A 1,153,433-nucleotide genomic window follows, 5' to 3' on the forward strand; every position below is an offset into this window, starting at 1 on the left:
ACCTCCAAGGCTGAGGACCAGTAGAAAAGTATGTCTTGCTTCAGAGCCCTGATGGCCCTGCCTTGTCATTCTTACACCAACCACTATGGCCAGAAAATTCCCCTGTCCGACCAAGGCTGAATGCTGCTCATGAGAATACTTTTGGAATAGATGAAATATCACTTAAACTGGGGGAGGAGAACTTTCCAAAAAGCAAAACAGAGGTGCCATTGTCATCTAAAAGAGGACTTAATGCTAAATAGTAAAACCCACAAATTACTACTGCAGGCCGTAAAGAGAATAATTTTCAAAAATGAATTAAATTAGAAAGGTGGGAACTAGATTGTAGAAGGATTTCGTCTTTGGCAAGGGAAGGAACAGGTGAACAAAATGAGGAAAAATTGGAGGCAGAAGACCCGTCTACAGCTGCCAGGCACCAGGAAGACCAGAAACTACCGGGATCAGTTTGAAACTTTCTTCACCATCTGCTCATGTCCACTGTAAATGTCAAAAAGGCTTTTTTCTAAGAATTCTAAATGTACTTGATCTGTCAATATTAATATTTTCTTTGTTTTAACAATTACATCTGTAGGAATGCAAATATACCTTTTTATACAAAAAATAATTTCATTGCAGCTAAAATAACAAAGCTTTTTTATTATACTCTGATAATTTAGATCTGGTACAATGCCATCACTACTTATAGATAGATAGATGATAGATAGATAGATAGATAGATAGATAGATAGATAGATAGATAGATAAACAAATAGATAGATCAGGATGAATGCATTTACCAGATCTGGCAGATGATGTATTCTTTACAGAAACCATTACTATGATTGTAATTTAGAATAACAGGTAGACTACTTTAGAGCTGTTAGGAACTGCTGGCTAATTCTATTTCATATTGATCACAAAACCTTACACCACCTCCTTTACTTACTTTACTCAGGTACAAGTTTCTGTGGCATTTCAGAAATACAAGCTAAAAATAGTGAGTCAAATAGTTTTTCTTAGTTTCAAAACTGTGTTATATGGTAGGCTAATAAGAATGGAAATTTCATTCATTTGGACGTTCATTCAACAAACATTTCCTGAATTTCTTCTAAACCATTCACTCTTGAATTGCTTTATATGAACTTGTTTGATCCTGTTAATAACTATACAGAAGGTAGTGACAACCTCCCAATTTCTCTCTTTCTCTCTACATATATATACACATATACATACACATATATATACACACACACATACATAAATTGTCATTGAGAAATTTTCAATGACTTGAAAAGTCAAAATGTAAAACATCATTCTTAAAAGATAATCACTTCACACCAATTACCAGGAAGAATTGTTCCAGTTGAGGGGAAGAAGAGGGCTCAAATCTATCCTGCTTCATTTGCAATGTGTTATAGCTCTATAATCTGAGGGACTTGGATTCAAATGCTATTTCTGTCACTCATTGCTTAGATTAAGTCCTTTAACTTCAAATCTCTTTTTAAAATGAAGAAAAGTAGCATCTACCTTAAGAAGCTGTTGTGGGCAAATGAGTTAATATTATAAGTTGCATTAGCACTGTAGGAAGTGCACTCTTAAGAGTGCTCAACAAATATGAGCTATTATTATTAATCATCCAAATGAAATTTGAATCCCCTCTGCCAGCACTCTGCCTAAAGCTAAACATATAAGGCAGAAGACAATTCATCAAGTCTCTAAGCAGCTCATTTTATCTTTGGACAGCTTTCTTGGATGGTTGTAAGTTATATCTTATGAGGATAAAAATCCTTCCTCTGTAAATTCTTCACATAGGTTTCAGTCTTACCACTTAGGGCCTCAATATACATTTCTCACTCCTCTTTCCTTTCCTCAAATCTATAAAGACAATTGCGGTTTCCCACTGAATTTGATTCGTTCTAAACTAAGCAACCCAAGATTGCCTAGAGTGTTATGTTGATTAGTCTTTTGTTATTGTTTATTTTGATTTGTTTTCTTTCCAAGTCAATATTAAAAGACAATACAATCCGCTAATACAGACAGGCACACGTACACCCCACCACACACACACACACACACACACACACACACACACACACACACACACACAAAGTAGAGCTCAGCATACAGGGTTCTCTTTCAGCCACAGGGAGCGTTTGGCTAAAATCTACTTGTTAGCTTTGGCTTTATCCTTAGCCTTTGGAAGGCACGGTAACCAAATGCCTGTTTCAATGGAATTCCCAGAATTGCTACATTTGTGCATAATCAACCATTATGAAATGTTTTAGGATAGCTTCACATCCAGTCAGCATGCCCAGCTGAGTGATAAAACAGGGCATATCACTCCGGTCTATGATTGTGTCTGAATAGCCACTTTCAAATATAGGTGAATTCTAGATGTAACTCAGTATGTCTTCTGTCTTTATAGATTAAAATCTTACCAATGATTTAAAGTATAAATGTGTATTTATTATTATACGAATAGAACTATGATTATGAAAGTTGTTAATTTCACATACCAAAACATTAGCAAAGGCCATTCAAACACTTAAATAAACAGGAAAACATATTGACAGCTAATATAAATGTTTATATTAAGTAAGAGACTATTTGCTATATCAATGCTTCTCAGACTCTGCTCACAAATTGACTGGGGATATTGTAAAAACTTAAGATCTAATTCAAGGGGATTGGCTCTAAGATTCTGTTATTTCTTGCAAGCTCCCCGGTGATGCCAGTCCTGAAAAATATTGACTCTTGCTTGTGACAATTAAAATTAATTGTGAAAATTAATACAAATATATAGCAAAAAAACAAAATGAGATATCATAGTTCTAAGCTTTAGAGATTTTTTTGATCATTACATACCACAAAATAACTTTTAATTACTGTTTTAAAATTTCATGTAGTAATTCTTCTAAGGTCTCATGGGATACTTTTCAGAAAACTCTCAGTCTATCAAGTTTTGTTTGTTTGTTTGTTTGTTTGTTTTTTAATTTAGATGGAGTCTTACTCTGTTGCCCAGGCTGGAGTGCAGTGGTGTGATCTCAGCTCACTGCAACCTCTGCCTCCCAAGTTTGAGCAATTCTCCTGCCTCAGCCTCCCAAGTAGTTGGGATTATAGGCACCCTCCATCACGCCTGGCTGATTTTTTTTTTTTCTGTATTTTTAGTCGAGACAGAATTTTACCACGTTGGCCAGGCTGGTCTTGAACTCCTGACCTTAAAATGTTCTTCGTACCTTGGCCTCCCAAAGTGCTGGGATTATAGGCATGAGTCACCACACCTGGCCATCTATTGATTTTTTTATAGAGCAATTAATATTTTTGTGTTATGATGTAAAACTTTTGGAGCCAGGAGTGGCGGCTCATGCCTATGTTTGTAATTCCAGCACTTTGGGAGGTCAAGGTGGGAGAATCACTTGAACCTAGGAGTTTGAGACCAGCCTGGACAACATAGCGAGACCCTATCCACACAAAAAAATTAAAATACTAGCTGGGCATTGTGGCATGTGCCTGAAATCCCAGCTATAATACTTGGGAGGCTGAGGTGGAAGGATCACTTGAGCCCAAGAGGTTGAGGTTGCAATGAACCATGACTGTACGGCTGCACTCCAGCCTGCGTGGCAAAGTAAGACTCTGTCTCAAAAAACAAAAGAAAACAAAAACAAAAAACTTTAAAAAAGTGACTGATAGATTACTATCAATAAATCTCAATGTAATTTTTAATAAAATTATAGACTTATTCTAGTGTCCTAGGAATTCAGTTATGATGGTGATATTAACTTCAATTTTAGTCTAGTAGGCAGAATAAGGGCTACCCAAAGATGTCCACATCCAATTGCCAGAAGCTGTTAATATCTTACATCAGGGGCAGGGATCAGGCTGCACAGCAGAAGGTGAGTGGTGGGCAAGAGAGTATTACCACTTGAGCTCCGCCTCCTGTCAGATCAGTGGCAGCATTAGGTTCTCATAGGAACATGAACCCTATTGTGAACTACACATGCGAAGAATCTAGTTACACATTCCTTCCGAAAATCTAATGCCTGATGATGATCTGAGGTGGAACACTTTCATCCCGAGACCATCCCCCTCCCCATCTGTGGAAAAATTGTCTTCCATGAAACCAGTCTCTGGTGCCAAAAAGTTTGGGTACCACCGTGTTATGTTAAATAGCAAGGGGGGATTAAGATTTCAGATGGAATTCGGTTTGCTAACCAGCAGACCATAAAATAATTAGATTTATTTTTGGGTGATCACAATGTAGTCAAAAGCATCCTTAAATGGGAAAGAGGGAGGCAAAAGTGTCGCAGTGATAGTACCTGAGCAAACTTCACTGGCAATTGAAGATGAAGTAAAGAGTTTGAGTGAAAGAATGCAGATAGCCTCTAGAAGTTGGAAAAGGCCAAAAAACAAAACAAAACCAAAAAACCAGGTTATCCCCCAGAGCCTTGGAAAGAGCTGCTGACACCTTAATTTTAGCCAGTTAGATCCATTTCAGACTCCTGAACTCCAGAGCTTTACAAAGAGAAATGTTTTGTGTAGTTTTAAGCCACTAAGTTCTGATTGTTGGTTACAGCAGCAATAGGAAACACATACACTTGTCTTTGGCTGAATAATTATTTTAACAATTGGCCAGGCAGTGCACATTCAAAATGTGCACCTCTGACCTAGATCCATATCTCTATTCTCAGCTATACATTATCCACTATGTACAATATACTATTTAATGCCAAACAGCCTGATAAATAATTAGTGGTACCCCTTCAATATACAGTCCAATGAAGTTTTCCTCATAATTAATCATATAATTTTATTGTCAATGTGCAAGATAGACAATGGCCAATGACTCAGTGTAAAATGGAAATAAGAATGTCCATGATTTTAGACACAAATGAGACTACTGTGTATAAAGTGAGAATAAGCATGGTATATATTCCTGTAGCCTTTTGCTATTTTTATACTTTCAAATGGATGTGTTATGAAGAATATGGAACATTGACATAAGTTTTAAGGTGAATAAGAAAATATTGGTAAATTGTGGGGTTCTCTCACATGCATCTTCCCTTCTCCAGGACCATACTCTACGACTACTGGATGGAAATGTTTGAGAAACTTAGTGCTTTTGTTGAAGGTTCAGCATTCACTCAACTTCTTCTTTTTTTTTTTTAATTTATTTATTATTATTATACTTTAAGTTCTAGGGTTCATGTGCATAACGTGCAGGTTTGTTACATATGTATACTTGTGCCATGTTGGTGTGCTGCACCCATCAACTCGTCATTTACATCAGGTATAACTCCCAATGCAATCCCTCCCCCCTCCCCCCTCCCCATGATAGGCCCCGGTGTGTGATGTTCCCCTTCCTGAGTCCAAGTGATCTCATTGTTCAGTTCCCGCCTATGAGTGAGAACATGCGGTGTTTGGTTTTCTGTTCTTGTGATAGTTTGCTAAGAATGATGGTTTCCAGCTACATCCATGTCCCTATACAACTTCTTTATGATTATTGACAAGCTCTTAAAATGTCAGTGTTTATTAAGTGATGTATAGACCTGCCATTAGAAAATAAATTTTAAAGAGTCTGTGATGCGTCCATTCTCTTAATCAGGTATCATGTAAATAGTTCTGGGATTTCTAGAGGCACTGGTCCACAAGAGAATCAGCATATTCATTCCCCAGGCAGGTTGGTCTCCTAGTATCTAAGCATACAAAAATCAACCACTTTAATTACTTTATTGCTGGAGTTCTCAGATGAAAGACATCTGTCACACATTACATTGGCATATGAGTCCACTGCTTAATTAGCAATGGGCTTAGCCTCTCTTTTTAAAAATCTCTGAGACAACCAGACATGGCCCAGTGAATTTGAGTCACCCTTGCCCAGACTTTCTGCATGAGACTACATCTCCTGATGAAACATTTGACACTGTTAGTTCCTCATATTGTCTTGGATTCACTGTTCAAGATCTGATACTTGCCCTGCTGACTTGTGTCCTGGCATCTTCTCCTCTGAGACTGAGAACATTAATTTGGCTTGAATCTCTGTCTCCACCTTGGCCCTGCTTTCTTCACTCCCTTCTGTAAGAGTTGAAGAAGGAAGAAAGAAACACAAAAAGCAACATAACAGTCAAAGACAGGTTTATTTTGGAGAATAAACCTGAGAGGGGCTTCTGGCCTAATTAGGTCAGGAGCTTCTCTCTTACAGACTAAGGGTATTTAAGGGTTCAGAGGCTGGTGAGGAGGGGATGCCTTACCCTTCTAGGGCTGGATGGTTCAGTTACAACCAGGTGTGCTATCTGTATAGAGAAGAGTTTTTATCAGCTTTCACCCCATTCCTAGACCGCATAGGCCAACTTTTAGTTTGTGTCTCTTTGTCTTGCTTATCTGGGAGGGAGAGATTTTGTGTCTGTTCCCATATATCTTCCTGCAGCTGCAGGCATACCTCCAGCTAGCTTCCCTATCTGAGTGCACCTAAAGAGAAAGGAATGTGCTTATTAGGGCCCACTGTTTTACTGGGCCCATTGTATAAGTGTGAAGTTTAGAGATTACCCAAAAGACGTTCCCTGCTTCTTCTGTGCCCAAGCTATCTTATCTGTGTTTTACTGTCTGCTCTTTCTGGCTGCTTGTTGTTAGAAGAAAAGTGATTTCCTTGAAATGCATGAGGAAAAGGGAGCTGGAACTTAAAATGGTGGTATTTGTCCAAGATGACAGTGCTCCTGCTCTGTCACCTTCCATTATTGATTCATTGTGTATTTACTGAGCCCATATCATGTACCAGGCACTGGTCCTACACTATGCAGAGTGAATGCAATGTACATCCTGTGCTTTTCCTATAATATCACTGTTATATGCCTGGTGTTGGTCTCCACTCAGTTCTGAAGCTAGTGCAGAATAGAATTTTATTACATATATTTAATGCGATCATTAACATTCTTTTAATGAGGCTCTCAGGTTTATTTCTAGAAGGTATGCTAATATTTATGAGTAAAACAGATTTCACCAGCCCTTCAATTGACACATTCCTTTATTGATTAAAAAAACACTTTGAAATAATCCTACTTTATATCTTATTGTGGTTATTTTCACGAGCCAAATAAAGGAACAAAAAGTCTGACACTAGACAGCAGACACTGCTACTGTACATACTGTCAGGAAAATAGGAAAACCTGAATGTGATTAAACCTAAAACAAGGAACAGAGTAATATCTTAACCTCTGATTCCAGGGAACACAGTGGACTCTTGTCAACTTCCACTAGGCTGAAAGTGTTTACCTAATAATAATTATGACTGAACAGATGACTCAATTATGCCATATGCCATTTTATTGGCCCCAAGAGTGTATTTGTGAACACAGAGAGATAAATGTAATTCATTACTATGTTAATCAAGACCAAAGGTCATGTGGCAGGCAGGTAGGAAAAAGATGCTTAATGAAACATTTGCTTTTCTGTATTAAACATCATAAGAGGAAAACCACTGTCTTAATACCCAAATGAGTCTACAGGGGCAACAGTGCTCATATATGATGTTTTTTAGAGAAAAAGCATTTGGTCATGCAGAAATAATGTAGAATCATTTCTAAGATGTTTTTCTGACAACTAATTTGTGGGGCTGTATTTCTATCTCCTTATTCTTTAGTTACCTGATTGTTACAGCTTAACTAATTTCCACCGATACTTAAGAAAAAAAGACAATATGCATAGTACAAAAGAGATTCATTTAAGGAGTCATTGAAGAAAATGTAAAATTAGCCAGGCATTTTACATTTTCTTTAATGATTTTTTAAATGAATCTCTTTTGTATTCTACATGTTGTTATTGTACTCTGGATACTGCAGGTGGCACGCACATGTAGTCACAGCTACTCAAGAGGCTGACGTGGGAGGATCACTTGAGTGGGGAGGTTGAGGCTGAAGTGAGCCATGATTGTGCCAGCCTGGGTGACAGAAAATCTATGTACTTTAAGGCATTCTCTTTCGTTTTAATATTTCAAAATACAAGTCAGAATCTATAGATAAAATTGAATTACAATTTTTTGATTGAATCAATGTTAGTATAGCTTTAATCCTTACATTTAGAAAAAAAGGTCACTTAATGTTTTTATTTTAATAGAACATAACAAAGGCTTAGATTTATCTGATTGCCAAACAAAAAGAATGCTGCTTTGTGCTGGGGAAACAGAACTCTGAGTTCTGATTCATACTGAAGAAGAACATTCTGTTAAATCCAGGTTCCACAAGAGCAGAAGCCTGATCTCTGCTTCATTTCCATTGTTTACATGTCTGTGTGAAAGATTTGGTAAGAGTGCTCAGTTAAGTGCTTCCACTAAATGTGTCCCACCTTTAGCAGCTCAAAATTTAAATTCACATGATATGTTTTTAGTGGAAATATAAACATCTAGTTCCTTCTTACCACTTTAGTCAAGAAGCTGTGATAGTTTTAAAGTAATTCTTTTTTGATGGTGAAATTTAAAGCCATTTCCTCTTTTACCCTGGACAGACATAGAGTGTGAACAGTAGTCTCTTTCTTAAACATGAATCATGTTTTGCTTAAACTTTTCATTGGTCTACTCTGCTTTCAGTTTCACATCCTCATATTTAGTCTCTTTCTAGTTTCTCTTTATTTTTCTAGAAACAAAAAGATGCATATTCACCAATTTTTCAGTATATGTAGGGCAAACAAAGAGAGAAATATTTATAATTACTTTCTGCTTTATTGTATTATATGTTATATGGATTAAAAATCTATGTAATATAGCTAAACAGTTTAACATGTTGATGGTAATGATTTTAAATTATGTTTACTTTTTAATATCTGTTTTTAATTTGCATCCTTATTGTGCTAATGTTATTGATATACACCTGTCTTTTTTTTTTTTTGAGACAGAGTCTCACTCTGTCACCCAGGCTGGAGTGCAGTGGCACAATCTCGGCTCACTGCAAACTCTAACTCCTGGGTTCTCACCATTCTCCTGCCTCAGCCTCACAAGTAGCTGGGACTATAGGTGCCCGCCACCACACCCAGCTAATTTTTTGTGTTTTTAGTAGAGACGGGTTTCACCGTGTTAGCCAGGATGGTCTCGATCTCCTGACCTGTGATCCACCTGCCTTGGCCTCCCAAAGTGCTGGGGTTACAGGCGTGAGCCACTGCGCCTGGCCTCTATCAGTGTTTTGATGCTTTGGAAACTCAGTCCGCGGTAGCTTATTATAATTAGAAAGTACTAGAAATTGAGGTAGGTCAAACGATTCAAGATGACATTGTCTCTTATTCACTCCTCTTTAGGTGTGGAGTGAATTCTAATCAATTAGTTAACCAATCAAATGATGACTTTTTTGTATATACATGATCTATCACCCATAATATTAGCTCTTGAAAGATTCCAAGAGGCTACCAATCTCCCTTACAGATATTATATAATTAATAAGGTAGTGATTTCTTATTAATCAGTTTGACATATGTATTTTAGGTGACAGTTGCTATTAGTATTGCTCATGGTAGATTATTGTTACTGATTACTTTGATAAAACACTGAACTTGTAATTTATCCATTTGTCTTATTTTTCTATTTGTCAGATTTCATTAGGAAACTTACTGAGTTACAAAATAAAGTCACATTTGGTGATATGTTTATTGTTTCATGCTGGGAGGGGTAACAATAATTCTTCTCTAATCTTGATATTTCTCTTCACGTGGAGGAAGATCAATCAGTGTCACATTTCTAGTCTCTCTGAAGGTAAGAGAGGAGGGGTTACTCTCTGATTGGTCCACTTGGAAGAATTATCTGGATATGCTTACTTTAGCTCATTCTTATTTTCTTTCTGGATTAAGATTGCCAGAGAGAGAAAGTGTTTGTGTATGCTCCATCACTTTGGAATTTAAAATTGATATTTAGAAAACAGAGGATAAATATGTTACTCCTGTTGGATGGATTCATTATACCCAGCAATAAGGGACCAAAATTTACTCTGATAACTGAAAGAGAGGTTAGGTTATCCATTACATGGATAAGATTTGTTTTCCAAATTAGCTGGGTGTGGTGGCAGGCACCTGTAGTCCCAGCTACTCGGGAGGCTGAGGCAGGAGAATCGTGTGAACCCAGGAGGCAGAGCTTGCAGTGAGCCGAGATCACACACACCACGGCACTCCAGCCTGGGCGACAGAGCGAGACTCCGTCTCAAAAAAAAAAAAAAAAAAAAAAAACCCACAAAGATTTGTTTTCCAGGAGAATATCAGTGATCATTTGTACACTGCCATGGTGGGGGTTATTCATAAACTCTACCAGAATTGTTTCTCCCCATGCAAATAGTTCTGCTTCAAGCTAAATGATGGCTCCTTCTAAATAAATGCCAGATGCACCTTACCATTTGTTCTGTGTGTGGAGGTGTCTAACTGGGTTATCTCAGATTCTGGCCCAGAAAAGCCTGTGCCAAAAACTTTCAGGGACTTGGAAACATATCAAGGCTTTTTCACACAAGTGTGTAGCACTGAAATTTCCACCCAGCCTGAAATTGCACCCAGGATGTGCACAATCCTCCATACATCTTTTTTCATTGTGCAATCTGTCCTTGTAAAGTGGCATTTGAACACTTTACAGAAAACAAGAAACTGCCTAATGTTGCCAAATAAGAATGGACCAATAGAGAAAAGTCTGTTCCTGGAATATACTTCTTGTAGTGGAAGACTGAGTGAGTTTGAAAGATAAACTGGTGTCTCTCTGTGTTTATGGAGGTAGAAATCCTTGCAACTTTTACCTTTCGTCATTGGTCTTCAGATGTCTCAGTCCTACTTTTTGCTTCATAGCTTGTACCATATTTTATTTTGGAGACCATCTCACGGCAGGAGGGAAATCCAAAAATCCTTCTATCTACAAAGTATATCCCTAAAATTTCATTATTCTCCATGGATTGGAGATAAGATAATGTTCATTGACAAAAGCAGCCAGTCCTCATGCTTTCTGTTAAACGGATCTGTTAGTGAAAAATCTGCTAGGTTCTGAATCATTGGTGATAATAATTATTATAGACTTTTAATTTCTTTTCAAGTTTAGTGTCACTGTTAATTTAGAAAAGACAATAATTTATGTACTTTTGTTTTATTATTTATTTGAGTGAAAACGTGTATCTTCTGTCACAGATTGTAGTATAATTGAATGTGGGTGTCTCAACATCAACACTAATTAATTAGAAATGTAAATTTAAAAAAGATTTGATCCTAATTAGAAAGTGATTTCCCCCTGCAGTCTGTCTGTATGTGTATGTCATATAAAGAAATAATATCTCATTAAATAAACTTGCACATATAAATGTGTATTGTGTACATATACACTGTATAGTTGCATAGGTTTATTTAATTAATATTCAAGCTTAGATCATTGGATTTGCTATTCTAAATATATTTCTATAAATATTTCTAAATCAATGTACATGGAAGGGATTGTTACTAAACTTGGGAAGAAAGGTCTGAAAGTTTAAGTCATAAGAATGATGAAAATTTGGATTTATGATTGAAATTAAGGTAGAATACATTTCTTTTCTTTCTTTACATTTTGCACTTTCTTTCTGTGTGTTCACTTCCTGTCTCTTTCTTCCTCCCATCATCATTCCATCAAGGCCTGACTTCACCTTTCTTTTGTGCCTTGAGAAGTTTTACCCATTATGCTGACCAAATGCACCCACCCAGACTAAAAGGCTCCAGTTTCCAATTCTTCCATCCCAGTGAATGACTTTATAACCCGGATGATGTTATGCATAGGTCAGAGGAGAAACACATCTCCTATTCGTCTTCTTGATCTTATTAGATCATACATTGCCAGGCCAGCTCCCAGGAAATGTGATTCCCCATAAACCACATCGAAATCCCTGACTTTGCAAATGTGAATGACCTGAATCAGAGCACAATCAGAATGTCAGACAATAGAAGTATTTTTAGTAATACTGAGTTCTAGTCAGATTGAAATATCATTTAGAGCCCCCTCTAGTGGCTTCAGTCGGTCCATTAAAAAACTGACCTGTTTCGCTTCCAGTGGCATGTTTACCCCAAAAGCATTTCAAAATATTGATTTTGATTGTTTAGTCCAAATAATCTTAGCCATGTCAATATTTTTAAATGGTTGTGATCATCTGGTGTCTATGTATTAATGATCCGTAGCAGAAGATTCAAACCCAAATAACTTATACGGACCAGACATGTAACTTAAATTATGAACCAGCTTAGATAAGAAACGAGTAGGTGGAGATGGGTAAACTAGAGAGGGGTGCCCCAATGAAGTCCATCAGCTGCCTCTTCCCTCTAGTGGTATAATATATGCATATAATACATTTTAACACTATGGATTCCAAACAGGCATTGCTAAGGCAGGCTTACGTCTGTATTGCATCAGTCTTGGATTTAAAGTTAGCTGTCGCAACAGGATGAAAACCTTGAGCAGCCCTGTTCTCAGTGCTGGAGTGTGGGATAAAGACAAGCCCAGTTTTAGCTGTGGCATTTGGAATGATTCTGTAGCAGAGTATTTAGTGGCAAACAAATTTGCAGAAATAATTCTGTCAAATTGAATAGGTGATCAGTCAATCAATCATGTGTTTTCTCGTATTTGTAACACTCATGTATCTTTGATGAACATTTTATTTGTGAATAATTTGATCTGTTTTTCAGAGTGATCCTACTTTGAAAAATGTATTATTCAACTCTGTTTGTAATAGTGAATATTTCAGGGCAGGGTAACCTGCCCACAATGTCTTTTAAAGTTACCAGCAAATGAAAAACAAACACAAAAATAAGTGTTGAGCTTATTTTATTGTCAATCAAGATTTTATTGTGTCATTTGGATAAATTGTGCTGTGTGGACAAAATGACTTTGGTCAAATCATTTGGAGTTCTTTTCTTCTACATCTCATCCTTTCCTTGATATGCTCCCAGAAAATCCCTATGCAGGTCTTTTTTAGGAGACTTAGTAAGCACTGGGATGATGAAGAGTGGCAGGCAATAGCAGCATAAGTACAGAGTTTATCTGGCTGTGGATTGTAAGCAGCGTGCACTTTGGGAATCCTGGAAAACTCTGCTTGTGTGGAGGGGCAGCTGCGGAGTCTATCCTGGTGACCCTCTGGAGATACAGAAGTGTGGGATCCTTAGAGCAGTTGTAGAGATTACAGCTAGAATGCAACAAAGAACAGGCCTGTCCGTGACTTTTTAAATGCTATCTCAGATGGGAGGGTTTGTGGAAGGAGGACCCAGCAAACTGGCTTGCAAGATGTGTTGCACTCAGAGATGCTCTGCCAAAAGCTCTTTAAGGAAAGGCTGTCTTCCCAGCTGCTGGGTGTGTGGTCAGCAGCCGGGGGACCCACAAACAGAGACTGATTGAGGGAGGGGTCTAAAAGCTAAATGCAGGATGATTCTGACAGCCACATTAGCTCCAGAATTCTCTGTGGTGTCAGTCAAGTCTGCCACCAAGATTGCATGGCAGCTGGACCTCTCCCTCTGCTCAGTTGCCTCTTCCTTATCCCTGGTGCAAATGTTGGACACAAGGGCACCTTGTGATAAACATCCAATGTGTCATCCTGCAACCCCATTTCATGAATTATCTTCATAACTTAATTTCATGAAACCTTGGGGAAAAACAGAGTGAGAAGGCCTGTGGGAGAAGGTGCAGAGAAGTAGGTAGACATCTCTGGATCACAGAGAAAATACCTGTGGGCCAGGAAGGGAGCATGAGCGATGGAGGAATTCCAGTGCTAGGCCAGTAGGGAGGGATGGTGACTTCAGGTAACTGGGCAGTGCATCAGCCTGCTCACCTCCCAGCCATTGCTGTGACAGGGGCCTGTGGATTCATGGTTACCAGAACTTTTGCATTAAGGAGAAACTAAACAATTGTTAACATGAAATTTCTGATGCTTATAAGTGTACAGGCTATGGGAAAGCAATCCATGTTAGTTTTCTGTTCTAGATTAAACTATATTTTTCCATCCCATACTTGGTTTGGTGGGGAGAGTAAGAACATGAGCAATAGGCACAGATGTGCCCTCATTTTGCAAAGGGAAGAGCTGATCATTAACTGAGCAGGTACCAGGAGTCAGGCAGTTTCATTTTTATCTGTAATGTGTGTTTGTTTTCCTCTTTGCCACTTGCTCTCTGAAACTATTTCATATTGGGATAATATTTTTGTAACAAACTCAGTCAACATAGGGTGAGCTAGTTAGAGACTTTTATTCAATTACTGGCAAAAGTTATGAGTATTTTCATCTCACCCTTTTGTATGGTACAAACTTAGGAATCTAATACTAGAAGGCAATACAAGATACCATTTTAAGTATCTAAAAGAGCTGATCTAAGGAAAATAGCAAATTTCCTTAGGTTCTCCATAAAACCCAAAGCAAATAGATGAGAAGTGGAGGATGTATCGACTTACCCTTTGGGCATGATTTTCTTTGCCACTGGGACTAAAGGAGCCCCCTTGACCTGAATTCTGGGACTGCTATCTAAAAGCAGATCTATACTTGTGCATGAACCTGACCCTCCTGCAGATATGCCCATTTGTATATTCTGTCAACCTCTGCGACCTTACATTTTTGCTAGAGTTACACCTCCTGGGATAGACTCACAAATACATTTATATTGTTGGGTGTTTCCTAGATCTATATACGTTCTAAAACCACTCTCTGTGTCATTGGGTGCATTGTTGAAAGACATGTCAGGTGTCCCATGACTTTTTTCAGTGGACAGAACTCTGAACTCTCTCTTCAACAACAGTCACTTACTAAAGTGTACTTACGCTTTGCTTCTACATCAATCACTTCTGCCCTTTGTGGGGTTTTTGGTGAGATGCTCTGTTCCCTAACATTCAGCAATTTCTTCTGCACAAAATCCACACTCTTAAGAAGCAATCAGCAGGCTTATTAAGGCTCACCTACAATTGAAGACACCATGTTGCTTGCTAATTTACATTGCAAATGTAGGCCTGGCAGCCTCAACCAGCCACTTGAATGGCTTGAGCACTTTGCAACTTCTGGAGAAGCCTGCTCTCTTTTTGTGCTATCATAACACACCGAACTAAGCAAATAACACATACACAACATTTTCTGAATATACCATTGCCCCAAAACACTTTTCCTCAAACACTTGAAGATTTATGCCCTCTTGACAAATACTGTTTTCTATTTCCTCATTCATATATGGAATGTAAGGGACTTTGTTTGAATTCTTTGCTTTTGTTCATTTTCTGTGGGTGTCATGAATGCCTATTACATTTTCCAGATTTTTTTCCTTCAGGGTTTAGAAAATGAGCATTTGGGGCTTACGTGGGGAATAAAGAGACTACTTAAGTGAAAACATTAATAGAAAAGTGGAAAAATATTTTAATTCTTTTCTTTCAAGCATTCTTTGTCATATTTAAGACCCCAGGTGTGAGCTTTGCTCTGCTCCCCATTGTGCAACTGATTAGGGTTTATGCAAAGTTAAGAGTGGAGACTGCAGGAGTTGTTCTTGGATTTTCCAGTTGAAAATGCCGTTTAGCACTATATATTTCTAATAAAACATGCAAAAGGAGAGAACCACTTGTTTCCAAAAAGTCAAGAGCCACTTGCATCCAAAAAGTCAAAACTTGAGGTATGAAAGGTGAGTCAAGATGGTATCTAAACAATTATGATCAGCCAGATATCTGGAATCTTTTATAATATTGAGAGAATTTGTATTTGGTATTGTTACTGGCTGCAAATCCATACAGGCCTGCGGCAACCTCAATTCTTGCCTCCTCAGCAGAAATAATTCAACTGAGTGGGGCATAAGGCAGAAGGAGAGACTGAGGCAAGTTTTAGAGCAAGAGTAAAAGTTTATTAACATGCTTTAGAGCAGGAACAAAAGGAAGGAAAGTACACTTGGAAGAGGGCCAAGTGAGTGACTTGAAAGACAAACGTGCGGTTTGACCTTTTGACTTGGGGTTTTAAACGTTGGCATACTTCCGGATCTTACGTTCCTTCTCCCCTTATTATTTCCTTGGTTGGGGGCTGTTCGCCTGCTCAGTGGCCTGTCAGTGCTTGGGAGGAGAACATGCGCAGTGTGTTTACTGGAGTTGTACGCATACTCACTTGAGGCATTCTTCCCTTACCAGCTGAATGTCCTTAGAGGTCGGATACCAATTAAACGCCACCATTTTGCCTCTTAGTGCACATGTGTGAGCCCTGAGATCTTATCCAGAAGCCACTGATCACCAGTTTCAGGTTTTTCCTATCTATTGGGAGACTGACTTTTCCCTGGCACCAGCTACAACCCATTATTATTTTAGAGAGACAGTTAAAAATTGCCTGACCGTCAACTGATGGTCACCTGACATTCCTGATTGGGGGTAGGGGAGGCTGTGCTGCGGTCGGTGCCTTTTCTGCCTTGTCGATGTCTGATTAGTTACCTGCTGTAGCAGTATAAACAAAACATTAATCACCCAATCTACTTGGCCTTGCCCTTTTTCCCACCTGAAATAGACTTCCATTTTTAAAAAATATCTCAGAATAGACTATCAAAGTCTCACTGCCTTTCAATCACATTTTTCTAGACCAATCAATCAGCAAAGCATTGATCAGATTACAATCCAAGTGAGAATTCCACGCTAGACCCTGGCTCTGGGATACAAAATAGGGTTAAAATAATGTCTTTCACATTTCCTTAGAGGAGAAGTTAAAGACAGAAAATAACACTATGCCACCACATTTGCAAAAATAACCGAAGTATATGGTATACATTCATTCACTTGTTGAATGCAATCATTCATTCAACAAATACTTATTGAGTTCCTACTGCATGCTGGCCACTACTCCAGGCGTCCTGGGATAGAGGGATAAAAAAAAAAGCAGACACAGTGAGTGCTCCAGGGAGTCATTCAAGCCTATGAAAGTTCAAAAAAGGATGAACTGGAGAAACATGAACCCTCTTGATAGAGTTTGCACATATATTGAGCACTAAGAGATGAATAACATAATCACTTTTAGGGAAATGTTTGGATTGAATTGTGTCCTGCATTAAGATGTTGAAGGCCCAGTTTCTCGGTTCCTATAAATGTAACCTTATTTGGAAATAAAGTCTTTGTAGATGTAGTCAAATTAAGATGAGATCATGCTGGATTAGGTGGGCCTACTCTGATATGACTGGCTTCCTTATAATAAAAGAAAAGGAGACAGACACGAAGAGGAAAAACAGCCATGTGTAGACGTAGGCAGAGATTGGAATGATGTGTTGATAAGCCCAGGAATGCCAAGAATTGGACTTCTAGCCTCCAGAACTTCAAAAGAATACATCTCTGTTATTTTAAGCCACCCAGCATGTGGTTCTTTTAATGACAGCCCTAGGAAACTAACACAGGAAGCCAAGACAGGTCAGTGAGAAAGGAAGGATAGACAAGAAACAGGACACAAACAATTGGGGAAAGAAATACAATCATTCAAACCAGTGTTTCAACTGAAGTGGGCAATATATCCTAGATAGAATTGACATTCAGATTAAGAGTGTGATTCAATGATAAATGAAGAAATCATTGAGAAGAAGAGGTATGATCAAAGGAGCACTTTAGAAAATTAACCTAACAGCAATACACAAAACCATTGATTTAAATAATCCAGCCATTCTAATAAACTATTGGACAAGAATCTAAGGAGACAGAGGAGGAATAAGTCACTGAGGACACGCAGAGGACAAAAAAGACAAAAAGAGGAGTTTCTTTCTAATTGTGATAATGATTCTGTGTAACCTGTAAAGGTAATAGTTTGGACTATATATTTGAATTACTGAATTCTAGCCTTGCCATTAAGAATTTCTCTGCCAACTGGCCAGGTAGTACCTCAAGACTCTCATTCCAATTGGAAAAAATAAGGAAAAAAATACTACCTAATAAGTGGCAACAGAAGCCAAAATTGACAAATGGGATGTAATAAAACTAAAGAGCTTCTGCACAGCAAAAGAAACTGTCATCAGAGTGAACAGGCAGCCTACAGAATGGGAGAAAATTTTTGCAATCTATCCATCTGATAAAGGGCTAATATCCAGAATCTACAAAAAACTTAAACAAATTTACAAGAAAAAAAAAAACCATCAAAAAGTGGGCAAAGGATATGGACAGACACTTCTCAAAATAAGACATTTATGCAGCCAACAAACATATGAAAAAATGCTTGTCATCACTGGTCATTAGAGAAATGCAAATCAAAACCACAGTGAGATACCATCTCATGCCAGTTAGAATGGTGATCATTAAAATGTCAGGAAACAACAGATGCTGGAGAGGATGTGGAGAAATAGGAATGCTTTTTCACTGTTGGTGGGAGTGTAAACTAGTTCATTGTGGAAGACAATGTGGTGATTCCTCAAGGCTCTAGAACCAGAAATACCATTTGACCCAGTAATGGGATTGTATATACCCAAAGGATTATAAATCATTCTACTATAAAGACACATGTACACTATGTTTATTGTGGCACTATTCACAATAGCAAAGATTTGGAATCAACCCAAGTATCCATCAGTGATAGACTAGATAAAGAAAATGTGGCACATGTACACCATGGAATACTATGCAGCCATAAAAAAGGATGAGTCTTTTGCAGGGACATGGATGAAGCTGGAAACCATCATTCTTAGCAAACTAACACAAGAACAGAAAACAAAACACTGCATGTTCTCACTCATAAGTGGGAGTTGAACAGTGAGAACACATGGACACAGGGAGGAGAACATCACACACTGTGACCTGTAGGGGGATTGGGGGCTAGGGGAGGGATAGCATTAGGAGAAATACCTAATGTAGGTGACGGGTTGATGGATGCAGCAAACCACCATGGCACATGTATACCTATGTAACACAACTGCATGTTCTGCACATGTAGCCCAGAAGTTAAAGTAGAATAATAAAAGAGTACTAGCTAATAGCTAACAGGCCTAACAACTAATAGCTAACAGGCCTATTCTGAATATTTCACAATGAAGTATATTTCATCTGTCTTCTCTATTAAGCAATATATAAATGTAAGTAATTGCATTGTGCATTTTCCACTTAGAACCCATCACACAGTTAAAAAATTGGTTTGTTTTCCTAACGTTATTTGTGACCTGATTTTTTTGTGCCTAAAGTGAAAGACTTGATAAACCTCTTCCCTTGAAATATTACTATAGAAAAATCTTGCCCTTCTTTATTTTCTTCACTTCTCTTCATTATTTTATTGTATACATATGCACTCACACCCATTTCCCCAGTTAGTAGAAATAAAAGCAAAATACCGTGAGGTTTCACTTTGACCTATTCATGAGCACAATTTGAAATCCCCAAACGTAGGGCATATATGGTATATGGGCATACATGGCAGTCTGGCATATATGGTACAAGTTCTTTTGAGTTTGTTAAGTCTTGCTAAAATTTGTGCCACACTTGAGGAAAAGGATACTCAACATTTCTGGTGGGTAAAAAGCAATTGGAATAAAAAAATCATGGGGGGAATGCCTGCTGAGAAATCCCCGTTTTCCACAGAATACAGGAAATTATACGTGCTGTCTTACTGTGTTGCAAAGTGTGACTAGCCAACTATTTACTTGGGACTTTGGTTAAAAAAAGCAAAGCAAAAACCTAGAACATATGATTGCACTGGCTTGTAAGAACTATTTTTTTAATGTAAGATTTTACATATACAGAATCTTACATGAAATTTATGTGTGTGTGTGTGTGTGTGTGTGTGTGTGTGTGTGTGTGTGTAGAGAGAGAGAGAGAGAGAGAGAGAGATGGGGTCTCTCTATGTTGCCTAGCTGGTCTCAAACTCCTGAGCTCAAGCAGTCCTCCTACCTCAGCCTCCTTCCCAGCTGGGAGACTGAGGCAGGGGACTGCTTGATTTCTTTTTAGATGGCAATGTAAAAAAGATGCTAAATCTTAGGCCGGGCGTGGTGGCTCATGCCTGTAATCTCAGCACTTTGGGAGGCCAAGGCGGGCGGATCACGAGGTCAGGAAATCAAGACCATCCTGGCTAACACGGTGAAACCCTGTCTCTACTAAAAAAAAAAAAAACAAAAAAACAAAAAAAGAAACAAACAAACAAAAAACAAAAACAAACAATTAGCCAGGCGCGGTGGTGGGCGCCTGTAGCCCCAGCTACTCAGGAGGCGAAGCAGGAGAATGGCGTGAACCCGGGAGGCGGAGCTTGCAGTGAGCTGAGATCCGGCCACTGCACTCCAGCCTGGGCGACAGAGGTAGACTCCGTCCCAAAAAAAAAAAAAAAGAGCTGAATCTTATTAATATGCTTTCTTATCTTTGAACTTCCCCACAAAATATGTTAAAGTAAACTTGAAGATCGACCTTCAGATCAATGTAGAGGGATTTAGACAAACCTCCATTGTTTGTGGAAATGAAACAGATGCTAGCCGCTTTGCAACAAATGTCTGCCAGATACCATGTCTGTATTACTGCATGTACTATAAACATGGTTGTCCTCAAATGAAGCAACTGTCAATTTAAAATCCAGTCCTGAACAGCTATTCATGTCCTCGTGTGTGTCTGTATCTATACACGTGAGTGAATGTGGTGATGCAGAATGGTTTGGATGAATTTTAATTATTTTACTGCCTAGAAAACCTGCTTCTTTGTGACTTTGATCCTCGAATATGACTATACTCATGAGTATTTTAAAAATCTGATGTTTAAAAGATAATATTTTCTCTCACATAGTTTTTATTCTCTGCATGCAAGCAAATATTGAGGCACAGGTATATTTAAACATAATTTTAAATGATTTGTCTTACTGTAATTTGGGGTGGATCACTAAATTAGACACATAGTAATACATTAACAGAAATATCTGGGCAGCTACCCTATCCAAACACCTGCATGGCTGTAGTTGATTTCAGCAAACATTTGTTGTGCATTTTATGAAGTCGCTGGTCTTAGATAAAGTGCTTTATGTCGGCATTATCTTATGTAATCTCCATGCATTCCCTGTGAAACATGTGTTGCCTCATTTACACAGGAGAAAACAAGTTGGGAGAGTGTAAGCTGCTTCCAAACGTGCACAGCAAATGGCAAAACCAGGACTGATACTAGCTCTGTTTGCCTTCAAAGCCACATTTAACTATCTCTCTGTGACAGCTAAAATGCTTCAAGGAACCCATTAGTATGCAGCAAACCTATCAGACATCACAAAGCTACTAATTTTAACATACAAAATTTAACCAAGAGGTAAAAATAATGATAATACGACTCTTTAATGAGTACTTATTATATTCCCTGCACTGGGTATGTATCACCTCATTTAATCTCCCTACCATCCTTTGAGGGAGATATGAATATTATACCCATTTTATCAATGGATTAAGCATTAAGATTTTAAGTGACTTGCTTAAAGCCACATGTCTAGCAAGAGGTAGAGCTGGGATCTGGACCCACCCAGCCTGTCCAAAGAACCTGGCTCCCATGACACTCCTGCTTCTCCCACGACTCATCCTGCTTCTCAAGAAGAAAAAACCATTTAAAATGCATCACCTTTGACGTCACACATGTCTACTCAATTGTTCAGGTTCTCATTTTGTGGCTTTTTACTTTTATTTGGAGCTAATTATCATGTTTGCCTATGCATGTTCAGTCAGCAGCAAGTAAGAAGTAGGCATTTAAAGGGGTGGACAAGGAAAAGACAGCACAAGAGGAATCTGCTCCCATAGCCCCACTGACCCCTGAAGAATGTGAGTGTGCTTGGCTGACTGTGAGGCATAGCATAAGTGCATTGCAGCCTGAGAGCATTTGGTGCAGAGGTAAGAGCCCTTCAAAATTAAACAGTCCCTAAATACATGGGTCTATTTTCAATCAGGGTACAATATTTATGCTCTTAATTATGACCCTGAGTAGTCAAAAAAGGGACCAATTTTCAAGATATGCTCAGGGAGGGCTGTGTAAAAGTCATAGGAAGTTTGTCATCCTCAGAAACATTTATGTCCAAAGAGTAAATTTGTTTTTTAAATTTAAATTTTGGTTCAAAACTGTTTCAGTATGAATTATCTAGAAAGAAATTGGATAGGATATCCCTTTTCTTGCTAGCAATAGATAAATACAGTGTTACTCCTTTGTTTTTCAAAACATCACCTGTTACAGAAGATTGTTATTTTCTGAATATATGTGCAAGTGTGAGACTTTATACAGCTGTAAAAGCATCGGTATTTCTTTGCACGACACTCCAGGTCTAGGAAGATCAGTATTTCTGTTGTCTAGAAGAAATCTTTGTTCTAATTTTAAAAATACTAAATGTATACATGCTTGTGATAGAAACTTTTGAAAGTACAGAAAACTATAGCAAAAGCATAAGAAAATAAAGTCGTAAGTGAAGCAAACAAAGGTATTTACCATTTCCATTTTGGAATATATCATCTGAAGAATGTCAACTTATCCAAACTGACAGTTTTTCAGGGTTTTATTTATTTATTTATTTTTTCCCGGCCAAGTTCTACACTTTTGCTAAACCATACCAAACCAAACCACTACAATACAATGCACTGATGTAGTTCATTCTTCAAAAGGCATCATTTTCTCTTTGTTCTACCCTCCCCGGTGGGAGGAGTTAAAGTTCTCTGTGTAATGTTAGTTACTGATAATGCTGATATTAAAGCCATAAACTAAGGAGAGTAAGAGAAATTAAGTTTGATTTGATGTATATATTATGAATATAAATTTTAAATAAGGTATGGAGAAAACAATTCTATTTGAGTCTGAAAGGCAAGAATGGTATTTTGACATTTTCCTGTATTTGTGTTATTCCCCAAAATCTAGATTGAAAAAGTATTTTGTTAGGCATTCAGTTGTGAGGCTTATTATTTGAATAAGTTACATATCTGAAAATAAATCTTTTTAGATATCAGATGTTTTGCAAGAGAGAGCCAGAGAGTAAATCAATATTTCGTTTATAATTCAAATCTCCTAGTCTAGTTTTGTGGGATGTATTTTCATAATACTGAACTGATTTCCCAATGAGAAACTGACAAATAAACTTGTTCCAGTGTCTCATAAAAGCTGTTTATTTAGAATATTCTCTGGCAATAGTGGTTCTGGAGAGCATGACACCTTGTGGAATATGGAACTCTTCATTTTACAATGAAAGTAACAGAAGACTGCAGAGCTTCCAGAACTGGAAAGATTAGGTGATTTTCCAATAAATAAGTGGGGTCAGAACCTATTTAATGGAATAATTTATAACTGGTGGTGCTGCAGAGCTCAACATCGATTCAGAGAAAACTATGAGGAGAGTCTAAATGAATCGACAAAAATCTATAAGGCAGATTAGTTTTAATGGACGTCTAAAAAAATTTTACATTGAAAATATGCCAGGTTTTTGTTCATTGTAGGAACATTCTATTTCTAGTGCCTTTACCCAGCAATGTGCTGGTAAATCTTTAACAGGCTTTTCAAAAAGAAAAATGTGTGCAAATATATATTTTATGACACACTTTTAAATTTAAACTGCATTATCATTTTCTCTATCACTTTCCTAAATCCAGACAATCAAAACAATAAATCAAACCCTTACTTACAGTATTTATGGATTTTCATTGTGTAAATACTACTGTTGTGATGAATTTCAAGCACACACCAGTGGTGTCCAAACACAGAATTGAAGAGATACATACATCATTATATAGCAATATGCCATACAGATATAATAGACCTAAGTAACTTTAAGACATAGATAATAGTAAAATGAATATAGTAATTATAAAATGGTGAATTTGAGTATGTTACCTTTGTTTTTAATATAATTTATTTAATTGTGAATTTCTATAATGGACTGTTTAAAAAATGGCCTTTTAACAACTGTCTCATAAACTTTCTGAAATTTTAACAATTGTTTTTTGCTGGCCTGTATTTACCTTTAAGCCACCACTGCCTATGCCTTTGAAGGAAAGGGAATATGAAAAAAAATTACACAATGCCATACATATCTGTAGTACACATCATATCCAGCACTTGTGAGGTATACATATTGTATGTGTGCTTTTGGAAGCATACCTCTGGAGCAGTGCTTCTCAAACTTTAATGTGCATGTAAATCACATGGGCATCTTGTTAAAAGGCAGATTCTGATTTAGCAGGTCTGAGAGTCTCTATTTCTAACAAGTTCACAGATCTTACTGATACTGCTGGTCTCTGGACCTAACTTTGAATAGCAAAGGCCCTGACTAATTTTCTTGGAAACTTACTTTATAAGAGTCAATATTCCTCTCTCTCACTGCATATGTGTGTGTGTGTGTGTGTGTGTTAGTGTAGATGCACACACACATACATACACACAGGTACACTTTTACACACAGAGATACACACGCACATATATACACACATACACATACACATGTATATCTATCTCTGTAGTATGAAACAGGCCCCTCCATGTACTCAAACTAAATGATATATAATTAAATGACATTCTGTAGAGAAAACAGGAGAAAAAATGGGAGTTGGAATTGCTGTGATGGCCAGGTGGAGGCAGAGGAGGAGGAGAAACTGCCCTTATCAATCCTTGTATTAAAAGAAATGTTCAAGGAGCCCCAAGTCAGTTCAAGATTGATGAAATGTTAGGTCATAAGGGAAGAAAGAAAACCCTGAGTTTCAGCCAGGAACAGTTGAAATTAATCCTGTAGGCATTTAAGGAACATAAGTTATTAATTTAAAAAAGTATGCTCTAGGAAGTTTAACTGGGTGCTATCCAAGTATGAGGCAGACTACGCTTGGTACAGAGATGCTGTTTGCCATAAGCTAGGGGTAAGTGGTAAGCACCTATGTCCAAGGGAAGGAATAACCTGGGAAGAATCTGGATCCTGGATGTGGAGGATGAAGAGTCGGGGATGCTGAGCCCCAGTAACTGGGAACATGATGGTGCAGCTGCATAAACAGGAATCCAGGAAGAAGAAGCCAATCTCTCTCTCTCTCTTCCTAAGTTAAAAATAAAAGACAGAAGATGTTAACTCTGTTTATGAATTCATTTTTCTGAAAGTTGAAGTGATTCAACGGAAGAACTCACAGCAGGTTTTGTAACATGATAATCAAGAAGTTTATGGTCATAAATCTTGTGAGTTTGTGAGTAATCTTGTATATGCTACCTTTTTGTCTTGGACCATAAGACAAGTTTGCTGGAACTAAATCCAACTTTAAGCCCGAAGGTGGGGATATCCCTTTCTAATCAGTCCATCACTCGTATTGCTTTTATTCTTGGCAATGTGACCTTAAATTTTTTCAAGGTTAATCTGTGTAAAAAACAAAATTGATGACAAATTTTCATGAAAATACAATGGTCCTGAAAGCTGGGTTCAGGAAGACGAGATTGGCGTAATTCAGGACCCTGTTGGAGAGTGGTGAAGAAAAGCAGGCATTACATCCTAATATAAAAAGTATTTTTCAAACAACATTATAGGGAATTTCAAAATATCTCTTGTATCACCCATTAGTATAGGAGCATGGTCTGAATATTGTGCAAGGATTGGAAGATGACTCTTCATGGACCAAACACAACAGTCAAAAGCTTTGACTTGTGAATTTAAGATGCTAGAGAATCCAATCATTGGAAAAAAAATAAGAGATTCAGCATTAGGGTGTTAATATGTTTTAAAATTGCACTAGCAGATGTGATTGAATATTGAGGGAGTGAAATATGTTCATATGTGACTTGGGAACAGTCAGTGAGTGGGAGCAAATGGAAAAAACAATAGGAAAAGATTGAAAAAGGAACAGGAGATATTTGAAGAAAGAGTAAGAATTCCAGCAACATAAGCTTCTCCCTACTCTTCAGCCAGAAGAAAAATCTGGTTATAAATCCACTGCCACCAAATCCATCCCTTTGAATTTGGTATAATTTGCATGAGAACTTCTTATTCTTGTAAAATCAGGTCAGTGACTCTTAATTTAAAATATAAGTTGTCCTAAATTAACACTGTACTTCAGTGGATTAGAGTATGACAACATGATCTACTTGATCTACTTATTAAATGAATCTGAGCAAGAATATTTAATGAAAGTCTAGATGATTTGAACCATCCTAAGTGACCCATTGAAATAGGTAAAAGGCACTGTTTCTACATGCAGACCAAAAGTCCTTTAATAAAAGAGTATGACATGCCAAAAGTTCAGCATTCCATGGTACCTGTAGTCCAGCCAAAACAATAACTTCTAATAGCATTTTTGAATCGGTTCCAATGAATTGTGAAAATGCTTAGAATTCCAAAGTACCATAGTTTTTTTTTTTTTAAATTCACTAGTTATTACCAAAGGTATTTGCATTTGCCGTCACCTTGTATATGTTGTGCTATGATTTGCTTTTCCTTAAGGACAAACTTCAGATGATTCAGAGGTTAAATTTAGCTAAATTATTAGGATATGAAAAGGATCTAAACTTTTTTCTATATGTAATTTGATCAGTTTTTTTTCCCAATGTGATTCCCTTTCCCCAGTCCTGTTTTCTTCAAAGCATCTTTCTTAATGCAAAATGTTATTGCACCTCCATATTCCTCTCTTCAATTTTCAAACAATCCCAAAGGTGAATATATATTAAGAAATTCTTCTACTTCTTTTACTTGTCTGCTGACGTCACTGGACTTTACCAGCTAAGTAACCTTGGTAAAAGTTAAATCAATCAAAATACGTATTACTTTCTAAGAAAATCCAAACTTCTGTAAATCTGTATATTCCTAACATAGACAATTGTTTCTGGCAGCTGAGACATTTTTAATTTTTAGAAAATAATTTTTAGAAGGTATTTCATGTTAAGACTAAAAATTCAATAGATACTATTGAATGTCTACTGCATGTGGGTATCATGACAGGTGTTATTGGGAAGAGTGGGTGTGGTAAAATTCTAGAAAGAAAAAAATGGTCTCTTCCATCTAAGGTTTATAGATGTATACTAGGGGAAGATAGATATGTAAAAGAAATTCTGATACAAACCAAAATGTACTGTTAAAAATTGGAAGCATAATGGAGATACGAAGGAGAGAAAGATGAAAACCAAGTGGGTGAGTTTAAGCCATATTTCTTAACTAAAAGGGCATTTGAGCTAGCCCTTGAAGGAATGTAGATAAGTGAACTTCATTCAAGATGGACTTGCCGAGGAAGGAAAATAGCATAAAGGAATATTGAGGCACAAAATGCAGGCTTCATAGAAAGGCGAGTATTTACATGATTGGGACATAGGATATATTGTGAAGCTATGCAAAAGTGGTTGAGGGTATAGCAAGAAGGACCTTAAAAGGGAAAATAAAATAAATGGTCAAATAGATTCCATTGAAGATATTTAAGCAGGAGAATTACATATAGGAGCTGTGTTTGAGAAGATGACTTACAGCTTGTATAGTATGATCTGAACAATGAGGAGACAATTTGGTTTTCTTTCTTACATAATTGGTTTTTACATTAAAACTAATTGTTTTTTAAAATAGTTGCTATACTTTAGTTCAATAACATGATCCATGTATCCAGATATTTTCAGGATTAACTATCTTAAATTGAGAGTAAACAGCCCTTCTGCTAATTTACAATGTCTTTGATGTAATGACTCCCTAATAATTCAACAAGAATCTCAAGAACAGAACTTTGTATTTTCCTTCCCATTTCTCCCTTAAGTTGACATCTCTTTGAAATTTCAGAATCATTCTTAATGTGTTCCATGAAATCAAAGGGAAAACTCAGAGAAATGTAGGATGATGACTGTTGATCTCTACTTGATAAAACATCTTCCTATCTGCTTTTGCATATAAAAATGTGAGGCCATTTTGTTGAGCTGCCCTCACCTTCTTTATTCATGTGTATGAGAAGAGTGATCTGAGAACAAAAGGGATTGGAAGTAGAATGGTGCCTGTTAGAGTAGTGTACAGTGTGGCTGTTTGCAGGTTCATTTGCAGTGTTTCCCTTAGTCTTAGCCTTTGTTGTCACTGTTGCATCAAAAATAAGATATTCAACACTTCTTTTCTGCTTCACTATGCCAACAATGTTTAAGGGAATATTAAAAGAAAAGTACTGCTACTAATGATGGGTCACTTCAATAGAAACAGAGTGTGGAGTTTCCTGAACGCTTCTGAAATGCACCTGTTTACCCCTTTCTCATTCTCTCCTTACTCAACTGCAGCAGAAAAATCAAACCTTCCAAAATGTTATTTGATGTTCTTGCTGCTCCACCACCACAGAGCCTATTTTCCTCACTGCCACCTCCTTCTTTCCCTTCTAGGATCATTAAGTTTCCTCTTCTAGGTCTCTTAGCTGGATTCCCTAGGCAGCTCTTTTCCCCAGCCAGCCCTACCCCAAACAAACTCCTTGGGTAAACAAATGTGCAATCTTAACTGCTAATGGGAAGAACAACAGAGTGGGAGAAATGGAGGAAATGGTATACGGAGAAAAGACAAAGCCCATGGATCCTTTATTTCAGGGATTTTGTGGACTGTTCAGGATTTCTTCAGACAGCTGGTAAATATTGTACTTCTTTACCAAGAAGAGATTGGTTTGTGTTTTCCTAACAAATATGTTGCTATAGTGCACCTGTTTGGATATTCTGTACTAGTAATTTATACGCAGGTGATGAGTAATGTGAAAATCTGTCATTTATTTTAAATTGTTTAAAAAATTCAGTTACATAACATCTATATATTATAACACTGGATCATATACTTAAACATGTTTTAAGAAGCTAGATCTTGAGTTAAGTGTTCCTTTCACAAAATAATAATAATAAATAAGAAAGCTAGGGGAAACATTTGAAGGTAATAGGTAGGTCCATGATATAGAGTGTGAGGATGGCTTTATTACCACTTATCTTTAAACTCATCAAACTATAATTATTAAGTATGCACAGCTTTTTATATAAATACATAAATAATGGTAAGAAAAAAATATGTTAATCCATCACTATCCAAAATTCCTGCCCTGGTTTGAGCAGAGACTTTGAAAATAAATAGTATTGGTTTCTTACTCAGTTCCACAGCTGTTTGTGGGACTGGTAAACATTGGGTAAAAGCACTGGTCAAAATACCTTCATTAAGAATTATTTGCAATTATCACAAGAGCTACTCTTAGAAAAAGTGAGAAGTGTGCACACACACCACACACACACAGACACACACACTATTTAAAATAATAGCATGAGTAATAACATACCTAAGAAGAAAATATATTCGAAATGAAACATACTGCTCAAAATATTTGTTCATTTTCAGTTTTACATGGGGAATTGAAAGTTTTGTTTATATTTGAGTCCCCAAAAAGGTTTATATGGAAATAATTTGATGATATAATTGCTAAATGAGAAAAAAAATGTTATAGCCCTTTCCATATTTCAGGCATGGAAAAATAACTCTCTTGAAAAGTGTCTTTTAAATTATTTCAATTACTATCTGGAGTCAAAGACTTTCTTTTTTGTTTGAGAAATAAGATACACTATAAATACATGGATAAAATTTAGTTTAAAATTTTAAATAACTATATAAATAACTAAATTTAAATAAAATTTCTTAAAGGACTCACACTTGCCAAGGTTGTAGTTTACAGGAAAAACTCGAGGATTTGAGGGTCTTGGGTATTTCCAGCTTAGTGAGATTGCTTTCCTCCACCACCATAGTAAATGAACACTATTTAGAGAAATCAGGTTTTTAACTTGGTGCTTTACGTGTGTAGGTATTCCATTTTGCTAGACGTGGCATTTGGTGTTCACATTTTCTAAGACGCCAATGGTAATTAAAGACCTGTGTCCACTTTGCTCTTTTGTCTTAGTTCTACAAGCAGGCCATAAACTGTACGACTCTAAGAAGAATGGTGTTCCAACATGTATTTTTTCAGTGTATACATCCCAAATGATTAACTGAGTTAGCTAGAAGGGCAGCCCTTCACTGGGGCTCGGCCACTTACATCTGGAGCTTCAGGCTAGTTGCTGAGTAATAGGCATTCTTACATTAATTTACCTATGAATGTTAAGACATAATTTATCATTTTATCAAATCTCATTTAATAATCTCTACAACAATGTGAATTAGGCAAGGAAGTATTTTCTCTCGATTACAGATGAGGGGCTGAGGATCAGAGATTAAATGACTTACCAAAGCTAGTTAGCTCAACTAGCCCATAGGCTAAGGAGCCACCAGGCTTAGAATCCAGATGTCCTGATGAGACATCCTTTACTCTTTCTACTCTGCTGTAAGCCTCCTGCTTAATGTTGACTGGCTTAGTGTCATATTTTCTCACTTGGACAATGAGAAACAGAGTTCTCTGTAAGGCTAACCTCTGCTCTAAAATTCTACTGTGAATCTTATTACTTGAACACATGCTTTGAAATCAAAGTTGATTGGCCTGGTCTGGTAGTTCTCAAAGCATGTCTTTGCATCAGTGTCATCTAAAATGTATCAGCATCATCTAGAAATGAAAACTTGGGCTTCACCGCAATGCTACTGAATCAGAAACCCTAAGGGTGAGGCCCATCAGTATGAGTTTTAAGAACCCCTGTGAGTAATTTTGAGGCTCTCTGAGCCTAGCCTATTAAGATTCTCATTCAAGTGCTTACAGCAGTTGGTCATTAATATGGTTTGGCTTTGTGTCCCCACCCACATCTCACTTTGAATTGTAATAATCCCCACATGTCGAGGGCAGGACTAGGTGGAGATAATTGAATCATGGGGGTGGTTTCCCTACACTGTTCTCTTGATAGTAAGTCTCTGATGGTTTTATAAATGGGAGTTCCCCTGCACAAGCTCTTTTGCCTGCCACCATGTAAGACACGACTTTGTTCCTCATTCACCTTCCACCATGATTGTAAGACCTCCCCATCCATGTGGAACTGTGAGTCAATTAAACCTCTTTCCTTTATAAATTACCCAGTCTTGGGTATGTCTTTATTAACAGCATGAGAATTGACTAATACAGTCATTGACTCTCAAACCATGTTAGCAGCTTCATTCCTAAGTTAGGTTTGTGCTCACCTTCTGCTAGCAGCATTTTCAGAAAGGTTACTTGAGAGGGAGGCAGAATTAGATGTCTCTAAGATGAATTTACTCCCTTTAGACTCTGGCTTTATGTTATCTTCCAGAGGACTGTTTAAAAGCTGGACAGTGTTGGGGAGGAGCCAGAGATTATTGGTGGGAGGGGTGTGTGTGAGTCCCTGTGGTATTCATTTGTCCAGGAAAACACATATAATGTATTTAAATTGAGTCCCCTCTTACTGAATCTCACAGCCCTGCACTCAGCACAATCACAGAAAGGGCAAGATGGGTATTTTTCAAATTGCTCAAATGACTTGGGCAAAAGAGGCGAGAAGTTATGCCATTACCTCAAAAAGCCTCAGAAGCCCTATGTCAAGGTTTGTCAGCAGGAGTGACATTCTGGACTGGATGAGTTTTTGCTGATGCAGCTGCCCTGTGTATGTTAGAATATTTGGCAGCATCCATGGTCTCTAGACATTAGATGCTAGTAGCCATGCCCCCTTCCCCCGGCGTGACAATCAGAACTATCTCTAGACATTGACAAATGTCTCCTTGTTGGGGGCGGGGGGGGGTGGTAACACTGCCCCCACCTCTCTCCTACCCCCATTTGGTGAGAACTAGCATCCTGCAGAATTCCCTTTATCACTTTCTCCTTATCATGAGGCCACCCACCCTTGAGCAAGGTGCATGGTGCCCTGGCAGGAATAGCCATTATCTGCCAAGCCTTCCTTCTCCTGGCTATTATTTTAGAACAAGTGTGATGAAAATGAGAAGACCCAGATTTTTTAGAAGCTTGGCTGCTCTGCTTGGAAAATAAATCAGCAGTGAGAGGTAGACTGTAAAACCAAGAGGGTATTCAGCACTCCTATGCTCCTGGCAACAGCGGCCTCTGAAAGAATAGCCAAGGGTGGGAGCTATGGGAGTGCATGAGCTGAAAAGAAAACTGCCAGCTATTAGTGATTCTGTAGGAGGTAAATGTTCTAAGCTTTGATGCTACTGAGAATTCTCTGAAGGCCTGTGCAAACAGCCCCGGTGTGAGGAGCAGGCAGGCGCAGGCAATGAGCCTTGCCTGCTGCTGAGCTGGGCTTATGGTATTAGGTACACTTGATCTCTGCTTCCAAATGCCACTGATTCTCTCCACGAAAAAAATTGCGTCTCATAAACAACCTCTGAAATAACCTCTGGGTTTGTTTCCGGGCATTGTTCATATAAATTCATTGTACTCACTCAAAGCAATTGTAGCTATTTTATAATGCAGAATGAGAAACCCATCAGGGCCTACTTTGTAGGTGAGTTGACTGGAGACCATGCTCTCTTTGAGGCTCTGATAGGATATTCTCCCTTCACAGTTCAACCTCCCTGGGCTCCCCTTTGGGAAAATTTGATACCAGCCATTAACTCCTCCTCCCTGCAGATCTGAGTTCCAGCTATTCCCTAGAATTCCCTACATTTGAACATTTTAAATGGGAAGGGTCTTTCAGTTAAGGGAACTTTAGCCAGTAGTGTGGCAGAACACGACTGGGATTGGAAAACATGACTAGCACTTTTGAAATTACAGGTAGACAAAAATCACATATTGCTCTCTGGTAATCAAGGCCAGCCAGGTGCTCCTATCTCCTCTAGTTTAGATTTTCTTGAACACCCTCTGGGGAATGAGTGGGCTTTCCCTGGCTGCACTACCCTCTCATTGGGAAGGAGAATATTGGCATAGTCTCTGCTTTGCATCAGGAGCCAGTAAATGCTGGCCTGTCCTTTGCCACAAGCTAGTATTTGGGCAGGAAGTAAATGGAGTGGACAGTGCACGTACATTAGATCTCTTAGGAACATTGGCCTTCAGGCCCACAATGGCCCTCACAGCTCCCCTGGACCTCTGCTGTAGCCTCAAGCCTCCTTTCTGATTTCTAATTGGTAACTTTCTTTTCTTTTTCTTTTTTCTTTTTTTTTTTTTTCTCATCAGAGTCATGCTCTGTCACCCAGGCTAGAGTGCAGTGGCGCAATCTTGGCTCACTGCAACTTTCACCTCCTGGGTTTAAGCGATTCTCCTGCCTCAGCCTCCTGAGTAGCTCAGATTACAGGTGCCCACCACCACACCTGGCTAATTTTTGCATTTTTAGTAGAGGCAGAGTTTCACCATGTTGGCCAAGCTGGTCTTGAACTCTTGACCTCAAGTGATCCACCTGCCTCAGCCTCCCAAAGTGCTGGGATTACAGGCATGAGCCACCATGCCCAGCCAACTTTCAACCTGATAGATTTTATTTAGGAATTTTGAATTAGATTTTACTTAGGAATTTTGAATTAGCTTTGCTAGACCAGCTTTATCCACAAAACATAGACATAGTATTTATTTATGGGGATGTCTGTTCATAGATATATAGATATATTTTAGCAGTCACTATTTTCTATCCCCCTTCTGATATCCTCCACCCACACCCACATACAGAGTATTAATTGTATAGGTGGCATTTCCAAGTTTTATTGGTTTTAACCAAATCCTCTATAGCTTTCTCTGTGTATGATGGCACATCTGTTCATGGCATTGAGTGAAGCTTAGCTGACATTACCAAAGTGCTTGGTATAAGAGGAAAGCAAAAGGTCCATCTGGGGCTAGAAAAGAAAATTTGGGCTCAGCATTCACAAAGTTCTCTTTGTTCTCCTAGGAAGTTTCTTCTGACCCATATCCACTGATCATCATACAGACTAAATCAAAATTTATGTATTTCCTTTGCATAATCCTGCTGCTGCTTAGAAAAAGAAATGACAGAAAAATCTTAATCATTCTCCCACAGAGCTTGAAGGCGAACAAACATGCTTGGCAGCTTATGCCTAATGAAGTCATAAGTGCCAGGAAAAGAATGATAATCCTTAACCTTTAAAAATAAAATAAAACAGATTTTGTTTATTTAACTTAAGAAAAAAGTTAGACTGCTCATTTTATAAGCCAATCACATAAACATAACAGAATCTTTATTTCATCTGTTTTATATGAGTTTTCTTTTCTTTTCTTTTTTTTTTTAAATACAGAGTGTTACTCTGTCGCCCAGGCTGGAGTGCAGTGGTGTGATCTTGGCTCACAGCAACCTCTGACTCCTGGGTTCAAGCAAGTCTCATGCCTCAGCCTCCCAAGTAGTTGAGATTACAGGCATGCACCACCACGCCCAGCTAATTTTTGTACTTTTAGTAGAGACAGCGTTTTGCCATGTTGGCCAGGCTGGTTTTGAACTCCCAGTCTCAAGTGATCCACCCACCTTGGCCTCCCAAAGTGCTAGGATTATAGGCATGAGCCACTGCACCCAGCCTTTGATAGGATTTTTATTTCCCAAACTTTCTGAGTAGGTGGGTTGCCCTTTGGCTTCTAAAAGACACTCTTTTGGGACAGACTTTAGACAGTTTCCATAGTCTACAGAACCAAGTCACAAAATGAATTCTTCTACAATGGTTGGTGAATTTGATTTTATCAGTAATATCGAAATAGGGACTTCCTTTAAAGAACAAACGTGCCTAAAACCACATAGTAAATAGGGAAGTATGCCACCCAGGTAAGGAAATGAATGCTTAACAGTACAGCTTTGCTAAGAATCCAGGCAGAAGAACTGTTCCAACTTCGTCTGCAAAATGATTTCATGACTGATGATGTCAATGCTCAACTGAAATAATAGGTTTTGCTCATCCAGCAGCACATTTTACTCCAAAGTCTGCATCATACTTATATTTTTATAAAAGGTTTTCTCATATATATGAGGCTCCCCTTTTTCTTTTTCTTTTTCTTTTTTTTTTTTTTTGGAGAGAGTCTTGTTCTGTCACCCAGGCTGGAATACAGTGATGCCATCTTGGCTCACTGCAATCTTTGCCTCCTGGGTTCAAGCAATTCTCCTGCCTCAGCCTCCCAAGTAGCTGAGATTACAGGTGCCCCCCACCACACCCGGCTACTTTTTTTTGTATTTTTAGTAGAGACAGGGTTTCACCATGTTGGCCAGGGTGGTCTTGAACTCCTGACCTCAGGTGATCTGCCTGCCTCGGCCTCCCAAATGGTTGGGATTACAGGCGTGAGCCACCGTGCCCAGTCTCCCCTTTTTCTACGATTCACCTGTAGCTGGTAATTAATCATAAAATAAGATAATAGATTCCTGTTTTCCTTTCTTACTAAAAGTCTAATAATTTATTTCCCCTTTGGGAGAGGAAACAAGTACCAGCTTTTGCCATATTCTGAAATACCCAACTTTCTCTAGTAATCAGGAGTCACATGGCTAGGATGTGGATGTGTAAACCAGCAGGGTATCCTAATCCTGAAAGTGGGGATTGAACTCACACAGTGCAAAGATTCTCAACCCTAACTGCCAAATATAAGGCCCTTGAGAATTGTCTAAACAAATATCAGCGCCCTGGAACCTTGACCCAGATCAAATAATAGATTTCTGTGGGGATGGATTCCAGCACCAGCATTTTTTAAAGTTCCCCTGGGTGGATCCAAAGTATAGCCAAGTTTGAGAACTGCTGAATTACAAGCTCATTTCCCAAAGGGTGTTCATAGCTCTGTGAGATTCCTGGAAAAACAGTTTGAGAAACAATGCAAACTGTGAAAGGTTCTTAGATGTTCCCCAATGCACTTTCTCATATTGTTCATCCAAGTGATCTGCAGTTAAGAAACCGCCTGAACTGTGTTTGACTTGACTATGAATCTCCTTTAATTCACATCTCGCCGATTAGAGGGGCTTCAATTTGTCAGAGCACTTCAGAAAATACTGAACTAAATACTCTAGGGAATTTGGGCAGCTTCTAGCTCTGAGACTCAATTTCCATCCCATTCTGTTCTCTTCTATACCATTCCACATGCAATGTTGTCCCAAAGGTATTCCTTTGATTACTTACAACATAAAGACTCTTGTTTGACTCCCTTAGCAGCAACATGAGACTCATAATCATTATCCTTTTAAGAAAAATGTCAAGGCATCTTCATGAAGGATGCCGTGGAGCATCAATATAAAATGCATTTTTGTAAGTAAAGAGAAAGACCAGCTTTGAGAAAGACTGGGGATTTTCCTTGTAGATGTAAATATATCTGCTTGACTCTCTTTATAAATTAAATTTTACAAGTAGCACCTTCTGTTCTACAGCAAGGTCTCCTGGGTAAGGAAAATGATATGCAGACTGAGGAAGAGATGTAGCTTGAGAGGATTAGGCAATCCAAATCCAGGATTACTAAGCCAGAAACTAGAAGGGAGCCACTGCAGGGCTAACTCAGAGAGGAACCTGACAGGGCATGGGGCCTGATGAGACATATTGCAATCAATGTAAATTAAAAATTAGATGTACCTTTGTCTTTTCTAAAATGCAGAGTTGCTAAACATTGTCTTAAACTTTGCTATTAGTTTCCACGACCTGAATACTGCTGAGTATTTGTGTGTAGAGTTGCACAAGTCGTGGCTGTTAAAAGATGTTGCTTCTCAGATTTGCCCACCTGCATGGAGCATTACACTCTTGACTGCTGTGATGGGATTTTTCATTTGTTCCATTATTTAACCAGTATTTCCTGAAGGTGTTCACATTCTAAGCACTGCCCTAGATGATGGAGACAGAGTGGGAACCAAGATGGACAAGCCTTAGGGTCTTCTGAATCCCATTCAGCCTGTCTAATATCCCTTCCTAATAATGCCTGAAGAGTTCTTGACACAGGACTTTAAAAAGGCAAAAAAGAAAAGAAAAAGTTTAAATTCCTGGCTACAGAAGGGGAATTTCCTATAGTTTATTACCTTAAGCTTAATTACATGAGCAATAAATGATACATTATATGAAAAACAGTGCAAGAACGAAATTTTGAACAACTCGCTCTTTAAAGTGTTAGTGAATTCCTTAGCCTGGTTGAGGTAGGAGGAAGTGTCCCATTGCTTGTCAAACCTATGTCTCCATCATTAGGCTTCTGGGTCCTACCACCTTTTATTATTCACAAATCGTGTTTTGTGTTGACTACTATCATCTCGCCCTACCTATCTTAAATTTTTATTTTATTATGGATTCTAAATCAGAGAATTTAAGTGTCTGTGAATTTGCAATTTCTCAGCAATTTCTTGAAATCTAAATTTAAATATAGAGTCTTCATCAAATATATCTCTATAGTTTTTACTACAATGGTTTGTCTTTGGAAAGAACTTGGTACTATTTCCCTTCCTCCAATACGTATGTTGCAAAACTGTATGCCACAGATGGCTTCTCTCTAGTGGGCTGGACTGGGGGTCTTTACTCTGCAGTTAGTGACATTTCAAGTCATGAGAGATGCTAACAGCCTTGACTTTTGGCAGGAGACATTTCCAGATTGGATATGATCTCAGAAAAGTTTGCCCTCTTTACAAGAGTCATTGATTGCATGATCCTTCATATAAAGCAATAAGATTCTCCAGACTGTAAAAGCTTGTGGTTTAACCATTTAGTGTAGTTTATTTTCATTATGCATTGGCTGGACAGTCTCCAGTAGTGAAAGACTTAAAAAACCTATACCCTTTCTGGCTAAGAAACCAGGAGATGATGAGCAGGTATAGAGGAGGTGGCAGCAGTGGTGGTATGATCCAAGGGGTGTGGGCTGAGTCAAGGGCCTGGGTAGAACAGATCAAAGGCAGAGACCTGAACTTGAGTGCTTAAGGCCAGAAGAAGATCCATGTGCCCTTTCACGTGTTGGCTGCCCTGTAGCCCGTGGGTCTGGTGTGTGATTGGAACAGCAAAGGCCCATGTGTCCTGATGACTGTTCCTTTGACTGTTGATGGTAGGAAGCATCTGTGTCAGAACCATCAGAGATAACACTGTTCTAACCAAGCCATCTTGTCAAGAAGTGTATTTACATCCTAAGACACTACACTTAGAATGTTTTTTTTTCTTTTAAAGAATTCCCTTGTGTCCTGTCCTAAAACTGCACAACTCTGGGGATAGGTGGGCCTGCTTCAAAACCAACGTTGGTTCCAAGCTATGAGAACTCAGACCAGTTAGTTAAGCTCCTTGCAATTCATCTTTTCATTTGCAAAACAGGGACATGGTAATAAACTTATCACATAGGTAAGAAATGTATTTGGTATAAATATAAAGGGCTCTGATAATTTAGGTGTTACTTCCATAATGTTTGTCTAACTCTATTCTTGCATTGATATAAAGAAATACCTGAGGTGGGGTAATTTATAAAGAAAAGAAGTTTAATTGGTTCACAGTTCTGCAGGTTGTACAAGCATGGCCCTGACATTTGCTTGGCTTCTGGGGAGGCCTCAGGAAGCGTTTACTCATGGCAGAAGGCAAAATTGGGGCAGAAGTATCGCATGGTGAGACAGGGAGCAAGAGAGGGAGAAGGGGAGGATGCCATATACTTTTAACAACCAGATCTCATGAGAAGTCATTTATTATGAGGACAAGACCAAGCCATTAGGGATCTGCCTCTATGATCCAAATACCTCCTATGAGGCCCCACATCCAAGACTGGAAATTACACCTCAACATGAGATTTAGAGGGGAGATTCAAACTATATCAGTATATCCTGCCAGAGTAAAGTGGGCTCTGCTGACGTAACATCTTTTATAGCAACATTTTTTTTTTGAGACAGGGTCTCACTGTGTCACCCAGGCTGGAGTGCAGTGGCACCATCTCAGCTCACTGCAGCCTTACCTTCCAGTTTCAAGGATCCTCCTGCCACAGCCCCAACAAATAGCTGGGACTATAGGTGTGTGCCACACCACCTGGCTAATTTTTGTATTTATTGTAAAGATGGGGGTCTTGCCGTGTTGCCCAAGCTGGTCTCAAACTCCTGAGCTTAAGAGATCTGCCTACCTCTGCCTCCCAAAGTGCTAGGATTATAAGTGTGAGCTACCACACCTGGTGTGTAGCAACTTTCGTGTTTTTTAAAAAGTCTGTTTTAAATGCATTCCCAAAGATTACGTTAGTGAATAGTGATGTTGCCATTCACTGCCTCAGCAAGAAGCATGGCTGATACAGGGTCATGAATGGGGGTTTGCTTAGTCATTTTTATCTAACATGTACAGGGTGACCAACATAAGGAAAAATGGGAGATTTTACAGAAATGTGTGGATTTCCATAGTTTCTCAAAACACTTGGTAGAGTTGTTTTTCTGACTGGAGATTTACAAGGAAATTCAGTGTCTGTACCACTACTGCCTTGGTCTAAGTCACCAGTGGCTCTCACCTGGATTCATGCATTTGTGCAACTGCTTCCTAATTGACTTCTCAGCCTGTGATCTCACTTCCCACTCCTGTTATTAACCTGAAATGTAGTTCATACCATGTCACTATTTTATTCAAAAAGGATGAAAAGTTTAACAATGACCTTTATAGGGAAAAAGAAAAAAGACTTTATTAGTGGCATTTGCTGATTTCCGTGGTGGAAATATTTCACAGTGGTTGATTTTAAGCTACCAATGTGAAGTCACGTCAGAGTTGGAAAGACGTGCACAAGCAGCTCTGCCAACCCATTGTAATCCAACCTCAGTACAGAACTAAAAATCTCCCCAATGACTTCTTGAATCACTCAAAGTAAGGTTCTTACAATGACCATGGGTCAAGTCAATGACCATGAGATTTCCAATTACCTCTTATCTCACCTCCAATGCTGCACTCTTCTCTCTTGTTTCATGCTCTTTACCACTTAGTTATTTTGTAAAATGGGAATGTGTCTGTAGCAACACGTCACATAAAATGTATGACAGCATTAAGAGCTCTTAAGAAGAAAAATATTTTATAAATCCAAGTTGGTGGGAACACTGGCAGTTCCCTAATGTGACACATAGATCACTGTCCTTCACTGAGCAAGACAAATTACTCAATGACTATGTCTCCCCACAAAACTGGATGTGGGGATTTACAAGATCAAGGCTTCTATCACCTGATTTACTGTGAATAGCCTTGATACCTCTGCAGGGAAATGGGAAGTATTACTTTGGTTGACTTCAAATATGACTTAATAAGGCAAGAATGAATCAGTTGCCATGTGTATTTAGTCACATCCAGTCTCATTCACTGTATAGGTCCAGTTACTAATGCTTTACCACAAGTTCTGCTGGATTCACCTTCTCATCCCCATTTGGCATTCATTTCTGCTCCAGAGCCTGTCTCCTGGCTGTTTAAAGAAGATATCAGATATCAAGATATACAATTTCATTCCTTCCAGAAAATTAGATCCTAGAGAGTGTGAGACAGGTTAGAAGGAATTATTTGATTATAGGCCTTCCATATGCTTTTGTCATCTCAAGGTATGGTTTGATATTTTTATAATCTTTCTAAGCTTGGTGATATTGTCTATGGAAAGGTTATTTACTCTTACTGTTAATGATGCTTTGGGGATTGCAGTGGAGAGGGAAAAAGAAAGAGGTGGAATAGGTTGGTGGTTGCTCGCAGTTTGTATACACAATACACCTGCATTTTCACCTCCATTCTTGTGGGAAGATTTGTTTGCTTGGATTTCACAAGAATGTTCAATGTAAGATATGAAAAACTATAGAGCTTATGTCTGTGTTTCTTATATGTAAAAACTAGTAATGAATGAACTTTATGCAAATTCTTTAAATTTGGCAAAAAGATATTCAAAACACTTTTATTTTCTTATCATGCTGAATTAAATAGTGCTCACATAATTTTATTGCATAGAGTTTACACGTGTGCTTATTTTAATAATTTACAAGAAAATATTAGTAGGTCAATTTTTCTATTAAATACTCTTGTAAATGCCCAGAACCATGTTGAGACCTATACAGGTTAAACCTGAGTATAAGAAACAGCACTGATTCCCTTTCCACCCCAAGACTTTTACTTTATTTAAAAACAAAAACTTGGCTGGGCGCGGTGGCTCAAGCCTGTAATCCCAGCACTTTGGGAGGCCGAGACGGGCGGATCACGAGGTCAGGAGATCGAGACCATCCTGGCTGACACGGTGAAACCCCGTCTCTACTAAAAAATACAAAAAAACTAGCCGGGCGAGGTGGCGGGCGCCTGTAGTCCCAGCTACTCGGGAGGCTGAGGCAGGAGAATGGCGTGAACCCGGGAGGCGGAGCTTGCAGTGAGCCAAGATCATGCCACTGCACTCTAGCCTGGGCGGCAGAGCGAGACTCTGTCCCAAAACAAAACAAAACAAAACAAAACAAAAAAAAACCAAAAACTTAACATTATGAAGTGAATTTTGCAGAAAATCTATTTGTACTTCTCAAGGGTTAGGAAAGAGAGAAGTTTAGAAAACAGCTGTCAATGAGAATAGATTGAACTCGACTGGAGGAAACTCGAATTGATTCTGGATCTTATGAGGCGAGATTTAAAGAAATGGAAAGAATATATTCTATCAGAAGAATTCATTATTCACTCATCCTCTCATCTAAAGGGGGTCCTCCCTATTTTTCCCTTTCTTATCACTCTATTTTCTTTGTAGCATCAATCTTAATCACCTGGTTCTACCCCTAATCTCTGTGTTTTGTGGGGAGAGATAATTTGTTTTTTGTTGAATGACTAGGGCCTGGCACACTGTCTAGCACAGACAGGCCTTCAGTAGTTATATTAATTAACTAATAAGTTAGATATTTGTGATTTTATGGGGCCATCAGCAAAGTAGATATTGGTGATTATCGTAGCAGAAAATAAGATTGAACATGTGTAGTGTTGCCACATTATGTAATATTTTAAAATCAAATGCTGTTGCAAGGATTTGTTCCCTTTAAGCGTATGTTCCCTTTAAGCATATCTTCCATAGACTGATGCTCCCTTTAAGCGTATCTTCCGTAGACTGACCTAGTACTGCTATGGAAGATAGATGAGAAGACTGCAGACCAAACCTGGTTTGTTGCTGAGGTCATCCTTGCAAATGATGACAGCCCCACCTGCTGTGAACCTGAATTAACTGATCTTGACCTCTGCATTTGACACACCTGTGCTCATCACAGTACCACTTCAAGCATAAGCATGTTGAAGGTATACACCAGGGAGTGATAGAGATGATTGATCACAAAAGTTAAGCTGCATTTAGGAAGACAAGATTTACAGCAATTGAGAAACACAGAAAAGATTGCAAGACCAAGGAACAGAAAGCTCCAAAAGGGGGTCAAAGGAGAGCTGAGGTTGAACACAAAGGAAGCAAACTGAAAAGACAAGTGTTAGTAGTCAAATATACAGATGCTTAAAACTGAGATTATGGAGGGGATGAGGTTATTGGTAATCAAAAGGTCCAGATTGTGGCCCTGAGTGTGGTGGCTATGACAGGAAAAAAAAAAGATAATATCTTTGGGGAGAAGATTTCAAGAAAGTGTGTGGCCAGGGAATGTGTATATATTTAACACTGTGTCTCATGCATTCCGAAATTAGCCTACAACTTACATTTTTTATCCTCCTTTTTTTAAACTAAATGGGTTGCAATGAAAATATCTTTTGGTGATTCCTACCCTGATCCAAATCCTGTATTTTCCAAGGTTTGCAAACTCTTTAAGAAAAAACTGAAACAGATGGCCACAAATGAGTTATAAATGGAAAAAACAAAAACAAAAACAATAAAGCCCCACAGAAAACCTTTGCCAAAGAATCATTAAGTTAATTGTCCTCCTTAAGTTGAATCAGGCTTCAGTAAATAAGAAATTATTTTCAATAAGGAAGCTGTGAAGTTAAATTTCCCTGGTCCCCTTCCATGTGTACAGGAGGGTTTTATTTTAATAGGGTAGATCTTAAATTTAAATGTACTCTCAGTTAAACTGTAAACCCTGAGGGGTGTATATCTTTATTGTACAGCACTGGCTCATTGTGCTGTTGTGTGCAACAAATAATAGATGATAAATACTATAATGAGACCAACTAAGATATTGCATCTATTGTAATGGAGACTTATTTTTTTATTTTTAGGTGCATAGTGAGCATTAAAACTGTTGCTAATATGTTGTGATAATAGCTTTTAATTTGTTATGAATAAAGATGTGTAGGAGAAGATGAGGTTTGATCGAAGGCAAAGTTTAACACTGGACCCTGACACCCCTTAGGACTACAGCATAAAGTGGATACTCCAAGTGCTTTCATTGACACAGAGCATTAGATTCAATTATTTTGTCTGAAGAAAACCAATCAGGGAAAGTGCATTGTTCCCAGAAAGCTATTCTAGGAAAACACGGAGCCAGGCTCCTGGCCTCTGCATGGGCAATTTTGCCATCTATATTTCAATCTATCATATTATTACATTTGGGTACATTAAGCAGATCTGCAACCTGTTGTGCATAGAGACAGCACACTGGCCACTCCATTTAGAGTAACTAATGCATCCATGCATGAGTATTTGGCTCTTAAGTATTGTCTCTAGTGAGTCACATTTACATGTCACTCTGATTACATGGATGAGAGCTGGAAACTGGGTTTTTAGAACTCTAAGGCATGACTTTTTTAATGCACTTCAAAAATGCCAGAGAGGATGCTTCTCAGCTTTATCAGTTTGCCAAGGTAGTGTGTTCAATAGAAATGTTTGTAAAATGCTTTTTGTTGTTAAAATAGGAAAAACACTTCATGAATAAAACCTGACCTTTACTTATGTTTGCATTTTAATCCCACAAATATCCTGAGGGATCATGGGGCAAGGTATTACTACCTCATTGGATAAATGAATGAATCTATTTGGAAATGAATTCTCTAGTGGTCACACAATGATTTAGGAGCAGTGTTAGAAATGAAATTTTCTGTCTGGAAACAATGTACGTGTACATGCATATGTGTGTGTGATCTATAGTGTCTTTTTCTATAGACACACAGATGATAGAATTTTTTCACTTCCTGGAAAATGTATGGCTTGACTATTCAATTAGAGATACTGAGCTCAGTTCCCTTTAGAGGTTGGAAATTTCTGGATGACATAACTTACTTATTATCTGTATTTCACTTTATCTCTTCACTTCTGTTCAAGCCAAGTCTCTATTTTAAAAAGCTTTTGGTCTTCTAGATTCATTCTATTGAAGCCAAACTTCTGTAACTCTTTAATATATGCTTGGAAATAATATAATTAACTATGTATTCCTTTTAATGTAGGTCTAAAATAATTTAAATCCATAAATATTTACATGCTAATTTTTACACTCAAGTATACTAGATGCCATGGGAGATAAAGAATCATGCACATTTTGATTTTTATCTTCAAAAATTGTATAATGTCAAGATTGTGTATAATAGCTGTAATATAAGGCAAATAGTGACAATAAAAAAGGAAGTTCGCTAAACAAGAGAGAGGGTATTGATGAAAGTTTAAGAAAGAAGTGACATTGGTTTAGGCCCTGAATAACTTGAGATTTCTTTTTTTTCAAATGGAGATGTAGTTTGAAGGGGAAAAGACCCCAGGGGAGTATAGGGAAGAAGAATTATGTGAGTGGATATGACAAGATAAGAAAGAAGGCTGAGCCAGATTAAGCAGAGCTTAAATTTCTTACAGAGGAACTGGACTCTTATTTTGGGTAATCCCGAAGACTTTAAAGAGGAGGATTGATGTGATCACGTTTCTTTTTTAGGACTTTTTTTTTGGTCAATGAATGCATTATTGCTGGGGAAAACTGAGACAAATAATCCAAGTAAGAATATAATTTAGTAGCTGGGACCAAAAGTTCATAAAAAGTCTTGTAGATGGTTTGGAAAATAAGGAATAGATGTGAAATCTAGGTAGAAGAGGAATAATTTGTTGACCGTTTGAGTGTGTGTATATACAGGAAGCATATAGGTGTCAAATTTCTTGGAAGCATTTGATCTCTGTGACTGAGAGAATGATGCTTTGAAGACAAAGTTTCAATAGAGGGAAAAGCGAGACAGCGATGACATTGGTTTGGAACATGCTAATCTTGAGTGTCAAAGGAACACCCATTTGGAAATGTGCAGTATTTTGTTGGGAGGCCAAATAGATGTCTCAGAATGCAGGTAACTATGGAATATTAGATTTGAAAATCACGTGGACAGGATAGCATTGAAGTCTTAAAAATTGGTATTTGTCAAAGACAAGCACAGAAAAATCAGAAAAGGGGAAACAGAACTTTTACCTACACTGAAGCAGAAGGGGCAAGAAGAGAAGTCAGTGGAAATACCAAGTAGGAAAAATTGGAAAGATACAAAAGCAGGACGGGCCAGTATTCAGGAAGCCAAGGAAATAGGACATTCCAGAAAGAAGCTGTAGTCTAGAAGACATAAAATGGCTCTAAAGGTATTGAGAAGAACCTAGAGAAAAATGAAGAAAACTTTCTAGTTTATGCCATTAGCAAGGAAAATGTAACTTTTTGTTGTTGTTGTTGAGACTGAGTCTTGCTCTGTCCCTCAGGCTGGAGTGCAGTGGTGCCATCCGCTCACTTGTAAGCTCCGCCTCCCATATTCGTGCCATTCTCCTGTCTCAGCCTCCCTAGTAACTGGGACTACAGGCACACGCCACTATGCCTGGCTGATTTTTTTTTGTATTTTTAGTAGAGACGGGGTTTCACAGTGTTAGCCAGGATGGTCTCGATCTCCTGACCTTGTGATCTGCCTGTCTCAGCCTCCCAAAGTGCTGGGATTACAGGCATGAGCCACCGCTTTAAGAAAACCATTTCGGTAGACTTTTTGGTGGTAGAAGCCAGAGTACAATAGGTACACAAAGAATGTGACTTAAGAACAGTGATAAGAAGGTGAGAACTCCTTTTGAGACTTTGCCATCTTATTCAAAGGTGCACCCCTGGCAGCTAACAATGTATTGGGCACAAAACAGATGATCAACAGATGTTTGTGAGTTAAAGATGAATGAATGATGTAATGAATAAGAGAGAAGAAAAAAAGTAGAAGGGAAAGAGAAAGGGAGGGAGAGAGAGAAATAGAGAAAGAATTAGCTAAGTATTGCTAAAGAAAGCAGTCTGAAATGTTTAGGATTGCTGATGAGAATAATCAATGAAGGATATACCATAGAGAATAAAGTGAAAGAATAATATATGTAGAAAAATCATTGAGAGATTGAGTCAGCATACCAGAGGAAAAAATATAGTTAATAATGTAGAGAAGTTGAAAGATGGAGAGGAGAAAGACCTAGGGACCTCTCATTGGAGAGCAACAATCGTTTTAGTGAAATAGACCTTGAGGTATTATTCTGAGGGACTAGGCTCAGATTTGTCAAAGCCAAGGTTTCCTAAAGCTTGCAGTCATTATGAGGTGTGTATTATGTAACTGCAGAATTATCTTAATTCTTAAGAAGGGTAAGTTTAAGTTGTGTTCATTATTTAGAAAGACATTGAATTATTTTTGGATTGATATGAAAGATGAAACAGTGGTTTATTTTTCTCCCTTGATAGTTCATTTTTCACAATGATTCTGTAAATACATGGCTAGGATTTCCAAATCTGTCTGAGGTGTGTTCTTCCCTTTCATCTCCATGACTCTGTTTTAAACTGCAAAATATTTGAGACCTCAGCAGAATATTTTGCAAGAAGCATTTCACTGTGCTCAAATATTTTCATTTTCCAGGTACTTTCTGTAAAGTCTTTTAGATCTCATTTTGTTCAAGAAATTTAGAGCATTATTTCATTAAATCTTAAGACACTAGTATCAGAAGAAGCACATATTACAAATGTTTGGGAAGGGCGAATGCTGTAGGTTTAAGACAGAGCTGACGTGAAAGCTTTTTAATCTCAGTCTTCTGATTTTGTTTGACAAATCATACCATCTCTACGCTAGAAGGTCAATGAATATATGGCAATATACCTGGGAGCTACAGGTTTCAAGAAAACTCATTTTTCTGGTGTGAAATTTCATGCCAGAAATAGTTTGGGGTCATACTAATCCCTTTCTTCCAATATTATGGAGAATAGAGATTTTGCAAAATGGGGTACCTATTTTGGTAGCTTTGCACCCTAAAACAGTAGTAAAAAAGGAAGCATTCAAGGGTGATGTGAATATCTAATACTGTATCACAGATGATGGTCTGGGCTGGGAAAGTAACTAGCTGCCTTGTTACTGATAGGAAACTTTTCAGAAAAGAAAACATACTGAAATTATACTAAAGAGTATGGTATCTGCCACTTATTTGAGTTGTTTGGCTCTTTCTCGAATCCAGGGCATGACTTTACAGTTCTCACTAATAGGAACATGCGTTCTCCCTCTAGGTCCAACTTCAAACTGGCTTAAGGTTTGAGAGTATACATAACTGATCTCATAAGCATACCATCTACTCTCTAGATCATAGGTGTGTGGACAATCAAGAGAGTAGCCTCTTGACTCTGGAATTCAAAATGCCATTGGTGTCAATTAAGATGTTTACAAAGTTGAAGGAGAATGGTATCTAATCCAGGGATTTGTTAAATAATGATTAATTTAGAGGCTTCTACTGTGTTATCTCAGGCAAGTAAATAATGTATAAAACAATATGAGACAGAGAGATATTGGTAGCCTCCACTTTGAGGTGAAGATAAAAAAAAAAACTAAATGAATTAATGTGCCTGGGGTCACAGAACTAGTTTGTAATAGAGCTAGAATTGTATGTTCAATTTTTCAAGTTGGCCATTGGGATATCTGAAAACAGCATTCCATCATATATATTTTTGTTTCAACAGTGAAAGGAATTATCAGCAAATCATACCTAAGCCTCATAGTATCATTGTAATTTTTCTTTCCAATGATAGTTTGAAAATACCTATCCCAAAATAATTCAAAAAGAAAAGTTTCTGAAACTACTTAGTGGTTTTTAATGGGTCACATCTTCCTCTCTTTCCCACTATTCCTACCCACTTTCCACTTGCTACAAACAATGCATAGTCTGTGGTCTCAAGGAGCTCACAGACCAGTGGAGGAGATCTACTCAGAGAACACACCTAAAGGGTGTGATAAAGGAAGTGCTATTACATGGAGGAGCATAGAGTCCTATGGCAATGTTAAGGCAGGAACATGTTCCATTAGAGAATTCTTGAGGTCAGAAAGGGAACATGTTGCAGATGAGAATTGGTATAGAATCCAGACCTTAAAAGACCATGAGTATAACTTAAAAGTTTGGATTTTTAGTCCAAAGAAATGGAAGAGCTATCAAAGGGTTTTAATTTAGAGAGTGACATGAGCAAATCTGCATTTAGAAGGATAAATCTGCCAGCGCTGTAGAGAAAGATCAGCTAAGAGGCAATTGCATTAATTTAGCCAAGAAGTGATGAGCACCTAAACCACAGCAGAGCAGTAGAGATGGTGAGAAGGGGATTAAGCTGATCTCTGCATTCAAATTACTGGTTCCAACAGGGACAAAAATTAATAGTGTATGAGTAGTCACAAACTTTTCCTTTCTCCATCATAAATTGAGAAAATGGCCACTGAAGAAGGAAATAGAGAAGAATGTCATTCAATAATGGTATCATCCATCCTGTCGCTTAAGAAGCCTGTGTGTTATTCTTGAACTATTCCCAAACATATACGTATACATTCATTTATTTAATTGATACTTATTGGTTGCTCCTTTGGGTCAAACACTGTTCCAGCCACTGGAAATACAAGACAGACAAGGTCCAATTAAGTTTTGTCCAAATATACCCATAATTTTTCAATTTCTCTAGATCCCCACTTCCTGCTCACAAATCCCCGTCTTCCCCACTTCTCTCTTCATCTGATGAAGTCTTACTCATGATCTGCATCAGCTGAAAAGCCACTTCCTCCCTTGGGGCTTCCCAGTCCTTCAGTGGTTGTTAGGGCCCCAGCACTTGTTCTTCCATTGTACCTGCCTTGTACTTCCTCTGAGAGAACATCTGATCACAAGGTGCTGAAATCATAGGGGTTCAAGAGCCTGTGATGTTCTGAGGACCCTGAGCACTCTGCTCTGTTCACTGCCTGACAAACTGTAGACAGCTGGATATCCTGTAAATAAATAGTGAGTAAATAAATGCCTCAAGACAGAGTTGTTTTGTCCTCCTTAAAAATTATACCTTTAGAAAGCTAAATCAGTTATTATACTTTAAACCAGCATTAAGTTAACGCCTTCTGCTCGGGAAGTTCAAGGCCATTATATGTTATTCTATAGTTCTAGTTTCTACTTCTAGGTTGAAAAAAATGAGCCACATATGGTTAGCTAAACTCATTTCTAAAAACTTGGCATGTTCTCAAACCATATTCAAAGCTTATGTCAGTTTTGAAGACACAAATAAAATATATTTTCCAGAACTTCTCCTCCTCTGGTTGAATTTTTGGAAAAGATCTCCCACGATGTGGACTTCTGTAAACTGTATTCTAAGTTCAGTCTGAATATCATAATTTATTTTCCATATACCCTCTCTTCTTTAGGCCATGACACTTCAAGGAGTAGAAGAATCTTATGTATAGAAATGAGGGATGTTTTAATTTTAGATTCCAAAGTACCGTAGATAATAACATATGTTAATCTTAAAAGCACTTGTCATGTTTTAAGTAAAAATAAGTCTCTTAAAGATGTTCCATAGAATTTGTTCTGGCTTTAATAAGCATTATATTTCTGTCCTGCCTCTTTATAAACTCAGAGCTGAAGAAAAGGAACTTTGATAGAGGTTAAAAAAAAATCTCTCTACTTCCCTCTGTAACCTCCTTACTTTATTATAATTAAGCATCACATTAACGGGCAGCAATATTAACCTCAAACTCTTGGCAGTAGCACTTTGTGATAAATAAGTTGTGTGCTTGTTTTTCAAGCGTAACTCCCTAGCCATGATTACCCTAAGCTCCAACATTCATAAAAATCTTAAAGTATCATGGCATTTGATAGAGATGACCATAAAATCCATTCAATAGATTTGCGCAACTCTATAATTATGTCCTGCTGATAATTATGGCTTTTTTTCCTTGACTTTTTCTCTTTATTTCCTATCTGGATTTGGAAGTATATTATGTGACAATACTGTCGAAGCCCTCTTACAAAAATAAACAAAGTGTATTTATATGATTAGCGTATGTTTTCCCTCATGGTGCTGCAGGGTGGAAACTTATTAAAAACACCTATTTGATGACTGGGAATGGAAAGATAAAAATTGATACAGAGTTAGATAAGTCAGGAAGGAAGGGGAGGTAAATTAATATTTGTCCAGGCTTCTGTCATAGTACACTCAGGCTGCTAGGGTAAATACCACAGACATTTATTTCACACAGTTCTGGAAGCTGGGAAGTCCAAGATTGAGCTGATGGCAGACTCAGTGTCTGGTGAGGTCCTGCTCCCTGGTTCGTTGACGGCTGTTTTCTCTGTGTCCTCACACCATAGAAGGGGTAAGAGAACTCTCTGGGGTCTCTTTAATGAGGACCCTAATTTCATTCAAGAGGGTTTTGTCCCCAAGACCTAATCACCTTCCAAAGTCTCCATCTGCAAATACCATCACACTGGGGATTAGGTTTCGACACATACATTTGGGATGGGGGAAGCAGGGAGCATAAATGTTCAGTCTATAGCACGTGTACTTATATCAGCTACCTTGATAGGTTATTTTAAAATGTTTTATCTCATTTTACTTTATAACAACCCTGGAAAGTGTTTCTTTATAAAGATAAGTATAATTGAAGTTCATAAACTATGTCTTCTACCTATAATTGGATAGCTAGTAAATAAGTTGGTTAGTTACATATCTCAAATTCTAAAATACTGAATTTTGGCGGAAGTGAAATCTCCTACCAAGGAGAAAGAACGTATTTGATGTTTAAAATATATCATTTTAGGCCAGGCATAGTGGCTCATGCCTGTAATCCCAGCACTTGGGAGGCCGAGGCAGGCAGATCAGGAGGTCAGGAGTTTGAGACCAGCCTGGCCAACGTGGTGAAACCCCATCTCTACTAAAAATACAAAAATTAGCTGGGTATGGTGGCGTGAGCCTGTAATCCCAGCTACTTGGGAGGCTGAGGCAGGAGAACTGCTTGAACCTGAGAGGTGGGAGTTGCAGTGAGCCGTGATGCGCCATTGCACTCCAGCCTGGGCGACACAGCAAGACTCCGTCTCGGGGAGAGGGGGGATATCATCATCATCATCTTAAAATATAATATCTGGAACTAATAGAAACTGAGTCCTTTCTCTTCAGGACAGTTTTTTATTTCTTGTGTTATTTTATTTTTCTGTAACAGTTCATCACAGCAGTTAATAAAAAGATGTGTAAAAATCCCATTTTTAACACTTGACCTTCCTATCCAAGAAGTATCAATAAACAGCCAGACACAGGAAATTAATGTCTGAAAAAAACTAGGAGAGTTAAAATATTAGGTGCATAAAAGTAGAAAATAGATATCATTGAGGATATGAAGTGGTGAAAATGAGTGTTTGAGCCTAAGGCAAAAAATCCACAAATTATGGTTTTGAATGAGCATATGTGGCTCAGAGAAAACATTAAGGGCAATGGTGAGTGAACAATTTGGAAGAAAATATGAACACAGTTTAATTTTACTGAAGCCAAGTTTTCATATCCAAGTATACTGCCTGATTTAAAAACTAGATATAGGGAAAACATGTAAAGCAGTTAATTATTTTTATTCATAGTGTTAAATAGGAAGGATTTCTTCAAATAATAAAGTGGGATGCATTTGTTTGCCATGTTGTATCATCCCCAGTCTATCCCTGACACCTGTTGCATTTTCTCATAAAAGTTAGCCAATAGCTTTTATTTAGTAACTACTGTCTGCAGATTATTACACTGGTTCATTTAGGACTTTTCCCAATACATCTGTCAGGAAACCCAAATATAAATGGCTTCAACAAGCTGGAATTTAGTAGTTGACATACCTCAACAGTTCTGGGATTATTCTAGCTGCAGACATAGTTATAGCCAGGTCTTCTTCAAGGCCTGAGACCTGGTCCCACTTATCTTCCTTCACAATGGGAAAAATGATGAAGCAGGTCCAGATTTCTGGCCAGTGCAGCTTCATGCGTGCCCTGGGTTCAATCTGATTGGACCACCTTGAGGCATTTGCCAGTTCCTAAAATAGTCACGGTGGCCAGGGTGATCCAACATTTGTGTGGCTGAGACTGAGCAATATGGTGGACCGAGAAGAAAAAAAAAAACTTCCCTACAGAAATTTCCATTGCAAAGATAAGGGAGAATGCATCCCTGGGAAGCAAAAGTGAAATATGTCCACAAATTTTTTTTTAACTAATCCTTCTATTAGGCTATCTTCAAAGGGGACTTACTTCCATTATTCACTTTTCCCTTCATAAAACAAATGTGTCTAGTGACTAGCGTGGTGAGCAAGGAGACAGAATGCCTGCTTTCATGAATCTGGGGGTAAGTGAATGTGACCAGCCATTTGTACTCAAGGCCAATGGGGCTGTGAAGAGTGTGTGAACATGATGAATTGTATGACAAGTTCCATCTGCCAAAAATCAAAGCAGATGAAACTAATTATGCCTCTCTCTTAAAAGTCTGACATTGAGTTGAGGTGTATTCCTTGTCAGACAGGAAGAGGTGTTACTCGTGGCTCTTTTGATGGCCAGTTTCCATGAACATAGCTCAACCTAGCTGGTCCTGATACCTAGAAAAGGCCGTTATACTGGAGCAGGGATCCTTCTGGTAGGATGGGCCAGGGGGACGTTCAGTGGGCAGAACTAGGTAAGCATTTGGCTTTGAGCATCTAAAGAAAAGGCAACAGGGAGGCAGCATCAAATATAAACTTTTTAAGTCATACTTTTAAGGAAGAAAGTATAAATATTAGTTTCTTTCTACTCCTTCATAGTGAAATGCCCACATGAAAGATTCCAAGAGTTCACAGGTAACAGTGGCCCACCTGCCCACAGGCAAATCTCATCCTCTTCTTTACAGCTGTAACTGCCACCATTTCCCTTTCAGATGTTCCCCCACTTAACTTATGGTTGAATGCGCCCTTTCCCTAATACTAGATAAATACATCTTTTTGAAAATGTAACAGAAAAAAATCCTAAATGGTTTGCAAAGTTTGCAAAGATAGAAATATACTGGAGTATGAATCAGTTTCAGAGATAGGTTTTTGAGCTCAGCTCCAAAGTATCACTACAGAAAAGAACTATTCAAGCAAGCAAACTCCTAGGCAACCCTTCAGTTTGTATCTCAAGTTTCTAGATGTGCATAAAAGAGGATCAATGTCTTTATCTACTTATCTATCAATCATTATCTAGCTCTCAATCTACATCATTGTCATCATCATTATCTATCTGGAGTGGGATTATGTTTTTCCCAGTGCTTGGCAAAGAAAATTCTATTACAAAATATTTACAAGTTTGCCTCAAAAATTGCATGCAGAAACAACACCCCTGTCACTTTTGAAGATGACGTCTCACCTCAGCAGCTCACCTTTCTCATGGATTTTGTTTATCTTCGGAAGGAAGCAGTTCTCATAAGGGAATACACAACATTAATGCAGATGGATTTCAAGAGACAACAAGACAAGGAACAAACCATGTTGATTAGCATTGTCAGAGAAATTTTGAAGTGCTTGTTTTGTACCTTTCTTTATCAGTCCTGATCAGCAGGTGCTTTGAAAAACTGATGCAAGTATTTAAGAAAGTTAATAACATGAGGGGTACAGTTGCCTAGATTATCTTGATACCTTGAGTTAAATGTAGGATTTTATTTTGACTTTCTTTGTGTGAAGTTTTCTGAGGTTACATGGTACCATATGGCATGCTTTACAGGCATGGCCTTATAATGCAAATGATTATCCTATAAGCAAAATTCAGTAAGAAAAGACTTAAATAAATGTAGGAATTTTAAGGCTAAAATTATTGACTGCATTTTATATATCACACTGCTAAGTGCTTCATATGCAGTATATCAGGTAAATTTGATACCAGTTTGATGGGGCCAATGCCACTATTAAACAGCTAAGGAAATGGCCCCAGGGGTTCAGTAGCTAATGTTATATGGCTGCTAAATAATGGCACTGGGATAGTCTATAACTCCATGATTCCAGTGCACAAATATCCAGGCCTCTCTACTAGCCAATAACTTGTTTGGTGGAGATATTTACAAATATTGCACCAATTACTTCTGGAAAAATAACCCTCCTTGATTTAGATATTTTACACTTTGTGTTTTGTAATGGAATAACTAACCAACACACAAGTAGATCTCACAACATTGCCTTCATTATATGAGAAAAAGCATACTTGTTTAAATTCAGGATTATGAAACTTGTTTTTATTTTTATAACATGAGATGTGTCAGGCTTAATCTATCTTGAGTGTTGGAGTCTTATTGCAACAAGACTCTTTCTTTAGCCCACATAACTTTCACTTCCAGCCAAATATTCCTATAGTGCATTTAGCTTCTAAATCCTCAAGCCTCATTTAAATGCTCAGTCTGAAGCAGGAGAATGACCTATTTTTACAGGCATTCCTTATTTCTGGGGTCTTCCATTTGTCGTGATGCCTTCTCTCTTTCCCTGCTTCTTTGGTTTCTGAATGCCAGAGGTTGTATAAGTGTTCCCAAGTATGTCAGTTCAGGTCTCCCAGGAAGCAGACACCATGACAGAGTTAGAAGTCTGGGGGGTTTGTTGGGAAGAATGCCTGTGAGAGATAAAGAAGGAGGAAGCAGGAAGAGGCAGGACAAGCCTCAGATCACAATACAGGTCTAGCACCTGTAAAAGGAGAGAGGGAGGAAAAGCAATTGAATAGGAAGATCATCAGACTGTGGTATAGTGATGGGAAGGAAGGTCTTGACCAGTGCAATAGGGAAAGCCAGCTATAAAGGTTGCCCAAATCTGGGAAGAAGTAACCAGGTGTAATACCTCATTGTGCTCATCCATTGTCTAGGAGCTGCCCATGGACAACATAGCCTCAACAAAAATGCTGCACCAGATTTGGAAGATGGCCGCTGGTGGCTGTCAGCTGACTGCTGTCCTCAAAGAAGGTCCTCTCTTGAGGGATTTCTGAGTCACACACCTCCACAGCTGCCACAGTTCACTCCCTAGACTCAGCTGATGTCCTTCTCCTGCAGGCTTGGGGAACAGTTCTCTCCTGGCTCCCTTCTGGCTCTTCCTGAGGGGAAACTTGGAAGGGTGCAGTTAGGGAGATAAACTATAGCCCTCATCACTGCAGTTTGTATGGGAGATACGACTGGTTCTCATCATCTCCCTCCTCCATCATTCATCCGAAATTCAGCGCACCTTCAGGAAGCACTTCCACTTGTCTCAATGGCTTACTTGGTGGAGAGACTAATCTCTCTTTCATGAGAAGTTGGAGCCCCTGGTAACCATAACCTTTCTGGGCCAGGATTGCTGCATGTGACCTTTCAAAGTCACATTTGGGCAAGACAGTACCAAGAGGCACCCAAGTGGATTACCTTGGTTTCACACATACTTCTGTCTGCCCCATTGCATAAAAGCAGCCTTACCTCCTGCTGACCAGGATCAAGGATCTCTTCCACAATGGCAACGACTCTTCTGTTTTGTTTGTTTGTTTTAGAGCTAGGCTTTTGCTCTGTTGCCCAGGCTGGAGTGGTGCAGTGGTATGATCATAACGCACTGCAGCCCTGAACTCCTGAGCTCAAGCAAACCTCCCACCTCAGTCTCCAGAGTGTCTGGGAAACAGGTACACACCACCATGATCAGCTTCTTCTTGCCTATTACCCACTACACAAGGGGTGTTCAAGTTGCCCAAGGGGCAGCTCTAAGTTGTTGTTCAATGGGACCCTTGCTGTATCTTCTAAAAAGAGTGTGCCCTCTTTGGGGACCTGGACCTTTTAACTCTGTGTAGAGTCCAGAGTTATAGGGATTGGAAACATAAAGCACTCAATGGATCATTGTTGTCTTGTCAGCTAACTTCATTCCTCATGGCAAGTGCTCTCTTAAGAGATCTCAGTTGCATACCATCACAGCTGCCAGGTATTTGATCTCCTACCTGTACAAGGAATATGCATCCCCATGTGTTGCCATATGACTTGCAGTACTTTCTTATTGGAGGAGAATATGTCCCCAGGCCACTGACCTCAAGCTTGACCATAAGACTGGTTTTAGTCAGTGGAGAGTGATGGGAAGATTATAAGCCACTTCTGAGCAGAAGCCAGGAGAGACATTGCATAAGTTAGTTGGTGTTTTTCCCTCTCTGCCGGGAGAGAAAGTCCCAATGGGGCTACATCCTGGGATGAAGAAGGTACGTGAAACAGAGCTGCAGTTGATGTGCATTCATACAAGCAAGAAACAAACCTATGTCATTAAAAAATATTAGGGACTGGGGATTGTTTGTTACTGCAGGATAACCTAGTAAGATTTGGCTAATAGGTTGTATGTTTTCCCATTCGTGATATTTTGCCTAGTATTTGCCTCTTCCTGATTGCTTCTAATTGATGAATCTACTCATTAATGGCCCTAACTATTGTTCTTAATATTTCTGGGGGGTTCTGGATTAGCTACATCTGAAACATCTGGATATAGTTTTAAAAACACAAACTTATCTTCTACACCTACAGAGATTCTGATTCAACAGGTATGATTCAATCATTGCCCTTCATATGGAGTCTGGGAATCTGTATATTTTAAAAAAAACTCCACAGGTTCCTAGCAAATTCAGAAACTACTTGTATGCTGCATTTCACAATCTTCAATTTGCTTTGGACTAATAATCTTTTCGGGTCTCTTGAACGTAGATGTGCCATCACCTTTACTGTTTGACCCTAGCCTTGACTTGAACAATGGTCTTTGCATCCAAATTAGTTTTTGTCCTATTTCTTCATCTTGCATTTACAGTCTGGTCAAACTAAACTTGCAGTGGCACCTGCTAGTGCATTGAATTTCTTTTGAAGGAAATGGTTGTGTGTGTGTGTGTGTGTGTGTGTGTGTGTAAAAGCCATATATGAACCAAAGCAAATAGAGTTAGATTAAGTTGTTGTGTGCTGTTAAAAAAGATAATTCTGAAATGAAAGAGCAGAGTAAATTATCAGTCTGGGAAAAGGTTCAGTCTCCATTTAGGTCAAAAGTAACTGAGAAATTGCTGATACAATTATTTTTAGTAACTCTCATAAATTCCCATGTGCATTAACACATGCATAAATTTCCCCAGGTGGCTGTGTTACCAGAAATGGGATGACTGGCTAAATAAATCCTTAAAGCACCTTTTGTGCAGTGATGCAACAGAAATGAACAAAAGACGTTAGGATGAAAAATAATTGAAAGCAAAGTTAGATTACATCAAGTATATAATCTATGAGAAAGATCAAAGCCACATCATCACAAACTGAAGATAGACCTTCTTATACCAAGACTGCACCTCACATCCACTACCCCATCCTTTCTCAAATTCTTCGTTTTTCACAAACCACTCTGTTTGGATAAGCTTCTAATGTATGTCTTAATTGCCATTCTTTAAAACACACAGAGTAAGAGAGAGAGAGAGAGAGAGAGAGAGAGAGAGAGAGAGAAAGCATAAAAACACTGCACTGACTTAGGATACTTTCGGCTATGATGTGAACACTGCCCCTTAGCTGTCACTTGGACTCCATTCATGCTTCTGGATACTGTTGATTTTTAGTGCACTGAAATTCCAACCACTTTTATTGCAAAGATAGTACTCCGTGCTTAGTGTCTGAATATCATTGAAAATAGAAAAAAATACATATAAAACATTTTGGGTTGAGAGGCAAGTTATCATTGGTATTAAAAGCCAGAATCAAGAATCTAATGTTCTCGTTAAATTCTTCCTGGCTATATCCCCAAAGGACATGTAATTGTCATAAGTCCCCAGTTGAAGAAGGGAAAGAAAATCTCATTTCTCATTATTGTTCCTAATAGAATGTTAAAATTACAACAAACATTGTAATGATATGAAAGATATAAAATTCCATCATATTATGAAGGCAGAGCCAGCCAAAATTAGTTTTAGTAAACGAAGATCTGAATAAACTTACATGTCTGGAAAGGTAGACTCAACAAGCTTCCAGACTTCATATACTCAGAGGTACTTCTTACCATTCAAACATATCTAAGAAAATCAGTCAAATATTTTGTAATGATGTTTTTAAAACGTTGTGTTTACTCTTGGTGAATAACTTCATAGATAAAAAGAAACTCTAGAAAAATCTTCCTTTTAAAAGTTTACATTCACATTTGTGTCCCTTCTCTTCATAAAGGAGGCATTATTAATTAATAGCATAGACAGAGACCCAAGAGTCATTTCCTAAATAATTGCTTGAATTTCAAAATTAGAGGGGATTTCTTATATTTTAATATTTTTGTCCAAACTTTCCTATGTAAAACTTAAGAACCTTACATTTGGAAACTTTGCATACCCTGAGTATTTATGAAGTGCTTAGAATAATCTCAGGATCAAATGATATTTAAACTACACCTCTTTACTCAATGTTGCTGTTTTATTCTGTGTCTGATTTCTTAGTAGAATTGTTTCTAATGTAACTGAAGATTCTGGAGGACTGAGAGTGGTTGACAATACCTTCACCAATTTAAGCAAATATTTTCTCGTCCCTCCCTCCTTTCTCCCTCCCTCTCTGCCTCTCTTCCTTTCTTCTTCCCTTCTTTTCCCTACCTACCTTCCTTCCTTCCTTCCCTCCTTCCCTCCTTCTTCCCTTTCCTTCCTTCCTTCCTTCCTTCTTCCCTTTCCCTCCTTCCTTTCTCTTTTCCTGCCCCCCCTTTTCTTTCCCTTCCTCTCCTTTGCTTTCCCTTCCTCTCCTTTGCTTTTTACTTTCTCTCCTCTCCTCTTTTCTTTCTTTTCTTTTCTCTTTTCTTTCCTTCCTTCCCTCTCTTTCCTTATCTTTCTTTCATTTTCTCCTCTTCCTTCCTTTCTTTCTTTTTTCTTTTTTTCTCTTTTTCTCTTTCTCTTTTTCCCTCTTTCTCTTTTCTTTTTTCTCCTTCCTTCCTTCACTTTTTCACTTTCTCTTTCTCTTCCTTCATTTTCTTTCTCTCTCTCTCTTTCTTTCTTTCCTTCTTTCTTTCTTTTTTTCTTTTTTCTTTTTTTTTTTTGAGTCACTAAAATTTTTTGTTTGTTTAAAATTTTTAAATAAGTAAATGATACACTTGATGTAACAGGACACTACATCAGCACAGAGAAGTGAATTTCACTATTATGTAGGAAGTAAACATTTTCAATAAAATATTTACCAGTGACAGAAATTAGTGTGTATAATTATATTTCCATACAGATAGTAATTGATTACAGTTATTTCACAAGTCACATTCTATCTTTTTTCTCCTTCCTTCACTTTCTCTCTCTCTCCTTCCTTCCTTCCTTCCTTCCTTCCTTCCTTCCTTCCTTCCTTCCTTCCTTCCTTCCTTCCTTCCTTCCTTCCTTCCTTCCTTTCTTTCTTTCTTTCTTTCTTTCTTTCTTTCTTTCTTTCTTTCTTTCTTTCTTTCTTTCTTTCGTGTTTGGTAACAGAACATTTATTAGTGTTGTTTGTTTCATTTTCTCCAATATGTTAAGCAGATAAAAGCAGGAATGGTTTTGATGAAGTGGACAAGAGTCCCAAGTGCTGACCACTAGGACTGAGTCACACGTCGAAAGGAATCTATGAGTCATTGTCATGGAATTTTTGTTTACGGTTTTAAGCCACTGAGAAGATTTACCTCAAAGTAAATATAAAGTGATTGAAGATAAGTGTTCTATGCCGTATTTTTTCTTTCCTTTGGGGAAAACAACATTTAACACAAAAGTTAGAATGCTTTCATGCTACTTGAGTTTGTTTTAAAAGGTAGCCTTTCACCAGACTAAAATGAAGATTTGAAAGTTTCCGCATTAGAAATATGCTCACACATGTGATCTTGTATATCCTGGCTCCTTTTATCTTCATGGTTTTTGGTTTGCTTTCTTTTACAGCATAGGTGGAGAAGTAGGGCGAGGCCACGAAGGGAGTTACGTGGGCAAACATTTCCGCATGGGATTCATGACAATGCCTGCTCCTCAGGACAGACTCCCCCATCCTTGCTCCAGCGGCTTTTCTGTGAGATCACAGTCCCTGCACTCAGTTGGGGGTACAGACGATGACAGCAGCTGTGGCTCACGGAGGCAACCACCACCCAAGCCCAAGCGGGACCCCAGCACCAAGCTGAGCACCTCATCAGAGACGGTCAGCAGCACTGCAGCCAGTAAGAGCGGGAAACCCCCTGAGAGGACTGAAGGTAAAACACGCCATGCCCACGTCACCTAGAAATGTTTTTCAGATAGTATGTTCCGTCAGCATGCCCAGGAGCAAGTGCCTTCTTCACTGGGCCACATAATGCTGCCTCTCACCCTGAAGTCCCAGAAAAGAATTGAAGGGAAGGTTATTTATTAGTGTGTTGTCAAATTTCCAGAAGAATGTATTTATGATGGTTCAGAAAGGGAAGGCAATATATGAGTTTTTTTCATCCTTTAAAGCTTCAAATTATTCAAAAATTATTCTGTCCAGAAATATATCTAAAAGTTATATTTTCTTATACTATTTATATAATTAAAGGTATTACTATTTGATTATTAAGGGAACATTTTAATTCAGGAAAATATCAAGAAAAAGCTTATAATCTTATCTTTGAGAAATATCATTTTAAACATTTTGGTGAATTTCTTTCCAATGAATATGAATTTATGTATTTATGTGTGTGTGTGCATATTATAATCTTAAACTCTACTTATTATCTCCAGTTTTTACTCTTACCTGCCTGTGTTTTTTCTCAGCTATGAAACATACAAATCAAATATATCCCAGCCTCCTTGCTGGTCTATGAATATAAATTAGGTCACATTAACACCAGGTCTCACCAGCTCTTTAGGTCTTACTGAATTTAGTAGAGTCTCAGCTTCCCTGAGTTACTCCCAAGAATTCCTTGGTGGGAAAGGAGCCTTACTCCAGTGACTTGTGTCAAGTGTGCCTTGACACAAGCTATCTTGGTCAGTTGGGGCTGCTATAACATAACACCATAGCCTGGGTGTGGCATATAAGCAACAGCAATTTATTTCTCACAGTTCTGGAGGCTGGAAGCCTGAGAGCTCTGTTGGGGCCCTCTTCCTGGTTGCAGACTGCCAGCTTCTCCTTGTATCCTCAAAGGGCAGAAAGGCCTCACTGGCCTCTTCATAGGAGGACACTAATCCCATTCATGAAAGCACTGCTCTCCTTCCCTTTCTATCTCCACATACAATCATTATGGGATTAAGGTTTCAACATTCTAATTTGGGGAGCACAAACATTCAGCTCGTTGCGTAGGCACATTCAGATCTTTACATAGCAAATGTGGAAAACACTTCAAGGTTCCCAATGCTGCCAGTGACGGTTTGAGAGAGGAGTTCCACCGGATCCCATAGCTTCTCTTCTGCCCCACTCTCCTTTCTCCACAGCAAGCTTCTCTGAGCCCCTAGGGTACCAAGTGTTATATTTGCCTCAGAGAGCCACATGGTCCTTTCTTCAGCTAGGCAGTGTTCATTGTCACATGGGCTCCCTAGTCCCTCATGAAAGCCCCTTGGCCTTCTGGCCTAATCTTTCCACAGATTCTCATAGGCAGTCCATGAGGTCAGATGCCTATGAGGTACGTGCTGTCTCTGCCATCATCCTTGTCTCTCCTTTCTCTCTCATTGGTGCCAGGTGCCTTTAGCCAAAAACAACCAATATCTTCAGTGCGTATTGAATAATACCAATAAATGCTTGGAGATGGAGTCAGTCCATAAATTCTACAAAAAAAATCTCCTGTGGCTTCAGTTTTTCCTACTATACATATAAAAAAATGCTTTGCATGTAAGTATATGTGGTTAAGACACATGTGAATAACATGTATGTGTTTGCATATTTGCAAAATTAATATCATAGTGCATAGAGTCTTGTGTTTTGTATTTTCACTTCTTTGATTGTAACCGACTTCCATGGTGTGCAACTTGTCAAGAAACAACTTTAACAGAGAGAAATGTACAGTCAAGTAATTTATTTAATCATTATCTTGTTGAAGAATACTCAGATTGATTCTGTTTTGCAGCTACAATGAATAGTGCTACAATGAACATTCGTGTGTGTGTGTGTGTGTGTGTGTGTGTGTGTGTGTGTGTAACTGTTATTCCTCTGCCCTCTTAGAGTATTAGACATTTGATTCTTTTTCTCTTGATTCAGAGTTATCAGTAAGTCCTTCAGCTTGTAACACATTGATGCTTTTAGACACAATGTATTAATAGGTGTTTCCTTAGCTCAGTAGTACACTAAAAGGCCCCAGATGCCTACCTTTTGTAAATTTTAAATGTTGTTCTTAGGTTTCCTTGATACATGGTGCTTTTCCTTTCTCTTTATTTTCTGTGATTCTCTGTGCAGAAGTCACCACTCTCCTACTTCTACTGCCAGAAAACTACATAATAAATTATGTTAGATTGTTTTCAAAAGAAAATTGCTGATGTAAGAAAGTGATCTCTGAAAGATGGGGGGCCTGAATGCAGTCAGGAATAACTCAAGTATAAAGGGAAATAAAAGATCCACCCAAAAACAGAAGAGAGATGAGAAGGACAAAGGTAGCCAGTAAGGGATGTGTTATCAGTGTCATGTTGGCAGGAACATTTCTGGAAAGAGTGTAAAATACACACCTCAGAAAAGCCCCCCTTTGGGGAGGGGGAGCTGGGCTACCTAGAATGAAAGTATGGAGAAAATCATGACTACTGTCCCACAGAAGAAAAATTTGAGCGGCAATTCACTTGTCTTAAAAATAGAAGGGATTCCCATTCATTCAGGATGTTTCATAGCTAGTTCCTGGGGCAGACAGTCTCATAATTCTCTCTCAGATGTCTTCACGATTCAAGGATAGTGGGCTCCCAATGCCTTCTTGTCAAGCAGAAGGCAGCAGCTCAACAAGCTTTATTTTTTCGGAAGACAAAATAGCAGATGTGGTTAAATTGCAGCAGCAAAGACTTGTTAGACTTGGAAAAAATACTGATAGGTAGTGAGCTCATTAAACACCAACTCCAAATCCAGCATTTCTCCTCAAAAAAGAGCTCTGAGGGTGTTCAGTGGGCTACGTAAGTTATCGGGACCCAGTGCAGAAAGACTTCCACAGACTTCCACAGAGAACTGATTCTTCATGGGAATTTTACTTTCTCTTCAGAACACTTAATAAAATGGCAATTGCAAAAGTAGATATATGCAAATCTCTTCTACCAATTTATGACCTCAATAATAGCACAGAGACAGGGCTCAATTCAGGGATGGGGAAAAAATCTTGAGTCCAAATGCATGTGTATATATGTGTATCCTCAGAGCCAAAATTATTAATATATAAATATGTAGATTGTTCTTTTATGAACTGTCAGTTCTGTATAATTGTGTTATAACTGGAGTTCATTATAGAGCATATGTTTTCTTTATAATTTTTCTAACTATCAACAGTATAACAAAGATAAAAAATGACTTTTATAAATCTTAGCCTGTCTTTTCTTTTTACATTAAATGCCAGCAAAATCAAAATATTGATTCAGTGCCATTAGAATGATTGCCATGGTAACCAGCTTCTATTTAAGTAAGGGATTATGACTTCCCTGTGGATAAAAGTAAAAAGAACTGGACTCTACAGAATGGCTTTTCAAAGCAGAAAAAAAACAAAACTGATGAGCACAAACAAACAAACAAAAATCAAATACCAAAAAAGTATAATTTAGTGTTTAAAAATTGTAACTCTGTTATATTAAAAATATATAGTTACTGTTCTATTTTCAGATTATCTACAACAGTAACACCTTTAAAAATTTATATACTGGTGAGCATAAACTGACAATCAGTATACTATAAATATTTTAATTACTCCTTTTTATTGCTTCAGTGTGGTTCCTGCTTGTTTTGAAGAAAGATTAGATGATATAAAGGGGGTTAAGCAGAAAGAGTGAGAGACCCTATGAGCTGTGTCTCACGTGTGATCCAACAAAAGGAGGGTGTGTGCACCCTCACATTGGTCATCCCCGTTCCTCAGGTAAACACATAGCCATTCCTTGATAATGTCATTGTTAGAAATGCTGTCTAGTTTGGGCAAAAGAGACGGTACTTAGGACCAACAGGCAAACGTTGACTTTAGGCAAGTGATCCAATGGGACTATTTCTTTACCTTTAAAGTGATTGTGAATAATGGAAGAATTGATCAGATCCTGCACCCCTCACAACCTAGTGAACTAATGCCAATGATTGTGCATGGTACAAAGAAGGTGCCGTACAAATGTAGCTGAATACTATTGAACCACCACTTCTAATAGGCCCGAATAACATGAAATTTTGGTCTGGTATAACACATATATTAAAAACAAAGAGGAAAAGAAAAGATATGCACATCCACTTCACATGTCAGAGCCTTAAAAATTTTACATGTGGCTGTTGTCAAAATATGAAAGATAAGCACTAGAGAGGATGTGGGGAAAAGACAGCCCTTATACACTATTGATAGACAAAGATAACCATTAAGGAATAGTGAATAGAGCAAACATTTAACATAGGACTGCCATATGATCCAGCAGTCCCACTACTGGGTGCATTTCCAAAAGACACCAGTATGGTGAAGATACATCTTTACTCTCATGTTTATTGCACAAATCTTCACAACAGCCAAGATATGGAATCAACCTCAGTGCCCATTAACAGATAGATAAAGAAAATGTCATTTATACACACACACACACACACACACACACACACACACACATACATGCAATAGAATACTATTCAGCCATAAAAAGGAATAAAATCCTGACATTTTTGGCAACATGGATGGGCCTGGAAGACATTATGTAAAATGAAATTAGCTAAGCATGGAAAGATAGATACCACTTGATCTTACATGTAAAGTGTAAAAAAGTTAATCCTGTAGAAGTAAAGAGTAGCCTGGTGATCACCAGGAGCTAGGGCAGGAGTGGGTGAAAATATTGGTCAAAAGATACAGAATTTCAGTTAGAAGGAATAAATTCAAAGCTTCTATTGTACATCATGGTGACTATCACGAAAAAAAGTATGTGAGCTTATATATATATATTAACTAGCTCAATTTAGCCGTTCTACAATGTATACATAATTCAAAATAACATTATACATGCAAATATATACAATTTTTGTCAATTAAAAATAATAGTCCAGGCATGGTGGCTTACATCTATAATCCCAGCACTTTGGGGGGCCTAGACAAGTGAATTATTTGACATCAGGAGTTCAAGACCAGCCTGGCCAACATGGTGAAACCCCATCTGTCTAAAAATACAAAAACTAGCCAGGCATGGGGGCAGGAGCCTGTAATCCCAGTTACTCAGAAAGCTGAGGCAGGAGAATTGCTTGAACCCAGGAGGTGGAGATTGCAGTGAGCTGAGATTGTGCTACTGCAGTCAAGTCTGGGCGACAGAGTGAGACTCTGTATCAAAAATAAATAAAATGAAAACAAACGGGAAAAGAAGCAAAAAAAATTGCACAATGGCCCAAATAAACAGAAAAATATTCCTCATGTGTAATAATCTTTTAACAATATTATGGCATTAAGAAACATTCCTCAGGCAAAATAACCTTTTAATAATATTGTGACATTAGTATTCCCAAGGCATAATCTTTTAATAATATGGTACTAACATAGTATTTAGTATAAATAATATTTTATTAACCTCTAATTATCTCTACATTTTCAAGTCTTTACAAGAACCAGCTAAGTATCCCTACCTTCCATTTGTTATGACCTCTTAAGTTATTTTCAAACTTCTTTATTATATAATTTCATGACTGTGTCTTTACAAAGCAATCAAATACTTTTGAATTGGGAGAGTTCTCCTGATTTCTGATTTTGTCTTAGAGAAGTTTAGTAGAGTCATGTCTTTGGAAGCAAAAATTGGGATACCTGCTATAATATTTGCAGTCATGGCTGTTGTTACAGTCTTGGAATGGTGGTTGAGCCAGAACCAAGTGAAGCTGAAGTTTGTTATAAGTCACTGCCTTAAAAATAGACACAAAATCTCTTTTTAAGAATTACCAGAAAAAGTAATTTAGAGCCTTTAATAATGTTGTTTCTCATGCCTCCATTTATTCAGAAAATACTTTGAGTGTGTACCCTGTTCTGCTGGAATCCAGCTCCAGCAACAAAGAGAACACAAATGTTCCTTTCTCTCATGTTGCTTATAAACAGTTTTGATTCTATTTCCCCAGCATAGTCTGTCTTACTCTATCCAGGTCATAGCCAGCAATGAGTTAAAGGAACAATTTCTAGAAACCAGAAAATCTGGCATGACAACCATGTGCCTTTCTTTCATATAATCAGGGGTTTATCTGGAGAAGAAATAGTTTAACACATTTTAATAGTGTGCTTTTTCCTACAAAGAATATCTGTTGATTATGGCTGTTTGGTGTTGACCAACTTAAAGAAGCCAGAATTTGAATTTCCTCAATGTAAAATTTTAGAAACAACCCGGAGACAGTTGAAGAAAAAGGAGTGGAAGCAAGTTGAGTGTGTGTATCTTGGAGAACTTACAGGTTTCCCAGATTAGAATCCTAGTTTGAGGACTTAAGTCAGCACCAGTCAGGGCCAGCCACATATTTGATTTTGCTTTCTCAGTTCCTAGTGCAGGCCACTTTTAAGTGGCCATAACATTTTTAAAAAGACTATTCCTGGAAGTCCTCACAAGAGCAGTCAGGTAAGAAATACATAAATAAATAAGGCATCCAAATTGGAAAAGAGGAAGTCAAATTATCCCTGTTTACTGATGATTTGATCTTGTATCTAGAAAAACCTTAAGCTACCACAAAAAAACCTCCCTATATTTGATAAATGAATTCAGTAAAGTTCCAGGATATGAAATTAACATTCAGAAATCAATAGAATTTTATATACCTATAATAATCTAGCTGAGGACCAATTCAAAAAGTTAATCCCATTTATAAAGCTATAAAAATAGGAATATATTTCACCAAGGTAGTGAAACATCTCTATAAGGGTGACTACAAAATACTGATGAAAAAAATCATAGATGTCACAAATGGAAAAACATCCATGCTTATGGACTGGAAGAATCAGAATAATTAAAATGGCCATATTATCCAAAGCAATCCAGAGATTTGACACAATCCCTATCCAATTATCAATGTCATTTTTCACATAATGAGTAAAACCAATCCTAAAATTCACATGAAACCAAAAAAAGAAAAAAAAAAAAGAAAAAGGAAAAAAGGCCTGAATAGCCAAAGCAGTCCTTAAAAGGAACAAAACAGGGGGGATCACATTATCTGACTTTACTACTATAAATTATACTACAACCAAAACAGCATGGTACTGGTATAAAAATAGACATATAGGTCAATGGAACGAAATAGAGAACCCAGAAATAAAGCCACCTACCTATAACCAACAGATCTTTGACAAAGTTAACAAAAATGTGCACCGAGGATAGAACACTCTATTTAATGCTACTGGGAAAATTGGACAGCCACATGCAAAAGAATAAAGCTTGTATTAGTCAGCATTCTCTAGCGGGACAGGACTGATAGGATAGATGTATATTTGATGGGGAGTTTTTAAGGAATATTGGCTCACACGATCACAAGGTGAAGTCCCACAATAGGCCATCCACAAGCTGAGGAGCAAGGAAGCCAGTTTGAGTTCCAAAACCTCAAAAGTAGGGAAGCCAAAAGTGCAGCCTTTAGTCTGTGGCTGAAGGCCCTGGCAAACCGCTGGTGTAAGTGAAAGAGTCTAAAAGTGGAAGAACTTAGGGTCTGATGTTCAAGAGCAGAAAGCATCTAACATGGGAGAAAGATGAAGGTTGGAAGATGCAGCAAGTCAAGTTCTTCCACATTCTTCTACCTGCTTTTATTCTAGCCACACTGGCAGCTGATTAGATGGTGCCTACCAAGATTGAGGGTGGGTCTGCCTTTCCCAGTCCACTGACTCAGATGTTAATCTCTTTTGGCAACAACCTCACAGACACACCCAGGAACAATGTTTTGCATCCTTCAGTCCAATCGAATTGACACTCAGTATTAACCACCACAAAGCTGGATCCATACCTCTCAGCCCAAGATGGATTAAAGATCTAAATAAAGACCTGAAGCTATACAAGTCCTAGGAGAAAATTTAGCAAAAATGCCTCTGGACATTGGCCTAGGCAAAGAATTTGACCATGTCCTCAAAAGCAAACCCAACGAAAACAAAAATAGACAAATGGGACTTAAACTCAAAAGCTTTTACACAGCAAAAGAAACAATTAACAGAGTAAACAGACAAAGTATAGAAAAAAATATTTGCAAGCTATGCATCTGAAAAAGGCCTAATATCCATAATCTGTAAGAAACTCAAACAACTCTAGGAAAAAACAAGTAACCGCACACAAGGTAGGCAAAGGACATATATAAAGACTTTTCAAGAGAAAACATACAAGCAGCCAATAAACATATGAAAAAATGCTCAACATTACCAATCATCACAGAAATCCAAACTAAAATCACAGTATGATATCATCTTATGCTAGTCAGAATGACTATTATTAAAAAGTTAAACAACAGATGTTGGCAAAGATGCAAAGAAAAGGGAACATTATACACTGTCAGTTGGAATATGTATTAGTACAACCTTTATGGAAAATAGTATAGGCATTTCTCAACGACGTAAAACTAGAACTACTGTTTGATGCTGCAATCTCACTACTGGGTATATACCGAAAAGGAAAGAAACCATTTCATCAAATGTTTTATTTTGTTTTAATCCATTAAATTTGTGGTAGTTCTTTACATGTTTGTATGTTTATTGCAGCACTATTCACAATAGCAAAGATATGGAATCAACCTAAGTGTCCATTGATGGAGGATTGAATAAAGAAAATGTGGCATACATATACAAATGGATCATAGAATACTACACAGTCATAAAAATGAATGAAATGTCTTTTCCAGCAACGTAGATGGAACTGGAAGTCATCCTAAGTGAAATAACTCAAACAGGAAGTCAAATACCTCATGTTCTCACTTATAATTGAGAGCTAAACAATGGCTGCACGCGGACAAACAGAGTAGAATAATAGACAACATTGGAGACTCCAAGAGGTAGAAGGATGGATGGGAGTGAGAGCTGAAAAATCATCTAGTAGATACAATGCACTATTTGAATGATGGGCACAATAAAAGCCCAGTACACAGATTTTGGTTTCATATCAGTGCTGCAGACATTAGCATTCTTTCTCTCCCTCAGCCTCAGTTTTCTCTAAGATGGAAATAACACTGACCATATGTGGTAGGCAGAATTCTAAGACTGTATTCAAGATTCCCCCACTCCCTGCTGTACTACTCCTGTATCATCCTTGGACGTGAGGTACCATTGCTGTCTTGAAGATAGAGGGGCCATGTGGTAAGGCACATGGGCAGCCTCCGAGAGTTGAGAGCGGCACCATGGCTGCGAGTCAGCAAGAAAGCTGGGACCTGGTTTTATAACTGCAAGGAACTGAATTCTGCCAACAATGAGTGAGCCTGAAAGTAGATTTTTTTCCTGGAACCTCCAAACGAAGATTCAGCCTGGCTGCTACCTTGATTTGAGCTTGTGGGACCCTGAGAAGAGAATGTAGCCTTTTGGGTTCTGGCTGTGCCCAGACATTGGATCTACAGAACTGTGAGCTAGTAAAGGTATTGATTTTTAAGCTGCTAAATTTGTGATCACTTGTTAAGCAGCAATCAAAAAATAATCCATCTTACAAAGTTGCTAGGCAGAGAAAAGCAAGTTAGCAAAGCACCTGGCTTAGTGTCTGACAAATAGCAGATGCTTGATAACTTTACTTCCCTTCCCCTGTCATTGCCAGGCTGTATTCTTAGGTAGGGGAGGGTGGTTAAGAGAACAGCAGTGACTTCCCAAATGTCCCTGGCCAGACTTTGAAAATAAATGAGATGATAGAGGCTCAGCAAATACTGTCATATGTAGCCCTTTGAATAGCTGCGTGGCTTTTTCTGAATTTATTTGGCTCTTCTGAAAGAGTCTTTCCTTTTTCAGCAACACTTTTTGTTCCTTCAAAAGGCTCAGCAATGGCTTTTCTGGTGGCTTTTTGACAGGCTTGTGTATGTGGCTGCAACTTGCCTGGTTAGTGCCTTTGTTCGCATAGCAAGTGGCACTTGTACTTATAGTGTGCCCCCAAGAAGTGCTCAAAACTCTGTTTAGCACTATACTAATGAAGCACAAAGAAGGTGGAAAGCAAACTCTCAAAATCTCCATTGTTTTGGCATTGGATAGTGTTCTAATGTATATTCTTGTTTTATGAGGAAAGGATGTAGGAGATTATCACTGAAGGCCTACATTCCTGGATTTCTCTTCCCAGGTTGGCAGAATCAGATGCTGCTAGGCTTCCTAGTGTAAGACCCATCTGTCAAACCAGGCACTGCTCAGATGGAGATGGAGTTCCACATCTACCATGTGTGATCTCTTTCTAAACGTACCCCGAGGCTCATGAATGAAACAGTTTGCAAGTCAAGTCATCATTCAATGTATCTTTCTCTCGGCTCTTGCCATGGTTGTTGTCCAGTCCAAAGAATACCCTGCCTCTTTAATAGTCTCACCCAACATCCTCCTCTTAAGTTCAGCATTGGCCTAGTTTGTTCAGTGTCTTAGATTCATAATATGACTCATTACCCATGTTGTTGGCACAGATGGAGCCTTCCATGAGAAACCGACAAGTCCAATGTACCTGTGTGTCTGTTGTAATCAGGCATTGATTTAGAGGTATGTTTTATTGCTGTGTAACGAACTACCACAAATTTAATGGATTAAAACAACATACGTCTATTAGCTCACAGTTTCCTCGGGTTAAGAGTCAACTCAGGATTTTCCAAGGCTTCAATCTAGGGTGTCAGCTGAAGCTGGAGTCTCATCTGTGGCTCAGGGTTCCTTCTCAAGTTTACATAGTTGTTGGCAAAACTTCTTTTTATTATTTATTTATTTATGCTGTGGTAGAACATGCAGTAGCTTGCTTCTTCAAGAACAGAAGAGTTTCTTGGATGTTGATTCTGTCCTTTCAGGGAAAGCCTGGACCCTCTTTTAAAGAGTTCACCTGATTAGCACAGGCCCACCCAGAGCAATCTACTTTATTATTATAATTCTGTGACAGGGTCTCTCTTCTCTGTTGCCCAGGTTGGGGCACAGTGGCATGATCATAGCTTATTGCAGCCTCAAACTCCTGGACTCAAGCAATCGTCCCGCCTCAGCCTCCCAAGTAGCTTGGACTACAGGTATATGCCACCATGCTCAGTTAATTTTTCTATTTTTTGTAGAAACAAGGTCTTGTTAAGTTGCCTGGGCTCGTCTCAAACTCCTGACCTCAAATGATCCTCCTGTCTCAGCCTTCCAAAATGTTGGGATTACAGGTGTGAGCCACTACACTGGGCCTAATCTCCTTCCTTATTAACTCAGAGTCAACCTAGTAAAAGCAATAATTATAACTGGAAAATCTCTTTACCTTCTTCCATAATCCCTAACTTTATCAAGGGAATGAAATACCATCATATTCACAGTCCTGCTTCTGCACTCATTGAGAGAGAATGATACAGGGTATAAACTTCAGAGGGCAGGAATCTGGTGTCCAACCTAGAATTCTGAGTTCTCAGGGTGATACTAAGGAGAACAGGCATATATTGCTTTCCTAGAAACCATCCAACTACCTGGTTGAATGTTTCAAAAGTCAACTCATGGAAAGTTAATGAAAACTGCAAAAGGTAAACTAAAATTCCATGGGATAATATAAATATCACATACAATCTAAATACTTGGCAAATAAATAGGGCAAAATATAATTCCCTTCCCTATTTTTCTCTTTGTCTTTCCTTTGCTCCACATAATGGAAATCATCCCTCCACAAAGTGCTTGGATTATTTTATTGGTTGGAAAAATCTCATTTCCTTTGGCTTCACATGTAAGAAAATACACTCTTTAGTCCAGCAGTCCTCAGGCCAAAGAACTTCTAGAACATAAAGTTCCAAGTAAAATACTGACACTAAAATGATATTAACATTAAAATTAGAGTGTGCATAAAAATCAGTCTGAATGATCCTCACTGCTGAGTTTCCTAATTAGGGAGCTCTATTGTTGACCCAGCATGGGAGCTGGTACCCTAAATCCCTAGATAGTTGTGGAACAGATAATGCACAGTGTTCTTGATACAGCAAACCCACTTCCCAGTGCTTTCACCTGTGATTCTCCAGAACCCCTGGATTGTAGGGATTGGTGATGTTAATTTATGCTGTGTACCTTTCTGATCTCTGCCCGTTCTGTAGCATTTTGGTGACAAATACGAGACTTGATGTTCCCAAGTTATAAATTCCTTAATTGCAACAACTGCATCAATTTCCAGTAATGGGTGAATGGACATCAAAAAGCATGTCTGCAGATGAAGTGGAGAAAGGGCAGAACACTAAATGTAACCCTCATTGCTACTTTCCTCTTAGTCTCTGTTTTTGTTTGGCCTCAAAACTATATGAAGATTGATCTCTTCTTTGCATTTATATGAAAGCATTAGAAAGTATTATACTAAATTATTGAATTAATAATTACTAGGATTTTGTAAACAAAATGGCAGAAAGGAGTTCATAACCTGCCTTTATTAAATGACTTCCACCTCTTTATCTCTTTTCTCTTCACCTTTCCTTCACGTTTCTAGACTTCAATATGTCCCCTAAAACCTAAAGAAAATGGATGCCACCATCCTTAGAAGGCACGTCAGAGCTGCCTATCTTTGGTTTGTTTGTTTGTTTTATGTTTTTTGGTTTGTTTGTTTTTGAGATGGAGTCTCTGTCACCCAGGCTGGAGTGCAGTGGTGTGATCTTGGTTCATCACTGCAGCCTCTGCCTCCCAGGCTGAAGCCGTTCTCTGCCTCAGCCTCCCGAGTAGCTGCCATTACAGGTGTGAACCACCACATCCGGCTAATTTTTGTATTTTTAGTAGAGACAGGGTTTTGCCATGTTGGACAGAGTAGTCTCAAACTCCTGGCCTCAAGTGATCCACCCACCTCAGCCTCCCAAAGTGCTGGGAAGACAGGCATGAACCACCATGCCTGGCCCGTGCCTATACTTATATCAACATGTTCCCTGAGAGATAACTCGGCTTCATTCTCATCCTTCCAACTCAGTGTTTTTATTTTATTTTTATTATTATTATTTTGAGACGAAGTCTCTCTCTGTCACCCAGGCTAGGGTACAGTGGCACTATCTCAGCACACTGCAACCTCTGCCTCCCACGTTCAAGCAATTCTCCTGCTTCGGCTTCCTGAGTAGCTAAGACTACAGGTGCCTGCCACCACACCTGGCTAATTCTTTGTATTTTTAGTAGAGATGTGGTTTTACCATGTTGGCCAGGACGGTCTCGAGCTCCTGACCTCGTGATCCACCCACTTTGGCCTCCCAAAGTGTTGGGGTTGCAGGCGTAAGCCACCACACCCGGCCTCAGTCAGTATTTTTTTAGAGAGTATATCTGACAAAAACATTTTTACCATTTGATAACATAAAACGTTTGGTACTGTACAAAACTATAAAATGATATTCTTTCAATTTTAAGAAAGTGACTTCTTCTTGTTTATGCTGCTACTCCCCATCTCATAGATTTAATAGTAATGGGAAGAAATCTTTCTAATGGGTGAATGTACCCCAGAGCAGTCTGACAATGAAATTAACTCATTTGAGATTACATCTTTGAGCAGGTTGCTCCTTCAGGCCACTGTCCTGCATCCCTCCCTTCCTGCTCAGCTGGTTGCCGAAAGACCTCCTGCACATGCTTGCTCTGCGGCCTCCACCCTCATCCAAAATCCACTGCTCTCTGATGCCCTAGCCATGGTGCTAAATTGAATCTTGGTTCTCTTCTCAATGGTGTCCTTTTATCCCCATCCTTTGGTATGTCTCTTCAGCATTTTAGACTATGAACCTCTATACTTCCTAAATCCCATGCTCCTTGACTTTTTATGCCTGACCCTCTACTAATTTTCTTCTTCTTACTACTCTATTCATCTCCTTGAGGGTGTCTGTTGTTTTGCCTGATTCTTAAATGATGTCTCTGAACTCTCACTGGCTCTCCTAGCTTCTCACTCTAATCTTTGTTGAATACGTAAGTCATGAATTCCACATTATCTTCAGATGTCGGAATCTTTACACCTACATCTATCTGTAGATATCACAAAGAGCCTTCAAACTTGTCATATCCACACTGACCCAGGCGTTTCCTCCATGTTTTTTTTATCTTGACGCCCAAGTTAGACATGCAAGAGCCTAATTGGATTGCGCTCCTTCACTTGCCCTGACCTCTCTTCAATGATCAAGTCCAGTCAATTCTGCTCCACTTATGTCAGTCTCTCCACCTGTTTGCACTTTTATGCTCTTATCTCATTTAGGCCATCATGTTTCCCACCTGGACAATTGCATGGGCACCTAATTGGTCATGTTTCCTGCAGCTTCACTTTCACAAATCCATCATTCCTACTACTTTGAGAGGATTTTCTCACATGTGTATCCAATTATAGCACCAGTCTGCTCATTTCATCTGATCGTGTCACTATTCTGCTTATCATTTATCTAATAAAACTGAACTCATTAGCATGACCTTTTTCATCTGCTCCTGCCTACAGAGCCACACCTGCTGCCGACCATGCCTCTTACAGTCAACTCAGACCACCTAGTTTACTCCAAACAAACCATGCTTGTTCCTGCCTCTGTGCCCTTGCTTGTAAACCTTTCTTTCTGGAGTTTCTTTTCCAAGTTATTCTCTGCAACAAATTTCCACTCATCCTTCAAGGAACAGGGTCAACTACCTTCTCTGTAATAACTCATGTAAGCATTTTTCTGTGATTGAACTGTACTTTGTGTACAATGCCATTATATCTGCTAATATATTTTATTGTAAATATCTGCCTATCTTTTTGGTATCCCAGTGAGACTATACCTTAGAGACATGAACCTTGTCCTTTTGTCGTTGTACCTTTGATGCCTTCTGCAGAGGTGGGCTTAATAAGTAATGATGAATGGGAACGTTGTGAATCATGTATGTTTTCAGAAATAAGTCTTTCAGGAGACTAATTGCTATGAAGAGTTAATGCACTTTCACGCACCTTTAATGTAGAAAGAAGTTTCAATATTGGAGAGCTTAGAGAAAAGCACGGTGATTCATGATCCTCAGAGAGCAGGTGTGTTTTCTCTCTATCCATCATTCAGGCCCTGCTTTGTTTATAATACAGCAACCACTCTGAATGATGTGAAAAATGAGATTGCTTTGCAGGCTCTTTAGGTTTGTAAGAACCTTGCCTTTCTTCAGTTGTTTTGTATTTATGAATCTTGGTCGGTACACAAACTAATTATGGGTGGTCACAAAGAATACTGTTGACAGACTGTAATGTGTTGTTGGCACCATGTACCTTTTAGTTTATCCAAATAATATAAATCAAAGAATGTTCAGCTTGTGCCATTTACATAAGGTTAAAAAATAATGTTCTCAATTGAGATGCAACAGAGAGCTGAGATTTCTTTTCCTTAAATGAGTTTTGGATGTTAATTTTAATCTTTCTTATGCCTGTATATTTCCGGTTTCACTTAGCCATTTCTATCATATTCTTAGAGGACAGGTATATATTTCCAGATTCATTCCTTTTTTTTTTTCCATTATGTAGGGATCCAGCTTTTGAGCAGCTCTTCACCCTACCTCAGAGGGTGTCAAAGCCATTTTTTAAGGCAGAGTGACTGCCTGTGTGCATAAATCTTTCTTTAATTGACCTCAATGAAGCATAGACTTATTGCAATAAAGAGTGCTTTGATTTTATGGCTCTATATCTGCACTAACAGTTTCTATTATATGAATTGCTATCTATCATTTTTCTTGTTAAGTGGGAGGGCAGTGATTTAAGACCTGCTTTTTACAATTTATTTTTAGCTATTAATATGTATTAAATTAAGTTGTCTACAGGGAGCAGAACACAGGAACACATTGCCCTTTGGAAATCTCTGCTTTCTGACAACTTTGTCTAACCAGAATGGCTGAAAACTAAGAATAAGCAAGAACTTAGAGAAGCCAAACTCCTTCTTTCACTAAAACTTGTGAATTTTAGTTTATTTCTTTCTTTAATTTTTAAACTTATTTTTACTTAGTATAAATTTGATTTGGAGTCTCTAACCCTATAGCATATTAGAAACAATGTACAAGCAGGGGAAAAGAACCTGAAAGGACAGCTACCTGCTACTAGCCAAAGTTTAAAGAATGTATACATAGTACCACCCACTTACAAGGCCTTGATTATGATCTGCCCTGTGTTGTTTCCAGTGTTTGCAGTGATGCCCTTGAAGATGTCATTAGTCAACAGATATTTGCTGAATGTCTTCTGTGCGTATGACACTATACTATGCTAGGCAACAGAGAAATAAGAAAGATAGATTCTCTCCCTTAAAAGTCATGACAACCCAGTGTAGCCCACTGACGTCAACAGTGAAGTGAAATCTGTGCTTCGGAAGGGAAGATACCAGGTATTTTGTGAGCATAGATCAAGGGCACCTACCAAAACTGGAAGGGCCAAAGATGGCTTCTCAGAGGAAGTGTCTTTAACTGTTGAAAATAAGGACATAATGTATTTTAGAAGTATTTCTTATAAAAAGGCTTAAAATGAAAAAGTATGTTGCTACTGAATAAAAATGCTCTTATGTCTCCAAAAATGTGGCTAACCAAACTGAGTAATGTCCTTGCAGTTCCAAATAACAAAAGTTATACTCTCCATATATAATCATTATTTAAGGAGTCCTGTTGTTTATTTTATCTTCTATAGTCTTCCATCTCTATGTGATATAAGAGCTGGGCTATCTTTATAAGAAAGCCAGCTGGGCGCTGTGGCTCATGCCTATAATCCAGCACTTTGGAAGGCTGAAGCGGGTGGATTGCTTGAGCTCAGGAGTTTGAAACTAGCCTGAGCAATATGGAAAAGACCCCATCTCTACTAAAACTACAAAACAAATAGCTGGGCATGGTGGTGTGCACCTGTGGTCCCAGCTACTTCTGAGGCTGAGGAGGAAGGATCACTGGAGCCCGAGGGGTGGAGGTTGCAGTGAGCCAAGAATGCACCACTACGCTCCAGCCTGGGTGACAGAGCAAGACTCTGTCTCAAAAAAAAAAAAAAAAAAAAAAAAAAAAAAAAAAAAAGGACATAGAGATGAAATTCAAATTAGAGATATTCACTTCCATATACTAAAAAGACTCTGCTCCCATAAGTTAAATAGTAGCCAGAGAAATGAAAGATAGACCTCACTTGTTTCAGTATTTGTAATTTTATTTTTTCCCTAACTATGTCTAGGTAACTTGGCTATGGTTATTTACATGCCATATTAACATTTGCTATCAATAAAGGAAGCCAGAGCTATACAGATCTGTTTCTTAACTGGCAAGTTATCTTATGTTTCTAACCAAAATTTACATTTCAGTACCTGTGAAAATCTTTGTTTTAGCAATATGTGCAAACTGGCGTGACAGGGAATACAGGTAAATTAAATGTAAAATTAATTGGTACATTAAAAAAACAATTGAATAGGGATTTCTTGATTTGGTTAAAATGGCTAAATGAATTTGGAGATGTTGAGAAAACATTCCTATATGATGGTAGAGGGAAAGATTGCATCTTAAGGCCTGCGCATGCAGCAATAAGCAGCTTCTATAATTTACAGCCTAGGACAAGTGGGAGGACTAGCATTTCCCTCATTCCCCAAAGAATGTGGGAATAATAACCGTAGCCACTGGAAACAAGTTGAATTCCCACAGTAGGGGCCAATGTAGGCATTCTTCAGAGACAGCTGCTTGCGATCCATATGATTGTTCTTTAACAAATATTTATTGAGCACGTACTATGGGCCAAGCATTATTCTACAAGTTGCAGATATATCCATGAGCAAAAGTGAAATAAATATTTACCTTCAAGGTGTTTATATTCTATAGAAGTAAGCAGTTGATAAATCATAAACATAATCCATAAACTGGCTGGAATGTCGGAAGATGATCAGTGCAACAGAAGAAAGAAAAATCCAGAGCAAGGTAAAGAGATGCAGAAGGAAATTTTAAGTAGAGAGGACAGAAAAGACATCATCTTGATATCTGAGCTAGAATATTGTATCAGTCTAGGCCCGACAGGAGAGAGAAACCATATAGTAATTGGAACAGGAAAAGTTCACTGTAAAGAATCAATAATGATAACAGAGGATTGGAGTAACCGAATCAGCTGGTAAAAAGTAAAGCAAGCTGCAAATAATACAAGAATAGAAGATATAAGGAGCAGTCACTAACTCCCAGGGCTGAGTCAGAGTAGCCTCTGGCCCAGGGCTAAGATCCAGATCTTGCTGGGAGTGCGCAGTTGTGCGTCATCGGTGCCAGAGACACTGCTGTGGAACTGTGCAAGGCAGGACTTGCTGGAAATCCAGCCTCTGCAACTTGTCAGAGAATTACCCTCTAGGGTGCTGGGGAAAACTGTTCCCAGGAGTTTCTCACCAGAGATACTCCACTGCACTACGTAGTGTCAGGACGTAGTGTCCTGAGATCAACAGGCGGCTGACAGCTTTTGGGTGTCTTAGAAGTTAAATGCCAGAGAAGCTGCATGTTCTGCAGGAGCTGAGCATGGAGAAGCCACCTGTACTGCAGAAGCTTGGCCAGTGAGATACAGGAACACAGGAAGCAAAACTCTTTTCTCCTTCAATGTTTCTCCAGTATTTTCTATGGAGAAAACTTAACATTGGGCCAACCAGCCCAGAAGAAAATGTTTAAAGAGCCTATTTCCTTTGTCACAAGCAGGAAAAGAAAGTGGGTTTGGAAGTAAGATGCAATCAATTGATGGTTCACAAAGATAGTTAGGAGATGTGGGATGACGTATGTGGATATCTTGAAATAGAGTGTTACAAGTGGTAAAAAACAGTGGCTACATATCCCAAAGGCAGAAGAGTGCATAGCAAGGAGGTCAGTGTTGAGGGAACATTTTGGATCAAAAGGAAAAAAACAGGAAATGAGATTGGAGAGGATAAAGAAGGAGAGACCCTGTAGCTTTCCTTATAGGCTATCCTGTGGCTTTGAGATTTATTCCAAATGAGCATTGTAGTGGTCTGAGTGGAAGAGTGGCATGAACTACTTGAAAACAACCACTGTGGTCCCTATTGAGTATAGCTGTACAGGGGTCAGATGGAATCAAGGAGGCCAGTCAGATGGCTACTGCAGGAATACAGGAGACACATGATGGTTGCTTAGGTGGAGGTAGGAGCAGTGGAACTGTTGGTAAATAGTGAAAAAAGTGCTACATTTCCTACTGAAGAAGCTACTCATAATCCTACCTCCATTCCTTCCTTATTGGAAAGACAGATGTAGATATATCTAGAATATGTATGTCTTATCCATAACATTTTTTTCTGTGACAAAAAGATCCTAGACTCTATATAAACACTCATTAAATGTTTGCTGTTGATTACATTTACATTTTTTTTTCTTGCAAATCAAAAGATTCAAAACTGCCAATGAGTTTCAGTAAGAGATCTATAGATGCTTAAATTATAAACATAGCAGCCAGGGCTATTTCATCAAATAAATAATCGCAAAAGGTTGTATTTAACCTTCATATTTCTCAAATATAAATCTAGTTCAGAACTTATCTGACATAAAGGCTACCCCTCAGTTGAGCCCCTAACCCCTCTCCAGCTGCTGCAGTCAGCAGGCCAAGCCTTCCTCCTCCTGTTCTCCCAAGGCTCTGCCACATGATAGGCAGCACAGTGATCTCAGCCTATGCCGTTCCCCCTTGCCCTGAAAATTCACCTGCTTCCTGCCCCTTGTCATTACTCATAGCATTACCTGCATGAAATGGTGGCCTATTTCCCCCTGGCCTTTGGAAAATTCTTCCCATCCTTCACACTAGGGATTGCCAGTGGCACATTATGGAAGGGAGCACACAGAAAAGAATGTGCTGATGGGGTCCTTTGAGCTCTATGTTCTTTTTGTTGTTGTTGTTGCTCTTGTTTTTTCTTTTTTCATTTTTTGAGTATATAGTAGGTGTAGATATTTATGGGGTACATGAGACATTTTTATATAGCCATGCAATGCGTAATTGCAGGGTAAATGGGGTCATCACCTTAAACATTTATTCTTTGTGTACTAAACAATCCAATTATGCTATTTTAATTATTTTTAAATGTACTATTAAATTATTATTGACTATACTCATCCCATTATGCAGTCATGTAGGAGATTTTATTCATTCTTTCTAACTGTATTTTTGTACCCAATAACCATGCCCACTTTCTGCAACCCCCTCCTACCATTCCCAGCTTCTGGTAATCTTCCTTCTACTCTCTATCTTCATTTAATGTTTAGCTCCCACAAATAAGTGAGATCATGTGGAGTTTGTCTTTCTGTGCCTGGCTCATCTCATTAACATAATGATTTCCAACTCCATCTATATTGTTACAAATGACAGTATCTGATTATTTTTTATGGCTGTGTAATAGTCCGTGTTCACACTGCTGATAAAGACATACCTGAGACTGGGCGATTTATAAAAGAAAGAAGTTTATTGGACTTACAGTTCCACATGGCTGGGGAGGCCTCACAACCATGGTGGAAGGTGAAAGGCATGTCTCACATGGTGGCAGCTAAGACAAGAGAGTTTGTGCAGGTATAATGCCCCCTTATAATAACCATCAGATCTCATGAGACTTACTTACTATAATGAGAATGGCATGTGAAAGACCTGACCCCATGATTCAATTACCTCCCACCTGATCCCTTCCACAACACCCAAGATGAGATTTGGGTGGGGACACAGCTAAACCATATCATGCCACCCCTGGCCCCTCCCAAATCTCATGTCCTCACATTTCAAAACCAATCATGTCTTCCCAACAGTCCCCCAGAGTCTTAACTCATTTCAATGTTAAATCAAAAGTCCACAGTCCAAATTCTCATCTGAGACAAGGCAAGTCCCTTCTGCCTTTGAGCCTGTAAAATCAAAAGCAAGTTAGTTACTTCCTAGATACAATGGGGATATAGGCATTGGATAAATACAGCCATTTCAAAAGGGAGACATTGACCAAAACCAAGTGAGTACAGGCCCCATGCAAGTCCAAAACCCAGCAGGACAATCAAATCTTAAAGCTCCAAAATGATCTCCTTTGACTTCATGCATCACATCCAGGTCACACTGATGCAAGAGGTGGGTTCCCATGGTCTGAGGCAGCTCTGCCCCTGTAGCTTTGCAGGGTACAGTCTCCCTCCTGGCTGCTTTCATAGGCCAGCGTTTAGTGTCTGCAGCTTTTCCAGGTGTATGGTGAAAGCTGTCAATGAATATACCATTCTGGAATCTGGAGGATGGTGGCTGTCTTCTCACAACTCCACTAGACAGTACCCTAGTAGGGACTCCGTGTGGGGGCTCCAACCCCACATTTCCCTCCCACACTGTCCTAGCAGAGGTTCTCCATGAGGGCCCCACCCCTGCAGCAAACTTCTGTCTGGATATCCAGGCATTTGTATACATCTTCTGAAAGCTAGGTGGGGGTTCCCAAACCCCAATTCTTGACTTCTGTGCACTGGCAGGCTCAATACCATGTGGAAGCTGCCATGGCTTGAGACATACACCCTCTAAAGCCACGGCCTGAGCTTTATGTTGGCCCTTTTTCAGCCAGGCTTGAGTTGCTGGGATGCAGGGCACAAAGTCCCTAGGCTGCACACAGCACAGGGACCCCACGCCTGGCCCATAAAACCACGTTTACCTCCTAGACCTCTAGACTTGTGATGGGAGAGGCTGCTGTGAAGACCTCTAACGTGCTCTGGAGACATTTTCCCTATTGTCTTGGGGATTAACATTGGCCTCCTTGTTACTTATACAAATTTCTTTAGCTGGCTTGAATTTCTCCTCAGAAAATGAGATTTTCTTTTCTTTCTTTATTTTTATTATTATACTTAAAGTTCTGGGATATATGTGCAGAATGTGCAGGCTTGTTACATAGGTATACACGTGCCAAGGTGATTTGCTGCACCCAACAACCTGTCATCTACATTAGGTATTTCTCCTAATGCTATCCCTCCCCTAGCTCCTCAGCCCCTGACAGGCCCCAGTGTGTGATGTTCCCCTCCCTGTGTCCGTGTGTTCTCATTGTTCAATTCCCACTTAGAGTGAGAACATGTGGTGTTTAGTTTTCTGTTCCCGTGTTAGTTTACTGAGAATGATGATTTCCAGCTTCATTCATGTCCCTGCAAAATATATAAATCCATCCTTTTTTTAACTGCATAATATGCCATGGTGTATACGTGCCATATTTTTCTTAATCCAGTGTATCATTGATGGGCATTTGGGCTGGTTCCAAGTCTTTGCTATTGTGAATAGTGCTGCAATAAACATACATGTGCATGTGTCTTTATAGTATAATGATTTATAATCCTTTGGGTATATACCCAGTAATGGCATTGCTGGGCCAAATGGGATTTCTTGTTCTAGATCCTTGAGGAATCGCCACAGTCTTCCACAATGGTTGAACTAATTTATACTCCCATCAACAGTGTAAAACCATTCCTATTTCTCCACATCCTCTCCAGCATCTATTGTTTCCTGACTTTTTAATGATCGCCATTCTAACTGGTGTGAGATGGTTTCTCATTATGGTTTTGATTTGCATTTCTCTAATGACCAGTGATGATGAGCTTATTTTCATGTTTCTTGGCCACATAAATGTCTTCTTTTGAGAAGTGTCTGTTCATATCCTTTGCCCACTTTTTGATGGGGTTGTTTGTTTTTTTCTGATAAATTTGTTGAAGTTCCTTGTAGATTTTGGATATTAGCCCTTTGTCAGATGGACAGATTGCAAAAATTTTCTGAAAATGGGATTTTCTTTTCTATCACATTGTCAGGCTGCAAATTTTCCAAACTTTTATGCTCTGCTTCCCTGGTAAAACAGAATGCTTTTAACAGCACCCAAGTCAACTCTTGAATGCTTTGCTGCTTAGAAATTTCTTCTGCCAGATACCCTTAATCATCTCTGTCCAGTTCAAAGTTCCACATATCTCTACGGCAGGGGTAAAATGCTGTCAGTCTCTTTGCTAAAACATAGCAAGAATCACCTTTGCTCCAGTTCCCAACAAGTTCCTCATCTCCATCTGAGACCACTTCAGCCTGGACCTTATTGTTCATATAATTATCAGCATTTTTGTCAAAGCCATTCAATAAATCTCTAGGAAGTCCAAAATTTCCCCAAATTTTCTTGTCTTCTTCTGAGCCCTCCAAACTGTTCCAACTTCTGCCTGTTACCGAGTTTCCAAAGTCACCTCCACATTTTCAGATATCTTTTCAGCAATGCCCCACTCTACTGGAACCAATTTACTGCATTAGTTCATTTTCAGGCTGCTGATGAATACATACCTGAGACTGGGCAATGTATAAAAGAAAGAGTTGTATTGAACTTACAGTTCCACGTGGCTGGGGAGGCCTCACAGTCATGGTGAAAGGTGAAAGGCACGTCTCACATGGTGGCAGACAAGAAAAGAGAGCTTGTACAGGAATAATCCCCCCTTATAATAATCATCCAATCTCATGAGACTTTATCACTGTCGTGAGAATAGCAGAGGAAGGACCTGACCCCATGATTCAATTACCTCCCACTTGGTCCCTCCCACAACACTTGGGAATTCAAGATGAGATTTGGGTAGGGAAACAGCCAAACCATATCAGGCTGAATAATTCGATTGTGTATATGTACCACATTTTCTTTATCCATTCATCTATTGACGGACACTTAGGTTGCTTCCAAATCTTGGCTGTTGTGAATAGTGCTGCAAGAAACATGGAGTGTAGATGTCTCTTCAACACACTGATTTCTATTCTTTTGGGTATATACTTAGTTGTGGGATTATTGGAACATATTGTAACTCTATTTTTAGTTTTCTGAGAAACCTCCAAATTGTTCTCCACAGCTGTTTTACTAATTAAAACTCCCACCAACAGTCTATGAGGGTTCCCTTTTTTTCCACATCCTCACCAGCCTTTGTTATTGCCTGTCTTTTTAATTGTGAAAAGCCATTTTAATTGCGATGAGATATTTATTGTAGTTTTGATTTGCATTTATTTGATGATCAATGATATTGGATACCTTTTCATATAACTGTGAGATTTGTATGTCTTCTTATGATAAATGTCTATTCAGATAGCTGCCCATTTTTAAGTCAGGTTATTATAATTTTTACTACAGAGTTGTTTGAGCTCCTTATCTATTCAGGTTATAAATCCCTTGTCAGGTGGATAGTTTGCAAATATTTTATTCTATTTTGTGGGTTGTCTCTTCACTTTGTTTATTGTTTCCTTTGTGGTTTAGAAACTTTTAAACTTGATATGATCCCACGTGTCCATTTTTGCTTTGGATGACTGTGCTTCTTGGGTGTTACTCAATAAATCTTTGCCCAGTCCAGTGTCCTGGAGAGTTTTCCCAATGTTTAATTTTAGCAGTTTCATGATTTGAGGTCTTAGATTTAAGTCATTGATCCATTTTGATTTGATTTTTGTATATGCCAAGAGATAGGGCTCTAATTTCATTCTTCTGCATATGAATATCCCATTTTCCCAGCACCATTTATCGAAGAGACTGTCTTTTCCCAAATGTATGTTCTTGGAACTTTTGTTGAAAAGGAGTTTACTTTAGATGTATGAATTTGTTTCTGGATTCTCTATTCTGTTCCATTGGTCTATGTGTCTGTTTTTATGCCAGTACTATGCTGTTTGTGTTACTATACTTCTGTAGTATCATTTGAAGTCAAGTAATGTGATTCCTCCAGTTTTGTTCTTTTTCTTGAGATAGCTTTAGCTATTCTAGGACTTTTGTGGTTCCATATAAATTTTAGAATTTTTTTCTATTCCTGTGAAGAATGTCATTGGTATTTTGATAAAGATTGCATTGAATCTGGATGTTGCATTGGGGAATATGGAAATCTTAACATTATTGATCCTTTCAATCCATGAACATGGAATATTCTTCAATTTTTGGTGTCTTCAATTACTTTCATCAGTATTTTATAGTTTTCATTATAGAAATCCTTAATTCTTTGGTTAATTCATAGGTATTTTATTTTATTTATAGCTATTGTAAATAGGATTACTTTCTTAATTATTTTTCAGATTGTTTGCTGTTGGCATATAGAAATGCTACTGATTTTTTTATGTTCATTTTGTATCCTGCAACTTTACTGAATTTATTAGCTCTAATAGTTTTTGATGGAGTTTTTAAGGTTTTCCAAATGCAGGGTTGTATCACCTGAAAACAAGGATAATTGAATTTCTTGCTTTCCAATTGGATGCCCTTTATTTAGTTCTCTTGTTTAATTGCTCTAGCTAGGACTTCCAGGACTATGTTGAATAACAGCAGTGACAGTCAGCCTCTTTGTCATGTTCCAGATCTTTAGAGGAAAGGCTTTTAATTTTTCCCCATTCACTGTGACACTAGCTTTGGGTCTGTTGTATATGGCTTGTCTTATGTTGAAGTATGTTCCTTGTATACTCAGTTTTTTGAGGGTTTCTTTTTCATCATGAAGGAACGTTGAATTTTATCAAATGGTTTTTCTGCATCAATTTAAGTGATCATATGATATTTATCCTTCACTTTTTTGATATGATATATCACATTAATTGATTCGCATATGTTGAACCATCTTTGTATCAGTGGGATAAATCCCACTTGGGCATGATGAATGATCTTTTTAATGTGTTGTTCAATTCGGTTTGCTAGTATTTTGTTGAGGATTTTTGCATCAATATTCATTAGAAATATTGGCCTATAGTTTTTTTTTTTCTTTTTTGATGCATCTTTGGTTTGATATCAGGATAAGACTGGCTTCATTGAATGATTTTGGGAGTATTACTTTCTCCTTTATTTTTCAGAATAGTTTGAGGGGAATTGGTATTAGTTCTTCTTTAAATGTTTGGTAGAATTCAGCAATTAAGCCATCGGGTCCCAGGCTTTTCTTTGTTGGAATAATTTTTATTATGGCTTTGATCTCATTACTTGCAATTGGTCTGTTCAGTTTTTGAATTTCTTCTTGGTTCGATCTTGGTAGGTTGTATGTGTCTAGGAATTTATCCACTTCTAGATTTTCCAATTTTTTGGTTTAATGTTGCTTATAGTAACCCCTAATAATCATTTGAATTTCTGCATTGTTGGTTGTAATATCTTCTTTATCATATCTGATTTTATTTATTTGGGTCATCTCTTTTTTTTTCTTAGTCTAGCTAAACAAAATTGACACACCTTTATCTTTTTAAAAAACCAACTTTCTGTTTCATTGATCTTTTCACATTGCTGTGTCTGAATTTCACTTATTCCTTCTCTGATCTTTATTATTTTTTCTTCTAGTAATTTTGGGTTTGGTTTACTCTTACTTTTTTAGTTCTTTAAGATGCATCTTTAGATAATTTATTTGAAGTTTTTCTTCTTCTTTGATGTAGGTGCTTATAGCTAAAAACTTCCGTCTTATTACTGTTTTCACTGTATCCCAAAAGTATTGCCATGTTCTTTCCATTTTCATTTGTTTTAAGAAATTTTTCAATTTTCTTCTTAATTTCTTCTCGGACCCACTGGTCATTTAGGAGCATATTGTTTAATTTCCATATGTTTGTGTAGTTTCCAAAATTCCTCATTTTATTGATTTCTTGTTTTACTCCATTGTGGAAATTGTGGTCAGAGAAAATGCTAGATATTATTTCATATTTTTGAATGCTTAAGACATGTTTTGTCTTAAGGATGTGGTTTATATTTGAGGATGATCCATGTGCTGAGGAGACAAATGTGTATTTTGCAGCTGTTGTATAAAATGTTATATAAATATCTATTAGGTCTATTTGTTCCATAGTTCAGATTAAGTCTGATGTTTGTTGACTTTCTGTCTGGGAGATCTGTCCAAGGCTGAATGTCATGTGTTGAATTCTCCAGCTATTATTGTATTAGGGCCTATCTCTCTCTCTTTAGCTCTAATAATATTTGCTTTAGATATCTGAATGCTCCAGTATCAGGTGCATATGTATTTATAATTGTTATATCCTTTTGTTAAATTGACCCTTTTATCGTTATATAGTGACATTCTTTGTCTCTTCTTATAATTTTTGTCTTGAAATCTATATTTACTGAGATGAGTACTGGAAATAAGTTCCTGATATAAGTATATGGCTATTTCTGTTCTTCTTTGGTTTCCATTGGCATGGAATATCTTTTTCCATACCTTTATTTTCAGTTTACATTTGTCTTTATAGGTGAAATATGTTTCTTATAGAAAACAGATGATTGGGTGGTGGTGTTTTTTGTCCATTCAGCCACTCTGTGTTTTGACTGGAGAGTTTAATCCATTTATATTCAATGTTATTGTTCATAAATAGGGACTTACTCCTGTCATTTTGTTTTTCATTTTCTGGTCTTCTTTCTTCCTGTCTTCCTTTTAGTAAAGGTAATTTTCTCTAGTGGTAGGACTAAATTTCTTGCTTTTTATTTTTTGTGTATTTGTTGTATGATGTTTAATTTGGGTTACCATGAGGCTTGTAAATACTGTGTTAGAACCCATTATTTTAAACTGATGACAAATCTAATTGCGTGAACAAACACTGAAAAAGAAAACTAATAAAAACTTTACACTTTAACTTCATCCTCCTACTTTTTAACATTTTGTTGTTTCTCTTTATGTCTTGTTGTACTGTCTATGTCTTGAAAACTTGTAGTTATTATTTTGATTGGTTCATTATTTAGCCTTTCCACTTAAGATATGAGTAGTTTATACATCACAATTACAGAGTTATAATTTTCTGTGTTTTTCTATGTGCTCACTATTACCAGTTTTTTACCTTCACATGATTTCTTTTTGCTTGTTAATATTCTTTTCTTTTTGATTGAAGTACTTCCTTTAGCATTTCTTTTAGGACAGGTCTGGTATTAGTGAAATCCCTCAGCTCTTGTTTATCAGGGAAGGTTTTTATTTCTTCTTCATGCTTGAAGGATATTTTTGCTAGACATACTATTCTAGGGTAAAAGTTGTTTTTTTTTTTTCCTTCAGCACTTTAAATATGTCATGCTACTCTTTTTTGGCCTATACGATTTCCACTGAAACATCTGCTGCCAGACTTATTGGAGCTTCATCGCATGTTATCTGTTTCTTTTCTCTTGCTGCTTTTAGAATCCTTTCTTTATCCTTGACCTTTGGAAGTTTGATTTTTAAATGCCATGAGGTAGTTTTCTTTGGGTTAAATCTGCTTGATGTTCTATAACCCTGTATTTGAATGTTGATATCTTTCTCTATGTTTAGGAAGTTCTCGGATATTATCCCTTTGAATAAACTTTTTACCCTTATCTTTTTCTCTACGTCCTCTTTAAGGCCAGTCACTCTTAGATTTGCCCTTTTGAGGCCATTTTATAGATTTTATAGGCATGCTTCATTGTTTTTCATTCTCTTTTATTTTGTCTCTTCTGACCATGGCTTTTCAGATAGGCTGTCTTTGAGCTCACTAATTCTTTCTTCTGCTTGATCAATTCTGCTATTAAGTGACTCTGATACATTCTTCAGTATGTCAATTGCATTTTCAACTCCAAAATAGCTATGTGATTTTTCTTAATTGTTTCAATCTCTTTGTTAAATTCATCTGATAAGAGTTCTGAATTTCTTCTCTGTGTTATCTTGAATTTCTTTGCGTTTCCTCAAAACGGTTATTTTGAATTCTCTTTCTGAAAAGTCAAATATCTGTGTTTCTCCAGGATTAGTCTCTGGTTCCTTATTTAGTTTGTTTGGTGAAGTTACATTTTATTCTGGATGGTCTTTTGCCTGTCAAAATTTGCTGGTGTCTGGGCATTGAAGAGTTAGGTATTTATTGTAATCTTTGCAGTTCGGGCTTGTTTGTACCTGTCCTTACTAGAAAGGCTTTCTAGGTATTTGAAGGGACTTGGACATTGTTATCTAAGCCCTACTTGCATTAGGGAGCACCCTAAGCCCAATGATGCTGTCATTCTTGCAGACTCATAGATGTACTGCCTTGGTGGTCTTGGATAAGATCTGGAAGAATTCTGTAGATTACCCTGCTCTTGTTCTCTTTCCTTACTTTCTCTCAAACAAATGAAGTCTATATCTCTGTTCTGAGCCATCTGGAGCAGGGTATGGGGTGACACAAGCACCCTTGTGGCCACCACCACTGCGGCTGCACTGGAGCAGACCTGAACCCAGCAGAGAACGGGGTCTCTCCCAGGGCCCATTGTAACCACTACCTGGCTATCACCTATGTTCACTCAAGGCTCTAAAGCTCTACAGTCAGCAGTTGCTGAAGCCAGCCAGGTTTGTGTCCTTGCCTTCAGGGTGATGAGTTCCCCCGGGCCCCAAGTGAATCAAGAGATGCCATACAGGGGCCAAAACCTGGAGTCAAAAATCTTAGAAATCTACCTGATGCTCTACTCTAGTGTTGCTAAGCTGGCACTCAAACCATGAGAGAATGTCCTTTCCATTCTTCCCTTTCTTTCCCGCAAGCAGAGGAGTCTCTCCCCATGGCTACCACAACCACAGATCCACACGGTGGGTACTGTCAGGCTACTGCCAGTGTTCACTTAAGGCCCCAGGTCTCTTCAGTCAGCTTGTGGTGAATGTTCCTAGGCCTTGGATTTACCCTTCAGGGCAGTGGGCTCCCTTCTGACTCTGGATAGGTCCAGAAAAGCCATCCAAGAACTAAGGCCCAGAATCAGGGACCCCAGTGGTTCACTTGGTGCTCTACCCAAGCTGGCACCTAAAGTGCAAGACTAAGTCCCCTTTACTTTTCTCTCTGGTTTTCTCAATCAGAAGGAGTCTCTCCCTGTAGGCACCACAGCTGTAAATGTGCTGGGTTCCACCTGAAGACGACGTATCTCGGAGTATCACCCCAGGCTCACGTGATCACCTGCACATTGCTGCTGGCTCTTCAGAGCCGGCAAACTCTTTAACCAGCGGGTGATAAATCCTTCCAGGACTGGGTCCTTCCCTTCAAAGCAATGGGTTCCCCTCAGGCCCAGAGTGTATCTAGAAAGGTCATATGGGAGCTGGGACCTGGAAGGGGGTCTCACGACTTTGCCTGGTGCCCTATCCTACGGCGGCTAAGCTGGTGTCCACAACGCTAGAAAAAGTCCTCTTTACTCTTCCTTCTCCTCCCCGCCCACAGAAGGAAGGAATCCCTTTTGTTGCTGTAAGCTGCGCTGCCAAGCAGATCATTAGGTTTCCTGATTCTGGGCCTTAATTCTTGAATGGCATTTCTGGACCTACCCTGGGCCAGAGGGGAGACCACTGCCCTGATGGGTCAGCCTCAGACCTAGCAATATACTCCACTATTTAATTACATGGTACAAGCACCCCTTTGGCCACCCTGGCTTGTGTGTTTCTCACTAGATCATGTGCCCCGCAAGTCCACTGGCTTTGAGCCCAGGGCAGCACTAAGACTTGCCTAGAAATTGCAGTCCTAGTGGACTATACTGCTATTCAAGTTTATTAAGGACTCCAGAGCACATTAGTCTGTAATGGTGAGGCTTGTGCGACCTCAAGTTCTGACTTCTGGGATGGATGATTCCCTATGGCTAGGGCTGGTCTAAATGCTTCCCTCTGGGCATCAGCCGAGTTTAACCTGGTTTTGCTTTCCTCCGTGATACGACAGCACTAAGTTCAATGCAGGGGCCCACAATCACTATACTCTCCTTCTCCCAAGTCCACAGATTCTTCATGCCATGTGGCCACCGCTGGGGGATAGGGAAGAAGTGCCATCATCGATTCAAAACTGTCTTTCCCACTCTCTTCAGTGCCTCTTTCAGTGATATGAAGTTAAAACTGGGTGCTATAATTGCTCACCTAATTTTTAGTTCTTATGAAGGTGCTATTTTGTGTGTAGACAGTTGTTACATTTGGTGTTCCTATGGGGTTGGGGTGGTGATGATTCTATTCAGCCATCTTGCTCCACCCTCAAGCTGTATATTCTTGAAGGTCTTCCTGTTCTTTATATTCCTACTATATTCCCTGAAGCTCGCTACATGAAATACGTATGCATTGCAGTTGACCCTTATTTATTTAAAAAGAAAGTTGCAAGAACTAATGTTAAGTCTACTAATTAGAGATCCATTACCTAATAATAGTTAATTCTTACAAACTAATTTTTACCATTATGTACCAACTTAAACATGTTACCAGTAATTACTTACCCCACTGGAGCATTTTTTGAACTGGGGAGATGTTACCTGCAGATAATTTTTATCTGGAGAAATATTTAACATTATTTGTGACATTTCCCACTCCTATAGGCACAATAAAAGCCACATTTTATTCATACTTTAAAAGTATGAAGCATAGTTATTTTCCCTTAAGATATGGTGACCAGAAAACATTTCTCATCAGTAAATGTCTACAGTCTTATACACATGGATGGTCCCCTTAGGATGTACAAAAGCAATACTCATTCGGTAGAAACTTCTTTAAGTACCCATATAATCGTTCTTTTTTTTTCACTTTCCTTATAGTATTAAATACATTACATGAGATATTACAAAAAGATATAGTACTCAATGGTGACAAATCATTGAGAGCTTAATTAGGTTGAGGACAGAGATGAATCTATTAGATTTGGCAATATTGAAGGCATTGGTGATCAGGGAAAAATAATCTCATAAGTGGTGGAGGCGGAAGCCAAATTGGGGTAGAGGTTGAAGAGAAAGTGACCTGAGAGGAAGTAGAGAGGAGGCAAACACAATTTTTTGAGACAGTTGCCTATAAAAAGAAGTAGGGAAATGGGGTGGCAGGTTGAAGGAGATGAGGGACCAGGGTGATGTATATATATAAACATTCTTGTGTGAATTATGGGAGGAATAAAACCATGTTAGAATGGTGATAAAAAAGATCCAGAGAAGAGGGAAACACTGATGAAGGTGAAAGAGGAGATAGCTAAAGGAGGAAAGCCCCTGACAAGCTGGCAAAGAAAAAGAAATAAAGCCCATTAGGGTCTTTGATGAGACTGGAGCTTCTTCCATTGCAGCTAAAGAAGGGAAAATGAAGAACTGGCTGTAAATTTTTGTTTGAGTTTCATTGGGTGATGAAAATAAGAGGACATTTTTCACTAGTGATATTCTAATTATCTATTGCTATGTAACAAACCACCCCATAACTTTATGGCTCAACAATGAATTATTATTTCTCGCTGCCTTGGGGTTTGTCTCAATTCACCTGGGAAGTTCTGCTCCATGTGGTGTAGCTGAGGTCTCTCATGCTACTGCATTCAACTGGTAGTTTGACTGGAAGAGGTCTTTCAACCTCTAGCATCTCACTTCATGTAGTTTCATGGAATTCTTTACAGCATGGCAACTGGCTTCCAAGAGCAAGCATTTCCAAGGGTCACACCTGATATGCAAGTATTTATCATGCCTCTGTTTGCTTCATATTTGCTAATTTCCCATTGGCCAAGCAAGTCATATGGCCAAAGCCAGAGTGGACATGGAAGAGACTATACTAGGATACCAGAAGATGAAATTCACTAGGGGTCACTAAAGTAGCTATCACAGGTTTCTTCTATTTTTCTAAAACAAACAATTATTATCTGTTAAATGTGAGTTGTGAAAGAAATACGAAAAGACCATCATGGGAATTGGAAAATCATAATAATATTTTGGGTCAGTGCTGTGTGCCTGCATGGGCTGTATTCATATCTATAATGGATAATAGCCTGAGTCCTCTATTAGTTTAATTTTGTGTAATATTATTCAGCTGCTCTCCATTGCACACAGGAAGCAGACAGATTGGCGAGGTCATTTATAAATGTATAGCTCTGGGAGAATGTGGATAGCAGAAAAGTGACGCTGTAATGTCTATCCTTTGTAGGCTCTTTTGTTCTTTTTTTAAGAGGAGATCAACCCATCGAAATAAATTTAGATGTTTATTATGTACAGACCAGTATATTAAGTCCTAGGAGGTTGATTAAAAAGGTGTTGGACACTGGTCTTGGCCTCAAACATTTCATTTGAAGCATTGAGGCATATACACAGTAGTTGAAACATCTTTCTTCCATTATATGGGCATTAATAGCTTTTTTTCTTTCTTTCTTTGAGATGGAATTTTGCTCTCGTTGCCCAGGCTGGGGTGCAGTGGTGCCATCTGGGCTCACTGCAACCTTTGCCTTCGGGGTTCAAGCAATTCTCCTGCCTCAGCCTCCCAAGTAGCTGGGATTACAGGTGAGCACAACCACACTCAGCTAATATTTGTATTTTTAGTAAATACAGGGTTTTACCATGTTGGCCAAGCTGGTCTCGAACTCCTGACCTCAAGTGTTCCACCTGCCTCGGCCTCCCAAAGTGCTGGAATTACAGGTGTGAGCCACCACACCTGGCACTTCTTTCTTTTTGATTCATTTTTCTTATTATTCTGCCTCATTTGTCCAATTTCATGGAGCATTGTCCAAAATTCCCTCAGATTTTCAAACTTTCCTATTTGCTTCCTCTATTAGACCATGCCCAGCCATAAATATAAAAACATATACATGATACTTGTACTTGAACACATAAAATTTCATATAAAGAATGAAGTCAACAGATATGGAAGGACTGAAAAAGCAAAAAGAGGACACAGAGGTAACTCAGGAATAGTAACTTCATGAAAAGCCTACCATCCTGTGATAGACTGAGTGTTTATGTACCACCAAATTCATACGATGAATTCCTCAGGCATAATGTGATCATATCCGGAGGTGGGGCCTTTGGGAGGTGATCAGGCCATGAGGATAGAGCTCTCTTAAATCGGATTGGTGCTTTTATAAGAAGGGAGAACTTTCTCTCTCTCTCTCTCTCTTTCTTGTGAGAAACAAGGTTTTTGTTTGTTTCTTTGTTTTTGTTTTCTGAGACGGAGTCTCGCTCTGTTGCCCAGGCTGGAGTACAGTGGCACGATCTCGGCTCACGGCAACCTCCGCTTCACGGGTTCAAGTGGTTCTTCCTCGGCCTCCCAAATAGCTGGGACTACAGGCACCCACCACCACACTCGGCTAATTTTCGTTTTTTCAGTAGAGACGGGATTTCACCATATTGGCCAGATTGATTTCCAACTCCTGACCTCGTGATCCGCCCGCCTTGGCCTCCCAAAATGCTAGGATTACAGGCATGAGCCACTGTGCCCGGCCAAGTTTTTGCTTTTATCGGCCACCAAGACTATGGTACTTTGTTATAGCAGCCAACACAGACCAGGACATATCCCTGGCAGCAAAGGAAAGAGATTATCAAACCCCAGAAGCTGGCAGGAAGGGCCCTAACAGCAAGGCATGTGGAGCTCTGAGTGGACGTCCCTGTCTGGCGGCGGCTGCTAATTCTGAAACATAAAGAAGCTGATTCTAGGACCGCTGGAAGAACCTGGAAATTGGAACCAAATGCTACCCCTAAGGTGAAAACAAGTAGTGAACCAGGAAGAAACAAGTTCCCCCTCTCTCTCTTCCGAGTATTCTACCTTCCTCTAGGGCCTCTTCCTCCTCTAACAGGGAGCACTCGGCACGGAATAAACATGGTTGCAGAGTCCCAACTCCAGAATCAGAGGGCTGAAAGTGGAAGGATGAGGTGGAAGCTGAGGAACAAAAGCTTAATAACCAGCACAGTTTTTTAATAAGCATCTTTGCCATTTCTCTCTTCAGTGGTACGAGGGAGAAAGAGAGGAAGAAAGGCTAGCACAGCCAAATGGAAGGTGACTTTATATGTCTTAATCATTCGCATTGAAAATATGTGATTACAATTGCTTCAAAGAAGGATTGGACAAGTGTTCTTTTTTTTTTTTTTCATGAATATAACCACTGTTTTAAAGGTGCTGATATCAAAAAGTATATGTGCTTTCCATTTCTGGCTTAGGATGACCTGGAGAAGTATATCAACTTTTACCAAGAATTCAAAAAGAGGCTGGACGCAGTGGCTCAAACCTGTAATCCCAGCATTTTGGGAGGCTGAGGCGGGCAGATCACATGAGATCAGGAGTTCGAGACCAGCCTGGCCAATATGGTGAAACCCTGTCTCCACTAAAAATACAAAAGTTAGCTTGGCGTGGTATTGCTACTCAGGATGCTGAGGCAGGAGAATCGTTTGAACTCGTGAAGCAGAGGTTGCAGTGAGCCGAGACTGCACCATTGCACTCCAGCCTGGACTCTGTCTCAAAAAAAAAAAAAAAAAATCAAAAAGAAAAGATGAAAAAAGCATTTCAAAAAAATAAAAAAGTTAAACATTTAATTAACCCATAATAGTTTGATCCCTTACATTTATTACTAATCCTTTTACATACCAGTATTTTCATTTTTCAGTGTTCAACAGCAGCTGAACAATACATATTCTGAAGTAATCCAAGCTGGGTTTTTTTTTGTTTGTTTTCTGTTTGTTTGTTTTTGTTTTTTTGCTTCTTTTCTCCTATGGCCTTAGTGTAAACAATTTGTATTACAGAAAAATTTCCCAATCTAAAACCATGTAACACTGTCATCAGAACGCATTTTATATATATATACACACACACACACACATATATATATACACACACACATACACACACACACACACACACACATATATATATATATATATATATATTTTTTTTTTTAGACAGAATCTCATTCTGTTACCTAGGCTAGAGTACAATGGCACAATCTCAGCCCAATGAAACCTCCACCTCCCGGGTTCAAGTGATTCTCCTGCCTCAGCCTCCTGAGTAGCTGGGATTACAGGGGGGCACCATCACGTGTGGCTAATTTTTTGTGTTTGTAGTGGAGACGGGATTTTGCCATGTTGGTCAGGCTGTTCTTGAACTCCTGACCTCACGATCTGCTCGCCTCAGCCTCCCAAAGTGCTGGGATTACAGGTGTGAGCCACTGTGCCCAGCCTACGTTTATCTTATACAGAGAATAAAACAGTGGTTACCAGAGTTGGGATTGTGGAGGTTGTGGGGGCAAAGGGAGAGATGATGTGGGTCAAAGGATATGATATAATGTATGACATGAAGACTACAGATGATAATAATGTATTATATTCAGAAATTTTGCTAAATAAGTAGCTTATAGCTGCTCTTGCCACAAAGTGTTGAAATGAGTAACAATGTGAGATGATAGATGTGTTAGTTTGTTCCACTATAATAACCATTTTACTATATATGTATATTTTAAATATACATGATAAAATTTATTTTATGAATAAAAAATAACAGCGAATGAAAAGATTATTGGAATTTTGAACAGCATTTGTGAAATAATTGTAGCTTTCTAAATGCAATATTATAGCAACATGCAGAAACTTCAAGCATTTTCCAGTTTTTCTTCACATTTTTCCATCTTTATTGTCTATACAAAATATGCTAATACTTTTGAATGATTTTTAAAAAATAGTTCTGAGACTGAAATCATCAAATTCAAGCTTTTTTTTCCAGAAGGATTTGTGTTTTGATCAACCATTTGGAAGGAGGTGTGAGCAGCCAAAATAAATATAGGCTATGGTGGGAGGAGAAAAACAAGCATTTTGTTTTTTATGTTTTAAAAATACATTCTGCGCACCTGAGTTGGATTTTTGTTTTATTTCATTTTTCTTCCCTTTTTCAAATTACATATAGGTAGGATCAAATTTGGGCTAATCAATAAAGAACCCTCTTTTCCTTCTCCTAAATTTTTTTTTTTTTTTTTTTTTTTTTTAGAGTTGCCATCACAACCAAAGATTCTATGTTGTTAAAATATCTTAGTGATAGTCTCAGGTTAATACATTAGAAGTTAATGACTGCTTATAGAAACAACAGAGCAGCAAATCCATGACATATTTGATTTTTAGGGAACACCAGCACCTCCAGGTGTGTGATCCATTCATCTAGTTATCACGGGTAAATGTGCAACTAACAGATCTGGTCCCTGTGCCACCCAATGCCTAAGTAGGCTTTCCTGAAGACACAGAAGGGCAATCACTGCCTCATCAACCTGTCTAAGCCCGATTAGTTCTCCTCCTCTTCCTCTGCCCAGTAAAAACAAGAGTCCAATTCACTTAGAGTTGAGATGAGGACAATAGGAGTCCTACTGTTTCCAGAATCACCTTGGGAGCTGGTGAGGAACATAGATGGAAGAAATTGGTTTGGGATGCTCCTCTCAACCTTCACTTCCATTCACTCTGGGCAGTGACCATCTAAATATTAGTTACGTTGTGCTCCCCTGAACCTCTACAGATCCTGACACTATACCCCAGCAGTTCTTACCCTGCTCTGTTGCTTCTATAAGCAGCCATTACCTTCTAATGTATCATATAATTGACTTATGCATTATGGTTGTTTATTGTCTAAGTCCTACTAGTATACATACTGTATGAAGGCAGGAGTCTTTTCACCAATGGAGCCTCATCAGCTACAACCTCTGACTCTCTGCTCCATTTGTTTACAGTAATGAATAGAAAATGTTCCCATATTGGAAAGCTTGCTTTTTTTCTCTAAAGTAAACATTCTCTTCTGAGAAGCATTCTCTTAAGTGGACATAAACATTTTCTGATTCTGAAATATTCCTGCACATATATGATATACATATATGATATACGATATAGCATACACAGCTATAATCATTTAATAGATATAATTTTATTACATGTTAAACATATTACATGGGCTATTACTAGCTGTTGCAAACTCAATTTTACTGGCATAACAAAATACAAATTTCATTATTGTTAACATAATAGTCCAAACGTGGGTGTTTTTGGTCTGGAGTGGCACCCCCCCGCCCCACCTCCTGCCAGGTGATAATTTAGGCATCTAGACTTCTTCAATGTTATGACTCTGCTATTCCTTGAGTTCCTCAGTCATTAGTGTCCACCTGGATGAAGCAAAAGAGATGACTTCTTAATTGTTTTGACCATCTTTGTTACTTCAAGTAACACACATCACTTCCAATATTATTCCATTGATCAGAACTGTCAAATGGCTCCCCCTGGGTGCAACAGTTTGTACAGTCTCTGGTTGGCAGCTACTTCTAGGAGCAGCTCTACACTATGGTAAGGGAAGCATGAATTTTAATGGATTGTTAACCATTCTCTGCTACATTTCGTGATCAAGCTTTCCTGTAGCATACATCCCCATTGACCAGCTATATCAGTGATACTAATGATTATAACAGTATACTGTTATAATTATGCATAACAGTCAGAAGAACATAATGGCTAATGCATGTCAATATCTTTGGCTGTGCTCAACTTCAGACCATTGGTCATGTTCAGGTTTACTTCAAATGTCTCTTTTTCTGAGGCCTAGACTAAGTAGCAACAGCACTTGGGCCATACTTTTCTCATGAGCATGATTGAAAGAGGCCAAAGCAAAACGCACATATCTAAATTATTTTCTTAGATATAGACAGATTAACTCTGCTCTAATTTCATTGGTCAAAACAAGTATTATATTATTATCCACATGGGAAATATCACCTGGGATTCTTGTTTTCTCCATCTGTCTACTTAATAGCCACCCATTAAAGATTTACAAAATCTTGCCATTTTTTAAAAGATTTGTTTACCTTCTGGACATCGAATATCTTTTTTTTGTTCTTTCTGTCCATCTATCCATCCATCCATGCATCCATCCTTTCAAAAATTATTTAATGCTTGCCTACTATGTGTCCAGCATTATTTTACTCCGTGAAGACATAGCATGAATAAGATCTGCAAAAAGTCTCCAATTTCATGAAGCTTGTATTTCATTTTTTATGTACATATGTTTGTATGTATGTTTTTCCAGGACTACCAGGCAAGAATGGAGCTTATGTTTTAGTGGAGAAAATAGATATGTGAGCCAAAGCATGAATGCAATTTCAGATATTGCTGTATTATGAATAAATGGAAATAGGGAAATACAACTATATAGAGGAAGCAGCAACATTCAATAGTTGGTCAGGGAGAACCTTTCTCAATAATTGAGCTAAGAATAAAACAGCCATATATTTATAATCAAATATGTCATTCTAATGAGGGTCACAATACCAAAAGAATCTGTTGAGCTTCTCCCTTTTATTTCATTTTTCTCCCTGGCATCCATTTATCATGTTTAAGTTGTCAGGTTAATAGAAAAAGAGCTAAGTAGGATAGACTAGGCTGATTGCCAGGGTCTACAATGTGCCCACTTATTTTAAAATTAGGTGGAATCACACTGTTTGGAGGGCCTTTATGTTTCTAACAAAGCTACAATTGAGCAAATAAAGTTGAATAATGTTGCCTAATGCTTTAGAGTACAGATTTAAAAGATCCAGGGAAAAATGAACAAGGATCCTCAGAAATATTTCTCCCTTTCCCTGGTTTTTCTGCTCTGCCTCTGTACTGTTTTGGGAATTCATTGGTTTGATCCTATGATGTGACCCTCCAGGGAGTGGTCTGGCTGCGGAGGAGGGCTGGATCTCTCAACTAACATTCAAGGTGTTTTGTATTATTAAGAACTAGCCATGGATGTAATAAAGTGAGTATTTGAGATTTCCAACCTTAGCTTCATATTAATTTCTCAGGGCTGCTATAAAAGTATGTGTATCACAAACTTAGTGACTGAAAATAATACTTGTATTGTTTTCTGTCTAATATGACTAATAATTCTGTCTAACTGAATATTCTGACTAATAATTCTATCTAACATGAGTCTCACTGAGCTAAAATCAAGGTGGCAGCATGTCTATATTCACTTTTGGAAGCTTTAGGGGAAATCCATTTTCCATTTTTCCAGCTTCTTTAGCTGCATACACTCCTTGTGGAAATCAGTAAATAATAGCGTTTCTTATTGGTTTATGACCCCGTCTTCCATCTTTAAAGCCCAGTAGTGACTGGTCACATTCTCATGTCACATCTCACTCACTCTGCTTCCATTGTCCTCTCTCTCCAATAACAGCCAGGGAACAGATTCCCTGTTTTAAAGATTCCTGTGATTAGATTGGACTCACGTGGACAATCCAGGCTAATCTCCCCATCTCGAAGTCCTTAATCATAATCACATCTGTTGGGTTCCTTTTGCTTTGTAATGTAGTCACAGGCTGCAGGTTTTAGGCCCTGGACATTTTGGGGGGTGCCATTGTTCTATCTTCCATAGCTTCTCTTTAAATTTATGGCTGTAGCTTCCTCTACCATGAGAGGCATCACCAGACAGAGTCATTCTTTAATGGGATTGACCTGATTTCTGGGAATGGGCAAGAAGAACACACATGTTTTCCTATCACTATGATACAACTTGGCTTTTGACCAAGAACTCCATACATCTGGGGGCTGAGTACCCTGTGACACGTTACCAGAAAGCTCCAGCTTCTTTACTTTTGGTAGCTGGAGTTTTAGTCACCCCTTGAGGATATTTTATGACAACCTGGAGAAATTGTTTTTGTTATATTAGGAGGTGGAGGCTGTCTTTTTTCTCTCTCTTCCTCTCTGTTTATCTTTTAGAATTATTCCCGTCTGTCCTTTTGATGGATTTGAAATTGTTTCTGGGAGGAAATGCTGGTGATAATTCTAATTTCAGCTGCTCTTGCTCTGGGGACTGATCTGAGTCTTGTCTTTGATATTGTGCTTCTCTAATCATAATCCTGACTTTCTGAAATATGAGTGTCAGTAGAGAAAAAGCTTGCCAATTCCATCGCTCATTTATCATGGAGAGGATGCTTTTAAGGAAGGTCTTAAATGAAGGCATTGTACAAATGCCAAAAGAAAAAAAAAAAGTGCTACGTCTGGGGATTAGGGGAAGCTTCCCATTGTCTGACCTCAATTAGAAAAAGCAGAAATATTTCTATGGATTGCTTCTGAGATGCCTGAAGTGGCTTACTGGATATTGGAGTTAACTCTCTCCTAAGCTGAAGATTTTTGCCTTTAGTGGTCCAGTAACCTCATTCCTTTACTTCTTTTCAGAAACTCCTCATGAATTTTTTGTAGGACCCGTGGTTCGATTTAAACCTGCTTTTACTGGAAGTGAGGATAAGTAATTGTATATCAAATAAATGGAAGGAATTTTAAAAGCTCTAAAAACACACAAAGAAAATATTAAAATATTAGATTGAAATGAAGTGGGGCTTCCAATTTTTTTCATTATACTCCCAAAAGGAGTTTTATAAGGTATATTTTTTCCTAGTCACCATACCATAAAATTTTAATGATACAGATATACAATATATCCGTTCATGTGCTGTATATATATCTATGCTTTATACATGAAAAGAAAGATATTTTGCCCCTTTCCCAAGAACCAAATTTCATCCTGTTGGAGAAGATATTGCCCACATTAGGAATGCATGATGTAAACTGAAGGGGCATATTTGACTTTATCTCCTCCCCAATTTCATATTATAGTTGCTTATTTTAAAAGTAAAGCCTCATTATCACAAGGAGATAATAATATATTACATATGCAAAAAAGAATATATAAAGAATATAAAGAATAGCCATTAGCCAGCTCTCTTTCCAAGTCATAGACAATTTTTTCAATCCATCAAGGTACTTTTCTATACACTTACATATATGTGTATAATAGACACTTGTTTTACAAAAATATAATTTTGTAAATGTTGACCATTTTTTCTATGCCAATAGGCATATTATCACAACATTATTTTTATTGCAGAATACTTTATTATATAGTTATAAGGGTCTTGTTAATTTAGATATACAATATTCTTTTCAGATATTTATGTTGTTTCTAACTTATTTTGAGAGAAACAACAGTATGATATAGAGTATACCATGGCTTTGGACATATATTTTCAAATATGACTGAATATTTTCTTGAGATCCATGCCTGCAAGTACAATCTTCCAGGCAAAGACATTGCATTTTTCAAGGAATTTGATATGTGATGTTAAATTGCCCACCTCAACAGCTTGGCTTCTTTTAAAGAACCATAATCATAGCAAAATTTGAATAGGCTTTGGTAAATTCAGTGGGATCTTTCCTATCAATACAATATTGCATTTATATCCAGATGATTGGGCATATTTTTAGAGGGTATAATTGATCGATTGGAACAGAAACTCTGGCGCAAGCAGGAGCTGGAAGGATGTTTGTGATGTGCTCAGAATTTTACATGTGTAACTTGGCTTAGCAAAACTATAGGGGCTTGGGGGAACAAAGGAGCAGGGAAAATGGTTTTAATCCAAGTTGGTTTTTGTTTGATGTATTCTAATTTTGATTATTTTAAAATTGTCCACGTATTTTATGCTAGCTTTTATAAATACATTTGCTGTAGAAGTCAGAGATGGAAGAGATGCAGGCCACAAAGGACCTTTCCAAAACTTTTTTTTTTTTTTGTGGTGGCTTCTCATGAATTCATCAATTCAACAAATATTTATTAAGCAATTAGTCTATGACAGGCATTGCTGCAGGCCTGGAGCATGCAGCCATGCCTAAAAACAAGTCTCTACTCTCATGAAGCTTATGTTCTCGTGGGGAGAGGCAGTGATATTCCAGTAAACACAAGTAAATACGATGGCAGTTAGTGGCAGGTGCTGTGAAGATAAATAAGTAATTGGGGGGCAGGAAAGACAGGGGGATGACCATTTTGAATATGGTGGTCATGGGAAACCTCAGTGATGAGGTAATATTTGACCTGAATTGAAAAGAAGTAATGAACATGTACATAGCTGGGGGAAGAACATTCCAGACAGAGGGAAGAGTTAGTACAAAGGTCTGAGATTAGAATACGCTTGGCAATTAGGAATAGGAAGGAGGCCAGAGGTGGCTGGAACAGAGTGAACCTGGAAGAAAGGCACAAAAGATGAAGTTGGAAAGACGGGCAAGGGTTAGTCAACTCATGGCATTATACAACCCACTAGGGATTCCACGTGCCTCATATTTTGAGGCCATTCATTCAACACATATTTTAAAGTTCCTGCTGTACTCCAGACCCCTGGACAGACAGTGGGTGTCTACGGGGAATAAAGACAGGCAGGGCTGGCATGGAGTAAGCATTCCAGAGGAGGAAACAGACAGGCATAGAGGCATTTATAGTTTATTGTGATCATGCTATCATAGGTGAAATAGATGCTTTAGCTGGAGCACAACAGTAACAACTCACCAGATAGTTGCAATGTAAAAATCAGTATGTTTTTAATAAAATGATTCTGTTTTCTTTTAGTAGCCGGCACATATCATTCTCTATTTCTGTATTACACGTATCATGTTATGTTGACAGTACATGTTAAATCATGTACTCATCTGGATGGCATCCTGGAGTTAGGGGCTACATTGTTTTTTTTTTTTTTTTTTCACGTTTGCTTCAATTCATGGCAATGAACTCATGGTGAAAAAGAAATCACCGAATTAAGATCTGGCTTCCTGTCTCTCAAAAAGTTTTGGACCTAACTGGAACTTAGTTAAATGATTAGAATGTTAAGAAAAGCTCACTAAAAATCTGGAAGACAGAATGGGGCAGGAGGGAGTGGGAGCTGCAATTTGGATCCACTGGTGCTTTTCCTCCTTGTTTTGTCAGTTTTGAGTCTCACTTGCTGGTAAATAGTTAGAAATTACATGTGTTTTGTTTCCCCTTTAAATGGTAAATTCACTGGGGGAAAGAACAGTTTCTGCTATTGCTTTGTGTGGGCGTATGACAAATGATACATAAATGAGGAAAAACAATTCTTCCCATTGGAATCTGTTCACAGAAATACATAGAAACATTCTAGAAATCCAGGGCATGTGGCTTCCTGATCGTTCTAAGGGCATTTATTGTATGTGTTCAATGTCTCTATTATCTCTATGCATTTAGGAATTTCTGTTATTGTTTTAAACGGCTTGCTGGGGTATGCCCTTGAAAGCTTTTATTCTGTGGTCTAAGTACTGTGTACTTAAGGGTGATTGCAGGAGAATTTTAGGACATGGGTTTGATTGCAAAGGATCCGTATCTCCAAGGTAACACCAAAATTCATATTGGCTGAGAACAATTTTTCTTCCCTGCTTGGGTTTTTGTGCTATTTGAAAAGAATTGTAAGGGCAAATTTGCTTGGAACATTCAGAGTCAAGGAAATGGAAGAGGCTGCACTATTCCCAATTACCTCGTATTCTTGTTCTGTATAGTTTGTACCTGCTGAGAAACCCAGGACACCACCCCAAACCTTGCTCCTGTTAAGATTAACTTCCTCTCATGTTAGAGCTTTCTCCTTGTGCGTTTCCAGCATCACACTACTTGATAATTGTTTTGTCGGTACCTAAACTGCCAGCTTAGTTCGGGTGTACTTTGACAACGTCTTTTCTCTTATTTTAATTGTGACAAGCCGTTGCAGATTATCACATTATCATTTGTCCTTCCTATTTGGATAAGATGTCTGATGATGAGACAAGGTCTCCCCACTTATCAGCTTCATGGCAAAATATTTCTGAAGTGAAATTAACAAAAGATGTTTAGAAGGAATGAACAGTGTAAAAGTTTGCATCATTTTATCTGTAACTTTGCAAAAGATTCTACTGTTATTCTTAAGCAGGCACTGTGCTTGGAGCTGGGGCTCCAGAAGTAAGATAGACAAACACAATCTCCCTATCTAAAGGAGAAGGACATTAAGCAAGCAGTAACACAAATAAACATGCACCTAGAAATGGTGGCAAGAAAAAGGGGAGGGTTCCAGAAAAGATTATTCTTAGATTGATTTTCCAGAGAGGAGGTCCTTGAGTGAACATTAAACTAAGACCTAGGGGTTAAATAGCAAGGGAGGCAGGGGAGTGAAGAGAAAGGTCTACCAGCTGTAGGAAGCATTTGACAAGAGAGCCCTGTGTTGAGAAATCACTTTTTTTCATCTGAATCACTGAAAGAGAGGCCTCTGGCTGCAGGGAGTTATCAAAGGGGGGGGGGGGTGAGCATTGTGAGATGTGGCTGGGAAAAGAGGTCATAGAAGGCTACGTGTATTATAATAACTATGGGAGAACATTCTAGGGGTAAAGGAATGGGTTCGTCACATGGTCAGAGCTAATTGATTACAGTATTTACAATTTTATATATGAAGGATCTTCATGAGTGATCACAAAGCAGAGCATTTCTTGACATATAGGAGGGAGAGAGAAGGAGAGAGAGAGAGACATACATGCATATATACATGCATACACGTGTATATATATGTGTGTGTATCCATACTCAAATTCAAATTCAAATTTGAGTTTGAAAATATACTTTTGAATTAGTTTTAGAGCGATTTCTTTAAATTCCTGTTATTATTACTCAAAATGTCTATGTATTGAAGTTTAATTTTTAGGTCGATATTCCATCCTGACCTCGAGTTAGATGTTTAAGATATGACTTGGGGGTGGGAAAAGCCACACAGGGAATAATCTGTGAACTGTAATCTGAGAATAATGCAGACTGGGTGAACTGTAATGTCTCTCTCCTTTCTTATAGTTTAGACTTAGAATCCATGTCATCTTGATGACATTTATTATAGAGAAAACAAACTTAGATCTAAAACTAAAACCAAAGAATAGCTCTGAAGTTTTCATAACTATTTAAATAATAGTAAATTCACAAATAGCCCATGACTCCAGCTAGGAAGACTAACGTGTCCTTGGGGATGTTGCTTCCGTGTCACCCACTGTAGTCCTGACTGTTGAGAGCCCTGTCTCTGAGATAACACTTTTCCCTGAAATTACTGTGGATTAAATAGAACCTCCAAATAATGTGGAAAAAAAAAAAAAAAGAGCAAAACTGATTTAAGACCTTGAGTTCAAAAGTCAAGGCTTAGATTTTTCCATTGTCCACTGCTATTTCTGCTTATGTTGTGTTTTTAGTAACCCCTAAGAGCTCAGAACTAAAAAATACCAGTGTCTGCTCCCTGTGGTCAGTGAGATTCTGATGTGGATCAAACTACTCTGTCCTAGATGAAACCGTTTTCCTCATCTGAATATTGAGAAAGGTAAACAGAACTTACATAAGAGACCAGCTAAAGAGTATTGGGTCATTGGAACTAAATTAAAATTGTGCACAAACAAAAAAATTTTTTCTCTTTTCCCATCTAACTCTTCAAGAATGAAGGTACACTGCATGGGGATGACAGAATACCTGCAATATCCGAAGGTGAACTGCATAAATACAAAAAAACAACATGCTCACTATCTGCATGTCCTCATAATGAACCATCTCAGTTTTTAGAAACATTCTCTATTTCTTTTAACAATCTAGTCACACTTTTCCTAAATTTGAGAAGCACAGAAAATAACTCACCAATGTAATTTTGTAAAATCTAAGGGATATATCTATGGCATGGTGGCTCACTCTTGTAATACCAGAACTTTGGGAGGCCAAGGCAGGTGGATTACTTGAGGTCAGGAGTTTGAGACCAGCCTGGGCAACATGGTGAAACTCTGTCTCTACTAAAAATACAAAAATTAGTTGGGCATGGTGGTGGATGCCTGTAGTCCCAGCTACTTGGGAGGCTGAGGCAGGAGAATTGCTTGTACCTGGGAGGCAGAGGTTGCAGTGAGACGAGATCACGCCACTACATTCCAAACTGAGTGACAGAGCAACACTCCGTCTCAAAAAAAAAAAAAAAAAAAGAGTTCAAATAAAAGTTGTGAATCTGTTGAATTTTCTATTGCCATGCATATGCTGTGATTTGCTTCACTTTGTGATTTCTTATTTGCACTTTCAATTAAAACTCACTTAAGGAAAATCTTTTTTTAAAAGAAAAAAACTGATAAGAAAACTAAGATTGTCAATACTAAAATGGTAATATCCCAAAAGTTCCAATAACTACATATTTTTAAAACAAAGGTTGCTTTTTTTGTTCAAAGTAAATCCATTTCTTTTACCTTCACATACACGGGCTATAAACCTAATGCAGAAGGAAACTGACATATTGATCTCATAGTTCAATGAACATAAAATCTGTATTTATTTGCAAAATCACTCATTTCATAATTTCCCAGAGCTGGTAGATTCTTTGGTATTGGCACCATTAATTTTTATAGCTCTGTGATAGATAAATGTGAAGTGTGTGTAAAAGCATATGCTCTCATATCTTCCAGTGTAATCAGAGATAATTCTCCATGTATAGCAATAATAATTGATAATATTTGATTCTACATTTTAAGCCCTTCCTATATCCTAGGCAGTATGCTAAATACTTGAGATAGAATGTCTTTTTAAATCCGCACATGCATATGTGAATAAGCATCATTATATCCATTTAACAGTTGAGCTCAACAAGGCTTAGTAAAGTTAGAGTTGACTTTCCCAAGGTTATACAACTACTAAATTGGGATTAGAATTTAGGCTAATTTGACTCATGGAAGAGTATTGGTAGTGTTTTAAAAAATGGTTAAAAAAAATGCCCTTAACAATATATTTGTAAAACAAATATACACCATCGTATATAGAGGCAAATTAGTCTTTTTGACAGTATGGTGACTAGAGTCAGCTCACCCATGTTTGCCCAGTTTCTGCCACTTGGGCAAGTATTTCAATTTCTCTGAAACTATATTTTAATTTCTGTAAAATGGAGTTTATAATAGTACCTACCTCATAGGGATGTTGTAAGGATTACATGAAATAATCCTCCCAAAGCACCTTGTCTGATACAAATAAAGCATCTGATAAAAGATGGCTATTATTATTATGCGTTATTATCATTATTACTATTATTACTGAAGCTACAGTTCCATTAAAGGAGATGTTAGCATACAGCAACACAACTTCAATGAAGTTGGATGAAATGTTTTATGGCTCTGTAATTCCATGCTGCTTCCTCTGTGATCTCAGGTACTTAAAAAGATCACAAACATTTCTATCTTTTTATCACAACCAGGACAGACTTCCAAAGGATAATCCTCAGCAGACTGTATCTATGAAACGGCAGGGATTCAGCTTCTACAGAGTTGACTGCCCCAGGGACAGGAGAAATGTTCCAATCATTAATCGGATTTTTCTCCCAACTTACTTTTCTTTAAGATAATATCCCCCCTGGGTTGAATCCAAATTAACTGTGCTTTTACTGGGTGCTTAGCATCATGCATTTTCCATGGACACTTTTATGCTGTCACATTTCTTTCACTTAAGACTTAGGAAATCAACTTACTTGGTAACTTCCTTTCACTATAGGTAGAAATGCTGCAAGTGATAGCTACAGTGAACTTGTAAAGAAAACTTGCTGATGGCTTCAAAATATTTGGGCAAAGAGAAAAGGAAAAAGAGTTATCAACCACTGGTTTAATAGCTCAGCAAACCCTAAGTTTTAAACGTGTGTATTGTTTTCCTTAGCTTGGACTTCCTAGCGTTTGATTACCAGTGGGTGGAGGTGATTGATATGCTGAGATAAAACCACTCAGAGATCTCTTGGTTTGAGGAACCTACAGTAATGTATGTGTGTGTGTACATGTGTGTTTGCATCTACAGTCATGCATTTCTTAATGATAAGGATGCTTTCTGAGAAAATGTGTCATTAGGCAATTTTGTTGTCATGGGAACATGACAGAGTGTACTTATGCAAACCCAGATGGCATATCTTAGTATACACCTGGGCCATAAGGTAGAGCCTATTGCTCCTATGCTACAAACCTGCACAGTATGTCATGATATTGAGTACTACAGGAAATGGTAACACAATGGTAAGTATCTGTGTATCTAAACATATATAAACGTAGAGAAGATATAGTAAAAATATAGTATTATAATCTTATGCGACCACAGATATGGGATCCATGGTTGACTGCAACCTCATTATGTGGCACGTAAACTTTCATTAAAAAAATGAAAGTGGAGGAAAGAGAAAAAGAACATTTGAAGGGATATATGAGGAAAAGATTTGAAAACTTTGAATCATTATACACTTATAGTTTATTATCCCGTGAACAGTTATTTATAGTAATTATTAATTGATTGCCTATTGGGAGCAAGTTGCTGTGTAAAGTTTGCTGGGACTTTTAAAAAGATTAATTATCCCTTCAGAAAGCTCATAGCCGTTGAGAGAGAAGCTGATAATCAAGTACAAGGTAAAAATGAGGAAGTTCACAAGAAAGAAAGAGATGAAGCCCAAAGTGAAAAAACAAACAAACAGAAAAGAAGAGGAGGAGGAGGAGGAGGAGCAGGAAAGAAAGGAGGAAAGGGAGGAGTTGGTAATGTTTGAGTTGGACCTGAAAAGATGGGAAGGGTCTTATTTAGGGTAAGATGGTACAGAAACAGGGGAAATGTCTCAGTAAAGTCTGAACATATACATATCTGATAAGTGTGGGGGAACAGTGGTAGTTTCTTTTGGCTAGAGTGAAGGGCATATGAAGAAGCCAAGGGGAAAAAGGATGGAAAATATTTTGGGTTATGATCGGAGGTCTGGCACGCTATTAGAGGAAGAAAAATCATACTGGCTGCGCCATTTTTTGCAGTATTTCTTTGCTACTTCAGAGCAATCCCACATGGCATCACTTTCACACATAGGAAGAATGAGAGTTATAAAGGAGTTTTAGGATATTTTTATTTCCTATATTACTAGTGATATTCTTTCAAATGGCCTTGCTATATTAAGCTTTATAACTACACAGGAGGTTTTTGCCAAAAAATGATTGTTTTAATCCCAAATTTATGGTCTGGGATTATGCTTACAAAGTCATTAGACCTTAAGTGTTTTATACATTGCAAAATCTAACATGCGATTGATTTCCCTCTGCCCTGACCCTTCATGCCTTCCCTTGACCTTTACTTTGAGTAAAAGGGAACCAAAAGAGGAAAATATCAATTTCTCAGTTAATTTTTCTAACCTTCCTTTTTGGCAAGTAAAATATTTAACCTGCCTCAATTTTTCCACATGGAAAATGTTGAGTATTCCTTCACTGACCACTCTTACCACTCTCCTTTTGTTTCTTTTGCCAGTATTACCACTCTTCATTAGTCTCATCATCCCACTTCTTAAAGACTATTTGAGGAAATGACAAATTATAGGGTTGCTCATGACTCTTTAGGGTTATTACAAAATACCCCAAATTCTGAATGCCAATTCTAAGAATGTCAAAGGTCTGTAAGTCACTCAGCAGTGAACAAATATTTACCTAGAACCTGTGATAGTCTAGTCACTTTACCCTAATCATTTAGCAAAGATCAAGATGGACAAGAAACCTTTATTGTCATGGAGATTATAGTCAAGTGGGAAAAAGGAAAATACCTACACAGGCACCAATAAGCTCACATAAACCAATAGAGAGGAAAACAAGAGGAAAATATCCAACAGGGACAAGTGCTGATTGGATGTGCATAGAAGACCTCTTTGGAGAGGTAACATTTATGCTGAGATCTGAGTGGCACAAAGAAGTCAGCATTGTATAGGAGATGTAGCGGCTGAGAAGGAAAGCTTTCCCCTTTATACTCTGGAGGTTTCCTGAAAATCAACTAAAAAAAGGAAGATAAGAGAAAAGGCACACAAAATTTATTTTAATGTGCACAGCACAAGGGAATCATGGAGGAATGATTACCTAATAACCCAATGGGGTACAGATGTTTATATAACTTTCTTCATGGGGGAAGGGGAAATGGAAGAAATGCGGCAATATGAGGGGTAGTAAATAATTTTTAGAGGGGAAATGGATGGACTTGGAGAACATAAAGTGGCCTAGGATGAAGTCTGCTGGGCCCACAGAGCAGACAATGGCTGGTAAATGATTATCTTTGAGATACTGAAAGGGACAGAAATAGAAGACAATGGTTTATGACACAAGTCTGTTCAGGTGTGTTGACAGACTTTGGTCTTTCTTTTTGCAGTATGATTTAAGTTTATTAAAACTCAGGGAAGGGACCAGAGAAAATTGTTTTCTTCTTTGGTAGGTCTGGGCTTTAGGCAGAAAGGAAACTTCAGATAACAACTCAATTCTGTGCTTTCAAAGAGAGAGGGGATTGAGAGAAGGGAGGAGTGACGGGGGAGGTCAGAGAGACCTTGAGGCTGCTTCTTTAGGCCAGCATGTCATAGTGCTGTATTTTGGGCTGTTGGCTTCAATGTTTCAACAGGGACACAAGCATTCCTGGGAGCAGAAATAAACTCATTGTTTTGGAGAAAGTAAAATGTTAATAGGTATATATTTTGAGGCCCTTCCAAGTGGCAGGAATTCTGATAATGGTTTTAAATGCACAGACTCATTTGATTTTCATAATCAGTCCTACAAATATCTCCTCCTTATAGATGAAGAAACAGGTTAAATAGTGGTTCAAGATCATGAGAGGATTGGAACTGAGATCTGATTCCAGAGCACGTTCTCCCTATGTGTTCTCATGTCTTACGCTCTGCTGTTCACATCCATTAGGTTATGGAACCTAATATTTTAGCATAACCTCCCACTGAGATCATTCATTCAGAATAGTTCCTCCCCCTGATAGATACATTGTCTCTAATTCTTTTCTCTATCTTACTAGACTTGTGTAAAGGATGGAATGGCAGGTGCAATCTGAGAGCCTGTAGTAGTAGAGCTGAGGAAATGTCTGCAGCACCACCGCTATTTCTGTTCTCTACAAGCAGGCTATGTCTAATGGGCATCCCATGTCTAGAACAGGAGAGTGATTTGGAAACAAGATACTGCCCTGGAATGCAAATATCAAACTAGAACTTGTGATATACACTGTGAATGGAGGGCTGTGTCTTCTTGGAAATGCTGGCTGCCTGCCTGGATAGATTTTCACAAAAGGGTGTTACTGTGCTGAGTTTGCCTTGGTATAGGTTTGGCCACAATGTACAAGCTCAGAAACTCCCTCTCATCAGATGTCTAGAGTAGCCAAACTCAAAAAGATGGGTACATAGAACTAGAATCCCACTTTGCTCGTTTTCTAGTAAGAAACTGTACTAGTCCATTCTCACACCACTATAAAGAAATACCTGAGACTGAGTAATTTATAAAGAAAAGAGTTTTAATTGACTCACAGTTCTGCATGGCTGGGAAGGCCTCAGGAAACTTACAATCATGGTGGAAGGCACCTCTTCACAGGGCAGCAGGAGAGAGAATGAGTGCCAACAGGGGAAATGCCAGATGCCTATGAAACCATCAGATCTCATGAGAACTCACTCACTATCATGAGAACAGCATGAGGAAAACTGCCCCGAATATTCAAGTACTTCTCACTGGGTCCATCCCATAACACGTGGGGATTATGGGAACTATAAGATGAGATTTGGGTGGGAACATAGCCAAACCATATCATTCTGCCTCTTGCCCCTCCCAAATCTCATGTCCTCAAATTTCAAAACATAATCATGCCTTCCCAACAGTCCCCCAAAGTCTTAACTCATTCCAGCATTAACCCAAGAGGCCAAGTTCAAAGTCTCATTTGAGACAAGGCAAGTCCCTTCCACCTATGAGCCTGTAAAATCAAAAGCAAGTTAGTTACCTCCAAGTTAGAACTTCCAAGGGGGTTACAGGCATTGGGTTGTAACACCTGTTCCAAACCAGATGAATTAGCCAAAACAAAGGGGCTACAGACCCCATGCAAGTCCAAAATCCAATAGGGTAGTCATTAAATCTTAAAGTTCCAAAATGATCTCCTTTGACCCCTTGTCTCACATCCAGGCCACGCTGATGCAAGAAGTGGGCTCCCATGGCCTTGGGCAGTTCAGTCCCTATGGCTGTGGATGGTACAGCCCCACTCTGGGTTGCTTTCACAGGCTGGTGTTGAGTGTCTGTGGGTTTTCCAGGCTCTTCCAGGCACACGGTGCAAGCTGTTGGTGGATCTACCATTCTGGGGTCTGGAGGATGGTGGCCCTCTTCTCACAGCTCCATTAGGAAGTGCCATGGTGGGGACTCTGTGTGGGGGCTCCCACCCCACATTTCCCTTCCACACTGCCATAGCAGAGGTTCTCCATGAGGGCTCTTCTTCTTCAGTAAACTTCTGCCTAGACCTATAAGCATTTCCATACATCCTTGGAAATCTAGGTGAAGATTCCCAAACCTCAAGTCTTGACTTCTGTGCCCTCACAGGCCCACCACTACATGGAAGCTGCCTGAGTTTAGGACTTGCATCCTTTGAAGCAGTGGCCAAGTTGTGCCTTGGCCTCTTTTAGCCATGGCTGGAGCTGAAGCAGCGAAGATGCAGGTCACCACGTCCTGAGGCTTCACACAGCAGGGGGGGCCCTGGCTTCAGCCCACAAAACCCTTTTTTCCTCCTTGGCCTCTGGGCCTGTGATGGGAGGGGATGCTGTGAAGGTCTCTGACATGCCCTGGAGACATTTTCCCCATTATCTTGGTGATTAACATTTAGCTCCTTGTCACTTACGCAAATTTCTGCAGCTGCAGTAGGCTTGAGTTTCTCCATAGAAAATGATTTTTCTTTTCTATTGCATTGTCAGGCTGCAGATTTTCCAAACTTTATGCTCTGCTTCCTCTTGAATGCTTTGCTGCTTAGAAATTTCTTCCACCACATACACTAAATCAGCTCTCTCAAGTTCAAAGTTCCACAGATCTCCAGGGCAGGGGCAAAATGCCATCAGTCTCTTTGCTGAAGCATAGCAAGAATCACCTTTACTCCAGTTTCCAAGAAGTTCCTCATTTCCAACTGAGACCACTTCAGCCTGGACCTCATTGTTCACATCACTATTAGCATTTGGGTCAAAACCATTGAACAAGTCTCTAGGAGGTTCCAAACTTTCCCACATTTTCTTTTCTTCTTCCAAGACCCCCAAACTGTTCCAACCTCTGCCTGTTACCCAGTTCCAAAGTTACTTCCACATTTTCAGCTCTCTTTACAGAAGTGCCCTGCTATCCATTAACAATTTACTGTATTAATCTGTTCTCACATCACTATAAAGAACTGCCCAAGACTGGGTAATTTATAAAGAAAAGAGGTTTAATTGACTCACAGTTCTGCATAGCTGGGAGGCCTCAGGAAACGTACAATCATGGCGGAAGGCACCTCTTCACAGGGGTGCAGGAGAGAGAATGAGTACCAGCGGGGGAAATGCCAGACGATTATAAAACCATCAGATGTCGTGAGAACTCATTATCATGAGAACTGCATGAAAGAAACCACTCCCATGATTCAGTTACTTCTCACCGGTTCCCTTGCATGACTTGTGGGGATTATGGGAATTACAATTTAAGATGAGATTTGGGTGGGGACACAGTCAATCATATTAGAAACATAGGCATAAAACTTTGGAAATCTAAATTATTAAAAGCTTTCTCATCGAATCTGAACTTAGAAAATGAATGACTCATAAGAATTATGTATATAGTGGCTTCAGACTTTACTAGCATACTGGGTCCATGTCCACAACAGAGATCTGACAGAGGACCGGATCCCCTAGGTACTGCTGTGAGGGGCCACCAGGCTTTGCTCTATGGTCTTAAGGTTTTCCATCCCTGTGGTTGGCGACCTCTACTCTGGTTGTTCTTCCTTTATATATAATAATACCTTCTCTTCTGATTTCAATCCAGATTTTTGACAAGAAAATATGTAATCTTTTTATATCTCTTCTCTGAATCATCCTGTGGTGATTTTATAATACTCAAAGGAAAGCTTACTTTCTTAATTTCTGTATTCTAAAAGGATGCTTTATGTATCCTCAGGGTAAAGTCTATACCCTAGTTCTATGAAAATGACAATATTTTTTCAACAAGATATTCACATGCACAGGAAATTAATTTTGGATTTTTTTTCAGTTATCTATTTCCGTATAATAAACCAAACCAAAATACCATGGCTTAGAACAACAACAATTTTCTTCTTCTTCTTCTTCTTCTTCTTTTTTTTTTTTTTTTTTTGAGACAAAATTCTGTTCTTGTCACCCAGGCTGGAGTGCAATGGCGTGATCTTGGCTCACTGTAACCTCTGCCTCCAGGGTTCAAACAATTCTCCTGCCTCAGCCTCCCGAGTAGCTGGGATTACAGATGCCTGCCACTACACCAGGCTAATTTTTGTATTTCTAATACAGAGTTTCACCATGTTGGTCAGGCTGGTCTCGAACTCCTGACCTCGTAATCCACCTGCCTCAGTCTCCCAAAGTGCTAGGATTACAGGTGTGAGCCACCACGCCTGGCCCCCAGATTTTATTATTTCTTATTGTTCTGTGAGTTGTTGGCTCATATGGGTGGTTCCTCTGCTCTATGTGACAATGGCTAGGGCCTCTTATTTTTCTGTACTCAGCTGGCAGTTGGGGTGGTTGGAACATTGAATAATGCTTCACTCATATATCTGAGCAATCTTTCTCCTCTGTGTGGCCTCTTCTATGACTAAGTTGAGCTTCTTCATAACGTGTTGGTCTCAGAGGTCTTTCACAGCAATTGGCTCTCAAGATAGAGGAAGTGAATCCCGCCAGTCCTCTTACATCTAAGACATAGAAAATCACTTTTGACACACTCTGTAGGTCAAGGCAAGAAACAAGGCCAGCTCTTATTTCAGGAGAGGGAGATAGATCCTATCTATTGATAGACAGAATGTGTAAAAGAAGGGAAGGTGTTGAGGGTGGCTCTCTTGAAAGACTGTCAAATGAAATTTGCCTTCCAGCCACAGTATTTCCAATAGGCAAAATATTCTCACCCTCTTCCCCAAAAGTTTCATGATATGGCAACATCAGATTGAAATCAAGGTTTCATCATCTAAATCATGCCCATGTGCAATGAAGCACCTTGGTGCAGTTTCTCAGGACAGCTCCTAGGTTGCAATGCCTCATATGCAAAGGCTTTCAATTAAAAGTACAATTTATCTGCAACCACACAAACCCAATATACACTGTCAGGTCAGGGGCAGGTAAAGTGTGATGTACAGTCTCATTCAAAAAGTGGGGGCTCGAGGGAGGGGAGGGACATAGGAGTCACTGGTTTGCAGCAATTCAGAAGTTCAATTAGACTCATGTGTCCAGTTCTTCCTACTCTGAGGGCAAAAAAAAAAAGAAAAAAAAATTGTTGGTAAGGACCCAGTTTTGCTCCCTGGTTTTGATTATCTGTGGTTCTTGATTTTGCTCTCTAAGTTCTTGAATCTACTCTCCAAATCATCTTTTCTTTTCTATAACAAATGACCTGTACCTGCAAGTGAGTAGTTTTCCTAGCTACTTCCAGCCTTTAAAAAATTTGGAGCCCAAAATGTTTTTTAATTTAAATTTTGAACTATCTCTGTCCTGTCTAACAGTGTTGCAAAGTATCCTGATAATTTTTGTGGGCTTTCTATGAATGAGATCATACTACATTTCTTTAGATGAAAGACAGAACCACAGATTGCCTTGAGATAGGCTCCTCTCTACTTAAGGCTATGGTCAGGGCATTGTGGCACAGTGCTTGTGACATTCTTAAGAGCCCCAGGTTCAGTACCTTAAACCTTTCAGAGATGTCAACAGGGGCTCTTATATTCAAGCCCTTAATTTGATTTTTACACCAAGTCCACGTTTTACTGGCAGAGCTCTGAATTTGACCTTTGCTCTGAGGCTTGTTTTTATTTTGAAACCCTTTGCTGCTCAGAAAAGTCTTCATGGCAAACACTGTGCTGGAACTATTTCCTTTCATTTCTGCTTGAAAACTAAGCAGCTCTTTCTTTAGTGCTCTGTCTCCTGCAGTCCTCTATTGTACATGGCTAAAACAACCAACTCACAGTTTCATCTTCTTCCAGAACTCACCTTCATTAGGTCCACAATTTCATTAGGTACATTTCGTATTTTCTGCATTACGACAGGCAACATCTTGCCAATTTTTCCCCAATATATAACACCACGCTCTCTTTTCCCAGCCTCCAATATCAATTTCCTTAACAGCTTTAGAGCTTCCAGCTGGTCTCCTCATTACCCTTCAGGCCTCTGCTGTTACTGAGTGCCAAAACCGGTGTACAGGTTTTAGATTTTTATTATAGTAGCACTGTACTTCTGATACCAGTTTTAGGTATGTATAACTGCATAATTTAGAGATATAAAAAGCATTGATTATATTTGCTCAAAATTCTGTGGGTTAAATATTCAACAGGACACAGTGGACATGGCTTACCACTGAGCCAAAATGTCTGCTATCTCATCTAGGGTAGCTCAGACAGATGTGGGGACCACTGGGACAGCTTCACTGAAGTTGTATGGCTAGGGTTTCATTTTCATTATTGATTCCATTTCTTGGTTCTTTTCCCCATGGATAGCTTGAGCTTCCTTACAGCATGGTGATCTTTTGAGTGGTCAGATTTATGACTTAGTGGCTTGCTTTCCTTGGGAGAAAGTGGAAGCTGCCAGAATCAAGGGAGGAAGAAATAGACTCCACCTCTTACTGAATGAGAACATATGTAGGTATAGGGAGAAAAAGAATTTATAGATCAGTTACTGGAGACTTTCAGCCACAGGTGTTCTGGTTTAGGGTTTTCCAAACATTCTTGATCATGACCTATAAGAAATATGTGTGGCTTAGGGAATTTCTATATACTTATATATTGTTTCAAGAAGCAACCTTTAGCTCTTTCCCATGAAAGGTAATCATATTTTCTAATCTATTCTAATTTATTGTTTTAAAATGCTGGTCACAAACTCTAATTTTATTTTACAACTAGTGAGTTGAAATGAATACTTTAAAGAACAGTAGTTCTGATTAAAGTCCCTTGTTGTGTATATAGCAAAAGTGAGTGTAAATAAAAATACACTTCAAATTAATTTGTCAGTGTTCTGCAACCTGACTGAGGCAGAGAAGGGATTAGAATCATGTCTTCTAGTTTAAGGCAAGACCCTTTCAGTCCCACTTGACTTTCTGACCACACTGTTGAGCCAGTTCCATGCCTTACTTCATTTGGTCCCACCAAAACGTTCATCTGAGTTCTCTGTTTTCACTGTCGCCAGATCCAGTACTGTAACACGGGTCCTACTACTTTAAACCTAATCCTTTTTGTGCATGATTACGCTTTCTTGTTCCTACTATAAACGGACTGAGTTTGCAACTTCCATTCCTTAACATCTTAATTAAAAAAAAAAAAAACAATAGTGGATAGTATTGTGGGGCTTGTGACTGTGAAAATAAAAATATCCTTCAAAGCCATGGAGTTGTGAGTTGTGAAAAGAGTTATTGTGAGCACAGTTCTGCTGAAAGTGGGAAATGTGTCTCTCACCTTCCAGAATCAGCCAGTTCCAGTATCACACAGTGTAGACGTTATTTTCCTTCAATGGATTCACATTTTCCTGTTTGAGTTACTTATTTAAATATAACTCTAAAACGCGACATGCAAAGTTATAGTGCTGCTATGGAAAGGACTGTTTAAAAGGATACTTTATGCCCTATACAAAATAATGAATTGCATAGCTTTTTCCTTTACGGGTTTCTTTGTTTCAAAGGGTGTGGAATTAAATTTAAGTTATGAGATTCTCTTAGATACTGTGGTTAATAAGGAATTCATATTTGTTCATTAGCAATATATGGAATTTGGGCTGGATATCTCGAAGAGCCCTTTGTATTCTGGGATTCTGTGGCCACAGTCTTTCTAGGAAGGGACAAGGCTAACCTCTGTTGTATCTCTTTTTTCTCACCTCTTGGGTCAAGAACACCTACAGATACTAAAGCATGGTTTTACATTACACTTTCTTTTTAATAAGGAAAAAAGTATTTCCTAAAGATAGGTTGACAAGGCACGTGGTGAATTTCCAAAATTAGCTGTGAAAGGAAGATCATCTGGGCATGACTGAAAGCCATGTATAACCTTTGTGCTCACATAGCTCATTTCAAAAATGTCACTTTCTGCTTATTAAATGCTACTGTCATTATACTATTTTAAGCATTAAAACTTGTGTTCTGAAGCTTAACAGGAATTATTGCTTCTATCTTTGGGCTTATTAGAAATAATTTAAAATATATTCAAGAGTGATGAAAATCACCTTTTTATTATGGTTGAATTTGGTTAAATGTTGAAATTTGCAGTGCCATTTTATTGTCTTTTATTAGCAATATTTTAGCATCTATGTATGTAGCACAAGACTATTTTTAAGTACCTTATAAAGCAGTGGCATTTTAAATAAAATGGTTTTAAAAAAAAATTTTAAGTTCCTAGAATGAGGTTAAGTTGGAACAAATTATGGGACAAGGTTGTCTGAAATTTCATACTTTTCTTACATAGATACACTTTTAAAACAGCACCCATGATAGTAACAGTTGAAACACCTTTTCATTGTTATATAAATTATTTACTCAATACTTGCACTAAGGTAGAACCAGATGATTCATGGAAAATGAAAAGAAAAATTAGTTTATTGGAAACAAATTTGTTTCCTCCTCTGATTTACCACAAAGAACCATGAGATGACAAGGATGGATATCAGGGAATGAAAAGCAGAATTTTTTTTTAAAAAGCCCCTGCCCCCGTATTGAAAGAATGAATCTGTTAATTCATCCTGATCATCTATAATTTACCGAAGAGTCTATCCTCAAAACACCTTCATGCCCTCATGTAATTTAATTTTTTTTTTTTTTTTTTTTTTTTTTTGAGACAGAGTCTCGCTCTGTCACCCAGGCTGGAGTGCAGTGGTGCCGTCTTGGGTCACTGCAACCTCTGCCTCCTGGGTTCAAGCGATTCTTCTGCTTCAGCCTCTTGAGATAGCTGGGATTATAGGTATGTACCACCACACCTGGCTAATTTTTGTACTTTTAGTAGAGATGGGGTTTTACCATGTTGGCGAGGCTGGTCTCGAACTCCTGACCTCAAGTAATCCACCTGCCTCCGCCTCCCAAGGTACTGGGATTACAGGCATGAGCCATTTTACCCCACACTCACACCTTCATTTTAAAGTTGGATCAATAATAAGAAAAAGGACTGGAGGGGAAATTCATTGAACTTTATGAATCTGCTTGCATTAGGATCTCTTCACCAGCAGGGAAGGGAAGAGAGAAGAAGCTTGCCTAGATAAAGAGGGATTTCCATGGCAAGGCAGGCTAGAGACTAACTTCAGCTTGTGGACTGAACAAGCAGAGCAGCATGGAAACAGGAGTAAAAGTATCAAAACAAACAACAAACAGCAAACATCCAGAGAATGGGTCAGATTTAAGTAGTAAGTGCCTTCCACAAATTAGAAACCAGAATCAGAGAGTCAGCTCAAAAGAGTGAGCATGACAAGGCATGTGGTAGAAGGGTGCTCTTGGCCCTTGTATGGGATGAGCATCTCTAGATGTAGCCAGAATGTGCTCTCTGTGACATAGTTGTAAAAGTTAAGGGAGGTAGGGGACAGGGAGCAGGAGAAACTTAAGGGGCTTAGAAAGAGTTGTTTAATCCTAAAATAACAAAGTTAAAGTTTTCCAATCCCAGAGGATGAAATTAAAATGTTCATTGTTCATCTGTAAAGGTCTTTTACATTAGGACTTAATAAATATAATGTTGTCTTAAGTAACTAAACTTGTTTTACTGTAACAAAATTAGAGAGTGGCTTAAATTCGAGAAATTTTCTCACAATTCTTGGGGCTAAAAGTTCCAAATCAAGATAGTAGCATGGTCAGTTTCTGGTGAGGGCTCTCTACTTGACTTGTAGACTGATTAGACTGATGCTTTGTCTCTGTTCTCATATGGCATACGTACACACGCATGCACACACAGAGAAAGAGAGAGAGAGAGGAGAGAGAGAGAGAGAGAACTCTGCTGTCTCCTCTTATAATCAGTCACATCATGAGGGTCCTATGCTCATGACCTCATCCAAGCCTAATTATCTCCCAAAGGATCTATCTCCAAATACCATCACTTTGGAAGTTAGGGCTTCAACAGATGACTTTTTTGTGGAAGAATGGGGACCCAATTCAGTCAATAGCAACTGTCAACTCTGATAATCTCACAGGCACCATAAGATGTTATATTTTGTTTCCCTTGTCGTACAACATCTATACTTGGTTTGTCATTGAAATTGTTCGTAAATGGATTGTCTAGATTCCTTCTCAATTAGCAGTTGTTCTACTTAATTTTAAGTATGCTGCATTCTGCAATAGAAACTTCTCTTTCTTAAATCATTTCATAGATATAGAGGGGTTTTATTTAATTTTTTTCTGTTTCTTTTGGCAAACAAAATGAAATGGCATTTGCTCACAATTGGAGTAAATCCAAACATAGCTCTCTTCCATTCCAAAGGCCACTTTCTCATCTGTGTGGGAAAGAGAGAAGTTTTCGCCAGTGTTGTTAATCAACTGTTGCTTCTCTGAATACCGTACCATGCCCAGATCTGCCACTGACAGCCTCACTACCTGGGAATCCCACACCATAGTCTCCCATAAATCCAGTGCTGCTATCTAGGCATAGGCTTAGCAGATGCTTAAGTTCTTACCTTGTTATTTCTCTCCGCAGTCTATTCTGGAGTATCAGACTTTAGTGAAGGGGCAAAGATAATGAAAGTAAATTATAATTTAAGAGGGTAAAAAATGAAAACATAATTCTAAATGTGATTATTTCCATATGATGAAATTACCCATCTCAGGGACACACACTAAATTCTAGCCTTAGATTAACCCTCCCTTCATAGAGCACCTAACTCTTCAGTCCTCTGCCCTCAAAGAATTCCCTCAGCCCCACTCCATTCAATCCCTAGAACTCAATATTTGTAGAAACAAAGAATTCCCTCAGCCCCACTCCATTCAATCCCTAGAACTCAATATTTGTAGAAAATAATTTCCCAGAACCTGTACTTGGTCTACAGTCATTTCTTGCTGTTGAAAATTGCAGGAAACAAGTTTCAGAAGAATAGTCTGGATGAGCTTTGGTTCTTCCAAGTCCTGACCAAAACTATGTAAACCTTGTTCGCTGATTTATAGTTTTACTTTATTGGGGCTCAGACTTTTGTATATAATCTGATGACTTATTAAAATCATATGAAAATTAATGTACTGAGATTTCAAAACCAGTAAAATACATGCTAAGTTAGGTGGTACAATTATTGGTTGCTTTGGGTCCCTCCTAAAAAGATTGACTGCGTAACTTTCACCCCATTTTGTCTCTAGGCTTTTCACTTTGGGCATTAAAAGACTTTACTGCTACAGCCCCCCTGGAAAATAACATCTAGTTCTACCCAGTATGGGTTAATGGAAATTCTAGACACATTACGAACCTTCCCCTCAAAAAGCTGTTTGGTTGTAGTGAGTAAAACCATCATCATAGGCACATTGGAACAAAATATTTGAAACAGGAGTGATCTAGAAAGGTGAAACACATAGTCGCTGCTAGAATATTTGATTGGTTCCCTGTTGCTGAAGGCTCAGTTGATGGGTGGAGCAGCCATCTAGCTTATCCTGAATCATTTTCAGCTCCTTTACCACGTTTTAGTAAAACTCTTGTTTATAAATTAGGCCAGTTAAAGTTAAAAAAAAAAAAAAAAAAAAAAAGGAAAATTCAGGTCCCCATTTGTGCCTTGACACCCTTCTCTCTAGCCTGTTAGCTCCTGATAGTCTTACAACTCTAAGCTGTACTGTCAACTTACACTATATGCTATCATCTTCTGTAAGCAACCACATTCTGCTACATTGCATAATAAAGATGATCTCTGTAATCATATATAAACACAATGAGATAATGAGATAATAACAAGACTCAAGTACCTTCCTTGCATGCTAAACAATTGATTTTAGTCACAGGCATTTGCCAGCCTCTTCCATGCTATTGTATGGTGTCAGAAGTTTATGTTTTGCCAATAAAGGGTCTTCCAGCAGGCTGTGCAATGCTTTGGTACACATATCTGTTATGAGTTTCCAGAAGTTATCCTTAAAACTTACACATCGTTCCCTGAGTTATTCTCTTTTAAAACTCTCGAGGGCATTCTGATGTGTCAGTGGAACATACCTAATAAATTCATTCCGAGACAGCACTTGGAATATCATAAGAGATCTTAAGAACAAAAACAGGAAAACACACCATAATCAACAATACCTGGAGATTTAAAGATTAACTTGTCTAGCCTCATAAGATTTTCACATCAATTTCCCCTGAAATATCAGACCCATCTGTATGGAAGCTATTTATTTGAACCAAGACAGATTTTAAGTCTAGCAGGCTGGGAAATTTTTATCCTAAATGCAAGCAAGATGTGTTCACCTGCAAAAACCACATCAGTAAAAGGGTGCAATCTGTATGGTATTTTTGACCAATAGTGCCAACAGAGACTCTAGTTTTTGGTTTTTTTTTTTTCCTCCTGCATTTCATTCTCAATTCATGCAGGTTAGTTTTCACAAAATTTATGATTGCTTTTATCCAATATGTTTCATCTGAAAGCTTCTATTTAGGCATTCTAAGGGAAAGGAGTGAACAGTCCTGGTTTTAATGCATTTATCAGTGTTAGATTATTAATATCAGTTTAAAGATGACTATTATTCCACCAAGTTTTCTAAATATGGAAAATGCTTGACTCTTTGGTTGATTTTTAGTCTGAACCTCAAACTAAGAATGAAGCTGTCTACCCCTCTGGTCTAAAGTTTATTGTAGTAAACCCACATGCAAATCATTTTTGAAAACTTTCCAATTATACTCATCTATTCCACTACGTTTTTTTTCTTCTTTTAGTGTCAGCTAAACCAAGACCCCACAGTGATGAATATTCCAAGAAGATTCCTCCTCCCAAACCGAAGCGGAATCCGAACACTCAGCTGAGCACATCTTTCGATGAAACGTACATCAAAAAGCACGGGCCCCGGAGGACATCGCTGCCGCGGGACTCCTCCCTGTCCCAGATGGGCAGCCCCGCAGGAGACCCCGAGGAAGAGGAGCCCGTGTACATCGAGATGGTGGGGAACATTCTCAGAGACTTCAGGAAGGAGGACGACGACCAGAGCGAGGCTGTCTACGAGGAAATGAAGTACCCCATCTTTGACGACTTGGGCCAAGACACCAAATGTGACTTTGACCATCACAGCTGTTCTTCGCAGTGTGCTACTCCCACGGTGCCTGACTTGGACTTTGCCAAGGCCTCAGTGCCATGCCCCCCCAAGGGGCTGCTTTGTGACATCCCCCCGCCCTTCCCCAACCTGCTTTCTCACAGACCCCCTCTGCTGGTATTCCCCCCCGCCCCCGTACATTGCTCCCCCAACTCCGACGAGTCCCCGCTCACCCCTCTGGAGGTCACGAAGCTTCCCGTGCTGGAAAACGTGTCTTACATGAAACAGCCGGCGGGGGCGTCACCCTCCGCGCTGCCGTCCCACGTCCCCAGCCATGCGAAACTGGAGAAAGAGCAGGCCGCGGCCCTGGGACCTGCCTCTGCCACCCCTGCGCTCTCCTCGTCGCCCCCACCCCCGTCCACGCTGTACCGAACCCAGTCTCCCCACGGCTACCCTAAAAGCCACTCCACCTCTCCCTCCCCCGTCAGCATGGGGAGGTCCCTGACTCCCCTGAGCCTCAAAAGGCCTCCCCCTTATGACGCTGTGCATTCGGGCAGCCTCTCAAGGAGCTCTCCTTCAGTGCCTCACTCGACCCCCAGACCCGTGTCGCAAGATGGGGCCAAGATGGTCAACGCCGCGGTGAACACCTACGGGGCTGCCCCGGGCGGCTCCCGGTCCCGGACACCCACGAGCCCACTGGAGGAACTTACCAGCCTGTTCTCCTCCGGCCGCAGCCTGCTACGCAAGTCGTCCAGTGGCCGGCGCTCCAAAGAGTCTGCAGAGAGTAAGTGTGCAGGGCCTGCCTGAGCCCCAGAGCCCAGTGTCAGGCTTACAACCAGGGTGAAGTCCATTGTGTGCGGGTAACTCACGGAGTACGGGGTCTTGAGGCCTTGGAGTTGAAATCTTAGCATGCAAAATGTGTTAGTTCACTTTTGCCGTGCTAAGTCAAATAGCGTATCCTGAAAGTATTAAAAATGGCAGTCTGCAAAATATACCACTTCCTATTTAAAAGAAGAGTGGTTTTGAAAAATAAGGTATAAAATCTAAATTCTTGCAATGGTCCTGGAAAGTTGAACAGTGAAAATAGGGACCACTATGGAATTTTAGGTATGTGCACACAACACACCGAGTACGTGGTCTTGAGGCCTTTGAGTTGCAATCTTAACATGCAAAATGTGTTAATTCACTTTTGCCACACTAAGCCAGATAGTGTATCTTGAATGTTAGCTGAAAGAATTAAAAGTGACAATCTGCACAATATAACATTTTTAAATAGGAAATGTTATATTCCTATTTAAAAGAAGAGTGTTTAAAAAAAAAAGTAAAAAATCTAAATTCTTACAATGGCCCTGGAAAGTCAAACAGTGAAAACAGAGACCATAATGGAAGTTTTAGGTAAATGCCTTGATTTGGGGGCAGGGGGTTGGGGGGCGGAATTAAACATTCAAACATGCAATTGATAAATGTTAAAACTTAAAAGAACTCTTAAGACCAGGCATGGTGACTCACGCCTATAATTCCAGCACTTTGGGAGGCCGAGGCAGGTGGATCACGAGGTCAGGAGATAGAGACCATCCTGGCTAACACTGTGAAACCCCATCTCTACTAAAAATACAAAAAAAAAAAAAAAAAAAAATAGCCGGGCGTGGTAGCGGGCACCTTTAGTCCCAACTACTCGGGAGGCTGAGGCAGGAGAATGGCGTGAACCCGGGAGGCAGAGCTTGCAGTGAGCCCAGATCATGCCACTGCCTTCCAGCCTGGGTGACAGAGCGGGACTCCATCTCAAAACAAACAAACAAAGAAACAAAGAAACAAAAAAACCTTCTTGAGCAAATTCCCATTAGAAAACCTCTGTTGGAAGGAAAGCAGTTTGATTAGAATTTAGGATATTCTTTGACATAAAAAATGATTCTCTTTGTATACTTCATGTTCTGATATTTTTACCATTACTATAAATGAGAATAGGCCCATTGTTTTCCTTTTAAAAGTCATGGCGATTTACATCTTATTTCTGTGGTACTCTTCCTAGATCCATCAATATATGACTTACAGAAAAGTCACTAAGGTGGTGAATATTATTTTTACTACTGAATTTCAAAGACCAGGAAATTTATCTATCTGAATAACCCTTTTATGAGTCCCAAATCAATTCACAAGTGTATAGTAAAGTCAAAACAGACCCAGATTAGTTTTTTTTCTAAGTCCATTTCATTAAATTACATTTATTTCTCTTACTTAAAAATTCCTTAGGCACCTAAGCTGATAATTAATCAGTTACATCTCAAATAATGCCGCCACATGATTTTTTTTTATTTATTTATCTATTCATACAGTCATACTGAGAACTTTCCTTAAAGGAAAAGAAACCCTCAATACTTTTGATAATGAAAATGACAATGGCATTTTTTAGATAATTAATATTTATTGGTAGTTACAAGTTACTAATTTTTTTTTTGCCTTTACCCAGAGACTTATGAAAATACAAGCTGCTTCAATAATTGCCCCCAAAACATTTTAATTGCCTAAGTGAAAGGCAGTCATTTCTAATATATTAGGCATGTCTGGAGTTATATGCATGCATATGTACATACAAACATAAAATTATTTTAACAGTTGAATTTAAAACTAGGAACAATCTATTTCTAGAGCAGTTGTCAACTAGGGCAATTTTGTACCCCAGGATATTTGGCAATGTCTAGAGATATTATTGGTTGTTACAACTGGGGGCATTACTGACATCTATTGGGTAAAAGCCAGAGATGCTTCTTAACAGCATATAAAGAACAAGACTGCCACCGGACCCCACACAGACACAAAGAATGATCTGGTCTACAATGTCAATACTACCAAGGTTGTAAAACCCTAGTCTGGATAATTTACTAATGTTTCTTCCAGATAATTCATTGAAGTTTCTTTCAGATAATTCATTGATTGATTTGGTTTTCACACAGTTCAAATAAGGTATTTAGAATAAGAGAAAATATTATTTTAAACATTTTACTTTAAAAACACATAATGGGTATTGTGAAATTAATAGACATTTCATCTTGGAATTGGTGAGGCAATTGGATTTTCTCCCTACCTATCAGCTTCTTTGGAGGATCCTTAACAGCTCCAGCTGGCAGCTATGCCAATTAACTAGAAAAAAAAGTATATGCAAAAGAAATGATTAACTAATGAAGCTATTTCAAGAAAAATCCATCTGTTAGAATCAGTCTGTGTACTATATGTCACAGACTTCCCCATCCAACTCCAAAAACAAGATTAGTGTACTTCTAAAACAAAGCTTGTACATGGAAGAGTGGTCAGGGCTCTTTATAGCCTTTAGGGAGCCAATGATTGAATTATTTTACATGTGCTATTAACCATGCATCAACTCTGCAGAGAAAGGGATACCCCTGAGTTACATTAACCTCAATATTTTACTTTACATAAATGGAAAGGAGGAAAAATGCAGGTAATACAAATGAATAATTAAAAAATCGGATGGACAAATCAAATTGCTACTTATTTTTGACTCTCAAGGAAAATAGAAAGACACCATTAGATGCTGTCAACGGGGCTCTCAGAATCTTCCCATAGTGCAAAGAATAGAACCAAAATTGTTAATTGGGAATTAACTAGTAACTTCTATTGCAGTACACTCATGGATACAATTCTCCCCTTTACTCTTCCCAGACGGGATTTGTGGACTTGTTGATACCTTAGGGACAGAATAAGTGATATGAAGTAGTGTAACATTTATGACCCTGAGTCTCATTATTCTTTTTAAGTTGCAGGAATTTTCTGCATTTCAGAAATAAAAGTAAAACTGATTATTTTCCAAGCCTCTGGTGGTTTAGTGAAGAAGTCAGTTTTGAGAATTTCCTAATATTTAATCTAAACAAATATAGTCTGTGCTTTAATGAAGGGAAAGCATGTCAAATAAAATGTATACCTTAAACTCATTTATAATAATCTATAAAAGGCACACTGAATGTATCAATTTCATGTTTTATTTATAATTGTTGATGGGGATTGGTCAATAGGGAAGAAATAAAATAAGACAAAGGAGGTAGATTATAAATAAATTTCATTTTGTTTCACAATTTTCTAAATATGGCCTTCACATTCATTATTATAGGAAGTGTTTTTTCCTGGTTGATGGGACATTATAATGTTTATCTGTGATTAAATTAGGACATCTGATAGTCACTGTAGCTCTAGTAACTTTTTTATATGGTCATTATTATTAATGTATTTTTTAAAATTTGTGTAGAGGTGAATGATGTAAGGCATGTAAGAAGTGATCAACTCATATGCTATTGCTATAAATTTTTGTGTCCACATGGTAAGCAGGTCAGGTACAAATATGTTTTATAATGAACTTTGGAGGCTTAAATGAAAATAATTTACTACCTATCATTTTCATCTTTCTTTTGCATGTTTTTTAATATATTCTTTGTGATTTTGATTTGATTTTTTAGAAGATGTAGGTCATGAATGGGCCATTTCGTTTTAATAAATCTGGTGCCATGAATCATAGAAATTAATAATCAAACCAAATTTTAAAAGTAGAAAACTTTCTTTATTCCCTCAAACAGAAATATTTCTGAAAAGAAATGTTTAACCTACATATCAGTCCATTTTCACCCAGCTACAAAGAAGTGCTCGATACAGGGTGATTTATAAAGACAAGAGGTTTAACTGACTCACAGTTCCACACGGCTGGGGAGGCCTCAGAAAACTTACAATCATGATGAAAGATGAAGGGGAAGCAAAGACTTCTTTCACATGGTGACAGGAAAGAGAGAGCTCGCAAGAGCAGGGAAGATTGCCTTATAAAACAATTAGAGCTTGTGAGAACTCACTATCACAAGAATAGCATGGGGAAAACCCCACCCCCGTGATTCAATCACTACCCACCTCGTCCCTCCCTTAACACATGGGAATTATGGGGATTGCAATTTGAGATGAGATTTGGTTGGGGACACAGAGACAAACCATATCAGCCTGTATTCAACAGAGATGGGGTAAATGTGCATTTCTATGAAAAAGTACAAGATCTAATGAAGAACATAATTAAAATGTATAATCTATTTGAGGAAAACAGTGAGTTAGAGAAGTTATAAACGGAGAAATGTAAATTAAAAATGTAGAGAAAAAGTAGAAGATGAAGCAGCAAAAGAAGAGACTAAGGCACTAAGATACAAAAGACATGAACGCCCAGGGGCAGAAGGGCATGTGAACAGATGTGGGCACCAAGAAGTGAGGCGCACAGAAAGGGATTAGTCTTTATTGGAGACGTTTAAGAAAGCTAACAGGCCTTGATCCTGCCAGAACTTTTGCAATCTTCCTCATGGTATCCTCTGAGGTGTTTTCAGGTCTTTGGGTGTAGCTCAACTCCTAAATACCTTTGAAGAATTCCAGAGTACAACAACTTCCAAATCTAGCCCCTAACTCTGGTCAGGTTGCTCCTTTCAGAAAGGGACATGCAGAACAGGGCAGAAGGCATGGGGTGTGGTGGAGCTCCAGAAGTAGGGATGAAAACAGAGGTCCAGGCCCACTCATCTCCTGTCATTATTATTAAAAGAGAAATGATGTCCTGGTATTACCAAAAAAAATAAAAATAAATAAAGAAAAAAAGCTATGTCATACTCAACCATAGTCTACGTTATTGGAGATTCATAAATTTTAACTATTAAATCTCATCTTTTAGCCTTTAAAAAGTATTTAATACTTTTTTTTTTTTTTGGATGGAGTCTCACTCTGTAGCCCAGGCTGGAGTGCAGGAGTGCAATCTCAGCTCACTGCAACCTCTGCCTCCTGGGTTCAAGCAATTCTCCTGCCTTAGCCTCCTGAGTAGCTGGGATTACAGACATGTACCACCACGCCTGGCTAATATTTTGTATTTTTAGTAGAGATAGGGTTTCACCATGTTGGCCAGGGTGGTCTTGAACTCCTGACCTCAGGTTATCTGTTGGCCTCGCCTCCCAAAGTGCTGGGATTACAGGCTTGAGTCACCACACCTAGCCTGTATTTAATTCTTTTAGATGTCATTTTATATTTTTAAAATTATAGATATACATGAATCTTGTAGGTCTGATGAAATAGAATTAGGAATCAGATATCATCTTTGCCTTTTCATTGACTTTCTTAAAAAAAAAATCCACGTAGAAACCACAGCTCCCAACAAACCTACAAACACACAAAACAAACCCACAAAAACCTAAAAACACTTAACCCTCACTTCACATGGTCATACAGGCCCGCATACCTCTCTCCTTTTTTGTGCTGTGTGAAGTCCAGTGATACCTAAAACATTAAACATTGATTACGAAGGAGCTGCTCCAACTAACTCTTACTAATTTAATTTTTCAAGAATTTGTAAATAAAAAGATGCCAAAGTTTATTTTTAAAATGTGTAAAATGAATTATTTTGGAAAGAGTATTTTAAAATATATTTTTAATGCTGTTCCATTTGTAAGAAAAAAGAAGGGTCTACTAATGTACGCTGGCTGTCTTGGTAACTCAGGGTCCTTGTTGTGATAGTCACTGTCTGCCTGCCACAGGCTAATGCAAAGTGTCGAGCAAGTTGACCCGAACAGGGGAGGTGTCACACAAAGGTGGTATCATTGTTTCTGGTCATCCATAATAGCAGTGATATAGTATTGATAGCTCATTATTCTGCTGAGATGTCTTTAGGGTCTATTTGAGATTGTTGACCTGAAGTGCCATCTACTATTATATCATTTAAATTCACTTAAATTATTTTGTCTGTTTCCGGTGGTTTTCCTACCTCCTGCCTTCTTTCAGATAGTTTTATTGATGCATCTAGCTTCTCCCACCATCTCTGCTTCTCCTCTTCTCTTTTCACTCTTTTCCTCATTGTAATATCAAATCAAAAATCAGTTGTGGACCAAGAAACCAGATACTCAAACTTGTCTGAGAAGCCTCTCAACTAATTAAAGTATGTGACCTGCAACATAGCCACTCTGTGACCTGTACTTCCAAAGGCCACTTTATCCACCAACTAGGTCTTGCCTAGAGTTCTGGATTCGTATCTGAGAGGTTAGGAATATCAACTTCCCCAAAAATAAGATATCCTGGAAAACATGGAATAAATGTTAGGTTTTTTGTTTGTTTGTTTGTTTGTTTTTTGTTTGTTTGTTTGTTTTGGAGAATCTACACATTGTGTTTAGCCTATTTAATATACATTTTGAGGCTGGATGTGGTGGCTCACTCCTGTAATCCCAACACTTCGGGAGGTCAAGGTGGGAGGATTGCTTGAGCTCAGGATGTCGCGAACAGCCTGGGCAACATACTGAGACCATATATCCACTAAAAGTAAAAAATATATATATATTAGCTGGGTGTGGTGTCACATGCCTGTGGTCCTAGGTCCTTGGGAGGCTGAAGCAGGAGGATCAGTTGAGTCTGGGAGTTCGAAGTTGCAGTGAACTATAATCACACCGTTGCACTCCAGACTGGGCAACAGAGCAAGACCCTGTCTTTAAAAAAAGGAAAATAAATTACATTTAGTTTTCCATAAAACTTAGCAGGTGAAATAGTTAAGGACTTTATATTCCCTCCATTTTTTGCTTATGAAAGCAGGTGCTGACAAAGAGTAGGACAAAAACAGGTACTGAAAAACCAACGGGAAGGTTGGAGGAGGGAGTCTATAGTCCTGCATGTCTCCTGTGCAATGGAGAATGAGAGAATCCTCAGCCTGTGACTGCCCACCTGCAGGCATGTTGACTTTGGGCAAGACTCCTGGATGTATGGTAACTTGGAGCAACCTGACCAGAGTTAGGGACTAGATTTGGAACCCCTTGTACTCTGAAATACAAAGGTATTTAGGAGCTGAGCTATACCCAAAGACCTGAAGACACCTCAGAGGATACCATGAGGAAGATTCCAAAAGTTCTGGCAGGATCAAGACCTGTTAATTTCCTTAAACATCTCAAATAAAGGTTAACCCCTTTTCAGGTCTCCTCTCCTGCTGTTTGTTGGTTGCTCCTCTGCTGAGAGTCCCACACAGTGACCTCCAGTGGCCTCAGACTGACTTGTGCCTTAGCAAGGGTCCTTCCAGCAGCTCAGAAGGGAAATCAAGCCAGGACCTGTATAATGATGATTCTCCCAGGATGTGACCTTGGGGATGTGTGCTCAGGCTCCAGAGAAGTTTCTCGTGTAGTTCAAAGCATGGTAGGCAAGAGTTAGAAAGCTTAGGTGAGTGGTCCAAATGCCTGCATCTTATTCACCTGGATGTTGTTAAAAATACAGATTACTGGGCTTTATTATAGACCTATTTAATGAGAAACTGTAGGGGTTAGGCCCGGGATGTTGACTGTTTAATGACAATCCCTGGTGATAGTTATGCCTTCAATTAAACAATAACCTGGAGACATATGGTTAAATGTTAGCATCACCATTTACTTGTATTCAAGAAACTATTGCTTTCATCTTACAAGGTTAAAAGATAATTTATGTAAGCAAAAGAATAGAGACAGGAGAAAGTAAAACAGGCAACTCAAAATGACTGACTGTTGTTTTCCTTTCCTTGACTAAGTTACTGATTAGTTGGCAGCTTGCAACGAGGACAGACCAGAGTAATGCAGATTCAAAAGAGATAACAATTTCACTACCTGTGGATTCTCCCAGAGACCTTGAGAGTTTTAAGAATGGAACACATGGTGGGCAATCTGTGAATCGCATCTATCCTTGTCTTAGCATCTCCGTCTTAGTCATGCTGAGTGTGTGCCACTTCCTTCATCAGAATTCCTCAATACTTGAGTTTGAGAACCACTGATAAAAGCTGCTTCAGACAGGAGCTGGTGCTGCTGGTCCAGAAGGCGAGAAAGAAACCTAAGACTGGCTGACAGCAGTCGTCACCTCAGAAGTCCATCCAGATGAGTCCAGGGTTTTGTAGGGGGAGGACTAGCCAGAGCATGGCGGGCCCTCTAGATGGGGCTGTGACTCAGAACAAAGGTGTGCTATCTCGGAGGACACTCTCTAGTCAGTGTGAGAGAGCAGAGAGAACAGTGTAACTCACAGGCAAAAGGAGAGAATGGAAGTCTTTCTTGTGGGGCACTGAAAGGACGGAATGAGAGCATTACTGGCAATCTGGGGCTCTAGTGTTCATGACTGGGCCAAGGAGCTGAGAAATCGGGGCTCACAATGCTAATGAGGAATAAGGTAGTAAGATTCTCACAAAGTGCATTGGGCTCAAACAGATTTGTCTCAGGAACAAGGGCAAGACCAACTAAGCCAAGAGTGGGAGCATCAAAGAAACTAATGGTAAGGATGTGGAAGAAGGTGGCAGTGGCCATCCCCTTCCTCGAGAACACCTCCATAATAATAGTGGCATATACTTAACCTTCATGCCATTTACTCTGTACCAGAACTTTCTAAAAGATTTACAAGTATTTGGTCCTCGTAGCAGTACTCTGAGGCATGTAATATTGACCTTGCCATTTTAAAGATGGAAGAAACTGAGGCACAACTCTTGCAGTCACATGGGGAGTAAATCTGGGATTTGAACCCCGATTATTTGGCTCTAGAGTTTCTTTGACTTAATGATACCTTATCTGTACTTGATCAATCTCTCCAAAGTTCACCAATTTTCATCAAAAGTCTAAGGGCTCATGATGTTATTCTCAGGGATATCTGCTTAATGAAAGAAAGCCTAATCTGTACACAAATGGCATGAACTACTTAATGATTGGCATCAATTTAGGAAGGTGGTGGGAAATCTTTTGGGCACCCTTCAAAACTCACTTTGGAATATCTCAGTTACTGCAAGGAGCTCTGTACCCCAGGTTTCTGAGCTGCCCCTAAAGACATGTGGTCTGCCCAGTGGGGCCTCAGAATCACCTAAATGACCTAAGCAAAAAGATGTGAGTGCTCACCTTAGTGCCTCTAAGCATAACTTAAGGATATATGTTCAGGTTTCTTTGATAAAAAGAGATGAGGGCTCACCTCAGTGCCTCTAAGCATAACTTAAGGGTGTATGTGGAGGTTTCTTTGGTCTGTCAGATACGGAGTACTGAGCTACTATCCAGGGATACAGGGCTTTTGTCCTCAGTGCTTGCATCTTGGCCATAACTATGCAGAAGTTTGATGGCCCATGGCTACTCCAAGGGGAAAATAGTTGATTAATCCAAAACTCCAGCCAATGCACCAAAGCAATGAGCACCCTAGCAGCACTAATCTGAAAACTGACTGGGGTAAAACAGACAAAGCAACTACAAGGGGCCCTATGCTTCTTAACACCACCTCTTTTCTCTTTACATTTGTGGTACTATGTACTTGACAGAATTAGACACTCATCTTTAAAATGTTTTAAAAATACAATTCTTCAAGAACAAGCTGACCTATTGTTTTTAAAGTGAAGGGATTTTTTTCAGGATGAGGTTAAATAGAATATAACTAAAATTCCTTGATTTTGAAAATTCGTGTGGCTCCTTGGTTGATTGGGACCATGACATTGTCTGTTTTTCTCATTTAGTTTATCCTAGAATTGCAATATAGAATCACTGAAGAAGATATAATTTCATAAATAATTGCTCACCTTTTTGGGGGTAGACCGCAGCTGTCCTTGATTGATGCAGGCAGACGTGTTTATCCCCCGTGTTTATATTCTCTGGCTGCTGAATCTTTAACTGCAATTTCATGTCACCAATTTAATCAGCAATTCTCTCCATTAAGAAGAACCCTACCTGCTTTAGATGTAAAAACGCAGAAACATTTTCAATTCAGAAATTGTTATACCGGTCTTTTTTAAACCAAGATTCCCTCAGTAGTATTTAATTTTATACACGTGAAAAATACTAGAACTGATTTTTCCCTCCTGTTACTTGAAATAAACATTTAATTTCTGTTTTGTTTTGTTTTTTGTTTGTTTGTTTTTTAGAGACTATCATGTATTCTTGACACTTTGAGAACAATAAGTCATTAAATATTCAGTATAAGTGAGTTCCTACTGGCTACATCATGTTACCCTAGGCGTGTCCTACATTCTAATTAAATATGATGTTGAAGTTTAGCATAAGGCTGGATGTCACAAGAGGTGGTTTCCATTAACAAGCTTTGAGACCTTAAACAAGTCAGTTTGCCTTTGTCTTAGTTTTCTCACTTTTCAAATGAAAATATTAGATGCTAAAACTGAGTCCCTTCTGGCCTGGCTTCTTGTATGGGGCTCCTGCAGATTACTGGTGATCTATAAATCTCCAAAGGGAGACCCACTTCCTCCTTCTGAGACTTTCCTTCTGACGTCGTTCTCGCTTGCTGAAAGGACTTCGCCAGAAACTTAATGAAGAACATGTCAGCCTAATCCTTGACTCCCAACTCAGTGAACGAATTTCTCCGTGGTGTTTTTCTTATGCTATTGTCTTTGAGTACTTTTTTTCAAATTTTTGTAATGATATGAGACTTATTCCAATACATTATAAAGATTATTTCTATCTGATTCTCTCTCTTGAGACAAAGGACCAGGGAAAACAAGCTACACACCCTTTCATCATTTTACTTTTTGTAATATTTGATCCAATATAATCTTTCCCCAAGTTGGTACATGATAAATTTTTATTGAACTCATTGAATTAATAGGCACAGTCACTGAAGAAGGCTATTGAACTTTAAGGAAAAAAGCCATATAGGAAATGTTTGACCATTAAGTGACAAAACAAAAATCAGCTTCTATGTTTGACTTAGAATATTCCACATTAAAATCAATATAGTCATTCAGCAAAAAAGCAGCTATGCTGAATGCTGAATTCATTGCTTCTGCTCTTAAGTGCATGTTTGAAAGAATGGCCATTCCATTCCAGGCAGATTTGTTGGAGGGAAAGATATAAAGAATATACCCATCAAGCATTTAAATTTGGACCATTTTGTAAGGTCAAATCATTGTCAGTTTCTGTGTGAATGAATGAGCTGCAAAAATTGATCTCTTTTCTACATTTGTAGAAAGAAAGATACCTTTTTTTAAAAAAAGAAAATAACATTTTAAAGAAGAAATTTCAATCTGCTTAACATTATGCATTATTTATCAAAAATTGTAAAGAGAATAAAAACACGTTCAATGATCAGGTGCGGTGGCTGTTGCCTGTAATCCCAGCACTTTGGGAGGCTGAGGCGGGCATATTACTTGAGGTCAGGAGTTTGAGGCCAGCCTGGCCAACATGGTGAAACCCCATCTCTACTAAAAATACAAAAATTAGTCAGGTGTGGTGGTGGGTGCCTGCAATCCTAACTACTCAGCCTGGCCAACATGGTGAAACCCCGTCTCTACTAAAAATACAAAAATTAGTTGGTTGTGGTGGTGGGTGCCTGCAATCCTAGGTACTCAGGAGGCTGAGGCAGGAGAATTGCTTGAACCCGAGAGGCAGAGGTTACAGTGAGCTGAGATCACGTCACTGCCCTCCAGCCTGGGTGACACAGTGAAACTCTGTCTAAAAAAAAATAATAAAATAAAAACATTCAAATAGGTTATTTAACATCTTCGTTGGAAAGACATTGCATAAATCTACAAAGCTATCATTATGTGACTGGCGGTCTTGAATATGTGTGTTTCCTGGTTAGAAAAAAAATGGGTTTTAGTTATATAATATTTGAAAAGTTTTTCTCAGTTTTTGATAAAATAAATTTTTTGGAATTCGGCAAATGGATGAAAATCCCAATTTAATTAAATGTCTGTAGTGGTGCATGGTATTTCTTGGTGGAAGCAAACTCATTATCGTTGTTGCTGGTGGGAGCTAGGTTAATTAAATGTTCCACTCCTAGCAGAATAACCAATCAACTGAAAAATCTGGGCTATTGCTGTTTCCAAATGGACAGAGTAAAAATATTAAGGAATCTAAGAGGGAAGTAAGGAGTGTTAGTTACATGGATCATGAAGCAGCGTGCACTGTCTAGTCAGCTACAACTGGCTTAGAAAGGAATCCGGAACAGCTGAACTGAAAGGAAAAAATTCCAATCCAGAAGTCTGTAATATTCTTCTGATAATTGACAATGGAGGGAAAAACTTTCCTATACATGTTCTACTGGTCAGCTTTCAGTTACATTCAATAAAATAGCATTTTCCTATGTTTTGCTTTTCTTTTTGTAGATGGAAATGATATAATTAAGGTAAGAAAGAATAAAGATGGAAAAACAGTAGCTAGAAGCAGTCATAAAGTAGAGATTGGTGTATTCATGTATTGTCCAACCCTAGATCCAACCATAGTGCTATGGGTGGATAATTCTAATGCATCTTTTTATTCCCATGTCACAACTAAGAAATCTAGATTCTCAAAAACTAGAAGGATGGAAAAGGATTTAGTTGTTAGTAGCCCCCAAAAGAATGATCAGAGCTGAAATAAAGTACTGCTCTATTTAAGTTACACATTCTGGACATCAAAATTGTATCTATATCTACAGACAACTTTCTTTTGACCATTAGTTATTAACCACTTACCAATAATTAATGACAAGAGATATGTGTCAAATTAATGAAAGATGTTTGTCAATGTTGAAATGGTCAAAGAGGAGTTTTAAACCTAAGAAATTAAAGCAGACTACCTCACAGTTGTTTTTCTTTGGGTAATTGATAATCTCACTTGTAGCCTGCAGAATTCATTTTGGCATCTGAACCAAGCTGTGTGTATGGCTCTTTAATATAAACCGTAATCAGATTGCCCACTGATGTTTCATAAAACAGAAGCTTGATTCCATGTCCAGCCATGGTTCTCCATTTAGCTTCCATGGCCAATCCACTTAAGTGAATGTGCTGTACTTGCCTCCATTTCTTCTCCCTCACTCCGGCCTTAATTTCCTACAACCTGGCTTCCTCTCCTACTCACCTCAGAGTTACATGAGGCTTCCTAATTGGGTTCTGGTTCTAACATTTTTCCTCTCCTGATTCTTTTAAACCTTCATGAAACATCTGATATTGTTGATTATTCTATGTAAATAATTCTATATATTTTTTAAAGAGATGGGCTCTGGCTATGTTGCCCAGGCTAGAGTGCAGTGGTGATTCACAGACATGTTCACAGTGCACTACAGCCTCCCACTTCTGGCCTCAAGCAATCCTCCTACATCAGCCTCCCAAGTAGCTGGGGCTACACTCTTGCCTAACATGTTAAGATTTTTCTGTTTATTTCCATGCAATATGTTATCCTCATTAGTAATCATTTTAAAACTGTGTCCCCTCTGCTTCCTTTTTTAGGGATATCTGCTCCTTCATTTTTATAAAAAGGTTCTTCTGACATATGACTGACAGTGTTGTATTTATGTGTTTAAATGTTTGTCTCACCCACTAAATTATTAGGATACATACTGAGTTTTTTATTGCAGTAGATAGCACATTTTCTGGCATAAAGTGTATGCTCAGTACGTGTTCAACCATTTGAGTGAATAAATATGCATCTGACCTTACTAATTAAATGGTAAGTTTTTGAGGGCAGGGATGGTTTATAGTTTTTGTAAATGTCCATTGTCCCTATGACTGAATTTTGCATAATCTGTTTATATTTGTGCATTTATTGATTTTTCTAAAGCTAACTTTTAAGAAATAGCACCATCCAATAGAATTACCGTGATTAACCAATATTGATTTTAATCTCAGCTTTGCAAAGAATGCCAAGATCAGCAGTAGTTAAGATATTTAGGAACCAAGTGTTTCAAGGAATATCAATGGAAAATCCAGGTTTAGATGATTCTTATATATAATACTGAAAAGAAAAGTCAGTCCCATTACTGATTGGGGAAAGCAAAGAACAAACAGCAAGATCAATGAATATCACGTTGTTGACAGCAAAATTATTAGCTAGATTGCATATGGTATTGAATACAGTCCATTTGCAGTTTAATTTTCAGAAGATGAAAAGTAAAGTAAGAATAAAAGTGTACCTTCATTTTCGTATCTTTGTTTAAAAAAATCCTTTGTTTAACCAGCTTAAAAAACAACCTCCTTATAGTGGAAGATAGAGTGGAAGGTTATTTGGTATTTGTATATGTGAAAAAAAAAAAAACAAAAAAAAACCAGACATAGGAATTTAATGTCCTGGGGTTAAAAAATAAATCTGCCATCTAACAGCTGTTCTTTAAAAAAAAAAAAAAAAAAAAATCCATAGGTTTTGGAAACAGGTGGTGTTGGTTATGTGAATAAGTCCTTTAGTGGCGATATTTGAGATTTTGGTGTGCCTATCACCCGAGCAGTATACATTGTACCCAATTTGTAGTCTTTTTATCGTTCACCCCCTCCCACCCTTTCTCCTGAGTCCCCAAAGTCCACTGTATCATTCTTATGCCTTTGTATTCTCATAGCTTAGCTCCCACTTATGAGTGAGGACAAACAATGTTTGTTTTTCCAATCCTGAGTTACTTCACTAATGATAATGGTCTCTGATTCCATCTAAGTCACTGAGAATGCCGTTATTTCATTCTTTTTTATGGCTAAATAGTATTCCAAGGTGTGCGTGTGTGTGTGTGTGTGTGTGCGCGCGCGCGTGCGCCACAACTTCCTTATCCACTTGTCGATTGATGGACATTTGGGCCAGTTCCATATTTTTGTAATTGTGAATTGTGCTGCTATAAACATGCGTGTGCAAGTATCCTTTTCATATAATCACTACTTTTCCTCTGCGTAGGTACCCAGTAGTGGGAATGCTGGATCAAATAACAGCTGTTCTTTTAGGAAAAGTCAAACTTTGCGAGCCTTAGTTTTTAAATATTTACCTCATAGGATTGTTGTGACAATTTAAAGGAAATTATGCACAGGAAAATACCTTGTAAACGTTCATTGCTATGCAACTATAAAGGGTGATTGTTTAACCTTTAGATACATGTAAAAAGAATAAATATTTTAGTAAAAGATAAAGTAAGGTTGAAATGAAATAAATTTTCAGAGGTTCCATGTTGTTGTTTGCATAACTTTCTCTTCAGTTAGGTTTGGGTAAAGAATTTGACATCTTAAGTGAATCATTCTACGACCTGAGGTTAGGAGCATAAAGAATTGGAGAGAATGCAAACCATTCTCTGTTCCCACAGGAGGCAGGATGTTTTAAGGCTGCTGAATGCTATCTAAGCCTTGAAGCTGGAGGGCCTTCACATCCAATGTAGCCCAGTACCCTTGCCCCATAAAGAATAACTCTGAGAACAAAGAGGTCATCTTTATTGTACAAAGGGCTGAACAGCATGACACCATGATTGTGAAAAATGATTTACCAGCAGAAGAAAAAGCTTCGATATCACCGGGTTGTCGATGTATTTTTCAAATGTAATTTTTAAAAATTTCCTGGTTACAAACAATTTATCTTTTAAAATAAAAATTTTGCTTCCAAAAAGCTATAGGTATTAACCAAATCATTAAGTGGAAACCAAGAATAGTTGAAGTACTTAATATCAAAAATAATTAGTATGTAGATGGAAGACTGTTGAAAAATATGATTTGTGAAGTGTTGTTTCTAAGTACATTCAAGTAGAAGAATCTCATTTTCCTTTAAAGTGATTACTTGAGATGAAAAAAATTAAGGTTAGCATTTGAAAAATGTAATGTCAGAAAAAACACTCAAATGTTATTTTAAAACATGTGTGTAACCACAAATGCATAGAAGGAATGCTAACCTCCTAAATACAGATGAGCTAGCATAGAGAAGGCAATGGATGAAAAGTGACTATCCATAATGTTTTTTATATATGAAAGGCTACAGACACAAATGGCTTCATTGTCATTTTCTCATTTTTCAAAATTAATGGCTTTCCTAGTAAAGACTTTATTCAGATGCTAATTAAGCAGAGGTTTGTTTTGCACATCAATTTTTAATATTCATTCCTCACACTTAAATGAAATCTGCAGCATGAGGCTTCTCCAGTTAAAAACAGCCCTGACCTACTTCCATGTGAAATCAATGGAGGGCTTTAAGAGACTCATGAGTAGCTGACATTTAAGGAAACCAGGAAGCTCATAATCTGCGTTGGTGTAAAATGTGTGTTTCCCTGGGCTTCAGCTTCCCTCCCCCACACCTCCTTCTCTCTCTCTCTTTCTCTCTTGGTCTCTTTCTCTTCCTATCTCTCTCATTCTTCTAAGAGAGAAGACCGTGGAAGCTATTGAGCAAGATAAGTGAAGGCATACCCAAGTTCCTGAGTTATATGTCCAGGGAAATTGTGAGATGCTGTGTCAGCTACACATGTAATGGTTTCCAATTAACAGGAACTGCTAGGTCTGGGACTGAGGAAGGAAAAGAAAGGCCTAAAAAGCACTCACTTCCATTCAAATATATTCCATGAAAAAAATATTAAATTCACCAGAATATGATCTTCAGATACCTATGTGCTGAGGCCTATGAAAGTAAGAACATATGGTATATGGCAAATCTTTTGAAGACTGGTGTGTTAGGAACCCATACGGAAGGTCATGAAATAGGAAGAAGAATCAAAACCAGCCTGACAGAAGAGTGGTAGTCATCAGGGCATGGTAGAGCACACTGGGCCTCCAACAGGCCAGGGTCCTATTAAGAGCAGGCAAGTTCCCTTCTAAAGTGCAGCCACAGACCTTGATGCTTGTGAAAGCCAATGCGAAACCTTGACCCTTGGCCCTGGAGACTTTTTTTTTCCTGTCAAATTCCAGCATACTAAGCTAGAGTAGGGCTAAGCCAGTAAAACTGATGGAAGAAGGTAGGGTAAATTTAGCCACATGGCCCATCCATGATAAGAAGAATTCAAAATCCAGGATACTATTTTGCAATTAGTGTTGAAGTTGAGAAGATCTGTACTTTTAAAAAGCATCGATGTTTAAGATCTGTGTTACTGCTTCATGATAATTTACACCAGCCCTGCAACTCAATAACTACATAAACTTTTAATTATAAAATATATATAAAATAACGTTTACAATTTCAACTATTTTTAAGTGTAGAGTTCAGTGGCAGTAAATGCAGTCATACTGTTGTGCAACTGTAACAGCTCAACGGGTTCACGGTGCCCACTGCCTAGACACAGCCTATTTATCAAGACAGGGGAATTGCAACAGAGAAAGAATAATTAATGCAGAGCCAGCTGTGTAGGAGAACAGAGTTTTATTAGTACTCAGATCAGTCTCTCCAAGCATTCAGGTATAGGGGTTTTTAAGGATAATTTGGTGGGTGGTGGGCAGCCAGTGAGTCAACAGTGCTGATTGGTTAGGTCGAAGATGAAATCATAGGGAGTTGAAATTGTCTTGTGCTGAGTGAGCTCCTGAGTGGAGGCCACAAGATCAAATGAGCCAGTTTACTGATCTGAGTGGTGCCAGCTGATCCATCAAGTGTGGGGTCTGCAAAATATCTCAAGAAATGATCTTAGGCTTTACAATAGTGATGTTATCCCCAAGAACAATTTGGGAAGGGTCAGAATCTTGTAGCCTCCAGCTACATGACTCCTATACCATAATTTCTAATCTTTTGGCTAATTTGTTAGTCCTACAAAGGCAGTCTAGTCCCCAGGCAAGAAGGGGGCTGTTTTGGAAAAGGGCTGTTATCATCTTTGTTTTAAACTGTAAACTAAGCTCCTGCTGAAATTAATTCATCTTACACTCAGGAATGAACAAGGACAGCTTGAAGGTTAGAAGCAACATGGAGTTGGTTAGTTCAGATCTCCTTCACTGTCTCAGTTAACAGTTTTGCAATGGCAGTTTCACAAGCATCAGTGTCACAATCATCACCACTATCCATCTCAAGAACTTTCATCCTTCCCAACTAAAACTCCATCTCATTAAACAATAATTCCCCATCCTCTCTTCCCACCATTCTACTTTGTCTTGAATATTTCAACTATTCTAGGTAGCTGATATAAGTGGAATTATACAATATTTATCCTTCAGTTACTGGCTTATTTCATTTAGCATATCCTCAAGTTTCATCCATGCATATTGCAGGATTTCATTTTTTTAAGGCAGAATAATATTCCATTTTAGGGAAATAACCACATTGCATTTATTCATGCATCCATTGAAGGATATTTGGGTTGTTTCCACCTCTTGGCTATTTTGAGTAATACAAAAGATGTGATGGACATGGGTGGTATATGATAATCTGTTTGAGATCTCACTTTCTATTCTTTAGAAATACCCAGACGTAGAATTGTTGAATCATGTAGGTAGTAATTCTCTGTTTTTTGTTTTTTTTTTTTGTTTTTGTTTTTTGGGTTTTTTTTTTTTTGAGAAGGAGTATTGCTGTCACAAGGCTGTAGTGCAGTGATGCAACCTTGGCTCACTGCAACCTCTACCTCCTGGATTCAAGCGATTATCCTGTCTCAGTCTCCTGAGTAGCTGGGACTACAGGCATGTGCCACCACGACCAGCTAATTTTTGTATTTTTAGTAGAGATGGGGTTTCACCATGCTGGCCAGAAAGGTCTGGATCTCTTGACCTTGGGTATCAATCTCTTGACCTCGTGATCCATCTGCCTTGGCCTCCCAAAGTGCTGGGATTACAGGCGTGGACCACTGTACCCAGACTCTGTTTAAGTTTTGGAGAAACCTACATACTGTTTTCCATAGCAGCTGTTTAATTTTTTATTCCCACCAGCAGTGCACAAAAGTTATAATTTTTCTACATCCTGGCCAACATTTGTTATTTTGTTTTGTTTTATTTTTTAAATACCAATCCTAATGTGTATGAAGTGGCATTTCTTTTGGTTTTGATTTTCACTTTCCTTATGATTAGTAATGTTGAGCATCTTTCACATGCTTATTGGCCATTTATATGCCTCCTTCAGATAAATATCTATCCAAATACTTTGCCCATTTATTTTTTGTTGTTTAGTTGTAGAAGTTCTTTATGTAATCTGTATATTAATCCCTTATCAGATATAATATGGTTTGGAAATATTTTCTCCCATTCCATAAGTTGCCTTTTCACTCTGCTGAGAGTGTCCTTTGATGCACGAAAGTTTTAAATTTCTCTACTTTGACTGTTGTTGCCTGTGCTTGTGTTGTTATATTCAAGAAGTTATTGTCATCCAAATGCAGCCTTGTTGTCTGAGTTATTACCAGGATTTCTTTGTCTCATGACCAAGAAAATTAAGAAGCACGGACACCAAGGTTAAGTTTGGAGCGAAAGTTTATTATGCAAAAGAGGAAAGCTCTCTGCAGTGAAGAGGGGGCCAAAAAGATGGTTGCCAGCTATGAGACTCAGTCTGTGGGTTTTGTGGACTGGAATGGGAGGAATGTGCTGACTGGTCTATGGGCCGTCTTGGAGAACCAATTGGAGGTAAAGGTGAAGGTTTCATCTGGGACGAATCAGGGGCTGAAGTGATGATTTACCTTATGTAAATGAAGACTTAGCCTATGACCAATTACAGAAAGGTAGGCATATGTAAAATAGGTGAAAAGTGAGAGACAAAGCCATGTCAAGGAGAAAGAAATAGGTCCAAAAACGGATGGAATTTGTTTATTTGGGTTCACAGAATGAGCATTTCCATTCATGGATGCAGACTTTTTCTTATCTGGGGCCTGCAGTTTTACTTTGAGGCTGTTCTTTGTCTGAAAGAGTTTTACCAAGGAGCCACCCTAACTGCCTGCTTGACCAGTTTCTTACTTTCTCCTCTCTCACAATGTCATGAATGTTTTCCCCTGCATTTTTGGGGGGAGTTTTATAGTTTTAGTTTTTACATTTAGGTCTTTGATACATTTTGGGTTAATTTTTATATGTGGTGTAAGGTAAGAGTTCTACTTCATTCTTTCACATATGGATATTCAGTTTTCCAAACCTAGTTTGTTGAAAAGACCATCCTTATCCCAGTGAATGATCTTAGCACTTGGTGAAAATCATTTGACCATATATATAGAAGTTTATTTATGGGCTATCTATTTTATTCCATTGGTCTATTTGTCTTATGCCAGTGCTACACTGTTTTGGTTACTGTTTTGTAGCAAGTTTTGAAATCAGGACATGTGAGACCTCTAACTTTGTTCTTCTTTTTCAAGATTGTTTGGCTATTTGAGGTCCCATGAGATTTCATATAAATTTTAGGATGGATGTTTTTATTTCTGCAAAAAAATAATGTTATTGGGATTTTTTTTTTAGGGATTGCATTGACTAGATATATTGCTTTGCATAGTATTGACATCGTAAAAATATTAAGTTGAGATGTCTTTTCATTTATTGAAATTTTTTTCAGCAATGTTTTAAAGTTTCTAGTGTATAAGTCTTTTACTTTCTTGGTTACATTTATGTGTAAGTATTTTATTCTTTTTAATGGTATTAATATATAAATTTTTTATCCATGTTTATGCATCCATTCAGTCTTTCATTCATTCAATAAATGTCTATGGAACACCTACTCTGTGCCAGGCATTTCATCTTTATTTTGAAATCTCAGAAAATAAAATCAAGAATTCAAATGAGGATCAGAGATACATTAATAACAGAGAGGGTATTTTCTAAGTGAAGATGTGACAGTCAAGTATATTTTTAACAAAGCTGTAGATAGTAAAGAAGACAGATTCAGAACTGAGCATTTTATTTTATTTTTATTTTTATTTTTATTTTGAGACAGAGTCTCGCTCTGTCAACCCACTGGAGTTCAGTAATGCGATATCAGCTCAGTGCAACCTCCTCCTTCAGGGTTCTAAGCGATTCCAGAACTGAGCATTTTAGAAAGGCGTTTTGTTTTCCTCCTTCTTTCCCTCCACATTGCTCCATTCTGGTTCTTCTGGCCCGTGTCTCAGTAACTTTTTAGGTTCTGAAGCTCACAGAGACCTGGGCATCCTGGCACCCATTCCAGTGAACTTTCTGGTGACACTCAGAAGGTAGTTTTGTCTGAGGCTTAATCATAACCTCATCTGAAGAATCTTGTATTGCAAATAGGCTCCCTCTTCATTCTTCTCCTATTCCTTCTCTTTTTCTTTCATGTGTCACTTTTTCTGATTAAGCAGATGAGCTTAATCCAAAACAATGGATATTGAGACCCTCTGAGACTATCATTTTTTACTCAGATTGATTTTGCCACAAAGAAGTCTGTTACCAGATAATTTGTGAAACAAGATGCAGCAGCAATAAAATATATCAGTAACATCAGAAATAAGGAATAACATCTAAGCCAAGTTCTATTTTTTTCATTTAATTCACAAAAAATAAAAAGTAAACACCATGATTCCCAAGGTATTTTGCGAGTAAACAGTTCATACATGCATTTTGGATGTGTGTGGATGTAAAAGAGTGTGAAAAAAAGAGGATGACCTGAGTGCATTCAAGGGAGCAGATGGCAGACATCTAACCTAAAAAAGCCAAAAACATAGGAAACATAATGAGGTGGAAATGGTATTGCCACATAAAATTCCCAAAAAAAGAAGTTTTGTACGTTTCATTTTTTGGCTTTAATGTGAGCGCCTGGAGAATAAGATCAGTGATTCCCTATTCTCCATCCTTAAATCATGCATTACACCTAGGGCTCAATAACTATTTGTTGGGCCTTAGAAATAATCGTATTTAACTCCGTGATATCACAGGCAAACTGAAATCCAAAGAGGTTAAATTACTTGGGCAAAACCATAATATTATGAAAAAGCACAATCTGAAACAGAGCTCCAGTTCTCATACGTGCCCTCTAAATGTTGCTAAGAGACCAATATTTAAATATATTTCTATTTGTTTTGCCTATGATTTTACTTGATCTTCTTAACTAACTCCACTTAAAATGTCGTTTTGGAGGAAAAATATCAAATCTGGTTAATTGGCTTTCCCTAAACAATATCTCTCCTCCACATTTATATGTCTATTTTCCCCCAGGAATGCTATGACAAATTTCATACTGGCCACTAATGATTCCCAAACACTATTACTCACTATAACCATATTTATTGAGAGAATCAGTAAATAAGTCAGCAAAATATACAGTACTGATACATTCAGTGCTATGGCCATCAGTTATAATACCCCTAAAAGGGTTACCATTACTGCCTTAATATTTAAATGAAATTTTAATAGCTGTGGCATATTTATCTCCCCCAAATATGTATTAGTAACTGTGATTCCAGCAATACCAAGTTTTGCATTTACTTTGATAGAAATTAAATATTCTCATTAGCCTTTGTAATGGAGGAATTATTCCTCTTAGCATTTAGTGTTTGCTTCAGAAACATTCATAAATGTATTTTCAGAATTACGTCTTTTAGGAAGAATGAAAATGGTATTTTTCTTCCCATGCATTAATATTTTTAGTGCCTGAATGTCTCTGATTCTTTTAAAGATAGAGGCATTTTTCCATCTGCCTGTTAGAATGATTTGAGTCTTAATTAAAGTTGATTGCACCTGTGCATATATTCAGCTACCCACACACTCCCACCTAAGAGTGGAAAAGCTTGTCTTTCCTTCAAAAATTAAAAGTGGGAACTCTTATCCTTTTTTTAAAAAAAATTATAGTCATAGAAGACACATAATACTGTGAAGTGTCAGGTACGGTGCCTTCTGGATGTCTTAGATCAGTGACTTTTTAACCTCCTAATGATTGTTTGTCCGTCGATGCAAAAGAGTTGATTATCTTTCTTAATCTGCTGGTTACCTTTTCATTTATAGAGCTGCCTATCTGAAGTAGCTAAGTAAAAAATCAGAATTTAATAACAAATTCTCAGCCACCTAATCACTGGTTGGTTGTGCTTGTTCTTGATTTGGTAGCCAAATGTTTCCTAATTTATGAAGTTGGAGAATAATCATAATGTAAATAAATAAATGATAGCACTCATCTTCAAACTTGGAGTAGTCAAACATTTTCCTTTTCTACCTGCAACATGTTTTCTCCCAAGGAATTCTAATACATATAAAATAGATTAGCTCCTAATTATTTATTTACTTCTACTCTTCTTTCTCTTGGGGCAAACAGGACAAATAAAATACTTTCATTTTAAAATAGGGAAAACAGTGGAATCACAGGATCTAGCCAGTCTACAGAATTAATAACCAAAATTATGTTAAGTGTTGCTAAAAACTTTCCATAATATAAAACAGTGCCTCTTAATCCCGGTTTTAACTGTGGCCCAAGCATGAATAATTTTTAAAGCTCCGATTTCTAATATGCAGTCAAGAACAGGAGCATCTATCTAATATACAATTCATTCTGGTACTTAGTAGAATCCTAGTAGAAGATTATTGAGTCTAAATGCCTCATTTACAGTTAAGCAAATAGAGGCTCAGAAGGGGAAAGTGATTTGCCCAAAGCCTCAGAGTTAATTAGGGCTAAGTCTGAACTGGTACCCAGGGGCTCATAACCCCAAAGACGATTCTGTACAATGTTGTGGCTGTGCAGTGCTATGACTGGGACTCCCCAGATCAAAGTGTCCAGAGGTGTGAACTTTCTGTAGTTGGTTTCCAAATTGCTGGTATAAATTTATGCACTACATTATTAGTACCAACTTTATTTTCTCCAGCAACATCTAGGCCATTTCTAATAAAACGTGGTAATAACCCATGCAACAAGAACTTCGATTTTGTTCCACAAATGCCTAATAGTAATTTCCTATGCATATTAACTTAGTGTTGAGGATACGTGAAAATGTTCTACATTACATCTTCCCAACCTATAAAATGTCTATTCACAGAGTATTGCTTTGACTTTTCAGTCATTCTCTTTCTATCCTGTTGTTCAAAGGGTTATTCTGACATCACCACTTAAAAAAATACATGAAAACAGAAATGGTAGAGGCATTGATAGAGTTTCACATTTTCTTTTCCTATAGAAGGAAAAGTTAATTTGAATTCCTTGCATCCAATAGATAATTGGTCTACTTTCTTGCCATGGCTTTAGTAATCAGAGATTCAGATTTCTCTTGTAAAGCCAAATTATCTTGAATATCTCATAAAAGGGCCACTCAAATTATAGGCATGGTTTCTTCATTCTGTATATACCATTGTTGCTTCTCCTAGAGCTTGGCATCATTTCTTCTGTATTTTGGCTGTCTGATTGTTCACACTGCTGGCAGCACCTAAGGATATTTTGTATGTGAAACCACCCTTCTTCTGTTCTATTGTAAGGTATCATTAATTAGAAAATCTCCTTGAAACAGGCCAGTTTTGTAGTTTTAAGAATATTGGACTTCAGTAGGGGGATACTTCTCATCAAACATCATTACTTGTCATGTATTATGGCTCACATGAATCCTCTTTCACTTTAAACTGAGAAAACAATGTATATAATTTTACATCTTAGCCCTTTCATTTATTTTTTCCCATAGATTTTAAAATCCAGAAGGCATTTCAGAGATTGTATGGCCTAAATCGCTTATTTGAGCAATGGATACACAGAGGCAGAGAAAGTAAGAAAATGTACGCAGTGACACACAGATGATGGCAAAACCATTACCAAGGTCAAGTTTTCCAGGAGTTAAATCCAGAGATCTTTGTACTATGCCAGTCTGTTCAACATTACTATGATGGGGCAGTAGAAAGGAGAACCAATCGAAAATGACATATGTTTGAGTCCTGTGGCCTCCTTTCTTCAAGAGTATTCTTTTTTAGGTTGTTAGCTTTATGTTAATTTGCTGCGTTGTGTCCTATTTAAGACTGACTCTAGCAGCAAGACTTCTATAACTTTGGCACATGATTTTGGAATTTATCAAAAGATAAAGACATCTTAAAACATCCTAAGTCAAAATTTGTATCTGACCCAGGTTATAAAGATTTTATAACCTTAAAATCCTCTTCAGTCAATACTGTAGAATTCTATCTTTCCCTCTAGAAGATTTTTATCAGTTGTTTCTCTATCAAAAGAACCATGAAGAACTGAATTTAGAGGGAATAAAATGAGCTGAAGTACTGTCAGGTCTTAAATGGAAAAGGACTAAAAGCATACCATTGCCATTACAGGGGCCTTAGAGAACTGTGGGCATACATATTTAATGTGGTAAATTATAGGGAGACATTTGCATTTTTATGCACTATTTTGAAGTAAAAAGGGTTGTGGAACAATAAGGACACTTTCTATAATTATGTTCCATTTTTAATATGCAGAGAATTGACTCAGGGTTCAGAGTAGTTATTTAATGAATTCTCAATATAACCTTGTCTGGTATTTCTCTCACTAAATCTTGACATCAGATTAAGACCAGACAATGAGGTTAGTTAACAAAAAATGATTATCTTTTCATTGAACAGTTGGTAGATTTTGGAATCCCAATAAAATGATCTTCATCTGGTAGATAGCCACAAATTCTGTGGCACTGGATGCAAACACTAGTTATTTATAAAAAGATACACTACTAAATGTTGTATATTTCTGCATTTTTAAAACTAGGTCTGTACAATACGTTGAAAAGGATATTTTAGAAGTTGATGGCATTCTAATGTTGAGGTGGTGACATCTGGATGTCTGTAGATTTCACATGCCCAGAGATAAGGTAGCGCTGATAATGAGCCTGTGACCTGGGATAATCATTCTCACATCTTCCTTCTGGTGCCTCTCACACACCTCTCTTGGGTGAATCTTCCTTTAAAACTGATGACATCATCATATCCTGCTCCTTGAAAATAAATACAAACTCTGTAGCCTGCCACTTAAAACATTCAATTTGTCACATCTTTTCTATGTAAATTCGGGTCTCATTCTTTCTAATATACAGCCTTCCTTTCAGAAACAGGCTGAACTTATTATGGTCCCTGAACCATTATTTCTCTCCATCTTTTAATTTTTTAAAAAAGTATTTGCTGTGCTATTTTGTCAGGCTGACATTTCTGGGCTTTAACTTGCTTATTTTTTAAGTGTCCATGTCTTTGTTCTCTACCACACAGTGACTTTCTGGAAAGGAGGATCTGTGATTTGGATCACTTTTGCCTTATTCTTAGTCCTGAACCACACCACCATCCATGTGAATAAATGTGACTAGGGAAGGGAGGAAGGTAGCATAGATGTGGCGCTATTCCCTAGTCCAAATGTCACCCTGGACTGTTCTCTCCCTCTATATTCCAGCGTTGTTCCTGTGCCCACTTCTCTTTGTGTCTTCACTTTTCATTCCTTCTGTCAGTGGACCATTGTAATCACGCTGTCCTGAAACCTCACCTTCTAAACTATGGCTGTTCCAATCCACCATACAGATCACTGCCTTTACTTCTTGTCATATTCTTGCTCAAAATTCTTTAATTGACTCACAATGCCTGTAAGATATGTCATCTCTCCTACTAGATTGGAAACCTACTAAAATCAGAGAACAGCTGCTACATCATTTTAAATCTTCTGGAAAATTATAGGCATTATAACACTTGCGATCTGAATGAACAAACCAAGGATAGAATGGATCGAAGAGAGTAAGCTACAGTCAACTCCAGTCCCGAGTGATGCCATTCATACTCTTCTTACATGAGCCTACCTAATTATGAGGCCGATTGTAAGAACATAAATAGAGGCCCTTACTTTTTGTCCTGCCTGTCTTGTTCACTGTCCCTGCTAACAGCTTTCCACTCGCCATTTGTTAAGCCTACATGTGCACATAGCACATTCAGCATCAGCTTTTGGTAGGACAAACCCAAGGAGAGAAGACAGCCCGGGACCTGGAAGCCAGCTTGGGACCAGCAATGCAGAGAGTTCTTGGGTCCAGGCTGCGTATCGAGAGGTCTGGAAAAGAGGATAGAGGCACTAGATGGGCACAGGTTCTTGGCTTTGTGGACTCCTTGTCCTATGTTGAGAGGTAACAGGATGAGAATCAGAGTGAGAACCTCCAAAGTGCAGTACTCAGGGCAGGGACACTGGTTGCCCAGAGCTAAAGGTGGTACTTTCTTTATTTAAATCTGCCCCAAATAAAAGATGTAAAACTCAATGATATTAAAGTGTTAATAGCATCATAATATTTAACATTTGGAAGAGGTCCTTAGAAGTGCTTTAATGTAGTATCATATCGACACTTTAAAAATGAAGAAATGGGAATCCAGAAAGCATGTGGTAAACTGTAGCCAATACTGTATTTAAATTCAGATAAATTGGGAATCACACCTCAGCTTTATTATTCACCAAGCAGGTGTTAATGGGTAAGTCATATAACCTCATTGTGTGTTGGTTTCTTCATCAGTAAAATGAAGATTGTGTAGTTGCCTCATAGTTCTTAGGAAACATTCATTGTCCTCCATTCATTTCTTCAAATTTCTTCCTACCCCAAATAAAATCTAGAAAGTGGTAGAATTAGATTAAGATTTCATGTACAGTTGGTGTATTGGTCTGCTTAGGCTGCTATGTCAAAATAAGGACTGGGTGGGGTAAACAGATACTTATTTTCTCAGAGTTCTGGAGTCCAAGATCAAGGTGTTGGCAGATTTGGTCTCTCTTGAGGCTTCTCTCCTTGGCTTGCAGACGGCCACCTTCTTTTTGGGTGCTCATGTGACCTTTATTCCCTGTGGATGCATACCTCGGGTCTCTCTTCTTGCAAGAACACCAGACCTATGGGATTTGAGCCCCACCTTTGTGCCCATATTCACCCTTCCTTACCTGGTTAAAGGGCCTATGTCCAAATACAGTCATATTGTGGGATTAGGACTTTAACATGTGAATTTTAAGGGGAGTCAAAATTCTGTCTTCATAACATTCCAGAGAGTTTAGAATAGTAGATAGAAGGAAATAGTAAATAATGTAAATAATTGAAAATTTCTGTTATACACCAGGGTTTAGTTTTTTCCCAAAACTATGGGATAGTATAGAATGGGATAGATATTCTGAATTTCGGCCCCATCTCTGCCAGCAACAGGCTGTCAGTAGGCCATCTATTCATAGTTTTCAAAGTGCATTCTGTGTAACAAGATATCTTTTGGAATTGTTCTTGGAATGGGCGGGGGTGGGGGGTGGGAATCACCCTAGAGAATAAAATTAAGGAATCTCAACATTATATAAGCCTTCTAAACATGCAATGCCTAATAATTCATTAAAGACTTGAAGAAATCTTATTAGCAAGCCTTTCTGTTTAACTCTGTTTAACCAAGCCTTTTCAAAAGTTATTTAGCTACAGAACCATTTTGTTAAGAACATCTATACTCCATTGACAGTTGTAGAGTATTTATGCCACGTAGAATTTGCCTTTAGCTTATATCAAAAGCTTAATTCATGGACTTCAAGGTTTCAGCAAGCTGGTTGAGTTTGGGATGCAGAAAGGAAGAGAATGGGGCAGGAAGAAAATTTTGAAAATGTGTGGTAGACAGAAATCATATATAGGCTACGGGATCTACATTACTGTGTTACGGAAAGTCTGGAATCAACCATCAAAACCACTAGTTTCCAGACATTTCCCTTCTCAGAGGAAATCTTTTAAGATTAGAGCCTCAATTCCTCCTCTGTACTGCAACCAGAGTGATCTTTTACAAATCTTAATCATGTGTGCATATGTTTTCCATGTATCCCTACATAAACATTAAACTGCTTTTCTTTGCTCTCAAACTGAGCAATGAAATTCTTTTCAGAAGGAGGCCCTGTATATCTGATCAGCTCTGTCTCTTCACCCTCAGTTAGTGCCTTTTATCCCTTTCTCTCTCTACTCCGGCTACGCAGATCTTCCCCTCTTCCAACTTGCCATGGGCATTGCACAAATATTTCCATCCGCCCGCAAAACTAATCTAATCCACCCTCACCCTCCCCTTTGCCATTTTTGAATCACTATTTAATCAAGATTTCTTGACTTCTCTACTTAAAAAAATCATCTATTATATCTTTTCATTATATCTATCATCTCTTGTAGCTCTTATCAGAGCTCTAATTCCATATGAGTTCATGTAATTATTTTCTCTCTACCTTACATTAGGAGTTCTATTCAGGCAGAGGTCATGGTGTTTTAGTTCACTGTTCTATTCTTCCAGGTCACAGTGCCTGGCATGCAAAATGTCTAGACAGATACAGTAAAGGTATATACCTTTTACCATTGGTTGAGCATAATAAGTGTGTATGTGTGTATATATATATATACACACACACACACACACACACACACACACACACACACACACACACACACTTTTCCTCACTTGTCTTTTGTGAAAAATCAATCCAAAAAAATTTCAGAGTAAATTGCTAAAGCCAGTTTTAGAAAAGTCACATTCTTTGTTTTCTGGCTTGTTTCAATGTTACCAATAAATATATCTTGCTAACTATGGTTTGGATAACCCAATACTGTTCAGGAGTACTGATCTAGTATGTGTCCTATCTGAAAACTACTACAGGCTTCTTTATGACTATCTATTGAAGTGTCTCAGGAGATGAGTTGTGTATAAGATGTACTGTCTAGATTTCCATTTCCCACATCTCATTATGCCACTCTTCCTGTTTATGTAATCTTCAAATTTTCTAAAAAGAAAATTCTGTTGTTTTTAATAACATAAGTAATCCTCCTTAAAATATCCCAAACAAAAGAAAGCAAAACAAAGGGAAGCCTCTCTGCAAAGGCTGCTCATTCATATAGACTTGCATTCATGTCTTGGTTCCTCCTGTCACCCACTTCTGACTGGCACTGGGGAGCTTACACAACCATTGAGACCCTTGGTGAGTTTTCCTTGGTGAGTGTTTTAGTTTGCTCAGGCTACCATAACAGAATACCATTAAGTGGGTGGTTTAAACAACAGACATTTATTTCTTGCAGTTCTAGAGGCTGGGAAGTTCAAAGTGCCAAGAGATTCAAGTACTGGTGAGGACTCTCTCCTAGGGTTGGAGATAGCCACGTTCTTGCTGTATCCTCACCTGGCAGACAGAGAAAGCTCTGTTGTCCCTTCCTCTTCTGATAAAGGTACTAATCTCATCATGGAGGCCCCACCGTCACAACTTCATCTAAACCTAATTACCTCCTAGAGGCCCCACCTTTGGATATCACACCCAACGTGTGTGATAACATCACATGTGGGTCTAGAACTTCAATATTTAAATTGGGGAGGGGGTGGGGCTCAGATATTCGGTCCATAACAGTGAGTTTTCCCAGTCAACAGGACCCCAAGTTTTGCTTCACAGTGAAGCCTGGAAGGCCTAGGAAAGTGTATTAGTCAGGATTCTCCAGAGGGACAGAACTAGTAGGATATTTGTACATATGAAAAGGAATTTATTTGGGAGAATTGACTCACACAATCAAGAGGTGAAGTCTCACGATAGGCTGACTGCAAGCTGAGGAGCAAGGAAGTCAGTTATGTCTCAGTCCAAGTCCAAAAGTTTCAAAAACAGGGAAGCCTACAGTGCAGGCTTTAGTCTGTGGCTGAAGGCCCAAGAGCCCCCAGAAAACCATTGTTGCAAGTCCAAGAGTCCAAAGGCCGAAGAACCTGGAGTCTGATATCCAAGGGCAGGAAGCACCCAAACCAGAGAAAGATGAAAGCCAGAAGACTCCTCAAGCAAGCTTATTCCACCTGCTTTATTCCACCCCTGCTGGCAGCTGATTAGACCACATTGAGGGTGGGTCTTTCTCTCCCAGTCCACTGACTCAAACGTCAATCTGCTCTGGCAACACCCTCACAATACTTTATGAGCTATCCAGATATCCTTCCATCCAATCAAATTGACACCTAAAATTAACCATCACAGTAAAAACTGGAAATAATATTTGTAAGAAGTCTAGTGAAGCATCTGACCCATAGTAGCCACTTAATATGTGGTAGCTCTAATAACAGTGTTGATGCTGCTGCTGTTATAAGACATCATGTAGAACTACATTCCTGACTTTCCAGTAGTAACTAGCAAACATTAACTTTTTTTTTAATAACAGGCAGGGGAAAACATTAAAAACACATCGTTAATGTTTTTAATAGCTCACTTTCTTCATTTATTATATAGACCATTGTGATTTGATTGGGGGAAGGTAGTAGGAAGGAAAATTAAATTAAACTACATATAGTTTAGTTTAATTGAAGACTATAAGAAGAAGAACGTAGACACTCTCTGTCTATGTCTACTCCATGTAAAGTGAAGGTGTATTTTAAAACAGGACTAATATTGTCGAAGCCTCATGAACTGTTTTGGTTTTTTCTAAAATTTGGATATCATAGAAGTATACAATTTTAGACTTAGGAAAATTCTTACAGTTTGTTTCAAATCTATGATTTTATCTAAGAAAACCAAGGCTTAGTAAGAGTTGTTTCCTCAGATTCCCAAAGATTTTATTGAACTGAGCTGAGAATGAACTACAGATCATCTCAACCCCAAGCCAGGATGTTTTATAGTTTTTGTGTTTTTGGGAAAATATTTTAATTCTTTCTTATTTATTCCTAAGTATATCTGATTTATATCTAAATTATGTATGTTAATAATGGTTAATATTTTATTTATGAATATTTTAAAATTATCTATTTTTTAAACTATTTCTTACAGATTTGGGGGTTTTGCTACTATTTTGAATGAAAAACTATTTGAAAAAAATTTGGTTGGCACTAGCCTCATTCAAATTAATATAAATAAAATATATGTAAGCTGTTCAAATGAATGATCATTCTAGAGATTCAACTACTTTTACACTTGGCACATATTTACTAAAGCCAGAGTATTTAAAATATCTATTCAATACTCAGTAAAGAGTATGAGTTTTATAGAGGCATTTTATTACAACTAGAGCTAACAAAAGCCTCACATACTGGATTTTTGAACTGTATTTGTCAACCTAATTTCTCCGTCTCTTAGTTTTTCTGTCAGTATACCAATAAAAATGTTCTCTTCATTAGAAACACAAGGATCTAATATTTAGGCGGCGTTTTACAGAAGAGAAAATGAGAAATAATATCTGTTAAAATCTGTACGAGGAGTTGGGCAGAAGCTGAGTGCTACATGAATTTATAATTAGAATTAAGAGTTACATCTAGAGAATAGTCCAACTGCTATTGCAAACAATTCCAAAACCTCAGCAGTGTACTGGAATATGACTTATTTCTGGGTTATGTCACAGGCTGTGATTTTTGTCACAGGCAAGGTGGCAACCAATTAGTGAATTCAGTGAAAGATGGGCTGCTCTTCCAGGTTATCGGGAAGTGTCCATCTAGTGGGTCTGATAACCTCTACAATGTCAAAAAGATTCCAGCCGGCAGAAGAAAGCAAAAGGATGAGGATTTTATAGGACATTTGATGCCCAGACCTGGAAGTAGCATATGTCATTTCCGCCTGCATTCTGATGGCTAGACCTCGGTTATACAGCTCTCCCTAGCTGCAAGAATGCTCATAAACATGGCTTAACTAGATGCCCAGAGAGAAGGACAAAGGGATTTGATCAGCATACGGCTAGTCTGTTGACTTCCGTAGTACACACATACATGAAAAGATAGAGTTCTCTGAGCAAACCGCCCCGCAATACTAGAATTTCTCGAAGAAAGTGTTACTGAAATACGCAAATATCTGATATCTACTATTAATGTGGGATGTTTTAGGCAGAAATAATTTGGTGGCAATAGCTCTACAATCCTCATGTATCCTGATTAAAAAAACGAATAATTCCATCATCTGGATGTTTGGTGGACAGCTCTTAAAGGCCAGGCATGGTCTTAAAAATTCTATTTATTATTCCACGCTATGAAAATTTGTTATTATTTGCAACTGTTTTATGGAGAACTGTTGTGTATAAGTCAGTGTGTGTGTTCCCCTGTGTTACAGTGAGAGGTGAACACTGCCTGGTATAGGTATTCCAGATACAAATCTAGAACTCTCACTTTCCCAGTCACCATGACCTGTATTCTAATTAAACGTCACAGTGTGTGTTAAAACTGTGGTTTCTGGAGCTGATTAGAGCCAGCCAGCCAGAGAAATTTACCTACAAGCCCAGGCAAGTGCTGGGGGCTTCTCGTTGCACTGCTATTTCTCCATCCTCTAAGTTGCTTTTTGTTTTGTTTTGTTTTGTTTTTGAGACGGAGTCTCGCTCTGTCGCCCAGGCTGGAGTGCAGTGGCACGATCTCGGCTCACTGCAAACTCCGCTTCCCGGGTTTACACCATTCTCCTGCCTCAGCCTCCCGAGTAGCTGGGACTACAGGCGCCCGCTGCTACGCCCCGCTAATTTTTGTATTTTTTTTTTTTTTTAGTAGAGACGGGGTTTCACCGCGTTACCCAGGATGGTCTCGATCTCCTGACCTCGTGATCCGCCCGCCTCGGCCTCCCAAAGTGCTGGGATTACAGACGTGAGCCACCGCGCCCGGCCCATCCTCTAAGTTTCTAAGGAAAAGAGGGCAAAGGCCCAGTGCCTCCACCATGAAAGAGCATGGCAGAGCAGGGGGAATGCTTTATATTTCATTATTCTTTCTCTCTTGTGTAAACTCTGTTGAATAATCTCTGATAAAGATAAAAACCTGTTACTTTATCAGGTCTTTGCTAATTGCTGTTTGTGCGATCTTGGACAAGTTGTGTGAAGGCTCTCTGCTGTTCTTACACCCATAAAGTGATTAGGATTTTTTGCATATTCCACTTGATTCAGTGTGCCCCATCTGTGTGTAAACCATCATTTTATCTTGTGTGCCTTCATAAACACAAACCTGGGCTTTCTTTCCAACTGTATTTAAAACCGTGGAATCTCCAAATGACTGAGCTGTTGTTCTTTCTCTATATATATTTGAAGAGAAGGCTTCCCTTGGATGTAAGAATTGACATAGCTGACCCCAAATAACAGAGTTTACACAAGAGAGAAAGAATAATGAAATATAAAAAAATGCCCCCGCTCCTCCATGCTCTTCTGTGGTAGAGGCCCAGGGCCTTTGCCCTCTTTTCCTTAGAGACTTGGAGAATGGAGTAATAGCACTTGCCTGGGCTTGTAGGTAAACCTCTCTGTCTGGCTGGCTCTAATCAGCTCCAGAAACCACAGTTTTAAAATACTCTGTGATATTCAATTAGAATATAGGTCAGGATGACTGGTAGAGTGAGAGTTCTAGATTTGTATAGGGAGTACCAACAACTAACAAATGGTGGTACTGGAAAGAAAGTCAACGTGAGCTTTGTGTAAGAGCTTTCTAGAAGTTAAAGATATTCAAAATTGAGCCAAGTTTTCCCATGGGGTCTTGGTCTTCCCTGGAGTTATCCTCTGAGAGGCAGGACAACCATCTCAGTAATTACAAACACACACCTTACCTTGAGTGAGCTGTTACAAGTGGTGATTTCCAAGGGCTGTTTCAGTTCTAAAATTTGATGACTGAATCTAATACCCATCTGATAATGCAACTTAGTTCAGTGCCTCCTTTAGTGCTTTAAGTGTGTTTTTTTCTGCTTAATTAATCTGCCTTGATCACTTCTTATTCTCATTGTTCAGCAGTTGGAGTAGCATGCAGTATCTTTGATCCTGTTGATTATGCCAATATGAAGCAACAACTTGGAAGCATTCTTTATGTCCACAGGAAGCTCAATTGCTCATCAGCAACAGACCTTTGGCCTCTTAAAGGCACAATCAGAGCCTATATTTTGAAACCAAGTGATCTCTATGTGAGATTGTGACATTTCAAAAATCTCATCAGTGGCTCATGCCTGTAGTCCCAGCACTTTGGGAGGCCAAGGCAGGTGGATCTCTTGAGGTCAGGAGTTCGAGACTAGCCTGGCCAACATGGTAAAACCCCATCTCTACTAAAAAAATGAAAAAATAAAAAAGTTGTTGTGGAGGTGGGCACCTATAATCCCAGCTACTAGGGAGGCTGAGGCAGGAGAATTGCTTGAACCTGAGAGATGGAGGTTGCAGTAAACCAAGATCGCACCATTGTACTCCAGCCTGGGTGATAAGAGTGAAACTCCATCAAAAAATTAATGATGATAATAATAATAATAAAAACAGCAGTCATGGACCACACGTATAAAAACTTTTTATGTAAATCATCTGAGTCATCTACATGTTCATAGAGGCAATTAAATGAATGACAGTTGAATCCCTTTAAATATTGCAAAAAAAAAAAAAAAGGAGAATAGAATCCTAAATTTTTCCAAGTAAATGATGTGACTGTTCATATTTCCAAATAAAACTCATTTTTCCAGGCAAATTGCTTGTTTTTTATGGCCTATTAATAACAAGTGGTAATTGTGGAAACATTTATGGCTTAAGAAAAGACAATTTTGACAACAGCAACTAACTCATGTTCTCCAGTTATTAAGGGCTATTGGTTTATGCTTGCTATGCATGGCTCATGTGCAGGGAGACATTGGAGAGGTGGGTATGAGCCAGGGATGGGATTAGAGCCAGAAGCAAACAGTAATAAGCTATTATCCTGGATGAAGCAGGCATGCAGTTATTCATCCCATCCCTTCAATTCTCACTAATGACTCTATTAGATACTGAGTACCAATGTGAAAGATATAGTCTTTAGTCTAAAGCTTGTGATACAGTGGGGGGCAACAAGATATATAAATCAACAACTAGGAGTGATAAGTGATGCCAGTGACATGTCACATCAGAGCACAAGACATGTGCCATGGAAGGCATAGGGTGGCCCAGCAATGACACAAAGTTTGAATGTAATACCGTGTTTCATTAGGTTGCAGAAACGTAGTTTGGTTCTGTACCTCATAGGTACCCCCAGCAGCTACCATATACACAGCTACTGTACCAAGGGCTTATGACTGCTGGAATTAAAACTAAGGCATCCACATGTCACCTTGATCCAAAGAAACTGCAGCCTTGGCTCCCCACAAATCTTTTATTATTTTTGTCACATTGTCCCTGGTCCCCATGCCACCTAGTAGTCCACCTGTCCAGGTACAGACCAACAGATCAGGGCTTACAATAAATAGGACAGGTGCAACATTACACTTTGTGTCATTGTAATTGCCAAGGTGAAAGTACTACAATATGGCAGGCTCCGAAGTCACTTTCTTTAGGGCAGCCCAAGCCTGATATTAACCCTTTACTCACAGCTTTAACTCAAACTAGGAAAAGGAATTAGGAGACGCCTTCCTTGAATGATAACACTCAAGTTAAGTATTCCCAGACAAGAAGACCTGGCTAATTAGCTCATCATTTTGCTTTGGAGGAGAGGTGTGTCAGGCTGAAGAAAGCAAATATCAAGAAAACAACTCATCATCTCAATTAAAATAGGTAATGGGAAAGAAATGTTGAGAGCTGCCAGAAACTAGTTTACAAAAAGGCCTGATGTCTTAACGCAAAGCATTGGATCTTGGTTCTAAGGGCCTTGGGGAATCAGGAAGTAATTTCACTGGAAAATAAACGGAAATGGATCGTGACAGGAGACAGGCAGGTAGGGGCTTTTGCCTTAATACAAAGAAGAAAAGTGGAGACAAGAATAGAGTCATGATGGTGGTTAGGGAAAAGTGTGGAAAAGTATTATATGCTTCTGTTTCCTGTCCAAATCCCAAGACTGCTAAGTTGTGGGTACTCTCCATGCTAGGGATGACATAGTATAGACGATTGCCAAGTATCTCTCTAGCGAATCTGTAAGAAGGGTAATCTACGTCGCTAAGAAAAACAGTAGGAGAAAAAATAATTATTAACATTGCTATGTAAGGAACTTTAAATGCATTATCTCGTTTAATCTTCACAGGAACACAGTAACAGCAATTATTATCTTTGTTTACAGATATGGAGATTGGGGTTCAGGAACCTTGACTAAGGTTAAGTAGCAAATACATGGCATGGGCAAAATGCAAAGTGGAAGTTTGTCTAGCTCTGAAGACCGTGACTTTTTAGCTAGAAGAGAAGCAAGTTTGGAGAGAGAACAGTGCTGCCAATTTTAACAAGTTGTGCCCCCACCCAGGCAGTCATGTGCAAAGGCTCATTAATGCTATATTGTTTTGTTCCTAGAGCCTAAAAGAGATCTTTAGGTGGTGAGGATATAAGAATGTTCAGTACTCATTTGTTACTGAGTGAATCAATGTTGATGAGGAGCGAATGAGAGATTCTGGTAAAACCCACTAATGTATGGGGTCAGACCTAATGGTAAAATCCATTAGACCCAGGAAACCAAGTCTTTCTAGGTGGCCCAGGATCCAGGGCACATATGGAGAGGGAGAGAGACAGGGAAGAAGCCAGAGAGACAGAATTAGACCCACAGACAGCATAGAGAGGCAGGAAATGGGAAACTTCAGGGTTAGCTGCATGAGGTGTGATGGATTAGAATCCTGGAGGGAATGTTTGCTCAAAGACAAATTGCTCCTGGTCTTACCTTTCTTCTGTATCCTTCTTCAGTTTAAACACTGTAACAAATTTAAGACAATGATATACAAAACATGCAGTCTGAAATACAAGTATAATAATACATCCATTTTTGTAATAAATTTAATTCAAATTCAGATTTCAATGTGAGAATTAGATTTTAGAGCAATAGTCAACATTCACTCATTCATTCACTACATAGAGGATAGGTGCGTTCTATGTGGTTGGCACTGTGAGCTACATGCTGGGGCTGTAACTGTGAACATTCAAAATAACTCAGATTCCACATAAAGCTTTACCACAGTATGTAAGATTGATTTTGTTCCAGAGAGTTTATGTTACTAAAATCAATTTTGTTTTCAACAGACTTTAAAAAGACATTGAGATATATGGATATGGATAAATATGTCCTTTTCCTCTGAATAGGTTTCCTTGAGTTTTCAATATATCTTATTTACAATATATCTTATTTACATATTACATATTACAAGAGTCTAATTGTCTACTTTCAATTTGTCTCTTTTCAACAGCTATTTTGAAGATTTTCATATTTATTTGAATTTGAAAACACCTTAGGAAGCAGTTTCTCGAATACACACACACACCTGCACACACACGCACATACACACGAAAAACAGATTTATTCCCAAATAAAATTCTCAATAATACATTTATGATTTTCTTACAGATTTTTTAGCTCTGCTTTCTATTTAGGAGGCAGACATTAAGGTATACAGACACAGGTCTGAGTAGTACCATTTCTTTAATCCTTTTGTTCAAGTTTCTCTAAATATACCTGCCAAAATTTACTGAAGACTAACCTCTGGGACTTGAAAACAAAGAAGAAGAGAAAACACACACACACGAAATTCCTTTCCAAAGCTGTAGGCTTTTATTTAATTGAGGCTGGAGACCTAAGTGACACTCCCTGGTTTGTTTAAAATCTGGAAGAGCAGGTGGGCTGAAGCAGATGGGTCGTTAGGCTTTGAGGCTGTGACGTTTGGAAGCTAGAGTTACACTTTCTTTGAAGCTGTGAATAAACAGCTTGGGAATAGTTTATAATGTTATTTTCTGCTACTGGTTTTGTTCCATTTGTCTCGGGACACTGAAAAATAAGTGTTGGTTAAATTATCTTACTTTAATTATTAGGCAGGGATGTATTGCCTTTAAAATATTTTGACTTCTCAAAAAGGCAAAAACTATATTATTCCACTTACAAGAGTTACCTAATATAGTGAAATTCTTAGAGACAGAAAGTAGAGGAGTGGTTGCCGGGGGCCAAAGGGAGGAGGAAATGAGGAGTTATAAGTAGGTATAGACCTTCAGTTTTGCCAGACAAAAAGAGCCCTGCAGATTGATTATACAACAAAATGAATGCACTTTACACTAGTGAACTATGCACTTAAAAATAGCTAAGATGGGAAATTTTATGTTATGTGTATTTATATTTTTATAAGAAATTATGGTTAAAATAGCACTTTTTATGTTATGGTATATTTTAATACAGTTTTTAAATTTATTTTAATTATACTTTATGGCATACATGTGCAGAACATGCAGATTTGTTATATAGGTAGATACATGCCATGGTGGTTTGCTGTGACTGACTTATTTTATTTAGGATAATGTCTTTCCAGTAGCAATAAACCCTTATGCTAGCATGTTCCAGATGTTCCTTTTTTTGTAAGGCTGAATAATACCCCACTGTATGCCTGTACCGCGTTGTGTTGACCCAGTCATCGATGGACGCTTTGGTTGCTTCTGTCTTGTGAATAATGCTACCATAAACTTGGATGTACGAATACCTATTTGAGCTCCTGATTTCAATTATTAGTATTATTGTTATCCGAGACATGGTCTCAGTCTGTTTCCCAGCCTCGATTGCAGTGGCACAATCTCGGTTCACTGCAGCCTTGACATCCCAAGGCACAAGCAATCCTCCTACTTCACCTTCCCAAGTAGCTGGGACTACAAACTTGCACCACCATGCCCAGCTAATTTTACCTTCTCTGTAGAGACAGTGTCTCACTATGTTGCCCAGACTGATTTGGAACTCCTGAGATCAAATGATCCTCCTGTTTTGGCCTTCCAAAGTGCTGGGATCACAGGTGTGAGACATTGAACCTGGCCCCTGCTTTCAATTATTTTTCCATGCTTTATTTTTTTCTGCAGAGTACTGATTACCATCCAAATGCCCTCCTCCTGCCCCCAACTAGAGATGCAAATTATTTCTATTTGGTAGAAAGATGAGTCTAAAGGTTGTAATGGTATTTCCTTAAGGACATTAACCAATTTTATTTCCCCTTCCTTCCTTCCTTCCTTCCTTCCTTCCTTCCTTCCTTCCTTCCTTCCTTCCTTCCTTCCTTCCTTCCTTCTTTCTTTTTGACAAAGTCTTGCTCTGTTGCCCAGGCTGGAGTGCAGTGGCTCAATCTTGGATCACTGCAACCTCCACCTCCGGGGTTCAAGTGATTCTTATACCCCAGCCTCCCAAGTAGCTGGGATTACAGACACCCGCCACTACACCCAACTAATTTTTGTGTTTTTAGTAGAGATGGGGTTTCCCCATGTTGGCCAGGCCAGACTGGTCTGGATCTTCTGACCTGAGGTGATCCACCTGCCTTTGCCTCCCAAAGCGCTGGGATTACAGGTTTCAGCCACCATGCCCAGCCACAACCAGTTTTATTTCTAACCTAGCAATTTTATTCTAACATTCTTTTAAAAATGTCTATAAATACTTAGGTCCTCCAAATGCTCTTTGGACCAGCTTTACTATCTTACTTGTTTCATCATTAATGATTAATAAATCTCTGAAACATGTTTATTCCAAAAAAATTTAGACTTCTTATACTTGATTTCATTATAACTAAAACAAGTTTATATACAGGCCCATTTAAAAACCTGAAATCTTTCTGAAACTGTTATGGAACTACCCTTCTGATTTAAGTTAATCTCCTATAATGTTTTTCATGACATGTATTTACACAACTGAATAGCATCTTAGAGCTGAAAGAGACTATAGCAATGTAGAAATAAATGAGGATCAAACAAAAGAGACAGGCAAAGGCTATTTATTCAGAGCTGGCATTTGGCAAAGACTCAGAGGCAGGCAGAGGAGTAGGAGGGCTTTATGGGGGAAAAATGTTCAAATAAATTTGGCCTAAAACTGCCTCCATATGTAATGAATTGCAACCTAACTTAGTATGTAAATAAACTACAACCTATCATAAGAGTATATTATTGTAACAAGTAGCTGAGTCTTGGCCAATCATAGCAGCCAAGTTTTCAGCCAATCACAGACTGCAAACTGTCAAAACATGTCCAAATAAGGTGAAGGATGGCTTGTAATGAATCAGGATATTTCTATATGTTATTTCTTTTTTCTTTTTATAAACACTGCCTGACTAGGTTGCTGGGCAGAGATCTCTGAGCCTTTACTTGTTCAGGGTGCTGCCCAATTAACAAATCCTTTCTTTTTCTCAAATAAACTCTGCTAAATTAAGTTTGTCTAAAGTTTTTCGTTTATCAGCAACAATGAAAAGTCTTCAAGTATACCTTGATTGGGGACTGTTAACTTGGGGAAGTGGCAGGTGAGCACACTAGAAATGGAGCATTCTCTGTGATTGGTTAAAGGTATATATTTACTTTTCCTCAGTTGTTCCTAAGTTGGAAACTGGGCCAAAAATTGGGAAGCTAAGTTTTTACTCTTGTCTTGACTATTTGAGGTCAATTTTTACATGCGTGGTTGTTTAGCTTTTAGGATTATTTCCTAGAGACGGGTCTACTCCCTACAAGTGTGACTGGTACCTCATAGGTTGACTTCCGAAGCTAGTTACTGTGGATAATAGGCTAGAGTTCTGTTTCTAAATGTTATCTGGCAATTTTCCATTTGTATAAGACCCTTAGTGATTATCTAATATAGAAAAATTAAATAAACTCATAAAGGCCAAATGACTATGTTTAACTGAATACTACTTTTTATGTGTCTGGCACTTTTTAGTTTTCAAAATACTTTAAACTGTAGAATATTATAAGATTTTTAAAATAAAATCAAGGAAGTTAGGTAGAGCTGGTATTTTCTTTGTTTTGTAGGTAAGAAAAATGAGGCTCCCCAAAAAGTGACATGGGTCACAGCCAGAGTTGCAAAGCTGAGGCCTGTGAGATTCCTGACTCGGACTGCTCAATGTATGACAGCCTGTTCTATCTGTGTCCCACAGATTCAGATAATGGTGAACCAAAGTGTGACATTTGTGTTATCACACTGCTCAAAGTCGATAAGGATTTTAACCCAAGTGTAAAAAATAATCAGATTTTTTAAATCATTTCTGTGATTTTCTAAAAATTTCCTTATTTGAATTAAACTGTTAACCTGGTGAATTTTACAACTTGTGGTTATTAGATAATCAAATTTTTGAAAATACTATTAGCTCCATTAACACACTTATTATAACTTGATTTTCCAGTTCCATCAGGAATGTTACATTTCCTACACAGATCAGAAAGATGTGTGAAGAGCTGAGAAATCTGCAATATAAATAAATTAAAAATTCATTGAGCAATATGATAGATGGTGGAGTAAACCACTTTTTAAAAAATGCAAAACAAACAAAACCTCAATACCTACCTTAAAATAACTCAAGGCCTTTTGGGAGGAGCAGATGTATACAACTATAAAGCAAGGTCAGTGCAGAGATGACCATGACCCTGCAAGAGTTGTGAATGGGTGGGAGGGCTTCAGAGGATACTTAAATTGAGTAACCAGGAGTAAGTAGAGTTAGTTAAGCAAAGAAAGACAAGACATAAGGGAATTCAAAGGAGGGGTGGTAATAGCTGTGGAAAACAGCGTTATGTTTACTGGGGTTGGAGTGGGGAGGAAGAACCTACAACCAATGTAATACAGGGAGGTTAACGGGGAACGACAAAGCTAGAGGGGAAGGAAAGAGCAAGAAGCTGGAGATTCTTGCCGATTATAGTAAAGAGCTTAGACATTCTATGGGCAACAGGAGGCTTCTGAAAGGATTTTATTCAGGGTTACATTATGATCAGATTTTCATTTCCAATAGATCATTTTGGCAGTATAAGGAACTTACGCTTTGAGGAGTCAAGGATAGAGTCAGAGACAAGTTGCAGTAAATCAAGTGAGAGGATTAGAGCTGAACCAAAGCAGTTGAGGTAGGCATGAAACAAAGTGGAAGAGAAGTGAGAGCAAGACATCCAGAAATAAAATCTGCAGACTCTTCTAATAGATTTGGGGATTAGCACTTAAAGCAAGGGAGAGACATGCTTCTAGCTTGGATAGTTGGTTGGACAGAAAGAACAAATAGTTTAATAAGAAATTATCAGTTCAGTATCTGAAATGTTCATATGGGGACTCCAGATGGATTCACGTAGCAGGCAGTTGGATAAATGAATCTAAAGATAAAAAGAATGGTCCAGGCATCTGATAAAATATTTAGAAATCACTAACAATTAGGTGATTGCTAGCTGAATCCTAGAGGACAAAAATCACAGAAAGAATATATGTAGCATAAGCAGCACAGTGGCTAAGCTGGCACCTAGGAAATGACCAATGTGCCAGTGATGCATGGAGGATGAGATGACATGAATGACGAAGGAAAGGTGTTAGATATAGAACACAACGCAGGAGGAAGGACCATCCACAAAGTCAAGAGCATTGAAGATATAAATTAGTGAGTAATCAAATAATTGTCAAATGGCTGAAAAAAAAAGGCTTATACATTTGCCAAATAAAAGGCACTGGGTGATGTTATCAGGAGCAGATTGGATAGAATGGTTTGGCTGAATTTTTCTAAAGATTAGAAAGTAAAGAGAGTGAGTGTGAAGTGCTCTTAAATAAGTATACTCAAAGATGAGCGCAAGGGAAGAGTTACTAAAGATTCGTCGAGGAACTCTTTTTCCAAAAAGAAAATTGTATTTCTCAGAGATACTACCCTACACAACTCAGAAAAAAGGCCCCTGGAGTCTACGTTTCTGTTACATTTAGATGTTGTAGTCTCCAAGTCTTAGTTTCCAACAACATATTGAGACGATTTTAGAAAATCACACTAATTTTTTTGAAAGTAATTTAGGAAGAACTTTCCTTTTGTTTAACAGAATATAATTCTGGTTACTACACAGAATCAACAGAGGAACTGAAAGTCCGAAGCCACAGCACGGAGCCATTACCAAAGTTGGACAACAAGGAAAGAGGCCACCATGGGGCGTCTTCCTCCAGAGAGCCTGTCAAAGCTCAGGAATGGGACGGAACACCAGGGCCACCTGTGGTCACCAGTAGACTGGGAAGATGCTCTGTGAGCCCCACCTTGTTGGCAGGAAACCACAGTTCAGGTAAGGCGGATTATGATCTCCCAGATGGTAATTCCTCCTGTCTCTAGAAACTATTTTCATACAGTATCACTTACAGAATTATCACCACAGATATCTCTGTCTCCACAGAGAGGCAACACAAGTAGCCATTCACATGGGTTACGTAAAGGAACATAACAATATATTGTACCACTCGAAGGTACAACTATTTACAGAGGTGAAGGATACCTGAATGGTGCTTCTTGGAGCTATGCAAGACAGCAGCCTTGAAAACTTAAAAAGTTTTGTACTAATTTTCTTCAAAAATATCTAGAGGCCTCATCTAAAGCAGTTTTAACTTGTGAAGTTTGAGTAATTTAGAATTTATGCTTCCTTTGCTTCAAAAGTACTTTAGGCAACTGATAAAAAATGAACAAAAGTAACACTGAGAACAGAAATGTAACAAAGATAATCTGAAAGCAGTAAAAAAAGTAGCTACTAGGAGGCATCTGAAATGGTGAGCTGAAGATGATAACTGAGCATCGGGAATGGCACTAAGTTCCCAAATCTAAGTGAAAGGAAATGTAAAAGTTTTCATCTAATGTACCTTTAAATGTCACAAGTTAAAATCAAAATCTGCAATGCAATTTTACATGGTTAATAGGTAGATATTATTAAACATCAACTTTTTAAAAAACAGAATATGTTTACTTTGAATTTATTGAACTATGTGTTGGACTCACAGAGAGCTGTCAATTGAAATAAACAACAAATAATCAAGGAACCTCCTGTAGTTTCATGTTTCTATTTCTTAAGAGTGTTAGAGCTCCAAAGAAAAGACCAATCCTTTAATATTCTTTTCAGTTCTGATACTCATCTTAGAAAGCAATTTACATGAATTTAGTTTGTGGTCTCTCAGACAGTCGTGTGCAAGTTAAAATTGGAATAGATTGAATGGTCTCTGCGGTTGCTGAGGGATATTCCTGGAACAATACCCAGGCAGGAGCAAAGTACTGGCTTCCCCAGACTTAACATGTAACTTGAAGCTTTGGTGGTAGAGCCATAGCACATGTATGGATAAACAACTCTAAAGCATGAGTTAAAATTTGGCCAAAGGAATACTGTATGAATTTAACAGAAATTTCAAAGTAGATTTTTGATAGTAAAGTATAAATTGCTATAGGTGTATGAAAAGAAGATATTTGTGCACTTTGTCACAAAAGAAACATAGAGAACAGATAGTTTTTGGTTTTTTTTTCTTTTGAGATGGAGTTTTGCTGTTGTTGGCCAGGCTGGAGTGCAATGGTGCGATCTCGGCTCACTGCAACCTCTGCCTCCTGGGTTCAAGTGATTCTCCTGCCTCAGCCTCCCTAATAGCTGGGATTACAGGTGCCCACCACCATACCCAGCTAATTTTTTGTATTTTTAGTAGAGACGGGGTTTCACTATGTTGGCCAGGCTGGTCTCGAACTCCTGACCTCAGGTGCTACACTCACCTCAGCCTCCCAAAGTGCTGGGATTACAGGCTTGAGCCACTGTGCCCGGCTCACAAATAGTGTTTTTATGGGAAAAAAAAGTCACTTCTCCAAAAAACTTTGACATCACTATTTAATTGAGTCTTATGATTAGTTTGGGACTTATTTGTAGTTTTAAAGAATTATCAAAATTTGTACCAGTTCTATAGAAAATATGTGAACAATATACACTTCTATTGTGGCTAGATATATATTTTATAAAAATCAGAAGCATTCTCTGGGTTTCTATTATGTTATAGCCACTGTTCTACGATCTGAGAGTACAATGACAAAAAATACATCCTTACATTTAAGTGCTCAAAGTCTAGAGCAAGACAGACAAATAAATAACTGCAGTATACTGTGTGTTTCAGTCAGGATTCTCTAGAGAGACAGAACCAATAGGATATATAGATAAAAATATATAAAGAGATTTATTATGAGGGATTAGTTCACATAATTATGGAGGCAGAAAAGTCTCATTATCTGCTTTCTGCAGGCTGTAGGCCCAGGAAAGAAAATGGCAGAGTTCTAGTCCAAGCTCAAAGGCCTGAGAACTAGGGGAGTCAATGGTATAAGTCCCAATCTGAGTCAAAAATCCCAAAAGCCAGAATGCAGATGTCCAAGTGCAAGAGAAGACAGATGTCCCAGCTCAAGAAGAGAGAGTAAATTCACCCTTTATTATCTGTTCCATTCTATTAAACTCCTCCACAAATTGGATAATGCCCACCCATCTAGGTAAGGGTGATTTTCTTTACTTAGCGTAGAGATTCAGATACTAATCTCTTCCAGAAATACCCTCACATATACACCCATAAATAATGTTTTACCAGCTATCTGGGCATTCCTTAACCCCGTCAAGTTGACACATAAAATCACATATGTTATATAAAAATATGAATACTATGGGAAACAGAAGATGTCTTAATCCATTTTGTGTTTCTGGGTACACGAGGCTGGGTAATTTATAAAGAGAATAAATATTATGAGGCTGGGTAATTTATTAAGAAATGAGGTGTATTTGGCTCATGGTTCTGCAGGCTGGGAAGTTCAAGAAGCATGGAGCTGGCTTCTGCTCACCATGAGGTTGGGGCTTCTGTACTGGGTCGAAATGTGATAGAAGTTCAAAGGGGAAGTAGATAGGTATGAAGAGGCAAAACTCAACGGGCATCTGGCTTTATAAGAACCCACGCTCTCAGGAGCCAGTCTAGTCTCACCAAAGTGAGAACCCACTCACTACCTCAAGAACAGCAGCAAGCCATTCATGAGGATTTACCCCCATGACCCAGACCCCTCCCACTTGGCCCCACCTCCCAACACTGCTGCAATGGGGATGAGATTTCAACATGAGTTTTGGTGGGAACAAGCTATTTCCAAATCACAGCTGAAGAGAAATCAGTTAGTTCTTCCTGGAATAATGTGATTTTAGCAGCAATAATTGGGGGTTTTGGTGGATAAAATAATATTTGCCTGAAGAAGTAATATGTGAGCTAGAACTTGAAACAAAGAGTTGCTCACCAGGAAGATGAAGAAAAAAGCCGGCCTTCTGGATGAAAACCTAAAGGTCTGTGGGATGGAACAAAGTATGTTTGGTATAAAGGATGAGGGAAGATTGAAGAAACTGAAAAGGTAGGTGGTGACAAGATAGCAAAAGTCCTGAAGGGCCTTGTTATTAATTAGAAAGCCTTTCAGCTATGAAGTATAAATTACCAGTGGCTTAAGCAATAATAGCCTTTGTTTGCACCCATAGCATCAAGCCTCGAGGTAGGCAGTTCCAGGTGTTTTGCAGCTGTTCAGGGATGTCAAGGACCCAGGAACTTTTTATCCTTCAAGTCTTCTGTTCTGCTACCCTTGGTGATAGTTTTTATGATGACAAAGCTGATGGACTACACAGTTCTGGGCATCATACCTCAGAAGACTCTCCATTTCATCTAATTGTTCAGAATTGGGAAACATCTTCTCTGGTCCAACCTCTGAGTGAAAGAGAATGGGATTTCCATGGGCCTGTAGAGAACCCTTTTTCCCCTAAATCAAGAGCCCTTTGCCTTCCATCTGGAAATGAAATCAAAAGCCTATTAGCAGGGATAAAGGGGGAATGATGTTGCATAAGCAGTAGACGGTGTCTGCCATGTTGTAATTAGGTTTTTAAGTTTATGTGGTGGATATTTTGTAGTTATTTACTATTTTTTAAAGATAGGAATAATGTAATTCAGTTTACATCATGGAACACCCAATGATGACTCTGTTACTTTAAACCTGGGTGATTGGGAAGTCATTTACTGAGATAGAGACAGTCAATGTGAGATGTGGAGCAAGGTTTATGAGGGAAAATCAGGACTTACATTTTGACCATGTTAAGTTAGAAATGCTCTGGAACATCAAATTGAGAAGCCAGTAGATTGTTCAGATTATAGATCTGTAGCTAAAGAGATTGAGTGGCTTCGAGACTGAGACAGATTGTTCAGATTATAGATCTGTAGCTAAAGAGATTGAGTGGCTTCAAGACTGAGACTAGACTCCTTTGGCATGTTAGAACAGTAAGACTGGATGAGGCTAAACTAGGAGAGCAGGAAATTCAGATGACACCCTGGGGAAATCCAGACATTTCAAAACATGGGCAAAAGAAGAACCTGTGAAAGAATTAGTTCATAATTAAACTTTTTTGAACACTTAGTTACGTATAAATTGATAAACATGTACCGTACAGTGTCTTTACACTTCGATATGAATATTCTAATAAATTCAGAATGTAAACAGAATTTATACCATACTTTCACTGTCTTCCACATCAAAACCCCAAAGCATCTCTTTTGGTTTACAGCACCTAAAATCTGCCCTTCTGAGTTTTTTAGCGCTGTTTGTAAATCTGGAAATTGTCTACTGACCAGAAGAAATGACATACATATTTTGAGTCCCTCAGATTCTTTATCTTAGAAGGAGGTAGACAAAGATGGAAGAAGAAATAAATTCTGTCAAGTTTTAAATAATGAGATGGTTGTATTCATATTAGAAGAAATGCAAAACAGAGCAGCAAGTGTAGAGTTACATATATAATATCAGTGCATGCCAGCTGCTTATGTGAAAGTGAAACTCAAATTAATGTTACCATTACTTGAACGTCTAGTCTACCCTTCTACTACTTTTCAGGAAAGAAAAGGAGAAAGGGAAAAATGTTGTGTTGTTAGCTTTTATTTTTCTGAAGAGAAAGAACCTAAATGGTACCAGTTCTGAACTAGAAAATGCCATAGTTTGACTGGCAAAATGTAGAGAGTATCTGAAGTTCACACTCACCTTTGGTGTTTTTTTGTTGTTGGGTTTCTGTGTGTGTGTGTGTGTGTGTGTGCGTGTGTGTGTGTGTGCGCGCGCGCGCACGCGCGCGCGCGCACTCGTGATGGAGTCTTACTCTGTCACCCAGGCTGGAGTGCAATTGCGTGATCTCAGCTCACTGAAACCTCTGCCCCCCAGGTTCAAGCGATTCTCCTCCTTCAGCCTCCTGAGTAGCTAGGATTACAGGCGCCTACTACCATGCCTGGCTAATTTGGGTATTTTTAGTAGAGACGGGTTTTCACCATGTTGATCAGGCTAGTTTCGAACTCCTGACCTCAGGTGATCCACCTGTCTAAGCAGCCTCCCGAAGTGCTGGGATTGCCCGGCCACCTTTGGTGTTTTAAACAAACCATGCGCTACTTGAATATTCATCAGTGAGATGGTCTTTGTCCAAAATAAGCAAGTAGCTACATCAAGAGGGAGTTTTAGACTTTCTGTTTTGGAACAGAAGACAATGAGTCAGTATTAACTCTTTTTCCTTCTTTTCTTTACACTTCCTCATCATCATTGCCTCCTCGTCCCTGGATACTCAACTTCATACCTCACACTAGAGAGGAAAGAAGATTCAACGTATAAACTCCTCTTTTCTCTGTCAACTTTCTGCTTCTGCATCTATCTCTCTCTGTCTCACCTCCACACTGATATACATACAAACTTCTACCAGTCACAGACTATTGCTTTACCAAAAGTAGTTTAGCCACTTGAAATGGTTGTTCTTAACAGCTCTTTTGAGGAATGAAGGAATTGCTGAAGTAAAGCAAATGTGTCAGGAGATCTCAATTCTAATTAACATTACCACTGGTTGCTGGGGTACTTTATTAAAGTCACTGTTGTTTAGTAAATCAGAGATTCCCCAGAGGGTGATTCTTGAAGGCAGTGAAGAACTGGGACCCAAATGCTCATGAACATAATAGGAAAGCGTGAGGAAATTATAAGAGTAAATATGGTATTGACAAAAACTCAGATTTCAACCGCTGAACCCATTAACAAATAGTTTCCATACAGCTAGTATCTGACTGTGTTATGGTTTCTGGGGGTACACACATTTACCCCCCATAGGCTACGTAAAATACAATCTCTGACACTCAAAGATTTTACTATGCTTCTTTATGACACAGAACTATTGAACAAAAATTAATTAGGTTATAATTAAATGTATTATTTTTATTATCTACTGCTTACTATACATTAAAAATCATTCAGAGAACGATTAATTAGTGTAGGCTTGAAAAATGATGGAGAGATTAATGGAAGACATGGAGTCTTAAGCCAGGATTATTCCAGATCTTCTTATAAATCATTATGATTATCAATTGAGTGGAAAGAGAATTTTCCACATGGGATGAAAAAGGTGAAGAGACACATCTGCCCTGGCTTGGCCCCGCCAGGCCACCCTGACAGAAGTGTTTTTGGAAGTAAACTCAGCCCTTGACTTATGAACAAAGTGGTGTCATACCCACACGTGCACATAGACATATATAGGCCCACAGGGTTTAGAGTGTAACATTTAAATCTAAACCAGAATGAAAACCCTATAAAGGGAAGGATCAACTATACTGTAAAATCCTTGGCTTCTGCGTGTTCAACTTTCTGTGCTTCTGCTGTTCTGAAAAGGTCCAAGATGCTGATTGAGATGCCTTCAGGACAGACAGGTATCATTAGCAAGTGAAGCGGGAAAGATGGCTTCCTTCATGTACTTTCCTTATACATGAAGCACATAGAAATGTACTTCACTCCCACAAAGGAAAATGTTTTTCCCACTTTTCTTGAAACTTGAAGCCTTTTTATTCTAAGTTCTATATGCCCACATTTGTTAGGAGCATTGCTAAGGAGAAATATTTCTCCATTACAAGGAGAATCTATGCAAGCTGATGCACCTCAGGACTCAATGATGGAAATGCACGTGACCTGGAAAGCACAGGGATACCCCAAGTGGACAAAAGCTACTCAGGGCCAGCTGATGCTGCCATGAGAAATGCTCACCCAAGGTTCCCAGATTTTATTGCTATTATGTGAAATCTCCCAATTTTTAAATGCAGTTCAATTTTTAGAAAACATTGAGTAGAATAATTCACTTCTTTTAGCTGGGTAAGACCCGAAGACCCCACACTTGCATTTTCTGGTTTGTAAAATCAAGTGGTGACCATTAAGTTGAAGCACGGATTTGACCCTGTGGCACAGAGAAGCTGCTTTCTGCTGGAAGCAGCGGGTCCCAGTAGATAACTTGCCCTCTTGGCTTTTATTTTCCAGAAGCTGCTGCTCCTGGACAGGGAAATGCTAGCAATAGGAACACTGATGAGAGAGAGATATGCAGTCTTTGATGGTGAGGGAAGGAAGGGGGAATTCCTTAGCACTAAAAGAGGAACAGAGGTTTAGAATTCCATGAAGGGTGAGGACCAGCAGCCTTCATAGCACCTTGCAAAATGGCATGACCTCTAACTGGTAGAGAAGTTGGGTGGGGTAGAGTTTGCATAGGCTGGGCTTTATGCACCATGGTTCTAACCTTGGTGGAATTGTGTACTTCAAGGAGCTCTTTGTGCTTGCACAGTAGACCCCCCTGTGACAACCAGTATGAGCTAAAGAGTAGGAGGACCATATTATGTACTATGCTCTGTAGAACAGTTCTGGGACTTCATGACCCATTGTAAGGAAGCATTTTCTGTCATCATTTATGATTCAGTCCTTCATATCCAAGAGAAGTCTTGTACACACAAGTTCAGAAAAGTGAAAAACAGCTGCAGATTTGATTTCATTTAAAGGAAACAAAAAAAAAATGCCATTTCTTGCACACCATGCTTGTAAATTCTATACTAATTATAAATGCATGCATAAGGTATAATGTAGTGGTTGAGCACCAAATGGTTAGGCAACCTGCAAATCTGGATTTAAATCCTGATTCTATTTTGTTGAAGACAGTGAGAGCTCTGGCTCCAACATGACACTTTACACACCCAGACCATGGTTCATAAGACATTTGCAGTCATAATTCATCTGCTGGTCACTATCTTAAAGATTGAAGAGATCACAAAGACCTTAAGGGGCTATTCAAAGGCTCAAAAGTGGAGACCCTGGAAGATGTGGCAAAATGGGGGCCATTTACAATAAACAACAGAGCTGGGATTCAGGAACGGAACTGCAGTTGAACTCAAGAGCACAGTCTTTGAATACTGAATTTCTTTCAGTTGATTTATAAGAAAGATGATTTTCTCTTGAAATTTCTAAAACATATTTCCTGTACTTTACTTGATAACACTGAAATGACTGGCTCACTTTGCTGATAAACTTCCTGACAGCAATAACTCAAAGCCATTTATGCTTCAGCCTTCATATCCAAGAAGACTCCCATGCACACAAGTTTAGAGAGGTGATAAACAGGCAAGCCATGCAGAACTGGGCAGCAGGACTGTGAGCTGAAGAACAGTACTCATGATGGTCCTTCCTGGTAGACCATAATAAATCGGCGTAGTTTTCTTTTTTTAGTGTGTAAGTAAATCATGCTTGGCAACAATATTAATGAATTAATATTTTGGTGTTAATTATTTGATGAAATAACAAAACACTGCTGTGACTCACTTTCTCTATCTTTACAGAAGAGATCAAGTAAATTTCACTGTGTAGGTTATGATGAGGATTAAATTAAAAAATGCTTGGAAATGCTTGGTACAAAGCCGGTTTATAATAGCTAGTAGACAAATGTTTATTCTGTTCCCATTCAATTTTACTGGAAAAATACCTGTCTTTTTCTAGGACCAAGACTAGATGTTTTCTTTTGAAAATCAGCACATTGCAAATGATAAGATATTTCTTTAGCAAAACATAAGTGGTTATGAGGCTGCTGTTAGTGCAACAATGTATGCTTCATTGACTTGTGCATTTTTCGACAAAGATTTCTGGCCAGTGTGATGACCCTTTTTGGATTTCCTTGAGTCTGCATGTATAGATGGAATTTGGAGGAAGAATGAGGTGCAGGCCTTAAGACTCAGTTGCTGCATTGTACACAGTTATCAAAGAAGTAATCCTAATCTCTCACAATGCTTCTGTTCTGCTTAGAAGCAATGAATAGGATTTAAAACCAGGTTGTCAAGGATGTGGGAATCACAAGAAATATTGATCTCTACAAATGTATACATCTTCTCTAATAAATATCCAACCTGAGATTCATTCATCTGTTCCTTTAGTCATTTATTCCCTTTGTGTTTATTTTCTAACTAAAATTTCTTCAACATCTACTTTGTGTTGTGCAGGGGATGGGGAGGACAGGGGTATATATAATATACCCTAGACTCATATTCTAGCAGGTAAATCAGAAAATAAAACAACTGATTATTCCAAAGAGTGTTATAAGTAAGCCAAGCACAACTGGCCAAAGGGAAGGCCATTCAAACAAGTTTCCTAGAGAATGTGATAGTAAATTAGATACTAGCATGATGAGTAGGAGCCAGGCAAATAAGAGAGGATAGAGTGTTTCCTGCAGCTCACTCAAGAGTGTGGATAAAAACTTTGCTTTTAGAACCTGGTTAATATTCAACTTTTTAATATATCTGCATAATTTCTAAGCTGTGCCTTCTTTTCTTTCTTTCATTTCTTCAAGTGGCCCAGCTCCTTCAGGACGCCAAGGTTGATCCTAATGGTCCTAATTATTCCCCTCTCCCTGTATTCATGCCCTTGGTAATGTGCTTTCATAGCTCTTTATCAAGAAGTAAAGTCAATTTCGCATCCCTTGAATCTGGACTGGCCTTGAGTCTTGCATTGACCAACAGAGTGACATGGAAGTGACCGTGTGTCAGTTCTGAGCGTTGGCCTCATGAGGTGTGAATGCTTTCATTGTTCTTTTCCAACCCTGCCACCACCATGTGAACAAGCCTGGGCTCGCCTGTTAGAAGATGAAATACAATAGAGGAGAACCCCCCAAAATGTGAGAAAACACAGCATGGAATAGCAGAACCATCTACTTGACCCACATTTGACTGGAGATGGCATGAGTGAGCCTGGCTGAGACCAGAAAAACCACCCAACAGACCCATAGACTCATGAGCAAAACTCAATAAGTGTCATTTTAAGACACTGAGTTTGGGTGTGGCGTGACACAGATACCATGATCTGTTTGTATTTTGCTATTTGTCTTCCAAGTGAAAATGCTTTATTGCTTTATTATTATTAGGTAATAGTACAGTAGTATAATGACAGGTAAGTAGAGTATGCTCATTGACCAAAAGTTAAAGTAAAAAATGAACCTCTACTTAACCGCCTTTTCCTTTACCGTCTCACTTTAGGAAGTATTTATTGTGTTAAACCATCATGTTTTCATAGTTTAGGGACTGAGTTTTTATTATGCAACAGGAACAGCAAACCGATCTGATGCAGTTTGGGTATTCATTGTAATTTAGGCTTCGCTGTAGGCTATTCTCTAACTTCCTGCTTGGCTCCGCTTCAGCCCTGGGCAGCTGTGAACTTCCAAAGCTACGACCCTCAAGGCTGCCTTTCTGTGCAGTCAGATCATGCACCAGAATACAATTCTCCACATCTGTTCTCCTTTCCAGTTCTAATTGGGTGCTTGGTGACTTCCCGGGGGAACATTAACCAGGTTCTGCTGCCTGGTTCTGTTCACTGCTTTCTCACTCTGCAGTTTCATTCTCCCTTTCTAAATTTGAGGAGCAAATGTGTAACAGAATTCTCATTTGGAGGGACCTGGGAGGGTACTGTAAGCTGTATCCCCAAGAGTCCCACTTTTATTTCTCTGTGAAAAACTGTGACTTCTGCTGGCTAGAATGCGTGTTTATCAGAGAAAGTTTTATTTGGATTTCTCCTGATACTGGTAGTATGGCTTTGAGAAACAACGAGAAAAGGAGAACTGCGAGGGAGTTAACCATTTAAAATGGTCAAAGCCTGTCTTTCTAGAGTTTGAATGTAAACAAACAGGGTACAAAATGCAAAAGGCTAATTACAAAACAATAGAAGATAATGACTGTCACATTCCAAGGCAAAAAGCTTGAGTGCACAAACAGAGCTTGCAAAGGAGATGATCAAAATGAATACTGTTGTCCTTAACTGAACTCTCATTTCTAGCCTAGTAAAGTAGTTAGAGGCTGAGAGAGACAGAGACTAAATATTAGAGAGAATTTCAGATAGACTCTGTGTGTGGTGGTGTGTGTGTGAGAGAGAGAGAGAGAGACAGAGACAGAGAGAGAGACACAGAGAGAGAGAGAGAGAGAGACAGAGAGAGAGAGAGAGAGAGAGAGAGAGAGAGACAGAGACAGAGACACAGAGAGAGAGAGAGAGAGAGAGAGAGACAGAGAGAGAGAGAGAGAGAGAGAGATGTGTCCATCCCAATAGAAGAGGGGTGAGAAGTGTCTCCCCCAGTGGAAAGTCAAATAAGATACTTAAATGGAACCACTCAGAAAACTTGATATTGTTTCTAACAGTTTGAGGGACAGGGTGGAAGGAAAAAGCACAAGACTGGGTGAACGGTCTATGACCGCAGAGAAAGTTACTTAGCGAGTAACTGTTTGGCCGCTGATGGTGGGTTAAAGATGTGTATAAAGTGTGTTTTCTATGGATCAGATTTGGTCCTGGAGAGGAACCTTGGAGGTGGCCTAGATCATGAGAGTGCCCGGGGCAGCCAGGACTCTCAGGACGTGTTTCAAGGTGCCCTACAGGATATCCAGTTACCCCTGAAAGACATAGAGTGAACAACCATGACGTCTCCAGGTGAGAGATGGCCAACCAATCCGAGGAGTCCTTCAGGAACCCTGGAAAGCACCCCGAGAAGACAGAGCTTCAGTGTCAAACACCTTCCCCAGCGAGATGGGGAGAGATGCTAGCCCGTGCCAGGCCCTTGAAGAGCCTTTCCTTCCCCCATCTCTCCTGGTCTCTCCCGTTTCTGCCCAGATGAGAGCAGGCATTGTGGGGACCAAGTTGGGAACAGAGATGGAAGAAGAGGAGAGGAGGCCGAGACAGAGGCCATCTCTTCTGTTTGCCAGGAGGTGTCCGGAAGTGGGCCAAGGGAGAAGTGTTTCCTTGAGATAATGTTCATAGTTTTGATTAATATAAGTAACTGGGCACTTAAACTATTACTTCAATAAGACTTTTTGTAACTTAAAGAAACTGAAAGATTTTTAATCATCAAAGTGAAAAATAAAAGTCCTGGGACTCAGTAGGGAGTTTCTCTAAAGCACAAGAAAGACCTTCGCTCCCCTAGAACAGGTTGGTACAGCTCTGGCTTCCGGGGAGAGAAAAATAAAACAGTTTTCTGATGCATGTAAGATCCTGTATGTTCAAACAAACAGTTAAATTGACAAGTTTAAAGAGAACAGACTCGGGTATAATTTTTTAAAATTGCTTTAATATTATAGCAGATTATATGTAACCTGAGTTGTGGAATTTAAGTTTATTACCTTTGTGGGTTATCTGTGACCTGTTTAAAAGAATGCCTTATTTTTATTATCCCAAAACTTTTAAAATGCCTTTATATGTACTTTCTCATTTGTCCTTCACAAAAACCTGTGCATAAGTGGGCTGGTATTATCTGACATTTTTTTCTTTTTCTTTTTTTTTTTTTTGGTGATAAAACTGAGGCTCAAGAGAAATCAAGTCAATTGCCCAGATTCACTGATAAGTAGTAGACTCAAATAAGGAAATGAACTTTGGGTTTCTGACTCCTACTACAGCTCTCTTCCCATGATTTAATTAGGCTGGGTTTCTCTATTTCCACCTCCGTGCTCCCAGGTTTATTCATTTATTCACATTCACTTATTCATTCTTTCATTTATTCATCTATTTTATTCAATATAAAATTACCAACCATTGGGTACATGCCAGTGAGAGAGACAGCCATTACAGTAATGACAAAAGTTTAAAACTGTAATTACAATCGGTGATGAAAGGAGAGTGACAGGGCGCTTCCTTTAGAGTGTGTTTCAAGGCATCCTAATAACCTGGGGCCTGAGCTCTCAAGGTGAATTAGGAGGAAGAGCAATCAAGGAAGAGGACGTAGGAGATGCCAGAACCCTGTGACGCCATGACCCACATAATTGAGGAGCTAAAAGGAGGAGAGAGAAGAAGCTGAGAACCTGACAAGGGTGAGGGTGAGCCAGTCACATCCATGACTTGGGTCTTACCTGAAAATGACAGGAAGCCATTTATGGATTTTTAACTCAGAGCTTATGTAATCACATATACAGAGACAGCTAATTTATGATCATCCTAAACCAAGGGAAACCGATTTATGAAGATCAACATGAACAGGCTGCCCCAAATAACCTACCTTATAAATCCGAAGGAGAACTGTTATCTCTGCTCTCGAATGAGATTTCACCTTTCCTACAGCTCATTGAGAGGTGTTTTTAACTGATTGTTGGTATCTATAAAAATTAATTATTGAGAACCTGAGCAGCCGTGTTACACATGTGTTTTTGTTGTTTTTTCAAACATCAGCAACATTGTGTATGCTTGTCTTTCTTTGGTCCAGTCGTTTACTCACTCTTGTGAGAACACTATGAGGTGACGAAAGGATGACCCCTGCCTTCAAGAAGCTTATTTGTGCCTATGATCTCAGTTGATTTTATACAGCAAGGGGTCCTTAGTGCCTCTGATTCCATAAAACAGGGAACTAGTCCAAGTCTTTGCTGTTTAGCATTTTGTAACATTTCATCAAACTCTTTGTGTTCTTGTTCTCATTTTTTTTTTCGAGGAAGGTAGTTAGCTAAAGTTACGGGACCAGCCTAGAGTCAAGGAATTTGCTGATATTAACTGATGTGTGTGTACATATATAAAGCCATGAGGCTACTTACGGGTTTTAAACATAAGTTTCATATGACTAGATTTGCACAGTCAGCTAATTACCTATTACCATATTTTATATATGCATTATATTCATACACACACATATTTCCCCTTTAACTTGGTTTCTGCTAAACACATGCATAGAATATGATACTGTATACTGTATAGATACCATAGATACCCTGAACACTGCTAGAAAAAAATACAACTTGATAGTAATTTCGTTCTCAATAGAGAAATTCTGAATTCCAACTATTCTCTGATTCTTTTGGGGAAAATAATTAGGTAGAAACCATTCAGATAATGCGGAAAGTGCCTTTCCTTGCCTTGCCTCTCAATACAAGATTAATTCTGCTTGAGAACCACGATGACAGTGTGCTGGCTCCAGTTTTGACTGTAGCATCAGTGACTGGTGTCTGTCACTGCAGGGCGGTGGCTCCACCCTGTGCCGTCTCCTGGTGGAGTCCGCCCTGACATTGCTCCTAGACTGCAGCTGTTGGCTTCCTTTGGAAAGGCCCTGTGGAGATGCTGCAGCAACAGTGTTCACAAAGAATGCCCTTTCTGTTGCTGTGAAAAGCCACAAAAGACATAAAATAGAAGACTCTGTCTGACTTATGCTAGGCATTTACAGAGACTAGTCTGGAAGTTTTGTAATCGGCCCAGAATAGGTAATAAATAATATGTTTATTGCCATCTACTGTCCAACATAGGAACTGCAATCCCTCAAACACACACACACACACACACACACACACACACACACACACACACACACACTTTTTTTTTTTTTCTTGGTTATGAAGCACTCAGTTGAAAACTGGTCAATGCAGCCTGGGCACGGTGGCTCATGTCTGTAATCCCAGCACTTTGGGAGGCCAAGGTGGGCGGATCACAAGGTCAGGAGTTCAAGACCAGCGTGGCCAACATGGTGAAACCCTGTCTCTATTAAAAATACAAAAACTAACTGGGCACATGCCTGTAATCCCAGCTACTTGGGAGGCTGAGACAGGAGAATTGCTTGAACCAGGACCCGGGAGGCAGAGGTTGCAGTGAGCCGAGATAGCGCCGCTGGACTCCTCCAGCCTGGGCTACAGAGCGAAACTCCATCTCAAAAAATAAAAAAGAGAAAACTGATCAATGTATTTTAGTTTTTTTTTCCTGGAAACATGGGGAAGGTGAAGAGATGGAGAAACATGGCTTTTTATCCATGTGAAACATACAAATCCTCTTTTAGAGTGGCCTCATTCTTTAAAATATTTTTTAGAATAATTCAGTCAATAAATGCTTAATGAGTCCTTATTAAGGATCAGTTATCATGTTACTCAGGGAAATAGTCTGAGGAAAGAGACATGGTTCCTGCTTTCAAAGAGCATGGAGTTTAGTAGAGGAGGAAAGGGAAGGAAGGACCAAGTGTACCAGGTGGAGTGAAGTAGCACGATTAAAATCTTACAGTAAGAGAAAGCAGGGAGCTTAGGATAACCTGATGCAGTGTGCTGGGGGCAAGACTACTGATGAGGCTGGTTGTATAAACTAAGCTGTGTGTACCAGTGTGAGGAAGTGGTGTGTAATTTATTATAAGCAGGGAAGCTAAAAGATCAGATTGACCCCCGAGTAATAAAAACCACTAACATTTCTTGCGATTTTAGTACATGCTTTTTGCCATGGAAAAACCTTAACATTTATTATCTAATTTAATTCTTACAGCAATCCTGTGAACTAGGTACCATTATTTCTCCCCTTTTATCTGTGAACAAACAAGTGTAGAAAGGTCAAGCAAATTTCTCCTGGTCGTTCAGCTAGGAGGTGATGAGAGTTTAGCAGACCTTGTGAAAAGATATACCTCTTTCTCAAAAGCTCCAGCAGAAGTATGAAAGCCACTCTCATTGACTGACTTGGGTCACATGTCCATCCCTGTACCAGTCAATGAGACCAAGGGGATAGAATGATTGATTGGACAGACTTGAGTCATGTGACCAATTCTAGAGCTAGAGTTGAAGTCAGCTCTTACTACAGAATCATAAGAACTAAGATAATTGGTGATCCTGTTCTCTGAAGAAAAATCAAATTACTATTGCAGAAAAAGAGGAAATGGATTTTAGACAGAGAAAAATGACAAATGACCATTATCCCTCATACATTTTTATTTTTAAATAAATTTTTATGGGTGTTTAAAAACTATTTACTACCAAAATTTTATCAACAGCATTAGAACATTTTAACAAATAGCAAACTTGAGTTATGCATAATTCTGTCAACATTGTTACTAGAAAACAAATACACAGACAAACAAAAACAAAAATGCTGACCAGAAAAGAGTAAAAGAAATAGCCCTTAATAAACTATCTCATGATTAATCAAGAGTAACTTTGAGGTCATTCAATTATTTTAACAAATTTCATTTACTAGATTCAAACAATCAATGAGTAGAACCTTGGAATTTGCTTCTTGTTATAGATGATAAAAAATCCCCTGAGAGTTTGTATAACTTCCCTCAGGTCTCATGGGCAGAAAACAGTGTTTCTTGGATTTTGCCATAGAGATTTTTCCAGGAAAGCATTTCCTAACTGGTGGTTCCCAAATCCCTTGAAATTTTCAAAGGATTTCCCATGTTCCTTGTGCTTAAACATGACATTTTCCTATGTTTTGTTGATTTAAAATACGCAACTGGCAAATTAATTGTATAAAAAGTTACCTTTTTAATAGAGCTCTTTGGGGACAGACTGTGTAAAGCAACGATTCTCAAACTCTGGCCTCAGGACACCTTTTGTTCTTAAAATTACTGAGGGCCCCAAAGACTTTCCTTTATAAGAAAAGAAGTATAATAATATCTATCATATTACAAATTAAAATTGGAAACTTAAAATATTATCTAATAATTAAAAATTTAAAAAGAAACCCATAGTATATTAACATAAATAACATTTTTTCTCAAAAAAAAAAAACCTGTATTTTCTAAAACTATAACAAATGGTGAACAGGTTGAATTCATTTTACATTTGCGAGAGTCTTTTTAATGTCTGATTCAAGAGAACGTAGATAGCATTTTTTATCTTTTTTGGATTCAATCTATTGTAATATTTTGCTTTGGTTAAATATATCATAAAAATCTGTCCTCATACAGATGTGTAGTTGAAAAGGGAGAAATACTTAAATAGCTTGTTTATATAATTGTGGATATTCTTTTTTAATACCATTCCAGAACTAAATGAATAGTAATTTCTTAAAGGTTAGTGGCAATGTTAGCTGTATATCAATAAACTCACCATGCTGTCTTACATTTAAATCTATTGCTCTATCTTGAACTGTAAAATGCAGTGTTTTACCCCTCATGATTTATAACATCGTGCATTTAGAAAATAGCAGTTCATTAAGTCATATGGATCTTCCATGTGTTGACACATTTTGTTATAAAAATCAATATATCACATGTGTTAATATCACTAGTGATCTCATAAAACCAGCCTTTAAGTATTAGGATAATCTCAAGCTCACAGTAATGGGTAAAAACTTTTTCAAATTTTTAATTTTTGCTTGAAAGCTCAAATTTATTATTGTCGACAGATGCTGTCAGTTGCCTTCTTTGAAGAAATAGACTCACTCCATTCATTTTCCAAAAAAAAAAATCTACCAAATATCCAAGTCTATTTGTTAGTAGGAAGCAAATACTTACTAGTATAGTTTAGTGCCGCTCCTTTGATGTGTGAAAGTGGCAGCCAACTTATCCATTGCTTTGAGATTTTCAGTGTATTTGTCAATACAGTAAAAAAGCAAATAACATCTTAATATTTTTATGAAACAGTTTTGACCTTATGCTCTGTCCCCCAAAGCATCTTAGAGACCCCCAGAACTTCTGCTATAAAGTGAACAAGCATAACCACTACTGGAGATCAGGTTGAAGTTCTCTGCCATGGAGGATTTGAGTGGGTACAGTCTTAGATTAGGCTTATTCATAGCCAGACATTGCTTAGTTTATATCTATAATTGTCAGTTGGCTCAAGGCAAAAGTATAAGGAACATGGCCATTGTAATAGAACATAGTAATGAGGACCATCAATGTTATAACTGGTCACACTTTCTCTCAAAATGTTTGCTCTTTAATAAAGTACAAAATTCAATGGTATAAAGAGGAAATACCATTAGTATTATATCCAGTTTTGATTTTCACCTATTAAGAGTAAAGACTTGCCACATCACAAGGTGGGTTATCTGCAAAATGTAACCTTGGCATTTCCTTTTTATGATTTTATTACTTAGAAGCAAAATATAATGTATTTTTAAATAGGTCAAGTGATTCTTGTCATGCATTCATTTATAACATCAGGTGACAAAATGATTTTGTTTGTTTGTATATTGTATTTTTGATGCCATAGAACAAAGTGAAATGTCTGTCTTCATGGGAATATGTATTTGATCCTTTACAACTATGATACGACTTTTTGAGTTTATATTGAAGCTGATGGATTTTCCTTACATAATGATTTTTAAAATAATTAAGGAGCATGATTGACCTGTTAAATGGAAATTATGTTGTTTTTTCATATATACTTTAATTCACTTTTAATGTGAAAAAAGTATTATTTGAAAATAAAAGCACATTTTCATATTCAGCTAAAGTGATGAATATCCCAAGGTGTTTTAGAAATTATATATTATTATGAAAGAGGCTGTCAAATAAAAAAATGTTAATGCTTCACTACACTATGTTGTCTTGGATGAAACCAGCTATGCATTGCAGTATCTTGAGCATCCCTATGTTTTGTGTACTATGATTTATATGCTCTGTACGTAAAAGATGGAAGACAAGGAATGTAATTGGTACATTGGATCATGAGCTGCCACCACATTGCCACCTTACTTTTCTCTGGGTTTCAGGTCTTCAGCAGAATTCTAGTGTTCCCAAAAAGAGATATCAATTATTCCAAAATCAATAGTTTTACTATTCAACCCTTCTGTCCTAAATAACACTAGGACCTCAGTCCATGGCTACAGGATCCCAGGCATCATTCACAGCTATGCAAATCTCAGCTGTCTTCCCAGAGGAAAACTCCTTGAAAAGCTGAGGGGTGGGGATGGGGGAGGAGAGAGAGAGAGAGAGAGAGAGAGAGAGAGAGAGCGAGCGAGAGAGAAGCTACTCCCAAGATAGATTCTTGCATCCTGTTTTCTTTCTTTTCTCCACGGTCACAAAATGATCATGGCAGTTATCAGATTAGTTTTATCTTTTCATCTCCATAGTCACTATGCCCAGGTCTACCACCTTTTCAGAGATCTATAAAATACTTAATATTTTTTAAAAATCATAGCACCAAAATTCCAAAACTGCCACATTCACATTGTTTAAATCAGTAAAAAAGTGTGACATAGTTCAACGTAATTGTTAAATTTAGTATTAAAGCAATTCCATTCAATTTTGAAATAATCTCTAGACTACATTGTCAAATCCTGTAAGGATTCCTGAGTGTGCACAATTACTGTTTAGAAGTCATAGCCAATCATAATTAATTGGATTATTCACAGTCTAACAATTTCAAAAAAAATAAAAATTCAAATTATATTCAGGAAAAAAATTACGTTTAGTGTAGGACACAAGGGCATCTTACTATGTTCACCTTGATGTGTGATGGGAGCCTCAAACGAAGTGTTCAGAATGCTGGAAAATTTTAATACAGTCCTGGCAAAACTGCCCCTTTGGATTCAGGTGTCAGTTTATCTCAAATAGCACATGTGTTTTTTTAAAACAAAACAAAACAAAACAAAACTCTTTTCCAGAAATTACAGTTTGCAATGGGCATATGTTGGCATATTAAATAAATAAATAAATTTTTAAAAGCCACTCTGTGACTTCTATGTAACCCAAATCATTGATTAGAAACTTTCAGCATTATTAGCTACTTGGGGGAATCATTATGTCTTTGCTAGTACAGCAAAAATGTTATGTATTGAAAAAAAATGGAAAAAACATGTGTCCTCAGAATTTGACTGATTTTATTTCTTTAATGCTAGATGAAATTGTTCTTTCGTGTATGAAAATACACCAATCTTATATGGTTATGCAAATACAGTGGTTGAGAATGGTCATTTATCTTTTTTTCTGGAAACAAATAGAACTCCAATACTCACAGTAATAGCAGCAGACGCTGTGGAGATGATCCTATAACAATACTAATGACATAATACTGAACAAAAATTCAATTTTCCTTAAGGGAAAGATGACAAATGATTATCTTAAAAAAAAAGAGCAATGAAAGTTTATATCTATTAAGAATAAAAAGAAAGGCCAGGCACGATTGCTCATGCCTGTAATCCCAACACTTTGGGAGGCCGAGGTGGGCAGATCACCTGAGGTCAGGGGTTTGAGACCAGCTTGGCTAACGTGATGAAACCTTGTCTCTACTAAAAATACAGAAGATTAGCTGGCCATGGTGGCAAGCACCTGTAGTCCCAGCTTCTCTGGAGGCTGAGGCAAGAGAATTGCTTGAACCCAGAAGGCGGAGGTTGCAGTGAGCTGCGATCACATCACTGCACTCCAGCCTGGGTGGGAAACAAAACAAAACAAAACAAAAACTGTGGTCCTCCCTTCCTCTCTCCTTCTCTCCTTCCTTCCGTCCTTTCCCTTCTTTTTTCTTCCGTCTTTTTTCTTCCTTTTCCTTCCTTTCTGTTTCCCTCCTCCAGCTCCTCTCTCTCTCTCTCTCTCTCTGAATCAACCTCTTTCTCATTTTTTTCTCATTCTCTTTACACTTGATCTTCACTAAAATGCACAAGTGAGTCAACTTTTACTTCTAGGATGATACTAGAAGAGTTCTCAAAGGAAAATTTTCCTTGGACATAGGAAGAACAAGTGCCTTCTAGTTAATAATTAATCTCTCAATTGTGTGAATTTTCCTTGGGGTAGGAAAGCTCTGTCTTAGATCTCTTTGCAGGCATGTGCCCATTGTTTGTAGACCCCAAAATTCTTGGCCATTATCTGTCAAAATTCCAGATCAAAACTTATTGTTTCCAGGGTCATGGCTCCTTAGCCTCACTGTTCAAGTCTCAAAGAGCATTGCATTTCCAAAGGTAGGTGAGCCAAACATTGCACTTTGATGTTACAGGCCTAAAGGGTCTCTGAGAGGCTTGATTATAATTCGAATCTTTTCTAGAATTTTCAAGATTGTTTCAGATAATTCTTTTGGTCAAAGATAGGTGAGCTGAACAATTGGACTTTGATGTCACAGGCCTAAAGGATCTCTGAAAGGCTTGGTTATAATTAGAATCTTTTCTAGAATTTTCATGATTGCTTCAGATAATTCTTTTGGCCAAAGAAACCTTGGTGGATGCAACCTCGTAAGGATTTGTTTCATCATCCCTGTCTCAGAAACACCATAGGAAATTCCAAATATATTTAGGTTAAGAATCATGTGAAACTGAAAGAAGGGCCAAAATAAGTGAGATAAACAAAAATCTCACCATTTAAAAAATGTTCCTGCTGGCTGGGCACAGTGGCTCATGCCTGTAATCCTAGCACTTTGGGATGCCAAGGCGGGTAGATGACCTGGGGTCGGGAGTTCCAGACCAGCCTGACCAACATGGAGAAAACCTCTCTCTACTAAAAATACAAAATTATCCAGGCGTGGTGACGCCTGCCTGTAATCCCAGCTACTCAGGAGGCTGAGACAGGAGAATCGCTTGAACCTGGGAGGCAGAGGTTGTGGTGGGCCAAGATTGTGCCTTTGCACTCCAGCCTGGGCAACAAGAGCAGAACTCCATCTCAAAAAACAAACAAACAAAAAACCAAACGTGCCATGAGATACCATTAAGCAGCAGTGTTATGGAGTGTGTGTGTGTGTGTATCTGCCTGTGTATGTGTGTGTACATTATGAATATATGGTAATGATCCTCATCTGTCGCTGCATGTGGAGTCATATTCTATGCTGGGATCGAACATTAGACCACTGGGTGACCTGACTCTAGAACTAGCCCACACAGGGTGCTTCGCTAGTAGTTTGATTTGCCATGTTCAGTGGGTGGTTAGTGGTTTATATTGCAGTGCCTAAGGAGACTTGATGAACCTAGACATGATCTGGACTGGCATGCTATGGGGGTAAAGCAAGATGTTTCCAGGTCAGGGTGAAATTGGGAGTTTGCTTGAATTTTGGTGAGGCATAGTCTGTGCATTGGAGATAATGTTGTCTACAATGGAAACAGGTTAAGTTGGTCTGACCAGAAACCCACAAAAGGGGAAATTAATCTTTAGGTACCTTAGGTGATATATAAGCCTTTTATCTGGTTAGATAATCTTTTTTCATCAGATGATAATATCTTCAACATAAACTGGAAAAAATCTCTATAGCAAATAATTCTTATTCTCATCCTTTTCTAGGAAAAAAAATACTGAATTTTCTCATTCCGTGTGACCACATGTGGTAAGCTAGTCATGGCATGTATGGAAATATTGGCTTATTATGGAAACATGTCAACCAGGGTTCTGATGGATGCTTTCCTTATTGTTTTATATAATGAAGGATGATTCCTTAAGGTATGCAAGGATTGAGGCATCCTGGGAAATGAGGTTAATTTTTAAGTTACCAGGATATTATATCTATGTCATCATATGATACACTTGTGTTTAAACAGCCTCAGAGAGAATCCAGTGGTATTTTCAAGAGTGGGTGGGCAGACATTAAACACCTGCACAAAATCAAGGGAGAATTTTCAAATGCCATACCTCCTCTGTAGGAGCCCAGAGGGTCACATCCCCTCTAACTGGAATCACTGCCTTAATAAGTAGGGGAGAGAGGCTTGAAACTAGGTCTTATAACATATTCTTTGTTACATCATGACCTCCTTGCTTTGAGGAGTTGCAGTCACCTTTACTAGGTTAATCTGAGTATCTTCAGTGAAAGAATAATACATAGTAATAGCATGTTTACTAGGTGGTTCCCACCAGCAAAAATGCCGAAAACCACAGCAAGCAGTGCAAATGCTATCTAAGTGATAAGGCAGTTCAGAAGAGAGAGAGAAGAAAACAAGACCACAGGATGCTTTATAATAAAAGTACACTTTGAAGCAGGTCTTAGAAAATGGTAAGATATGGTTTGATTGAAGTCCATGCTTGGCAACAACTTGAGGTGAAAGATGGAAGAATCAAAAGTGGATACCAAGAGGGTAGACCAAATTTTATATATATGTATATGTGTGTGTGTGTGTGTGTGTGTATGTGTGTATGTATATATATATAAGATTTATTTTTTTTGAGATGGAGTTTTGCTCTTGTTGCCCAGGACGGAATGCAATGGCATGGTTTTGGTTCAGTGCAACCTCCGCCTCCTGGGTTCAAGTGATTCTCCTGCCTCAACCTCCTGAGTAGCTGGGATTACCAGCATCCACCACCACACCCAGCTAATTTTTGTATTTTTAGTAGAGACAGAGTTTTACCATGTTGGCTAGCCTTGTCTCGAACTCCTGACCTCAGGTGATCTGCCCGCCTTGGCCTCCCAAAGTGCTGGGATTACAGGTATGAGTCACTGCACTGGGCACAAATCGTATATATTTTAGGAAGCAAGAAGCAGTGGAAAATAGAGTGGACCCAATCAGGTGGAGCCAGGTCACAGAGGACCTCTGGGAATTAGGCAATTGAACGTTTTTTAACAAGATGAGCGGCCTATGGTAATCTAGGAAACACAGTCTGCATCGTGTCCAAGTCAGATTTGAGCAGAGAGATTATGGGGAGGTTTCTGAGATGAGTTGAGGTAACTACAGGAGCCATGGCAAGGAGGAAAAAAAAGCAAATTCCAACAGGATTAAATTTACAGAGAGAGGAAAAGAAAGCTCTGAACTGAAAAAGGACAAGATCTGGACCCTAAGCCTTTAGGAAAATGGAGGTGATGTTTTTACTATACATAGGAAAAGTAGAAGGAAGATCCAAGATATTGAGAAGAAGCTGGAACTTGGTTTGCATCCTGAGACAATGAAGACAGCCTAGTGACCAGGAAGCACAGGGGCTCAAAATCAAACAGGAGCATGGGAAGGGGACAGAGCTATGGAAACCTACATGTGACTCCAAGGGAAAATACTATATTTGAAACCATGAGAATGTTGATATTCTTAAGAGAGAAGGTGCGGAGGAAAAAGGCCAAGCAAGGCACAAGTTGGTAAAGCTAAAAGGACATGACACTGGGTTGAGAGTGAGGTGAAGGAATGCATATCACAGATGGAAAGGGAGTCATTTTCCAGAAAGAGAATGTGGTCGACTTGATTAAAAGTAGAAGGAGGAATAGAGGTAAGGGTCACCATGCACATACATGTGCAAGTGCATGTGTACGTGTGTGTGTGTAGGGGATGAGAGCCAGCATTCACTAAAAGCACTTGTTATGTGTCTGGTGTTTTTCTATGAATTTTGCATGTAATTCTTTATCTGTTTACTTAGCACTAGTTCAACTCTTCTCCACTAACCTGGAAACCAGGACATTTCACTATTACTCTTTCCTTATAATATGCAAGCAATAAATTCTGAAATGCTTTTGACTCTGGATCAGTCAGAAAGTAAGTCTGTGGATCTAGTATCCTTCCCACTTCAGATTTTGCTGCCCATTCAGTCCTGTCGGCAGGTGTTAATTACTGCAGCTTCTTCAGGGTCTCTCCTTGCCCTGCTCCCCAGAACACAGTGGATACTCTGATAAATGATACCACGGCACTCTCTACTTCTTCCTTCTAACATATTTCCTAATTTTCAGCAAATGATTTTAGATTTAATGTCTCTCCCCTGAGAATACACAAACGTCATTAGAATATGGAGTCTCCAACTCCTGGGCTCAAGTGATCCACCCGCATCAGCCCCACAAAGTGTTGAGATTATAGACGTAAGCCATCGTGACCGGCCCATCATTTATTGTTTAATGCCTATGTTTACTGCATAGACTGTGCACTCCCTATTGCATATTGCAGATTGCACTATTGCCATAAGGTAATACTGGGATTTTGGTCACTACTCTCTGGCAAGTTCCTGGCACATAGTAGGCATAGAATATATAGATGACGAATGTTGAGTAAGTGACTAAATTCATTTTATTTGAGAAGAACTAAAACTTAAATAATGAAAACAATTGTCTAAGATCATACACCTAGCAGAGTCAGATTCAAAATTAGCTCTAAGTCCAAACCTTGTTTATTGTCTTTTATTGTTTTCCTCTAAATCAGAAGTACAGAGAAAATACTATTTGATTTGCCAAGAAAGAAAACTATTAGTTCCCTTAGGAGAATAATTTTAATAGGTGAAGCACTGTTGAATAGGTGGAAACAGGACTGAGAGAGGAAAGGTGCATATGGGTGAGAGTGTATGAGTCTGTGTGTAAGTAGGCGTAAGCTTACTCATTCTGTGTGTCTGCATGTTGTGTCTGAGAGGGGTTGGGAGTGGAGGAGTGGAAGGCAATTGATGGAAACTGAAGTTGGCAGTGAACCATTCATGCAATGCAGATATAGTCAATGCTTTTCTCTGAAGTGCGATTCATATAGAAATGGCATAAGGATAGTGCACCTCCCCAGCGTGAGCAACACATTTTCTTTTCTTCCAACAGAATTGAGCACATTCTGGTTCTCTGGCACCTGTGTCAGTTCTCAGTACCATAGTTATGTCATATCATTTAAAACGAGTTGTTCGATGAGTTTAATTTTTAGGTCAAGTTTATAAAGAAAGACTTTTTGAAAAGCACCTGTTTATTTATTAGGCAAAGACAGAACTTAGAGAACCTTAGGTTTCTAATTTGTAAGTTGAGGGTATTGAAGCTGGAATGCACTAAGCACTTAAAAACCAGCAGCTCACATTGAAGTTTGTGATAAAATACAAATGTCCATTTTTCTTTCTATGACTTCTTTTTCCTTTATCAAATATCTTCAAATATGACTTTAAATTCATCATCTCTACCTCCCATATATCCTGTAATTTCTGGATGAAGGGAACTCTTTCAGTCCTCAAATTGTAACCTCTAAAGCATCCTGTCAGTGGCCTAGGCAGCTAATTTGGGCTCCTCAAATTAGATAAGAGGTAGGAGAAAGCTTTTTAAGTTGGAAAAATAATATTATGAAAGATAGCAAAAGTCTTGGAAGACAGTTATAAAATTTAATGCAAATCAAGATAAGTTGAAGAAATGTTACATTGAAAACATGATGACAGCATTCATGGAAGGAAGGAAAGCAGAACATTTGGAGAAGGGAGATAAGACATTTTAGGACACAGAAATCCTAGGGACCAAAGCTAAAAGTGAACACTCAAAATAGTCATGATACTTGCTTGTTCCCCTAATGGGTTGTTGTTGCTCCAGGGATGACTCCACAGAAACCAACCCTAAGTGGGGTAAAATGTGCAAGGGCACAAGGCCTGTGCTTCTGAGATTTGTTCCCCAGAAGCTGATCTGGGAATAAAGCTCCTTTTAGAGTCAACTGTTATGAAAGGGTTTTATCTCCCGCTAATGATTAGCAAACATAGGAGCATTTTGTATATTCCAAGAATAACTAACAAAACAAACTGGAAGACTGAAAAGCCACTTCATTATTTCAGATGTCAGTCAGCTAATATCGTGTCTTTTCCCCCTTGTTTCCAGAGCCTAAAGTAAGCTGCAAATTAGGCCGGTCTGCGTCGACGTCAGGTGTGCCTCCTCCATCAGTCGCTCCTCTCAGGCAAACCAGTGACCTGCAACAGAGCCAGGTACCATCATCGTTAGCCAATCGTGATTGACTTCCTGTGATGCAACTTGCCAAATGCTTCCCACCTCTGTCTGTCCTGTTGCTGTAGACAACTTTCTCATTTGCTTTTGTTTTTCTATGTGTGTATGGGTTGGGGGACGCGGGGGATGAGCTCTGGCAGTCTGTTTTCATTTGAAAAAGAATGTCTTTCTTTCTTGTGATTGGTGGTGAGACTTTCTTTGCTGTTTGTTACCAAATCGTTTTTGTCTCTGGTTTCCATCATTCTGTAATATAAATGTTGTAAACTTGTACTATACGTATTGGCTTAGTGGTTATTTTAAAAATCCTTTCTCTCTTTCATGTTTTGTGTACTTTTATATTGTCTCTGAAAATTTATCAATATTTGATAAATTTATCTACTTTGTTTTATGTAGATTTCTTTTTAAATGTTTTGTCCACAACACTTGCACAGATGTTGTCAATGAATCTGTACATATTTCTTAGCTCTTATCCTATTATACTGTAATGTTTCTGGTGGTTTTATTTTTATTTAGCTTGGAGCATGACTGTAAGACACTGTTGAATATTGATGTCCTTATGAATATTCATACCCCGATGCATTTGGATTGAGTATGGCAGCTAGTCTTTCTTCTTTCTTAGTCTATAGAGACAAATTGACTGGCCAGATAATCTAGATATTTAACAAAAACTACAGATTATTAATAAGGCAACCTTTAAATAAATGACTTTTCTCTCTTATACCGACAATATCAGAAATGTTCTCAGAAAGGGAATGTAAGTGCTCATGCATGGTAAATGAGATCTCAATTATCACTTGGAGAAATGAGACAAGAAATAAAGGCATACACTGAAATATCATTTAATACCTTACAGTATAATATATTGCTGTGATGTTTGTTTGGGTACGTGGTTGTGGATGCGGAATTAGTATGGGGAAAAAATCACTACACATAAATGTCCTATCTTTAGCTCACCCAATAGGAATTCAATACATTGACTTAATTTGTGAGGTTTAATTGTTGTTACTGTTAAGTATCATGGGTGTTAAGTAGGGTGGTGTCATTCTGGAGTGGTTTCTCTCTGCTTCCTAGCTTTAATCTTTGCATTCATGAAACTCCTCTGAAATAGTAACTTATAAAACACTGATGATACCTCCAAGGGAACTGCCCATTACTGCTGAGCAAATTATATATTCATCTATTATTTTAAATGTCAGGCTATTTTAAAAACATAACTAAGTAGAATAATTGCATTTTTCTCTAATGAGAGACATTGTGCCTCTTTGTATTTTTGTCTGACTTAAATATGCAAAAGAGTTGATTTATAAATATATGAGGTATCTGCAAATACAAGAAATGAGATGCTTCTCTCAAGGGTATCTCAAGTACCATTTAGAATTTCTTGTGTCTTAATTTAAAATGTAAATGCCTTTATATAAATGTTAAATGCCTTTATAACTAAATGTACCAACTCAAACACTTTTTGGATATAAAAGAAGTAGAAACAGTAAGACACTGAATAAAATAAATAAGCTAAACTGCCAACTTAGCTGATTAAAGCTGTTCCAAAAATATTGTACTTACCAACATTTAAAGCTTAAAATCATTGGGTACTGAAAGAAGATAAGTTTAGCTAATTGGCAGAGGATTGCACTAATACAATCAGGTTTTCGAGTTTATGACCCTTGCTAGTATATTATCTTCAATATCTCAGAGAGGTTTTGTATTATTTGTTTTGTTTTGCTTTTCTCCTAATTGTCTTTATAGCTGTTTCACCCTAAGCCCCTTCAAACTCTCAGTGAAAGCAGGTTCCTGGGATAGACTTCCAGAATAGAAACAAGGTATACCCTTTGTGCCTCTGCATTATCAACTCTTTGCTCACCTGATGGGAAGTTCTTCATTTTTCAAAATGTAGCAAGGGAGAAAGTCCAAGATGCCTTTATATGCTGTTGTTTCCTTACCTGCTGATAGAGATTCTGACACACAGTCAAATCATACATGGGCTATCAGAACTATAAATTAGAAGGCTGGCTTCTGGGTTTCTCCTCTGTGGCTTATGGCCAGTTGTAGTATACATGCATTCCTATACTCTAGAGATGAAGTGGTAAGCAGAGCTCATGTGAACATTGCTCTGAGCTCCTCTGACTTAGCATTCAACTTAGGTCAACAAATACTTATTGGCCAGGCACGGTGGCTCATGCCTATAATCCCAGCACTTTGGGAGGCAGAGGTGGGCGGATCACAAGGTCAGGAGATCGAGACCATCCTGGCTAACATGGTGAAACCCCATCTCTACTAAAAATACAAAAAATTAGCTGGGCATGGTGGCGGGTGCCTGTAGTCCCAGCTACTCAGGAGGCTCAGGCAGGAGAATGTGGTGAACCTGGGAGGCAGAGCTTGCAGTTAGCTGAGATCATGCCACTGCACTCCAGCCTGGGCGACAGAGCAAGACTCCATCTCAAAAAAAAAAAAAAAAATTAAAAATTAAAAGTCCTTTTCTCACCTAATTCCCATGCCCTCAACCATAGTCTTGACTAAGATGTCTCTTTTAATTACAACCAGGATGGCACTGCCCTGTGCTCAGGCATGTAAGACAATGGTGAAAAAACATGTAAAACTGTTGAATCTAACAGTGACTACTCATACCTAAACAAGGATAGGGAACACCTAGCATTATCAAACAAACAATCCCTCTGGTCACTTTTTAAACAGTTTTTACAACACCAAGACTCCTGGTAGTTATTAAAACCCAGAATTCTTAATAGGAGATTAGTAGACTTCTTACTAGGAAAATCACTGGAATCCACATGATCTATGAAAACAAACAAAAGGCCAGGTGCGGTGGCTCACACCTGTAATCCCAACACTTTGGGCGGCCGAGGCAGGTGGATCACCTGACGTTAGGAGTTTGAGACCAGTCTGGCCAATATGGTGAAACCCCATCTCTACTAAAAATACAAAAAATTAGTTGGACGTGGTGGCGCACACCTGTAATCGCAGCTACTTGGGAGGCTGAGGCAGGAGGATGGCTTGAACCTGGGAGGCAGAGGTTGCAGTGAGCTGAGATTGTGCCACTGCATTCCAGCCTGGGCAACAGAGTGAGACTCCATCTCAAAAAAATAAAATAAAAAATAAATAAAACAAACAAAATCAGTCACTCACCTCTAAATAATTCTAGTGATGCTTGTCTATGGAGGAATCTGACCTTACGAAGGCTGTGACATTCCAGCCACATTATGGGGCATTACCCTCCATACAGAAAGATCTGTGTTACTTCTCAGATTGTTGTTCTCATCCCATCTCTATTCAGTTTTCTTGGTCCTCGTTTGTCACTCACCGTTTTCATGTCATGGTTGGAGCTGTCTAAGAATTGTTGCAAGTGGAGTTAGGTAGAAGGGCTTGACATTACTCCAGCAGAGATTCACAGAGGTGACCAAAGTGACTGGTCCCCATTCTCCATGGACCTGGGGCCAATAGTGACAGCCCACCACCAGAGTTTGTGTATAAACAAAGGGGAAGGTATGTTTGCTTGCCTTTGCAATTAGTTTTAGCTTCAGGTAACTACAGCGGACACAAGATCTGTAGAAATGTATCATTGTATCTGACTGGAACTTCAAAATATGTAAGAGAAAATGGGAAACTCTGGAAAAAAGTGTGAGTTCTAAAGCATTTAGAGTTTGCCCGGAAAGACATATTATTCTCTGACACTCAGAGAGATAAAAATAAGGTTTTATTCTTTCTTAATTTGCTCCTGAGTAAATAGACTAGACGTGGGGCAATGAGGCACATTTTCTTGGAACTTCCTTATAATGCAGGCATGTTTCTGCGTTTACCGTCATAGAAATCTTTGGAAATCAGACTGAATTTTTGTGCCTACCATTAGAAAGTTAATTTATTTTCTTAGTAAATAAAGTCAAACTGCACAGGAGTCATGTATTAAACTTGGAGCACGTTACTTTCTCTTTTGTATCCTCTGTAATAGAGTAGAAAGCCGTGTACTCAGAAGAAAGAGATGTGAATGCTCTTAGACACAGCAGATGATGATGATGTTCATGATTCCTCCATCTCTGGCTGATCTCAGCCTCCTTCTTCAGTGGCCCCATTGGAGACAGTGCCATCTATACTCTTGCTGCACAGGGGATGCTATAGCAGCTGATGTACAGGCCATATCAAACCATGCTTTCCTGCAAGAATGGAGCAGCTAAGATGTGTCTCCAAACAGAACTGCAGCACTCCTTGGAAAAATGTTCCCAAGACATGTTTGAATTCGTTTTTCTAGGAAGGAAGGACGTGGGAGCCACAGCCTCCACTAACACACACACACACACACACACACACATACATACATACACACAAACCCAATCACACTCACATTCACTCACACACACATATTTTTTTTACTAGCAGATTCTCATGTCAAGGAATTACAAAGCTAAGAGTGACCCAAGTGTCGAACTGAAACCTCAACTTCTTCAGAGGCTTGTCACTCTAAACTGAATTATCTCTGATCATCCTTGATTTGGAGGAGGGAGGTAAGAAAAGGTCACCTGTAATTTCCTCTGGACACGCATTCCAAAGTTTGACAGACCAAATCTCTTTAGAAACCTACACAGAGTGCTTAGAAACCACGTAGGGCTTTGCCTCTGAAGCCATGATCTCTGTGGGTCCTGTGTGTGATGATACCTGTGTCCTCACCACCCAGGACAAAACTTGCCCAACCCAGTCCCTTCTGTATACTTAATAGCTGTTATCCAGGCGAGTAAGCACCGTTCCTTTCAACTTGCCCCTTCAGGATTACTTAGCAAATGCTTACTCCTTTTCATAGCAGCCCCCTGGCCTCTCACCAAGCTCCTAACATTCCCTTTGCTTGACGACCTTGCTGGAGAATGAGAGCCTGCCAGGGCCGCCTCTGGAGCAGAGGCGGGTTCTCTCTTTCCATGGGCTCTACAGGTGTGTCATTACACCAGCATTGGCCGGCATTCCTGGATAATGGAACATGTCAGGGGGTCCATAGCTTGATGCATATCTAGAGTGTATTTCTGAACATGCTCAGATGCCAGAATTGTTTTCTACAGACTTGAAAAAAGAAGATAGACAACCCAAAGATAGGGATGTGGGGTTAGTACATGTGAAGACTAGGGTGAAGGACTTAGGTGAATTTCTTTGCTAGGACTGTGCTTAGTTCAGAGGTCTTCCGCCAATGCCCAGCACAAAGTGGGGCCCTCAGTCATCATTTGTTGACTTACTCAGCATCTCTCTCTATAAACATCTTCCTGTATATATGCTTCAAAATTTTTTTTCTCAGTCTGATTTCGTTCCTGTTCTTCAGTCCTTAATATTTCCAAAGCAGGGTCTGTGAGTTCTGAGCTTTCATTGAACTTTCCAGATAGGACATTTGCACATGAAACATGCCTAGGAGCCTGGAGAGTGTGAGAAAGGCTAACAATAAGGGGAGGCAGGAGAGTAAGGCCTAGAGTGTGAAATCAGAAATCTAATTCTTTTTTTTTTTTTTTTTTTTCGGAGATGGAGTTTCACTCTTGTTGCCTAGGCTGGCATGTAATGGTGCGATCTCAGCTCATTGCAACCTCTGCCTCCAGGTTCAAACGATTCTCCTGCTTCAGCCTCCTGAGTAGCTGAGATTACAGGTGTCTGCCACCACACCTGGCTAATTTTTTTTGTATTTTTAGTAGAGACGGGGTTTCACCATGTTGGCCAGGCTGGTCTCAAATTTCTGACCTCATGATCTACCTGCCTCAGCGTCCCAAAGTGCTGGGATTACAGGCGTGAGCCACTGCGCCCAGCCAGAAATCTAATTTCATCTCCTGGGTGCCCACCCCAACTCTAAATAATGTAATCTTAAAGGCTGCAAAGCTGCATCCTCATTTAATTTTTGCCTTCAATAGGATCAAGCAGAAAAACAAAAACAAGTCCTAAGGGCAATATGGGAAACCTCTTTCAATTTTGCTGTGAACCTAAAACTACTCAAAAAAAAAAAAAAAAAAAAAAAAAAAAAAAAGGAAAAGAAAAGTAAAAACAAAATCCAAAACACCGTAAAATGTAAGAGTAGAAAAACTTCAAAAATATTTTCTCTTTAGAATTCTCAGGCTACTATGAGCACGGAGATGACTTGTTTTGCCAAAGTCATGCATGCTTTAATTTAGCCCTTTGTCCTATAGACCAAGGACATTTTATCTGATCAGTTGGATACAATTTCAAGTCTTTCCTTCTTTGAGACTAACGTTCTACAGTGGACAGGAGTAAGCAGTGCTGGGAACGAGAGAGCCACAGAATATGTAATGGGAGAGCATGTGCCACCCTGACTCTGTGTGACCAAAGGCCCCTTCTCTATCATCTGTTGCTCAAGTGTTGGACAAATGTGTTTTCTTTCTGTTTGTTTGTTTTTTTTTCTGAGATTCTGTGATATTCCAGATTCTCCTATCAGACCTGAACTGGGAACATGTTTTCCATGCCATTTGTACATTTATACAGCTGATTTGATTCTATGCTCATGATTACATCACATGATGGAAATGGAAGAAAAGCAGAAACAACACACAGAACAGAACCAGCAAAATCTGAACTCATTAATACACAGCTTCTCACCACCACACGGCTTCTATCAGGCTGTGTGATACATCTTAAAATTGGCTCTTATTATTCGCTTCCTTCTGCATACATGTCAATCTTACGTATATTTCCAAACATGAAAAACCCTAAGGGGAGGACTTGGAACACCCTCACCAAGTTCACAGTACAACATCAGAATCATGTTTGAGAAGCGTTCCTCTGTACTAACTTTAAATTGTGAAATAAAGTGCTATGTTAACAAAGATTATGTTACAAAGAAATTATGCTTATTTGTTATAAAAATGATATTTACCAAAGAATTTGGATCTAGCCCTGTGAAATGTGGAATAAATTCATATTACAAATAAGAACGTCAGTGGCTAAGTTGATCTGTTACCAAGTATTATAGCATAGTTGCATTAAAACAATGCAAGTGCAAAAAATATATAAAAAGCATTATCGTATGTGTGCTTTCTACAGTCCTGTCAGATTGTTTTATAAAAATGTTAGGTTTAGTTCTTTGTGGCGCTCTCTATAAACTTTAATTAATGTCATATCTAAGGCAGAAAATAAAATTTGTTATTACTTTTAAATGGCAGCTGATTCAAGGAATATGTAAAATGAAATGTTGGAATTATTTCCTTTCTACCTTAATACAAAGAATTCAGAGGGTGGTAACTCTTTACAACTGAGCCGCAGTATGGGCTAAGTAACTTACATATTATTTAGCCATTACATGCTTATTCACTCTTACATACTTTATGCAGCAGAATATTTGGGGGTCACTTTTTAAAGTCCGGAAGTTCCATGATCAGTCTCTCAGTAACTCCATTATAGAGTGGAATAAAACAAAACAAGCTCATGCCTGCCACCAACAACCTTGTCATTTATTCTGTCAGAGCAAGGAGGATATAATAAGCAAGAAGATGTTCTCAAAAAAGTCTTGAGCCAATTGACAAATAAGGGGGGGGGATTGGGCCCAGTGGACTCTGAGGGTGCCTGTTATCTGACTCTGCTGTCCCTGGTACCTGTGCGTGTCCCTCTCTTCAGCATCCAAGGTCAGAGTTATCAACTAAACCACCAAAGCTACAGGTGTGAAGTAGCAGAAGTACGTACTCCAGCATCCTTTACCGTCTGGGAGGGACAAAATGTTATTCAAGGTTCTTAGGTGAAGTTTGCATAATGAACATTATGTGCCATTTACTGTCACCTCTGATGTGCTTACCATGTGCCAGGCAGGACTGGGCTCAGAGCACGCCTGCATTATTGGACGTGTGTTCCCTACAGTCCTCATTGATGGGTACTATTATTATCCCACATCACAATCAAAGATACCAAAGTGAGTGAGGTTACATACCTCATCCAAGGTTTTGTAGTTATTAAATGTCAAAGGCTATGCTATTAACCACTCAAAAACCTGAGATTTACCACTGAAAAACCTAAGACAGACAAGAACCTGAGACTTACAGGAAGTAAAGATTTATTAGAATGCTAGCTCTACCGGTTAGTGGCTGTGAGACCTGGAATATGTTGGTGAACCTTTCTGAGTCTGGGGTTGTTGTTGAGGATTAACGTGATAACATAGGTGTGTAAAGTCCTGGATAGACATTACCCATTGGAAAAATACTAATTCTTTCTCCTTTTCCTAACAGCTTTTCCTCTTTCCAAAAGATTCAACTTTTCTGCTTGCTGGAAAATTCTAAAGAGGAAAGTAGTTCAGGCGGTGGTATTCCAAAGGCAATAGTCACTGAAGGAATGCTTAGCCCACCCCACTATCACCCACCTGGTATAGAACTGCTAGTGCATGGTGATAAGAAAAAGCAGACAGATTTCTAGTTGGTTCTATCACTGGTTTTAAGTTCTCCATAGACCCTGCGTCTCATTATTGCCTGCACCTGAGGCAAATTGATTCCCCCCACGTTATTCTTGGTACCCCACTCGAGCCGATTATATTCATTACTCCTTCTTTCATAATTACAAAATTAGATACTCAGTTATTTACCATGTAATAGGGAGTTTAGGTCTGGCATTTCTTCTTACCTTGTAGGTCTCATATATGGGTTGGAGGCAAAGTAAGCAGAAATTGGCTACAGGTAGCATTTCAGAACTGTCAGCTCTCCTGCCCCCAATACTACTTACTCACCTCTTCAAATTAAGGTATGAGTAAATACAATGAAAACATTAAGTCTATAGAGGAAGTTATTATCTTCTAGGGTCTGGACAGCAGGTATTAGAGACACAGGACACATTTTTTTTTTTTTTTTTGCCAACCTCAGCATTTACTTAAATATTCCCCATACCAGTTTTAAATGCCTCTTTTTTTAATGCCTGCAAGCATTCACATTATAAAATATATCGATTTAACTATTAAAACGAATGTCTGGCTTCAGACGGGGCGGGCCAACCCAGCCTGTGGAAAAGTAGCATAACACTAGGTGGATACATGGCGCCACCTAGCGTGTGAAGTGCACTTTGCAATCTATACTTGGCTTTCAAAAATTGAACCAAACAAAACTGTTTTATGACAGAGAAGATGTATGTGTTGTTCGGGATAATAAGCAAAATGCCTCTAGAAATCTATGACAAAATCTTTTGATGATGTTTGTTTTGAATTTTTTTTCATTACTTTAATCTTGCAATTTTAGGTTCTCTAACTTTTAAGTAGTATGCCTTTAAAAATAATACTTTTTAAGGAGGGGAAAAAATGAATCACAGCTAGTGATTTCAGAGTGCTATGCATTATTTATGAATATGTGCAGCTGTTTTCACTAGGATTTATGACATCTTCTGTGCATTGTAGATCCCTTAATTCAACCTGAGTTTCCAGGAAAGGAGATCATTATCCCTCTTTTGTCAACTGAAAAGGAAAAGAACAGAAAAATCATGACTGGTTAAATGGAAGAATTCCTTCTTGATTCTTTTGTTTTCCATTAACATATTTGAAACAGCTAGCTTGAGAGTCTTTCCGGAAAGGAGTATTCTTTCTAACTTGTGGGTAAATTTACCTCCAACTTAAATTGCATGTGCATTAGGAATAAATGTTTACATGCTGTCAGTACTGGCTCAGAGCTGCTGTACGCTTCATTCAGAATAATAAATACATCCTTGCCATAAGTTTTTCACTCAAGAAGCACTAGAGATCTTTAGCACTAGCACCCAGCTCACCTGTTGGACAAATCTTTGTCCTTCATTCTGTGCTACAAATGAACATTATCCTTCATGTCAAAAACACTTCTCCAGATAAATCGGGTTCCTAAAATAGCTTTTGTTGAGGACATCTTTTGTGCTGGACACAGTGCTCAGAATGCTGTATTATCTAATGTTGTTCTTACAGCATACTTTTGACGTAGGTAATATTATACCCATTTCACGGATGAGAAAATTGAGGCTAGAGAGTTTCTGTTACCTATTGAACGTCTTATAACTACTGAGTGGCTTTATGGACTTAAGATGTAAAACCAGGTGGTTCTATATACCAAACCCCCGCTTTATGCATAGTTGCCTCATATATAGCTTCCTTTTTGAATTTGTTCTTTTTTTTTTTTTTTTTTTGAGACGGAGTCTAGCTCTGTCGCCCAGGCCAGAGTGCAGTGACGTGATCTTGGCTTACTGCAACCTCCACCTTTTGGGTTCAAATGATTCTTCTGCCTCAGCTTCCCAAGTAGCTTGGATTACAGACCTGCACCACCACACCCGGCTAATTTTTGTATTTTTAATAGAGACAGGTTTCACCATGTTGGCCAGGCTGGTCTCAAACTCCTGACCTCAAGTGATCGACCCACCTCGGCCTCCCAAAGTGTTAGGATTACAGGCGTGAGCCACTGTGCCTGTCCCTGAATTTGCTCTCTTTTGAAAACTTACCTCCCTTCACTTTCATTCATCATTGATTTAATCACTCTTCAATTTCCCAGGTCTTAACTTTTGACTTTTCGAGACTAAAATTTCACAGGAGAGGACAAGTTCAACTAGGACTTCAACTAAGCAGAGCGCCACCTAGGAGCAAAATCTCCAAGGTTGAGATGAGGTTGGGAATGTAACTCCTGGAAGAAAGCTAAGTTCCATTCACTGGTTATTATATTTTTGTGGACCATGGACTAGTGTGGTAAGACATCAGCCCTGCAGCTGCGCATGTGCACAAGTGTCTGTGAATATTAACACCTGAGCACATCAAACCCTTTCCACATTCTGAAAAGAAAACATATCCTCGCCCACACATGCACACATAGATATCAGCTTCCAGAGTACTGGTGTAGACTTAACCAACAACACAAAAGACCAAGATGTATTCACCAAAATGTATCTGGCTTCTGGATTTCCCCAGGATCCTATGGACAGACACTTTAAAGTGGGGGGAGGGAACCCCAACTGTACTGTCACTTCAAAGCATTTGTTTTCTAAAGTAAATGCTGCATTACAGCTAGTTAATAATCCCTAGTTGTCAGTTATTTTGACAGGGATGGTATTTGGAATGCTGCATTTAATGATTTCGTTCCCAGAAAATGAGAAAGTTATTTGAAGGACCAAAAGGTGTCAAGAGTAATCCTACCCAACCCAATCAACTTTGCATATGAAAGGGGAGGAGGCTTTTCGGGAGAAACCAACAGAACCAAAGTTGCTTATCATTCAAGGAACGATCTAGGAAGGAACACAATCTGTACTGTCACTTGTCTGATATAAACCTAAATAATGAAACGAGGGACCTACCCTTGGAGAAACCGAACACTCATATCCGACGATCACAGTCTCCAGGCCTCGTGGAATTTCCAAGGATTTTGATTTCTACATCCATATAAAATAAATAATGAATTACAAAAGCACACTTTAGACCAGAAGGGGTTAAATGTGTTCATTTTCAGTCATTCGTTTATCCAAAACATGGGCTATGTTTAACATTTGCTTTGAGCAAAAAAGTACAAAGCACTGTTTTTACTGTAAGCATGCATGGAGCGCTAGGGAGAAGCAGGATGTGCCCAGGACACCAGTACAGAAGGCGACGGGGGCCACTCCAGCATCTTTATGATTTGTGCTTTTTTTCTCTTGAATCCAAACAGTCTCGCAAGATGACTCTGCAGTTTGATCACAGGGTTAGTGTCTCTCACCCGTTTTCCCAGCTCCAGCTTCTAAACTCACCCTCTGTTCCCAGATCCATTCTTCACAGCAGCAAAAGAGTGATCAGAGTTGACTTTCTCCATGCACAATACTTAAGGGTGCCCACTGCTGGCAGCATGAATCATGAACAACTCTGCTTGGATTTCAAGGCCCCGTGTGACCTGGCTCTGCTCTTCCTGTTCAGCTTGCTTGTCCATGACCTGTCTCCATTCACCTGCTACACCTCAGGCTCATGGACATACCCGCCACAATTATTTCTGTCTCACTTTTTTTTTTTTTTTTTCTGAGACAGAGTCTTGCTGTGTTATCCCAGGCTGGAGTGCAATGGCATCACCTCAGTTCACTGCAACCTCCGCCTCCCGGGTTCAAGCGATTCTCCTGCCTCAGCCTCCCAAGTAGCTGGGATTACGGGCACACATGACCACGCCCGGCTAATTTTTGTATTTTTAGTAGAGACGGGGTTTCACCATGTTGACCAGGATGGTCTTGATCTCTTGACCTTGTGATCCACCTGCCTCGGCCTCCCGAAGTGTTGGGATTACAGGCGTGAGCCACCGCGCCCGGCCCTGTCTCACTTTTAAATATTCCTGGCATGCCTCCAAGAGTTGCCTGACTCTTCCTTCTTCTTGGAACACCCTCCCTAGTCCTTGACTCCTGGCAAACTATTGCTTATTTTTCAAGTCTGGGATCAGTGTGCTCTCCTATCCACAAGGCTTTTTTATCTTTCCCAAGCAGCATCTCCCTTCTCTGTCTCTTCCCAGTACTTACTGTCATATCCATGAAAGGCCTTATTTTTGTATCAGAGAGGAACATTGTCTGAGGAATATTACCCTTTGTTCTATTACACAGTAAAGCAGTGTGGGGAAAGTCAAGTTAAGTAAATTTCTCTACTATCTGCGTTTCAAATGTGCTGATGTGCAGTGGAAATTGCAAAGCAAGGGATCTAATATTGCTTATGTTTCTCAAATGTATCTGACCATGGAATGTGTTTTTCATTTTTCCAAGGAGCATGTATTGATTCCAAAAATTCAGCTTATAATTGCTTGCATTAGAATGGAGGCTTCTTGAGGCCTGAGAATGTCTATTTTTATCCTGGAAATTTCTTGCTGTCTCAATACATATTGAATGAATAAATAAATGCTAAGGGTGGAAATGGACTAGCATGTCATTGTATAACTGTTATAATAACTTGCAGACACACTGGGACTGTTGACTGTGGCTCTGCACAGTCATCACATAGGCCCACCTCAGCTAGTTACTTACCAGTTTTACCTACTTACTGAGGATGAGAGAGAAAAATTAGAGAATAGAACTGAAATGCAAGTACCACTGAGAGTGATAATGCAAAGTGATAACGCAATGACTGCACTTCACATTGGAAGAGAAATCTCTTCTAAACTCATTTCTAAAAATTTACTTGATGATTATTTTTATTTTATTTATGCATATTTTTGAGATAGAGTCTTGCTCCATAGCCTGGGCTACAGTGCAGTGGTGCGATCTCAACTCATAGGAAGGCAACCTCTGCCTCCCTGGTTCAAGAGATTCTCCTGCTTCAGCCTCCCAAGTAGCTGGGATTACAGGCACCTGCCACCATGCCTGGCTTTTTTTTTTTTTTTTTTTTTTTTTTTTTTTTGTAGAGATAGAGTTTCTCCATGTTGGCCAGGCTGATCTTGAACTCTGACCTCAAGTCATCTGCTTACTTTAGCCTCTCAAAGTGCTGGGATTACAAGTATGAACCACCATGCCAGGCCTCATTCCTAAAAATGGATTTTTTTTTTTTTTCTTTTAAGCAGACTTAGGCTGGGCGCAGTGGCTCATGCCTGTAATCCCAGTATTTTGGGAGGCTGAGATGGATGGATCACCTGAGGTCAGGAGTTCAATACCAGGTTGACCAACATGACAAAACCCCATCTCTCCTAAAAATACAAAAATTAGCTGGGCGTGGTGGCAGCCTGTAATCCCAGTCACCGGGGGCAGGGAATGGGGAGCTAAGGCAGGATAATTGCTTCAATCCGGGAGGCGGAGGTTGCAGTGAGCCGAGATTGTGCCATTGCACTCCAGCCTGGGAGACAGAATGAGACTCCATCTCAAAAACAAACAAACAAAAACAAACAAAGGTTTCTGAATATTAGGAGAAACTATATCATGGAAACCATTCTAGAAAGATAGAAAGACATTCCATACTTGAGTGATACAACAGTCTCTGAGAACAGAAGGGATTATGAAGCCTTCTCTCCACAAATAATATAGAATTTTATCTTTGCAAATAGCACAAATATTACATAATTTCTCCATAAATTTTACTTAACTTTATTTAGATATTCTCTTCACAAAATTTTGCATAAGTTTATTGAAGCTGAACTTTTCTCTTTTCTCTCTCTCTCTCTCTGTCTCTCTCTTTCTTTTTTTCTATAGTTCTGCCCTGGCTTTGCTGAACAGTTTCACTAAACACACGGAGACCTCCTCCTTGGGTGATTTAGCACTTGTTACATGCCTACAGAATCTTTAAAAATACTCTTGCAGCTAAATTCAAATACAAAGGCAAAAAAAAAAAAAAGTTTTTAAGTGTGAAAACCCCCAGTGACAAACAGCTGTTCGCTACTGCAGTCTATTGAACCGAAAGAAGGTCTCTCCCCTTCCTGTCCTGCTGGTCTTCTCAATATGAGTCACAAAACTGGAACGTTTTAACACAGCTGATTAAGTCTCATGAGCTACGTGAAGATTTGCCAAAGCTGCCAGGAGAGGGCAGCACACCATCTTTCCCTAGCTCCTTTTTTTTTTTTTTTTTTTTTTTTGGAGACGGACTCTCGCTCTATAGCCCAGGCTGGAGTGCAGTGGGGCGACCTCAGCTCACTGCAACCTCCCCTCTCGGTTCACGCCATGCTCCTGCCTCAGCCTCCCAAGTAACTGGGACTGGGATTACAGGCGCCCGCCACCACGCCCGGCTAATTTTTCCTATTTTTTAGTAGAGACGGGGTTTCACCATGTTAGCCACGGGCGTCTCGATCTCCTGACCTCGTGATCCGCTTGCCTTGGCCTCCCAAAGTGCTGGGATTACAGGCGTGAGCCACCGCGCCCAGCCCCTAGCTCCTTTTTAAGCAGGGAGGAGTCCTCTATGTATCGTCACAGCAGGAGTGGGATTTTTAAATACCCACCACCCGGCCGGACACCGTGGTTTATGCCTGTAATCACCGCACTTTGGTAGGCCGAGGCGGGAGGATCACCGGGTCAGGAGTTCGAGACCAGCCTGACCAACGTGGTGAAACATCGTCTCTACTAAAAATACAAAAATTAGCCTGGCGTGGTGGCGCATGCCTGTAATCCCAGCTACTCAGGAGGCTGAGGCAAGAGAATCGCCTGAATCTGGGAGGCAGAGGTTGCAGTGAGCTGAGATTGCGCCACCGCACTCCAGCCTGGGCAACAGGGCAAGACTCAGTCAAAAAAAAAAAGAAAAAAAGAAAAAAAGAAAAAAAAGCCCACCACCCAGATAGACAGGAGGTGAGGAAGTGAGGCCAAGGGAGTGGCCTAGAGTAGAGTACATCACAACCTTCTTTCCTTCTTATCGCGGTCCCTCCCTCTCAGCTACTCCCAGGGGCTTTGAGTGGGGTGGCTGGACCTGGGGAAAAATACCCTGGAGGATGCTGTTAGGTGCAAACTTTCTAATGGTGCTCTGGCAACCTTAGATGCCACAGCTCTGAAAACAATAATCTGGGGTCTCGGCAAAAGGGTAGTGTGAGTACAATTGACTTTTCGCTAATTTAGCTTTTTCTTCTCTCTCCAAAGCTTCCATGCGCTAAAGTCACCTACTTTTATGCCAAATTGTGTAGCCTACCTTCTCTTGTACCACCAAGCAAACACCAATAACTGACATATATCACTGTCATTGACATTTTGCAGTTGTCAGCATTAGTACTTGTTGACAAAACGAGTCAAACTCTGTAAAATATTTGAAGAGATTTATTATGAGCCAAATATGAATGAATGACCATGACCTGTGACACAACCCTCAGGGATCCTGGGAACATGTGCCCAGCGTGGTCGGGATGCAGCTTGCTTTTATACATTTTAGGGAGGCATGAGACATCAGTGAGATACATTTAAAAAATACATTGGTTTGGTTCAGAAACGAGAGACAACTCAAAGGCTGGGCGGTGTTGGGGGGCTGGTTCCAGGCTACAGGTAAATTTCAACATTTTTGGATTGATAATTGGTTGAGTTTGTTTAAACACTTGAGATCAATAGAAAGGAAATATTCAGGTTAAGATAAAAGATTGTGGAGACCAAGGTTCTTTCAAAGTCTTACAGTGACTGCCCTTAGAGACAATGGATGACAAATGTTTCCTTTTTGGACTTTTAAAGATTCTTACTTAATCTTTTCAGGATTGGGAGGGCCTGGAAGAAAAAGATCTAGCTACCTTAACAGAGATGCTTTACAAATACACATTCCCCACTCCCCCCACTCTCCCCACCCCCCACGACACACACAGGACAGCTTTGCAGGACCATTTCAAAACATGGCAAAGAAACATGTTTTGGGGTAAAATATTTTGACTTTCTTCTTTGTCAGGTAATGTTATGCCAGGGTCAGATTGGAAAGTAAGTCATGGTATATAGGGTTAAATATAAACCATTCTGATGAGAATTTATGGTTTGTAGGGCATGACTCTCCAGACCCATTAGATAGGAATTTGTGCAAGCTAAAAAAAAATCAGAGCTTAGGCCTCATACTTCAGAGTTCATAAATTGCCTTCATGTATTGAGCCAACAAATGCTTGTTGTGTACTGCTAAACACCAGATATTCTGCTAGATGCTTGAGTTTGAAGATGGTTGCTACAACAAACTCTTGTGTTCAAAGAAATTACAGCCTGATAAAGAAGCCAAATACGTGGGTGTGAATATATAAATAATATAATTTATATTTAATAAGAGTGAGTGGAAGACCTTTACAGTCAGATGTAAGACAATTTACAAAGGAGTGAGAAGTCTGAAGTCATACAATTTGATAGAGAAATGCAAGCAGTTTAGCATTATAGGATGAACAAATGTTGAGGTGGGAAAAATTGTAGAAAAACGATTAGGGGATGAAGAGCATGTGGTAAAGCTCTGGGAGAATTAGGAACCATAAGCATGATCATTCTTACTCCCAGCTTGAGGAAGCTGATTCACGCAGAAAGTCAAGTCAACAGAAATTTGCTAAGGAGCTCTCTCCTTCTAATTTAAATTCTGATTCCCTGAGATCATCTCACTTAAGCCTCAGATGACAGGGGGATTGTAGAAGAGAGCCCTTCCCTGAACAATTAGCATTACAAAAGAGGGCATTCTTCACTGAACGAATCTTCAATGGATAGAATACCTAAGAGCAATCATTTGTTTCATATTTTCCTTTTGAAAATACTTAATAGAGGTAACTTAATAGACATTCTTTACAGATGCACAGTTGAAAGACTAGTATAATGTGTGTTCTTTTAAACACACACGATATTTTTTTAAAAAATCATGTCACTACATCTCTGAATATTTGAACATGACTATCCTAAGACCAAGTGTATTCTTCTAAACAATCAAACTAAAAAAAGCAGTCAGGTAATTTATAATAATTCAGTGCTATCTACTATCATCTAATATAAAGGGAATCTTCAAATCTCTACAAGGGCCCCAATATTACACCCCTCCCCAATTTGGGATCCAGTCAAGGATATGACATTACATATCGTTTTCACAATTTCTTTCTTTCTTTCTCCAAACCTACTTGAATCACAAATACTTCCCAACCTCATTAGTCTTTCAAGATATCGACATTTTCAGAGTTCAGAACAATTTTGCTTTTTTTCCAAAATGTCCCTTACTGTAATTTGTCTGATTGTTCTTTTGTGATTACATTTGAGTTCACCATGCTTGGCAAGAAAATTACATGTGACAGCCTTCTCCGAAAGTCACACAGCAGATGACATCGGTTTCATCACTGGGGCTGATGTTTGAACACAACATCATTAAGATTCTCTCCTCTAGATTTGTCCACTCTAAATACTCTGTGTACCAGGAGGCTGAGGCCATGGGGGCTGCCTCAGAGGTTTCCATTAGAGGATCAGATCAGTGGATTGAGTATATTATGTTTCTTATATTTTCTCTTAGAAAAAGAAGAAATCTAAATATGTTTTATCAATGTCTAAATATATTTGACCTAATGTTTTCTCGTGTGACCATCGCAACAGTCCTGCAAATCATAATCATTACTCCATCTCTGATGAGAAAACTGAGAAACAAAAGGTCAAGTGAAATCTCAAGTTCACAGAGTGAGTAATGGCAGATCTGGGACTTGAACCCCTCTCTTGTCATTCTCAATGCACTGTTCTTTCCTGTGTGTGTCAGCTGCACTCTCATGGGTATTATAGAGCAAACATATAGTGAAAATTTCCTATGCAGTTCATCACCACTAGACGGAGGAAGAGGATCTCCAAAGTTAACACGTCTACATTCATTTGGGCTAGAAATTATTTGACAAGTCAAACTATTAATGCAAGGTAATTACATACACAGGAATGAATAAGAAAAAATATTGTGTCCTAATTGGTGTCCCCTGCAATTTTTTTTTTTTTTTTTTTTTTTTGCTGCTAATAGCTTAAAATTGATTGCATATGCATCAACTACAGACATAATAGAGGATGATTAAGGACAAGTATGAAAACCAAAAAAACTACATAATGAATGTCTGACTCATATTTTATTTACAGTGAGGTTTCAGGCAGGAACATGCAGTTGGTTGTTCTTTTACAATATATGTTATCTACTTGAGGCATAAAGCATGTGGTACATGAACTTACAGAGCAGATGTTAATTATTACTATTTTTCATGAGTCTATCTCTTCCTTTTTACAGAAGAGATCAAAAGTCATTATGGCACATGAATTTGGCTTTTATTACCATGTATTGTTTTAAAATTAAAGGCCTCAACGTAGGTTTCTGCACATCACATCTTTATCTACCACAAATAAGATACGATTGTTTAATTCATCCCTTAAGAGCTCATTCCTATGGACAAAAATGGGCAAAGCTAATCTCTATATATTTCAACTGATTATGTGTTATGAAAATAAACGCTATCTAGAGATAAAACTGGAAGCTTACATTTTCAACTACTTATTTTTCTTAATTACAATTTAAAAAACCATTTAGTGAGAAAAAAAAGAAAGAAAGAAACACAGTATTGTAATGTCAGCCCTATGAAAACAAGTGTCCAGAATGTACTGGGAAGAGCTCAGTTTGTTCTAGAATTTGAAAAGCACCGGGAACTGCCAAGTGAATAACAGAAAAATCAAAATTTTATTAATATTTAAAATGCTGAGATGGAGAAAATTCAAAGTAGCATTTAGTTCAGTAGTAGAAAATGTTTAATTATGTTAGACTTTAAAAAGAGAAAAATAACAACTTGTATTTCAGTTCTGTCCAGCAGTCAGATGATGTGCAAAGGACAAGAAGGTTAAATAAATAGATACGATTGTTCCAAAGCCTCAAGCTGTTTGAAAGCACTGTGAGCACACCTCCTCTAAGGAGAGTCGGGTTGGTATAAAGTACACCCAGGTCCATGCCTATGTCCTGAATGGTACTACCTAGGTTTTCCTCTAGGATTTTTATGGTATTAGGTCTAACATTTAAGTCTCTAATCCATCTTGAATTAATTTTCGTATAAGGAGTAAGGAAAGGATCCAGTTTCAGCTTTCTACTTATGGCTAGCCAATTTTCCCAGCACCATTTATTAAATAGGGAATCCTTTCCCCATTTCTTGTTTCTCTCAGGTTTGTCAAAGATCAGATGGCTGTAGATGTGTGGTATTATTTCTGAGGACTCTGTTCTGTTCCATTGGTCTATATCTCTGTTTTGGTACCAGTACCATGCTGTTTTGGTTACTGTAGCCTTGTAGTATAGTTTGAAGTCAGGTAGCGTGATGCCTCCAGCTTTGTTCTTTTGACTTAGGATTGTCTTGGAGATGCGGGCTCTTTTTTGGTTCCATATGAACTTTAAAGCAGTTTTTTCCAATTCTGTGAAGAAACTCATTGGTAGCTTGATGGGGATGGCATTGAATCTATAAATTACCTTGGGCAGTATGGCCATTTTCACGATATTGATTCTTCCTATCCATGAGCATGGTATGTTCTTCCATTTGTTTGTGTCCTCTTTTATTTCACTGAGCAGTGGTTTGTAGTTCTCCTTGAAGAGGTCCTTTACATCCCTTGTAAATTGGATTCCTAGGTATTTTATTCTCTTTGAAGCAATTGTGAATGGAAGTTCATTCCTGATTTGGCTCTCTGTTTGTCTGTTACTGGTGTATAAGAATGCTTGTGATTTTTGCACATTAATTTTGTATCCTGAGACTTTGCTGAAGTTGCTTATCAGCTTAAGGAGATTTTGGGCTGAGACAAGGGGGTTTTCTAAATATACAATCATGTCATCTGCAAACAGGGACAATTTGACTTCTTCTTTTCCTAACTGAATACCCTTGATTTCTTTCTCTTGCCTAATTGCCCTAGCCAGAACTTCCAACACTATGTTGAATAGGAGTGGTGAGAGAGGGCATCCCTGTCTTGTGCCAGTTTTCAAAGGGAATTTTTCCAGTTTTTGCCCCTTCAGTATGATATTGGCTGTGGGTTTGTCATAAATAGCTCTTATGATTTTGAGGTACGTTCCATCAATACCGAATTTATTGAGCGTTTTTAGCATGAAGGGCTGTTGAATTTTGTCAAAAGCCTTTTCTGCATCTATTGAGATAATCATGTGGTTCTTGTCTTTGGTTCTGTTTATATGCTGGATTATGTTTATTGATTTGCGAATGTTGAACCAGCCTTGCATCCCAGGGATGAAGCCCACTTGATCATGGTGGATAAGCTTTTTGATGTGTTGCTGAATCCGGTTTGCCAGTATTTTATTGAGGATTTTTGCATCGATGTTCATCAGTGTCCTTTGTAGGGACATGGATGCAGCTGGAAACCATCATTCTTAGCAAACTATCACAAGAACAGAAAACCAAACACCGCATGTTCTCACTCATAGGTGGGAACTGAACAATGAGATCACTTGGACTCAGGAAGGGGAACATCACACACCGGGGCCTATCATGGGGAGGGGGGAGGGGGGAGGGGGGAGGGATTGCATTGGGAGTTATACCTGATGTAAATGACGAGTTGATGGGTGCAGCACAGCAACATGGCACAAGTATACATATGTAACAAACCTGCACGTTATGCACAGGTACCCTACAACTTAAAGTGTAATAATAATAAATAATTAAAAAAAATAAATAAATAAAAATAAAGTACACCCAGGTTGCAGCGATTCACCTTACATGAGGGGAAGACGAAGAGCTCTTCAAATGAAAAATGTGCTTTGCACATTCTGGCCCATTAAAACACTTTCTGCTCCAAACAGAAGTGGTATTTGCAGGTCCTACTTTGGAAGGTTTTATAGATAGGTCATGATGACTTCCTCTGACCAAATCCATTTTGTACAGTCTTGCTATGGTTCTGTATCCTAGGCCTTCAAGTTTGGTGTACATAGATGCCAAGGAATAAAAAGGATAACAACCATCTGATTCTCATCTCAACCAAAGAGGCAGGTTTAACTAGAGGAAATGGGTGCATGCTCGTGTGTTAGGTTATTTTTATTAGACCTGAAAGCAGAACCCTGGATTATTTTATGGGGAGAAGTCATGGAATCTTTCCTTTGGAGACCTTTAAACAGTTCACTTCCATATTGGTGAGATAATACTAGTGTGGTTCTGCCTAAGACAAGGGAAAGGATTACTAAATGAGTCTTAGGCCATTTCAATGTAGTTCTGTAGGAAACTCTAAAAAAGACCCTTACAAATTAATGGTCTTGGTTATGATTTTTATACCCTTATGTCACCACAAAGGGGTGCTGTTGCATTAGTTTATGTCCTTCCTGGGAAACTGTCTTCAGTATTTTCCAAAAAAAAAAAAAAAAAAAAAAATCCTACGTAGGCTTTCAGCAATCATTTTGGCACCATCAAGCAGTAATTCACTGTTTATCATGTGTTTTGGAATTACAGGGATCTGTATTAAAATCAGTATTGCTAAGATTTATTTGAATTGTTTACAGGCATACCTTGGAGACAGCACAAGTTCAGTTCCAGACCATGGCAATATAGTGAATATTGCAATAAAGCAAGTCTCAATAATTTTTTGGTTTTCCAGTGCATAGAAAAATTATGTTTACATTATAATCCAGTCTATTACGTGTAAACATTATGTCTAAACAACGTATATACCTTAATTTTAAAAATATTTCATTGCTAAAAAATGCTAATGAGCATCGGAGCCTGCATGAAGCCCTAAGTGTTTGCAGTGGAAAGTCTTTCCTCAGTGTTGATGGCTGCTGACTGATCAGGGTGGTGGTTGTTGGAGGTTGGGGTGGCTGTGGCAATTTCTTAAAATAGGACAACAGTGAAGTTTGCAACATCAATTGAACTCTTCCTTTTACAAAAGATTCCTCTGTAGAATGCAATGCTGTTTTTGTTTTTTCTTTTTCCCTCCTTTACCTATGCTAAACCATGTGATGCTGTTTGAGAGCATTTTCTCTACAGTAGAATTAAAGTCATTTTTTCTCAAACCCTGACACTGCTTTATCAACTAAGCTTATGTGATATTCTAAATCCTTTCTCGTCATTTCAACAATGTTCATAGCACCTTTACCGGGGTGCATTTCATCTCAAGAAACCACTTTCTTTGTTCATCCATGAGGAGCAACTCATTATGTGTTCCAGTTTTATCATGAGATTGCTGCAGTTCAGTTACTTCTTCAAGCTGCATTTCTACTTCTAGTTCTCTTACCATAATTTATACTTTACCACATCTGCAGTCCACTGAAGTCTTCAATGCCTCAAAGTCATCCAGAAAGTCGATATCAACTTCTTCCAGACTCCCGTTCATGTTGATATTTTGAACTCTTCCCATGAATGACAAGGGTTCTTAATGGTATCTAGAATGGTGAATCCTTTCCAGAAGTTTTTGAGGTAATTTTTTTGCCAAACTTATCAGATGAATCACTATCTGTGGCAGCTGTAGCCTTATGAAAAGTATTTCTTAAAAAATAAGATTCAAATGTCAAAATTAGTTCTTGATTAATGGCTTCAGAATGAATGTTAACAGGCATAAAAACATTAATCTCCTTGTACATCTCCATGAGAGCTATTGAGTGACCAAGTGCGTTGTCCATGAACAGTAATATTTTGAAAGGAATTCTTTTTTTTTTTTTTCTGTGCAGTAGGTCTCAACATGGGCTTTAAATATTCAATAAATAATGCTGTAAACAGATGTGCTGTCATCCATACTTTGTTTTTTAATTTATAGAGCACAAGCTGAGTAGATTTAGCATGATTGTTGAGGGTCTTAATATTTTTGAGATGGTAAGTGAGCATTGGCTTCAGCTTAGTCACCAGCTGCATTAACTCCTAACAAGATAGTCAACGTGACCTTTGAAGCCAGGTATTGACTCGTCTGTAGCTAGGAAAGTTCTAGCTGGCATCTTCTTCCAACAGAAGCCTGTTTCTTCTACATCAGAAGTCTTTTTAGTATAGCCACCTTCATCAGTTATTTTAGTTAGATATTCTGGATAACTTACTGCTTCTCCTTGCACTTTTATGTTATGAAGATGGCTACTTTCTTTAAACCTAATCAACCAATCTCTCCTTGCTGCAAAGTTTTCTTCTGTAGGTCAATCACCTACTTTAGCCTTCATATACCTGAAGAATTAAAGCATTGCTCTGAATTAGTCTTTGGCTTAAGAGGATGTGTGACTGGTTTAATCTTCTACCCGCACCACTAAAACTTTCTCCATATCAGCAAGAAGGCTGTTTCACTTTTTAATCATTCAAATATTAAGTGCAGTAATACTTCTAATTTCCTTTAAGAACTTTTCCTTTGCATTCACAACTTGGGTAACTGTTGGCAACAAGAAATGTGGCATTTGGCCTATATTGGCTTTTGACATGACTTCCTCACTAAGCTTAATCATTTCTACCTTTTGATTCAAAGTGAGAAATGTGCAACTTTTCCTTTCACTTGAGCACTTAGGAGCCATTGTATTGCAGGGTTATTAATTGGCCTAATTTCAACATTGTCATGTCTCAGGGAGGAGGGAGGCCTGAGAAGAGGAAGAGAGATAGGGGATATTTGGTTGGTGGAGCAGTGAGAACACGTAAAGCATTAATTGATTAAGTTTGCCATTTTATATGGGCATGGTTCATGGTACCCCCAAGAAATTACAATAGTGATATCAAAGGTAGTCACAGATCACCATAAACAGATATGATGTATTAGTCTGTCCTCACACTGCTATTAAAGACATACCCGAGATTGGGAAGAAAAAGAGGTTTAATGTACTTACAGTTCCGCATGTCTGAGGAGGTCTCACAATCATGGTGGAAGGCAAGGAGGAACAAGTCATGTCTTACATGGACGGCGGCAGGCAAAGAGAGAGCTCTTGCAGGGAAACTCCCCCTTATGGAACCACTGGACCTGGTGAGACTTATTCACTATCATGAGAACAGCATGGGAAAGACCTGCCTCCGTGATTCGATTACCTTCCAGGGAGTCCCTCCCACAACACGTGGGAATTCAAGATGAGATTTGGGTGGGGACACAGCCAAACCATATCACATGATAATACTGATGAAGTTTGAAAAACTGTGAGAATTGTCAAAATGTGACACAGAGACAGTAAGTGATCACATAATGTTGGAAAAATGGTGACAACAGACTTGCTTGACAGAGGGTTGCCTCAAATCTTCAATTTATTAAAAAACATGCAATGTCTATGAAACACAATAAAGCAAAGCACAATAAAACAAGGTAAGCTTATGTAACCATTTCTTTAGAAAAATACACACAGTCTGTGGATTATTGCTGTGCATTCATTACAAACTACACTTTTTAAATGTTTCTTTAGGCAGTGATAGGTGATATGGTTCTTTTTTTTTTTTTTTTTGAGACGGAGTCTCGCTCTGTCGCCCAGGCTGGAGTGCAGTGGCCTGATCTCAGCTCACTGCAAGCTCCGCCTCCCGGGTTCACGCCATTCTCCTGCCTCAGCCTCCCGAGTAGCTGGGACCACAGGCGCCCGCCAGCTCGCCCGGCTAGTTTTTTGTATTTTTTAGTAGAGACGGGGTTTCACTGTGTTAGCCAGGATGGTCTCGATCTCCTGACCTTGTGATCCACCCGTCTCGGCCTCCCAAAGTGCTGGGATTATAGGCTTGAGCCAGGTGATATGGTTCTTACCTTGACCACTGTGAATCAAATTAATGTCTTATGCTATGGTCATATAATCCTTTGGGGTCTAGGATTCTGGTATTAATGAGCAATTGTTAGATCTGCAGGATAGTCAGAAAGCAGTCTTCTTTGAGAAATGATGCGTGGTAAAACAAGAACATTGAGCCTGTGACTCCAGCAGTAGTACCTCCTATCCACTCTTCCCTGGCAGGGAGTATGAAAAGAACAAAGCAGTCTGTAGTCCTGTGTGTACTCACTACCAACAGTCCTCTGTTTCCCTTTTATCTTGGGTACAATGACAAAGCAGGCTCTCTGTTCCTGACCCAGATGGACTTCAGAACTGTAGCTCACAAATTTGCCCTGTGATGAGCAGAGGACCCCATTCAGGGCTGAGGAAATCAGGGGAAGCCACAAAGCTTAGAGTCTTATATCTCCTGAGCTGAGTCCAAAAGAGTTTCAGTAAGTAGCTTTCTGTTCTGAGAACTGTGGGGTAGAGAGAGAGAGGAAAAAAAAAAGTAAAAAACTTTCATTTCTTCTGGCAAGACTTTGATGAGGAGACTGGGGATTTGAAGAGAATGTAACTTGTATAGAGTTGGGGCTTTGATTATATATTAGGTTGTGGTATTTGGAATTGGGGGTTAAAAATGTGTTCTGACATGCAGTACAAAGAAGGCCTATGTTTTCTAGTGTTTGCAAGTGAAATTAATTTCAGAATAGCTGAGGGTTTACTAGTTCCCCTCGGAAGAGTTTAACATCCCTTTACCTAGAAGCTTTGCTGTGGCTGTAGGAATGGTTACTGTGTTTGGAAAAATTGACAGGAAATCTTTGTTTATATTTGCCCATTGGGACTTTGACTTGTGAGTACGTGAGGGGCAAACGTGTTAAGGTGCTACAGTGATTAGCGAAGAAGCTAGAGACGTGCAAAATGAGTCAGCACAGGGTGCAAGAAAACTGCCCTCAATCCAGAATCACCGTGCTATGACCATGACCCCCGACGTGTCATTGCTCTGTGGATTTTTCTCCTTTCCTGGAGACCAGGAAGCCCCTCAATATTTGTCAAAAGTGGAACATGTGTTTTATCACATATCCTGAATCTCATCTGTTTGTAGATTCTCCTGGAAGCAGTATGCTGAGAGAACAGGAGGTTAAATTTGGTCACAATAGGAGGGTTGGGAAGATCTGTCGATATTTGCCAAAGGCATGAGGTCACCAATATTCAGGGAATTTGAAAAAGGGGTGTATTTTGAATGTTGTACTTCCAGTAACATACTGATTTTAGAGTAGGTCATGTATCAGCAAAGTGAGGGGCAAGCCCCCAGTCTTATGCGTTAACAGGAAAGAAAGAATGAAATTCTTAATAGCTATAGTAAAATGAAAGATTATTTATTACTACCTTCTCAAATCATTTAACTAGAAATTTTTTACAAGCCAGATGTGTCATATTAGTGATTTTTCATAATTTATTGTTTACTAGTGGTAAAAGAGTTTCCATTGCACTTTTTAAAAATTTCAACTTTTATTATAAAGTATACATGTCCAGGTTTATTACATGGGTAAATTGTTGATGCCGAGGCTTGAGGTCCCAACAATCTCATCACCCAGGCAGTAAGCGTAGTACCCAACAGGCAGTAAGCGTAGTACCCAACAGGCAGTAAGCGTAGTACCCAATAGGCAGTTCTTCAGCTCACATCCCCACCTCCCTCCCTTCCCTGTCTAGTGATCCCAGTGTCTATTGTTCCCATCTATACATTCATGTGTATTCAGTGTTTGGCTCCAACTTATAAGTGAGAACATGCAATATTTGACTTGCTGTTATTGCAATAGCTTGCCTAGGATAATGGCGTCTAGCTCCATCCATATTGCTGCAAAGGACATAATTTTGTTCTTTCTTATGGCTTCCTAGTATTCCATGGTGTATTTGTACTACATTAAAAAAAATCAAATCCACTGTTTATGGGCACTTAGGTTGATTCCATTTCCTTGATATTGTGAACAGTGCTACAATGATTTTTTTTTTTTTTTGCTGTTACAATGATTTTTTATTGTGCGTGTGTCTGATAGAATAAATTGTTTTACTGTGGGTATACACCCAGTAGTGGAATTATTAGCTCAGTTGGTATAAGTTCTTTGAGAAATCTCCAAACTGCTTTCCACAGTGGCTGAACTAGTTTTTATTCCCACCAACCATGTATTAGCATTCTCTTTTCTCTGCACCCTTGCCAACATCTGTAGTTTTGTGGTTTTTTAATAATCACCATTCCAACTGATGTGAGATGGTAACTCATCATGGTTTTGACTTGCATTTCTCTGATGATTAGTGATCTTAAACATTTTTGTATATGTTTGTTGGCCACTTGTGTGCCTTTTTTTGAGAAATGTCTATTCATGTCCTTTGCCTATTTTTCATTGGGATTTTTTGTTTTTGTTTTTGGCTTGTTGATTTAAGTTCCTTGTAGATATTAGACCTTTGTCAGAGGCACAGTTTATGAATAATTCCTCTCATTCTATATGCTGTATGTTTACTCTGTTGGTAATTTGCTTTGCTCTGCAGAAGCTCTTTGTTTAACTAGGCCCCACATCAATTTTTGATTTTGTTGTAATTGTTTTTGGGGACTTAGTCATAAATTCTCTGCCAAAACTTAGGTTGAGAAGGGTATTTCCTGTTTTTTTTTTTTTTTCCTAGGATTTTTATCTTCTGAGGTCAGACATTTAAATCTTTAATTCATCTTTAATTATTTTTCACATGTAGTGAGAGGTAGGGGTCTAGTTTCATTCTTCTGCATATGGCTAGCCAATTCTCCCAGCACCATTTATTGAACAGAGAATCCTTTCTCCATTGCCTATTTTTGTTAATTTTGTTGGGGATTATATGGTTGTAGACTGGGCAATTTACAAAAGAAAGAGGTTTAATGGGACTTACAGTTCCACATGCCTGGGGAGGCCTCACAATCATGGTGAAAGGCAAGGAGGAGCAAGTTCATCTTTTATGGATGGCAGCAGGCAAAGAGAGAGTTTGTGCAGAGCAACTTCTATTTTAAAAACCCTAAGGTCTTGTGAGACCCATTCACTATCATGAGAACAGCACAGGAAAGGCCTACACCTGTGATTCAATCATCTCCCACCAGATCCCTCTCACAACGTGTGGAAATTATGGGAGCTACAAGATAAGATTTGGTTGGGGACAGAGAGTCAAACTATATCAAGTACTATGCTGTTTTGATTACTGTAGCTTTATAGTATAGTTTGAAGTCAGGAAATGTAATACCTCTAGCATTATTCTTTTTGGTTAGAATTGCTTTGACTATTTGGGCTCTTTTTTGATTCCAAATGAATTTTAGAATAGATTTTTTTAATTCTGTGAAAAATGATATTGGTATTTTGATAGGGATAGTATTGAATGTGTAAGTTGCCTTAGGCAGTATAGCCATTTTAACTATACAGATTCTTCCAACCCATGAGCACGGAATAATTTTCTATTTATTTGTGTTATTCTGATTTTTTTTTAGCAGTGTTTTGTAGTTTTCCTTGTAGAGATCTTTCACCTTCTTGGTTAGATGGATTTCTATGTATTTCATTTTATTTGTGGCTATTATAAATGGGATTATGTTCTTGATTTGGTTCTAAGCTAGAATATTATTGGTGTATAAAAATGTTTCTCTTTTTTGCACATTGATTTTGTATCTTGAAACTTTCCTAAAATTATTTATCAGTTCCAGGAGCCTTTTGGTGGAGTCTTTAGGATTTCCTATGCATAGAATCATATCTTTGGCAAAGAGAGAATAGTTTCACTTCTTTTCCTGTTTGGATGTGTTTTATTCATTTCTCTTTTCTGATTTACTCTGGCTAGGACTTCCAGTACTGTGTTGAATAGAGTGGTGAGAGTGGGCATCCTGATCTGCTTCCAGTTCTCAAGGGGAGTGGTTCCAGCTTCTGCCCATTTGGCATGATGTTGACTGCAGGTTTGTCCTAGATGGTTCTTATTATTTTGAAGTATGTTCCTTCAATGCTTAATCTGCTGAGGATTTTTATCATGAAGGAATACTGGGTTTTATTGAAGTCTTTCTCTGCATCTATTGAGATGATCATATGGTTTTTGTTTTTGATTCTGTTTGTATGGTGAATCATATTTATTGGTTTGTGTATGTTGATCCAACATTGCATCCCAGAAATAAAACCTTCTTGATCATCTTAAAGTAACTTTTTGAGGTGCTACTGGATTTGGATTGTTAGTATTTTGTAGTGGTTCTTTGTGTCTATGCTCATCAGGGATATTGGCATGAAGTTTACTTTTTTCATTGTGACTCTGACAGATTTTGGTATCAGGATGAGGCTGGCTTTATAGAATGAGTTAGGGAGAAACTCCTCCTCCTTGAATTTTTGGAAAAGTTTCAGCAGGAATGATATCAGTTCTTCTTTGTGTATATGATAGAATCTGGCTATGAGTCCATCTGGTCTAGGTCTCTTTTTGGTTAGTTGTTTTTTTCAATTACTGATTCTATTTCCAAACTTTTTATTGGTCTATTCAGGTTTTCACTTTCTTCCTGATTGAATGTTTGGAGGTTGTGTTTTTCAGGAATTCATCTATTTTGTCTAGATTTTCTAATTTTTACATAGAGGTGCTCAGAATAGTCTCTGAGGATCTTTTGTATTTTGTGGGAGCAGTTGTAAAGTCATCTTTGTCATTTCTGATTGTGTTTATTTGAATCTTCTCTTTTTTCCCCCTTTGTTCATCTAGCTAATGATCTATCAATTTATTTACTCTTTTGAAGAACTAACTTGGTTTCATTGATCTTTTGTATGAACTTTTGGGTCTCAATTTCATTGAGTTCTTCTCAGATTTTATTTATTTATGTATTTAATTCTACTAGCTGTGTGGTTGGATTGATCTTTTTCTAGTTCCTCTCATTGCATCTCTTATGCTTCACAAAACTTAAGACCAATTAATAGTAGTATCTTTGAAGATAAAGTTCTTTCAGTCCTTTTTCTAAAATTTTATTGGAAGAAGGCAATATTTTCTTCAATATGCTGCATTTTATTAAAGAGTAAAAATAAAGAGAAAGACTTTTTGTTTCTTTCTTGGATGTTACATATACTTGAATTGCATGATAAGGTATGAGATACAAGGTTGAGGGGCCAAGAGGTATTTCAACTGAAATACTAATTTATGAAATGCATTGTCCATGAAGCAGTGAGATTGGATGTAAATGTGCAGATATATGGAATTTCTGGGTTTAATCCTGGCTCCATTATCCCCTTGCTGAGTTTCATGGACAAATTATTTAACCTTTCTGACTCAGGTGCCTTATCTGAAAAATGGAGGTAATTAAGATGAGCTGTAATTAGAGTCCTAAAGAGTAGAGGATAATGGTAATTTATGATAAAGTAGATTGATGACATCACTGGTTTTCTTATCATTGTTCAATCCTCAAAGGACAGTGAATACATTATTGTACTCTTATCCTAGCTAAGAAAAAGAGATTAAGTATATTGTATAAGAAACTTGGCAAGTGTTGTTCAGAGGAAAATGTAGCTTAACAAGTATGGACATAATAACAATTGCTTTTGGAATCATGTTCTCACTTTTGAGGAATGCTTTATAAAAGTAAGTACTTTATTTCAGAAAAAAAAGGTAGAAAAGAAAATATTAATAACACTGTATAATTTGAAGTCATGGTCCTAGAACAAAATTAAAACTAACCACTGAGATGTTTTGCATTAATTATATATGGTACAGAGAGCATCTTGGTATTTTCAACAATATTATCTAGAATGATCATTAACACATATGATAATTATATTTAATTGAAGTAATTCTATGTTTTCCAACAGAATTTCAAACAAAATTTAAATATTGCAAACACGTTGGTAATACATTCTCATTTACAGAGTGGAGTTTCTAATTGTTTTATTTTATTTTATTTTATTTTATTTTATTTTATTTTATTTTATTTTATTTTATTTTTTGAGGCAGAGTCTCGCTCTGTTTCCCAGGCTACAGGACAGTGGTATGATCTCAGCTCACTGCAACCTCCAACTCCCTGGTTCAAGCGATTCTCCTGCCTCAGTCTCCGGAGTAGCTGCGATTACAGGCGTGCACCACCATGCCCAGCTAATTTTTGTATTTTCAGTAGTGACGGGGTTTCACCATGTTGGCCAGGATGGTCTCGATCTCCTGACCTTGTGATCCGCCCGCCTCGGCCTCCCAGAGTGCTAGGATTACAGGTGTGAGCCACCGTGCCCGTCCTGATTTAATTTTTTAATCTATTTTATTTTTGACTTTTATCTTTATTCTAATTTGAAATAATGTATTTGCATGTAGAATAGATGAGATAATCTATGGGACAGATAGCACCGGGTTTAACATACTATGACTGTTCAGTTTCCCTCTTCACACTTTCCCTTGTTGCCTATTTCTCACACACAATCAATGAGAGCTTGGATTCATCAGTTTAGCTACTCACTTGCTCCAAGGCATCAAATCAAAATGTCAGCAGAAGTCATTAAATGTTTTTTTCTTTTTTCTTTTTTTTTTTTTTGAGACGGAGTCTCGCGCTGTCACCCAGGCTGAAGTGCAGTGGCCGGATCTCAGCTCACTGCAAGCTCCGCCTCCCGGGTTCGCGCCGTTCTCCTGCCTCAGCCTCCCGAGTAGCTGGGACTACAGGCGTCCGCCACCTCGGCCGGCTAGTTTTCTGTATTTTTTTTTTAGTAGAGACGGGGTTTCACCGTGTTAACCAGGATGGTCTCGCTCTCCTGACCTCGTGATCCGCCCGTCTCGGCCTCCCAAAGTGCTGGGATTACAGGCTTGAGCCACCGCGCCCGGCCTTTAAATGTTGTTTTTATGAAAATTGAAAAGAGAAGTCTCTCCCTTGTTAAGCAAGGGTATCTCGGGCAGAATGTAATGTGTTGCTTAAGTTTGGAAGTCTAGGAAAAGCTCTCAGTTTTCTTATAAGAGAATACCAATAAAGCCTAAGAGAATGTAGTTGATTCGTGTTACACCTAGAAAGGGGTTGCAATCTTATAGAGTAGATTCTGTCCAACTACGAATACCAAGTGGGGCACTGCTCCTTGCATTATCCTACAGGCAATCATTTGCATTTTTCTAGAGTTCTAGTGTTCAGTTTTCTCAAGAAATTATTTTTAAAAATAATTAAGGAATGTTATGATAAGTAAATCTTATAAAGATAGTCATTGCAGGCCGGGCGCGGTGGCTCACGCCTGTAATCCCTGTACTTTGGGAGGCCGAGATGGGCAGATCACGAGGTCAGGAGATCGAGACCATCCTGGCTAACACGGTGAAACCCCGTCTCTACTAAAAAATACAAAAAAAAAAAAAAAAAAAAAAAAAAAAATTAGCCGGGCGCGGTGGCGGGCGCCTGTAGTCCCAGCTACTCGGGAGGCTGAGGCAGGAGAATGGCGCGAACCCGGGAGGCGGAGCTTGCAGTGAGCCGAGATGGTGCCACTGCACTCCAGCCTGGGCGACAGAGTGAAGACTCCGCCTCAAAAAAAAAAAAAAAAAAAAAAAAAAGATAGTCATTGCAACTTACATTTATATAACTTTATTATAAGGATATATTTCATTGAACATATAAAATCAAATTTAATACAGACTAGTAGTTTTATTTTTTATAGCAGAAAGCTAAGGTAGTATATAACTTCCCCAATGTCCCCTCTAATACAATTCTATTCCCTGAAAACAAGAGATTGATTATTGGCTATCAAAAGATGAGGGTTTGTTTAGTAATTCTGAGCCTATGCATTCAGAAAAAAACCAAAGCGTATGTGAAGAGTTTCTCTCATGACTTATGTTGCAGTGCAGTGCCATAATTAGATATTTATCCATCCATAAAAGTCTTTTTAAAGGTATGATGCATATACTATTGGAAATTATTATTCTAAATCATTTCACCCCGGATCTGGCTATAGCTATATAAAAAAATTAAATAGACTACAAGTAGTCCAATAACAATATATTTCCTCACACTCTGTGTGTGTGCATTTTACACTTGTGATTGTGCGTTAGGTAAGTAACACACTTATTGCAACAAGTATAACCCAAAATTTTAGAGCTTTTTCCTTAAAATATGTTTCTTAGTCACATAAGGTGTAACAGTGTTCCTGGTTGATGGATGTTCCAGATTGTTGGACAGATCTGGGCTCCTCCCAACTTGTGGCTCTGCCATTCCTGAGAAACTCTGACTGTTCTACTGAATCTGCTGTTTCAGGCTCATAGATGAGAGGTGGGACAGAAAGAAGATCACATATGAAAAATGATTATCTGTCTCTCCCAAGAGAGACACAAAGTCAGAATTCAGTTATAAGGCCATATGCAACTGCAAGAGAGAAGGTCCTTAATAAATAATTATTGCAGACATAAATGCATAAATCCTGACAGCAGCAATGGGCCAAAAACAGATGGAGTGATCACTGATGTGTCTAATATCTTAGGGTTGTGGATGGGTTACTACATTCAGAGAGAAGCAGTGGAGCTTTACGGATTCGGGAATTAGATCCGGCTATTCCATTCACTGGCATTATATCTTTGGGCAAGTGATGTAACTCCACCAAGCCTCAGTTGTTCAATCTGTGGAAGAAAAAGAAAATGAGCACTTTTGGTCACGTGCTGTTTTCCAGGAATGGTGGTAGATACATGATATAAAATATCCATAATCTCACTGCATTTATGCACAACCCCAATTGCGTGAGACACCACAGCCAGCCAAATAGTCTGCGTTTTATACAAAACACAACTGTGAGTGTGATATGTTCCACAGTTTGGACCCACTGGTCCGTTCTAACCCGAGGCCAAGAGAAGTGACGTGACTTGCCCAGAGCTAGCAAAATAACCGGCTCCAGAACAGAATTATTGGGATTGCCAGTGTGTTTCTTCTTTTACAACGTACTTACGCTCATTTTGGGAAATGCATTCTAGTGGAGAAAAAACATATTTTACAGGTACTTCCGCAGTTCAATTCAAAGTTATAAAAACTCAAAATGTGTTTTAGCTGTTTAAGCAATTATTATTTAAGTCTGTTCTTGAGTATTAGTATATTTTGCTTGCCTATGAGCTTCCTTTTCTTTTGCTGAATAAACCACATTTACTGAGAAGTGGCTCTCCTCATTTATCTGTGGTCAAGCCCATATATACTATTAGAAACCAATATTTTATAATGAAATTAAACTTGAAATTGTATTAATGCTAATGTAAATGATTAAGAGAATATACTTAGCGAAAGATATCAATACTTTTGTTATAATTGAATTTTATCTTGTAATACTGCTTGTTCCTTCAGGGACTATCTCTTTAGAAGACCTTCTATTTATAGAATTCTTGCTCATTTAAAAACATATAAATTAGGAATCTGCTCAGAGGATTTTTTCTTTATTACAAACAATTAGCTTAATCAAGTAATAGCTGAAATTGTAGTTGTAGTCATTACTAGGTTTAATTATTGAGAAATAAGTTGTGTCTTCTTTATTGGAAAATAATATATCACATTTTTTTCTACAGTCATTTTTACTTTCTAAGGGCAAAGACTTTATAATCATAAAACAGTCAAAAGTCAAATCAAGAATCATACATTGCTTTTTAAAGCTTAGACCATGGTTCTGTATGTGTACACAAACATAATTTAAAAAATATATTTTAGCGTGAATCTTCTGAAAAGCCTCATTTTACAATGTAATATATAAGTATGTTGCATCACATGTCACTCATGCTTATTTTAGATATTCTTCACAACTTTATACAAATTTCAATGGAACAAAACTTTTAGCCAATTTCGGACACACAAGAATTAAGTCACAAATCAACTCTTTCTCATGCAATGTTATGATTTTTTCTGTCATTTTATTTTCCTGTACCTTTACCCATAATAATTTATTTATTACACCTGTATCTTTGCTCTGTATACATGCATAAAGAAGCAAATACCATGTCACTCACGCCTCGATGGGTGGCGTGCTGTTTAATGGGAAGGTTTTCATTGCATGTCTGGTCATAGTCTTTCACCAGAGAACATGTGCTAAATCATATACGCTTCCATTTTGCTCTTTGCATTTGCTTCTAAGAGATACAAAGTTAACATTCTATTCTGCTTTTGCATTAGTTGTCATCTTATAATATACAAATGTGATGTATTTTCTAGATTTTGAAATTTCATTCTCTAAAATTTCACTACAGCAAGAGTTTGTAAAATGATGGTTTCGTGCAACTAGCCACTTATTTCATGGAGGGATGAAAACCATTCCTGACCTTTTTCCCCGGTGAAGACTTTCTCCCTGGCTTTTTCTCCTAATACAATTCAGTGTATCAGTTAACACTTTTATGTAATCCGAGAGACACTAACATCTCACCATACTTGTGAATATACTTACAGAAGCATAAATATGTATGGAAGGATTATTGTACTATATTTGTCTGCTACCACAAAACTGAGGAAAACAGGGTTTACTGAAATGATCCACAGTGTGGCTGATGAAATAAAATTTTAAAAACTTACCTTCATTGGGTAATGTATTTTCAGTACACAAGTATATGGAGGTTCTACCAGTGAGTAAGCTATTTGGAGGTGAGATAAGATGGAGCAGACATAGTGATTACACAGTGCCTTGCCCACTGTGAGGAAACACTGTGGTTATTGTGCCCAGAATCTTGATAATAATGAAGATGAAGACAATGGTAGTGATGACAACAATGACAAATAAAAAGATCAAAGTTTCGTTTATCTATCAGTTTTTATTAATAGTTTATAAGACCTCTTATCTTTCAGCAGCAAACTTAACAGCTTTTATTTAATCAAGTGCACTTCCCATGTCATGGGCTATATGAAGGGAAATAATTGTGTTTGTGTGTATGTGTTTCTAATAAGAACCACTTTACTCACAATTAGCTGTGAGGCAATCTGCTATAATACTGAGTGAAATTTTTATTTAGCATATGATATATTTAGTCTTGAATTGCAATTCTAATTCTGCCTTCTATTAGGCATGTGATGTAATTTAATCTCTTCAAGCTTCATTTTATAATCTGAAATATAGCAATAGGTAGGGCATGCTTAAGAGTTATTAAGCTTTAAGAGAATTGAGATACGTTCAGGGTTCATAGAGTGCCTGGAACATGGTTATGTGCAATAAATCATGGTTGTTGGTATTACTACATTGTTGATATCGCTATGTTTATTTTATAGATTGTGACAATCTAAAGTCACGTGATAAAAGGTGCATATAACTTGCCAATTTATCTTAGAACTTTTATGATGTCACTGAAGAATGTTTTGGGGTAATTCCTTTAGATCAATAAAAAATCTCAATATATTGGCACCTTATTAACTTTAGACCACCACATTTTCTTGGATGACATTATTGACATATATATTCTTTAGGACACTTTTGCAATTTTATTTTATTTCTTAAGTAACATTTTAACTAAGAGACCTGTAAAATGATTCAATGATTTAATTATAAATGTATAATATATGCACATATGTGTAAATATGCATACAGATACATGCATACATTTATAAATATATGCAGAATGGATAGACTGTTCTTGAAATAATTTACTAAGACAAAAATCTGTCTGACTTCTTCTCTCAAAATCTCAATTGATTCTTTACTTGCGTGTTGTGCCCTAAGCATGTATGGACAGAGAATGGGAAGGGTCAGATCTTGAAAAAATGTTTCTGTGCCCTTTTGAATGAGTACAACCTCTTATCATTTTTAACTAGAATTTGGGTATCTCTCAAAATGTGATGCTCTGCCTATCATCCATCAGAATCACTAGGAAGCCTAATAAAACTATAGCTGCTTAAGACCCACCTTATCTAGAATTAGAGTCAGATTCTCTGACATTGGTGCCTAAGAATTTGCATTTTAATAAACTCCCAAGGGAGTTGCATACTTCCTTGGTTGAATGCATACTAAGGCTTAGGGAGCATTGATTTGTGTCTCTGCTTCAGCCAAAGGGCTGAGGATTGATGTCCAGAGTTTGAAAAAGAGGTGTTCTCAGCCATAGAACACCCAGGTGTGACTCACATGGCATTGAGGACTGAGTTTCAGGTTAGATGCCTCCTGGGGTTTATAAAGCCCAGGCAATATTTTTGTTAACTTTGTACAATTTGAGGTATTGTTGGATTCAGTTGAGCCAAAGTGGAATGAACTCATTCATGAAATCAAGGATTTCAAAAGCACCTTTCCTGAAAATACTCAGAAAATGTTACACTTAGTGTGATCCATTTGTTTACGCATTCATTTATTTTATGAACATTTATTGCAAAATTTTACTCTGTTAAAAGCTAAGAATATGAAGATTAATAACGGAGTCCCTGTCTTCAAAGAGTTCATTGCCTACTGGGATAGACAAGCTTATATTTTTAGGAGTGTCCACTTTCAGTAGATGCCAAATTAGAACATTTAATCTTCTTCTTCTCAAGAAACCTGAGGTTTTATTATTTTCATGTTACAGGTAAAAAAAATGAAAGGTTAAGTAACTTGTTTTGATCTCATATACAATTAAGTGATAAAAACCAGGTCATCTTATCCATTTTATTCATCTTATACTGTCTCTTCAGAAAATAGAAAATCAACTTTTTTTTTTTTTTTTTTTTTTTTTTTTTTTTTTTTTTTTGAGATGGAGCCTCTCTCTGTCACCCAGAGTGGAGTGCAGTGGTGCGATCTTGGCTCATTGCAACCTCTGCCTCTAGGGTTCAAGTGCTTCTCCTGCCTCAGCCTCCCTAGTAGCTGGGATTACAGGCATGCACCACCAAGCCTGGCTAATTTTTGTATTTTTAGTAGAGATGGGGTTTTGCCATGTTGGCCATGCTGGTCTCGAACTCCTGACCTCAAGTGATGCGCTCACCTCGGCCTCCCAAAATACTGGGATTACAGGCGTGAGCCACTGTGCCCAGCTTGAAAATAGAACATCAAACACACACATACATATTTAAAAAGGGATATGCATTGTATTAGGAGCTTGAAATAAGTTGTAATTGTCACTGTTCAGCATGGTAGTTGAAACCAACTTTCATCCCTGAAAGTAATTTGTGAAATGGGTCTTGCTTAAAGGATATCACTGTAAAATTGAAGCATTAGATGTTTTGAATGAGCAATAGATGTTAATTTGAAACTATTTTTCTTTATAATCACATAATTATAAGTCTTATTCATTTATAACTTTTAAATCTTCTTGATGAGTGACTTTTATGTAATTGGTAAGGAAAGCAAGCCCAGATACATAACAATAAATATATATAACTTCAAATATCAACATGTGATGTTTGTTATTATGTGCCTGGCAGTTGATCAGAGACTGTACATCAAGGGTGATTTTTAGATCTAGAAGAAGAGCAGGAGTTAATGTGTACCCATGACTTTGCATTCAAAAGCAACTCTGAAATCAAGACATGGTTCTCATTTTATCAATATATCTATATCTCAAAACTAAATTTAGATGTGGGAAATAAACACTGCAATTCCAGTACATGCTTCAGGTGTAGACTTGCCTAATAATTTTTTCATAAAACATACGTTCTGAGTCATCAGTGCTGATAAATGAGGGAAAATTATAAGGGGACAATTAAAGAAATACCTGATCAGTAGATTAGAGTTAAAGATGGAAAAAAATACAGGAGAAAGACTATGGAAAAACCTAAAGCTATGACAAAGTTGCATATTATTTCAAATAATATTAAAGTCTGAAAGTTAGGTACATTTTATATATAATCCCTAATTGTCATGTTATTCAAGAAAGCCGAATGAGTAACTTATACAACGTCATCCAGACAGCCTAAAATCAAATTCCGACCACGGTGGATTGAAAAGTCCCTACTATTTTGGTATTACTCACTTAGATTATCTGTTCAAATAGCTTCATTTGGCCTTCATAAAAAGGGGGAAAATTATTTAGTGCAGAATCATGTTCCTAGCATTGAATTTATACTTTTTAAAGTGGCATAAATGGTATCTATAATTAATTGTAAATCCATATGAATTATTTTACTGTTCCTTTTAAACATTTTGTGTAAAATATTCTGAGAAGTAGTGTTGCCTCTATATGTTTCCAAAATATCAATTATTTTATAACAGATACATGGGTCAAATATGCTCATTAAAAAATGCTTTTTTTCTGTGTGATGATCACTTGAAAGACTTGTGATTTGATAACTAAGAAAGCAATTTTATTACTGAATATGCTGACAAGTGCAGAAAATCATAATCCTTTCAGCTCTGTGTTATATCAATTTCAAAAGATTTATTGAGGGCTATGTTGTTGTCTAAATTATGTCAAGTTGACCCATACCTTCTGAAATATAGTTGAAATAAATTCACTAAAACTAGGGGGAAAGTTCTCAAATTAAACTTATATTTTTCAGGTTAAGTCACCACAGTAACACATCAGAGGCAACTAAACAACCTCTGCAGGGTTATTAAAAAGAGTTGACTTAGTATTAAATCTCTTATCTATACAATTTTATCAGTTTATCTCTTTAATTCTAACATACTGCTTTTCCTTCTAATGATGGAATTATAAAATATGTAATTGACATATATAGAATAGAGAATTTTTCTAAATTAATTTCTATAACTGATTTCAAATCTAGGTTTCATCATTTCTGGTTTATCTAATGGGCCCAACTCAATATGAAAAATATCATAAGCCCGTGTGAATCAATACTCTTGATTTTGTTTTATAGTTGTTTATATAGCACCAATACTAACATTATCTTTTTCTGCCTTCTATCAGACAATTCTAATAGAGACTTATTTTAAGGATCAAATGATCATTTACTTAGTTGAAAACACGTTTAGGAAAGAGTGTGATGTTAGGGTAACAGTAGTTTGTTCCAAAAACCATTAACCAAGGTTCAGGTAAGTGGAAATTTAACAAGTTTTTAGATGTTTAATTAAAATTATTTTCCCACTTTTTACAGGTCTAGCATAGTATTTATTTGACCTTTTCAGATAGTTTATGCATCATAGCAAAATGGTTAGTTATAATTTTATTATTTTTCATCTTACATAATAGTTCAGGAGTGAGTGCTTTTTTTTCCCCCTGTAAAGGGGCAGGTTGTAAATATTTTCAACTCTATGAGGCTGTGGTCTCTATCCCAGCTACTCAATTCTACCTTGTACATCAACAAATAGGTCAATCTGTGTGCCCCAAATCTTGATTTGTATACACCACCATTTGAATTACATGTAATGTTCATGTGTCATGAAATATACTTCATTTTAGTTTTTTAACTATTTAAAAATATGAAAACAAATTATTGCTCATGGACAGTACAAAAACAGGCAGTGGGCTGTATTTGGCCAGTGGGTTGTAGATTGCCGACCCCTATCCATTATCTTGAAGATACATGTAAAAAAGCCATAGTGTTTACATGCTTATTTTTTCCTGTATGTTTTTATAATTCAAAAATCAACCTCTTTGCCCACTACATGGGAAAGGAAGAACATTTTCAATGAAAGCAATAACAACCCTGGCCGACTTCATGGCTCCTAAAGACAGGGCGAGCACAGTTGCAGGCAAGTCGCGACCTCCCATAATTTCTGAAGATGTTGGCTCCCGTTCTTGAGTCACACTGGATTTCATGCCTTCTCTTCCTTGTTCCCTCACCAATGCTATCCATGGTCTCCCGGAGAAACTTCCCTTAAAGAGAAAATCCAGAGAACTTTGAGAACTCCAGCTTCCTTTTCAGTAAGGTTAAACTTACACTCCTTATGCAGGAAATGACAATTTCTCACAAAACAGGCAATGCAAGTTGGAGAGGTTGGCTCAGAAACAGCAACACAGGACTGACAATGTTGCCCCAGATCATCTGAAAATTAGTATTGATTGCTGTGCCTATTGTTCAAGAAATTAAATTTTACTCTCACAAGGCTCAAGACTCGCAGCTGAAATTAATTCCAAGGTTAACAAGGCATTTGCCTGGCATTGTGCTGTGTCTCCTAGGCCTTTGATAGATTATTGTTTTCCCATGCTAACTAATGAGGCACAAAAATCAAAATCAGTGGAGATATGCATGCTTGTATCGGTTTTATTTTGGTATCATTTTCAATATTGAAATGCTCCAAGTGCTTATTTCAGGGTATTTTTTTTTCTCTTGATGATTTATCTACTTTGGAAAATGGGATATTTTAAATACATATTATGGAGATTTATTATTGCACTGCATTGATATTACTTTGTTCTTTGGAGAAAATATACTCTTAATCTCAGGAAGTAATTAATTTTATTTCCTAGAGAAAGTAATTATTGAAGTGAACTAAAGGTTCTTTCTCATTTATGTTACTCCTCATGCATTGAAGGATCATTAGATGAGATGGTTATAATATATGGGGCTTTCTCCATTTATATGCTTTAGCTCTCTGCCTTCTACAACCACGTAAAGTGTGAAGTGTGTAACAATATGTTTTTTATATATATACACACAGTACAATATCCATAAGATGTATATGTGAAGCATATATAAATTTATATACTATGTATGTATGAATTATGTACCAATATCCATTCAATATACAGTATTTAGGAAATTCAGAGATATTCATGACTTTTCAATGTCACACAATGATCAGGATCCCAATCAAGTCATTTAGTTCTTTCCATGATACCATGTTGCTTCCTTTTAAAGAATGAAAGATACAGTTAAAATCAAGATTTGAAAAGAATATAGTCTCTTCACTTGATCTTTAAGCATACACACACACACACACACACACACACAAACATGTGTACACAAACATGTGTGTGTACATATATATTTTTAATTTTAAAATAGTGTTTTTAATTTACAGAAGAGTTCCAAAGAGTACACAGTGTGTCCCCACATATTCCACACCCATTTTTCCCCCATTGTTAATATCTTACATTATCATGGTTCATGTGTCATGACTAATGAACCAATATTGATAGCATCATTATCAGCTTAAATCCATACTGTATTCCAGTTCCCTTAGTTTTTAATCCAATGTTCTTTTCCTGCTCCAGAGTCCCTTCCAGGATAGCATGTAAATTAATTACACTTGGTCTTTGGGTCTCCTTACCCTTCTCTAGGCTGTGACAGTTTCTCAGACTTTCCCTATTTTGGATGACCTTGGCAGCTTTGGGGAGTACTGGTATGGTATTTTGTAGACTGTCTCTCAATTCGGGTTTCTCTGGTGTTTTCTCATGATTAGAGTGGAGTTACGGGTTTTGAGGAGGAAGATGGCGGGGGTAAAAGTGCCTCTGGTCTCATCACATTATACCAAGGATACATACTGCCAGTATAATTTACTACTGTTGATCACCTGTTGGGGGCGATGTTTGCCAGGTGTGTTGTCCGTTTGGGGTGCTAGAACAGAACACTATAAACTACAACAGTTAGTTATTTTTCACAGTTCTGGAAACTGAGAAGTCCAAGAGCGGGGTGACAGCATGGTTATGATCTGGTGAAGACACTCTTCCTGGTTGCAGACTGTTGACTTCTTGCTGTTTTGGCACCATGGCTGAAGGGGTGGAAGAGCTCTCTTGGGTTTATTGTATAAGAGTACTAGTCCCATGCACCTCCCAATCACCTTGAGGAGGTCCCACCTTTTAGTACCATCACCTTGGAGGTCAGGATCCCAACATAAGAATTTTAAGGGGGCACAAACGTTCAGACCATAACACTGGGTTCCTCCAATGTATAGTTACTTCCCTCCTCGCTTTCCATACTGTACTTTTTAGGAAGAAGTCACTGTGTGTAGCCTACATAAAAGGGGTAGAGATTGAAATTTTACCTCCTGGACAGGAAGCTTCACTTGATTTTATTTTCATGAACTTATTATCCAAGGATATTGCTTCTGTTGAATCATGCTGGTATAAAAATCTTGTCCTAGAGATAATGTGTTCATACTAATTGAACAATTGTCCTACTGTTATCTTTTGATGTGTACTTACCTACTAATGTATACATTTTTTCTTTTCTTCATGGGATAAACAGTATAATAAATGCCTTTGGATTAAAGATAAGAAATAAGGCCATTGAATTAAATAACTAAATTAGAAGAATTTGTTTACTGGGCTTGGTTTCAAATTTGTTGTAATAGTTAATTCCCAGAGTTCTTTCAGTTCCAGAGAGAGGTGGAATGGGATTTTACATGTCTTTTCTTTTTTCTTTTAAGAATATGAAGAATTTTGTGATAAAAGAAAATAGAAAAGCGATGCAATTTTTTATGAGTAGTGTTCTTAACACACTTCATATATTTGCTAAACATGCTATTTATTATATCCAAAACAATGAATGAAAGCATGACATCTTACTATCAGCAAAAAATAATATTTAGATATATTTTGGGGGTGATTCAATGATGCAGATGGCTACAGTAATAACATTGAAGTTCGATTTTGAGAATTAAAAAGACTATGCACCAAAACATGTGATATTTAAAAATAAATGTGGGAAGCAGATATATCTTCCTACAATTTAATTATATTCTATGTTTATTTATCACATCTTAACAGAAATATTTTTGGGGGAGTTTAAGTGGAAACAAATTGATAGCAGATATTAAATAAGAAGATATTTTCTAGAATCTATATGTTTGTTAAGATCTTTTTAAATATATGTTTATATTTTGAATTGACAATCTTCCAGCAACCTGAGTTTGAATTATCGTCTTATACCTAGCCATCTTTCATGTATTGGGCAATGCTTTCTTCATGGAATTTTATGTATTGGGCAACACTTTCTCATTCACTGCTCATGTCTCCAAAAGATGAGTTAAATATTATAGAGTAATTTTCTTTTCCTAGTATTTCAGACCATTCTATCCATCAAGTTGACATATAACTATTTAATGTAAAAGAAAAATCTAAATAATAAAACGCCAAGCTTTATAATTTTTATTCTTATTCCTCTATTCTTTAGAGTTTTAAGAAATGTATTCTTAATAAATTTACACACCTCTGTAGCATGCATTTCTGTGTGACACAGAATACATATTTTATGGATAATACAGTACGCTGTATATACATATATGAAATGTTATGCAATTATGAAATATATCGGTGACCCTGTTGTCAAAGGAATCCAGAAAAATTATTTTTCAGTTGCACGTACCAATTTATGCCATAAAAATATTAAAGGGAATTAAGTAACACATGACTTAATGTTTGTGTAGACAAGTAAATAAATAGATAAATTTAATAAAAAAAAAATAGAAGTGATGCTGTAAGAAATATTGGGCCTTAAAGAAGTTTGGAGGTTTTGCAATGATGTTGAAATGTATAGAACCCAGAATATTTTACTAAGAAGATTATCTGGATTTTATTTTATTTTTTTTGAGAGACAACAAAAACTGTTCTATGATGGCAGCTTCTATTTAACTGATAAAACTTTTATTGAAAGCCTAGGACTCTGTTCTACATGTTGGGACCACCGAGACGAGTGAGATTTGAAGCCTGTCCTCTGGGAATTCTGTGTTATAAATTTCATTATGACAGTTTGTAGTCACTCAATAAATTTTTCTTGCATTTTCACCAAAATAGAGTTACTGCATTTTTATTGCACAGATTATCATGTTATGAAATATTGTAAGTCTTTTGAAAAATTTCTGAGCCACTTTGACAATCTCCTGTTGGAACACAAACTTATTCATTAGATTAACTCAACAAACACCTAAAATTTTGTTTAAAAAGTGAATGCTTATGTCTATGGTCCTGAGCTAGGAACTAGAGGACACTAAAAGGCATAAAATACAGCCCATCTTTTCAGGGAACTTTCTATCAAATTAGGCACAAGCTAGATATTTATCTGAAAGTATCATCTTCTGGGCTCCAAGTCCAAGCTAGTAACTTTGATTTAATTATTTAATAAGCAGTTTTTATTCACTGATAAAGCCACAAATATAGTTGTATTTTTGAATAGCATCTGGAAACAGTAATACAAATAACAATAACTATAATTATAATTTATAAGTAAAATTCAGGTGATGGAGCATAATATAATAGAAAGAATATCAACTTTGGAGTCAGACAGACCTGAGTTTGATATAGGTCTGTATCATTTATTAGCTATGACCATGACCCAGTTTCTTAAACTTTCTGAGACTTAGTTTTGTAATTGTAGCACGTAGATAAATTCTTTCAGTGTGGCTTGGAGGATTTAACATAAAATAGAGCTCTTTGCACCTGCCTGGCAGAGTGTAGGTATGGAAAACTGCTAGGTATTCATCAGTGTTAGAATACTGAGACTTAGGCAATGCTTTACTGTTTTTTAAAATGAATTGACCTTCATTATCCTATTTAAACCTCACACCAAATTTATCAATTCACTCATTCGGATAAAGAAGCCAGGAAGCCCAGTGACCAATGGAAATTTGACACATGAGGATTTAAATCCATGTTTTCTAGGTCTAGGACCTGCCCTCTCCCTAAATGATTAAGAATTGTGAGAATTTGATTTAGCTTTGTTCACACCAAAATCTACCTGCCTGGTTTTAGACTAGATATGTAACTTCCTCATCTATGCATAGAGTGTTGTACTAATCCATGCTCCCAATTCTTTCAGTTCTATGTATACATACATTGAGAGGCAGCATAGTGTAGCTGTTAAAAATATGGGTATTGGGTATAAACTCTTGGGTTAAAATCTTGACTCTGCCATTTGTTGGCTCTGTAACTTTGGGAGAGTTACCAAATCACTTTAAGTCTCATTTTATTCATCACTATGGGTTAATAAATGGTAAAACTTCAGGGCATTTTGATAAGGAATAGATGAATTAAACTATACAAAGTAGTTAGCATGAAATCTGATATAGAGTAAGCATTATGTAAGTATTTGCTGTAATTATCACCCTAAAATTGTAACAGCAAGTTCAGTGACTTCAAGTGCACTATTTTAATGCTTCAAGTCATGGAGTAGATTTGCTTAAACAATTATGTGGAAGCTTCCACAACCTAGCTGAGCTCATGGGCCCAATTTTATTGCCGCCCTTGTGTGACAGACTCAACACGCTAGCTCTGTTCCAAAGAACAGTTACTGGTAGACATGGTGCCACATATAATTGGAAGCAGTGGTTACTTGTCCAGTAATATGTACATATGTGTGTGTATGTATCAATATATAGTCCACACCGAACTTTCTCCTGGTAACCAACTTGACCTCATGAATCTATTTTTCCAAGTTTTTGAAGTTGATTAGGATCCTTGTCATTGTGACTATAGGGACCAATGATTCTAATGTAGAGATTTGCTGAAGCATCAAAAACTATAGCAAAAACTTCTTTGCAGAAGAAATATTTAAGCATTTACATTCTAAGTGTATGGTGTGCACTTAAAATCATTTTGATGAGATGAATTATTAAAAATATTCTACTGGCCGGGCGCGGTGGCTCAAGCCTGTAATCCCAGCACTTTGGGAGGCCGAGACGGGTGGATCACGAGGTCAGGAGATCGAGACCGTCCTGGCGAACACCGTGAAACCCCGTCTCTACTAAAAAATACAAAAAACTAGCCGGGCGAGGTGGCGGGCGCCTGTAGTCCCAGCTACTCGGGAGGCTGAGGCAGGAGAATGGCGTAAACCTGGGAGGCGGAGCTTGCAGTGAGCTGAGATCCGGCCACTGCACTCCAGCCCGGGCTACAGAGCGAGACTCCGTCTCAAAAAAAAAAAAAATAATAATAATAAAATAAAAATAAAAATAAAAATATTCTACTACATTCTCTTTATAAATAAACCTAAGTGTTTAAAAATTATTTCAAGAATAAAACAATGTTCATTAAAATCTTTAAAACATATCACATTCATATTAGACCTCACTGAAATGTAATTCCAATTATTGAATTTAAAAATATGGGAACCAATGAGACAATGGAGCCAACATAAAGTTACAGGTAAATATTTGGAAAATTGCTTAAAAGTGTAAAAGATTTAACTTTCATATCATGAACTTTTAGAACATATTGAAAAATATTCATGCCCAAATTGTTGTTAAATATCACGATGTTTACTAATTTAAGTACAAAGTTTGTATATGGTTTCCATTCTTTCAGTTTTGTTTTGTAAGAGTTATCTCTTAATTTATCTTAAGAGTTTTTAGACTGGGCATAGTAGCTCACATCTGTAATCCCAGCACTTTGGGAGGCTGAGGCAGGAGGATTGCTTGACCCCATGAGTTTGAGACCACGCTGGGTAATATAGAGAGACCTCATCTCTATCAAAAAAAAAAAAAAAAAAAAATTAGCTGGGCATGTTGGTATGTGTCTGTAGTCCCAGCTACTGGGGTGACTGAGGTGGGAGGATCACTTGAGCCCAGGAGGTCGAGGCTGCTGTGAGCTGTGATTGCATCATCGTACTCTAGCCTGGGTGACAGAGTGAGACCTTGTCTAAAACAAAACAAAACAAACAAAAAAGAATTTTAGAAGAGATATAGAAACAGCTGACATTGTTCTATGAAACTACTAGCACAGTGCAAAAGAAATATGCTTTCATTCCATTTTTTTCTTCTGTATTCACTCTTTCTTTTTTGCTAGGTGGCATGCATGCAGTGGTTTCATGGAGACCATACAATGCTTGAGATGATTGAGAAAAAGCGTTGCTTGTGCAAGGAAATAAAGGCTAGACAGAAAACGGAAAAGGGCCTTTGCAAACAGGATAGCATGCCTATCTTGCCCAGCTGGAAGAAGAATGCAGGTGCCAAGAAGTACAGCCCTCCACCCTATTCTAAACAGCAAACGGTATTCTGGGATACTGCCATATGAGTGTGCGCAGGATGGTGTGAGCTCCACATTTCTTAATATGAAGAGGGAGGTCGACTCAGTCCTATGACAATGAACTGTTACATATCTTTTCTGTGGGAGTGGAATGCCATGGGAAGCTGTGCCTATTCGTGGCAAGTTCAAGATAAAATGCATATGCCCTTGCAATGAAGGCGCACTTATTTATCCCGGATTATTTTGAATCCAGAAGATATTAAAATGTAAATATTTTACTAGTTTATGGGTGACACCTGAAATAATACACATTATACGTATATAAATTACAGAAATATCAAGAGTTTACTATATGATATCATTTCGGTATTAACTGGTTTGTTATCTCTTTTATATGTAATCCCTTGATGCCTTTTATTATTAATTTTTGCATTTAAAATGTTTTTTTTTTCCCTTGCCCACATCTGGTTTCTGTACAAGAGCTCACAAGTATAAATCATGTTCAATCACATAATATATGATCTGGTGCTAGTAACATAGAAGTTGAATACCATATTTGTTAAGAGCATCTGTGCTTTTTAAGTTTCAAGGGTTTGACAGGAAATGAATGCAAATGTGATGCTTAATTTGGACGTCCAAGTTACATTGACAACAATATTTTTGCTACATTGGCTTTATAAGAATTTCTCTTTAGTATCCTCTGGCAATGGTTAGACTAACCATTAGTCTGACTTAGTAATAACTAAGCAATGGTTAGTCAGACTCCAGAGAAAGTTACTAGGATATATTGGACATCCCAGAGAAAACATTTCCTTCAGAAATGACTTGAGGGACATGTGTCCTTGCATCATTGATCTGATGGGAGGAGACCAGGGTTCACTGTGACAATGGAAGGAACAAGGAATTAATAGCTCAAGAGCATGACTGCTTTCAAGAAAGTGGGACCAGTGGCATTATAGCCACCTTAATCACTATATTTAAGTAACTTTTCATGTGCGTGCTTGTTTCCCCAAGAAAATGAGAAATGAACATTCAACTAGACCAGTTTACATATTTTAATGCACTAAATGCCAATCTTTCTAAAAGTTTAGATCCATTAATAAAATATGTATTTCTTGTTAATTTTTTCAAACTGGTTATCACCACATTTCTGGGTCATAATCTTCTGTATGTGATCATCACACCCATTCTCACTGATTATGACACCATGACCAAAGAATTATGGCCATTTTTTATGTTATTTTGTTTCAAGAAAGAAACAGGAAATGCAGGGGATGAGGGATGGGGTGGATTCAATTTTATGTGGTGGTGAAATTTAAGTTAAAAAAATCATATATATCTTTTAAGAAGAACTTGTTAGTTGAATATAAATATTGCCACGAATGAATAAAAAAGAAACTATCGCATATATTTTGTATATTTAAATTACTATTTATGCCTCCTAAAATTGATAGTATGTGGTTCTTTGTTAACAATCAATTTAGTATTATATTTCTGAGAGAAAAGGTGTGTTTTTGAAGTTATTGTTATAGCAGTTTTTCTTGTAAGGGTATTGACAGCAATAGTTCAGTGCTGCTCAATAAAACCAAATATAACAGGAGTTAGAGAATTTTTGTAATCTATATTGCTACAAACCTAGTGATGCTTTATCAGTAATAGTTTCCTTCAAAAGCCTTTTCAATGTTATAACATGATTTTCTAATATTTTATAATTAATGTGTATTTTGATGTCCAATTCGAATTCTGAAAGAATAAGGAAAAAGGTAAGTGGGAGCAGTGTACGGTTGGGGTGTCTGTGTGCGTGCGTGTGTGTGTGTGTGAGTGTGTGTGTACACGAAAGAATACTCAGTGGGAGAACTGTATACAGAAAATGCTTACTGAAGTTGCAGGTTCTGCTTGTGTAATTGAGGTGGTAGAAAACCGGGATCACAAATGCAGGAAATTACAAAGGGATCTTAAGTAGCTTAGATAAAACCCACCAGCATGTTTCACCAGCTATAGATTATGTTTCAAACCCAACAATCTATGGAGCACAAATCTAAGGGTGATGAAAATGTGTTCAGATAAAATCAGAATGGAAATAAAATGTGTTTATGACCCCAGTTGTTATCCTGATTTAAGTTATTATGACCACATATACTCAAGCCTATCAGTCAGATACAAGATACTAATTCTCAGCATTTCTGTGAAACGTACATATTCAGGCTCAGTATGGTGATGATTAACCCTCCCTTAACATTTATATTTAGGGAACATCTTTCTGTGGGGAGATGCAAATGTGTTTTTCAGATGCCTGTCTTTCCTCTATCACTCTGATTTAGGCAGAAGGTTTATTTAATGTTGGCCTTTTGTCAAAAAGGAAACAAAAGTACTGACATGATCTGTGTTGGATTAAACCATTCCCATTTGTTCTATCAAACTCACGCTAGGGCTAGGTTTCATGCACTCCTTTTTCAAATGCATTATTTTCTGAGGCGGTAACTTGTTTGAAAATTTGACTTTAGGCAACCATTTTCATTTATTTCCGCAAATCTCTACTTAAGTGGAAAGCGCCTGAAAGATCTGGAAAAGTGGCTTCACTGAGATTTAACTCAAGAACTGTTATTCTGTGCCTATACAATTGTCTGTTGTGGCAATGATCATTCCATAATCAATTTCCTTTTTGTGTAGTGTTTCTCTAAATGGAGAAAAGGAGGTCATTAGTATATAGAGAAAAATAAGCGGACTCTCTGGCAGTAATCAACCAGGATACTTCAACATATTAATTCGGTCAGAAGATAGCCTACAGATAGCCAGAACACTATGCTATGATGAAGCTCATATTTCTAGCAGTGCCAAAGAACAAATAATCTCATGGCATGGTTATCAGGTTGAAAGAGCTCATACTTACGAAAAATGGTCCTCTCACAGCAAATTTCATAGAAACAGAATTTTATTGGATGTCACAAGATGCTTTTACATGTGAAACACTCAGCAGAGAAGATATAAATTTCTTTAGAATTGATGAAAGGAAAATATAAAAATCTGCATTTTTTTCGATCGCAGATGCCAGCATCCTCTGAGGTATAAGAGTAATCTTTTACATAAACAGCGCCCGCATCTCTCCCATGTTTATGCTACTGAAGCAAGCTTGGCATCAAATGTGATGGATTTGTGTAAATGAAGGTTAATACCCACCCATGTAAAATAATTAGGAAAGTAAAACATCTGGAGATTAAAATTTGTAGTTTTAAAGTATTATATATTCAAGCACATGCCAATTGTCTGTAGACAACTAGATACAACTTTACTTTCCAAAGTAGTGACAAAATTGTCTTTGAATGCTTCTAGAGAATAAAAGAAGGTTTTTATTACTACATTTTGTTGCAGGTCTTGCCTATACATGGAATTTAGTTTGATTCTTTTGAGCAAATTTAGTGACTACGTCAATAAAACTAAACAAAGCTATTGGGTTATTGTTTTAACTAATTAAGATATCAACACAATGCACATACAAATGCAATTTTAATATCACTTCCATATTAAGACAAGTCAGTTTCCTAAAGTAGAAGAGCTTGTAAAATAACCACACTCACATGTGAAATTGAGAAACGATTCCTACGATGTAAGCAGTAAGTAATCAGAGATGAGAGGTAATTCACACTTGCAAATAAATAGAAGTAGAATAGATAGCAATTCATAATTCACTGTGTCCCAAACTTAAGTGGGAAAAAAGAAAAATGGTACCTATAGCATTTAACATTATGTTGCTACATCCTCCATGTATGCAAAATAGACAGCTAATTGTAGAATGTGGACAATTTGTTATTAATCCATTATTGAGCAACTTATGTATCAGGCATTAAAAAATTCTAAAGCACTGGGTGTTAAACATTGAAAAAGATGTCGTCCCACCCTTCAAGGAGCTTAATTATGCAATCATCAATATTTTCAAAATAAAGTCAATTGTTTTTAAGAAGATATACAATTGTGTTAACACACTTCTCTTTTTTTCAGATCAAGTGTATAGTCAAGGTAAAATTCTAAACATACTAAACTTAATGTCTAAGTATAGAATATGTTTGTGTGTAAGCCTCGATGTGTGCTTATATAATATGTACTGCTGTCTATGTAAATCATTAAAAGGATAACACACTTTGCCATGTTGGACTTGAACATTATGACTTGGGGTTTGGATGATTTAAAACTCTTTGATATTTGGGTCAATTACATTGCAGCAAAATGTGTGTAATATGGAAAAAATGTCTGATTACATTTCCCTTTAAATATTATGAAATTTCAAATTTAAGGGAAATTTTTTTAAAGAAATGCTGTTGGATTTATCTCAACCAAACATACGTGAAAATTCTTTTGAAGTGTTCAATTGTTCCCAAATATAACTGGGTTTGCCCACCCTAAAAGCGTCTACATTTACACATGTATACACCCACGTACAGTATACATACTGTATATAATATATATGAAAATGTTTAGTATGCACTTCTTTTGATTGGAACTCCTTAAGTTAACATTTATAGTGTAGCAACTTGTGTAAAGTGCACTGTGATTATAAAAAGCAAAGCACAGTAAAGTCACAGGTCTTGTTATCTTGCACTAAAAATGTGTTTACGTATTTAGCAGTTGTATGTTTACTTTCTTGCTCTTTCAGACAATTGAAACAAATAGCTATGAGAAGATGATATAAAATAATATGTTTTTTAGTGGATAATGGCACTACATTTTTAAAAGACAGGGTTTTTAAAGAAAACCATTTAACATCCATTCCAATATAACATGTTTACCATATCTAAAAATTTGAATGTCATATTGCATTTTTCATAATTCATTAGAAATGTCAGGTATGTGCCTGAAAAATTGTGCAAATAAGCATTAGATAACAGATTTCTCTACTCATGTGTTATTAGCCATTTCTATATACATAATAATATAAACACTGATGTTTTAATGTCTTTTAATTTTTGTACTTGATTTTTTTAGGTAACATGTAATTATAAATGTACTTTGATACTACTGAAGTAACCAGTTGTTGTTTGAAAATAAATTGTTTTCTTTAGTGCATTGACAATATTTTACAATACTTTTTGTGCTTATTTATTTGTGCTCCCGTGTAATTCTAATAAAAGCAATAGTTTGAATTAGTTGACTTTGTTGTTACTGGTATTTTTTAATCAAGAAACAAAATAATAACTTTTTCAAAGAAAAATACAACATTTTTCAACTTCTGCAGTTGACCATGAGATTGCATGTATTGTAGAAGACTAATACTGGTGAGTATTGAGGGTCTAGACTTTCTAATTTATTATGTGACCCCCAGTTGTCCTTAATCACTACTTGGCTTCTCCCTCAAGGTGACCCATTAGGTAAGAGGAACATTGATGCTTCTCTTTCTTCCATATGTACCTAATTCCAGTTAAATGACTCAGAGTGTATCGAAGGTGTGCTGGTGGCATGAAAGAGAAAATGCTGGCAGTCCTAGACCTGTGTATGTAGGCAAGATATTTATTGGAGGGGTACTACTTAGCACATTCATTTATTCAGTCATACTTTTAGAGTTAACCTGGCTTAAGTCAGGAGCAAGTCAGTATGTATAGTGTTGCTAGGATATCAATATCTAAAATATCATTGAGCATGGTATATATATGACAAGATTCTGGAGCTCAGTCAGTTTACAAAAAATGCTCATAAAATAATGCAGAGACTTCTAATAATTTCTAATGGCTACTTCATCAACCACTTACATACTCTTATATCCTATCTCAACATAATTAATTATAATTTCATAATTCCTCACCAATTATTTCCATGTTCATTTCATAAAAAGAAATAAATTTATTCTCATTGTTTGGTCCCACCCTTCCAGCTACTCAAATGCTCGGTGTGCTACTCTACGTTTTGGTTGAACAAGAACTAACCTATCACCACCCCACCACCATCAACAGTCCAACCTTCCATCCATCTCAGGCCATGAAAAAAAGCTCCCCAATATTTGAAATTATTGGTCCTTTCCATTCTCCCAACCCCCATTACAACTGGTTTTATTCCAGCTCTGTGATCTCAGATTCTAATTAAATTATGTTGACACAATGATGTGAATGACTGATAAAACAATGTTCATCCTATAGTGATTTGTATTTGAGAAGATTATTATTAACATGCCTGAGTGAGTATCTATTAGAATGTCAGGCAATGTGACAAACCAGGAGATCAGAAGAACATAACTTTAGAGAAAATTTTGCATAACATCACCTCACCTCATGCCTTGTAGAGTGGTGGTTTTCTCAAATCTTGCCGTGAAAAAAAAAAAAAAAAATCGCTTGGTCAGTTCTTAAAAACTCCCAATGTCCAGAAGGCTGCCTGGAGCAGTACACAGGTGCTGGTAGTTTAAAAAAAAATCTACTAGATGAGTCCAATATGGAATCAAATTTGAGTATTAAAGCAGTGCTTCTCAAACTTGAATGTACATTTTTACCACCTGAGGATCTTGTTGGCATACAGGTTCTGATTTAGAAAAGTTTGAGAGTAGGAATCTCTAGCAAGATCTCAGGAGATGCTGATGCTGCCTGTCCATAGATCACCCTTTGAGCAGCAACTCCTTGGCAACTCACTTCTCTGCCTATACCTAGGGAGCCTTTGGTAGCCATTGCCTAAAGCACTGCCACTCAAAGCCTACTTCAGAGACCAACAGCATAGCATTATCTTGGGACTTGTTAGAATGGAAAACCTTACCTTTATCCCCGATAGATCTTTAGGGCTGAGGCTCATGGATCCTGTTTCAGCAAGCCATATAGGTGATTCTTATGCCCAGCAAAGTTTGAGATGCATTGTCTTAGACCAATGTAGGCTTTCAATCATGGCAACACATTACATTCTTGGGAGATTTTTATTTAATGCCGATGCCTGGGCCCCTCTTTCAGAGGTTATGATTTTATTAGTCTGGGGTTAGGGCTAGACAACTTTTTCTTCTTTTTCTCCTCCACCTTTTTCTCTTTTCTTCTTTCTTTCCCAGAAACCCCTAGGGGATTAGAATATGAAGCTGGTACTGAGAAAGCTATATTAGAGAATCAACTCTGTCCCATACATTGGAAATTGCATCATTTCCCCCAGAAATAAACATTTCATCCACAGGGCCAAACACAAGAATGTACCACTTCATAACCCTCCTCATCAAAATGACTTTCAGGTACTTCAGGGTAAAGAGTGATGTGAAATAAAAGTCCCAGCTTTTGGTTAAATTAGCTCCTTGTGATTGGTGCCCATCGCTCATTTTAGGAGGCCAATATTTTTCATGAGAGCAGGCTTATATTTAAATTATTCTAAATGTTGCTTAGAAATTAGTGTCAAGTGCTCTGAATTGTTGATAACAGTATTAGGATTGTGTCATGTTTTTCCCCAGTTGGAATTAATGTACACTCCTCAAACACCCCCACTACCTTGATACACAGTATTGTGCTAGGGTCTTCATTACAATGCCATCTGTCTTATAATAGTTATTTCTTTGGGAATTTATCCTCTCTACTTACATGGTGAGTTCCAGAAAGAGAAGCTACATTTATTTGCTATAAATCTTGTATTCTACAAAGTGCCTGGCCAATTGCTCTGCACATAAAACTATTAGAAAATGTTCATTTATTTCATTTATGTATTTATTCAACAAATGCTAACTGAAGTCCACCTGCATACCAAGCACTGTTCTGGGCATAACAGGCCAAACTCAGTATACTTGTAAAGCTTTGATTCTAATTGATTTATATATTTTTTTTGAGATTGTATTTTCTGCTCTTCTCTCTCATTATATGAAACAAATATTGGGTGAGACCCTGGGACACTTTATATGCCAGAATTGTTAAACATACATGTCATACATGTGAGTATTATTTAGGGAGTTTTATATCTATATATTTATTTAAACCCTGTTTTTTATCCATATAAAGCAATAGTAATTAATGTGCAAATATAGCAAGGTGACACACATTAGAAATGTGTGAGAATTTTAACAAGAATGAAACACAGTCGGAGCATGAGATAAAACCAATCAGGAATAATTTTAGTTCACAAAATGCATACAATGATACCATAAGTATCACTATTTATGGGTTTATAATTCATTATAATAGTAAGACTAACAATAACAATAATAATGACCACTACAATTTATTTCTTACTTTATGCAAAACACTGAACTAAGTTTTTAAAACATCTTATTCAATTCTTATCTCAACCCAATGAATATGTTCATTTTCTGGGTAAAGATGCTGAGGTTTAGAAAACTTTCCCAAGGTAATGCACAATAGTAATTGATTGTGGAAATTCAAACCAGGCTTATCTGAATTGAAAACACAACCAATGCAACATAGACTCTTATTTAAATTAATTTTTATTAGTTTGCTATTCATCATATACAGATACTCAAAGACATTTTAATCACTATGCAGTTCCATGTAGCCTGAATGGAAGTGACCCATCGAACTTAGGTATATATACTCATCACTAAAAAAGCAGTATTTTTCTCTGCAATACAATGAACTTCATAGGTAGTACAGATCAGTGTAGGGGACGTTATGCTTGCTAAAATCTTTGTCATTAATAATTTCTTATCGATCTTCTAGCTGGTTTCAATGAGGAACAAATCAATTTGCTAGGGTCAAATAGTAAGTTGTCTTTTAAATTGATTCTGCTTGTTGATTTTACTTAGGGTAACTATTGTTGCCTTCTGGAGGTATTTTGTTTTAAAGAATTCATTAATCTAAAATTTTGTCTTTCTTTGTGAATATACCATATGATATCACATTTATTAAGGAAAGGGAAAAAAGAGAGAGAGAGAGACTTGGCAGTAAGTTAAAATGTCCCATCCCACTGGGCACTTGTGCCTCCATACTCTAACAATATTTTCTCACAAGGGTCCTTGAAAGGTGTTACTCATAACACTTCAAAAAAAATTCACACTTTTTAATTTTAATAGTTAAGAAATTTTTACTTGAATATAAAGCTAACGTATTAAACTACTTTATTTCATTCACTGAATAAATATCTCTTGAATGCTTGTTATAATACCAGCCATGGTGACCAGTGATCAGGCTATGGTCATGAATAAAAGATGGCAACCCCACTTATCTTTGAGCTTATATAATGGATATAATTATTTATATCAATGTTGAAGTTGGTAGCATCAACTTAACCCAACCTTCACCTTAAGAACTATAAGGTATGATGTTCAAGTGCTACTCAGATGTGGCAAAACTCATAAGTATTCAAACAGCTGCAAGGAGCCTGCTCTGAGACTAGAAGATTATACACTGCTAGCAGAGGCATTATTTTGCCCATCCTCCTCATTCCCTTGGGGTTTGACACCTGTTTGTCAGAGATTACACATATAGACTTACTGTTTCATTGGTAAACATATGCTTTTCCTTCACAATAAGAAGACTATGAAGAAAATGATACAGAGGCCTGAAATAACTTTGGAGATCATTAGATAGCCACGAGTTTAATTCTCTCAAAATGGTCTGTTTGCCTGAGGATCCTCTAGACTTTTTCTGAGACTAGAATTCACATGTTTGTTCCACATGTTTGTCCTACTCTAAACTTTTCTTGACTTCTCATAGCCTTCAAATGCCAATCACATTGTTCAGATTCCAAACCATCCCACTCTTGTTTACTGAAACCTATCAACCCAGTATCTTACATATAAGTCCCTAGAAACCCCTGCCTCCTCCCAGACTCCAGGATCATGCTTCAAAGATCTCAAATTCAAATTATTGTATGTAAGAGAGGCAAGTTTCTGTCATCAAATATTGCGACAGGCAATAAGCAAGGCATGGATTGAAAAACTGGAGGATGAGGAGAGGGTAGCCTGCAATACAAACTTCAACATGAGGGTATAAAGTTTGCCAGGGAAAGACACAAAGGTAGGGATGTTATGAAGCTAAAAAATAAGATTAAGATTATCTAGTTCTGGAAAACATAATTCATTTCAAATATTGTTTGGTGGAATCTTTTAAAGAAGTTTACATCATTTTTATTTGAATGTGTAGATTCTTTTCAAATAAATATATAGAATTTTAAAAATTATACCACTGAAGAACTTCATCAGAGTGGTTTGGAAAGGAAAGTAAGACAAGTCAATGCATAAAAATGAAGAAAAATTAGTACAAGAAATAGTAAGGCCAAGAATTCATTGGCCACTTTATTTTCTGATGACTTCTCATAGTTTTTTCTTTCTGCTTTATCAATGCATCATTCACTGAATCTAAGAAGGTGAGATGGGATATAAACAATGAATAGTCAACTATGCAAATACTTGAGGGAATATTTTAGATATTTGGGGAATTTAAATTTTCTGAGATAAAATGCACTTGATGTGTTGGGGAACCATACAGGTCACAAATATCATAAAGGTGAGGTCAGGGAGAGAGACAAGAGCCAGATTATGTAGGCATTGTGGAGTTTATATGCAGGCACTGTGGAAAACATTTTACTTATCTATAAAAACCAAAGTCATAGGTGAAGTTTAAGAGTTTATGGATCTACTAAAGAGGATATTCATTACCCCTTCCTTAACTGATTGACATATTTATTAATAAGTGTGGGCAGAAGACCAAGAATCACCAAACATTTGATGAAAACTAATGTTATGAATAAAAGGAAATTAAATAAAATAGGTAAGAACAGAAAAGATCTTTAATAAATTATAGTTATATTGATTGCCAGAGGTGGATTGAATGTGAAACTAATGAAGCTTAACTTTAGTGGTCACACACATGTTAAAGCTACTCTAAGATGAGGTGACAGACCCTACTAATGTGTTTGTGTGTGGCCATACAATTTGGTAAAATTTGTAAAAGTAGGCTATTTTGACTGTGGTCAGTTGAGAGTGATACCTTTTTCTACTCTAAATTACTTTCCATCCTGCTTCTCCTTGCTTTGGGGTTACTGGAATGGCTATGGGAATTTTGGGGATTTGTCTAAGAAGGACTTGGATGGGATATACTTTTACTTTAGCAGGGTATTTTCATATGGCTCACAGAATTCATAATTTTGTATTTTTTTTTTTTTGTTAAAAACATCCCTCTTCCATCTATATAAGCTTCAGTCCTCACAAAATTTGGGGTTGCTTCTCATTCTCATAGATATTCATAGATATCCAAAGGGATATCATTTCCATAAACTAAAACAAACTGCAAAAGGAAAAATAAATCAGAAAAAATAAAATTCATGAAATATGGGGTACTTCAACTGCCTGCCCTTCCCTCATCCCTTCAAACAAAAAAAAAAAACAAACAAGAGATAATGTGTAGTTAAAAGAGTAGAGCCATTTTACCAACCATTTCAGGGAAATATGATTTGGATATCTAGGAAACCCGTAGGCCCAAATGCTATATTAAGCATCTTATATACATTACCAAAGTAGTCTCATTTCCTGAATATGCTCATTTCCTTTACCATATGATTGCTGCAATATTTATGAGAATTGATGAAATTTATCTATTTGGAAAGTTAAGCACATATGTTCACATAGAAATGACTAGGTAAGAAAGAGAGTTATATATAGCTTAAAATGATCAATGTACACCTTCTCAGCTCCAAAAGTTACCCTTCATTGCCTGCTGTATAAAAATCTAGCTGGGCCCTTTACATAGTTTTTCTATATAGCTGGTACGATGTTAAGCTTTGTAAGCAGAGGGTGATGGAGAGACACTGCAGGAATAAGGTCCTCTCTTCCTGGTTCTTTTTACCACCTACTTCTTACTCTTATTGTGCAGCATCCAGCAAGATGTTTGTGAGTCATTTGTAGTGTGCACTTCCATCCTATTTCAATGGAACCCGAAAGGGATTTTTTTTTTTTTTTTTTTTTTTTTTTTTTGCTTTTTTAGGGACTATGAACCAGGTGTGTCCCAGGGAACCTAGAAAGCATCTCTGCCATCCAGTGGGTCACAACCACATTTGTCTCCTGAGGTTGGATCCCAGCCTTGAGGAAGGGACTCTCACCTTCCCTATATGTATTTCTCTTTTGAGCAATCTCCCCCTATCTTAGGGAAATGTTTAGGATTCTTTTTACTGCTTTTTAGATTTTCTTATTTAGAGTTAATAGTTCTTTACTTCAAACTTTTCCCATTCCAATTACTGTGTAGTTTTTGTCTCCTAGTTGAATTCTGATGATACACTTTTTATTTTTCTTTACTATTATCATTGTGTTTTTCATTTTTTATAAACAGTTTCATAAACTATTTCTACTATCACCATAATATAAATATGCATTTTATAAATCTTGTAGTTACTTTACTATTGACGACAGCAAAGCACTGAAACTTGTGATAAACTTTTTGAGCCAAAACAAATATTGGTTGATTTTGGTCCTACTTACTTCTTAGATGTCTTAATACATCCTGTATACACTTTACTGGGGTATTCTTAATCTTTTGCTTTTAAATAAAAGACATTTGAAATTCGGCAAGTTCTCCAATTTTATTCCCTTCACTTTCAAGATTTTTGTTAATACTAAATAAAATTAAATTTAATGCATTTGATACTTTATAAAACTGAACACAGGTAAAAGAGTTGGTCTTGAGGTGGACAAATGGCTTTATATCATCTGAAGTTGGAAAGAAAGAGCAAAGGATAAAGATACGAAGAATTTTGTTGAGAATGAGGCAGAATATTAGGTGAGTTTCTGTCCTATGTTCTTAATTATCCCCAAACAGAAAGATACAAGGTCTTCTGCTATCCAGAAAAGGTAGAAGACTTGATGAGAATGAGCACAACAAAGAGGGAGATGGCAATGGTTAAATAAAATATTTTCCCGTCTTCCTAAGAATGCTGTTTGTACAAGGATGCTGTTCCATAGTGTCCCTCAGCCCTCAGTGTGGGACTGGTTAGGGAGCACAGACTGCAGGACTGATCTGCTAGGTGGTTATTACATTGGCTGTGTAACAGTAGTTTAGACCTGAAAGAGATCAGAGACTAATCCTTTTTTAAAATCCATTTTTTCTCTTCTCTCTGTGTATACCACTGAATTGCATTTCCAGAATCACACTTGGATGTGGCCCTTGACCGAATTTAAAATGTTAATAGAAAAGATGAGCATCCATGCCAGCCCGGTCTATGGAAACCACTTAGACAGGCTCTGTAGTGACTTCGACCTCTCCAGGCTGACTAGGGTGGGCTCCCTCAGCTCCCACCCTAGGCAACTTAGGCAGCCACATACTGAAGATGGCATAGTGTCCTTCCACTAGTTTCTGCATCAGTATATAAAACTGAGTTACCTCTTCCCCATCTGTGCACATTTATTTCACTTGGAACTACCCTGGACTTTTACAGAAAGGGGAAATAATCTATTATATTGACTTGTTACCTGTGTGAATCTATTTGTTGTACCATTGTCTCAGTCAGTCCAGGCTGCTACAGGATAACATAGACTGGGTGGCTTAAATACCAGAAATCTATTCCTCACCATTCTAGAGGCTGGAAAGTCCAAGATCAAAGCTGCCTGCTGATTCAGCTCCTGGTGAGGGTCCTCTTTCTGTTTATACCCTCAGAAGGTGGAGAGGAAGAGAGAAGAAGCCAGCTCTCTAGTGTTTATTCTAATAAGGGCACTGGTCCTATCATGAGGGCCCCACCCTCATGATCTAGTTTTCTCCCAAATGCCCTATTATCAAATGCCATTGCATTGGGAACTAGGGTCTCAACACATACATTTTGGAGGGACACAAATATTCAGTTCATAGCTACCATTCAACCCCCGCCCTAACAAATATAACTGGCTTGGTCCATAGAAGGCAGTAATATGGTAAAAGAGCTAAATATGTATTGTTTCGATTTTTCTATAAGAAATAACATTATTTTCTGTCATTTTACATTATAAATGATTATAGCAGATAAAAATGTATGAATGAATAAATGATAAATTAGAGTAGAGCTTGTATTCTTCTGGAGAGTACAAAAGACTCCATGATGACACCAAGAACTATACAATTATTGTTCTTTCTTATAAAATAAAATAATGTAAATATTTTACTACTTATAATACTTAAATACAGAATGTGAAAGTTAGCTGTTCTGATACTGTCTGGGTTTAAGCATATCATTATTTTCTAAAATATCAAAGAGTATAATTGCATTAATACAATGCATAACACTTATTTTCCAGTGTAATATTTCTCTCTGTGCAAGGGGCATCCAATAACTTTTTGGCTTCTCTCTCATTTGCCTTCTCTATTCTTCCCTAGGGAAGAAGGAATCATATAATTTTTGGTTTGGGACAAAAACCTGGCTCAAATGTCTTCCGTGTCTCACGGAGGGCATGCATTTTGATCTGCTTGTATTTGAAAGTTGATGAACCTAGCAGCAGACAATTGGCCTTGGTAATATATTGTCATCTCATATCTCATGACTTTGAAAACAGACAAATTGTTAAGGATAAATTAAGGTTTAATACATATTCAATACAGCAATGTTTTTTTCTCTGTTTCAGAAACCTTATTCCTTCTAGGAAAAAAAAATGGTTGGAAATATGTTTGTGCATATTCTAGATCAGGCAACCAGAAATAGTATGTAATACATTGATATATAGTATTCACTTAGAAAAAATAAAACTGGGGGAGGAACCTCCCTGGGCCCAAGTGTCCACATGGCAGGGAAAGGCTGAGGCTGAGTGTCCCATCTGTACCCAAAGCAGATTCTCTCCCATTTGCTCTACTTTCCTCCCCCGCCCCACTGTCTTCCTAAGGTCCACTTCATTCAGTGATATTACCAGCTTGACATCTGTTTGAACTCTGTTTCTGGTACTATGCTGGTTTTCCCTCATGGTGGTGTGCATTCTGGGAGTTAATAAACAAACAGTGATTACAGACTCGCTTCATGGGACTTGGTTTTATGAGGATTAAGGATGAACGGTTTTATGAGGATAAGGATGAACTATTCTCAAGAACGATATCCACACATTAGCCACTGAGTGCCAATAATGTAAATATATCAGTGCTTTCCAAATTTCCACATATTCAGCTCCTCCAGAAGCAGACACTGAGACAGAATTTGGGATGCAAGGTCTTTGTCTGTGATCAGCAAATGTGAAGGGAAGGGTGAAGAAGAGGACTGGGCCAAGGATGAAGCTGAACAGTGATGGAGGCCCCACAAAGTCTTGGCCAACCTGGCAAGAGGCCCTGAAGGGAGCTCTGGAGCTCTGAAAGTTCCTATATTGGGTCCAAATGGTCTGTTTTTTATACCTCTCAGCTCCAGCAATAGCTGTGGAAACAGCCTTGAGGAGTGGATAGCTGGAGACAACATCTGCCCTCACTCTCTGTAGATGGGCTGAAGTCCTCTTGATGGGGACCTGAGTGGCACCACCTTGACTCTACCACACACATTAATCTAAAATTTCAATATCCGACAAGATTCTGTATCAAACTTGATGAGTTGACTCTAACATTCATCTAGATTTAAAAATGTGAGAGAATAGGCAATACAATTTTGAAAATGAACAAATGGAGAGAAATTGGCCTGATAGGTTTTTAAAACACTCTATGAGAGTCCAATAATTAAAATTGTGTCATATTGACACAAAAAATAGACTAGGGGAGGTAAAAATAACAGAATAGAGGTCAGAGAGAGCAAAGTATATTATATCTATATGTGTGTATGTGTGCATATATATAGGTATATATATGGAATAAATATAGAATTCATGTGGCATTCAAGTCAGCAGGAAAAAAAGATTATTCGACAAATAGTGGGCATAATTGCTTATTCATTGGAACGAAAAATTCATTTTGGTCTCTTTTTTATTAAAATAAATTCCAGTTACATTGAAGAATAAACATAAAATACCCCTCAAAACCATAATGGCATTTTATAAATAATTTAAGTTATAATAGAATATAATACATTTCATAATGCTTTGCAGAGTGGGGAAAGAGTTCTTACATGCAACAAATTTCAGATTCCATATCTATCAAGAAAGTGATAGATTTACTCTACGAAAGTAAAAACTATGTGCAATGAAATACACACAAATCAAATCAAAAGGCAAAAGTTAGTCCAGAAAAAAAAAATAGCAAAATTTACAACATACCCAAAGTAAAAATGTGTAACACATAAGAGCCCCTAAATAGCCATATGGAAAAGCAAAATAATAGAAACATGCAATTCAGAGTAGACACAAATAGCTAATACACAAAATGTAGTCAAATCAATTATCAGAAAATACAAACTAAACAACACTGGTAGATAGTTCTAGATTATCAGATCCTACGCAAATTAACATGATCGATAGGTCATATCTAATATTGGCTACACTATGAGTTAATGTGTATTCTCATGACCATTTCTTTCTTTCTTTTTTGTTTTTTAGAGACAAGGTATCACTCTGTGACCCAGGCTGGAGTGCAGTGACATGATCATGGTTCACTGAAGCCTCAGCCTCTTGGGTTCAAATGATCTTCCCATCTCAGCCTCCCAAGTAATTGGGACCACAGGTGTGGGCCACTATACCTGACTAAATTTTTTGTTTGAAATTTTGGGTAGAGACAGGGTCTCTCTATATCGCCTATGCATGGACCATTTCTAATAGAATAAATTGCTACAACCTTTTTATTTTTATTTTTATGTTTTTTTAAGACGGAGTCTCACTCTGTTGACTAGGCTGGAGTGCAGTGGCATGATCTCAGCTCATGGCAACCTCCACCTCCTGGAATCAAGCGATTCGATTCTCCTGTCTCAGCCTTCTGAGTAGCTGGGATTACAGGCACCTGCCATGACACCCGGCTGATTTTTGTATTTTTAGTAGAGATGGGATTTCACGATGTTGGTCAGGCTAATCTCCAACTCCTGACCTCAAGTGAGCCACTGGCCTCAGCCTCCCAAAGTGCTGGGATTGCAGGTGTGAACAACCACGTGAGGCCACTACAACCTTTTTAGAGGACGGTTCAGCAATATTTGTCAAAACTGCCTATACAAAAATCTGCCTGTGGGTATAAAATTGTACAGTATAAGTATAAATGTGTGTATTGCCATTATTTTGTATTCATGAACAATTGGAAGCAATAATAATTCTATTAGGAAAATGATTAAACTAGCCCACAATACCGATTGTATATCAGTACTGGGTATGAGTTGAGAAGTGTTTGAGTATGTCACAGTAATAGACAACTCCAAAATCTTAGTGGCTTAAAACAAAAGGTGATTTCTTGCTCACACAGGGTCCTCTCAGGTCAGCTGGGGCTCTGCCTTGTGTTCTTATCCAGGAGCCAGGCAGACAGTGCTGCCACCAATATGGAGTTTTATACCATATTCCTAGGAGAAGAGAGGGTGTGGTGCCTTGCAGACAGCTCTTAAAGCTTCCACTTAAAAATGATAACATGTCTCTCCCACTCACATATCATTCACAGGGAAATACCTAATCTCAAGGGCACTGCAAATTAAATCTACTGTGTGTTTCTGAGAAGTACAAGAAATTAAGGAACTACCACTCCGTGGAATAAAAATATATTGTACCTAAAAAGAATGAGGCAGACAAATATGTTCATGTCTTAATTTAAAAGTTCCAATGTAGTTCCACAGTGTATTTAAATTCCATTGCTATCTTGAAAAATATATATTTGTATATGTACATAGTCATTCATGTAAATGAACTGATGAAGTTTTGAAATTGTAAGACCAACCATTAACAAGAAGATTGTGGCACAACGTTGGTTGGGAGGAATGATGAGATACATTTTTACTTTATATACTGTAATATGCTTCTCAAAATATAATTGTAGGAATGCATCAATATTGCTTGCTTGATTTGAAAACTAATTTAAGAAAGTCACCAAAGTTTCTCGGACCTTCTTTTCCCATTTCTTTAGATGGAAAAAAATAATTGTCAAGAGGTGAACTGGAAAAATAAAGTTACTATCTGCATCTTGTAAGTCCCGCAACATATTTGTGTAGATTTACTATCTATATCTTGTATTTCCCAAAAAATATTTGTGTGAATTTACTCTCTATATTGTTTATGTTCCAAGTAATATTTGTGTGGATTGGTGAAGATGCATTCTATAATATTAGCTGTTCCCAAATAAAGGAGTCATTAACTTTTATCAGACCAAAATATATTTTACCAGGACATTTTAGCCCTTGGTCTCTTCCCTGTGGCTCCCCATTTCTTAAAATAAAAGAGTTATTTAGGAAAAAAAATCCTGATCCTTTTTCTCAGTAGTCATCACAGTCATCACTTTCTACTTACACACACACACACACACACACACACACACACACACACACACACACACAGAAACACCATGCCTACCACCCCCCAGCAAAACACACCCCTAACATACACACACAGGGTTGTGGATTGTCCTAAGCTAATTCATATATATGATATCATATATATATTAATATATGTGTATATCTAACATATCTAGATATCTGTATATCTATGTATGTATGTATATATCTATATATGTGTATATATTTGCATACAGATATCTATATAGATGTGTATATATGTGTATATCTATATAGATGTGTATATGCATATATATCAGACACACACACACATATATTTATATGATATGAATAGATTTATTATAAGAATTGGCTCAGGTCATTATGGAGGCAGACAAGTCCCAAGTTCCCAGATCTGCAGAGTGATTGGCAAGCCGGAGACCCAGGAGGACTGATGATGTCGTTTTAGTCCAAAGATTGGCAGGGTGAGACCCAGGAAGAGCTGATGTTTCCATTCAAGTCTGAAGGCAGGAAGAAAACAATGTCTCACCTTGAAGGCAGTCAGGCAGGAGGAGTTCCCTCTCATTCAGGGAAGGGTCAGCCTTTTGGCTGTATTCAGGCCTTCAACTGATTGAATGTGCCCCACCCACCTTAGAGAGGGCAACCTGCTTTACTCAGTCCATTGATTTAAATGTTAAATAAATAATTTTTAAAAACCCTCACAGAGACACCCAGGATAATGCTTGACCAAATATCTGGCTACCTCATGGCCTAGTCAAGTTGACATAAAATTAACCATCACAGAAGCCTGATAGTACAATGAACTTGCTTCTGCAACTGCTAGTTTAGTTAGATGTTAACTTTGTAAAAACTGGATTGTAGAAATGTGTAAGCCACCATGCTTATCCTCTCACCATTTTATCATATGTAAGCCTATCAGGATCTATATTTTAATGTCATGATAAATCTGTGCTCAGTTTTACATATCTTGCTCTCTGTGCAATAATTAACCTGATTCTTAAATAAATTGTAAAAAAGCTTCAAGAACATTTTATGAAATTCCCCTTGGTGGCATTAAGCACTAAAGAAGCTAACTGATTCCTTAAATTTTCAGTTTAGCCAGTGTATTCTTACTTACATGTTGCCCAATTAGCTAATCCATGTTTATCAAAATAGATTTGCCCTCTTACTTAGTAAACTTTATTTGAATTTTCTTTTTTTTTTTTTAAATTATGCTTTAAGTTCCGGGGTACACGTGCAGAATGTGCAGTTTTGTTACATAGGTATACACGTGCCATGTTGGTTTGCTGCACCCATCAACCAGTCACTTACATTTGGTATTTCTCCTAATGTTATCCCTCCCCTCTTCCCCCATCCCCCGAAAAGCCATGGTATGTGATGTTCCCCTCCCTATGTCCATGTGTTCTCATTGTTCAACTCTCATTTATTTGAATTTTCAGAGAATAAATTGCCTTCATGAATTTTTCTTCATAAGCTTTTATCTTGTAAGTCATATTAAGAAACCTTGTTCATTACCTAGTTAACTTTTCATCTTGGATTATAGATGAATAGGAAAACCTCTGGAAATATAATTCTAAGGAAATTGGCGGTGATATATTCCATGCAGAAAAAAAGTTTTGTTGAATGATCACTGCTCAGGAAGACTGTCTGAAATTCTTATCAATGCACTTAGTTAAAAATTATCAAGGCAATAATTGTATGGTACTTAATATTTTCAAGTAGAATTATATTTATTAAGCCTGATTTGTAGTCAATGGACCTCTGAAGCTTGAAGCAAAGTAATATCAGATTCATCAATCAAAGCATTAAAGGGTTAGAGGATTTTGCAAGATTATGTAGCCAGCACTCTTTCCATATTTAGACCTCAATGGTTTCAGGTTGTAAGAATCTATTCCATAATATTTTAAAAGCCCTCAGGATTCCCTAAGAATTTACCAAAAAAAGTATTGTATGGCAGCATGTAGCAATAATAAAATAGGTTTATCATATTTTGAAGCACAAAACTGGGACATTTTGATGATTTGTCTTTCTCCTCATTTCAAAAATTCATGAAATACCTGCTAATAACTACTGCCTTATTTCTAGAAGATCCTTAAAACTTTAATGAGAACCGTTAGAGCATCTACTTAAAATAACCACCGCTCTAACTTAACCCATTTAAATGGTCTTCCAATGAGAGAAGACAGCAAAAAGGAGAAAACCAGAAAAAAAAATCAGAAAAAAATGTCTGATATTTGCAGGCCACCCGAGGACTGAGCTTGAATTTGAACAGCCTTTAAAAGCTGCCAGTTCATCGGAGTTAGCAGCACATGGGAATTCAGCCTCCCAAGTGGCAGAAACTCTGCTTCCTCAGCCATCCTCTTAAAAGCCCACTTTCTCCAGCAGATCCCTGAAGGGCTGAGATGAAAGACATGGCATAAACAGGACTGGCCTTCAGATGCCCACAATATGTGGGCGACCTGAGGTGAGAATTAATAGGCACGGGTATCTTTAGCTGTTTTTGTCTCCAAACATCTTGAGATGAGGTCAAATTTACAAACAATTCTATTTTGAGGAACTAAACCAGAAAGATTTATCAGTTAGGGTCAGGTTCAATTTCGAAAATATTTTTGTTTGGCCAGTTTCGCTTTCCAGCTTTGCTTTAGGAAAGCATGGGTTTAATGTTTGATAAAACTCATTTATTAATTAAGGCTATTCTGTAGAACTATTTTCCAACTCAAGTTGGAATTAAGATTCAGGCACTTTTGGAGTGTGGTACGTTGATCCCCAGGAAGTTATTGGAAGAATCAATTTTCTGGAGAGGTTGGTCTAAAGGATCTTCTACACACGGGGAAGGGTAGTTAAAAAAAGAAAAGCAAAATTAGATAAAATACGCTAATTATTGAAGGGCAATTCTAAATGAGAGATTTGGAAGAATCATAGAGAATGAATCTTTCCAGCAGCTAAGAATGCTCTGAACTGGGGGAAAAGGGTGAGAGTTCAGAAAAAATAGCATACAATAAATCACTGATATTCGTCCTTGGTAAAAGGACTTGTGCCTCCCAGTTTCTTCCAGAGCTTACATTCTTGAGTGTGGTGGGGTTGGGGATGAGGGTGGGGGTGTTGGAATTTCTATGGAATTTGGGGAAGTCAAACACAGAAAGATTTTTATGGTATTTCTATCAAAAACCCTAGAGTCTAACAAGCTTTAAAGAGTCTGCTACATATGACCCAGGGCCAGAAGGGTCCCATGGAGGTGTAAAGTTAAGGAAAAATTTCAGTAGCATAACAGGAGATGAAAGAGCAAGGAAAGTGTGGGAATATCAGGAAAGTAGGGGTGAGGGTTATGACAACTTCATCATCAGAAGTGGGTAAGGGCCGACAGATCCCAAAAGAGTGCTATAGAACAATAAATACGTACATTACTAGTGTCTTAAATGGTCAGTATAAAAGCTAAGAGCAATGATCACAACTATCAGACTTTGGGACCAGGAATGGAGAATGTGGGAGGAAGTGCATGTAAGCTGACTAATCTTTCAGAGTGAGGGGAAAACAAGTGTCACCTTTATTAGAGTGTCAATGAGCATATCATTGACAATTACAGAGGGAACCATCATAAGATCTAAAAACAATCAAGATGAAAAGAGATTCACAGAGCGTGGATAAGGAAAGAAAGAAAGAGACCACTGTTATACTTTAGCCTACTTTTTTTTTCTGTACAATTTAATGTTACTATGAGCAAGAATTACTATAATAAAGATGCAATGACAGGAACGATAATACCATTCGGGTAGTGGTTAAATTCATGGATGTGAGTATTCCTGGCTTTTAAATCTAGCACTTATTCAGAGGCTTGAGAAACTTTCTTTAACCCGTCTCATCTTAGTTTCTTCGTGTGTAAAATCAGAGATAAATTGTAGCTTATTCCTAGGATCACTGCAAGGATTTAATCTGTGAGTCTGTTCTCCGAAAGTTAATCTGTGTACAGCATTTAGACATACAGTAAATGCTATGGAAATATTAGGCTTTACTGCCTAGCACTTCTGATCCTTAATAGATTTATATTTATCTACATAATGGTGATTCCTAAATCCACATAACTGGGGTTTGTGATGGTTAATTTTATGTATTAATTTGAGCGGACCACACGGTGCTCACATTAAACATTGTTTCTAGTGTGTCTGTGAGGGTGTTTCCAGATGAGATCAGCATTTGAATTACTGGTCTTATCAAAATAGAGTGTCCTCCCCAATGTGGGTGGGCATTGTCCAATTCATGGAGTGTCTGAATAGATTGGAATGTGGAAGGGGGACGCACCCCTTTTGTTCCTGACTCACTATTTGTGTTGGGACATCTCATCTCATAGCCTCCTCTCTTAGGGCTGGGGTTTACGTTACTGATTCCATGACTTTCAGGCCTTCAGACTGACTTACACCACCAGCTTTTCTGGTTCTCCAGCATGCAGATCTCAGATGGGGGACTTCTCAGCCTCCACAATAATGTAAGCCAATTTTTCATAATAAATATCCATATAGGTGTGTAATATATGTCTGTGTATATATATAGATATAAATGAATGAATATGTGTGTGTGTGTATATATATGTGTGTGTGTGTGTGTGTGTGTGTGTGTGTGTGTATGTATATATATCTCCTACATGTATCTCCTATTGGTTCTGGTTTTCTGAAAAACCTGGACTAATACAATTATAACAACTTCTTCCAAATGGGTTTCTTCCTCTTCATCCCACAGCCTGAGTGCCAGGTTGAGATCCCACTGTCTCTCACAGGGTTCACTGCAGTAATTCCCTTCCAGTCCTCTCTCCTCTCCTAACTCCTTCTCTAAACTTCCTCCAAAAGATCTTGCTAACTTGACCAGATTCCTCTTTCTCTATTAAAGTCTTTAATTATTTTCAATTGCCCAAGGAGAGTTTCCACTTCTTGGTAAAGCAGCAAATCTATTTTGTTCTCCCGCCTTCTGAACTTAACATCTTGTGAGCAAGCCATGCTAATTTTTTGTATTTATCCAAAAAATCTATTGAGATAACAATTTCTTTCTATAGCAATTGAGCTTCATCCAACATAGATACTAGGATTTCAGTACCTGCTTATTGAATGAATGAATCAATCAATGAGATAATAGAACTACAATAACGCTGTTGTTTGCTTGATTCTAGAAATAGATAGCATTTTTTCTCATCCTGAAAGTCTGAAAAATTACATTTATAGACTTCTGTGTGATATAAGTGCAATATGAGAAAATGAAAACCAATCTTTTTCCACACATTTGGGGCTCATAGTCTTACCCAGAATTTATCCTAAATACATATTTATTAAACAATACATGAATGGCTAAATGGATGAATGAATTAATGTGTGTTCACTCTGAGCTCAATAATGCCTATTAAACAAAGTTAATTGAATTTAACTGCCAGCTGTATTTGAATTTTCATTTTTTTAGAATTAAAAACTGCAATCCCTAGTATAGTTAAATGTCTTGGTGTTCCTGAAATAGGTGATATTTAAATGCAAAACGAGAGCCTAAAATAATGTATTCAATGTTTTATCTATTACAGCTCAGTGTATAGAATCTTTTACTCTGTTAAAAACATTAATCTCAAACATTAGTCTCCTTTCCAGCTTTCATATATTCTTACTATGCTAATGGTACAGCGAATCCCAGCTCACCAGGAGTTGTAAAGGGCCTTAGTCCCATCACCTGTGAGCGTGGATGCTGTGAAGGCAGATCTTTTCAAAGCATAGTCGACCAGGGCCCAGACAGTTTAAAGCAGGTGTGTGATTAATGTGGAGTGGTAAATAGTAATGACTGGAATCCAACAACAGCAGGAAGACAAGGAGAGAAGCGCAGTGGAAAGACCTGGTTGTATGTAAAAGGCTGATAAGAGAAAGCCTCAATACATTGTTTGGTCTGTAAAATACCAGGTTAACCTGGAGAATTGGGCCAAAGCTTAGTGAATATGAACCAGCTTCTGAGTTTCTTTTATTCCCCCTCACTTTTTCAATATCAAAACTATTACCAAAGACTGGAGGGGCACATCTCCTGCTTTCTGCTTGAGGATGGCGATATTGGGAGCCTCTGAATGGAGCTGGCATGATGAAAACCAGTTTGAACTTTAGAAAAGCAAATGAGTTTATCTCATTTCAATTACAGGGTTTTATGTCTCCTATTTAGTTATAAGAAGGCAGTATAAAAATTTAATTGCCTAGAGGCAGAAAACTGTGATAAACCTTATTCTTATTCCCTATTTTGCTTCTTGGATTTTGACAGCATGAGCTCTGGGTATAATTTCAAAGTGAACTAAATAACAACACCACTGAAAAGGGAGTGGTTAAGTCAGTCAGTAATACTCAATGGAAGTAATGAATAAATAAATCTGACCCTGAAATCAAAAAGGAACTTAAAATTTATTTCTTTTTTTCCGACAAGAATAATAGCTCTATTCCTGGATGAGACCATGGGTTAATGCATACTTTAAAGTGACCTAAGGGTTGATTTGGACCTTAACAATTGTGATACAGGAACTCTGAGATAAAACAAATTTCTTTGGGTCTCTCTGAGATTCTTTCATCCGGTCAAGATTTTGACTTAAGTTTTGGCAACCAGCTAGTCTGTACTTTACATTCATTGCAGTAATCACATTTTAAAAGTATGTATTTTTCTTTTGTAATTCTCTATTTACTTTCTCCTCTAGAAGTTGTTCTGCTTCATGAGGAAGGGGTTACATCAGTTCCGTCCACTCTAATCTATCAGCACGTAGCATGGTACCTGACATAACTTATGCTTAATTAATGGGTGCTGAGTAAAAGAGTAATGATGTGCATTTGAAGACTAACAGAAAAAGTTGGACAGAAAAAGTCATCAGAGGACAGCATGAGTATTAATAGTTGGCAACTGCAAAAAACAATTTGGTGAAACTCAAGTAAAGACTGGCTAAAATTTTCCCAAAATGAAATAAATTCATTTATTCATTTTGGGAAAATGTGAGCTGTTGAGTTCCCTTTTACTTAGGAGACATTTTATACTAGATCCTGGTAACAATCAAGGAGCAATGTATTGCTCAGGACATACAAATCCTTTGATGACATAACCTTCCACTGTCCGTGGGCTTCTCCTGACCTTTCAGGCTTTTCTTCCTTCCCAGTCCACTTGCATTTCCCACTCTGTCCTTCCTGATTGTCTCCATTGCTTTTGTCAGTATGCTGCCTCTCCCTGGAATGCTTATCTCCTCTTTGCAAGTAATCTCACCACCTTTCTCTACATTTTAGAGTTAAAACTTTTGAACATCCCTTCTGTGACTTGTGACCTCACTGTTTCTTTCTAACCTATTCTGTTTGGAAACTGTCTCACTGCATTTTATGTATGTATTTTCCTTTTTCCCAAAGACCATGAATCTATTGAAGTCAGAGATAATTTCTTATATCTTACTGAATCCCCACCACGTAAAACAGACCTCATGCTTCTCAGGGTATCAACAAATGATGGTAGAATGAATAAATAAGTGACTATTGGCCTGAGTTATAAAGATTGCCTTACTGTTTATGATGATTAATTTCATGTGTTGAGTGGGCCATGAGGTGCCCAGTTATTTGGTCAAACATTATTCTGAGTGTTCCTGTGAGGGTGTTTTGTGATGTTTAACATTTAAATCAATAGATTGAACAAAGCAGATTGTCCTTCCCAAACTGGGTGAGTCTTGTTCGATCAGTTGAAGGCCTGAAGGAAACAAAGAGGCTGACCCTTCCCTGAATACAAGGAAATTTCTCCTGCCTGACTGCCTTAGAGCTGGGAGATTGTTTTCTTCTTGTCTTTGAACTTGAATGGAAGCATCAGCTCTTCTTGCATCTTAAGCCTTCCAACCTTTGGACTGAAACTACATCATTAGCCCTCCTGGGTCTCCAGTTTGCCAAATACAGAGCTTGGGACTTCTCAGCCTCCATAATCATGTGAGCCAATTCTTTACAATAAGTCCTTCTTGGAGAATGCTGACTAATACACTTCTTGCAGGTCAAAGCAAAGTAACTTGGAACATTTATCTTTTTGACTTTCTAATGCCTCCTGATATTTTCTGTTTGGATATAGCGATCTAGTTGACCGAGATTTTAACATGTGTTTGTGACCCATGAGTATTTATTTTCTTTTCCTTCATTTTCCTTTATTTTCATACCTTACCTGTGCCACTTTCTAGCTCTTCCTTATAATGAGTTTGAAATATATATAAATTGAAAACATACAATTGTAGAGGAAGAACATGTTTTTATTACGAATTTTATAAACATTTTCAATGAAAAAAGTTTAATAATATTTTTGCATATTTATATGTAACCTATTGCCCTATCAATTATTTTTCAATGATTCTAACTTACTGCTTTTTATGAGCTTTGGAGATTTGAAAGATTAGTTCTGTACTTTCAGTGGTCAATTATTTTTAAAGGATTTCATAAAACTGTAAGTGCATTTTATCTACTTGAATACAGGTTTACAGCTGTATAAAAAAGTAAATGTTCATTGACAGTCAAAAAAGAAAGACAATATGTTTTATAGACATAATTAAAATATTAAGGCCCATATTTGGGGGAATAAAAGTATAATAAAACTCTAATTATTTAGAATTATGTTTTTTGTAGCACAGAAAGAATGCCTGAGATTATGGATGACATTAATGGTTATGATGATGATGACTGAAAATAAAAATAAAATACAGAGATAGGCTCTGGAAATTAAGTCACACTTAAAACTGCTAATAATACTCGATATGCTACTGATTAGAAAATTGTCAGAAGTAAAAGAATATTATTGTTTTGGAATTGTGTTTGGATCTTAACATTGTTAGTAAGAGAGAGATATTTCAAAAATATTAAGATCATGTCATTCTATGGCTTAGAAATCACCAGTGATTTCTTGCCTTTGCCACAAAATCCAATTTCCCATTTTAATCCATACATACCTATTTGCTCCAGTCCCTGCCTATGTATTCCTGGTTCATGAAGTTTCAGCCCTCATGACTACATTCTTGCCAAGTTTATTTCTTCTCCAGTGTGTTTGTATTTGCTGTTTCTCATTATTCAACTGCTTTTAAGCAAATCTTATTGGTTTTTATCTTTCAGATCTGAACTCAGAAGTCACCTTCCTGGCCTTCCCTGAGAATGTGATTTGATATGTGGTCCTTCCCTTCTGCTCCAAGCAACACTCTATACATCACTGTATTTATTTTCTTGAAGGCACTTCTCAGAAATATTTTCTTCATTTATTTCTCTGAACCACCATCTTAGAATTCAAAATTCCATGGGAGTAAGGGTCCTGTCTGTCTCATTTACTGCCACATTTCCAGCTCCTGGGAAACTGCCTGACAAGAAGCAAGAGGGGAGCTAGAATGATCAAATGGGCTGCATATAAATCATAACGTTATCAAGGCCTTCCAGAAAAATCCTTAGAGTTAGTATTTGAGAATTTTTGCAGAGTGAATAATCCACTTTGTTTTTCCTTTTTCCCAAATACCACCACCAAATTCCACTCAAGGCATTTTCCCTTTCCCCTCTCTTTCAGTGTTTTAAGTTAGGTATCTCTTTCTTATTTCATAAATTTGCAGATTATGTGAAGGTGAATTATATAGATATTTTATTCAGATCATGGACTCAAGATCTTATCCAGAAAAACCTTCAGCTTATAATAGGCAGTAGCCCATTTATAACAGGATTGAATTAAGTCACTTTAATATCATAGGTGATATTCATCTAAGGATGCTACAATAAACACAATCTAATGTATTCTTATCCATATTTTGTAATATATTTAAATAATTAAGTGGACATTTAATAATTGGGAATGGGCTCATGATAAAAAAAAATCCTTAAAAGTCAGGATTAAATTTAAGAAAATTCAAAGATATATTTCTTCTATAAGGAGACTGAGATAAAAATCACTATTAGTGGGAACTAGAAGTTTAATTTTTCACAGAAATTACTTGGTTGTGCTGAGATTTGTGGGTTGTCAAAACAAAGATACTGCCTGTAGACACTTGAGAATAAATGCTTCCTTGAAGTCATTGGATACGCATTTCATAATGTCATTTCAACTTGATTCTTAGAACATCGAAAGATGTAAATCATTCTTCAGAAACTAAATGAGGTAGCTGTGGCAAAAGTTCAGTTTTGGCTGTGCTTTTGGCAGATTGCTGGGGCAGGTCTCTACCTGGCCTCAGGAAGAAGATTGCTGTCACTCGAAGAGTACTTGAAGTAGCTCCTTGCCCAGATCGCCGTGATCTTCAATGAATTTGTATCATGACTAGATTTTAGGGGTGCTGGAAAAATGCCCTGTCATTATACTCTCTGAATCACCCTTAGTTTATAAGAAAAAGAAACTCTAATGTATTCTAAGGAAAAAAATTCAAATATGTATATAACTCCAGTATTTCTTTCTTCAATAAATTTATTGAATATCCACTAGGTGCTAAAGAAGCTACCTGAAAGATTAATAGGATACAATTATACAAACAACTAGCAACTTAGTGAATGGGATAAATAGATCTGCTTGCAATGATGATATATTGCAGCATGAATATTGTAGAGCACCAAACTCAACTTGAGAGAAAACGTGAGATAAATATTTCTGTAGAAGATCAGCTGAGTCTTAAAAAAATTAGGAGGGTTTAGAAGTTCAAGGCAGAGTGGAGAAACACAGAACATTTCATGCAAAGGGGCACACAAGCAAAAGCACGGATCATGGTGTAGTGTTTCAACTGTGAAGTTCAGGCATTGTTGACAGTTCATAAAGTGTTCAAGCAGTAGGTGGCAGAAAATGAGTATTTAGAGGCAGATGAAGACAGTGATATGAAAAGCTTTGCTGGGAAGCTTGACTTTTCAAAAATTCACCATGCCTTTTCTGTATGCTTGGCACTAAGAAGTTAGAAAGGTACATCTCATGTTCCCCTCCCCTCCCCAATGAAAAGGAGTGTATCCCTCACATGTTGAGCACCAAAGTCTTCAGAGAATGGGTCTTTACTTCAGGTGTGGACTGGACAGAGTTTGCTTTGGGGAGGGAGCTGGGAATACTTCGTAGATCATTTCTTGCTTTCTTCATTCACTGCTCAGGTCCCAAGGCAGACCCTAATTTTCCATTCCCTAATGCTACCCTCAAGATGGCCTCACTTTTCTATGGGTCCTTTCGTTACCGTCTCTATCCCTGATCTGACCTGGGATGTTCTCCATCCTGCAGCCCTGGATCTCTACAAAAAGAAGAAAAAAGATAAGGACATACCAATTTACTGTTTCCTTGGTTTCAAGCATCTTTTACCTCGCCAAGAGTGACTGGTTTGGAGAAAAAGAAAGAAAATTTTGCTTAAAGAATCTGTCTTCTGGCTGGCCGCGGTGGCTCACACTTGTAATCCCAGCACTTTGGGAGGCAGAGGCGGACGGATCACGACGTCAGGAGATCGAGACCATCCTGGTTAACACGGTGAAACCCCATCTCTACAAAAAATAGAAAACTCAGCTGGGCGTAGTGGTGCGCGCCTGTAGTTCCAGCTACTGGGGAGGCTGAGGCAGGAGAATGCCGTGAACCCAGGAGGCGGAGGTTGCAGTGAGCGGAGATCACGCCACTGCACTCCAGCCTGGGCGACAGAGTGAGACTCCGTCTCAAAAAAAAAAAAAAAAAAAAAAAAAAAAAAATCTGTCTCCTTCTCCTATGTTGCCCGCTGTTAGAAGCAATATAAAATAGTCCTTCCGTAATTTGGGAACTACTCTGGTTAAGCCATGAAAGAAGTACCTACTTTGCTCTCAAGAGGATTTTGCTGGACGTGAGCGAAAAAGCTTTTAAACCAGTATGAACCATTGAAGGGTTTAAACAGAAGAATCAAGAAGATTTGTTATCTGGATTGTTTTGACAGGTGTTTGGCAGCACGTGGATGATACATGGAGAAGGACAACCCTGAAGCCAAGGATAGCCAAACGCAGCAATTTTCATCATGGCAGGAAACTCTCCTTTGGGAGAGGGGTGAGCCATCAGAATATCGACGGGATGAGTGTGACTTTAAAAAACACAGTTACCTGACTTATTGTTTTCATTCAACAAACTATGTGAAAATTAACCTTGACAGGCTCTCACTTACTTTTGGTGATGCACTGTATTCGAAGAGAGAAGTAGGAGAGACATGAATAGAAAGATCCTCAGAAAGTTGACATGAGAGTCTGTAGGGCATTCAGATAGGAATATGAAAGAGGCATTTGGATGGGTAGTCCTGAAGCTTAGAAAAGGAAGCTGTGGTTTAGATTTAATTGGTCAATAGTTAATCTCATGAGATCGTGTATCCAGGATGGATGGGGGTACTGGGAGAAAAATGAGAAGGCAAGCTTGATTGGTGACATAAAGCTAAGGAAAAAAAAAAAAAAACACATCAGAGAAGGAAAAGAGGCATCAAGAAAAGTCTTCAGTACTCAACAAGGGTTCTAAAATTACTTGCAGCCCAAAGGAATTTTTGAGATCCATTCTAGACTCCATATCTAGGTACTGCATTAAGACTTGGATTCTCTACTTCAACAACAAGAATGGACTGAATTATTTCCATGGGCAGGGAGTATATACTGTACAGGATATTGATGGGTGTCTTTTTCCTGACTTAGTAATCTAGACAATGGCTTATGCTATGTCCATAATAGTGAAGGTTCAACTATCATATACCATATATAGTAAATATGTATATATAAGTTATATATATGTACATATGTATATATATAGGTACGAGTGTGTGTGTATAAATTTCTTGATTGACCTGTGAATTTGAGATAAATCCTACTTGTGATATTCTCCCAAATATAATTTGGATTCCTTTCCAGTACCTGTAAGGAAACATTTGAGATTTCAAAGTTTTAAACCATAGAATCCAAGTGTATTAAATGTGCTAATAAAAAGATAAAACAACCATATGACACAAGCATGACTATAAGAGTGATGTGCAAAGCTGCATGAACTAACTCACATCCCTTGGCATAATCCTTTCTCTCTTGACTAAAACACATCCCTTTAGGAATGCTTTCTATTATTTTGAGCAGGGAAATTTCTTTCCATCAGATCATACCTGATTTCAAATGAAATATATGAGATGCAATAAAACCCAAGCCAACACCACTAAACCCACCTAGAAGGAGTGTTACATCCTGGGTTTGTCATAGGTGTAGTTTAAAATGCCTGCAACGATTCAAATCCCTTAATTTTCATTTTAATTAGTCACCTATGGTGCTGGGACCTCCCAAAATATCCCAGTTATTAGATATTCCAATATGGTGCAAGAGAATGCCGGGGATATTCTAAGTGTAATATAAACTTGTTGATGTGATTCCCTAATTATGGAAGGGAGGAGTTTCATATTGCTCAATAAGACGGTGCTGCCAGTAAAATTTGCAGAGTGATTAATCAGGATTTTATTTCAAGTTCAGGCAACAAATTTCAACTTGAAAAAGTCTGCCTATTCTATTCTACTTCTCCCTGAATTCTGTTTCTAGGCCTGTCATCTGAGCATAGGACTGTAGAGAACCCAGTTGCAGCTACCCTATGGTTGTCAGGGAGCATCTATTTGCAGGGTCTCAACCTTTCCCCCAGCCTCTCTCTTCTGTGAGGTCCTGCCTCTTTTTAACAGGCATCTTGTTTTAGGCACCTCCCTGGTCTGCACCAGAGCTGCCGCTCCACGGGAGGAAGGGATGCTTTAGACCTTGATATGAAAAAGGAAAATGGGGCAAGACCTCACTGTAAACTTATAGCATGACTTTGATGCAAGGGGACTTAATGGTAATCAGATCTTTACATAGTGAAGATTAACCTCCTGTTTGAATAGTGCCTGTCTCCTGTTAGGTGTTTCCCTGTCTTGCTTTGCACTGCATCATAGAAGAAATGTTTGCTATTGCCTTAGCCTGGATGGGGTGAGGATCTGTGTTCAGTATAGAAAGGGATAAAACCTACTTGCTCTACTATGCAATCAGAACAATTACCACTTGTTCTTTGATCCCTGAGGTTTCCTTGGCTTGGTAGGGGATGGGGGTCTACACAAAAATTTACCTGAGATATTTTGAGAAAATACTGCTGGGCACAGTGGCTCACGCCTGTAATCCCAGCACTTTGGGAGGCAGAGGTGGGCAGATCACGAGGTCAGGAGATCAAGACCATTCTGTCAAACACGGTGAAACCTCGTCTCTACTAAAAAAAATACAAAAAGGATTAGCCAGGCGTGGTGGCAGGCACCTGTAGTCCCAGTTACTCGGGAGGTTGAGGCAGGAGAATGGCGTGAACCCGGGAGGCAGAGCTTGCAGTGAGCGGAGATCATGCCACTGCACTCCAGCCTGGGCGACAGAGCAAGACTCCATCTCAAAATAAATAAATAAATAAATAAATAAATAAATAAATTAATTAATTAAAATAAATAAATAAAAAAGAAAATACTATGCTTATTAGGTATGAAGATCAAGAGTATATTGATCGTCAAACAATTTAAACCCTTTCATTTAGCAAATATGGTTTTGTTTCTGCATGAGTGTGTTGATACAGATATTCCTCTATGCAAATGTATGCTAATATATATACATGCATATATATGCATGCTTTATATATAAGTGAATATGTGTATTATGTATGTACATGTGTACCTACCTATTTATCTATCTACCACGCAAAGATAGGTCCTGAAGTTTGGGACTAGATAGATGAATAGATAGGTACACATGTACATACATACATATATACATACATACCTATACTCATAGAGTAAAATTGGTCTGTGTAGCTATGTAATGGTAGCAAGGAAAGTCAGGAGTAACTCATAAACTGGTATGAGGAGAAGAGTGAGCCAGAGAAGGACTCTTTGGGGAGAGGAAGAAACCTAGACCAAGGTAGGAGATCAGAGATTGAGGAAAAAGATAGCTCATGAGAACTTCTCTGCAATGGAGTTGGTCAATATAGTTAATTCATTTTGATATCAAATATTGACAATTTGCTTCTTGTTTTGTGCTGAGGCACAGCAACAATTTTCACCACCTCCAACTTTTAGTGAGAAGTTTCACCTGCACTAGCTGTATGGAGAGGATGCTGGCTGGAGCACAACAGCAGGGAAGACTGAACCAGCAGTGGTGGAGTGGGCAGCAGGTACTCCCTGAGGGTGGAAGGTGGACTGGGTAGAGGCTGGGTACTGCTTCATATGTAGAGGGTCACCCACGTGGCAGATCCAGGCCAGTTAGCCCAGTGGTTCTCCACAGGGTATGATTTTGTCTCCCAGGGGACCTGTGGCAATGTCTTGAGACATTTTGGTTGTCTTAACGGCAAGAGGACAACCGGCATCTGGGGGAAGAGACCAGAGATGTTACTAAACACCCTACAGTGCACAAGTCAGCCTCCACAACAGAGTTATCCAACTCCAATGTCAATAGTTCTGAGGTTAAGAAACCCTAGGTTAGACATACGTGTTTTCAATTACAGCAGGATGCAATTTAAATTCCTGGCATTGAACACAGAACTTTAGAAAATGTCCCTTCTCCATGTTCTAAAAGATTCTACATCCTGTGGTTTCAGGAACTCCCCCTTTTGTTTTTTTTCCCGCTCAGCCCTCCCTTGCTAAACCTCACTGCCCCACTCCACACCTCAAACAGTGAAGGGGCTAGTTTATGTATAACGAAAGCTTTGAAGTGGAAAGAAGGTAATATTTCAGATTGCAAAAAAGGACTTGAGATTTATATTATTAATGAACAATAGTTGAATGGTTTGGCACTTTTGTCTCAGATATATTTTGTGGCTTTGATCTTTTTATATACTTCATGAGTTCTTGATCCAAGTTCTTGCCTTGCTTTCCTTACATGGGTCTTTATGAAGGATTAATTCCCAGGGGAAGTAGATCTCTGGAGGGCAGAATTCACAGGTCAGGGAATAGTGATCGTCATGAGCTAAACAGTAAATTTCCCTTCGTCTGCCTCCTTTGATGTACACAGCATTTTTTGTCACCCTAACTCCCTGTCAATATTGTTATTTTGTCATTTTATCCTTTGAAAGTTTTAAAGGTTAAAGTTTATGTTAAGGAATATGAAGTGCATGTTATGATTGTAAATTTAAGACTTTGGGAAAATTAGGTCATCCTGAGAGGTCTGCAAAAGAGCAAATAGTTCAGACGTTTGCATCTGCTCAGTTTGAAATACACACACACACAATCTGATACCTTCCCCTTGACATGTGATGTTCCAAATCAGCAGAAATTCTGCCAAGTAATTCATGGGACAGAGCAGAAGGAGAATATGAGTCATTAAAATATAGGCATAAACTTTAGTCAGACAAACTGATGGGATTGCTGCCAAAGAAAAAAATCTTGCAGTTGGGCCACCCTCGTAGATTTCTCCAACAAACCCAGACAGATAGTGCTGTGTTTAGTGACTAGATTCTAAGGCTCTGAATTACAGCACCTATCATTTCACTGTTTCAGAAGAGAACTATTTGAGTGAAAGTATTATTTCATTGCAAATAATAGAAGGATAAAGAAAGTGGCACTCACTTCTCTGAAAGTATTTACCTTGTGTACTGGAAATAAGAAAAGGATGCATTGAATCTACTTGGGAATCTGAATCAAGATTCTTAAATCAGGATTGTTAAGCCTTATCATCCATAAGAATCACCTAGACCACATATTAAAGGTTCATATTCCTACTATGGATTCTGACGCAACAGGCATTTTTTTCGCAGCCTCTAAAAGGGTTAATGGTATGTGGATTCCACTTTATACAAAGGCTGTCAAATAGGCCAAGGCTGTTGGACATTGGGAAAATAAGTGGGTGTATGATAAAGGCTCAATAAATATTTGTTGAATGAATTCTCTCTAGCTCTTAGATACATATTATTTTTATTTTTCTTTCATGTGAGGCTTATTTGGGTTTATATTGTTTCAGAGAAACTCAAATCTTCCCCATTTATTTATTGTCTCCTTTTGTTATATGAATTTTTGTTGCTGCTGGCAGAAAACTCAAGTTATATTAACTCTCCCCTTTCTAGTAATTTGGTGATTTGGGGCACTTCTTTTGATCTTCTTTGGCTTTAAAATTTTAACCTCCTTTGACCTTTAAAGTTTTAAAATTTCTAATCTGGGAAAGTTAATAATTACTTTTCAAAATATCATATAGCACTGAAAAGAAAAAAAAGTATGTGAAAAAATGCAGTATGAAGTTCTATACCAATGTGATTTGTTTTCTGTTTCTTAGAAATAAAGTGTAAACTGGAACTCAGAATTAAATAATAGAAGCAGTGGGGATGAAGTCCTTCTAATCCTTTATTCGAGGAAAATGTTTTCCTTAATGACTGGGAGACAGGTGGGTTTAAAGTGAATGCAAGTTAAATATCAGTCAATGAGTTGAAGTTGTTTCTTTCCCACATCTTTTTGCTTTGTTGTTTCAACAATCAGCATTATTGAGGCATTGGTTACTTCCATGTTTGCTCGACCCTAAAGTAGAGGTTGTGCAGCCTCTATCGAAGTCAGTTAACCTCTAACAAGAGAATGGACAGTTTGTTGGATGGAAAAGGCTTGTTAAGACAGTCAGACCACTTCTGAGACTCCCTATCCCAAAAAGCCCCTATTACAATGCATGCATGTACACTCACACACACAGGTACACACACACACACACTCCTCTTTAGTAACATTCCTTTAAATTCTTGCCTTATAAAAGATGAGTCAGATGTGCTACTCTGACCTCCCCTCTAACTATATATATGCTATCCATGCTGAAAGATAGTTCTTTAAGAGTGTTTCTGAGCAATTAAATCTTGGGAGTGGGGAAGGAAGTGAGGGAACGTAATTCCAAAGCTTTCTTTGTCTTTTCTTTCTGATAAAAGAGGTATAAACATTTCTGGGAAATGAATCATCCTGTCACTGCATGAGAAATGCAAGTGCTTCCTTATTTAAACCTAACATACTAAAATAAAATTAAAGAAGAGGAAGAAAGTATGGCTGTAGAGAAAATATGGTGGGAATGAATCATACTGGCACAAGCCAGCCATACATTGCACAAAACAAGGCAGATTCCAGGGCAGGTACTGCCTAACCTGAAGGGCATCATGACCCACCAGGAACTGGCTCAGCTCAGCCAGTGGTTATTTTCTGTATTAGTCAAGATTTCTTGCAGTCCCAAGCATCAGAAGCACTACTTGAATTAGCTGAGGAAAAGAGAGGATTGCACTGGAACTTTTCTCCCTGAATATAGGATTCATTCTTATGGATGACCCTTCTCCAAGAGGAAGGGAGCAGGAAAACCACCTCCTAAACCTTGAATCTTTCATCTTCAGTGCCCAAGAGGATACTAGCGTGGTAGAGTAGGTCATATTTGAGATACAGACAAGACCTGAAAGTCGCAAGGTCTTGGTGTGTGTGATGGTGAGCACGTTTGTGTGTGTGTGTGTGTGTGTGTGTGTGTGTGTGTGTGTGTCCAGGGCAGCGATCTGTGGTGGACACAATGATGTAACCCACTGCCCAGATCCCTCTTCAGGAATGAAAGACTCCTATTCAACTGCTGAGAGCGTTGCTGTCACCCTCTAAGTGACAGTAGAGATTTCTCCTACTGGAGAGATTCACCGCTTCCAAGGTCAAACTTGCTTCCTAGCAAACTAGGCATCTGGTGATTGACTGACAGGAACACAGAAAAGCCTGCCCTTCCCTCTCCAACATAGGGAAGCTCTGAAAGGTCCCTCTGATCCCTTCCTGTCCGCGGGTGTAGAATCTCAGATAACACCCTAACAAAGCTCTGGTCCAGTCACATCTATCTTTCCCTGGGAAAAGTCACCGAGTGACAACTGAGAAGGAAGACAGAATAGAATTCTGTAGGTCACCAATCTTTAAGATGCAGAAAGAGGAAAGATATCTGCTTATGAAAACAGAGAATTGAGAAGGAGAAGACTGGTTCAGAGAGAGCAGTATTATAAGACAGGGTGGCTTCTATCTGGTATGCTTTATTGATTTATTTAGGTGAGTACATTGGTTTAGAGTTAGAGGCGAGCATTTGGTGTAGGGTTTTTTGAGGAGCATAGCCAAAGTTTAATGGAATCAAGGGGGCTAATTACTGGAATAAGACAAAAGACTGACAAATGGTGTTGAGGATCCAGATGAGACCGAAAAACCTGATGTATCAGCACCAAACTGTGCAATAATATAATTTACTCCTGCATCACTCAGTTTTCAAGATGTAGGAGTGAAGAGGATAACCGAAGGAATGATACATATGTGTAGATTTATGTGAAGGGAGGTGGAGTAGTCACATAAATATCAGAGGCCAAGAGATTTAAAGCAGTAATAAAAATAGAAAATATATATCACATATTTGTGTGTATATATAGATTACTGTTGATTCTTCTACATCAGTGATATTCACATTATTCATATTTTATCACCAAGTAATAGTTACAAGGTACTTTGCCACATTTTCTTGACTGTTTTAAGAAGGTATTCATTTGCAATAACATTTACATGATTATTAATACAATTATGTTATAATACAGTTATGAAGTTATCATTTCATTTGCCTTGCTCTGTGTAAACTGTGATAAATTAAAACATACACAATATAGGTATACAACTATATAAGCAATTAAAATAGAAGGTACAGATTGAGTCTTCTTTATTGATTGGCAAGACAGAGATTTGCAGCCCATAAAACGTGAAAAATATGCTTTAAATTTACTTTCTGTTGACATGCTTTCACTCTCTTTTCTAATAAGGCAAGTCATCCTTGGGGTTGGAGGATAGAGAATGAGAAGGGTTAGAGAATAACTGGACTCCTATCTTTGGCTTTCCTGCAAGATTGGTGGGGAATAGTCTTCTTATCTTAAGCCTCTGGGCTTGATCTGCCTTGCAATTCTTGCAAGCAGAGCCCTGATGAAATGCAAGGGTAGCCATCTGCAATAAGACAAATAGATGATGAGAATAGAAGACAAGGGAAACTCACCAGGTTCAGATAAAGAGTATGGTTCCTGTCACCCCTACCACCTTGTGCGTATGTAACACTAACCACAGTCTTCCATCAACTTTCCTACTTGTTTACCAGTCTGTCTCTACCATTAGTGTACACACTCCTTAGGGCAAGATCTGTGTGTCATTTGTCTTCATGTCTCCGGAAACTGGTCTAGATCGTAGCTTTTGATGTGTTGTACAAGAAATATAGGCTGAAGGAAGGAACTCGATAGATAAATTTCACAATTATTTTATAGAAGTTGAACTAAAATGTCTTAAAACGTAATCATACTAGAGTAAAATTGCTTAGATTTAAGTTATCAACATTTGCAGTAATTCATTACAGAAAAACTTCACATCCCTGCAATCCAGGGTGAGGAATGAGTTGTAACCTTCCTGCCTGGCACGATGTTTGGTGTTTAGCTCAGCAGAAGGTTATTGCAGCTCCACTCCTTCTTGCATATGCTGGGAAAGCTCCATGCAGTTCATTAGGAAGCGTGGGGGTGGATCAACGCCAGTATTTAGATTCCCAAACTGTTCTCAATTAGGAAATGACTTCTGTGTTTCCCCCATTCAGGTGCTTTTGATTAGCAAGAAGCACAAATACACAGTCATACAGATATGTGCTCCCACAGTCAGAACCTACAAAAGCGAATCAAGTGCTTATCTGGCTTACATTTCTATACATACCTTGACACTCACAGATGCTTCTTGAACCTGGCTGGCCTATCCTTGTGCATGGCTGCCAGGCTCCACAAGGTTAACTAAGGAACGCCCAAGGTTGTTTTCATTTTTATACTGGGGTCATGGCCTATAAGATAGAGACATTCTGCTGAACAGCTGTGTGACCTCACTAAGCCTCGGCCTTGATGTCCCTGGAGTTGCTTTTAGATTGTAGGTAGGAATATTTTCCACCACTAACTAATGTTTATGGCCAATTCTAGGTCTTCAGAAGGGAAAGATATATATATATATATATTAGATAGATGCATACATATGTGTGTGTTTATATATATATGTGTGTGTATATGTGTGTGTAGGTGTATATATATATATAAAAATAGAAAATAGCATCCACAGTTGACCCCATGTTGCCCATTGCATTTGGATGCTGAGTTAAGATAAGAGCCTTTGAGAACAATGCAGTGGTGGAGAGGCTTCTCTTGTCCTTTTATCTTCAATATTTCCCCCCTCCGCAGCCAGACAGACTTTCCAAGGTCTGCTCAGCTGATCAGTTTACTCTGCTGCTAAAGGGCAAGGGCTTCCCATGACTTTTCACATGAAAATTGAAATTCCTGGCATGCTCCACAGGCCCCAGCCTCCCTCCATGACCCCACCTCACATCAGCCCCACAGAGTCTAGCCCTAGCCCTCAAACCTGCTATTCTTCGTACATGCTGTTCCCTTTATCTGCTTCCCTCGTCAAGATTTCCAGATGACATCATCTCCTCCTAGCACAGGCTTTAATCTCATCATATAATTCTCCCTTAGAGCATTTTACGCAGGTGTAATTTTTGTTAGAACGCTGATTGTTTAATACATATCAAGATACTGCCACAGACAAGACCCACGCCTGGTTCATTCTGCACTGCACTCCAGTGTCCAGCCCTGTGCCTGACACATTGCTAATGGGTGTGTTGAGTTCAGAAAATGGCCAAGAAAAGCTTCCTCATGCCCACCCTGTGTCTACATATGTGCTTTGGCTGTGCCTTTAACTGCTATCCATCCTTTCTACTAAGCCAAATAGTCTTTCTTTTATTTTGAGACAGAATCTTGCTCTGTTGCCCACGCTGGAGTGCAGTAGTGTGATCTCAACTTACTACAACCTCTGCCTCCCGGGCTCAAGCAATTCTCCCATCTCAGCCTCCCGAATAGCTAGGACAACAGGCATGCACCATCATGCCCGGCTAATTTTTGTGGTAGAGATGAGGTTTTGCCATGTTGCCCAGGCTGGCCTCGAACTCCTGGACTCAAGCGATCTGCCCGCCTTGGCCTTCCAAAGTGCTGAGACTACAGGTGTCAGCCACTGTGCCTGGCCCAAATAGTCTTTCTTGAAAGAAAATTTGATTATTATATTTTAAGAAAATTAGTCATGATGATTAGGTATTATTTAAGATCAGTTAAATAATATGCTATGCCTAAATAATGTACAAATTTACAACCTGGCCCAAAAATGAGTACCTAGTTTCTCCAACTACCAAAGCACATGGCATATTCTCTTGATTTGCACTTACTATTCATGCATAATAGGTGCTGAGTAAAATGTGCTACCTATATCAATATCAATATATGCCTTTTTCAGCTTCATTCAGCCACTATCCCAATAACTATTCCAATAATTATACCAATACACCCTAATCATTAATGTTCTTTAAAAAAATCCCACTTCAATTGTTTTACATTTCCCAGGCACTACAATCTCTATTACATCATTCACAGTCATCTGTAAAATAAACACCTTCTATCACTAGGCCCAGTAGATGCAAAACCCTAGAAAAGTTTAAACAAATATTTTGATTTTGTTTACATATGTGCCACCGGCTGCTTAAGAATATCTGCACTTGAGATAAACACAAATTACAGAAGAAACCCATATTATAAACACCTGGATTTAAACACTCAACAAAAAGCCAGAAAGTAAACACTGCAATATTAAATACAATCAACTGGGAGGAACCTACTCCCCAGTGGATCTGAGAAATTGTTTAATTTCACATAAAAGGGTCTCTGAATAAGTGGCAGGCAAAGGGAACAGAGCAGATGGAAAGGGTAGGCTCCCTGTTGTGCAAATAGCCATCTTTCATCAGAGTGGGTGCTGGTGGATTGTTGGAAAGGTTGGAATTCTCCAAATACACAGAACTTCTCCTCTGACTATGCCTTTCCCAGCTTATAAAGAGGACCATTTGACCACACATTCACTTTCCATTAGCAGGAAGCCCACTTACTAAGTAAAGTCAACAGCTTAATTCAGATAAACACTTACTGAGAGAGCAGTGAGCGCTGTGCTAAGTATCAGGAATACAGAGATTAGTAAAAGGAGTTACTTCCCACAGGGATCTACAATTTAGTGAGGGCTGAAATAACTGTGAAGGATTGTATACTATTCATAATACATGCTGGAATAGCAGTTAGTGCTAGGACGAGCAGTGGCTTAAAGTAGGAAATAATGAACTGTTGCAGGCTTGGAAAAGCCTTCTTAGAAGAAATGAGGGCCCATTTGAGTCTTGGAGAATGCCTAGGAGTTTCTCCAATATTTAGCAGAGGAACGATAAGTTGGCAAATATGAAGGGGGTTGCAAAATCACATTTCAGGCATAGAAAACATCATCGCAAAAACAAAGAGGGGTTCTCAGTATTTCCCTGGAGTCTGAGCTTGCATGCGGGGCCAACTACTATCTGCAGTTGCTGGACCCAACTACACAAGCACATGGTGCCGCCTGGGTTATCTCCTCTACTTACACATATGCTCCATTGTCCTATTGGATTTTACTTCCAAAACACAGAGTCAAATATAAAATTTTTAAGAATTCCAAAATGTTGAGAGTAAAATATTAAACCAAGTGAAGGGTTTTTCTCAGAGTCAGGCTACTGCACAGGTTTCGAGCCTATGAAATCAGCCCTGCACTTAGCTCAGCATAAATTAGCAGATGATCAACAAACTTTCAGATTTCCCCTCTACCGTCCCTAAATGTAGTGTTAATGAAGTTTGGGATGTGGAAACACATTTGGAAATTGGGGAGGGGAAAGTGGAAAGGAGTGGGATGAAGCTGGTATAAGAAACAGAGCCCAGATCAAGCCAAGTTTTATACTGCATGTTGAATTTGGTATATACCCTGTAAGTCAAGAGGCATCATGGAATTATTTAAGGCAGGGATGTCACAGATGAAATTTGTAGATTAGGAAATTGAATCCTGTGTTCATGTGGTGGATGGATTTGATGTCTGAAAAACAGGAGATTAACCAGGTTTGAGCACTAGAGGTGGGGGAATCTTTTATCTCCCCCTGTGGCTGTAGAGATGATTGCTACCAGTTGGTACCCACCATCTTTTCTAGTTTTGAATGGACATAACCTATTTCTCACACAAGAGTTAAAGTTCTGGGTATGGTAGTCGTGGTGGTGATGGTGCCTTTTAAATACAAGATGATTTGTATGGTATTTCCTGTTAAACCGAGGTTGCCTTAGCTATTTGAGTGATTACATCAAAATCTTGACTCACAAAAAGGTCTTAGTATGAATGAAACCAAAATTATGCGTTACCATAAGGTAAATGGATTTAGTCTGGTGGTGTTGTGTATTACACAGGGACTACCAGCCTTCACCAATGTTCTTGAATGAAGTTAAATCTTATACCTGAATGTGATCCTCACAGAGAAACAATATTTTTTTAAATTTTTTTATTATACTTTAAGTTCTAGGGTACATGTGCACAACGTGCAGGTTTGTTACATATGTATACATGTGCCAGGTTGGTGTGCTGCACCCATTAACTCGTCATTTACATTAGGTATATCTCCTAATGTTATCCCTCCCCCCCGCCTCCCCACAATAGGACCTGGTGTGTGATGTTCCCCTTCCTGTGTCCAGGTGATCTCATTGTTCAATTCTCACCTATGAGTGAGAACATGCGGTGTTTGGTTTTCTGTTCTTGTGATAGTTTGCTGAGAATGATGGTTTCCAGCTGCATCCATGTCCCTACAAAGGACACAAACTCATCCTTTTTTATGACTGCATAGTATTCCATGGTGTGTATGTGCCACATTTTCTTAATCCAGTCTGTCACTGATGGACATTTGGGTTGATTCCAAGTCTTTGTTATTGTGAATAGTGCCGCAATAAACATACTTGTGCATGTGTCTTTATAGCAGCATGACTTATAATCCTTTGGGTATATCCCCAGTAATGGGATGGCTGGGTCAAATGGTATTTCTAGTTCTAGATCCTTGAGGAATCACCACACTGTTTTCCACAATGGTTAAACTAGGTTACAGTCCCACCAACAGTGTAAAAGTGAGGAACAATATTTTTAAAACCACTGTATTTAGTCGTAAGTGCATTATAAATCAATCAGTGTATGTTCATTGATAAGGGAAATTTTATTATGATTCTATTTGTAGAGAAGAAGTGATGTTTATATTTTGAACACTTCAGGTAGCTGTCTTTTCTGCATAAGATTTGTGATACCACAGTCACGATGGATTGGGGTGTCTAAAATTAATACAGTGAAGTGATAGTTTTCAATCCCAGCATTACACACACCTGGGGAGTGTTTAAATTTTACTCTTGCCTGAGTTCCTCCACAACTGAGATAGAATCTCTGTGGGTAGGACTTGAGTATCTGAATTTTCCACAAGCTTTGTTGACTTATACATATTTTAACTACAGTAAAATATCATTTGAAGGTGATTTCTATCCCTATAGTTGTGCCTATTCCAGAATATCATGTAAGTGGAATCAGAGACCACGTAGTGTTTTTTGCCTGGTTTCCACTTAGCATATTTCTTTTGATATTCATCATATTGCATGTGTCAGAAGACCATTCCTTTAAACTGTATTGAGAATATTGAGCCGTATTGTATAGTATGATCATACTACAGTTTGTCTCTTCCTTCACTGGTCGATGCAACAATCTGAACTCTTTAAAAGCTTCCAATAGCATAGCAAGGGTTGAGAACCAGTACCATAAAGGAACTTACATATGAATATTACTTTATATTTTACCAAATACCTATAGAGGCCTCAGTCATGGTACTTGCACTGATTCATTTAATGGTCTATGTGGAAGAAGTTAGAATTATCACACACTAGTTTATAGACCACGCTATCTAAAACACATAATAACTTTGATCATATCTCCTTAACAATTATTTTTTATTTGACATTTTCTAAAAAATGCATGTACTTTTCCATGGCAGAGTGAATTCATACCACATATCCAACTGTCTCTGTGATCAATGGGGCCTGAAAATGCTGGCGGAAGATTTATTTTTTAAAAAACATATTTCCGATCATCTTCTCCTACCCATAAATGGAAAATTCTTGCCTATAAAAGACTAGTTTCAGGACCCACAATTATTATTATTATTATTTTTGAGATGGAAGCCTTGCTCTGTAGCCCAGGCTAGAGTGCAGTGGCGCGATCTCAGCTCACTGCAACCTCCGCCTCCTGGGTTCAAGCGATTCTCCTGTATTAGCCTCCTGAGTAGCTGGGATTACAGGTATGCGCCACCAAGCCTGGCTAATTTTTGTATTTTTAGTAGAGACGGGGTTTCACCATGTTGGTGAGGCTGGTCTCGAACTCCTGACCTTGTGATCTGCCTGCTTCAGCCTCCCAAAGTGCTGGGATTACAGGTGTGAAAGCCACTGCGCCCGGCCCACAATTACTAAACTATCTAACATATACATATTTCTGACCAAAAGCATTGGATAGCATTATGAAGATACTTCAGTATCCAAGTTTATAAATTATGGTTAAGAACAATGTATAAGGGCACAGCTACTTGTTTCATGAAAGCTTGGTTGTAAGGGTTTATCTGTGCCTTAGCCATCCTTTAAAGGCAAAACGCAGAAGTAATAGCATCAGAAATATCCTGGAAACTTCAATATAACAATGAACAAGCGTGCAATTGGCTCTCCATATCCATGAATTTCACATCCAAAAATTCAACAAAGCTTACATTGAAAATATTCAGAAAAATAAATAATCCAAAATAAAAAAAGATACAACTATCTACATATCATTTACATTATACTCAGTATTATAAGTTATCTAGGGATGATTTAAGGTATACAGGAAGATATATACATGAGGGTGGTCCTGGAACCAATGGCTCCTGGATAGTGAGTGATAACTATAGGTGTCAGTGCCTTTTGGTTAAATGTGAGTTTCTGGGACAGTTCGTGAATTTCTGTGATGTAATAGATTATGGTGATGTTGGATACATAAAGCAACTGTGAGTCACAAGGAGATGGCTGCAGACCTTGAAGACTCCACGGAGGCTTATACAAGAGACATGCAGCTTGAGAACAAAGGCTTATAGAAATTAAAACACATATTAAGGGAGTTTCTCTGAGTTAAATGAAGCTTCAATTCTATTGCGCATGAGGTTATGTGATGCTGAGACAAAATCAAGAACAATTTAAATTGTGAGTAACTTTTATTGCTGTTGCATGTTACCACATCTCTCCACCCTGAAAATGCTGCCATTGAGAACTGAGCTTTTTGGAGATGACAATATTCATGACTATTGCAGTCTTTTGGCTTCAGTAAATAAAGTTCCCTGGAATTTCAAGAGTTTCCCTTGTCTGTCCTAGAAAAAAAAAGCATTATTTTTCAGAATTGTTATGACTCGGCTTTGCTTTTTCTCTTAGAAAGTTAATGGGCAATGCTTATCAGGCTTGCATTGTTCAACAAGGTTAGGGAGATTTATTTCTCACTCTTCTGAAGGTCATTCCATTCATCACATTGCAAAAGTTCTTTCTTTTGGCAACCAAAGGATAATGGAGCATTGATTTCCCTGGGGATGTTTATTCTATTCCCCCAACATGTATGCACACACAGACATATTACTGAAGCAATCCCTAGTTTCTAAGGATGTGCCAAATCTGGCAGAGACAGCAATGAGGTAATTCTAAAGTGAATGATAGCTTTGTCCTCTGAAAAACAGACAAAAGGAAATAACTTAAAAAAGAATTAACACGGCAATAAAAGATAACCTTAATAAAATGATTTCTCAAAAAAAGACATACATGCGGCCAACAAGCATATGAAAAAAATGTTCAACCACTAATAATTCGAGAAATGCAAATCAAAACCACAATGAGATACCATCTCACACTAGTCAGAATGGCTATCATTAAAAGGTCAAAAAATAATAGATGCTGGCGAGGTTACAGAAAAAAAGGAATGTTTATATACTGCTGGTAGGAGTGTAAATTAGTTCAGCTATTGTGGAAAGCAGTTTGGAAATTCTCAGATAACTTAAAACAGAACTGTCATTCAACCTAGCAATCCCGTTACTGGATGTATACCCAAAGGGATATAAATCGTTCTACCATAAAGATGCATGCGTATGTTCATGACAGCGCGATTCACCATAGAAAAGACATGGAATCAACCTAAATGCTCATCAATGATAAACTGGATTTAAAAAATTGATACATATACACCATGGAATACTATGCATCCATAAAAAAGAATAAAATCATGTCCTTTGCAATAACATGAATGGAGCAGCAGGCTATTATTCTAAGTGAATTAATAAAGGAACAGAAAATCAAATATCACATGTTCTCACTTATAAGTGGGAGCTACACCCTGGGTACACATGAACACAAAGAAGGGAATGGTAGACACTGAGGCCTACTCTGAGGGTGGAGGATGGGAGGAGGGTGAGGATCAAAAAACTATACCTGTAGGGCACTATGCTTATTACCTGTGTGATGAAGTAATCTGTACACCAAACTCCCATGACATATAATTTACCCATGTAACAAACCTGCCTGTGTACTCCCCTGAGCCTAAAATAAAAAGTTGGAAATAAAAAAATAAAACTAAAAGAAATAGAATTGAGAGATTAAGGGCATGTTCTCATTTTCTTGTGAAGAACTTAACATTATTTTAAGAAAATACGTAATTAAATAGCTTAAGACTTGTAGACTGGGTTGAATGGTGTCACCCCAAAGTTCATGTCTTTCCTAAAATCTCAGAATCTGACCTTATTTGGAAATAGGGTCATTGCAGTTATAATGATAAGATGCAGTCACATTGGAATAGGGTGGGCCTTTAATCCAATATGACTGGTGTCCTTATAAGAAGAGATACAAGGGCATAGAGCCACTGACACAGAGAAAAGACAGCCCTGTGAACACTGGGGCAAAGATCAGAGTGATACATCCACAAGCCAAGGAACACTTGGGGCTACTAGAAACCGAAAGAAGCAAAAAAGGATCTTCCCCCGAAGGCTCAGGAGGTGGCACGGCCCTGCCCATGCCTTGATTTTGGACTTCTACTTCCAGAACAATAAGAGAGGACATTTCTGTTTTTTTACGCCACCAGTTTCTGACACTTTGATATGACAGCCCTAGGAAATTAATTCAGCCCACCTCTGGATTTTTGGCAAAGTGAGCATTAAGAACTGACCATTCTATAGACCGATGTTCTAGAAGGACTTGAGAAAACTTTTAGAATCAAACAAAGGGAACAGCACTTCATTTTTACCTGCATATTCATCATGACTTCTTCACAGTCTCATATATTGTGAGCTATCAATATGAGGATCCCTTGGGATGTGCAAACAGCAGATGCTCTGCCCAGACCCAGTGTGTTGGTTAGAATATCTCTGGTTAGAAACAAGGAATCTGCATTTTACTAGTTCTTAAGTCATTCTGATGAATGCTAGAGCTCTAGATTCATACAGAATAGCTTCTGTTACTATCTTTGAAGGATAATCAAACAAAAACCCATTCGTCTATTGAGGGCCAACAAAAGGCACAATGCTATCCTCAAGTGTGTAGACAGGGCCAAGTGAAATTTGAATATCAGACAAATTAGCAGCCACCTAGGACCACACAGTCTCTTATCAGGACATGGGATTTACAAACAGCACACCCAAGTGGCCCTTGATTTTATTCTTGCTCCCCAACCCACACAACAAGTAATCATAGCAAGTAATTGGCCCTCTTACCTTATGCCAGACCATTGCAGCTGGAACTTGGAAAGGATGGAGGAGAAATAGAGAAACTAGTGAATGTATACCTTGCTACCTATATGGTTTTCTTCTTTATCCTTTTGACAAAATGATAACTGTACAGTTTCAAAATAAATTTAAAAATATTACTAAGATCAAATTAAGGGAGATGGAAAAAACTTTCCACAAAAGAAAAGTTTTCTCAAGAGAAAAGTTATAACTTTTATATATATATATAACTTTTATATAAAATGTTTCTCAACATGCAGTCTCAAATTATTCATTGTAACACTTCTTCTTTACAAATATATGCATTTAAGATGACGAAATTTCTTTTTATTTACACCATTAGCTATATAACACAAGTTTTGATATATTGTGTTTGCATTAAAATTAAGTTCAAAATATTTGTAGTTTTTATTGAATATCCTTTTACTCATGGATTAATTAAAAGTAGATTAAGTTGCTTAATTTCCAATATTTGATTGGTTTTGCTATTTTTGTTTGTTTTATTTCTAACGTAACTTATATTGGGATCAGAGAAAATATTTTGCATGATTTCAATCCTTTCAATTGTATTGAGGCTTGCTTTATGGCACAGAATATGGTCTTTCTCTATATCTAATTATTCCTTGTTCTGGATAGATTGCTATGTTCATTTCTCCATTCATTTATTAAACTCTTTCTCAGGGGATTAAAGATGCAATAATAGGCATAAAGCAAATATTTTATAGTTCCACAGGCTGTGAAACATTAGCAGGAAAAGACCATATAAATATAGTCATATATGTATTTGTTATCTATATATGTTACATATATAAAAAACATATATATTTGTTATATATGTTTATATACATATTTGTTTATATATTTTATTTAAAAGATGTATATTTGTTATATATGTATGTATATACATGTAAGACTATATAGATACATGTATACATACATGTAAGATGATATAGATACTTATATATATGTTTAAGACTATATGCATAGACTATAAAGACTATATATAAGCTATAGATGTATAGACTATATATGGACTATAGATATAGACAATATATAGACAATAGATATATAGGCTATATAGACCATATAGACTATATAGACATAAGACTATATATATAAGACATAAGACATATATAAAAGTATATATGTAAGTCATATATATGTCATATATAGTCTTACATGTGTATATATACATGTGTGTATATTTAGGTAACAAATTTTAACAATCTAGTTTATTTCAGTTCTTCAATTTTTTATATATATATGTATATAGTCTTAAAACCCAAATTCTCTCCTTAAGGACATGAATGTACATTAGTTTCCCGTTTTATTTATTTTGCTATCTGTCATATAGACCATTTTATTCTTTTTCTATAGTAGAAAAAATTAGAACAGCTGTTATTTATCATCACAGTCTCACAAATGATGAAACAGAGATTCAGAGACTTCTCCAAGGAGTGTAAATCCTACCTTCCTATGTCACACAGCTGATGACAAAGTGAAATGAAACACCATAGGTAAGTTTGCTTTGTACAATTGCAGGCTCTACATGTGTGGATGTCGTGTGGTGCTCTCGCAAGTACTTCTTAAAAAGAAGTAGCTCAGGTGCTGTTTAAAACTATAATGCTCATTACCAGTTTTCAATCCTTTTGACATTAACTTTAATATGCAGATGCACTGATCCTTACTGATAACCCTTTTTCCAAACATGGGATTGCTTTTTGAGAATCTTAAAGCCTTATTGAAAATCAGCTATTTACATGGTATATTTTTCCAAAGGATTTGAAAAGTTCATGTTTGGGTTTTCAGCTTCCTTTTGCCATGAATTTTCCTCCATTCTTTGTAGAGGAAGAAACAAAGGACTCCAAAGCAGCCCATGAGGAAGTATAATAAGAAGGCCTAGAACTCGGATGCAAGGGGCCTCTTTGGGTGGAGACTTTACCGTGGTTGTATGCTTTAATCTTGACCTACACTTCCTCTTCTTTTTAAAAATAAACTCTAAGCATTGTTCCTTGGATATAATTGTAACTGATCTTTCCAGAAAAAGAAGAAATCTGTTTTTAAAGAACCTGGTAAATACTAGTGAAACCTGCATGATTGAGGGTTGGTCAAACTCTAAGTGGCTAGAACCGGAAATTCCACAAGACCATGACATTCCTTCATTGCAGCCAAGTGGCCCACACTGAGGGAAGATCCCTTTCTAGCCCTACACAGACTAAGACATTTCATAGAATTTAGATTATTTTTTGAAATGACTTTAAAGTCCTCTTATTTTAAGGAGTGGCATTTAAGTTTATGTCATTGTGAACATAGGACTTTTGTTGTTTTGTTATTCTAGTAATATGTACATTTGAGAATACCTGGAAAATTCAGAATCAGCCAATATTAATTTTATGGCATTTACCTAATCGAAATTGGAAAATGTTGGCATACCTTCTTTAAATGCAATACTTTGGTTCATATTCTCTAACATAATGGGTATGTTCTGTAGTTTAAAGAACCTTTGTTTACAAGAGGAACATAATGGCTCAGTGCCCTGTAATTGATTTTCAGGGCCCAATACTGAAACAGGTAGTACGGTATTCCATTACTGCAGCCAGTTTCACAAATCAATCTAAATAAATGTGTTTTCTTTGCAGACTTTAATCAATAAAAACAAATTTGCAAACCTCGTACATGGGGAGGAGAAAAGTGTCAACGATTGTGTGAGTTTGAGAAGGCTTTTGTTCTTCTGAAATATTTTTTAAAAGTTATTGGATCTTCAGTTTTTAAAGTAAATCTCTAAAACATTTCTTTACCGAGTAACATTATATGCTAGTTGCTTTAGGTCGTCAAAAAATGTGTAATTTATCCAACACGCATGTCATTATTGTAAAGCTACCAAAGTTTTACAATATGTAATGTTTAAACTGAAACCATCCAAAAGACATTCAAGTATTTAGGTTTAGCTGACTACAAAGTTATTGACGATTAGACTCAGAAGAACCTTTCATCCAGTTATCCTTGTCTATGTCTACTGCCATAGTCTAATGACTAGGCCTTTCCTTGTCTGTGTGCAGAGAGTTTCTAACATCAGCCTCAGGACATCTGTATGTGCCTGTCTGCCAGTTTTATTTAATCCACGAATATTTATTGAAACAATATTTTGGGCTACACAACTTGCTAAAAGCTGACAATGTAAAGATGAGTAAGACAGGCTTCTGCTATAGCATATGAGGAAGTGTACATGTAAACAAAAAGTTCCAATATTTTTTGTTATATATTATATGCTATATTATGCAGAGTTTTGGACAAAATGCTGAAAAGCATAAATGAATAGAATAATTTTAGAGGTATAAATAAAATGACTTCAGAGAAGAGGCATAATTTAAGCCAGGCATTGAAAAGAGAGCAGAAAAGCTGAAAAATAAGAGAATGACTAAATATTAAAAGCACATGGTAGCTCTTAATTCAGAACAAAAAAATCCAAATTAAACGTTAATGGGCACTAGGATTAACTGTGAGGTCCTTTCAAATGATATGTACTCCTCTTCTGACTCATCTCAAGTGTCTCTGCTGTTTACTGAATGAAAAAGTCCTTGCAAATGATATGAAAGTATTATGTCCTCAGACACATGGGTGACAGAAAATGGTTTAGTACCCTGGTTAATACAAAACTATTATTGATTCTCAAATGAAGTGCTTAAATTGTGTAGAGTCAGCTAGCTATGGAAGAAGATTCTATATGTAATAACTGATGTTAAGCAAGTATACTTGTTCCAAAAACGAAGACAGCTATATGAAGGTTTCTCTAGTAGTGTGTGGTGAAATTTTTCATGGTGGATATAAGGACAGTGGCTTATTCGGCTTTGCACCTATATCTCTGACACAGTATCTCATCAGAATCACCAGGCATATTAAAAAAAAAAAAAAAAAGTGCTGGGTGCGGTGGCTCAGGCCTGTAATCCCAGCACTTTGGGAGGCCGAGGCAGGTGGATCACGAGGTCAGGAGACAGAGACCATCCTGGCTAAACACAGTGAAACCTCATCTGCACTAAAAACACAAAAAATTAGCCGGGTGTGGCGGCGGGAGCCTGTGGTCCCAGCTACTTGGGAGGCTGAGGCAGGAGAAGGGCGTGAACCCTGGAGGCGAAGCTTGCAGTGAGCCGAGATCGCGCCACTGCACTCCAGCCTGGGCGACAGAGCAAGACTCTGTCTCCAAAAAAAAAAAAAAAAAAAAAAAAGAGAAGAGTCCTGTGGTACTTACAAGATTTACGGAATCATAACATCTGGGTATGAAAGCAGTTAATTTTAATTTTAGTCAGCTTCTCAGGTATTTCCTTGACTGCTAAAGTCTGAGATTGAATGAGCTAAGTTCTGAACATGCTAAGTTCAGTGTGCCTTCACTACTGAATTTGTCCTTCATTTGAAGCAGACTGTGATGAAGGTAAGTCAGATATAGGCATCCATCCTAGACTCAGTTCCACCACCAACTTCCCTGAAACTGCTTCTTCATCTTCAATTATTGTTCAACTAAAAGATTTGTATTTCACTCAGTTATTCATGCTTTAACCCGGATAAACATTTTTTAGTACCTATTGTGTAGTAAACACTGCTGCATGAGAACCATGAATAACATATGTTCAGGGAAAATCATGGTTTCAAATTGGGCTTAGTTGTCAGAGGGAGTGTAGTATAATGTGGGTGCTGTATATGGAACCAGCAGAGTCTCAGAAAGGCCATCCTTCTCAGTAAGGCCATTTTTCACCTCTGAGTAAGCTGAGAATTAAATTTTCCCGATGCTGAAAGCTCTGTTCAGGTAGATTTACAATAATTGCCCTTTGGTGCTTTGGGGGAACTCTCGCTCTCAAAGAATCTTAATGGAGACAAGAGGGTTTATTACTCAATTCTTGAGGCCACAGAAGTCAATTCCTTGAATTAACTTTTTGTGTAGTGCAGATAGTTAAAAAGTAAAATTCCCTTTTGGGGCTTAGAATGAGGAAACTTTAGACTGATTGTAAACCTTTAGGGGATCAAGAGGAGTCTACGTTATAATAGAAGCTCATGGAATTCTGAAGATAAAGGAGAAGATTATGCTGATTTAGGAAGTTTAAGAGACCCTTTAGGCATTTTCTTCATTCAGTAGATGGATGATTAGTTTTTTCCTTTCTTTGCTAACTGCTCACAGTGACATTTTGGATGATCATGGGATGTATATGTGGTAAAATAAAGGCAAGTACATTTTTAGCCTTGTAGAAAATAAAATAAAAATTAAAAAAATTATAGAAATTGTCATGCAGTAACCAAACTTGTGATATTCTGTTTGCTTTAGTTATGATTTGTTATGTATGAGATTTCTATAAGCCTTAACTCTAGTTAAGCATTGCAATTAATGTTATGAGAAGGTTAAAACCACCTTATTGAGAACAGAAGATTAAAACATGTTTTGCTCAAACAGGAAAGTTCATCGCTTCATTTGGGCACACAAAGGCCTTCTCTTTTGCTTGTAATTTCCGTCAATATTGGAACTTCCTTTCAACGGAGGTTTTTATTCAACCATAGATCATGAGGGTCTTTGATGGTTCTTGTTCAACTTCGTTTCTCCCAAGTTCCATGCCATTAATTTTTCTCCTTCTACCCCATGCTTTCTGCATGACTATGTTCATTGGTCTTACAGCCTCAACTCTCGCCTCTATGTTGATATGACATCCTGAGGCTACACATTCAGTCCTTTTAAGAGAATGTCTTCCTCTTGGTTTTTCCACCCTGGGGCTCCCTAACGCCCTGTAGAGGTCATCTCAAATCTCTCTTTGGGGAAGCCTTCTTCAATCCTCAGATTCCAGCTAATGAGTTATTTCTTTGTGCCTCCTCAGGCCTTTCCATGAAGCTCCTTCACACACAATTCAGGGCAAATCTCTCTCTCTTCCCCTAGATTAATGAGGACAGCAATCATCTGTTATCTATCTTCCCCTGCATAGTAGGGAGCAATGAATGATCATTCTTAAAGAATTGGCTGCAGAGTTCCAATTCGGATGAAATGGTGGGACAGGCAAAGGCAAAACTCTAATTCTACCCAAAACACATAAAAATGCTGGAGAAACTGATTAAAAATAGCTTTGGAGATTCTAAATAAGCACAAATGAAGAACAAAGCTTAATTTTATGAGTTGGGCTGAAATGGCTTATCAAGGGAGTAAGCCATGAGAAGCCCTTATTCTAGCACTTAAAATTTTAACCCCTAGGAAGGGAGAAGAGAAATAATATTGAGCTGGAGAAAAGGCAAGGAAACAGAACTGAGACCTCTTCCCAAAGTGGGGATCTTGGAAATATTGCCTTTACTGAGCAGGCAAGTCTGCACGATGAGTTGTCACAGAGACCAACTTTACATTAACTGCCCATGTAATCAACCAACAGGTTCTTCCTGACCACTGCACAGACCATGGCATTAAAATAAAGAAAGAATGTAATTGAGGCTAGGTCAGCTAGGCCATGAAAGAGATGGAGATTTTACTCAAATCAATCTTCCCTAAGGCTCGCAGGTTAGGGGTTTTCAAGGATAGTTTGGTAGGCAGGGGACTAGGAAATGGGAAATGTTGATTGGGGATGAAATCATAGGGGTGTGGTAAACAGTTCTTAAAATTGTTTTCAGAATTTCTGTTAGTAACTGATAGGTTAGAAAATAATTAATAAATATAAAGAAAATTTGAACAAAAAACATAATAAGCTTTGCCTAATAGAGACATACACACACACATAGGTGTGCATGTACCTATAGAATATATTTATGTATGTGTAGGTACATATATGATACACATATATTACATAGACAACATAAATATGATACATATGTATGTGTGTATACATAGTGAGCTGCACTAGAAAATTAGAAAATACATATTTTCAAAGACCATGGCACATTTATAAAAATCACCTTCTATACTTCAAATCTTGGAAGTCTTCAATATGATGACCATGATATCTGAAAAAAAATGGTAACATTAGACATAGGTAGGACTATAACTCCAAAATATATTTAAATTTTTTAAATCCACTTTTAAGCTATTTAAAATAATTTATTTTATTTTATTTATTTATTTTTTTTTTGAGACAGAGTCTCGCTCTGTCGCCCAGGCTGGGGTGCAGTGGCCGGATCTCAGCTCACTGCAAGCTCTGCCTCCCGGGTTTAGGCCATTCTCCTGCCTCAGCCTCCCGAGTAGCTGGGACTACAGGAGCCCGCCACCTCGCCCGGCTAGTTTTTTTTTTTGTATTTTTTAGTAGAGATGGGGTTTCACCGTGTTAGCCAGGATGGTCTCGATCTCCTGACCTCGTGATCCGCCCGTCTCGGCCTCCCAAAGTGCTGGGATTACAGGCTTGAGCCACCGCGCCCGGCCTAAAATAATTTAAGTGATAAAAAAATCATAACTATAAGTAGTTGGAACAGAGTGACATTAAACCATCTTTCCAGAATGTATGACACAGCCAAAAGCAGTACTTGCAGGAAAATATATCCCATTACATCCATATGCTTGAAGAAAAAAAAGAAAAATTGAAAATTAAGAAATTAGAAAAGATTGCTGAGTGCAGTGGCACATGCCTATAGTCCCAGCTGCTCAGGAGAATCACTTGCACCCAGGAGTTCAAGCCTGTAGTGCACTATGATCATGCCTGGGAATAGCCAGCCTGGCAACATAGCAAGATATTATCACTACAAAACAAACAAAAAGAGGTTAGAAAAGGAACACAAAGTGTGATGGTTAATACTGAGGGTCAACTTAATTGAAGCATCCAATTGTTCCTAGGTGTGTCTGTGAGAGTGTTGCCAAAGGAGATTAACATTTAAGCCAGTGGACTGGGAGAGGCCGACCCGCCCTCAGTCTAGGTGGGCACCATCTAATCAGCTGGCAGCATAAAAGCAGAAATAGAAAGAGCAGACTTGCTGAGTCTTCTGGCCTCCATCTTTCTCCCCTGCTGGATGTTTCTGCCCTCAAACATCAGACTCCAAGTTCTTCAGCTTTTGGACTCTTGGACCCACACCAGTGGTTCACCCGGGGCTCTCGAGCCTTTGGCCACAGACTACTGCACTGTCAGCTTCCCTACTTTTGAGGTTTTGGGACTCAAACTGGCTTCCTTGCTCTTCAGCTTGCAAACAGCCTATTGTGGGACTTCACCTTGTGATCGTGTGAATCAATACTTCTTAATAAACTCCGTTTCATATATACATTTATCCTATCAGTCCTGTCCCTCTAGAGAAGCCTAATACATAAAGCAAACCCAAAGAAAAGAATAAAAATTAGATCCCTAAGCAATGAAATAGAAAACAAATCCTAGAGGAGCTAAGATCGCTAATTTATGTTAACTTTAGACCATGAGAGGTCCAGATGCCTGGTGAAACATGACCTTCTGGTATGTCTGTGAGAGGATTTCTGGAGGAGACTGGCATTTGAATTGGTAGGATGGGCAAAGATTGCCCTCACCGCTGTGGGTGGGCACCATCCAATCCATTGGGGGTCTCAAGAGATCAAAAAGGTGAGGGAGGGCTAATTTTCTCTCTCCTCTCAGGCTAGAATTTCATCTTCTCTTGCCCTCAAACATGACAGCTCTTGGTTCTTGAGCCTTTGGACTCCACTGGAAGTTACATCATTGGCTCCCTTGGCTCTCAGGCCTTTGGACATAGACTGCATGACACTACCAGCGTCCCTGGTGCTCCAGCTTGCAGACACCAAATCATAAGACTTCCATCATCACACAAGCCAGTTCCCATTATGTATATTTCCTAGTGATTCTGTTTCTCTGGAGAACCCTGACTAATACAGGACCCAATAAAAGTTAGAGACTAATAAAATAATAATCTCCTGCCCAAATTGATTTATTACCAAAAAAAAAAAAAAAAAAGAAAAAAGAAGAACACAAAACCAGCTGTGGGAAAAAACATGTGTAGATACGGGACACTATAGACATACACAATACCTTTGAAACCTTAGATTACATGGAGAAAGTTCACACAGAAAAAGTTTGCTACAAGTGACCAAAACAAAACAAAAATCCAACAAACAAAAAACACCTTAACTTATTGACCCTATGTTTCCATTGATGTTTCCATTGAAAATAATATGTGATTCTCACCTCACTACCACACATAAATTTAAGGTACAAAAAGTGGCTAGGTGCAGTGACTCAAGCCTGTAACCCCAGTAGTTTGGGACACAGAGGTGGGCGGATCACCTGAGGTCGGGAGTTTGAGATCAGCCTGACCAACAGGGAGAAACCTCGCCTCTCCTAAAAGTACAAAATTAGCCAGGCATGGTGGCGCACGCCTGTAACCCCAGCTATTCAGGAGGCTGAGACAGGAGAATCACTTGAACCCGGGAGGCAGAGGTTGCGGTGGGCAGAGATTGTGCCATTGCACTCCAACCTGGGCAACAAGAGCGAAACTCTATCTCAAAAGTAATTGCAGTTTTTGCTGTTACTTTCGAAGTTTAAATCTTGTAGATCTGCACCAACTGATAGTTTCACGGTCTAAGTAGAAAAGCAAATTTTTAAAATTATAGAATAGCATATTTTTAAGAATACAGAAAAGGAAATCTTTCTTAAATAAGACAAAAAAATCATAAATAATACAGAAAATCATATCCGCTTATTTATATATGTTCTGATAGTACTGAAATAATACTTTACATATCCCGGGTGGGATGGGAGCATAGGCAGCATTAAGGGGTAATTGGAAAAGAGGATGCTTAAAAACATTGTCAAGCTTTGATTTCTGCTGATTATGGGCTCTAGGCTTGCTCCTCCTAAAGTAGATTCCAGAATAACACCATGCCCAAGGGCTATGGATTTAAGCCACCATCAGCCTCTTTTACTTTGGTGTGGAGGTAACTTTAGATTCTACAGGGCCCTTGGGAATGGGGGGTGGGTTAAGCATCTCTAGTTGTCCCTGACCTTATAGGTGGCAGGCACGGGACAGTTGAGAACAAGGAGGAAATGTCTTGCACAGTGTGCTTGGAGAGAATCAGGTATTTATTTATTTATTTATTTATTTATTTATTTATTTATTTATTTTGAGATGGAGTCTCTCTCTGTTGCCCAGGCTGGATCTCGGCTCACTGCAACCTCTGCCTCCCGGGTTCAAGCAATTCTCCTGCCTCAGTTTCTCGAGTAGCTAGGACTACAGTCGCATGCCACCACGCCTGGCTATTTTTTTTGTATTTTTAGTAGAGACGGGGTTTCACTGTGTTAGCCAGGATGGTCTTGATCGCCTGACCTAGTGATCGGCCTGCCTCAGCCTCCCAAAGTGCTGGGATTATAGGCATGAGCCATAGCACCCAGCCAGGGATCTTTTTAATTAAAAACAGCTATATAACAAATACTGCTTCAATACAGATCATTTCTTTGATGAGACTGCTGTCCATGAGCATCTTTTTTTACACAGAATGTGGGATAGCCGCCAATAAGAACCGTGACTCGCATTCAACCTGAAATCTGAGACATGGAGAAAACAAACCAGAGATGACGATCAAAATACTTGGTAGACACAAACAGGTGGAAAGCTCTGCAACTAAGGGGGCTGAGAAAACGTCACGATTGTGGGGTGTCGATCATTTGATAATGCTAGGTTTCAACAAAAATGTTCTTTTGTGGGATCTGTGTGTACTGATTTGGCCTCAGAAACTTTTAAAGTAGCAGCAATAAACCCAATAAGAAAGGTGACAGATAACCCCTGTGTGCCAGTGACACACTAGGCTCAGAGAGATTAGGAGCAAGATTTAACTGGGCCTTTTTGACTGCAAAGCTCATGTTCTTTATTTTCCGATATGACTTTAAAATAAGTGTTGTGATGTTTAATTTTCCGTGTCAGCTTGACTGGACTAAGGGATGCCCAGATAGCTGGTAAAACAGTTTCTACGTGTGACTGTGAGGGTATTTATGGAAGAAATGAGCCTGCCCTCACCGATGTGAGGCATCATCTAATTTATTGAGGACCTGAAAAAAATAAAAAGGCAGAAGGAGGGTAAATTCCTCTCTTCTTGAGATGGAGTGTCTATCTCCTCTTGGTCCTAGACATCAGAGGTCCTGGTTCTCAGACCGTCAAGCTCTGGGACTTACACTAGCACTCCCCTTCTTACTGGGTTCTCAGGACCTCCTCCTTGGTCTGGGAGTTACACTATTGGTTCCCCTTGTTCTTAGGCCTCTGAATTCAGACTGAATTTCACCAAGGGCATTCTCGTCTTTCAGCTTGCATAATGTGGAATTTCTCAGCTTCCATAATCGTGTGAGCCAATTCCTATGATAAATCTATAACTACATATCTATACCCATATTATTGATTCTGTATCTCTGAAGAACCTTGATTAATACAGGTGTTATCCTAATTTCTCAATTGAAGCAGCTAAGAGTCAGGGAGTTTAGGAGCTATTGATTGAATGTTCGTATGTCCCCAAATTTATGTTGAAATCTAGTTCCCCGTGTTATAGTATTTGGAAGTGGAATCTTTGGGAGGTGGTTAAGTCTGGAGGGGAAAGAGAACCCTAAGAACTCCCTCACTCTCCATGTGAAGACACAGCAAGAAGGAACATTTATGAATCAGGAAATGGGCTCTCGCCAGACACTGAATCTGCTGGTACCTTAATCTTGCACTTCTCAGCCTCTAGAACTGAGAGAAATAGATGTTTGTTGATAAAGCTACCCAGTCTATTGTATTTTTGTTATACAAGCCCAAAGGGGTTAACACATTAGGTAACATCTGAAAATCACAGAAACTTTAACCTCAGACTTTCTTTTTCATCCCAAATATTCTAAAGACTGTGATCTTTATATTCACTTTTACACTGGACTCTGTATCTGTGCACGTATGTGCTTGTGTGTATGTGTGTGTGTGTGACAGAGAGAGAGAGAGAGAGAGGGAGAGAGAGAGGGGGGGAGAGAGAGAGAGAGAGAGAAGAGAATAAAAAATAATATTTGCAACTTTGGTTTGGAATTTTTTTTTCAGTTGGAAGAGTTCCTAGAACATTACGTTTTTCCCATGCTTTACATTTTAACTGAAGTTAAAAGAAATAAAAGCTGTGCATATTTTACAATATTATATAAACAAATCACCTTTTCTTTAGCTGATTACCCATTAGGCCAAGGTAGACGCTGCTGACTAACCACCAGCCAATCTTTCCAACTCAATGACAAGAAAATATAAAGCAATCAGGTGATCTACATTGTGTCTAATTTTGGGAGCCTCTTAACCCAACGTTCAGATTATCAGCTGTGTGTAGTTTTCATTTTTCTGTAGAGTCAGTCAAGGCCTACCGTTTCTCAGAAATGCAAACACTCATATTTGTTCTTTGCAATTTTTATTTTCTTTAATTTGAAAAGTGCAACTGTGGTTCAGAATGATTTCTTTACGCAAGCTATTTTCTTTGGATTCCAATGAAGCAATGCAGAACACATTTGGACACTGGGCGGAATATGCATTTAGTAAACTACATCCTTGTAAATAATAAAGCCTCGTCAATGATCGATCAGCCATTTGGCTGTTTCCTGTTATGTAATCCTTGTCTGTGATGAGATCATAGATTCAGAATAACATTTGTTTCTCCAGGTTTGTGGTATAGCTGAAAATCACGTTCCCGTAACTTTGTATTTTGACTGGCTGGCTTCATGGTGAAGTCAAATTTAAAAAACTGTGGAAAACTGTGGGTGGTTTCTTTCTAACACATTCTTAGAATGGAGAAAGTATTCAGTTCGTCACATTACAGTGACATGCTTCTTTTCATGTGATGATTTCTTCCTTGTTATAAATAAGCTGTATTTGATTGCCTCTGCACATTTTTTATTAGTTAACATCTTGTTGTTTTGAAATTTTATGTGTATTTGTGAAGAAAGTAAGTTGAATTAACAGAGATTTTTTTTTAAATTGTAAATTTCTTAAATAATTTCAAGGCTATTAATTCTTATTAATTGTACATAATGAAAATGTTGCTGGCAATTTCTCACTCCTTGTCTCTTAATATTAGGTGTCAAAGGGCTAGTCCCGAATATTCAAAGGTCCTATTTATTTATTTTCCATATAATTAGTTTCCACTGAACTTCATGACAATGCATTCGTATAGCGAACATAAATATCTTAAGCTTTGTACTTCTTAAATTAATATTTTTAATGTGTTATTTCTGAGACACCTGCAAGAACTAGTGTGGGTCACTAATTTTTACTTTATGATTTTATAACATTTTCTATAGTAACTTTGCTGTATAAATTAGAATTGTCAGTAAACTATTACAGAAACAAATGAAAATGTTTAGGTTTAGAATTAAAACTCTGAGGTTTTAAGTTAACTGACATTGGATATTTGCATTACCTAAAATAACAATTTTTCTTTTTCCCTAAAGGCAATCAGAAAAATGTTATAATTTAATAACTGGATGCCTCAAGAGCTCATCCCCTGCAGTGGAGACTGCTGGATGCAATTCTAAGATCTATTTCATTTTTCTCTGTCACAAAATCCTGATTTCAGCCAACACATCACTGCTGAGAATAAGAGTCCACATATCACAGCTTCCTATACATACTAGATGTGGCATGTGGCTAGTAGATGGCCATAAAAATTAGGAGTAATATTTTTGGTGGGACACATTTCAAAGGAAGGATAATCCTCTTTTTTTCCCTCTTTCTCTAGCATATAGCTGGGAATACAAATGTGATAGCTGGAGCACTAACAGCTACCTTGGACCATGAGGCAATAGCAAGGCTAGTAGTTCTCTGTGTTGAAAGGTATCTAGTACCTTCATGGACCTGCTGTATAGTATAGGATTACCTACCACTGGACTTGTTTTACAAGAAAGAGAAATTAAGTTCCCTCTTATTTAAACTAATTATTTCAATTTTTTACTGCCGTGTGAAAACAAGCCTAATCCTAAGTAAAAAAGTACCATAATACTACAATAATAAATAATTAATATAACAATTATAATAACAACTAACATTTATTCATTCAATTTTACTATGCATCAGATAATGTGTTAAACACTATACTAATTAATTTGATTCTCACAGCAACCTTACAAGGTAAATAATATTATTACTTCCTTTTTAATAGATGAGAAAACCAAAGTTCAGAAGACTGAAACTGCAGACAGAGGATCCAGGCTCCAAATGTGAAGAATCTCACTCTAAAACTTACATTCCTACCACAGGGTCATGTGCCACCATTGGAAAATTAGCACTGGTCACTTGTAGTTGGAGATCAGACTTTCCATGCATATCATGGCATGCTATCATCTTCTGCCATCTTCGTGACCCTGCATCACTTAGATGTATATGCAGATTGAAGAAAATGAAGATTTATTGATTGCATGCTATATTCAGGCACTGTAATAGACATAGGATATACATTCTCCTCCAATCTTAACCATTGTCCGGTGAGGGAATCAGAGTCATAAAATTAATCCCAGGAACCCCACTTACTAGGTTTGGGACCTTGGGACAACTAAGTGATTTCTCTGAGTATATTATAAGGTGGTTGAGTAATTAAAATAGTTAATCCCTAAAAAATGCTTAGAACAGAGCCCAACACATGGTAACCACTCCATGCAATTAATAGCTCAATGAGCTATTAATATCCCTCATATGTTACAGATGAGGGTCCTGAGGCTTGGATAAGTCAGTGAACCGGCTGTTGTGGACCAAGTTCTCTTGAAAACTAACTCTGAGACTGAGGTTCATGTGTAGAAAAATTATTAGAAGACACTCTTAGCAACAACTCCTGTGGGGGAGTTGGGGAGCTGGTTTGAGCAGAGATGTCAGCTGTGATGCAGAGGCAGTAGAACTCAGCTGATGCCACAGGAGCCTTGAGCTGGGATGGCCTTCAGAGTTGTCTCCCTTTGGGGACAGAGGTCTAGGCCTTTGCACCTGTGCTTTGACAAGTCACTGGATATGAAAGGGTCCAGGAAGGGGACACAACTCAGGGTGAAGTAGCTCCCTCTGGGGGAGGACGATTTCCAGGGTGTTCTCAGGTGAGAGCCTACAGAAGCCCACACTTAGCAGCTGTTGGAAGAATAAATGCCTTGGTCATAGGGAGATATCCAGATGTCTCTCCATGATGCCAAATCCATGAGCACAGAGTCTTAAGTGACAGAGCTGGTTTCAGTCAGATCCATACTCCGTAAGCCACTGCCTCCTTGTATGGTGCTGCAGAGGCTCTCACACAACTTATGTAAGAAATCTGTTGGTTGGTAACCACAGAGTCACTTCAAAGGGAGCCTACATGAGACCATTCCCCATCATGTGACTGTTTGCTGGGAGAACTTGATATAACTTGCTTCATCATTTAGCATTACTCATTTTATTCCTTCTGTTTTCTTGCAGGAACGCCTACCTTAGACTATTTTTCTTTTTTCTAGCAGCAAAGAAGCAAAAAAGAAAAGAAAAGGACTATATGAAAAAACTACTGAGATGAATAGGAAACTCATGCATTATACAATTACTGGCAGATTTTTCACATTTTCTTTTTTTACAAGCCAACTATTATCTGTGCTATAAAGTGAGTAATTGATTGGGAGGCTGGTAAGGCAAATAAACAATCAGTGCTTACACACATGCATATATATATATGTGTGTATGTGTGTATATTTACACACACATATGTGTGTATATATAGACACACACACATTTATATGAAATCTATGTCTGTATGTTTTTTAATTTTTAAAAGTATTCCCCCAAATACTTTCCTGGCAAGTAAGTGGTGGGAGGCAATGCAGACGATGAACAATACTGCTCCAGGGAACCAGGGACTTGCTCCATGTATACCATCCCTCCACTTTCTATCACTTCCATGGGTCCAGTGTGCCTGAGGCAACATTTCTATACAGGCTCTGTTCTATTCTCTTGTTTAGAAATGATGTTTTAGTGTTTTACTGCATAAGAGAGCCATGTCTTGAGATAGTGCACATGGGACTATTTAGTAAAAGAAAACAGTTAATTATGTTTAACCCAGCTTTTCCAACACTTACCCTGCCACTTTCTCCTTTCTTCTATCCTTAATATCCTAAAGAATGCCCATAGGGAAAGTATACTCTCTTCTCATCTTCTATCCATGGACTTCTCCATTCCTGTTTCATGTTATCTCTTAGTATTTCTCAGCTGGGGATATTAACAGGTTTCATTTCTGTGTCCAGGCCATGGCAGTTTCTGCACCCATCATCATAGGTTCAAAAGAGTCCCAGCTGCTGCTGCTGCACTGCAGCCAGGGCTCAAATCACATCCTGATTCCCCTCATTATCTGGTGGGTGAAGAAACAGTCTGTTCTTGCATCGATGGTAGCTTTGCTCACTCTCTCCCCTCTCCTACAGTGTTCTCTCAGTGGTCCGGAGTCCTGCCTTGATTTTGGTCCTTAAACTAGCCTAACTCCAACAGTCTCTGATATGGTTTGGCTCTGTGTCCCCACCCAAATCTCATCTTGTAGCTCCCATAATTACCATGGGTTGTGGGAGGGACCTGGTGGGAGATAATTGAATCATAGAGGCAAGTCTTTCCCATGCTGTTCTCGTGATAGTGAATAAGTCTCACGAGATCCGATGGTTTTAAAAAAAGGGAGTTTTCCTGCACAGGCTCTCCTTTTGCCTGCCGCCATGCACACGAGATGTGACTTGCTCCTCCTTATCTTTCACCTTCCACCAATATTGTAAAGCCTCCCCAGCAACGAGGAACTGTAAGTCCAATAAACCTCTGTCTTTTGAAAACTGCCCAGTCCCGAGTATGTCTTTATCAACAGCATGAAAATGAACTAATACAGTCTTCTTCCTTGGAGCACCAGAACCAGCTTTTTCTCATGTGCTTCCTGCCTTGCAGTTGCCCTTCTCCTAGCCTCTCTGGAGTTTCACCTTGATCGCCGTTTAGGACCACCTTTTACTGCACTCGCCTGATCCATGCTTGAGCTTTCTCTGGGTCACGCAGAGTCTCTCTTCATTGTCAGACTGGGCGGCTGGCTGGATTCTTTTAGCCCTGTACTGAGTCGAGATTCTTTTAGTCCTGTACTGAAGCGAGATCAGGAGATAATAACAATGAACTCTATTTCTAGCCAGGTCAACTTTCAGTCTTTTCTTATCCCTTTCAGCCCTATTTTTATGCTTGTCCCAGTGTGTCTGGGAGACCAGAGTGTCTCCCCTTTACTGTAGGAGCTAGATGTATGACTCAAGACGTGGTTGGTTCTATGTTATCTGGGCCATTTTTACTTAAATTGGCCTTGCCAGATGCTGCTACATATGACCTGTATGTATGCTAAATGCTGCTGCATATGACCTATATGTCACTGTGATGTTGCTGTGAATGTTCAATATTACATGTTTCCTAGCATCACTAGATGTAAGTGTGGTGAGAGACACTGGAGATGGGAAAAAGGGTAAGACATAATGCTTACCCTCAATGCCCTTGTCATCCAGCTGGAAAGATACCATATTGTGTAAGGCAATCAGTATTGATATATGAAGCATTGCTATGTTTTAGCCAGCAATATCCACAATCCATAAGAGGAGGAGTGCTTACTATCTCTGCTTTGGTTTGAGAAGGCCTCATAGGAGAAGAAAGACCTGAGTGGGGCTTTGAAAATATAGGAAACTAGTAAGAAGAGGACTATTTGTTGAGCAACTCTTTCCAGGGGACTGTTTTGGGCTTTAGGGAGATTTGAAAAATAGAGCAAGGTGCTTGGTTTCAGAAGCTTCCAGTGTAATTATAGTAATAGAACTTGCATACAAGTGAATGATAAATGTAATATAAACCTGTAGAACTGATTGTGAGTTGCAGAAGCATAAACAAGGAAGATATCCAAGAGGGCTGAAGAGTTTGTGAAAGTACTACTGTTATAGTAGGAATTAAACAGTGCCTTAAAAAATGGTGGTATTTGGGTAAGGGAGGGGCACCAGGAAGGATGAATAATGGGCTAAGTAAGAGAGACACATATTAGGATGGCCACACGTCTTGGTTTGTCTAGAAGAGTCACTTAATTATTAATAGCACCAACTTTCACTTTCCAATATGCCTCAGTTTGGATGATAAATTAGCTGGTCACTGACTTGAGGAACTTTTTTATAATCCTCTTCAATGAAGATTTCATTAGTGCATGTACTAGAGATCTCTGTCTTCAAACATACCTACTGTTTCTTGGTTTCTGTTTCAGGCATTTAAAAAGTAGTTTGCTCATTTGGTGATATTTCTAATAGAACTTTTTGAGTGAAAATGGAATGTACAGCCTGTTCTATTTGTCTTTGGCCCACAAGACTCTATTACATGTATTATATATCACCTTGTTTCCTTTGGAGGGTGATGAAGTGCAGGAAGCTGGTTTTCTGTGCTTCTGATTTCATTCTATTTTCCCCTATGGATTTGTTACATTACACAATAGCAGACAGGTCCATTTCCATTACTTGGAGTTCTAAACTCCAAAAAATGAGCCTGAAGAAAAAGGTGTTCATTATAAAAGTGGTTTCCAAAGGTGTTTTTCTCTTGTAAAATACACGTATTTGTTTCACAGCAAACTTTTGAGCATAGCTGACAGATATATATCTGCAAAATATGACAGAGATTAATGGGTCCTAATAGCCGAAAGGGGTTGATAATTTCTGTGGTGAGTTAAACCCTTTTAGAAATGTACAACTTTTACAGTTATAGGAAATCCACAAATTTAATTTCTGTTTCATATTCAAGTGTGTGGCAAGTGGGTAATGATATCTAAGAAAATAGGCAATTACGAATTCATGTAGTTCAATTTGGAATATAATGTGTTCTGTTCCAAATCTTATGACTTACAGGAAGCAAAAATAATAGGTGTGTTTCCTGGAAGTAAAAGAACAACTTTTTCCATATTTTAAAAAATACTAAAATTATTTATTTATTTATTTATTTATTTATTTAGAGACAGAGTCTCACTCTGTCGCCTGGGCTGGAGTGCAGTGGCATGATCTCAGCTCACTGCAACCTTGGTTTCCCAGGTTCAGAGTTCAAGCAAATCTCTTGCCTCAGCCTCCCGAGTAGCTGGAACTACAGGCGCACACCATCACACCCAGCTAATTTTTTGTATTTTAGTAGAGACGGAGTTATACCATATTGCCTGACTGGTTTGAACTCCTGAACTCAGGCAATCTACCTGCCTCGGCCTCCCAAAGTACTAGGATCATAGGCATGAGCCACCTCACCTGGCAAAAAACTAAAATTCTTATCTTATTTTCTTCTTATATGAAAACCCCTGCTCCCAAACCCCCAAAACATCTGTTTTTTTATATGGTGAGATTCCTACCCAGTTTGAACCTCAGACTGATATAAATAAAACCATTTTGTTCAGACCTAGCTAAACAAAACAGTTTTATTAATATTGTTCTGTCTGATTCTCTTTCTCTGTCATTCTGTCTTCTTCCTTATCTGGTAAATTTGGCTGTGGATCTCATGAGTGCTGGCTCCTTCTTGAGATATCTGGCACTCACCCGTTATTATTTCCACTCCCAGATGGAATCCTGCAAAATCAGCCTTACTTTGACCCTCTGATTTTTAAACCCAGACAAAACCTTAGTGTGAAAAAGGAAAAGACAGAGCCTGGGTAACTTTAAGTGAGAAGCATAATTTTTTTTTTTGTAATTTAGTGGTAATCTTTAAGTCCTTATGCCAGATGAACTCCAGAAATATTGAGAACTAACACTGTATTGGCCCTTCTAAAATTGGTCTTTTGTGAGTTGGGAAGTGAAAGCAGGAAAAATATTTCAAATCCATAACTTATATCTGTGCTGCCCAATATGGTAGCTACTAGCCATGGGTATCTATTTAAATTTAAATTAATAATATTAAATGACATTAAAAATTAATTTCTTTAGGTACACTAGCCACATTTCAAGTGGCTACCATGTGGCTAGTGGCTACCATATTGGGCAAATAAAAATAAAACACTTTTATTACTGCAGAAAGCAATAATGATTATTGGATGATCTTCAATCATATCAGTGATCTTCAATCATAAAGAAGATCATAAGCATTTATTAAACATTGAAAAATGTTCAATAAAGTTTGTATTATATTCAATGTGACTATTACATGCTTACTTAGAAAATAATATAACATGAACGGTGTAGCCAGAGTGATGATAATTTGGGATAAGAAAACTGGTGGGAAAAAAATGCAAAACTGTATGGTAAGAGAAATAAGTTTTTCACTACCATCACAGCTTATCCTAAGAAAGCTTTAATTCTTTTTTTCTGTAAAATTATTTAAATATCCAGTCCCAAGATTCTTGAACATTTATTTATTTTTTTAATTTAAGAAAAATTTTAATATGACGAAGTATTAAAACTGAATACCTTAGGGAAGTTTTCATTTCTATAGTCATTACATTTCAATAAAACCACATTATTTATAGTTTTATTGTCTAATAGTCTATTTTAATATATCAAAATACACTGTCTTAGTCCATTTGGGTTGCTGTAAGAAAATACTATATATAGACTGGGGGACTCATAAACAACAGAAATTTAGTTCTCACAGTTTTTGAGGCTGGGAAGCCCAAGATCAAGCACCAACAGATTCAGTATCGGTGAAGGCCCACATCTTGGTTCACAGCCATCTTTGGCTGAGTCCTTATATGGTAGAAGGACCAAGGGAGCTTTCAGAAGTCTTTTTGTAAGGCCACTAATCTCATTCACAAGGGTGGAGCCCTCATGTCCTCATTACCTACCCGAAGCCCCACTTCTTAATACTATCAAGTACAAAGGGGTTAGAATTTCAATATACAAATTTTAGGGGGATGTTAACATTCCATTTATAACATTCCATTGCTGGACTCCCAGAATTTACATCCTCACATGCAAAGTACCCACCTAACCTGTAGCATTTTATTACAGCTGCCCAAACAGTCTAAGATAGAAATTGATACAGAGAAGTGGTTGTGCTTCTGTAACAAATACCTAAAAATGTGAAAACAGCTTTGAAATTGGGTGATGGGTAGAGGCTGGAAGAGTTTGGAAGTGCATACTAGAGAAACCCTACATTGCTGTGAATAGAACTTTAGAAGAAATTCTGGCGAGGGCTAAGAGATAAAAGGAGAGTTATGGAGAAAGCCTGAATCTTCTTAATACTTAAGTAATTGCCTTAGTCCTGTTCCTATAACACAATACCTGAGACTCAGTAATTTATAAAGAAAAGAGGTTCATTTCTCACAGTTCTGGAGGCTGGGAAGTCCAGATTGGGCAGCCACATCTGACTGACTTCCTGTGAGGGTCATGTGCTGCATCATAACATGGCGGAAGGCATCACGGGGCAAGAGGGGAGCACTGAGAGCCAGACTGGCTTTTGTAACAGACTTACTCTCTTGAAAACTAATCCACTCCTATGGTAACCCATTAATCCATTAATCCTGCCCTCATGACCCAATCATCTATTAAAGGTCTTATCTGTCAACATTGCTGAACTGGGGATAAAATTTCAACATGAGTTTCAGAGGGGACAAACCAGACTCAAACCATAGTAACAGTGATGAGCAGAGTGTTGGTACAAATAGGGACGGTCATTTGATGAGTTCTTAATTGAACAAAAGCATTATTAGAAAGTGGAAGGAAGGAGATTCTTTTTATAAAGTGGCAGAGAAGTTGGTTGAATTGTGTCCATGTTCTAGTGTTTTGTGGAAGTTACAATTTGTGAGTGGTAAAATTAGATATTTAGCTGAAGTGATTTCTAAGCAAAGTGTTCAAGGTGAAGCTTAGCTCTTCCTAACTGCTTATGGTAAGATGAGAGAGGATTGACTTAAAGGCAGAATTGCTAAGCAGAGAGGAATTGGAACTTTAAAATTTTGGAAGTTTTTAACCAATTCATATGGCAAAACATGAGAAAGTTTGTTCAGAAAAGGACATTAAGGATGTGGCCAGTTGACCCATTGATGTGGAGACAAGTATGAATGTGAATCATGGGGCTAATTATTAATCCCAACAGAAACCAGATGCTATTCCTTAAGACAAGTGTGAGCCTAAAGGTGACTTAGAGATAATCAAGGCTACCTCCTCAATTTCAAATGGAAGGGACCATTGCCTTCCTTTCAACATACTAGATGGCTTCTGTCCAAAACCACTGAAGGCAGGGCTGATCAAAGCTCTGAATGCCCAACTCCGACCAGGAAAGCTGCAGGAACAAGACTGCCACCCCAGTGTATCTTGATGGTGCGACCTTCAGCCCAGTGGACCTGAAGAAGAACATATCAAGGCACAGAGGATTATTTTTAAGCCTTAGATCTCAAGGAGTTTGCCTTGTCGTTTGGACTTGGAGAAGAACATATCAAGTCACAAAGGATTATTTTTAAGCCTTTGATCTCATGGAGTTTGCCTTGTCATTTGGATTCAATTGGGATCCATTACTTCTTTCTTCTTTCCTGTTTTTCCATTTTGAAATGGATATCTTTAAACTACACCTGTCCCGATATTATATTTTGGACGCATATAACTTGTTTAGTTTCACAGGTTCACAGCTGAAGAGGAATTTGCCTCAAGATAAATCATACTTTGAGTCTCACCCATATCTGATGTAGATGATATTTAGATGATATTTAGATTACACTTTGGGTTTTTACTTTATAGTTGATGCTGGAACAAGTGCTGCAACTGTTGGGATGTAATTAACATATTTTCCATGTGAGAAAGATATAAATTTGGAGAGGACAGGGATGGAATGCTATAGATTGAATTTTGTGTACTCCCAAAATCTAAATGTTAAAATCTTAATCCCCCAATATGATGATATTTGGAGGTGGGACCTTTGGTAGTTGATTAGGTTATTAGGACTTCACTGTCATGAATGGGATTAGTGTCCTTAGTGTTCATATTGAGGAGACTCTAGAGAGTGCCCTTAGCTTTTTGGCTATGTGAAGCCTCAAAGGGAAGACCGCCATTTAGATACGAACCAGGAAATGAACCCTCCAAAGACACTGAATCTGCTGACACCTTCATCTCGGACTTCCCAGGCTCTAGAACTGTGAGAAATAATTTTCTGTTGTTTATAATCCATCTGATCTATAGTCCTCTGTTATAACAGCCCAAATGGACTAAGACATGCACAAAACTAAAAAAAGCCAACAGTGAATAAATCTAATTTTTGGCCCCTTTTCTGATTTTATGTGTTGCTTCTTGCAGTTGGTCTTTCTTCAGATCATTTTATACAAATCAAAACTTTTAATTATACCTACTTAGATGAATTTTATAAGTGTAAAGGCAAATGTAATGAAGTATTTATCTCAGGTATTTGACGCAAATTCTTGCAGCTTATTTTAGTTAACAGCCTGAACATAGTACATATAACACAGAAAAGTCTTATGTATTAAAACAAACCATAATAGAAAATAAAATAGATAAGTCGAGATGAAATCACAATGTTTGTTTCATATTCTGTAATAATTTATATACCTTAAATATCATGTGGATGAAATATAACTTAAAGCTATTTTGAAAAGCTTTTTCTAAAATTAACAAATGAATGCTAACTTTACTGAATGAAACGTTTATGTTTTGTAATGCAAAAATTTATTTATAACAAATATTTATTAAGCTCTTATGATGAGCTCAGAACTATGTTAAATATTGGCAGTAGAATAGTGAATGAGAGAGGCCAGGTCCCTGCTCACTTAGACCTAGTGAACTGCATTTCAGTGGTGGAAACAGGCAGTAAACATGTAAAAGTCCCATTTCCTATCACACTAAGTGTGATGAAGAGAAGGAAAGAATCAATACAATGGAGAATAAGTGGAGTGGTAGGGACCACAGTGATTAAAGCAGTCAGAGAAATTCTAAAAAATTCTGAAAAATAACAGAAAATCTGTTAATGGCAAGATATTGAGATGGAGTAAATAAATGTAAGAAACCTTCAGAAAGAATTTTACACGTGCTAATAGTAATGTCTATTCACAGCTTTATCAAAATGCTTTTATGGCTAGCACATGAAAAGGAAGTCAAAAAAAAAGGTCACACCTGAAGACAAGATCCTATTGGCTTTTATTCCATTTATTCAACAACTATTTACTGAGTGTGTATAATGTTTCATGCTGTGGACTAGAGGTGGGAAACACAATGCTAAGAAAAACAGCCTATTCACATGTCTCTGAAGGCAGCCTTTGAGAATTACTGACCCTCAGGAATGAAGAATGTGGTTCCATGAGAAATATCATTGAAAATAAAGCAGTCAGATTTTAAAAACAAACACACACACACAAATAACAAAAGTGAGTGAGAGAGAGAGAGAGAAACAGAGAAAGGAAGTCTTAAAATTATAAGACACTCAAAGGTCTTTCTTTTTGGTTTGACATTTTAGTTTCATCACCTGCTCCAAGAATATCTATGATTGCAAGTACCGTATTTATAGCTCCAAGATGAAAAATAAAATAAAAAAGTCTTCTCTTTAATTAAACGTTTGCAAAAAATATGAATGGTCAGTAAAACAGGAGATATGGCCAAACACGGGTTTTGTTTTTGTTCATCATTCCTCCACCTGCTCTTTAAAGATTATAGTTTGTTTCCCACTAATTGTATCGGGCATGGATTTGGCAAGCTTATCTGCGAGACTTTCTCTATTGTGGTCTAGGTCAGCTTCACCCCATGGGAGAAAAGAAGGATCTGGTTCATTGAATCAAAGACCTAAAAAAGTCACTGAGGAAGTTTTCCTATAATCTTAAAGTTTGTTTTGTAAACAAGTCCTCTTTAATCAAGGCTTTCAAGCTATTCTGTCACTTCAAAGTCCTTCCAAACCAGCCCCAAGTCACATTTTTGGTGCACAGACAAAAAATGGGTCTGGCAAAAGCAGCCATCATTACCACTCATCATGATGGTTAGTCTTTTTTAAAACTCCAAGAAGCTACAGCAAGTTCCCTGAACAATTATTAAGAACAAATTTTAAGAAGAAAATTAATCTAATCAATTTATTTCGAGATCTACCTTTACAAAGCAACTGGGGACAGGACTCTATACTGTAAAGAGAGATGCAAAATGAACAAGTGATATTTCTCCTCAAAAAATCTGCAATTTCTCCAAGTAGTATGAAAGCCTAGGAGATCAGACACTGAGGATGAAAGCTCTTGGTATTTACAGTAAAACGAAGGGTTCCCATTCCCAGAGAATGTGACACCATCCAATTCCATGTCTAATCTACTGAGTCAGTAGAGGTAGGCTTTTAAATTAGCTTGTGTGAAATAAAATGTCCAACATGATAATAGCAACAGATTCTGATATACCGCATTTTGTGTGCCAGGTACTTGTCTAAGTGCTTTACATATGTAGCATTTTTAATCCTCAGGATATTGCTACCCTTATTATAATTCTCTTTATCCTGAAGGGGAAACTGAAGCAAAGAGAGTTTAAGTAATGCATGCAAGATTGCCCAGCAGGTGGGCAGTAGATTTAACCCTGTTTCTTCAACCTTGGTGACCGTTCTTTTAACTTCAAGCCAAATTGCATTTCATAGAGGAGTGTTGAAGAAGCAAACTTTTCATAAAGAAGGCAGGTCTTGAATGAATATTTATTTATTTATTTATTATATCACATCATGCGTTCAGTCATTATTGAACTGAGTACCTTATATTGCTGTAGAGCCTTCCACAATGTGTCTCTTGCCTAAAACAAACAAATAAAAATGATGGCAAAGATCTATTCAAGTGAAAGAATGCAATGATTGCCCACAATTCTCTGCATGGATATAGATGAGGAGATATGGGTGTCAAAATGTCAATTTCCAAAGTAGCCTCTAAGTCAGCAGAAAGCAAGGACTTTGTTTTCCAAGGTGGCCATCTCTGAAGCATTTTGCAAGGTTTTCATGAGCTAAACATGCCTTTCCTAAAGAAAAACAATGCCAACTTGGAACTCTTTAAAAATGAAAGACCTAAATGAACATAATTTCCATACATGTGAGTTGGAATGTGGAATTCACGCACTCTAAGAGAGTGGTTGCTCTGTAAGGACAGAAATGCATTGGCATCATTATGACTTGAAACCAGAGAACAATCCCAGGCATACTGGTTTCCTGTGGTCACTCTAACAAATTTCCACAAACTGGGTGGCTTAAAACAACAGAATTTTTTTTAATCTCCCAGTTCTAAAGTCCAGAGGTCCAAATTCAGAGTGTTAGCAGAGCCAAGCTCATTTTGGAGTCCCTAGAGGATCCATTCCTGGCCTCTTCCAGCTTCTAGTGGTTGCTGGTATTCTCTGACTTGTGGTTGCATCACTTTAATCTCTGCCTCTGTGATCACAATGCTTCCTCCTCTTCTGTTTGTGTCGTCTCCTTTTCTGTCTGACTCAAATCTCCTTCTGACTTTTTCTTATAAGGACACTTTTAATTTAAATAATGACCACTCACATGATCAAGAATAATCTCCTCATCTCAAGATCCTTAATTTAATTACACTTACAAGGGCTCTTTTTCAAGGTAACATTAGCAGGTTTCGGGAATGAAGAGTAAACTTATCTTTTTGAGGGTCACTCTTCTATCCACTATGCCAAGTAATGGCAAGATCACTCCAAGGGAACCTTACTGGGCAGTTCTCTTTACAAAACAGCTGATGTCACAAACCTCTCCTCCACCTTAATCACAAGCCCAGGAGAAGCACAAACTGTGAAGCCATTTATTGTATCTGAATGAGTGCATGTAGCATTGGAGTGAGGGTACCTGGTTTGCTGGAGTTAATAAGTCCTTAAACTGCAATACTATGTGAGTTTCAGGTCTATCAACTTTTCCTGCCCAGTCTTACAATAATAACTTGCTATGTGTTAGTGTATAAAGATAAATAAAATAGGGCTGCTGTCCTTGAATTGATCAACACACTGATAATCTGGCATTAGATTAATTCAGGGAATGCACTAAAGATTTTGCACCTTATATGATTTTATATTCTTGTCTGTTAGTGTTGCTTGCCTATCAGTCTGTTTCTTGTCCAATTCTGTATCATCCATCTCTCATGGGCCTGGAAATTCTGGAAGTTCATCATGAGTCTTAAAGGCAAGAGTGTTGTGTGAATTAGTGAATGTTTGCACTAGAGACAGTCCTTCTAGCTGGAAACGAGTAAGTGGTCAGTCCACCTTTCGAAACACAACTGAGAATAAATAATTTAATTTTAAAAATCTCCCAACATCTAAGTTAAATATGATATCTGGCTATTATAATTTGCCTAAATGCCCACTGCTAGGCAAGCTTCCCAATTATCACTAATTCCTAGTTATTCTTGTTTGCATGTGATTCTAATAATCCCTATTTAGCAGTTTCCTGAGTAAATAAGAAACATTAAACTGGACACATAGAGAGCAATAAAAAACTGCAGATATAAGCTTGACAGAGAAGTATTAGAATGAGGATTTATACTTTGCATAATATTCTCTGGGAATTTGATAGATAAGAACCACATTTTTATTAAAGAGTCTTGTTTACTTACCTATGTGCCTAATTATTCAATAAACTCTTGTTACAGTTCAGCAGATAGACTCTGAAAAGTACATTCTGGCTGACCATTCAAAAGACAATATCTACAAATGCAGCTTTTGAGATAGTGTAAGTGATAAACATTGGAAAGATTGTAAGGTTATAAGGCAGTGTCAGCCATTGCTCTCTATATCCATAAAATCTTTTTGGGTTAATAAATTCTGTTGCTGATCATCAGTTTGTCTGATAGCAGAATCTGCCTGGATTGAGGCTGCTGAGCTATTGGGGAAAGCATCAAAGTGATTTGCACATCTTCAGGTAGTGCAGACTTCATCAGTCAGGGTATAAGGATCCAAACCAGATTAGTGCACCAAAGAGCGGTACTCACTGTGCCTGTTCTACCCTCCCTTCCTCTGTCCCTCCTTCATTCCCTTCTTCCTTCCTTCCTTCCTTCCTTCCTTCCTTCCTTCCTTCCTACCTTCCTTCTTTGCTCCCTCCCTCTCTCCCTCCCTCCCTCTCTCCCTCCCTTCCTCTCTTATTCCCTCTCTTCCACTTTTCCTATCTTACCCCTCCTCCTTCCACCTTTCCTCCCTTCCTCACTCCCTTCTCCCTTCCTCTCTCCCTTCTTCCCTCCCTTCTTCCCTTCCTTCCTCCCTTCCCCTCTTCATTCCTTCCTCCATTCCCCCTTCCTTTCTCCCTTCCTTCCTCCCTCCTCCCTTCTTCCCTTATCCCTTCCTCCCTTCCTCCCTCCCTTCCTCCTTCCTTTCTCTCTCCCTCTTTATCTCCATTCTTCCCTCCTTCCTTTTCCTCTTCCTCCTTTCCTCCCTTCCCACCAGCTTCCTTCCCCCTTCTTCCTTCCTTTCCTCCTTCCCCCTTCTCTCTTTCTCTCCTTCCCCCTTCCTGCTTCCTTCCTTCCTCCCTTCCTCCATAACTCCCTTCCCCCTTCCCTCCTCCCTCCCTTCCTTCCCTCCTTCCTTCCTCCCTCCCTTCCTTCCTCCCTTCTTCCCTTCATTACTCCCTGTCTTCCTTCCTTACTATCTTCCCCTTCTTCCCTCCCTCCCTCTTCACCTTCCTTTCTTTCTCCCTTCCTCTCTCCTTCCTCCCTCCCTTCTTCCCTTCCTTCCTCATTTTTCCACTTTGTTCCTTCATTCCTTCCCCCACTTTCTTCCTTCCTCCCTTCCTTCCTCCCTCCTCCCTTCCTCCCTCATTCCTTCCTCCTTTCCTCCATTCTCCCTTCCTCCCTTTCTCCCCATCCCTTCCTCCCTTGTCCCTTCCTCCCTTCCTCCCTCCCTTTCCCCCTTCCTTTCTCCCTCCCTTCCCCCCTCCTTCCTTTCCCCTTTCTCTTTTCCTCCCTTCCCCTTCCTCCCTTCCTCCCTTTCTTCCTTCCTTTTTTCCTTCCTCCCTTCCTCCTCTCTTCCTTCTCCCTTCCTCCCTTCCCATTTCCTTTCTTCCCCCTTCTTCCTTTCCCCTTTCCTTTCTTCCACCCTTCCTTTCTTCCTTCCTTTCTTCCCCTTTCCTCAATTCCTCCTTTTCTTCCTTCCCTGCTTCCCTCTTCCCCCTTCCCTTTTCCTATTTCCTTCCTTCCTTCCTTCCTTCTTTCCTTCCTCCCTCCCTCCCTCCCTCCTCTCTACTCCTCCCTCCTTTTTCTCCTTCCCTCCCTCTCTCCCTTCGTTCGTTCGTTCCTTCCTTCGTTCCTTCCTTCCTTCCTTCCTTCCTTCCTTCCTTCCTTCCTTCCTTCCTTCCTTTCTTCCTTCCTTCCTTCCTTCCTTCCCTCCCTCCCTCCCTCCCTCCAGAATAAGTGTTACACCAAGCTCACCCATGTAGCATTCCTACCCTATTTATGATAACCAGCTCTTACACTTTTAATTTTCTGGAATGACAGAAAATATGTTTGTGTACAAGGAAGAAATATTATGTAATATAACAACAGAAGACTTTTTTTCCTGGGGGATTGTGCACAAAAAGTCAACTTGGTAAACACTTAAGTAAAAACAGTCAATGTAAATATTTGCAACAGAGTTTGAAAGATGACAGACTCAAGAGCAGATCTGAGCTGAAGATATTTTTTATTTGAGCTTTATGGAATTTCTGAATTTGAACCAAAACTTGGAAATTTAGAGACTCAATGTGCAAATCATATATTTTAGCTTCTCATGTAAATATTAGTAACGGCAATGCTAGGGCCACATTTTGGCATGGCTACAAATCCCTCTCCTCCCCAGACTTGACTACAGTCTATGTCTGACATTCATGCCACATAGGCATAACACCTTACTCATGGTTACTTCACTAATTTAGCTTGTGTGAAATGAAATGTCCATCATGACAACAGCAATGGATTCTGATATATCATATTTTGTGTGCCAGGTACATGTCTAAGCTCTTTACATATGTAATACTTATAATCCTTGTGGTGTTGCTACCTTTATTATAATTCTCTTTTTCCTGAAGGGGAAACTGAAGCATAGAGAGAACATAGGCAAAAAAAAAAAATTCCTTTCCTAGTACTTGGTGCAGTTGACCAACTAAATGTCATTATTAATTAAGCAGGGTTGTTGAATTGTGTAAGACCAAAAGTAATCACATAATCAGAGGTCTTATTAGGTTTCCTTGGTGGTGCTCAGAGTATAATGTATAAATTAAACCCTAGATTTTATTTTTCTGGTGGTTTATCCCTCATATCTAGTAGAAGAGGTACTTTGTAAGCTTGCCGACACTAAAAGTTTTAGTAAATCCTCAGTTTGAAACCCTTGAAGAGTATCTAGAGCTTTAAACTGACATCTCCAAGTACTTTATGACTAGGCTGTACACACATTGGCCACTGAATCCAGTGCTTAGGAACCTAATGTCTTTAGATGGTTGGTGCAGAGGATGAATTCCTGGTCATGAAAGATATATTACATATCCTCTATGTCAAGTTTGTCCAGCCCGCAGCCCACAGGCTGCATGCAGCCCAGGATGGCTTTGAATGCAGTCCAACACAAATTCATAAACTTTCTTAAAACATGACGAGATTTTCGTGCAACTTTTTTTGTTTATTGTTAGCTCATCAGTTACTGTTAGTGGTAGTGTATTTTATGTGTGCCCCAAGACAAATCTTCTTCCAATGTGGCCCAGGGAAGCCAAAAGATTGGACACCCCTGTTCTAGGTAAATACATCTCTGGTACTTTTAAATTAAAAATTTTGCTTTTGTTTTCTTCAAATCCTGAGTGGTCATGACGTGCCTTGTCCATAGTTTCTTCCAGTGATCTTCCCTGCAATTTGCCCTCATTAATTTCAGACTGCAGTGATACTTATGGCCCTTTTAGTATGCCCATTTTCCAGTGATCTCTACATTCTTTTGTTATTTCATCGTTTTTTATTTTATTTTTTACTCATATTTTGAATATACTGTGTAATAAATTTGTAACTACCATTCAAAGCAAAATAGCAAGTATTTCCTTCAGGACAGAAATTTTCTTTCCCTGCTTACCCACCCAAACCTATCCACAACCACTTTTACTCAAGCTCATTGAGGTTTAATTGACCTACCTTAACCCACATACAATACACATGTGCAATTTGATAAGTTTATATGTATATTTACATACACTCATGATACTGTAATCACAGTCAAGATGAGATTGTAGTAAAGTACTTATCAGCTGAGAGCATGTGTGGTATTGTAATACCTATTGGTCAGGAAAGTATAACATAAATATTAAAATACAATAAGACGATACCTAAAAATTTCTAACATATTGCCTTGAGAGCTCTCAATTACTGAAAGTTCAAAATAGTCCACATGTATGTGAATACACACACATATTATATATGCCTACACACACTTACATATATACACACATACATGTATGTATAAAAATACAGAATGATTATACATATATATATGTATATATGGAAAAGCTTTCAAAGACAAATTACAAAGTAAAATTGCCTAAAGCAGCATTAAAACGATATATTCATATTGATTATGAGACAGAGATAATACACTCAAGAGGTATGTTTCGCTAAGAAATGGCTTGCTATATCTAAAGGTTGAAACTTTCCTAACTCTATTACAATGAGCATATTATGTCTTCTCAAAAACACACACGCTGTTTAGGTGGACCATGGATAATGAACAAGGAAATACTTTTTAATATGAAAGGCCAGGAAGATGTTCACAACTTCTTGGGTTCAAAGAGGAAATAAATACCAACTAAAATGAAAAGAAAAACCTGCTGGGAAAAAAGCACTGGAGAACCCAGCTTCATTTTTTAATTTGATGTTCATAATTTATCCATTATGACCTAAAAAAAGCAGTGTCTGCAGTTTCTCATTTCTGGAGCCTGTTTTGCTCCACTATCTTACAACAGAAACTAAATGTCCTTGTAGTTGAGCTGAATCCCAGAACCTACTTAAATAAGATAAGCAGTTGCTTTAACCATTTCTTAAGTATATTCATCAAAGTTGTTGGAATACCTCTTGCCACTATTAATAATTCCCAGAAAAGATTTTGTTTTCTTTAAAAAATTAGTATGAAAAGTGTTATTTAAATCTCTCCCTGTAGATTGTTTTAGTTTCTGAAGCTATTTTAGAACCTCTTTATCTGCTGGTCAAAAATCTAAAATGATTTTTTGCTTTGACTGTCAATTGGAAAAAAAGTACTCTAAACGCTCCCATTGTGAACAGTTTACAATGATTCCTTTGAAGTAGCTATTCTGAGGCATATACTCATTTATTAGTATATAACAGGTTAGCACTTTGAGATAAAAGACATTACATACATTTTACAGTATGCAAATATTCAACTTTGTGTAGGATCTCTCTCTCTCTCTCTCTTTGAAGACGAGTAGGTGAAGCCAAAGTTGACAGATAAACATATGTATGGTCTGAAACCTTCAACTTGACCATAAAACAACCATGGCTCATAATAATATAATTTATGCAATTTCAGTAGAAATAAATTTGTTTCTCATAGGTTAAAAAGGAGTCTAATGCTTATATCTATCATGTTAGCAATTACACGTACAAGTTTTTTTTTTTTTTTTTTTTTTTACAATTGGATGTATTTCAGAAAACATGAATACGTTGACATTTTAAAGTCAAATATCTTTTTATACATATTTAATATTATTTAATTAAAAGAACTCTTTTATACTTTTATGAAAGAAAATACACCTAAATTTGTTGCTTTATAAATCAGTTACAAGATTTTCCCTTAAAATTGCTGTTTTATTTATTTGTATATTATAGATTATAATTATGTGATTCCTTTGCAAAGTCTGTTTTAAAATTAAACTTTTTAAATTGTATTTTAATTGACAAATAATAATTGTGTATACTTAAGGGGCTATAGTGTGATGTTTTGATCTATGTATACATTGTAGAAAGATTCAGTTAAGCTAATTAATATGTCCATCACCTTATCAACATGTTTTGTGATTAGGAATATTATAAATGTATTCCTCTAGCATTTTGGAAATACACAATGCATTATTATTGACGGTGGCACAGTTACTACACTGTGCAGTCAGTTCAATAAAATGTATTCCTTCAGTCTAACTGAAACTTTGCACCCTTTGGCCACCATCTTCCCTTTCCCCATGTCTCACTTTCATCTCCAGCCTCTGGCAAACACCCCCTGACCTCCTCAAAAATTACAAAGCTTTAAATACATCTATTTGTATTTATGTATGTATGGATTTATTTGAGACAGAGTCCCGCTTTGTCACCCAGGCTAGAGTGCAGTGGTGCCATCACAACTCATTGCAGCCTCAACCTCCTCGGACTCAGGCCATCTTCCCACCTCAGCCTCCCAAAGTGCTGGGATTACAGATACAAACCACCACACCCAGCTAATTTTTAAAATTATTTGTAGAGACAGGGTTTCCCTGTGTTGCCTAGGCTGGTCTCAAATTCCTGGACTCAAGCAATCCTCCCGCCTTGGCCTCTGAAAGGGCTGGGATTGCAGGTGTGAGCCACTGCACCTGGCCTAAATGAAGTTTTAAATAAAATTGGCACAGGCTCCATTTGGATTACAGATTCTCTATGGATGAACATAGAATTTTATGATCTGATTACTGAATTTTTTATTTAGACAAACTATGAAGAGTTTGATTGATCCTTTGTTCATCACAGTAACTCCAGAACCACATCATTTTCCCTTCTGTTCTTCTCCTTCAATTTAGCACCTTTCCTAAAACGGAGATTAGTAGATATTAAAATCTCCAGGCAAGTTAAAATAACATGTAATTATGTCTTTCCTTTGAAGGATTCTTAAAAGAAAGAGATGTGAAGAAAAGCACAAACACCAACATTGGTTTAAACAGAAAACATACTCCACAAGATTTGTGGACTTGAGGAGATCACCAGGGATTTTTCTTCCTTGAAAGAAGATAGCCTTCCAGGCTTCATCTTTCTCCCACGCTGGATGCTTCCTGCCCTCAAACATCAGACTCCACGTTCTTTGGCTTTTGGAGTCTTGGACTTACACTAGTTTATTGCCAGGGGCTCTCAGGCCTTCGGGCACAGACTGAAAGCTGCACTGTTAGCTTTCCTACTTTTGAGGTTTGAGGACTTGGACTCATTTACTACTGGCTCCCTTGCTCCTTAGCTTGCAGATGGCCTATCATGGAGCTTTACCTTGTGATCATGTGAGTCAATTCAACTTAATAAGCTCCCTTTCATATATACATACATCCTATTAGTGCTGTCCCTCTAGAGAACGCTGACAATACAGCCTTCTTTCTCATTCACAGATGGCACTGTTTAGCTGAGTCTGCTCTTCCCACCTTCTTCTGCCGGCTTTATTTTAGCCATGCTGGCAGCTGATCAGAGGGTGCCCACCCAGATTGAGTGTGGGTCTGCCTGTTCCAGTCCACTGACTCAAATGTTAATCTCCTTTGGCAACACCCTCACAGACATACCCAGGAACTATACATTGCATCCTTCAACCCAATCAAGTTGACACTCAATATTAATTATCACAAGGGCCCTTAGCAGGCACTGAATCTGCTGGCACCTTAATCTTGGATTTCTCAGCCTGTAGAACTTTCAGAAATAAATTTCTGTCATTTATAAGCTACCTAAGCTACAGTATTTTGTATGTATTTTTATAGCAGCACAAATAGACTAAGAAAATATGACAGCCAATTCCTTATTTTATATAAATATATATACACACACACATACATATACATACACACATACATGAGCATATATGTGTATATAAATGATCCACAGTTTGAGTTGACAAGCTGCTGACCTAGGAGACCCTGGAGAGTCAATGGTGTAGTTTCCACCTGAAGAAGAGCAGATATTTCAATTCAAGTCTAAGGACGGGAAAACACTTACTGAATCAACAGAGTATATGTGTGCATGTGTATATGTATGTATACCTTATTGATTCTATTTCTCTGGAGAACCTGGACTCATACAAAAATGTAAACAGAAGATTAGGAAAGAAAAATAAAACTGTCCTCATTCACAGATTGTATGAATGTCTATGTAGGAAATCCTAAAGAATAAAAAGCAAAACCAAAAATCTTGATCTAAATGATTATAGCCAGCTTGCAGGATACAAGGTTAATATTTAAAAGTCAATTATTTTCTTAGATACCAGGAATGAACAATTGAATTTCCAAGTATTTATTTCTGGTATCTAAGAAAATAATTGACAATTGGGATTTCAATTTTTTATTCCTGGTATATAAGAAAATAATTGTCATTACATTAGCACCAAATAAGTAATACTTAGGTATTAGTCTAAAATAATGTAAAATATTTATGAAGAAAACTATAAAACTCTGATGAATGAAATCAAAGAAGATTTAATTAAGTGAAGTTAATTTGAACCCTCTTACCATGTCCATGAACATGGACAGTAAGACTCCAATGTTGTCAAGACATCAGTTCTTCACAACTTGATCCACATATTTAATAAAATTTCAATCAAAATCTTAGTTAATTATTTTGTCTGATTAAATATTTATGAATAAATTTATCATAGTCTATTAAATATCTCACTTGGATTTTTATTAAGATTGCATTAAATCTATAGATCAACTTAGGAAAGACTGACATCCTAACAATATTGAGTCTTTTAATCCATGAACATCTAATATATTTTTACTTTTTCAGATAATCTTTTTTTCCTACGTATGACAGTTTTCTGCAAATAGATCTTGTGAATATTTTGTTAGATTTATGCCTAATAACTTAATTTCTTGTTTTTGTTTTTCTTTGTTTTGATACTCTTGTAAATGGTAGTTTTATTTAATTGCAAATTCTAATAGTGCAATGCACATATACAGGAAAGCAATTGACTTGCACAAGTGAACATTTTATTCCGTGATCTTGCTGTACCTTCTTATTAGTTTCGGGGTTGTTGTTTTTCCTTTTTTTCCTTTTTTTGGTATATAATATCACTAGCATGTAAATTTGGTATTATAGCTTCCTTGCCAATGTGTATACGTGTATATTTTTCTTTTTCTTTTGTTATTTTATTTTCAGGGACTTCCAGTGCCATCCTGAATAGGAGTCGTGAGAAGAGACTTCATTACCTTGTTCCAAGTCTCAGGGGAAAAAATCTTAATGGGAAAGTTTCCCACCATTAAGTACGATATTAGCTACAGGATTTTTGTAGATGAGATTTTTTTTGGCAAGTTGAGCAAGTTTTCCACCATTCTTAGTTTGCTGAGAGGTTTCCCTTAATCATGAATGGATATCGAAGTTTTTTTAGTGCTTTCAGCATCAATTTATATGATCACATGCTTTTTCTTTAGCTTGTTGATGTGGTTTGTTACATTGACTAGACTTTTATGTTTGTTTGTTTGTTTGTTTGTTGAGACAGGGTCTTGCTCTGTCACCCAGACTGGAATGCAATGGCACAATCTCCTTTCACTGCGACCTCTGCCTCCCAGGTTCAAGCAATTCTCCTGCCTCAGCCTCCTGAGTAGCTGGGATAACAGGCACGTGTCACCATGTCTGGCTAATATTTGTATTTTCAGTAGAGAGGGGGTTTTGCCATGTTGGCCATGCTAGTCTCAAATTCCTGGCCTCATGTAATCTGCCTGTCTTAGCTTTCCCAAAATGTTGGGATTACAGGCGTGAGCCACGGCACGTGGCCACATTGACTAAATTCTAAATGCTGAATCAGTGTGCGTATTGGAAATAAATTCCACTCATTTGTGGTATGTAATTCTTTGTATACATTGATGGATGCTGTTTGCTAATATTTTGTTGAGAAGTTTTGCATCTTTACCCATGAGTGATATTATTCTTTAAAGTTTTCCTTTCTACTCATGTGTTCGTCTGGTTTTGTTGGGAAAATGCTGGCCTCATAGAATGAGTTAGGAAGTGTTCCCTCTGCTTTTATCTTCTGGTAGAGTCTGTGGAGAGTTAGTGTTACTTCTTTTCTGACTGTCTGGTAGAATGCACCATTGAAACCATCTGGGCCTGGTGCTTTCTTTTCTGGAAAATTATTAAATATTGATTGAATTTCTTTAACATACATAGCATGAGTGAAGTCACTCTTTCTCCTTGTATGCATTTTGGAAGTTTGTATTTTTCAAGCTATTGTCCATTTTATCTGAGTTATTAAAAGATGTAGTCATAGTTTTGTTTGAAGTGTTCCCTTATTATCCTTCTAACATCTGTGAGATCAATAGGGATGATGCTATTTTCATTTCTGATACTGTTAATTTGAACCCTCTTACCACTCTTCTTGGTTAGCCTGGCTAGAAGTTGATTGATATGTTAAGCTTTAAGAGAATCAGTTTTTTAAATTAGGTTTCTTATATGCCACATACAGTTGTATCTTATTAATTAATTTTCAGAACAATTTTACTTTTAAAAAATAATTTAGCAATTTTTAAACTAGTGGAATTTTAACCTTCTAAAATACCATCTAAATGAAATGTAGTTATAGCCAAAAGTCAGGTAAGAATTACTTTGATTAATAGGATACATTTGGAAGTGCTGAAAGACTCATTTGATCTTTTAAAATTCACATATACTTTGATATTAATTTAAATTCCTCTTGTGGTATTTGATTTTTTAATAATTAGTTTTTAATATGCTTCCAAGGATATTTGGGGAGAAATCAGAATTATAATTGCTTCTAGATGACATCAAATTAAAAGAATTTATTAAAATAATTTCCTTTGAGGTTATATTAGAAATGCACATAGAACTATAATGCATAATTTTATTAATTGTCTTTTACTGTAGATAGATGATCACATGTCTCTAAAGTTGATTGGATATTAGTATAATGTAATGGATTCTAGCAAAAGGTTTGTAATCAAGCAGGCAAAATTTTTAATTCTCCTCATGCCACATACCAGTATTTAACCATGGGCACATTACTTAAACTCTCTGAGTTGCAAATATCAACTAATATGGGAATCAAATCAAATGAAAAATATAAACTATTGTGTCAGATGGATGTAGCTTCTTGACCATGCTCTACTATTGATTAGCTATATAAATTAGTTATTTAAGTTAAGTAGTTTCTATAAGTCTGTTTTCTTACCTGTTAAATAGAAAATTGTAAATTAGTTACAGTGGGTTTTCTGAAAATTAAGCAAATATTATATTACACTTATTAATAGAATATAAGTTTAAAGGTGCCCAAAAGTGCTTCACACAATATACTTTCTAATTGTGATAAAATATTTCTTCATTCAGAAATAAGAAATCATTGATTAATATAATTTTTGAATTTTTCTCTTTCACAGTTTAATATTTTAAAATATTAAATATTAACAATGTTAAAAAGAATCTCTTGCTTATTTAGATCTACAAAAAGAAAAGTGGCAGTAATAATTAATAAGTAAATCAATAAAACAGATTTTGCTTTGCATTTTCTCATTTCTGGAAGTGATACTTGACTGTTTAAAGCAAATATAATAACAATGTATTATAGATTTTATAATATAGTGGAAGAGGGAGGAGGAAATGGAAGGATACTTTGTAAGGCACTAGGTTATATATTACAAGGCATTATGTTGTTTAAATATAGACTATAAAAAATTAAACAGGTACATTATAACCCAGAGCAACTACAAAAAATTTTTAAAAAGAAGTATTGCTGATAAAAGTAGCAGCAAGCATAAACTTACAGATAATTAATTCATATAAAAGGAAGCAGGGACAGAGGAAAAAAATAACAAAGAATGTATGGAACAAATAGGAAACATAGTAATCATATGGATAATTTCCAATAAATGTAGATAGTCTAAGTGCTTCCATGAGAAAATAGAGGTTGTTCATACTGGATAAAGTAGCAAGATCCAATTTTACGCTATGTGAAGGAAGCCAGAAACAAATTATTATACAAGCTATGATTTCATTTATATGAAGTTACATAAATAGCCAACTTTTAGTGACAGAAAACATACTGGTGTTTTCCAGGGGCTAAGGGTGAGGTGAGCAGATTGATTTTAATTGGGCATGGAAGAACTTCTTGGGGTGATAGAATCTTCTATATCCTAATTGTGGGAATGATTATAAAACTATGTACATTTGCTAAGACTCATCAAACCGAGACCTTAAAATAGGCTAGTTTTACCGTATGAAATTTGTAACTTGTAAAAAGTAATTTAAAACAGTTTATGAACATCCATGTTTGAAAACCATAAATGATTTCCAAGGGGCCTTCCTTTCTGTTAGATTCTTTCAGTTTTCAGATTTGTACATTTAGCCATGAATTTTGCAGAGACAGAAGGAGTGAGTTTTCAACGTGTTCAGCTTATGTGGGTGTTCAATAAATTATTTTTAATCAGTTGGATGACTCAAAGGAAGCGAATCTGAGATGGGGGTTGGGGTTAGTTACCACTAGCACAGTGTATCTTTAAAACCTAAAGTGCCTTAAACATTTGCCTTTTGGGCTCCTAATTTCTTTCTTTCTTTTTTTATTTGAAAATATACTTTCCTCCGCTTAGCTGGAAGAATAAAATCAATGGCAGCTCTATTCCAGAAATTTGTTATGGTGTGACTGGAAACTATTGCATACTTGAGCAGGCTATTTGGAAGAAGATTCTCCATACTATGTAAGGCAATAAACTTACTTCTTTCCTCAATTGTTTTGCTGATGCCTGAAAAAATGAAGTAATTTTAGAGAGGTCTCTCATTTTAAGATTCTATTCAGATGCTAGTAGGCTAACATTAATTTGTAGTTTTTTAATATTGTGAGTTAATAGCACTACTACATAAGCAATATATAATTTTTTTAAAAGACATGAAACATACAAGCATAAAGGATGGCTTGAGCTAGTGTTTGAGCAGGCAATGAGAGAGTATTTTAAGAGCCTGAACCAAGGATTATAAACATGCATAGACGATAAAATTCAGACCCTTCGAGTAGATAAACTTTTTTCCCTTCTAGGAGTTATTCAATGACATAGCTGTTAGCTATTTGATGCTGATCACAAATGTATTAATAATGAAAAATTTGAATTTGATCCATAAATGAATAAGAAACAGAAAATGCAATCAACTATAGCAAGTGGCTAGGTTCTCTCTGGTAATTTAAGGTTCTGGAATTCACTTAAACTAAAATAAATTGTCAGAAGTGTCCCCCTGGGTGTCCAATAGAGCTTTATGGCAGATTTAAGGACTTGGAAGAGACTCACTCCAGACCCAGGAGGCCTGAGTGTCTCTTTGATCAATTATTGTGCTTCCATTAAAATATTTTCACTTCAAAATACTCAGGGGGCATCTTGATCACCGTGATTCTTGCTACAGCTATCAGATCATCTAGGTCTTTTACTTTTAAAGGTTATCACTCCTCTCTGCTAATGCATCCAATATTTAAGGAGTTCAACATGCAATTGATACAAATCTTTCTTGCTGGACCAAGAATTGACTTTTCCTTGCAGTAAAAGATGTTTGTCATAAAATATCCTAGTGAAATTCACGTGCTAGCCCCTTAACAATTTGGGTGATAGAATAACATAAGTAGTAGCCTTGATGGCTCAGCTATGTTAATAGTCTTCTGTGGTAATAGGAGTGATTGATATATGCTGTAATCCTACACTGTGATTTTGTAATATTTCTTTGGATTTTTATGTTGATGTGAAAACTCTGCTTGGAAAATGACTGGTCACCAACACACACACACTCACACACACACACACACACACACACAAAATGTTAACTCTGGGCAGCAAATCTGTTGAATATTCACTGGACCAGATTTTTAAAAATCACATCATATAATGAAGTGAATGCTTGCTCCTTCTCTACATTAAAGGGAAGTTACCAAAATTAATTAAAAATCTGGAAAATACTTTGGTCTTCTGAAATCTACAATATACCTGCGTAGTAATACTTTCATAGTAGTGCATTCGGTAATTGTTAAAATAAATTCTTAGTCATTGATACTTGGTGTATTCGCTTTTATTTCTAATTTGTAGTTATTTGTTTATTTGTTTTGTATTTGCGATAGCACTTCTATACAAGAAGTGTATAGATATTCAATTATTTAACAACTTTGGATTCTTGTTGATTCGTTTTATTGGCTACTTTGAACATTAAGCATATTAACGTTTAAGTTTTGAAACAATTTTAGAATCTTATAGATTCATATTTTTTTGTTCAGAACCCTCATTAGTAGAATAAAAAAGTTCAGGCTAACATCTCTTTCTGCAGGTTACAAACATGCAAACATCACTGTCTCTACAGGAACATTCTTAAACTAACCAATGGGCAATTAGGTGGCATAGATTTAGGTCAGTCCCAGAAGTGAAACTTTATATATACTTGTATTTCATTATCGTAACGGCATAAAACATACTCAGTATAAAGCTAAAAGCACAACGATGTTTTATAGTGGAGGAGAATGGTAATAGTAAAAGAAGAGACATTCATAGATATTCTAAGAGTAAAAGTAAGAGAAACGAAAGATAGGTTTTCAACCCAAATAAACTACCATTACAAGTTATTAAGAGGACTGAATAATGCTTCAAGAATTTTTCACCCTGATGTACAAACATCATGATGTGGATTAATGATAATATAATAGTTTCTTTCACAGAAATTTGTTCTTTTGTGAGCTTGACATGTGAAATAATCATTTACTTTAGACATTTGTGAATGTGCTATTTAACCAATATTCCATTAAAAACCTATGAGACTAAATGTTTATGGAAACCTTCTATCCCTCCTAACTCAACATGATCTCAGATCAGAATCTTAAAAAAGAATGAGTATAGTCTCTAGGTATCTTCTATGATGAAAAGATGAAGTTTTTTATTTATATATTATTCAAAGGCTGCAAGCAAAAAGAAGACAAGCCCATTCACCCAAACACAGTACCATCATAGTAAAAATTTTATAGTTGAGGCGAAGGAGTGTGTGCTTCTATGTGTTGTATTTTTAGGTTGTTAATTTAAAACATCTATATCCATACACATTTACATTAAATTACTTGGTTCTTATTTTCTAAAATCCTCATTAACTTCATTGTTGCCATTTTTTTTTCTTCTTCCCCTGCACGTTCTCTCTCAAGATCATATGGAAAAATATATGGTATTTAGGTGTTCTGTTGATTTCCTAGGGTTGGGTGCTTAAAACTACAGAAATTTATTCTCTCCCTGTTCTGGAGGTAAGAAGTTCCAAATCCAGGATTGTTCTCTTATAGAGGTTCTGAAGGAGAATTTGTCTCACGTCATCCTGCTGCCTTCTGGTGGTTTTCAGGAGTCCTTGGTGTTTCTTGAATTGCAGATTCACCACATCTATCTCTGTCTCTGTCTTCAGATGCCATTTTCCTCTGTGTGTGTCTGTGTTTCTTTTCTTCCTATAAGGATATTGGTCATATTAGATTTAGGGACCGTCTTAATCTAATATGACCTTTACTTCATCTGTGAAGACCTGATTTACAAATAATGTCTCATGCATAGGTTTTCAGGGTTATGGCTTCTATATATTTTCATGAGGGACACAATTAAACCCCTAAGAGCTGTTTACAGAATGTATATGTACATACATACACATGTAGTTTCTGCATCTTTCTTTCTTCACAGAATAATACCTCATGGAAATTCCTTGAAGCCAATTGCTATGGCTCTAACACATTTATTAATGCCTGTATAATATTCCATGGTATAGGTGCTTGAAAATTTATTCACTGCTTGCCAATGAAGGGCATTCACTGTTTTTTAGATTTCATCACTACAAACTAAGGTGCCCTAAGTGCCTTAGTGCCTTTTCCAGCTAGTTCTTTGTATCTATGTAACAGATTCCAAGGTGTGGGATCAAAAGGTATATGTGTTTTAAATTTCCTAGGTGTTACCAGATTAATTTCCAAACAGTTACAACAATTTGTCTTTTCCCCAACAGTAAACAGGCATAGTCCTTTTCTTGCATTTCTGCCAGAACAGGTATTGAAGCTTGTATTTAATCTTTCAGCACAATGAGTATGGAGTGGTATCTTACTCTTACATTCCTCACTAATGGGTTTGACCACATTTTTATCCTTCTTTGGCCACTTGGACTTGTTTTAAATTGTGATAGATGCCTTTTTCCTATCAATTCACATGAATCTGTTGGATAGTAAGTATGTTTAACCTTCATTAGCATGTATGTTATATATATATTTTCTGCCAACTTATTTAAATTTAAATTTTATTTATATCTATTTTTTCTGCAAATATATCATTTGTGAATTGATTTGTTACACAGTTCTATAATTTTATATAGTCAAGTACAAACTATTTTTTCTTTTACTGGTCCAGAGTTGACGATTTTGCTGGAGAAACATTCCCCAGGAGCAGCCAAACATTCATTTAGAGCAAGCAATTGCCATGGCAACTGTGACCTGTCTCCCAAGATCCCTGCTCTGCTCCCTTCTGGTAGTGATAGGGCCTTTGGGTCTTTGTTATGCCAATGGCTATTCAAGCAAGAGAGCACTTGACAACCTCCCTTGTAGTCTGGTTTATCCATGTTACTTAACTCTGCAACCTGGGAGGTGAGCAGAATGAAGTCATACCTTTTTAAAAGAGCACATGGCCTCCTCTTACATTTCCCCTTCCACACTGGCTGAAATGTGTGTGAGCTACTTTGAACCATGAGAATTAGGATAGTACCCAAGGACTGCAGAGTAATTTGATGGAAAGAGGCTCAGTTCCAATTCTCTACATCATGGAGCCACCATGTAAGCCCGAGGCTCCTTTCCCATGATCATTCCCTAGGAGGGAAATAAACTTTCTTAAACCATTGCCATTTGCAGACCCAGTTAAAGCAGCCACAATTAAACCCTAAATAATATAGAAACCAAAGAATCTCATGTGTTCTAAATTTGGAAATAGTGTTAACCATCTAGCAAAAGATCTTTGACCAGAATAGCATGATTCGGGATTCTATTCACACTAAAAGATTGATTTGCCTATATAATTTTGTCTGTTTAAAAAAATAAAATATTTTTCCATTATTTTCCCAGCATACTATTGAATGATTCATTAATATCTCCGTATTTATTCAGGCACCTAGTAATTATTTTTCTGAAGCAGTGCTAACAGAAAGCCAAAGAAGTTCAAATAATAACTTTGTAAATATGAATTATAGGCTCAAAACTGAGTCTGACATTTTCAGTGGTGGGTGTGAGAATTCTTGAGGCAGCAGGAATGACTGGGTGCTTAATACCTGTTTGCTTTATTTAATAACAACGTGTACTGTACTCAGCAGGAACAGCAGCTCTCCCCGCAGACTCTCAGCAAATATAGCTTCATGCATGCTAAAAGCATCGTTTGATCTAAAAAGTATTTTTATTCTCTTAAAGAGTGATCTTATCAATGTTAATACTATTTGGCATTGAAATATTAAATAAAAGTTATTTGTCATGGTCAATATATACATATTTTTTTTCACGAACACGTCTTTCTCATTCTATTCCCTAAGTGTTGGCGTTTCCCAGGTTACACCTTCAGTCACTTTCTTACCTCCCTCTACATTTTCATTTACAATAATTGTCCTTTTCCACTCATTCTATGATGCAGATCTGGACTTGTTTCTACCCTACACAAGAGGAAACACTTTCCCCATTCTTATTACATTCCAGTATCAGCCTGCAAAGAGAAGCATTCTATCACTACCTCACCTTTCTCAGAAGTGCTGAAGAACAACCTTTCACTCTTACTTACTCAGGGAAAGTGGACTGGCTAATTCATGATCACTATCCGAGGCAAGACTGGATCAACATCTATTGTTTTCTATGGAGCTGCTACTTTTGTGTTCAGGTTGGAAGGACCATTGACTGTCTCATTCTCTATGACCCATTGAGTCAAGGCTGAGAGCCTGACTTCCCAAAGTAGGCAGTGGGGCCACGTGTTGATGCTCCCTATATGTTTGCAGTTGGGTTTGTTCACCAGATGGCTACCCTTTGTGGGACCAGTGGAGTGTTTGAGACAGAGTCATGCCCCAATGTCTAGAATTCTTGGAGAGCTAATAGAAAACCCCAATTTAATCTCATATTAAAGCCACACATTTTCCCCCTTTTTAAAGTCACTGCTTCTTTACTTAATTAATATTTATTGTGTTATGCTATTTACTAGATAATAGTAATAAGATAGTGAACATACAGATTAGTTACTTACCCTTATGGAATTTTCAGTGAGAGGGGAAATGTCAACTTAAAAAATAATTATATAAACATAAAGCAGGTGCTAAGGGAAAAAATTAGACAGTATCAAATGATTAATAACTGGAACACCAATTTGTTCTGGGTAGGTAAGAGACCAGGAGGAAGTCATGGGGCCTCCTGGTGGAAGAAATATGTGACTGAGACTTAAAATTAAACAAGCATGAGAGGACTTCATAGGACAGAGACAACAACTGACTTGAGGATCTGCAGGGTAGACAGACTGTGGTATCTTCACAGAATGGAAGGATTCCATCATAGGTGGAGTGAACACAGGTACGAGGGTAAAAGGTAGCTTAAGAGAGAGGTGACGATCAGATTAATATAGGGCAAATTAAGGATTTTACGTCTTATCCCAAAGAGGCTGCAAACAAAGGAAAGTGTTGCCCCATTTGCATTTGAAAAATAAGTCACTTAGAAGCCAGAGCTGTTTGGGAGCCGGAAAGAAGGAAGTGGTTCTGAGTTGAGACCATAAAGGCTTAGACTCACCCATGGTGATGAGAATGAAGAGGAGCACAGAATTTAAAAGATATCTAGGAGGAAGGATGAAAATATTTACTGCAAGATTTCATACCTGAGTGAGGAAAGTAGAAGAGATAAGACTATATTCCAGGCTTCTGATCAGCATGTAGGTGGAGGTGGATACCATTTCCGAAGCAGAAACAATGGAGGACCATCATTTCTAGGATGAAGGAGCTCTCCCTGCATAGCAGTCTAGCCTTCCAATATCTGAGCTTTAATGAAATTCCTCCCTCTTTATTAATTTGCTAGGGCTGCAATAACAAAGTACCATAGACAGTAGGCTTCAACAGCATAACTGCATTTTCTCACAGTTCTGGAGGCTGAAAGTCTAAGATCAAGGTGTTGGCAGGTTTGGTTCTCCTAAGGTCTCTCTCCTTGGCTTGCAGATGGCTGCCTTTTCACTGAGTCCTCACATGGCCTCTCCTCTGTGCAAGTGCATCATCCTGGTGTCTCTTCCTCTTCTTACAAGCCACCAGTTGTATTTGATTAGGGCTCAACTGTTATGTCCTCACTTACCATTAATTACCTCTGTAGAAGCCCTATCTCCAAATTCAACATATTGAGGTTTAGGGGTTCAATGTATGAATTTTGGGGGACACAATTTGGTCCAAAACACTCTCCCATGGCACACCTGCTGGCTAATAGATTCTTGCTTCATAAACTCAATATATGTGAATCCGATATTACTCATGTTGAAAATAAATGTCTGAAAATTTTATCAGCCTTTTTTTCCTCTATGTTATCAGAATCCAGAAACAATGTCTTATAAGATTTTGTATCTCCCATTGCACAGAGCTAGTCCCACACCATTAAAAAAAATGATTAAATGACCGCTAATATTTTAGAGATTTATACTTTTTAAGATTAGGTTATGAACATGAAGAGAATGAAATATATGTCAAAGATATTAATGGTCTAGCTATTTATTCATTAATGAGAAATGTAATTCATATTTATAAAGTTTGGTAACAAATTTACACAGGACTTAATATTTTGGTCCTAATGTCTTTTCATATTTGCCACAGATCTCTGATATAGTTTGGCTTTGTGTCCCCACCCAAATATCATCTTGAATAGTAATTCCATAATCCCCATGTTTCATGGGAGGGACTCAGTGAGAATCCTGGGGACAGTTTCCCCCATGTTGAATCACTGGGGACAGTTTCCCCCATGCTGCTCTTGTAATAGTGAGTAAGTTCTCATGAGATTTGATGGTTTTATAAGCATCTGGCATTTCCCCTGCTGGCACTCATTCTTTTTCCTGCTGCCCTGTGAAGACGTGCCATCCGCTGTGATTGTAAGTTTCCTGAGGCCTCCCCAGCCATGCAGAACTGTGAATCAATTAAGCCTCTTTTCCTTATAAATTACCCAGTCTCAGGTATTTCTTCATAGCAGCATAAGAATGGACAAATACAGTCCCCTTTGTTGTTAATAAATTAAACCTTTAATTAACAAAGGATGCTTGTATTAATGTATTCTAAACTAATCAAAAGTATTATAGCCAAATAGGATGCTAATTAACAGATTAGTTAAATATCAAGCATAGGCTGAATCCCTTTTTGCAACAGTTTCAATAATGTTTTAAAATACTGTAGTGAACTTGTTCTTTCAGACCTATTCTCATAAACATATCAATGATTACTCACATTTCCAGATTAACACACAATTTTTCTAAAGCACTGGTAAAAACATAATTTGGGCTTTTAATACAATTTTCAAATTGCATCAAAATACTATCACATTTGTGTAAAACACCTTAATAATATATTAGATTAGAATAACAAAATTCTTTAAGAAAGTATGTCTTAGATGAGCGTTTAATTTCTACAGGTAAAAGATGGTTTTTCCATTACCTGAATGTAAACAGTCTGTGAGATAACAATTCATCTGTTGGGTAATCCATTCATTCAGTCAATTAATCTTCAGGAAGCATTTACCAATAAATTACTGTATGTAAGACTGTCCACTTAAAAAGTAATAGACAATTCTCAAACAAATAAGAAATCACAAAGACATTTAAAAATGGGATATATAACATGCTACAACATGTCATCCTATACATATGCTAAATATAAAGGAAACATGTTTATTTTAATAAATATGTAAGAGAAGGAAACAAATCGGTTAACTTTTAAAGAGGAAATAAGTCGATGAAAAAATGTATACATTTTTAGAAAAAAATTATTTTGTTATGTATCTTTAAACAGTATATAAAAATCCTAAAGAAAACAATGAGTCCATAAGTACCAAATTTGAAATGATGGTAGAACAGTATGATTATACCCATTGGTTAATTTCTATAAGCTGACATTTCTTAATGTTTACTGGGTATTGTATTACATCTGTCTATTAATCATGATATAAAAATTTCATAAAAATAATAAACCATTTAAAAATGCATTTAAAATATTTTACTGTTTTCAGTTTGCTAACTGTACTTTGCCTTAGAAACTTCATGTGGTTTTATGCCACTCAAGACTTTGATTCAATCAGCTAATATTATAGGGCAATAATTCTAAAACTATCTCAGGAGAAAGATCAGTTTAGCTTTGTTTTTAAAATTCTAAATTTATTGCCAAATGGTACATTTTTAAATAAAATAAAACAGAATTATTTGTTAAAGTAAATCTAAAAAGACATACAAATTATAAGCCTTTTTAAAAAAATTATTGGATTCAACAGGCATAAAACTACTCTGTCAAAAGACTATAAAACCTTTTTAAATGTTTCTTTATACTTCTCATGTCTTGGACCGGTAACAAACACCAAACTTTTAATATCACTGTTCTGAAAGACACAACAGTGGACAAAAGAAACAAAAATCTCTGTCAAAAGTAAAGCACTGGGGAGCGGGTATGCTGAAGAAGTACAATTTATTTATTTATTTATTTATTTATTTATTTATTTAAGACTGGGTCTCACTTTGTTGCCCAGGCTGTAGTGCAGTGGTGAGTGGCCTGATCACAGCTCACTACAGCCTTTACCTGCCAGGCTCAAGAGATCCTCCCAACTCAGCCTCCCAAGTAGCTGGGACTACAGGCATTTACCACGATGGCCAGCTAATTTTTAAATTTTTTTTTTTGTAGAGATGGGGTCTCACTGTGCTGTCCAGGTTGTTCTCGAACTCCTGAGCTCAAGAGATCCTCCTGTCTTGGCCTCCTGAAGTTCTAGGATTACAGGTATGAGCCACTGCACCCAGCCAAAGTATAATTTTAAATAAGATGGTAATAAAGGTCATATCTGCAAAGGTAACATTTGATCTAATACCTGAAGGAAATGAGAGACCCAACTATGCGAATAACTAGGAAAATATCATTCTTGGCAGAAGGAATGGAAAGGACAAAGGCCAAGTAACTTAAACATAGTAAGAGAGAGAAAATGGTAGAAGATTAAATAAAAGGGAAAATGGAAAGCCAGGTTACGCTGGGGCTTTGTGAGGACTTTTGGCTTTCACTGTGAATGAAATATGGAGACAGTCATTGGAGAATTTTCAGCGGAGGAGACAAATCATCCGACTTAGATTTGAAAGAGGATCCTTCTGGCTACCGTATTCAGCAGACCACAGAGGTCCATGGCAGGAATAAGGAACCTCAATAATCATGTGAGAGGCTTGGGCCACTTGTGGAAGTGTTGAGAAGACACTCATTTCTAGATATATTGTGAAGGAAAAGCTGAGAATATTTGCTAATGGGTTGACTATGCGGCTAAAGAGAATAAAGGATGAATCCAAGTTTTATTTGTTTGTTTTATTGTGTCCTAAGCAACTGGAAAAACGGAATAGTCATTCGTTAAAATGGAGAAGACTGGATAGATTAACTTTGGGCAATAAATCAGGAGATTTGTTTTAGAGATAAGTTTGAGATGCACATTTAACACACAAGTAGAGATGTTAGACAGCTCAATCTCTGGAGAGAAGGAATTAGAAACAAAAAGTATATAAAAAAACTTTTAGAAGAGTGTTGTTATAAAGGGAACCAGGAATATAGGATACAAACTGGGGTAATGCAGATTTTGTTTTAGGATGGAAGGCAACAAAACAGCATCTTTTTTTTAAAAAAAAATTATTTTTGTTTTTATTTATTTATTTTTTGAGACAGAGTTTTGCTCTTGTTGCCCAGGCTGGACTGCAATGGTGCCATCTTGGCTTACCACAACCTCCGCCTCCCAGGTTCAAGTGATTCTCCTGCCTCAGCCTCCCGAGTTACTGGGTTTACAGGCATGTGCCACCACGCCCAGCTAATTTTGTATTTTTAGTAGAGATGGGGTTTCTCCATGTTGGTCAGGCTGGTCTCGAACTCCCTAACTCAGGTGATCCACCTGCCTCGGCCTCCAAAAGTGCTGGGATTACAGGCATCAGCCACCACGCCGGGCCAAAACAGCATATTTTTATACTGATGTGAAATACCCAATAGCCAGGGAAAGCTGGTGATGCAGGAAAAACAGGAGAAGCTCTGCTGAATTGATATTATTTTCATAAAATGAGCTAGAATAGGATTTAGTGCACAGATAAAGAGGTGACTAAGGATACAAGCATGAAAAGTTTATCCATAGTAAGAGAAGAGAAGCATATATAATGGCCATTACCTGTGTGCAGGTAGGTGGTTAGTGGTGGTGGTAGGGTATTGTGAAAGTTTGCACTGATTGTTTCTCAGTAAAATACGAGGCCACATCATCAACTGGGAGTGATTATGAAGGTGTGTGTGTTAAGAGATTGAGGAGAGAGGTAAATCAGCAATACAAGCTGTGGAGAATGAAAGAGAATGAACTAGTTAAATTTGATAAAATTGCTAGATAGGACCAAGGTCGCACTTGAAGTTACTGGCCACAAAATTTACCTAAGAAAAGTCGGCATGACTGTATGTATTCTCCACCCCTGTTCAGCTGTGTAGCTACAGGCACAAATGAGCAAAATCATGTTGTTTTGCCATCAATTACAATGAAATGACATAGTAGCAAGATAATTAGGGATTTATGCAGTGCGTAAGTATGATGACAGCCTCTGGAATTTAGACTGCATAAAAAAGCAGTGAGAACATGAAGGAAACTGAGGGAGAATGAAAATGTGTAGAATCAGTGGATCAAAGATTCTGGGTAGTGAACGGATTTTCAGGATTTAGGGACTAGAAAGAGTGAGATGGAAAATAGAAAATGTTAGTTGGTTGCTTAAAATTGAGATTGTATAGGGGATGTGGTTAATGTAATGACACAGTCTAATGGTATTTCTATGATGAGTTGAGATAGGAGTGCACAAAATTTATTGAGGAGAATCTGAATGGGCAAGATGTAGGAAGAACTGTCTATGCAGATATTAAAATTACCAAGTTGTAGACTAGGAGTGATGGTTTAAGACTGATAATGAACAAGAAGCTCAAATATGAGAAGAATGAAAGAAAGTTAATGGAGTTGGCAGATAATTGCAGCAAGCAAGACATAATAAAAGATTTAAACTTGGAATAGTAAGAGATGACAGAGAGAGCAAAGTGGTCTGCCCCTGGCAATAAAGAGCATGAAGAATAGCTCCCCTATCTCCAGGCAAAGGAGGAGTGTTAGAGATAAAAATACTTGCAACTTGCAGGGTGAAAAGCAAGAAATGTCTAGCTTTCAGTGACAACAATGTAAATGGAACATTTTTGAGGAAAGGTTGAATATATAGAGATTTTGCTAATGAGCCTGGTATGCAAACTCTTTCATACTTTATTCATTCTCAGTTAATTATGGGCTTAATTATTGTGCATATTTAATCACAACATATTCCAATACAGTTAGTCATTGCTCTGTGTAGTTCTTTGAATAGCGTCCCCAAAAATTCATGCCTGGGACCTCTGAATGCAACCTCATTTGGAAATATGGTCTTTTCAAATGTTATTAAAGGATATTGAGATGGAATTCTCCTGAATTTAGGATGGTTCCTAAATCCAATGACTGGTGGCCTTATAAGAAGAGGCATGGGCTGGGCGCGGTGGCTCAAGCCTGTAATCCCAGCACTTTGGGAGGCCGAGACGGGCGGATCACGAGGTCAGGAGATCGAGACCATCCTGGCTAACACGGTGAAACCCCGTCTCTACTAAAAAGTACAAAAAAAACTAGCCAGGCGAGGTGGCGGGCGCCTGTAGTCCCAGCTACTCGGGAGGCTGAGCCAGGAGAACGGTGTGAACCCGGGAGGCGGAGCTTGCAGTGAGCAGAGATCCAGCCACCGCACTCCAGCCTGGGTGACAGAGCGAGACTCCGTTTCAAAAAAAAAAAAAAAAAAGAAGAGGCATGACACAGAGAGACACAAACAGAGGAGGCAGACACCCAAGGAAGAGGGTCATGTGACAATGGAGGCAGAAATTGAAATGATGCATCTGTAAGCCAAGTCAAGGACTGTTGGAATCACCAGAAGCTGGGAAGAGGCATGGAACAGATTCCCCCTCAGAGCCTCCAGAAGGAACCAAATATCAAAAAGACTTTGGGCTTCTGGCTCCCTTGAATTGTTGGAGAATACATTTCTGCTATTTTAAGACACCCAATTTGTTACCCTTTGTTAGCGCACTTCTAGAAGCTAAAACACTCTGTAACAAACCACCTCAAAACTTCAGAGCTTAAAACAACTCTCTCTTGTGCACACTCTATCTCTTTCTCTCTGTCATGCTCTCGCTCTAGCTCTTTTGCTCTCTCTCTCCTTCAGGAGAGCTTCTGGGCTGATTACGATGTTTTGCTGATCTGAGCCACTTTGCTGTTCTAACCTTGACCTGCTCAATGCAACTGACTTAGGATGGCCTCAGCTAAGATGAAGTGGATTTTCTTTATGTTGTCTGTCATCCTCCAGTAAGACCGCCAAATCTTGTTCACATGGCAGGGGTTGAAAGGAGAGTGGAAAATTTGAGTGTGTTTTCAAAGTTCAGTTTACATCACATGTTCTGATTCCAAAGCAAGTCAGATGGCGAAAACCTGAGTCAGCGTGGGAGGGCACTACCCATGGGCGTGGATTCACCGAGGTGTAAAAATTGAGCCATTAGTGCACTCATTTTACAAAGAGTGAATTACCAGTTATGATGTTTCGTTACCTTTTTTCCCAACTGTCAAGACATAGTTGATATTTAGACCACTTGTACAGACTTTTAATACTTATTAAATATTGACTTTAGTCTGTGGGGAGGAAGGAGCTAAGGTGGCTTGTCTATGATCTATACATTCTCTTTAATGGAGGACACACCCTGAGGAAGGAAAAAAAGTCAACTGACTTTATCCAATTGCCTTATCAATGTGATAGCCAGACTTCCAGATAAATAAACTAATAACGTTTTTAGTAAGGAGTTCATATCTATGGAATATTCCTGGTTAAGCATTGAAACAAAGAGGAAATGTATGTATTTATGAGGCTTGACTCCCTGGAAAATGTCATGTAAATTGGGGTATAAAATGGATGAATTTCATAAACTACATATGCTCTATGGTGGGAGGTAATGACCTCAACTTAGAGACTGGGCCAGAGAGTCTGTGTCTGATGCAGGAAAGAAGGACAGGGAGAGATGCCCTCAATGTCCCAAACTTCCTCCTGCTCCTCTGACCCTCTCAATTGTTTATATCCTTAATTGTAAGATATCCTTGGTTGCCTGTATTAATAAAGCTTGATATCCTGTGAGAGCTCTGATTTCTGTATGACTTGGCAATCCAGTCCTGTGTAGCAGTGCTGTCTATTAGCTTAAATAATGCATTAGTCACATTATTTAAATGGTTGTGGAACATAATCTCCTACATATCAGTTCCGACTAGTACAAAATAAAACTAATTTCATTTCAATTAAAGATGAACTTCTATCCTGTTCCTTTGGTCACATTTCACATTTTGGGAGAATAATAACTGCTTGGAGAGGCTTTAATTTTCTAAATGTAAGAATCTATATTTATATTTATTCTTTCCACAGATATTTATTTAGTGCCTATACTGTATTAGCCATTGTTCATGAGTCTGAGTCAAGTGCTGTATTTCTCAAACTGTAACCATTGGATTTTCCCTCAACAATCTGTTGTAGGCTGATAATTTTGTAAAATACAGTGAATATATCTTTTGTTACTGCAACAACATCAATTGCTATTACAGTTTCTAAATACTAATGCTTAGTTTATATACTTTTGTTGCAGATCAGTGGTAGTTTATCTAAAGGTGAAGTCTCTGAGTAGCACTTTGAGTAGCACTGCAGATGGAGATATACAACAGTAATACAAAGGCACTAAATTTTATTCCAGTGAAGAATTAATTAAGTACACTAATAATTAAAGTAAAATGTAACATATTATGTCATGGAATATTATGAAACTCAAATATTATAAAATAAGTAGGTTTCCTTTGTCCTGACAGACAATTGTATAGGCACAGAAAATCTGCAAGTCAAAGTCCAGAATTGGGAACAATGGTGTTCCCCAAGGATAGAGACTAATGCAGGGGTTGAGGGGGTGGGGAGGGCTGGAAGTCATATTGGTAATAATTCTTTCCTCTTTTAACCTTAAATACCTTTAAATTTTTCTTTAAATAAAAACATGTATTACCTATTAAGTAAATTAATTTTACAACTAGAATATAATAATATAATAGAGGCATAAGGAGCTTCAAGAGTTCATGGGAAACAAAATTAAAAGATAAAAATAAAAATATAATCTTTTCAATATAAGCTCTATCAAGTGCAGGACACTTTGGTAAATGATGATACCAGATATTTAGCCTGTCCCTAAATAACTGAAGTTGTTGGGAATTTAACCATATCAATGCTGTCTTTTTTACATCATTAACAGAAGGAAAATGAGTGCACTTTACAGATTTTTTTAAGATTAGGAAACAGAAAGAAAAAGAAGTCAGAGGGAGCCAAATCAGATGGTATGGTGAATACTTAATTATTTCCCAGCAAAAGTCTTGCAGAATTTCCCTTGTTTGATGAGAAGAATGAGCAGGAGCATTGCCCTGGTGGAGCAGAACTCTCTGGTGAAGCTTTCCTAAGTATTTTTCCGATAAAGCTTTGGCTAACAGTCTCAAAATCCTCTCATAATAAGCAGAAGTTTATTGTTCTTTGGTCCCCCAGAAAGTCAACAAACAAAGTGCCTTGAGCATCCCTAAAAGCTGACCCTTACTTTGACCAGTATGCTTTTGCTTTGACTGGACTTCTACCTCTTGCTCTGAGTGTCCTTTGCTCTCAGGATTGTACTGGTAAAGCCATGTTCCATCGCCTGTTACAATTCTTCAAAGAAATGATTCAGGATCTTAATCACACTTATTTAAAATTTCCATTGGAAGCTCTGCTCTTGTCTGCAGCTAATCTGAGAGCAATGGTTTTGGAACCCATTGAGTGGAAAATAAGCTAAATTTGAATTTTTCAATCTGAATTGTGTAGGCTGAGCCAATTGAGATGTCTATGGTATGGGCTGTTGTTTCTGCTGCTAATCTTTAGTCCTCTTCAACTGGGCAAGGAATAAACTGAGCTTTTTCCTCACAAATTGATGTGGGTGGTCTGCCATTGCAGGTTTCATCATCAACATTGTCTCATTCCTTCTTGAAACAAATAATCCATCTGCAAACTGATGATTTCTTGGGGGCATTGTCCCTGTAAATTTTTCAGAAAGCATCGATGATTTAACCATTCTTCCACTGAAGTGTCATCAGTTTGATGTTTGTTCTTGTCTCTATTTTAGCAGAATACATGTTGCCCTGATAGGGGCCCTTTTCAAACTTATATCTCATTCTCCTTGGTGCTTCAAACTAGATTCTGTTCAAACATGTTATAGCAACATAGTATGAGTTTATCTTGGTGTACAGTTTTTGAAATCCAGGCATAGTTTTTTCATAATATACATTTTCCAAGGACTTTTTGAAAAGCCCTCCTATAAAGGTCCAGATATCATTTAGTAAAAAATATGTATGTTTTTCAACCCCTCTTAAAATATGAAAACATTTAACGATAACCATGTTACTCTGAATGCATTTCATGTCCCCTCTGCTTATGTGTTTTATATCTAACCTGCTATCCTTATAGCACACATCATACCACACAGACACACACACACACATACTTTACATATATATCATATATGATTTATTCTACTTTTTGCCATTGATTTTATTTTTTCTGTTTAACAGAATGGTTCACATTAGATGTTTTAAGTATTTGTCAAGTAAAATTTTTTCTTAATTATTTTGGGGAGAATACATTCATTCAAGTAAGCCATCAAAGCACTCAGAGATGGTAAGATTTGGGCATGGCTGTTTCTCTTGTTTTAATCAGATAGCCTATTCATGTGTGTACAGCACGAGAAGGCCACCTTGTACATATAGAGATGTAAGTTTCACAGAAGGAAATTTCAGTGCTTGTTGTTACACTTGTCCTGTTATGAAGATTTTCATACACATGAGCAGATTTTTCTCTGAATGTTATAACCTGAGAAACCAAACAACATTAATAAAAAAGAAATCATAAAAAACTCCCTGTGTCATACTTTGGGTGATGTTATCTTGAAGATTCATAAGAATGAACTTGGCCCCATCATATATTGATGTCATTTCTGGACATTTTGAAAATGGATAATAATCATAAGCGTGTTAAAACTCCCAATCACTACTACTCTTGGTGTATTAGTCAATTTCTCACACTGTTATAAAGAACTGCCCGGGGCAGGGTGATTTGTAAAGGAAAGAGGTTCAATTGACTCACAGTTAGTTCTGCATGTCTGGGAAGGTCTCAGGAAACTTACAATCATGGCAGAAGATAAGGCAAAATCAAGGTACCTTTTTCACGAGGCAGCAGGAAGGAGAATGAATGCGGGAGGAACTACCAAACACTTACAAATCCATCAGATCTTGCGATAACTCATTCACTATCACAAAAACAGCATGGGGTTAACCACCCCCATGATTCAATTACTTCCACCTGGTCTCTTCCTTGACACGTGGGGATTATAGGGATTATGGAGATTACAATTCATGATGAGATTCTGGGTGGAGACATAACCAAACCATATCAATAGGGTTGTACTTGTTGATCTAGCATCCATTTTTTCAACTTTTTGAACATGTTTATGACACCAGTGAGCATAGCACCACCATTATCCATACCATGAATTATTCTGAGTTATTCTACTAAAATGCATAGAGACCAGTTTCTTCTAAAACAGTGATTTGACTATAATAGCTTTTTGCCAAACATTTTAAGTTTGATCTGATTCGATGACTATTTACTTACTTAACATTACTTAATATTTAAATGGCTTTGGAGTTAGGTGGCCTGGGTTCACATTTGGCTCTATCATTTACTAGCACATAACTCTCACAGTTTTATGCAGAATACAGATGATTCCAGAGAGGTATCTGATGATGGGTTTTCTCAAGAATTTCTGAACATTACTGACAGCACTGATGGCCATGGTACATTATAATTGGCCATTTCTCTTTCCTGGAGAGTGGATATTTGGTATGTTAAGAATAGAGGAACATTGCTGATCAGTAAACAGCATAATTTATTTAACAGTGAGCCAGAAATTTGAATACTTGGATATATAAAGTGAGTCTTGTCCAGCTGAACATGGGTGGTTACTTGCCTTAGCAGTTTTCTCATCACAGCCATCACCTCCAGAGCAATACTGGATTACGAGGCACTCAACTAAAATAAAATGAATTTGTCATTCCAAATAGTTCTCATGAGAGTATGACTAAAATTGATATAGACATTTAAATTTTCTCAATGTGCTCCTGGAAAACCAACTGATCTCACCATCTTCAAGTCAGTACACAACATCTCACCTCCTTTTCTAGTCATAGTTCAACCCTACAAAACTGATATGGAAACTGATATGGTTTGGCTGTGTCCCTACCCAAATCTCATCTTCAATTGTAGTTCCCATAATTCCCAAGTGTTTTTAGAGGGACGCGGTGGGAGATAATTGAATCATGGGGGGCAGTTTCTTCCATACTGTTCTCGTGATAGTGAATAAGTCTCACAAGATCTGATGGTTTTAAAAGAGGAAACCCCTTTAGCTTGATTCTCATCTCTTCTCTTGTCTGCCACTATGCGAGATGTGCCTTTCACCTTCTGCCATGATTGTGAGGCCTCTTCAGCCATGTGGAACTGTTAGTCCATTAAACTTCAAAATTTCTTTTATAAATTGCTCAGTCTCAGCTATGTCTTTATCAGCAGTGTGAGAACAGACTAATACAGAAACTAAATAGAAACTAAAAGTGAGTTTCCAGGAACCTCATTAAGACTGGTCATCCACAGCTACTAGATTGTATTGGACACCATGTTGCTAGTCAACTATAAGGATGATAGGCTTATGTTATAGAGATTGGAGCTTTAATATCTGTATTCAATCAATCACTTATTTAGTTACTCCTTAACATAATCAATTAACATTTACTGAGTGATTCTCATGGCCCAGGTCCTATATCTTGTGACAGTAAAAATAAAATAAAACAACAGTTTGTTTTGTCTCTACATTAAAATTATTTCTGCTGCAGGTGTAGACTGAAAAATTTGCACAGAGAAATGCCACATATAAAATAATAGGGATGGGAAATATGAACACGTGGTCTACCTTCTGTTTATTATTAATAAATTCATGAATAGATGCATATACCACCATAAAATACAAAAACTGGGGCAGGATATATAGCAGAAAGTGAGACCCCCATCAATTATAGCCTTAACCAGTGTTCCACCCAAAATTTATGTGCATTCTTCAAAATGTTTGCTATATTTATACACACCCTTGCTTTCCCATATGTATGATATAAAATATATGTTTGTGTATGTATATGCATATACATATGTATAGTTTTAAGAATTTGTGGGTTTGTTTCCAATATAATTCAGCTTGTGCAATAATATGATTCTATAATTTGTTTTCTCCATATATATATTTTGGGAATGTTCCCACATCAGTGTATTTAGCTCTGCTTTCTTCTTTTAGCTGAGTCATGGAAGACTAGCATAGAGAGGTATTCTTTATTAACATTAACTCATAAGATGATAATAATTTATAAATCACCAATTTTTTAAAAATAGGGCAAGAAAGTTGATGAAAAATTTTCCCATTTCTAAAAGTAGTATGAGAAACTGGATATGAATTTGTCCTTTTTGCCTTATTTTTATTTTTAAAATTTCATTTTAAAAATAAAATTTCACCTGTGAGAGTTGGAAAAACGTATAATACATAGGCTGAGTTCCTTAGAATAGAAAACCATGCCACCATATTGCAAGTTCTGGAGAAGCTAGTTACATCATAATCTGAGTATCGCCCCTGGGGTTTTTCTGCACGCAATGCATAGCCACATATTGTAGCCTTGATGGGAAAGAAGACAACTTAAGGAAGAGCACTCTAGGCACAAGGAAGAGCCAATATGAAGCACATGAGTTGGACAAGATAAGTTTAAGGCTAGAGTTGAATATAATGAGGGAAAAAAATGAGTTGAAGAAGACAAAGAAGAGCCAGTCACACAGAACCTTGCAGACCATCACTAAGGGATAAATGAAAGTGAGAAGAAGGAAAAAAGATAAGAAGGAGAAAGAGAAGGAGGAGGAGAGGAGAAAGAGATATAGAAAAGGAGAAGAAAATTAAACAGGTGATAACAATATAGAGAAGAAAGAGTAGTAATGCTATTTAAATGATAAAATTAAAGACCACAATGATTTAGAAGAATTTCCCAAGAGGCAGAAAACAAAAATGGTAGAACTTATCAGTTCCTCATAGAAGGGAATACCTGAAAAATCTTGGAGGTATCACGGGTATAGTTTCAGGTATATAAAAAACTATAATCTGGGTAGAGCAACTGATGAAGATCACAAATATTTGTTTGACTTTACTGACATTTTAAAGCCAACTTCATCCAGTAATCTTCATGGAGACAAGTCTGAGCAGACAGTCTTACAGAATCTATAAAGAAGATCCCAATCTCCTGTATTATGCTTTATTTATGCTGAGTAACCCTAGGAGACAGATTTTCCTCTCATATTCTTGTGTTGATTTAATTTCAAATATGTCTAAAAGAAAAAAAATGAATCAGTTACACAGCTTGACAGGCATAAACAGGTTTTGCTCGGCTACCCACATGATCTGTAACATTGTCATTCTTTTTGTCTCTCCACTTGGCATTCACAAGGTACAGTACCAATTATTTAGTTGTGAAGAAATTCCTGTGTTATTTTGAAATGAGTTATAATCAGTTACAAAATTTGACATGCATGTAATCTAATGTCCAAAGGCATTAGAGCTCTTGGATATGTTTTCTATTTGTAGTGGTGAGAGGGACAAGAAGAGAATTTAATTCAGTTCTCACTCGTCTGAAAGGTGTCAAGATTTGTTCTTGCATTACAATTTTTTTCTTCTCTCTTACACTTCTCTGTGGATAAATACTAAGAAAAATAACTTTGCTGGAATTCTGACCTGTTATTTCATTGTGTGTCTCATGTTTGACTTGGTGGAGAGAATGCTAGATTAAGGCAGTGCCTGCAACAGCATGCTGAAGAGTGCTATATATGAAAGCCAGTCTTGACAAGGGAGGCTGGGCTTAACAATGGCTGTGCTGGTTAAAGAAGAGTACCACATCCAGATCAAGTACCTAGTATGTGAAGAATCACAATGTATACAGAGAAGATTGCCTGAGCCCGTGTATGCTGTGTGTACAAGAGAATGGCCAGCATTATCTCAGTGCTGTGAACATATTTGGTGCTCTTTAAAGGTTATTACCAGCAACCCAGGCTCCACTTCCTGGAGGAGCGCTTCAGTGTTAAGGACGGAAAGCACGTTGGTGTTATATTCTATTATTGCTCAGCCACACCAGAGAGCAAAGCTCCAAATTCTATAAAATCTCATATTTGTATCAACATCTGTTTCTTCTTTATTTATTCCATTTAATAGTTTATTCAACAAATATTTATTATGCACATAGGTTGTATTAGACACTATGAGACTTCATGTAGACAAATGCAATCCTCTACGATTCCCTCTGAGCAGTGTGAGGGTCCATAAGATCAGGCTGTTTCTGAGGTTGCCCCTCAGTGATCTCAAGTCTTTAACAGCATTGCAATCCTAAGTCTCCCATCAGAAGGTTAGGTGCAACTTTTTACTTCTCATCAAATCAGGATAAAGTGTACAAAAACTCATGGGACCAAAGTCTGAATGCCTGAAGTTAGATGGTGTGACTCTCTCTGGTTTATGAATAAGAGAACTTTGTGGTTAGAAACAACAAATAGGTAGAAGAGCTTAAACATGTTCTTGGCAGAGTGCTTCTGTTCTTAGGGTAAATAATTTGTTAACCATTTCATATGAATTTTCTAGTTTGACATGTTAGTCTTTTTATAAGGATTGATCTCTATGATGATGCCTTCAGAAACTAATGGGTGAGCTGGCCATTTACTTTTAAATGTCAAATATCTAGTTCCTGCTTCTGGAAGTGAGCTGTGTGGAGGCTGAACTCTGTAGGCGATATTGCTTATATCATGTGCCAGGAGTCAGAATTTCATCTGATATTCAGGTCCGAACTTTCTTGTGAAAATATCAATCTACTTACATCTATGTCTACATATTTATCAATCTTAGTAAATGTACATGTCTTCATAATGGAATAAATTATATAACTTAGGACTTCATAAAAATAAAGGTATTCACTGAAAATTATATATGTGTATAAACCATCTTTGCAAAAATCATAACAATGAGAAAATTATGACAGTGAAAGAGACTGACCTAACCAATCCTCATCTTGCCTTTAACCTCCAAACTTCCATTGGTTATTCCTCAGGTAAGTACAAGCTAACTTTGGGAGAAAAGTAGTTTAAATGATAATAGCCCTTTCCCCAAACTAACACCTTTTGTAAAACTAATGAAAGATGACCAGGTTAGGAGGATGAGAGGGGCCTGAATTCTGCTAAGATGTAGGTGTAAATGAACACCAGGCATTATTGCAGAGATCAAAAGATTTGCAACTTCCCCAATTACTCCTGCAGATAACATCACTATTGTAGAATGTAAGATTGACCTTTTGAGATGTCCTTTCAGGCCTCTGCATTTCTGTTGACTGGATGACCCAATCAAAAGCAGACTCAACACATGAGGACTATTTTCCACACCCTTACTATTGCATCCCCAACTGATCAGCAGCACCCAGTCCCCTAGCTCTCTGCCCACTTTCCTTGAAAAACCCTAGCCTCTGAATTTTTGAGGAGGCTGATGTGAGTAATAATTAAAACTCCCATCTTCCCTTTGGCCTGCTCTATGTGCATTAAACTCTTTCTCTATTGCAATTCACCTGTCTATATTGACTCTATCGGGGCAGCAAACAAAATGAACCCACTGGGCAGCGACATGTATACACACATACAAACATATTTGCAAGCATATGCATACGCATGCACATGTACATACATGCGCGTGCACACACACACACACACACACACAGATTTAGGTTTCCACCTACACCAGGGGTTTTTGTGATGGGTCAGTGACTCTTTCTATGGCTTTTTACTTCAGCTTCTGGACTCCTTCTCATCCCCATTTCCTCACACATTTGTCCAAGGTCTAATCCTTATAATGAGTCAATTATTCCCATAATGCCCATAATGGCCAGGCTTTCATGATTGAATCCTTATTGATAAGTATGTGAGGTGAATAGAATGATGATAACCTTTATTTTTAAAATTGATCACTGGCTGCTCTCTAGAGGATGTATTAAAAGAGATACAACTGGAATCTAGAGGATCACTTAGGGGCTATCACTAGGACATGGAAGGAAGTGGCTGAGCAAGAATTTTGGAGAAAGAAGTAACAGGGGTTGATGAAATGTTAAAATACTTTATGAGATTTGTCATGCAGTTATATTTCTGGATCTCTTTTCAAATGGAAAGTTCTGACAATATTGGCCAATCATGATCTGAGTGATAGTTTCCTCTAATTGGATCAGGTGGCCTCTGGTTTTTCAAAGTCCCCATTTCTCCCTATTATTTTACATATTTCTCATTTTATGACTTGACAGTATATGCCTGGTTTCTCTTTGTGATCTGCTTTGGTTTGAATGTGGCCCCAAATTTCATTTGCTGAAAACTTAATCTCCAGTCAGCAGTGTTGGGAGTTGGGGGCCTAGTGGGTGATGGTTAGGTCATGAGAGTCCATGCTTATGAACAAATTCATGGAGATTATAAAGAGATCTGAAGCTACGAGTTCTATCCTTTTTATGCGCACCCTCTCTTACCCTTTTAACTTCCACCACTGTTTGAGTTAGCAAGGAGGCCCTTACGAGACACTGGCACTTTGATACTGGACTTCCCAAACTCCAGAGAACTGTGGGAAATAAATTTCTTCTTGTTGTAAAATATGCAGTCTGTGGTATTCTGTTATGGTAACACAAAACAGAGTAAACATGAGCCTTTATGAAGTACTTAATAAACAATAGCCCTTTTCTGTGTTATTATTGTGAAAAATTTGCATGGAGGAATAGAAAAGATACTGGGCTTCCAATGAGAATTACTGAGCACAGTTAAAGAATCACCAGTTAGCCCAGGCACACTGGACATTTCTGAATCTCCAAATACGTAACATTGAGGATAAAAACATTTATTGACCTCCCCCACAGAGCTGTTGTGAGAATCAGGTGAGGGCAATAACCTCTCTTCTCTAGCTCTAATGTCATGCAGAGCTCACATATATATTTCCTCTAACACCTATTTTAACATCTTGTATAGTTTGTGTGGTTTTTTTCTCTATGAAGTCATTTATTCCTTGAGGAGTGGTAGTGTGCCTGATTCATTTCTGCATCTCCTACAGCTTGAGCAAACAGATTTGCACATAGTGGCACTAAGTAAAAAACTGAATTTGTTAAGCAATATATATTTGAGATATCTTATAAATTGTGAGTGGATCCTGACGTGTAAAAATGTAGCACACCTCTGAATCACTGTGTCCTGATTCTCTGGCTATTGCTCTAAACTAGGATCACCTGTGCAACACCTTCAATCTGAATCTACATGCAGGTCCCATTTATAGTAGTTGATCACAAGTTTCAAGAAATCCAATGCAGTGTGACTTAAATGCTAAAGTTCTGAGAAGCTCACAGGTAGGAAATGGAACAGGTGTGGCTTGATTAGATGTGTGGCTTGATTAGAGAGCTGTTTTGTTCCTGTCTGATTCTTCTAGTTTGGCTCTGCTCTCTGTTGTTTCTTTGTTCTTAAACTGGATTGCCTTGTCATGAAATGATGTTCATAACATGCTATAAAGAGCTTTTAGGCTTCACAACTGCTCACCACACTGTATATGAGAGAGAACATTGGTGTCCACAATTCCCAGAAAATGTCCTGAAATCTGTGCTGATTGGAGTGTTTGGCTAAGGCCTAACTTGCCCAAACATGTGGCAAGCTGAGCTACGCTACCCTGGGTGATGCTCATGAGGGGAGTTGTGGGCTTTCTTGATGGGACATTTCCCTATTGTGTGTAATCATTTGCATTTCTGCTTGCTACCACTCAGTGTCAATGGCACCCTCTAGTCACTGAGACAACTAAAAGTGCCCCTCTCTAATTGACTCTGAGGGAAGAGTGTCCCTACTAGTTAAGACTAATCAGGATTCTTTCCTAAAGCTTATGGAACCAAATGTTGCTACATATTGGAGAAATAGTGCAACAGCTGCTGAGAACTCAACAACATCCAACATACTGAGCAGCCTAAAACCAAGGGGAGATTGGTGGCCACTTCCGTTGTTTATAATCACAAAAGAGACCAGGAAATACTTCTTTCCCTCCCATTTCCTTAAGAATAGAAATGACAATCATTTGTTGCCATTATTTTAGGTTCTTTGTGACACTTTATCCCCTGTAACATTCACAACAACACTACATGTATTCATATACCCTTACAAGTGGGAAAGCTGAGACTCAAAGTGTAGTGTCTTAGTAAATTACCCATTACCACAGCTGATAAGGGGCTACACCAGGAGCTGGCAAACATTTTCTTTAAAGAGTCACGTAGTAAATATTTTAGACTCTATGGATGATACAGTTTGTGTAACAACTACTGTGTCATTGTAGTGCACTACAGCCATATACAATATGTAAACAATAGATGTGCTGTGTTCCAATAAAACTTTATATATAGCAACTATGATTTAAATTTCATATAATTTTCAATGTCATTAAATATTCTTCTTCTTTTGATTCTTTTCAAACGTGCAAAAAAGAATTTCTTAGTCACAGGTGATATGCGTTAGGCTTTGTGTCCCCACTGTGACCAGGCAATCCAGTTTAAGAACAAAGAAACAAAGATGAATCTTGAATTGTCATTCTTATAATCCCCACATGTCAAGGGAGAGACCAGGTGGAGGGAATTGGATCATGGGTTGGTTTCCTCCATGCTGTTCTCATGATAGTGAGAGAGTTCTCATGAGATCTGATGGTTTCATAAGGGGCTCTTCCGCCTCTGCTCGGCACTTCTCCTTCCTGTCCGCTTTGTGAAGAAGGTGCCTTGCTTCCCCTTCACCTTCCACCATGACTGTAAGTTTCCTGAGGCCTCCCCAGCCATACTGAACTGTGAGTCAATTAAACCTCTTTCCTTTATGAATTACCCAGTCTCAGGCAGTTCTTCATAGCAGTGTGAAAATGGACTAGTATAATGGGCATATAAAAGCATGTGGTAGGCTGGATTGGGCCCATGGGTCATAGTTTGCTGTATCCTGCCACACAGAAAAATCCCACTGTGTTCTGGGATGGAACTGGGAGGGTTATATGGCCATCTAGTTGTAGAACCATCACTCTTAGCCCCATACCCTTATTGACAGTGCTCTACATGCCCATGTCATCAGTGACTCACATTCTGAAGCCTGGAGGCCAACACAGTGGGATCTTATAGTTCTTCATGAGTCTGGACATTTGAGTCCATCATCTACCTGGATTCAAGGCTTTAGTGTTCACAAAGGCATGTCCTGTGAGTTACTGGACCTTATAGAATGCCTCAAATCCCACCAGTGATGTCAGCTCTTTGCTTTGCCACAGTTGTCCATAATTTAGTTTTCTTTTTAAAAAGGTATTCTATAGACCTGATATTGGCCTATTATTTTACTAGTGTATGCTTTTATTTTGATCTCACACATTAAAAAGCTGGGTTTGAGAAGCAAGTGTTTGATGGCTTTCTTTCCCTCTTTAAGAAACATGCCATGCTGTTGAAGGCAATCAGGACTCACACCTGTCACTGAGCACCAGCTGAACTTGCTCATCAGAGATGCATCCTGGACCACGTTCAGGACCAGCCCGAGGCAGAGGCAAGTGAGGCAGCTGCCTGGGGTGAGAATCAGCACAAACTTGAACAGGTGCCTGGAGGCCTGAATACTTCAAATATTTAAGATGGGAACCTTGCCCACTAGTAATTTTAAACCCGTACATTTATCTTTTGGTTTTGCCTTCAAGCCCATTTTGTAAAAAGCATTTGAGTTTCCTTCTGTAGGTTCACTGTTCATTTTAGAAAGGTTTCATGTATTTTTCTTAATTTTTTCTTTTTTTACATGGAAAGTCAGTATATGGTCTCACACTTAGCATAGTGATATATTTTCTATATCCAGCTTGTTAGCATATGAATGAATAAAAATACAATTCTCCAAACTAAGGAAAAAAGGCTGCTTTTCATAAAATATTTTAGCATAAAAATAGAAGAGACATGACAATTTTACCTTTAAGCTTTAATTTTAATTCAGTTCTGAATTCAAGTTGTAGAAAGGGGAGTCACAGGCGAGAACTAAGGATCCTACTGCCTTGAAGACATCACCATATGGAAGCCATTTGTGAGCAGCGGCTGTACTAGACAAACCTTTGTCTCCTGAATGCAATTTAATGTGAGATGTGGCTCTTTAAGATGCTTGGTAATCACATATGGGGATTTCCTTCACCTTCAGCTCTCTGGAACAGGGTTGGCCTCCAGAGCATGTGGTTCTGAGAGTTATATCTCACGGCGCTCAGATAGGAACACGGCGCTGGAAAAATGTCATTTAAATATCTTGCTTTGTGATCTTGATTGTTGATTGTGGTTGTTGTTTGGGGTTTCTTTTTCTGTTAGTAGGTCTGATTTTCACAACTGTAATTCATATTTTATCTTAAAGGAAAAAATAAACATTAATTTGACACAATAATATAATAACTTAAGAATTTGCCAAATGCCTTTGTTTTTCCATTTGCACAATTTTGAATTTTATTTTAAACATTTCTTCTGGCTCATTTGTATTGCTATCATTCCTTGGAAATGCTGTCATTATGATAGCATGCCTATTAATGAGGATGCATTTACTAGTACATGTTGTTGACGGAAATTTTATAGGTGGTAGGAAAACCATTCACTCACTTCTTTATGACATTATAACTCTTGAATTCCTCCCGCTTTCCAGGTCCTCTGTGGGCTTTGGATAGAGTTTAGAATAGATTAGACACATTTTCCTATGCTGATGCAACTACCAGTCTACTGAGAGATGTGCAAAATAAATAAGAAATATTGGGACATGTTTTAGAATATAATATGTGTTACTGTATGAATGCCATTAAATGACTAGTTTTAATGCCATTAAATACTAACTCTAATAATGTTGAATGTGTCACCATTCCCAAATACATATGTGATTGTGAATTAAAAGTATGGTGGCAAGATCCAGCTGAAATTTGAGTGTGGCAATATTTGGAGAAGGAAACATTGCTGGGCAGATCTGTTCTGGGAAGATAATTGTAAGGAACAGGACCATCAGAAAGTGTCATATACACTTTGACAACTGCCACTGGCTGCAGATACTGTTCCTGTTCTTCAAGTGAAGAAATCGAAGCTCAGAAAAGTTAAGTGCCCAAGAGGGCCTGGCCACTAAGTGGTTTGGCTAAGATCTGGAGAGTCAGTCTCAGGAACATCATGGTAAAGATCACATACTCCAACTGTATTTCTTTGATCCAGTCTCTGCCACTTCCTGGCTTATGGTCTTCAGCATGTTTCTTAACCCTTCTGTGTCTTAGTTTCTTTTTCTATAAAATGGGTATATGAAGAGTATTTTCCTTATTTGAATTACTATAAGGATTAAATTAGTTCACATTAGCCAAGTGTGTAGAACTGTACTGAGGATACAACCAGCACTGTATAAGTGTTTGCTAAATAAAACAAACATTAAAGTATGAGTACCAGGTCTGTCTGACTCCAGAACTTGCTGTCTTTATATAGCCTCGTGCTGATTTGGGAGTGCAGCTACAAGTGATAAGTTTATTCCCTTTTTCTTCTCTTCTATCAGCTGTGTAGCTTTCTGATACTAGAAGGGTGGGCGGGGGGGGGGGCGGGCATCAGAGGTAGAAGTAAATGAGATGAGAAATCACAAATTTTTCATTCTGTCATTATAGCCACTGTGATCCCTTTTTCCAAAAAGGACCAAATTGGGTTTGTTTTCAGAACAAGTCAGAAAAAAGGTATTGTTACTCCAGGGCCTTCATGAAAAAGAAAAGGCATGTAAGTAAACAAGCAATAACAAAAACCGTCTCCTCTGGTTTGTTGATGCATGACATTCCATTAGAAAGACACTTTCTTTCATCTTCCAATTGATGTTTTAGGATAAAACAGTTCAGCTGATATAAATGATCCTGAGCCTTCTTCCCAGAGGATATATTAATCAAGGTATCACTGCGGGGTGGAAGTTGAATAATTTAGCATCTTTTAGTCAAGAATTGAATAAACGCATGGTTATTCATTTTATTTTAAGTACATTTAAATGAATACAAAATTTCTAACCATTAGTAACAGTAGATGTTGCTGTGATGCTTTTGGATATGTCTAAAATTATTTTACACTGTAGAGCACAATTATATACTTGGCTATAAAAATTCTAATGGGAAATAGACTCAATTTATCAACTAAACATAAGAAGTGTCAAATAAATATCAGCTTGATCTAGTTAGTCATTTATAACTGCTAATAAAATGAATAAACCTACTTAACAGTATTTCCTTGAAGTCTAAAAATGCTATTTTTAGATTTAAAAAAACGCAAAAATGTGCTTGCTTATCAACACTCTGGAGAGCAAATAAATCTTATAACTAAATTTTCACTAATATCCTGATTCATACCATTCCTTGAGTGTGGTTTAAATCAATCTGTAAAAACAAGAAAAAAGTCTAATTCACAAAAACCAGGTTGATTTTTAATCAAATAATATTAAATATTTAAGAATTGGAAAAGTATATGAGGAGTCTTCAAAATGTTCATGGAAAATGTGTATTGTGAAGAAACTATGCATGGATTTCAAAACATTTTTGCACTGAAATAAACTCATATTAACTGGTTATAATATGCCAGAATAGGATGTAGTTTGAGGCAGTGAGAAGGATGGCACATTAGTTTGAAAATAGTCCCTATGAAAGCAACATGTATTCTGCTAAAATTGAACAAAAACAAATCTTAAATCGATGGTGAGGCTTGGATTGAAGAATGGCAAAATCATTGATGCTTTATGAAAAGTGTATAGGGATAATTCCCCCAAGAATCAGCAGTTTACAAATGCAGTCATTAAGTCAGAGGAGGGGACAAGATGGCTGAATGGAAACAGCTCTGGTCTGCAGCTCCCAGCAAGACCAACACAGAAGGCAGGTGATTTCTGCATTTCCAACCGAGGTACCCAGTTCATCTCATTGGGACTGGTTAGGCAGTGGGTGTGACCCATGGAGAGTGAGCAGAAGCAGGGTGGAGCATCAGCTCACCAAGGAAGTACACAGAGCTGGGGACTTCCCTCCCCTACTGAGGAAAGCAGTGAGGGACTGTGCTACCTGCCCAAGGTACTACGCTTTTCCTACGGATTTTTGCCATCTGAGGATCAGGAGATTCCTTCGTGAACTTACACCACCAGGGCCTTGGGTTTCAAGCACAAAACTGGGCAGCAGTTTGGGCAGATGCTGAGCTGCAGGAGTTTTTTCATACTCTAGCAGTGCCTGGAACTCCAGTAAGACAGGACAACTCTCCACTGTCCTGGAAAGGGGGCTAAAGCCAGGGAGTCAAGTGGTCTTGCTCAGCGAGTCCCACTCACATGGAACCCAGCAAGTTAAGAACCACTGGCTTGAAATTTTCACTGCCAGCACAGCAGTTCGGAGTCAAATGGGACTATTGAGTTTGGTGGGGGGAGGAGTGACCACCCTTACTGTGGCTTTAGTAGGCTGTTTTCCCCCTGACAGTGCTAAGAAGACTGGGAGGTTTGGACTGGATGGAATTCACCACAGCACAGCAAAGCGGCTGTGACCAGACTGCTTCTCTGGATTCCTCCTCATTGGGCAGGGCATCTCTGCAGGAAATCCAGCAGCTCCAGTTAGGGGCTTACAGACAAAACTCTCATGTCCGTGGGACAGAGCACCTCGGGGAAGGGGCGACTACAGTGGCAACTTCAGCAGACTTAATCTTTCCTGCCTGCCAGCTCTGAAGAGAACGGCTGATCCTGACAAGGGGGATTCTCCCAGCACAGTGCACCACCTCTGCTAAGGGACACGCTGCCTCCTCAAGTGGGTCCTTGACTCCTGTGCCTCCTGACTGGGAGAGACCTCCTGATAAGGGTCAACAGACACCTCATACAGGAGAGCTCTAGCTGGCATCAGGCCAGCGCCCCTCTGGGATAAAGATTCCAGAGGAAGGAGCAGGCAGCAATTTTTGCTGTTGTGCAGTCTCCACTGGTGATATCCTGGCAAACAGAGTCTGAAGTGGACCTCCAGAAAACTGCAGCAGACCTGCAGAATAGGTGCCCGACTGTTAGAAGAAAAACTAACAAACAGAAAGCAACAACAACATCAATAAAAAAGACCCCCCCCCCGCCAAAAAAAATTAAAAACCTCATCCAAAGGTCATTGGCCTCAAAGATCAAAGGTAGATAAATCCATGAAGAGGAGGAAAAACAGCACAAAAACACTGAAAATTCCAAAAGTCGGAATACCTCTTCTCCTGCAAATGATTGCAACACCTCTCCAGCAAGGGTGCAGAATTGGATGGAGGATGAGATGGATGAATTGACAGAAGTAGGCTTCAAAAGGTGGGTCATAACAAACTCTGTTGAGCTAAAGGAGCATGTTCCAACCCAATGTAAAGAAGCTAAGAACCTTGATAAAACATAGGAAGTGCTAACGAGAATAACCATTTTAGAGAGGAACATAAATGACCTGATAGAGCTGAAAAACACAGCACAAGAACTTCGTGAAGCATACACAAGTATTAAGAGCTGAATCAATCAAGTGGAAGAAGGGATATCAGAGTTTGAAGACCACCTTGCTGAAATAAGGCATGCAGACAATATTAGAGAAAAAAGAATGAAAATTAATGAACAAAGATTCCAAGAAATATGAGACTATGTCAAAAGACCAAACACAGAATTAATTGGAGTACCTGAAAGAGACAGGGAGAACCAAGTTGGAAAACACACCTCAGTATATTATCCAGGAGAACTTCCCCAATCTAGCAAGACAAGCCAACGTTCATATTCAGGAAACAGAGAACACCACTAAGATACTCCACAAGAAGATCAACTCCAAGACACACAATCATCAGATTCTCCAAGGTTGAAATGAAGAAAAAAATACTAAGGGCAGCAGGGAGAAAGGTCAGGTCACCTATAAAGGGAAGCCTATCAGACTAACAGTGGATCTCTCAGCAGAAACCCTACCAGCCAGAAGAGAGTGGAGCCCAATATTCAACACTCTTAAAGAAAAGAATTTTCAATGCAGAATTTCATATCCAGTCAAACTAAGCTTCATAAAAGAAGGAGAAATAAAATCCTTTCCAGACAAACAAATTCTAAGGGATTTTTGTCACCACCAGGCTTGCCTTAAAAGCATTACCAATGACACTCTGGAGAAACTGCATTAGCTAATGTGCAAAAGAGCCAGCTAGCATCATGACGACAGGATCAGATTCACACATAACAATTATAACCTTAAATGTAAATGGGCTAAATGCCCCAAATAAAAGATACAGGTTGGCAAATTGGATTAAGAGTCAAGACCCATTGGTGTGCTGTATTCAGGAGACCCATCTCATATGCAGATACACATAAGCTCAAAATAAAGGGATGGAGGAAAATTTACCATGCAAATGGAAAGAAAAAAAAAAAAAAGCAGGAGTTTCAATCCTTGTCTTTGATAAAACAGACTTTAAACCAACAAAGATCAAAGAAGACAAAGAAGGGCATTATATAATGGTAAAGGGATCAATGCAACAAAAAGAGCTTACTATCCTAAATATATATGCACCCAATAAAGGAGCACACAGATTCATAAAGTAAGTTCTTAGAGACCTACAAGGAGACTTATACTCCCATACAATAATAGTGGGAGACTTTAACACCCCACTGTCAATATTAGACAGATTAACAAGGCAGAAAATTAACAAGGATATTCAGGAGTTGAACTCAGTTCTGAACCAAGTGGACCTAATAGACATCTACAGAACTCTCTGCCCCAAATCAATAGAATATACATTCTTCTCAGTACCACATAGCACATATTCTAAAATCAACCACATAATTGGAAGTAAAACACTCCTCAGCAAATGCCAAAAAACTGAAGTCATAGCAAACAGTTTCTCAGACCACAGTGCAATCAAATTAGAACTCAGGATCAAGAAACTCACTCAAAACCACACAACTACATGGAAATTGAACAACTTGCTTCTGAATGACTCCTGGGTAAATAACGAAATTAAGGCAGAAATAAATAAGTTATTTGAAACCAAATGAGATAAAGATCTTTGACAAACCTGACAAAAATTAGCAATGGGGAAAGGATTCCCTACTTAATAAATGGCGGTGGGAAAACTGGCTAGCTATGCAGAAAACTGAAACTGGACCCCTTCCTTACACCTTATACAAAAATTAACTCAAGATAGATTAAAGACTTACATGTAAAATCCAAAACTATAAAAACCCTAGAAGAAAACCTAGGCAATACCATTCAGGACATAAGCATGGGCAAAGACTTCATGATGAAAACTCCAAAAGCAAATGCAACAAAAGCCAAAATTGACAAATGGGATCTAAATAAACTAAAGAGCTTCTTCACAGCAAAAGAAACTAGCATCAGAGTGAGCACACAGCCTACAGAATGGGAGAAAAATTTCTGCAATCTACCCATTGGACAAAAGTCTAATATCCAGAATCTACAAGGAACTTAAACAAATTTACAAGACTAAAACAAACAACCCCATCAAAAAGTGGGCAAAGGATGTGAACAGACACTTCTAAAAATAAGACATTTGTGTGGCCAACAAACATGAGAAAAAGCTCATCATCACTGATCTTTAGAGAAATACAAATTGAAACCACAATAAGTTACCATCTCACACCACTCAGAATGGTGATTATTAAAAAGCCAAGAAACAATAGATTCTGGTGAGGCTGTGGAGAAAGGGAAATGCTTTTGCACTGTTGGTGGGAATGCAGATTGGTTCAACCATTGTGGAGGACAGTGTGGTGATTCCTCAGTATCTAGAACCAGAAATACCTTTTAACCCAGCATTCCCATTGCTGGATATATACCCAAAGGCATATAAACCATTCTACTATAAAGACTCACGCACATGTATGTTTATTGCAGCACTATTTACAATAGCAAAGACAGAGAACCAACCAAAATGCCCATCAACTATAGACTGGATAAAGAAAATGTGATACATATACATCATGGAATACTATGCAGCCATAAAAAACAATGAGATCATGTCCTTTGCAGGGACATGGATGAAGCTGGAAGCCATCATCCTCAGCAAACTAACACAGGAACAGAAAGCCAAATAACACATGTTCTCACTCATAACCAGAAGTTGAACAATGAGAACGCGTGTACACAGGGAGGGGAACAACACACATCAGGGCCTGTCAGGGGGTGGGGGTCAAGGTGAGGAAGAGCATTAGTACAAACACCTAATGCATGCAGGGCTTAAAACTTAGATGATGGGTTGATAGGCACAGCAAACCACCATGGCACACGTATACCTATGCAACAAATCTGTGCATTCTGCACATGTATCCTGGAACTTAAAGTAAAATAAAAACAAACAAGCAAACAAACAAAAGACAATCAACCAAAAACAACAACAAAAAATGGGTTATTCATTTTAAGAAGGGACAAGGCAATGTTAAAGATGAAGCCTGCAGTGGCAGATGACCAACATCAATTTGCAAGGAAAAAAATCATCTTTTTCATGCCCTAATTGAAGAGTTCCAACAATTAACAGCAAAAACAATAGCCAACACCATAGAAATCTCAATTGTTTCCGTAAACATAATCCTGACTGAAAAATTAAACTTGAGCAAATTTCCACTTTGTGGGTACCAAAAATATTATGCTCAGATTGGCTGCAGACAAAATCAGAGTTTCAGTGGAAATTTTAAACAAGTGGGATCAAGATCCTGAAGGATTTCTTCATGGTATTGTAACAGGGGAGAAGCATGGCTTTACCAGTATGATCCTGAAGATAAAGCACAATGAAAGCAATGGCTACCAAGAGCTGAATGTGGTCCAGTCAAAGCAAAAGCAGACGGGTCAAGAGGAAAGGACATGGCAACAGTTGTTGTTGTTTTGTTTGTTTGTTTGTTTTTACTTTAAGTTCTGGGATACATGTGCAGAAAATACAGGTTTGTTATATGGCAACAGATTTTGAGGATACTCAAGGCATTTTGCTTGTTGACTTTCTGGGGGACCAAAGAACAATAAACGTCTGCATATTATGACAGTGTTTTGAGATTGTTGGCCAAATCTTTATCAGGAAAACAGCAAAAAAAAAAAAAAAAAAAAAAAAAAAAAAAAAGTTTCACCAGAGATTCCTTCTTCATCACAACAAGGTTACTGCTCATGTTTCTGATAAAACAAGGGAAACTCCGCAGGAGTTTTGATGAGGAATCATTAGGCATCCACCCTGCAATCCTGATTTGTCTCCTTCTGACTTTTTTTTTTTTTTTCCTAATCTTAAGAAAATCTGTAAAGGGCACCCATTTTTTTTCAGTTAGTAGTGTAACAAACATTGCATTGACATCTTTACTTTCCTGGTCCCATAGTTCTTTAAGGGATTGATGAAATGGTTTGTACTATTGCTTACAAAAGTGTATTGAGCTTGAAGCTTATATTGAGAAACAAATTATATATTTTTCATTACCTTTTAAAGTAATTTTTCCACAAACTTTTCTGAAGCCCTCTCATATTTCTTTTAAAATCTATTTTTATGTTGCCCTCAATGAAACCATAGCAGGTTTAATGAAAAGCAACTTATAATATACGTAAAATATGTTTTTCAGGGATTAACTCATATCATTACCTTTCCTTTTACAAATGAATTAAGTTTATTTTAAATTTAACCCTTTCTCTGTTATTTGTCATCTTCTGGAAAGTTTAATTTCTCTAGCATTTACACTGTCCAGCTGCTTGTTAATACCAAGTGTTCCACTTACAAATATTTGCTACCTTAGCTTCATTATCTGTGCATAATTGTATCTACACAGTGGTATTGTGAGAATCAAATAGAATTCTACATGTAAAGATTTTGTAATAGTTGTTGGCACATATTAAACACTCAAAAATGTAGGCATTTTTGTTAGTAATAAAATAATGTATATTAAGGCATTTACATAAAGAGAACTCTCGAGAAATTTTTGTTTCTTCATTTCCTACATTATTTATTTCTTTTTGTACAGTAATTTATTGTTTCTAAACTCCAAGAGGATACTATGCATTTTTAAAAAATTAATACATAATAATAAGATACTCCAAGGAAGTGAAGTTCAGCAAATATCAGCTAACTTCTCCATGACAAAAGCCATGTTTATGTTTGGGGTAAACAAAAAAAGATAACACATGGATTGATTGTACCTTTGGATCCAAGAATGTTGCCTCTGAGAGAGGGACAGGATATAAAACAGTTTTAATATTTTGGTATTTGTGGGTAATGTATTGTAACGGAGTATTAGATAAAGTTTGATAGGACTCAGAGATGGTTAAGTTTTTAAGCCAATGCCAAATGTGTTCTAACCAGATGGCAAATATTTAATTCACATCTGCATTGGTTGCTTATATATACCTACTTTTACAAGGTATGGGGTTTTAGTTTCCTGTCTTTGTAGTCCTAATAATCTGCTTGTCGAAATAAAGACATGCAAAGCGTAAAAGTATGCAGCATTGAGTGTATAATAATACATCAACAATATAAGTAATGTCAAATTGCAGTGACATAAGATTTCAAAGAAGAGAAAGTCAGTTACAGCAGAATTTTCTGAAAAGGCTTCTGGTAGAAGAAAGGGCTTAGTTGGGCCTTGACAAATAGAGAGGATTTAAATACCTAGAGATCAGAGAAGGGAGATTTACTAGGTGTGTGTAGAGTTTTTAAGCTTGTAAAGGAACAGATATGAGAAATTGCAAGTGGTGTGCTATGATGGCAAGTACCGCTTCTTGGTCACACAAAGCAAAGTTTCATGGGAGATTCAAAGGACACAAGGATAGATTTTGAGGTTCCTTGAATACAACATAAAGGATTTTTTTCTCCTGTAAGCATAGGAGAGAGATATAGTACCCCCAAAATATTAGATATTCAATAAATAATTTTAAAAGAATGTATATAGGCTTATATTCACACTTTCACAAAATGCATCTGAAAATGGAACATACTAAAGTAGGGACTCAGGGATTTAGTTACTAACCCAATAGGAAATGAAGAATAACTAAAAGTACTTAATGCATATGCAGTTAGGAAAACCATACTCATTTTTAGCTATTTAGATATGTCTAATATTATACAAATAGTCAAAATATCTAAATTTTCATTAAAAATGTCCACTTTTCTTTCCTATTTTATTTTTTTAAGGATTTGTTTTCTTTGTAACTATAGAGTCTTGCTTTGTTGCCCAGACAAGTCTCTAGCACCCCCCTCCATTTCCTAAAGTGGTGGGATTATAGGCATGAGCCACCGCACCCAGGTACTTTCTTAAACCCTCTTACTATAAGAAAATATTTATAGAAAAATATTGTATGTTTTCAATAATGTATTGTGCAACTGCGCTGTACAGATAATAATAAAATTAAATAGTATTTTGCTTAAATTTGCTCTTATGAATAAAACTAAAATATCATTAAACAATTTGGGAAATTACTATCTTGAAAGTTGTTGTATTTATGTTTATTTTTTCCCCAGAACAATTGCACCTTGAAACAGATCTAGAGAAGCAATCTTTTTTGATATTATGTATCCTAGTGTTTCTTTGCATATAAACTTTGTAATAGCAGAATTTTACTTTACTTTAATGGCATTAAGCTGAAAGTGATTTATGATGCCCTTTGAAATAAATGTAACAATCACACATTTAAGAGTTTGCAATAAATGAGGCTGAGAAGACCCAAAAGAAAGAGGAAACAAATCCATAATCCTTAATATTATTTATCCTAATGAACCAAACAACTCAAAATCACCAAAATACAGAGAACAAGTTTTAAAATATCTCTGCCATGAATACTGGTAACCACTGGGCCTTTGTTGCAGACCTCTGATAAATACCAGAGAGGCAGGATGAACATATAAGACCTTTGCTGATTTTCAGTTATTGCACACAATTTGCTACTAGCAGTAGGAAACGATATGCCAATAGGAGACCGATTTTGCCATGAATTCCACTGTCCTGATACACAACTGTTTTCCTTTTCTTCTATTTCTTTTAAACTCTTTATCCAAGTGTAACTAATTGCCTTTTAAAAAGGGTTTAATCACTACATATCTGCAATTTGGTAGTCATTATTTTCATTAAATCAATTGCGTGTATCTTTTATGTTGCTTCAGTTTCATAATTGCAGTTGCAATTTTGCCTATTTTTTAAAATTTAATGTCTCATAATTGGCTATTCGTCAATTGTTTGATTTTTAGGTAGTTTTCTTTTTTTCACAGGTAGAGTAAATTCTGTAATTAATAAGTTTATGCATACAGTTGTATTCTATTTTTAAAATTATTTCCTTAGGATAAAATCTCAGAAGAGATATTACTGGGTCAAAAGGTGTAATGGTTTTTATAGCTTTTCAAACTAGTTGCCAAATTGCCTTTTGAAAGGATTTTACCACCTCAATTTATAATACCCTGGATGTCTCTCCTGATAATAATACATATATATCTACTCACTATCCCTTACTATTCGTTCCTGTATCCTCTATGAGTTTTCAAGCTGTAGATCCTGTGGATCATCCTAATTTCATGTCTATTTTCCCAAAGTAGTTGTGTCTTCTTTAAAGTATTTAAAGTATAGTATCCAAAAATTAAATACTAGGAGGGAACTCCTGTTCCTGCCTATGCCACCCTGCAGAATCATTAACATCTAGAATTTTCCTTACAGCAAGCAGTGGATAATTGGGTTTTTTGCCTCATTGAGGGACACTTAAAAACTACTTTGCAAAGTTAAGAATAATAGATTAAGGCAGAATCAGTGACACCAAGTATTTGTTTAGATAACTAGGTTTACCTGATCTCCCAAGGATGCTGGAATTCAATTTAGTATTTTATCTTTTCATTAAATATGTATAGATTTGTGATTACTTATGATTTTGCCCATCTCCTTTATTTCAGTAAGACATTAATACTGTAACTTATCCTCCCCAAACACTTCAAGCACAAAGCTCATAAGAGTTTTTGAATGGAGCAAGAATTGGCCTCAGATTCCAACTCCACAGCTTACAAATCACATGGCCATGGGAAGTAACCTGACTTCTTTGAGCCACAAATTTCTCATTTATTAAATGAGAGTGGTATTAACTCCCACTTTCTCATACTATGAAGACTGCATGAGATAACACATGTTCAATTCCTAAAACACGGTATGCTTCCAATAACTAATAATTTTTAGAAGACATTAGCACAGATTAACTATGTTTTACTATTAAAGCCTGTTAATATATACCAAGAAGTCATGTTGGGACAATCTAGCATCCAAATATACTGATAGTATTTCCAAACCATTTTTTCAGCCATGGACTTATTTGAACATTTCTTGAAAGCTATCTGTATTAGTCAGGGTTCTCTAGAGGGACAGGACTAATAGGATAGATGTATATATGAAAGGCAGTTTATTAAGAAGCATTGACTCACACGATCACAAGGTGAAGTCCCACAATAGGCCATCTGCAAGCTGAGAACCAAAGACACCAGCCTGAGTCCCAAAATCTCAAACGTAGGGAAGCTGATAGTGCAGCCTTTGGTTTGTGGCCGAAGGCCCAAGAGCCCCTGGCAAGCTACTGGTGTAGGTCCAAGAGTCAAAAAGCTGAAGAAGTTGCCTGTGTTAGAGGGCAGGAAGCATCCAGCACAGGAGAAAGATGGAGGCCAGAAGACTTAACCAGTCTAGTCCTTCCGTGCTCCTTTGTCTGCTTTTATCCTAGCTGAGCTGGCAGCTGATTAGATGGTGTCCATCCAGACTGAGGGGGGTCTGCTTCTCCTAGTCCACTGACTCAAATATTAATCTCCTTTGGCAATACCCTCACAGACACACCCAGGATCAATACTTTATATCCTTCAATTCAATCAAGTTGGCACTCAATATTAACCATCACACTATCAATTATCTCTCCAAGATAATTGATAATTTTCCCGAGAAAACTGTATCCTGGTCTTCCAGGACTCTAAAGCTGAGTTCAGTGACCTCACATAAAAGTTCCCACTCCTATATATTTCATTTCCAATAAGAAGAAATTACACCTCCAAGAACTTACATGGTCTGTTCAATCAGTGTTCTGTAATTATATAAACACATACAGCAGATCAAAATCACTGTATCTGGTTCTTTTTAATAGGAATGTATATTCAGCAATGTCCAGTAGGAGCTGGAGTTGTTAATTGTTATCTCTTCTAAGATGACACTTTTGTGTAAAAACTTGATTTAAAAAACTGTAAAACAAAAAGTCATTTCACAAAAATAAATGTAAAGCAAAAAGGTCATTATGTCTTATTGATTTTTTCTTCTCTGCCAATACCAAAGATCACACCCTGCTGTTAATATAGAAACTTTAGTGAATTCGGTCTTCTAATTCACATTGAAGAGTGCAACATTCTTTCTTGGCCTTCGTTGGAGGCCAGGAAGGATCAGCACATTTTAGCTGTGTGGTCCTGGTCTCTAGGACTGCTAACTCAGAGGCGAGTCGCAAAAGATGATTCATTGCACTGGGACTTAGTTATTTGTAGTGTCTAACTCTCTGCTAGTTTCTATACATTCCAGTGTTTTCAAAGGAGAATATCTGACCCACAAGTGTTCAAGAGAGGTCCCCCCACAGAATCTCATCAGGCTAGCAAAGCAGCAGTACATCATTCAAATGAAGTTGGAAACCTGTCTGCTTGGTGTGGGGAGGTAGTATGTGGCACAAGAAAGTACGTTTTCTGTGACAAAAATATTAAAACAAAAGCAACCCAAAATTTCTTTTGAAAAGTCAAAAAAAAAAAAAAAACAAGAAAACTGGAATAATGTAATCTTTAAGCACACATGGAAACTTACAATAATGGAAATAATCACTTCCATTTACGAGGTCAGGTATCTAGTTAGAATATGGAAAATAGTAAGAACAGCCACTCTCATACTAACAGCCATAGCAGCGTGGATGAGTATCACACCCACAGATTTGTATTAACCTGTGACAGAGCAAAGAATGCAATAAAACCTAAGCTAATTACATTTTTAAAAAATAAGTCTTTTCTCACATAGGAAAGAAGCCATCCTCACGAGAAGGGGGAAGATTTTATGACAGACAGGAGGAAGGATAAAATAGAAAAACTTTTAGTTTATAACAAATTCATACGGCTGCTTATGGATGGAGGACCAGAGTAGAATTTTGAGGAGCCCAGCACACAATGACACTTTAGTTTTTTTACCCCTGGGTCTTCAACAACTATCAGGGGCTGGTATGCCAGACACTGGAAAGAAGGGAGTGGATGAAACAAATCCCACTCAGATACATGGGGTCTCTCCCAAGTGCAGAGCCATTGTTTTCTAAATGGAGGTACAAGGGAGAGTAAGAGGGTTGACGTGAGGTGAGAGGAACCCATCTGGGGTACTCAAGTCCCTCGCCTACCTTTAAGATTGTAACCAGGCAGCTTAACTTGAAAATGCATTTTAAAGCATTTCCCCCCACACCTTTCTCTTGGGTTTCAAGATAAACCGTAGAAGGGTTTATCTTGAAGCAAAGACGGGTTTCTTGAAGCAAACCATAGAAGTCTTTTCACTTAGCCTTAAACCCCATATTGCTCCCTTTCTCACTGCATATACTCCCTTTACATTTATCTAACTGCAGGCTAGTATCTAATTATGTGCCTTCTTAGAAGTTCCAGGGGCTAATCTTGAGACAGTTAGACCAAGCCTAGAGACCCAGCTGCAAAATTCCAGCGATTACCTCAAGGCAGCTAGTCAACAACCCAGCCACTGTTGAGATGATGCCAGCCCATGCTCCAGGTGACCTGAGACCCAAGATAGCCACCAGAACAAAACACACAGGCATTGCATTTGGCATAATTCTTGCATCCCTTGCATATCAAGTTTTCTTTCTAAACTCTTGCCTTCCCCCCAAAAATTTGAAGTGGTTGCTTTGGATGGGAATTCAGCCACTTCTCCTTTGCTAGCTTTGAAAATAACGTCATTTTCTTTCTACTATACCTCACTCTTGTGCTTTAGATGGGAATTCAGTCACCTCCCGTTTGCTAGCTTTGGAAATAAGGTCACCTTCTTTCTACCATCCCTCACTCTTGTTAATTGGGTTCTGCAAGTGGTGAGCAACAGAACTCGCGTTCAGTTATGACACTACGGCAGGAAAAGAGAGTTGAGAGAAAGCAATTTGAGACATCCCAGCTTTCACCTACCAAGAAAGGAGCAAGCACAGGAGAACTGGGGAAAACATCTCTAAGGAGTTCTGAGCACTCAGGGATTGCAAGGCAGTTCCTTCCTAAGGCTTAGAGCAAAATGTCAGAGTTGGAAATTGGAGAGCAAAGGGAAGTCTCCAGCAACCAAAAAAGCAGGCTTCTTCATTATAAAGCACACAGAGATCTCTGGGGGCTTGTCAGTGCTCAGCCCCCAGGCCTTGCTAGAGAGAAGGTCCTGACACTGACCACAAACATTTGAATCTGGTGATGAACTGAATCAAACTAAAGCTATAACAAGTTATTCAGCCAGCTCCAATAATCGCCCATTTGGCCTGAATGGAAAAAAGTGTGATTTTTTTTTCTGGAGACAAATTTTCAACATGCTATATATATACTTTTTTAATGAGAAAATGTGAAACATGGCCAAGAAAGGAAACAGTCAACTAAAGAAGATTCAGAGGCAACACAGAGGTTGGAATTACATGATAGGAACTGTAAAATAACTATTGTAAAATATGTTAAATGATATACTTGAGAAGATTCACAATATTCACAGAAATATGAGAAAGCCAAATAGAAATGTAGAAATGGTAGAAATGAAAAATACAAAATCAAAAATAAAGAATATTAAATCGACTTGACAGCAGATTGGATACAATACAGGAAAGGATCAGTGAACTTGAAGATGGGTCAATAAAAAATACTTAACTGAAGCCCAAGAAGAAAGAAGAGTGAAAAAATGAGGCAATTTTAAAGCATGTCTACAAATTCTTTGACACTCTCTCATCAAGAGGATATTTTGTAGTTTCTTTGACAGACAGAATGTGGTTAAAGTGACACTTTTGTGACTTCTGGGACAAGGTTTAAAAAAGAACATGGCTCCTCTGCTCTCTCCCAAGGGATACTCATGCTTGGAATCCAGCCACTATGTTGTGAAGAAACTCAGGCAAAATAGAGTAGACATGTGTAGATGTCCCAGCTGCCATTCCCCACTGAAGTCCCAGATGACAGTCTGCACCACCAGCAAGCATGTGAGTGAGGAAGACTTTGAGATGACTCTAGGTTGATTAAAATCAAGTGAGACATACTTAGTAAGACCTTTGAAGAGCCATCCTGGTTTCAGAGCTTCCATGGATCTGACTGAGGTCTTCATGAGACATTATGATGATCCAACTTTTCTCTCTGTCCAACCCTATTTGTTCCTCCCTCCCTGCAGGTAATGATCCTAATAGTACTCCCTGACAAAGCTTGTGCTAGTGGTCTTCAGCCTAGAGTCAGTTTCCTAGGGATTCTAACCTGTGACAGACCCCAATCTTAAACTCTATTTATCAATGGATAGGTAAAAATAAAGAAATAAACAATACAAGTAAAAGTATAGTAAGACTATCTGAGAAGCTATATTTTCCTATCTAGTAATGGGAGAAACCTTCTTAACCAAGACTGGGAACCCAGGAGATATACTTTTGAAAAAATGGACATATATTAATATAATTTAAATTATTTTGTATAAAAATTACTTCAGCTTATTTCTTTTTCTCCTTTAATTCCTCTTTAAATCTGTTTCAAACAGGCCTTTGTCATGTTACAGACTAAGTGATAGCAAAATTAATTCTATATACAAACACTTGTTTTGATGAAAAATATTTTTGATGCAGAGAGCTCCATGTATAATATTCAAAAGGCTGTTACTTTTTGACTAAAAAGAGACAAACCAAAACAAAAAGTGTAAATATAGAAGAGCAAACTTCAAGAGACTACAGATGTATGAAAAAATGAAATGCTGGAGCTCAATAAAATTCAAGGAAATGTAAACTATAATATAATAAGGTTTTTATATCCATTGCAGTAATTTAAATAAAAAAGAGTAAAAACACCTATTACTGGCAAGAATTGAATTGTTTCAGTTTTCCATAGAGCATCTTTAAAATATTCTAATAATATGAATTAAAAATACATATTCCTTTGGACAAGTAATTTTATCTTGAGACTTTATTTGACAGCTAGAAGTAACAGAACATGGGAACACAGGTATCTAGAGTAATATTATAGTGACAAAAAAGAAAAGAAAAGTGAATGACCTTCAATAGGAAAGCAAGTTAATAAGTTCAATAAGTGAATTCCTATAATTTTATGTTGCCTTGGCATCCATTTTGAATATGGTTTTAACTTTCTTGTACCAGAAGCAGGGCTTATTTACCCTTGACAGTTTTCATTTCTCCACCTCCTCCCAGTTCCTCAGTATAATCAACCAACTTTTATAAAATTGCCTCCTGGTGACCTAACCTACATAGTTTCTACACCCCGTATAGACTATATAGATATGCCACAGTCATTGGGACTCCATTGAACATGTGCCTGCTTGCTCTAAACTCACCATTTAGAACTTCCTGCAGGAAACCTGCTTGGATAATACCTCAGACCCCAATAAAGGTCATGGTTCATAGGTCCATCTCTCTCTGGCTCCCCCACCCATTGGTTGAGTGTGCATGTCCTGAATGGCTCTGCCCTTTACTTTGGCCCTCTGAGGCATGCTGCCGTCTTCTTTCTAGGATCTGTAAGTAACAGACTACTCCTGTTGTTGTATTTGTTTTGTTGAGTTGCTTGTATTTGTTTTGTTGAGTTGCTTGTATTTGTTTTGTTGAGTTGCTTGCAGTTTGTGTCCAATCTGCAAACCTAACATTTTTCAAGATGAGTGTTCTCTTAGACACTGACTATCTTGGCAGGAGTAAACTGGACACAGATCAGAGAAGAACCACATGGGTGTCTGCCAGTATAAACAAGTTTTCTATGAAAGGGACATCTGGTCCCAGGTTGAACACTTAGGCATTAGGCCATCCGCGAGGTTAAAGAAATATCCGATGAAAAGCACACTGTAAACATTCATGACCAAATCCTCTGGAGTCAGGGCAGGGCTAGAGTTTATAGCTACTTTCATGAAAAAGACCTCAATGCCAAATTAGAGAGAAACACAAGTTATGAAACATATACATCCTGGAATATTATGTGGCTATTGGAAATAATGAATGAGAGCTAAGTGTACACTCAGTGTACTAAGTAGATTCGGGGACAGGCGGGGAGACCAGTCCTCCCAGATAATGGTTATAAGGAGGCTTTCTGTCTGTAACACATTTACTCAAATAGAAGACGCTCTGCTTATTTACATCAAGATATGCTGCTGGTAATTCTAAACAATCTTACTGATAATATACTTCTCAGCCAGGCCCCGTGGCTCATGCCTGTCATTCCAGCACTTTAGGAGGCAAAAGTGGGAGGATCACGTGAGGCCAGGAGGTCAAGACAATACACTGCTCCCCACCAGAGTAAATCCTCCCTGCCACTTCCCTGCCCTTGGCATCCCTCTATGTGCCAATTAACTTGGAGATATGTCCACAAAGTACTGGTGAGTGAAAAAAGGAAAAATGTAAAATAGGTCTGTCATATTATCCGATTTTTCTTTAAAAGGATGATCAAAACCGTGTATTTATATGCATGTTTATAGGAAAATAGAAATCACAAATATTTATAACACATATACATATATATTCATTATTTCATATCAATTGAATCAATTGAAATCAAATAATCAATTGAAATGATTATTGAGCATGAGAAAGAAAAACGGCTGCTTTCTATGTTGTTAACATGGGCTATGGGGGACCAGACAAGAGGGGCATGGACAGGAAGGAGAAGAAAAGACAGGACATAAGCAAAAACACATTTTAAAGTACTACATTAAAAGCATATGTATGATTTGACCACATCTGTACAGTTACATACATATCAGGGTGGAAATGTAACATCGCTTTTAATAATTTCAAAAACAAACAGAAAAATAACAAAGTTTAATACTCGCAAGCTGAAAATTTGGGATCCAGGTTTCAGAATTCCATGCTGTCTGATGATACGAAGATCTGAAATTCTATGGGAAGGAACACGCTTTAGCTTTTAAGCTCAGACTTGGGAGCTAGCTGATAAACCCACAACCATCGCTAAAATGCTGAATTTACTCCATCAGGAAGCCCTTACCATTTGCTTTAATTGCAAGTTGAGAACTGACTCTTTTAGTCCAACACAAAAGCATACACATAATAGTCACTCACCACTCCACTGCAAATTAGTATTCAGAATGAAGGCTACCTTTTAAAATACCATTTTCTTTAGAGCAAATATAATCAAATGGTTAAAAGAGGCATTTCGATGATTTTTACTTCATTTCCTAGCTTTGCTTGCTTGCTTGTTTAATTATCCAGAAAATTGTGACACAAGTGACTTGTTTTTTACTGTCATCTTTATAAACACAAAAGCTTGAATTTCACTAATTCCAAGAAAGCAGAGCAGGGGTGGGTATTGGGTCATAGTTTGTACCTGACACAAAACAAACTTTTTAATTGTATCTAATCAGAAACAGATTTTGTTTTGAATTCCGATGTTAAATCCAGCAGTTCACATTGACAAATCTGTGCAGAGGCACTACAGATTTCTCTATTAGTCATTCATGCTGCTTTGTTCATGTCATTGTGACCTTGCAAAGAACACAGTGTCCTTAGAAACATTAAAATAATGTTCTAGGTGAACTTCATAAAGTACATTAAAGTTATAACTTTATCTTGTTTAAAGGACTGCAAATTTACTAAAAGATATAAAAAAGTCTTTTTTAAATATATAATCTGGATTAAGGTACATGTTAGGATTTGGAGGATCTATTGCTTGTATCAAAGTCACTAGATTTATAGTATCAGCAACTTATTATAAATTAATAGGATCAGGTTAGTATCTTTTTATCTTTTGAACAGTTATTTTAATTTTAGGCAAAAAGACAGTATAAAGAATCAAACAGAACATTGCCAGGCAAAGCCTTTCATTTCCAGTTCTACTTTGGTCCCAGGTAGTGTTTAACTATTTCCAACAAACAAAAATAAATATCATTTTTCATAAAGAGCTTCACAGTCAATCTCTGCAATCAAAGGAGTTTCTACAAAACAGATTATTCAGATAAATGCCTTTCTCTCATTCAATAAATAAACATTGAGTTAGACAAAGATTTTGTTCCAAGTTTTGAACACTTGCTGGTCACAGATGGACCAGTAAAACACAAGCCTGTTCTCAAAATGTTTACAGGCTCAGACAGAATACAATGTGATGGTCATCCTAATTATGTTTGTACAAGGAATTGTGTAAGCATAGAAAACTATGAAAAACATAATTTTGATTACATATGTATATATTTTTGTAATATAAGTAGTTCCAAGATCAGGGTTGTGGCCACACATTGCTCTAATTTAACACTTAAAGCCCATGCTATGGGACCACCTACATGGTGTTAGGGTTATCCAGCAGCCAAATCCACGTGCGTGAGGCACAATCGAGATCATGTTTTTATGCCAAATTCTGTATCTTACCAAACAGAATTACGTCAAGTACCATCTTCCTTTTAGAAAAATTATACTTGTATTTCTCAGACATGGAAGTATCATTAGGAATTTGGATCTGTTCACTATGGAATAGTGCATGCCACTTTGGAATTTAATTCCTTGTTCGTGTATGGAAAATGAATTATGCAACTTAAGCTGCCATCTGACCAGGTACTTTTCTCTCCAACTCTCTGTCATTAGATGATGACGAATAAAGGCAGTAAAATATTTTCTCAAAATCTAGGCAAATAGCCTGGAATTGTTGATGACTACTTAATAAGGAATTTTGACTTGTAGATTTTCTTAGGAAGCAGTAAACTCATGTAAGTATTGAAGTTGCTGATTTGAAAGATGTTTCATTTTTGTTTTTTCTTTTTTAATTCAATACTCATGAAATGAGTTTTTATTTTTATTTTATTTATTTATTTTTTTTATTTTATTTCTTGAGACAGGGTCTGGCTCTGTCTCCCAGGCTGGAGTGCAGTGGCACGAACTCACCTCACTGCAACTTCTACCTCCCGGTTTCAAGCCATCCTCCCACCTCAGCCTCCCAAGTAGGTGGGACTACAGGTGCACACGACCACACCCAGATAATTTTCGTATTTTTTGCATAGACGAGGTTTCACTATGTTTCCCAGGCTGGTCTCGAACTCCTGAGCTCAAGTGGTGCACCCACCTCAACCTCCCAAAGTGCTGAGATTACAGGCATGAGCCATGGCACCTAACTCCATGGCATGAGTTAAAAAAATAAAAGTCCAGGATGCCTTGTTCATGATTTATTTTCACACCAATTTCCCTTAATAGTTAACATTATCAATCTCTATATAAAGATTTATTTGGATACAAATAAAGAAAAAAGCATTATAGACCTCAAAGAGCTTTTGGAAGAAATTTTTGAAATGAACTATGATGCTTAGTTTTTTTTTTTTAAAAGGTGATTCTGGTTCAGCTTCATACTTTGACTTTTTAATTCTTGGTAACTGTAAACTTAAGCATTGACCTAAAATAGCAAATTTAAAATAAATTAGGTAAAAATGTATTCAGATAAATAAATCCTAATAATCTTTTGGGAAATAATTGGATATGTTTTGTCTTCTTCCTGTTCAGCGAAATATGGATTATCTAGCTCTAGCAGTAACATTTATTGCAGGTCTTAGTATGTGTGGGAAATCTATGAAGCTCTTTGTGAGCCCTATCTCAATTAAATTTTGCAACAACCCTACGTAGTGTGCATTTGCATTAGCTAAAAGGAAGTTGACTGCTGTAACAGGGAAACCCCATCATTTGAGTACCTTAAAAAAAGATATTGTTTTCTCACTCATGTAAAGCACAGTTATGTACTTAGGAGCAGAGCAAGGTGTCTTTTCTATACAGTCTTTCAGGTGACTCAGGCTGAAGGAGGCACAGCCATATACAAATTATGTGGATTCTAGTGATCTTTGTAGGCAATACAATCCACCAAATGGATGAAGGAAGAAATAGTAGAGAATCAAATGGGATAATTTCATTGGCCAGGCTTGGAAGTGGCATACATTATAGACCTCAGAGACACAGCCTTATCTTATTGCACAGGGGGCTGGAAAAGTGTTACCTAGCTCTGCACCCAAGAGGAATGGGTATATTTGGTAAGTAGCTAGACAGTCTGTACCAAAGTACAGTATATCTTCTAATTTACTGCTGAAGAAAGTAAGGCATGAAGAAATTTCAACTCTAGCAAATGATGGACTATAAAGCACATCTATTAAATATTGTCTATGTGTAAATAGTTTAGCTTATTATATGTTTGTCATTAATATGCTGTACTCTGAATGTAAAAGTCTGTGCTTCATGATATCATACTGAGTTTGCATATAACATATGTTAAATGACTTGACTAAAAATTTTTTCAAATAAACTTCAATTTTATGTGGCAGTAGGTTACATCCTTGTAGGTTTTCAGTAACTAAATATGTGAAAAAACTAAGTGTGCAAAAGACTAAAGACACAAAACAATCTTGTTTGAATAATGGACTCGATTCAGTAAGTCTAAACTGACTGAACTATGGAGCTAGTAGAAGAAAGTCAGAAGGCGATGCGAAGTGACTTGATGTAGTTAAAAGAAGTCCGACATATATTCAGAGGTGCAAATGATGCCTTTCCCAAACTACCAGTAAAGGTGTCCAAGAGCCCCACTAAACAGTGGGCCTGTGAACACTTTGGCTCAGCAAACTCTCTGCCCTGACAGTTTAAATCTTAATCTAAACAACACAAGGATGTGGCAGGTGGGGCATGGAAGAGTGGAGCTGATTTTTCTCAAAATTGAAGACCTTAAAAGAGGAGCTATTAATTTATGCTACCTGTATCTTGGGCAAGATCCAATTTCTTGTTCCCTCTGAGCTTTCAAGCTTTAAACTTCATAAGGAAGTCTTGTTCAAACATAAATATTCCCAGCTGTGGATGAACTTGAAAGATATATTTTCATCAGATCTTTGAGGGGGTAGCATCTAAGCAGATTTTTTGTAAGTGCAAAAAATATCTCTAGACCTTGTAATCTATTTAAAACATTAACAGATACTTGTATTCAGCTCTATGAAAGACTCATGTTTGGTTTTTATCTCTGTGATAGATACTGCTATTTTTACAGGACTTTGGGCAATTTTTATGCTCTAGGAGACATGTAATGTTTACTCTGTTGTTGAGATGCCCCTAGCACATTACCATGTCCTCCTAAGGGTACTGATAGCGTGATAGTGAAGCAGGCTTCAAAGATGCCTCCGATGGTAATCTTTAAGGGTTCACCTTTCGAGATGGATCATTACCGTAATTGTTTTGTCATCATCAGGTTATTTGTTGAGCCACATGTAAGCCATATTCTCGGCACCTACACTTATTTTATTATACAAATTATATATATCCACTAAAGGTCATCAACATGTTAAAAACAAATAAAATGTATGAATTTATTTATACATTAAAAAAATTAAAAAAAATCTGTTCAAGGAGGCTGTACTTCTGCTCAATAATGTGAGATCAGTGGTGCTCAGAATTTAACAATGCTACAGGCTGTATCCCAGTTTTCCACATCTACTCTCACAGATACTGTGGGTTTGGTTCCAGGCCATCTCAGTAAAGAAAATATGGCAATAAAGTGAGTCGCAAACATTTTTGACTTTCCAGTGAATATAAAAATTATATTTACACTGTATTATTGTTTACTAACTATGCATTAGCATTATGTCTAAAGAAACCATGCATATACCTTAATTAAGGTGTGTACTTAATATCATATTGCTAAAAAGTGCTAATGATAATCTGAGCCTTTTGAAAGTTGTAAACATTTTGTTGGTGGATGGTCTTGCCAGATGTTGATGGCTGCCGACTGATCAGGGTGGTAGTTGCTAAGTGACGGAGAAGCAATGTCTTAAAATAAGACAACAATGAAGTTTGCTGCATTTATTGACTCTTCTTTACATAGAAGTTTTCCCAGTAGCATGTGATGCCATTTGATAACATTTTATGCACAGAAGAACACCTTTCAAAATTGGAGTCAATCCTCTCAAACCCTGCCACTGCCTTATCAACTAAATTTACGTAATAGTCTACATCGTCTGTTGTCATTTCAACATTGTTCACAACATCATCACCAGAAATAGCTTCCATCTTAAGAAATGACTTTTATTGCTTATCCATAAAAAACAACTCCTCATCCACTAACATTTCATCATGAGGCTGCAGCCATTCAGTTATATCTTCAGGCTCCATTCTCATTCTGCTCCTCTTGCTACTTCCACCACATCTTCAGTTACTTCTTCCCCTCAAGTCTTGAGCCCCTCAAAGTCATTCATGAGTGTTGAAATCAACTTCTCCCAAACTCCTGTTAATGTTGATATTTTGACCTCTTCCCATGAATGATAATTGTTCTTAATGGCACTGAGAATGGTGAATCTTTCCCATTCAGTTTCCTTTACAAAGACCCATCAGAGGAATCACTGTCTATGGCAGCTATAGCCTTACAAAATGTATTTTTTGCATAAGACTTGAAAGTTGAAATTACTCCTTGATCCATGGGCTTCAGAATGGATGTTGTGTTAGAAGACATGAAAACAACACTAATCTCCTTGTACATTTCCATCAGCACTCCTGGGAGATGAGGTGCATTGTCAATGAGCACTAATATTTTGAAAAGAATCCTTTTTTTTTTCTGAGCAGTAGGCTCCAACAAAGGGCTTAAAATATTCAGTATACCATGATGTCAACAGATATGCAGTCATCTAGTCTTTGTTATTCCATTTATAGAGCACAGACAGAGTAGATTTGGCAAAATTCTTATGGACCCCAGGAGTCTGGGAATGATACATGGGCATTGGCTTCAGCTTAAGAATCATCAGCTGTATTATCCCTTAAAAAGAAAGTAAATCTGTCCTTTGAAGCTTTGAAGCCGGACATTGACTTCTTCTCTCTAACTGTGAAATTTCCAGGTGGCATCTTCTTCCAATAGAAAGCTGTTTTGTCTACACTGAAAATCTATTATTTAGCACAGCCACCTTCATAAACTGTCTTGGCTAGATCATCTGGGTAACTTACTGTAGCTTCTATACCAACATTTCCTGCTTCATCTTGCACTTTCATGTTAATGAAGATGGCTTCTTTCCTTCAATCTCATGAACCAACATTTGTAGGTTTAAACTTTGCAGCTTTAAAATTTTTCTTCTGCAACTTCCTCATTTCTCTCGGCCTTCATAGAACTGCAGAGAGATAGGGCCTTGCTTTGGATTAGACTTTGGCTTATGGTGATATTGTGTCTGGTTTGACCTTCTATCCAGACCACTAGAACTTTCTTCATATCAACAATGAGGGTGTTTTGCTTTCTTATGATTTGTGTGTTCACTGGGGTAGCATTTTTAATTTTCTTCAAGATTTTTTTCCTTTGCATTCATGACTTTGCTGTTGTAAGAAGGCTGAGATTCAGCCTATTTCAGCTTTTGACATGCCTTGCTCACTTAGCTTAATCATTTTTAGCTTTTGATTTAAAGTAAGAGGTATGGGACTCTTCCTTACACTTGAACACTTAAGAGACCATTGTAGGGTTATTAATGCCTAATTTCAATATTGTTGTATTTTGCGGAACAGGGAGGCCCAAGGCGAGGGAGAAAAATGGGGGGAACAGATAGTCAGTGGAACAGTCATAATGTACAAAATATTTATTGATTACATTTGCCATGGACGCGGTTTGTGGTGCCCCACCACCACTGCAACAGAAACATCAAAGATCACTGATCACAAATTATCATAAAAGATACCATACTAATGAAAAAGCTTGAAGTAGTGTGAGAATTACCCAAACAGGACACAGAAACATGAAGTGAGCACACGCTATTGGAAAAAGGCACCAATAAACTCACCGTACGCAGGGTTGCCACAAACCTTCAACATGTAAAACATGCAGTATCTGTGAAATGCAATAAAGTGAAGCACAATAAAATGAGGTGTGCCTGTCCCTCCTTCAGGGCTCAGATCAGTTATACCTTATCACATTGGCCCAGCATTCTCTATCCCCTCACTTTGTTTTAGTTTTTTATAGCAACTTTAATCACAAAATATATCACATATAGGCTTATTTACCAATTTTATGTGTCCCCCAAGTAGAATGGAGACTTGAAGGAAATGGAAGCTTTGCTTTATTCATGGATAAATTCCTGTCATTTACAGTAATAACTGCCAAAAGAAGCATTTAATAACATTTGTTGAATTAATAAGTACCTTTTTAAAGTTTAAGTCATAGGAAAATATTTTATAACTTTTAAATTTTTTATTTTATCGTCATAGATATACAAAAGTTGCAAAGATAATACATACAGAGATATTCTATGTACTCTTGTCCAGTGTCTTCCCTCAAATATTAAATCTTAAATAATAACAGCACAAGATGAAAACCAGAATATTGACCTTGGTAAAATGTGCATGCAGAAACTAAAAAATTTTATCAAATGTGCCTATTTATGGAATCACTCCAATGAAGATACAGAACTATTCCATCACCATTAGACCTTTCTTGTGCTACCCCTTAAGACTACATACATTCTTCCACCCTTCTTCATTGCTAACCCTTGGCAAACCACTCATGTGCTTCTCACATGTATAGTTTTGTAATTTTGAGAATCTTACATAAATGAAATTACATTATAAAGTATGCGACTCTGGGATTGGCCTTTTTCACTCAGGAGAATATCCTTGAGATCCATCCAAATTATTATATCTGTCAGTATTCTGTTATTTTAAAATTGCTGAATAAAAGTTCATGGCATAGCTGACCCACCTTTTAAACATTCACCTAGTGAGAAACATTTTGGCCATTTCAGCTTTTTGCTATTACTAATGAAGCTGTTTCAAAAAATAGTGTGCAGGTTCCTGTGTGAACATAAGTTTTTGTTTTTATGGGATAAATGTCTAGATATGCAATTGCTGAGTTTATGATAATTGTATTTTTAGTGTTTTCCAAAGAAATTTCCAAAATATTTTTAGAGTGGTTGTACCATTTTACATTCCCGCTAGCAATGGATATAGATCCAGTTTTTCAACACCATCACCAATATTTGGTATTTGGTCGTGCATGCGTGCGTGTGTGTGTGTGTGCATGTGCGTGTGTGTGTGTTTATACATTTGACCCTTGAAAAACATGGGGGCAAGGAGCACTGACCTTCCGCATAGTCAAAAATCCATGTATAACTTTTGACTCCTCAAAAACTCAACCAATAATGGCCTAATGTTGACCAGAAGTCTTTCCAATAACAACAAAGTAATACATATTTCATATGCTATATGTATTATGTACTGTATTCTTACAGTAAAGTAAGCTAGGAAAAGAAAATGTTATCAATAAAATTTTAAGAAAGAAGAAATATATTCAGCATTCAGTAAGTGGAAGTGGACCATCCTAAAGGTCTTCATGCTCACTGTCTTCATGTTGAGTAGTCTGAGGAAGAGGATGGGTTGACCTTGCTGTCTCAGGGGTGGCAGAGGTGGAGGAGGTGGAAGGAGAGGCAGGAGAAGCAAGCATACTTACTATAACTTTTATTGAAAAAAAAATTATGCAGAAGTGTACCCGCACAGTTCAAACCTTTTGTTCAAGGGTCAACTGTATACTGTTTTAATAGGAGAGCAGTGATATTTCATTTTCCTAACAGTTAATGATGTTAAACACCTGTTTTAGGCTTATTTTTGTCATCATGTCTTTTACTCATTTTCTAATTGGATTGACTTTTTTCATTAACTATTGAGTTTCAGGAGTTCTTTATATATTTTGGATGTGAGTCTTTTGCCAGCTATGTGATTGGCAATTTATTTTTTACCTCTTGTAGCTTATCCTTTAATTTTTCTAACAGTATCTTTCACAGAGTAAAAATGTTTAATTATGACACATTTCAGTTAATTGTTTGATAGAACATGCCCTCAGTCTCACATCTAAAAACTCTTCACACTGTAGTACCATAGTTTTAGGCTTTACATTTAGCTCCATAATACATTTTGAGGTTTGGGTTTTTTGTTTTTTTGTTTTTTTTTTGAGATGAAGTCTCGCTCTATCCCAAGCTGGAGTGCAGTGGCACGATCTCAGATCACTGCAAGCTCCACCTCCCGGGTTCATGCCATTCTCCTGCCTCAGCCTCCCAAGTAACTGGGACTACAGGCGCCCGCCACCACACCCGGCTAATTTTTTGTATTTTTAGTAGAGACGGGGTTTCACCGTGTTAGCCAAGATGGTCTAGATCTCCTGACCTTGTGATCCGCCCGCCTTGGCCTCCCAAAGTGCTGGGATTATAGGCGTGAGCCACTGCACCTGGCCCTTGAGTTAATTTTTGTATAAAGCATGAAGTTTAGGTTTTGCATAAAGTGTACTTTTTCTGTCTATACATGCTCAATTTCTCCAGTATCATTTATTGGGAAAGCAATCCAGTCGCAGTTGAATTGCTTTGCTCCTTTGTCAAATATTAATTAGGCATATTTGTATAAATCTATTTCTGGATTCAGTATTCTGTTCTATTGATCTATATGGATATCCTTCCACAAACACCACACAGCCATGTCATAAGAGTCATATAACTGTAGCCATATGATAACGGTAGCTGTATAATAAATCTTAAATTCAGTTAGGATGATTCCTCTCCCTTCATTTTTTTTTTAGAATTATTTTAGCTATTCTAGTTAGTTTACCTTCTCATATAAATTTTAGTATAGTCTCATTTGCAAAAAAAATCTTCTGAGACATGATTGGAATTACATTAAACCTGTATATCAATTTGAGAAGTCACATCTTTACTAATACCCATGGAAACGGAATGTCTCTCATATTCTTGATTTTTTCATTAACATTTTCTCATTTTCAGCATAGAAGTCCTATACATATTTATTAGACTTATACCAAAGCATTTTATTTTCAAGGTATTGTAAATAGTACTGAATTTTAAATTTTGGTTTCCACGTGTTAATTGCTAGGATACAAAAATACAGTTGATGTTTGTATGTTTATCTTTTTTCTTGGGAACTTGCTGAACTCACTGAGTCCTAGAAGATTTTTTGTAGATTCCTTGGGATTTTCTGCATAGACTATTATGGCATCTGCCTATATGTAGATGGTCTTCTTTTTAAAAAATTCCTTTTCTGTCTATGTGCTTTCTATTCTTTAAAATCTTCTTGTGCTGGCTAGAATTTCTAGTATTATGTTGAATAGTACTGGTGAGAGAAAACATTCTAACTTCCTGACTCTAATTTTTTTCGGTAGATATTCTTTACTAAGTTGAAGAAGTTCTCTATTGCTAGTTTCCTAAGAGTTTTCATTATGAATGAGTGTTGAGTTTTGTCAATATTTCCTTGCATCAATTGATATTATGTTATGATTTTTTTTCCTTTTAGTCTGCTTATATTTTGGATCACACTAATTTCCAACTACTATACTAGCCTTTATTTCTGCTACAACTCGCACTTGGTCAGACATTGCTGAACCATATTTTATAATGTTGTGTTAAAATTTTTGGATGTATATTCATGAAAGATATTGGTCAGTAGTTTTCCTTTTGTGTGTGCACTGTCTGGTTTTGGTAATAAGGTAACATTAGCTATTATAATAAGTCAGGAAGCATTCCCTCCTCTTTTGTTTTTTGAAAGAGACTATATGAAATTTGTCTGAATTTTTATTTAATTATTTGGTAAAATTCTCCAGAGGTACCATCTGGGCTTGGAAATTTTTTTTCAGGATATTTAAAATTATGCTGGGCGTGGTGGCTCACGCCTGTCATCCTAGCACTTTGGGACACCCAGGTGGGTAGCTTACCTGAGGTTGGGAGTTCAAGACCAGCCTGGCCAACATGGTGATAGCCCATCTCTACTAAAAATACAAAAAATCAGCCAGGTGCCGTGGCGCACACCTGTAATCCCAGCTACTCTGCAGTCTGAGGCAGGAGAATTGCTTGAACCCGGGAGGCAGAGGTTGCGGTGACCAAGATCGTGCCACTGAACTCCAGCCTGGGCTACAGAGCGAGACTTTGTTTCAAAATAAAATAAAATAAAATAAAATAAAATAAAATAAAATATTAATTTCCTTTATGGGTATAGGTCTATTCAAATTACTTCATATCTGGTAAGATGTATTAATTTGTATTTTGATACTTGTTTCTATTTCATGTAAGTTGGCAAATTTATGTATATAAAGTTGCTCTGAGCATTTTTCTATCATCATTTTGATGTCTTAGAGGACTGCAGAGACCTCTTGTTTTATTTAGGGTACTGGTAATTAGAGTATTCTTTCTTTTCTTCTTGTCAGTCTTTGTGAGAATTTGGTCAATTTTATTGGTCTTTTTCAAAGAACCTGCTTTTTGTTTCATTAGTTTTTCTCTATTTTTTTGTTTTTAATTTCATTATTTCTGTTTTTATGTTTTGTAATTTCCCCTTTCTGCTTATTTTACGCTAATTTTTGCTCTTCTTTTTCTAGGTTCCTTAGGTTAGTACTTAAATGGTTAGGATTTTCTCTCTGTGCTAATGTATGCAATTAATGCTATTTATTTTCCTCTCAGTACTTCCTTAGCTGTGTCCTACAAATTTTGATAAGCCATATTTTTATTTTCTTTTAGTTTTTATTTTTCTTCTAGTTTTTAAAGTTTCCCTTGAGACTATCTCTTTAACCCATGGGTTACTTACAAGTATGTTATTAAGTTTTTAAGTCTTTGGATATTTTTCTTTTATATTTCTGTTATTTTCAATTAATTGTAGTCAGATAACATACTCTGTATAATTTCAGTTATTTTCAGTTGGTTGAGGTTTGTTTTAGGGCAAATAATGTGTTCTACCTAAGTATATATTCTATAGATACTTTAAAAAGTGTATTTGGCTATAGTTTCATAGAATGTCCTATAAATGTCAATAAGATCTTTTAGTTGATAGTGTTTTAAGTTTATTTATATCCTTGCTGATTTTCTAACTGTTCTATCAACATTTAAGAGAATAGTGTTTAAGTTTCTAGTTGTAATTGTGGACTTGTCCATTTTTCCTTTCAGTTTAATGAGTTTTACTTCACACATTTTGCAAACCCGCTGCTTTGTGTATACATATTTTGTATCTTCGTGTCTTCTTTTTTGGAATCATCCTTTAAAATTTCGTAACATGTTTTCTGTCTCTGATAATTATATTTATTTTAAAATATGCTTTATTTGAAGTTAATGTAGTCACTTCTGTTTTCTTTTGATTAATGTTTGTATTATATATCTTTTTCCATCCTTTTATTTTCTACTTACTTATATCACTATATTTAAAGTGCATTTCTAGTAGATAGCATATAGTTGGGTCATTTTTTAAAACCAACTGCAATCTCAATCTCTGTCTTTTAATTGATGTATTTAGTCCTTTTATATTTAATGTAATTATTTGTGTGTTATGGCTCAAATGTGGTGATTTATTTTTTATTTCTGTTCATTCTCTTATTAATGTTTTTTGTTTTCTTGCTTTCCTTTGAGTTAGCTGAATATTTTTTTAGACTTCCATCTTGATTTATTTAGTCAACCAATATTTTAATAATTTCAGTAAAGTGCAGAGATCATTACTCCCTCCCATTTTCAATATAATTGTCTTAAATACTGTATAAACACTGAGGATCACATTACACAGTATTATAATTTTTTGCTTCACTCTAAATGTAATTTAGAAAGCTCAAGAAGAAAGAAAAATCTATTGTGTTACCATATTTTTCCTCTTTTCACTAATTCTTCCTTCAAAATATTCTAACATCCTGTCTTTTATTATTTCATTTTTGTTTAGATAACTTCATTTTGCCATATTTTAAAAGAGAAGGTCTACTAGTAAAAAATTCCCTTTTTTTAATCATCTAAGAATGTCTTGCTTTCTCTTCATTCATAAAGGTTGTTTTGCTAGATATAGAATTCTGAGTTGACAGTTATTTTCTTATTTTCTTTCAGTGCTTGAAAAATTATACCCTGCTTCTTTCTGGACTTCATGGTTTCTAGTTGGAAACTAACTTTCCATTTTAATTCCCACTATAAATCACATATTATTTTTTTCTGGATGCTTTGAAGATTATTTGTCTTTTTTTTTTATAAGTTTGACTATGATATGTCCTAGTGTGTCTTATCATATATAATGAGGGAAAAAATACAGTTACCAGGGATCTGAGTTTCAGCAAAATAGATCAATAGGCCAGGTGTGGTGGCTCATGCCTGTAATCTCAGCACTTTGGGAGGCTGAGGCAGGCAGATCTCTTGAGCTCAGAAGTTCAAGACCAGCCTGGGCAATATGGCAATACAATGTCTCTACAAAAAGTACAAAATTTAGCTGGGTGTGATGACATGCATCTGTCGTCCCAGCTACTTGGGAGGCTGAGGTAGGAGAATTGCTTCAGCCTAGGAGGCAGGGATTGCAGTGAGCCGAGTTTGACCATTGTACTCTAGCCTGGGTGACAGGAGTGAAACTGTCTCAAAAAAAGTAGATCAACAACGTAGCAGCCAGGGAAGAATTAAGGGCACAGAGAAGAAAGCTATAACAGTGAAGAAACACCTGTAAAGCTCATAGGTCTGAGAAAGATGCCAACTACAAGTTTGAAGATTTATTTATAGCATTTTAAAAGCTTCTCCTCACCTTTACTTTACCACCATGTAACACAGCTCAACTATAATAAAGACAAATTGCAGCTGAAAGAGCTGGAATATACTGACTCTCTCTGAGGAGAAGTATTTGAGAAAACCCAAACTTAAAAGAGGAAACAAAAACAATGACACTAAAAATATTGGGAACCTTATGTATATGTAACTACAACAATACATAAATGCAACCTAACGTCTAGCCAAAGTAACAAATACCCTCACAATAAATGCAAGTTTACTTCAGTCCCTGTAATCCAAAGAGTATGTTCAGGTTTCAACAAGAAAACTAAGTCATGCCACAAAAGAAAAGAAAATGCAATATGAAGAGACAAAGCAATCATAGTTAAGAAATTTGCAAAATTAATGACAAACACCAAACTATATATTCAGAAAGTTCACAGAATACCAAAATTATAAATACCAAAAAAGAGACAAACCGACAAAAACAACCTAAGTATATCATATTTCAACTACAATCAATCAAAGTCAAGGAGAAATTCTTTAAAGAATCCGGAAGGAATAAACACTTTAACTACAAGGACAAGAACTATAGTGAATTTTTATCTGAAACCATGCAAGCAAGAAGAGAATAGCCTGAAATATCTCAAGAATTAGAAAACAAATCAACTAAAATTCTATATTCAGCAACAATTTTCTCCAAAAGTGAAGTAAATTATATATTCTTAGACAAATAAAAACAACTCTATCTCTGGCAGACCCTTCCTAGAAGAAATTTTAAAAAATTTCTTCAGGCCAAAGAAAAAATGGTATAGGTCAGAAATCCATATCTATGGAAAGAAAGGAAGAACATTGAAGAAGGAATAAGGAAGTAGTCTTATTTTCAATTTTCTTAACGGATTTAAAAAACAACTTTTTGTTCAAAACAGTAACAATAGCATTGTATTTTATGTTTATACCTACATGGATAAGTGAAATCAATGAGTGCAGTGTTATAACATACACTTGGAATGAATTTGAGATAGTTGGGTTAATATCTACCATGTTTGTAACTGCTTTCTATTCATTCCATGTGCTCCTTGTTTCTTCCTCCTAACTTTTTTTCTCACTTTCCCTGGCTTCAGTAAGCACTTTATATGATTCCAATTTACCTACTCTCTCAGATTATTAATTACATATATTTTTTTTAAAAAAAACAAGTGTTTGTGCTACAACTTACAGTATATGCTACTTACTTATCCCAGTGTGCCTTAAAATAATTCTATACAGCTTACCATATAATGTAGGTATCAGAATATTTCAAATTTAACACTTACAGAACACTTTTTTCAGCAACAGCAGAACATCTACTCTTTACAGGCTCACATGGAACAGTTGCATAGACCATATTCTGGGTCATAGGCATATCTTTAAAAATTTAAGAGACAACAAATCATACAAAATATATTCTTAGACCTCACTGGAATTAAAAAAGAAATGAAGAACAGAAAGGTAGCTGGAAAATCATTGAATATTTGGAAATTTAAGAATACACTTCTGAATAACCCGTAAGTCAAATAAGAAATTTCAAGAAAAGTAAAAATTATCTTGAACTCAATGAATGAAAATTCAACCTATCAAAATCTGTGGGATTCAGTGAAAACAGTATTCAAAGGGAAATATATATAATGTATATATTAAGAAGATAATAAGAAAGATCTTAAATCAATAAGTTATGTTTTGACTTTAAGAAATGAGAGAAAAAAAGAATAAATTAAGCCAAAAGCAATCAAAATGGAGGAAATAAAAATTAGAGCAGAAATCAATGAAATTGAAATTAAGAAAACAGTAAAGAACATCAACAAAATTTAGTTCACTGCAAAGATAAAACAATTAACAAAACTCTAGCTGATAGTGAATAAAAGAGAAAAAACACAATAACCAACAGTAGATGAGCCATCCACACTGATCTCATGGATAATAAAAACATAAAGTGGATAAGAAAATACTGGCCAGGTATGGTGGCTCAGGCCTGTAGTCCCAGCACTTTGAGAGGCTGATTGTTTGAGCCTGGGAGTTGAAGACTACCCTGGGCAACATAGGGGGATCTTATCTCTACAAAAAATATAAAAATTAGCTAGAATGGTGGCCCGTGCCTGTAGTCCTAGTTACTCAGGAGGATGAGGTGGGAGGATCGATTGAGCCTGGGAGGTTGAGGCTGTGGTGATCCACAGCACACTCAAGTCTGGATGAGAGAGCAAGACCCTGTCTCAAACAAAGAAAAGAAAAGACAAGGCTATGAACATTTCTATACCCACATATTTGATAACTTAGTGAAACTTAAATGAAATGAACCAATTTATTGAAACACACAAAATATCAAAATTCACACAAAGAGAAATTGATAACCTGATTAGGCGAATATTTACACTATAAATAAATGATTTAAAAACTAAAGAAAAAAATCCATCAGGCCCAGATGGTTTCGCTCTTGAACTGTACCAACCATTTAAGGGAAAAAAACAGACACTGTTTTCCACAATTTGTCCCATACAATAGAACCAGTGGGTATTCTTCCTAACTCATACTTTTGTTGGGGTCCGCCTGTTTCCTAAACAAAGGAATAAACACACAAGACAACACAAGACAAGACAAACATGGCGGCCACCTCGAATGGCGTGCTCTGCTTTATTTTATACAGTCGTTTGTGGAACGTTGCCAAGTCACAAGACACATTGTTGTTTTTCTGACCTTTCCCTGACTTTCTGGATTTTCAAGATGTTTACACATAAACAAGCCCCCAACGCCCTGCTTCGTTTGCAAGAGCAGGACTTACCAGGAACGCCTCGTTTGCGAGCACGTAGTCCTCTACATACTTTAAGCTCAGCATTACCCTAACACTGAAATCAAGACAAAGACTTTACAAGAAAAAAGAATAAAATTATATACCAATAACTACCATGAATATAGATGCAAAATTATCTACCAAAATTTTTGTATATTGAGTCCAACAATGCATAAAAATTTACATCACAACCAAGAAACATTTATTTAGGTATGTAAGGCTATTTCCGTATTCAGAAATTAATGTTCTTGGTCTATTGACAGGCTAAAGAAGAAAAGTTAAAGTTATATGATTATATTAACTGACATGAGAAAACCATTCAAAACAATCTCATACCCATAAATGAAATATCATTTAGCAACCTAGGAATAGAGGGGTAGTTTCTCAACTTCATCAAGAACAAAAAGCTCTACAAGTAACATATTTAGTGGTGAGAGACTGGATGCTTTCCTTCGAAGACTGGAAAGTAGGGAAAGATGTCCTCTCTAACAACTGTTGTTCAATATCATACTGGAAGCCCCAGGATAACTTAAAAAATTGGAGATTTGAAAGAAACAAAACTATCTTTATTTGACAATGACAACATTGTCTATATAGATAGCTACAAAGACTCTACATGAATACTTCTTGAATTGATAAGTGAGTATAACATAAAAGAACACTATACAAAACTGCACTGCTTTCCTATATACAAGCATTGAACAATTGAAATTTGAAATTTAAACTATGTATCATTTACAATAGCACCAAAGTAAGGTATCTAGGTACAAATATATCAACATATGTGCAAAAATCTGTTTTTAGATGAATTAGTCCATTTACATACTGTTATGAAGAAATACCCAACACTGGATAATTTATAAAGGAAAAAGGGCTTAATGGACTCACAGTTTCACATGGCTGGGGAGGCCTCACAATCATGGCAGAAGGCAAAGGAGGAGGAAAGGCACATCTTACATGGTGGCAGGCAAGAGAGCGTGTGCAGAGGAACTGCCCTATATGAAACTGTTAGATCTCATAAGACTTATTCACTATTATGAGAACAGCATGGGAAAAACCTGCCCATATGATTCAATTACCTCTCACCAGGTCCCTCCCAGGACACATTGGGATTGTGGGAGTTACAATTCAATATGAGATTTGGATAGAGACACAACCAAACCATACCATTCCTTGTATATAAACTGGAAGACTCAATATTAAGATGTTAATTCTTCCCAAATTGACCTACAGAATGTATGCAATCCCAGTCAAACTTCCTGAAAGATATTTTGTAGATATCAACAAACTGATTCTTAAATTAATATGGAAAGGCAAATGAACTGGAATAACAACTACAATTTTGAAAAAGAAGAACAAAGTTGGCAACTTACACCTCAACTTCAAGGCATACTATTAAGCTGTGATAATCAAGACACAGTGGTAACAGTGAAACAATACACCTTTAAATCAAAGGAACCCAACAAATTGACCCAAACAGATTCAAATAATTGGCAAAGATGCAAAGAAAATTCAATGGAGAAAAGATGGTCTCTTAATCAAATGGTGCTGGAACTATTGGAATCCACATGCATAAATAAAAATTTAAAAAGTAAATGAACTTAGACGCAGCCCTTGCATATCACACAAACATTAACTGGAAACAGATCACAGATGTAAATGTTAAAACTATACTTTTTTTAGAAGAAAACATAACAAAGTGTAGTTGACTTTCAGTTTTGTGATGGATTGTTAGATACAACACAAAATCACCATTTATAAAATAAAAATGGATAATTTGGACTTTATTAAATTTAAAATTCACATTTGTGAAAGAAACTGTTGTGGGAATGAGAAGATAAGCCACAATCTATGAGAAAATAGTGACAAAATATATTTCTGAAGAAAGACTTGTATACAAATATGTAAATAATCTTTAATGTCAACAATAAGAAGCCACACAACCCAACCAAGTATCTGAATAGACGCTTTACCAAAGAAGATATACAGAGGACAAACAAGGACACACACAAAAAATGCTCAATATAATTTGTCATTAGAGAAATGCAAATTAAAACAACAATGAAATGCTGAGACATATCTATTGGGATGGTTTATCTCTGAAACTTGATAATAATGATCACTGGCAAGGATGCAGAATAACAGGAACTCTCAGTTATTTTGGGTAGAATACAAACAGTACAGTCACTTTGGAAGACAGTTTGGCAGTTTGTTACACAGTAAAACACAGTCTTACCACATAATCCAGCAATTGTGTTCCTAGGTATTTACCAAATTAATTTTAAAAGTTATGCCCATATGAAGTCTTGCATACAAAAGTTTATAGCAGTTTTATTCAAGATGTTTTATAATATGTTGCTCAAGATGTTATTCAGTAAATTGTGATATATCTATGCAATGGAATACTATTCAACAATAAAAAGAGGTGAGCCACTAAGCTATGCAAAATTATAGATGCATGTTAAAAGCATATTTATTAACCAAAGAAGTCATTTTGAGCACTGTATTCTGCATGATTCTACTTTTATGACATTCTGGAAAAGATAAAATTATACAAACTGAAAATATCTGTGATTGCCAAGGACTTGGGTAGAAGAAAGGGTTGAATAAATATAGCATAGTGGACTTTTTAGATCGTGAAACTGTTTTGTATACCATAATGGTGGGTACATGAACACTCTGTATTTGTTAAAGCCCATAAAACTACACAGTGAAAAAAAATTAACCTTAATATATGCATATTTAAATTTTCATTTAGGAGGTTGGGGGATCCCAAATGGAAGGCAGACTGTGACAAAAGTATGGAACCATATTATAAATGCTATAAATAATCTCTCTGAAGAGGTTGAGGGTAAGAGTTCTAAGTAACATTGAAAACGAATAGAGACTATAAAACAAAGAGTAAAGGGACATAAGTATTGCACTTTGTTTGATAAAGTTATTTCCCATGGGGATATATCCGTAAACAATTTTGAAACCACTGTGCACATATGCGGGAACTGAACAATTAACTTAATAAATGGCACATGGTAGGAGTTAGGTTTCTCATGCTGGAGTGGAAGGTTACAGATGAGCAAAAGAAAGAATCTAGTATAATGCATGTGGTAATGCATTAGAGCTGGAAACATCAATATAAACATGTTTAACTTAATATAAATATAGATATATCAATATAGAAATATATATTCTATAAATATACAGTTATAGAAAGTAAGTACATATGCAAAGAATATATATAGAAAAAAATACGTATGTGTAAGTAAATGAGCTAGTATATACATATATATTTCCTTGCTCTTTTTCAGCTAAAAGTGTCTGGAGGCAACTATGATCCAGTAGCAATGAGCACAACTTCTGCCCATATCTTGGTTTCTAATACCATTCTTCAACAAAAAAGAACCAAAGACCCCCTGAGAAATTATTTATTCTAGATCTGGATTACAGAGGACACAAAATGAGCCTGGAGCATGTTGCAGTGCCAGAAAAAGTGATGAGGTGCTTTCAAAAAATACACACACACGTGCATGCACGCAAATGCACACATGATATATGATGGGATATGTCAAAGGGATACAGGAGCCAACTGAAAGCGCTTCCAGTGGCCAAAGCTAGAATAATTTTAGCAATAAGATAAATAACGTAGTATTGGATTAAAACCAAAGTAAACAGTAAATAGCCAAAAGTCTAGACTTTTACAAAAAAAATTGAATAAACAAATTCGCAGAGAAGTAAGAACAAACCTCCTACTCAGAATAATTATAAATAATTGATGTAAGTACTCTGCTCTCAAGAAGGGCCCACACTGAACACCCCACTCCTTAAGTGCAGGCTGCACATAGTCATGTCCTTTTAAAGAGTACAGTACAAAAAGAGGATAAAAAAGTGCTATGATTTGAATATGTCCCCCAAAGTTCACGTGTTGTAAACTTAATTTCCAATTTGACAGTACTAAGAGGTGAGACTTTAGGAGGTGATTAGGCTGTGAAGTTTCTTGCCTCTTGAATGGATTAATACCATTATTGTAGAAATGGGTCTCTCATAAAAGGACAGGTTCAGCCCTCTTTTGGCTTTCTTCCTCCCCCACCTTTCTCTCACCCTCTCTTGTCCTTCTGTCTTTTGCCATGGGATGATGCAACAAGTGGTACTTGCTAGATGCTGGCCCCTCCATCTTGGACTTCCCAGCCTCCAGAACTATAAGCTTTCTATTTATTGTAAATTACCCAGCCTTCTGTATTTTGTTATAGCAGCACAAAATGAATTAAGACACAAAGTAACTTTACAGTGGAGAAAACTGACAAACTCTCACTCAGTCAATGATCAAGATGAACTCACCATCAATAAGTCAAGTTGATAACATGTAATAGCACTTATTTCTCGAAACAATGCAGCCTAATCATGAGAGCAACATCAGATAAATCCCGGTTGGAAACATTATACAAAGTATCTGACCCATACTCCTCAATACTATCATCATCAGAAACAGGGAAAGTCCTAGAAACTGTCACGACTGAGGAAAGCCTAAGGAAGTCTGAAAACTAAATATAATCTGGTATTGCAGATGGGTTTCTGTAACAGAAAAATGACATATGGTAAAAAATAAACAAATAAATAAAACCGGAAGAATGGATTACAGTATGGACTTTAGTTACTAATAACCTAGTATGATTGGTTTATTGCTTGTGAAAATATATTATACTACTTTAAGATGTTAATGAAAAGGAAAACTAGGTGTCAGATAGGTGGGAACTCTCAAGTTTTCTATAAATCTAAAACTATTTTTAATGTTTTATTTTAAAAAATACTCTTCCAAAAACTTAAATATATGAGCCTTTGAAAATTGCTGATGTGACAGTAGTCAAAATAATGTAATTGTACATTTAAAAATAACTAAAAGTGTATAACTGGATTGTTTGTAACACAAGAATAAATGCTTGATGGGGTAGATACCCATTTTCCATATGTGATTATTATGTATCACATGCCTGTATCAAAATATCTCACATACCTCATAAATACATACATGTACTATGTACTCACAAAAACTAAAAATGAAATATATTTAATGTGCTGATGTGGACTGCGGGAAGCGGGGATATTATTGGCAGCACAGGTGCTTACAAAGTAATTAAGACTCCCATTTTTTATTTCGCATTGTATATTGATGTTTTATTCATCATTTTCCACCAATATGTCAGGCCTTCTTGTTCTTTCACCATCTCACTTGCTTATAAAAACTTTGCTGTCACCTTTCAACTTATAGTTATAATTGATGAAAAATAAACTGAAATGTTTGAGCCAAGGATTTCTAAGGAGAAAGAAATAGCAAATAAATTAAATAAAGGAAATCTGTAAATGTTAAGATACCTAAGTGTAATCAGTTTCCTAGGTGGCGATATTTCCCAGGTGGTACAATTTAGAAAAATCAAATTTTCTACAATAGGTAAAGTGTACCACTTAGAGTTACAAATATTATTATACAGGATTTTTTAAATGTTGAGATTACCAACCATGTTGGACTCGTACACTGATTGCTGCCTACAGCTCCGTTCTTAGTATGCATGCTGTGAGATCTCTATATGTGTGAAATAATTTTTAATCAGAACAAGCCCTATTTGATATTTTAGAAACAGGCTGTATTATGTAGGCAGTGATCTAGGATAGATTCGCTGCAGTAAAGTGCGTTGCGCGTCATGATTAGATTTAATTTTTAAACTTTAATAATATATTCCTAGATCAGCACTATGATTAAAGTATCTAAAATGGTAACTATAGTCAGTCTGGTGGTTTTGGTCTTATTAGTGAATTTAAGGCCAAGATAAAAAAATAACTCTTGGTTTGAACCTGTAAAATTAAATAGCAACTGGTTAAGATTCACCATCTGCAGGAAGAATCCCCGTTATGCAGTGATGTGTGTATCTGTTGCTAAGGAGATAGGGAACAACTAAGTTCAGTCTTCATGATGAGAGCACATCATCCAAAGTAAAATGAAACAAAAGGAAGCTGCAACTTAATCAACTCAATTGTCATAGCACGATTTAGAGTTAGGAGGTATATATTGGTTTGGACCATATGGTGTTGTTGATATTTGATCATTTTTGACCAAAAAATGGAAATGTTATGTGGTTCAACCAAATATATTCAATCTTCCAGAGTGGTGGGGTCACAAAAGCAAGAACATTAGTGTTTTTCTAATTTTCTCAGGGAAGCAAATGCTCTGGATTTTTGCTGAATACAGCAGTTATTTCCCTAGCAATATTCCTGAGTGGAAGAAGACTGTACATTAGGATATACAACCTATTAGAACTGGAATTCCAAAAAGTTTCCTCTCCTTTGTAACATGGTGCTCCATGGTAATATTTGCATCTATAATTTGGCCTCCTCAGACAACTTTCCTATCAAAAATGGTTTGGGAAGCTAGACTTCAAGTTTTCAAGCTAGATGTGACTCCTATGTTGAAACGCTAACTTGGAATCCTGGATTATTAACCAGTGTCTTGGAATTTGCTTACATGGGTCAATGCCTCTGAGCCAAATCCATTAAATACATATTGAGCAGCCCTACAGTCAAGCAACTATGTTGAGCAATAATAAAAAATTGTGGACTCATAACCCCCAATGGGCTCACAATCCATACCAGGAAATGGATATATACACAAACTCTAAAGTGCTATGGGATCTAGAAGAAAAGGTGGGTCCTTCTGAATGTTGGAACTGGAGACAATTTCCCAGAAAAGATGAGAGTTGTGCTGGGCTTTACATAGTCAACACACAGAGGATTGGTGATGGAATTGGTAAAGGAGAGAATATGCATGGCAATATCACATAAGAAAGTATACGATGTGTGAGGGAAGAGCATATTTTTGGTATGGGGATGTCTTAAGATCTGCAGCCAGGAGATAGAAAGGTAGAGTTTTTGATAACCGACCAAGTGCCTTAAATACTGTGCTTACTAATTCTGTAGATTGACTGACCATTTCTGCCTCCAAACACCATCCATGAGTAATATTCTCTCATCAAGACTAAGTCTCATTATGGACCATGACTATCTCTGTGGGAATAGAAAGTACCCTGGGATGGGAGGGTAAAATTATAACTTGTAATTGTAAGGTTCTTAATATGTCCATCAAGGTTCAACAAACAACAAAGTACCAGGAGCACTGCTGTAGCCAAACAGAGTTAGGTGTACTTATCTGACTGCAACAATGGTGAGCACACTCCAAAGGAAAGTTGACAGGACTATGTAGTGGGATTAAGGAGGGACATTTTATGAGTCTTGGATTTATGTCCAGTGATTTTTAGGAGGAATTAGGGAAGCCAAAGTTAGTTCTGAATAGGGCAATGTGAAGTCACAGGGGCTAGTTTGTGACTGGAAATATTTTTTTGTCTTTTTTTTTTCCTTTTTGTGGAGAACGGGGTCTTGCTATATTACCCAGGCAGGTCTCGAACTCCTGGGCTCAAGGTATCCTCCCGCCTCTGCCTCCCTGAGAGCTGGGATTACAGGCGTGAGCCACCGCACCTGGCCAATAACTGGGAATCTTAATAAATGTGTCGCTGCAGTGGGAAGATCAAAATGGGGCTCATGTTGTAATGGAAAAAAAAGCAGCAATCACTCATGTTGGCCAGAAGAGAGGAATGTGTAGTCATGTTGTGATAGTACCATGGCTTTGTCTGTGTCCTGGTTTGAGTATCATTCATGTTCTGATGAAAATACTGTCAGCAAGGCTTATCCTTACTTTCACCAGTTGCCAGTAAGTCTGATTTAACTTTTTAGTTCAGTGTGTCCCCAGTCATCAATCTCTCCTTTGCTGATTATCTACTGAAAACACATCAAAGTTTATTTTTGTTTGTTTGTTTGAACAAGACAGGGATACATCTTAATCACCTGAAAATAATAACTATGGTAACTTTGTAAAAGAGGTATTAAAAACAGGAATCTCTGAAGACATGTAAACTAGTTAGGAGACAATTTTTTTAAAATCTAGGTAAAAATTATGGGAGCCTTAGACACTGAGATTAGAAAGAATGAGAAAAAGTCATGGCACATTTCCACAGTAGAATTTATGATTTACCTGCCAAATTATGTGGGTTATTCAGGAGGTGTTCTGAAAGAATTTGCCAATAAGTATACTGAATATGCATATGTAATTAAGCACCTCTTGGAAAATACACATCATTCTAATGCTTTTATGTATGCATCATGGTTTTTAAACTGTAATTGGAAGATGAGCAAAATATAATCTTTACCTGCCTTTGTGCAGTTCACTGTTAAGACAGGTATGCAGATATCTCAAAGACACCATGAAAATAAGTGACATAAGAATTATATAGAATCATGGACAGTGGGGAATTAGAACTTTCCCTGAGAAAGTAACCTGGAATTTGGGACTAGAAGTATCAAAAGAAGAGAGAATAAAGGCTAAGACTACAATATGAAATACAAATTCAGTCTCTAATGCTACCAAGAAACAATATGAACATATAAATATAAAGAACTAATTATTAAGTAACTAAGAATGCTATTGTAGAGTGGATATGTGATGTTGGAGAAGAAAGCAAGGTTGGGGGAGAGTTTAGAAGTTTGGAAAAACAGGTTAGGATGAGTCTATGCTGACGAAATGTGACTATAAACTGTAGGTAACCGAAAGCCATAAACGAGATTAAGGAGTGAGCAACAGTCATCTATTTCTATAATATACATTAATTTGGGATTTTTATATTATCAATAATTGAAACTAAATTGGCCATGGTAAAAACTTACAAGAGTCATTTAATTTATAGTCTACTTTATTTATTATGTACTCTCCTGCACATATTAAACCCATTTCTGCTTATAAAGACCTCCATTAGATTACACCATTTTATCTAAAATCCAGTTCCAGTATTAACAATCATTGCCAGGAGGTTTTGGTTTTTCTTCCAGCAGAAAAGTGGCTGCTTTCTTCTCTGTCTTGCTGGATCCTGCATCCTAGTAACCATGGAGCTGTGATCACTGTACCTTGAAGTCACAATCTCTACCACAGCCTCAGGAGCACTGGAAGCAGGCAGTTTAATTTGCCTTCAATAAATTAGGAAAGTATACTTTGTGGATGCATATCAGAGCATTCTGTGCCTTTACAATTTTGCATTCCTTTTGTCTAAACTTTCTGAAAAGTTTCTCGTCAGGCTCCCAGGAAGCAGATTTGCTAATAAACTCACTACATCTCAGTGTGCTACATGTAGAGTGAGAGAAAAACTCCCCCCAGGTATTTTAAAATTCCAACCCAATGACTAACAAGCCATGAAGTCCCTGGTAGTACTCACTAAACCCAGATGTGATGCCCAGCTGGAAGAAATACGATGGGCATCTGACATTGACTTAGGTTGTTAATATTCAGAATACTCCAATAAAAACTGCTCAAACAGTCTTCTATAATTTTACTCTGTGGTGAAGCCATTCTAGAGGCTGAGTATAGAGTTTTAGTGATGTATTCCGTGGCATTTTAAATACCATCTTGTTTCTTCCCCTTCCTATTAGCAGCCCTCCCTCCACACCTTCCTTGGCTACCTCCACTATCTGCTGGTTCCTGAAACCACATTTCTATCTTACAAGTTAATTGGGCTGGAATGCTCTCTGACTTCCATTTCTTAAGCTCCCTCAGTCACAACTCCAGATCTTCCATAATTTCAGACAACTGATGAAAGTAATTTGTGAAAGTAATTTCTTTCTAGTTTTATTGTAGTTTTCTAGTTAATCACTTTAGTTAGTTTTATTATTTGTTCATCTGGAAGACTTTCCTACCAAATATTATTTTAATCTGGTAATATCATTTATTTGTATCACACTTTTAAGCATTTTATGTATACATGTATATTTATATATAAAAATATATAGTGTATATGTATTCATATATATGATATATATGTATATACATGATATATGTATATAAATTATATATATAGTCTACATTTGTTTCCTACTTCATGCAAAACACCTCTTCTTTTAAAACGAAAGTTGCTTTAGGATGGGGATTAAATTTCTGCCATACTTGTTTCATGCTCATTATTTTATGTACTGTGGGTATAGTGAGCAGAATATCAAGAAGGACATAGTGTATCAAATAAATGTACACATATATACAGAAAAGCTTATATGCTTTAACCTTTCAGAATTTAATATTACATATAGTGCACGTTTGTATCAGTCAGGGTTCTTCAAAGAAACAGAACAAATGGGATATACAGATACATAGTTTATCATAAGGAATGGGGTCACTGGATTATGGAGGCTTACAAGTCCCAATATCTCCTGTCAGGAAGCTGGAGACCCGGGAGAGTCAATGGTGTAGCTCCAGTCCAAATGCCATCAGGCTTAAGACCCAAAAAGAGTGGCACTTCCATTTGAGTCTGAAGGCTTGAAAAAAACAACGCCCCAGTTGGTGGCAGTCAAACAGAAGGAAATTTCCTCTTACTCATAGAAGGGCCAATCTTTTTGTTCTATTTAGTTCTTCAGTTAATTAAATGGGGCCCACCCACACAGGGAGAGAAATCTTCGTTTCACACTCTACAAATTCAAATGTTAGTCTTATCCACAATACCCTTACGAACACACCCAGAATATTGTTTGATGAAATATCTGGGCACCCTTTGTCCCAGTCAAATTAACACATAAAATTAACCACTGCAACATTCAAGCTATATATCTACCTAAAGGGTACTTGTTCTAATATCAGATAAAGAATATTCTGTGGTTTTGGAATTTAAAATGGGTTGACTGATATCATGTTAAAAAGTATTTTACATATTAAATTTATAACATGCTTTATTTTTAAATACGTGAACTCACAAACCACACATATATTGCTTATGTTCATTTTTCCTTTTCTATGGATACTTTAAAAAGAATTTAAAAAGAAGTAAAAAAATGAGTTCCTTAGTTTTTCAGTAAACATATTAGATGTGCATATAGAATTCATATATGTATAATATAGTCAAAAAGAAAGAAAATGTCTACTGGAAACAATTAGTTGCAAACAAAAATATTCCATCACTATCATATATGACCAAGGAAAATAAAGAAACAGTTCTCTATTGGTTGCTCTGGTAAATGTTATTTTTAATTTAATTTAAACAAAAGAGATATTGGCCAACAAATTAAAAGTCATATCCTTGGAACATTAAAATGTCTCTACTCGTTTTTGTTGTCAAGTCTGATTCCAATAATATTCTTTAATGTTGGTTTCTAATAATTTAATAATTTATTAAAATTTTATCAATTTTAATAAATTAAATATTCTTTAATGTTGGTTTCTAATAATTTAATAATTTATTAAAATTTTATCAATTTTAATAAATTAAATATTCTTTAATGTTGGTTTCTAATAATTTAATAATTTATTAAAATTTTATTTTGGGGTAATTACATATTTACATGCAATTGAACGCAATACAGACAGTCCCTGACTCATGATGGATCCACTTATGATTTTTTTAACTTACAATGGTGTAAAAGTGATATGCTTTTAGTACAATATTCAATAAATTGTGTGAGATATTCAATACTTTATTATGAAATAGGCTTTTTGTGGGCTGGGTGCAGTGGCTTATGCCTGTAATCTCAGCATTTTGGGAGGCTGAGGTGGGCGGATCACCTGAGGCCGTGAGTTCGAGACCAGCCTGACCAGTATGGAGAAACCCCATCTCTACAAAAAATTCAAAATTAGCTGGGTGTGGTGGTGCATGACTGTAATCCCAGCTACTTGGGAAGCGGAGGCAGGAGAATCGCTTGAACCCAGGAGGTGGAGGTTGCAGTGAGCCAAGATCGTGCCATTGCACCCCAGCCTGGGGAACAAGAGCAAAACTCTGTCTCTAAAAAATAAATAAATAAATAGGCTTTCTGTTACACGATCCTGCCTAATTGTAGACTACTATAAATACTCTGCGTATATTTAATTTGGTAGGCTAAGCTACAATGTTCAGTAGGTTAAGTGTATTAAATTTATTTTTGACTTAAAATATTTTCAACTTACAGTGGGTTTATTGGGCTGTAACCCCATTGTAAGTTGAGGAGCATCTGTACAGAGAAATCCCTCTGCCCTTCACAAAATTTCTACAATGAAAACTTCTTGCATAACTCTAGTATAATATCATAGCAGGAGAATTAACCTTGGTACAATCCACTGATTTATTCAGATTTCAGAGTTTCATGTGCACTTATTTGTAGGGCTGTGTGTGTGTAACTTTGTCACATAGGGCTATTTTTGTAATTGCCACCACAGTCAAGATGTAAGATTTCAATTTTTTTTTAAGCTATCAGTGATCATCCTGACAAGGTAGTTCATCAAAAAAACTAGCTTAACAGAAATGAACTAACTTAATAAAGATGTATTAACGTTAACAAAAATGTATTAATGATAAAACGTATTAATGATAAAGAGAGAGAAAAACAGATAAAATGTAAAAAGCACTAGCTTGCTGGGGAGTGGAATCTGTGACTCAATTAGAGTTGCCTGAGTTAAAGGGCCACTAAGGCTTGTGGGCTGAGCCTTTCTCATGACCACTCCCCTTTCCAATGAATCCCCACAATGTGAAAGGTTCTATTCCTTGGTGATATGGTTTGGCTGTGTCCCCACCCAAGTCTCACGTTCAATTGTAACAATCCCCATGTGTCAAGGGCAGGGCTGAGTGGAGACAATTGAATCATATGGGTGGTTTCCCACATACCATTCTCATGGCAGTAAATCTCCTGAAACCTGATAGTTTTACAAATGGGAGTTCCTCTGCACAAACCCTCTTGCCTGCTACCATATAAGATGTTCCTTTGCTTCTCCTTTGCCATCCACATGTGTGGTGGATGTGAGCCCTCCCCAGCCTTGAGGAACTGTGAGTCCATTAAACTTCTTTCCTTTATAAATTACCCAGTCTCAGGCATGTCTTGATTAGCAGCATGAGAATAGACTAATACACTTGGTTTGCAGAGATTCCCAACTTTTTAATAGCTTGTGATTTATTTTTCCTTAATCGAGTCTGAACTTCATTAGCACATCGAACTATATGCCAGATAAAATTATCTACCCACCAATATACACCCTTTATATCTATTAAGAAATTAGCTGTCTCTATTCACTGGTGTTTCCTTTGAACATTTTTAGCATTGTAGTCATCATAGGTGAAATTAATCATAGCATCATCCAGCACCATACGAAGGTTTGAGTATGAAACTCCACTCTGCAAGTGTGTATTAGTACTTTTTGGTCTCCTAATTTATTCATCCCTAATATTCTGATAATTTGGTAACTGTCCTAATTCATGAAAATAAATGCATGAAAATTGCCTAGGATAGTGCCTTGCATGTAGGAATCCATAGGAAACATTTGTCCCTTTTCTGCCATCTTAAAATATACACATGTACACACATGCACACACAAAGTAAGAGAAGAAAAGACTCATTTTACAGTTTAAATATCATTTTGGAGCAAAGCTAAAAAGGCAGAAAGAAATCACCATATCCTCAATAATCAAGTGTAGAGCTGGTTTAGACAAGCACTGATGGCATTACTAAAAAGAAAATGATCTAGTATAGTTTGTACTTTTAGTGCCCTCTATCAAGACAGCTCATCAGGATGAACTGTGCAATCTGCATGCACATTATCACCCTGCCCTTTATAGCCTATGGATAGCCCGTTGCTGTCATGCTTGAACCCTGGGATTTCCTTGTAAGCCCTCAAATTTTCCAGGCAGATTCCTACCTCAGGAATTAGCATTGTTTTCTTCTCTAATTAAATGCTCCTTTCCATGTGGTAGGCTAATATAATTCGCTTTGCTCAAATTGCTGCCTTTGTAGCTAGGCTTTTCTTGGACACACTATTTAGAAATAAAAAGTAAACTCTGAATCACTACTATTCATGGTGTATTGGTCCATTTTCACAGTGCTATAAATAACTACCTGAGACTGGGTAATATATAAAGATAAGTTTAATTGACTCACAGTTCCGCATGACTAGGGAAGCCTTAGGAAACTTACAATCATGACGGAAGGTGAAGGGGAAGCAGGGTATGTCTTACATAGCAGCAGGAGAGAAAGAACAAGTGAAGGGGGAAAACTGCACACTTTTAAACAACTAGATTTCATGAGAATTCGTTCCCTATCAGGAGTACAGCAAGGGGGAAGTTCACTCCCATGATTCAGTCACCTCCCACCAGGCCCCTCCTCTGACACATGGGGACTACTATCCAAGATGAGATTTGGGTGGGGCCACAGAGCCAAACCATATCACCTGGGAATCCTCATCATGGGGAATCATTTTCCGTAATTCTTACTGCAATCTGACATTCTAATATATATGCCTGTACCCTCCCTCGAATCCCCATTAGAATGTTCTGCTCCATAGGCTTAATAGAAGCTCCATAAAATATTAACTGAATAAATGAATGAATTATAACTCACAGATAAAAGAACACAAAATGGTTGAGCAGTAAAATACTGAGAAGTTACAGGAAAGAAGTTATTGGAAAATGTTTATCAATACAACCTACACAATTGCTCCATGCCCATAGTTTTTCCCCAGTGGGAGATAGCTCTGAAGATTATTTCCTCTGCCCAAATGGGTAGAAGCACTTTCAAGCCCAATGCAATCACCCTTCACTTTCCCTTCTAGGGTGACCAACTCATCCAGGTTTGGCAGGGATTTTCCCATTTTCAGCACCGAAAGTCCTCCATCCAAACTAATATTCCACAATCTCCCTCAGTTCCAGGAAAACTGGAACAGTTGGCCACCTTACATCCAACCGATGAACAAGTCTATCAATATTACCTCACTAATGCCTCTTGAATCCATCCACCTTTGTCAGTCTCCTTGTTTCTATCCTAGTTCTACCTACCACCCCTTCTCACAATGGGTCTTAAATAGCCTCCTACTTGATCTAAGCAGAGCCACCTTGAATATCCTCTAATTTCTTGCACTGCGCAGCACAAAACTATATTGAAGAATGCTACACTTCCCCTGCTAGGAACTCTTGAATGAATGTCCTGTTGCTCTCAGAATAATGGAACTTAATACAGACTTGTAGGATCTGGTCCCCAGCTTCTCCTCCAGCCTCATCCTATACCATTGTTTTCACTCCAGGGCTACTCTCAGGCCCTCATCCTCATCATGCTCCCTTCTACCACAGGGCTTTGGTATATGCACTGTCCCATGTGCATAATGTTCGTTTCCCTCCACTTAGCCTTTATTCCTTCTTCTCACCTTTCAGACCTACTTGAAACATTCCTAACTCAGGGAAATGCAGCCAACCCATCTGACTTGGGCAGATTGTCCAAATGTAAAGCCATGCACTTTTTTTTTCTGAGAGCTGTTGTTGCAGTCACAATTTACCCATTTTTATATGATTATTCGACTAATAGCTGTCTCCTCTACTAGTTTATAAGCTAGTACACCTATATTCATCTCCCTTGACACAGAGTAGGATTCCGAAACATTTTTGAATAAATAAATGAATTAAGGGAGCAAGCACACCAAAGCAATGTGAACAAAATTTAAAGCCCCATAATCATGTAAATAGACAAAATATCTCTGGGCATGAGTAAGCAGCCTCAGGCATTTAGCAGAAGGTGTATCAGCAAAAATCCCCACAAAGCTCAGCAATAAAATTGTTACAGACTTTATAGTAGTGAAGAGGTAAAGAATAAGAATTATCTACAACTAACAAAGTTGTGTAAGGGAAAAACCGCTTGTTTTTACAGACTAAAACAAAGTCTGTTATACAGACTAAAATAAATAGCAACTGAACTATGGAGAGAGAGAGAAACAAAAAGAGACAGAAACAGACTTTGATTTTCTGGATAAGTAATTACAGATCATTTTCTTAGCCATATCGTATTAACGAATTCACCAGTTTCTGAATGAGAGTAATTTTAAATGATAATGGCGCACCTCCTTGTGTTATCCCCTTCCCTCGAGTATGGGTGAGACCTGTGACTTGCTTCTAACCAATAGATTATAGGAAAGGTGAAAGAATTTTGCAGATGTAATTAGGGTCCTAAATCAGTTAACTTTCAGTTTAATTGAAAAGGAGATTATATTGGGTGAACCCCCCTCCCCAGTCAGGTGAGCCCTTTAAAAGAGGGTCTAGAGGTTGCACATATAAGCAGCCAGATTCCGCTGCTGGCCTTGCAGAAACAAAATGCCATGTAATTGCCTATGGGGAGGGTTATGTGGCAGGCAACTGCAGGTGTCTTCTAGCTGCTAGGAGTCTCAGTCTTACAACCACAAATCGCTAATCAGCATGAGGATTTATTATTGAATTCTACGAAATTACCATTATTTTATGTGTCAAAAAATAGTCAAACATGCAAAAGTCTGTAGGATTAAACTCGTGTACACAAAGAATTCTACATTGCTGTATGAGAAATAATAATACACTTCATGGCTTAACCTAGCATCCATGTATTATATCACTGTGTCTACAGGTCAGAAGTCCAGGCACAGTGCCACTGGGTTCCCTGCTCAGGGTCTCACGGGCTGAAATCAAGGTATCAGCTTGGGGTTCCTCACCTGGAGCTCAGGGCCCTCTCTCATCTCACATGAATCTGTTTTTGATTACCATCCTAGTCATTTGTAACATTTTATTTTCTTTATTAAGCATTTAGAAAACCACATTAGATAGAGATATGAATTAAAAGGACTTTGCCTGATTATAATACATGATATTATGTTAATTTAACCTAAAGAGGCCAGGTAAATAGCATCCAGTAATGAAAAGTGCCTTAAGATGCAATCTGATAGAAATGAATCATTTGCTATCTAATGGCATTGGCTATTTAAAAAAGATTCTGGGAAAACTAATTGGATCATTTTATAAAGTATCTGAATCCCTCTGGGCTAAAGCATAAGTTATAATAATATCTTTAATATTATCTGGAAGACATTCTGATACATAAATATCAACAATTTAACTTCTCTCTACCCCTTTATTATTTTGCATAAAAATTCAAATTTACTATATTATACAGATGGTTCGAAAACTAAATTGAAGGCTACCCACCAAAAGTCATGTGCTTCATTGACCCTTTACACAAGGGCAACGTGTTTTTATATCAATGTACATGCCATGAACACAGCTAACCTAAAGTGTATGCCAATAAGAAAGAAGATAAGAAAAGCTCTTAGTGGTTGCTTCAGCATCTGGCAGAAAAATACCAGTTATCATGATGTTTCAAGTTAATTTTTTTTTTTTTTTTAACTATTCTTTGACATTATATATAAAACATGTGAAAGGAAACTGATTGCTTAGTAAGGGTAGCTATATCTCCACTATAGAAGTAATTTAGTTTTGATTTCTTTTTAGGCAAGCATTCAGAAAGACATTCAGATGTAAAACAAATTTAATTACTTTAAAAAAGCGTGGTAAAATATTGTGGAAAAATAGAGATCATTAGTTTTATGTGGAAGCCTAGAATTTTCTCTGATTCCAGAAAAGCACACTGAAAAGAAAAAAGATTCTCCATTTATTTTCATTTTGTTTCATGTCTCCTTCCTTCCTTCCTTCCCTCCCTCTTTCCTTCCTTCCTCACTTCTTTCCTCCCTTCCTTCCTCACTTCCTTCCTTACTTTCTCCTTCCCTCCCTCCCTTCCTTCCTCCTTCCCTCCCTTCCTCCCTTCCTTTCTTCCTCACTTCCTTCCTTCCTTCCTTCTTTCCAACCTTCCTTCCACAAATGTTTGTTGAGTCCCTACTATGTGCCAGTGGCCTGGAGACATAGTGAACAAAACAGACGTGATTCTTGCCCTCATACAGTTCATACTCTATTAGGGAAGACTGTTAAAACAGTAAGTATGTAACACTGAAAACAAATAATATGAAGAAAAACTTTTGCAGTTAAGGGGTTAGGCTGATGGGGGTGGCTACTTTAGATACTGAAAGAAATACCTGTTGGAACACTCTGGGGATCAAGTGAAGTACGCATAAGCACTTTGGTTTTCCTAACATACTGAGCACAGGAAAGCCAAGTTCATTCTCTGTCCTATGCCAGGAATAATGACTTCTCCCTTCGCAGCTTTTCAGGCTCACCTTCACTCATTCTAGAGCAAGCTTGCCCAATCCACGGCCCATGGGCTTCATGTTGCCCAGGACAGCTTTGAATGCAGTCCAAGACAAATTCATACACTTTCTTGAAACATGAAGAGCTTTTCTTGCAATTCTTAAAAGCTCATCAGCTATCATTAGTGTTAGCATGTTTTATGAGTGGCCCAAGACAATTATTCTTCTTCCAGGGTGGGCCACGAAAGCCAGCAGATTGGACATTTGTGTTCTAGAGTAAGAAGCCTTGAATTTGCAGAGAACCAAAAGCAGCACTGTGCCACCAGCTGATATTCTAAGAGTCTCTCCTTGCCTAGGTGTACCTGACTTGGGCAAAACATTTACAAAATTTTCTCATGAAGGGTACAGGAGAGGATGCAGAGATCATGCTAAAAAGTATATCTTACAATAACCAGTGAGAGTGCCTGGTGAGAAGGAATATTACAGGAGGGCATTTGGAAGGGGCCTTGGAGGACTTGGGGTCGAGAAAGAAAGGGGAAAGGATCTCAGAGGCTAAATTTCCATATTTTGCACTGCAGCTTGCTATTGGTAATAGTGTTTTTAATCTCTGAAAATGACCACAGGTTGTTTGTCATGGTACATGTGGAGCCTTAAAGTGGTACACACATGAAGTCATGTTAATGAAATTTATCTAACTGGGGCATCCACAACTAACCATATTTTGAAAACTTGATCAGCTTGGAAAGAGCACTGACTTTCAGCTACAGGAAATGTGGTATAAGTTCTAATTCTATGATTTACACACTCAGTGATCTTGGACAACCTCTCACATTAATTTTATGTTACTCAGTATTTCAATGTGCGTGGCTACTATATTTTCATGGTGGGGTGTACCTTTGATCAGTATTGGTAAGCCCTTTGGTGATTGAATATATTCTTTCCCTAATTTTACCATGATGTGTTTATTTTACTTCATTTTTTCATTTGTATGCCTGTAGTGTCTTATTCATCTCATCATTTCTTCTATTTCTGGACCATGTTGGATTAGCTATATGTCTTACAAGTATTAACCGGGAATTTTGCCTTATGATTGAATTTGAGTGTTTTTAACTTTTAAAATAAAGTTTGAACAAACCAAAGCGGTTATACAGTAATATTTTCAATCACATTTGGTCATTTTTTAAGGCTCATTCCATTTTTCTATTTTTTTTTTGTCATTTACTTATTGTTCTTTTCTCATTGTATTATTATACTTTAAGTTCTAGGGTACATGTGCACAACGTGCAGGTTTCTTACATATTTATACATGTGCAATGTTGGTGTGCTGCACCCATTAACTTGTCATTTACATTAGGTATATATCCTAATGCTATCCTCCCCCGTCCCCACATAGGACCCAGTGTGTGAGGTTCCCCTTCCTGTGTCCAAGTGATCTCATTGTTCAATTCTCACCTATGAGTAAGAACATGTGGTATTTGGTTTTCTGTTCTTGCGATAGTTTGCTGAGAATGATGGTTTCCAGCTGCATCCATGTCCCTACAAAGAACACGAACTCATCCTTTTTTTATGGCTGCATAGTATTCCATGGTGTATATGTGCCACATTTTCTTAATCCAGTCTGTCACTGATGGACATTTGGGTTGATTCTAAGTCTTTGCTATTGTGAATAATGCCGCAATAAACATACATGTGCATGTGTCTTTATAGCTGCATGACTTATAATCCTTTGGGTATATCCCCAATAATGGGATGGCTGGGTCAAATGGTATTTCTAGTTATAGATCCTTGAGGAATCACCACACTGTTTTCCACAATGGTTGAACTAGTTTACGGTCCCACTAACAGTGTAAAAGTGTTCCTATTTCTCCACATCCTCTCCAGCACCTGTTGTTTCCTGATATTTTAATGATTGCCATTCTAACTGGTGTGAGATGGTATCTCATTGTGGTTTTGATTTGCATTTCTCTGATGGCCAGTGACGATGAGCATTTTTTCATGTGTCTGTTGACTGTATGAATGTCTTCTTTTGAGAAGTGTCTGTTCATATCCTTTGCCCACTTTTTGATGGGGTTGTGTTTTTTTTTCTTGTAAATTTGATTGAGTTCTTTAGAGGTTCTGGATATGAGCCTTTTGTCAGATGAGTAGATTGCAAAAATTTTCTCCCATTCTGTAGGTTGCCTGTTCACTCTGATGGTAGTTTCTTTTGCTGTGCAGAAGCTCTTTAGTTTAATTAGATCCCATTTGTCAATTTTGGCTTTTGTTGCCGTTGCTTTTGGTGTTTTAGACATGAGGTCCTTGCCCATGCCTATGTCCTGAATGGTATTCCCTAGGTTTTCTTCTAGAGTTTTTATAGTTTTAGGTCTAACATTTAAGTCTCTAATCCACCTTGAATTAATTTTCGTAAAAGGAGTAAGGAAAGGATCCAGTTTCAGCTTTCTACTTATTGCTAGCCAATTTTCCCAGCACCATTTATTAAATAGGGAATCCTTTCCCCATTTCTTGTTTTTGCCAGGTTTGTCAATGATCAGATGGCTGTAGATGTGTGGTATTATTTCTGAGGACTCTGTTCTGTTCCATTGTTCTATAGCTCTGTTTTGGTACCAGTACCATGCTATTTTGGTTACTGTAGCCTTGCAGTATAGTTTGAAGTCAGGTAGCATGATGCCTCCAGCTTTGTTCTTTTGGCTTAGGATTGTCTTGGCAATGTGGGGTCTTTTTAGGTTCCATATGAACTTTAAAGCAGTTTTTTCCAATTCTGTGAAGAAAGTCATTGGTAGCTTAATGGGGATGGCATTGAATCTATAAATTACCTTGGGCAGTAAGGCCATTTTCACAATATTGATTCTTCCTATTCATGAGCATGGTATGTTCTTCCATTTGTTTGTGTCCTCTTTTATTTCACTGAGCAGTGGTTTGTATTTCTCCTTGAAGAGGTCCTTTACATCCCTTGTAAGTTGGATTCCTAGGCATTTTATTCTCTTTGAAGTTATTGTGAATGGGAGCTCACTCATGATTTGGCTCTCTTTTTGTCTGTTAGTGGTGTATAAGAATGCTTGTGATTTTTGCACATTGATTTTGTATCCTGAGACTTTGCTGAAGTTGCTTATCAGCTTAAGGAGATCTGGGGCTGAGACAATGGGGTTTTCTAAATATACAATCATGTCATCTGCAAACAGAGACAATTTGACTTCTTCTTTTCCTAACTGAATACACTTTACTTCTTTCTCTTGCCTGATTGCCCTAGCCAGAACTTCCAACAGTATGTTGAATAGGAGTGGTGAGAGAGAGCATCCCTGTCTTGTGCCAGTTTTCAAAGGGAATGCTTCCGGTTTTTGCCCATTCACTATGATATTGGCTGTGAGTTTGTCATGAATAGCTCTTATTATTTTGAGATACGTTCCATCAATACCGAATTTATTGAGAGTTTTTAGCATGAAGGGCTGTTGAATTTTGTCAAAGGCCTTTTCTGCATCTATTGAGATAATCATGTGGTTTTTGTCTTTGGTTCTGTTTATATGCTGGATTACATTTATTAATTTGCATATGTTGAACCAGCCTTGCATCCCAGGGATGAAGCCCACTTAATCATGGTGGATAAGCTTTTTGCTGTGCTGCTGGATTCAGTTTGCCAGTATTTTATTGAGGATTTTTGCATCAATGTTCATCAGGGATATTGGTCTAAAATTCTCTTCTTTTGTTGTATCTTTGTCAGACGTTGGTATCAGGATGATGTTAACCTCATAAAATGAGTTAGGGAGGATTCCCTCTTTTTCTATTGATTGGAATAGTTTCAGAAGGAATGGTATCAACTTCTCCTCATACGTCTGGTAGAATTCGGCTGTGAATCCTTCTGGTCCTGGACTTTTTTTGGTTGGTAGGCTATTAATTATTGCCTCAATTTCAGAGCCTTCTGTTGGTCTATTCAGGGACTCAACTTCTTCCTGGTAGTCTTGGGAGAGTGCAAGTGTCCAGGAAATTATCCATTTCTTCTAGGTTTCCTAGTTTATTTGCGTAGAGGTGTTTATAGTATTCTCTGATGGTAGTTTGTATTTCTGTGGGGTCGGTGGTGATATCCCCTTTATCATTTTTTATTGCATCTATTTGATTCTTCTCTCTTTTCTTCTTTATTAGTCTTGCTAGCGGTCTATCAATTTTGTTGATCTTTTCAAAAAAACCAGCTCCTGGATTCATTGATTTGTTGGAGCGTTTTCTGTGTCTCTATATCCTTCAGTTCTGCTCTGATCTTAGGTATTTCTTGCCTTCTGCTAGCTTTTGAATGTGTTTGCTCTTGCTTCTTTAGTTATTTTAATTGTGATATTAGGGTGTCAATTTTAGATCTTTCCTGCTTTCTCTTGTGGGAATTTAGTGCTATAAATTTCCCTCTACACACTGCTTTAAATGTGTCCCAGAGTTTCTGGTATGTTGTAACTTTGTTCTCATTGGTTTTAAAGAACACTTTATTTCTCCCTTCATTTCATTATGTACCCAGTAGTCATTCAGGAGCAGGTTGTTCAGTTTCCATATAGTTGAGCGGTTTTGATTGAGTTTCTTAGTCCTGAGTTCTAGTTTGATTGCACTGTGGTCTAAGAGACAGTTTGTTATAATTTCTGTTCTTTTACATTTTCTGAGGAGTGCTTTACTTCCAACTATGTGGTCAATTTTGGAATAAGTGTGATGTGGTGCTGAGAATAATGTATATTCTGTTGATTTGGGGTGGAGAGTTCTGTAGATGTCTATTAGGTCTGCTTGGTGCAGAGTTGAGTTCAATTCCTGGATGTCCTTGTTAACTTTCTGTCTTGTTGATCTGTCTAATGTTGACAGTGGGGTGTTAAAGTCTTCCATTATTATTGTATGGGAGTCTAAGTCTCTTTGTAAGTCTCTAAGGACTTGCTTTATGAATCTGGGTGCTCCTGTGTTGGGTGCATATATATTTAGGATAGTTAGCTCTTCCTTGATGAATTGATCCATTTACCATTATGTAATGGCCTTCTTTGTCTCTTTTGATCTTTGATGGTTTAAAGTCTGTTTTACCAGAGACTAGGATTGCAACCCCTGCTTTTTTTTGTTTTCCATTTGCTTGGTAGATCTTCCTCCATCCCTTTATTTTGAGTCTATGTGTGTCTCTGCATGTGAGATGGTTCTCCTGAATACAGCAAACTGATGGGTCTTGACTCTTTATCCAATTTTCCAGTCTGTGCCTTTTTATGGACAACTTAGTCCAATTACATTTAAGGTTAATATTGTTTTGTGTGAACTTGATCCTGTCATTATGATATTAGCTGGTTATTTTGCTCACTAGTTGATGCAGTTTCTTCCTAGCATCAATGGACTTTACATTTTGACATGTTTTTGCAATGACTGGTACCTGTTGTTCTTTTCCATGTTTAGTGCTTCCTTCAGGATCTCTTGTAGGGCAGGCCTGGTGGTGACAAAATCTCTAAGCATTTGCTTGTCTGTAAAGGATTTTTATTTCTCCTTCACTTATGAATCTTAGTTTGGCTGGATATGAAATTCTGGGTTGAAAATTCTTTTCTTTAAGAATGTTGAATATTGGCCCCCACTCTCTTCTGGCTTGGAGAGTTTCTGCCGAGAGATCTGCTGTTAGTCTGATGGGCTTCCGTTTGTGTGTAACCCGACCTTTCTCTCTGACTGCCCTTAAGATTTTTTCCTTCATTTCAACTTTGGTGAATCTGACAATTATGTGTCTTGGAGTTGCTCTTCTCGAGGAGTATCTTTGTGGCATTCTCTGTATTTCCTGAATTTGAATGTTGGCCTGCCTTACTAGGTTGAGGAAGTTCTCCTGGATGATATCCTGAAGAGTGTTTTCCAACTTGGTTCCATTTTCCCCACCACTTTCAGGCACACCAATCATATGTAGATTTGGTCTTTTCACATAATCCCATATTTCTTAGAGGTTTTGTTCATTTCTTTTTACTCTTTTTTCTCCACACTTCTCTTCTCGCTTCATTTCATTCATTTGATCTTCAATCGCTGATACTCTTTCTTCCAGTTGATCAAGTCCGTTACTAAAGCTTGTGCATTTGTCATGTAGTTCTTGTGTTATAGTTTTCATCTCTATCAGTTCTTTTAAGGTCTTCTCTGCATTGATTATTCTAGTTATCTATTCATCCATTCTTTTTTCAAGGTTTTTAGTTTCTTTGCGCTGGTTATGTAGTTCCTCCTTTAGCTCCGAGAAGTTTGATTGACTGAAGCCTTCTTCTCTCAACTCGTCAAAGTCATTCTCCAGTCAGCTTTGTTCCATTGCTGGTGATGAGCTGCATTCCTTTGGAGGGGGAGATGTGTTCTGATTTTTTGAATTTCCAGCTTTTCTGAACTGCTTTTTCCCCATCTTTGTGGTTTTATCTGCCTTTGGTCTTTGATGATGGTGACGTACTGATGGGGTTTTGGTGTGGTGTCCTTTCTGTTTGTTAGTTTTCCTTTTAACAGTCAGGACCCTCAGCTGTAGGTCTGTTGGAGTTTGCTTGAGGTCCACTCCAGACCCTGTTTGCCTGGGTATCAGCAGCGGAGGCTGCAGAAGATAGAATGTTGCTGAACAGCGAGTGTTGCTGTCTGATTCTTGCTCTGGAAGCTTCGTCTCAGGGGCGTGAGGTGTGAGGTGTCGGTCTGCACCTAGTGGGGGATGTCTCCCAGTTAGGCTACTCAAGAGTCAGGGACCCACTTGAGCAGGCAGTCTGTCCGTTCTCAGATCTCAACCTCTGTGCTGGGAGATCCACTGCTCTCTTCAAAGCTGTCAGACAGGGGCATTTACCTCTGCTGAGGTTTCTGCTGCTTTTTGTTTAGCTATGCCCTGTCCCCAGAGAGGAGGAGTCTACAGACGCAGGCCAGCCTCCTTGAGCTGTGGTGGGCTCCACCCGATTCGAGCTTCCGGCGGCTTTGTTTACCTACTTAAGCCTCAGCAATGGCGGGTGCCAGTCCTGCAGCCTCGCTGATGCCTTGCAGTTAGATCTCAGACTGCTGTGCTAGCAATGAGGGAGGCTCCATGGGTGTGGGACCCTCTGGGCCAGGTGTGGGATATAATCTCCTGGTGTGCCATTTGCTAAGACCCTTGGTAAAGTGCAGTATTAGGGTGGGAGTTACCCTATTTTCCAGATGTTTTGTGTCTCAATTTCCTTTGGCTAGGAAAAGGAATTCCCTTCCCCCTTGTGCTTCCCAGGTGAGGCGATGCCTCACCCTGCTTCAGCTCTCACTGGTCGGGCTGCACCCGTGTACCAGCGCCAATTGTTCGACACGCCCCAGTGAGATGAACCTGGTACCTCAGTTGAAAATGCAGAAATCGCCCGTCTTCTGTGTCGCTCACGCTGGGAGCTGGAGGCTGGAGCTGTTCCTATTCGGCCATCTTGGGCGCACCCCCCTCATTTTTCTATTTCTATATTACTCAAATTCTAACTTTTGCTTTGTAACAGTGTTGTTCAATTTATCTTTTCATCCTCATGTAGTAAAGAAAATATGACTTTTTGTATGAAATGTTACTTTTCTATTGGACTCTTGTAGAAGGCTTGTTTCATACTGAAAAAAAACCAGAATAGATTCTTACATGTTTAATTTCCAATTCATCACAATATGGTATTAGTACGTTTGAACTTTATTCTTTAAGGATGAGTGATTTGTATTTGGTGACTAGTAAAACATCAAGTGTAGCAATCTTTGACTTAAATGTGATAGTATAATATAAATTCTGATTAAAATTTTGCAACCTTCTTTTATACCTTCTTACATATAGTCTACTTTTATTTCATTTGATTTTTTGGGGGATGGGTTCTCGCTATATTGCCCAGGCTGGAGTGTAGTGGCTACTCATAGGCGTGAATATAGCGCACTACAGCTCAGAATTGCCTAAGCCCAAGATTCCCAGGTAGCTGGGACTATAGGTATGTGTCACCATGCCCAGTCCTATAGTCTACTTTGTAATGGTATTTTACTTAGTATATTGTGATATTTCATGTCCTAGGAAGTATGAGATGAGGTATTCATATTTTTCCCTTAAAATGTGTCATATTTTCCATGTGGTTCCTTAATAATGTGCTTTCTTCTTCATATGCTTCTTAAATCTGTATTTTTAACTGATATGACCTTTTGATTATCAATAAAAAGCAGTATGAGAAAAGCATTAAAGAAATGACAAATTAAATATAGGTTATTGTGGATATTTTCTTTTCCTCTTGACAGCTCAAAATCACAAGGACAATTTTCCAAGGTTAAAAAATGGGTCCATTTAAAACTGGAATTGCGTTCATCATTGGTGTCACAGTTGGCAATGGAGTGTGACGGGCGGCTGTTAACTCTAGCAACTTGTCATGTGCCAGCTGTTTTGTTACAACTCAAAGGGCCCACAGGCAAATTCTAAGCTGAAACAATTAAATGACAAAGAAACAGAATCATATAAAAATAAGACTGAAAACCAGAAGACCTTCGAGTTTCAGCAACCAATAGAGAAAGTAAACCCTTGTCGGGAAGTGGTCACCACAGGAGAGGTGAAGACTTATTTGCCTTCAGTGTCTTTAAAAAACAAAGCCAAACACTGCAATTTTTCATGACAGTCTCTAGATTTAATTCACAAAATTCTTAGGCTAATAAATCTATCGTTCTTTGAAAATTTTATAACCAGAATGCCATAGTACAACAAGATTATTTCAAATATATTTGTCAAAAGCAATTTCCCAAGAGAAACACCTAAATTATCATAGTCACAAAGTAGTCTGTACTCCTTAAGAATTTTAAGGCTAGCACATCAAAAACTGGGAAGATTTTCAGGACATATTCTTGGACATCACACTTTCAACACCATTCATATTCTAATACAAGTATTATCACTTCAGAATATATGAAGAAGTGATTTTCTTGTTCTTCTCCTTACTTAAATATTTGAAACGAATGGACTCAGCATCTTTTGGTGGGGCATTCACCACTAGTTGACTCCCACATCATCTGATTGAGAGTATAAATGATATTTAATAGCTGAAGGTAAAAGGATGAAGAAGCATGGAAGAAATTTCCCACTGCAAGGGGTTTCAGAGTACCCTGGGACCACCCTTGGGCTCTGTGATTGGACTGGAACAGTCCTTGGTAAGACATTGGCCCTTGTGGGGTTACTTCCACTTTGTCAGCATTGTCAGCATCAGCATAACTCTGTTATGACTGTTGGAGTCCTAGGACAGAGCAAGTCAGACCAGTTTCCTTCCTTCAGAGGCCCTAGAGCCTAGAACAGGGTGAGGGTGGGACACATTGAGAAGGAAGAAGTAGTATTAGACGAAGGCAGGGAGACAAGATGCGAGATGAGGGCTCAAGCTCTAGGATGAGATAAACCTGGATATGAATCCTGACTCCTCCACTACTAGGTGTGTAGCTACAGACAAGTTATTTCAACACACTGGGCTGTAGCAGTACTTGACCATAATATGAAGAAGGTGTACCTCCTCTTAATGTCATTATGAGGATTTAATCATATGATCTTCATAGGATTATTACTGGACTTCATAAGTAATACTTTAATAAACATTCCTTATTATTTTAGCTGTTTAGTTTTTTATTTATCATCGTCATCATTATCAACACCATTTTGAGTTTTTAGCTTCTTGAAATTGGCTTCAATTTTTATTTCCTCCAGGAAATACTTTCAGTTCCCCTTCCCTTACAATGTGGGACCTCTTCCACCTTGAAACCCGTCTCTCTATCTATTGATGCTTGCCTTATCTTCCAAGGCAGTGCCAACTCACTGAGTGTAAATAACTGATTTTATCTGCATGTCCCTATCATATTTAACATGACACTTTCATGTATGTAAAGCTCAGTACCAGAGCTTAGTATCATTTGTGGAATTGAATTGCCACCAGGTATGGGTGTAGCATGTTACTGGGCTTAATGTCTCCTCATGTAGTTGCAAAAAATGCTATAGTCATGTGCCATATAAAGATATTTCAATCCATGTCGGACTGCAGATAGGATAGTGGTCCCATAAGACTATAATGAAGCTGAAGAATTCCTATCACCTAGTAATGCTGTAGCCATCATACTGTTGTAGCACAATGCATTACTCATATGTTTGTGGTGATGTTAGTGTAAACAAACCTACTGCACTACCAGTCATATAAAATTAGCACAGACAATTATGTAGAGGACAAGATATTTGATAATGATAATAAATGATGATGTTACTGGTTGATGTATTTACTATACTATATTTTATTGTTATTTTAGAGTGTACTTCTTCTACTTATAAAAAAAATAGATGTAAAAACAATCTCAGGCAGGCCTTTCTGGAAGTATTCCAAAATAAGGTAGTGTAATCACAGGAGATGGCAGGTGCATGCACATTATTTCCCCTGAAGATCTTCCAGTGGGATAAGATATGAAGGTGGAAAACAGTGACACTTTTTTAATCTGAGGCTAATGTGTATGTTTGGGTTTTCATTTCTAATTTTAAAAAGTTTAAAAAGTAAAAGGTAATAAAAATGAGAAATTTCAAAAGCAGAAAAAAGAAGATTAAAGAATATGGATATAAAGAAAATATTTGTATAGCTGTACAATGTGTTTATGTCTTAAGCTGTGTAATTAAAATAGTCAAAAAGTTTAAAAAATTAAGTTTATAAAATATCAAAGTTGCAGTCAACTAAGGTTAATTTATTATTGAAGAGAGAAAAATATATTTCTCTAGCCTAAATGTACAATGTTTATAAAGCCCACAGTCATATACAGTAATGCCCTAGGCCTTCACATTCACTCACCACTCACTGATGTCTAGAGCAACTTCCAGTCCTTCAAGCTTCATTCATGGTAAATACAGCTGTACCATGTTTTATCTCTTCTACTGTTTTCTTACTGTATCTTTTCAATGTTTAAATATGTTTAGATACACAAATGCTCACCATTATGTTACAACTGTCTTCAGTATTCAGAACAGTAACATGCTGCACAAGTCTGTGCCAGGAGCAATAGGCTTTACACAATAGGCTAGATGTGCAGTAGGCTGTACCATCGAGGTTTATGTAAGTTCACTTGATGGTGTTCATGCAATGACAGAATCATGTAACCATGCATTTCTCAGAACATATTCCTGTTGTTAAGTGACATGTGACTGTACAGCGGACCCTGGAAACATGGTTTGAACTGTGCAGGTCCAATCATATATACATGGATTTTCTCCCACCTCTACTATACCTGACACAACCAAACCAACCCCTCCTCTTCCTCTTCCTCCTCAGCCTAGTCAACACAAAGACAAGGATGAAGTCTTTTATGCTGATTCACTTCCACTTAATGAAAAGTAAATATACTTTCTCTTTCTTATGATTTTTAACTAATATTTTCTTAACTGCATAGCTTACTGTTGACTGGAAGCTTTAACCATAACATAAAGAGTCGATTAACATACATTTTGTATGTTACATGTATTATACACTGTCTTCTTACCTTACTGTAGCTCCACTAGGGGAAGAGGTGGCATTCAAGGGGCCTGGGACTTAGGAAACTTTCAAGCTAATGACTCAACAACAATTAAAACTATATTAGCAGATTTATTCTGTGATAATTTCTTGACCCTTGAGAAGTGGTTGTAAAGTGCCCATGTCATAGAATAAAACTGCATTACCATGGAAAAGAGTAACTTTTGTCACCAACAGTATTAGAGATGTGCTAGAAATCCAATCTCAATTGGATATAAACATTAATATTCTTTTACTAACATCTTAATCATGAAATAAGGTGTCTTAAATTATGAAATTATGGAATGCTAAATCCAGATGTCATCTAATTCAATTATCCTCTTCTTATTTCTTTAAACAGGGAAGAAGGCATAGACTCACAACAAGTTTCCCAAAATATGCATTATGTTTTTCAAGTTGCACGTATTGAAAGCCCAAATCAAATAAATTAGTTACAGCAACAACAAAAACCCCCAGTAACTATAAAGCCTAAGAGCAATGCTGTATTCAGGAATAGCTGCATTCAGGAGCTGAGACATTTTGCAAGGATTTTGATTCTCAATGCATCTCAGGTCAATAGTCTCCTCTTCCCTATGTTCACCCTTGAGATCTAAGTATGAGCATGGTGACTGCAAGAAGCTTCTGCTTCACATGCTTCAATGTCCAGATCCCACAGGAAAAAGTTTTCTTTTATGCTACCATCTACCCGTGGCTTCACAAAAAACATGAAAATTGCTTTAACTAGACTTGCTGTAGATAAAGTCCCCACTTCTGACCCAATCCTCATGGCCACTAGAATATAAAGTAGTGATTGGCTTAGATGTTTCACTCTTAAAGTTGGAGGTGGGCCTTAGATCTCCTGGGCTAAGAGAGAAGGAGGGACCTCCACAAGCAAAAAATGAGTGAGCTATTACCAGAAGTAGATTCAAACTGAGGGCGTAAATAACTGTTAAGAACTAATCCAGACAAGCAGCCAGTGTGTTCCTTTCATTAAAATATTGCACCCCTTAGAGTCTTTATATAAAAAACATATATACTCCATGCATGTGGTAGGTAGTATATTATTCTCCCATATTATTCTCCCATATTTTTGGTGCCTCTCCTGGCAATAAAACTATACTCAGGTGAAACCAGGGACTCACCTTGTGAGCAGAGATATGTGACACATCTCAGTAGACTGATCAAGGGCCAGCACATGGTCTACCAAGTTTGCTCCTCTTTCTGCCATCATGACCAGTAGTACTTCTGCTAGAAGACTTCTCCATCAGCCTGGTTCCCAGAGGTGAAGATGAAATGGGGTACAGTCACAGGCAACCTATGAAACACATGGGACATGAGAGAGAGAGAGAGATCTTTCTTGATGTGTTGCACTAAAATTTTAGGATTATTTGTTATCAAAATATAACTTAGCCTGACTGATAAACCTCCTGAAAAGGATCACCAAATTTATTTCTCTTTTGGCATTTGTAAACCAAGGAGAATCTTTTCCTCTACAGCTTTTCTAATCTCATTTTACTCCAGAAAAGCTAGGCAAATCAAGGTTTATTTAAATTCGATATAATACTATTTACGTATATAAAATTAACCGTCTTTCACTTCCAGTTCCAAAATGGCGTCCCAGAAGCAAGCCAAAACAAATATACCACATGGCAATTATCATGAGCAATATCCCAGAACTCAAACGTGAGAATGAGAGAGTCCTTGGGGTCACAGAGAGATGAAAAACTCTGAGCAGAACAGAATCAGACTCCTGTATCCACAAGTGTCCTATCCCTTTTCTGCCCAGGAAAATGTACAGTGACAATTTCCTACTAACTCACGGTTTCTACGCTGGACAAAGTGGGATCAAGGTGGACAACCAGCTTCCCCACCATCCTGGACTCTGTAGCACAAACTTTTCCCTGCTTCAACCCACAGGAATCATTGCTAGTGTCTGAAGAGAGAAATATCTCTGGGAATATTCAGAGACAAAGTGGGGAAGCAGCACTATCATACCCAGTCCCAAAAACTTTGCTCTGTAACTTGGCCAAAGGAGAAGCGAGATCAGAGTGGTCGTGTAACAGCAGCATGATGCAGGAAGGTTGTTCTACACACCTCTTGGCAGGAATGCCTAGCCAGCCTTCCAGGATATTGCCTTTGGGACCTCCCCCATTCATATGGGCACAGTCTGATATGTTACTAGCTCCTAGGCAAATGTGAGTTTAAAGAAGCATCTAGGGCCTAAAAGGAGGCATCAACCTTGTAGGAAAAGAAAGAAAAGCAACAGGTAAATTACAAAGAATCTGTAAGTAAACATATCCAATAAAAACCAAAACAAGCCAGACAAAGAAGACTGGAATAAATAACTCATCCTTTAATGCAAAGACATAGACACACATCCACAAGAAACAGCAGCAAACAGGGACCTCCTAAAATGGACAAAGAAAGAAACCAGTGGCTGACCTTAAAGAAACAACAACATATGAAGAGCCAATCAACAGAATGAAGTGAAGAGACAACCCACAGGACGGGAGAACATCTTTGCAAACTATTGGTCTGACAGAATTAGTAAGCAAAATATATAAGGAGCTCAAACAATTCAATACCAAAAAAAAAAAAAAAAGCAAATAATCTGATCTGTGTAATTGGCAAAATATCTGAATAGATATTTTTCAAAAGAGGATATGCAGATGACCAAGAAGTCTATGAAAAGTGTTCAATATCACTAATCATCAGAGAAATGCAAGTCAAAACCACAATGAGATATCATCTCACCCCAGTTAAAATGGCTTTTATCAAAAAGGCTGGAAATAAGGGGTGCTGGTGAGGATATGAAGACAGGGAAACACTTGTACACTGTTGGTAGGAATGTAAATTAGTGCAATCACTATTGAAAACTGTATGGAGGTTCTTTAAAAACTAAAAATGAAACTTCCATATGATTCTGTAATTTCACTATTGGTTATGTATCCAAAAGAAAGAAAATACTTGCCCTCTCGTGTTTATTGCAGCACTAGTCACAATAGCCAACATATGGTATCAACCTAAGTGCCCATCAGTGGATGACTGGATAGACAAAATGTGGTATGTGTACACAATGGAATACTGTTCAGCCATAAAAAAGGAGGAAATCCAGTCACTTGCAACAACATGGATGGAGCTGGAGGTCATTACATTAAGTGAAATAAAACAAGCACAGAAAAGCAAATATTTCATATTCTTATTCATATGTGGGAACTTAAAAAAAAGTGTATCTCATGAAGATAGCAAGTAGATTGGTGGTCACCAGAGGCTGGAAAGCATAGAAGGGAGGAAGAATGAAGAGTAGTTGATTAATGCGTGCTAATATACAGTTAAATAGAAAAAATAAGACCTAACATTTGATAGATCGGTAGCGTGATTCTTTTTTTTTTTTTTTTTTTTTTTTTTTTTTTTTGAGATGGAGTCTCGCTCTGTCGCCCAGGCTGGAGTGCAGTGGCCGGATCTCAGCTCACTGCAAGCTCCGCCTCCTGGGTTCACGCCATTCTCCTGCCTCAGCCTCCCAAGTAGCTGGGACTACAGGCGCCCGCCACCTCGCCCGGCTAATTTTTTGTATTTTTTAGTAGAGACGGGGTTTCACCGTGTTAGCCAGGATGGTCTCGATCTCCTGACCTCGTGATCCGCCCATCTCGGCCTCCCAAAGTGCTGCGATTACAGGCTTGAGCCACCGCGCCCGGCCTCGGTAGCGTGATTCTATTGTTTATTTCAAAATAGCAAGAAAAGAATAATTTGAATGTTTTTAGCATAAAGAAAAGACAAATATTTAAGGTGATGGATACCCAATCACACTGTGTGGCAGTTAATATTAGGCATCAACTTGATTGGACTGAAGGATGCCTAAATAGCTGGTATTGGGTCTGGGCATGTCTGTGAGGGTGTTGCCACAGGAGATTAACATTTGAGTTACTAGACTGGGAGAGGAAGACTCACCCTCAATGTGGGTGGGCACCACCCAATCAGCTGCCAACGCAGCTAGAACAAAGCTGGCAGAAGAAGGTGGGAGAAGGGGGCTTGCTGAGTCTTCTGGCTTTCATCTTTCTCCCATGCTGGATGCTTCCATCCCTTATTCCTGCCCTTGGACATCAGACCTCAGGTTCTTTGGCCTTTGGACTCTTGGACTTACACCAGTGATTTGCCAGGGGGCTCTTGGGCCTTGAAGCTGCACTGTCTGCTTCCCTACTTCTGAGGCTTTTGGACTTGGACTGAGCCATTACTGGCTTCTTTCATCCTCAGCTTGCAGATGGTCTATCGTGGGACTTCACCTTGTGATTTTTTTGAGTCAATTCTCTATAATAAGCTCCCTTTCATATATGCATGTATCCTACAGATCCCTTTCATATGTGCATATATCCTGTTAGTTCTGTCCCTCTGGAGAACCTAATACACACTGATTTGATCTCTATAAATTATATGAAAGTATATTACCCCAGATACCCCAGAATTATGTACATCTATCATGTCAAAAAATTAATTAAAAATTTTCAAACTCTTCTTGTGATAAAAAAAAAATCAACTGTCAATTTTCTCTGTGTCTAATTTGATGCATGCCCCCTATAGCTATGTGGCCTTGGACAGATCCTGTAATCACCTTAGACTATATCACAATTATATCACAACTGTATCACAAATAATATATTAGTTATTTGTGAAATATCATATTTGATCACTAGATGATGTCTAAAGCCACTCTGTCAATGAATATCTATAGTTCCATGAGTTTATATCCTGCTTTCCTTCATAGCAATTCCTCTAATTTGTAATAATCCATCCTGTTATTGTTGCTTTTTGAAGTATCTCTCTCTTCATACTAGATTATAAACTCCATGAGGGCAGAGACCATCTCTGCCTTTTTTACTACTAATAGCTCAGTATCCAGTAGAATGTCTCAGATGTAATTAGACAAATAAGTTTTTATTTGTTTGTTTGGCTTTTATTACAAATGTTATGTATGCCTTTGGTTTTAATGAAACATCATCTAGATTACTAGCTTTAAACAGGCATGACCTGGCCTTTGTCTAAGCTCAAATGTCTGTGTGCATGTCCAGACATAACACATAATATGTATTCTATATATATACATTTTCCTTGAATTGGAAATATGCATCTGCTTTGGTGCTGATAGTTTAAAATATATGCAAATCATTCTATCAAATCATTGTAAATTAAAAAAAAAAACTATTAAGCTCATAGCTCTGGCATGCTAAAACATGTAAAGTTTTATGAGTTGAACAGAGGGTAGTAATTCAGTGATGGGAACATAGTTTGTTAGATGATTTTTTTTTTTATAGCTCAAAATTGATATGAAACAAAATATTACTAATGATAGTTGAATTTTTCAGCAGTTCCGCCTTTTGCCTCTAGATGTCTCACCTGGAATTCCCATTGTATAATAGAAGCTCTTCTGATGCAATACCCCACTATAGGGCTTGGCTGAAATGTCATCTTGGGAACTAAAAGAGTAAACCATGTGAACTTAACTGCAATTGGGTCAAAACATTCCATCAGTATTTTTTTTAACTTTCTGGAAAAATGCAAATAGCAGATGGTGGGAGAATAGGCAGATTTATGAGAAAAGTGACTTTATATTAGTCATTCTGATGAGCCACATCCCAAGGAGCCCTGCCTTTTTGGCTATGATGAACAGTTTCCAGGTGTAACCCTTGGTGTTGGGAAAGTGATATTTAAGACAATGGCCATCAGCCCACCTTAACAGCTTTTTTTCCACTTCAAACATAAGTTATATCATTTATATCCCAGTTGGTGAGGTATGGAATTCAATATATTAACATATGACTTTAGGATATTACTTATGTAAGAAAAATAATAATTTTACCCCAAGAAAGAAAATATTCTGTGAGTTCAACCAAACACAAAGTAACAGTTTTATTTCTTGAGAGGATAGGAAACATTTTGGCAATAGGCAGAAACAGTTTATTAAAATTTGTGAACATAAGTAATGAGACGTAATTCTCTTGTAAATATCCTTACTAGTGAAAACGTTTTCCAACACCATATGTTATATAGATTGACATATATACTATATGTGCTAATACTATGATAATATTTAGTCTATAAGGGAAAAGTGAAAAATAAAAAAAAACAACAGATGACCTGAAATGGACTAGAAGTGATATCCCAATTCAGGTGATACTCAAACTACTTCAAAGTGGCATAGAATATATTCTATCTGGGTGTGTTTAGATATGCTGAGCTTCTGCCACAAAATCTATATTTCTCTAAAGTAAGGAAGAAAAGGATACCTTTTCATCCCTGAAATAGTTCTAGCCAAAACAATTAGTATTTATTTGTTGAAAAAAAAAATGAATGAGCGAATGAAAGATGAGCAGAATCTGATTATTTTCTTGCATATTTACTAAATAAATGCTTGCTTTCTTGGTAGTTTTTAAAATTATACGAGGCCTAAGTTTCTATGTCTTTTAAATTTCATTTGTTTTATTTCAATTTGTAATTATTTTATTTTAATTTTTGGCAAAACGTATGATTCTCAAAATATGTCGTATAAATAACCATTTTGGTAGACAAAAAAAAACCACAAGCAAGCAACCAAACAGGCAGTGTGCCCCACTTTCCATCTGCTTTTGTTTTATTTTCATGAATTATCTTTTTTTTAGTTGATTCTAGTCAGTTTGGGTCACTTAAGTTACATATAACAAATACTGTATGTCACTTATTTATTTAAATGTATTTTCAAAGAATCATCACTAACTACCTAATCATCTCGGAATTTCGGGCTGTAGCATAGAAATCTCTCCCCAAACTAGTTTCATCCTCCTTATCTAGTCTTTTCTTCCCCTAACAACTGAAAAACAATCTAAGGTCTCTCCCCCCACTTACCTATTGTGGTAAATAATTGTTCAATCTAAATATTACCTACTTACATCATATGCTTGTTCTGGTTCACTCAGGTAGATGTGATCAAATCTATTCCTACTTAAGGAAATTGAAGAGCCATTATTTACCTAAGGTCTTAACTGTCTGCCTAGACTTTAAAGTCACTGACGTTAGCAACTATGACTTATTCCTAGAAACACTGTTTGGCCTTCAACAAAAATTGGTTAACATAAATTGAATTCCATTTGCCAATCTACCAATTAAAGAGATAGATATGGCTGACGTTATCAGTGGAAGGAGTAATGGTACAGCTCTGATAAGCTCTTAATGAGAAATAGGATGTCAGTGATAAGAGAGAAAGAGAGGCACAGAGAGAAGTTTGTGAAAAAAAGAGAGATTAGAGAGATACAAAAGGAAGAGAGGAACAGAGGGACAAAGAGGAATGGAATGAGCAGCAAAAAGGATAACTGGGCTTCTCCCTCACCCCTGAAGAGTATTGTGTCTGGGATCCCCTGTCTTAGCTCTCTCTCATCTTTCGGATTTTGTATAATGGTGAGGTTTGGGCTTCCAGTGAACCCATTGCCCAATAGCGAACTGACTTCTTCTTAGCAGTTCACTGGGAACCAATCAGCCTTTAAAGTCTTTGGGAATCTAGCCAGGATCTAACCAGGGATCAGCCCCTGCTCTGCAGGTCCGGAGAAGAGAGGAGGGTGAGACAACTCCCGCACCCTGTGTCCTTTTCCTTGCACAATACGATATTCTAGTAGCTTCAAAGGTCCTTTTCTCCCAAAAGGTATCTACTTCTCAGAGCATAGATTGGGTGCTTGGTCCACAGGGCAGCTGGAATTCTCTAGGAGACTACAGATCAAAATCCAGGGGCTTACACTTGGGCTGTAAAATTGGAAAGTATTTAAATTTTAAATCATTTGTGATCTTGGATGATTCACTTACATTCTCTTGGTCTCAATTTTCAAATTCTAGAGGGATTTTCCAATTCTATGCTGGATTTGTTGCAGAACTCTTTTAAGTATGAGGTCCTATTATTCAATTCTGGAACTCAAAGTCGGGTATTCAATCTAATCCCCTTATCATGATGACTCAATTAAATTTGTTTATTTCTAATGTAATAGTAATTATAGAGAGAAATTTACATCACAGATAGGTATAACCTAATTTTTAAAATAAATATGTAGTTATTGGACTCTGATTTTATATTTTTACATCCTCCTTTTCAGTTATATTAGAAAATAGAGTAAGTTTTGATTTATTTACAAATTCAATACATATTTATTGAGAATCTATCATGAGCCCACCTCTGGTAAGTGCTTGGAATACAGCAATGAAGAAAACACTTCTTGTTCTTCACATGAAGCAGACACTTGAACTGACGGGAAAGGCTAATACTTCTAACTAAATTTTATGTTTTGTGGACACAAAGACGGAAATAATAGACATTGAGGACTCCAAACCAGAAGAAGGGAGGAGCGGGGAGAGGGTTGAAAAACTGTCCATTGGGTACACTGTTCACTGTTTGGGTGATGGGTTCACTGGAAGTCCAAAACCTCACCATTACACAAAATACGCAAGTAATAAATTTGTACATGTACCCCCTAAATCTAAAATACAATTTAAATAATAAGATAAATAAAATAAAATAAATTGTATATTTTGGAGATATTTTGACCCCACTGCTTTTACAGCCTTTCTCCACAGCATTTAATATTTTTCTTTAACCAAAGTAATAAAATCTGCTTTTTAAAAGCACTGTAATGATGCCAACCATAGCAAACAGAATATATTTTTATTAGGACATTAACCATTTCATTTAAAAAGACAGCTAAGTTTTGATAAATGTACCTAGGTTGTTGAGAATATGGAAAAAAAACTAGAACTGATACGAAGTTTCTATTTTTATTAAATCTCTGTAAGGTCTGCTTGAACTTAATTCTGATAATCAATATGTCTGTCATGATATGTCTGTCAATATTCATGTTTGGATAGAAACAAATACCTGTTTCAAATACCATAGTTCAGAGATTTTTAATAAAGATAACCCTTTTCTTTACAAATGGGTGGGCCAGGGTTTAGAGAAACCAAGAGATGGCTCAGCCCACGCAGGGCTAGCAGTGGTGGGTAGCTGTTATTACCCATAGGCCTAAAGTGGAGAAAGGGGTCACCAGAACTTGGAGAAATTTGATGTATCGACAGGACTGCCTGGGAAGCTTCTGACCTTTGGCAGAGTAACACACCTAACCAGTGGCCACTTGGTAAGAAGGGTGACCACATTCTCCTCCTCCAAGCTGATCTACTGCCAGGGCTTCTCACTGATCCACCCCACTGGCAAGCCAAAGGGCAAGGTAGCCCAATGATACAGTCCATAGACGTCAGCCTTCTATAACATAGGGTAGAACCAGGAAGGATGGTATATAGATCTAGACAAGAACATGGATGACATCCAGAATAGTATGATCATCAGAAGTTATCAGAATTATCTCTTGACAAACTTTTTACTTTAACATTGAAAAATGACTTTCCTAACAGAAAAGTATGTTAATTTCTGTTGTATTTTGAAATCAGTTTTCATAATGCAAATTATTATTTTAGTTACTCACATTTCTATAAACCATAAAATATATTAATTCATCTTTCTAGAGACATTATTTATATTATCACAGGGAAGGTAGTACTTTCTCAAAAATTAGTTTAAATAGGTCACCTTTGCAATTATTGAATGATAACGGAGGTGTTTCAAAGACTTTGCATTTCTACATGGCATATAATGAGCATTTCAGAATTTATTTTTAAAAGGAACAAAAGAAGAAAGAAGTGTATTTATATACAGCCTTCATCACCAAGCAGTTATCTCTGCCTCATTTTAGGAGAGAATAAACAGATATTTGGACTTTTATAACATGAAAAGTTTGTTCCCCCCAAAAACAAAATACATGGCCTCAATAACGCAAACATCTAGGGAATATTAGTAGAATCTGAATTTCTTTTCAGGAACAGATCATTTTAATCATATTTATTTTATTTTATTTTGCTTCTCTGAGTAGCTGTCTTCTCCCCAAATTAGAACAAAAAAAATTCAAGTGTACTGTTATTTTTTAAAGGTAACACACTCGCTGATAATAATTAACAACAAATTAACATGTAACTATTAATTTGTATTGAATGAATCACTCTGTTTTGCTTTGCTTCTATTTTAGATCTAAAGCTGAAAATAAAAGAACAAGATAAAGCTTTCCAGTTTATGAATGTTTCTTAATAAATGTACACACACTTTTATACATATTTAAACTGGCTTAGATCAAGCTGCCTGCTCTGTCAAGGGCAATGTATTCCACAAAACTAATTCTTTACAGTTCAACATGACATGTATTAAATATATATCAAATACTTGGTACAATTTTGCCTATTCAGCGCAACTGGCAAACCCTTCATAAGAAAGGCCACAATGTCACGTTGGCATGAAAATAGAATCTGGACTGAGAAGTGGAGAGAAAAATAAAAGTTCTCTTAAGGTCAAGGGCAACAGCTGAGCAGCTCCAGGGGCTCCAGGGGCTACCTGCTTCAAAGGATACGGTGCCTTGTGTTTATAGATAAAATTTTGGTTTCTATGGGGGGAGGGTGGTCACAGGAACAAATATCCCTGACACCCAAACAAAATAATCCCAAATAAAATGGATGATGTAGTCCATAGTAAAAAGGGAGATAACTATTCATGGGAAAAAATGCATGACCTCACCCTTTCAGAATACACAGTGATTCATCAGCATTTTCCAGCTTTCTTTCTTGCTTGCTTGCTTGCTTACTTTGAATCTCATAGCTCAGTCCCTTTCCCTTTTGCACCTAACGTCAGCTTACTTAATTGAAGATGTTAGGGGTTTGGGAAGGACGGTCAACTGTAAGGAAAGCTCATGGTTTGTGGAAGTATTTCTTGTCAATAATGTAGAGGTATCATCTTTGCTGATGACACATTTTTCTCAAAAGCTAAATGTGACACACACTTCTTTTTTTTTTTTTTGTCTCAGAAAAGCTGCATATTAACTTAGTTGATAAAGAAGCCCCTGTGATCATGAGGAAAATCTTATGGAAATATATTTATAAACAGGAGGAATCAGCTGAAAATATTACAAGCAAGCAAAGTTATAATTTTCAAGTGTGGTACTTGCAGAAACCTTCGAGTGCTATCAGTCCATCTCCTTCTTATAAAAATGCACCACAGTTTAATCAAGTAACTGTGAAACCACTGCCTCAAAATTGCAACCAAATTGTTTGGGCAGTGTTATGTATCTAAGGAAACAAATGTGGACTTCTAGAATTACATTATTAGTTTCTTTTGAGCCATGTGCACTTCAAAGATTTTTTAGAATCTAGTAATGCTATGTCACACAGAAGCCAACTACTACCCAGGTGGAAATAGTGGGCCCCTTGATGGTCGTTTGTTCTCATCTACCTGCCTCCTGGTGATTTCCAATTTTTGGCTCCTGCAATGTGGCGGGAAAAAGAGCGAGTTTTTATCTGGTTTGTTCTACCAGCCATCTACAAATGAATAAAGGGATGATGAAACGCTATTGGTGAAAATGTTTTTGACCAATCTGCTTCTTTCCATTGCACTCTACCAGTGATTCTCAGCATACACAGTAATGTGGATTCTTGTTAAAATGCCGCTTCCCAGGCCCTGCCTCCTGAGATTCAGCAGGTCTGGAACTGAAATCTATATTTGATACTTGGAATCCCTGGGGTTTGGGGGCCACACTTTGAGAAACACAGCACTACATGTTTCCTGTGTCCAAAGCCTGATCTTTAGAAATCAAGTCAAACCAGCACACTTTTTTATCTATGCTGACTGAACAGTTTCTAGAAGAAACATTTCGTTGCATCTCAGAACCTGGTGGTTCAGTGCCATCAAGGCAGCAGGTACAGCCCTGGGCCTCAAAAGTTTCAGATACTCTCTCTAAATAGCCCATTAACAAGAGATGTTTCAAAGAGAGTATTGGGGATGCTTAAAAATTACATATGAATATTGTCACCTCATTTGATGGACCTAATGGCTGCACTGTAGATGAAACTCTCTGGTTGTGAGCATCACCCATTCCCTTCAAGGGTCTGGGAAAGTGACAAACTCCTCATGGTACTTATTCATGGCTTTGGAACAATCACAGGTGGCAGGGGTGCAGGGTTTTGCACAAGCCCCTCTCTTACTTAACAGGTGTCTATGCATGCCTACATGGTCTGTGGGTCTTGGTGACCTGCGCTCATCTACTTGGATACTGGCCTTGGTGTTGCTGGCTGAGCAGACAAAGCATTTTGTTTTCACTCTGAGAGCTTTCCCTTCTGCTTATTTGCACTTCTATCATTCTGTACCCAGAAGATAAACCCCATCTGATTCAGGCCAGCCACTTACGCTTTATGCGGTCAGCACTATATTCACTTATACAAGTGGGCTGAGTGTAAATGTCTTTAGGGCTTTTCATGAGATGATTTGACCAACCAAACTGCAAACAACTTATCTCCAGGATAATTATTTTCTTAGGGAACTCAAACCTAGGGTCCCTCCAATAGCTAATCAATGGAATCAATCAATTCATTATTTAGTAGATAATGTCATTCTTGTGAATTATTTAACTAATATTAGTTAAGGTATAATTTATGTACACTAAAATTCCCATGTAAAATGTACAGGTTGATGAATTTTTTTAATAAACTATATTTTAGGGCAATTTTAGGTTTACAGCCAAATTGAGAAGAAAATTTAAAGATTTCTCATATACTCTTAATTGTAACAAATGTACCCCTCTACTGGGGGATGTTGACAATAAGGGAGGCTATGCGTGTGTGGGTGCAGGAGGTACATAGATTTCTTTTTAAACTTTTAAAAAATTTTGTAATTAGTATACATTCACAGGAAGCTGCATCATGCTACTCCTTTGTAGTTACCTCCACACCCTATCTTTTACCACTGTAATACCTGGTAACCAATAATCTGTTGTTTGTCTCTATAGTTTTATCATTTCAAGAATGTTATATAAAAGGAATGATACAGAATGTGGATTTTTTGTGACTGGCTTTTATCACTCAACTAATGCCCTTACAATTCATTAAAAATCATTTATCCAATTTGTTGTGTGCTTGTTCTTTTTATTGCTGAGTAATATTCCAACTTATGATATTTATGTATTGAATTTATCTATATGCATTTATTTCCAAAGGCTTTAACATGACGTATATCAACATATGTACTAACGAGGCTAAGAAAACACAAATACAACATTAGGAATATTGAAAACAGAAAACCATAGTATGCTAAGCTTAGTAATGGTCAACATAGTCACTATGGCTATGTTTCAGAACTGGCTCTGAAATTCCTGGCATGACAGTCAAAAGAGAACATGATAGATAAATGGCATAGTCCTCATTATTAGAAAGAAGGAAGCAAGCCAGTACTTAAGTAGAGAGAAGTTTTCTGCTGGTGTCAAATGTAAAAGAAATAACTCATGAGAAGTTTTACATAGGCCATACTGATGTGATAAACAGCATTCTCAACAATATTTCTATGGCAAACACAAACATGAATTTTACATAGCTGGCTCCTTTTCATTATGAACATTGTTGGTCACAAGGCAAAAACCAAACTATTAAAGTACAACTCAATGGACGGAGCAAGGTGGTAGAATAAAAGCTGACACCATTCATTCCTCCTGCTAGAATAACAAATTTTAACAACGATTTACACACAAAAAATGCCATGCTGGACCCAGCCAGTGTCCATGCATGCAAGGAGTGATGGGCCAGCCCTAGCCAGTGAGGAATTGCCCATCCCAGTAGTTAGAATTTGAGTTTCTCAGAAAGCCTCACCACCATGTGGTGAAGTGTTTTGGGGTCTTAGGTAAAGGTAAAATGCAGTGTAGGACACAAGGACTGCAATTCCCAGGCAACTCTTAGGGATAGGCTGGGCTTAGAGCCAGTGGCTTGCAATAAATACCTAACTCTTCAATACCCAGACACTGATGAACATCTACAAGCATCAACACCATCTAGGAAAATGTGACCTCACCAAATGAAATAAATAAGGCACCAGGGACCAATACCAGTGAAATGGAGATATATGACCCTTCAGACAGATAATTCAAAATAGCCATTTTTAGGAAACTCAAAGAAATTCAAGTTAACACAGAGAAGGAATTTAGAATTCTATCAAATAAATTTAAATTGAAAAATGCAATTGACATGCTGAAGAATGCATCAGAGCCTCTTAATAGCAGAATTGATCAAGCGAAAGAAAGAATTAATGAGCCCGAAGACAGGCTACTTGAAAATACATAGTCAGAGGAGACAAAAGAAAAAAGAATAAGAAACAATGAAGCCTGTATATAAGATCCAGAAAATAGCCTCAAAAGGGCAAATTTAAGAGTTACTGACCTTAAAGATGAGATAGAGAAAGAGATAGGGGTAAAAATGGTTTTCAAAGGGATAATAACAGAGAACTTCCCAAACCTAGAGAAAGGTATCAACATTCATACACAAGAAAGTTATAGAACACCAAGGAGATGTAACTCAAAAAAGACTACCTCAAAGCATTTAATAATCAAACGCTAAAAGGTCAAGGATAAAGAAAGAATCCTAAAATCAGCAATATAAAATAAATAAATAACATACAATGGAGCTTCCATAAGTCTGGCAGCAGACTTCAGTGGAAATATTACAATCGGCAGCAGACTTCAGTGGAAATATTACAATCGAGGAGAGAGTGGTATGACATAAAGGAAAAACTTTCATCCTAGAATTGTGTATCTGACAAAAATATCCTCAAGCATGAAGGAGAAATAAAGTCCTTCCCAGTCAAACAAAAGCTGAGGGATTTCATTAACATCAGGCATATCCTGCAAGAAATGTTAAAGAGAGTCCTTCAATCTGAAAAAAAAAGTTAATGAGCAAGAAGAAATCATTTGAAGGTACAAAACTCACTTGTAATAGGAAACACACAGAAGAAAAAGAATAGTGTAACACTGTAATTGTGGTGTGTAAACTACTCTGGTCCTAAGTAGAAAGACTAAATGATCAACCAATCAAAAAAAAATTATAACAACTTTTCAAGACATGGTGAAATAAGACATAAAGAGAAACAGTAAAAAGTCAAAAAGCAGGGAATGAAGTTAAGGTATAGAGTTCTTAGTTTTCTTTTTTCGTGTTATGTAATCAGTGTTATGTTATCATCAGCTTAAATTAATAGGTTATAAGATGGTATATGCAAGTCTTATGGTAACCTCAAATAAAAAACATACAATGGAGACATAAAAAGATAAAAAGCAAGAAATTAAAGCATACCACACAGAGAAAATCACCTTCACTAGAAGGAAGACAGGAAGAAAGGAAAGAAACAAGAGAAGGCTGCAAAAGAACCAGGAAACATTTAACAAAATGGCAGGAGTAAGCCCCTACTTATCAATAATAACATTGAATGCAAATGGACTAAACTTTCCAGTCAAAAGATGCAAAGCAGCTGAATGAATTTTAAAAACAAGACCTATTGGTCTGTTGCCTACAAGAAACACATTTCATGTACAAAGATACACATAGACAGAAAATAAAGGGATGAAAAAAGATATTCCATGCCAATGGAAACCAAAAAGAGCAGGAGTAGCTATACTTATATCAGACAAAGTAGATTTCATGACAAAAACTATAAAAAGAGACAAAGAATGTTATTATATAATGATAAAGGCATCAATTCAACAAGAGAATATAATGATTATAAATAATTATGCACCAAACACTGGACACCCAGTTATATAAAGCAAATACTATTAGAGGTAAAGAAAGAAATAGAACCCAATAAATAATAGCTGGAGAGTTCAACACCCCAATTTCAGCATTGGGCAGATATTCAGACAGAAAATCAACAAAGAAACATCTAACTTAATCTGTACTGTAGAGCAAATGGATCTAATTGATATTTACAAAATATTTCATTCAATGGCTGCCAAATACACATTTTTTCCCTCCGCACATGGATTATTCTCAAGGATAGACCATATGTTAGGTTACAAAACAAGTCTTAAAATACCCCCCAAAACTGAAATAATATCAAGCATTTTCTCTGACCACAATGGAATAAAACTAGAAAACACTAAGAAGAGGAAGTTTGGAAACTACAAATACATGGAAATTAAACAATATAATTCTCAATTGCCAGGGTGTCAACGAAGAGATTAAGAAAATAATTGAAAAAATTACTGGATCAAATGATAATGGAAACATAATATACCAAAGCTATAGGATATAACAAAAGCAGTACTAAAGGGAAATTAATAGATATAAGTGCCTACATGAAGAAAGAAGAAAAACTTCAAATAAACAATGTAATAAAGCATCTTTAAAAACTAGAAAATCAATAACAAACTGAACACAAAATTAGGAGACGAAAAAATAATAAGAATCAAAGCAGAAAGAAATAAATTTGAAATTAAGAATACTACACAAAAGATAAATGAAAAGATCAATGAAAAGCTGTATCTTTTTTTAAGAAAAAGAGATTACAAAAATTGACAAGTCTTTAGCCAGATTAAGAAAAAAAGAGAGAAGACCCAAATAAATAAAATCAGAGATGAAAAAGGAAACATTTCAACTGATTTTGTAGAAATCCAAAGGATCATTAGTGGCTACTATGAACAACTATATGCCAATAAATTGGAAAGTCTAGAAGCAATGGATAAATTCCTAGACACATACAACCTATGAAGATTGAACCACAAATAAATCCAAAGCATGAACAGACCAGTAACATATAATGAGTTTGAAGCTGTAATAAAAAGTTTCCCAGTAAAGTCTAAGACCCATAGTTTCACTGCTGAATTCTACCAAACATTTAAAGAAGAACTGATACCAATCCTACTAGAATTGTTCTGGGAAATAGAAAATGAGGGAATATTTCCAAATTCATTCTGCAGGGACAGTGCTACTCTGATATCAAAACCAGACAAAGACACATAAAAAAAATAATACAAGCCAGTATCTCTGATGAACATTAATGCAAAAATCCTCAACAAAATACTAGCTAAATGAATTCAACAATACATTAAAAAGATTATTCATCATAACCAAGTGAGATTTATCCCAGGGATGCAAGGATCATTCAACATATGCAAATCAGTCAATGTAATACATCATATCAACAGAAAGAAGGACAAAAACTATACGATCATTTCAATTGATGCTGAAAAAGCATTTGATAAAGTTCAACATCTCTTTATGATGAAAACCCTCAAAAAACTGGGTATAGAAGGAACATGTGTCAACATAATAAAAGCCATATACGTATGACAGACCCACAACCGCATGGAGAAGAACTGAAAGACTTTCTTCTTAGGTCTGGAACACGAAAAAATGCCCACTTTCAGCACCGTTACTCAATATAGTCCCGGAAGTCCCAGCTAGAGCAATCAGACAAGAGAAAGAAACAAAGGGCATCCAAATTGGAAAGGAAGAATTCAAATTATCCTTGATTGTAGATGATATACTCTGTTATTTGAAAAAAATCTAAAAAATCCACAAAAAATTATTCAAACTGATAAATTCAGCAAAGCTGCAGGATACAAAATCAATATACAAAAATCAGTAACATTTCTATATGTCAACAATGAACAATCTGAAAAAGTAATCCTATTTAAGATAGACCAAGTAAAATTAAATACCTAGGAATTAATGTAGCCAAATAAGGGAAATATCTCTACAGTGAAACTTCAAAATGCTGATAAAACAAATTAAAAAGGGCACAAAGAAATGGAAAGATACTCCATGTTCATGGATTGGAAGAATCAATATTGTTAAAAAGTTTCTACTACCCAGAGCAATCTACAGATTCAATGCAGTCCCTACCAAAATACCAATGACATTCTTCACAGAAATAGCTACAAAAATCCTAAATTTTATATGGAATCACAAAAGACCCACAATAGCCAAAGGTAACCTGAGCAAAAAGAACAAAACTGGAAGAATTACATTACCTGACTTCAAATAATATTACAGAGCCATAGTAACCAAAACAGCATGGTATTGACCAAAAAAAAAAAAAAAAAGGATACAGACCAATGGAACAGAATAGAGAACCCAGAAACAAATCCACCCCCTACAGTAAACTCATTTTGACAAATGTGTCAAGAACATACAGTGAGGAAAAGACAGCCTCTTCAATAAATGATGCTGGGAAAACTGAATATCCATATGCAAAACAATGAAACTAGACCCCTATTTCTCACCATATGCAAAAATCAAATAAAAATGGATTAAAGACTTAAATCTAAGACCTCATACTACAAAACTACTACAAGAAAATATTGGGGAAAGTCTCCAGGACATTGGTCTGGGCAAAAATTTTTTAAGCAATACCCCACAAGCACAGGCAACCAAAGCAAAAATGGATAAATGGGATCGTATCAACTTAAAAGGCTTCTGTACAGCAAAGGATACAACATTTACTCACTTGTTACACCTCCAATATAATTGCTATTTTGTAAAAAGTAGCAAATACCCCTTCCTTTGATAAAAACGTGGGAAGTATTAAATGATAGTAATGTATAAAACCTATTTACCAATCCCTGAAGAGAAATATATTTTTTCTTGAAATACGTCTTATTTGGATTAAATAAACTATTTTCTTTAACCTATAGCTGTTAATCTCTTAATTTAAAAATAAGTGACGAGACAATCCACAGAATGGGATAAAAAAATTTGCAAACTACCTCTCTGACGAGGGATTAATAATCAGAATATTTAAGAAGCTCAAACAACTCCACAGGAAAAAAATCAAATAACCTGATTTTAAAATGGGCAAAATGTTTGAATCAACATTTCTGAAAAGAAGACATACAAATGGCAAATAGACATATGGAAAGGTAGGTGTTCAACATCATTGTTCATCAGAGAAATGCAAAACAAAACTACAAGGAGAAATTATTGCATCTCAGTTAAAATGGCTTATATCCAAAAGACAGGCAATAACAAATTCTGGTGAGAATATGGAGAAAAGGGAATCCTTGTACACCGTTGGTGGGAATGTAAGTTAGTACAACCCTATAGAGAACAGTTTGGAGGTTCCATAAAAAAGTATAAATAGAGCTACCATTTGATCCAGCAATCCCTCTCCTAGGTATATACCGAAAATAAAGGAAATCAGTTTATGAAGAACTCTCTGCACTCCCATGTTTGTTGCAGCACTATCATTATAGCCAAGGTTTGGAACCAAGCTAAGAGTCCATCAACAGATGAATGGATAAGAAAATGTGGTGCTTATACACAATACAGTAGTAGTCTGCCATAATAAAAGAACGAGACTCTGTCATTTGCAACAACATGGATGAAACTGGAGGTTATTATGTTAAGTGAAACGAACCAGGCACAGAAAGACAAACATTGTATGTTCTCACTTATTTGTGGGATCTAAAAATAAAAACATGCAGATAGAGACTCACGCAGATAGAGAAGGATGGGCCGGTGCGGTGGCTCATGACTTGTAATCCTGGCAATTTGGAAGGCCTAGGCAAGCAGACCACTTGAGCTTAGGAGTCTGAGACCAGCCTGGGTAACAGGGCAAAACCCATCTCTACAAAAAAACACAAAAACTAACCAGGCATGGTGGTGCACACCTGTAGCCCAAGCTACTGGAAAGACTGACATAGGAGAATTGCTTGAGCCTGGGAGGCAGAGGTTGCAGTGAGTGTAGATCATGCCACTGCATTCCAGTATGGGTGACAGAGTGAGACTCTGCCTCAAATTAAAAAAAAAAAAAAAAAAGGAAAAGAAAATAGAAAGATGGTTACTAGAGCTGGGAGGGTAGTGGGGTGCAGATTATGTGGGAGGTGAGAAAGGTTAATTGGTACAAAAAAAAATAGAAAGAATAAGACCGAGTATTTGACAGCATAATATGGGGAATATAGTCAATAATAATTTAATGGTTCATCTTAAAATAACTAAAATAGTATAATTAGATTGTTTGTAATACAAAGGATAAATGCCTGAAGGAATGGATACCAAATTTTCTATGATGTGGTTATTGTGCATTGCATGCCTGTATTAAAATATCTTGTATATCTTAATACCTCATAAACACATACACCTACTATATACCCACAACAGTTAAAAATAGAAATCATAAAAAGCATGAAAATAAAAATAAAAAGCAAAGAAAATAAATAAATAAAAACCCAGGCCCTCCAAAAAAATAAAAAATAAAGTATAAATTCATAAATTCCAACCAACAAGGCATATCATGATATTAGCACTTCAGTGCATCATAAGGAAGTCTGTGAGGGGGGCTCATAAAGTCAATATTAGTGTGACTCAACACATATATCTGGTTCTTCTTTTTTGCCTCCTTGTGAGTGGATGGGGTCAGGTACCCACTTACGGCAAATGAGTTGTGAGTATAGTAGTATGTATTTTTTTAAAAAATGTCTCTTCTTTTAATACAACACTAACATTCCTCCATCAAGAGATTGGGTTCAGCTTTTTTCTCCTTGAACATGTGCAGGCTTTATAGAAATGATGCTGTGCAGTTCTGAATATTAGCTTCTGCTAATTTCTATCTGGCCTTCAATCTCAATTTCTCTCTTTCTCTCTCTCCTTGCATTTTTGAAGTCCTGGGCCATCACATAAGTTTAATCATTATGAAGTTGTTATGCGGAAGGAATCATACTGAGAAACTACATAGTGATAAGGAGTGTTGTCCAAAGAGCCCCAGAAGTTCCAGCTCCATAGCTGTTTAAGTCAACCCAGGCTAGGATCTAGATATGGGAATAATGAAGTCTTGAAGATGATTGAACTTGACATCTTTTCACAGCAATCTCAGGAAAATAGATTAATTAAATATTTATTTTCAATGATATTTGGAGCAAATTTCTTAGGCTTCAAAGGTCTAGGACAGTGATTGAATTGCAAACCCTTATGCTATTTGTACAAGCTGATGAAGAGTGTAAGAATATTCTGGATACTAGAGTCAATTTTGAATAATCCCAGAGATCAGGCTTACCTTGAAATATTAGAGAAAAAATTACCAGTTTTTATAGGACATCCTCTTTTGAATAATACCCATGGGCAAAGAAACAAACAAACAAAAAACAAAAACAAAAACAAAACAATTCAACAAATACTTCTATAACTTCAATTGTAATACATTTTATTAGGCATGTTTCTCTTCCAAAGTGTGTTTCTTCATTTTCGTGACTTGTTCCCTTCAGTGCTTTCTCCTTTTGTTTTATATTCTAGAACAAAGTTGATTATAAGCATCTGATTGATTATAAGAGAGTATACATTTAGGGTTACCTAAGACTTTAATGATAATCTTGGCCTAAACATCCCCAATGTTATGACTGAGGAAACTTAAGATCCAGGACATCGCTAAAGGATTGTAAAGGACATTGTGAATGGATTGTAACCCGTCATCTGACTGCTATGTTCTCTTCTATGCTCTCTTCTAAGATCTCACCTGACTTAATGAATATGCAACAAGTAGCCTTAGCATAAATCAGGACATGGCATATGAGTGTCCCCAAAACGGTTGAAGAATGTGACAGAAGAGATTGTGAGAGTCCCTCTCTGCTGGTCATTGGTAGGCATCACCCTCCACATTTAAGTACCTTGTAAGTACCTCAACCCTGCCCCACAACACAGAGATATAACCAACATTTACTGACTCTTTACACCTCCAATATAACTGTGCTGTTTTGTAAAAAGTAGGAAATACCCCTTCCTTTGCTAAAAATGTGAGAAGTATTAAATGATAGTAATGTATAAAAACTATTTACCAATCCCTCACGAGAAAGATATTTTTTTCTTGAAATACGTCTTATTTGGATTAAACTATTTTCTTTAACCTATAGCTGTTAATCTCTTGATCATTCCCTATGATATTTTCTTGCCCAAAATCACACACATTCAGAGTTCTAAAACTGGCTGAATCTTATGTCTCTCTGACAATATATTCATTATTTTTTTAATTTGGATTGAAGAGATTTATACGTACTTAAACTTTTAGTAAATGTCATACACTCAGAGAAATCTTCCCTTACCAGGCCTTCCCCCTTTCAATTTAAAATATCCTTCCTTGTTAATACTTTCTGTACATACAATATACTTCTCTTTCAGAGCTCTTACCCTAAGTAGATTATTATTTGTATCCTGTATTTCTTCTCACCAGTCTGTAAAACCCATGAAGGCAGAGACAATATCTGAGACGTTTATCATTATAGGTTTGTGAGAGTAAGAACTTGTAAGAACTTGTTGAATAAAGAAAACATCACCTTTCAGCTCTGACACTCTCTATTTTACCTTTTATAGGTTCATCTTCTTAGAGAATAAATAAGAAAAACACATGGAATGATATTGTGGTTAATACAATGTAAGAGATCACACAACAGACTCCAAAGAAGACACAGACTGATAATATAAACAATAAGTGCTGGAAGAGTTGAAGAGGTAGCTGTATCCCTCGGAGGAGGTGTTCAGATAATACATCAAGCAGAAACTTGCACCTTGAAAGATGAGTGGAAAGAGGGGTGGGAAATACATCGATAGTGGGAAAAAAACTAGTGAAAACAAAATCAAAAAGAGAAATGTATACACTATGCACAGCAGAGACAGCTCCATGCTTCTGACTCTCTAGGGAAAATATCCACATAGGAACATTATGAAATATAAACTTGGAAAGGTCATTTGCGGCATCTGTGGAATTACTGGATTTTTTTTAATGCTGGAGTCTAGGTCCAGTGTCTGTCCCGTAAATGCTGGAAACGACTCATTATTTGAACAGTTAAGTGGCAAGATTAAAAAACTGTAACAGCAAGGTGCACCAGTAGTTTAATGTAAGATGTATTGAGGAGAGAAGTCCAAAGGGAGAAAGGCTAAACTTGTTGAAATACCATAACCAAGGTGGAAGTAGTTGGCATAAAAAAGAAGGTTATATGTGACATGTGTTATGAAATATAATGAAATATTAAGAGTGAACATGGATTGTAGGTAGAAATTAATGGTAAGGGAAAGGAGTAAACCAAAAAAAAAAAACATGACAACTAGGTAGACTATAAGAAAACAGAAGGTAGGAAATCAGGTAGAAGAAATGATTTGTGTAGATCAAATGATAAATTACAGATACTAAATTATCATTGGCAATGAAATCTCCAAGTGACCATTTGTTGTAAACAAAGTTCATATAAGATGGGACTTTGAGGGTGAAGTCAGTGGTGGAGATCATTGAGTTTATTGAAACTAATTTTGTGACTTACGCACTGGTCAGATTTTGTGAAGGTCCCATATGTCTTGAAAAATAATCAGTGTTACATAAAGGTAAAGTGAATTTTTCTTTATGTTTATTTTAAATCAAGAGTATTAATTATGTCATGTAATACTTCTATATTTTCACTAGCTTTTTGTTGCTTGACTTGTCAATATTAAAATATTAAAAAAATATTAAAATCTTTTTTTGGAAGGGGTAAAGATTCCACCATGCATGTTTAAAAAATAATTTGTGTTCTTTAAAACTGGCATGCAAACTTGGCATATTTCCTTCAAATAAATGTTAATCATTATGTTGTTTACAAATCTGTGTTTTTATTACTATTTTTCTGCTTATCCTGCCAACTTTCTGAATTATGTCAATATCTCCACTAATTTTGTATGTTCCAATTTTGAAATATAATTTTGTCAAACATTTTTTGTATATTTTAAGATTATGTTGCATTCAAGTTCAAAATTTTAATTTTGTAGTGAGTATTCATTTTATCTTTAAGTTGGGAATGACTTTTATTTATAATGAAGTTAATTTTTATCCAACATTAATATTAATTTACAAGATTTGCTTTATATCTTATTTTCACCTTTCACTTTGAATCTTTGTAAGTCAACCTACCTCAGACATGTCTCTTCTAAGCAGCTTATAGCTGGATTTTTTGAGAATCAAAACTGAGAATTTCTTTTTTGTAAGACATAATTTTCTGTTTCAATTGTTGTTTTCTTTACTGATAAATTTGTATTTCAGTCCAGTATTTTAGTTTCAACTTATTTTTAACTTCTGCTACTTCTTAGTCATTATTTTCTCTCAAAATATTCTGTTTATTTTACTTTTAATTTTTATAGATACCTAATATTTGTGCTTACGTATGTGGTACCTGTGATATTTTGATACCAGCATGCGATATATAATGATCAAATCTGGCTAACTGGTATATCTACCACCTGAAACATTTGTTACTTATTTGTGTTAGGAATAGTCTAAATCCAGTCTTCTAGTTATTTTGAAATATACAATAAATTACTGTTAACTATAGTGACCTTATTGTGCTGGTGAACACTAGATCTTATTCCCTCTATTAATATCTAACTACAGCTTTATACATTAACCAGCCCCTCTTTATCTACCTGCCCCCCACCACCAGGCCCACTCAACTTCATTTCCCAGCTGTTCCCATCAATGAATGAATGGATTAAAAGATGCACAATGGAATATTATTCTGCTATATAAAAAATAAAATCCTGTAATTTGCAACAACCTGGATGAACTGGAGGGCATTATGTTAAGTTTAGTAATCCAGGCACAGAAAGACAAATGTCTCATATTCTCACTCATGTGTGGGAGCCAAAAAGTTGATCATATGGAGGTAGTGAATACACTGGTAGTTGCCAAAAGGGTCATATTTAGATTTATCAACTAGTTTACCAACCTCTTTTCCTGTTACAAGTTCTTGCATCATGTTCCCTTATGAATTCAATTTCTTACTACGTGTATTCTTCTGAAGTTCCTTCAGAAACGGTATTTGAGTCATTAACTGTCTCACCTTTATCTGAAAAATGTCTAAATTTTGCATTATCTTGAATGACAATCTAGTTAGATGGATATAGATTTCAACTGGGTTGAAATACTCTTCATTTATTTACATAAACATCTCTCTCTTTTTTCTAGACTGTGTCTCTTAAGAGTCATAATAATTTCTGATTCATTTTTTAGTTGCCCAATAGGTAATCCACAAATATCTGTGAAGAGAATGACCAGGGCCCCCTTTCTCACCAATGGCAGTGTCTTGGATAAACTTCATTTTAAAGGAAAGTAATGATACGTAATTTATTCTTCCTTTTGACCATAGATAAAGACAAATCCTGGAATTTTTGTACAGACTTGGGGAGTAACTAAAGTGTATCTCATGGTCACTCTTTAACTCCTTCCTGAAATCTTTTTGAGTTATTACAATATAAAAAATATTAGAACCTAATTCTTTCCTTAAAATAGTGGTAACTGACCACAAAGCAATGAACTATTTTTTGTAAGTTTTTTTGTTTTGCTTATCTTTAAGTTGTATCAAATGCCCTCCAAAGATACAATGAGGATAAGGCAACTTTTTAACTTATAAAATTTGAGCTCCTTTAAGGTTTACATTCCCTACTAGTACTGGTGTTTCTTTTATGCATTTAAAAAATGCATAAACATGTTACATGCTCTGTAAACATGCTTAAAGAACAGTGTATGTACAACCAAGACAAACTAGGTTGGAGTGGGTCTATGTTGAAAGCGATTCTACTAACACTGTACACTGTACACTTAAAGAGCACTTTAAAGATGATAGAACAAAGATGTTTACTTACTTTTAAAATTACAGGTTGCTGAGCACATCTGCAGAATACAGAATGGATGCCAACTATCTCAGAGTTTGATTAGAGGAAAAAAATGAAATATATCAAGCCCTCTGAAGAATGAAAAATGAGTGAAAAAAAAGGTGACTGTATATAAAATATCACCTGTAGACTTCATTCGTTCATCTGTCATTCATTATGGGCATTCCAATAGAAATATACCAGTGGCCAGCCAGGCGTGGTGGCTCACGCCTGTAATCTCAGCACTTTGGGAGGGTTAGGTGGGTGGATCACGAGGTCAGTAGTTCTAGACCAGCGTGACTAACATAGTGAAACCCTGTCTCTACTAAAAATACAAAAAAAAATAACCAGGCATGGTGGCAGGCACGTGTAATCTCAGCTACTAGGGAGGCTGAGGCAGGAGAATTGCTTGAACCTGGGAAAGGGAGGTTGCAGTGAGCCAAGATCACGCCACTGTACTCCAGCCTGGGCGACTGTGAGATTCCTCCTAAAAAAAAAAAAAAAAAAAAGAAAAAACAAGAAAAAATATATATACCATTATATTTTTATTGTCAATTTACATTGTTGTGTAAATATATTTCCAGGTGCTTGATTACTGTGTAGTTCCCTCCCCTGCTTCTCCCCAGAGATGCAGACCCTCTTCATCTGCTGTATAAATCAGGCTTCTGAGATGAAAGCAGAGTTTCAACCCTGAACCTTAGAGAATTCATCAAAGCAAATGCCACCTTGTTTCCCTGATGGCACTTCTGATCTCACAGCATGTCCTTTTTCAAACATCTACAGGTACATGTGTTTGTTATGAATATTTTACTCACAATTCTTTTGCACCCTCAATTTGAGGTCATGATTGAAGTTAGCAGACGCCTAGAACCTCCTTGTCCAAGAACAAGGATGTTAATTATTCCTGGGCACAAGGGGCTCTCATGCTTCTCTGCACTGGCCTCATCCCAAACTTGAAACCAATTTTAGGTCTCTGCACTCTCACCATGGAGTATTCACTTGCAACAAAACCCCCTTAAATAGGTAGATTGTGCAAAGACTTTGTGGAGGAGACCTGGAGAGTCTGTGTGCAAATCACACAGAAAAAACATTATTTGACTTGTTCATTATTTTTGTACACCTTGAACTTCCGTGTTGGCTGTGCTCAAAGAAGCCTTTACAGAATCCAGGTACCCACAATGCTCTGCCTTCTGAAGACCAGCCCTCCTGACTCATGATTCTGAGCTGCTTTCACATCCATGGGGAGGTGGGTCCAGTCTCCATGCACCCACCAGTCATCCCTAAACCAAATTTACTTGTGGTAAATAAAGTCCTCTCCATCTCATTTTGCTATGCATTCTCTCTCTCACACCCTGGTTTTGCATGTATAAGCTTGTATATCTCCAACTTATAACCTACTTCCTATGCCTAATTCTTGCTAAGAAAGGTATTTTAAAAATTACCACAAACTTGGCAGCTTAAAATAGCACAGATTCATTACTCATAGTTTCCATGGGTCTGAAATTTGGGCATAGTGTGGCTAGATTTTCTGCTTAGGATCTCACGGGGATAAAATTTTACTATGATTTGGGGCCGTGGTCTCATTTGAGCTCAAGTTTCTATTTCAAGCTCATTGACTGTCAACAGAATTGATTTCACTGAAGCTGCAAGATGGAGATCCCTATTTTTCTTCCAGTTGTTGGCTGAAGACAATTCCCAGCAAATAGAGGTTGCTGGCAGTTCCTTGCCATATGGGCCCCATAGGTAGTTTACAGCCTATGTTTGTTTTCTTCCAGGTCAGCTAGTGCATGACTCTGATTTTCATTTCTGTGCCTGGTCAGAGAAAAGATGCGGCTTTTAAAGGGCTGGTGCAATTAGCTCAGGCTTACCTGGATAATCTCCCTCATCTCAAGGTTCACTGATTTAAGACCTAAATGATATCTGCAAAATCCCTTCATAGCAGTACGTAGATTAGTATGCTAATTAACTGGGAGAAGGGTTGTACACCAGTGGCTGAGCGTCTTGGAGAGCCTGTCTTAGAATTCCACCCACTGCAGTCAGGTTTATTGTGAAATAAATAAAGAATAAGCTTCAAAGTTCCTTACTTGCAGAACATTTTCCAGGAATCTAGGATGAGCCCTTTCTGTGTGTTCACATGGTCTTATGTTTATACAATTTTTGCAAAAGTCATATATTTTGTTAATATCTAGTTAAGAAAACTATTATTTACCACTCCAGATTCTCTCTGCTTTTTGTTTGGCCATGGCATTTTGGAGATTCAGCTAAGGGGAAGCTGAGTTAGGGATATTTTTACTTCTATTTAGTGGGATGTTTTTATGTGGTCCCTGTCACTTCTGTACGCTAGCTGGGGACAGTTTCTGCGAATAGTCCCACTGCTGTCCATTGCCACTCACCTGTTGGGGGAATACAAAGCCAGCCCTGCATTGTGCTGTGAATGAGAATCATGGAACCCAGTCCCAGAAGCAGGTAGGAAGAGGCAAATGAGTTAAAATGTATAGAGTTGGAAGTGAGGCTATTGAAAAGTCTTCACAAAATCAGAAATATAAAATTACAATCAGGGAATGTATTTCTCATTAGAGCCTGGTTGAGAGCAAAAATTTCTATTTTCAGCAATATTATGAGTAAGGCAGTATATTCAATCAAAAATTCACAATACTTTTTTTTAACTGGAAACAAAATATTTAATAAAGTTTGAGTACATCATTTGACTTCCAATTTGGAAAGATGATTGAGATAGTTTAAAAAATACAAAAATTTGGCTTATATCTGTATGGTGTGTACTATCTTTATCAAATTTAAATATATTGATTCAAGAGTTGAAAGAAATTTCATATAAAATAATGATATTTTAAACAAAAGTAATAAAGTTAAGCAATGAAATAAACTGAAATTATTCTCATACTGAGAACAAATTATAGCCAAAATATACACAGATTTTGTCAAAAGTAATAATTCCTTAAGAGAAAGAGACAGATTTTTAGTCACAGTAGTGAATAGTTTCTTTATTTCTTCACAGAAAATAATATTTTGAGTTTTTTATGAAGATGTGTTCTGCCAAATTATGTATTAAAGACTTTCATTATGTTATTTTTATGGATTTTGTTATATTGTAAGTTTCTCAGCATTCTAAAATGTACAATTCTCTGATATCTTCTTATTCTAAATAAATATTCACATTGGTTCCTAATTTCGTATTCAAAATATTGTTTTTATTTATTAAAGAAGCCCTCCCACACTGTAGAAGCTGCAGGCCCCTTAGCTCACACTCTGTTGTGTCTCCGGTGTTCTCATGGGTGTCAATCATGTCTATATACACACAAAGAGATTGCACCACTATCTCCTTATGGGCAGTACAAGATCCCAAATGGGTCTCATCTCCTCCAAGCCTTATGTCTTCCTTTATGGGCTTGGGACAGGGTGAGGACACTCAGAGCTGTAAGGTTCCATCAGATGAGACCCAGTAGCATTAGGATTTGACAGTTATCTGAAACATGAGCTACATTTTTTAAGAAAAATTTACTTAGCGTACAATTAACCATTTTAAAGTGCACAATTCAATGGCATCGAGTCTATTTGCAATGTTATGCAACTGCCAATTCTATCTAATTCTAAAACATTTTTATCACTCCCAAAGTAAACTCTATCTAATCTTTATGAGGCAGTCACCCTCCACCTCTTTTTCCCCTCACCCTTAGCCTCTGACAACCACTAATTTACTTACTTTCTCTATAGATTTAACCATTCTGAACATTTAATATAAATAAAACCATACAATAGCTGGGCTTTTGAGTTTGGCTTTTTCATTTACCATCATATTTTTAAGATTTATCGACATTGTGGTGTGTATCAGTGCTCTACTTTATTTTTATTTTTTAATTGATGGAAAATAGATGTACATATTTTGGGGGTACAACTGATAATTTAACACATTTATATAATTTTAAAATATCAGTGTAATTGGGATATGAATTACCTTAAATAATTATCTTTATGCTAGAAGCATTCAAATTAATCTCTTCAAGATATTTTGAAATATACAATACATTATTGTATAGTCACCTCACTGATCTATCAAATACTAGTTCCTATTTCTTCTACCAAATTGTATATTTGTACCCATTGATCAGCATCCCTTCATCCTCTTCCTTCCCCATTACCCTTCCTTGCCTCTGGTAACCAGCAATCTACTATCTTCATGAGATCCACTTTTTAATCTTCCACATATGAATGAAAATGTGGTATTTGTCTTTCTGTCCTTGGCTTCTTTCACTCAATATAATGGCCTCCAGTTCCATCCATGTTGTTGCAAGTGACTGGATTTCATTCTATTTATGGCTAAATAGTATTCCATTATGTATATATTCAACATTTTATCTATTCACCATTGATGGACACTTAGGTTAATTCCATATTTTGGCTATTGTGAATAGTGCTGCAATAAACATGAGAGTGAAGGTATCTGTTGGATATGTGAAATTCCTTTCTTTTAGATATATAACCAGTATAGTAGATTGTAGTTGTATTTTTAATTTGTTGAGAAATCTCTATATGGTTTTCTGTAGTGGTTGTGCTGATTTACATTTTTAGCAATAGTGTATGTGGGTTCCCCTTCAAATTCTCGCCACTGTCGGTTAGTCTCTGTTTTTTTTGTTTTGTTTTGTTTTTTATTTGTTTTTTCATAAAAGGCCATTTAAACTGGGGTGAAATGATATCTCATTGTGGTTTGATTTGCAATTATCTGATGATTAAGGATGTTGAACATTTTTCGTGTACTTGGCTATTTGTAAGTCTTCTTTTGAGAAATGTCAATTCGAGTCTTTTGTCCATTTTCAAATCTGTTTGATCTCCTTATATATTCTGTTTATTAATTCCTTGTCAGATGGTAGCTTGCAAATATTTTCTGTGCATTATCTCTTCACTTTGTTGATTGTTTCCTTTACTGTTTAACTTGATGTAATTCCACTTCTCTATTTTTGCTTTGGTTGCCTGTGCTTCTGAGATCCTACACAAAAAATCTTTGCCCAGGCCAATGTCCTGGAGCATTTCACACAGTGTTTTCTTCTAATAGTTTCATAGTTTAATCCATTTTTATTTGATTTGTGTATACGATTAGAGTTAGGGGTCTAGTTTCGTTCTTCTGCATATGGATATCCAGTTTTCTCAGAATCATTTACTGAAGGGACTGTCCTATCCCTGTTATATGTTCTTGAAACTTTTGTTGAAAATGAGTTGCCTATAAATGCATGGATTTATACATGGGTTTCTTTATTCTGTTTCACTGATCTATGTGTCCGTTTTTATGCCACTACCATGCTGACCAATTTGGTTATTAGAGCTTTGTAGTAAATTTTGCAATTAGGTAATGTGACACCTCCAGCTTTGTTCTTTTTGCTCAGGATTGCTTTGGCTATTCTAGGTCTTTTGTGATTTCATATGAATTTTAGGATTACTTGTTTATTTCTATGAAAAATGACACGGGTAGTTTGATAGAGCTTGCATTGAATCTGTAAATTGCTTTGAGTAGAATTGTCATTTTAACAATATAACTTTCCCAATCCATGAGCATGAAATATCTTTTTATTTTTGTGTCCTCTTCAATTTCTTTCATTAGTATTTTGTAGATCTTTCACTTTCACTCTACACTTTCACTCAATCCATTTTTACTTTGTGCTCTCTCAATGTACATAATCTTATACTGCCTATTTCTTAAGTTGCTGTGGATAATTTTTGATCTGTGTTTGGGTCTTTATACTAGAGTATATGAGTGGACTGAACACCACAAATCTAGCATTAGAGTATCTAGGTTTGTCCATGTACTTAATTTTATCCATTGGCTTTATATCTTCAAAATATCTTCACTTTTCACGTTAGCTTTTTTTTTTTTTTTTTTTTTTTTTAAATTTCTGATGGAAGAATTCTTCTAGCATTTCTTTATACGATGAGTCTGCTGGTGCTAAATTTGTTCAGTTTTTGTTTTTCTGGGATATACTTTATCTCTCCTTCATACTTAAAGGGTAGCTTGGATGGGTACACCAATTTGGATGACAGTCCTTTTCTTTCAGCACTTTGAAAATGTTGTCCCCTTCCCTCTTGGCCTGTGTGGTTTCCATTGAGAAATCTTTGCCAGATAAATTGGACCTCCTTTATATGTCACATGGTTCTTTTCTCTTGTTGCTTCTAGGATCCCCTCTTTGTCCTTGGCCTTTGAGAACTTGAGTACTATGTGTCTCGGGTTATTCTTATTTGGCTCAAATTTGTTTAGTCTTCTCAAACCTTCCTGTACCTGGATATTTATCTCTTGTTTAAGTTTAGGAAAGGTTTCTGTTATCATTTCTTAGGATAAACTTTCTACCTCATATTCTAGCTCAACTCCATCTTGAACACCAATGCTTTTTAGATTTGATCTTTTGAGATAATTTTCTATATCTTGTGGGTGATCTTTTTTCCTTGTTATTCTTTTTCCCCCTGAATATTTATTTTTAAATAGTCCATCTTTGAGCTCACTAATTATTTTCCCCGCTTGACCCATTTTGCTATTGAGAGCCTCTATTGAATTTTTCAGCTCCACAAGCAGATTTCTCCATTCCAAGATTTGTTTGGTTTTATTTTGGTTTTATTTTCATTATTGCAATGGCTTTGTTAAATTTCTCTGATAAATTTCTGAATTGCTTTTCTGTAACCTTGAAGGTCACTGAGTTTCCGCTGAACTTCTACTTTGAATTCTGGTCAGAATTTGCATATGGTTGCCTTGTTAAGGTCAGTCACTGGTTCCTGGTTTTGTCCATTTGAGGAGATCATTTTTCTTGGGGATGTACATCTATGTCTTTGCATTAAATGATTTGTTATTTCTTCCAAGTCTTCTCTGTCTGGATTGCTTTGGGTTTTATTGAATATGTTTGCTTATAGATTTGTTGTAATTTACTTGTTCATGTTATTTCTTTTCTATCCCCCCATCCCCCAGGTTGTTGCCTCCTGTTCAGGACTACATGGTGCCTTAAGCCCAGGTTTGCCTCAGTTCTAGTAAACAATCAGAGTACTGCCTGTTAAGAATGAGGCAAGTTCCAAAGGTGATACATAGGTACTGTGGGAAGGCTGGCTGTGTGTCTATGCCCGGGGCACCAGTGGAGCGAACCTCCTACAGCATGGTGCTGCTAAACAGCCACTCTGACTTGTTGTTTCCTTTGGTCGAGTTGCAGAGCAGAATTTCCAGGAATGGCAATGGTAGTACCATGTCCCCCTTTGTCTCTGGCTATCCTCAGGGATATTTCTCCCTTCAGACATTCCCAATCTTCCTGTGGTTTCAGACAGAGACAAGTCTTTTGCCAGGGAACTCAAGATGGTGGGGAAGCTGATTGTCATATCTTACTTTATCCAGTGTAAAAACCATGAGTTGGGGGAAATTATCCATTTGCTTATAGCCAGGAAGTTTGGGAGAAGAGGCATTGCCCCTACGGAAGTCTGATTCTCTTATTGTCTGTTTGTAGTCTTGTTACTTCTACTTCTCTGTGGCCTCAGAAACTGTCTCATTCTCATACTTGAGTTCTAGGATATTGCAGGTGATGTCAGCACTATGTGTGTATATTTACGTATATACAGGTTTTCCTTGAGGGTGAGTAGTAAAGCCAGCTTGCGTCTACACTGCCATTTTGGAACCAAAAGTCTATTCAGTTTCTTTATGAGGCTAAATAATATTCTAAGTATATACTACATTTTGTTGATCCAGTCATCTGTTCATGTACTTGGACTTTTAGGAGCTAGATCTGGAACCTGGATCTTCTATTAACTTCTCTCCATTCTCATTGTCAGAGTCATCCCAGTGTCACCTATTGTCCAAGTGCATCCATCTTTGCTGAGTATCTGCTCACTTCCTCCCCTGCGTCAGGGACTCTGTCTCCTCAAGGGTGCAGGTGTCCACAGAAATTCTGTTCTTGGTGCAGAATGGCTAGTCACTCTTAGTTTCCCTCAATTACAGACTTTAATTTTGGAGGAAGACAGACTTCACTCATACAAAGAGACTCAAGTCATAGACCATTGCCACCAAAACAATGAATAAAAACAAATGAGTGAGTATTCTCACTCCATAGACAGCTAGACAATAGTTTGCTTCTTCTGTAATCTTGCTGTAATCACTCTGGCACCCGATAGACATGTTCTATTTGTAGTACCTGTTCTTCTGTTTGTAACTCACCTTCCTACCCACTCCCCACATGAGTTAATGGTCAACGTTTTCAATTAAAGTTTCAGATGCATTCTCAGGAGACACCTGAACAGAGATGAGAGACCTGAATTGTCCTGCTGCTCCAATATTTCTCATCAGAATGTGGCATCTGGGAAATGATCCTAGTCCAGTTATTCTAGTTCACCAGGTTGGAACCAATTTTCAACCTCAGAGATTTGGTCCTACACACTGAGTGTATTATTGCCTTCTTTTCTTTCTTGTCTCAAATTTAATTCACTAAGAGCAGGCTTTCACAGAGTAGTTCAACTCTCTTCAGCGAATTCCGAATTTCTACAATTGGGCTTCTCCATAAGGTGCTTCTTCATAAGGTGCTTCTTTAGTAAAGAATTTCAGTCAACCTAACTTGTTTTACAGCCTTACACACAAAAAGAGAATAAGATGAAAACTCTATATGGCCAAGGACATTGTTTTGTTTTGTTTTCTCTCACTACCATATGTCCTACAATTACAATATTGTATGCCATAAAAGGCACTCGATAAACCACTGCTGATGTAACGAATACACTCACATGCAGTTCTTTTCTCTGTCATGATTTAGTGATCACAAACTTGATAGAAATCACAGCAGCTGTCTGCATAACCACATACCATAGGTGCGCTTGTAGGTATTCCCACAGAGAGAGAGGCATTTGCAGCCACATGTCCACATATTATTTCTAAAGACTGAACCTGTGAACATTGTATTAACCTCCATTGCATCTCTGTCTCTCCTGCAGGATTTTAGTGGTACTCTCTTACAATAACCATTTCATGCTTTGCAAATGGCTTTGGTCACCGGTGACAAGTATTGTCAAATGGGGTTTTCCATGCATATTTGATGGACAACTCCACATTTCAACTCAGACTAGAGAAAATCCTGTCTAATCAAGTGAAGTGGATTCTGAGTTCCAAATCCATAATAGGTACCTCTTCTGCTTCTAGGAAGAATTTCATCTTATGATATTGGATAACAGTCAATACTGAATTAAACATTGACTATTAGCTGGTGATTTTATAAGGTATGTTTTAAGACTTGCTCACACAATACCACAGTTGTCCTACTTTCTCTCTGAAACAATGAGTCAAGGGTGGAGCAGACCCCGAAGAGAACATGGTACTGATCATTAGCAATACTGTACCGTACACTTAAAATGTTAAGGAGTGCAACTCACATTATATGTTCTTGCCACAAGAAGAAGAAAATGAAATAGTGATCTCAGAATCATTTCCCTGATTGCAACCATCTTTGTGCATCAGTAGAGCAACAGCCTGATGGTGACAATGAAGGTGCACCCTGGCACCTTAATTGAATAGAAAGGGAATACTTAATCAAAGATGGAACTTTCACTGCCTCATAAATTAAAAGCCTTGGGTAATGTTTCAAAATGTGGGTGATCTTATATATAACCTCCTTCCTCACTTGATACTAACATTGAAAACAGACTCAGCACTTCTTTACATTCAAAGTAAAGAACATGCTCATGCAAAAGCATTTAGGATTTAAGTGGATTGTACCAAAGATTCAAGGGAGGCAGGAAGATTCACATTACAGAGCAAAACACTGATCAAACACCCCATTTGACAATTCTGTTCATCTCAGCATTTCTCTGACAATTGGGTTCCTCTATTTTGCACTCTTTTGTTCTGTTTCTAGGATTGCACTCATATTCCACTGTCTTTGCAGGGATGTACTGACAGTGAATAACCATTGTTTTATATCATCCCTAGAAAGCATGATCATTTAGATTATTTGGTCTGTTCCCTTCTCCTCTTTGAGGATAAGTGCCAACTGGCTGACTATCTTTCCCCAGCCTTCCTAGAATTCCAATAAATTACATATTTTCCATACTGTTCAAATTATATCTAGAGAGGATGCCATTATATCCACTTCTATAAAGAAAGATACAAGCCCAAATGTGCTAAAGTCCCAATGCAATCAATTTTATCTTATCTGTCCCACAAAAAGGATTTAATGCAAAAAATATTTAAAGTAAAAAAATTCCAAAATGATTATACCTTTACTAATTATTTCCAGAAGTCATGAATTGTTGTTTTTTGTGTTGTCCTATTCTAGTTAGAATTAAACTACTATGCCCATTAGAGACTGCTATGTCATCAAATTTCAAAAGGATTATTCTTGACTATGCGCCCAGTAACTATGGGTTCAGATATTGTAGTCAGCTTTACATAGAGGCTTCCTTATACAAAAATGTAATAGCTTCCTTCATCACATGAATTTTTCTAAAGGCATTCACCATTTTTAAAAATTATTCTAGGAAATTAATTATTTTATGATTTTTTAATAGAAACCGTAATAGAATTGAAATGTGTCTTGCAAATGCCCAGAGTAAGTGGTAAAAGATAATGTACAGAGAAACAAAATTGGTAAGAAAATTGTGTCAACTTATCCAGCATTTAAGAATTTTTACTTTTTTTTTAAACTAAACTTCTGCCTACTTTTAGTTTTTAAAAAGCATTACTATCTGTTATAGTTTGCCATGATCAAGAATCACAACCTTGATTGACTGAGCTGTTACTACCTGTCTTAGTTTGCCAGCATCCAGAATTGGAACATTGTTGAAGTGTGCAGACTTCCCACTGTTTACTGAAACGACTTTCTTGTTAACCATGGCAAAATGTCCGGCTCTGAAAATACTCTTCTGAGAACCCCCATGAACTCACTGTGACTCCAGTGTAATGCACATTTAGAAAGATTTCTGTGAGTCTTTTAAAATGTTGTGGTTTATCACAAATTGCCAAAACCTTGCCTGCAGTGCTGTTTATCAGCACTAAATTATTTCAAGCGCTCTTCCTGTTAAAGCTTTTAATGTTCTGTGTGACTCCTTATGCTAATGTTATACGTATGACTGATGTTTCTGCTCACATGAAACAAAGCACATTCATAAAATCTGGATTTCACACAAAGGTCGCTTTTTCTTCAACGTCGCATTTAAATTGATTCACTCTAAGTATTTCCCCCATATTCCTATAAATCTGATACGGAGGCTGGATGGATCAGTCACTGAAAGCAATCAGATAATGCGTTACACATTAAGGCAAAGTAAATTTAACCCACTGCTAGTAAAAATGGATTTAGATGTGTGTGGTTTTTGTAAAGCATGCAATCAGCTGTATTTGATCTTCTCTTTGGAGGTAGGGATAGAGGTAGTCTATGCACAAACACACTAAATGAATATATGTTTATGCAGGCAAATAAATGATCCTTTTCTCTTCTAGCAGGCTTCCAAACCCACCTCTCATTCCAAGTAAGGCCACGAGCTCTGGGTGGAGTTCGCCTACATTGCTAGGCATAGCCCTTTACATATAATTCTAAAAGAGGTATTGATTACATAACTTTGAGAGAGAGAAATGCACTGTCGATCTCTATTCTTACTAAGACCCATCACATAGGATGACTTTTGTATTCAAATAAATGATTTTGGATACTTTTGAAGACTGAATGCACATATATTCTTTGGAATTTTAAGTACATCCTCCATATGAGCTAAAGTATTAAGTATATTAGTCCTAGTGCTCTATAGTGCTGTAGGGTATATATAGTTAACAATAATTTATTGTATATGTTCAAAAAGCTGGAAGAGAGGATTTCAAATGTTCCCAATACAAAGAAATGACAAATGTTTCAGGCGATGGATATGCTAATTATTCTTATTTGAACATTACACATTACACATCTCAACACATATACATGTATTGAAATATCACTCTGAATCCTATAAACATGTTTAATCATTATGTGTCCACCAAAAATAAAAGAGTTAAAAGTAAGTTTCCTTTGATTTGAAATTTGGTGTAAGAGATGCTATATCCAGCATGCCTGCAGAAACTGGATGCTCTGCTAGGGAATTTGGGGATTTATCTCTAAATTACAGACCCCAGATGCAGTAAATCATGTGCATACACCATGCTTTTGATACATAAATATAAGTGTATTTAATTTTATCTTTACATTTTTGTTTTGTGTTTGCATGTGTGTATGTGTATGTGTGTGTATTTGTTTGGCTTATCTAGTTACATATATGAACTTTTTAAGAAAAAGTCCAACATGTCTAACTGGCTCTTACATTCCTCTAATGTCATGTCTCTTTTGGTAAAAGAAGTTTTTCCCCTTTGCTTATGTTTTATAACTGCTTTTATTAAGCTATCTGTCATTAAATTCACAGTTTGAGATAACTTGACCAATACAAACCTATGAAATACAGACTATAAGAATTATGTAGCCAGCATCCATTTCACTTTTTTGCACACAATGCTACATTTCATAGTCCTCCTGCATCTGGCTCCTGGAATACAAGAAGAGGTAGTATTTGTTTCTCTCACGCCAGACATGTTCATAAAACATCCTGCACAATCTTCCATGCTCTCTCTCCCCATACTTTGTGGCCGGAAGCAAAGGATTCCAAGATGGTGGAGACATATGTTGATAAGAGTCCAGGTCTCTGAATCAGTGGCTGCCCAGGAAATTTGTCCAAATTAAGCATGGGCTTGAGCAAGAAATAAGCTGTCTTCAGTTATGCTCCTCAGCTCTTGATGTCTTCTTTAACTCTGTTTTGAAATTATGGTTGTACTCTTTAGGCAGGTGATTTTGGGGGCAACATTTTCTGATTCCAAATGTGTCTTCTAAAGGTAACTCAACAGAACTTCCAGAGCTTATGTAGGTCATTGTGCAGTTGCATTTTGGGGAGGAAGGTCTTTACTCTTGGGGTGTTCATTCACAAACCATCTATTTATTAAATACCTGGTTACTGTGTTCTTATTTTGAGCATACAGAGCACTGCCCATATATCATTTCACTAGAATAATTTTATTACTTCTATATGTACAACTTTACCCTTATGTCATGGGCTGGGGTATTTATGTTTGTGTCCCCTCAAAATTCATATTGAAATTCTAACCTCCCAGGTGACAGTATTAAGATGCAGGCTTTTTTGGAAGGTGATTATGTCATATGTCAGAGCCCTAATGAATGGGATTAGTGCCTTTTTAAAAGAGGCCCAAGCGAACTCATTCATTGGCCCTTTCTATCACGTAAAGATGTTGCAAGAAGTTGCTGTCCTTGAGGAATGGGTCTCAACAGACTTATCAGCTCTGCTACCACCTTTATCTTATACTTCCTGGCCTCCAGGACTGTGAGAAATAAATGTTTTTCATTTATAAACAATGTAATGTATGGTACTTTGTCCCAACAGACTTAAGACATTTTGTGAATTAATAAACTCAGATGAATTTTACAAACTAAGCATTTTACCCAGACCTGCCTGGGATTATTCCACAAAGTTTACTATATTGAGAATGCCCTTTCTCTATATTTTAAATACTCTTAAATGTTAGTTCTACAGGTCCTAAAGTTGTTTCTTAATCCCGCATAAAGCATTAAGAAACTTCACATTCTGATAGATGCCTGTCAGTTAAGACTTGTTGGAGCCAAACAACCCAAAATGTGTCCATCTCTTGGCATCTCTTTGAGTCCTGAGGTTTATACTAAAGATGGTAACTCTCATCATTTCAGATGTCATTCCTGGACTGTACAAGTCAGTCCACTGCAACTCAAGGCCTTTCCAATAATTCCCCAACTGAGTAGAGCTACAGAGGTTTGAACAACTGCCCTTTTATGACCTTTCTTGAGACTTTTACTAAATTTACTGTTTTTGCTCAATGAGAATGTGAAAATAGCTTGAAGAACATATTTGTATTATTGTTTTCAGTGTTTCTTTTTTTTAACTTCAGACTATTTAAACAGCCAACACTCTTTCAGTACCTTTACATGTTCTAAAAATACAGAGGTTCTTTTGCTTATTTATTAAAAGGAATTAACCTTCCATGACACACGGCAGACTTAATTTGTTGAATTTTGGAAAGTGCAATTATTCAAACTATAGTACTGAGTTCCACAAGGTACACTGTAAGCACACACATCATTTTTCTTGGGTTTATAATTCTATTTTTTCAGTCATTTGATAACTAGATGGCTATCTCAGGCAATAAACAAGGCTCACATTAACAAGGTACCCACATTTCATTGGTCCTAATCCCACTTACATCACATTGAACTTTGGAACCCACAAACTAACTACCAACAGACTTTAAGAAGTAATGCTATCTTCTTATAGTATAGAAAATGGGCAGTTATTTTATCTGTTTCTCTGCTAAAGGTGGTCCCCTATTCTGTCATGCCTGCTGTGGCCACCTGTGACTGGTGATGCTCACAACAAGGATAATATTTACTAGGACTTCCAACACTGCTGAACTCACAGGTGAAACCACTCTGTTCTCTTGCTACCTCACTGAGTCAGAGCCAACTGCACTATTTGTATTATTAGCTTGCTTGATCACAGAGAAGTACAGAAGCAAAGTAATGGGACACCTGCTTATCCCTGATTTCCTTCCCTCCCTCAATCATGGGCCGTCTCTCCATGAAGCAACCCCTCCGTGCCAATCTACCCCTGAGGCTCCCAGTAAAATGCTTCTCTTCTCTTTCTGCCTTTCTTCGCTCACTGATTTGCTCTGTCCTACATTCTGGCAATAAATGTATTGATTGTGAACAAAAATATTATCAGTTTCAACTAGAACCATAACCAAGGCCCTACCCTCCCTCTACCTTAGTCACAAATACAATGATTGTTTTTTCTTTAGTACCAACTATTCCTTCATGGATGATAAGTCCTGTGCTGCAGTCATGCCAAATGCATGATTCTTAACTCTCAGAATTCAAACTTCAGGCTGCAAAAAGGATTATCTGGGAGCTTGTTCAAATTGTGAATTCCATGGGTCTACTCCTAGCTCTCCCATTCAAGGTCTACTGCTCTTGGGTGAACTATTTTGACTTTTGCAAAGCACCCAGAGGATTCGCATTCAGATGATCCAAGTCTTCTTCTACTTTTAGATGCAATGCCACCTGCCGTATTAACATTCTTGACTGTTCAGGGGATAGTATAAATTTTATTAATAATTTCTATAACTTTTTTTCTTTTTTGGTAACAATGATTTTGCCTGGCAGTCTATGTTGTTATTTGAGGCAGACATGTTTAGAATTCCTACAAATTCCTGGTAGATTGGTCCTTTTAACATTATGCAATGTCCTTCTTTGTCTCTAGCCATTTTATTTGATCTGAAATGTACTTTATCTTTTAATTGGTGTATTTAAACACTTACATTTAAGGAAATTGTTGATATATCAAGACTTAGATCTGCCATTTTATTATTTATTTTCTGTTTCTAATTTATTTGTTTCTCTTTTCTGGCCTACCTGTTGGTTTCTTGAACATGTCTTAGAAATTTTTCCTATGAATCTACAGTGTTCTTGAGTGTGTCACTTTGTATAATTCTCTTGGTGACTTGTCTAGAATTTACAATATACATGTGTAACCTATATCATTATTGGCACTGATGTCTTGTCACTCAAGTGAAGTGTAGAAAACTTTCATTGATTTCCTTTTGCCCTCTCTACTTTTTAAAATACAGTTGTTTGTCTTAAGTATTTCCTGAATATCCATTGAGTAGCATGTAAGATGGTGTTACATTTTTGGCTCCAACCATGAAATGTGATTTAATAAACTAATTAAAGGAATACACAATCACTCCCATTTTTATAAATATCCATGGTTTTCCTTCCTTTCTGGAGTTTCAGGTATTCTTCTGTTATCATTTATAGTCTATTTAGAGAACTTTGGTTAGTCATTTCTTAAGGGTTAAATTGCTGGCCAAAAAAAAAAAAAAAAAAAAAAAATTCCTAGTTTTTCTTCACCTTAAAAGTTCTTGATTTCCCCTTCATTCCCAAGGATATTTTTGCTGAATATAGAACCTTGGATTGGCATGTCTTTTCTCTGTGATATAAATGACAGTTATTAGCCTGTTTATATGATATATTTAGAGTTTTTTTCTTATTATAAAAAATTCTGAAATCAAGATCCTACATTTTGTTAGAGGAGTCATATATTCATAGACTTCATGGGAGGATTCAGTGGATAACAAAGGTAAAATCTAATTCAACCACAGAGAGTGAAGAGAGATGGAACAAGGTCTGAACGGAAGTGGAAATCATTTTCGTAAGCAGAAGTGGATCAGCTTCCTTCTCTGAGACTAGAGGGAATAAAAGGAGGACAGGAAGAGATTTACATGGAGATCAGAGCATGTTTTCTAAATGGATTTCTCCCTGGGTGCCACTCTTGGTGAAGTTTGAATGTTTAAAGATAGATATTTTTCATAAACAAAGACACTAAACTGTAAGACAACTACTTAATTTCTCATCATCTAAAGAAATATCTATGTATTCTACTTTAGAATAAAAACGAAAGAAATGAACTACAAAATATCCACAGTTACACATGCAGTGGTGTTGGCTTTTAGATATCTTATGACTGTCTGAAACATGGAAACATTCCAAACAATTTTCAAGGGGGATCTGACCCCATGCAATGTTTGCCTGATACTCTTGGCTTTGCAACCTAACCTTGGCTGAGATGAGACTGCATTTCCTTCTGGTGCCTACCTTGAGAAATTCTGCCAACTTTGTTTTGGAGACATTTAAATAGGCTAATTATAATATATTCGCACTGAGAAAAGGAAAAGATAAAGTACCTTTTCTTGCCTATCAATAAGGAAAAATATAAAAAATATTTTCAGCATTGCCCAGAATACCTTTATTAGAATAAAAATGTGACTGAGATCTACTTATTCAATTTTTAATTTTCTTTTTTGGACCATGCTGCTTCTAGCAAATAGGACCGATAATTTTAAAAAGTCAACTTAACAGAATGTACACATCAAAACGAACTATATTTATTGTAATCTTACTTATATTTTTATCCAAGTTTGCTGCCAATGTAAAAAAAACTTTTTGGAAACTCATTTTTGGAAAAGTATCTGAAATCTCCAGCATGATCTTTTCAGGAACATTGATGCGACAAAGGAAACCAGCTGAATGTGTTGCTGAGACACACAGAAGATTGATTTGGTAACGGAAGGTGAGCTCTGTCAGTTTCCACAAGGGCAAAAGAGTATTGAGTCCCCGTTGTGTGTCTGTCTCTTCTGATAGACTTTGGGCTCACGAAATGAAGGTACCATATTTTATTCATTTCAGTGTTCCCAGCACAGTCCTTGGCACTTATCAGGCATCTCATCAAAGATTATTAAATTCCATTTTCTTAATTCAAATCACAGTTAATGGTCCTAATGCTTTGAAGTGACCCCAAATGTTTCTCTGGTCATTTGCAAATAAGCATGAAATGATTCTTTTTTCTCATGCGTGCATACCATTTCTACAGGTACCATATATATAGTATTATAAATTTTCACAGAATAGTATTTTCTGACCCCATCCTCCCCTTGCAGTGCAATAGTCTTATGGGGATTTTTCATGATTGATAGTTGGATTCATTTTTCAACTAGATACATGTATCCAAATGAATGCTTTAATATTTCAACCCCATAAAAATGTAATGAAAAACCTGTCATGGATAATAAGTTGCAATGAAGTGCTTGACTACCTTAAATGACAGGCTCTCTGTGATTTCAAATTCCAGTTCTCTTGGATTTGAGTTATACAGTTAACTAAGTTAAGGATGCTACATGTAAAGAAAAATATGATCATTTCAATGAACATCATAATCAAAAATAACTTTAAAAATCACTTTGCTGTGTGTTAAAATATAAGTAATATTTTCTCAGGGGACTTTATACCAGAAAGAATGAGGCACAATCTAAGGGTGACTTTAATTAGTCGATTTCTCATCTCCTTTTTTTTTTTTTTTTAGCCTATTTGCTTTGTTTTGTCCTAATTCATTTTTTACTCCACTGTCTTAAATATTAACCAGAAATAATATAAGAAACCTGGATTTCCAGGGCAAAATAATTCAACAAGCTTTATTTATCAATTGATGTGTGTTTGTGTGTATAATTCTAAAAATAGAAAATGAGTAACCATGAAAGTTAAGTTTACCTTTATAATGTTCATCTAAATTTATATTTACAGAATTAGAATACTTTCCTAGATGTCACCCAGAATCAAAAGTTCTAATACACCGATAAGTGTGAATTTCCACATCAGAAAAGTTCCTTTTTCCACTCTGTTTTATGTGGCTGTTACTGAAACAAACCAAATGGCTAAATCAATACAAATGGCCCTTGAGGCCTAGAGAGAGCACAAGAAAGTGTAGCATCATTAAACTAAATTACAAACAAGCACTTCAGAAGACAAATAAGTATTTTGTTACCATAAGTCTTCATTTTTTTATGGTGATGATAATTGAAAATGTTTACAAAACATGCATGGTACCAGAAACAAGGCTTCTGTGATTGTGTCCTAATAATTAGGTATACCAAGTTGCTATGGCTGCTTTAATCAGATAGAAAAGTATAAATCTAGAGACGAAAATTTGATAGCATTTTCCCAAGCCCCAACCTCTATCTGGCATTAGGAAACACATAACTCAGGAGGAGTGATAATCGGGGAGGTGAGCATTGGAAGAGTAATGGGGCCAGCTAGAGAGTATGAGTTTCACCTTGTTGCTCTACAAACATGAGTCTGGAGCTGAGCAGAAAGAAGGAAGACACAGGAGGGGATAAAAGGAAATACTGCTAAGGGCTCGGGTAAGTGATGAGGACAGAATATAGCAAAGATAGGGGCTGCCCTTCCTGTTTCCTAGGAAACTGCTCCCAGATACCCAGGTTTATATTATCCACATGCTTACAGCAGATGAAAATGAAGAAGGACTAAGCCCAATATTCTACAAACAGAATACAGGCCCAGGAGAAATATCCAAGGAAATGATATGTGAATAAAAATTATTTTGAAAAAGTCTGGAGCAAATACATGTCAGAAGAAAGAAGAATAAATTACCCAGGATATTTAAAACTCAGAATTCAGGGCATAAGTGGCTTTTGGTCCTGAGCAAACTATGTGTGATATGCACTTCATAAGTGACAGTTTAGGGCAATGGTCATTATACAGTGGATTAGAACCAACCCTGGGAGCAAATCAAAATACATAATTTTAATTAACCTTCTTGTATAAGGCATGTAAGTTTAATATTAGAAAAAAATTACCTGTATTATAAAATAATTTAATAATGATGTTTGAGTTCTTCTAACCAAGACAATTTATTTTGTTTTATATGAATAATTTTAAGTCTAAACATAGGAGAGATTTCAGAAAAAAAAATTTATATAAATTATTTTCATGACAGATATACAGGTTTTGATACAAACATAAATCCTGTCTGGAAAGTTCAAATTCTTTACCGTCTTTGTGAAAGATAGTTTTCAACAAAACATTATGCTTTTTTGCCCATACTAGCTACTAGGATCATGAATCTGAAGAAATTATACATATATATGCATGTAAAATTATTATATATAGACTATATATATACTTGTCACTGTCAGCTGTTATTTTGACAGATTAAATAGAAACTGAATAGATAATTTTTGCTTCACTAAATCAAAAACACTCTTTATTGGTTATAAATAACATTGAAATACACTCCTGCAAAGCACATCAGAATGGTTTATGACTTTTTAAGGAAAAATATTATATTCAATGGGCTGACTGAAAATTTGCCTTCAACATAGTGACTCTATTCTATGTGAAAAATGAAATAATTTAAAAAGACTACAAAAACATACATAAATTAGTTTTATTTGTCTTTGACAGCTATGGTACAGCCTGTAGTACTCACACATATGTACTTATCTTCCCTTTCCAGGTTTCTGGAATGGTTAGGCTTTGTGACCCTTACATCCAGGTAGTAACATGCAACCGGTTCTGGTCTGGAAACAACCAGCAGTGACATGGATCATTTCCCGGCTAAAGCATTTCATTGCTGATATGAATCTCTACGCATTCTTTCCCTCTATGATAATCATGGAAGAAGACTCATATTCTATTGGTGGAACTATGGATTTGAAGGTTCATGTGTCAACAAAATCTCTACTTGGAGGAAACCTGCCTGAGAGAGTTACTTGGATGGACAAAAACTTAGTATGACTCAGAAAGAAACTTCTGGGGTGTGAAGCCACTAACTTGTTTTGATTGTTATTTCAGCACAACCTAGAATATACTAATGAATATAACTTTAGACAGCACTTTTTGTGCCATGATATTTCCATGTAGCACTTAATGTACAAGTATTTGTGTTTTGACCTATTATATTTAGTTCAAAAAAGGCTTATTAGAAGCTGAGGCCAAACTAAATAAAAAGGGAACAACATGCCCAAATTTAGTCAAATATTGGAGTCTTCATCTTTATACAACAATTTGGAATATAAAAGAATGATGGCAGAGAGTTAATACTTCAAATATTGCATTGTAAGCTATATTTCTCTTAGAAAAGGATCTCTTGACCCATATAAACAGATATTTTTTTTAAGCAGTACTCTCTGCTATGTAAATATTCTATAGCAGCCAGTATCTCTCACTTACAGGGTATTATCGTTGGCAGTAGGACATGAAGAGAAATCCTGAGGGTGTTCATGTTTAGGTGTCTTATTTCTGGAGGGCAGGAAATGACAAATACAGCCAAAAGAAACCTGCCCCATGCCAGCAGTCCTTAGAGACTTTAATAAAGTTCAAAATTTTTATATTAACATTACTATTCTTTTTTTAGTGCATTTAAAAATAGCACATTTTGAGAAATAAATTTTCTTTTCTTGAGAATGAAATATTTTTAAGAGAAGAGCTTTGGTAGAGATTTTCCTTATTCAGGAGACTTTATACTTACGAGAACTAGAGGGAAGTTATGAAAGTCATAAGAGAGATAATGTTTGACTACCAAAATTGTTTGTCACTTTGAGTTATCTTGTCTAAAGAAGAAAACATATTTGGTTGATTCTTCTAATATCTTGTTACAACTTATTCAGTGGGAATTTCTGGAAGTGATGACATAAATGGGAAACCCTTGTAATCATCACTTTTTTATTTATTTATTTATTTATTTATTTATTTATTTATTTTTGAGATGGAGTCTCACTCTGTCGCCCAGGCTGGAGTGCAGTGGCCAGATCTCAGCTCACTGCAAGCTCCGCCTCCCGGGTTCACGCCATTCTCCTGCCTCAGCCTCCCGAGTAGCTGGGACTACAGGCGCCCACCACCTCGCCCAGCTAGTTTTTTTTGTATTTTTTAGTAGAGACGGGGGTTTCACTGTTTTAGCCAGGATGGTCTCGATCTCCTGACCTCGTAATCCACCCGTCTCGGCCTCCCAAAGTGCTGGGATTACAGGCTTGAGCCACCGCGCCCGGCCTTTTTTTGTTTGTTTGTTTTTTGAGACGGAATCTCGCTCTGTCGCCCAGGCTGGAGTGCAGTGGCGCGATCTCGCCTCACTGCAAGCTCTGCCTCCCGGGTTCACGCCATTCTCTTGCCTCAGCCTCCCCAGTAGCTGGGACTACAGGCGCCCGCCACTACACCCGGCTTTTTTTTTTTTTTTTTTTTTTTTTTTTTTTAGTAGAGACGGGTTTCACCGTGTTAGCCAGGATGGTCTTGATCTGCTGACCTCATGATCCGACCGCCTTGGCCTCCCAAAGTGCTGGGATTACAGGCATGAGCCACTGCGCCCGGCCATCATTTTTGTATTCTAACTACCTTCTCTTCTTGCTCTTGGGCATCTTGTCATCTACTTCTTCACGTCATCAACTTCTGTTACGTGAAAATACTGATATTCCAAAATCAACTAAACCTAAGCATGGGGAATATTTTTACTTTGTTTTAATTTTTTTCCTTAAAGTTATGGGGGTGTGTGGGTGTGTGTGTGTGTGTGTGTGTGTGTGTGTGTGTGTGTAGCACTATAAGAATAGAACAGAAACAAACATTATTTAGAGTCATCTGTTAAAGGCAGAATAATATACTCTCCACCAGAGAAAAGGTATCTACATCCTAAACCTCAGAACCTGTGATTATATCACGTTACATGGAAAGGGGAATTAAAATAAGGTTGCTAATTTTAAGGATGCTTACTTCCTTAAAATAGGGAGATTATCCTGGCTTTTCCAGATGGTGCTAATGGATCCTTAAATGTGGAAAAGACAGGCGTATGAGCGTCAGCATCAGAATGATATGATGGGAAAAAGACTTAACTTGCCATTGATAGCTTTGAAGAGAGAAGAAAACTATGAGCCAAGGGAGGTGAACATCCTTTAGAAACTGAAAAAGGAAAAGATACGGATTCACTCTTAGAGGCTCCAGAAAGAAATGCAGCCTGCCTGACACCGTGGTTTCAGAGTGAGAACCACATCAAATTTCTAACCTAACAGAATTGTAAGATAACAAATTTGTGTTTTAAGCTAGTAAATGCATGGTCATTTATTACAGCTGCAATAGAAAACTAAGACCTGTATAATGCCCTATGAGAATAAAACAAGTTGAAAACCACTACCCCTTAATTCTTTGAGAATTAAGAAGTATACAGTAACCAATTTTTCTTAATTTCAACCAACAATCAAATAATAATAATAACAAAATAGAGGCCAGGCACGGTGGTTCACGCCTGTACTCCCAGCACTTTGGGAGGCTGAGGTGGGTGGATTACTTGAGGCCAGGAGTTCAATGCCAGCCTGGCCAACATAGTGAAACCCCGTCTCTACTAAAAATACAAAAAATTAGCCAGGTGTGGTGGCGCATGCCTGTAGTCCCAGCTATTCGGGAGACTGAGGCAGGAGAATCGCTTGAACCTGGGAGGAAAAGGTTGCAGTGAGCCGAGGTCCCACCATTGCACTCTAGCTTGGGTGACAGAGTAAGACTCTTGTCTCAAAAAATATAAAAACTAAATAAAAATAAATGAATTCAAATGGGAATGTTACTGGAAATGAGCATCATTCTCCAGACTCTGTTTTGAGAAACAGAATCTAATTCCTTAAAGAAATGAATGAACATGCTAGATTTCCCCAATGCTTGAGTTTGCTCTGATGCATCCCTGCTGGGAAACTGATAAATGAACTACACTCTCTTGTGAGATGTTTCTATGCAACAAGTCTATAACCGATGAAGAATAAATCATAACAAGTGAGAGTCTTGAAAGGTCAAGCCATAAGGTTCAGCACTGAGTTGGAATGGGTCAGAAGCTGGGAACGTTATTTAATACTGAGAGAGATTGTAAACTTGGCAATCTAATCAGACTCTGCTTTGATGTTATGCTTTTTGCTTTGTAGGCTCTGGTTTATGGTAGTTGATGTTTATTTCCACATATACTTTCCTTTCTTCCTATTTTATAAAATTCTTGGAATTGGTATTTCTGTATCCTACTTAAGGCAAAGCATTAATTCAAGCCAATTAGTAAGCTCCCACCCTCTCTTGGTTCCAATTTCAACCCCATTATTGTATAAAATTTCATGTTTACAACATTCTAACTCTGTGTTGAGAATAACAGCCTCAGTCACCAAGGCTTATGGGGATTTCCACATTTCCAAATCAGTCATGAAATAAACATGCACTAAAACCAAACATTTTTAAATGTATTTGGTGGGGTAATAACATTCATCTAACTGCAGATAGAAACTTTTTGTTCAGCCCAGAGATCATTGCAGTGATTCCAAATGTTTAGTCAGGACAGTGAAGACAGACTTTTCAAGCCACTTAAAATCCTGGTGGGGAAATAAACATGGCAAAATATACATTTAAATCTCAAAAACATATTAAAATACAAAGACTGTTGGAGAAGTTTAAGGGAAGTACTAAAACTATGACAGGTGTTTAGTAATGATAAACAGGATTTTCGACAACATTTCAATTAACTAGTCCTTTGAGATTATTTTCATAGCTAAATTAGCTAATTGAAGTAGATTATAAGAGCTTATTAAACACTTAATTCTGGTTTTCTTCAGTGTGAAATATATTCAATTAGCATTTAAAAATATCTGAACATGTGATATAACATAGATGAAACATCAAAGTGGTCTCAGAATTTTTGTAATTAAAAAATATATATTTTGCTGTTAAAGAAATATTAACTTGGATAGACTTAGGTGTCTTTTTTCTTTCTCTTCTTCTTAACCCAGGTGAGAAAAGGCAATTGTGAAAGGAGAAATGGACCAAGAATCAAGAAATGTAAAACCTTATCACTACTTTTTCCACTAAAGACTATTACATTGGGCTAATTGTTTTACTTCCTGGGTCTCAGTTTCCATAAATGTAAAATAAAATATTAGACGTCATTCATTCAATCATGCATGAAAAAAACTGAGAACTTCCTGGACTTCTATATAGGCAATTGGGATACAAGAATAAACAGATTAATGCACAGAATTTATAACCCAATTTCTCTTACAGCAAAAATGGCATTTATTTATGTGCTATGAATCATTACAACATAATACATAGGGATTTTAATATTGGCAATTACATGTCCCATACCTATTAATATAAGTTGTCTAGTGTTTCAAATTAAAGTTTCTATGATGAAAAAAAAATCAGAACTTTGTTTTAAAATGATACCTGGAACATTGGTAAACAGCTGATAAAGATGAAGAATTTTAAAATGCAATTTTAATGTGAAAAAAAAACTCTATTAGTAGGTCAAAATCTAGAATGGAAAAAATAATTAAATAAAATTGGTTTATTAAATTAATGTCCTATGGACAGGACTACCAAACCACATTTTATAGTGGATGTTAAATATTTTTATGGAATTTCTAGTTTACATGACAAAGTTTGAAGCAAAGAGAAACCCTTATTCTAAAAAATAAATGTTGATCTGAAATTGTTGCTATTGTTTTCTTTATTTTAACTGCTGGTATAGAGCAAACCATAATTACACCTAGATGTCAGACAAGGAGAAAATAATATAATGAAGTTTCTAACTATTTAAACACCTTTTAAAATGTGTAAATTTGCCTATATCAAAGCAACTTTTGCTTTGTTCTCGCTTTCTTTCTCTCTCTCTTCTCCTCCCAACCTTGCCATTTCCATTTTTTGAGCCATTCCATTATTTTTTTCAAAATATATTATTATTTTATGTGTTTATTTTGTCATACATCCTCCCTTTTAAATCAAATTGTCTTTCTTATGCCCTTTTCTTACTCTCTCATGTCTCCTATGACTCTATCCTCCAATTTTGTTCTTTTCTTTTCTTTTTTGAGACAGAGTCTCGCTCTGTCACCAGGCTGGACTGCAATGGTGTGATATTGGCTCACTGCAACCTCCGCCTCCGGGGTTCAAGTGATTCTCATGCCTCAGCCTTCTGGGTAGGGGGATTACAGACACGTGCCACCACACCCAGATAATTTTTGTACTTTTAGTAGAGACGGGTTTTCACCGTGTTGGCCAGGCTGGTCTTGAATTCCTGGCCTTGTGATCCACTCACTCCCAAAGTGCTGGGATTACAGATGTGAGTAACCACACATGACCCAATTTTTTCCTTAGATATTACTTATTCATATTCCTGGTCTGAGACTTCATAAAACCCTACTACTAACAAGGAATAGGCCATTTGCTCCTCCTTAGTAAAGTCCTAAAGAATTATTTTGGTATGTCCATCATTTGTGCTACCCCATTCTTGAGAGTTCAATCTTCATTCACCTTCATTTCACCTTCCAATTGTCAGTATTGGCTATCCTGCCTCCAAGCCATCATCAAGACTTGATAGCTCACACTCTAATGAAATAATCCATCGGTACCATTTCATAACCCAAAAGAGTCTGTTCCCAAACTTTCAAACAAGGAGTTTTCTTATTAATGTCTCTAGAATTGACCGGGGTATAGTTTGGACAATTTACCAGTATTTACTAAACACAGACACTGGTTGAGAAAAAGACTGTTACTCTTGCTAAAGTTCTATTTTTCAGAGGTCCTTTCTCTTAGGAACAACTGACGTTTTGTTCTCCAGCTTTGGAAACTACCTTCCCGTACATTCTACAGTTTGCCTTTTATTGCTCTGTATTAGTCAAGATTAGTTCAGTTGCAAGTGAGAGATCCAAATTCAGCCATGTTAAACCATAGGAAAGGAAAAAAGTCTTGCTATATAACCAAAAGTCCAAGGACAGACTATCTTCAGATTCAGTTTGATCAAATTATGTCATCACGTTACCTGCTCTCTCTTTTTCTCCTTCATAATTTCTCAGCCCTGCATCCTGTATGTGTTGACCTCATTATGTGCTTTTCTGTTACATTGACTGGATTTCTTCATTATAACAGTTCTAACACAATTTTCTGTAAACTTAAAATTCAAAGGTTAGTCTTTTTTATTTCCAGCAGAAATATGAAGATAGGCAGTTTCCCTTGGGCTGATGCCTCTTAAAAATGTAGGAAGATGTGGTATTCTGTGTGGCCTAGTCTACATAAGGCACACATCCTTGTAATGGTAGGGGTAGAAGGGATGGGAGATTATGCTATAGAATTTTGACTGAAATTCCTACCAAAATTATATGGAATGGAGAAGGTATTCCCAAATGAAGATGGGAAAGGATCCTGAGCAGACAAAAATTGTATTTAGAGTTGTCCAATATACATAAACTCCTCCAAAATGATACAATTTGAGGGGTAGCTTTATAAACTTTAGAACAACTGTGCTATTGTAGATATCAGAAGCTTCTAGAAAACTAAATTCCAACAAATAGAAAATATCTATAGGTGTAGACCAAATAATTTAATCGATTTTTTACGTGTCAATATTTTTCCTAGATCTTTTAAATTAGGCTGCAGTTATCAATTTTCTTTTAAATCAGGCTGAAGTTATAAAAAATTTTTTCATATCACATGTAGTTAAAATAAGTTCACATTTATTGACGAATCAAAAGTTGGGAATTTCAATGACTTTTATATTCTTTCCCAATATTCACTCTTCCTCTTTTAGCACTTAAATTTTCCTTCTGGAAACAGTTTTAGTTCATTCTCGGTCTAAAACCATAAGCTATAACAGTATCTGCCAAAGGTCTCCCAGTTCACTAAGAATGAACTGTAGAGCCCTTAAAATAACCTTCAAGACTTGCCTAGAGAACCATGTCCACGTACCTCTCTGACCTCATGCTCTCTCACTCTAATCCACCAGCTCTGCTCCTTCCATGCTATGGCCCCATCCCAGCCCCTTGCAGATGCTCAAATACCCCATCTCAAGCACAGTCCCATCTCAAGGCCCTTGAACTTACTGTCTCTTCATTCTGGGATGCTCTCATGTTCATAACCACATGGCTCACTTCCTCACATGACTGAGGTCTTTGTTCAAATATCTCCTTTTCATGGAGGACTGTATTAACCATTCTATCTAAAACAAACAAACAAATAGATGAACAAACCCTTTTATCCTATTAGCCTCCCCAATTTTTAAAAATGTGCTAAGCATTTATTATTTTTTAATTGACATAATAACTGTGCCTATTTATGGAGTACAAAGTGGTATTTCAATATGTGTGTACAATGTATAATGATCAAACCTGGGTAGTTAGCATATCCATCACCTCAAACATTTATGATTTTTTTTTCATTTTGGAAACATTGAAAATTTTCTAACTATTTGAAAATATACAATATATTATTGTGAATGATAGTTACCCTCCAGTGTTATAAAACACTAGAACACATTACTCCTGTCTAGCTGTATTTTTGTATTTATTAGCCAATATGGCTGTATATTGTATTTATATAGCCAACTTCTTCCTGTCTCCACTCCTCCCTACCTTTCTAAGCTTCTAGTAAGCACTATTCTACTCTATACTTCTATGTGCTCAAACATTTTGCTTCCATATATAAGTGAGGCCATGCAGTATTTGTTTTTCTGTGCCCAGCTTGTTTCATTTAACATAATGTCCTCCAGGCTCATCTGCATTGCTATGAATGACAGGATTTTATTCATTTTTATGGCTAAATAGTATTCCATTGTATATATACACTATATTTTCTTTATCCATTCACCTTTTGACAGATAGTTAGCTTGATTCTATATCTTGTCTATTGTGAATAGTGCTGCAATAAGATAGCTTTTTGAGACTAATTTTCTTCCCTTTGGATATATACCTAGTAGTAGAATTTTTTTTACAGCAATTATTACCACCCAACACTTTTGTTTATTTTCTTTCCTTCCTCACTGGCATGTGGTGTACTAGACAAGAAAAACTGATTTGCTCATTTCTATATTTCAGCACCCAGGACAGTGCCTAACATATTGTTGGTGCACAGTGAATAGATGTTAAATATATTCTTGAAGGGAGAATAAATGAATGAATGAATAAATGAAGGAATAGTTCTGTCACTCAGATCCAAATGTTGACTCATGATCTAGGCCTAGCCTGTCAGAGTCTCATATTGCATGGCCACAGTGATGCTATAAGTTTAGCCATGAGACCTATATCAAACACATATGTAGATATGGTTTGGTTCTGTGTCCCCACCCAAATCTCAACTTCAATTGTAAAAATCCCACATGTCAAGGGCAGAACCAAGTGGAGATAATTGAACCATGAGGGCGATTTCCTCCATGCTGTTCTTGTGATAGTGAATGAGTTCTCACGAGATTTGATGATTTTATAAGGGACTTCCTCCTTCACTCGGCACTCATTCTCTTTCCTGCCACCCTGTGAAGAGGGGCCTTCTGCCATGAATGTAAGTTTCCAAGGCCTCCCTAGCCATGTGTAACTGTGTGTCAATTAAGCTGTTTTTCTTTATAAATTACCCAGTCTTGGGCATTTCTTCATAGCAGCATGAGAACTGACTATTACATATGTTCTCACAGTAAATCTGTGACACTACAGACAAATAATGATATACATTAAAACAATGAAGTCCATAAAGAGGGTCAGCCTGAGCATCAACCCAACACAGATGAAGGCACAGCTAAGACATGGAGCCTCATGACCCTAATAACTACCCACCACCATCCCACTTTCTTTCCTCATGCTAGACAGAGCTTGTATTTTTTCCCTGAAATTAAAATGTTTTAAAAATTCTTTAAATTTCTTTCCAAAAGATAACTAGTAACTGCACTGTAATCAATAATTGATGAGCATATCAACTTTTAGTACTAGAATTTGCAATATTTTTTAAATGTTGATCATTCAGAAAATGGTACCATATTACTGTGTTTGAATTCTAGTCATGTTTGCATGACTTATTTAGTCATATCATTTATCTGTGTTATCCATTGAGTCATTAGCATTGCTTTGGGAATTTGAATGCACCCTCTGTATAAAATTACTGGCATCAGTCCATCAATTTAGATAGTAGCCAATGTTTTTCTCCATATTTTAATGGATCTAGAGAATTTCAGAACTGGAAGAATCTAAGAATCAAGTCATATCCACTTATTTTATAGTTTAGGATCCTGAGATACAAGGAAATGTAGTAATATGTAAATAGTAAATAAAACAGCATACATGGTTCATCTTACATAAGCCTTGTCCTTTCCCTAATTAAAGTATTTAAATATTTACGTAAATAGAAATGCAGCTGTGATATTGAAACCAAATCAGTCAGTGGTGACTAAAGATTTCATAGCAGGTGCAGCCCTTAAATTTATCTTGTCTCACATTCCAAATGATGCAACAAGTGCAATTTCCCCACCATATTCAACTGCCAAGGACTAATACAAGTAAACGCAAATACCTAAAGTGAAAGGTCAATATTACTGTTAAGAAATCAGCAGCATAACTACTGTTAACACATTTTCACTTACATAACAGTAATTGCATTTAATCATAATAGAGATAAGGCTTGACTTATTAATTTTGATTAATTTGGTTTGGTGTTTAAAATATGACCTGGCCTTTCTCCTTAGCATCTATTCACTAAGACCTTTCAGCTGCAGGATTATATCACAGGTCCAAAACAGTACTTAGAAATAGAAGTTGTAAATTACTAACCCAGTGTACATAAGTTTGGAGCATCAAATAGCATCTTCTTTAATTTACTTACAAAATCTCTTTTAGAAAAACCACCAAGCACTGGGAGAGAAATGTTAGCGCACTGATTAATTTTATGTATGGTTGTAGTATCTTAATAGATTGTAAGACCTTCTTTAGGGAGGTTACATAATATCTTGTGTGTACAGTTTATGAGCTAGACATACATTAACCTACTCAATCCTGGTAACAGCTCTATGAGACAAGTATAATCATTACCTCTGTTGTACAGATATAAAAACTGAGGTCAACAGAGGATTCGAACAATTGCAAATTGCTCAAGGTTACTTCTTCACTGAACTCACCAGAATTATTATAGATTGACTGAACAGTCATTATACAATCAAATATATTATTGAAACATTGTTTATTTATTTGCTAAACCTAGGTTAAGCTTCACTATGTCCAGGACTAATCTGGAGCCAGTATGCAGGTATTAAAAAATAATAAATAAGGTCCATATTATCATAGTCTTACTGCCAAGGGCAGGGAGGCAATAAAGATGATTATCCTTTGGTCTCTAAGAAGTTCTAATGAACTTGGTGGAACAAAGCAATGAAAACAGAGGACAGATGGGAAGTGAGAGAAGGTATTTCGGATAAGATGGTCAGGAAAGCCCTTTCTGATGAACCAGCATTTTATTTTTATTTTGTTTTGTTTTGTTTTCCTTTTAGCTACAGCTCAAAGAATAAAGCAGCGTTTTAGTTGATATTTCTTTTGTTGTTGTTGTTGTTTTGAGACAGAGGCTCTGTCTGTCGCCCAGGCTGGAGTGCAGTGGTACAATCTCGGCTTACTGCAACCTCCCTCTCCTGGGTTCAAGAGATTCTCCTGCCTCAGCCGCCCGAGTAGCTGGGACTACAGGTGCCTGCCACCATGCCTGACTAATTTTTTTTGTGTGTGTATTTTTAGTAGAGATGGGGTTTCACCATATTGGCCAGGCTGGTCTTGAACTCCTGACCTCAGGTGATCCACCCGCCTCAGTGTTCCAAAGCGCTGGGATTACAGGAGTTGATATTTCAATGGTGACAAGCAGCTTGCCATCCAACAGCACAACAAAAGAACATTTTTAGGCAAATTGAACAGCAAGTAAAAATTTTATGTGGACATGAGTTTGTTATGGTCAAAAGACAAAAAGAAGTTGATGAGGCTGGAAGGGACAATAGAGAGGATGAGGTTAGAGAAACAGAAAGGCCCCAGAGTCTGGAGAGTCTCAGAGGCCAAGGTAAGGATTCCAGCTACAATGCGCACGCCTTAGAGAGTTTTAAACATTTGCATGAAAGTTACACAATTTGATTTACATTTTTAAAAGTTTGGCTTGTTTTATAGAAAACAGACTGTAGGAGAAATGGACAAAAGTAAAAGAAAGAAGACCAATTTAAAGGTCATTAAATACTTCAGTTTAGAATGAATATTTAGGGGTACTTTTGAAGAGAAAAAAATAAATGCTAAGATCCTCCTCCTGAAATTGCTATTTGTAAAGATATCCCTTTAGAATGTTCATAGCTCTCCCCATGGGGAATAAATGAAGGAGACATAGAAGCTAATAATGGATTCAGTGCTCTCCTGTGCACTCTCATAGCGCTCCTCTTTCCCCTTCTGCATGTATCACATCTTACAGTATGTTAGTTGCCTTTTTTACCTGCCTTTTTTACTTTGCCTTTTTTATTTTTACTTTGCCTTTTTTATTTATTTTACTTTGCCTTTTTTATTTTTAGTCCAAAAATGTATCAACATTTTAAGAGCAAGAGCTGAGTCTTCACAACCTCCAGGTCTTCTTCCTAGCGCATAGTAGGTACTTAAAAAATATGTGTTACATACCTACAACAGCTCCAGCAATTCCCCAACATATGTGCCCAAGTTTCCCAGGGTAGGCTTCCTGAAAGTTCTTGTTCTTCATTCCACCTCACCCCACTCCAAATGCCTTTCACATTCAGGAGTGATGCAAAGCTAAGATACAAACCATGCAGCAAATGCATTCACTAGTTGTCTATTATTATAGTTGATAGTATAGGGAGGTACATTTTAACATCTTTAGTATTGGAAAGCTGGTGGCTGAAAAGTAGTGAGACTGGGTAGTTTAATTTTATTCTTTATGCAGGCCTCTATAATATTTTCTTTCACTATTTTTATATTCTTTTTTCTGTGGTTATATTTGAATTTAAATTTGTTATTGAGAAACACAAGAAGAAACTGTAGCTTTCAAGCTCCATCAATTAGCAAGAGTTTCCTCCTAGAAATTCCAACCCTTTCCCCTTCAGGGTTTGATTTTATACTCTTTTCAACAATCCCTATAGAACACTGCCTATGCTTATAGTACATCTTTATGGATTAATTTTCAATTTATGCAATCGTTATCCTATTAGTATGAGCACATTGTAATTAGGAATTATATGTTTTAATTTTGAATCCTCACTACTAAGCACAGGGTCAGAAAGAAGGTAATGATTCTGGAAGGAAGGAAGGAAGGAAGGAAGGAAGGAAGGAAGGAAGGAAGGAAGGAAGGAAGGAAGGAAGGAAGGAAGGAAAGGAGGGAGGGAGGAAGGGAGGGATGGACGGACAGAGAGAGAGAGAAGAAAGAAAGAAAGAAAGAAAGAAAGAAAAAGAAAGAAAGAAAGAAAGAAAGAAAGAAAGAAAGAAAGAAAGAAAGAAAGAAAGAAAGAAAAGAAAGAAAGAAAGAAAGAAAGAAAGAGAAGGAAAGAAGGAAAGAAGGAAAGAAAGAAAGAAAGAAAGAAAGAAAGAAAGAAAGAAAGAAAGAAAGAAAGAAAGAAAGAGAAAGAAAGAAAGAAAGAAAGAGGAAGGAAGGAAAGAAGGAAGGAAGGAAGGAAGGAAGGAAGAGGGAAGGAGGAAGGGGGAGAAGGAGGGGGAGAGGGAGGAGGGGAAGAGGAAGAAAGGAAGGAAAGCGAGAAAGGAAGGAACAAAAGGAGAGAGTGGGAGGGAGGGAGAAAAAAAGAGAGGGAAAAAGGAAGGAAAGAATGCAGTTCTTAGATTCTTCTATCACCACCAGGTCCTGAAAATAATGCTTGTCCCGCAGCTTTTCAAATATGAGGCTGAAGCAGGAGAATCTCTTGAACCCAGGAGGCGGAGGTTGCAGTGAGCTGAGATCACAGTACTGCACTCCAGCCTGGGTGACAGAGCGAGACTCCATTTCAAAAAATAAATAAATAAATAAAATAAGAAAGAAATTCAACACATACGCATGCACTCACGCGCAATATCTCCTCCCTAATGAGCCTTATAATCTAACTGAGTTTCAAAAGTAAAAACGCACAACTAGCCATACAGAAAAGTAAATGAAGAACCATTATATGATAAAGACACTCTTAATACATAGCACAAAATAATGAACGTGGTTTACCTGTGTCAATATTTAATGGAAATTTTATTTATATGTAGAATCCTATCTATTAACATATTAAAATAGAAATTAAATATTTGAGAAACTTTTCTAAGGCAGTCACTTTCCTTTTTCATGTATTTCTTGCTTGCAATTTTAAAATTTGTCATCCACCTTTTCTCTTTGTTTTGTTACCAGAAACTATCTTTGAAAAAGATTCTGTAAAAATTAATAAATGATTATTTAAATATATTAAAAACCACATGGAAAATGATCAATAACAAGGTGACAATGAAAGAGAAATTGCTTGTTCCACAATAAAATAAACTGTCTATATAATATTCCTGAGAAAAGCTGAATCAATAACATTTGGAATTTATGCTGATGTAAGAAATCATTTAAGTGAGAGAATAACTAGGCTGTTTAAGTTTGTACCTATGTTTTTCAAGTAAAAGTCTCATTCAGATATAACGTGTTTACAGAAAAGTACATAAATCATGCATAAATCTCAGTAAAGTTTTACAAAGTGAACACTACTATGTAGCCAGCATCCAAATCAAAAACCAAAGTCCTGCTAGCCTCCCATAAAGACCCCTATGAGTCTCCAACACACCCTGCCCTTCTGCAGGATAAAATCTCCACTAATTCTTCACACTATAGACAACATATGCCTATTTTTTATCTTTAATTAAATGTTTATTTAAATGTTTTTAATTTTCATTTATGTTTTGGGAAGTTGTACCATTTATATAATGGCATTGCATTGTTTGAATATATGAGTATATCAAAATGTATTTCTCCATTCTATTCTAGATGGACATTTGGATTGCTTCTAGTTTGGACATATTAAAAATAGTGTTACTATGAATTAGTTGGCATCAAATGAAATATATACATGTGTTGAATTAGACCAAATACTGTACAAAATTATTTAGATGAATGATTTCATTTCATTTTCAATAAAAAAGCATGTGACTATTAGTATCCTCATTCGTGAACTGCAGTAACTGAAGTTTGAGAGGGTTAGTAACTTTCCCAAGATGATGTAGCTAGTAAGTATGGTAGACCAAATTCATGATTCAACAAATAGAGTCTCTATCTTATACCAGGACCTATAGAAGCAATAAAAATAGCAGTAAATAAAACAGATCATGATCTCTGTCAACCATTTTAGTTGGTTTTAGGAGAGAAGACAATAAAATATGTCATATGTTAGTTCGCGAGGTAACGTGTGTTAAAGAAGAAGGTAAAGTAGGAATAAAAATAAGACATAAGAAGGGCTTATTGGTTTTAATTTTAGGTAAGGTGACTGGAGAAGAGTTTGATGAAAAGGGTGCTGTTTGATTAAATAACCTGAAAAAGGATTGGACTTCAGACCTATCTTGTAGCAGAGCCCGTACTGTTTACATATTAAACCAACAAATGTAAATTTATAACTTCTTAATAGAGATTTTTTGAAAATACTGTGCCTCTTTAAAAAAATCTACTGCCCACTCATCTGTGTGTAGATCATTAAAGAGAACAAAACAAAGCAAACAAATAAAAGCCAATTGCGCTGAATTTAGAGTGGATTTAATTGCATGAGCCTAAAAGGCTGATTCTCAGTCCTCTTTATAAACAGTGGTTGGTAAGACGTCACTGGACATATTCTGAAGTTAGCAAGCCAAAATATCAATGATGATTAGACAAATATTGTTAACTAAAGACAAGACTAAAGGTAATGTAAGAAATCGCTGAACTAGTAACACTTGTCATTTTTATTCAACCTTTCTTCTAAGGGATAATTTACTTGATAGAGGCAAATATAAAATTGATTTTTAAAATATTTTATATGCTATATTTAAATTAGTGGAACATAAGGCATCACTGTTATTTTTGTTTTCTTTACCTTAAGAGAATTGGGTTAAAATAGTCTAACAAGAGATTTTTGCCTCTGGTATGACCAAATAGTTCTTAAAGGACCCAATACTGACACATATAAAAGCTACACATTTTAAAAATATAAACAAACAAACATATAAACAAAAATCCCATAATGACATAAAGGAACTGGAGAATGAGCCAAAAGAGGCTAATATGGTTTGGCTGTGGCCTTACCCAAATCTCAAATTGTAGCTCCCATAATTTCCATGTGTCATGGGAGGGACCTGGTGGGAAGTCATTGAATCATGAAGGCAGGTCTTTCCCATGCTGTTCTCATGATAGTCAATAACTTTTATGAGATCTGATGATTTTATTAATGGGAGTTTCCCTGTATGTGCTCTCTCTCTCTCTTGCCTGCTGCCATGTAAGACATGATTTTGCGCTTTTGCCTTCTGCCATGATTGTGAGGCCTCCCTAGCCATGTGGAACTGTGAGTCAATTAAACATCTTTCCTTTATAAATTATCCAATCTCGGGTATGTCTTTATTAGCAGTGTGAGTACTGATTAATACACAGGCCAATTCATAATGGAAGGTAACATTTGGCAGATGAAACTGGCATGAGTGAGTTATCAGGTTTTATGCATTTTAACTCAGGGTCAGGTCAAAGTCTACACATGGGTCATATAAAACCATTCTAGGGAGCTCACATACTTTCCCCCTGCAGAAATACAAGAAAAGATTTGTTGTATTATAGCCACTGGTAAGTGGAGTCAGAGAGGGAGAACTCCAAATTTTGTGCATAAATTTAGTCTAATCTCAGCCTAACTTCTAAACACTAAACTATGGCACATATTCCAAAATGTAAAATCAGTACTGAGATTGATTTGCTACCCAAGAAACAGACTTTACAGTTTGAACCCAACCAATTTAATTACATGCAAAATAAAAGAAACAAACATGGCCAAATGTGTATAATAGAATTCAGAACATGCCCAACATAACTCCACAACATCAATGATAAAATCCAATAGACATTTGAAAAGCCTGGAAAATGTGGCAAATTTTAAGAGAAAATATAATCAAGACACTATTACTAAGATGATGCTGATGTTGGGTTTATCAGAGGCAATCTTAAAACTGCTATAACTATGTATAGAAGGGATTTCAAGATGGGTGATTGGAGGCGTCTGGAACCCACCTCCTCCATAAAGAACCAAAATAGCAAGTAAATAATCACACTTCAAACAGATCATCTAAGAGAGAACATGGATTCAATAGGGAAGTGGCTGGAAAGAAACACCTAAGGCAAGGAAGGAGAGGAAAGTAAGGCAGCCTGCTTGGCTGGGATCAGCTGGGAGCCTGGAGAGGCTCCTCAATACAGGGAAAGGGAGGGTGAGAGACCCGCAGTGGTCAACATTTCCTCTGCAGACTCCTGCAATCCTGGCCATGAGAGAGCCCCTTGACCCTTGGGCCCTAAGACTAACATAGGAAGCTGCCTAGAAACCACACAATGGTATTGCTCCAGAGAAGGCATTCAAACTGGGTCCCATATCGCCCAAGTTCCAAGATGCTATAGCACAAAGAGAGCCCCACTCCTACAAGATTGCATCCTGTCCTGGGGTCCCACAACCCCTGCATCTCTAAAATCTTGGAGCCCCATTGACATCCCCAACCTGCAGCCTCTGCTACTGCTGATTGCTACTGCCAGGGCCAAGGCATGAGCTGTTGGCAGCAGTCCTTCCGCCACTCTCATTTTCATGTACCCTGAGGACAGACTCCCTGACCGGTAGCTGCTGCTGCTGCTGGCTGTCACTTCTGAGGCCAAAGTGTGAGCTACTGGCAGCAACCCTAAGGACAGATTACTCTGCCTGAAGCCACTCCCTGGGACTAATGTGAGAACTCCTCAGCTGCCTGCCTAAGGCTACTGCCACTGAAAGCAACCCTGTTCTTACCAGCAGCATGCCTGCAGCACAACCACTGCTTCCCCCACCCAACCATTCTACCAGGAGCCTGGGTATCACCCAGGCTACTTACCACAGCAAGCACCTGCACATATCACCGGGGAGCCTGAGGACACACCTGTCTGGCCCAGTTCTGCTCCTCTCAGTGGCTAAGCACACCATCTGGGAGTTTGGAGATCATCCTGCCCATTCTGCCATTGTTGACACCTGAGCACCCCTCCCAGGGGCCTCAGCATAGGTCCATCCAACCTGCTGCAACCACCACAGTTGGCACCCACCTATACATGCCACTTGTGGGCCTGAGTACTAGCCCACTTAGCCTTTCACAGCCACCACAAACACCAGTGTAGATGCTTGGAAACCAGAAGGTTGTCCTGCCACTGCTATCTTCCATGGCATCACTCATGCCATGTCCATTGCCTAGGGGCCCAAGGACCCACCTACCAGCCCATTCCACAACTAATCCACAAGATGCCTGGAAGAATCAGCCCATGTAAGCCCATTAAAATTGGGGCCAGAGTACAATACCTTGGGGCCCAGGTACAGGCATGCTTGGCCTTCTGCTGCCACTAATGGGGCCCAAGTATTGGCCCACCTGGCATCCCCATCCACAGTAAAACTTAAACACAATCTCCAGTGAGAATTACACCCTAAGCTACAGAAAAAAATCATTGACACTGCTTATAAATGAAGAAATCGTATAGAGGTTACACGATTTCACACACGCAAAAGCAAAGGCAAAGTGCTGTACCCAATCAACACCATAGGTACATCTTCAGGAAAAAGTCCTTCCCTGTAAAAGCAAATCCAAAAATTAGAAGAAGCAATTGTTACACCAGATGTGCAAATATCAATGTAAGGATACAAAAAACATGAAAAAGTAAGGAAATACAACACCTCCAAAGGGACACAACAATTCTCTTGCAACATATTTCAAAAAAAATTATGAAATCCCAGAAAAATAATTCTAAATAATGATATTAAAGAAGATCAGTGAAATACAAGAGAACACAGATAAATAATACAAAAAAATCAGACACTCTCCCTCTCATTCGCTCGCTATCACTCGCCATGAATTTCTTGGGGAAGAAAATAAGTGCTGAAATTTTTTTAAAAATTAGAAAGACAATTCAAGATATAAATAATAAATTTACCAGAGATATGTTTCATAAAAAAGAACCAAACAGAAATCCTGAAACTGAAGAATTCATTACATAAAATAAAAAATATATTTAAAAGCTTTAACAATAGACTAGATCCAGCTGAAGAATTTCAAAACTTGAAGGCAAGTATTTTGAAATAATCTAGTCAGACAAAAATGAAGAAAAAATAATTAAAAATAATAAACAAAGCCTACATGACATGTAGGGCACCATAAACAAAATATTCAAATTTTTGGTAGCCCAGACGGGAAAGAAAAATGCATAGAAAATATATTTAATGAAATAATAGCTGACAAGTTTGCAAGTCCAGCAAGAGATTTAAACATTCAGATAAAGGAAGCTCAGAGATGCCAAAATATATACCATTCATAAACATCTTTTCCATGGTACATTCTAATCAAATCGTTAAAAGTCAAAGACAAAGAGAAAATTTTAGAAACAGTGAGATAAAGCATCTAGTCACTTACAAGACAACCTCCATCAGATTAACAGCAGGTTTCTCAGCAGACAACTTACAGGACAGGGGAGAATAGGATGATATATTCAAGATACTGAAAGAAAAAGAAAAAAAAAAAAAACAATGCTAGTCAAGGATACTATAACCAGAAAAATTATCCTTCATAAATAAAGGAGAAATAAATTCTTTTCCAGCTTAATAAAAGCTGAGGGAGTTAATTACCACAAGACTGACCCTACAAGAAATATTTAAAGGAATCCCACACATGGAAGCAAAAGGATAAACCAAATTCAAATTTAGTTTTAGGAAAGAAATAATAAAGATGAGAGCAGAACTAATCAAATAGAGATCTAAAAAGCAATACAATGGATCGATACAATAAAAGGTTGATTTTTTGGAAAAAAACAATTCATAAACCACTAGCTGGACTAACCAAAATAAAAAGAGAGAAGACCCAGAAGACCCACATGAACAAAACCAGAAATTATAAAAGAGACACAACAATTGATAAATGAAACGCAAAAGATCATCAGAGACTATTATGAGTAACTGTACACTAACAAACTGGGAAACTCAGAGGAAATGGATAAATCCCTGGACACTTACAACTTATGAAGGCTGAATCAGGAAGAAATAGACAATCTGAACATACCAATAATGAGTAATAAGATTGAATCAGTAACAAAAAGCCCTTAACAAAGAAAAGCCGAGGACTGAGTGGCTTCACTACTGAATTCTACCAAACTTACAATGAAAAAAAAACACACCAATTCTCCTCAATCTGTTCGACATCTCTTCCCAGTAAAAACTCTTAACAAACTAGGCATAGAAGGAACACACCTCAACAAAATAAAGGCCATATATGACAAACCCATAGCTAATGTCATATTACCAGCACTTTGATTTTGGACTTAGCTTCCAGACTTGTGAGTAATACATTTCTATTATTTATAAGCTACTTCATTTATGGTACTTTGTTAAAGTAGTCTGAATGGACTAAAGCTAAGCCAAAACAGGTTCTTTGAAAATATCAATAAAATTAATAAGATTCTAGCCAGGCTAGTTAATTACATGGGTTCATTGGTGATTTCTACCAAACAATTAAAAAATAAATGATACCAATTATCTACAATCTCAAAAAAGAAACATAGGCAAGACTTCTGTATTCTGTGAGCTCAGCATTACCCTAATACCAAAACCCAACAAAGACACTATAAGGATAGCAACCTACAGATCAATATCTCTCGTGAAGACAGATGAAAATATTTCCAATAAAATATTTGCAAATCAAAACAAATAACTTATAATGAGAACTATACCACAACCAAATAGGGCTTATCTCAGGCATGAAATGCTGGTTCAACATTCAAAAATCAATTAATGTAATCCATCACATCAACACATTGAAGAAAAAAATCACATTATCATATTAATAGATGCAATTAAGAAAAGCATTTGACAAAACTCAAAAAACTAGGAGTAGAATGGAACTTTCTCAACACCATTTTAAAAAATAGTATATCTAACATCATAGTTCATGGTGAGAAACTCAAAGCCTTTCCATTAAGATCAGGAAAAAAGCAATGATATTTCCTTTTACCACTGCTTTCCCACATCAAATTGGAAGTCTAATGCAATAAGAAAAGAAAAGAAATGTATACGGACTGGACAAAGAGAAATAAAATTGCATTTGTTGAAAGATGACATGAGTGCCTATGTATAAAATCCAAATCAATCAATTTTAAAAACCTCCTAGAACAATATCAAGAATGCAAAATATGACTGGGTGTGGTGGTTCACGTCTGTAATCCCAGCACTTTGGGAGGCCAAGGCAGGTGGATCGCCTGAGGTCAGGAGTTTGAGACCAGCCTGGCCAACATGGTGAAACAGTGCCTCTACTAAAAATACAGAAATTAGCCAGGTGTGGTGGTGCATACTTGTAGTCCCAGCTACTCAGGAGGCTGAGGCAGGACAATCGTTTGAACCCAGGAGGCAGAGGTTGCAGTGAGCCAAGCTGGCACCACTGCACTCCAGCCTGGACAGCAGAGAGAAACTCCGTCTCCGGGGAAAAGGAGAATGCCAACTACAAGGTTAATATACAGAAGTCAGTAATTATTCTATGCAGCAGCAATGGACAAGTGAAATTTGAAAATAAAAGCAAATTGTTATTCACATTAGCAGCCCCCAAAATGAAATATTTAGATATAAATCCAATTAAGCATGTACAAAACTCTGATGAAAACTATCAAAAAACTAAATAAATGAAGATGTTTTCCATATTCATGTGTAGGAAGACTCAGTATTGCCAAAATGTCAGTTTTTCCCAACTTGATCTATAGATTCAGTGCAATCCAACTAAAAAATCCCAGCAAGTAATTTTGTGGATATCGACAACCCAATTCTAAAGCTTTTATGACCCAGAATAGTCAACTCAATACTGAAGAACACAGTCAGAGAACTGACACTACCTGACTTTAAAACTTACTCTAAAGTAATAATAATTGAAACTGTGTGATATCTCTGAAAGAGTAGACAAATAGGTGAATGGAACAGACTAGAAAGCCCAGACCCACATAACATAGACTCCTATAAATATGGTCGACTCTTTTTTTTTTTTACAAAGAATCAAAAAAAATTATAATTACAATGGAGCAAAGATACTCTTTTCAACAATAGTGATGGAATAATTGGACATCCACATGCAAATTTAAAAAGTCAAAAACATTCTACACACAGACCTTAAACTTTTCACAAAAATCAATAGCAAAGTTTTTTTGCTTATTCTTCTCCTAAGTTTTCATAAACAGAAAGAATTTCATTCTTAAATAATTGACCAAAAAAAGTAGTGAAACAATCTACTCTTGGATTGCCCTTTGGGACCTATTTATTTATCACAATTCAAAATTTCTTAAATATATGATATTGTTAGGTTATCTATTTCATCTAGAATGTGTTTTGGTAGCTTGTATCTTTCAAGGTACTTGTGTACTTCTTCCACATCATCTAATTTCTTGACATAGATTAGTTTATCATATCTTTATTATCTTTTAAATATCTGGAAGACTGATAATAGTATTTCTGTGTTTATTTTGATATTGGTAATTTGTGCTTTCTTTATTGTTATGTTGTCTTACTAGGGCTTATCAATTTTATCCATCTTTTCAAAATCCAACTTTTTCTTTACTTTTTCTATTATCTTTCAGTGTTCTATTGCAGTGGTTTCTGCTCTGATACTTGTTTTCCTTCTACTTACATCTGAATTTCTTTTTATGGTGTCTTGATGAGAACTTATATCATTGGGCATCCCCTGAATACTGAATTTTTATTGATTTCAAGTTAAGTGTATTGTCTTATGATAATATTTTACAAAATACTTCAATCTTTTAAAATTTATTTATACTCACTTTGTGGTCCAATGTAACTTTCGTTTTCAAAAATGTTTCATGTGTACTTGAAAATATTGTGTACTTTGCTTTGATTTATGTAGCATTTTGAAAATGCTTTTAATGTCAATTTGGTTTACTGTTTAGGTATATTATATGCTTATTAATTTTTGGACTACTTGTTTTATTGATTACCAGAATGAGATGTTAAAATTTCCTGCTTTTATTTTATATGAATGTATTTTTTCCTTAGTTTTGTCATTCTTTAGCTTCTTGAGTTTTGAATCTCTGCTATTTGATGCCTACATATTTTGGATTGTTATGTTTTCTTGGTAAATTGTCTCTTTCATTTTTATAAAATGTTTCTTTTTTAGACTCATAATACTCTTTGCATTATAGTCATTTTTCTGATACCAGTATGACTTTATGAGCTTTATTATTACAAACTGTATGCTTCCAACTCATGTAGTAGGTTGTGCATTTTTGAACATTCTAATAATCTGTTCCTTTTAACGAGAATAATTAATCCATTTATATTTAATTATGTATTGACACCTTCTAATTTAAGGAAAATATCTCGTACCTAGTTTTCCATTGGTCTCTTCTACTCTTGTTATTATTTTGTGTTATGGCTCTTTGTTGCCTTTTTTGCATTAATTGATAACTTTTTAGTGTTTTATTTTATTTCCACACTACCAGAAATTTAGCTACACCTTTTAAAATATTTTCAGCATATGCTCTGAAGTGAATAATATGCATTCGTAAATATATTTGTAACATCTCATTAGTGTCAATATTGTATTATTTTACATTTTATACCTGACTCTTTACAATTCCTATTTGATTCTTCCTCTGATTTCATACCTGAAATTTCACACATCATGCTTTCTAGAAGTGATAACCTAATAATGTCATAATTCTGTTTACCCACACTTCTATCCTTTGTGCTGTTTTCTTTTTCTTTTTCTTATCTTATCTTTTTTTTTTTTTTTTTTTTTTTTTCGAGAGAGAGAGAATGTCTTGCTCTGTCATTCAGGACGGAGTGCAGTGGTGGAACCACAGCTCACTGCAGCTTCCACCCCAGTCTCAAGCAATCCTTCTGCCTCAGTCTCCTGAGCAGCTGGAGCTACAGGCACATGCCACATCACCAGGCTGGTCTCAAACTCCGGGTCTCAAGTGATCCTCCTGCCTTGACCTCCCAAGTTCTGGGATTACAGTTCTGTGTTCTCTTAATCATATGCTGTATTTATAAGCTCTACCTCACAATATTGTTATTTTTACTTAAATTAGTCTGAGACAGTTACAAAAATTAATTTTTTTCCGACAGAAATAGTGTTTTAGGTTGGGCGCGGTGTCTCATGCCTTTAATCCCAGCACTTCGGGAAGCTGAGGTGGGCAGATCACCTGAGTCAGAGTTCAAGACCAGCCTGTGCAACATGGAGTTAAACCCCGTCTCTACTAAAAATACAAAAATTAGTCGGACATGGTAGTGCACACCTGTAATCCCAGATACTCGGGAGGCTGAGGTATGAGAATTGCTTGCACTCGGGAGGTAGAGGTTGCAATGGGCTGAGATAATAGATATTACCCAGCCTGGGTAATAGAGCAAGACTCCATCTCAATAAATAAATAAATAATAAAAAAAATCAAAATAGTGTTTTACATTTACCTCTTTACTTACCATTTCCAATGCTCTAAGATTCCATCTGGTATCATTTTCTTTAACCTGAATAACATCTTTTAGGGTTACTTGAAGTGAAGGTATATGGGTAAAAAAATTCATTTGTCTTTTATCTGTCTGACAATATTTTAATTTAAATAACATTTGAAGTTTATTTTTCCTGGATATTAAATTCTGAGTTAACTTCCCCCCTTCTTTATTTAAATTGTTCTGTTGTCCTTATTGCTGCTTTTCCCCCACCACCTCGACCCCAAGGAAATATCAGTGTTAATCATCATTAGCGTTTCAGTATATATGACTGACCTTTCATTCCCTTGCTTTCTTATAAGATCTTACCTTTGTGATTTGTTTAAAGCATTTTGACTGCCAAGTGCATAGAGGTGATTTTTCTCATATGTATTGTATTTGGGACTAGCTGAGAATCTTTAATATGTGTATCATTGTCTATTGTCATTATTATTATTACTATTAGTATAAATAAACTATGTTTGAGCCATTATTTTTATAGAGTTTTTCTATTTCCTTTTCTCTCTTTTTTCTTCTGAGATTCTAATTTTACTAATGTTAAATTGCTTGATACTTTCCTACAGGTCACTGAGGGCTCGCTTCATTTTTCCTTTTTTTTCCCCTTCTTATTCAGATTAAGTTATTTCCATAGATTGTTTATCACGTTTACTAACAATTTCTTCTACTATCTTTAATATGCCTTTGCGGCTGTAAAGAAAAAACATAATTTCAGTTATCATGCTTTTAAGTTTTAAAATATCTATCTGGTGCTTTCATATAACTTTAATTGTTTTGCACACATTACTTGTTCTTTCTCTATTAAGTTTATATTTTCCTTAGATTATTTGGGCATTATTGGATTATTTAAAATATTGATATTGGTTGCTTTGAAGTCTTGCTTGCGAAATCAAACATCTTGCCAAATCCAACACCTGGGCCACATCAAGGTCTGCTTCTATTGATTTTCCCCTTGACTATTAATTATATTTTTCTCTTTCTTTGCATGGATAGTAAATATCAACTGTGCACTGGACACAAGTAAAAGATATACTGTAGATGTTCTAGATTTTCCTTCAAATATTCCCTTAAAATTGTTATTCATTTTGTTCTAATAGGCAATTGAGTTACTGGTAAAAAAAAAAAAAAAAAAAAAAAAAAAACTTACACTCCTGTAGCCTTTATTTTTATGTTTTTTAAGAATGGATCCACAAAAATCCCCCCAAAATTTCTGACATCCTCATTGACAGACTCAATCTACAATTCTGTCTTCTCTAATTCAGACTTAATTTTAAAGTTTATTAGGATGAGGCTAAAAGAAGAGCTTACTATAGGGCATTGTCCTTACTCCTAAAGAATAGCCTTTCTAGTATCTCCAGGGTGTTAATAAGGGATAACTTTTTAAAAAAATACACTTTGGCTAGCCAGTATCTACATGTTCCACATCACTAACTGACTGCTAATATCAATTTTCCATTCTCAACCCTGTAGAACAGGTATCTGGTAAGTCAGGTATTGTATTACTCCTTCCATGTAAGACCTAGCTTTCAGTGCAGAACTCATGAGGAAGCCACCTGTAGACCTTTGAGATAACCCTGATTCAGTATCCCTTTTGTCTCAGGTCCTGTCCTACAGATTCCAGCTGCATCGGTTGCCTTGAACTCTGATATCTATCTTCTCACTCATTAGGATGGTCAGAGTCACCTCAATCTCCAGAAATCCGTTCTTCAGTTGGAATACTGTCCCAAGGCAGAGAGCCAGGGAATTTTCCTAATCTCTCCTCTTTCATGGATCACAGTCTTGTGGAGCCTGTCTTCCAATACTGAAAGTTTTTCTTTGTATATTTTGTGTTTTTTATGGTTGTTAAAAACATAAGAGGTAGTCTGCTACCAGTTACCCTGGCATAAATATTGAAATTAAATGTTCACAAACACTTCTTCAAGCCTCTGCTTGCATAAACATTGCTAACATTCCACGGGCTTAGCAAGCCACATGGTGAAGGCCAGAGTCATACTGGGTGGAACTAAAAAGGTCTTAGATACAATCAACTTTACTGCAACCTGTCTATAAAATTGCTATCTGTGTAGTGGGAGCCTAAGAAAAAGAGAAGAGAATGAGGATGGGTCAGCACTAATAACTGAAAAGATAATGGTGGAAAATTCTTCAAACTTGAGAAGAGATATTAAAATGATTAGAAATAATCTTCCTCTCTAATGAGATTTAAAAATATGTAATAAACCTCCTATATACATCATAATAAAATAGTAGAATAATAAGGGTGGAGAGAGGAAATCTTAAAAGTAGGTAAAAAATAGAAATATTAATACCTTCATAAAAACAACTGAAACAACCTAATACTTGACTTCTTTGTGTAGAAATAGTGAACAAAAGAAAACAACTGTCAATGCAGGATTCACTTTCAGGAGCCTAAGTCAAGTTAAAGTTTTCTAAAGTAAATTCACTGACAAAGAAAGAGTAAATGTAGATTTACTGTATTTATATTTCTATTTTATCTACACTAATGGCTAGTTAACATATAACAAATTAGAAGAATAAGATATTTAATGAGTTGTAAATAAGAAAAATGAAAAAGTAACATGGTATAGGTAGAACAAATATAAAGCAAATAGCAATATTATGGATTTAAATTTAAATATTGAAATAATTACATTTAATGTAAACAAACTAAATTCTCTAAAGTATTGTAAAAATGAAATTTTAAATTAGTCTATATGTTGTTTACAAAGAGCACAAGTTGAATGTAAAGATTAAAATGGTAAAATTAAAATAATAGATACCAGGTATGGATACCAGGTAAACAGTAAAAAAGAAAAAAAAGTTGCTAAATTAATATCAAACCCTTTCAGGAAAGATGAATTAGTAGAAATAGAGGAATATTTTATGATAATAAAAGGTCAAGCCAACAAAAAAATTACAATTTTAAATGTATGCGGACATATTACCTAGGCTAAAATACACATAGAAAAAGTTGACAACACTCTAAGCAAAAACCATCAAACTTTTAAGTTTGGAAGATTTTACTAAGCCTCTTTTTAGTAATTTATAGAACAAGCAGATTAAAAAGTAAGCATATAGATGATCCAGACTACAGAGTTACAGATTCGTTCTCATGAACATACTTCACCTAATAACTACAGAAAATAGGTTTTTTAAGTGACCATAAGATATTTAACAAAATTTATTATTTGCTAGGAATAAGATCTCAACATGTCATAGAATTTAAATAATGAATAGTACATTTCTAAATCACAGTGAAATTAATTTAGAATTCAATTAAAACAAAATTAACTTTGAAATCCTCATGTTTGGAAACTAAGAAACATATTTCTAGAGAAATATACTTCAGAAAATAAATTCTAATAAAAATGTAAAATATATTTAGCTGAATATGAATAAAACTATTATATATCTGAGCAAGCGAGATGCTGCTTACTGAGAAATTTTAGCCTTAAGTTCATTTAATATATAAAAGGAAAGGCAGAAAACAATGATCTAAGAATCCTTCTCAAGAGGTTATAATAACATCAAATTAAACTCCACAAAGTAGAAGGAAAATTTAATAAAGAAGAGAAAATAATAAAATAGAAAATAAGTAGACAATATAATAAACCCAAAATAAGTTAGCATATTAAAAAGATTAATAAAATTGATAATTCCCTTATAATGTTGATCAACAAAGAGGGAGAAGTGGTGGGGTGAGGAGAGACAGAGATAGGGAGAGATAGAGAAAATTTCAGAGAGGTAGCTTAAATAGCCAGTACTGAAAAGAGTTACATTACTAATACCATAGACATCAAACAATATAATATGAACCTATCATGATTAACTTCAAAGCAATAAAAATTAAAATCTAGAAAATAATGACAAATTCCTAGAAAAACACAAAATACCAAGACTAAAAAGAATTCACCAGTGAATTCTGCCAAACATATATGAAAGAAATAATGACAAACACATGCAAATTCTTCCAGAGAATAGAAATAGGAGGAATACTTTCCAGCCCATTTTATAAGGTCAGCATGAACTTTATAACATATCTGACATCAAAAGAATTTTTAACAAGGAAAATTGTAGGACAATTTTACTCAAAAGTATAGATGTAATATTCCTAAATTAAATATTAACAATATTAACAAAATAAGGCCAACAGTATAGAAAAGGGATATCCTATTATAACCACATTGAGTTTATTCAAGACTGGAATATAATCCACTACAATAACAGAACAAATTATTTAAATGATAACATCTCAATACATAGATGGTTTATTCCAAATATGTAAGGTCTGCTCAATATTCAAAGAAAAATTAATACACAACATCGTATTAACAGGCTAAACAAATAAACCACATGTTCATATCAGTTGACGCAGAAAAATCATTTGACAAATCAAAATCTCATTAATTATACACCATAATTTATCCCTGAAAAATAAAAACTTATTTTATACAAAAACATGTACACAAATGTTTATAGCACCTTTATAATAGATCCAGATAGGAAACAATCCAAATTTCCTTCAATGAGTGAATAAACTATGGTACATCCATATCCTGAGCTACAACTCAGGAATATAAAATAACAAACCATTAGTAAATATAACAAGATACATGAATCTCCAGAGGATTGTGGAAAAGTCATATTCCCAAAGCCAAAAAATAATAATAATAATAATCAAAATAAAGCCAATTCCCAAAGTTTATATACTGTAAGATTCCACTTATCCAGCATTCTTGAATTGCCAACATTGTAAAAGCAGCAGAAAGATTAGAAATTGCCAGAGGTTACACAGAGTGTGGGGGTGGAATGAAAGACATTGTGGCTATACAGTGATGATTGTTGTGGCAATGGAAATGTCCTGTATCTTGACTGCATTAGTATCAATATACTGGTTGTAATATTGTACTATACTTTTGCAAGATGTTATCATTAGAGGAAACTGAATAAAAAAGAAATGGAATCTCTTGGTTATTTCTTATAACTGCCACAGAACCTACAATTACCTCAAACAAAAACACGATTTCTCAGTAAGTTCAGAAAAATCATTTGATAAATAATATCCCCTATTCATATAAAGATCCTTAGAAAACTAGATTTTAAAAAACCTTCTTTTATCTAATAAAAACATCATGTGATGATAAAATTTTGGGCGCTTTCCCTATAAGGTCAGCAATAAAGCAAGTGTGGTGCTATCATAATTCTGTTCAATATTGTACTTGTGGTACCAACAAGTATAATAAAGTAAGAAAAAGAAACTCTAAAAGTGAAAAATGTAATATGTACACTTTAAACATAAATATATGTATATATACATATATAAAAGATGGACTAATGAGCAGAATGAAGAAGACATTAAAAGTTAGTAAACTATGCATTTTCCAATTAGAGGCACAGAGAGGAAAAAACTTGAAGAATAAAGCTGGACCTCTATCTGTCAACATATACAAAAATTAACTCAAGGTGGATTAAAGACTTCAATATAAGACTTGAAACTATAAAACTACTAGAAGAAAGTATAGGAGAAACACTTCAGGACATTGGTCTGGGTGAAGATTTCACTGCTAAAACTTCAAAACCACAGCAATCAAATTCAGATATTGACAAATCAGACTATGTTAAACTCAAAAGCTTCTGCACTGAAAAAGAAACCATCAACAGAGTGAAAAGACAACCTGTTGAATGGGAAAAATATGTCCAAACTCTTCATCCGACAAAGGACTAAATATCCAGAATATACAAGGAACTCAACCCGACAGTAACAAAAACACCAACAAATAATCCCATTAAAATATGGACAAAGCACATGAATAGAAATTTCGTAAAAGAATATGAACAGACATTTCTCAAAAGAAGACATTCATACAGCCAACAGACACATGAAAACATGCTCATCATCACTGGCCTTCAGAGAAATGCAAATCAAAACCACAATGAGATACCATCTCACACCAGTTAGAATGGCGATCATTAAAAAGTCAGGAAACAACAGGTGCTGGAGAGGATGTGGAGAAATAGGAACACTTTTACACTGTTGGTGGGATTGTAAACTAGTTCAACCATTATGGAAAACAGTATGGCGATTCCTCAAGGATCTAGAACTTGATGTACCATATGACCCAGCCATCCCATTACTGGGTATATACCCAAAGGATTATAAATTATGCTGCTATAAAGACACATGCACACGTATGTTTATTGCAGCACTATTCACAATAGCAAAGACTTGGAATCAACCCAAATGTCCATCAGTGACAGATTGGATTAAGAAAATGTGGCACATATACACCATGGAATATTATGCAGCCATCAAAAAGGATGAGTTTGTGTCCTTTGTAGGGACATGGATGCAGCTGGAAACCATCATTCTTAGCAAACCATCACAAGAACAGAAAACCAAACACCGCATGTTCTCACTCATAGGTGGGAACTGAACAATGAGATCACTTGGACTCAGGAAGGGGAACATTACACACTGGGGCCTATCATGGGGAGGGGGAGTGGGGAGGGATTGCATTGGGAGTTATACCTGATGTAAATGACGAGTTGATGGGTGCAGCACACCAACATGGCACAAGTATACATATGTAACAAACCTGCACGTTATGCACATGTACCCTACAACTTAAAGTAAAATAATAATAAATAAAGAAAAAAAAAAAGAAAGAAAAAAAAAAAGAAAACATACAAAGAGTCAAAAGGTATATGAAAAACTGTTCAGCATCACTAATCATCAGGAAAATGCAAATCAAAACCACAATGAGATATGATCTTAGCACAGTTAGAATGGCTATAATTAAAAAGACGAAAGACAAAAGATGCTGGTGAGGATATGGAGAAAATGGTACTCTTATATGCTGTTTGTGGGAATGTAAATTAGTACAGCCTCTGTGAAAAACAGTATGGATATTTTTCAACAAGCTAAACATAGAGCTACCATATGATCTAGTAATCCTACTACAGGGTATTTATCCAAAAGAAAGGAAATCGGTATATCAAAAGGATACCTGAACCCCATTGATGTAAACACACAGCACTAGTCACATTAGTAAAGATATGGAATCACCCTAAGTGTTCATCAATGGATAAATTGTTAAAGAAAATTATATATATAATTTATATATACATTTATTATATATATATATATATATATATATATGAAAAACGCACACACATTCCATTTGTCCACTAAAAAACTTATGTCATTTGCAGCAACATGGATGGAACTGGAGGTCATTATATTAAGTGAAGTAAACCAGGCACAGAAAGATAAATATTGCATGTTCTCACTCATATGTGGGAAGTAAAAAAGATTGATATCATGGAAGCAGAGAGTCGAATGATAGATACCAGAGGCTGGGAAGGATGTGTTAGGGAGAGGGGTAAAGAGAGGGTGGTTAATAGGTACAAACATGCAGTTAGATAGAACAAATAAGTGTTAGTATTCAGTAGCAGAGTATTTGATAAAGTAGTGTGGCTATAGTTAACAAGAATGTATTGTGCATTTCTACTACTACTATTATGTAGTAGTAAATAGAGTAGTGTGACCATAGTTAACAACAATGTATTTTATATTTCAAAATAGCTAGAAGAGAAGATTTGAAATATTCCTAATACAAAGAAAGGATTAATACTCGAGGTGATGAATATTGTAAATACCCTAACTTGATCATTACACATTCTATGCATATAACTATATTTCATATGTTCCTCATGAATATGTACAAATATCATGTATAAATAAAAAATACAAATCTAAAAATATGGGTAAAATACAGGCTAAAGTAAAGCAAAAGGAAAGTGGTATTTCATGCAAACAGAAAACGTAAGGCTGGAATGGCTAATACTATCAGACAATACATTTCAAGATAAATAGTGTGAGTATATCCAAAAATATCTTTCAAAATCAGAGGTGAAATAAAGACTTTTAAAGACAAAAAAAAGGAGTATTATTACTAGCAGACTTGCATTAAAAGAAATGCTAAATAAATTTTTAAGATAGAAGGAAGATGGTAACAGAAACTTGAATCTACACAAATAACTAAAGATCTCTGAGAATGGTTAAGATGAAGATCTTTTCTAACTGCTTGAAATAGTTAAATGAGACAAATCTAATCCTCAAATTTATTAAAGAACCCATAAGGACCTTCACCAGACTCTAGACTTTGTTTTAACATTTTACTGAATGTTTAGGCTCTTTATAAATATTTATCAAATAACATAGATCGTATATTAATTCACTTTGTACCTCTGAAAACTATCATATGCCTGGCCTATCAAAGGCATGAATACATGTCTGATTGAAGAAAATAAAGATGGTAAAAATACTGTATTTTAAAATGATTCACCATTGTACCCTTTGCCTTTGCTGATAGTTGGTATTAGAATCATACACTTGAGCAACATTTTCTTCTTGAGAAACCAGAGCGTGAAAAGTTTCCTTATTCTATTTCTCTTTGCCCCATATAAAACCATAAAATAAACACTTGACTTAGAAAAAAATAAGGAAAGGCAAATCACAAAATCCAATTTTTTAATCTTTGCCTCTGCTTCCAGAAAATCTAAAGTCCGTATTAGAGTAAATGTTTAGAAATTAGCTTATTTCAAATACCTCACTTCAACAGGCTTCTTATATATGAATCTCAATTCTTTTATTTCCCATGGGAAATCATTCAAAAAGTAGGCTAAAAAATTACAAATACAAATTCCAATGATAAAATAAACTGAAAATGGTGGTTCAGTGCCACTTGTATGTCTTTATTTTCTTCCATAGTGTCATGTAATGATGTCAAGCCGAGAACATCTCCCAAGACTACTTGTCAGAAGAATCTAATCCTGAAATTCATGAAAGAAACTTTAAATCCTGCTTTGTCACTGATGTTCACATTATATGTATTACCAGCTTTTCTTCACAACAGCTCCAACCTTCAGGAAATTTGTGGAAAATACCATAAAGTGAAGGCAGGAAAGACAACTATAAACATTGGATGCAATATTGGGACTACAGATACAGGATGGGTGATCATTCTCCCTACTAATGTGCTCAGTATATTCACTGTAACATGATTGTCATGATTTTAAGTCAATTACTTCATGGCTATCTAAAGAAGTGATCTCTTTGGGCACTTGTGTGTTGGCAAATGCTTTTTACTGGTACCATATAGAATCCTCAAGTGCTTCATGGGCAAGGGTTTTCTGTTAAATCTCTCTCTCTCTCTCTCTCTCTCTCACACACACACACACACATACACACACACACACATACACACATACACACACACACACACACACACACACACACACACACCCCTAGTATAACCTGCTTAAATGGATTGGAAATCTCAGTTTTAGGGGACTTAGCAAACTTCCCCCTACATTACATGAGATAAATGGTTAGTGTGATACTGGATGTACAAGAAGTCTGTTTGTTTCTAACACTCAGGGTCCTTTAACACCCATGCTTAATGTTCATCAGTGATTTCTTAAACCACTGAGAAAAGTTTTAAGTTCTCTAATGTCACCTTCGACACCTCAGTTTTTTCTTTCTCCTTTTGTTCCTATCTCCCTATCTTCCTCCTTTCTTCCTTTCTCTCCCTTGTATTTTTTAAGGTTTTAAGACTTGTATGCCATTTCAACATAAAGAGGTTTCTAAGCTATTCTTACATGAAATTTATTTTCATCATAACAGCCTATTTGCTTCCTTCAAGCACTAACATAAATCTGTAATTATTCCAGATATTTTTTAAGTTCATTTATTCAACAAAAATGTATGAAGTTCCAACTGTGTTCCAAACACTGGACATGCAGAAAGCAATCTAGTAACAACAACAATAAAAAGAGACTCTCATGGAACATTATTTCTTGGGAAGAGAGAGACAATACATAAGAAATAAATTAGAAAATATCATCATTGATCTTAGATACTGCTAAGACCAATGATGAAATAAAATGGAATGATATGATATGTAAGTACTTGATTATTATTGTACCACTCTGAAAAATGTAGGCTTCATGATGGCAAGAAGCAAATTTGATAATTTCTTTGTATAGCCCCAGCAAATTACATGGCACATAATACTCATTCAATATGTTTATTAAATTACATAATTAGCTAATGGAAAAAATATAACTGGTGGAACATTAAAATTGCATTATCAACTTCTCAAAACCAAGTACCTTGAAATGATCCCAGATTACTTTCAGAAATCCACAACCCAACCTCTTTCTGGCAAGAGAATGAATACAACTAATTTCAGATTATCTTCAACTAATTTCCAGGGTCATCAGAAGTGTGTTTGCATAGGTCCACAGATTGACTCTAGATAAAAGACTAAAAACTACCAGGAATTTGTCCAGGAGCTATGAACATCAGTTTTCCAAAAATAACTAACTAGAGCCAATAATACCCAGATGAATGTATTAAGAACTAAGGAAAAACACCCGCAGTGATTTGGGCTAACATCTGACCTGGAAAGGTCCAGCCTCCTTTAAGAACAAGTAATGTGGCCGGACCTAGTGGCTCACACTTGTAATCCCAACACTTTGGGAGGCCGAGGTGGGCAGATTGTCTGAGGTCAGAAGTTCTAGACCAATCCAGCTAACATGGTGAAATCCCATCTCTACTAAAAAAGCCAAAAAAATTAGCCAGGCATGGTGGTGGGCGTCTGTAATCCCAGCTACTCAGGAGGCTGAGGCAAGGGAATTGCTTGAACCAGGGAATTGGAGGTTGCGGTGAGCCAGGATAGCGCCACTGCACTCCAACCTGGGTAACAGAGCAAGACTCCATCTCAAAAACAAACAAACAAAAAACAAATAATGAAAAATAACAAGTTTTTAAAAAGTATTTTTTTTAAGAAACAAATACATTTAGAAAAGGACACATTGTACTGTCAATAAAATTCAAGATATCACTTGCTGTACATACAAAACAACATATAAAGGAAAATAATTTAAATAAAGCAAGAGAAGGACACAAAGGAAACAGAGACAAATTAAAAATGAAAAAAGTGAGAAATGCATGAAAGAAAACTACAGAGAGAACAAAGAAACAGAGGTACTTAAAATGAGCATTGGAAGTGGTCAATAAAATAAAACAATATGATCAGTGTGTCAGAGAAAGGGAGGAAAACCTTAAATTTTTTCTCTAAATACAAAGGAAAAATTCAAAAAAAAAAAAAAAAACAACAACTTGGTGAATAAAAATATACAACAGAGAATAGAGAAAAAAGCATATAGTTCATTGCTATTTGTAAGAAGAGACTAGAAGTAAGAATATGGGAGCAGTAACAGAATATATACTAGAAAAATGCTTTTTGTGAATGGGCAAAAATATTTTCTGAATATTTGGAGAACCCTCTGAGTAATAAGCAAAATTAATGGAAAATATGTCAATATGTGACAAATTCTGGAGATATAAAAAAATTTCTAGGACATTGGAAGAATGACAGATCTTCTTCCAGAATAAAAAATAATATTAGAAGCATTTATTTACAAAGAGCTAAGTAATACCTTTAGATCATTAAACGCTAGGTGGTGCTGATAGTGGGGGGGGTGTGGGGGGGTGCTTCCTATGAATTCTTTAAGAGTTCAAGGTGCTATTTAAGTGTGAGGGCAATAGAAAAATATTGGAAAGAGTTAGAGTGTAAAGCTTACCCTTACACATATACTTTCTGAAAAAATATGAACTAAATATATGTCCAGGCAGGCAAGGGATATATCAGATTAATACTGATAATAAATAAACTTCCAGAATGAGTAAGCTCTGATACAAAAAGAATGTAGGGGAGTAACAGAAATTATAACACCCAGCATGAGTTTCAAATGGCTGCAGCAAATGTTCACAATGCTGTATATAAATGTCAAATTGAGTTCATACTAAGAAATGTGAAATTGGCCTGGTGCGGTGGCTCACACCTGTAATCCCGACACTTTGGGAAGCCAAGACAGGCGGATCACAAGGTCAGGAGATCAAGACCATCCTGGTTGACACAGTGAAACCTCGTCTCTACTAAAAATACAAAAAAAAAAAAAAAAAAAATTAGCCGGACGTGGTGGCGGGAGCCTTTAGTCCCAGCTACTCAGGAGACTGAGGCAGGAGAATGGCATGAACCCAGGAGGCAGAGCTTGCAGCGAGCCGAGATCGCACCACCGCACTCTAGCCTGGGCAACAGAGCGAGACTCCGTCTCAAAAAAAGAAAAAAAAAAAGAAGAAATGTGAAATTGTTAAAACTATTAATATTATAATTAATAGCAATACATATTCCAAACCTAGAAATGTGGAAGAAAAAGCAAAAATATCAATTTTGTTAATGTGTATTGAATGTAATAGGGTTCTCCAGAGAAAAAGATTCAATAGGTAAGATTTATTACAAGGAATTGGCTCAGTGATGATGAAGGCTGAGAAGTCCCATGAGCTGCCATCTGCAACCTGGAGACCCATAGTATAGTTTAAAGGCCTGAGAAGGAGAAAGTTAATAGCATAGATGCCAGTTACAGTCTGAAGATCTGAGAACCAGGAATGCAGAGGGCAGGAGAAGATGAGAAGATGGATGTCCCAGCTCAACCGTTGGGCAGACAGACAGCAAATTCATCTTCCTGTGCCTTTTTGTTCTATTCAGATCCTCAGTGGATTGGTTGATGCCCACTCACACTGGGGAGGGCACTCAGATTTACCCAGTCTGTGGATTCAAATGCTAATCTCTTCTGAATACATCCTTAGCAACTAAACCAGCAACGCTGTTTAAGCAGATATCTGGGCATTCCATGGCCCAGTCTAGATGACACACAAAATTAACAATCACATAAGGGAATACCATTCACTGTGACGTTTAAATCAATGTTAGGTCAACTATTAACTTTACTATCCTAGAGATAACTACTAGTAAATATAAAAACAAGTTCTCAAGTGGAGAGTGCGATCTGATCATCCAAGGAGGGTATGAAAAGTCAAATTGTGGAAAAAAAGTATAATAAAAGAGCCATAAAGCCAATTGCCCATGATGTCCAGACATTGCAGGAAAACCAATGAGGGTTCAGACAGACAGAATAAATAGGAGAGACTACGAGATGAGATGCCCTAAGCAGTTTGCAGAGGGCTATTAGTGGAAGTTAGAAATGGGAGTAATGGAAAGGTAGGGGATTGTTATCACTGCCTGGGAACCTGGAGTTTGAATTTTGGCATCATGACCAGGACTAGTGTTTACAGTAAAAAAGGTTTTTCAAGGGGTATAGAAGTAGAAGTCATTGGACTGAATTAATACTTCAATGAACTATGAGGTTTAGGTTACTGGATCTGAGAAACAATGCAGATAATGCGTTAGCATGGGAAGAAAGATGTTTACTGGATTTTAGAATTATAGTAATCATGTTTTTTGTGCCTTTGATTCTCCAACTCTAAATCAATAATATAATAACGTTTTCATATATTGTGGTGAGAATTGAATGGTTTACTGCATTTAGAAACACGTGGTACACAACAAGTGTTTAATAAATGTTAGCTTTTTCTGAATAAAATGACTGCCAAATGCTTATTTTCCTTTGATGCCCACGTGTAATAGATTTCCTATCATTTGCAACTCCAGAACATGAGGTTTTTACTTGGTAAAACCAGAAAGTAAGAAACTGCATAATCATGTACATGCAAATTATAGTGAAAGAAAAGAAAAATAAAAGCTACAAGTGGAAAATTTTGAGTATGTGCCCCTTCTACTGATTTTTGTTATATTCCTGCTTTTCTTCTACTTACAGACTTATGTTTCTTCTTTTCTTCATAAATTAGGAGTCTTCAGTCTTAGTCTCTTTTGCTCTTATCCTCTGAGTGACCTCATTCATTTGCACGACCTCAATTAACATCTATGTGCTGATGACTCCAAAATATGTACTCCTGCCCAAATTTCTCTCCACTGCTCAGAACCTGATTATCTATAGGCCTACTTAATATTGCTACCTCAATGTCCCCCCTAATTCTTTCCTTTTTCATCTCCAAGCCTGCTTCTTTCCTACCTAGCAAGGCCAAAATCTGGGAATAATCAAAACTCCATCCTCCCTCTTACACTTACTTATCATTACAGGAAAAAAAAAAAAAAGTCATTTTTAAGATTTAAAAAAAAACTATCCCACTAGTAAAAGCTCACAATTAAAATCAAATTCTAGTATGACATATAATAAAAAGCAACGTTTCACCAATCCCAATCCTGCTGGCATGTGGGGAAAGGCTGGCAAACACGTTTTCAATTGTTTGGTTCTTTTCTATTGCAATGAATAAAAAATTATAGCACTATTTCTTTTATTTATAAAATGAATACATATTCTATTATCTTCTAATATACTATGTTAGGATTTAGCAAATTACAACATTACTTTCCCTCTGACCTTCTAATGTAAGCATAAACATTACTGTCAGTTTTTTACTTGTCACTTCTTTTACTAAAGGGTAAGTTAATTCTTCCTTTCTTGTCCAGTTAAACTTACTTAGAATTTCTTTTGTAAGATGAAGCCTTTAATTCTGCCAACTTTCCTTTTACCTCTTGTTCTCACCTTCAACCTCTTCATTGCCGCAGCTACATCTATGATTTTACATTACAGTTATACCTCAGAGATACTGGAGGTTCAGTTTCAGACCATTGCAATAAAGTAAGTATTGCAATAAAGTGAGTCACACATTTTTTTTGTTTCCTGGTACATATTAAAGTTATATTTACACTATACTACAGTCTATTAAATGTGTAATAGCACTATATCTAAAGACACAACATGCATACCTTAATTTAAAAATACTTTATTGCTGAAATATGCTAGTAATCACCTAAGCCTTTAGCAAGCCATAATCTTTTTAGTGGTGGAAGGTCTGGCCTCAGTGTTGTTGACTGCTGAAGGATCAGAGTTGTGGTTGCTGAAAGGTGGGGTGGCTGGGACAATTTCTTAAAATAACACTAAAGTTTTTGGCATTAATTGATTCTTTTTTTTTTCACAAAAGATTTCTCTGTAGCATGTGATGCCGCTTGATGGCATTTCACCCACAGTAGAACTTCTTTCCAAATTTGAGTCAGTCTTCCCAAACTCTGCCACTGCTCTGTCAACTAAGTTTATACAATATTCTATGTCCCTTGTTGTCACTTCAACACTGTTCACATCATCCCAAGGGGCAGATTCCATCTCCAGAAACCACTTTCTTTGTTTATTCATAAGAAGAAACTTTCCATTTGTTAAAGTTTTATCTTCAGATTGCAGTAATTCATTCACATCTTCAGGCTACGTTTTAAATTCTAGTTTCCTGGCTATTTCCACCACATCTGAAGTTACTTCCTCCACTGAAGTCTTGAGCCCCTCAAAGTCATTCATGAGTGTTGAAATCAACTTTTTTCAAACTTTTGTTCATGTTGATATTTTGACCTGCTCCAGTGAATGACCACTGTTCTTAATGGCACTGAGAATGATACATCTTTTCCAGAAGATATTTACTTTTCTTTGCACAGATCCATCAGAGGAATCACTATCTATGATAGCTGTATCCTTGCAAAATATATTTCTTAAACAATAAGACTTGAAATTAGAAATTACTCCTTAATCCATGGGCTGTAGAATGGCTAGTATGTTCAGAGGCACAAAAACAACATCCTTGTATATCTCCATCAGAGCTCTTGGCTGACGAGGTGCATTGTCAATAAGAAGTAATATTTTGAAATCATTTTTTTTTCTGAGCAGTGGGTCTCAACAGTGGGCTTAAAATATTCAGTGAACCATGTTGTGAATAGATAGATGTTCTGCCATCCAGGTTTTGTTGTTCAACTTACAGAGAACAGGTAGAGCAAATTCAGCGTAATTCTTCAGGACCCTAGGATTTTCAGAATGTTAAATGAGCATTTGCTTCAACTTAAAGTTTCCAGTTGCATTAGCCCCTAACTAGAGAGTCAGCCTGACCTCTGAAGCTTTGAAGCTGGACACTGACTTTTCTTACATAGTTGTAAAAATCCTAGATGGCATTTTCTCCAATATAAGGCTGTTTAGTTTACATGGAAAATTTATTTTTTAGCATAATCACCTTCATCCATTATCTTGGCTAGATCTTCTGGATAACTTGCTGCTTCACCTTGCATTTTACATTATAAAAACAACTTCTTTCTTTAAATCTCATGGACCAACCTCTGCTAGTTTCCAATATTTTTTCTGCAGTTTTCTCACCTCTCTCAGCCTTCACAGAACTGAAAAGAGTCAGGGCTTTGCTCTACTTTAGCTTTACCTTAAGGAAATGTTGTGTCTGGTTTCATCTATCTAGACCACCAAAAGTTTCTCCATACAAGCAGTAAGACTGTTTTATTTCCTTATCATTATGTGTTCACAGGAGTAGCACTTTTAATTTTCTTCAAGAACATTTCCTTTGCATTCACAACTTGGCTAACTATTCAGTGCAAAAAGACTAGCTTTTGGCCTCTCTTGGCTTTCAACATGCCTTCCTCACTAAGCTTAATCATTTTTAGCTTCTGATTTAAAGTAAGAGATGAGTGATTCTCCCTTTCACTTGTACACTTAGAGGCAATTGTAGGATTATTAATTGGTCTCATTTCAATATTTTTGTGTCTAGAGAATAGGAAGACCCAAGAAGAATGAGAGAGATGGGTTAATGGCTGATCAGGGGAGCAGTCAGAACACACAACATTTATGGATTAAGTTTGCTGTCTTATATGGGTGCTGGTTGTGGTTCCTCAAAACAATTACAGCAGTAAAATCAAAGATAATTGATTACAGATCAAAATAACAGATATAATAATATGGCAAATTTTGAAATATATGAATAATCATATTGACATTTGAAATAGTCCAAAATGTGATGCCAAGACAAAAATTGAGCACATATTGTTGGAAAGATAGCATTGATAGACTTGCTTGATACAGGCTTGCCACAAACCTCCAATTTGTAAAAAACACAGTATCTACCAAGTGCAATAAAGTGAAGCACAATAAAATGAGGTATCCCTGTATAAGGCTGATAATATTTACATTGTGTTCAATAAATATACTTGGGCTTTATATGATTTATCTGCAAGTGGAATCTAAAAGTTAAGAAGCATTCAAGGATGTTTACAGTATGATGATCACTCAGAGTGTTTACTCCAGAGTCAAACACAACCAATGTTACAACTTCTGTGCACTGAAAATGGGATATGATTGTAGTCAAGTTAGAATGGATTCATAAATGTTTATTCTCCATCAATCATTTTGACAATATACTCACTTTTTCTTAAAAGATTCATAATTTTATTTCTGTTTTAATGCTTCTTGTTTCCAAAAAAATCTCCCTCCCAGAACTTTCTACCTTCATATTCCCATATCAACTTGTTGCTATTTAAGTTTGCTGTTCTCCTATTACACAGAGGACAGCTCACTGCCCTCCTAAAGCACTGTTTCATGGATTCCACATCTTCCTCTTTCTTAATCTTTTCCTAAGTGCTACTATAGTATATCCTTAGTTTCCTAAAGAAGACAGCAAAAGAGCAAACATTTCTAAGATCATATATATCTTCATAAGCCAATATTCTGATCCTTTATCTTTTTTATCTTTAATCTGAGAAATTGTTTCGACATTATTTTCTACTCCTTTGATTGTTTTTTAATGAAAATCATCTTTCAATTTCAAGAAACTTGTTCATGTTATTTGCTCATCTTTCATAACTCATACTTCTTGCTTTGTCAAGTATCTTCTTGAATTTGACAACACTATTAAGACATTTTTATAATTTATTTTGTGTTCCTCAATCTATGACTATTTACTTTTTCATTTGTTTTGTCTTACTTTTTAATATTGCTGGCATTCTTCAAAGGTATGGGAGTCATTGATTGTCTGCTCCTATGTAAGAACGTAGCCATAAAAAGATGACTTAGTACCAGTATGAATCTAGGCAGAGGTTATTGTCCGACATGCTTTGCTTTACAGCAATTGGGCAATGAACCAGACATTGTACCAGGTAATACCTACATTCCACAGTGCAGAAACTTATTATCCTGTGGATATCTCTGGTTGCAACAGATGCTTGAAACTGAGAATCAGTCTTCCCAGTCTCGGTAGCAGAAAATAGGGGACAGTACAGTCTGTCAATGGCTATTGTATTAGCTAACCACTTTTGTTTGCTATGGTCTCTTCCTCCTCAAATTTATTCCACAATTCCCCATGATCTCAAGGTCCAATTTTAATGTCTTTACATATCAAACTAACTCTTTTATGGTCAGGTTCATGCCTATCTAACCAGATTTCTTTCACTTTGTAATTTACTCATAATGAAGAATTTATAACCTTCACTACCTTTAAGGCTCTTTCAAATCTATGTTTCTTTTCTTTTCCTTTCTACTACTTTTTTCATCCTAAATTATCTCTATTAACCTTTACATCTCATTTCCCTAATTCCACCAAGAAGACAAGTGTCAACTTTCCCAGCCAAATGCCTCATCTAAATGTCATGTTCTTTAGTGATATTTACCAGTTGTCAGTACTCCACTTTTATGGATAAATTATGCAATAAATTATACTGAATGAATGAAAAATAGTAAAAATGACAATAAACATTTATTGACTATTGTCCTACATACTTTAGGTGTGTTTTAATTTAATCTTGATGACATCTTATGGGGTATGAACTGAGGCAAAAAAAAAAGGTGAATAGTGGAGCTGGGATGTGAACCTGGGACCTCTTACACCAGACCCAGAGCTTAATGCTACACTATAAATTAATGAATGAATAAAATTGTGACTTGAAAACCTCTCTTCTTTTGGCTTCTATAATATTGTCCTCCTCTTGTGTTTCTCTCACCTTTTTGGTCTTTTCCTCTAACTAATTTGTAAATGTTAGAGTGCCCCAGGTCTTGCAGATAAGACTTCTTCTATTCTAGCTTTAAACAACCCCACTATCTCCATAGTTTTTAATCACATTCATATTCTGATGACTCTCTAATGTAACCCTCCCATCTGACCTCTAGACATGTACATGTGAATGTTTCACCTTTCCTCTCCACCCCAGACTTAAGACATTTCAGTAAGAAAAATTGATCTATTTCTTCATTTTTGCTCCTTGCCTGGCCTTCCTCATCTTAGGGTATGGCATCACCCAGTTGCTCAAGCCCAAGATCCAAGAGTCAGTCTTAACATATCCCTTCCCTTGATTCTCACATCCAGTCACCTGATTTACAAATCTTACTGTATCTACAGGGCATATCTCATATCCATCCACCTCACTCCAAGTCCTTCTTAGCCTGAATACTCATCCATCCAACACTGAGGGTACTGCCTGAGCCTGCTAACTAGTCTCCTACTTTGTGAGGAATATGTTCCTTTGTATTGGTAAATTTTCATACTGCTAAGAAGAAATACCCAAGACTGAGTAATTTATATTATAAAGAAAAAGAGGTTTGATGGGCTCACAGTTACACACGGCTGGGGAGGCCTCACAGTCATGGTGGAAGACAAAGGAGGAGCAAAGGCATGTCTTATGTTGCAGAAGGCAAGAGAGCGTATGCAGGGGAATTGCCCTTTATGAAACCATCAGATCTTGCGAGACTTATTCACTATTACGAGAACAGCATGGGAAAACCTGCCCCCATAATTCAATTACCTCTCACTGGGTCCCTGCCACAAAACATGGGGATAATGGGAGCTACAATTCAAGATGAGATTTGGGTGGGTAACACAGCCAAACCATATCACCATTCCTAATACTTTCTCACTTAACAGTCTGAATGGTTTCTTTAAAGTGAAAATTACATTTTTGCACTCCCTTGCTTGATATCTTCAATTGCAATTTATTGCACTTTGAATAAATATTTGGAATCAAACTTTTTATCATTGTTCCAAAGACTTGCATGATTAGGCTGCTGAACTTTTCTCATGCCACATTTTCTCTTGTTCCCTTTGCGAACAAACAAAGCAACATTCACATCAGCCTCCTTGCGTTTTCATACAACCCATTTATCTACTTTTCAACCTACATCTACTCCATGATCTGTTTCCTCAACCTAAAAATACTTCCCAGGCCCTACTTACTCAGTTTGACTTTATCTTTTTAGCTTTGTCTTATTTTTTAGGAATCTGCTTAAATGTCTTCTCTGTGGAAGGATCTTGTCCTCTATATAGTCTTACATAAGTACCTCTATTACTCTTTTACCAAATCCCTGTTCCTTTCTGTCATGGCATTTGTGAAAATTCCCTTGGAGTGAGATATAAAAATAAATAAGAGTCGATTCTAATTTTACGTAAATTTAAAATGTAACTGAAGAGACAGGCAAGCATGCCACCATAATACAATGTGAACAATGCTGTGATGGAGGGATTAACAAAGTTCTACGGCAAGACGGCAAGACGGGGAGAGGATGTATCAATCTGGCCTTTAGCAATGCAAGAAGTGAAAGCTTCACACTGTAACAGACAGTTTAGTTAGTTTAGTTGTGAACTGCAGAGTGACTCTGAATTCATGCGAGAGACATGTTTTGATCATTGAAAGAATTGCTATTCAAAAATTGCAGATCTCTGCTTCCTTCTTGAACAATGCCACTGTTTACCTTTATCCTAAAATAAAGGCTGCAATGTCTTTCCAGTGGATATTTTGATACAGAAGAAATGTACATGATAGATTGTCTAAAGAATATGAAGTCTTATGGAATTCTGGGACAACAGAATGAAAAGGCAGATTATGATATGATATAGCCTCTGCTTTCAGACTTATTAATCCCCCATTTGTGTCCACATTTCCAAGAATAACTTCCCCTTAGCAGTTCAACTAATAGTCACTCAGGGTAAGCAATTAGTTTTATGGCTAGCTGTTCTCTGCTCTAGAGAAAAATTAAGAGCTGTTGAAGGATGCAATCTCCTAGTAAAGCAACAAAGTTAAAAGATTAGATGGAGATAAGTAAAATAATTGCAAGTAATTTTAGGCTTATGTTCTCTTCCTCATCATTCCACAGTTATTTCTGAACTTATTTTGCTCCCAAATAAAGTATTAGTAGTAGTTTCTATTATACTGTGTTTTGCTGATAGTGTGAGTTTGATTTAAAGAGTGGGCGGGGGGGAAAGCATTTTTAACTGTGATTATAATACTAAAGCTTTTCAAACATTGCCAGGAAATTAGTTTTGTGGTCCAAATTACCTGTAGCTCAACTGTCTACACTAATTTCATTTTGATATTTATAAAATAGTTCCATGTAGATGAACTTAATCCATATCATAGTTCATAAACTAGTCAGCAGTATTAGACGATGTTCAATATTTAGATCAAAATATGGATTGCATATAAATACTGACCTTGAGCTACCAGAAACTGAGCTACACTTAAATTCTGAGCAAATACAAGAATTTAGGACAGGTAGATTTATACATATAATGTAAATAACCGTTGTTCACACTGATGACTCCTTAAATTACTAAAGTAATGATTATAGTCAATACAATATAATGTGATTATGTTCCATAAAACACAGGATGCTGTTAGGACGTTAGTGACAACAGAGAAGTAAGAACCTCTGAAAGCTCACCGTTCCATAAAAGCAATAAAAGAAACTAGCAAAAATTGCCAAAATTGATTTTTTTTTTTTGAGAACTTGGAGAATTAATAAAAGGCTCGCAGCAACCAGAGGAGAGTTTAGTCAAGAGAAACTGTTGAATATCAGTAAGAACAGTGGGCTCTGTCATGTTTCAACTTACCCTAGTTTCATCTTCTGTTTTTTATTTCAGTGGTAGTCTTTAAAAAAAAAATCACAGCCTATATTCCTGGCACTTGAGGGAGAACAGACTTCATTCCCAAATGATTGCCATTATTTGACCTGTCTTGTGGTTCCCTGGAAAACACCACTCCAAAAGCTTATCTTTATGCAAACTTACTTGAATTGCTCCAGTGCTAAATGCCTCAGGGAAGTGTGTGTGTGTCTAATGTTTTAGCATCACAGCTGCCTGAGGCAATGGATAAAAGTTGGGACAAATAATAAACTAGCCAAAAAGCTTAAAAGAAAAAGCTGCAGAATGAGATACCCATAGGGGCTTTGCAAAGCTCCAACATATCCCTGGAAATCTAGAAGGCATTGTGCATGCACAGGCTATATGCAGCTGTGCACATGCTCACAAAAGACAGGAGAGGTCCTAACTTCTTATTCCTCACTGACCTTGAGGTTCCAATGAAAGTACATTAGACAACAACACCAATTCACATAAGGAAATCAAGAGTACCAGTAAATATAATAATTTACATTTGTATATGTGTAAAACTCAAAGACATTATAAATATGTTTTTGTTTGTATCTCCTATTTTGCTCCTATCTGAATTAAATGATAACTGCATAATTCAATAATTAAAAATCTAACTTAATTGGCACACAATGCGTAAAGACGTAACCTGTGATAATAGCAAAATGTAAGGAGATGGAGTCTAAAAGAACCAAAGTATTTGTATACTATTGAATTTAAGTTGGTATTAATGGCAGTCTCTATACTGATTGCTAATAACTCAAAAATATATCATAAAAAAAGTACTAGAAAATTAAAATTGTACACCAGAAAATATCTAACACAAAAGAAGGCAACAAAGAAGAGACTGCGGAACAAAACAGACCTAAGATATAGACAACAAATAGCAAAATGTCAGATGTCAATCACACCATATCAGTCATTATGTTAAATATAAATTGATTAAACTCTCCAATCAAAAGACCAGAGTTGGTATTGTAACAACCCAAGGGGTTCACCTTGCCCACTGCCTAGACAGAGCCAATTTATCAAAACAGGGAAACTGCAATAGAGAAAGAGTAATTCATGCAGAGCCTGCTGTGTGGGAGACCAGAGTTTTATTATTACTCAAATCAGTCTCCCCAAGAATTTGAGGATCAGAGTTTCTCAGTTTAATTTGGTGGGTAGGGGCCGGTGAGTCAGGAATGCTGACTGGTTGGGTCAGAGATGAAGTTATAGGGAGTTAAAGCTGTCCTCTTGTGCTGAGTCGGTTCCTGGCTGGGGGCCACAAGATCAGATGAGCCAGTTTATCTATCTACATGGTGCCAGCTGATCTATCAAGTGCAGGGTCTTCATAATATCGCAAGCGCTGATTTTAGGTTTTACAATAGTGATGTTATGCCACAGGAGTAATTTGGGGAGGGTCAGAACCTTGTAACCTCCAGCTGCATGACTACCAAATAGTAATTTCTAATCTTTTGGCTAATTTGTTAGTCCTAAAAGACAGTCTAGTCTCCAGGCAGGAAGGGGTTTGTTTTGGGACAGGGCTGTTACCACCTTTGTTTCCAAGTTAAACTATAAACTAAATTTCTCCCAAAGTTAGTTCAGCCTACACTCAGGAATGAACAAGGACAGCTTGGAGGTTAGAAGCAAGATGGAGTCGGTTAGATCAGATCTCTTTCACTTCAATAGTTTTCTCAGTTATAATTTTGCAATGATGGTTTCAGTATAATGGGGAAAAAAACAAAACCGGGATCGAACTACATGCTCTATATAAGACATATACTTTAGATTCAATACAAAAATTAGCCAAAAGTAAAAGAATAAAAAGATATACCATGCAAACGGTGATCAAAAGAAGGCTGAGGCAGACATACTAATATCATATAAAATAGGCTTTAAGACACAATTGTTACCAAAGATAAAGAAGTACATTTTATAATGGTAAAACTAAGAAGGAGAAATAGACAATTTTGCAATAATATTGGACTTCAATATTCCATTTTCGACAATGTATAGAAAAGCTAGACAGAAAACTGAGAAAGAAATAGAAGACTTGAACACTATATAAAAACTTAGCAACAGATATCTATTGAACACTTCACCCAACACCATCACAATTTTCACACATTGTTTTCAAGTGCACATGAAATATTCCTCAGGATAGACTTAATAATGGTCTGTAAAATCAGTTACACTGAATTTTTAACAAATTGAAGTCTTACAAGGCATGTTCTGTAGCCATAATGAAATGAGATTATAAATAAATAACAAAAGAAATGTAGGAAATTCTTTAAAATGTAGAAGTTAAATAACACATTGCTAAAAATTCAATGGGTCAAAGAAGAAATCACAAGTGAAATTAGAAAATGATTTGAGGCGAATGAAAACAAAACGAAACATACCAAAACTGACGGGATGCCGTCAAAATGGCGCTCAGAGGGAAATTTATATCTCAAAATGCTTATATATTAGAAGGGGGAAAATACCTCAGATCAATAACTTAAAACTTCTACCTTAAGAAACTAGAAAAGGAAGAATAAACTATCCCAAAACAAGCAGAAAGAAGAAGACAAACATCAGAATTGAGATAAAGAAATTGGGAATAGGAAAACAATTGAAAGAATCAATGAAACAAAAAATTATTCCTTTCAAAAGATCAACAAATTGACATTTAGCTAGATTAACCAAGAAAAAAAAGAGAAAAATTTCAAATGACTAAAATTAAAAATGCAATAGGAGACATTACTCTTGACATTATACAAACAAAAAGGATTATAAGGAAATACTATGAATAATATTATTCCAACAAATTAGATAGCCTAGATGAATTGAATAAACTCTTAGGAGACACCAATTATCAAAACTGATTTGTAAAGAAATAGAAAACCTGAATAAATCCATAACAAGTAAAGAGATTGAGCAATAATAATAATAAAACTTCTCACAAAAGCCCAAAACCAGGTTAGTTTTACTGATTAATTATGTAAAATGTTTAAAGGAGAATTAACATTAATTCTTCCCAAGCTCTTTCAAAAAAATAGAAGAAAATAGAAAACTTCCTCACTCATCTATGAGGCCAGTATCACCCTGATATCAAAACCAGACAAAGATATCTTGAGAAAATATAACTGCATACCAATATCTTAATGTAGATGTAAAAATTCTTGATAAAATACTAGCATGCCAAATTCAATAAGATATTAAAAAATTAGAAACCATGACCCTGTGGTATTTATCCCAGTCCTGCATAGTCAGTTCAACATATGAAAATCAGTTATTGTAATATACCATTTTAATAGAATAAAGGAAAAATCCACATGACCATCACAATACACATAAAAGTTATTTGACATAATCCAACATGCTTTCACGATAAAAACACTCAACAACTGATAATAGAAGGGAGCATCCTCAACCTGGTAAAAGACATCTGTGAAAAATACACAGCTACTGTTCTACCTAAGGATTAATGATTGAAAGCTTCTTTTTCTTAAGAATAAAACAAGATGTCCACTCTCCCTACTTCTATTTAACAATATACTAGAGGCTGTAGCCAGAACTAGAGATTTTTCTTAAGAAAAAAACTAAAGGCATCCAGATTACATAGGAAGAAGTAAAACTATCTCTCTTTGAAAATGATATGATCTTATTGACAGAAAACCCTAAAAATCCACAAAAGTAATAACTCTTAGAATTAGTAAATGAGTTCATCAAAGTTACAGGATATAAGATCAACATACAAAAATCAGTCATATTTCTGTATACTACCAATGAACAATCTAAAAATAAAATACAAACAGTTTCATTTACAATAGTATCATGCAAAATAATATGTTTAGGAAAAATATGCAACCACGAAGTGCAAGACTTGTTCACTGAAAACTACCAAACATTATTGAAAGCAACTAAAGAAGATCAAAATAAAAGAAAATAAAAGATATCAGTGTTTACAGATTAGAAGACATAATATTATTAGGAGGGCAATGCTCCTTAAATTTATCTACAAATTCAACAAAATCCCTGTTAACATTCCAACGTTACTTTAAAAATAAAACAAAACAAAACAACAACAACAAAAACAAGCTTATCCTAAAATCCCAATGAAAATGCAAGAAACAAAGAATAGTCAAAACAATTTTGAAAAAGATCAACAAAATTGGAGGACTCATGTTTTCTGATTTCAAAACCTATTAGAAAGCTACCATAATCAAAACACTGTACTACTAACATGAAGATGATGAATGGATCAGTATAATACAACTGAAACTTCAGAAATAAACCCATACACCCAGGGTTAACTGATTTTTGCAAGGCTACTATATTAGCCCTGGGTTGCCATAATGAAGTACCATAAATTGTGTGGCTTAAACAAACAGAATTTTTTTTTTTTTTTGGTCTCACAGTTTTGAGAACTAGAAGTCTGAAATCAACGTATCATCAAGGTCACAATCCCTCTAAAATTTTCAGGAATATCCTTTCTTGCCACTTCATAGCTTCTGATGGATTTTTTTTTTTTTTTTTTTTCGGCAATCTTTAGTATTGTTTGGTTGGAGCTTCATAACTCCAATTTATCCCCAAATCATCACATGTGGATTTCACCATGTGTCTCTCCTCACATGGCCATGATCTTTAAGGACACCAGACATGTGGATTAGGGGTCCACCTTACTCCAGTTTAGCTGCATCTTTACTGACTACTAGGTTGGTGCAAGCAATGGCAACAACCGCAATTACGTTTGCACCAACCTAACATATTTCAACCGTATTTCTGAATAAGATCGCCTTCTGAGGTACTTGGAGTTGGGATTTTAATATACATTTTTTTTTTTTTTTGTGGAGGGAGCATAATTCAACCCATAAAAGGTACAGAAACAATTTAATGGAGAAATAATCATATTTTCAACCCATGGTGCTGGGACAACTAGATATCTATATGCTAAAGAATAAACTACTTTACAGCACATACAACATCAACTCAAGATGGATCAAATACCTAAGATTTAAAGCTCTAAATCTCTTAGAAGAAAACCAGATGTAAATCTTCATGACCTTAATTAGGCAACATTTTTTTTTTTTTATGTATGACACCAAAAGCACAAGCAACCAAGGAAAAAATAGATAAATTGGACTTCAGCAAAATTAGAGCCATTTGTGCATCAGAGGACAGTATCATGTGATTGAAAAGACAAATCAAAGAATGGAAGAAAATATGTGTAAACTATATATCTGATAATGTGCAGTATCCAGGATATATTTATAGAATTCTCAAAACTCAACAATAAAAAGACACATAATTGAAATAAAAACGAGCAAAACAAATTTAATAGACATCTCTATGAAGAAGGTAGATACATGGCAAATAAACATCTGAAAAGATGTTCATCATTATCATCTTCACTAGGAAAATGCAGACTTGAACCACAATAAGATACCACTTTATAGTAGAAAGACTGTAATTTTTTTAAATGAAAAATAAAAATAGCAAGTATTGGTGAGGGTGTGGAGAAATTAGAACCCTCATACATTTCTGGTGTAAATGTAAAATAATGCAGCCATTGTGGAAAACAATTTGGCAGTTCCTCAGCAAGGTAAAATCTAGTTACCATATGATCCAGCAGTTCTATTACTAGGTATATACCCCACCCAAAGAACTGAAACCTTATGTTCATATTTTACAAAGGCTCATACATTATGTTTATAGCAACCTTTTCCTAATAGCCAACAAGTGAAAGCAACTGAAAAGACCATAAACTTATGAATGAATAAACAAAATGTGGGGTGTGTGTGTGTGTGTATATATAAATATAATATATAATATACATAATAAACGATATGTAGTGTATATTATATGATATACAGAATATAAACATATAATAGTGTTATGTATTATATATTATAAATAATATGTATTGTATATAGTATATATCATATATTATATCAATACAATTATATAATTGTTATTTTATATATAATATATAAAACATATATAATATATAATATATAAAACATATTTACTATATAATATATTTTATATTTAAGTACATATATAATACATATATGAGTATTAGTCATAAAGACGAATGAAGTGACAGTACATGCTGCAACATGTTATATGATTTCATTTCTATGAAATCTTAAGAATAAGAAAAACTGTAGAGACAAACAGTAGATTAGTGATTTCAGGGGATGGGGTAGGTGGAGAATGGAAATTGACGATTATGTTTCTTTTGGGGATGATTAAAATGTTCTGGAATTAGAAGATGGTGATTGCACATCTCCATAAATATACTGAAAAACATTGAATTATACACTCTAAAATGGCAAATATTACAGGTATGTGGATTATATCTCAATATTTGAAAAATATTTCACTATTAAGTGTTTGATTTAGTGTTTATGGAAGTATTTAAGAAGCAGTATTGTCATAGTATTTCCAATGCCTTACAATCCTTGGCTGAAAATAAGGTTGTAATGTAGAATCATGCCATAACACAACCATGTAGGACTCTAACTCCTGATTTTTGCTAACTATTCTATATTTAGAGCCAGGTAAATTTTTAGACTTAATGAGCATTAGCGCAACGTTTTATTCTAAGTGCCAAGGAACTCAGCAGTAAATATACAAATACAATTTTTAAAGGCAAGTTTATCTTTAAAAGTAGCAAATCATAAATATATTAATATCTTCCTACCATTTAACAAAAAATGCTTGAACTTAATTTTTACTAATTACAAGCCACAAAATTAATACATTTCAAACACTTAACAAGAAATGTTATTCATTCATTCATGTTTCCATGCATTTTTTTATGAGACAGGCCCTCATGTAAGTCCTAAAGATACAGATACAAAACAAAACAGAAAGAGAAATCTCTGTTTCTATTGAACTTATTTTGAACTGAGCATGAAACAGAAAATAATTTTTAAAGCAATGTATATAGATCTGACAAGAAACAGAAGCCACAATCAGAATAAGTGAATTTTTAAAAGGCATTATTTACAGAGGTATAGAAAATGTTGAGGAGGCCAGGTGTGGTGGGTGGCTCATGCCTGTAATCCCAGGACTTTGGAAGGCCAAGGCAGGTGGATCATGAGGTCAAGAGATTGAGACCATCCTGGCCAACATGGTAAAACCCTGTCTCTACTAAAAATACAAAAAAATTAGCTGGGCGTGTTGGTAGGCGCCTGTAGTCCCAGCTACTCAGGAGGCTGAGGCAGGAGAATCTCTTGAACCCGGGAGGCAGAGGTTGCAGTGAGCCAAGATCCTGCCACTGGACTCCAGCCAGGGCGACAGAGTGAGACTCCAGGGACCTGTAACAGTAGGAAGTTGTTACATACCTAGGCAAGAAGTGGTGGAGTGCTGAAACAGTTTAACTGGAATAATAAAAGTAAGAGCTGGACTGCTCTGCCCAACAGATGTTGTACTTGTGAGGCTGTAGCTACTGCCTGAACCTTGGGGTGAGGCAAGAAAGAAGTGGGGAAGATCTCTCTCTCCTGCTACCCTCTGATCTCCTGATAGTAACTTCCTTGCTCAACTTAACTCAAAGACAGAGAGAAAGCCGGTGGTGATGCAGCCCACCTGTGTCTGCCCTCTGGAGTGTGGGAGAGTGGAGAATGAATAGACAGGAGGGAGGCCTGGAGTGCAAATGAAAAATAATCAACACAGACTGACACATGGCAAATACTCAAGAATTGTTTGTTAGTGAATGCTTGACAAATTTATAATGATATATGTTCACAAATATTGATGTGGTTTGACTCTGTATCGCCACCCAAATCTCATGTCAGATTATAATCCCCAATGTGTGGGAAGGTACCTGGTGGGAGGTGCTGGATCATGGGGGCGGATTTCCTCCATGCTGTTCTCCTGATAGTGAGTGAGTTCTCAGGAAATCTGAAGATTTAAAAGAGTGGCACTTCCTCCCTCACTCTCCTGTTCCACCATGCTAAGATATGCTTGCTTCTGCTTCGCCTTCTGCCATGATTTTAGGCTTCCCATTCATACTTCCTACTAAACCTAGGAAGCTATCAGTCAATTAAACCTCCTTTCTTCATAAATTACCCAGTATCAGGTAGTTCTTTATAGCAGTGTGAGAATGGACTAACATAAATATACATACGTATGTATATTTATATATATATATATATATATATATAATTATATAAAGATAAATGTGTTCAGAACTAATTTTGTGTCTCTGTTCCTTTATTATACACACATTCACAGATACTTCTATGTAAGTGCAAATTAACAAATACTTGTTGACCACTTAAAACTTACATACCTCTACACATACATACATACAGTTTATACTTCACAAAAGATTTTAACAAAAACAGGATCCCTGACCTCACTGAGTATATTAGTAAGGTTGGCAAGGTAACATATGCAAGTAGTAATTTTGGTGTGAGGAAGAATACTGTAAGTCAAAGAAACAAAGTAAGAGCCTGAAATATGGAAGATAATTCCTCACGCGTAAATAAAGTGACCATCATGGATGGGGATGGCAGGGGACAGTGGGAGGACACTTGTTTTCCTCCTATACAGAAAGGCATTAGGAACACCACAGAGAAAGGTATTTGCTTGGAGGACTCATGAGAACTGAAACCATTAATAAAGATCAAAGGGATTTATATGCCAATCAAGCAAATACATGATATTTTAATCTGTAGGCAATGGGAACCATTGATTTACGTTTTAAAGTAATCTTAAAGAAAGATGTGGTCATGAAAGAAGCTGCTTTCCATAATCCAGGTGGAAATGCCAAGAGTCACAATGGCATTGGTTATAAAAAGAAGGAAATGACTCTAAGAAACAATTTAGAAATGAAATAACATGATATGCTGCCTAATTGGATACAAAGATTATGGAGATTCAGGAGAAAGCTAGAGCTGAAAGCGTGGTGATCTTCTTAAGAGAGGGAAAGATCATAAAAAAAAAAAAGAAAGAAAAAAGAAGAGTTAGTCTTGCAAAAACCTGCAAGATGAATATGTTTTTAAGTAGGATACCTCTTCATATACTTTCAGTTGCATATTAAGCATATGCCAGGCATCATGCTATGCACTAAATTTGCAAAAACAACAGTATCAACAATACCTATCAGATAGCAGATCTCAGGTTGGGAAGGAAGAGTTTAAAAGCAATATGGGGAGAGTACTAATCTACTTATGTAGAGTATATTACACATGGAATTTGTTAGGTGGGTGGGGTGCCTGGGGAGGTGATATCTATGCTGAATCAACAAGAATGAGGGTATTCCAGGCAGGAGAAGCAGCACATGAAAATACCAAGGAGCTGGGCAGGGTGTCAATGACCATGTGACAGTTCAGTTTAAGTGGGCAGTTGAAATCACTGGTCACACTTAAGAGAGAAGTGATATCTGAATATGCAGTTCTGGATGCCATCCTCCACAGAGCTGGTATGATGCAAAACGATAAACTAGGATCCCAAGAAAGAGTGGAGGTACAGAAGAATTCTGGGGGAAATTTAAACACCATTCTTCAAATGCAGTCTCCAGACAAGGAGCTTCATCATCACCTAGGGACTTAGTGAAAGCATGGAGCAAGCATCTCCCTGCTCTGTTCTCCCCTCCCTTTGCTGGCCTGCTGCCTTGGCCAGGAGCTAAGTGCGTTTGTGTGTGCAAACACTTACCCTTTCTCAGAAAAACCTATTTTCAGGAAGGATCTGATAAACTCATTCACTCTCCAAAAAAAAAAAAAAAAAGTTTCTAAAAGAAAGATTTATTTAACAAGTTTCACTTAGTACAATACATCTAAAAGGAAATCACAATACAAGGAAAGATTTAAACCAAAGCCTCAGAATTTCATACAAACAACATGACCAAACTCCTAAAGTATTGGTATTACATCTTAAAATTGTTCCATATGCTTTAAAAAAAAAAAAAAAAAAAAAGTAAAAGTGTACACTCACATGCCTTACAGGATATTAAACCAAAAAGCCGGAATTAACAAACATGCCAAACGTCTTTATTTTGAATTGTAGACACAGTTCCTATATTTGAGTTTCACAGAAAAGCATATTTTTCAACATGCATCTGAAGTTTTCAATGTATTTGTGGTATAAGAGCAACATTTAACGTAAGTGAAACTGCATTAACCAAAAAATGCTTACTGCTTAGATACACTCCTACAACCTAACCAACTTGAGGAAAGGTGAAAATTATTTTAACAGTTATGGTCAATACTGAACTTTGTTATTATGTCCTAGATGAATGTTTCCCTGTTCAAAATTACTGAGCTTGAAGTTTTAAAATAATCTCAACTTCCACTTTACAGTAAGCATGAATCACAAGCCTGTAATGCAAAAACTGTTACACTTAATTTTTGTTTTCTTAAAAAGGAGAAAGAGAGAGAAGATAAAGAAAGAGAAGCTGATGAAGAGTAATCAGAATCAATTATATTTCCCATCTACCAATCATACTGGATATACTCGACATCCCTCCCATTCCATTCAACTCCCATAAAAGCACAGCTTTTATATCTGGAGTAGCTGTTTAGTGTACCCTCTCTAGCTAAGCAAGGTTTGACGGATAGTCACTGGAGTTTTCCTGCAGAACTTGGTCATATCCACTCACACTGCTCTGACCACCATAACCACCTCCATGACCACCACTCAGCTCCTGGCTAGCAGGACCGCTATAACTAGACTGGTTGGATAAGCCCATCCCTCCCCTCATTTGGCTACCATAAGCACCACCACTTGCCCCTGCTGTAAATTCAAAAACAGTTCTACATAGCTGTAGTCCTACTGAGTCAAAAACTCTGGAGTGGGGGCCCAGCAATATGAGTTTTAACCCTTTGGGTTAATTGCCATTCAGGTGATGGTTATGAAGGTAAATTTTGAGATCGACTGCTACAGAGAAACGAACCAGTGAAAATGACTAAAATGAGCAATCAGGGTGGTAGGAGAAAAAAATGGAAGGTGGAAATGTTTTAGAAACTCTGGGAAAAGACTTTCAAGAGGTGAAGACACCTTACCAGGGTGTAGAACTGAAGAGAGGATGTGATGAGGACTTTAAGAGACCTTTTCTTTTTGGTGTTTGGGGATCTCTGGAAGAGACATTTCAATTGTTAGAAGACAGAAAGAAATAAACAGGAAACATATCAGAGTGATGTAGAAATAGGATATGGTGGTGTGATAGACAGTGAGTGACTCAGTGGCTCCAGTAGATGGGAAATTGTATTAGGATAGGGATGTGATAGATAAAGAATATGAAGAATTAGTCAGGAAGAAGATAATTGTTAGTTGGAGTCAGGAAGGGAAGATCATGCTCTGAGTTAGTGGTGGAGAGAGAAGAAAGGGGAGAACATCTTCAGGGAATGAGAAGGCAGAGAGAACTAAGAAAGAGGAGTGGCTTTTTGGCAGCAGTGATGACTCTCTGGCAAGAATCTGATGTCTGATAAGAGAGAAGAAAGGATGTGAGCAGAACAAATGCTGAGAGGAGAGGAGAGAGGATCCTGAGACAAGAAGAGAGGTTAGCCTTGGACTGGTATGAACTAATGTCTTTCTAGGAGGAACAAATGACTAGAGCATGCCAGACTTGATATTTCATTTTAATTTGAATTAAATCTGTAGTTCATTTAAAGGATGGATACAGTCTTTATAGAATCCTTTAAGTAAATGAAAAAGTATTTTAGTAAACCTGGGGAAGTAACAATGCATGTTTGTGTTTACTTCATGTCAAAAGATAAGGTTTAAAAGAGGGTTTCATTCAAAAAGATATCCTGATGAGAATTTTTAATTATTAATAAAACCATGGTTTTTTTAAATTTAAAAAAAATGTAAGCAGAGAAAATTGATTTTTCTGAATATTCAGGGCTATCAACTAAATCAATAATTTTTTTTTCTATAAAAGCCACATGGTATTCATTAATTCATTAGAAACTTAGTAAAAGGCTACTAAGCATCGGCCAGGTGCAGTGGCTCATGCCTGTTATACCAGCACTTTGGGAGGCCATGGTGGCAGATCACAAGGTCAGGAGATTGAGACTATCCTGGTTAACACGGTGAAGCCCGATCTCCACTAAAAATACAAAAAAATAAAAAATAGCCAGGCATGGTGGCACATGCCTATAGTCCCAGCTACTCTGGAGGCTGAGGCAGGAGAATTGCTTGAACTCGGGAGGCAGAGGTTGCCTTGAGCCTAGATCGCACCACTGCACTCTAGCCTGGGCGAAAGAGCAAGACTCTGTCTTAAAAAAAAAAAAAAAAAAAAAAAAAAAGACTACTATATGTCAAGCATTGTCTTTTTTTGGACACATAGTTGTGAACAATAAGACAGTCATTTTTGTCAAGGAGTTCACATTCTAGTTGGGAGACTGAACAAAAAATAAATAAGCAGATGTAGTAAATAAATAGGAATCATATCAGAGTGATGAGTACTCTGCATAGAAATAGGATATGGTGGTGTGATAGAGTGAGTGACTCAGTGGCTGCAGTAGTAGATGGGGAATTGTATTATGATAGTGATGTGATAGACAAACCACGTTTATGTAATAATCCAATATGGTCCCATTATAGAGAGGGCAGAAGCATTGTGCCCCCATGCAGTTATTCAGAGACCCAGGTGAATGCTAACTCTGCCATGTGCAACCTTTGGCTTCCAGGTTTCCTCCAAATGACATCCAAGGAAAGGAACATGGAGGATGGAACACTGGAGGTGTTTGCTTTCCTGGTCTGGAAGTCACATGCACCTCTGCTGCTGACATTCCATTGGCTCACAGTCATAGAGAGACCCCCAGCTCCCCACCACTAGGAAACAGCCTATCTTAGTGCCAGGGAGAACAGAAAAGACAACTTTTTAATGAAGAGGTTAGCAGTCCTCCTACGAGGTGTCAGATCACACAGACTATGATGAGAAACCAATGGAGAGTGTTAGGGATAGAGTGATAATTTATTATTATTTACATGCTTCAAAGAGCCCTGTGACGATGAATGATGGATCAGAGAAATACAAAAATGGGAATGTGGAAGCCAGTTAGAAGATTCTTGTAAGATAAAGGCAATGGTGGCTCAAAGGTGTCTTGGACTACAGTGCAATTCTTGTGAAGATATAGAGAAAAAGGAACACATGAGGATAAGCTTGAAGATCTTCAAATGAAAGATACAATTTGGAAAAGGATCTAGACACAATTAATGAATACATAAACACATGTCTTCTCCACACACAGCCTCCTTAGGCCTTAACTCTTATTGGAGATGTGTGCCTTCACTTTAAAAATGTTGTATTAATTCTGCACCCAATTAACCTCAGTGGCCAGCTTTAGTGTTACTTGACAAGGTTAAACAAGTGTGGTTTTTGCCCTCAGCTGTCATTACTGGATGCTTGGTTGATGTCTCCTTCTTTAAACAAAAAGAACAAGCATTTCAAAGGGCTCTTACAAGTTAAATCCTCTCTCCAGTTCTTCAGTAAGGTTGGAGCTAAATCCAGGGGTGAGAATCTCCAACAGCTGGGGGTGGGCAGAGGGAAATGAAACTTACTTCAAGCACATGTGACAGTCATGATTCATAGTGGGAATCTGGGTCAGAATTTGCAGCTGGGGAAGCACCAGGAAAAGATTACTTTTATTATAAAAACATGTACTTAATTACAGCTCAAAGCTGGAGGTGGGGGTGAATTGCACAGCTGGAGGGAGAAAGCAAATTAATTTGTGGACTTTTAAAGCCTTCTTCCAGTGAAATATGCCCCCTCCTGTTTTAGCATTGGGTTATAACTGAAGAATTTTCAGAGTAGCCTCAAAACAAGAGTAGGCAGGATGCAATGTAACAGCAAACAACTTACATTAGGATTTCCTCAGGCTTGTGAATTACAAGAGCTTTGGGATGTGGTTTCTTTTTATAAAGTAGACAAAGCCTGGCCCTCAGTCAGGATTGTTTTTCTTAATAGGCAATATCACCTCCAGAGATGATGATATCCCTAGTAAACAATGCTCTTGGTATTATGATAGAGACTCAATATTGATCACTGAGCCCCTTAGAGAGACCCTGTTGACAGAACCTGGCACTTTACTATCCAGGAAGTAAAGACAGTCAGATATATATTAAGTCGCTATGTGAAAATGTTAAAATGATGAGAGTTGAATTAAAGTTTCCAAATCTTAGCATGTTAGTTATTAAATAACCCTGGTGACATAAAAATCTTTGCAAATTTCTTTGCAAATTTCACAATAACTAGGTTGTGTCTTTTTTTTGGTCATCACATTGAGCAATGCAATGAAGTGCAAAATACACTCGCTGTCATAAAAAGTACAGCAATCTAGGTGAAGCTGAAAGACATGGCTACATTAGCAAATAATTAATAATCAAGGCCACCTCCAGGAAAAAATTCGTACAAAAAATAAGTATCTTAAAGGAATTCATATTTGGATAGAGATCTTAAGTTTGGAACCATAAACAAAATGTCAGTTGAAAACAAAAGCACAAATGTGGTAGATGCTAGGCTTGTCAATAACCAAATTTTTGAAAGTCAGCAAGGCTCAGAGGATCAAAACCTTAACAAAAATCATAAGTCAGAATTCTGTCACTGTATTTGGAGATTAAGAAAACATTTTAAGGAAAAACAAAATATTTTAATTAGTGCATTTTAAAACGAATGTAATTTGTATTTTTATGCTCCTGGAAATAGACTTTGAATGACTGTTGAACATTTGGAACAATTATAATACAGAAAGAATATTTACAATATAAGGAATCTATATTTTATTGACTTGTATAGTACTAATATTATATGATTTCATGTTAAGACACTAAGATAATGTTCAAGTTTTAATTTTTTCTAAGTGTTCATTGAGAATTTTGTATGCAGAAGACACTGTGCTAAATGATGTTACAAAATTCATATATGCTAGTAATTTTAGGTAAGTGCCATACATATAACCAATTCACAGGTATTAATGTAATTTTCAACCATTTATATTTGGATGATCTAATGATTAATCCTGATATCATAGATTTCTTACATTGCTAATATATTTTAATTAATGCATATTATTTACAAATACGATATTGAGACTCTCTTTGGCGTTGGTGTGAATTACGGAATAATAGAATCAACATTGACTAGGCGGCCAGCCAACTCCATTCTCGACCAGATTCTTCAACTAAACTGGGTGCATAAACTTTCACAAATTACTTCGCTTCTATGGTTTTCTAGTCTAGAAAATGGGTCAGTGGACAAGATTGTCTTTTCATTCGTTCCATCTCTGAAAGCTATAATTTTTATATGTTTCAAAATGGTAGCAATGTGTCATGTATCTTTCTGGCCTCACATACCCATCACATATGCAAGCCACTGCAGCTTGTACAATAATTCCTCCTGCAAATATAACATCATATTTTGACTTCTAGATATCTTGGAGCTGTCACCCTATCTCCAAGGTAGGTCCAGCATTCACTTTTAATGGATCCTAGGTTCAGACATACAGAAGAATGGGAAACATCACAAATCCACTAGTGACTAACTAACCTAACTTCACACATCACTGTCATCGTTCCTAAACCTAGCCAAAGGGCCTGGAAAAAAGGGTATGGACAAGAATGCCTTCTCTATACTAGAGAAAATTAACTTTCAATTTGTGTATCTTCAACTTCTCTAGAATAAACAAAAACCAGTTAGCCTAATAAGATCGAAGGTATCCAGGATTCAAATCTAACTTTGAAATTTAATACTTAAGTTTCATCAAGAAGATGAAACATCAGGGCCAAGGAAATAATTCGAAGCACCATGGATCTCAAAGACAAAAGCTGCTGGTAATTATACAGCCAATAATAATTACAGCTAACATTGCACAACTTACTACGTATTAGGCCCTGTCCTAGGTGCTTTCCATATATTAACTAATTTAATTCATTTAATCCTCATGACAAATCTTTGAGAAATGTATTGTAATTATCCATATTGTACAGATGATAAAACGAAGTAACAGTGAGGTTAAATAACTCCCTCTTGATCATATAACCAATAAGAGGGAAAAGATGGTATTCAAATTAGAAGTCTGGCTCTACAATCCCAGACTCTTTATTATTATTTTTTTATTTCCATAGGTTATTGGGGAAAAGGTGGTGTTTGGTTACATTAGTAAGTTCTTTAGTGGTGATTTGTGAGATTTGGGTGCACCCATCACTCGAGCAGTATACACTACATCCAATTTGCAGTCTTTTATCCCTCACCCCCTTCCCACTTTTTCCTGAGGCCCCGAAGTCTATTGTGTCATTCTTATGCCTTTACGTCCAGCATAACTGTTGAGAAGACAGAAAACGACAACCACAGGACAGCTAACAACTCTGGCAGGCAGTTTTAAAGCCATATTGCTGGATATGCCTCTGCTGTTAGTAGTATAACGTTCCAGCTCTAAACTCCTCCCATTCTTCCCATGGACAAATGTTCAAGGAATCTTAAATAATTCCAAAGAAGCATAATAGTGGATCCTTGCCATCAAAGCGATTGCAGTCAAGTTTTGGTGACAATATAGGGATAGAAAGGCAAGTTCTTGCCCCAGAATAGTGGGTATGGGTCTGGGCTGAAAAGACAAGAATGATTAAGAGCTAGACAGAAGGGATACGAGCACAAATGTCTTTATTATTGTAGCTGATAGGGTGTTTGAAAACCTCCAACTCTTCACTTACTTCAGTCAGAGCATTACATAAAATACATATTTTATACAGGAATGATATTACATTAAATTATCATTTGGAACTAATCAACTCTTTTTGGTTGATTATTTTCCTTGATTAGCATATTACCAGACCTGGTGCTTCCACGGAAGACCCTGCAATCACAGGCGAGGCAAAGGCCTTCCTAGACAAAGTCCCGCATGAGAGCATGGGTACCTAGGTAGAATAGGAGGCACAGTGATGGGGGAGGATGGAAGTGGGCTAAAAATGGTTATGGGCTTTATAATTCGGCATGGTAGTCTTCTTGTCGTAATTAGAGAAAAGATATTTGAGAATGAAGTGACTGAGAGGTCTGTATTATATTTAGATTTGCTAATTGGAAAAAACAAGTTACTTTATTTCTCCCTACTGATCCCTAAGGGAAAATAAAAACTTCCACTGCACACAAGAGCAAAAAAAATTCTTTTTCTCCCTTCTTTTTCCTTAAAATTCACTTTGGGTATCTCGGATCTTTTATAAAATATTCCAAAGGGCATCGCTGATCTTGGCTGCACTGTCACCACAATTTCTAAGACTTAATGCCCAGAAATTGTAGAGACTCCCCGAATGCCTAACGAACTGTTTTAGAAATCTGTTCTATTTAGTTTTCCATTTGCTGGTTCCTTCTGCCATGTTCAAAGTTACTGGAAGCAGTTTGACTTCCAGAAACCAGATGGATGAAGTCTCTGAGAACAAAGACTCCTTGGCTAAATAAACAAGCTTGGGAACCTGTTGTCCTTTGCATCAACACTTTGCCCACAGACCGGTTTTGTGAGGTCAGTACAATTCCCAGATGTATTACTAAATGTGTGAATTTTAGAAAGAGTAGGAACTAAAATATTGCCTTTAGACATAACTACTTGGAAAAAATATGTTTCCGTATTTTGAATGCAACTCTTCTGGTTAGAAGTGCAGACTTAACATTTAAAAAAATATGCACATACATATGTGTATGTATAATAGACATACATACACTTACACATGATACTGGTTTTTACATTATTTAATACATTATATTTTCTTTGTCCCTTCATTTTACTTAAGATAAATATTACTAAACATGTAGTTACTATTTTAATATTTCTTTTAATTGAATGTTGGCAAATAGATATTAGAGATACAAAGTCAAAATTAGAGATACAGTTTGAGTTTCTTTACCCCTATCTAATGGCTAAACAAGAGAACGTTAAAATGCTTGCAAAATTTAGGTAGCATACAATTTCAGGATAGGTACTTTAAAAAATGTGGTACAATATGTAAGTTACTAGAGGGACTGCTGAGTAGAATATTTGGATAAAAATAGTAGTAGCACCCATTTAAAAAGTTCGGGGCTGGGGATGCCTGGCAGGGTGGCTCATGCCTGCAGTCAGAGCACTTTGGGAGGCCAAGACAGGAGGATCACTTGAACCGAGGAGTTTGAGACCAGCCTGGGCATTGTAAGGAGACCCTGTTCCTACAAAATATTAAAAAATAAAAAATCAGGTGTGGACCACATGCTTGTGGTCCCAGCTACTCTGGTGGCTGAGATAGGAGGATCACTTGAGCCTGGGAGGTTGAGGTTGCAGTGAGCCGTGATTACGACACTGCATTCCAGCCTGAGCAACAGAGCAAGATCCTGTCTTAAAAAAGAATTTTTTTTAGAATGCAAAATAAAATGGAGATATGAGTCTACTATGAAAATTGTACATTTTCTTTTTGTTCTCAATTCATAGATGAGATAACCCCTTCTCAGAAACCTTCCAATTAACATATATATCTTTGGTCATTTGATATAATAAGTCATTAGCCCTCTGTTGAAGTAATTCAAGAAATTGCCTGCAAAGTGTGAGTGAAAAATAACTTATGGGTAAGGTTATACAATAAAGTGTGTCAGCTGAGACTTGTGGTGCCAATCATATGTCTATTCTGCATATCACCACTAAGTTACAGAAAGGAGTCCCAAAGAGCTGGGGGCTGGTTTGCGGGCTGTACAGACAATTGCCCATGCAAGCCTGAAGTACACATCTCATTTTTAATGCTGAATCTCAGAACATGCCTTAAAGTAAACCTCCACCATCGTGTGTTGTTTAACGGTGGTGATACTTTCCAAGAAATGCATTGTTAGGCAATTTTGTTCTTGTGTGAACAACACAGAGTGTACTTACACAAACCTAGGTGGCAGAGCCTACTACTGACCTACACTGTATGGTGTAGCCTACTGCTCCTAGGTTACAAAGTTGCACTGAGCCACTGTAGACCTCATAAGTGTGGTATACTTAGGCTACACTAAATTTATTTAAAACAATTCTTTCTTCAACAATAAATTAGACTGGGCACAGTGGCTCATGCCTGTATTCTCAGCATTTTGGGAGGCTGAGCAGGAGGCATTGCTTGAAGTCAGAAGTCTGAGACCAGTCTGGGCAACAAAGCAAAAATCAGTCTCTGTAAAAAATTTAAAAATTAACAATTATCTAGTCATGGTGGCAGACACCTATGGTCCCAGCTACTCAGGAGGCTGAGGCAGGAGGTCCTCTTGAGTCCAGGAGTTCCAGGCTGCAGTGAGCTATGATCACGCCACTGCACTCCAGCTTGGGTGACAGAGTAAGACCCTGTCTAATGATGAGTAAATAAGCAATAGTAATAATAATAAATTAACCTTAGCCTACTGTAACTTTTATGTATTATAAACTTTTAAAGTTTTTAAAACTTTCTGACTTTCTTGTAATAACACTTAGCTTCAAACAAAAACACATTGTAGACGAGGTGAGGTGGCTTATGCCTCTAATCCCAGCACTTTGGAAGACAGAGGCAGGTGGATCATTTGAGGTCAGGAGTTTGAGACCAGCCTGCTCAACATGGAGTAACTCCGTCTCTATGAAAAATACAAAAAAATTAGTCTGGCATGGTGGTGCACACCTGTAGTCCCTGCTACTCGGGAGGCTGAGGCAGGAGAATTTCTTGAACCAGGAGGCAGAGGCTGCAGTGAGCCGAGATCACGGCACTGCACTCCATCCTGGGCCAGAGACTGAGACTCTGTCTCAAAGAAACACACACACACACACACACACACACACACACACACATTGTACAGTTGTATAAAATATTATTTTCTTTATATCCTTTTAAGATTCTGTTATTTTTACAGTTTTTGTTGTTGTTGTTAAAAACTAAGACACACACACATTAGCCTAGGCCTACACAGAGTCAGGATCATCAATGTCACTGTCTGTCACCTCCACATCTTGTCCCACTGGAAGGTCTTCAGAGGCAGTAACATGTATGGAGCTGTCATCTCCTATAATAATGTCCTCTTCCAGAATCCATCCTGAAGGACTTATTCTTATTGAGAAGTAGGTTTATTTACATTGCCACAAATGCCTGAGTAATGCATTATGTTATAAAGTTACCATGACTACAATGTAATAAGGTGATAGAAGTTGTAAGCTCCATTTATAATCATGTGGGACTACCATCATGTGGTCCATTGTTGACCAAAACATTATGTGGCAGCCAACTATATTTCTAAAACGTGGGCTAAAACTGTGAAGGGAGTTGGTTCTAAAAAGCAGATTCCATTTACTGTTGGGCAATTATTTAGGCTACACTAAATTCACGGTGAGAATCACAGACTTGCCTCTCACTTCTATCAGAAACAGACCAATATAATGAAAATCAATTCATTTTCTTGAAAGAGTAATTCACCAAAACTACGTTGACATTCTATTGTTGTTTTACCATGATCTTTTTATAGCCAATCAATAGCGTGCCCTCTAAAGGAAAAACTCTTGACTCTAACCTACCACACAATCATAGCTGCATCATGCATGAAAAAAATAAAAACTCACAAATGGACTGTCTCAAAAGGTTATGTATGGCTTTTCTCACAGTTATTTCATGGAAACCCTTTTCTTCAGAACATCTCGATAAACTAGTGGAACACACGTTGGGAGAGGATAAGCTAGCACATAGGAAAAAAGAGATCCTCAAAAGCAGAAATTAGCAGAGCCCATTCAAACACTGTCTAAGGAAGGGTATCTTGGTGCCCAAACTCTGTGACACTCTGGTCTTTTGGGAGGATTGTTCTTGTTGAGTCATCCAACTATCTCATAAGATTGTGACTTCCTGCTTACTGAGCAATCATTTGGTTACAGTTTGGTTCCCATGGAAATCTGCTTGTGTGAGAGAATGTGCTGGTTGGCCAGCATGGTCACTGCAGCCCATACTTTGACCTCACTAGGACTTCCTGTACTTTCAGTCTCTCAGTCTTTTCCTATCTTTGCTTTGCTCCTCATCCAACTTGAATTTCATGAGTTATTTCAGAAGTACGATTTGCCTTTTGCCAATATTCTAAACTCCACTGTCTCATTTCTCAATCTTTTATTCTTATTCCTATGTTGAAGTCACAGCTCTTGATGAACTTTAATTACCTGTTCTTTTGACATTTGCACCTGATCTGCTGAATTCTGATGAAGAAAATCTGAAAATAATTGCTGAATTTATGGTTATTGACCTCAATTAAGTCCTCAAGACTGCCTAGAGAACATTATGTTTCTTATTGCACTCAGTCTCAAAAACTCCACAGTTATTTGTTTAAATCTTCTTTATTGCTGTCAGATCTCCAACTCCCCCATCCCTCTGCTTTCCTCTATACAGAAGATGAAAGGTATCCAGAGGGGGTATGGTCATCTTCCCACCAGAAAGCATATTAGCCTACTACACTTGTATGAGTCTTATCTTTCTTCCTTTTCATTACAAAGAGGGAATAGTATCACTTCATATTTAAGGCCAATCCAATAGACATGCATTGGTTCACTATTCTTACCTTTCCAGAGACCTTATACTACTAAATATCACTGCTCTTCCTCATATTCATTTTTACTTTTAATCATAGCCTTTCTCAGCATAAAATATGCTCATGTCTCTTCAATAAAACATACACATACACACACATGCACACTTGCACTGCACCTACTCCGGAGACCTCTTCTTCCTCAACAGCTATTGTTCTGTCTCTTCTTCCCGTCCTAACTTCTCTCAAAAGCTCTCGTATTTACTGTGTCCTTTCTTTAATTCTCTTTCATAATATTTGGTGGCTTTTTAAAAAAGAATTGATTTAAACTAGCTTATTAACGTATTATTTTCCTTTTGAATATGTTTTTGAGTCAATTTCGATCATTTATATTTTCCTAGAACTATCAATTTAACCTCAGATGCCCAAATGAACCTATGTAAAACTGTAGCATGGATCTGTCACAATTTTTACATAATTTTGATAGTTTAGTCAAGACTCCTTTCACATTCACAATGTCATTTTTTCCTTTTTACTTATTCTTTCATCAAACTTCTCGAAAATTTGTGCAATTCAATAAAAGTTTCAAGTAACTAGTTTTGAATTCATTTTAAAAATTCTTATATTTGTAGGTCTAATTATTAGTTTCTCTTACAACTGTTATTAATTCTTGTACCAACTTAAGGTTTACTTCATTGTTCATTCTTTGTCTACATTTTAATCTTTCACTTTAAATTAAATGCATTTAACAGTATAAATTACCATCTTGGTATCATCTTTTCATTGGTATCCACTTTTCATTGATTTCATGATATTACTTTTTAATTGTCATTTATTTATATATAATCTCTTTTTGGTTTTAGTTTTTGCTTTAAGCCAAACACTATATAAGAATGTATTTTTAACTCTTTATATACTGTGCCCTCTTTGATTTGTAGTTTAGAGAATTACTTGATATTTTCCTCATAGTGTGAGACCTTGGCCAGTTTTTGTAAATTCATGGGTGTTTGAAAAAAAATGAATCCCTTTAGAGATTGTCTTAGTTCATTTGTGCTGCTATTAAAAATATGTTAAGTTGGGGAATTTACAAACAACGGAAATTTATTGCTCACTGTTCTAAGGACTAGAAAGCCTAATATGAAGGCACTGTGGTGAGGGTCTGGTGAGGGGTCTCTGCTTTCAAGATGGAGATTTGTTGCTGTGTCCTCATATGGTAGAAGGTGGAAGGGCAAATTAGACAAACAGCTCCTTCACATCTCTTTTTTGAGGGAATCTGTCCTCATGACTCAATCTCTTCCAAAAAGCCCCACCTCTTGGTAGTTTCATATTGGTGATTAAGTTTCAACACATGAATTTTGAGGGAACACACTCAGACCATAGCATCTCACCAGTGATCCCCCAAAATTTATTCTCATATATAAAAATATTAATTTTATTCCAGTAGCCCCAAAAGTACTAACTTGTTCCAGCACCAACCCAAAAGTCTAGTTTAGAGTCTCACCTAAATACCATCTAAATCAGATATGGGTGAGACTCGAGGTATGATTCATCCAGAGGCAAATTAATGTCTAGGTCTGAACCTGTGAAATCAAACAAGTTATGTACTTCCAAAGTACAACGGTGGGACAGGCATCAGATAGACATTCCCATTCCAAAAGGGAGAAATATGGAAGAAGGAATGGGTAACAGGTCCCAAGGTCTAAAACCCAAAAAGGCAAACAACATTAAATCTTCAGGCTTGAGAATCATCTTCTTTGACTTCAGGTCTTGCCTTCTGGACAACTGGGATGGGAACTGGATCCCAAAGGTCTTGTGTGGCCCCGCCCCCATGGTTCAGCTGAGTGTAGCCCATGTGACAGCTCTCAGGTGTCTGTGGCTCCTCTAGGCTGGTGTTGCATACTGGATTTACAGTTCTAGGTCTCAGGGTGGCCCTATCTTCATGGCTCCCTGAACAATTGTCCTACTGGGGACTCTCTGGAGTGCCCCTGCCTCTGTAGCAGTTCTCTACCTGGTCCACAAGACTCTGCAAGGACTCCCTAGAAATCTAGATGGAGGTAGCTATTCCTCCACAGCTTTTGCAATCTGTGTACATGCAGAGGTGGAATCATGTAGGTGTCACCAAAATTTACCACTTAGGCCCTTCTGGAAGGGCTGCCTGAACTGGACCTGGGCCACCAGAGCCATAGCTAGGGTAGCCAAGAAACACTGCACCAAAATGTAGGGAGCAGAAACTTGAAGTGAGCCTGGGCAGCAAGCCCCAAGTTTCCATGGGTGTCTCAGGCCCCTCGTTTGAAATTGGTATGCCCTCAATGCCCTGGTACTCTGGGCCTGTGATGGGAATTGCAGTCATGAAGATCTCTGAAATGCTTTTGGGGTCATCCTTCTACTATCTTGATGAATAGCATCTGGCTTCCTAGTATCCTTACTCATCTCCTTATCAAATGTTCACTTGGCCACACTCTTGATATTCTTTTCCCAATGTACTTTTTCATTCTTGACATGGCCAGGCTGAGAGTTTCCAGATCTTTAAGTCCTAAGTCCCTTTTAATTATAAATTCCATCTTTAAGTTTTTTCTCTCTTCTCACATTTCACTATAAGCAGTCAAGAAAAGCCCTGCAGTACCCTGAACACTTTATTTAGAGAGTTCCTCCTCCAAATAGTCTAGTTATTTTCTTAAGTTCTGCCTTCCACAAATCACTAGGATGTGGACATCCTTCAGCCACATTTTTTTGCTACTACAGACTTACATTTATATTTAGTGTCATGAGGGAATATCTATGTTCACATTAAGTATTAAATCAGATTATAAAAATGTGTGCATGATGGTTCCATTTGGTTGCATGATACACTTGTATGTGCATATATATAATATATATAAGTACCTATATATTTATATTTGATAACATAAATCCATATATACAAACACATACATTAGGCTGGCCTAGAACCTCATTGGTCAGAATTATTTTCTTCTTATTTCATCTGGTTTATGGATATGTTGGACCAAATTGTTTTTTCCAGGTAGGTAAAGTAACTGATGTTTTCCCTGGGCAAAGCTTTAGAAAGCTGCTGTGCCTTCCCCATGGCTCCAACTCCCACTAGACGTACCTGCTACATTCCTAGTTTTCTCTATTAAGATTCTAGATCCTGAAACATGACTCTCACCTCTGGGCCCCACTAATTGCTTCTCCCTTTGTTCCTTTCTATTAAGGGTAGTAATGACTTTCTCCTATTGTCAATATCCGGGTTTCATATTATCTGCAGTCTGGCTTCTCCATCCTTCCATCATCAGTGTAACCAGCGTTAAACTCCCTTGGTTTTAATTCTTAAGAGTTCCTGCATTACTGGTTGGGTCCTGAGGAACACACACCTTAACACACAAAGACAGAAACAGAGAAAGTGTGTTGGAACCTAAAGTGACCCCCAGGCAATCTTACTCCAGAATCTGCTCTCTTGAACACCATCCTAGATCTTTCTCTCAATTGAATTTACTCCTGCCTGGAATGTGTACATACATTTTGGTTAAGTCCCTTAGTCTGCACTTTGGGAAGACCAATGTGCTCCCTGAGGTTTCTGCATATTTCTATAATCTAATAATCTTGTGGCTTCTTGTTCTAGAGCTCCTGTTCTCAGTGGAATTAATGTCATTTATCGTCCTGCTCTACTTTTAGGCAGAGCTCTTTAGTTTCTTGGTCTTTTCTTGAGTTCATGCCTTCTAGGCCTCTCTTTTCTCACTCAATGTGGCCAATTAAAATACTTTCCTAAATAAAGATAGTTCCCTACCTTGAAAAATCTCTAATGCCAGCTACTAAAGTAACAATTTCTCACTTATCCACAGGGGTTATTTCTGGCTAGTAAGATGATGAATGACTGTTTTATGTTAATTTTTAATTTTATAATACTCTTGTGGGATTAAAATAATTCTGCCAACCACAATAACTATTTGCATTTTCCTAAAGAAATAAACTTGCTATGAATTCAGAGCTATGTAAACTGAATTCACCACCACCAAGAATTTGTGATACATTTTTCAAGCAAAGGAGTCAATGATTTAATACATAGGCTTTAAGAATGAATGGGTTTTTTTCTTTTTGGTTTTGAAAAAAAAGGAGAGAAGGGCTTTATTCATTTTCATGCCCAGAAAGAGATAATTATTGTTATAGAATAATTGTTTAGGTTCTACAGAATAAACTATTTCTTAATTTTAGAGTTAAAGTGATAAGAACAGAGAAACGGTCATAGATGTATTTTTCAGGATATAACTTATTCTTTCACACACAAATTCCAAAACGAATGGAAATCTATTGTTGGAATTGTATGAAATATTAGTTATTGTAAATAAAGCATATAAAACTAAAATAGGTTTATATGCTTTTAGATTCAGTAATTTTATTTTAATGGTGCTTTTTGCAATGAGATTTCACCTGTATAGATCCCTGCACAAGATAAATTCATAGAGGCATAATAAGAACATGAAGAGTGAATACTAGTGACTCACATCTGGTTTAGGAATTCCTAGGTCAAAAAAATAATCCCTACAAATAACAAAGATACTTTTTTTACTAAAAGCAAAAGAGACCCTGGAGGAGTAGGTGGAAAACAAAAGAGAAGGCATGCCAGGCATGGTGGCTTATGCCTGTAATTCTAGTGCTTTGGGAGGCTGAGGCAGGAGGATTGCTTAAGGCCAGGAATTTGAGACCAGCCTGGTCTCAAATAGCAAGACCCCATCTTTACAAAATATTTTTTAAAAGAGACAGGATGTGTAGACAGATAATTTTCATTTTTCTTTCAGTTCACACACAGTTCTTAGTTAACAAACATTGTTAAACATCTAGGTGACAGTCAACGTGCAAGAGATAAGAATCAAAATTATTTCTCTCAGAGAACTTTCACCCTAGAGGAAGTGCAGACAAATACTCATAATACAACAGAGTGTGACACATGGATTACAGAGATACTTAGAGTGCTACTGAAACCCAGAAAATTGCAGGAAGGAGTGGAGATCAAGCCGTGTCTGAGACTTAGGGAAATGACAAAGACTGTCTCCCAGACAAGCTTTAGTCAGGCTCCTCTGAGCTATCTTCTCAACTAGGCCTCAATCTTGGCATAGCCCTGTCTTTGGCGTGATTAGCCCAGTCTTAGCAAAGAATTCTGCTAGTTCATCCCCCAGCCTTAAATATCTAATCATCCTTGATATTTAATCAAGTTCTTCTTCCACTTTTGATGCATAAGTCTTTCACCTGCTTTTAGGAAGAATCTTATTCGATCAGTTTTATAAGAATCTCTTTCCCCTAGATTTCTCTTCTTAGTACTTTTCCATCTACTGACCCCCTTCCTCGCTCCTTGGCTGTAATTCCCCACTTGCCCTTGTTGTATTTAGAGTTGAACCCAACCTCTCTCCCCTATTGCAATATCCCTATTGTGAGTCTTGAATACAGTCTTCCTTACCACTTTAATGAGAGTCAGAATGGTTTTTTTCTTTAACAGAAGGCTTCCTTGAAGTGGCTATCATGACACTAAGTCATGAAGGATAAGAAAGAGCAGATGGAGGAGGGGCAGGTGGTGGGGAAGAGCAGTGAATAGCCTTCACAGGGTAAGGACAGACATTTGCAAGGCAGTTGGCTGGGAGAGTCTGTGGCTGGAGAATAAGACACAACTGACATGACAGTGTGGGATGAGGATGGAGACATTCGCCAGGGGCTGCTCATGCATCAAGGGCCTTGTGTGCTATGCCAGGGAGTTTGCATTTACAGTAAACAACATTTTACCCACTGCAGGAATTTATTTATTTATTTATTTATTTATTTTTGAGATGAAGTCTCACTCTGTCACCCAGGCTGGAGTGCAGTGGCGTGATCTTGGCTCACTGCAACCTCTGCCTCCCGGGTTCAAGAGATTCTCATGCCTCAGCCTCTTGAGTAGCTGGGGCTACAGGTGCACACCACCACGCCCGCCTAAGTTTGTATTTTTAGTAGAGGCAGGGTTTCACCATGTTGGCCAGGCTGGTCTCGAACTTCTGACCTCAAGTGATCTGTCCACCTCAGCCTCCCAAAGTGCTGGGATTACAGGCGTGAGCCACTATGCCCGACCCCCACTGCAGGATTTTAAGCAGAAATGTGACACTGTTAAATTTGTATTTTATTTATTTATTTATTTTTGACACAGTCTCGCTGTCACCCAGGCTTGAGGAGTGCAGAAGCACAATTTCAGCTCACTGCAACCTCCAACTCCCAGGTTCAAGCGATTCTCCTGCATTAGCCTCCCGAGTAGCTGGGATTACAGGCATGTGCCACCGTGACTGGCTAATTTTTGTATTTTTATTATAAATGGGGTTTCACCATGTTGGCCAGGCTGGTCTCAAACTCCTGGGCCCAGGTGATCCCCCTGTCTCAGACTCCCAAAGTGCTTACAGGTGTAAGCCACCATGCGTGGCTAGATTTGCATTTTAGAGACCTTGTAGCCACTATGCTGAACATGTAGTAAGGACTGCATGTTTGGTGGGCTACATGCCTTATGAAGAGGCTCAAAGACTAGTGAGTAGTGAGTATCTGAAGTGGGAGCAGATGGTAGAGGAGATGGGTGGGACTGGATCCATTCACCTGGGCATCTACGAGAACATGAGTATTTAAGTAAGGAGTAGAGGAAAGAAACTGAGGTGATTCCTGGGTTTCCCTGATTGGAGTGTCTGAAAGGGTGGAGGCTCATTTATTTAAATAGAACATATAAGAGGAGGAGAGAGTTTTAGGAAAAACACGATGACTTCATTATTTTTGTTAAATCCCATTATGAGAAATTTAGAGAATGGAAATTGCTAAATGGCTGTTCTATCTTTTGGAATTAGCTGTGTAAGACCAAATTACAGTAATTCATAACTATCATCATTCTAAATCCACTTGATTTTAATATGTTTCAAATATTTTTTACTGTGTAATTTACAAGAAAATTGTTCTATATTAAAATGGTCATTTTCTCTAATTGCATATTACCAAATCAGGATAGACTATGAACAGAAATGCATTTGGGTAAATTTGCAAGGCAGTATTAGCCAGAATTGCTGAAGTAGCTTATTGCTGAGCTCTCCTGGGTAGGATAGTACAGAAGATACCAGGGATGTCTTGTTTTTTGATTGTTCATTTACACTGATAAACACAGTAAATTTAAATCATCATTATTGATGAACCTCTCTCTTTTTTCTCTCTCATTGAGATATTAAATGTAAGTCCTTCATAGATGAGCTGATGCAAAAGAATGTTTTCAAGTTGTCTTTGACAAAGACAATTTTAACTGGAAAGCACAGTGCAGAAGAGTTTTCCAAAAAAAAAAAAAAAAAAAAAAAAACTTGCTCAAATACAAACAGAAAATGCATGTCAAAATAAGATTTACTAAGCCACTGGCAAATGGTTTAAAATGTATGTAAAGAGCAACTTTGTTTTTGCAAATACCATTGGCTAGAATATGTGAACAGCTGATTATTTTCAAATGCTCCTCACAAAGACAATTCAGGCAACAATACTGAATGGAAACATGCATACATCCTCATTTTCATCTTAAGGAGCTAAATAAGCAATATTCTCATATCCCTTAAAAACATTCAGCAACATGAGGCATATACCAATTTTATGATAAAACTGTAAGATTGTTAATACAGCAGGTAATAAAAGTATTCACTAAGTATATATTGCTGGTGAAACTAGTCTTCAGAAATATGTTTATATGGATAAGAAAATAGGAAAAAAAATCAGTAAATATTAGCTGTTGGAACTGTATCAAGTACAAGTGGAAAGAGGCTAAATGTGTAAATCTAAACTGTCAAACACAGTATAAACTCCTAGTGTTAATTCAGTTATAAGTAAATATTATATTTATACCCAGGAAAATGGGCATGTAGGGGAAAAAATCATTGGGCCACTATGCAGTATCACTTTGGATGAAAGAAAATACTTATTATAAGTCAATGGAATAGAATAAATCATTACAATATCAGCTTGGGTTTTACGTTCTAATCCTAGAATTATTCAGAACAGCAATAGGAAATTTTCTTTCCTAGTAGTTGTAGAAAGTGTGAAAGATGATAATTTATCATCTTCTATAAAAATGATTTTTAAAAATTAAAAATAATTTCAAAGGGCTTTTTATTTTTGTCTACAGGTTGAAGTAGTTTAGTTTCTTCCATCTGATAAAAATTGAGAATATTCACATTCATTTTCAAATTTTAAAAAACTTTGTATTATAAACAAATATATAATAACAAATGTCCCAGAACCTCAGAATATGTGCTAGCATCCAACTAATATTAAATTTGATAGTGTGTGTGTGTGTGTGTATATATATATATATATATATATATACACACATATGCATTTTAAAAAACTCTTCACAAGGTAGCATATAACCTATTGGAGGATCAGATTTAATCTAATTTTCTGACATTTTCCCCAAGCAACTTGTAGACTGGATTAGGTTTAATTGTTTTTGTTTTTTTTTTTTTGAAAAAAACTGAAGGGTGACTTAAATTATTACTAGCTTTTTTAAACTAATTGAACAATGAAAAATACATACCACAGGGCACAGCATTGAGAAAAGTCAAGTAGTACGGGAAGTAACCGCAGCATTTACTAACATGCTCAGCCAAGAACATAATTGCCAAAATAACCTTGAAAAGGGGTGAAAGTACTGAATACTGCAGTGGTGATTATGCTGATTTCAATTACTCTGGTTTAAATGGAATGAAATAAGGCTCTAACTCCGTTAATTAACAAGCCTATCCACAGGTGATCTCTAAATGCTCTGCGTAGAACTCCTATTAATGCAGAAAACGTACATGCCTAGAAATGGCACGTCTGCATATTAAACCCAATTATGCAGTTTACAAGAGAACTGGCGTTCTTTTATTTTTCCACAAGAAAATTATAGTGAAGAGTAGAGGGAGAAAGAGGAAAGAGCGTGGCAGAGGGAATGTTGCATACATTAATGAATAATGATCCAGAGGCAGTGCCTTTCTTGAATTAGTTCATTTTTAAGAACAAAGGGGCCATCCTGCTGTGTACATTTTCAGCAGGGATGCCTGACTGGCTTATTTTTGATCTGCACTATGATGTGGTTTCAATTAGCAGTAGCACTTACAAAACTAGTAGCAGTCATTGTAGCAGAAAATATGAGCCTAAAGCAGTTGAAAGACACTTTAGATGTATGCAGGAGATGTCTAAGAGCACTGTGCTTTAACTTCTCCATAGCTAACCATCTATGTCCATAATAGTCCCTTTAGCTTTTCAGAATTTGAGGATGGTGTCTTTTCACATCTATAGCATGTCCCCTAACTTTGTTTCTTTTCTTTTTTTCCTTGCCTAACTCCGTTTGGGGCAAAGTCAAGAGGAAACTTCTACTTTCATATTCAATAATATAAGCTTACATGTCTTCAGCATTAAAGAAATTACAACACACATACATTAACTCAAATCCACTACTGATATCTTGATAAAATTTTTCTGGATAGGACCTAATTAAACTAAGAAGCTTCTGCACAGCAAAAGAAATAATCAGCAGAGTAAAGAGCCCACAGAACGGGAGAAAATCTTCATAATCTATACATCTGAAAAAGGACTAGTATCCAGAATCTGCAAAGAACTCAAAGAAATCAGCAAGAAAAAAACCACAAATGATCCCGTCAAGAAGTGGGCAAAAGACAGGAATAGATAGTTATCAGAAGAAGATATGCAAACAGCCAATAAACAGGAAATATTGCTCGACATCACTAACCATTGGTGAAATGCAAATCAAAACCACAGTGAGATATCACCTTACTCTTGCAAGAAAGACCATAATTAAAAAGGTAAAAAAACAATAGCTGTTGGCATGAATATAGTAGAAAGAGAACACTTTTAACTGCTGGTGGGAATGTAAATGAATACAACCACTATCGAGAACAGTATAGAGATTCCTCAAAGAACTAAAAGTAGAACTACCATTTGATCCAGCAATCCCACTACTGAGTATCTAGCCAAAGCAAAAGAAGTCATTCTATGAAAAAGACACATGTACTTACATGTTTATAGCAATACAATTCTCACCAACCTAAGTGCCCATCAACCAATGAGTGAATAAAGAAAATTTTCTATATATACACCATGGAATATTACTCAGCCATAAAAAAGAATGAGATAATATCTTTTGCAGCAAGTTGGGTGGAATTGGAGGCCATTATTCTAAGTGAAGTAACTCAGGAATAGAAAACCAAACATTGCATGTTCTCACTTATAAGTGGAAACTATGCTATTAGGATGTAAAGGCATAAGAATGATACAATGTGTAATCCCAGCACTTTGGGAGGCCAAGGCAGGCGGATCACGAGGCCAGGAGTTCAAGACCAGCCTGATCAACATGGTGAAACCCTGTTTGTACTAAAAATACAAAAATTAGTTGGACGTGGTGGTGCACACCTGCAATCCCAGCTACTCAGGAGGCTGAGGCGGGAGAATTGCTTGAACCTGGGAGGTGGAGGTTGTAGTGAGCCGAGATCGTGCCACGGAACTCCAGCCTGGGTGACAGAGCGAGACTCCATCTCAAAAAAACTAAAAGAAAAAAAGTTACATGAAGTGCTCAAGGTCACTCAAGTAATAAGTGTCAGATGAACTGTGAACCCAGGCAGTCTGACTCAAGAATCCATGCTCTGAACCATTACCTAGTGATGTCCTTTTTAAAGACAAGGAAGCAGAAATTTAGGGAAGTTAAACAACTTACCAGTTACATAATTTTTAAGCGACAAAGCACAAATTGATATTAGATTGTTAGATCAAAAATGAAAATGAAGTTCTCTGTTCTGCTTTTGACCATTCTTATTGACCAAATTGAGCAGCTGCCATATTTTTCTTGGGGACATTTAAATAGCATGATATAGTATTTGTTAAGAAGACGAGTTTCTTTTTTTATTACCCTGTGAAAATCCAAATTAGAACTCCAATTTCTTGCTAAGTATGACTTTGAGCAAGTTGTCATTACTTAAATTCTTCAGCCTCATTTCTCAGTCTGTTTCTTGTCGACATTTAAATAGCATGATATAGTATTAGTTAAAAATGAGAGGGGTTTTTTTGTTTGTTTGTTACACTGTGAAAATTCGAATTCCAATTTCTTGCTAAGTATAACTTTGGGCAAGTTGTCATCACTTAAATTATCTTAGCCTCATTTCTTGATCTGTATAATGGAGATGTTTCCATACTTCAAATAAAGTATCATGAAGATTAAATAAATCAAAAAAAAAAAAAAAAAAAAAAAAAAAAAAAAAAAAGAAAAAAAGAATGATGGTATGATGGACTTTGGAAACTTGGCGGGGAAGGTTGGGAGGGGAGTGAGGGATAAAAGACTACATATTGGGTATGGTGTACACTGCTCAGGTGATGAGTACACTAAAATCTCAGAAATCACCAATAAAGAATTTGTCCATGTAACCAAAAATTGTCGAAATAAATATTTTTTTTAAAAACTTCCAAAAAATAAATTTCAAAATATGAAGGAAGGCTAAGGAAAGACAAGATCTATGGAGCAACTGCCTTTCTGGGACAGGAGCAGAAAACAAAACAGGAAAAAACCAAGGAGAATTGTACGGACTGTTTTCAGTGTTGGTCCACCCTGCCTGAGGTGTTCCAAATCACTGACTAGGAAAACCCTGACACAACAGAACTGCTAGTTGAAAATGCAGCTCAGCTTGCTGGTGTTTCTCAAGATGCCTTGTGGGTTTTACTATTTGGGCTTGCAAACGTTAGTACCCCAGGGATAATGATTTCCTTTTGAGTGTTTCATCTTTATGAGAATATTACCTACCACCAGGTGTGCAGTTGTAACTTGCTTATGACCTTCAGAACCAAAGGTTTTCCACGTGTCATCTAAGACTAACAGAATCAAAGAGAATATAACAATTTTTCTATATAGTTACACATAGATGAAATCTTTGAGAACACAGCGAAATATGGATTATAAAAACATATTTAACAATATACAACATAATTTACATAAATTCAAATACCGATGCCAAAATTATTTACCTGTTACCTATAACTGTGCAACTCATAGGGTGGTAAACTATGGCTCAAGGACCATATCTGTTCTATTGACTGGAAGACAGTCACACTTACTCACGTATGTACTGTCTGTCTGCTTACCTGCTAGAATAGCAAAGTTGAGTTTCTATGATAGCAACTATATGGCCCACAAAGCCCAAATTGTTTACCATCTGACCCTTTATGGAAGAAGTTTGCTAATACCTGGGGAGACTTATTCTTGATTCAGAGAAAAATAAAATGCTTTCATCAACTTTTCCTGAATCATTATGCCTCTAGAAAAAACCTAAAGAAAAAAAATTTCAAGGATATGCATTCAAATTTTATATAAACAGATATGAAACAAAGTGTTGATAAACAAAAGCCCAATAGGACCACAAACAAATAACATTAACTGCCTTGCAGTTGGTGAGGAAGCTGTCGATGTCAGAAACCAAGACAAACTATAAAGGAGAGGCTTCAAAGAAACAAGAAACCGAACTTCCAGATAATCCCAGTTTTTTGTCTTCACCTAAAATATGATATTGCCTGAAAACCCGTCTTCTCTATGAACCAAGAGGTAAACCAAGATATATTCCTAGATATTCAGAGACAAATATTCACAAGTCATGTGCCTTCTTTAAATAAATTTCTACCTTAATAAATTTTAGAAATAATAAATATTGTTTAAAGTTAATCAATGGTTTAAACAAAATATACAATTAATGAAGCCTGCAGGTGCAACAGAAAAAAGTCTCTATTCAAATGATTAGAGAAAAAAAAAACAGCAGAAGAATCAGAAACAGAAAAAGCAAAGGGCAAGATCTCAATCCAGAATGAGTGAGAACAGAAAACTGTCCTGAGAGCTATTAGCAAGAAGAATTATTGTCATTAATATTGATTTACTGGTAACTTGCACTTGTGTATCTGTTGTGAATGATGAATAAATGTTTACACACACATATACATATGTCTATATGTGTGTGGGTGTTTATATATATATATATATATATACACACACACACACACTGTTTAGAATGTTATCTATATGGTTTTTAATATTGATTAAAATTTGTTCTCAACTAGTCCTTTAAACTTCTATATAAATTCTCAAGTAAAATAATCTTTGAAGTTATTTCAATGTTAAGGTAAGGTTATAAGTATAATAGATTATAGCTTCCATTTATAAATTACACAAGTAACAGAGCTATATTATCTTTCTGACTACATAAATTAATACAAATAATTCTTTTCTTGCCACTTATTTGTATCTATTGTTGATTCGTTTATTGCATTAAAGGTATTTGTTAAACACCTAGTATGTCAAGTACTAGTTGAGGTGCTTTTGATTCAGCAGTGAGCAAAACAGAAATCTCTGTCCTCGTGTGCTGAACAATCTGGTCTATTATACAGATAACTAATGGGCAAATTTGACTGGTCTACCTTCAAATATACATTCTGATCTAATCACTTCTTGTTACCTCTGCCATTACTACTTCAGCCATTATCTCTCATCTGGATTATTTCATGATTTTATTAACTTCCTGATTGTTCTACCTGTTTCTGCCCTTTCACTTATATTATATTTACCATGTTAGAACTGGAATAATTCTATTAAAACCTAGCTCGGATAATATACCTTCTCTCCTGAAAGTCCCCAGTATTTTCCCATCCCATAAAGTAAAATAAAAAATCCTACTCTTGCCTCTGAGTGTCTACTCTCAGCTTCATCTCTGACCTTATCGCCCACAACTCTTCTTGTTCACTCTACTCCAAACCCACAAGCTCCAGGCTTGCTCCCTGAAAGCACCAGGAGTAAAGAAACACTTGCTTCAGGAATATTGAAGTTGCTACACCCTCTGCAGATAGTGTTTCTCCAGAAATTAATACGTTTTGTTTCTTCTCTTCATTCCTGTTTCTGCTCAAATGTTACGTTATCAGACAGAACATTCTTGTTATCCCATTTAAAATAACTAACGTCTCATACATCATGACCATCCCCTTCCTGTGTCATTGTTATTCATGGTATGTATGAATGCCTGTCATGATTTATATGCTAATCATTCATTTGGTTGTACATTGGATTAGTGTAAATATTACTACCCATTTTCTCCTTTCCACTTTTTCTAAATCCTCATGCTTTCTATATGTCCTGTATACTGACTGTATTGCTCAGTAAGATTAAATGTCTTCATAACCTAATTTCAACTTTTACACAATCTGTTCTGAGAATTCACTGAAATAATAGAAACTAGAAAAAGAGAAGGTTTTAAAGTCTTAAAATTGTGACATATACCTCATTACTTTTTATGTACAGTTGATTTAAACTAAGGAATAATTAATTTTGAAAGTCTTTCCTATCAACTCCCAGAGATTTATTTTTAATAATTCACATTATTCAATGTCTAGTTATGCTTTATCAAAATTATTAAAGGTGATATATGGACATCTTTTTGTTCTCTCATTTTAAAAAGTACACTCAGATATAATACATACCCTGTGTCAAGAAAAATTATATATATACACATACACACATTTACATGTATACACACTGCAAATCCATGTAAACTAAGAAATGAAAATGCTTTTATTTTGACACAGGGTCTTACTTTGTCACCCAGGCTACAGTGTAGTGGCATAGTCACTTCTCACTGTGGGTGGCCTCCACCTTCCAAGTTCAGGTGATGCTCTCACTTCAGTGCCCTTAGTAGCTGGGACTATAGACATGGATCACTCACCACACTTGGTAGGGATGGGGTTTCACCATGTTACCAGGCTGGTCTCACACTTCTGGGCTCAAGCAATCTGCTCACCTTGGCCTCTCAAAGTGATGAAATTACAGATGTCCACCACTGTGCCTGGCCTGAAAATTCTTTACTTTGAAAGGAAGAGGAACCACAGAATTCTTCTAAATTTACCAAATATAGTGTAACTTGCTGAACACCACTGTATCAGTTCATTTTCACATTGCTATAAAGAACTGCCTGACACTGGGTAATTTATAAAGGAAAGAGGTTAAATTGACTCACAGTTCTACTTGACTGGGAAGTCCTCAGGAAATTCACAATCATGGTGGAAGGCACCTCTTCACGAGGTGGTAGGAGAGAGAAAGAACTGAATGAAGGGGGATGTCCCTTATAAAACTATCAGATTTCATGGGAACTTACTCACTAGCATGGGAGAAATCAGCCCCATGATTCAATTACCTCCCACCAGGTCCCTCCCATGACATGTGAGGATTATGGGACTACAATTCAAGATGAGATTTGAATGGGGAAACAGCCAAAACATATCATTCCATTCTTGCCCCTCCCAAATCTCATGTCCTCACATTTCAAAACACAATCATGCCTTTCCAACAGTCCCCCAAAGTCTCAAGTCATTCCAGCATTAACCCAAAAGTTCAAGTCTAAATTCTCATCTAGACAAAGCAAGTCCCTTCTACCTATGAGCCTGTAAAATCAAAAGCAAGCTAGTTACTTCCTAGATAGAATGGAGGTACAGTAATTGGGTAAATATACCCATTCCAAATGGGAGAGATTGGCCAAAACTAAGGGGCTACAGTTCCCATGCAAGTCCGAAATCCAATAAGACAGTAATTAAATCTTCATGTCTCACATTAAGTCCATGCTGATACAAGAGGTGGGCTTCCATGGCCTTGGCTAGTGATCCTGTGGGTTTGCAGGGTATAGCCCTCCATCTGGCTGCATTCACAAGTTGTTGTTGAGTGTCTGCGGTTTTTCCAGCCACATGGTGCAAGCTGTTGGTGGATTTACCATTCTGGGGTCTGGAGAATGGTGGCCCTCTTCTCACAGCTCCATTAGGCAGTGCCCTGGGGAGACTGTGTGGGGGTTACAACCCCACATTTTCCTTTCACACTGCCCTAGCAGAGGTTCTTCATGAAGGCCCTGCCCCTGAAGCAGACTTCTGCCTGGACATCCAGTCATTTCCATATATCCTCTGAAATCTAGGTGGAGGTTCCCAAAACTCAGTTCTGACTTCTGTGCACTCACAGGCTTAACACCACGTGAAAGCTGCCAAGGCTTGGGGCTTGCACCATCTGAAGGCATGGCCTGAGCTATCCCTTGGGTCCTTTTAGCCACAACTGGAATAGCCAGGACTCAGGGCACCAAGTCTCTAGGCTGCACACAGCATGGGAATCCTGGGCCCAGCCCACAAAACCATTTTTTCCTCCTAGGTCTCCAGGCCTGTGATGGGAGGGGCTGCCACAAAGGTCTTTGACTTGGCCTGGAGACATTTTCCCCATTGTCTTGGTGATTAACATATGGCTCCTCATTATTTATGCAAATGTCTGCAGCCAACTTGAATTTCTCCTCAAAAAAATGGGTTTTTATTTTCTATTGTATCTTCACGCTGCAAATTTTCCAAACTTTTATGCTCCACTTCCCTTTTAAACATAAGTTCCAATTCTAAACCATATCTTTGTGAATACAAAAAACTGAATGCTTTTAACAGCACCCAAGTCACCTGTTGAATCCTCTGCTGCTTTGAAATGTCTTCCACCAGATACCCTAAATCATCTCCCTCAAGTTCAAAGTTCCACAGATCTCTAGGTCAGGGACAAAATGTCACCAATCTCTTTGCTAAAGCATAGCAAGAGTCACCTTTATTCCAGTTCCCAACAAGTTCCCCATCTCCATCTGAGACCACCTCAGCCTGAACTTCATTATCCATATCACTATCAGCATTTTGGTCAAAGCTGTTCAACAAGTCTCTAGGGAGCTCCAAACTTTCCCACACTTTATGGTCTTCTTCTGAGCCCTTTGAACTGTTCCAACCTCAGCCTGTTACCTAGTTCCAAAGTAGCTTCAATGTTTTCGGGTATCTTTAGAGCAGCACCCTGTTACCCAGTGCCAATGTACTGTATTAGTTTATTTTCACACTTCCATAAAGAACTGCCCAAAACTGGACAATTTATAAAGGAAAGAGGTTTAATTGACTCACAGTTCCACATGACTGGGAAGGCCTCAGGAAACTTACAATCACAGTGGAAAGGAAACTTACAATCATGGTGGAAGGTACCTCTTTATAAGGCAGTGGGAGAGAGAATAAGAACCAAGCTAAGGGGGAAGCCTCTTGTAAAAACCATCAGATCTTGTGATGTCTGACTGTCACAAGAATAGCATGGGGGAAACTGCCCCCCATGATTCAATTACCTTCCACAGGGTTCCTCCCATAACACGTGGGGATTATGGGAACTACAATTCAAGATGAAATCTGGGTTAGGAAACAGCCAAATCATATCAACCTCTTAATATTTACCAACAGGTTTCTCAGGTTTAAGGCTACAGAATTAATATGCATGAACTTTCATTGACCAGATGATTATTGTGGCATTCTCCAGGTTGAGTGGAATCAGTGCAAACTCTCTTGGTCTTTATTTCTTCAGAATACTTTTCATCATTATTTGATTTGTTACTATGTTTACACTCAGTAAATGTGCATCTTTACTTAACGAAAATCCAGTATCCCAAAATTCAGCACATTTTGCCTAGTGTAAACTAGGGTTAAAAATAAATACTACCAATACTGCCAAAGTTCACTTCCCTAGTTTAGCTAACAATGATAAACCATAAATGAAAACCAGGCTAACAAATGACAATGACTGTTAAAAATAAGCTGATTAAACCCTCTGTCTCAATCCTGATTCCTCAACGTCCTACTTTCTATTGCATCTTTCCCAATAACACTCATACAACTCTGGACTCACCCATCCCAAAACAAAACAAACACACAAGCAAACAAGCAAACAAATGCCACCTTTTCTCCCAAGGGAGAAAAGTGGAGCTGAGGGATATCAGAGCCTTGTCAGCATCACTAGCCTTCAGAAGCTCTACCTTCTAGGTCAAGAAATGCCAGTTTAAGAAAACAAGACAATCTAGGTTTAATCCTGCCTATTCTGTCTACCAGTGATTATTTAACTCTCCTTATACTATGTAACCTCATATGTAATTGAATATTATAATAATAGAACCTACTTCACAGAGTCATCATGAAGAATTATAAATAATGCTATACAGGTAGTTGCCATAGTACCTGGAATTTGATATATGATCAATAAATACTGGTATGGTTATTAATCCTTATTCTATACTACTACTTCACCTACTGACTGGATTCTTTAAAAGGGATACAGTTCTTGCTTATGTTTTACTTGCAAAGATCTATGTGTGCCCTGAAGTCTGTTCTCACCATTATCATTGTGATGAGAGGCTTTATCCTTTTTCTGAAAATGATGTCAGCTAGTTGGAGAACCCTGCCTATCTCCTACAATGTTGCCCAACCAATATTCCTTAAATATTGTCTCTACCATATTTGTCCTCTGCTCTCAAACCTTCAGTGATACCCTCCACATCACCACAGTAAGACTAAATTTCTCAGCCTAACTTTCAAATCTGCCTCCACTCAAAACTCGTCACTTCATGTTTTGTAGCATTCGTGTACTCATCACCAACACTACCCCTCACCCTGTTGCCTCATGGCTCATGATGACAGCATGTTGTAATGAAATCTCTGGAATCAGGATGGTTGAGTTGTTGACAGTGTGACTTTTCCAGTATCTGCAGTAGGCAGGTTACTTAATCTCACTAAACCTGAGTTTCTTTCTGTGTAAAATGAGACTATTAACAGTAAAATAGATTTTGGAGGGATTAAATAAAATAAAACCATGTAAGATCAAGTGAGGAGGCTGAACCTTATGAAGCACACAGTAAATATTCACACCTCTAATGGATAGTGCTTTGGTTCAGCTTTCTTCACTCCTCTGCCTAGCCAGACCTTTCTCATTATTTAACTGTCTCTGGTTTACTTTTTGGGCAACCTTTATTAAAAAGCTCTACACTATTACCACAATGTTCCTTAGTGCTCATATGTTGTACTTTACTTTCCCAATAGATTATAAATCATTTATGGCCAGAGGAAAATATTTTATCCTCTAGTAGACTCCATGGTACCTGATGAAGCACTGCACAGATTTTAGAGTCTGCCCAAACTGTCTAACCACACTGTTTCCTGAGGAGCTATTGGACCAGAAAGTGAGTAAGTGTTCATTATACTTCCCTGACTCATATGACTTAACACCATTTGTCCACACATATAGCACTTACGTGCTAAACAACTGTGGGTGAGACCTACAATTAGAGCAAAGATGAGAAGATAGAACATCAACATCAGGCAGCGGTCCCCAATCATTTTGGCACCAGGGACTGGTTTCATGGAAGACAATTTTTTCCATAGTAGAGCAGGGGGAGTCAGGAGATGCTTTCGGGATGAAACTGATCCACTTCAGATTATCAGGCATTGGATTCTTATAAGGAGTGTGTAACCTAGATTTCTCACATGCACAGCTCATGAAAGAATTGGTGCCCTTATGAAAATCTAATGCCACCACTGAGCTAACAGGAGATTAAGCTCAGGCAGTAATGCTTACTTCCCTGCTGCTCACACCTCTTGCTATGCAGTCCGGTTTCTAACAGGCCATGGACCAACCAGTCCATGGCACGTGGGTTGGGGACTGCTGATATAGAGTATGGTCAAGATTTTACCATCATACTTGTTGAAACAAACCAGTTTTACTATGTCTTTGTCTATATCTTCTGTTCTCTGAATAACATATGTAGAGTTCAAGGGTTTATTTTCTCAAATAATAATTATATTATGTCTGTTCAGATGGCATACAGGTTCATATTTTGGCAGCATAAAAGGCAAAGAAAAGTTGACCAAAAAATATATGAATTCTACTGAGAAGTATAACACTTTATAGGTACCAACAGATGACTCTTCTCTCCTTGAGTACTTTTGTTCCAAGAACAGAGATTATAACCTAACTTAGCCCTAAGATGCCTACTCATGATAGACATGTTAAAATTGACATTTAACAAAATTGAGCAATAAAAGAGGCATTTTATTAAGTGCAAGAAATATCACCCATTTAAGGCCAGACACAGTGACTCATCCCTGTAATGCCAGCATTTTGGGAGGCCGAGACAGACAAATCATGAGGTCAGGAGATTGAGACCATCCTGGCCAACATGGTGAAACCCCGTCTCTACTAAAATGCTAAAAATTAGCTGGGCGTGGTGGTGCATGCCTGTAGTCCCAGCTACTCGGGAGGCAGGGGAATCCCTTGAACCTGGGAGGCGAAGGTTGCAGTGAGCCGAGATTATGCCACTGCACTCCAGCCTGGCAACAGAGCAAGATTTTGTCTCAAAAAAAAAAAAAAAAGAAAAGAAAAAAAAGAAATATCACCAATTACCTTTGTAATATTGGTAAAATAGTGAATGATGTTAGAAACAATGACATAAACTTGCATCCAGATTAGTTTATTTGAATATGCTTATGCTCTGCTATGTAAATTTAATATAATGAAAAATAATGCTATTTGGAAAAAAAAATCCTTGAAGAGGTATCTAATGTAAAAGTAGATTAAAACTGTCTATATGTGTATACATGTGGCAGCTTTTTGCTTCGGAAATGGATGTATACGTAATATATGCTATAAGTGTCTGCATAACATACATTACAACATATACATGTTACACAAGTGATATAATTTATTAAATATTTCTGAAATAAATTATAAAAATAGCTGCTTAACTAAATGAAAAATAATTTTTCAAGAACAAATACTGTAGAAATTATGTGAAAAAGACATAAATATGTTGGTCTTAGATTGGTTTTATTATTGAATACACTTAATTTTAGACATTTAAACTTTTACCTTGCACAAGATGTCTATTCACCTGTGATAGACCACCTTGAAACAATATGAGGAAAAAAGTTTTATCTGATATTAGTAGTGCTATCTCTCATAGTAAAGAAAATAAACCCAGTTACAGGGAGATTTGTGGAAGGAATAGTATCTTTGTGATGCACTTCCCCAAGCATGCTCACATACATACATATCAGCCAGTCATTCCATAGGGGTCACACCCAAGAAGGTGGCATGCCTACCACACGGTGGCTTTCAACAACCATAACCCAGGGAAAATCCTGGAGCAGCACTCAACTGAGAAAGTCAGCCTGCAAAATCCCAGAAGCCGAGGGATGAGTGTATCTGGGAGACACACCACAGCATCCACTACACTGATCTTGTTAGGGGATTTCTTAAGAGGTGTCAATTGAGGAAAATGATGAGACAAGTCTCAATCATTTTACGAGATTTATTTCCCAAAGTTAAGGACACGCCCAGAAGACAGATCTAAGCCTTTCTCCAAAGACGATTTTGAGGGCTCCAAATTTAAAGGGGAAAGGGTGGGAGATTAAGAAGTACATGGTTTTCTTTTCTTTTTTCTTTTTTTTTTTTTTTTTTTTGAGACGGAGTCTCTCTTTTTCGCTCGGGATGGAGTGCAGTGGCGCGATCTCGGCTCACTGCAAGCTCCGCCTCCTGGGTTCACGCCATTCTCCTGCCTCAGCCTCCCGAGTAGCTGGGACTACAGGCGCCCGCCACCACGCCCGGCTGTTTTTTTGTATCTTTTAGTAGAGACGGAGTTTCACCATGTTAGCCAGGATCGTCTCCTTCCCTCCTGACCTCACGATCCGCCCGCCTCGGCCTCCCAAAGTGCCAGGATTACAGGCGTGAGCCACCGCGCCCGGCCAGCCGAGAAGTGCATGGTTTTCATGTAAGTGAATCTGCATTTTTTATATAAGATGACATAAACAAAAGAGTCAGAGGAAAAATGCAGGGAATCTGCATTTTACATAAGGTAATACAGACAAAATGGGATAGGGGAACAATCAGATATGCATTTGTGTCTGGTGGGCTGGAGTGACTGCACCTGTAAAGATAAGTTATCAATTTCCATTGCCATGGGAAAATTTTAATAGCTCACTAGGAATTTCTTTGTGGGCAAAATATGGGGGAGGCATGTAGCTTTTCATCTTGCAGCCATCTTATTCAGGAACTAAAAGGAGGAAGCAGGTTTGCCTGACCCAGTCCCCAGCTTGAGTTTTCCCTTTGGCTAAATGTGTTTGGGGTCCTAAAATTTAATTTCCTTTCACAGAGGTAAACCTTTATGTTTGCTCTTTCTTCTTCCACACTTTCATCAACATTTTGTTGTGTGCTTCTTCTTCCATGGGTCAGCAGCCACCATCCTGACCTTACCTTTGCAAACTTTCCAAAGTCCTCAAAACCCTTCACAGAAGATGCTGAATTTTTCTTTGCTTAAACTGAAATCTGACTCACCTCTAAGGATATAACATGTTTTCCTCTACCATACTGGCACATGGCAATTCACGTGGATCAACATTGTCCTTTATCCTCACTGCTGGAGCTTTTTCTCTTCATTCCTTGGAAACTCCTAACTAGAAATTTTCTCCTCTACGCTTCCTTCTTTCTACCAGCTAAGGAAGTCCTTCTCACAGACATGGCAGCACATGCCTCATGGTATTATTCTATAGCTCACATCCTGGCCCCATGCAGGTGACTTCATATCCACATGCACAATTTATGAAATGTTCTAGCCACTTCATACTTAAAGAGTGGTCCAGGCTGGGCGCAGTGGCTCACAACTGTAATCCCAGCACTTTGGGAGGCCGAGGCAGGTGAATCACGAGGTCAAGAGATCGAAACCATCCTGGCCAAAATGGCGAAACCCCATCTCTACTAAAAATACGAAAATTAGCTGGGTGTGGTGGAGCGCACCTGTAGTTCCAGTTCCTCAAGAGACTGAAGCAGGAGAATCGTTTGAACCCGGGAAGCTGAGGTTGCAGTGAGTCGAGATCGTGCCACTGCACTCCAGCCTGGGCACAGAGCCAGACTCCGTCTTAAAAAAAAAAAAAAAAAAAAAAAAGGTGGTCCACAGACCAGCGACATTGGCATCACCTCAGAACTTTGTAGAATTCAGAAATTCATCCCTTTACAGGGCTACAGACTTAGAAACCAAATTTTAATAAGATCTTGAGGTGCATGGTACACACACTGAAGTTAGAAAAGCTCTGTCCTAGACTCTTTATTCCTTGACATTGTCATCTATGATCTTCACAGGCCCTCTGCTTTAGGACATCTGTTCTTTGACTGCATCGAGCTTGACACTGAGATGTCTAGACCATTGGTCCTTTAATTTCTTCTCACAAATTGATACCCTTTTGGTTGCTATTGTTCCTCATGAAACTCTTGGAAGGACCTGTAACTCTAACTTGCCAAGTGAGATGTTCCCTAAATTTCCAAAGAGCATCTGTGTTACCATCGGTGCTATAAAAAGTTAGCAAAGTCAGGTGAAGCCGGGTTGGTGTGTACAGTGCTTGAGCTTGCCCCATTTCTCATCTTTCACTTTAGTTTCTGACCTAAATTGAAATAGATTATTAATATTTACATCATTGTTTATAGTTTATGAAGCAATTTTAGACACATTACCTCATTTGGTAATAAAGTTGCACAGTAGAAAAAGCATTCCATTTTACAATCAGACAGTTCAGATTGAGAGAAAAAAGGTATGTAAGGTATTCAGATCTCATAAGCAATCAGGGACTCAACCTCAGATCCTCTGATTCCTACTTCAGCCCATATTCTATGGCACTTAAAATATTGCCATTTATTCTAGTATTTCATACCTATTAGAACGTCATGTGACTTGACATGAAAACAAATGAACTTATACTTCTCTTATCTGAATTTGTATTCCCTGAATAAAGGAATGGGTTTTTACCTACAAATCCTTTTACATTGTAATATAATTCCATTCAATGAAATATTAGAGTGAGAGGGCGGAGCAAGATGGCCGAATAGGAACAGCTGCAGTCTCCAACTCCCAGCGCGAGCGACACAGAAGACCGGTGATTTCTGCATTTTCAACTGAGGTACTGGGTTCATCTCACTGGGGAGTGCCGGACGATCGGTGCTGGTCAGCTGCTGCAGCCCGACCAGTGAGAGCTGAAGCAGGGCGAGGCATTGCCTCACCTGGGAAGCGCAAGGGGGAAGGGAATCCCTTTTCCTAGCCAGGGGAACTGAGACACACAACACCTGGAAAATCGGGTAACTCCCACCCCAATACTGCGCTTTAAGCAAACAGGCACACCAGGAGATCATATCCCACACCTGGCCGGGAGGGTCCCACACCCACGGAGCCTCCCTCATTGCTAGCACAGCAGTCTGTGATCTACCGGCAAGGCAGCAGCGAGGCTGGGGGAGGGGCGCCCGCCATTGCTGAGGCTTAAGTAGGTAAACAAAGCTGCTGGGAAGCTCGAACTGGGTGGAGCTCACAGCAGCTCAAGGAAACCTGCCTGTCTCTGTAGACTCCACCTCTGGGGACAGGGCAATAACAAACACAGCCGAAACCTCTGCAGACGCAAACGACTCTGTCTGACAGCTTTGAAGAGAGCAGTGGATCTCCCAACATGAAGGTTGAGATCTGAGAAGGGACAGACTCCCTGCTCAAGTGGGTCCCTGACCCCTGAGTAGCCTAACTGGGAGACATCCCCCACTAGGGGCAGTCTGACACCCCACACCTCACAGGGTGGAGTACACCCCTGAGAGGAAGCTTCCAAAGCAAGAATCAGACAGGTACACTTGCTGTTCAGAAATATTCTATCTTCTGCTGCCTCTGCTGCTGATACCCAGGCAAACAGGGTCTGGAGTGGACCTCAAGCAATCTCCAACAGACCTACAGCTGAGGGTCCTGACTGTTAGAAGGAAAACTATCAAACAGGAAGGACACCTACACCAAAACCCCATCAGTACATCACCATCATCAAAGACCAGAGGCAGATAAAACCACAAAGATGGGGAAAAAGCAGGGCAGAAAAGCTGGAAATTCAAAAAATAAGAGCGCATCTCCCCCGGCAAAGGAGCGCAGCTCATCGCCAGCAACGGATCAAAGTTGGATGGAGAATGACTTTGACGAGATGAGAGAAGAAGGCTTCAGTCCATCAAATTTCTCAGAGCTAAAGGAGGAATTACGTACCCAGCGCAAAGAAACTAAAAATCTTGAAAAAAAAGTGGAAGAATTGATGGCTAGAGTAATTAATGCAGAGAAGGTCATAAACGAAATGAAAGAGATGAAAACCATGACACGAGAAATACGTGACAAATGCACAAGCTTCAGTAACCGACTCGATCAACTGGAAGAAAGAGTATCAGCGATTGAGGATCAAATGAATGAAATGAAGCGAGAAGAGAAACCAAAAGAAAAAAGAACAAAAAGAAATGAACAAAGCCTGCAAGAAGTATGGGATTATGTAAAAAGACCAAATCTACGTCTGATTGGGGTGCCTGAAAGTGATGGGGAAAATGGAACCAAGTTGGAAAACACTCTACAGGATATCATCCAGGAGAACTTCCCCAACCTAGTAGGGCAGGCCAACATTCAAATCCAGGAAATACAGAGAACGCCACAAAGATACTCCTCGAGAAGAGCAACTCCAAGACACATAATTGCCAGATTCACCAAAGTTGAAATGAAGGAAAAAATCTTAAGGGCAGCCAGAGAGAAACGTCGGGTTACCCACAAAGGGAAGCCCATCAGACTAACAGCAGATCTCTCAGCAGAAACTCTCCAAGCCAGAAGAGAGTGGGGGCGAATATTCAACATTCTTAAAGAAAAGAATTTTAAACCCAGAATTTCATATCCAGCCAAACTAAGTTTCATAAGTGAAGGGGAAATAAAATCCTTTACAGATAAGCAAATGCTTAGAGATTTTGTCACCACTAGGCCTGCCTTACAAGAGACCCTGAAGGAAGCACTAAACATGGAAAGGAACAACCGGTACCAGCCATTGCAAAAACATGCCAAAATGTAAAGACCATCGAGGCTAGGAAGAAACTGCATCAACTAACGAGCAAAATAACCAGTTAATATCATAATGGCAGGATCAAGTTCACACATAACAATCTTAACCTTAAATGTAAATGGACTAAATGCTCCAATTAAAAGACACAGACTGGCAAACTGGATAAAGAGTCAAGACCCATCAGTCTGCTGTATTCAGGAGACCCATCTCACATGCAGAGACATACATAGGCTCAAAATAAAGGGATGGAGGAAGATTTACCAAGCAAATGGAGAACAAAAAAAAGCGGGGGTTGCAATACTAGTCTCTGATAAAACAGACTTTAAACCATCAAAGATCAAAAGAGACAAAGAAGGCCATTACATAATGGTAAAGGGATCAATTCAACAGGAAGAGCTAACTATCCTAAATATATATGCACCCAATACAGGAGCACCCAGATTCATAAAGCAAGTCCTTAGAGACTTACAAAGAGACTTAGACTCCCATACAATAATAATGGGAGACTTCAACACTCCACTGTCAACATTAGACAGATCAACGAGACAGAAAGTTAACAAGGATATCCAGGAATTGAACTCATCTCTGCAGCAAGCAGACCTAATAGACATCTATAGAACTCTCCACCCCAGATCAACAGAATATACATTCTTCTCAGCACCACATCGTACTTACTCCAAAATCGACCACGTAATTGGAAGTAAAGCACTCCTCAGCAAATGTACAAGAACAGAAATTATAACAAACTGTCTCTCAGACCACAGTGCAATCAAACTAGAACTCAGGACTAAGAAACTCAATCAAAACCGCTCAACTACATGGAAACTGAACAACCTGCTCCTGAATGACTACTGGGTACATAATGAAATGAAGGCAGAAATAAAGATGTTCTTTGAAACCAATGAGAACAAAGATACAACATACCAGAATCTCTGGGACACATTTAAAGCAGTGTGTAGAGGGAAATTTATAGCACTAAATGCCCACAAGAGAAAGCAGGAAAGATCTAAAATTGACACTCTAACATCGCAATTAAAAGAACTAGAGAAGCAAGAGCAAACACATTCGAAAGCTAGCAGAAGGCTAGAAATAACTAAGATCAGAGCAGAACTGAAGGAGATAGAGACACAAAAAACTCTCCAAAAAATCAATGAATCCAGGAGTTGGTTTTTTGAAAAGATCAACAAAATTGACAGACCACTAGCAAGACTAATAAAGAAGAAACAAGAGAAGAATCAAATCGACGCAATTAAAAATGATAAAGGGGATATCACCACCGACCCCACAGAAATACAAACTACCATCAGAGAATACTATAAACACCTCTACGCAAATAAACTGGAAAATCTAGAAGAAATGGATAATTTCCTGGACACTTACACTCTTCCAAGACTAAACCAGGAAGAAGTTGAATCCCTGAATAGACCAATAGCAGGCTCTGAAATTGAGGCAATAATTAATAGCCTACCAACCAAAAAAAGTCCAGGACCAGATGGATTCACAGCTGAATTCTACCAGAGGTACAAGGAGGAGTTGGTACCATTCCTTCTGAAACTATTCCAATCAATAGAAAAAGAGGGAATCCTCCCTAACTCATTTTATGAGGCCAACATCATCCTGATACCAAAGCCTGGCAGAGACACAACAAAAAAAGAGAATTTTAGACCAATATCCCTGATGAACATCGATGCAAAAATCCTCAATAAAATACTGGCAAACTGGATTCAGCAACACATCAAAAAGCTTATCCACCATGATCAAGTGGGCTTCATCCCTGGGATGCAAGGCTGGTTCAACATTTGCAAATCAATAAACATAATCCAGCATATAAACAGAACCAAAGACAAGAACCACATGATTATCTCAATAGATGCAGAAAAGGCTTTTGACAAAATTCAACAGCCCTTCATGCTAAAAACGCTCAATAAATTCGGTATTGATGGAACGTACCTCAAAATAATAAGAGCTATTTATGACAAACCCACAGCCAATATCATACTGAATGGGCAAAAACTGGAAAAATTCCCTTTGAAAACTGGCACAAGACAGGGATGCCCTCTCTCACCACTCCTATTCAACATAGTGTTGGAAGTTCTGGCTAGGGCAATTAGGCAAGAGAAAGAAATCAAGGGTATTCAGTTAGGAAAAGAAGAAGTCAAACTGTCCCTGTTTGCAGATGACATGATTGTATATTTAGAAAACCCCATTGTCTCAGCCCAAAATCTCCTTAAGCTGATAAGCAACTTCAGCAAAGTCTCAGGATACAAAATTAATGTGCAAAAATCACATGCACTCTTATACACCAGTAACAGACAAACAGAGAGCCAAATCAGGAATGAACTTCCATTCACAATTGCTTCAAAGAGAATAAAATACCTAGGAATCCAACTTACAAGGGATGTCAAGGACCTCTTCAAGGAGAACTACAAACCACTGCTCAGTGAAATAAAAGAGGACACAAACAAATGGAAGAACATACCATGCTCATGGATAGGAAGAATCAATATCGTGAAAATGGCCATACTGCCCAAGGTAATTTATAGATTCAATGCCATCCCCATCAAGCTACCAATGAGTTTCTTCACAGAATTGGAAAAAACTGCTTTAAAGTTCATATGGAACCAAAAAAGAGCCCGCATCTCCAAGACAATCCTAAGTCAAAAGAACAAAGCTGGAGGCATCACGCTACCTGACTTCAAACTATACTACAAGGCTACAGTAACCAAAACAGCATGGTACTGGTATGGAACAGAACAGAGTCCTCAGAAATAATACCACACATCTACAGCCATCTGATCTTTGACAAACCTGAGAGAAACAAGAAATGGGGAAAGGATTCCCTATTTAATAAATGGTGCTGGGAAAATTGGCTAGCCATAAGTAGAAAGCTGAAACTGGATCCTTTCCTTACTCCTTATACGAAAATTAATTCAAGATGGATTAGAGACTTAAATGTTAGACCTAATACCATAAAAATCCTAGAGGAAAACCTAGGTAGTACCATTCAGGACATAGGCATGGGCAAAGACTTCATGTCTAAAACACCAAAAGCAACGGCAGCAAAAGCCAAAATTGACAAATGGGATCTCATTAAATTAAAGAGCTTCTGCACAGCAAAAGAAACTACCATCAGAGTGAACAGGCAACCTACAGAATGGGAGAAAATTTTTGCAATCTACTCATCTGACAAAGGGCTAATATCCAGAACCTACGAAGAACTCAAACAAATTTACAAGAAAAAAACAAACAACCCCATCAAAAAGTGGGCAAAGGATATGAACAGACATTTCTCAAAAGAAGACATTCATACAGCCAACAGACACATGAAAAAATGCTCATCATCACTGGCCATCAGAGAAATGCAAATCAAAACCACAATGAGATACCATCTCACACCAGTTAGAATGGCGATCATTAAAAAGTCAGGAAACAACAGGTGCTGGAGAGGATGTGGAGAAATAGGAACACTTTTACACTGTTGGTGGGATTGTAAACTAGTTCAACCATTATGGAAAACAGTATGGCGATTCCTCAAGGATCTAGAACTAGATGTACCATATGACCCAGCCATCCCATTACTGGGTATATACCCAAAGGATTATAAATTATGCTGCTATAAAGACACATGCACACGTATGTTTATTGCAGCACTATTCACAATAGCAAAGACTTGGAATCAACCCAAATGTCCATCAGTGACAGATTGGATTAAGAAAATGTGGCACATATACACCATGGAATACTATGCAGCCATCAAAAAGGATGAGTTTACGTCCTTTGTAGGGACATGGATGCAGCTGGAAACCATCATTCTTAGCAAACTATCACAAGAACAGAAAACCAAATACCGCATGTTCTCACTCATAGGTGGGAACTGAACAATGAGATCACTTGGACTCAGGAAGGGGAACATCACACACTGGGGCCTATCATGGGGAGGGGGGAGGGGGGAGGGATTGCATTGGGAGTTATACCTGATGTAAATGATGAGTTAATGGGTGCAGCACACCAACATGGCACAAGTATACATATGTAACAAACCTGCACGTTATGCACATGTACCCTACAACTTAAAGTACAATAATAATAAATTAATTTTAAAAAAAGGAATTAAAAAAAATAAAAATAAAAAAAAGAAATATTAGAGTGAATTATTTAAATATCATAACATGAAAAATGACAAAAGTCAGCTTTAATAGAATTGACTTATTCTATCATTTTGTCTCTGTAATTCTCAAGAGGATATATATTTATTTCTTCATCTTGTTTGACTGTTTAGCAGTAGACATGCTGTTATTTTGGTAAGCCTTACTTATTTATAATTCTTGACACAGATGGAATCAAAATCTTGGTTTTTAACTATTTCTAAATTTTCTGTGATAGGAACCAAGAATCACAAAGCATAGTCCTTGTTATCATTCAGATAGACTGTTTGGATATATTCAAGTTATCTATTTCATTTCCACCATTTGTAATAGACACTATTAGGTACTATGACCCAAATGTTCAATTAGAAATTATCTTGTTTTTGAGGAATTTACAACCTACTGTGGGAGACAACAATGTAAGACAGTAATAGTCTTTGATAATGATAACAGAATAGAAAGTAATTCAAAGTGTGAGACTGTCAGAAGAGGGAAGGGCAAATTAGGGGAAGAAATTTACAAAAGAAAGAGAATTTGACTTGAATCTTGAAAAGTCAGAGCCATAATGAAGGAAACAGCATGTTAGTCACTAGAGAAAAATATGACAGTGTTTTCACAGCAGGTAAGTAAAATGGAGGGTGATGTGGTTTGGCTGTGTCCCCACCCAAATTTTATCTTGAACTATAATCCCCACATGTTATGGGAAGGACCAGGCGGAGATAATTGAATCATGAGGGTGGTTTTCCCCATCCTGTTCTTATGATAGTGAGTGAGTTATCATGAGATCTAGTGGTTTTATAAGGTCCTCCCCCTTTTGCTAGGCACTGATTCTTCTCTCTTCTGCCACCATGTGAGAAAGGATGTGTTTGCTTCCCCTTCCACCATGATTGTAGGTTTCCTGAGGCCTCCCCAGCCATGCTGAACTGTGAGTCAATTAAACCTCTTTTCTTTATAAATGACCAAGTCTTGGGTATGTCTTTGCTATAATAGCAGTGTGAGAACAGACGAATACAGAGGGTTTGAGCTGTGACATGGCACTGACAAATTCGAGGAGGAAAAGGAGGTCAGCGTAGATGTTGATGATATGGAAAAGTCAGTTGAGGTAAAAATCACAAAGTTACTCAATGAGTGAAAAGAGTGTGGATATTCAGATGTAGGTTTTCACATACTGGTAGCATGAATAAATCTGCCAAGAAGCTTTGGAAAATACTAAGATGAGGAGCAACAAAGACTGAGAAAATAAGTTAGGAGACCGTTTTTCATAAGGAGACTGTGGAGGCCTAAAATAGGGGAGTAGTAGATAGAATGGGAAGGATAATATAAATTGAAAGACACTTCAGAAGCAAAATCAATAGGATGTATTCATGTATTTTATGTGAGGAGGGGAGAGAGAAACCATGTCAAAGAGAAATCAAAGAACCCTACATGTTCTAAATAAACAAGAGAAGGTGGTTCCCAGTGCTACTCTATGAGCAAGTGCCCAAAACTATAAATCTCAGAGCCCCATATATTAGTCTGTTCTCACGCTGCTAATAAAGACATACCCGAGACTGGGTAACTTATAACAGAAAGAGGTTTAATTGACTCACAGTTCCACATGGCTGGGGAGGCCTCACAATCATGGCAGAAGGCGAATGAGGAGCAAAGTTTCATCTTACATGGTGGCAGGCAAGAGAGCAAGCGCAGGGAAACTCCCCTTTATAAAACCATTAGATCTCGTGAGACTTATTCACTACCAGGAGAACAGTGTAGGGAAAACTGCCCCTATGATTCAATTATCTCCACCTGTCCCCCAACTTGACACATGGGGATTGTGGAACTGCAATTCAAGATGAGATTTGAGTAGGGACACAGCCAAACCATATCACTCCATTCCTGAGACTATTATTCAGAATGTCTGGGATAGTGCTAGAAATCTTTATTTTTAAAAAATTTCCCCAGGGAATACTTTCTGTGGTCATTTCTGCCATAGGCCTGGTAGGTGGCAAGCCATGTTGTTAACACTGACCTGTTCCATTAAATGACACCTTGTATCTAGTTTTATAGAGAGGATGTGTGTCACTACTTTAGGAGAAAGAAGAATGATGCCATCATTTATAACTTTTGAGAGTGGCTATGTCATAGATTCCTTTGAGAAAATCAATCTTGAGTATATTAATGTTTCTAAAAATCGATGGAACCAGGAGTTCTGATGACTTTTATTTGATAAACTGTTTTTCTTTTAAAAAAATAATTTCAACTTTTATTTTAGAATAGGGGGTTCATGTGCACGTTTGTTACATGGGTATGTTGTGTGATGCTGAATTTGGGGTACAAATAATTCTGTCACCCAGGTAGTGAGCATAGTACACAATAAGTAGTTTTTCAGCCCTTACCTCCCTGCCCCCATCTCCCTCATTCAGTAGTCTGGTTTCTATTGTTCCCATCCTTTTGTCCATATGTAACCAATGTTTAGCTCCCACTTATAAGTGAACACATGCAGTATTTGGTCTTCTATTTCTGTGTTAATTCACTTAATAAGCCATTATTTTGATGCTTTTTCTTCCCTCTACAATCCACAGACATTTTTGGGGTCTATCTACAGGCAAAGTCTTAGTTTAGTACAGGGGAAGATGTAACCAGTGCTTTGCTAAAAAGAACAAATGAATGTAGTACCCTACTGACTAATTGATACAGTGTACACTTATTTTAATGTAGAATGGTCCTAAAGAAATAGAAACAGTTTAGACAGCTTATCTGCCATCTGGAATAGAAGATAAAAGTACATGTTCTTTATTAAATTTTAATCAGGACACAACCTGGAGTCTATAAAAGAAATTGCTGACAGACTTGGCTACATAAAAATTCAAATGTCCCTATGATGAAGTTTCCATAATCCAAGTTAAAAGATAAACAATAGGCTAAGAGAAACAATTACACTAAGTAAAAGGAACAAAGGTGTTCATTTTATGTAAAGGATTTCTTAGAATCATGAAGAAAAAGAAAGATCCAAAGAAAAAATGGGGCAAATACGTAAACAGGCAACTCAAAACAAACAAACAAAAAACACAAAGTAAGACTTGTTCAACCTCAGTAATAATTTAAAAAGGAAAGTGAGAAAACAAGTTTTGGTATTTTTTTTTTTTTACAAAATATTGACAAAACATTTTTTAATTGATAATAAATAGTGATTGAGAGACTGTGCAAAACAGCAGTCTAGTCATAGACAATTTGGTGGAATATAAATTGTTTTTGCTCTTTGTGAGACTACTTTGGTAGTATCCATAAATTTAAAACGCATATATCCTTTCACTTATCAATTTCAATACAGTCTAGTCTATAAAATTACTAGCACGTATGGTCAAAGATGTGTACCTAAGAATGTCAGTTTCAGTATTATTTATAATAACAAAAAACTGGAAATACCCTAATTATGTATCAATAATGTAATAATAAATCATGAAATGTTATACACCAGTCAAAAATGAGATAGATTTATAGGTCTTGATTTTTTTAAAAAGATCTCTTTGGTGTAGTAAGTGAACAAAATCACTTTGCAGAATAAAACATATAGTATGATTGAATTTGTAGGCTTTTAAAATTTATATGATTGCATATATACATATATGCATATAAAAATATTTACAAGGGCTGGATGAATTTTATAAGGGTTAGATGAATACTATAGTGCGGAAATATGAATTTACTTCTGGGGAAGGGAATCATTTGGGAAAGTGGGAATCCAGATGAGATTTTCATTGTTTCATGTGTATAACCCTACATTATGTAAATATTCTATGATAAAAATATGTTCTTATATAATTGGAAAAATAAACAATAGATATTAAAAACCTTCCTAATATTGGAGAAAACAGTAAAGTTAAAGACTTCTTAACGGAAAAACAAAGCACACGTGTTCTAATTGTAAGAAAAGCTTCAGAATTTCCTGGCTATGCCTATTTTTGACAAAATGCTAGTGCTGTGTTAAAAGAATACATTAAAATTTAACACTTTATGATTAAATGTAAGATTTAGGGTGTGGAGATTTCAAAGTGTGAATTTGGTTAAAATTTAGTTTGCTTGTTGCTGCTGGTTTTTTTTTCTTTTTCTTGTAAAGCTGTAACTGATAAAAAGTCTTAGAGAGGAGAGAGTAACCGACGCTTAGGCAGAATAAAGTCATTATCATCGAGAAGGTCTTTCTCATTCCATTCAGGCCCCTTAATAACTTTATTGCATTTCTAGGTATAAAGATCATATCTCACTAGGGAAGAAACTGCATGATATATGCTGGGCAGTTGCCTACCTACCATTCTCATGCGTTGGTTGTGAGAGCAACACCTGTGTTCTTTCTATATGTAGATGGCTCCACTGCCATCCTTCCCAAAACTTCTGGAGGTCACCGTTTTTACAACAGGATATCTCTCGCACCAGTGACCTGCATTTTAACACTTTGCCCTGTTATCTATAGAAAGAGAGGTTCTTTCCAAATGCCAGGAGTGCCTTAAACTTTATTTCTGAGGTAAATCAGACTCACACAAAGTTAGCGTTCCCCAAAGTGGGGGTGCCTCTGCATAAAAATGTTCTCCAGTGGATAATTCATCATGTGATATTTCAAGCACTGAGACAGCAGAAGTGACAACATTTGGAAAGAAAGGATGGAATTTCCTTTCTTTACATGTGTGAGGAGCGCGCGCGTCTGTGTGTGTGGGGTGGGGTGGGGGCCTATGGGAAGGAGTGGATCTTGTAGTGGACAGCATTCTTTGAATGTAAATATACATGTAAACATATAAATATATAAATATATATGCGCGCATTTTTCTCCTGCATAAAGGAGTCAGGCCGATCTCTTTCTATTTGATCTTAATCCCTCTTCCCCGCCAGCGTGGCCCAGGAGCACCCCTCTCTTTCTAATAAACGGCTGGCAGAGCAAGCCGTTCACGCAGTCCCCTTTGATCACCTTGGAGCTGTCAGCCCTTGCTGCTGTTTTCCTCCCAGCTCTTGTTCCTGCCTAAAAGTGGAAGTAATACCCCCTGAAAGAAATACCCTAGGTGTCCTGCAAAGCATTAATCTATTTCTTCTTTTTCTTCTTTTTTTCCTGGGGCCCACCCTCCCAGTTTGAACAAATCCCCCTCTTCCTCCCTCCTCCCCTCTCTGCAGAATCCCAGTTCCTTTTGAGACACCCTCCACTGTGCCGGCGTAACCCCCTGGGCCCTCGCTGTCTGAGAAGCTACCACCCGGCCAGACAGGGGAGGCTCCGCCCCGCCCCTGCACCCGGCTCCCTCTCCCCCGCCGCCCGGGAGCCCGGATCCCACAGGCATCTGTGTTCGCAGGTTCTGCCGTTTGCTTTCGGGAAGGCGAGCATTGTTTTCCTCTGGATGCAAGGTTTTGCTGACGCACACCCACCTTCCCCAATGCCTCCGCTTCCCTTCCCCCTTCGGGGACTTGGGATTGCCCTGCAGACGCCCTGGACTTGCATTTTGGTCTCCGGCTGCAGTGTTTGGGAGCGAGGCTGCGGGTGCGACCCAGCTCCGGCTCAGCTGCGCGCATTTGCAAATGCGGCTGCGTCCAGACAGGACCTGGAACACATTTCCAAGCTCACGTCCCCGTTTCTTGTTTACAGCTGAGATTATAAGCAATCTATGTGCCCTCTTATCATCGTGTCAGGCAGTGATATATAGTTTGTAAATATTATTTAAAGGAAATGATTCGCAAAGGCAAACAATTGCAAGCAAAGTATATGGACCATGAGGTTTATCTTTAATGTACATACCAGAAGGACAGGGAAGGGGGCTGGGAGACGGGAAAATTATGGGGTGAGGTGTGTGGGTGGGGGGAAAGGTGGCAGGGATGACTCAAAGGATTCTGGTGATTCGATGACAGTGACATAACTAATTAAATGTAATGTTGCTTAAAAGCCTTTGCTCTCTTTCTGAAATTGCTCGAAAGTATGCATTATTAAAGAAAAAAAGATAATGTAGAAGGAGGGGGACTTAGAATGACTGAATACAACTCATTGTGCTGGCTCAAAAATGTCAAACTGCAGTGGAAAGAAATACAGCATTACAGGCTGGTGCGCTGAGGCCCCAGCTAGGGAAGGGGGAACTGTTAAGTGGAAAATTCCGGGAGAGAACTCGTTTCCATTTCCAATGGGAAGAAAGAGAGTGTTGTTGGAAGCTGGCAGATCTTTGGAAAATACAGGGGAGCACAGGGAAAATGACAAAAATGATCTCATTGAACTCTGAGAAATCTAGCAAACAAATAGCTTTAGCCCAACCTACCACATTCTTACAGTGCCTGTGCCTGCATACCAAGACTGAAAGAGGCTGAAATCTCAGCTCTCCCTCTCTCTGGTCCCCTGTGTCTCCTGAGAGGAAAGGAATGATGCTTGAGACACTGGCAGCAGCAGAGGATCATGACTGTAGAAGTGTGTCTACGAGTACATGTGTGCTTCCTCAAATAGACTTGTGTGCTTAGGGAGATACTTACTTGGCATCCTGAATACTAAAACGATGGTGCAGCTGTATTTGTTGGACACTAGAGGATTTCAGTTTAAGGAGCATTTTTCTGTCCGAAAGAACCACAAATCCTAACAGGAGTCACAAGGTTTTGCCACCCTATGGGTGGCTTCTGTTAGTGGGTTTTCTTCTAAGGATAGCCCGAATTGCATCACGAGCAGCTAGGTGATGGAGCAGGGTGAGAGCAATCACATCTCAGTAGCTGTGTGCAGGTGTATTCGTATATCCACGACCAGGAATGTTAGAATTATCATTTCATGTTCCAATGGAGAAAAACAGACACTAATAAGGAGCCATGTTTTTTGTTATTCTGTAAAGCTTCTGTCAAGAAGAAAGAAAGAAAAATGCCAGGCAGTGAGTGTACTGCACGTACACAAATGAAGTTCAAATGATCTTCATTTGCTATGCTGATTTTTTCTCTATGAGATCCACAGCACACTGACAAGCTAAAGAAAACTTGCTTTACATTTATGGGTAGAATATGTGTGTATGTGTGTTGAGCAGCACTTTTAAATACATTCCTCTCCATAGTAGTCTGATAATTTAATAACTGTTGAATTATATTGAAAACACTTTATTAAAACTATTGGTCCATTTCAAGTAAACTTTATTAAAAATTACAGATGACCGAATTTACGTGATCAACATTCCATCTACTGACAAATCCAAAGCATAGATCAGCATATCCTGTATTAGTCCAACGTCTGCTCCAAAAATTTAATTGTACTTGGATATGTAAATTCAACGCTATGATGGACTTTGGGACTTGTAAATTTTACATAGAAAACAATATTTGGTTCAGACCAATTCTTAAGCTATGTCCAATTGCCAAGGCAATGCCCATAGTTGATCGAAGAAATATACTGTGAGTTACTCATTATATACTTAAGATATAAATGTTCGTGTCTGTCCTTACAAACAACTTACTTATATAGAGTTTTAATGAGATATAAGTCATATCTCATAACATTCACTTACTTTAAGTGTTCAATTCAATGGTTCATAGTATTATTTACAGTTACACCACCATTAGTACAGTTCCATTTTAAGGTATTTTCATCACTCTACAAAGAAAGATAGTGATTATTTACGATCACTATCCTTTCCTGCCCCAGCCCTAACTAATGTTTTTGAGGTCCATCCATGTTATTCCTTTTAATTGCCAAATAGTTTTCCACTGTATAGATATACCACATCTTACTTATCGATTCTTCAGTTGAGGAACATCAGTTGACGAACAGAAATGTTTCCATTTCTGGGCTGTGGTGATTAATGATGCAATGAACATTCACATATAAGTCACTGTGCAGACACGTTCTATTTTTGGTAGATACCTAACTAAGTGTGGAATTTCTATTTCATATGGTATGCTTACATTTTTCAGAAACTGCCAAATTGTTTTCCAAAGTGGCTGTACCATTTTACATTCTTACCAAAAGCATATGAAAGTTCTAATTGCTCCAAACAGTAACACTTGTTATTGTCTGTCTTTTTGATTATAGCCATTCTGGTGAGTGAGAAATAATATCACATTGTGGTTTTGATTTGCATTTTGTTATGTTCAATCATGTGCATCTTTACCTGTGTTTATTAATAATTTGTGTATCTTCTAAGGAGAAATACCTAAATATTCAAAACCTTCCACCATATTTTTATTGTGTTATTTGGTTTTTATAACTGACTTGTTAGAATCCTTTTTATATTCTGGGCACAAATCCTGTGTTGGATATATGATTTATGAATGTTTTCTCTCAGTTTGTGGGTTAGTTTGTTATTTTCTTGATGGTGTCTTTCAAAGCAGTAAAGTTTTTATTTTGATTAAATTTAATTTATCAATTATTTTTCTTTTATCATTTGTGCTTTTGTTGCCATATCTAACTTTCTGATACAGTCTTAAGATATTTTATTTTATTTACTCAATATGTATTTTTTAATAACCTACCATGTACCTGTTACTATATTAGAATGGAAAGATAACTCAACTGCAATAATATTGATAATTTATAGCTTAGATTTGAGGGCACATTTAATGTGTCTGAGTCACAGGACAAAAGTCACAGGACACTGATGACGAACATATTTCAATGTAGTTTCTGAAGGTACAACTTTGTTTGAAAACTACATCAAAGGTCTAAATTTGATGCCATAAACCACTTCTTTACCCCAGGAAAGATATACTGTATCTGAAGATTTTTCTTAATTTTTCTCACTCAAATACTGCCACTTACATGGGTGTCCATGTTCTGACATGACTTTGTAGGAAAACTGACCTTTCCTCCACATGGAAGGTGGTAGACAGAAGTTGTGTTAGGTCGTGCTTGTGCTGCTATAAAGAAATACCCTGAGACTGGGTAGTTTATAAAGAAAAGAGATTCTGCAGGCTGTATAGGAAGCATGGCACGGGCATTTGCTTGGTTTCTGGGGAAGCCTCAGGGAGCTTTTATTCATAATGGAAAGTGAAGCAGGAGCAGACAACTCACATGGCCAGAGTAGGAGCAAGAGAGAGAGAGTAGGAGGGTGCAACACAATTTTAAGCAATTAGATCTCAAGAGAACTCACTCACCATCATGAAGAAAGCACCAAGCCTTGAGAAAGCTACCTCCATGGCCCAGAACCTCCCACCAGGCCCCACCTCCAACACTGAGGATTCTGTTTCAGCATGAGATTTGGTGGGGACACAGATCCAAACCATATCATAAGTCTAAAATATTAACAACAGAATATATCATACACTGGAATCAGTGTGAGCTTCTGTATGCAGTGGGGATAGCATGGTTGCACAGGCATACTTTGTTTTATTGAGCTTCATTTTATTGAACTTCATGGATAATGTATTTTTTATGAATTGAAGGTTTGTGGCAACCCTTCATTAGGCAAGTCTATTGGTGCCATTTTTCTAACAGCACATGCTCACTTCCTGTCTATATTATATTTTGGTAATTCTCACAATATTTCAAATGTTTTCATTGATATATCTCTAATGGTGATTTGTGATCATTGATCTTTGATATTACTATTGTAATTGTTTGGAGGTGCCACAAACTGCACCCATGTAAGACAGTACACTTAATTGATAAATGTGTGTCTTCACTGGTGCATCAACCAGCCATTCTGGTTGATTTCTCTTCTTCTTCTCAGGTCTCCCTATTTCCCAAGACAAACAATATTGAAATTCAGACAAGTCTTTTGTAAGAGAGTCAATCAACTCTAAAATGGCCTCTAAGTGTTCAAGTGAAAGGAAGAGTCACATGTCTCTCATTTTAAATCAATAGCTAGAGATAATTAAACTTAGTGAGACAGGCATGTTGAAAGCAGAGATAGGCTGACAGCTAGGCCTCTGGCATCAAATAGCTGAGTTGTTAATGCAAAGGAAAGGTTTGTGAAGGAAATTAAAAGTGCTACTCCAGTGAACACACAAATGATATGAAAATGAAACAGCCTTCTTGCTGATGTGGAGAAAGTTTGAGTGGTCTAGATAGATGATCAAACCAGCCACAACATTCCCTGAAGACAAAACCTAATCTAGAGCAAGGCTCTAATTCTCTTCAATTCTGTGGAGGCTGAAGGAGGTAAGGAAGCTGCAGGAGAAGAGTTGGAAGCTAGCAGAAGTTGGTTCATGAGGCTTAAGGTGAAAAGTTGTCTTCATAACATAAAAGTGTAAGGTGAAGTAAATAACAAATTATTTGGAAGATCTACCCAAGATAATTGATGAAGGTGGCTATGGCTAAACAATACATTTTCAATGTAGATAAAAAAACCTCTTATATTAGAACAAGATGCCATCCAGAACTTTTATAGCTAGAGAGGTGAAGTAAATGCCTGGCTTCAAATTTTCAAAGAGTAAACTGACTCTCTTATTAGGGTCTAATGCAGCTGGTGATTTTAAGTTGAAACTGGTGCTCATTTGCCATTTTATAAATCCCAGGGCCTTTAAGAATTGTGCTAAATCTATTCTGTCTGTGCTTTATAAATGGAAAAACAGGATGGGCGTAGTGGCTTACACTTGTAATCCCAGCATTTTGGGAGGCCAAGGTGGATGGATCACTTCAGGTCAGGAGTTCGAGACAAGCCTGGCCAATATGGTGAAACCTCATCTCTACTGAAAATACAAAAATTAGTCTGGCGTGGTGGCGTGTGCCTGTAGTCCCAGCTACTCAGGAGGCTGAGGCAGGAGAATCACTTGAACCTGAGAGGTGGAGGTTGCAGTGAGCCAAGATTGTGCCACTGCACTCCAGCCTGGGCGACAGAGTGAGACTCCATCTCAAATAAATAAATAAAAATAAATGGAGCAACAAAGCCTAGATGACAGCACATCTGTTGACAGCATAGTTTACTAAATATTTTAAGCCCACTCTCGAAACCCACTGCTCAGGAAAACAAAAATTTCTTTCAAAGTATTACTGTTCCTTGTCAATGTACCTAGTCAGCAAAGAGCTCTGATGAAGATGTAGGAGAGTAACAGCACATGCTCACTTCCTGTCTATGTTATATTTTGGTAATTCTCACAATATTTCAAATGTTTTCATTGATATATCTCTAATAGTAATTTGTGATCATTGATCTTTGATATTACTATTGTAATTGTTTGGAGGTGCCACAAACTGCACCCATGTAAGACAGTACACTTAATTGATAAATGTGTGTCTTCACTGGTGCATCAACCAGCCATTCTGGTTGATTTCTCTTCTTCTTCTCAGGTCTCCCTATTTCCCAAGACAAACAATATTGAAATTCAGACAAGTCTTTTGTTTTTGTGTCTGTTAACACAACATTCATTCAGCAACCCACGGATCAAGAAGTCATTTCAACTTTCGAGTCTTATTATATAAGAAATACGTTTTGTAAGGTTATAGCTGCTATAGATAGTGATTTCTATGATGGATCTGCACAGAGGAAGTTGAAAACCTTCTGGAAAAGATTCACCATTCTCAGTGCCATTAAGAACAGTTGCTATTCATGGGAGGAGGTCAAAACATCAACATGAACAGGAGTTTGGAAGAAGTTGATTCCAACCCTCATGGATGACTTTGAGGGGCTCAAGACTTCAGTGGAGGAAGTAACTGCAGATGTGGTGAAAATAGCAAGAAAACTAGAATTAGAAGTGGAGCCTGAAGATGTGGCTGAATCGCTTCAATTTAATGATAAAACTTAAACAGATGAGGAGTTGCTTCATATGGATGAGAAAGAAAGTGATTTCTTGGAAGCAAAACTTCTGGTGATGCTGCAGTGAACACTGTTGAAATGACAGCAAAGAATTCAGAGTATTACATTAACTTAGTTCATAAAGTAGTGACATGGTTTGAAAGGATTGACACCAATTTGGAAAGAAGCTCTACTGTGGGTAAAATGCTGTAAAAGAGCATCACCTATTACAGACATGTCTTTTGTAAAACAGTGCATCAATACAGCAAACTTCCTTTTTTTTTTTTTTTTTATTTCAAGAAGTTGCCGTAACCACCCCAACCTTCAGCAACCACCATCCGGATCATTCAGCAGCCATCAGCATCAGAGCAAGACCCTCCGCCAGCAAAATGATTATGACTTATTGAAGTCTCATAATCATTATCATTTTTGGCAGTAAAATATGTTTACATCAAGTATTTTTAAATGTACATATTTTTGTTATACATAATGCTATTGCATGCTTAATACACTACAGTAGAGAGCAATGTAACTTTCATATGCACTGGAAAGCCAAAAAATCTGTGTGACTTGCTTTATTGTGGTGGTCTGGAACCAACCCCACAGTATTTCTGATTTATGCCTAAAAATGCTAAAGTGATCCATTTGTATTTCTCCTTCAAATTACTGAACACTTAAATGCTTCTCCTTCTCAGAGGGATCCTTTGGGTTATCATCCCAGGGACAGAGAGGGCAGTTAAGAAACTTCACAAGAAAATAGATTCACTAACTGGTCTGGATGAAAAGGATGCCATGGTTAGCTAACTAGACTGTTGGAGCGTACTCAAGGGTATTCCAGACAGGAACAGCAAGAGGGAAAGCTCCATTCTTTCAAGGCCCTGGGGATTGAAGAGGAAGAAGGAAAATGATGTAATATAAGGTTCTCTCCTCATTTCCATCCCCACTTTCTTGGTAAATCCAATCCCAAAAAATATAAGGTAGCTTCAGAAAAACCTAGACATGTTCAGAAACAGTGTGGGAGGAGCACCAAGGACACTAGGGCTTTTCTCCCTTCCAAAGTTTTGGCTCTAGGAAAGACCATCTTGAAGGCTGCTCCCACACCCATATGGGGCATTGCTATATCGAAGTCAGGTAGCATTGTTGGGAGGAGGAGGGCTCAGTGTTTAGCTTGCCCTAACTACCCTCAGTTCCTGTTTGGCAGGGACATGGCACCCAAATAGATCAAAGCCTAGCCAGAGCTTTCTAGCAGCTCCTACTAGTATGGAATAAAAGGACAGCAGCTGTAGGGTGGACACTTGGGCCAAAATGGATGGAGACCATTAGTGCTCCCAAGACCAAGAACACATTGCAGATTGAAACAAAACAAAACAATACCAAATAAAACAAAAATAACTTTTTCTGTTACTGGTGGCAGTGGACACAGAAGGAGAATCTATATCAATTATGAGCAATGCCAATGGGATTTTAGAATCCTAAAAAGCCAGTTTAAATTATTGGATTGTTTTCTGACTCCCAGATGGAGAACGTATAATTCAGAATTCAATCAGAGAAAAGGAACCAATAGTTTATGTATATTAAGAGATTTATTGCCAGGAATTGGTTTATGAAATTGTGGGACTGGCTGGGAAAGCCTGAAATCTGTGTTGCAGGATTTCAGGAAGGATGATCTGGAATTCTCAGCCAGGGGCAGAAGCTACTGTTTATAGGCAGAGTTTCTTCTTCTTCAGGGAAGCCTCAGCCGTGCTCCGAAGGCCCTTTCAACTGCTTAGATCAGGCCCACCCAGATAACTTAGGATGGGTTTGTATAAGTCACCTGATTATGGACCTTAATCACCTCTATAAAACACCTTCATAGCAACATCTAGATTAGTGTTTAGCTGAATCACTGGGTACTGTACCTTTGCCAAATGGGCACACAGAGCTGACCATCGCAGGGAAGTATGTTTATTCCCTCACCATACTTTTTAACTATCAGTGGGCTTCAAATAAGAAGACTGGATGCATTTCCCAAAAAATAAAAAAGCACTCTTTCTTTTTGCAGTTAAGTTGTCCTGTGAATTTATTAAGTGCAATTCTGTACAACAAAGTTAGAGAGATGCTTAATTGTGGTGTGTGAGCTCAAGGAGGTAATCTTCCTGTTATTCTCCACCTGGTGCAGAGCAAAAGTGAAAAAAAAAACAAAAACAAAAACAAAAACAAAAAACTGGGATCTGTTCTGTAAATTGGATCTAAGGGAATAACCTTGATTTCAGACTCCTGCCACCAACTTCACAGTAATTTGTGACATCAGCCATCAGACACTAATACAAGCACACTGTAAATCTTGCTTTAATTAAAAAACTTGGAAAGCTTCTTGGAACTATGACTTCAGGACATTCTTTGGGCTTTCTCGTTTTTTTTTTGTTGTTGTTGTTGTTGTATGTTTGTTTTGTTTTGTTTTGTTTTTGTTTTTGTTTTTAGCAGTCTTTTCTTCTCCCTAAATAAGAAAACAAGCATGACTCAAGAAGTGCTCAAAATGTGTTTTTAAAATATCTTATATCAAGTAGTCTCTAGGATTTTCGCTTTGTTATCTTCAGAGGGCTTTGAAAATTTTCTCTGATCACTGAGGAAGCACATTCTTCACCCCAGTGAATAGTACCACTGAGCATGAGCCAAGGAAGCCTTGTGAAGTCTTCTTTTTTCCTGTCCTCTAAGAGCTTGCTCTCCTGTGTCTGTCTCTCTCCATCTTTACAACTCACAGCCATCCTCTCCCCTAGCATCCTGCTTCAGTTCTTTCTCCCCTAACAAGTCACTCTACATATAAAAGCCAGGGTAATATTTTAAATACTTCATTCAGATCTTGTTACTCTGTGTCTCCTTTCCCAGCTTAAAAATCATCAAAGGCTTTTCCATTGCCGTTAGCATAACTTCACATGCCTTACCATGCCCCAGAAGGACTGGTGTGATGTGGCTCCTGCCAACACAGCCACCCCATCTCACACTCCCTTCCTCCTGCTCACTGTGCCCCAGTCCCTCTGGCCTAATTCCTGTCCATGAACATGCTTGCCTCTAGGCCTTTGCATTTATTGTTGGCTCTTCCAGAAAGCTCTTCCTTTGAATGTTTATCTGACTGACATCTTCTTGGCTTTCAAGTCCCACCTTAAGTGTTACATTTTCACAGAGGCTTTCCCTAACGCCTCCCAATTTGCTAACTCTTATATTCACTCATCACAGACTATAAATAGCAGTTTATTTGCTCACTTACTTATTTTCTGTCTAAATTCACCAGAAGGCAAACTCGTTGGAACTGGAATTTTGCCAATTATATTAATTTGTGTATTCTCTGCAGTTAGAACAGTGCCCGGCACATAGATATCCAATAAATATCTGCCAAAATGATCAATCAATAAATATTAAAATAGAAGATGGTGTGCTACGCTGTATCTGTATATGCTATGAACTATATAGAGCTTCATATATAAGCTACTAATTACACTGTTAACTTGCATCATTTGAACCTTTAATACCTCCATTATTTTCTATATACAATGCTGTTAACAACTTATAAAACATAATACATTTAATAACTTTTTAATGAGATCAGCAATCTTACCAATGCTAACACTATTCTTTAGCTTTGGATCCAAAAGTTATAAGAATGGCAATATCTTTTCCTGTGCCTTACACTTCATCTGCCATTTGATTTTCATGTTGGAAGAGCCCTACAATAGCCCAAGGACGCAAAACCTTTATATGAGCATGGATGACATCACGACCATAGTATAGGTCATTTAAAATAACTTTTGCCAGTTTTAGACACAGAGGTAAACATAGATAGGAACAGAATTTCCAGGTAATTTGAGCTTTTTTTTTCTTACTTTTTGAGAAGAAAGCAGCTAGTTATGAAAACTAAACACAGAGAGGAAAACATTTGTTTCTGTGAAAAGACCCCAGCTTGCTTGAACATGTTTCTAAGAATGTTTACTTTGGATATCTAATATTATAATAGATTTCTTTCTAAGTTATGTTTATCAAGCTTCTGGTTGGCAGTGCTATAATTTCTGCTATAAATAAGTCTGATTATTGCAAGAAAGAACTACTTTTCAAAGCACTCCATGCAACTCGCTCAAGATGTAAACCACCATAACTCCCTAAGTTTATATGCACAGTGCAACTGACACGCCTTCACTATGTCTTCACAATTTAGACAACCAGCACACTACTGGTTCTACATCTAGAAAAGCTTAGCACTCTTCTATTAGATATTAGAAGTCTGAAAATTCACTAGCAGTCTGAACTGCTTTCATATGGCATTTAAGAGCAGGAAACAATTGTATAAATTCACATTAAATTTGTTAAGAGGCTCCAGGGTTTCAGAAGTCATTTGGATGAAACAGCTAAAACCTCAACAGAAGAACAAATGCTGAGCTGCTTTCTAAGTAAAGATACTATGACACACAAAGCAATAGGCCTGATTTAATGTAGGTCAAAATATGACTGTGACCCTGGCATACGTAACATCTTAAAATTCTTCTTTGATGGATGGAAACGCATTTTCCTAGACCCAAGACATTACAAACTGCCATTCTATATAAATTCAGCTGTAAAATTATTTTTAGTATATATATTCTCCTCCATGACTTAAATCAATGCTCTCTCAATGCTTACAGATGTTTTCATTGAGCTAAGGTAGATAAATTCATAGACTATGTGCTAGAATGTTAATTATAGTTTTTCTTTATAGCTCCTGGGTGATCATGCCTTAATCATCTATGAAAAAGTACATTTTGGCCAGATGAAAGTTTGGTGCTCCTGGGAAAATGAGATTTATACAGCTAAGACAAAATCCTAAACTGCCCATCTGAGATGCCAAAGCCTCATTTAGAATCTTTGTTGGGGAGGGGGGCAGTTAGCTTGAGGGAAAGACGTCTCAGGTACCTGTAAAATGTTCCCAAAAGCTTAAGACCAAACTGTCACTCCTCACAGAAGTTACTGGTCTCAAACCTTATACCAAAGCACTAGAATATTTTGGGAAATGTATAACTATTAAAAATCACTTGACAACTGGGGAAATGAGAACGAGTAAACCTCATTATTCTTCATATTTTACCCCTCAGTTTAAACCATCTGGGTATAGGGTGTGAGTTCACAGGGCTTTAGTTCTCACCTGTCCCTGCGGGTGCAGGATGCATCTCTCAGACTGCCTGCATATTATACCACACCCTCAGGGTATCATCACTCTCGTCTCTGAGCCCTGAGGTCAGGACTCCCTAGAAATCCTGGCCAGTGGTGAATGAAATGCACCAAAGTCCCCTTTGCAGTTAAACTCTGTTTTAATGAAATTACTTCACTTTCCGGCATTCAATTTTGTGTGATGTAACTAACATAAATACTAGTAAATCTCCCCAGATGGAGCCTAATTATGAAGGGCCAGAGGGTAGAAGAATTAGAGGGTATTGTAAGTTAAGAATCTTAGATGCTGAAATAAAACTATTAGCAGCCAAATTATAAGGCAATTTTTTGTTTAACAGATAAGATTTTTCATCTTAAAAATTAAACACTGCCAGGCATGGTGGCTCATGCCTGTAATCCCAGCATTTTGGGAGGCCAAGGTGGGTGGGGAGTTCAAGACCAGCCTTGCCAACATGGTGAAACCCCGTCTCTACTAAAAATACAAAAATTAGCCAGGTGTGGTGGCAGGTGCCTGTAATCCCAGCTACTCAGCAGGCTGAGGCAGGAGAAGTGCTTGAACCCTGGAAACAGAGGTTGCAGTGAGCTGAGATCGCGCCATTGCACTCCAGCCTGAGTGACAGGAGTGAGACTCTAACTCAAAAAAAAAAAAAAAAATTATACACACTGTTGTCAGTGTATTCAAATAAAGGATGGTCAGAGAACTTAGGGTATATACACACACACACGTATATATGGTATATTTAGTGATTTAGTGTTTGAAATTTTGATTGAATGTGGTTTGGTGATTTATAGCAAGAAAGAGAAGATGACATCAAGAATTTGTGTGTCAAATTGAAACTTATCTAAATTTAAATGTTTTTAAACCAATTTGTTTTTTTGTAAGCACTTTCTACTCTCAAGAAGAGAAGTTTAATTTAGGAGTAATAAGAAAAAGTCATAGGCTAAGCTTTCTGTAAGCAATGTGGACTTAAGAAAAAGCTTTGAAAATGTAGCCTAATAGCACGGCCCCAGTGGGGGGAAATTATTTTTCAGTAAAAGATTCATTTTTAATCTATATCTATCTATATAGATACAAAGCACACACACACACGTATATATACATATGTATAAGTAAAATATAACATTTATTAAAAACTTGGGAATTTTGTATTAAAGGCTTCTTGAGTTTGAAAAGGTGGTTAGAAAAATTAAACAATAAAATAATTGCTAACTTTATTTTTAAAAATATGTTTCTCTTTTACTCTGCACTGGTAGATTAAATTATTGGAGAGTGCGAAATGGGGAATTTGGGGCTAGGCATATTTAATTCCACGGAAGGGTTTGGATTTCCTCATTAAAACTCCACAGCTAATGTTTGATGTCAGTATGAGATTTCAATCAAAATGTCATCCAATTGGGTGCAAAAAATTACCTTTATGAAATGGTCCTATCAGGAACAATCCAAAGATGATATAAATTCTGCAAAAGACCCCAGTTGAATTATTAGGTGTGGCTTAAACATGTAATACTTTACACATTTTCCAGTCATCTTTAAAAATGTAATTGTAATTTGTTTTGAGAAACTATGGCTCTCTTTTATAATATCTCTAGTTATCTTTGGAAAGTTAGAATTCTTATAGTTTTATTTCAGCAGTCATGTGTATTTTTCCAAATGCTTATGTGAATACGGAGTTCTGTATTACGTTTACCTGTCATCAAAGTGAGGATATTAATGATACATATAAAGTCAAAGGAGGATTTTTGTCTAAACCTCAAGTAGAGTCTATATTTACATAGACTGTTCTTTGAAAATTATATAGATTATATATAAGGTACCAGGAAACCTCCTGATCCCTCTACAGGAAAATTAAATACATGTTTGGAAAAAAATACTAATTGGGATAAATATTTGGTTTCTACACTATAAACCTTGGTGGGTGATAAAGAGATGCATCATACTATAAAATTAAGAAGAGCTCATAGCACCCCAAAAAAGGAGAACGTTAAATGAAAATTTTAATTAATGAATTTAGTAAAGTCAAATTTACAAGACAGTAAAGAAGCAAAAATCATATATATGACATAATTAATTGATGGCAGTAAAAAGAAATATTGATGAAATGAAACTGTTAGGTAGATAGGCAGACATGAGCAGGGCAGGAGAACCACCCCCGCCCCCCATCTCCAGGAATGTCAAGAGATCATCGTGTGATAGTTGAGCGGTTGTTGAACTGTCTCTCTAAAATAATAATCTATCGCAGCCAGCTCCAGCGAAAGACAGTCTCTCAATAGATAGAAAACACCTGAAGCTGATGTTCGGCAGTTTCCCGGAGCCGGCTCAAGCATGCACTAATGGGCGAAATGCAGAATTTAACGGGTATATGACCTTCCTCCAAGAATGCGCAACTTGTAAGGGAAAACTGTCTCAAGTGAGCATGCGCACAACCTCAGTAAACACAGCACGAATGCCGCCGCTCCCATGTGCTGGCAGGTCACCACGCATGTGGACAGCCTGCCCCCAGGAAGAATCAGGGGAGAATAAATGCAAACCCCAGAACCATGCCAACGTATAAAATCCCAAGTCCGCCGGGCATGGTGGCCCAGGCTTGTAATCCCAGCACTTTGGGAGGCCGAGGCTGATGATCTCTTGAGGTCAGGAGTTCAAGACCAGCCTGGCCAACATGGTGAAACCCCCGTCTCTGCTAAAAATACAAAAGCTATCTGGGCATGGTGACGGGCGCCTGTAATCTCAGCTACTCGGGAGGATGAGGCAGGAGAATCGCTGAACCTGGGAGGCGGAGGTTGAAGTGAGCCGAGATCGCGCCATTGCACTCCACCCTGGGCGACAAGAGCGGAAACTCTGTCTCAAAAACAAACAAGCAAACAAAAACGCAGTTAAGGGCAGGACAGCGCACTTGACTCTCTCAAATCGCCCTCCTGGCCCTCTTCCAAGTGTACTTTACTTTCTTTTGTTCTTGCTCCAAAACTTTTGAATAAGCTTTCACTCCTGCTCTAAAACTTGCCTTGGTCTAACTCTCTGCCTTAAACTTACTTCTGCCATTTGGTCAAATTCTTTCCCCGGAGGAGGTAAGGATGAATTGCTGTGGACTCATATGGATATGATGCTGTTAACAAGACAATTTTAGAGGATTTTGAAACTGAGATCTTTGAGCTTTTCCATAGACCCAAGGTAGAGCAGACCCTTGTGTTGACCAGTGATTGAAAACCACCACCTTCCAAAAACAGAACTATCATAGTGCTATAGGAATGCCTATGCTCTCGAATTAAAAGCCAACTGAAAATCGAAATAACGCATTATACGAGAAAGCTGTCTATACAATCATGCAGATTGTGTTCAAACCCTAAATAGAATGCAGCTGTGGGCAAGGCTGCTCACACGTTGCTTCAATATCCCTTGACACTTGATTTCAGCAGTAACTAGCCCAGCTGTGGCCAGCAGTTTAACTTCGTGCTCAGTGTCTCACTGCATGTTCTTTTTGGTTTCCACCCAGGAGCATCTTGGAAGCTGTCAGAGCCCGCTGGTTCGTGGAAGGTCTGCACCCTGGAAATGCAGAGTAGTGAATAACCTTTGGGCAGCCCGTCTTCAACCAAGAGAGACTGACAGTTGGTGGATAGTCTCTTGCCTTTCATTTGTAGGCAGACAATTCTTGCAAGCTTCTCTGGAGAATTCAATCACATTCCCGAAAGCAGTGACCTCCACAGCAGACTCCAATATTGCCTTCCTTTCTTCTCTCATTTTGCCTCCTTTCTCACTTCTGCTTCTTCGGATTAGCGCCCAAATGAACTGCCTACGCCCAAGTCTTTGTCTCAGACTCTGCTTTCAAGGGAACCCAGACCAAGAAACACAGTCCTATTACACCTGTTTTCAGCAATTCCATAAAAGTGATGGCTTAGGAACTGAGTTAGCCTTGGCTTTTGGCTGGTAGTTAATCTGCCTCTTTTCAACCTGCATGAAAATTGTTTTAGAAAAAAGCAAAAAGATATCTCAAAAATCTCCAAAATCACTCATTTATTTCCTTAACACTGTTTATTTTTGTTCAGAATTACTTGTCTATAGGTTTAGCATCTTATTTCATTGCTCATTTACAGATGGATCAGCATTACAGTGCTGAAGAAATGTGATTAGTATAATGTCCTGCCCATCTTTATGTACTACACACAACTTCATTAAATGTTAAATAATAGGGGAATTGATGATGACAGTATTTATCTTCAGCGGAAGATCTGCATATGTGTTTAAAGTATTTAGTGAAATTTGCTGGCGATTCTAGATGGGTTAGGAGAAAATCGTTATTTTTTCAATTAAAAATAATGGAAGATAAGCTGTAATTACCTGAAAATTTTTTATCCAACAATTTTTTTAAATCTATCTTTAGGAACAGATCAAGAGGGATTTGTGTGGTGTTCATTACCTTAGTTTTGGAAGCACCCAATATTTATCCAAAAGATTCTAATAACAATATTTTAGCTGCAGTGACTTAGATAAATCAACAACACACATATATGGTTAAATATTTTGTGTTCCTTCAAAAATTTTTACCTGGCCTTAAATAAAGGAGAAAATGGCAAATGATAAACCAAGCCCATTACAGAGAAATTACATTGGGAGAAAAGTAAATGTCAGTTATATATTTTAAGTGTATCTTACATATTATATAATATATACATTTAAATAATATACAATATATAGTGTCATATTAAAATACAATAGGATAAACAAATAATTATAGAATTTAAAATAATATTTCTTTCTCAGATTAGAGGGAAAATTTGCTTCGCTATTTTGCACATACTTAATAACAAAAGTGTATGATCTCACTTGGTTAATTGTGATATGGAAATAAAATAGAAGTTTTTACCACTCTGTATATATGCAGCTAATTTGAAATGTTTGGGATATATAAAATAGAACTATAATATACATATGGATGTTCATGGTTTCTGAATAAAGGACAGAAACTGGGTTAGAGAGAGAGACATTTTTCTCTCCCTATACAATTCGAATGAAAATTGTTTATGTTTCCTTTGACTTCACGATATTTGGGTAAGCATTTTTAAAAGATTTACTAATCATCCTGTAGAATCTAATTATGAAAATATTGTAAGTCAAACTTAAGCAAATTACTACTCTTGGACATTACTTTGGAACTCTTCATAATTTCAATTTTATTTGATTATAAAAATTTCATGTAATCCCAGCACTTTGGGAGGCCTAAGCAGGCAGATCACGAGGTCAAGAGATTGAGACCATCCTGGTCAACATGGTGAAACCCCATCTCTACTAAAAATACAAAAATTACCTTTGCCTGGTGGCATGTACCTGTAGTCCCAGCTACTCGGGATGCTGAGGCAGGGGAATCGCTTGAACCCAGGAGGCTGAGGTTGCAGTGAGTCGAGATCACACTACTGCACTCCAGCCTGGTGACAGAGTGAGACTCCTTCTCAAAAAAAAAAAAAAAAAAAATTCCCCAAAATAAAGTGACATTAAAAATTGTTCATAGCTATATAAAGCAAAAGAAATTGCAGAACTTCCATCTCCCACAATCTTTAAAACACCTTTAAAACAATACATGTTCTGATTTATCATATACATTCAGTCTTCTAATCTCTGCAACACAAATCCATTTTTAAAAATGTTTCATCAAATATTCAGATAGTATGCTAATGTGCAAGTTTAAAAATAATCTATATTGGGCATTTAGGATAAAAACATTAAAGAGATTTTTTCTTTTTCTTTTTTTTAAATAAAATCCATTTCTATTTGATTTTGAATTGCCCTTCACATGTTTCAGAAAGAGGATGCAAAATTGAATGCTGCTCTGAGAGCATGTTGTGCCCCTGAGCCAGCACTGCTTGCAGCCAGGGATTCTGACCCTGCTGGAAACCCTACCGCAGAGCAGTGATGGCAAGAACTGAGAGGACATCAAAACCTCAAACAAGCTACACTCCTGTGGATTTGGAAAGAAACAAGGCACTTAAACATTCCTGCTATGGTTTCCTTAGCAACATCCATAACAACAACTCCGTAATACTATGGGGTTCTGTTTTCTTAACCCTTCAGGGTGTCAACAGAATGAAAACTTCCTTGAGGAAATATTTCAACTCACTAGGTGGACTGGCATAAATTAAACTCAGTAATGCACTGTCTTCTAACCCCTTTCCTTAGCCTGGGTGAAGTGGCTAGGAGGGAAGTAGGGAGAGGGAGCAACGTACAAATTCTACCTTAACTGCCGTGAGAGTTTACTTCATGAAAGAGTTGGATTGGCACTGGTTAGAGGTGACTTGTATGGAAAAATAAAAATATACTCCAAGGCACTGTGAAGTTAAATTGCCCTTGGAACTCCTCATCAAATATATTTAGTAAAGGAGAAAATCCAAAGCCCAAGGAGTTTTCTATAACCACATTGTCCGAAATGACAGAAAACAGCAAACAGCCCTTAAATCATGTGTATTCAGAATAAGCGAACGGTTTAGGAATATTTTATTGAGCCAATTTTATGTAACATAACTCAAAGGTAATAATTCAGAGCAATCATTTAATATTAAATTAGTTGAGAAAATTATGCACTTAGGAAAGTTTGGGATGTGAACAAATATATAGCAATATGCCAATCATTCAAACATTTAAGTTATGTAATAAGAAATTATTTTTATTCAAGAATTTAATTATTTGGCATATACTAAATAATTTTATTATAATAACCCATAATAATAGCAATATAATAATTGCAAGAATAATAGTAAGAAGATGAGAAAGAAGAGAATAATATATCCTACTAATTACAAAAATTCAAAAGTATCAGTGATACATTTCTGAAATTATTACCATTCAGGAATATTGTGGAGTTGGAGCAAATTAATGAACATACTGCTCAAAAGTACAATTGTTTACTTCTTTATCCCAGGATAATATTCTTTACCAATTGTTATATAATCAATTTATTTAAATATCTGTTTAATTAATACATTTAAATTTAAAAGCCTTCTTATCTATATAGAATAGCTGATATTTGACAATCAACAAATTCAAAGAAAAATATAATCAATGTTTATAGGTGAATAATTCCAATTAAGAAAATTCCCATGGGTATTATATCACCATCACTTCAGTGTTTTGAATTAGTAGGAATTTGTTTTCTTTCTTTCTCATCTTCTTCCTATTATTATTCTTACAGTTATTATTATATTAGTTATACTTCTTTAATGATAGACATAAAATTAAAATATGTAAATACTCTACATGAACTGTAATCTTTAACTTTCTCTTTTATACCTTTAAGTCAAGTCAGGCCTGTGACCAGCAAGAAGGCAGCTTTTGTTTAAGACATAAAAGATGTCAGAACATCCTCTTGTCCTTTCACACACGTGGCACTCACTACTTCACCCAGTAAGACCCAACACATTTTCATTAATGTCATACTCAGGCTGCAGAAATAATAAGGTTGCTATGTTGAGGAAAGGAAGGCAGGAGGGCAACACGTTGGGGGGAAGACGTCGCCTGTGTTTTATTGGAAAGCTATTAATGGAGTCCAAATGATTTATCAATTTGATGCAAGTAAGGAATTCATTGGTTCCTTGAATTGTTTAGGAAAATGGGAAAATCACTCAGTTTCTGAACATTTCTGATCATTTTAATCTGAGAAAGGATCATAGTTTCCATTTAAGACCTGTTTCCTACCTTTTAGACCCCAAGCTATCTGTATATCTGCTTTTTTGCTTCTACTTGATATAAGAATTAGAGGCCAAAAAAACCATTTGAAAGAGAAAAATAAGTAAGAAGTAATAATGAATTACGTTAGTGCAATCAATCTTTTAATGAAAATCAAGTTTTATCAGAAGGGTAACAGCACACCCTTCAATACATCATGTTGAACTTGATAACCATGTTGAACTTGGATAAGGGAAATCTGGATTCATCACAATTTTTTCCTCTGGGTCTTCAAAGAAGATGCACACCCTATGAAATTTCAGAATATGCAGCAAGATCTTTAGATAATGCAAGCATGGTGTTTTATCCAAATGATTAGCAGTGTCACTAAATCCCACAAAAGAGGAAAGAGATGGTAACATACAGTCAAAGAATTAGGCTGATGACCGTAACACTGCAACTCTAAACAAGGGTCACCCATCAACAAACAAGAAGCCCTCCACAAATTACAGCCCCCCAGGAAATGACTCAGTACCTATCCATGCTTGTTGTGTGGTTGTTATTGTTATCTTCTTGTTATTGCTATATTTCTTATTTCTCATGAGCCATGAAAACATATTCACTTATTTGCAGACCTTGTCCAATCTCTGTTCAAGATCTGTCTGATTCCTGATAGAATCCTGCTTTTCAACCCACCAACTCCTTTAATTACTGGCTAGAACAGGTGTTGCCTTCATCCTAACACAGTTGTCAGTAAACATAAACTCCCGGGCCTACCCACATAGGCTTTGTCTCAGAATCCCAGCCCTCACACATGAAGGCTACGGCAAAGGCCAGGGTGTCCATGCTGTTGATCAGTTTATAAAGAAATCTGCAACATATAAAGGATAAATGCAATATGATGGTGAAAAAATATGGTGGAAGATGGGCTGATGTGAGGCAGAGCTCAGAGGATTACAATGGTAATAATCAACAAATAAGCATATTATTGTCTCCAAGGGGAGTTAAAACAGGTATCAACAATTCTGAACCTAGAGCCGTAAGAAAAAAAGAAAAGCAGTGGATGGGGTAAAGTGAGTAGAAGAGAAAAGTCATCAAAAATGCATTGGTGAAGATGGCCCTACACAGCCTTAGAAAGCAATTCTTACAAGAGGGAATACAAAACAAAAGAGGAAGGCAAAAATGAACATGAGTGAACATATAACTACTGTCAGACAAAAGGATAAAACACACTGAGCCTTTTAAGCAGTTGAGACTTCAATTATTCTTAGTATTAGTTATATAGATCTCCCAGTACTAAGCCTCTTCCCAGAGAAAAGCTTATTATTTTTGTCTTAATCTAAAAAATACAGTCAAAAGAATGAGCACACATCTTCAGTCTCTACCCTTTGCTCATCTTCCTGGTCACAGCCAGTCAGAGTCATCTTCTAAAAACACAGTTCTGATTATGTCCTTTTTCTGTTTAACACCCTCTTTCATTCACTGCTGTTAAAATTAGGTCATACCCTTATTCCTGGAATGCAGAGTTCTCTGATATTTGGCCTATAACTCTTCCTGACATTTATTTTTTCTTCTAATTCTACTTTCCATGTTTTCTACACTAGCCAAGTCAAACTGCCAATCATTTCTTGTGCACGCACTTCTGCAAGTTACCCAGCCTTCACAGTTTTTCCCATACAATTTCCTATTTGGTCTCAGTATCATTTATGGCATGTTTCAAATGCTATCTCTTCCTTGAAGAAAAGTCCAAGTAATTCCTGACTTTTCCTAATGCCCATATATTTTGTGTGGATGTTATGAACTTTCTTTCTTCCTCTTTTGTATTAATTATAGGTGAACGTAGATGAGTGGATGGATGGGTAAATTCACACATCCAAAGATATTCTCCACTACTATGATAAATGAGAGCCAGAGACTACCTAAGACACATAAAGACGTTAAAAGTGACTGCTCTGAAACTAGAGAAAGCTAGGTTTGAAGCCAAGCTCTGTTAGTTTGTAGCTGACACCTTAAGTTAGTTATCTATCCTCTTTAAACTTAGGTTATCTTATCTGTTAAAAAAAAAAAAAAAAAAGAAGTGATGATATGTAGAAGGAGGGAGAGAAGGAGGAAGATAAGGAAGAGGAAGAAGAGAAAGGAGGAGAAAAATGAAGAGGATAAGAAAGAAAAGGAGGAGGAGGAAGAAAAACAATGGATGAAGGATGATAATTATGTATTTGGCATAGTTTTTGGAAAATAAAATATATTCACTTAATATTAGTAATTTAAAATATTGTCAATTATCATTAATATATTAGAACTAGCCTTTTCAATTTTAGTTTTGCACACCTCATGATGCTTAGCATGTAAAAGGCACTCAATCCATATTAGCTAAATGAGGGCATGCCTGTTTTGTGTTTCACTCTGAGAAGTCAATAGGGCAAGAACATACCCAGAATTAAAGGACCTCTGGGTAAGAACATCAGAAATGAAAGTTGAAAATGAAAGGATGTGGTAAAGAAGGTGGCAGAGTGGATAGCAAAGGCCAGTGACACAAAGTCGATCATACTTGAAAAACGATGCATAGTGCAGTATCTGTAAAATACAAATCAATAGATCAGAGCAGGTGTTTGTAATATTTGGTTCATGAATGGGCCTCAGAGGCCTGTGAACTCCCGAAATTGTGTGTGGCATCTGGAAATGAGCAAGAAACCATGGCTTTTTATCAGACTCTCAAAAGAATTGATAACTCCACAAATATTAAGCAACACATTTTAGAGATGGAGCACGTAAGTAAGGTCAATTAGAGATCACAGAAAATAAGGTAACATAACTTGTGCTTCACGTAGAGATGTTGTTTGGATATTCAGCATAAACTTCATGGATAATATAAAGCTCCTAAACAGAAAACAAAGACAGACATGGTGTTAAGACTGAAAAACACCCGCCTTTTACCTCCCACTGGGAGAGGAAAGGTTAAGTCTTGAAGTGTGGAAAGTCGTCAGGAGATAACTCACCAAAAGGGTGAAGCTCACTGGAAACAGAAGAGAGAAGCAAAAGAGAAGTAAAAAGAACAAAAATGAAAACATGTCATGTTTTTGAGATACTAGCATGCAGTTGATAAAGGATAGAAACTAGAATTAATTTTAAAAAGAAATGCTGGAAACTTTTACGTATAAATAAAACAAAGTAAACAAAAGATAAATAAAACACCTTGTTGGGATAAATAAAAGCATTGTTTCTTAAAATGACCATGTAGTACCAACTTGTAACATGTTACTTACAGTTTACTTCTTTTACTTGTTTGCTTGGAATGGGTTTCAGTGGAAGAGACATTACCTTCAACTGCCCTTTCATATTAATCATTATTCACTGGAGCTTTTTTTTTTTTAATACTTCTATAGAGATTAAATTGCATCAGTTTCTTGAAAGTCTTTAGAATACCAGAGTATCAAAGCCACTATGGACTTGCACAATATTAGCAATATTGATTTATACTGTACATTTTCGAAAGAACGAATCTATCTCACTCAGGAACCAACTGAGAGAAAATAGAACCTTGCAATTTATCTCAATATCTAACAATCCTATATTAGCTCTCTGTCCATAAAAAATACTATTTTTAGCATTTCAGTTATTTTTGCATCTCAAATATTATTTCCCTCTTGAGGTAATACGTGAACACATACACTTGTAGAATCCAAATTCAATCTCAGTTTACACAATGTGCTTAATCAAAGAGATTTAATTAAATTGCAAGAAAAAATTCTCAGTATTTTTATCTTCTTTGAAACACTGATTAGTATATTTTAAATTTGAATTGCAATTAATCATGACTCTTAGATGTGTAGCAGAAAGAAGAGAAAAAATGGTTTGTATAAATTAAGAGAATCTGTTTAAAATAAAGTAATTGTTTCCATGCAGAAGGCGGTTTTAAATAATAGGCAGATGCACAAACTTTATTTTTACCGTAAAAGACAAAGTCAATTATAAAACACTGGTATGAATCCACAGCCCTCAGGACTTGTTTGCTAATGTAATATTGGAATCCTAAAATAGAAAGAAAGTCCATTGGGAAACTTTACTGCCAGAGACTTAGTTTCTGAAAATCAACTTATCATAAGAGAAGTTATGATTCCAACTGAATAGAAGTCATCAAAAATTGAGCCCAGGACCAGCTACATAATTTGCAAGGCCCAGTGCAAGATGAAAATACTGAGCGCTTGTTTACAAATTAAAAATTTCAAGATGATGACAGCAGGGCATTAGACAAAAGCCCAGTGCAGGGCCCTGTGTGAGACCGCACATCCGTGACATGAGTCCTGCCAAGGCCTTTCTAAGCCCAGTCAGAGCCCTCTAGAATCAGACACCATGATTTATATGATATCTTAGGTGCCAATGGAAAATTTAAGTTTCCATTATAAAGACCTTAAGAATGATATTGATGAAAAAATTTAATAGCTAACTTATAACCATTTGTTTGTACATGTTACAGAAGAATCAAGTATCTACATCCTTGGTAGGCCTAAAGATGAAAAAGAAGGCATTAAGGAAGTGTTACAAGTTATTGACCATGGCACATAATCTTTTTCACCATAACCTTTTCCAACTATGGACAGAAATTGCCTAGCAAGATGCAGGTCAATGCTAAAGGCAGTACTTAGGAAGAGGGTACTCTGTAGAAGTAAGCCTTAAAAAGTGTTTGACAACAAGATGGTATAAAATATGAAGCTGAGGACATGAGGGTTTCATGGTAGGACTCCTGGAGGATTCTGAAACCAAGCAAAGAAAAGAAAGAAAGAAAGAAGGAAGGAAGGAAGGAAGGAAGGAAGGAAGGAAGGAAGGAAGGAAGGAAGGAAGGAAAGAGAGAGAGAGAGAGAAAGAAAGAAAGAAAGAAAGAAAGAAAGAAAGAAAGAAAGAAAGAAAGAAAGAAAGAAAAAGAGAGAGAGAGGGAGGGAGGGAGGGAGGGAGGGAGAAAAGGGCAGTCAGGAAGGAAAGAAAGGAAATAAAAAGAAAGAAAGAGAAAGAGAGAAAGAGAGAGAAAGAAAGAAAGAAGAAAGAAATAGAAAGAAAGAAAAAGAAAGAAAGAAAGAAAGAAAGAAAGAAAGAAAGAAAGAAAGAAAGAAAAAGAAAGAAAGAAAGAAAGAAAGAAAGGAAGGAAGGAAGGAAGGAAGGAAGGAAGGAAGGAAAGAAGGAAAGAAGGAAGAAAAAGAAAAGGAAAGAAAAGAAAAGAAAGATTAAATTTGGGGAGAAAGCTAGCATTTGCTTGAGCTGTTAATTGGTGCCATGAGAGTTAATAACAAGTCATCATCTTCCCTGGATTTTAGGGTCTTGTTTCAGAAGTACTATGTGTTAAGTTTTAATAGACAAGGGATCTCATTTCAACCCAAAAATTTATAGGCATATATTCATGGATACACACACATCCACATGCATATATGTTAACTTATGTGACCACAGCCAAGGCAGTTACCATCTGTGGCAGTGTACATTTGTTGGAAGGTGAGATTTCCAGTTAGAAATATTATAATTTTATCACATCACATCTGCATTTACAAAAGTAAATATGATAATGACAAAATCTTCTTGAATTAGAATTGATTCAAATAACCCCCATAATTTTCAAAATTTAATATATAAGCTTCTTTCATCCAAATAATCTGCTTTTGTTATACAGGATTATGTGGAATGGATTTGGCTGACTTATTTGTGTACATCTTCATTTTTTCCCCAAATTTTACAAATAAGAGTTAATAAGAAAAAAATTCTAATGTAGTTGCAGTGATTTTTTAAATATGCGCCACTCTCCTCATCCACAGCCTATATTTTCCTGATTTAGAATCTAAGTTGGATTTGAGAAATATTCGTACTTACGTGGAGAGAAGTAGTAATTTTATATTTATTCACTACAGTACACCAGAAACTATGCTTAATACGCTCCATCCATGGTATTTTTTTAATCTTCAAAATATGTCTGAGATGGGTAAAATTTCCATTTTATAAATAAGGAAACTGGGGTCCACAGATATTATGAAACCTGCCCAAAGTCTCACAGCTACTACATAATTTAAGAATAAAATTTGGCTGTAAAAGAGACCAAAAAACACTTAAACAAATGAGGGTTGACATTTTTTCTTGTAACAAGAAGTCTGGAAACAGGTATTTAAGACTTGGGAGCATGAACTGGAAAGCCCTATGATTCTTTTGGTTGTGAAATTATTGTTGCAAGGTGGCTGTTCCAACCCTAGTGGCAAGTTAGCAGTCCAGGAGGAGGGACTACTAACTACTACTGGAAGGAGGGAAAAGGAAAGTGCCAATGGCTGAATAGGCTTTTAAGTACTGTTTTTTCAGAAATCCAAGTCAACAAGTGTTGTGCAAGGTGGATTTCATTGACCCATTATGCAAATAAGTCTAAGAAATGCAAGTTTGTTTGTTTGCATGTTTGTTTATTTTCTAAACTGGGCTTATTGCTGCCCCCTTCAAAATCAAATTTATTAGAAAGAAGAAAAATAGCTACTGGGTAGAAAACCATCAGTCTGTCCAACTGCTTGATGCCTTTTCCTCTTGGAATTTTTCTACCTAGGAAGGTTTCCCAGCCCAGAAGTGGTGATAAGGAAGCTTCCTTCTTCTTAAATCTTTATCGTCTCTTCCATTTGGGATAAGGAGATGGGAATCACATTTGTTCCCAGTTCTGTGGGTGCTTCTAAAGAAAAACAATGCCTTCTTTCTTTTCTCTTTTTTATTTTTCTGCTCACAAATGGAGCAAGCTCATGAAATTGGATGTTAAATTGAACCAAGCTAACAATAGAAGGGATAAGGCAGGCATGCTTATAAGTAATTCAAAGTAGGTGACTGAGAGCAGTGAGAATATAAAACGTATATCTTCTACACCAAATATATAAGATGATTAAGGTGGCGATGATCAGAACAGATCTTTCCTTTTCAAAGAAATTATTGGGTAATTGGCAGAGTGCTGTGACTCCATCTTCCAACCCAACTCTTTGCCCCTCATTACAAGATATAAGCTCCAATACAGCCAGGAGTTTGGTGGTATATAGTGGACATGTGCCCCACAAAAGCTGAAAGACTCTAAAGGCAAGAATCTACAGCTATTAGTTGTAAACTGTAGGACATAAAAAGAGTGCTCAGCTATGTTTGAGTTAGCTACAATTCTACAATAATTTAGGAGTTTGTCTTATTGTCTAGAGATGGACCATGCAAGGACAGAGTCACCTGACATTTCCTACAAAGACCACCTTAAAGAATGATAGGACCAACGGTGAGACTTGGTATAAAAGGACTATCAGAAACCAGAGGCTAATGGGAGTCCAGAGGATGAGATAAAGTTGCAACACCTGTATCATAGAAAGCACCATTGACTACTCCAGTGGAAATGCTGATAAACTCAGGAAAGCTCCCATGATAGATGCAGACAAGTTTAAAAATCTGCCAAGACCTCAGAGCATGAAGCCATGTTCACATTATCAGTTACATAAGAACCTTCTTTATCTCTTGTCTCTCCCCTTAACTCCTCCCCCAGTATTAATCTTGAAGTTATTCACAATAGCAGCCAAGGAGTGGTGAGGAGGTGAGCAACAAAGAGAGAAGATGCTTAGCTTTTGGAAAACGCAGGGCTACAGGCTACCAGCCCAGGATAGGTGAAGTGAAAATGTTTTCCTTCAATAAATATTGGATTATAAATTAACATGTTATATTGAGCAATTGTAATTAGGTTGGTGCAAAAGTAATTGCATATTTGCCATTAAAAGTAATGGCCGTCTCAATACTAAATTAAGACTGTTTGCCACTTAAAGAAGCCATAGGATCTTTGATTACATAAGAGAAGAGTGAGCATAAAAGGCATGCACCTGCCTGAGTTTTTAATCCCTGAATTTCCATCAGGGGCAGAGGAAGAGCTTCCTTCCAATGAAGAGATTTAAAGGGAGCAGTGAGAGACAACAATGTACTTGCACTGAATTGCCCTCAGGGAACCTCGCTTGTTCCCCATGCTAGTTACACTTGCCAGTTGCTTTCTGACTTCCTATACTGAGCTCACCAGATACAGTCTGACCCTGCCCAGCTCCTTAGTCTCCTCTCTGCACTCTGACTTCTTCCCCAGGTCATGCTGTCACTTTGCTTTGGCTTAACTGGGAAGAAAAGAAGAAGGAGGTGTTTATCTTCAGCTCAGATGAAGGCAGGAAAATCGCAGATTTCTTCCCTGATGCATAAGTCGGTTAGGTCCTTCATTAAATCATTACCGTAAATAAAAGTGATCTTTTCATTCCTCTGTGTTCACGCCATGGAGTTTATACAATATAAATACGAGCCCTCAAAGAAACAGGGGTGTTTAGCCCCATAAACTAAACCTCAACTGTGGCAGAGCCAGGATTGAAACAGGGAGCCGCTGCAGAAGACCAAGTTCTTAACCTGTTCTGTTTGTTCTCTATCTCCAGAGAAAGAGAGAGCTGACCGGACCCTCCCTATCCTGCCCTAAACTTGAGTTCCCTGAGAAAATCGCATTTACAGAATTCACCTGGAAAATGACTACCCTAACTACCATTAGGTATGAATTCTAGTCCAGTGGAGATTTCTGTTGAGCTAAGCTGAATCATTCAGGACTCCTTCCTGAGCTAGAGAAAACAGGTCAAATGAGTTCTTTGCACGTTTCCTCTAACCCACCACACATATTTGACTTTACATCTGTAACACCTGGAATACCTGGTGCAGAAAAATAAAGATAGCCAAGAACATGAGCACTATGGCAAGACTGCACTAAGTTGTGGGACTTTTTCTTTTGCTCCCAAGTTTGGAGCTATTTGAGAAACAGAAATAGTTCTTCAGCACATGAAAAGAACGTCAATAATCATGCTGATTGAAGAATATGGCTTTAGGTGAGACTGCCATTTCTATCCCACATCAATCACCAGTAGGAACATTGGACAGCTTAAGGCCTCCCTAATGGTAGAAACACTTACTGCAAGGAGAGGCAGAGAAGAAAAATGCTCTGCAGAGAGTTTTTGAAAAGGAATGAGCCTGGAGGAGCTGAGCTCAGGACATTGAGCTTCCTGCTTGACTCACCAGGAAGCAAAGTCATTCCTCCAGCCTGGGAAGGGAGAGTGAAGGCACAGCTAAGCCGGATGTGCCTCCCCAAAGCTTTTCTATTCTCTCCACTTTATGGAAACACAGAGCATGAAGAAGAGATCGTTACCCCAGCATCAATGTTAGAAGTTTTTAGAAATGAAAATTGGAACTGCAGTGACTAAAAGCGCGAACTCTGAGCTATGCCGCATGGATTTAAATCCTGACTCTCCCACCTCCAAGCAGTGTGATCTTCAGCACATTTTGTCTTCTTTAACATGGGGATAATCAACTCTATTTACATAGACCTGTTAGTAGATTAAATTAATTGAGAAATATTCAGCCCTTAGAATAGTGCTTTGAAGATATTAAGTGCTCAAAATAGCTTAATTACAATGTCAAATATCTTATGCCAATGCAAACTCATATTTCTCTGCATGTGTATTTCAGTTTTGAATCACCTTTGAAACATTTTATAAATGCTAATGAGCCATCTCGTTTTTGTTGTTTACATTATCTAAAACATCATCACTTGGCTTCCTTTAATCTATTTTCACCTAAGCATAAAGGACATAAATTTGATAGAGATAGTATGCTGTAGCTGTAGCTTTTGGTACAGGTTTTTCACGTATTTTTTTTTCTTTGTGCTACTGTGCTTACCTAGATTTGAACTTGAAAATTTCTGATTGGGTAATTAATTGCAAGTAAAACTGAAAATTAAAACCATATAAAACAATGCAAATTTTGAAGTTGGATAATGGAATGCAAATTTTGAAGTTGGATAATGGTATCCAAATTCTCTATTTGCACACTTTTATTTAGCTGCTCATCATTTTTCTACCATGTCTTAGTTTGTTCCTACTGCCTTGACACAATACCTGAGACTGGGTAATTTATGACAAACAGAAATTTATTTCTCACAGTTCTGGAGGCTAAAAGTCCATGATCAAGGTACCAGCAGTTTTGGTGTCTGGTAAGAGCCTGGTCACTGCTTCCAAGATAGCACCTAGTTGCCACGTCCTCACATGGGAAAGAGATATAAGGGCCAAAGGGATGTACGGCTCCCGCTCCCTCATGAGACGGAGTCTCGCTCTGTCGCCCAGGCTGGAGTGCAGTGGTCGGATCTCAGCTCACTGCAAGCTCCGCCTCCCGGGTTTAGGCCATTCTCCTGCCTCAGCCTCCCGAGTAGCTGGGACTACAGGCGCCCGCCACCTCGCCCGGCTAGTTTTTTTGTATTTTTTAGTAGAGACGGGGTTTCACCGTTTTAGCCAGGATGGTCTCGATTTCCTGACCTCGTGATCCGCCCGTTTTGGCCTCCCAAAGTGCTGGGATTACAGGCTTGAGCCACTGCGCCCAGCCCCTCACCTCTTTTATAAGGTCATGAATTTCATTCATGAATTAATCACCTTCTAAAGGCTCCACCACTTAACACTATCACCTTGACAATTATGTTTCAACATGAATTTTGGAGGGAACACAAATATTCAAACCATAGCGCACTGGTACAGAACTTTCTCCCAGAGTTTATGCTTAGTCCTCAACTGCAGACACATCAAGTGGCCCATGCATGTGCAAGGTGAAATCAACAGCTTTATTTGCTTTGAGAGGAAAACATCATTAAGACAATGTTAAACTCTTGTTGTACTTGAATCTGGGCTGTGAAAGATGTGGCATCTTAGTTCGTTTTCTGTTGCTTATAACAGAATCTCTGAAACTAGGTTATTGATAAAGAAAAGGATTTTATTTCTTATGGTTATTGTGGCTAAGTCCAAGGTCAAGGGGCTGCATCTGATGAGGGTCTTCTTTCAGGTGGGGGCTCTTTGCAGAGTCCCCAGGTGGTAAAAGGCAGCACATGATCATGATGGGAAGGCTGAGCGTGCTCATGTGCTAGCTCAGGGCTCTCTTCCTCTTCTTGTAAAGCATAAGTTCCTCTCCCAAGATAACCTATTAATCCATTAATTCATTAATCCATTCATGACAGCAGAGCCCTCAGGATACGATTGCCCCTTAAATGCCCTATTTCTCAATCCTGCCACATTGGGGATTAAATTTCAGCTTGACTTAAAGGGGGCATATATTGAAACCATAGCAATCAGATATACTTCGACACTCTTAAACTCCTGTTTATTAGAGTTCTTGGTACTTGCAAAAGGTAGCTTTCCAAAATCCTATACCCCTCTCATAACCTCTCTAACCCTCATGCACATGCAAGCACGTACAGGCATGTGTATACACACATACACACACACACACACACACACACATATGTATACACATTGGTGATTGCATCAATGAAGAGAAGACAGACTGGTATTTTTCTTTTTTTTTTTTTTTTTGAGACGGAGTCTTGCTCTGTTGCCCAGGCTAGAGTGCAGCGGCACGATCTTGGCTCACTGCAAGCTCCGCCTCCCGGGTTCTGCCTCAGCCTCCCGAGTAGCTGGGACTACAGGTGCCCGCCACCACGCCCGGCTAATTTTTTGCATTTTTAGTAGAGACAGGGTTTCATCATGTTAGCTAGGATGGTCTCAATCTCCTGAGCTTGTGATCTGCCTGCCCGGCCTCTCAAAGTGCTTAGATTACTGGCATGAGCCACGGCACCTGGCCAGACTGGTATTTTTCAAGAGGATATTTTTTAATGGACTTCAAATAGGAAGAGAACACCAAGAACCAAGTCAAGTCTGTTAGGGAAGCTGAAATTGAAACCCATGGAGACCATGAACCAACAACACTCAAAAGCCAACAGCAAGACTGAGGCTCCATCACATAGAAGATAGAGCAGAAGTTAAGGAGACAGAATGCCTGGGTTCAAACCCTACTTTTGTTACTTATCAGTCTGTGTAACTTTTGTGAAACTTACTTAACCTGCCTGTGCTATAGTGCACTTATCTGTAAAATGGGGGTACTAAAAGTACCTACATCTGTATAATGGGGGTAATAATGGAGCCTGCCTCAGATGGTTACTCATTGGTAAAAGAGTGACAATAATAGTATTCGTCTCATAGGGTTTCATCTTAAGGATTAAAAGAGTTAATACATATAAGCACTTAGGAGACTGGCATGTAGTGAGCATTAAGTAATCATTTACTCTTATTGCTATTATCACCAAAGCATCAAAAATGAGATTGGCACAGCAGCAGCTCGGATATTCGCAAACAAAGGAGAACCAGGCAACTGACAAGGTAACTGAGGAACAGGGAGAACCGTGACTCATGTCTATGGACTGCAGAGTGCTTGGTGTGTGTGTGTGCGTGCGTGGATCAGGCCCCCCAAAAATGCCATCAACAAGGTAGACAGAATACTTTGTTTTTCTAAAAGTCCAAAGCATAGCTCCTGGGGAGATTTGACTTACAATTTAGTCAGTGTGGAACCAAATAACTTAAAGTTAGTAGTGCCAAATGCCTTTGGCTGAATTCGTCTTCATATAAAGCCTTATTTGTTCTAGCCAAGAATAAAGTTTTCTTTTGAAGTAAACCCTTTGAACTCTCATGAACCAACGTGATCTCTGCACTACGGTTATATTTCGCAATCAATAGTTTATTCATGCCACTTCCCTCCACAGCAAAACTCTATGATACAAACTGTAAATCTTCAACATCCCTAAGTTTCTCTGTCAGTTAGTTATCTGTCTCATAGGTGTTGACATCACCCATACATACACACGCACAAGGATAGCCTCACTTTCACCAAAAATAAAATCACATAGATTTTATTTCACCAGTAATAAAATTACATAGATGTGTTAGCTGCTCTTTCTTAAACTGTAAAAAATGTATACTCTTGTTAATTCTAGGACATGGATTTTTTATTTTTTCCAGCTGAGGATATTCCCACTGATTTTCAGTGACTTCCGCATGGGAAGGCAGGATCTTTTCTCTTACCATATTATGTGTATATTTCTACAAATCAGCTGCTCCATATATTCAGCTCTTGGCTAATTTGTTCCACATGACAATTAATGGAAATTAGAAGTTTGAAGGCAGTGTCGTCAACTTTTAAAATATATATTTAAATATTTTGTATCAACCTAGAAATCCATCTATAGTACCTCTGTAATGTTTCAAGCTTTAGCCTTACACCTATAACTTAAAAATGGAAGTGATTGCTTTATATGAACATGAATGTAGTATCTCACAATCATTTTAAGAAATTATTTGTAAGTTAGCCATTTCGATAAAAGGTGTTTTTATATCAGCAGATATTTAAAAGTGAATTCTCAATTGCAGAAAAATAGGGGGCAGGAAACAGAGAATTACTATTTTTTCCTCATTCATTAAGTTAATGAATAAGCAGATTTTTAAATTTTTTTTAAAAAGTTACTGTTATTTCTTTTTTATTACCAATGAAAAGGGAAAATAACCTTAAGCTCTACATCATATTTATTATCCTCAGTGGTGAAGTGAGTAAGTAAGTGTAGAGGTGTGAAATTCCAACAGACAGAAACATGCTGTTTGAAGAGGAAGTGGTGATATATAGACTACAATTAAACAAAAAATATGATTGCTGAAATTTACAAATCATTCGTAAAAAGAAAACAAAGTGGATAATTATGTTATCACCTACATAGCTCACAGCTTCCACTGATCTAAATCAAGTATATATATATTTAAATATAATTCAGTTAGCAACTACAGCAATCTAAATGATCAATTACAGAAATATAAAAAGACAGCAAACAGGAAATTAATATATTTTTATACTCTTATTTTTCACTACATCATGATTATGATTTTACTGTGTAAAGCTTACAAATTCACTAGTTCAGGTTTGTTAGTAGTTTGTTTTAGTTTTATTTGTGGTTTGAGAGTTTCTACAACCCTAAATGGATTTATAGCACAGATATATTTAACATAAATCTGAAAATATTAAAACATACTCAGAGAAAATTTGTATCTTCTTGAGATACCATGAGGCCTTAATATTAGTAAAATATTTTGACAATATTGATGGACAAAAATGCATGCCAATGACAATAGGATTTTCTTTATGAGGTTTACTTTAATAGGATTTACTTTATGAAATTTAAGAACAAAATAATTATTGTTGACAAGAAAATACCATGATTTAAAGGCTCTGTGATGAATGCAAACAGCAAATATGAATGAGAAACCATTAATAAATCCAATGGAAGACCAAGTTGAATTTCTGTCATAAGCATTAAAAACAAATATTTCAGTGACTTTTGGTTTCCAGTCCAGCATGTAAGAAGCTTAGAAGGCATCACTGCAATCCTCACAACAAGAAAAAAGCTGAACCTACTGAAAATAGACAACTTTTCTTAGATCTGCCAGATAATTGAATTCACAGGGCAAACCAGTACCCCTCAAATTGAAAAGACAGGCAGATACAAAGAATCACAACTTAACTGAGCAGAAACCTTTGAGGGAACCAATATGGGGAAGGAAAACCTAAATTATAGTTGACAAATTGCTGGAGCTCCGTGTTGATAAGTCTGAGAGTTAAAGTCTCTAGGAGGCGCCAGTTTTCTGGGGACTATACACTTTTATGAGTTTTACCTCCAGAAACCCTATTAGGTTCTCACAGTGAAGATCTGAGAAAAATCCCCTCCTGCTTCCAGCAAGGGAAAGGGAGAAGTAGCCATTTTGAAATATACCAGGGCATTCTACTATTCTTGACAAGGTCTACCCTCAGGAGAAACTATTATACCAGAGCTAACCTATGGAGGTTTTATTGGAGCCTAACTGATTTGCGGAAGGGGAAGAGAAATACCCAACTCCAGCTCTCTCTTTCCACCTATCCCACCTAAGGTGGAGGTGAGGGAATGAGAGGGAGAGGGTGTGTGTGTTCACAATCCAGTTCTCAATGTGGAGGCAGAGGCATACTTAAAGACTAAAAGAAAGACCTAACGACAGGAGTATAGAAGGCTTCTCCTCACCCAGTACCCTATGGCCATACTTCCAAAGCCCTATGTACTACATTTGTCAATAAGAAAACACACAATCCAATTACAAAATGGGCAAAAGATCTGAACAGACGCCTCACCAAGGAAGATATACACAAGAAAATAAGCCTATGAAAGACGATCGATATCAACATGAGATAGCACTACAAACATAGTAAAATGGCATAAATCCAAGGTGCTAACAGTGCTAGTGTCAGAAGGAATGAGTGGGTATGTGAGAATTATGTGTGTTCTGTATTCTCTGCTCAATTTTTTGGTAAACCTAAAACTGCTCGTAAAGAACAAAGTTTATTTAAGTAACAAATAAGGCCAAATGCTAGTGAGGATGTGGACAAAAAAGCAAAAGCAATAATTGACCTAGAATTTTAAAAATAAACATAAATGTATATTGAAAGATAGATTAAATACATGGATAGATGATAGATAGATCTGTAGGTAAATAGATAAGCTTGACTATCTTCTTTTCCTTTGCAAAGCATCGTTAGCATAAACAATAATGCTGGAACTCTTGCTTTTTCTTATAATATTTTTCATGTACTTTAATTTTAAAAATAAATCCATTCATTAAGACTTCTAATAATTAATAATAAAAATGGAACTGATTCATTTCTCCTTTTTGATTCAAGTGAATCAGCATTTGAGTTATTGCTAAAAGGAGACTAAGTGAGGATCGGGCATCCTGACAAGTGTGGACAAATAGTATGGGTTAGGTTCAACATTTGAGCATTTGTATATAGTTTGTCACGGAAACAAATCTAACTACTATAATTTGTGAAACCAACATTGTGTGTCTGGCTTATTCCTTTTAATACTTTAAATAATAAAATTATTTATGGCTTGGGCTATTTCCATTAGTTATAACTGACAATGAGAAATGTAGTAAAATATGATGTGGTTTAAAGGGTACAAATTAAGCTATAAATGACAGCAACATCATGGCTCTGAAGCTCATGAGTCATTTGTAATTCAAGTGCAGGAGTATTTTTTGGTAAGACCTCAGTCGTGGAGCAATCCAGTGGAAGTATATCTCATCTGTCTGGAATTACCTAGGTGTGGTTCTGCCCAGAGGCAGAGGGATGGACTGATTGATCTCTGGGAGCTACTTCCCAGCCCAGAGTCTCAGAAGGTTAAAGCTTGCAATTGAAATAAATGTCCTGCCATCACTGAGCCCTTAATCCCGCCATTCTATCCATGATTAAGTGATACCCTGACTCCCTTGGACTTCCCCAACCTCTTTCATGTCCACACTTGTCAAGATGCCCGATCCTCACTTAGTCTCCTTTTAGCAATAATTCAAATGCTGATTCACTTGAATCAAAAAAAAAAAAAAAAAAAAAAAGTGAAAGAGTGTACACAATTGAAACACACTAAATAATTCTTAAAATCCAGCCAGTGAATTCATTTCCTTAACAGAATTCAAAAGGATGAAAAGATAGAAAGTTCTTAACTTAGAACATATGCTGAAGAAATAAGGGTTCTGATTACCATGTTCCATGGAGATGCCACACACACACACCCATCTACAGGAGAACACAACACACATACATATATATACGGTCTCCTGTATAATGGATGTGTGTGTGACATCTCCATAGAACATGGTAATATACATATATACACACACGTGTGTGTGTTTGTGTCTGCCCATTCCACCTTCTACCTACCCTTTTCAGGGCTGAGTGACTGATCTTCATGCTTGATATGGTTTGGATCTGTGTCCTTGCCCAAATCTCATGTCAAATTATAATCCTCTATGTTGGAGTTGGGCTCTGGTGGTAGGCAATTGGTAGTGAGTGAGTGCTCATGAGATCTGGTCGTTTTAAAGTTTGTAGCACCTCCCACCACCTCCGTCATGCTCCTGCCATGTAAGGCTCCTGCTCCCACTTTGCGTCCTGCCATGAGTAAAAGCTCCCTGAGGCCTCCTCAGAAGCAGAGGCTGCCACGCTTCCTGTGCAGCCTGTGGAACACTGAGCCAATTAAACCTCTTTTCTTTATACATTACCCAGTCTCAGCTATTTTTTTAATAGCAGTGGGAGAATGAACTAATACAATGTCCATATTCTATATTCGCACAGTGAATCAGTTCTCATATCACTCTTCATATTAATAACAATAGTTATTCCTCACTATTATTAGCAACAGTAATAGTTCTTTTTACTGAGATAGGGTCTTACTGTGTTGCTGAGGCCAGCCTTGAACTCTTGGGCTCAAATAATCCTCCTCTTCAGCCTCCTGAGTAGCTGGGACTATATGTGTGCACCACTGCTCCAAGCTAATAATAGTTCTTATATACTATATATATGTGTGTGTGTGTGTGTGTGTGTGTGTGTGTGTGTGTGTGTGTGTGTGTGTAAAACCACTGTTCCATTCACAGGGCATCCTGTGACCTAGGATCAACCTTTACTTCTAAAAGTCAACTTAAAGTTTATGCTTCCAGAATTATTTGAGAGATGTAGCCAGAGAAAGCAAGCAGCTCTGTGCAGGAGAACTTACTCTTGGCTGTATGTTGAACAACCATAGCCTTTAGGAGAATTGCTGTCATTTTCAGCTAGGCCATAACTAACAGTCAGTTCACATTGTGAATGCAGAATAGCCTATTGTGCCTTGGGATTTTCCAGCCTAATAGATTCTCAAATTCATCATGTACTTGGAGGCAGAGCTAGTTAAGTGAATGACAAGAGAAGTGGCAAAAATAGTAAAGAGAGCTTAAAAGAAATCAGGAAAAGGAATAGATATTTCCCTCCTCCCTTCCATTCTGTTCTTTCTATCTCCTTTGCTAATTTCTTATTTTCTTTTCTCCTCTCTTTTAAATCAAAGACACTCTTTACTCTGCAATTTCAGTAACATAAAACAGATATAAACATATTTGCAAAATCAGAGTTCTCTCCATCTATTAGAAGTCTCTATCGTGCATTAAGAAATGTAAGATATATGGCACCAAATTCTATCTTTGTTTCATCATCTCCAATCTAAATCATAATTGTAATAAGAAAGAAGTAATGAAAATTCAATTTTATAATAAAAAATAGGGCATTGTGTTGTTACACATGCAAGAGGCCCACGTCTAAAACAAGACACAGTAAAGCAAAGCAAAACAGAACAAGACCACTTCTAATCTACTAGTTGCCTGCCTTATGTGTAACTTAAAATACAATTTGTGAATTGCAAATTAGAAATTGGGAGTACATAAAAGACCATTTAGACAAATCACCTTTCTCACAAGTATTTTCCTGTTCATTCTCTCCATTGGTTTCTGTCATTCTAGCTTTAAATATAAATAAAAAGATCTGCACAAAGCTCTTGTATCTGTCTGCATAGACTCAGGCTACCACGACAAAATACCAGGGACCAGGTGCTTAAACAACCGGTATTTATTTCTCACAGTTCTGGAGGCTGGAAAGTCCAAGATCTAGATGCCTGCAGATTCAATTCCTCAGTGAGGGTGTTCTTCCTAACTTGTAGGTGCTGTGTCCTCACAAGGTGAAAAAGGAGAAAGAGAAAGTAAGCTCTCTAGGGCCTGTACGTATAAAGTCACTAATCCCCTTATGAGGACGAGCCCACCCCCATGGCTTCATCTAAATCTAACTGTCTCCCCAAATCTTCATCTCCAAATCCCATCATGTTGGGGTTAGGGCTTCAACATATAAATTTGGATAGGACACAATTCAGTCCATAGCAGTCCTCATTCTCCATCAAATAATACATCCTTTATAGTGAAAATTCCTAATTAAGGCTTCCAGTGGTACAGCGCTGACTGCGTGCCTAGGATCCTTGCAAGGCCTTTTTGCATATGCCGCTTTAAAACTCATAACAACCATTTGAGGCAGTTACTATGATGTTTCTCATTTTTCAAAGGAGGAAATTGAAGAAGAGAGAGGCTTGACAACTTTTTTTGGGTTATAAAGCCAGCAAGGTCTAAGGCTAAGTTTCAGACTCAACCCAATTGTCTTCCAAACCTGCTAATCTGTAAAGCCGCCAACTTAGAGAAGAAACCTGTACATATTGCTCTTCTTCCTAACTTTCACCACCACTGTATAGAGCACCCTTGCCATAAGTAATTCCATCTGCAGAGACACAACAAAAAAAGATAATTTTAGACCAATATCCCTGATGAACATCGATGCAAAAATCCTCAATAAAATACTGGCAAACCGGATTCAGCAACACATCAAAAAGTTTATCCACCATGATCAAGTGGGCTTCATCCCTGGGATGCAAGGCTGGTTCAACATTCGCAAATCAATAAACATAATCCAGCATATAAACAGAACCAAAGACAAGAACCACATGATTATCTCAATAGATGCAGAAAAGGCTTTTGACAAAATTCAACAGCCCTTCATGCTAAAAACGCTCAATAAATTCGGTATTGATGGAACGTACCTCAAAATAATAAGAGCTATTTATGACAAACCCACAGCCAATATCATACTGAATGGGCAAAAACTGGAAACATTCCCTTTGAAAACTGGCACAAGACAGGGATGCCCTCTCTCACCACTCCTATTCAACATAGTGTTGGAAGTTCTGGCTAGGGCAATTAGGCAAGAGAAAGAAATCAAGGGTATTCAGTTAGGAAAAGAAGAAGTCAAATTGTCCCTCTTTGCAGATGACATGATTGTATATTTAGAAAACCCCATTATCTCAGCCCAAAATCTCCTTAAGCTGATAAGCAACTTCAGCAAAGTCTCAGGATACAAAATTAATGTGCAAAAATCACAAGCATTCTTATACACCAGTAACAGACAAACAGAGAGCCAAATCAGGAATGAACTTCCATTCACAATTGCTTCAAAGAGAATAAAATACCTAGGAATCCAACTTACAAGGGATGTAAAGGACCTCTTCAAGGAGAACTACAAACCACTGCTCAGCGAAATAAAAGAGGACACAAACAAATGGAAGAACATACCATGCTCATGGATAGGAAGAATCAATATCGTGAAAATGGCCATACTGCCCAAGGTAATTTATAGATTCAATGCCATCCCCATCAAGCTACCAATGAGTTTCTTCACAGAATTGGAAAAAACTGCTTTAAAGTTCATATGGAACCAAAAAAGAGCCCGCATCTCCAAGACAATCCTAAGTCAAAAGAACAAAGCTGGAGGCATCACGCTACCTGACTTCAAACTATACTACAAGGCTACAGTAACCAAAACAGCATGGTACTGGTACCAAAACAGAGATATAGACCAATGGAACAGAACAGAGTCCTCAGAAATAATACCACACATCTACAGCCATCTGATCTTTGACAAACCTGAGAGAAAAAAGAAATGGGGAAAGGATTCCCTATTTAATAAATGGTGCTGGGAAAATTGGCTAGCCATAAGTAAAAAGCTGAAACTGGATCCTTTCCTTACTCCTTATACGAAAATTAATTCAAGATGGATTACAGACTTAAATGTTAGACCTAATAGCATAAAAATCCTAGAGGAAAACCTAGGTAGTACCATTCAGGACATAGGCATGAGCAAAGACTTCATGTCTAAAACACCAAAAGCAATGGCAGCAGAAGCCAAAATTGACAGATGGGATCTAATTAAACTGAATAGCTTCTGCACAGCAAAAGAAACTGCCATCAGAGTGAACAGGCAACCTACAGAATGGGAGAAAATTTTTGCAATCTACTCATCTGACAAAGGGCTAATATCCAGAACCTACAAAGAACTCAAACAAATTTACAAGAAAAAAACAAACAACCCCATCAAAAAGTGGGCAAAGGATATGAACAGACATTTCTCAAAAGAAGACATTCATACAGCCAACAGACACATGAAAAAATGCTCATCATCACTGGCCATCAGAGAAATGCAAATCAAAACCACAATGAGATACCATCTCACACCAGTTAGAATGGCAATCATTAAAAAGTCAGGAAACAACAGGTGCTGGAGAGGATGTGGAGAAGTAGGAACACTTTTACACGGTTGGTGGGATTGTAAACTAGTTCAACCATTATGGAAAACAGTATGGCGATTCCTCAAGGATCTAGAACTAGATGTACCATATGACCCAGCCATCCCATTACTGGGTATATACCCAAAGGATTATAAATTATGCTGCTATAAAGACACATGCACACGTATGTTTATTGCAGCACTATTCACAATAGCAAAGACTTGGAACCAACCCAAATGTCCATCAGTGACAGACTGGATTAAGAAAATGTGGCACATATACACCATGGAATACTATGCAGCCATAAAAAAGGATGAGTTTGTGTCCTTTGTAGGGACATGGATGCAGCTGGAAACCATCATTCTTAGCAAACTATCACAAGAACAGAAAACCAAACACCGCATGTTCTCACTGATAGGTGGGAACTGAACAATGAGATCACTTGGACTCAGGAAGGGGAACATCACACACTGGGGCCTATCATGGGGAGGGGGGAGGGGGGAGGGACTGCATTGGGAGTTATACCTGATGTAAATGACGAGTTGATGGGTGCAGCACACCAACATGGCACAAGTATACATATGTAACAAACCTGCACGTTATGCACATGTACCCTACAACTTAAAGTATAATAATAATAAATAAATTTAAAAAAAAAAAAAAAAAAAAAGAAGAGACTCCATCTTACTTCCTAAGGCACTTTGACAACAGGGACCAGATAGTTTGGTTAATAAATAAAGACAGCATCCAACCAGATAAGGACATAACCAAGCACACTCTTCCACTATCAGTCCTCACCAGACAACTCTGTGGCTATATAAAGAACAGACTGACACAGTCTTGCTGTTACTTGTCATAAGCACCAAGATCTGCTGCTGAGAGCTCTGCCCACATCAAAGGTTCTTTCTTGCAAGACCAATGGACCGCCCGGCCCAGACCAGAAGATTCTTTTTGTCTGCTTCGTTCCCCCTGGACTGGTTCCTTTTCCCTTTCTGTCCCCTTTCTCTTGATATTCAATGTCACTTTGTTATGGAATGTTTAATCTATAACGTTTGTTTGTATGTTGATTAAGTATACTATTATGTATAGTTTGCAATATCAACTGACCTATGGAATGGCTTGAGCCTGTGTGCCATAGGCTCTGACTACTGAGTGAACAGGAATTACTAAGGAGAATTGTCTGCTTGGAAGTTCCTTGTAGCTCCCGGCTTTTGTGATTGAAATAGCATCGATATTGGGAGGCCAAGGTGGGCGGATCACGAGGTCAGGAGATCGAGACCACCCTGGCTAACAGAGTGAAATCCCGTCTCTACTAAAAATACAAAAAATTAGCCGGGCAAGGCGGCGGGTGCCTGTACTCCCAGCTACTCGGGAGGCCGAGGCAGGAGAATGGCGTAAACCCGGGAGGTGGAGCTTGCAGTGAGCCGAGATCGCGCCACTGCACTCCAGCCTCGGACAGAGCGAGACTCCATCTCAAAAAAAAAAAAAAAAAAAAAAAAAAAAGAAAGAAAGAAAAGAAAAGAAAAAAAAGAAATAGCATGGATAAAAGCCTGACGTTGTGGAAAGACACAAACATTCATGAACCTGGTTATTTCTGACCTTGCATCACTCATGAGAATCACTATGTTAACACTTCAAAATTTGATGGTTTCTCACTCCATAGAGCTATTTTAAAAATACAATATTCCTTGTGCAATTACTCTTTGCTTTCTTTTCTGCTGACCACAGTACTTTCTTTGCTGGCATTGTATAACATTTTCATTTCTCTTCTATTTTTCTTTCCTTCACATTCCTTTTCTCCTTCCCTCTTTTGTCTTTCCTTTCTCCTGTTTTTATACCATCCTCAAATGACTAATTCCCCTAAGCATGAAACCTGAAATCTGGTGTATACATTTTCTTGTTTCAAGTTTTCTTTTTACAGTTTGTTTATTTATTTATTTATTTTAAGTTTAAGTTACTTAATTTCTTTTCTTTTCTCTCTCTCTTTCTTTTCTTTTCTTTTTTCTTTCTTTTTTTTTTTTTTTTTTTTTTGAGATGGGGTTTCTCGCTTATTGCCCAAGCTGCAGTGCAGTGGTGTGATCCCGGCTCACTGCAACCTCCATCTCCCAAGTTCGAGCGATTCTCCTGCCTCAGCCTCCCAAGTAGCTGGAATGACAGGCGTGCAACACCATGCACGGCTAATTTTGTGTTTTTAGTAGAGATGGGGTTTCACCATGTTGGCCAGGCTGGTCTCGAACTCCTGACCTCAAGTGATCCACCTGTCTCGGCCTCCACAAATGCTGGGATTACAGGCATGAGCCATGGCACCTGGCAAGTTACTTAATTTCTTCACCTGACCTAAAACCTAATCACTCTTACCTCAAAGTCAGTGAGGAACTATGAAACATGGATTTATATTTAATAACAATAGTGGAGACTCAGCTACCTAGGCCTTTCAAACTTGGAGATACCACTATTTTAGTGGGCTTCAGGTTTTTTATGATTAAAATGAGGAAATAATATCTTCCTAAATTACCAGGTTGTTAAGAATATCAAATAATACTATACACAAAGAGAGAATTATCTGTAAATATTAACATGTTTTATAAGTAAAGATGATAACTGGCATGACTAAATTAAAATTTATTATCTTAATTTGCTATAATTTATCTCATATCTTTTCTTTCTCTTTCCCCAAACCATATCTTGCCACCACTGATAATATTGCTCGTATTTATTCAGGTATCCATTGTTCAAGTATTCAATCAATAAACATATATTTATTCAACTCCTACTATATTTACCTCTCCTAAGAAAGCAATACCCAGGGTGTACCCTGTTATGGACCTTTAAAGAACTAACAATATAGAGGAAGTGGCAGACAAATACAAATAAGATTGTAAAAGGCAGCAGCAAAAATTCCACCGCTAAAAATGTTCAAGGTTATCATCTTAGGGCACCTACAACTTCTAACTTTATATTCACTTCCCTCTCCAAACTATAATCTTCTTTTTTAAGGAACTTGAGATAGTTCCTCACATAGAGGCAGACAATCCCATTTTAAAAGAGGCTCTAGATTGTAATGTTCAGATATTCATTTATTTTGGGTGGCTTTGAAATTATGAAAAAGACTCTTAAGGTCAAAAGTAACAAGAATTTATGACTTTGTGCCATATTGATGTCATAGAGCTTGGTGATAAGTGACTGAGAAAATAGTTATCGAAATCCTAGCAGGATCTTCCAATGCAATGATAAATTCAAGAATACCTCCCACAGGAACATATAAAGAAGTGCATGAGTTTATGTCCTTTGTAGGGACATGGATGCAGCTGGAAACCATCATTCTCAGCAAACTATCACAAGAACAGAAAACCAAACACCTCATGTTCTCACTCATAGGTGGGAACTGAACAATGAGATCACTTGGACTCGGGAAGGGGAACATCACACACCAGGGCCTATCATGCCGGGGGGGGATGGGGGAGGGATTGCATTGGGAGTTATACCTGATGTAAAGGACGAGTTGATGGGTGCTGACGAGCTGATGGGTGCAGCATGCCAACATGGCACAGGTATACATATGTAACAAACCTGCACATTATCCACATGTACCCTAGAACTTAAAGTATAAAAAAAAAAAAAAAAGTGCATGATCCTTTTGGCCTATATCAAGTCAATTGCATATATGCCAGTATGGCTACTTTATCTGAGACATTTCAGTATCCATTCTAACTTCTAAATATGAAGATTGTTAATTTTTCGAAGGAATCAATGTATATTTTATACAGAAAAGAGCTTCAGCTATGCAGAGCTTTCTTACTTTTAAAAAAGTAAAGTACTATTTTGGATACGATCAGTATTTTGACAAAATCTAACACATTTTATGTCTGCCACTTAAAATAGTTTAATTACTAAATTAGAAATCACACATCAACTTACTACTAGAACGAGGCTTCTGCATTGAGATATTTTCAGAAATACTATTATTCACAATTTGGGAAATAAATCTAATTTTGAAATGTTTCAACATAGTCCCTTAATGATTTTACTATAATGCAAATTTCATTGCTACATGGCAATAGGTGATGAGGCTTTTGATCATAATACCTTGCTAACTTCTATATTCATATTAAATCCTGTATAAAAGTCACTTAAAAAGAAATGTTGAACCATGTCAACATGTCTGCAACAGTATCAGGAGCCTTAGGGAAAACCACAGACTCAGTTCAATGAAGCAGTCAACGTAGTTCTCCACACAATATTGGCCCCCACTAAGCGTTTAATATCTGGTAAAATGATCTAGTTAGTTTTAAAAATGGGTGAAGTAGGTACCTCCTGATGTGATTTGGCATGTACTTTTAGGAGAGAAATTTTAAATGTGGCTCATTTGAAAGAGACAAAGTGAAAATCAAACAAGTCAGTAGATCGAAATTTTACACTGTATCTTCCAGGCTACAGATTTGAAATCTTACAGATAAATTCTTCATACAATTTGAACATCTTTTCATGTCACTAATACAAATTCCTGTGTCTGGTTTAAGTATAGGAGAAGAGTATAAAAGAAAACAACACTTTATAGAACTATTTAAAAATGATATGGTTTGGTTCTGTGTCCCCACCCAAATCTCATCTTGAATTGTAATCCCCACATGTTGAGGGAGGTACCTGGTGGGAGATGATTAGATCATGGGGTTGGTTTCTCCCATGCTGTTCTCGTGATAGTGAGCGAGTTCTCACGAGATGTGATGGTTTAAAAGTGTGGCACTTCCTCTCTCTCTCTCTCTCTCTCTCTCTCTCTCTCTCTCTCTCTCTCTCCTGCTGCCATGTAAGACATCCCTTGCTTCCCCTTCACCTTCCACCATGATTGTAAGTTTCCTGAGGCCTCTTCAGTCAGGCAGAACTCTGAGTCAATTAAACCTCTTTTTTAAAGTAAATTACCCAGTCTCAGGTAGTATCTTTATAGAAGTGTGGAAATGGACTAATACAGAAAGTTAGCAGGAAGAAGCGAGAAGGCCCTTCCTATGTAAGATTTAAACAAATGAGTTTTAAAAATTCAGAACCTCCAGGACCAATGAATAAGTGCTTATTTCTCAGCTATGGAAAAATCTATGACAATCACATATGGTTACATATATACTCCGTTGAATTTCTTGTCCTCCTAAGGTTAATGGCACGCCCAGTGCTATCACACACAGCCCATGAGAACAGGCAATCCTCAGTATCTACTGACCTCTTTGCCTTCTTATGTCTTCCTGGTTTTCATCCAACCTTCATCTACTTTTTGGTTTTTCCACCTCCTTTCTCTGTGTGTATATCATTTAAATACAGATAGTATATATCTCTGAATTCTGCTCTAAATTCTTACATTTGTTCTCTGGACACAGATCTTTTCCACTGTTGATCTTATTTAATATCATGGGCTCATATGCCATTGCTAATGATCCTCAAATGTGTAAATCCAGCTGAGGTCTTTGCCTTGAGCCTTCCAACTAAAAGTTTCCTGGCTCCTCATTCAATTCATACCTTAAACTATGTTCATCCTTCCCAAAACTTATTCTGTTTTCTTATGCTTCTGATTATAAAGGAATAGCTTCACCATTCAGTGTCCAACACAGAAATCTGTGCATTATATTTGGATGTTTCCTTTCCATATTCAATCAATGCAAGCAATCACCCCTGCAATGTCTGAACTACTTTCAAATTTCTGGAGTCAGTCCCCTCTCCTTATAGCTGATTTTAGGTAAATGTGATTCCTTTTAGGGATTACTGCCATATTCTTCTAAAAGTAATACCTTCCTTAAGTCCTTGTGGCTTTGTGACTTATGCAAGCTCCCTCAACCCCAGCACAAAATATCCAAGTACTAATCCTCAGAACCTGAGAATGTGTTATTTTATATGGGAAAAGGTAGTTTGTAGATATGATTAAGATTAAATAATTTAATTTGGGGAGATTAGCCTGGATTATCCAGGTGAGCCCAATCATATCACATAAATGTTTGAAAGCTGAGACTCTTTGCCAGAACTGTTCTATCGATAAGTGAAAGACACGATTATTAACACTCAGAGTTGGGGAAGAGGTTGGGGAGAGAATGGGCATCCTGTCTCTTAAGAGGATTTGACCCAATTATTTTTTAGCCACACCTTCCTTCCCATTTCCAAAGCCATCTGATCGTCTGAGGACTCTTTAAAATCTTTCCCTCTTGCTTATTTAGGATTCCCTTTCCCTGTCTGTTATTTTACTGGCCTTTGCTTTCAGGCATTCAAATACTCTATCTCCTACCACCTGTTTTTATACTTGTAAGTGTATGCCTTTTATTGTTAATGTATCTTTAGTATAATTTTAGGAGGTTTGAAGAGGGAGTTTGGCTAAATGTGTATCTTCAATCTGCAGTCTTTAAACGAAAACCCACCCTCTCTAACTTTCTTTCCCATCTAAGACATTTAAGAAAATCAGTCTCGGCCGGGTGCGGTGGCTCAAGCCTGTAATCCCAGCAGTTTGGGAGGCCGAGACGGGCAGATCACGAGGTCAGGAGATCGAGACCATCCTGGCTAACACGGTGAAACCCCGTCTCTACTAAAAAAATACAAAAAACTAGCCGGGCGAGGTGGCGGGCGCCTGTAGTCCCAGCTACTCGGGAGGCTGAGACAGGAGAATGGCGTGAACCCCGGAGGCGGAGCTTGCAGTGAGCTGAGATCCGGCCACTGCACTCCAGCCTGGGCGGCAGATGGAGACTCTGTCTCAAAAAAAAAAAAAAAAAAAAAAAAAAGAAAATCAGTCTCTACTCACTTGCTTCTTTCTACACTGGCACATCTGAATGATGCTGTCTTAATGTTAAGACTTAGTGGAAGCAGGGCAAATTTTATAGAACCAATGCAATTTGGAGATATAATAACTTTGATACATATTGAAGATTTATATAAAATGCAATATCAAAAATAGTACCTTTTTGGAAACCAACAAAAAGAATCCCAAACATATATTTACCCAGAGAGGTTGGAAATCCAAGAGACACTAACAGAACATACATTTTTAAATTAAAATAAAGGAAATTCCTCTATGTTTTTTGCTTTGTAATGAGCACAGAAGTTTTCAGTTTTAAGCAGGAAATCTACGGTCAGATGTCAAAGAACAATTTCTAATAACTGTCAGGTTTACCCTTTTCTTAGCTCCATATTTTATACTCAGTAACTATATATGTAATATATATAACTTTAATCTTCCCTAATTTTTTGGAGAGGAGTCAGACTTAAAATGCAGGTTTTCAAGGGACTTGAATAGAACCTTGTCTAAAATGCAAAATACGATTTTTTTAAACATCTATGGTATGCTTCAATATTTTTCCTTATATCCTCATGGTTTTGCTGGCTTCTTAGATAGGGGTGGAGATGAACAAGTTAAAGAACAAAGGCAGAAGGGGAGAAAGAGAGAGAGAGGAAGTGTAGATATAAAAGTCACTAATAATGATCACTTTATTGATATGTAAACCAAGTCTTCTTAAATCTTTTCCAAACTGAGTCTTAGTTCTCTCTATAATTTTTTAAGATCAGCTCAAATTTTATTCAAGTAAGACATTTGTCTTTATTTTGGCCCCAGTCATGGATGTTATGAAGTCACCATTAATCTGTTTCAAGAATTCCTTTAAGAAAAGATATTTGATTTTAAAATAGAAATGTGTTTCATAGAAGCCTTCAATTATAAATTGTAAATTTTACAGAAAACAGAATCTGCAATGAGACCAATACTAAATTGCTCGGAAGGTCACTCTGCCACTTGAGCCAATAGTCTTTGGAGTCAATCATGGTATTGTTTGTGATAGGAAACATGACACTTTCTAAAGAAAATTCCTGATGACCAACCTAATGATTTGCATGCAAGTGATAGTCAATAACTTGACAAAATAAGTATGTAGATGGAATGAAGAGAAGAGATACAGAAAGCATAGTAGCAAAGATTTGATTTTACTTTTTTTTTTAACTTTTTTTTATTATTATACTTTAAATTCTAGGGTGCATGTGCACAACATGCAGGTTTGTTACATACGTATACATGTGCCATGTTGGTGTGCTACACCCATTAACTCGTCATTCACATTAGGTATATCTCCTAATGCTATCCCTCCCCCCTCCCCCCACCCCACGACAGACCCTGGTGTGTGATGTTCCCCTTCCTGTGTCCAAGTGTTCCCATTGTTCAGTTCCCACCTATGAGTGAGAACATGCGGTGTTCAGTTTTTTGTCCTTGTGATAGTTTGCTGAGAATGATGGTTTCCAGCTTCATCCATGTCCCTACAAAGGACAGGAACTCATCCTTTTTTATGGTTGCATAATATTCCATGGTGTATGTGTGCCACATTTTCTTAATCCAGTCTAACATTGATGGACATTTGGGTTGGTTCCAAGTCTTTGCTATTGTGAATTGTGCTGCAATGAACATACGTGTGCATGTGTCTTTATAGCAGCATGATTTACAATCCTTTGGGTATATACCCAGTAACGGGATGGCTGGGTCAAATGGTATTTCTAGTTCTAGATCCTTGAGGAATCGCCACACTGTCTTCCACAATGGTTGAACTAATTTACAGTCCCACCAACAGTGTAAAAGTGTTCCCATTTCTCCACATCCCTCCAGCACCTGTTGTTTCCTGACTTTTTAGTGATCGCCATTTTAACTGGTGTGAGATGGTATCTCATTGTGGTTTTGATTTGCATTTCTCTGATGGCCAGTGATGAGGAGCATTTTTTCATGTGTCTGTTGGCTGCATAAATGTCTTCTTTTGAGAAGCGACTGTTTATATCCTTCTCCCACTTTTTGATAAGGTTGTTTTTTTCTTGTAAATTTGTTTGAGTTCTTTGTAGATTCTGGATAATAGCCCTTTGTCAGATGAGTAGATGGCAAAAATGTTTTCCCATTCTGTAGGTTGCCTGTTCACTCTGATGGTAGTTTCTTTTGCTGTGCAGAAGCTCTTTAGTTTAATTAGATTCCATTTGTCTATTTTGGCTTTTGTTTCCATTGCTTTTGGTCTTTTAGACATGAAGTCCTTGCCCATGCCTATGTCCTGAATGGTATTGCCTAGGTTTTCTTCTAGGGTTTTTATGGTTTTAGGTCTAACATTTAAGTGTTTAATCCATCTTGAATTAATGTTTGTATAAGGTGTAAGGAAGGGATCCACTTTCAACTTTCTACATATGGCTAGCCAGTTTTCCCAACACTATTTATTAAATACAGAATCCTTTCCCCATTTCTTGTTTTTGTCAGGTTTGTCAAAGATAAGATGGTTGTAGATGTCTGGTATGATTTCTGAGGGCTCTGTTCTGTTCCATTGGTCTATATCTCTGTTTTGGTACCAGTACCATGCTGTTTTGGTTACTGTAGCCTTGTAGTAGAGTTTGAAGTCAGGTAGCATGATGCCTCCAGCTTTGTTCTTTTGGCTTAGGATTGTCTTGGTAATGCGGGCTCTGTTTTGGTTCTGTATGAACTTTAAAGCAGTTTTTTCCAATTCTGTGAAGAAAGTCATTGGTAGCTTGATGGGGATGGCATTGAATCTATAAATTACCTTGGGCAGTATGGCCATTTTTACGATGTTGATTCTTCCTATCCATGAGCATGGAATGTTCTTCCATTTGTTTGTGCCCTCTTTTATTTTTCTGAGCAGTGGTTTGTAGTTCTCCTTGAAGAAGTCCTTCACATCCCTTGTAAGTCAGATTCCTAGGTATTTTATTCTCTTTGAAGCAATTGTGAATGGGAGTTCACTCATGATTTGGCTCTCTGTCTGTTATTGGTGTGTAAGAATGTTTGTGATTTTTGCACATTAATTTTGTATCCTGAGACTTTGCTGAAGTTGCTTATCAGCTTAAGGAGATTTGGGGCTGAGACAATGGGGTTTTCTAGATGTACTGTCATGTCATCTGCAAACAGGGACAATTTGACTTCCTCTTTTCCTAACTGAATACCCTTTATTTCTTTCTCCTGCCTGATTGCCCTGGCCAGAACTTCCAACACTATGTTGAATAGGAGTGATGACAGAGGGCATCCCTATCTTTTGCCAGTTTTCAAAGGGAATGCTTCCAGTTTTTGCCCATTCAGTATAATATTGGCTGTGGGTTTGTCATAAATAGCTTGTATTATTTCGAGATACGTCCCATCAATACCGATTTTATTGAGAGTTTTTAGCATGAAGGGCTGTTGAATTTTGTCAAAGGCCTTTTCTGCTTCTGTTGAGATAATCATGTGGTTTTTGTCTTTGGTTCTGTTTATATGCTGGATTACGTTTATTGATTTGTGTATGTTGAACCAGCCTTGCATCCCAGGGGTGAAGCCCACTTGATCATGGTGGATAAGCTTTTTGATGTGCTGCTGGTTTCGGTTTGCCAGTATTTTATTGAGGATTTTTGCATTGATGTCCATCAGGGATATCGGTCTATAACTGTCTTTTTTTGTTGTGTCTCTGCCGGGCTTTGGTATCAGGATACTTCTGGCCTCATAAAATGAGTTAGGGAGGATTCTCTCTTTTTCTATTGATTGGAATTGTTTCAGAAGGAAAGGTAACATCTCCTCCTTGTACCTCTGGTAGAATTTGGCTGTGAATCCATCTGGCCCTGGACTTTCTTTGGTTGGTAAGCTATTAATTATTGCCTCAATGTCAGAACCTGCTATTGGTCTCTTCAGAGATTCAACTTCTTCCTGGTTTATTCTTCAGAGGGTGTATATGTCCAGGAATTCATCCATTTCTTCTAGATTTTCTAGTTTATTTGCATAGAGTTGTTTATAGTATTCTCTGATGGTAGTTTGTATTTCTGTGTGATCGGTGGCGATATCCCCTTTATCATTTTTTATTGCAACCATTTGATTCTTCTCTCCTTTCTCCTTTATTAGTCTTGCTAGCTTTCTATCAATTTTGTTGATCTTTTGAAAAAATATAGCTCCTGGATTAATTGATCTTTTTGATGGTTTTTTTGTGTCTGTATCTCCTCCAGTTCTGCTCTGATCTTAGTTATTTCTTGCCTTCTGCTAACTTTTGAATGTGTTTGCTCTTGTTTCTCTAGTTCTTTTAATTGTGATGTTAGAGTGTCAATTTTAGATCTTTCCTGCTTTCTCCTGTGGGCATTTAGTGTTATAAATTTCCCTCTACACACTGCTTTAAATGTGTCCCAGAGATTCTGGTATGTTGTGTCTTTGTTTTCATTGGTTTCAAAGAATATCTTTATTTCTGCCTTCATTTCATTATGTACCCAGTAGTCATTGAGGATCAGGTTGTTCAGTTTCCATGTAGTTGAGCGGTTTTGAGTGAGTTTATTAATCCTGAGTTCTAGATTGATTGCACTGTGGTCTGAGAGACAGTTTGTTAAGATTTTTGTTCTTTTACATTTGCTGAGTAGTGCTTTACTTCCAACTATGTGGTCAATTTTGAAATAAGTGCGATGTGGTGCTGAGAAGAATGTATATTCTGCTGATTTGGGATGGAGAGTTCTGTAGATGTCTATTAGGTCTGCTTGGTGCAGAGCTGAGTTCAATTCCTGGATATCCTTGTTAACTTTCTGTCTCATTGATCTGTCTAATGTTGACAGTGGGGTGTTAAAGTCTCCCTTTATTATTGTGTGGGAGTCTAAGTCTCTTTGTAGGTCTCTAAGGACTTGCTTTATGAATCTGGGTGCTCCTGTATTGGGTGCATATATATTTAGGAGAGTTAGCTCTTCTTGTTGAATGGATCCTTTTACCATTATGTAATGGCTTTTTTTTGTCTCTTTTGATCTTTGTTGGTTTAAAGTATGTTTTATCAGAGACTAGGATTGCAACGCCTCCATTTTTTGTTTTCCTTTTGTTTGGTAGATCTTCCTCCATCCCTTTATTTTGAGCCTGTCTGTGTCTCTGCACGTGAGATGGGTCTCCTGAATACAGCACACTGATGGGTCTTAACTCTATCCAATTTGACAGTCTGTGTCTTTTAATTGGAGCATTTAGCCCATTTACATTTAAGTTTAATATTGTTGTGTGTGAATTTGATCCTGTCATTATGACGTTAGGTGGTTATTTTGCTCATTAGTTGATGCAGTTTCTTCCTAGCATCGATGGTCTTTACAATTTGGCATGTTTTTGCAGCGGCTGGTACCGGCTGTTCCTTTCCATGTTTAGTGCTTCCGTCAGGAGCTCTTGTGGGGCAGGCCTGGTGGTGACAAAATACCTCAGCATTTGCTTGTCTGTAAAGGATTTAATTTCTCCTTCACTTATGAAGCTTACTGTGACTGGATATGGAATTCTGGGTAGAAAATTATTTCCCTTAAGAATGTTGAATATTGGCCCCCACTCTCTTCTGGCTTGTACAGTTTCTGCTGAGAGATCCACCGTTAGTCTGATGGGCTTCTGATTTTACTTTTAAAGTGTAAAATTAAAGCATTATAAATGTCCTTCCCTCAACACTAACCAAATATGCTGAATAATAGCTTCTAACTTTGGCATATTACCAGACTTCTATGAAAAATAGTCCCTGAGATCAGTCTGAGAATAAAAGAAGAAAAAATAAACAAGCATTGAAAGCAATTGAAAAGTTATTTATGAGCATTCACAGATGACATTTACTAGAATATGAGAGGAGTTAATAAAGTTTTGCCTTGTCTATGTATTACATAGAACTTCAATCTGGGATTTTTGCATAAATAAGAAAATAAAAGTTGAATATGATTAGTTGGCAAGGTGATAATGAGAACATGTTCTGACACATTTATAGCTTGTCCAAAACACATTGATCAGAGGATGAACACATTTGGACATATGGGTTATGGGTATAGCTATTGCATCACTATTCACTTTGGCCTGGGTTCAATGTAAGGCTACTACCTAATCATTTAAAATTAAAGTTTGTCTCTGCTATCAAGGTGATGTGTTATCCTAAGCAGTAATGTGAGTCTCAAAAGTGACTTACAGGTTGTCTTGAAGAGGTCATTCCCTGACATTGCCAATGTGAATCACAAGTCACAGAAGTTTAAAACTGGGCCTGTGATGCAGAAGGGAAAGCAGAAAGTGGTGTTGAAAGCTTGACAGATTGCTGCTTTCAGAAGTCAGTGGAGATTGGATTAGACCTGAAATCCTGGTACCCAAAAACAAGATTTTAAGATCAGAAGAAATTCTGGCCTGGTTCAAAACCATTCCTGATGTGGGAGAAATTGTTGGAAGTAGTATAAATTTTGGGAGCATCATGGGAAGTTGGGGGACCTACATCAGAAAATAGAGCATGTCTAGCCAGAGGAGAGGGCCCAGATGAGAGGGCAGTTAGCAGCAATTAGGAAACATGAGTAAATATTGAAGAAACTGGGACTAAATGAAGAGGTTTATGACAGGATTTACAAATGTCTGAAAGGCTTAATTGTAAGCAAAGAGCAAAAAACCTAAAAACTAATATTCCCTGTTTTGAGAGTTTTTCTGGTTGGACCCAAAGGGCAGACCCAGGAGTAAAGCAAGATATTTATAGGGAGATATAATTTAGTTAAAACAAGAAAGGCCTTTCTAAGAATTTGGTTCTCTAAAATCAAGTGGTGTACATCAGGAGAAACTATATGAATAGTTTACAGTCTCAAGGAGAGTGATAAAGCAGATCTAGGTCATGTGGGTTGGGGAGAGGGGTGAGGGACAGTTAAGCATCAGAGCACATTGAATTTCATGACTTCTAAGGTCCTTCCAATCCTTTGAGTTAGCAAATGACATGACTTGGTCCAAACGCAAACATGAGGCCATGTCTACCTCATGTGTCACTATTCTATGAACCATTATTTTCTCTAGATACTTTGGCAATGTAGATTAAATACAGCTTTCATTTGATTCATATATTTACCTAAAAGAATATATAATTCTATTGATAGTGACAGGAGGCAGCCAAATACCTAGGCAGATAGGGGTGGGTACCCAGTAAAACCCCACCTCCAATCCAAAGATATTTTAAAGCCTGAAAGCCAAGTCAAAACTTAAGTACTCAGAGCATATTAAGAATTTGTCTTCCTGTTTGGTGTGTTTTCCTCTGATTGATCTCCCCTCTTCACCTATTTTACATATACCTAACTTTTCCTAATTGGTTTTCTATACTGTCATGCCCACCTTTGAGTGGTGTTTTTGCTGTAAACCTTTTTGCACACTCACAAACCGTCAGCATGCTCTACCCATCCTGTGCCTATAAAGACCCCAGGCTCAGTCACTAGAGGAGAATATGGCCTAACTTCAGGAAAGGAGATGGCTTGACTTCAGGGAAGGGACAATCTGACTTTGGGGAAGACAACCTGAGCTTCCCATCCTCTCTCCACCAACCCTCTCCACTGAGAGTCATTTTTACTGCTCAAGAAAATTCTCCACCTTCACCATCCTTCAACCATCTATATGACCTCATTCTTCTTAGATGCTGGACAAGAGTTCAAGACCCACTGAGTGTGAGTATCCAGAAAGACTGTCACACTGGCCCTTTGCTATCACTGGTAGAGAGCAGTTGCCTCTCATGATGAGGCAAGGGGCCAACTGAGGTGTTAACACACTGCTGTCCAAGGACAGTAGAATTAAAAGAACACTGTAACACCCCCTCTGGGGTTTTGGAGTCACGAGTACCCTCACCTGGGCACCACCATGTTCCCCTCAAGGCAACATGCCTGGTCTGACCACAGACCCTGCATGGAGCTTGCTCCTGTGTCAGTGCCTGGAGCAGCCAGCTGAGTCCCGCATTTGCTCTCTCACATACTCCCTCCCATAATGGAGCACAGCAGGCCAAGCAGAGAGGGGCATTCCTGCTGTGAGTCCAGTGAGGGGGCCAAGAAAAATCCTGCATCACTATAATAATTCATAATTTGAATATCTTTTTTCTACAGGCATATGTCTTTATAGAAATCTCAGCAGGAGATAGGTATAACCTAATTCATCAGCTTTTTTTTTTTTATCACATGATACAGGTGTCAAGTTAATAAAATGTAGAATTTGAATCTTATGGATGGCATAGGGTTTCTATTTCATTAGAATGTTTCCATTTAAATTCCTAAATAATCCTTAAAATAGCTGCTTACTGGGTTTTGAATTGAGCCATGACTTGGATGTTGAGTTGCATTCCAGTATCACACATTTTTCCTTCCCTGTATCTCCTGCCTATTCCAGAATAGGAGGTTCTTATGAGGCTGGTAGGGAAGAAGAGATCTGGCTTACTTAGGAGGCTACTAGTAGCATCCAGTCTACATAGATTGCCTTCCTGTGCTTTAAACCAGGGTAATCCACATGCCATCTGGCGTCCACTTGTAAGGGAATAGTATTCTTTTGCCATTCTAGGCTGTTCATGGCAAAAGTCTTAAATTCTGTTGATTCATTTCAGCCTCTGTTTCTACCTTTTCATATTCCACTTCTGCCCTTATGTGATTGTTTACTTTTGACTTCCTTTACTGATTCAGGTTCTTCATCCTTTTGATTTTAAGTATGGATATTTTCAGGGTCAGAATCTGCCCTCAGCCTTGGGTACTCTTGCTCCTGGCTGCTCTGAGTTACTCATCTACATTATCAACACCTGGTTTGGGTCACTATCTTATTTGACCAGTCCCTGGATCTACTTCTTGGTTTACATTAAATACTCATCAGGATGGACATATAGCAGTCACCTTCCAAATTATTATAAGTGAAGCCCAGAGATTCAGGTGTTTCTAAATGCCAAATAATAACAGATCATGTCTTCAACTTGGAATCCTTACATTAAGCTGATGGTTCTGGGTGCTTTATTTGACTGTGACTTTCCTGGGTCTCCTTATCTACCAGATTAATATCTTACTCTATAATATTTTGGAGACCTTCATCATGCTTTGACTGAATGTCAAAAGAATTTGACCAAGAACAATGATACGACCAGCTCTGGCATGAATGTGGCCATTTATCTAAGTCAAGCACACAAAGCAGGGTTAGTTTTTGAACCTGACTCACAGATTTATGAGAAAATTTAAGTGGGTATCATTTTATCTGAAACTCTATCAGACGAATGCTTAAGCACAATATTTTCCTAGGAGAAATAATGTATTTTGAGAATACTGAGAGAGGAATTTAATGAAAATTAAGGGAAAATAGAAAATTTTAATTTGTTTATACAATTATAGGGAAATTTACATGAAAAAGGTCACTTAAAAATGAACACAAAGAAAACAGAAATACACTTCTCTGTTCGTGCCATGTAGAGGATGAATTTGTTTCTGGACAGGTTTACAGCTCTCTAACCTCCTGTCTTCTAAATTTCCAATTAAAATATGAGCACAGGGAGTAGGGGAATGTGTTTGTTTACAGTTGGCAAAAACTGATTTCCTGTTTCTAAGAAAAAAAGCTTTTCAAAGCCTTTTTGGACTTCAAATAGCTCTTGCAAAACAGTATTTTGATGATCTAAGTGTAAATGAATCAGGAACATATGGATTGGATTTCCATTGAGATATACATGGGTTTAAACATAAGCTGAAGAGAATGCCTAGTAAGTTATACTTAGAATTGATAAAAACAAAAGTGTAGTGCATTTTTCAGAACTTGTTTTGAGACACCTTATGTCCCACCTCCCAGCCCAAACACTGGGAGGTTATTTTCTTTTCTTAAGAAATCTTTTATGAAAGGTGGATGTTACCTGTTCATTACTGAAAAAGAGTCAAGTTTTAAGGAGCAGGCTTCCAAGAGATGTTATTACATGCATCTACCTATCAGAAGGAGTGAAGAAACCCTCAGGGCCACCAACACAAATAAATTATCATTTTGATATTTTTTCTTGCCCTTTCTACTTTCCATTCTACTTCCCTGTCCTCAAACGGAAGTATCTAAGCATGGGAGGATAGAGAATGAAATCTTGTAATTCCCAAAGCATGCATGCCCAGCTATAGCTTTCATTGCATTTATAAAGGTGGCTATACAATAGTTGCAAAAATATTTAAAGTGAATAGTCTCAAAAATATGCCATCCTCTGTCCTGGGTGATATTTAAAATTGCACTAGGGTCCATCTTGATACAAGATGTTATAACACTAAATAATTTGGGATTAGAAATTCTTACACATAGAAAAGATGACTACATGGTTAATGCTATTTATATAGCCTAATCCTTTAAGAGTCTCTGGGGTTTGTGAAACAATACAAGAGATACCTCTCTTAGCTACTCAACAACAAACTTGCACCAGATGTTGTTATGAATGCTGTTTGTGTCTCCTAGGATTCAGATATTGAGTCCTAATACCTGGGAATGTGACTGTATTTTAGAGAGAGGGCCTTTAAAGCTGTAATTTTCTTAAAACAAGGTCAGTAGAGTGGGCTCTAATCCAAGATGACTGGTGTCCTTAGAAAAAGAGATTAAGACACAGACAAGCTCAGAGGTTAAGACCATGTGAAGAACCAAGAAGAATGTGGCCATGCACAGGCCTCAGAATAAACCAACTCTGCCAATAACTTTGTTTTGGACTTCCAGATTCCAGAATTGTGAGAAAATATATTGTCATTGTGTAAGCCATCTGGTCTGTAATATTTTGTTATAGCAACCCTAGCACATTAATAGATAAACATATTTGCTCTTCACCATTTACAAATAATTATGACTCTTAACTATAGGCCACTGTCTAGTGTTGTTCCCTATTACACTTGGAAGCTATCTTCCTAGAACCTAAACTTTTGACCATGAAGCTTCCTTCTTGGCTTAAAAGCCTTCTTCAGGCTTAAAAGCCAGGGACTCTATAAACAGCAGCCTACACGAAAATGCATACCTAAGCCAAGACAAGGTTCAGTTCTCCTGGTCATACTGTAATCTGTTCTTAGCATTCCTCTGACAGATGCTGAATCCTATTCCTTTCCCTGATCAGATTCTGTTTTTTGCCCATTTCTCATATGCTCAGTTTATATTTTCAGTTTTATTATTTTCTCCCAAAGGTAGCTCTATTTCCTCAACTATGGCCTGATACCTGTATTCTATTCTCACAGTCAAGCAATGGACTCATGATAAGTCATATTTTTCTCATTAATAAGGAAACTGGTGACATTCTTGCCACATGATGGCTTAACTGCTACACTTTGGAGGCACATCTTCCTCCTCTTCCTTCATCAGCTTGGCCTTATCTGCCCACTCAGGCCTACTGTCTTCTCTAAACTAATCTGAATTTCCTTACAGGCTAACTGCTGCAGGCTCTGGCATCAGAGTGGCTGTGTTCTTGTTCTGACCCCCTTTCATACGAACTAGGTGGGAAATTCCTCCATCTGAAAATAGGGATAATCATAGAATCTATTTCACAGGATTGTTGGGGATTTGAATAGGATGGTGTATGAACAGCGCTTAGGATTTCTCAAAAGCTCAGTAAACGTTAGATAACTTGTTAGGAATGATAATGACTTCTCTAAAACGTGAATATGCATTGTTCATTGACAGCAATCCTATGAAGGAGGAATTAGCTCTATGTTTTTGAGATTAAAAAAAGACTGAGCAAAACCTGACTGAGTGCAAAAACAATTGTTTTTATGCATTTTCCATCATGGTTCCACCTTGGAATGGAAAGTCAAGGGAAATGAGCCAGATATAATGATTCACTGTAGCCTAAGTACATCATGGCTTCATTGGGGGCCACTGGGGAGAATAACTCACTTTGGAAAAGGGATTAATATGTTATAACTGTGAATATGGAGAAGCTTTTAGACCTTTCCTTTTAAAAAATATTTAATTTTGTGTGTGTGTGTGTGTGTGTGTGCTGTGAGTTCCTGTTTTACAGAACTTTCTTAAGAAGATAGTTGGAGCAAGTTCCTATAGTTAGAAGCAAACTCATTATATGCTCCAAAGGCCCAAATCCAATGTTCTGACTAATGGATCTGAAATAAAACATTATTTATATCCATATTATACAATGAATGAATTGGCCAGGAAACTGAGGGTGTGTTGATGACTTTGAGTCTTAGTGAATAGGGTGATCTCATGACCACAGCATTCTGCAGAGGTGCATTAGTGCACTTTCATGTCATCTGTGGGAGCCTTGACATTGAGAAGCATGACAGTAAATTACATCATTCAAGCCTTGAAGCAAACCAGTGGAGTTGGGTTCATTCTTCTTGCTCCCCTCTTACTGTATTTTGCTGACCATAGTATTATCTCTGTTTGGAGTGGGGGTGGAGGCAAGAAGCCACAAATAGCGTAAGCAGGAGTTGATGCTTCAGGGGGGTTATCATGGTTGGAGCTGTGCCTTTATGCAATTTCTTGCACTGTTATCTATCATTTGTTTTGCAAAGTGCTAATACACAAAATCATTTGGAAACTCCATCAAAGACAGACGGCACTATGTCATATGAGGCCATGAGACTAAGAGACTGTCTTCTCAAGGGCCAAGTGCAGGAAAATAGGAAGCTTATTTTAAAGATCTTCCTCCTCTATTTGCACCTTCTCATCTAACTGATTTTAATTGTTCTCTAAAGTTATGAGTAGCACAGTTCATAGCAATTTCCACACATTTCCCTAAGAAAAATGCTGCCATAAACACACATAATTAAAATATGTGAAGTATCAGGCTATCAATATTATATTACTAAATAAGACTAACACAATAATTACTCCCAAGGAGGCATGTATAGGTCTTTCTGTGTGGGTGTTCATATATGCAACACTAAAGGGGAAGAAGGCTGTGGCAGGAAATGTCCCCCTTAGGGAAACGTAGGAATGTAATCAAGGGCATTTTTATTCAAAGGAAATGACTACATTGACTTCAACATTTTTCACATGAAGGTTGCAGGATCTTGTACTGACTATCAAGTTTCAGCTCAAAGTTACTAGGCAGAAAGGCTGTCCTCAGCTATAGTAGCCTGGATCTGTAAACTCTGATGCTTTTCTCTATTACTGATTTTAAATTTTGCATAATGCATACCATTATCTGCAAGTTGTTTGTGCATTTTTGTATTTATTATCTCACTTTTCTCACGAGAATGTTGGCTATGTGATAGCAGAAACTTTGTTCATCATATTCATTATTGTGTTTTCAACACATAGAACGCAGTCTGCTACAAAAGAGATGTTAAATCACGACTACTCAAGTAAGAAATAAATGATCGATTGAATACCCATGTTGTTAAGAGAAATGTTTTCAAAGAAAAACATGAACCAGCATTGTTCATTCTATTAATAATGTTGGCCACTGGAATTAAAGCTAGTTCTGTACATTAAAGCTTAGATTATCAGAGAAAATGTGTGACTTTTTACTTACCCTTCTCAATTCATGTATTTCTTTTGTGTGTTCATTCAACAAACATTAACACAGCTCTTATTATGTGCCAAATGTAGTACTTTTGAAATGAGGATACTAAGAAGTAAAATACAGTTCCAGCTCTATTTACTATGTAACCAGCAAGGAAAAAATTAAGTAGAAAATAATAAGCATCTGGTAAAAGCTCTTTCCAAGTGGACTGCCATTATATCTATTACCAAAACGTGTGAGAGGGCAATTTTTAACAAATACCATAAGGTTACTTCTAAAAACATAACAAGATTGAGTATATAATGAAGTTTTAGGCTAGAAATAGTTTTCATGAACAGTTGAGTATCAGATAAGATATAATCCAATTATGCTTTTTAAAATTACCACCTCCCATGAAGACACTACTCCATATGGCAAGAAATTTGGGCAGGGAATGTGGACAAACCTCATGATACTTTACTCCGAAAGTTTCAAAGTGGAAAGGTATTTCTTACTCTCTTCCCTGTTCCTTGACTCTGAGCGCAAGTGTTTATGGCAAGCAGAAACTAAACATATACTCTTTTCTCCTCTTTGATTACTCTTTCCTCTGCAGTCATGATCCTATTTTCTCACTTTCTCTTTTCTCCCCTTTGATTACTCTTGCCTCCGCAGTCATGATACTATTTTCTCACTTTCCACCATCTCAGTTTTTCTATGTCTAGGCTGAAACTGCAGACTTTGGAAACAGTGGGACGAGAAGTTAAGAATTCTGAATAGCGGGACAATAACAGGTAACAAAATGAGGTTTTGCAGGGTATTTTCTCTGTCTAAAGTTTCAGAGATGAGTAAAGAAAACAGAAATGGGAGAAAAAAGCTACTCCAAAAGAACAAAGGTAGCCTCCATGAATATCTACTGGATACAAGCAATTGATCTGTGTTCTGCCTGAGGCCCACAAGTATTCAAAGACTTCAGAAGGAGACTGGTTAATCATCTTAGTGAAAAAGAGCAGAGCCACAGGTGACCAATTTATTCTGTCTGTTCATACAATTCTTAGTCCAGATTATTAAAGAGGACATATATACAAATATATACATATACATAGATACACACATATACATATATACACACATTCATATACATATATACATTCATACATACATATATATATGCTAGGTGATATATCAACTAGAAAGCATACTATAGAACAAGACAAGGGATACTGCACTAAAAATACTTGTAAAACCTAACTAAAATATCTAGAATAATTTTTCAGAAGAGTTCCTATATACTTCAGCAAAATCTAGTGGATAATAAAGAGAAAAAAATGTCATAAGAAAGTTTAGCTGAATGAAAGAACTGTATGAAAAGATAACAATATGAGATGAAAAGGTGAAAAGAAAGAATAATAAAATTATAAAAGAGAGAAAAAGAAAACTAAAATCATAGGATCAAAATTAAATATGGGAGGTAAAGACAGAAAACAGCAAATTTGATGTTACATAAAACTAAAATATGGAAGACAAATTTCAATAGAGCTTCCAACATTTAGAAGCAAAAACTTAGAGATTAACATTAATGAAACAGAAAGAAAACCAAATACTCAGACAAATGCTGATACCAAAGAACTGGGAATACACGAGACAGAGGTTATTTTTCCATATCTCACTGAAAAAAATTTTGGAGATTGAGATAGCTTAATGTAGGCAAATCAAAAGGGAAAAATTATTGCTACATAAAATTGATTAAAATATTAATAATCAGAAGACACAGTGGATGTCTATGAATCAATAAAATGAAAAAAATATGTGTAAGGATACAATTCATAGAAAAGGCCTTCCAAAAAGGTGCTCAACTTCACTAGTAATCATGATATCACTAAATTTAAAAATTAGATACCATTTCAGATGTACTAGATTGGCACAATTTTGAAATTAAAGCTTGTAGTAGTAAAGATGTCAGGAAACAAAACTTTTTTAGAGTATTCACATGGATGTACATGGTGACAGTACACTTATATTTCATTTTAATTGTCTTATATATGGATACGTCACGATTATTTATCTACTGATGGCATTTGGATTCTGCCTATTCTTTTTCTCCTTAACAATGTCATAAAATGTTGTTATGCCTAGATGGTAAGATTGTGATTGAAGGTTTTCCTTAAAAGAAAACTTCTTCTGACTTATGAATTGTAAAATAATCAATAAAATAAAATAGAGCATGTCACTAAGTGATCAAGGAAAGTTGAGCCATATATGGGTTGGTGTTTTAGTCCATTTTCATGCTGCTGACAAAGACATACCCAAGACTGGGTAACTTATACAGCAAAAAGGGTTTAATAAACTTACATGGCTGTGTAGGCCTCACAATTATGATGGAAAGCAAGGAGGAGCAAGACACATCTTACATGGATCTTACATGGATGGCAGCAGGCAAAGAGCGAGAATGAGAACCAAGCGAAAGAGGTTTTCCTTTATAAAACCATCAGATTTTGTGAGACGTATTCACTACCACCAGAAGAGAATGGGAGAAATCACCCAATGATTCAATTATCTCCCACTGGGTCCCTTCCACAACCCATGGGAATTATGGGAGTTACAATTAAAGATGAGATTTGGGTGGGGACACAGGGAAACCATATCATTCCACCCCAGCCCCTCCCAAATCATATTTCCTGACTCACATTTCAAAATCAACCGTGCCTTCTCAACAGTGCCCCAAAGATTTTTTTTTTTCTTTTTTTTTGAGATGGAGTCTCTCTTTGTTGCCCAGGCTGGAGTGCAGTGGCACAATCTCAGCTCACTGCAACCTCCGCCTCCCAGGTTCACACCATTCTCCTGCCTCAGCCTCCCAAGTAGCTGGGACTATAGGCACATGCCACCATGCCTGGCTAATTTTTTGTATTTTTAGTAGAGACGGGGTTTCACCATGTTAGCCAGGTTGGTTTCGATCTCCAGACCTCATGATCCGCCCGCCTCAGCCTCCCAAAGTGCTGGGATTACAGGCGTGAGCCACCACACCTGGCCCCCCCAAAGTCTTAACTCATTTCAGCATTAACTCAAAAGTCCAGAGTCCAAAGTTTCATCTGAGACAATGCAAGTCTCTTCTGCCTGTGAGCCTGTAAAATCAAAAGCAAGTTACTTACTTCCTAGATACAATGGTGGTACAGGCATTGGGTAAATACACCTGTTCTAAATGACAATAATTGGGCAAAATGAAGGGGCTACAGGACTCATGCAAGTTTGAAATCCAGAACATTCAAAATAATCTCCTTTGACTTTGTGTCTCAGATTCAGGTCATGCTGATGCAAAATGTGGGTTCTCATGGTCTTGCGCAGCTACGCACCTGTGGCTTTGCAGGGAATATCCCCCTCCTGGCTGCTTTCACAGGCTGGCGTTGAAGGTCTGTGGCTTTTCCTGGTGCACAGTGCAAGCTGCCTGTGGATCTACCACTCTGGGGTCTGGAGAATGGTGGCTCTCTTCTCACAGGGAAGAGCCCCAGTAGGCAGTGCCCTAGTAAGGACTCTGTGTGGGGGCCCTAATCCCACATTTCCCTTCTGCACTGCCCTAGCAGAGGTTCTCCATGAGTGCCCCGTCCCTGCAGCAAACTTCTGCCTGGACATCCAGGCATTTCCATACATCCTCAGAAATCTAGGCAGAAGTTCCCAAACCCAAATTCTTGACTTCTGTGACCTTGAAAGCACAATGCCACGTGGAAGCTGCCAAGGTTTGGGGCTTTCACCCTCTGAAGCCAAGGCCTGAGCTATATATTGGTCCCTTTCAAGTATAGTTGGAGTGTTGTGACAAGGGGCACCAAGTCCCTAGGGGGCACACACAAGGACCCTGGGTCCGGCCCATGAAACCACATTTTACTCCTAGGCCTCTGGGCCTGTAATGAGAAGGGCTTCTGCAAAGGTCTATGACATGCCCTGGAGGCATCTTCCCCATTGTCTTGGTGATGAACACTTGGGTCCTAATTACTTATGCAAATTTTTGCAGCCAGCTTGAATTTTTTCTCAGAAAATGGGATTTTCTTTTCTATCCCATTGTCGGGCTGCAAATTTTCCAAACTTGTTTGCTCTGTTTCCCTTTTAAAACTAAATACCTTTAACAGCAGCCAAGTCACATCTTGAATGCTTTGCTGCTTAGAAATTTCTTCCACTAGATACCCTAAATCATCTTTCTCAAGTTCAAAATTCCACAAATTTCTAGGGCAGGGGTAAAATGCCACGAGTCTCTTTGCTAAAACATAACAAGAGTCACCTTTGCTCCAATTCCCAACAAGTTCCTCATCTCCATCTGAGTCTACGTTAACCTGGATTTCATTGTCCGTGTTATTATCAGCATTTTGGTCACAGCCATTCAACAAGTCTCTAAGGAGTTCCAAACTTTCCCACATTTTCTCATCTTCTTCTGAGCCCTCCAAACAGTTCCAATGTCTGCCTGTTACCCAGTCGCAAAGTTGCTTCCACATTTTCAGTTATCTTTTCAGCAGCACTCCACTCTACTGGTACTAATTTACTGTATTAGTCTGTTTTCATGCCACTGATAAAGACATACCCAAGACTAAGTAATTTATACAGAAAAAAAGTGTTTGATGAACTTACAGTTCCATGTGGCTGGGGAGGGCTCAAGATCATGGTGGAAGGCAAGGAGGAGCAAGTCATGTCTTACATGGATTGCAGCAGGCAAAAAGAGAGGGTGAGAACCAGCAAAAAGTGCTTCCCCTTATAAAACCATCAGATCTTGTGAGACTTATTAATTACCATGAGAAGAGTATAGATGAAACTGCCCCCATGATTTCATTATCTCCCATGGTGCCCCTCCCATAACATGTGGGAACTATGGGAGCTAAAATTCAAGATGAGATTTGGGTGGGGACACAGCCAAACCGTATCAATTGGGTACAGCCAAGTATATAGAGATACTGGTGGTTTAATTTACTCAAACTCAATTTAGAGAAACAAACAAATTCTTGATCTCAAATGTGATAAGTTCTACACATGAGGAAAAAAAGGAATTATGAAAATAATACTGGTGGCCACTATTTTAGATTAGATACTTGAATAAAATATCTTGAAGACATGGCATTTAAGTTGGGGCTAAGATAAGAAAAAGACATCATGTAAAGATATTAAGGAGAGAATCACAAGTATGAAGAACAGTGTATGCAAAGGTCCCAGGGCAGGAAGAGCTTGCCTCTTTTGAGAAACTGAAAGCAGTCAGTGTGGATAGGAGTTTAGCCCACAGAGAGCAGTGGCAGTTGGAGTTAAGTGTGAAGAGTTACAAAGGACCTCATGGTGGCTGTTAGAACATGGTTGACAAAACAGTCTTTAAAGCAAGCCTTCATCTGAATTCAATGTGTGTTTTGTTTCCTCTCCATTAATTTCACACTCTCTGTCCCTTTTCATATCTCTCAGATGACTTCTGCCTTTATCATGGTATTGTGGTAGGTCTCAGTTCTTCCCTGGGCCTGTCATTTTATATGAATTAGTAACTGAATGATGATTATGCCTAAAGGTGTGCTGCTATATAAGCAATGCTGTTTTCATTGATTTGTTATGATTTATAATTTGAAAAGTTGAGGGAGGATGTTGAAGAGAAGTTGAGTGGGTGAGACAGAAGTGCTAATGGGCAAAGAATATCAATATCTGAATTTCCAAACAAACAATACAAGTTGTTACGTTGTTTATTTCAACAGAATATCAGCCATACTATTAGGTGCTTCAGAGTTGCATATGAGAAGAGGTAACCTGTTTTTCAGTATTTAAAGTGAAATGGCAGGTTTTAGGGATGGAGGCATCTGCACTAGAACACAGAATTCATAACACTGAAACATCCTATCATTGTATCATTCAAAAGGGAAATTCTCAGCAATAAATTAACACATCTATAATGAAACACAAAAGTCAATTAAGAAATATTCAAACCCGATGCATAAAATCTTATGATTTAATCACAAATATACCATTCTAAAACTACATTAATAATAATTTATACTTAATGTAAGATATTCTAATATATCTCCTAAAAGATAGTATATGAAACATGCAGCTTATACATACCCAAAATAAGAATTTACAGTATACATTATTGTATCCTCAGGTATTGCAAAAAAAGTGATATATTTTTAGTTTAATTGCTTGACTGTAATGGGTTCCTTGGGGTGTCACTTTGCCAGCCAGAAACCTCTGTGTCTGGTGGCAACTCTACTTGTGTTTTGCTTGCACCTGCCGGGCTCATTCCACCCATTTGGTCCAGCAGGCTGCACTTGGCTCATACTACTGACCCAGATCCCATACCTGCCAAGGATGAGCCAGGAGCAGAGCAGTGAGGAATGTGTGAGCAAGCGAGCGCAGGGTCCAGCAAGTGTGCACAGCCTGGTATGCTGGCTGCAACAGGGCAGGCATCTCCAGGTTCCAGCACAGGCACTAGTTCCATGTGACGTTGTGGCTGGACCAGGTGTACCACAAGCTGCACTGCTGCAGGCACTAGGGAATACAGTGGTGCCCAGAAGCTTGGAGACACTGGGAACCATAGACCCCAAAAGAGGGTGTCACAGCCCTGACTTGGGGAGCCCTTAGGTTTGGGCTCCCCAAAGGGACACAGATCTTCTCTCCTACTTGTTGCCCACCACGTGGTGAGTGAAAGGGCATGTTTCAGCCCTGTTTGTGTTACACCTCTTTCAGTCTTGCCATTTGGTGTGTCCTAAGTTCTTGTCCCATGTCCAGGAAGAATGAGGTACACAGACAACTGGAGGGTGAACAAGGTGGAGAGGAGATTTAGTGAGCAACAGAACAGCTCTCAGGAACCCTGAAGTGGGTAGCTTCTTTCTGCAGGCAGGTTGTCCCAGTGAGTGTCCAGCTTTCAGAGGAGAGGAGACCCATAGTGGGTAGCTTCTTTCTGTAGGCAGGTCGTCCAGACAAGTGTCCAACTCTTAGTGGAGAGGAGACCCATAGTGGCTATCTCCTTTCCACAGCTAAGTAGTCCTGATGAGTGTGTGAGACTGGTTGAGTCTGGGCTTTTTGTCTGCTCTGAATGGAGAAGTGCATGCTGATTGGTCAATGGGCAGCCACAGGGCAGGCCTGGGAAAAGTACCATCCAATTGGTCAAAAGGTTATCCGTGAATTTCTCACTCCCAGTGGTGGACTTTGCCCAGAACCGGCAGCACAGCTTCCAGGCTTCAGGCTGTCCTTGGCTTGAAAGTGAAGTTTCACCAGGGACCTGCCCCATCCTGCCTAGGAACCTGGCTGCCTTTAACATGCCACTCATGGCACCCAGGCTGTCCCTACCAAGAAGTTCCCATAGGCCAGTGCTGAGCTGCCCTAACCCCCACCCGCCTTCCTGTGCTCCTTGGCACCAAAGTCTGAGGGGGCTAAGGCAACAGGAGGCTGGTGTGTCAGTGCTGCCCTGAGTGCATGCACAGCTGGCTGGGTTGTGACAGTGCCTGGGCTTGGTCACAACTTTGCTCTGCCCTGGAGTGGGCACCTGGAGTGGGGAAAGGCCAGGGAGCAGGACCAGGCACTTTAAGCCTGCAGGGGCAAGGAGCTTCCTGGGCCCCCGAGAGTGCAAGGATGCTAGGGTCTGGAGGTAAGGTCGGTGGCTGCACCTGCACCCAGGAGAGTGGGCTCCTGCCTCACAAACTCAGTAGGGGGCAGGGCTCTCGCCTGTTTTCAGCTACCGCCAGCTCCATGAAGGGCATAACCCTGGCCACGCCTCCCCCACTGCAGCCAGCAACCTTGCAGCTGCCACTTCAGATAGGCTATTGTTACCATCATAAGGATAATTCTTTAGAGATAATTTCTTTTATTTCTATAATTTTGCATAGCTAACTTTAAAAATGATTGTTGGGAGTTGAGACAACAGAAAAATAATACCATTATTCTAAAAATTTTAGAAAATATCCAAGACTGATCATAGATTTTCACACCATAAAAACAGGATAGAAAAATGAATTTTCATTGTATTTTGAAGTGAAGCTCCATGAACACTGTGCAGTGTATAGAAGAGTCATTTAATGATCAGGCAAAGTAGCATCAATATTTTGCAGAGTTGTTTCACAATTATGAACCAAACAAAAATTATTGATTTTATTTCAGTCTCTTTCTTTCTCTCTCTCTCTCTCTCAACTCAGTCTTGCTACTTATTAGCTTATTTTTTTCAAAGAATTGGCATGTGACTTTGTTGATTTTCTTTATTGTGTGTAAGATTTTTAAAATCATTGTTTTTATTTTTATAGTTTTATCTCTTCTATTTACTTAGACTTTGATTTCTCTTTTTAATTACTTCTTCAGCCATAACTTAGATTATTTATTTTAAGCCATTATACTTTTTAAATAGTGGCATTTAAAACTATAAATTTTTCTTAAGCTCAGCTTTATATGCATCTGATAAATTTTCATGTTACTTTATTATTACCATTCACATTAAAACATGAATTTTAAGTTATTTTCTTGTGACTTCTTTGGCCTGTGGGAAATTTTTAAGATATAACAATGTTCTTGATTTCAAATGTAATGCTTTTTAGTCCCTGTGTGATTTAATTCTTTTTAGATATTTAAAGATTTATTTTGTGTGTTTTTTTTAAAATAGTGTGTCATTTCTCTTAGTGAATGTCTCACATGCATTTGAAAGGATGATATGTTCTTTGTGTGTAGTAGTCTTTAACTATACCTTAGTTGCTAGAATTGTTTGCATATTTTATATTTGTATTGATTTCTTGTCTATTTGTTCCATCAATTTCTGAGGAAAACATACGAAAACTCCCAAATATGATTGTAGATTTGACTATTTCCTCTTTTGTTTTGCCCAATGTTTACTCATATATGGCAAAGTTCTATTATTGTTTCTGTACAGATTTAAGACTCTTGATTTTATTCCAAAGTCTATCTTTGGAATAAAGGCAGAGACAGGCCTTCAGATGGCAAGAAACTTGGGAGTTTATGTGTTATTGACAAATTTACCCTTATATCATTATAAAATGTCCCTTTTATATCTAGAAATGTTCTTTGTCTTAAAATCCAGTTTGATATTAATTTAGTAAAATCAACATTCTCTAATTACTGTTTACCTAACACACATTTTTCACCATTTTCTTTCAATCAGTTTGTGTCTTTATATGTGAGGGATATTATTTTAAGGAGCATATAGTTGAGCTCTAATTTTTTTAAAATTCAGCTGAAGATCTCTGCCTTTTATTTGAATATTTTATTAAATTACATTTTATGTAATATTGATATCTTTGGTTTAAGACTAACATGTTGGTGTTTGTTTTCTCATTGTCCAATCTGTTCTTGTTCCTCTGTTCCTCCTTCTGTTACTTTTGTCTTTCACCATAAGAAGCCAGAAAAAATAGGAGTAATTAAACACACAAAGTAAAAGGAAGAAAATAAAATAGCAGGTGTCATGATACTTTTTTTTTTGAAACAGTGTTTCACTCTTGTTGCCCAGGCCAGAGTGCAATGGTGAGATCTTGGCTCACTGCAACCTTCATGTCCTGGGTTCCAGTGATTCTCCTGTCTCAGCCTCCTGAGTAGCTGGGATTACAGGTGCCCACCACCACCACACCCAGCTAATTTTTGTATTTTTAATAGAGACAGAGTTTCACTATGTTGGCCAGGCTGGTCTGGAACTCTTGACCTCAGGTGATCCACCTGCCTTTCTCTCCCAAAGTACTGGGATTACAAGCATAAGCTACTGCACCCAGTTGAAATGATTTTTTTTTAAACCCAGTACAGAAAAATCAATGAAACCAAAACAGACACTTTGAAAAGTATCAATAAAATTGATAAAATCCTTAGCAGACTAATAAAAAAATAATTAAATGGAGAGAAAACACATTATCACTATCAAAATTGAAGGAGAAAAATCATTGGAGATACCAAAATGTTAAAAAGATAACAGAGGAATGTTATAAATAACTTTATTTCAATGAATTTGTAACTTAGAAAACATGCAGAAATTTCTTAAAAGGTGAAAATTACCAAAACTGATAACAGAAGAAATAACAAGCATGATTAACTTTATCAATTATGTACTGAATTAATAACGACAACAAAAAACCCTTCTCACAAAAAACTCCAAATTCACTCATGAATTCTATCAATCATTTAAGGAACTAATAATATCAATCCTATACTAACTATTTTAGAATGTGGAGGAGAAAACACTTCATAACAAATTTAATGAGGTTAGTATTATCTGATATTAAAACCAGACAACTTACTTTAGTAGAAAAGGAACACAACAACATTACTAGAAAAGGAAATAGACCAAGGATACCTGTCATGTATAGAGATGCAAAAATCACTAACAAAATATTAGCCAATCAAATCCAACAATACATAGAAAAGATAACACTTCATGACCGAGCTCCTTTTATCTCGGGAATGCAAGGTCAATTTAACACTTAACTATCAGTCAGTAAATGTCGTCATATTGGTAGATAACAAGACGGACAACTAGACACAAGCAAGAAGTGTCACTCCCTCCAAGAGAGACCAAATTATCAAATAAACCACCATCATTTGGGCAGGTCTTCAGAGAGAAAATGCTGAGAGTAGATGGAGAGACAATGCTGAAGCTGAGGCTGAAGAGAAAGCTAGCTGGGAACTATGCACGGCATATCCAGATGTTATAGATAGTTCCCTGCCCCAAATGGCTCCTGGGAAAGGGGTGAGTTCAGGAACTGAGAGTCAGCTCACTCTCACCACAGACCTCTGGGATCCTATAATAGCTGCAGGGGACCCTGTGCCCCCTAGGGACATGCCAGCTGGCAGCGAGATCTCCCCAGGGAGCAGAAAGAGACAGGCCTTCGGACGGCAGAGAACTGGGCGCTTTTGTGTGCTGTGCATCTCTGGCTGAGAGCAGCCATACAACCCCATTTCCCAGTGGTCTTCGTCTACTGCAGGAGGCTCTGGCTCCAGCTGACCTCAAAGCCAGGAGAGAGGCTTCCCTATGGGACAAGTGCACAGCTGTTCTACAAACCCTCCTGATTTCTGCCCCCTACCAGGAGCTATGCCTAGCTGCCCTGCAAAAGTAGGTGCACAGTACAGCCTTTGCATCCCAGCCTGAGTGTGTTGCTCCACTGGAGTAATTCCCTGGTGACTCTGGGGCAGATTGGATCCCCTACTACTGTTGGAGCCCAAAGTCAAGCTGCAAGACATCCTGGCACCTCCTCTCCATGGCTGTGGCACACATCTCAGTAGTAACAGCCAAGACCCATGGCCAGTACTTGAGCAGGGGAGAATCCTCCACTCTCAGAGCACTGACAGGGGTTAGATATTTGGGTTTCTGAGCCAGTGCAGAAGTGGGGCATGCCTCCCTCCACAGAGTATTTCAGGACTCTTTCAGTCCTGAAAGAGTATGGTCTATATCCCTGCCACAGACTCTGCCCAAGGGGAACCCCATGGCCTGAAACACTTAACAAAAATATATGGGTGTAGTACAAGTAATTGGAGGTGGCTCCCCTAAGGCCCAGAAGCAGACTTGGTGAGGGGACCATCTCTCTCCCTGCCTCACCAATTGCATGCCTATGAATGTGAAGTACAAAAGAGCCATGGCTGAGCATTAACCTAGCTACCAGCCATTACTCTTAAGCATCACTTACTGGATTGCAACCCAAACGTTATTACCAGAAATTATTCTGTTATTATCTATACCTGTGAAACCAAGTGCAATAATTCATGCACACATAAAGATTCTGTACGGAGAACTGGCCCTCTGAAGGAACCCAGAAACAAAGTCAACTGACTATACTCAACTTATATCACAGTTAAAGGAGCACCAGTCTCCCAGATGAGAAAGAATCAGCACAAGAACTCTCACAGTTTTAAAAGCCAAAGTACCCTCTTACCTCCAGTTTACTAGCTACCTAGCACTGATTCTTCACCAGTATAAAATGAAAGAAATGATAAAGAATTCAGAATGTAGATGGCAAGGAAGCTTTCTCTCATTCAGAAGAAAGCTGAAACACAATACACAGAATCCAAGGAATACAGTAAAACAATCCAAAGGTTGAAAGACAAAATAATCATTTTAAGAAAGAATTAAACTAAACTTCTAGAGCTGAAAAATTCACTATAAGAATTTCATAATTCAACTGGAAGTATTGTAGTGGAATAGACCAAGTTGAAGAAAGAATCTCAGAGCTTGAAGACTAGTTCTTTCAATCAACTCGGTCAGACAAAAATAAAGAAAATACTTCCTTAAAATGAACAAAACCTCTGAGAAATATGGTATAGGCAAAGAGAGGACATCTACAACTCTTTGACATTCCTGAGAGAGAAGGAGAGAAAATAAGCAACTTGGAAAATATAGTCCATGAAAATATCCTTAATCTCACTAGAGAGGTTAACATGCAAGTAAAAGAAATACAAATAAGCCCAGCTAGATACTATAAAAGGTGACCATCAGCAAGGCACATAGTCATCAGATTTACCAAGGTCAATGCAAAAGGGAAAATCTTAAAGGCAGCTTGAGAGAAGGGTCAAGTCATGTGCAGAGGAAACACCATCAGGCTAGCAGCAGACCTCTCAGCAGAAACCTTTCAAGTCAGAAAAGATTAGGGCCTATTTTCAGCATTCTTAAAGAAAATAAATTTCAACCAAGAATTTCATATCCCACCAAATTAAGCTTCATAAGTGAAGGAGAAATAAAATCCTTCTCAGACAAACAAATGCTGAGGCAATTTATTTCAACTAGACCAGCCTTACAAGAGGTCTATAAGGGAGTGTTAAGCACAGAATTGAAAGAATGACACCTGCTAACATAAAAATACACTTAAGCACATAGCCCATATGCACCGTAATGCAACTACACAATAAAGTATACACAACAACCAGTAACAACATGATGACAAGATTAAAATCTCACATGTCAATTCTAACCCTGATGGTAAATGAGCTAAATGTCCCACTTCACTTAAAAGACATAGAACGGCAAGCTGGATAAAAAGACAAGACTCAACCATCTATTGCTGTGAAAAGACCCATCTCACATGTAATGACACCCAAAGTAAAGGGATGGAGAAAAGATCTACCATGCAAACAGAAAACGAAAAGAGCAGGAGTCACTATTCTTATATCGGATAAAACAGACCTTAAACCAATAAAAAATTAAGAAGGACAATGAAATGCGTTACATAATAATAAAGGGTATAGTTCAGCAAGAAGTCTTAACTATCCTAAATATATATGCACCCAACATTGGAGGACCCAAGTTCACAAAACAAGTTCTTCTTGGTCTATAAAAAGACTTAGACCACCACACAATAATACAGGGAGATTTCTAAGTCCCACTCACATTATGAGACAGATCATCAAGGCAGAAAACTAACAAAAAATACTCTGTCCGTAAACTCAACACTTGACCAAGTGGGCCTATGGACCTCTACAGAGTACTTCAACCAGCAGCCACAGAATATACATTCTTCTCTTCTGCACATGGAACATGGAACATATTCTAAAATCAAACAGGTGCATGGTCATAAAGCAAATCTCAACAAATTTTTAAAAAATGAAACAATGCCAAGCACACTCTTGGACCAAAATGCAATAAAAATAGAAATTAATATCAAGAAGATCCCTCAAAAACTACATAATTACATGGAAATTAAACAACTTGCCCCTAAATAATTCATGAGTGAACATCAAAATTAAGGCAGGTATCAAGAAATTCTTAGAAATTAATGAAAATAGCGATGCAACTTAACAAAATCTCTGGGATACGGTTGAAGCAGTGTTGAGAGAAATGTTTATAGCCCTAAACACCTTCATCAGGAAGTGAGAAAGATCTTAAATTATCACTCTAACTTTGCACCTAAAGAAACTAGAAGAAAAAAAAAAAACAGAGCTAATAAAAGAAAAGCAATAACTAAAATTAGAGAAGAACTGAATACAACTGGGATGCAAAAATCCATACAAAAGATCAGTGAAACCAGGAGTGGATTCTTCAAAAATAAATAAATAAGTAAACAGGATTATTACCCGACTGCCAGCTAGATTAAAAAAGAAAAAAAAATGAAGATTAAAATAAGTACAATTGGAAATGACAAAGATGACCTTATAACGGGTCCCACAGAAATCAAAAGATCAACCAAGAATACTGTAAGCAACTATGCACACAAACTAGAAAATCTAGAGGAAATGGGTAAATTTCTGGAAAGACACAATCTCCCAAGATTGAATCAGAAAGAGATTGATACCCTTGAATAGAACAATATTGAGCTCTGATATTGATTAAGTAATACAAAACTTACCAACTAAATAAAAGCACTGGACCAGATGGATTCCAACTAAATTCTACCAGACATATAAAGAAGAACTTCTACCAATCCTACTAAAACTGTTCCAAAAAATTAAGGAGGAGGCATTCCTCCCTAATTCATTCTCTGAAGCCAACATCAGCCTTCTACCAAAATCTGGCAGAAACAAAGTGAAAAATAGAAAACTTCAGGCTGATATCCCCAACGAACATAGATGAAAAAGTCCACAACAAAATACCACTAGCAAACTGAATTCAGGAGCACATCAAAAAGACAACTCACTATGATCAAGTAAGCTTTATTACTAGGATGTATGTCTGGTTCAAATTATGCAAATCAAGAAATGTGATTCATTACATAAATTTAAAAGCACACACGATATAACCATCTGAATAGATACACAGAAAACTTTTGATAAAATTCAACATCTCATGATAAAAACCCTCAACAGACTAGACATTGAAGGAATATCCCCCAAAATAATAAGACATCTATGACAAACCTACAGCCAACAGCATACTGAAGAGGGAAAAGCTGGAACCACTCTCCTTGAAGACTGGAATAAAACAAGAATGGCTACTCTCACTGCTGCTTTCAACATAGTGCTGGAAGTCTTAGCCAAAGCAATCAGAAAAGAGGAAGAAATAAAAGTCATCCAAAGAAGAAAAGACGTCAAATTATCTTTCTTCATTGACAATATGATTCTATACTTAGAAAACACTAAAGACTCCACCAAAAGAATGCTAGAACTGATAAATGATCTCAGCAAGTTTTCAGGAAACAAAATCAATGTGCAAAGATCAGTATCATTTCTATACACCAGTAAGATCCAGGCTGATCTTCAAATCAAGAACAAAATACCATTTGCAATAGACACAAAGGAAGTTAAATACCTAGGCATATGGCTAACCAAGGAGGTGAAAGATCTCTACGAGGAGAACTACTACAAAACACTTCTGAAAGAAATCAGAAATGAAACACAAAAAATGGGAAAACATGCCATAGTCATGGATTGGAAGAATCCCTATTGTTAAAATGGCCGTACTGCTCAAAGCAATTTACAGATTCAACGCTATTCCTATCAAACTACCAATGTCATTTTTTTACAGAATTAAAAAAAAAAAAGGCTATTTTAAAATTCACATCTAACCAAAGAGACCTCAAATAGCCAAAGCAATCCTAAGCAAAAAGAATGAAGCTGGAGGCATCACACTACCCAACTTTAAACTATACTATAAGGCCACAGTAACCGAAATAGCATGGTGCTGGGGGAAAAAAAGAAGACATACAGACCAGTGGAAAAATAGAAAACTCAGAAATAAAGCCACACATCTACTACCATCTGATCTTTGACAAGTTCAATTAAACCAAGCAATGGAGAAAGAAAACCCCATGCAACAAATGATGCTGGGATAACTGGCTAACCACATGCAAAGGAATGAAACTATATACTTTCCTTTCACCGTACATAAAAACAAGCCTGAGATGGTTTATTGTATACTATGTCTATTACCTGGGTACAATATACCCATATAACAAAACTGCACAATTATCTGTTGCATTGAACATAAAAGTTGAAGTTTTTTAAAAAGTCACCCTAGCAATAGATAATGAAAACAAACCACGTTTCGATGGATGCATTAAAGTTGTTTGTAAAAATTCAACATTCTTACATGATAAAATATTTTTAAGCAGTAGAAAAAGAAGAAAACATCCTCAATTTGATTAAGGGCATATGTGAAATGCCTACAGATATCACGCTCAATGGTTAAAGGCCCATTGTTTCTGGCTAAGATCAGAAACATGCAAAGATGTCTACTTTAGTTACTTCTATTTCACATTTTACTCAGTGTATTAACCTGTGCAACAAAGCAAGGAAAACCAAAATTAATAAAGATTGGAAAAAGGGAAGTAAAATGATTAAAACTCCTGTGCAGACATTACTGTATTTGTAAAAATCTTGAGGACTCCACAAAAAAAAATCTTAAACTAATAAGTGAATTTAGCAAGTTTATAGGACACTAGGTTGCTATAAAAAGTATTAGATTGGTGCAAAAATAATTGCGGTTTTTGCCATTAAGGGTAATTATAATTCCATATACTAACAATTAACAAATATAAGATAAAATTTGAAAACCAGTTATATTTAAAAGAGCATCAAAAATTAAATATTAGGAATACATACAACAATATTTGTGCAAAAGTTGTATACTCTACAAAGCAAAGGGAAATTGGAAATTGGAATATCTTACTAAAGTAAGATATATACTTTGTTCATGGACTGGTGATTTGATCTTAAGAACAATTCTACTGAAATAGATCTATAGCTTCAGTGCAATCAATTATTGTTTTATATTTTTAATTTTTTTATGTTTGCATCTTTATTTTTTAAAAATGTTCATAACTAAATTCTAACACAATTCATTAAATAAATTGATAAGCTGTTTTTAAAATTTATATTTAAATTTTAAGAAGCAGAAATATATAAGAGAATTTGAAACAAACAAACTAAAAACCTGCCTGATTGAAAGCTTATTGTAACTCTACAGTATTAAAGGCAGTTTGGAATTGGTGTGTAGATACACATAGAAATTAGTAAAACATGATAAACAGTCCAAAAAGAAAACAATGCTCATGGTCAAATGATGTTTTAAAAAATTGCCAAGGCAATTAAATGGGGACAAAGTGAGTCTTTTGGTGCTAGAACAACTGCATATCTTCATAAAAAAATTATTTCCAGCCCTTGCCTTACATCATATAAAAAATCAACTCAAAATGAGCTAAAGTTATTCAACTTCTAGAAGAAAAAAGGAGAAAAATATTTGTGACACTTAATTAGGCAAACAATTTTCAATCGGGACACAAGTATAAACTCTTAGTGGAAAAAAATAATAAAATTGGACCCAAATTTCTCTCTTCATTACACATTTTGCTCTTCAAAAAATGTAGTTTAAAAAATGTAAGACAAGCCACAGTCTGGCAAAAATATTTTTGCAGCACATACAGGAAAGGGCTTTTCCTCACAGAAAATACATAGAATTCTTTAAATAATAAGAAAACAAACCACAGAAAAAGGGCAAATGATTTGAATACACATTTATCAAATGTAGTGTCTGTGTCAATAAGCACAAGGAAAGGTGTTAAACATGGCAAGTTATCAGAAAAATGCAAAGTGAAATCATAATGCAATATCACTGCATACTCACTAGAATGGTTGATTTTAGAAATTCTGACCATACCAAGTGCTGGTGAGAATGTGAAGCAAATGTAAATCTCATTATTGCTGATAGAAATGCAAAATGTTACATGTTACCATGTAAGTCATCAATTCCATTCATAGGTATTTACCCAACAATTCCACCAAAAAAAGTCTATGTGCATTTTCTTAGCAATATTATTCATAAGATTCGGAAGTAAAAACAACTCAAATGGCCATCAACTGATGAATGAATAAACAAACTGAGGTAAACTCATACTATAGGATGCTATTTCACAATGAAAGGAAAAAATATTAATATGTACAACAACATGGATGAATCTAAAAAATTATCATAAGTAGAAGACAAACACAATCAATCAGTAAGACAACATATTGTATGGTTACATGTGTATGATATGCTAGGAAAGGCAAATATAGTGTGACAGGACATCAGGTTTTGTCTGATGCTGAGATTGGTGGTACAAAGGTTCTAGTTATAAAGATGCATGCAGATTAAGCCATCCTGTATATTTTTATGATGATGATTAAACAATTATAAATAGTTATCAAAATTTATCAATCTGTACACCTAAAATGGGTGAATTTCACTGTTTATAAATGATACCATAAATATAACAAAATGCCATAGCGCAGAATGACTACCGATGTAGAAAGAGTTGTACTAGTGTATGGAAACAAGATTGTTTGGATTTGGGAGATTATCTGTCTGTATTAGTTAGCTAGGGCTGACATAACAAAATACCACAGACTGGGTGACTTAACAGACACGTATTTTCTCACAGTTCTGGAGGACAGACGTCTAAGATCAAAGCATCCACAGATTGGGTTTGTCCTGAGGCCTGTCTCCTTGGTTTGCACATGTTGGTCTTCAGGCTGCAACCTCACATGACCTTTTATCTGTGCATGCACATCCTGGTGTCTCTTCCTCTCTTATAAAGACACCAGATGTATTGGATTAAGGCCCCACCCTTATGACCTCATTTAACTTTAATTACCTCTTTCAGGGCCCTATCTCCAAATAGGGTCACATGGGGAATTAGAGCTTCAACATGTGGACTGAGAGAACACACAATTCATCCATAACATTGCCAGTGAATCTTTAAGAATACATTTGAGAAAAGTAAGTCTGTATTTTCTAGTGCTTGCATAGCTGGTGCATTGTAAAAACATTCTAAATGCTAATCTGGTAATTAAGTTCCAACTAACATATGAATTCCATAACTAAAGAGGTCATGTGAGGAGTCACTACAAAACCAAATATTTATAAACAAGATAAAAGTTAATTTTTAGATTTTGTAATGAAGAGAAACCATAACAATCAAAATGTACTGGCATTGCCTCATCAGAAATCATTAAAAAATCAAAGATAAACAAGTCAAGGTTCATGACATTTTGAATTCATAGCATGGTCTAGGATACTATATTTAGTATTATCACTATGAAATTTGACATAGGTTTTTATCGATTCTTCTAAATATTTAATTTATCAACCATAAAATTAGTACTAATGAAAGAAAATGTTTATTTCATATTTTCATGTTTTGTCTTATGATTCCTGACTTTATGAATTAGCATTTTTTTCTAAAACATATACTGTAAGACAATGCTAAATCTGGGAGAAGAAGCAGTTTTCAAGACAGTACTCTTAAAATTACTTAGGATAACCAGTAATGTTCATAGAAAACAATTGTAAAGTAAGAATAAATTTTCAGATAGCATACTTATTATGACATTATAGATGTTTCCATCATTTAAAAATGATAAATTAGCTGAATCTCAAAAGTGATAGTAAAGACAAATTGAATTCATGTTATGATAGAATAATGAATTAGATGACATGAATACACACTTTTTGTGTTGTATTACTATATTTCATTTGTGTAATTTTAGCACTAAAATTTGCTGCTTAAAATATTCAGAGGAATATTTGAATAATAGCTATAATACTTTGTATATACCATTTAAATTACCTTCTGATATAAATACATGGGTTGAATAATAATCAATTGGCAAGTTATTTTAGCAAAAAGAAAAATCAGTTTTATATGTTTTATAGATTAAACACAGAAATGATTAAATATACTTTTTCACCCAATTACTTTGTGGTGGTAGAGACATATTTAACATATCTCTTAATTTTTGTATATTAATTCACATCATCCAAAATGTGAATGTTAATGTATTCACATAATACCTCTTATTTACAGCATCCCTTCTTTATTGGGTGGATTGGTTTATAGAAATTTTACTAAACTTTAAGAAGATTTTGAATTTGACTGCTTTTGGTTTCTAAGGAACTACATTGATGTTTTCTTGCACCTATATTCTTCTTCCCACTGAGGCTAGAAAGAAAACGAAGGAAGGAAGGAAAATATTAATACTAATACTGAATAATAGTAGGGCCTGCTTGACTTGATAACCTACATCTGTGCTACCCAATATGGCAGCTACTGGCTACATATGGCCACTGAGTGCTTGAAATGTGGCTTGTCCAAACTGAGAAATTCTGTCAGTGTAAAATACACACCCAAATTTGAAAACTTAGTATAAAAAGAAAGAATACAAAGTAGCCTGTTAATAAATTTTTCATATTGATTGCATGTTCAAATGAATATTTTAGATATACTTGAATATTTATGAATAGAAGGGATTTTTTTATATATTGGGTTAAGTAAAATGTATTATTATATCAATTTCATGTTTCTTTTTAGTTTTCTTTTTAATTTGTCTACTAAAAATTTCAAATTTAAATACGCACCATGTATAACATTTTTATTGGAAAGCACTGATCTAGAAAATACTTACATCTACTTCGTTTTATTCATTCAGATAATCAACTTTTAAATTATGTTTTTACAAGATCTTAAAGAAAGCCAATGAATTACCTGATAGATGAATTTGAGAGAGGAACTGGGCAAGACCCTTATACATTTGGGCACAAAATACCTACCTGAAAGTGGCATGCATTCTCCCCTCTTCTTCCAGGATATATGTCTTATCTGAGCAAACTCACAGATTTGCCTATCTTAGTCCAGTGCTGCAATGGCAGAGTAGACACATACACTGAATTCTGGGTATCAGTATGAGATTCACTTAGCTTTCTCTAATTTCGACTTTATGTATCATAAATCTTTTACTTGTTTGTCAAAACACCTGAAAAAGAAGGATAATCTATGCAATGTAAATACTTTTAGTATTTATAGAAATGAGCCATAATTGTGTGTTTCTGAGTTTTGCACATATTTACTCAAAATGTATTTCTGCTATATACAAAAATTCTTATTTATTCTGCGTTAATTTTATTTAGAACTTTTGATATATATGTGTATATATATTTTTTTATATAATAGCCATCCTAACAGGTGTGAGATGAAAATATCTCATTGTGGTTTTGATTTGTATTTCATGGATAACTAGTATTGTTGAGCATCATTTTTATATATCTGTTGGCCATTTGTATGTTGTACTTGGTCAAATGTCTTTTCATTCCCTTTGCCCGTTTTTTTAAAAATTGGGTTAATTAGTTTTATTACTACTGAGTTATAGGAGTTCCTTATACTCTTTGGATACTAACCCTTTATCGAATACATGGTTTGCAAATATTATCTCATATTTTATAGATTGCCTTTTCATTTTGTTATTTCTTTTGTTGTTCTGAGCTTTTGATTTTTATAGAATCCCATTTGTTTGTTTCTGCTTTTCTTGCTTTTGCTTTTGGTAAAAATTATTGCAAAAGTCAATGTCAATAAGCTCTTTTCCTTTGTTTTTTCCTAGGAGTTTTCTCTCTTCAGATTTTATGATTAGGTCTTTCACCTATTTTGAGTTCATTTTTGTGTATGTTGTAAGATAAGGGCCCAATTTCTTTTCTTATTTTTTGGCATGTGACTATCCAGTTTTTTCAGCACCATTCATTAAGGAGACTATCCTTTTCCCATTGAGTAGTCTTGGTATCCTTTTTAAAACTCAGTGAACAGTCTATGCTTGGGTTATTATAGGGCTCTCTATGTTATTCCATTGATCTAGATGTTTGATTTTATGCCAGTGCTATACTGTTTTGATTACTGCAGTTTTGTAATATATTTTGAAATTAAGAAAGGTGATGCCACCAGCTTTCTTTTTCTTGCTCATATATTGGGCTGTTTGTGGTCTTTTCTGGCTTCATATAAATTTTAGGATTTTTTTCTGTAAAAATGCCATTGGGATTATGGTAGGAATTGTATTAGATATTTAACTCTCTTTGGGTAGTATGGACATTTAAGCAATATTAATTCTTCCAATCAATGAACACAAATGTCTTTCCACTTATTTGTGTCTTCACAAATTTAATTTATTTTGTCAGTTTTTTTATAGCTTCCAATGTACTAGTCTCTCACCTCCTTGGTTAAGTTTATTCCTGAGTTATTTATTTATTTATTTATTTATTTACTTATTTATTGTTAGTATTATTATAAATAGATTGTGTTCTTAATTTCTTTTTCAGATAGTTAATTGGTATTGTATAGAAACACAACTGATTTTGTATATTGATTTTTTCATTCTGCAATTTTGTTAAATTTCTTCATTAGCTCTATGAGGGATTTTTTTTGTGCAGTTTTAAGGGTTTTCTATGAATAAGACCATGTCATCTGCAAAGAGATAGCAAGTATTGTCAGGAATCTGGAGAAAAGGGAACCCATGTACACTGTTGGTGAGAATATTAACTGGTGTGGCTACTATAGAAAACAGTATGGAGGTTCCTCAAAAAACTAAAAATAGAACTACCATATTTGTAGCAATCCCACCTCTGTGTATATATCCAAAGAAAATGAAGTCAGATATGTGCACTTCTACATCCACTGCAGCAGTATTTGCTATAGCCAAAATATGGAAGCAACTTAAACGTCCATTGATGGGTGAATGAATAGAGAAAATTTAACATATACCTAGAATAAAATATTAAGCCACAAAAGGAAGGAAATCCTGTCATTTGAAATATGAATAAACCTGGTGGAGATTATGCTAAGCAAAATAAGCAAGACACAGAAGGACGAATAGTACGTGATACATTTCAGAAAATGTGACATATACCCACAATAAAATATGAAGCCACTAAAAGAAGGAAATCCTGCCATTTGCAATATGGATGAACTTGATGGAGATTATACTAAATGAAATAAGCCAGACACAGAAAGATGAATACCACATAATACATTTATATGAGAAATCTAAAATAGTCAAACTCATAGCTGCTGAGAGAAGAATGGTGGTTGCCAGTGACTGGGAAGAAGGGGAGATGGGAAGATATTAGTTAAAGGATGCAAAGTTTTATTTATGTAGTATGAGTAAGTTCTAGAGATTTATGGTACAGTGTAGTGCCTATATACAATATTATATTACATATTTACAATTTTGCTAAGTGGGAGATCTTATGTTGTATTATCACAATAAACAAGCTGAAATAAATAGAGTAGGAGGAAACCATAAGGAAACATATAGATATGTTTATGGCATGGATTGTGGTAGTGGTTTCATGAGTATATCCTTATCTCCAATTGTAAATATGTATAGCTTTTTGCATGCCCATCAAACCTCAATAAAGTAGTTCAACAACAAAAGAAGCACATTTGCTGTTTTTACAATTTTCTTTTTCTTTTCTTTTCTTTTTTTTTTCTTTGAGAGGGTGTCTTGCTCTGCCACCCAGGCTGGAGTGCAGTTGTGCGATTTTGACTCACTGCAACCTCCACCTCCTGGATTCAAGTGATTCTCCTGCCTCAGCCTCCCAAGTAGCTGGGATTACAGGCATGGGCCACCATGCCCAGCTAGTTTTTGTATTTTTAGTAGAGATGGAGTTTCACTATGTTGGCCAGGCTGGTCTCGAACTCCTGACCTCCAGCAATCTGCCTGCCTTGGCCTCCCAAAGTGCTGACATTACAGGCTTGAGCCACCACGCCTGGCCATTTTTACAATTTTCAATCACTTACTAGTGGACTAGCTTTAGCATTCAGGGAATACATTGAATTTTTAATTATGTTCATTCCCACATACTGTGATTGTGATGGTTAATACTGAGGGTCAACTTGATTTGATTGAAGGATGCAAAGTATTGATCCTGGGTCTGTCTGTGAGGGTGTTGCCAAAGGAGATTAACATTTGAGTCAGTGGGTTGGAAAAGGCAGACCCACCCTTAATCTGGGTGGGCACAATCTAATCAGCTGCCAGCTCAGCTAGGGTAAAAGCAGGCAGAAGAATGTGAAAAGACTAGACTGGCCTAGCCTCCCAGCCTACATCTTTCTCCCGTGCTGGATGCTTCCTGCCCTTGAACACCGGACTCCAGGTTCCTCAGCTTTGGGACTTGGACTGGTTTCTTTGCTCCTCAGCTTGCAGATGGCCTATTGTGGGACTTTGTGATCATGTGAGTTTAATTCTCCTTAATAAACTATATATATATACACCATTAGTTCTGTCCCTCTAGAGAACCCTGGCTAATACATACAGTGATCTTCAGTTAGATTTTCAGAAAGTGCAGTGCTTTTTATGATATATGATAAACCAGGATGAAAGCAATGACTTAGCTGTTGAAAAATAAGACTAACACAATCCTATTTTTCATTTAATAAATTACCTGTATTTTTTTCCACTGGTAATATCCCACCTAATTTTCATACCCTATTTGATATACATAGAAACTGTATTATTCATTGAGCTTCAGTGTCTGTCATCTCTAATTACATAAAATCAGGTGGTATATTTGCAGCCAACTCTACAAGCATTTTATTAATTCCCACATTCTTATAATTTCAATTCAGATTATAGATGAGTTTCCCAAAAAATAAATGTCTGGAGTTTAAATAGTGAAATAAAAATATGTGAGCAGTCAACAATCAAGCAATGGGCCTTTTCAGTGTATAAATAGATATCTAACTCTCCTTAACCTGAAGGGGATTTTTTTTTTTACCTACTGTCATTTTTATAATGTTTTATACTTCTGGGTTATATTATAGTAGTACTGTTTCTGTTCCTGTAGTTAAAGCAGGGTCAGAGTTTCTATTAAAGTGATCTCATTTGATGGAGGTAGGCAAATGACAGTCTTTCAATATACCTATGATATCTGTTGGCTTAAAAAATATAAAGTTAATATTTAAAAATACTAGAATTTGATAAATTGGTTGATTATTCTCTTGATGCTTAAAATATTTCATTCAGCAATCATATTTAGAGAGATATATAATACACCCATGAAATTTGTTCTGAATTACATCTTAAACACCACCTACTACATATAAATATATGTACCTTTTTCTTTTTTTCTGAGAAATGTCCTTAAATGTTTTATGCTATTAATTCAGCTCAATTAATTACTTTAATAATCCCCAAACCACTAGAATATTAAAAATACACATTTCTGAAAGAATGCAATACATTTTACATTGTAGGTACCTAAAAGGGAATAAACATGGACTAATGAGATATATTTAAGCAACCATAAAGAGTCAGATATCTCAAAGCTTATGCTGTAACATCATTGGTCTTCCTACACCTGAAGTGTCTCCTTCCTTACAGAAATACTGAGAACAAGTGATTGCACTGAGTTGTATAGACATAGATCAGACTGTGGTGATCCATCCTACAAAACTTGAATTAAGAAAAAGACATTATTTACTGCCCTAAGTATATAGTATTGTATTGGGGATGAATGGGAATGCCAACATGAAAACAATACGAACTCTAACAACAAAAAGGCCACAATCTAATGTGTGGTGAAGGGGCTGCAAGGAATGATAGTGATGACATAAATGCAGAAATCAAAAATAAAGACTAATTGTACTTAAAAAATGAGGAACACGGGATGCTGTAGATTTTCTGCAGAGATAGTTCATAAGTGTTTAGGATAGTTTCCATAAGTTCAAGTATTTTGTGTATCTGTTTCCCTGTTCCTTAGAATTTTGATTAGATTTAGTTCAAATATCTTATAAAATCTACCTTGCCTCTTATTTGTCAAATATTCTATTACTTATTTTAAGAGTCACAGATATCTATATCTGTGTATCCACATCTAAATCTAAATGTAAAATTGCTATATTTTAGATAATTTATGTATTCATTCCAGTTCATTAATTTTTTCTTCAGCAGTGTCTAATCTACTATCAAATCTATTCATTGAGTTTTTTAATTGCAAATATTATAGTTGGCATCTACAAAAGTTCTATTTGTCACTTGGTAATGAATTTTTCCCGTTTTCCCATTTTAAATATCTAACATAATTTCTTTAAAACATCAGATACTAGATAATTTGCAAACTGTGTTTAATAGTTAAATATCTAAAACTTTACAAATCAATGTTAGCTCCATGTGTTATTTCTCCTACTCTCTCCATGATGCCTTTTTCCTTAATTATTTTGTGGGTTCTTAACTGTAACCTGCTCATTTTTCTTGACACGTTGTCTATGAGAATTCTTAGAAGAGTGGAATAAAGGGAATTCTTCCAGAGTGATATATATTTGCCTCTTCCAGTAACCTGGGTTGTACTTACAGACTGAGACTCCTTTAAGCTTATTCTTAAATTACGGAAGTAATAAGAATGTGGCTGAGTTTCTGCATGAAGCTTAGCTTGTACTTACAAATTATCAGGGTAATTTTTTTTCTTTGTTTCAACCCCAAAGTAAAATACATAAGAAAAAAAATGTAACACATATCAGAACTCCTAATTACATTTATTTTTCTTTTCTAATTTCTACTCTGATACTATTTATATGTCTTAGATCTGAAACTTTCTATATATTGGCATGTTACTAAGAAAATCAAAGTTTATTACATGTCAGAATTAAATAGAGAAGTGCAGGTGGTGAATTTACATATTTTGATTGTGATATTTATTGACATATCCTCTCAAAAATATTTATCATAAGGAATGAGCTTACAAGTTTTTGGAGGCTGAGAGCTCCCAAAATCTATTGGAGACACAGAAGAGATGATTGTATAATTCCAGTCTAAAATCCAAAAGTTGGCAGAGGCTGGAGACTAGGACAGCCAACATTTTCGTTTGAGTCTAGAGATGAGAAAAGACGTGTGAGTCTAGAGATGAGAAAAGACTGATATCCCAGCTCCTGCAGTCAGGCAGGAAAAGTTTCTTCTTATTTGTGGGAGGGGGCAGGCTTTTTGTTGTATTCAAGCCTTCAACTGATTGGAGGAGGGCCACCCACATTGAGGACAGCAATCTGTTTTAGTCAGTGTACTGACTTATTCAAATGTTGATTCCATCCAAAAATCCTCACAGTCACATACAGAGTAATGTTTGACCAAATATCCGAGCAGGCCATGGTTCAGTCAAATTGACACATAAAATTAACCATCATGCATCCTTTGTGACTTACAGCTTATAATTTGTGAGAGAGATATATATGCACGTATGTGAATACATATATATGTATATATGGTTATATTTATATTTATAAATATTACATAGACACATTAAGAAGCTTTCCCTCTATAGTAAATTCTGACCATTCAAGGCATATGACCATATCTTTATTCTGAAAAAACTGAATCACAAGAGCCAGCCAATTACTAGATGTGTTAAATGATTTCTTAATATAGTTTTGAAAAAAAAAAAACAGACAGTTCAGCGATATAGTCAATGGCCTCAAGATATTTGTATGTTGCAGAAAGTAAGCTTTATACTAGCATCCCAGATGGACAATCATACTAAATCATAGAATAGCACTTTTATTCTCAATTATGTTTGTTCATAGAAATTTGGCCATATTCTGTATTTTTCTCCTTAAAAATTACTATGCCTGGTAGACAAAGAGTTTTGTTACCCAGATCCTCTTCAGAAAGGGACTGTTGCCTCTACTGCTGCTGCTGATGCTGATCACACGCCTGGTCTAGCTACCGGCTCCTTTAGGTGCCTCCTCAGTGGGAGATCTGGCTGAGGTCACGTCCTTTCCATAGTAGCCCACATCCAGTGACTGACCTCTGGCGGGTGCCAAAGCGCAGTCATTCTGACTCCCAGGGGAAAAGCCTGATAAGTCATATGCACGCCAAAGCTCCCTGCACACTCAGCCAAGGCTTTGTTGCGCTTGCCTCAATGTTTGACTTCTCTCTGCCTGCTCTTACTGCTGGCCTCTCCCTTCCCCAGGTGTTGGTCCCTGATCAATATCTTCATATCAAACTGTGCTCAGTCTCCGCCTTTAAAGATTACAATCTGTAACCACACAGAAATCAGAAGTGAAAAATGTTTATAAAGTGGGAAAATACATGGCTTATTTTTGATATTGGTTTTCTGTGTCTAATGTTACAGGGATGTTGATTATTTTTAAAAGTCTACACATGCTTTCAGATACTTATATTTTCAAAGCTACACAATGGGGTATAACTTCTATCGGCTTCTGCAGCCCCAAGTACAAATTTGAAAGTGATTATTTCAGACCCTGTTGCTATTGCTGTAACCTGTTCTCCAGTGAATCAGAATAATGGGAGTTGGGTACATCCTCTGTGGCAGTAAAGTTGGCTTTGCTAGTACACAGGGTATTATCTTCTTTGTAATTCTTGCAAGAAGAAGATCAAAGGTAGCTCTGATCTGCATCTTAAACCATAGATTATGAGTCAACCAGAGTTGGCCCAAGATAAATATCTGATGTGTGGTTAGTCATATGGTGAGTCAGTGTTCTAATCAAGGGTAGAGTTAATCAGTTGGGGTTACTCACTCACCATGCCTAACTTTCATGCACTCCTTCCAGAGGGAATATATATGCATTCTTTTGGCATATTTGGTTTTGCTTGTGCATCATCATGTTTCTCCTCCCACTACCACAAGAGAAAGATATTAATTGTAGTCAAAAATAAAGTTATAAATGTCTGGCAAGCTAAAACTGAGAACAAGTTATCAAAGGAATATGTGCCTGTTCACTTTTAGAAGTGTATTAGGTCTTCCATAGCTGAGGAAGGACAGAAATATTAGGTCTTCCATAGCTGAGGAAGGACAGAAATAGGGAGATAAAGTAGTTCACCTCAGATCACAAGCTAAATTGGTGGCAAAGGTTGGACTAGAATCCAGACGTAATGGGTAACTTTCACCCACATTATGTCCATCCCATTTAGACTTCCTTGGTTGACTAGTATTGATGTAACCAAAAAGACATCTACTCAAAATTCAATATTTTAATGGTAGTTATTGAGAACTTACTATGTGTCTGGTCCTGTTTTAAGAGTAGGATATACAACAGTGAATCAGGCCCCTTTTTTTTTTTTTTTTTTTTTTTTTTTTTTTTTTTTTTTTTTTAATCGAGAACTTTACTTTCTGGCAAAGATATATATTCTTTTCCTGCCAGAGGCCATTTGTAGCATATCAACAGCAAGATAAGCCTTAAACAAACAGGTAATAAAAAGGACAGTCTTGGCTACTCTTTTTGTGATTTAATCTAGAACATTTCTCTCTTGGTACTTACTTCATCAGGCTGGTGTAAGGACTTGCTACTGCATTCATTGTCAGCAATGGTCACAGCATGCCTGAATACTTTTTTGTTGTTGTTGTTAACTGTATTTAAAGGTGGTGTACCATTTACTCAGGAAGAAATTGTTTTTATCAAATGAGATTTTGCTTTGGAAGAATGGCAATGGAATTCAGCTGTGTTTTTTCTAAATTAATGTAACATTTGCATAATAATATTTTAAAGTAATTGCTTGGGCCACTTTCTTTTTTTATTTTTTGCAGAAGAACTAGCAGGTCACTCTTAGAAAAACATTTGTTAAATTTCCAAATCATAATGTATTTTAGTGGTGAGAGGAGCTCAGTAAAGGAAATTAAAGGCATTGTGGACTCCACAGAGCATGGAACACAATGAACTCTCAAAAAGTCATTTGTTGGCAGATATTGTTATTCTCATTTTATAGCGTTCTGTGTATCTCCTTTATATCACTTATTACAATTAGAATTAATCCTATTCAATTACTTCTGGAGAAGCACCATGGTTAAGTGGCTAAGAGGATGAACTTAGAAGCCAGTCTAGCAGGGCTCATTCTTGCATTTCTGCTCCCATCACCTACTAGCAATGTATAGCTTTGGATATGTGACTAAACTTCTATGTGTCAATTCCTTGAATGTAAAATAAGTATAATGTATTATCTATAGAGTTATTATAAGATTTAAATTAGGTAATATTTGTGAAGTACTTGGAACAATGCTCAGTGTATATAATATTATGCAACTATTTATAAAATGAATAAAAAATTAAAATTTTCCTTTCCTACTAGTCATACTCATAGAAAGTAGAACATATCAATCTTAGTGACTGATTCTCATCTTCTCATCTTCTGTAGTTGTGTTTCCAAGTTGAGTTGTTAAATAAATTATTGTTGAATGAATGAAAGTATTAAAGTTTTAAGGCCCATAAATGGTAAAAAGATCCATCAAGATCATTTGTCATGATTCTATAGATTCTTCAATAGAATAGTAGGGCTAGTGCTACTACTGATTCTGTGTGCCTTCCATGTTGCTGCACAAATATTATTTCATTTAACATTAAAACAGCCTTAAAATGTAAATATCAAATCTCCACCTCACAGGTGAGGCAGCTGAAGTTTGAAGAACTTAAATAACTTATCAAAAGTTTGGACAGAACCTACAATCAAAAACAGGTCCTTTTGATGCCAAAGTTCATTTTCTTCCACGCTACCCGGTCTTACATCAAGAGAGTGTGTTGGCTGATATCAGGTAGGGAAGACTAAAATCTACAAGGGGGAATTTACAGAGGTATGAGAAAAATACTACAGGATGTATTGTATAAGGATTTGGCTTTCAAAAGATGTGTCTCCTAGTTTTCCTTCCAGGCAAATGTCAAGCCCAATGATATTAGCAATATGTCACATTACTTACTAACTTTTTTTTACTTACGTCAATTTATTACAAAAGTAAAGCCTAAGTATGAGGTCATTGTAGTTTGGTTCATAAAACACAATTAAGCAAGGTATTCATAGGTTTGAAGTACAGGATTAACAAAAAATGCATTTGAAATATTTTACCAATGATAAATTAACGAGAAGGCCAGTTTAATTTAATATAGCTCAAGTGCAATAAAACAAATTAAAAAATCATTACATCCTTAGTCATAAACCATGGCATGTAAACCATAATGCGTAAGCCGTATATGCTCAGATCAGATGAATTTGGAAAGTGAGGGAAAATAAGCAGCCTGGACAACTGTTGGAAACAATGTAAAGCTACCCATGGAATTCTACAATCAAGCTAGGAATTCACTGGTCCTGGAGAAGTTAAGTAGCAACGCTGCAATAGGATGAAATAGACTGGCACGAGCACATCTTATCTGTTCTTCCTGAATTGAGCTTTGTGTACTATCAGATTCCATTGTACCAGAATGTCTTATAATTGGACTATGTAGAGTACATTGAGCTGAGGGCAATAACACTTATGAGACACAGAAGGATTTTGAAAGAGATGAATATGTCAGCTTAAGGTGGCAACCTGATCCACTTATTACCTCCATTAAACAGTTATGATTGATTATTTGTCATTTCAAAAAACATCCCCAAAAAATAATAGCATGCTTACCCTATCACACCTGGACTTTGGGTGCATTCTACTCTATTTAAAAACATTGTTTTGAATTCTTTTTATGTTACAATCATTTCACAAAATCTAAAAGAAGTCAGAGATACGACCAGGGGCAAAACACACATGCCCCTTGCTTCTCATTTGTCTTATTTATGACTGGATCCATTTTCTGTCCTGTTGATGAAAGTAAAAGGGGGTGCTTAGAAATCATAGATTGTATTCCAGAACAAACAAGCAAAAACAAACAAACATAAAGCCAGACCCTAACTCACAATTTCATCAAAATGTAGCAGAACTCTCTTTCATAGCAAGAAGAGTGCAAGCTTGTCCTTTGGAAATTCTTCTGAATCAACAAAAGTACGTGTGACTGAGTCGTGTGGCCAAGATGGAATGCTGTGGCAATACAAATTACAGAGAAGATGCATGGCTTTTCATCTCCTGCCCTCACCCGCAGATGTCTGTGGGATGAAAGTAGTAGTCACTGCCAGCCACCCCAGTCCTGCTGTTCTGACACCCTGTAATCGTTTGCTGTATTCATTACCTCCCTCATCATCCACTAAGCCTCCTCTTAGGGGCACTTTATTGTACACATTTCACTTTAAAAAATTAAGTCACATCACGATTAATTTTGCCTCGAGGATTTCACAACATCCTTTGAGCTCACCGTAACCCTGAGGATATTGTGCAATTGGAGTTGGGACTGTCTTGCCTAAGTTATAACTTTGTGAAAGAAAGCGGGTGAAAGTGGGGGAGCTGATGTTGCTTAAGACAATTGATGGATGTTAAGCAAATACACAGCGGTAAGTTTAAAAGTGACTAGTAAATCTGGTAAAACTTTATACTTCTCAAGTTATCATCTTTAATGTTCACACCTTCTTACAGTATTTTTACAGGCAGTATGCTTTTGCTTGCCCTAAGTAAAATAGCATGCTTTTTTTCTGTGTTTTCCTCTGGGGCATGTCTTCTGTATGCTAATCTGACTCATTACTGTTAATTTAAAATATTATAAATAAGCAAATACATGACTCAATAAATGTGATGAGTAAGGAGAAATTGGTGTTTGCCTAGCCAGCTCAGATCTACGTTTTAATTAAAAAGCATGTCTCACACACCATCAGTAAGTTTTCAAGTGACCCGTCATGACCAGTTCTAATCACAAGCATGTCATTCACTCTTTCATAATAAATTGGCAGATTATGCTAATAAAAGAAAGGGAAGCTATCAATTTTATGTGTCAGACAAACTATGCCATTGATTTTATAATTTATGATATGCACTTGCAAAATAAAGGTGGCTAAGCAAAGAGTTTCATAAACAGGATAGAATGCTACAGGAGAATAATCAATTAGTTTAGCTGACAAATAGGTGGATAAAAACGTCATGAAAATATTATGCTTTCCTAATAGTCAAACATTCAGGGATTCAGTGTCATATTATATCTGTATAATCCCACAACAAAAAGGTCTGTGTTAATAGCAGCTACATGTCAATTTTTGAGATTGGCTAATTGATATTTTTAAAAGTATTTGACTGGAAAAGTCACAAAGATTCAGTTGATTGGGACTCAAAAATTTTTTGTTCAAGAGAAAAAGAAATCATAATAAAGGTTGCTATTGTTTACACCAATAAAATTTTATAAATTACTATATGGCATAGTGTTTTGTGATTTTATGTTCTTTGTCTATGGAACAATCATTTAGGTTAGTTCACATTTTTACAGAAAATGAGAGTTTGCAATGGAAATAGGAACTTGGGAGCTCACAGAAAAATCTAGGGTAGATTTGGGATCAGATAAGACATTCTACCTAAATAGGCATGGTTAAATACACTTTATGTCTTATATTTAAAGCCAAAACTAGTTGTTTGCTTTTGGTTAAAAGATTAGGTTTTGTTCTGAAGTCCAGTTTCAATATTTTAGTTTTGTCATTAAATTATGTTTCTACATTGAAAAACTTTTGATGAAACTAGAAAAATTAAGTATACTTATGCTATATTATTTTTAAAAAAACAATTTGTCTAAGCTTTGCTCATCTAAAAAATATATATGTATAGCAGACAAAGAAATGCAAATTAAACATTTTAAACCTTATACTTGCATTCAACAATCTTTATCTTGTGTAGAGTTAATGCACATAAACATATATAGGTACATGCACACACACACACACACACATTCCTAATACCTAAACACAAGTCAATGTTCATCCAAAATATAACAGATCATCAATTACTTCTAGAAATTTCTAGATATCTTTATTATACTGATGTTTATCATAATGGATAAATGCTTGTCTTATGGAACTCACAGCACTTTGCATCCAATTATCATATATTTGGCCACCACTCCAACAGGGTGAAAAGTTAAATATATTGTTGATTACAAATGGTCTTATTTAGGTAATTTCAAGAATATTAAATGTTATTTTGCCCCAAATTGTTATATCTCAGTTAATGGTGAAATGATATGACTTTAAATGCTATGCAATGGCTCCATAATAATTTTTTTTTGTAAATATAATCTCTAGACCAGTTATTAAAATCAGTTAATAATTGGTTGTTTTCAGGTAAAATTGAGTTTTTAAAACTTTCAAAAAAGTCCATTTGAACGTCGTTCAATTTTGTTAAGAAATCTTTTGCTGAATATTTATGAAATGTGGATATTAAATAACTTTTGCAAGCATAGTATCCACTCATGTTGCAGGTTATTCTTTCTTGCTGTGGTTTTAATCTCACCACAAAACTAAATAAATAAAAATAAATAGCTACAGATTGGAAGTAATATTTGTTTTGCATATGTAAACTATGGGACTCAGCTGATGGATAAGGATGTACATGCAGTGTTGTTCTATCCATCATCAAATTCACTTCTCAACTTTTTCAAATAAGCAAAATAATAGTTTTAAATAAAATACAAGTTGATGATACATTGTCTGCAACAATTATCAACTAGATTTGCGTTCCCAGTAGTGGCCCCTCACTGGTTTCACTGGTTTCCTGGTAGGCACATTTGTGATTCTGGATCAAAGGACTTTTCATGAAAGAATCGCTATTAAGTGTTTTACAAAAGCATTTTTCCTGTTTAGGGTTAGTTCCTCAAAATGCCTCTTGGCCGCACAACTCTAACGCTGTCTTGTGTTTTAACACTTTAAACAACCCCCTCCAGATTCGTCTAGAGCCTGAAATTAGGTTTATTTTTCTCTCTTTTTTTTCAATCCTTAAAAAAACAAGTAATATTATTAACTGGTCTGAAATATCACCCTTTAAAAACTATGTGGCATTAACAGAATTCTACAGTGCAAAAGTACAAAGAAGACCAAAAGAATAAGGGCAAAGGAGAGCAATCATTTGCTTCAGTCTTGCATTATGTTGAACTTTGGTGGAATGGATCCAAGATGGAATTAAATCCAAATGTTTCCTGGTTTCTTCCATCTTAATAGCCTCATATTTCCTTCCATTTCATCTCATCTACAGTGTTCCCATTTAAAATTGTCATCTTTGAAAACATTGAACATATTTATGGCTTGTCTGCTTCCTGATATACATTCTGATCTATCATATTGTTATAGTTGCTAGACAACAAAAGAAATTTCAGATTTATATATAATATGGAAATTTAAATTAAGGAGGAAATGTGACCATATCATGCCAACTTCAAAATAAATCCTCCCTCTTACTCTAAAAGATAGGACAATATTTGTAAAGCTATTTTCCTGACCTTTATAATATGTTTAGCCATTAAATTGCAGAAACCTACCAAGTAGTCCAAGTTCATGGCATAAAAACAATAAAAATGCAGGATAAAAACACAAAAATAGAACAGAAAAAAATATGGCTATAATGATACAAAATTAACATGTAATTCCTGTTTCTAGCTTAATATCATTCTTATAGCTAAGAACCATATTAAGAGCTTTATTTATACAACCTTATTTAAATCTTATACAATAGGACGAGATTAGTATTCAGTCTCCACAGGGTTGAGATGTTAAGAGCCTTGTCCCATGTCACACTGGTACTAGGTAATAGAATCAGAATTAAATTTAAACAATTGGATTCCCCTAGACACATTTTTTTATTTCTTCTTTGAATAATCTCTGCACATGTTACACTCAGTGCTGTTGCAAAATAAGAAAGTGAAGACAAAAAGTAGAAGGGAAAGAAGAGGAGGAAGTTGGTGTGATTTAGGATTCACACCATCTCTGTGCAGCTTCTTACTATCAGTATCAAGTCAGACTGGCATTTTCTGATTCAGTCATTGTTTTAGTCAGGGTTCTCTAGAGGGACAGAACTGATAGGATATATATTGACAGATAGATAGATAGAGGAGTTTATTAAGGAGTATTAACTCGTGTGATCACAAGTCCCACAATAGGCCATCTGCAGGCTGAGGAGCAAGGAATCCAGTCCAAGTCTCAAAGCTGAAGAACTTGGAGTCAGATGTTTGAGGTCAGGAAGCATCCAGATCAGGAGAAAGATGTAGGCTTGGAGGCTAAGCCAGTCTAGTCTTTCCCATGTTCTTCTGCCTGCTTTTCTTTTCTGGCCACACTGGCAACTGATTAGATTGTGCCCACCCAGATTGAGGGTGGGTCTGCCTTTCCCAGTCTATTGATTCAAATGTTAGTCTCCTTTGGCAACACCCTCACAAACACACCCAGGATCAATACTTTGCATCCTTCAATCCAATCACGTTGACACTCAGTATTAACCATCTCAGTCATTATTATTTTGGTTACCTAGTTCTCAGCAGGTTCCTTTTCTATATAATTTCAACTTTTATTTTAGATTCAGGGAGTGCATATGTAGGTGTGTAACACGGGTATGTTGTGTGATACTGAGGTTTGGGATACCACTGATCCGGTCATCCGGGTAGTGTGCACAGTAGTCAATACTTAGTTTCTCAATTCTTACCCCCTGTCCTCCCTCCCCCCTAGTGCCTACTGTTGGCATCTTTATGACCATGAGTACCCAGTGTTTGACTTTCACTTGTAAGTGAGAACATGCGGTATTTGGTTTTCTGATCCTGTGTTAATTTGCTTAGGATATTGGCCTCCAGCTGCATCCATATTGTCTCAACAGGTTTCTGTACAAAAAAAGAAAAAAAAAAGAAAAAGAAGAGGAAGAGCAAGGAGGAGAACAGAGAAGAGAGGAAGGAAGAGTAGAAGGAGAGAAATGACCATTCTATCTAAATAAACAACTCTATCTAAATCATGCATCAGCAGGAGGATATTTATGACCTCAGTGCATTTCTTTTACTGCATGCTAGAGACACTTGGCTCTCCCCTCTCGAATTCAAATGTCAGTGGAATGGCTAACTCATGTGAACAGGCTGTTTTTCCCAGGGAGGAGCCAGCCACATAATAAAATTTAAATGGAAAAAAAGCTTCCTGATGTTTCTCTGCAGTACTTTGAATCATGCCAACTGCTAGACCAGACTAATTACACAATTGTAAGAGCAGGAAATAAACTAATTGAGGACATTATCCTCCTCTTTCATTTCAAGAAATACTATTTTCTCTTGATGTGAGTCCTCTCTTTCACCTTGACTTGTTTTGTCAACTCAACCACTTCTCAAACTTTTCAAGAACGGACTGTGTATGACTTGAACCTACGTTTTTCCCAAATGAGAAGCAGCAATTACTTTAGTGCTTGCTTCCTCAGTAATGGAATTCTTGATTGTTTTTGAAAGCATCCTAGCATATAAAAGGGGGCAAGAGGTCTTTCTGCCAAAAGTAAAATCCTAATTCAAGACAGGTAAAATGGGTAGGGACCTGGTTCAACAGAATAAATCCATCTTTTATACTTTAAATCAATCCCTCCTTATCTGTCAGCCATTGTTCAGGGGAACACAGACTTTAGAAGTGCAAATTTTCCAGCCTAACTCTATTATAATTGTGTATGTATTCAAATATTCTATGAGACTATATTCCAGTAAACATGTGGGGAAAAAATAGAGACTTAATTTTACAGGAAAATTATCACATTTAATCTTATTTTTGAAGCTTACTCACCAAAGATAATATATTTAGCAATTCACTAAATGATTTTAAAAAAGGAAAATCATACAAATATTGGTTGTAACATAGTTTTCCTTGAGGAATAAAACATATGTTAGTCTAGTAGTCTATCATCAGACTTGGAGAGAGATTTTCGTCTCTATCCTGCCAATTCGTTTATTGACATAATGTTTTCTTGGCTACTCTAATCTATAGAGTTCCTCTCAATACTACTGCTTTTGTCATTCTCAGGAATACACAAACTTGAATCTTACTCTGTACCTTGCAATAAAATTATATATATAACATACCTTGAGAAAACTGTGTGATTCAAAGATAATTAAATAGGTAAAACTGTGTGTGTGCACCCCAAATTCCCTTCATGGAAGATCTCCGACTATATTCAAGCCTTTGCTAGTGCTAGAAGAAAGCAGCCCATGTTACTCTTTTGTGGCAGAGCAGTGTCTCTTTACTCTTCCTACATATCCTTCCCATTTCACGGATTGTGACAAAGCTTTTCCTCCATTCCAAAGCTACTTTACTTCAAAGGTCTGGTGGAAATCTCCCCACTTCCTGAAATACCTAGGAAACCCCTCTGTGTCTGAGTAGCCCTTTCATTATGGGAAAGGCAGGGGGTGACTGACGTTCAGATTAGATCTAAAAGATTAGATCTTGCTGTGTCCCACAGGCCTTGTTGGAGAGAGAGGGTGTTACAGATGTTGGACTGGGGCCCTGGGTCAAATTCATCAGCTCTCATATTTTTCTTTTCTCTTCTTGAGAAAAATATTCCAGATGGTATATATTAATGTGTATTTGTAATACTTTTGGCACGGGATAGTAGTAAGATAAGAAAAAGTGAAGTAAACAGAGATGAAAAAGCAAGTTACCAATGAAACAAAACTGGAAGCATTTAAGTTTCTAAGTAAGAGACTTCAGAGAACTAGATATAAAAAAGGCCAATTGATTTATCTGTCATTTTATCTCCCAGTTGGAGGAAAAAAAGAGAGAAATTTCATAAGATCCACTCTTCCCTTTTAGTGGAGTTGTTTGAAAACAAATATTTTCCAAAGTTAATAAATTTAATGTAGTAAACTTAACAATTACATATTTCTCTTGTTATTGGTCGTAACAATTTTCTGATTCCCTTCACTCGTCATTTTATTTCTGAAACTTGCCTGATAAAACTTGCTCGAGCACGTTGTATATGGGAATTGCCAGGCAATTGCTAAAGAACTGCATATCTCTTAAATTTGAACATAGAGATAATCCGTTTTTGGTCACAGACTTTTAAGGTAGTTAGCCTTGGCCTTACTTCTGTGGTAACTTATCCTTGATGGGAAGCCATAGCAGTAGAAATCAAATTCAGTGATCAGAATCGCTTTACATGAGTTATTCAATTCATTGAATGTAAACATGATTCATATCTGTTCCCAGCCTCCTGCAAAACTGAAGAATTTGCTGTGTTGTTTTTCTATTTTCCTCTCCCTGGACCTTTATTTAAGCAATTCCTCTTGCTTGAAGTATCATAGTCCAGCTTATTGAGAAACAATTCCTTAAGGTCTTTTGTGTTCCTACACACTTTACGAGCAGAGACACGGACTGCTTCTGTTCCAGGCTACCTTTCCAAAGATGTTTATAGGGAAAACAGCCTAGAAAGATGGAACTACTGTCTTCCTCTGGAGCAAAGCTCAGGTTCTTTTGTCACATAACCCACGACTCGTGTAGGCATTACGTGGCTCTATTGTATCTTTTCACTCTATGTGAATGAGTGCTTAAGGAACTCACAGAAGAAAATTCTGACACTCTTGCTGCTGCTATTTCTGTGACCAATACACTTTCCTTTGTCTCTGACACAGGAGTCTGTGTTTTCTGCCAGCATCTACGAATCTCTGGAAGGCTAAATTATTAGCTTGGAGATGGAATAAAATCTCAGACCCTTTATAGTTCTTGATACAGCTTCAATTATTTTTTTATAAGAAGTTTTATGGAATCCTTCCTGGTGTAAATATTAAATATAATAATTCAGTGCTTCCGAAACCTTCCCTGAAAATAAAGCTCCTCTAGTATATGGGTAAATAAACAGACCATTAGATAAATCTCCTAGAAAATCTCATTTATATTTCTAAATATGAACATGGAAATCTGTTTTTTATTTTATCTTATGACAGGGTCTTGCTTTGTCACCCAGGATGAGTGTACAGTGGTATGATCACAGCTCACTGCAGCATCGAACTCTCAGGCTCAAGCAATCCTCCTACCTCAGCCTCCTGAGTTGCTGGGACCACAAGTGTGCACAACCACATCTGACTAATTTTTTATTTCTTATAGAGACAGGGCTTTTGTTATGTTACTCAGGCTGGTCTTGACTCCCAGACTCAAGCAATCCTCCCACCTTAGCCTCCCAAAGTGCTGGGATTACAGGCATGAGCCACCATACCCAGCTTCTGTTTCTAACAGAATTCCAAATAATTATTATCTCTGGGCATATTATGTATCTAAAACATGTATCACCACTCCAGGTAAACAGTAAACACTCAATACATATCAGTTATTATTACAGTCTTCAAAAAGTATTTAATACATATTAACACTTTTACTCCTCTCACATCTGAAGAGGTTAAAAAAAAATGATCAAAACCCCATTTTTATTACTGATGAAGGTCAGATGAGAGAACATAGATTTGGTCAATTGTCAAGGTGGACCTACTAATTACATCCTAAAATTAGGTAGATTCACCATTTGGTCTCAGGCAGAACTGAACTAGGGCAGAGCTTCCAATATAGAATATTTTCATTTAGGTGGGATTAAAACAGCATAGAAGACTTTGGAAGCATATCATGAGTTTTGACTTAGAAAATGAACAGGAAAAAATAAGTATACATGAGAATTATGAAGTGTTTAAAGTAAGAAATGCAATAATCTGATGACGTAGCCCATTTTGTCTTTCACCTTGATAAGTATTTTTTTTTTCTTATGACATGGAGTTTCGCTCTTATTGTTCAGGCTGGAGTGCAATGGCGAGGTCTCCACTCTGCAACCTTCACCTCCCAGGTTCAAGCGATTCTCCTGCCTCAGCCTCCCAAGCAGCTGGGATTATAGGCTCCCACCACCACATCTGGCTGATTTTTATATTTTTAGTAGAGAGCATGTTGGCCAGGCTGGTCTCAAACTCCTGACCTCAGGTGACCTGCCTACCTCGGCCTCCCAAAGGGCTGGGATTATAGGCGTGAGGCACCACGCCTGGGCGGTTTTGGGGTTTAGAAAACAAAAACGTTATTTAGGCTCAGGGTATATGTGCAGCTTCGCTATACAAGTAAACTCATGTCACAGGAGTTTGTTGTGCAGATGATTTTGTCACCCAGGTACTAAGCCTAGTACCCAATGTTATTTTTTCTAATTCTCTCCCTTCTCCCACCCTAGGTTTTTAAATGACCTCTTCAAATTATCTTATGACTCAAAGAAGTAAAGGAAATTGCTAAAGATCACATGGTTAACAAATGTTACAGCTAAAATTCCAACTGGCAGCTCCAAAACTCTATTACATTATACAATATTGCTAAGGAGTGATGAATGGTGTATTGGAGGTGAGAAAGAACAGAATATATAGAGAGGTTTGGTCAATAGTATAAAAATAAAGCAATTTGATTCTAGAGCGAATTTGATTTTCACCCTTTTTCATTTTTGATTTATTGAAACCTCAGCAAATCTTGACCCTATGTTATACACTGGGGTAAAAATGCAATAAGACCTACATCATGTATTGAAAGGTAGATGATAATTTAGTGAGGGATACAAGCCAATATAAGACCACAATAAACTTGGCCATTGTCATCTCAGAGTTGGACATTAAGTAAACAGTGGAAAGCTATTCAGGCAAAGAAGAGGAGAAGTGAGAATCAGAAGCTTTTCCAGAAATAGTTACCAGGGATTAACAAGTTACTCCATACAAAAGATCCTGTCCTACCACAGAATTAATAGTCTTTACCTTTTAATAGTAATGCATTATAATTTTATAAAATCAGAAAATAAGATAATATTAAATTCCTATAAATAGTCGGAGACATCTGCTAATCCAAAAACTCTCATTAGTATTTGAACATTTGATACGGGTTTTGCCAAACTATTTTCCTATGCAATAATGCACCTCAAAGAAGAATCATTAGAGGTAAATAGCATAAGCCTACCTTTGGGTATGAGTAAACCTTCTCATACCTAAATAACCTTCTCAGGAACAGTAAGTTTTCCATTACTCTTAGCCGTTATCAAATGCAAAAAAATCCCTGCAAGTTTTCATTCACTCATCTATTTATACAACCCACAGTGAGCCCTTCCAATGTCCAGGTGCTGAGCTGACTGCCAGGAAAACAGGACCCCTTTCTACTAAGGGATCATCCAATAAACTATAGGATAATCAGTCTACTGACAGAAAATCCATTAAGTTCTAGCATCTGGAGTGCACGTTCCAGGTGATATTATAGTTCATACCAATAAATAAATGGAAAACATTTACCATGGTTGCAAACTTCCCAGAATTGAATATTTAAAAATATAAAGTGTGTGTGACTACACTATACTTGTAAGACAGTCTATAACTTTTGTTGTCCGTCTTTCTGGGATGAACTTCTCACTGTTTCTTTCCATGACTAACTTCTCTTTTAAGTCTCAGCTCCAATGCCTCTTCCTCCTCAGAGAGGTCACTAGTAATCATCCTGTTTGAAGAAGCACCTGTTAACCAAATAAATCACTCTATCATGTCATTCTATTTATTTCCTTCAGAGGATTAATTATAATCTAACTGCATGTATTTGTTTACTATCTATTACTTGTCTGCATCACTAGAATCTAAACTGTTGAGAGCAGAGGCGTTATTTATTTTCTTCACAGCTATATGCCTAGCACTTAAACCCCCACACTTAATAATCACTTAATATATAATTTATCAAACAAGTTAGCCCTAGTCTTCATGTCTGCACCAACACATAAGATAGTAGTTACATCACTTAGGATGCTTTAAGCTGCAGAAAACTGAAACCCAAAGCCAAGTGGCTTACATAGTCCCAAACATGTATTATCTTACAACAAGAAGTTCAGACGTAAGGATGCACCAGAGTGCACTTGGCTTCTCAGTGATATCATTAAGAAACCAGATTAATTCTGTCTCTCAGTTTTATCATATCAGGAAGTTGATCCTTCCACATGTCAGCTCATCTTGTGTTTGCAAGATTCTGCAGCAGTTCTGGGTTATCATATCCATTTAAGAAAATGTACAGAGGAAGAAATGGGACTATCACTTACTCAGTGATTCCTACAATCCATAAATAAACTTTTCTGGATGACACTTAGCAAACTTCTCATCAAAGCTCAGTGTTCGCAATTTTGTTGCACATTTACAAATAATCCAATCACAAGGGAAACAAGGCCATGATGACTGATTCACACCAAAGATTTCCAAACTCTTTGATTGTGACCCATGATAGAATTTTTTTTACATTGACACCAAGTACATATGTATACATAATTTTTTTAAAGTTTGTGTGAGATTTTTCTTACCCTGTTTCTAATCTATATGTAACTTGATATTTCCTATTCTATGTAATTTGAGACACAATAATATGACCCACTAATTTGATTTTAGGATTTACTAATGATTGTGACTCATAGTTGAAATAATGTTGTCCTAGACCAATAACAATCTACTTCAAAAGCTAGGCTGTGAATCAGTTGAAGTGAGAGTAGATGTGCAAACTAAATTAATTAGGTTAAAGAAGAAAGTGGCCTTGGTGGAGGCAAATAGCATCTGCTCAATTTTTACTTAGTAATTTTTATTTATATTGTTAATTTGAATTTTCACATTACATTGTTATATCATATGATATATCTAATATTAATTGTAACAAAGATTCTCAATATGTAAAACTATCAAAGACAATAGGTTAGGAATCAAATAAATTTCTAGAGCCAAATCAAAAGGAAAAGTGTATAAGGATTGTTTATTTTTTGTTGTTTATTTGTTTAGAAAATGTTACTTTAAATGGCAGAAATTAGAGCTTAAGTGCTAGGCCCATGAAAAATACCAGGTAAGTGGGACCCTCTCAGTTTCTTTAAAAGTTGTCATAAAGCATGCTGACATTCCCAGGAGGCCTCTGAAAACCCTCCAATTGGCTCTCTTGCTGATAATGAGTTGCGCTACATTGATGTTCGCTGTCCAAGGTATTCTCACCAAAATACTACAGAGAATGGTCTCCTCCCTGATGTCTCTGAAATAGACAAACTCAAGTCTTCTTGGCTAGTCCTGTAATCTAAGAAGTTGCATCCTTCGAGCCACTTTCTCAATCTTCTCTTCAGTTTTACTTCTTAAAAATGTATCTATCTCCATTTTCTTCTAGCTATATCTTTTTTATTTAAAAAATATCCCATTATTTCAATATGGACAGTAGACATTTTGATTCAATTACAATGTTGTGTCATTTCTCTGTTATGGGACAGAATCAGAGTGCTACAAAATTGGATTATTTAGATAACCAAACATAATCACTTCCATCCCCAATACTTTATTTAATTTTAATCATTTCCGTGAAACATAAACTGTATTATGGGATTACTTGTCATGATAAAATATGCCAAGAATCTAACCTTTTGTTGATTCAAGATGATTATGAGAGATGAAATTTATTTCTCAATACTTTAATACAGAAATCCTACATGTATTTACTGAAAACATTTTGATAAATAAAATAAGAAAATGAATGCAACACTCAGCACACACCAAAATAGAGCATGGCCAGGGAAGGAGGAAATAGAAGAACGATAAAATAATCTATGGAGAAAAATTTGAAGGATTAGTCCTATCCCAAGGAGACTAGGTTTTCTAAATTTCTGATATCCTCATTGATCCCATTCTTAAGCAAGTCATATATGTATGTAGTCTAAATATAGAGACGTGTTTGTGCGTAATGTTCTAGCATAAATTTTCATCATATTCTTGGACTCTACATTATAAAATGGGTAAGCTGAGGCATGGCATAGTTAAACGATAATATCTTAGAGTCAGTGGCAGATTTGGTCCTGTATCCAAACCTACTTTCTGTGACCTCATATGTTCCCTTTGAATCAGGCCTAAGAATAGTCTTGATACCACAGAGAGCACCTCCCTGGCCATGTGATAACCAGGGAAAGGAAAAGCCAGGCTCACCTTGAGAGGAATGTGGCTCTGCACCAGGTATTTCAGGGTCACTCAGCAGGGTTATTTTTGCTATTCTGCTGGCCTTTCCTCCCTGGCCATGGCCCAGAACACTCCAGGCTCTGTCATCGTTTTGCACTGCACAGAGCAGCCCATTGACCTTAATACCTGAAGCCACAGCTGCACTTCAGGACCTGTTATAATCAACCTCAGGCTTCCTAAGGCATTGCTTTTCCTCTCTGCCTTCTTCAAAAGGTGACAGATGGCACTATTACATCACATTCAGCTTTTGGGGGAAGTAAGCTTAATAAACTATGTAATAATCTCTATCAGAGCCCAAAGAAAGCAATGGGCCAGGGAGTCAGAGATTGGCTGCCCAATTTCTCAAAAAGGAAATAGATTGATTCCAACAAATCTAGCCCTATGAAGACAAGAAAACGTGGTATTCTTTATCACCCCCATTCAGCAGCACCAGCAATTTGAGCTTTGCATTTTCCTATTATCTTACCCAGAGAGTCACTAGTAAATACAGATGGATATTAAAATAGTTTGTGTTCAGGATAACATAAAGTAATGTAATAATATGAACAAGAGTAGATTAAACGTAAATGTAATAAAATCATGGTGCCAACACTCTATCATACAACATGGAAAGGAGCACAACATACTTGCCATGTTTTCAGGGTAGGCATTGCAAATCCTCAAGTTACAAAATTTTCCTGCATTATGATGTGTCTTGGACAATTAGAGAAAATATAATTTGAGATCAGAAAACTTGATTTTAATCCTGGCTTTGCCACTAGTTAGTGTTGACCTAAATAACAGACAGAGAGAGACTCTGTAAAACAGAATGATATTTATTTAGTAATGGTTATTGCAATGAAAAATCCATTCCATAGTAAACTGTATGTGTATTCGAGGAGGTAAAGACAAAGTTTATAAAAGAAAAAAAAAAGTTACATAGCTCTTTTGAGAAAATTATCCTTGGCTACAAGGATCAGCAACAAGTGTGATATCAGTCTGATGTTGGACAGGCAATTGTTGGGCAGATGATCTGGTGAGTTTGTTTTGTTTGTTTGTAAGATTGCAATGGCCTTTGTGCAAGGTTGTGGTGTTTGGAGAGTCTTTTGTGGTAGCCTTGTTATCAGGGATTCGTGCATGAGAAACCTTTTTCACGGCCTTCCTTGGCCCTATTTGTCAGTGTTTTTAACACAAGTAATTTCATTTGGAGTCACTTTCACATTAGCTCTCTTGCCTTTGGCAAATCACTTATCTGTCTTGGTACTTCAGTATCTTTGCTACAGAATGGGAAGAAAGAGTTCTCACTAGATGATCCATGAGATCCCTTCTAATTCTGAATTTTTTATTCATATGTAACTCACCAAGGCTTCATCATCCTGCAAATATCAGTGAGCTCATGTATACGCTGACGTTGCAGTTACATAAACTTACTAGCCTCCATTTGCAGAACTGCAGGCCCTCAGCACCCATGCTATTTTCTGCAAAGTTAGCCCCAGCTATTTCTGGGTAAGGTGGTATAGCAAGTGTTGGTTGGGTTCTATCTTGATCCCCTGAAGTTTCTTTTACTGTTTCTGTGTCCACTCCCAACTTCTGAGAGCTTTGTTTCTAAGGTGTAACACCTGCAATTTTTTTCAGAGGGCTATCCTTGGGCTAGCTGAGCTGTTCCGCCTGCTCACCAAATGCCCGGAGGCCTTGAGACAATGGCTGACTTTAATTAGTGAGGCAGTTTCAGAGCCCAACTCCCTTGTTGCAAATAAGCACAAACTCTGTGGTGTCAGGAGCCTCCTGTGAGGGTCCTCATCCTCATCCTGGAGACCCTCACAGAACCTTGCCTGAGATCCTTTTCTGCCCTGTGTTTCCTGTTCTCTGGGATGTTTCATGTATGCTTTGGAAAAATCCCCCTCCTTCTCTTCTCAGCTGGCATTCTTCTGGACGTTTTCTGTCTGCCAGCCACTTGAGGGCTGTGCCTTGTGGAGTCATGGCTGGAGGTGACCTCACTGGGCCCACTGCTCCTCTACTAAGGATGTGGCCTTCCAGGGCATCCCCAGACTGCAAATATGCCAGATATCAAGCCCTCTTTGTACCACTTGAATCACGGTGAGCTCTTGTCAGAAATGAGATGTGTTTTCTCCAATTGTGTTCTATTTTGCTATCTACACTCAGAGCTGAGCTGCTGGTTCTCTGCATTTCTCTTCCTGCGCAATTCAGATCTCTCTCTTTATTGTGCTCCTATTAGTGGTCAAGCCTAGTCACTGAGAGGAGGCAGGAGAAAAGAAACATCATCCTTATTTCTCCATCTTCCCATCTCTGTCCCCCACATGCTGAGTTTTGCAGGTAGATTCCTGAAGAGCTACCGGCATCACGTTCAATCTAATTTCTTGTTACTAACATTTGAAATCATCTTCTAGATATAGATAGATCAGAACTCAAAATCTAGCACTTCATGGTCTCTCTCTAATGCTGTCTTATCACCAAACCAATCGATTTCATAAAAATGGTCCAACCAAAACAGGTGAGTAGAAAAACCACTTCATGTATAGGACGGCTACATTTTTTTAATCTGCTAATTTAAAGTGATGAGTAACTAATTTATATTCATAGTTTTTACCTAAAATCCTCATCTGGGTGTATATTTCCTTTTTTGTTACATTATTTAAAAATCCATGAAGTAATAATATTCATTAATTTTATATTTGTTACTTAATAATCACCAACAAATGTCCATTGAGCATCTCCAGGAGGACATTTTAATTTATCTAGTAGTGAAATAATGTCAATAGTCCTATTTGTTCTGGGGCTCCTCAGGCAAACTTGGGAAAGGTAGAAGACATCCAGGTCAGTGGTACAAAACCTACATTAGAAACAGCACCATTTGGCAGGGTGCGGTGGCTCATGCCTGTAATCCCAGCACTTTGGGAGGCCGAGGCGGGCAGATCACGAGGTCAGGAAATCAAAACCATCCTGGCTAACACGGTGAAACCCCGTCTCTACTAAAAAAATACAAAAAATTAGCCCAGCGTGGTGACAAGCACCTGTAGTCCCAGCTACTGGGGAGGCTGAGGCAGGAGAATGGCGTGATCCCGGGAGGCGGAGCTTGCAATGAGCCGAGATCGTGCCACTGCACTCCAGCCTGGGTGACAGAGAGAGACTCTGTCTCAAAAAGAAAAAAAAGAAAAAGAAAAAGAAATAGCACCATTAGGCAGGGTGCAGTGGTTCACGCTTGTAACACCAGCACTTCGGGAGGCTGAGGAGGACTGATCACCTGAGGTCAGGGGTTTGAGACTAGCCTGGTCAACATGGTGAAAACCTTTCTCTATCAAAAAAATACAAAAATTAGCTGAGCGTGGAAGCTCAGGTGGGAGGATAGCTTGAACCTGAAAGGCAGAGGTTGCAGTGAGCCAAGATCGCCCCACTGCACTCCAGCCTGGGTAACTCAGTAAGACCCTGTCTAAAAAAAAAAAAAAAAGAGAGAGAGAGAGAAAGAAAGAAAAGAAATAAATAGCACCATTAAAACATGACATGCACAGGAGACAAGACTTAATACTCTACCATTAACTTCCGTTTAAATAAGCCACAGTATGCAAGAATAAAAGGACCATCACATTTGCCTCTTGCTTCTATGTGCAATATATCCATCACACGAGACCAGCTCCCTTATTTAAATCAACAACAACTTATCAGTATTTTCCTCTTATTTATTGTTTTGTCTTCCTACATCTAAAATAATTATGCATGCCAACCTTTATTAACTAGGCAGTGGAACAGAAAATACAAGTTTTATTTTCAGTATTTTCATTGACTTCTGAGTGAACTGGGTTAGACACTTCATCAGCAGGAACCAATAGCATTTATTATGCTCTATCCTGCAAGGAACCTGGTTTTAGGTATTCTGATAAAGGAATTTTTCTGGGGAAAAAGCATGGTTTCTGTTTATAGTCTAAGAAAGCAATGTAGAGGCAGACAGAACAAGCATTGTTCAAACACATACAACCTGCTTTTAAATGCACATTCTTCATATGGCTTTTATAAAATTTCCCTTTGGTAATAACTTCTAAGGAGGCAAAAAAAAAAATGGCAAGAATAAGATTAAATCAAAATGTCCTAAATAATATGGCCAAAGTCACTTTACAGAGATGGTTCTTAAGCTTGGGGGAGGGGGATCACCAATTCCAGAAAAAAAAAAAAATCTGTGTGTGTAAATATCAACATTTGGTAGAAAATCTTGAGATTCTCAGATCTCCTTTTTTGAACCCCAATTTAAGAACTCCAATTACAGTTTTCCAGAAACAGTTTATAAGACGTTCAATTTTGCTAAAAGAGAAGAATATTTACTCAAACTGTATGACCTTTCCTCCATTTTCCTTTTCCACTTCTTCACTTTTCTTTCGTCCTACAAAATCTCTCTCTCTCTCTTCTCTCTCTCTCTCTCTCTTCTCTCTCTCTCTCTCCCCTCTCTCTCTCTCCCTGCCACCTCTCTCTCCTCTCTCTCCTTTTGGTCTTCTGTGAATTAGTTTCAAATACTAAACCACCTACAATTTACTATACTTAACAAGAGTTTTGTAGTAAGGAAACAGAGATGGAAAAAAAAGAATCACACAAAGCTTTTCATTTCTCCTCTCCCTCCTTCATGTGATCATACTGGATATGATCAGTCCTAATCCATATCATATTATCTTCTCCCTATGCCTTGCCCTAGAGACCACAGCTACCTGGAAGACTTTGCTCTGAAATATAAAAACTTATGACTTTGGCATCTAGACATTGCTAAGTATGTGTGCACTAACTCTCCATGAGGAGTGTCTCATCTCAGTGTTTCAAGCTATGCTCCTGTATTTCTGTATTATTTAGAGTGACACTAGCTGCTGTAACTAAACACCCAACCCCCAATATTTCACTGGCTTAACTCATGAAAAGTTAATTTCTTGCCCAGAATAGATGTTCTGTTCACAATAGTTCAGAGCAAATGCTCCTGTCCTCTATGAGTGAGTCAGGACTGTTCTTTCTAGTCATTCAGGACCCAGCATGGTGTAGAAACAAAGAGAGAAGGCAGGGCTGGCCCATCCGTGGCTTAACCCCTAGGCCTGCAAATACCACAATCACTCCCACACATGTTCTTGTAAGTGAAAACCAGTCACATGGCACCTCAAAGTGAATAGATGGGCCGGACATAGTGGTTCACTCCTGTAATCCCAGCACTTTGGGAGGCTGAGGCAGGAGGATGGCTTGACGCCAGGCATTTGAGACCCGCCTGGGCAATTTAGCAAGATCCCATCTCTACAAAACAATTTTTGAAAATTAGCTGGGCATGGTGGCGCATGCCTGGAGTCCCAGCTCTTCAGGAGGCTAGGCCAAAGGATCACTTGAGCATAGGAGTTTGAGGCTGCAGTGAGCTATAACCATGCCACTGCAATCCAGCCTGAGCAACAGAGTGAGATCCCATCCTTAAAAATAATAATGATGAAGAGGTGGAGGTGGAGCTGGAAATCCTAGTCCCTGTCCTGGCAGCTGCTTCCAGCAACAATTCTACACTGTAGAAGGTCACCATGGATTTGTGGTGAACTGCCAGCCATCTTTGCTTAGCACTTTTTTGATAAGCAAGGTGTTTCTCATCCTCCTCTGCTTACGAATCACTGTTATGCACTACCCAGGTGTCTATTTTTTGTTTGTTGCTATGAAAAATAATTTCCCAAAATGTCATGACTTAAAACAATAAACGCTTTGTATCTCGTGTTTTCTATGAGTCAAGAGTATTGATGTGGCTCAACTGGATACCTGTGGCTCATGGTCTTTCACAGATATCAACAGACGCTGCAGGGAGGATCCACTTACAAGCTCACTTTCCTGGCCATTTACAGGCCTCACTTCCTCACTGGCAGTTGGTTGGTGGTAGATACAGGCGCCTGGCCACTTAGGCCTTTGCATTGGGAAACTCACAACTTGGCAGCTGGCTTCCTCTCTAATGAACCATCGAGAGACTGAGAAAGGAAACTCAAGGTAGAATTCACCATATTTTGTAGCCTAATCTTGTTAGCTTCATCTTGTGAAATTAAATAATTCAAACTTAAAGCTGTTGTAACTTTAAATTATTTTAAGCCTGGAGAGGAATGTGGCTATGTGGCCTAAGTCACAAAGCATGCAGCTGCAAGTTCTGCTTTTCTGATTATAGATCGTATCTCTTCCTCATTCTTGCCCTGTAAACGATTAGGAAAGGCTGAATGGCACCAGAGATAAGACCCATCAAAACCATTACCCCTCCCTACAGAAAGGTAAGGCAATTTTCCTCCAAATGTACTATAGCAAGTTGTAAACAATCAAATCACTATAACACATGTACTCACCTTTTTTGAAAAATGCTGCAACCTTGTTAACCTTCCCTGTCTTCGCCTATATAAATGAAATCTTACTCTCCCCACCTTGGAATGCTGACCCATTCTTTTGGAGTCTGTGTTTCCCAGGTGGCTACTCTTAAGCTCTGCACTCAAATAAACTTTATTCTCAGTCATATTTCCCAAATCTCATCATTTAAGGTTGACGATGTCATCAATATTGCTGCGTTGTTTTCATTTGGAGCGAGTCACAGGTCCAATTCATGCTCAAAGGAAGATCAGTACACAAGGATATCAGTAGCAGGGAGCAGTGATGAGGGGCCATGTTCCAGGTTGCCCACTGACCACAGGTATGGGCAGAGAAGGCTCTCCATCTGTAGTCTCTAGCATTTAAAAATACATAAACATCTCTCAACTTGTTTTGGTAACAGGAATAGAAGAAGGTGTCTAGACATCTAATTCTATTCCAAAATAGAGCTGAGAAAAGAGCCTGCCTGGTAGAAAGTAGTGGGTGGTCAGAGCGGCTAGTTCAGGCACCTGCACAGATCAGAGGCTCTTCTGGAACATGCAGGTGAGGCTGGGTTTTCTTATTGCTCTCCTGTATGTCACAGTGTCACATATTTATTTTCTTTAATTAAATCTATGTATTTTTTCTTCATATTACTTTTTCTTTTTCTTTACCTTAACTTTAACAATGAAAATTTCAAGATCCAGTAAAGGGTCTAAGACAGGAGAAAATGGTAAAATATTCATATTCAACATATAGGCCCATTGAAAACTGTGTTCTTCTAACTTAATAATTGACATACGCAAATTTTATTTTTCTAGGGCCTTTTTTTTTTAATACTTTAAGTTCTAGGGTACATGTGCACAACATGCAGGTTTGTTACATATGTATACATGTGTCATGTTGGTGTGCCACACCCATTAACTCGTAATTTACATTAGGTATATCTCCTAATGCTATCCTTCCCTACTACCCCCTCTCCACAATAGGACCCGGTGTGTGATGCTCCACTTCCTGTGTCCAAGTGATCTCATTGTTCAATTCCCACCTATGAGCGAGAACATGGAGTATTTGGTTTTCTGTTCTTGTGATAGTTTGCTGCATCCATGTCCCTACAAAGGACACGAACTCATCCTTTTTTATGGCTGCATAGTATTCCATGGTGTATATGTGCCACATTTTCTTAGTCCAGTCTGTCACTGATGGACATTTTGGTTGATTCCAAGTCTTTGCTATTGTGGATAGTGCTGCAATAAACATACATGTGCATGTGTCTTTATAGCAGTATGACTTATAATCCTTTGGGTATATCCCCAGTAATTGGATGGCTGAGTCAAATGGTATTTCTACTTCTAGATCCTTGAGCAATTGCCACACTGTTTTCCACAATGGTTGAACTAGTTTACAGTCCCACCAACAGTGTAAAAGTGTTCCTATTTCTCCACATCCTCTCCAGCACCTGTTGTTTCCTGATTTTTTAATGATTGCCATTCTAAGTGGTGTGAGATGGTATCTCATTGTGGTTTTGATTTGCATTTCTCTGATGGCCAGTGATGCTGAGCATTTTTTCATGTGTCTGTTGGCTGTATGAATGTCTTCTTTTGGGAAGTGTCTGTTCATATCCTTTGCCCACTTTTTGATGGGGTTGTATGTTTTTTTCTTGTAAATTTGATTGAGTTCTTTATATGTTCTGGATATTAGCCCTTTGTCAGCTGAGTAGATGGCAAAAATTTTCTCCCATTCTGTAGGTTGCCTGTTCACTCTGATGGTAGGTTGTCTGTTCACTCTGATGGTAGTTTCTTTTGCTGTGCAGAAGCTCTTTAGTTTAATTAGATCCCATTTGTCAATTTTGGCTTTTGTTGCTGTTGCTTTTGGTATTTTAGACATTAAGTCTAAATTAGACTTAATGTCTAATGACATTAAGTCTAAATGTCTTAATTAGACATTAAGTCCTTGCCCATACCTATGTCCTGAATGGTATTCCCTAGGTTTTCCTCTAGGGTTTTTATGGTTTTAGGTCTAACATTTAAGTCTCTAATCCATCTTGAAATAATTTTCGTATAGGGAGTAAGGAAAGGATTCAGTTTCAGCTTTCTGCTTATGGCTAGCCAGTTTTCCCAGCACCATTTATTAAATAGGGAATCCTTTCCCAATTTCTTGTTTTTGTCAGGTTTGTCAAAGATCAGATGGTTGTAGATGTGTGGTATGATTTCTGAGGGCTCTGTTCTGTTCCATTGATCTATAGCTCTGTTTTGGTAGCAGTACCATGCTGTTTTGGTTACTGTAGCCTTGTAGTATAATTTGAAGTCAGGTAACATGATGCCTCCAGCTTTGTTCTTTTGGCTTAGGATTGTCTTGGCCATGCGGGATCTTTTTTGGTTCCATATGAACTTTAAAGCAGTTTTTTCCAGTTCTGTGAAGAAAGTCATTGGTAGCTTAATGGGGATAGCATTGAATATATAAATTACCTTGGGCAGTACGGTCATTTTCACAATATTGATACTTCCTATCCATGAGCATGGTATGTTCTTCCATTTGTTTGTGTCCTCTTTTATTTCACTGAGCATTGTTTTGTAGTTCTCCTTGAAGACGTCCTTTACATTCCTTGTAAGTTGGATTCCTAGGTATTTTATTCTCTTTGAAGCTATTGTGAATGGGAGTTCATTCATGATTTGGCTCTCTGTTTGTCTGTTAGTGGTTTATAGAATGCTTGTGATTTTTGCACATTGATTTTGTATCCTGAGACTTTGCTGAAGTTGCTTATCAGCTTAAGGAGATTTTGGGCTGAGACAATGGGGTTTTCTAAATACACAATCATGTCATGTGCAAACAGGGACAATTTGACTTCTTCTTTTCCTAACTGAATACCCTTGATTTCTTTCTCTTGCCTGATTGCCCTAGCCAGAACTTCCAACACTATGTTGAATAGGAGTGGTGAGAGAGGGCATCCCTGTCTTGTGCCAGTTTTCAAAGGGAATGCTTCCAGTTTTTTCCCATTCGGTATGATATTGGCTGTGGGTTTGTCATAAATAGCTCTTATTATTTTGAGATACGTTCCATCAATACCGAATTTACTGAGAGTTTTTAGCATAAAGGGCTGTTGAATTTTGTCAAAGGCCTTTTCTGCATCTGTTGAGATAATCATGTGGTTTTTGTCTTTGGTTCTGTTTATATGCTGGATTACGTTTATTGATTTGTGTATGTTGAACCAGCCTTGCATCCCAGGGATGAAGCCCACTTGATCATGGTGGATAAGCTTTTTGATGTGCTGCTGGATTCGGTATGCCAGTATTTTACTGAGGATTTTTGCATCGATGTTCATCAGGGATATTGGTCTAAAATTCTCTTTTTTTGTTGTATCTCTTTCAGGCTTTGGTATCAGGATGATGTTGGCCTTGTAAAATGAGTTATGGAGGATTCCCTCTTTTTCTATTGATTGGAATAGTTCCAGAAGGAATGGTACTAACTCCTCCTTGTACCTCTGGTAGAGTTCAGCTGTGAATCCGTCTGGTCCTGGACTTTTTTTGGTTGGTGGGCTATTAATTATTGCCTCAATTTCAGAGCCTGCTGTTGGTCTATTCAGGGATTCAACTTCTTCCTGGTTTAGTCTTGGGAGAGTGTACGTGTCCAGGAAATCATCCATTTCTTCTAGGTTTTCTAGTTTATTTGCGTAGAGGTGTTTATAGTATTCTTTGATGGTAGTTTGTATTTCTGTGGGGTCGGTGGCGATATCCCTTTATCATTTTTTATTGCGTCTATTTGATTCTTCTGTCTTTTCTTCTTTATTAGTCTTGCTAGCAGTCTATCAATTTTGTTGATCTTTTCAAAAAACCAGCTCCTGGATTCATTGATTTTTTGGAGGGTTTTTTGTGTCTCTATCTCCTTCAGTTCTGCTCTGGTCTTAGTCATTTCTTGCCTTCTGCTAGCTTTTGAATGTGTTTGCTCTTGCTTCTCTCATTCTTTTGTGATGTTAGGGTGTCAATTTTAGATCTTTCCTGCTTTCTCTTTTGGGCATTTAGTGCTATAAATTTCCCTCTACACACTGCTTTAAATGTGTCCCAGAGTTTCTGGTATGTTGTATCTTTGTTCTCATTGGTTTCAAAGAACATCTTTATTTCTGCCTTCATTTCGTTATGTACCCAGTAGTCATTCAGGAGCACGTTGTTCAGTTTCCATGTAGTTGAGAGGTTTCGATTGAGTTTCTTAGTCCTGAGTTCTAGTTTGATTGCACTGTGTTCTGAGAGACAGTTTGTTATAACTTCTGTTCTTGTACATTTGCTGAGCAGTGCTTTACTTCCAACTATGTGGTCAATTTTGGAATAAGTGCGATGTGGTGCTAAGAAGAATGTATATTCTGTTGATTTGGGGTGTAGAATTCTGTAGATGTCTATTAGGTCCGCTTGGTGCAGAGCTGAGTTCAATTCCTGGATATCTTTGTTAACTTTCTGTCTCGTTGATCAGTCTAACGTTGACAGTGGGGTGTTAAAGTTTCCCATTATTATTGTATGGGAGTCTAAGTCTCTTTGTAAGTCTCTAAGGACTTGCTCTATGAATCTGGGTGCTCCTGTATTTAGTGCATTTATATTTAGGATAGTTAGCTCTTCCTGATGAATTGATCCCTTTACCATTATGTAATGGCCTTCTTTGTCTCTTTTGATCATTGATGGTTTAAAGTCTGTTTTACCAGAGACTAGGATTGCAACCCCTGCTTTTTTTTGTTTTCCATTTGCTTGGTAGATCTTCCTCCATCCCTTTATTTAGAGCCTATGTGTGTCTCTGCAGTATGTGAGATGGGTCTCCTGAATACAGCAAACTGATGGGTCTTGACTCTTTATCCACTTTGCCAGTCTGTGTCTTTTAATTAGACCATTTAGTCCATTTACATTTAAGGTTAATATTGTTATGTGTGAACTTGATCCTGTCATTATGATATTAGCTGGCTATTTTGCTTGCTAGTTGATGCAGTTTCTTCCTAGCATCGATGGACTTTACATTTTGACATGTTTTTGCAATGGCTGGTACCTGTTGTTACTTTCCATGTTTAGTGCTTCCTTCAGGATTTCTTGTAGGGCAGGCCTGGTGGTGACAAAAATCTCTAAGCATTTGTTTGTCTGTAAAGGATTTTATTTCTCCTTCACTTATGAAACTTAGTTTGGCTGGATATGAAATTCTGTGTTGAAAATTCTTTTCTTTAAGAGTGTTGAAAATTGGCCCCCACTCTCTTCTGGCTTGGAGAGTTTCTGCCAAGAGATCTGCTGTTAGTCTGATGGGCTTCCCTTTGTGGGTAACCCGACCTTTCTCTCTGGCTGCCCTTAAGATTTTTTCCTACATTTCAACTTTGGTGAATCTGGCAATTATGTGTCTTGGAGTTGCTCTTCTCGAGGAGTATCTTTGTGGCGTTCTCTGTATTTCCTGGATTTGAATGTTGGCCTGCCCTACTAGGTTGGGGAAGTTCTCCTGGATGATATCCTGCAGAGTGTTTTCCAACTTGGTTCCATTTTCCCCGTCCCTTTCAGGCACACCAATCAGATGTAGATTTGGTCTTTTCACATAATCCCATACTTCTTGGAGGCTTTGTTCATTTCTTTTTACTCTTTTTTCTCCACACTTCTCACTTCATTTCATTCATTTGATCTTCAATCGCTGATACTCTTTCTTCCAATTGATTGAGCCAATTACTGAGGCTTGTACATTTGTCACGTATTTCTCATGTTATGGTTTTCATCTCTATCAGTTCTTCAGAGATCAGTTCTCAGATCTCAGTTTCCATGCTGGGAGATCCACTGCTCTCTTCAAAGCTGTCAGACAGGGGCATTTACTTCTGCCGAGGTTTCTGCTGCTTTTTATTGAGCCATGCCCTGTCCCCAGAGGAGGAGTCTACAGAGGCAGGCTGGCCTCCTTGAACTGTGGTGGGCTCCACCCAAGTCAAGCTTCCTGATGGCTTTGTTTACCCACTTAAGCCTCAGCAGTGGTGGGTGCCCCTCCCCCAGCCTCACTGCTGCCTTGCAGTTAGATCTCCAACTGCTGTGCTAGCAATGAGGGAGGCTCCGTGGGCAAGGGATCCTCCAGGCCAGGTGTGGGATATAATCTCCTGGTGTGCCGTTTGCTAAGACCCTTGGTAAAGCACAGTATTAGGGTGGGAGTTACCCGATTTTCCGGGTCTTGTGTGTCTCAGTTTCCCTTGGCTAGGAAAAGGAATTCCCTTCCCCCTAGCACTTCCCAGGTGAGGCGATGCCTCGCCCTGCTTCGGCTCTCGCTGGTCGGGCTGCATCAGCTGACCAGCACCGATTGTCCAGCACTCCCCAGTGAGATGAATCTGGTACCTCAGTTGAAAATGCAGAAATCACCCGTCTTCTGTGTCACTCACGCTGGGAGCCGGAGGCTGGAGCTGTTCCTATTCGGCCATCTTGGGCGTGCCCCCACAAATTTTTAAAATACCATAATTGCTTTACACTCTATTCATTTCATTATTTTTTCAATTCTTAATTTTAAAATGTTTTATTCTAGTAAAAGAGACAACTACATTTACCATTTTAACTTTACTACATTTTTTTGTTGTTGTTGTTGAAGTGGAGTTCTGCTCTTGTCACCCAGGCTGGAGTGCAATGGCATAATCTCAGCTCACTGCAATCGCTGCCTCCTGTGTTCCAGTAATTCTCCTGCCTTAGCCTCCTGTGTAGATGTTATTACAGGCATGTGCCACCACACCCAGATAATTTTGTATTTTTTAGTAAAGATTTAATCAGGCCTCTGGAACCATGAACCCCTGTTGGCCAGGCTGGTCTCGAACTCCTGACCTCAGATGATCCACCCGTGCTGGCCTCCCAAAGTTCTGGGATTACAGGTATGAGCCACCACGCCCCAGTATTTTCACCATTTTTAGGCATACAATTCAGTGGCATTAGATACATATATATTTTGTGCAACCATTACTACAAACCATTGCCAGAACTTTTTCATCTTCCCCGAGTGACACTCTGTACCCCTCATTGATTTTTAGAACAGGGTTCTAATCACTTAACTGTCATTTTCTTCTTTCTCCTTAGAAATTTTTTTGACTTTGATTCTTTTTCTAATTTATATACTCTTTGACTTCCTATCTAAAAAGCAGCTCTTCATTCTTCAAAATAATCCTGAGATTATAGTTTTATTCAGTTTTATTTAAGGAGATAAGATGACTAGGAGTTTCATTCCATTATATTCAAGAAACTAAGACGGTTTAACTCCTTGGCTACTTCTAGCACCTCAAAACCACACCTGTGTTTATTTCAATGACACCTGCATGTTTAACTTACTCTAGTCCGTGGGACCTTATTAACCTTCTAAGAATAATAAATAACGACAATCTATGTGTTTAGCTGAGCCACTCTTTATTCATCTCTTTTGTGGCTAAGTCATTCTTTTCATCTTGATTCCAGTGAATAGACCTTTGCTTTATTCTTGCATGTCAGGGTTCTAGCAGACAGGCATTTTCTTCCAGAACTTTCTACCTGTTGCTCTGGTTCCCATGACCAGCTCCCTGCCTGCTCTTCACAGATTTTGCAGGAGCTACAGAGATACGTACATAAAGCTCCATGCCTTTATTTCTACTACCTGTCATCAGAGCCCTCTCTTATCCTCTCTATTACCTCATACCTGGATCTTTCTGGATCCTCTATCTTGTCAAATGGAACTTTCTTATCTCTGCATCCTGACCATTGTTTTTTGTCTATCCTGCTGAAGCCTAAACCTAGGCTCTGTTACTTTCTGTCTTTCACATTCTTCTGGGACAGCAAAACCATTTTGAGTTTGGACCAAAAGACGAATACTTTTGGTCACAGCATTCAAAATGGAATCAGTACTGTTCCTTCCAGAAGGAAGAGATAAGAAGAACTCGTTTTTGATGCATGTGTCTAAATTCTAAGTCTGTATGTTCAACATAGACTTTTATTTGTCCAACTTGTTCTGCTTTTTCCAGAGTAATAGTGTATATCTGGGTGCTCAGTTGCTCAGGTACACTATTTCTTCCCACCTCTTGGTAGCGAGGTGTGGCCACACCACTAAATTCTCATCAATGGGATATGAACAGAAGTAAAATGTTCAGCTTCTGCCTTACTTGCTTAGAAAACACTTGCTCTGAAACCACTCCTTACTTGTCTTTCTGCTCGCTGAGAATGAGAACAAGAGAATTCCCTTGGAAGCTACACTGGAGATGACAGAACTGCCTTTCTGTCCAAGGCATGGCTTCCTGAAATAGAAGCCACCTTCCTGCTCTGTGCCATGAAGAGACACAAAATAAACTTTTGTTTGGCTGAACCATCATCTTTGGGTCTTCTTGTTTCATCAACTCAGATTTCATTCTAGTGGCTACAACATAATTGATTGAAATCTTATAATTACTCATTGGTTAACAGATCCAAATATTTCTCATTTTTTCTATGGTTTGGGTAGCTTTTTGAAGGCCAATTGTATTTAAATAAGACATAATTAAAATATTGCATATGCTAGAAATCAGTCAAACTTCTGCTTTGTTATTTGCCTCTCTTTGCTACTTCTTTCTCAGTAGGCAGGGTAGGGGACAGGGGAAACCTTAGGTGACACCTGTGCTTCATGGGCTGCAGTCAATTTTATCTTCCAGATATAATAATGATTGATTATCACTCAATTTTCAAGATGTGGCAATATGCTGACATGAGAAGCAAATCACTTGTTAAAGGAATCTGATTGACCATATTGCATTCTCATGGACAGATAGTGCATACATAATTTTCACAGCAACTGCTTGCAATTTTTTAGGCAGCAGACATTGAATTAAACTGAAGAAGAAAGTACAGAAAGTGGCAAATGTCTAAGGCAAATGTCAAAGTAATCTGAGCCAATTATTATTCTAAAGGCTTCATGATTTTTAGACAATGATGTTCTTAGAAAGAATATAAGGAAATTCTCTATTAATGGTTCCAACTCTGTTCAAGACCACAGGCTGCCCCAGGAAGCTGATGAAAGTTTGGACCCTTTTCCTAGACAAATGTATAAGGTAACGAATTTTGCAAACAATGTGAGATGGCTCACAAACACCCACCAGCCCAGGTACATCCATGGATCGCAGATTAAGAACATACTTTTATAGGGGAAACATAAAAGAATAAATAAATCAATTTCTTCCATTCAATCACAATTATATCAAACTAGCATTTATCAGGTATTTGTTTGCCAGCAAAACCTGGACCCAATGACACTGAGAGAAATAAAAGAATACGTATGTCCTTGTCTTTGAGTAGTTGAAAGTCCAATGGAGAAAATAGACCTGACAATTGATATTAACCATGAAATGTGATGGAATGGATATGTGAGCAGCATGCAGAGACAACAGAGGACTGGTTGAAATCTGTACCCATGGCAGCTAGAGAAAGGTTTTGTTTTGCACAATCAATGCTTGAGGAAGATCTGAAGAAACAAAGTGACCAGTCCTGCAGAAGCAATACTTCCAAATCATTGTTCATACATAGTAAAAACAACAATCTCAATGAGCCACTTATTATGTGCTTGATACTATTTTAAAATATGTTTAATCCTCACAACAATTCAAGTGATAGGTTCTCATCACCCAGCTACTAAATGAGGCCAAATTTAATCAGGCCTCTGGAACCATGAACCCATCATACTGTCTTAGATCCATACGTAAAACAGTGAACTGGAAGACAGTGAGGAATATGCTATTTGTGTCAACTGATTTTACAGATACAAAAAAGAGATGTTATGGACCAGGCATTTTATTGGAGCACAGCACAGTGGCATATATACTATTTTCCAAACTTTATAGATGAGGAATATAGACTTTAAATCAGTGATTCAAAGCCACATAGTCACAGAAGGGAAGGCCCATGTATGAACACCAGCCTTCTGATGTTTAGTGTGTTGTCATTGCTACTACATCCCATTGCTTTCAAGCACCAAGGGGAGCAGATACCATCTGGAGTTCTAAACCTTTATGACTAGTATGAGAATCAAAATGGTTGTACCAAATGCAGATGCAGAATTTAGATCCACATCTATATTGTGCAGTTCAATTCTAGACATAATCATTTGCCCAATCTAAGAAGACATTTGACTTCCCATTCCTATCCTCCCCTAGCAAATATAAATGCAAATAAGAGAGGTGAGGAACAGCTACAATGTGAGATCAAGTTCAACTTAGCTAAATAATAAAAATATATTATGACTAACAGATAAATTAAAGCAAGTTAAAAATTTGAAGCTCAGAAAATCAGGTTCCAGAATCCAGCAATAAAATGAGATATTAAAAATCTGCACAAGTCTTTTCCGCATAAACTGACAATCAGTCTTCATAAGGTCTCTATAATATATATATCTAACATTTAGGGAGTATTGTCAAGTTCTATTAAAATGATAATATAGTTAATAAGGAATGAATGATGCAGCATAAAATATAGGACACAGTCTTTTTAATTTTAAATTTGCACTCTCAGACTTGATAAGATATTCCTTGTCATGTCACTGTGCAGTTTCAGAAATTATCATGGAAATTACATATATTTCTGTTTATCAAATCAACCACCTCATGATAAATACTTGTAGACTCCCTCTCATTTAACTCACAGTTTGGGTTTTAGACCAAACACACTATGCCCACACTGTTAAATGTACATTAACACTTGCAATAAAGAAACAAACATTAGTTGATCCAGTCATCTCCCATTGACAGACCGTCATCATTCTGGTACACAGAGAAGTATACACTTCAGAAGCTCATGGCATGTTTCCTCCTTGATTCAGGTTCCTTGTTTATTACCACATGAACACTTCTCTGGTATATTTTTAGTACAATGTGTTATCCTAGACTGATCATATGTTCACAGATTGTGAGGAGCCTGTGAAAGACTTTTTGCTGTACTTGCTATTGGGCAAAATCCCGTCTGCTACCTGGTATTCATGTAGAGTAAACTGCAATGTGGAAACAGATGGTATGACCAAGTGGGAGAGAGACTCTGTCTGCAAAACTGGGAGAGCTTCACTCTGGCTGGGGGTGGAAGAGGAATGAACAAGTCCACCCCAGTGTGAAAATAAGATGAAAATATAAAAGAATGTCAGCGTTGAAGGTTACTGCTTTTGATTTTGACAGTATCCCAGAACCGTGTGGGCACATGAACATTCCAAAGAAGATACTTCCAGGTTCTTCACATGGTGAGTGCAGCCTTAGTGTTCAAACCACTGCGGCTTAATACATGACACTTTGCATGAGATAATTTGACCAACTCAAGGTGGCCAATATATCCTTTTTTGCATTTGAGAATCAAAAGGAACAATGTGTTTCCCTACAGGTTGTCTGTCAAATTATAAATGAGACCTTACTCGTATTTTATATTTTGTGTTATCTTATTTTCATCCAGTCACTAAAATTAAGATCAAATTATTTTTCTTCTATTGAATTTGAAAACTGAAATCAGTTTTCTCTTCACAGCCCAGAGTTCTGACTATGGTTTAGCACCTTCCACATGGTGAGAGGAAGTTAGATAAATTGGAATTTGTTTCCTGTTCCCATGTGAACGACTACCTCTGTGCACGACTCTCCAGAATATTTATTTTTATAGCTTTCATCCATGCTTATGTTTATAAAACAGATGTGCTAATTGAATTTCTTAAATTTTTAAATTTTTTATTTTTGTGGGGACATAGTAGGTGTACATATTTATTGAGATGTTTTGATATAGGAATGCGATGCATAATAATCACATACATTTTTATTTATTTTATATTATTTATTTAGAGAAAGGGTCTTGCTCTGTCACCAAAGCTAGAGTACAGTGGAGCAATTATAGCTCACTCAAGCCTTGAACTCCTGGCTCAAACAATCCTCCTGCTTCAGCCTCCCAAGTAGCTATTAGTGTGTGTTAATTGGATTTTTAAAACACAAAAAAAAAACCTGATCAAAATTAGCCCAATTCTAAAGAAGTCAATTATGTATTTAATCACTGTATTAGTCAGGGTTCTCTATAGGGACAGAATTAATGTAATGTGTGTGTGTGTTAATATATATGTGTGTGTGTGTGTGTGTGTGTGTATGTGCGTGTATATATATAAATAAAATTAAGTCACATGATCACAGGGTCCCACAATAAGCCATCTGCAGGCTGAGGAGCAAGGAGAGCCAGTCCGAGTTCCAAAACTGAAGAACTTGGAGTCAGATGTTTGAGGGCAAGAAGCATCCAGCATGGGAGAAAGATGCAGGCTCAGAGGCTAGGCCAGTCTCTCTTTTCACATTCTTCTGCCTATTTCTATTCTAGCTGTATTGGCAGCCAATTAGATTATGTCCACTCAGATTAAGAGTGGGTCTGCCTTTCCCAGCCCACTGACTCAAATGTTCATCTCCTTTGGCAACACCCTCACAGACACACCCAGGATCAGTACTTTGTATCCTTCAATCCAATCAAGTTGACATTCAATATTAACCATCACAATCATGAATCTTCAGTTCTCCCAGTTAAATGCCCAGGTCACCAACCTGACTGAATCTGGGTTATCTAACCAAGGTACCATGTTAATGGCTGAAAAATAAATAAGTAAAAAACAAGGTTGAGAAAAAAAAAAGTTTGCTTTGGTTACAGGTCATTATAAGCGAATGCTTATTGCTAGAATAATTTATAACTGAATTAAGTGTTGTTTCTTACACTCTCCAGTGGCGTACAATGCTACATTATTCTTGGCATCAGGAAGCCGCTAAAGTTTCAGATTCAGCCAATGGACTGATACTCCTAGAGCAGGCCTGGCACACTGGAAACAGCTCCAGGGCCTGCTGGAGCACCTTGCCCTGGTTATCCTGGAAGCAACTAGAGTGGATGCTGATTCTACTCATGCCACCTTCATCTGTGAACCCCCAAAGATCTTGCAATGTAACTGATACACAGTCAACACTAAATAAACATACATACTCTGACTGTATGCCACTGGTTCAAAGGGCACTAAAATTATTGCATTAAGATGAAACAAATGTATAGGTTCGGGATGTCATTGGCTTCTGCTTTTCTGTGCAGATGCATAGAATAGCAGGGAGTGTGAAGAACTGCTAACTCTGTTGTCTTATGGGATCATCCAGGTTAGTGGAACGGTCTGGTTATTTGGAAGTTATCCAAAGATGCAGTCTTGAACGCAGAAATAGCCAACATAAAGAGGCAAGATCCTACGTGTCAAATTGTGCTCTCCCTTGCTTAGCTTTCTACTGCAGGACATTTCTCTTTCTGGTACACCTCTATTCCTTCATCTTTCTAGGCAGAGGGAGGAACATACACATCTATTCCTTCATCCATAAGTGATGACTTGCTCTGTTTTCAGAGATTTTCTGAGGACATATGTTTACAATATAGTGAATGTTAGTGTGCCCCCAAAATTTGTATGTTGAAACCCTCATCACATTATGATGGTATTTGAATGGGGAGCTGTTGGGAGATAACCAGGACGTGAGGCTGGAGCCCTCATCAATCGCATTAGTCCCTTTACAGGAAGAGGCCAGAGAGCTAGCTGGTTCCTTCCACCACGCGAGGCTAGGACAACTCATCAGTCTCCAATTTGGAAAAAGAGCCCTCACCAGAACCTGACCATGCCAGTACCATGACCTTGGACTTTCACACTGCAAAACTGTGAGAGACAAATTTCTATAATTTATACCCATCTGGTCTATGATAATTTGTTATAGCAACCTGAACTAAGATGGCGTTCTCACCGTACTTAAACAATTAGACTTATTTTTTTAGACGGAGTCTCATCCTGTCACCCAAGCTGGAGTACACTGGCACCATCTCAGCTCACTGAAACCTCCAACTCCCTGGTTCAAGCAATTCTCCTGCCTCAGCCTCCCAAATAGCTGGGATTACAGGCATGTGCCACCATGCCCAGATAATTTTTGTATATTTAGTGGAGATGGGGGTTTCACCATGTTGGTCAGGATGGTCTCGATCTCCTGACCTCATGATCCACCCACCTCAGCCTCTCAAAGTGCTAAGTTTACAAGCATGAGCCACTGCACTCGGCCACCAATTAAGCTTTTAAAGAATGTTTATCTTTAATCATAAAAATAAATATTCATTATGAAATGCAAGAGAAACAGAAAAACATAAAGTAGATGATAAAATTCATATTGCATCTTATTGTTCAGAAGTAGCCAATATCAAATAAGTAATGGTTAAATTCCTGAAATAATTTCTTTTACAGTAACTTTTCTTTTCTGTGTATAAATTTTCTTATTTGAGAAAGTTAGGATTATATCAACCATACATTTTTAATCCTGCTTATTTCATTTTCCCAGCTCTGTAAGTTTTCTCTAAAGTCTGATATTTTAATGCCAGAATGATATTTGACATTAGTTGATGTACTATTTCTCTGATTTATCTGTTAATGCCTTTAGTTCATATTATTTCCCTATGAGTTTTAATTTATAAAAAATACATTAAATGAACATGATTCCTTCATTATTTTTTTATATACTGTATGTATTTTAACTAACAACTCAAAAGTCTTTTATTCAGCCTTATTTCAAGACTTACTATAAGGCCATCATAATAAAAACAGTGTAGCACTGGCAAGGAATCAACAAATAAATCAATGAAATAAAATAGAGAGCCTAGAAATATATTCACATTACATGATCATTTGATATTCACCAAAGGGACAAAACAATCTTACAAGAAAAGGAAAAGCTTTTAAACAAATGATCCTGGAACAACTAGCTATGCAAATTAAAAAATAAACTTTGACCCCTATCTCACACCATGTACAAACATTAATTTGAGATGGATTCGAGATCTCAACATATTAGCTAAAACTATAAGCTTTAATAAATAGTATATTTTTGTGGATTCCAAATAGACAAAAGTTTCTTTAAAAACCATAGAAAACAATATCAATAAAATAAAAATACATAAGGTGGCGGGCGCCTGTAGTCCCAGCTATCAGGAGGCTGAGGCAGGAGAATGGCGTAAACCTGGGAGGCGGAGCTTGCAGTAAGCTGAGATCAGGCCACTGCACTCCAGCCCGGGCAACAGAGTGAGACTCCGTCTCAAAAAAAATAAATAAAATAAAATAAATAAATAAAATAAAAATAAAAATACATATAAAATATATTTTTTAAAAATTAACAACTTTGGTTCATCTAAAGACATCAAGTAAATGAACAGGCAAGCTGTAAACTGAGACATACTTGAAGTTTACACACCTGACTTAGGACTGGTAACTAGCATACATTTTCAGAAACAAAAAATAATAAAGTTTATAAGGCAATCATAAAAAGAAAAAAATGGAAAAAAGATTTGAACATGCACAACAAAGGCTAATTTATAATTAACCAATAAGCACATGAAAAAGCACTGAATATTATTAGATATTAGGAAAATTAAAATTGAAACCCCAATGAGATACCTAATATCCACTAAAGTAGCTAAAATCAAAAGAGAAATACTGTTAAATGTTGATGAAGACTTGTGGCAACCAGAACTTTCACATATTGTTAATGGCAGTGAAAATCCTGCAATTTTAGAGAAAGTTCCCTTAGCATCTTAAAAAAGTGGATCAACCTCTCATGTAAGACCTGGTGATTCCAAAGAAACATATTTCTACAAACAGGCGTGTACAAAATCATTTATTGGAGCCATATTTATAATAACCCCCAAAAAGAAACAGCCTAGATACCCAGCAATAAGAGACTGGATAAATAAAATTTGCTTTATTTTTACACTGGGTTATCAGGCAGCAATAAAAAGAATAAATTACTGATATATACAATTACATGGATGAATTGCAAAAGCCTTATATAGAGTGAAAGAAGTCTTACACATTAACACACACTATGATTCTACCTGTGTAAACTTCTAGATCAGCAAAATTAATTCATGGTGTAAAACAATCAGAACAATGAATGCTTCTGTGGAAATGGGGGTAAGGATTTATTGAGAAGGAACTTTCTGGAGTGACCATCATATTTTGTTTATTAATAGTAGGTTGGTTTTCTCAGGTAATCAAGTGGTCGCATGATTTGAGTACTTTAGTGTATGTAAATATTACTTGAAAAGAAAAAACTCATAAATAAATGTTGCATTCTAATGATATGTATGCTGAAGTATTTATAACATGTAGTAAAGTCTACAACTTATTTTCAAATACATTTTCAGAAAAGGAAGGAGAGATACATGTGTGATAAAAACAAGTATAGCAAAATGTTAATTGTAGAGACTAGTTAGTGGGCATATGGGTGTCCCTTCTGAAATTCTCTCAACTTTTCTACATGTTTGCAAATTTTCATCATGAAACAGGACGGGTAAAAAGGAACCTAGCAGAATGGGAGAGAGGATCTATTTCCACCTTTTTTGTGTGTGGACAGTGTAACAGGTTGGAATTCAGGATAAAAACCCAAATATAAGGAATAGGTTTATACATTAAAAACTTTGTAGCTGGGTGTGGTGACTCACACCTGTAATCCCAGCACTTTGGGAGGCTGAGGCGGGCAGATCATGAAGTCAGGAGTTTGAGACCAACTTGGCCAACATAGTGAAAGCCCGTCTCTACTAAAAATACAAAAATTAGCCAGGCGTGGTGGCATGTGCCTGTAGTTCCAGCTACTTGGGAGGCTGAGGTAGGAGAATCGCTTGAACCAGGGGGCAGAGGTTGCAGTGAGCCAAGAATGTGCCACTGCACTTTCCAGCCTGGGCTACAGAGCAAGATTCTGTCTCAAACATAAAACAAACAAACAAACAAACAAACAAACAGCAACAACAACAATTACTGCAGCACTATTCACAATGGCAAAGACTTGGAACCAACCCAAATGTCCATCAATGATAGACTGAATTAAGAAAATGTGGCACATATATACCATGGAAAATTACGCAGCCATAAAAAAGGATGAGTTCATGTCCTTCGTAGGGACGTGGATGAAGCTGGAAACCATCATTCTCAGCAAACTATTGCAAGGACAAAAAAACCGAACACTGCATGTTCTCACTCATAGGTGGGAATTGAACAATGAGAACACCTGGACACAGGAAGGGGAACATCACACAAAGGGGCCTGTTGTGGGGTGGGGGGAGGGGGAAGGGATAGCATTAGGAGATATACCTAATGTAAATGACGAGTTAATGGGTGCAGCACACGAACATGGCACATGTATACATATGTAACAAACCTGCACGTTGTGCACATGCACCCTAGAACTTAAAATATTAAATAAATAAATAAATAAATAATACTTTAGGGCATTCAATAGATTTTGTTAGTTCTAAGATTTTAGGGTTTTTTGATTTAAATATAGTTCCTGTAAAAAATCATATTATCAACTAATATGATAATATTGTTCTTACCATTTATTAAGCACACATATATATTTCATAGATTTTAATGCATTATCTAGAACTTGCAAAACAATATTAAATAGTAATGCTAGTATTGCTATCCTTTTTTCCTCAAAAAATCACTAGTATATAAACAATATTAAATAGTAGCTCTGCTATTGATAACCTTTTCTCTTGTAGAAGAACACAGCTAGTGGTTGACCATTAAGTACAAAGCTGACTAGTGTTTAATGTATTTAATCCAGATAATCTTTGCCCTTCAATAGATTAGGACAATATTTAATGTGATAACTAGTACTTTGAAATTATTCTTACCATTTTATGGTGTGTTTTCTTTTCACTACCTCTTTCACTTTCTACCTCCCTAGTATCTATTTTATTAATAATATTTATTTTATTTCTGTTTCAAGATAAAAATTATATTTTTTAGTATTTCGTTTCTCTATCAATTTTAAATACACACTTAAATTATACCAACAAAATCTATTCAGTATTTTGATTCTTTACCTTAAAATGTTTCTCAGACTGTTCCTTTTACACATTCTCTTGAAAACCTTATTTCTGTTATTATTGTCAGAATGCTAAATGCAACATTGATCAAGATGAATTATTTTAATATCATCGGTGATATTTATAAATACAGTATACCAATACCTTTGCTTACCTCTTTTTCTCTGATTTTTCTTTTTGGTATTTGTGTTAGAAAAGACCAGTAGGGGCTGGGTGCGGTGGCTCACGCCTGTAATCCCAGCACTTTGGGAGGCCGAGGTGAGCAAGTCACAAGGTCAGGAGATCAAGACCATCCTGGCTAACACAGTGAAACCCCATCTCTACTAAAAATAAGGAAAATTAGCTGGGCGTAGTGGCGGCAGCCTGTAGTCCCAGCTACTTGGGAGGCTGAGGCAGAAGAATGGTGTGAACTCAGGAAACAGAGCTTGCAGTGAGCCAAGATCACACCACTGCACTCCAGCCTGGGCAACAGAGCGAGACTGCATTCCCCCCCGCAAAAAAAAAAAAAAAAAAGAAAACAGAAAAAGAAAAAAAGGAAAGAAAGAAAAGACCAGTAGGTAGTGAGTTTATACTCTTTATATGCCTGAAAGTTTTTTAGGAAATCTGTTATGCTTTTTAATAACATTTACTGTTATTTGTGTATACTCAGTGATCTATAGTTTAGTCTGGTATGAAGTTTAGATTTATTTGTATTTATTCTTCTCTAGATGGAATCGATTTGAATCTAAGGGCTTACGTTTTCTTTAATTACAGAAAATGTCTGCCAATATTCCTCTTCTGCCATTTCTTCTAGAATCTTCTGGTGGAGCACCTTATGAAACTTTGTTGTGGTTTCCCATCTCAATTTCATGTCTTTTAACTGCTTTTTAAATACTTTTATCTCTTTATTTCAGTGGTTCTAACTGGGCGAGGGTTACTCACCTGGACATTGGACAATCCAGTTTTGGTTGTCAAAACTGGGGAGGGGGTGCTACAGGCATCTAGTGGGTAGAGGTTATAGATGCTGCTAAAATTCTGCAATGTACAGGACACTCCCCACAACAAATAATTATTTAGCCCCAAGTGACAAAAGTTCTGATGAGAAATCCTGCTTTATTTCTGTGCCCCACCTTCTAGTGAATTCTTGTGTTACTATTTTTCAGTTCACCAAATCTCCTTGCTGCTATCTTGAGAGTATTCCATATATTGACATTTTATTTGAAATTAAGGTATTTTTAAATTTCCAGTCTTTCTCATTTTAATAACCCCTGGGTATCTCATATCTACCCATGTTTGCTTCATAAATTCTTGTTCATTTACAGCATTCCAAGTTCTTTATTCATTACAGGATTTAAAGCACACACATTTTACAATTATTTTTGCACATTCTATTGTTTTCATTTTCCTTGGGGTGAATTAACCTTCAAATTGTTGGTTGTCTGTCTTAGCATTAGTTTACTTTTTGTTTTTTAATAGTTTAGGTTGCAGGCTGATATTAAATGGAAATTTTAGTTCTCCTTTTCTTCCTCCATACTTTCACCCCACCCTTTTATTTTTTCCCTTTAACAATTTTTCACAGTTGCCTGAAGTTGGATAGTGGTCTGGGGCTAGATCTTATGCTGGTTATTGAGACTTTTCCCACAGTGATACTGAGAACAATGTTGATCAACTCACGAAACCAGAGGGCAGCTTGACCCAAGTCTTGGTTGCTAGGTGATGCCTGCTCCTTTGACGTCCCTGGTTTATAATTATAACTACAGTGTAGCTTCAGGCTCTAGTTAGACTTAGCTTGTTTTTTTCAACCTCTTTTCAAAGAGATGAGCTTTCTCAGCCTTCAGTTTTCAGTAAAGAGACTGCCTCACTGAACAATATTTATTCTGGTAATGCCACATGTATCATTTCAGAATCCCTGCATACTTGAAGCTTTAAGTTCATTTTATCTTTTTTCATCCACAGAAATATTTAACTTTTACTTGTGGCTCATATGAATAGTCATTTCTTCTTTTTATATTTTACCATTATGCTATACGTCTGGTGCAGATGGGGTCCTTAAATATCTGAAATTACATTATCCCAACTAGAAGTCTCCTTGCTCCTAGTTCAAATAATAAACTAATACTTAACTATTTGTATAGTTACTTTAAAGGTTTTATTTTTAATAACAAATATGAGAATTATATCAGTTATCTTTCCAGTGACACTTAAGATTTTTTCCTTAATTAGCCTATTTAAATGAACTATAGTTTTATATAACCAGATATTGCTTTATAGTTACATTCCTGTCACAAATTCTCCTTGCTATTCCTATTTCAAAATATTATATTCAATATTTTCAATGTAATATTTATACCAATATTTAAAATAGAGATTAGTTGTCATCTTTTATTTTACTCTATTTATTAAGTTTTATTTTAAACTTTTATTTATAAGATAAATTGATAGGTCCAATTGAAATATTTCTCTAGGTTATTGAAAAAAGTATGTTATATTTATAAATACCAATTATTCAGAAATTTGGTGAATAAGTCTATCATTCAATCTGGCTCAGGACTATTTGGAGGATTTGTTCTTTTGAAATTATCTCAATGTTTTTGGCTATCTATTATAGGATTATTAAACCACAGTAATCTTTACCAAGTTATTCAAATATATTTCCCATATGTTATGGCATCCGCTACTCATTGATTTCTTTTTTTTTTTAATCTCAATATTTCCTCTTAGACTGTGTAGTAAACATTCTGAGGTATTTTATGCTATTATAACAGATTACATGCATATTTAAATAATAATTTGGCTTGAAATAAAAGTGAGATAGAATTTCTTTTTCTTCATAATTTAAAAATATTTCGATGTTTCTATTTTATATCCAGCATTGGTATTAAAAAATTTGGCATCAATCTGACTATATTGTTTTGCCGTGATTTATTCTTCCTCTATAGAGACTTCTAGAATAATTTATTTCCCTCCAATGTTTTAAAATATTGCTGCAATATGTCAAGATGTAGGTTTTTAATTCTCTCCAAATTGATACTCTAGGAGCCTTTTCAATGCAAGGTATGTAATCTTTTTGGAAACTTTTTAAATGTATATTCATTATTTCTAAAGACATATTCTCTTTTCTGTTTTTTTCCATCTTTTCTGAGACTCTCATTACCATATGTTGATTCTTTCTCCATCTTCTAGCCCGGCTTATTATTTTATTTTTCTTCATCAGTTTCTGTTCCTATGGAGTTTTCCATATGACTTTTCAGCTGGATAATTCCCAGCTTTTTCTTTAGCTGTATCCATCCTGGTGTTTATCCTTTCTGTGCGTTCTTTGTGTTAAGTATTATATTTTATTCCTAATAAAGTCACAGGGAGATTACACACACATACACACATATATCTGTCCATTTTCTCATATCTCTTTGTGCATATTTGTTATATTTCTTGGTTTATCTGTTCCAAAATTCCGCTCTATTTTATATGTGTGTGTATATATATATATACACACACACACACATACTTATATATGTACATACATCTGAATATTTGTCTGTTTAATGATTGTACTCCACAGGTGTCTATTAATTTTAGTATTCCTGATAACATGTTTTGGGGTAGACCCAAAGGCTAGGCCCTTTCCTGTGTCTCTCCATTGTCTTTATAAAGAGGGGAAGGGACGTGCCCCAGGGCAGAGAAACCCAGGCCCCACAGAATCATGTTAACCACTACATAAGTCTCCTAGTCAAAGATTCATTTTTAAACTACTTTGAATAAGCAATTTCCTGTTTAGTTTATAAACCCAGTCTGGGGGGTTGGAGGAAGAGGACATGAAAAACGAAGGCCAGAGAGCAGCAGCAGTCCAGATGCACTGTCATCTGCAAACCTGCCGTTTGATAGCTTCCGTGGCCTGGGCTGTCCTATATGTTTCATGGCAAAGAAACTGATTATGCCAAGGTGACATAGAAAGGGAAAAACAAAACTAAACAGCTTTCCCCAAACTACTCACCTTTATCTACCTCCTATTATCCTGTGCCCGCTGCTGCAGATGCACCACAGCCCTCTCCACACAGAGACTGCTTCCTGGTAGTCTTCAATCTCAACTTGTTTTTTTTGTTTGTTTGTTTGTTTGTTTGTTTGTTTTGAGACGGAGTCTCGCTCTGTCGCCCAGGCTGGAGTGCAGTGGCCGGATCTCAGCTCACTGCAAGCTCCGCCTCCCGGGTTCCCGCCATTCTCCTGCCTCAGCCTCCCGAGTAGCTGGGACCACAGGCGCCACCACCTCGCCCGGCTAATTTTTTGTGTTTTTAGTAGAGACGGGGTTTCGCCGTGTCAGCCAGGATGGTCTCGATCTCCTGACCTTGTGATCCGCCCGTCTCGGCCTCCCAAAGTGCTGGGATTACAGGCTTGAGCCACCGCGCCCGGCCAATCTCAACTTGTTTTATTGTCTTAATTATTGTTATTTTCCTTTCCCTATGCTTTCCTTGAGCTTCTGTAGTCTCTCTAGGATTTATTCAGAAGAATAAAGTGTGCGGTCCATTCAAATTCACCATTATAGCAGGTACTAGAAACTTTTATAGCATTCTATGTCTGGTTATTTAGATTTTTTTTCTACTTATAACCTTTCTTACAAACTGAAATGTATCATATTTGCAAAATTTTTCATAAGTAAATAATTTAAGATATATTAAACCAAGTATATCTTTTTTAAAAAACTATACTTATTTTTACTTTTGATTGGTGCTTTGTTTTGTCCTCCTTAAGACTTTGAGAGGATTCTTTGGTTACAGGCTTACTTTACATGTTTTCTATTTTTCTGTATGGGTTATTCAACTTATACAGAATTTGACACTGTGAATTTTCCTCTGAATACTTCAGACAGATTTTCTGGGTTTTAATATGTGCTATTTCTTTTATCATAAATAACTTGTTCTTTTTATTACTAGTCACCTCAATTTGTATACCCCTCATGCCCCCACCACCAAATAATAAAACATTTTGCAGATTAAAAAAAAAAAAACTTCCAAGGCACTTATGGCTGGGGTGCCAGCCTTTATATAGAAGCTCAGAAACCACCAATAACTAGGCATAACCAGGAAAAGAAAATTAATCACCACAGAGCTGAAACTCCTTGACTAGATAATTTTCTAACACCGTTGATTTTCCTCCTAAGTCACTTTTCCTATTTTAGCACAATAAGCAGCTTTTCACAAGGGATCTGTAGTGTTGTGTTCAAGCAAGCACGGCTGTATGAAACACTTCCTCTCTAGTTGCAATGTGTCAATCACTTCATGTAATTAATTTCCTAATGATCCTGAAACATTTGCTTTCTACCTGAATGATCTCATTCTGGCACCAGGCAATTTTCTGGAACATTTTAAATATAAAATTTATAGGTAAACCCAAGCAAATACCTTGTAGACAACGTGCAGAGGAGAAACTCAGGATCAAACCTTTTGCCAACAAAGTGTATTATATTTTCTTTGACAGAAGCAAAGTGATATATAGCGTGCCACAGCTAAGCTGTAAAAATACCATGACCTTTCATCAGTCTCAATTATTAGGAGTAATAGCCTCAGGCTGAAACTACTTGAGAATCCCTGACAATATTTAAGACAGAAAAACTATAGAATCTAATGCAAAGTCCACAGCCAAACTGTGCTGGGATAGGGTTGCCTAGTGGTCCATTCATCATTTTTTTTTCTGCTTACACTGGGGCTGACATCTACTTATTAAGTCTTTCCCTGGGTCATTTCACACTGCTGAAGAGGCAAAGTAGAAATCCCATCAGGAGGCCTGCATTTCCAGAGGGAAGGGAGGGATTTTATTTTTGGTGCCATCATTATCTTATTAGGCAAAAGGAAAACTGTTGGTCCTGATAGATCCCTTCCTGTTCTTTCAAAAGTCATATCCAGTGTGGATAAGTGGCCCAATGCACAGGAAAGATCTAAGAGAAATAAAACAAAAAACTGCTGTCCTGGGAAATGGTAATATTTTTTAATAGCTAGGGACCACGCCTTGCTGATGAGGGAAGTCAGGCCCAACTGAGCATTGTAAACAGACTGTGACAATCTACCAGGAGAAAAGAAGGGATGGGAGGAATCAATAGACAGAAGATTCAAGGAAAGGGTAAATCTTTCATTAAATTCTATGGACTAAACCTTCTCAGTGGAATGACTAGCAATATTTCATTGCAACAGGTAGTGACAATATGCAAGCAGATTGCTTTCTATCCAGGATGGAATTCAGAAACCTTTGTTTTCCCTGTTCTCTAACATTTGGCACTTTACTTAACTAGGAATTTATGAAACAAACTGCAACAGTATTTGCAACACCTCTAACTGTGTCACCAATGGAAATCATGTATGTCATATCACATATCACATTTCAATTGTAGCAGATAGTATGGAATACCATTTTCATGGACCAGTACTTCAAAAATATAATGTTCTCGGCCCTGACACTAACTCTTATTATATAATATAGAAACACATTTTGTTCATGCCAAGTGAAGGCAAAACAAAAAGAAGAAAAAAAGAGAAACAGACATTACTATATCACTTTTTAATTATTTTATAACTATACTTCAATGTAATTTATTTCCTTTGGGATCATTTGCATTTTCTTTTATGCATTTAAAACACATTTTTTTTTTTTTCTCAGAAAGGTCTATAGGCTTTACCATACTGCAAAGTCCATAGCACAAAAAGCTTAAGAATGTTTGTCCTACTCTAAATTTGTATTCATTAGGCAAAGTCACTCCCGTCATTCCTTCAGTGTTTGGGTGTGTGTGATCTCAGTACACAGGTACAGACACATTCAGATCACTGTGATGAACCCAGTCAGTTTCAAAGATGGTTTTACCTATTACCAAAGTCTAGATGCAACACTGGCATCTAAAAACAATGACATTTAAAATCGCCTTAAGATGTGTTTTTAAATATGTCAAATATTGTGACATACTATGTTTTTAAACATGTCCCAATATATAACTTAGTCAAGGATGGAGGCTCAAAATAGACCTAAGACTCTTCCTAGGCCTCCTATCAGTCTGTAGAAACCTTGGCTCAGGAGAGAAAGGTTAAGAACTAGATTTTACTTCTCTTATAGTAATCTCTGAGTTACTGGTGAGCAGCAATCCCACCACACGCTCACCCCAGAATAAATATCCTAGGTCACGAACAACTAGATGTGTAATGAGATTCAACAGAGACAGTCTGTGAGGGGTGGGCAGTCACGAGGGGTGAATGGAAGGTGTGGCCTGCATCATTGCAGCACAGTCACTTTTTTTTTTTCATAGAAACCTCTGCATAAACCAGGTAGACATTTACAAAGCAAGAGACAGCTTGAAACACTTGCCAGACCCAGAGAGTGCAATACCATCATACAGCAATGCTGGTCAAGGGATACCTTCCTTTCGCCTTTATTTTTGCCCTTAGTTCCCACCACACTCCTGCTGCTAGGGTGGATCAGAACCCGGTTTCATTACGATGGGGAGAGAGATGGAGGTAATGAGGACCACATCTCCATTCCTGGCTTCCTGTTTGAGGCAGGCTCCAACTGGAGGAGGTGAGAAAATTTTACTTTAATCAAGTTTGGAGTTTTGCATATTAAATGCATTTGGATATTCTAATTTCTGAAGGAAGATTCTGTTTGGTGACTTAAGAATCCATGGTACTTATTTGCATAGTCATCTCATACCCCAAGATACAGCTCAGGCAGAGAAAGAAATCCCTCCAGTGAATTTTAAAGAGACAGAATACAAAATTAAGTGGCATTATGGTTACACTGCACGAATTCTATACGTTCAGAATAAATCTTATACTGATTTTTGTCTTTTTTCTCAGCTGTACAAAACTTCTTCTGTGTTTAATTTACTTTATCCCAGATCCCCAGTCAGTTCCTAGTATTCATTCCCAGGTTTGTTCTTGTCCAGAAAGTCTCCTCATTTCATTCCCTTGCAATATAAGCCCTACCTACCCATCTAGTCTGGCTCAAACCCATTGCTTCAGCTATGTTATATCTAAATGCACAGTCCACATTGATTCCTTTCTAATTTCTATTGCTTTTTGCAGTACCACTTATTAACAATGGCCATATTCCATTTTTATATAATTCATTTTTTTCTTTTCAACTTTTTGGCTCATGGGGTACATGTATAGGTTTGTTACATGGGTAAATTGCATGTAGCTGAGGTTTGGTGTACAAATTATTTCATCACTCTGGTTGTGAACATAGTAACTGATAGGTAGTTTTTTGATCCTCACACTCTCCTTAGCCTCTACCCTGAAATAGACCCTGGTGTCTCTCATTCCTCTCTTTGTGTCTATGTGCACTCAATGTTTAGCTTTTACTTATAAGTGAGAACATTCATTGGTTTTCCGTTCCAGCGATAATTCGCTTAGGATAATGGCTTCTGGCTGCATCCATGTTGCTGCAAAAGACTGATTTTCCTCTTTTTTAATGGCTGTGAACCACATTTTCTTTACCCAGTTCACTGTTGTTGGGCATCTTGGTTGATTCCATGTCTTTGTTACTGTGAATAGTGCTGTGATGGACATATGAGTGCATGTGTCTTTTTGGTAGAACAATTTACATTCCTTTGGGTAATGGGATTGCTGGATTGAATGGTTATTCTGCTTTAAGTTCTCTGAGAAAAGGCTTTTAATAAAATTCAACAGCCCCTCATGTTAAAAACCTTCAACCGACTGGGCATTGAAGGAACATACTTCAGAATAATAAGAGCTATCTATGACAAATGCACAGCCAACATCATACTGAACAGGCAAAAGCTGGAAGCATTCTCCTTGAGCACTGGAACAAGAATAAGAATGTCCACTGTCACCACTCCTACTTAACATAGTACTGAAAGTCCTAGTCAGGGTAATCAGGAAAGAGAAAGAAACAAAATGCATCCAGATAGGAAGAGAGGAAGCCAAACTCTCTCTCTTCACATATGATATGATTCCATACCTAGAAAACCCCATAGTCTCTGCTCAAAGGCTCCTGCAGACTGATAAACTTCAGTAAAGTTTCAGGACACAAAATCAATGTAAAAGATCGTAATATTTCTATGCAGCAAAAATGTCCAAGCTGAGAGTCAAATCAAGAATGTTATCCCATTCACAATAGCTACAAAAAGAATAAAATACCTAGGAATTCAGCTAATCAGCAAGGTAAGAGATCCCTACAATGAGAATTACAAAATGCTGCTGAAAGAAATCATAGATGACACAAACAGATGGAAGAACATTCCATGCTTATGGATAGGAAGAATCAATAGTGTTAAAATAGTCATATTGCCCAAAGTGATATACAGATTCAATGTTACTCCTATCAAACTACTAACATCATTTTTTACAGAGTTAGAAAAATCTAATCTAAAATTCATATGGAACCTAAAAAGAGCCCGAATAGCCAAAGCAATTATAAGCAAAAAGATCAAAGTGGAAGGCATCACACTACCTGACTTTAAACTATAATACAAGGCTGCAGTAACCAAAACAGCATGGTACTAACACAGAAACAGACACATAGACCAATGAAATGGGTTAGAGAACCCAGAAATAAAACTGCACACCTACAACCATCTGATCTTTGACAAAGTCAGCAATAGCAAGCAATAGGGAAAAGACTCCCTATTCAATAAATTGTTTAGGTGAGGGAGAAAGGACAAGATGGAGGAAGGTGAACAAGAAGGTACAATCCATGTTGCTTCCGGGTTCTTCCCCACCAACATTCCCGTGTGCGAGAAAGTGCAGCCCGCCCTGGGAAGATGCAGATCAACCGAGCATGCGCCAGGTGATGTCAATCTGAAGAGATCGAAACTTACCCAGCCACGCCTACGGAGACGCCCCTATCACACCCTTATCATGCCCACTGCCCTCCCCCTTCCAGTACCAATGCATAAAAGTCTGCTGCCGGCAGGAGCCGGCGTGACTTCTTTGGCCCCCGCATTTGTGGACGGAGAACATCACCCGAGAGCGCCGGCATGACTTCCCTGGCCCCCCACACCTGAGGACCAGAGAACCTCGCCCGAGAGTGTGTGCATATTTGCAATAAAAGACTGCCACTTTCTTACGTACTTTGGCCTCATGTTTAATTACTTAGCTCTCCTAAATTAAGTTAAATTAAATTAAACAAAACATAAATAATGCTGGATAACTGGCTAGTCACATGCAGAAGATTAAAACTGTACCCCTTCTTTTCACTATATGCAAAAATCAATCCAAGATGTATTAAATACTTAAATATAAAAATGAAAACAATACCAACCCTAGAGGAAAACCTAGGAAATACCATTCTGGACATAGACTTTGGCAAAGATTTCATGAGAAAGTCTCCAAAAGCAATTGCAACAGAAACAAACAAACAAAAAGACAAATGGGACCCAATTAAATGAAAGGTCTTCTGTACAACAAAAGAAACTATCAACAGAGTAAACAGACAACCTATAGAATGGGAGAAAATATTTGCAAACTATGCATCTGACAAATGTCTAATATCCAGAATCTATAAGGAACTTAAACAAATCTATCTTTTTCTGAAGTTAACAATACATCATATTTCTCTTTATCTTTTTGGAATTGTAGGTAACTTCTAGTCTGGGAAAATATGATGGTCCATTTCTTATCATTTCTAGCATAAATGTAAATAAAAATCTTATTTCCAATCTTACCTGCATCTACAGGACATAAATCTCGGAATATTATCTGTTTACATGTAAATATCCTAAGCCTGTGCTTTAAAGAGATTTCAGTTTTATTTAAAATTCATGCAAGGTTGGAAGCAGCAAAAAGGTGTCTCAAGGGTCTTGTGTATTTTAGCGAGGAATGTCAAGAATGCAGGCTTCCCAGCTTGTAAAACAATAGCTTCTTTGATTGGAAGTTCAGTTGTGCTTTGCCTGACATTTTCTGTTTTTAAACCCAAAGGTAAATTTAACTTAAGGAGGAGATATTTCTGTTTGTCAGCTTCAAAAGCGATGTGTTTTCATTTTGTTTCTTTTTTTTTTCCAAGCAGTAAATCTTTTGAAATTTAAACTCTACCCTTGTTTATCACTGCAGTTATTGCTTTAGAGGTTAAAGTTTGTAACATAGTCCCTTCTCTACCCGCTGAAAGACGGGAGACAGAAAAGTCTATTTGAGAAATTCTGTTGGTAAACCTATTCCCAACGATCCTATTTAAGGCGGATTATGCTGTTCAAAACATGCCACTAATCTATATTTTCTTGATGTCATAATAAAATAAGCTGCCATCAACAAAATAGCCCCTTGTCAATCAGACAAACACTTGCTAAAATTATACTCCACTTTTGAACTCACGTAAAAAAAAAAAAAAAAATCCATTGTTTTGTGCCTTTCTCAAATACATATCAACTAACATTAGTAATTAATATCCTCTTGACATCTCTCATATTTTTGTACATCTTTCAATATTTGGGTAAATTCTTTTCCTTATGCATATTCCTAAAACATTGAAAAACAATAGAGAATTCTTGGTACCCATCCTCTAGTATGATTCTATTATTAAATATTTTTTTTTCCAATTTAAAAATTTATCAGGCTGGGTGTGGTGGCTCATTCCTGTAATCCCAGCACTTTGGGAGGCTGAGGCAGGTGGATCACCTGAGGTCAGGAGTTCGAGACCAGTCTGACCAACATGGTGAAACCCCATGTCTACTAAAAATACAAAAATTAGCTGGGCGTGGTGGCAGGTACCTGTAATCCAAGCTACTTGGGAGGCAGAGGCAGGAGAATCATTTGAACCTGGGAGGCAGGGGTTGCAGTGAGCTGAGATTGCACCATTGCCCTCCAGCCTGGGCGATAGGGAGAGACTCTGTCTCACACACACACACAAAAGTATCAATTTATAGTTCTCATTTCTTGTGGTAATATTTAAAAAGAAAACAAGAACACCTCTTTTTGAGTGATCAAATACGTAGAATTGAAAACTAAAGCTGAATTTTAATATTATAAATAGACCATTTTCAAATGATTCACTGATTACCAAAAAGTAAAAGTTAGATATGGGAAAATAACTTTTTGGTTTACTGAGAGACTGAGGACCACGGAAGGCTGGACTTGCCTCTAAGATATGGGGAGTGGGCAAATTACAGCACTTGGGCCAAATCAGCCAAAAGGGCTGACCACCTGTTTTAGTGAGAGCTAAGAATGTTTTCTATATTTTCATGTGATTGAAAAAATCAACAGAAATTTAAAAGAAAATAGCACTTCATGAAAGACAGGAAACATGAGATTAAGCTCTCAGTGTCCATAAATAAAGTGTTTTTAGAACACAGTCATGGTCAATCATTTGCATATTGCCTATTGCTGCATCCACAAAACAGTGGCAGAGTTGAAGAGTTACAACAAAGACTGTAGGACCTGCAAAGCCTAACATGTTTACTAGCTGATCCTTTACAAAGAAAGTTTAAGATTATGTCTGTTTTCTGGAACAGTTCCACTGATAACAGCACATATATTTATGGACCATTAAGTTGTGATTAAATATGATTGCCATGAATCAAATCTTGGAATACCGTCTGTCTATTCTCCTAGGAATGATGACTTCAACAGCTCTCTGGAACAATACATGGTGATTTTTTCTAATTCTTTTTTTGTTTTTTTGAGATGGGGTCTCCCTCTGTTGCCCAGCATGGAGTGCAGTGGCATGATCTTGACTTACTGCAACCTCCACCTCCTGGGTTCCCGGGTTCAAGCAATTCTCATGCCTCAGCCTCCCCCATAGCTAGGATTATGAGTGTGTGCACCACACCTGGCTAATTTTTGTATTTTTAGTAGAGACAGGTTTTCACCATGTTGGCCAGTCTGGTCTTGAACTCCTGACCTCAAGTGATCCACCCACCTCAGCCTCTCAAAGTGCTGGGATTACAGGCATGAGCCACTGTGCTGAGCCTTCTAATTCTTTTATTCAGTTTCCCTTTGACCAGCTAAATATTTATTTTTAAAACAGGAAAAACTATGAAATTTTCCCTCGGGTATGTACTGACATACCTGTTGATATGTATTTTGGTGAGAATACATACCAAAATTTAATATATACCTAAACTGGCACTCCAAAGAAGTATTTACTTATTTTACTTAATTTCTCCCTTCAAACACACCTAATAAAAACATTCCTGGTAAATTTCCCAAATATATACTGTTAGAATGTCAAGAAAAACTTCAGTACAGTACTATAGTTATTTTGTCAAAATGAGAGATATACACTATTTATTCAGCTATTTATTCAATCACTTGCAAGAAAATCTCAAACTGAGAGAAAAAGATAATGTATTGGCACATACGGTTGAGAAATCCCTGTGTTAAAATGATGCCAATTAAGACTAGTTTTCTCTCTTTCTTTTGGTTTTGTAGCAGGACAAAACGCCTCAGACATGCAGTTAAAGAAGGAAGAGGTTTATTCGGCCGGGATCATCAGCAAGACTCCTGTCTCAAGAGCTGAGCTCCCTGCATGAGCAATTCTTGTCCCTTTTAAGGGCTCACAACTCTAAGGGGGTCCACATGAGAGGGTTGTGATCAATTGAGCAAGCAGGGGGTATGTGACTGGGGGCTGCATGCACCAGTAATCAGATTGGAACAGAACAGGACAGGGATTTTCACAGTGCTTTTCCATACAATGTCTGGAATCTATAGATAACATAACTGGTTAGGTCAGGGGATGATCTTTAACTACCAGGTGCCGGGCTGTCTGCCTGTGGATTTCATTTCCGCTTTTTTACTTCTTACTTTGGAGGCAAAAATTGGGCATCAGACAATATGAGGCGTGGTCTCCTCCCTTATTCCAGCTTTTCTCTACCCATCTCTGGGTGTCGTCTTCCTCTTTAGGCTACACATAATGGGAAGAAGCTAGCAGTAGCTTTCTATATTCATTCTCTCAAATTTAAGTCCAACAGAATAAGAGAGCATCTATTCCCAGTACACACAGCACAGAAACACAGATTCACTATGATTGGAACCATGTGGGAGACACGAGGCACTTACTATAAGTAAGGGGGATTGGGAGTTCTCATTGGCCAAGCCTGGGTGCTATGCCCCACCCTGGTCATCACTGCCATCCCAGCCAATAACTGACTAAAAATATGAGAAGAATGGGTTCCCAAAAGAAAGTTGAGGTTTTTGTTGTTGTTGTTGTTCAGAATGAGGAAGAAGAAATGTAAGACCAGGATATTTACTATTTGAATTAAATTATTCCTAACCACATTTAGAACTTTCACCAAATACTGTTCATGATATTTCTACTGCTAATTCATTTTTATTTTTCACAAAGGAAACTTCAAAATGTTATACATTAGGTGAGGCTGAGAAAAGAGAAACTAAAAGAAGTTTGGTGGAAGCTCTTGACCATGTTTCACGTATGCCTATCCCTTAACCACCTTCAACAGGAGGCCAGTCCATGGCAAACAATTGTTAATCATCTACATACTGCATTTTGCCACCAGTCACCCTCCAACATGCCTCTGCAACACAACATCAGGCCAACGAAATGCTGCGTGATGGGCTCTCGAAGGGAATGGTGGCCACACGATTGGCCTTCCATAAGCTGACCCCAGAAAAGGAGTTTAATGAGCTCTTAGGTCAACCTAGGCCCAGCTGATTGACTTATGGTAAAATTCAGCTTCCATCTGCTCTTTGGGGTCTCTTTAATTGCCATGATCCTTTTTTCTCTAGTGCTCCATTTGTCTAAGCAAAACAACACAAGAGAACCTTTTCTTTATTTTGGACTTAAGTAACATTCATGCTCTGGTCTTCTGTCCCAATTCAGTGTTCTGTATCTTTCATATTATTCCAGCATCTTTTTTTTTTTTTAAATAATTTTACTTTTATTTTAGATTCAAGTGGTACGTGCGCAGGTTTGTTATCTGAATATATTACATAATGCTGAGGTTTTAGGCACGATTAATCCCATCACCCTGAGCATAGCACCCAATGGTTAGTTTTTCAACCTTTGTCCCCATCCTACTCTCTCCTCTCTAGTAGTGCCCAGTTTCTTTTGTTGCCATCCTTAGGACATCATTAAAAAAAAAAAAAAAAAAAGCTTTGAGAATACAATTTGTATCTTTGGGTTTGAAATATCATTTTAGTAGAAAAAATATGAAATAAGTTACTATAAATATATCCTTATTTTTAAAAGGCTAAAAACACCTTGACTCACCGATTGGGCCAACTATCTCTTTTTAAAAATAATAATAGGCCAAGAAACAGCATATTCTTATTTTTATCAAAGATCTTAGGATTTTATTTAAGATAAAAAGGAATATTTTACTTAACAGTTTGTGATGTAAAAGAATTGATTGGCCAGACATGGTGGCTCACACCTGTAATCCCAGCACTTTGAGAGGCAGAGGTGGGTAGGTCATCTGAGGTCAGGAGTTTGAGACCAGCCTGGCCAACATGGTGAAACCTCATCTCTACTAAAAATACAAAATTAGCTGGGCATGGTGGCAGACATCTGTAACCCCAGCTACTCAGGACGCTGAGGCAGGAGAATCACTTGAACCCGGGAGGCAGAGGTTGCAGTGAGCCAAGATCGTACCACTGCACTCCAGTCTGGGCAACAGAGTAAGACTCTGTTTTAAAAAAAAAATTAATCTACCTTCCCAACACATCTTATTGGCCAGAATTCAGTTTCTCTAAGGCAGTCAGACTGCAGAACATAGTACTCTCGTGTGCCGAGAAAGAAAATGTAAAGGACTTCAAGAACCACTCAGGATTGTCCCTGCTACAGGAAATAAGGAGAGGCTTTCTGGAAGAGGAATAAATCAATCAAGCCTAGAAAGATTAAGTAAGCACATTTCGTCTCTGGCCTGGAAATTCTAGTAGCCCTTTCAGGAACGAGAATGTCTAGTACTCTCTTAATATTGACTCTAGGATGTGAGATGATGGTTGTGACTCCATATTCAGGAGTGTGAGCAATCAGTAGCAGCTCCATTCCTGGAAACACAGTGGAGCCTGTCCGCTGTAGCTGACAGAGGTAGTGACTGATGGAAACTTGCCACCTTCACTTGAATCTGTCATAAACCGTCTGCAACTAATCAATTCCACTACACAGTGAGAGTTGTAATGATTCTGATTCCATTTTGCTTCTGAATAGATAGATATGTCTATAATCACACTAAACCTTTAAACTTTCTGCTTTCTCTGACTGTGCCATGTATATTTGTATTTGGAAGCATTTGATACATAGATGATATTAATGGATGGATGGATGGATAGATAGATAGATAGATAGATAGATAGATAGATAGATAGATAGATAGATAGATAAAGCAAATGGAGTGAAGTAGCAACTGGCGAGACAAAGAATAAAAACCTACGCTTTTCAAAGACATTTTAATTCCCCCTTTTTCTTCTTCCTCTTTTCTTATTTATTTATTTTTGTTTCCCACAAAGGATTTATCAGGATTAGCAATCAACTGAGCAGTGGAATTTTATAAAATGCCTGAAGGTAACTATGTGGAATTGTGAAATGTGTATCAGTGGGATTACTCTAGTCTTGTCTAATTATTTGACTGCTATCACTACAACTGAGTGATAAATATTTAGAAGATGCTATTTAAATATTTTTCAGTGAATACTGAGAGGCACAGTCTCCTGATAAACCCCTTCCTATTCAATAATCATGTCAAAATATTAAACAATGTCATCTTAGGAAAAGGAAGAATGGAATTTTGGAACTTAAGCTAAAACTGCCATAAAGACTGCTATATCATTTCAAATAAGCTGTAGTTGCTTGCATAGATTGATATAATTTTATTTTGGAAAAATTACTAATCTAAACAACTAGAGATCAGCCCTGGTACATAAAATTACCTGCTTTCAAAAATTCTGACCACAAATGTTCACAATGGATGCACAAACAAATTTTGCCAGCCACAATACAAAAGATTTTTGGAATCTTATCTTGTCTTGGCAAAATAAGTTGCTTGATTCTTTTTGATTGTCTTGTATTGAGTACTAAAATTAAAGGTGCAGGAGCAGCACATTTTATTTCTCTTTCTAACTTGACTATTTTTTGTTTCATGAAAAAAATATTGATTGCAAAGCGCTTCCTTTGTGCTAAATTTTAAAACTGCCTCTTATAACATGCTGCTTGTAGAAAAGAAAAAGAAAAAAATGAATATGCAAATTGCAAAAGAAAGTGAGGTACCATGAGTAAGATCACAGGTGCAATTATCAGACTTCTTGGCAAAACCTCTTTACTACTTAGATGGGCCCCAGTGGGCAATTATTTTTCTGCATCCACTTTCATCAATTATAATATAAGAATAATATTAGTATTCACTGGTTAAGTGATGTGATAATTAAATGAAATAGATACTCTATTTAAAATACTGGCTATGATGTGTGGCAAAGCGTAAGTCCTCTATAAATGGTAGCTATCATTCTTTGATAAAATATATTCAGACACATCTCCAAAGTGATCTGGCGATGATCAGTTTGCAATAAAGCACAGTGACATGAAACCATCATGCTAGACTTGTGTTAGAATCTGTTCCACTTTCCACTAACCTCCTTATGAAACAGTCTTTAGAGAAATGTAGAAGACATGATATGAGTATTATTAAGAATACGCTAAGTCCTAAATATTTACTATCAGTCTTTTGAAATATTGCAGGAGTAATAGTACCTTAGACAATGTCCAAAAAGACTGACACATTTTGTCTTGAATTTTCCACACAATCCTTTCTACCTGAACCCCACTAAATTTTACTTCCATCTGGATCACGACTTTAAAAACTTAATCAGTAAGATACCCAGTAATCAATTGTGCCAAATGGACATTTCTGAACTCATCTCTAACTTGATCTTCTTGGTCGTATTGGTCCTTTTCAGTCCCACTTTATGTCACCAGATGAAGTGAACTTAACACTCATTGGCTGCCAACTGACTGTCAGGCACACTGAGGCTTAAACTCTGTGGTTCTTATATCTCCTAGTTTTTTTGTTTTTCCTTCCTCTCTGATCATAGTATTCCAGTCTTCTTTACAGATACCTCTTCCTTTGACTGGCCTTCAAATAAATTTCCCATATGTGTGATCCAATGTCTGCTTTTCTTTTCATTCTAGATGTATCTTATCTGCGGCCCTGATTTATTGCAGGACAATTTATCAAGCAATCTCCAATATACGTAACTATTCCAGCACTCTCTATTGAGCTCCTACCACATATCTACTCGAATATCCACTTGCAAAGATGTTTTGAACCACAATGTCAACATAGCTCACCCTGAATCAATGATCTTTCCTCCAGTTGGACTTCTCCTCCATAATTTCTTATTTTCATTAACAGTAACATATCAACCCTATCACTCAAGTTAGAAACCTGGGAACTCTCTAACCATATCTCTCTCCATCATTTTCTAACTCCAGTCCATCGATAGTTCATCTTAATTTTCATTCCCAAGTATTTGCTCATTTCAGTTGCCACCCTTCTTCTCTAGCACAACTGACGTAGTTCATTGCTTTTCACTGATATTACTACAACAGCATTATAGCTAGTTTTCTCTCATTAATTTGTCTTTAGTTAATTCAATCGCCATAATACTTCAGAGTAGTTTGTCTTAAATAAAAATGTGATCTCTTCAACATCTATTTTAAAATCCTTGTGTTCCCAGATGTTTTGGTGAGCATTTGTGTGCATGGGGCCATGATCCTGTGGCTTGACTCTCCAGTCTTATCCCTGATCACCCTTTCCCATGGATCTTAAAAATAATTTATTTCCTCTGAACTTCATCTCTTTCAGCCTCACCTGAAATAAATAGGACAAAACAATACTTTCAACATGCTTGGATCTTCACTGCCTTATCACTAACATTTTCCACAGTTCAACCTTTCAAAAAGAGTTAAAAACATTTGTTTTTCCTAGCTCCTCACTTTCTGTTCACTCATAAGTTCACCATAAAGTCTGGATGCTGTCACCAAGATCATAAATAGCCTGCCAATTGTCAAATGTAATAGGGATCTTGAAGTGTTTGTGTTGCTTGATGTACCAGTAGTTAACATTGTCGATCACTATTGTTTCTTGAAACTTTCAATATCCACAGTTTTAAGGACATTTCTCTGGTTTTTGTTTTGCTTGTGCGTATTTTCCTACATTTCGCAGTGGTATCAATCTTCTTCCTGAGCCCCTCTTTCTGTGCTAACTCTTAACACTGTTTTCTTTTTTGCCAGGGTTCTCTTCTTGGTCTCCACGTATCATTTTCAGCCCAGTGGTTCTCAAGTGTATTTCAAGCCGGGCACACTGAAGGCCCTAGTATGCAACAGCAACAGAAGCTCATACATTTCCAAAACTAAGTTGGAGGTGGGAGATTTTGTCTAATTTTAAAAGGCACCTCAGTGATTTTGACTTGTTGCCTTTCTCTGGTCTAGATTCTTACCCTTTCTGGCTGATCTTATCCTTCCCTCATCCTTCACTACCACCTATGGTTAGATAATTCACACATTTTTACCTCTAGTTCTTATCTAGTTTCTCAGTTCCAAGTCCATATATTTTCCTGCCTCTTGCCGACTCAAACTACAAGTTCTACCATTACGTTTAGCCCAAACTCTTCAAGTTGGACTGATTATTTTGTTTTCTCCAAAATATTTGTTAAACAGAATTTCTGTCTCTATAATTATCCAAGCAAAAAATCTGGGGTTCATTAACCTCCTTTCCCCAACATTATTCACAATATCCAATAGATCCTCTAGCCCTGTCATTTTTTAAAAATGTCTCAGTCACTCTCATTAGTTTACACTTCTCTCTCTTCTCACTGATATTTTCATTGTTTAGTCTTCTTTTGAATCTATCATTATCATTCTCTAACTAATTATCATGCCTACAGCTTGACTGCCTGCAATCTATCTTCCATTCAGATCTCAGAGTAAATTTTCAAAATACAACTTTTACCATGTCACTGCCTGAATTACAACTCTTTTGAAAGCCTACCATTTACAGGATAAAGTCCAAATTCCTACCCTGATGTTAGATCTCCTCTGTCAGATGAATAAGAACAGAGTTCACTGACCTAGTTTCATTTATTTATTCAACACATATTTATTGAGTATCACCAGGCAATGCTCTAGACACCAAGGATACGGAATGGAAAAGGTCAGAGAAAATAAAATAAACAAAACAAACATAAATACAAAGTGGTAAGTTCTATGTTAAAAAAATTAATGATGTAATTGATATTAACTAGATGGCTATTCTTTTTTGTTGTTTTGTATGCATCTCAATTACAGCGCACAGTATTTGTGTTATTTAAACAGCTGTATCCTACACTAGGTTCTCAATGCCTTAAAGAAAGACAAGTCTTACTGCGTTTTCAACCTCAGCACTTAGCAGTGACGGCACAGGGTAAGAGCTTCATCAATGTTAGTCGAACATACTCACTCAGGAGCATTTGCAAATGTTAATGTTGACTGACTTTGGGATGTGTAAAATATTTGGCAAGGTAGAGGGGGAAGGAAAAAGAAAAGGAAAGGGGTGTTTTAACATGCAATTCCATTAAATAGATCAGGATACAGTAAGGAGTGTTTCAATGGCAAAATATATATCCCTAGTTTTATAATTTAGTGAAAAAAAGCTCAAAAATAACCCATTGACGTAGCACTTTTTTGTCCAGTAGAATCTGTCCATCTGCCAAGTGGGTCTTGATCTTTCATGCATTTTATGTGCTATTTAGCTGTCTACTTATCGTCAACTACCAGCCTCTTACTTTACACACTTATTATTCAGAGTATGTAACATTAGCTGCTATATAGACAATCCCTCAAATCTCAGTGATTTAACAAATCACAGGTTTATTTCTTGCTCATACCAAATCTAATGTGTATTAGCAAGGAGCTTAGCTTCGTATAGTCATTTCAAGGCCAGGATTCTTCAACTGTATGGCTCCTGTACCTTTTAAGGCCTTAGCATATTCCACAGATCTCCTACAGTCAACAGATATCGGAAAAGATGAAAGGATGCCCAGGAATTTGTGGAAATCAGATCTAGAAATGGTATCTACATTCCATTACCCACATTCTTTTGGCCAAAACTTAATAATGTGGCCACAACTAACCTCAAGGAGCCTGGGAAACAAAGTCTGATTGTGTGTCAGGGAACAAGGGAAAAAAACATGGCTACTGATGGGCAAGACTTGATAGGGAAGGAGTACTTTGTTTAAGAGTGATTCCTTGCAGATTAGCCACTCATAAAGTACCATGGGTACCATCTATAGTCGAGTTTAAAACACTCAATCCTGGAAGAATTCTGAACTGATGAATTCAGTTATCCATTCACTCTATCATGTGAATTATATCCACTAGGCTTATTTCCAGCCCACTGATCATAGCACAGTAGGAGCTGAGTCTGCTGCAACCATGCATGCTGAGCCAATGGAATTAGGCTGGAACCAAAGTTCTGCCAAACGATCTAATATTGATCCCAACTTCTGATCACATCAGGAAAGGGATGTGTGCTCAAAAACTCCATAGCCCAAAGTTTAAGGTTTCTTCCTTGGAGTCTGAAGCTGGTCCTGCTAGTTTGCAAGACTATAGCAGAGGACCTGCATTCCTACTAATGCTCCTGCTTCTTTTATTTAACTCTTGAAAACCAGATCTGCTGAATACTGTCCAGCCTTTTGTGTTTGTTTACTCAACACAGGCATTCTCTGCTACAATATTTATGTTTAATCTTGGGCTTCCACATAGTTTCTGGTCCCGTGTCTGTCTGTGTACAACCAGGTCTGCCCAACATACTCTTCCTCCCCACATTCAGTCTCCGACTAGTCCCATACCAGCCCCAGATGGCCACACTACAGTATCAGACACTTTTCCCAACACACTCCATCCTTTTCCGTCCAGAGAGGCACTAGGCCTCAAACATAAGAGAGTTAGGCTTTGTGCAGACAAGTCCCCCAACGGATTGTTTGAAATGGCTTTGATAGCTTGTAATTTGTGATTATATTTTTTAAGCTGAAAGACTAAAATACCCGGTAGTTGAAAAATCATTTAAAAGATTTTACCTTTCACTATACTGCCGGTGCAAAAATGCATTCATTCTACCATCGGCATTATTAAAAATGATGTCCCATATTTATAAATCAGACCATTTTTTAAACTTATTTAACAAATATTTACTGTGTATTTATAATGCACCAAGCACTGAGGGGCACTTGGGATACAAGGTATTTTGGAAGATAATAATGAAGTGCAGACAGTTTAGATGACCTAGCTAAGGGAGCCTTTTTTTTTTTTTTTTTTTTAAAGAAGTTGCATGTAAGTTGTAACATGAAAGATAAGTGTGAGTTTGCCAGAGAGCAGGGAGGAGGGTATCCTAGATAGAGGCAAATGCGTGTCAAAGGCTATTTGGAGAATTGTAAGAATTTAAAGATAGCCACAGTGGCTGAGTTGAGTATGTAGGTATGGTGGAGGATGTATAAGGGGTTGATGGAACATGACACTAGAGAAGGGCAGGTCTTGATAAACGTTGTCAGTCATATCTTAAAAATTTAGATTTATTCTTAAGGAAAATAAACATCTTTAAAAAAAAGAGTTTAAAACAAGTGCCTCAGATAATTGAACATGATAGCTGCCTCAAGCATAATAGGTTTGCAAGAGAAAGCATGGACATAGGGTCTGTTGCAGTAGCCTGGGTAGGAGATGGTATATTTTGTACTAAGGCTGGGACAGTGAAGATGGTGAGCCATTAACTTATTTGAGATATTTTCTGGTTACAAAATGAATCATAATTAAAGACAGTAGGTCATGTGAATCCTTGAGAAAAAAAGCACCATTAGGAATAAATTTAATAATTATCATAAAAATTGGCCAGGCATGGTGGCTCACACCTGTAATCCCAGCACTTGGGGAGACCGAGGTGGGCAGATCGCTTGAGGTCAGGAGTTCAAGACCAACCTGGACAACAAAGTGAAACCCTGTCTCTACTAAAAATACAAAAATTAGCTAGGATACTTGGGAGGCTGAGGCAGGACAATCGCTTGAACCTTGAGAGCAGAGGTTGCAGTGAGCTGAGATCATGCCACTGAATGGGCAACAGAGGGAGACTGTCTCAAAAAAAAAAAAAAAAAAAAAAAGAAAAAAATTGTCATAAAAATAATGATATTAGAAACATATCAAAGACATTGTGACCCTACATAGCTGCATTATTGTCTATTGGCATTGCCATTTTTCATTTAATTTTTGTCCCTACCTAGGAATAGTCAACAATTTTTTTTTTTTCAAATGGGGTCTCCCTCTGTCACCCAGACTGGAGTGCAGTGGCATGATATCACCTCATTGCAACCTCTGCCTCCTGGGTTCAAGCGATTCTCCTGCCTCAGCCTCCCAAGTAGCTGGGATTACAAGTGCCCACCACCAGGCCCAGATAATTTTGGTCTGTTTAGTAGAAACGGGGTTTCACCATGTTGGTCAGGCTGGTCTCGAACTCCTGACCTCAAGTGATTCTCACACCTCAGCCTCCCAAACTGCTGGGATTACAGGTGTGAGCCACCATGCCCAGCTAACAATTCTCATAAAAGTACTACCATCAAAAAATCTGAAAAAAGCACTATTCCAAAAAAAAAAAAAAAAAATCACAATCAGACCAGAACACAATGAAATATAACGAATGAATCTCTCTGAATGGTACACTCCCACAAAAATGCTGTGGTTGGGAGTTTGAAAGAAAAGCCAACCATCTGGGCTTGGGATTTAATTTGTGTTTTCAGTGACACTTGAAGGTGAAACTCTCCCTTGTAACTAGAGAGTTACAGATCCTTAGAGAAGGCTTCAGTGAGTTTCATTTCGTGGTTATTGCAAAAGCTGTCCAGGTAAGTCCCATGACAGCCTCACGGGGTCCTTTGAAGGATCAATCAGTCCACAGGATCAGAGACTACTTTGCCCTCAGCATTTTCAGAATTTCAGTGACAGGGCATAATACATTATTTTATTATCTTAGCTTAGTATATCAAAATCCCAAGCTCTTCAATTCCTAGTAATATGGGGTTTTTGTTTTTGCATTTTTTTGTGTGTGTGGTGATTATTACTTCATAGGAAACTTCTCTGTGCTGGTGTTTTGGTATTTTGCTTATCTCCACTGTGGCTGGGTTATAATAGGTTGGAGATGTTTGTTTTCTGTTTGTGGAATGTCTGACCTTCCAGCTCACTTTGCCCACAGGTTTGAGCCTGATACTCAGATTCCAGGAAAACAGAAAGAATTCCATTCAAAATACCATAAAAATGGAGCAGGCTACAAGGCTTTTGAGATAACACTACTGTTAAATTTTTTAAAAGAAAGACATTCTGAACCCGAGAGTCTCAGTTTCATGAAGTGTCCTGGCAGGACACTGAAGGCTACCAAGAACCCTGACTCCTATTAAATCGGGTGGTACCTTATTGTTATGTCAGAGCATTTTTCTACTTTCTCTCCCTTATGGAGCTAGCTCAAAGGTGTATTTTAGCTCCTGTTTTCTGAAAGCCCATGAAAGAGAGACACTATCAGTTTGCCAAAATTATCCTTTATGTAGCACTTCTATTTTAGTATTCTCATGGAGTGACAAAGCAGGGCACCCTACCTGCAGAAAGTCAACAAAGGGGGGGGGGAGATACTATTGTCTTTGAGCTGGGAAAGGGTTCTCTGTTGAGAAGTTAGACTCCAAAAAATTTGAGCCCAGGATTGAGGTAGACTAAGAAAACATCGTCTGTGTCTGTTGCCATATAAGCACAAAGAATTTTACAAGAACAATTCATAATAAGCTTTGTTAAACTAAAATTTTATCTTTTTGTTATGATTTGTAGTGCCATTAGCCTAATGATGTTAGGCATAAAACTCATTCATTCCAAAATTTTGTATAAATTATACTTCCCTTGCAGCTGGTAAATTCTTAAGGTGAGTAATATCACCTTTCCATCTGTTTCTCATATTCATTAAATAAAAACCATATTTTGTATCCTTACTTACCGTTTTTTCTAATGATACTCACCTATACTCTTTTGCTTTTAATCTACCCCAGGTATATCTGAATTCTTTTGCTATGAAAGGCTAAAATTTCATAACATAGCATCATACAGTTAAGAGGCAGGAAAAACCAGTACCTTGGCCTCAATAGGTAAACTGAATATTTCCAGGACACAGACATTAATTTGCTGGGTTCGAGTTCAGTGGTACCTTATTGATTATTTAGTAAAACTCCTTCCTTTTAACAGATTAGGTAATTTAAGTTTTTCATCGATAAATATTTATTTTCAGCCAACTCTGTTCCAAATGCTATACAAATGTAAGTAAGGCATAATTCTTGTCCTTTAGTGTCTAATACTCTACAACAAGGTTTCTCAACCTCTGGCCAGATAATTCTTTGTTGTGGGACACTGTCCTGTGCATTGTAGAATGTTCTGCCACATTTCCTGCACCTCAAAAATATCTCCAGATTTGCTAACAATCCCCCAGTTGAGAACCACTGTACTAGAAGCAAAAACAAACCATGCACATAAAGACTTAAAATGTAAGCAGAAAGTGCAATGAGACATATTAGATATAAGCACAACCTCTGGAGTCAGTTGGCCTGAACTTGAATTCTGCTTCTACTGAGCAGGTTACTTAACCTCTCCATTCTTCAGTTTCTTCATCTGTAAAACTGGGCTATACGACAAAATCTATCATATCTTGGGTTCTAGTGAAAATCAAAGGATATTTGTATTTGTATGTGTGTGTGTGTGGTTTGTGATTAGAATAGGTGTTCACACCACATTGTCAGCACTGAATAAATGTTAGCTCTTATTTTTCCAATAAAGAAATGTTCCACAATTCAAATTTAAAAGAGGTATTTTGGAAGTAGCAGGGGGAGAATCTTTCCAGACAGCTGCATCTTCAATTAAGGCTTTGGGTTAGAGAATTACTGAGTCACCTATAACTTATAGATGAATGTCAATGTGAATGGATGATTCTAATCCAATCTCTTTGTTTTTGAAAAGTGAACAGAAACTGCTTGAAATAATTTATCTAATAATTCATCACCAAGCTTCTCCCTCAAATGTTCACTTCATTCCTGTTATTTATGATAGATAAGAATATGGAATGGTCACTCCACAACATTGTTTGTGAAAATCTTCAGATTTATTTTATTGAACAAGGTAAATAATGCAATTGTACCCTTGTCAGTTTCAACAGAGAAATCACGCATCAGTTGTATACGTTCCTTCTTGCCTTCTTTGATCACTCCCTCCTTTTCACCTTCCCTACATATTTCATTCCTTTCTTCCTTTTCCTTACCTTCTTTTATTTAACAAATGTTTATTGAATATCTACTAAAGCCACTGTGCCATGTGCTGGGCTATAATTTCATCAGGAAAGACGTAATCTTCCTCCTAGACTTCTGCAGTGTGATTTATATTTATATATTAATAATTAAAATAGTCAAAGAAACAAATGATACATTAATCAATTCACATAATCATGGGTTTATTTTTCCTTATGTTTCCTCATATTTACATTCTAATTCTGTTCGGCTACTCTTTCTTATAAAAACAAACAAACAAACAAAGGCTTTTCAGGTTTTGATCTCTAGATGAAAAATTAAATTTCTCTCTTGCTTCTCCCCCAGCCCATTCTGATAGAAAGATATTCTTAATGAATGGAGAAACATATTCCAAAGCCATGAGAATACACTAATTTTCCACAGGAGACCAGGCAGTTTCCTTCCTGATCAGAGAGGAGTTGCAGGAGTGCCAGGTGGGCAGTGGCTGCTCTCTTCCTTCCCTTCTGGAAAGAACAAAACATTTTTGCTTCTGAGATAGATTGTCCAGGGCATACACCTGGTTGTGTATTCTCCTAAAACTCTACCTCCTGATCTTTTAGTGTAAAAAATATTTCAACAGAATACTCAGCACCAAAAACATCTTGAAAAATATTGAAAATCAAACTGGAACTAGCATTCTATCCTTCACTGGAGTGTTGTGTGTCTTCGCCTCTTTGTGGTGTGATCATGGTGCCTTAGAAACATACAGGCAACAATACAGGTAAAAATACAAGGTAACAATAATTTTTCAATTCATTAATCCAGACTTTTACCTTTTTTTCCAAATACGTGATGCTGAGGGGAAAGGGAAGAAGAAAATAGGGGAGCAAACAGTCTAAGCAAGTTGTTTTCTTAAAAATTGTATAATAGCCAAATTTCTGGGGGGAAAAAAGGAAAAAAAAATAAAAATAGAAAACACCAGAAAAAACCTAAACTGGCACGGGTTGAAGCCTGATGAATCTCAGACCCTGGTTCAGATCTAAGCTTGCAAACAAGGGTGAAATAGCCCCAAATGTGGGGGCTAAAATGGTGTGAGTAGAGGAAACCAAGCCAATTTTTAAAATGTCCTTTAAAACACAGCATACTGCTCCTGTGTGTGTGTGGGGGGGGGGGGGAAACCCTTGCGATACACTTTTGAGTACATCTTCTTAATTATTTTTTTAAGTTTTATAAGGCATTATCCCTGTTTTATATGTAAGGAAACCTTGGGCCAGAGAGTTAAAATGACTTTGTCAGGTCATATAACTAGTCAACTATAGAATTATAGAACAAAGACCCTAGCATTTAATTGTGTCCATTACAGCTCTTGCTTTTAGGGGGATTTTCTTCCTCTTTCTGTTTTCTAAATCTGTCTTTCTATGATAATTTCCTTAAAAGTTTAGATTATTTCATTTGTTTTTCTTTGAAACTTGTAATACCTAAAACCCTTCAATGGGTCCCATCTTACAGCTTTACAAGTATGCCCTTAGCATGAGACAAAAGCTCTTTATGATGTAACCCAGTCAAAATATGTCCACACGCTGCAGATACTGCAGCTAAAATTCACACTCAAGCAGGCCAAGTGCAGATTCTACCCTCCAAACCCCAAAGTTATCCTGTCCCATTTTGTGTCCTTTTTCATATCTCTAGCTCAGTGCCTAGCACATGGCAGCATGGAACAAAACCTTGCTATTTGCATGTGTGTTTGCATGAAGGAAGAAAGGAATGGTTCTCTCTGGACTATCTATCTTCCCCTGCCCCTGTCTGAACTCTGAGTTTTGGCCTTGCTCATTCTAACTCATCCTTCTACCAGCCCAACACCAGCCTGAAAAGCCATGCTGAGTGGCATTATGTCATGCTGGTCAAAATTCAGAAATTCTAACTTGTAAAATACATTTAAAATAAATAGCAGGAAGCATTGAAACTTGATTTTAAAATGGGCAAAAGACTTGAATAAACATTTCTCCAAAGAGGATATGCAAATGATCAACAAACATATGAAAAGATACTCAACATCATTAATCATTAGAGAAATGCAAATCAAAACCACAATGAGATATCATCCCCACCCATGAAAATGGCAACTATCAAAAAGAAAGAAAAAAAAAACAAAAAAAACAAACAGAAAATAACAGTGCTGGTGAGGATGCAGAGAAAATGGCACCTTTGTATACTGTTGGTGGGAATGTAAAATTGTGCAGCCACTGTGAAAAACAGTATGGAAGTTCCTGAAGAAATAAAAAGAATAGTCATATGATCCAGCAATCTCACTTCTTTATATTTACTCAAAAGAATCGAAAGCAGGATCTTGAAGAGATATTTGCATATCCATGTTCATGGCAGCACTGTCTACAATAGCGAAAAATAAAAGCAACCCAAGTTTCTATCCATAGCTGAATGAATAAACAAAATGTGGTATATACACACAATGAAATACTATTCAGCCTTAAAAAGGAAGACAATTCCGGCATGGGTTAAACATGAATATATCTTAACAACATTATGCTAAGTAAAATAAGGCAATCACAAAAAGGCAAATGTTGTATGATTTTAATTACATGAGGTTATCTAGATTTGTCAAATTCATAAAAATAGAAATTAAAATGGTGGTTGTCAGGGGCTGGGAGTAGGGGAAAATGGGGAGTTATTTAATGGTTACAGAGTATGGTGAAGCCTAAAGCTGTCCTTCAAATCACTTCTGTTTTTCGTTGTTTCACTGATGTTTTCTCTATTCCCAAAGCCAATGTTTTCTCAGCATTCCCAAAGCCAACACTGGATTTAAGTGTGTTTCTTGAGTGGGAGGATCAGCCAGTACTGGTTGTCATCCTATCAAAAAATTGTCACAGCAGGCTTTGCTATCGTTCCCCAAAATGTTTATCTAACCAAGTCCTTCAGTTTTAAGGACATTTGGGATTTTTTTTTAAAAGCCTAAAATGCAAATGGTATCCTAGAAGATCAGAAACAACTAATAACCATTAACCTTAAAAATAACAACTAACACCTCAGTCCAAATGAGTTTATAACATTTTCTTTAATAGTGAATGGATCAGTTGTTGTTAAATTTTTCTGAGTTACTAGCACTAGAGCTTAGGGTGACACTGAAGGAATTAAAAAGTAAATGCCAGTTCTTTTGAAAAAATGTTTAAGATATACCATTATAGTCCTTTTCATTTGATATTCTTTCAGTACTATTTGGGAGCTTGAGTAGAAATGCTTATTTCCCTGACCTTGTCCTATGAAAGAAAATACAAACACAAAGAAATTAAAAGTTCTAGTGGATTGTAATAAACAGGGATCCTTTTGGTGGCACCAGCTTATCTCTGACCTAAAGGGGCACATGCTGCCATGCCCCACCCTACATCTCCCAACTCAATCATCAGACTCAGTTATTGTGACCAACATTATAATATATAGTATGAATTCTCAGCTGTTATGAAAATGTATTTCCACATTGATCAAAATGTATTGAAAAAAGCTATGGCATTGTTTTTATATATTGTTTCAGATTCCAGTGGAAAGAACTAGAATAAACTATAAATTTTTCTAAGACAGGAAAAACAAAAAACAAAAAACAAAAAAAAACCTCTCTGTCATCTTCTGCCACCAGAACTCTATAATTCTTGGCACAAGAGAGACACTCAAATATTATCTTTAGTAAGATGATTTAGTAAGAGTCTGGTAATAGAGAAGTTTAATGAAGAGAAAAGGTTGGAAAGTCTATTGCTTGACGTGGTGAAGACAGTAGTAGTACTGCCCTATGGTGTTGGGAACCATAGTTTCTGTATTTTCTGCCAAAAGAACTAAAAAATTAAGAGGGGTAAGGTGGTTTCCATGACCATGTGGAAAGGCCAAACATGGAAGGATATAGAAAATCAACTCTCTTTTCCTTATAATTTAATTTATGAAAAATTTTCTCTTATAAATTTAAGAGAAGCTTAAATAGGGATCTTTCTAACATAGCTTTGAATGAGGTTCCAATAATTAACATCAGATAACAAGATGTGTATGAGAGAGTTTACTATAAAAAGATTTTACAAAGGTTAAAAAAACCTGTTCCATAATTCTTATATCTCCTCCTTTTTTCCAAGGCTATAAGAGTCTTTACAGAGGAGAGGGAAAGAGAAGACAGTGGAGAGATGCCTTGGGAGAGAGCTGTTACTGGCCATGGTGCCATTCTTCTTCCACAGGTAGTGGTAACCCTTCTAGCCCAAGTCTGGTGAGGAGTGACTACGTAATGATTCCGAGGGCCATGGAATGTGTGGAAAATTAGGGCTCAGCTTGACTCATGACTGCCAAAAAGCACAGTGGCTTCAGGTAGAGGGGTAGGGGTCACTGTCCTGGGGAGGGCCTGTCTGCACTTCAGAGTGCTGGAATAAAGGAGCAAATTTGCTCCCTTCCTTGTTTTATGTGGAAGAGAGAACCAAGATAGAGTCCTTAAGTCCTTCTAAGAAATCCAAGTAGATGGGCCAGGCATCCCCTCAGGAGAAGATAGGAGTGAATACTGTGTCCCCGGGAGCTGCAAAGCTTTGCCATCTACCATCATAATTAGATACACCTATCTGTCCAGGTGAAAGGGACTTCAGCAGTGGGGTCTTCTGCAAATCCATGAAAATGACTCTCGAGCAGAAACATCAACCTTAGCCATCGGTTGAACCCTGAAAATGTGAAGCCTGATAAGGAAGGTCCAGTTCAAATAAGGCTTTTCCTCTGCTGCTCCCTGCTCCCTCAAATAAGTCTCCCTGCTGCTAGGATCTGAATGACAGACACTGGTGAGCTGTTAGAGGGAGGATTAGGATCACAGTGTAAAAGATAGAAAAGAAATCAGGTGCCTCTGAAGCCCTACCCCCACAGCCCTTTCCCTTTGTCAACTTCCAGCGAGAAGCAGATCCAAACTGAGAAGGGAGAAGATGTGATATTTGATATCACAACAAACTTGAGTTTTGATTAATATCTTGGACAGGACATTCTATGTTCCAAATAGAGATTGTGTGTTACAAAGTGACTGTAGGACCAAAAGTGAGTAGCAAATTCATGAACCTCTTAGATTTTTTTCATTTAGGCCATGATGAGATTACTGCCAATGACTCAACTTTCAAAATACAAGTGAATAACTAAATAAGTAAGGTAAAATTGCACTTTTAATTGTATTTTGATGACATCGTGAGCCGTGATTCAGTCACTTCATCTCGTAGAACTTCTGCTGGTGGTAATCACATTTAATATTGTTACAATCACCCCTTCCTCTCACCTTGTGGATGTATGTCCCCCCAGTCTCCTTCTGAAAGGTAAGTGAATACAGCTCATTAGGGTGTTACATTAAAATCACTGTTTTGGAAAAGTCAAGCATGGTGTGGGCTTCTGGCGTCAGATGTGAATGTGAGAGATGAACAGCCAAGCTTTGCAAATAAAACACAGCCTTACTCATCCCCCTTCCCTCGCATGCACCACCACCCCATCTTCAAAGTCAGGGCTGCCTCAGCATGTCACAGGAGGCAGGGAACATCATCTTGTAAACACCAGCGATGAGCATGAGCCGAGACCCCCAGCAGCAGAGGATACAAACCGTCCTCCTGAAGCAGGATTTAATTACATTCTCCGTCAGGAAAGGAAGTTGGATTTGCTTCAGTGGAATTGCATTTTCTGCATTCGGGTGATTTGTTTCTCCTATAAAACCATTTCCCAGTACCACTACTGGAAGGCTGGTAACTAGAAACCTGCGTGGCTCACTCTTTAGACCGAAGGCCACTCCTGTCCCTGTGTGTACATTTCTACCTTTCACAGCCTGGCATTCCCAGAGGCCTTTGTGAAAACAGCGCAGAGTCCTCGGGGGAAAGCGCTCAAGATTAGTGCTGTACATTCTGCTCCATGGCTCTGCTACTTCATGTTCTGTAATATTCCTGAATTCCTGCTTTTCTGAGGTCAAGGGTCCTGTCTTGTTGTCCAGTGTCTCCTACCGAACAAAATTCTCATCTGACTCCTTTGCCCTATTATGTTTGGGGTGTCGGGTTGATTCCCTGATGATCTCAGTCACAGCCTCCTCTATCTTCTTCAAAAACAGCACTTTGTGGATGAGTTGTGTGCTGGCAGTATTTTCTTTAAACAGTTCTCTATGGTAAAAATGTTGCCAATCGGAATATCTTCAGATATAACACATGTTAAAGTACACAAGAAGTCCTTGGTTCAGGGCTTCAAGGAACTCACCTGGATGCAAATCAAAGAATGAGTTGTCAGACTGGATAAAGCCAAGAGGAAAAGAAGTGGACAGTTTGGACCTAGTCCTTAAGGAATAACCATATGGATGATTTCATGCTCACATGTACCCCATTTCTATAGCCCTTGGGAAATATTTGAGTGTAAACGAATATTTGGCATCTCATCTTTGGGAATTTCTGAATATCCTCAAATTGTAGAGATTCCAGCCATGTGGGTACAGACCCAAACTATGAATACGTGTGTTTAGAAAAGAGAGCCTTTCTGCCCTAGTCCCAGCCATTGCTTCTGGTGGATGCAACAACATCCTCCTACCCCCTCTCCCTGATTCTGTCTTTTGCCACCTTCAGCACATTCCAATGGTGCTCAAGCAGAATGACTTTGCCCCCGATTTGGCAATGTCTGGAGACAATTTTGGTTGTCATAACTAGGGGGCAGGGGATGACGTTATAGCTTTATTAGGGAGAAGCCAGGGGTGCTGGTAAACATCGTACAATGCAGAAGAATATCTGTTACAACAAGGAATCATCCAGTCCAAAATGTCTGTTGTGCAGAGAAACCCTGGTGTATTCCCACACTGCAGCATGAATGATCCTTTTAAAATTTACAGCCGGTAATGTTACTCCTCTGCTCAGAACCTCTCAGTTGTTTTCAGTGTCTGCTGGAGTATAAGTCAGAATTCCTCACAGCTTACAAAGGCCAAGATGACCTGTTCCTGCTCCTCCCTGACCTCACCTCCCGCTGCTTTCTTTTTGCTCACTCCACTCCGGCCAGGAATTTCTCCTTGTTCCTCCAACCACTTCTCCAATCCATTCATGCTTCTGCTCAAATGTCATTTCATTAGAGAGGATTTCCCTGGCAAATTTACTTATATAAAAGCAAATTACTCCATAACTTTTCCCAACCCTACACCACAGGGAAACACAGTTAGATGAATTATAATCCATGGTTCACGGCATATATTCAATGTTAACCCTGTAAAATGCCTGCCCTCCCTCCCTCCCTCCCTCCCTCCCTTCCTTCCTCCCTTCCCTCCTTCCTCCCTGCCTCCCATCCTTCCTTCCTTCCTTCCTTCCTTCCTTCCTTCCTTCCTTCCCTCCTTCCTCCCTGCCTCCCATCCTTCCTTCCTTCCTCCCTCCCTCCCTTCCCTCCTTCCTCCCTGCCTCCCATCCTTCCTTCCTCCCTCACTCCCTCCCTTCCTCCTTCCTTCCTCCCTCCCTCCCTCCTTCCTTCCTTCCTCCCTTCCCTCCCTCCCTCCCTTCCTTCCTCCCTTCCCTCCTTCCTCCCTGCCTCCCATCCTTCCTTCCTTCCTTCCTTCCTTCCTTCCTTCCTTCCTTCCTTCCTTCCATTCTTCCTTTCCTGCAAATAATTAAATCCAATAATCCAACATCCAACATGAAGCTAGAACACTCACAGAAACCCATGTGACTACCCCAATAATTTCTTTGCCCCTCCTCATTCAAGACAACTACTACCCCGATTCTTGTATTAACAATGTTCTTGATTTCATTTGATATATGTTAACACATCTATTTGTACTTCTTTAAAAATATTAGTTTGGGTTGCATGTGTTGGCTTTATGGAAAATGTAATGTTTTAAATATAAACTAACTTATTTTGTATTCCTATTATATTGCTATGATCCATCTTCAATGTTGCATGTAGTTATAATCACTCAGTTTTCATTGCTACATAATAGTCTCTGTTTGAATATGCCACACTTTTCTTCTCCAGTCCCCACTATATAGGACTGTGTTTGTTTCTAGGTGTTTGCCATAATGAACTATGGAACATGTTAGGGTTTCTCTAGATATAACTTATCATCACCTGATATTTTATGTATGCACTGGCTTATTTGTTGATTGCCTGGCTCTTCCCAGTAGAATGCAAAGCCCCTGGAAACACAGCCTCTGTTTTCCCCCTGATGTATCCACAAAGCCTAACATAGTGCCTGCTATATAGTAGGAACTCCATTTATATCTACTTTCTCCACCTTTACCCTTTGTCCTGTTGCCTGGCTTACTATAATAGCCTTCTAACCTGTCTCCCTGCTGCTTCCCTTGCTGCCCTTAAATCAACTCTCAACATAACAGCCAGGATTATTTTGTTACAAGTTATGCGAGATTCTGTCATTTTTCTGTTCAAAAATCTCCAGCAGCTTCCCCTGTCTCAACGTAAAAGCCAAAGTCCTTATAAGAAACTACGGTTTTCTAAGATCTGGCTTCCTTCACTTCTCTAAACTTATCTCCTAATATCTGTACGCTGGGCACACTGGCCTCCTCGGTACTCTTGAACACTCTACATTCATAACCCCTAGGACATTTGCTATTGCTGTACTATTTGCTTGGAGAGTTTTTCCCTCAAATATCTACAAAGCTTATATCTTAGTTCCTTCCCTTGTGTGCTCAAAAGTCACATATTGAGGTCTTCTCTTTTACTCCATGTAAAATTGAAACTCTCTCATCACATTCTGTCCCTTTACAGTGCTTTTTGTCCTTAGAGCTCATTGCTATTTAACTTTTTTTACTTATATATTTTATTCGTTTATGTCCTCCTACTGAACTGCAACCTTTATAAAACTAAGATTTTGAGTTCACTGCTGCGTCCTTGGTCCCTAGAATATGCCTGGCACATATGAGTTGTTCAATTAATACTGAATGAATAAATGAATAATGGGGAAAGTGAACATGATAAGTAGTTGTTATTATGCGACAACTTATTTGGGCATTCATTAGATCATAGTTATATTTTTGATGGTCTAGTGGATGTCAGAATGACTTAAAACTTTAAAAATAAAATATTCCCAAAGCTACTGATGCAACCATCTGAAAAAATAGAAGATGATGTAAGAGATGCACATGACTAGAGTCAGACCACTAATTCTGAAGATCCTAATTCCTGAAGCCAGTTTTAAAATATTAAACATATTTTTTGCTTTGTATAAATCAAGGCACAAGAATTCATAGAGGGCAAAATCAGATCTAGACTTGTGTGGTGCATTTATGGAGGAGCGAAGCACAGACCCCCTTTGCTGGAGTCTGTCACACGAGGAACTTCTCAAGACTCCAGAGGAACAATCACGCCTCTTTGCCGCTGGTGTGGTCTTGTGGTTCTTAAGGAAAGCAACGGTTTTGCCAAAGTTATTACAAATATTTCAAAATTATTCAGTTCTAAGTTTCGATGTGTGTTTTTAAAAATTACTTCACTCTAGCTTAATAACATTTCCAAAGAAATCTCTAAGAAAAAAATGACTTCTGGAGGGAGCTAGATAAGAAGGACTGAGGAGAAGATAGATGATTTCTGGCTGCCATGTCATTATTAACCACAAATAGAAGAAAGGAAATGCACAAGAAATAACATTAATGTCCTTAAAAGATATGGATACATCATAACATCAAAGAATTTTCAGCTCAGGATATGTATTTTATAATTTTAGATAAATCTTGAATTATATAAATCTTTAAAATGTCAAGATGTGGCAAAGCCACTTCACAATCATGGTTTGTCATCTTGTCAGTGCTCTTGACTTTTGAGTTCTCGTGTAAAGAAGGCATTCCTTTTGCTGTCGTCCTTCTGATAAAATTAGCTGTGTGTGTTGTGTAGTAGTATTTCCATCCACACACAAGGGTGTGACTTCACATTCTTTGTTACAACTGCTATTCAACCATTTATTTAAAATAAAAGTCTAAAACTGAAATCCTCTAATGAGTTGGAAAAGTTTTGCTTTAAAAATGATCCTTTTAGAGTGATTTCCAGTGCCATTTAGGGGATATAGGGAAGGAAAGTCCAAGGTGTCTATATTTTATCTACAAATAAAACAATCAAGTGAACACATGCCTGTTTGATCCGTGCCTGGTAGCTTAGCATGGCTACAGCAAGTGATGCACTTGTAATCATTTCAGCCCTCACCCAACCCCAACCATCAACATTTCTCATCAAAGGAGGGCATTTACATGCTCTGAAAGATCGAATGAAAATAAGTGAAAACCTCTTCAGATATTTGTTTTAAAAATTCTTTGGGAGTACATAGAGTTTGGATCATGAAAGCAGAGCTCAATTCGTAGTTTTGATTCTTCCCAGTTTCACATTTTTAAAAAATGTTCTTTCACCACCTCCATGTGCAGAAGGCAATGAGCTCGCTTTGTTTCCCAACTGACCTATTCATATCAAGTTAGTTACACCCACTTAAGTCTCCCCACCACCTTTGGCCAATCCCACAGAGCCCTCCTATGGAGCTGGAAACTCATATGGAGACTTTTGTTTTTTATAGAGAATTCAATCGCTCGATGCCACAAGACACCCTTTCTTATTAAAACGAGAAAGAAATGCATGGAAGTTGTTAAAAACAAATCATTTTCCATTAGTAAAAGTTACATGATTGGAAAGAGAAGAGCACATTGCTGTAATTACCGGTACATTAAGCAGGGGATGAACAGCTGCGTGAACTTGGAGTCAGTAGAATAACAGCCACTGAGCCAGCTTCCCCATATGGTCCAAGTGAGGAGGTGGGGCTTCTAGCTGCCTGGGGGTTGGGGAGAGGTGAGGAGGGGGCAAACGAATCCCATTCAAGTAGGGAATAGGCGCCAAGAAATGTCTGGCTTCCCAATCCAAACCCAGCTTTCTCTGTGCTGCACTGGAAAAATCCCCCTGGCCTCCATAACAAAAACCTCTAAAATCAATGTTGTCTTTTCCTAAAGAGAGCAAAATGTGAGCGTTTTCAGACTTTTGGCTACATTGCTACTAATAGAAAAGACGACCTCAGAAGGACTTAGTCACTTCCTCAGCTCTTTTGGGGTGTGGCTATGACTTGGAATTGTTGGTGTCACTTAGTAAACACTGTATTTGATCTAGCATGTGCCTTCTCTCCCAATTAAAAATAGAGTCTGGCCAACAGCGACAGGTCCCCATCACCAGGTACTGGCCTCAGTCTGTTCCAGTGAAAAGCATTAGAGACTTCTAATTGGCATTCTCTTCAGAATTTGGCAAATTTGGTCAAAGCAGACCAGCACTATAGTAACCTTTCATTATCAATGCAAATCCTAACAGAAAAGCATTCCATTCTTCTTACATTGTACGTCATAAATTAAACACAATAAATTTTATTGTGAAACCTCCTAGGAAGACATTCCTGAATAGACAAAGCAGAAAATGCTTGCCATTATACTAAACAGAGCTAAAATGTGATAGTTGCTGGAAGGGTCGGCTATAAGGAATCTAGCTATTTACAGGGGAAATACCAAATAGGCTACATCATTTGCAAGGAGATGTTTTTGTAAGTACCATGTCCAAAACCGTTTGGGTTTCAACTATATGAAGGTTATTATTACAGAGAATGGTGACCAGCTGTTCTTCATTGCCTCTGAAAACAGAATGAGAGAAAAATGGCATTAAAATGGAATTGGAAGAATTCAAGCTTCCTAAAAATTTGAGTTTGTTAACAGGAGAAGGATCCACGCTAGGGAGTTATAAAATGAATGCCTTTCATTTTCTGTTGCTTTTAAAAAATAAAAAGTGGCACTTTTAAGACAGTTCAGGTACAATTTTGTCCATTAGAAAAATACTGAATTTGATAATCTTACAAATTTCTAGTAAAAATAATTTCAAAAAAATTTAAGAAATATGACTATTGGAAATTAGGCTATGTCTGGAGAATAATTCATCCAGTCATGCTATGGTGTCAGGGAATCTTGTAAACTGAGAGAGTATTACTAAAGGAGTCCTGTCGGAAGTGTGTGCATTTCATGCCATAGATTTATGCAAGCATATTTGAAGAAGAAGGATAATGACTCCCCTGTCAATTAATATTGTCTTCAGAAATACCTAAATTTACAAATAAAAGAAAAACAGGCTGGGCGCGGTGGCTCATGCCTGTAATCCCAACAGTTTGGGAGGCAGAGGAGGGTGGATCACCTGAGATCAGGAGCTCAAGACCAGCCTGGCCAACATGGTGAAACCCTGTCTCTGCTAAAAATACAAAAATTAGCTGGGTGTAGTGGTGCATGCCTGTAATCCCAGCTACTTGGGAGGCTGAGGTAGAACAATCACTTGAACCCAGGAGGCAGAAGTTGCAGTGAGTCAGATTGCACCACTGCACTCCAGCCTGGGTGATAGAGCGAGACTTCATCTTAAAAAAAAGAAAAGAAAAGAAAAGAAAAAAGAAGACAAAGAAGAAAAGAAAAACAATAGTATTCTACTCAATAGAATAAACACACCGCTCTCTCTTAAAAAATTATTAGATTGATGAATACATAGACATAAAAACATCATTTGGTGGGTATCAAGATTTCCACTGAGAGTTAATTTGTGGATTTTCAAGGAATTTATACCTGTATTCAAACAGGTACTGTGATATTAACTTGCAGGACTTTCTTAATAAACCAACTGTGGGAAGGACACACATTCCTAGACTTTCACTCACAGGGCAAATCCATCGTTGCCAGACTTCTGCTGTCCGTAGAACACTCACTTTTCTGTTTTCCATTCAACTTGAATGAAAATTTCTACTAGATCTCATTCTAAATCCTCCCATGGGACAGAGCTACCTTTCAGCAGTCAGTGCTTTACCAAGGGCCGCACTCAAATTTGAACATCTCAGTAGACATGGGATCAGAAGTGAGGGATTACTGAATTTCACTGAAAGCTTTTCTCAGATACTGTAATAAAAAAGCACCACCTTCATCTCGGATGATATGAAGCTTTTCTGACAGCTAATGTTTATCTTTGTGATGCTTGCTTTCTAGGGAAATATTACAATTTGTAGATAACTTTAAATATTTAAGTTTTTTCCAAGCAGGAAGAAAAGGGTAAAACAACCACACACACACACACACACACACACACACACACACACAATTTCACTATATAAATACATCTTAACTTAAAATTCCTGGGCACTTAGGCTGTATGTCATGGCCCCCTGCATGAGTTAAGTGGAGTTAGAGATTTCTGCCAAGTTAGAGAGCTGGTTACTTACTTCAGGAAATATTCAGTTATTTCATTTGAAGTATGAAATTGCAGGAGCATCCAAAAGTTTACCAGGGTCTAAAACTACAAGTGAGCTTATTATTGTCTCTACTCTTTATCCTTCTATGGAGTAGTTCCAAGGGATCCTTTGAACCAGCTGCCCAGTTTTCATCCCTGTAAATAAATTTTCCTTCACACAGTACAGGGTCAACTTCTGAAGAAGAGACCGTTTATCACGGTAGTTAAAAGCACAGACTCAACCCAGACTGAATGGGTTCTAGTTTCAGTTTTGCCTCTTTACAGCTGTGTGCCCTTTGGGTAACATACTTAACTGCTCTCAGCCTCAGTTTCTTCCCCTGTAAAACTGGGATTTAATAGCATCTTTCTTAATTGGTTGTTTTGAGGATTTAAAAAAGTACTCAGAATCTTACCAGACTATTTGTCCGCAGCTGGATATGCACAGAGGTTGAGAACAGAAGGAATGAAACAGATCATCCCAGAAAGACCACGTAATCAAAAATCACCACTTTCCATACGGTAAAACAAATACAATGCTCTTTAATATTTATCTTGGTGCAGCAGTGTATTAAGCCTGATTTTATTTTGAAGCAGAGGTAAAACTTATTTTATTTGCAGATAAAAAACACTGCATAAAATGGTTCATGATCGCCAGTTGCTGGGAAGTGGGGAGGATATCATACTAGTAATTGTCCACACTGTCTACTTATCATGTGCCGCTTCTGAAAACAGTAGTAATAAATAGATGGGAAGGAAAAAGTTACATAAAGGTCTGATGAGTCCATTGTAACCAATTTGTACTATGTCCAAGAGAACGAGTCCGTAAAGTTTGGACCCTTCCTTATCCTTCATTCGTTGACTCCCTCCCAGAGTTTAGAGGCTGTGTTTATCCTCCCAAACCTTTCAAGACCAATTATCAGTATGATTTTCTTTACTCCTCACATATTTATCCAATCATTCATTTAACCAAAATTAGTTGAGCACCTACAGAGTCTTGGACTCTGCAAGACAGAGCAGGGTTCGGAAGTTTGGAAGGGAAAGGTGTGAAGAAAACCTTATATGCACAAGGGTGAGTAAGATACAGTTCTCACCTTCAAGGAACTCATGGCTTATGTATAAAACAAACACTCCAAAGCAAACAAAGATTAGAAGAAAGATCACATGATGCATTATAAAATGGGGTGTGGGCAAGAAACCAAGTAGGAAGGAAGTAGCCAGCTCTGCTTAGAAAAGGTAGGAAGTTATCTCAGATAAGAAGGTGCTTGATTTTCAGGGCTACAAGAAAAGTCGCGATTCACCAGGTGACGACAGGGAAAAGAAGAAGCCAGGAAGCAGCTCAGGCAGAGGAAATGTCACATGCAAAGACACCAAGGCCTGGAAGAACATCAAATGCATAGTGCATGTCTTATTATGTTTATGGTTGGAATGCAGTGTGTGTTGGGCAGCACTGGATTGGCAAACATAGCAATGGCCCAGGTTTCTTCAGAGAGTCACAAGTAACAGTGAGGTAGGAGGCCACTTATGAAGTCTCGCTACCATCCAGGCTTATCTGATTTCCTGCCTGAAGGAAGGGAGGAAGAGTCCACAGATGCAACAGCCTTTGGGCATTTAAATGAAGAACATGTTGATTTTCTTTAAAACCCAGCTTCTGGGAATGCTGGAAGATAGGGAGCCAGATATTGTCTCCTGTTTGTCCTATGTTATATCCAAACATCTTAAAAGAGACAATTCTTAATGTTACAAAGAAATTATACGAACTCATAGTCACTTTGTTCATCTCGTAGTTTCACTGGATATATATACCATTTACTTACACATTACCTAAATCAATTAAAAATAAAAAATATATTGTGCTAATGACATAGAAATTTGCATTAAATAGCCTTTAGTCTAATAAATATTGCTATCCACCTCAAATCCTGCCAGTCAACTATCCTGAAAGAGAGACACCATAAAAAAATAATGAAATCAGCCTTTTGCACTTGTGACTCTGTCAAACTAAATGCAAGACTTGTCTCCAGAGCTGGAAAATTGTATTCTCATTTATTTAATAAATAGTTACTGCTGACAGAGGCATCACAAGGGTGGATCAGAAGACCCTTTTCCTGTCCTCTTGGAATTTATAGGATAATGGATTTAAATAAAAAATAATGGAAAGAAAAGAAAGGCCCTTGAACAGATGTCACTGATGCCTTTGCATGCCACTGAAGCTCCTATCTGAGCAGGCATTTAAGAAGCTGGGCCTTGAAGAAGGAAAGATGGAAGCACATTCAGGCACATAAAAAGCAGTGAGCCAAGCCTGTGCAAATCAACCCAGAGGGATGGACAGGTTGCTTCTGAAACACTGTTGAGGCCACTCAAAGAGGGCTTTTCATGGCTAAATTTCAGATCAGGAAGACAAACAAACTCATGCAACTTAGAAATAGAGTTGCCCAATTAGGAGAGGTAAGAGTTGAACGTGGTGATTTCTACCAGATAGACCACATCTTGGACCCTCACGCATCCTATAAGCTCCTTCTCCAATGAAAATCATAGAACTCTTCAAAGTCATATTTGAAACAACAGCAAAATCTGTAGTAAACACTGTGATATTTGATCCTTTTCCATCTGCATAATAGAGCTATAAAAAATGATCTGGATTAGGCCTTCCAACATTAAATTTGATAGGACTCAATCAGTGCAGGTTTTCATGGCTCTGCTGTATGGATGAAAAAGGGACAATGATCATAGCATTTACTTTTCTTCTCCAGTTTCTCAGAAAGCAGCATGAGTCAGCCTTCTGCAAAGAGTGAAGATGGAATCTGAGTCGGTAAACACATTGTGTGGTGGACTTTTGAGCGGCACTGTGCCTCTTCTCGCCCATTAATAAGAGGGCAAACAAACACAACAACAAAAAGAATGTGTGCTAAATCTGAAAGTATTGTTCATGAAGCTAAACTACCCAGCACGTGAAGCACTTTAATCCCAGAATCCACCACCTATAAAATCTGCCCAATTCCTTCAGCATTTGTGAACAACACTGTAAGAGGAATTCTTAGGACAAATAAATGGGGGTGGTGTGAATTAAAAGAGAATAACACCTGTCTCTGCAGCTGGCCAACAGACCTCACTTTAATGTGCTGTCTACTGGGAAATGGAGGCGTCTCATGTTACCCGGAGGCCTTGGCCTACACTGGAGTTTGCAGAAAGGAATTCTGTGACCAGAAGATGTGAGGCTTGGTCCGTGGCCAAAAACAATGGTGAAAGGTACAAAATGAAAAGTTCTGTCAGGACAAAAGCACTCAATCACAGAACAACACACAACCTGGCTGTTTGAAGAAATGAACCCCAAACCAAAGTCACAACTGGATTAACAACTGGTTGATCCCCTTTTACCTTCTAATGCTTCTGTGGCTGCCAGATACTTATTGAAATCGGAATGAAGAGAGTACAGCCGCCAGCAGCATACAGTGTCTTCATTTAGGGCTGGTTCTGGCTGGTCACGCAAAAGCAACTTGTAAGATTTATGCTCCTCGCCTTCTATCCATATTTTTTTCCATTAAAGGGGGAATTTAGAGCAAAGTTACCAATGTAACTCCAACCCAGTGCTGGAGAAGTCCTCGCTGACTTGCAAAATAACTGTGGCTTCAGCAGAATTGTGTGCCCAATGGTAACAGAGGTGAAGCCCATAAAAATTGTGTGCACATATTTTTTAAAACAGGAGAAAAGACCCTCTTATTTGGTCCACATTGGCTCTAGTGGTTGGTTTGTCCCATAGAACACGTCTGAGTTTGAATAATGGGAACAAATAAACTAAAAATGAATTGCTCTTTCCAAGAAATATTTAAAAGGGTTTATATCTATACATGTAGAGAAAGAAAGATGATTATGCAATGCATAGACCACAGATCACAGAAACTATTAAAGTTATTTGAAGAAATATGGACTATGAAAGGACCAAAAGTTAAAGGAGAGAAGAGCTGCTGGTGGTTTTAGGTCACAGGGACTTGAATGTCCATCACAGGCCTAGGAGTGAAGACAGGCTTGTGTGGTTAAAGTGTGGGCCCATGACTTCTACGGGCCAGGAAGAGACTGTTGCTTTCTCCCCTGGACACGGATGCCTGGAAATCCTCTACTAGGGACAGAGCTATACACGTACGTATCGGAGCCTGGATAAAATGCAGAAACGTTAGAAAGGTACCAGTAAATAAAAATCACAATGAGCCCTAACTGACTGAAATTGATCTGAAGTACAGAGGAGGGTGGTACAGGAAATCAGGAATGCCTCAGCCTCATGAAAGGATGGAGCTTTACAGGGCACCCCAGAGTGGAGTCCATAAAGCAGGAAGTGAAGCTGTAGACACCAACATCAAGGTTTTTTCTTTGACTTTGGATGGATGTGGGTTCTGACTGTAACAGACGGAATTTATTGGGTCAACACTACATGAATTGAGAATAAGGCCTGCACCCAAAGAGGAAGCAAGTACCCCAAGTGTCCAGTCCCAAATATTTTGGCAGTGAATTTAGACAAAGGAAAAAAAATTATGTATCCATGGAAAACTCTCAATGAACTGTTTTAAAATGCCAAAATATCTATTGCTATTTTCTACTGTAAAAAGATATAAGCAAAGTTTCATTGTTATCGTGAAAAAATGATTTCACTTCATTACAATGTTGTTTAATATTAGCCTAAAGGCATTAATGACAGGGAACTCATTCATTAAAATACATGATTATAATTCCAACAAGAAAACAAGTATTTGTTTTCCAATGACACTCTCCTCCTTGTGTAACACTTGAGGATATTTAAGTCATTTTAATAACTCTCTTTCTCACTCACACACATACACACACACTCTAAAATACAGAATATAAATTCTGTTCATGTCTCCTTTTGCATCTGTGAGGATATCCTACCCCTGCTATCATAAGAAATAAAGTTTGCTCTTTACTCTGCTTCCATAAATATACTTAAAGAAAAAAAAAAAAACACTCTATTATATTAGCATCAACTCTACTGACTGAGCTATTGATCAGCTTGGGCATTTTCATTGAGTTTGAAAATGCAGCATTGGCCGGGCGCGGTGGCTCAAGCCTGTAATCCCAGCACTTTGGGAGGCCGAGACGGGCGGATCATGAGGTCAGGAGATCGAGACCATCCTGGCTAACACGGTGAAACCCCGTCTCTACTACAAAATACAAAAAAACTAGCCGGGCGAGGTGGCGGGCGCCTGTAGTCCCAGCTACTCGGGAGGCTGAGGCAGGAGAATGGCGTGAACCTGGGAGGCGGAGCTTGCAGTGAGCTGAGATCCAGCCACTGCACTCCAGCCTGACTCCGTCTCAAAAAAAAAAAAAAAAAAAAAAGAAAAAAAAAAAAAAGAAAATGCAGCATTATAAGTCTACCTAATTGATGAATTACAACTATGCATTTGATATACATCATTTGCTATATGCTCTGGTGGGAAGAGGAATGGAGTCAAATAACAATTAAAGCATGGGCACAATTCAAGAGTTCTTAGCACTTTCCGGTATTACTTATTTTCATCAAGTCTTCTGCCAAATATCAGTTTGCTCATAGAAAGGCAGTATTTTGGAAAGAAAGAAAAAAGTTCAGAAATTCATGATTTCTTTAAGGCTAAGCCTACTTTGTAAACTGACATATTTCTCATTGGTATTCAGCTTTTATTACATTCAGGGATCCTGATAATTCATTTGAGACTTGAGAATGGATACATATTTCAAATATTTCTCTACTACAGAGAAAACATGTTACAAATTCAATATCACATTGGCAATAATCAGCTTAAAGTACCAAACATGACTCTTCCAGATTTGAGACCATACAAATAAAATTATATTTTTAAAAGGCATAAGATCAGCAGGAAATGTAAACCTCATTTAGTCACAAGCTTAGAATTTCTTTCCTTAGGAGCAAAATTGTATGACTTATTCAGCTCCAATATGTCCTTGAAGGCAAAGATTGCAAAGTAGACCATCACCCCAGTAGCAAGTCATTTATTTGTTATATCGATATAGCTGACTGTCCAAAGCAAACCTAATTTACAGGCAGACCCAAGATTACTGTGCATTTTTCAGAATGCTGCCCACAGACGATAGTCACAAAATATTGAGTCCAATTTGCTCCCCCCATTCAAGGAAGTATTTCCTAGGTCTTTCTCACATACAAAGACTAGAGCTCCAACTTCAGAGCTATACCTGAAGAGGTATTCATAGTATGAAACAGAGCAAAAGTGATTTCAATTGTCTCATAGATTTTTTTCCCTGTGAAAATGTAGTCCTCCTTCATGAAAAACTAAGTCTGAACTTTCAAAATAATTTATTGTGATCAGGCAAACCATGGCATGTAAACACTTCAATTCCATAAACAAGGATTAAATATCTCAACTTACTAGATAAAATCTGGGATACAAACAGGGGAAGACAGAGCTATGTATGTAACTGTGAAGCAAAGTTTTAAATGCTTTTTGAATTTATACAAATAAATTTGAATTTATAAAAGCATTTATGGTTCTTCTGAGAACACAGAAGAACGAGAATTCTCTGTTGAAGTGAGGGCATTTTTAGGAGGAAGTAACATTTGACCTGCCTCTTGAAAATGAATAGAATTTCAATAAAGTGAAGATAGAAGAGAGTCTATGCCAACCCTCAATGGCAGGGAGCCCAAGACAATCACACTTGAAAGGAAGCCTTGCTGCTGCCTTCTTTTATAAGATACTTGGCACATCAATAGAGGCAGAAATGTCAAAGTTGCCTTGTAATAACGCTCCAAGAGAGGAGTAAAGTGTAGTGGCCCGTGGTCTCTGTACCTCCTTACCTCCAGCGCCAAAGGCAAGGCTAGGGCTGCTGCCAAGGTGGCCTGTCCAAGGGAGGGACCTAACAATAGGTAAATGAAGAAAGCAATGTAGCTTCCATCTCAACCTTCCACTGAAAGTGCTCTCACCAAACTCACAAATGATATCCTCAAGGCTAACTCCAATTTTTTAAAATTTTTAAAATGTAACTCTTATTTCCACCATTGGCTGCATTTGACATTTCCAACTTTTTCTAATTTCAATGGCTTCTCTGAGTTTCCTAGGACCACCTAGTCCTCTTCTTTTGACAATGCTGAAAATATTGGCATTGCTGCAGGTCCTGTCTTAGGTACTGTACTCACTCTACAGACCCTCTCTGAGTGATCTCATCTGCTTCCACAGCTATATAAACCTGTATGCTAATGAAGCTCAAATCTGCATCTCCACTCCTGATCCCTTTTCTGAGCTCCAGACAGTATAACCCCTACCTATTGGCCATCATCCATTCTACTTAATTTTGCATCATCAACAATAAAGCAATCACGAAATCTTGTTTTGTATGCCTGTTTTCTAAGTCAGTTCACATTTCTCTGTTCATGTAACAAAGAATCTGCTTTGAAGAAATTTAGCAACTGTTTCTAAATATTTTCACTTCCTCTGGTCCTGTCTCTCCATTTTATCCTTCACACGGCAGCCAGAATAATTCTTCCCAATAGAAAGAGGATTTTATTTTATTTATTTTATTTATTTATTTATTTGTTTTTTTTTTTTTTTTTTTTTTTTTTTGAGGCGGAGTCTCGCTCTGTCGCCCAGGCTGGAGTGCAGTGGCGCGATCTCGGCTCACTGCAAGCTCCGCCTCCCGGGTTCCCGCCATTCTCCTGCCTCAGCCTCCCGAGTAGCTGGGACTACAGGTGCCGCCACCACGCCCGGCTAATTTTTTTGTATTTTTAGTGGAGACGGGGTTTCATTGTGTTAGCCAGGATGGTCTCGATCTCGTGACCTCGTGATCCGCCCGTCTCGGCCTCCCAAAGTGCTGGGATTACAGGCTTGAGCCACCGCGCCCGGCCTTTATTTTGTTTTTGAGACAGAGTGCAGGGTCATGGTCTCAGCTCACTGCAACCTCCACAGTTGTTGTCTTACTATTCTTTATATATTTGGTACATAGCATAGAATCCAGCATAGAGCAAGTGCTTAATTATTATAAGCATGAGGCAAGCTGCCTTATTGTATATACTTCAGAATCCTATATTTCCTCTAGCATAGCATCTAACACGCTATATTTTATTATTTTTCTGCATTAGGACTGTGAAAATTAAGAGAAGTTTTTGTCTTATTCATCTTTACATCTTTGGTACATAACATAGAATCCAGCATAGAGCAAGTGCTTAATTACTATTTCTAATAGGTAACATGGAGCTGTGCAGGTCAACTTCTAGAACAGTTAGGCTTTTCCCATTTCCCCCTACTCTCTGGTAACCACCAATCTATTCTCTATTTTCATCTCCATAAGATCCACTTTTTGGCTCCCACATATGAATGAGAACAATCTTTGTCTTTCTGGCTTGGCTTATTTCATGTAACATAATGGCCTCCAGTTCCATCTGTGTTGCTGCAAATGACAGGATTTCATTCTTCTTAATGGCTGAATAATATTCCATTGTGTGTATATGTCATATTTTCTTTATCCATTAATCCATTAATGGGCACTTAGGTTGATTCCGTATGTTGGCTATTGTGAATAATGCTGCAATAAACATGGGAGTGCAGATTTCTCTACAACTAGTGTTTTCATAATTTTGAGGTATGACTGGAAATAATGAAGTCTGGAAAAAGAGACTGATCCAAATTATGATAATGCTAAGGTATGAACTATGAGGGGGTTTACAATTTTTAAAAAATATTTTAACCTTATTTTATTAGCAATCAGAAAAGAAAGCAGATTTGTGTGTAGGAAAATGATGTAAACAGACCTAAACTTTTAGAAAGAGTAATGATGGCAACATAGAAAATGGATTGGAGAGAAGAGACACCAATGAAACATCTAGTTAAAAAGCTTAAAAGAGAGACTATGAACTGGTGTCATGGCAACAGGAATAAAAAAGAGGAAACGACTGTATGGAGATAGGATTGGAAGCACTGAGAGATCACCTGGGTATGGAAGATGAGGAGAAAAGACTATTCTAAAGATGAATTTAAGGCTCCAAAACATGACCAATACAGGGGACACAAGAGAATGGGTCATTCAAGAAAGAAACAATATAAGGATTTATTAGGTCCTTTTCATACTTTTTCAAATCGAGAGATGCCCAGCAGGTCATTAGAAACACAGATCTGGTCTGGGCATGGTGGCTAACTCCTGTAATCCCAGCACGTTGGGAAGCCGAGGCAGATGGATCACAAAGTCAGGAGTTCAAGATCAGCTTGGCCAAGATGGTGAAACTCCATCTGTACTAAAAACTACAAAAAATAGCCAGGTGGAGTGGCAGGTGTCTGTAATCCCAGCTACTCGGGAGGCTGAGGAGGAGAACCACTTGAACCAAGGTGGCAGAGGTTGCAGTGAGTTGAGTTCACGCCACTGCACTCCAGCCTGGGTGACAGAGCGAGACTCTGTTTCAAAAAAAAAAAAAGGATAGATAGATAGATAGATAGATAGATAGATAGATAGATAGATAGATAGATAGATGGATGGATGATAGATAGATCTGAAATGCAGAAGAGGGAAAGACATAAGTTTTAAAATATGCATTTGAGTTCTATCAATAAAGAAGAGATGATTGAAGTGACAACATAAAAAAAAATGAGAAAAGGAAAGTGGATTGTTCCTTTAGGACCTTCCTGCATATGGGGAAAACAGAAGAGGAATAAGTGGAAAAGTAGGAGAAGAAGTGTTAGTAGATACAGGAGGAAAAGTAAAATGGTGCACTGTAGATTGACTACATTAAAAAGATTTTCAGAGAAGAGAAATGTGCATTAAGCACAATTACTTCAGAGGGATTGTATAGGATAAGGACAATACAATCCTTGACTTTAAAGTCAGCAGAGTATTGGTGACTTAGAGACAGCAATTTCAATTATGTGCTGCTATTAGAAGTGACATTACAACAGACTGAAGAATAAGTAGAAGGTGACATAATTGAAGCAGCAGATGTAGCCTACTTTTCTTTCTTTTGTGGATGATAAAAGAAAGAAAATAGATGACAGTAGAATCAAGGAAATACTTTAAAAGCACTTGAAAAGGAAGAACACATTTGGAAGCTGAAGGGAAATATCCAATGGAGCTAGAGATCATGCTTGTGGACAATAGCAAGGGATAATTTCAGAAGCCAGATCTTAGGGGAGAAGAGATGGGCCTGAAATGAGTCTTCTATGCAGAAAAAGAACATGGAGCAAAGAAGAGAATAAAATAACTTAATCTGTAGTTATATGTTATAGGATTTGAAGTAAAAGTGAGAGGAAGAGAAACTTTGACTCTTCAAGGATAAACAGAAATTTTACACATGTGAGAATGTAGCATTCCAGGGAGAAGTACTGATACTTAGCAAAAACATAAAAGCAAGGAACATCATGTTGGGCATGATAATGATAAGTGGGTCAGTGTGGATGCTGATTAAGTGCAAAGTAGATGGTAAAAAGAGAAAACATAAAGCATAATAGGGATCAAGTTATATTGGAGCTGTTAGGAAGCATGGAGTTTAGTCCTGTAGGTAAGAGGAAATTATTGAAAAGGCTTTGGCAAGTGGATTAGTCCATTTTCACACTGCTATAAAGATATTACCTGAGACTGAATAACTTATAAAGAAAAGAGGTTTAATTGACTCACAGTTCCACATGGCTGGGGAGGTCTCAGGAAACTTACAATCATGGCAGAAGGCAAAGGGGAAACAAGGCACATTTTACATGGTGGCAGGAGAGAGAGAAACGAGGGAAGTGCCATGCTTTTAAACCTTCAGATCTCATGAGAACTCACTCACTATTATAAGAACAGCAAGGGAGAAATTCGCCCCTGTGATCCAATCACCTCCCACCAGGCCCCTCATCTGACATGTGGGGATTATAATTCGAGATGAGATTTGGGTAGAGACACAGAGACAAACCATACCAGCAAGGGAGTTACATGGACAATTATATGCTGGGAAGATATTACTCTGGCAGCTATGGGGAGGAGGGATTGAACAAGTATAGGAAGAGCACATATCCAATTATAAGTCTGCAACAGTAGTCTAAAAAGAAGCAATACAGAATAGAATGGCAAAACAGAGTCAACAAACATTTGGGGAAAAAATCCATAAGACTTTGTGATTGATTAGGGATTCTGGAAATGTGAGAAATCAAGAAAAAATCTTGAGTTTCTATTTCAGATTATTAGACAGAATTTTGTTTCACAAACTAAAGGAACAGAATAGCAAGTCAAGTCTTAAAGGGCAAAGATGAGTTCAGTTTTGAGCATGTTGGATTGGAAGTTCTTTTTGGGCTTTTGTATGAAAAAGTTTAATAGGCTGTTGGTTTATAAGTCTAAGATCTATAAAAGTGGGTAAGATCAGAAAGGTAAGTAAGTTGGTAGGCTAAGAATGTAACCCAAGAAACACTACAAATTAAAGAGAGTAAACAGAGGGAAATTAGAGGATTGGTCAGAGAGAGAGAGATGGAAATCAGGAGCATGGGAGATCTAACAACCCAATTCATGTAGAAAGATCTCCCAGATAAGGCCAGAATTCACAGTATCAAACATAGCAGTTGTGCCAAGTAAGCTAAGCTCCAAAAAGGGCCCATTGGATTTGGCAAATTGAACGTCATTTGGGGTTTGGGCAAGAGTAGTTTCAGAGGAATAGTGAAAGCACAAGCCAGATTACAGTGGACTGAGAAGTAAACAAGACATAGGAAAGTGACATAGTGGGACAATAAGATTAGACTCTTAGGGATTCTGTGTGTGGGACCAACCCACAAGAAGATGAAGCCTGAATAGCCTTTGAGGGAGGATTAGATATCTGCTAGATGGACTGAAGAGAAGGCTTTACAGGGGAGAACACAAACAAAGCACAGAGGCATTACACAGCTTGGTTTGCTTCAACAACACAAGAAGTTTAGCATTGTCAAGGCATTAATGCAAAGGGAATGGTTGGGTAGAACAAGAGATATCCTGTGGAACAGAGACAGGAATCAGATCAGAAAAGCCTTTCATGCTATGCTAAGGAAAAGGAATTTTATCCTGAGGCAATCAGGGGACATTGAAAGACTTTAATCATTCTATTTGTGACTTGCACCAGCAGAATAAGGAAGGAAAGAAGGCTGGGGACAGGATGAGCAGAGTAGGAAGGCAGATTTCAGTAATAGAGGAGGGATATGACCACATAAATCAATGGGAGAAACAGGATAGAGTAAGAATTACCAAGAGTTGGTGATTAAGTCACATAAAGAACAAAGTCTGGAAGCAGGAATCAAAGAAAATACCACAATTTCTGGTTTAGTTGATTGAGGAGAGGGGAATTATCACCAATAATGAAAGTGAACAGACAGGGAAATTGAGTTTGGAGCATCATAAATCATGATTTCAGTTTGGAACATTTTACAACTGAGATTCCTCTTAATATCTAAAAGGAAAAATCCAGGGAAGCCTTTGGACCTAGTATAACTAGTGTATTGGACAGGTCATGGAAATTTAGAGCCTGAGATAAAAGATAACTAGAAATCATTGTGGATATCTGGGATTTAATTCACTGCCTTGAGGAGCTTCCCAGAGAAAAAGGATGGCAATGCTTAACTACCCTGGACACGGTTGAAGCTAGTTCAAACTCCCTCCATAGGACTGAAGAAGTGGTTCTGGAAACTGAACCTTCAATAGTGGATTGGGGGAGATGGAATGAGATCAACTGTGGGTTGGAGTAATTGAAAGACTTGCAACCAAACAGGCCCTAATCAGTCCTTAAAATCTCTCTTGCTCTACTCCCTGTGGCTACTTACAACAAGGGTGTAGGAATTGGATTGTGAATCTGAACCCAGAGCCTTTGGGAACTCCATAGAAACAGAGGACTAAGGAGCACCTTGAGGAAGTAGCCAGTAGAGAAGAAGGTCTCATAATCACAATATATTGCCAAAGCAGCCTAAGATTAATCTACCTGCCATCACCAAAGCAAAGCAGGTCATTCTGCCCTTGCATTTCTACATAGCCTCCTTATGCCATGCTGTGACCCTGATATTCATATTAACCTGATTTCAACTGCACACTCATTTTGAGAATGAAAGACTCATGTCATGAGTTGGCTTTTATACCATTATTTCTCTTTCCCCCGGGCTTTTCCAGGTCAGTGTGAACCCTATGGTGAATCTTCAGATAGAGGGTATAATTTACTTGGAGCCTAGGGATTGAGCAAGAAAGCAACTTCTTCTCCATTTCAAACACAAGTATCATTTTGCTCCAGAATAACTCAAGGCAATTTCTCATGTGTTTTTCTCCAGGCATCCCTCTATCCACATACCCTGGTAGCACTTCCAGTGGGAATTTCAGAGACTCTAAGTCAGAGAATAATTTTTTATTTAGAAGGATAAGAAGCACTGAAAGATTTTGGGCCATTAAAGACCAAAGAACAAACAAGGGTCATATGACTGAAGTAAGAATGTCCCAGGGAGATGTTTTAGGTCACTGAGCAGAATGAAATTCATTTTAGGTTTAAGCTCTTGGCCTTATCTTGGCATTACCTTTATAATTAAAATAATAATACAAAAAGAAATCATGAAAAAGATATTGTCAGGATATGTCAGCAGTTGATGAAACCAAGCTCATCTATGCTTTCACCTGTTTTAATACAACATTTAACGTATATACCCAAAGAACATCACCGTATTTTATACTAAGCATGGCAATATGAAATTTTACAAACTTAAAACACAGTAACTATCATTCTGGCAAGATCTAAAATTTATCATTGCCAAATACTTTCCACTCTAACCTCATTTCTTCTTGCTTGAAATTTGTACAAATGCTTTCTCTCTCTAAGGGGCAGGGGTTTCTCTGCTCAGAGGTGAGATGAATGTCTAAAAAGATAATTTGAAGTCTTCTGAGCCACTTTTTAGTCATAAGCACAAAAAACAATCACCCGTACTGAAACTTTAAAATATAAAAATCCTTGAACTTTAAACACAAAAATGAATTGTGTGGGAATTATTTTATTCTTCACATAAAATTTTAGAAGTTTTAAGAATGGCTCAAAATTACATTAGAATATTAGATGTAGTTATGATAACTGAGTTTAATTTTAAACAGTTTATAGAGATTGGTAGGTGCATATACTTAGCAAAAAGAATCCTGTGTGAAACATATTTTTGTAGATCAAAATTTCAATAAAGTTAAAAATAAAAATACTAAATTAGACTAGCAATTTTCATTATGTTATTGTATACATATACAGATTTTTCCACGTCAAATTATTTTAGGAACCTTATCTAGAAATTAGAAGTCTCTGACTTCACTTTAGTCTGGCCTGCTTCTCATCAGAAGTAACTACTGACAATTCTTTAGTCAGGCATATGCTTCTACAATTCTAAATAACACGCTTTTCCTGTTACCTCTTGACTTAAAATTTTTAGATGTTATCTATTGAATTTCTAAACAGAACAAGAAGCATCCTTACATCCCTCGTCCTCAAATCCCTTTCTCTACATCCTCCAGCAGTTATGTCATACTTTTGTGATGATCATTTGAAGCATGATTTACTTCACTTTTTCTGCAGCTAATAATCATATCTATTTGTTTGCTTTCATGACTTTTTGTCATTGTAATTAATGCTTCCCAAGCTCTCCAAGTGAATTAAAAACACCCATGAATTCACCTTGTCACATTGCCAAGCGTATCCGGGAAGCTAACAGTTCCATTGTTTTTCTTTTTTCCTTGTAGCCTCTTCCTGGTCCTCTGTCCTTGCCCAATCTGGAAACTGCTCTCTATATCTACTCAACAGTTGCTGTTCTCTAACTTCACTTACTCTGGATTCTCTTAGGTCTGGTCTTTCTTGTTCTTCCTTTGCTTCCTTGTCTTGGTGGAATACATCATCTAATACAGTATGCAGACTAGAGAGTCTGCAAGCCATTTCTGGTCCACAGACTATCATCGTTGTGTGATGAGAGGGATCTAGAAATCAATAGTAAGCATTCGAAGGCTTTTATAATACTTTGATAGTGCTACTCCATGCACACATTTGATCAAGGGCCATGTTCGCAATTAGCACATAGCAAATTCTAACTTGTAACAAATCAACCCAGCGAGTATTTTCTTTTTTAAACCTTTTTATTACAAGTTGAGAATTGGTCATATATGGCTAATATAGTAATTATTTTAAAATATGTGAAAATTGAAGAAAGCTTTTCCAATGCAGAAAATAATTTACCTGGGTTTGCACTCTAGAATATAGACTATAAAATATTACATTTTGTATCAATATGTCTGTCAATGACATAGCATCTTTCACTCAAAGCATCTTATTGCCAAAAAAAGCTATCAACTGTAAGGTTAATGTATTATATTCCGCTTATTCTACTAATTATGGAATAATAAGGAAAGTAATTGCAAACAACTTTTTTGTATGCTGAAGTAAAATCGTTGTCAAGAGAAAAAACTCACTCTAGACTAAATTGAAATAGGAAATCAACTCTGGTGCTCCTGAAAAAGAAGAAATTAGTTGGGTCCCCAAATTTAAAGATATAAATTGAACACAAATTTTACAAATTTGCTTATGTGTTTAATATCACTGATATTTCTAATTATCTGACTACTACGTGAAGAAGGAATGCAACATACTTTTCAGTGGTAAATCAGATTGAAAGGCAATGGAAAACTTTACAAGTTAGAGAATTTTTGCAGGTTGTTATGATATATACTTCATAATTTAACACAATTTTCAATAAAGTAGAAGGTAATCTTGATATTTTACATCTGAAAAAGTTAACACTGAACACCTCACAAATTTGATAGAACATTTTAATCTTTATTTTATATCACAAAAAAGGCAACAGGACATTTATGAGTCTAGAACCTTGTTATTTCATTGGAAACAAAAAATTTACATTTTAAGGCATAGATTGTTGTAACTGTCTATTAGTAAGAGATTGAAAATGATTGTTGAAATTACAGCATCATTTGCTTCATTTTAAATAAAAAGTAAAACTGACTATCCTGAGCATGCTGAAACTATTTTGAAATTTCTTCCTTAGTTTTTGTCACATATTCTGGAAAACTGATTTTTCTATTACGAATGTAATTTTTAAAAAGATAGAAACATTTTAGATATACATTTTTCCCTAGAATACTGTTGTAACCAATTCAACCTAGAATGGATAAATGAACAAGCAAAAAGCAAGCACATCTGTGGCACTACAAACATTAAATATTTATATATGTAGTGTTTATTTCATTATAAATACAGATGTTTAAAATAAGGGATTACTATTTCAGTAAAAACTTTAAGTTACAAATGTGCAGCAGCTACAATTTTCAAGTGTAATAACCAGGAAGTGTTATATTTCCAGCTTTGTTCTTTCTTAAGATAGCTTTGACTACTCTGGGCCTTTTGTGGTTCCACCATATGAATTTTAGAATTGTTTTTTTTTTTTTTTTTCAATTTCTGTGAAAAACACCATTGGGATTTTCATAGAGATTGCATTGAATTTATAGACTGTTTTATGTAATATAGACATCTTAAAAATATAAATTCTTCCAATCTATAAACATGGGATCTCTTTCCATTTACTTGTGTCTTCAATTTCTTTCATCAATGTTTTAGTTTGTAGTGTACATACAGATCTTTCTACTTCTTGGTTCAATTTATTCTGAACTATTTTACTCTTTTTAATGCTACCGTTAAAGGTTTTTCCTTTTTTATATCATTTTCCCTTAGTATATAGAAATGCAACTGATTTTGATATGTTGTTTTTCTATCCTGCAACTTCACTTGATTTGTTAGTTCGTTTTTAAAATGAAGTCTCTGGCCGGGCGCGGTGGCTCAAGCCTGTAATCCCAGCACTTTGGGAGGCCGAGACGGGCGGATCACGAGGTCAGGAGATCGAGACCATCCTGGCTAACACGGTGAAACCCCGTCTCTACTACAAAATATAAAAAAACTAGCCGGGCGAGGTGGCGGGCGCCTGTAGTCCCAGCTACTCGGGAGGCTGAGGCAGGAGAATGGCATAAACCTGGGAGACAGAGCTTGCAGTGAGCTGAGATCCGGCCACTGTACTCCAGCCTGGGTGACAGAGCGAGACTCCGTCCCAAAAAAAAATAAAAATAAAAATAAAAATAAAATAAATAAAATAAAATGAAGTCTCTTTAGGTTTTTCTATATACAAGACCATGTCATGTACAGAGACAATGTTACCTCATCCTTTCTGATTTCAATGCCTTTTATTTCTTGCCTACTCTGGTTAGGACTTCCAGTGCTATGTTGAATAGAAGTGATGAGAGTAGATATCCTTGTCTTGTTCCTGATCTTAGAAAAAAAGCCTTCGTCTTTTCAACATTGGGAATCATGTGAGTTGTGAGCTTGTTATATAAGGCCTTTATTAGGTTGTGATCATTCTTTCCATGCCCAATTTGCTGAGACTTTTTTTATGAAAGGATGTTGCATTCAGTCAAATGCTACTTCTGCATTTATTAAAATAATCACATGATTTTTAAAATTCATTCTGTTAATATGGAAGATCACATTTCTTGATCTGCATATGTTGAATTATCTTTGCAAACCAGAGATAAATTCAATTTGATCATGATGTATGACCCTTTCAGTGTGCTCTTGAATGCAGTTTGCTAGTATTTTGTTGAGAATTTTGGATCTACATTTATCAGAGATGTTGGCTTGTAATTTTCTTTTCTTGTAGTGTCCTTGTCTGGCCTTGGTATCAGTGTAATGCTGGCCTCATAAAATGAGTTTGGAAGTGTTCCCTCCTCTTCAGTTTTTTGGAAGAGTTTGACAAGGATTTGGTGTTAATTCTTTTTTAAATTTTTGGTACAATTCGTCAGCGAAGCCATCTGGTCCTGGTTTTTTGTTGTTGTTGGGAGGTTTTTGATTACCGATTTAATCCCCTTACTTGTTACTGAACTATTCACATTTTCTATTTCTTCAATATTCAGACTTAGTAGGATTCTAGACATTTTTCATTTCTTCCAGGTCATCGAATTTGTTGGTGCAAAATTGTTCATAGTCCTACAATCCTTGGGATTTGGGGGATATCAATTGTAATATCTCCTCTTCAATTTTAATTATTTTTACTTGAGCCCTATCCCTTTTTTTCCTTGGTTAGTCCAACTACAGGTTTGCTTATCTTTTCAAATAACCAACTCTTTGTTTTGTTGATATTTTCTATTGTCTTTTAATTTTCTATTTCATTAATTTCTACTCAATCCTTATTTGTTCTTCCTTCTGCTACCTTTGAGCTTAGTTTGTTTTTTTATTAGTTCCTTGAGGTATAAAGCTAGACTGTTTATTGGAGATTATTTTTCATTTCTTAATATAGGCAGTTGCAGTTATAACCCTTCCTCTTGTAACTGCTATTGCTGCATTGAACAACTTTTAGTATGTTGAGTTTCCATTTTCATTTCTTTCAAAATATTTTTAAATTTCCATTTTGATTTTTTCTTTTACTTTTTGATTGTTCTGGAGTGTGTTTAATTTCCACATATATATGAATTTTTCAATTTTCCTCCTGTTATTAATTTACATTCACTTTCAATGAACAACACATACAGATGTTGAGACCCTTTTTTCCTGATGTTAGGTTTGTTCAGATCATATTTATTGGAATGTAATTTAATGTGTGTGCTTATGTCTTGAAAAAACTTTAATTTTTCCAGTAATTCCTTTTTTACTGAATTTCACAAAAGAATCATATTTGAGGCACTGCTGTCATAATTTTGGTGGAAAAGAGGGAGAAAGCATGATGGAGGAATGGAAGGTGAGATCTCATGAAATTAAGTGAATTTCTGGAGACTGCAGTTCTGAAAATATCTCTATTCTATCCTCTTACTGTCTTCATATTTGTCAAGGTACAGAATTCTAGGAGAAAATAATTTTTCTTGAAGATTTTGAAGTGATTGTTTTATTTATTTATTTACTATTTTTCCCCCATGGTGCTCTTAGAAAATCTAAAGACAGTCTGATTCTGAGCTTATATATTTCCTTGTTATTTATTTCTTTTTCTTCTCTCTTTGTAAATATTTAAAATCTCTATTCTAAAATCTCATAATGATGTGCACTGGAATGGGCTTTTTAAAATTCACTGTGCAAATCAATTGGTGCATCTTTTCATTCCAGAAATGCATGTTCCTTGTTTATAATTTCTACTTGCCTGTTTGAATCTTTTACATCACAAACTCCCAACATATGTTTGATGATATGTAGCTATCCCGTCACATTTGAGAGGCAGAGATTTTTAAAATTTTGATTAAATGGTTTAAAACTATCTCAGCATCCTAGGAGCCTAAATGGACTATCCTAAATCTAATAATATCTATTTTTAAAACCTAAGCAAACTTTATACTTATTGATAAAATATTGCAAATATTCCCCTTGATATTGAGAATGAGACAAGGACACCTATTGTCACCACTTCTATTCCAAAATACGCTACAGGTTCTGGGCAGTGCAAAAAGACCAGAATACAAAACCAAAGTCACAGGGACTAGAAATGAAGAAATAAAATAAAGTTATGATTATTCATGTATCACATGAATGTATAAATTAAAAAGATTAAGTGAATCTTCAGACAAACATCTGAAATAAATAAGTAAATTTACTAAGGTACCACATACAAGGTCAATATAAAAAAGTACAATGTATCTCTATATACCACTTGGAAAAACTAAAAAATGATATTTAAAATTTTAAAAATTCATAAAAACTTTAAAAAATGAATGGAAATAAATTTAAGAAAAGGTATGTGGGATTCCCACCCTGGAAATTATAAAACATTATTGTGATAAATTAATGAAGTCCCATAATAAGAGGAGTGATATTCTATGTTCTTGGATTGAAAAATTTATTTTGTTAAGGTCCAAATATAACTAAGGCCATCCAGAAAAGAATAAATTTAGTAGACTAACACTACTAAGCATCGATAATTATTTTAAAGCTGTCTATTTACTTAATTTATAATAATTAAGACAATGTGGCAGTGAAACAAGGCTAGACAGACTAATGGAACAGAACAGAGTCCTAAGACAGACTTGCAGCTGTATGTCACCTTACTTATTGCAAAGGTGATACAGCAGAACAGTGGGAAAGGGTTGGCATTAATTTAAAAATAATGGTGCATCAACTGGATATACTTACTGGGAAAAAAAATGTCTTCACCCTCTAGTCTCATATCATAAACAAAAATGCAATTCTAGATTGTTTTGTGAAAACCTCATAAGAACATAAATTGAAAATTCTAAAACAAACAATTTTACATATTGTTGACAGTAACAAAAAACACTTTTACATATTATTTCATTTTATTTTTATGCAAACCCAGCGAGGTATGTATGGTAGCTATTCTTATCTCCATTCCGCAAATGAGGAAACCAAATTTTAAGGAAGTTAAGACACTTGTTGAAAATTAGTCTTAAATGAATGAAAAAGAGTGTCACCCAGTCCAATCGCAATAAGCTTAGAGAAAAAGAGAAACAAGCAGATTCAAATAATTTGCCTACATCTAAACCCTGTGCTTCCATTTCTTCTTTTGTAGTATGTTTAAAAAGGTTATAATAAAAAATAATATGACAAATGTGAAGATGTCTCCTATAATGCCTCCCACTTAGCAGCCACTTGACAAATGTCCTCATTTCATCTTAGCCCATCCTGAAGTCCGGTGACCAGTCAGGAGTTTAGATAGCCCCAGAAAGAATGTCTCCAGTGCAAGGCAACATTCCCTGCTGCTTCTGATAAATGATACTGATAAGGCTCAAGAAACTATTTTTAGTGAAATTGGCCACCTGTGCAATGTGAAACTTGTCACTTATCAAGCAGCAAAATGGAAAGTTGTTAGAAGGTGACAGGATATTTTATGGAACCAAATGTTCCAATTTTCAACACATTTCACAAAGTGTTTTCCTCACGTGTCTTCATTTCTTTGTGCGTGTGGGTCTAATTTTTTTTAAATGTGTCCTTTGTCACTCTTGCTCTGGCTTAGACTTCAGAGCTTCTCAGCTTCCTCTCCTGACCTTCCAGTGATAGCGTCATCATTGTCCTGAGACTGTGATTAGGACTCGTGATGGTTGCATGACAAACCATCCCAGGGGAGGGACACTTACTTGTTCCAGAGCATTTGTTCTACTTCAGTGAACAAGACCAAGAATGACTTCAGAGCAGAGCTGACCATTACCTAGAAGTGTTGACTTATTTTTAAATGGGAGGGAAAAAAAGAAAGCTTTTTTCCCCTTAAACTCAACACATGAAAATCATCTGTATACAGATAAATCTGGGGCATTTTCTGGAGATGTATAGATCATAAAATCATTAAATTTAAAGATTACAAATGACTTGAAGAAATTTCTAGTTCAAATTTGCAAACTCAAATGCCTATGAGAGCCAAACAAGTGACATGAGTGAAGCCAAGTGTGTGACAATCACAGCTTTCTGGGAGTCGTTGTACACAAAATGCCCAGCATAGCCTTCTTTATTAACAGAACTCTTACTTCCTTTAACATAGCAACTTAGTTAAAATAGTACCCTCTTGCAACTGTGGCAGTCATGTGACATGCTCCTGATCAATTTAGGAGTCTGCAGGGTAGACCTACTTGGAAAACAGTGGTTTTCCAAACACAAAGGACAGACCCAGCAGGCACATGGCTTTTGCCTTTTGCCCATTTTTATCTAGAATACGGTTATGATGACCGGAAGCAGGGGAGCCATCTTGTGGACTTGGGGCCAAAAGCCAGAAAACAAACACAGGCAACAAATAGTTTTTCAGTATTTACTATGTGGCAGGCACTAAGGAGACAGCAACACTCAATTCTGAGAGACCTTAAATTCCAAGGGGAAGTGAGGAACAGTCAGTAAGAATGCCAGGTACTGAGTTCTCTGAAGAAACAAAAAGTGAAATGAGAGGGTGGAAACTGATGTGGGTTTGACAGTAAGTTAGTTAGGTGGGAACAGGGGAAAATCTCTCTGATAGGGTGGTGTTTGAAGCAGAGACTCCTTAAGATGTGGCAAAGATCCCCAGGCCTGTATTCCTGATGACTCTGAGGAAAACAGGGGTTGTAACTCACTATGTTTGAGAAACCCTGAATAAAATACCCTTGAATACCCCTGACTGGAGAGGAAGTCATAGCGTATACTAGTATATTAAAGACTCTAAGTCATGCTGAGGAGAAAAAAAAAAAACATATTTAACTTTGTTTAATATAGAATTTCCCAGAGATTCATTGGCCCTAGAACACTTGGTTGGGGATAGGCCTATCAGTCACCTCTGGAGAAGCTCCAAGTCACAGTCTTTGGGAAATGCTGCCTATGATTAGCATAGGAGGGAAACAATCACTATTACTGAGGCCCTCTCAGGAATTAAGTGAAACTGACTGATTTGTGTTTAAGTTCTTATACATAAACATTTTTATTCAAGTAAAGTTAAGGTCCCATTTCATGGAGTTCTGTTGCGTAGCAAACAAAAATAGGCAAACCAAGAAAAGAAATTAAATGAAAGCTAGTGATACTGTGGTAAATGTAAGACATGTAGGGAGTTAATCGTGGTAAAAACAAACAAACAAACTACTAAAATATCTAATATTTCAAGGAGAATAATACTGTTCCATAATTGTCAACACATATTCTGCATTCATTTCCTCCACTGCATTTTCTATTGTTCCAACTTTCAGGGGAAGATCGACAGGTTTGACTACATAAAAAATACAATTTCTCTATGATGAAATGCATTTTAAATAAAGTCAAATGACAATATGGGGAATCATTTGTAACACGTTTGAAAGATAAAGGTCTAATACGTTTAGTATGAACATATACTTTTATAAATCAATTTGTAAAAATATAAACCCAGATTAGAAAGAAAAACAGCCTACAAATATAAATATTCAATCCACACAGGAAAATGTAAGTAGTCCATAAACACAAGGCAAAATTTCAAACTCACTAGTAATTAAATATAACATTTTTAAGATGAGATATTAATTTTAGTCTATCAGATTGCCAATGATGAAAAAGAAGAATTATGTCTAGTGTGGGTAAAGATCTGTATTTTCTCATTTGTCTCTAAATATGTGTTATATATATATATATAACTTTTTTAATATGTGAAAATTATAAAACATGTAAATAGCAGCAAAATCTATAAATGTTTATAGGAAATTAGAACTAATGAGTTAACACCTTTGACATTAAAAAGTGATTTTTTTTGCATTCATATAACCTGTCCATCCCTATGAAAAAAAAAAATTGTTGAATACAAGAGTAAGAACTGTACATTTTTCCAGTGAATTTTGTTTGCTTATGGAACCAAGGTTAATGGGAGTACAGTGATTAAAAACCATGCCCAGGAAATAATACTTCTGTTTAGTATGCACTAAGGGAGCATAATAGTAGATTTAAATTCCCCTATATCTTTATATTTATTTCAGTACCAGACTTTTCTGACTACCATGGCTTTTCAATGAATTTTAAAATTTCCTTCAACATTCATATTTTTCAGATGTTTGTGTATAATCAGATATTTTCCTTTCCACATCAACTTTAGAATCATTTGATCACATTCTAGAAAATAAACAAAATAGCTTTAGATTTTCACCAGGATTGACTTAACATAGATTCATTAAAAAAATCTGACATCTTTGGAAAACCAACTGTCCATATATTATCTTATTTTATGTACTTCAAGAAAACATTTATAGTTTTATTCATGAAGATCTCATGCATTTCTTGCTCTTCTTTGAACATTTTATCTTTGTTTCCAATATATTTCAATGGATTATTGTCAAAATAAAATAAAAAATAGTTTTGCAAATTAATTTTTAAATGGCTTATTTTTGCTGAACTCTGAGTAGTTCTAACAGTCCTTCCTCAACCTGGTTGATTATCTTGGGATCTATAGACATAGAATCAAAAAATAAAATACTGACAATTGTGCCTTATTTTTTTCTGTCCTTATACCACTTACTTTTTTTATTCTTTTCTAATGGACTGGTGAGCTTTTGAAGAATGATGTTAAAACACGATGACGAAAGTAAATTCATGTTTTGTTCATTCTTTTATAATAATCCTTCTAGTGTGATGTAAGATATTACTTGAATTTTATTAGTTTTATCCTATTAAAAAAATAGATGACCACTTTAAAATAAGTTTTAACTGAAATGGCTATGGAATTTTATCAAATTTCTTTATTGAGTTACATATTTTTCTTCATCCTATTAATATGATGAGTTATGTAAGTAGATTGGCAGATTTCCTAACAGTAAAATATTTTTGCATTCTTGAGTGAACTTTACATAATCATATTTTATGCTATTTCAATGTAATACTGTATTATAATTTCTATAGGTGTATTAATATTAGAATATATGTTCCTTGCATTGTTTATGCAGCACTGTGTTTAAATGCCCAGAATGTGTATGGAATGCTAAATGATTTTTTTTTTAGTGATGCTTATAATGAAACTTCGAGGCATTGAAAGATTTACCCTGGTAAGATCATAAATTGGCACTAGCATCTTTTTCTATCAGCAAGTTCCTATAAGTCTTGGTTCATGTCTTTGCTTTCTGACCACACATTTCAGATAGAGTCTCTGTGATACAAATTAATCATGCATTTAGGATAATACGAGATCTCCTAGATACAAATGAATTATTCAATTGATACTGATCTTTTCCTTCCCAAATTATCTTGGAAGCTGCCAGCAATACATTTAAAGGAGAACACAGTGGAGCTAGTGCTCAATATAGACGTATATAAACATTTTTTACAAACTATTCTGAACAATGAAGAAAAGAAAGTTGGCAAACAACCAAGGCATTGTGTTCCAGAGCCAAGAATGTGATTCTGGAACTTTTCCATTGTGACTTTCACTTCAGAGTAATTTGTACAATTTGGAAAGCAGACCATAAAACTTTATGTGGAAACAGGTTATCCAAGGTAATTCCTCTGTCAAATGAGAACAATATTAATAATCTTAGGCCCATAAGAGGTCATGTATTACTAGTTATTAAGGCTAATACAAAAGTAAAAGGTTGTTTCACATTTCTGTGTATTTGTGTATATTATGTGTACATATGTGTGTTTATATATGTGTATATTATATATATAATAATGTGTTGTATGATTCAGTGACATAAAGACACTTTATTTATGTAATCTTAACATATCCTGCTAATAATATGCTAATGGTGTGGGCAAAAAATAAATAACAACTCCTCCTTACCTTAGAAATCTATTTTTACTAGGCACATTGACTGTTCGTATTCAGATTCTATTGCAGAAAACCCTGACTACCAAAGATGAAATGAAGAGAGTTTAAATGGGAGACAAGGTTTTAAATAAGGAAATTTACAATTGCATCTATCTGAAATTGCATTTTGTCACTGTGGATTCTTGGGACCTAATAGTTTTTTGTTGAGTGGCAGGTGTTCTCATTTATAATCACGTCTATTAGCTGCATTTTGAAGGTTGAGGTGAGGTTAAAATGTGGGCTGGCAACTATAAACAAATTGGGTGACAATATGTGCAGGCTTCTGCCAAAGCTGCTTTCAGCAAAATTGTAAAGCAAGTAAGTTTGTCTCTACTCAGTGTCTGTCTCCTTCTGTGTCCTTGAGCCTCTTCTGTGGCACCATCACCTGCAGCTGCACTTGAAGTGGTTAAGTTCTCTCCCTGAACCTTTTACTGTCTTATCAAAACCACCCAGATTCTTCATTCAGAAGGTGAGGATGCAGTCCATTTTAATGAGGCTACCTCCTAGGCAAGCAACACCTGAAGTTGCTATTAATCATGGTCACACTCTGCAGTAACCATGGTGCTCTCTCTGCAAAGTAAATACATTCATTGTTGTGTTTTTTGTTTTTGCAAAACAAGAAAAAAGATGCTCTTGCATTTTAACAGGACTTGAAACCATACATTTAAAAAGGGTAACTTAAGTGAAGAAAATAGAGGGTTAACCCAACATGTAGACATGTTTCTGAATAGGGAGGAGTAGAGAGAGTTTGGGAGAAGGGCAGGAATCAGAACCTTCTAGAATCCTTCAAAACCCATCACATGTTAATGACTTTACTTGCCTAGAATTTAGATCTATATTGTCTGTTTTCTTTCAAGAGTTTAGATCTATATTGTCTGTTTTCTTTAGTTTTCTCAAATGTGATAAAGATATAGGTCTTTATCAAGAACAAAATGACAACTATAGCTCCAGCTAAATCTCAAAAAATTGATAGGAATTTTTTTTTTCTATCTCCTGGGTAGAAGTGGGTAACATTTCTGAATATCCCAGAAACAAACCTTCTACTCATGATTAGGTTGAGAAAGCTAATATATATTTGTTGCTTTATTTAATACAGAAAAATGGCGAAATATTTCATATCTGTTCTTTGTATTTTCTTGAAGAGACAAGTTTTTTCTAACATTTTGACAATTTTGTCACTCTCTAGAAAATTGAAAAACACAACAAAACACAATGTCTTGAAATTATATAATCAAAATGTTTCAGTCCCAAAAGGTACAATACTTCAGCTCTCTTTTCTCCCCAGTAAAGTGAGGACAAATTTTCTTCCCACTAGTAGAGTAGCAGAAATTATTAACAAGCATAGAATGTGGAATGTGGAAAGGATTTCTTGTAAAGAAGCAGTAGATTCAAGCTACCATCAGGGGTAGGAAGAGGGAGGACATTGTAAGAGGCTTAATTTCAACAGACTTAGATGGGAACTGTGAGAATAGTTTTCAAAGGCTAGTTAGCACTAGTTTTGGGGAAAGTTGAGTACCAGTCCAGCTGAAAGATTGTGAGAAAGAAATTTGTAATAAAACTGAAAATAAAAAATATCACAAGCTATAAAAAATCAAATTAAGAATTCCAAATATTTTCAAATGTAAGTATTATCCAAATAACATATTATTCATAAATTGATACTTGGGGTTATACCACAAACAAATTTGATGTTTCATCTGAAACCACAGCATATTTCTGTAGCATCCATCTTAATTCCCAGTCTCTCTTACAGCCCCATTTTCTATTTTCATCTTTATTTGATCAATCTGGCATTTGTCTGGCCTGTCATTTTAAATGCATAAATACTACAAACAACTGTGAGTGGCTTAAGAATAGTGAGAAAGAAGGATTCAATTCAGTTTGGGATCTCTGGCTAAAATGTCATTTTTGTGGCATTAGTCAGTCAAGAGCTTTTAAGGAAAAGACCCTATTCTCAACGCAATACTAACTGATTAATCTCCATCACTGGAATTTTTCAGGAATGAGATGCAGAAAAGACAGCCACACTACCTAGTGTTCCCTCGAGATCTTAAAGAAAAAGCAATGCCCCTTTGGGGTAAGAGAAACAGAGAATAAATTTTCCGACCTTCCTATTACTAAATGTTAATTATTAAAGTTTGGAGGCTATGGTTGCTATCACAATAGTGAATTTGGAAGGAGAAAATGTGAGAAGGAACAGAAGCTCTCCTCAATAAATAGGCAGGGGATGTTTATGAAAGATATTGTAGCCTAAGACAAATATGGTTTTCTCAAAAAAGCTAAATCTGTGCTCAAACCATGAGAAAGTTGAAAAAGTGTCCCAAATGGGGATGGTGGGAAAAAAGTGGATTGGGCAGGATGGAAGAATAGAGTTGAACTTGTGTGTGTGTGTGTGTGTGTGTGTGTGTGTGTTTCATTTTTTTTCTTTTGCATTTTATTTTATTCAGATTCAGTTGGGATTTTCCCCTTATAATGTATACTTTGTGGAGTTTTCCTAAATGCTCACTATGGTTAGAATGTGCTCTTCTTCAAGCTTAAAAGTTCTTAGAGCCGAGTGGGAGGCCATGATGCAGAATACAATAACTATCAAAAGGCACGTCCCATCGAGATGGCATTTAAAATTTTCACCAAGAGACAGGCTCCACTCTCCTCTCCATTTTCTCCTTCATATTCTGAATTCAAACAAGAATTACAGTAAGATCATTTCTTTTTCTTTAATGCAAATGTCAGTTGATAATGTGAAAGAAAGTAATTTCTATATCATGACATCCAGCTTAGTTAATCTAGTGAGCTAAGGAACAAGACAGGCCCGGAAAATCCAACCTCTACTCTTCACCAGCTGTGTGACTTTGGACCAATTACTCAACATCTCTGTACCACAGCAGCTCATTTGTAAAGTGAGAATAATAATACTTGTCTCATGTAGCTGTGGTGAGCATTAATTAAGTAAAATAACTAGCAGACCTGTGCTTGGCACAGAAATTGGCACATCCTAAGTGATCAGTAAATGTAAGCTATCATTATTATTATTTTGGTATTTATATGTGATTTTGATTATTAGAGTCAGTAGCGCTAGAACAAGCCAGTAATGCTTACCTTTTTTAAGGAACTCAGAATATTTCAGCAATAGGAATTTCTTAACCCTAAGTGGTTTTCATTTAATTCTGAAATATGAACTTGTTTTTTTCCAGTGGAATGCAATTAAAATTCACATTACAAACATATTTTTTTCAGGGCTTAATAAAAATCTTCCTAGTGTTGTAAATCTCACCTTGGAATTTCAAGTTCCAATTTGCACAAACCAATCAAAAAGCAATTATCATAAACAGCCAATCAACAGTAGGAAATAAAATAAATCATCTATCACCCAGTTATGAGTGTGTGATAGATAATTTTCTCTAAAAAAGTCTTGCATTTATTTTTATCATTCTAAGATAAAGCAGTTACAACAAAATGTAGAGTGTACAGCTCTATAAAACCACTATTATCCTTTAAAAAAAAAAAAGATCATTCTTGAAGATCTAAAGCTTATACAGAACACCAGTAAACTTATGCAGACATTTATAAGTATTTTCTCAATATTCACTAAAATAAAATAACAAAGAAGCATTTTGATATTTCTTACATGCTTAATTTGCAGTAAAAGCTCAGTTATTTTTAATATACCATCTCTGGCTTGCTAGAATGTTTCCGAAATTTTTATCCCCAGAATTTTCAATAAGAGCTTTGACACAACTGAGATATATATCTGAATTATTTTTTTCTTGTCTGGAACATAAGAGAAAAACACTGTTTATCCAAAGAAGTGAATGACTGAGTGCATGAATGAATGAATGAATGCTTTCTCCTAATGTTAAGGCCTGTTTAAGTTTCAAAATTGTCACCTTCCTGATTCTTGCCCACAAGTGGTCCCAGAGACATAAAAGGTTTTATGCTCGAGGGAAAAAGAAAGGATAACTTTTAAAAAATAATCTACACACATTCGCATTGCAGTGGTCATCAGAACATAGGCATTCTCCGAGGCCACCTTTTCCCATCTTCTTCCTTCACTCGCCACCTCCTGCAAGCCTCAGCTGTTGTGCTACCTTCCTTTCCTTCCTCTTCCTCAAGGGGGCGCTCCAGACTCTAGACGGCTCAACTTCGGCTTCACCTCCATACAACACCCCGAGTCCTCATCTTCTAATTAACCTGTCTGGAATGACTAAAAAAAAAAAACTCTATATGCAACCCCCAAGTCACACCATAGGAGGAAACATTCAGAAGTACATAGATGATACAATTTGGCATGAGGTGAATGGCATTGGGTGTGGGTGTGGGAGGTAGATTATGATACAGCTAGCATTTCTCAGTGTCTCTCTGCAGCATTTAAATATATAGTTTGTTCCATTTTCTTCACTTAAATATTTCACCCCTTAGCTAGTTGTTATGTATATTTTATTTATTCATTTCGATAAAGGATAGGATCCTCAGGCCGACATTTCCTTCAATAATAATAAAGGGGCTGGGGCTTGTTACCTCACTCCTGGTGCTCTCTCTAGAGGTTTCTGACACAAAGGACAAAAATGACCAAGTGGAAAATGAAGTGCAGTTTTTCGAGAGTTACTGAACACTCTATACTGTTCCTCATGCAGGGCTTCTCTGGAAACCACTGCTGAATTGCAGGACTCTGGCTGAATTTCAGTGAGCTGTTTTTCACCGTGTCTGAATCCAGGATGGCTGTCCTGTGGGTGAGGCTCTGGGTCCAGTTACAGAGTGAATCACATGGATAAAGATGGCGGGCCCGGCCTAGGGCTCATGACCTGCCCCTGGAGCGCCTAGGGCAGGGAGGGAGGGAAGCAGAGGGCACTTACAGCTCAGATGTTTGAAGTGATTTTCATAACAATAAGGATTTTCATAACGATCCTGATGGATAAATACTACTATTGTGTCCATTTTACAGATGCAGAAGTTGAGATTTTAGCTGAGTTAAATAACTTATCTAGGGTCGTAAAGTTGCCAGCAAGCAGAACTGGCTTTCTCATCCAAGTCCGAATTGTGGAGTCGCCACTTCTAGACATTATGCTACATACCCTGTTTGGCAAATGGTTGTCAAGTATCTATGTTCCATGTGAACTCATTTTGAAAATTTCCACTGTGTCCACCCTGGCAAATCTACTGCTTTATTTCATCATTCAACAAATAAATTTATTAAAGACCTCCTGTTTGCCAATTACCATGTGAGGCCCTGGGGAACCACGATTGAGCAAGAGAGAAAAGGGCCCTGTCCACGTTGAAGCATGTCCGTCTGGGAAGATGGAAAAATCAATCAAATAAAATGATAGTGTCTAATTATACTTTCCCCTACATTGGGAAAGCACAAGTACCACTGGGCACTTAGCAACCATCTCTCTATCAGTCTACAGTGCTTGGAATTTATCATTCTGAAGATGCATAGAATATTGTTTTCTCTAACACTGAAATTACTGTGCTAGGTAGTGAAAGGATATAAAGATAGCCTCTCCCCTACAGAAAACAAAACTTAATTGGGGAAAGAGAAACCAACCAAATGGTTAATGGGAATAGAAAAAAGGAATCCTTGATTCTACAGGTAGGAATTGAAGGCTCTTTAGGACAACTAACTTCTTGGTTTCATGCATTCACCAGAGAAACTGTGTTTAGTGAAAATGAGGATCAGATCTGCCTCCCATTCCTATCTGGGTTTCCTATATCCCTGTTTCTTTTTAAAATTAAAGAATTGAATAAGAGGATCTTAAATGATACTTCTGACTCTGACATGCCATGATACTAATCTTTTAAGAAAGCTGATAAAATCAACATTTCACCTTTGGTATTTTTTTTGCTATGTCCATCTGAGCCCTATCTTTTTATATGAAAAACTTCCATTCTTCTTAGAGTAGAAATCTCTCTTGAATCACTTCTGAAATTTCTCAGTAAGTCAGCATCTTAGCATTCCTGTTTGTTTCGGGCTTCAGTATTTAATACCCTGAAAACAAACCTTCTTATCTTATATCACTAACTATGCTACTAAAAATCAATTAATGAATTAAAAGATAAATATGAATTCTAATCAGGAAAGAAAGAAAAATTCTCATTTTTCCAAAAATGCAGGAATTCATATCATTTTACTAATATTAATCAAAGTCATGGAAACCTTTTACCCTGCCTAAATAGAATATCATAGCTACATGTTTGGGTGGTTCTCAACTAGGAAAAAATTTACTTCCAGGGGACATTGAACAACATCTGGAGGCATTTTTGGTTACCATATCAAACTGCTATTGGCATCCAGTCAGTAGAGGACAGAAGTGCTGGTCAGCATTCTACAATGCCCATAACAGCCTCTCACAGCAACAACAACAACAAAATCATGTTTCAACATGTCAGTAGTGCTAAGGTTAAGAAACTCTGGTGCAAGTGGATTATGCATTTCTAATGGAGGGCCATTATTCAAGGCTATGGTAAAATGTATGCTAAGATTCTTTATATTTTTCTTCAAGTTTCTTATTTGAAAAGTCCTGACTGTGTCTTGATAAGCTCTCCTTCTTTCTGCTTAGCTTTCGAACAAATGTTAGTTCTGATTCCCCTTCCTGTCTCTCTTCACAAAGTTCGTAAAACTAACCTGATTGCTACCACCTGCAACCAACAGAGGAAACAGAGGGCAAGAGGGTCCGACCCTTGTGGAAGGGTCCAGAATAACCACTAGAACCTTAAGCTGGAATTGTTCTTCCAGTTTCCTAAGCCAATACGAGTCCAGGCAGTGTTACAACGCACCCAGAGCAAGAATGGTGGGAACCAACTTTGTGCATAGACCTGTGGTACAGAGCACAGATGCTGGAAATGTCCCGGGTTCAGATCCTACCCCTTCTGTCCTTTTGCTGTCTAGCTTTGACCACATGATTACACTTAATCTCTCTGTACCTCAGTTTTATCATTATTAAAAGAGGGATAACAACAGTAAGCCTACCCCAGAGAATTATTGTGAAGATTAAATGAGCTAAAATATGCAAAGTGCCTGGCACACAGTAAGCCCTAGATTCAAGACAGTAGTTGCTATTATCATGATTCAACTCTGCAATAGTGCCATATAACTTTAAGTTACAGGAGGAAACTGGCTTTTGTCTCATTACTTTCTGAAGAACAAACTTTCTCTAGCCATTTTCTCTGAATTTTCATTAGAGGTTTCAGATTCTACTGGAAGGATCCTTGTTTCTGGAGTCCCACTTGCACCCTACATTCCTAACACTTTCTATGATTGTTTCACCTCCAAATCTTCCCTACTGAAGCAATTCTGTTTCTGCTATTTATGTCATTGGCCTTTGGCCATGCACACAAACTTTCCAAGAGTCAATAGCATAAAAAGTGATGCTTTTTTTTTCTATGAGTTTCAAGTTTTAAATTATATCTCAAACTCTAAGAAAATTTAAATTTGACAGTTTGATTAGTCTTACATAACTATATGCTAGTCTGGGCAAATAAATGCAATTAACTGATAAAAGAATTTTTAAAACCTATTCCACAGAAATGTCTGGAAATTTTCACACTTGTTCAAACAATGTGTAATTCTTCATGCCATCATTGGGGTAAGAGAGAATTTTGTATTTAGGTCTCTAATTAATCTGTGCTGAGATTTCTTATAAAATTACTTAGATACATCTCTTAGTTAATAAAATTAAGTAAGCGTCAATGAAATTTTATTGGGTTTCTCTGCAACATAATGTGGTTAGCAAAGTGGACATCACAAACTCTCACATGTGTTATTCCCAGCTTTGCAATTAAAGCTTCTTGTTTTCACAAAAAAACCTAGGTGTCAACAAATTCATCTCAAATAACCATAGAATCGACTCTTTGAAACAAATAAATGAAATATTAGCCCAATAAAAGCTTACCAATAAAGGGCCTGAAATTGTGTGCCTGAAAATCATTTAATAAACCCAACAAGGGGGAAAGAATCAGCAAATGAATTCTCCCCCTTTAAAACAAATGAACAAAAACAAACAGCCTTACACCAATTCACAAAACAGTTAAGCCACATAAAATGCCTTACAAAGAAATTAATACTACACTTCAGTTTACTGGCTCTTTTACTTCCTCATCAAGCTTTGTAAGCATTTCTAAATAGAGCATCATTTCCACAAGTAAACATTTTTTACTGGAACATAATTTTAGCAGTACAATGAGTTCCTTCCATTAAAATGATTGGTTCCGCTTGAGGAAGTTTCCCAAATGCAAGCATTTGTTTTCATCATTATGGCTGAAACAAATATTCTGTTAGACCTTGCTAACTAGCCTTGCTACATATATATGTAATATGAAAATGTATTTACTCATCTTTCCTAATACGAAAGCAATGTGTGCCCTCAATATGTTTGCATGAAATCAGTGTACTTTTAAGGTTATACAAAAGATTCTAAATCATTGTTTTAAACCTCAACTTTCAACTATGTCTCTGTCAGCCCTTCTGAAAACATATGGCTATGTTTTATTGAAGAGTTTGAAAATCGTCACACTGGCACTGGCCTGTCATAGTAAGGAGATCTATTTCAAGAGGGGTATGATTTCATCTCTATGATAAAGCAGTGAGATTGGCCAGGATTCATGGGTCAATAAGGAGATAGTGAAGAAGCCATGGAAAAACCCATTTTTGATGAGAAAGGCAAGTAGTAATCCTACCAAAACATCTTTAATCTCTAATTAGATGTCAATGTCTACTTAGTATATATGATTTTAGACACCTGAAGGCATCACAAGTTTTGATTATAATATTATGTTATGATATAGCCTAAGACAAATTACTTTATACCTAAAATGTGATTCTGATACAATGAATAAGTTGGCAAGGCTGATCTAATAAGTTAGCAAGGCTGATCTCCAACAAATTTATGAAAAGGTGGAGACCTCCTGGGAGGCTTCTTACACTTAGGTAAGAAGGAACCACCTAGAAGGAATTTGAACTAGTATGGAAACCCTTGACAGTGGGAGAAGGATCAATCCTAAATAAAATATGATATTTGGCACTTGATTGTTCCTCCCATATCAACCCTACCTAGACTGAACAGAAGGATTATACATATAAGCTAAAAGAGCTGTCTTACAAACCCTTGCTTGATCTAGCCCCTGTCTTCCTTTCTGGTCTTATGTTATCCCATCTTCCTCCTCAAGCCCCATTCTTTAGGCTCTACTTACATCATTGCACTATGCTGCATCAGATAATTAAACCTTTATCCTTGCTGTTGACATCTCCAAAACCTCTTTGCTTGAATCTTGCCCAATTCTCTTTCCCACTCTCAAGCACATTTCATTGGGGTATTTGTGCTTGGAGAGGAGGAATGGTGTTTAAGAAGACAGTGAGATTCTGGGTCAGCAGGCAAAGAAAAGAGCCTGTAAAACTTGGTTTACTCCGTAACTCTGACCCCAGTCTGGCCCCACAGGAAAACAAGGTCTGGAAAACCGGGGTTGTACTTTTTAAAAACTGGGGTGGTGTATTTTTTTAAAGATATGACTTAGGACTGTCACTCTCCTCCCTTTCTTTTTGCCTCTCTCTTTATCGGAAAGCTGTGTATAGGACATAACTAAAACATTTCTTCTCATCTAAGCTCTAACCCCCAAATTGGTTCCCTTCATTAACGATGATATATAGAATCGTATTTTGCAGGTGTAAGGATGGACATTGAAAATCTTGAGCCAAAAAAACTCAGGTCCCAGGAGGCTGAATAATTGCTCAGAGGTGCACATCTAGTTTCTGGCACTCAGATTAACATTCAAAGGTTAGTTCTTTGCACTTTTAGCTTTCACTTGAAAGAAAGGTGATGCTTCACACAATGGAATTAAGCTAAGAAGCTGAGCTGACCTGTAATTAAAAATCAAAGTCATGCCACTCAGCCTCTCTACTCTGCTTAACATTCATGACTATCACAGGTGTATCTCATAAATTACAATTATTTCTTTGGCCCCAGAAATCAATTTGGTAAATAGATGCACCGTTTATACACAGAATCTCACATTTCCATTTATCTCAGGACCAGGTGTGAAGGACGGGGTTGAATATAGCTAAAGGGCATACATTGAGGGAAATGAATTACATATGATATTACATATCTTACTCTAATATCAACAATAATCTTTCATTTTTCAAGCATATTGCATATAAAGTGGGCATTATGAACTCCGTGCACCACAAGCGAACAACAGAAGCTTATCATATGGCAAATGATTAATGCTGCCACCTCCAAGTTACCTTGGGCACAGCCAGGATGCATCTCAAAGATGTGTGAAATATCTATCAACACCTTCTGCAGTGATTGCTATAAAGAGAAGATAATGATGAAGGCACAAAGCTTGTCTTGCTTCAGGGCTAGATTCACAGAAGGGGAAAACAGGTTAGATTCACAGGAAGAAAAATAATTAGCAAGAATTTCTGATAAATTAGGTAACTTTTGACACTTGTAAATTTATTCATTCATTTCTTTGTTCATTCATAGAACAAATATTTGTAAAGCAAAAAAAAAAATCTATAGTACGTCAGGTACTCATCTGGGTTTTAGACATAGAGCAGGATGCAGAACGAAGCCCTTTCTTTTAAAGGAATTTACCTACTTTTGGAGACCTTAGATAGACGAATTTAAAATATCTGGTTGTAAGAGGTAAGATACAAGAGAACAAGTGAAAAGTTTATGGGAGAACAGGAAGGAGGGAGTGTGGCTCTAAGTTTCTATGCTAGTCAATTGCATAGGATGGCAGCATGGCTCTGGGAGTCCTGTCTGATAAGAAGCCATTTCTTCAGAGCAGTGAAAGAAGTAAGGGACTGAGGCTCACGGATGTTTACAGGGAGATACTTCTAAGCAGAGGGAATAGCACGTACAATGACTTTGACAAAGAAGTGTGGTTAGCCTTGGCATGTTCAAAAACCAGTAAGTGGGCAGTGTGGCTGAAGACTAGTGTGTGTGAATGTGGAAGAGGAAAAAGAGAGATTATTTAGGGCCTTATAAGTTGAGATAAAAACACATTACCACTGGATGAAAAAAACAAAACTTGCCAAAATGATATGATTTGTAGACAAACACAAATTTATAATCTTTATTATTGGGCACTTCACAGTACAGCAGGATCATTTTTTTATACCATTTTCTGAAAACACTGTAATCTGCAACTGCCATTTATTAATTTAATTTCATGAAAATATATTCTTCAATCAGACTTCCTTACTTTAAGTAACTGTCTGGCTTCGTTAAATTATTTAATCCCTCTATACCTTAATTTCCAAATCTATAGTATATGGATCATAGAAGAAACTAACAGCAATCTCTCTTATGAGCATAAATGTAAGTATGTGTACATACATACCAAACTAAATGATAGCAGTCAAATTCAAAATAACATATTTTTAAAATTACATTAAAGAAATGCAAAGTCAGCTAATATTCAAAAATTGATTCATGTGATTTACCCATATTATCAGAAAAATAAAGAAAAGTCATATCATTATCTTCATATTTTAAGGAAAATCAACCAACCTCCATTAATTTAAAAGCTTAGCAACAAGAAATAGAAAGGCAGAGTTTTCTTAACCTAATAAAGAGATTCTACGCAACAAATTTTAGCTAACATTATAGATAAGACAAGACTGTTCATTGTCCTTATATTTAGTCAACATTGTGCTGGAAAGTCTAGAAAACAGGAAAAGGAAGTTTTTTTTCTCTTTTTTAAATAAAAGTTATGAGAATTGGAAAGATAGGAATTATAGGGTCATTATTTTCATATGAAATAACTGAGTACATAAAAAATTCAATAGATTATATTGATATTTAAATGTAGAAAATTACAAGATGAAAGATCTATATAAAAAGTTTCTATATAGTACTAAAACAATTCAGATACATTTTTTTAAAAAAAGATACTATTTACAATAGTACCACAGAAACAATACAGAATCATCAAATACCTATGACAAGATCTAACTAACGACATGTACATGACAGAAAACTACAACATTCTATTGAGAGAAATTAGAGAAGACTTAAATAGAGAAACACAACATGTTCATAGATGAGAAGATATACTATTGTTAAAATGTTGATTCTCTACAAGTTGTTTTACAGATTCAATGTACCCCAATCAAAATCTCAACAGAAATTGTGGTGACAATTGAAAAGCGAGTTCTGAAACATGTATGAAAGAACAAAAGATGAAAATTGTGAAGTCAAAAATTTGGGGGAATTTGCACTACTGGACATCAACACACTATTGGCTCGGCACTGTGGCTCACGCCTGTAACCTCAGCACTTTGGGACCCCAAAGCGGGCGGATCATTTGAGGTCAGGAGTTCCAAACCAGCCTTGTCAACATGGTGAAAACCCATTTCTACCAAAAAAAAAAATTAGCCAGGCATGGTGGCGCATGCCTGTAGTCCCAGCTACTCAGGAGACTAAGGCAGGAGAATCATTTGAACCCAGGAAGTGGAGGTTGCCATGAGCCAAGGTGGTGCCATTGCACTCCAGCCTGGGTGACAGAGTGAGCATCATTAAATAAATAAATAAATAAATAAATAAATAAGTAAATAAATAAATAGATAAATAATAAAGGAAAAGAAAAAACTTACTAAAGTACAATAATTACATTCCATTCCAATCCCTATACAGTCACCTGTTTTATGCAAAGATTCTAATGCAAAATGGAAGAAAGGATGTCCTGTTTAGAAAATGATGCTGAATCAAATCAGTATCTGATATATTAGTAGTTTGGATGTTTATCCCCTCCAAGACTCATGTGAAAATATGATTCCCAGTGTTGGAGGTGGGGCTCAGTGAGAGGTGTTTGGGTTATGGGGGTGGATCCGTCATGAATGAACTCCCCATAGAATGAGTTCATACAAGATCTGATTGTTTAAAAAGGAGCCTGCCACCTCCCACTCTCTCTCTCTTGCTTATTCTCTCACCATGTGACCTGCTGGCTCCCATTTGCCTTCTGTCATGAATGTAAGCTTCCTGAGGCCCTCACCAAAAGCAGATGTCAGCATTATGCTTCATATGTAGCCTGCATAACCATAAACAAATAAAGTTCTTTTTTCTTTATAAATTACCCACTCTTAGGTATTCCTTTATAGCAACAAAAGTGGACTAACAGTATCAATATAGGAAAAGTATACATTTCAGTAGTTATCTTAAGCCACATATAAAACTCCATTCCAGACTGGGCGTGGTGGTTCATGCCTGTAATCCCAGCACTTTGGGAGGCCAAGGCAGGCAGATCACGAGGTCAGGAGATCAACACCATCCTGGCTAACACAGTGAAACTCCGTCTCTACTAAAAATACAAAAAAAGTAGCCAGGCATGGTGGCACATGCCTGTAGTCCCTGCTACTCGGGTGGCTGAGACTGGAAAATCACTTGAACCCAGGAGGTGGAGGATGCAGTGAGTCGATATTGCGCCACTGCACTCCAGCCTGGGAGACACAGTGAGACTCTGTCTCAAAAAAAAAGAAAAAAAAAAATCGACTTCAGATAGATTGTAGAACTAAATTTGAATGATAAACAATAAATCTTCTCTAAGATAAAATGAAACAAATCTTCACGATTATGAGGTAGTACTTGGATGGCAAAGTAAAGCAATATTCATATAGCTCATACCCTGAAGCCAGCTTGGGGCACGAGGTACTAGGGCAGCTAATATAAGTTGTCACTAATCTGCCGGCTCTCCTAGTTGGCCTGGAGCATAAATCAGACCTTCAACTCCTTCTGCTCCCACTAAGTCTCCTCTGTCAGCTTCTTAGAGACATGGCAAATACAGCAGAAAAGTCCAGATGAAACTGCCTCTACCTACCAAATTACTAAAACCAAAGCAAATAGCATATTTTTTTAGGGACTTCAAGGATAAGAGCCACCAAGAAGGTATAAAGGATGCAGTATGGTGATACTACCACACCTGCATTCAACACACCCATTATTTTGGCCTGTGCAAAAGACAGATGGGACTTTGCAAATGACAGTGCATTATTGTAAACTTAATCAAGTGGTGAAATCCATTGCAGTAGCTAGCCCAGTTGTAGTATCATTACTGGAACAAATCAACACACCCCTGGCATCTGCAATCTGAAAATGCATCTATCTCTCTCTCTCTCTCTCTCTCTCTCTCTGCTCGCTCTCTCTCTCTCTCTCTGTCTGTCTGTGTGTGTGTGTGTGTGTGTAAAGAACTTCAGAAACAACTTGCTTTTCCCTAACAGAGCCAGTATCATATTAAACCTCTAGTCCTATGCCATAATCTACTCCTCAGGGACTTCTATGGCATCTTCATTCTACAGGGAATCATTACTCTGTAGTGATCATCATTTGCTGATTAGATCAGATGAGCAGAAAGTAACAACTGCTTTAGGCATCTTCTGAAGATATATGCATGAGAGAAGAAAGGAAATAAATCCTACACAAATTTAGGGACCTGTCACCTTAGTGACATTTCTAGGGGCACAGAGGAATGGCATGATATTCTCAAAGTAAAAGATCAGTTGCTTCATCTGCACCTTTTTATCATGAAAAAAGAACCAAAATAACTAGTGCACCACTTTAGAGTTGGCAGAGCCATAAACCTCACTTGGGCCTGTTACTCAGACCAACTCATTGAGTAACTTGACAGTCTACCAATTTTGAGTGTGGCCAAGGGAAAAAAAAAAAATAATTCTTCAGATGCCCTGTTAGTTGGACCAGATGACCCTGAATATCCTCATGATGCTTCACATGTCTGTGACAGATAGGGTGCTTCATGAGGACTTTGACAAAACACTCTAGGAGGCTCACAGTATAACCATTTAAAATTTTGGATCAAAGCTATGTCATCCTCTGCAAACAGTTATTATAGTTTTGAGGAACAACTTCTGTCTTGCTGCTGGGGCCAAGCAAAGAATGAATGTTTTATTATAGGCTACCAAATTACCACATGGCCTTAGCTGCCTATCATGAACTGGTTGCTGTCTAACCATCAAACCAAAAAGTTGAACAGCACAGCAGCACTTCATATTCAAATGGCATGTAGGAGATTCAGTTCAGTCATATCCTAAAGGCAAATGTAAGTTGCATGAGCAAGTGGCCCACAGGCCATATTCCTGATCCAATGCCTCCTCTTTCTCAACCTGCCCTCAAGGCTGCATGGAGATTTCCCTATAGCTGGTTTTATATTTTTTATATAAAATAATATGGCTTCATTTAAAGATGGGAGCCCCTTACAGACCTGTTTAGGGTGGCCTTGGAGGACATGGGTGAAGGGAAGGCCTCCAGTGGACAAAACTTTGAGCAGTGAATCTGGCTGTTTGCTTTGCTTGGAAGAAGAAAGGGCCAGAGTTGTGAATATACACCACTTAATGAACAGTGGCTAAAAGGTTAGATAAGTGGTCAGGGTCTTGGAAGAAACATACTTCGAAAATTGGTTCTGTAACCGGGCACAGACTATGATGATATTTGCTTTTCATCTGAACACTTACAAAACAACCTCAAACAAGAGAATTTTAATGATCATTTAGACAAAATGACCCATTCTGTGAAGGTAACTCAGTCACTTCTGTCCTTGTCATGAGTGAGCTTCATGAACAAAGTGGTGATGTTTTAGGACTACAGTTTAAACTTGGGCTCAGAAACATAAACTATCACTCACCAAGGTCAGTTTGGCTAAAGCCATTGCTGACCTACCATCAACAGAGACAACTGTTGAGCCCCCAGGATTGTACCATTCACCAAGGAGATTGTTGAGCAACACGCTGCACGTCAATTGCATCCAAGCTTGTCCAACTTGCCCTATTTTGTTGTTGTTGTTCTGTTTTGTTTCATTTTAGGCTTTTAGCAGCTCAAAGCCATGGATTTAAGTTTCTGTCTCTAGTAATGTGCAGAAAAGAAGGATGAAGAAGGGGTTTTACTGGCCCAACCAGAAACAGAAACTAAGAACCCATGACTGTGTTCTCTCCCTTGGACAATCCTGAGAGACCATTCATAATGGAAGATGTAGCACTTTGTTCTCACTGGAATAGATAACTTACTCTGAATATGGATCTACCTTCTTTGCCTGTGATGCTTCTGCCAAAACCATGGCTTCTGGCCACAGTTGTGATTCTATACCACTTAGCGGACAGTGGCTACTAGATTAGATAAGTGGACAGGGACTTAGAAGAAACATAATCAGAAAATTGGTTCTGTAACTGGGTGCAGACTATGACAATATTTGTTCTTCATGTGAACCCTCATCAAACAGCAACTTCCATATTATTCACCATTATGGTATTTCACACACCTTTGCTTCTGACCAAGGGACAGTTTGTATTTATGCAATTTGCTGGTCTTCTGATGTTTCCCATCACTCTGAAGCAGTGGTATGATAGCATAGTACAATAGCTTTTAGAAAACCCAGTTATGGCACCAGTTGGCTAAGAACACCTTATGAGGCTGAGATAATGTCCTCCAGGATACAGTGTATGCTCTAACTCAGCAACTATATATAGTGCTGTGTCCCCATATCCCAAATTCATGGGTCCAAATATCAACACAGTTGGAAATGAGAGGAACTCTTCTAACTATTAGCCCTGATATTCCTCTAGTAAGAATGTTGTTTGTTAACAAAACTTTGAACTCTGGTGGTCTCCAGACCAGATAACACTGTTCCATATCTGTGCAATTCAACATGGTAGCCACTAGCTACACGTGGCTATTGAACTCTTGAAAGATGACTACTTCAACTGAGATAATATAATTAAAAATTGATTTAATTCAAAATAATTTAATTTAATATAAATAGCCACATATGCCTAGTGACTATGATATTAGACTAATGTTTATCTCAAAGTCTACAGTTTTAAAAGATTAATACTTTAACCAGGGGATTGTAATGTTCCCATTACACTAAAAGTTGAAATTGATAACTGTCCATTCTAGGCTTCTATGACAATGATTCAACAGTTACTTGGCTGCCTGGAATAACTATTCCTCATTATCAAGGGGAAATTGTACTACTACATAATGAAGATAAGGGAATATACCTGGAATGTGGAATATCCTTTGGGTGTCTCTTAGTACTCCTGTGTCCTGTCATTAAAATAAATGGAAAATTATACCCAACACAGGCAGGACTGTAAATCACCCAGATCTTTCAGGAATAAATATTTGAATCACCATACCAGGAAAGGAATTACAACCAGGTGAGTTCTTGCTTAGGGAAAAAATAATTATGAGAATGACATTGAGAGAACTGGATATTCACAGGCAGAAGAATGAAAATGGATCCTTATCTCACATCGTATACAAATAATCAACTCAAAATCAATTAAAGACTTAGATGCAAGACCAAAAACTGCTAGAAGAAAACATAGGGGTAAAACTACACAACATTGCTCTGGATAATTATTTGTTTTGATTTGACTTCAGAAGTGCAGGCAACAAAAGCAAAAATAGACCCAAATGGGATTACATTAAACTATAAAGCTTCTGCACAGCAAAGGAAACAACAGCATGCAGAGACAACTTGTGGAACGAGAGAAAATATTGGTAAGCCATGCATTTAATAAACAATTTATATCTGAAATATATAAGGAGCTCAAACAACTCAACAAGAAAACAAAAAACTCAATTAAAAAATGGGCAAGCGACCTGAATAGATAATTCTCAAAAGAAAACATACAAATGATGAACAGATATATGAAAAAAATGGTTAACATTGCAAATCATTACGGAAATGCAAATTAAAACCACAGTTAAATATTATCTCACAGCTGTCAGAATGGCTATGATCAAAAAGATGAAAGATAACAAATATTGATGAGAATGTGGAGGAAAGGGAACTCTAGTACGCTATTGGTGGGAATGTAAATTAGTACAGCCACTATGGAAAACTGTGTGGAGTTTCCACAAAAAAACTAAAAATAGAACTACCAGAGGATCCAGCAATCTCACTTCTGGATATTGATCCAAAAGATTTGAAATCTGTTTGTCGAACAGATGTCTGCGCTCTCATGTTCAAGGCAGCACTATCCACAATAGCCAAGTTATGGAATCAACAAAAGTGTCCATCAACAAATGAGCGAATAAAGAATAGGTAATGTATATAAGCAATGGAATACTAACCAGTCTTAAAAAGGAAAGAAATATTGTCACTTTCAACAACATGGATGAATTTTGAGAACATTATGCTAACTGAAATAAGCCAGGCACAGAAAGACAAACACTGCAGGTTCTCACTTTTTGTAGGATCTAAAACAATCAAACTCAGGAGCAAAGAGTAGCATGATGCGGTTACAGAGGCTGGGGACTGGGGGCAATGGGGTAATGGTGGCCAAAGGGTACAAAATCTCAGACAGGAGAAATATAGGGTTTTCTTTTATAGTTCTATTGCACAGTGTGGTAAACACAGTTAATAATATTGTAGATTTCAAAATTGCTAAGGAAGTAAATTTCAAAAAATTTTCAAAAAAATTTTAGTATTTGAGGTAATGAATGTGAACTAGTTTGATTTAATTATTCACACTGCATGCATGAATCATAACATCACTTTGTACCCCATAAGTGTATACAAATTATAATTAACAATTACCATTTTAAAAAGAATGATACTGGTTCCAACTGTGTGGCTAGTTGTAGAAATGAGGACTAGAGTAGCTATGGATATTCTTCTTTATTTTGATATGACTGTATTTGTATTTATATTAACCATTTTTTCCTTTTTCTCTCCCAATTCTCTACCACCTACTATAATGCATACTCATATAAATTAAATTTAAATACAGGAGTTAAAAAATGAGACTTTGACTTAGCTAAAGGGATAAATAGTATAATCCAAAAATAGATTCAAGTATTTTTGTTCCCTTTTGAAGAAAAGGATAGCATATTGGGGGTTATATGAGAGATAGTTGCATTATGTCAGGTAGAAATATAATTTTGCTTCTTTTTTTAAGAAGCAAGGATAGTTGAAAGAGAGCTGTAATGTAGTGGATTTTTCCTTTGTCTACACAAATAATCTAGAACTGCATTTCATAGAAGTTCTTTCTGCATGTGATTCTTTGTTAGCCCTGGTTGGAAAAGACATTCTAAGTGAGATTTAGAAGGGGGCTCACCAGCGGCTCATCAGCTATCACCGAGTTTTTCTCAAAGGTTTCCATTTTTTCCCCAAGCATTCTAGTTCTGCCTTATGAGTTCCAGTTTCTTATCATCCTCTTTTAAAATCAACATTTCTTCCTGACGTCTGGTCTAGCTGATGTAGCTAATTTGAGTTTTGATACTAGACACAGGACAGCATCCTCAATAGACAGCTCCTCTAGTTTCCACAATTGAGTAAAGTTTAATCATGGTAATAAATCTCTTATTATGTATTATTTATAGTGGCTTGAGGTTTGTGATGAAATCTCAACTGATAGAAAATTTTTGTCAATATCTGCTAAAGTGGAACCTATGCATGCCCTATAAATCAGCAGCTACATTCCTAAATATCCACCCTTAGAAACAAGTACCTGTGTGCACAAAAATACGTAAACAAGAATGTTCACAGGTCTTTATCCATCATAGCCCCAAACTGGAAACAATCCAAATGTCTATCCACAGAAGAAGGAATAAATCCAGCAGGAGATAGCCACACATTAGAATAGGTATCAGTGAGAAGGAGCGAGCTTCTGTTTCATGCAACAACACAAAAGAATCTCAAGACATGCTATTGAGAAAAAGAAGCCTAACACAAAAGAATGCATATTTATAGGAAGTTCTTTTTTTTTTTTTTTTTTTTTTTTTGAGACGGAGTCTCGCTCTGTCACCCAGGCTGGAGTGCAGTGGCTGGATGGATCTCAGCTCACTGCAAGCTCCGCCTCCCGGGTTCACGCCATTCTCCTGCCTCAGCCTCCCGAGTAGCTGGGACTACAGGCGCCCACCACCTCGCCCGGCTAGTTTTTTGTATTTTTTGAGTAGAGACGGGGTTTCACCATGTTAGCCAGGATGGTCTCGATCTCCTGACCTCGTGATCCGCCCGTCTTGGCCTCCCAAAGTGCTGGGATTACAGGCTTGAGCCACCGTGCCCGGCCAGGAAGTTCATTAATCAATTGTAATAAAAGTCAGAAAAGTGGTTGCCTTTAGGAGGAGGCACTGACTAGATTCAGTGTGGGGTGAGATCTGGAGGGGTGCTCGCCAGCATTATCTAGGAACGGATAATTTCATCTGGTGGAATTACATAGGTATATTCACTCTGTAAAATGTTATAAGTTGTAGACTTAAGATTTATACATTCTACTATTTGTATATTATATTTGTATAAAATGATTAGAAATAATATCTACCTATCTCATAATATGTGAAGATTAAATGACATCGCTCATGCTTACCATAATAAAATTTTAATAAATACTACATAGCATTACTTTGTTCTTATAAAAACTAGTAAATGAAGGTGTAAATAAAAATTTTCACTAGGCAACCTTACAATTAAGAAAAATGACAACTTTGCACTAGAGAAAGAGTTGGACCTAAAACAATAACATCAGAGGTGCAGTGTCCATTGTTTACATAACATCACAACCTCACATTCTAATTTGAAAGGGTATTTTACAACAAAGACAAGAACAGAGCAACTAGAGATTTATGCAGAGGACGTCTCTCTGCCTTATCTCCATTGTTCTCAGCCACAGCTCACTCCATTTTCTGGAAAGAACTCTTAAAAAAAGTTTTGGGGCATATCTATTGACGGATTTGTCCCATTAGTATGTAAACTCCATGAGGACAGGTACCTTCTCTATGTTTTCTATTTTTTCCCAGTGCTATGGCTAATAACTATCACACAGTCAGTTCCCAGGTAAGTAAAGTGTAGTAAGTACAATGATACACAGAGCTTGAATACCCATGACCTGAACCTAAAGAGCCGGCACCTATGGCATGTGGGCCAGCCATCTTGATAGGGCTGGCATTTCCAATTTACCTCTCCCCTAGCTCCTTTTTTGTAGAAAGCCTGCCTGTCATAGTTAAGAGTTTTAGCTCTGTAGAGTTCTAAGGGTGATTTTTTTCAAGGTCGACAATTTCTGAATACTTGACATTTCCGATATGGTTGCCCTTGTACTTTTCTTAATGAAATGACAACACCACAAATCCTTTCCAAAATGAAGTGGAAAATGAAGGTGAATAAATAAATGACTAATGAAGCGGCCACAGATCAACTAATTATGATCACAATATCAGAAAGTTTATGTTAATAAGAAGTGTGTGTCATTTTGCTTTGCATTTATTTATAATCTGGAAAATGTTGACAGGACATTCTTGTGTCATCAAAATATTTTATCTAATAATCAATGAGACATAATCACTATAAATAATTTAAAATCTATTAACTAAAAACAAAGATTTAACTGCGTTCTGCCAATGAGGCTTGGGGCACTTAGACATCCCCACAGCAGATGGGAACTGTCAAAGCACAAAAACATTCAAAGTTGCAAGACACGACTTTCAGATGACAGAAACCAGAAGAATTCATGCAAATCAATAAGCCCAACACACCTTATTTAAAAGAGAGCATTTGACAGGCAAGAGAGAAAACCATTTTGAACCTTTGCTTTAGGAGATATCCAAGGTTTTAATCATCAAATGTCACCGTTTCCTAAATGGAGATTTTTCTACAGATAACCCTTTTTAAAAAACTATTTAAAAACACCCATTCTTCTACTGATCTTGGTGTTAATGCTATGCCAAATTATGTTTTCTTCACCATTCAGAACTTCACTTTAATGATATCCAATAACAGAATAAGGCGACTAAAAAAATTCCCTAAGAGATTTGGCCAATTTAATTTTAAGTTAATCTGTTTGGGATGGATTTTGTTGACTACATGCTTGTGGCTATAAGAATTTTGAGCATAAAGATGGCGATGTCTCTCCAATTTCGTTAGGAGAGGAGCAGAAACATATTTGGAATTAGGTGTTCAGGATGTATGACAATGTACTTGCAGAGCAAGAATACTAGTTTATATATCCGTTTGGTGTTCCTTGTTGAGAGATGGTGATAGAACCTTAGGGGAAGCGACAATCTAAGCACCACCACTGACAAATGAGGTTTCCACTGAAAATGTGGTCAATAAAATAACTGACATATACATGGCACTTGCTCATTTAAAGAATATCTTCCTATGCATGAGTTAATGTGTTCTTGAAGTTAATCTAACGAAGAGATTAAGAATATCTTTATTGGCCCCATTTACAACTGAAGAAACTCAGAGTTGGGGAAGTTGTGAAATCAATTACAGATCACATTCACAGTTAACTCAACATCCAAGGACAAGAACCCTTTCAATTTCAAATTTCTCTGTTTCCCTCACATCATAGTGAGGGAAGAATCACATTGATCTTCTGAAAATAGCATAACACTTTAAAAGAAACTGCATTGATATTGATCATTGCGTTTTCAATGCACACCTTCTATACTTCTTTATGTTAGGACCAGGCGATGCCGTGGAGAAGGAGAGACTCGGTCTCTATCCCCTCTCTGAGTGGAAAGGTGATTTGTATGACCATCCCTCTAAAAAGTGATACCATGTAGTTCCTGGAAGAAGTGGGATATCTCAGCCCAGATCTCAAATTTGAGTAGGATTTGGCCTGAAGAAGGGGCAGGATGTTCTAGGCACAGGAAATTGCACATACAAAGGCCCAGAGACAAGAAGGTGTGACACAATCAAGTAACCGAAATAAATCCAGTTTGGTCTCAGTGTACTGAGAGACTAGGGAATCATGACAGATATGACCAGGAGAACAAGCAGGCAATGAATCCCAGAGGACCTTATACATCATTTTTAAAGTTTTAGACTTTAAGAGCAATGGGAGCTTTGTAAGAGGTTTGAGCATTTCATGTGTGTTGACAATGTTGTTTTAACATTTGTTTGCATTCGTAAGGGAAGACCTCTTTTGGAGCACGTTGGATCTTCCTTGGAAAGCTGCCAACGAGTAAGATTGCAAACGGCCAGATGGGCCATAATCTATCCTTAGAAAGAATAAGATTTCTGATCCAAACTGATATAAATTTTATTCTCGAGATAATACAAATGCATACTGACATAATTGTTCCTAAGGAGAATTAATAATATAACAAGCCCATAGGTTTCGATAATGTAATTGACCTATTTCTACTTGGGGTATCTTTTTGTACTCTACTTGGTTTTACAGACTAAATGGTCTTGGTTATTGGAAATAACTTTAAATAATCTCCCAAATCTAGGCAAGATCCCCTGGGCAATTAGAAGCTGAGATATTTGCATGCCAAACTGTAAGGTTCAGCATATGGTCCCAAATATTTGCATAAATAAAATCTTAAGATAGCATATTCAATGAGGTACTTTTATTTTTGTCTTTCCTTCACAATACCTAAACAGTGTTTCTTTCAAACACAGATTATCTCCTTATACATTGTCCTCAAGTAATATTTTGTATATGTTATTTTTTCTTATGTAGAAAATACAGCCTGGTGTGATGGCTCATGCCTGTAATACCAACACTTTGGGAGGCTGAGGCGAGCAGATCACCTGAGGTCAGGAGTTCAAGGCCAGTCTGGCCAACATGGCGAAATTCTGTCTCTACTAAAAATACAAAAATTAGCCAGGCATGGTGGCGGGCACCTGTAATATACCAGCTACTAGGGAGACTGAGGCAAGAGAATTGCTGGAACCCGGGAAGCAGAGGTTGCAGTGAGCAGAGATCACACCACTGTACTCCAGCCTGGGCAAAAGAGTGAGACTCCATCTCCAAAAAAAAAAAAAAAACCTATTTGGTGTTAAAAATAGAAATGTGCAAAAAGAAAAGAAAAGGTTAGAAAGAAACATCTCACACTAGGCAAATAACTTGTTGATTGCTTTACAAAAATAAACTCATATCCCATATCCTGATTTATGGTGTTTTAAAATATTTTTCCGGCCGGGCGCGGGGGCTCAAGCCTGTAATTCCAGCACTTTGGGAGGCCGAGACGGGTGAATCACGAGGTCAGGAGATCGAGACCATCCTGGCAAACACGGTGAAACCCCGTCTCTACTTAAAAAAAATACAAAAAAACTAGCCGGGGCGAGGTGGCAGGCGCCTGTAGTCCCAGCTACTTGGGAGGCTGAGGCAGGAGAATGGCGTGAACCCGGGAGGCGGAGCTTGCAGTGAGCCGAGATTGCGCCACTGCGCTCCAGCCTGGGCAACAGAGCAAGACTCCGTCTCAAAAAAAAATAAAATAAAATAAAATAAAATAAAATAAAATATTTTTCCATTTAATTACATCTCATGAAGCTCTTTAATGTGATTATTCATCTGAATATATTTTAATGAGTGTAGTTTCTCATCTTATGAATGAAACTTCTTAACCAATTCCGTATTGCTAGACATTTAGGTTTCTTTTATTTTTTTAATTATAAACAACACTGTAATGTATGATGTACGGTTAACTAACATCTAGTAGCATAATAAAAGTAAAAATATGCTAGCCACGGTATAATAAAAGTAAAAATATGCTAGCCACCATATATATATATACACACACACACACACACACGTATACACACATATGTAACATACACACATATCTAGACATATATATATTTTTTTTTCTTCTTTTTTGAGATGGTGTCTTACTCTGTTGCCCAGGCTAGAGTGCAGTGGCACAGTCTGCAACCTCCACCTCCCGAGCTCAAGTGATTCGCCACCAAATAATACATTTATCAGCCCCAAATCTTTTCTACCTTTTCCACATTAATATGACAAAAGCAAAGAAGTATCTTTTGGCCATCATCTGCCTAAATAACGGGATTAATTAAGCATATATTTAATTATTTTAAGAAATCATATTTATCTACACTCCAAGGTCTTTGGAGAACAGGACAAAACTGTCAGTCTGCATGAATTTATGTGGTTGCCATAAACAATCAATGCAAGCAACATAACCTTTAACATTGCTTATGGAGCTAAGGAAATAGCCTTAAGAAAGAACTTTTAAAATATATATATAGTCACTTAGTTTGCAGCATAGAACATCTTGAGCCTTAAGGCAGATAAGAAATTTTCCTTAAAAGATTACCCTGAGGCCGGGCACAGTGACTCACGCCTGTAATCCCAGCACTTTGGGAGGCCAAGGTGGGTGGATCACCTGAGGTCAGGAGTTTGAGACCAGCCTAGCCAAAATGGTGAAACCCCATCTCTACCAAAAATACAAAAATTAGCCAGGCATGGTGGTAGGCGCCTGTAAGCCTAGCTATTCTGGAGGCTGAGGCATGAGAATTGCATGAACCTGGGAGGCTGAGGTTGCAGTGAGCCAAGATCACACCACTGCACTCTAGCCTGGGTGACAGAGTGAGACTTTGTCTCAAAAAAAAAAAAAAAAAAAAAAAAGATTACCCTGAAACCACAGCTAGAAGAGTAATTTAGCATTCTGAATTTGACTGAATTTGATCTATTTGGATGTCCTCGTTCTCGGCTGGAGTCCATACTAGCCTCTCCCAGTAGAGAAACTCAGTCAGTGGTCACAATGACAGACATCTGCAGACCATTGTGGTGATCTAGAAATGCTGGTTTCCTACCTGAAAAGTTAAAATACTGAGCCTTATGACCTTGGCCAAATTTAGTGTCCTGGTTTTTTAGAGTCTGGTCTCTGAAATCAGACCACCTGCATTTGAATCAGAACTCTACCTCTTGCAATCTGTTTGAATATTTGAACAAGTGCATGGACCTCAGTTTCCACAGGAGACGCTAAGCAGTTGATGGGAGGTTTAAACAAAATAATCAGTATAAATCACTTAGTTCAGTATCTGGCTCACAGATCATACTTGGCAAATGTGAGGTATCGAGTTCTCAAATTTGTAAATGTAAATAGAGTAAGAAAAACAAATGCCAACTCCCTATCAAGACAATGTCTTATTTGTCTCACTTGTTACCCAATTCAAAATCAAGTGTAGACAAGATCTTAAAACAGCTTCGTATGTCAAATCTTATTTAAAAGTGGAGGAGAAAGAAAGATAAGAGGAGAAAAAGGAGGAGCAGGAGGAAGGATGGGAAGGGGAGGAGGAGCAGGAGGAAGGATGGGAAGGGGAGGAAGAGCAAACGTATTCTAGAATACACATTTGCACTTAGATATACAGATTACAAATTCATATATTAAAAAGGAATAAATTATAGTTGTTGAAATTATGCCATTGATAGAAGAAATATCGAATATCCTGAGACATCACAGCATACAAAATTATTTTCTTCTAGAAAACAGAATAACAACTTGAAGGTGATCCCTGTAACTTAACATTTCTAGGTCTTATTCTTGTCATTTGAAGAGTGAGAAATTTAAGTAATAATTAAAAAAATGGCTATCCAAAATACCTATGATTTAATGAAACAATATTAAATATGATAAATTCCAATAAAAGCAAACAAATTAGAGTGCCTTTAGGAAATTCTTCACTATAAGAAGGTTTACTTAAAGGAAGATAATAACAAACATTTTTCCTTTTGCTTGTGTAAAGATCACTGAAGCTAAGAGAAGCATTAACTTAAAAGAAATGTATTTCCAAGGGGAAATGGCATAGTGTTACAAGGAAATGAGAAAATGTGATAGAATTTCATATCTGAAAACAGGCAACATTCACAACAGTCAAATTGACTTTAACTTATTTTAAACATGTTTATGGGTCTTTTATTGTAAAAAGAAATGCATTATCATTGCAAACAAAACTACTTGAAAGTGAAAAAAGATGATACTTCAGTGATATAATTAAGAATTCTAAACTACTGTAAATATCAAACCATTAATAATTTTCACTTGTAATAATTAAACTGGGATGGAAAGGCACATTCCTGTGTCTATGTATTGAAAAACTGCTCATGTCTAAATTTAAGGTATGTATTAAAAAAGTAAAATCATCTATGGCCCCACCATATACAGATAATCACTAGTAACAGGTTTGAATACATCCTGCCCAAGCTTACTCATTCTCTCTCTTTCTCTAACATTTTTGGGGGTCTGTAAATTGTTAAGCATTATTTTTCATGTAATCTTTCAACTCCAAAGGAAAGATTAGCTTAGGGAGTAAAGGACATTGGAAATATGAAATGTTCCAAATATGAAACATTTTATATAAAGAATGAAATAAAGAATAGGGGATCTTTCAGAAAACCCAAGGATGAGAGAATAGCTGGACATCAAGAAATACAGGCATCAAGAAATACCAGCATCAAGAAGAAGAGATGCTGGGAAAACCACTGTCTTTCATTATGCTCTTCTCTCTTTCTCTGGGGCCACTAAGCCTCATGTCTGCTTCTTTCTGCACATTTGCTTGTCACTACTCTCACAGTTTTGGTTTTCTCACATTTCACTCTTGTAACTATTTCAGATAAACTAGCACCTCTTACCCCAATTCCAAATTCTCCGAAGGGAAGAATCTCTTTGACTCCATCTGTATTAGGCATTGAGAATAACATTCTGCAGTTCTCAAGCAAAGAAGCATCTGGTCTTGGTAGGCACTGCGGCATTAGTCCGTTGTACCATGAACACCTTCTGTATGAATAAATGAAAATCTACCAATCTACATCATGGATTGATTGACTGATTAGATTTTATTATTTTGTGTGTGTGAGAGAGAGAGACAGGGTCTGGCTCTGTGGTCCACGCTGAAGTGCAGTGTTGTGATCACGGATCACTGCAGCCTCAACTTCCTGGGCTCAAACACTCCTGTCACCTCAGCCTCTCAAGTAGCTGGAACTACAAGCATGGCGCTACCACATCTGGCTAAGTTTTGTATGTTTTGTAGAGACAGGGTTGTTTCATGTTGCTCAGGCTGGTCTTGAACTTCCTGAGCTCAAGCAATCTGCCTGCCTAGGCCTCCCAAAGTGCTGAGTTTACAGACATCGCCGCCATGCCCAGCCTTTTTTTTTTTTTTTTTTTTTTTTAATGTTAGCATCATTGCAGAATAATTGACAAAAATAATTCACATGCATTTACGGTGTACAACATTTTAACAGTTGTGTTTTGTATTTCAAAACATTGGTAATACATTTTGAACATTCTTTTTATCAATGAACACTTAAACGATTCCTAATTTTTTTAGTAAAACAATGTTGTATTAAAAATTAATGTATATGGAGACTTCTGCTCCTGTTCATTTTTCTTCAGCTTTATTGAGTTATAATTGACATAAGATTGGACAAACTGAACGTGTATAATGTGACACTTTGATATTTATATGTATTGTGAAATGATTACCACAGCAAGTTAGTTAACACATCTAATACCTCATTGTTACCACTGTGGGGAGGGGCAGGTAGTAAGAATATTTAAGATCTACTCTGAACAAATTTGAAGTGTATGATACAGTATGGTTAACTACAGTCACAATGCTGAATACTAGATCCCCAGAACGTATTCATCACAATGACTGAAAGGTTGTGCCTTTGACCAACATCTACCATTCTCCCCCAGCTCCCCAGCACCTGGCATTCTATTGTTTCTATGAGTTCAACTTCTTTCAATTCCACATACAAGTGAGATCATTTTTTTCTTTCTCTGACTTATTTAACTTAGCATGAAACCCTCAAGTTTTATCCATATTGTCAAAAGTGGTAGGATTTCATTCTTTTGCATGGCTAAATAATATTCCATTATTTATACATTACTATATATCCATAGGAAAAAGGAACATTATAGATATAATTATTAAGCTAATATGAAGTCACACTGGAGCAGAGTGAGCCCTAATCCCATATGACTGGTGTCCTTATAAAAGGAATTTGGATACAAACATGCTCATAGGAAAAGTGCCATGGGGAAATGAAGGCAGAGACTGGGATGATACTTCTACAAGCCAAGTAACACTGAGATTACCAGAAATTTACCAGAAGCTAGGGGAGATGTATTTAAGTTTCTGCCTCTCGGCCCTGAGAAGGACCAACTCTGCTGACACCATGATCTCAGACTTTCAGTCTCCAGAATTATGACACAATAAATTTCTACCGTTTAAGCCACCCAGTTTTTGTGACTATTACTGCAGCTCTAGCAAACTAATGTAAGAGTCTGCCATGTTGGTACACACATCTATATCTTATGTGACAATTAATATTGAGTGTCAACTTGAATGAATTAAAAGATGCAAATATTTGCAAATCAAATATTGGATAGAGGATTTGTTTTCAGAAAATATAAAGAATTCTCAAAACTCAACAATAAGAAAGCAAATAACCAAATCGCAGTGGTGTGAACTCGGCCCATTGCAACCTCCGCCTCCTGGGTTCAAGTGATTCTCCCACCTCATTCCTGGGTGTGTCTGCGAAGGTGTTGCCAAAGGAGTTGAACATTTGAGTCAGTGTACTGGGAGAGGCCGACCCACCCTCAGTCTGGGTTGGCACTATCTAATCAGCTGCCAGTGAATCTAGAATAAAGCAGGCAGAAGAAGTTGGAAAGAGCAGACTTGTTGAGTCTTCCAGTCTTCAACTTTCTCCCGTGCTGGATGCTTTCTGATCTTGGACATCAGACTCCAAGTTCTTCAGCTTTTGGACCCTTGGACTTATGCTAGGGGTTTGTCAGGGGCTCTCGGGTCTTGGCCACAGACTGAAGGCTGCACTGTTGGCTTCCCTACTTTAGAGGTTTTGCAACGTGGACTGATCCACCGCTGGCTTCCTTGCTCTTCAACGTGCAGACAGCCTATCGTAGAACTTTACATTGTGATCATGTGAATCAATTCTCTTTAATAAACTCCCGTTCATATATACATATATCCTATTAATTCTGTCCCTCTAGAGAACCTTGCTAATACAGCTTGTTTATTTTTATTACTGAGTTTTATTCCATTGTATACAATATTCATCCATTCACCAACTGAGGGCATTTTGGTTGCTTCCAGTTTGGGGTGATCACAAAAAAAGCTATAATAAACATTTGAGTTCAGATTTTTTATATGAACATAATTTTTCACTTCCTTTAAATAATTAGGAGTAAGATTTCTGGGGAATATGACAAGTGGATATTTAAAAGTACAAGAAACTACCAAACTATTTGCTAAATAAGCTTCCCCATTTTGCATTACTACTAACAGTATATTTTACTTTGCGTCTATGCCAGAATTTGGCACTACCATTGTGTTTTGTTTTTTACTATCATTGTGTATGCAGAAGGGTAGCCTCTTGTGGTTTTCATTTGCTTTTCTATAATTATTAATGGTGCTGTGCATCCTATCATGTTCTTATTTGCCATTCTTTTTTTTTCTTTGGTGAAGAGTTGATTGGATCTCTTGCACATTCCTTTATTTGGTTATTTCCTTTCTTATTGTTGAGTTTTGAAAGTTCTTTATATTTTCTGAAAACAAGTCCTCTATCCAACATTTGATTTGCAAACATTTTCTCACAGTCTTTGGTATGTCTTTTTCATTTTCTTTCTTTTTTTAACTTTTATTTTTAAATTCAGGGGTACATGTGCAGGCTTGTTATACAGGTAAATTTGTGTCATGTGGGTTTGTTGTACAGATTATTTCATCACCCAGGTATTAATCCTAGTTCCTGTTAGTTACTTTTCCTGATCATCTCCTTCCATCCATCCTTCATCCTGTGATAGGTCCACACACTCATCTCCTTCCATCCATCCTTCACCCTCTGATAGGTCCCCGTGTGTGGTTCTTCTCTATGTGTCCATCCTTTCCTTTTCTTTTTCCTTTTCCTTTTCCTTTTCCTTTCCTTTTCCCTTTCCCTTTCCCTTTCCCTTTCCCTTTCCCTTTCCCTTTTCTTTTCTTTGACAGAGTCTTACTTGTTGCCCAGGCTGGAGTACAGTGACACGATCTCAGCTCACTGCAACCTCCACCTCCCGGGTTCAAGTGATTCTCCTGCCTCAGCCTTCCTGGGATTACAGGCATCTGCCATCAAGTCTGGCTAATTTTTGTATTTTTAGCAGAGACAGGGTTTCACCATGTTGGTCAGGCTGGTCTCGAACTCCTGACCGCAGGTGATCTGCCTGCCTTGGCCTCCCAAAGTGCTGAGATTACAAGGATGAGCCACTGCGCCCGGCCATGTCCATGTTTTCTTAACAATGTCTTCCAGAAAACAGACAACTTTGTTCATAATTTAATAAAGTTCAGTTTATCAATGTTTCCTTTAGGAACCATGCTTTTGGTCCTAAATCTAATAAATCTTTGCCTAATTTAAGATGAGAAAGATAATTCTCGTGTGTTTTCTTGCAGAAACTTTATAATTTTTGGCTTTATATTTAGGAATATCCATTTGGAGTTAATATTTTATATGGTAAAAGATAAAATTTTTAAAAATTTTTTAAAATACTTTTGGTTTGGAGTTTTGTTTTGATTTGCATTTAGATATCCAATTGTTTCAGCACTATTTCTTGAGTGGCTAAATCTTGAGATGCTGTAGGCTTTTTTTAATGCCTTTATATGCTTGTGCTATCAGGCCAATGCTGGCCTCATGAAATAAGTTGGAAAGTGTTCCTTCTTTTTTAACTTTTTGGTGAAGTTTGTGTAAAATTGGCATTTTTTTCTTCTTAAATGTTTGGAAAAAGTCACCAGTAAAGCTATATGCACCTGAAGTTCTCTTTGTGGGAAGGTTTTGAACCACAGATTCAGTTTCTTTAGTAGATACAGACTGTTCGTGAATCTCTACATATCTATGTCTATACATATCTTTCATCTGTTTATATATATATATGTATATCTATATCTTCTTGCAGTACTTTAGTAGTTTCAGTTTTTCAAAGAATTTGTCTACTTCACCTAAATTGTAGAAATTGACATAAATTTATTTGTAATATTTATTTATTTTCCTTTTATAATATGTGTAAGTTCTACAGAGGTCTTTCATCTGTTATTCTTGATATTGACAATTTGTGTCTTATCTTTTTTTTCCTGATTAGTCTGACTAAAGATTTATAAGAGTATCAGCATTTGGTGTTATTGATTTTCTCTATTGTTATTCTATTTCATATTTTAGTAGTTTCTGCTCTTATATTTACTATTTCCTTTGTTACACTTTAGGTTCAATCTTCTCTTAATTTTCTAGTTGTTAAAGATGTCACAGGTTTTCAGGATTTTTATGTTATAAATTTCCCTCTAAACAATGCTTTGACTGCATAACAGAATTGCTTTCATATTGTTTTCATTTTTCATTCAGCTCAAAATATTTTCTAATCTCCTGTTTTAGTTCTTCTTTAACTTTGCTGTAAGTTTCTTAATTCTCAGACTTTGGAAAATTTTTAAAGAGAACTTTCTGCTATTGATTGCTAATTTCATAATCATCATAAAATGTATTTTGTATTACTTGGATACAGTTGTCCCCTTTTGTCTGCAGTTTCACTTTCTGCAGTTTTATTTACCCATAGTTAACCATGGTCTGAAGACATTACAGAATTTTGACAGTAAAGAGAGAGACTACATTCACATTACTTTTAGTACAGCCTATTGATATAATTGTTTTTTTATTATCATTTTTGTTAGTCTCTTACTGTGCTATATTTATAAATTAAACTTTATTATAGGTATAAATACATAGGAAAAACACAGTGCCTACATGGTTTAGTACTAACTTCCGTGTTAGGCACCCACGAAGTCTTGGAACATATCCTCCATGAAGAAGGAGGAACTACTATGTTTTTACATTTACTAAAACTTGGCTGGGCGCGGTGGCTCATGCCTGTAATCCCAGCACTTTGGGAGGCTGAGGCGGGCAGATCACGAGGTCGGAAAATCGAGACCATACTGGCTAACACGGTGAAACCCCGTCTCTACTAAAAATACAAAAAATTAGCTGGGCGTGGTGGCACATGCCTGTAGTCCTAGCTACTCAAGAGGCTGAGGCAGGAGAATTGCTTGAACCCAGGAGGCAGAGATTGCAGTGAGCCGAGATTGTACCACTGCACTCCAGCCTGGGAGACAGAGTGAGATTCCATCTCTAAATAAATAAATAAATAAATAAATAAATAAATAAATTTACTAAAACTTGCTTTGTAGCCTAAAATATGGTCTGTCTCGAAAAATGTTCTATATGTAGTTGAAAAAAAATGTGTACAATGCTGTACTGGGTAGGAGTAATAGTCTCTAAGTGTCAATTAGATGAAATAGATGATGACATTGTTGAAGTCTTCTATATGTTTGCCAATACATTTTTTGGTATTCATTTTCTAGGTATTATTGAGAGACTGGTGTTATCTTTGGCTATATTTGTGAATTGCTTTATTTATTATTTCAGTTCTGACAGTTTTTGCTTTATGTGTTTAGAAGCTTGCTATTAGGTGCATAAACATTCATGATTGGTATGTCCTCATGATTAACTGACCACTTTATTTTGTAGAAATGACTTTACTTATCTCTATTGAACTCTGCCCTGAAATCTACATTATATACTATTGTGTTAGCATTCCTACTTCCTTTTCAGTAGTGTTACTTTTAACTTACATATGGTGTTAATGTAAAGTCAGTTTCTCATAGTCAGCAAGTAGTTGAGTCTTGTTTTTTAATCCAATATGACAAATTGACAATCTATGTATTTTAAATGGGATGTTTAGGCCATTTACATATAATGTGATTATTGACATGGTTTTGTTTAAATCTACAATCCTGTTGTTTGTTTTGTGTTTCTTTTTTGTTCCATCTATTTTCTGTCTCCTTTTTTCCTCTTTTTCTACATTCTTTAGGATTATCTTTTACAATTTTATCTCCATGTTGGATTATTAGTCCTAACCTTGTGTTTGTGTGTGTGTGTGTGCAGCGCTCACTTTTAGGGTTTCTAGTATATACACACATTTAATTTATTATGGTCTACCTTTAAATTACATTACATCACTTTATATACAACTGAATATTTCCATTTCACCTATCCCAGAGTTTTTGATATTACCATACATTCTAGTTCTGTATTTGTTATGAACTTTACAGTATAATATCATTTTTACTTAAATCATTATTTTTGAATTTCAAAATAAAAAATAATTTTATATTTACCTGCATGCTTATTAATTCTGCACTTTCTTTTTTGTTGGATCCAGATATCTACCCAATATAATTTTCCTTCTGTGAAAGACTTCCTTTTACATTCCTATAATGCAGGCCTACTAGTAATTAATGTTTTTCCTGTTTTTTGTATTCTAGAAATATATTGTATTTTGTCTTCGTTTTTTGAAAGACTTTATATTATATATAAAATTCTAGGTGGACAATAATACCTCCTTTTAAAACTTTAAAAATATTTTTCCACTGTATTCTGGTTTGTATTGCTTCCTAAGAGAAATTGTTTGTCATCCTGATCTTTGTTTTACTATATATAGTGTGTCTTTTTACTCTAGCTACTTTTAATAATTTTCTCTTTATTATTCTTAGTAGGCTATTTGATTATGGCATGCCTTGCAGTTGTCTTAATTTTCCTGTGCTTTGTTTATTGAATTTCTTGGATAAATGTATTTCTACTCCTAATCAAATTTGGGGAAAATTTTAATTATTTCTTCAAATAGTCTTGTATTTTTTTAATATTCTTGAGATTTTTTTTCTAGGCTTCTCAAGTCATTTGTAAATAGTTTCCTGTTTTTGAAACCTGCCTCTAAGCTTTACAAGTGGGACCAGAAAAGTCTTTAGCTCAGTCCTCATTTTTCCTCACTGCTAAGGCAATACCATTTTCTAACATTCTACTCAAGGCTCCATTCTATTCTGATTATTGAGAATATCAACTTTCAAAGGCTTGGTGTGAGCCCAGGATTGTTCCACCTGCTCTTTACAGGTAGTTATCTTCCTGGCCTTGCTAGCTGCCACAAATGCACGCACCAATTTCACTCAGCTGAATACAGAGGAGGGAATACTTGGCAGGTCTTTGTAGCTCATTTTCTCTTCATGCAACTTTCTGTTCACCATTACTCTGTCTTGGGAACTCTAACTCCTTGTCCTCTCCTACCTTTCAATGCTGTCTTCAAAACACAGGTAACCACAAGATTTTTATTGCATTCTCCTCCCTGGAAAATGTCAAGGCAGTAATCTGGGACAGTTGTAGGACCTAGCTTGCTTACTTTATGTCTCATGTCTCATACTTTATCTTCTCTAATGTTACAGAACTTCATTGCCTGTATTCCAATATCTGAATCTAATATATATATATATATATATTTTTTTTAGTTTTTTTTCCTAAACTAAAAATGTGCTTAATACTGATGGATAAATCTGGTCTCTTTTACTTTTGCTATAAGAAGTACAGACATTAACTTTAAAAATACTTTGCTGCATTCTGCAGAATCTATAATGTAGAAACTAAGGAGCTTTAACAATTGATTGTACACACCATTACTATGTAAAGGAAACCACACACAAAAATTAGTTTCTTTTCTTAAAAACTTTTCGCACTGTCAAAATATTTAGTAACCAAAAAACATTTGATTCAGTAAGTCTGTAAACATTCTTCATGTTAAACGTCTGTTTGGATTTTAGGAGAATCTTTGGGTCCCCAGGCTTGAAATTTAAAAATGAGATTATGTGATCATTTGCAATTCTAATAAAATAATATTACTTACAGGAACAAAGTCTGAAATCATCTGAATTTAAGAAATTAAATGTGATCTATTATAAGTGTAAGGCAATAAAATGATAGAATACAATTAGCTCAAATTTAAATACAAATATCATCTCTGCCTATAAATCATTTACATATATGTCAATTTTTTTATGTGTACACGCAAAAGATTCAGCATACACAATCAAGATAAGTCATTTAGGAGATGTTGGAAAATATATAGATGCACAAGTGTTTTTCTGGTACATATCCTCACCTTTTGGTTAGTAGTTTTCAGAAAAACTGCTGTATTAGGCTTGGAGTCTCATAACTTTTGTTTAGGGAGTTTTTAGTTGATTTGTTCTGAGAAAAATTTGAGATGGATAAGTGAAGCCAAGCTCTGGAGAGGAAAAAAAGGCAATTTTATCAAAATCTGGCACATTCTGAAGGTGGCTTGGGTTGAAAGGGAATCTAGCATATATATTTGGCTATGAGATGCTTCATGTCAACCTTTCCTTACTCACACAAAAACTTCTTTGATCTATCCTGAAAAGTGTGTTTATGCCAACATCCCATACTGCTATATATAAAGTTTTGCAGGAACTACTGGTGAAAACATGACTCTAAATACATTGGGTGCTGTGTTTACCTAGACATAGATATGTGAATTATGTTTGATGATTCAGTGGTAGGCAACATACCACGTTCGGAACTAAATCAGAACAATCATAAATTAGCTGTGCCCTATAAGTAAACAGAATGAATAAGTGAAAAATACCTATTAAAAATTACCTACAAAACCAGAGGCCAACTTGGGAATCATAATATTGCAAAGAGCATTTATTTCAACTTAGAGAATTAAGAACTGTGAGAACTACAAGAAATGCATTATGATAGTGAACCTTAGTTAATAATGTCATTCATAGCAGCCAAGGTTGACAAACAGAACGTTTGCCCTCAAGAAGTATTTGATAATATGTCTTCTGTGTTTTCCTGTTTCCTGGCTAGAACTGGATATTCAATATGACTAATGCTTCTTTCATTTAAAAAAAAAAAAAAAAGACAGACTTGGAAATATTTACTCACTCCTTCAAGAATGTAGAAAACACTTAATGATAACATTTCTGTTAGCTGTGGTGGCAGAATTATGTATTTACATCTAACACTTTTTTTCTGTATAACAGGGATTACTTAATTACAGAGTACTCATATCCAAGGACATTAAAGTTATTTTAAAATCTGAAGAACATTTTGAAATGAAAGTTGTATTTACTGTTTCTGAAACATATATTAAATGTCAGAATTACCAACTTTTTAAGAATTGCATGTCTCATACACAATTTGTATGTGTGTGTACGGGTGTGTATGTATAGTAAGTTAACCTTTAAAAATTTAATGAATGTATAACTTATAAGGCAAATTTCAAAAGACAGTGAACTGTTTAGTTCAAACAACTTAAGATCTGTTATGGCTATAATTACAACAGTGGAAAATTGGCAGTCTAAACTATGAACCTAACGTGAGTTGGTATAAATAATTACATGTTTATATAGCCCAATCGAACAAGGCTACTCTGGCAAAAGCCACTTCAAAATACAAAATTAAAAATCGAAACTCTAAGTATATTCAAGCAACTACAGTAATTAAAATCCATGTTAATTATAAATGATCCAGAAATATTATTGAAGAACAAACCAGTTGGACAACTACATGCCAATGTATTTTTAGACATATATGGAGATAGTATTTGAAATCACAAGCATGTTTATAAGTCCTGGCTACTCTCTAAGTTTATGAGATTATGTGGTATTATGGTCTATTATTATATTACAATATGTGCTAGTTAATTTTTATGTTACAATATGGATGTACTCTTTGTAGTGCTGTAGAATTTACCAACCAGTTCCACATAGATTTTCTTATTCAATTCCCTTAACAAGTCCACAAGCCAGCTTTTAACTCAACTATTATTATGCCTTTTCCAGCTGAGGAAACCTGAAGCTCTGAGAGGCTATACATGACTGCTACAGATTGTTGAGTTACAAGTGGCAGATGTTGACTAGAATTCAGTCATCTAAACCTATCATTTAGTTAATAAAATATTTCAGACAAAGTACATAATTATATTGTATGGTTGTTATTGTCTAAAAACAGTGTTTGTGAACTGAATAGTAAAGAGGAAAGAGCCTGCTTTATGAGCAGTTTTAATGAAGGCCCTGTTAGAAGGAATTTATTCACAATTTTCTGGTTGCATTCATCATAACACGATTTGAAAACTGATCTGAATTATAAAACAAGCTTCTATTTTGTATGTGTTATGTATTTTTTTTTGTTAAAAACATGTTTTTAAAAGTCAGACATTGCTTTTAATTTAGGTGTAAAAAACCAAAAATATCAATGGACAACCTCAGAAATAATCTAGAGTATTTTTTAAATGATGCCACTTTATATTCTGACACATCCAGCAGAAAGAGCGAAACAATTTGGGTTAAACAATTAGATATGCCCTTTGTTTCCTCCTTTGAGCTTTACCTTTTGAATTTGCCTTTGTTTTATGTACATACAACTCTAGACGTGTGCGAAGACACAACCTTCTGACACTTTGCCAGAAACACGCAAATTAAAAACCTGAAATCTAATATGCCATAAATCGAAAATAAATGTGTCAGGGGATTTAGCACAGGCAGCCCATAAGGGGACACCTTCTTTTCTTAATCTGTGAAAGGCAAATGTCATGGTTGAGGTATCTGCCAAACTGCCGTGGTGAATGTGTTCACTGCATTTGCTAAGCCAGGGGTACCAGGGCTGTCAGCAGAGAACGAAGGGTGGGTATACCCAACTTTTAACTCCATCTTGAGAAAGAAAGAAAGGGAACTTTCTCAGGACACACCAACAGGGTAAGTAAAAAAGGCTTTGGGGGATTTAAAAATAAAAGTTGAAATCCCCAGAAAAAATGCTTCTCTAATAGTTGCTAAAGACATCCAAATCTAGAGACTTAGGGAGCCCTGAAGCTGGATTGGGTACGCTGAAATTAAAACCTAGAGTGTACCAAAAGGATTATCAGAATAAAACAATGCTTCTCAAAGCATGAGACAGGTTCCACTGCTAAGATATTATTACTTACTATTATTATCATTATCGCTATTTTCGAGACAGAGTTTCTTGTCGTCTAGGCTGGAGCGCAATGGTGTGATCTCGGCTCACTGCAACCTCCCCACTCCTGGGTTCAAGCAATTCTCTGGCCTCAGCCTCCCAAGTAGCTGGGATTATAGGCGCCCAAGTCACCATTCCTGAAAAATTTTTGTATTTTCAGTAGAGATGGGGTTTCGCCATGTTGGCCAGGCTGGTCTTGAACTCCTGACCTCAGGTGATCCACCAGCCTTGGCCTCCCAAAGTGTTGGGATTACAGGCATGAGCCACCACGCCCAGCTAGGATATTATTTTAAGTGGCATACAGAAATGCTTACTTGTTGATTTTATTTTACTTGTTAAAAATTTAATTATACATTTAATGAATACCTATTAAAATATAACAAGCATATTAAACTTCTGTGTGAGGACTGCAAAGATGAAAATAACATAAAATTAAATTTCAAAGAGTTACTTTGTGGAAAGTAGTGAAAATAATGGTTTAAATAAGATATGGATTTGAAAAACAATGTTAAAGTTGGCACCCAGAGAACTGAGGTTGTGGTAATGCTGGAACAGAGAGTACAAGCATTTATAAAGCAATTGCCCCTCTTTACTTTGCTCTTCTTTCTCTGGAGATAGGGGATATTGAAGATCTTCCTTTGTCTTAATTCATCATGCTATTATTCCTTATCTTCTCCAGCATGCCTCCCATTTTATACTCTGTTCTTGTCCCTCATACATCCTCACCTCTACTGGAATGTAAGCTCCAGCAGGCAGATAGCATCTACCAAATATTTAGCACTTAATACATGGAAGAATGAATGAATAACTGCTTTTTCCCCACACATTTCTGGACTTGAGACCCCTCCCTGCTCACAGGATCGGTATGAACTCTGCCCTTTAGATCAAAGTATTGCTCCCTCGAGTCACCTTTACCTTACTTTGGAGTAAGAACTTCAAATTCCAAGTCCATTGTGTGATAAAGGGTTGCAGAACTACATATAGGGTATGTGCTGGCTTTCCCAACGGTCCCCTTTTCATTGTATAGTGATGTGATTTGAAAAATCTTTTTATGCAGCAGGATTGGCCTGATTAGCCCACAATTAGGCTAATCCTATCACCCTTTCCATAGTGATTGGATAGGGATGGGAAGATCTATGTCAATGAGCAAAGGGCATTCCTCTTCCTACAAAGGTTGGTTCAGAAATAAGGAGATGATGGAAGGTGTTTGCTTGAGATTTCCGAGAAAGAAGATAATTCTCACTTCTGAGAAATTTTCTGGGAATAATCACTTATTTCCCACTTGCTCCAGGTATGTCCTGCTATGAGTGTGGGCACTACTGTAACCAATGGGTTGCCAGCCTGAGGTTGGAGCAGCACATAGAACTGAGCAGAATCAGAGTCTGATGCAGAACAGGCTTGCTGGCTTGATTTCAACTCCTGTTTTGACCTTATCTAAACCTCCAGAAGATGTCCTTATCTTCAGTAAGACAATTGTTTTGACTTGTTCTGATATTTTTAAAAAGCTTTCATTTTCTTTAACTTGGGGCAATGTATTTATACAAATTATAAATCTGTTATTATACAACTCAGATTCTCTGTTGAGTTACTGATAAAATTCCAGGACAGTAGAAAGTTATTACATCATTTACTTAGATAATCTTGTTTTGTTTATTTATTGCTTTTTACATTTCCTTACTATAACAAGAAACTAAATAGTAATTATTATTATTAATAACTAATCATTATTGAACATTTGCTTTGTACCTGACAATCTGCTAATGATCACCACACTTAATCCTCCCAACAAACTTTCGAGGCAGGTGTGTCTTAGTCCATGTGTGTTGCTATAAAGGAATACCTGAGGCTTAGTATTCACTGGGAAGTTTATTTGGTTCACATTTCTGCAGGCTGTATAGGAAGCGTGGTGCCAGCAACTGCTTCTGTGAAGGCCACAGGAAGCTTCCACTCATGGTGGAAAAGGAGCAGCCATCATGTGGTGAGAAAGGAAGGAAGAGAGAGAGAGGAGGAAGGTTCCAGAGTCTTTTTGACAATCAGGTCTGGTAGGAATGAATGAAGCAAAAGCACTTATTCCCATGAGGACACCACCATGACATTCATCAGGAATCCGCCCTCATGAACAAAACATGTCCCACTAAGCCCCATCTCCAATATAGGGGATCAAATTAAAACGTGATATTTAAAGAGGACAAACATCCAAACGACATCAAGGTCCCAAATTTATTCCCATTTCACAGATGAGAAAACAGAGGATTGGAATATTTAAAGGCTTCATGGTTTAAGACCGAACATCATTGATGTGGCCAGGACATCTTTATGTTGAACAATTCTGACTACTTTACTAAGAGAAATCCTATGACATTTTCTATTAAAACTTGTGTTTACTCCTCAGCAAATGTAAAAGAACAGACATCACAACAAACTGTCTCTCAGACCACGGTGCAATCAAATTAGAACTCAAGGTTATGAAACTCACTCAAAACCGCACAACTACATGGAAACTGAACAACCAGCTCCTGAATGACTACTGGGTACAAAACAAAATGAAGGCAGAAATAAAGATGTTCTTTGAAACCAGTGAGAACAAAGACACAACCTACTAGAATCTCTGGGACACATTTAAAGCAGTGTGTAGAGGGAAATTTATAGCACTAAATGCCCACAAGAGAAAGCAGGAAAGACCTAAAATTGACACCCTAACATCACAATTAAAAGAACTAGAGAAGCAAGAGCAAACAAATTCAAAAGTTAGCAGAAGGCAAGAAATAACTAAGATTGGAGCAGAACTGAAGGAGATAGAGACACAAAAACCCTTCAAAAAATCAATGAATCCAGGAGCTGGTTTTTTGAAAAAATCAACAAAATACATAGACTGCTAGCAAGACTAATAAAGATGAAAAGAGAGAAGAATCAAATAGATGCAATAAAAATGATAAAGGGGATATCAATCCCACAGAAATACAAACTACCATCAGAAAATACTATAAACAACTGTATGCAAATAAACTAGAAAATCTAGAAGAAATGGATAAATTCCTGGACACATACACCCTCCCAAGACTAAATCAGGAAGAAGTCAAGTCTCTGAATAGACCAATAACAGCTTCTGAAGTTGAGGCAATAATTAATAGCCTACCAACCAAAAAAAAGTCCAGGACCAGATGGATTCACAGTCAAATTCTACCAGAGGTACAAAGAGGAGCTGGTATCATTCCTTCTGAAACGATTCCAATCAACAGAAAAAGAGGGAATCCTCCCTAATTCATTTTATGAAGCCAGCATCATCCTGATATCAAAGCCTGGCAGACACAACAACAAAAAAGAGAATTTTAGGCCAATATTCCTGATGAACATCAATGCGAAATCCTCAGTAAAATACTGACAAACCGAATTCAGCAGCACATCAAAAAGCTTATCCACCATGATCAAGCGGGCTTCATTCCTGAGATGCAAGGCTGGTTCAACATACGCAAATCAATAAACATAATCCATCACATACACAGAACCAATGACAAAAAACACATGATTATCTCAATAGATGCAGAAAATGCCTTCGACAAAATTCAACAGCCCTTCATGCTAAAAACTCTCAATAAACTAGGTATTGATGGAATGTATCTCAAAATAGTAAGAGCTATTTATGACAAACACACAGGCAATATTATACTGAATAGGCAAAAACTGGAAGCATTCCCTTTGAAAACCAGCACAAGACAAGGATGCCCTCTCTCACCACTCCTATTCAACATAAGGTTGGAAGTTCTGGCAAGGGCAATCAGGCAAGAGAAAGAAATAAAGGGTATTCAATTAGGAAAAGAAGAAGTCAAATTGTTTGTAGAGGACATGACTGTATATTTGGAAAACCCCATCATCTCAGCCCAAAATCTCCTTAAGCTGATAAGCAACCTCAGCAAAGTCTCAGGATACAAAGTGAATGTGAAAAATCACAAACATTCCTATACACCAATAACAGAAAACAGAGCATCAAATCATGAATGAACTCCCATTCACAATTACTACAAAGTGAATAAAATACCTAGGAATCAACTTAAAAGGGATGTGAAGGACCTCTTCAAGGAGAACTACAAACCACTGGTCAACTAAATAAAAGAGGACACAAACAAATGGAAGAACATTCCATGCTCATGGATAGGAAGAATCAATATCATGAAAATGCCCATACTGCCCAAGGTAATTTATAGATTTGATGCTATCCCCATCAAGCTACCACAGACTTTCTTCACAGAATTGGGGAAAAAAAACTGCTTTAAGGTTCATATGGAACCAAAAAAAGAGCCTGCGTATCCAAGACAATCCTAAGCAAAAAGAACAAAGCTGGAAGCAACACGCTACCTGATGTCAAACTATACTACAAGGCTATAGTAACCAAAACAGCATGGTACTGGTACCAAAATAGATATATAGAGCAGTGGAACAGAACAGAGGCCTCAGAAATAACACCACACATCTACAATCATCTGATCTTTGACAAACCTGAAAAAAAACAAGCAATAGGGAAAGGATTCCCCATTTAATAAATGGTGCTGGGAAAACTGGCTAGCCATATGTAGAAAGCTGAAACTGAATCCCTTCCTTACACCTTATACAAACATTAACTCAAGATGGATTAGAGACTTAAATGTAAGACCTAACACCATAAAAACCCTAGAAGAAAACGTAGGCAATACCATTCAGGACATAGGCATGGGCAAAGACTTCATGACTAAAACACCAAAAGCAATGGCAACAAAAGCCAAAATAGACAAATGGGATCTAATTAAACTAAAGAGCTTCTGTACAGTAAAAGAAACTATCATCAGAGTCAACAGGTAACCTATAGAATGGTAGAAAATTTTTGCAATCTACCCATCTGACAAAGGGCTAATATCCAGAATCTACAAAGAACTTAAACAAATTTATAAAAAACAATCCCAGCAAAACATGGGCAAAGGATGTGAACAGACACTTCTCAAAAGACATCTATGCAGCCAACAGACATATGAAAAAATGCTCATCATCACTGGTCATCAGAGAAATGCAAATCAAAACAACAATGAGATACCATCTCATGCCAGTTAGAATAGCAGCCATTAAAAAGTCAGGAAACAACAAATGCTGGAGAGGATGTAGAGAAATAGGAACGCTTTTACACTATTGGTGGGAGTATAAATTAGTTCAACCATTGTGGAAGACAGTTTGGCAATTTCTCAAGGATCTAGAACCTGAAATACCATTTGACCCAGCGATCCCATTTCTGGGTATATACCCAAAGGATTATAAATCATGCTACCGTAAAGACACATGCACACTTATGTTTATTGTGGCACTATTCATAATAACAAAGTCTTGGAACCAACCCAAATGTCCATCAATGATAGACTGGATTAAGAAATTGTGGCACATAAATACCATGGAATACTATGCAGTCATAAAAAGGATGAGTTCATGTCCTTTGCAGGGACATGAATGAAGCTGGAAACCAACATTCTCAGCAAACTATCGTAAGGATAGAAAACCAAACACCACATATTCTCACTCATAGGTGGGAGCTGAACAGTAAGAACATATGGACACAGGGTGGGACATATCACACACTGGGACCTGTCGGTGGGTCGGGGGCTGTGGGAGGGATAGTATTAGGAGAAATACCTAATGTAAAGGACGAGTTGATGTGTACAGCAAACCAACAGGCACATGTATATCTATGTAACAAACCTGCATGTTGTACACATGTACCCTAGAACTTAAAGTATAATAATAATTTTTCTTAAAAAAACTAGTGTTTATATTGTCCCAGCATGAATCATCACTTGATTGTACTTCCTTGTTGCCTGCCTGCTTGGCTACCATAAGCATCAGAATCTTTAGAGGAAGAGGCTTGTCAGTTTATCTCAACACCTTGGCCAGTATCTAGCATAACAAATGCTCAGTGAGTATGGACTGAATCAATGACTAATGAATTAATGAACAAACAAAGAAATTTGCTGAAAGCTATGGAGGTAGTTAAGACTCACAGCTGACTCAAAGGCTAACACTGTTGAATGTTATGATAGCCATACAAGTGTGGCAGCTACTCTATGCTGACCACTTCCAGTAGAATGACATCAGCATGTTTATTAAGTGTACCAGATAACTCTTACGTTTAAAATCCATAGCTATAGACTGAATCTTCACAATAGAGAAAATCATACAGCACTTGGGGAGCATGCACTATAAGTAGACACTATCCAAATGTTCAAATGGTTTAGTTTACTTTCTTGTGGATTCACATTTCCTAGATTTTTTTAGTTTTCCAGATCAATGCCTTAAAATTAGCTATTAATACAATTGTAATCCTATACCTTCCATCTGTACAATACTCTGTAGCTTCTAAAGCACATCCATATGTATTCTCTAATCTAAGCACATTACATTTCCTGCAACCAGAAAAACAGATACCAGTTTACATGCAGGGAGGATAAGACTCTGGAACTTGAAATGACTTGGTTCTTAGCACATAGAGAGTAGCTGATCAGCTGTCCAGAGAGCCTACTCCTCACTCTTGTCTTATTTTTGGCAGCTTCTCCAGTTCCATCGAGGGTTGGAAAAATATCCTGTAAGCCAAATCTTCGAGACCACCTGCCCTGAGCAAATGTCGAGCTGACATATGAGAATCGAACCTGAGCAGAGGTAGCCATTACTATGGCAACTCCCTCTGATTCATGTTTGGCTGTAACCCCAGGCACGTTGCTTTCACCTAAAATTCTCCTCTAAAAACAAAAGTTGAAGCCATGGTGATGGAGAGAGTGGTGGCTGCCAAGACAGTGAGGGAGGGCTTTGCTCCTATCCTTTATCATCCCACAGCAAATACATGACCCAGGTCAGTGTCACCTGCCATCCCTACTCAACTAAAGGGTACAGCCAATTTAGGAAACATGCAGAGTAACTCTCCAACACACTGGGATGCAATTCCTGCCATTATATCTGTTTTGAGTTTGCTTTCGGTTGATTCTCTTTTTTAATCCTTTTTTGCTTTCTTCGTATCTCCTCTTTCTCCCTACCTTCTCTCCTTTCTTTATTTTTATACATTTTCATTTCTTTCTTACAGTGGAGCTCACTTTTAGTGGAACAAGATTTTAAGATGTATTAACTAACGGTTTATAAAATTGATAGTCTATTCACTTTTGAGCTCCTATTTAAGTCTCAGAAACATACAAAATAAAACACTATATTTTGTTAGAGTGGAAAATTGGTTTATTTTGGAGGTATTTTAGATTGCATGTTATCATAGAAAATTAAAAATTGATTTAAAAACAAATTATTTACCTTATAGATTTTAACAAACTTAAATATAAACATGTCTCTAGATAAGTGTATCTCTCTTGGCTAAAACTATAATATATAATACCAGTGAGAGAAAGTTTGTATTAAAAATAGGCATTATACATGTTCTTGTTAAATCTTCAACACATCAAAATTATTATTTTTTTTCCAACGATAAATAAGTAGTTAGATGTCTTCAGGATTGGAGGTTTGAAAAATACTGTGCCAAAGCTTGTTCTAATTAACACTCTCAGCTCCTGTTACATTTCATGGAAGTTAAAATGTGAAAATTGAAAGACAGAATATATCCATAGAGCATTCTTACAAAGAGTAAAAGTGCCAAAGAAGAAATCAGCTGTGCTATTTTTGATTGTTAAAAATATATTAGGCAGATTTGTTATTCCCCATCACCAAGGCACCTGACTACATTCAAAATGCTTAATGAAAAGATGAGTCTGTGTTATATTAACAAAAGAATTGTGTACAAGCATGTACTGTGGAAGAGATAAACAAATTACTTTCAGAAAGTGCTATGTCAAAGAGATTAATTCTGGCACAGATGTACATGTTGGCACTAGCTATAACACAAGTATTGTATAATTCTTTCAAAATTGTTATCATTCTATCAAATAAATAAATGTCGTTTTTAAAAGGCTACATATTTTGAATAAGACTTTGCATGTTTCTAGCATAAAGAAATGACAATCATTTAAGGTGATAGATATCCAAATTGCATTGATTTGATGTTTACAAATTATATGAATATGTTAAGTTATTGCATTCACCTCAAAAATATGTATGTCTATTATATTTCAATAAAAATGATGCTAATAAATAATGGAAACAAAGGGTGCATTTATTTATTTGGCCATTTATTTTTAAATTCATAGGTTAATGTGCATTTATATAGTAGGTGGTACCACTGTCTTACTGTTTTTATGGGCCAAAATTGACAATAATCAGCAATTCAGATGTTTCAACTTAATAAAAGGTCTATTATCAAGTAACATTAAAGTTGATTAATTGTCCAATTAACATAGATGACATAGGACAACCTTAGAAATCTAAACTGCAAAATAATGAGGCTTGAGTTACAATATTAAATGGGTTCCAACATAGAATTAAATCTTATACTCTAGTTACAAATTCTTTTATTAGCTATTATCTACCTGTGGCTTTTTTTTTTTTTTTTTTTTTTTTTTTTTTTTGCCTCATTCGATCAATTTCATTTGTGGCTTAAAACATTTATAGGTATCCGTATGATATCATGAACCTAATATTAGCTTTCTTTTAATCATGATGATGCCAGTTTCATATTGGTCATGTCTTCGTAAAACTTCTTTCTGTGTCTTATTCATATGATGATCTAATAAAAGTTTCCATGGGGAAAGTTGTAATTTATGAGTTGTACTTTGCATGAAATGTCTTTACTTAGTGATTTTACCTGCCTACTTTGGTGTTGTACAAAAGGAATCTACAGAAATTTATACTAGAAATGAGAGAACTAAACTCTTACCATTGGGCTACTGGGACAGATAAAACAACATACATGGAAGAAATAAAAAAGTAGTTGTAAGATAAGAACCCATATTTCCACAATATTATGAAGGAAAAGAGATGTATTGGGTGTTCTCTGAAGCTCCCTCACCCACCCGGACTCTACCCTCTCTCCCACAGTGTTCCCTGGTTTCCTGTGGGGTTAAACCAATGGCAGGCAGAGGCAAGAGGCTTAAAGATGGTAATGGCGGTGAAGGTGAGGAAATCTCCCCTCCACACACACCCTGCTGCTGCTCCTAGCCAGTCTTGATGCACATAGGCAGTGTCCTTTCTCCTCTATGTTCCAGCTTCAGGTGAGGGACCCGTCTTCCATTGTTTTAACTCTTGTCAGATTCCAATAACACTTTTCCCTCCCCGTCGTTCAGCCCTAGTGATGATAATGGCTTCACAATACTACTAGCCCCTGGGTGCATCACCATCCCTTGTTGGTTTTCTTCCCCCTGCTCATGTCTCTGTAATTTAGATTCTAATTAAATTAAATACATAAATGCACATTAACCTATGAATTTAAAAATAAATGACCAGATAATTAATTTAGAGTTTAACTGAAAGTTAAACTCTGGTGATGCTATTTATTTCAAAGATCTTGATAATCACAAAAGCACAACACTTTTGTTTGTTAAAAGTTTCTGATACTGTTTGCAATATTTACAATACAGTAAATAAGTATGCAAATGAACAAAAGATATATACACTAAAAAATAGACTTTACAAATAGTTACGAAGAGCTCTGGAAATTCCTTAATCAACCAACCAGGAAAAATTTAAAGGCAGTGTTTTTATTGTATTAGTTATCAGACTGATTTTTTTTTTTTGCAACAAGATAAATCAAGAAGATATTACAAAGGGGAAATTTGATTGGAGTATCTTCATGCATTCAACAAATAATGAGTGATACAGCTATAAATAAGGCAGGTAATGCCTGGTCTCAGCTGTAAATAAAGCAGATAATACCTGCCCTCATCTTGCTAGCAAAATAGTCTATAAACAAATAAGTACACAAAGAATTACATACATGGCAATTGTTGTATCACAAAATGGAAATATGAGATTATTTTGATTCAAAGGAAACAATTTATAAGTGAGGAACTGAAACATGTGTTATCTAGGTGAAGAAGCAGGTAAAAAGCTGCCTAGGCAGGACAGGTCAGACGTGTATGAAGGCTCCATGGTGTGAAGGGGCACAGAACAATTGAAAAATTAAAAGGAGTCCAAGGTGACTATATCACAGAGAATAGGGTGGGGAATGATGAGAAATTAGGTTGGCAAGATCAATACAAACGAAATAATTTCAATACCTGTAGTCTCTGTTAAGGATTTTAAAGGCATTTCTAGGAGCAATGAGGAACCATTGAATAATAGAAGAGGAATGACATGATAAAAGTTTGTTTTTGTAATGACAACTCTAACTGCTTAGAGAAGAAAAAAATAGAGGTAGAGGTTGAGGGAGCAACACCAGATAAAAGGAAAACAAGTGAAAAACATTGTTGATTTAGAATACGATGTTACATATGGAGAGAGGTAAGCAAAATTGAAAGAATGGTGATTAATACAACGCAGATGCGGGGAGAGGGAGGTAATAAGGTTGATAATCAGAATTCTATATTGAGCAAAATGCCGGTTGATGGTGTTCATTTATTGAGATGGAAAATCCTAGGAAAAGATCAGGTTTGTGAAGAAAAATAATTAATTTGGTTTTGAAAATGTTCACTTTGAAGCTATTAACACATGGATCAAGTCAGCAGTTGAGTTTGAGGGATGAAAGGATAAAATCTTGCCTGGAATGAGCACTAGAGAGAGAGGTCAAGCTTGGGATGGAAATGTCAGCATTTGCAAATTGGGTTTAAAAGAAAGAGATGCCAAAGGAGACTGTCAGGGAGTGATCAGTGTGGTAAATGAAAATCAGAACTCCAGTGTCAGTGAAGTCAAAGCAAGATACTGTTTCAAGGAAAATCAAATGCATTGAATGTGATTGGGATGTTACTTAGAAAATAATGAAAGATCATGTTTTAGATTTTGTGATACTGAGGTTGTAGGTGGCATTAGCATGGACAGTGTTGGAGTGGAAAAGTGGAGACAATGTGCCTGGACAACTCATAAGAAGTTTGATTGGGAAAGGAAGAAGTATAAAAGGCAGGAGCAGGAAGAGATTTAAATTAAGGAAAGGCTTTTTTATTTTAAGATGAGAGAAGCAAATTTAGCTGAGATAAGAAAGCTCAGGTAGAGAGTCATAAGTTGAAGACATGGAAGACAGAAGATAAAATCTAGTGCAAGATTCTTGAAACAGGAGGAAGAGAAGGACATGAACAGAGTTGAAGGAACTGGGCTTGAATAAATAAATGTCTATCACTTCCATTTAGCAGGCAGGCAAATTTCGTTTCAGAAACTGAAAGCCTTTCTCCCTGATGACTTATACTTTCTTTGTAAAGCAAGAAGCAGTTATCTACTGACTGTGAAAAGCGAAGGAAGTCTAGAGGTTTGACAATACTGTGGAATATTGAAATAGACATTTATGTTAAATGGAACCACAAGCCAGTTCAAACAAAGTAGCAAGATTGACAATTTTGAAGGTGCATGTAACATTGGTAATCATAAATTTAGAGGTATCAATCTGCTAAGTTTTACATAATACCTCTTCAGCCAAGTACAGTGTGTCTGACAATGGAGCATGTTTCGCTGGATGACAGAGAACATCTCATCTCTTGCTATATCTCCAAGAAACTCTTGGTCAGTTCGGACTGCTAAAATAAAATACATTAAACTGGATAATTTGTAAGCAACAGAAGTTTATTGCTCACAGTTCTGGAGGCTGGGAAATCCAAGATCAAGGCACCAGCAAGCTTGAGAACCAAATACATTTGTCACAAGAGATATGGGTGAGAAAAATAACCACCATTACACATTTTAGTAGCACAGATCCTAAAAAAGTAGCATGCTGTTATTAATCTAGAACTAGAACATTCAGAGTAAACCTTTACATTCTTCAATTATATATATTGGAAGATTATATGTATTTTTAAATTCAGAAGTTACTCTGTGGAAAAAAAATCTATAGACATGAAGAGGAGACGAGAGAATCACAGATCCAGGCTGGAAACCTGGATTCTGGGTCAGATTGTCAATTATCCTGGTTTGCCCAGGCATAAGGAAGGTTCTGAGAATGCAGGGCTTTCGCATTAAAATGGCAAGTCCCTGGAAAATTAAGAAACACTGGCCATCCACAGATGCAGATGATTTTGTTCATTCTCAACCAACACAGCCCAAGTTTTATGGTTTGGCTGTGTCTCCACCCAAATCTCATCTTGAATTGTAGTTCCCATAATCCCCACATGTCATGGAAAGGACATGGTAAGAGGTAATCAAACCATGGGGATGGTTACCTCCATGCTTTTCTTGTTATGGTGAGTTCTCATGAGATCTGATGGTTTTACAAGGGACTTTCCCCACCCCTTCACTTTGCACTTTTCTCTCCAGCCACCATATGAAGAAGGACTTGCTTTCTTCCCCTTCTGCCATGACTGTAATCTTTACAAGGCCTCCCTAGTCATGCTGTACCGTGAGTCAATTAAACCTCTTTCCTTCATAAATTACCCAGCCTTGCATATGTCTTTATTAGCAGTGTCAGAGTGGACTAATACACCAAAAAAACAGGTTCTGTCTGCATAATCAAATGTATGCCAAGGAATCATTTTAAGTAATAATGACTAAAATTTGTTGTAACTTTACTTTGTGATAAGCAGAGAGATGAACATTTTCACATGTAATACTGTCTTTAAATTTATCCTCGTTTTAAAAATCTTCCAGAACACACGAGGATGTTTGGGTTTGTGCCGAAGACTGGTTAGTTCAAATGATGAGGACAAAGAGACAGTAGAGGATATCATATTTCTAATTAATTCTTGTCCTTTTAAATTTTTTTTTCAACTAACACAGCATGGATCTCATGTATATTTTGAAAGACTTTCTATTAGTGTTCAAGTATGAACTGAACAACCATTTTTGTGGCGGTTATATGTGGATTTACATATCAGGTAAGAGTACAGATTGATTACTATTAATAACCTTTCCAATTAGGTTTTCTATAAGCCTATCAATTTCTCAACGTACACAGATTCTAAATTTTAAAAACATCATTTTCAATTCGATACATAATGAAACCCAAAATTAAGACTTAACTGGCATTTATGAATTGAACTAGAGCATTGCATTTATTTCTACATTATATTTATTTATACAGAAGCAAGTATTTGAAGTGTTGGAAAGGCTTGGGAAGTCTGTAAAATGAGAGGAGCTGTTTTTTACCTCCAGATAAAATATGGATTTTCTTTTAAAGTAAGACCAACAAAAAGGAGACACCATCTGTGAAATGTTAAAATCAGGTATTCATCATTGTGCTTCAAAAGTATAAAGGCAACCCAGATGGATGATTCATTGGGACAGCATCACTGAAGGCAATGAGGTCCAATACTGAATACACCTGCTGGAAGTAAAAGTGGAAGGGAAGACTTTTAAAAAATCTTATATTTCAGTATTATCCAGCAATATGGCTATAAAAATATCTGGAGACTTTTCCATATAGTCCAATTTGACTAAAGATGGAGAGTTTGACTTCATTTTATTTCAGTTTGTATGATGTGTCCACCCCTGACATCACCAAATTCACTATTCTAGCTGCAATATTTCAGTCAAATGGTATGATTCACTAAATAAAAGCAAACAGGGAGCTAAAAATTTTTTACTTAACCATTCAAAGATTAAACTCATCTATCACCCAGTGGAATCAATTGCTTTATGCATGCAAATGTAGCTTTTATTTATAAAATTCCCAAAGAGAATTGAGTTTACATGAAGAAAAAAGATGGCAACTTTGATTAAACATCATCAAGAAAAATGCAACTGCAACTTTTAAGATGAGCAATGAGCCAAATTATTAGGAGTAGGAGGTGGGACAGGAGGAAGAGAGAAATTGATTTTAACTTCCAACAACTCTGATTTGACTCTGCTTTTTGGTCACTTACTATTTTTCACACCCTTTTCCTTTTCCTACTATGTGGAAATTAGAAGGAAAAGACAATTAGGATGATAGGCGCAAAGAGACAAGGTGCTTTACAGAAAGAAGGAGAAATAAAGTTGGAACCTTGTCCAGGAGCTCTCTCCCAACATGAAAAGTGAAAGAGCAATATTTTGCCCAAGGAAACTGGGCATTTCCTCAGCTTGTTCCTCCCTGGTTATTTTACGGCTAGCACTTCAGTCACCACTGTCACCATCTGGAGTCAGACCATCGCTTGGTTTCCCCCCGCCCAGGAATATCCTAAGTTAGCAGGAAGTTCACCGGCAAGGCTCATCTGCCTCCCTCCATGTTGGATGCAGACCACTTGGAAAGCTAAGATAGAATTGCATTCTCAGTTTTGTTCCTGAAAATTCTTCAAATTACAGTTTACCTGCATCTTCATCTCCTTTCCTTGCTTCAGATTATTGCAAAATCACCACATTTTCAGGAAAGTCTTCTCTGACCGACCCATTTAAAACAGCAGCACCAGCCTGCCCTCTGTGCTCTCCTACCTTGTTTTCTTCTCACTCTCATCATCAGTTCACATAGCATGTAGTTTACATATTTTGTCTTACCTATTATCTGACTCTCCCTACTCTACTCCATTTCCATTAAAATCTCTGAAGCAGGAATTTTCTTTGGTTTTGTTCCTTGTTGTGTCTGCATTCCTGGTACATAGTAGGCACTACTTTGTCTTCATCACTATACCTGGTCACATCAAAATGTCCCACTTTTCCTCTATTCCTCTGAGGATAACATATAATATAATGGTTAATTTAGGGTTCCTGTGACAGAAGGGCTTCCCGTGAATTTGGAGGCTGAAGATGGGGGTTTGTATCATGGTCACACTAGAACTTGAGCTTTGGACACTGATCCTCAGTTTCCTTTCCTGTAAAGTGAGAATTAAAATAATACCATCTTTCAGTGTTATTGTAAATAGTCAATAATTAATGTGAAAAAAATGTATACAGCTGACTCTTGAACAACATGAGTTTGAAATATGCAGGTCCACTTACACATGGACTTTCTTCTACCTCTGCCATTCCTAAGATAGCAAGACCAACCCCTCTCCTTTGTCTCCTCCTCCTCCTCAGACTACTCAGTGTGAAGATGATGAAGATAAAGACCTTTATGATGATCTACTTTCACTTAATAAATAGCAAATGTTTTCTTTAGAATTTTCTTAATATTTTATTTTCTCCAGCTTATTGTGAGAATATAGTGTGAAATACACACAACCTACAAAATATATGATAATAAGTTTTTCTATGTTATCTGTAAGGCTTCTAATCAACAGTAGGCTATTAGTAGTTAAGTTTTCAGGGAGTCCAAAATTATACATGAATCTTCTACCATGCAAGGGGTTGGCAACCCCAACCCCTGCATTGTTTAAGGGTCAACTATTCATAGTAAAACATTAAAGAGATACTGATTATTACTATTTAACAAGAAAATCTGGCCAGTTTATCTGAATTAACGAGGAGCAGAATGGGTCCTGAAAATGATATTAAGACATTTGTACTACTTGGATATAATCTATACTACTAATTGGCTAAACATGTGAAAGAATTTAAATGATTTACTTATATTTCCAGGTAGTTCTTTCTTGAGTCTCTAAGTTTAGAAACTTAGTTGGTCATTGTAACTGAATTATAATAGCAAGTATCTTTTCTACATGTTATGGTGAACTAAAATAATCAAAACTTTATATGCAGTATGCATTTTTCATCTCATGCAACCCATTCTTTAGCAAATGCACTTAACTTTAAAATTTGAAGAAGGAAACCATTCTTCTCTTTGGTATGTTTATTGTCACTTGGGAAAATTGGTGTGGTAAGTTTATTGTTTGGAGAGAAAATTGTTGACTCCATAAAATAGCCTGCTTTTCATACCATTGGTATAGCACTTCATTTTAGAAATGTGGTTTTTTAACATTATAGGAGCATGAAAAGGAGGTAATTTTAGTAACCACTTAAGAATCATGAGCTCAAAGGACATCTAAGAAATGTTTAAGGAACAAAAGAGGTGAAAATGAGAGGAGAATGGGTGGATATTTTTCCTTCTTAAAGTCCTTCTGATTTCACTTCTTTCTTGATTCAGATTCATTGTATAGTATTAATTCTGAGGCTAAGAAAAAATGTTTAGGCTGTAGGAAAAGCTGCAACGAGTTGATAGGCATATGTGTGTACACTCTTATACCTAAGAAAAATTTCAGAGCCATTGGCTTTCCTTAATCACAGTGATTACTCTTTAAGTCACTCCCTCAAAACCAAACACAAACCAAGAGTGTCTTGCTGGAGCTGATACCGCTGCCAATGACTGCATGTGTTCTTGCCTGATTCTTGCTATTATTTTAGTCCCTCTTCTTGCTTTGGGGACCCTTCCCAAAAAGCTGAGAGAGGCTTCAAATTTCATCTGATTGTATGAATCTGACTGGATGTAGAATGGCTGAAAGAAAAGCAGCCATAGGTAACATAGGATACATAAAGGTCAACTGATCTAATTTGCTTACTCTACATAAAGGGAAACAGAGGTCCAAGGATTGGCTCAGGAAGTGACAAATAAAGATGAAATGAAGTATGACGTCTCTATGCCAAGCTTAAAGATCTTTCCATATAATATTCTTCTCCATCTGAAGTGTTCTTCTTAAACTATTTGAATATTTTTAACTGTTAGATTACAGCAACAAACCAATTCATTACATATCCATCATATAATGAAAGAGTAAGCTACAGAATTAGAGCAATTGAGGCAGATGTGTATTTCCGAAATGGGAAATTACACAGGCAGTGTTTACACCACTGGCTGGCATTCACTAGTTACTTTGTGAGTAATAATTTACATACATTTATTCAGCACTAAGATTCCCTCACTAACAAGATCTGAGGTATTTGTGAACTATCTTAGAATTGGACAACATGAATTATTTATATAGCCACATTAGCACCTGTGACAGTAGATAATCTATACAATTTCTGACTCATTTTCTTCATCTATGAAAAGGGAAACCCAATATTAACCAGTGTTGCACAATACTTAGAAATTAATGGATCCCCATAAATGGTGGTTTTCATCATTAAAATCTCTAGTATCCTCATCATGATAGCAGCTAATGACTCAATGTTATAATCCACCTTTGAGAAGCTGAGGTAGTCTGAGATTGACTACTGTCTGGTTTCCCATGAGCTCTTAGCACAGGCAAAGATTCTATCTTCCTGACCCTCTGGAAGTTAACCTTGGCCATGGAACTTTCCTCTAGCCACTGACGTAGGGGCAGAAGCAATTCATGTCATTCCTGGATGGAAGCACAGAAGAACCACTGCATGATTCTTTACCCTCCCTTTCTTCTGAAGTGTTGACAGCCATGCTGTGTGTTCACAGCTTACATCAGCCTCGGCCCCTCAGCAAGAACCATGTGGAGCAGAGCACCCTGCCAATGCAAAATGGCCCCGTATCATGAGCAAAAATAAGCCTGTCTTGTTTTCTGCCTCTGAAATTTATTTTCTCTTATTGCACTTTAACCTGGACTATCGTGCTTAACACAAAAAGAAATTTCAAAGTTAAGTCTTCACAACTATTTACCCAATACCACCCACGTAAATCATTACTATTGAACTTTTGCTACAATTCCATGTAACATTAAATCTGCCCCTTAAATAAATCAATGAATTCATTCAATAATATTTTCTGAGAGCACCTGTGTATACAGCACTCCATATCCCCTAATCTGTAAGACAGTGACTTACACATGGCAGCCATCCAATAGATGCTTGTTACACTGAATTGTTGAATTGAAGTAGGTCATGCCATGATTACTTCAAAGACCACATGTTATTCTATTTCATTTAGGATAACTCTTAGCCAGATCTTGAGCTCTAGAAAAAGGAGACAGACATCTAACAACCTGAAATGGTTAGACACAGTTGCACCTGTAAACAGAAAGGTGCCACTGATGTCATCAGAATTCCCCTTTGTAAACTTTGAACTCTGTAGATGATTGGGCTGAATTCAAAGTTAACATAGAAAATTATATAAGGCAGATAAATCTTAGAACAAAGTTTTCAATTTATGTTTAACTCTTTCCTGACTCTCGATGTCACTTTTGACCTTCCTAGTCTTCCTCAAACTCTAGATATTTATGTAGTGGATTTTATCTGTCTGTCAGCCACAGAGCACTCTAGGTTTCCTTGCCCCTGATCCTGTATTCAAAGCCATGCAGTTCAGCCCCAATATTGGCCAATCAAAAGTTTCTACTAACCTGACCTACATGACTGATTCAGAAATAGTTAATTCAAGCACAGTCAATCAGTCCTTGAATGCATGCTATAAAAATTAGGAAAAAGAAATTATCTTGCTGCTGGGGGGGCTGAAGTCTAAGGCTTCAGCTAGCATCTTGCCACAGTGACACTTTAGCTCGACTAATAAGTCAACTAATGCGTGGAAATGCATTGTGTGTGTGTGTGTGAGAGAGAGAGAGAGAGAGAGAGAGAAAGAGAGAGAGAAAGAGAATCTTTTCAGTCTTCTCTCCCCTTTACAGTCCACCAATTCATTTTCCAAATTTGGAGATCTGAAGGTTTGCCAACTCTCCTTGCCCTACAATGTAAACCATTAAGCAATTTTTTCTGCAGTTCTTTTGAGAAGTAGGGTTACCCTTCCTGCTGCTTTTGCAGAACAGCAGGGAAGTGCATGGGCTTGCTCCTAGTCCCAAATCAGTCCCCTCCCCTTCCTATGATACTTTCTCTCCACTGGCTATTGCAAGTGTTCCCTATTTCCTCCAAGCTCCTCCTTCCTACCTCTACTTCTACTTCTTCAATCCCAGAAGATGGTTTACCCTCCTAATTCAGATAAAAGTAGAGATGATTCAGAATAAATTCTTTCAGGTTGACATTCCCAAAATTGAATATATTGATATGTGATCCATATCTTTTTTCCTTGTCTCAGTAGAAAGAATTGTCTCTTCTACTTCATGTTAATTCCTCCAACATAGGATTTTATCCCTTCCTGTCATTCCTGTACTCATACTTATTCATTCTCTCTCTCTCTCTCTCACACACACACACACTTTCTCTCATTTTCAGTCTTTCTCTTTCTGTCTCTGTCTGTCTGTGTCTCTTTCCTTTGCTTTTCCTCTCCCTTTCTCACCCTGCACCCCGTCCTTCATCTATTAACACATATTCACTCAGCTACTGAGTTGCTAAATTTAGCAAATGAAAACACAAAACAATGTATTAAATTTCATTTAGACAATGAAAAATTTCTTAATACAAGTGTGTCCCAAATATTGCATGATATATTTCTACAAAAAGTATTTGATTGTTTAAATCTAAAATTCAAATTTCACTGGACACCTTGTGTTTATCCTGGCAACCTTACTTAGCACCAATGCAACTCAACATTCACAAAATCAAGTAGGGCAAAGAGGGTCTCCACTTTTCTCAATGCCTGTGTCAAGTCACTCCAGAGGAATGGTCATGGTTTCAATCTGGTAATACTCTGACAGTCTCTACAGACCTTCCTCTCATAAATATTATCTCTCAGAGCATCACTTTGACATCACTATATCAAAAGATCTATTTCTTCTTATGAGTGATGAATGATAAGGAAAAAAGAGGCTAAAGAAAGCAGAAAATCTGTCCTAATGTACACTTATATACAAGTGCTTTACACACACACATACATGCACACCATGCACACACCTCACTAACACACACCCCCCCAACACTCATCTCTAGATCTCATTCAGTCATTGCCCTCTCTTTTTTCTCTTGACGCCGTTTTCTTATGTAATCCATTTCTCCACCCCATGTGTTCTGCTGCTGTTCCTATCATTCCCATGAGTCTGTTGAAAATAAGGTTATGAACCAAATTTTCATCATAAAATCCAGCAGACACATTTTGCCTTGACCTTACTCTGCTCTGTTTCTTGTGTTTTACCTTCCTTTCTTCCTGAATTGTGTCCACCCAAAAGATACACTGAAGTGGTAATTTCTAGTACCTATACATACAACCCTATTTGGAAAACATCTCTGCAGATGTAATCAAGTTAAGAGGAGTTATTTAGGGTGGGTCTTAATACAATATGACTGAAGTCCTCACAAGAAGAACAAAAAAATCACAGGAAAAAACACAGAGAAGAATATCATGTGGAAACACAGACACCAGAGGGCAGAGAGCCATGTGCAGGTGCAGGCAGAGACTGGAGTTATACAGCTGCAAGCTAGGAAATTCCTGGAGCCATTAAAGGCTGGATCAGGCATGGGAGAATCCTCCTTTAGTGGTTTCAAGGGGAGCATGATCCTACTGACACCTTGATTCTGTACTTTAAGCCTGAAAAGTATGAGAGAAAAAATCTCTCATGCTTTAAGCCATTCAGTTTATGATACGTCATTATGGAAGCACCAGGAAATGAATACACTCACCTTTAATGCTCATTAAACTATTCTCAAATTCCTTCTACTTCTTTTCAGGTTTTTAAAATCTTGTTCCTTCACTGAATATTTATATGTTGCTATGTACTAGAATTTGGCTTTCAGACTTTTCTTTCTTCTCATTTTCCATAATTGACTTAGATGACCTCATCTATCACAAAGCTTTTACTACCATCTACATACTATATACCACATGTAAATACAACAGTTTACTACAATTAATGTTAGCATTATTGAACAAAAAAGAGCATAAATTATGGTTCTTTTTATGACTGGGTCTTCAGCACAAATGACACTACATTGGAAACAGGTCACATTTCATTTATCGTGAAGGAGTGGAGGAATCTGTGACTGAAGAAATGCATGTACCTTAAAAAGATGCCCATTTGCTTTTAGTGTCCAAGAAGAGAGCCAGTCAGCTTCCCCATCCTAGCTGTCCTGCGAATCATTAAAATATTTAATTCTGCCTGTGAATCATTAAAATATTTAATTCTGAATGCACTATAAACATTTATTCTGGTAATTATTGTGTGGCATAATGAGTCATGGAATGAAAACTCTTGACAGAGTCTAATTCTGAACATCTTCCTAACAGGCTGGAGCAGCTGATTTCAGCACCAAAGAGCCTGAGTCCTCACTATGATTATTTTATTACCACTATGTAGGCAATATGGATTGATTGACTGACTGATTTCCGTTTCATTCCTTTACAGTTTTGAGCTGTTTCACAAGAATCTGTGCAATAAAACAATAATGATAATTAACAACATTATAAAGTGCACTTAATAACTAGGGTTTTGTAGAGTGCTGTGTAGGTGAAAGAAGAAACATGAAACTAGACTTTATATTCCAAAGCAATAAAAATATGTAAGGTACTGAGTTTGAGAAAACAGTAGTTGCTTTTTGGAGAAACAATAGTCTCTCTGAGTGACTTAGGACTAGATCAGAGTACCCCAAATTCAATATGAGTGCCCAATCTGTATGCAACTGGTCTGAATTTAATAAATGGCCTTGCCTCTCTATTTGCTGAAAGGGAGAGGGAAACAAGCTGAGACCAACCAACCTTCAGGAGCAGCTGCAAGAGAGAATGAAATGTGAACAGCAAACAGCCAGAAAATGAGTGTCTCTTTTGTGGATGACATTTTTATATTACTGAAGTTCATGAGGATTATAGAGACTTCCCCAATTTCTATCATATCAACTTGCTTAGTCTTCTGATTTGTTTTTAACTTAGGGAAGTGTTTATTAGCCTGTTACATAAGTATACATAACAGGTCATGTACATTTGAAATACTTGAAAAATTGAAAAAGAGAGGCAATGCACATTGGTCTTCATGATGAATGCATCCTATTCTCAGTTACCTGTTCACACCTCCAAGCACATGATTCCATTATCTCAGGTGCAATACATCCTGTGACTCTCCCAGCATTTGGCACAGAACTTGCCTAGTATGAGTGTATCTCTGAATGGCACATTTCTTTTTTGCTTCTTTTCTATCAAAGTGTATTCTTTTAGGAAAACATAAACATATCTAGATAAATAATAAAGCACTCTGCCATGAAAGACTGTTAGCAAAGCAAGAGCCAGCCAAGATCTGTATGTGTTGATCATGGCCAATACATTCATCCAGCAAACGGATGCAAATGGGAGTTAGAGGGACACAAAGCAATAAAGTTTTCTATTGTGCTGTGCTACACAGCACTGCAATTATAGACACATCTGCAGTCAATCATCTTTTCTGAGGATCGAATGGAAAGGAGTTCATTTCATTTCATTTTTCTACCTGCACTGAAAGCCAGATATTGCTATTGTACACATTTCAGCATCCTGATTTTAGATCTTTCAAATCTAGCCACAAGACCACTTCCTATTTTGACAGACTCCTCCCCTTGCACAGCCCTACCCTTGTGATGGCCAACAAACAAATCAATGCTTTTTTTTTTTTATTTCAAGAACAGATTAAATTTTATTTATTTATTATTTTTTAATTTTATTATTATTATTATTATACTTTAAGTTCTAGGGTACATGTGCATAACGTGCAGGTTTGTTACGTATGTATACTTGTGCCATGTTGCTGTGCTGCACCCATCAACTCGTCATCAGAGAAATGCAAATCAAAACCACAATGAGATACCATCTCACACCATTTAGAATGGCGATCATTAAAAAGTCAGGAAACGACAGGTGCTGGAGAGGATGTGGAGAAATAGGAACACTTTTACACTGTTGGTGGGATTGTAAACTAGTTCAACCATTATGGAAAACAGTATGGCGATTCCTCAAGGATCTAGAACTAAATGTACCATATGACCCAGCCAAATATACCCAAAGGATTATAAATCATGCTGCTATAAAGACACATGCACACGTATGTTTATTGCGGCACTATTCACAATAGCAAAGACTTAGAATCAACCCAAATGTCCATCAGTGACAGACTGGATTAAGAAAATGTGGCACATATACACCATGGAATACTATGCAGCCATAAAAAAGGATGAGTTTGTGTCCTTTGTAGGGACATGGATGCAGCTGGAAACCATCATTCTTAGCAAACTATCACAAGAACAGAAAACCAAACACCACATGTTCTCACTCATAGGTGGGAACTGAACAATGAGATCACTTGGACTCGGGAAGGGGAACATCACACACCGGGGCCTATCATGGGGAGGGGGGAGGGGGAAGGGATTGCATTGGGAGTTATATGACGAGTTGATGGGTGCTAACGAGTCAACGCTCTTTTCACAGATTCTGAGAAAATCTGCTGACTGGAGAATATTTTTTCACAGTAGGTAGATGAACAACAACAATAAAAAAAAATGGATGGAAATAATGAAATAAAAGATAAAGGAATTGGCAACCAGGAATTTGGCTAACAAAAATGAATTTGCTAGTTAATAAATTGAGCTTGAACATGACAGTTGAAATGCAACCTTTACAAGTAGAATCCACAGAAATTCAAATGTGAAATGGAAAATACAATGACAGAGCTGCCTTTGTTTAACAGTCATCTCAATGTTTTAAGAAGAATTGTAAATTCTATGAAAGTGGAATAGAGAGATAAAAACAAGAGTATCTTCTCCATATTTTCTAGAACAAAATAGATTCTAAAAATATTTGTGAGAATGCTTAGATAAATGAACAAGATAAGATACACATATATGTCTACCCTGAATTTACTTTATTAAAATGAGTTTTAAAATTCATACAACTCAAATAACTTTTAGTAGATCTGCCCACATTTCTAGGTGAAAAAACGTCTCATATACTAAGGTTAAGGTGTACAGTATGACTTTGAATTATAAAAGCAACTCTTCAGCTTCTTTTATGTATGTGCTTCCTGTTGACTTTAAATGTGCATTTTTTGTAGATATTTTTCTACTCTGTTGAGTAGGTCATAAAGGCTTAGAAGGTGACTAAGCCTTAGGTAACTGCCCTTTTTTTTTCAAATGGAAGAACATGGTAATTTGTAACAGCCTCATTAGTGCATTGTAGAAAATCGCTAAATATCTTGTCTCCACTGTAAACTCTGAGGCTGGTGTCAGAACTATAGAAACATGGAATATTTCTAACATCCAGTGTTCATAATCTAACATCCAAAAGGGGAACTTGAAATCCCAGAAGGATATTTGTTACAGAATATAGCACAAATTGACATTAAACATTTAAATTGCATTTAGACAAAAATCTTCCCACTACAAGTTCTTCAGAAGCCGGGTCAAGCGTTATCTGTTTTACTTACGAACTGACGAAACTAAAGATGTCATAGTGACTCAGAGATGGAGGGCCAACTAAAGACCAAGGGATACCAATAATTAATAGACGGAGACATTAATAGATTCAGAGACAAGAAACATTTTCCTTAACGCTACATAATTAGTTAACACGTTAAAGATGGAGTTGATGAGTTTTACCCACCACTCCATAGTTCATCTGGAGCAGATAGAATTCAGTCCTATTCTCCGTCCAATGAACTTTGGGAAATGTGCTTACCTTTCATGAGGGCTGACCTACTGAAACTATAAGATCAAAATAATGTATTCTATAAATGATGTGAGGTCTACGGCCATACCACCCTGAATGCGCCCGATCTCGTCTATAAATGATGTGAGACAAATAATAACTTCTCTCTGTGTCTGTCTTTTTTTCTCTCCCAAAATAAAAAATTAGGTCAAAGGTTTCTAAAGTACCACTTTTCGAATTAAGGTTTGCAAGATTTCCCAGAGTGTAATATAGGGATCATGGATCAGATGACATGTTCTGTGAAGACAAAAGGTCTTATGATTAACTATATCTAGGAAATAAAAAAGTTTAAAATATTAGGTCCTATTATGTATTCCTTTTATATTGTATATCATTTTTATCTTATTGTTTATCTTTTTTTTTTTTTTGAGATGGAGTCTTGCTCTGTCACTGGGCTGGAGTGCAGTGGCGTGATCTCGGCTCACTGCAGCCTCTGCCTCCCAGGCTCAAGCGATTCTCCTGCCTCAGCCTTATCCTTTTTAATAGGACATAAAAAGCTCTGAGTAAGAGTCTTGCTTAACTTCATATGTTCCCAAATTCATCTGACTATGGAAGCCTTTTTTGCTTTACTCCTATGAGAATAATTTGAAACTATTTTCCAAAGAAACAGTTTTTGAGAAATATGTAGCTAAAAATGATGAACTGGGAAACTACACCTCCAATCTCCTTGTGTCTATTGCTTAATTTCTGAGATGTCATATAAATACATTAAAATTTAAAACCCAGCTGTCTCAAAACCACGTTTCAGGATGACGCCAAGTTTTCCCAGACATCAAGGCACCCTGCCTGTGCTCTGATTTGGTAGCTGTGGCTGGCTAAGCAGGGTGCCTTGTTGATGAAGATGGCCTCTTCAAGGAATGATCAAATCTGTCCACTGGAATCAAGCACATTCCTCAATAGTGGGAATTGTACACATTAATGCAAGAATAAAATTAATTAATTAATTAATTCTTTGTTTATAAGTGAACAGAGGGGAGAAAGATGGACAGCCTGCTGGTCATGAGTAAGGGTTTCTCACTGAAATGGAAGAAGTAAGCCTACAAGCACAGAGCAGGGACAAGAGAGGGTAAGTGTCAGACCTCCCATCTTTATATCAACAGCTCTCAATCAGGGACCACATCCCCTGGCACCCCAGGAGATGCTTAGGAACATCTGGAGAAATGTTTGCTTGTTGCCACTGAGATGAGGTAGGGGTACTATTGGCATCTATTTGTAGAGGTCAAGAATGTCACTTATCCTACAAGGCAGAGGAAAGCCGCCATAAGAAAAGAATGTCTCAGATGCCAAGAGTGGTGCTGTTGAGAACCCCTTGTCTATACTGAGCTCATTGTTTTGTTCATTTGGACAAAGTAAAAGTTGTCAGCTGAGGTATTTTTGTGTAATAGCAAAGGCATATGCAACATTGCTTCATGAGATGTAGTATAAAGACTTTCCCATTGTTTTGTTTTCATGTTTCTATGAGACGTTTTTGTATGAGAAGGCTTCTTCTCCAAGGGAGTCATTATTACAGACTGCACAACCAAGCCTAAGAGCAAACATGCATGAAACAACTAATAATATGAAGTACAAGCAATGCCATCAAGTTCTCATGGTGATAAATCACTGCTTAGAGGAGAAGGTTTAAATGCTCTGGGAGGATTTCACAATTCTTCTATTGATTTATTGCCACTTCCGTCTTTTAAAAGATTGAAAGAAGTAAGTGTATAAATAATCTGATTGCAAATAAAATACATTTGATTAATGTCTATCAACAGTGTGAATAGCAATGAACCCCTCTTATTTTTGGTATGGATTTGTGTGTGTGTGCATATTCACACAAATACATGCATGCTATTCTTAAAATATTTGTTTTTTGAGTTTCCCAAATTAAGTTTGATGGTTGATGCAAAAATTATAACACTGCCTGATGTGGTTCTAAATGTATATGAAAGAAATATTTATGAAAATTATATTATAAATAGAGGAAGATAAAAGGATAAGAGTTCTATGTCTTACTTGAATTGGTAATATGAAGACACTAATAACACACACACATATATATATAACTTTAGATATACATAATCTTTATACACACATATATATATAAAGTAATTCTTAGAGCAACTAATATATAAAAGCTCTATGTTTTGGTCTGTTTTGGCTATTTGTAACAAAGCACCATAGACTTGGTGGCTTATCGACAACAGAAACTTATTTTCTCATAGTCGTGGAGGCTGGAAGTACAACAGTCACTGGAATATTCAGTATCTGGTGAGGACTAGCTTTCTGGGTCACAGACAGCATCTTTTCACTACGTCCTCACATGGCAGAAGGAGCATGGGCAGTCTCTGGGATCTCTTTTATAAGGACACTAATCCCATTCATGAAGGCTCTGTCCTCATGACCTCCCAGAGGACCACCTCCTAATACTATCACATGGGGAATTACATTTCAACACATGAATTTTAAGGAAACACAAACACTCAGTCTATAGCACTCTACCCCTGGTCCCCCAGCCCTTATGCTTTTAAATAATCCATTTTCAAAGAGGAAGTCTCAAAGGAAATTTAAATAATACATTGAACTAAATACAAATGAAAATACAACATATGAAAATTGGTGGGACACGGGTAACATGGTGTTAAGAGGGAATCTGTAGCACTAAATGCACACATTAGAAAAGAGGAAAAGTTTGAAATTAATCAGTAAGCTCCCTCTTCAAAAACCAAAAACAAAGAAGAGCAGGAAAAAAATAAAATAAACAGAAAGGAGAAAATAGTAAAGAGCATAAGTCAATGAAACTGAAAAGAGAAAAACCATAGAGAAAATCAATGAAACAAAGAGCTGAAAAGATTGATAAAATTACCAAATCTCTAGCAAGACTGACAAAGGAAAAAAGAGAGAGAGAACACACGTGCTATCAATATCAGAAGAGAAACAGAAGATATAACCACAACCCTGCAGATATCAAAAGGACACTGGAGGAATACCACAAACAACTCTAGCCACATAAATTTGAAATTTTAGAGGAAATGGATCACTTTCTCAAAAACCAAAAATAACCAAAACTCACCCATTATAAAACAGATAATTTAAATAGCCCTAGAGTTTAAAGAAATTGAATTTGTAATTTAAGAACACTCCTAAAACAGAAATCTACAGGCACAGGTGGTTTCACTGCAGAAGGCTAGCAATAAAGTTTTTGTAGATGTTCTTTCTAAAGCTAAAGAAGTTCCCTTCTGTTCTTAGATTTGCTCTTTAAGAGAATCAAAAGACATGCTACAGAGTGGGAGAAAATATTTCCGAATTGCATATGGAGATGACCATAATATCTAGGAAATATAAAGAACTCTCAAAACTCAAGAGCAAAAGAAACCAAACAATTCAATTAGAAAATGGTCAAAGACATGAAGAAATATCTCGCTGAATATATAGATTACAAATAAACATTTGAAAAGATAGTCAATATCATTATCCATTAGGGAAATGCAAATTAAAACTGCAATGAGATATCACTACAAACCTATCAGGAAGGCTAAAGTAAAATATATTGACACCACCAAATGCTTTGAAGGATATGGGCAAACTACATTATTCATACATTGCTGGTAAGAATGTGAAATGGGACAGCCACTCTGGGAAATGGTTTAGCAATTTTTAAAAAATTCTGTCGTGCAACTACCTTATGATCCAGCAATAGCACTTTTAGGCATTTATCCCAGAGAAATACAGACTTATGCTCACACAAATCCTGTATGCAAATGTTTATAGAGATTTTATTTGTAATAGCCCCAAACTGGAAACAACCCAATTATTTTTCAATGGGTGAATGATTAAGTCAGCTGCGAGTACATCTCTGTCATGGAATACTACTCATAAACAAAAAATAAAGAAAATTGATACACAAACAACCTGAGTGAACCTCCTGAGACTTATGCTGAATGTAAAAAGTCAATTCTAAGTTATATACTGTATCGTTCCTTTTATAGAAGATTCTTAATTTGGCAAAAATTATAGAAATAGAGAGCAGGCCAGTGGTTGCTATGGGGAAGAGGTGTAGATGGGAAGGAAGACAGGGTGGTTATCAAAGTGCAACATGAAGTGTGGCAGAAATGTTCTCTATCTTAATTGTATCAATGTCAATATATTGGTTGTAATTTTGTACCATGGTTTTACAAGATGTTACCATTAGTGAATACTGGGTGAAGGGTATATAGCATTTCTCTGTATTGTTTCTTGCAACTGTATATGAATCTGCAAATATCTCAAAATAGAAAGTTTCACAAAAAACTACACTTGCATTCATTAAGTCAAAATTATATTAATTCAATGCATATATACCTATTTCTTTTTTTGACATGGATTCTCTCTGTCACCCAGGCTGGAGTGCAGTGGGACAATCTCGGCTCACTGCAACCTGCATCTCACGGATTTAAGCCATTCTCCAGCCTCAGCCTCCCGAGTAGCTGGGATTACAGGCGTCCACCACCACACCTGGTTAATTTTTGTATTTTCTAATAGAGACGGGGTTTTGCCATATTGGCTAGCCTGGTCTTAAACTCCTGACCTCAGGGGATCTACCTACCTCGGCCTCCAAAAGCGCTGGAATTACAGGTGTAAGCCACCGTGCCTGGCCCCATGTTTACCTATTTACCAAGCTTTGACGGTTTGTCAATTTCCACTCTTAAGAGGCTGTTCAATGCCCAAATGGAAAGCAGTTTGAATCTCAAGCCAAATAGTCACTGAGTGGTGTCTTCCCAGAGTACTTTGTTGAACTGTGTTGTGAGTCTACATATCATCCATGCAGGAGAGAGAGCTATCATAGATCACCTCCACAGTCAGAAGATAATGGGTGGAAGATTAAATGTTTGATCTGTTGAGCAGCATAAATACAGAAAGAGAAAACTACAGCCCAAGAGGATAAATAATAATAAATAGAGGTCATAAACACTTGTGTCTAAAAATGTAAGGAAGATATCAAAAGGTGTCTTTTAAAAAGTCATAAAGAAAGAGAAAGAACTTTCCATAGAGAGAAAAGCACACACATAAACATGGTGAGATGTGCTAGGTAGTTGTAACATGGATGTCTTACACAAGGTTAGCAGGAAAGGAAGCAAAACAGCTTGAAGCCACCTGGTCGAGGACTCCATAGTACATGAAAGATTTCAATTATTCATAACTGTTAATGATGCTTAGAATCAAGGGCACATTATAATTTTAATGATTGTTTTTCTTTTTAGAAGTACATAGCCAAGGTCTTTATTGGTATGTCTTTATCTGAGCCCTCACCATCACCATTTTCATACACATGAGTGACATCATATGCAGTAAAACAGACAAATCTGCGGCATCCTGGAGTAACAGCACCATCCCTGGAAGACTAAGTGTTTTCCTGAGTGTACCTAGCTTGTTCAAAATCGTCATAGAAGAGGAAAACTTGAGAAAAGTTAGTTTAAACTGAATTAATTTTTAGAATTGGTCATAGAGATGCAAACGTCATGCCTTTGAAGAGTTGCTCATGATGTGTCATATAGGTCACCACTGGATTTCATAGTATATAGCATTTGGATACATGATAGGACAATAGTTTCCAACCTGTTTGATTATTTTTATTATCCAGTGATAGGGTTTGGCTGTGTCCTCACCCAAATCTCATCCTGAATTCTGGCTCTCAAGTCTTCATGTGTCATGGCAAGGACTCAGTGGTAGGTAATTGAATCATGGAGGTGGGTTTTTCCCATGCTGTTTTCACAATAGTGAATAAGTCTCATGAGATCTGATGGTTTTATAAAGGGCAGTTCCCCTGCATACACTCTCTTGCTTGCCACCATATAAGATGTGCCTTTGCTCTTCCTTTGTCTTCCACCCTGATTGTGAGGTCTCCCCAACCATATGAAACTATGAGCCCATTGAATCTCTTTCTCTTTACAAATTACCCAGTCTTGGTTATGTCTTTATTGGCAGTGTGAGAACAGACTAATAGAGAAAATTGGTACTGGTAGAGTGGGGAGCTGCTATAAGGATACCTGAAAATGTGGAAGCAACTTTGGAACTGGGTATCAGGCAGAGGTTAGAAAAGTCTGGAGGGCTCAGAAGATAGGAAAATATGAGAAAGTTTGGAACTTCCTAGAGACTTGTTGAATGACTTTGACCAAAATGCTGATAGTGATATGGACAATAAAGTCCAGGTTGAAGTGGTCTCAAATGGAGGTGAGGAACTCATTAGGAACTGGAATAAGGTGATTCTTGCTATGCTTTAGCAAAGAGACTGGAGGCATATTGCCCCTGCCCTAAAGATCTGTGGAAATTTGAACTTGAGAGAGATAATTTAGGGTATCTGGCAGAAGAAATTTCTAAGTGGTAAAGCATTCAAAAGTAAGCAGAGCATAAGTTTGGAAAATTTGCAGCTTGATGATGTGAAAAAAAAGAAAACCCCATTTTCTGGGGAAGAATTCAAGCTGGCTGTAGGAATTTGCATAAGTAATGAAAAGCCAAATGTTAATCACCAGGACAATGGGGGAAAATGTCTCCAGGACATGTCAGAGACCTTTGCAGCAACACTTTTATCACGGGCCCAGTCCCAAAGGCCTAGGAGGGAAAAATGGTTTCTTGGATCAGGTCCAGGACCCCCTGCTATGAGCACCCTTGAGACTTGGTACTCTATGTCCCAGCCACTCCATCCATGGCTAAAAGGGGCCAATGTACAGCTCAGTTCATTACTTCAGAGGGTGCAAGCCTCAAGCCTTGGCAGCTTCCACATAGTGTTGAGCCTGCGGGTCTAAAGAAGACAAGAATTGAGGTTTGGGAACCTAGATTTCAGAGGATGCATGAAAACACCCAGATGTCCAAGCAGAGGTGTGTTGCAGGGGTGGAGCCCTCATGGAGAATCTCTGCTACGCTAATGCAGAAAGGAAATGTGAGGTTGGTGCCCCCACATAGAGTCACCACTGGGGCACTGCCTAGTAGAGCTATGAGAAGAGGGCCACCATCCTCCAGATCCCAGAATGGGAGATCCATCAACAGCCTTCAAAGTGCACCTGGAAAAGGTGCAGACACTCAACACCAGTCTATGAAAGCAGCCAGGAGAGGGGCTGTATCCTGCAAAGCTACAGGGATGGAGCTGCCCAAGGCCCTGGGAGCCCACCTCTTGTATCAGCGTGACATAGATGTGAGACATGGAGTCAAAGGAGAGCATTTTGGAACTTCAATGTTTAATGACTGCCCTATTGGATTTTGGATTTGCATGGGGCCTGTAGCCCCTTCATTTTAGCCAATTTCTCCCATTTGGAAGTGGTATATTTACCCATTGCCTGTACCCCCATGCTATCTAGGAAGGAACTAACTGGCTTTTGATTTTACAGGCTTCCAGGTGGAAGGGACTTGCTTTGTCTCAGATGATACTTTGGGCTGTGGACTTTTGAGTTAACACTGAAATGAGTTAAGACTTTGCGGAACTGTTGGGAAGGCACGATTGGTATTGAAATGTGAAGACACGAGATTTGGGAGGGGCCAGGGGCATAATGATATGGTTTGTCTGTGTCCCCACGCAAATCTCACTCACCTGGAATTGTAGCTCCTATAAACCTCATGTATCATGGGAGGGACCCAGTGGGAGGTAATTGAATCATGGGAGTGGATTTTTCCCATCATGTCCTCGTGATAGTCAAAAAGTCTCATGAGATCTGATGGTTTTATAAAGGGCAGTTCCCTTCCATATGCTCTCTTGCCTGCTGCCATGTATGACATGTCTTTGCTCCTCCTCTGCCTTCTGCCATGATTGTGAGGCATCCCCAGCCATGTGGAAGTGTGAGTCCATTAAACCTGTTTTCCTTTATAAATTACACAGCCTCAGGTATTTCTTCACAGCAGTATGAAAATTGACTAATACGTCAAGAGAAGTTTAAAAATTTCAATTCCCAGGCAGGACTCCAAATTTACTCAATAAATCTCTTAAGGAAGACCTAATGATGCAGTTTTAAGTTCTCAAGTAGTCTTAAAGTTGACCAAGTTTAGAAAGCACTGTATTAAACTTTAGGCTTGTTATGGGCTAAAGTTTGACCCCTCAAAAGTCATAGTTAAAGCCCTAACTCCCTGTACCTCATAGGTAATGATATCTGGAGATAAAACCTTGAAAGAGGTAATTAAGTTAAAATGAAGCTGCTAGGGTGACCCCTAATCCAATCGGACTGGTGTCTTTATAATAAAGTAAAGGAAATTTGTGCACATAGAGAGACACCAGGGAGGCTAGCACATAGAGCAATGACCACATGAACACACACTGAGAAGGCATATGACTGCAAGCCAAGAGAGTGCTCTCAGAAGAATTATGCCTATTGGACTTAAAAACTGCAAGAAAATAAATTTGTTTGTTTAAGCTCCCAGTCCTAAGTACCACCAGATATTTTGTTATGGCAGCCCTAGCAAACAAATACAAGGTTGAAGCCCCATACATTGTTGAATAAAATGATGTCAGAGTGCTTGGCCTAGTGGCAAAAGTGAAGATCCTAGCAAAAGTGGAGAAAACCTTGCAATAGCCATAAGATGAAGGAATTGGGAATCATCCACTAGAACTGGAATGTGCAAACTACCGCCTCCTGGCCAAATCTGAGCCCTCATCTATTCTTGTCAATAAAGTTTTATTAGAAAATACAGCCACACTATTTCACTTATGGATGGCTATGGTAGCTTTCAGCAATAATGTCAATGTTGAGTAGTTGAAACAGAAATCATTTGGTCCAAAAGGTCTAAAATATTTACTATATAGCCTTTGACAGAAAAAGTTTGTCAATTCTACACTAGAATGTCAATTCCACACTAAAATATCAACAGCAAGAATGCAGACTTTGTTTAGTGCAGTTCTGTCAGTGTAATTGTTTGCAATGATCAAAATATTCTAAATCTGTGCTGTCGGATAGCCACATATGTGGCTATTTAAATTTAAATTTAATTAATTAGGATTAAATAAAATTACAGATTCAGTTCCTTAGTCTCATTAGGCACATTTCAAGTTTGCAATAACTGCATAGATGGTCACAGGCTACCATATTGGGCAACAAAGGTCTAGCCTCCCTTTACCCTTGTATTCTGAGTGCCTGGATCAGTGCATGGAAAATAATCAACAGGTATTCCCGAAAGAATTGTTAAATAGGTATACGAATGAATTGGCCAAGAAGGAGAATGACACTTTTTTTATTCATATAAAAGAATTACAAGTATTTACATTTAATTAAATTCCAAATTATGCCACTATAATACATAGACTTGCAAATATATACCCTGATTCTTATCTCCTAGTTGTTCAGCATTGATCTGGGTCCTGCTATGAAGGGACTTTGCAGATGTAATTAAGGCTATGGATGTTAAGATAGGGAGATCATATGGTTTGGCTGTGTCCCCACCTAAAATCTTGTCTTGAATTGTAGTCCCTGTAATCCCCATGTGTCAAGGACCAAGTGGAGGTAATTGGATCATGGGGGCAGTTTCCCCTGTGCTGTTCTGGTGATAGTGAGTGAGTCTCAGGAGATCTGATGGTTTTATAAGCGTCTGGCATTTCCTCTGCTGGCACTCACTCCATTCTGTCATCCTGTGAAGAAGGTGCCTGCTTCTCCTTTGCTTTCCACCATGATTGTAAGTTTCCCGAGGCTTCCCCAGCAATGTGGAACTCTGAATCAATTAAACCTCTTTCCTTTATAAATTATGGAGTCTTGGATATTTCTTCATAGTAGTATAAGAATAGATTAATACAGGAGATTATCCTGAAATAGCCATGGGAGCCCAATCTAATCACTTAAATCTTTAAAAGCAGAGACATTTCTTTGGCTGGAGCTAGAAGAGGGATGTTGCAGAAGAGGAAGGCAGGAGACATGAGGCAGAAGGGGGAGGTCAGAGAAATTAAAAGCATGAAAAGGACTTCTTGACCCCAACCCATCACTGTTGTTTTGAAGGGGTTCACAAGCCTTTCCAATGCATGTGGCTGCCAGAAGCTGAGAACAACCTCAGCTAACAACCAGTGAGGAAATTGGGACCACAGTCCTATAACTGCCTGGCACTGAATTCACCAGAATAAGCCTGAAAATGAATCCCACACTTACATCCTCTGAAAAAGGGTGTGGCTATGTTGTGAGACTCTCATCAGGGAAATAGTAAAACCTCATTATACCCGAACTTCTGAGCCATGGACACTAAGATACCAAATGAATGTTAAGCTGCTGTGTTTGTGGTAATGTGTCCTAGCCAAAATGCAGACATTAAAGACTCCAAAAATTAGGTTTTTACAGAATGATTATAAATAAAACATAAATATGTTTGAGAGGAAACTTCACCTCTGACATACCCTCCAGCTATTTCTTCTGAAGACATTTTGGGGAAAGGCAACTATTGAGCCCATGTGAGACCATCATGCCTGGTACAAAAACATATCTTCAGGGTCTATGGGAAAGAGGATAGTTGCAGTGCAGACCAAGGCAGAGGGAACACAAAGGCACAAGAACACACCTCCTCCCAGTCTCCAAACCCTACCAAATCTGATGGTAATTAGGGCTTTGTAAAGAAAACCTCAAGACAAGTTGGACTGAAGAATCTGTTTCTAAGGTGACACACACACCAAACAAAAAAACACAAACCATGTCACCAAGTCCCCTTCTTATTTTTCATCTTACTTCCTCTGAAGTCCTCAGTTTTCTTTCATATATCTCTTGAGAAATCCAGTAAATTATGTTTAGCACGTAATTATGTCATTTCCAATGGAGGCCAAACAAATATACATATGGCAAAGTTATACATACCAAAAACACTTGGCATCTAGTAAATTATTTTCACATGCCATTAAGATAATGACATACATTTAGAAAAATAAATTACTTTACTGATAATCTGGTAACCCATAACCCTCTTCCAAGGGCACATACCTCCCTCCAGGACAATGTTAGACTTAGAACCACCTTCTCTTGCTCTGTGCTCAGGGATTTTCCTATTACCCAACTCAATCTTTGGGTATTTCGTGATCCTCACATCTTTGTGGATATTCTCATGTAACTTTCAAAGGAATTGCTGAGTTTTTCCTATAAAATGCAGCTATTAGTAGTAAAAGTACAGAGATATTTATAAGGTCCTTCCCCAAAAAGAAAACTGACTATTGTACCTTTTACGTGATGTATGTTACAATTTCATATTTTTCCCTACAATCTTTTAGTCCTTGTTCCTCATCTTCTTGGCAGTAAACTTCAAACCACTACCATAGAGGGCACCTCTATGTTATAAAGCTCTGCCTATCTGATACATAATCAAGCTGTTCTTATCTTTGTATCATATGACTTATCATGAATTAATGAATTATATGACTTATTATGCAATTATACAACCTTATAATATATTTAATCTGGTATCAATATTGGGACTCTTTAGTCCTGTCACTGATGAGTGGCAGGGACTTCTTAAAAGATTAAAGATAAGTTAATTCCTTGCTGTTCCAGGTAGAGTGATTTAAAATATTTCTGATTGTTGGTTTTATTTTTTCTCTATATTGTATTATGAGTTAATTCTTATTTTTAATAAAATATAATGTTCCCATTTCCCATCTCTGAAGTAACTTTTTTTTTTTTTGAGACGGAGTCTTGCTCTGTCGCCCAGGCTGGAGTGCAGTGGCCGGATCTCAGCTCACTGCAAGCTCCGCCTCCCGGGTTCACGCCATTCTCCTGCCTCAGCCTCCCGAGTAGCTGGGACTATAGGCGCCCGCCACCTCGCCTGGCTAGATTTTTTGTATTTTTTAGTAGAGACGGGGTTTCACCGGATGGTCTCAATCTCCTGACCTCGTGATCCACCCGTCTCGGCCTCCCAAAGTTCTGGGTGAAGTAACTTTTAATGCATTTAGACATTCTTGATTGGTTCATTTCCAAGCAAGAAAATAAGGAAGTAACTTAGCAGAGAAAAAGAAAGTTCAATGTAAGTGGTCTTAATAATTACATATATAAAATCCAGTATTATTTACATATCTGAGAATTATAACAATGTGATTGAAGTAGAACTTTAGTTGGTGATAAGTGTTCATGTCATGATTTTAGTAATCAGGTTATTGATAGGATTTATAAGAAAAACTATTCATGCCTATGTGAAAATCATTTCCCAAAGTATCTGCCACAGAACACTCACATGAGACATGTTAATAGGTGCTCCTCATCAAATGAAACTCACAGTTGGATAAATTTGATAAATTCTTCAGGCTATATTCTATTCTTGGAAAGTTGCAGTTGGTATCAATGCATTAAATTTCCAGAATAGTCTGTAAGGAAGAAAAACTCTTTCATTTACTGAAATCCAGAGTTTTTCAAATTTATTTAATGAAAATCTTCTTCTCAAAGAATATCTACTAATAGCTCAGAGACATAGTCTTAAACAGGAATGTTCTATAAGAGTGATCTTGTGTAAACTTCTTTCTATACTCAGTTATATTCCAATTTCAAAGTCTACAAAATAGTGAGCATTTCCTATTACACACGTTCCAGGGTGGTCTGTATAAAATGTCTTAGGTAATTTGCACAGATGCATGAAATAAATAAGATTGTTCCCAAACTTAAAGGTCTTGGAAGAGAAAGGGATGGGTTTTCATCAGGAGGCATTTCATCCATCACTCTCATTCCAGTTCCCCATGGTTCCCTTCTATGCACACAAAAGCAAGGGGAGGGAGGTGCACTGTTCACCAGCAGAAGAGAACTTTGCTCCTATGAATGTATGAAAGAGGCTTGTAAGCTAAATATTGGTGGGTTTTGTACAAGCCCAAACAAAAGAGGAACTTGTAAGGAAAGAAAACACAAAGAAAAGTCAGAGAGGAAAGGAAGCACCAGATTTCCATGATTATTTTGAAGTTTAGACATGATAATGCATGTTAAGCTCTTAGTAAACTGCATCCTGCATGCTATAGGCCAAAAATATTATTACTGCTATTATTTTCAGAGTAGAGTCCCTTTTGTTCTCATTCTCCACTCCATTTTGTTGGCCAGTAAACTGCATCCTGCATGCTATAGGCTAAAATTATTATTACTGCTATTATTTTCAGAGAAGAGTCCCTTTTGTTCTCATTCTCCACTCCATTTTTTTGGCCAGAGTAAAGAAACCAAAAGCATGAATCCGTCTGGGAGACAAAGTCTGACGCCAACTGCAGCCTCTCTCTTGCACTCCTACTCCTGTCTCCCAGGAAGTAGGAGTAACTCGCCTGATGCGGCCATGCATAGCCTTCATCAGGGCATGTTGCCCTAGTGGGTAGAATCACTGTGTCTCGTGGGAGAACCTTCCCCTGCCAGTTCCCTCCGCCTGCCTGCGTTCAGGCATGGAGGAGCAGCTGCTTGGACCCCTCATTAGTTGCACTCTTGAGCTTCATATTTCTGTTTAGTATAGAAACCGAACCATTGATCTCTTTTATTTTCTCTCTTGTGAAATAGGCCACAGCCCACATCCAAGTAGCTGGCTGGGTCCAGCTGCTGTCAATACAGAGAGAAGGGAGTAAGAGAATCTATATAATTCTAAGGTCTTAGCCATTTTCTCAATTCCAGCTTTTATCAGAAAGTTTCATAGTGTAAGGTGCTTTCCACTGCATAGAACAAAATATCCAATAAAAACAACTTAAACAGTGGAGATTTGTTCAACTCACCTACAACAACAAAAGGCCATGGCAGCCCAAGGGTGAATTTGAGAATTCACTGCCAGCTGGGGATCAGCTGGACTTTCCTGAGCGTCTGTGGGCTTTATCATTGAATTGCAAGGTTTCTGAAACAGCCTGAAGCGTCACATCTACATCTTCACATGACGTTGTCCAAGAGCAGCAAGGCAAGGGTGAGGTCTTCCTTTAATGAGTCCTCAGAAGACTTCTCCAATCCTCTGACCAGGGCTAGGTCATACACTCATGCTGTAGCAACAGGATTTCCAGCTGCTGGAATGACGTGGGTCTTGTCCGCCAGGAAGAAGGGAGATGGGAATGGTGGTTGGTAAGCAGCCAGGAAAATCTACCTGGATGTATACATAGTCTAATAAATGTTGTACTAGTTTACCAGTTGTCTAGAAAATCTTAGCGTGAATCATCATCCAGGTCTCTGAAGGGAAGGTTAAAGAAGTGGTAGATTCTTAAACCCTTACATTACAAAGGAAGAGAAAGGGGAAGTAAGTGTTTACAGGAAGCAGCAGAGGGGAAGATACACAAAAGAAAATGGTATCCTAGAGTGAAGGCAGATCCTAGAGGCTTCCTACTGGAGCCTATCAGTGCTCCACCCAGATTCCCTTCACTGGGCTGGAGCGTCCCCCTCCCAGCTGCAGTGAGTGTTGGTGATAGGGGCTCCCAGCCACACCATTCCTGGAAAATTGCCCTTGGCTGAAGGCGCCCAGCTCAGCTGATGCTTAGGATCTGCAGTATGGGTGGTGGGCTGCAACCACTGATACAAGGGTACAAAGCTGGCCTCTGCCTCAAAGTGGAAAAATTTCATGGTGCCATTCATAACCCAGACCCCCTGTGGGTCAGACTCAGGCTAGATGTCAGCTGAAACCCCATCTACTGGTTTGCTTAGCCTCTTCCCCTGCGCTCTCCTGCTTCCCTCTCTTTCTTACAGGCTTCTGCTGGGAACACCTTCATCATTTATTTGCACAAGAATCCTTATCTCAGATCCGGCTTCTAGGGGACCTGAACTAAGGCAGTCAGGAGTACCTAGCTAAGAACTTTAAATTGTATTATATACACAATGGAAGAACTATGGAGGTTTTAGAGCGAATGTGTTTTAAGCTGATTAGTCTGGCAACAGAGAGGCTGTAGAAAGAATTAAGGGTAATACATGCCCCACCATTATGAATTGCCACATGAAAGACATGGTCTTAAAATTTTATATAAGGGGCAAGAAGAGAGAAAAAAGAAGGGAGAGAGTAAGCCAAAGTGGTAAAGATTCCTCCACTGTGGTTCTATATCAATTTACCCAATAGAGCTGTAATGTTTCTCATTACAAAATCTCTGGCAAGAATCTCTATAGCTATTATTTGCCAGAAGCCTATGGGTTAAAAGTTTGCTTTTGTGTCATGCACATAGCCTTAAAGTACTTTTTTCCCCCTCTTCTCGTGACCTTTACCACCCATATCTGCTAACGGTTAAACAAAATAAAAAAAAATTTACCTTTAGCAAGAATGACTTAAGCGAGGTATAGCTTTGTTTGTTTTAAGGCATGATCAGGAGTGAAGGGAAGCCCTTGTAGATTGTCTGACCCTGAAAATCCTTAAAACCAGACTATAAAAACACCTGTGTTTGATGGTTGAGGTGTTCATTAACATGAGTCCATCGCCATACTCAGAGTTCCCTTGGAAATATCCTTTGATAGCTGATTCCAGACTAATGGACAGAGCTTAAAATTATGCGGCCTAAGTCTATATCAAGCATAAAACATACGAAAAAGGAACATATACTTCTATCATATAAAATGTTTGCAGTGGATGTTAAATATTTCTCTATAATGTATTTACTAGAAATTGAGGGAAAAAAATGTATTTATGTTCAGAGGGGTTTCAAACAAATTTTACTATCATAAAAATCTAAAAATAAAAACAAATCTATTTTGCTTTATCCCTTTTGCCCCCACTCCAGTGAAAACTATACCTACTTAGCAACAAAAGTTGAGTCTAATATGCGCATCGAGAAATATTATAAACTATTTACAAAGGTAGCTATCTACCTGGGCAACTTTCAAACCTAAGGACCTAAGAACAAGCCCTGAATGAAAGGAACAACAACAACAACAAAACATTTCCTTACTGTATTCACCCAGGTAGTCTTGGAGTGTGATATTTAAAGTAAAAAGGTGCTTGGAGAGGTGCCTCATGCCTATAATCCCAGCACTTTGGAAGGCCGAGGTGGGCGGATCAGTTGAGGTCAGGAGTTTGAGACCAGCCTGGCCAACATGGTGAAATCAGTCTCTACTAAAAATACAAAAGTTAGCTGGGTGTGGTGGTGGGTGCCTGTAATCCCAGCTACTAAGGAGACTAAGGCAGGAGAGTCACTTGAATCAGGGAGGTGGAGGTTGCAGTGAGCAGAGATCACGCCATTGCACTCCAGCCTGGGAGACAAGGGTAAGACTCTGTCTCAAAAAAAAAAAAAAAAAAAAAGTAAAAAGGCAACTACTTGCAATTTCAATCCCTAAACAAAATTTTACTAAGCCCCTAATAGTTCATCCTCTTAATTTGGTAGTGTGGGCTTATGTCATCAGAAGCCATTGGAGACTTTTGAACAGGTTCATAACCCATCTGTTATTTTAACAGGATAAATCTGCTTACTTTAATAGAAAAGTCAGTGAGGTTAAAAAAATGAGAGGTCTATGTTTTTTGCTATAATTGAATAAAAAGATGACAGCAACTTTGACTAGGGTAGTGGCTATGGAGGTAAAAAGAGATAATGATATGCTATCAAATGTGAATGTAAAGTCAAAACTATTAGATTTTTTTTTTTTTTTTTTTTTTTTTTTTTTTGAGACAGGGTTTTGCTCTTGTTGCCCAGGCTGGAGTGCAATGGCGTGATCTCGGCTCACTGCAACCTCTGCCTCCTGAGTTCAAGCAATTCTCCCGCCTCAGCCTCCCGAGCAGCTGGGATTACAGGCATGTGCCACCATACCCAGCTAATTATGTATTTTTAGTAGAGACAGGGTTTCTCCATGTTGGTCAGGCTGGTCTCGAACTCCCAACCTCAGGTTATCCACCCTCCTTGGCCTCCCAAAGACCTGGGATTACAGACATGAGCCACCATGCCCGGCCCCAAAACTATGAGATTCTAATACATTTGACAGTAGTGCTGACTAGCTGTAGAGTGGGAAAGAAGTAGTGAGGGATAATGACTGAACATCAAGGAGGTAAGACTTTCTGCCTGAGCTTTGTAAGGATGGAGTTGCCATTAACTAGGATAGGAATGACTGTCGAAGGAGCAGATTTAGAGTGGATATGAAGAATTCAGTTTTGGACACTGTATGACTTTGCTAGGCTGCCAATACAAAGTACCGCAAATAGAGTGGCTTAAACAACAGAAATTTTGCCTTATAGTTCTGGAGGCTGTAAGACCAAAGTCAAGGTGTCAGCAGGGTTATTTTCTTCCAAGGACTGTGAGGGAAAGACCTGTTCCAGATCTCTTGCTTTGGTTTGTAGACTGCCATATTTTCTTACATTTCTAGATATGGTCTTGCCTCCTCGCATATCTCTATGTCCACATTTCTTTTATAAGGACACCAGTCATATGGGACTAGGGCCATCCCTAATGACCTCATTTCAGTTTGATTACTTCTTCAAAGACACATTCTCCAAATAGGGCCACATTCTGAGGTTCTGTGGGTTAGAACTTCAGCATATGAATTTGAAGGGACACAATTCAACCTGTTACTGACAAGGAAAAGAATTTGACAAAATGCTATACGCTATCTGTGTCCACTGCATGCTGAAGATGATTTTGAAGCCATAATATCAATTCTGGAAACAGAGTGTCCACAATGATGTTAAAATGCATTTCTTAAAGACAGAATTCATCATTCTTTTTGCTTGTTTCATTGGTCTTTAAATTCCACACACCAAATAGCATTGTGTCTTGCAAATAGTAGAAAATACTATCCAGGAATTTGTAAAGCTACAATTCACAGAAAACCTTGCTAACAGAAGCTTTTTTAATAAGGGCAGTTAATCTTCCCTAACAAGATGTATGAAGTCAGGCAGCATAAGATTGAAGAATGCAGCCACACAGGCATGTTACCATAGACACGGGGATGTTCATTTTTCTCTTCTACTGTTCAGTGTGGCTGCCATCCTCTGGCTGTCTCCTTATCACTCTTAGATGCCTGCTACAGCTCCTGCTGCTATATGCTCATATGACCATAGCCACAGAGAAGAAAGAGAGGGATATGGTTTGGCTGTATCTCCACCCAAATCTCACCTTGAGTTGTAATAATCACCACATGTCAAGGGTGGGGCCGGGTAAAGATAATTGAATCATGGGGATGGTTCACCCATACTGTTCTCGTGGTAGTGAATAAGTCTCATGAGATCTAATGGTTTTCTGAATGGGAATTCCCCTACACAAGCTCTTTTGCCTGCCACCATGTAAGATGTCCCTTTGCTCTTCCTTCGTATTCCACCATGATTGTGAGGCCTCCGCAGCCATGTGGAACTGTGAATCCATTAAACCTCTTTCCTTTATAAATTACCCAGGCTCGGGTATGTCTTTACTAGCAACATGAGAATGGATTAATAAGAGAGTTATTCCTAAGAGTTCCTTCTCGCCATGGCACCAAACCTTTTCAAGAAGCTTCACATCCTCCGACTCTTGCAGTCTTCTTTTCAGGGAGTCAGAATTCTCTCATATGCCCTAGTTTCAAGGAAAACAAGGAATTGAGTGTCTTGTCATTTCCATCTTTAACAAGGGCGAGAGATTCTGCTCTCAACTCACAAGAGATGGAAAGGACAGTTTTTTGCACAGTAAATTATCCATAAATGCTCAATGGGTAGATGATACGTAATCATGGTGATGGAAAGTCAGTGATATCAGTGATTACCATTTTCTTAGAGCTAACTCTAGACTCCATGAAATATCTCTTTGTTTAATATCAGATATTTGACATTATAATTTCCAATCATAGAAGAGATAGCATAGGTACTACCTCTAATGTACTTTAGTTGGGTTCTCTATTTAGAATTGCTGGAAAAAATAGCATAGGCAGAAAATCAGGAATGAGGTGAGACATCATACAACAAATTTTAAAAATGTCAACAGGCATGAGTACCATGCTTTTTCCAATTACTGCCATTCAAAAGGCCATTTCTAGTTAACGGTCATCTTTGGCTTTGCACTGTTAATAATGTAATTGCCTAATATGTGTGCTATTCCTTTTCTCACTGGAAACAAAAGTCTCGCAGCATCTCAGTTGGGGTGATTTTGCCAAGTCTGGAGACAGTTTTGGCCATCACAATTCAGGGAGGGATAAGGAGCACTAGTGGTATCTAGTGGGTATAGGCCAAGGATACAAATAAACATCCTTCAAAGTACGCAATAACTTCCTTCAGCCTCTGAACCATAAGGTCAATAGGGCTGAGATTGAGAAACTCTATTTCACAGTAATCTTTAAAATTCGTCATTTAACATGATAGGCATTTGGATTTTGTCAGTTGTTAAAATTAAGGACTTAGCTGTGAATAGCCACTAATGTCTTTTTTAACATTTCATTAATGTGAACTATTCAGGCTGAACAGATTTCTTTATGCATGGAAATTTCAGTACTCCCCAAGAATGTAGAGACCTTCTACCTCACTCAGTTCTAAGCTGACAGTAGATGTACTGGAAATATTTGCTGAGAAGAATTGAAATTAGTTTGATTAAGGCTAATAAAATTACCTTTGGCCCCTTGCAAATATCTCTGCTACTGGCTCAACTTAGTTGAAAGGGATTGAACTGAAAGCAAAATTATGTTGTGAGAGTCTAACAGAAGTACTTTTTAAAACTGTTAAATGATTACAGATGACACGTTCATTTCAGTTTCCATAAGAACATCTGAGAGAGATAAGAAAGTAGTTTCAAGCAATTCCCACCAACAATTTGAGGAAATTAGAAAAGATGCCAGAAAGCCAAACAGCAGCAGAGAGAAATGAAATGCATGGCTTCCCTAAAAGATCAGGGAAGGGAAAGTGCTGTGTTCTCTTGCTGTTCTGAAGGCCCTTTCAGTGATCGCCCCTTATTCTATAAATTCCATGGAAATAGTATTTAGACTTCTCATTCTGACCAAGTGCCTGGCGTTTTTCAATTTCCAGCAGAGGGTGATAAGAAGGATACTTGTTGTGTGAGTAGGTGTTCTGTGTTACACTTTCTGGTAATTTGCTTGATTTGTTTGCAATTTTCTTAAAATGTGAAAGAAAAGGGTGGGGGAGATAAGAGTAAGGTTTTTCTCCACTATGTTCAAATGTTTGGCCAGAAGCTCCCCTGAGATTTTGTGATAGCTCATTTATAATATGGTGCAATTGGATCATCATTATACTTACATACCATCTGTTCTCTTCTCCTTTTTACCCACTTATTTCAGTTTTAACTATTTTCATCTGAAGTGATACACATTTGCTAAGAAAATCCCAAGCATATTGGTGTAGGAGGACTTCTGGACAAGTGGCTTGCAGAGTATTGGAAGACAGAATTTCATTTAGAACACATTTATCTATTTCATTTAGAGCTTATTTTTTTTTTTTGAGTCCCTGTATTTGGGAAGTTCATTAACTGCACATTTCACAGTTTTGCTGTTCTTTTCTCTTTAAGGATGCTATTTGGATTCAGGCACACATTCAGGAGAGTTGGAATGGAGCCAGTTTGTGAAATTTTGTATCTGAATTTCTAATCATCGTAGATTATGAATTCTACTCCACACATTACTTTCTGTCCCCTGATACACATATGATATCGTTGCCAAGCCCCTGTGCCACAGACTGATCTTTCTCAACCAAATTTAGAATACAAAGATAAGTTAGGATGTATTCCTTCGTGGTCATGCCTTCTGGTGCAAATCCCTTCTCCCACTCCCAAAATAAAGTCATTGGTGCTGCTGTATTTTTCAGAGAAGATTATATTTTTTTCTCTTGCATTCAATAATAGCAAAGTCTCTTGCATTCAAAAATAGTATTAAGCATTACCCAGATGTGCTACCTGGCCATTAATCAAATAATAAACATGATAGTGATTTATACAATATGTTGGGTCTTCTACATGGTCGGTATTATGCTAAACAGTTCACATGTGTTTTCTGATTTGTTCATACAAGAACTTTAGGAGGTAGCTAATAGTATTTTCATCATTTATTTCAAAGAAGAATATTGAGATTTCGTGATAGTAAATCACCAAGCTTTCACAGCTAGTAAATCTTGGCGCTAGAGGCAAAACCAGATTTTTCTAACCTCAAAACCATACTCCTATCAAGTAAGTAAATTCTAATTATCTCACGTGATGCAAAGTTTTCTATCAGTAGCAATAATGCTATCACTATCTCAGGGAATTTGCCCCATAAGACGAGACTAACTTGGTCTCTCTCTTTCCCATAACCAAGAAGAACAAGCATGACAACTCCCTGGAAGTAAAAAAAAAAGGAAAATAGTAAAAAGGAAAGTCTTTCAGTCAAAAACCGACCTTAATAAATTAGATACTGAGTCACATATGTAAGTGAAAACAACTAAACTCAAAATGTTGAGGTTGTGGGTTCCTTTTCAGAAAAACTACTTGGTCCTGCAATGGAATCTAAAATTGTATATATATTTTGAAATTGTATATATATTTTTTTTTCTAAAGCTATCAGTTAAATCAGAATTAAAGTTATTAAATGCCTGTAATCCCAGCACTTTGGGAGGCCAAGGTAGGTAGATCAACTGAGGTCAAGAGTTCGAGACCAGCCTGGCCAACATGGTGAAAACCCATCTCTACTAAAAATACAAAAATTAGCCAGGTGTGGTTGCAAGTGCCTGTAATCCCAGCTACTCAGGAGGCTGAGGCATGAGAATCACTTGAACCCATGAGGCAGAGGTCGCAGTGAGCTGAGATGGCACCACTGTATGCAGTATGCACTTCAGCCTGGGGAAGCAGCCTGGGGCATACAGCGAGACTGTGTCTCCAAAAAAAAGTTATTGGACATTGGTGTGTTTCTGTACTCTAACAATGAATAATCTGAAAAGAAAATTAAGAAAACCACTCCATTTAAAATAGCATCAAAATGAATAAGGTACTCAGGAATAAATTTAATTAAAGAGATAAAAATTGTACACTGAAAACTACAAAATATTTCTGAAGAAAATTAAGGAATGTACAAATAATGGAACATATGTACAATGTTCATGGACTGGAAGATTTAATATTGCTAAGATGTGAATACTACCCAAAGCCATCTACAGATTTAATTAATACCTATTAAAATCCTAAAGAATTTTTTTGCAAAAATTGAAAACTTCATCGCAAAATTCATATGGAATCTCAAGGAACCTCAAATATCCAAAACAATCTTGAAAAAGAACAAAGTTGATGGTCTCACACTTGCTGATTTTACAACTTACTACAAAGTTGTAATTATCAAAGCAGTGTGCTGCTGGCATAAAGGTGGAAATATAGACCAATGCAATAGAATAGAGAGCCTAAAAATAAACTGTCATGTATACAGTCAAATAATTTTTGACAAGGGTGCCAAGACCACTAAGTAGGAAGAGAATATACTTTTCAAAAATAATAGTGTTGGGAAAACTGTATATCCACATGCAAACGAATGAAATTGGGTCCTTAACTTACAATATATACAAAAATTAATCCTAAAGGGAGCAAAGAGTTAAATGTAAGAGCTAAAACTATAAAACTCTTAGAAAAGAGCACAGAAGGAAATCTTCAAAACACTAGATTTGATGATAATTTCTTGTATATGACACCAAAGCATGGGCAACAAAAGTAAAAATCAATAAATTGGACAACATTAAAATGTGAAAACTACTGTATATCAAAATATACAATCAACAGACTGAAAAAGCAACCTATGGTGTGGTAAATATTTGTAAATCATATACCTGATATGTGATTAATATCCAAAATTAACAAAGAACTCCTACAACTCAACAACAACAAAAATCCGATTTAAAAATGGGTAAGCATCTTGAATAGACATTTCTCCAAAGAAGATAAACAAACGTCCAATAAGTATATGAAAAGATGCTCATCATCACAAGCCATTATGGAAATACAAATCAAAATCACAATGAGATATGACTTCACACCCATTATTATGACTACTGCCAAAAACAAACAAACAAACCACCATCACAACAAAATAAAAGAAAATAGTAAGTGTTGGTAAGGATGTGGAGAAGTTAAAACTTTTGTGCACTATTGGTGGGAATTTAAAAAGTACAGTTGCTATGGAAAGCAGTATGGTGGTTCCAAAAAAAAAATTAAAAATAGAATGACCATAGGATTCAGCAATTCCCTTCTGGGTATATGTCAAAAAATTGAAAGCAAGGTCTTAAAGAGAAATTTGTACACTCATATTCATAGCTGAATTATTCACAATATCCAAAGGGTAGAGGCAACCCAAGTTCCATCAATGGGTGAATGAATAAAGACAATATGGTTTCTACATACTGTACAATTAAACATTTTTAAGACATAAAAAGGAATAACATTTTGACAAATGCTACAACATAAATGAACTCTGAGAGCAATTTGCCAAGTGAAAGAAGACAGTCTCAAAAAGACAAATACTGTATGATTCCACTTATATACTATATTTAGAGTAGTCAAACTCATAGAAACACAAAGTGGAATGGTGGTTGCCGGGGGCTAGAGACATAGAAAAAACAGTGTTGCTGCTTAATGGGTACAGAACTTCAATTTTGCAAAATGAAAAGCTTTTGGAGTTTGGTTACACAACAGTTTGAATACATTTAATACTGCTGAACTGTAGACTTAAAGAGAGAGTTGAGGCCAGGCGCGGTGTCTCATGCCTGTAATCCCAGCGCTTTGAGAGGCCAAGGCAGGTGGATTATGAGGTCAGTTTGACACCAGCCTGGCCAATATGGTGAAACCGTGTCTCTACTAAAAATACAAAAATTAGCTGTGCGTGGTGGTGCATGCCTGTAGTCCCAGCTACTCAGAAGGCTGTGGCAGAAGATTGCTTGAACCTGGGTGGCGGAGGTTGCAGTGAGCCAAGATCATGCCACTGCACTCTAGCCTGGGTGACAGAGCGAGACTCCATCTCAAAAAAAAAAAAAAAAAAAAAAAAGAGAGAGAGAGAGAGAGAGTTGAGATGGTAAATTTTGTGTTATGTGCTTTTTTTTTCACAATTCGAATTATTGGAGTTGATAAAGTACTCCCTAGCTGAAAAAAACTAAATAAAAATGCCCCACAATGATGGAGATACATCAAAGGGATACAAGTGCCAACGAAGAGTTCAAATTGAAACAATTAGAGCAACAAATAAGCAAAGTAGTATTGACCTCTAATCCAAAGTACAGAATAAATATTCATGAGTCCATTGTGAAGACAGAATATCTACATAAATTATATGAAGTACTTCTGCACAGAGATTTACCTAGTCTTTATTTATTCATTCATTCATTGTTGATTAATTGTTGCTGTTGTTGTTGTTAAAGACCTTGACCATTTCGAGGCATATTGGTCAGATATTTTGTAGAGGGCCCTTCAGTTGATATTGCTAATATTTTTCTCATCATTAGGTTGGGGTATCAGGTTTAGGAGAGAAAAATCACAAAGGTAATGTGTGATTCTCATGATATCATATGATGGGTACATACCATTTACGTGACTTATCACTGTTGGTGTTAATCTTGACCTTCTGGTTTAGGTAGTGTTTTCAGGTTTCTTTACTATAAAATTACTCTTTACATGTAAAGACATTCTACAAAGTACCTCACCAGTACTCCTCAAAACTGTCAAGGTCATCAAAAACAAGTTAATCCCGAGAAACTCGCACAGCCAAAAGGAACCTAAGGGGACATGCTGGCTAAATCCAACGTGGTATGTTGGAGGGAACCTTGGGACAGATAAAAGACATTAAAAACTAAGAAAATCTACATAAACTATAGACTTTAATTAGTAGTAATGTACCAATATTATTTAATTAATTTTGACAAATATTCCATAATATTGTAGAGGTATTTATAGTGGGGGAAACTGGATGTGGTGTGTACTAAAACTCTCTGTACAACCTATACAACAATTCTGTAAGTCTAAAGCTATTCTAAAATGAAGTTTATTTTAAAAGATAAAGAAAAAAATGTTGTGATTTAAGTGTGAGGCTAAGGCAAACATTGTTGTGCTTAAGTGATACTCATCAACTCCAGCCGTCTCGCACAACATTTTGCCTACCCATCTGCCACAAGATTCAGATTGAAGGACCTTTGATGGAGAGGGAAAAAAAGGCAGTAAATTAAATGGGACTTCATATTTTGAAAGGGAAGAACAAAGCTAAAAATTAAATAATCTACATTTAATGACAATGGTAGAAGAATGGTTATGAATATGTTTAAATCATCTTTGGACACCTGTCAAAGCCTCTCTGAGTTTATGAGTAAGGGATAGAAAAGAGATTACCATTCCTGCCATATAGAGCTGTTCAGTGAAAATCAGCATGTTCAGCAGCCTTTACACATGATTTCAGTTTCAACAAGGAAGTTCAGCAAAAGTCGAGTATGACCATTGTGGCTTTGGACAATCTGTGTAGTTAGCATTCTGAAAAATTGGCTGAAGCATTCATTTCCTTCACTTAGCAAACCTTCACAACAACCCGCAGTACACCTGTTTTCTACAAACTGTAAGGGGATGGGGTTTTGCATCAGGTTATCAACCACCTCCACCTTCTAGTTATCACTCTCTGGTAATCCAAAGTGATGTCAAACACACTGACTACCACCGAAACAATTTCAGTTCAGCTAATGGCCTCTCGGTTTGCAAAAGCCATAAAGACTGTATCCATTGGCATTTCTCTTCTCCCCAGCTCAAGAAACAGCTGCTTTCCCATTTGCCTGGCAGCTTGCCAAAGAAACAGGCAGTTAGTTAACACAGAGCTGTCAATAATCCATGGTAGCTAGACTTGATAAAGTAATCAGGAGGGGATATCATTTAATCAAGGTCTTCGAAACATGGAGAAGCAATTGGGATTGCTAATCAGGTAATTGCAGGGGAGAATTGCTCAGAAATAATTTATATTGAACTGATGGAACTGCAAGTCCAGGCTACAATGGGCAGCAGGAATTTTTATGCTAGTGTCATCCTTACTATAATTGCTGATCTTTGCGCAGTGTGCAAATGAGATGGGAATCCATTCCTCCATGGCACTTGGTTCCCTAAATGTCACATTTCTGGCTTGTGCAAGTCACAGATATTGACTAAGCTGTCTCTGGAGGAACCAGAATTTGCTGAACCTTTGAAAGAAAATATGGACACAATGTATCAAATTCAAAGTCACTTACATATTGACCTGATTATATCAAAATATGTGATTATGAATAACATGAGCTTCTACCCCAACAGGAAATTTAACATCCTGTAGACTTTTCTCAAAAATTCTAAGGAAGCGTCTTACATGGATTCTTCTTGATTCACTTGATTCACAATACATCCTCAATAAGGATCCCAAGGAATATGAAAATTGGAAGTAATACAACACTAAACATATTCCGATTTTTATTGACTCACGTGATTTGTCAAGACTACACATAATTATGACCCCTTCATCATTGCAAGGATAATTTAAAAGTGTTTCCAATACTTTATAAAATAGAGCAAGATAGAATAAACTCAAAATCAGCGAGAATATGAAATAAAATAAAACATACTAACAGTACTAATGATTAAGAAAAGTTGCCATCTCATTTATTTATTCATTTCACTGGAAAAATAGTGAACATTTGCTCTGTAACTAGAGAGAGTATATACTGTTTCTCCCCACTGAACTTTTTGTGGATAGTTCACTGTAGATGCTTTTACTCTTCTATTTTCCTAATTTATAATATTCTACCAAATTTGCTGTATGTTGGAAAATAATAAATATGGAGTCAGGACTCTACAGTGGAAGACTAATTCACCATTTGCTAGTTATCTGCCTTGAAGAAAGTGGATTACATTTCTGATTATTTGTTTCCTCCTAGAAAAATTGGGATAAAACTAAATACTCTCATAAAGTTTCATTGTTGTTTTAGGATGTAAAGTAATTGACCCCACTGCATGGAATTATAGTCAGTAGTTAATAAATTATAACTATTAACAATGCTTCCTATTTTTTGCCTACTTCATTTGTAAAGTATACTGCAGAAAACTGCAATTCTTTCCTTAAGTAAAAGATGAGAATAATTACGAATGCCTTCCTCCTTTGACAGATGCCAATCCGAATTCCACAACTTGATATGACCTAGACACAATTTTATTAATCTGTACACAGGTAACAGGAAAAAAAGTATTTAATATGGAAGTACCCTCAGCCTTAAACTATCTCTACCCTGTTCATCCCACCTGTCAAAGAGAATCTTGGAGTTTCCCACTAAACTTCTTCCTCCAATCCCTGATCTTTATTCTCTAAAGAAGTTATATGTGATTGGCCTATAAAATCATGTGATGCACACTTGGGAGTATAGAAAGGACTAGAAATGAAGAATAAAAATGAAAAAGCAAGAAAAGAAGAGAGAGACATTATGGATTCAACAGTATCAGAGAAAAAAAAAAAGTTGATGGAGAATGAAGACTATGAATAATGAGAGACCCTGGACAAGTCTCTGTGCTTTACAGAATAGATGAACAGAGGAAAAGGAAATTAAAAGAGTTGTGTCTAAGATTATTTCTTGACTCCATTTAAAAATTATTAAAAAAATATGTAAAGGTTGAAATTGATGTTTAATAATGCTGGTTATTAGCCAGTGTTTCTTTCAGAAAAACATACTGCTAATACTGAACCATGAGGCATATTGAATTTTATTTGGGTTACACAAAACCTCCCACTCATTCCTTTCTGTTCTGCATAAACTGTCATCAAAGAGAGCTACTGATCTGGAAGAGAACTATAGGACTAGCTCTTAACTGGTGCTTTGTTTGCAAAGGAGGAGGAAGTTGAAAGATAGTTGTTATCTTACAAACTGAGTGTTAATAATATTCTGTGTGATTCTGTGATTTGTAGAAACAAAGTCTTTGAAAACAAGTATTACTATTATGCTAAATTTAATGTGCTATCCTCCTAGGATGCTGACTTGGATAGACTTAAAGAGGGACTATGTATGAGTCTTCAAAGACTCATACATTCATTAGGAACTCCACAGACGGTTTTCTATTTATTAGCCTACAAATATTTATTAATAATTTTGTGGTGACAGTGAAACATTTTAAGAAGGACTTAAAATTAGAATATAGCTTTCTTTTTTAAAAAAAGTCTATATCATACCAGAAATAAAAGTTATAAATGCCTTTCACTCTTATTCAGGCTGAATATTGATCTAAAGCAATGGAACTTACCTTTTTAAAAAGTTCATATTTTTCCATAAGAACTTTCCCTATGATATCTCAAAAAGCCCTACAGAACATTAAAGCCTCTATATCCAAATAATACATGTTACTCCTGGCTATATAATTATACATACTTAGATTGACAAATGATTCTAAATTTTATCTGAAGACTAAATACAAAAATAGCCAAGAGCATTAAGAGAAAAAGAATATAATGACAGGGACTTTACCAGCTATTTATGAATATACGATCAGATATTAAAGTATATTATAAATGTACAGCAATCTTAAAGGTACAGTAATGGCACAGAAACAGACAAAGCAGAAAGAACAGAAGCACACTCCATCTCTAACGTGCAAGAATGTTGACATTTGAAATCAGTGACGGAAGAGTAGATAAACGGTGCTGAAAATACCTGGGTAAATATTGGCTGGGAAAGATAATTCCATTTTCATGCCTTTCATCACAAATAATTCTTGATGAAAAACAAAATAAACTACACATTCACATTAGTAGAAAAAAATGGTTTTCTTTCAACATTGAAACTATAAAGGAAAATACTGATAAATTTAACTATATAAGTTTATTTTAAAAGGCCTTTTTGAATTAACGAGAAAAATAATGGCTTATAAAATGTAATGACACAATTGACTAACCATATGGGGGAGAAAATGAATCTAATATCTGCCTCACTCCTTATCATAAAAAGCCTTTCAAATGCACCAGAAATATAACTAAAAATGAAGGTAAAAATCAATGGAAGGAAATATCAATTTATATTTTTATAGTCTTGAAATGGGAAATAATTTCTATTTATAATAACAAACGAAGATTCAGTAAAGATTATATTTTTTAAAAATGTTTTATATTGTAAGCCTAAAGGATAAGAAGGAAGTGACAAGCTGGGGGAAGTATTTGCAATATATGTTCAAACGTGCCTCTTTCATAATCAGAGAATAATATTCATTTTTGTAAACTACCAATGATGACATCAGTATTTCCATTTTGTTAACTTTTATATGAGATGTTGATATATTTGGAACTTGGTTTTCCCCAGACAAGTCATTTGAATTGAGGATATAGTTTTTAATCGTGCTAGAGTTTCTTTTCAATTCAGTAAAAGTACTATCCTTATTTAATTAGTTTCTTTATTCATGTTATGAGATTTGTGACTTGATAGGAGATAAGAGGAACTTACTCTCAGAAATTTCCAACACATTTGTAACACTTTCCTCTCCACTTTTCCCCCTTATATTATCACAGCTTTCTTTGATTCCCCTCACTCTTTTCTTCTTCCCTCCATCTTAGAATAAGAGGGCCACCCTCATTTTCTCTCCTATTCCACGGGTAACATTATTTCTCTTTGTAGTATCACTTTTCTCTGAGGTTCAGCTCATAAAATTTGAATAGTTTGCTATTTTTTATAGCACTTCTCAGTATGGGTCTAGTCTCTGTAAAATCGAATGATATTTGGCCTATCAAACACAGTGATCTAGAGTACAGAGCTTGAGACCATTTAGTCCAACTTTACTGCTTTTCAGATAAAAACTGAGAGGCCTGCAAAGGTTCAGTGAGCCAACAGCCATCCAGCTTGTTAGTGACAGAACTACTTGACCCTGAGGTATCCTGGCCTTGTCCCCTTCCACATATGGCTGATTGGCAGCATTTAACCCAGATAATCAAACCCTCAAAAGAAAACCATCTTACACTTCCTTTTATAGATGGAAAAGTTGAGGTCAAAATAAGTAACTAGGAACTAGCTTAGGGTCAATTTGTTATTGTTGGCAGAGACGTGAACAGAAATTTCATGTTCTATTCTCAACACACAGACAGGTTGTATATAAATGAGGAGAAAAGCTGAACCTGGTGCAATGTGGAACCCTGCTTCCCAGTAACAAATCACTTGGGAACATTCTGAAAACTTGGCGCTGCCCTCTTGGAGACTCACAGAACTCACTGGCAAATTAAATTGAGGTCCTGAGAAATCCTGCAGCAAATGAACTTATTATGCTTTGGATAACCCAGAATTTTCCAAATGCACATGACCAGAAAACCCTTTGTCTCATAAAAACTGTGATCATCCAGCAGACATAGCGTTTCACTGGACATTTTGTGATATTTTTTGGTTGAGAGCAAAGAAAGCTGAACTTTAATCTCACATCAGATTGTCCCTGTCTAGGTGCCCAGGGGCAAGTCTCTTAATTCACTTAACTTTCTTTACGTGTAACAAGAAAGACTGGGAGGGGAAACAAGTTCCAAAGTCTCTTTCATCCTTGTAAGTGCCTTGTAGCCTCATCTATTGTACATATTCTAAGGAAGGATACACACACACACATGCACACACACACACTCCACACACATACACACACACATATGTACACAAATAAGATTACTAGTCAAGATCCATAAGAATGTGTGTTTATGTACATATATGAAATATTTCTAATTTCAACATGTCCCCTTTTCTCTTCTCCCAGTTAGTGGAGGAGTAGAAAGAATTTTACATGGCACAAGACAATTCTGCTCACATCCCATTGGCTAGAACTTATGCCCAGGGCACACCTAACTTGGGAAAAGTGGTCTAATTGTGTGTCCTGGAGGGGAATGTGGATCTTGGGAGCAGAGAGGAGCAGTTTCTGAAGTTGTTAACTGGATTTGACGTCCCATCCATTCTAAATCTCAATGTTCATAAGATAGCCTAGAGCACCCTAAATGTGCTCACTATACAGCTTGGGGAATGATATATACTTAAATAATGCATAATAAACTAGTTATTGAATGGGTGGTGTGAGGTGCTATATGATTTAGACTCATACGAGACTTAGGACATTAAATGAGAATTCAGAGACCTGGCTCTTCATGTTTGGTATGTACCAATGTATGTTGCTTAAGATGTCTCCGTTTCAGTTGCTTTAAATGTAAAGAAAGGTCGGATGCAGTGGCTCACACCTGTAATCCCAACATTTTGGGAGGCTGGGGCAGGCAGATCACCTGAGGTCAGGAGTCCGAGACCAGCCTAACGAACATGGTGAAACCCTGTCTCTGCTAAAAATACAAAAATTAGCCGGGTGTGGTGGCAGGTGTCTGTAATCCCAGCTACTCTTGAGGCTGAGGCAGGAGAAGTGCTTGAACTTGGGAGGTGAAGGTTGCAGTGAGCAGAGGTTGTGCCATTAAACTCCAGCCTGGGTGACAGAGTCCATCTCAAAAAAAAAAAAAAAAAAAAAAAAGAAACATAATAACAACATAATAACTACTTTATTTGATAGGACTATTCTAAAGATCAAATAAGACACATATGTAAGAGATTTTAGCACTGTAAAGCAATTGTGAACAAATCATTATGCTATCATATTTCTAATAATGGATATAATATATACTAGCCTCATTAGTAGAATTTTTGACCCTATGAACTAATCTCTGAATACTAAATTATAAAAGGATGGCTCTATATATACTATATTAGCAATAATCTGGTAAAGCTTTAACTAAACTTTTTGTGTTATATTTAACATTTGGAGGGTCTGGTAGAGTTTGTTAAGAGGACAAAATGAGCTAATCCATATGAATTCCTTAAAACAGCAACGGCACTAATGAGTTCTGAATAAATATTATATTGTTGTTAGGGGAACTGACATGTGCTGAGAATGCATGATACTTCAAGTGCGATGCCAAGCATTTCATATATTCTTTAATTATTACAATAACTCTAGAGTGTAGTTATTATTATCCCATTTTCTAGATTAGGATAACTGAGACTCAAGTAGGATAAATAACTGAAATTTGGATTTTAAACTTCAAATAAATATTTATACCTCTTTATTCTAACATTGATGATAAGCAAATATTTTTTCACAAACTAACATCTAACACATCTAAGCCCACTTGGATTCCACAATGGCGTATCACTGTCCTGTACTCTGATCTCTGCAGTTTAGATTGTGGTGGAAACAATTCACTAGATGCTCATTGTGAATGATTTCTCCATTACTTTTCCTAATTAATGACTTTTATCTACCTTGCCCTGGGTCTCCTGGAGCAATTGACAGAGGGCACAGAGGACTCAAGAAGTTGCCAAGTAGCTGGGGGAGACACACTTTTGCTGATGAAAGTGCTTCCGTAGGTTTCTTCGTGCCTGTGGTTGTGTGTTTAGCAGGTGAAAATCAGGAGGCTGACAGTGATTTTCTTTTTGCCCAACGTGTCAGCACAAAAATTACACCCATCATAGACAGAGTCTTCCTGATCTCTTTTTGGGGTGTGTGTGTGTGTGTGTGTGTCTGTCTGTCTGTCTGTCTGTCTGTGTGTTTGCTATTTTTTTGTTGTTGTTGTTATAAAAGAGGAAGGACAAAGTTCTTGGTGACATAAAAACATTTTCGTTTCTCTTCAGTGATTCACTTGTCCTCTTTTCCCTATTATGGTGCTATGTGACACAAGCATTGAAAGTACAAAATGAAAGGGTACTTTATATATTTGCACAGCATATTATACAAATAGTCGGTCAAATTGGGACAGTTCATTTGGAAGTGAAGGAGAAAACTTCCCCTGAATACTCATAAATTCACCTTGAAGCTTTATCGCCAAAAGCCTGTGCTATTTTGCTTTTACCCATATACTATATAGGTCCAGATTGGACACTCTTATTAAAAATGTGTTCAGACGATGCAGAATGAATCTAAACTTCTAGAAGACATAGGTTACTTTCATCAGAATCATGGTCAACAGCAATTAGGGGTTCAAAATAGTTACCTCTTTATTTTAAAGTTAATCATTAAAAGAATAAAATAAAATTGGTTTACAAGAAAATCACTTGTTCAGTTACCCACACAAAATATCCATTGGTTTAGCAGTTATTGAGAATCTCCTATTTTTAAACACCCTGTGTGAATCTATGATAATATTACATAAATGTATGATACAAATATATAATATCGAACATACATACACATGTATATTATAAATATTCATATACACCCAACAGAAATAGCAGTAAATAATGGGATCAATGACCTCTCAGCAATGTCAGCAATGTGCAGTGGGAGTACAAAGAAGGAAGTAATGACTTCTGATTGAAACATGCAGAGTGCTTGCTCATATCTTCTGAAGACACTGCCCTGGGATCTATCATTCGAAACAATTCTAATAAGTGGAAAACCCAGGACAGGAATCCTAGGGTGGGAGCAGCATGAGTAAAGGCAAAAAAAAAGAAAAAAAAATGCCTACTACAATTGAATATTGGGAGTAATAAAGTATAGTCATTTAAAGGGAAGAAAATTGTAGGACGTTAGACTGTAGAAACAGTCTAGAAAGAGATTGTCAAGGACAACATGAGTAAGTTCCCCAGATAGCGACTTCAAATCTCTTGATAAACCTAAAGATGGGGAATCTACTGAATGGTTACTGTCCTTATGTTGGCCTACTGAGCCCTCCCATACAATCATATATGCATATCTAATTTAAGTATTGTCTTTATCATTATCTGTAACATTATTAAAATATCAATGTAGGCAATGCACTTGGGGTTTAAAAAAAAAAAAAAGACACCTGTGCAGAAGAACAGAGACGGAGCTCAGAAGCTCTTGACAGTCAGTGAAAGGTACCAGAAGTGCAATTTGCATGAAATATACTCAGCTGCTTGGAAGGAGGAATGTTCCCTGACCATCAAAGATTCAATGCAAACAAGATAAGCCAAAGGTTGTCTCAGTTCCTCAGGAGGGTTCCCTGGAGAGGCAAGGATGCAGAGAGGATAGGAAGGACGCGTGCACAGCTGTGAGACACCAGACATGTGTCATGGGTAGCAGGATCCAGTAGAGCTGCCCTGAATAGCTACCAGATGTGCTCTTTTGTCAACGACCTCATGTGAAAGAGTTCCAAACCGGATATAGCAAGGCAATCATTTTAGGACTGACAGGATCATAGGAGCTGAACCAGAAGAACCACCACTCTGAGAGAGAGAATTCTGTCTCATGGCAGAAGTTCTTTTTAACAGAAGTATAGGAACCATTCCATTACCCTTGGAGATGTGAATAGAAAGAAAATTATGAGGCCAGGCGTGGTGGCTCACACCTGTAATCCCAACACTTTGGGAGGCTGAGGCAGGTGGATCACCTGAGGTCAGGAGTTCAAGACCAGCCTGGCCAACATGGTGAAACCCCATCTCTACTAAAAATACAAAAATTAGCCAGGCGTGGTGTTGGGCGCCTATAATCCCAGCTACTCGGGAGGCTGAGGCAGGAGAATTGCTTGAACCCAGGAGGCAGAGGTTTCAGTGAGATGAGATCACATCACTGCACTCCAGCCTGGGTGACAGACAGCAAGACTCTGTCTCAAAAAAAAAAAAAAAAAAAAAAGGAAAAGAAAAGAAAATTATGAATTGAATCTTGTTGGAAGGAGACTGGAGTCCCCAGTGCTCAAGGGACAAGAGAAATGTGGGCACAGAGCTGAGGTAGGAGTAAAAAATTGTTCTAAACACCCAAAGACCCTAGGTCCATGCCATTTTCTCTTGTGAGAAAGCAAAGAGTATAAAGTACTTTTTCTTAGCACTTGGAGGAGCAAAAATTGCAGCCAGACAGACTGGTAGAGATGGAATTCTCATAAAACTGGTTGGAGAACTGATCGAAAGCCAGGTCTCTATTTTCCCCTCACAAATGTAGTCTAGAAATCAAGGCCTACCAATATTAAATATGTTATTTTTTAGTTCTCTAAAAAAACTACAGAATGAAGTGCCAAATTATTATATTTTGGAAAAACTGCCATTGGCAACATATGGGTAAACAATTACAAACTCAAAAACTGATATTAACTCTATCAGCTGCAATGCATACATTTGTTAGGATCAACATTGATATATATTTATTTTAATCTTTCAGCACCACTGTATAAATATAGCCTGTCAATGTTATGACATACTATGCTGAATACCAACTGAAGCTCGACCTTTAGTTTGCTGACTATATGAACCATGAATGCACCATATTGTTCCAAAGGACATAAGGATGTTAAATCTCTACACTTTCAAGTTTAGATGGATTTAACTTCCCCTTCAATTTGTATCCATTCCAGCCATGCAGATTCTGTATAACCCAATGGAATGTGTGAGGAAAAGGGTCAAATACAGGGCATCACAGTGAAAAAATCACCAAGTGTACAAGTTTCCAGAAGTAGATTTTACCTTCTGCATTACCATTTGGGTTAACTCAGGCAATCATGACTTTGGGGAATTTTTGTCTTTACTTATAAAGTGAGGAAAGGTAAACTAAAGCCGTGGGTTAAAATTAAATTTTGATGGTCTAAATACTCTAGAAAACAGAAGAGTGGGAAGCCAAAGGAAAACCCTGAAGGGGCCGGAGTGGAAGTAAGAGTGGACCTAAGATGCCAAACCTGTGTTCCACTCATTCGCAGCACACACTGGGTTAGCTAATCCAAAAGGTTTACTCCTTGTCTAGAATCCTGTATCCATGAGATTATAAATTTCTACATCTCTGGCTCATGAATTCTCCTGGTAACATAGGAACCTATCTTTACTGCCAAAAGATTGTGCCCTTCATTTTGTTTGTTTTTAAATGTGCATATTCAATGCCTAAAATAATACCCCAAAATTGTAAGTGGCTCTTTGTAAAAGAAATTCTAAACAGGGTCTTTTTACAATTTTTATTTAACTTACTTAGGGAAGAAATTGAAGTCCAGTCCACATGCCTATTTGGCAGATGCTATTTGGATCACCCTCTTTAGAAAGAGTGACTTACTTATAAACCAACAATTCTAATTTTATTTCAGCAGTTGGGTTGGTGTTGATTTTTCCTTGAAGTTTATACAAAAGGTCTACAGTGTAGAAACCATTCTAAGTAGTTTCAACATTCCCAAGTTACGGATGGACCTCATATTCTCCTTTCCATTTATTTCACTTATCTTCATCCTGGGACAGGGGACCCTCACGATTCATCCTTTCCCCATTTGCCCATGAATTCAACATCTACATTCATTTCTTTTACATCTATTAGTTGAGCACACACTGTGTGCCAGACACGAAGTTTTATGCTAGAGATGTGTTGCTTCGCAAAACCCAAAACACATGTTCTTGACCCTCCAAGAACATGGAGTCCAGTGAGAAAAGCCCCAAAAGAGGTGATAATGCCAACATATAATAAGTACTTGGAAAGTGACATAATGCCAACTTCTTAAGTACCAGAATGTTATGGGCACCCAAAGGAGGGGCACCCAAAGGAGAGTCACCCAACCTTTTCTTAGCAACATTAAGTAGATTTTCCAAAGGAGATGATTCCTAAAATAAGAAACAAAGGACTAATAGAAACCTACTTTGCTGGGAGTGGAAGAAGTCTGACCAACTGGCTCAACCAAGGCCCAAGACTGAGATGATATGCAGTCCTCAGAAATACAAGTACAATTTTAAGAAAAGTATAGTTTTGGGGCTCTAGGGGGAGAAAAGATGAGGTTGATGAAATAGAGCCTAACTAAAGTAGGACCATTTAAGTATGAACATGGTATGATTAGTTACACATTAGAGAGATTCCACAGAGAATTCCATGCATGAAACTATTCAGCTCATGTCCAATATCAGTTATGCATTGTCACAATAATGCCAAGTAACCAACTATCCCAACACTCAGTGGCTTAAAACAGCAAGTGTTTATTGGGCACAGGAGTCTTCAGGTGGGCAATTTGGACTGGATGAAGCTGCACATCCTCCTGGACTCAGCTGGGTTCACCAAGTCTGGGGAGCCACTGACCATAAATTGGCTGATCTAGGCTGGCTTAGGCTGGGGCAACCAGGAAGACTCATCTCTGCTTCCCAAATCTCAACTCTGTGCATGTTCTCATGGGAGGGCAGAGGAGCAAGAAGGGAAGCAGAAATGTGTAAGAGCTTTCTCAGGTTTCTAAAGAGTCACGTCTGGTAACATTCTTTTGTTCAAAACAAGATGCTTGTCTAACATAACAGAGTCTGCCGATTGCATAAGAGGCTCTGCAAAGTCGCATGGCAAAAAGAAGGGTTTCAGGGCTGGCTGAAGTACTGTAGCCAATACTGCTATCAATCTATTACACATACAATCGCTGCTGGTGCTAGATTCTGTGTTTCCTAAGATGACGACAAATCTAAAAGACTACAATGATTTTTTTAGATGGGGGTCATTCCTTAAATCAATCACTTACCTACACTCACCACCAGCACACACATGAGGTGCTTTGTCTTCAATTTTCTGAGACCACGGCTTTCTGTCTCCAAAAGAGTGAAGGTAGTGGTTGCACTTTGGGGTAAATTAGGGAAGGAGCAAAAATAAATAAGATATAAACCTAAGGGAAATATGTTCGTACAAAGAGATTTGTTTTAGCAAACTTAGGAAACAACTTCACGTAATTAAATCTAAATAAAAGTGCATTAATTGAGAACAAATAATGTGCCAAATAATGTGCTAAGTACTTTTACATAGATTATCTCAGTGCTCTCTCTCTCTCTGTGATGCACACACACACACACACACACACACAGGCACACACGCACATCAGATAAATTATATTGTTATATCATCCTCCCAATTTTACTATTGAGAAATCTGAGGCTTTGTGAGGTTATATAATAAGTAAGCACCTGAAGTTGAAACCCAGCCATTTGATTCAATAACCCATTTGCTTAAATAATGTATGTCAAATTGTCTTATCCCAAAATGTCGTAAATCCCACCCTTAAGAAAAGAGTGTGTTTGAAAAGATATCACCAAAGACTATCTCTTTCTTATATACTTTTCTTAAAAGTAAATGCCAAGACCCATGAACACTTTCTATAAATGAATAATTCAGTGAAAACCTCAGAAATGTATAGACTAGTGTCATGGAAAGTCTGCTTTCCTAACAAGTCTATCTTTGATCAGTGATTCATTTACATAGATTCTGTCTACACGTCAATCCTCATGATTTGTAGCACTGCATATTTTAGAACTTGACATATGTATTCTTTTCACAAGCCACGTTTCACAGCAGCCTCCATTGTCTATGATAATGAAGAAAGCACGTCAGTAATAAAGAAAGCCTAGTTTCTTTCAAGACTATGTTAAGACAGACATTCAGGCAAGCCTAACAATTACTCTACCTTCGTGTATATCACCAGCCTGCCAGGTTTATTGTCCCTTTACCTATGGGTTATATATTCATTCTTTCATTCATTCAAAGGATATCTATTGAGCATCCACTCTGTGTCACGCACTGTGCTAAGCATAAGAAATACAATGGAGAACAAGTCACAAATTTATGATCAAATGGGGCAAACAAATCACAAAATCAAGTAAACAAATAACTAAGAATAATTGCAAATTAAAATAAGATGCATAGGGTATACCTATACAATGTACCTATACCTATATGCCTATAACAACCTTACTTTCATTAGAATGATCAGGAATTGGAAATATCAGAGCTGCCTCTGAAATGCTGAAAACAATGAGAAAACATGTGCAAGGAGCTGTCTTTAATCAAAATGCTCAGGAACGGTAGGATCTGAGTTATTCAAATATTCTGCAAATTGAGAGTTGACCAGGAAGTACTCTTGTTTTCTCCTTTATTGTTGGAATATAATAGCCCACTTTCCTGCTTTGGTTACATACACTCAATCAAGATGAACTGTGTTCTAGTTAATTAGGTCTTCACAATGCCCAGGGTCATGATTCTCATCTTCAATCAAGGCTTGATAATATCTCTGGGTTTGCAGGGTCCTCCAAAGTGACAGATCCTTCCTCCCACCCAATGCTGGACTCTGGCATAGACTTAAAGGTGTAACAGGCAGAGACGAGCAAGAGCTCATCCTAAACCATATCACGGAAGTTGTCAGGCTTTCCAAAACCCATTTTTAATGTAGGCTTTTCAAAAATTAGCTTCTTTCTCTGAAAATTTGAGTATGTTCTTTAAAGCAACTTGAAAATGCTAGTTATTTGAGTTTGGGTTAGTTTAACAGACATGATAAAATAAGTCTAAACATGCACACTGGTCAAATTTTCAACAGATAGATTTTTTTGCTAGTAACTAAGAGAGCTTTTGCTCTGTTTTGGTGGGAGTTTTTGTTTTGTTTTGTTGGAATTTTTTTTACACACTGGGCTAAGCATTTATAATAGCCTAGCACGACTTTTATCAGAGTTCCCCTTTCACTTCGGCATAAATATATTAGTATACAGTAACAGAAAATACCAATTCAATGAGAAGGTAAAGAACGAGTAGCAGCCAGCATTTTATCCCATTTTTATTTTCAGCCAAGTTTTAATTTCTCTATAGGCTATTTTTATTTAGTTCCAAAGTATTCTGGACTTTGCTTTAATCTGTGTAAGTTTACCAATGGGCTTTAGTTACAATGATGCTATACAACAAATAAACATGCCAACAAAGAAAAAGGAGAAAAATGCAACATGCAAAATATCACCGATAAGCTATGTGTAGGCTAGCTGAGAAGATATAGGTGTCATGTCACTTTGAATTGCTTCTGTCTGCACCTTCACGTCCCCTCTCAACTACTGTTCACCTTGTTCTCTGCCCAGGGACATTCACCTGCTTGGAACGGGTTCTGGTTGGGTACAACCAGTTGGAGGCATCAACCAGGAGAGAAGAGGGAAGAAGGAGGATGTGGGCAGGATATTTGTGTCCCAGGGTCACTTTAGTTGTGTCCCTGGACTGAAGGGCACAGCTGTTCTTTTGGCAGCTTCCTACATTCCTTCCTCCTTCTGGTTCTCAGGTCAGTAAGTTCTGAGGTTGCTTCTCCCACATTACTGCACTACCCTTGTAACTTCCTCATATTTTGTCCACATCTTTCTAAAGAGTCCTTGTGTAAAACCCTACAAAAATGACCTTAAGGCTGGGCGCAGTGGCTCTCGCCTGTAATCCCAGTACTTTGGGAGGAAGAGGTGGGCAGATTGCAAAGTCAGGAGATCGAGAACATCTTGGCCAACATGGTGAAACCTCATCTCCACTAAAAATACAAAAATTAGCCTGGCATGGTGGTGGGCGCCTGTAGGCCCAGCTACTTGGGAGGCTGAGGCAGGAGAATCACCTGAACCCGGGAGGCGGAGGTTGCAGTGAGCCAAGATTGCACCACCGTACTCTAGCCTGGTGACAGAGCAAGACTCCGTCTCAAAAAAAAAAAAAAAATGATCTTAATATGTGTGTTGTTCATCTGTTTCTTATAGGGTTCTTAACTCATATTATTTTTTTCAGATGGTTTTTCTCTTTTCCTCAAATATTTTGACAATTGCTGTGCCATAAAATTAAATCAATTGTACCTTATGGTGGAAAATAACTATGTATTCAATTCCTTTTCTCACACATTTCTTTATTTGATTCACCAAATAACTCTAAGATTGGTAGAACAGTTTTCAATGGCCCTATTTATGGTTTGGAAAATAAAGGCTTAGAGGGATGAAGCAATTGGACTATAGTCAACATATAGATCCAGGACCCCTTAAGTGTATGATTTCTTCTTCAAGACTCTCTTCCTTAAACCATGCTATGAGAGTACACTGCAAACACCTAAACAACATTTGATTATGACCACAAGATAACAACCATAAATTCTGTGTATGCAGAATCTAAATAAGAGGTCTGCAAATTATGGCCCAGGCCAAAAGTACCTGTTGCCTGTATCTATAAACAAAATTTTATTAGGACACAGCTGCACACAGTTCATTTGTTTATTGTCTGTGGTTGCTTTGCCACCTTTTTTTTTTTTTTTTTTTTTTTCCTGAGATGGAGGCTCACTCTGTCTCCCAGGCTGAAGTGCAGTGGCGCAATCTCGGCTCACTGCAACCTCTGTCTCCCAGGTTGAAGCAATTCTCCTGCCTCAGCCTCCCAAGTAGCTGGGATGACAGGCATGTGCCACCACGCCTGGCTAATTTTTTTGTATTTTTGGTAGAGATGGGGTTTCACCATGTTGGTCAGGCTGGTCTCGGACTCCTGCCCTCAAATGATCCTCCCACCTTGGCTTCCCAAAGTGCTGGGATTACAGGTATGAGCAACTGTGCCTGGCCTGCCACCCTTTTGAGTAAAGGTAGAGAACACGTGACCTACAAAGTCTAAAATATTTATTACCTGGTCCTTTGTAGAAAACATTTGCTGGCCCCTGACCTAAACAAACGAACAAATACACACTTTTTTCACAGTTGCCTGACTGTGGTGCTCAAATTAAATAACCTAAATGTGTCTGAAGCCTCTCCGAAATTACATAGTAAAGATTAAATAATTTCAGGCCTTATTTTTGTAAAATATCAGTGAAGGGTATTTTGGGTAACTCTAAGTTAACCAGAATATTAAAATAATCACAGCATGTCATTCTATGATTAATCTGGAAAACAGAAGAATTTCTCAGCTTGTTATATTATTTTTTTTAAACTTCTTCTTAAATAATGTTTTGAAACTAAATTTACTCCAAAGGGATGCTAGAGAGGTAGTTTAACTTTCTTTTCTACTTCCAGAAAATATACCAAGTAAAATATGGAACACTGAGCCCAAAGACCAGAAATTTTTAAGTTAAAAGTTGGTTTTCACTTAAAGAAAAGAGAAAATCAACCTTGACGGTATTCTGCATACAAATCATTAATTCATACTGCATCAAATATCTGTTTCAATACAGGTGTTTATCAGAAAGAAAAAGGTTTATTGCTACGTGCAACTTAACTATTTTAAAGAGTGAAAACAAGTAACAGAGAGAGGCTAGAAATCTATTTCTTACTGTGAGACTTCTGGAAGCCAGGGATTATAGTGAGCAGCTCTACTTTTTGGCCAGTCCCATTTCCATCCAGCAGGACCATGAATCGTGGGTCCTGGCCTCCCGCTCCAGGGGCTGAGTATGTTATTCCCATTGGCCAATTAGTATAAATCACTTCCCCAGTCACAGAGATTGAGTCACAGATGGGCCTGTTGGCCAAGCAAGGCCAATTCAGAATCTTTTGTTGGGGATGGATATTGATATTGATAGCATAACACATTACTATCTTCTGAGCTTTGACTTCTAAAGACCTTATGAGCTTGACATGGCCACTGGTCATTTTCACCACACAAGAGCAATCCGCCTGAGCACGGAATCAACACAAAAGCAAGCAGAGTAGGGAGAGAGGCAGTAAGATGGCCTCCTGGTGTCCTCTAAGTACCCAGATCAAGGCCACAGTGGAAATTAGCCATCCCCTCTATTTCCCTTTTATGTGACTCACTGCTTACTTCCACCTTCCACATCGTTTTTGGTAAAGTAGTTTGAATAGGGACTTGTCACTTACAATTGGAAGAGTCCTGACTAATTCATGGTGTAAAGACGACTGTATAAATAGAGACATTTATTCATTGAACATTTATATATCCAATGCCTATCATGGACAAAGCCTGAAAACTAGACATTTCCACTAGAGTAATATAAACGCATAGGGAAGGCTGGTGGGAGAGGATGGAGCTAGGCAGGTGGAGCCTGCTATTCAGAGAACACCGTGGCATGTACGGAATGGCACTGTAGTATCAAAGAGGCACATTTTCTCAGGTATTCAACAAAGAATTATTCATATCAGTACTCACTCTGTGTTCTTGGCACAGAGGAGACAAGGGAGGGAAAAATGAAACATTGCCCCTTCCCTCATGGAGCTTACGGGCTCATAAGGTAGAATTCAATCAAATAACTTCACAGAACTAAGTACAACTGCAATGGAATGGAACAGAACAGAAAAAGGAAAGGAAAGGAAAGGAAAAAGGGAAGGGAAGGGAAGGGAACGGGAAGGGGAAGCGGAAGTGGAAGCGGAAGTAGAAGGGGAAGGGGAGGTAGGGGAGGGAGAAGGGAAGGAAGGAGAGGAAAGGAAGAGTGCAATACTACATTAAAAAAAAAAAAGTGAGAACAGTCATTTGACGTAGTTCTGGAGGTCAGGGAAGATTTGTGTGAGAATGTGTCCATAGCCATTGGCCAGGAGAAGATGAATGGGAAGATCTCATGTGAAGGGAAAATGAGTAGCAAGAGCCAAAGAAGGTTGGCATGTCTGGAGCACTGAGAATGTGGGGGGAGGTGAAGGTAGAGGAGCGTCGTCCTCCTGCACTCTAGATAAAGTGACCTGGGGCAGTTCCCATCCACACCTGCTGTCCCTGGTAATTATTGAGGGCCTTTTTATTGAAAAAAAAAAAAAAAAAAAAAAACCAGATCAAACATTAAATACTATAGTCCCCTGGATCAAAAACCAAATTAGGCTAACGGCAATGTGGTGAAATCCTAATAATGTCTGGAGTTCAGTTATTAGTAATGCATCAATGCTAATTTGTTTGTTTTGGCAAATGCAATCCTGAGTAATTTAAGATGTTAACTGGGCAAGGGGTATCCAGGAGTCATCTGTACTATAATTGAAATTTTTCTATAAATCTACAAGTATTCCATTATTGTTTATTTAAAAAATAAAACAACACCAGCAACAACAAAAAGGTAGACTGACCGAAGGAAACAAAGTTAAGGAGTTTCGTTTTCATCTTAAGGAGAAGAGAAAGGTACTAAAGAGTTGAAGCATGGTGGAGTGGTGAGGAGGAGGACGAGAGTCCTCAGATCTGTGTTTAAACAAAGCCACTCTAGCTGCAGGTGAGGAGCAAACTGGAGGGTGCCTGAGTGACTACAGAGAGATTGGTCTGGGGCCATGTTAGTAGCTCAAGGAGCGATGACAGTACCTTGGACGAGGAGATGAAGAGAATGGCTAGATACAGGCCCATTTTGAGGATGAAATAAGCAGTAGTTTTTGTGGACTGCATATGGGGTACAGGAGAGGCAGGAGTCAGGAATGAGCCCTACGTTTCTGTACATTTGTTTGTGAGTGGGAGTCTGGGGGGACCACACACAGGACCCTTCTGTGAGCAGGCCATCCAGGAAGGTGGGGAAGGGTAGATGGATCCTGATATGGAGCTGAAGGGTTAGAGGACAGCTATTAAACCCCTGCAAGGACTGGCAAGAGCCAGACAGCACCTCAGTTTAAGCACCAGTGGAACATCCAGCAGGTTATCAAGACAACGTGTCAGGCTCCTCACAGCAAAGGGAGGGCCCAAAGGAATCACATCCAAGTCCTGCTCCTCAAATGGGAACCCAAAGCCACGATAGCATTTGCCACTATAGAAACATGGTTCAGTGTGGTGATGAGTCCTGCTCTGTGAACCTCCATCCAGCCTCAGCCTACATGTCCAGCATGGAGTGGGGCAGACCTACAAGGAGGAAAGAGCTTCTGTGAAGAGAGGCATTGCCTGGGGGTGAGGGACTTTAAAGGCCCCCAGACCTCTAGGGCAAGACCTCAGAACAGTGCCTGGCACATAGTAGACACTCAATATCAGTTGAGGGAAAGAAGGAATGGATGAAAGATACTGAGCATTGATCCCATCAACTGTGAAATCAGTCCAATAATACATCACTGATAGTGCTGAAAAAGGCTGAAATTAATTGGCAGTGTTGTCTGCAGGGCTGAGCTCGAGAAAAACACTAAAGAAGCTATAGCCATGAAGGGATGAAGGCCTGGGAAAAATATATCCATCATTTATGCTTATTTATCTGCAGTGACCAGGATATAGTCTTTAATTAGCAATCTAATTATGTATTGGTACATTAAAAACATACACATGGGGCATGAGTATTTTATTCCTTGTGGACAAGGCCACAAGTATATTATTCACAATTGCACCTCAGGCAATGTAATCCACTATATGTTTAACAAACAAGTGACATAGAATTTGTTTATTTAATTCCTCTTGTGCAGCCAACAGAGTATCTCTCTTCAGGAAGGTGACCTCTGTAGCTCTCTTCTGCCCCCCATCCCTTGGCTGATGTTATGTTTTTCTCTCCAATTATAGTGAAACTAAATGGAAAGTATTGGTTCTCTCTGTTCCTGAAAGGAATTCACTTACTTCACTGTAATGGTCCACCAGTGACCAAGCTGTGCCTCATAAGTGCCACAGCTTCCCCCAAGCCCTGGGAATGAATGAATTACCCTTGGGGTGAGTTGTGCAAGAAGAAAAGCCTGCCTGTTCCGGGAATAGCCTCCATATCCAGGAGAAGTGACAGCACCTGTTGGTGACTCTCAACGAGTTGGCTGGGATGGCAAGGCAGACTGAGAGGCATCAATTCTGAGGCTGGTTTTTGAGCCTGTTAAGCTCCTGAAGGGGAAGCCCAGTGGATGGAACAGGTTGTGATTTGTTGCTGCCTGGTCAGAATATGAGTTGGGCTCCCTGGAAGCTGCACCCTGCTTAATTTACCTGTCAAATAGCCTGATGGATTTGCCCATCGAGTTTTTAAATAGAAGATAAAGCTCTTCACTCTGTGAGGCTTTCCTCTCCAGTGGGGAACATATCCATCACTTGCGTGGATCAATGTGGGTAATTCAGGGCTCTTCAGCCCCATCCCGTTGAGCACTCTATCTCCACTCTGTAAATATAATTATTTGGAATGGAATTTAAAAGATTGCCCATTGTGTGCTCAGTTTGTTTTCCAGTGAAGGCTCCAAGAAGCCAGGTCACCAGTCGCCGCTAGCTGGTGCTCTGCTAGCGTGCCCTGTGGCAGTAGCTGAGTGCCACCCAATGAAAGTGACCAGACTCAGGGACCCAGCAGAGCTCAGGGAGCAAGGAGAGCTCACGCAGGTAGAGTGCTCAGCCCTACATCATGACTGTTCACTAATTCTCAGCCTTCTTTGGCCCACCTCCCTAAAAGTTCTATGCACCATTCCTGTCCTTTCACTAGAAAACATGTTTTTGGGATAGGGATTTAAAAATAGACAATTTTTGTAGATGCGTGGTCTCCTCTGTCCTTCCATATAAGAGATAAGGAAGAAGAAACATGGAATTCTAGGTTCAGGGTACCCATTAATCTGTAACACTTGGACTATGCCTTTCAACAAAAACTGAAGAATCTAATGTAAAGTCACTAATAAACACAAATAAGTCTATTGGATTCATTCTACAGCAACTGTTAAGTACTAATGTAAATTTACATAACATCATCTTGATCTTTTCTTTGCTAGCAATAATGTATAATTCTATTCATCTCAACAAAGTGAATTGAATACAGAAATTTTCCCATTTAATGAAATATTAATTTTGCCTCTTTTAAAAACTGCCCATTTTTTTCCAATGACAAAAATGGATAATTCAGTTTCTTCTGGTGGAAAAAAATATTAAGAACAAAATACTTATGTTGATATGGTCAGTGTGTAATTGTTTTTAAACATCTACATTGATATGAAATAAATAATTTTAAGAGGATAAAAAATACAAAGCACTTTTTAATCCTCTTTAAGCAATACATAAGTAGATTAAGAGGTTTCCTGAAAACAGTTTACATTTTAAAATTTGTAACAATTAAAAATATGCTCCAAAGCATAAACACATGTTTTTAATCAACATTCTTAATCTTAGTAATGAACTAAGAATTTTTCTTTTTTTCTTTTTTTTACCATGATTCCAATATTACAAGTCATAAAGGAAAGATTGAGTAGAGTAAAATGAAAAGCTTTGTAGGAAAGGAAAGAAAAAGATACAGAAAGTCAAAAATCAAATGAAACCCTAGAAAAGCGCTGGTAGCTTAAGACAGAGTACCGCTATCTTTAATATACAATTAATTCTTACATGTCAGTAAGAAAAGAAATCTAGCTAGCAATCACAATATAAAAATAGCATAGGAAGTTGTAGAGGCAATTCACCAAGGAAGTGCAAATAGCCAACATATTCTGAAAATATACTCACTAATAATAAAAAAAGCTAAAATTCAGATTTGCAAAAATGTAAAGAATTAGTATGCATTAGAAAACAGAATTAGCACACATGTGAAGGATTGGTCACGTTCATGAATGGTTAATACACATCTCAATTTGGTTTGTTTCTGGAGAGCACTTTAGGAAACTGAATAAAAACTTATACCTATCTACACTGTCACAGAAATTTCATTTGTAGGAATCCGCCCTTTAAAAAATACTTAGGCAAATAATAGACAAGGTTCTCCAGTGAGGTATTGTTGAGTACATTGTGAAACACAGCATAAATGTCCATTAATAGTGATTTGATCAATTAGTTAGGATACTATATGATACACAGGGATACATGTAGTCATTTAAAATGTCATTCATCTATAGGTATTGAAACAGATATTTCTTTAAGGTTGCAATGCAAAAAAAAAGCTATTAAGAAATAGCATGTGTTACTTATGGTTTCAGAAATTAAAAACTGTGACTTATCAAAAAAATCCAAAAATTATTAAAAAAAAATTTAAGGGAAATACTATAACCCAACAGATTTGAGTTTCTATTATGCCCCAACCTCAAACAAATATACATAGTTATTGGCATATTCAATTTGTATTTATTTCTTAAGTACCTTATTTAAAAGATATTTACTTATCCTTTTGGCAGGGACAGATTTTTAAAGGAGATTTTGGTTTATATCTTGTTTGTAATGATATTAAGTTTTTATTTCTAAGGGCACTGCAAATGACAGGCCTGTGCTTTCCACTTGAGATTGATGCTGCTGACCTCTCCAGCAAGCTTCACCCTCAGGGAAGTGAAATCACCATGGATGCTATTTTTTTTCACTTGTGAACTAATGTTGATTCACTTATATTTTCTTAAATGCATGCATACATGTATAAATAATTAAACAGAGTCAATAGGATTTAATCAGGGGATACATTTCCCCTATAGTGACTAAAATAGAGTGAGGACTTGGTTTGTAAGGACAATGTTCAAAAAGAGTGGCTGGTACATGCTTTTGCTTTGAAGATGAGTGGGCCTAAAATCAATGATACCCCAGTATCAACAAGCATATTCACAACCTAGATGGTGATCTATCTCATCGCCCATTAAAGAACCAAAGGTCCTCAGAGAAATGGCTGACTCTAGGACTGGGGCAAGGAATATACATGATAAACCTGGAACATTTTGTTGTGCCAGAAAGTAAGAAAGTGTTAAACATGCCAACACGCACTCATGCACAATGGCTGCATATCTCAAAGGGATACAGAAGACAACTGAAAGAACTCCCAATGGCCGAAGCTGGAACAATTTGAACAACAAATAAATACCACAGTATTGGATTATAACCCAAAGTATAATATATATAGGAGTGAGTCCATACTGATGTAAATACATGACTAAATAAATAAATAGGAGAAAAGAGACAATCTCCTATGCAGAGGAACTTCAAACAACTTAGGTAGATACTCTGTACCCAAGGAGAAGAAGCATAACTCCCCACTCCACCAGTGTGAGCTGATTACAATGCCATGTTTTTGAAAAAATACAGCTTAGAAAGTAAAAACAATAAAATAAAGACTAATTTTACAGTGGAGAAATCTGACACACACTACCTCAGCCAGGTGATCAAGGACAACATAAGCCATGATAAGTCATGTTGATAGGGTGTGTCCTTGGTAGGATGTGATGAGATGGAACTTTGCCTCTGTGGTTTTCACTCTCTAAGCATATTACCGCAGCCTGATTTTGAGAAAAATCATCACACAAATCCCAATGGGGAGACACTCTACAAAACAACAACCGGTAGATGCCTCAAAATTCTCAAGGACATCAAAAATCGGGAGAGTCTGAGACGTATTCATAGTCAAGAAGAGCCCAGGGAGACGAAGATGAAATGTAATTTGGTGTCTTGTAGCAGATTCCAGAACAGAAAAAAAGAGCCTTGGAAAAAATTGACAAATCTGTATAAAGTATAGACTTTTTGGTTAATAATGACATAACAATATTTGCTCATTGGTTGTGATAAACGTACCATATTAATTTAAGATGTTAAATTAGGGGAAATTGGTGTAGAGCTTATGAGAACTCTGTGTACTATCTTTGCAACTTTTCTGTAAATCTAATATTATTCTTAAAAAATTATTTTTTTATTAAGAAACAGCATGTATGGCTTTTGGTTCCAGAAATTAAAAAGCAGGCAACTTACCAAAAAATTCAAAAATTATTTAAAAACATTTAGGGGAAATACCACACACAGTCCAACTGATTTTAATTTCTATTATGCCCCAAACTCAAACAAATATGCATAGTTATTTGCATATTCAATTTCTATTCATTTCTGAAATACCTTATTTAAAAGATATTTACTTATCTTTTTGACAGGGACATATTTTTAAAGGAGATTTTTATTTACATCTTGTTTGTAATGATATTTAGTTTGTATTTTTAAGGACACTGCGAATGACTGCCTAAATTAAGTTTATCCTGACCACTTTAAAAAATAACTACACTGACCACTCTTTTAAAATTTTTTTTTAATTATTATATTTTAAAGAGTAATCAGGGTAGTTATTTTTTTAGTGATTGTTATTTTAAACAATTGTTTTTAAATTGTTATTTTTTAAAGAGTGGTCAGGGTAGACTTCATTTAAGCATTCATATTGAGCAGAAATGTAAAAACAGTAAGGAAGCCAGTCGTGTGGACATCTAGGGACAGCCTGTGTAAAGGCAGTATGTGACTGACTCTTTTAAGGGGGAACAGAGAGACCAGTGTCCTAGCAGTGGTCAGGGTTGGGGAGCTGGGGAGGGTAGTGAGAAAAGAGGTCAGAGAGGACAGAGGGCAGTGGGGGGTAGCATATATAGGACCTACAGCATATATAGACCCACAAGCCATTTCAACACCTTTGACTGAGTAAGAAGAGTGGCCACTTGAAGTTTTCAAGCAGAGGAAAAGAACCTGACTCCTTTTGGAAAGATTCACTCTGGCTGATGTGACCGTGAGAGGCAAGGATGAAATAGGCTGTTTCGGTCATTCAGATGAGAGGTGATGGTGACTGGGACCACTTTAACAGTAGAGGTGATAAGAAGCAATTATATTTGATAAAAGCAGTTATATTTCAAACTTTTTTGTATAAAATTAGATATAAGGTAAGAGAAAGAGAAGCATCAAAAATAATTCAAAAAAACGACCAGGCATGGTGGCTCACACCTGTAATCCCAGCACGTTGGGACGCCAAGGCAGGAGGATCACGTGAGCTCAAGAGTTTGAGATCAGCCTTAGCAACATGGCAAAACCCTGTCTTTACAAAATACACACACACACACACACACACACACACACACACACACACAAATTAGCTGGGCTTGGTGGCATGCCTCTGTGGTCCTAGCTACTAGGGGGATCACCTGAGCCTGGGATGTTGAGACTGCAGTAAGCTGAGATCATGCCATTGTACTCCAGCCTGGGTGACAGAGTAAGACCCTGTCTATTAAAAAAAAAAAAAATCAAGAAACTATGTTTTGTGTTATGCATTTACACCCTAACTTATATCAAAGAATGTTTGGGGATTTGCCATATTTCACAAATCAAATCAACATTTAAGTCCCTTTATTAATGTGATGGCAGTTATGCTCTGTCCATTGCTCTACTCCTTGGTTTGGTATTTCCTGCATCCAGTCTTAGAGCTTCTTCCTGCATGGTATGTTTTGTCCTATTGTTTAGCCTTGAGGCTCCAGTAAAGCAACAAGTGGGCTGAAAGCAACTTTCCCAGAAAGGACAAAGCTTTGGGGCGCAAGAGAGATCTTCTTAGTGGGAAACTGCTCCTAGGAGAGGAAAGTACTATGATGCAAAAAACATGCGTTCTCTGCTTTTTCTGAATAAAACAAGAACCTACATATTATATTTTTAAATGCAGAAATACATGTAAATGTAATTTCAGTAAACCATGCATTTATCCATTGAACCCTCAATTCAGACTAATGACTCCCATTCTTGTCTTAATGACCACACTAGGAAATTTTCTTTCATTATTATTAAGTAATTGAACTTGTATTTTTTTAAATTATTATTTTCATTTTAAAAATGAGGAAAATATTTTCAGTTACACAAATAGACGCTGCTATATAGACAAAACTTCCAATTCTCCTGAAATTGAACAGGAAGCATGTATTTGGCACTGCCATATTATAGTTTAAAATATGCACTGACCACGTGAAAAATGAAAGTCTGAATGTGACATGCAAGTGACCTAAGGTAACAGCATAAAAGTAGACCACACAAAGGGAAGCTGCACAGAAGCTGAGGAAAGACTATGTAAAGCTGGAGAGAAGTTCGTCTTTGGTAATGCCAGGTGAATTTTAGCTCCTGGCATTTTTACCTCCCCTCGGATGGGCCTGACAAATTCACGCTTCCAGGAACATTTTAATACTGGCCACCTTTGCGCAAATAAATCAATTTAAATTGTTTATGTAGACATCGTGTTTTGAAAACGGGCATAATCATATTCAGAATTTAAATCATTGTAAGGATTCATTGACATTTTATATAAAGTATTTAACGCTATGTCAGATGCATGTTCAACAAATTATTAATTACAATAGCAACTGAAAAATTATCAATTACAATAGCAAGAGAAAAATTATAAATTATAATAACAGTTGATATAATTATCAATAACAAATTATCAATCATTATTATTCGTCATGAAATTCAGGGCACTTTGAGAAGACCCCAAAAGACTGTCATAACATACCTCATAAACAAGAGAAAAATCCTTCTAATAAAACTGTCCTCAATATAAACTACAACCCCTCATTCAGCTATGCAAGGAGACGGAGCAATGATATGAGAGACAATTATGTAAATACAGCCACCATCCCTATTTTCCAAAGTCCTGATTTCAGACATAGCCTTCGCTTGTTTCCATATACCATATTTCAGTGCCAAACAGCAGGTCCCAGCTTGCCTCTGACACTCTGAATTAGCATAAAATGTCATTGTCAAATCATGTGTTCCCATTTTTAATTGTCAAAGAATTGTTTGCAATAATATCAAGTTTAATGGCTGCACACCAATCACATCACCTGAAATATCTGTATTCCATGTAACACCCCATTGTCTCTGTACTACAGAAGTAGGCTCCAAGAAAGAAAAGAAATCAGCCCGTACATCTGAGCTTTCAGTCCAAAGGCAGAGAAGCCATGCAGAGTAAGCAGGAAATGCAGGGTGCTACTCGCAGCCTAGAGCAATCAATGCAAATCTATGCCACCGTTAGAAGGTGTTTTAATTCCAATAATAGACATCCTGTGATTGATGAATCTTTCACAGCTGTTTTCTACGTAGCTGCTTAATTCAAGCCTGCTGGCAGAGGTGGATGCTCACTTTAGCAAGTTGCCGACCCCAGAGTATCCTGCTTGGCTGCCAGCAGATTGAAAGGAGTGGCTAGGCCATAAGTTGGGGCCTAAGAGTTGGTGTGAAGTCAGTGCATAATGTGATGCGTCAAATTCCATCAGCTTCCTAATAACACCAACACACTGACAAATACAGCACTACGTGGTGGCTGATTCCATGGTCATTTCTGTCTTATCTTTCACATGGTCACCTAGAAATGCTTCCCCAGTGATCAAGCTTAATCCTATGGAAAGGCTTTGTCAAGAACCTCAAACTATCCACCCTTAGATAATATCATAACCACATCATAACATAATATCATAACCAGTCATCAGAGATGACTGTTGTTGGCACGCATTTTTATTTGAGTACTGTCCTGTACTCCAGGTAGGAAAAAAGGATGACACAGCCATTCTGAAAAACAAATTTGAAAATACATACGCCTCAAAACTTAGAAATCCTAATTCTTGCCATTTACTCCAGAGAAAACACAGCACAAATTAACAGGAAACATGTACACAGTTGCTTGTTAGAGTATTGTTCATGCTGTAAAACTTATAGTAACAAAAATTTGGAAACAATCTAAATGTCCGTTAGTGGAGGAATAATAAAATTGTGATATAACTGTGCCATGGAATACTATACTGCGGTGAGAAGAATCAAGGTACATTTGTCATTATAAATGTCAAAAATATAAGGGTAAATGATTTGAAAAAGGTGCAGTATGTATAGTTCATACCAAATAATGTATTTTTGTGAATTCTAAAATTATACACTAAGCAATACTTTATATGTTTCGGAATATATGTATATTAAGTCCTTGATGGGAGATAGATAGTTACATGTTCAGATTAAGTGCTAATGCACAGAAAGAGGTGGAAACTGGAAAAAGAGACAAAAGGAGACCACAGTAGCCATGGAGTTATTATTTGAAGAGATATGACATTGTGTTGGTATCAGGGAAGATGATTGACTGAGTCAGTTTGATTCTGTGTACCTAAGGTCCCGCATGGAGACAAGAAGTTAAGGAATGTCTTGTGAGGAGTGTGGCTTTAAGGACAAATGCAGTACAAGAAACTTGAGCTCTGCCTCAGCTCTTCCAACCAACCTCCCCTCCTGTGCCTGCTGCAATCTGTCCTCAGAAAAGGGAGCTGGAGGCTCAGACGTCATACACGGTTTAGGCATTGGCCTCTGTATGGACACTGACGACAAGGACTCCAGTTTCGAGAACATTTTGGTGACACTGTCACCCTGTGCTGCAAGCACATCCAAACCATCCACTCCCTGCCAACACTGAAGGTGTTTCAGAGACTATTAGACTGGACCCAAGCATTTACTAATCCATCATGCCATCATGTCCTCTGTAATGCTCTTCTCTCTGGCTCTGAGACCAGCCTGGCTAACACGGCAAAACCCCATCTCTACAAAAAATACAAAAATAAGCCAGGTGTAGTGGCATGGACCTGTAATCCCAGCTACTTGGGAGGCTGAGACGTGAGAATCTCTTGAACCCGGGAGACACAGGTTGCAGTGAGCCAAGATTGCACCACTGCACTCCAACCTGGGCAACAGAGACTCTGTCTCAATAAATAAATAAATAAATAAATAGCCCAGGCATGGTGGTTCATGCCTTTAATCCCAGCACTTTAGGAGGCCAAGGCACGTGGATTACCTGAGATCAGGAGTTTGAGACCAGCCTGGCCAACATGGTGAAACCCCGTCTCTACTAAAAATACAAAAATTAGCTGAGCATGGTGGTGGACACCTGTAATCCCAGCTACTTGGGAGATTGAGGCAGGAGAATTGCTTGAACCTGGGAGGCGGAGGTTGCAGTGAGCTGAGATCGCGTCATTGCACTACAGCCTGGGGAACAAGAGCCAAACTCTGTCTCAAAATAAATAAAACAAAATAAAGGAAACAAAGGTGTCTCGATTCACTTCCATTGACCTAATAACAGAAATATTCCTAAAAACAACCAGAGTGGTTTAGCAGCTGTCTTTATTCACCTTTTCAGCAATGCAGACTAAATGCAGCTGACATTCATGTTGAAATAATTTGAGTATAAATTACTTTCAAATACTTCTTTCTTAAAATAGAGAAGGGTCTGTCCTTCATATTTGAAGATGACATTCATTCTGGTTATCCATAAAGCAGTGTTGTGAAATGGGTTTGTAACACTTATTTTAGTTTTCTTGGAATGTCTTTAACAGTTAAGTTCTCATAAAAGATAAAATGGATTTAACTCTAGGCCCTATAATGGAAATTTGTTTGCCTCCAAGCTAAGTTTATAAAGTGGAACAGTAATAGTACTAAATGAAAAAACTCATGGAGAAACTCCACAGAAAGGACAGAAAATTCCAAAAAGTAACCCCTGGTCTATAGCTTCTGTGTGTTTCTTTTTGGGGGACTGGGGGCAGCTCTTCCATTTTACTTCATGCATTAGGCAAATCATTCAGTTGTAATTTTTCAGAACTGTGTGGCTCTTATGCAGAGGCACCTCTTACAGCTGCAAGGATACTTCTAAAAGCTTGGCTGCCCTCTGATTATCTACCCTTAGTCAGCCTGCTCTCTTTTAACTATTCTATGGCTACCAACTTATTGGATCATTTCCTAAAATAAAGCCAAGGGGATCCCTGCAGTAACTAGACTCGTAGAAAGAGTTTTCCAACAGTGGAAACTCTTGGTTCATCACTTTGGCTGATTCAGATAGTGTGCAAAGAACTTCATCTACCAATGTCTATTACAACCACATGGTCAGTTCCCTGACCAAAGCCAACTGGAATATTTTTCCTTCTTCCAGGATAAGGCTAAGGAAATTCAAATCTTGATGGTCTAAAATTGTCTAGGTATAAGAAGAGAATTAAGGCAGGAAAAGCTGAAGGAGAAAGGCAGACTTGGCCATAAAAGAGGCTCATCTACAGTTTCTTGTGGGAAGACAAGAGTCTGTTGGAAACCAAAGTAGAATCTCTGCACATCTGCACCAAGACAAAGCTTCTGAGAAATGGAGAGATCAGCTCTGCTTATTAAAATAATAATAATTATAATGTCTGTTTAATCATTAATTCTGAATAGTGTTCAAATCACTAGTTCTGAATAGTCATCAAATTAACAAAGTATTATACAAGTTAACACTAATTCAATTGTCTTGAGAGTCATTAAATTGATTTCACAGTAAGTAGAAGGGTAGGGGTATTTTATGACAAAAGTATGAAAAGAGAAGAATCCCAGGAGTAGTGAAAACAACAATAAAATTTTCTCAATTTTGCCCCACGAAATCCTACTTAAAATAGCTTTAGGGGTTCACTACATTCTCTATTCTCCTTGAGCAACATTTGAGCAACTTTTCCCATTGGCCATCAGCAAGCAATGGAGGTGTGTTTGAGCAGTCTAAAATGATGATCCATACAGATTCAGGAACTCCCTAATTATTTCCAGTTAGGCCCATAAAAGTGAAAGATGCCTGAGATGTGCCATAGCTCATATTGTTCTAGGGCTTAGTTTTTTTAACTTTCCCAAACAAAGAAATGGCTATAATTCTGTGTATACTACAGAACTTCTACATCTGCCGTATCTAGGACAGCCATATTATCTGATAATATTAATGTTTGTTAATGCATTAATTATTAACAACATTTCATCATTTAAATAAAGGTGACTTTGTAACTCAGGAATGGAAAACCAAACATCATATGTTCTGACATGTGGGAGCTATGCTATGAGAACGCAAAGGCATAAGAATGATACAGTGGACTTTGGGGACTTGGGGGTGAAGATTGGAAGGGGGGGTGAGGGGTAAAAGGCAACATATATGGTGCAGTGTATATTGATCAGGTTGCATCAGGATCTCACAAATCACCATTAAAGAATTTACTCATGTAACCAAATACCACCTGTACCCCCAATAACTTATGGAAAAAATTAAAAACAAATGAGGGTGGCATTGAATTATTGAATGAATATAATTCCCCAATACATTTTAAGGAGGTTGGAGGGTGCTAACCACAGGGCATTTTGCAAGCATTGTAATAAGTTAGGAGAGGCAAATTCTACATATAATAAAGATGAGGGATTTGTAAAATTTGAGAAATATTTGAGAGCAGGAGATTACATTTAGGGAAATCTGAGTGCTTTACAGAAGGAAAGATGAAAAGAGACAAAAAGAACCCAGGACCAAAAAAAAAGAAAAAGAAAAGAAAAGGCCACTATATGAACTTTTCTAAGTTCTAAATGTTTTTATGAGACAACTCACTCCTCTGCTTTTCCTAGCAGATCTTCAGTAGATTCTACGCTAACCAATGCTTGCTTCTCTCTTACTAGAATGGGGGAGAACATAGATAGTTTCAAGAGGATGATAAAGGGACAACTGACATCTGGGTCACCTATCGTGTGTTTCAGTAGCTTCCGCCATACACCACTTATGATATTAAGCCAATTCTCCAACAGATACACCATTAATAGCTGAATCCCTTTTTCTCATTCATTATCTTACATTATCTACATTGGTCAACGCTTACATATTCACTCAACAAATATCCATTGAACACTAACTTTTTAGGGGATAGTTAGCTAGATCTTTGAGAAAGTCAGAGTTGAATCGACATTTATCTTGCCTTTGAAAGGAAAACAATCCAACAGGAACAGTGAGACCTAGGCACTGGTAACTATAATACAGTGTAGAAATTGAGAGATGCTGTAAGAATGGAAGATTAAAGCATTTAATCGAAGGGAAAGGAGTTAAGAAAGAATGTGTAGAGGATTTAGGACTTCAGTTGATTCTGAGAGTAGATTCAAAATCAATCACAATCAATGAGTCAGATGTTTCCAACAAAACAGTGATCTGCAATTCAGAATTCTGTTGTGCTGATAGTTACTGCAATAAAATGTTTCACCCCCTTGCAAAGGCTCATAGTCCAAAGGTATATGATTTTGATAGGAGAACAAATCCATTATGTGATTCATACTCTACCTATAGCAACCAAATGTGACATGAAGAATAACAAAAAGAAAAAAAAAACCTGTACTTGAGAGACATTAAACGTACATGTTTTATTAGTCCATTTCTACACTGCTATAAACAACTACCCAAGACTGGGTAATTTATAAAGTAAAAATGTTTAATTGACTCACAGTTCTGCAGGCATAACAGGAAGCACGACTGGGAGCCTTCAGGAAACTTACAGTCACGGCAGAAGGCAAAGCGGAAGCCAGCACTTCTTACCATGGTGGATCTCTTCTTACTAGAGAAAGAGAGAGCAAACTGGGAAGTGCCACACACTTTAAAAAAAAAAAACACAGCTCATGATAACTCACTCATTATCACGAAAACAGCAAGAGGGAAGTTTGCCACTTGACCCAATCACCTACCACCAGGCCCCACCCCTGACACATGGGCATTACAATTCCAGGTGAGATTTGGAGGGAGCCAAATCTCATTCCAGATGAGAGCCAAACCATATCCAATGTATTCTGCAATTCTTTGACATTTTATTATTTCTAAAGAATGCAGGGAGCCGGGCGCGGTGGTTCACGCCTGCAATCCCAGCATTTTAGGAGGCCAAGGTGGGTGGGTCACCTGAGGTCAGGAGTTCGAGATTAGCCTGGCCAACATGGTGAAACCCTGTCTCTACTAAGAATACAAAAAAATAAAAATAAAAAAAAATAAGCCAGGCGTGGTAGCAGGTGCCTGTAATCCCAGCTACGCCAGAGGCTGAGGCAGGAGAATCACTTGAACCTGGGAAGCGGAGGTTGCAGTGAGCCGAGATCGTGTTACTGCACTCCAGCCTGGGCAACAGAATAAGACTCCATCTCAAAAAAAGAAAGAATAAAAATACTCATCCTCTATAATCACGTAAAATATGTCTCCTCCTTCCAAAACTATGACATTGCCCTTCCAAAGTGGAAATCAAACTAGGGAACGGAGACTTATAGAAGCTGAAAACTGGTAACTTTAGGATAATAATTCTACTAAAATTTGTTAGTCTATCATTTTAATTATAAAATGATAAAAATAATTAGATTACACAGAAAAAGGTAAACTCCGATTTAAAATACAACTGTAATGGGGGAGAAAGCAGTTTTTCTTAAAGAATATTATTCTAGGCCCTTACTCAATCGTGTCAGTAGCCTTTAGATTCCTTTATCACAGCTTAACCTGGTGCTGCTTTATAGAAGTGTTCACATCTGTAATGAGGCTTGAACCCCAAACACTAACACATTCAACCACAAGCTAAATGCAATTGTTGAATATTAATGAATTTATTGTAGGAGCTACTGAGTTTTCACACATTGTCTTATTCAAAGCTGACTCTATTTCAGCAGAACTCTGCCACCATCTGTCATGATACCAAATATGACTGATCATGAAATAAATAAATGACTGAAAAAATGTGTTCAATTACTTCCTTTTGAGCTTACCAGACAGCAAGGGTCAATCCAGGCCAACGTTAGTTTGCCACTATTTCTAGCTTTCTACGGTTCTCACTGCCACTACACTCCTAATAATTACATATTTCCTAATATCGCTAGACCTAATTTTGTGTTTATGCAAAACAGAAGTGCAGATCCTGCAGAAGTGTCTCACATTATATAAACTGCAGATACATTAGAACTGATTATTAAGTCCTGGTTTCTTTTCCCTCCCCCACCACAAACACACACACACACACACACACACACACACACGCACACATCCTAATTACTCACTACATTTGGGCATGCTACATAAAATAAACAAATGAGTCAAAAAATTTAAGCTCCTTATGCTTCTAGATGGGACCTAGGAGTAATGGGTGCAAGAACGGATAAGCCTGGATCATGGGAATATTGTGCCTGGAGACCTCATATGAGGTCAGTACTTTCACTGGATTACTTTTAGCTGTCATGTCATGAGCCTTGTCCTATGACATTCCTTTTTTTTTTTTTTTTTTTGCCACTCAGATGTTGTTGGGAATATTTTTCATGATAGGACACAAAGTTCTCTCTGTGAGCAACCACTGGAGAATGTTTTGGTTGTTTTTTTTTTTTTTTCATTTCCAGTTCCAACAATAGATGTATTTCTCGTAAGTTCCTAGCTTTGCTTTTCATCCTATAGGTGACGTGAGTTGTGAAATTCATCATGTTTCCTTTTTTGTATTTACTGCTATGAAACCCAACCCCAGACAATTCCATGATCCATCGCTTCTGAAAACAGTCTCCCAGATGCCTAGAGCACAAGAATCAAGGGGCCATTCTCAGGATGCCTTGCTAGCCTCAGATTCTGGCCTCACAGCCCAGCAGGTGTGCAGCATGGTGGCTAACTGGCTCTCAGTTCACCTTATTTTTTCTTAGTTCATGATTTCCTCACTTACGTGTATTATTATTTTGTAGACAGTTTTAATATATCTATCTTCAATCTGAAGAGTATAAGTAGATTGTTTAAAGCTACAGAAAACCTAATGCTCATCAAAATTTCCCAAATTTTTCTGCTGTATTATTAGGACTTTCAGAGAGATTGTGAGCCTCCACTGGTATTTGTATCATGTTCACAGATTTGTGCACTTATAAAATTGTTTAGCTAACCAAAAAGGGAGATCCCATATTGCAATGTTTAACCAAGCAGGTTTTAGAGCCAGTCTAATGGAGTTCAACTTCCAGCTCTGTCATTTAACAGCTGTGAGACCAAAGGAAAATTACTTAACCTCTCTTGGTTTCCTCATCACATAAAATAAGAATAAAAGTAGTAACTACTTCATAAGGTTATTATGAAGAGTAAATGAATTAGGTGAAAAGATTTAGCATAGTGCCTAGAGGCTGGTAAATAATATAAAAGCATTTACGTCATTGGTGTATCCAATCTAAATTCTTTGTGTTGTATCTGGTACATTTAAAACATCTTCTTAACATTCTTACCTATTATATAAGTATTAAGCATCATTGTGAGTAGTTAAAAAATGAAAGTAACCTGCACAGAAAGTGAAATAATCCCCCAAATTAAAAAGCAACCTACATAATGGTAGAAAAATATTTGCAAACCATTTATGGTTATTATCCAAAATATAAAAGGTTTTGGATAAAAGATTATGATCCAAAATATACAAGGAACTCAATAGCAAGAAAACAACCCAATTTTTTAAATGAGCAAAGAACCCGAATAGACATTTTTCCAAAGAAGACACACAAATGGCCAACAGGCATACAAAGAGGTGCTCATCATCATGAATCATCAGAGAAATGAAAACCAAAACCACAATGAGATATCACCTCACACCTGTTAGGATGGTTATTAATAAAAGAAAAAGAGATAATGAGTGTTGGTGAGAGTACAGAGAAAAGGGAACTTTGTACACAGTTGGTGAAAATGTAACTTGGTAAAGCCATTATGGAAAACAATATGGAGGTTTCTCAAAAAATTAAAAAGAGAACTACTCCAGAAATTCCACTTCTGGGTATATATCTAAAGGAAATAAAATCAGCATTTTTGAAGTTATTTTAAATTATAAGATATTATCTTTTATATAAATGTTACCATATTATATAAGTTTATATTTATAATTTATAATTTCATAATATATTAAAATATTATCTTTTATATAATCATTTTATATGATAAAAAGATATTTTATCATGTAAAATCAGCATCTATACCACCATGTTCATTGCAGTATTATTCACACTAACCAAGATATGTAAACAACTTAGCGCCGATCAATGGATAAAGAAATTGTAATATATCAAGAGGTGAATTTTTTGTCTTCACCTCTTGGCATAATGCTATTTAAAAGGCTTGTATTTTCTCTTTATACAATTTTCACCTTTACTTTCAAAGTGTTTTGTTGTAGTTGGCTGTTGCAGAGAGCGCATTGTCCTATCATTTGTAAACCTGGCCTGCTTTCTACGTTCATGGTATGGAAACGATGTGGTTCTTTGTACAGTTTTATGCTGATGCTCCTTGTAATGCAGTAGAGGCTATTTTGCCTTCCCTCTTCTTTCTCAGTCATTTTGTAAACTCCATAATTATGAAGTGATTGCTTGAGAAAATAACATATAAACATAGAATAGAGTAGACTGATCAAGATGGTTTACAATTTCCTTTTTTAAACTGGGTTATTTATTATGTATTTCTGAACCACTTGGCAGAGAAATTCACAGTACTTAATGTTCATATTTTGAGTAAAGGAAGCTAAAACCATATTTGCTTTTTGATACTACATGCATTAGCAAAAGGTTATGTAAGTTTGTGAAGTAATATTTAACATCTCAAAAAATAATCTTGCGTGTTCCATAGTTTGGTATTAAATCAGTCATGTCATAGTCACTTCATCAAGTACAAATAGGTCATTTACTTGTTTGCAGTAGTAGAGTAACATATTCTCCCTTACAGCTTCAGACAGTATCTATAGACTTATAGTTCAAATATAATACCTGAATATCCCAAGTAGTTCTCCCTAAACCCAGTTGAGCACAGAAGAGAGGTAACAGGGAGGTGCAGTGTGTGGAAGCTGCAAACAAGTGGGCCAAAATGAACATAATCTACACAGAAAATTAAATAACCAACACAAAAAAGAAACTTGCAGAATGGGAGAAAATATTTTCAAACCATGTATCTGATAAAGGATTATTATCCAAAATATATAAGGAACTCAACATCAAGAAAACAAACAAACCAATTTTTTAAATGGGCAAAGACCCTGATTAGACAGAATTCGCATCTTGCATTGGTAATATACCAGAGCCCTATTAGTTTAGTGGTTAGGTATGAAGATAGGAAACACTTTCTGTAATCATATGAAAAAGCTGAACAAACTTAAAGTTAACATTTTTTTAGACCCAAGAAAAAGGAAATAATAATCACCCAGAGAAGTCTCCACGGCAAAGGCCTAGAGAAAAAGAATTTACCAGAAGCTCATTCAAGCCAGGAAGACATCTGTCCCCAACTAGTCCTCTCTAGCTTTCCTGTCTCACTAGGGAAGGGAGCCATGGAAAAATACTTGGGAAGATCACAGCCCAGAGACACAAGACAAGAAAAATACCAAATCAAGGACACCAGAGAAAGTCAAAACCTCCTGTCCTACAGCTACAGCAAACAATAAACACAGCACAGTTACCAGCCATATTCACATAAATCCTCACACTAAAGGCCCAGTTATCTCAGTTCCTATTACCCAATGCAACATGTCCAGCTTCCAAGAAAAAAGGATAAGGCATTCCAAACCAAAAAAAAAAAAAAAAGGAAAAACAGTCTTAAGAGGCATAGTAAACAACAGAAACAGACTCAGACATGACACAGATGTTGGACTTATCAGGCAGGGATTTAAAATAATTATAATTAATGCATCAAGGGCTCAATGGGAAAAAAGTAGACAGCAATCAAGAACAGATGAGTAATGTAAGCAAAGAGATAAAACCCTAAGAAAGAAACAAAGGGAAATGTTAGATATTAATTTCTTTGATAAGCACATTAATACTCTAGACATCAGGAGACAGAATTGCTAAGAAATAATCAAAAGCAAATTCTAGAATTTAAAAACAATATGAGAGTAATAAAAAATACCTTTAATGAGCTCATTAATAGACTAAGAAAAGAATCAATGAGCATGAAGATATATCACTAGAAACTTCCCAAACTGAAATGCGAAGAGAGAAAAGACTAAATAAAACAGAACAGAACATCCAAGAACCCTAGGACAATTTCAAAAGGTGCAATCTGCAAACAATTAAAATACTAGAAGAAGAAAAAAGAATGGAGCATAAATATTGGAGGTGACAATGACCTAGAACATTATAACATTAATGACCAACACCAAACCACAGATTCAGGAAGCTGAGCAAACACCAAGCAGAAAAAAATATCAAAAAACTGACACCTGGCATATACTATGCAAATTGAAGAAAACCAAAAACAGAGAAAAAGTTTGAAGGAACAAGAGGAAAAAAAATCTTACTTATAAGGAGCAAGGATAAGAACTACAAATGTCGCCGGGCGCGGTGGCTCAAGCCTGTAATCCCAGCACTTTGGGAGGCCGAGACGGGCGGATCACGAGGTCAGGAGATCGAGAGACGATCCCGGCTAACACGGTGAAACCCCGTCTCTACTAAAAAATACAAAAAAAATAGCCGGGCGAGGTGGCGGGCGCCTGTAGTCCCAGCTACTCGGGGAGGCTGAGGCAGGAGAATGGCGTAAACCCGGGAGGCGGAGCTTGCAGTGAGCTGAGATCCGGCCACTGCACTCCAGCCTGGGTGACAGAGCAAGACTCCGTCTCAAAAAAAAAGAACTACAAATGTCCCATAACTCACCCACCATCAAATATACAATTTGAACAGCCCTATAGCTATTAAGAAAATTTAACTCATAATTTTAAAACTACTAAAAATGGAATCTCCAGACTCAGAGTTTCAGTGGAGTTTTATCAAAGGTTAAAAGGAGAATTAACACCAATTCTACATAATCTCTTCTAGAAAATAAAAAAGAAGTGAACACTTTCCAATTAATTTTAGGAAGTTAGCATTACTTTGATACCCAAAACAGAAAAACATAGTACAAAAAAATGAAAACTACACACCAACATGTCTCATAAATGTAGATATAAAAATCCTTAACAAAATACTATCAAACAGAATTCATCAATATATAAAAATAATTATACATGATAACAAAGTAGGATTTATTTCAGATAATTTACGCTTGTTCAACACTGGAAAATCAACCATTGTAGTTTACCTCATCAACAAGCTAAAAAAGAAAAGATCATAACATCAATTAATACCAAAACAGCATCTAACAAAATCCAACCTTCATTCATATTGTAAAACTTCTCAGCAAACTAAGAATAGAGGAGAATTTCCTCAACTTGAAAAAAGGATCTGTTTGAAAAAAAACAAATCCCTACAGATGACATCATACATATAATGAGAAACTAGACATGTTCTTCCTAAGGAGGGAAAGAAATTAGGCAAGAATGGGGTTTGGATCATGATCCCAAAAGACACACTCCCAAACTCCATACTCTAATGTTGAAATCTTTCCTAAAGATCAAAATCTCTAAAGCCCAAATCTCTGTAGTCTAAAATCCCTACCATGTAAAATCCCCAAAACCACAATCCCGAAAGATTAAAATCCCAAATGTTGAAATCCTAAAATCTGGATTCTGGGGGAAGATTAGTATGTTTTCAGCTGTATACACAATTAGTTGCTGAATGTTAGGCACAACTATTACTTTGTTGTTGTCTTTATTTGCCAATTAAGTATAATTTAAGGAGATGTATGTGGGTGACAAGTTGACAGTAGGTAGATTTGTGAACTTAATTTTAGGTGTCAACTAGAATGGATAAAGAAACACCTAGAAACCGAATAAAGCATTATTTTGCGTATGACTGTGAGGGTGTTCCCAGGAAAGATTAGTATGTGAGATCAGGTAAACTAAGCAGGGAAAGATCTGCCCTCAGTGCTGGCAGGCACCATCTAAACGGCCAGAGTCCCAGAGAGAGCAAATACTGAAGGCAAACTGTTCTCTCTGAGAGTGGGACAGATTTCTGCTGCTGCCTAGGACATCAGAAATTTGATTCCATTAAAGTGCATGATAACAATGATGACTTTGTATGCAAGCATTGTGTGTATACATGAAAACATTGAAACTTTCTCAATAAATGAAGAGACATTCTTTCTGTACAATCGTATTTGTGAAAGATAAAATTTCTCGAGATCTCATCTCTTTGAACAAATGGTGGTGACACACAGTGGTCTTTGATCATCCCATTAAAAGGTTGTTCACTACAGTATTTCAGATGACCACATAGTGGTATGTTCTTATATACTTCTTTCTTTTTTTTAAGAGACAGGGTCTGGTTCTGTCGCCCAGACTGGAGTTTAGTGGTGTGATCATGGCTAACTGCAGCCTCAAACTCCTGGGCTCAAGGAATCCTCCCATCTCAGCCACCTGAGTAGCTAGGACCACTGGGGTCAACCACCATTCCTGGCTAATGATTATTTTCTAATTTTTTTGTAGAGATGGGGCCTCATTGTTTTGCTTTAGGCTGGTTTCACCTTTTTCTTCATCAATACAGCTCAGCTGCTCTTAACTGTTATACCTGCGTTACCGTTGCTAATATGCCTAAGTGTTTACACTTGCAAAAATATGTCTTATTATTGCCTATTTTATTGTGTAAAGTGGCCTATGAAGTGTTCTGTTGTGTTTTTGTTTCTCAAGTAAATTTCCTTTAAAAATGGAAATACATTGTAAAGAATTTTTAATCGTTTTTTTCCAAAATTACATATACGGGATTTTCATCTTTCAGGATTTTAGCACTGAGGATTATGGCATTTGGGTTTGTGCCTTTCAATATTATGGACAGCTCCCACAAGGATGTTCTCTCCACTGCCCTTAATAAATGTCATACTGGAAGTCTTAGCTATTATAATAAGAATATATAATGAAGTAGAAAATATACAGGTTCAGGCCAGGCTCGGTGGCTCAGACCTGTAATCTCAGCACTTTGGAAGGCTGAGGAGAGCAGATCACTTGAGCTCAGGAGCTCAAGACCAGCCTGAGTAACATGGTGAAATCCCATCTCTACTAAAAACAAACAAACAAAATATAAGCCAGGTGTGGTGGTGTGCATCTGTGGTCCCAGCTACTCAGGAGGCGGAGGTGGGAGGATCATTTGAGCCTGGGAGACAGAGGTTGCAGTGAGCCGAGATCCTGCCACTGTCCTCCAGCTTGGGTGACAGAGTGAGGCCTCATTTCAAAAAATACAGAGAGAGAGAGTGGAAAGAAAGAAATGTATTTGTCTTTATTTGCAGATGACGTAATTCTCTCTACAGAAAATCTCAAAGAATCAACAAAAATATCTTGAAACCACTAAGTCATTATAGCAAAGTCACAGGGTAAGAGGTTGAGATATAAACATCGAATGTTTTTTCTAATACCATCAAGAAACAATTGAAATTTAAATTTTTAAAAATACAATCTATTGACAGTGGCTCACACCTGTAATCCCAGCACTTTAGGAGGCCAAAGGGAGGCAGATGACTTGATCCTAGGAGTTCTAGACCAGCCTTGGCAACATGGTGAAACCCAGTCTCTACTAAAAACACTATAATTATCCAGGCATGGTGGCACACACCTGTAGTCCCAGCTACTCTGGAGACTGAGGTGGAAGGATCACCTGAGCCCAGGAGATGGAGGCTGCAGTGAGCCTGTTTGCACCACTGCACTCCAGCCCGGGTGACAGAGTGAGACCCTGCCTCAAAGAAAAAATACAATTTACATTAATACCAAAATGAAATTAAACACTTAGGTACAAGTCTAACAGTATATGTGCAAGACCCATATGAGAAAAACTACAAAACTCTGATTAAAGGCATCAACAACGAACTAAACAATAGGAGAGTTGATCAGTTATTATGGATTGACTCTTTAGTAACATACTATTTCAACTCAACCTAATCTACAGATTTAATACAATCTCAAACTCCCAACAACCTGTTTTGTATATGTTGACAAACTGATTCTAAAGTTTATATTGAAACACAAAAACCTTCCAACAGCAAAAGCAAGACTGAAGAAGAATAACATTGAAAGACTCACAGTACCTGATTGTAAGACTTATAAAGCTTCAACAATCAAGACAATGTGGCATTGGCAAAAGAACAGACATAAAGATTGGTGAGACAGAGTAGAACATGCGGTATTAGAACCACACAAATACAGTCAGCTGATCTTTGACAAAATAATAAAGGTAAATTAATGGGGAAATGATTGTCTTTTCAGCACATAGTGCTGGAAAATTTCAGACAGATCCCAACTGAGCGACAGTCTACAAAATATCTAACCAGTTTTTCTCCTAACTCTCGAGGTCATAAGAAACAGTCTGAGAAATTGACAACCAAGAGAAGATTCAGGAAACATGGTGGTGACTAAATGTAATGTGATTTCCTGGATGAGACCCTAGAAATAAAAGTGGAATTTAGGTTCAACTAAGGAAATCTGAATAAAGAATGGATTGTAGTTAATAACAATATATCAGTATTGGTTCATAACAAATGAACTATACTACTGTGTGTTGATTATAGAGAAAACTGATGTGGTATATATGGAAACTTCCATCTTCATAATTTTTATGTAAATTTTAAGCTGTTCTAAAAGAAAATATTTGCGAAAATATTAGTAACATATCCTCTAATAATCAGGAAAAAATCAGTTAACATTTTGACATATGTATATGATTTGTCTATATGAAAATATATTTTTTCACAAAATGTCTTTTTATATGTACTGCTTCAGACTCATCTATTTTTCACATTTCAATATATTATAAATATCCTTAATTTCAATATTCATAGCCATTATCATTTCCTTGTACTACTATACAATAATATTATTACACAATTATCCCATTATATTATATATCTCACTACTCTCTGAAATTCTGTTGTTCCCAATCATTTACTAAACAACTCTGTAATTTATTCTACAAAATAGTTAGTCTGTCACAATTAACTCTCTAGGAGCACTTCCAGAAGCAAAATTTAGGGGTAAAAGTTTGGATTTTTTTATAATTACATTATTCAAAAATTCATGTTCTCTTATATTTATTAGGAATTTTGCTATAATAGTATTGATAAAATAAAATATCTTTAAAACAAGTAAAATGTGTAAAGAAGCAATTTTATGAAATAAAAATGCAATACTTAGGTGAAAGTTATCAGACATGCACATGCTAATTGTCACCCCTACACTGTATATTTAAGTGGCTTAAAGGAAGCACTCCAGTGATGCTCACAATATTAAATTTAAAAGAAAGAAAGAAAGAAGAAACACTGAAAGAAGGAAGTAAGGGAAGTGGGAGGGAAGGAGACTAGGGAGAAATGGAGCAACCAACATGAAAAAGTCGTTTGCAAGAGATTTTGGCCTATGATCATATAAAACACTGAGATTACACTGAACAAAAGGAGTATCTAAACAGTTTAAGGAAATTACTGATCACATTCTATTTAACATATAAAATATAGTTATGGCAATATGTTAGCATTTCATTCTTATTGTCTTCATGGAGATAAATGAGTAACCAAAAGTCAAATATCTATTGACTATTTATCTCTCTAAGGTGTCTTTCTAGCATTCCACATAATATTTTTATGTTGTGATTTAATTAATATGCATGTTCATTTATTCCCAGGATAACCATATTTTAGATGTGTACATATTATAAACACACAATATTGCATAACTTGTAAATGGGTCTGTGTGCGTGTATTTATGCATACTAAAACACTGGCTATGCAACAATTCCATCTGTAGCTCCTCTCTTATTTGGAGGACGTATTATTGGTGAAGTATATACATATACTGTACGAGGTGATTGATGTCATTAGGGAGGCAGTGAGGCAGGTACTTAAGAACCTGTCTGTCTTGGTTCATACCTTGGTTTCATCATTCAGTAGTTGTACTACTTAAACCCTGTATTATCAAGGTTCTTATTTAGCCTTTCTGTGCTTCATATGCATAACCTATAAAACGGGGACATTAATAGTACCTACCTTGTAGGTAGTTGCTGTGAAGGCTTATAATTACATATTATATAGAATATAATATGACATTGTGTTTAACATATATTTTATATATAACATTTTGTATTGTATGTAACATATATGATTACATATACTTATATATAGACACATGTATATATTAGTACAGTGCCTGGCAAATGGTAAGCACTCAATGGATGTTTGCAGTTATTATCAAATTTTCAAAAACATCCTGCAAGTATTGCTGTCTCTGTTTTACAGAGGAAGGAGACAAGCTCTGAGAATCTGTATGATTTTCCTAAGGTCTCACAGCTAGTAAAGGCTCAGGTTATGTTTGAAACTAAAGCATATGGCCTTCCTCTGAAGTACCACATTTACTATCAATAGTAATTAATGTGATTATAGTATAGGGATGCATTTCTTAGGTTTATTATTGGAAAATAAAAAGGACTCTTACCATAAATTACTTTCACCAAAATAAAGCTCAGTAAGGATTTGTTACAGCATTATTGACAGCTTAAGCATGTTTGCTTAAATAGTCAAAAGAAAAATAACATTGGAAAAATTCTGTACAAGTAATAGACACCAGAAAAAGTTACTGTCCATGAGTCAGAAACCAGGATTTCTTCAACACACTGTATAGACAGATCTAAAATTAAGGGGATGATTAGCCAATATGCAATTCACCATATGTTAAAGAAAAGAAAAGCCCCCTATACATGAGAGAGGGAGCAAATTGACTTGATCACATTGGCATATCACAACTTCCAAAGAAAGGGCTGTCAGTGAAGTAGGGCTGGGGACTATTGATGGGGCGGGGAAGGTGGCATACCAGAGCCCAGGAGCATAGCAAGTACCTACAACAAGATAAGGCATTTCCTCAAAAGTGTTCATTCAACCAGATGTAAATTCATCCCAAACCGATTTACTGGCCAAAGAGTGGAGGCAATGCCACAATATATCCTAAGGATGAGAGCTAGGGTAGAGAATGGAAGAATAGTCTAACCTCAACAAGAAAGAGAAGCAAAACAAAACAGACTCCTTGGCAGTGGTGAAGTTGCTACTTTCACTACCTCGGCTCTCACTACCTCTCACAATACATATTACTACCTGGAATACATAATTATTATATATAGAAAGTGTTCCTTTCCCCTTCTCTGAGCCTAAAACATCCAAGAAGGGACTACAAAATATTGGTTAGAATGCACCAGAATTTTCAATATTAGGAAAACTTGAGCAAGTAAGAACGAACAGAGAAAAATAACCAGATATATAAAAGGAGCTTCAATTTAAGAGGAATTAGCCAATACAAAAAATATATTCCTCAGTTTTATCATCAATCAAATTTTCTGCAATAAAAGAAAAAGTATTTGGGGAAAAGTAAAAGAGAACATGACATCTATGAACCTATATTAGCCAAACACTAAGAAGCAGTCATCTGAGATCTGGAAGAAATGCCCATTTTCAGATTTAAAATTGTGATGGAGGTGGTGAAACCTTTATTAGAATCACATAAGACCCTAACCTATTAAAGCAGAAGATGTGCTTCACAGATGAGTCAGCAACTGAGAATTAAGGATGAATATATAAAAATGATGAGAGAAAAGATAAGAGACATGGAAGAGATACCTCGAAACTATGGCACACATGTAACAGCAGTTTAAGAAAAATAAGAAAAAGGAAAAAGATGAGACATAATATTCAAAATAGCATGAGAAAGATTTCCTGAATTCAAGACATGTTTGAGGTTTCAGGTAAGAGGGATTCTAATTGCCAAACAAAATAAATAAAAACTTTTTTTTTTTTTGGAAATGGAGTCTCGCTCTGTTGCCCAGGCTAGAGTGCAGTGGCATGACCTCAGGTCACTACAACCTTCACTTCTCAAGTTCAAGCAATTCTCCTGCCTCAGCCTCCCGAGTAGCTGAGATTAAAAACATGTGCCCCCACGCCCAGCTAATTTTTGTATTTTCAGTAGAGATGGGGTTTCACCATGTTATCCAGGCCGCTTTCAATCTCCTGACCTCAAGTGATCCGCCCACCTCGGCCTCCCAAAGTGCTGGGATTACAGGCATAATTACAGGCATTGCCGCACCCCGTCTCCTATATTCTTATAATATCTGTGACTGTTAATTTTATCTGTCAACTTGACGAGGCTAAGGGATGCCCTGTTCACCGGTAAAACATTATCTCTGGGTGTATCTGTCAGGGAGTTTCTGGAAGAGATTTGCATTTTAATTGGTAGTCTGGAGTAATGCAGATGGTCCTCACCACCACTGGGTGAGTATTAGCAGATTCACTGAGGGCCTGACTACAAAAAGGTGGAAACAAGTTGAATTCTCTCTATCTTCTTGAGCTTGGCCATCTATCTTCTCCTGCCCCCAGACAGTACTCTTGGTTCTCAGGTCTTTGTACTCAGGGATTTACACCAACAATCCCTTCAGTTCTCAGGCTTTTGGATTTGAGCTGAATTATACCACCAGCTTTCCAGCTTCTCCAGCTTGCAGATGGCAGTCTGTGGGACTTCTCAGCCTCCTTCATTGCAGGAGTCAATTTCCATCATAAATATCCTCTTTTATATAGATACATCCTATTAGTTCTATTTCTCTGGGAAATCCTGACTAATTCAATATGACTGTATTTCAAAAATAAAGGAAGCAATAAACTGAGAGAATACAGGCATAAAATAAAAAGGTTGTCTACACAGGATAAAGTATGAGTTTTATATGAAAATTCTTTTCACAATGCAAAATGACAGAAAGCAATGAAGCGAGGTCCAGTAAGTGTTGACGCAAAACGGCTGTGAAATAGGAAATCGGTAACAAGATGGGAGAAGAGAAACAGAAAGATATTATCAAACATGGAAAGCCTCAGAAGTTATTTTAATTAAATATACTTTCTAAACATATAAGTCTAATTAACCTAAGAAAATAAAAGAAAACACAAGTACTAAGCCTTACATATTGTGTTAATTTGCTATGGCTTCTGTAACAAAATACCAGAGACCGAATGGCTTAAACAACAGAAATGCATTTTCACATGTTTTGGAGGCTAAAAGTCTGAGGTCAGGTGTGAGCCGGATAGGTTTCTTTCAATGTCTCTCTCCTTGGTTTGGAGGCGGCCCTCTTCTCCCTGTGTTCTCCTGCTCTTCCCTGTGTGATCTGTGTCCCAATCTCCTCTTATTTTCTGAAACAGCCTTCTTGAGGTATAATTAATATACAAAACTGCGCATATTTAATGTATACAATTTGCTGAGTTTGAATATATGCATCAGCCCATGAAACTATCACCATAATCAGGTGATATAGATCCGTCACCTCCAAAAATGTCCTTGTGTTTTTGTGTTTTACTTTTGTTTCATGGTAACAATATTTAACAGGAGATCTACCCTCCTCGGAGGCACACCAGTCCTATTGGGTTAGGGCACGCTCTAATAATTTCATTTTACCTTAATTATCCTTTAAAGACCCTATCACGACAGGTGCAGTGGCTCGTGCCTATAATTCCAGGACTTTGGGAGGCCATGGCGGGTGGATCACCTAAGGTCAGGAGTTCGACACCGGCCTGACCAACATGGTGATCCCCTTTCTCTGCTAAATACAAAAAATTAGTCAGGCATGGTGGCACATGCCTGTATCCCAGCTACTCAGGAGACTGAGGCAGGAGAATCGCTTGTACCCAGGAGGCAGAGGTTGCAGTGAGCCAGGATCACGCCATTGCACTCCAGCCTCAGTAACAAGAGCAAAACTCCAACTCAAAAAAAAAAAAACAAACCCTATCTCTACATATATTCACATTTTGAGGTTACTGGGGTTAGGGCTTCAACATATGAATTGGGAGGGGGTGGACAGCACAACAGCTCATAACAGACCTAAAGAATTATACACAGAAGAAAAGTTTTAAATTTGCCAATTCAGTAATGAACAAATTTTAAAGAAAACATAAATGTTAAAATTTGACTCAAAAAAATAGAAAACTGAGATTAATAATGATACAAAATGTATCAAGTTGTCAAGTGAAACGCAGCAGACTGCTTAGGCTTTCAAGTCACAGAAAAATATTAAACAACAAAAACCATTTAAGATTACAAAATTAATAGGAAAGCTATAAATGTCATTCTGTAAAGCTAGCATAAGCCTGGTCCTAAACGTGTCAAGAGGGCTAGAGCAGAGCAAAGACTGGGCTGCCCTCCCTAGTCACAGGCAATGTGATCTGGGGAGCCAAGCCCCAGGCCTGACCACTCAGAGGCAGCATCTTTATTGCCATAAGGATTGGTTAGAAATGGTTAGATGATCCAGTCTAAGCCAGTCAAGCTCCCAGGAAGACTTTTGCTGTAATTATGTGGGAAAAAAAAAATTCATTCTCTCCTGAGATCCAAGATTTTAAGGTAAATTAAAGCCTGGAAGCAGAGGGCCAGAGCCAAACTGGCTGTACTATCTGTGGGGTTTAGTGCAAAATGAAAACTACTAGGAATTTCAAGGTGTTGATTAATATAGGATGACTGTATCTCCCCTAAAATTTATATATTGAAGACCTAACCCTCAGTATTCCAGAATGTGACTTTATTTGGAAACAGGGTCATTGAAGATGTTATTAGTTAAGTTACAACGAGATCATTAGACTGGGCCCTAATCCAATATGACTTCATCCTTCTAAAAGGGGGAAATTTGAACACAGAGACACAAAACACCACGTGCTTTTCTTTCTTTATATTTTTATTTTTGTTGTTGTTGTTGTTTTCAGATGGAGTTTCACTCTTGTTGCCCAGGCAGGAGTGCAATGGCGATCTGTGCTCACTGCAAGCTCCACCTCCCAGATTCAAGCAATTCTCCTGCCTCAGCCTCCCGAGTAGCTGGGATTACAGGTATGCGCCACCACGCCCAGCTACTTTTGTATTATTACTTTTTTTTTTAGTAGAAGCAGGGTTTCTCCACGTTGGTCAGGCTGGTCTTGAACTCCCAACCTCAGGTAGGTGATCTGCCTGCTTTGGCCTCCCAAAGTGCTGGGATTACAGGCGTGAGCCACCATGCCCGACTTGTATTTTGTATTAGTTTGTTCTCACGCTGCTAATAAAGACATACCCAAGACTGGGTAATTTAAAAGGAAATAAGTTTAATAGACTCCCAGTTCAGCATGGTTAGGGGCCTCAGGAAACTTACAATCATGGCAGAAAGGGAAGCAAACATGTCCTTCTTCACATGAAGGCAGCAAAGAGAAGTGCTGAGCAAAAGGGGAAAAAGCCCTTTATAAAAGCTTCAGATCTCATGAGAGCTCACTCACTATCAGGAGAACAGGACGGGAGAAACTGCCCCATGATTCAATTATCTCCACCTGATCCCAGCCACAACACATATGGATTATGGGAACTATAGTTCAGGATGAGATTTGGTTGGGAACATAACCAAATCATATCAAACATAAAGGCAGAGATTAGGGTGATGCATCGACAAGTCAAGGCATGTCAAAGCATGACAGCAAACCATAAGAAGCTGGGGGTGAGGTATGGAACACACTCTCCCTGCCAGCTTCAGAAGGAACCAACCCTGCTCGCACCTGTGAGACAATCCATTTCTGTTGCTTATGGCCCCCGGTTTGTGGAACTTTGTTGCAACAGTCCTAGAAAATCATAGTAACAGCAGAGCATTAAACCAAGCACTGTGCCCTTCTCAGCATGGGGCTTGGTGCCAGTGCACAGGTTGCATGCCCATGAGGCCAGCCCTGCCTGCCGCTGTCTATATCACCGGGTTCAAGGAAGGCACACCTGAGGGGAAGAGCTGTAGGAGAGTGAAAGGAAGTCTTGAAGCCAAGGTTTAAGCTTTAAATCCAGTGTGTGACTTCAAGTCTCTGCAAAGGAAATGCCAAGGTTTGATTAGACATGCGAGTGAAGTAAGTCTTCAGGGAAATGTCTCTGAAGGGTAAATAAGGGTGGAGGGGGCAAAACAGAAGAAGGCATGGAGAGGCTTCCATCTGCATTGCTGGCCTGACACCCTGAAAGCAGTGAGGGAAAGGAAGAGAATTGGGTAGGACACTCAGGTTGCAGAGCAACTCAGAGAAAGTCCTGACCAGGCTGATGAGGAGCTCTAGAGCAAAGTACTCAAAGGAATCCTGCATGAGGTAGGAATTGCCCAGCTCACTACACCTGCCCTGCTCAGTCATTGGCTGGGAGCGGCCAGAAGAAAGCATGACCACCACCTGGACACTGTGGGGAATTCAAATGGGTGACCCTTGGAGGCTTTCTGTCAATGACCCTGGATCTACCAGCTGCTCTTTAGGTGAGATCTGAATGATACAGGTAAATGACCATCAGGAACCACATGTCAGACGTAGCCACTTCCGCACACATTTGGGAAACAGCTCCACTACAGTGTCTAGAGCTTCTCTTCATGAAGAGAAACACAGGAGGAAGAGACTAGCAGGATAAACTGCAGCCCCCATCTCTGCATTTGGACTTGAGGGCATAACTTGTACTCATTCTCTTCCCCTTTCACTATCTATTTAAATTTTCCCTCTCCCGTGTTACCACCTCAGCAGGTCTTAATGGCTTACCTGGTGGTGTGACACAAACCCTTATTCTCTAGGGGTCTGAACACTGGTCATCAGACCATTCTCAGCCTGAGGTTGCCAAACAAATCAGTTTATGGTTACAACGAAGCAAAAAATGTACTAGTTGGTGCCCAAGTGAGTCACCTGGGTTCCATACACATTTCCTACTGGGTAAAGCCTTACCTTCTCCTCCTGGTCAGAATCGAATCAGTTACCCATGGAATGAAGACTTCTCTTCTCCCCTGCTCATCTCTGGGCACATGAACTTCCTGGTACCTTGGAAGAAGCCATAGCTTATGGTCTGCTGGACTGTATGCCCCAAATGGCAGAACTGCTTATATCACAGCTTGACCTATTACAGAGTCCTTTCTTCTTTCAAGCCTCACCCAAAGTCACCAGCCTTCCTTGTCACCTAGTGTATGAGCTGAGGCAGTAGTCCAAAGACCCAGGTACAGAATGTGATGCCTCCAGGACCTCAGGTGGTTTATAAGGAGCTGTGCTACCTGTCATCTTAGTAATGCAGGATATAACCATTTGGCTTGTACTTTGGAAGTTATGTCCTGGAAATTCCTTGACACCTAGATCCCTGAGATGTTTACTGAAGTGACAGGTCCTTGACTTATCATTGAGTTTACCTCCCATACCCCTAGAATGCATGTATCTTATGACGGTGTCCAACATACTAACAACTTCTTGCTCATGCTGCCACCTCAACATGATGCTATCAATGTATGGTATCAATGTGATGTTCCTCAGCATACGGAGATGTTCAAGATCTCTTCAGGTTGTATTATGATAAAGGGAGAGTTTAACATACCTGTGAGGCAAAACTGTAATTATTGTTATCAGTTCCTCACGAACGTGAACTGTTTCTGGCCGTGTGTTCTGAGTGGAATAGAAAACAATACATTCCACAAATCAATGGCCACACGTCATACACTCGAGGCCTGGATAAATCTACTCTAGCACTGATACCACATCTGTACAGCAACTGTGATTAGGGCTACTTGGCTGACTTTATCTGTAGTCATTCTTTAGGGTCCATTTAGTTTCTGCAAGGGCCGGACTGGTGAATGAAGTGGGGATATAAGGGGGACCACCACCCTTGCATCTTCCAGGTTTTCAATGGTAGCATTAAGTTTTACCATTCCCCTGGGCTGCAATTTTGTTTTGATTTACTCTTTTGGTGGAGGATGGGAAGGAGCAAAAACAGGCCACACTCCTGCCATACTCGGACATTGGCTGACAGCAGACCAGTGAGAGCGTGGCCACTGAATGAATAAGAAGGATCCAAAATGGCGGCAGGTAAGGGTGTCTGCCAGCTACTCATTGTAGCCTGAACTCTCAATGGAAGAACTGATCTACACACCTCTATGGTCACTACTGCTAGACCTATCTACATTTATACATCGATCTCTACATCTCCATCTATATCGAAATATGTCTATTTTACCATACTCAAGATTTATCACAAGAATTCAAAGACATTTATTCACATTAGAAGATATTTTGGTGAAATTCACAAAATTACAAGGTAGGGGTGGGGGGCATATAAGTAAATCAAAAAATGGAAACACTTTTTAAATTTCTTTGGTGCTTTTCTATGTGTTTAAAATTTTCGACATGCAAATCTTTTGGGACTGCATTAAAGATTCATAGTTATTTTCAAAGAGAATTACGAAACTTATCTGCTGGTTCTTTGCATCTAGAAATAATGCTTTCAGAACATGCTGATAATCATAGGCTTTGGACAATCAGACCAATCAAGTCTCCCAGTTCTGTCCAGTTCTACCACATGCACAATGACATGCCTGCCACTGGGTTACTGTCATCTGCATCGCCTCTGTAGCATCCCACCTGCAAAGGATAATGTGCAACTTTTCCAAGGGCCCCAGCACGGTCTCTTTCCCTCAGAGCAACAACAGAAAGAGGCACGATAGATAGTATCAAGAAATAGTTACCTACTTTGAATAATCAAGGACTCTATAACCTGAAAGAATATTGCCTTCACATAGACAATAAGATTTAATTTAGTGTTTTGGAGCCCAGCAAACAAGTTCCCTGAGAAAAAGCTTTCTTTAAACACAGCAACTCAGGCAACTTGCACATACATGAACCAAGAAGGCCTGGAACATTCAACAAGCTGGGTACAAGTTGACCCACAAGAGCAAACTAAGCACACTTAAAAATAACAATACGGAGAAGAAGGATCATAATTATAATCTCTCTGGTGAGATAGAAGATCACTGTGACCACCAGACACAATGCCAAATATCCTGTTGGCAGGTTGCTTCCTTGGCCCTTGTGCATTTGTGAGCCCAGAGCCAGGCTGCAGGCAGGCACCAGCCCCAGCTTTCACTTGCTCACCATCAAGTGACTGCCATGAGCTCAGGTTACAAATTTGTTTATATTTAGATGAACAGGTGTGTGGCTCAGTTCTAAATCAAGGCAGTGTCCTGCTCTTGTCATCTTAATGTGCTTCATATAGCTGGAATGATTTAATGTGGAAAAGGGCGACACTCCTACCCTGACTTATGCTTAGGGCTGTGCCCAGCTTGTAGAAATTTTGTCATAACCTCTGCTCAGATTCTGTGCATCATTCCCTCTTTGCATAAATCTGCAAAGGTTTTTTGTACTGGTTGGTGGTTTGCTGCGGGAAAAGGAATGAGAAGCCCAGGTTTCTAATGTGACTTCATTACAAGAGCTGGTTACCTCTTCCCTCTTAGCTTTGCAACCTGGGGATATTTTAAAATTGCCGATTTTCAGTTGGCCCCTCATGAATACACCAAGATTGTTGTGAAATTCAGATGATACCATTTAGGTGACTGTGCTTCATAAACCCTAAAATACTCCACAAATGCAAAATCATATGATGCATGTAAAAGACCTTTACGAAGCTAAATACACTCTACAGATGCAAACTAGTACAGTGGATGAAAGTGTCCTGCAAGCAACATTATAAATGTCAGAAACACGAGGGAATTCAAGACGAGGGGTTCTCGAAGATAGTGGCTTTTCAGTCAGCTTCTTCAATTGTCATTTTATTAAGAATTCTGACGAAAATATAACATATAAGGAAGTGGAAACACCGGCTACACTGTAATTATTCTGTTAAGTATTTGAGCTCTGGTACTTACACAGGTTTTCATTCTAATTCTAAGAATTCCACATACTGGGTGACAGGGATAGGCTGTGGATCATTTTGTGACATCCCTAAAATAAGTAGCTACCAAGTGGGAGGCTTTTCAATGAGGGAAGGAAAATAAAATGTTGTTTCCATTCAGATTTCACTTCTGTTTATATTATCATAGGGATCATTATGTGTTATTAAAAGTGATATAAATATTTTATACAAGAAATAATTCTGACTTTTTATAAAGTAGCTTCATCATAGGCATCTCTTAATAAAAAGTTTCCTGTCTACCAAGTAACTCCTTGTGCCCATATTCTAGTGTACTTTCCACTAAATAAGTGAACAAATGCACAAGGATATTGGCCCTCCCAAGCATGCATGACAGCAAGGGCACTTGGAATGCACTTGAGTTTTTCTTGGTCATTCTATCCTCACTCATGTTTAAAGTCTCCTTAATTGCTCTGAAATACAGAGCTCTGTATTTCAGAGCAATTAAGTAGAGACAGATGCGTCACTACAGATATGCTTACCTAACAGACACAAGATTCCCAGCCTCATAAAATCCCAGAGGAGGAAAAGCCCTGGGGGACCTCTAGTTCTCCTCTTCCCCCACAACAGGAAATCTGCCTGCAACTGCCTGGCCATGGCTGCCCTCCAAGTCAGATCTCTACTCAGCCAGTCCCCTGCTTAGTGCTGTGAGCTGCCTGGGTTATCTGGCCCCAGAGTCTTGTGCACTGACCAATTTCCTATGTTTTGTGAGGTTTGTTTGTCTGTTCGTTTCGTTGGTTGGTTTCGTTTGCTTTGTTGGTTTTGAGACAGAGTCTTGCTCTGCCCCCCAGGATAGAGTGCAGTGGCACGACCTCCGCTCACTGCGACCTCTGCCTCCCAGGTTCAAGGGATTCTCATGCCTCAGCCTTCCAAGTACCTGGGACTACAAGTGCATGCCACCACGCCTGGAAAATTTTTTTTTTCTTGTATTTTTAGTAGAGTTGGGGTTTCACCATGTTGGCCAGGCCTGTATTGAACTCCTGATCTCAAGTGATCTGGCTGCCATGGCCTCCCAGCGTCCTGGGATTACAGGCATGAGTCACTGCACCCAGCCCAGCTTCCTGTGTATTTGAGCAAAGTTCAGACTGAAGGTGCTAATCTATTAGAGCCTGTAGAAGTCCTAACTTCTCTGTCTCTCTTTCCTGCTAGGAAGTCCTTGATGTTTTATCATAGTGAAAGGGAAGAAATCTCCATTTGTTGCTGCCAACCTGGGCAATGGCAAGTCTAAAATGGTTTAAGTTAGATCTGAGGGATTTGTTTTTAACGAAGTAAAACATTTCTCCTGCCTCCTTTTACTTGTTTTTTTAATCCAGAGGTATAAAAATCTTAGATTATTTAAAACAAGTAATGAAATATGCATTTTAAACAGATCATAACAAACTGAAGAAGGACACTAATGAGACTGATGGCGATGAGTGGAAGATGGTGAGGAAAAATAGAGGTGGGGAGATTGAAGGCAGACAAATGGAGACAGTGGGGTGATGGAGAGAGCAGTAAAGGCTAGCAGAAAGAATAACATGCAAACAGAGGAGGAGGACAGAGTGAGAGTGAAGAAAGAAGGAAGGAAAGAAGAAAAGAGGGAGGAGACGGAAGGAGGAAAGAAAGAAGAAAGGAAATAAGAGAGGGAGGAAGAGAGGTAAAAGCCAACAGAAAGACAGAATTACTTGCAAACAAAGAGGACAGAGCGGGAGTGAAGAAAGGAAGCAAAGAAGATGGAGAGGGAGGAAGGAAGGAAGGAAGGAAGGAAGGAAGGAAGGAAGGAAGGAAGGAAGGAAGGAAGGAAGGAAGGAAGGAAAGGAAGGAAGGGAGGGAGGGAGGGAGGAAGCGAGGGAGGGAGGAAGCGAGGGAGGGAGGAAATAAGGAGCAAAGAAAGGAAAGAGAGGAGGGAGGAGAGAGGAAGAAAGGAAGGGAAGGAAGGAGGAAGGAAAGAAAGAAGGAAGGAAAACAGAGACAGAGGGAAGGGGAAGGAGCAAGTTTGAAGTGGGTGATAGGTCAGAGGTAAATTATTCATTAGACTCCAGGTTACTTGCTATAATAATAACTGTTAATAATAACATTTATTGAATGTTTACTATCTCCCAGATACTATCCTAAGTACTTTAGATGTAATCCTCTTCACAACCCTATGAATTTTGACTCAATAATTATAATTTTAGCCATCAGTCTCAGGCATAAGAAAGCTATACACTAGAACTCTAGGTAATGACTGGCAGAGCCAGGGTTCAAGTTCAGGTAGGCTGGCTTTGCATCTCTTGGCCACTTGTCTCTAGTTCCCTGCAGCTTCTTCTTATTCTCCAGACTGACCATGCATTGCACTATCCACTGAGATTTCCATGAGCCTTACAGAAGTTGAAAGCAACACTCTATCTAGCAGATTGCAAAGTCCATTGTAGAATTTAAGTTTATTTTATTCAGTGATGTTTCAAAACATACTTTAGAAGTTTACAGATGCTTGGCAATTTTCTAGCCGTTTCAAGCTCCTTTAACAGTTCCAAGATTTTTAATTGCCTTATTGTTTTGCTTAGAGTGATCAGAGTTGCTTTTTTCCTTGCGAACTAGAGGTCTTAAATAAAACCAGCATTTATTTCTACTTCATAACAAATTCTTGTTTTGTGGTCTAGTTAAAACTAAGTAGGAAATATGAAAGAAAAGCTTTTAAAAGCTAGGAATAAATGTTACATGTATATAATAAATGCAACCAGTAAATGTTTAGTGAATAAATGAAATTGATTAATCATTGCTTGGCAACAGCTTTTAAACTACCTCTAGCAGTTTAAAGAAAACCTGCTAAAACCCATTCTGGAAAACCCTTTTGAAAGTAATTGCCAGTAGAAGAATGGTTCCTAATGATTAAGATAAAAGAAGTATCATTTATTTTCTATGAGTCTGCTGAAATTAAGGCTAGCATCCATCCAGGAAAATTGAGTTATTTTAGGTACTTTAAACAGAGGAGCATTAATGGAAGCAATTAATTATTTAAAGAGATATTGCATAAACATGAGATGCAGGAGCAAAAAGGAAACCGGGCTCATACCCAGAGAGTGAGAACAGATGCCTACCACTGCCCGTGAGCTGCAGTTCACAGGCTACATGCACTGCTGAGCTGTTGAAGATGCTGACAGTTTCAAGAAAGCAAGTAGAGCAGGGCAACTGTGGAGCTGAGAAGCCATTTAGGTCTCACCTGTACAGAAGGTGTCTAGATGAGTGCATTACTACAGCAGAAGTATATACACACCACCCTTCCATCCACCTAAAACCTTTTGGTTTGACCTTCTAAGTAGCCTGTACAAACCAACTGTTCTCCAAAAAATAAAAAACAGAAGGCATGCAGGAATTTGGTGAAGGGCATTTTATAATTGTCTAGGTACTTAAAAATAAAACTAGGGAGCATTTTTCACCACATACAGGAGTTTTTAAATATCTGTTTTCTTGTCTATTCTATGTTTGATTTTTAACATTGTCATCATTAATTTTTTTTTTGCCTTAACCTTAACCACCACTTTTCAAATTTGATGACTTACCACATTTTCCTTCAGCTTATAAAGAGAATTATACTTACCTGCCCTTTAAATGGATTATGAAATTAATTATTGAGTGAGGGGTATTAAGCCATTAGGAAAGAGTTTATTAAAGAACAATTCCAATTGTAAAGTGCCACCAAGACTCTAAGAATATCATACTAAGTCACTGAATGCAGTCAGAGATGATGTTCACATGTTTTATTATAGCTCTTACAGATAGCAGTTATTTCAAGGAGATTGCTTTATTCTGAACCCTGCAGCCGATTCTGAGGTTGATGGCATTTAATTTTATGTATGTATTCAGAGAGAAATGAAATGGCTTGATGGTGACATACATTTCAGGATTTCTCTTTTATTGGATTGAAAAGCAGGTACTTAGACTTGCATTAACGTTTGAAGCAAAGAAAGCCATGATCGGCCCAAGTTTCATGTTAGGAAAAACAGCGACATTTTGGAAATTAATTAATCTTATCTGGAACTCCAGCTGCATTACATTAAATTTGATCAAATGCTGAATGTCATCTGCAGTCAAGCTAATTTCACTAAGGGCCAAGAAGATGGTGTTACATTGAGGCGGGGCTAGTCAAGTGAATCTTGTCCATCAGCACAGTGGGGAATCTGCTGAACTTATAGATTAAAAATCCTCAAAACAATTTCCCTCTCCTTAGAGGTTTTCCTAAGTGCATGTGGATTTGGGCTGAGATTCCTCCCCGCTGGATCCACTAAAAAGACTTTTCCTCTCTCTTGTTGACAGTTCTCAACCTGTACATAAAATACATTCAAGAAAATGTGATGTGAAGGGTTAGGTTAGTTCATGGATCATGGCATTTAAGAGGAAGAATCACCCTTGAAAGGTTAAGTTCAGGATTCACTTTCACATGTGAGATAAATATTGACTAGTAATCAGGAAGTAGGCAACAGTAGTAAGATTATTTTTAAAATAAACCAACCTCTACAGTACAGAATGGGGGTGACTTTCAGTGAATTCTTGAAAATTCCTTTGAAGTGGCATAGCATCATGGTTAGAAACATGGTAACTAGACACAGGTGGCTTGGGTTTACATCCTTGCTCTATCACTTAGTAAATGTAAGATTTAGAGTGAATTGCTTAACCATTCTGGGGCTCAGTTTCCCTACAAAATGAACATAAAAGGAAACCCTTTAAAATGAATATAACAATAGTGCCTATTTCATAGATTTATTGCAAGGCTTAAATTAGTTAAAATCTGTGAAGAGCTTTGAATGGTCCTTGGCATATAGTAAGCACTACATATGTGTTTGTTAAATAAACAAATTCCTTTCTCGAGACAAGAACCTCACTCCTAGCCTTGTACGCATAATGCACGCAAGTTCCAATGCTGAAGCAATCAATCCTTCTGAGAAAGAAAATCACGGATTCCCAGAGCCTTATTTTCAGAATCACTCATGTTGCTTCCAGACATTGGCTATTTAATCCTTCCAGAACAACCGAGAGAATTTACGCAAATAAACTTCTCCTTTTACAGAAGAGAATGCTGCTGTACAGGAAGATCAAGTGTTTTCCTTGAGATGACCCACGGAACTCAACCCTTTCTCCATGTTTATTCCTTTACTAGATCACTTGCTGTTAGGCATAAAGTAATCCTAAACTGATATGAGATTTAAAACAAAAAACTTAAAAAGTGTAAGATTCAAATCAATTTTAAAAAGTCAGGGCACATATAAGAGAAATGAATCCTCTGTGTGATACTTATGCAATTTTTCAGACGCTGGATGTTTTCTTCTGACTGTTGCGGGAAACTAACAAAGTAAGTACTGCTGAATGGACTTCAGTTTCCACTCATATTTCCTAAGTGAGAAAGGAACTGAAACATGTAGCTGGGTTTTTTTTAAAAAATAATAAGTTATGCATTTAAGTTACATTTAAATTCATAGAAATGTGGTTTGACTCTGCCAGGTCAAGAAAAAAAATTATTATTAGGATGATCTGGGAACATGGAGAGCTTCAAGGCCCCTCATTATTGTGGGATGTAAAAACTTGGTCAAGGTATAAGAAAGACAGAAATGAATGTGAGAAGAGTGTCTGGTGGGGATGACAGACATGTTCAACTTTCCCCTCCAAATAGCTCCTTGTCAAGTTTTGAAAAACAATCTTTATCCATAAAAGTTTCCTCATGCCAAATCCTGTTTGTGCAAGAATCCTTCAACTTTACCCAGCCCAGCAAAGTGTCTTACAGGCAGGAAAGAGGGAGGGAGGGAAGATAAAGAGATAAAGAAAAGAGAGAGCCAGACAGCGAGGGGGAGTGGGCAGAGAGAGAGGAGATTTTCAATTATTTCCACGTTAATTCATGGTTTGAGAAAAAAAAAAAAAAAAACTGGTAACTTCTAATGCTAATAATTTCCCCAAACACCAAAACAATATATGCTCATTGCACAAAACTAGGAATTTTTTAAAAAGACAAAAGAAAATCAAACTTACTAAAAGTATTTCACTTCACTGTGAGTATGTGAATATGTTGGGCTCCATTATCAGTGCCTCTCCCCAATACACACATACACACACACACACACACACACACACACATATATCTGTTCCCTGTGCCTATGAATTCATACAGATTTTTTCAATCACATTAGTATCTAAGAATATAGCTTTTTAGCTCAGTTTTACTATTTATTATATCATGAGTCCTTTCTTATGCCCTGCAATATGCTCCATAGATTTTGTTTGTCTCTAGCATAATGTATGCAATGAGTTAATGCAATTTATTAAATCAGTTACATACTAATGGATGTTTGTTTCTTTTTTTTAAAAATAAATAATACGTATATTTGTGAATCTTGATGTAATTCTATAGTTATTTCATCAGGAATATTTTCTAGAAGTAGAAATTCTGAATCAAAGTCTATGAGTATTTTAAAGCATTTAATATATAATATTGTGTTTGGTGTTTTCTCTGATTTTAGTGAGATTTGAATATTAACCTCTTTTCTCAATATAGAAATCCCAGTTTATTAAGTCAACTGTTTTTCTGTTTAATTTATAATGTTTTCTTCGTTCTGCATTATGCTATTTTCTCTATTTTCCTCTAGGTTATTTTCTATAATTACCTTTTTGAAGAATTAGGTAATTCATTTTTATTCTTTCTATAGAAACATTGCTAAGTACTTTAAGTGAAATATCTAATTTAACCCTAGCAGGAACTCAGTAGATACTATTCTTAGCTCCGGTTTATAGCTGAGGAAGTGGACTTAAATAAGTTAAACAACTTCCAAAGTTCACATAGTAAACATATGGTGAAATCCAGGCTTTATCTCCTCACACAGTGCAAAGATTCAAAGACAGTGAACTTCCTTACCTGTGAGCACAAAGCTGTGGGAACAACCCATGAGATGGATGGGTCCTGTACTTTTTTGATATTTTTTTAACATGAAGGATAATTTACATGTTCTACCTAGGATAATGTTTTCTGTTTTATTTTGCTAGAAATAGCATATATTAATGAAATTTTAATTGCAATTTCTAATATTATCGTGTGACAAAATTTATCAAGGAGTTTCCTATTGAAAACTTATCAAAGCATTTTCATAAGATTGCTATTTTTAATGATTCTTACAAATGTTACAGAAATATTTGGAAAGAGGCATTCTCTTCTTACACAATAGAATATCCATTATATATCAGATAAGTTGAATTTATTAAATTTTATTCACATTTATTTATTTTACTCAATTTTTACTTAACTTTTTTATTTGCTCAATTTCAATTATTTTCATAGACATGTTTTGCCCCAGCCTGAGAATAGTGTAATGTCTATCTTTCAATGCCTTCTTACCTTTAATTCTTCTGTGTATGATATTAGCAATGCCTTCTCCACTCTCTACTTGCCTAATTTATCTTTGCCTTTCCTTTTATTTCCAAGATTTTCTTGTCATTTCATTTTATGTGAGAATTCCACATATACTAGTCTTTGGATCTGAGATCTTTTTCTTTTTAATACTCAAGATTAATCCACTCACATTTATTCTGATAACTAATGTGCTTGATTTTTACTTTTGTTCTTTCTTCTTTTTCCTTTTCCTTTCCCTCTCACATTTCCAAAATGATATATTCCAGATTTTATTTATATTATATACAGAAGAAAGCTCCAGCTCTTTAGCTTGGTATCTGTCTTAGCCTGTTTGTGATGTTATAATAGAATACTTGAGACTGGGTCATTTATAAAGAACAGAAATTAATTTTCTCACAGTTCCAGAGGCTGAGCAGTCCAAAGTCAAGGCACGAGGGGTCTTGTAAGGACCTTTCTGCTGTATGATAACATGGCAAACGGCAACATGGCAAGAATGCAAGAGAGAGTGCACCCTCTTCCATAATTAATAATGAGATTAATCCGTTTAATCTCATAAAGGGTGGAGCCTTTATAATCTAAACACCTATTAGGCCTTTTCTCCCAACACTGTTGCATTGGGAATTAACTTTGTAACACATGAATTTCTGCAGGACACATTCAAACCATTGCAGTCTCCATAAGTCTTTCTGGGATCTGGTCCTAACCGTTTCTACAACCTCCAGGCATCTGTTCCTCCCGCCATGACTTCCAGTACACCTGAATTGCTTTGCATTCTTGCCTACACAATGCTGCTTCATGCTCTAGCTTTATTTGTGTTGTTCCTCTTCTGTTGTAATGCTCTTGCTGTAGTTTTTCACCTGGCTAAATTTCATTGCCTTTCCCAGAATTATTCTGTCATCTTCTCCAGAAGCTTTCTCTGAAATATCCTCTGAGCCTTCTAATGTGTTCTCCTAGCACCCTGCATGCCTCTCCCTGGGTGCTCTCTCAGAATTCCTCTTGCCAGAAGTTTATCAATTACAAATAAATGAATGTCAGGGAGACCTCTGTTTATAATTACACTATTTCTTCATGAGAGATTTAGCAATTTACTAATAAAAATGTAGGGCTTTCCTTTAAACTGAAAAACAGCTGCTGTTACTTAGGCTTATAAGCTAAATGGTTCTATCAATTCAGACAATGGACATGATCATAATAAAAACCATGAATACAGCATCACAGTGATAGCCACTTCCATGGAAGTATAAAGAACAACATCTCACATGCACAGGAATTGATTTAGATTTGGAAGCCACCTGTCTGTTGAGCCAATATATTGAGGTCCATAAAGGTGGTGTTCTATGTTATCCTTAAATAGCTCCACTCCTCCTAGCAATTGCTCTAACAGTCACCAGCTGCTGTGTCAGAGGTGGGCCCCAAGATATTACATCTATGCCAACAGCTCAGCTCCAGGATAAACAAGGAAGCCCTGAGAAGCCCTTTCTTAACTTTTTCTTTCTTAGTTCAGTTATGGCTCATATCATGGCCTTAGCTTAGCAAATCACACTTAAAGCAGAGGCTGCGAGCTTTAGCAAAAATGACAGATGACACTGGGTCCTCACAAAAGCCCAATCTGTGACCCAGGCTGTTTCAGGCAGGTGTCATCTGCACACAGGACAGGTACTTGTACCTTTATGCATTAAGTTCTTTACAGCATAAGTGAAATAGATCTTCACAAAGCTTCACACCCTGAGGGAAACAATTTGAAGGGTCTCGCCAGCTTGGCGAGCGGATCTTACTAGGATGCTGTGCTGACAGATATCACCTCTCTCTGCAGGATTCCCACTTTTCAGTGCAACAGTGAAAAACATTTGTGACTTTTGAAAGAGTAAGAGTGTCTGTCAAAGCAGGCACACACACACACAAAGAGTAAGAAGATGATACAAGGGGCCATGTCAGAGAACAACAAAGATTGGATACAATCAATCAGAGTTTGAAGTAGGGGAAAGGTGGGGATTAAAACAATAATACCAGATACAGTATGTGCCCTCTGGGTGGAAAGGAGAAGGAAAGAAAGGAGGGAGTAGGTGAAAGAATAGAGGGATGTCAAAAGGAAAGAAGGAGAAAACAAGGAAGGAAGGAAGGAAGGAAGGAAGGAAGGAAGGAAGGAAGGAAGGAAGGAAGGAAGGAAGGAGGGAGGGAGGGAAGGAGGGAAGGAGGGAGGCTCACTCACCAAAAAGCTCAGTATTTGGGTCAGATCTAGGACATGAATGGCATCATTGTAGCTCAATCTTGCTCTCCTCAGCCCTGGACTCAAATTTTATCTTGTGTGGCCTTCACTCTCAGTCAAGCATTTCATTTTGTGTGGTAATAGACTTTCAAGAGTTACACCCTATATTCTTAGGAACCTCCAAAGGAAAAATAGTGTTTTTTCTCTAATATGTTCAAGGAACCTAAAGCTCCTTGGTCTGGATTTGTCTGGCCAGGGTCGCCTGTGCATTCCTGGAGCTCCACTGATACCACATGACTATAGAGAAGGTTGCCCAAGGAGTAAAGAGGCCCTGATACCAGAAGAGGAGGTGCATTTTAGAAGAGCAGATAGAATAACAGAGCAAATATTTTTTCGGGTCACTGTGGTTTGAGGATGAGCTGACATGAAGAGTTTAGAGGAAGTTGGCCTGGTTGTCTGCTGAGCATCCTATCTCTGTCTTCGGGGAACACCATCTTTATGTGTGGAACTTCCCTACCTCACAAGGTCTAGGGGAACTGCCAACCACAAGGCTCTGATCACAGCAGTGAATATGTGACTCAAGTCAGTCAATCAGATTTCCTCTCCTGGAAAATGTAATCTTTAGCTCTGAGACACAAAGGGTGGCTGCAGCTATGTGATCCAAAGATAGAGCCCCAAAGGGAGGGCAAGACAGCCTGTTTCTAAACTGCCAGTTACCCAATGGTGCCTCAGTTCCTGCGCTTCCAGAAGGCTAGCTTAGCTCAACTCTTCCTTCAATTCTGTGGCTTACTCAGTGTGTACCCATAGGTTGTCCTATTATTGCTTGTGTTAGGGCCAGTTTCTGTAGAGTGCAGCCTCAGAACCTGACTACAATGGGGCTAGCTTCAGAGGCTCTCATAATAGTCCACATTACCTTAGACGTCCAGGACTGGACTTTTGTCAAATATCATGCCTGGCCCCGTATGGAAATAAATGAAGACCACTGCTGTTTCTGTTGTAGAAAGAGAATATGAGAGGCTGTGGTCTCCACATATATAGTTTCCTGACTGACTTCAAACCTGGACTTGTGCTGTGTACTCCTTCTCAGATATGTATTCCTTAGCTTGTGGAAATGGAAAATCAACTAATGAGAGGTAAGGCAAAGTGCTCACTGATTTTCCATTCTTATCTTCATTAATTAGATGATGATTTATTTATTAAGCACCGATTTTGGGAAAGGTACTGGAGATACTATGCTGGACAAAAATACACATCCCCTTAACTGAAGAGCCTTGGTAGGGAGAGTTCAAAAATTGAAAGTGAGTATACACATTGTAGTCACATTCTGGGTGACTTAACAGAAATTTATTCTCTCACAGTTCTGGAGGGCAGAAGCCCGGAATTAAGATGCTGGCATGGCCGTGCTTCCTCTGAAGTTTCTTTTTTTTTTCTTTTTCAGATGGATTCTCACTCTGTCACCCAGGCTGGAGTGTAATGGTGCAATCTCGGCTCACTGAAACCTCCACCTCTCAAGTTCAAGCAATTCTCACACTTCTGCCTCCCAGGTAGCTGGGATTACAGGTGTCCACAACCATGCTCAGTTAATTTTTGTATTTTTAGTAGAGACGGGGTTTCACCATGTCAGCCAGGTTGGTCTTGAACTCCTGACCTCAAGTGATCCACCCACCTTGGCCTCCCAAATTGCTGGAATTACAGGCATGAGGCACCGTGCCTGGCCTTCCTCTGAAGTTTCTGAGAGAAAATCCTTCCTTGCTTCTTCCAGCTTCGGAATTCCTTGACTTCTAGACATTTTCACTCCAATCTCTGCCTCAATTTTACATCATCTTTTTCTCTGTGTACCTCTGTTTTCACTTCTTATAAGGAAATCAGTTACTGGATTCAGGGTCCACTCTAACTCCAGGATGATTTTATGTCAAGATCCTTAACTAATGACATCTGCAAAGGCCTTGTGCCAAATAAGATCGCATTCTAAGGTTCCCAGTGGGCAGGAATTTTGGGGCAACATTATTCAACATACCACACAACTCAATATATAACTGCAAATTGAATGAAAGTAACAAAAGGAGAGAGTATGGTTGTATGAGTAGGGAAGAAAGGTGTGTGAACTGGCCTGTGGGCGTAGTAGTTTTCTCTCACATTGCACCAAACCACCACAAAGTTAGCAGCCTAAAACAATATCTACCTATTATCTCAAACTTGCATAGCTCAGAATTCCAGGAATGGTAGGACTGGGTTCTGCACTCAGGGTCTCAGAGGCTAAAATCAAGGCTTTGGTCACACTCAGTTCTAGTCTGGAGGCTCCGAAGAGGATTCACTTAGAACCTCCATTCGGATATTGGAAAAGATCTGTTTCTTGCAGTCATAGGAATGAGGTCCTGTTTGCTAGCTGGTTGCTCTGCACTAAATTCATTTGTTGAAACCTCCAATGTGACTGCATTTGGGCAGAGGGCCTTTGGAGGTAATTAAGGTTAAATACGATCCTATTTGCCTATTGATGGCCTTATAAACAGATGAAGACAGATTCTCTGTCTCCCCATTGGAGCACAGAGGAAGCGGCACATGGAGATACAGTGAGAATGCTGTCATCTGCAAGCCAGGAAGAGAGGTCTGACCGGAAACTGACCCTGCCGGACCTTACCCTGACGGACCGTAACCTGGGACTTCCAGCCTTCAGAACTGTGAGAAAAAAAATGTCTGCTGTTTAAGCCCCTAGTCTGTGGTGCTTTGTTACGGCAGCCATGCAGACTACCATACAGGCTTACTGCTGGGGACTGCGATTGTATTTGTCCATTCTCACACTGCTATGAAGAAATGCTCAAGACCGGGTAATTTATAAAGGAAAGAGGTTTAATTGACTCACGGTTCCACATGGCTGGGGACGCCTCAGGAAACTAACAATCATGGTGGAAGGCAAAGGAGAAGCAGGCACCTTCTTCACGGGGCAGCAGGACGGTGTAGGAACAAGCAGGGGAAATATCAGATGCTTATAAAACCATCAGATCTTGTGAGAACTCGCTCACTAACACAAGAACAGCATGAGGGAAACTGCCCCCATGATCCAATTACCTCCACCTGGTCCCGTCCTTGACACCATGGGGATTATGGGGATTACAATTCAAGATGAGATTTTGGGTGGGAACACAGCCAAATGATATCAGTGATGAAGTCCTAGAAGCTACCCACACTGTGTCACATGGTCTCCACCACCTTCAAAGCCAGTAACGGGGAACCTCTCTCACGTGGTATTTCTTACCTGATTTAAATCTTTTTCTTCTGGAAGAACCCAGACCCTCTTTAGCGATTACTTGATTGGGTTAGGCTCACCAAGGGTAATCTCCTCATCTTAAGATCCACTGATTTGGGAACTTAATTATGTCTGCAAAATCTCTTCACAGCAGTACCTAGGTCAGTTTCTGTGAATAATTAGAGGATGTGAGCATACCAGGGGGCCAAGGTCTTAGGGGTCTGTATTAGGGTTCTCTAGAGTGACAGAACTAATAGGATGTGTGTGTGTGTGTGTGTATACACACACACATATATATGAGTATATTATATATAAAGGGGAGTATATTATATATAAAGGGGAGTTTATTAAGTAGTATTAACTCACACAATCACAAGGTCCCACAATAGGCCATCTGCAAACTGAGCAGAAAGGAAGCCAGTCCAACTCCCAAAGCTGAAGAACTTGGAGTCTGATGTTCAAGGGCAGGAAGCATCCAGCACAGGAAAAAGATCTAGGCTGGGAAGTCAAGTCAGTCTAGCCTTTTCATGTTTTTCTGCCTGCTTTTATGTTCTGGCCGTACTAGCAGCTGATTAGATGGTGCCCACCCACATTAAGGGTGGATCTGCCTTTCCCAGTCCACTGACTCAAATGTTAATCTCCTTTGGCAACATCCTCACACACATAACCAGGATCATTACTTTGCATCCTTCAATCCAATCAAGTTGACACTCAGTATTAACCATTGCACAGTCATCTTAGAATTTTGCTACCACAGAAGGTCAGGGAAAGCTTGCCTGAGGAAGGGATAACAGAGCTGGGGTCTAGAGGATGCCTTAGCTAGATGAGGAGGGAGAAGGAACATTAGAGGCAGAGTAAGAGTGTGGGAGAAGAGTTGCTCTCATGAAACTGAAAGGAGGCCCACAGGCAAGAGCACAGAGAATGAGGACTGGTGAGGGATGTGGGCTGGTGAGAGGTGTGAATGGATCACCTGGACCAGATCCTCAGAGCCATGCAGGTCACAAGAGGACACTGGACACAGTTCATAAGAGTCCTCCCCCCTGCAGGGTGCTGTCAAAGCCACAGGATGCAGGAGAATGACTGGAAGCCACCTAGAGAATTTGTGACTCTGAATAACACTAAGCCAACAGGAGTAATATTGAAAATATTTAATAACTGCTTAGGCTAGGACACCGTGTGGGCCATGCTCCCCTCCACAGGCCCTGACTATGTGGGCATTAACCCCGCACCAACTACTTGCTAGTTTTTAAAGAGGTCCAAGGCAGTATGGGGTATAATTTATCACCCAAACTGGGACAGTTTTGAGAATGACAGGTGTAAACCAGGACTTTCCTGGTAAAAGCAAGAATTAGAGTCACCTCAGTCTTTTGGAACTCAAAGCAGTGAATATTCACCAACCAAAAAGGAAAATTTTAAAAAATATCTCAACTAAGTCTCACTCATGCATATTGACTCTATATCAGCTCTATGCACTCCAAGTTAATAGACTTGAGTTCAGTAACTAATCTGGCACTAATTGTCACTCTGGGAAATTGTTCTCACACCTCAATTTCCCTACCTTGAAAATAAGCTTATTGCTGTTTCTACCTTAATTCATTCCATGTGAATTTCATTTAAATGGATTTATGAATAAGCGTTTCTTTCTTTGTCAATGTGTAAATTGCAAAATATCTCCTGTGGCTTTACATTGTAATAGCACTGGGGAGAAATGTGATCAGACAAATAAAAATTCCTGAATGAACAATAGTGAGAATTGTGCTGAGAAATTCCATATCTTTAAGGTCTGAGGTTGTTTAATCCTAGAGTATAAAGCCTCGACCATGTCTTTAGTCCCTGTGTACAAAGGCTGTTCTCTGTAGGAAGTCAGCCAGCTGTTGCTTAGCTCTGTTCTAGAGAAGAGGAAATTGCCACTGATTTCACAAGGGTGAGTATTCCACCCTTCTCCATATACCCGTATTTTCCCATTCCTGAGAGCCTGTCTCAAATCCCATCATTCTTGGGAATTCCTGGCTCATGACACCAGCTGGTGGCTCTCCCTCAAGTTACATATTTTATGCCTTTTGTATGCATCACATGATGGGTATTTTATCCCATAACACCCTGTTCAGTAAGTGCTGTGTTTAACAGTGTACCATTTTTGTATGACTTCCCACCACCAAATTCTCAAGTATAACAAATTGGGCTAATCAGTTTGAGCCCCTAGCTCTGGGGGGCCCTCACTGATGCTGGGGCAGGTGGCTAAAGTTTCATGTGGCAAGAATGAAGGGAAAGCTGGCTGGAAAGCAGATCTGAGGTTGGCGAACACTTGGTCAGCAAATCATAAGGATCCTGCAGACAGCAGCTGAGAATCAACACGCTGGGCCCTGCCCCTTCAACACGCACCATTAGAACACATAGACATTTCTCTGGTCATCTTTCAGCCTACACTCAAAGTTCATCTTCATGTCAACCGTTCCCAAAGACTATGGGGAGACCCACTCATTGTAGTCTACCTATGACTGTAAATCCTTAGGAATACCTCTAAGTATTGCAGCCTCAAACTATCTAAAGCAGGGGTTTATAAACTTTTTCTGTAAATGGATGGGTAGTAACTATCTTAGGCTTACAGGCCATATGTTCTCTGTAGCAATTACTCTACTCTGCCATTACAGTGGCAGAAGATGTGTAACCAGTGAGCATGGCTTTATCCAATAAAATTTTGTTGATAAAAACAAATGGTGGGTTGGATTTGGTCCTTGAACCATAGTTTATTGATTCCTGGTATAAGCTGTGCTTAACATAATATCCTACCAGTATGTAAACACAATGAAGTACGAACTGCCTGATTCATAAAATGCTTTAATTTTATTTTTTTCAACCTCTCTTCTTTCCTCCCTACATTAGGTTCTTTGTCTCTCCATAACAGTAAATATGCATTTTACAGGATGTCCTGTAAGTCCAGCCTCATAGGAAAACTGTATACTTTTCCACCTGCAATTCATACTTTCCCATTTCTGCAAACCTTAATGCCACTTATAAAGAAAGAACTAATACAAATAATTTTTATCTCTGGAGCTGTTTGAAACTACAAACATGCAGAGAAGATTGCTAGTTTTGAGCATTCATTGCAGCACATTAGTTGGGGGCTGTAACCCCATTACTGTTGATTTGGTTTCCCATATGTTTGTTGCCTTACCACATAGGAATGAGTGTGAATGCAAGCATTTGTTTTGCTGTCTTTTTAATAGTATTTTTCCTGTGTCGCTGGATGAATGGAACAATCTGAATTTCTTTTTTTATTGAAGTGGCTAGCAGAGTTTCTAGATTTCAGTAAGTTCTTGTTACAGGATGAATAGAAAAATGTTGGATCTCTGCTGGAACTCCTTGGAGTTGAAGAACTTTCATGTTCCTCCTCCCTTAGGGGAAGTCAGGGAATCAATGTAAGTGAATTTCTGAGTGTCCTCCAAAGCCCACAATTATTTGGCCTTTTTCTCCATCACCCTGAATTCCTCGAGTCTCATTCTTGGGTAGACTCATTTACAAGGAAGCAAAACAGTTCTAGGATTGTTTCTCTGTAAACCTAATGGTTTCGTCCTCTTCATACGATTTCAGCCTCATTGCTGTCATCCTTATTAATCTATATTTTTTTTACCCTTTTATCCTTTTCTTGCATAGGCTATCTCTTTCAACAACTTTCTAGAATTTTTTCTGCCTCACATTATCCAACTCCTATTAGATGGCTTTCTCCCTACCCCAAAACAGTGTCCCTCCACCTTGTGAATCTTTTCTCAAAACTCTGCTGTACTTCAACCACAGTGCATTAAACTTTTTATCATAATCATGCACATGTCAAAATTCTCTATAATGGCTAACAGTCAAGCCTGGGACAGAATTTGTGAGGAAAGAGCATGAGTTCCTGAGTTACATGTTGAACACACTAAAGAGCTACTTTTCACTAAATTACTCCCTAAACTGGCTCTCACTTTGGGGGCCGCTTAGCTCCGGGGTCAAAGGCGAAGCATTCAAATCACCCTTGCCTTTGACAATTCATACATATCTCTCTGCTGGTGAGCAGGCCAAGTACAAAAGCTAAAATCAGCAACAGTAGCACCTTCAAACATAAAGCATGAAGTCCAAACCACTTTGAACTTCCTATGGGAAAAAGTATTACTGAGGTCAAATGGGTTTTCTTGTGGACCCAGGGAATCTTATGCTGTCTTGAGAGACAGAAGACATTTTACTATACGGAGGATTGCATAAATAATGGTTATTAAGGTGCCAAAAATAGTCAAATGATAGTCATACAACACAGAACGCTTGTTTAAATTTTAAAACAAGCCGCCCTCACCTTAATAGGAACAACATGTGTTTGTTAAACCCATGGGACCAATTCTGCTTTTAGTGAAAACAGAATTTATGCCTAAGTCAATAAAGCCTGTTCAGGATTGTGTGCATGCGTGTGTGCAGGTGTGTGAGACGGCAGGGTGTTCTCAGGGTAACAGAGAAGATATGGATGGACAGAGGAGTAAAGTAACCTTTCACGAAAAGGTTAGAAGCTGGAATGAGGACCAGCCTGTGTTCGGTAAGTGTTACTGTGTTCAGGCCATACCTGCCACACCGGTAAGGCCACATATCAGTTGTTGAAGGGCAGCATCCATTCTGGTTGGTCAATACTCTTGCATTACATGTATTACCTAGTTTTAATATCACACTCAAAGGGCATCCTAAAGTTTTTCAGCACCTTAAAGCCTAATTAGTCTTACCATTTAAATTTCTCAAAAGAAGGTGTCAAAAGCAATTCATTAAAGAGGGGTTTTAACCCCATTTTATAAGGACTATTTCTCCTATTCTCTTTGAGTCATTTATTCAGTATATCTTTCTTTCACATTTTCACTTGTTGTCAATCAAGAAAACCCTATTGAGTGTTGGATTATTAAATGCCAAGTAACAAATAAAAGTTTACTTGTACTAGCTCAAAGAAAGAAAATTGTTTGGATTAGCGTCATTAGGTATCAGTTCATTTTGCCTAATTATTGTTATACCTAAATTATGCAGTGAAAATATAAATTTTAAGTACTGAACTATTCTAAGAATGAGGAATATATTCAGTCAAATATTCAGAGTTAGGGCTACAAAGTATCCACTTCAGTAGGTAACTCAGTTGAGAAAGGGATTTGATGGATTCACATAGTTAGATATTGGAAAAGGAAACGGTCTTCTAAACTAAGGTATGACAAGGACTGAATGCCTGGGGCACAGTCGGACCCTTCTCTTTTCACATCTCATCTCCACTCTCTTTGCAGGTAGATCTCTACTGTCATGCCTCTGCTTGGTGAAGGTTATGGCTCCCAACAGTTCTAAGATCACATCTTTATAGCCTTTTGTCAAAGAGCAAAAATGGCTCTTTCTTTCCCGGGTTCAGTCTTTAATATCCAGGGGAAGGATGAGGATTGGTTTGAACAGACTTTTGTTCCAACTGCTACACTTGAAGCACGCTAAGAAGACAGCTTCTTGTCTTAACATGTGATATTTAATCATTTTATTCATTAAGCCTTTGAGCTTTCACCAGTCTGGGTCTATTGACAAATGTCAGTAACCTGTAACTAAACAATACAGCTACTGTATTGACAAAGGATGCAATGGAATAGAAGAGAGGTCTAGAGTGGGAAATGCCAAAGTGGTTAATGTGAGTGTGTTCGGGAGACAGGTTTCCTGGGTGTGAAAGAAGCTTTGCTGTTCGCTGGGTGTCAGACTCTGGGACAAGTTCTGAACCTCTCCAAGCCCCAGTGTCTTCAGATGGTAGGCAGTGGGGCTACCTGCCAAAAAAAGGGATTGTAAATCCAAATGCAGATCCTCTATCCTTTTCTTGCACAGGCTATCTCTTTCAACTCATTTCTATGTTTTTCTCTTCCTCACATTATCCAGCCCCTATTAGAAGACTTTCTCCCTAACCCAAAACAGTGTCCCTCCACATTAAGATTATTTTCTCAAAACCCTGCTGTGCTGCAACCACAGTGAATTAATCTGTAAGACCTCTCTGAAAGGTTACTTGACTCCTCTGTCTATCCATATCTTCTCTATTACCTTGAGAACACACACCACACACACCTGCACACACACATGCACACAATCATGAACAGGCTTCATTGACTTAGGCATAAATTCTAAATTTTAACTGAAAGCAGAAAACTGAAAGCAGACCAGTACCTGATACTTGAACCAGACATACATCAAAATATCACATTAATTAACCCTCCTTTTAAGTGTTATAACTTTGCTCTTAAAAGCTATCCAAATGCAATAGGAATATTCCCCTCCAGGATAAATTTTAGCAAGCCTTGGTGGATATATGATGTCCATTGTGTTCTGACCCGCCTCATACCCTCACACTCACTCATATGACCACACCAAATTACTAGCCCTTCTCTGAATCAGACCTGGGTTGACTTCAAGCCTCTGGGCTTTTGCACTTAAGGCTCCTCTGCCTGTATTGTCCTCTCATGCCTGAGCTCCCAAGCATATCCTTATACATCTTGGAAGTCCTAGCCCTGTTCTTCTTCTGGTTTCCCAAAGAAAGTGCAGATTGCGTTCTCCTGCATTTTCTGCATTAATTATAACAATCATCATCTTGCATTACAATCGCTGAGAACTTTTTTTATTCTATTAGAATGAGAAAGAAGACACTGTGCTGTGTGCTTTTCACTTGATTCCTAGAGCTCACAATGACCAGAATATAGTAGGGGATTAATAAATGCTATTGAAAAAGGGGAGGGATTCATTTTCTTTCATTTCAAAGTTTGCTTCAATGAAGCATAAAGTAGTGACTGCATTTTTTTCAAATTAAAAAAAATACTACAAGATTATCAGGTACAAATATATTTGGGCACAAAGGTGTTGTTGAACAGTGGACATTATTATCAGTTACCTTCTGAAAGTCGTGGCTTTTTCTAGAGTTCACACCTAAGAACTTAGTACATTACTCCACCAGTCCTTAAGGTTATATACTCTTTCATCTAAGAGGAATTTCCCCCTTGTTTTAACAAGTGTGATCAGCCCCTGGAAATATTCAGAAATCTCAGTCAGAAAGGGAACTTGTTGTAGCACACAGACAAACTGCCATATGTGTGTTATTTCATGCAGTAGAAAGCAAAATATTATAGGGCTGACCAGCTCAAACATCCCTGTACTAATATGTCCAACAGATGTTGGGAATCTTCCCTCTTTCTATAGTGTGATTTAGATAAATATGTTATGCTCTTCCTTAGAATAAAAAGATGTTTTAAACTTTCATATATATCTATATTTGTCTTGTATATAATTTTTGCTAAACTCCTACTTGACACTCTATAGCTCTTTGCCTTGTTTTTTCTCTGTCCACACGAATAACCTAGGATTAAATGTGAGAATTTTCAAGTAATTGCTCTGAGAATACATTTAAATTTCATTTACCCTAGGCAATTTGAGAACTTAGCATCTTTATAAGGTAAGCCTAAGATCTTACAACACTTGCCTAATCAGTGTGAAGCAGAGAGGAATAAACAGCACACTGCATTTCCAGAATATTTTAGAACAATTTTCCTCTTCAACAATTCCAAAGCAATTACACCTCAAAAGATCCCTAACCTCACAGAATATGCATTAGGTTAAAACCCCTGAAGGAAAAAAAGCTTTAAAAATGTAATATACCATATCAACTATATGAAATATTTGTACTATGTGATACTAAATAACCATCCATTCTCCAAGACTTATGAAAATAAAATTGGGTTTGTTTTTTCCACAAATAAAGCTCTGTTTCTAAGTAGTATAATGTTAATTCTATGATTAAAGACATAAAACTTTAGCTAGTTTTTCACATATATACAAAAGTAATTTTAAAATCTTTTGAGATACATCATTTTATTCATTCAACTACTTTATTCTGTACAAGAGCTATTCTAAGACCCCATAACAGATATTGCAGTTATGGTTAAACTATAATCTAAAAAAATACAGTCTGGCTTTCAAAACAGTAAATATAAGACATATCCAGGCAGGGTGCCAATAATCCCAGCACTTTGGGTGGCCAAGGTGGGCAGATCACCTGAGGTTGGGAGTTCAACACCAGCCTGGCCAACATGATGAAACCCCAGCTCTACTAAAAATACAAAATTTAGGTGGGCATGGTGGCATGTGCCTGTAATCCCAGCTACTTGGGAGGCTGAGGCAGGAGAATCACTTGAACCAGAGAGGCAGAGGTTACAGTGAACCGAGATCATGCCACTGCACCCCAGCCTGGGTGACAGAGCGGAAACTCCATTTCAAACAAAACAAAACAAAAAACAAAGACATATACAAAAATAATGATAAGGCAGAAGATTTTGTGAGCATCAAATAAGAGGCATGAACAGCAAGCAATACCAGTGGTGCTTAGATGAGGTCAACACAGGCGGCTCTGGTGGCCCCTGCACTGGGTACTGAAGGGCAGGGAAGATTTCTGATAGAATGAAATGGCGACAACAGAACATTCTACACAAAAGGAAGAGTATAAACAAAGGCAGATAGCTGGAGGAACATGAATTATACTTAGGACTGAGACAAGAAGTCTCAAAATGGAAGCTCATAGACCAAATCCAGCCCATGGATATATTTTTTAATTATGCTACAGATTAATTTTTTAATTCCATTGACAGCATTCAAAAGTTGATAAATTTCATATACAAATTCAAGTGCCAAGCTTTACGTTAAAAAGTTAAAGATCCAGCAATGGTCAGCAAACATTTTCCCATGAACACCCTTGGCAAGAACTTAGTAGAAGTATTTACACACACCCCTGCTTGCCAGTTTCCCCCTCTCTCTGTCGCCTCATAGTTCCCAGGGTACTCATTTCCATGACCCAGAGGCCCCTTAGGTATTGTGGATGGCCTCATACAAAAACCAACTCACCAGAAGAGATGACAAGGGAAATAATGATAGATAATATTTGTACGTAGGAAAGAATCCAAGTTACAGAGAGCATCTAACACCATGCTGAAGAGTTTGGATTTAATTAAGAGAAATCAGAAACAAAAAAGATCTTAGGAGTAACACGATCAAGGTTGTGTTTTAAGGAATTCCATCTGGAGGCAAGGACAGGGTGTCTTGGAATGCAGAGAGAGGAAGCCAGTAACAACAATAACAAAAGCCGTCATTTACTGAATTCTACCAATATTTTCAGAAACTATTAAAACTTAATACATACCATCCTCCAGAGCTTGAATCCCAGCTCTACCTCCTACTAGCTATGTGACATTGGATCAAATTTTTTAATCTCTCTCAGTCTTAATTTGTAACCTGTGAAATAGTGCCTAACATAAATATATTTGTGAGCATTAAATGCATTCACCCATTTAAAGTGCAAAGAACAGTGCTTGGCCTGTATAAACAGTCCCACTAATTGTAACTATATATTCTTTTCTCTTTCATTCTCAAATGTGGAAGATATTAATTTTCTCATTTTATTGGAGAGAAAAATGATATTCAGTAATTTAAAAAACTTTGCCCAAGAGAAATAGCTATTAATTGGAAGAGGCTCATGTTCAAAGCAAGCCATGATCTGGGCTCTTCACTGTATTATGTCACTTTCTATTGACAAGGCTTTGGGAGAATCACTGAGTCTCATTTTCCAAATAGCAGGCTGAACTGGCTCACTGGATAATCAAGAAGATCCATTATTATCCTCATGCTCTGACTACATTTTTTTTCTAGAAATTGGCACATTCTGGATCACAGAACAAGGAAAGAAAGGAAAGAACTAGCCTACTTCTTATAATGAGGTGGTTTTATTGAGTCTACCTCTCATCAGCCCCTCCCTTGACACTCTAGAAGTCACTGCCCTACTTTAGATATTTATTACCAACCATGGAGGCTAAGAAAGATAAGGTAAAATCATGACCCTCTCCTTCTTAAACTCTTTCAATGGTTACCCTTTGTTGGTTTTTTTTTTTTTTTTTTTTTTTTTTTTTACAGAGAATAAAATCTAAACTTTTAAGCATACTACTCAAATCCCCTTACAGTCTTGTTCACCCTACAATGCAGATTCTTAAACAGGTTCTTCCTTACCCTGACCTTCATATGACTTTATTTATCATTCTATCTTTACCTATGGTGTCCTTTTTTGGGGGGGCGAGGAGAGGGGATGGAGTCTCGTTCTGTAGCCCAGGCTGGAGTGCAGTGGCGCGATCTCGGCTCACTGCAAGCTCCACCTCCCGGGTTCACGCCATTCTCCTGCCTCAGCCTCCCCAGTAGCTGGAACTACAGGCACCCACCACCACGCCCGGCTAATTTTTTTGTATTTTTGGTAGAGACAAGTTTTCACCGTGTTAGCCAGGATGGTCTCAATCTCCTGACCTCGTGATCCACCCGCCTCGGCCTCCCAAAGTGCTGGGATTACAGGCGTGAGCCACCGTGCCCGGCCTAGTGACCTTTTCTTTATACCATCTATCAGAATCTTGCCCACTCTTCAAGAACTCACACCCAACATGAGCCCTTTACAACCTACTCCCTGTGTCCCCAAACCCCAACATCTTTCTTCTCTCTCCCATTGTCCATAGCATCCCATCAGAACAGCCACAACAGTCTGTGTAGCTGAGATACATGTGTACAACCCTCCCCTCCCCATTTTTCTCACCACCAGTCTGTGAGCATGTTAATGATGGGACAAGATGTCAATCATCTCTATTTCCTGAAAATCTTAGTGCATTTATTACATGCCCAAGTGGAATTCCAGTTGCCACTAACTATAGAATACAAAAAAAAAAAAAGAAGGAATATATTGGGGTAGAAGAAGAATCAAGATAATTCTAGATTTTATAATGCTTTATCCTACTAACATTTAAACATATATTGAAATATTTTAGATCCCAAAATAGATATTGCAAACTATTAATAATCTCACAGTTTTTAACAACAATAAAGGGATAAGAAAGGCCTAATGAAAAGAATTCATGTGTGACTTGTGGTATCTATTTCATTTCAGTGGAATCACAGCTTATCTATATGAGCTAGAAGTTTGTGTGTCTGCGTGTGTGTGTGTGTGTGTTTGCACAGTGATAGGGACAGAATTTGTTATGACTCATATGGAAAAAAGTGCACCTCTGAACAACTTGGCTGGATCAAGTACACAAATAAATATTTTAAAAGGCATTGCCAACCCTGCTCTAGAAGAAATACACTGAGAGTTTGTTTATCAACAGCCATCTACCCTTCAAAGTGAATCTGGAAGTGGGGTCAATGGAAGGAAAAAAATAATCTATTATGATAAATAAACAGAAGACTTAAGTTCAGTATTGGTCCTAAAGACATAAAATAGAAAACAGTATTGTAGGGTAGCAAAAATTATTCCTCTGGTAATTATAAGCATCTCATCTATTCCAGATTCATGATGCCTAGGGTTATGAATTTACAAAATGTGTAGTTCCCTATATTCAGTCCTAAATCCAAATATTACAAAGATCCTAAAAGAGCAAAACTTTCTCTAATGTGTGTGTGTTTACACTTCAAAGTAAAAAACATGCGTTTTAACCAACTTTAATGGAGCTCATTTTTCTTACATACATGCAGCTCATTTTGACATACAAGCTAAGGCAACTGCCAAATTGGTCTTCCCAAAATAGAATCTGGCTCTGAAATCTAACATGGCAGCAATTAACTTAAACTGCACAGCAGATAACTTTGACTGGTCATAAATCTTTGTCATTTGCTTTAAAAAGCAACAACTGACAGCTAATAAAACTGGATATGCACCTAGCTGTAAACATTAGTTGTTTATCTTGCTATCATTAGCCCTCTTGCCTTGAGCTACATCATCCAGGACTCACAGATTCTTCACTGGCCATATCTCTGGATATTACTGGGGCAGCTGCAAATCTCACTTTTCATCCTCAAATTATCTTTACATCTCTTATTTATTTATAGTGAAGGATGGAAGAGAAATTTTTTTTCTCAAATCATTTGGGAGTGATGACTGTCCACTTCTTAAAATGCATGGTCTCTATTGCGTTCTCTCCTTGCAACTTCCACTGCCTAGCTCAGTGTATTCTCTGAGATTCTCTGTTATTTTATAAATCATCTACTATAAAATGACAGTCCAGGGAATGCTCCACTGGACTACTATCGAGTAACTTAAGGAATTGCTGAACAATTGACTATTCTTACAGGGAATATTCTCATGGGAGAAAATCTGAGAAGTCCTAGCATACCAAAACAAAGCAAACAAACAAACAAAAAACAGAAAAAAACTAAATTGCCTTGGTTTTATATGAAATCTGTGTAGCATCTTTGGCCATAGAGCTCTCTCTTTCTTTTATTTATTTACTTATTTATTTATCCATCTTTAGGTAGCACCTATTAACATCCTGTCATAATCTGCATTTCTCAAATCACATGCTGGAAAGCACTGCTCCCCATTGGAGTCTAGCTCCTCAAGTTACATGTCAAGCATTATCCTCTCCTTCTCCCACATCTCTTTCCCAAAACAAAGTCCAGTCAACTACCGTTCCCAAATAACTCCAGCAGGACTGCTATTCTGACAGGTTTTAGGCTAGACACCTTGAATTTTGCTTTCTTGATTGCCTATAATCAGTCTCTCAGGAAGTCTTATGTTTCCCCTTATATGAAAAGATTCCCTGGACTCACCGTTCCCCTCCCCATCTCATGACCCCACAGTGATTTTCAGCACTGTGATAGTTAATTTTAGCTGTCAACTTAACTGAAATAAGGATTACCTAGAGAACTGGTAAAGGGTTATTTCTGGCTGTGTCTGTGAGGGCGTTTCTGAAGAATATCGGCCTGTAAGTCAGTGAACTAAATGGGGAAGATCTACCCTCAATGTGAATGCACACCATCCAATCAGCCGGAGCCTAGAAAGAAGAAAAAGGTGATTTCCTCTCTCTCCTGCAGCTGGAATATATTATTCTCCCATCCTTGGACATCAGAACTCCAGGCTCTCTGGATTTGGACTCCAGGACTTACTGACTTCTCTAGATAGACAGACAGACAGATAGATAGATAGATAGATAGATAGATAGATAGATAGATAGATAGATCGATCTTCTATTGGTTCTTTCTTTCTGGAGAACCCCAGCTATTACAAGCCCTCATCCTCTTATCAAAGCCTAATGGTTGAGGGAACAAGCCCACAGCAACCATTCCTGTCCATTCTTTAGGGTCAGGCTCACCTGGAGGCTCAGCATCTCCATGTCTTTTCTGATACTACAACCCAAAGGAACCACACCTTTACCTAAATTCCTATGTAGGTGTTCAGTACCACAAAAGCTTACCTCTAATCATTCTCTAACTGGGAGATTGGAGGGCTGCATTGGGCATCCTAGGTAGATTATAAATTTCTTGATGCATCTGAGCTTTTATTTTCTATATTTCACAATGTATGGACTAGTGTTGGGCACAATATTTGTGTGTCATGAATACAATGATCGATGAAAAACAAAATAATATAAAATCAATGGAGTGGGAACATGAAACACTCACTTAGGATGCCTTCCTTATTCCTAGACAAGTAGGCTTCATTTCCCTTATTTAGGCACTCTCCTGGGAGGGATTTCTACAGAAACATTCAGACTGAGAACGCTTCAGGGCTTCAATTTCCTCAAAGGTGATAAAATGAACAGAACCTGAAGCAGGTATTAAGGCTAAATCTAGAACCAGAATCTGAAAACATTGGAAATTACTGTGGGGGGTTCATGGCGATCCACAAAACATCAGTAAATGTTATAGATTTTTCTTAGAAGGTGGCACCAAAATGGGTTCTCAAAGCCCATTAAGGCTGGTCTTTGTCCTCCTTCGCCATCCCCAGGGTTCTCATCATCTATCAATCCTGGGTTCCTGTGTCAGATGGCAATGCTTTCTTCCAAGCCCACAGGTATATCTGCTTAGGCTCTAAAGAAAACTAGTCACTTCAAATCCCTGAAAGCTTCTTTCTCACAGTTTTCCTTTAACAGTAAAAGCTTGAGCTTTACAAACTGGCCTTATAAACAAAGTTTTGACAAGGACTCTATAAGAAACATTTCAGATTGGTTGAACCCTTATACTGAAATACTTGGGTTTCCTTTGGCTCAGAGATTACACTTTATGTAAAACTGTCCACATTCTACAATTATCTAGAACAAATAATTTTATTATAACAGGTGACCATTTTCAATTCAGGTTAATCATGTCCTCACAATGTTCTCCGTTTTGTTGTTCTTTCCATGAAGTTCATTCACCTACTCTGTGCCAAGTACTATCCTCAATGATGGAAGCACAATGTTTAATACAAAAGTCTCTGTCCTTAACTCACAATTAAATAAAATTTCCAGAAATCACAACAGAGTACAGGTCAAGCTACTAGAAATTGCAGATGTCCAACCATGGCTACAAGGGCTACAGAAACAGCCATATCAATGGCTTAGCCTAATACAGTATTTGCTTTATGTCTTTAGTAAAGATATATAACAAGTCCTGAGTGCTGTAAAGAATGGGATGATCAACTGCCTTTGGGAAAAAGCAGAGAAAGTTCTGGAAAGCCTTTTCCTAGGAAGACATATTTAAGCTATATCATGAGAGATAAGGGAGGAAAGGGAAGTCCAGGAATGAGGACTATCAAGTGCATACGCATGAAATGGTCAACCCAGTGTTCATTTCAGCATGACTGGAAAACTGCACTAACAGAGAGGCAGTGAGAGACACAGCTAAGGAGACAGGCAAAGGTCAGTGTTCTGAGAGCACTACATGCCATGAAAAGGAGTCAACTTTATTCCAACAGGAAATGGGAAGTCATTGAAGGGCTACAAGAAGAGGAGTAGTATAAACAAGTATACTTTAAGAGCTCCTTCTGAAATCATGCACAGCACCAATTACGGGAAATTGAGACTAGAAACAGGGGGAGAGGAGACTCTGTAGTAATCAAGTAAACACATATTGAGGACCTAAATGAAGACAATGAAATTTAGTACCATAGGGAAGAAGGCAGAGGCTCAAGTGGGGTTTAAGAGAAAGAATGAGCATCACAAATCAGAGGTGGAGGAAAGGGTTAGAGGAACACAGGAAGGCAAGGAAAGTGTCAAAGATAACTTCTAGGCAGGACAAGCTATGTGATGTGAGGCGCCCAGCGCAAACTGATATTGTTTTAAAATTATTAAGAATATCAAGATGGAGATGGCTGAAAGGAAATCAAGCACAGGGTCCTTCTGAGCATGGCACCTGGGCAATTACACAGGTCACATGTCCATGAAGCTGGCCCTGCTCCCAGCTTCTCACTAAAGTGCCTGAGTAGATGGTGAGATCATTAAGTAGGATCCAGAACACAGGAGAAGGGGTAGATGAGGGAAGAATAAAATGATACTTGGTTGGATATGTTGATTTTAAAGTTCTTGTGGCATAGCTAAATGGAAAGCTAGTATAAGGTAGTGATTAAAGCAAGGGCATTAGAATCAGACAGATCTGGGTTTAGGTCACAGCTGCTGTAAGCCATGAGATCTTGAGTGAGTTACCTATATTTAATGTGTTTTGGTTTCCTCCTCTGCAAACCTCACAGGCTAATGAGGATCAAATGCGATCACATTTTAAAGTTATTAGTCAAGAGCCTGATATATGGTGTGTGTAAGCCATTCAGAAAGGGCATTCATTATTATTTATTACTATTACTATATCCAGTAGGCTGTTGGTGGAGTGAGTCCAGAGCAGTCGATGAGGTTTGGAGAATCACAACTACACAGTTGGCTCACGATGGTGGCAGCAGAAGAAAATACACAGTAACCAGAACAGAGGCCTGAGGTGGAGGCGTCAGTGCTGAAGAGCACTGACATTTGATGGGGAAAGAAAGAAAGAGAAGGAAAGGGAGACAAAACGAATTCTGGACCCTACACACACACAAAGCTTAAACAAAGAAATAAATTACTAATAGTGAAATTTCACAATAGAAAGAGACCTGTGAGGAAATACTTGGGGACAGGATCTCCCAGTTAGGCAGTCATTTATTCCATCAATAGATTCCTCAGCCCTGCTTCCCAGATATATGCTGCAAAGGTTCCAGATGTTTCTTTTTCCCTCAAGTCAATTTTTATGCAGTTTTCTAGCATGTTTATTAAATTATAAAAATCTGCCTCTGCTTCTAAGACAAAATAGCATCTGATTAGTTTTACAGCACTCTACAATCCTAACTGTTCAGAGAAAGTTGTCCATTTTTCATTTCATCAAGAGTATCAAGAATCCTTCATATTACATTAAGCAAGTATCACTGTTTCAACATTGCCTCACTCTTTTGACAATCTAACTTCTAATGTAATCTTTAACCTACAAGATACATTTTTAATTTGTTTTTCTGAATCACCTTAGTGACTTATGAATATATTCATTTATCCTAAGTAAAGGAAAATGGAACAAAAATCTTCAAATGCTCTGCTAACTCCCTTAAATTTATTCAAGAACATAACTTGGGACTCCATTCTGTAACTGTAATACCCTTTCTGCTCGAGTTCTTCAATTATGCAAGTTCATAGTCTTCTGGACCCTTTAGTAATTTAGCATCTGGTTTTTGAGTTATGCGATTTTTTTCCCATGAATAATAAAAAATTTTAAGTTGGGTATCAGTTCACAAAATTTACAAACTTAACAGGCAAACTTTGATAGGAGTCAAGTAATATTTTCCACTCAATGACTGCAGCAGACAGTGGCTGGGTAAAGTATGACCAAAAATACTATGTAAATTAAAAGCACATTGCTGCATTTTTAGTGCAGGGTGAAAAAAATATATATTTTAATTAATTTTATTGACGATGATATTTTGACTTTCTACAGTGGACCACCCCTCCTTCAAACTCACTCAAACCTTCTGCCATACTCATCATCCTCAGCACAAGATTTTTCCAAGGCAACAAGTATCATTAAGAATGAACTCCTTCAGGCCAGGCATGGTGGCTCACACCTGTAATTCCAGCACTTTGGGAGGCCGGGGTGGGAGAATCATGAGGTCAGGAGATCGAGACCATCCTGGCTAACACGGTGAAACCCTGTCTCTACTAAAAATACAAAAAAAAATTAGCCCGTCAGCTGGCAGGCACCTGTAGTTCCAGTTACTCAGGTGGCTGAGGCAGGAGAACGGTGTGTACCCTGGGAGGCAGAGCTTGCAGTGAGCTGAGATCACGCCACTGCACTGTAGCCTGGGAGACAGAGCGAGACACCATCTCAAAAAAAAAAAAAAAATGAACTCCTTCAATTTCTCTCCCTACCTCCACAGTTATCTGATAGCCACTCATCTCTAGGACTGTCCCCTCCTTCCTTCACCTTCTCATTGAGATGTCTCTGGTCACCTTATCTGAAATTAACCACCATAACACCACCATCCTGTGCCTCTGAAACTTTCCATTCTCCAACTGTGCTTTCTTTTTCTCTATTGTACTTATCATTCTGTAACATGCCATATACTTTACTTCTTTCTTTCCTGTCTCCAATGTCAGAATGTAAGCTTCATAAAACCAGTTATTCTGTTTTACTTATTGCTGAATTCTTAACATCTAAAAAAGTGCTGGGCACAAATAGGTGCTCAATAAATACAGTTGAATAAATGGATGTCTGGCTTTTCGAAACAAAAACTTATATGTGCATTCTTCTCAAGGCCTAACCCAGTGCTCACGCCCTAGATCCCAGTTTTTCCTTTGGCCTCTGGAAATTGCGTTCTTGATGACCTCCATCCTTTCCCTTCTTCACTCTTTTTCTTAGTGGTAAAACTTCTCTTTGTAAATATACTTCACTCTCCCATCCCAAAAGAAAAAAAATCATTCTCTTAACACTACCACTTTACTGTAAGTCTCTTAACACTACCACTTTACACATCTAATTTCTTGTGGCAATTTGTGAGTTTTTCCTATAACCTACAAACCTCTTGTGGAAAATCATTGCTAGGGCCCACGTCCTAGCACTCTGGTTTCCTTTCTATCCCTTCTCGCCTTCTATCAGTGCTTCCTTATATCTTCTATAAGCACGTGCCCACCCACCCCCAAACTTCTTGCTCTATAATGTTAGAGCAATCCAGCTGAACTTTCTGCTCTAATAGAAATTTTAGATCTCTGTGCTTTTCTAACACAGTAGCCACACTTGTCTATTGGGTACTTGAAATGTGGCTAGCATGACTGAGGAATGAAATTTTGAATTATATTTAATTAACTTTCATTATATTATATTTAGGTTTGCATAGCAACTTGTGATGGGGTCTACCATGTTGGTCAGCACTGCCCTAGACAATATCATCTACCCTCATAGTCTCCATCACCAAAAGTCATCGTCAACTCTTCCTTTTTTCAGCTAAATCTATGTTGAGCATCAGGCACTGTGCCAGCCAATTAAGAAGGCAGACATCAACAAAGACTTCCCAGTCTAGCAGTGCAGTTGGATTGGTATTATGAGACAGCAATTATGAGACATGTAATATCCCTACTGATAGGATATGCATAGGTAAGAACAGAGAAAGAGCATGTACATCAGCCTGACAAAATTAGGGAAGGAGCTAGTTTTTCAGGTGGACAAGGAAGGTAAAATGCCACAGACACAGGGCAGGACAATCTGAAGCACAGGCATAAAAGGACACAACAGACTCAACATCATGCATTCATAGATCCCCCTCCAACCACAACTTTGAGTCTTCCAATGTACTTCCTTAGTTATCCTCATGGAAACCATTGTCTGACCTCATTAAAGTCCCCAATTCACCAATCTTACTTTTCCCTCCCCTCCCCTCCCCCCCACCTCCCCTTCCCTCCCCTTCCCTTCCCTTCTGACAGAGTCTTGCTCTGCAGCAATGTAGTCCCAGCTCACTACAACTTCTGCCTCCCAGGTTCAAGTGATTCTGCTGTCTCAGTCTCCCAAGTAGCTGGGACTACAGGTGTGCACCACCACATCCAGCTAATGTTTTGTATTTTTAGTAGAGACAGGATTTCACCATGTTGGTCAGGTTGGTCTTGAACTCCTGACCTCAAGTGATCTGCTCACCACGGCATTCCAAAGTGCCAAGATTACAGATGTGAGCCACTGTGCCCAACCTCCTTTGTCTTTCTTTCTCTTCTTGTTCAGATTAAATTATGTGGTCCATCATTATGATGCCCTAGTAACTACTGAAACTTCCTTAACTCCCTTTACCTCCATAGGCTGGGATAATACATCCACAACCTTGAATTAACCCAAGAATTCACCTTCTCCAATATTTGCATTCTTGAAGCAAATCTCTGCTGAAGAAAATCATGCATGTAGTCAAATTGGTATCAAATTCATGACAGTCAATCACAAAAGGACACTCAAAAATTATACTTAGTTTCTATGAAAGGTTATCTCTCTCCCTCCTTATAAAGTTTATTTCTTTTCTTTCCCTCACTGCTCTAAGCTCTCACCTTTCCTTCTCACAACATTCATTTGATGAATTTGCCTCATTCCATAGGACCAGGTTCCCTCATCTGCCCTAACCAGTTCTAGAATAGATTGCATTAATAGCCCAGGTTCTTCACTGGTCCCTGTATTCACACTCTTTGCCATGTAACTTTGTTTGCCCTAACTCTGACTCTAACCTTGATCATGTGGCTTGCTTGGCCAATGGGATATTATCAAATATGATACAACAGAAATTTTCACGTGATTGGACTCCTGCTGTATTTGCCAACATTGTGAGAAGATGCCTGAACTATCCGCTAGAGGATGACACATGTGACCCAGCTGTCTCCAGCACTCCATTGAAGAACCAGTCAACCACCAGACATCTGAATTAGCCCAGCTGAGAGCAGAAAGAACACGCAGTGGAAGCAGTCTGCATCTGCTCCCATCTTTTGCTTCCTCCCTCAACAGACAAAGTGTTCTCTCAGGATGTCATTTCTCCATTCCTGCCCAGCCAAGGACTTTGCTCCTTTGGCTAGCCTCACTCTGCTGCACCAGCTGTAACTACCTTTCTACCATCATCAGAATATGTACCAACATATTCTACTTTCTTCAGTACAAAAAAAAAAAAAAAAAAAAAAAAAAAAAGCCATGCCACATGTAGTGGCTCATGCCTGTCATCCTAGCATTTTGGGAGGCCAACGCAGGCAGATCGCTTGAGCCTAGGAGTTTGAGACCAGCCTGGGCAACATGGTGAGATGCTGTCTCTACAAAAAATACAACAATTAGCCGCACATGGTGGCACGTACCTGTAGTCCCAGCTACTTGGGGGGCTGAAGCAGGATTGCTTGAGCCTAGTAGGTCGAGGATGCAGTGAGCCAATATCATGCCACTGCACCCCAGCCTGGACAACAGATGGAGACCCTGTCTCAAAAATAAATAAATAACAAATAAAATAAATAATAAAAAAACAAAAACAATATGCCTGTAACTACCACCTCCTTTCTTAGCTCCCTTTCTCCCTTTCAGATCCTTAATTCTCCCCTTTCATTTACTCTTCACCTCCTTGCAATATGATTTTACCCTAACACTTCTCTCCTCTGAAAATACCATTGTGAATGTCCACAGTGAGTTTCTTTTTCAATGCACATATGTTTGTCCTTGTCTTATAATTCCAAGAACCTCTGGAAAATGCTTCCTGCTTCTTAGGATACTTTCTTCTCTTTGGCTTTTCTCCTACTTACTAGTTGCCAATTGGTATCATTCACTTTGGCCAGTGCTTACAGTTCAACCCAAACTCTAAGAATTATAATTAGGTCCCTTCTTTCATCTCTACACTTGCTTCTTGGGTGTGCACAAACATTCTCATGGTTTTAAACAATGTACTTATGATGATAATTCCTAAATTCACATCTCTATCCTAAATTTTTCATCAGAAGTCCAGACTTCTGTATTTTCAAATGCTTACTACATATGTCCACTTGAATGTTCCCAAAACATTTCAAAATTAACATATGCACAAAGGGACTCTTGATTTTCCATCTAAAAATGTCATCCCACCCTGCTCTTATAAGTTGAAGGTGAAACTACCCATTTAGTGCTTGGGAATTTTAGAGGAAGGTGGAAGGAATCATTAATTATTCCTGTCTCTCTCACTGTACCCCTATCTAACCCATCAGCAAGAACTGTGTTTCCTATATACAAAATATATTGTAAATCTTTCCATTTCTCACTAAACAGTCACCACCTCACTCCAAGACATCATCATCTTTTACAGAAATTTTAATAGATTTTTTAAAAGTCTTCTTGCCTTCTGTACTGCTGGGATTCTCCACCCAGCAGTCAGAAAAATCTTCTGCAAATATAAATTAAAACACACTATTCTCCTCCTTGGAAAGTGTTTCTTCCTGCACTTCCAGAAAATCCAAAGACCTGACTTTGGCTGACAAGACCTACACAGGATCAAGGGCTCTGCTTAGCCCTTTACCACCATTCAGGGTCCATTCCCTTTTTCCCCTGTGCCCAAGCCACAGGAGCTTTTTCCAAGTTCTTCAAATGAGAACTATCTTCTCTGCAGTAGATTCGATGTTCATATCGCTCCTTCCTCTTGGGACATTTTCCCATCATATCCTTTAGTCTATGTTGACAAAACAGTTAGTTAATCTTTAGTGGGGCCTCTTCTGGCCATCCTATATAGGGTAGGCCTCCCTTAACCTGTCAGCTTTTCTCCTGGTGTCTTGTTTATTTATTTCTCAATTCTGCATACCAAAATTGCTCCTTTCTTTTATTCTCTTATTCAATACATATGTATGAAATGCCTACTGTGGGCCAACAGATGTGATAAGCACTTGGGAACATAGTAATGAACAGGTCAGCGAAACTTCCTGCTCACATATAACAAATTCTGAGATGATATTGATAATAAACATCAACAATAATAATATATAAAGAAATTACATAAAATGATAGAGGGTTATAAGTACAATGGAACAAAACAGAGCAGGTTAAGGAGGTATCAGGAGTAACAGGGAGGTGGGAAGAGCTACAGCTAAGCAGAATGGTTAATCATTCAATTAAAATAATCATAGAAAGATGATATCTAAGAAAGGCTTTAGGATACAGATGGAGTGAGCAAGAATACCTAGGGAGCATACTTGGGCAGAAGGAACAGTCAGTTCAAAAGTTCTCAGGTAGGAGCATGCCTTCTGCAATCAAGGAACCAAGGATGACAGAACGGCTGAGATGAAATGAGTGATGGGGACACCAGCGGAAACTGAGCTCGTGGAGTTAAGAGGCCAGAGGAAGATTTTTCAGGAACTTGGAGGCCATCATAAAGACTTTGGCTTTTATGCTGAATTACATGGGAAGCCAATAGAAGTTTTGGAGCACAGGAATGACATGATCTGATTTGTTTACAATGCCTATTTACTTATTTATGTTTTCTGTTTCCATCATTAAGTGATGTCCCTTTAGCTCATTACAGAGCAGTCACTGACTACTACAGTACAAAGTACGTAAATATTTGTTAAGTGAAAAAAAATGCATGACATTACCCTATGACATTTAGCATGTCTATAAAAAACAGAGTATATTTGAGAGAAGATGAGAAGAGAGATAAATGGAAAGTAGGGATTCTACTGTAATGCACACTGTATGTAAAATGTGATATATGTTTTTAGGTAAGTTAAAGCACATTAAATATTTTTTAAAAATTATTAACTTGCAACAACCAGAAAATATTCAAAAGTACATAAATAATATGTAATGATTAATTGTATGTGTCAATTTGGCTGGGCTACAGGGTGCTCAGATATTTAATCAAACATTATTCTGGGTGTTTCTTGAGGGTGTTTCTGAAAGACATTAACATTTAAATCAGTGGGCTTTGAATAAAGCAGATTGTCCTTCATAATATATGTGTGCCTCATCCAATCAGTTGAAGGCAGAAACAGAACAAAAAGATTGGCTTCCCCTGAGGAAGAGAGAACACCCTAGAAAAATGCTTTCAGACTTCATCTTCAACATCCTTTCTTCCTGTTTTTACAGCAGACACCATTCAGACTTGAATGGGAATATGAGATTTCCTGGGTCTCCAGTCTACCAGGCTTAGACTAGAGGTATACAATAACTAAGATAAAAATTCATTGAGTGGGCTCAACACAAGAAGACAAAGAAAAGAATCACTGAACTTGAAAATAGAATAGAAATTACACAATCTGAACTGGAGATCCAGGTTGCCAACCCGCTAGCCAACCCTGCAGATATTAGGTTTTCTAGTTTCCATAATTGTGTGAGAAAATACCCTATAATAAACCCCAGTCTCTCTCTCTCTCTCTCTCTTTCTGTCTACACACACATACACATCCTATTGGTTCTGTTTCTCTAGAGAGTTCTGACTAACACATAATATATATTTTCCCTGTCAGCCACATAATAGATCTCACTGGGTAAACTTGGAAAAGTTTTAATTTTTTGTTGAATGAATCCAAATCTAAGTATCTCTGTCACATATATTTGCTAACAATTTACTCAATAACTGAAAAATTAAAAGCCAGCATAGAGATCTCTACTTCCAGTCATTATAAGTGGTACTACATTACCTACATGTAAATAAGTTTGAAATTGGACAAAAAAAAAAAGAGGCAATTGTTTTCAGGTGCTGGTCTACAGACCTCTCAGAACCATGATCCTTAAATAAAGGAAATACCATGATCGTTAAAGAAAAGAAATGTGGTAAGCCCCATATTTTTCCAGCCTTTCTGTCTAGGGCAATGGTCAAACCACAATGGAGAAAAAAGGCCTAACAAGGGGGTAGTGACCTCCCTGACCTGAAGAGGCAAAGACTAGAGCTTGAGGTTGCAGAAGCATCTAGAATTTGTAAGCAAAGTACAAGAGAGCCAAAATATATACACAGGTGGATCTAAGGAACGTGTATGTGGAATTTCTAAGATTATTGACCAAAAATCAGGATACACATATTCAGAGCAAAACTATGCATGGTGAGGCACAGAATGACTGGTATGGGACTGGAATCTGAACCAACATAACAGAGGTCATCGAGAGCCAGGAGGTTATAGGAGTCTCCACCCAGCCCATATAGGGGAACTTTTATGGGCTGGGTGGCATTCTGTGATATGGGCTCTCAGGCATTCCGTGAAAACCCAGGAAAGGCCACAAGTAGGGGTAAGAACTAGGCCTGAGGGTAAAGGCCTAAGACTAGAAATGAAATTAAAATTGACCTGCCCTGTCTACTTCTATGTCTGGAAAGATGGAGTCAATGCACTTTTCCCTCTTCCTCTCTCTAAATACAGCCTAAAGCCCTAGACATTATATATCAAGTAAACATAAAAAGACATTAAGAGGTGGAGAGTAAAAAACAAGCTGGCTAAAGATCCAAGGGACAGAATGGCAGTGAGCTCCTTAGGTTTTCTTTTTGTTTCACATATCCAGGCTGGGTGTTAGAGAAACCAACAATGTGGAATTGCTAATGGACACAGACAAAAAAAAAAAAAAATCCCAAAAAGTCTGCCATCAGTTATGAAAAGACCAGAAATGGGACAGCCTAGCAAGACAGAAAACTTTTAGACCATAATCTGTCTACTCCAAGCAAATGCCAAAGAATACAAACTGCAATCCCACACCAAACCCCATCATCAAAAGTTGAATGGAGAGCCTAGACTGACATAGTAACCTGACTGTAATGAAATGTCCCTACCCCTCTTCATTCAGGTGGTATCAAAGGAGACCTCGTGGCACCTCCAGTAATGAGGTCAACCATCTGCCATGTCATTAGAAGACGTGGAGAGAGCAGTAAAAAGTCACTGCTACTCATCCCAGCCAGGGTAGTGTCAGTGATTACTAATGAGGAGCCTGAAATTCCATCCCTACCCAGCAGTAATGAGGCACTTCTTCCCCTTTGAGGGTCAATGGTGGCTAAGAGGGGAACTGGGAGTTCCATCTCTGTCAGGCAGTTAAGTAGGCAGTGAGTGGCCACTCCTCCCACCAGTTCAGTATAGAGGAGGCCTATTAAAGGAGGTGATTTTAATAAGATCCAAAGTCTTATACCAAAATACACAAAATATACAAGATTCCATTGAAAATTATTCATCCGATCAAGAACCAGAAAGAAAACATCTCAAGTTGAATGATAAAAGACAAGCTATAAATGCCTACACTGGGATGACGTATATTTTAATCAGCTGACAAAGATTTTAAAGAAATCATTATAAAACTGCTTCAGTGAGCAGTTACAAATGTGCTTGAAACAAATTTTAAAATGTTTCATAAAACAGTAGAAGACATAAAGAACCAAATGAAGATATTAGAACTGAAAAATATAGTAAGAGAAATAAAAACTCATTGAGTGGGCTCAACACCAGAAGACAGAGAAAAGAATTGGTGAACTTGAAGAGAGAATAGAAATTACACAATATGAACAACAGAAAAAAAATTAGACTGAAAAATTGAAATGAACAGAGTATCTGCAAAATATGTATCTGCCAAAAGACTTAAGTCCAGAATGTACTTAAAAGCCATATAAGTCATTAATAAAAGATTAACAACCTAATAAAAAGTAGGGGAAACCTGGGGGGTTAATAAAGGAAGATATTCTAACAACCCAAGTAGATAGACAAAGGTACTAACGTCCTTAGTCATCAATGAAATGCAAAATAAAACCACATTTAGATGCCACTACACAATCACTGCAATACTTCAAATTAGCAAAACACTGAAATCACGTAATATTGGCTAAGCAATTTGTAATTTCATACATCGATAGTAGATGTGTAAAATGGCGTAACTACTTTGGAAAACCATATGACAATTTCTTAAAAAGTTAAACATACATCCATCATATAACACAGTTAATCTATTCCTAGGTATTTGGACAAGGACAACATGTGTCTACAAATGGAATTGAGCCATAATGCTTACAGCAGCTTTATTAATAATAGTGAAACAACAGAAACCTTCTAATTCATCAACAGAAAAATGTCAATAAATTGTCAATGATGTACCTGTCACCAGTAAAAAAATGAACTGTTGATAAATACAATAATATTGGTAAATCTAAAATATATATATATACATATATATTTGTGTGTGTGTGTGTGTGTATATCCAGCAAAAGAAGAAAAGAAGCTGGATGAAAGAGTGCACACTGAATTAATCCATTTATATGAAGTTCAACAACACCAGAACGAATCTACGGTGATACAAATCAGAACACTGCTTGCCCACAGGCTGTGGGGGTAGTGGCTAACTGGAATGGGACCTGTGGGAACTTTCTACAGGGGTGGAAATAGTCTAGGTATTGATTGGGGTGTTAAGTATGCCAATGTTTTACACTTGTCAAAATAATAAATTGTACACATTAAATCTGTGCTTTTCACTATATGCAAATTTTACCTCAACAGAGAAAACTTTTTACTATAGTAACCACTTCACCGTGTATGTGCTTATCAAAACATCATGTTGTACACCTTAAATATTCTTAAATATATACAATTTTAAAAAGAAAAAAATTCACTATGTTGCAGAAATAAAACTCACATGTCTGGCAAGGAATGATGTCAACAATGAACTGCTTACTATGAAACATAAAAATTTTCTGTTGGCAACACTATTTGACTTATGAGAGATTGAGACTCTGTGTCAAAATCAGAGGAGCCACATAAAAAAAGAAGAAATAATAATCTAATAGAGTAAATGGAAAATTCACAGGGTTTGTTGTTTGAGACCTTAAAATGTAGCACTTAACGTGGATGGAATTTGTGAGGTTCTATATTGATTTGGTTTTTGAGTAAGAGACACTTCTTAGAATGTACTTAAAGAAATGTAAATTGTATAATGTTTATTCTTTCTGTGTAAAGTACCTAAGAGATAATACAGTTGCGAAATGGTATTTTTCGGCTGGGCACAGTGGCTCATGCCTGTAATCTCAGCACTTTGGGAGGCTGAGGTGGGCAGATCACTTGAGGCCAGGAGTTCAACATAGTGAAACCCATCTTTACTATGCCTGGCCAACATAGTGAAACCCATCTTTACTGAAACTACAGAAAATTGGCCAGGTGTGGCGGTGCGCACCTGTAATCCCAGCTGCTTGAGAGGCTGAGGTATGAGAAGTGCTTGAACCCGGGAAGCGGAGGTTGCAGGGAGCCAAGATTGCACGAGTGAACTCCAGCTTGGGCAACAGAGTAAAACTCTGTCTCAAGAGAAAAGAAAAAAAGATGGCCTTTTTTCAAAAATTGTTTTTATTATAATTCCTATTGTTATTGTTTGCAAAATAGCAACAGAAAACATGGATGAAGAGAAAGTAACAATGATGTTTGATGAGAAGGCCCTTTCCCTTACTTATCTTTTTATAAAGTTATTTGGCACTTTCAGATTTTATTTGTATTCAGAATTTGAGCAGATTTTCTCAGTGGTAACATATTTATAATTGTATATTTTCATCAATGACAATACTTTACAACTAAAAATTTACTTGAAATTTTTTTTTAAATAACATATTTCTTATTTCTAACTATACCATATAAGAATTGATGATTACATATTAGGAGAGGAAATTATCCTCATGTTAATTTCAGCTCCAACAGCTCCTGTTTAGGAAAAGCATTAATATCATTGCCATGCTTCTTTAAATTTGCGTGTGTGTGCACGTGCGTGCATGTGTGTGTTTCTATACAAACATGACCCTCTGTTGAGTTCCTTTTATGTGTAATGCATTATTCCAAGTTTTTAATCATATTATCCCATTTCATTTCTAAGAATTCTGAAAGCCGTTTTATCCTCACTTAACATTGGGAACTCAAGCTTGGATAATTTAAATAACAACTCTAATGTCATACATGTGATAACGGATGAAGCTCAAATTTGAATCTGGTTTTGTTTGACTCTAAATCCCTTTCATCTAAATTTTCAAATTGCTCTCATACACATAATTTCATTGGAATATCCCAGTATCAATATGAAGCAGAAGAATGAAATAAAATTCCTATCAATGTGGGAATTTGAAATACACACACACACACACACACACACACACACACACGAGAAAACTGAAGCTTGATGAGCTTAAGTAACTAAGATTTGCTTTGAACCCAGGTTTTATACTCCCAAAACATTTTGATTTTATTAAATACTTCAGAAATTGGAGATTCTTTTATTTTTAAAAGAAGAAAACTACACGAAGTAAAATCAAAATCAAACTCCACTATGCAGACATTTTTTATTCCTTTAGATCATCCATGAACCTATCATCCTCCCTATGTCCAAGATACATGTCTGCCTTATGGAAAAGACTACCTCTCAATACAGAATCTGAGAAGCTATGGCACAGACTTATAACCCAGGCTCCTGCAATCAGATAAATCTTCCCTGAACTTTGAATCTCATGATAAAGATGCAAGAAAACAGTGTCCACATAGAATCCATTGTGGTGGACTGGGGGCAGGGCAGGAGCAGCAGAATGAGCACCTGCATCCAGTTTGTAGGGACAGAAATGCCCAAAAGGTGTTGATGGTACTGGGCGCCTTGATTGTGTGCAGTAGTAATGCTGTAATAGCTATATGTGTAGTTCAGGGCATTGTTCCTGGTTGCATATCCCACAAGTCAGGTCTCTGGTCCTCTTGAAGACTTTATGAGCTGTTGCCTATTTCCTAACAAATTTCTTTACTACTTAAATTAGTTCATTTCTGTTGCTTGTCATTAATAATGCTGTCTGATACACCCATGATTACAACAAATTTCTTATGGGAGTCGTATTTGGCTGTTTAAACAGGTATAACTCCCGAGTTTAAATATACATCAGAGCACTCTTTTTTTAATATTGGTGGGGAAAATGCCTTTGTCACAAGGAGAAAGGAATAAACATATCACAAAGCAGCCAAGTTCTTTAATCTCACAGATCTTCTATAGATGTTTAATAAAACTTCTTGTCATTCCTTTTGTAATGGTGTCCTAGCAAATATGTTATTACTATGGGAAAATTTTTAGGCATAAATGATTGAAATGACTACAGGATTTTCTGGCATCTTGAAAACAGTAACTGAAACTGAAAGTATTTTGAAATTAAGAGTAATATCTAGTCACCCTCAGGAATTTCTGTTTTTTAACCTTCCACCTTCAAAATTATGACCTTTAGTGATCTGCTCTTTATATGTGGGTGTTTGTTTGTTTGATATTAGCATTTAATCAGCTTAAGGGATGACTTTCAGTTGGAAATCTGGAATTTTCTCTCTTGATGCTATTAGAATTTTAATTATAAGCTGTATTTTGCAGAATGTCTAGGCCTATAAAAACATTTTTACAATAGTTTTTCAGGAAAAAACTAAACATGTTATTAGGAAAATTAATCTTTATTTTGTTGGTGAACAGTAACCTACATACTATTTTTCTTGAATGAATAAATTAGGAGGCTCATGGAAATTTCATTGGCTATGAATTACCTTTATCTTCCTCAATAATTTGGCCAAAAATCTTGGAAAATTCAATTTTTTAGTTGCTTTATGTCTTCTTGTTTGGTTTAGAAAAAGAATAACAAAAGAATGAGAAAATGAAGGAATGTAGGAAGCCAGTCAGGGTTAGGTAAACTATCCCTTCAAAGTGCCACTGGAGGGCCTGGGAAAGTTTCTGTTCATCTTCGGCTAGATCCTGATATTTATACGACCTTCTTTGTTCCACCACCCTCCATATTTGTGTCTTATCTACCTCTTCACATCCCACGCAGAATCACTGATTTTGTTCTACCAGCTTTCTATTTTTTTTCTTCCCCATGGCTCTGTTGAATCAAATGACTCTCCCAGTACCTGCACACTTGCACTTGGCCTAGAGACTCACATTCTGCTTAATTTCTTTCCAAATGGGATAGCTGTTTATTCATTTTGTTGTTGTTCATTTTTTCCCTTCACTGAAAATTTCTCATCTACCCACTATGAGCCAAGCATTGTGTAAGTGTTCTACATCCCACGGTGGACAAAACAAACATGGACTTCACTATTACAGAATGTATGATACAGTAAAGAAGACTTTTAAGTAAAATAACACATAAACAATTATATAGATAGTAGTACCTTCTATGAAGGGAAAGAACAGAGAGCCAAAGAAAAGTTGGAAAAGGTAGAGTAACAGAGGAAGCTTAATTTATGTTGAAAGATTAGTGAGGATCTATCAGAGGGGGTCACAAGCTAAAACCTGAATGATTAGAAAGGCCCAGCCGTGCTGTGAGTTAGCCAAGGTGAAGGTCTGCACAGGAACCTTCAATGAGCCGAGAGTTTGGTGCTTTGGGGAACTGAAATAAAGTCAGTGGCTAGAGCAGCAAAATAAATAAGAGTTCAAATTGAAGTTCTAGAGTCCAGCCGGGGCTATACCCCCTACAGTCTTGTAGACAGAAGTTAGGAGTATAAAATTATGTGAAGTATAATAGTAAGCCACAGAATAATTTTGTACAAGCAAGTGATATTATCCAATTAATATTTAAAGACTATTCATAACGTAGAGAATATGCTTTGAGGGTATCTTCTTTATCTATGAACACAAAATTTAGTAAGTATAAAAAATTCTACCGACCTGGAGGATTTCTCTTCCCTGACTGCTCTCAGGAGCAACCATGCCCCAGGTTGTGATACTGGTGCCAGCATATCATGTTGAATCATCTCAAATGAATCTGTTTTTCTCTCCACTGTCATTTGGAAACTGCTTTTGAGGCCACAATAGTATTTTGAGAAAGAAGGAGCAGTGTGGCAAAAATAGGCACTGTGGGATTATTAGCCACCTTGTGCCAACACGACACGCTTGAGTCATGTTCCATGAATTCAACTTCTGAAGGAGTTGAAGGAGCACCCATGGGAACACTTGGCTTCCTGGCTCAGTCAGTCAGATGAATCTGAATGCATGATGGACACAGCTTGGATAGCATGGTCACCTTGCGTTTAGTCTCTATGAAGTCCCAGTAACAAGCCAGGGTCTGTCTCCTTTAAAATACAATTACTTGCTGAGAAAATATGGCTTTGCTCCAAACCTCTATAGAGCTTGCCACATGCTCAAAACAACAAACATAGTTTCCACAGATACTGTATCAGTTAGGTAAGACCATTGCTATAGTAAATAACTCCCAATTCTCACTAGTTTAACACAATAAAAATTCATTGTTTAATGTCCCATTGCAATGTGGGTTATTTGAGGGCAGTGAGAAAAGAAGACTGTGCTCTAAACTCCTTTTGCCTCTCACTCCACCACATCCTCAGAGACCTCCCCATTCCAACAGCAGTTAGGGAAAGGAGTTTTGGGAATTTTAGTGGGCTAGACCCAAAAGCAATATACATCATTTCTGTTAACCCCACTGGCTGGAACTCAGTCATTTGACTGCACCTAAATTGGAGGGAAGACTGGAATATGTAGTCTAGATGTATGACCAGGAAGAAGGGAATATGGATGAGCACTAGCAGTCATTTGGCAAATATCTGAGCTCATTAGATCCAGTGGGTCATAAAGGAATTGGTGACAACATCTTATTAGATTCTAATTACATTATTCTTTTTAAACAACTCTGAGCTTTGTCAAAAGACGTTTTATCAATGTTCTATATTCATGATAAGCAATGGCTGCATATTGCTGACCAGACCACACACAGAACAACATCCTTCCCTAGGCCCAGTGTTCTATTAGCACAAAAAGAACTTTACACCAAAGCTCCACTCCAAACATTTAGACGTGTCGGTGCCCCCATCTCCCTCCTCTTTGCCATTTTTGGCTTCTATCCAACATACAAGTACTATTGTAATCCACTCTCTCCCAAACTTGGATTCAAACCCCGCTTCATCAAACTCATCTTCCCTTTGGTCTAGCACAATGCAGGTCTGACATCTATGCCAGAAGAGTGGGAAGTTAATTGGGTAGGAGAAGCCTCAGACCATAGTGAGGTTCTGAAAAAGTCTTGTAGGGTTAATAAAAGCCCTTAAGCAAAGAATGACCATGAGAGGACTCCCATGTCTGGTATAACTGGTCTGGATCTAGTTCTCTCATCCTGCTTAGTTATTGGTTGTGAGCAGCTAGAGGCAAGAGTGATCTTGCTGTGAATGTCTCGATAGATCCCAAAGTTCTGGTAGCCAGAGGCTGCTAGATGACTCTGTTTCCCATAGCAATTCTCTTGAAAAGAGAGACGAGAGACACAATCCCATGGCTACCACATAGGTCCTCTCAAATTCTAGTATCTCTTCTGTTTTGTCTATAGTAAGAGTCAATATAAATCTCTGATTCTTCCTTACACCTACCTCATATTTATTATGTTACATCTAAACTTCTGCTGATACTATTCATAATATTAGCTAAGACCAAATTACCAAAGTTTTCTTACCTGGAATTCTGTCTATGGTAGGCCAATGAAGCACATCTCCACAAGGACCAGATCAGTCTTTTGGAAGAGAATAAATGCCTTGATTGCTAATTGCCTTCATTCTATAGTGAGGCAAGAATACAGCTGATACTCAATGCTCTACAGAAATCAGAAGTGTAACTAAAGGGGCCAAATGGGTCAAATGGGAGCATCTAAACTTTTAAGGATCCCGTTCTTCTTGCCTAGTTGAAGTTCAGTCTAAGATGCAAGAGAATACCTTCAAAACCATATGTAGATCCCAAACTACTACCTTGAATTTTAAAAACATTCAAATCCCAAGCATGGCTGCTTCTCCCTTCTTGTCCTATCCTACCACCCATTTCCAATTGCTCAGGCTAGAAACCTAGGAATCACTCAAGACTATACCCTTTCAATCCTCCCCTACCCTCAAGCAATCACCAAATCAAAAGTATTCCATCTTTCACATCTCTTCTATCTACCCTCCTCTCAAGCTCTCATCACAATTCACTTGGATTAGTACAGAAGTCTTCTCTCCATTCTTGCCTCCAGGATGGGCACTTTTCCATTACTGTACTGCCACAGTTATATTTTCTAATTGACAATCTGGTAATATAATTGTGATAAATCCTTCGATGACTCCCTGCAGGTTTTAGGATCAAGTTCTAACTGTAGGTGAGTGCCCAAAGCACTTGTATTAGTCCATTCTCATGCTGCTGGTAAAAAAAATACCCAAGACTGGGTAATTTATTTTAAAAAGAGGTTTAATTGATTCACAGATCTGAATGGCTGGGGAGGCCTCAGGAAACTTACAATCATGGTGGAAGGTACCTCTTCACAGGGTGGCAGGAGAGAGCATGAGTACCAAGCTAAGGAGGAAACCCCTTGTAGAACCATCAGATCTTCTGGGAAATCATGCATTATCATGAGAGCAGCATGGGGGAAACTGCCCCCATGATCCAATTATCTTCACCAGGTCCCACCCTTGACATGTGGGGATTATTACAATTCAAGGTGAGATTTGGATGGGGACACAGAGCTGAACCATATCAGCACTAAAGGTCTAGATCTGCCGAAATCCCTAATCTGGTCTCTTCCTGCTCTCTCTTAAGTCCCTCATTCCAGGCATACTAAATGCTTCAGTCCCTCAAATGACAAGATGGTTCTTATCTCCATTCCACTGTATAGGCTGAGTCCTTGGACAGGACACCTTTCCACCCCACTACTGCTGTGCTGTCTCACTCTTCTCTCAATCTCAAATCAAGTCTCATCTCCTCCGAGAAGTCTGGATTGAAGATACTTCTTTCCTCCAATAATACCTAACTATCACCATACTTACCCAGCCAATGGTACAAAAAAGCTTAAAGATCTGTCTGCAAGCATGCTTAACTCTTGTGAAGTTTTCTTGCTTTATTCATTCCTGTCACATTATTTACAAAAAAGAGTCAGGGAAATACTGGGTTAAATAGATATTTAAATGAGATTTTTTTCTTTGAGTTGTCACCTTCTAATGAAATTGTCAGTAGTAGACCTTCCAAAATTTCTCAAGTTATCAAGCACATAACATGAAGATGCTCGGAGAAATAGAAATGGATCAAATTGATTATTTTAACCAGGGAAAGAAACCAAAATATTTATTACAGCCCAGTTGTTTGTAAAAGAAAAAAATACAAATTCAGTAATACTTCAGCAACTCCTAACAGTCTCTTGACATTTAAAATGGCTCCATCTTAACTTGAACATAGAGTTTTAATTGACTTCCACTATCAACAGAAACAGAAGCTACAAAGAAGTGAACATTTTCAGTGCAGCAGAAGCAGAATATACATGCCTTGAGTTTTGTATTAATTATAACTTCTCCTTCACAAAAGCTACTTTGCAGATTACAATATCTAATCTTAAGTTATCTTATTGGCTTTTTTAAATCACCTAGTGAAGTGTACATCATTATTGCTGTCTCATAGATGAAAAAACCAAGACCAGAGAAATAAGACGTGCACAAAGTAAAATCCCCATTAAGTGTAAAGTTCATGCCTGTCTCCTCCATTTTTCTATTGGTCACAATCCTATATATAATTCTCTGTCACTCATTAAATTTTCCTAAAACACACAGCTAATTTAGTAGAAGGAGCAATCCAATTAGATTCCTAATTACTAAAAACAATAGATTTCAGTGGTTAACAGCAGAAACTCTGCAGAGAGCTGAGGCTGAAAGCCCAGTTTGGCCACTCACTACCTATATGACCTGGACCTAAACCCCTCTGTGCCTCAGTTTCCTTATCTGCAAAACAGAGGTCCATAGTACCTTCTTCAGAAAGTTATTTTGATTATTGAACAAGTTGATAAACATGAAAGAGACTTAGAATGAAACCTATATTAAAGTAAATGTCAACTACTATGTAACATTAAAAAATTGATGATTCTATAGAAATAAGGACCTGTGAGATTAAGTTGCATCACACAAAAAAATTATACTTCAGGGTACAATTTGTTTTCAGCTAAACAATGCCACTGAATTTAACTGTACATTCCAAACTAATCACACCTTATTTAATTATGTTTAAATATGGATACAAAATGGGATAACTGAAATATACCATTTTAAATATGATTGACATCTACTAGTTTTATAAACATAAGGACTTTTTTAAATCTTTGTTTATATTTTGAGAAAGTATCTTTTTTCTTTTCCTAGCTAAATCAGTAGGCCGTACTCATTTCAAATATTTAGGAATTTGTAAGGAAAGTAAAAATGCAAATATTCCATTTATGGAAATAAATGTTGATGGACATAAGTAATAATTGTCATAATTTTAGATTTGATGAACATTATAAACATAAAAATGTTCTGCATAATTGTTCTTCCCTTTTTATCCCCTATGTGTAAGTGTATGCTAATAAGCTCTGTGTAAAGATTAATATTCCATTGCATTAAATATAATTTTATGGTGTTATACTAATTTGGAAAGATGTCTTAAGACAAATGTAACATTATTATAAAACAATGTAAAACATTGTTATCATAAAAAGTAGGAATTACTGTTATTAGTGCTTCCATACAATAAAACACTTCTATTGTAAACTTAAAACTCAAATGATTACATTTTCCTAAAGTATTAAGCAAGAATAAGCAGATTTTGAAGTTTCATTTAATTTTATCGTGTCTACAACATTGAGTAAATAACAAGGATTAAGAAAAATGAACCAAGATCCTGGATCTTGGCATGGACAAGTCTGAGTTCCTTCTGGGGGAATGGGAAGAAGGTGATGGGAAAAAGGTGAAGGCAGCTGAGAAAGGAGTCAAGAGGTCAGAAGGAGTGAAGGGAGCAAACAAATATCTGTTTCAAAAGAGTATATGAGTTGTCCTAACTGTACAAATATTTCTACAAAGCAACCGTTTAATTCCCATGAAGTCATGGCCAAAACACCCAGGAGGTAGAACAAAGAAAAGTGAGAGATATTAATCAAGACATTCCGCCACCAGTAATGGGGGAACAGCAGCATTTCAACCATGGGAGGACCAATCATCAAGAAGAGACGTCCTGGAAATGCTTACAGAACATTTAGGCTATTTAACTGGCCAGTCAGTAAACACATTGCTTCACCATAGTGATCCAAATAAATGATTCCCATTGAAAACATTTCTCCCTGACTCTCTGGTTCTAATAATCTGACTTTGGTTATTGGAGACTCAGCTGAGCTAGACATGAAAAGCAGTCATATAATTGTGAGAAGAAAATTTAAGATTAGCATGCAGGATATTGGCATAACGACCTTTCTCATGAACCAAGAAAACACTACACATTTTTGACTTGCTCTTTTTCATCTCAGTTGCTGTAAGAAAAGCCATTTCCTTTTACTTAATACGTTCTTTCCACATTGTCTTGCTGAAAAATCCTCCTTATTCTTTACAGCATGGCTCAAATATCACTCTCTGACAAAAGCCTTCTCTGAATTTTGCAGGCAGAGTTAAGCAAATCCTTCCTTGTGCCTCGTTCACATTTTTGTTAAGACATTTGTTATATCACTGTAATTATTTCCAGGTTAGTCTGTCTAGTAGGTGATGGGCACTGGTTGAATAGATGAATGAATGAGTAAATGAATAAATGGGATGTGTTTCAGAAGGGGAAATTAATGCTTTTGCCTCATGTAACTCCCAAAATAGCTCCTCATAATCTTGGATTTCTAAAGCTTTGGGTTTTTCTCTTTTTTTAATTAAAGAATTGGAGACAACAGGTGGTTTCAGTTTAACTAACCTAAAATTCACTTTTCTGAGTCCACATATTCATCTTTTTTTCTTGGTGGTACCAATAGCGTGCTTTGGATCAGTGACCCTTTCCTGTAAGAAAGAAAGGTCATTCTGATTTTTATTAAGTCCTGGCAATTGCCTCTTTAGCTCTCTTTGTTGTTCTGCTTACTAGAGTCTTGTGAATAGCAAATGTCATGTTCTGGAATAAAAGCTTCACAGAGCCGCCCCGTCCTGCTTGAAATGTTGAACAACTCTTAATTTGATTTACTGGAAAGAAAGAAATGCTGCTCAAATGCACTTCCTCCTGTGCTAAATCTAGTTAAATATGAGGAAAGGAACAAGTGTTTGCCACACAAAAAGCTCAAATTTTACTGAAAAAAAAATCAAATTTATGAATATTTTAACTCACGAAAAAAACAAATTAAACCTTTTTCTCCTACTTCATAGGCAACACAGAAAGAAGTATGGTGGTCAAAAGAATAGACACAATGTCTTTCCTCTTTCTTAATGAGGAATTTTTAAAAATAAGAGGCCTTTTATATGGGATCATTTAATTATATACCCATGGAAGCATAATGATTTTTTAAGTGCACTCTCTCTTATTCATTAGAATCATAAGGTTGCCTTTTTGCATTCAAGCTAACTTAAATATCTTCTTTTTTTTTCTTAAGTCCCATTCCAAAATAAAATTGTAATGTACAGATAGTGTGCACTACACAATGACAAAATGAAGTTTGAGCACAGTTACTGATTATTTTTATTGAATTGCAATTTGTTCATAGATTCCCAGTGTAAGAGTAGAGACAATAAGAAGTCGTTGGTATTGGACCTACTTTTCTGGCAATAGATTAAGTAAAAAGAATTATCTAGAAATGATGCCTGAGAACACTCATTTATTCATTAAACAATCATTTGCTGTATTTCTACTATGTGACAGATACACAGTAAACACACAGAACATGGGTGCTAAGGACCCAACAGGGAACCATCAGACAAAAATGGAAACAGTATTTGTTGTAGAAATTATAATCCACTGGTAAGAAACAGAAAATTCAAGATCAAAAAATAAATTGTATGTTGATGTATATGATGTTAGATGGCAATAACTTGACATATACCCAGGAGAAAAGTAACACGAAAACAGAATAAAAAGGGCTGGATTCCTTATCCTATTTTAAAGTGTTATTCAAATTATTTATATCTTAAGAATGGGCATGAACAGATATAGTTGGATTAAAAAAATATGAGGAGAAAAAGTCAGTTGTCATTCATTTGCTTTAGTCATTTGAAATCTAGGCTTGAAATTTGAATCATGGAAAAAATGAAGAGTAGATATTGGTGATGATTCCCAAGAATGATCCTCAAGTGTCACTTAGAGTAGACAAGAGATTCAGTGACATCTCTCAAGCCTAACTTCAGTAGCACTAAGCCAAATTTGATTAGGTCCTGAAAGTGTGCAACCAGAGATAGCTATCCTTTTAAACAGGGATCTTTTTTCTTCAGAGCATGATGTCAGGTCAACAATACAACAGAATATATCCACTGAGGAAGAACAAAAAAGAAATCAGGACAATTATCTCTCAAAAGCAAAGTAAAACAGTAAGTCAACTAAAATATATTTGCAGCCAGGCGCGGTGGCTCACGCCTGTAATCCCAGCACCTTGGGAGGCTGAGGCAGGTGGATCACCTAGGTTCAGGAGTTCAAGATCAGTCTGGCAAACATAGTAAAACCCTATCTCTACTAAAAATACAAAAATTAGCCAGGTGTGGTGGCTCGCGCCTGTAATCCCAGCTACTCAGGAGGCTGAGGCACGAGAATCACTCAAACCTGGGAGGCAGAGGCTGCCAGTGAGCCAAGATCACACCACTGCACTCCAGCCTGGGCAACAGAGTGAGACTCTGTCTCAATAAAAATAAAATATAAAATATACTTGCAAACTTTCATTAGTAGAGTGACACAACTAATGGGCTTTCTTGCTATAAGCAATACTAACTAGATGGAATTTTCAAAGTTAAAGGTATAGCACTTCTCTACCTTAAAGCAACCTTTTAAATCACAACACTCAAGTCTATTTTTCAAAAGAAGATACAAGATGAGTGGGATGAAGTAATATGCTTAAGATTACACATGCAGTAAACTGCAGGGAAAAATCTATTTTGAACTTCGATTCATTTATGTATTGAATTTATTCAAGTATTTATTGAATATCTACTGCATACTGAGTCCTGGACTGTGCTGTGAAGTGAAGATACAACTGAAAGCAAGGATGTCGGGTCTCTGCCCACACAGAAGTTTGCTTCTACTAAGATGATACAGAAAGTGACAGAGAAAATAGATAAGTAAGATAATTTCAGATATTGACAGAAAACAAGAACATAATAGAGAACAATGTCAGGGGACAACCTTAGAAAGTACTAGAAACGCCTCTTTGAGGAAATGGCATTTGAAGTGAACTGTGAATGACAGAAAAGACCCTAGGAAGTAAACACTTACGGGCAAGTAATTCTAGTAGGGTTCTTCAAAGAAGAGAGATTGTAACCTGTAACTTCTCAAAGCAATATTTAGAAGACTAATTTTCTAATTATCTACTTTATTGCCAGGATTTCAGAAGAAAACAAGTCTGTGATTTAAGTGATTCTGATTCAAAATGATCCAAAAAGTTTTTTTAAAAAGAGAGAAAAAAGTCAAATGCCAAAAATTTTAAGCTCACCTGTCTCCTAGTAACCTTTATACCCAAAATAATATTTCTAGATCCTATTTTTAGAAATAGGCATGAAAGAATTAATATGCCTATAATCACTGCATCAACATTTCCTAAAAAGGAAACATAAAGAATAGGGGAAAAAAAATAAAACAAAAAGCTTAGAGGTTAGCAGATCTGGAGTCTTTGGTATCCGGACATGATTTATGTCACAAACAAAAGCAGTAAGCTTGGACCTCAATATAGAAGTGGAAGCTGGGAGAACTCGGAGCTTTGTAACTTCCCCAATAAATCACAATTACCAAAATGATAAATAGCTAGAATCTCAGAGTATTTAATAGCTTTTACCATTCATTGGCTTGTTGATCATTTGGTTCTTTTCCTCAAAAACTGGTGTTGGGTAGTTCAACCCCAACACATTAATGCTTAATTGTGAACCCTTGGAGACACCAGTTATAAAATTTAAAAGGAATTCGCTATTATAAACAAGACTTGAGCACTGGGGAAAATTCTCTTGCATGAATCTATCCTACATTTTAGGAGAGGAAAAAGACTCTAAGATAGCTTTAGATTAAAAAAAGAGATGTTTAAAAACTCAAAAAAGAACTTAAAAGAAAGAAAGAAAGGAACATTGCTGGTTTTCATTTTTCAATGAGAATGTCTCCAAAAGAGTAATTAAGTAAGTTATTGGTGTGTTAATACAAACAAAACAAAAAAAAAACTCAAAAGAACAGGCAAAACATTAGAGTTATCAATAAATCCAACAGAAAATGTTCTCACATAGACATAAATTTTTCGAAAATTTTAATATTTTCTTCTCATAGAATGACTGCAATAACATTTACATGGTGAAACTAGGCCTCATAAAATTTAGAAAATAGGCCTCATATAAAAAAAATTAACACCAGGTGGCTCTGGATAGGGTCCCACCCTGTCTCAATAAGGTCCCACCCTCATGGGGTCCCACCCTGCCAATTCCGGGGGTCCCACCCTGCCTCGAAGTTCCCGGAATCAGTAACTCCAAGAAAAAACCTCATAAGGTCCTGCTCTAACCAATTAGCATAAGACAACTTGCTCAGGCCATAGACAGACCCAATTACCACGCGCCTAAAGCTTTGTTTGAATTTCGCGCCCTAAGCTGTGTTTGAACTTGTATTTGCCTATATAAACAGCCTGTAACAAGCAGTCGGGGTCCCAGGGCCAACTTAGAACTTGGGACCCTAGCGCGCTAGTAATAAATAACTCTCTGCTGTGAATCTCGTGTCGGTGATCCTTCGCGGCGACCCCTGCCCAGGAAGGAATCGACAGTTCGGTTCCAACATTTGGTGCATTGGCCGGGAAGTGGGGTCGTCCGAGGACCCCCGACCCATCCAGCGGAGACCTATCTGGCCCGGGCCACGGACTGCTGACTGAACGGACCTACCAGGTACCTTCGTTTTGTTCTGTCTGTCTTGCCGGCTAACTCTGAACTCTGGAGAGTACTCCTTCTGAATTAAGTGGGGAAGGGGGACAGACGTGTCCCGCACCTTCTCACTTTTCGCCCTGGGGGACGCCCTGGCGGTAGTCTGGGAGAAGGCTAATGACTCGGTCAGCCTCCTCAAATCTGTAGGCAGGCCGCCCCTGCCGTCTGAATATTTTGTAATCTTGTGGCGCTACTCTCTGGCCGCGCGGCTTCTCCTTACTTGTCTGGTCTTTGTTTTTGTTACTTTTGTTTTGTCCTTGTTTGTTATACGTGGACGAAATAAGACAGACGTTGACGACTCCTTTGTCTCTGACCCTGACTCACTTCCCTGACGTTCGGGCTCGAGCCCACAACCTCTCCATAGAATTCCGTAAGGGACGATGGCGAAAATTCTGCTCGTCCAAGTGGCCTACCCTCCATGTTGGGTGGCCCCGGGACGAAACATTTAACCTCCCAATTATCTTACAGGTTAAAGCAACAGTGATGGATCCTGGGCCACACGGACACCCAGACCAGGTGGCCTACATAATTACTTGGGAGGATCTGGTCCGAAACCCTCCCTCTTGGGTGAAACCCTTCCTCCATTCCCCTTCCCCATCCCAATCTACCCTCCTTGCCTTAGAAGCCCCAAAGAATCGGAATCCGGACCCGCATAAGCCAGTCCTCCCAGATAAACCCCAGAGGGACCTCCTCCTTCTCGAACCCCTGCCTCCTCCACCTCAAAACCCCCTTCGGGGACCTCCACCTTACGCTTCACCCTTGCCCCCTGTCTTGTCCCCAGCTCTTTCCTCTACCGCCTCGACCCCTACCCTTTCTCCAACTTCTCCCTCGGCCCCTCCCTCCACCCCGTCTCCTCCTCCAGCCCCGCCCAAACTCACCCCTCGGACGCCGCCGCCGACACCTCCTCGTCTCCGCTTGCGGCGGACTGAGGACCCAGAAGGCCCTTCCACTTAGCAATCCTCCCTTTTTCCCCTCCGTACTGTCAGTCACACAGTCCAGTACTGGCCCTTCTCTGCCTCTGACCTCTATAACTGGAAGACCCATAACTCTTCCTTTTCCCAAGACTCTCAGGCCCTAACCTCGTTAATAGAATCCATTCTCCTCACCCACCAGCCCACCTAGGATAATTGCCAGCAACTCCTGCAGGTCCTCTTAACCACTGAAAAAGGCAGCAAGTCCTCTTGGAGGCCCGGAAAAATGTGCCAGGACCAGGAGGCCTCCCAACCCAACTTCCCAATAAAATAGACGAGGGATTTCCCCTCACCCGCCCGGACTAGGACTATGAAACGGCACCAGGTAGGGAGAGTCTCCAAATCTATCGCCAGGCTCTGTTGGCGGGTCTCAAAGGGGCAGGAAAACGCCCCACAAATTTGGCCAAGATAAGAAAGAAACCCCTAAGGAAAGGGAAGCCAGGTTAGCGAAGGAACAGATAGAGCGAGAGGATTGTAAAAACCGAGTAAAGGATAAGCATTTAACAAAAATCCTGGCAGCAGTTGTGAGAAAGAAAGGACCAGGGAGAGAGGGAAAGAAGCGGAGATGGCCAAAAGTGGAAAAAGACCAGTGTGCCTACTGCAAAGAACAGGGGACTCGCGGAGGCGTTAAGGACAAAAGAGGGCGCGGCCAACTCCCGGAGGAACGGCAGGCCGAGAGCGCGGCGCCCGGGCCTGGCGCCAAGCCTGAGCCCGCCAGACAGGAGGCGGCCCCGCCGCAGGCTCGGCTCCGGCCCCAGCCACGCCAGCATGGCCGGCCGGACCGTACAGGCCGAGACCCGGAGCCGGGCCGAAGATAACATCAAGAAGGTAATGGCGACCATCAAGAAGGTCCAAAAATGGAAGAAGCAATAAGTGACTGTAGGCGACACTTCCCTTCGTATCTTCAAGTAAGTGCCAGTGGTGGACCCCCAGGAGGAGGAACGAAGGCGGGCAGGTGGCGGGGCAAAGAGATCCCGTGGCCGGGAACGTCGGGGCAGGGGCGCCAGTCCCCGAGGGGATGGCCCTTTCATCCTGCTGGATCTCAATGATGAGAACAGCAACCAGAGTTTCCATTCGGAAAGTTCCCTGCAAAAAGGCACAGAGCCCAGTCCTGAGGGCAGCCCCCAGCCCAGCCGCCCTGTGTCACCTGCCGGACCCCCAGAAGGGGTCCCTAAAGAGGCTCAGCCCCCACGGCTGGGCCAAGAAAAAAAATCCCGGGGGCATAACTGCTGGCAGCACTGACGAACCCCCAATGCTGACCAAGGAGGCCCTGGCAATGATCCAGCAGATGCATGCCTGGACACACTTAAATAATTGAAAGCTAAAATTACTGATTAAAAAACTGACTTTCTAATCCCAAAGACAAGTACCCTCGTAGAACAAGTGACATCTGCCTGTAAGGTCTGTCAGCAGGTAAACGCTGGGGCTACCCGAGTGCCAGAAAGGAAACGAACTCGTGATAACCGCCCAGGAGTCTATTGGGAAATAGACTTCACTGAAGTAAAACCTCACTATGCTGGATATAAGTACTTACTGGTGTTTGTAGATACCTTTTCAGGATGGGTAGAAGCCTATCCCACCCGGCAAGAAACGGCACACATAGTAGCCAAGAAAATTTTGAAAAAAATCTTTCCTAGATTCGGACTTCCCAAGGTAATTGGGTCAGATAACGGGCCAGCCTTCGTTTCTCAGGTAAGTCAGGGGCTCGCCAGGATATTGGGGATTAATTGGAAATTACATTGTGCCTATAGACCCCAGAGCTCAGGACAGGTAAAAAAAATAAATAAAACAATAAAAGAGACCCTTATTAAATTGACCTTAGAGACTGGTTTAAAAGATTGGAGACGCCTCCTATCCTTAGCTCTGTTAAGGGCCTGGAATACACCTAACCGTTTTGGGCTCACTCCATATAAAATCCTCTACGGAGGACCTCCCCCTTTGTCAACCTTGCTTAATTCCTTCTCCCCCTCCGATCCTAAGACTGACCTACAGGCCCGGCTAAAAGGACTCCAAGCAGTACAGGCCCAAATCTGGGCCCCCTTGGAAGAACTGTACAAACCCAGACATCCACAGACCAGTCACCCCTTCCAGGTGGGAAACTCTGTCTACGTTAGACGGCATCGCACTCAAGGACTAGAGCCTCGGTGGAAAGAACCCTACATTGTTCTCCTGACCAGTCACCCCTTCCAGCCATAAAGGTTGACGGAATCTCCACTTAGATCCACGCATCCCACGCCAAGGCTGCTCCAGAGACGTCCGGATCAACACCACTTAAGACGTGAAAACTCCAACGCTCCGCGGACCCGCTCAAGATAAGACTCTCTCGTATCTAACTCCTTACTTATTGTTTACCCTTCTTCCCTGCGCCGTCTCTAGTGTAGTTTTTGACACTAACCCCCACCGGCCATTTAGCCTGACCTGACAGATAATTAATTTTAATAATCAAGAGGTCTTAAATAAGACCTCCGAAAATGCTCCTATAAAGACTTGGTTTCCAGACCTCTATTTCAACCTAAAAAATAACAGATAGATAACAACAAAATTAATATAAAGTCTCTATTTATACCAGCACAACCCGCCTAAAATTCCCCTCCAAATCAGACTATTAGTCAATCCAGACACTGCCCCTGTTGCAGTAAGGCCAGACCAGGTTTTATTAGAAGCTAAGAAGCCCCCGGTTTCCATATCGGAGAAGCCCCAACTAAAAACTCCTCAAAGCACTTCCCCGCCCTTAATCTCCCTCACCCTCGCCGACATGTTAAAAATTAAGGTAGCGGCTGGAGTTAAGACCAGGACAGCAGCCCTAGTGCATAGTAACCATCATCTGCAACAACTTAAAGTAGCCATAGATAAAAACCTTAAAGCCATAGAACAATCTATCACAAAACTTGAAAAGTCCTTGACTTCTCTGTCTGAAATTATATTACAAAACCGACAAGGACTAGAAATTGTCTTTCTAAAAAAGGGCGGGCTCTGTACAGCCCTAAAAGAGCAATATTGTTTTTATGCAGATCATTCAAAAATAGTTAAAGATTCTATGGCAAAACTAAAAGAAAAAAAAATCTCAACAAAGTTAGTTTAAAAATTAGTACAACCAATCCCCTTGGCTTAGCACTCTAATCTCCACCATCTTAAGACCCCTCATCCTGCTCACGCTCATCCTGACTTTCAGGCCATGCATACTCAACCACTTACTCACCCTTATTAAAAATAGATTACATGCTATGGTTCTGACCCAACTATACCAGACCCTCAGGACTAAAAAAGAGGCTCAAGATTGAGCCTCTGACACAAAAAGAGGAGGGAATGAAACTAGGCCTCATAAAATTTAGAAAATAGGCCTCATATAAAAAAAATTAACACCAGGTGGCTCTGGATAGGGTCCCACCCTGTCTCAATAAGGTCCCACCCTCATGGGGTCCCACCCTGCCAATTCCGGGGGTCCCACCCTGCCTCGAAGTTCCCGGAATCAGTAACTCCAAGAAAAAACCTCATAAGGTCCTGCTCTAACCAATTAGCATAAGACAACTTGCTCAGGCCATAGACAGACCCAATTACCACGCGCCTAAAGCTTTGTTTGAATTTCGCGCCCTAAGCTGTGTTTGAACTTGTATTTGCCTATATAAACAGCCTGTAACAAGCAGTCGGGGTCCCAGGGCCAACTTAGAACTTGGGACCCTAGCGCGCTAGTAATAAATAACTCTCTGCTGTGAATCTCGTGTCGGTGATCCTTCGCGGCGACCCCTGCCCAGGAAGGAATCGACAGTTCGGTTCCAACAATGGTTTCTTCTAGTATCATTATGAAGCAGCATTGGTATCCCCATTTCTGAGATGGTAACAACTGAGACATTAAGGTTATTGAGGACAAAAATAAAATGAGAAAATGCCGGAATCAGAATTAAATATCTTTGTTTTTAACATTTTCTTTATATCTACTTAACTAACGCTATTTCTTTTACACTGCTAAAATATATTGGTTGACCATAACTTTAGCATTGGCTTGACATAGTAACACTTGAATATAAATCTATACACCAATAGGATTTCCAGTTCTTCCTAAAGTTGAACCCAACACTTAGAGTCAATGCTGTTTCCATAACTCATGCAAATCAATCCTTCAGTCATCATGAATGGGATTCCATTCATAGCAAGAGCCTGCTCACCATCACTCCAAAAATCCATTTCCCTTTTGTCCCCAATGATTTCAATAAGAATTACAGGCAGGAGAAAGGTTTTTAATGAACCATGAATTGGTATTGTAAGCTGCTGTGATTTTATGTAAAAAATGTGTCAGACAAAACTCGTCCTGAGCAGAGCAGCGAAGTACATATAAATGTTTCTTCTTATCACCACCATCTTTGTCTATTCTTTCTGGTTTGTTTTGTTCAGTTTGGTTAAGTTGGTGAGTTGATTTGTTGATGGCTTTAAACTCAAACATTAAAGAAAACACAAGTAGGAAGAGCCCTCTCACAAAGTTATTATCATGTGAAATTTACTTCACGTTTTACATACAAAACATTTGTTTATCCCGCCAGGTTTGTTCCTGAATTTGAACTACACTGCTAAATGTAGCAAGAAACAGTCAGAGTTCCATGCAGACCCAAAAGTGGGTGGATTACAATTTATTTCAATTCTCCAAGAATTATCTATTCTAAACTCAACTCACACATTTGATTTTATGAATTGAAGTTTTAACTTAAAAATTAAACACAAATTATTGATAATGCATACTTGAAACCAGTAAAAACAAAATGTTTCCTTCTATTATATATAAGATGACTGCTTACCTGATCACCTATCCTTTCCAAGACATATAATCTAATTTACCGGCACATAAAATCCCCAAGTAAGATACTCTTTTTAAAATATATGTCTTTGATTTTTTTCCATAGGTAATATACCAACTCAAAGGTGTAAGTGAATGTCTTCCTTCCAACCCTTTTTTCTTCTTGCCTAGTTTTCCATTGCCACCATGATTACCACTAACCAAGCAACCATGAGCCACCATTATAGATTTTTATGGATCTTTCTAGAAGTTCTGAGGTATACATATACATACTGCAAACTGTGCCCTTTTAATTTACATAATTGCTAGCATATGAGTACAAGTACCCCAGGGCTCTGTATTTCTTTTGTTCTATTCTGTAGGATCATTCTCTGCATACACATGAAGAGCTTACTCATTTTTTTAATAAGGGCTTAAGGCAACTCATCCTGAGGGCTGCCTCTTGTTTTAACAAGAACCAAATGAAAACACCTGAGTTATTTCATTTATAAAGTCCTGCTTCCTGCTTCTACACTGGGTTCTTACAATTTTCCCCAGCCACGTGGTGAGGTCCCAGCCCCACCTTTGCCTTCTCCCTCATATTCCAGCTGCCATTTTGGGTCTTGGCTATTGTCTGTGCATGCTTTTTCATACTGCCGGTTTTAGTCCGTTCTCACACTGCTATAAAGAAATACCTGAGACTGGGTAATTTACAAAGAAAAGAGGTTTAATTGGCTCACAGTTCCACAGGCTGTACAGGAAGCAGGGGAGGCCTCAGGAAACTTACAATCATGAGGGAGGGTGAAGAGAAGGAGGCAGGTCTTCATATGGCCAGAGCAGGAGGAAGAGGGAGGGCAGGGAGGTGCCACCCACTTTCAAACAACCAAATCTCATGAGCATTCACTATCACTAGAGCAGCACCAAGGGGGAACTCCAACCCCATGATCCAATCACCTCCCACCAGGCCCCACCTCCAATGCTGAAGATTACAATTTCACATGAGAGTTGGGCAGGGACAGGACCCAAGCCATATCACTGCCTAAGTACTCAGCTCTCAGGCCTTCTGATTTCTGCCTGAATTTGACCCCTATTAACTATGAATGCTCTTTTTTTTATTGAATTGTAATAACCAATTTGTTCTCTAATTTATTTAATTTATTCACAGTTCATTAATATGTTATAGTGCTTTTAAGAAGATCCAGGTTTTTTTAATTACACTTTAAGTTCTGGGGTACATGTGCAGAACGTGCAGGTTTGTTGCAAGGGTATACACATGCCATGGTGGTTTGCTGCACTCATCAAGCCATCATCTACATTAGGTATTTCTCCTAATGCTCTCGCTCCCTTAGTCCTCCACCCCCCAACAGGCTCTGGTGCGTGATGTTCCCCTCCCTGTGTCCATGTGTTCTCATTGTTCCACTCCCACTTATGAGTGAGAACATGTGGTGTTTGGTTTTGAATTACATGACCCACTAGTAATCACTGATCCAGACTTTTTCCTATCTTTCTAAACTATTCATTTGGAATACCAACTACCCTTCAGCACTTCTTATCTCAGTTGTTGATTCCAGGTAAAATGCCAGGGTACACATGTGTATCTTTTTTCTTGTGGGCCCAGATTATCATGTTACTTCTTTCCTTCTTTTTTTTTTTAAGTACTATTGTTGATTTTAAGTGGAGTCTTTTCTCTCACATACTTAAGTTTGGCTTTAAACAATTCCCAGAGCCAAGTCCCTCTGGTAACCTATGAAAATACTGCTAGGAGGGTTTATTAGTTAAGGTCTCCAAAGAAATGGAATATATATATATACACACACACACACATATTGTTTCTCTGGTGTGTGTGCAGGTGCATGTGTGTGTGTGTGTATATATATGGTTCTTGTTGTCTTAACAAGAACCCAATGAAAACACCTATGTGTATATATAATATATATAATATATATTTAATTTATATATAACATATATATTATATATAACTTTTATATAATATATATTATATATTATATATATACACACACACACATATATACATATGGAGAGATAGATTATAAGGAATTGGCTCACACGAGCATAGAGACTGAGAAGTCCCTGAATTTGCTGTGTGCAAGCAAAAGGCCTAGAAAAGCCAGTGGTGTAACTCCAGTTTGACTCCAAAGGCTTGAGAGCCAGGGCACCAAAGGTGAAGATCCGAGTTCAAGGGTAGGAGACCAACACCTGAGCTCATACAGACAGACAGGAAGGGAGTGCGTCTTCCCTTCCTCCTCTTTTTGTTCTATTTAGGCCCTTTATCCTCTCACCCTAAGGAGTGCAGTCTACCTTACTAAATCTACCAATTCAAATTTTCAATGTTAACCACATCTGGAACACCCCACAGACACACCCAGAAATAACACTTAACCTGGATGCCCTGTGGCCTAGTCAGGTTGACACACAAAATTAACCATCACAGGAATCAATTTCTGTGACTAGCCCCTTTCAAAAGTTTTGCTATATACTTCTTGAAAAAGCTTTCAGCATCTCTTAGACAGTTTACAACATCATCTGAAACACAGCAAGGATGCTTAAAAAGCAGCCATTTACTACAGGGCCCTAGGTCCACCTGCCTCATGAATAATTCTACACTCCTGTTACTTATTTTCTAGGAAAAGATAAAAGGTGGTATTCATCCTTCCCTTTTTCCTCACACTGTAGTATTACTTGTCAATTAACTTAATGCTCTGCTTACCCTTGAGGTAGCTTCAGGGTACTAGCAGATGTATTTTGTTTAAAGGGTACACTAAAACTATGAAAAAAAAGAAGTCATCTTAGCCTCTTCATTGCCTCTCTTAGTTAATGGCAGCACCATGCTCCCAGACACAGAAAACTAGAAACTAATAATCATCTTCAGTGTCTCTACATCTCTCACTTCAACATTAAATCAGAATTCTCAATGCCTTTGAGATCAAAGACAGTGTTCAGTCCCACGGACACTGACCTAGCTCAAATTCCCTCTACCTCTAATATTTAACCTCCTTAACCCACCTTCCAGGTAGGCCTCTGGAAAAACAAACAGCTACTTTCCCCCATATCTTCTTATTCTTCTATAAGGAGGGACACACATTTAATGAGTCAGACTCCAAGCATGTGCCTGGCCTATGGTTATTGTGGATTAATCATCACATCCACAGGTGTGGCTCTTTTCTTCTTTCTTTCTTTCTTTCTTTCTCCTTTTATGGCCAAGGAGTAGCAAAGTGGCCCAAGCCTTTCTCCACATGGAGGAGTCATCCAGTTGTCTTGCTCTTTCATGTATATTTAAGCCATTAGACTCAAAAGTTATTGTCCTTGAGGCAAGTTGGAGCACAGCATCCAAGTCACAGTCTAGGCTTAGGAATAGCAAGAAGGTATCTTGGGCTTCTTGTCTACATGCCATGTTGCAAGCCCATCTTAACAGAGTTACTGGCATTGTGGAGTTGTGGATAAAAAGTCCAACCAATAAAAACAAAAACAAAAACAAAAAAATTATTTTGCTTTTCTTTGCATTTGACCCCAAGCATGAACATTTCCCTTGGCAACGTTTTGAGATGAGTGGTTATGATCTTGTGAAGATTAGTACCAGACTACCAGTCCTAACAGTCCTCAAAATCATAAAAGACACGATCCTATTGTTCATATCCAATCACACCAGATTCTTTTGTGAACCATCTGATGTCCTGCTTGCCTCCATTGGGTACCACATGGCACTTAAACCTATAGGATGTCATTCAAGACCATCCAATATCCAGGTTGAAATCTATCTTTACAATTTTTTTATACACTGACCCTGAACCCATGAATCTACCACCGTGAACTTCTTAAATGGATCCTTCTTATGCCTCCATGTGTATCTTGTGTTGTTTCTGCTTCCAGGAAGCTTTCCCTGAATCTTGACTTTCACTCACCATATTCAACTCTTCCCTATTTATTCTCTGAGTATCTTGTGTGTAGCAGCCACTGAGCCAGGTTTCATGGAAGTTTAAGGCATATAAGATATTCAGGCCAGGTGCAGTGGCTCCCGCCTGTAATCCCAGCACTTTGGGAGGCCAAGGTGGGTGAATCACGATGTTAGGAGATTGAGACCATCCTGGCTAACACGGTGAAACACCGTCTCTACTAAAAATACAAAAAATTAGCCAGGTATGGTGGCAGGTGCCTGTAGTTCCAGCTACTGGGGAAGCTGAGGCAGAAGAATGGTGTGAACCCAGGAGGCAGAGGTTGCAATGAGCCGAGACCGCACCACTGCACTCCAGCCTGGGTGATAGAGTGAGACTCTGTCTCAAAAAAAAGATATTCAAAATCACACAAAATGTGTATATTTCCCAATTTTCTTACTGAATGATAGGCCTCTTGGGGAAAGATACTAGTTTTATTCATCCCTGTATTCTCCATTGCCTTGAAAAGAGGCATATATACAGATGATTTTTATATAATTAGTTAAATACCATATTGTCACATGGTAAAGTCAGGCTTGGAGTCTAGAATTGATGGCAAATTTATAATATTAAGTAACATTTTTAATCTACTTATTTTGTTCCAAACACAGTCTGTTCCAAACACCTTGCATGCATTTCCCTCTCAACATCCCTATATGATAGGTAATATTATTATTTCCATCTATACAGATGAGGAAACTGAAACCGATAGAGGTTAAACAACTTGCCCAAGGTGACACAATGGGCACGTGGAAAGCCAGACCATCCATGTTTATAGTGGAGGGATGGGCAGGAGCTTTCTGTTTCACAGGATGATTTCTGGAAGTCTGACTATTTATCTTGCCATTTTTAGAAGAGTAGAGATCCAGGGACATACCAGACCAACCAGTCACAATGTTAGAAAGAAGAGCACCCCTGAAAAAGATGATGAGAGAATCAAAATTACTGTACAGTACAAAGGGCCCTTAAATGGAGATTCCAAAGACTTTAGGTTCTGGCCTGGCTTTGCCACTTACGAAGTGGGTAATTTAGGATAAGTCACCCCATGATCCTCATTTTTCTCATCTGGAAATGGGATAATAATGATGGCTTTGTATGATCATGAAGAAGATCAAATAAGAAGCTAAACAGGAAAGCATTTGACATTAACAGATCATTGCAGGAATTAAAGAAACCACTGTTGCTTCACGGTCTCATGGCAGGACTCACCCTGGCTGGTAGGGTTAATAGACAGCAAGTTTGTTGAGAGGTCCTAGTGAGGAAGCTATAATGACAGAAGTTTAGTGCAAGGAGGCCTCGAGTTGCTTCTACAGTCTGTGGGGATTCCGCTTTTGCTACGAAGGAGAGGGTGAACAATTTAACTCCAGTAGTTTTGAGTCGAAAGTCTTTTTCTCTTCATTTTAAGTACCGATCAAGAATTTATTCCAGTAAATAAAGTGATTTTCACCTAAGTTTAAAATCCAAGTTGATATTTTGTTCTTTTTTTAACCTGCAAGACGTGGGAATCACAGGCCAGAACTGACAACATTCGATGTTCTAAGTAAGAATCTTCCTAAGGGACGCAGAAACCTCCCTAGCAACTTCTTCCAGTTCTTTATATTGACACTGAATCGCTCTAGCTGCAGCCCTTGTTCCTGTGGCTTGTTTTAGGAGGGAACAGCTGGTCTGCAATCTCCATATAATATCCATTCATAGATGTATTAAATCGTCATGCATATTATCTGTGTTACGTATTCTGAAAGTAGCAGGCTCTTAGCATTACCAGCAGTCATTTTTCAGTCCTGTGCAAAATATACCCCTGGGAGTTCTTAGCAGATGTTTGGTAAAAATTATTGAAAGAAACAAGAAAAAAGGCTTTCCCCTGTTTTGAATCCACACTGAGTCTATCATTCAAAAACAGCCATAAGGCATCTCAAAGTCTCTAAAAATTAGAAAAGACACTCTTTTGTGAGTATCCTTGTCCAGGAAAATGACACGCCATAATTAAATTCCAAACAAATATGCCATTTTTTTACACAGGAGAACATATTCATATTGCGGCAGTTATGTCTTACGCATGTTAAAATACTGTTTATAAAAACCAAAGATTTTGTACGTTTTTGCCTCTAAAGTAACAAGCATGATCAGATTTTTATGCAACAACCCAAATCAGGAAGCAAAGAAAGAATAAACAGAAAGAGAGGAAGAGAAGAAAGAACAAAAGGAAGAAGGGAGAGGTAAAGAAACAGAGAGAGGAAGGAAAGGAAACACTATTTTTTCTTATTGCTGTGGTTTAAATGTGTCTCCTCCAAAATTTAGGAGTTGTCAATGTGACAGTTTTAAGAAGTGGGACATTTAAGAGGTGATTAGGCTTTGAGGGATCCTCACTTATGAATGGGATTAAAGCTCTTATAAAAGAGGCTTTATGCACCATTTGGTTAGCTTGCCTTTCTGCCTTCTGCCGTATGAGGATGCAGCAATAAGGTGCTGATCTTGTAAGTTCACCAGACAACTGAACTTGCCAGCACCCGGATCTTGGACTTCTCAGCCTCCAGAACTGTAAGAAAATAAATTTCTGGCCAGGTGCAGTGGCTCACACCTGTAATTCCAGCAGTTTGGAGTGCCAAGGTGGGCAGACCAGTTGAGGTCAGGAGTTTGAGACCAGCCTGGCCAACATGGTGAAACCCCGTCTCTACTAAAAATACAAAAATTAGCCAGGCATGGCATCTCACCCCTATAATCCCAGCTGCTCGGGAGGCTGAGGCAGGAGAATTGCTTGAACTCAGGAGGTGGAGGTTGCAGTGAGCCGAGATCATGCCATTGCACTCCACCTGGGCAACAGAGCAAGACTCCATCTCAAAAAGAAGAAAGTAAATTTCTGTTCTTTATAAATTATCCAGTCAGTGGTATTTTGTTGTAGCAGCACTAAGACACTTTATTCATAGAAAACATATGGCGACTTTTCAGCATTTTATTTGTTTTCTTCATTTCCTGAATCATGTTCGGTAATACCTATGCTAGGAAAAAACTTAACAATAATGAATCAAAATGAAAGGGTTATATAGAACCAGATGAAGAAAAACATTTCCTTAAAAAATACTAATCCCTGCATCCTTGCACTGCATTCATCATTGCATGGATTCTGTTCCTAATAACGAGTAATTTCTTTTCTAATTTGGTTGACACAGACACCATGAGCTTGCTATTGATTTTCCGGAAGTGGGTATTTTCTCCTTCCACCCAGTGCTGTTCAAATTCTTTACTCATAAACATCCCCCTGGGTGTAAGTCAAAAATTCCTACCATAGCAGTTAAGAAAGACTATGGGCCCTATAATTCTGTGCTTTAAATTCTATGCTCTAAGCCCTCTCCTTGGGCTGCGAGTTTAACATGTTTGCTGTTTCTGAGAAGAGAAGTAAGTTTCTAAATTATGCATTGTCATAAGCATTTTAGTAAATAACCATCAAGAAATAAGAAAAGATATCAATTTACATTTGTACCCTACAAAAGAAGAGATTGAACTTTAATAATATACTCACAAAACATACATGCCAAAAAAAAAAAAACCCAAGACTGGAACTTTGTAAGTAGGACAAAAGATGGTGGGTACCTAATGGAAATGAACCTCACATATGTTCCTCATTGCATGGTACCATATGCATACAGAGTGTTTTCCTCCTCACCACATAGAGTCACAAATGCTATCACCAAAGACAATTCTCCTTTATATAAGAGTACTTCTATTGTTATTTAATAATTTTAAGTAAGACATTGCCACTGTGAACAATTTTAGAAGTACAGAGGCCGGGTGCGGTGGCTCAAGCCTGTAATCCCAGCACTTTGGGAGGCCGAGACGGGTGGATCATGAGGTCAGGAGATCGAAACCATCCTGGCTAACACGGTGAAACCCCGTCTCTACTAAAAAATACAAAAAACTAGCCGGGCGAGGTGGCGGGCACCTGTAGTCCCAGCTACTCGGGAGGCTGAGGCAGGAGAATGGCGTGAACTCGGGAGGCGGAGCTTGCAGTGAGCTGCGATCCGGCCAATGCACTCCAGCCTGGGCGACAGAGTGAGACTCTGTCTCAAAAAAAAAAATAAAACATAAAATAGAAGTACAGAAATTATAAAGAAAAAATTAAAACTCCTCTTAACTCTGCTAAACATTGATCACATGTCAGTGCATTGTCCTCCTAAATTTTATTTCATTATATATATTTTTTGCCTTTAACAAAAGGAATTTATTGTCTCACAGTTCAGGAAGTTAGAAGTCTGAAATCAAGGTATTGTCAGGGTTGGTTCCTCCTAGAATTTCTTGTGACACTTATAAAGATTATTCCTTTCTTACAAAATTCGGATGATTCTGTAAATGTAGTATTTTTCATTTAATATAGTAAGTACCTTCCAGGTAGTGTGATGAATTTCAAAAATTTGAATTGATGCATATTATTCCATAGTATAGTCATGAATTGTTTGTTCAACCCTCTCTCTATTGCTACACATTTGGGTCGTTTCTAATTTTCCAGTATTATACATAAATATTCTATGGGCATCTTAGTACGTAAATCTTGGCCTCATCTCTGATGTTGTCCTTAGTAATTTCATAGTCAGAGATTTATCCTAAGTCAAGAGGAAAACACATATTTTCAGGCTCTTGTCTCAAATTATCAATTAGCCTTTTGAAAGACTGGGTCAATTTAGTCCCACCAGCTGAGAGAAGAGCAAGCATTTTCTGTGCCCATGGAAACCACTGTTTTAGTTATCCTTGGCAATTTAAGAGTCATAACATGGTACATCATTGTGAGTTCTACGTTCATTTCCTTCACATTTCCATGATTGAACACTACGATTTCTATTGCTCAAATATTCGCTTCTAGTGATAAAATCAAACTGTTCTCACCTGAAATCTACTTGGCACCTTCCTTACTCATCTCAGGGACATATGGAAAAAGAAAAGGTTGGCATACATGAATCCTGGATTTGGTTTGCTTTTTTTTTTTTTTTTGGTAACTATTTCATTCATAATACCAGCTTCATTCATGAAATCGAATTAACCAGGAATTTAGATACTTACTTACAGGTGTTGACTACAGTGAATCATTGAAGCACGTGAGCATTATAAATAGATTCTTGTGGATACTAAGGAAGACATTTATACATTTCAAAATATAAAAGGAAACATAAGTCAGTAAGCCATGCAGAGAATACTATAAATTCCCCTCACCATGGCCGGTGTGGTCAATGTTGACTTTCAAGAGTCTAACGTCAATGTTTACATTGTAAATTATACATTTATTATTTTGTGTGTCAGTTATAGTGAATAATTTCATTAATAAGAACAACAATAAAAACAATTAGAATCTTCCACACAGAGAATAGTGCATTAGATTCTAGGGTCAAAAAAAAAAAAAAAAAGGACAAAAGACATTGATGTTGCTTTAATACCATTTTGAAGGGCAAGGACATATTCACTACAATAGAGTGCTAAATGGAATGAGACTGTATTTTTGAAATATTATACTAACTGATATTTTGTGGGTATTTCTGAGTATGGAACTTCCCACCCTTATCCACACGGATATGGTCTAAAACCCCCAGAGGGTGCCTGACACCACGTATAGTACCAAACTTTATATATACTGTTTTTTCCTATATATGCATACCCATAATAAAGTTTAATTTATACACCAGGCATAGTACTCTTGCACTATGGGACCATTATTATGTAAAATAGGGGTTCATTGAACACAAGCACTGTGGATGCCAGGACAGTAGATCCAATAACCCAGATGGCTACTAACTCATTGGCAGGCTTGGAGCGTCTATGGCATGGAGGTTCCAGACAAAGGCAGGATTCATGCCCTGGGCAGGACACAGGAGGATGACACCAGATCAGAACAGTGGGCAATTTGAAACTTATCAATTGTTTTTTTTTTTATTTTTTGGAATTTTTCATTTAATATTTTCAGGCCACGTTTGACCATGAGTAACTAAAACCATGGAAAACCAAACCGCAGATACCGGGATCTTCCTCCACTTTTCACCCTTTGCCCAATCCCACCAGCCTGAGTCATTGCCTCAGGGCAGGGCTGCAGCCAGACCTCAAGCACAAAGACTGAAGGCCACCAGCCTCTTTTCTATTTTAAAAGCCTATACTCTGACGGGAGTAGAGAGGTTTCTGATTTTATCGAATCTGAGGGTTTGAGAAGTGAATTCTACCAAAACCTCACTCTGGACATGGGGAAAGAAGGGAACAAAAAATAAATGATCAGAAGAGAGAAGTAGGTGATGCTCATCACAGGGGCCCATCAGTCTCCCAAGAAGAGCCTAAGACAGTAGAAAAACAAGAGCTGAAGCAGGCAGCAAAATCAGAGACAGAGAGAGAGAAGGGGGATGGCCACACGGTAAACCCAGGCATCCCAGTGAGAGATTGCTGTACACGTTCTGGTGCTCTGGCACTGCACAGAAGTAACAGAACAATTCTCATGTGCCCAAGAGGGACCTCCTCAAAACCTAAGGGGCCATGCAGGTGGGAACAAGGGCATTTTCACAGTTTCACAGGGGGGATGGTTACTAAGAACCAGAGAGTAGGATGGACATCTGTTTATAGGTGACGTTGTGGACTTGAAGGCTTTATTCATCCTTTGCTGAAAGCACTTTGGCATATCTTAGGTCAGATCCTGCAGCAAACAGACTCTGAGAAGGAGATGGGGACAGGGGCCCTATTGGAAAGAACATCCCCCCAATAGAGAAGTGAGGGAAGCTGAACTGGACAGAGAGAGAAGCTGAATTGAACTGTGATACAATTACAATGGAGGCCTCAGCCAATTGAGGCAAGGAGGCCAGGCCTAGGAGAACTTCCATCATCCACTCTTTGGGTCTGAGCTGCCTCTGGGGATAAGAAGGGGCGTAACCTTGGGCAAGGTGGTAGCCAGCAGCCAAACCCCTCAGTAGCTTAGAGAATGAGTGAATCTATCTCCTTTATGATTGTGAAAAAGTAGAATGGTATTCACTCTGGCCCACCCCTTCTGCAACTTAGATCCATTTATTTCTTAGAGTAAATGTATGCCATTTGGGGAAAACTTCTCCAGGATTCTGGTTGGTTTTGTTCCTTGGCAAAGCATGGACAAAGCAGCTTAGTGAGAGTGAGAGAAACTATAAATCCCATCCCTGCAGCTGGTCTCAAGGCTGCAATTAACACTCCTGCTTCCCCTCCTCTACTACTCATTCTAGATTCCCCTCACCCTTGGTTGGTAACTTCGATAGTCTAGAAGGCTTGCCTGGAAGAGTGATACTAATGCTCTTACCCGAGAGATCTGAGAGTCTAGTCACTTTGCCATTCCCAGGCCACACTTTATGCATTTGTCCATTTCACACCAAATTGCACAAGAGAGGGTAGTTACTCAAACACTTGCGCGGCAAACATATCTCTCTCTAGCCCTATATTATAATAATGACCCTACTTCCTCTTGGTGATCGGGATCAATAACCTCTGCCGTCTTTTCCGTATCTTCTAGTTTCTTGAACAAGTTCTACGGCAACCATAGCTTAAAGTTCAATGATACTCTCAGTGTGGCTCCTAGTGAAAACATTTTCTCTCTGGGAATCAGGACTTTGAGACATACACATTCTAACGTCATCAGAAAGAGACGGACACAAATTCCCATGGTGGGTACTACCTATGATGGTTAGTGAGGCCATCTCTAAAACTATCTCCTGGTTCCCAGGCCCATGTATTCTACGTAATGGGGTAAAGCGCATGTATTGGTTATTGATTTAGTGTATACACCACATTCTGGAGAATGGGGACCCATTCTATATTCGTCACATAGCCGTAGGTGATATGACCAGGAGCTTCCACAGTCATGGGCCCACTGCTGTACCTCTTTTGTTGTTAAGTGCATTACTTAGTCTGAAACAAAGTTATGCAGAATCCTTTGTCAGTGGATGAAACATTCTTTAAGCCCTCAGAGAGCAGTGCTAGGAAAGGCAACTTACTCCCAGGGTATTTTGTGAACCCTGGCAAGATGAATTGCTACTCCTTACAGGGTAGAAGTTCAATGTAATCAACTTGCCACCAAGCGGCAGGTTGATCTCCTTGAAAGATTTGCTGATTCAGAAGCTCATCACTGGTCTCTGCAATGAGATCAGCCTTAATGAGTGGGAGCTCAGGGCCCAGGGCCCAGGTATAGCCTCCATCCTTACTTCACTGCTATAACATTCATGAGTCCATTGTGCCAGCACTAGGTGGCTGATGACAGAGTTGGCTGAAGTTGGTTGGGTTATTCTATCTACTTAGGCCCTCTTTCATTATTGATGCTGTTAAGATGAACACAGATATCCACACACTGATCAATCCCCAAGGCCCATCCATGAACCTACTTGACCTTGATGTTCTAGTCTGTTTCCTTCCAGGTCCCTGGCAAATGAGACATGTCATTCTGCTCATAAAGCCATTACTTATAATTTGATCTATGTCTCCTTATCACTGGGAGAATCTACCCTCACCACTGGTTTCCAGAACCTTCCCAAGTGGGGCCATCATAAAGTGCAGTTCACTTTCAACTCGTACCCACAAACCAAGCTGACTGTCTGTAAACCAAGCATGGTTTAGAGATAGCATCAGCTGTCATAAGGGACCCCCCAGGAAACCAGCAGTGTGAGGTGAAGGAGAGGCAGCAGTTAAACCCCATAGGCAAAAGGGGAACGAATCATGGTAACCTTACTTTCAGCTTACTTACACCATTTGTCTCTTCTCATATATATATATGTACACATATATATATATATATAGACACACATTTTTTTTTTCAGATGGAGTCTCACTCCGTCACCCAGGCTGGAGTACAGTGGCATGATCTTGGCTCACAGCAATCTCCATCTCCCAGATTCCAGCGATTCTCTTGCCACAGTGTCCCAAGTAGCTGGGATTAGAGGCACATGCCATCATGCCCAGCTAATTTTTGTATTTTTAGTAGAGACAGGGTTTCATCATGTTGGCCAGGCTGGTCTCGAACTCCTAACCTCAAATGATCCACCCACCTTGTCGTCTTCTTCTCATATATAATCTAATAGATTCAGCTGTCTCTTATTTTCAATCAATGAAATTGACCTATCCATGAAGAGGCAGATATAAACAAATAAGACGAGAAGACCCTATGGAGCTTTAATAGCACTACCATATGATGATGGCCTGCTGCTGGATCCATCCTATCTTATGACTTGGTTGTTCTGAAATAACATAATCATGATATGTTCTGGTCACAAAGTCACATAGTGTCTCCACTTGAGTCTAGTAGCAATGACAACCCTAGAGGCAGCCAAAAGGGCACAGTCTTCTGCTGCAGATGCTGTGACCTAGTTCCAGGCTCCCTGGGTCTTTATCATAATTCTCCTATTGGGTTTTGCAATAAACTCTACAGCATGTCTTTTTCCCTGTGGCGCCACGTGATCTGCTGACCCAAGTGACAGATTGCTTTCATGGCAACCTGGACTCACTGCGGGACCTTTTCCCACTCCAGGCCCCACTCAAAGTTGTCAGTCTTCCACGTCACCCAGTAAGTGGATGGAAACAGCATATCCAAATGTGGCATATGCTAGTATCAGAAGATACCTATTAAGTATTGTGCTCTGTCTTAATGATAAGAGATGCATGCTAACTAGCCCTAAGAAAAGACAGTAAATGTATTTTTTTTTTTCTTTTGAGAGTCTTGCTCTGTCACCCAAGCTAGAGTGCAGTGGTACAATCTCGGCTCACTGCAACCTCTGTCTCCCAAGTTCAAGCAATTCTTGTGTCTCAGCCTTCTGAGTAACTGGGATTACAGCCATGTGCCAGCATGCCTGGCTGATTTTTGTATTTTTAGTAGAGATGGGTTTCGCTGTGTTGGCCAGGCTGGTTTCGAACTCCTGACCTCAAGTGATCTGCCCGCCTTGGCCTCCCAAAGTGCTGGGATTACAGGCATGAGCCACTGCATCCCACCAATGCATATAATTTTTTGTCTCAAATGAATGCAAATTGCTTCTGATCTACTTTTCAATAAGGATGGGGGGAATACCTATTCACCAGATTAATAGTTTCATATTATGTATGAAGGCTGTGTTAATCTACTCTAGTAGACTGACTGCTCTGATCTAATTAGGTTTGTTTCTTGTTATCAGGCTGCCTCAGTTGAAACCCAAACTTTCTCACTAAATACTTAAGGTACGTTATTTCACCTTTCTGGGACAATTTCTACATGCATCAAATGGAGATTATTATAGTATCTTAATTATATAGTCTTTGTGATTATTAAAATTACAAAATTTACACAAAGTGTTAGCGCTGCACCTGGTACACAGTGATCACTAAGTAATCAACCTACATACATTTGTTTCACTACCATAGGGTTAAAAGGTAGTTTGATTTATTAAAATTCATCAAACATAGAATTTTCTGTTACATAAAGCACTTGAAATGAAGTAAATCTGAAATACATTTAACTCAGGGTACAATCATGCAGAAATATAAGATAGGGTTAATTTTGATCATACCAACACTGCCACTGATCACAAATTATTAATGTAATTTACAAATCACATACACAATTACCAAAGTAGAACACTTGCTCAGTTACTCACTGGTCTAAATTTTATGCCACTTGAAATAATTATGCTATCAAGAATTTAATAATCATGCATATAGGACAGCTTCCCCAATATTTATCTTTAACTCTAGCACAAGGACTAACTACTAACCCATGCCACTGTGTATGTACCTGCATAGGCTTAGCAAGCTCTCCATCTAGAATCACATCTATCAATATATTTTCCCCACTATGCTAGAAATTCGACAGTTATATGGGAAAAGAAATCATATGAAGAAAATGAAACTTCTTCTTGTTCGTCACAGAAACGAGAAACTACCTCCATCATCACCTCCACAACCTCTTAACCACAAAGCAGCCCTGCCCAGTCTGGGCTTCCTCCTTTTTATATCACCGCAACGGTCTTGGCAGGGGAAAACAACGCAGAAACAGAACTCAGCATTTCACATTACTGTAACAGTCTTGCTAACTGCCAAGACAGAGTGGGGAGGGTTGTGTGTGAGCATTACGGTCAGCCTCCCGACCCCTGGATGATGGCAGAATGCTGATCATACACCGATGGTGAGCATGCAGCTTGCAGAGGAACTAGCTCCCTGCAACAGAGACTTAGCGCCTAGCTGCGCTTTGAGCTGGCAGGGGCAATCTTCATATTCTGTACTGCAAAATCACAGGAAGGGCTGTTTATAAACCTGTGAAAGGAGGAAGTTGATTTCAAAGGAAAAGGCTTTAGAGGAATTCCAGCTGCCTGGCACATAGTCTGTTTCTCCTGCGTTCATCCTCATGGGGCTCCTATAGCAAGTAACAGAGAAGTGACCATTGTAGGGAGAAAACATAGAGAGAGAGAGAGAGAGATTCTTAGCAGGCAAAATAATACAGCCAATTTACCAGCAACTTCATTTGGGGGCTGGTACGTGCATTTCCTCCTAAATTGCTGAATATCTAGACTTTATGTGAAGCTTATCAGATGAATATCCTTTAGCCCCATTTCATCTGCAGTCCTTGAGTACTCTGCAGGTATTTCAGTGATTAATAAAGCATGCTGGTAAGGCAAAAGAAAGGTCTGTTCTGGATTTTCTAAGAGCTCTAAGTCAAACATTTTCTGCGAATTCAGACAAAACTGAATCACAGCTCCAATCCACAGTCATCAAATTACTTGTTAATGTTGTGTGATTTACCAACAAGAGAAAGATCTGTCACACTGCAGTGTAACTCTTCAGCATACAGAAAAACTAGTGAAACCACTAGGGAAATTAGTTTTAACAGTAGCACATAACTACAAATCATTCGATGGCTGGTCATGAGTTTAATCTGTTTTCCAGTTTTTCTGTTGTTTTGCTTTACAGAGCTTAAGGTACATCTGAATCATTGCCAAAATGACCATGGGTTTAAATTATACACCCAAATTACACAGACACACACACACACACACACACACACACACACACACACACTTGAATTGAAACAAACATCAACGGATCTTACTCCCAGAAACCTGATAGACCGAGTGAGAGAGAGAGAGAGATTGAGAGAGAGAGACTGAAAGTACAAAGACTCACTCCTGGCACTCTGGGTTTAAATAGTTTCTCCTCACCCTTCTTTTCTCAAGTGCTAAGAATATTATTTTGGAATGCTTCTGCAGGACTCCAAAGATTATTGCTGCCATATTTCAAAATCACACCTAGAACTACAATCTCTATTCCAAGCGGAGTGTGAGCCTAAGCCCTAGGAAATGCTTTGTTCTTGACATTAGTAATAGAAACCCCATTAATAAACACCTAACATGGAAGTAGTTGCAGATTTGAAAGGACTAAACAAAATGCTACACCCCTTTTCTCCCTTTAAATCCCTCCCTGTGAGTCACATCCAAGCCAACTGTTCTTACCTACCTCAGTCACCTCTAGACATGCTTAATCCCAACCTACAATATTGAACATTCCTGACTCCTGCATGCCACTCACCCTCTAATCCTTTAAATCTCTCCCCCTACTCCCCTTTTCTACATTCCTGGGACTTAACAAACTTTTGTAATTCAGGATTAGTTTGCATATTTGCCGTGGGTCACCCTGGGATACACAAAGCTATCCTAGGACTCGGGGTCTTTGTGGTCCCTGAAGCTGGAGGTAGGTGACATAGAAACCCAGATACTGGGACACTGTCAAGTGTCCTAAATGCTGAATTTAGGCTGCCAAATTTAGCAAATAAAAATTTAGGACATCCAATTAAATTTGAACTTCAGATAAACAATATCCTTTGTACAAGTGGATCCCATGCGAGGTTTGGGCCGTGATCATACCAAAAGGTATCTGTTGCTTATCTGACATTCAAATTTAATTGGATGCCCTGTATTTTGTCTGGCAACCTTAGCTGTATGTGAACATGGGAAGGAAGATGCCAAAGCTTAATTATCAATTATATCCCAGAAGGGTACCCCAATGTAGATGTATGGGGTGATAAAAGATCCATGATTTGCCCCAATGTTTAGAAAAAAAAAGAGCCCACAGCAGAGACAGCAAAACCAAGCATCACTGCCCTTCCACTATCCAATGCCCATGGCCAACATCCTTTATCAATCAAGACACCCTTTCTTGCTTCCACACAGCCACTCAGGCATCCATTACTAATCAATCAGACTTGGCTTGTGAGATGAAACATTTTAACTATCCCTGGCCTAGACAGGACTAACAGTGTGGAAATACATAAAATTACCCAGGCTTGGTTCCCAGGGAAATCTCAATGGTTTTTGTTTTGTTATGTTTTGTTTTGTTTTGTTTTTGTTTTTGTTTTTGTTTTATGAATTCTCCAGAAACCAGAAAATAAATTTAAGAAAAAAATAAAAAACTAAAAAACTATTGCCTTAAAAAGCTGTGGAATTTCAGAGTCATCCCTAGATAGCTCAGGTGGGGCCTTGATAATTAATGATTCTATAGTAGTGATTCTTAGAGTATGGATTATAGTCCAGGTGGGGCCTCCTGATAATGTGCATTCTTTGGTTCTTCCTACTATCATTTTTAAATGCATTCAAAGATTACATATTGGCCATCTTCTAAATGAATGACTGTTACTTAATGTTGCTTAATGTTGTATGCACAAAACTAAACTCTTACTTTAGTAGAGATTGCTGAGAACTCTGATTCAGGGCCCTGCATTACCATGTAATACTGGTGAGGTTGCACAATTCTAATTGAGCACAACTTGTGGAATTCCTGTTGCTTTCAGGAAGCACACTTGATTATCAGTGTGGTCTTAACTTGGTCGTGGTTTCCAAATGCCTTCTACTTAGGAATTACTTTTGGCGTGACTTCTTCATTTACATTGGACTTTGTTGTGGATTGTTTGGTTAACCCAAGTGTGTAGTGATATATGTTTCCATCAACGGCATTTGAAGACCGTAATTTTGCAATCACTAGCCTTTAAGGCATGTATACGTTGTGATTCGAATACAAGTCATCTCTACCACTTTGCTAAGGCAAACCACAAGAATCTGCTTATGCAGTGACATGTTCCCTCTTATTACTCTATTCTTTCCCCTCTGTAGAGTGGGAATGGACAGGGTAAGGGGTCTGTGAAGTCTTCTACCTTCTCGGTCTGCACTATGGTCACAAAAAATAATTCGAGAAATGCTTTTCCAGAGCAATGATATTCAACCTTGATCAGGTTATATTAAATGTTAACACCTTTAATTCATTTATTGATATCATATGACGAAACTTTTCTCATATCAAGAAATATTTCATCTCAAAAAATATTTTTTGACACATGTAATTTTAACCAAAAGCATGTCACTTATTTTTTTAACTTTTAAGCTAAGCATGATTGACTCTTTCCAATTCTTTTTCCATGAATATTTGTCTCCTTTTCTTTTACTTTTGATTATGCTTACTGGCACTCAGTTGCTAGCAATCAAGCAGTGGCAAAAGCCAGACCTTTAAAAAAATATCTGTAGGAAAAAATATCTTTAGACAGACAAATGGTTTTCCATTTAATTTAATTTTCCTGCAAAGTGGGAAAATATTTCCAGTATTCCATTTTACTTCTATGTCACTTTGGTTCTTTAGGTGCTTAAACCACATATTATGAACTATTAGACAATTATGAAATTGATGTAGTGAGTCTTGGCTGGTATTCTTTTCTTAAAAATAGAACAGAGAATAGATCCAATATGTTTTGCCTCCTGAAAAGTTTGTTTCAGTTGTGTATATGTGTGTGTGTGTGTGTGTGTGTGTCTTCTAGAACACAATGTAAAACGTGTTTCTTGCCATGTGGGAGGGTGTTAGTTAAAAGTTTGAAAAACATTGCTGTAAAGTTCCTCAATCATTAATATGTAAAAAATTACAGGGGAACCTTATTAAAATGCAGTTTTAGACTTTCACCTATCTATCTATCATCTATCTATCTATCTGTCTGTCTGTCTATCTATCTATCTATCTGCAGTTTTAGACTTCCATCTATCTGTCTGTCTATCTGTCTATCTGTCTGTCTGTCTGTCTGTCTGTCTGTCTATCTATCTATCTATCTATCTATCTATCTATCTATCTATCTATCTATCTATCTATCTATCTATCTATCTATGGGATAGGGTCTTATATTCTTCATTTCAACAAAACTCCTAGGTGATTCTGATGCTGCTATTCCAAAGGATCATACTTTGAGTAGTGAGGGCCAAGAGGAAGAGCCATAGCCACAAGCAGAGGATGACTAGCCCTCTGGAGGAATGGCAAATGAAACTCTAGACCCAGAATATCCTGCTCAGGATACCATAGCCGCAAGAGGCATCTTCAGCTACAGCGTCTGACTGAGGCAGTTCTTTCCAGCAGAAGACTGAACCTGCTTACCTTCCCTTCTCTATGGTAATCTCAGCACTTTGGGGGGCCAAGGCAGGCCGACTGCTTGAGTCCAGGAGTTCAGGACCAGACTAGGCAACATGGTGAAACCTAGTCTCTACAAAAAATGAGTAAATAAATAAATAAACAAACAAATAAATAAAAACAATTAGCTGGGCATGGTGGCACACATTTGTAGTCCCAGTTACTTGGGAGGCTGAGGCGGGAAGATGGCTTGAGCCTCGCCTGGGAGGTCGAGGCTGGGAGGTCGTGAGCCATGATTGCACCACTGCATTTCCTCCTAAGTGACAGAGCCAGAAAAAACTTTCCTAACTACTCCTTTCCTATGTGAGTCAGTCTGGGCTGCTATGACAAAGTAGCATAGTCTGAGTGGCTTATAAACAACGAAATGTATCTCTCATAGTTCTGGAGGCTGGAAGTCCAAGATCAGGATGCTAGCTTGGTGGTTCCAGTGAGAGCCCTCTCTGAAGCTGCAAATGGTCAGCTTCTCATCACACTCTCACTTGGAGGAGAATAGGCAAGGGAGTCTCTTTTATAAGGGTACTAATCCCATTTATGAGGGCGCCACCCTCCATTAAATTACCTCCCAAAGGCCTTATCTCTAAATATTATCACATTGGGGGTTTGGATTTAACATATAAATTTGGTGGGGGACACAAACATTCAGGCCATAATACTTTCCCTACATATGAACAAACACACACAAACACACAAACACACACAGACACACACACGTGCGCCTGGTTCGATTAGAGTAATGGTTTCCAATCCTGGCTACATAGTAGCAATATCATCATGCATGGCTTTTTAAAAACACTAATTAAAAATATTGATGCCTGAACCCCACCCTTTCCTTAGAGAGTTCATTGAACCAAAAGGGATCTGGAGTGTATGTGTGTGTGTGTGTGTGTGTGTGTGTGTGTGCGCGCGCGCGCGCATTTGCATGCATATCTGTGTGTGTGTGTGTGTGCGTGCGCGCGCCTGTGTTTCCCCAGGGATGGCTCTGTTCTTTGGTAAAACAGAATTTCAAGTTCCCACATTAATTATTAACCATCTCCATGGAGTTTGCCTCATGCCCTGGTACTTTAAATATACCTAACACTCTGGGATTTTCAGTGTTGGTCAATTATATTTCTATTTTATTTCTTCCATCCTAGCTTGTATTTGTCCTTCAAAAAATTTTCCAACTAAACAACAATGCCCTTTTCAGTGAATGATTCACCTCTGAACAAAACTGTTATATGTCTCCTTTAACAGCTGCCCTACAAATGTCTGGCCCCTGGATATGATATTTTTAGTGTTTCTAAAGCAAACCTCAAGCATTTGGCTATACCTGAGTCAAGTACAAAGATAGCCTGGAAGTGATATGATTATTAAAGACATTGTTCAGTAATAGCTGAAGAACAATTACAAATGCAATGTGGTACGTCAGACACTCTAAGCATATTTTCTCCTTTGCTAATAAAGTCCACCCAATAGATTGCATTTCTTTACCCTGTTTACCTGTTATTATTAGAGAATCACGCACTCTATGTCACATTACTTTGCAGGTAACTGAGGCTTCCCCTCTTATATGTGTTTCATTAAATAAATGCTCAATGCTTTTTTAAAAAACATGTATGGCATTTCAATTTTAATCATTTTAGATTAAATATGTCTAAGCCATATTACCTACATCTTTGTTTTATTAAACATGGAATTTTAAATGTAATTTACCCTTTTCTAGATTGTGTTAGCATTGTGACTATTAATTTTTATAATAAAAATCCAGAGACTGGTTTTGTTCTGTTTTTGCTGTTGGCTACCTTTTGGCTAACGGCTTATCTATTTTCTTCAGATGTTCCTCCTCTTATTCACTTCTTTTTCCAAGCATTTTAATCAAGAGCAAAATGACCTAGTCATTAGAATAAATGAGAAAGGAATGCAACCCAGCAACAGGCTGTGAATCAGAAAGCCTGGGCTCTAGTCTTGAACCTTCATGGAAACTCTATTGACATGATTTGCCTCTCCTGCGTATTCCCATATCGCTACACTTTATCACGTGCTGTATGTCATTGTCTCTCTTCACCAGACTGGGTACAGCTGGAGGGAAGGGACTTACCCTCATTGTCCCACAGGCAAGCACAGGTCCTGGCAGGTAATATGGGATGAGATGTTAGGAGGGGGCTTAGTGAGAGTCAACAGCTTCATTTATTCCAGGAATCAGTAAGTTCAAGAGACAACCATAGAGCTCCCTTACAGTATGTTGCAAGAATTTGCAGCAATAGCTGTTTTTTTTTCGTTGCTCTGTTCTATTGGGACTGAAATTGCTAGGAATCTGCTCTGGATACGCTTCTTCTCTGAACGCATTTTTCTAGATAAGTTATTCTTCTATGCAATTTGAAAACTCTTCATCTTGTTATAATTCATCCAAAAATACAGGGTGAGATCTTACATGTTTCCCTCCTTTCCTTTCTATTCCTGGGCTTTTTAAGATGGGGTATACAGACCCATGTGAGGCATGTGTGAATAGAAGTGACTTCACAATGGGTGGAGTCAAACTAACTCTAATGCTGCCCCTAAACCCTGCCTTGATGTACGTACCCCATGATCCTTTTCCCAGGCGTAAAGCTCTCCTCTGCTCCTGCACCCTTTAGAAGTAAAAGGAAAGAAAAATACACAAAAAAATCTCTGTTTGGTTAGAGCTCTGCCAATAACTACAGGGCACTGGGGATGATTATTGCGGCATCTGAAGAGAATTCTCTCATTTTACATCTAAACCTTCTGCAGATGTCATACTTTACTATTGTGGATTCATGAGCAAATAGATGAGATGCATCCAGTAACATGATGGACAAGTTACTCAAGTTAATTTTTGTATTTTCTTCCTTGGCAGAGATTGTTTCTGAAATTCGATAGGTTGAATTCTCTTTATTTCTCTTTTCTAAAAGTGCTTAGAGGTAGCTAAATGTTAACAGGATATTTTTAAGAGATGATTAATTCAATTTGAATTGACTTTTCTTAGGACATACCACCAGAACGCTACCTTCCAATAAAAGATGTGAGGTTAGTATGTTTTATCTTTTTCTGCAAGGATACTTTTCTCCCCGCTTTGGAGTCTTCTGAATTCACCAACTCTAAAATATTTTGCCTTAGGTTGAGCTTAACTACCAAGTAGAAGCCCATTGTTTTTTGTGAACATGAATGCTAATTTAGTTAGGTGATGGAAATCCTATCAGTCTGTTTCTCTTATTATTCTATAAATATTTATGAGAGACAGTTTGATTTTTTTTCCAAATTATCAGTAATCATAGAAGAGAATTTGTCTTAAATATCAAATCTGACTTGGGAAAGATTCCTCAAGGACTCACTAAATACCTGTTGAGCACCACTAAGTTATTGGTTTTACAACAAAAAGAGACAGAAGAAAGAAAAATCGAGAAGAAAAATGTTACTTTTTAAAAAACCACAGCTCTTCCAATTGTACATTTAAGATATATCAAATACTGTATTCAGTTTTAAATACTGAAAAGACATAGATTTATAGTGATTTGTTTTGTAAATGATCTTTCCACATATAAGGAGACAGACAAGTAGCTTCCTGTGCAACTGTCCCTTCACTCCAGGATTTTCATTATCTGTATGTGAATGCTAATTAATATAGCCCAGAATTGTTAGTAATGCTTGATTTACATATGTACCCTGGGGAGCTATTTACCCACATTCTTTCTGATACTCAATTGCACATTTGACCTTGTGTCATATGGGAGAAATTCAAAAGGAATTTGGGATTTTTGCCAAATTCTCTAAATTCTTGAATTCAAACATTTTAAGCAAGATGAAACAGGAAATCCAAAGAGGGGTATTCTCTGAGTGAGCGAACACTCCCCTAGTTAAAGGAAGGTGATAAAAGTGTTTTATTTCAGGACACTTGACTGGGCTGTGAGAAAGGTGGCGTGCTGGATTGTTACATAAATTTCCTTCACAAAGCAACTTGAGAGGACATTGAATATCAGTTTCCATCACATGGTTCAGCAGGGATGTTAGTTTGTCCATGGAGTAGAACTAAGATGACCTTCTGTCAAGGAACCCAGGTCAGTGCTATTCAAAATGTGGAGACTGGTGCCGGTCTTCAAACTATTTGTTACTTGTCCATAACGACATAAGTATGGGAATTGAAATGAAATAATTAAAACCTTTTTAGCAATTTGACTTGTCTCAACATCCAAGTGTGGGATCAGCAGACTGGTGTTTGCACGTCTTTCCTTTCTTTATAGGTTTCTCGCAATTCATTGTTACTGTCTCTTACAAAAGTATGTCTTTGACAGATTGGAAATGAAGAATAAAACCTGGTCTTTTGCCACATGCAGTTAGAGAAACCCTGATAGAGGTGTTCCTGAGGCTCTTCTAGACTGCCGCTGTCAAAGGTGTCCCTGATGATGGGCATAGTAGTGAAAAAGAGCTCTTCAGACACAAAAGCAGTGGCTGGCCTGGGCGCCCCAGTTGCTTGAAGTCTTGTTCCCAGAGTGAGTTACTCAACAGGGAGAAGAGACACTACTACTACTGCCAGCAAATATCAGGAAGAATGTTGGAGATTTTTTTATGTTATACTTCCATGAAAAAAATAAGTAATAATAATTTTTCACTAGGAAATGGTACCGGACTCCACCCTGACCCCAAATTACACAGGAACTCTAGATATTTAATAATTTGAAATACCAAAACTCTAAACTGGTATCTGGCTCTCACAGTTTCAGGTGGAAGGGAGGAACATAGTAAAAGTTGCTTCATTTTGTATGTCCATCATCCAGAAGAATTATAAATAGGATTGTGAACATGGTGGGTTAGAATATCCGTTATTTCACCAAAAAGTTAAACGAACTTAGACCCTGTAAACAATTTTCAGATAATCATCCTAAGACAGAGGATCAGGGACTATCATAAAAGAAGTATTGCTCGGGGATATTTCTTCAAAGTTCTTATTCCTTTCTTGAGAATATAAGAGAAAACCCACAAAATAGAATATGCAGGAACTGGAAATATCCAAACCTACTAATAAAGGCAAGCCATGTCAGCATAGTCTGTAACTGGAAAAGTCTAGACTGTTTGTTGAAAGCCAAGCAGTTTTCAATATTAACTTACCAGTGAATGCTATAAGATATTGTCAGAGAAAACTAAGAAAGACTTCTATTTGGCCTCGTAGGACAATTTTCCATTCAAAATGACACTACCAAGCAACTTTAAGTATACCTTTAAGCACATCTTCCATTCACAAATGTATGTCTTACATGCACTTAATTTTAATTTCAGAAATAATGAGAGCTTCCCAAAGGTGAACATCTTGATGCTTAAGGTCCTCCATCATATTCTTTTTTTTTTCCATAATTGAGATTTTATTGGTTGAAGATCAGTACAGACATTTCAATTTGTACACAACTCTTAACATATGTAACAAAATTCTAAAAACCATGTATTGCAATCATTTTTTAAAGTTATTCCAGTGACGTTCCAGCTTAAAATTTGGAAGCAAATTTTCCTGAAGAGGCTATCAAGTACCAGTATCTTCACATGTTGGTCAGCTGTTACATATGGCCCACTAGTTCACAAACTGAATAGCATGTACACTACATATTCAAATTTGTAATCTTTCACAGCACAGTAACAAAGTTATTAGGAAAACAGGACCACTGCAACCAAAGATGTTACAGAGTGCACACAATTCTGACAGGGACAGCCATGATCAAAGAGTGGTTTTCTTTAGGAAACAATTCGACTAAAAAACAACATGAGAATAGAAGTAATTTAAAATGTTCAAGACATTAAATACAGGACTGACTCCATAATGCCATTTAATACGCTTTGTATTATAGGACTAACCCCCCATCTATGGAATGTTAAGCTGACACCCAAGACAGGAGTCTTAAACTCCTGAAAAGGAAGTGGACGCTCTGTCTCTTCAAACCTGCTCAGCCTTATTGGTCCTTGTTGTCTGGAGACATCAAAACTAATGGAACTAAATACCTTGAATTTTGACTTTCTATTTTAGAGAGTAGGAAGTCAATGAGTGAACTGTATTTTAATTATTGTATTTAGATGTATACTTAAGGTTTCCATAAATAGCTGCTGGGGACTATAAGAGAAATATTTTGTATTCTGCTACTTCCCACCAAGGTAGAACTTGGTGAAACACTCTGAGTTTCAGCATTCCTGTTAGGTCCTCAGCAGGGATTTGAATAGCACGCTACTGAATTTACCACAGACATACCTTTAATGGCACCCAAAATAGCATTTCAGAATTTACTGTCAATTTTTGATGTTTGACTGAGAGCCTAGACTGAACACTGATGTGTGTTCTAGCATGAGCTATGAAGGGTAGGATAGTGGGGTTCCTCCTCAATGTGCTGTGAAGCTAAGAATATAAAACTCTATTTCTCTTGCTTGTCTTTGTCTATAAATGTGTCCAATGCTGAATGGAAAGAGCCACATAATGAAATGAGGGCACAGTGTCCAGAATACTAAAAAGGCATTTGTTAGCTTCATAAACTGGACACATTCATAAAGCCTAAAATAGCAAACAAGTAAGATTGCTATTCCCTACCAAGTGATAGAAAAAGTCAGAGTCCCTGCTAAACAATTTACAACAACTTTTACCAGTCAGGAAACTAGTGAGAGGAAAAGCAAAAGGTATTTAACTTTACATATGGGTCGATAATTTAAACATCAGTAAGGCCAAAACCCATTATGCCAAATTCAACAGGTCAGTGATACTTTGTTGTTCAGTGACACTGATTGAAAAGAAGACATGTCTGATTAGATTATCCAATCATCTCTGCACTAATACTGGAGATAACCCCAAACCAAAGCAAGCCACCTCCCATTAATGAGTTAACCTGTTGTTCAAATGCAATTATGGTTGAACCTGAAGTATTTAACATATCTTCTCATCCTAGAAGGAAAATAATAATAGAAATAAAGAATGTGATATTTCCATTTTGCTGAGGTGCCTTGTTCAGCAATTTAGAAAATAAAATATTCTTTTCTCCTCTTTCTCCACCTTCTCCTCCTCCCTCTCTTCCTTCTCCACTTCGTCTTCTGTTGCTACTTCATTTTCACTTCGACAAATTGTCAGAGCCAGCAATAGCAGCCCTACAACCTTTCTAAAGGGTTGGAGAGGGAGGATCTGCTGAAACTTTCTACTTTTGGAAAATAAAAGTGAGTATTCATGACAGTTGTGAACTTACATCCCTCCACACACACATGTACACACACACACACACACACACACACACACACACACACACCCCGAGCTTTCAGAATCTCTCTACTGAACAACTAGCGCTGGTGGCTGATTCCCAAGGAAGTCTTTGCAGCTCCCATCATTCCAATGACTTTATAAGCGATCATGGTAACTGGCAGCAATAGACCCACAGCATGATTCTCCCCCTCCTCTCTTCCTGATGCCCTGTGTTCAGTAACAAAACCTCCACCCACTAAAAAGATGAAATTAGACAAATATTATAAACTAATGTCATTTCCTTCTCAATGTAGAAGACTTACAAATGTCAGAGAATGCATTTGCTTCCAGGGAAGGCCAAGAAGGAAGGAGAAACAAAACAAAGCAGAACAGGCAACAAAGGTTGAAGTTTTAAATATGAATCTCTGTTTCGAAAGGCTCTCTGTTTCTGAACTTGAAAAAGGTCATTTAACCTCGCCGCTTGCATTTTACCACCCAGATTGGAGGGACTAATTCAAAACAGAGCTAATCTGAGAACCCCACTGAGGTTAGTATTTCTAAAATGCTTCCCACTGTATGAAAAGGAGATCTAGGTGCCAAATGCTATTACTGTCCACTCCTGCTATGTTGTAAATTGACCTCTAACCTTTGATACAATGGAGTGTGAAACCAGCTTTAAGATCTATGTAACGCCAAATGGGCTGCAAGAGAAAATTTTAAATAGTAAGTCTGGCTGAGTTAAGCTCTAGCATACCACAATTTCACAGTTGAACCAAAAGCAGTACAAATTCAAATTGTAGGGTACAAAGAGCCTAAACTTTGAAGTCAAGCCCCTGGAAAGTGGAAAGTGGAATGTGGAAAACGGAGCTTGTTTACAATCTACAAATTAACCCTTTGATAGGGCACAGTCAGGCAACAGAACTCCAGCTATTACTCTATGCACGTCTCCCAAGTTACTGAGTCCAACTAATCAAAATCATATGAATGATGACAATTATGGCAGCTAACTTTTAATAATCTCTACCACGTAGCTGTCTGTGTGCTGTGTTTAACATGTGTTATCTCACATATGCCTCAAAACTACACAATGAGGGAGAGTCTGTTGCAATTTCTGTATCACATGGAAGGTAAATAGAGGCTAACTACATTGTTTGGGGGTCACTCAGAGAGTTATCAGGGAATCCAGGGTCTAGACTCATCCCATCAGACCCCATGGAGCACAAACCACTACAAAGGGCAAAGAGATCTGGTTGGCGACTAGAAGACAGCCAGTGACATGCTGCAGATACAGTACTTTCCTCACTCATCTGACTCTGAGACCATTCACCTTTCAACATTCCATGACTCTGGAGCTGGAGCTAAGGTTTTTATTGGAATGTGCAGGTTGCGAATGATTCTCTCCTTGTGTCTTCTCTGTAAAATTCTCATTGAAATCCATCATACCCTCAGCCAGGTCCCGTTCATGTGGTATTAGTCGGTTTTCATGCTGCTGATAAAGACATACCTGAGACTGGATGATTTATAAAGAAAAAGAGGTTTCATGGACTCCCACTTGCACGTGGCTGGAGAGGTCACACAAACATGGTGGAAGGTGAAAGGCACTTCTTGTATGGCAGCAGGCAAGACACAATGAGAGACAATTGAAAGGGATTTCCCCTTATAAAACCATCAGAACTCGTGAGACGTTTTCACTGCTATGAGAACAGTATGGGGGAAACTGCCCCATGATTCAGTTATCTCCCACTGGGTCCCTCCCACAACATGTGGGAATTATGAGAGCTACAATTCTAGATGAGATTTGGGTGGGGACACAGCCAAACCATATGATACGTGATTAAGGGTGTTTCTATGGAGTTATATTACGCTGGAGTCCCCCAGACTATATGCCCACTGTCCTCTCTCATCCTTGTTCTTGTCATATAGGTAAAGAAGGAGAATACTTTTTCCCCATGAGGAGGATGACTGGTTTCAGTGTAACTCTGTCCAGTGAATGTCTAGCAGGCCTAGCTGAGCAGGTACAGTCTTCCTCCTTCTGCTGTGGAAGACACAGTCCCCACGACTCCCACAGTGGCGCCCAACTGTCCCAAACACTGTTGATAGTTGAGAAAAAGACCCCAAGGAAACCCAGTACTCTACTTTAGCTTTTTTTTTTCTTTTTTTCTTTCTTTTTTTTTTTTGGCTTTCAGATACTTTCTTCCTCCTCTCTGAATGGCACATTTTATTCTCAAAAGGTCCTAGAAAAAGCTATTTCTGGGTAATTAGAAAGCTGGGAAAGGTTTCTATCCAAAGCCAAAAATAAATTTATTTTGTAAAAAATAACCTGTCAATTGAGTGGGAAAAATTTTCTTTTTACACAGAGACCAAATTTATATGGCTAATTCTTCTTTTCTAATTATTACAATGTCCCTTTGGTGAAAGATATTTAGGATTCCCTTTCTTTTGCGGCTCTGCTCTGGCTGCTGTAAACACCAAAATACGAGACAGTGGCTCCCTATACTCCCTGTTCCTTATAAAGTGATGCCGAGAAATTACTAGCAATGTCTCTATCAGAAGTTTCCTTGCTTCTTCTTTTAAAGCACCTACCTTTACATTAATGAGCCTTGCCATTGTCTAAGTGCCCAAAGTTAAGGGAAATGAGCAAAGAAAGACCTGAAAGGACTGGATGAGAACCTGACCAGGTCAGTGAGACCTAGGAGAGTTCCACATGCTTTAAGAGGTATCACATGTAGGAGTAAAAGTAGAAGGAAGGGTTATAATAGAGAAAGAAAAAAAGAGTATTGAAAATCCAATTCAGGGTAACTGATCAAGCAACAGTGATAGGCAGACCTCAAGGAGCTGAGTTCAGGGCCCAAGTCCAGACCTCCAGGCTGGCCAGAGGGGAAGAGGTCACATTCAAAGCCTGAGTATACAGCTAGAATTCTGGGATTCATGTGAAAAAGTAGGAAATTGAACATTTCAGAAAACCTGAAAGCACATCCCAAAATCAGGAATGAGCATGTTGTGCTCGGACAATGAACAGCCAGATCTGAAACAGTGCAATCAGGGTTAACAGGAGATGCTTCTCCTGCAGATAGGCAGGGCTTGGAAGGCACTGGAGCAAAAGTAGCGACACAGAGGCCCAGAGGACCCTGTCATGGATCAGAGGCCTGGAGCATCCTCCTATGGACCAGGGGCCCAGAGCCTCCTCTCATGGACTAGAGGCCCAGAGCCTTCCCTCATGGACCAGAGGCCTAGAGCATCCTCTCATGAACCAGAGGCCCAGAGGCTTCTCTCAAGGACCAGGGCCCCACAGCCTCCTCTCATGAACGATGTAATCTTCTCAAAAGCAAATATGCTGACAAATTTCCAGTGTCCATGCAGCGTCATTTGTCAAAATAATAATGATGTATTCATTGACTAGGACCAAAGAGTTTGTGGACAGTACATGTTAAAATTTCCTTTTAGGACTACTAAGCTTGTATTTAAAAAGAGCAGTGTTCACTTGCGACAGTCTTCTGCAAATCCTGTAGATCAAATACTTTGGCTCTAATCTGATTCTGCAGAGAGCCCTCATGCATACCTACTCTGAAAAAAGATGCTCAGGCTTGGAGTGAGCACTTATCTTTTCGCCTCTGCTGAGATCAGCTAACCTTTGCTAATTCAGTTATATTATCTCATTCTCACATTACTGTAAAGAAATTTCTGAGACTGGGTAATTTATAAGGAAAAGAGGTTTAATTGACTCACAGTTCTGCATGCTGTACAGGAAGCATGATGCTAGCATCTTCTCAGCTTCCGGGGAGGCCTCAGAAAACTTACAATTATGATGGAAAGTAAAAGGAGAACATACCTATCACATGGCCAGAGCAGGAGCAAGAAAGAGAGATGGAGGAAGGTGCTACACACTTACAAACCAACTACATCTCATGAGAACCCACTCACTATTTATCACTAGGACAGTACCAGGGAAGATGGTGCTAAATCATTCAGGAAAAATCCATTCCCATGATCCTATCACCTCCCACCAGGCCCCACCTCCAACACTGAGGATTACAATTCAATGTCAGATTTGAGTGAGGATATAGATCCAAACCATATCACCAGTTCAAGAACATAACTTCCATCCTTCGTTAGCTGAATCTGAGACAGGGGAGGGTGTAGTCAGCAAAATAATGGCCTCCCAAGATGTCTACGGCCTAATTTCCAGGACTTGTGAATATGTTATGTTATATGGCAAGGTAGAATTAAGGTTACAGATGGAATTAAGTTTGCTAATCAGCTGATGCTGAGATAGAGAGATTTTTCTGGATGATCTGGGTAGGCCCAATGCAATCACAAGGGTCTTTTAAAAGTAGAAGAAAGACGCAGAAAAGGAGCCAAAGTCAGAGAAAGCAATGTCATAATGGAAGCAAAGACTGGAATGATACAATGTGAGAAGAATTCAACCCATTGCTGACTTTGAAAATGGAAGAGAGGCATGGAGCAAAGAATGCTGCAGGCTCTAGAAGCAAGGGTAAGCAAGGAAACAAATTCTCCCCTACAACCTCCAGAAAGGAACGTGTATCTGCCAACACCTTGGTTTTCGTCCAGTGAGACCCATTATGGACTTCTAGCCTGAAGAATTATAGGATAATAAAGTTATGTTGTTTTAAGCCACTCAATATGTGGTAATTTATTAAGCTTCGAAAGAAAACTAATACAAGGAGTTTCCAACAAATTCTGAGCCATCAACCACACATGAATATGCAGGACAAGGGAGGTCAGCTGTGTAGAGGGAGTTTACTACATTGAAGGGAAGGATTGCAATTGCTGTCTTTGCACATTTATAAGGTGACTAGGCCAGGGCTGTCCCTTTGTGTATGAAAAGTGGCAGGCTGGACACGATGGCTCACGCCTGTAATCCTAGCACTTCAGGAGGCCAAGGCGGGTGGATCACCTGAGGTCAGGAGTTCAAGACCAGCCTGACCAACATGGAGAAAAACCCCATCTCTACTAAAAATACAAAATTAGCTAGGCGTGGTGGCATGCACCTGTAATCCCAGCTACTCGGGAGGCTGAGGCAGAAGAATCGCTTAAACCTGGGAGGCAGAGGTTGTAGTGAGCCAAGATAGCACCATTGCACTCCAGCCTGGGCGGCAAGAGTGAAATTTGTCTCAAAAAAAAAAAAAAAAAGTGAGTGGCAAGTGGCTATGGGACACAAAACTGAAGAGTCTAGGTTGAGAAGTCAGACAAAAACTAGTTAGCAAGCACTGTTGCTATGTATAATTATGCCATGTATAATTATCAAGAAAAGATTATCTATGCTCTCTATTCTGGGGTGTGGGTTATTTGAGGAATGCAACTTTTCTCCCTCTTCATTCTTGTTTTCTACCTCTCAGACATAAGAAAAGGGAAAATCGACCTTCCTCACCTAAACTCAGGATCACATCTCTAAACCTGTCAAGACACAAGAGTTCTAGATGGAAGATGTCATCTAGTCCTTAAATAAACTCGTTGTTTGGAAAAAGGGTCAAGTAACCCAAACCTTCCAAAACAGAGAGAAAATTCATAATTCCCAACTCATACAGAAATATGTTGATTAAATGCTGTTTGTAATATTAAAGAGTCTTCTCAAGCCATGTATAAAGAACACAGGTGTCCAAATACAGCACAGTTTCCTTTGCCAGTTTTGCTGCTGAAAGGGAAAAAGGAAGTGGGAATGATCAATCCAAATGAGCTATGATGAAAACCGATTCTCTCTGTACATTTCCCACCTATTAGAAAACAATATATTTGGGCTGAGTGCAGTGGCTCGTGCCTGTAATCCCAGCATTTTGGGAGGCCGAGGTGGGTGGATCACGAGGTCAGGAGATCGAGACCATCCTGGCTGATATGGTGAAACCCCATCTCTACTAAAAATACAAAAAAAAAAAAAAAAAAATTTAGCCCGGCGTGGTGGTGGACACCTGTAGTCCCAGCCACTCAGGAGGCTGAGGCAGGAGAATAGCCTGAACCCGGGAGGCGGAGCTTGCAGTAAGCCTAGATCGCGCCACTGCGCTCCAGTCTGGGCGACAGGTGACAGAGCAAGACGAGAGGAGAGGACAGGAGGGGAGGGGAGGGGAGGGGAGGGGAGGGGAGGGGAGGGGAGGGGAGGGGAGGGGAGGAGAAGGGAAAGGAAAGGAAAGGAAAGGAAGAAGGAGAGAAAGAGAGAGAGAGAAGGAAGGAGGGAGGGAGGGAGGGAGGGAGGGAGGGAAGGAAGGAAGGAAGGAAGGAAGGAAGGAAGGAAGGAAGGAAGGAAGGAAGGAAGGAAGGAAGGAAGGAAGGAAAAAACTATATTTGAAAGATATTTTTCCTAAGTGGACATTAATCAATCCTACCCAGCAAAAATTCACTTTGCATTATATTACTCAACTTTTTTCCTCTAAAGAAATACAGAACAAAGTGGATAGAAATATATTTCAGAAAAAGCTAGAAAAATTGTCGAAGAATATTCATAGAAAAGGAGGATCACGGTGCCACGCAGCCTACATAAGGCCCTTTTATATCCCAGGGGCATCTGGGGAAGCCACATATGTGTGTTGCAATGTAATTGCATCATTTCTTTGAATCTGACGGGAGGGTTTCACTCTACATAAATTGTGGTCACAGAAGCTAAGTTCACTTCTGCTGTATTTGTGGCCAGGAGAAGAATTGCACACAATTATACATCTTTGCTGGCCATGCATGGAAGCGAATCCTAAAAACAAAACCAACTATTCTATCAAGTTCTCCCAGCACACATCTATCAAATTTATGAGACCTCAAGAGTGTGAATTTGGAAACTAAAAAATTGTGCTTCCCCTAAAATGATTCCCAAAGGTGTGTGGGTCAACAGAGAATGGAATCCTTCACAGTGGGACAGGGAGCCAGCAGACAGTATCTGGGTATGACATCGTCAATGAAAGACTGTTTCAATCACCTAATACATCTGCAACAACTGTTTTGGCACCCAGTTATTGAGTCCACAAAGGTTTAATTTAACAGTGCAAATACACAACTTGCTGTGTGTATCTGTGTATGTTTTTAATGACCTACATACAGGCTACTATTTTATAGTGGCTTCCAGCAGAGAGAGGGAAAAACAAGATTCAACTATAGAAGCTGTCTATATTTAATATTTCTGTTAGCTTTCTGTCTGCCAGTCTGGCAGATTGGCCCAATTGGAAAATCAACATCTATGATTGCTGAAACAGTTCCTGGCTACATTTGGCAACCTTAATCACTGAATGACACAGAAATCCCTGTCTGAAAATCGAAGGCAAAAGAGGCCAGCCTTTGTATATCACCAAGACTTATCTGTTCGTCTTTATTTCAAAGTTCAAATTCTAATGTCATTATTCAGTTCAATAGCATAGCAGTCCACAAGATTTCACAAAACCAATGAAAACTCTATGCAAATCCTTGGTAAACTGATGTCATCAGTCTCACGTCACTATAAAAAATGAATCTGTCTCCTGTTTTATTTTGTGTTGTGCTATGTTTCTAGGTCAAGAAAAAAGAAAAACAAACTTGCACTCACTTGACTCAAACTCTATTTTTAACAGTAAAAGAGTTAAAGTAATTTTTATATATTGATCGGTAACAAGCAAATAAGCAAAAAAATAACTATTGGCACCGTGTGCTTTAGATCGCATTTGGCTTACAAAATTCCTAAATATGGTGAAAAAAAGTTTTAAAGTACTGAACGTGAAGTTAGAAGTGCCAAGTTTGAAAGCTGGTCCTGACTCAGTAGCTGGGTAAGATCTGACGACTCACTCAACCCTCTGAGTCACTCAATCTCACATTGTTGCAAGATCAAACAGGGTTCCATGCAAAAAAAGCTGATAAAAGACAAAGTGTTATTCAAATGTAACATATTATACTAGAAAATGCAAAGAGGACACAATAGACTGTAGGTAGTATTTCAATCAAAGTTTAACATTGAATACATACATAATTCTTAAAGGAGGAAATAAAAAAGACTGAAAATCTTATTCCCAAACTTCCTCAGGGTTCATCTGCGTTTTTTGGTCCTACATTTAATTAGCTTCTGAAAACTCAGCAGAATGCTAATGGAAGTTATGTTTCTACGCAAGAACCCTGGCAACATGAACATCTTTTTTCTCAACACTTCAACATTACAAACTACAAATTACTGCCATAAACTGCTGCCTATAGGGCCAGGTACCTTACCCTCAGCCCTTCGGTGGTCAATGATAGGAAGCACAGGTCATCAGCAGTGATGGAATGACCTGGAGACAGGCACAGGGGAAAACTAATAGCACTTCAGTGAGGCTTTGTCTTGGTTGTAAAAACAAAGCATGATCTTTGAAGTCAGACTGTTGTGATTCCAATCTTGGATCTACCATTTTTCCTTTTCTCACTGTTGACTGGCATAATCACACCACAGAATAATCATGTAGCTATGAGGTTTAACAGGATTATTTAAGGAAAGTGTCCCAGTCCTTAGCACATAGAAAATACCCAATCAGACCGGGCGTGGTGGCTCATGCTGGCTCATCCCAGCACTTTGGGAGGCAGAGGTGGGTGGATCATGAGGTCAGGAGTTTGAAACCAGCCTGGCCAAGATGGTGAAACCCTATCTCTACTAAAAACACAAAAATTAGTCGGGCATGGCGGCGGGTGCCTATAATCCCAGCTACTCGGGAGGCTGAGACCAGAGAATTGCTTGAACCCAGGAGGAAGAGGTTGTAGTGAGCTGGGATCACGCCACTGCACTCTAGCCTGGGCAACAGAGCCAGACTCCGTCAGAAAGAAAGAGAGAAAGAGAAAGAAAAGCCCAATCAGGATATAGTCCTTTGTCAGATGTGTAGTTTGCAAATATTTTCTCCCACTCTATGGGTTGTCTGTTTATTCTGATAATTGTTTCTGTTGCTGTGCAAGAGCTTTTTAGTTTAATTAGGTCTCATCTATTTATTTTTGTTCTTGTTGCATATGCTTTCAGGTTTTTGGTCATGAACTCTTTGCCTGAGCCAATGTGCAGAACAGTTTTTCTAATGTTATCTCCTAGAATTTTTATGGTTTCAGGTCTTAAATTTAAGTCTTTGATTCATCTTGATTTTCGTATAAGGTGAGAGTCGAGGATCCAGTTTTGTTTTTCTACATGTAGCTTGCTAGTTTTCCCAGCACCATTAATTGACTAGCCAACAAACATATGTAAAAATCCTCAACATCACTAATCAAGGAAGTGCAAATTAAAACCACAATGAGATACCATCTTACTCCTGCAAGAATGACCATAATCAAAAAGTCAAAAAACAATAGATATTGGTGTAGATGTAAGAAAAAGGGAACACTTTAACACTGCTGGTAGGAATGTAAATTACTAAAACTACTCTAGAAAACAGTATGGCGGTTCCTTAACTAAAAGTAGAACTACCATTCAATCCAGCAATCCTACTACTGGGTATCTACACAGAGGAAAGGAAGTCGTTATATGAAAAAGACACTTGCACACGCATGTTTATAGCAGCACAATTCACAGTTGCAAAGATATGGAACCAGCTTAAATGCCCATCAACCAATGAGTGGATAAAGAAAATGTGGTATATATACACCATGGGATACTACTCAGCCGTAAAAAGGAATGAAATAATGTCTTTTGCAGCAACTTGACTGGAGCTGGAGGCCATTATTCTAAGTGAAGTAACACAGGAATGGCAAACCAAATATCGTATGTTCTCACTTATAAATGTGAGCTAAGATATGAGGACACAAACGTGTAAGAATGATGCAATGGACTTTGGGGACTATGGAGGGAAGGTTGGGGGAGGGGTGAGAGATTAAAGACTACATATTGGCTAAAGTGTACACTGATCAGGTGACAAGTGTGCTAAAATCTCAGAAATAGCCACTAAATAACTTATCCATCTAATGAAAAAACCACATGTATCACCAAAACTATTAAAATTAAAAATAAAAAATTATTCCCATGAAATTTTTTTAAAAGGAAAACAATCAGTGGTTGCTATTATTCTTATAATCAACTGTGAGCTGATGTTCTGGAATATTTTAATGTCCACCCAAATTTTCAACACCTGAAAAACTATTAGTATGAAAGAAGTGAACATGTGAAAAATAAAACATTACGTTCCTAATAGTATATCGGTATGTTTGTTTTAGAATAAATGTATTTTTGCAATAGGAAAGAATTTCACTCCACTCCCTCACTAGCACCACACTCTAACCAATGAGCTAACCAGCCAGTTTACATTGCCTCAAGTTGGAAAACAAATTCATTGTAACTAACTTTATTCTCACCTCACTTATCTGATCAGTCTTTAAACCCTGTCTGTCCAACCTTAGAACCCTCCTTCAGAGCTCCCAACCCTGCTGTCTGTGCTGACTCTGCTCTGCCCTGCACCTCATCACCTCTCTCTTCTACAGCTTCTTGATCTCTTCATTTGTGTCCACGCCTCCACTGCCAATCCACTCAACTCTTCAATCCACTGTCTACACTGCCAACTGTTACTAGGTTAAAACAGTGAGCCACCCCATGGATGCCAAGGAGAACAAATTTCCAGTGGTGTCCAATGGTGTCTCATTAACCAAAAAGTTCAACTTTCTTATTGCAAAGTGCAGCTTGTTTCACAACCAGGCCCCAGGCAACCTCACAGCCTCACAGCCAGACATTCCCTCCTCACTGCCATTTTGCACCTGAGTACAGTCACACCCTGCTTAACGATGTTTCCATCAACCAGGGACAGCATATACCATGGTGGCCCCATGAGATTATAATACAGTATTCTATTCTATCATTCTGTGTTTAGACTTGTTTAGATACACAAATACTTACTATTGTGTTGTAATTGTGTTGTGTTGTACAATATTCAGGACAGTAACATGCTAAACAGGTCTGTAGCCATGAGCAATAGGCTGTAACACGCAGCCTAGGTGTGTAGTAGGCTGTGCCATCCAGCTTTGTGGGGGTACACTATGATGTTCACAAAACAATGAAATCCCCTAAGGATACATTTCTCTAAGGACCACATCTCTGTCTTTAAATAACACTGACTTAGGTGCAAGGAAATGTTCCAGTGAGATCTGCTCCCACCTCAATAGACATCAGATTCAAAAGTGAGTACATGGCTGATGTGGATTAGCTGATGTGGATTCAAGGTAAATAATCAGCCTAAGCTTCTTGAACCACTATTCCACTTTGAATAATACAAATGGGCCTGAATATGAAGGAAGGGGATTTGGGAAATATTTGTATTTTGGAGAGGGCTATTACTAAGCCAAGTCTTAATGCCTGCCTTTTGGGGGTGGGGTCGGGGGGGTCCCACTTTCTAAATTGCCCTATCAAGGAAGGATTTGTTGTCCCAGCGAGTGCTGACAGCACTTCACCTTCAGCTGCTAGCCTTGTAGAGATTCCCTCAGATGAGGAAAACGGCCAGTGTGAACATCACTGCACATGAAGTGGTCACGTCCAGTGAAGAAGCCAGTGGTGTGTAAGGCCAAGCCATTTCAGCCCATCAGGTCAATCTTGATGGGCCATTTTAGTGTTAGAGTTTCTAGTGCAGTCAGCTAGGCTCTCTCAAGCCTACCACACAGTTCAACTCCTTCCTCTGCCCATTTCTGCATCATTCTCTTTCCTTCAACAGGTATTGGTCGCAAGAACTCTCCCTAGTAAACATTATACATATTAAACTTCACAGGAGAGTTAGCTTCCAGGGGAATCAAGCCTGCAATGGCTGTTCTAGTTGTTTGCTTATAAATACATCTGTCTTTCAAGCCATACGTTTCCTGAGGGTAGAGATGGATCTTAAAGCATCTTTGCATTGCTAAGAACTGACACATTTGTATATTTCTTACACAAATTAAGAAATCAAAACTAAGAAAATTCAAAACTAGGTTTTGAAGCAACACAAGGAAGATTCTTTTATGTAAGACTCTTTCATATGGAGAGTTGCTCTTTGTAAAAGAAAAATAAGTATTTTCTACTCTTCTGGCTTCCATAAGAAAAGATTTTTCCTAAACACTCCTGGCTTATTGCTCCAACCTCAATCCTCCCCGTAGAGATGAGTTACCTACCTGCTCACTAGGGAACCCCATGACTCAAGGGTGCTCATCTATTGCATTTGCAGATGTGGAGAGACCTGTAGTGAAGATCCTCTTCCTCAGTGGACAAGAAACTGACTTATCAGCAGGTAAGTTCAGGAAAAAAAAGAATAGTCATTATAGTTTGATCCTATCTTTTCCTTAATTGATTTGGAATCTACCTGCCTAACAAAAGCATATTCTCTTCTCTGCCCCCACATGCTGTGAGCTTTCCAGCAGCAGGTTCCCAAGCAGCGGGCATGTGTTTGCTCAGCATCACCAGAAACTAGAAAGATACATCTGTCTATTTGCAGGGCAGAATGGCAAACACATCTGTATCCATTATCTATTATCATTTTCTTGGCAAACACATTTGTATCAGTTATCTATTGCTTAAGAACAAATTGCCCAAAACTTAGCAACTTAACATAACACACATTTAATATTTCTCAGTTTCTGTGGATCAGGAATCTTGGCGTGGCCTAGCTGGTGTTCTGCTTTTCAGGGTCTCACATAAAGCCGCAATCAAAGTGTCAGACAGTGCTGAGATTTCATTTGAAGGCTCAATTGGAGAAAGATCTGCCTCTAAGCTCACATTTTTATTGACATATTGACAGAATCAGATCCTTGCAGGATATTGGATGGAGAACCTTGGTCCTTTACTGGCTGTTGGCCAGAAGCTGCTCTCAATTTCTTGCCATTTGAATGTCTCCACGTGGCAGCTTGCTTCAGCAAACCCAGTAAGGGAGTCAATAGGCAGAGTCTGTCAGCAAAATGGAAGTTACACTCATAGAGAACATAGTAACAGAATGGACATCCCATAATCACTGTCATAATCTCCTGATTAGAAGCAAATTACCAGGTCTTGCCCACACTCAAGGGGAGAGGATTTCATGTGAGTGTGAATACCAGGAGGTAGGTATCATGGGAACCAGGTCAGAAGCTGCCTTCTGCAGCCCTTATGACCCATTGTTTATCAGCTTTATCAAAAAACATACATGTTATACTTTTATCCCCAAAGTCTGACTCCAGTGCTCCTTTCTCTATCGGTTACAATATCAGGAGGGGAAGAAGAATGCTAGTTATCAGGCTCTTCAAGTAACCAACACCCATCACTGAAATTATTCAACTCCCAGCTGGGCAACCTCTCCGTGGAACTGAACCACTGGTTGATCTCTAAGTCACTTCTCTGACTATGCATTTACCCAATGTGGGGCAGAATCTTGCTGAGGATATTAACCCCAACCTGTGGCCAATATGCTCTGCGCATATCCTTACAGAAACTTGAGAGAATTTACCTCATGTCCTTATCCAGGCCAGTGATCTCACATAACCACATGCTAAGGCCAAGTGTATACTTGTCATGCCAGCTTTCAGGAGACAAAAATATTAAAGACTCATGTGACTCCGGAGGAATGACACTGGAGATCATGTGACACCAAAATCTAAACCATGTCTTGGTCACAGAAAGGCATTGAGAAGTGTGACACATACTTCTCACCACAAAGGTCCTGTCCATATTGAAGCAAATCCAAAGGATAGAATTGCCTGAATTGCACAAGTCCTCCTGTGCTCAGGAAGCATTCTCCGGTGCCATGCAAAAGACAGTGACATTAACACACTGAAAAGGGGCTCCAGAGCTCAAATGAAAGCAGCTGAGCATCACTTGGGACATTGGTATACTCTGCCCTCCAAGACATTGAAATCAATAGGTTCCAATTAAACAAGAGCCAATTGTGTGTAAAGTTAAAACTACATATGCCCACCATGAAGGCAGAGAGTATTCACGTGTCACCAAGACCTGCATATTGCCATATGCATTGGATGTTTTATAGACACATGTTTAGTTGTTTCATTGATTGCAAAGTCTCTGTGGTTTGTTGTCATTCTTGTTGTAGTTTGGCTATTAACAACCTTTGCAAATTCTTCATTTGTACTTTTGTTATCATATATATAATTGCCACATAAGAGTTCAAGATAGATAAAGAACTATTCTATAGTCTTTTTTTAATTCCTAAATCAACAATATGTAATCAGGAGTACCCAAATGAGAACTGTAGCCATCAACTCCATGAAGGACTAAATTGTATGTGTGTATCTTTCTCTGGTGTGCTGATGGACAGGGGCCACAATGTGTGCGAATAGAAAGAGAAGGTCTCAAGAGAAATCTCATGTAGCTTGGATTATACCATGGCTTAGGAAATGCTAGACCTTCTGTTTACGCACCTTCTGTAAATACAGACCACTTCTCTGGCAAGTAGTGCTACCTTGATATTTCCAGGAAAAATAAATAAAACATGTTCTGCTTACAGCTTTGTACTCAATCTAGAGTTGGACTCTCCATCTTCTAGAACAGGGTTTTCCAAAAGATGTTTCTGAGATGATAGAAATGTTCTATTCTAACAGCCCCAAACAGTAGCCACTAGTCATGAGGGGCTATTGAGCACTTGAGATGTAGCTAGTGAGACTGAGGAACTGAATTTTACATCTTTATTAATTTAAATAGCCACATGTGGCTAGTGGCTACTATATCAGACAACACAATACTAAAAGTTTGCTACACAAAGTGCGGTCTGGGGACCAGCAGCTTTCACATCACCTGCTGCATTTCTGTTAGAAATGAGAAATCATGAATGTACAAACAGAATCTACATTTTACCAAGATTCCCAGGTGATTTACTTACACATCACAATTTGTGAGATACTGCTGTGAAATATTTCCTGATGAGGAGGCTGATTAGCTTCCGGGTCTTCAGGGGAATAAAATCCCAGAGGTCATGTGTTCAATAGAGAAACTAGAGATTACAATATTACTCCAGCAATCTTCCCAGAAAGACACCAAGGTAAAGGAATGCCTCCAGAATTCAGTCCTCCGGAGTCCTCTTAAATGTGATCTGCATTCAGCCTCACCCATCTGAGACCCCCTTTCCTTTCCATTAGAACTGGCTTCACATCTCAACTTTGCAAGTATATTCCTTAAAAGATTTTTGATGATGCTAGAGAGAGGCCTCTTTACTGCACCTGATAGTTCCCCTAACCTTCTTACTGATGTCGAAATTAGTTTGCCAACTCTTTTCATAATTAGAGATAAAATTTCAAAAGCATATCCCCGTGAAAAAAAAAGTATATAATGTTTGCATTAGGCTAGTGGAAACAATATCATTTACCCGAGTACTAAATGTGATCAGGAAGGGGTGAGGAAGGAAGAGGATCTCTCTGGGAACTTAAAGTGGAAAGAAAGAGAAACAGCAGAAGTGAAGGAAGAGAGAAGAAAGAAAACCCAAGGTTCCACACAGCAGGATACACAGGCTCCTATTCTGGACTTTGAAAGCCATTGTGGTTCCGAATCACATCCTACAAAGAATGATAGTAGCCACTCTAGCAAACCAAATTCTTGGGATATTAGAGACATGTGTTGGAAAGGTCAGAGTGTCTCCAACTGATCCCCATGTTGAACCATTCTTCGGCACAGTCATTTGTACCCCAGCCTGGTTTGTCACTGGCAGAAATACCAGTGTTCCTTCTGCTTTGGATATTTGTGTGTGTTCGCTTGTTTTCAGGGCCAGCATGCACCTCCTCTTTTTTTCCAATATTACCTCTAGAATTGTATCTGGGGATTTACCTTCCAGACTGTCTCACATCAGGTAGGGTGCCTCTTCCACTCAAAAGTGGAAAAGATGGTAAATGCTAACCATTAGCCTGGTGACTGTGATTGGTTCAGAGAACTGCACATTAGTCAATTAAAACAAAACAGAAACATGGACTTTGGCTGGGACTTCTAAGAAAGATTCCCTTGTTCTATTTAGTTGGACTTGAAGCCATAAAGCAAGGAATTGTGCCAGCCATTTTGATGCTACAAGGAGAGAATATTCTATTAGAATGAATCCAAGTGGAACCTGACTATAGCGATTGAAAAGAAGAAAAGGGACCGAATGCCCCTTTTGAGTATCTGACTCAGACCTCACCGGAAGCCAGCCGTATGCATTGTTCATTGCGTGAGTCAATAGATGGCTCCTTTACCTAAAAATGCTTGGGTTCAGTTATGCATCTCGTGGAACCAAATGAATCCTGACAGATACATCTACTCTCAAACAAATATCCTAGGAGGAAAAGAAAAAGCTGGCTGAATGAATTAACGTGAAGAAATGGTAAATACAGTGATCTGAGCTCTTAGTCTAATGTGGTGTAAGAGTTGTCTTGTGAAGACTAAACTTTCTTACTTTCTTCCTTTTCTACTACATACAGATTTCTGTAAATAAATGTATATGGCAGAAATAAACTAAAATAAGCTCTTTAGTAAACAAAATATAAAAGTTAACTTGTAATCATAAGCTCTCTGTTGTTCCCATTTATTTAAGGTAGTGATAACATTATCTATCACGAGTAAAAAATCACAGGATTTCCAAATGTACAATTAAACTACTTATTATGTATATTTTACAGATTAAGCACAATTTAATTTTATTATACAAAAAGCAATAGAGGTTGGAGTACACACTCATGGCTATCTTGTCCGATTAGTGAAATCTAACCTCTATAGGGAAAGCTGTGAGAACAGAAGAAAAAAAGGAAGACAAGTCAGTGGTATTTTCCAAAATGTTGGAAGCAGAATTTTATAATGGTGACTATAATTATTCTATGACATGTGTTAAGATGTCTGGGTCATTTCTTATTAGTAAAACCATGTTAGCAATTAAGTTGGAGTCTATTTCACGTAAGACATTAAGTCATGTAAAACACATAAGTAACAGCAATAAGTCAGTGTCAGGGTTTCTGACAGTGCATAATGTAATACCAGGCATAGGGTAGCATTCTATCTTGAGCCACTTTAACCACTTGCACCCCTAAAGGAAATGCCAGTCACGTGTCCCAGATCAGAAGTTTCCACAACACTAGAGACTTCCAGCATGTCATTGCTCTTTGGAGACTATGAGTAAAAAGGCATCTGTACATGGACTCATTTTAACATGAATCCTTTTTTAGAGGAAGCTAAGTGCTCTGTATCAAATCAGGAATGAGAGTGGCAGCCAATGAAGATGAAAAAAAAAAAAAGATAGCTTATCCCTTACTGCTGGCAAAGCCAATTAGGCCTATCTTTGTTTCATGACAGCTATATAAAGAATTGGGGAGTTGAGAGAGTGGGCATTTGATATGGATGTGCAAACTAATTCTTTCTGTTGGCTCACATAAACAACATTTAGTAGAATATCTGGTAGATGTTTTTTGGCCTCATTTCCCCAAACCATGTAAGGCAACGCAATTTAATACATGCAGTGGTTTTCTGTCTTGTATCCAAAAAAGAAAAATACAAGAGCTTCTTCAGACAAAGAATTTAAGATGAGTTGAGGAGTCAGTTCCAATTTATTGGGTTATTGCACTTGAAACTAAAATGAAGCTCACATTCACATGATGTGCTTGATGACTTCGACTTTCTCAATTTCTGTCATGTACTAGTGATACAGTAATTGTGCAATATGTAAATTCAGCACCAACATAAATTTTGCTTTGTAATTTAATTTATTTGAGTTTATTTAATCCTTTATAATTTCTTTATCCATCAGTCTTTTCTAATAGATTGTGAACTCCTGGAAAGCAAAAGCTTCATTTGTATCTACTTTGTCAGCTCTCTACGCATAGTGGAATCTCAATTGCTTGTGAAATAAATTTAGTATTGGTTTCTACAAAGAAGTATATTAAGCATTTCAGTTAATATCTTATTAAAGAAGTCCCACAAATAAGGTTAAACAGGATTCTTCTGGGCAGCATTCGTTCTTATCTCACAAACATACATTTTTAGACGTTCTCTTAAGCACAAGACCTATACTGATAATATCTAGCGTGCCCTGACTGCTCACTCTGAGTCAAGCCAAACACTAGGCACTCTGATTCCATTATTCCTTCTCTCTTTGCAACTACCTTACACAGTATGACTGTGCTATCTAAATGTCACAAATAAGGTAGCTAATGCTTGATGTTTAAAGAACTTTATGTACCCAAGGTCATACAATCTGACACCTGGATTTCTTGTTCTTAAATATCGCCCTATGTTCCAAAGCCAATATATTTTGCATGTTGATAACTATGAGAACCAGTAGAAAAATGCCAAGTCTATGGGAGCAATAAGGAAGTAATTACCTTTACTATAAACTTTAATTTTTCTTGCTTTTTGTTTCTTAGTTTCAGAAATGAGATCAACCACATAAATTAATTTAAGCCCAAGGGCATATGTGGGGATGACTATATGAGATCTTAAATCAGAAAATTGTTTGGCTCATGAAGGTTGGCACAAGCCAGCACCACAGAAAAGCACAGTCTGGGGCATGCTCAGAGAAAACAGGTGTGCAGAAGGGGGTATGAATCATGCAACTGGCGGATTGGTGGATTCACAAAGTTAGCTGAGCATGGGACATCGGCCATTCCCTATTATGTCAGCCACTTCTACATGTTTCAAGAGATGAAACAATGACACAGGCCCAAAAAATTACAAGCATTTCTATGACAATTGAAGATGCTTGTCTGGACAGCTGTTACCCTGAATCAGCAAATAGTTAAGAGTGACTGGTGTTCATTCTCACACAAAATGTTACTTACTTGATCTTTTTATATAAATGTAACAACTGCTTTCACTTTAAAGGATTTTTGTAATGTAAAATAGGAAAAAGTATCTAAATTAGCACTAGAAAAGAAAAATTTTATATAAGGTTAAATCCATTTTATTTATTTGACCAATAGCCTATACTGAGTTCAAGAGCTAGCAAATAGGGTGTGAGATCAATTAGGGGAATACCAAGAGTTAGAATATTAAAATCTTCTAGAAATCTCAATCTATTTTCTTAAGGCCTCTTTAATAGATCCAAGGAGAAATATATGGACATGTGAAACTAACTACTTGTCAGAACAGGGAGAAAGTTAAGGACAGTTTTCAAATAACCAAAACCAATAGTAGGAGGTACTTTATCCAACTTAAATCCTTACCTAATGGAGAAAAAAACAATCCTCTTCTCCAATCATTTCTAGCTTTCCAAAGATTTTTTTCTGCCAAAGTCCCTCATAAAAAAGTAAGAGGAAAGCAATCTTAGAAACTGTTAGTTCTGAGATTTGAGGGAGTGGATGGTACAGTTGGAAAAAAACTGATTCATTTTTCTCTTTGGGGTAGGAAAGAAAGGAGTTTGGGTAGATATTTGACCTATATCTACCTATTTGACAAATTTTAAATTAGATCCTCCATTTTTCACCCCTTTCTTATTCCAATCTTTCATCATTTCTGTAGTCTTTAAGACCTGAATTCTTTGTAGGCTACATCTTTCTCTCAGAGTACTCAAGTCTATGGTTATTCTGATATTCTATATTCTATATTTCACAACCAAAAAAAATTTTTGAAATATGTTGTTTGGTTAAGTTTGCCCCCAGCTATGTTTTTTTCTAGGCTCATACCGGGTCTTTACTCTGTTACTGTCATTTTCATTCCATCTCTGGATGCAAAAGAAATAAACCTGTGTGTGCAGTTCACCATTTTCAATAGAAAGCCTGTTTATATTTAATAATTGAGAATTCACTTACCCATTCATTCTGTATTCAAAAACCACTTATTGAATATATTCTAATAGCCAGTGTCCTAAAAGTCTAATAAATATGTTATGTATTAACTTACTATTTTTTTAAAATCATATGTCTTCTATATACCAGGCATTGTAAAGAACTTCATGACTTAGTGTCTCAGGATACCAAAGGAGATAGCTAAGAGGAGATCTAAATTTTCTGTTCTCAAAAAGGCAAAGATGAAGAAGAAACATTTGGCTCTCTCAGAGGCCTGATTGAAATGGCTTCTAGAATGCTCAAGAATTCTGGGAAGTATAGTCTACATGGAGACTAAATAATCTGAATTGCCAGTTTCAATAGTGAGGTGAAGATTACTAATCATGTCCTTTCTCAAATTTCTTCTTCCTCATGGTTAGAGAGTTTCTCCCTTTAGTTTTGGCTGGAGTCACGGGCAACCTGCTAGAAACTGCATTTTCGGCTTCCTTTGCAAAGAAATATGAGTAGAAATAATTTCTGCATAACTTCCAAGTTGTTTATTTAAAATAAAATACATTCTCCCTTTTCCTTCACCATGAGCTATAAATAAAGAAAAATCAATGTCCCACTTTGATCATGCAGAGTTGGTCAGTGGCCTAATGGGTAGAAGAAAATGTCAGTGGAAGCCAGGTCCCTTAAGGGTCCCAGGGAGCAGAGCTTCCTCACCCTGCTAGACCAAGCAGATGGTTTCATGAGGAATCAAAGACTACTTTCATATTCAGACCACCATATCTTGGAGTCTCTTTGTGAAAACATCCTAAAAGTTGCTCTAAATAATACAATAGCCTTATTCTGCCAAACAATTGTAAGTTTCTCTATCAGTTTCCACACATATATTAAAATTATGTTTTAAATAGTGTCAACCATAGTTTCCAAATATTCAAATTGTATTTAAATAAAATTTCAGGTGTTACATTGCTAAATAAAAATTCAGTAAGCAAATTCACATAATAGCAATTACTCTAATCTTGGCCAACGTGAAGGAACAATGGTTAAATCATATAATGGCTCCTGAAGGACCTACTCAGACACCACATGCAGTTACTTCTACTCACATTCCATTAGTTTAAGTCATTGAGGAAGCCTGACTCAGTGGGGTTGGAATATATAATGCCCAGCCTCACCAGAAAGACACTGTGGCTCTTATAACAATGGGTAGGAATAGACAATCCTCTTACAAAGTAAACAACAAATAAGTGGGCGCAATAACACAGTCTCTACCACAACCAAATGAAACAAACTCTAAATAAGTTTCAGGTATAAGGCAAATAATTTAAATGGGCTTCAATTTCATTCATATGTGTTCATCTCCTTCGTGCCAATGGGATCTCATAACTAGAAGATAATGTATTATATTTAGATATACTTTTAATAACATTTTAATGATGATGTTCTGGCCTTGTTACCTTCTATAAATAGAACCTATGGTCAGATATTAAAGCGTTCATGCCTTAGTTTCTGAAATTCTCACCCCTTTACCTCTGCAATAAAAACTTAACTTGCTACACAAAGGATCTCTACCATTTTAGATCAAATTTATCTTTAGCTATGGTAAAGGCAACCTTGATCAATTCATAAATTCCATATATTAGAATTCAAAACAATAATTTCAATTCTATCATAAAATGACAAATAAGTACAAGGACTTACAAAATATCCCCACACCATCATAACAAACTTTGTTCTTTATCTTCTTAATTTTTACTAAAGTGAAATTAACATACCTTTTAGTCAGAAATTTTTTATCCTAGAAAGGCAAAATAAAACTGCCTTTATTCTATTTTTAGTAAAGATTTGGTATATGACTATATAAACTATATATTACCCTCTTTCCTTTTTCAGCATTAACTACAACAGCAAAACAGTATCAAGTTGATCAGGTTAAGTTTTATAAAATTACATATCTGTTTGAATTGATTATGCATGAACAACTCCAAAATAACTCCACTTAAAATGTAGAAGGATAAAAAGAAGCCCTATGTTAGTAAATGTGAGGCTTGAATCTTAAAATATTACTCAAATTTATTGTTTTAAGAAGCACCTAAATAGGGGAGTTTTATTTTCGGTTAGGACATAGAAAGCTGCAAGAGATGGTTGCTTTTACCCTAACACCCAAAACCAAGCCATATCAATTATAAAATCACAGTATTCTGAACCTACTGCTGATCTGAGGATACAAAGAGAACTAAATTCCAGAAAGTGATTAGTATTTTATAAGAGAACTATAGCTGTTCTCAACCCTGATTGGCAGGCAATAAATAAGTCCATCATTTATGCAGATAAGGAGAAATCAGTTAAAATTTTAAGAAATTTACAACAAGTGTATGTGAGCTAGCAAGGCATGTTAGAATCCCAAGGAACCTCGGCCACAGGGCAAGTTTACAGACACATGTCAAGCTTTGTTTTGTTTTGTTTTTACAATTCTCTGTCATTAAGTACTCAGGAACTCAAAGGCTAGGGGCAAGGCAGAAGAGCTAAGAGAAGTCTCCCTGATGTACTCTGAGCAAAAAGATATCTCTGTAGGTGCAGTCTGGACGTCTGGCAGCAGATTGGTACGTAAAGCACGAAGAGGAATCTTACCAGTATTCAGCCCTGCAGAAAGGAAATTTCTGATACTGTGTTCAAAATATCTGAAGGGAGTAGTAAGTTCTATTCAACTAAAGCTGCAGTCAAGCCCAGATCAACTTGGCTACAGATGAGATTTACACAGATCCTAAATCTATCCATTTATACATGAAGGGGTATGACGATAATTTCTAGGGAAAGATATAATTTACTTCGCACTTCACTGTTATGATATGCAAAATGTTTGCTATAAAATAAAAACATTATAAAGCACAAAAATAACCAATTAACACATGACCCATGGTGAAGAAAAGAAACTGCAAAATAAAGACAGGCTGAAATATGGCCTAGATGTTACAAATCAGACTTTAAAATAATTATAATATAAACTATAAAAGATCTAATAGGAAAGGTGTACCACAAGTATGAACAGCTGGGGAATTTGAGCAGATGCTTGGAAATTTATATTTGAGCATATGCATGGAAACTATGAAAAAGATTTAAATTGAAATGTTAGATGTGAAAACAATATATAAAAAATGAAGGATTCAATTGGCTAACAGCAAACTGGATTCACCAGAGGAAAAAATTAGTGAAATTGAAACCAAGTCATTAGAAAGTATACCAATTGAAACACAAAGAAAAAGATAAGAAGAAAGAGGAGAAAAGAGAAGGAGAAGAAGGAGAAAAGAAAGCAGAGGGGAGGAGAGAATAAGGGGGAGGGGAGGAGAAAGAAAGTGAGAAAGAGAGAGAAGTATAAAAATGAGGAGTAGAAGGAGAACAAAGATGGGAAGAAAGAAACAGAAGGAGGAGGGGAAGAGGAAGAGTGTTCAAGATTTACGGTACAATATTAAATGATCTAAGATTACTATAGTAATTACAGTCCCAGAGGAGGGAAGATAGAGATTAAACAGAAAAATATTTGGAAACATAATGTCTGAGATCTTTCCAAAACTAATAAAAAATAATTCAACATCCAAGAGGTTCCATGAACCCTAAGCAGAATAAACACAAAGCAAACCAAACCCAGACATATTGTAGTTAAACTCCTGAAAACTGAAGATTGCAAAAATGAATCTTAAAAGAAACCAGGAAAAAATTATATATGCTACCTAGAGAAACAATAATATAATGAAAGACTGACTTATCACCAGAAACAATGGAAAGAAAATGACAATGGAATAACATTGATAAGATGCCAAAGAAAAATGATAGTAAACCTCAAATTCTATATCCAGTAAAAATATTACATTAAAATGAAGATGTTTTCAGATTGAAACAGAGCATTCATTTCCAGCAGATATTCATTACAAATGATATAAGAAATTCTTTAATCTGAAAGAAAATGATACCAGAACTCAGAGTTGTACAAGAAAAGAAGAGCATAAAGAAGAATAAAGCTGGGTAAATATAAACTAGTAACTTTTGCCATTATTTTATATATATATAATATATATCTCTCATTTTTAATTTAAAAGATATATATTTATATATATCTTTTAAAGATATATATTTATATATATCTTTTAAAGATATATATTTATATATATCTTTTAAAGATATATAATATATATATGTATTTATATATATCTCATTCTTAATTTAAAATACTATTGACGGGGGGAGATCTGGCAAGATGATTGAATAGGAACATATCCAGTCTGCAGCTCCCAGTGAGACCAGTGCAGGAAGTGGGTGATTTCTGCATTTCCAACTGAATTACACAGCTCGTCTCATGGGACTGGCTAGACAGTGGGTTCAGCCCATGGAGGGCGAGCAGAAGCAGGGTGGGGCATTGCCTCACCCGAGAAGTGCAAGGGGTCTGGGAACTCCTTCCCCTAGCCAAGGGAAGCTGTGAGAGACTGTGCCATGAGGGACAGTGCTATCCAGCCCAGGTTCTATGTTTTTCCCATGGTATTTGCAACCCACAGACCAGGAGATTCCCTCTGGTGCCTACACCACCAGGGACCTGGGTTTCAAGCACAAAACTAGGAGGCCATTTGGGGCAGACACCGAGCTAGCTGCAGGAGGTGTTTTTTTGTTTTTGTTGTTTTTTTGTTTTGTTTTTTTTGCTTTTTTGTACCCCAGTGGCACCTGGAACACCAGCAAAACAGCAAGACAGAACCGTTCACTCCTTTGGAAAGGGGGCTGAAGTCGGGGAGTCAGGTAGTCTTGCTCAGCAGATCCTGCCCCCATGGCGCCCAGCAAGCTAAGATCCACTGGCTTGAAATTCTCGCTGCCAGCACAGCAGTCTGAAGTCAACCTGGGACACTAGAGTTTGGTGCAAGGAGGGGCGTCTGCCATTGAGGCTTGAGTAGGCAGTTTTTCCCCTCACAGTGTAAACAAAGCCACTGGGATGTTCAAACTGGATGGAACCTACCACAGTGCAGCAAAGCCACTGTAGCCAGACTGCCTCTCTAGATTCCTCCTCTCTGTGCAGGGCATCTCTAAAAGAAAGGCAGCAGCCCCAGTCAGGGGCTCACAGATAAAAGTCCCATCTTCCTGGGACAGAGTACCTGGGGGAAGGGGCAGTTGTGGGTGCAGCTTCAGCAGACTTAAATGTTCCTGCCTGCCAGCTCTGAAGAGACCAGCAGATCTCCATGCACAGCACTCCAGCTCTGCTAAGGGACAGACTGCCTCCTCAAGTGGGTCACTGACCCCCATGCCTCCTGACAGGGAGACACCTCATACAGGAGAGCTCTGGCTGGCATCTGGTGGGTGCCCCATTGGGACAAAGCTTTCAGAGGAAGGAGCAGGCAGCAATCTTTACTGTTCTGCAGCCTCCACTGGTGATACCCAGGCAAACAGTGTCTGGAGTGGACCTCCAGCAAACTCCCCAGACCTGCAGAAGAGGGGCATGACTATTAGAAGGAAAACTGACAAACAGAAAGCAATAACATCAACATCAGCAAAAGGGAAGCCATGCAAAAACCACATCCAAAGGTCATCAGCATCAAAGATCAAAGGTAGATAAATCAACAAAGATGAGGAAAAACCAGCGCCAAAAGGCTGAAAATTCCCAAAACCAGAATGCCTCTTTTCCTCCAAAGGATCACAACTCTTCACCAGCAAGGGAACAAAACTGGATGGAGAATGAGTTTGATGAATTTACAGAAATAGGCTTCAGAAGGTGGATAATAACAAACTCTTCTGAGCTAAAGGAGCATGTTCTAACCCAATTCAAAGAAGCTAAGAACCTTGATAAAAGGTAACAGGAACTGCTAACTAAAATAGTCAGTTTAGAGAAGAACATAAATGACCTGATGGAACTAAAAAACTTAGCAGGAGAACTTTGTGAAGCATATACAAGTATCACTGAATTGATCAAGTAGAAGAAAGGATATCAGAGATTGAAGATCAATTTAATGAAATAATGTGTGAAGACAAGATTAAAGAAAAAAGACTGAAAAGGAACGAACAAAGCTTCCAAGACATATGGCATTATATGAAAAGACCAAACCTACATTTGATTGGTGTACCTGAAAGTGACAAGGAGAATGGAATCAAGTTGGAAAACACACTTCAGGATATTATCCAGGAGAACTTCCCCAACCTATCAAGGCAGGTCAACATTCAAATTCGGGAAATACAGAGAACACCACTAAGATACACCTCAATAAGAGCAACCCCAAGATACATAATCTCAGATTCACCAAGGCTGAAATGAAGAAAGATATGTTCAGGGCAGCCAGAGAGAAAGATCAGGTTACCTACAAACAGAAGCCCATCAGGCTAACAGCAGATCTCTCTGCAGAAATCCTACAAGCCAAATGAGAGTGGGGACCAACATTCAACATTCTTAAAGAAAAGAATTTTTGACTCAGAATTTCATATCCAGCCAAACTGAGCTTCATAAAGAAAGGAGAAATAAAATCCTTTACAGACAAGCAAATGCTAAGGGATTTTGTCACCATCAGGCCTGCCTTACAAAAGCTCCTGAAGGAAGCACAAATTATGGAAAAGAAAACCAGTACCAGCCACTGGAAAACCATACCTAAATATAAAGACCATGGACACCATGAAGAAACTGCATCAACTAATGTGCGAAATAATCTGCTAGCATCATAATGACAGGATCAACTTCACACATAACCATATTAACCTTAAATATAAATGGGCTAAATGTCTCAATAAAAAGACACAGACAGACAAATTGGAGTCAAGACCCATCAGTGTGCTGTATTCAGGAGACCCAACTCACGTGCAAAGATGCATATAGGCTCAAAATAAAGGAATGGGGAAATATTCACCAAGAAAATGGAAAGCAAAAAAAGCAGGGGTTGCAATACTAGTCTCTGATAAAATAGTTTTTAAATCAACAAAGATCAAAAGAGACAAAGAAGGGCATTATGTAATGGTAAAGGGATCAATGCAACAAGAAGAGCTAACTATCTTAAATATATATGCACCCAATACAGGAGCATCCAGATTCATAAAGCAAGTTCTTAGAGACCTACGAAGAGACTTAGACGCCCACACAATAATACTGGGATACTTTAACACCCCACTGTCAATATTAGACAGATCAATGAGACAGAAAATTAACAGGGATATTCAGGACTTGGGCTCAGCTCTGAACCAAGCAGACCTAATAGACATCTACAGAACTCTTCACCCCAAATCAACAGAATATACATTCTTCACAACACTCCGTAACACTTATTCTAAAATTGACCACATAATGGGAAGTAAAACACTCCTCAGAAAATACAAAATAACGGAGATCATAACAAACACTCTCTCAGACCACAGTGCAGTCAAATTAGAACTCAGGATTAAGAAACTCACTCGAAACTGCTTAACTACATGGAAACTGAACAACCTGCTCCTGAATGAGTACTGGGTAAATAACGAAATAAGGCAGAAATAAATAAGTTATTTGAAACCAATGAGAACAGACACAACATACCAGAATCTCTGGGACACAGCTAAAGCAGTGTTTAGAGAGAAACTTATAACACTAAATGCCCACAAGAGAAAGCAGGAAAGATCTAAAATCGACACCTTAACGTCACAATTAAAAGAACTAGAGAAGCAAGAGCAAACAAATTCAAAAGCTAGCAAAAGACAAGAAATAACTAAGATTAAGATCAGAGCAGAACTGAAGGAGACAGAGACACAAAAAATCCTTCAAACAATCAATGAATCCAGGAGCTGGTTTTTTGAAAAGATTAACAAAATACATAGACCACTAGCCAGATTAATAAGAAGAAAGGAGAGAAGAATCAAATAGACAAAATAAAAGTGATAAAGGGGATATCACCACTGATCCCACAGAAATACCAACTTACCATCAGAGAATACTATAAATACCTCTATGCAAATAAACTAGAAAATCTAGAAGAAATTGACAAATTCCTGGACACACCCTCCCAAGACTAAACTAGGAAGAAGTTAAATCCCTCACCAGACCAATAACAAGTTCTGAAATTGAGGCAGTAATTAATAGCCTACCAACCAAAAAAAGCCCAGGATCAGACGGATTCACAGCCAAATTCTACTAGAGGTACAAAGAGGAGTTGGTATCATTCCTTCTGAAACTATTCCAATCAATAGAAAAAGAGGGAATCCTCCCTAACTCATTTTATGATGGCAGCATCATCCTGATACCAAAACCTGGCAGAGACACAACAAAAAAAGAAAATTTCAGACCAGTATCCCTGATGAACATCGGTGCGAAAATCCTCAATAAAATACTGGCAAACCGAATCCAGCAGCACACCAAAAACCTTATCCACCACGATCAAGCTGGCTTCATCCCTGGGATGCAAGGCTGGTTCAACATATTCAAATCAATGAACGTAATCCATCAAATAAAAGTAACCAATGACAAAAACCACATGATTATCTCAATAGATGCCAAAAAGGCCTTTGACAAAATTCAACACCCCTCATGCTAAATCTCTCAATAAACTAGGTATAATAAGAGCTATTTATGACAAACCCACAGCCACTATCACACAGAATGGGCAAAAGCTGGAAGCATTCCCTTTGAAAACCGGCACAAGACAAGGATGCCCTCTCTCACCACTCTTATTCAACATAGTATTGGAAGTTCTGGCCAGGGCAATCAGGCAAGAGAAAGAAACAAGGCATATTCAAATAGGAAGAGAGGAAGTCAAGTTGTCTCTGTCTGCAATTGACGTGATTGTATATTTGGAAAACCCCATTGTCTCAGCTCGAAACCTCGTTAAGCTGATAAGCAACTTCAGCAAAGACTCAGAATACAAAATCAATGTGGAAAAATTGCAAGCATTCATACAAACCAGTAATAGACAAGCGCCAAATCATGAGTGAACTCCCATTCACAATTGCTACAAAGAATAAAATGCCTAGGAATACAACTTACAATGGATGTGAAGGACCTCTTCAAGGAGAACTGTAAACCATTGCTCAAGGAAATGAGAGAGGACACAAACAGATGGAAAAACATTCCTTGCTGATGGATAGGAAGAATCAATATCGTAAAAATGGCCATACTGCCCAAAGTAATTTATAGATTCAATGCTATTCCCATCAATCTACCATTGACTTTCTTCACCAAATTAGAAAAACTACTTTAAATTTCACGTGGAACCAAAAAAGAGCCCATATAGCCAAGACAATTCTAAGCAAAAAGAACAAAGCTGGAGGCATCACACTATCTGACTTCGAAGCATACTACAAAGCTACAGTAACCAAACAGCATGGTACTGGTACCAAAACAGATACATAGACCAACGAAACAGAACAGAGGCCTTAGAAATAACACCACACATCTACAACCATCTGATCTTTGACAAACCTGACAAAAACAAGCAATGGAGAAAGGCTTCTCTAGTTAATAAATGGTGTTGGGAAAAGTGGATAGTTATATGCGGAAAACTGAAACTGGACCCCTTCCTTATACCTTATACAAAAATTAACTCAAAACGGATCAAAGACTTAAACATGGCCAGGCATGGTGGTTCATGCCTGTAATCCCAGCACTCTGGGAGGCCGAGGTGGGTGGATCACCTGAGGTCAGGAGTTCAAGACCAGCCTGCCCAACATGGTGAAATCCCATCTTTTCTAAAAATACAAAAATTAGCCAGGCAAGGAGGTGCACACCTGTAGTCCCAGCTACTTGGGAGGCTGGAGCAGGAGAATAGCTTGAACCCAAGAGGTGGAGGTTGCAGGGAGCCAAATTGCACCACTGCACTCCAGGTTGGGTGACAGAGTGAGACTCTGTCTCAAAAAGAAAACAAACAAACATAAAATACTTAAATGTAATACCTAAAACCATAAAAACCCTAGAAGAAAACCTAGTCAAAACCATTGAGGACATAGGTATTGGCAAAGACTTCATGACTAAAATAGCAAAAGCAATTGCAACAAAAGCAAAAATTGACAAATGGGATCTAATTAAACTAAAGAACTTCTGCATGGCAAAAGAAACTACCATTAGAGTGAACAGGCAACCTATAGAATGGGAGAAAAATTTTGCAATCTATCCATCTGACAAAGGATTAATAACCAAAATCTACATGGAACTTAAACAAATTTGCAAGAAAAAATAAAAATAAAAAAGCCGGCAAAGAATATGAACAAACACCTCTCATAAGAAGACATTTATGCGGCCAACAAACATATGAAGAAAAGCTCATCATTACTGCTCTTTAGAGAAATGCAAATCAAAAAACACAACAAGATATCATCTCATGTCAGTTGGAATGGCAATCATTAAAAAGTCAGGAAACAACAGTTGCTGGCAAGGATGTGGAGAAATAGGAACACTTTTATACTGTTGGTGGGAATGTAAATTAGTTCAACCATTGTGGAAGACAGTTTGGCAACTCCTCAAGGATCTGGAATAAGAAATACCATTTGACCCAGCAATTCCATTACTGGGTATACACCCAAAGGATTATAAATCATTCTACTATAAAGACACATGCACATGTATGTTTATTGCAGCACTATTTATAACAGCAAAGACTTGGAACCAAGCCAAATGCCCATCTATGATAGACTGGATAAAGAAAATGTGGCACACATACACCATGGAATACTATGCAGCCATAAAAAAGAATGAATTCGTGTCCTTTGCAGGGACATGGATGAAACTAGAAACCATCATTCTCAGCACACTAACACAGGAACAGAAAACCAAATACCACATGTTCTCACTTATAAGTGGGAGTTGAATAACGAGAACACATGGACACAGGGAGCAGAACATCACACACTGGGGCCTGTCAGGAGGTGGGGGTAAGGGGAGGGGTAGCACTGGGAGAAATACCTAATGCAGATTATGGGTTTATGGGTGCGGCAAACCACCATGGCACATGTATACCTATGTAACAAACCTGCACGTTCTGCACATGTATCTCAGAACTTAAAGTACAATAAAAATAAAAAATAAAAAATAAACGGACCTTCTGTACACTTTGAGAGGGCAAGCCAGGAGGATTGCCTGAGCCCAGGAGTTGGAAAAAGCCTGAGAAACTTGGTGAGACCTCATCTCTACAAAAATTAAAAAAGAAAAAAATTAGCTGGGCATAAAAATAAATAAATAAATAAAATACTATTGACTCTTTAAGATAAAAATAACATCTATGTATTAGAGGTATATTACATATGTAGTGAAGTAAAATACAAAATAAAAATGACAAGAGAAAGAAATTTAAAAGTAAATGATTCTTTGTTAAAGTTGTTATAGTGTCCATTTTATTTGCAAGTTAACTGTGAAAACGTAAAGATCCTGTATTAATCTGTTTTCACTCCGCTGATAAAGACATCCCCAAGACTGGGTAATTTAGACAGAAAAAAGGGTTTAATGGGCTTACACTTCCACATGGCTGAGGAGGCCTTTCAATCATGGTGGAAGGTGAAAGGCACATCTCACATGGTAAAACAAGAGAAGAGAGCTTGTGTAGGGAAACTCCTGTTTTTAAAACCATCAGATCTCATGAGACTTATTCACTATCATGAGAACATCATGGGAAAGACCTGCCCTAATGATTCAATTACCTCCCACTGTGTCCCTCCCTCAACAAATGGGAATTCAAGATGAGATTTGGGTAGGGACACAGCCAAACCCTGTCAGATACATATTGTAACAACTGGAATAACTAATAAGAAAACAACTCAAAAAGTTACACATAAAATATGTGATCTATTTTAAAATAATATAAAAAAGGAGAAGGGAGGGATAGAAACAAAAGAGATTAATAAGTCAAAATAAAATTTAAAGACCAAGATGGTAAACACAACCATATCAATAAATATATTAAATGGAACAGGATTAAACACTCTAGTTAAAAGCAAAAGACTATCAGTCAAAGGTAATAGAAGCAAGACCCACTGCATGCTCTTTACAAAAGAGACTTTAACTATAAAAGTAAGGGAAGATAAAATAAAAGATAAAAATGGTATAGTGAACAACACTAAGCATGAGAAATCTGGTATGCTATATAAACATAAGAGAAAGTGGATTTAAAGCAAGCAGTATTGTAGAGGATAAAGAGAAACATTTCATAACAATAAAGTGATCAATAAATCAAGTAGACATAGCAATCCTAAATGCACAAGCACCCAACACAGAGCTTCAAAATACGCAAAGCAAAAACTGATGAGAGTAAAAGACAACTCTTGCTTCAGGCCAAGAATTAATAGGGACTAGGTTTACCCTCCCATGTAAGATAACATTTTTAACAAAATATATAAAGCAATGATTTATTTAAAAAACCGTAAAAATGCATTCAAGTTTCACGATCTCTGAAAGACAGGAAACAAACGAGTTGAGTTCCAAAATTGCGCCACGCTTACTGCCGTCGGGTTGCAGCATAGGGAGGAGAAACCCAAGCAGGGCCTGGTGGAGGCCCTCTGAGTTGCAGAGAAAGAGCTGAGAATTCAGGGAGACCAGCACGAACTGTAAGTCCTCTGGACAGAGGACTGGAAAAGAAGAGACTTGCCCAGAGAAAGATCCCAGGGGAAGGGGGAGTCCTCAACGGTCTCCCACAAATATTCAGCTGATTACTGATAAGCACATGTTTATAGGGGAACTACCCAAGCTGGAAACAGAATCACCCAAAAGGATTAGAGAGAACAATTATTCACATTCACAGAGGGCTGGCAATAGAGCCCTTTCCCCCCATATTGGAAAACCTCGTGATTTATGAGGCATTGGAGAGAGAGTTTGAAAGCTCTTGCCTCAGTAATGGGGAATCATTAGGTCTTGACTGAGCACTGCTCCAGTTTCCCCTAAATTAATCTTAAAAGCAAGACCAAAAAGTACCAAATTGTTTCTAAGTAACTTAACTGCATCCCAGAAGAAAGCTCTAGAATATTCATAGGAATACAAAAGTAACCAGCACCCACAAAGTGAAATCACAATGTCTGATATCTGATTAATAATTACCAGACATTCAAAGAAGGAGAGAAGTATGACCCATAAGGAGGAAATAAATAAGCATTCACAACCAACCAAGAGCTGACACAGATATTAGAAATAGTAGAAAAAGACATTAAGACATTTATTATAAAAGTGTTTCATGTATTGAAAAGTAGAAGCATAAAAGGTATAAAAGAAGACTCCAAATTAAACTATTAGAAAAGAGACTACAATGTATGAGATTTAAAATACACTAAATTAAATTAGCAGCAAATAAGCAATTGTAGACAAAAAGATCAGTGAACTTGAAGTCAGAGCAACAGAAAGTATCCAAAATAAAGCACATTTAAAAAGAAGCTTAAAAAAATGAACAGAACATTATAGAGTTGTGGGAAAACAAAGTTAAAGTTTTATGTATATGCCTTATACATATGACCTTGGATTGAGCAAAGATGTTTTAAACACAAAAGCAAAAGCAAAATGTGTAAAAGTACAAATTGAAAAATTGGAATTCAACACCAAACTTCTGCACTTCAGAAAATATTCTTGAAAAAAATAAAAAGGCAGTTTACATACTAGGAAAATAAATTTGCAAATCATATATCTGAAAAAGGACTGGTATCAACAGAACTCTCAAAATTCAGTAAGAAAACGAGCAACCCAATTATAAAAATAGGTAGTAGATTTGAACAAATATTTCACAAATAAGTATGTGAAAACATGTTCAACATCATTATTCTTTAAGGAAACCCAAAGTTAAAACCACAATAAGCTACCACCACTCACTTACTGGAATGACTAAAATTTAAAAACTGACCATACCAAGTGTTGGCAAGGATGTGGAGGAACTGGGGCACTCCTACACTGCTAGTGGGGATGTAAAATGGTATATTGACTTTGGACAACAATTTGGCAGTTCCTTGAAAGGTTAAATATTAAATTAAAACATGATTCGGCCATTAGATTCCTAGACATTTACCCAGAAGAAATTAAGGCCTATGTGTATGCAAATATTTGTACATGAATATTCATAGCTGTTTAATTTATAATAGCCCAAATTTGAAAATAACCAAAATGCCATCAACAGGTGAATGGATAAACAAGCTGCAGTATTTTTATACAATGGAATATTACTCAATAATAAAAAGAAATGAACTATTAATACAAGCAACAACATGGAAAAATTTCAAAATAATTATGCATAGATAACTTTTGTGCCAACCTAATACATACCTATGGTCCCCTTTATTTGACTTCCAAGAACAGGTAAAATTACTATTTAGTCAGGAAGTAGTTGCCATTTGGACAAGAAAGGTGAGAATGGACAAGAAAGGAGCACAATTGATCTTTCTGGAGTAATGGAATCTTGGTTTTGGTAGTGGTTATTTACATGAATACAAGTGTCAAACTTCCGCAGCCTGAACACTGAAGATCCATGCATTGTATTATATGTAAGTAATGCCTCAGTATTTTTAAAGATGAATCCTGAAAAAGTAAATCACTCTTTTTACCACCCTTCATGTCATTTTCTTAGTTTTTTACACATTGTTATTGAAGATTGAGCATATTTTCCATATTCATAAAAACAAGCTCCATACATAATTAAGATATATCAAATACTACAGAGAAAAAAACAAACTTTTTCCAAAAAACGCTCAAATGCAATTCCAGGAAAAGCAGAGAAAAAATCCAAAGCGATTTTCTAGACCAAAAACCTTCTCCAAGCTTAGTTTAAACCCCATGTTTTCTTCACTCTCAGATAATTTTCCTAATTTCAGTTTATCTAAGAATATTATGCATTAATATTTATTTTCATGGTCATTTGAAAATAAATATTCAAAACCTGTATTCTCAGGGTTTTAACAATAGTCCCATCCCAGCCAATTTAAATCACCTTCTTAAGATCGTTTCTGTGTGTTTGTTGTTGTTGTTATAAAACAAGTCTGAAAGTAAAGGCAAGAGTTTTAAATTATGAAAATGAAAGTCTGATTTTACTTACCAACTCTGGGTTATCATCTAACACAACTTAGAATCTTCAGAGAACCATGCTATCCAGCAGAGGAGAGCACACCCCTAGCCAGAAGCCATTTCACTTCAGGCTGCTGAACCCACACAAGGTACACCTGACTTCACTTCTTTTTACCACCATCAGCGCTACAATGAAAATGAGTAAAACCTGGACATTTATGAATTCATTTCAATGGATGATGGTGTTGGCTAAAAGATATACAATTAGGAGGGACAAAAAAAAAAAGGAAAGGAAGGATTTAAAGAAAAAAATAAAGAAAGCATTGGGGACAGGTGAGCAGACCCAACACCTATGGTGTAGGTGAATAATCTGCTGTTACTCAAGTTTCTAAAAGGTGGAGAACATACCTACCACACAGGATCGTTCACTGGACTTTTTAGATTAAATAGCACACAGCAAAAACTGTGGCACTTGCTTGTGTTTCTTCACTGGCAGGATTTTGTGATATTCTTTGACACCTGAGGACCCTACTTTAATGAATTTAAAAGTTAGAAGAACTAATCGCCATTTGGACACAGGTGTGTGCATGTGTGGTGATTATCTGCATTTTCTTTCCTGAATTGGTTCCTTCAAGGGAAAGTAAAGCCACACAATTTTAAGCAGGCCAAAGCATTCTCCTTTTAGGGCAGAAATAATTAAAACATAGGTACAGCCTACATATCTGTGGGCTTGGGATTGAAGAAGTTTGTCCCTTATGTCTCAATGAAGCTTACAGCCCATTCTCTTTCCCAGAAACCATGATGCAGACAGCACTTTCTAGGGTATGCAGGGTACAACCTATATAATCTTCCATGGAGACCAGGAGCTCCTTCTTCCTTCATTAAAGCATCCAAATTTGAATCTCAGGTTGTCAGACTATCCCACCTGGCTCTCCTCCCTGTTGCAACCATCTCTCATTTCTCAATGGCTCTAGCTCCTGGGCCAACAGTTATTCCTTCTTTGGTATTTCCTATGTCAAAATAGATGATTCTTTCAATAATCTGGTTTCTTAGATCCTTGAACCCATTTATCCTGATGACCATGTTCTTCAACCTATCTCAGCCATTTCCTCACCATGCTCATTCACCAAACCAATGGTTCTCAAAGTTCCATTTTGCTATCACTGGAGAAATTACTAAAAATTAAAACTCTCGTCCTCACCTCAGTCCTGCTGAACCAGGAAATCTGGGATATGGCCCAGCAATCTCTATTAAATAACCTTTCTATGTGATTATGGTACCCAAGTTTGACCTTGTTATTACCAAAAAATGCAACACCTCTATAATCTCAATTCCAGGACTCCCACATTTTGACCTCAATTTGATTATAGTACCCTAACGCTAACAACCCTTACCCTACCCATAAATATGCCTTGAACTCACTTTCTCTTTAATATTACTCATATTTATATTATTTTCATTTTACTCATTTGGCGAAAATTCAACCCTTCCTTGTTAAGACAAAACTTCTCATTTCTGGCCTATACGCAGTCCTTACAGTGACCTGCAGTGCCCTACATGGTCTGACCTGCTTTCCATTGTCACCAATTGATATGAAAAGAGCTAAATATGTATGACTAAAGAAGGTCTAGTATCACTTTAAATGTATGGACAAACTCTCATGGGCCCTTCCTGCTGCCAGGCAATCATCCTGTGTTATTGAGAAATAACAACTATCAGAACTTCTACCCTCACTTCCACCCGCCTACCTGCACATGTTCTCTTACATTCTGCCTTCCCACCTGTTCCTCCGGATTGTGTGTACTTCTATCTAGGTCAACCTCTTCTACTCGTATACCAGATATCATGCCCTCTTGCCTACTCAGGAATGTTGTCCTAGTACCTATCCACTCTCTTTTGCTTCCTCATTCTGCCCACACTCTGCCAGATCCTTCTGACTACATAAAGCATGCTGTTATTCCTCCCATCCTAAAAAAAAATCTTCCCCTTCCAGTTACTGCCCTGTTTCTCCTATTTATAGCACACTTCCTCCAAAGAGTTATTATCTATGTTTGTCTTTTATAATTTGTCCTCTCTCATTTTCTCTTAAACCCACTCATTAGAGTTTCACTCCCACTGCTCCATCAAAATGTTCCTGAAAAGGTCATCACTGACACTCCTGCTGATTATCCAAGAGGCGATCTTCAGTCTTCCACTTGCTTGACCTGTCTAACATACTTGACACAGCTCTTTCTTCCCTGCCAGCACTTCCTGCCCTTGGCTCTCCCAGTATTCCTCCCACCCCACTGCGACCCTTCCTTCTCTGTCTCCATTCTCATCTCTATAGCAATTGTATACTGGTATTCCCCAGTTCTCAGTCTTTGCTTCCATTTTATTTCATTCTTTGCTCACTTCTTGGGTGATTTCATTTGAGGTTTTAAATACACTTTATCCTGATGACCTCAATATTTATAGCTGTGGCCCCAGCTGCTTCACAAACTCCCCACAGGTATAGTCAAGTGTATACTCAACATCTTCACTAACAGACATTGGAAACTCAGTACGATCAAAATTGAATTACTCTTCTTCCTCAACAAATGTGCTCTACAGCTTCTCGCCTCTGTTTGGGGTAGCCTCACACTTCTAGCTGCTAAGGCTAAAAACTTTCAAATCATTCTTGACACACTTTATCATCACAAGACACATAAAAAAATGAAACTATTTCACAAAAATGACACAGGTATTAAGGTCATGAATCCAAAACCATATATATAAGAAAGCAGAACTAGGACAAAAAGAAGATTTATTTGATACTGTGCATAAGGTATCTTCAAACATTTTGTAATGGACCAGTATAGTAAATAGTTTAGGTTTTGTGGACCATATGGTCTCTGCCTCAACTACTTAACTCTGCTACCTACCGTAAAGCAAAAACAACCATACACAATATGTAAATGAATGAGTATACTTACATTCCAGTACAGCTTTGTTTATAAAAACAGGTGCATGCCAAATCAAGCTGCTGCGTTGTTGTTTGCCTGCTCCCACCCTGCATCTCCCCCATCCATCCAATCATTATTTCAAGGGTCAACACTGCTTCTTGAGTGAATAAAGCTATCTACACATTTTGTATTCAGAGCAATTTGTGGGCAGTTATAATGACATTGTTTCAGAGTTTATGAGTTCTGAGTTGTGCTCAAATCATTTAACTTGCCTTCCCAGAGAAAGTGCTGAAGAATGTTGGAGATAGCAAACAGGAAAGCTGAAAGAATTCTATGGCATGTTCTTAAAAGAAAAATGCAATGAGCCCACTTCTACAAACAGATATCCATATTTATGTAAAGTGGGTACTTTGAATTTGTAGAGTGTTCAGAAGTGTGTTTTACATCTTCCTCTAATTTTCTGTGAATATAATCATAGAGACCTGGCAGTTAAAACACAAAAATCAAATTTGTAGCCATTAGAAAAGTTGTAGGAAGTCACTGTCCCAGGTAGATAGGAGCAGTAAAAGTAGCCTTCATCATCAGAAGTAAAGATGAGTTAAAATAGATTTGGGGACTATGTAACGCTTTTACACCCACTGACCTTTGCCCCTTTAATTTTCACCAGGATATGTGGTATGACAGAAAGTGGCATGAAAGAAAATATAGCAGAGCCCGACATGAGAAACATTTTGTGAGTCCAATGCAGTGGTTTCAGGAAGTAACTTTTTTTGTTAGTGGTAAGAGAATAAAAGTGAAGAAACAGATTGGTAAACTTACCATGTTCCAGGCAGTGCCCCAAGTGCCATATATGTATTCATTCACTTAAATGAATATATAGATATATATTTTCATTCACTTAAATGAATATATATAGTCATTCACTTAAATGAATATATATATAGTCATTCACTTAAATGAATAGTCATTCACTTAAATGAATATGTATATTCATTCACTTATATATATATATTCACATATATATATATATTCACATATATATATATATATATATCCATTTAATTCCTAAACATCTCTATGAGACAAACATAAAGTCCCAGTTGTCCAATGTTCCAGGTTTCCAAATGAAACAATTGGAGAACAGATATGTTAAATAATTTCCCAATGTGTCCTGCTAGTTAGAGACAAGCTGATATTTAAACTTACAGTATATGGTTCTGTAGCTTATGCTTTTGTTGACTTACCTATACTGCCTGTCAACAGTTAACAGGTTAAAAGGACATTTTTAATTAGGAAAATGTTAGCCCACCAGAAAACAAAATGTTAAAACCTAGTAGAGAAAGTTAAGTAAGTAGATAAAGCAAAATTTCCAGGAAGACATATTCAGATGCAATTTTAATTTTAATCTTGGAAGAGAAAGGAGACATTTTGAACTGAAATAGAAGGAAAGATAGGCTGTGATGAAGATCAGGAAAACTACAGTTGCTCCCACCCAAATAGAAGTGGAGAAATTAACAACTGGCCAGTGAACACGGGGCAGGAGCCTGGAAAGTGTGGAAACAGCTTGAAGTGTCTCCTGTGGAAAACTCAGCAGGGTCCCCAAAGAGCTAAATCAGATGACCTGCTCAGGGCCCAGTGGGGGCCAGATGCCACAGACTCAGTTATCTATTCATTAAGGCAATTTCTCTAGTGATCTGTTAATTTACCCTATTTCATCTATTATCAATTCAAAAGCTAGAAATTGTATGCCTTTTTATTTTTATTTATTTATTTATTTATTTTTTTTTTTTTGAGACGGAGTCTCACGCTGTTGCCCAGGCTGGAGTGCAGTGGCGCGATCTCGGCTCACTGCAAGCTCCGCCTCCCGGGTTCCCGCCATTCTCCTGCCTCAGCCTCCTGAGTAGCTGGGACTACAGACGCCCGCCACCGCGCCCGGCTAATTTTTTGTATTTTTAGTAGAGACGGGGTTTCACTGTGGTCTCGATCTCCTGACCTTGTGATCCGCCCACCTCGGCCTCCCAAAGTGCTGGGATTACAGGCTTGAGCCACCGCGCCCGGCCTGTATGCCTTTTTAAAAGATCCTATATGTCTGATTATCCCTAATTCAGACTGACCTTCTCCCCAATCAGTCCACATCTTTTATATTTTCTCTACTTACTATATTTCATCCATAAGACACAAAATGGATGTGTCTTTCACATCCATTTCTTTCAGAGTTTGACATCTCAGAAATCTAGATGTCTTATACTCAATGATGAAATTGGGAGCATTTTTCTCCAGTGGTAAATGAAAGAAAGATATATCTGAAAATCTATAGTGATTTAAATTGGATGAACCACATCATTAATTTGCCTCCAATTAATGCGAACACTTCCAAGCCAAGGAAAGGCAAGACATTTAACCTCAACCCTACTCAATATTTCCATAGCTTCTTATCCTATCTAACACATTTCTATATGTTCTTTCCATTCGTGTCAATCCTAAGTGATAGACGTTTATTATCCCTTCCTTTCACAGATGAGACATCCAGGGTTCAGAGAAGTGAGCTCTCCCGCACAAGACCACTGGCTGACAGAGGCAGCAGCCTAATGAGGCCTTCTGGTACCAGCTGCTGCTCATCTGACTATCCACTATGATTACTCTTAGGCTTTTGCTCTGAATAAAAGTCTCACTACCCCACATTTCAACTAAGGTCTGAAAACTACCTGTACAACTTTGGTTGGAACTGACAACCTTTTACTCAACAATGTAGAGAAACAGCATATATAAGAATCTTACTCTAAATCACCTTTTAATCCCAAACAATAATAAGAGGCATAGAAGCTGTAAAATCACTTTCCATCCACTTTCTATCCTTTTGACTTTATAAGTCACAGACAACATCAAAATTCCAGACTCTATGTGCTGATATGTAGAAGCCTTCTTGTGTGCAAGAAAACAATTTATAAAAACAAACAAACAAACAGAAAAAAAAAAACAAAGATCATGCAGAAAAACGGCTTTGCACAATTGAGGCAATATTTTGAGCTGATGCAATGAATAAAGATAGCCAGTGTCAGTCAACAGCCAGTGGAAAAATAACCCTCAACTTCAGATTCATTTGAAGCCTACCAGAAAGACAGAGTGAAATATAACACAAAACTGCCACAAAAGTCTGTTAGTTATAGAGATTTCAATTAAATATGGCAATTGACCAATAGAATTATAATAGTTAACTCTTCCTTTCAGGCATCACAAGAGGGTGTTTACCTTACATTAACCAGAAAATGGACTGCAGATGATGATGAACTTCTCTCAGATTAACAAGCAGCCAACAAACAAAACAATCAAACTTCCAAATTACAGTCTGGCCGAAGAATCAGAATTGTTTTGAGTTTGGCAACTAAAACAAACGAACTCAAAGCCATAGGGTTAGTAGGATATACTTGGAATGAGGGTCTAATTGCAGCCAAAGAGAGAGAAAAGGCCAAGGGAGTTGCTAGAGAAAGAGGGGTAGTAAGGAAAATTTTTAATACACTCAGTCACATGGACACTTAACCAAGTTCTATTACAGTTTCATGCTATTAGACACTAAAATGTATTGTTAAGGAATAGTAAATAAAACAGTGTGGCACTAAGGCAGGGATAGATCGAACACAGGCAGAATATGGTAATTTAACCAAATCAAGGGAGGCAATATTTATTCATGAACAATTGGTTTTGGAACAATTGGCCAGCAGTTTGGAAAACAAGGTAAAACTGGATCACCACTTATTTCCTTAAAACAAAACAAATTCCAAAGGAATCAGAAATCAAAATCCAAAAATCAAAACCAGAAGAATAATAGGAGAATATATAGGAAAATACTTTTATAATCTTGGGGAAAAAATGCTTTCTAATAATATCAAAAATAAAAAACAAAGCAGTTATTTATATAAGAAATGATCATTACATTTAACTCCATAAAACTGTAAAGTTTCTGCAGAGAAAAACATCTTCACAAACTAGGTTGAAGGATAAATGACAACATGGAAGAGCAATTTTTCAAATATAGATCCAAAAAAACAAAACACCATTTTTTTTAAAAAGTTCCTGAAAATAAAAAATTTTAAAAATAAAAAAGCAATAGCTAATTTAAAAGGTGCTTCTCAAAATAAAGACTAAAACAAATGAATCTGCATGAAGAATCTTAGTTGGGTGATAAAAATATTCTAAAACTGGTTTAGGACGATGATTATATAACTTGGTAAATTTACGAAAAAAAAGACAATCATTGAATTGTACACTAGAAATGGGTGAATTATATGATATGTTAAATATGCCTCCATCAAGTTGTTAATAAATGACCAATAAAAATTAAAATAGATGTTCTTCCTCATTAGTATTCAAAGAATGCTAACAATGCTTCTTCAATGGTCTCCTCCCTAAGCTTCAAGGACTTCACGTAGTGCTGGTTTTCTTCAGGCCTCTCTGATAGCTCCTCTGTGTCCTTTGTTCATTCCTTTATTTCTAGAGGTGGCCATGCCTTAGGCTTCCTGTGAACCTCCTTCCCATTTTATCACATTCCCTCCCTAGGAGTTATCACCTGCTGAGGTTCTGCAGCAACACAGCAGTATATTATAAAACAACATTCCAGACCTTCTTCCTAAGCTCCAGAATTATGTATCCAACTTTCTGCATGGCTGTACCCCACTTGGCTGAATCACCAATAGTCTTCAGTCCCATTCTTGCCCCTGCTCACAATTCTTCTCAAGAAGTCCCTCCTCAATAAATGGTATCTCTATTTTCCTACTTGCTCGTGGCAAGACTCAGATTTATCTTAGGTATATTTCTATCCCTTGTGTACCCCATCTAATCCATTTCCTATTCCTATAAAAGCTATGTCAAAAATGCTTTTGGGTTCCATTTACTTCTTTGCCATTTTACAGTCACTCTGTAGTTCAAACCATCATGATCATTTTCCATTGAACTATTCCAAGAGCATTCTAATTGGTTTCCACTCCTACTCTGTTCCTCACTAAACTATTCTCCTGAAACTGAAAACATGATTTTTTTAATGCAAATAAGATTTTTGAGGCAGACACCAAGGTGCACCACTCAGATCCCCGTTCAATAAAGACTTATTGTCCATTGGCTGAGAGTGTTGCCAGCCCCTTCAGGGTTGTTCTAGCTGCAAAGAACTACCTTGCCCCAGGAGGTCACACTTGATCCTGGGGAGGCCCTCATCCAATGACTGGTCAATGTGAAGGTATAAAAGCCCAAATATCTTAACCCAACTGGGGAACCCCTGGAGAACCATTATAGTTCCACTGCTCCTCATGGGGTCAACCAAGGCTGTCACTGGGCCCAAACCCCAGAACCCCTTATCTCTTTGCCCAATCCTTCTTCCTTCTTGTTTCCACATGTGTTAATCCAAGACTAGTCCTTAGTGAACATTCTTCTTACCAGACTCTGACTCAGACTCAGACTGCATCCTCGGGAACACTATCTACAAGACTTTTGAAACCATGTGATGGGTTTATTTGGGTCCTACTTACCCAGACAGATTCCTCCCTTCCACTCTCTTGCCCTATTCTGCTGCATGTTTGTTTTCAAATACACCAAATTCCTGCAGGTCTCAGAATTAATGTGTTTGGTGGATCCAAAATAAGGTTTCATCCTGATGATGGCATCTAAACTACTGTAGACTATGCTATAGAGACCACTCATAGATAACACATTATTTCACTTTACATGCTTCTTAGAGGAATGACTCTTAGAAAGTTTGACATTCTCTGTAGCACCTGGTACAGAGCTTTGCTCACAAAAGATACTCAATAAATAAATAAAATGTGTATGGATTAGGTTACTTGGCAGCAAATACTCTATTGCAGGACCAAGTCACTGTCAACAACGGCATGCTCAAAACAGCTGTTCTACTAGAACCAAAGCAAAACTACAGAGAGATGGGAGACAATTGACATATAAAATTGACAACTGTCTTCTACGGTTGAGATCAGAAATTCTTTCAAGGCAGACTAAAGCACAACCTCAGCAGTGAGTCATACTCAAGGTATTTAAGGAAGTAGCAAGAAGTATATTGGGCTGTCTTTTTTCAACTCCAGTTTATCACATCTCAGAATCTCCCCTTTAGGAAAGATTTCTTCTTGAACAATTCCATACTAAATCTTTCCTCTTCTCCTGTTGAATCTTTGTGCAAGTAGATTCAAGACAAAGAATTCCTTTTTCCACCTATTCATAGTACATCCTTTCTAATCCCAAGGCCCCTTACTTAATGCTATTTTTCTATCCATTCAGGATCCTTATGAACAAACTCTCATGATTCCAGTTTGTGTGTAAATACACATAGTTAATTATGATGGACTATACATTCCTGAAGCTAACTGTGGCCACTTTAAGAAGAACCTCCTACAAAAAAAAAAAAAAAAAAAAAAAAAAAAAAAAAAAAAAAAAAAAAAAAAAAAGAAGGAGAAGGAGAGGAAGAGGAAGGGGAAGAGGAAGAGGAAGAAAAAGAAGAAGAAGAAGAAGAGGAAGAAGAAGCTCCTTCTTAAAAGGCCCCCTTGGAAAGTAAGTATGGTGATTTAAATAACTAGCTGGGTGTGGTGGCTCATACCTGTAATCCCAGCATTTTGGGAGGCTGAAGTGGGAGAATTGCTAGAACCTAGGAGTTCAAGGCCAGCCTGGGCAACATAGGGAGACCCTATCTCTACAATAAATGAAAAATTAGCCAGGTGTGGTGGCAAGTGCCTGTGTTCCCAGCTACTTAGGCAACTGAGGTGGGAAGATCACTAGAGCCCAGGAGTTTGAGACCAACCTGGGAAACATAGGGAGACACCATATCTACAAAAAATAAAAAATTAACCAGGTGTGGTGGCAGGCACCTGTGCTCCCAGCTATTTGGAAGGCTAAGGTGGGAGGATCACTCAAGCCTAGGAATTTGAGGCTGCAGTGAGCTGTGATTGTACCACTGCACTCCAGCCTGGAAACAGAGCAAGACCCTGTCTCAATAAATAAATAAAATAGTTAACTAAAAATTTCGGAGAAAATAAATAATCCATTTGCTCCCAAAAGATCTCCAAGAGAATAGTACCATGACCATACAGGCAGGATAATTTATCCTTGATCATGAGTAATACATTTGTCTTTGCATTTCTGTCTTGATAGATAAACAGCTCATATTATAAAAAATCATTCTTAAACAGTTCTTGAAGATATGAGGAAGAGGAACATGGATTAAAAAACAGGTAGTAGAAGTTGGTAGGAGAAAAGGGATAACAGATCACCCTTAAACCAGCCAGAAACTTAATTATCGCCTTTAGTTGAATCCAAACACCCAGTCTCTTGTTTCAAGGAGACCAACTCACAGAATATTTTTCATGACTAACCTTATGTTTGCAACTGAAGATTAAAAACTAAATATTATTTGACAAGTTTTTATATGACGACATAAAGAGTGGCTAGTACCCGCTGTTGACTCAGACATTTCTGCCAACCTCCTTTGCCTGCCAAAATATAGCTTCAATAAGCACACATAAATTTTATTTTTAATAAATAACCACAAAATAGTTTCATAAACATACTAAACTGTGGATAATTGTAGCTCACAATGAATATGTGTTACAGTTTCGGTAAATAGAAGTTACACAGTCTGAAGCTGGCACACGCTAACCCCATCGTATGGATTGATGTCAAACCAGCTCATGCTGGAACACCCTGGTGATTTTCTTGGTAAGCGGCCTACGTGCTAACTACTTGGGCTCCTGCCTTCTTCCAGCAGCCCTCCTGTTTGTCTATGCAGACATTAGGTTTCAGAGTCCTGAGAATTTAAAAGGATAGCTGAGGTCTCTGCTTGGTGTCCCAAAGGGTCTTTGCGGTAAGAAAAGTTCTTTATACCCTGACCAACATGTAGACACCTATGATACTTTAAAATGAATAAATAAAGGGCATTTGGGGAAATAAATACTGATGTGATGAGAAGGAACCAGTGAGAATAAACTGTTCTTTCTAACTAACTTTTCTTGGAATTTACATGTTCCTTTTACTCAAAAGATCCTTTTGGAAGAGTGTATTGCCTTTTCCTCTGTTGGCAGACATTTCTTTCTTTTTTTTTCCTTTTTTATTTTTTTATTCCTTGAAAAAAGCAGCTTATTGAAAGCTTAATGAATTTTTTTTTCTCTGTTAGAAATCAGCTTTATTTTTAAGCTTCTTTGACCACACGTGTGCTTTGATGAACTTCCCTCCCATTCGTGGAAAAGAGCTCTAGGTTCCTAACACTTCCAGCTCCAATTCTCCACATTCTCCTTCACTTCACATCGACCCCTGGGAAACTTAGAGTGAGAAAAGTCAAAGGGGGAATTTTTTTTTTTAATGTATGGAGCTTCCTTTTGAAGATGAGGAAAGAGAGTTTTATCTTTAGTAAAAACAGGCCCTTTTGTGGAAAGGAGACGTGATGATTGATCAAACAGCATTCAGAATTCCAGGGATGCCATGATATCGCTGGGTTAAATGGTGGAGATGACCCAAAGACCCTGTGCTGTTTGAAAATAAATAAAATTACTCCAGCAACATGTTCCGCATTCCTGTTTGTACTCGGCAATTTACATGCTTTGCATTCTGCCTGTGGTTACCTTTCACGCAGGTCTTAGCTCACGGCTGAATTGATTCAGTCAGAATTTACTGCAAACCTCCTTATGGGATGCATGAAACTGGGCCCTAGGACGGATGGGCCAGTGTGCATGGTAAGGAGGCAGGATAGAGTAAGAGGGTGGCCCCGACACCAAGAAGTGCTCAGCCTGAGGCCTTGGAATATCGCAGAGCCGTGGATTAAGGGCCTCATGAGCACAGGGAGAGAGTGACTCACTCTGCTGGAGGTTGACCTCCATCAGGAGGAATGCCTCGTGGTGTTTTGTGACCTATGAAACATTGGCAGCCTGCAGTGCTGCCGCACAATTCTGTTATGTTTTTCAGCACTGCCAAGGGTAGGTTTCTCATCTTAACCTCAGTCCTCCTCCAGTCTGCATCCTTTACAATCCTACACAACCCCCAGCAATAGTTCTCTAAGCACACCCTCCCTGACTCCAGTTAACCATTTTTTCTATCCTCACCCCAAATTAAATTCAACTCTCTCTGTATATTTCTTGTTAAACAGCTATGTGTAGAAAGCTATGCAGGACACAGAGGTGCAAGATCTTGTGCATCTAAAAGCTTATCACCCAGTAGGAGAGTTAGACACGTACAAATTTAAGTGGCGAAAAAATGTTGTAACAGAGCTGCAAGTGCTGTGAGCGCTTAGACAAAGTAGTGACATGTTTTGGTTCAGCAAGATTGTGAAGTTTTCACAAAGGTTCTGGCACGTACACTGAACCAGGATGCGTGGACACTAAAGATATTTGGATATGCAGCCAAGGGTGTTCGAATGTGAGTGTGGCCAGGGCAGAGGATAGTTAGAGCAACAGAAAAAGAGCTGGAGGGTTGGTTCAGGCCAGATCAAATCCAAATCAAGAAAAGTAAAAGTTACTCTGTGGGTAATGGGGAAGAGTTGAAGTTTTCCTAGGAAAAAAGTAACTTCTACTACCCTGTGGTTAAGAATGCTAATCCTGGAAGCAATGAGAAGGATTGATTAGACAGGATCAAGGCAGGAGCTGGAATGGACCCATGTCGAGGACCCAGTAAGAGTGAGCATAGAAGATTTTTAGATAAGAAGCTCTGCAGAGGTGGAAATAAATGTTTTCCTAACATGGATAAGCAAAGCTCCACTGTCCTGCCACTTTTCCTTTTTTAGCAATCAAGCAAGTGACCAAAGACATCAGATGTTAATAAAATGAAATGGCTATAGACAGCACTGTACAGAACCAATAGAACCTTCTACAGTAGTGGATACTAAGCACTTGATGTGGAATCACTCCGACTGAACAACCGAATTTTTCATTTTGTTTAATTTTAATTACTTTCAGTTGACATAGCCCTATGTGGCTAATGCTATCATATTGGACCATGTAGCTCTAAAGAATAAAATTATATTGACTGAACCAAGAGATTCAAAGCATTTTGGAAAAATTTACATTATGCTTCTACCAGCCATCAAACTTCAGTGGTGTTGCTGCATTTAGAAGATGGTGTCTACCTATCAAAAGCCCCATGTTAACATATAATAAGATGCAGTGCCTGTATTTAGCTCAGGCATGAAAAAACTTCAAATCGTTTTCACTTTCAAAAGGGATTCCTTTGAGTTGTCCAGAAGGGCCATCTTATCTCCAGTCTACTCGGGATAGCCTATCAGGGAGCAATAAGATCACGGAGGTCAGGAAGAGGTTGATTAGTTCTCTCTGACTTCACAGAGAGAAGGAACTGCCTTCGACTATCTATTTTCCAATGAAAGTTTCCCAGTGAGTCATTGCCCCGTTATAACCTAAGCACAGCAGAATGGCTATGGTGTGTCGTTAAGTGTTTTTGTAAGTTGATTTGTGGTGTTAACTTTCCAGATCATAGAAATGGTTTTGCTCAATATTTTTTCTTCTGTAGGTTTGGAGTCAAGAATTATAATCAGCTGCTAAGACTTTGAATTCTCCAGGTAGTTATTTCAATAACATCCTTTTGCAGTTTTCTTGGAAACTGATTCATTGCTGTATGAATTCAAATACATTATATGTGGTGGCTACTGGCCAGCTCTCAGGACACCTAACCTTTTTGGTACTTCACTCCCTATGTTCCATTACAGAATATGGTAAAAAATCTCTTACGGACTAAATAAAACCAGGATTAGATCACTTTTTACTTACTTATCTCTCCAACAAAATATCAAAGTGAAGCATTGAAAGAAATTATAGCAATGAGAGACTATAGAAATGACATTTAATTTACACATTGATTATATCTAGTAGAACAAGTGTTTTGAAGATGGCTACAATAATATGAATCTTTGAAAACATTTAAAAACAGAACAGATTGCTCCGAAACCAGATGAAAGAAATAGATCTTCCTAAAGCCACAAAGATGAAATAGTGCTTTTCAAACCGTGGGCCACAACCAGTTAGGTTATGAAATCAATTTAGTGAGTCAGATCAAATTTTAAAACTGGAACAGAATAGAAAGTATCAGTGTACCTCACACATATTAAAGGTAGAAAATGCTGTATTATAAAACTATCAGTTGTGTTTGTGTCAGTGTGTTCTAAGTTGTGATGTAAAATAAGTATTTTTTACAGAGCATTACTTTACCAAGAGCTTAAAAGCCACTGATTACCAAATGACAGGACCTGAAGTTTCTTGCTGTTGTTCTAGGTAGCAAATTGTTTTTTCATTGTTCTAGGTAACAAATATTTATCAAACATCTGTTCTATGCCTGCTATTGAATTCAGTTATAAGGTGAATACATCGTTACTTCCTTCAAATAATTTACCACCTAACAACATATAGACATAAATAATTATAACACAATGAGCACTATAATAGACATGAAGAGGTATGTTAGAAACATGGCAGAGGGAGCCTCTACTTCTGCATGTGACAGAATGCAGAGAGAAGACACGAGAAATACTTCACAGAGAGAGTGGCATTTGATGTCATCCTTGAAAAGTGACCTGGAGAGACAAGAGAAAGGCATTCCAAGAAAACAGAACATCTTTTATAAAGGTTGAGATGTGACTTGTACTATGCCTGGCGTCGGGAGTGGTACTCTAAATCTTACTGCACATTTTAATCACTTAATATAGCCTTCAAACTTAGAGGTGTAGTGAAAATAGAGATAGTTTATTTTCATTATGTTTGAATTGTTAGTAATATGCTGGTGTTTGATTCAGATCTTAAAACCATCAGTTTGTTGTTTTTTTTTTGTTTTGTTTTTTTGTTTTTGTTTTTGTTTTGAGACGGAGTCTTCCTCTGTCGCCCAGGCTGGAGTGCAGTGGCCGGATCTCGGCTCACTGTAAGCTCCGCCTCCCGGGTTCACGCCATTCTCCTGCCTCAGCCTCCCGAGTAGCTGGGACTACAGGCGCCCACCACCTCGCCCGGCTAGTTTTATGTATTTTTTTTTTTTTTTTTTGGTAGAGACGGGGTTTCACCGTGTTAGCCAGGATGGTCTTGATCTCCTGACCTCGTGATCCTCCCGTCTCAGCCTCCCAAAGTGCTGGGATTACAGGCTTGAGCCACTGCGCTGGGCCAAAGCCATCCATTCTTTTAAGAGCAAAGTTTTTCAAATAGAAGAGTTCCTCTCAAATGGGTCAAATGTTAGACTTCCTAGGGAAGAAAACAAAAGTCATTTGCACTATAACAGGGTTTAGCAAGAAGTCATGTAAGGCTCAAACTCCTTTCTTTTGCTGGTTTGAACAAAACAAATATTTATTAGAAAACAAAATCATTGTATGTTATAAGAGAATCAAGAAAATTAGGTCATGCTTTGTTATAACTGTTATTGGACATAGATCATTTAACTTAATTTCACACTTACAACATTTACATTACATGGTAGGGGTGGGGGGTAGAAATTGAGGCCCAGAACATCAGGTATGTGTGTCATGAATAATCATAAAAGGCTTTAGAGCCAATTTAGGCAACATTGATAAGCATGAAATTACAGAATAGAAAGTACTAATTCAAAATAAAACTTTTCATTAATTTTTTTCTTGGTATTATTTACATTGAGTGTGACTATGTTTGTTATTTATTTCAAATCATTCTGCTTTCTTTCCTTTTCCATGATTCCTCACAGAAGAGCTTTTACAATAGCGTTTCAACTCACAGGTGCTAAATGATATAGCAAGATCTAACAGAACTTTATATATAAAGCAAGGTAATAACTAAAAAGAAATCAGCAATATATTATTGCAGATTAGGTAAATAATCTTAGTAATTATTCTAAAGGTAACACGTGAATGAGCATTCTTTCTTTGTGATGGGAAAACTATTTTAATTACTTTTCAAACAATCTCAAAGAGTGAAAATTACCCTTGTATTTTAGATTTTGAAAATTCCATGAGAATTGACTCTGTAAAGATTTTGACATGGACTTGAAATGTAATCTTATTCCCCAAAAGTGACTTTTATTTTTTGTCTTTTGAGAATAATGACTTTGATTTGAAATGAGAAAATAAATAATAATATTTCTAAGCTTTGCCATAACACAGTTTCAAAACAAAAATTAAACCGTCCTGCTCAGGTACCTATTAAATTTTTCAGGTCTTAGGAGAAAGAAGCACAGTAATCATAATTGCAGACTCTACGAAGGACTTAAAAGTTAAACAAACCCAAAAGTATCGTAACTTTTTAAAGCGGTTCTCAAGGGTTTTCCAGAATAAAAAAAGTGATCATGAGTGAGTTTGTGTTTGGATTTGATTTTCATCCTGCGGGAGTGAACATTAAACCAAAAATACATATATCTTGGAGGAAAAGCTGCAGCTTCTTTCCCCAACTGTCTGAGTGCTCTAACGTCAGATTTTTCGAATTCTTCTCTACCTTGGAGGAATCAGACATTTCCAGGAGCACCAGGATGGATGCTTTTCTTTTCAGCGAGACTTCAATTGTCTACCTGTTTATATAGGAGAAGCTCTGTAATTTAATCTCCACCACAGAAGACAATCATTATGATTAAATGAGGCGCTGGTTTAACAAGGTACACCTAATAGGCACTTCTGCTCATCAGATCTTGCACAAACAACATTCTTTCATCGTGCAACATGTAAAATAACTTCTTCGTCCTGTTGTAGCCTCTGACACTAGGCACAGCATGCTACCTCTTGACTGACTTTTCACTGGAAAGCAGAAAAGACTTCACTCTGTCCTAGAGACCATGGCCTCTGTTCATGTAGCTTATATGAAAGCAGGAAAGGGAGACATTTTTTCCACTGTTTGCACTCACTGCGGGATTTGGGGTATACCACACAACAGAGGACATGTCTCTCTAAGCACATGGTGAAAAGAATGTGCCTCAGAGAACACAGCTTTTTGCAAACTCAATTGGTTTACCAGTTTATATATTATAAATTTCCTCTCCCTTATCCTCGTATTGAAACAGATGCATGTGCATGCACACACACACATACACACACACACACAATTTGAAGAAAGCCAAGCAAAACCAAAAAGACCCTGTAGAGAAGCAAAAGCAAGGGAAAGGAAGACAAAGCTTTAAAAAGGAGAAACAAACGTTAAAACGGAACACAACCCAGGATAAGAATCCCAGAAAAGGGAAAACAAAATATTTGAGCACTGTAAAAAGGAAAATATTTCAAAGGAGTGAAAAAACACCCAGCAGAACTGCAGTTCATGAGTGAATTTATGAACGATCATTTCCTTTCAAGCCCAAAGGTGGAACACATAGATCAGCTTCTCCTATCTCTCTCTAGTGTCTTGGCTGTTTCCATGTTTTTCTCACCATATCTCACATTTTTCTTCGTTTGGTAGTTTTGTTTTGTTTTGTTTTTCAAACCTCCCTCCTTCTGAGGAGGTGAATAGAAAGTGGCCCCTCTATAAATGACTATTATCCCTTCGGGGTGAGGAATGTAGAAGAACCACGTCAGGAATTCCAAGCAGCCCAGCAGCATGAGGCTGAGGCAGAGCCGTTGTTTGCAGAAGGGAAAGCGAGAGAGCCTGGACACACGAATAATGGAGCTGATGTCCTCAGAGATCACTGTAGCTTAGGGTTCCCATTTAGGTTAAAAAAAAAAAAAAAACTGATAGAGTCACAAAGAGGCACTATGAACTTCTAGCATTTCACTTAGATACGGAACTTATTACTATGTGTTCCTTCCATCCATTTCAGACTCTGGGGCAAGAGAAGCAGCCACCTCCCAGAATTTCTCAAATCCTGCCTTGTGCAGCAAATATCCCAGCTGCACCCCTCCCGTATTATGCATTCATGAGGTAACTCACAGAGGAATGCATTCTTCCCCAAGAGCTGTTTTGCTGGAGTTTCTAGAGTAGAAAGGAATTAAGTATAGATATGGCAGAGATCCCCAAATCTTATATTAGAAAAGAGAAACCAGAAATCGGACTTAGCTGCTTTTATGTGTGTGTGTGTGTGTGTGTGTGTGTGTGAGTGACAGAGAGAGAGAGAGAGAGATGGAGATAAATAAAAACATAAATAGGTATAGATAGGTAGATTAGATAGATAGATCTAGAAGAAGATCAACAATGTGTATGTCAGAGGTGTGTGAGCCAGAGCTACTCCATCTTGAATAGGGGCTAGGTGAAATGAGGCTGAGACCTATTGGGCTTCATTCCCAAATGGTTAAGGCATTCTAAGTCACAGGATGAGACAGGAGGTCAGCACAGGATACAGGTCACAAAGACCTTGCTGATAAAACAGGCTGCAGTAAAGAAGCCAGCTAAAACCCACCAAAACCAAGATGGCCACAAGAGTGACCTCTGGTCGTCCTCACTGCTACTCTCTCATTAGAGCCATCACAATTTACAAATGCCATGGCAACGTCAGGACATTACCCTATATGGTGTAAAAAGGGGAGGCATGAATAATCCACCCCTTGTTTAGCATATCATCAAAAAATAACCATAAAAGTGGGTAGCCAGCGGCCCCCAGGGCTGCTCTGTCTATGGAGCAGCCATTCTTTCATTCTTTTCCTCTTTTAGTAAACTTGTTTTTGCTTTGCACTGTGGACTCGCCCTGAATTCTTTCTTATGTGAGATCCAAGAACTTTCTCTTGGGGTCTGGATCGGGAACCCTTTCCTGTAACATATATATAATATATATAAAATATTTCAAAGGCGTGAAAAAACACCCAGCAGAACTGCAGTTCATGAGTGAATTTATGAACGATCATTTCCTTTAACATCATTCTCTGTAACATATATATGTATAAACATATATACACACACACACACACACAAAAATACATATATATGTGTGTATATATATATAAAATATATATAAACTATTTCAAAGGAGTGAAAAAACACCCAGCAGATAGAGTGACATGGGGAAACATTTTGCTTGTTTCCCCATCTAAACTTCCCAAACAACTGGCAAGTTCAGTGCCAATTGCTACACAATTGATTGGGCTATGGAAGGCTCCAAAAATGTAAGGGGCCAACACAAGCAAATGTTTCCCCGTGTCACCCCATCTGCCGGGTGTTTTTTCACTCCTTTGAAATAGTTCACATATATTTTATAAATATATGTATATATAATGCTTCCACATCTCGCCTTTTTAACGCCCTGTGGCTATTTTTGTGTGCATATGTCTTTTCACACAAAGGCGATATTTATGACTCACCATCAAAACATTACACAAAAAGTTACCTAAAGACTACCATGGATTTTCAATGACCAAATCATGACCTAACTTTCGGTCTTGTTCCTGAAGACTGTATCTAGGTAGCCATTCATCAAGAAGTAGCAAATACATCTGCAGGAGTTTAGACGTCAACACTAACTTATTTGCATGTGATCCTCAATTTTTAGAGCTCATGTGCACGGATGTGAAATCTCCTCTTATCTCACCCTCAAATTCTGGCTTAAATATCAGAACAGCTATTCTTCATAAGATGATGGAGATGCTGATGTTGATAATAATGGAGATGGTGATGATGATGATAATGATGTGATGGTCGTGGTGATAGTAATGGCAATAGCAATGATGAAAACCAACGACTACTGAGAGTTACCATTTGGCAGGCATGAAGCTAAGCATGTTTCGTGGATTATCTCAGTCAGTCTTCCAAACAGCTCCATGAGCCAAGAGCTATATCCCCATTTAGCAGGTGGAGAGACTAAAGCACTGAGGTGTTAGGTAATATTAAATATCACACTCGAGGCCACACACTGGTAGGTGACAGAACCCAAACTTGAACGCAGAAAACCCACCTTCAGAACTTGTGCTGTTAATGTCTACTATCTCCTGCACGATGCCCGTGCATGTTCTGAACGCTGAGAGCTTGGGCTCATCCATCAGATGTTCAGGCCAGGCACAGTGGGGATGAGGCGTGCATGTGTCTAAGTGTGAAAATGTATTCAGCTGAGTATCTCTGGGCAAGTTGAGTGCCAATTGCTACACAATTGATTGGGTTATGGAAGGCTCCAAAAACGTAAAGGGCCAACACAAGCAAACTGTTTCACAGTCTGGCTATTCCTTTCACACAGACGAACTCAGCAAGGCCAGCCCTACAGCAACGCAGAAGACATCTCCTGAGTGGATGCTTCACAGGTTTTCCAGCCGATGACCCCAAACACTGACGATCCAAGACATGTCATCTGTGTTCCCATACTCCACCTGAGATCTGAAATAAAACGCAAATACAACATATAAACCCTGTCATAACAGGGACCTGAGGCAAGAGGCAGAAACTTTTTGATATTAAAGAGCTCTAGAAAGATCCAAAGTTCACAGTACCCCCAACCCAACCCCTCACAACTGCTGCCATTCACACACACACACACAAACACACCCACACAAACACACCTGACAAGTGCCATCAAAACGGCAGACAAAAGCAGCCATACAGCAGTAGACAAAATTATTAGTAAGTGCTTCAAAGGAATAATGAAGGTGAAAGAGGGAAAAATCCTTAATTCATTCCATATGGTAATCATTTATTCAACAAATATGGTGTATCAATACTTATGGATATAAGTTAAGGCACTGCCAGTCTAATGCAAGACATAGACAAATGACAGAGTATAGAATATTCACCATCAGTAAGCCTTTTCTGTGAATGATTGTGTTTTATTTAGATATGCATAATTTTTTTAAACAGATTTGAACCAAATAATCTATCTTATGTAGGAATTAACTACTGTTTGGGGGTTCTACATATGTCTATTCCCACAGAAGCGTTAGTGGTCAACTCTTAAATGTGGTTACTTTTAAATATCAATAAATCTTGACTACACAGTTAGATTTTTACCTAATTTTTGGTTCAATCCCTGAATTTTAGGCACCCACAACCTGACTTCAGACATATCTTCAAGTAACTTTAATTAATGTATAGAAGTATGGTATAAGAGAGGACTAGGTGCTATGTTATAATACACACATAGGCCTCTCCTTTCTCAAAAGGACTTTATAATTGGTTATGGTAATGAGACAAGTATATAACTTTGCCACAAAAGGTATACAAATTATCCTGAGAGAAAGATAGGTACAAAAGATCATATTTGGTTGAAGGAATTCAGACACAGTTTTTCTTTTAATTCAAGCTCAAATCTTCAGATAAGAAAAGTTTTTATAAAAAATGAAAAGTCAAATTCATAACAGTTCTCAAATTTTAAAAAATATAATATTAAATATCCTTTATGTCTGAAATCCTAAGCATTTTCTTGTGTCTCAGATGTTTAAGTAGCTAACGGACTTAGCCAGAGCCTTTTTAGAGGGTGTGAGTTTGTCCACACTTCGTAATGCCCACACTTGCAACACTCGTCAGAAAGAGAGCTAGTTTCAGGTATGGTTTGATTCAGAGGCTCAAATAAAGACTTGAACAAAAATGTCTCCATCTCTGTACTCTGCCTCCTATTGTGTTAACTTCATTTTCAGTCTCCATGTTGTGACTCCTGTCAACTCTAGGCTCATTCTCCCATGCCCAGTCTAGCAGAGAAGAGAAAGTGTTTTTTCCCAGGAGCCCTTCCATCTTTCTTGGATTCACTCTTTCCCATCTCTGCAACGATCATTGTGGTTAAGGGGCTTTGATGCACTAAATGACCAAGCTTGAATCACAGATTTCATTCCCAGTGTCAAATATGACATCTGGTAGATGTCCATCTACCAGAACCAGATGGACAAAGAGTAGAAGAAGATGATCCCTCAAAGAGAAGGAAGTGCATCTGATGCTGAGTGTTTCAAACAAATAGCCTCTGCACATATTTCATTCTCCTAAGGGAGATCATATATACATGAATCTTATATTCCATTTACGTATGAAGCAGAGTTGATGAGAAATTAACAAAAGCAAAAATATATTATTTTTGTGGCTTTATATTACATTATACATATTACATTATATTTATATTATTGTGTGGTTTTTGAACCAAAGCCTCGATCTAAATAATTGATTCTTAAATCTGAGGTTGACTTTCAATGAAGAGTTCCACAGTCCCTTGAAACCTTGGTCTTCTCTGATGTGAACTCTAGAATCGCTCCCGCTGAGCTCAATGATGCAATCTGCTCCCCTTCACGGGGCTTACCTTGCATTGATAGAAAGGGTCTCTGAAAAGAAAATACATGCTGATTCTCTTCAATAAAACACGTGTTGAGAAATTGGGAGAAATGGCACCCCTCAACCTTGTCAACACATTGAAGCTAAACAGGAGAATATATGCAGAAGTAGGAAACAACCAGACTACACATTGGGTGCTTGTCTACCAGTCCTGCTCTATTCTCAAGGCAATTTCTTACTGCAGAGACTGTCTGTTCAACTGCAGAAAATGTACAATGGCTCTGAGAGTACTGTTCTGTGCCAGAAATGTAGGAAAGGAGGAAGGACCGTAAATGCATATTAATGAATTTGTTCCAGGGCAGATCATGCCTTTTGCTCACATAATAGTAAACCAAGACCAACATTCTGCAATCACAACTATTAAACACACTCAAACACGCCACCAAAACATATTTTTCCCATCATCTGTCTTTTCAGATGGTTATCATTATATTTCCAGTACAAAATTTTTTGCAAAAGCATCTTAATTTGCTTCACATTCTCTTTGGAAGTAAGTGGTGTTATACATGAACCCCAATTATTGTTGTCAGGAAAACAGAAAATAGCAGGTCCTTAATAAATGTCTTTTTTTTTTTTTTTTTTTTTTGAAATGGAGTCTCACTCTGTCACCCAGGCTGGAGTACTGTGGCACGATCTCGACTCACTACAAGGTCTGCCTCCTGGGTTCTTGCCATTCTCCTGCCTCAGCACTCCGAGTAGCTGGGACTACAGGCACCTGGCACCATGCCCAGCTAGTTTTTTTGTATTTTTAGTAGAGATGGGGTTTCACCGTGTTAGCCAGGATGATCTCGATCTCCTGACCTCGTGATCCACGCACCTTGGCCTCCCAAAGTGCTGGGATTACAGACGTGAGCCACCGTGCCTGGCCATAAACATCTTATAAGTTGAATTAATAATGATGGCTAAAAGGGTAAACATGCCACACTTGGGTAGAATGTCATAATTTTAACAAGGGCCTGCAGAAGCCAATCTGGAGACAGCACCATGACTCAAAGGAATGACTAACATCAGGAATTTCACACACCATGGTAGATGCAAGAGGGGAAACTGTCAGCTTGTACTCTATTTGGGGACTTCCTGATTCCACTATTTATCTTGTCAATAAGTAGAATGAGTTTCACCTGCATTAAATCTACTTCTACTAACATAGCAACCTCTGAAAAAAGTCTTGGTCGTATCCACCAGCCTCATTCAAATTAGACTGATTTTCTAAATACAGTTAGTTTTTTGGCAAGATTATTTCACTCATAAAAAAATTAAACATGAGAACTCATATATGATTAAGAAGTTTTCAAAGAATCTTAAAAACATGGCTGATGAAATTATACATTTATGTGATGACAGCTCCGACATACTCAAATATAAACGCCCAGCTCTACACATTGCACAAGTCCAGAGGGAGTGCCATTCATGTAGAACTTAGTGTAAGTGGTACTTCCTGGAGATGGACAATGAAGTGATCCAGCGCATGAATCATTCTCTTAAAATGTAGTGTGTTTATGTATGTGTGCTTGTGGATGCACACACTTCCTATACCTACATCTGTACCTGTCTGTATCCATAGCTCAAACTAGATTTGGTCTTTCAGAAAAAACCTCTTCCTCTACTCAACAGATAACCAACTGACTTGGGATTTCCCAATGAGTTTGTAATGTGGAAGCTACCTTCAAGCCATTCATATCCCCCATTGCCACTCTACTTTCGAGGAACTGTAAATTATACATGAATTATTTAGCCATGTACGCCTTGTCCATAAATGTATTTAGGAAATTCATTTTGTTCCTTTCTTCCTATATTATCATATACTTAATATTAAGACTTTTGAGTGTCTGTGTGTGTGTGCTTGCATGTGTGTGTGCGTGCATGTGTCTGTGAGAGAAAGAGTAACCAAAATATCCATTTATTTCAAAACCATGGCAACCATAAACAAAGTTCTTTTCCATAAATCAGGAGAACAGGTTGTACTTCACATGTCAGGAACCAAATACATGAACCTAAGCAAGGCACTTCCACTTCTGAATCTTACTTTAATTTTAAAATTGCATATTTAATTTTAAATAAGTTATAATTTATTAGTTGGTGGAAGGTCTACTTAGTAGGCTCAAAATATACAGACTATCCTAAGTGGATTCAATAGTGAAAATAAGCTATACACTTCTGTCAAGACTTACAAAAATTCATAAGCTGAAAACAAAATTAAGAAATCTGACAGAAGGTATAATATTTTATTTTAGGTGAAGTTAATGTGAATTAATTGTATAAAGCTTCCCAATTCCAAAAATGAAAATCAAGCTGGACTGTAAGAGGAATAACACTTAATCTATTCAAACTGGATCTCAACCAAGTTTCCAGAGTAGAAGAGATGTATGACTGGTTACTAGTTCCCAGAGCAAGTTTCCGTTTTCAAAATATTTCCTTTAAAAGAAAAAAAGAAAAGGGCAGAATACCAATTTTGAACTTTAAAGAAAAATATCCTTGCCCTATATATTCCTGGAACCCTGCTTAGTGCTGTCTCACTTTTTCCCCTTACCTTAACATTTAACATTTCTCTAAAAAGAGACATTGTCCAATTAACATGATTTTTCTTGTGGACAGGGCCACCATCATTTACTATCCCAGAGAAAGGAAGAGCAAGCGTCTACAACAATATAGCATTTCACATACTTAATCCTTACCACATTTATTTTTCCCTTATTTCCTCCTATATAGAATTTCCTATAAAATGTATATTTACACTCTGCTGATTTATATCTGTGGGAAATCAATGTCTTTCTTAATGCTTCAGAGATTTGAAATAACCCATTCTTAGTAGCAACAAGATTATATTCATGGAGATAGTTTGCCTGTGAAATACTACCCAACAGTCTTTCGAACCCGTTACCATCACTTTGCTCGGTGGTGCATTTTGTCTTTCCTGATTAAGCAGTGTTTGCAAACAAAATATTTCCACTAGTAAACCAGGTAGGAAAGCTGTCTTGCACTTGCTCAGACAGTGAAACATAGAGATATATCATTCATTTCTGTCAAATTCAACTCCTTCCTACTTCTCTAAAAACCATTGTTTTGCAGACGAGTGAGTCAGTAGTTGATACCAAGTTAACCAAGAGTTTTCTTACTGCTCTTAAGATCCCAGAGATCATTAAGTGGGAGATATTGAGTCTGGAACAATCCACCTGATATTACCTTTTTGTTATATACATAAAACAAACTGATATCCAAAGTGCTTAAAAGACATATCCAACATACCACAGATGATTAGTGCCAATATCAAAATAACAGCCCTAAGTCTTTGGCTACTGTTGCTGGTTTTGAAGGAATCTGGTAACATGTAACATCTAAATAATTTCAGAACGGGTATATTCATCATTTTGCTACAACATAGGATAAAAGTCCACTTCAGAGAATAGTCTGGCAAAACCATCAATAGCTTACACAGAAAAATGAAGCACTTTTTCTCCTACCCTGTGAACCCACAGAATGGGGGTGCCCATTACAGAGTGGGCAGAAGGTTGCTCTGTCAACTGCATTTTATTCTAGAAGTCTTTCTTAGTGGCACGGTCTTGGGGAAGAGGCAGGACACTCTGAATAGCTTTCCTATGGGAACAGCAGGGAAAGCTTAGAGGTGTTCTGAGAAAAGGGACTCGCATGAAGGCCATCTTGCGACCTTTTATTGTAATGAATCAAATCCCGCCCTGGTCCATAAAACTGGCTCTTCTGCTACTCCTTTGCCTTCCCAAGAAAGGATCCAGGAAGAAATCTTTCTTCTCTTCCCCTTACCCATTCTCCCATCCACAGTAAAGAGGAAGATGACAAGAACCTCTCTTGGGAGAGTTGATGGGACCACGCATGTTTGCTCGTGGATCTCTCTTGGAAACAACCTGTCCTATAGGTGCTTTCTTCCTTCTGTCTCTCCATCTGCCTTGAGAAGGGCTCCCTTCCCCCAGCTACCCAGCTATACAGCCTACAACTGGGCAGGTAGGTGGTCAGAATGATGCTGTAGCATTGGGTCCTAGTTGCATCATTCTTATACCCGTTAATAAAATTTATAACTCTCTCCTGACCCTCAGAGACTATTTCTGAATTGGGTCAGAGTCTGGTGGGGGAAAACGTGGAGATGGGATCAATTAGCCTCCTCAGAGGCTTGTGTGAAGAGAGTAGAGTGACAGATCCCAGGGAAAACCAGCATTGAATTGGAATGTTAACAAAAGAAATTGAAGCCAAGACCAAAGTATTGGTCTTATTTGCCTTGGGCCAAGACTAAGTGGACATTTCATCAAATTTCAGCAGGGAAGAAACAGAGTGTTATTGGGCCTACTTGGATTAAGCTGTTAGACTCACGGAGGAGGTAAAAATTGCTGCAGGTATTTGGAGAGAAGCCACAAGGGATTGTTACTGGAGATGGGGAGGGAAGCTGGGCTTCAGGCAATTTAGCATGGTGGACAGAGCCCAGATCCAGGGAGCTACACCTGGCTTCTAATCTAGGCTCTGCCTCCTATTTGCACTGTGACCTTAGAAATGCTCTCCCAGCTGTTTTTCTGTAATAATAGTTTCTGCATGCAGTTGTTTTCATGACAGTGCATGGGGAAGCCCTTAGAAAACTGTGAAGAACCATGAAAAGGATTATCTGGTGGGGGAAAAAAAAAAAGAAAATGATTAAAAGAGATAGATAATTTTGTCAGTTATGTTCAAGACCCATTAACCCCAATCTCTCACGTACTTACTTCACAATACTCCAGGTATCTGCATATCTGGCCCTCCAGACTACCCTATTATTCCACTGATAAGATATGAAAAGATGAAAAAGAAGTTGAGGTACTAACTTCTTGGAAGGTGGGATAGAGACAGCCAGGAAGTATAGTACTGTGAAGGGAAGGTGCTATGAAACTCAGATCTTGGGGCCTGGCCTTCCTGCCCAGCCAAGCCAACCGTTTAAATGATTCTATGTGGCTTCCTCTGCAAATAGCCGCATCAGATTAGTCTGTAGGAGACTCTCTGTTATTTCTCTTCTGATGTACATACAGCACCAAGGACAGGAATGAAGAGTGAGCATCATTAGTGAGTGAGGCAGACTGTCAAGAAAGAATAAAACTGCCTGATTTCTGCTGGTAAAATGGTTACTGTTATTCAATTAGTAGTTAATCTGAAAATCATAAGGTGCAGTCCTACATGTGAAAATGATGCTTCTCCTTGGCCATAAGTAAATAACTTTGGTTTCCCTTCTAGTGCAGAAGAGCTTGCCTTTCGAAAAAGACACCCCTGGTCTCCCTTTGCCCCAACAGGAATCTAGCAAGTGGGAATGCAAAGCTGAATGAGCTCAGGAAGCAAGCCTCATTAGCATAGGACTTCCACCTCCTAGAAAACCAGTTCATTTTCTTTTTTACTTCTTACTTATAACTGTAAAGGCCCATATTTTTTTAAAAAAGAAAAATCTCAACTTAATAAACTAATCCTCTACCGTAAGAAACTAGAAAATGAAAAGGAAACTAAAACTAAAGCAATCAGAAAGAAAATAATATAAATTAGAGTGGGAATAACTGAACTAGAAAATATACAAAGCAGAAAAGTCAAAACCACTTTTGATTCCTGAAAATATCAATAAAAGTAATGAATCTGTACCTTAACTAACCAAGGATAAAAGACAGAAGACTCAGATTACTAAAACCAGAAATGAGAGACATACATTACTATTGACCTTGTAGAAATAAAAAGGATTGGCCAGGCACAGTGTCTCACGCCTATAATCCTAGCACTTTGGGAGGCCGAGGCAGGCAGATCACCTGAGGTATTGAGTAGCCCAAGTAGTCACATAGAAAGCATTCTCAGCAGAGCTCCTACCTCAATGCCCTTGTGTTGACTGTCTGTTAACTGTCCCCTGACAACCTATATCTGACTTGCCCTTCTTTCCCCCTGCATCTTTACCTCCAGCAGGGCTCCCTGGTAGGACAGTGCCAATAGTTCATACTATCTGTGCCACCCAGCTTGCTTTCCCTCCCTACTGTTTATCTCTACTGCATACCCTAAGGTAGTGGGGATAGACTATCAGTCACCAGAACTGCAGGTTACATAGGATAAAAGTAACTCAGGAATGAAAAACCAAACATTGTACGTTCTCACCGATATGTGAGAGCTAAGCTATGAGGACGCAAAAACAGAATAAAGATACAATGGACTTTGGCAACCTGAGGGGAAGAGCGGGATTGGGGAGATGGATAAAAGACTACAAACAGGGTGCAGTGCATACTCTCAGGTGACGGGTGCACCAAAATCTCACAAATCACCACTAAAGAACTTAGTCATGTAACCAAATACTACCTGGACCCCAATAACTTATGGACAAATAAAATTTTAAAAAGCTTAAATTAAAAAAAGAGAGAGAGATAAATGAACACTTCAGTGTTTTTAGGCTGGTGGGTTTGAAATGAAAAGAAGACTATGACTTGGATAGGAGAAGAGAAAGAAGAGAACTCTCTTAGGGCAGGATACCAAAACAGGAAGTGTCAAGAGACCCAAGTTCATTTCGGGGCCACCTGTAAATTTCTCTTTGCAAACTAGGAAATGACACTACTGCCTCCAGGTAAACAAGCCCCATGACAAGCTGCACAGTTTGGTGAACCTGACAAGGTTTGCATTTTGGCCTGTTTGTCCTTTTAGCCAGTAACCCTGAGAGCTGCAAGACCTGCCCCACTTGCCCAACTGGGCATGCAGTCCTAACGCAGCTCTGGCTTTGGGGTGATCTTGAGCACCTACGTTTCTCCACCTTCTGGTTTCTCCCCTCAGAAAGCTACAATTGAAAGCATACTTGCCATTCTCACCTGGTTTTAAAGATGACATGATATACATATGTAAAAGCATTTTGGGAAACATACAGAGTGACAGAAATTATTACAGAGCAGCCTAACCCAAGTCTCTGCACCCAGCCGGGAGGGAGGAAGGGGACTGGGAGGCTCAGTGCAGCGTGACTGAGCTTTAGGACACACCACATTTGGTACAAAGACAAACAGCCGCACGGTGAGAGGCACGTGCTAGGCAGAACCATGAGGAATGCCACGGCTTTCCTCTTGTTATTCTTCTAGCTGTGGGAGTTTACTGTTGTATTGGTGTTTTGTACGATTACCCAGAGGCTATGGTGACATTTTTGCATATTTAATCAATCTAATAACCAAAACCTGACACTGTGTGCATATCACCTCTATTAAATCTCTTCATTCATATCTATTCATTCATCCTCCCCCTCCAAGCCTCCCAGCACTTCATTTCTTTTCTCACACATTGCTGTAATTTATTCATCTCAAGATGCACTTCTGTCTCATTTAATCATTTAAACAGACCTTTGGTGCCTATTTAATTGATTCTTCCTGGGTTTTAATTTGCATCTTTGACTTTGCCATCCTGATTTCTTTGACTACCTCTCGCTCTGCATGACATATGTTTATGCTTTAACAGGTTTCCAATATTCTGGAAGACTTTAGAGGCCAGGGTTGAAAAAAAAAAAAAAGCTATTTAAAACAGAAATCTATTTGATTGGCCAGGCAACTGAGCAAAACCAAAAGCAAATGTTCTGTGGCTTCAGGAGACAGACAACCAGGGTCATCCTCGATGTCAGCTGCCCAGAGCCTGGCCAGCTCCTGGGCCAGCGGAGGACCAGACTCCCCGCTCTGAGGATCCTTGCCAGGATGGGGAGGTAGGTCCACTGATGAGAAAAGGTGAGGGTTTCCTGTGAGGGGTTTCACTTTGATTTTGCCTCTGTGTAATGTAGGGACCGGCTGTTTGCTTCTCTTGTGTTTAGGTTTGCTTCCGATTTGGAAGAAAAGGAGGGTGACTGGTATGGGGAAAACACACAACTGAGTTAATAAACTGGTATGTTCAGGAAAGCAGGAAGGAGACAAGTTATTCAGCAACAGTGTATTCTATGATGCTCATGGAGAACAATATTTGTGATTTTAATTTTGTGTAGATTAAATGTAAGTGGAATCGCATGAAGATTCTTATAAATTAATATCACCCATAGAAGTCCCAAATGACAGGAAGAAGGAAAGGGAGGCAAGGTGCTATGATTCTGACTCCATGAGCCCGTCGTCCAGATGATCCAATAAAGGTTCTCAACTCCCCAGAGGGGAACCTAACCCTGGGTTTGGGTTTCACAGGTGATTTAATTTTTACTGGGATTCTGCCGCTGACCTGACAAAAAATCCTTCTATTTTCATTTTCTCCTTGATATAATGGGAGTTATAAAGCAGAAATTATTCCCCAGCAGTATTATGCAAAGAAGTTAATATGTTTAAGCACCCAGAAATCCTACTATATGACAGAGAAGTACTGAATATTATGGGTGCCACATGCATTTATTATGTTCGTCAAAGGAAAAAATTACTCAAGTTTTAATCACAAGCATAAAATCATTAAACTTGCAATGTGGTTGTATAATTTCTGCCAAAAAAAGAAAACATTCCAAGTCTTTCATTTGTTTTAATGAGCTTCAGAACCAGCTATTGGCACCCACTTTCTAATCAGTCCAATGCCTTTCATAGGAATCCACTCTCTTATTGCTATATTTAAACTCTTCTTCATGAAAAGTGGTAAACTTACTTCAAATGTATAATATGATTTTTACCAAAACAAAACACAAAAAACAAAAAAAAACCAAGACCTTGTTATGAGAGGTTGTCTTAATATTTTCTCTTTATCAATTGTAAGACCGAAATTCTGAATGTACATGTGGAACCACCTTATGAGTAATATCAATACCTCCTTTATGGTTCTTTTTTTTTTTTTTTTTTTTTTTTTTTTTTTTTTTTTTTTTTAGAGAGAGTCTCGCTCTGTCATCAGGCTGGAGTGCAGTGGCGCTATCTCAGCATCTCAGCTCACTGCAACCTCTACCTCCTGGGTTCAAGCAATTCTCCTTCCTCAGCCTCCTGAGTAGCTGGGATTACAGGCTCCCATCACCATGGCAAGCTAATTTTTTGTATTTTTAGTAGAAACGGGGTTTCACCATGTTGGCCAGGCTGGTCTCAAATCCTGACCTCAGGTGGTCGAGCCGCCTCGATCAACAAAAAATGAAAAGTTGTTTTGTTGTAAAGATTTTTAAAAATCAACAAATCATTAGCTAAAGAAAAATAGAAAATCCAAATAAATAAAATCAAATTATGAAAAAAAAGATACTACAACTGATACCATAGAAATACAAAAGATCATTAGAGACTATGATGAACAACAATATACCAACAAATTGGAAAGCCTAGAGGAAATGAATAAATTCCTAGACACATATAACCAACCAAGACTGAACCAAGAAGAAACATAAAACCTGGACAGACAAATAAGAGGTAACAAGATTGGATAAAAAGTCTCCCAACGAAGAAAATTCTAGAATTAGATGGCAACACTGCTAAATTATATCAAACTTTTAAAAGAACACCTATTCTTCTCAAAATATCCCCAAAAAAATATTAAGAGGAAGGAATTCTTCATAATGCATTCTACAAGGCCAGCCTTTTCTGGATGCCAAAACCAGACAAGGACACAGGAAAAAAAAAAAAAAAAAGACAAGTACAGGCCAATATCCCCGATGAATATAGATGAAAAAGTTCTCAACAAAATACTGACAAACCAAATCCAACAGCACATCAAAAAAATTATACACCATGATCATGTGGAATTTATCCCAGTGATGCAAGGATGGTTCAACATATGCAAATCAAGAAATGTGATATATCACATCAACAGAATGGAGGACAAAAACCATGTGATCACTTCAATAGACACAACAATCATTTGGTAAAATGCAACACTCGTTCACGGTAAAAACTCAGCAAGTTAGAAACATACCTTAACACCATAAAGGCCTTTTAGGAAAACACCACAGCTAATATACTGATGTTACTGACATAAGAACTGGAACAAAACAAGGATACTCACTTTCAACTACTCTTATTCAACATGATACTGGAAGTTCTAGCCAGAGCAACTAGGCAAGAAATAGAAATAAAGGGCATCCAAATTGGAAAAGAAGTTCAATTGTACCTCTTTGCCAATGAGGTACAAATGAGGTAAAAAAAATTAAAAATTTTTTAACTTTAGGTTTGGGTGTACATGTAAAGTTTTGTTACATAGACAAACACATGTCACAGGGTTTGTTGTATACATTATTACATTACCCAGGTATTAAGCTCAGTACCCAGTAGTGATCTTTTCTGCTCCTCTTCCTCCTCCCACCCTCTACACTCAAGTAGACCCGAGTATGTGTTGTTCCCCTTTATGTGTCCATGTGTTCTCACTGTTTAGCTCCCACTTATAAGTGAGTACATGTAGTATTTGTTTTTGTTCCTGCATTAGTTTACTGAGAATAAGAGCCTCCAACTCCATCCATGTCCCTGCAAATGACATAATCTCCTTCTTTTTTATGACTGCATAATATTCCATGATGTATATGTACCACAGTTTCTTAATCCAGTTTGTCATTAATGGACATTTAGGTTGATTCCATGTCTTTGCTAGTGTGAACAATGCTGCAATGAACATTTGTGTGCATGTGTCTTTATGGTAGAATGACTTATTTTCCTCTGGGTATACACCCATTAATGGGATTGCTGTGTTGAATGGTAGTTCTGCTTTTAGCTCTTTGAGGAATCACCATACTGCTTTCCACAATGGTTGAATTAATTTACACTTCCACCAACAGTATATAAGACTCCACTAGATTTAGTAAAATTTCAGGATAAAAAATCAAATGAAAACATCAGGGGCATTTCTATACACCAATAACAAACTAGTTGAAAAAGAAATCTCATTCATAACAGCTATAAAAATAAAATTCTTAGAAATAAATTTAACCAAGGTGAAAGATCTCTACAAGAAAAACTATAAGACACTGACCAAATAAATTGAAGAGGGCACAAACAAATGAAAAGACATCCTATGTTCATGGATTAGAATAATGAATATTATTTAAATAATCTTACTAACCAAAGAAATCTGCAGTTCAATGTAATCCCTATCAAAATATCAATGACATTCTTCACAGAAATCAGCAAAAAAATCCTAAAATTCATATGAAACCACAAAGGACCATGAATAGCCAAAATAATCCTGAGCAATAAGAACAAAGCTGGTGGCATCACACTATTTGACTTCAAAATGTACTACAAAGCTACAATAACCAAAACAGCCTGATACTGATATAAATACAGATACATAGGACAATGGAACAGAATACAGAGCCCAGAAATAAATCAATGTATTTATAGTCAACTGGTTTTTAACAAAGGCACCAAGAACATACACTAAGTAAAAGACAGCCTCTTTAATAAATGCTGCTGGAGAAACTGGATAGCTACATGCTGAAGAGGAGACCCTTATATCTCACCACATATAAAAAACAACTCAAAATGGATTAAAGACTTAAATATAAGAGCCAAAACTGTAAAAGTACTAGAAAATATTAGAAGGGAAATGCTTTAGGCCATTGGTCTGGCACAGGATTTTATGGGTAAGACTTCAAAGACTTCACAGGCAACAGAAGTAAAAGTAGAGAGATGGAATTATATCAATCTAAAAACTTATGCACAGGAAAGGAAACAATCAACAGAGTGAAGACTGTAGAATGGGAGAAAACATTTGCAAGTTATTTACCTGATAAGAGATTGATATCTAGAATGTACAAGGAACTCAATTCAACAACAACAACAACAAATAAAAATAATTTGATTTTAAAATGAGTAAATAATCTGAATAGACATGTTTCAAAAAACGACATACAAATGGCCAACAAGTACATGAAAAAAAATGCTCAACACCACTAATCATCAGGGAAATCAAAATTAAAACCACAGTGAGATATCATCTCAACCCAGTTGGAATGGTTATTATCAAAAAGGCAACAAATAGCAGATGCTGGTGAAGATGAGAAGAAAAGGGAACTCTTATTCACTTTTGATGGGAATACAGTACAACCTTATGCAAAACAGTATGGAGGTTCCTCAAAAAACTAAAAATAGAACTACAAAACTAAAAATAAAACTACCAAATAATCTAGCAACCCCAGCACTTGGTATTTATCTCAAGGAAAGGAAATCAGTATATCAAAAATATCTGTGCCACACATGTTAACTGCAGCACTATTCACAATAGCCACAATATAGAATTATCCTAAATGTTCTTCAACAGGTGAATGGAAAAAGAAAATGTAGTATATATACACAATAGAACACTATTCAGCCATAAAAAAGAATGAAATTCTGTTATTCACAGCAATTTGGATGAGCCTGGAGGACATTATGTTGGGTGAAGTAAGTCTGGCCCAGAAAGATAAATTCTGCATGTTCTCACCAATATGTGGGAGCTTAAAATGTTGAGCTCATAGAAGAGAGTAGAATTGTGGTTATAAGAGTCTGGGAAGGGGTGGAGGGAGGGGAAGATAGGGAGGGGTTGGTTAAATGACACAAAATTACAGCTAGATAGGAAGAATAAGTTCTACCATTCTATAGCACTATAGGGTGACTATAGTTAACAATAATTTGTCATGTACTTTCAAATAGCTAAAAGAGAAAAATGTTCAATATTCCCAAAACAAAGAAATGATAAATACTTAAAGTGATGGATATGCCCATTATCCTGGTTTGATTGTTATGCATTGTATACATTTATTGAAATATCACTGTCTATCCCATAAATATATACAATTATTATGTGTGAATTTGAAAACAAAAATTGAAAAAAGGCCAGACACATTGTCTCATGCCTGTAATCCCAGCAATTTGGGAGGCCTGGGTGGGTGGATTACTTGAAACCAGGAGTTCAGGACCAGCCTGACCAACATGATGAAACCCCATCTGCACTGAAAAATAAATAAATAAATAAATAAATAAATATTAGCTGGGTGTGGCAGCATACACCTGTGGTCCCAGCTACCTGGGAAGCTGAGTCACGAGAATCCCAGCTACCCTGGAGGCAGAGATTGCAGTGAGTCAAGATTGCCCCACTACACTGCAGCAGCCTGGGCAACAGAGTAAGACTGTCTCAAAAAATAAAATACAAAAATAAAAAACAAAAAAGGAAGAACAAAGAGAAAAGGGAATAAAGAGCAAGTAGTATAAATAATAAGATAGTAGATATAAATCCAAATATATTCATTATATTAATTTTAAATGGGTTAAATATTGAAAATAGAAAGATTTTCAGAGATTAAAAATATATATATTAACATATTCTGTTTGCAAGGTACAACTGAAAGATAAAGACTCAGAGATGTTAAAATTAAGGGGATAAAGACATACTATACCAATACTAACAACACATAAAAATATTAGCTATAACAAACAGGTGTAACTATACTAATATCATACAAAATAAAAGAATGGCATTTCCTAGAGAAAATGAGGTCAACAAAAAAGAATATATAACAATTTTAAGTATGTATGCCTCTAGCAGCATAGCTCAAAATATATAAAGCAAAAAATGATTTTAAAAAATCAACAAATGCACAAGCAAAGTAAAAATCTTTAACATACTTCTCTTGATAAGTCAAAAGATACAGACCAAAGATTGGTAAAACTAGTGAATATTTAAATAAATTGAAAATATATAGAAAATTGTACCTGGAAATTCTAGAACACATTATTTTTCAAGTGCATACAGAAAACTTACCAAAATTGACCATATGCTAGGCCCTAATGCAAGATTCACTAAGATCAAAAAATTGAAATGATTAAGAATATGTTCTCTAAACACTGTAGAATTAAGCAAGAAATGGGAAGCAAGCATTTAGGTAGAAAAATTACTAATGTTAGATATTAAGTAATATAATTTTCAATGATCTATGGATCAAAATATCACAATAAAAAATTAAACAGATGCATACATTACCACTAAATCAAGTTCATTCCAGAAATTCAAGATTGATTTAAAAATCAAAAATTCAATATAAAAACATCAGTGTAATTTTTCATATGAACAGGTTAAAGGATAAAAATAATTTGATAATCCACATTGTGCTTTAGCCAAGGCAACAAAACAAAATTCAGAATGGTAGAGGAAAAAACACTGTCCTTATTTTTAGATAACATAATATTACGTGTGAAAAATCCAAAAGAATCTTCGAAGTACTTGAATTAATAAGTTTATCTACAAGGATAACATATGCAAAGTAACTATTCAAAAGTTATTTGAACTTCTATATACTAGCAACAAAAATTCAGAATTAAAAATTTTAAAAGGATACCATTCACAGAGGTATTAAAAATGTCACTTACCTAGAAATAAGTCTAATGAAAAATGTTACAGACTTTTACACTAAGAATTACAAAATACTGGAAGGCTGAGGTGAGAGGATAGCTGGAGGCCAAGAGTTCAAGTCATCCTGGGCAACATACCAAGACCCCTTCTATTAAAAGAAAAGGAATTACAAAATATTGCTGAGAAAAATTAAAGGGAACCTAAACATAATGCAGAGCTATATCACATCATAGAATAGAAAGACGCCATAGGTTGAAGAACTTAATATTAAGGTATCAATTCTCCTCAGACTGATGCATTGATTTAAATAAAATCCCAAACAAATTCCCAACAGTAGCTTGTTTTTAATGGAAACTGAGTCCAAAATCCTGCAGAAATGCAAATGAATTAGAGGAGACAAAATAGTCTTGATAGAAAGAGAACAAAATTAAAGGACTTACATTATCTAATTTTAAGACTTACTATGAGGCTACAGCAATCAAGATAACACAATCAATTTGTCTATCTAAGGATAAACAAATAAATGAAATATATAGAGTCCAGAAACAGAACCTACATAAATAGAGTGCACCTCACACAAAGGTAACACTGCAGTATAGATGGGAAGTGCTCTTCTCAATAAATAGTACTAGATCGATGGATAGTCATGGGGGAACAAATGTATTTGACTCCTATTTAATACTGTACACAAAAATCAGTATCTGATAGATTATACATCAAAGTATAAAAAAGCAAGCTAATAAAACTTTTTAAAATAAGATAGATGAATACCTTTATGAAGGTGAGGTAGGCAAAGATATCTTACATATGACACAGAAAATAATCATATAAGACTGATAAATTGTATTACATTAAAGTTAAGAATAATTAACTTCTTAATACCGAATTAAGTTCCATTAATTAAGAGAATACACAGGCAATCCACACTGAGGGGAAAAGTTTTGGAATGTAAAAATATAGCAAATGGCTTGCATGGCAAGTGGCATCATGGCAAAACTCTCTCTACACAAACTACAAACATTACCCAGGTGTAGTGGTGCATGCCTCTAGTTCCAGCTACTCAGAAGGCTTAGGTGGGAGGATAACTTGAACCAGGGAGGTCAAGGCTGCAGCAACTGCACCACTGCACTCCAGCCTAGGAAACAGAGTGAGACCCTGCCTCAAAAACAACAAAAACAAATTCTTAAAAAAGTATATAACCACTCTAACCTTTGAGAGCACTTGAAAATATTACATGTATTTTATATTTAATGTGCTTATTACCTTATTTTTATCTAGCAGTTTACAATTTCCCTTAAGGAGAAACAACATATTATGCATTTTTGTATCTCTAGCACCATGTACTTAAAGAAATACTCATAAACATCTATTGATAATGAAACATTCAGAAATCGACAAGCATAGATAGATATGAGAGAGTCATTAACCCATCCATGCACAGAAGAACAAAATTACAGGTATTCGTGATATTTCCTAAACCGTATAGCAATCCTTTCTTCCAAAGAGTAAGAGAAAGCAGAAAGCATTTATTAAATTTTTACTATGTTCCATTCACCAGCCTAAAATTTAGAATTATATCAATATATACTCTCAACAATTCTTTGAATTAAGTACTATCACTACAGATGAGGAAAGCGAGGTACAAATGATTTTAATTAATTTGCCCAGGATGACATAACTACCAACACTCAAAGCCAGAATGGGGCTGTAAATTAACTGGAAAGTGACCAAAGATAATATACATCTCTCCCTCTGGGTCTTCTTCATCGAGTTTGAAGGGTCTGTCAATCAAAGCCTACAGCCCATCCCATCCTTCTCCAAGTGACCCAAACTAGGCAAATCAGACCGTCTGACTGAAAGTTGATCCTTGAGCAAAAGGTACAAACACTGGATTCATCCAGAAGAGGGAATGTTGGGAACTGTCTTCCTTTTGGACATGTTAGTTCACCCTGCTCCTTCAGCATTCTCCTAGATTCTGTAAACGACAACACATATTTCCAGTAAACTGCTTTTCTGCTTAAGTAGGCACAATTGGTGTCTATGGTTGTAAGACAAGTACCTTAGCTGAATCATCAAGAAACATCGTACAGTGGGAAAAACAAAACAAAACAAAAAACAGACCCAGAGCAGACCAGCCACTTGCTCAAGCTCCTCCGTGGCAGATGAGGCCCCCACGACTGATCATTTCTCCACTCTATTTTTCTAGCTAAGGGATAGCTTTTGTTCCTGGGTTGCTAAACATAACTGGAGAGTCTTCAAGGTTGCCTTCACAGCACCTCAGTTTTCTAGGCTTTTCCTCAGCTGCAGCTGATTTGGCCCAAGCAGTGTGATCAATGGACCAGCAGGCTCCAAATGCAACCTCCATGGCCTTAGGCAATTGAGCACTGGCAGCTTTGCATTGTTCTGTTTCATAAGCCACTTCGCCCATTTGTTTGCTCCTCTAAACTCATGTTGGTCAGCATAAGGCCTGTGCTCTGAGGTTGATCTGAAAGCGCAAATATAGAATAATGGCTTCCTGTTTTCCAATTTTTTAATTCCAGTAGTCGTTGGACTAAGGAAAAGGGACCCCTTGCTGATGGTAAGTATGGGAGCTAAAGCATTCTCCCATCCTCTCTGCCACCCCCTTCACAAATAAACCTATTTCATAAAGGCACAGAGTAAAGGAGTTCTACCTGGCTTTTGTAAGTGCTAGCTACTTCATTGGTTCTGTTCAGCATTCCAAATCTACCCTAACATGTGTGTGTTCAAAACTATATTGAACATCTTCAACTATCTGTTCTGCTCTTCATCCCTATTGTTAGCTCTTAGATTTAATATTCCAAATAATACTCTAATTTCATTAAAGTCTAATTCTAATCAGGAAGAAAACCTACTTATATTTGCATTTTTAACTTTATACCAAAATTTGTATTACTCACTAGAGCCCAAGCAGCCTTCTCACCTCACATTCTGCTTCTTGGAATGTCAATGTTGGAATGTCAAACACTATCAGACACTCAAAAACTAGCATGTAGAAACCCAGGGGTTTGAATAACAAAGTTGGAAAAGGACGGCCAAAATCAATAAATTGGCCTCCCTGGTCTAAGCCAGACTCAGTCATGTATAACTACCGAGCTGGAATAAATAAGACCTCTGTTTTAAATGGTAATAAGAGTAGATGAAACATTCAAATAATAAAGTCCAAAAAATCACAAAAGTTCATTCTAAAATTCTCAAAATAGGATGTTTCTAAAATACCAAAGCATCAATTAAATTAATGGTATTATAACCCATGTGGAACAAAATTAAACGTTGATGTAAATAAGGAAAAGATCATTTTGATTCAGCCTGAGAGCTCCTGACTTTGATACAGAATATCTGCAGAGGCAAGTGTTTTTCAAAAATTTCTCCATTAAGTACTATAAAAATAAAGGGATTGGGAACATGAGCCCCACTGGTTGGACGGTAAACACAGTAGAAAGTAGCACAACTCAAGCATTAAATGTCTTTTAAGTTTTGTATCTGTCCTAAAATATTATGATAATTTTGAGTTATACCTTAACATCTAGCTCTATATAATTATATTTATAGTCATATAAAAAATATATGTAATGTATATATCTGTATGAATATTAAAATTATTTACCTTAGGGAATTTGTGAATTTTTTTTTATTAAACTCTGAGTGAAGTCAATACTTGGGGACTATATGTCATATTGATCCTGTAAGTAATTGGACTCTCTGTCAAGCTATCAGTTACCCATAGGAGCACATAGAGCCCATATTAATAAACATAATTTTAGAAGAATTTTTATATTTCCCAACCTATTGGCAAGCAACTACTAACTAATTACATGAATATAACATTAGGAAGCATCTTGCAGATACGCATATTCTTAAAGGATTAAAGAATTAATTTGGCTCCTATTAGAGAGACTCCCAGTAATAAGGGCTTAAATAAGATAGATGTTTCATTTTTTTCCTATGTAAAAGTCTTGGCTAATATGGTGGCCTGTGTTGGAAGCCAGGCTCCATCTGTTTTGTTCTGCCATCCTCAACATGGCCCACTCTTCTATCTTCTTCAATTGTGACTACATCCAAGAACAGATAGTTGTTCTTCCCTAGAAATTTCAAGCATCATTCCCACTCAAATTCCAAATGCCTAAAATTTAGTCACATGGCCATACGTAGCTGCAAGAGAAAATGGGAAATGTAATATTTAACAAAGTAGCATTATGCTCTCCTTTAAAAAAAATCTATAACTAAATAATAAAGGGAAAATAGATACTGGAGAAAACAGCAATTTCTGCCACACTCAGCTACAGTTATCAGTGTGATAGAAATTTGTGTTCAGTATTTAGTAAAAGAATAATAGAAATTGTCTTCTAGATATTGTGACTAACCAGGCACAGGTATTGACTAATATCCTGTAGAGATATCAGGCAATTAGAAATTTAATTTAATATAAAGAAGCTCAAATAAACTTTAAGTTAAGAATTTTTGATCTTTGAAATTAATGAAGGAAAATATTATACACAAATATCCTAAACCAGGTGGCATTATCAGCAGACCTTTAAAAACTAAACCATGAGGCCGGGCGCGGTGGCTCACGCCTGTAATCCCGGCACTTTGGGAGGCCGAGGTGGGCGGATCACGAGGTCAAAAGACAGAGACCATCCTGGCCAACATGGCAAAACCTCCTCTCTACTAAAAATACAAAAATTAGCCGGGCATGGTGGCGGGTGCCTGTAGTCCCAGCTACTCGGGAGGCTGAGGCAGGAGAATCACTTGAACCTGGGAGGCAGAGGTTGAAGTGAGCCAAGATCATTCCACTGCACTCCAGCCTCCAGTGTGGGGAGAGAGCAAGACTCTGGAAAAAAACAAAAACAAAAACAAAAAAAAAGTAAGCACTGGAGGAAAACGTCTTTATGGAAAGCATTAAGCATTAAGATTTTTTTTTTTTTTTTTTGAGACAGTCTCGCTCTGTCGCCCAGGCTGGAGTGCAGTAGAGTGATCTCGGCTCACTGCAAGCTCCACCTTCGGGGCTCACGCGATTCTCCTGCCTCAGTTTCCCGAGTAGCTGGGACTACAGGTGCCCGCCACCATGCCCGGCTAATTTTTTTTTTTTTTTTTTTTTTTTTGTATTTTCAGTAGAGACAGGGTTTCACCGTGTTAGCCAGGATAGTCTCGATCTCCTGACCTCGTGATCCGCCCACCTCAGCCTCCCAAAGTGCTGGGATTATAGGCGTGAGCCACCGCGCCCGGCCAAGCATTAAGATATATTTAACTATTTATTTCCAGGGTCAAATAAAACAATGAATCTTTACTAGAATACTTTCCTAAGGTGAAAATCGATATTAAAAAATAATATGGGATAGCAAGATATTGTAGGATAGGTTTCACAGGAAGCCGACTCATAGATGGACCTTAGCATGCAGAAGGTTGATTGAGTGCCTTTGGAATCGCACCTGTTAAAGGGAAGGGATTGAAGGAGAACTGGACAGAAGGAAAACCTGGGTTGCAATGCAGTCTCGACTAGGACTTCAGCTAATGCCCTGGGGAGATTTGAATGTGATTGGCCTATCAGAAATGTTCCAAGGTAAAGCGAGGATGAGACTGCATCAATCAGTCATCGAACATGGGCTGTCCCTAGAAGGAGCTCTGACTTGGTAGAGAAAGTTTTCTTCAGCTGAGACAAATTAAAGGAGACTGACATTTGACAGCTGTCTGCTAGTAGCATTTACTGCATGTGGAGGAATAAGCCTTTCAACTGTTGCAGGATGGTTTCCCCAGAAACAGACATTCAAACACAGATTAACATAACGGATGTTCAGGAAGTGTTGTTCAGCACCTGCTAAAAGGAAGGAATGAAAGCAGAATACAATGCTAATAAAGAATTCAGCAAACCCTGTGGGAAGCTCCGGAGCTTGGACATTCAGACTCATTCCCTGCTGGAGACAGAGGGTCAGGTTTTTACACCCTATAGGGATCACTCACTGGATGTGGGCCATCCAGAAAGGGCTATGACCTTGGGTGAGGCAAACTTCTTCAGCCAAGACAATCTCCAAAATGGAATGACAGTGAGAGTGTTTTCTGGAGGCATTCCTAGCAGCAGGGGAAATAGGTTCTTCAATGCAGAAGGAGAATCTTGGTGCACATTGCAGTGTCCACCATACAAGATACACCATGATTTCATTTTATGGCCAAAGAAGAACTTAAATCATGCTTTACGTGGAAACACGTTCAATCATTTATCCATGTGAAACCAAAGACATGTGTTACCTTGCCTTTTTTTTCCCAAAGCATATTTGGTAATATTCACATAAATTCAATGTGGGATTGATATATGAGACTTTACTATGTAAATATTTCTATTCCTCACTCCTCCACTCTATTCTTGCCAGCAAATTCCTGCCCTTATTGTTCTGAAATAATAATAATTATTATTATAAGGCCATAAGCCCTTATTTTTCTCACCTAACCTCCTTTAGGTCCTGTTCTTGAATGCTGTGAAATACATTTCATCCTTCTCTAAGGTAACGAACCCCGCACCTGCATCCTCAATTCCCGTCAGTGCACAGTTGTTACACTCATTCCATCATCCCCAGCCATCTTCAAAAGCTCCTTTTCCTCTAAATTCCTATATTGTGCACATTTCACTTATTTACCCATTTTGAAAATGTCTTTGGCTTGACCCTTCCATTTTCCCTCATTACACCCTTGCCTCTATCCTTTTCCCTCTCATGTTTCTTAAACTAGCATCATACAATCATTAATTCATCTCTACTACTCCAGTTCTCTCCCCAGTGCCTTGCAATCTTACTTCTGTCCACACTATTCTACCCAAATGTGCCTCCCCACAAAGGCTAAATAGCTTTCCTTCCTTCCTTCCTTCCTTCCTTCCTTCCTTCCTTCCTTCCTTCCTTCCTTCCTTCCTTCCTTCCTGCCTCCCTCCATCCCTCCCTCCCTCCCGTCCTCCCTTTCTCTCTCTCTCTCTCTTTCTCTTTCTTTGTTTCCATGGAGTCTCACTCTGTCAGCAGGCTGGAGTGCAGTGGCACAATCTTGGCTCACTGCAGTCTTCACCTCCCAGGTTCAAGCAATTCTCCTGCCTCAGCCTCCTGAGTAGCTAGGACTACAGGTGCAAGTCACCATGCCCAGCTAATTTTTGTATTTTTAGTAGAGATGGGTTTCACCATGTTGGCCAGGATGGTCTCCATCTCTTGATTTCGTGATTCACCCACCTCGGCCTCCCAAAGTGCTGGGATTACAGGTGTGAGCCACCACGCCCAGCCGCTTTCCTTTTGGCAGATTCAAAGTGTTTTCGTAGTCCTCAGACTTGACTTAAAAATCATGGGCAGGGAACACCTGTTGTTGCTGACACTGTACTTGACTGACGTTAGGTTTTATTCCTATCTCCTACCACTCATTTCCACTTTTTCCTCCTCCCCCAAGCAACTGACTGGGCAAATTCTCCAAAGCTGTCTTTAGTCCTCTATCTAGAGCATCAGATCTTTATCATTACAATTCCTCTTCGTTTTCATCATTGCTTCTCTGCTGACCATTCAGATCTATGTCTCCGTTCTGTCTTCTTGAGCAATTTCAGCCTCGATCTCCAGCCATCTCAGAGGCATTTCTATTTGGACAACCAAATAGAGAATGGCCACTGTATTAGTCTATTCTCACACTGCTATAAAGATATTGCCTGAGGCTGGATAATTTATAAAGGAAAGAGGTTTAACTGGCTCATTGTTCCACATGGCTGGTGAGGCCTCAGGAAACTTACAATCATGGTGGAAGGGGAAACAGGGACCTTCTTCACTAGGCAGCAGGAGAGAGTGAGTGGTGAGTGTAAGCAGGGGAAATGCCAGATGCTTATAAAACCATCATATCTCGGACATGTTCAAGGAGAACTACAAACCACTGCTCAGTGAAATAAAAGAGGACACAAACAAATGGAAGAACATACCACGCTCATGGATAGGAAGAATCAATATTGTGAAAATGGCCATACTGCCCAAGGTAATTTATAGATTCAATGCCATCCCCATTAAGCTACCAATGACTTTCTTCACAGAATTGGAAAAAACTGCTTTAAAGTTCATGTGGAACCAAAAAAGATCCCGCATTGCCAAGACAATCCTAAGCCAAAAGAACAAAGCTGGAGGCATCACACTACCTGACTTCAAACAATACTACAAGGCTACAGTAACCAAAACAGCAAGGTACTGGTATCAAAACAGAGATATAGACCGATGGAACAGAACAGAGCCCTCAGAAATAATACCACACATCTACAGCCATCTGATCTTTGACAAACCTGACAAAAACAAGAAATGGGGAGATGATTCCCTATTTAAAAAATGGTGCTGGGAAAATTGGCTAGCCATAAGTAGTAGAAAGCTGAAACTGGATCCTTTCCTTACTCCTTATACAAAAATTAATTTAAGATCGATTAGAGACTTAAATGTTAGACCTAAAACCATAAAAACCCTAGAAGACAACCTAGGGAATACCATTTAAGACATAGGCATGGGCAAGGACTTCATGTCTAAAACACCAAAAGCAACGGCAACAAAAGCCAAAATTGACAAATGGGATCTCATTAAACTAAAGAGCTTCTGCACAGCAAAAGAAACTACCATCAGAGTGAACAGGCAACCTACAGAATGGGAGAAAATTTTTGCAATCTACTCATTTGACAAAGGGCTAATATCCAAAACCTATAAAGAACTCAATCAAATTTACAAGAAAAAAAAACAAACAACCCCATCAAAAAGTGGGCAAAGGATATGAACAGACACTTCTCAAAAGAAGACATTCATACAGCCAACAGACACATGAAAAAATGCTCATCATCACTCGCCATCAGAGAAATGCAAATCAAAGCCACAATGAGATACCATCTCACACCAGTTAGAATGGCAATCATTAAAAAATCAGGAAATAACAGGTGCTGGAGAAGATGTGGAGAAATAGGAACACTTTTACCCTGTTGGTGGGACTGTAAACTAGTTCAACCATTGTGGAAAACAGTGTGGCGATTCCTCAAGGATCTAGAACTAGAAATACCATTTGACCCAGTCATACCATTACTGGGGATATACCCAAAGGATTATAAATCATGCTGCTATAAAGACACATGCACACATATGTTTATTGCGGCACTATTCACAATAGCAAAGACTTGGAATCAACCCAAATGTCCATCAGTGACAGACTGGATTAAGAAAATGTAGCACATATACACCATGGAATACTATGCAGCCATGAAAAAGGAGGAGTTCGTGTCCTTTGTAGGGACATGGATGCAGCTGGAAACCATCATTCTCAGCAAACTATGGCAAGAACAGAAAACCAAATACTGCATGTTCTCACTCACAGGTGGGAATTGAACAATGAGATCACTTGGACAAAGGAAGGGGAACATCACACACTGGGTCCTATTGTAAGGGGAGGGGAGGGATAGCATTAGGAGATATACCTAATGTAAATGACGAGTTAATGGGTGCAGCACACCAACATGGCACATGTAAACATATGTAACAAACCTGCATGTTGTGCATATGTACCCTAGAACTTAAAGTATTTAAAAAAAAAAACCCATCAGATCTCATGAGAACTCACTCACTATCACGAGATCAACATGGGGGAACCTGCCCCCATGATCCAATCACCTCCCACCAAGTCCTTCCTTCAACACGTGGGGATTATGGAGATTACAATTCAAGATGAGATTTGGGTGGGGACACAGTCAAACCATATCATATGTCTCCATCCACTTCCACAACTGTAATCCTAGAATTGTCACTTCTAGAATATACCATATGTACTCTTTCTGTCTTTACTCCTTCTATATTCCCATTTATCCTATATGTTGCTTCCAAATTTAAGTAAATTTTAACATTTTCTTTCTTTTTAAAAAATTCCCTTTTCACAGTCTAAATACTAGAATCCCAACTCAGAAGCTTGGATCTCAAGACCCTTCAGAATTTGACCTACCCTTCATGGCCAGCCTCACCATAGTTCAAGTTTTCTGTCCTATACTCACTCTCAACTGAAAATCTTTGCTCATCCTGTTTTCCTGAGTGGAAATGGCCTTTCCCCTTCATTTCTTTTATCTAAACTTATTCTTCTCAAGATCCATATTAGGTTTAAACTATAGGGCACACTCCATCTCTTCTAGTCTCCTGGGATATTCCTTTTTCTAAACTTCTGTAGCAAATCCCAACTGTTCACTAGAATAGCTTGTCACACATAGCTTTATGGGGACATACAATTATTCCACATGAACACATCTTGTCTTGGTATTTATGTTACAAGATTCTTAGAATACTCTGTAACAAATTATGCACATGAGAAGAATTCAGTACATACTTTCTAAATTAAAAGCAGTTTTCCTCCTATCTACCTATGTACTAGCATTATAAGAATAACCTTATAGAAATACAGTGGAAAAGTTTCAAAAGAGTGGAAACGAATCCACACCTATGTATTATTAAATAGTGAGAGACAAAGTGCTAAAGTATTATATATAAAATCACTCACAAAAATTAAAATTATTTTCTTTTTGTTGGAAGGTTTTCATTTTTTCTAAATGAAAGGAGGCAAAGTTGTATTAAATAGCTAGAACAGTAAATGAAAAAAAGAAATGGTCTCTTGTTTTTTCTCACTTAGAAATCTTTCCTTTCATGAATTGTTCTTAATGCTAAGTAAACTCTGTGTGTGTGTGTGTGTGTGTGTGCGCGTATGTGCGTATATATATATTCAGAGGGAATACATATATATTTTTTTCTAAATATATATATCAGATCTCATGAGACAAGTACCAAAAAATGTATGGTGAATATATATATATAGATAGATAGATATAGATATAGATATAGATATAGATATAGATATAGATATAGATTCCCCCTGAACAAATTCTACTTAGTTTTTTTATGTATAATTTTTATTAAACAAGACCACACAAATGAGTAGGAAAGAAAACATTTTGTCATCCTTATGCTCGGACACTTAGGCTAAAATATTTTTGCCAGGAAGGAATAGACTAAACATACATCAAGCCAAATGGAGACGCTTACTTTAGAGACTTGAGGTACTTCTTATGATTTAAGACATTAGACCATAATTTGAGAATGTTTGGAAAAAGCACACAATGGCTTTATGTTTCTGACCATCACTGCATAAAAGTCTATATATCCAAAAGATTTTATAAACACATATGGGTGGCTAATACTATTGTTTTAAGCTACATTTTAGTTTTTTAAACTAACTTTACAAACATTTTTGAGGGTAGCCTCAATTTTTAATTAAAATAATTGTGATCTTTTTTCTTGATCATCTCTATCTTAGCACTTCTCATCCCAGGATGTGAGTCCAAAAAATGCATCTCTTTGCCACATAAGTTTATTGTCAGTCATGACTCATTTATCTGGCCAGAATTAAAAAAAAAAAAAAATAGTTTCTTTTAAACGGTAGTGTTTCCTCTGAGGAAAGTCTTTTGGGGTGTGGCATGGGAGTGGATAGAGACAGTGGTAACCTTTATTCATTCATATGATACATATGATTTGAGCACTTACTATGGGCAAGACTCTATGTTAGATGTTGAAGATCCAGCAATGAAAGAGACAGATACAGCCTTTACTCTCATTGAGTTTGTATTAAAAGAGACACTTGGACATTAAACAACTAGTTACACAATAATTTAATCACAATAGTGGTAAGTACTGAAAAGGAGAAAAATTGCTTAGCAACCTGGAAACCCTTCAGAATTAGCCCCCTTTTTAACCATTATTGTCCTATCCTTTGTTCCTATCATTTATTCGGAGGAGAGATTTTATTTAAACTACTTGTAATTAACAAACTCCAGTCTCTAGTGAATGACTCAGCATGACCCTGCAAACTTTTCAAAGAGATCAAAGTACAAGATTTTGAAATATAACCAACATGTTTTGACCAAACTTAACCTATGAAATTAGAAGAGGATAAGTTAAATATAAACAGGTTTCTCTAGGAGTAAACATACATGAGACAAGTACAAAAAAATGTAGGGTGAGCAGTTTCCAGCATAGCCTCCCCCATCTTCTCATTAAATACAAATGAACACTGGGCAAAAGAAGATACATTGACAACACACAGAAAAACTAAGATTGATAGTCAACCTAAAACCAGAATCTAGGAGGAATTGGCATTAATTATAAGGGGGTTAGATCTGGATTGTGAAACACATATCAAGGGTTAAACACATGGCATAGTGAATGAATAAAGGCTCCTTGACAGAAAGGCTTTCCACCTCTCACAGAACAGGCAGGTTGCACGTGGACCCCTGGGAATTTCTCTGAAAAGATAGAATCTACTTCCAGGCACAATCAATGCTGGGAATAAACAAAGCAAAATGCTATGGATGAGGCAGGCATGAACCAGACTTTTGAGCAGTACTGTTTTATGTTTAATATTATTATCAAAAACAGTAGAGTAAGGAAGATAACACCACAGTAGAGTAGCAGTACACTAAAACACTAAATGAAGGCCTTCTAGAAATGGGGTAATGTGTAGAACAGCCTGTATCTCATCTGAAAATCCAAGAAAGATATGAGACAACAAGGTCAAGGACAGGAGCAAAGACAAATAACTCACCCTTCTACTGAAAACTCTAAGTCTTGACTGTTCCTGCATTGTGAAAGTATGAGATAAAAGACAAAGGGGGAACAAAAACTATTACAGCAGAATGAAACTCTTAGAATAGTATCTGTGAAGCTTGAAGGAAGAAGATGCTTTGATTATCAGTTGGATGTAAGGATGTCCCCATTACTGAAACATGAGATGTGTTTTCTTTCAAATCAGAAATAAAGCTAGAAGGCCCCTCTCACCATTATAAGCTAATTTCTGAAAGGACTAACTAATACAATCAGCCATGTAAATCAAGCAAGGCATATAAATATTTGAAAGGTAGATATAGATTCATCATTTTCAACTAGAATCAACATCAAACAAAGAAAAATTAATACTATCTAATATGTTGGTAATTACTATTTTTAATGTAATATACAAAATACGCTCTTTTAAATGCAAACATCTTAAATATTTTCAACTAAACTTAAACATAAATGGTAAAGGACCACATTAAAAAAATTAAAACCTTAGAACTTTGCTCATGGACTCAAAATGCTTTTATATATGAAGACTTATATAACGAATGAGTCTTCCTGTATGGGAAGTTTCAATATTCTAAAGATGTCAATTCCCTTCCAACTGTAAATATCAGATATTCCAAATAAAATTTAGGAAATTTTTGTTGTGGAGATGAGGGCAGAGAGTGGGATCTTAACAAATGATCCAAAATTCATTGAAAAAATAATCAAGAGTACATACAAAAATTTTTTTAGAAAACTAAGAGTAATAGATATTTTTCAAATGATAAAATATGTTATAAAAGTACATGATTCTTATACTTTTCAAGTAAACACAAATGACCTTTGTTGTGGACTGTAAATATAAGTATGCTCAAAACTGAAGTAGCATAAAACCCAGGCCTACATTCACTCCAGGTCCCAGAATGATGACAGTAGGAAGTGCACAGGTTATAGTGGAACAGAACAAAGGCTGGTTTAAGAGACTCTCCTTCTCCTGTAGCACCCAACATCACTATTTTCCAAAAGGAATGACTGATAGGGCCAGTCTCTCCCCATTCTAGGTGAACTGTCCCTTATGGACATACTTCATGCTCAACCATTTGAATGGTCTTTTGGCCTCCTTCATACTCACCATATAGTTATCACTGATTGGAATTTAATTCAAAGTCCAAAAAGCAATAACTACATTAATAGACTTAGCTTCACTTGATATATCTATCAAGTTTATGTGAAGTTGATATATCTATCAAGTTTATGTGAAGAAAGCATAAACTTTCTTCACATAACAAATACCAAAAATACAACAAAATGTGGAAGGTTGTATTCTCCTCTCTAGGAAATCTTATGCCAAAATAAATTCTAACTAATCACAATTTAAATGTCATAGGTAAAACCATTAATTGTTTAATTAAAGGTACATTTGTAAATATTCTAAAAGTATCTTCAAAAGCAAAAACACTAACAAAAATGATTGAGAGATACGGGTAAACTAAAATCAGTTTCTCGGTGGAAAAGAGAAGGATGACTAGGCAGAGCACAGAGGATTTTTAGGGCAGTAAAACTATTCTGTATGATACCATAATGGTGAACATCTGTCATTATGCATTTGTCAAAACTTATGGGATCTATGACACCAACAGTAAACCCTCATATAAACCATGGGCTTTGGGTAATGACATGCCAGTGCAGGTTCATCTATTGTGATAAATGGAACTCTGTGGTATGGGATAAGGATAGTAGGGGAGGTTAGGCATGGGTGAGGACACAGGATATATGGAAACTTTCTGTATTCCTCTCAATGTTGCTGTGCCTCTAAAACTGCTCTGAAACACAAAGTTTATTCACATTTTTTAAAAGACCATAGGAAAAAAAAACTTTTTAATTTCCATGGAGAAATACAAACAGAAACAAAATTTTTAAAATAAAAAATTAGGAGCAAAATATTTGTCACATACATAACAGAAAAATGATTAATAATCTTAAAATATAAATTGTGGTCAGTTTTTTTAAAAGTCTGTAAATACGCTATGTTAGTTTGCTAAGGTCACCATAACAAATCACCATAAACTAGGCAACTTACAACAAGAGAAATTTATTCTCTCACAGTCCTGGAGACCAGAAGTCCAAATCAAGGTATCAGCAGGGCCCTGCTCCCTCAGAAGGCTCTAGAGGAGAGATTACTTGCCTCTTTCCCCTTCTGGTGTGGCTCCAGTGGTCCTTTGGCTTATGGCTGCAATGCTGCAATCTTTGCCTCTGTTTAATGGCCTTCTTCCCTGTGTCTATGTCTTATACTTTTACGTCTCTTACAAGAACACTTCTCATTGGATTCTGGACCCACCCAAATAACATAGGATGATCTTATCTTCCGATCCTTAGTAGAACTACAGAGGCCCTTTTTCCAAATAAGTTCATATTTACAGGTTCTGGGGGCCAGGACATAGACTTACCTTTTTTGGGGCCACCACTAGACCTACTACATACAGCAGTTTTTAAAATGGGCAACGGATATGAACAGGCAATTCCCAAATAAAGAAATAAACCTTTTAAAAAGTCATCAGTCTTAAGAGAAATCAAATAAATGCAAATATAAGTGACATTGAGACATCCTTTTTCACTCTCAGATGTTGAAAAAAATTTAAATAATAAATGTCAGTGTTGGAGAGGGTAAGGGATAGAGACATATGCATGGACAGCTGGTAGATGTATAAATTAACACAAAATTTTTAGAGACTAAATTTTTAACATAGATTAAAAGCATTGAAAATATTTAAATGTGTTAATTCAGCAATTGCAATTTTATGAATTTAGTCTAAGGAAATAATCCCATAATTTCTCAAAGATACACATACATGTATGTATACATATCTACACAAAGATATTGCACAGTTGCTTATACCGACAAAAAATCAGAATAACTTAAACATCCAAAATTAAGGGATTTGTTGAATAAACTACAGTTACATCATAAAATGTAATACTAAAGTGTTACATTAAAAAGGTAGATATGACCGGGCATGGTGGCTCACACACATAATGCCAGCACTTTAGGAGGCCAAGGAGGGCAGATCACTTGAGGTCAGGAGTTATAGACCAGTCTAGCCAACATGGTGAAACCCCAACTCTACAAAAAATACAAAAATTAGCCGGGCATGGTGGTGGGTGCCTATAGTCCTACCTACTCGAGAAGCTGAGGCAGAGAATTGCTTGAACCCAGGAGGTGGAGGTTGCAATGAGCCGAGATTGCACCACTGCACTACAGCCTGGGTGACAGAGAGAGACTCTGTCTCAAAAAAATTTTTTTAAAAAGTAGATATGTATTTACTGAGAGTGACAGAGATTCACAGTACATTATTAAATAGAAATTTAAGCTCTGAAACAGCATACATGCATTCTTATTAAGTATCTTCATATTTAATTTAGATTTTTATTTATAAATTGGAAGCCCAGTGGTTCCAGTAGCATGGTTTTGTCGAAGCATCTTATTATAAATTCCATCGCATATTACAGAGAAATGCCCGGAATCTCATTAGCTGTGATTTCACACATTTAAAACAAATTTTCATGTTTACGCCTAACTGAAATTGCATCTTTTCTTGCTGACACCAAGATCCCCTGAGTGGGCCTCCAATGTTGATGAAACCGGGTAGCCAATGATGGCAAAACAGCAAAGGACTGGGAAATAAGATGAAGGCAAGTTTGAGTTCCACATGTCGTGCTCATTTCCTGGATGAATTCTGATGTACTTGGAGTTCACTTCCCTACTGCGTATAAACATGTTTTTTCCATTGTAGTCAAAGATGACAACACAAACTGTTTTAGTTCATTCTTGCATTGCTATAAAGAACTACCTGATATGGGGTAATTTATAAAGAAATGAGATTTAATTGGCTCAATGTTCCATAGGCTGTACAGGAAGCATGGCTGGGGAGGTCCCAGGAAACTTACAATCATGATGGAAGGCAAAGGGGAAGCAGGCATGTCTTATATGGCTGGAGCAGGTGGAAGAGAGTTGGGGGAGGTGTCACACACTTTTAAACAGCCAGATCTTGTGAGCACTCTTCATAAAACAGCACTATGGGGATGGTGTTAAACCATGAGAAACCACCCCGCATGATTCAATCACCTCCTACCAGCCTTCACCTCCAGCATTGGGGATTACAATTCAATAAGATATTTGGGTAGGGACACAGAGCCAAACCATATCCCAAACCAACAGGAAAAAATCCTTTTCTTTTTTCCAAATTGAGGGAGAGATTTATGTTATTCCATGCCATCCTCTACTTGGTTCACTGTTATTGTATAAAGTAGTTCTTTATATAAGAAAGTCTTGTGTTCAGTCAAGGGTATAGAAAATTGAACAAGTTCATTTTTGTTAAGTGTTCTTTCTCTCTTTCATGGTATCTTGTTGCTAAAGACATTTAGAAAGCCCCACTCACCCAGTAATGATGGAGAGTTCAACCCAAATAAATAATTTCATTTTTTCATATTTTGCCAAGTGCTCTTCTCCTATATTGAACCTCTAAAACAGTTTGGGTGTGCAGAATACCTGTTTAATTTCCCATCTTTCTTCTGTTGCTGTTGCTGCTTGTTTATTTTTTAGACTGGGTGCTTCATGAGGGGAAATTGTGGTCTAGTTTCCTTTCCCAAGTGCAATACCACTGCTCAGACAGTCTATTTATTGAATGAAAGAATAAATGAACAAAGACTCACCAGCCCCAGCCAGAGGCCAGGCCTACATCACAAATTAGGATCCTAAGCACAGAGCAGATCATTCCCTTGAGATTCAGGCACATCCCTGTGGCCTCACTAACAGCCAGACTTTTGAAAACTGGACAAAGGGAGGGCTAGAAAGGAAAGTGGTAGCCTAAAAATGTGTTCCTGTCCTATTTTTGGATTAGCCTAAGAAGCAAAGAGCACTCTGGAAGTGTCCAGGAGTGAAGGGGGAGCACAGAGGGGATATGGTGTGAGGATACAGTCTAGGAACTGTCAGGCCAGGAAAAGAGTGGCCTCTTCTTGAAGCCTACTAAGCGCCATTTTGTATGTGAATCCCTATGTTAGGCCATTTTTGCATTGTTATACAGAAATACCTGAGTCTGACTAATTTATAAAGAAAAGAGGTTTAACTGGCTCACGGTTCTGCAGGCTATACAAGCCTGGCACCAGCATCTGCTCAGCTTTTGTTGAGGCCCCAGGAAGCTTCTAATCATGGCAGAAGACCATAAGGGGAGTAGGAGCAAAAGGGAGAGAGAGTGGGGGCGAGAGGTGCTACAGACTTTTTGTGTTTTATTGCGTGTTCACAGATCTCTTGTGAATTCTGTGGGAGAACTCACTTATCACCAAGGGGACGGCCCAAGCCACTGGTGAGGGATCCATTCTGGTAATTCATATGCCTCTCACCAGGCCCCACCTCCAACATTGGAGGAGATGACATTTCAACAGGAGATTTGGGTGAGGACAAATATCCAAGTTATATATATTTTGTATAATAAAATCTCCCTGTGTACTAGAAGACCCAATTTACTTACACTATACACAAATGGAAAAAAATTTTAATGATACTTTTTTTCTCTATAACTGAAAAATACAATCTAATCTATAATCTGATCATTTGTGACATCCATCTAATGGGTAGGAGGGGACGAAAAAACTATGCTTTAGTCCACTCAATTGACTTGGTTTGAAGCAGTAACTTAATTCCTTGAGACAGATGCCTACTTTCTCAGTTCCTCTTATTCTCCCCTGCTCTTCTCTAAGTTGGCCTCCAACTACATGAGGCAGGAGCATAACACACAGCACCCTATGGCAGAGAGGAAGAGACAGGGTCTCAGAATCCATATAGTGCATCCTGTACATCCCTGGGCTTTGCAACTGAGTGGCTGAACCAAATAGCCCCTACCCTGGTGCCTGCTGCTCTGCCTCTGGCCCCATCCCTGGGGATCTTGCTGACTGGTCATGGCCTATGATGCTTGCTGGTTGGGGTGACTTTGTTCACCTCTCAGTGATGCTGAAGCATCTCCCATGTCCCCTGGCCAGACTGTGGCCCTTCGACCTCATCACTGAGAGCATTTGATGCTACCTTTCTAAACAGTCAAGTCTGTACCTTGTACCATCTACCAAGATGTTAATGTTTCTAATAAGAACGTCTCCCACCTGCCTCTCTTAAATCAGTGTAACTTACTTTGTTTCTCTCTCCTCCCACTCGTGTTTTGACATTAAAACCAAAGCACGTTACACACAGCAATCACATCCCTCCTGGAATTTCTAGATATGCTTTTCTAAAAACAGTGTTCCAGGAATAAGCCTTTTTAATTTCCTTCCAATCTTTCGAGTTTCTAATAATATCACTGAGTATCTTCCTCAATTCAAGAAGATTACTTCTCTGATATGTAATAAGAATCTCCACTCTTCTTGATGCATTCATGAATTCACAAGGTTAACCCTTCCATAGCTCCTTTCTCATCCCTCAGAGTAGTTCAAAACAAGACAAAAATAGCTAGATTTGGAGCAGCTCACCTTGTGCCACCTACTCATGATAAATACTAACTAAAAGGTTGAAAGCTTGCGCACAAGTTCTCTGAGGTTCATTGGAAACTTAGCTGCCTTTACAGTTTAAAGTCCTGGCTAAAGATAGAGAGATAGATAGATAGATAGATAGATAGATAGATAGATAGATAGATAGATAGATAGATAGATAGATAGATAGAAAAAAATTTCCCATGAGTGACTAAACTTTACAACATATTGTCTGTTTTGAGGAAAGACAGCTACAAATAAAAATCTCCTTTTCCAAGCCCTTGTACACTATTGATGGGAGTGTAAATTGGTGCAGCTATTATGAAAAAGAGTATAAAGTTTCCTCAAAAAATTAAAAATAGAATTATCATATGATCCAGTGATCCCATTTCTGAGTATATATCCAAAAGAAGTGAATTCAGAATCGCAAAGAGATATCTGCACTCCCACCTTTATTGCAGCACTAGTCACAATGGCCAAGATACAGAAACAACCAGTGTCTATCAACAAATGAATAGATAAAGAAAATTATATCTATGATATACAGATATATATATATATATATACCCACATACACTTATAATGGAATACTACTTAGCCATAAAAAGGAAGGAAATCCTGTTATTTGCAACAACATGGATAAACCTGGAGGACATTATGCTAAATGAAATAAGCCAGACACCAGAAAGAGAAATGCTCCATGATCTCACTTATATGTGAAATCTAAAAAATCGAACTCACAGAAGAGATCAGAGTAGGTTTGCCAGGAATTGGGGGTAGGAATGGAGAAAGAAATGGGGAGATGTTGATCAAAAGGCACAAACTTTCAATTATAAGATAAGTTCTGGGAATCAAGAACAAAGAGACTGTAGCTAAACGACCTCAATTGAAGTTATTAATACTGTATTGCCTACTTGAAATTTGTTAAGAGAATAGATGTTAAGTGTTCTCACCACACACACACACACACACACAAAATGGTAACTGTAAGGTGGTAGATATGTTAATTAGCTTGTGTTGATCATTTTACAATGCACACTTTAAATATGTTTATTTGTCAATTATCCTTCAATGAAACTGAAAAAAATCTCCCTTACCAGATGTAACCAAAGTATGCCTTCTTTGGTCAACATCAGCTACAGAGGCCCTGGAAGCCACGCTTGCTGAAACCTAAGCTACCTCATCTGCCTGCCTACTTGGACACTAGCTACCCCAGCCAAAGCAAAGAGCTAGGCATCTCCATACCAAATGCCAGTATGCCCATGTCTTCTGGAGGTTTTCTGTCCTAGGCATGACCTTTGAAGATTTCTGGAGGACAGGGCACACGAGATCAAAATATCAGCTTTAATGGGGGCATGACTAGGTTGGAGAAAGAGGTTCAAAACACAAGGCCCAAAGAGCTTCCTCCTCCTTCCTTCCTGAAATAAGCAACCTACTGGTCATGGGCAGATCAGCCATCAGGGAGAAAGTGTTTGCTCTGATTAGAGCTCCACTTGAAGGGGAGCAGAGTGGGTGGAACCCATGAACTGTCCAGCTCCCGAAGAGTCGACGGTCATCGATGCCTGCATTAGCTTCCTGGGGTTTCTGTGACAAAGTACCACAGACTGCGTGGCCTAAAACAACAAAAAAGTATTATCTCACAGTTCAGGACGCTAGAAGTTCGAAATCAAGATGCTAGCAGGGCTGAGCTCTCTCCAAAACCTCTGTGGGAAGATCATTCCTTGTCTGTTTCAGCTTCCGGTAGCCCTAGGCATTCCTTGACTGGTGGCTATATAACTCTAATATCTGCCTCCATCATCACATGGCTGTCTCCCTCTGTCTCTGTCTTCACTTCTTTCAAGAACAGTCACACTGGATTACAGCCCACATCTTAAAATGACCTCATCTTAACTTGATTACATCTGCAAAGACCTTATTTCCAAATAAGGTCACATTCACAAGTACCAGAGGTTAGGATTTCAACATATCTTTTTGGAGGACACAGTTTCACTCATAACAATGACTAGGACCTTTAGTACATTTATCTCATCACTTAGAGAATCTGGATAAAGGGATATCAGAATGTTGCCTTCCAGTAAATCCGATAGAGTGTGCCTTCCATGGAGAGGATACAGTGAGGGAGAAAAGAAGAGCGGAAACCTTCAATAAAGATAGGTTCTTATCCTATGAGCAATACTCAAAGGAAGCAAGATTTAAAAAGAAGCACAGTTAATTTCACCCTTAAAGTGAATGAACAAAGATTTACTGGGACAGTTTTGATGTCACCTCTGTGTTAACACTTTATGTGTCAGTCTAGCTATGAATATGTCATTTAATATGCCAAAATAAATTTGCATGTTTCCCTCATACATAAAATTATGTTCACCTGAAGGAAACAGCTGATATATGGTTAAATATTAAACATGCAAGAAAAGAGAAAATATGTTTAATAATCATAATTTTAAAATGCAGGTTGAAAAAAGTGCTTTTGCCCATCAAATGTTGTTGTTGTTGTTGTTGTTGTTGTTGCTGCTGCTGCTGTTGTTTGAGTCAGCCTCCCTCTGTCGCCAGGCAGGAGTGCAGTGGCGCCATCTAGGCTCACTGCACTCTCCGCCTCCTGGGTTCAAGCTGTTCTCCTGCCTCAGCTTCCCAAGTAGCTGGGACTATAGGCGCCTGCCACCACGCCCAGCGAATTTTTGTATTTTTAGTAGAGACAGGGTTTCACCATGTTGGCCAAGATGGTCTTGATTTCCTGACCTCGTGATCCACCCGCCTCGGCCTCCCAAAGTACTGAGATTACAGGCATGAGCCACCGTACCTGACCAAATTGGTTATTTTTATGCCTATCAAATTGGTAAAAAAAAAACTTTAAGAACTCCATAATATGCATTGTTATTAAGGTTGGTGCAAAAGTAATTCCAGTTTTTGCCATTGAAAGTGATACAAAACTGCAGTTACTTTGGCACCATCCCAATAGCAAGGGTACGGATAAAGACACCATCCTTGACAACATTGGTGAGGATGTAAGCTACAATTCTGTGGACAGCTTCTGGCAATGCATGTCAATCACTTTATAAAAGGAATTTCCATTTGATTCAGAAATTCTTTTTCTGGGAAATTGAGAAAAACTAAGTGCATGTGTACTAAGTTTTAATTATAAGATTTTCATCACAATGTTGTTACTAAGCAGACACAAACTAAATAACTAAATAAAGCCTATAACTAAATAATAAGATAGCCATGGGATAAACTACTATTGGTGACGTTCAAGAAAATGATGCTGTAAAATAAACATCAGCATACTATAGCCCATGAGCTAAATCTGACCCACTGCTTATATTGTAAATAAAGTTTTGTTGAAACCCGGTCATACCCATTCACTTATGTATTGTGTTTGACTGCTTTCTCAGAGTTAAGTAGTTGGGATGAAGATTATACTCCCCACAAAATCATAAAGATTTTTACCAACTGATCCTTACAGCTGCTCCCTGGTATAGAAAAATAAAAATGATATGGAACAAGTTCCCAATTAAGATTATAAAAAAGAAAGTTATAAAATAGTGTACTCAGTATGAGTCCATGGTTTTAAAGGTAGATGTATTTATTTAAATATGTGTGTACATATATGGCTATAGGCTCATACACTAAAAATTAACAGACATTATCTCAGGAAAATAGCATTCTGAGTAATTTCTTTTTTTTAACATTATAGTTTTTCCAAAATTCCTTCAATAAATATCTGTGTTTATGTATATACACACAATCTTTCAAAAACTCCTCTTAATCCAAAAAGTGAATTATATAAGTTTGAGCAAGTCACCTCACTGAGCTTTAGTGCCAGCCTCTGTTTAATGTAATTAATAATAGTACCTACCTAACAGGCTTGCTGTGATTAACTAAAACATGATATATGTAAAATGTGCATGAGAGTGCCTGGCATCTTCTATTTATGAATACAGCATCCTTGAAGAGTCCTAATCCAGATGTTGAATGCAGTAGGAACTTCTACAAAATCAACTGCAGAAAAAAGTATAAAGAAGTATTCACATCTGGCAAAGCAGCATCAAAGTGGACTTCCAAGTTTTACCTTAGCAAAAGAAGATCTGACATTAGGGGGCTTTTCGCAGGAATGGAGCCTACTTTCAGTAAAAACTTTTAGATATCTGTATTTGGGTATAGATCTCACAATATAAATATAAAATATTTAGCCAGTTTGGCCCAAATGGTTATAATAAGAATCATGGCATCCTAATTAATCGGTCTTTAAAAAGACCAATGAATTAACTACAATTGTACAAAGACATTACTTTATTCTCTATTAGTCTTTCATTTCTTTAAAACTGAAGAACAGAATCACCCTAAATGAGAAAGCAGCATCCATTTTTGACTTGTATATTAGGCAGGCCTCACAAAAACATCATAAAGGAGTAAGGTATAAGATGTTATTCCAAAATTCTTCAGTTGTTTCATGTCATATATTTAGAGCGATAAACATTGTTTTGTCTATTTTGAGGTTTGATTTCGCTCCTAGAAAATATGATATTTCATTAAACCAGTATGTGTTCATGGTTTCTTTTCATCTCTTTTAAAATCTCCTCCAGTCATTAAGTTGCCCAGAAGCCTTTCCAGATAAGAAAGCAAAGGATATTTGAAAATAACATAAAACCAGACCAAATTCCTATGCACTCAAAAACCTAGGAATGCATAAATTATATAAATTGTGTGTTCTTGTTACACACAGTTAAAATTACTGTCGGTGCCAGCTGTCTTTACATCAGAGAGGATATTTTGATCTCTGCTGAGCCCTATCTGTGTAATTATTTAACATTGTTCTTCAGCCCTCTCAGCTTCCATTTATCAGTGCCAACATCCAGGGTGCCTTCCAGAAAAAAAGTAAAACAGTCGATTTTGTTTTTCTGATTTATTTATTAAGACTTTCATATTAATGCCCAAAGTATTATACAATATGCAAAACTATTTAAATCTAGGGGTTATGTTAAAAGAAATTAAAACCAAAACAAAATGTATCAAAATTGAGTCAGAGTACAAATAGGACATAGGACTATGATGTGTATTATTTAGACTGAAGCTGACTTTGCAGGAAGCCAAAACATCCAGTTGATTTAATTAAAGAAAGGAGAAACTCAGTTGATCCAGATGTCTGGCATCATAAAATCCAAACACAGGAATGATTGATTGAATCTTTGACGTGATTCACCAGATGTTTTAGCCTCCTGGAGACAGACTAAAAGGAAAGGATTCGGATGGGTTTCAAATTCCTTCATTTCACTGGGTACCCAGTGTGAATCTTCTTTGTTTACGATTTAGTTACCTTCTCCAACTAATCCCTGAACCCCTTGGTAATGGTATCTTACATTCTTATTCAGACTGAATCTTGGGATATTCCAATCAAGTAACAGATTCAGAACCAAGTGGCAAGATATCAACGATTTGATTTCCTTTCTTTCTAAATATATGGCTTCATGATTTCTTTTTTTTTTTTTTTTGGAAAGACCACAGTGCATGCAGGCTCCCAGGAGTACTGTACATGTAAAGTCTAACAAGATCAGCTGAAATGATAGGTCCAGGAGAAAAATAGCTGGCCCTTGAACACCATGGATTAAAGCATCTCAATTCCATTTATACACGCTGAGACAGCAAGACCAACCCCCGCCTGCTTCTCCTCCATGGTCTACTCAATGTGAAGACTACAAGGATGAAGACCTTTATGATGATAACATCCACTTAATGAAGAGTAAATGTATTATCTCTTATGATTTTAATAACATTTCTTTTCTCCAGCTTACTTTATTGTAAGAATACAGTATATAATACATATAACATACAAAATATCTATTCATCAACTGTTTATGTTATTGGGAAGGCTTCTGGTCAACAGAAGACTATTCCTAGTTAAGTTTTGGGGATGTCAAAAGTATGTTACATGTGGATTTTCAACTGCACAGGGTGGTTGGCACCCCTAACTACCATATTGTTCAAAGGTCAACTGTATTCTTGAAAGGCATTATTAGCTTGATTTCTCTGCAGTGTGAACATGAGCTGGTCAGATTGCCTATAATCAGCTTACTTCATATTAAATCACTAATGAGTTGATGGGGAGATAAACTCTTTCTCAAAAGAAATAAACTGACAATTACAGGAACAAAGAGAAGTGAGTATAAAAGGGTGTCTTCATAGAACCACCATGGGATGAGGAGGTTTGCCTGAATTCTGAATTATAAAAGCCCAGCTCTCATTTGGAGCATGCTAAAGGGCAGAAGTCATCCAGGGTGTAGGCAGAAAAGATTCCATTCTGTGTGTAATAATTTGAAAGAAAGAAAATTGATGATTCCATTATATCCCCACCTTTGGCCTGAATTTCCCATCCCTGAGAACAATGTGATGACAATGCTCACGTTGTCTAGCTGGGTACAGCGTCCCATGCATTTTCTCAATTGATTGGCTTACTAATTCTTTAAGAAATGTATTATTAACCCCATTTACTTAAAAAGATAAAGGTTTGCCTAAGGACACACAACAGTGAGTCATGATCCAGGACACAGATATTCCAACTGCTAGTCTTACTCAGTACCACGACTGACTCTGCAAATTAGTTATAAAAGAAACATTGAGACTTGTTCCGGGAAGACACTAGGTAAAATACACACCCAAGAAGTTTCTTTTCCAGAACATTATGAACATAACACCCAAGAGTTTTATTCGTCAGATTAGTCAGTCAACACCTTGAACTTTAAAGGGGGTAAACACAGAACAAGCCTACTTGGGATCCAAAAACTACTATAAAATCTCATGTATTTGAAGATAAACTCTGCAGAGCCAAACTTACTAATTATGAACTCAAATATTCTGGAAAACAAATTTTACAACATTTCTGCCCCAAAGAGCAATATACTGAGGGAGAAGCCCACGGTATTTCTTCTCTCTCTGAATTTCTAGAATTCTGTTATCTACTTAGGTTTTCATGTTCCATATAATGTCTATTCCTGATTTTGATGTTCTAAGTTGTATTACAAAGAGTAACAGCAATGTAGGGGATATGCAATCTACAGGCTTTAACCTGCCTGAAAGGGCCCCAAATTCAACACTCTACCACTGATTTCATCTGCTTTCTCAGTCAACATCTTTTTAAAGCACTGTATTCTCAGCCAGCCATCAAACTTCTTAGCTTTTTCACCCATAATCTACCCATCTCAAAAATCACCACCATCACTGAAGCTTTGAGAAGAAAAATCTCCTCTTTGGTAAACACCTTTGTTTACCCAGCATCATTTTGTTTGTTTTTTAACAAGTGTTGCTCCTCCATTTGGCTGGGTATTTATGAATTGATTCTACTCACCTCTCCTGGCATAAGGCTAAACACATGGCTAAATTCAACCAATCAGAGAATAGTGTTCTCAAGTCAAGCAGTTGGTTTTGGCAAGGAATTTGATCCAGACTGAGCCAAAGAGTGTCCGTCCAAGGGCTTTTGCTGGCACTATCAGAGAGGAGGGTTTCTCTCTTCTCTGGTGTTAATAACTATAAGGGAAACATGTCTAGGAAACAGCATGTGAAATATATCTGAGGAAAAGCCAATAAAGTGGAAAACAGAGCTGAAGATGGAACGAAAAACATCATCTGACCTCCCAGCCCATCTATCCCTAAAAGATATCACAACCACCTTTGATTCTTCAGTTACATACATGAGACCATAAACACATTTTCTTTTCCTTGGGGTGCTGTGAGTTGGGTTTCAAATTTTTATAATCAAGACTTCTGTCCAACATACTCTTCAACCTATCCTTTAAGCATTCCCAGTACTCAAATTCCTGAACTCTTGAAATTATGGTGAGGTCAACGTCATTTTAAACAATGGAGCTTTGGAATCACAGGACTTTTAATTGACATGGCAGCCATGAAAATGTGACTCAATCTATCACAATAAGGAAAGTACTTGATTGATGTCTCCAGCTGCAATGTCCAGAATCTACCACCACTTTTGATCCAAAGCCATGCTTCTCACAAGCTGCTCCCAGTCAATGACTGAATGACACAGGGCTACTTGGCAAGCCACTCTTACTAGAGGTGGAACAGCTCTGAACTGACATTGGTTGGAGGGCTCACTGTCAGCCTTGCCAAATACTTTCTTATAACTACACATTGTCCAAAATTCTTCTACTCAACATTCCTTCCTTTCTTTTCTCTCTCTTTTACAAGAGACAGACCTATATGGTGGTCTCACAGCTGTCCCAGGCTATGCCAGTGTCCTCCCTATTTTCACAAGTATTTTATCAATAATTCTGATATGGTGGCACGTGCTTGTAGTCCCAGATAGTTGGGAAGCTGAGGCGGGAGGATTGCTTGAGCCTAGGAGTCTAAGGTTGCAGTGAGCTATGATTATGCCTCTGCACTCCAGCCTGGGCAACAGAGCAAGACCCCATCTCTAAAAAAAAATAATAATAATTAATTTAAAAAACATAAAATAAATTCCGGTGAGTTCAACACTTTTACTCTGCTTACAAGTCGGCCTGCAAGTTATCCATATCATGGATATTGGTAAAACAAGGATCTCTTGCATCAAAGAAAAATATTTTTGCTCACAATACCAGCAGCCAGAGTATCAGCATTTGCCATACTTGTCTAAGCCCCAAAAGGGCCAGGTGACGCCCCTACATGCAGTAGGGGAGGGAGGGTTATTTTTCTTTTTATGGGAGAGGCTCCCCAAGCTTGGAGGCTCCCCAAGCTTGAGAACCTGAATCTTTTCTAATAAGCATCAAACCTGCTTGATCTTTACCTTGAAGAAAGGTATTATTTTTATTATCCTGGACAGTAAAAAACCTTTCCTATGCTGCTTTGGAAGGAGATATGATCTTCATTCCCCAAGGGTATTTATCATGTAAGCATGCATGAACAGACAGCCCAACACAAAAGCAGCCAGTGCCTCTACTCGCAAGATGTGTGGAAATGTACAATACATTTCTTGCACATCTCATCCCATCTTGGCCTCTACTTCTAGGAGACCCAGACTAACACAAATGGTTTTGCTACTAGTTAGACTGTGTGGCCTTCGAATGTAAAAAGTATGCTTTGCCTTTGCTTTCAGCCTCCAGAGTGCTTTGCTTGACAAGTACGTGTTTATAGACTGAGCCACGGAATTGAGACTAAAGATGAACTAATGAACAGTAGACTTGGACTTGGAAAAAGGGCAAGGCATTCTTAAAACAGGTCTCCTTGTATAAATTCGGTTTCCTTGTCTATATTTGCTGAACAGGGACTGCTGCTGGATATTGATACCATTTAGCCATTTCTTTGTCTCTGCCTGCTCTAAACAGCCGCAACTTCCCATGGTGATGACATCTAAGCTTGGCCCATTCTGTGCTGAGCCAAGAGAGATCCTTAGGAGCCCTCCAACCACTGGAAAATAGAGCCTAAGAGAAGTACTCTTGTTCCCTGCCCACTCACTACATAAGTAAGGCTATATGTCTCAAAATGTATCCACAGGATTTTAATTGATGTAGTTGACTGAGTGGCACCATGGAGAAGCTAATACCATTGATTGAAAGAAGAATTTTATTGTATTTCCCAAGAGGAAAGGGCAGCTGCACCCTGCAGGACCACATGGGGAAGCACTAGTTTGGGTCAGGATGCAGAAGGAGCAAGGGGAAAGCCCAGACCAGAGCCCTTTTGGGAGTTTCGACAGGGACAGGACAGGACAGGACAGGGCAAGCAGTTTAGGAATGGGTCGTTCGAATCATCCTGGTGGCCTCTGGGGTATAAGAACTGTCCCTGCTTGTGTGATCCCTGGACCTGAGTTGATAGACCAGGGTAATATTGGCTTGGTGTATGTATTAGGCTTCTCTAGAGGGACAGAACTAATAGGATATATATGGGAGTTTATTAAGGGGTATTAATTCACACAATCACAAGGTTCCACAATAGGCCATCTGCAAGCTGAGGAGCAAAGAAGCCAGCCCAAGTCTCAAAGCTAAAGAACTTGGAGTCCAATGTTCAAGGGCAGGAAGCATTCAGCACAAGAGAAAGACGTAGGCTGAGAGGCTAAGCCAGTCTGATCTTTTCATGTTTTTCTGCCTGCTTATATCCTAGCTGTGCTGGCAGCTGATTAAATGGTGCTCACCCAGATTAAGGGTGGATCGGCTTTTCCCAGCCCACTGACTCTAATGTTAATCCTACTGTTAATCTCCTTTGGCAACACCCTCACAGACACATCCAGGATCAATACTTTGCATCCTTCAATCCTATCAAGTTGACACTCAGTATTAACCACCACAGTATGTGAGAGTTTGGTGTAAAAAGATGGTTGGGGGTGTGAACTCTGGATTTGTTGGTTTGCATCTGAAAGGCAGGCGCTCAGGGGAGACTTCTGCTATCTCTCAAAATTTGGCTAGTCTTGGCCAGTTGGCAGCGCCACAAATACCAGAGCATCAAGAATACAGGAAGATAATAAGATAGAGTTAATTGAATTGACCCTGTGATGAATGGATGCTAAACAGACAAACACAGAATTTAAGAAAGCACAATTAGAACATGGTGCCTCCCTCTGTCTAAACTACAGATAGCACCTACTGCTTGCTACAGCTTTCTCCAAGTTCAGAAGTCCACTCTTGACTCCCAGTCAGTTGAATGGTAGAAAAGGGTCATCTTTTTTCAATAAACTCCTTCCAAATTTTCTTTCTCCAGAAGTAGACTTTTAGTTTCTGGTGTCCTTTCATTCACTTTGATCTTCACCTTCGCCTTCCTAGTTATTGGCTCAAACAGGCACCAGTACCCATTGATGAGGCTACTTGACATTTTGAATTGAGTTGGACTCTTGGGATTAACTCAAGGGATGAATCATATCTGCTGTCACGGCCACCTTCTCCAACCTTGCTCCACACCCATCTTGCTTTGGTTTTCTTCCCTATGCAGCAGCAGGCAAAGCCAACATATCACCCTAGATTAAGGCTATCATGTTCAGCTCCCAAATATCACTTCATTACACATGTAAAAAAGAAGCTACTGACCATGACTTTTGTGGGAGCCTAACAGTGCCACTTTCATTTTCCCCCTGTCACGAGATCACATTTTATGTGAGAGTTTATCCTAATACGGTCTATTTAGTAATAAAATGTCCTTAGGATGAATTATTCAGACAAAATTGATTGAATATTCAAATACTTCTGTTCCATAGTGGATATAAAGGCATTGAAGCAACAAAAGATTACAACGAATCAGTAGACTTCAAGTTGGTCTATAGGTACATGACCCTTTATACTTAATTTTAGCTCTTATCATGGAATGCAGGGAGAGGGGACCACACAGATCAGTATCAATTTTATCTACTTTGGAGGTGTCATCTATCCTGCCCTAGCCCTAGGTTTTTTGGCTTTTATTCCTAAACACTCATATTGATTTCTATTACAGATGGTTACAAACTGTATTTTCCACCAGAAAATGGCAATGTTTTTCCAAAGGCAAAATAGAGCAAAACATAATGACTAAGGCCATTTGTTGTTATCTCAAGGGGTTCAATGCCAAAATGCAAGAAGGAAAAAGAGAGCTACTGCAGGTATTCTGCAAGGGGTGAGAACAACTTCTGCTTTTTCTCCTTTCTCATGGCCTTCTTTTTTCCACTCAGCATGGTGGCAGGAGCAGGTTCAAGCTACAAGTGAAGAGGTGGTAAACGTCATGTTAACAGCACGCTTCCAAAGACGGTTTTATTTGGTGACTATCCACTTATGCAAAACACACGGCCTTCACCTCACTGTATAGAAATGTTTTTCATTCCACATTTATATCCTTAACAGAACAGATGAAACCTTGTAATGAAAATTACACATATGCAAATGAACTACTATATTGATATGCTATATTAATTATATCATATTAAATTATCTCAAATAATACAGGTGCTTCCACATTTTAGTGTAAGTTAAGCAAGATCCACCTATAATTCAATGTAGATGTTGAGGACTGAATTTCTTTTTTAAAAAGATGGTGTTTTCCTATCCAAGCATTCATTTTCATAGCTTCAAAACTACCTAAGCATAGGTAGCCAAAATAAATACCTTATCCTTTACAGGGGGAAATGAAATGGAAACTGAAATTTAAATTGAGAAATCCTTCCCTGTCAAATTTGTGCTTGTTTTTGTGAAAATAAGTAAGACACTTGTCATTTACATGCTTCGGTGTGAAACACTTTTACCTCTCTCTGTTGCCAGTATCTAGTGAGCTAAACCCATAGTCACAAATGGCCAAATTGATCATTCTACTTATGACCAAAATGTTGTTATTTGAAATGATAAAGAACATCCCATCATGGCTAGTATTTCAGTTTTCTATGGCTAAGTGTGCTCACTAAACATATAATAAAAATCAACACATTTATTGTCATAGATAAGATTTCTATTATGAATTGGTGAATAAAATTCAAATTCACAGGGGTTCTTTTGTATGTTGTAGGGGTAGGGGTGGAAGGCTTCTCACGGAATACTTTGTCATCTGCTTGAAAACTAAAAACTATCAACGCCATCAAAAACCTGAGATTCCAATAATTGATTTAAATAAATAAATACTCGTTAAAATGCAAGTTTTCAAAATGACATCAAATTTGGCATACAAGCATCTAGGAGAATTAAAATCAAAGTTTGAGTTACATGGGCTCTGGTTGACTTTATGCTGCTAAAAGCACTGGTCTTTAAACACACCCCCAAAATGCAGCTACGTGATGTAATCGTATTAGCAATGTAGTAAAATGCACTGTATGAAATAATAGATTTTTACAAACACAAAGGCAATATGTAACAAACCATTTTTTTTCCCCTAAATTGTTTGTGAGCTCCTTTGCCCTATGGATGAAACTGCTCCGTAATTACTCATGCTAGCCTGGAGACTTCACTGCCTTGCAATGCCACATGAGCCCCTGTTTTCATTTATGGGAGCCAATGATTCATAGGGTGCACTGAGAAATCTTTTATCAATTAGATATGAAGAATCATACTCCCATCTTGATTTGTATCAGCCCTGGGTGGAAACCGCTTTTGCCAAGGACTATATAGTTCACCAAGATGTGCTCTCCCCCACCCCGCACAAGCCCACTCAATTCCAGCTTCGTTTCCCAAGACAAAGTACTGCTGTAAGTGGAATTCAAGAAAACAAAGTGGTTCTAACTTGCAGTAGATTCTACTGGGGAAGATAAATCCTGCAATCTGTTGCTGTGTTAAGATTCAAGAACATCAGGACTAGGGAAAAATATACTCTGTGTCTAGCTGGAATCCATTGCTGTCACACATGATAAAATACAACTCAAAGTAAATATGCTTTATTTGGCATACATGCATAAATAAATATATATATATATATGGAATTTTGGCTTTACTACACAGAGTCTTTTAACTTTTAGCCAATTGTCATGCGGAATACAGAGATATAAGTATAGTAAACCTAGCATGATGTACAATTTCACAAAAGCAGAAATATTTCCAAACATGCCAGGGCATGACAGTGATGTAGTATTTCAGGACTGCTTTTTGTGTAACCCTGTTTACCAAGCTTAATTTTCAAAATGACAAACTGCTTCCAAAACTAGCAATTCTTCCTTTTCCCACTAATTGGTGTCTACAATAACACACTCTCCTCCATGTATGGAGCTGATGCTGCAGATTTGCCATTTTCCAGGCCCAAGTAGGTAGATCATGAATGAACCTGTCATTAGCAGGGATACATTTGTACTTGTAGAAACAAGAGGCTATTTGCCCCTTGTCCCCAGTCTTGTGACCATCAGCATATATCAGTAAGATGGTGGGCTAGGAACAGGGGTGCAAGCAGTGGCCATGGCTCTAGACTTGTGGATCCTCCTACAACCTTGACCTTGTGAAAGCCACTGAAGACAATATCCATAAGTCACTGGATACTACAGAACTAGAGCAAACAGCTATTTTCTGGGTCACTGCCCTATCCCATCAACAATTCAAAACATGACATTACAATATATTTTGTGTCTTCTACTAAGTTTACTTTTGAAAAATGGTTATATACACAGAGGCAAAGCTGCTTGACACCTTCTCAGACTTAGAAGAACTTTGATGAACCTGCTCAGACACCTTATACTATGTTCAAGAATATTGAGGCAGCTATGACAATATAGTAGGAAAAGCAAAACAAATCACTCTGCAATAATCAATTCATAGGTGATTGTTAAACATATACTATCAAGATATATACAAATACATATCCACTTCCTCAGATATTGGTTTCTAGGAAATAAATATAAAGATAACTACTTATTTTTAAAATTTTTTTACTTTAAGTTCCAGGATACATATGCAGAACATGCAGGTGTGTTACATAGGTATACATGTGCCATGGCGGTTTGCTGCACCTATCAACCTGTCACCTAGGTTATAACCGCTGCATGCATTAGGTATTCGTCCTGATGCTTTCCCTTCCCCCGACCCACTTCTACAGGCCCTGAGGTGTGTTGTTCCCCTCCTGTGTCCATGTGTTCTCATTGCTCAACTCCCACTTATAAGTGAGAACATGCGGTGTTTGGATTTCTGTTCCTGTGTTAGTGTGCTGAGAATGATGGTTTCCAGATTCGTCCATGTCCCTGCAAAGGACATGATCTCATTAATTTTTATGGCTGCATAGTATTCCATGGTGTATATGTACCACATTTTCTCTAAAGATAACTACTTTTGAAGTCTTGTTGAAATATAAACAAACTAGTACAAAGGGATTCTAAAAATTAATATTATTGCAGAGCAATAAATCTATTGCTAATGAAACATGCATCAATAATCAGTACCCCTTCAATGAGAAGTTCTCAAATACTCTATTATATTTAGGATTTCGTAGGCACTGATGTTTAGAAATGCTTTAAGTTGTAAAAAGCAGGTGTAAAAGAAGGACAAACATTCCCAGCAATACATTAGCAGCTATTTATACTTTTATGTAGAACCTTCACATCATGAAGATCATTGTTTAGATATCATTTTATGATTCTACTATGAACATGAACATATTAGTTTTGTTCTTTTGTGGGATGTGAACTACTAGTTCTTAAAAAGAAAAAATACAATAGACTGTCAGAAAAGGACAACTTCATCATTGAGAAAGATGTAAACATTGTAAAATATAAGATTTTATTCCAATAAAAATATACTTGCAAGGAAAATACTTGGAACCCCAGGACAGAGGTAAATGATGCTTCCTCAGAAAACATCAAATACTGAAGCATTTTTGAAAATGTTTGGAAAAACCTAGTTCCAACGAATATTACAACATTTACCACAGGGTAAATCTACATTTTGTGGAGCCTTTAAAAAAAAAGAATGCAAAATTGCAAAAATACAATTAAGTCTAAAAGTGAATGTTTATTTATAATGAGAAAATAAATCACAGGGGAACACAGAGTTCTTTAAATGTAAAAAAAAAAAAATCACAAAATCTGAGGTAAAGCATTACGTTTTTATTAATCAAACACCTGATATGCCTATATTAGACTTTTTTCCTACATCTTGGTTGCATACTCTTCCATGGCTCTTCACATGCAAAAGATACTATTTTTCATGGAGAGAAGAGAAAAAAAGGCAGTCTTTCCTCTGGCGTGGCTCAATTTGTTTTTGGAGTTTTGGGGGGAGTTTTTTGTTGTTGTTGTTGTTGAGATGTAGTCTCGCTCTGTTGCCCAGCATGGATTACAGTGGCACCGTCTCGACTCACTGCAACCTCCACCTCGAGGGTTCAAATGATTCTCCTGCCTCAGCCTCCCAAGTAGCTGGGATTACAGGCGTGGGCCACCATGCCAGGCTAATTTTTGTTTTTGTTTTTGTTTCAGTAGAGATGGGGTTTTGCCATGTTGGCCAGGCTGGTCTCGAACTCCTGACCTCAAGTGATCGACCCGCCTCAGCCTCCCAAAGTGTTGGAATTATAGGCGTGAGCCACTGTGTCCAGCTTATTTATTATTACTGACAGGTTGTAAAGACTCCTTCCAGATTCATGGTGTGCTTTTTGTAATATTAGATAGGTTTCTGAACTGTCACATTTGGGAAAAGCTCTGTCTCTCAATCTTCACACCAAAACATCTTGATAAACTCTACAAAATTATCAAGTGAAAAATCACATTTAGTTTGCACTAATATCCTTTTAAGTACTATGGAACACTTTACAAGTGATCAAACTAATCACAAATCAATATGATATTTCTAAAGAAATTTATAGTGAAATTCATGTTCCTTTCTATCCTTCATATTTCTCTTAAATGACCTATTGAATATATTGACTCGTCTATTTTTAAGTTAATAAATGATCTACTTTTGTAATAAAATCAAGAAGTTAATGACTTTTGAAGTCGAAAATTTTTTAACTTTGTAGGATAAAAATTATAATATATTTTAATAAGAACACATGATGAAACTGAATAAAATGGAATGCTGTATGACAAGTTTAAACCAGCTCAAAACCTAATGTTCAAGACAGTTGAAAAGTAAAAAGAAAGTTAACAAATTTCTGACATTAAAATTGACCCAGTTAACATCTTATATATTTTAAGAATATCTCTCATTTGGTTTTATTCTGACGGAAAGCCAATCTGAAAGCAAAATATAATCCATTAAATGTGATAAGAATGATAAAAGTTAATACAGTACTTACACTGAGTGTTTTATCAATTACTAGAATACCTCCTATTATCTTGTAATGTTTTGCAAAATATATCATTATTTGGTTGTAATAAGCAGTTTTAAATCCGGAGAGTTATTTTTGCTGCTAATTCAAGTCAAATCAGACTGCTATGCATTCTCATCCAAAACTCAGAGATCTTTAACCTCCAGTGGGTAAAAGTCACAGCCGATAAATATTTATAGTACTCCTCACCAAAGCTTCTGTTTGTTACAATTTTGTCCAAGAATGACATGACCTAGGAATTTCCTGGACTCGTGTTTCTGTTGTGATCTATAGAGTTCAGAGGCCTTTGCCTCATTTAAATATAAAACCCTAGGGAGGACCTCTCAAAATCAAATTAAGTTTTGATGTTTGACATTCATTTCACATTGAAGCCACCCTTTTTTTTTCTTTTACTTTTTATCTGATAAGCTCAAAGTTCGCATATGAGATAATGTATTATAGAAGATGAATATTAAAGTGATCAGGGCTCACACTTTTAATGACATCAAAACAGTTGTTCATCTTTAAATTTCTATTTTATTACTCTGTTTTCCCCTAGGTTCCTTCCACCCTATCCTTCCTCCCCTACTTACATCCAGGCACGCTCTTACCTTTTTGCATTTAGTTTTGAAGGAAAACTCTCCTTCCACTTGTTTAAAGCTAATTTGAGATGAATGAATAAACCCTGTGCCCTCCTGCCATTGTCTGGTATCTTGACCCATAATTTAGCCCTACTTTACTTAATTTTTGACTCCTCCTTTCTTTAGTCACTAAATATCTTCAAATCTCTCTCATTTTCAAGCACCTGCCTTGTATCTCATGTACCTCCCTACTGACTTCCCTCTCTCATTCCCATCAGAATCAAGGATCTAGGACATGTCACCTTCAGATTTCATCTCTTATAACTTCTTCATCTTCAACACATTCTGAGGAGGTTTCTGGCCCTGCCAATACACTCAAGCAGCTCACAGCGACATCACAAAAGCCGCCCAAAAGACATCCCTGATGCTGTATATTATGTTGACTTCTCATGACATCTCTTGTCCACTTCAGTCTTCCTGAAATTTCTCCTTGATTCCAAGCACCTCTCTCTCCTGATTCTCTCCCTATGATTCTCTCATCATTTCTTCAGTCTAACAGTGAGATGCCCTACATTTCTCTCCTCTTCTCCCTTGTCATCTTCTCTGTCAGCCATCTCATTCATCTTTGTGATGGCAACTCTAACCTATACGTGCTGATGGATTGTAAAGGGAATCTCCACCCTAGACCTCTCCTGTATATCTAAGTTATACTTCCCCTTTCATAACAGACACAACACCTGCAATTATTGTCTGAAGCCTTCCTTTATCACTATTAGTACCTTCACAAGGACAGAGACTATCCCTGTCATGTTCATTGCTGAGTCCCCGGTATCAAGCTTGGGATGAGTGTCTGAAAGGGACTCAATACAAACTTGCTGAGTTGAATGAGTTGACGTTCTATAGACACATTATACTCAATGTGTCAAACATAGACTCCTAATCTTGAGAAAATAGCCACCCCCTAAAACTGGTCTTCCTTCTACATTTCCTGTCTTGATTGAATTTAACCAATATCCCTCCACTTTCTTAAGCCCAAAACTTGAGGACAGTTTTCTGACTCCTCTTTCCTTTACCTCCCATGGTGAAGCACTCATCAAGTTCAGCTAATTCAACTCTTTAAGTATCTCTCTTGAATGAGAATCTGCTCTTTCCTTTATTGCCATAGGATTCTAACTGCATCCGGGTAACTAGATGTTTCCATCTGGTCTTTTTTCCCTTGCACTTCCCCGTGATGACCTCAGGGCTCTTTAAAAAGTGCAAATCAGGTCACATCACAGCTAAAAGCTATTCGGTGGTTCCCCAACAGGTTTAAATGCCTTAGTCCTTTAAAATATGCTTGTGTGTGTGTGTGTGTGTGTGTGTATGCACGTTCACGTGAATGTGAATATGTGTATACGTATATGTGCATGTGTATGTGCATGTGTCAACCTTTCCTGACCTCACCCTGTGTATTTGTTCAGTCTTTCTTCCTATTGCTCTTCCCTTACTGCTTCTCATTTTGCTCCAGCAATACCAGATAATTTACAGTTCCCCTAACCACGCATATTGCTGGAATGTCTCTGACAGGTTTGTCTTGATTCTCAGAATTCAGTTCAGAGGCCCCACTTCTCAAAGGCCTCCCCTGGTTCCTCCCACTCTCCATAGCTAATTGCTCCCTCCTCCATTCTATTCCACTTCTCCGCATTTACTTCCACTGTTGCCTTGATGGCCCTGACTCTGCTGAGTGTATCATCCATCAATCGCAAGTCTTTTTTTTTTTAAATAATCTTTATTTTCTAGAGCTGTTTTCATTTCACAGCAAAACTGAGCAGAAAGTACAGAGATTTCTCATATCCCCCCCTACCCCAGCACATGCACAGCCAACCCACTACCAGCATCCTACTCCAGAGTGGTACATTTGTTTAAACTGATGAACTAACATTTACACATGGTACTAGTCTGTTCTCACGCTGCTAATAAAGACATACCTGAGACTAGGTAATTTCATAAAGAAAAAGAGGTTTAATGGACTCGCAGTTCCACATGGCTAGGGAGGCCTCATAATCATAGCAGAAGCTGAAGGAGGAGCAAAGGCATGTCTTACATGCTAGCAGGCAAGAAAGCATGTGCAGGGGAACTGCCCTTTACAAAAGAGAGTATGTGTAGGGGAACTGCCCTTTATAAACTGCCCTTTATAAAAGCATCAGATCTCATTATTCACTATCATGAGAACAGCACCAAAAAGACCCATATCCACGATTCAATTACTTCCCAGTGGGTCCCTCCCATGACGACTGGTGATTACAGGAGCTACAATTCAAGATGAGATTTGAGTGGGGACACAGCCAAATCATATCATACATCATCACCCAAAGTCCATAGATTACACTGGGGTTTACTCTTGGTATTGTGTATTCTATAGGTTTTGACAAATCTATAATGACTTGTATCCACCATTACAGTTCACACAGAGTAGTTTCACTACCCTAAACATTCTCTTTGCTTTGCTTCCTCCCCCGCAACCCCTGACAACATTGATCTTTTTCCTATCTTCATAATTTTGCCTTTTCCATAATATCATATAATTGAAATCATACAGCATGTAGCCTTTCCAGATTGTCTTCTTTCCCTTAGTAATATGTATTTAAGTTTCCTTCATAGAGTCGCTGGCATTTTATCTTTGCTTTCCTCTTATCTAAGATAGTTCTGGTCACAGAACAGGTATCAGATAATTTTAGTTGGATTAAATCTATAATTTGTTGTGATTGTATAGTTATTTGCATTTTCCCTTCCTTGAAAATATATTGTTCTATAATTGTCTGACTTCTATCTCTTATTTTAAAAGAAAAAAAGAGTACCAAGCAAAAAAGGACTTTAAACCTACTTAATAGTCTCTTTTAGGTTTTTATGCACAATTTTAACAGATGAGGGATAGTATTTTCCAAATGTAATCCTGAGATTTGCAAATATACACTTGTGACTTCCTTTGAATTAGAAGCAACGTGTGTTCACTGACAATTGAACTTCTTGTTTCCTTAAAACTGTACCTTCTGTTGCACTTACTTCCTTCTATCTTGACCATCTTTCCCTAGTCATGCCCTTCAGAATGAAAGATAGCCTTAAGGTTGAACTGGCAAACTAAGTGTTTATCTGTAGCAGCTATTTTGCCATCCTTGATAGAATTCTCTGAATTCATTTCAAGAGTAACAAGTCAAATAATCATTCCACTCTCTATCAAAATTAAGAGTATTTTGACCTAAAATAAACAAGAATGCTTGGCTAATCCTACATATTGAAACTGATTATTTGTATAACCATATTTCATTGTCATGTGAATCCACCTCAGCTACCTGAAAGCATACACACTAATCTATTACTTCTCCACTACTGGTGAACATCAGCCCCTAAGGTTAATATTCCCTGGCGACAGCTCAGTAGACATCCAGTGGGAACCAGCAAAATGCATCTTTAACAAGTATCCCAGGTGATTCTGATGCAGATCATGTGAGGATCTGATTTCTGAAAAGCCATACTTCATATCAAAATACTTGGAAGCTAGTGGCTACTAGCAGCAAGAAACTTCTCAGTGAAAGTAATGAGACGGATCATCTGTTAAATTTAATGCTCTATTCTAAATGAAAATTGCAGGAGCAAACCTAATTGATTTCCATACATTAACAGGGGGAAAATAATCAAAATGTCTCTAATACCTCAATATGTGGGATGGTTTGTACTTAAAAAAAATGTTTTTTTCACTAGTGTGGCTACACTCTGGGTGAGAAAATGTTCAAGAGTCTGAAACTCAAGAAAATTGCGTCTTCTAGAAGCAGGTTGGAAATTTTGAGAATGTGTTCAAATCTGGAAAGCTCTGATATATTATTTTTCTCACAGGATTAGAAATATGCTTACTTTGTCAGAGAATCAGCAATTGCATTTAAGTCTACACAGGGACCAGAAAGGTTCGTATGGCTGAGACCAATGAACTGAAATCCAAATAACAAAGCTATTTTTGTTACCTCCACTGCTGACCCCACTCCCTTTCTCAGCACAAGCTCAGACACATATAAGTGACTTCATTCTTAGTATCTCACCCTGTTTTACTAATTAGTTATGCCAGTAAGATAATCTTGATATGCCTGCTCTCTACTCTTAAACTGATAGACATTAACAAAAGTATGTTCTCAATTAAAGGAAAGTAACTGGTAATTGATTAGCTCACAACGGGATTTGTTAAAGCACATTGTGACTTTGAGCTGAAAGCATATCATAATCAAGGTTCTTAGTAAAGGACCAGGAACAAGCTAATGGTCCCAGGGCTTTCTGAAAGTGTGATTATGTTTGCTTTTCTTCTTGAATATAATAATGCTAGTCGAATCTTTTTATTAGTCCATTTTCACACTGCTATAAAGACACACCCAAGACTGGGTAATTTATAAAGGAAAGAGGTTTAATTGACTCATGGTTCCACATGCCTGGGGGGCCTCAGAAAACTTACAATCATGTCATAAGGCAAATGGGAAGCAAAGACCTTCTTCACATGGTGGTAGGAAAGAAAGAGAAAGCAAAAGCGGGGGAGCACCTTATAAAACCATCAGATCTGGTGAGGACTCATTATCACAAGAACATCCAATCACCTTCCACCAGGTTCCTCCCTCAACACCTGGAGATTACAATTCAAGATGAGATTTCAGTGAGGACACAATGCTAAACCATCAATAAGAAGCTGAGAAATAGAAAAATCTCATGATACAGGAATGAAGCAGAGACTAACTTAGACCAATGATTACAGCAGGACAAATATGCAAGAAAGTAAATGCATTAATTTATCAATTGAACATTAATCTACCAAGCAGAGAAATTTCATTTCAATGAAAGTTAAAAGTTTAAAATAATCATCTGACTAATAGAAAAGTCAGGAATATTTTTAGCAGATGAACTTCAGACACTTGTGTAGTGGTTGGAAACACTGCTATCTTTAATCAGGTGCCAACCAATTATACTGCAGGGTCAAAGTCAACCCCTTCCCCCAGGAAGGACCTTTCTCTTATCACTATTCCCCCTCTCTAAACATCTAAATTTAAGACTCCAAAAGAAAGGGAAAAAAAAAAAACATACAGAGCGGTGAGAATACAATGCATTATTTGTTTTTCAAATGCACAGTTATTAAGTATTTTAGGGGGAGAGATAAGAGAAGAAAATTAGGTAGTTTTGAAGTATTTATAAGAATATTTTATATTTTAGCAATCTCTAGTTCATTGCCAGTAACCTCTCCCCTCTCTTCCACCACTGTGACTTGAGTTGAATATGTAGGTTTATCCACAGAAGGACAATACCTTTTATCAGCTTAGTCTCTACAAAAACACCTTGTCATTTTTTGATCTTCACATCATTGGGCAGTACATAGTTAATGAACACCTATCATTTGTAAGAAACTGTGTCAGCACTATTCAGATTGCAAATGTATTCAAGAATAGCCTTTATCCTTATGGAATTTAGATGTTCTAGTATGAAGGAAAGACAAAATGTGCAAAGCCCCCTGTATTAGTCTGTTCCCATGCTCCTAATAAAGACATACCCAAGACTGGGTAATTTATAAAGGAAAGAAGTTTAATTGACTCACAGTTCCACACAGCTGGGGAGGCCTCACAATCATGGAGGGAGGTGAATGAGGAGCAAAGTCACATCTTACATGGTGGCAAGCAAGAGCACTTGTGCAGGGGAACTCCCATTTATAAAACCATCAGATCTCATGAGACTTGTTCACTACCACAAGAACAGTATGGGGGAAACTGCCGCCATGATTCGCTTGTCTCCACCTGACCCCACCCTTGACAAATGGTGATTACTACAATTCAAGGTGAGATTTGGGTGGGGACACAGCCAAACCATATCACCCCACCATGGTGAAAAGAACGTGCTAGGTTGGTTATATGGAGATACACCTTATATTTGTTTAGAAGATAAGACAAGGTTTATCTGATGAGGTGACACTAAAGTTAGGCACAGAAGAACAGAACTAAAAAGATTCAGAATGACAAAAATGAGAAGGAGGCAATCTGGATTGAGGAACTGCTTGAAGAAAAGCAGAGTAATAGGAAAATGGAATAAATAGAGCAGATACTTGGGAGGGTAGAGGACACAAAGAGAGAGAAAGAGAAATGAAACTGGTAATTTAGACAGCAATTAAAAAGACTGATTATCTTCAAAACCAGGTTAAATTGTTTGGCCATGGAAGGATTTGGAAATAGGGTGGGATATAACAATTTCTGAGCATCTACAGTGTGCCAAGTAATGAGAGAGAAGCTTGTGAAACCTACATCCCTAAACATCAACACGGAGTGAGAACTGTCCTCGAAAACGTTAGCATAATGCAGCTTGTCAGGGAAGTTTCAGAACTGAAAAGCCAAAATTTAAGGGAAACAACTAACAACCAAAGATCATATCAGAAATAAAGGAAGTTTTAACTCAAGCATTGGTGAGGAGGGGAAAATGGAGGAATGCTTTCTTCTGCCATTTTGATACAGCATTTTTTTTCACATCAGCATTTTCACCATGAGGACATTCTGAGTGTGTTATTAGAATATACAACAACTGGAGGATTTTGAAAGGGGAAAGTGTTCTCCAGGGTATAACTCCTTAAGCCACCTTAATTCCTTGATCAATTTTCTATACAGAAGAAACTGTTCCTAATTTTTTCATTTTTATTCTTATCTCACTGAAATTATCTTAAGATAAATTCTTTTTCCATAGACATAGTTACAAACCAATAACTGATTTATCAATCAAATTTCTTTAGTGTATTTGAGAGCTTTTTGTTTGTTGTATTTTGGTTTTTGAGACAGGGTCTTGCTCTGCTGCCCAGGCTGGAGTGCAGTGGCACAATCACGGTTTGCTGCAGCCTTGACATCCCTGGGCTCAGGTGATCCTTCAAACTCTGCTTCCCAAATAAGTCGAACTACAGGTGCACAACACAATGCCCAGCTAATCATTGCTTTTGTTTGTTTTGTAGAGATGGGTTCGCCCTGTGTTGCCCAGGCTGATCTCAAGTTCCTGGCCTCAAGCGATCTGCCCACCTCCACCTCCCAGAGTTCTAGGATTACAGGTGTGAGCCACCCCCCAGCCTGTTTTATTTTAAATAACACATTTTTACTCTTTTAGGTTCTATTACTGTGAATGTATTAGTAAGTTCTTCAGAGAAATAGAACCAACAGGAGATTAAATGACGATAGACATATATAGAGAGATACTGAGATGCATTATAAAGAATTGGCTCACTTTATCATGGAGGTTGAGAAAGGCCACAATCTGCCATCTGCAAGGTGGAAAACCCAGGAAAGCTGGTGATATAAATTCCAGTCCAAGTCGAAAGTCCTGAGAACCAGGAGTGCCCATGGTTGGTATAAGTTCTAGTCCAAAGGCAAGAGAAGACCCAGGTCTCACCTCAAGCAGTCAGACACAGAGACAGAAAGAGAATTCAGCTGTCCTCCACCTTTTTGTTCTATACAAGCGCTCAATGGGTTGGATGATGTGCACCTACATAGGCCATCTGCTTTCCATAGTTCAAATGCTAATCTCTCCTGGAAATACCTTCACAGACTGATATGGTTTGGCTGTCCCTACCCAAATCTCAACTTGAATTGTATCTCCCAGAATTTCCACGTGTTGTGGGAGGGACCCAGGGGGAGGTAATTGAATCATGGAGGCCGGTCTTTCCCATACTATTCTCATGATAGTGAATAAACCTCATGAGATCTCATGGATTTGTTGGGAGTTCCCGCCTTAGCTTCTTGTTCATTTTCTCTTGCTGCCACCATGTAAGAAGTGCCTTTCACCTCCCACCATGATTCTGAGGTCTCCCCAGTCATGTGGAACTGTTAGTTCAATTAAACCTCTTTTTGTTCCCAGTTTCAGGTATGTCTTTATTAGCAGTGTGAAAATGAACTCATACATAGAGAGATGCAGAAATAATGTTTAACCAGATATCTGGCCATCTCATGACCCAGTCAACTTGCCACATTAAATTAGCCATTATAGTGCTCCCTTGAGCAGCACATATACTAAAATTGGAACAATACAGAGGAGATTAGCATGGCAATTTGATTTATAAAATCCTTTAAAATAAATAATTAATTAACCATTACAGTGATTTTTCTTTTGTGGGCAGTAATTCTACCAAGTCCAATTTACCCAGGTTAAATTTTTAAGAATCTAAAAATTGTGTCAAGATTTGTTTTTTCCATCAATTTGTTAGAAATACCAAAGTTTACCACTTGCTCTTTAGCTATAGCTAGTTTTATTTTCCATTAATTATACTACTGGCAATGTTCATTATGATTTCTAATAATAGACTGATGGTTTGCATGTTTCTCAAGAAATTCATTAGAGATTTGTGAGAAAAACTCTTCAGATATCTCAATATTGATAAACTGACAAAATTATTTAAGGGCTCAGAAATCTTATTTCAAAGGTGTCCCTAGGTACCTTTTCCCTCAAACATAATGTTCTTGGTCCCAGTGTTCTTGATCCCTTACAGATTAGACAAGAACAATGGGATCTAAATGAAGTCACCTTCACAAATTAAACTATGACAGTGAGAGAAGTCTAGCCTGGCCAACTCCATCTTGCTTCTAGCCTCACAAGTGAACTGCCTTTGCTCATTCCTGTGTGTAGACCAAACTAACTATGGGACGATTTTCGTTTATAGTTTAACTGTAAAACAAAAATGATACTAGTTCCTTTCCAAAACTAACCCCTTCCCTGCTTGGGGACAAAAGCCACCCTTGTAAAACCTAATGAATTGGCCATAAGTTTGGAATGATGACTCAGGAGTCCTGTAGCTGGAGGTCACAAGATTAGTCACCTCCCAGATTGCTCCTATAGGTAACATCGCTGTTGTAAAACCTAGGACTGGCGTTTGAGGTATTTTTCAGACCTTGCATTCTGATGGACCACCTGGCACCACCAAGACCAGTAACCCATACCTAGAAACTGACTCAACCAGTCCTGTAACCCTCAAACTGACTCAGCACAAGAGGACAGAATCAACCCCCTGTGATTTCATCCCTGACCCAACCAGTAAGCATCCTCCATTCCCTAGACCGCTGCCCACCAAACCCATCCTTGAAAAACCCTAGTTTCCATATTCTCTGGGAGGCATATTTGCATAACATGTCCCATCTTTCTGCTTGACTGGCCTTGTGATTATTAAATTCTTTCTTTGCTGCAACATCTGCTGTTCTCTGTGCATTAGCTTTTCTGGGAAATGGACAAGAAGACTTCATCAGGTAATTACATTCAGTTTCATAAACTGTGGGTTTAAAATGAAAGGATCAGGCCAGTCGCGGTGGCTTATGCCTGTAATCATAGCTCTTTGGGAGGCCAAGGCTAGTAGGTCATTGAGGTCAGGAGTTCAAGACCAGCCTGCCTAATATGGTAAAACCCCATCTTTACTAAAAATACAAAAATTAGCCAGGCATGGTGGTTGGTGCCTGTAATCCCAGCTATTTGGGAGGCTGAGGCAGGAGAATCATTTGAGCCAGGGAGGCAGAGGTTGCAGTGAGTGGAGATCGCACCACTGCACTCCAGCCTGGGCAACAGAGTGAGGCTCCATCTTAAAATAACATAACATAACATAACATAACATAACATAACATAAAATGGAAGGATCAAAACCCTCCACTCCAATGTGAAAACCACTAAACTAGCAGGGCTGAGAGGATTTCCAGCTGGCTAGATGTAGTTGGGAAGAAAAAAATAAATAAAAGATGAATTTATGGCTTTGAAACTGGGTGACATGTACTATTAACAGCATTAATGAAATCAAGAATTACTCATCATGAAATCTGGCATGGATTCAATGATAAAATCTTGGACATTGTTCCTGACATGTCATGTTCTCAGAAGAACACCTCAGAGGTATAGAACTGGAAATCAGGTGAGCAGTCAAGGTTGGAAATAAAATGCAGATTACAGGTCCAGAATTAACACACAGATAATTGCTAGTGAATGAAACAAAGAACAGAGCATAGCAAGAAAGCAGGAATGAGCATAGAACTTTAGAGTCATAGGAGAGGAAAGCTAGTGAGGACAACAAAGGAAGCTTAGTCAACAAAAAGGCCAGAGAACGGGGGAGTGTGTTATGCAGAACCCAAATGTTTTAGTCCATTCTCATGCTGCTAATAAAGACATACCCAAGACTGGGCGATTTATAAAGAAGAAGAGCTTTAATGGACTCCCAGTTCTACATGGCTGGGGAGGCCTCACAATCACGGCAGAAAACAAAGAGTAAGGGCATCTTACATGGTGGTGGTCAAGAGATAATTTGTGCAAGGGGACCCCTCTTTATAAAACCGTCAGATCTCATAAGACCTGTTCACTATTACAAGAACAACATGGGAAAGACCCACCCCCAGATCCAATTACCTCCCACCAGGTCCCTCCCACAACATGTGGGAATTATAGGAGCTACAATTCAAGATGAGATTTGAGTGGGGGCACAGCAAAACCATATCCCCAAGGGAGGAAAACATTTCTGAGGGAGAGGAATGGCCAACAGTAAGAGGCACAAAATTCATCCTTTACTCATTCAGCAGCAGTCAATCACAGCTATGACTTGGGAATTTTGATAAAGTACTGGGGGGAAAAAATGGTTCCTGCCCTCAATGAACTCAGAGAACAGACAAATATAGGAAGATGAGTATCATTATACAGGAACACAGAGAAGGATTAGCAAATAATTTATTTACAAGTCTGTGAACTCTAAAATGGCATGCACATAAAATATTAGTAAGAATAAAAGCTGAGAAAAGGCTTCTGGAATTGAATTTGAGGAGATAGATCATCGCTGACTTTCAAATAACATTTCATTCGAATGGTGTCTTTTTTCATGCCTATTTTGCTTTTAGTACCACAGAAAATCTGCATTGCACTATATCAAAAGAACAAAAGAATAACTGATTCTCTTGGAACTCATCTAAATTAATAACCCTTGTCATAAAGATTAAGAATCATGGTACCCAGTGATGAGACTAACTAAATGTTTGATCCCAAAATGATTGGTTTTGACGTAGCTTCTGAATTTAAAAGTTCTGCCCCTGGTAACATTGTTCTAGCCCTTTAATATTCTTTCTCAAGGAAATGCCACAGAACACTAATGATTACTAATTGGAAGAAACAGTAAGCACTCTATTGAACCATTTCTCAAAGGAAAATATCTAATGAGTTACATTAATAAAAATAGACTTTGCATATTTATGTTAAATAGCTCTTTTGCATTTTGTAAAGTGAACTTTGCTATGTCATATTCTAGGTGTTTTTTTATTTTTATTTTTTTTTTCTGGTGAGTTCAATTTTTGAGACTTGACTGAAGAAAGATATGCAGGATTCAGTATGGGAGAGTTGTTCTGGGCCAGTTAGAATGGATAGAGGAAGAGGCAGGAGAGTGAGTCAAGCAATGGGTAGAATGCTAGCAAAATTCAAGGTTCTATAAGAACAAGTATCATAGCCTAGGAAGAGTGTAAAGCAGCTTAGTAGCACAGCAGGTAATGCTAGCTAGGTTAATGGTTCTTTGAAAGCAGGAAAGACTCAAGCAAGGATGGTCATAGTACCAGGGAAAGCTCCAAGTAAGTCATGATTTTTTTTCCTGTTGATTGGAGACTTTCATTTTGGGGACCTGGGTACTTTCACGTCCAGTATTATTGTCCTGAATGAAAATTTCTTGGTCAAATGTAAAGTGCTTACATTTTAAATCTCAAGCTTCCTGAGGTAACTATTCCACCTTTTTTATATAGAACTCTTATCCTTCTAAAATTAGGCCAACCCTATGTACAGCTGAGTTTAGTCTGAAGGTCTTCAAAGTCTTTGTAGGGTTGGGTTGGCAAAAGAGACTTCAAGCTCTCCATGAGCAGAAATCTTATTCACAGTGATTAAAACACTCTTGATGCCAGAATGGGGCCCCCTAAAATGATGGTCTCCTCTTATTAATCATCTTGTTAAACAGCATATATACTGCATTTTCCATTTACCCTCTGGCTCTTTTACTATTACTTTGTATCTTGGTCTTATCAATATAATCAGGGACAATTCCTTAAATATACTTAAATACACTTTTTTTGTTTTTTGATACAAAGTTTCACTTTATCACCCAGGCTGGAGTGCAGTGGCGTGATCCTAGCTCACTGCAACCTCCATCTCCCAGTTCAAGCGATTCTCATGCCACAGCCTCCAGAGTAGCTGGGATTACAGGCGTGCACCATCACACCCAGCTAGTTTTTGTATTTTTAATAAAGATGGGGTTTTATCATTTTGGCCAGGCTGGTCTTGAACACCTGACCTTAAGTGATCTACCCACCTGGCCTCCCAAAGTGCTGGGATTACAGGCATGAGCCACCGCACCTAGCCCTTAAACACACTTTTACATTCCCTTGTGTATGTGGTCCAAAGCTGTGCGCATGTTGGTATTCCACTGATACTTGTTGATTTCATTAGAATTTTCTGACATATGTAAGAGAAGTCTCCATGCTCTCTGATTCTGCACTTAGTTTAATTCTTATGAGATGACTAGATCTCAGCAAACCTGGTGATTTCTTTTTACTTGTAGTTCTAGTAAATATTAATGATACAAATACACAGCTTTTAATTACAGTGAAGCTATTATGGGATTTACTCTTTCAATCAGCCAAGAATCACCAGCTGATTCTGATTCCGTAAAAGGTGAAAGTTTCTACCAATCAGAACAGTGAAACACACTATGTAAGCAGTAATTTTCCTATGCATTCATTGCTTTATTCAACAAGCACCTACTAAGTGAGTGACACAGTAAATTAAAAGCTCTCCACTCTTCTACTTTCTTCATGAGGAGGGTAGTTCAAGCGCAAAATCTTAGGGGAGGAAAGGAAAACATTAGTGTCCTATTGCTACTGTAACAAATTACCACAAATTTAGTGGCTTAAAACAATACAAATTTATCATCTTACAGATCTGGAGATCAGATTTCTGTAATGAGTCTCACTGGACTAAAATGAAGGTGTTGGCAGGGCTGAGTTCCTTCTGGAGGCTCTAGGGGAGAATCCATTTCATTGGATTCATTCCAAAGAATTTTATTGCCTGCATTCCTTATCTCCTGGCCCCCTTCCATCTTCAAAGCCAGCAATGGCAGACTGAATCCTTCTCATATCAAATCATTCTGACTTCTGCTTCGATCATCACGTTCCCTTCTCTGACTTTGACTCTTCTTCTGCCTCTCTCTCCTACTTTTTAAAGACATTGGGCCCACCCGAACAATCTAGAATAACATCTCCATTTCAAAGACAGGCCATTCACAACCTTGATTTCATCTGCGACCTTAATTCTCTCTTGCCATGTAATTCAGAGCCAACATATTCAAAGCTTTCAGAGATGAGGACATAGGCATCTTTGAGGGGTCATGATGCTACCTAGCAAAAGAAAAACAAGGAAAACTTAGATTTATTGCATCCCAGTTGTATCAGGCACTATGCCAGGTGTTTTTAAATTCATTTCATATCCTGAACAACCTAGGAAAGAAGTATTCTTATTTCCACTTTTGCACATGAAACTGTAGCGCATAGAAAGTGAGTTGCTTGCCGTGTGCCACAGCACTACCAAGTAGTAGAGCTTTTATTGAAAGCTGAGTCCATTTGACTCCAAGATCCATGGTTTTCTCTCTAACATGTTTCTTCTCCAGCACCAGAGTCATTTAAGGAACTGGCCATCCAGCATAGCTATTGCCAACAATCTACATTCTATATTGAGCAGGAGTGTCCTATCCATGACTTACAACTGAGTTCTGAGTTACTGACTTGTTTATTATTAGGTAGAAATATAGCTTCTACCTTCAAAGAACTTGTGTTCTGGATTACTAAATTATGTAACATTATAAGAAAATCAATAATATGAAAGAGTAAATAACAAGTGTTTACTCCAACTGCTAAGGGCTTGAGGATTTCAGAGGAAAAAGAATCTTTTTGAGGCAAACGTTTTGCTCATGGATGATTTGGTCTTGATCTGGAACTATGGGGAGAATTTGGGTGGCTACGGGTGGGAGGGTGTAGATGACATAAGGCAAAGCAAGCCCAGGGACATGCTCAGGGGATCTGAACAAAGCAATCCGTTATCAACAGAAGTGAATGAACACCTACAAGTGTGCCAGTCACTGGCCAGAAAAGGAGAGAAAACTAAAATGACAAGCAGGGACATAAAAGGCTAAACATCTAGGCAACAGAGTAAACAGGAAAGTAACATGTTGAAAACCATTTGAAGATAGTGTGTAGAATCTGGAAGAGGAGAGATGAGCTAAGGAGCTGTTGCAAGAAGCCAGGAATGACATAGTGTGAAGACCTAAACCAGAGTAAAATAACAGAGAGGCAAGACACTTTGGGCAGGTGGAGAAGACAGGGGGAGGGAGACATTACAGATGGAGGTCACAGCAACATGTCCAACACTTGAGCCTACGAAAATATAGAGAATATTCTACTAACATAAAAAGTGAGACAATTGAACTGACCTGCAGTGATTTGTGATAATGGATTTGATGGGAGTATCTGAATGGCATCAAATGGAAAGCTTCCAGCTGCAAACACACAGGGTTGACACCAGGTCTTGCAGCATTTGAAGAAAAGCCAGAAATTGAGACATTCATGCAAAATATCAAGATCTGATTTTTAATCTTGGCCACTAATGAAAATGTTCCAACACAATGTAAGTCAAAGCAGACCTAGGCATAGGACAGACCTGGCCTGAGAGCAGACCCTGTGAGGATACAGTGAGAAGACACGGATCTATCTGCAAGCCAAAAACAGGGGCCCCCGAGGAAACCAAACTGGCCCACATCTTGATCTTGGATTTCCAGCTTCCAGAACTGTGAGAAATACATTTCCACTGTGTTAGCTACCTAGTCTGTGGTAGTTTCTGGTAGCAGCCATAGCAAACTCATACAGGGATGTATCAACCAACTCTAATTTTAACAAACCGAGGAGAACTGCCCCTCCACAGGGGGCTAAGAGAGCGGGCATTACAGAGAAGAAGTGAAAGGCAGAGTCAATTCATTCAACAAATTTGATCATCAAAGGAAAAATCAAAATAGCATGCTAACTAGTATCTATGCTCACTGACTCACTCATTTCTGAGGCTCTTAAAAACAAACCTGAAATGTTACCTGTCTGCTTAAGCAGTCTCTCAGGGAAATAGCGTACCTTCCCAACCTTGATAAATACTGTTTTGTTGGCAATGGGTTTCGGCTCACTGGTTCTCTTCCTTCTGTCCCTGGGATCTCTGGAGCCCGGTGCTCCTAACTCTTCTGGCATTTGGGCCTCAGCAGTCCTGAGACTCTCCTGAATCCCCAGCAATGCCACCTCTGCTTATCTTCAGTGAAGGCTTCTCTGCCAGCCTGTGGTTTATCCCTGAGGCTGGCTCTTGTTTAAACCAGTCCAGGTTCCCCCTCCCAAACAAGGCTGGAGAGTTCAGGAAGCTAAAGGAGGAGCACTGTAAGGAAGTGTGTCTGAGCATGTGTGTGGTGTCACAAGGGAACCCCAGGTGTGTTTGAGGACTTGTCTTTTGAACACAGTTGAATTCAAGAACTCCAAAAGGGAATGGGGCTGCATGAAATCAAGGGCACAGGTAAAAGTGTTGATCTTAATGAGCTTCTCAGTGGAAAAAAAGATAAAGGGGAGTGTACAGAAAAAGCAAAATGGGAGACTCCGCTCTGCCTGGTCAGATCTCAATCTTCTCAGCTTTACTGAGACCTTAGACTTTTCTAAGGGGACCGATTGTGAGTAAGCTGACAGCAAAGACTCGAGGAAGGAAGTGGTTGTGGGACGGGCAGCAAGGAGAGCTGGAGAGAGTGCTGCAGGGATGTGTCCAACTGTAGATAGGGCTAGGAATTAAGCATAGCCAGAGGGAGGCAGGAGAAGATAGTTCCTAAACAGGGTCAAAGGTCAGGTTGTCCAAAAGGCTGTGACAACTGGCAGCCAAAAGCTGTGCATTCGCTTCTGTGATGAAAGGCCAGAAATGACTCCTACCTTGCCCCAGTCCCCTCTCCCTACACCCAATGTGTCACATTTTATCCCAGCATTAAATACGAAGGCATCCATTATGTCAGGAAAGAATCACAAGTGCATTTATCTAGCACCTGCAATTAAACACACAGCCAAGGTATATCGCAAAAGAGCATCTTTATTACAAGGTTACAGACACGTATCTTTTAAACTTAGAGGTTATTCTAAACATACTTCCCTAACTGCCTGCATTCCAAATTCCAAACTGCATTGCTTTGATGCACTTAAAAGAGAAAGCATTCTACTCCGAATCAGAACAAGCAAACAGGACTGCCAAGCAGCCTAGAGACTCCTGAGCACACTTCTAGGAGAAATTTCAAAGCCTTTATTTTAATACAACATACCTGAAACTGCTGACAACAAAAGCCAATAACCGGCTGTATTACTGAGTAATTACAATTATATAGAAAAGAACATCGTTACATAATTATTTGGTAAATGTCATCATCTTTGTTATATTTTCCTTTGGCCCTATATTGTACAAGGGCACTAAATATTGATAAACCCAATCACAGACTTTTTTTATTGTTAAATCATTCAATTAGAAGATGCCACTTTCCTTTTGAAAGAAATCTTTTTTAAAGACTTTTTAAAATGATGCATTCATCAAAAATATGAAAATTGCAAAAAAACCTAATTGCATACGGCTTTTGAGAAGCTACACCTACCATGGAAAATAAGGTAATGTATCCAAAAGATTATAAAAAGATTATTATGACAGCTTACACTTGTCCCTGCTCTCTACTTTCCTTCCTTAAGTCGGATCATCTGCCTTTGTAAAAGAACCAGAAAGTAACATCCATGTCTGAGTATCGGTGAGAAGATTTATCCATTCCTTGGGCATAATCCACTCTCCCCTAACTGAGTCAGCATCTGGCAAACTGGCTGGAGGGATCTGGTGCAAGGACGCATCCTCAGACAAGGTTTCTTGATTCTCAAATGCTGTTACCTGCAGACAAGTCAGGGTCACGGCTCCACTCCCAACAGCGAAGACGCTTAGCTTCAGGCACATGGTCTCATCTCCAAAGTAAATGCATTCAATTTTTTATTCCTTCATTTTACTTACCCCATCAAATAAATAACAATTCCCTATTTCCTAAAGTCTCTTTTTTCTCAAGTTAGAGCAACATTTTCCAAAATGTGTGGAGGTCTTTGCATGCTTTCTAAGAAATGGAACATTCCAGAGAAGAATGCATATTTGTTTGTTGTGTGTTCCTGTCTGTCTGTCTGTTTTGATGGTAATTTGCTTAATCAGGACAACATGTTAGAACTTCTGTTAGACCGAGTTCTGATCTAAACATAGTTATTTAGAAAAACTGCTTCCTTGAACATGGGCAGCAAAGCAAGAACAGGTTTGTCAAAGTACAGGGTGTGTGAAGGATTCTTGCTCTCCAGCGGAGCTCTGGATCCAGCTTCATCAGCATTTCTCTCCCACCAAGCATCCCCTCACCTTTTGTTGTGAGTAAGGGTATGAATGAGTTTGGTGCGTTGCTACAGGTACAGTTGCCTGCCTGGAACCTGAAAAGCAAAGCCAAGTGGATTCTAAACATTTTTCAGACGAGGCAGGGCTGCCCTGTTTTTTTTTTCTTTGAATACTAAAGACATGCTAAGCCTTCTCACTGTGTTTTGATTCTTTACGACATGTACCATAAAAAGCAAAACATATTTTTTATGCGGCCAACTGATACGCAGAAGAGGTGTGGTTTCTGAATACAAGCCAGGTGGAGCTAAAAGGTTTTTCTTTTTCCATTACCACACATTTGAAGCCCAAACCCAAGTGAAAGGTAAGACTCCTGCAAATCTTCCTTGTGACATCTCACAAGTATCCCCACTTACATGGAGCTACTAATTTTGTAAATACTTTCATACAGTTAAAAACCCATTTAATTTAGCTTCCGTATACTTCTTAACAGATTACTACCACTGGTCAGAAACCAGCTTCCTAGAACCTTCTGATATTTGAAGATTCTAATTTATTTTTCTGATTTGTATAACTGTTCTTAGAAACTGCAAAGAGAAAACCTCGTGTGGAGATCAAGACATACTCCCATGGTTCTGTTCGGTATGGCATTAGTCTACCAAAACCAAGCAGAAATACACAGGAGCCAGATATTAAGAGAATGGGCTTTGGAAATAATCAGACCTAGACATTTGTCCTTTCTCTATAAACGTGTGCAACTATTTAACCTTTCTAAACCACAATTGTCCTATTTGTAAAACGGTGATTAAAAATAGTGCTTGATTCTTAGCAATAACAATTCTTTCAATTGTTATTGGAAGAATTTGCTAGGACAATCCATGTAAATAAAGCACTTAGCTCAGCGCCTGGCACACAATAAGCTTTCCTTATAATTTTAGCTCATCATTATTAGAAACCAGAGCCCCAGACAGTTACCATGGGGGGTTGCTTCTATAATTATCTTATATCTAGAAAGTTGATCTCAGTGAAACTGATATAAAAGTGATGCTAATGCCAATGCCACATTCAGTCTAATACTAAATTTAAATCCTTAAGTAGAAAAGACTTAGGGAACGCACATTAACAAAAAAAAATCCTAATTTAGAAAAATTTAAAGCAACTGGAGAGATTGATTCAAAGTAAGTAGTACACTGCTTATCGCTGAACAAAAAAAAAATGATATTCAGAAGAAATGAGATAATGTGCAAACAACTTGGCTTTAAAAAATTTCAAAATGTGCTTTATGAGATACTTACAAACCATGGTTACATGTCTGGTTTTCTCCAAAAGTGAAATGTTCAATGATTGACATGGAATCCATGGTCCAGGAGTTGACCATTAAAACCATGGAGGTTTTGTGAGAAGGAGTTTTTGCGTTATGGCACAGACATAAAAGAATGTTTTCAAAGCGTGGGCCACATTCCATATCATGAGATAAAGCACAAAAGAGCAAAGGGAAGGCTTCAGGGTAAAACTTTAAGAACTAAAACTCAAAACCAGTACAACAAACATGACTCTATCACTTAAAAACATGCAGCCATCTGGTAAATATTAATTCTGTCTAATTCTCGCACTTGAGTCAAGCAGGATGGCTATTTGATTTGGTAGTCATGTGCAATGCGGTCATATGAGGTTATAGAGAATTGCTTCCCTACCAAGAACACCACAAAAGTAGTTTGAACATGTTTATTTATTCACTACCATAGTTAGGACAGGTTAACAGAGGAAATAGGAATGATAAAAATGAGACAAATCTGAGTAATTATGATGCCCCAGACCACTTGACTCCTCTTTCTTCCTTCTTAGTTGTTCAGGACAATTGTTTTTTGAGACAGAGTTTAGCTCTTGTCACCCAGGCTGGACTGCAGTGGCTCAATCTTGCCTCACTGCAACCTCTGCCTCCCGGGTTCAAGTGATTCTCCTGCCTCAGCCTCCCGAGTAGCTGGGACTATAGGCGCCTGCCACCATGCCGAGCTAATTTTTGTATTTTTAGTAGAGATGGGGTTTCACCATGTTGGCCAGGCTGGTCTCGAACTCCTAACCTCAGGTGATCCACCCACCTTGGCCTCCCAAAGTGCTGGGATTACAGGCGTGAAAAATGAAAACCAAACACAGCCCTGAGAAACACCAGTGTAGCTAGGATGAGGGTAAAAGCAATGTCTATTTCCATAAACTCTTAAATGGAAATGATGTCATCACCCTCCTAGATACTAAGAAAAAATCAAATCCAAGTAATATCAAGTAATAGAATTTGAATTACTGGTGTCAATTGTACACCCATTATTGCTATAATAAATGTGGAACTATAATAACAAATTACAGTTACATAATAGCTCTAATTTATTTTTATTTTTAAATCAGCATTTTTTCCTTAAGCTTATACTTTGTTCAACTGGTAATGCAAGCTCACTAAGTAAAATCTTATAAACTAGAGAAACAGAAAAAAATATCACCACAAACCAAAGAAAACACAAATCTACTGATGTATATCCCCTGTCTCATATGGTGTGTGTATATATAACATGTTTCACCACATTACACATGGTGTATATTGATGTCTCTTTATTAGCAACAAGGTTCTGGGTACTGTTCTAAGTACCTTATATGTGTTGACTTATTTCATCCTCACAAAAATTGTATGCCAGAAAGTCTACAATATTTCCATGTTACAAGTAATAAAACTGAGGCCCCTAGAGATTAAATGATTTGCCCAAGAAGATGCGAGGAGTGGTATGTGGAGTAATTGATGGAACAAGTAGTAATATCCAGATAGTGTGACTCCAGAACCCACATCCAGTGTCAAATTTCATCTAAAACACACCTTTTCAGATAAATTTGTGGCTAGTTCAAAAGATGCCTCCGCAACAATGAGCAATCATTTACAATAAAAATATTTACTTTTAGGCTCCATCCAGATGACATTGTGGAAAAAGGGAGCAATTTCTTTAAATTCTTGTAGCTTTCTTACTGTGGCCAGTATAATCATAATTGCTGGGGTGACAGTTTGCCTCGAGACTTAGTAAGTAAACTATGTTCTTGCCCATCTCTTAAAGCACTGGGCACTCTGGCAGTCATGTTTTACCTGGGCTAAACTCTTCTTAAATTTCATATATTAAAATATGTCACTATCAGGTAACTTTGTTTTCAGAAAAATTAGATGGTTGGCATATTTTTAGTATATCTGTAAAGGTCTTACTTTTATATTAGTAGATATTTTTTAACAGGGCTAAATGTAAAACGGTCATGTAAAAATATTTTCTTTCAAAATTCTGTAGATGTTACTCCATTGTGTCCAGAGAAAAAGTCAGGCTAAGGCCAGCTTAGCTCTTTGTTCTTTTTGTTTTTCACCATTTTTTCTACACGAATGCTTATAGTCTCTTTTCCTCCATCCCTGTAATTCAAATGTAACAAAGTTCTCTTTTCATTTAATTTACTTTGAACATGGTGAACTCTTTTGATCTGCTTGTTCATTCTTTTTCAACTCAGGAAACTTTTATTTAATGATATATTGGAATAATTGCTTCTGTTCTTGTTCTACTTGTTATTTATTTTCTCTAGAACACCTATAATTCTCAGGTTGGCGCTCCATTCTCTATCCTCCATACATATCATTTTCTTGCATTATTTTCAACCCTTGATTTTTTTCTTCCTCTGCGTCCTAGTAGAATTTCTCAAGTTTGTATTTTTGATTGCTTATAATACGTATTTGATTGCTTGTAACTCCACTCTGCTGTGTACTGCTTTAATTGTATTTATGTACCTTTTTCAACAATATATTTCTAATGTTACCAAACTACAATTTCATCTAATATGAATTCTTGTTTTTGTTTTATGGTAACACTGCCTGTCCTTTTCTTTTTTCTTTTTCTGTTTTAATATCCCATAGATGCTACCAGTTTTCTACTTTTTTTTTTTTTCTCATTCCTACAATAATTCTTCAGAGGTCTGCTCTTCACTGATGTCTTCTGGATTGTGGAGTCCTAATTAGGTAAAAAAGAGTCATGCTGGAAGGACCAAGGGAAAGCAAAAAGAAAAAGCAGATAAGGTCTAAGTCTGCCTTTCTTCATGGTCCAGGACACATAGCCCTCCTGCGCAAATAACTCACAATCTTCCTGTGCCCACTGATCACCAGACACCTGCAAACTAGCTCACTGTAACTCTGGCATTATCAGTACAGCACAAAGCTCTCTTCAGCGTACACATAAACACGATTCTAGAAAATCCCCAGCAATTCTTTGTTCCCTTGCAGACAGCCCCTTCTCTGCCATCCTGCCTCTTGCACCTTTCCACCGTATTTTCATACTTTCTGTAGTAAATCTGCCTTTCTTTACCTACAGCTGTCTTGGTAAATTCTTTAACTACCCACATGAAACTGGGCCCAGAGAGTTGCACTCACCTGTAACATGGATGATATACTACTCCCTTTGTTCTATTATATGTGTCTAGGTGTTTACATATATATTTTTTTTCTTTTAATAAGAGATCTGCCAAACCCAGCATCCAAAAGACAGGATGTACATGTTTACTTTGGCTCTCTCATTTGTCCAGCTGGGTCTGCATCAAATTTCTTTTTTGGAACTATGTGTGGATGTGCACAGAGATCCTAGGCTTATTCCTCTACTCTAACCAACAAAACTATCCTCAATGAGATGGTGTCTTCCCAACCCCACTCTTTAGCTCTCTGACTCTGAATAAGTGGATTATGTAAGAAAACACAATACAGCCAGGATTCTTCCTACCTCTGCTCTCATAGACTATCATCCTGTTCTATCCCCCGCCTCATTTCCTTTTCATCAAGTTGCTGTCTAGGAGTTTTAGGTTGAAGTGGAAAGAGAAGTAAAGGTGATTGAGGAGTTCCTATGACACAAGGGCTGTGGAGTATTCTAATTGATGAAAAACTTAAGTTCTATATTGGTGGCAGACAGTGGGAAATGCTGAAAAGGCTGTAATGCCCGCATGCAGGACTACTGACCATAGTGTTCAGACTCATTCAACCAGCCTTCGGTATTTAGTGCAATGTTGTAGCTTCTGGCAATAGGTAAACGGTCAGTTTCAGGTTTCCATCAGAGTATAGAATTTTCACCTTTCTGTGTAAGTTTATTTTAGGGGCTACTAACCAAATGCTATTTTTAAACCAGAGTTCTGAAGTGGATACTGAAGAAGGAGATTTCCTTTGTCCTCATTACATTATTATTGGTGACAGGTGGACATGACAATACATTGGCCAGAGCCACCAGATACTCACATTCCTTCTCTGCGAGTGTCATCGAGAATGATTAAAAACCCAGACAACTGAAATGCTCTAGCAACACGTCGTGGAGCTGACAAGGAATGAGAGGTAACATCGCCCACAAATCTAGACCAGCATCGTCTGTCTTAGAAGTGTCCTGGGAATGGTTTCTCATCACTGGTCCCGGATAACTCAACTGCTTTTTAGGAGAATATTTAAGAGAGAACTGGGTTGTTTTTTTTTTTTTTAATCTTTGACAGGAGTTAAGAATAAAAGTTCAACTCAGTATAATAGAATAAAAAATTAATTTAGGAAGCAAGATCAAATACTTAGAAATGTGATTAAGTGATAAGTATCAACTGACATGAACTGTTCAATTTTGTAATTTGTTATGGCAATCTACAATTTCCTTCAGCAAAGATTCCAGGATTCTTCCATTCTGTGTATATACGAAAGTAATCAGGTCAGTTTGAGAAGCATATTTGCTATAGTTTACAGCTGATCTTTTAGTAATTTCATATAACATCTAAATACTGTACTAACAATAATATGACTCTGGCTATTTTAATACGATATTTTTAGGTAGAAAAATGGCCTACCAGCCTCAAATATTTGGGGAAGGGAGCTATTGTCTGTGAAAATTGAAACCAGGCAAACACACAGATGCACACGCATGCACTTATATGCACACAGCCTTCTCGGAGAAACTTCCATCTCCACATTCAAGTAAGAGTTTGACCCCCTGGACCCTACCACCTAAGCAGATTTGAACTTGGCTTCCTTTCCTCATTTAACTTTGATTTCTCGTATCAGCAAAGCTAAGCATAAGCTGTAATTAAGAGAATAATGCAGGAACAGAGGAGACAAAATAGAAATTGAAAATTAATTAAGATTAAGTAAAATTAGTTTCATTTAATAGACACACACTAGCCTGTGATAGTAAGCTTATTAGTTCTACTGATGTGAATTCATAAGAGCTTAAAAGGTCTATATTAAGATTCTGTCTCTGAAAACGATTCTCATTATCAACCCAACTGCTTGATGAAACATCCTAGAGGAAAGTCATGTTTTATTGACTTAAGAGTCTTTTAACACCATGATCATCTCCCAATGTGTATAAATGGAATGGTCCCAGGGAAAGGTAAACTACACACAAAAATGTCACAGTAAATATTGCCTCATCTCCCCATCCCCCAAGGACATATCAGCCCATGAAAATTTCTAAGTGGTTAAAGTATAAGGTCTTTGTGAAACTTTTCAACTTTAATGACTCAGGTTTTAGATATGATAGGAACAGGTTGTAATCTTTCTCATAATGAATGATCAATTTTCTTCTCAAGGCTGAAATAGATGCCTATTCTGTCAGATATTCAACTAGAGTTTACACTTTCATCTAAAATAAGCATTTTTGTTCTTCGCAAGAGCTGAGATTTTACAAAAAAATTCATGTGTGCTACTGTGTAATGTAACCATCCCACAGTCTAATAAATTGGCTTTTAAGTGGTCACAATTTTTTTTTTTAGTGTGTGAAAATTCTGTAAAGACCACATTCATTGACACACATAAAAGCCAGGATATCTTCTAGGGAAAAAAAAAAAAATTTTTATACCAAAAAGCGGCACCATTTCTTTGTAAATCCTTTTCTTGAAAGAGAGAAGCAGGTCTGTTCATGTATATTTTAACTGTAAGTTGCTTTTTGCAGTGATTTGAATAATGAATCACTTTCTTTTCATGTCTAATCGGCAGCAGGTATCTAGAAAGCAATGTGATGAAGAGATACTGTGTTGTGAGTGTCCACTTTATCTTGAAACACGTTAGAAATTAACATTAGACATGAGTTTCTCAACAGCATGAGCTGGATAATTCTCTGTAATGGGGAACTGTTCCTGTACATCCCTCACCCCTATCCAGTAGATATCAGTAGAATCCTGCTGTCCCACCACCAATTGTGATGACCAAAAGTGTGTCTAGACATTTCCAAATGTCCCTTGTGGGAAGCAGGGAGACAGGGAATTACCCCTGGTTGAGAACCACCATCCCAGGGCCCTTGCCAAATTGTGCTTGCTCTGGAAATAAGCAAAGTTCTTTCTTCTTGGTTGAAGAGAATTAACGTATTTGGGTGTCCCTTGCTCAGATGTGTTTTTGGTGCTGACTGCATTTGTGTACTGGTACTTTATCAATCTCAGCCAGCGTGTGACTCTTCGTGATTGGAAGTACGGCCTTTGCTGGTGTCGCAGTGGAGGGCACTTACTGTAGCCAATAACCTCTGTTCAACTGCAGACACAAGTCTCTCAGGGAAAACAAAAATAGGTTTGACATCAAGGGAACCAACATTATTCCTCCAGACATTCTTCCCTTGGCTTCTCTCTTTGTTTTCTTTCTTTCCCTGTCAACAATTTTTAATGGGAAATACGTATTTTTTCTGTTGGCAATTTCTAGAAGAAAGCTTCAGGTCTATTACTCCCATCTTCACGCCTCTTCCCAGTACTCTTATCCCTTTCCAGTTCAGGCCATGAATTTCACCGTAATGCCCTCTCACGCTGCACACCAGTCTCCCTTCTTAAGACAAATGGGTTCCTGTAGGTCACACATGACAAACTGTATGCCCTGTTCCAACGTGCCTCCCGAAAACAGCTCTGTCACAGAAGGCACAATAAAAGCAAGTCATTTAAAGAGTATCAATAGGTGACCACGGAGTAAGAAAACTCGATTATTTACATTGGGTGGGTTGCACTTTAAAAATACCTAGAGGGGAGGTTGGAGCTTCCATCCCTAGCAGGATGTGCAGACTCTCAGGGATTTACCTAGCAAAAAGAGCTATTTGCAAAGCACGAACGGGGTGACAGTGGTTTTTATAAGAGGACACACAAAGAATGGAAACAGACTCACTCACTTTCAAGCCACTAAAAATGGAAAGTGGCCTAATCTGGCAGGAAATCATTTAGTTAAGTGATATTTGTTAAGAGCACTCAGAAGAATGCCCACTGGGCTAAGTATGGGGAGGACCTGGTCACCTGAGGACCATTTCTCTTCTAAGATAGCCTGATAAGAGGAAACCTAGGTTGGGGAAAGACAGGTCCTAGGCTGTTCTGGAGCCTGAGGCTATTATGTCCTAGGCCTCTGTCCCTGATCTACTTCCTCCCAATTTAGAGTGTTCTAGGAAGGTCGTCATGGCTCCAAGGTCAACCTGCAATTGCATTTAGTTGGGTTGGTGATAAGAATCTAGCTTGCCTTGGGTCACCTGACACCACCCCCAAACCTCCTATAATCTGTGCTCAGTACCAAGTTGAGGGTTTGGCTGTAAGGAGTCTCTTTCAGGGATTTAGAACAACAGCAGACACAAAGGACTAGAAGCAAATGTTCCCCACAAAGCCCTTGTAGATCAATCAATCTTTAGAGCAGAAGCTCTCAACATCTTAAAGTTAAGCAATTATGGAGGTAGGTTTGAGGGAAGAAGTTGCTGGGCAACCCCTTGCCTTTCTACACCCGCTTCTCTAATACCAAACATTTCCATTCTAGCAGGTGGGAACTGGTTGCCTGGAAATGCTTATCTAGGAAAGTCATTAATAAAACATAGATTCTGACTAGGCACCCAGGTGTGTGCCAGTTAAGAGCAACTGCTTATCTGCAGCTGTAGCAGCCCTGACTCTCAGGCTCCAACTCAGATGTATAAGAAATAAACGTTTTTCATTGTTACAGCAAACCTATTTTTTTTTTTCATTTGGACAGCCTATTGCATTGGGTGAGGACACGGAAGCCGGAAATGAAATCTTATGCAATTGAGGGTCCTCCTCAGAGATGGCCCTTAGGCTCCTCAGGGCAGGCACAGACCAAGACCTAGAAGTGCAAGAACATCACCTGTCCATGCACCAATTGAAGTATCTGCAGCATCTCAACTCTTTAGTGGTTGAGTTACAGAGACACTTGCTGTGAGGTTGCTTCCCCTCAGATGTAAGACTTCCCTGGGTCCATATCTGAGCCTCTCAAGAACACACAAGAAATCTATGAGTAGGAGTGAAAAACCTACTCAAGACTATTTCTGACCCATGTCTAAACACTTCTACTCAGAGCATCCCCTGTCATGGGCAAGGCCTTATATACTAGGAAAATTGTCATGTCTATGAGCGATACCCAGGAAGGAAGAAATAGGTCTCCCCACTCTCAGATGATCTAACTCATCTGAGGTTTTAATTGTGTCTTCCCCACCCCTTGTCTGAACTAGCTATGGGCCCCTTCTCAAAAGCCTCCCTGAATCTAAACTTTCTTCCTTAAATTTGACTCTCTCCTCCTACCATGCTGATGGAATCTTTATCTAAAAAAGACAAGGTAAATAGAGGAAGACAAGTTGTTCTCTCTCCCTTCATTAGTGTTGTATGTGCATATCTTCACGTTTAAAGCTTAAAAACACTAACTGAGAGCCGGCCATAGCAGTGTGCATCTATAGTCCCAGCTACTGGGGAGGCTGAAGTGGGAAGGATTGCTTGAGCCCAGGAATGTGGGGCTGGAGTGAGCAATGATCACACCACTGCACTCCAGCCTGGGCAACAGAGCAGGACCTCATCTTTATAATTAAAATAAAAATTAAAAATTAAAAAAAAAGCCTGAGCTCAGGAGTTCGGGACCAGCCTGATAAAACCCTGTCTCTACTAAAACACACAAAAAATTAACTGGGCATGGCGGTGCACGCCTGTAATCCCAGCTACTTGGGAGGCTGAAGCAGGAGAATCACTTGAACCTGGGAAGTGGAGGTTGCAGTGAGCTGAGATCGAGCCACTGTACTCCAGCCTGGGCGACAGAGTGAGACTCCATCTCAAAAAAAAGAAAAGAAAAGAAAAAGAAAAAAAAAATTCGCCAATAATTTGTTTCTTTCATTCTCCTGTAACAATTCTCATGAGGCATCTCTTGATATTTATTGGCTATTACCCCAAGCTATCATCCAACTGCATAATAAAATGACGAGAGTGGCTGCCTTTGACAATGGGTAAGTTCTTTTTTTTTTTTTTTTTTTTTTCAAATTTATTTTAGATTCAGGGGATACATGTGCAGGTTTGCTACCTGGGAATATTGTATGATGCTGAGGTTTGGGGTACGAATGGTCCTGTCACCCAAGTACTGAACATGGTACCCAATAGTTATTCATAGTTTTTTCAACTCTTGCTCCACTCCGACCTTCCCTCTAGTAGTCCCTGGTGTCTATCGTTACCATCTTTATGTCCATGAGTACCTAATGTTTAGCTCTCACTTGTAAGTGAGACCATGTGGTATTAGATTTTCTGTTCCTGTGCTAAAAAATGGGTAGTTCCAGCAAAGTGTGTGTGTCATGCAGTCCTGCTTTGCACTTACATTTCAGACTTTCCCATTTAAGGCTGATGGGTCTTCCTGAAATACAGATGAATGCAATGCATGTCGTGTTTTTCAGCCTCTTCATGAGCCCACAATCTGATGGCCTTTTATTCATAAGACTGCCTGATAACTAAGTCGACTCTTAATTCTCTGGATCTTTCAGTAGTGACGGGGTTACTATGCTATCAGAAAAGATTAGAGGTTTCTCCAGTCTCCTTAATTACAGGGCAATAAAACATTAAGCCTTGAGATACATTATTTTCAATAAATAAGAGGACAGCTTGTTGACAATACTCAACCAAGTGTGCAAATGGTAGAAATAAATATAATGGACTCCTTTTTCAATACACAATTCCTTTGGAATTATTAATGAATAGCATATTGGTCTGCTGGGGCTGCCATAAAATATCACAGACTGGGTGGCTTACACAATAATTCATTTCTCATAACGCTGAAGGCTAGAAGCTCAAGGGTTGGCTTCTCCTAAGGCCTCTCTCCTTAGCTTGCAGATGGCACCTTCTTGCTGTGTTCTCACATGGCCTTTTCTCTGTGTGAGTAGAGGCTTTCTTCTCTTCTCCATGTTCCTCTTCTTCCCTTTCTTCTTCTTTGGACACTAGTCCCATTAAATTGAGGTCCCACCCTTTGATCCCATCGAACCTTAATTGCCTCTTTAAACATCCCATCTCCAAAAACAGTCGCATTGGCGGTTAGGGCTTCAACAGAGGTATTTGTGTTAAGGATACAAGTCAGTCCATGCACAGCCCTAATATATAAACCTGTGACTCTGCATGATAAGTAGAACCTAAAATGTAAATAACATGACATTCCTGCTCTTACTACATTGCATCAGGGCACAATGTTTAAACTTTGGTTTTCTAGCCAAATGCTAACGCTGGGTTGCTCCCCTTTCACCAACATGGATGCTGACTCAGCGCCCAGGTGTGTGCAATGCTCACACTGATCCACAATGCAGCCTTGAAGGAATGAGAGAGAGAGAGAGCTATCAGCTAGGGATGTGGGCGCACCTGACGATAATCCAAAAGGTGAGTGTTCCCATGTGTCCAGATCTCTGCCATGCACTTCCTCCCACCCACCAATCACAGTTCTGCCCTCTGACAAGGAGCAGCCCCTGGATTCAGACATTAAAAGCTCACATTTGCCCCAAAGCTTATGAGACATGAATCTTATTTTACCACTTTCCTCAAGGATGTTTGACCTTTTGACGATTAGGAGTGTCCTTTCTTGGATTTTGCCCATTACAAAGATCAAACAACATAAACAATTATGATAAATAGAGGTGAAAGATTTCTACTGAAAAAAAATCCTCTTAGAAAATAACATCGTTGAATCCAAAATAAGATTCCTTTTCTGGAAGATTTGAACCCAGAGTGGATCTAGAAAATCATTAGATCTTGAAGGAATTTAAATAAAAACTAAACTGAGAAAGTTATTAGCTTCCACAACCTAACTACCTTTTTTTTTTTTTCTAAAGCATCCTGTTACACCGAAACCACAGAAAATTAAAGTAAAATAAATGCATCAGTGAAGAAATTGACTCTTATTTTAATGCTAATGCAACTACCTAAGAGGCAATATTTATCTAGGAAAGTCATTAATACAACACCCACAATTCCCTGTAGATTTACCTTTTGTGAAATCTGTAAACTTCTGTTTTTTCTCATGATTTTATTGGAACCAAAGGCACTATACACATGCGCATGCACACAAACACACACACACACAGAGTATGGGGAATATACTGAAGGCACAGATTTGTGAATCTATCTTTATATAAAGAGCATGTTAATTTACAACTTAAGTACACAGTCAATTGCTTGGCTTTCTAGCAAATTTAATATCTACCATGAGTTTTAACCCTAAGGCTAGTCAACTTCACCCTTCACAATTAGGTACTTGGAATTTATTTCCTCTGTGGATAAAGAACAAAGAAAAATACAGCCAAAGGGTGTTTTCGTTGTTGTTATTCAGTTGTATGTATTTTTAATGATCTCTGTGGTAATATAATTACGGTTTTCAGCCTTCTGGTTGAATCAATTGAAAGGAATCACTTTTTGGCTATACAAGATGATGAAATGCAGAGGAAATTGTCTTAAGTTATAGAAAGAGAAAAATACCACAAAAAAAGAGACTTGGCATGAATATGGGTATCAGCCTGTGTAATCTTTTTAATGTGGAGAGAAAATGATGGACATTTAGACATTAGTCTACAATTATTTCTTGTGCCCAAGCACAAGAGAAGAATTCTCTCATGAGCCCACCAAAAATTGATATAATTCAAGCATTGTATGCTCTAGGTAGAATTTTAGTTTAAATGTTTCAAGTTACCATACATATACAGGAAAAGACAACTTATAAACCCTGGACTTATAAACAGTAGATCCCATCTCCCTCTGCTGAACTCAGAGCACACATAAAACGGTGTTGCCGCTGCTGCCATGAGAAAAGAATCTGAAGAAATATGGAGATTTTAAGGAATTATGAGGGTTAGAACATAAAGAGAAAGTGAGAAAATGGGAAAAATCAGGGACAGAATAACGTGCTCCCAGATGGGACGAGCTCCCCTCTATTAGTTCCTGATATTTATTTTTAAAATAAGTAAATAACAAAGAAGGAGGATAACAAAGTTCTGTGTTAGAAAGGAAGAAGTCTGGTGTCTATTCTTCTTCTTATAAGGACACCAGTCCTATTGAACTAAGGCCCCACCTTTATGACCTAATTTAACCTTACCTCTTTGAAGGTAACTATGCTCTCCCCAAAAACAGTTCCATTGGGGGTTAGGGCTTCAACATGTAAATTTGTAGAGGGCACAATTTCGGCCGTAACAGATGGGGTAGAAGGAACCTGAAAAATTATTTTGAACTGCACTGACGGGTTAATACAATGTATTGTATATTTCAAAATTGCTAAAAGATTTTAAACAGTCTCACCACAAAAAATAAGTATATAAGTTGACAGATGTGTTAATTAACTTGATTTTAATCATCCCACAATGCAAACATATATCAAAACATCACATTTTACCCCATAAATGTATATAATTATTATCTGTCAACTAAAACTAAAATTTTAACAGAAAAGAACTTTTTGAGGAAATCACACAAGCAGTGCAACAGCTTCTCTCTATAAAGATTCTTGGTGTGAAACCACCTGACATGTGATCCAAACTGAGACTAATAACAAAGGACAGAAGAGAGGCAGCATAGGATGAATCAGGAATATGTGGAGAATGGGAAAGAATCAAGGGTTCACATGACTATAAGCATGACATGCAGCAATAGTGTGGTATGGCTGCTAAAAAACAAACAAACAAAAAACTTCCAATCTTAGACCATAACTCCTTGCTTTTGGCCTCATACCATCCTTCAGCCTGCATCCCATAATGGTGAGTAAGAAATCAAGCTGTATGAATGAAAGTCACTGAGATGCAAGAGTTGTTTGTTAATGTGGAGGTCGAAAGTTGGCTGGCAACAGGAGCATGAAAAGAGTATGAAATTGGGAAGGTTAAAGCAATCTCAATCCCTCCCCTACGTTTTGGTACCTACGTGGGTACTCACTACATATCTATTACATCAGAATGGCATGAGCTCCTCTATTTGGGGTCCTTCGATACATACAAAGCTCCATTACCCTGGTTGTCACATAGTCGAGGGTCCAAATATTTCACAGAAATAAGAAAGGAAGTAAGAACATTTTTTTCTCCACTGTGAACTCATGAGGTGACATTATTGGATTCTCTCATGTAAGAAAGTAAAAAAAGGCTGGGCGCGGTGGCTCACGCCTGTAATCCCAGCACTTTGGGAGGCCAAGGCGGGCAGATCACGAGGTCAGGAGATCGAGACCACCCTGGCTAACACCGTGAAAAATGGAAAAAGTTAGCCAGGCGTGGTGGCGGGCACCTGTAGTCCCAGCTACTCGAGAGGCTGAGGCAGGAGAATGGCGTGAACCCGGGAGGCGGAGCTTGCAGTGAGCGGAGATCGCGCCTCTGCACCCCAGCCTGGGCGACAAAGCAACACTCCGTCTCAAAAAAAAAGAAAGTAAAAAAAGATGCTTATGATTAACTAAAACCATCCTCCCACATAAAACCTGGTAGTATACATTTGTTACTTTAGCAGGTACAAAACATTTTTGAACTATCTTTCTATGTTCTGGTAATTTCCTATACAATTCGTTCAGAAAATTTGCAATCCCTGACTTCTTTATGGCTAAAAACCTAAGTTCTTCCTTGTGATGCAGGTTCCCCAAATGAAATGCATTTGCACAGCATGGGATTATTCAGAAGTGCGTGACATGGGGTGGGATAACGAGCATCTTGGTCTTTGAGGGCAACAATAGAAGAGGAGCTTCAAGTCCAAGGTTTATGGAAGTCAGTGGCCATAATGTTTCCACTAAGGAAGTCTTAGAAGTGTGCTGTTCAGGACTCTGATTCTCTGATATAATCCCTCATATTACAGTTTTCCTCACTGCAGGGAGAACATAAGTTTAGGTGATGATTGTCACCAATGGCTTCTCTTAGCTTCCACATGATCACTTAAAAAGTTAAAATCCTATTTTAACCAACTTCCCTTCCTAGCACTCAGGTCTCCTTTTTCAAGCTCTCTATATATTTCCCTCTTCTCCTTTTATGGTTTGGATCTGTGTCCCCATCAAGTCTCATAAATCTCATGTTGCAATGTACTCCCCAATATTGGGGGTGGAGCCTGGTGGAAGGTGATTAGGTTATGGGGGTGGATTTCTCATGAATGGTTAAGCACCATCCTTCTGGTACTGTTCTCACGATAGTGAGTGAGTTTTCACAAGACCTGGCTGTTTAAAAATGTGTGGAATCCCTCTCTCTCTCTCTCTTGCTCCTGCTGTGGCCATATGACGTGCTTGCTTCCTCTTTACCTTCCGCCATGATTGTAAGTTTCTTGAGGCCTCGGCAGGAGCCAAACAGGTGCCAGCACCATGCTTCGTGTACAGCCTGCAGAACCGTGAGCCAATTAAGTCTCTTTTCTTTATAAATTACCCAGTTGCAGGTATTTCTTTACAGCAATACGAGAATGGCCTAAAACATCTCCACAAGTACTTTCCACTTTAATGAGGCCAGTATCTTGATCGTAACACATATATATACACATACACATACATACACACAAACGCACACTCATTGTGCAACCCCCTTCCTTTTCTCATATTATTTTCACCCTCGTCCACACTTGTCCATAGCAGAAAAGCCCCCCTGCTCCTCAAAATTCCTGATTCTGTCTTTTAAAATTTCAACTTGGATACTATGTCCACAGAACGTCTAATCCTCTCCAACCTCGAATCATCTGTTTTGTGACCCTTCTATAATGCTGTTATCCACTTAATTACTTCCTAGTGATTTGGTGTGTTAGTTTTGACTGCTTCCAACTAAATCACTCTGAAAGTGTGTATTTGTTTTTGCATTGGTTGCTGGCAAGAGTTCTCCCCAGCCCTGTGACAAGGTCTTCACAACCAGCTTGCCATTCTGTCAATTTGCAATAATTTTCCATGGATAAAAATTCAAGGAGTGAAAGGAATTTAATAAACTGAAAAAACTGTGGCATATTTTAGATTATGCATATGAGTGAATTAAGTTTTTCTTTTCTCTCTTTTATAACATTTTTCTTTTATCTCTATTGCTATTTGGTACTTTTAATAATATTTTCTAAAGTGAAGAATTTTTAAAATAGTATATGTTTCTACAGAAACAAAATATGCTAAATTATAACAATTTAGTAAAATATGTGACGGAATATTATACACTTGGCAAAAATGATTGTAAGTGTATGCTAATCTAGAAAATAGGTTATAATGTTGAATGCAGAAATCACAACTCTAATAATGCTAACAATAGTCGCCCTGTTAATTAGCCACCCTGCTAAACATAATAACATAATTTTCACATGTAGCTCATTTAATTCTTTCAATTACCATATAATATAGTTATTTTTATCTTCCTTTCATGTAAGAGAGAAAGAGACTCAGCTAGGCTAATGTTCACACAGTTGCTCAGTGGGAGAACAGGTCCTTGCGTTGAGATTCACCTGATTTTAAAGAGATTATAGTCTTAACTACTATATTGTACATATATATCAAAAGTAACAAAGCCCGAAAAAGACAAACAGATATTAACAAAGGCTTCTTTGGATAATGGAATTATGGGAATTCTTTCAGGGATCTGTTTCGGTTTTTCAATATTCTGTTTTTCATACCATCCATATATATAATTTCTTAACATTGTATTCCTGCTTTTTTAGTAAAAACAGACAATTCATAAATGCCTACCATGTACCCATGTCCTATCACTGCAGAGATAGCTGAGAAAGAATTCCAAGGTAGGCACCTGAGAATGATGCTTCTTAAAATCTAAATAGGAACATGAAGTCTTCGGAGTCAGCTCACTGTCCTCAACCAAATCCTGTCCAACCCTGCAATAAAGTCCTCTTAATTCCTTTATGGGAGGTGAGGAAACATGGCTGTGTCCAAATATTCTTGACAGAAACACACGTGTCTGCCTCTGTTGAGACAAGTTTCCAAGGATCATGGTGCTCTCCTTTGAGCAAAGCTGTCTAACTTCTATCTCACAGGGGCCTGCCTGGATGCTGGTGGCCACAGATTCTTGTGGTGCACACACCTTGCTCAGGTATAGCCAGCCTCCAAGTGATACATGGTGGTTGCTTCTTGTAGTAGACAAATTAATAAACCACTAACTTTTAATTTTGTTTTGTTTTGAGACAGGAGCTTGCTCTGTCATCCAGGCTGGAGTGCAGTGGTGTGATCATAGCTCACTGCAGCCTCAAACTCCCGGGCTCAAGAGATCCTCCTCCCTCAGCCTCCTGAGCAACTGGGTCTCCAGTCATGTGCTACCATGCTAGCTAATTTTTAAAAAAAATTTTTATAGAGAATCATGTTGCCCAAGCTTGTCTCGAACCCCTGGCCTCAAGGAATCCTCCAGACTCAGCCCCACAAAGTGCCAGGATTATAGGTGTGAAACACCACACCCAACCTACCACTGACTGTAACAGTAGTCAAAATCCACTGAATATAAACAGCAATATTTGTGCACATCAAAATGAACTACTGAAAAATCATACTATTGGTAACATGGCCACTTCTCTTTTGTATTGTTTTCATTTATTCTTCTGCCTTTTTAATCAGAAGTACCACCAACTAAATTTCCCGTATTTTCACACTGTGTTCCTGGATTATCATATTACTTTAGAGGAAGGTGAATAATTGATTTGATCCATTACCTCTAATTCCTATCTTTCCATTATATATGGTCTGATACGATTACACATAAACACAGACAAATTCCATTTTATACCTGGATTCCCAAGTAGCCTAACCATGGCACTCTTTGAAAGAATTCAAATGATTGATACAGAGGTACAGTAAAAAATGGGGACAATAGGTGAACCTACGATAATGAGTTCCTCAGTGGCGTGCAAGTGAACATTTGAGTATTTAGAACCTTTCCCACCAAATAGCATCTACTTTCATCAGCTGAGAAACATGCCCCTTCTTTGTAGGCTCTCAAAAATCAGATATTTTTATTATGGAAATAGCTATTAATAGGTTTAAATGCTGGCTATTGTACCAAATGAACAGTAACCAGAAAGAAAAAAAAGTTTTCCTGATGGCAGCAGTAAGAGCACGAGTGTTAACCTGACTTACAAACGCAGGTCAGAGCCAAGTCAACCCATGTGCTTAGTGAGCTATTATCCAAAATGCACTATGGTGGATGGAGGTTGGAGCTGCAAGGGCAGACCGCACATCAGCTCCTTGAAGTTCAGTGTCTCCTCTCTTTGTGGCTACCAGCTTGTTGCAATTGGTCGTGAGAAGATGGTTTCAGTGGAAAACTTCAGTGATTACATGAGTCAAAGCTCTTAGTGATCAAGAATTTCAATTCTGACATGGGTGTAGAAGTTTTGTATAAATGTAAGCAAAGGTTACCCTCTGAAATGCAAAGAAAAAGGAAACTGAGTGTCCAAAAATAGGAGAAAAATAAATAGATGGTGATGTAACCACTTTAACCAGTTAATGGAATAATATGTTCATTCAAAGTCATGTTTTTAATATCTAATGAGACTGAAAATATTAAGATATTATATCAAGTGAAAGAAGCAGGATTCAAAACAGTATATAGTTAGGATCCAAACTTTAGAAAAAGAAAATGTGTGTGTGTGTGTGTTTGTGTGTGTGTGTGTGTTTGTGTGTGTGTGTGTGTGTGTGTTTGTGTGTGTGTGTGTGTGTGTTTGTGTGTGTGTGTGTGTTTGTGTGTGTGTGTGTGTGTGTGTGTTTGTGTGTGTGTGTGTGTGTGTGTGTGTGTGTGTGTAAAACTGGAAGGAGAGATACCAAAATCTTAGCAAATACATCTTCTGGGAGGACATTTTTTTTCTTTTATATATCTTTTCCAAATTTTCTACAATGAGTGTGTACTGCTTTTTATAGTAATAAAAGAATGTCCTAAGAACCCTTAGGAAAATAATCAGTGTAGAATAGATCTTATTTGTTACCTGGCTTATCCACTGCTATTTCCCAGAGATTTCTCAGGCAATCCCTACCCCGCTTTATTTTTCACTGTGCCAGAAGATTTTTCTTTCCAAAATACAAATGTGGTTTTATCACTGTCTTTTTAAAAACTTTCAGTGATATTCCATTTCCTAAAAGAAAAGAGCCCAAACTCCTTTGCCTCCTTTATACATTCCCACCCTCCTATCAGCCCATCTTCCTAGTGTCCCCTCCCCCCACGTCCCTGTCCCCACCCCCATCTCTGGCTGGGACACATATCAGCCTCTGTTAACCTATACATTGTGTTCTTTCCTTATGGGATCTCCTCTGCCAAATATCCTATTCCAGTTTGCTACCTATCAAACTCCTACCTGCCTTTCAATAATTACATTATGTAACCAATCTGTACTTCCATCTCTAGGCTAGGTATAATAGTCATATCTACCTCGTGCAATTGTTGAGGGGGCTTAATGTGTTAAGACGTACTTGAAACAGTCCCTGGTTGATATGGTTTGGCAGTGTCCCCACCCAAATCTCATCTTCAATTGTAGTTCCTATAATTCCCATGTGTTGTGGGAGGGACCCAGTAGGAGACAATTGAATCATGGGGGCAGCTTCTCCCATACTGTTCTCATGGTGGTGCATAAGTCTCACAAGATCTGATGGTTTTATAAGGGGAAACCCCTTTTGCTTGATCCTCATTCTTTTTTGCCTGCCATCATGTAAGATGTGCCTTTTGCCTTCCGCCATAATTGTGAGGTCTTCCCAGCCACGTGGAACTCTGTGAGTCCATTAAACCTCTTTTTCTTTATAAATTACCCGGTCTCTGGTATGTCTTTATTAACAACATGAAAATGGACTAATATACTGGCATATAGCAACTACTTATAAATGTTAGCTACCAGAAGTTGAAATGTCCCGTGGTCACCCCTGCAGCCTCCTCTACTTCCCTCCACCTGTGTGCCACCTGCCTGAGATGCACAGCTTGGTTATAGCCTTCCTTGCATCATAAACATTAGAGTACTTTATTGTTCTGTCTTCTCTGTGAGACTCTGAACACATCCAGGTTAGGGACCAGATTCTATCCATCTTTGTTGCCCCTGCTCCTGGCCCATAACTGGTGCTCAGTCATTCTTACCAGACTGCAGGGCTTGAAATAAAACAGGCACAAATATTGGATACAGACTCAACAAAACTAAATATAATTAGACATTTAAAAATCATGAGTGGGATTAGAGGGCATTAAATTAGATTAAATAATTGTGTTCATTTCATTAGGAGTGATAATGGTGTTATGATTCTGATTTTTTAAGGTTCTTATCTGCTCTCTGAAGCATTTATGGGTAATATGTCCCTGCTATGTATGATTTGCCTTAAAATATTTCAGCAAACAAAAATCCAAAAGAAAACCAGTGGTTGTGGTAAAAGGGATGAAACTGGCAAAACATTGTTCATTGCTGAAGGCCGACATGAGTGCCTGTTCTCACCATACTGTTCTCTCTGCTTCTGTGAATGTTTGAAAACTTCCATAGTAAAAGTTAACCAAACATGCTAGCAACCAATGAACCAGAAGGTTTCCATAATAACACTGAATGAAATCTCAAAACGCTAGCAAGTATTTTCCCGAAAGAATATCTATGTAGAAATTCATTCAGTGAGCAGCTGATTACCTGGCCTGTGTGAGAAGGCCCTGCTGCCATGCTCAGGTGAGTTACAGAAACCAACCTGACTTGGATTTGGTAACATGCTGTCCTTAGAAACCTGCATCAGTTGCAAAATGGAGACCAGAGAACCCACCTTTCAGAACTAAAAATAATAAATAATTAATGGCAATAAGCACCCTGCTAATATAAATGTAAACGATGATCTGCCTGCCTGCTCGATTTACATACAAATGTCCTTTTTAAAAAAAAAAAAAAAAATCTATCGATAGTGGAAAATCAATACTGTTGGTGATGGGAAAGTGTTTTCCAAAGCTTTTTTTTTTTTTTTTTTGAATGTTTTTGAAACAATAATCAGTAAAGCACAGTGTCAATGGTTACCCAGACCCCTTGAGGCTGGAGCTCCGGGGAAGGAATTAGAATCTCCAAGTCGATGCTGACTCACTCTGCGACCTCAGGCCACGCATCTGTGTGCCTGTTTCCCTAGAAAAGGAGCCAGGAATGTCCAGAGGCTGGGATATCCCAAGGTCGTCTAGAATCAAGGGGCTTCCAGGGAAAGGATCCCATAATCTCCATATATACCATCTCATCCCAAGTTCCTGTGCTCCCCCAGTTCTCTCGCTTCAGGAAAAGCCTATTTTCTTTGTCCCAGGGTAATAGACAATAGCCAATAGCCATCTACCAAAAGGGCCTTCTGTGTGGACTCATCAATTTGTATCACTTTACATCAGCAAAGAAGGTCAGGTCAGGTTACATTCCGGCTGGTAGCTGTTAGATACTGAAACTGGAATTATGAAGCATTAACTGCATAGTGTGTTCAGTGATAAGCCGTGCCTTTATTGCATGATGACTACAAAAAAGCTATTATAGTTTTATTTGTATTAAGTATTGCAAAGTGCTAGGCACCCCATAACACGAAAGAAACATAGCTCTCTTCTAAAGCACTCTTCACGTGAAAAACACTTTAGAACTCGAATACTGAGAATCTTTCATGACTAAAGGACTGAAAGTAACTTCATGTTTGATAAGAAATAGTAAGTTCTAAATGAAGAGAAAAATACGTATGTACAAATGTATAAACTGACTCAAACTCTCAAATTCGTTATTGGTAAAATTAAGACATTTTTCCATAGAATCAGTTATTGAGTAAAAAAGGTCAATCTAGATAATAAAATTAAGTTTCTGTTTGTGACCCCACCACGTGAAACTGATGATTTGAGCTTTACCAAATGTGGAAAGTATGTTTACAACCAACTGAAAATTAGTAAGCCATTGCAGAGAAATAGAGAGTCAGTTGCCTCCCACAGCTGCTGGAAAAAAAGGTATAACTCATCTTCCAATTTGAAAGGCATATTTGGGCTGCTCTGTCTTGAAACAGAAGCTATATGGCACTCACAAAAATCCACTGTGAGGGACCCAACCAGGGGGTTACTTCCAAGAGAAGTTAGGGAGATCCTTCAGAGCAGCAGAAACGCTCTGCGAGGAGGAAAGCTCAGGCAACCGTAATTGTGAAGCTCCCAGGTGATGACAGTGTACAGCCAACATTGAGAACAACTGATCAATGTAACTGAGCTTTATAGCAGTCACTACAGGCCCCTAATGGAGCAGATGCCAGCCCGGAACACCAGATGATTTCACTGAGGCCTTGATGGCATCACACCCATTAACTTCTCTTACTCCACCACCACGGGTACGTGGGCTCCAGATCACGTGACCCTTGCTTATGCATAATGCCTCCCCATACCCCAAATTTGCAATTTCCACACTATCAATATAATCAAAATATGACCTTTATATGTTTCTTTCCATTGTCCACCTTTCTCTGCTCCTAATTTTGAGCTGGATTAGAAAGAATGGTTAAATCTCTTTTACCATTAACTGAATCCCCTGTTGTTTTTCTCCAAACCCTTCCAGAACAGCTAGTTATATAACTTGAAACACTCTGCCACTGTCTATATAGGAGGAAATATATGTTGTTCTGATAAAAATCACTCCAAAATTAATGGCATATAACCCAGCCCATTCATTCAGCCTCCCATATACTCTGCGGAAATTTCTTCTATAGTGTCGGAACCAGGTGCCTCCTTGTGCAGCCTCTAGTTCTGTGCTATAAACAGGAGACTTACCAATGAGCCACAAGTGTTTACTGCATTCAGGGATATGATCAAAACCATGAACAAAGTTGTTTCAGAATAAAGTTGAGACGTGGATATCAACTGGCATTTCAGGTTCTGTCGACTTTTGTGGCTGGGCCAATTGTATCTTTACCTATGGAAGGAGAAATATGAGAGGGAAGCTCCTCTTGCCTTCATTTCTGAGCAGACAAAAACATACAAAAGAATGAACCATGACTTTTCAAAACAAGCTGTAAACACAGTCAACCAGCCAGCCATAGCCCAGGACACCATACTACATTAATGCTTTAAAGTACTGTTCACTATTTTAATACTGTGTCAATAATTTTTCTGATATGTAACTCAGACAACACTGAATTCATCACCTCCCTAGATACTCACACTTCACATGAGTTAGGTATTTTCATTATCCCTCTTTAATGAGGCAATTGAAGTCCATTAAGTGACTTGCCCAAGGTCTTTTTCTGTGTACCTGGGACTATATAACCCAAGCCTTTATCAGACCCCAGGTTTTCCACACACAGAAATGTTCGTGTTTTATTATTCCATAGTCCATTTTACTTGCCGAATACCTCTGTTACAATATAGGAACTTGGAATGGGTCCTCCTTCACCACTTTAAATTTGTTAACCTTGCTGGGTTCTCTTGGTACACTTGCAGGACACCATGGAGAGGGAGTGACAGGGGCAGTGGTTAAGCATAGTCCTTGGAGCCACTTTGCCCAGGTTGAATCATGACTTTCTAATCCCCAGCCACAAACCCTGGCATGTTGCTTAGCCTCTGTATTCCCCCAGTAGCCTCGTCTGTGAAATGAAAATGATAAAACTTCCTTTCAGGGTTTCAATGAGAATTGATCATTGCACATAAAATTCTGAGAACAGTGTCTGACGCACAGTAAGAGCTAGATACATGTTAGCTTGTCTGAAGCATCCCTGAGATCCCTTCCAGCAAGAAATTTCTATACTTTTCCAAAATTAAAGCACCAAGCACCAAATTAATATCTTAGACAATTATACAAAATTTGGGGGTCTGTGGCATTTCCTTTAAGTTAGGGACATGGAAAAAGCAGATAGGCATAGGTAAAGCAGGTGGCCACTTACATAATGTGATCCAGTTGGATGACCATATTCTTTATTGAAGAAATCAGGACCCTTTGACAGGGGAAGGGGTAAGTGGCACTATGAATAATTTCAGTGGAACTACTGTGATCTGGGATCGTGCAAGACCACTCCAGGTTATGTTGTCTGCACTCTCTATGGCGTATGACGGGCCCCCACCTGCCCTGTAAATATCTCACTTACTATTGAGCTGAGGTTGTCCTCTCTCCTCATACTGAGTTTGAATTTCCCAGCACTTGAGATTCCCAATATCATAGTCATCCCTTAAATAAGAAATAAACCCATATTTTAAAAAACCCTTGTATACCTCTACTTTATTAATCCTACTCCTATTCTAAATGAGATTCCACGAAGTTTTTTAAAAGCTACATGAATCTTTACCTAAATCTTATACCATGTACAAAAATTAAGTCCAAATAGATTGTAGGCTAAGATGTATAATATAAATTATGAAGCTTTCAGAAAAAAATAGGAGAAAATCTTCCAGATTTAGAACTAGAAAAGGAGTTCTTAGTTTGACAACAGAAACATGACCAATAAAACAGAAAAAAGGGTAAATTTTAGCCCTGCAAAAGAGCATGTTTAAGACACATTATGGAATGGAAGAAATATTCGCAAATTACATATCTAATAGACAAATTATATTGTAACAACTCTCAAAACTCAACATCAAAAAAACAACAATCCAATGTTTAAAGTGGGCAAAAAAAAATAGTTCACTGAAGAGAATATACAGATGACAAATAAGCACATGAAAATATGTTCAACATCATTAGCCATCAGGGAAATGCACATTAAAACCACAAAGACATATAACTGTAGTGGGTATCGACAAAGTAGGTGGCCATGTATATAATGTGCTCTAGTGTGACAACCAGATACTGTATTGAGGAAACTGGCAACTTTAAGAGTAGAAGAAGCACTATTAATAATTTTGATGAAACAACAAATTTCATCTGAGACTATTGCAGACAAGCCCATTAGAATAAATAAAATAAAAAATAGCAATTAGAACAAATACCAAATGCTGATGAAAAGGTGAGGAAATTGTTACCAGAAAGGGGTCCCAATCCAGACCCCAAGAGAGGGCTCTTGGATTTCACACAAGAAAGAATTTGAGGCAAATCCATAAAGTAAAAGCAAGTTTATTAAGAAAGCAAAGAAATAAAGAATGGCTACTCCACAGGCAAAGCAGCAGCGTGGGCTGCTCAACTAAGGATACTCGTCGTTATTTCTTAATTATATGCTAAGCAAGGGGTGAATTATTCATGAGTTTTCAGGGAAAGAGGTGGGCCATTCCTGAACCTGAGGGTTCCTCGTCTTTTTAGACCATCTAGGGTAACTTCCTGACGTTGCCATAGCATCTGTAAATGGTCATGGTGGGAGTGTCTTTCAGCATGCTAATGCATTGTGATTAGCATATAACGAGCAGCGAGGACCACCAGAGGTCGCTTCCGTCACCACCTTGGTTTTGGTGGATTCTGGCCGGCTTCTTCATGCATGCTTTTTTCTCAGCAAAGTCTTTGTGACCTGTATCTTGTGCCAACCTCCTATCTCATCTTATGACTTAGAATGTCTAACCTCCTGGGAATGCAGCCCAGTAGGGCTTAGCTCTCTTTTACCCAGCCCCTATTCAAGATGGAGTCACGCTGGTTCAGACACCTCTGACACAAATGGATCACTCATGCATTGCTACTGGGAATGTAAAACACTACAGCCACTCTGGAAAATAGTTTGCCAGTTTCCTTTAGAACTAAAAATAGATTTATCATACAGCCCAACAATTGCACTCTTAGGCATTTATCCTAGATAATTAAAAACTTATTTTTATGAAGAGAATTGTTAAACCTGGTGCCACCAACACAATGGAATATTAACTGGTCATTAAAATGGATAATTTTGATGTTTGTTTAGAAATAGATTTCAAGTGATCCTGAAATAATATTAACTTTAAAATGCAGAAATCAGAACTACACACTAGAATAAAGACTTGCAAAGAATAAGCAGAAAGAAAGCAGCAATTGTCAGGGTGGTGCAATTGGTTAGCGTATTTATTTCTATTCTTTTTTTCAGAAGCTTCTTTGGTGTTATGTTTATATCTTACATTTTTAAAATATAAAACCCAAACCGGAAGATCATTAACAAAAAACAACAATTTACAGAGAGACTCTACCTGGGAAGGAGGGGCTTGGAGGGCCTCCTGCTGCTCTAGCCTTCCCCATGGAGAGCATTCACCAGAATGATCTTTATCAGATTAGCTGGGGTTGGTGCCAAAAGTCCGAAGGTTAGGACCCAAGAGAGAGATATCAAGGGAGGCAGAAGAAAGCCAGAAACAACACAACAACTGCCTCCACTGCATGATTAATTGAGAAGATAAAGAAGGAGATTTTTAAGCAAAAGGAGTGAAAAGATGAATAGGAAGAGAAACAGGAGGTTTCATCCAGGAAAGACAAAGTTAATCAGAGTGTTATCAGTCAGAACCTTAAGGCAGACGGAGGGTGGGAAAGAAATCTGGAGCCCAGGTAGTAGACAGGAAGAATGCAGCTCCAGGAAGAACACAAGGAAGGGGGAGAGAAGGACACCAAAGTGGGACAGGATGAGCACATCGACAAGTAATTTCTATTTTCAGCATTCCAGGATAATCATAGCAAATCTTATGTTCAAGTTTCTAACAACATAAATAATTAGAAGAGATAATAATATCCTTTGTTAAAACAATTTCATTATTCTTTTAGTTATTTTGATTTCCGTATGCAGCCCATAAACCCACAGGGGATCTTTTTAAAACCAAGCTATTAATTATTCCTTCCAAATGAGGGAAGGAATGAAAGCACAAATTCAGAAACAAAGAGCACCATTCCGATGAGATGATCTGTCCAAACACACCACAGGCCACTATTTCGACTATGCCCACGTTAACACCCCGCATTTACTTGCTGATTGGTGGAGTAGCTTGATCTTTAGATGATCTAAGAAAGAACTGGGTCTCTGTTGCTCAATACAAAGTTACTTAATCTCTCTGAATTTCAGTTTCTTCAAATGAAAATGTTGAGGATGACATGAGGCTGAAACACACATACATGCTAACATTTGCAGTTCCTGTGCATATTCAGCACTCAGTAAATGTTCATCTCTTACTCCTTTGCTTTCCTTAGTCTCCTTCCTTGTTTCCATCCCTAATTATAGCAGACCCTGGCCCCTTCCCTCTGCACTCACCATAAACACTAACAGCTTTGTTTTGCATGCATTTGTAACCCCATCTGAAGTGTTTTTTGTTTTGTTTTGTTTTGTTTTCTGTTTTTTTCCTTTTTTGCACTCTGCAGACACAGGCTAGGTCAGAGGGGTCAGGGTTGACACTCTGAGAACAACCCCCAGTCAATACAAGTAAGAATTGGAGGATAAACACTTTCAGTTACCTGACTGCTCAAAGGGCTCATGTCCAAGGCATATTTTATATTGTCTCCAAGAAGTCTCCAGCAGAAATTAGCCCCAATTGCCCATATCAACTTAATTATTAACATCCTGTATTGTTTTTTCCCTTCTCTGTCTCAAGTCCCCATTCCTCTCTTGGTTCTTCCTGGCATCATCCTCCAAATAAACTACTCCTCACCAAATCCTGACCGGAGTCAGCTTTTGGTGGGACTCAACCCAAGACACCAAGTAACCCAACCAAGTGGCCCCTCCTGCTCCTGAATGGATAAGATATGCCCAAGATTTCACTTGAGATTGGACTGAGTAGAGATCATTCCCTGGCTCTAGCATTTCAATACTTAAGCATTTCATAGCCCTTTGAAATGCAGCTTCAGCTCTAACTACTCTTCAGAAACTCTTTTCTCCGAAGTTTCCAACATTCTCATAATTGCAAATTCAGTCCCTTGATCCTTGTCATCCCTGCAGAACTCAACACCGATGTCAACTTTTACTTGAAACTCTCTTCTCCCTTGTTTGTTCTGAAATTCATTCCCTAGTTTTTCTCTGCCTTTTGTCTTCTCTGGATTTCCTTTAAATGCCCGTTCTTTAAATGTAGGCTTTCACAAGACTCACTATCTAGAATTTGCTTCTGACTTTGTATTCTCCTCCTTGACAATCTCATCCACTTTGATATCTCAAAATATCTTCTTCCTGCTTTTGGCACCTAAACCCACGTCTTTAGCTCTATCTTCTCTCCTTTTGACCAAACTTCTTCTCAGCTGTGGAATGATTTAAGGCTGGTTGAGATACTAGTGCCAGTGAATGAACACTGCTCAGACCAATATCACGTGAAACACTGAGTGTATCTTATCCACTCAAGAGCAAGACAGATCTATTGATTGGGTTACTTGGTGTTTTGGATTGAGTTTCACCAACAGCCAACTGGAGCAAGAATTTGAGGAGAAGTGTGTTATTTGGCAAAGTCCTGGTAAACATATCTACACAAAAATTCTCCCATCACCCCAAACCCAAATGTTTCAAACTGAAGTCTTCATCCCCCTCCCCCCAACAAGCCTGTCCCTTGTCCTGCGATTCTTGCCTCAGTTAAATTGCCTCTACCTCCCAGTGATGCTTCATGTTGAAGTCCTCTCTTTCATTCACATCCTTTTTCCAAGGAGTTTCTCTCATGTATGTTGCCTCCTTTCAGGCGCCTTTAGTTCAGAGTTTCCTGATCTGTCATCAAGAATAACGCAGTTGCTTACTAACCACATTGACTTAGCAACTCACCATCCACCATCCATTGCATGTATATAATCACATAGCCAAATTTCCATGTGCTGGGTATTATCATTGGCCCCATTTTAGAAGTGGAGATATTGAACCTCAAAGAGGTTAAGAAGCTTCTTCAATGTCACCCCAGCCAGTACTCAGTGTAATCCTAACAGACTAGAAACTCAGCTGGAAAAATCTTGAAGAATTTCCACCATGCTAGATGACTCGTTGGAGTGGATTGTAAAGTCCTTCCTGCATTTTATGCATCAGAGGAGAATACACTTTCTACTGCTACAGTAAACATAGTCTTTGAGAGGGTAGAATATTAGCTGGAGCATGGACTCTGGGCATGGGCTCTGGATTCACTCTGGCCTGGGTTTAGATCTCAGTCTTGCCATTTACAAGCTCCGTGGGCAAATTAGTAACTTTTCTAAGCCTTCATTTTTCCCATTTATAAAATGGAACTAGTCAAATCTAGTTCAGATACCTGTAGTAAATGAAATACTGGAAGAAAAGCATCTAGTATATGCCTGGCATGTTACAGGTGCTCTGTAAATAGTAATGATCATAGTAATAATTCTATAAAATTTTTCTAAACCAAGGAAGAAAACAGAAGGAAATATAAGGGATGATGTAAAGATGTAAAAAAAACAGTTTCTTTTTGAACAAAATTTTAGAACAAATAAAACAGGCAAAATCTCAAATCTGAACACTCACTTAGCAATGCCAAACTAAGGAGTCATTTTCATAAAGGTGGAATGTACTAAAGCAATACGTTATTTGGTTACACCATCTATTTATAAATCTTCACCACTGTCTCTGAAAATGAAGAAATATAGCCCCCATTTGGTTTGGATTCTACCTGTCTTTGCAATTTTTCACAAAAGATTCTCTATCCTTACACTTACCAAAAGCCATTTCAGGTCAATCCAAAAAAGCAGTGACAGATCAGGACAGTGATAGATCACTAAGGCCTTGAGGCTGGTCTCAGCACTTACAGGCGTGAGTGGGAAGGAGTGAGACTTCATAGTGCTGTCATAGAAGAGCCATGCTCACATGACAATCTTTGGTGGAGTCTATGGCCACATCTTTGTGTCAACCAAATCCACATTCCAGAGACCATCAGTGATCAATCCACTGTCTGGGTTGTGTGTTGGTATAAGAATAGGCATTCAAACTGGAAAAATGTTGACACAGTAATTTTCTCTATGTGGTTTAAAGAAAAAGTGAGCAGAGATATTATAAAGATGTGAGATTCCAGTGAGACAGAAAAGTGTGGCTAGAACCTCAATGAGAAGAAGTGCTGATCTCAGGAGACAGTGACTGAGGCTAGGGTTCTGGTCAGCCAGGATGGAGACAGTGAGTAGGTGTTACTGAAAATGACTGACTTGAACATTTTCTCATGGTAGAAAAGGCATTCTGGGTTATACGAAGGTTTGGAGTGTAAATCCATTACACATCTGCAATGCTCCCCTCCTCAAAAAAATATCTAAAGTTAAGTAAGAAGTTTGACCTAAAATGGGCTGGCTATATTTTGGCAAGTCCAGGAAAATGAGAATGCTTCCGTTGGAACTATTTCATTCTCCATTGCAAAACCTAGGCCTCCTTCTTTAGAAGTCCAGTGAACTATCCCTACAAGTTCAAACAGTGTCTGCCTGGGGGTGAAAGGTAGGGAGGACCATGACATAGTAAAATCTACAGACAGGGGAGAAGCCTAGAAATGTGGTGGCACTAACAAAACACTTTCATGTTCAAAGCTCTTTCTAAGTGTTAATTAATTCATCCTTCCCACACCCATATAAGGCAGCAAGAAGAGATCAAAGAGCTCTGCACAGAATTTGGCAAGATGAGCACAGGGAGGCATGTAGCCCAAACATTGAAAATACGGGAGTAAGTAAGCACTTAGTAAGAGCTCTTCCCCCAGGCCCCACCTCCTCACCACCACCTCCAACCCAAAAAGAGTCACATTGAGGAGATATTCTGGAGGAGAGGGATATTATAGAATTAGGAAAGACACATTTAGTGACCCCATGCCACCTTCTAAAAATATAATTAGAGAAGAAGATAAATAAGCTTTAATCCAAATAATCCTCATTGTTCCTGAGTTCATTAATACCACATCTGTTAGAAAAAAAAAAATCCACTACACCACAAATCACTAGATGATCAAGGAGAAAACAGTTCTGCAGAGCAGAATCCAGACCCTGTGGGCCAAACATACATCTGTTAATAAATCTGGTTATTTCATCATTCTGATTTTGTTTGTTTATTTGCTTACAAGTGTGTGAAAATAGATCTGATTATTTCCAGTAGATTTAGAAACTGATCTAGAAAACATAATTCTTTTGTTCCGTGGAACTTAACAGAACATTCAAATCTTTTTAAAAAACTTTTTAAAAATATTCTAAAATGTCAAAGTTAGATACCGAGTATTTCTTTTTTTCAACTTTTAGTTTAAGTTCAGGGGTACATGTGCCAGACGTGCAGGTTTGTTACATAAGTAGACGTGTGCCACGTTGGTTTGCTGCACAGATCATCCCATCACCTAGATGTTAAGCCCAGCATCCATTAGCTATTCTTCCTGATGCTCTCCCTCCCCCAACACCCACCTCCAAAAGGCCCCAGTGTGTATTCTTCCCCTCATGTGTCCATGTGTTCTTGTCATTCAGCTCCAACTTGTAACTGAGAACATGAGGTGTTTGGTTCTCTGTTCCTGCATTAGTTTGCTGAGGATAGTGGCTTCTACTTTATACATGTCCCTGCAAAGGACATGATCTCATTTCTTTTTATGACTACATAGTAATTTCCATATGTACTGCATTTTCTTTATCCAGTCTATCATTGATGAGCATTTACGTTGATTCCATGACTTTGCTATTGTGAATAGTGCTTCAATGAACTTACACATGCATATATCTTTATAATACAATGATTCATATTCCTTTGGGTATATACCCAGTAATGGGATTGCTGGGTCAAATGGTTTTTCTGCCTCTAGGTCTTTGAGGAATCACCACACTATCTTCCACAATGATTAAACTAACTTACACCCCTACTAACCATGTAAAAGCATTCTTTTTTCTCCACAACCCTGTTCACATCTGTTTTCACTTTTTAGTAACAGTCATTCTGACAGGTATGAGATGGTATCTCATTGTAGTTTTGATTTGCGTTTCTCTAATGATCAGTGATGCTAAGCTTTTTTCATATGTTTGTTGGCCATGTGTATGTCTTCTTTTGAGCAGTGTCTGTTCATGTCCTTTGCCCACTTTTTAATAGGGTTGTGTGTGGTTTGGTTTTGCTTTTTTTTTTTTTATAAATTTATTTAATTTCCTTGTAGACTCTGGATATTAGACCTTTGTCAGATGGATAGATTGCAAAAATTTTCTCCCATTATGTAGGTTGTCTGTTCAGTCTGATGATAGTTTATTTTGCTGTGCAGAAGCTCTTTAGTTTAATTAGATCCAATTTGTCAATTTTTGCTTTTGTTGCAATTACTTTTGGCATTTTCATCATGAAATCTTTGCCCATGCCTATGTCCTGAATGGCATTGCCTAGATTTTCTACTAGTTATGGGTTTTAGATTTAAGTCTTTAATCCATCTAGAGTTAATTTTTGTATATGGTGTAAGGAATGGGTTCAGTTTCAATTTTCTGTATATGACTAGCCAGTTCACACAGCAACATTTATTAAATAGAGAATCCTTTCCCCATTGCTTGTTTTTGTCAGTATTATAAAAAATCAGTTGACTGTAGGTGTGTGGTCTTATTTCTGACTTCTCTATTCTGTTCCATTGGTCTATGTGTCTGTTCTTATACTAGTACTATGCTGTTTTGATTACTATGGTCTTGTAGTATAATTTGAAGTCAGTTAACATGATGCCTCCAGCTTTGTTCTTTTTGCTTAGAATTGCCTTGGCTATTTGGGCTCTTTTTTGGTTCCATATGAATTTTAAAATAGCTTTTTCTAATTCTGTGAAGAATGTCAATGGTACTTTAATGGAAATAGCATTGAATCTATAAATTACTTTAGGTAGTACGGCCATTTTCACAGTATCGATTCTTCCTATCCATGAGTGTGGAATGTCTTTCCATTTGTTTGGGTCCTCTCTGATTTCTTTGAGCAGTGGTTTGTAGTTCTCTTTGAAAAGGTCCTTCACTTCCCTTGTTAGCTATATTCCTAGGTATTTTATTCTTTCTGTAGCATTGTGAATGGGAATTCATTCATGATTTGGTTCTCTGCTTGCCTGTTATTGGTATATTGGAATGCTAGCAATTTTTGCACATTGATTTTGTATCCTGGGACTTTGCTAAAGTTGCTTACCAGCTTAAGAAGCTTTTGGGCTAAGACAATGGAGTTCTAGTTATAGGATCATGTCACCTGCAAACAAAGATAATTTGACTTCCTCTCTTTCTATTTGAACACACTTTATTTCTTTCTCTTGCCTGATTGCCCTGGCCAGAACTTCCAATGCTATGCTGAATAGGAGCGGTGACAAGTGACATTCTTGTCTTGTGGCAGTTTTCAAGAGGAATGTTTTCAGTTTTTGCCTATTCAGTATTATATTGGCTGTGGGTTTATCATATATGGCTCTTTATTATTTTGAGCTATGTGCCTTTAATACCTAGTTTATTGAGAGTTTTTAACACGAAGGGATGTTAGATTTTATCAAAGGCCTTTTCTGCATAAATGGAGAAAATCATGTGGCTTTTGTCTTTAGTTCTGTTTATGTGATGAATCACATTTATTGACTTGTGTACATTGAACCAACCTTGCACCTTGGGAATGAAGCCAACTTGATCATGGTAGATAAGCTTTTTGATGTGCTGCTGGATTGGTTTGCTATTATTTTATTGAGGATTTTTGCAACAATGTTCATCAAAGATATTGGCCTGAAGTTGTCTTTTTTTTGTTGTATCTCTGCCAGATTTTAGTATCAGGATGATGGTGGCCTCACAGAATGAGTTAGGGAGGAGTCCCTCCTTTTAAATTGTTTGGAGTAGTTTTAGCAGAAATGGTACTCACTCTTTTCTGTATCTCTAGTGAAATTCAGCTATGAATCCATCTAGTCCTGGGATTTTTTTTTTTTTTTTTTTTTGGTTGCTAGGCTATTTATTACTGCCTCAATTTCAGAACTAATTATTGGTCTAATCATGGATTCAGTTTCTTCCTGGTTCAGTCTTGTGAGGGTGTATGTGCCCAGGAATTTATCCATTTCTTCTAGATGTTCTAGTTTATGTCCATAGAGGTGTTTTTGGTGTTCTCTCATGGTTGCCTGTATTTCTGTGGGGTCAGTGGTGATATCCCCCTTATCATTTTTTATTGTATTTATTTAATTCTTCTCTCTTTTCTTCTTTATTAGTCTATCTAGCAGTCTATTTTATTAATTTTTTCAAAAAATCAGCTCATGGATTCATTGGTTTTTTTGAAGGGTTTTTAGTGTATCTCCTTCAGTTCAGCTGTGATCTTGTTTTATTTATTTATTTATTTATTTATTTATTTTGTCTTCTGCTAGCTTTGGAGTTTGTTTGCTCTTGGTTCTCTAGTTCTTTTAGTTAAGTTGTTAGGTTGTTAACTTGAAATCTTTCTAGCTCTTTGATGTGAGCATTTTAGTGCTATAAATTTCCCTCTTAACACTGCTTTAGCTGCATCCCAGAGATTCTGGTATGTTGTCTCTTTGTTCTTGTTAGTTTCAAAGAACTTGATTTCTGAATTAATTTCATTATTTACCCAAGAGTCATTCAGGAGAAGGTTGTTCAATTTCCATGTAGTTGTGTTGTTTTGAATGAATTTTTTTATTATTGAGTTCTTATTTGATTGCACTGTGGTCTGAGAGACTGTTTGTTATGATTTCTGTTCCTTTCCATTTCCTGAGGAGTGTTTTTACTTCCAATTATGTGATCAATTTTACAGTAAGTGCCATGTGGCAATGAGAATAATGTATATTCTGTTGTTATTGGGTGAAGAGTTCTGTAGATATCTCTGAGGTCCACTTGATCCAGAGCTGAGTTCAGGTCCTCAATATCTTTGTCAATTTTCTGTCTTGATGATCTAATATTGACAGTGGGGTGTTGAAGTCTCCCACTATTATTTTTTGGGAGTCTACATCTCTTTGTAGGTCTCTAAAAACTTGCCTTATGAATTGGGATGCTCCTGTATTGGGTGCATCTACATTTAGGATAGTTAGCTCTTCTTGTTGAATTGAACCCTTTACAGTTATGTAATGTTCTTCTTTGTCTTTCTTTTTTCTCTTTGTTGTTTTAAAGTCTGTTTTGTCAGAAACTAGGATTGCAATCTCTGCTTTTTTCTGCTTCTATTTGTTTGGTAAATTCTCCTCCATCCCTTTATATTGAGCCTATGTCTGTCTTTGCACATGAGATAGGTCTCCTGAAGACAGCATACTGATGGGTCTTGTCTCTTTATCAAGCTTGCCATTCTATGTCTTTTAACTGGGGCATTTAGCCTATTTACATTTAAGGTTAGTATTGTTATGTGTGAATTTGATCCTGTCATCATGATGCTAGCTGGTTATTTTGCAGACTTGTTTATGTGGTTGCTTCATATTGTCACTGGTCTACAGTTCCATGTGTTTTTGTAGTGGCTGGTAATGGTTTTTCCTTTCCATATTCAGTGCTTCCTTTAGGAGCTCTTCCAAGGCAAGACTGGTGATGAAGAATTTTCTCAGCATTTGCTTGTCTGAATAAGATCTTATTTCTCCTTCACTTATGAAGCTTAGTTTGGCCAGATATGAAATTCTGGGCCAGAAATTCTTTTCTTTAGGAATGTTGAATATTAACCCCTAATCTCTTCTGACTTTTAGGATTTCCACTGAGAGGTTCACTGTTAATTTGATGGGCTTCCCTTTGTAGGAAACCTGGCCTTTCTGGCTGCCCTTAACATTTGTTCTTTCAACCTTGGAGAATCTGATGATTATGTGTCTTAGGGTTGATCTTCTCATGGAGTATCTTACTGAGGTTCTCTGCATTTCCTGAATTTGATTGTTGGCCTGTCTTGCTAGGTTGGGGAAGTTCTCCTGGATGATATTATGAAGTATATTTTCCAACTTGACTCCATTCTCCCCATCTCTTTCAGGTACCCCAATCAGTCATTAGTTCAATCTCTTTACATAATCCCAAATTTCTCAGGGGTTTTGTTCATTCCTTTTCATTTTTTCTCTATTCTTGTCTGCATGTCTTATTTCAGCAAGATAGTCTTCAAGCTCTGAGATTCTTTCCTCTGCTTGGTCTTTTCTGCTATTGATACCTGTGATTGCATTGTGAAGTTCTCTTGTGTTTTTCAGCTCCATCAGGTCAGCTATGTTCCTTTGTAAACTGGCTATTCTGGCTATCAACTCCTGTATTGTTTTAACATGATCCTTAGCTTCTTTGCACTGGGTTACAACATGCTCCTTTAGCTCAGCAAAGTTTGTTATTACCCACCTTCTAAAGCCTACTTATGTCAATTCAGTCATCTCAGCCTCAGTCAAGCTCTGTGCCCTTGCTGGAGAGGTGTTGTGGTCATCAGGAGAAAAGACCCTCTGGCTTTTTGAGTTTTCAGCATTTTTGCATTGATTCTTTCTCATCTTTATGGGCTTATCTACCTTCCATCTTTGAGGTTGCTGACCTTTGAATGGTGTTTTGTGGGGTCATTTTTGTTTGTTTGTTTTTCTTTTAATAGTCAGACCCCTCTACTGTAGGGCTGCTGCAGTTTGTTGGGGGTCCACACCAGACCCTAGTTGCCTTGGTTTTCCCTATACCTGGAAGTAACACCAGTGAAGGCTGTGAAGCAGCAAAGATGGCAGCCTATTCCTTATTCTGGAAGCTCAGTCCCAGGGAGGGTCACTGACCTGTTGCCAGCCCAAATATGCCTGTAGGAGGTGGCTGGAGACCTCTGCTAGGAGGTCTCACTGAGTCAGGAGGAACAAGATCAGGAATCTGCCCAAGGAAGCAGACTGGCTGTCCTTTGGTAGAACAGGTGCACTGCATTGAGGGGAACCCTTCCTCATCTGGACGCTTTGGATTCTCCAAATCTGGCAGGCTGGAATGGCTGAGTCTACCAAACTGCCGATATGGCTCTTTATTATTTTGAGGTATGTGCCTTTAATACCTAGTTTATTGAGAGTTTTTAACATGAAGGGATGTTAGATTTTATCAAACCACAGAGATGGCGGCTGCCCCTTCCCCTGGGAGCTTCATTCCAGGGAGAAATGAGAGCTTTGTCTGTAGAGTAAGCCCCCACAGGGAGGTCTTGCCCAGTGTCCTGGAGGAATGGATTGGGGTTCTACTTAAAGAAGCAATATGGCCACGATCTGGCAAAGCAGCTGTGCTGTGCTATGGGGGACCTTCACTTGTCCACCTGTAGTCTTCAAAGCTAGCAGGCTGAAACGATTGAGTCTACTGAACCACAAGGATGGTGGCCACTCCTTCCTCTGGGAATTCAGTTCTGACTCAAGCAAATTCCAGCCTGCTGCTGCTGGCCAGCTGGAATTTCAAGCCAGTGGGTCTCAACCCATGAAGCCTGGAACTGGGTCCACAGAATGATGTCTCTTGGCTCCCTGGACTCAGCCCCCTTCCTAGGGATATGTATAGATGGATCTCCCACTTTGTCATGGATCCCAGGGCCAGAGTATGCAAAACTCCTGGGTCTCTGTGCATTCCTGAGCAGCCACTCTGCTGAGACTCCACACAGCTCCTTATATCAGACCTAAGGCCCGGTGGTATGGGCTCATGAAGGGATCTCCTAATTCATGGATTCCAAAGATCCATGAAAGAAGCATGGTTTCCCAGGCAGAGTCACACAATCACTCACCGCTTCCCTTGGTTGGAGGAGGGGGTTCCCTTTGCTCCATGCTGATCCTTGGTGGGTGTCACCTCACCCTGCTTCTCTTTGCCTCCATGGATCAAGCTGTTTGCCTAGTTAGACCCAATGTAAGAACCCAAATATCTAAGTTGAAGGTGCTAAATTCTCTTGCTCCTTTCATTCATTTCCATGAGCATTGCAGACTACAGCTGCTTCCAATCGGTCATCTTAGCTTTCCCAGAAACCAAGTATTTTAAAAATTGCACAAAACAATCATTCTTACTATTGCACTCTTTCAGAAATTAACTTTTAACATATGTTTTTATAAATAAGTTAGGAGAGCTCAGTCAATTCTCAATAAGATAAATTTCCATTATGGTTTGGAAGAGTGTGAAAAAAATAAATAAATATTGGCCAAGAATAGCCATCTATTCCCTTTTGATAATATCTCTAACCAAATTCAAAGGCTGGACTTTTGGAGGAGTGCTAATGAGCAGATATAAGAGAAAGGGAATGGAAAACAGAAGTACATTTTTAAAACGGAAGTACTTCTTTGCAAAAGGCACTGGAATAGGCAGCTTATTGACATCACAGGAAATCCATACAGCTTTCCAGGTCTGCTCATATTTTTTGAGGTTTGGGTACATGGAATCACTTCTCCAACCTCCCACAATTCACTCAAAGAACCAGATGCGTCTTAAGATATCAGCTGTATAATTGGCCCTTCCTGTTCTGAACCTTGACCTTGGGACTCCCCCACCCCATCCACCCCACTCTCCACTCCTTACTCTGATGCTGAGCCTCCACTACCCCTGTTTCTGGAAGCAGCAGACTTTCCCATGGGAACCTCCATTCTCCACATCACTGTCCGAAGTGGTTCTGTAGAGTAAGTGCCCTCCTGTAACCCTCCATATCTAGGGATGGGCACATTTCCCAATGTAACTTGTACCTCTATGTCATTTCCTTGGTCATGTAACTGGTTAAGAAACAGGCATGAGACTCACGTTGGTCCACCAAGAGTCCATCCTGGGGATTAAGAATAAAACCTGCTTTCCACTCATGTCTGCCGTGCTTTCCCTGAGAATGGAGATGCAAGACAGAAGCAAACACGACATGCTTCTTAATTAGAAAGCACCTGCCAGAGGTCTCTCTAAAGCAACCTGTGTGACTCACATTTTATGTTAGACACATGTTCCATATTTCAACAATAAATTTACTGAGAAACAGGGTAATGTGTGAACTAAATAGCATTACAAAATTATCATAAATGTTAAAATTTCAATAAAAGGAGACAGTAAATATGCTCATGGGTTGGTGACCTACATCTACACTTATCACCAATATGTTGGAACCGGGTATTGATTATTCTTCCCAATTGGGAATCACAGTCATTTTCTCTTCAGTTTGAATGAGATGAAAATTGCTGAAAGTAGCTTTCCCCACATTACTTGTGGCTAGGTACTGCATACCAAGTCAACAAAAAAAGTGATGAAGAGGATTATTTTTTCCCCAACAGAAGGCTTCATTAAGTACCTCAATTCTGTGGGCTTAGAACCTATGATAAATGGAGGGACAGTGGGCAATTGGGGTTTGGCAGTTTGTTTCCAAGTACTTATTCTATTTTGTGTTTAATAAAATTTTCATGGTATTTTACCCCAGCTCCTCTTTCTTTGGTCATTTAAACATAAAGATGCCAAATAAAATGTAATTAGTGTTTTCTTGCATGTTTTAATTAAAAAAAAAAGATGTTTATAAGAGACATTAATAATTACTAAATAATCACAGCATATTCTATTTTGAACTGGGAGTGAACTTTGCAAAACATAAGCCAAAATGTGAGGTCAAAGATATGGTCAAGATCACAGCTAAGTTTGTTTTAAAATAGGGGCAGTTCCTGGGGAAGGGAAAGCGGGAACCTTCTATGGTACTGGAAAAGTTGCATATTCTGGTCTGAGTAGTGCCTAAACAGCTTTATTTATGAAAATATTCATCAAGATTTAGGTGCATTCCAGTGAAACCCCGTCTCTACTAAAAATACAAAAAATTAGCCGGGCGCGGTGGCGGGCGCCTGTAGTCCCAGCTACTCAGGAGGCTGAGGCAGGAGAATGGCGGGAACCCGGGAGGCGGAGCTTGCAGTGAGCCGAGATCGCGCCACTGCACTCCAGCCTGGGCAACAGCGTGAGACTCCGTCTCAAAAAAAAAAAAAAAAAAAAGATTTAGGTGCATTCATTGTACTTCCAACATTTCACCTAAACAGTTTAAAATGAGGCCATTCTAGCTATCTCTAGATAGAAATTTCAACACAAAGCCTTCCAAAAAAAATTTAAAAATTCTTTAAAAAATTGAAAATTTAAAATAATTTTTTTTCTAGAATCTAGGAATAGAGATAATTGGGAAACATGATCCATTGCCTACAAGCACTTTACCCTTTGAATGCAATCACAGCCAGCAAGAAAGTCGATGGGAAGAAAGTTTAGACACACACACACACACACACACACACACACACACACACGGACACACACAGCCCTAAAATCCACTCCTCTCCACCCCAGTTTATCCTTACGTTAGTGATTAGATTTGTACCACTAGAAACCTGAGTGTGCTCAGCCCTTGATTTTGTTGACCACTGCCTTCAAAGAAAGAACTTTCTATGACTGAAAGTCATGACCAGTTCCAGTCCCTAACCTATTTCCAGCCTGAAGAAGGACCACAAACATAAACCTAAAATCTTCATCTAAATGCTTATGTGTTGGCAAGTTATGTGTTGACAAATGCTAACGTGTTGATGTGTTGATGACCACCATCATCTAT

General features: G+C 37.7%; 1 protein-coding gene, 3 long non-coding RNA genes and 1 pseudogene across 7 annotated transcripts in view; 4 read left to right on the forward strand and 1 right to left on the reverse strand.

Annotated features, from left to right (window-relative positions):
• NYAP2 (neuronal tyrosine-phosphorylated phosphoinositide-3-kinase adaptor 2) overlaps window positions 1-241,691 on the forward strand; it is a 295,147-nt gene extending 53,456 nt beyond the window's left edge. Inside the window, exons 3-7 of one of the 2 annotated variants that reach the window (XM_015111043.3) lie at window positions 59,593-59,894; window positions 123,039-124,133; window positions 167,465-167,674; window positions 193,827-193,930; window positions 241,375-241,691. In XM_015111043.3, the coding sequence (XP_014966529.1) occupies window positions 59,593-59,894; window positions 123,039-124,133; window positions 167,465-167,674; window positions 193,827-193,930; window positions 241,375-241,602 (1,939 nt within the window). In that variant the 3' untranslated portion in view covers window positions 241,603-241,691. 2 annotated transcript variants of the gene reach the window in all.
• Window positions 241,692-355,630: 113,939 nt separating this feature from the next.
• Window positions 355,631-881,847, reverse strand: LOC144333581 (uncharacterized). Of its 2 annotated transcripts, none has more exons than XR_013402339.1 (3): window positions 881,668-881,847; window positions 421,671-421,843; window positions 355,631-356,020 (listed from the first exon to the last, which is right to left on the reverse strand). It is a non-coding gene; the product is annotated as an uncharacterized LOC144333581 (long non-coding RNA). The 2 variants fall into 2 exon arrangements; XR_013402338.1 differs by lacking the exon at window positions 881,668-881,847 and adding an exon at window positions 659,792-660,008.
• Window positions 881,848-907,802: 25,955 nt separating this feature from the next.
• Window positions 907,803-918,278, forward strand: LOC144333331 (uncharacterized). Of its 2 annotated transcripts, XR_013401910.1 has the most exons (3): window positions 907,828-908,070; window positions 913,320-913,452; window positions 913,758-916,967. It is a non-coding gene; the product is annotated as an uncharacterized LOC144333331 (long non-coding RNA). The 2 variants fall into 2 exon arrangements; XR_013401909.1 differs by lacking the exon at window positions 913,320-913,452 and having other exon boundaries at window positions 907,803-908,070; window positions 913,758-918,278.
• A 39,512-nt stretch (window positions 918,279-957,790) lies between these two features.
• On the forward strand, window positions 957,791-960,864 carry LOC144333332 (uncharacterized). Its single transcript, XR_013401911.1, has 2 exons — window positions 957,791-958,058; window positions 959,131-960,864. It is a non-coding gene; the product is annotated as an uncharacterized LOC144333332 (long non-coding RNA).
• A 142,752-nt stretch (window positions 960,865-1,103,616) lies between these two features.
• On the forward strand, window positions 1,103,617-1,103,715 carry LOC114671586 (U6 spliceosomal RNA; annotated as a pseudogene).
• The last annotated feature ends 49,718 nt before the right edge of the window (window positions 1,103,716-1,153,433 follow it).

The sequence above is a fragment of the Macaca mulatta genome, chromosome 12 (genome assembly GCF_049350105.2).
Source record: "Macaca mulatta isolate MMU2019108-1 chromosome 12, T2T-MMU8v2.0, whole genome shotgun sequence".
Taxonomy (NCBI): domain Eukaryota; kingdom Metazoa; phylum Chordata; class Mammalia; order Primates; family Cercopithecidae; genus Macaca; species Macaca mulatta.